The sequence below is a fragment of the Zalophus californianus genome, chromosome 1 (assembly GCF_009762305.2).
Source record: "Zalophus californianus isolate mZalCal1 chromosome 1, mZalCal1.pri.v2, whole genome shotgun sequence".
Lineage (NCBI taxonomy): Eukaryota > Metazoa > Chordata > Mammalia > Carnivora > Otariidae > Zalophus > Zalophus californianus.
Window position 1 is genome coordinate 80,305,890 of NC_045595.1, and position 1,153,433 is coordinate 81,459,322.

A 1,153,433-nucleotide genomic window follows, 5' to 3' on the forward strand; every position below is an offset into this window, starting at 1 on the left:
TTAAATTCCAAGACCGTAACACCTAGAATTTACATGTCACTTAGTATAATGTGTATGTGTGTGTGTGTACATAATTACATTTCTCTGTTTATTGAGATTTAAGTGTAAGAGTTGTTCCAAATACAAAAGGAATATTATCCCATTTCCTTTTTCTTCTGCTATCAACACATTGATGGTCAAACAAATTAGCAATAGAAAGTTTTGATATCCGTGATCAAGATTAAAATTTTTAAACAAAAATAATCACTTTCATGAAAATAATAAACTATGCTATACTAACTATTGACTTCATTTAATAATTTACTTATTAGCATAAGAAAAAAACTAAGGACATTTTGAAAAATATTTTTAAAATAATGTTAAATTTGCACCAAGAGTTTTTGAATAAATGGCAGTTGTGGAACTGCTATCCTTTATGAGCTCAGGAATTATAATACTCAGTGGGTCACGCTATGAGAGATGCTTCTTACACAGTAGAATATGAATTTTAAAAGGACACTGAATTTGGCCTCATGTAATTGAAATAATGTTAGAAAGTCTCTATCAAATCTCTAGATATCCAGAGATTTTCATAATGGTAAAACCATAGCTCCATCCTGGGAGACAGTTAGGTGTTTTCAGTTTATTCTTCTTAATTTCAAAATGAATGCTTTCAGCACTTGCAGCTAACCTCCTTTAACAGGTACAAACTTCCAGTTGTAAATAAAGTCATGAGGATGAAAAATACAGCAGAGGGAATACAGTCAGTAAAATTGTAGTAACTTTGTATAGTGACAGATGGTAACTACACTTACTGTGGTAAAACATTTTGTAATGTATGTAATTATTAAATCATTATGTAGTACACCTGAAGCTAATATTATATGTCAACTATACTTCAATTGAAGATTAAAAAATAGAAATTAAAAAGAGAGAGACAATTGTAGATTAAGATATGATTGGGGGTGAGGGAGGGGAAAATTACCGTCTCTGTAATGTCTATCAGCCCTCTTCCCACACAACTACCCACAAAAATGAAAGCACAGCTTCAAGATAAGTTTCTAGCCCCAGTCTTCTTCAAATAGCTTGTCATCAGTAATTTAGAGGAATTCTGAAGTTGTCAGTCTTTTGTAGAAGGTCCTAACATTTGACTTTGCTGCTTCCTCAAGCTTCCTTTCAGCTTACATATTTTTGGCAGAAATGGCAGAGAAGTGATGGTGTGTCCTTGTCAGCTCATTGTTGTATCAGGAGGCACAGTATCAGGGTATTGTGTTCTCTCATAAATGGGGTGAAGGAAGTATGAATTTTGATCATTTAGTAAAGATGTTATCTGTTGGGTTTCTCCATTGCAGGGTTATTTTTTTTTTGTTTGTAATTGTTAACTATTGGAGGCTATAATTTGAGAATATGTAGATATTCTGTTTTTTCAAACTTTTATTCAGTAGTTTAAGAATCCATTGACAATTCTAAGCTAAATTTTTATCATGGTGTTTGAAAAATATTTTCTAACTTTATATTTCCTTCTATACTTATTAGCTGATATTCTAAGTGAACAAGCATTTTCTTCCTATATATCTGTATTTATCATTAGTCTTACTGTTTGAAGGAAATCATACATAAGCACTTCCCAACATATAAATGCTTTATTTTTGCATGTCTTGTGTAATGCAAAAGCTTTCAAGTCTTCACTAGTTGTGCCAGTAATGTGGCCCCCAAAACTTGGAAATCTTAAATTCCCTGTTTTTGTTCCTGTTGACTTACACAAGTCCTCCAGCTAGCTACCCCCACTGCTCAAACATCCCTCAGGTATTTCTGGCAGTCATGGGGGTGGAGTGTTAGGGTTTAATGACATGTTCAGACGTCTATCTGCCAGTGGTAGTCACTGTGTATTGCCTACCCACATTGTTATCAATCTGCTGCCCCAGCTACCTTCTGAAGTTGTCCTCTTCATAAAGTCATTTGTGGAAACTGTGTATGTTGATGATTACCATGTTTAAACTATTAATGCTTAGGTTAAAAACATTCTTAAAATGCTAGATCCATGTCAGGATCCAAGTAGAAGGGGGAGAAACAGCCCTTTCCCCAATCCTTGGTTGCATTTTGTTCCTGGAACCTCACATAGCAGTGCCGTGGCTCACACATTCCTATTTCTCCTAAAAATAACTCTTTCAGCTTCTAGCCCCAAATCCTTTCTATGCAGGAACTAGAAATTTATCTGAGAGACTGGGGGGAGGACAGACACCATTTAATTCCTTCCATCAGTTCCAAACTTTACTCTGAGGGTCCTGTATCTATACAAGCAAAGAAAAAAGTAACAGACTCCCTAACTCAAGAGTTCTCAACAGTGACACCGTTGACACTTCAGGCTGGATAATTCTTTATGTTGAGGACCTGTCCAGTGCATTTTAGGATGTTGAGCAGCCTTTCTGGCCTCTATGCAGAAATACCAATAGCACTTCTCTCTGAGTCTCAACCACCAAAAATGTCTCCAGACATATTCAAAATGTTCTGGGTGGGGATGGGGACAAAATCATCCCAAATTGAGAACCAATATTTTAAAGTCATTCTCTACCATGTATATTAATTTGCAAAGATATTTAAGCATCTGGGCCCACTTATGCCAAGGATAGGCATTCTCTTCTCTCATTGGGTGGCCATGAGGGTTGGTAACTTTTCATACTCCTATTCCTTGTTGGTCTTCAGTTTTCTTCTCCCTTTTCTTTAATCATTTCAGGTGCTGAAGCTAAATTCTCAATCCCTCTCTTTACTTCTAGACTTATCTCAGAGTCTTTTATAAGTGACAAAGAAAAGGAAAAGAAAAATCCTAACATCTGCTAGTTCCTTCCCCCCTATCCCAGTGCTAGTTTCCCTGTTTCAGCTTCCTCTTACAGGCAAATCCCCAACTTGACTGTTCCCTGGTTTATCTTCTCGGTGTACATACACCCAGAGATTCATCATTAACATCTATGAGTGCTCACATTCACTTTTATCATTCTCTATAGCGCATTGAATAGAGAGGCAAAGGACTAGGTCTTTTACCATACCTGTTGCCTGTTCCTCTTTTTATTTCTTTGCTAGCAATAAAAATATCAAAGTAAGTTAGTGTATACATGGCAAAGAAACTTTACAGCCCTGGGTTGGAATCCCAGCCAAATTTACCAGCTATGTAAACTTGAGCAAATTACTTTACTTTTCTGTGCTTCCTCATCTGTAAAGTGGAAATGGTAAACCTTCCTCACAGGGTTGTTTTGAGTATCCAACTGTTTATTAAATCTATTATTTATCACTTATGTGTCTATTTTCTATATCTCTGTCTACTTGTAACTATTTCTCTTCATCTCTAATCTGTATTCTTGTTTCTGTATCTCTCTAGATGATAAATGTTCAATTAATGATTTTATAACAACAATAGTAATAGTGGATAACCAGCATTTGATATAATTGTACAAGAAATATTCCTTTTCTCATACTTTCCTTTTTTTTTTTTAGCAAACTTCATTGACTTAGCTTCTAAAAAAGGAAAATAGGAATCTGGGTTTTATCTCAAAAGGCCTTAGGGATATTCTCTTTGAGATTTCTACTGCATTAGTAGAAGTACATCATAAATTGAGGAACACTGGGTTAAAATCATATCTTTCATTCCAGCAAAGTGTTTAAACCAGTGATTCTAGAAACTTCAAACCTTAAAATTGGTTAGATATAATTATTGATAGATATGTATTGCCATTTTATTACTTGTTTGGTCATCATTTCTGGAGATTTTCTCTGATCCTTTCTTGTCTTTGTCACTTTTGGTCTCTCCTTGGAACTCAGAGTCCCCTTTAATATTATGTGGTGTTTGTGTGTGTGTGTGTGTGTGTGTGTGTGTGTATATATATATATATATACACACAACATATACACAATAGGATATTACTCAACCATAAAAAAGAATGAAATCTTGCCATTTGCAATGACACGGATGGAGCTAGAGAGTATTATGCTAAACAAAATAAGAGAAAGACAAATATGATATGATTTCACTCATGTGAAATTTAAGAAACAAAAAAAAGCAAAGGGATGGGCGCCTGGGTGGCTCAGTTGGTTAAGCGACTGCCTTCGGCTCGGGTCATGATCCCGGAGTCCCAGGATCGAGTCCCACATCGGGCTCCCTGCTCAGCAGGGAGTCTGCTTCTACCTCGGACCCTCTTCCCTCTCATGCTCTCTATCTCTCATTCTCTCTCTCTCAAATCTTAGAAAAAAAAAAGCAAAGGGAAAATGAGAGAGAGAGAAAGAGAGACAGAGAGGCAAACCAGAAACAGACTCGTAACTATACAAACTGACAGTTACCAGAAGGGAGGTGGGTGAGGGGATTGGGTTAAATAGGTGAAGGGGATTAGGAGAGCACTTACTGTGATGAGCACTGGGTGTTGTATGGAAGTGTTTGAATCCCTGTATTATATACCCGAAACTAATATTACACTGTATGGTAACTAACCAGAATTTAAATAAAAACTTAAAAAAATAAAAACATTGAGTAGATTAAAATCACGTTTCCTTGTGGGGAATATAAGATTTCTTCTATGGCTATGAAAAATTTGCTGTGACTCACTTTGGACTCTTTTGGTGGTGTTCTCTGAATGTCTGCAAACTGTTTTGGGTATTCGTTAAGTATAATGTATGAGTTATGAGGACCAATATTGGAGTCCATTTGTGCCTGGGTTTGAATCCTCGTTCTCTAGTCACTTGACATGACCTTGAACATGTCACTTGAATTCCTGTTAATCAGTTTCCTCATCTGTAAAGCAGAGTAAGTAAGCATACATATTTCATAAGGTGTTTGTGAAGATTAAACAAGCTAGTATATGAGAAGCCCTTAGAATATAGGAAATACTCATTCATTATACTATATTTATTTAGAGAAATTCTGCTATAACAAATCAATTTTATGCATATAGTACATGTAGTTTGCATATATTTTTGGATTATATATATGTTATTTGTAATCATATTTCACAAAAATAAAATTTGGAACTTGTTTTCTACCTTTCTGAGTTGGATATAGTAGCCCTATGAACAAGAAAGAAAAATACATTTTCCCATATATTTTTGGATAATAATTGAACCTATTCTGGGATTGCCTAAATCTCTTTGGGATTAGCAGTATCTAAGAAAAACTTGTGTATGTTTTTGATTAACCTACTTTTAATTATTCTAACAGTAAGATGAATATATTTCTCTGCTCTGTGATTCAACATTCATTTGATTAATCAACAAAAGCCTCCAGTATAAATGTCCATAAACATCAGCAAGTGCAAGATAACACCCAATGTGACAGACATCTCATACTATTACTAAATATAATAAAAATTAGTGGGACATAATGTCAAAAGAGAAGACAAAATATGACACAATTAGTTTATCATCAGTGTTGCGTACAATTTATTTATGCAGCATGCAAGATAAAACAGCTTTTCCTTTCTTCCTCTTAAGCTTAAACAAAAGTGTCTGTTACTCATTTTATGTTTAGGGCATGAATTTTTGTATCTCAAAAAATCTATTACAACACCGTGGTTGACTTTTTAAGAATAGTACTATTCATCTGAGATGAGAATTTGGATCAGGAGGGCTTTTATTATGTTGGACAAATTGTTTTTTTCCATTTTGAAACTCTTACATGTTCTGCTATTTTGCTTATCGTCTGTGAATACATATCAGTGGGTAACTGCAGGACATATGGACACTAGGCTGTATCTTGTCTCAAGGGTCTCTCCCAGTGCCTAGAAATGACAGAAGTTACACATCTAGTGGTGATCATTTCAATAACATTCTTTTCAAATGTTAACTACATTGTCAAGAAATGAGCAAAAAGGAAATATTTATTTTAAACTCTATTGAAAGAAAATAATACACTGATATACTTAGTAGATGGGATTATATGGGAAGTGGGGTCTTCTCTCCGTATTTTCTAAATTAATAGATGTTATTTTTTAGAGAAGAAGTCCACAGAAACATAGATGGAGAGTAGAATTCCCATGTACCTTGTCACCCCCCTTCCATTTTCCCTATTAGTATTTTGCATTAGTGTGGTGGATGCATTGGCTGTAATTGATGAACCAAAATTGATATATCATTATTAACTAAAGTTTATACTTAATATTTGGTCTCTCTGTTTTTGCAGTACATTCTATAAGGTTTTTTTTTTTTTTAAGATTTTATTTATTTACTTGACAGAGAGACAGCTAGAGAGGGAACACAAGCAGGGGGAGTGGAAGAGGGAGAAGCAGGCTCCCGGCCCGAGCAGGGAGCCTGATGTGGGGACTGATCCCAGGATCCCGGGATCATGACCTGATCCGAAGGCAGATGCTTAATGACTGAACCACCCAGGTGCCCCAATAAGGTTGTTTATATTTTTAAGATTTTATTTATTTGAGAGAGAGAGATGAGCGAGAGAGAGAAGGTGAGCACGAGTGAGGGGGAAGGGCAGAGAGAGGGAGAAGCAGACTCCCCCTCTCAGCAAGGAGCCCAATACAGGGCTCAATTCCAGGATTCTGAGATCATGACCTAAGCCAAAGGCGGACACTTAACCGACTGAGCCACCCAGGCGCCCCTCTATGAGTTTTAATAAGTATGCACAGGCATGTGTCCATCATTATATAGAATGGTTTCACTGCCATAAAAATCCCCTGTGGTTCTACCTGTTCATCCCTCCTTCCCTTCCTCCTCCTAAACTGAAACCACAGTTTTGCCATCCATAGTTTTGTCTTTCCTAGAATGTTGTATCTTACAGTACATGACCTTTTCAGATTGATTTCTTTCACTTAGCAATATGTGTTTAAGTTTCCTCCATGTTTTCTTGTGGCTTGATATCTTATTTCTTTTTAGTGCTGATTAATATTCCAATGTATGAATTCCCACAATTTGTTTGTACATCCATCTGTTGAAGGACATCTTGGTTACTTTCCATGTTTGGAAAATTATGAATAAAGCTGTTATAAACATTCATGGGCAGGCTCTTGTGTAGACATAAGTTTTCAACTTTTTAGGGAAGATAGCAAGGAGTGTGATTACTGGATCATATGGTACAAGTGTGTTTAGTTTTGTAAGAAACCATCAAACTGTCTTTAAAGTGGCTGTACTGTTTTAAGTTTTCAACAGTAATGAATGAGAGTTCCTGTTGCTCCACATCCTCACCAGTATTTGGTGATGTCAGTGTTCTAGATTTTGACCATCCTAATAGGTATGTAGTGGTATTTCATTGTGTTAATTTTCCTTTGTATTTTTAATTTTTTTACAAATTATTTTTATGAAAGGCAGTGTTTTCATTTAATGCCATGAAGGGGAGTGACTTAAAAGCAATGCATAGAGCTATGCCAGTGACACATACAGATATTATTTCTTTGTAGGACAGTACTAAGTGGGGGAAATTCATAAAAACAAACATCCTTCTAAATCTTGATTCAATAGGTATAAGAAAGCTAATTTGACTTCAAAGAGGCTTAGTCCAAGACAAGGATTTTTTTTAAGGTTTTATTTATTTATTTGACAGAGAGAGCACAAGCAGAGGGGAGTGGCAGGCAGAGGAAGAGGGAGAAGCAGGCTCCCCGCCAAGCAGGGAGCCCGATGCAGGGGCTCGATCTCAGGACCCTGGGATCATGACCTGAGCCAAAGGCAGCCTCTTAACCAACTGAGCCACCCAGGCGCCCTAAGATAAGGATTTTTTAAATTGTTATTTTCTTTGAGAGTCATTCACGTTTAGTATCAAAGTTGGAATAGTTTGTGCGATGTTAACACCTGATTCATTTTAAATTTCTCATGGTCCTAAAGTCATTATCTTTTAATCAAAGCATGTCACTGGAATTCAGATTAAATTTGAACATACAAGGAGGAGAGAATAGCCAAATCATTAAACTGAGTAAACAAACCAAAGCATCCTATAGACTGTTTAGAATTTTAATACCCAACAATTAGAATACTGAATGACAGGAAAATTCAGATCCTGCCTTCAATTGAGCACTACCTGGCTCTGGACAGTTAAAACAAAGCAACCTGACTGGTAAAATGGTGGGATTTGACCGAATTTCTCAGGCAGGACTAGGAATTCAGGCTCATCTTGAGCTGTGGCTCACTAAATGGTAAACAAACTGAAGTTAAGCTCCACTCACAGAATTTCTTTAGGGTAAAAGTTTAGAAATGATAATATAAATAGCCTAAATTTGACTATCCTAATAGCATTTCCCATGCCCTTTCACATTAGCCTTTTAAATTTTTTCTTCTTAGCTCATTCTGCAGATATTTGCTGGGCAGTATCACCTACTGGGGCTTCAAGAGTCAGGCACCACATGTATGCTGATGGTCCTCTCCGCTGAGCTCCCAGACATAAATGTCTTCTGTTGATTCCTTGATCCACTGATTGACCAGTAGAGAAACTCATTCATGCACATGTTCTTTAATGGTCAGGTAGATCAATGTATCAACTGTGAGGTTTTGCACAATTTATTAAGTTTCTCTGAACCTATTTTCTTACCTACTTTGTAGGTATGATAGTACATGCCGCTCAGAGCCACATAGTTACCGTTGTTGTTGTTGTTCTTTTTTTTTCAAGATTTTATTTATTTATTTGACAGAGAGACAGCGAGAGAGGGAACACAAGTAGGGGGAGTGGGAGAGGAAGAAGCAGGCTTCCCGCGAGGGAGCCCAATGTGGGGCTTGATCCCAGGACTCTGGGATCATGACCTGAGCTGAAGGCAGACGCTTAATGACTGAGCCACCCAGGCACTCCTATTATTTTATTTATTTATTGTTAAATAAAACAATATTTGTAATTTTTGTGTCTGGATTCCTACTACCACTTCCTTAGTAAAGAATATCTCCATTTCTTTCCTGGACTATTAAAATAGACTTCTGATTAGTTTCTTTACCTTTTATATATTCACCTATTTATATAAATTCTCTGCCTATTGATAGACAGTCTCCACACTTCCACCAGTGGTGGTGGGGGTTAGGGAAGCAGAGGCCAAGAGACAAAGGCAAAGTTCACCTGTGGAGGGAAACAAAAGATACTTCGAAAGACCTGCATAAAAAACGGGCAGATCTAAGATCTTATTCATGCTCCAGAAATATGTAAGAAGCCCTCCCCACTCCAACCTACTCCTGTATTTACAGGTGCCATTAAGGAAGGGAAAATGGAGTGAGGGAAACTTTGAAAACTGACAGCATTTTCCTGAAAGGAATTTTTTTTAAGCTAAGAGGACACTGACTAGAATGAGGTAGAAATATCATTAATTGAGAGCTTTTTATTTCCCTGATAGTTAATAAAGAGTTCCGAAGAGGATAAATTAGTTCAGGAAATGTGAAGAAATATATTTTATCTTCACCTTGAATCTGATGTTTGTAAATTTGCATCCCTGCAATAGACATAGAGCAGTGTCTCAGGGAATCATGGTCCTTCAGTTTTCTAGGCAGTGGAACTTTGCCCAACTCTTCTGACTGATGATTGTTTCTTAGAAACCTTCATCTTTACATACTGTCCTATTAAAAATATATTATCAATAAATTTAGACTCTGCTAGCATGATAAAAGTTTCCTCAGCATTCTGTAGAAAATTTGATAAGACAACCAACCATATCAGACAACACAAATCTGGCCTTCAGCTTTCTCACACAACAACATAGTGATAAAATGCCTTCAAAATCTTTAAGGAAAAGAAACATGACATATTCTAGAGTTTATAATTAGCCAAATGGACATTCAAGTATAAAGGCAGCAAACACTTTTGATCATACAAATTTTCTCAAAGAAACCAGATGTTAAAACATTACCCAGCCAAAGATAAAGAGACTATGTTGGAAGGACTTGGGATGGCTCACGAATTCATTCAACTGTAGGTCGAGATTAATAATGTGGGAATTATGGTAAGGGAAAAGAGTAATAGAATATAAAAACTCAGTCCCTGCTTTAGTTCTTTTCCTTACTACTTCGTCATTGTACTCAAGGCCCTTTCCATACTAAAATTCTTTTTTTTTTTTTTTTTTTAAGAGAGGGAGAGAGAGAAAATCTTAAGCAGGCTCCATGCCCAGCCTGTGAGCCCAATACAGGACTTGATCTCACAACCCTGAAATCATGTCCTGAGCCGAAATCAAAAGTCAGAGGCTTAAATGACTGAGCCACCCAGGTGCCCCCATACTAAAATTCCTAAAATCAATGATGGTTTACCACTGAGCCTTTACACAAACTCTTCACTCTACCTGGGACAAGCTCACCCAAGTCCCATCACATATTCAGCCCTACCCAGACACTCACTCTTTTCCTGTTCCCCACCTCTTCATCCTAAGGACTCAGCTTCATCATCATTGTCTTCAGGAATTTCCTATACCTTCCTCTTTGGTGTTTTTGCACGGCATCACTCGCCACACTTATCAAACTGGAGGAGAAATTTCTTCTTTCTAACCATTCTCCCCCAGTCACTGCATTGTCTAAAAGACTTAGTTTTATACTTGCAGAAACAGGATGTGTTATGCTTGTTTTTAAATCCCTAGCATCTCTCAAAGTGCCTAATCTATGGTAAGCACTCAATAAACAAATTGATGCACATCAGGATGTGAATATGGCTTTTAGTTCTTTTTTGCTTCCTTTTGTCTTGTAATTAAACACACACACACACACACACACACACACACACAATTGACATGAAAAATATTTTACTTAAACCCAGATACATCTTTTTTAGTGTTAAGTAACACAGTTCACAATCTGTTTTGACTGGCCCAGATCAAGATTTTAGGTAGGACCAATGAATACTTTTTTGGTCATTAAGCTATGTCATTTCAAGTAATGATTTTATACCATTGAAAGATTAATTTTAACACATTTGCATAGCATACCATTAACTTGATTTATTATGAAACAGCAAACTTACTTAATTTGACCAGACACCATGCTGTCAGTAATTCGACAGTAATGATACTGTTTTCCCCCCAATGACTGAGATTAACAATATCCATTTGCTAAGTTAATGCTTGTGTGGATATTGTCAATAAATGAATGAATAACTTGGATAAATAAAAGGCAGATTTTGATATCAGGACTACTGAATTGAGTTCAAGTTTAACCAAATAAGCTACATTTCCAAACTATATATATATATATATATATATATACATATATATATACACACATATATATGAAATACAATAATTTTTTAATAAACAAATATATTTTTATTGCATACTGAAAAACATTGCATATAAAAGATCAAATATCAGAATAAAAGATGAAATCAAATTATAGAATATTATTATCCAAATGGCTCTTTTAGAAAGCAATAATCATCTTTCCATAATTGTTATTACAAAGGTTTTCACCTGAAGAGCAGTAGTATTATTATAATATTATTATAATATCTTGATTTGCTAAAATTCACTTTAATGAATTATTTTTGAAACAATGTAATGAAGCTCTTGAACATATTTTATCTTTTGAAGCCTGCAAACATCATATAAATATAAGGAGAATAATATGTCTTTCAGGGGCATTTAATTGTCATTTCACTCCCTTTAAAATTAGAGGTAAATTTAGAGATAAGACTTTTTTTTCTACTCCTAATTTTTTATTTATCTATTTAAAAAAAACTAACTTTGGGGTGCCTGGGTGGCTCAGTCATTAAGCATCTGCCTTCAGCTCAGGTCATGATCCCAGGGTCCTGGGATTGAGCCCCGCATCTGGCTCTCTGCTCGGCGGGAAGCCTGCTTCTCCCTCTCCCACTCCCCCTGCTTGTGTTCCCTCTCTTGCTGTGTCTCTCTCTGTCAAATAAATAAAATAAATACAATCTTAGAAAAAAAAAAACTAGCTTCAATGACTCTGTGTTAAAACCAAATAAGGAACAGTTTGCTTCAGATTGGAAGCGTGATTTTCCAACTTAATGCTGTTAAATATGCCAACTGCACTCAAATTTTGGGCAAAAGCTCATCCTTTTCCTTGGGATTGTTTCTTTGTTGTATTTGGAAAAGAAAACAAGTATCTTAGTCACTTAATCACTATTTAAATAAAACAGTATGTACTTAATTTAGTTCCATTTTCGGGCACCTGGGTGGCTCAGTTCGCTAAGCATCTGCCTTCGGCTCGGGTCATGATCCCAGGGTCCTGGGATCGAGCCCCACATCGGGCTCCCTGCTCTGCGGGAAGCCTGCTTCTCCCTCTCCCACCCCCCCTGCTTGTGTTCCCTCTCTCGCTGTGTCTCTCCCTGTCAAATAAATAAAATCTTTTAAAAAATTAATTCCATTTTGAGAAAAATATACAGAAATTGAAGAAATATTAAAAAAATTGAAATGTGTGAGTTTTTGAAAATAGAGATCTCCAAACTCTTCTTTTGTAATTGGAACTGAGAATCGGGTTTCATCCATACTGTGAGTTATTCTAATCAAGGTCTAAGAAACATACAGCCAGGAGCATAGCTCTCCCACAGGGTGATGTGATGTGTGGAGAAATAAATGGGTAATCTTGTAATGCCTAGGATATGAGCAGAAGGGACTAAAAACAAAACTAGGAAATTCTTTGAATTTGATGGTCAAGATTCCACCATTTACAAAGTTCTTCTAAAGTATGCATAGATGCATCTTGATTTAGGCTTTCTGAGTCAATCTAACAGAATCAATTACCCACCCCCCCAATGTATAGCAGGGTGCCTATTTAGCTGTGAGTATCTATAAATATTGATGTTTGCATACTTTTGTCAATGGACATTTACATAAATAACATGTAGGATTGTTTATTTACATTGCATATAATGACATAGTAATGACAGGGGAGATTTTTTTTTTTTCCTTAAGCAGAATCCTTTGAAGGAGAGACTTGCTTATGGTTAGAAGAATACTTTAACTTATTTGGGGTAGGAAATGAAACCCCCAAAGAGCGCATTCACTGACCAATAGGCTATCTTTTAAGGAAGAGGAGGTACTCCATTAATTAGAGGGCATTTGTTTTGCTAGACAACAATATGGATGTGGTAGGTAAGTGTGGGACCAAGTTGAAACACAGGACACTAAATGGCTGAGAATGAGTACCTCAGGTGGCAGGGTATGTGATGATGAAACTTTGGATACCTGCCTTATCTGATGATGACTACTGAGGTGGATTTTGTATGGAATTTGCTCTGTTTTGGTAAGCTCTCTTCTATGTTGCCCTGTGAAATCTTTGAAATCTTTTTCATTCCTCCATAATGATTTTTGTGAGTAGAATACCTAGAAGATTTGTGAAGAACTGTTTCAAGGCTGGTGATAAGTGATAAAAGAATACAAGCAGAGATTGTTTAGGATCTGGGTCATAGGTGCATAGATTCTTACTCAGTAACAGGATTGTTATCCATACAATTTATTTTATAAGTGATGTTCTTGAGAAGTATTTTTTCACCAGGAAGTTTATTTTGGGGGCATATTCTATTTCTACCTATTCTTGCTACATGTGTGTATACGTTTCTGTAAAACACACATGTATTGCATCTTGATTCTCTTACTCTTGACTAAGACAACCCATGCTCTGTGCAAAAAAAAAAAAAAAAAAAACCACATTCTTTAAGTCCTTCAAATTTGTCTGAATAAATGGAACCAGAAACATAACCCCCCACCGTCTCTACTCAGTGTTTGAAAAATATGTACTACATGGAACCAGAATTTATACCTTAAAGATTCCTGAGTTCCCACATATCCCTTGAGGTTTTATATTTGAAAGTTCTGCTTCAATTTTGATTGGGATTGTATTAAATCTATAGATCAATTCAAGGAGAACTTATGTCTTAACAATATTGGTCTTCTTACCCATGAACAAGGTATAACTCTTACTTACATCTTTTTTAAATTCTTTCAGTAATGTTTTAGTTTTCAGTACATAGACCTTTTGCTTATAATATTTATCATTATTTTTGAGTCCATCATAAATAATACTTTCTAATTTGAATTTCTTATTATTTGTTGTAGTATATAAAAATATAGCTGATCTTTGGTTGAGTCCATTACATCTTCTATGTAGATGATCATGTTGTCTGTGAAGAAAGCCTGTTTTATGTCTCCCCCCTCCCCCCTTATATGGATGACTGTTCTTTTCTCTCTCTCTCTCTCTCTCTCTCTCTCAATTTACTTATTTTATTTTTTTATGTGACTACAGTGGCTGGAACCTCTAGTGCAATGTTGGATGGAAATAGAGCAAAAAATTTTTTTTGTGCCTAATATTAGGGGGAAACCATAGGCTTTCATAGAAACATTTTTCAGATTGAGATAGTTCCCTTCTATTCCTAGTTTGCTGAGCTTTTTTTTTTTTTTTTTAAATCAGGAATGGATTTGAGATGTGTCCAGTGGTTTGTTTTTTTGTTTTTTTTTTTGTTTGTTTGTTTTTTTGTGAGCTTGTAGAGATGGTTATATGTTTTGTTTGGATTTCTTTCTTTTCTTCCAGTTTGTTAATATGGTAAATTACATTCATTGATTTCCATATGTTAAACTTAATGTGCACTCTCAAGATAAATAGCGTTTGGTTATGATACATTTTTGTATAGTGTTATATTCAAATTGCTAAAATTTTGTTTAGGATTTTTATGTCAATATTCAAGAGGGATATTGGTCTATCACCTTATTTGTAATGTTTTGGTATCAGGGCAATGTTGATCTTACAAAATGTGTTAGGAATTATCCTCTAATTTTGTGGAAAAATTTGTATAGACTTGGTAATATTTCCTTCTTAAATAAGTAAAGACATATTAGTCTGGAGTTCTCTGGGAAGGTTTTAAACTATAATTTGGGGGTGCCTGGGTGGTTCATTCAGTCAGTTGAGCATGGGACTCTTGATTTTGGCTCAGGTCATGATCTCAGGATCCTGGGATCAAGCCCCAGGTTGGTCCTGTACTCAGCATGGAGTCTGCTTGCCCCTCTCCTCTCCTACTCTGTCCCTCTGCTCTCTCTCTCTCTCAAATAAACAAATAAAATCTTTAAATAAAATAGGCTAGAATTTGAATTTCTATAGTAGATACAGGACTTTTTAGTTATCTGCTTCCCCTTGAGAGCGCAGTGATATCTTGTGTCTTTCAAAGAATGTGTCCATTTCATCTAAGTTGTCAAATTTATAAGCATGGGCTTGTTACAAATACTTATTATCCTTCTAATAATGTCTTTAAAACCTGAGAGCTGTCACCTTTCTCATTTCTGATATTGGTCATTTGTGTCTTTCATTCCCCTTTACCCTCTGATTAGTCTGTCTGGAGGTTTATCAATGTTACTGATCTTGAAGAACCAGCTTTTCATTTCATTGACTTTTCTCTGTTTTATTTTTATTTCATTCATTGCCACTTTTATTTTTATTATTTTCTTCTCATTTTGGGCATCATTTGCTCTTATTTTTATAGTATCTTAAGGTATAAAATGAGGTCACTCACATGAGATATTTCTTCTTTCTGGATAGAGGGGTTTAATGCTTTAAAGTTTCCTCTAAAGCAGAGTTGCGTAGCAGAAGCATGCTGGGCCCATAAAATTTCCTCTAAGTACAGTTCAGTGGCATTTCACAAGTTGTGACATATTGTGTTTCATTTTTGTTCACTTCAAAGAATTTTCTAATTTGCCTTTTGAATACCTTTCTGACCTATTGGTTATTTAAAGTGTGTTATTTAATTTCCAAATATTTGGATATTTTTCTACCATCTGTATGTTATTGATATCTAATTTGTTCCACTTTAGTCAAAGAACATGCCTTCTATGACTTGGATCTTTGAAGACTTACTAAGATTTGCATTATGAATCAGAATGTGCTGGTAAATGTTCCATATTTATTGGGAAAAATGTGTATTTTGCTGTTGTTGGGTAGAAAGTTTATTTAAAGTTGATGAGGCTAAGTTGTTTGATAATGTTGCTCAAGTATATCTTTGCTGATTTTTTTCCTGTCAGTTATTGAGTGATGGTATTGAAATGTCTGATTATAACTGTAGATTTGTCTAGTTTTGCAGTTAATTTTTGTTTCATGTATTTTGAAGCTCTGTTATTAATACTGACGTTCTAATATCCCTAATAACATTCTTTGCTACAAAATCTACTTTGTCTCTTATTAACAGCCACTGCAGCTTTCTTTTGAGGGGTGTTAGCATGATATTATAGGTTCCTTTTTTCTTAGTACTTAGTACTTTAAAGTTGCTTCACTGCTGTTCTCTTGTGTTGTTTCTCATGACAAATGTGCAACCATCTTTGTCTCTCCTCTGTACATAACGTTTTATTCTGGCTGATAGTAAGTTTTTCTCTTTCTCATTGGTCTTGAGTAATATGATTATGAAGTGCTTTTATGTTTCTTTTGCCTCAGATTTGTCAAGCCCCTTAGAACTTCACATTTATATTTTTTACCAATTTTGGAAAATTTTCAGCCATTATTTCCTCAAATATTTTTTCTGTTCTTTTCTCCTTTGAGGATTCCCAATTACATATAAATTAGGCTGCTTAAAGTTGTCCCACAGTTTGCTGAAGTTGTGTGTGTGTGTGTGTGTATGTGTGTGTGTTTGTTTTTTTTTTTAACTTTCTTTTTTCTCTGTTTCAGTTTAGATAACTTTATTACTAGGCTTCCAAGTTCCCTATTCTCTTCAGGAATGCTTAACCTTCTGTTAATTCCACCCAATCTATATTTTACATCAAATATTGCAGTTTGTACCTCTAAGAAGTTCAATTTGTTTCTTAAAAAAACTCCCATTTCCTTATTTAATGCTTTGAACATAGGGACTTCAAGTATAATATTTAAATCTCCTTGTCTGTCAATTATAACACCTGTGAAAATATTGAGTCATTTTTATGTACTTCCCTCACAATGGGTCATGTTTCCCAGCTTCTGTGCATGCCTAGTAGTCTTTGGTTAGATGGCAGATAGGAATTTTAACTTGTTGAGTATTGGATATTTTTATAGTCTTAATATTTTTATGCTTTTTTTCTAGCGTAAGTTAAATTACTTGGAAACAGTCTTGTCCTTTCGGGTTTGCATTATGATTTGTTAAATGTGTCTGATTTAATGCTCATCTAGAGTGAGGTATTTCCCACTGTCGAGGCAAGACTTTCCCGAGCATGCTACCTATGCATGATGAATTTTTCCAATCTGTCTGGTGGAAGCAGAAGCAGGCACTGTTTTTACCCGCACGTGAGTGCCGGGCACTGTTGCATTTATTCCTTTCAGATGATTCTTTTCCAGGTCTTGAGTAATTTCCTCAGGTACTTTCGTTAATTAGTTTTCAGCTAAATAGTCAAGACCCTCTGCAGTTCTCTAGAGTCCTTTTTCTGTGCAATTCTCTTCTCTCTGGAGCTCTAAATTGTCCTGGTTTCTTCAGGCTCTCACTTCCATCTGCTACATTCATTGAGATCACCAAGTTCTGCCTAGTTCTCTCTCTTTCCTATAGCCTTGGAACTCTCTCAAGCTGGGGCATTTATAGGACTCATCTTGTTTCTCACTTCTGAAGGATCACCATCCTTCAGAACCTGACATCAGTTGTCTTGAAAATCATTGTTTCAAATCTTTTATCTTTTGCCGAGGGGAGGGCCTGTTTCAGATGAGAGCCGAAATCTACTTCTGATTTGTCTTTATTGGAAGCAGAAGCCCACGTTTGGATTTTACATTTCAATCCTTTCATAGGAGTGGAGGTAGTCTACAAAATAGACCCTACAGGACTGATCAAGAGACATGAAGGATTCACATGTTATGTGAGTCAAGATTATGATGAGCTAGTTTATTAACCTTGAAAAGATACACTCTCCCTCTGAAATCATTATTAGACTGGATTATACCCAAGCCCACCTGAGATTACACATGGCATAATTTACTGGTATCACCAAAGGTATTAGAATGGGAAGGAATTTTCTTTCATAGTCTGTGACCTTGGGAAGGTAGTTCAACCCCCTTTGTTCCTCCTGCATAAATCATCACAGATACATTGCATTTGAATAGTCTTTCAGAATATATAATGAAGAATGTTGCATAGATTAAGTATAGGTAAGGTTGGCTGGCTTCTCCTCTCAGTTCTATTCATTTTATCTTTCTAGTAGCCTTGCTTTTTCTGTAAGCCCTATGCCTCTGGGGAAAGAAGTAATAGATTGTTAATCTTTCCTCTTTGGATAACTGAGTTGGTCCCATTCTTTCAGTCATTAATGACATGATGAAAAAGAATTTACAATGTTCTGATCTGCTCTCTTCAGGTTTTGTTCTTTTCAATGAGCTAACAACAAAAAACAGTACTGTGGACTTTTATAAAAAAAAAAAAAAACAACTTCTATACCTATATTCCTTTGCAGAAAATTTCCAGCCATGACATTTTCCTGATTATTCTTATTTTAACAATTTGTCCACTCCCACTGAACACATGCATGTGCACTCTTAGGGAACAAGACCATGTCCTATACCTTCGGTCACCTGGCTTTCTATTGTCCCATTTAACAATTTTTAGAGAATTTTCTACTTCTAAAATATAAAAGCCTTCCAATTATGTTATAACCTAAGTGTTTTTCACCTAATTTTCATATTTTAAGTATCATTGCTTCCTATTGGTAATTTAGACTGCAGAAGATTTTGTTCCTGTTTTTAAACTTTTGAGTTTATACCTTATCTGGGCAAAGAAATTTGCCCAGATTTAAATTACATTTTCTATTCTATGTATCTAATACAGAAAACCTCAAAATTTTATACCATATTCAACATACCACATGTTAACTATACTCTTAAAATATATTTTCATTGCTTTTTAATGGATGTACTATTTGCCTATCGATTTTATTATGAAAGAAAACTATGGACAATTTTTTTTTCTGCAGATGTTATTAAATTAAAAAATGGGTTTATCTTTGAGATTTTTAAATATACATTACAAATCTTATATCAATAGTAGATATCTAAAAACATCTCCTTTATTTCATCAAAATGATGAAGCCTTTAGAGATTTTTATTTTATTCCACAAGATCAAGATCCCAGGATGACTACCAAAGACTTTTTAATGAGAGGCAAGATTCAGATATTCTCAAGGGGGAGATGTAAAACAGTTTTAGCTATTAAAAGATAATATCAAAGAAAGCGCAAGTGCATAACCTGAAAAATGGATCAATTAGGAATCTATTGTATCTTCGGTAGCAGGAGCACTTCAATTAAAAAATTGAGACCATGGCTATTAATATTATTAAATGTAGACAACAAAAGCTGTGATACATTTTCATTTACTACTGTAATACCCAAGGGCCAACTGCAGCTAGCATATAGGTCATTTCCTCATGACCACATGAATTCTCTAAAAGTAGCTTTGATCACAAAAAAACTTCATCCTTTTGAAGAGTTTTCTTGATTTGTTTAAAGCTTTGACCTCCCTCCTGCATGATCTAGAGTATTTATTGCCAATTTGCTGGAGAAGAAGAGAGACGTCTCTTCTAAATGTTATAATCAGGATGTGATATCAACATATCTATCATACATATATGCAAATATGTATATATATATTTTTCCAGGACTTTATTAGCCTACAGTGAGACATTATTAATACTAGACATCGGAAAATTCTGTCAACTCTATTTTCCAAGTCGATGGATCATCTGATCACTTTTCATCACATCTGTTATTACCATACCAGGCCCAGACATCATCATCTCTCCCTGAATTATGCCAGTAGCATACTAGCTGGGCTCCCCTGCCCCTTTTTTTCTACCAAGAAGTCAGAGTGATTCTTTTTAAAGTCATATCCAGTAATGTTCCTCTCTTTAAACCTTCAGTAGCTTTCCATTTCAATCTAAGTAAAAGCAGAAGTTTTGATGATCTATAAGGCTTTATGTGATTTTTCATGTTGTTACCACTCTGGCTGCTTCCAAAATCTCTTTCCCACATTCATTTGGCACCAGCCACACTGGTTTCCTTGTTCTTCTTTAACACACGAGGCAAGCAACCATTGTGAAGCATTTGCACTAGCTTTTCCTTAGTCCTGGGTTACTCTTTCCCTGAAATATTCTCAATGCTACCACATTCACCTATGATATCTGAATTTTTGCTGAAATGTCTACCTTCCAAAGGAGATTTGCCTTTGCCACCCTATTTAAAATTGTCAGTCTTATCTACCTCCAGCCATTTGTCCCTTGAATGGTCTTTTCTTTTTCCATAGTAAATAATAGGCACTTAATTCATATTTTTAAAATAAAGTAGATGCATTAATTTATCTCAGTGATGCTGCAATCAATGCTTTGTATATGGGAGAAGGCAAGCCAGGACAAAAGATTTACTTTACATTTATAGGACAGATAGTCCTTTATGTAAATCTAATTTCTACATAGAGAGACTCCTTTATTTTCCTTCATTAGCATCATTTTAACCAAATGCATTTATGAATTATGAATACTTTGTTATACATCTTAGATTAGATCATGCATACACAGGATTTGTATTATTTAAGTAAATTTATTGAATTCACTGGGGTGGATATGGAGGAACTGATAAAAAGTATAGTTGCACACTTTGAATCTAGTTTTAATTATTTATCTGTCCTTAGGTTAGAGTGTGAACTCCATTTCTGTATACCTAAATAAGATATCCTTCTTCTAGTCAGGATGAGCCATAGAAATTCTTTTTTTTTTTTTAAGATTTAATTTATTTATTTGAGAGAGAGAATGAGAGAGAGAACATGAGAGGGGGGAGGGTCAGAGGGAGAAGCAGACTCCCTGCTGAGCAGGGAGCCTGATGTGGGACTCCATCCTGGAACTCCAGGATCATGACCTGAGCCAAAGGCAGTCACTTAACCAACTGAGCCACCCAGGCACCCAAGCCATAGAAATTCTTAATACCATAAAGCTTCAATAGGCACTGCTTTTGTATAGAAATGTTGGATGCTGTTGTTCCAAAGGAAAGAAAAATGGATTATAAATATGTCTCTTTTAGCTTACACATCCATATTTTAATAGACTGGACATCAGTATTAGGAACACAGCTAAAGCTTTGCTTGAATATTATTTATTTGAATTGATTTCTGTTGCTTGAAAGGAGTCCTAGAATGCCCTTTGGTATGTAATGAAGTCAATGACTACACTTCTATGAAACAATTTTAAAGTTTAACAATATTTTCCTTGCGTAAAGTGGTTTTTAAAACAAGACATTGTTTACTAACCTAGAACACTTGATGATATTTATCTAATCTGAATGTTAGAAACATTTCACACTTGTAAAAATAGTTACTGACACTGAAGGTAAGTGAATTCTTAGTTTGTCTTACTAGCATTTTTAATACATGTTTATTTTTCACTCACCAAATTTAGGAAGAAGGGTTGCAGGACCTAAAAGCTATTGCCAAGATGCTCTTAAAGTCTATTTTGGAATTGTTTTATTTTTATTTTTCCATTCCAAAATGTAATGGTGATTGCAGTATGTAGTGATACATGGTAAAAAAGTTATATATGCAAACAATTGCTTAAAAACATCCAAGGATAATGGCCTCTAATTCTAGTTATGGAAATGCAACTGTGTGTGAACAAATACAGTTTTACTCTGTCGTCATCATTATTACTACAGCATCTGGGTATCATTACAGATCTAGTTGGGGTACTCTGGGTTTGTACTTTAAGGTCACCTTCTCAGTAATATTTCAATGCCTTATACTTTTTATTCCCATTTGCTGTTTGAATAGTAGGAATTCTGGTATTTTTAATGCTTTCTCTTCTTTGATTTATTCAACAATTATTTAGCACACAGTCAAATCTGGGTATCACTTGAAATTCTTATGTATTTAACTCAAGTCCCCTCTAGGTAGTAGTTTCTTGGTCATAAGTAAGGTCACTTCCAGATCAGTGCTTATCAATACAGTTTTTTGTGATGATGGGACTGTTCTATATCTATACTATTCCATATGGTAGCCACTAGCCACATGTGATTATTGAGCACTTGATATGTGGTTAGTGTGACTGAGGAATTGAATTTTTAATTTTATTTAATTTAAAACAATTTAGATTTAAATTTAAATAGTCATATGTGCCTAGTGGACCTCTCAGGCCAGGATATTATTTCTATAGGGTTAATAGACCCTACAAGGAATTTAGACCAAAATGGCTATATTCTCTCTCCTTCAGCTCTTGGTCTTTGCTTGATTTGGGCCATTGCAGGTCCCTTTGAAGCTTTAATGTACCACTGATTGTTATGCTAACTGTGGATAACTGCTTACCTCACTGCCAGTTAGCTCCTTAATTACTAGTTCTCTACCCATACTGTTGCTGGTGTCCCTTTGACCCCTGGAGTGACCTTGGAGATTTTGGAGTCTGAACTTCCACCTTGTTACTAATTAGTATTTATTGCTACCTCTTGTCTTCCCAAAGATACCGTCAACTCTGGTCTACCTGGAGAGCTCAGTCTCTTAGCATGAGGCAGATTCTGTGGAACTTTTTTTTTTTTTAAGATCTTATTTATTTATTTGAGACAGAATGAGAGAGAGAGAGAGAGAGCACATGAGACGGGGGAGGGTCAGAGGGAGAAGCAGACTCCCTGCCGAGCAGGGAGCCCGATGCGGGACTCGATCCAGGGACTCCAGGATCATGACCTGAGCCGAAGGCAGTTGCTTAACCAACGGAGCCACTCAGGTGCCCTCTGTGGAACTTTTTTAAAGGTATCTGCTATTCCACCATGTTCATAAAACCAAGCAGGAAACCAGTTGGATGAGTTACATACTGGGTGTCATTTAAAAATTTATTCCAAAATTTATTGAAAAGTTTCAAAGGGTGTTTCCTGAAGCCTATTGACTTCCACACTAATTCCTGAATGCTGGACCTTGTCCTCTTATTTATATTTAATTTGTTATACCAGTATGCAGGTATATTATCCAAGATGATATTTGGTATGGGTAGAGGACTGTCTTGACACCAAATTTAGAAACTTCTCTTTTACTTCTCTTTTTCTTCTATCAGGCTAGTAGGATGACAGATACTTCTAGGAATAGGGCATAAATATGTGGGTTTTGTGAGGGGGCACTCACTGGATTTTATGCTCTTGTGGACCTTATCTGAGCTGTCTACATAAACTTGAGCTGTCATGTCAGAGCTTCTCAGGAGAGAATCTGTCCATGAAACATAGGCACTCATCCCTTTTTCTAGCCAGCAAAATCATCATCATCATCATCATCATCATCATCATCATCATCTTTCCTTTTCTTGTGTCAAGTTCTATGAGAGGGTGGTCCCCCAGCACTTAAGTTTGTGCTCCTGAGGATACAGTTTTCATTTTTACCATGGTTTCTACTTTCCCAGGGTGCATAGGCATTTGGTAGGAGAAGCTGGTCTAAGTCCTGGTTACATGTACCCTTGAACTGTACTTGGAATCACTCCCCTCAGAAACCCAACTCACTCTAATCCGTTCTGTCAGATTTCTTCTTCACCCACATGGGTTTTCCTTTTCAGGGCCTCTTTGCTCCTCTCAGTGGCTGCCTTTGGTAATTAAAACTCCCAAAGCCCCAGTCAATTGGTTTGTGTAAGTCTGAATCTAAATTGTGGACAAAGTTCAAGATCTTTCCCACAGGACTTGTGAACCCCACATAAATCATTATGTATTGATGGGCATTTAAATATTCCTGAATTGGTTACAGAACCCTGTCTGCCTAATGTATCCATAGACCTCTGACAGCTGTTGTTCTAAACTCTACATGGTAGGGTAACAGGCTCTTCTGACCCTCACATTTGAGCCAAGGTGTTCTACCCTTAAAAAACTTTTAATAAAAATGCAAGTTACACCAAAAACCTTAAGCCAGAAAAGCCACAGATGTCATCTTAACATGAATATTCTATTAAGGAAGAATATGATGGGCCTGGATCATACCCATACTGTATACCCAGTACATTTGTACTCTTGTCTTGAAGATTCTATAGAGTGGTAAGGCAAGTACATTTATTTATTTATTTATTTGTGCTTACACATACCTTGACTTACTTAATTCTGACGGAAATTCACTGACGTGCACAGGAGCAAAGAAACTGGGATCCAGAGAGGTCAAGTGACACACTCAGTCAAATTATGTTAAAAATAAATTTTCCTAATGGAAACTGCTCCAAAATCACTCAAAAGAATGCAACTTTATATTTTGGGGCCCTTATTAACCTTTTATCACAAACATAACCCTCCTGATTGGGTTTCTTTGCTATATGTTTCATGAGTTCCTTCATTTGTTTCTAAGACAGGAAAGTCTGATGAATTCACTGGAGGTCTTTTTTTTTTTTTAAATATATTGAAGTATTTTTCCTTCGTTTTTTTTATTGCGAATTTAAAATAAAATACAAAAGGAATCCAATCCAATGATGTCACAACTCCAATTGTTAGGCAAAGCAGATGCTTGACAGTCTGTACCTCGTGGCCTCAGAATGTAGTTGTCACATTTGTTCTGACACTTATTTTTCATTTTATTGGGAGGTATTGGTCTGATAGGGTTGCAAGAAGCAAGTTCAAAATAAGGTCTGCTGAATTGTCTTTGTTCCTTTTCCTTTATGGTCATTGTGAACACAAAGAGAACATGAGCCTGTGAAAGAGGCAGAGGGTTGCTTCATCATCCTTGTCTGCCTAACTTTTCACCCTAACTGTTCTGGAGGTCAGTGATTCCTTCCCCCCTTTTGCTCATTTACAAACATGCTGGCTGATGGTAAGCTCTGCTGATTGGTTTTCTCAAGACCTAAGGTGTATGTAATGGAGTGGAGACAAGAGGTAATGGAGAGTGTCCTGAAAACTGGCAGAAGAGTTCCTTTCTCTCCATCACCCTGTTCAGCTGGGCATCATTAAATGCATATTTACCTTGGGAAAGTTGCTGCTGCTGTAGGAGAAATATGTTCAGTAGAGTCAGGTGGTTTTTCTTGCCATAAAAGGAGAGTTTTAAAATAATGGCCTTCCATTAGCCTATAACTAAACTAGGGTATGGTGTACATGCTCATGTGGAGTATATAAAATAAAAAAAGTATTGATGGGAAAAGAGCAGAGTGGGATATTGGAAAGAGCTTTGGAAGAGGTGCCAGTGTTGCCTCTGATTAGTGATGTTTCTTTCAGATAAAGTAGAAAATGCTGAATCTGATTGGCTTACGGAACTTGTGTATGTACAGGAAGTGTGGAAATATTTTAAAAACTATAAAACACTATAGGGAAAGATTAAGTTAATTACATTCACATTTAGGGTATCTCATCTGGAGAACAAAGAGATACTGAGTATGCAACATCCTTAATTTTAAAATAATCTTTTAACTTGGAGGAACATAAATTTAATAAAATAGATAATTCCAGGGAATAAATTACATCTTGAGAATTAACTGGGCATTTTGGAAGCTACATAAATTTGAACAGTAATTTTCTAGATGAGGTTCTGGCAGTCTTCTCAACTTGATGCAGCTTATGAATTGGTCAACACACAATCAAATAATTTATGAATGACAAAATCTTGGACAGTAGTTTTAAACTCTTAGAGTCAATTAGTCAGCAAAATGAATGCAGTGATCTTCAGGTGTTGAGGACTATATTAGGCAGTAATGGGGCACAAAAAAGAGATTACATATAACCAAAAAGACATTCTCTCAAGGAAAAGGCTTAAGTCATTTAAAAAGAAATAGATGAGACAAAATCAACTAAATGGTGAAGATGTAAAGTAAAGTAAAAATCAAGGTGAGGTAAAGCTTGTCAAGGAAAGCTTTTGAGGGTTGGTTTTTTAAAAAAAGATTGCATTCTTTGATCTGCACTATTACCACAAAGCAAGTTTACTTGCACATGAGAACTTTGTATACTTTATGTGATTTTGGACATCTATCCATTTTTCTAAATACCAAAATTATATAAAAAAAGTCCAAACTGTATTAACTATGAATTCCTTAGCAAAATATTTTAGTCTAATTTTTCTCTTCTTCCATTAAAGGAGGATGTGTATGGGTAACTTAAGTTGCACAAAATCCTTCCACAATAAAGTCTGAGGATAATATACCTATCCCAAGGAGTGAGGAAGAAAAAAACATTCTTAGATAAGGTTGTTTCATAAAAGTCAGTTATTCACTTTTAGCTAAGTATGCAAGCTGCCCAAGAAGCTTTTGCCTGAACTGAAGTGTTGCTTTATAGGAGCTACCAAGGGCAGTGAGGTAGTTTCTCCATCTTACTGCCCTTGGGGTGTGTCCACTGTCCAGAGGATAAAGCAGTGAGCATTTGGGCAGTAGCTAGAGTGGCAGGTCCCATGGTCCATAATGGGTAATTCTCTTGATATCTTCTATGCAATGTTAGCTGAGACGAAAGGCAAAGCCTCATTTTCCCTTATGCTCCTCCACTTCGTAAAAGGACATTTATGAAGCTTGAGTTTTGCCATATCCTACATTTGTATTTTAAAGATTTATTTTTAATTTATTCATTTGAGAGAGAGAACACAAGCAGGGGGAACTACAGAGGGAGAGAGAGAGGCAGGCTTCCCACTGAGCAGGGAGCCTGATGTGGGGCTCGATCCCAGGACCCTGAGATCATGACTTGAGCTGAAGGCAGGCACTTAACCTACTGAGCTGCCCAGGTGCCCCTACATGTGTATTTTCAATAGTTTTTTAGAGATCTAAAATACCGAACTAGGATTTCTGACCCACAGAAGCTGAGATAATAAACATTGTTGTTTTCAACCACTAAGTTTGGGGTTATTTGCTATGCAGCAGTAGTTAACTAATACAGATATTAAGGAGCATCTCAGAATATCTCATTGTTTGCTTTCGGTACTCATAAAACTCAGGATGAATTTTTGACTTATTTTAGATGACTTTCATCAATTATGCCAACTACACACCTGTTGTGCTACTTCTTGCTATTCTTTTCAATGTCCAAATCGAGTATAACTTGAGAATAATTTGATTTAACAATTTCTGGATACACTCCACAGAGTATGGCTAAGGCAATATGATAAATGTTCCATTGAAAAACATGCAATTTTTTCTATCATTTTTGGACAGATAACTTATATTGGTTTTATAAATAGCCTTAATTCTTCAGGTACTATGCCATTTGCTTCTGCATAGTATATCTTTTATTTCCTCTGACCATGCTATAAGCCCTATTATCATGCTTCCTTAGACATAGAAAATGAGGTTCGGAGATTTGTCTCTTATCAAATGCATAGAGCTAATAAGTGTTAGCGGAGTAAGGATCTGAACCCAGATATGATTAGTTCTAAAGCCTGTTAAACTATTTGTGCTGCTCAAGGACATTATGTTTTTTGTGGCCTTCATAAAGCCCATCTTACAAAGCATTAAAAGATACCGCATTCAAGGCAGAGAGAGTTCTTGGGACATGTGCTAGTGAATTTCCATGTGCAAATGATTCAAGGGTGCCTTCTTGGTTTAGAGGCTCAGAGTAGTTTTATTCCTTCAAGCATCACATATGCCATGAGAGTTCAACTAATTAGTGCAAAGCCTGGATCCAGATGGAATTGTGCTGGATTCCTTGTCTAGCTGAAGATATCAATTCTTCTGAGAGTAATTTAAGAAATCTATTGACAGTTTCCTTCAGTTGAGTTGTTTTAATGGTAAAATGCTTTGTACTCTGATTTTTCCCTATTTTTTTTTTTCTATCCATTTGTACTCCCCCTTGCTGTGATAAGTGAAATTTTCCCTGTGAAAAAGTTCTGCCTCATAGTCACTTGAAAACACCCGGCTATAACATCATTTTGATCATAGACACATTTGAGAACACACAGTGCGTTCAGTCACCTTGGTAAAGGCCCTCTTTGAGAAAATACGAAGTTGTGTTAAACACAGCATGGACCAATATCTCCATTACATATTTGATCTTAAGGATTCTAGAATGTTATACTTTCAGAATTCATAAAATTCCTTTGTTTGACATGTAATCATACAATGTGATGTAAAACTGCTGCTTTCTAAGAATTTTAAATGAAGTTTAAAAGGTTTAGTATCTGAAATTTTTGTTTCCCTGTGCAGAGTATATATATCTTGCCTTTTAGAAACCATAAGGAAGGCATGGGGCTGGTGTATCCAGCAGATAATACAAAGGGCACATTTCCAGTGTTCCAATCTTCTCTTTCCTTCCTTCAAATGTAAGGCACATTTTAGATTATCTGTTTGCAAGTTTGCTTGTTGCATGAGTGTAGTATAAGCTACTTTTTAAAAAATTTGTCTGGCATATAAAGACATAGCCTTACTGCCTTGTGCTTTTTGTGGAACATTATAAATGTATATATTTCAGTCAGGATGCATCACTGAACTGCTGCATTGCAAATTCCACATGCAAGAGGAGCCTGCTGTTTATCGTTTATGGACCCCTTAAATTGCAGGGTTTATACATATGGTATGATTAAATATTAGCAAGTTAAGATGAGAACTATGGGTACAGAGCCCTAATATTAATCATAAGGAGATCTTTATATTCGAACAAAAGTGGAAAACTGCAATGGGTTGAACTCAGAGAGCCAGAAAGCTTGAATATTCCCTCTCCCTCATTCTTTACTATTTTCTAAAGCTAAAAGGCCCTTTCCTAGAAAATGAACTTTTTAGTTTTACTTTTGACTGCAGATAATTACTTTAGAATATGTTATGAAACTGACTGCACACTGGTGTCTCATGAGAGAGATAGGGTTTTAAAAGATAAGAGGATGCAATGTACAATTTGGGTGAGAGGTTTAAAAAAAACTAAGTATATTGTAAATATTTTTATTTTAGTATAAAGTTTTTTTTAAAGAATTTAGTTTTTTCAGAGTTATATCAGAAATATCAATATGAATTTATCACCTTTAAAAATATTGTCTAACTATATTATTAAATGGGCCTAAAGAGATGTCATCTTTTTAAAAACTGTCATTAATCATGTGGAACAACCTGTTTGCACTCAGATTTTAGTTTCTCATACTGACCTTTACCCAAAAGAAACCAGAGTTCCTTGTGACAGAGAATTTAGGCTGATCCAGGACCTTCTTGTTACCAGAAAGAAACAATAGTAAAAGAATAATTATAAATTAAAAAATAAAGGTGGTGGTGGTGGGTAGTGGGATGTTGTTAAAATGATGGAGCCAGTTAAAGTGGCTTCCACCGTGAAGTTGTTAAATTTTAAGCATGATAAAGAAAACAATAATTCCTCAAAGCTAGGAGTCCCTAATAATCCTGAAAATTAGGCAAATAGTAGGAAGTTTTTTAAAAGGAAGACAGCCATAAATTTCCAATAAATTATCATGTAAGGGTTTATATCAAACAACTTGAACTGGGCACATACTACATTCAAATTTTGTTAAACATCTAAAGTTAAAACCTGTAAAATTTTTGAACTTTCCATTGCACCTTGTTATTAAAAAATACTATCTCACATAAAAGACCATGGTAGGTTATGCTCCAGTACCCATGGTGCCGAGGACCCCTGTACTTTCCATGTCATTTGGTCAGAAACAGTGTTGGCTTCCCTGTGAGGCTGGTTGTCTCATGATTCTAAGTGATCCCAAAATGGCTTCCAGAAGTTAAGTAGGAAGAGGAGAACCTCTCTGCCATTCCCTCTCCAAAGTCTGCTCTGGACAACTTTAGCCCCATGCTTGCTACTAGGTGGCCAACAAGAGCCTCCTCTGCTTTTGCTCTGATTGACTTAGATTCATTAGGAAACACACTTGAATTAAAGATGGAGGCAGATTCCTCTGATTATCTGGAATGAATTCCTGAACAAAATCAGATTCTGGTAGGAAAAAGGATGGTGTAACGGGTGGGTGGGTAACAGCTAAGCGTGGCCATTACCAGCTGTAAAGTGTTTTTTAACCCAGATTTGGAGGAAGAAAAGCCTTGGGAAGTCAAAATAAGTAACATTAAGTTGTGATAGAGGTTAAAGGATAAAGTTGTAAAAATTATCATCAAAGGCACAGCAATAATTATGTAAGATATTATGTAAGATGAATTATGATGAATTATGTAAGATGAATAATAATTATGTAAGATGAAAACAACATTGAGAGGATCTATGATATGCAGTTTGGAGGGAAAAACAGGGACTTGGGAAAACCAGTTGTAAGGGCACAGCCATTATATGCCAGTTTTACTCGAATTATCCTGGAAAGTGTCCAGGTTTCTGTGTCCCAGTTACAGCTCTCCAATTTGTTCCCTACTCTTAAATTTTCTACTGATAAGAGTGGGTTGAAATTGATAGAGTTAATTCCATTCTTGGTAAGTACTAAATAACTGTATGGTCCCTGTGAAAGTATGTAAGTAGGGATAGAGATGACGAATAAATGAGCCAAAATAATTCAATTTGATTATAATTATATTAACAATTTTTGCAAATATTTCATAATTTATGTAGATTTCTGCTTCCTAAGGTGTTTTTAATCTCTTGGAAAATCATGATTTAAGTTGTAGGTGTTTTAATTGCTTAGGAAAATTATGATTAATATTTAAATTAAAGTAATTTAATCAATTAAATATGATAATGTTTAGAGAACATAAAACTCTCAGCTTCATAAGCTAATCAAGAAAAAAAGTGAAAGAGTATTTTTAATTCCCAAATCACTAGGTTTATAAGTAAAATAGCAAGTTTTGTAAGTTGAGCTTAAGGGATTTAAGATAAAAAATTGTATTTAGACTTTTAATAGAAATTAAGTATAATGATTATAAAGGTTATTTTCCACATACACAGTTTCCCTTCAGACAGTACCTAGGATCAAGTTTGGCATGCTATGAGCAAGGATACGATTTGGGGAAGGTGAAAAATGGATGCCTCCCCCAGCAGGTATAAATAACCACATCTATGTAACTTAGGACTTTGGATTTATCGACTAAAATGATGAGGATTCTGGCTATGACTCTTTGGTGGTGTAAATTATGGAAATCAAAGGACAAGAAAAGGCCCCCGAGTAAGCTAAATATCCCAAACATCACTTCTTCCCTCTTTATTATGGATGTGGTGATAAGGTTAGAAAGAAGGAATTGGGAGGGGCTGAAGACTATTTTGCCAAAGTGGAGCTGGTAAAATCTTTACTATCTTCTTTTATTCAGCCTTGGACCAGGGTTGTGTTTGAGTTCACAGCGTTGATAGATATTGTGTTGTTGAGAAATGAATCAAGTATCTGTAAGTCACCTGGCCTCTCCTTTCTAAATTGCCCTTAAATCCCAAAGGGCTCCATGTTTGATGAGGATGGTGGAGGAAAGCTAGGGGTGGGGTACAATGATGAGACCCAGTACCAGTTCCTGATAGTTTGCCTCTTTGCTGTAAGCACCTAAACCTACAGGTTTATCTTATGGCGTTTAAAATGTACTTATAGTAGATAATGTTAGTGAAAAGATAATCTCGAATCCTACAAGCTTATCAAATATCTTGTTTCCAAGTGAAGGATGGATGGCAAATATATTATGATGTCAGTATGATGGACATTTGAAGGTTCTGCTCTAATAAAAGACAACCTTCTAAGCAACTCCTGTGCACTTAGGTTGGATCAAAGGCCTTGAAACACTACTTAAAGTGGTTCTATTATAGAGCCTGAGAAGGCTTCATACCAGCCCAATTTCCCTTTAGTTTTGGGAGAATCCTTTCTCATTTGCTGTAGATACGGATCGTACTGCTAACCAGATTAACACTGGTCGTCCATGCTTTCATCAAAAGAGTGTGTTTCTTTGACTATAACAACATCATAGAATTCATTCCTTCCTCTACCCCCACCCCCACTAACCATGACAACAAGACAATTTTCCTTAATAAAATAAAAACGACAAGAGCTGCTGATGGCCTGCTCTACCATGTTATAGCAATGGGAATAAATTCAGGGCATATTTAATAAAAAAGATCAACTGGACTTGGATAAGAAGGATAGTGTATTAGTCCAAATACTCCAAGAAGCAGCCTCAAGAATGGGATTGAACATGAAAAAATTTTATTAGAGGAAGGACCTTTGTAAGAGAAAATCGTGAGCTAAATGCGGTTGGGAGAGCCAGCAGCTCATGGTGCAAGTCTAACCGTAAGTGAAGGAGAGAGGGAGAAAGTTAGGCGCAAGTGTTCTGGATTACCGTACAGTCTAACAGAATTCCTACAGAGTTGCTGGGGAGTCCCCAAGCTAAAGTGGCCATCTAAAGAGTCCCTTGTCTCCAGGAATGGTTCTACCATGTTATTCCTAATATCCTCCATCACTGGCTCTTGGGGAATCATGGGCTCAGTCTAAATGTGGGAATGGAATTTCAAAGTGCATCACTTGTAACCCTAGTTGGTGATCTGTGAGTGCTTTCTCTTGGTCACCATAGATGACATCAAGGATAACCCTCAGGTTTCTCACTTGAGCATCTGGAATATTTATTAAAATAGGGAGATACTCGAGGACATGAGTTCAGGCTTGTACTTGACTGAGGTACATTCAAGTAGACAAATTGGAACTATGAACATCTAATTTAAAAATAAGGATATAGAACATACATAATACAAAAATGAGCAATTTGGCTTGGAGATAAAGATTTGGGAAAAATTATCATACAGGTGATAGATGTAGATGAGATGAGTGTCATGATGTAGAAAAATACAAAACTAGGGTAATGGAAGGAATCCTCAAGGAAATGGTTCCTGACCTTGAAGGATGTGAAGGAGTTAGTTAGTAAAGAGGGTGGAGCAAAGGTGCTCAAGACAGAAGGGGCATCCTGTGCAAGGGTGTATAGGCAGCCAGAGTATTGTGCTTTCAAGGCTCTGAATTTCTTTCAGTGGAGGTACATATGGAAAAGTAGACAGAAATTACACTAGAGAAGTCCACAGTGCCAGGCCATAACAGGCTTGCTAGAGATCATATTTTGAATGATTTCAGGTCCAAGGTGACAAAAAAATGTGCATTTTAGAAGATTGCGCTGGTGTTGGTGTTGACATGTGAATAGTGTGTCCTCTAGTAAACTAAAGAGGCCTACTTTGTCTAAAGGGCCTAGGGTTGCCGGGTTTAAATAAAGAAACTCTAATTTTTATGAGAGGTCCCTAATTATGAAATTATTAAAATAGTTCAAGTAAAAGTCACACACTTGTGCATTTTGTGTGAGCCAGTTTTCTTTGCCTTTTCCAATGTGCCTTCTGGCAGGATATAACTCACACCTTCTGCGTTGCAGGCTCTGGAACCAGAGTTCTGAGCATCGCTATTGCTCTCGTTGATAAGGAGCTTCACACCTACTGACTTGGATTTTAATTCTCCTTATGAATGGAGTTAAATGTTGCCTTCTCTGCTTTCTCTCCTATTCCTACCTCCCAGCAATTTACAAGTCCCTCCCAACCCTGCCCCTCCATGGGTTACTTCACAGCAGAAATAATTATCTTTTTCTGAAATTTCATTCACGGTTTATCTTGCTGTAGGATCTAATGCTCATGGCCCTGCTGCTTCTAACTGCCCCTCCATGCTCAGTCTCTCTGAGACTTCTGTTTTTCTACCTACCATCTTTGCTACTTTGCACCCTGCCACTGCTTCAATCTGCCTCTCTAACTTTTCTTATCCCATGTCTGCATTTCTTTCTTTCTTTTTTAAAATTTAAATTTCTCGATCTCCCAAGTATCTGAGTTTCCATGTTGACCACCTTGTGAGGGGAGTGACAATGTTTCTGAACCTCCCATAATTTTTAGTTGGTGAACTAATCACTCATATAGAATGGGATAATCTTCATGTTTTAGCAATGTTTTTAATTTGCAAGGATTAGAGAATAATGATTAAGAGTATACTCTTTAGTCTGATGGCTTGAATTTAAATCCTGTATCTACTGCTTTCTAATTACTTGTACATATGTTATTTTACAGCTTCAAAGTCTCAAGTTTCTTCATTTCCAAAAATGGGAATTTTTTTAAAATGTTACATTTTTTCTTTTCTTTTTTTTTTTTTTTAAGATTTTATTTATTTGACAGAGATACAGTGAGAGAGGGAACACAAGCAGGGAGACTGGGAGAGGGAGAAGCAGACTCCCGGCTGAGCAGGGAGCCTGAGGCGGGGCTCGATCCCAGGACCCTGGGATCATGACCTGAGCCACAGGCAGATGCTTAACAACTGAGCCACCCAGGCACCCCCCCAAAATGGGAATGTTAATAGTAATGTCCTATAGGGTTATGGTTTGACCCAAGAAAGTTAATCCATGTAAAGGGTATGTCAAAATGCCTGGAATGGGGTACATTTTCAGTAAGCATTGGTTTGATTTTCATTATTAAAGATTTTCCCCCTTCTACTTACTATAGTATGTTCTCTCTTCCTTTCCCACCTTTTACTTCTTAGATTTAGAACCATTCCAGAAGTTTCAAAACTCTAAACATCTGCTTAGGATATGTATGATTTCCTTAACGTATGTTTGTTGTTGTTATTGTTCTTTATGGGGAAGACGTTGATGAGATTGGCTTTTATCTTACGTAATATCCAGATTTACTTAATAGCAAGCTGTGTTATAAACAAGTTTCCAGTAAAACTGGAAGTAGAAACCATAGTTCGTGAATTATAGCCACATATACTGACCTGTTGGAGCAAACTGTGGACTAGAAGAGAGAGTGGGAGTCAACAGAGTCTTTGTTGTAGCATTACCATTGCATAGCTGCTGGCCTTAGTCAAGTTTAGCTTAATCTCATGGGTATAAGTGGAGATTGGACCAAATCTATGCTTTTGATTCAGGGATACTCTTATGCCAGGACTTTAGGGTTCTGTGACTGCAAGGGTTTAAACAAATCCATAGTATTAATATGGACATAACTTCTGGAGCAGTTTTACTCAAAGGTTTGGGGAAAGATATTATCTGAAAAATAATAGTAAGATAAATATCACATTTTAAAGTAAAATATGTGACTTCAAAGAAATTGGAATTAATACCTTGGCTCCTTTGGATTAGTTCCTCAGATATGCTGGAGTACATGTCACACCTTCAGATATATTTTGGAAGAAATTTGAGAAGTCTCAAGGCTCTAGGGCTAAAATGTATTAATTTTACAATGTCTGTTTTTATTACTGTCTTTATATACCCTCAATAATGTCTTTCACTTCAGATTATCAACAAAATGAGTATAATATTCATTCTTACTTATAAAATATACCCCTTTAAATGGCTTAGTATAAATTACATTTAAAAAGTTTTGAAATAAAAATATGTATGTAGGGGGGTTCCTGGCTGGTTCAGTCAGAAGAGCATGCTATTCTTGATCATGGGGTTGTGAGTTCGAGCTCCATAATGGGTGTAGAGATTACTTAAATAAACAAAACTAAAAATTAAAATAAGTATTTAGGGTATATTATTTACGTGCTTTTTACATTACAGGACATTAAACAAATATTAAATAAAGTCATTGAATCATTTCTTAAGACCCATCCCTTTTTGTTAGATTTTTAAAAATGCAATTAAACAAAATCTTGTTTATACCATTGCTTATTTTAATGATGACCTAGTACTAATTTCTCAGTAATACTTTAGGGAAATACTAGTGTCATTATTTTTTTTTAATATAATTGCTGCTTGAATTGTTGAGTTTTGCTTGAAGCTATTAATAAGCCAAGATAGGATGTATGGTGATTAACATAACATAATAAAAAAAAATAAGCCAAGATAGGTGAACAAGTATAATTTCTTTTTTCAAAGAGTATTTGAATATATGTAGTCAATTCTCATAAAAACTCATGCAGATAGAATTCTGGACTCTGACCTTATCATCTACATTATTTTAATTAATTTTGGGATCAAATGAACAGTTCCAACAGACTCCCACATAATGAGTAACACTTCATGTTATTTGTAAATTGTCATACTGACTTGAATCTGTAGGTTCACTGGCAAGAGATTAAATTTCTACAGCAGTATTCACTATGAAAATTTGTTTTCTTTTCAAGTAGAAAATATCAGGATAATGATGTTAGTATTAAAAAATGTGCAAAAAGTTTTATAGGTAACAAAAAAGTCACTTTTTATTCTCAAAGAGATGTCTTTTAGCCTGACTTTTTTTTTTTTTTTAAAGAGCAAAAACCTAAGTCCTTTCCCAGCGGCTATTTATATACAGTAGTTACTGTTAATTTGGGAAAGATTATTTTTGGACCCCAAAACTTATTTGACAAAATTTGTTAAACAACCACACAATTCTTGGGTAGTAATTTTCTTCAAATATTATACTATAATTTTGTACTTCTTCTGAATATTTCACATGGCACATGGGTCTTCAAATGCAAAGTATTCAAATATTATACTGTAACTTTGTACTTCTTCTGAATATTTCACATGGCACATGGGTCTTCAAATGCAAAGTAAAAGTAGGATTATTTCAGATATTCGGTTCTAAAATATATATATAAAATATATAAATATATATAGATTATATAGACTATGTATATAAATATATAGATTATTACTACAAATTTTCTTTAAAGATTTTATTTATTTTAGAAAGAGAGAGGGTAGCGGGGGGAGAAGGAGAGAGAAAATGTCAAGGAGACTCCAAGGAGACTCCAAGGAGAGAGAAAATGTCAAGCAGACTCCAAACTGAGCAGGGAGCCCAACGTGGGTCTCCATCTCACAGCCCTGAGATCATAACTTGAGCTGAAATCAAGTCACACACTTAATTGATTGAGCCACTTAAGCTCCCCATACTGCAAAATTTTAAATATATGTTTGTTATGTAAATTACTACCTACCAGAATATATGTAATATCTACTACTTAATATGTGAAGATGAAATGAGAAAACATGTGTTAAAAAATTTGTAACATATTGAGTGAGTATGTAGTTATCATTGTCTTAACTCTGCCCTGAGTCTGTGTGTGTCTATGGGCATGCAGTTATAAACTTCAAGTTCTTAGAAATATTGCCTATGAAGCACATCAATTTCATCTTCGTAAAATATTTGCTTATTTGCTATAGAAATATTGTAAATCACAAAGGGTTTTCATATTTGGAGTGCCTTTCTTTTCTGGTTAATAATTAAATATTTTAGAATAAGATAATTAATACATTTTTTTTCCTGGTGGTAAATTTTTCTTTGACCTGTACCATTGAAAATTGTTTTTTCTACATTGATATTTGAATGATTTGCCTATTTGTCTGATAAATGTACCAGAGCATTTTAGGGTGGACACACTAGTTTTGCAAATACACTTGGTGTTTTATATCTCCAACTGGGGTTTTTTGATTATTAAAAATACCAAAAAACTTATTTCCTAAACAGGAATTCACAGAAGAATATGCATGTGTGTCAAGCTTTTAATAATTATGATGATTAGTGATAGGCTCTTGAATTAACTGTTCCAGTCTGAAAAATATTGAAAGGTAAGAAGATTAATTTTACAAATAAGATAGTATGCAGGCAGGCAGAATTTGATTGGAGATAAAGGTCAGTAGCCATCTGTTCCTCAGTCTTATTTAGAAGAGCAGAAGGTGTGGTATGTCATGCCCAAGCTGTTTTCAAATGCGTGATAACAAAAAATGTGAAACCATTTGGAAGGTGAATTTTCTGAAATTTCACCTTGAGACAAATTGCTTCCTAAGATAAACAAAATAATATGTTTAGTGTCTGTTAAGAATTTTTCCTATGGATTTTGAAAAGTTGTACAGCTTCCTAACCTAAATGAATGTACCCTGGAATTAGTCTTTTGAAACAAATTACAGCAAACAGAAACATCAGCGAGTGGAGGTATATTTAAGCGCTGTACAGTAAATTCTGCAGATCTGCCAATGATTGGCTAGTTTCTCACATAAAAATTTTATCTACCTGTTCTTTAAATAGATTAATCATTTATTATTATCACTATTATTATTATTTATTCTGGGTATACATGCATCTTTGTAGAATTTTTGTGAGAACCTATGTGGGCAATACTTTTGAGCTGTGATGTCAGCAGACAGGCACCTTACTAGAGGTTCTAGGTGGGCATGGGCCTTAAAGCAATAAAATATGTAAACATGACAATTCTTTTTAGCTGCATCAACTCTTTTTGGTATTCCCACAGCTGATCTCAATTTTCTTTTTTTATAACAACTCAGTAAGGGGTTTTACCAGAGCAGACAAGCATGAAATTAATTTTCCATAGAAGTTTACTGATGCTGGGAAACTTGCTGGTCAGTAATATTGATGTAAGTCCTACGCTGGCTTGGCTGTTTCATTTTCTTCTTTTTAATTGCAGTGAATTTTATCAACATCAATTTTACAAAGTATATAATATGCAAAAGTTTTAAGTGAAGGAATATGAGTTCTTTTCATATTTAATCTCCTAACTTTTAGCAAGATTTATAGTAGTACAACACTCTGGATTTTTTTGCTAATAGCAAGATAACTTAATGATTTATTTTGGCATCTGCTGCCCTTGACATACAGAATGTTGGAAGAAAGAAGGTGGTCTAATACTCCACACACTAACTAGAGAGCTGAGACTCCTCTTAAGCTTTTTTAGAACTAGCAAAACTTGAATATGTTAACTCTAATTCGGATAATTTCTTTATCTATGTTAAGTCTAAAATGCCTCTGGTGTCTTGCCAGTCTAATAGATATCTGTTAGATGTAATTGTTGCTTCAAGTTCTTTAGAAATTATATATTACCTATTTTAAGGGTATCAATTTTTGATTAATAGGAGAGGTCATCCCTAATTTTGTGGATCTAAGAGATTTTAGTTGTTAGATACCCTCAATTGTAAAAGGAACTTGTAAAGTATTTATACAATCTGGGTTATTGTGCTGAGAGGTGTGCTATTCAGCAGATCTGGTTCTGGGTAGTGGCTTCTAGAGACTGGTCATCTGGACTGCTCTTGAAGTGCCTTGCTCTTGAGTTGACCTTTCTTAGACAACCTCTGCCAAATGCATCACTTCCTTGTCTTAAAAGCCTCAGCTTGGTTCTCCCCTTTGCACCAGGTGCATCACCAGGGATGTGAGCTCCTGCTGACTTATTCTCTCCCTGTTGATAACATTTAAAAGGAAAAAAAAAATCCTCCCTTAGTTTCTGAGACTAGCGTTTATTTTGTAAATGGTGTCCTGTGTATCTTCAGGAGAGTGAAGATTTCACAGATGTAGCAAATGTCCTGCTTGTACACTACCCCTGAAAGGTAAATGGATATATTGTTTGATTTTTTTTCTATTTAAATGTATTTGAGAGCTAAGAGATTGGATGTGTAAGAATAGAAAGGTAAACTCTCTGACAGGATTGTGACAAGGGGGAGATGAGGTGAGAGGAGAATGCTTCCTGCCTTCTAGCCTCCCTGCCCTACTCTGCCCAAGGGTAGCAACAGACTTGCACTGTCTAACAAATACTTATAGAACATTCATTAGGTGCAAGGCAAAGCACTAAGTTAGAGGGCTGCTGAACAAAAGAGCAAGAACAACAAAGCCCATGGTCCCCATCCTCAGGGAGCTCATGGATATACTCAAAAGTGTGCAGGGGCATTTAAACCAAAAATATGAGACTATGTACAAATAGGTAGCCATTTATTGAATGCTTAAATGTATTAGTTCATTAAATGCTGACAAATATTCATGAGGTAGGTACTGTTATTTTCAGCTTTTTTTTTAAAGATTCTATTTATTTGAAAGAGAGAGAGAGAGCACATGAGAGGGGGGAGGGTTAGAGGGAGAAGCAGACTCCCTGCTGAGCAGGGAGCCCGATGCAGGACTCGGTCCAGGGACTCCAGGATCATGACCCGAGCCGAAGGCAGTCGCTTAACCAACTGAGCCACCCAGGTGCCCTCAGCTTTTCTAAAGATGAAACTGAAGTTCAGGAAGGTCGAGTAATTTGCCTGACACTGTATAGAGCTGGGATTTGAACCAATGAAAACTTGGATCAAGCATCAGTGTGCTTAACTGTTATGATGTAACTCCTCCCTCCTCCCTGTATAACTCACAACAGCAGCACTTATGTGTTCTTACAGAAGAGGAATAGATTAATCTGTTTGATCGAAGTGTAGAGATGGATTTACAATGGAATGAGCAGAGTTTTGAAGAGGAAACAGATTTCCTAAGAAAAGGTGGGGGTGGGGGGTCGTGGTGGTAGAGGCATCTTCCAGGCAGAGAAGCCAAGGGATTATTCAAAAAAACAAAAAACAAAATAAAGCTTGGCTTTTCTATGTTACAATTTTTTTTTAAATTTATTTAATTTAAATTTTTTTTAGAGAGAGAGATAACGGAGGGGAGGGCAAAGGGAGAGGGAGAGAAAATCTTAAGCAGGCTCCACAACCAGTGCGGAGCTGACTTGGGGCTCCATTTCATGACCCTGACATCATGACCTGAACTGAAATCAGGAGTTGGATGCTTTATCAACTGAGCCACCCAGGTGCCCCTATATCACAAACTTTAAGGGCAGAAGAAGCAGGGGATAAAGTTGGAGAGAGAAACAGGGCTGAATTATGAAGGGTCTTATAAGTAATGCGAGATGATTAGAATGTGGATTATAGGGACAACATCACTTGGTGTCTAAACCTGGAAAACAGAATACATTTCAAGTATTTCCATCAGGAGGAACTCAATCTCCAGGGGTAATGGAGGAGTAGAAAGCCCAACAAGGGATAATGAGGTAATCCAGACACTTACCATAGCAGGAAGCCATGAGTCCCCTAGGTTGGAGGAACAAAGGAAGACAGTGATGTTGCTGCATGCCAGGACCCAGAATTACTGGTGGAAGCTGGGTCCATTTGAGCCTGACTTGTCAGAGAGGGAATACAGCTATTGCCAGAATTGCTAAGTTATTAGGGCATGGGGTTAGGGGGGAAAAGAGTCCTCCACTCTCTGGCCAGTGTTTCCCAGTGGACAAAGAGCAGAAGCCTGGGGAATGCTCCTAAAGAGTCAGCTCTCTCCCCCTAGCATACAAATCAAGGAGGAAAGGGAAAGCATGAATCTGAGGGGGGCAAAAGACCTAGGAAGACCACTGTAGGGTTTTATCATGTGAGACATGCAGTTGGCTACAATTTGGAAGAGAGATTTAGGAACAGAGAGATTGGGGGAGTCACAAAGGTTATTTGGAATGCTATTGCATTTGGTAGGGCTTAATAAGGAGTAGAATTAAATTAGGGTCTGAAGGAATGTATCACTTTTCTCATGACTTCATTGTAGGGAAACCTTTCATAAACAAGACACAATCACTAACCATAAGTGAAAAGATGATCAATATATTAAAATTGAACATTCCATTTATCAGAAGACAATGTAGAAAACTGTAAATGCAAATTATAATCTGGGAGAAGATATTTACAGCACATATAATCAATGAATCATTAATTTTGAGAATAACACTGCTACAAATCAATAAAAAAAATGAAAAACAACCAAACAGAAAAATGGGCAAAAGGCATGAACTTGCATTTCACAGAAGAGAAAACCTGAATGGCTAATAAGCATATAAAAAGATGCTCAATATCAGTAAACTGGGAAATGCAAATTAAAACTACATCATGATATAATTCACACTAACCAGATAGGCAAAGTTTAAAAACTCAGATGTTACAAAGAACTGAAGGGTACCGAGAAATAGGAATGCTTATTCACTGATTCTGGGAGTATATGGGCATAACCATTTAGGAAAACATTGTGATGTTACCTTGCACACCCCCAAAAGATATTCCTGTATATGTGCAACATTGTATCTGTAAAATAGTGACCATTTTTTGTAAAAGTAAAATTAAAAGAAGTAAAACAATGAAATAATCAGAGGCTACTGAAAGGCCTATTCTAAGATGAACAGATATATTGTGTCATATTCGTACAGCATAAATATATACATCAGGGAAATGAATAAGTTATAGTTCACCTGCAAACATGGTTGAATCTTGAAAATATAAAGTTGAATAAATATGCTAATCATGGAAGTATATAAATAAAATGTTAATGTTCATAAAGTATAAAATATATAAAACTTGACCATATACTATGTACATATATGTATATATAACTGACAAAAAGTTATATTCAAAACTTCTAGGAAGGGACACAGGAAGAACTTCATAAGAAACTTCTGTTTGGTGGAAACAGATATTTGTGGTGGAAACAGATATTTGTTATAAAATTAATTATTCCTTGTTCTTTTGTATTATAATATTTTACAACAAAAGCATGTTTAAAAATTAAGGAGGGTTACAGCAGCAGGTACCATAGAATCAATGTCCTAGAAAGTTAGGAGTGAGAGGAGACTTGAGCTCTTAAGGTGTTACAGATTATCAAAGACTGTAGCATTCTAATGTCTAAGAAAGCAATATTTTCCCTCCAAGGAATCATTAATTCCCCAATTAAAATATAAGCTTCCTAAGGAGAGGTATTATACCTTTTACCTGTTTATGTTCCTCTTTGTTCTAGTAAAGCTCTAGTGTATGTTTGTGATTTAGAATGATGATGCTGCTGAAGGGAAATGAATTAGCCTTTCTCCTACCTGCCTCCCATCCCCATTCTGTGATTGGGAGAAAAAATAAATCTCCCTAATGCATGGGAGAAACATAAGAGAATTGGACTGTATCTCATTTTAGCTGTCATCAATCAGATGGCTAACCTTAAATAATTCACTTGGCTTCTTTGGCTAACTAGTTTCTTTAATTTCTGAAAGCTGAGGTTGTATCAGAAGTTCTCTTCTGCTTTAAAATCCTAAAGTCGAGGATGTCGCTGTAGAGATGGATTCATCATCTGCAGACCTTTCCACGTTTATGCACATAAATAGTTGTTTCTGTGCTTGAAATCCCTAGTTACAGCCTGGCTTTTTTTGCATAACTGATAGCAGACAGTTTTTATTCTATGTGAAATACTGTATTTCTGATTGCTGTACATCAAAATGATGGGTTTTCCATAATTTCTCAGCTGTCAACCTGAATATTTTTAGGATTTAGGGTGTCCTTGAAGTGCTTCATCTTTGTTGGTATTGTACACAGAAAATAGAGAACCCATGATCCTAGCTTAAGAGTCTAGGGCACTTGATTTTGGTTGGCATTAAGCACTGACTTTTAAACCACATTATCAGTTGGCAAATTTAGTTTTTACATGCATTTTATTGTGATCTTGCAGAAATAACCTGCAAATTCAGTTCATTTTCTGTTTCTGTCTGATGCCAGAAAGTAGAATGATCCAAACAACTATATTTTTATGAATTCACATTGGTATTCATTTCTAAATAACACTATCCATAATTTTTACTGTACCTATTTTAAGGACATGAGTTTGACATCTGTAATTGTTGCTGTAAGCCATGAGGATAAGCTTCCTCTTGCAAGAATGTATTTCTCTTGCAGCACATTTATTTTCAGAGAGATTCAAATTTAATAGTGAAATATATGGGCCTTTTGGTGATGCCAGCAGTATCAGTGTTTAGAAGAGGGACATCAGGGGTGCCTGGGTGGCTCAGTCGTTAAGCGTCTGCCTTCGGCTCAGGTCATGATCTCAGGGTCCCTGGGATCGAGTCCCGCGTCAGGCTCCCTGCTCAGCGGGAGCCTGCTTCTCCCTCTCCCACTCCCCCTCCTTGTGTTCCCTCTCTCACTGTGTCTCTCTCCCTGTCAAATGAATAAATAAAATCTTAAAAAAAAAAAGAGGGACATCATTATTATCAAATACTGTTGAATGCAAGAGAAGTGGCTGGGTTGCTGTTGCCATTCTATCTTGTTCTGAGGCATTTGGTTGAACTCTTTTATATTTTGGGACTGCCAGTCTTCTATCCTTGCTGATCTCTTGTTAAACTTAGGGAATCTGTTTGCCAGTTCATCATTCTAACCTTTACCCTTTATTTAGAAATTAGTTAAATTATATTTAGTTCTTAGTTTCTGAACATGGAGTTCCCCTAATGTTCGTGCATGTGATTCTGGAAGATTGGGTCCAACATTCAGGTTGGCATCAGTTTTCAGATATGCATCTTTACATTATCTGTTTTGCTTACATGATCCCAATATTGCTAGTTCTTGGTGTAGAATTATTCTCTAGTGGTAGTACATAATTAGCCCTATTGTAAGGAAACAAATAGTTTTGCTTTTACCAAATGTATGCAGAATGGTCTTCTGTTATTTCTGGGCTAGTGCACAGTCAAGAAAAAATGATTAGGAGATTTATATATGTGAGGCTGTGTATGGGTTCAAAAAGCCATGGTGATTAATGTCTATGAGTTCATTCCTTCATTTAACAATTTTTCAGTCAATATCTACCTTGTTTCAGCCATTGTGGGCATTTGAAAACTGAGAGAAATAATAGACAAGTTGTCAAACCTATTCCCAGGTTAGTCCAGGAATTGGAAATAAAGATGAATTCTTCTCTGAAAATATTTGCAGCATTCAGGAGTTTTACTCCAGTGTCAATGCACAGAAAGAGTGAGGAAAAGTCACTCCCATGGGACAATTTTCCAAGAGAAAACTGTTAAGGAGAAGTCAGGTTAACCCACCAGGACAGATTCTCTAATTGTTCAAACTGGGTTCTAGAAGAATGGGGATCTAAGTGGAGCTATGAAAATGAAGATGGGAAAGTTAGCATGCCAGAATGGAGTAGTCAAAGACTTGGCTTTATTACTGTAGGTAACTAGAAGTGAGTGAGGTACAAGTCTGCACTTATAGCTAACCAAGGAATTTGTATTTTACTGCTTGAATTTAGAAAATTGTAGGATGGCTTTAAATCCAGGAGATTGTTGTTAGAATAGAGTATGATTTGTGAAATCCTACTACTTGGGCTCACACCTGAGATTTGTGACCTTGAGCAAAGTATATTACTCATTTATATCTTAGTTTCTTCAAGTGGGAGTAATGATAGTGCTTATCTCACAGGGGTTTGTGGTAGAAAATGAGATAATGCATGTAAAGCACTTAATACAGTGTCAAAGATAGAGTAAACATACATCAAGTAATTATTATTATCCATAACATAATTTAATTGTAGTCAATTAGAACATACAATCTTAAAGTTGGAAGAGATCCATTGCAGGAATTTTCTCCAATATATTTTTGGGAAATGGTTGTGGAGTAATAGGGTGCTTATTTTATAAGCATCCTATTTCCTCTTTTTTTTTTAAAGATTTTATTTATTTATTTGAGAGAGAGAGAATGAGAAACAGAGAGCACGAGAGGGAAGAGGGTCAGAGGGAGAAGCAGATTCCCTGCTGAGCAGGGAGCCTGATGTGGGGCTTGACCCTGGGACTCCAGGACCATGACCTGAGCCGAAGGCAGTCGCTTAACCAACTGAGCCACCCAGGTGCCCCCTATTTCCTCTTGAACAGCTCTAATCATTAGAAAATTTTTGCTTGTTGAGCCAACATCTGTGGTGTCTAACTTCCACCTATTCTTTCTGCTTCACGGAGCTTCATATAACATTTGAGCTTTCTTCCACATGGCAGCCTTCCAGATTTAAAGACAGATATGTCATTTTCCATATGTTTTCTCATTTCTATAATCTTCTAAATTGTTGGGTTTATGTTATAATCTTCCATTTATTTGAGGACAGTGTTGGACTAGCTAATTAAATAGCCAATCTGAACTCCCTTCTCCCTTACCTGTCTTCAAAGTGAAGTTTGAAAAGCAGCTAAGGGGGCTATGAGACTCCATTTTTACCAATGAGGTATAAGGAGAACTCAACTGGAGACTGTTTGGGAAAGGCTCTCATTTTCTAGCAAAAGTGATCTTCCCAACTGGCATTATCCCTTCTCCTTTATCTCCTTTCTTCCTGTCTGGAGTGAGAAAATGATTACCCTAGCTACGGCAGCCATATTGCAGCCTTGAGATAATGAGTTTGAAGGCAAACATCAGCAAGCTAATTCCACAGGAGTGGAATAATCAAAAAGAGCCCAAGACCTGTTGACCATGTCTGGCAGTGAATCTAAAGAAAGCCAAAACTGAAATTAGCAAAATCAGATATAGGAATTTGAATTTCTAACTCAACAGTGCACAACATATCAGATAAATGCTTGTAATTAATATATATCATGTCCATCTCCTCTTTTTTCAGGACAATATGAAAATAAAATTAGCTTTATTGTGTTATAATATTTGGCAGTCATAAATTGCCTCTTAAGCAGCCTGACTGACAACTGGATATTTGAAAATTATCTCTGGGAACCTCTTTTTATAAGTAATTTTTCAACTGATAAGAGAGATTTAGTACTGCTATGTACCATTACAAATTTGCATGAAGGTGCCATCTTAGGTGACAAGTCGAGACTGAAATCCCAGCCATGCACCCTGGCATGAGACTACCCCCATCCAGGAGAAGGGACATTTCTCCTCAACTTCAGAAGGAGAACCAACGAGTTACTCATCTTCCACAGTACCATTAAAATATCACAACATTCCGCTGGAGCCAGACACCATTTCCAAAGGAATATGGAGCAGGAAGACATTTGGAGAGCAGAGATGACCTTAAAGGAAATTCGAACTTTGGGTTGATGGGGTATTTACTCAAACAATATTATTTGAAGCTGGAAGAGACTGAATTAACTTTGATTTTAAAATTAAGTCTTCCATCCTCTTCTGCCTTCCCCCCACATTCCATCAGCAAGGAAGAGGTCTCATCAGGAAGTTGTTGAAGTTCGGAGACTTAGATGAACTACTTTTTTGCGTTTGTTTTTGTACCTTGTGAAGGCCAAGGGTAAGTCACTCCAGGATGTGCAGCTTTGGCATGCAGATTAGTTCAAGCTGAAAACAATCAAGACCCAAAAGACTCAGGAAGAAACTTTGATCTCCCCACTAAATTCCTAAAAGACTGTAGAGGACCTGCTCCAGGAAGAAAATGATCACCACAGATCGCTACAGTATAATGTGAACTAGGTGTAATAGACAGGGAGGAACTTAGCAAAGTCTGTTAAAATTCTTCTCTCTGTCCCATTGTTTCTGGATGGCCCAGCAACAATTTGTTGGCCAAACATTGAGTCTTTTTCATCTTCCTGAATTGTTTTCCTTCCTTTTGAAGTCCCAGACCCCTACCTCCTCCTTAGTTCAGGATGACACATATATATATAGCTCATTTTGCCTGTCTTTGAAATCTTATGTCTGTGTGGGTTCCTGATATGTATGTAATTAAATTTGATTTTCCCCTGTTAATCAATCTCATGTCACTTTAATTCTTCTAGCTAGTCTAAGGGTAGAGGGATTATTTTTCTCTCCAACAGCATCTTAATTGTGACGTATGAATTTCAACCTCATTACATATGTAAAATTTGCCACCTATTCCAAGGGGTAAGAATTAATCCTAATAGGAACTTACACATGATAGCACACAACATGTAAAAAGTATAAGTTCTTGCCCTGCAATTGCTTACAATCTAAACTGGAGAAAATTAACACTGATATAAACATTTCTGAATATAAGTAAAGCAATTCTATGTTCATTACGCAGTTAGTGAATATTGTTCATTTGCACAATTAAATCGTATGCAATCTTTCCTTAATTATCTTTCTCTATTTTGGACATTTTAAAATTCATGAGATATAACAATAGATACAATAAAAACTTTCCAGTTTTAAAGAATTTTAGTATACTATAAATAAGTGTGGATCAAAAACCATGTAGAGAAAGAAATGTAAATAGAACAACTGCCTTTTCTTGTTATTTTAGGAAATTTATCAAAATGTGAACTTAATTTCTGTTCAGGGCTGGAATTCTAATTGAAGTAGGCTATTTCCTATATGGTATAATTTGCATAGTAATATTTTTTTCTTTTTCTGATTATTGAAATTCAACCATTAGTGATTCATTCTCTAGGTGCAAGCATTGTGGTCTTTCTGTAGGCCTTTTAAAATGCAAATGCACATGGAAAGTGCAACCAAATTAAGTTCTTTACAATTTAGAATGGTTGCAAATATCAGATGGATTCTTTTCTCAGCATAGCAACATAAATGTTTTTAAGTGTTTGAAGTGAAATACACAAAGTAAGACATTAAAAGTAGGAGGGAAGGCAAATTTTCAGAAAAGTGAGTGGAAAGGTACTAAAATCCAATAGCCTGTACCTCACAATTGTAGATATTGCCACTCTTTTTTTTTTTCATTCTGCATGTGTGTAGGTGTTAACTGCTGTAATGACCACAGCATCTCATGAACTGAACAATAAAAGAAAACATTCTGACGGGATGTTTGGCATATGGTGACACTGTCAAACCCTTGGACCTTGGAGTCTTCCATTGTTCCTATGCTTCAAATCTACGGATGACAAGGGGAGAGAGAAGGAGTGAACAGGTGTTTGCACAAAAACCCCAGAAGATTTTCGGGGCCAAGACTTTAGGCCTGTGTTTTCTGTTGATATTTCCCTGGTCAAAAGTAATAATAAGCCTTTATTCTGGATGCCAGGGGGTTGGGAATTTTCCCTGTTCCCAGGAAAAAAAGGAAATCATTTAGTAAACATACAGTACTTTCCTGCCACTGTTAGCTTTCAGAATTATTAATAGGAATAATCATCTTAAAGGCAAAAAAGTCTTGAACATCTGAAGTAGAACAGAAATTTGTTTGGCACTAGATATAATTTTCCAAGTCGGGGCAAGCCACTTCATAGTCATATATAACATTTCCCATCTATAGTAAATCAATAAGTACTGACTGAGTTCCCGTTGTAGCAAATATGTAAAATCATCACTTTCATTAATACCTATTTTCTACATATGTGAAACTCTGTGTTGCCTACACTAAAAAATTTAAGTGCAGTAAGTATATTAGATAGTTTTATTTGTGTTCATATCAGTAGGTCAGTTAAAGCAGGGCATACATAACTCAAGCATTTTTATTTTTAACTTAGTACATATAAATGCATATTCACCATTTTTTTTATGTAGGGCAGAGATATTCCTTTCAGTATGAGTGTTCATTGTCATTGATCTTTCGTAACTCATGATGCATATTCTACCTGGTGCACAGACTGTGGGTTTCCTGTTCAACAGCTACTCTCTTTTAAAAAATTTGTTTTTCCCTAGTGTCCTCCCCTTTCCCAAATGAATTGGGTGATTTTCCACCTTATCAGCAAATGATGTTAGGTAGTTCACTGGTTCCAGGCCAATAAGACACAAAAGAAACCTAAAGAGCTTCTTTGAAAGATATCTTTGCTCTTAAAGGGCAATTCACAAGGGACCCCAGGGTCCCTTTTCAGTCTTTGGCTCTTGGTTTGGGGGTGGGATGCCTTGAGCTGCTGCAACCATTTTGATTCAATGAAGAAAGTCTGCCAATAAACTAAATGGTTGGATAGAAAGGTGGAAAAAGGATGATTTGATTAAATTGTCGTATTAAGCAAATCTCGAACTTTTCTACCTCAGGACTTCTGGCTAGCTGGAATAATAATCCCATTATTTTGCCTTTCAAGTAGAATTTGTGTTATTTCCAGATGAAACATCTTAATTAAAATACCACAATTCCTAGTTTGTTTCTTTAACTTGCAGTGAGATATTAAACACATTCATTAAGATATGCCAAGTGAATAATCCTTCCAGATTGTTATGATTTTTCCAATCTTTTTCAACTGTCTCCCACCCAACGCAAGAGCAGATCTCTTGGTTGGTTGGTTGTTTTTTGAGCAACTCATTTTTTCTTTTTTCTTTTCCAGTTTTATTGAGCAATAATTGACATACATCACTGTATACATTTAAAGTTTATAGCAGGATGGTTTCATTTACATTATTATGAAATGATTACTACAGTAGGTTCAGCTACATCCATCTTCTCATAGAAATAAAAAGAATAAAAGAAAAAACCCTCTTTGTGATGAGAACGCTTAGGATTTAGTCTCATGAACTTTGCTACATATCACACACAGCAGTGTTAAAGTCATATTGTACACTACATCCTAGTACTTACTTATAACTGGAAGTTTGTAACTTGTGACTACCTTCCTCCAATTCCCCCACCCCCATCCCTATCTCTGGTAACCACAGTTCTGATCTTTTTCTCTGAGTTTGGGTTTAAAAAAATATTTAAGATTCTACATACAAGTGAGATCATATAGTATGTCTTTTTACTCTGACTTATTTTAATTAGCATGGTGCTTTCACAGTCTATCTATGTTATACAAATGGATTTCCTTGTTTTTATGGATGAATAATATTCCAATATGGATATTATAATTCCATTTCTTTCTATCCAAATTCTTTATCCATTCACCCATCTATGGACACTTACGTTGTTTCCATGTCTTGGCTATTATAAGTAATGATGATATGAACAGGGGAGTACAGATATCTTTTTCAGTTAGGGTTTTCATTTCCTTTGGATATATTCCCAGAAGTGGAACTGCTGGATCATATGGTAGTTTAAATTTTTCAAGAATCCTCTATACTATTCTCCATATGTCTGTACAAGTTGACAATCCCACCAAGAGCACAAGAGTTCCTGTTTCTCCACATCCATGCCAGCATTCGTTAAAGCTTGTCTTTTTGATGATGACCATTCTAACAGATGTGAGGTGATATCACATTGTGGTTTTAATTTGCACTTCCCTAATGAAAAGTGATGTTGAACATCTTTTCACATACTCATTGGGCTTTTATAAATCTTTGGAGAAATATCTATTAAGGTCCTTTGCCCATTTAAAAGATCTCCTATTAAGTTGCATGAGTTCCTTATGTATTTTGGATATTAACCCCTTATCAGATATATGGTTTACATGTTTTTTTCTCATGGCCATTTCAGTAGATACAAAGAAGCATTTGACAAAATGCAGAATCCATTCATGATAAAAACTCTTAAATTAGGCATAGAAGGAATATATCTCAACATAATAAAGGCCATATATGGCAAGTCCACAGTTGACATCATACTTAATGGTGAAAAATTGAAAGCTTTTCCTCTAAGACTAGGAACAAGACAGGATGCCCACCCTCACCACTCCTAGTCAACATAGTACTAGAATTCCTAGCTAGAGCACACAGGCAAGGGAAAAAAAAAGGTATCAGAATTAGAAAGAAAGAAGTAAAAGTGTCTCTATTTGCAAATGCCTTTTTTTTTTAATATAGAAAATCCTAAAAACTCAACCAAAAAATCAAGTTGCAGGATACAAAATTAACATACAAAAGTCAGTGGCATTCCTATACACTAACAATGAATTTTTTGAGAAAGAAATCAGTCCCATTTAAAATAGCATAAAAACAAGGAATTAATTTACCTGTGAAGAAGATCTCTACTTTGAAAAGTATAAGACATTAATGAAAGAAATTGAAGGCCTGTATGGAATGGTACTTATGTTCATGAATTGGAAGCATTACTATAAAAAATGCCAATTCTACCAAAAATCATTTAAAGATTTAATGCAATCCTTACCAAGAGTCCAGTGGAATTTTTTTTTTTATTTTACAGAAGCAGAAAACACACTCCTAAAATTTATACAGAAGCTCTTAAGATCCTGAGTAGTCAAAGAAATCCTGAGAAAGAAAAACAAAGCAAGAGACATCAAACTTAATGATTTCAAGTTATGCTATAAAGCTGTAGTCCTCAAAACAGTATGGTACTGACATTTGGGGGGGTATGCAAAGCATTAAATAAAATTTTCTTAGAGGCAGTATGTCTTTTTCACGTTCATATTCCATTATTTATGTAATGTTTAAGAAAAATGCATGACTATAATAATTAAGTACAACAAAATTGGCTGAATCCCAGTAAATATTTACTATAAGTGGTAGGAATAGTAACCAGAGGCACACTAAAATTAGCCTTCATCAAGCTGAGAGCTTTCAGAAATAGGTTTCTGATAGCTTGGAGGTTAGGGTAGAAGACAGAAAGTGATTAAAAATGGCTTTGAGATTCCAAGTCTGACAAGAATGAGGTACCACTATAAGCAAAAGAGAAGTCAGTGGGAGGAGATGTTGCTGAAGAAGACACACACCATTTGAGGTGAGGGGGATTTATGAGTTACCATGTTCATTCTTTTAAACATCCAGGATAGCAATGCTCTCAGAAAACCAAAAGTACAAATTTCCATATATCTCCCTGGGAAGATAGCTAGATGGGCAAGCTGAAATATATATAATTTATACTTATATACTTAAGAGAAACTTCAGTCTCTGCTAATTTATATAACCACATAACAATCAGTACATTAGTTATGGGATAGATTTGTGTTTGGGTGGCAAAATAAAAATGTTCTGAAGCATGAATGAATTACGTACATTGTACATAGTGCTTGTATGTGATTTTTCTTTGTCGGCAAAATGTCCTGAGTTTATTACAGACATGCCACTCCATGAAGTTGCTTTGTGTATGTAGTTCAGGGCATCACTCCTATTCAGCTGGTTTCAACAGCATACCACTCTCTCAAGGCTGCATCCTTGAAAACAGCTCCTACTGTGGGAATGGTGTGTAGAACATACATTCCAAGGACAAGCAGAGGGTGAGGAGCCTCTGATTGCTTGAGTCTAGCTCCCAGGTTAACCAGTGGTCACATCCTCTCGGTGACTTCCTCCAACACAAGTTCACTCCTTTGTCAGTTTATTCTTTTTCTTTTAACTTCCCATCCATTGATTGAAAAAGATCTAGGATCCCCGGACAATCCCAAGTATGTTCTGTATTGGCCATTCCATTGATCTTTTTTAGTTAACATGTGCTCAGAACTATTTTCTGTTGACCACAGTCCCCTCCTCAATATTCAAGCTCTCATTATTTTGAGCCAAGATTTTGCTATAGTCTTATATGTATTTTTCATTAGCAATTGCAGAATTTCACTAGTAATGGGAAAGGACTCTTAAAGCAAATTTTTAATGGAAAAAATATTAACCAGTGGTTCTTCTCTGATACTCTGCGAGGTTTTTAATGAGTACTTTTGTTTGTCTCTTCTAGTAGAATAGACACACTGGTGCTGAGGAATTCCACATGTGAAACAAATGGAAGGACATTTGCATTAAAGATTTTCTGAAAAAAAAAATTTGATCCATTTACCAGCATAGCATAGTTCAGTGCTGATGGGGTTCAGGCCAGGCCACCCCAAAATATGGCACTTTGGCATATTGATTCTTTTGAATTAAAGTTACTTCAGTAACAGCCAGTGCAAGAGGAGCACTCTGGCTCTCCTCTGTCTGCCTGAAATTAGGAAATAATTCCCCCATGTGAAGGGTGTTCTCCCTGCACCTGGAGAATAGAAGGCATCCTTACTACCACAGATAAGGAAGTCAGGGCCCAGAAGCTCTATTAAGAAACCTTGTTGCCTCATTAATTTGCTACATCAAGATCAAGCTTCTTTGTCTTGGGGACCCTTCACAAATTGTTTCTTTGTCTAAAAGTTATAAAGGCTGCCTCCTTGGATCAGTTCTTTGAGTTTTATATTTCTGTGAGCACATACAAAAATAAAATTTGTTTTTTTTTTTCTCCTGCTAACTGTTTTCTGTCAATTTAATTATTAGACTAGCCAAAAAACCTAAAGGGGAAGAAAGGAAAAGTTTTCCTCCCCTGTGGTGCTGAGTCATTTGGTCAGAGACAGTCTGGAAAGATATTAGTAGACAGTAATCACACTCTTGAGAGTTAGAGAAGAGAACTGCTTCAGGATATTCCCGAAGGATATTTGCTCTTGGAGCACACTGTGTTAGAGAAACACTACAGCAGTGATTCTCAAATTTGAGTGTGTATCAGAATCTATACCTGGAGGGCTTATTAAAACAAAGGCTGCTAGGACCCACAGAGTTTCTGGTTCAGTAGAGCAGGAGTGCAGCCCAAGAATCCGCATTTCTAGTAAGTCCCCAGGTGATGGTGATGCTGCTGGGCGAGGGACAACCCTTGGAGAACTACTGCCTTAGAACATTCTCTAGAAAGAGAGGTTAGGTTTAGGCAGGAACAAGAGAAAATTTTGCTTCCAATTTCTTTCAGTTGTGTACAGGTCAATTTTCATAAAGCAGTACTTTATTCACATTTCTAATTTGCACAAAAATTTCACTCTTTCTTCTAAATAAAGTCAACTAACCAGACATCAAAAATCATTAGCAGTGTCCCTAACCTTTCAGGTATGTTCTTGACATCAGTCCACTTGTTGGCCCTCAAAGACATTTCTAGGCCTTCATGTTTTACACATTTGCTCATTTTATTTGTTCTTCCTTTTTGTCTTTCCAACTTCACCATTATTTTTGCATTTCAAAGTCCAACCCCTTCTTGAAGACTAAAATAAATTCATTTTCCTTCATTAAATTTTCTCAGATAAAGTGATAGTTTCTTACTTTGGACTTACTACATACTGTTTGTACTTTGTCATTTGTATTTTGCAAAACATTTCATTCCTACTTACTGTAGTTGGAAAAGAACCACAAATACTTTTATAGCATTTATTTTGTGGCAGCCTTTTCAATTCTCAGATCCACCCTATGACACAGATATTATTATATCCATTTTGTAGGTAATTTACTTCTCTATAGTTCATTGTACTTCAAATTTAAGTTATATGATATCAGACATGTGATTTAAATAAATTTGTGTTCCCCCAGAGTACCCATCATAGTACCTTGCGAATAATAATGCTTGTCAAAATAATAATTGCTGCATTCAAGATAGGTTTCTTTGGGTTGCTATAAAGCAGTAATGATGAAATACTCAAATACTTGGGCAGGTTAGTTCTACAGGCTTCTCTGTGAAGTAAATTCTGATCATGAGGAATGACAGATCGATGTGACAGTACAAAGACCTGCTTCTCTGTTCTCAGTTCAGTATAACTCTGTAAGGTCCATTCAGCCCAGAACTTGTGTGGAGTTGGTGGAGGCCTTTGCTGAGACTGCACTGGAGTTCAGCTTCCAACCCCCCTACCCTTTTTTTTTCCAGTTTTCCCTTTTACTCAGTTCTGCTTCCTTAGCTCTCTCATAGGTGTTGACCTCAAGGGCTCTCCCCAGTAAACTTCCTGCACACAAATTTCCATATCTCCAAGTCTGTTTGCTGAAGAATCCAACCTAAGACAAAAGGAATGTGGACAGACAGCATTTATTAACTCTGTTTTGCCTTTTTAGAGACAACATTTTAGAGTGGAAATTAAATATGCTTTTTAATCAGAGAGATTGGAGTTTATTAGGTACCATCTCAGGGAAGTTACTTTAACTCTCTGAGCATGTTTTCTCATCTTGGAAGAGTAATTTTACTAGGTTGAAGACCATCCTACTGCAGCATTTTAGGCGCTCAGTATAGGGAGGCCTAAAGTTGGTAAAGCTGAATCACTAGAAGGCTAAATATCTAGAGCACATTTTCTGAACCCCTCCCAGAAGTGCTTTTTATTAATTGTGTTGTAATACTATGTCTTGATTTGCAGTAAATCTTTAAGAAGCCACACGAATTCCAAGTTACTCAAAGTTTCAGGGGTGAGATTTCCCTCAGTTTTGGGAGTAGGAGCAATTTTTACAGCATGAGAGACTGGGATTTACAAATCTTCATTTCAGACAATGACGGTTTGTAACATCTCAGTGGCTTCCAAGGCCGAGAGTCTGGCTCTGTGTTCATTCACAGCATTGTTGTTGACCCACACTGCTGACAGCTTTGCTGTCCTTCCTTGACCCAGTTTTCTCTTTCCATTATCTGATTTAATTGTTATGGCCTTGGCATTTTATTATAAACCGCCATTTTGGAAAGTGTTGGGCTAAGCATAAATTGATGTCCAAGATTTCGATCTTGACTCTTTCCCACACTAAATACAATCTGTGTTTTTGTGAACTTGATCAGTCTTTCCCTATAATCCCTGTCCATTATTCACCTTTGTGTTTCATTTATTGCCTTTTCATCTTGAACTCTATATTCAACTATCATACCTAAAGTGAGCACCAACCCCAAACACCAACTACTGTGTTTTTAGTACTTACTATGTACCAAGCATTATATTAAATGCTTTACAACAGGGGTTTACAAAGGGTGGTTTCTAGGCCAGAAACATCCCTGGTAAACTTCTTAGAAACTCACATTTCTGAGACTCACCTAAGATCTAGTAATACACTAACTCTTGGGGGGAGGCTAAGCAATCTGTTTTGACAAGGCCCCGAAGTGATTCTACTGAATGCTCTAGTTTGAGAACCGCTGCTTTACCAATATTGTCTCGTTTTATTATAAAGGCATAAAACTGAAAGGAAAATAGTCTTATCCTTATCCCTGTTTTACAGTTGAGGAAACTAAGACTCAGAGAGATTAGGTAAATTGTGTAAGGTCTCACACATTCCATGGCAAACCAACCCCAGGTCTGAAAGACTTTGAGAGTCCCTCCTCTCAAGTTCTACTCCATGAAACCTCTCATTGTTGGATCTCCTACAGTTTCTACTTTGTTCTTTACTAAACTCAGGTAAGCCATGCTGTATACTTTGTTTCTGTACTTTTGTCCTTGAATTTTCCTAGGAGAATAACAAATAAAAATGCTGATTAACTTCATTACAATAAATATATGTTTTACCTCTGAGATAGGTTCCCACCTTATAGGATCACTTGGTGATCTTCTCATCTCTTGTGAATTCACCGTGATATCTCTGCCAAAACTTGTTCCAAATATTCTCTACTTTTTTCTAGCTCACAATGCTATTTCTCCAGTAGAAGTGCTCATCTCTGTTCTCCTAGAGATCCAGGGACAAGATAATGTAAGCCTTTCTTACATCCTGCCATTTCACTTTAGAATCTCAGTACATCTTCTTGTTTCTATTCCTGTGTTCTTTCTTCTAAGGAACAGGTGACCCATTTCTCTGTTAAGATTGATTACCTACACTCTTGGTTCACTAGTCCTGTTTTTCTTTCCATATATTGCTCAATGAATTCTCCCCTTCTCTCACCTGGAACTTTTTTCCCACACATTTGGCCCCTTAACCTCATCAACAAAGTATGTTTGGACTTTCCTTTTTCTACAGAGGAACAACCTTCCTCAATCCTGCTATCAGCCCTCTACCTCCAATCTCTCTCTTTCATCTTCAGTTGATTGTCAGATTTCTTTAAAGAATAATCTAAGATTCTTCTTTAATTCCTTTGCCACTCATAATAGTGATATCTTTTCTGTGCAACACTATTCTTGAAAGTAATCAATTAAATGTGTAGAACTAGATCCTCCTCCAAAACAAATTAAAACCTTCCTCAAGTGGTTTTAATGTTTCTCCTTTAATACCTCTGTCCCATTTGTTTTCTGTTGTCATTTCCATTTCTGTAACAAAACTTTTCCCTAATTTGGTTTTCATGACATTGAAATAACAGAGCCCACTTAGCCATCTCTTCCCATCTTTTCGGTTGTGATTTGGTGTCTCTTATTCTTTCTATCCAATTATTAATTCAGTGAACATTTTTAGAGGCTACTATGTGTCAGGTTAGTCCCAAAAATATAAGTGAGAAAACAGTACACTGTCTCGATCCTCAAAACTGTTTATGCAGGGGGTATTCTTATCTGTGGCTCATGGATGCTGATGGGACTGAGGAACAGGAAGAGACATAGTTCTAAGCTCCTCTCCTAAGCACTTTGTGTTTCTTTCTCTCTTCAACCTCACTAACTTTACATTCTCCAACAATTAACTCCATATACATGCCCATGGCTCTAAAAAAAAAAGAAAGTGAACACAGGCTCTAACCCAGTATCTATTTCCTCAAAGCAAGGCTTCTATTCCTAACTGTGTAATCAACTGCATCTGAGTATCTCCCCCACACCTCTAACTAAAAATGTCCAAAGAAAATTGATTATCTGATAGTCTTTCCCCAATAAGCATAAAAATACAACCAACTGTAAGTTTCCTTCTTGACTTCTCAGTTCTTAATGGTGTCACCTATTTCTAGTACTCCAGGCGTAAAACCTTAGAGATCTCTTGAATAAATCTCTCTCTTCCACACAGTTGCTGTATTTCTGTTAATTATGTCTCCTTTTAAAGACCTTTATATTTCATTTCCCACAACTGGTATCATTGTTTCTATCTTTATGATCCCTTACCTGTGGCTTCCACTGCCTCCTAAGTGCTTTCTACAATTCTATTTTCTGCTTCTGGTTCAGCCCTTTAACTTGTTTTATCAAATCTTCTTGCTGTATTTCTGATCGTGGTGGTCCCCTGCTCAATACTTTTAAAGTGAGGTACAAACTGCTCAGGGTAGAAGTCTGCCAACCTTTCAAGCTGTTTCTTCCACCTACTTCCAAGCAGTGTATGTTTGGGCCAAGGGTCCACTACTCCCCATACATTTCTGCTCTTACTCTTTCACCTTGAGTGTCCTTCCTTTTTACTTCTGCCTGAAGGAATCATATCACATTTAAAGGTTGGTCTAGAATGACTCTCCTTCTGTGAAGTCTCTCCAGACCTCTCTGCCTTTTAAACTCTCTGTGCTAATGTGTTTGGTATTCTCTTGTGGCACCATAGACTGCCTAATATGGTGTTTATTGGTATATGTAAATTGTTCTTTCAAAGCAGGAACTGTGTCAGATTCTATTCAACCTAGGGAAGGCCTTTACCATGGTAAAGACTTAATTAACACTTGGTGAACTAAAATGATAGGATGAGTGTTTAAATCCAGATGAAAGCATGTGTAGAGAGAGGATCAAACCAAACTAACATATTCATGCTAAGTTGAAACAACATATTTTTTAGTGCATTTACTATATTTCTCTTTTTATTTCTTTCTTCTTGGCATTTACTCTTACTGGTTTTCTTTATTAGCTTGAAAAGTGATTTAAATACTTGATAATACATACTTGAAGAGTGCTGCATTATCTGCTAAAGTCAACAACTGGCTGAGAGGATGAATAGACTACGCTTTAGAGGATGTTACTTAGCATTTTCCTTCTAAGTGACCATGTGTTTGCAGGGTGGTCACTGCTGATTATTTTTTAGAGCTCTCTTGAGAACATATAGCAAATTACTGTTATCTTTATATACTTTCATCCCCATTAGTATTCCTAATAATTTTATCAAGAGCAATGATTAATGGCAATAATGACAGCATTGTATAAATGGGGCATTTTATACCTTTGCACTCTGTTCATGTTTTTAAGTTATTTGGCCTCCATAGCATGCTGAAACCCCATGAAAGACAGTGTTGCAGTGACTTGTTATTTCAGATCATCTTACAAATAGTTGGTGGTTCAGCTGATAGTAGAAAGCAGGTTTATATTTTTTGTGTTCTGCAACTCAAAATGTGGTCTTTGGATCAGCAGCCTCTGCCACACCATTAGACTTAGGGAGAATCTCAGGCCCTACTCCAGACCAATTGGAACAGAATCTGAACTTTAACCAGATTCCCTAGATGATCAGTGCGCACAACAAAGTTTGAGAAACACCCCTCTACCTCCTAAGCAAGGACAACAGAGGGTGTGTCTTCATCCCCAGGGTATTGTAGTTGGGGGGAGGGAGAGGGGGAAAGGGAGAGAGAGGGCAGGAGAGAGGGAGTTAGGGAGAAACAGAAGGGAGACTGACGGTGAAGGAAAAAAATCCCAGTAACACTTGGGTCCCTCAAGAGGGGTGAAAACGGGTTTTGTGGAGGTGGGACTTTCCTGTGAATTTGTAGTATCTTCACTCTATCACTTCGTATCTGCACTCAGGTTGGAGGTTCACCGTTAAAAAAGGGGGGGGAAGGGGGGTTTGTTTTCAGGTGTAACTGTTAGCAACCCAGGAGGATAAAGGACCTAAGCGCAAAAGGAAAGCCCCTTTCCTGAGCCTCCCAAAGCAGCTCAATGAGCTCATTTCTAATACCTCTAGTTTCTGGATGCATTTCCCTTCCTCGCATTTCTCCTTAACACCCAGGATCCACTCACTCCATTAAAGCTAGTTCCTCGCCTCTCGGTTTCTTTTTCTCTCCTCAGTCTTCTTTCTTTTCCTGGGCACCCCCGGGCCGGCCCCTCCCTCCGCGCCAGCTTGCACCTCTCCCCAGCTGGGTGCACCTGAGGCTGGCTTGGGCTCCGGACGCGTGCGGAGCGCCACTGGGTGCGGTGGAAGCAGAGGCACGCTGACAGCCGCCTCCAGCCCGCGCCTGAGGGACAACACGCGTGGCGCTTGCTTCAGGGACTGTTCTCCGCAGCAGCCGCTCACGCCTCGCCTCGTGGTGACTATCACCACCGAAGCTGCAGGCGGGCAGTTGTGCGCCCCCGGGGCCAGCCAGCCCGGGCGGCCGCCCCTGCTTCTCCCGATGCCAGGGCCAGGGCGCCGAGCGGCCGCCAGCAGGAGGATGAAGGGCTCGGCGGGAGGAAGAAGAGAAAAGCTGCTGGGGGTGACGAAAGCTCAGCCCAGCCACGGTAAGTTGAGCGCAAAAGAGGTGTTTCGGTTCAGGTGGCGGAGTTGGCTGGGGTGCTGGCCACGGGTGCTGAGCTTGTGCCCCCGCGAGAGGTGAGGCTCACGGAATGGGCATTTGCAGGGTCCACACCCGGGACGTCCCCTTTTCCCGTGTACCCCATACCGTCAGTCTGCCCCCATGCCTCTTCCGCTCAGCGCCCAGCAGGAGGTGAGGTAGATGTGGGGGCCGGAGTGTGGAGCGCAGAACCTGAGGGGCTCCCGCTGACTGAAACCAGGGGCAGAGGAAGCAGCAGCGGGGGGGGGGGGGGGGGGGGGGCGCCGGGTCAGCCAGGCTCTGGCGGGAGTCGAGGGCTGGGCCACCGAGGATGGGCCTGTCTCCTATTGGGTGTATGTGTGTTGGGGGGGGGGGGGGCGCTCCCTCCTCGGGAAACCTGGCGAAGTTGTTGGGATAAGAAAGCACAGCGGGCCAGCTTCATGATTGTCTTTTCTTTTTATTTTCTTCCTTCTTCGTCTTTTTTTTTTTTCTTTCCTTTTTTTGTTTCTTTTCAAGATCTTCAGGATGCACAGGATTTGCGCGCAGTGTGGGGAGCTACAGTGTTATAGGAAGCTTTCCTCCAGGGGAATAATTTTAACATTTAGGGGGGAGTTGGGAGGTTAAGGGTAAATCAGTGTCCCGGGATCTGGGATCTGATTGCCTTCCTGGTCCAGGGGACTGAGTTCGAAGAGAGAACACAGGGTGAGAATACCTTGTGACTTCTTGCATGTGGGGAGAAGTTTTATTGTGGGTGTAAATTGGGGTCAGAGGAAAACTGCCTCGCCCAATACAGTATCGCCCCTTGTGAAATGCTCAATTCCCTCTGTCCCCCTTACAGTTCAGACTTGTCTGCATCACGTATTTCTGTAGATGATGTTTGTCTGCTTTAGCTTGAGCTGCAGCTAAAGAAACAAGGATGTGATGTTCGTGGGTGTTTGAGCATCCCCAAATTCTGGAATCTTGAACTGACTTTGAAGACTACTTTGTGTTCTGTAGGTGTAACCAAGGACCCTGGAGCTAGTGCTTTTTTATGACAGTCCTGTGGTGCTTTCTGGGGATGTCATGGGGGAAATTTGTCTCTCTCCTCTTGAGGCTGTTTGCTAGCTGTCTGTTAAAAGTGATTTTCATGTCCAGTCAATTCTGGTTCACTGTGTTCTCTGAAACCAACTGGAAAGGCTTATTTCCCTCTGGGTTTTCATGTCACCCTTGCCCTGTACTGGGTAATTTAGTCACTATAATCTTTGGTCTGTAGGCATGAAAGGCAAATATGGGTCATTTCAAATTATGTAGATTGATGCAGCACAGCGTGTCTGGGGTTTGCTGCAATTTCTTCACATTTCCTTCCAGATGTTCCTCAGAAATTAACTTGAGCACTCTATCCATGGAGCTAAAACATAGACTGGGGGAATGGGCAAACATCTTGAGTTAATGTATTATCTTAGGATTCCAGTAAACAAAGTGCTGGGAGCTTGCTATGCTAGGAAAAAGGAACCTAGGCCAAAATATAGGATGTCTGGACTGTTTTTCTTCTGTGACAAAGTGGCTGAAGGACCTTTGGGGTCATTTGACAACAAGAACAATAGTAATAATGACATCAAACTTTTTTTTTTTTCCATTCACTGCACACTAAGCAACATACTAAGGGCTTTACAGCTCCTGAAGTGCATAACATCCCCAAGAAGGCAACATCCTTACATCTCCATTTTGTCAATAAGGAAAAACAGACATGTAAATTTTGGAAAATTTCCAGTTAATGTTTTAGAACCTGAGATTGCTGGACTCCAAAATTAGATCCTTTAGCCACTACACAATCTTGTTAACCTCATTTGAAAAGCGGGAGTACTACCTGAGTTCTCAACACCATGAAAAATTAGTACGGCAATGACCACATCATAGATTTTTTCACAACTATTTAAAATGTTTAATTTAACAGAAATGTTGAACTTAGACTTCAAACAAATGAAAATTGTGTGGCATTTATGTAATTTCGTCTGCCATCTCTAGAGAGAGCTAAATGCTGAGGTCTTGGTGTTTCCCTTGACAGTGTTCCTTCTTTGAGCCCCTTTATTGTAAATCAATAGTAGTATAGTCTAGCCTTTCTCTTAACAATGTGTGATTTATAACATCAAACATACCTGGTGCTAACATCACGTTTGTATGACTCTCTAGAGTTATCCTGAGGTCTACCTGGACACTCTCATATTTTAGCCAGCTTATAATTAATGCTCAGATCTTAACAGGATGTTGAATTTCTATTAAGAGATACTAGCAGCTTGTTTGAAAATTTCCTTTCTATTTTCAACAGTATTTTCAAAACAATTACACCCCCTGCTGTGATTTGCTATTTACTAGGTGCATCAAAAGTACAGTAATGAAAAATGTTTGCAGTTCAACAAAACATAGTGTCATCTATGGTAACAACTTCAGCTAAAAGATTGACATCCAACTGAGGGCTTATTTTATCTGAAATTTAATTAAGATGTTGCATTTCTTCCTGCAAAGTGTATGCAGGTAGTTGGGTACACGTCTTCCATTCTTTTCTTGTAATCTCCAACTTTATAAATTCATTAGTGATGAGTTCTTCAGATAATTTATGTTCGTGCTTGTCTAAAGATTTTAAGGTTTTAAAACTAAGAGCAAGAACAACAAATAAGATGCATGTGTCATATTTCTTCACAAGCTGTAATTATACTTATCTGGGGAATAGTGATATATGTTAAGTTATAGATCTGATTTGCCTGCAGATGAATGGAATTATCAGATAAAAGTATATAAATCCGTTGGGATACTAATGATATTCACACCCCAGATGTGGGAACAGCTTTGGAAAATAGAGAATCTTTGAGAAGTTAAGCTATTTTACTATGTTTCATTGCACTTGAGTAGTATCTTGTTGTTTTCAAATAAAACTACATTTCTCTATTCTAGTAAACTAGTGGTTATTCCCATGATTTCTTTTGTTTTAGGGTTAAATTATATTTTCTGGTAGTAACTTAGCATTGCATGAAATATAAATTTGTGTCTTTTCTCTTGATACATTTGAAGGCTTAAAAAATCACATTTTGCCTAACATAAACAATACATTTCTGAATATATATGGGTTTTAGCAGGGATATAAAAAATAGTGTAGTAATAACTTGCCTAGAGGTTTTATTTTTTGGAAGTAGATAATGAGGTTGTTTTGGGGGTTAACATGTTTAGCCAGAGTAATGAAGTATTGAAACTAATTTTGAATATGAATTGTTGAATTGCAAAATACTTTATGAGGAGTATCTTGTAAGTGGGTTAACCTTATAATCACATGAACATATGTTCTGTGTTTTACAAATTCAAGTTTCATATTTGCACAATAGGACTATTAGTTTATTTGATATTATTTGGTGATTTGAGTAGCCAGATCTCTGGAAAATTATTTAAACTCGGTAAGCATCTGAGTCACATTGATATCACAAACAGAAGAAACTAATATTGGGGAACAATTTTTTTAAATGTTTCAAGAGCTTAGAACTCAAGGTAGGTGAGACTCCTTAGTTTTTTGACAAGTGCTCTAAAGAGAGTTTGAATAAGATAAAGCCCGTGGGTTGAACATCAAGCAAGCACTTCAGTAGCCTGTTAGGAAACCTAGATCAGCTCAAACGGAGTTATGTGCCTAAAATTCATTAGTGTAATTAATCTTTTGGACAAGTGAATAACACATTAGAGATCATTTAAAAATTACAGTACATTAAAAATATCTTAATTTATATATTCTAGGGCCTGCTAAAATTAGCAATACCTCCCCTTTCTGGATTGACCCAGTCTTAACTTAAAAAATAAAGTTCAATGACAGAGAACTTTAAGGATATTGAGAGGCAGAGATGAGTCAAATTTCTTCATGAAGTCTTTATTCCATTTTAAATGTGATTTTAATCATATCCAGATAGTTCTGTACCACTTTGAGTGTTTTGCCCAGATTGAGCATGGGATTCAAAAAGTATCTTATTCCTTAACCTACTGATGAACTGGTAGAGAATACTAGTACAGCATTCTAGAGTGGCAACAGGGTCGGGGCTCCTGGGTGGCTCAGTTGTCAAGCGTCTGCCCTTGGCTCAGGTCACGATCCCAGTGTCCTGGGGTCGAGCCCCACGTCGAGCCCGGTGTCTGGCTCCCTGCTCAGCGGGAGCCCTGCCTCTCCCTCTCCCACTCCCCCTGCTTGTGTTCCCTCTCTCACTGTGTCTCTCTTTGTCAAATAAATAAAATCTTTAGAGTGGCAATGGGGAACTCTAGACCATTTAATGACTTTCTCTGTAGTGTCATCCAACCATATGTTTCATTTTTTTGCTTTATTTGAAACACAAAGGGGCAGTTCTCCCTGATCTGGAATTATATGTACCAAAGCAGGCAAACATGCAGCATGCCTAAACTTGGTCTTTTAAGTGAGAGGTTTACAGTAAAGGAGAGTTCTTACTTGGCATCCATGTAGTTACGTAGCCCATCTTCTAGCAAACAGTACTAATCTTGGCATATCTTGATTACCCATTAGACCTATCTATCACCATGAGAACAAATACTAATACAGTACAGTGTTAGGGAGGTCCATTTGAGGATTTAACTAAGGATTTCTCATAACATGGAGTCAGACTTTCTCTGTTAATTTTGTTTGTGATCTTGTAATGTGTCCTTTTTTTTTTAAAGATTTTATTTATTTATTGGACAGAGAGAGACACAGCAAGAGGGGGAACACAAGCAGGGGGAGTGGGAGAGGGAGAAGCAGGCCTCCCACGGAGCAGGGAGCCCGATGCGGGGCTCGATCCCAGGACCCTGGGATCATGACCTGAGCCAAAGGCAGACGCCCAACCAACTGAGCCACCCAGGCGCCCGTAATGTGTCCTTTTTTTATATCTAAAGAGTTAATCACTGCTGTTTATATAATTTCTTGTTAAAAATTAATAGAGATTTATTTCTCCTTTAACAATCTCTCATCTACCCTCAACTGAAATGAAAGAAAAATTAATGAAATGTTTCTATATTATTTTTATTTTACTTAGAGGAATACATTTGAAACTCCAGAAGGCATCCTGAAAAATCTAGATTTTAAAACTATTTTGTTGAGAACAACTTTTATGAGTTAGTCTCGGTGTACCAAATTTATCCAGAATACCTAGAATTTAAAGAAGAAAGATTTCAGGTACTGGATTGAGTTCTCAGCTAGTTAAAATCTTACATTCATCGTACAATTTGGCGTTAAAGTTATAGAGACAAAATAGTCATTTAACATGATGTAGCATTTAAGAATGTGAACTCAAGAACTAGAATGCCTGTTTGAATCCTTGTTCTTTTCCTTACAAGCTGTGAGAGTTTAATCAACTTACCATACATTTCTTTGCCTTATCTATAAAATGGTGGTACTAAGTGACTTATTTCATAGGTTGATTGAAGACTTAAGATGATATGCGTAAAGTGCTTCAAATAGTGTCTAGTAAAATGTGAATATGCCATAGATATTAGCTATTTTTAATCATTGTCATATATTAGTTGTCTGTAGTTAGCGCACCAGATTGCCACAAATTTGGTGGCTTAAAACACAGAAATGTGGAGAAGCTTCTTGCAGCTTTGGGTGGCTGTTGGCATGCCTTGGTTTGTGGTCACATCACGCCAATCTCTGCCTTTGTCTTCCCATTACCTTCTCCTCTGTAAGAAGAATTTCCCTCTGCTCTTCTTTTATAAGGACATTTGTGATTGCGTTTAGGGCCTATCATGGTAATTCAGAATAATTTCTTATTTTAAGCTCCTTAGCTTAATCACACGTGCAATGATTATTTTCCCAATAAGGTGACATTATAGGTTCTAGGTGTTAGGATCTGAGGGGCTGGAGTGGGCAGTGGGAGGATTGGGTGTACATTATTTTGCCTACTATAATCATCATCCTCATATTCTTGCACTGTGCTAGATGTATGAAAAGATGGCAGAACCAACATAACTAAATTATGGAAAATGTAGAAAGGATCAGAAATTTCATATATTTTTGAAGCACGTTGTCTTAATTTATGTTCAAATTTTGACCAGATTTTTAAATCAAAGACTTCAGGGCAATTAATTATTTTCTGTTCACTTCAACATAATGCAGTCAGTAAATATTTGATGAGTGGTTAGTATATGCTGATAGAGTACTGGTGCTGGGGATATCAATGTCGACAGGAAAAGCAAGGCCCTGGACTCATGGAGCATTTAGTGTATTAAAAAAATAGCTAGACAACTACTACCTTTCAACTAGTACTTTTATGAAGTACGATTGCCTCCTTATGTGTAAGATCAAGATTTTAGGAGCAAAGAAATGCTATTAAACTCACATTTGAGATAAGGAACTAGGCTAAGAAATACACATATACATACCTAGGGCAGGACAACTTTTAACTCAGTTTCTTCTGGTTGTAATATATATGCCATAAAATAAAATGAAAAATCAGGGACAAATTTAACAAAATAAATAAAAATACACTTTTAACAATATAAACAGAATTTTGTCAACCACATAATTAACTAGAAATATCAACTAATAAGATATTATGGTTAATTGGACTTGGGTTTAGCTGAAAAGTTAAGAAATTTTCTTCTAGAATTGTTATATTTTATATTTTTTTCTAAAGGTATTAGTTGATTTTCTGGCCTTAGTGAATTGACACTATTTAATTACTTATTCTTTACCTTTTTTTTTAAAGATTTTATTATTTATTTGACAGAGAGAGAGAGAAAGTGAGCACAAGCAGGGAGAGTGGGAGAGGGAGAAGCAGGCTTCCTGCTGAGGGGAGCCCGAAGCAGGGCTCGAACCCAGGACCCTGGCATCATGACCTGACCCGAAGGCTGATGCTTAACGGACTGAGCCACCCACAGGTGCCCCTATTCTTTACCTTTTTAAAGAAAATCATAATAAGAAACATAAAACATGAAAGTTGCCACCTAAACCAATTTTAAGTGCACAGTTGAGTGGCATTAAGTACATTCATAGAGTTGTGCAACCATCACCATCACTAATATCCAGAACTCTCTTGTTCTTGCAAAACTAAAACTCTACCCCTTTAAACAATAACTCCACGTGCCCCTTCCTCCTATCCCCTGGCAACCATCATTCTACTCTTGGTCTGTAAGTTTTTGACTATTGTGAATACCTCATACAAGTGGAATCATTTAGTATTTGTCTTTTTTGTGACTGGTTTATTTCACTTAGTATAATGACCTCAGGGTTCATCCAGGTAGTAGCGTATATTAGAATATTTCTTTTCTATTATATGTATATATTACATTTTGTTTATCCATTCATCTATTGATGGGCACTTAGGTTGCTTCACATTATACCTATTGTGAGTAATGCTGCTATGAACATGGATGTACAAACATTTCTTTCAGGCTGCTACCCAGAAGTAGAATTCCTGGATCATATAGTAATTCTATTTTTAATTTTTTGAGGAACTGCCATAATGTTTTCCTTAGTGGCTGTACCATTTTTCATTCCCAGTGCACAAGGGTTCCAGTTTCTCTGATCCTTGCCAAAACTCATTTTCTCTTCCTTCCTTCCTTCCTTCCTTCCTTCCTTCCTTCCTTCCTTCCTTCCTTCCTTCCTTCTTTCCTGTTGTTTTAATGGTAGCCATTGTAGTAGATATGAGGTGGTATGTTTTCATTTGCATTTCCCTAATGGTTAGTGTATTGAATATTTTTTTGTGTGGTTTGTATATTAACCGTTTGTATATCTTCTTTGGAAAAATGTCTTTTAAGTCCTTTGCCCATTTTTGAATTAGATTGCTTGTTTTGTTGTTCTTGGTGAGTTTTAAAAGTTCTCTATATAAGGGTGCCTGAATGGCACGTCGATTAAGCATACAACTCTTGGCTTTGGCTCAGGTCATGATCTTAGGGTTATGAGATTGAGCCCCTTGTCAGGGTCCATGATCTGTGCAGAGTCGGCTTGAGATTCTCTCTCCCTCTCTTTCTGTCCCTTCTGCTTGTGCTCTCTCTCTCTCAAATAAATAAATCTTAAAAAAAATGTTTTCTCTATATTCTGATTAATCCCTTGTTTGGTATAGGATTTGCAAGTTTTTCCCATTCTGTGGGTTGCCTTTTTACTCTGTTGACGTGTTTCTTGATGTGCCAATTAAAAATTTTTCAAAGTGCAATTTTTCATTTTTTCTTTTGTTGCCTGAGCTTCTGTTATCATATCTAAGAAAACAATTGTCTCCTCTTTACCTTTTTGGTGATGGGTTTGAGGTGTTTTAAAAACAACGTGAAATATTGCTAAATTAAATTTACAAAATAAGGGACTAGAATGAGAAGGAATAGACTATAATTGCAGACTAAAATACAAATAATCTCCTAAATGTAATATTGATCAACAAAGGCCAGAAAGTCCAAAAAGCCTGATTCTATTCACACAAAGTTCAAAATTAAGCTAACTTATGAGTACATCAGAGTTATCAGGGCAGAAGGGGGCAAAGTGCTGAAAATGTTCTGTTTCCTGATCTGAGTATTGATTACATGAACTAATTCACTTGTAAAAATTCATCAAGTTGTACATATGATTTATGTACTTCTCTGTATTTAAATTACAGTTAAGAAATTTAAAAATCAATTTGTCATTCAGAAACACATGACAGAGAAATTTCCTTAGAAGTAGGCAAGGTAAGTAAAGAAATGCTCCAAGCTATGTTCTAAGGGTTTTTCCATTTGGAGGACTTGGTCCATAAATTGGGCCATAAGTTTTTAAACAACAATCAGATCCATTGACACAGATACCATCAGAACTCTGTTGTTCAGGAGAAAAAGATCATTCCTAGGACTGAGACTGGAGGGAATTTTTCCCATGAGTCTTCATGAAAAGGGAATTGAATGGTGCAGTAAACTTCTGTGGTGTTAATGTAGCAGAGACTTTCATAGGAATCTTTCTTACAAAGTACGGAGCAGTTTAGTTACTGTATGCTTAACTTTGGCTTACCTTTGGTTTGGCTTAACTTTAAACATTTCAAGGTTTCTAGAGGAATGGGAAAGCCATGTATCCCTTAGACAATGCTTTATAAATTTTGCTCCCTTTAATGACACTTTTAGCCATAGTTCCATGGCAGTGAGCTTGAGCCCACTTTCTTAGACAAATTCTTAGTGCTGATACTCTTTTTTGATGAGTTAAAAACTGGAGTCACCCTGATCTTTGGGGAACCTGAGAAAATGGTTACCTTCTAGGAAGGAGAGGGTATGAGCTGCTGGTAAGTCCATATTTGCCTAGAATTAATAAGTAGGATACAGTGAACTAATTTGGATATCCCTTGACAATTCTTCACAGCTCTTCACAGGCCTCCCTAAGCATCAATAATCTAAATAATGATAGTTACAGTCCCATATTGAATAATTCCATTATGACAGGGACCATGTTGTATTAATCTTTCTACCTCTTGTAATGCTTGACAGTGCCTTGAACAAAGTAGATATCCCCAAACATTGTTGAATGAATAATTAAATTCCATTCTGTGGTTGACATGGAATTTGTACAAAATTGAGCTAAATAATTATCAGATTCTAATGATACTCCAAAAATTGCCTGAAAAACAACATAATCAATCAGATTTTGATAGAGTGTGTCATTTGCTCTCTTCAGAGAAAAGTAGATACAGCTCAGTTATTGGTTAATTAATGGCTTTAGTAGGTTGAATAAAGTTTTTTAGTACCTCAGAGAGTTTGACTTTAGGAAATTGCTTTCAAAATACATTTTTCAGTTCCTATGGATTTTGGTGAGCACTCTGTATTTGTAAAAATTCCTTATTTGTGGCATAACTCTTATTTATTAATCATAAATTATGTCTGATGCCAATGCATACTTCCTTGACTCTTTATAAATAAAAAAAATAAGTTAACCTGAAGAGATGATACCAGAACTTTAAAAAATGTTTTCTCTTTTTAGATCATAAATTAGAACATGATTTCTTAATTTAAATTTTCAAAAGTTGAAGAGGAGCCATTCAGAACTCTGAGGAAGTTAGAAGAAAGAATTTCTTCCTTAAGAGATTGCCTTTAACAAAGTAAAAATTTACCTAATTAGCATGTTTTAGCATGCATAAGAAAGTTTGAGAAAAACTAAATACTAATCAGGGTAGAAAAGGTTGCCATTACGAATGATGGGATTCACATCTCTATGTCCATTTAGAGCAAGACTTCTTTTCCTATTAATGCACATACTAAAATCTTACATTGAATTAGTGTTTCACAGAATACAGAAATGACATCTGTATTTTCTTATTTGTTTCTTCCCACAAATTAGGGGGGTAAGTGTTACCATTAATCACAATCACAGTTTTTTAAGTTAAGGAAACAAAAATTCAAGTGATTTTACAAGGCCAAGTAACTTGGAGGTAGCAAAGTTGGATCATGAACTCACCGTGTCTGACTCAAATCTTGATGTTCTCTGTGCTACCCTGAATAGTTTCTTTTTCTTTTCACATATGCAGGGAAATAGCTTCTGTTAAGTCTATCATACATTGGAATGAATTACCGGGGACAATGATAGTATATGACTATGGAGATGAGAACAATCAATAAATGACAGTATTAAGGGAGTACTAATGAAACTTTAATTTGAAAATTGCTCTGCAATGTATTCCAAGATAGGTTTTATAACCACACTCAGATTTGATGTGAAGATAAGCTAATTTTATGCAAATGCTAAAGTGACTTTAACAGTTATGTTATATACCTTGATGTGGTCCTTAAGGAAGATTGTCAGGACCATTAATAAGTTTCTAAATTGATTAGGCTAATTTGGTACTCCAAAAGGCATCTTCCTACAAATTAATGCTGCCTATTACATTCTGATTATAGCAAATTGCTTGCTTTCCATGCCCAAGTTTGAAAGTTTCCAGTCCCTGCATTTTTGTGCTTTCCCAGTCGTTGGCTTTCCATTTTGTCTTGCCACATCAGAGCAATGAATCATCTTGTCCATTAGCTGAGTTTGGAAATTCTGTGTTATTCAATGAATTTGTTTTTACTCCATCCCTTTGATAATTTGGAACCTGGCAACTTAACTACTTTCCCAAATGTGTTTGTGATGCAATGTCAATGAGTTTTGTTTTGAACGGCAAAAGACTGCAGTGTTTTTTTATCTTTATAAATCAAATGCAATATTTTAATAACTGACATTGTGTGTTTCAGAATAATAAAAGGTTTAAGGTAATAATAGCTAGTGATCTCTAGAGGGGCAGCATAATCAAATAATATTAGAAGGCTCTCAATTTTTATGACCTGATGGAAACAGAAATGTGACAACTGAGTGATCACCCTGATTATCAGAGTCTCATAGAAATACACAGTTATTCATTTCTATTCCATGAATTCCTACTAAAGAAGAGTCAAAACATTAAAGTCAAAGTGTTATTTCTTTGTTTCTAACACTTAAAGCATGAGGTGAACAGAGGGACACACAGACAACGTATGTCAACATAATGTGCCTCTCATGCCCCCTACAGTGAACAGGGCATACAAGGGCATTGGTATTTGTTCATTTGGAAAGAATTTTTAAGACTTCGTGTCATTGCCTTGTTATTAAACAGCATTGGATCTTGGAAGTTGGCTCATATGGAAGCATGAGTAGAGTCTAGTAAAAATGATGGTAATAAATTATTGAAATTTGGTTGATTGTCATAATGTGTATAGTGAATACAGTAAAGTATGTCCTTTAGGATACTGCCAAGCACTGCACAATACTTACTGTGTCTGGAACTAGAATCATGGTGCTGATTCCGTGAATATGGTTGTGTGTGTATGGAACTATAATATGTGTCCACATACTAAAGTAGTTTGGAAGTCACTGGGAGGTTAGTTTGAGGATGGCTTGGCATATTTTTGTGGAAAACCGTAAAAGTAGCTTGCTCTAAAAGAAAATTACCAGGCCTATGTTTCAAAGAAAGAGATCATGCTCTTCCAATAGTCCAGTAAAGGTTTATTTAGCTCTTACTTTATTAGTTCCTGAAATTTTTCAGAAAATGAAACAAGTTGTCAGAGTTCAATTGTGAATACTTTCCAAGATAACTGTGGAAATGTCCCCAAAGAAGACGTTTGTTAAAGCCAGCCAAGTGGCTGTAATTTTAATAGGATAATCCCAACCTCATGTGTCATGCTGTTTGTAGTTCTTGTTTTGCCTTCTGTTCAAGTAAGAAAGTGATCCCATAAACAATTTTGAGAACTTAACTCTCCGTTAAAAATACCTTTTCATTGAACATTATGCTGCCTTTACTACGTGTAACTCATTCTCTTTTACAAACCACATAAAATCATATGGCCAAGGAATAGAAATGATATCATACATTCGTTTACATATGATTTATAACTAGTTTTCATGCCAGTGAGACATTTACTGTCTCTATAGGGCATCATTTCCTGTCATTTCTACTGGTATTCCCATTGTCGTCTCAAGCTGAGTTCATCATTTTGCCCCTAAATTCAGCTCCATTTCTTCTTGACTTGACTTTTTCTTTCAATACCGACAGTTTTCTCAGAGTTTAACTATTTGTGTACATTAAATAGCAGATACCAATCTTGACTTAAAATGACTTTCTGTCATTGTATGTTAATAATCGTGAGGACCTAAAAAAAAAGGTCCTATAGTTAGTATCATTATATATTTTTTCAGATCTCACTATTACTGTGACCAGTACTAAATTTCATCAATGTCCCCAAAGTAGCAGAGCATCTACAAATATTCAAAGAAGATTTTGCTGTACTTTTGAGCACAATGCAAAAGCTGTCTATTTTACTTATCTTTCTTGTAAAAGGCTAATACCAGCTCATTTTTTAGGGGGTATTGGATTCTGCAAGACAGAAAAATCTCTTGGAAGTTGCATAGTATTTCTGTATATATTTTAAGTTAGTTGGATCAATTCCAGTCTCCTCCTAGCATTACCCAATATGGTAAATTTAAAATGGCCATACTAAGAGAAACATTCCACAATTATATTTTTATTTTGTTCCTAGAAATTAAGTCAAATAGGCAAGCATGTTTTCAGATTTCTTTCTTTCTTTCTTTCTTTCTTTCTTTCTTTCTTTCTTTCTTTCTTTCTTTCTTTCTTTCTTTCTTTCTTTCTTTCTTTCTTTCTTTTTCTTTCTTTCTTTCTTTCTTTCTTTCTTTCTTTCTTTCTTTCTTTCTTTCTTTTTCTTTCTTTTCTTTCTTTTCTTTTCTTTTCTTTTCTTTTCTTTTCTTTTCTTTTCTTTTCTTTTCTTTTCTTTCTTTTCTTTCTTTTCTTTCCTTCCTTCCAGGAAGTCAAAGCATCACACTTTTTGCTAGATGTCAGAAAGGGGTCATCTGCCTCCATTTCCTGAGTTCTGAGCCTGGATGTGTAACGAGATGTTTTGTAGGATTATGATATTGGGTCACTAAATCACATAGATGGTTCTATTAACTTTGGAGATGAGTATTTGCTTTTGCCATTTAAAATTTCAGTTCCAACTGGACATCCAATCTCAATGTCATTCATTCTCCTAATGCTCAGTATGTGCCTTCTTATAATGGCCATTCTAAATTTTGTCCTTCATTTCAAATCCTTGGTCCAATGCCTGCTCTTAAATTCAGAATCTTATCTGGTTTATGCTTCTCTGATGAAATAAAGATCATTAGACAAGCACGCCTTCAAAGTTTCCTTCTCTCATTACTAGTCACAGCTTTATTTATAACCATCCTGATTCACATACATCTCTATCTCAAAAGGATTGCTGTCCCAATGCCTGCTTACCTATTTTATGATCCACTTCCTCCTGGTACCTCTTAAACATTTTATCAATTACTCATCCTCTCTCTTAAAACTTCACTCTCTCTTTCCATCTGCTCTCCCTCCAGATCTGCTGTATTCTCCTTTCTATATAGAATAACTTCCTTCAAGCTGCTGCCCTAAATCTCTGCTTGTAATCATTGTCAAACTTTTGGAAAGGGCAGTCTCTGTGCTTTTCTTTCATTTCTTCACCTCAATTTGTCTTACTTCTGAGACACTCTTAAAGGGTTACGCATGAACTTTATGTCAAATCCAAAGGTCTCTTTTCAATATTGCTTAGTCCTGAACATGCTGGAATATTTGACTCCGCCAACTGTCCTTGTTATTCACTCAACAAATACTTACTGAGTGCCCAGTGCAGCATAAGATTCAAAACCTGGAAATATGGATAAGATTCAACATTTTATTTCCAGAAACTTTAAGTTAACTGGGAAAGGAGGAAATAATCAATTTAAAATAGAACATATAAAATGCTTGTAGTGATTAGATCTGTTTACTAATCAGTCACTTGGAAGAATTGCAGTATTCCACTCCCCTGAAGTAAGGTTATGACAAGTCATTTGCTTTGGCCAAGAAAATGTGATTGGAAGTGATTTGTCACTTTTTGGTCAAAGACTTTAAAAGCTGGTGTGTGATTTGTTAGGTTCCTTTCCTCTGTCACAGAGACCGACAGTGTTTCAGATGGTGGAGGCTTTGGTAGCTCATGACCCCGAGTGAGGATGATTTGCAGTGCAGGCCCTGCTGAACTGAGACGAACATGTTGTCTGAGCAAGAAGTAAGTCTTTGTTTACTTAAGTCACTAAGATTTTAGGACTTTGCTACTGCAGTGTAACCTAGCATATCCTGACTGATGCAGTGCTACACAGAAATGTAAAAAGTATTATGAAAATTGAACCCTGCACTTCTAGGCTTCTACTAGACTTTTCAAACAGTATGTTCCAGTGTTTCCTTAAACTCAGCATATTAAAAATAAAATTTCTCAGAAAAAATGGAAGTAATTGCTAAGCAGTTCATGATTGAATTTAATTGTCTTGCCTCTAACTGAAAAATGGTGGAGGGTCTGTGAGAAAATGAATTCATAACCAACTATATGCATTTCTTAATGTACTGGTCATTGTATTTCAGGGCTATCTGAAGTTTATATTTCCTTCTCCACAAACTTCTTGAAACTTAAAAACATTTCAAGTTCACTTAGAGATTGGGGATAATGATATGCTTTGGTCTATTTTTCTTCCTATCTGAAAGCTTCATTGTGTTAAGGCTGGAAAAGTACTATGTAATTATGTGTGTGAACTTCTTGATAATCTCAGTGATGGAATTTTCTTTTTATGTGCAAATGCTTATTCCTGCACTTTTCATATAATTAATGTTCTCACAGTAATATAGGACCTATTATAACTTGCTATCTCATTTCCTATACATACTGAACAGAGGGCATTGTCTGGAGGGTAAATGTTTTGTTCATTTAATGGTAGACTCTGATTTTGTTACCACCCTTACCTCTTGTTCTTGATATTTTATATCTTTTACTTTCTTTTAAATATCTCACCAAAGACTTTATTTTGTAATATGTCCAAATAATATATTTTTTATATATATATATATATATATATATATATATATATATATATATATATATATATATATATAACTGAGGATGACATTGAATGGACCAAACATTTAGAATGGCCTTATCTTTTTTTTATTATGTTAATCACCATACATTACATCATTAGTTTTTGATGTAGTGTTGATTTGTGCTCATATTTGTTACATTATTGCTCTATCTTCATCTGTTAAAGAATTAAGCCATTACAGTCTCTGTTCTATTAATCTATGTAATCCTGATACTTGTAATATTGATACTTGAAACCTGTCTTTGCATTTCCTTGAAAGCTTTAGTATACAGAAAATCATTTGGGACTCAGAATTCCAGCATTGACAGCCTGCTAACATTTGATTGAGATGAGAGTTTCTGTGGCCGTGAAGAAGGATACTGTGATGTTTGCTTTTTTTTTGCCTCCTTCCTCTTCCCTTCTCTTAGGCCTACCCTCGCTCTCTGCTGCTCCACCTCCAAATACCCCATGAAAAACACTTTCCTTATGGAACACTATATCAAAAACTAATGATGTAATGTATGGTGATTAACATAACAGAATAAAATAAAATTTAAAACAAAACAAAAACTCATAGATATTAAAAAAAAAGAAAGGTGATACTGAAAGAAAAATCCCATAAAGATAACACTCAAAACAGCAGTGTGTGTAAAATTTAACACTCCATATGCATCAAAATACACCTCCTGTGGGATTTGCTGTTTCATGTATGGACCATTTTACAAATGCTCAATAATAATGCAAAACAGCATATCTGTGATGTATAAACACAGATGCTTTGGTTAAATACTATTTGCATGGTTTGGTCTCTTGGTTTCCACCTCCAGCTAGTCATTGGAACCCAAAGTAATTAAATCTCAAGCTGCTTAAAACATGCCCATGTGCTCACACAGGTATATATCCATATATGAGATAAGAGTTTTTATTATCCCATATATGTTTTTTACACATTTGTTCTTTAGAAAGGAGTTGGAAGTATTTGTAACCTATATGCAGAAAAGAGAAATAATACTGAAAGGATAACACAAGGAATTTACTAAGTTAAGTATCTATTTATTGTAATACAGCTTTTCATGTTTCATAGCTTCTGTACATCATGATTTGGACATATATCTTTCTTAGTCTGCAGGCTCTACCATTAAATTTGTGATACGGTTGTATACTGTGTATGCTAAAAATCCTTTATTTTTTCCTTGAGTTAAGGACAAATGAATATTCTTTAATTACACTCTATAGATAATTCCAAGTGATAATACATTTTAGCTTGCTTCATATTTGATGATGATATTCTTGTGAGTTTACAAAAAAATTTTTCCTGGAAATTTTCTTTGTTTCTTCCTTTTTAATGGCAGATCTTTTTCTTTATCATCTTGTTAATGTTGTCCAGCTTCTTCTAATTTCTTGGAATCCATTTAAGGATCCTTCTTTAAGTTTTCATGAATTCACTGGTTTCTTGGTTTCCATTGCTCTCTGGGCTCCTTAGACAGCTGCCACTTGGAGATTTTATTTCATTTTTGTATGTTCCTATTTTCTTCTATTTTGTATTTCCCATGTCATCATTTTCCTGGATCCTACTGTCATTTTACTCGAATACATAACAGGTAACTTCTTTTAGAAATGATGTGTGTGATGTAAAATACATCCGAGTCTTTGCAAAAGAGTTTACAACGTATATCCAATGCTTTAAAAATGTATATATCATTTGATACAACTAAATGTGTGGGGATTTCTTCTAAAATGAATTTAATGAAAATATTATATATAAAGACTTAATGATAAGTTCACAGTTGCAAATTCTTTGCAAGGCATTGGAGACTATATAAAAGCCCTAAAAATTCATCTTAGCAACACAGTGGGAGGTAACCAGAACACATCTATTGACACTGAATTACACTTACTATATTGTGAATGAATAAAAAGAATCACAAATCTAGATTTTAATTTTTATCATTACATGTGTATAATATAGGGTATAGACACTGTTGTGCAGAACTTTCTGTGATGAGGGTAATGTTCTACATCTGTTTTGTCCAATATAGTGTAGCCACTAGTCACTTGTGGTTATTAAGCATTTAACATGTTGTTAGTGTGACTGAGGAGCTTAATTTTTAACTTTGTTTAACTTAAATAACCACAACACCATACTGGACAGCATAGGTATAGAAAACTATTATATTCTAAGGTGTCAATGGTGATTGTTTCTAGAAGGGCATCGTTGATTATAGGTTTTCTTACTTTTTTAATTCTCATCTCTATTTTTAAAATGCAATTTATGTTAAAAACAGTACAGGAAGCTTTATTTTGAAGAAAACCATGCCTGATATATATTGTTAAATTATGAAAACCATGGCATCTAAGTCATTTAAGATTTTAATAATACATAAACTGTTCATTTCTTTCATATCAACATTTCTGCCATATTTTAGGAATAATTAAGTTTTCACAAGGGATCTGCCTCTGTCTCTTGGATCAAATTTGTGTTTTAAGGGACAGAAAATTATTTTTAATAATAGCGGCAGCAGCCAGCATTTATCAAGACTTACTGAGCGCTGGACACTGATTAACATGTACTAACTCATTTAATTGTTATGGCATATATTTGAAATATATGCAGATACTTTCTCCATCTTACGTGAAGGATCGGAGGCATGGAAAACTTAAATAGGTTGCCCCAGTTACTCAGCTAGGATATAGGGGTATGGAGACGAGAATCTGACTTTCCAACCCAGGCAGTATAAAAGCCCTATAGTCAGCATAACTCTATCCACATTCAGCAAAGAGGTTGCTGGTAAGAAGCAGGTGGAACATACAATTTAAGAAAGAAAATAAATAAAAAGGTAAAGGAGTTGAGAGTTTGTGTGCGTTTGTGATTAGAATGATTTTCCATGGAATTTAGGTGAAGAAGATGGAAAATGAGAGCAAAGCAAGGGAAAGAGGAACATGAAATGTGGTAGGAAGGGATAAAAAGTCATGTCAGTTCTGGTAGAAGAACATGTGAGCAGGAAAGATAGGAGGTGGCAGTCAGAGGGTGGGTTGTCTGAGATTTAGGAGGGGTTTCACTTATTTGCCTTAAGACTATAATAGAAGAGTATGTGGCTGGAGTAGAACAGAGGGTATGCTCACTGAGGGTTAAAGAATTGAAAGAACAAGGCTTCGGAAGGGCATCCACATGCATGAAATCACCATGATATATGATAGGAGTAGTTTCGGAGAGAGTGATTGTGAGCCAGGAACTAAAATCTTGCAGTGGTTTGTGGATGACTGCACCAAGGAAGGGGCCTGGGGCTGCAGTGTGCTGTGGTGTGATTCACTTCCATGTTCTATCGTTCCTCGTAACACCAGGTTCTGGCATGAATACCAACTGGGCCTCTTTCCTGCACCTGGTGGGGGGCTACCACAGAGACTACAACAATAAATCAGGGAGGAGTAATTGTATCTTGCAGGACAGTGGCTGAGCAGCTGACCTTGATGACCATGATTACTGTTGGGCCATGGATATGGTCCAGGAGACATGGTGGAACACATAGAAGGAATGCTGAGGGCCCAGCCTGTGTTTCTACCCTTGGCAGGGCACAGATAAATGAATTTCCATGGATAGAGGGCCATACATGGGGTGAGGAGGTTGTAGCAGGAAGAGGCTTTGGCAGGGCTGATGGGTTCAGGTATGACCAAATCACCCACACCAGGAAATTGCTTGAGGTGGCTGGAGTGAGGCATATGACAAGTGTAGTCCTCTTGGATGCTGCCCACACAGAGGAAATAAACTGGAAGGAGTATCTAAGCTCACTGTTGGCTTGTGGGATTGTTCAAGTAAGGAAGAAACAATCAGAAGAAGACCAATGAATCTCCATGGGCTAGCACAAAAATAAATAAATAAATAAATCTTTTCTTCCTCTTCTTCCTTCCTGCCTCAACTGCAGTAGAATAGGAAACTTTCTTGAAAAAAAGTTGTGACAACAGCTGAAGCCTCGTGTCCCTGCGGGCAGAATTCCAGAGCTTGGAGGAAGGAGGAAGGAGGAGAGCATTTGACCCAACACGAGACCGAAGTTTTAAAATGGTTATGAGTGACTCTTAGTAACTGAAACAAACTCTTGAGATTACAGAATCAGACTGAAATCTTGTTAGGGGAGCCTGTTCCCTGAAGGAAAAGGAGAGACTTTAACAGAAAATATTTGGTAGCGGTTTTTAGAAAGCTACGTATGCCCCCAGTTTTTACTGACTGAATATTTGTGGAGTGAATGAATAACTCAGACTCTATTACAACTCAATATTATGCACTAAAGACCTGAGACATTTGTCCGTCAATCTTTAGTGACAGGAAATTACATAGACCTGGTGGCTAGGTCCTCATCAGGTCAAGACGAAACCACTCCTCTACAAATGTGTTAGGAAATAATTATGTTGCAGGAATCAAAGTTCCAAGGAAAATTTTTAATTTAGAATCCAAGAATCTTAAGACAACTCTCCATCTGGGCTGTGAATTACACTTCTCACCTCAGAAAATACAAGCCTCAGTCACACCATGTCATGCACAGGAACAGGGTCACGTGTAATTGTGAAAATGGAGCTCTGCTAACCTCGATGGATAGAAACTATCACAAACACTTTCCAATACTTTGGTGAACTTTGACCCTGTGCATAATTGAACATTATCATAATCTCATTAGATGAGGAATGAAAGGAGCTCTTATCATAGATTTTTTTTATTTTTAAAGATTTTTATTTTATTTGACAGAGATAGCGAGAGGAGGAACACAAGCAGGGGGAGTGGGAGAGGGAGAAGCAGGCTTCCCGCCGAGCAGGGAGCCCGATGTGGGGCTCGATCCCAGGACCCTGGGATCATGACCTGAGCCGAAGGCAGATGCTTAACGACTGAGCCACCCAGGAGCCCATCTTATCATAGTTTTTTTAAGCAGAAAACTGATAACTTGTCCTACTTTTTTTCTCCTTTAGATTTTACTTTATATATGCTAAGAAAAGTAAGGATTGTAAACTTTTAATTTCAAGTCATTACAGACTTCTCAGCCTTGCAGGGAGAAAGAAAGTCTGTGATATGCATTGTGCTATGCAGTCACATCTTTCTTGCCTCTGTGGAAATGTCTGTGGCTGGCTCAGATAAAATCCTTTTATGTTGGCTACATGAATAATATGAGGTAATGATTCAAAATATATATATAAAAGAAAGCCCTGCTTAAGGGTCAGTGAGAGGAAACAAGCAATTCTCTTCTTTCTCTTCAAATTGGCACGATTTTCATTCCATATTTGGAAGGAAAAGTAGTTTAAATCTCCCACTCATACTTAAACTGATTTTTGAATTACCCCCCCTGTCCTTTTTTTGGTAGGGAGGGAAGCAATTTAGATCTTTGGACTATGAATTCTGTGAATCCCATGATTGTACCATTACTTGGAATCAGTGTTGAAGATATGAGTTAATCTTAAATGTGCTTTGTGCTGATGGCTATTTATTTAGTCTTAAATTACCATTTATCACTGTTGGCTTGTTTGCATTGGATTTTCAGCTTATTCTGATATAGAGTTCTTGGATATATTTGTATTTGAAGCAAGTTAATTATGGCAAGCATAATACTTATATTGCAGCCTAGTGTGTAAAAATCTGATTCAGGTTTTTGAAATGCACTATCTAGGAAATGACACTTAAAGTATTTTTTAGCCAGTTTGTCCAGGTGTTTTAACAGTTATGCTTGTTAATTTTTAGTAATTATGTCTCTTGTGTCTGCATATCTCTTTGAGCAGACTACTCATTTCTGGAATATAAATTGTTCTAGAAAGTTCTAAAAAAGTGGTCTAAGGACAGAGTATAAGTGAACATTATATTGCTGTGCTTTTCGGGGGAGGTTTTGATAGAATCTCATAGACCTTAGAATGCAGTGTATTTGTTTAGCTAAATTAAAGTTGCTATTTTTGTTGTCAAACGTAAACAATTCTGACTACTTTGCATTTCTCTTTTATAACCTGGTTAGTTTTATCAGTCTAATTACTTTTTTAAATTAAACTTTTTATTTTGAGATAATTGTAGATACACATGAAGTTGTAAGAAATAATACTAATTATTTTTTGCTGATGTCAGTATAGCACTGTGGGTAAGAATATGTGCTGAGTCAGAGAGACGAAGGTCTATTCAACCTGGTCTGACATGTCTTACGTATGTGATCTTGTGCAGCCTCACTGAGAGTTTCTTCATCAACTAAATGTGAAAAATAATTTAGATCTCTCAGGATGATTTTAGATGCACTCAGGGTGTAGAGTGTACCTGCCACTCCTTAAGCAGTGGTTAACAGTATCTTTAAAGTGTTGTGATGAATTATAGCTTTTTTTAAACCACAGCGTACATCTCCCACATAGCAAAACACAATGGAATGTATGCTTAGATTTATACATTTGTACATTTAAATATTTGTACATTTAATATGGGTACTCTTTGAAGAATGGATCCATTCCACTAAGAAAGCTATAATTACTTATGGAAAAACTCCACGTGTATCTTAATTATAAGAGGTATTATTTATCGGAGTATTGTTACTTGAGTACATGGTTATCTTTTCCACTGAATTATAAGTTCTGTGACTATAATGGCTAAATAGAGAAATAGTGTTTTGCACACAGTGTGTCTTCCAGAAATATTAAGGTTTTGCCAAAGTTTGTTAAGCCCCAAATCAATAGCTTCCAGAAATAGATTTGTTTTGAGCTACTGTTCTAAATGCTCAGTGTTCTAAATGCTCATCATGAATGACTTTGATTAATTATGGAGAATAATTTTCATATTCAACATTCTCTTAAGATTTCATCCACATTTGGGCTCAAGGGTGAGTATGTAAACAGATGGGTAATGCCAGTCTAAAGAGTTAGGCACAGAGAAATTTCTACTGAGATATTTCCCAACTGCACATCTCTTTCTTTTTCTTTTTAAAAAATAATACTGAATTTCAAGTGAGAAGACACTTTAAATAATGCAAAGTGGAGACAATCATAAATAACAATCGATTTAAGATGTTAAAACAGTTGTCCATTTTTTGTTTTGCTTTTTTCTAGTCTAAACCATGAGTAAAGAAAAATAATTTGCATAAAATCAGCTTGGCCTAGAGTCATGGGTAAGTGGTATAGGTGCATTGGACATCCCGAACTGAAGTATTGTGAATTCATTCATAAGATAGAAGAACATTTTAGTAAGTTCTACTGAACATTTTGTAGTTATATCCTGAGCAAATGAGCTCACAATTTAAGTGAGTTTACTTTTACTTATATTCAAATTTTATTTCACATTTTATACAGTTGCATTATTATATTTCTTCACTCTTGTTTATTAATCTTATACTTATATCTTGTCATATCTTACATTATTAGTTGGTTAATGTCCTACTCTACATGTAGAACACTAATATAAAAATAATAGCAGTGCCTAGAAGTTTATAGAAGTTAGTAGTTCTTAATACACTTTGGAACATCTTTTCATTTTGTTCTCACAATAAGTGTGGTGAGACTCAGACTATAAATATTACATTGGAAACTACGTAAGAAACTCAGGTGCCCTTTTGATTTATTGTCCAGTGCATTTGTTATCTTTCACCAATCGTTGATCATAAGTGGCTTCTATTTTTTTAAATGAGGGATACCAGACACAGTAAAGCATTGGGTTTGGTCCCAGAAATGTCAAACCTCATAAAAGATGTTTTTAAAAATATATGCATTTGCATTATTCTGTTTATTTCTCAACCTTAGTACTAGCATGTGGGTTAAGAAAGGCAGATATCACCAGTGTATCACTTGAAAAATAGACAGGGAGCTAAATGATTTACTCAGAGTTCGGCACTGCTACCGGACCTCATGACCTGTAGCTCCACATAGAGCAGTCTTTCTAGTAAACCACAGCGTCTCCACATAGGGCTTCCAACCCACCATTCGTTCACATTGTAACGATGAATATGGTGAATGAGTAACTCATATCATCATTTCCTCAGGTTAACTTGAGGGTCTGCTGCTGTGCTGTTATTCAGCCAGATGAGCATTAGTTCATTCACTACAGATCTTCCTTGACTCGCGATGGCGTTACACCCTGGTAAACCCATCATAAGTAAGATGATATCCTACATCAAAAATGCATTTAATAAACCTAATCTACCGAACCTCATAGCTTAGCCTGCCTACCTTTAACATGCTCAGAACACTTCTGTTAGCCTGCAGTTGGACGAAACCATCTCACACAAAGCCTATTTCATAATAGAGTATTAAATACCTGTGTGATTTATTGAATGCTGTGCTGAGAGTGAGAGACAATGTTTGTAAGTGTGGGTTGTTTACCTTCCTGATAGTGTCCCTGCCTGGGAGCTGCTGTGGCCACTGACCAGCCTCACAACAGAGGCTTGTACCCTGTATCACTAGCCCGGGCAAGGATCAAAATTCAAAGTTCAAAGTGCAGTTTCTATTGAATGTATATTGCTTCTGCACCATGGTAAAGTCAAAAGATCATAAGTGGACCCATTATAAGTTGGAAACCATCTGTACTTCATGGACTCATTCCATTCTTTGAAGCATTTAAGGTGTGTTAAGCACTCTACCTGCTAAGTTGATTAAATACTGTTTTTTTGTTTTGTTTTGTTTTTTGCTTTTTTTTGCCCTTGAGAAATCATCTATAATCTGGGGGAAAGAGTCACACTTCTGAATTTTAAACAAATATTAACCTAAAAGGAGACTAATTCCATAAATAAGATAGATTAATTACTTGATTCATTAATGTAACAATTAGCATTTGTGCTGGTTGGAATCATTTGCTCTCAGATAACTACCAGAGTAAACAACTTTATGTATTTATACTATTTGATAGCTAGCTTTGTTTACATGCCTGTATTAGTTTTTCTAGGACTGCCATAACAAAGTACCATACATACACTTGGGGGCTTAAACAACAGAAATGTATTTTCTCATTGTTCTGCTAGCCAAAAATCTGAGATTAAGTTGCTGGTAGGGTTGGTTTCTTTGAGACTTCTTTCCCTGGTTTGTAGATGTCTGCCTTGTCTTGAGTCTTCACATAGTCTTCAACCTCTGTGTCCTAATTTCTTCTTCATATAAGGACACCAGGAATAATGGATTAGGTCCCATCCTAATGACCTCATTTTAACTTAATTACCTCTTAAAAAGTTCTTTCTCTTCTTCTCAGTGGAGAGCCGCCTTCTCCCCTTCCTCTGCTGCTCCGCCTGCTTGTGCTCTCTCCTCTCTGTCAAATAAATAAATAAAATCTTAAAAAAATTTTTGGTTTCTAAGATTTCATAAGAGTTTACGCTATCCCTTTGTGAACTCTGTGGTATTATGGCACATAAAATTAGCTAGCCTTTTTTTTTTTTAAAGATTTTATTTATTTATTTATAGAGCACAAGCAGGGGTAGGGAGAGAGGGAAAGGGAAAAGCAGACTCCCCACTGAGCAGGGAGCCTGATGTGGGACTCGATCCCAGGACCCTGGGATCATGACCTGAGCTGAAGGCAGACACTCACCTGACTGAGCCCCCAACAGGCATCCCCAAATTATCTAGTCTTAAAATAATTTATAGACATAACAATAATTTAACCTTTGTAGTGTTACTACCAAACAGAAGCTAAATGAGAATAGACTCTTCTCAAATTTTGAATTTGTTGAGCAGTGAATGGCCCTAACTTCTGCTGCTATGTCTGATTGAAACTGTGTTTTTCTCATGTTAGTTATCCTTCCCTCTGACTTAACATCAACTTTCCTCTTCTTCTTTGGGGGCTGTGGATCAAATATATATTTATATATAGTTTACTATTATGATTCAAGGAGAGGCTTTTTGACTTCAGTTCAGAACTGTATGGATCAAAGGAGATAAATCTTTCTTCCTGCAGTGGTTTGACCTAAAGAAACTGATGATATATTTTCCTGTAAACTGAGTTTTTTAAACCTATTTTTAGAAAGGATATCCATGATAAATTTAATTAAATGCATTATTCAAATATAAATGATTAAAATATGAATAAATATGTTGTGGACCAAACCACATGATATTGCTCAGTAGCTCAAAATGAAATAGATTTTGGGAAGGATAATAAAATACACTACATAGAAAACAATATACTATGCCTCTCTCTTTTGTGTCACTTTCTTTTTTGTGATGTCTTATCTGAATACCTGAAATTTTACTTCTTATTTCAACATATTTATAATAGGTGGGACTTAAAGTCTCAAACTGTCAATGCCTCATGTGGATATTTGGTTTTTGTATTATCCATTAGCATATTAATAACATGTGACTGATTAAGAACTAGAACAGAATAAAAGAGAGCATTATGGTAGTGGAGTGTAGCACTCTGGAGAAAAAAAAAATTCTTTTTCTTTTTAAAGTAGGAAAAAGTATCAGGTTGTATTTGAAATTTACACTTTTAAAAACTACCTGAGGGTGTTATGCTGAGTGAAATAAGTCAATCAGAGAAAGACATGTATCATATGACCTCACTGATATGAGGAATTCTTAATCTCAGGAAACAAACTGAGGGTTGCTGGAGTGGTGGGGGTGGGAGGGATGGGGTGGCTGGGTGATAGACATTGGGGAGGGTATGTGCTATGGTGAGTGCTGTGAATTGTGTGAGACTGTTGAATCACAGATCTGTACCTCTGAAACAAATAATGCAATATATGTTAAGAAAAAAAAAGAAGATAGCAGGAGGGGAAGAATGAAGGGGGGAAAATCGGAGGGGGAGACGAACCATGAGAGACAATGGACTCTGAGAAACAAACTGAGGGTTCTAGAGGGGAGGGGGTTGGGGGGATGGGTTAGCCTGGTGATGGGTATTAAAGAGGGCACGTTCTGTGTGGAGCACTGGGTGTTATGCACAATGAATCATGAACACTACATTAAAAACTAATGATGTATGGTGATTAACATAACAATAAAAAATCAAAAAAAACCCCTACCTGGTTGTCTTTATTTTCCTAATTAGTATAAAATGTACTGAGTTTCTTTTGGAATGAGGGAAGAGAATGGGATCTTTAAAATAAATATATAAGTTGACACCTAACCCTTAGAACAGTTCTCAAATGGTATAAAAGGCAACTCTAAATGGTGGCCAAGGGTCAAGTGTCCACTGCCTGGGTTTAAATTAAAATTTTATCTACTGGATTTGGTTTGTTGGACACATTTATTTACACCTGGTAAACTTCAGTTTTCTTCTTACTATAATGGAATAATAGTAATTTGTAAATCATAAAGTTTTTCTAAAGATAAAATAAGATAGCAGGAAGGGAAAAATGAAGAGGGGGGAATCGGAGGGGGAGACAAACCATGAGAGACTATGGACTCAGAAACAAACTGAGGGTTCTAGAGGGGAGGGGGTGGGGGGATGGGTTAGCCTGGTGATGGGTATTAAAGAGGGCACATTCTGCGTGGAACACTGGGTGTTATATGCAATGAGTCATGGAACACTACATCAAAAACTAATGATGTAATATATGGTGATTAACATAACATAATAAAATAAAAATGTGAATATGGAGGTACTTCACTTATTTGAATCATAGCAAATGCTCTATAAATGTAACTTGCTATGATTGCTATTACAACATTTCAAAATAGAGTGAAGGGAGATGTCCCAGTATAGTGTCTCAGTAATCCAGATTCTCTTTTCTTCTAATAGATAAGTCATTTATATTTTATACAAATATTTTTGAAGAAAGTAAGTATTTTACTTTTTTTTTGAGCTGAAGAAAGTGGTAGACATGAGTTTATAGGTACATATATTTTTGAAGTCCAAACAAAGAAATTTATTATTGTAAGGCAAACTGAGGAGTTGGGAACTTTCTGTTCTGAATCTAGGATGATCTAGTCATGGAATATCCTGGACAGTATAATAATTGGGTTAATAGAGAACTACCATAAGTACAATTCATAATAAAAATAATGCCATTAATCATTATTAATATGGTTTGCATTTTTTACTATTACTGTTGATGTTATAGCTAATACTACATCATTTGGTGGTATCTTTTAAATACCAATGTGTGGGAAATGTTATACTAGGATCCATGGTCATCAAAAACATTTAAAAACTTGTAGAAACTTAGAGCTAGTGCTTCTCACTATAAGATCCCAAACCACTAGGACTGAATTATATAGGAATCATGTAAAAGTAGAAATTATGGACCCAGAGCATCTCTCTGGGGTAGGGCAGGGCAATGCATTCTTTAAAATCTCCCTGGGTCATGTTCTTGCACTCTGTTTTAGATCAATTGGTTAGTTGGTGAATTGATGGATAGACCATAAAAGGTCAAGAAGAGAAACATAACCATAATTTATTCACCATCTGTTTTGTGCCAGGACTGTGTTAGGTGTTACCTTCATTAACTTTATTTAATTCTAACCAAAGAGAGGCTGAAAGGTAGATAGTATTATTATTGCTTTTTAAATATCAGACCGAACTTAGAGGAATTACTAATATTGCAGTTAGCAATGAGTGGAGATAAATTCCAATCCTGCTGTGACTTCAAAGCACTTTTCCTTTCTGCTGGACTGTGAAGTTTCCCTGTCATGTAATTTAACACACACACACATACACACACACACGTATAAACATTCAGCAAAACATAGACAAAATAGAGGAGTTTGTCATTCATCTTCACAGGAAGAGTATACAACTATGCAATAAAGTCATTGCAAAGAGGAATCTGTCTTTGGGAAGGCATCATGAGGAAGGAGGACTGAATTGGATCTTAAAAATTGAGTGGGAAGTGGATAAGAAGAAAAAAGTAGGAAGAATCTTCTCGGTTTTTCAGCTTTAAGAAAAAAATGTATGTTGTAAAAGGTTACAAAAAATGTTACATAGAGGTTACATGTGCTCTGAAGTGTTGCTACTCAAAGTGTAGTCCACAGACCAGCAATATCAGCATAACCTCTGAGCTTGCAGAATCTGAGACCCCACTCTGGATCTGCTGAATCAGAATCTGCATTTCAGCATAATCCCTAGGTGAGTAGTGCAGACTAAAGTTTAGGAAGCCCAGCTCTGAAAGTACTGGGCTGGTGTTTCCAGAACCAAGAGTATAAATGGAGTAAGTTAGCAAATATATCTGAGCCAGATTGTGAGGTACCTGTGCTTCAAGACTAAGGCGTTTAGGGGCACCTGGGTGTCTCAGTGGGTTTAGCGTCTGCCTTCGGCTCAGGGCATGATCCCAGGGTCCTGGGATCGAGCCCCGCATCAGGCTCCCTGCTCCGCGGGAAGCCTGCTTCTCCCTCTCCCACTCCCCCTGCTTGTGTTCCCTCTCTCCCTGTGTCTCTCTCTGTCAAATAAATAAATAAAATCTTAAAAAAAAAAGACTAAAACATTAAGATTTTAATTGTCCAATAGTCAATCAAAATTCTAAAACATTTAGGATGAAAAAAGTTAAAATATAGGAAAGAAAATGCTGTTTATTGAAAAAGACCATTTAAAGGGAGCAGCAAGAATAGGAATTACTTGAACTGTGGTTCTCAAAGTGTGGTCCCAGGAGCAGCAAAAGCAGAGCACCACCACCACTTAGACCTTGTTAAAATGCAGATTCTTAGACTCCATGAAGAATCAGAATCATTCTGAATCAGAAGCTGTAGAGGTGGGATCCAGCAGTCTGTGTGTTACAGAAGTCCATCAGGTGATCTTGGTATACATTTAAGTGTGAGAACCACTGGTACAGCACTGCATGTGATATTGGTTTCTAATGAAAAGAAAAATAGTAAAATATTCTAGATATATTTTTAAGTGTTCTTAGGTACATGCATAACAAGATGGATGGGAATTTATTAGAAAGATATTGGGTAGCTCACAGAATCCATTGGATTACTAGAGAATGAGGTGAAAGAAATAAGCAGAAACCAAGGGTATCAGAGAACATGGCATTGTCAAGGTCAAGTCCTGCGTATGAACAATAGGGTGCTCTACTGGTACTGACACAGAGACTATTGCCACTGGACATGTTTTGCTGCTCCTAGCAGGGTAGTCAATTGTAATTAGGTGCCTAGTTGTTCTCTGTCCCTTCAGTTCCAAAGCCCTGGGCAGAAGTTTTTGATTGGATGAGCTGAAGCCAGATATTTAAGTCCAGATTCAGAGAATAAAGAGAGGGTCTATCTGGACACTTTTGGCTCCAACAGAGAAAAGTTCCCTAAGCTGGGATAGTAGATATGCCATAATAATTTCTGGATTTTTTTTTTTTTTTTTTTTTTGCTGTTTAGTGAATAGTTTTAAAGATTCTGAGTTTTTTTCTCCATCTTAAGATGTAATTGACAACTAAAAGTAGTATATACTTAAAGGGTGTGAATTGATGTTTTGATATCTACTATGAAATCACCACAAATCAAGCTAATGGACATAATCATCACTTCAGATATTTCCTTTTTTGTGTGGTAAGAATACTTAAGTTTTACCCTCTTCGCAAATATTAAGTATACAATACAATATTGTAACTATATTCACGTTGCTGAACATTAGATCTCTAGAACTATTCATCTTTCATAACTGAAACTTTGTACCCCTCAACCAACATCTCCCTGTCGTTTCCCCCCATTCCAGAAAAAGAAATAACAGGTATCCAAATTATAAAGGAAGAAGTAAAATTCTCTCTTTGCCAGTGACACAACCATATATCTGGAAAAACCTAAAGATTCAGCAAAACAAACAACAACAACAAAAAAACCCCTATCAATAATAAAAAAAATCAGTAAAGTTGTAGGATACAAAATCTACATAGAAAAATCAGTAATGTTGCTATACACAAACAATACACTGTCTGAAAAGGAAATTTAGAAAACAATTCCATTTACAGTAGCAACAAAAAGAATAAAATACTTAGGAATAAGCTTAACCAAAGAGGTGAAAGGCTTATACTGATGGTTTTAATGATGGGTCTTTGAATCAGCTCTTTATACCAGTGCTGTCAAACAGAAATACACCACAAGTTATATGTATTTTAAGTTTTATGGTAACCACATTTAAAAAAAAAAGTAAAAAGAGGTGGGAAAATGTTAACGATTTATTTATGTATGTCCAAAAATTTTTGCAACATATCAATATAAAAATTATTGAGATACATAGGATATACATATATTTCTTATTGTGTCTTTGAAATTATGTGAGTGTCTTGCACTTAACAGCTCATCTCAGTTTGGACTAGTCATATTTCAAGCTCCCAAAATCTACTTAGAGCTAATTGCTACTATTAGACATAGACACTTTAGATTATTTGGTATCTTCACTTGTGATATGAAATACTCAGGAGACTCCTCAGACAGAGGTCTCTTGAACAAGTTTTTTTACAAAAACATTTAGAGCATATGACTAACCTAACACAGTGAAGACATTTTTGCCAGGCTAGGGTATTGTATCCTGTATTCTTTGTTGGTGAACTAACGTCATTCATGGAAAATCACCATGGAAAATACTGGACCATCAGTAGTTCGGCACTGCTGCTTTTTTTCCTTTCTTGCTTAAAAATCTCCAGCAGCCCTCTGTTACATATACGTTAAAATCTATCCTCCTACAGAGATCTGTTCTTTAGGTAGTTGCCATTGGATTCTGTCAAAAAGTATTTCAGAAATGATGGGATAGATGTACTTTTCTAAAGGATTTATTCAAGTAGAAGGAAGGGGAAATAATTCTAGATGCAGGGAGGAGTCTGGAGACTCAGATTATCATAAAGTTTGCAGGTAAATAAGCAGCAGAATTTGATTGTGGGTTTATAGGACATGTTAAAGCCAGTGGGAGGGCTGAGGTTTTAACCTAGGTGACTGGTAAAATGAAATTATCATTGGTAGTAATTCATTAAATCTTTTAACTCATTCATTAATTCAACAAAGTTTTATGAAGTGTTTACTATGTACTTGGCACTATTCTAGAAGCTGGAGATACTATCATAATTAATAGTAATACCTCAAATGTATGGAGCACTTACTGTGTGTTTGAAATTGATTTATGTACTTTACACAAAACAGTATTGTTTTAAGGATTATAGTATACACCATACTTTAGGAGATAGTAAATGATAATTGGAAGAGCTCAGAGTATAACTTAGTTTGATTCCATTGGCAGTTATGAATTTGGTACCCATAACCACACTTTACAGCCTCTAAAAGATGTGCTTGTAACGGTATTATATTGATTTCCATGGGAATGCCTCCTAAAATGAATAGAGAAAGAATGGAGGAGAAAGAACAGAATGCCACTTTGCTACTCAGATAATGAATATGTATTTGGGGCTCGGTGGCGCATCCAAGTCTTGCTTAGCACAACAATTGAACATAGGGGATCGACTTCTGGAGAGATCACAGGAGGATTTGTAGATTTGTTGATCAGTACACTTTTATCTATAAAAGGCCATATAGCAAATATTTTGTGGTTTCTGGGCTATGCAGTTTCTATTGCAACTACTCAACTCTGTCCCTGTAGCATATCATATATGGGTTGTGATTGTGTTCCAAAACGTGTGTATTTACACAAGTAGGTGGCAGGCCACATTTGGCTTATAGACTCTTAATTTGTGGATTCTGATATAGATAAAAGTATTATTATATCATGGAGTTTGAAATCAGTAATCATGAGATATAATTTCCTCATTTTTGTAGATGATGAGAAAACAGAAGTGTAAAGAGAGCCAGAGATTTTCAAAATCATTGATACTGCTAGAACTAGAATAAAAAGACATGTTTCCTTGATTTTTATTCTAGGTCTCTAACCCCCATACTTTGATACTCTGTTTTGAAAGATGTCAATTGTCACTTAGATGCTGCTGGAGTTATTCTACATGAAAGGCCATGACCTGGACCTGCCATTGACTTGGTAACATGGAAGAAATAGATCATGAAAGAGAAATACATCATGGTTGCACAGCAGTGAATTCCCTTATGTAATAGTAGGTAGCTATTAAGGCTGATAATGGCTCCTTCCCTAGCTCAAAAATATAAAGACTGTGGCTCTGGACTCCTTTATCCTGGTGGGTCCCTCATTCCATGTGGGTGTAATTAATCTATCATTTGGTAGCATATTTGTATGCATCTAGAGAGACACTAAGGAAGGCGTGTCCTATTATGCCCTTGTATCTGTATCTTTTGTCCTATTCATGCTGTGCTTTTTTTTTTTTTTTTTTGGTAGAAAACAAAAGAAAATTTGTATGGGTGTCAGTTGACATTCATTCCAATTTTAGAAACATTTGTTTTCAAGGTAGCCATTTAACACACAAGCTTATAATTTATATTTAATTAAAATCGATCTTTCATAAGAATAATTTTGAGATAAGCAGAATTCTGAATATCTCCCCAAAGAGGTAGTGTTCTATCTCCATTCATAGATATTTAATATAGTTTCATTTTTAAATGAAATTTTTAATTGATTTCTTGAAGATGGCTGAGTTTTATGAAGCAGAGTGGGGAATGAGTATTAGTACATAGCTGATGACTCAACTCTGTGAAATGTTCACGGAAAGTAGGAGACAGGAGAGAGAACAACAAATGGTATAGAGAGGAGCTCAGAGAGCTGGGTAGAGAAACCGAATAACTCAGAGAGCCAGAGATTCAGGGGGAAAGAGTGGGGGGAAGAGAGTGAATGTTGAACGGTATCAGAACCTGCAGAAACTTATCACTAGACTTGGTATTTCAAGGTGATTAGTGACATTTTTAATGATGTTGCAATATGCTGAGGCCAGAAACCAGTGCACAGATGTCTAAGTAGCAAGCAAATAAAGCAGGTGAGCATTAATTTCAGAAACTTGGGCAGCTAAAATGGATTATGGAAGAGTACTGTGGATCGAACCAACGAACAGGTTGGTTCGTTGTTTTGAGAAGGAAGCTTTTGTTTATATCTGAACACTAAATGGAAGGGGCTAGTAGAAAAGTGATATATTAATACCTAGCCGTTATTGGATATGTTGAGGGTTTTCAGCTCAAATGTCAATACTGAATATGTACTTTATTCCATGTCTTTCATCTCTAATAGGGTAGAGATAGGGTTTATGAATTTTTAGGTATTCAGCACCTAACATGGTATATGGCACATAGTATGTGATAAATATTAGTTAAACTAAAAAGATGCCTCACTGTTTATAAAGAAAACGAGAGAATGATATGATGGATAAAAATGAGCTATATCAATATATCCATGAGTAATTTTCAAATTTCCTAGCTACATACTTGGGCAACTTCAGTTTCCTTAATTGTGTTGTGGTATTGTGCTTTTAGGGTATTTAGTTATTGGGCTTCAGCAAAAATTACAAAACTTTATACATGATGGAAAACAAAACTAAAAAGGATAGTTTCTGAGCAAAGTAGAATGCAGGGAGCACATACTTTTTAATTTTTTAATTAAAAAAATGTTGATTTATTTGTCAGGAGAGAATGGCAATGCAGAGGGAGAAGCAGGCTCCCTGCTGAACAAGGAGCCTGAGGCAGGACTTGATCCCGGGACCCTGGGATCATGACCTGAGCCGAAGGCGGACGCTTAACCAACTGAACAGCCCAGACATCCTTTTTTTTTATTTTTTAAAAATATTTATTTGTTTGTTTTAGAAAGAGAGCACGAGCAAGGGGAAGGGCAGAGGGAGAAGGGGACAGAGAGAGAGAGAAGCAGACTCTGCGCTGAGCCCCATGTGGGGCTTGATCCCATGACCCCCAGATCAGGACCTGAGCCGAAACCAAGAGCCAATGCTTAACTGACTGACCCACCCAGGTGCCCCAGGAGCACGTACTTTAAAACACATGTAGAAATATAATGTGCATTCATGTATGTGTGTGTACATATTTATAAGGTATGGAGAAATGTTTAGATCTACATGCGTATCTAAACATTGACAATGTTTTCCTTTTCTAAAAAGCCCAAAAAACATTGTTTTGTTGCACATTGTCTTTACCTTCTTTTTTATTGGATTTTAGTGAATTTCAGGTCTAAAACTCCTGTTATATTCCATGCTCTGAAAACAGCTCACAAAGTAGAGAGAGAGGATAAGCAACTACAGCCATTTATATTAAATTTACTCCTGAGCCAGCACCAATTTCCATTCACCATATATTGATATTTCTGTAATTTCTGCTTATCCATTGTGAACATCACACATTTCACATGTCTTTCCTACAGTGCACTCTACATGTATACAGACCATGGATTATTAAACTCTTCATGGAATTCTATGTTATCAAAATTAAGATATTTTCTCTCATATGTTTATGTCTCTCTTTGAATTACTAAACCAGAAATTCAGAGAGAAATCATATATTCACCAAAGCTTTTCTCAGAAAGTAGAATTTTCCCAATAAATAATTGTAATCATGTGTTATGCTTGTGAAAGGTTAATTATGTACTAAGTGGAAATTCTTAAAATAATTAACAGACACCTGCTGCAGTTCTCTTAGATATTAACGGTCACCTTCCTTCTACCTACTTTTCATGTTTCTCAACTTATTAGAAAAATATTTCAACCAAATGAGAAGTTTCTGTGCTTTCAACATAATATTAAAGGCTCTGAAACAAATTATGTGTAGTTGAGACAAAATTCCTACCCTGGGGGAACTTCAACTCTGGTTGGGAAATAGGCTGTGTCTTTTCTTTGTTCAGTTAGCTTGCTGTATAACAAGTTTTTGGAAAGCCAAAGGACCCACTCTCTTTACTATCTATGTGGTCAGCTGCCTTCCAGTTGATGAATAACTAGATGAAAAACCACAGTGATAACTCTGTTCATTTCCAGGTCTTTTCTCTCACTTTGTAGATAAAAAACTAATGTGGTGCCATTCCTCTCATGCCCTTTTGAAATGTTATGAATCCCTATGAATAGAAAAGGAAAAGGAAAAAAATGGTAGAGAAATACAAGTTTTTAATTATTTCTGCTATTTAATTTCCATTAGTGTTGGTCTCATCCTAAAATCAACAAGCATTTCTTTTTTTTTTTTCTGGGCTCTAATCTTGCTATATTTTTCTTTTTTTTTAATTTAATTTTATTTAAATTCAATTAACATATAGTGTGTTATTAGTTTCAGAAGCAGAGTTTAGTGATTCATCAGTTGCATATAACGCCCAGTGCTCATTACATCACGTGCCCTCCTTAATGCCCATCACCCAGTTACCCCATCTTCCCCCACCTCCCCTCTAGCAACCCTCAGTTTGTTTCCTGAGATTAAGAGTCTCATAGTTTGTCTCCCTCTCTGATCTCATCTTATTTTTTTCCCTCCCTTCCCCTATGATCCTCTGTTTTGTTTTTTAAATTCCATATATGAATGAAATCATAATTGTCTTTCTCTGATTGACTTAGTTCACTTAGCATAATATCCTCTAGTTCCATTGCAAACAGTAAGATTTCATTTTTTTGATGACTGAGTAGTATTCCATTGTATGTATATGTATGTATGTATATATGTGTGTGTGTATATATATATATGGATAGATTATATATATATTATATATACACACACACCACATCTTCTTTATCCATTCATTTGTTGATGGACATCTAGGCTCTTTAGTTTGGCTATTGTGGACATTGCTGCTATAAACATTGGGGTGCAGGTGCCCCTTCGGATCACTATGTTTGTATCCTTCGGGTAAATACCTAGTAGTGCAATTGCTGGGTCTTAGGGTAGCTTTATTTTTAACTTTTCGAGGAACCTCCATACTGTTTTCCAGAGTGGCTGCACCAGCTGTGCAAAAGGCTTCCCCTTTCTCTGCATCCTTGCCAACATTTCAACAAGCATTTCTAAAGTCCTGTTAAGTCTGTCCATGTGTCTGTAACCATTGAGTTAATTGGTCATTTTGGGTAAGTTGTAATACCAAGTGAGCATCTTAACTATATTTGTTTTGATAAAATGTGGAACTATCCATTCTTATAATGAGTATACAGATTTGGAAAAAATGTCATGGGAAAAGTTAGGCTTTATTTCCAAATGTTGAATGATTCATAAAACATAATTAGAATGATTTACAAAGTGTTACTAGCTGTATAATTCTTAATGACTTTCCACTCTTCAGCAAATAAATGAATGGGCTTTTAAGACTCTTGAATTATTGTACATAAAAAAAAGCTGCAAGAGGTATGCATTAATGGTACATAATATATCCCTTCCCCACTGACACTATAGTTTTTCCTTAGGAAAAAATAAAGCCCTTTGCACAGTGGTTTCAAGGATGTCACTCACTACCATTATGTCTGTAATAAACGATTTTAGCACAGGTGGCATTTCCCTTGAGCACTCTGGTCCTAACATATTAAAGCTTAGTGTTTCAAGATTACTAAACCATATTATGTTAAAGTGTGGTATAAAATGTGGCTGTTTTTAGTAATGCTATAATAAAATAGGTTTTTTTAAAGATTTTATTTATTTATTTGACAGAGAGAGACACAGCAAGAGAGGGAACACAAGCAGAGGGAGTGGAAGAGGGAGAAGCAGGCTTCCTGCTGAGCAGGGAGCCCAATGTGGGGCTCGATTCCAGGACCCTGGGATCATGACCTGAGTCAAATGTGGACGCTTAATGACTGAGCCACCCAGCTGCCCCAGTTTTTTTTTTTTTAATAAAGGGAATAATGCAGGAACAATTTTGGTCTAATTTGGTATTTAATTTTACTAGTTGTAAATATGAACATTTGATGTGTAGTATAATACTTGATAATATACTCTGGAAAATAGCCATCATATGTGACAAGATAAAAATGCATAATTTCTCCCATAGGTCACCAGCCTAACTTTTGAAAATAACAACTTGGATTTCTTCAAAAAGTCACATGGAGTATATAAATAACCTGTGTGTAATTAAGACCAAAAAAAAAAAAAAACAACTCAGAAGGCACACACTAATTTAGAGTTAGTGCTGAATAAGTCAGTTTCATAAACTATTTCTGATACAGTTGAATGGTTTTTGAGTTCTAACAAAAAAAACAAAATTAGGTTTTGCTATTATGCAACTTTCAATACTCCTTTAGTTATTACCCTTGGAAGACAACTCTAAATATTTCACTTGAAGTTCCATAATATATTACAGTGAACATATTATATCTTTGTTTATATGTTGAAAATTTGTGGATTTTACTTTAATCCTTACTATATCTTTCTACTTCAAGTCAACAATTTTACCTGGTAAGGCTTACCCAATGAGGAGACAGACATGTTATCTGGGTTTCTTTGTAGGTAGGGTTTAGTTATAAACATTCATATTTCTTAATTTAATCTATATCAGTAATTTAATGTATTTAATCTATAACAGCAGTACTGGATAGTTTTTAAAATATAATTGATTTTTTTTAGTGGACTTAGAATTCTGAGCACATGTACATTTTAGAAAATTCGGAAAAAACCAAAGTAAAAATAAATCATCCAAAAACTCACCATCCAGAGATACTTAGTATTTTTGTTTTAGCAGACAACGCAAATATTACTACATTTTAAGCAAAAATCTTGAAAAGAGATCTTATACACATTTATGTAATGCTATTTAATAAAGGTTCACAAATTAACAATTTTAAGTCTTATTTTAATTGGCAAAGAAATACGTTTACTAGAAATCTGGAAAATAAAAGTAGAAGAAAAAACTTCAGAAATAATTGTGACAGACCTTTTGGTTAATTTCCTGTGGTTTTACTTCTACACATATGCTTATATATGTCAATACCCTCCAGGCAATGACCAACAAGAACACACCTTGTGGTTGAACAACTTGAGTTTACCACCCATTTTGGTGAGGAAGAATATGTTACATGGGGACTGTTGAGTAAGATAGTATTAGGATTCTATTATTTAGGTTTGGGTTGGGTGATTTGGAGGAGGGTTTATGGAATTGAGGCTTTGCTTTAGATTAGATGCTGTTAGGAAGCAGGGCTAATGCTGTGGTTATGTTAATAAACCTATCTAGGAAAAGGGAAGACTAGATTGAGACTGATGTTATTGGTGAAGAAGCATTAGTCGCTCACATTAGCCTAGATAGTGGAATCTTTAGTCATTTTTGTGGTTTGACAATGTTCATGATTTGTCTGTGTTCAGGCATTGCAGAATGATCTTATTTTTGTCTGGAACCATATGATCATAAAGATCATCAGCCTTATCTGATGTTGATATCCTGTGGAATTCTTTATGTTCAGCAGGAGAACAAGAACTATCTGTGAAGTCCGGGCCAACTCATGACAACACCAAGACTTTTTTTGCCCCTGGATCACAGGAGCTGCTTTTCTCTTTCTCATATATTGTCATATTTTATATTCAATATAAAAAATAATACTCTATGAAAGCAATAAACTCATTCCATTCATTGTTTATTTGCTTTCTAGCAGTTTTATTATAATATGCACCCATGGGGCTTTTCTTTGTAATTCTTAGTGTTCATAGTATGACCTGAATCTATGGCTTAATGTAGTTTATAAATTTTGGAAAATTATTAGTATTTCTTCAAATATTGCTTCTGCTCTATCACAACTTTCTTTTTTTAAAATTTTTTTATTATCATGTTAATCACCATACATTACATCATTAGTTTTTGATGTAGTGTTCCATGATTCATTGTTTGCGTATAACACCCAGTACTCCATTCAGTGTGTGCCCTCTTTAATACCCATCACCAGGCTAACCCGTCCCTCCACCCCCCTCCCCTCTAGAACCCTCAGTTTGTTTCTCAGAGTCCATATTCTTTCATGGTTCGTCTCCCCCTCCCATTTCCCCCCCTTCATTCTTCCCTTCCTGCTGTGTATCATATGACCTCACTGATATGAGAAATTCTTAATCTCAGGAAACAAACTGAGGGTTGATGGAGTGGTGAGGGGTGGGAGGGATGGGTGGCTGGGTGATAGACATTGGGGAGGGTGTGTGCTAGGGTGAGCGCTGTGAATTGTGTAAGACTGTTGAATCACAGACCTGTACCTCTGAAACAAATAATACATTATATGTTAAAAAAAAAAAGACAACTTTCTTTTTAAAGATTTATTTATTTATTTTAGAGAGATAGCAAGCATGATAGTGGGGGGAGGGGCAGAGGGAATGAGAGAGGAGCCTCAAGCAGACTCCCTGCTGAGCATGGAGACGGACACAGAACTCAATTCCAGGACCCTGAGATCATGACCTGAGCTGAAATCAGGAGTCAGGTGCTCAACCAACTGAGCTACCCAAGCTCCCCTCTATTACGACTTTCTTACTTAGATTCCAATTATGCATTTATTAGACCCATTTACTGTATTTCATGTATTTCTTACTCTTTTTTAAAACAGAATGATGTAAGTTTTAAATCTGATCATTACAGATTTAATTAAATCGCTAATGTTTCTTTTTAAGCAGAATTTTGGAAAAATTAAGTGGATCAGTAGTGCTTCTGAAATAATTCCTAGCAAGTACAGAAGGCGACATAATTTCACTGCCTATAGCTGATACAAATTTTATTCTCTATTTATTTAACAAATACACATGCCCATACTATGTATCCAGCACTATTCTAGTGTCAGGTATGCATTTACATAGACACAAATCCCTCCTTGTGTGGAGTGCATGTCATAATGGAAAGAAGCTCATGGGCTAGCTAGGAGAACCAGAATGAGAGGGAAAGTGTGAAGAGAAGTGGCTGATGAGAAACTGAGACATTTTATCAGCTGACCTGGTAAATTACCAGGTAGCAGAGGAGGAGTCCTGAAATATCATTTATAAGACTTGAATTTCAACTAAGAATCCCAGGGACGGAGACAAGCTCAAAAACTGTTATAAAAGGAGGGAATAAGAGTAAAGGCATTAATAAAATAAATTACCTAAATGATCCTCAAATCTAAATTCTAAAATAGTTGAATAATTTTAACTTTAAGAAAGACAGTAAAGACAAAAACAAAAGAGAAAGAGAAAAACAACTCTCAAATTTAGTACCTAAATTCACTCTAGATAAAAGTGATGTTATGGAACAGTCTGACAAAGATTTTAAGTAAACATTTTGAATGCTCAAATGGATAAGTGCAGGCTTAATTTTGCTTGAAAATTAAAAAAGAATATGAAGTAAAAGGCAGAAATGATAAGAGAATAGTTCTTGTAAAGTTGAATCAATTAGAAATTTTGGAAATAAAACATACCGTCATTGACATAAAAGCTCAACAGATTGGATAAATACAAGATTAAGCTCAGTTTAAAGGTCAATCAGTTAGTTTGCCACCCAGATAGGGGGACAAAGATATAAAAGAGTAGTTAAGCAATACAGAGAATAGTTTGAGGGGTTATAACATATGCTGACCTATATGGTAGCTATTGGGTATAAGGGACAAGTAAAAAATTGAAAAGTGGCTAGTCCCAATTGCTCTGTGCTGTAAGTATAAAATACACAGCAGATTATAGGGACTTGGTTCAAAAGAAGAGTGTGAGATATCTCTAATAATTTTTATATTGATCTTTAATAATTTTATGTTGATTTATATTGATATATGGTAATATTTTGGATATATTGAGTTAAATAACAAATATTAAAATTAGTATTTTTTTTAATTTTTAAAGTGACTACATAAAATTTTAAGTTATGTATGTAGCTTGCATTACATTTCTGGTGGGCATTGGTGGTCTATATAGTATTTACTCTTATGCAGGATTTCCTGGAAACAATATAGAGGAAATGGTGGAGAAAAAATATTTGAACAGATATTAGTGAAATTTCTACAATTAAAAAAAAGGAATTACAGTCACATGGTACAGTAGGCAATGTTCAGGATAAATAAAGACATATTCAGAAAGTTTGCAATGAAGTTGAAGAAACTCAAGTATAAAAAGAATAATTTTTTAAAATTTGTGGATTGTACCAATGGGTTACCTCTGAAAAACAGTTGGGTCAATAGTAGACTCTTCTGGAGGCCACAGAAAATGGAGTAACATGTAAAAATTGATGAGCAAAAATAAATGATAATCTAAAAACATTGTGCCAAAATAGATATTCAAGTATAAGGAAAAAAGAAAAGGAAAAAAATATATTTTCAAATAAATAACATGTAGTTAGTTTACCATCCATAAGTCCTCACTTAAAAGATTTCTGGAGGAATGTATATCAGCAAGGATAGTGGACCGGGGGAGCCATGGGATACAAGTCTTGAGTTAGAAAATATTGGTAACATTAACTCTTTTGTAGTAACTTTTTGCTTGTTTCATAACAGGTAAAGTAATAAAATGGGTCAGGCAAATGTTCATTGATAAGTTAAGAGTATAGAAATATTCATAGTCAAGAATATGAATTATGAACTTAATGGTAATCCTAAAAAATAGAAATATAATGCATAGTTTCCAAAATAGATAAAAAGAAAAAAAGATTCCATAAAAATGTAATCCTATTGAATTGTCAACAGGAGTGTGACGTGAAGGAGGAAAAGAGTCAAGGAGGGGGAGAAGAGGTAGGGGAGTTAGTATGTAAAAAACAAAAGAACATTTTTTTCTTTCAAATAATTTTTATTGTTATGTTAATCACCATACATTACATCATTAGTCTTTGATGTAGTGTTCCATGATTCATTGCAAAAGAACATTTTTTAAAAAGATTTTATTTGAGAGAGAGAGTGAGTGAGAGAGAGAGCACATGAGCAGCAGCCGAGGGAGAGGGAGGTGCAGGCTCCCCACTGAGCAGGGAGCCTGATGCAGGGCTCCATCCCAGGACCCAGGGATCATGACCTGAGCCGAAGACAGACGCTTAATGACTGAGCCACCCAGGCACTCCAAGAACTTTTCTTTTTAAGCCCAAATGGATCAGTAATCACATCATATGTAAGTTGATAAAACACTGATTAAAAGTCCGAAATTATCAGATGAAAAGAAACATAACCTAAATAGAAGGCATTTGTAAAATATGTAGATAATACAAAACAAAAATAAAAAGGAAGAGAAAAATGTTCAGAGGAGTGCTTACCGCATACTAGGAATTCAATAAATGTTACTTATTTCACAATTTTCTTCCAGATCTGTTTTTGTGTTAAAATTATCAGATTCTTTATTGTATACCTCAAAGTGTTGAACAGAGACAAAACGAAGAGAAATGCTTTAAGAAATAGCAATCTTCTTCTCTGTACAGGGTCAATATTTACAAAGTGTAGGGACAAAGGTGATAAATCACTGAATTGAATCACTGAAATCACTGAAAAGGAGAAGTTCCTTTTCCCTGGCCTGGAGCTCAGTTTAAATACACAGCGGATCTTTTCATCTGCCAAACAGTACGCAGTCTGCCACCAGGCGAGCAAAATAAGAAAATACGGTACTACCGGCTCTGTGGAGATCTTAGTCTGGGGAGAAAATTCTTAACTGAGTAGATGGACCCAGTTGGTTCATGTGAACCTTCAGGAAATCTTTAGACTCTCTGAAATGATAGACAAAAATCTGGCTTTATGCATTTTGTCACTGTGATAGGTCAATAACTTTCATCACATTCAGGAAGAGTTGATATCTCCACAGAATTTAATACCACCACTCTAGGATCTGTTAGCTAATGTGTGCCCATGAAGTTAAAAGAAGAAACAGGAAGGCAAGCTTTCACATTTTTTATTTTTTTACTTATGATTTAACTTAGGAAATTAGATTTCTCATTTTACAGTAATTGTCATCTGAGAGACACTTTTCTCCCCGCTCTCTTTGGGCATAAAGTAGTTCTTACATTATTCAACTTGTAAGGTTTAACGCTCCTGACAACCAGTTTTCAAATTGACTTTTGTGGCCCATTCTCAATTATACTTGCAAATTAGTAAGGGTGGTTGAGTGATAAAAAGAAACCCTTGGATAATCTCCAAACCTCATTTTAGCCAATAATTTCTTCATTTTTCTCAGTCATTTTTTTTTTACAAGAACTTCTTAAAATAGGTTTAAAAAATAAGTCATTTGGATTTTACTTCCATTTACTGTCCCTCTCTCCCCTCTAGCAAGGATGTTAATGACCCATAGCAAAAGATCTGGAACCTTGTAAATGGCCAAGGAATTTAAACAGAAGGTAATTTCCTATTTTCTGGCACCCCAGCTGCTTTTATCAACTTGCTTTCAGCCTAATGATAAATATAGACATAGGTGTGAATAAATAATATATTTCATGTGTTATGTTCTCATAAGCTTGCTTATTTTCTTGGGCAAAACCAGGATAAAAGTTCACATAATAAAAATGTGTAATTCATTAGCATTTTAAGATTTATGTAAAAATATGTAATTTATTTTTTATGTAATATGTGGTTGCTTTTATAATAAGCAAAAACCTCGATTCTGTGGTATTTAGTAACCAAGCCACCCTAGATATAGCTCTGAGATCAGCTCATCCTGTTGAGTTTAATTTTTGGTAATAATTTTATATTATTTTTAGAGTATAATACAATTTGTTACAAGCAGAGTATCTTTTAGTGAGGACTCTACCTAAATTTACGCTACCTCAATTTAAATTGCAGCTTTACTGCTACTCATAATTAGAGTGACCTTGGGCAGTTGACTTTTCTAAGCCTCAGTTTTCCAGTCTCTGGAGTAGGTATTGATATCATTATTATCATCATTGTGGCTTACAGGGTCATTGCAAGGACAGAATGAGATAATTCATGTAACATGATTAACACAGGCCCATTTTCAAGGAAGGAATACTTAATAAAAGAGTACTTTTTCTCTTATATATTCAAGTAACATCAGTCCTTTTTTCTACTTTAGCATAGCAAATAGAATACTTTATCAGTTTCCTCTTCTCAAAAATTTCTGAGTGTTACTAAAGAATGTTTTCTTGATGCTATAAAGCAATTACTTACAAACCAGGAAAAAAATCCCACAAGCAAAATACTGAGTGAACAGAGCCAAATACAGAGAACTACATACAATCTGATTCCATTTACCTCTTGCATAGGGCAGGTAGTGATTGTAAGGCAGCAGAAGGGAAACTTCTGAGGTACTAGGAATATTCCTTTTCTTGAACTGGGTGCTCCTAAGACAAATGTATTTAGTTTGGGAAAATTTATTAAGCTGAAAACTTTTATTTTTAATTTTTTTTTTTTTTTTTTTAGAGAGAGAGAGAGTGCACACTAAGTGGGGGGAGGGGCAGAGGGAGAGGGAGAGACAATCCTCAAGCAGACTCCCCACTGAGCACAGAGCCCAACACAGAGCTCCATCCCAGGACGTTGAGATCATGACCTGAGCCAAAATCAAGAGTTAGACTTTCAACCAACTGAGCCACCCAGGCGCCCATAGCTGAAAACTTTGGAGCAATACACTTCCAAAGGTAGATTTATTCATTAAAGCTTTTTTTTTTATTTTAATTTTTTTTTTTTTAGATTTTATTTATTTATTTGAGAGAGAGAGACAGAGAGACCACAAGTGGGGAGGAGAGGGAGAAGCAGTCTCCCCACAGAGCAAGGAGCCTGATGTGGGACTCGATCCGAGGACCCCGGGATCATGACCTGAGCCGAAGGCAGACCCTTAACCGACTGAGCTACCCAGGCGCCCTCACTAAAAAAATTTAAGTGCTTTTTTGGAAAACACCAGTCCATCTAGGTTTTACTTGTCCTACCTTTTGACTATTCCACCTGATGCTGATGCTCCATTGTTGACTGAATTCTTCTTGACTTGTTACGTTGCCTCTACTTTCCCTGTGTCTAGCTTGTCCTGTACATGGGTTCAGATCTCTCCCTTTAGTCCTAAAGCATAGAGTAGAACACACTGACAAAACTTTCCTCATGCTGTGCATGGGGAATAACAGAAAAGAGTTGAACCAGTGCAGCAAATGCCATGCAGAAATGCATGGCCAGAACCCTCTGCATGAGTTCTTGGCTGGCTCTCAGTAAGTCCCTTGGAGTGACAATGCGTTGTGGCCCAGACACCCCTCCTCCATATCCCCCAACTGCAGGAGTTTGACATTGCGCTCTCTTCTCTAGCCAGCATTCTGGATCCCCATATTCCTCTGTGCCTTGGGGAAAGGGGTTTCCCCTTCATCTGAGACTCAGGTCTATTCCAAAGTCAGGAATTTTGACCACAGTGGACACACCCTATTACATAAATAGGGCACAATAAAGTGTAAGTATCCTTGTCCCTTGTCAGGTAATGAATGGAGATAAGACTCAAGTGCATATTCAGAGAAGCGCAATTGAACGACATACTTTATTATTTTTTTTTAAAGTTTTATTTATTTATTTGACAGAGACAAAACACAGCAGGGGAAGTGGGAAAGCCAGACAAAACACAGCAGGGGCTCCCCGCCCGGGGATCATGACCTGATCTGAAGGCAGATTAATGACTGAGCCACCCAGGCGCCTCTGAAGCACATACTTGAGGAACTAACTGGACGGAAAAACAAGGGAGGGCAAGAAGGGGAAAGGACCTACCTTTTCAGCTGGAACTGGAGACCACCTAAGGGAGAGGGAGCCAGGTGTGTCCAGATTCTCCACGAAAAGGGGGAATTATTGAACTCCTATGAGGTGTGGTGTTTTGGGGAAAGAGATGCATGATGATCGTTAGGAAATTTTGCCTTGTGTGCCCTCTGCGCCACCTCTCTGGAACATTCTCAGTTAAGAACTTCTGGGCCTTTAGAGAAAAATGTGATTTATTTTGTTCCTTCATGATACTAGGTAAGTGTTGAGAGGGCAAGATGGCCCAGTGTAATCAGATTACATTAAATGTATCAATACACAAAGATGTATTGCACAGTTTTCCAGAACTTATCGTTTAGGGATAGTTTTTTTTTTTTTTTTTACTTTATTGTATAACTGAGTGATCAATTCAAGAGCTTGTCTCTCTCCCCACTAAATAAGAACAAAGGTACATTTAACCACTGTCAGTACTTCTAGCCATATTTAAAAGTGCTGAAACTAGAGTTTCAAATTAGTTTATTTTTCATCCCAAATTTAAAAAATTCCTGGAACAGTTTTCTAACACAACTCAAGGCCAAAACACCTGGACCTCCTTTCCTTCAGAATTTGTTAGAGTAATAATCATAACCTACATTCATATAGCACTCTGTGACATGCACTGTACTAAGAACTTTACATTTTCATTTATTTAATCTCTACAACAGAACTATGAAGTGGCTACTCTTGTAATTCTGATCTCCATTTTACTAAGGAAGAAACTGATGCACAGAGAGGTTAAGTGACTTGCTTAAGGTCACACAGCTGGTAGTGGTAGAGCTGAGATTCGAGCTCAGATAGCTTGTCTGCTCTATGATCTCACTGTTTGATTGTCTCTAAGGAGACCACTTTGTCAGTTTCATATCCAGCATAGATAGTGACAATAAGTCAAAGAGGAGGCAGGATTAAAGGTCACACTTGTGAGTGGAGGTCAGGGTGTGAAGGGGGCAGTAAAAGATCTCTTTCCAAATTGTTCTTGTTTTATTTTATATTTCCTTTTCCAGTTTGTACTTTAGAATTGTCAAACTGCATTAAAAAAAAGCTATTGAAATTTTGATTGGGGTTGTACTGAATATATAGATAATTTGGGAAGAACTGAAAGTTTTAGGATACTGAGACTACTATAGAATCATGAAATACTTTTCCATTTTATTTCTTCTTTTAGTCAGCAAATGTGTGTATTTTTTCATCTTAGTTGTACTCATTTTTATAATTTATTTCTGGTTTTATTTGTGTTACTACTGTGAATGGACTTCCATCGTATTATAAATCCTATTTTGGGTATATAGAAGAGTCATTAAATTCTGTGTATTTATTTCACATATGGACACCTTACTGAAATACCTTAATAGTTCTAGACTGTTGGGGGGATGATTCATATTCATCACTTAACACATTACCTGGCTCACTGTAAGTACATAATAAAGGTTACCTATTATTTTTTATTAGCAAACAGATTCAATGTATTATTTTACAAGTGATTTTGTGTCTATATCTATAAATAAGATTGTTTGTAGAATTTTTGTGTTAACTTTGCTTGTGTTAAAATTTTTTAATCATCTTTAAGAATGAATCAGTATTAAGTACTCCCATGGTTAGAAATTTAGCCATCTTTAGGTAAATTCCACAGTCTCCCCCTTTTGCCTCCCAATTTTGTATTCTTGAGATTTCAAGTCTAGATGGTTGTTATAACTAAATATGTAAGCATTATAAGTCATCAGCTGGTGATCACAAGCAAGGTTGGGGAATCTTGTGATTCAGCACTTCCCCCGCTTTGTACTCTGTTCCCCAGTCTCATCATATTGTCAGAAACCCCAGGGGGTTCATCAGAGATGATCTCTGACCATCAGAGATAATGGGAAATGTCTTCTCAGATATGAGCTGGGCATATCCCCATAATATAACCAGGACAAGGCCCAGGAAAGTATATATCCTGGGAAGTGCTTGACCCAGGGAAAGCTGTGGGCCCTGAGCTTGGAAATGATTGTAACCCCAAGTATTTGTGCCAGATCTCCTTGCCAGCCACAAAGAGGTTGGGCATCCTTCCTGCCTTGAAAGTACAGGAAGAGCAGGAACCAAGAAGATTCTTCTGCAGAAGCCTTTTACACATTTTCTGGCTGTGAGGGTAGAGACTGTGTCCTTTTGACCATCATTGGGACTATGGTTGCCTAAAATCTTATGGGTCCCAGTGAGAGAAAACAGAAAAATAGAAGTCCATTTAAGGTGCCCTAGCAATGAGAAAGAAGACCAGAGCAAACAGAACACCTACTACCCAGGACTTCTGGCAGAGGTAGATGGTAACCTGATTAAAAATAATGAAAAGTACTTACATGAAGGTCTGTCTTGAACTTAAAATAATTTATTTCTGAGCTTAATAATTTAGAGTAGTTGAAGGAGAAAAAAATTATTGAATGGTTGGGCAAATGGAAAGGCAAAGCATAAAGATGAATACCATATGAGAAAATATAAGAGATGTGGAGAATATGTCCAATAGGTATTATATGTAAGTAATGCTAGTCTACTGGGAGAGAGAGAAAAAAAAAAAAACAGATGAAGGAAGGACAAAAATTAAATAATAGACCAAAATATCCCTCAACTGGAAAAGTGGCAGATTGGGCACACTGAAAGAGCAGAGTTGGTGAGAAAAGACTGGGACAGACTGGCCCAATTCTTAATGTCTAAGGTTAAAGGGAAACCTTATAAAAATCTGTCAAGTCTGGTCAAGTTTCCTAAAAAAGTCACACTCATTGTGCTTCTCTTTTATAGTACTGGGAGATAGAGTGCAGTGTAGTAGTGTCTAAACTTTAGAGAGAAAAGTACTACAATGTAGTATTACTAAGTCAAGATATCCTTCCTCTGTTGAGATGAAAGAAAATTAATTCAGGATATAAGTAATTCAAAGAGGAGATCCGGTGTCCCTGTCAGAGCAAAGGATTTAAGAAAAGACCACAAACAACAAACAGGTAGCACAAATTAGGGAAAGATAAAGGAGTAAAATAGTGCTGAGAAACAGTATATATGATATTTAGTAAAGATAGATTGCCTGGGAATATATAATATATAAGTGTGAGTGAAGGACTCTAGAAAATGTATATGCTACGGGCGCCTGGGTGGCTCAGTCCTTAAGCGTCTGCCTTCGGCTCAGGTCATGATCCCGGGGTCCTGGAATCGAATCCCGCATTGGGCTCCCTGCTTGGCGGGAAACCTGCTTCTCCCTCTGCCTCTGCCTGCCCCTCCCCCTGCTCGTATTCTCTCTCTCTGACAAATAAATAAAATCTTTAAAAAATATATATATATACATATATATATGCATGCTAACCAAGTTTAGTCATAGCTCGGACCTAAAGGGGCTAAAGTATCTGGGAAATGGCTATGAGATGGGGAAAGGAAGAAAGTTTTCTAATGCTCTCAGTTTATAGGGGATGTGAGGGCAATGACGGGTGGGGTGGGGAGTGATGAGTAACAGTGGGATAAACGATTTTTTAGGTAGGGGATATAATAGTCTTAAAAATTAATTGTAGTACTGTCAAGACACTCAATAAGCGTATAGCTAGTAACAGAATGGAGATCATTAAAAGAGTAGAAAAGCACAGCAGATCTTTCTATTTCGCAAAGGAAATGATGAAAAGTGTCATTAACATGAGCAAATCAAATAAAAAGGAAAAACTGAATAAACAACACTTGAAAATGAAGAAACAACACTTGAAAAATGAAGAAATAACACTTTAAAGCAAGTTGAAAGTAATAGAGTATCATTCATTATATTAAATATAAATAGACTGAATTCCTGCATTAAAGTGTAGGGATTTGTAGAAAGGATTATAAAAGAATATACGTTATTTACATGCAACACACTTAAAATGAAATAATGAAAGGTTGTTAATAAATTGGTGCTAAAAAATATACCAGAGAGTCAAAGAAAAAAAAAGAAAGATCAGCAGTGTTAGTGTCAGATAAGGTGAAATTAGATTTAAGAAATCCAAACAGGATGAAATGTGCAATGAGATATTATAATGAGAAAAAGTACAATTTGTGAAACGGTTATGAAGATCAGGATCTTACATACCAAAACCAAATAGCATCATTTAATAATTATGTTTTTCTACAAATTGACTTTAATTTCAACAAAATGCTTAATTTTATTATTACCAATTTTGTTATAGTAAGAGACAAATCTAAGCAATTAAAAAGTTATATTCAAAGTGTACAAAATTTAAATATATTTTCATCACAAATAGAAATAAGTAAAATATTAAAAACTGAAGAACTAATTTACATAACATCATTGAAGTTATTTTCCCTTTAAAGTATTTAAAGTTATCTATTCAAATTAAAGGGCAAAATAATGGTATTTTTTAAAGAAAGCCAACATCTTAAAATCAGTTTTTAAAATTTAATTTCATTCTATTAAATATGTTCATAAAAATAAAGTTTCCCATTTTAGTGTGTTCTAGAACTCTAAGAATACTAGGGAAATGAATCTTGAGGCAAGAATTTATTGCATTCATAACAAATGAAAGGAAGGATTTGGGACAAGTTAATTTGTTTTTCCCTTTCCTGGAGTATTAATCCCATTCAAGTCCTCATTGAGCTTTAAAGCAGTATTCATCTCTGATATTAGCTGCAGAACAACCCATAAACCTTAATGACATTCAGAAAGAGTCATCTTTATTTTTGAGCAGAAGTGTTTTCCCTGGGACCTTATCAGTGTAAGATACAAGAATGGATGCTGAGGATGCACAGACCATCAGATCTCACATGAGGCACACATGTACTCTCTCAAAAAAATGTGTGCATGAGTTTTTGTGTTATGAAGACTCTTCCAAAACAATGCCCAGGCAGGAGTCCTTTTTGCTTGCATCCAAGGTAGTTCTGATTATAAAACATCTCAATAAACAGAAAGATAGATTTTCAGTATGGGATAGCAACAGCTGCTCTCAAAGGAAAAAGTATAACTAAAATGCTATCACTTAAAAAAAATCTGTCAGAAATTGAGAAAACTTCAAGACCAACTCCTTCACGTCTAAGTTAAGCAAAGTTATCTGTGGTATCAGTTTTCTGCTTCTTCTGGCCTTTTGATACTCAATCTGTGCTTATCTTTTTGTATTAGATAATTTCATTGATATTTTGGTAAGAAATCATCTAATTACTTTTTGGGTGCATAGCTTTTCACAGGAGGACATTGTGAGGCAGTGTTCAGAGATTTACAAACTAGACCCAAAAACTTTAGGGAAATCTGAGAATCCCCTAACATTGTAAGCAAAAATTTGTATTTATTCTTAATTACATTTTTTTTCTACATGGAGTGGAAGATTTTTGGCTTTTATCATATTCTTTTTTTAAAATTTTAATTCCAGTATAATTAACAGACAGTGTTATATTAATTTTAGGTGTACAGTATGGTGATTCAGCAGTTCTATACATTACTCAGGCCTCCATCCTGATAAGTGTACTTTTTAAAAAAAATTATTAGAGAGAGAGAGTGCATGAGTAGGGGGGAGGGGAAGAGGGAGAGAGAGAGAAGCAGGCTCCCCACTGAGCAGGGAGCCCCACATGGGGCTCGACCCCAGGACTCCGGGATCATGACCTGAGCCAAAGGCAGATGCTTAACCGACTGAGCCACCCAGGTGCCACATGACGTGTACTCTAAATCTCCTTCACCCCATTCCCCCATCCATCTCCTCTTTGGTAACCATAAGTTCTCTTTAGTTAATAGTTTGTTTCTTAGTGTCCCTCTCTCTCTTTTTGTTCCTTATGATTGTTTGTTTCTTAAATTGCACATATGAGTTGGACGCCTGGGTGGCTCAGTTGGTTAAGTGTCTGCCTTTGGCTCGGGTTATGATCTGAGGATCCTGGGACTGAGTCCCACATCAGGCTCCTTGCTCAACGGGAAGCCTGCTTCTCCCTCTGCCACTCCCCCTGCTTGTGTTCCCTCTCTCTGACAAATAAATAAATTAAAAAAAAATTTTCGCATGAGTGAAATCATATGGTATTTGTCTTTCTGTGACTGATTTCACTTAGCATTATGCCCTGTATATTCAAACATCCATCCCTATTGTTGTAAATGGCAAGATTTCATTCTTTTTTTATGGCTGACTAATATCCGATATATATACACACACACACATATCCCCCATATCTTCTTTATCCATTCATCTATTGGACACTTGGGCTGTTGTCCCATAATTTGGCTATTGTAAATAATGCTACAGTAAACATAGGGGTGCATATATCTTTTCAAATTAGTGTTTATGTACTTTTTAGATAAATACCCAGTAGTGGAATTATTAGATCATATGGTAATTCTATTTTTAATTTTTTGAGCAACTTCTATACTATTTTCCATGGTGGCTGTACCAGTTTACATTCCCAGTAGTGAAGGAGAGTTTGTTTTCCTCCATATCCTTGCCAACGCTTATTCCTTTTGTTTTTGATTTTAGCCATTCTGACAGTGACATGAGGTGATATCTCTTTGTGGTTTTGATTTGAATTTCTCTAACGATGAGTGATGTTACCATCTTTTCATGTGTCTGTTGGCCATCTGTATGTATTCGTTGGGGGGAATGTCTTTTCATGTCTTCTGCCAAATTTTAATTGGATTATTTGGTTTGGGGTGTTGAGTTGTATAAGTTCTTTATATACTTTGGATACTAACCCTTTATTGGGTATATCTTCTGCCATTCAGTAGGTTGTCTCTTCGTTTTATTGATAATTTCTTTTGCAGTGCAGCAGCTTTTTATTTTGCTTCCATTTTTTCATATATTGCTTTATTTTTGCTTTCATTTCCTTGCCTCAGAAGACATCATAGACAAAAGTAGTTAGAGCTGATGTCAGAGAAATTACTGCCTGTGCTCTTCTCTGGGACCTTCCATGGTTTCAGGTCTCACATTTAGATCTTTAATCCATTTGAGTTTATTTTTATGTATGGCCTAAGAAAGTGGTCCAGTTTGATTCTTTTGCATGTTGCCGTCCAGTGTTCCCAACACCATTTGTTGAAGAGAGTGTCTTTTTTCCATTGCATATTCTTGCCTCTTTTGTCATAGATTAATTGACCATATAATCATGGGTATATTTCTGGGCTTTCTATTCTGTTCCATTGATATTTGTGCCTGTCTTTGTGCCAGTACTGTACTGTTTCGATTGCTACAACTTTGTAGTATATCTTGAAATCTGGGATTGTGATACCTCCGATTTTGTTCTTCTTTCTCAAGCTTGTTTTGGCGATTCGGGGTCTTTGGTAGTTGCATATAAATTTTAGGGTTATTTGATCTAGTTCTATGGAAAATACTGTTAGTATTTTGATGGGGATTGCATTCTATCTGTAGTATAGACATTTTAACACTATTCTCTCAATCCATGAGCAGAAAGTATCTTTCCATTTATTTGTGTCATCTTCAATTTCTGCCAACAATGTTTATAGTTTTCAAAGTATAGGTCTTTCACCTCTTTGGTTAAGTTTATTTCTAGGTATTTTATTATTTGTGGTGTAGTGTAAATGGAACTATTTTCTTAATTTCTCTGCTACTTCATTACTAGTGTATAGAAATAAAATGGATTTCTGTGTATTGATTTTGTATCCTGAAATCTTACTGAATTCATTTATCAGTTATAGTAAGTTTTTGGTGGAATCTTTAGTGTTTTCTATATGTATTATTATGTTATCTGCACATAATGAAAGTCTCACTTCTTCCTTACTGATTTGGATGCCTTTTATTTCTTTGTCTTATCTGAATATCGTGGCTAGGAATTCCAGTACTATATTGAGTAAAAGCGATGAGAGTAAACATCCTTGTCTCATTCCTGATCTTAGAGGAAGAGCTTTCAGTTTTCCACCATTGAGTATAATGTTAGCTGTGGGTTTTTCACATATGCCCTTTATTATGTTGAGGTATATTCCATCTGAAACTTCTTTGTTGAAGGTTTTTATCATGAATGGATACTGTAGTTCGTCAGATATTTTTTCTGCATCTATTGAAATGCTCATATGGTTTTTATACTTTCTCTTGTTGATGTGATGTATCACACAGATTGATTTGTGAATATTGAACCATGCTTGCATCCGAGGAATAAAGCCCACTTGATTGTGGTGAATGATTTTTTTAAATGTATTGTTGGATTTGGTTTGCTAATATTTTGTTGAGGAATTTTGCATCTCTGTCCATCAGTGATACTGGCCTGTAGTTCTCTTTCTTAGTGGTGTCTTTATCTGGTTTTGGTATCAGTAATGCTGCCCTCACAGAATGAATTTGGAAGTTTTCCTTCCTCTCCTGTTTCTTGGAATAGTTTGAGAACTATATATATTAACTCTTTTTCTTAAATTTTTGATAAGATTCACCTCTGAAGCTATCCAGTTCTGGACTTTTTTCCATTGGGAGCTTTTTGATTACTGATTCAATTTCAATTCTGGTAATTGGTCTTTTTAAATTTTCTATTTCTTCCAGATTCACTTTTGGGATTTTATATGTTTCTAGGAATTTACCCATTTCTTCTAGTTTGTCCCATTTGTTGGCATATAATTTTTCATAATATTCTCTTAGATTCCTTTGTGTTTTTGTGATGTCATTAGTTATTTCTCCTCTTTCATTTCTGATTTTGAGTCCTGTCTCTCTCTCTCTCTCTTTTTTTTTTTTTTGATGTATCCAGATAAATGTCGATTAATTTTGTTGATCTTTTCAAAGAAGCAGCTCCAATGAACCAATGAAACCAGGAGCTGGTTTCATTGATCTGTCCTATTGTTTTTTACTTTCTCTTATATTTATTTCTGCTCCAATCTTTATTATTTCCTTCCTTCTACTGGTTTTAGGTTTTGTTTGTTCTTCTTTTCCTAGCTCCTTTAGGTGTAAGGTTAGGTTGTTGATTTGAGATTATTCCTACTTCTTGAGGTAGGCCTATATTGCTATCAACTTCCCTCTTAGAACTACTTTTGATGCATCCCAAAGATTTTGGACCATTGTGTTTTCATTTTCATTTGTTTTCATGTTTCTTTTTTTTTTTATTTCCTCTTTGATTTCTTGACCCATTCATTGTTCAGTAACATATTATTTAACCTCCATTTATTAGCACTCTTTCCAGATTTTTTCTTGTAGTTGATTTCTAGTTTCATAGCATTTTGGTCAGAAGAGACATATGATATGACTTCAGTCTTTTTTAATTTGTTGAGACTTTTTTTGTGGTCTAACATGATCTGTTCTGGAGAATGTTCCATGTGCACCTGAAAAGAATGTGGATGCTGTTTTTTTAGGATGGAATATTTCAAGTGTATCTGTTAGTTCCACCTGGTCCAGTGTGTCATTCAAAACTTCTGTTTCTTTGTTGATTTTCTGTTTGGATGATCTATCCATAGATGTAAGTGAGGGGTTAAAGTTCCCTACTATTATTGTTTTACTATTGATTACTTTCTTTGTTTGTTATTAGCTGCTTTATGTATTTGGATGCTGCCATGTTGTGTGCTTAAATGTTTATAGTTGTTTTATTGTTGGATTGTTCCCTTTTTGATTTTATAGTGTCCCATGTCTCTTATTACAGTCTTTGTTTTACAATCTATTTTGGGGATGCCTGGGTGGTTCAGGTCATGATCCCTGGGTCCTGGGATCGAGTCCCACATTGGATTCCTCGCTCAGCGGGGAGCCTGCTTCTTCTTCTGCCTGCCGCTCCCCCTGCTTGTGCTCTCGCTCACTCTCTCTGACAAATAAATAAAATCTTTAAAAAAATTTGTTTTGTCTAATATAAATAATGCTACTCCCACTTTGTTTTCACTTCCATTTGTGTGGTAAATGCTTTTCTATTCCTTTACTTTGAATCTGTGTGTGTCATTAGGTCTGAAAAGTCTCTTGTAGGCAGTAGCTTGATGGGTCTTACTTTTTTTTTAAATTAATTTATTTTATTATTATTTTTTTTAATTTTATGATGTTAATCACCATACATTACATAGTTTTTGATGTAGTGGTCCATGATTCATTGTTTGCATATAACACCCAGTACTCCATGCAGTACGTGCCCTCTTTAATACCTATCACCAGGCTAACCCATTCCCCCACCCTCCTTCCCTCTAGAACCCTCAGTTTGTTTCTCAGAGTCCATATTGATGAGTCTTACTTTTTTATCCATTCCGTCATTCTGTGTCTTTTGGTTGGAGCCTCTAGTTCATTTGCATTCAAAGTAATTATTTTTTTTTAAAGATTTTATTTATTTATTTGACAGAGAGAGACACAATGAGAGCAGGAACACAAGCAGAGGGAGTGGGAGAGGGAGAAGCAGGCCTCCCGCGGAGCGGGGAGCCCGATGCGGGGCTCGATCCCAGGACCCTGGGATCATGACCTGAGCCGAAGGCAGACGCTTAACGACTGAGCCACCCAGGCGCCCCAAAGTAATTATTGATAGATATGTATTTATTGTCATTTTGTTACTTGTTTTATCATAATTTTTGTAGTTCTTCTTCTCTTGCTCTGTTCTCTTGTGTATGGTTTTTTTTTTTTTTTTTTTTTTTAAGAGGGAGAGACAGACAGAGAGGAGGGGCAGAGGGAGAGGGGGAGAGAGAATCCTAAGCTGGCTCCATGCCCAGTGCAGAGCCCAATGTGGGGCCTGATCCTATGACCCTGAGATCATGAGCCAAAATCAAGAGTTAGATGCTTAACTGAGCCACCCAGGCGCCCCCTGCTTTTGTGCTTCTTACTATTCTTACTCCTGCTTATGATCTTTCCTTTCCATTCAAAGAATCCTCTTTAATATTTCTCGTAAGTCTGGCTTAGTGGTGATGAATTCCTTTAACTTTTGTTTGTCTTGGAAACTCTTTATCTCTTCTCTTCTGAATGTTAGCCTTGCTGGAGAGAGTATTCCTGGCTGCATGTTTTTGTTGTTATTGTTCAGCACTTTTAATATATCATGCCATTCTCTCTGGCCTGCAAAGTTTCTGCTGTTAAATCAGTTGCTAGCCTTATGGGGTTTTCCTTGTGTGTAACTATTTTATTTTTTCTTGCTGTTTTTAAAATTCTCTCTTTATTCGGGCACCTGGGTGGCCCAGTCAGTTAAGTGTCTGACTCTTGATTTCAGTTCAGGTCATGATCTCAGGATCATAAGATTGAGTCCTGTGTCAGGCTCTGTGCTCAGTGTGGAGTCAGCTTGAGATTCTTTCTTCTCTCCCTCTGCCCCTCCTGCTTGCACTCTCTCTTTCCCTAAAATAAGTAAATAAAATCTTTAAAAAAATTCTCTCTTTACCACCACTTTTTTGACATTTTAATTAGTATATGTCTTTGTTTGGAACTCGTTGGGAACTGCATCGGACTCCCTGATTAGTGGGAAATCTGTTTCTCCCTCTGCCCCTCCCCCTGCTGGTGCTTTCTCTCTCTTTCTCTCAAATAAATCTTAAAAAAAAAAGCACATTACTTATTTCTGTTTTGTTTAACTCTCATGTTAATGATTTTGTCCTGTTCTTTCATTTAGGACATTTCCTTGTCTCCTCATTTTGTCTAACTCTCTTTATCTGTTTCTGTGTGTCAGGAAAGTCAGCTACATTTCCTGCTCTTGAAGAAGAGGTCCAGTAGTGCCCTACAGTGCAGTGTCCCCTGTTCACCAGAACCTGATGCTTCAGGGGTGTCTCCAGTATGTATTCCTTTGTCCTACAGTTGTAGCTGAGTCATGTTTGCCTTCAGTCCAGTCATTTGCAATGGCTCGCTTTGCCAGTTGTGGGCAGATTTTGGTCCCTGTGCTATTAGTGGGCCAGTCTCGGGCTGTCTTGGGCTTGAGTTGGGTCAAACCAGGCAATTGCTAGAACTGTGGTTGCACTGATCTGCAGGGCACTCTTCCTATGTTGTCCCCTGAGAGGCTTTTGTTGGTGGGTGGGGTCTACAGTTAGACCAGCTGTCTGTCCCCAGCCCACTTCAGGGGCCACAACCAGACCAGTGTGTGTGGTTATCTTCCTCTCTCCCTGTCACTTTGGACTGGTAATGGCCCCTGTTGGGGCTGCTTATACACTGCCAGTCTTGTGGTGCTGCTTTGGATGGACACCTGCCAAGGGTGTGTGTGTGAGGGGGTGAGTCCCCAGGAGAGTGAGGACCAGGTACTTGATGCCAGCAAGATCCATGCAAGTCCACTGCAGTAGGTTACCTGCAGTCACCCTGGAAAACTTTGTGGCCAGGATGGAGGGGGCAGGTCTAGAGAGTGCAGGGCTGGAGTCACTGTTAGCAAATGAGGTGGAGAGTGTTTGGGCTGTGATGGTTCCTGCAGGCGTCAGTGTATCTAGGCTGGGGGACAGGAGAGGGAAATGGAATTCTCCAGTTCTTTTGTTCGTGGAGAAGTCTCCCAATCATCTCTGCCACTCCAGCACATGCTCTGAGATTAGTAAACAAATCTTCCGTCTGTATGTCACTGGCATTTTTCAAATTGCTGCATCTATGTTGTATCTCAGCAGGGCTGTTTGTTGTGCTGTCTCTTTAAGGGTGGGGACTCAGTTTCCTATCACCCTCTCTGTCTCCCAGAGCCTCAGTGCTGATTTTCAAAATTCCAAGTGTTGAACTTTGCTGATTATAAGAACTCTTGAAGTTAGACTTCTCTGGTTTTCAAAGCCAAATGTTATAGGGATTCTTCCTCTTCCCGTTGCAGGTCCCCTGTGCTTGTGATGCCTTGTGTGGGGTCTACTCCTCTCCCTCCCCTGTCCCCATGGTGTCCCTCTCTCCTGTGAACAGTCCTGCAGTTCAGTTCCATGGGTCAGTTTGGCTCCTGACTTCATCTCCACCCCTTCCTACCCTCTACATTTGGCTGTGAGAGTTTGTTTTTCTAGTTTTCAGGTTGTTCTTTGGGTTATTTACTCTGATGTGGGTGTTATCTTGGTGTATCCATGGGATGAGGTGAGCCTACGATCCTCCTACTCTGCCATCTTCCCCAAGAGTCTTTTATTGTATTCTTAAAGAGATCTATGAGGGGAAGTGCTTCTATGAGTCTCTGTGTGCATTTTCTTGATACATCCTTTGACCCTAGCATTTGAAGAAGAACATCATTCCTAATGTCCAGTATAGTCATTTGACAACTTTCCCCAAAGTTTTTCAGTATTCCTTTTGTTTTTAAAGTAATTTGTAAATGCTACTTGAAAAAAAGGTAGTTTGTATTAATTTTGATGAAATTTTAGAATTTCTAGTGAGTCTCTTTCATAAAAAATTCCTTTAATATTGCATAGTATTCTATGTGTTATTTATTATGACTTTAATAGACATGAATATTCAAAAGAGTTCTTTGAATTAAATAATATTTATGTAACTAAAGATAATTTAATTAATGTTCCAGATGATATTTTATAAAACTTTATAAAGATCTTTTCATGTAATAGAGATTAGGTAAAAATAATAGTTTTGGTCCTTTTTCTCCCATATGCCTTTAAAAAAGTATTTGCCATCTAGTGTTCTCTGTGGTGTTTATATTAGGCAGCTGCATGATGGTTATAAATTTAGCTCTCGCTTTGTGCTAATTTTTGGCATATTTTTTGAAATGGAACAATTTCTAAAAGCCTGTACTGCAGGCATTTAAGGTAAATTCTTTGGTCATTTATAAGGATAATACTCATGCTTTTAAAAAGCACAATATTCTCCCTTTTTAAAAAAAATGCATTGTAGAGAACTTAACCTCTGAATATGTCTTCTCTGACTAAAGCTTCCATTTTCCTTATTTCTAATGATATTTATCTTCTCATTATTGACCTCTTGCTCCTTAATCATTTTTTCAGTAGTACATCTTCATTTCATATACTGTACTTGATTATTTCAGCACTGTTCAGTCCGGTAGGCTATGATTCCTTTCTCTCAAAAATTGGAGAATTCGTGTGATCTTTTCCTTTTAGTCTTGTGTTGCTGATCCTCAATCTTGGATAATTTCTGCTACTTAATGTCTGTTTCTCTGCTTGCTGCTTCCAAAATATTGCTGAAGAATGTCAGGCAGTGGGCCAATTTATTCGACCACCAATTCACTTAGTGCTAATTCATCTTGGCTCCTCTCTCCATCAGAAACACTTATACTCAACTTTAATTTCTCTCCCACTTTATTCTCTATACATCTCTAGCTCCATAATTTCCCATTTACCTCAAGCCTCTGACCTGAGTCTCTTCACTCAGGAGATACACTTGTCTGATTCTTTATTGATTTATCAAGGTTATCCGATGTTTCCATTCTTCATAATTTTCCTTTCCATGTCAAATTTTCCCTGCATCTTCATCCACTTTCTCAATCTTGCCTCTTATATTTGATAAAAAATGTTACTTCATCCTACTTAAGGCTTCCTTCCCACTGGGGCATTCAGTGGATCTGTCTGCTTCCATTTCACTACATTAAGTCAGTTGTCTTCCTTTGCACATTCAGTATTGTAATTTTTTCAGAATTCTTCCTTGCAGTTAAAAAATATTAGCTGAACATTTTGAGTACTCCTAATGTACTGACACTCTAAGGCATATTTCACATTATTTATATAATTTTATCATTAAGATAATCTTGTGTGGCAAGTTCTGTTATTAGTCCCATTTATAGATGAGCAAGCTGAGTCATACAGAATCTGGATCAAGGTCAAAAGTGGGACTCCTATCTAGGCCTATATGACTCCAAAACAAATATTCTTAAGCATTTAGTTCCTATATTATTGCTCTCCTTTCTTTATCCAACTTATTGGAGAAAACGATCTACCTTTGGTTTCCTAAATGTTTCATTCTTAGTTTTCTGCTTAATCACAGTGTGCCTCACACATGGACATAAGCCCACTTCATTTAAAACTCTGTCCTCCTGCAGACTTCCGTGGTGTTTGATGTTGTTGTCAGTGAGACAACTTCTTCCACTTTGAATTTCTTTTCTTCCTCCCCCTCTCTGATATTGTGGTCTACTGACACCACTGCCCTCACTTGTCTTTCTTTAGTATTTTTCTTTTTTTCTCCCCAGATAGTGTTCCCTAAAGTTCTGTTACATAACCTCTCATCTGAGTATCTCATCCTCTTCCAAGGTTTCAAATACCATGTATAAGTCAGTGTGTCCCTATTATAAACATTAACTTTGAAGTCTCTCTCAGTTGCCAGACCTGAATTTCCAACTGCCTTATGATCATCTCTAAGGGCAATCACAATATCAATAAACAAGTTATTATTTCCCTGAAACCTTCATTTACTCAGCTTGACTTCCCTTCATCAAAAGCATTACCACCCACTCATTTGGCTAAGCTGGTTTGGCTTCTCCTCTCCCTTTATCCTCCATAATCAGTTGGTCACCAAATCCTACTGATTCTGTGTTAGTGAGGTTCAGCTTCCTTTTCCTCCCTTTTTTTTTTTTTTTGTTCTTTGGCCTGTAGCCCTGATTTCATCATCTCTCTTCGTGAATATTACCTATCACAATAACCTTGATTGTTTGCCTTGAGTCATTCCCTTATTCAATTCAATCTTTGCCTTGATGGCTCTGCATAAACAGGCCTTTCTTCAAAGCCTAGATGTGTTGAGCCTTTATCATTTTTTTAACCCATACTCTGTATCAATTCACCTTCCTCTTGATCATCGTACTGTCAAATTCCCTTTGTTGCACAATCCTTTCGACACTCATTTATGTGGAGCAGACTCCATCCTCACTTGTAGGAAAGCACATAATTCAGGCCTGACCAAGAGCAAATGGCCCTGATGACTGATTTAGAGATAGAACACAGAGCCACTCAGACTTCAGGAGGAACATTATTCTCAATGGGGAATCTGCCCAAGGAGGTGAAAATTGGTTCTTGTGGGGGAGATGAAAAAATCTTAAATTTTACAATGGTTTGTGGACCTCTGAAGCTGAACCCTACTGTTCAACCCTAACTGACAAAATCTTATTCCTTAATTTCCTGGGGGGGGGGGTGGTGAGGTATGGCAACTAGGAAAAAATGTGTTAAAAGTCTCTATGGGGAAAGATAATTTAAAAACCTTGAGAAACACGGAGCTAGAGTGATTGAAAGAGAGGTAATCGTCTCCTGTGGGACTGGCATCTGAAGAAAATACAGGCTTGATCTTCTGTAACCCTTTATTGCTACAAAATGATAGGATGTCTGAGACCAGAGTCAAAATGAGGAAGCACACTGAGGGATGAATATGCAAACAATGAACCATGGAACGCTACATCAAAAACTAATGATGTAATGTATGGTGATTAACATAACATAATAATAAAAAAAAAAGAAAAAGGAAAAAAAAAAAAGAAAGGTTGGATCCTGATAGCACCCTTTGTACCTCTGAATCCAGTGATTTATGAAATAAGAACTAATGTTGGACTTCTTAACTATGTAGGCAAATTCCCATTTCTGCTTAAGCCATTTTGGGTTGTTTTTATTTATTTTTTTATCACTTTCCAAGGTAGTAGTCCATAAAAATATTCTGATAGTCCATAAGAATATTCTGCCCCATGTTTATACATACTAACCTGCTACTCCTCTTTCAATTTTATCTTAAATTATACATTTATACATCTTTTAAATTGTTTTTTTTAATTCCAGTATAGTCAATGAAAAGTGTTAGTTTTGAGTGTATAATATAGTGATTCAGCATTTCCATACATCACCCAGTGCTCATCACAGCAAGTGCCCTCCTCAATCCCCATCACCTATTTCACCCATCTCTCCACCAGCTTCACCTGATAACCATCAGTTTGTTCTTTATAGTTAAGAGTCTGTTTCTTGGTTTGCCTCTCTTTGTCTCTCTCTCTTTTCTCTTGGCTCATTTGTTTTGTTTCTTAAATTCCACATACAAGTGAAATCATATGGTATTTGTCTTTTTCTGACTTATTTCACTTAGTATACTCTCCAGCTCTATCCATGTTGTTGCAAATGGCAAGATTTCATTCTTTTTAATGGCTGAATAGTATTCCATTGGTGTGTGTGTGTGTGTGTGTGTGTGTGTGTGTGTGTGTGTATCACTTCTTTATCAATCTTCATCTATCCATCTATCTATCATAGTCTTCATCTATCCATGAACACTTTGTTTCCATAATTTGTCTATTATGTAAATAATGCTGCTATAAACATAGGGGTGCATGTATCTCTTTGAATTAGTGCTTTTATATTTTTGGGTAAATACCCAGTAGTGCAATCACTGGATCAGATGGTAGTTCTATTTTTAACTTTTGAGGTACCTCCATACCGTTTTCCACATCAGCTGCACCACTTTGCGTTCTCACCAACAGTGCAGAAGTGTTCCTTTCTGCACATCCTTGCCAACATTTGTTTCTTATGTTGTTGATTTTAGCCATTCTGACAGGTGTGAGGTGATATCTCATAGTTTTCATTTGTATTTTCCTGATGGTGAGTGAGGTTGAGTGTCTTTTCATGTGTCTGTTGGCCATCTGTAGGTCTTCTTTGGAGAAATATCTATTCATGTCTTCTACATTTATACATCTTTAGCTTAAGTTTTTTTTCTTTAGCTGTAATGTTGTTTGCATTATGAACTCCTCTTTTTAAGACGTCATTAAAAACGACACCTATACCATAGTCCTCAATTTTTCCCAAACCTTACTATAATAGAAATTTATCCATAAATTAATTTTAGTATTTTTTATGTTGTATTTTTTTAAAAAATTGATATGGCTATATTTTAGTGACATTGTATGATTTTAGGGTTTTTATGAAGATTGTTTTATTTAATTTAATTTTTTTCATCTCCAGGTTCTAGTAGAGTGCTTTCAAAATAAGAACTAAGAAAATTGATTTAATTGCATTTTTACTTGTAGATTACTGTGCATATTTAATTTTTCCTCAATGCTTCTGAAGAGAAGAGGGAAGTTGATTATCAGAACAGTATCTACACATGTCAAAGAAGTAAAACCTAACCCAAAGGGAAGAGACCCAGAATTTCATAAATGATGAATTAACTGAGTCCCTACATACTTAGGCATTTTTGCCAAAGTCAGTGGAGTCTAAGTGGATAGTGTGAAGACTTCCAGCATGATGGTCCAAAATGATGGTTGGTATTAGAGAAAGGATAATTGTAGGGTTCCAATGCCCCAAGTGATGTCTTATTGCATAATGAATAAATCAGGGCTAATTTATGTCAGAACTAGCATCCTTCATCAGTCTAAAGGCAAGTATGCCACTTGACAAAATTGTAGGTATGTGACAGTGCTGATGTGACAGGGATAATTGTAAAAATTGACATTTTATTGTAGAATCATCTGACTTTCTGAGGCTTTAAAAAATACGAGATTGTATCATATTATGAGACAGCAAAGCACCAATTTTGTCATCTTTTCCTCTGCTCTTTTGCATCACATCTTCAACCAGGCCTTTTTCCCATTGACATATGATGTTGTATAAGTTTAAGGTGAACAACCCAGTAATTTTATATATGTATATATTGCAAAATGATTACCACAATAAGGTTAGTTAACATATCTGTCATCTCAAAAAGTTATAATTTTCTGTGTGTGGTGAGAACTTTAAAAAATCCACTCTTCTTCAACTGGAATTAATATTACAAGTTTATATATGCCCAGTTAATATAAAATTCTATAGAGTTTACTTCTATATATTTAGAATTTTTTCTTGATTTTTTTCAATCTGTTTTTCTCTGTCTTTGCCTAGGTTTGGCTTTAAAACAAAATTTAGCTGAAAGAATAAGCAGATAAATATACCTGATACTACTTTTAAAAATAAGAAAGAGAAATGTACCCTACTGGAAATGAAAACAGATTGTGAAGATACATTGATTATTAAAGTGTTAGAATATTAGAAATACTAACACCGAAAGCAATCTAATGCAGTTTTTAAACATTCTATGTAAGAAGAAAAAAAATCATGTTCACATAAAATCAAATTATCTTTTTGTTTTTCACTATATATAATTTTACTTACAATGAAAGTTTTTAATATGAAAGTGAAAGTATTAATATTTATGTAATCTTTTATATCTGGATATAGACAGTCTAAGCATAAAATCATTTTATGGTAATAGAAAAGACTGATAATTTTGACTTCATAAAATATAACAACTCTTCAACATGAAAAGCTTCAATATATAAAATTAAAAGCTGAAACAATTGTATTTAAGTAATATGACAAAAGCCCTTACTATATAAATTGTACCTACAAATCAATGAAAAAAATGTTAATTAAAAGTGGATGAACCACATTACACGTTAATACAAAAATGGGAAGGAAGCCTATGAAAGGACTGTTGTACCTCAACAATACTGAAAGGATTAAACATGAAAACGACATACTAATTGTCACTTGCAACATTTGTCAGCATTAGAGCAAATATTCTTTATGGTAAGATGAGAAAGATAAATGACTCATGGAGTTTTAAATTCATTTTTATTTTCAAGTAAGCCATTTGACAATAAACATTGAAATATTTGTAGGTGTTTTTCTTATTTAATTTGGGTCAGTAATTCTAGGAATTTTCTGTAAGCAACTAATCAGTGGTGCAACTGTGGGGTTAATTGTAGTAATATTTGTAACAGTGAAAACCTGGAAATTGCAAAAATTTTCAAAGTTTAATAATGAATCAAACACATTATATTATACTACAAAATACAAGCTTTCAAGATTTTAGTTATGTAGTAATGTTGTTAATTATGTAACCATGTAAAAGTCACACATTGTATACTAGGTCCTATGGTAAGGACTTCCATGTAATAACTCATGTTCTCACAGCCATCCAGGAAAGATAATTTTTCTGTTTTAAGTATAGTAAGATGAAGCTCAGAGAAGTTAAAGTACTTGCCTTTATTCACACAGCAAGTAATTTGTGAAGCCTGATGTAAATCCAGGAAACTGTTTCTGGAGCCCACTTTTAACTTCTGTGCTATAGTGTCACCAGAATGGTCAATGATCATAATCCAGTATTGTGAAAACAAATATGATACTGTGCTTAATATAGTGTAAACTCCAGACGAGCAGATATGTTTATCGGTTGGGGTCTTAGCTCTGCTTGGATCAACCCCTGTCCCAATGCAAAGTAACTCTAACCTCCAAGGGAGGAACTGTTTGTTCAGTTTAATAGAGCATCAAGCCTCTGTGAATTCATTGGGGATTGGCAGGGTTTCTGCTACTTATTTTGGGTCCTATAATGTCTGCTCCGACTGGGTATGTAAAATTCCACCCTGTTGGTCATTGGTACCTTTTTCTCTGGGATATCAAAACTGGTTCAGAATGATAAGGTACCAAGACGGGCAGTAGGAAGAATAGAAAGCTGAAGTATGGAAAGGGTGAATTTTGAAAAGGTAAAATAGAAGCTGATTACAGAGAAAGAAGGAATAAAACTCTTTCCAAAGAGTGACTAACTTTTGCAACTTAACAAAAACAGAACATAATTCAGAAGTGAATTTGGTCAACATAATTGTCAACTATCACAATTGACCTTTTAATTATTTTAAAATATAAGAAAGCTATCTAGATGCATTTTAGTTTATTCTCGTCCTGGCCATGACTTATCCGAAGCTTGTCTTTTACATTCAAGCTTTACTTAAATATTTCAACTCTTGAATAGAATATATTTTTGACCTTATATTAATACTCTCTTTATATATAGCCTAGACAAAAATAGTTCAATGTCCTTATTTTCACCTTTAGAAGTGAAAAACTGGGACAAGGTCATGCCCTCTTAAATCCAAGAAGTGTTTTATTTATACTTCTCACCTTCCTTTGAATGCTTTATTATAGGAAGGATTACCATATGAATAATTAAAGTTTTAAATGTACAGGGCAGAGATAAGTAAATAATTATGGCAAAAACTCATTTTTATTTAAAGTAAAAGCAGTTGCAGAGGAGAATTTCAGATGGCCCTACTTTCTTAAGAAATGACAAATACCTTCTTCCTTTTCACATTTTAGTGCACTTATTCAAAATGGTGAATAGCCTGGAGATTAACACAAGCAGTGCTTTTCCTTTTTTGTTTCAGATCCATTAGTGGAATATCTTGGCACCCTTAGAGCTGCACAGTGTGGTTTTCTGGGTTATTATTTCCTTCCTGGCAGTATTTTAATACAAGTACAGAAAATGGAAAAATTGTCTGCAGAGCCTCCCATTTTATTGCAGACGCAATGCAGGGATTAATCAATTTGCAGTTAGAAAAAAAAATTCCCTAAATTATTAAGCAAACTTTTGAAATTTATTAATTTGCAATTCACAGAAGGATTTTGGCTGTATTTGTTTTCTCTGTTGCTGAGAGAAAATTGGAAACTTACATGAAAAATGGATTGGCCTCAAGTTCCTATTCTGCATGGAAATATTTTTGTAAGTCCTTGTTAAAATCTCCACATTTTGATTCTCCAACATGGCCTCTTTATGCCACTACTTTGCTTTTTTCAGAGTAGTCCAAGTCTGGCATGAGTTTTTCTGTTAAATTCTAATACTCAAAAACTCCAATCTCAGTGCCTTTTCCCCATGCTGCCTCTGTCAGGAAGCCTCACCCATCTCTCTGCCTGTCCGAAAGTGCTAGTGAGTGATCCATTGTCAGAGAACTTCTACCTTTTCCAACTCTAAGTTTACTTTTTTGGTTCCTTGGCAGTCATTTAATAGAATTCAAGGTAATGATGACACCTTTCTTAAAAAAAAAAAAAGGCAGCAAGTTGTAGTGTTCCTACAGTTTTTTGTTTTAAGAATGTGATTTTCTTTAAATAATTTACTTAGCAAGGATGGTAAGCTATGGTATTAATACTTTGGAATTTATATAAAGAAAGTATGGAATTCATATGAAGGAAAGAAAAAATGTTTTTTTTTAATTGTAAAATTCCATTCAGAGATGAGTAATAATCTGAAATAAAGACTAAAATTCAATTTGCAGTAAATTTTTTCAAATAATTATTATCTATTTTTCGTTTTTAAGGTCTTATTTAAATTCTAGTTAATCTACAATGTAATATTAGTTTCAGGTGTAGGATTTAGTGATTCAACACTTCCATACAATACCCAGCGCTCATCATAGCAAGTTTGCTCCTTAATCCCCATCACCTAGTTCTCCCATTCCCCCTATCAACCTCTCCTCTGGGAACCAGCAGTTTGTTCTCTATATTTAACAGTCTATTTCCTGTTTTGCCTCTTTTTTTTTTCTTATGATCATTTGTTTTGTTTCTTAAATTCCATATATGAGTGAAATCATATGTTATTTGTCTTTCTCTGACTGACTTATTTTGCTTAGTGTAATACTCTCTAGTTCCATCTATGTTGTTGCAAATGGCAAGATTTCATTCCTTTTTTGTGGCTGAATAATATTCCATTGTGTGTGTGTGTGTGTGTGTGTGTGTGTGTGTGTGTGTGTGTGTATCACTTCTTCTTTATCCATTCATCAGTTGATGGACATCTGGGCTGTTTCCATAATTTGGCTATTGTAGATAATGCTGCTATAAGCATTGGGGTGCATATATCTCTTTGAATTAATATTTTTTGTATTTTTTGGGTAAATACCCAGTAGTGCAATCACTGGATCATAGGGTAGTTCTATTTTTAACTTTTTGAGGCATCTCCATACAGTTTTCCACATTGGCTGTACCACTTTGCATTCCCACCAGCAGTGCAGGAGGGCTCCCCTTTTTCTGTATCCTTTCCAATACCTGTTCCTTGTGTTGTTGATCTTAGCTCTTCTGACAGGTGTGTGTTGATATCCCATTGTAGTTTTGATTTGCATTTCTCTGATGATGAGCGATGTGGAGCATCTTCATGTGTCTGTTGGCCATCTGTATGTCTTCTTTGGAAAATGTTCATGTCTTCTGACCATTTTTTAATTCAGTTATTCATTTTTTGGGTGTTGAGTTTTATAAGTTCTTATATGTTTTGAATACTAACTTTAATCAGATATGTCCTTTGCAAATATCTTCTCCCATTAATAGGTTGTCTTTTAGTTTTGTTGATTGTTTTCTTCACTGTGTAGAAGTATTTTTATTTTGAGGAAGACCAAATAATTTATTTTTACTTTTGTTTCCCTTACCTCAGGCAACATATCTAATAAGAAGTTGCTATGGCTGATGGCAAAGAGGTTAATACCTGTGTTCTCCTATAGGATTTGTATGGTTTCATTTCTCACATTTAGGTCTTTAATCCATTTTGAATTTATTTTTGTGTATGGTGTGAGAAAGTGGTAAAATAATTATTTTAGTATTTTTGACATCTAAAGTAGATTTTCTTTGTGCTTTAAATAATTTGCAATCTTTTGGAAGTTGCAGTAATTTAAGATCACCAGAGCTCTTTAATTACTAATTCAGTGCTTTAAACTGTGCTACTTCATGCTCTATTATCCTGACCTAAAAGTAAGTGGAACTTTCAAGAGGCCTAAAATATAGTATAGAATTTGATTATACATTGAAAAAAATCTGATTCAACTAGTTAAATATTTAAAGATAATTTTAATTTTATTTGGCTTTAAAGTACTTTATTTTCCTTTTATAATTTCCCCCTTAGCAACATATTCTGTGTTTGATGTTATTAACCTTTCCTCCAAATAAGCAGCATTGCTTTCTTATGTACTTGCTTTAAAACTTGCCTAGTTTAAATTATCTTAATAAAGCAACTTTATCTTAATAAGCAGAGAGAATAAATTCTGGGCATGTTGATAATATGACCTTTAAACAAACAAACAAATACCTTACTTCTTACCTCTAGGTCAGCATAACTATACACACACCTATACCTTGTTCCATAAGAAGCTAAAGAGTCTACCCCAGTGCATTTGTGTTACAGTTTCCCCAGAATACCACATGTGTTCTATCTGTGTGGCTGGATAAATGACACATGCACACAGATACAGACAACACACACATACATAATACTTGTAAATTTTCCAAATAATCATCTTTTTCCATGCCTTCAATTTTAATCTACAGATGGATGGCTTTCAACCATTGTGGTCATGAAGGTTTCCAAAATCTCTATCTGTAGTCCAGTTTTGCTCCCAAACTTCAATTCTTTGATCAAAAACTCCTTATTACCTACTTTATTAAGTTTAATGTCTTCATTGTGGGATTGAAGGCTTTTTGCATTATGACCTCAGTCTGTCATTAACAGACTTATCTTCATTCTTTTCTTTCTTCTTCTGCCCGTTTGATTTAAACTTTTTTTTGAAATACACTCCCCACCCAGAAGGACTTTTCTCAGGCAGTCACTTTTGTCTTTCACTTACTTTTCTGTTCCACTCTTCATGGCTCAATTCCCATGCTTAGAAGCCTTGGGTCTATCCCAATGTTTAAACCCTAAGCTCTAGAGGAATAAAAGGGGTTCATTTCTTTTATGACTATCAAAGTCAGTCCCTTCCATGGAGCCATAAGTGAGATATCATCCTTACCTCCCTGGAGCTTTAATGCTCATTTACACAGAACCTCTGTAAACACTTCAAAGAACCTTGTAGTCATTTCTGAAGTTGCATTTTCCCTTATCAAAGTGAAGATGCCTTGATGGCCAGTTCTTCTGAAACATAATATCTGTCACTTGGCTCATTAGCTTTATGTATAAGTAGGCCTAGTCTAGAATGCTGAAGTCCTTTCTTCCCTCACCCCCACAACCAGTTACTAGCAAATCCTATCTCTCTGAAATATCCCATTTGACTTATATTGCAGCTATACAAAAGATTCATATATGCAAAGTATTTCTCTCCAGTTAAGCTGCTGATCCCTCACCTTGCTGGAGTAGCCCCTTCTTTTTTTCTTTTTTCTTTTTTATTGTTATGTTAATCACCATACATTACATCAATAGTTTTTGATGTAGTGTTCCATGATTCATTGTTTGTGTATAACACCCAGTGCTCCACACAGAACATGCCCTCTTTAATACCCATCACCAGGCTAACCCATCCTCCCACCTCCCTCCCCTCTAGAACCCTCAGTTTGTTTTTCAGGGTCCATCGTCTCTCATGGTTTGTCTCCCCCTCCGATTCCCCCCCTTCATTTTTCCCCTCCTGCTATCTTCTTCTTCTTCTTCTTCTTCTTTTATTTTTTAACATATATTGTATTATTTGTTTCAGAGGTACAGATCTGTGATTCAGCAGTCTTGCACAATTCACAGCACTCACCATAGCACATACCCTCCCCAATGTCTATCACCCAGCCACCCCATCCTTCCCACCCCCCACCACTGGAGTAGCAGCTTCTTGATCAGCCCCAATATCAGCATCCTCCTCCTCCATTCAAATAGATAGGCTGCTTCTTTCTTGTTTCTGAGGGTGGTTATTTAATGGAACCATAGTTTCCTCTCCATTTTCTTAGAAATATTAATGAGCAGACAAAAGAGAAGGTGTGAAGTTAGACCAAACTTGGTAAATAAAATAAGAGTATGGACTTAATAATACGCCATTCTCCTGGAGGAACTTTTACAAATAGAGTGTACTTTGTGTGCTGAACCAGGACAAGAGGTACAGAAGAGAACATTTTTTTAACCTCAAGAAGAAAATTTTATCCCATTTGATATCCATAGATAAGAGATTAAGAAGTGTCACTTGCCAGAAAACTGAAAAGGACTTAACTGTGCCACCCTTATCAAATTCGTATACATGAGAATTGCTTATGATTTTTAAATATAACACCAAAGGCACATTCTATGAAAGAAATAATTGATAAAGTTTATTTCATTAAAATTGAAAAATTTCTGCTCTGCAAAAGACAGTGTCAAGAGAATGAGAAGACAAGGCACAGACTGGGAGAATATATTTGCAAAAGACATATCTGATCAAGGACTGTTACCCAAAACATACAAAGAACTCTTAAAACTCAACAATAAAAACACAAATAATCCAATTAAAAGTGGACCAAATGGTATAGTCACTTTGCAAGATAGTTTGGCAGTTTCTTATAGAACTAAACATTCTCATGTTATTTGATCCAGCAGCTGTGCTCCTCAGGAATTGAAAACTCATTTCCACACAAAAATTTGCACAAAGATGTTTATAGCAGATTTATTCACAATTGCCAAATCTTGGAAGCAACCAAAATATCCTTTAGTAAGTGAATGGGTAAATAAATAAGCTGTGGTATATCCAGACAATGGAATATTATTCAGCACTAAAAAGAGATGAGCTATTAAGCCATGAAAAGACATGGAGAAACCTTAAATTCATATTAATAAGTGGACAAAGCAGGTCTCAAAAGGCTGAATAATATATGATTCCAACTATATGACAGTCTGGAAAAAGACAAGACTTTGGAGACTATAGAAAGATCAGGGGTTGGTGAGGGGCATGGAGGGATGAATAGGCATAACACATAGGGCTTTCAGGTCAGTGAAAAAAAGATATGTATGATACTATAATAATAGATGTTTATCATCATGCATTTGTCTAACCCCTAGAATGTACAACACAAAGGGTGAACCCTAAGGTAAACTGTGGACTTGAGTAATTATGATGCGCCAGTGTAGGTTTACTGATTGTAAAATACACCACTTGGTGGAGAATGTTGATGATGAGGGAGGCCATGTTTGTGTGAGAGCAGATGGAATGTGGGAAATCTCTGTACCTTCTGCTCAGTTTTGCTGTGAATCTAAAATTGCTTTTAAAAAGCTTTTAAAATTTCCTTAATGAAGTAGCCCAGGGTAATTTATGCACACCTCCACCTCCATCCTCATCACTAAGTAAGAATAACTTGAATTCAGAAGGAGAAAATATGAATGAGTAGTGGGGAACTCTGACTGTTATAATTCCCTTGCCCTACTTTTACAAGGAAACAGCTGTAGACTTTCAAATATATTGGGGGGAGGTGGGAGGTTTGCCATCACTTAGTAAAAGAAACAGCTAACAGCTAAAAATCTTTATTTTAATCTTAAAGAATTCTTTATTTCAATCTTTATGACAGAAATGTATTACCAAGCCTTTTTGAAATTAGAGGTGGCTATGTGACTTGTTTCAGCCAGTGATGTATAAGTGGGTGACATGCATCACTTCTGGGTATGAGGTTTTAAGAGCTGGTGTGTCTATTCACTCTCGTCTCTTTCCTGTGCTCTGACAACTGGTGACAATCCACAAGATGGAGGTTTCATCACTCTGAGGTTCTGCATAATGATGATATGAAACAGCCCAGGGCTGACTGTAATTTGAATATGTCATATGAGCAAGAGATCAACTGGTGTTGTTTTAAGTCACTAAGATTTTGAGGTTATTTTTTACTACATTGTAACCTCATATAATTGGTAAACCAAGAACTGATAGGTACCATATTCATGTAAGGACAAATGAATTTAAAGAAAAAAGAAAAAGTATCTCTAGAACCTATGAGAAATTATCTGAAACAAACAACAAAAAAAAGAGTAACATAGTATCTGAGAGAAGATAAAAGAATTATATATACATTTAGAAAGCTTCTGCATTGTGTTTTCAATAAAATCTAATAAATCATAATTCATGAATAAAGAAATCATAAAGAATAAAGTGATAAAAAAATTTAAAAAAACCTGCGTAAGAAGAAACCTGAGATTAAATAAGACCAAATGAGATAAGGAAAATATTTGGAAATTAAAATGCAAAAGTGAAACAGAAGTCTTTATTGAATATAATAGCAAAATTAACACTGTAGAAAAAGAAAAAAGGTACTGTACTAAGGACTCAATGCTCTCATTATAAAAAGAAATGAATAAATGAACTAATGATTTTACTAAAACAGAGAGGACTTAAACTGGATGTCTATTGAAACAGATATTAATTGAAATACAAGGAAACAGAGTAGCAATGATAAATAAAATACCCAGCTGCTTAAAAATCAAAAATACTTTTTATATGCTTACCCATGTAAAGAGAGAGAATAGGAGATATTCAGAATAGCAATAAGAAAACTATTTTAGTCATACATATGAGAAATTTTTAAAAAGAGAATATTAGGTATAGTTGGAAATCTCATTATGGTAATCATTATTCAAGGAAAGATAAATGATCAAAATTGGTTCTAGAAGAAATGATGTGATTATATCACTAACCATGAAAGATACTAAAAATTTATCAAAGAATTATCTCCATGAGGGTCCTGACCTCAGATGGATTTAAGGTTATTTGTTTCAAAATTTCTGGCACATAAAGAGAAAAGTCTCCAATGCACTTTACAATGTCCACATAGGATTGAAATTAATAGCAGAAAACAAAACAGAAAGCTGCACATCAATGTCAGGTAAAATATATGTATTCAAGAATCTTAAATAAAATGCATATAATTAGAATTCAACTGTATATAAATCACGAACAAAAAGGAATTTGACTTTTTAAATATTATATCTTAAATCACAAAGTATAATGTTGTTTGTCAAAACACACTTCAGATGAAAAGTCATACTTAATAGGAAAATGTATTGAGAGGGACTTTAATTTGAGAAGAAGACAAGAAAAGCCTCCTCCCGGCATTTTTATTGAAAATTATACTGGAAGATCTATGCCACAAAAAAAAAAAAAAAAAAAAAAAAAACAGAAATAGGTGGCAAAAAAAAAAACTGGAAAAGAGGAAAACAAATTATTAATTGAGGTTTTATGATTTTCTCCATTAAAACCAACAACTTATATATACCATAAAAAGATAAAATCAATGATTTGGCTTTAATTATAGAAATATGATTTAGTAGGTAAACTGTAAACTGTCCTGGGACAGAAAAGCTAAACATACTGCATAGACTATGCTTTAAGAAATCACTTTAAATGCATAGACTAGCTGAAAAATGAAAGAAATCCTCATAAGCTGAAAAGGAATGAATCAATATAAATGAAAGCAGTGGAGAGCTAACAGCTGTCCTGCCTGGTCATACAAGGTGATCCCTGGCGGTTAGAACTTTTGCTTTTATGCAGCCATCAAAAGGAATGAAATCTTGCCATTTGCAACAACGTGGATGGAACTGGAGGGTATTATGCTGAAGGAAATAAGTCAATCAGAGAAAGACATGTATCATATGATCTCACTGATATGAGGAATTCTTAATCTCAGGAAACAAACTGAAGGTTGCTGGAGTGGCAGGGGATGGGAGGGATGGGGTGGCTGGGTGACAGACATTGGGGAGGGTATGTGCTATGGTGAGTGCTGTGAATTGTGTAAGACTGTTGAATCACAGACCTGTACCTCTGAAACAAATAATACATTATGTGTTAAAAAAAAAAGAAGATAGTAGGAAGGGAAAAATGAAGGGGGGGAATCAGACGGGGAGATGAACCATGAGAGACTATGGACTCTGAGAAACTGAGGGTTCTAGAGGGGAGGGGGTTGGGGGGATGGGTTAGCCTGGTGATGGGTATTAAAGGGGGCACATATTGAATGGAAGACTACATCAAAAACTAATGATGTAATGTATGGTGATTAACATAACATACTAAAATTTAGAAAAAAAACTGCTTTTAATCAGTTATATATGTATAGGATGGAATTGGGCTGGGGACAAAACCCAGAGCATGTGCAAGGTGAAAACTCCCATTGATAGTTCATATAAGCTAATCTATTGAGAGACTGCACCAGTAGCTGCAAATGAGGCTGGGGAAAGTAGTGTTCACCCTCAGCAACATCATGTGTGGTCAACAATCTTACTACTACTTAGAAGAGGATGGATATTGGGGTGGGGTGCAAATCCTGGCAACTGTCAAGGAGTTGGTATGCACTAATCATGTTCTCTTATCAGAATATAATTAGCAACATTAATAAAAAAGATGAACTGTCACCTTCAAATTTGGAAATTAGGGAATTAATTAAAATTTTACACCTTTTCATAATTAAAACTCTTTTAAAACTAAGAATAGAAGAAAATTTGCTGTCAGAGCTACTATCTGACATTTTACTTCTTTCCTTACTTAGAGAAATAAGACAAAAATATATACTATTCCTTTTAAAATAAAAAGAAAAATATCAGGTAACTAAGAAATTTAATTTAAAAACTCGAGGCCTTGGGGTGGGGCACCTGGATGGCTCAGGCCATTAAGCGTCTGCCTTCAGCTCAGGCCATGATCCTGGGGTCCTGGGATCAAGCCCTGTATTGGGCTCCCTGCTCAGTGGGGAGCCTGCTTCTCCCTCTCCTTCTCATGCTCTCCTCTTCTCCCTTGTGCTCTCACTCACTCTCTTGCTCTCTCAAATAAAATCTTGAAAAAAAAAAAGAAAATTCAAGGCCTTTTTGGAAAAAAAATTAAACTATTTGGAAAGATATTAGAAAATAAGCAGCCATGTACAAGGATACAATTTCTAAAATAGTAAGGATCTTAATTCTCTCCAAATTAATGTACAAATTCATCATAATCCAATTAAAAACCCAACAAACATGTTCTGTCTGAATTGAAAATTTTGTTCTGAATATATATATGGAAATATAATGCCATTACATATATGTAATTTTACAATTGATTGGTAGAAATACAAATTAAAATCATAGCTAAAAGCTTACAGAAATCAGAATTAAAAAATTTATAACTGTGGCAATATTAAGTGTTGGTAAGGACATGGAGCCACAGAATCTCTCCCAGAGAGCTGGTGATAGTGAAAATTGGTATAGCAGTTTTGGGGATAAATTTGTCAAAAGATAGTAAAATTGAAAATCTACATTAATACATTCTGGAAGTGTGACTGCAATTGTGCAGTTGAGAAAAACTCTGCTGAGTGCATGAGGAGATGCGAGTAAAACTGTTCATATCAGTGTTGTTTGCAAAGTGTAAACATGGAAGCAACATAAGTGTAATGAATAGGAGAATGAATAAATAATAAAGTGTAAACTCTCAACAAATAATGTTATATACAGTAGCAAAACCAAATGAAGACATACATATATCAGCACAGATAATAATCTCAAAAACCCAATAAAGAGCAAAGAAAAGCAAATTGCAGAGAATACATGTAGTAATATGCCCATTATATAAATTGTAATATATGTGAAACAATGGTATATATCACAAAATAACACATATTTGTATATAATGCCAAGTTCACATACAGTAACTTGAAATGATAAACCCTAATTCATAAAAATGGTTTATTTATTTTTTTATTATATTTATTTATCCTCCAGGGGCAAGAATGAGCAATGAGTTAGGGTAGAGGATTTAGCTATTTTTTTCTGTATTTCACTTCTTAAGGTTGTTGTTACGTACAGAGACTTTTTTTTTGTATGTCTGAACTTTTTTACTCCAAAAAAAGAAGTTCTTGTTTTAATTGATATTCTTATAGAATGTTTTACTTTTGCCGTTTTTCAAATTAGTGTTTGTTTCTTGTTACTCATATATATTCCTCTCTTCTCTGTATGTAGCATAGTCCTGTTTAAAGTAGGAAATATTCTCAGTATTTGAGTTACTCAGGGCCTACGTTACAGTAGTGACCTAAAGAGTTATTTTGAGAGTGGACTTCTTCAATTCTGCTTTTTTATTTTTTGGTCAGTTACTGTAGCTATATTCTGAACTGTAATCGTCATATAAATTATAATCTTAAAAGAACAGATAGTAATTTCCACCACAAACTTATATAGATGTTAGTTACTTTATTGGTTATTAAAGTCATCATCAGCCTCTTTAATATCCACAGACCCAGTGAACCCTGAAAGCAATTTGAGAAGAGATGCTAGTTCATTATTGATAGAAGCATATTCTCCTCCTGACACAAGCTCATAAAATTTGAATTATGGTAGAAACTGCTCTATGTTTTAATCATAAAAAAGGCCTTGGCTCTGACAGTATCCCCTCTGCCAAATCATGTTTTCCTAAAATTAAATGGAATCAAAAGAATGTTGCAATTCTTTTTTTAGAACTATCTAACATAATATGGTTATAATTGCATGGGTTTTGTGGAAAAATGAAATGAAAGATCATTAAGTCCATGCCCAAGTATGCTCAGGAAACTTTTAAATAAAGTTGAGCAATTTATTTACTGTTTCTCAGAGCCACTTATTGTTACGATACAATGAAAATTGAATCCTGGAAATGGAAATCTGACCATTCAGAATCTTTTGTTTTATATTTATTTTTGAATTTTAGGCCTGCCTATTAACACTATTTACAGAATTTAACTTGAGATGCACTGAAGTAGCATGCTATGAGAAAAGAGGGCTATAGGTGGTCACAAATGCTGCTTTTTCCTCCCTTTCCCCTTTCTTTTTTTAAATCTCTGTCAACTGTATACCTCCAGTAAATGGCACACTATACAATGACCTTTAAGTCACCAAATCTGATGACCTTTCCTACATTTTTATTCTCTTTGACTCCTGTGTGTCTTTTGAAATTCTTAACAACCTTTTAAAAAATTCTACCTTTAATAGCTTCCATTTCCCTTCACTTTAAATTATTGGACTTAATTTTTTAAAACATGGAGAAGTATCTGCCTGTTTTAATAAATCAAATGATAGAGACACATTTGAGGAGAAGCTCAGAAACTCCCTTCTTAGTCCTATTCTGTACCCTTTACTGATCCCAAAAGTTATCTTTGTTAATAGGCTGGTAACTGTCACTGCTCTATGACAAAGCTATGTCACTACTCTTCTCAAAGCTATGGAAACGTATTTATAGATGTGCAGATTATTTTTTGGGTTCACTGTCTATAAGTATTGAACTAAAATATACATTGCATGTTAAACATGCTCTTGAAATATAACCTTGTATTGTGTGCTTCTAGATCATGGCCATTCATTTTAATACTTATGTTTTATATGTTTATATGTATTTATCAATACTTTTATAAATTTTTTCTATATTATGTAAGAATGTGCTCAACTGTACATTCCCCCACACATGTGTACCTAGTTATGCTGTGTCAGAGAGGGCTATGGAAAGGAGACAGGTGAGTCCACCCAGGGTTACACTGTTCTTGATACTTCCAATTCATCACCCGGTATTGCCCAGATAAAGAGGATTTCTGCTCTGGGCTTTGCCTTTAGCAGAGCTCTGCTCTGGCACTGGCCCCTATCTCTGTGAGGTAAGAAGTTTGCGGATCAAGGAGCTTGTTCTTTTATAGTGCATGTCTGTCCCTTTAGACTTTGCTCTGAGTAGCAGAATTGTGGCTTCCTCCAGGGTCTGTGTGAGCCTCTACCCTGAGCCTCTACCCTGAGCCTGAGACAGGGCCAGAGATCTGGCCAAAAGTCCGCCTTTTTCAGAGGAAGGGAAAGGTGGGGGATGTGAATGGGTTTGGGGTATGTTATCTGGAGTGTCTAGACATAAGTATGAGAGACCCTACTGGAGGGTCTGGGTTTGGGAATAAAGGTGAATGGTCCCAATCTCGGAGCGGAGCACGAGGAACCATTTGGTCTCCTTGTACTGCCACATTCTAGTGTGAAGACATGAGAAGTACAAGATCTCTAAACTTGAGCCTGGTCCTTCAGGTTCTTAGGAAATTGTATTTGTCAAGATAGGAGAATACAATAATCTTAATAGTTTACTAATTTGATATAACAGAAATACAGTGACATAAATAATTAGGTATGAGGCTCCGATTAATACTGGTGGCTCAGGACCTGCGAATGTGAGGATGGCTTGTCAGTGTTTTCAGGGTAGATGGTGACTTTGGAGACTCTCATTGAAGTATGTATCCTGGTATTTACATTCTTATATCATCTCCTCCCCTTAAATCTGGGCTCTCCCTTTGGCTTGCTTTCACCAATAGAATATAGCAGAAGTGGCCCTCGGGAGAAGCCATACACCATGCCTGGTACCACTGTCTTGGGAGGGAGCTCAAGCTACTTATGTGGAGAAATCACATGGAGGTGTACATCCTTTGAAAAGGAATGTTCTATTCAGCAAGGAGTGCAGTTAGCTGGGAGCAGCCAGCTGATGCTCCTTCAGGCTCCACCTCCATGTTCAAGCTGGAGCCAGGCTTTTCTCAGTCAGCTCCCAGCCCATGACTGGGCAGGTTGGGGATACCAGGCTCTGGCCACTGCCCAACATGACAGTCTGTGCTGTGGAGCCCCACGGTGAATTGACTGAGACCTTGTCCTCTGCACCAAAGTCCAAGGTTCTCCCTATTGGATTGTTTCCTGCCTTCTTCCATTTTATAGGTGCCAAATCTGCATCATGCCCCAAAGGCATTCTCTGCCCAATTAGGCTTCCTCCCTCTTTCAACTTTCATAGGCATTGCCCCACTTATCCCCCCAGAAAACTGCTGGCAATCCCAACTCCATCTCAGTATCTTCTTCCTGGAGTACCCAGCTGACATAGCCACTGAGGCATGAGCCAGATGCAAGAACCTAGGACTCAAGCAGCTGACGCTAGTGGAGTCATTTCCGCAGTCCCTAGCCATTCAGAGTCCCCCAGCTGATGCCACGTGGAACAATGACAAGCTGTCTGTGCCAAGTGCTGCCCAAATTGCAGAATCCTGAACAAATGGGAAACACCATGGTTTGAGACTCATAAGTTTTAGGAATGGTTTGTAGCAATAGATAATGAAACAGAAATTACCTGAAGCTAGTGATCCCATAGCAAAAAAAACCTAACACATATGGCATTGGCTTGATTCATAACCTTTAAATGTTTAGATACTTATATATGGCGTGTGGACCTCCACTTGTACTCGCACTCCATTCCTGCATATATTACAGCTGGGCCTGACATTGGCTACTGTGAAACTTTGATATTTCTTTTCTTCTCCTTTGCCTTGAATATTCTTAAGTACTTTGTCTTGTTTCTTTTTCCATCTTCTAAGTGTCAGTCTCCTTCAAAAATTAGCCTTTATACCGCTTAACCAGAAACCCAATTGGGAGGGACCACAAACCAGGGGTGGTACATTCTCTGATCACATCTTCCAAAGGTTATGGTTTTCAGTGGTTGTTGAGAGAGTGGTGGAAATTGTTAGATGAAAAATTGTTAAATAAGGGCCTATATCTCATGTGTTTGTATTAAAAGTCAAACTTTTTCCCTAGAAGATCACCTTGGTTTTGTGCAGACATTACACCCAAACATATAGGGGATATTTTAAACACTACTTCACTATAATTTACCCAGCCTCTGAAAGACTGCCAGGTTTAGTTTAGGAATTTTTACAGTTTATTATTCAAGTGTAGAGAATTTGTTACCTGTGATATGTAATTCCAAACACATGTTACTGTTATTACCAGCATGATGATTTTCCATTAATAGGAACACTGGAGTTTTCCCACTAATAATAGAAATTAATGAGCCATAAGCAAACATTTTGAAACCAATTATTCTATAAGGAAAGATGTGTGAGTGTGCATATAAATAGATAGACAAAGATAGATAGTTATTCTTCTGGTCCTATAATTGAAACCAGGTATCTAATTTTCCCACCCCTTTGGATTAATTTGTTAAATGCTTCTTTTAAGCTAAAAGATATCTAATAGTGGCAACAGATTAAAGATTTGCTGCTTAGTAACTTTGTAATAAGAACCAAAAGCATTAAATTCCTACTCAGTCTTGATGTCTTATTTATTTAGCATTCTTACAATCTAGAATTTTAGATTAAGCATTTTTTTTTTTTTTTGCAATTGAGAAAATAGAGTCTAAGAGGTGTTAAGTAGTTCACCCATCAACACAAAGCGGGTAACTATTAGCATCAGTAGCCACATCCTGCTCTCTGACCCTGAATTTCATGTTGTCTTTTATTTATTTTAGCCTTGAAGTCTTAAGTTAAATCAATGTATCCATTTAGCTAGCCAGTTAAGATCATGAGGAAATGGAAATCAATTGGAAATGAAAAATGAAAAGAAATGGAATACACACACACACTTTTCCATATGTATGTTTTCATATATATGCTTTTATGTACATTATTAGGGAATATATATATTTATATATATACATATTTCCTAACAATAGAATAAGGAATAGATCCACAGGCACAATTTTCCTATCAGGATAGATCCTGTTAGAAAATAGGATAAAAATATCACTTAATACTGGCAGCTCAACAAGGAGAGAAATTGCACAAAGAGGCACTAATAGGAGTGTAAAGTTGTGGGGAAGCTAAAACTATCTGCCTCCTCTTGGAGTCTGCCATGATTTTGTTTCTTACACCTACCCAGTAGAAGTACATAATGCAGCGTCAAGGTTATCTTTACAATGACCTCAAGGGATCTTGAGTGTGTGTCCAACATTCCTCTACCAAATACCCAAGAGAATATAATAAATTAGGGGAAGAAATACCAATAAGTGCTACAGTCTAAGGAAGAATAGAAATGCCAATGTCTAGAGAAAAAAAATTATTAACCCAAAATTTAACAAAGGTGAAATAAATGTCAGGATTTTACAGCTGTTAAACACTGTTACAGACCAGTGTTTTTAAGTTTTAGCATTCATTTAATCCCCAGGACCAGATTGCTGGTCCTCCTTTCCAGGGTTTCTAATTCAGTAGTCTGGGAGTGGAGCCCATGAATTTTTATTTGTGAAAAGGGGCCAGGTGATGATGCTGATGCTGAAGTTGATTCTGCTTGTCTGGGGACCACACTTTGAGAATTACATCTAACATGGGGAAGTGAGGCTGTGGAACATCAGAGGAAAATCTCCAGATGGAATTCATTTGGAAAAAAAGATATATATTCATATATCATATGAATTCATATATCATATCATATTCATATCAAATATATGAATACCACTGTGGAACTAATTTCCAACTTCCTAGGTGTTAAGCTAGGTATAACCATAGACACTGCCACAGTTAGCTTGTAAGAACAATTACTGAGAAGTTATCATTGACCAAAGAGAAATACATTGTATTGGCTCAGGAAAAAGTACCAGGTTAATAGAAAGAGAATGTTTGAACCTTCTAAATTAAAAGGAAGATGTATAAATTAAAATCTTATGGAGAAAGGAAGATGAAATTAAGAATTCATGTGACCACTAATTAGGGTGAGCTGAGGACATAGTTGGAGTTTAATTGTAAGTAACAAAGGGTACAATATATTTCTAATGCCATGTTACCCGAACACTGAGGCTTGCTCTCCTAGGCAGCAGAATTAAAATGACACATGCAAATGAAGATCATAACCAAGATCAGATTTGTGGAACCTTCTCAGAGGGGTTTATAATGTACAGATAATAACATGGTGCTTGAGTTGCCAGTAAAAGAGTAAAGTTTAGCATCCACATTGGGGAGAGCTACTTGGACCACTAACTTACTGCTTCTCCAGGTAACTCTAATTCAATGGAGATAATAAATCATGTGGTTTACTTACATTGTTTAACTCACTGGCATCATAATGGGGCGGGGGGGTGGAAACTAAGACAAAAACAGGAACCCAGAATGAGGAAAATACAAAAGTGCATTCTCTTGGAGATCTGTAACTGAACAAAATTCAGTGGCTCTACTTAGAATCATCTCTTAATTTTATGGTTATCATAGAATTTTGGTCCTAAGGAGTAATGGAAGTGGAGCAGGGAGTCAACAGCAAAAAAATACCAGGAAAAGAACGGGACGGTAGCACAACCTTCATAATTTCCAACAATCAAATAAGAAAACAAATCATTTGTTACAGAAATAAAACTCCATGCCACTGTTGTATCTTACCCATTTCCTTATCTCCTGAAGCCTTTAGATTTTTAAGTTGGCTATGTAAAACTATAGATAAATCTAAATTTTTCATTTTGACACTCTTGTGGACTTGTTACTTTCTAGTAGAAGTCTATACAATCTCTCATGTACTTCACAATAATTCTGGTGCTAGACAATAAAGTGCCATTCTCCAAGAGAATGAACTAACAAATATCCAAATTAAAGCATGTAGCCTTTTCATCTATAAATAGACAAAGTCTCAAACTTTTGTACAACACTTAATTCCAGACTATCTTGGAAAAGTATTTACAGTAATGTGAGATGAAAATATAATGATTCACATATACAGCATTTTATATGTTAAAGCAGCAATGAGAAAAAAATTTCTACATATATGTTAGGACTCAAAGGAAAAACTTTCTGTATTCCCTTCCTGGAAAAGCAACAAGAACAGCAACAAAAACAACTTTCAAAAGCATATTATAACTCAACAAATGATGAAATTAGAAAATCATGGAGGTGATAGAAAATATATTAGATACTGCAGAATTAGTTAATTAGAAACTGTTAATCATTTGGGTTGGTTCTAATATATATGTACCATAGACTAGGTGATTTAACAAATACTTATTTCTCACAGTTCTGGAGGCTGGGAAGTCCAGGATCAAGACACTGTCAGATTCAATGTCTGGTGAAGCCTACCTCCTGGATCATAGATGGATGTCTTCTTTCTATAACCTCACAAGACTGAAGGGATGAGGGAGCTTTCTGAGTTTCTTTATGTGAAGACACTAATCCCATTTAGGAGGTCTCCATCCTCATGAACTAATTACCTCCCCCAAACTCTACCTCCTAATACCATCACATTGGGGGTTAGGATTTCAGCATATGAATTTTGGGTGGACACACAATTTGACCTATAGCAGAAAACAACATTAAGAGTTCACCTGGCTCTCAAGAAAAAAGGTAGAGATGAAAATTAAGGGGAGAAACTTCTCTTTTCTCAGAGAAATAACAGAGCACAAAGTATGATTATCTTGTATGAAGATTAACCAATTCTCAATTAACTTTATGAATCCAATATGATTATTATATCAAATCTGAGAAAGGTAATGGAAGAAAAGGAAATTCCTGTCTAATTTCTCATATGAAAATTGAAATGGTAAATATTAAAATTGAATTTTTGCGTATTGAAAGAATGTGCATAAACGAGATTAATCCTTAGAATGCAAAAGCTTTTCAATATAATTAAATCTGTTATAAAGCATCACATCATTCAATAGAAAATATTTATAATAAAGTAAAAAGAAAAAAGAGCAACGATACCCCGTATCACAAACTTGACTATATTTAAAACAACTTAAAGTTATTGGTGATGCAAAAAGACTGTAAAGAGGTATAATAATTTTAACTATTGTAATGAATAATATAAAACTATCGCTATTTGCAAATGTACTTAATCAACTAAAATTTATTACAAATAATTTTCAATAGGGTACTCAATTATAGATGCTATATAGGAAAGCTATAAAGGTTTACATATGGCAGAATATAAAATTGAGTAGAAAATTGTGTTTAACAGTTTACTCTTAATTGATGTACCTTGAAATAAGATTATCAAGAAATATGTTGGACCCTAATGATTTAAAAAAAAAAAACTCAAAGGGGAAGAAAATAAGACTTGATTAAATGTATACTGGTATGTGTAACTTTTTTTCTCCAAATCGATGTATGTTTTTAGCATAATAATCACAATGAATATTTTTTCAAAGCTAATTTATTTTATTTGTTCATAAATTTCTATAGCTTCTTCTATTCCTAAAGTCTCTTTAGTATTCTTATCACTTGTAATAAAGATTCTGATTCTATTTGTAACATTTGACTGCTGACAGATTTCCAGCCCCAACATTCCCCTTTCCTCTTCTGTCTGGGCAATCTGACAGAAAGACTGAGTGTTCCCTCCTAGGACACCAGTAGGAATTCCAAACCACCCCAGCCCCATCCCAGAAGGTGACCTCAGCTGTGTCCCCAGCCACTGTAACACCCCAAGCCAGTTGCCTCTCCTTTGTCTCTCAAGCCATATTTGGACACACAATGAATATTTTAATGATTTTTGGAGAAAGCTTTGCAAAATAAATTTAAGTTTGTAAAAAGGAAATAAGAAAATAGTGAAGACCATTTTGACAAAGAAGAGTAAGGGTATAGGAGGAGGGAAGGATTATATTAACAACAACAACAAAAATTCTCTAAAACTAAAATAATCAAAATACTAATAATTTTAATTCAATGACTAAGTATTTACTGAGCATGTATAAAGAATGCTGGATAGCAGACCTAGCTCAACTTGTCATGTTTATATACATAATATGGATGGACCATTGTCATGAACAAACTTATCGACAGTCTATTTTGGTCCTCCCTCTTTGCAGCCTGTTCAGTGGGGATTAACATCAGGTCTTCAGTTTGGGGTAGCTGTCAGATGTGATTGGTGCAGTAACAAAATTCTGTGTGCTTTGCCCAGATCTGGAACATCAACAGGAACATCAAGAAAAACACCCAGAGTTACTAGCCAGTTTCTTGCAGAAACATCAGAAAGGAAATAAAAGGAAGAGAGAAAAGGTAAAGATGGGAGAAAGAAGGGCACAAAAGACAGAGAAGTAACAGAAAATAGGGTAGAAGGGAAGAAGGAAGAAAAAAAAGGAGAGAGGGAACTAGAGAAAAAAAACATGCAGAAGAAAAGAAGAAAAGAAGAAAAAATAAAATGAATTATCAACTTAAAACTCTGCAGATGAATATAAAAAGAACCTGGAAATGATTAGATTTTAGAATATGATAGAGAAGCTATTGAAAAGAACACATAAGATTTTTAGAAAATGGAATATGGGCAATCAATATTGGGACAGAGTTGGATCCCTATTTCAAGTTATGTAGTCAAGTACAGAATGACAAAAAATTTGCAAAATATGACAAAAATCAGTACCTTTCAACATATGAAGGCATCTTATAAATCAGAGGAAAAAATCAAAACACAGAAAAGTAGGCAAAAGTATAAGTGTATGATTTGTGAAAGAGAAATAGAGGCAATATTCACATACATGAAAATATTTAGACTCCATAGTAATGGAGAAATGCAAACTGAACTATGACTGGTTATTTGTTAACTTAGATTTCAATACACATGAACACATACACAAACAACATTTTGGGAAATATGCAAGGAAATGGGTTTTCAACACTTCTTCTATTGTGACATTTGTGGAAGGCAATTGGGAAATACATGTGTTTACTTTGATGTTTCTCTTTTAGGACTTTATGCTAAGGACACAATTACAAGGGCACACAAAAATATATGTATCAATTAGTGGACAAATGATGGCAAATCTTTGTGATGGAATACTATGTAACCATTAAAAAACTCCTGAAGGTTTCAAAATATGAAATGGCCAGAACATATTGTACAAGAAGTGGAAGTGGATTTCAAAATAGCACGCATATTATTTTTACTCAGCATTTTTACTCAGTGTTCTTTATGTTGCTATTTTCATTTAAGAATATATCTTAGAATGTTCTTCATTATGAAGCTGTAATTAACTTTGCTTCTTTTTAGCTTAATACATCTTTGAAATCTCTTCTCAAAACCAGTGTAGGCATTTGTCATATTAGGGATGTTGTGATGGGAATATAGGACTGACCTGAAGCTGCTGGGAAGCCTACTGGTATCTGCCTGAGGTGAATAGAGGGATGTAGAAAATATGAGCAGGTTATGTAATAATATAGTGTGTGATGGCCATACCTTTAAAACATCGTTAAATGAAAGTAACTCTAAGGCTTCTGCTGACTCTAAAATTCTGTGGTTCTCTTGTATCTTGTTTTTGTCTCTTTATTCCTTCCCAGTCCTTCTTACATTGACTGTAGTACTGGGAACAAGAAGGATCTAGAATAGGAGTGGTGTCACATTTCCCCTCATACCTGGTAGCAACTTTATTTCTTAGCTAATGAGACCCACTTTCTTTCCTGAGCATCTGATCAGCTGTTTTGATTCTTTCACAACTATCTGGCTGTGATTCCTGTTTTATTTACTTTACTGAGAATCTATAAGTTTCTAAAATTGCTTTCATAAATCTTAGGAAATGATTCCAAAATTAGGAAGCCACTGTACATAAGGTAGTTGGAAATCTGTGGAACGTAATCTCATGGCCAAAGAAATGTATGACATTCTGTGTGAATATCTTAAACTAGTGTTTTTGATATCCCTTAAAGAACCTTATTCAAAATTCCAAAAATGGAAGCAACAAATATTCAAGTTGTTTTTTCAATTAATGAGAGACAGTATTACCATTTTTTAATAATTGCATGCCTTGCTGATTTAATACAAATTGTGGGTTGCATGAGAATCATAAATATGTTTGAATAATCTTTTCTGTAGATCATTGAATAGATTGTGCTGTCAGAAAAGGAAAGAAAATCCATACTTAAAATGAGCCTTGATGTTTACTTTTATGATACTGAGGGAGTTCAAATACTTTCAATCAGCAGAACAATAATACCAACCATAAAACTTCATTTATAGTCAACATATTCTTCATGGGCATGAGAATCTACTGTTATATTTTTAAATGGTGTTGACTGAGGTGATTGAAACAAAATGATCATTTCCAGAAAATTCAAGAATTCAGAGCTCTTCTTTCTATGAGTGTTTTTTTAAACATGGTTTTGTTTTTCATTATGCTGTGTATTATTGTACAGGTATTAGTGCATTACACATTGTAGAAGAAGAATTAGAAACATGTCAATTAGCTGATCTTAAAATTAAACCCAAAATATGTTTGCCGGATTTTATTTATGTTGATAAGTAGTAATGCTGAAAGTGTTCTACACCTTATAAAAAATCAATGTATTGAATCAAGTGCTACCCTTACACCACTGTAGTTTATTTCAAACCTTTGAGTGAGTGTGCCCTTACCTCCTCTATTTACAAAGGAAATGAATTTAAAAAGAAATGCTCTTGGGGTGCCTGGGTGGCTCAGTCCTTAAGCAGCTGCTTTCGGCTCAGGTCATGATCCCGGGATCCTGAGATTGAGCCCCGCATCAGGCTCCCTGTTCAGCGGGGAGCCTGCTTCTCCCTCTCCCACTCCCCCTGCTTGTGTTCCCTCTTTCTCGCTGTCAAATAAATAAATAAATAAAATCTTTAAAAATAAAAATAAATGGTCTAGGGGATCTAGTTGATTCCTAGGTGACCAACCCACCTGAATTTATATGTAACTTCTTTCTGTTTGTTCAGAATATGGCTTGGTATAAAATTTACTTCATCCTCAATTCCTCACTAGGAGAAAATGGAATAAATAAAAACACACTTAACTTATCAGTGTGTCCAATATTTTTCAACCAACTAAATGTAAAATAAGCATTTGTCATTTGTGACAGTCAGTGTCTCTATGTACAGTTGGACATGTGAAGTTGAAGATACGGATGTTCTGGAGGCTGAGAGAGGAATGAGCCTCTTATCACCAAAAACATTGTGGCTTAATCAGAAGCACTTACAAGATAGTGTATATTTGAAGATATCTTCCCTAAGGATACTAATCTTTCTTCATAACAAAAGTGATAATTCAGTTGGTTTATCACAGAAACACTGCTTATAATCACTACTGAAAAATTCCTTTTTCTCTCTTTTGAGTTTGTGCAAGGCCATTTCTAATGGATTATTCAGCAACATTTAACTCATTGTTCAGTAAACCTAACATTTATTCTGTAATTTTTCTTCCTCTTTGCTTATTTTCCTTTTCATCTTGTTCCTTCTGTAATCACTTTGCTGTGCCATTTTTTGTCTGCCCTTTTAATGTGATAAAATATTCTCTTATCTAAAATGATTTTGGTCTGTCAAAATAGACTCTCTCAGAAAGGATTTTCTTTTTCAAGCATTCCAGATTCAGAATCTTCTCCTTTCCCCTGACATTCTTACTTTATGGTTGAATTCTCTCTTATTTCTTTCCGTAAGAATGAATGATTCATAGAACAAGCATGCTGAAGTGGGAAGTTGCTGTGTTTTGATACACTGTGTGGTTAGTTCACACTTGCTTTTCTTTTATTTCACATGTAATGAAGAGGTTTTTCAATTTTAGCCACGCCTTTGAAATTAAAATCAGTCAGTGTCTAATGGCTCTAGAAGGATCACTATTCTTTGTGGTCTGCCACAGAATTTAGAATTGATGCATTATATGCAAAAGATTTGGGATATTTGAAAGATAGTTGTGTTTACTGATTATACTGACATTTTTATTTATTTTTTAAAAAGATTTTATTTATTTTGACAGAGAGCGACACAGCGAGAGAGGGAACACAAGCAGGGGGAGTGGGAGAGGGAGAAGCAGGCTCCCGCTGAGCAGGGAGCCTGATGTGGGGCTCAATCTCAGGACCCTGGGATCATGACCTGAGCCAAAGGCAGACGCTTAACAACTGAGCCTTACATTTTTAAAGAAGAAGATTCCTTTTCTTTGGTGGATGTAGAATGGCACTCCTGTAGTATCTTGCTTCATGTTACTATAAAAGGATGCTGGATTTCATTTTTCTCTTGTCTTGGAATTATAGCCAAGTATCCACACATAATAAAGAGAGCCACCAGACACATCATGAATGACCTCATTAAGGAGTATCAGACCCAGTTACAGGAACATAAACAGCATGCCTTACCCATTTCTTAAAGAACTAGATGAATCTAAGGGACAAAAGACATTGGGAATACATTATTCCTGTTAAGGGAATTGCTCTGTTCTATCTTTTGGGAGAAAAGATGGAAGGTTAGACCTTCCCACTGAATTCAGGTACCCAAAAGAGATATAATAGTAACTGGCATTTATTGAGTATTCATTCTGTGCCAGGGAGTAGACTAAACACATCACACTTACATGAACTCACCTGCTTCTCACAGCTACCTTCTGATGTAGGAGCTGCTATTATCTCAAATTTACAGATGAGGAAATAAGAAGTACAGAAGAACATCTTGCTCAAAGTTACACATAGCTACCACCCATCAGAATCTGGCTTCAACTCTTTCCATATTTTTTGTATCCAGATGCTTTACTCATTAAGAGTTATATTGCCTCTCACTGACAGGGATTTGAATTATGGCAAGAAAAGAAAACTAGAACACTATTCCTTGATTGAATATCTGTTTACACATCAGACTTGCAGATTTGTGCTCTGTTCCTATTTAAGAAGAAAAGAAGGTATTAGAAACTCAGAGTGGTTGGAGATAGCACCATATTTCTACTGTGTTATGGCAGAATGCACAGCATTCCTGTGCATCAGGTGGACACCCTAAGAAGTAGAAAGTCTAGGTCCATATTTCCAAAATCCTGCCCAACAGAGCTGCCTATCAGGCAAAGGGACCAAAAAGTAAGAGCCATGGAAGATGCCAGTGCAGGAGGGAACTGGAGGGAGGATTTGGAAAAATCATATCAATCAATATTTCCCATGCAAAGCCTATCAACCCAGACCCCATCAGAGAGTCAGCATTTGGATTCCTGCCTAAGGGAGACAGTTGTTAAGCAAGAAAAGACTACAGTTTTATCTTTTTTAAAAATCCAGGCATAATTGACATAAAACATTCTATTAATTTCAAGTGTAGAACATAATGATTCAGTATTTGTATAAACTGTGAAATGTTTACCACATTGTCTAGTTTTCCCATCATCACATAAAGTTACATGATATGCAATACAATATTGTTGACAATAGCCACCATGATATACACAATACCTCCCCATGACTTATTTATCACTGGAAGTTTGTATGCCTTTACCCAACCACCCCTCCCATCAGGCAACTACCAGTCTGTTCCCTACATCTGAGTTTTGTTTTGTTCATTTTTTTTTTTATATTCAACATATACGTGAAAGCGTGGTATTTGTCTTTCTCTGTCTGGCTTATTTCACCTAGCATAATAACCTTGGGGTCGACCCATGTTGTTACAAATGGCAAGATTTCATTCTTTTTTAGGGCTGGATAGTATTCCACTGCATATATCTACCACACTTTCTTTATCCATTCATCTATCAGTAGACATTTAAATTACTTCCATATCTTGGCAATTGTGTATAATGTTGCAGTAAACATAGGGATGCATTTATCTTTTTGAATGAGTTTTTGTTTTCTTTGGATCCTTAGTAGTGGAATTGATGGATCATATGGTAGTTCTATTTTTAGTTTTGTTTTTTTTTTTAAAGATTTTATTTATTTATTTATTTGAGAGAGAGAGAATGAGAGACAGAGAGCACGAGAGGGGGGAGGGTCAGAGGGAGAAGCAGACTCCCCGCGGAGCAGGGAGCCCGATGTGGGACTTGATCCCGGGACTCCGGGATCATGACCCGAGCCGAAGGCAGTTGCTTAACCAACTGAGCCACCCAGGCGCCCATGTTTTAGTTTTTTTTTTAGGAGCCTTCGTACAGTTTTCCATGGTGGCTACACCAGCCTACATTTCTACCACCAGTGTACAAGGGTTCCCTTTCCTCACCATCCTCCACATCCTCACCAACACTTGTTATTACTTGTCTTTTTGATATAAGCCATTCTGTCAAGAGTGAGGTAATAGCTCATTGTGGTTTTGATTCATAGTTCTCTGATAATTAGTGATGTTAAACATATTTTCATGTGCCTCTTGGTTATCTGTATGTCTTCTTTGGAAAAATATCTGATCAGATCCTCTGCCCATCTTAAAACAGGATTGTATTTTGGCACTAAGCTGTATGGGTTCTTTATGTATTGTGAATATTAACCCCTTACCAGATGTAAGATTTGCAAATATCTTCTCCCATTCAGAAGGTTGCCTTTTTTGTTGTTGTTGATGATGGTTTTCTTCTCTGTGCAGAAGCTTTATAGTTTGATGTAGTCCCATTTGTTTATTTTTGTTACCATTGCCTTTGGAGTCAAATCCAAAAAAAAAAGAACCAAACTATTGCCAAGAGCAATATCAAGAAGATTTCTGCTTATGTTTTCTTCTAGGATTTTTATGGTTTCTGGCATAATACTCAATTCTTTAATCCATTTTGAGTCAATTTTTACGTATGGTGTAAAATAGTTGTCCACTTTCATTGTCTTGCATGTGACTGTCCCGTATTCCCAGTACCATTTATTGAAGAGACTGTCCTTTCCTACAATTAAATCTTTTAAGTGGAAAAAAAATTGTCATTTTTTTCTGATCCTTATCTAAACCTCATTGCTGAAAGTCCTGGAAGAGAAGTAGAGGTAACAGGAAGGAAAATGAAGAGCACAGATTTGCCTTCCCTAGCTTTTGACTTTAGGGAAGGATTGATGCAGGACTGAAGGGAAAAATTAGAGAACTAAATTAGATAAAATTTTAAAGTGGATTAAATGAACTGAATTGTTAAATACTTGAATTATTAGAAAGTTATTGGATCTGCCCAAGTTAATTTTAAGGCACAGAAAAAGAGTAAACAGAAACAAGATTATAGGGGGGGAAAGAATTGAGAGAAAAAATCAAACTCTTTCATGAGGCTTATCTATGGATTCAGATTGTTCAGTAAATTAGCCACCTAGGACTCTGATTTCTTATTGTAGATGAGACGCTGCTTACTTCAGATTAGAAATATATTCACGTGATCACAGTCATGATACACTTGGGACAGTACAAAATGGGAAGTTTTATTTTCTGTGACTATGTGGTTTTTGAATTCAGTGTTGTGTATTTAATGACTATATTTATAACTGCATTGTTTTTTTATTCAATAATATACTGAGTGTGTATCTTCTTGACACTCTTGTAGGCCATGTGGTATATAAACATGAATGAGACATGGTCTGTACTTTCTAAGTAAATCAGTGATGCAGTGCAGAAAATGTAGGTAGGTAATGATCACAAAATCTTTTAAGTACAGTGGTGGAGTCACAGTGTTAGGAAGCACAAAGAAGGGCAACCTGCCAAGTCGGAGAAATCAGGAAGGCTTCATGGAAGAGATCTAGATCAAAATATGAAACATATTTTAGAGGTACTACTCCTCATTTTCTGTACTTTATCTTTAATTCTTTATCCATAACAGGAAACTCCTTCATGCCTTGAACATTCTCACTCTTTGAAAACCTAATGTTCAGCATTCTTAAGATTCAGGTGAAAAGCCATTTCTTAAGAAAAAAGGTAACCTGAAATGTAAATCTCAAATTTTCCTCCCTGTTACTTTGTCAGAGCTCTCTGATTGCTTCACATCTCCTCATAAGTAATGCCTGTGTCAACTTCATTAATACGTTTATACCCCCAGGAAATTATAAGCTTCGTGAGACAGAGAATCCTGTTTTCTTTACTATCATACTTCTGGCATCTTGCAGGTACACAATAAATATTTGCTGCATTATTTCCATTGCCATTATGTAGTGAATCATTAATCAGTGTGTGATTATTTTGGCCTTTGGCACTCCTTTCTTCCTGCTGCTTCCTTGAATTTAGTGATTTTATTGTTCATGAGCTACCTAGGGCCAATCTAAATGGGCCCATTGTCTTTAACTACAATTGTTCCAGGCTTCAGCTCAACTCCGGGCATTCCATAAAGAGATTCCTTCTTCTGTATGAACTGTGTCAAGGAATTCTTCTAGGCTCAGCCTCTTGAAGCTACTTACATCCTCTGCTCTCAGTCATTCTCTTTATATTCATTTATTCTTCTTTGGTTCCTTGAATCCAAATTCTACTCTCACCAGTGTTAATCTTCACATGCCCTCCTCCCAACTCTGAGTGTGTATCTTCTTGACACTGTTGTAAGCCATGGGGATATATGAACATGAATGAGACATGTTCTGTACTTTTTACTTCTTTTGGGGAGGTTCCAAGACAGTTTTGGTGTGGAAAGAATTAAATCTTTTGTTTAGAATTAGAATTTTGAGCTGTCTCATGCTTTGGAGGATAGAAAAATAAGCACAAATAAATGCAATACAATGAAACGTGATGTTATATTTAAGTAGTGCTTAGATTTTCTATTTTTCATTACCGGCCTTTCAAAATAAAATATTAAGTGAACCTATGTGGTTGGAATAACTAATCTTTTTGATAATTTTACTCCTACGATCTATTTTCAGGTACAATAACTTAAACAGAAAAGGAGGCTAAAATTTTATCATTTGTTTTTGGTTCCATTCTATGTTTCTGCCCTTGACATCCTCATCCTGATAATTTTTGTTTTCCATGAGGGTACCATCCATAAGCCACAAAAGCCAGTACAAAACAAAAAATGGGGATGCAAATATTCTGTGGCCATTTGTGTCCAGTGATATACATGGTAATGGTTAGGAAAATCACATATCTTTGCTGTGATTCCCCCCCACACACTTCCCAAATTCATTTTTATATTTAATCCATAAAGTAGCATTATAATATAAGCTAGGAATGCATCACCATCATCAATTTTCAAATATAAAATTTGTCTTAGCATCTTCAAATGTCTTGTATGAGCTTACATGGCTAAAAAGTTGGTAGAACTGGGTCTCAAATATAGGTCTAGGTCCAGGCCTGTGTGTGTTAAACTTTGTACTTTTTCATGAGATTACTATGCAAATAAAAGCATTGTTGAAGCATTTACTGAGTGTGTAAGTGATAGTAGTGGCTATCATAAATTAATACCTAGTAGCAATTAGAGTACACACTAGAGGATGAATCTTTCTAATTAAAATTCTGAACTTCCATGCAAATGATTGGTACGTCCCCTACTGACATCCAGAAGTGTTGAAATGCACACTACAAACAAAATTGAATTCATTTCTAATAAGCAATTTTCTTTTAGTGCCAGTGCCCATCATCACTGTCACCATTTCATTTCTCATAATTCTTTAAAGAAAATGAATATGCTAAATATTTGAAAGTTACTCACATTGGAATTTTGCCACAGAGGTCTTCTGACATTACCAGATAAAAGGCTGTGGATTTTCTGTCATTTTTAAAGTTGATAAAAATATCTCTATTGCCTTTTCCCAATTCCAAACACTCATGCTATCAAAGGTGAAATAAACTTTTGTCTTATATAAGAATATGAATCTAACTTTTAGCTTTTGGGACTGGAAAGCAAAGGCTACAACCCCAAGATTGGTAGAGACATCCTGTTGTATTTTTTAACCTCTGCATAAGTGAACTGTGTCTTAAAAACACTTCAGTCTTACCTTGATAAATACAGTATAGGCCTTGAAGAACCATTGTACTCTGTAATTACCTTGATTAAAGAAGAATAAAAAAGGTTTCACAGCAATCAAAGGGCTCTCAAACTCTTATATGTTAACAGCCATTATCTCCTTGCTTCCAGCACACAGGTGTTAGTTGAAGTAAGGGACTAGTTATGCCCTACTGACAGCCTTTGATTAATCTCTTTTGATTAGCTCTTTGCAGAATAAATTTTTTTTTAATTTGCTAATCAGGTTTCCTTCTGATTAATGCCACAGTAATCATTTAAGGAAATAGAATACAATGCAAAATGTCCCTCACTGAAAATATGCTCTCACTACTATAGCAGAAGCATTTGTCTTTACTATGTGTTACCATTAGGTATTGAGACATAATGTTCTCAAGTAATTGAGTAATAACAGAACCTAGCTGACAAAAGTGGCATATTTGATTCTCATTTTTAAATTAGTGGTGACCATGAGTTCATGGGATCCAGGCTCAATAAAAGAACCATTCAGTATGCAAGACAGCTATCCATTGGGTTTATGTTATCTTCTAATTGATTGATTTGCACTGTACACGCACATCCTGTTTCTTTAACCAAATTCAGATGTAATTTATTATGTTGATCTTAGGTTTTTTTTTATTTTTTTTAAAGATTTTATTTATTTATTTGATAGAGCGAGAGCAGGAACACAAGCAGGAGGAGTGGGAAGGGGAGAAGCAGTCTTCCCGCTGAGCAGGGATCCTGATGTGGGGCTCGATCCCAGGACCCTGAGATCATGACCTGAGCCCAAGGCAGACGTTTAATGACTGAGACATCCAGGTGCCCCTGATCTTAGTTTTTATACACTTAAATGTTTTCAGTTTTTATTTTTAGTGGCTCTGTCATTCTGAAGTCTAGTTTAAAAATAGTCTTAATGATTCCAACATTTAAACTAAAGAGAATAAGAAGCAAAACTTTCAAAAAAATAATGATTAACTTTCTTTGAATCCTAGGTGAACATATCATTTCTACTAGAAGATTGCATAGAAAAGATTATATTAAGTGTAGAGTGTTTAATTTATGCATATTTGACTTCCTTTGTTTTATTTTTCAAATTTAGTAAGATGAACACATTTGGTATCATTGACTGTTATTTTCACGTTCTCTCATCCAAACTGTTAGAAAGCCACAGGAATTTAACATCTTGATTGTAATGCACTCTTGGCCAACCTTGGTGAAACAGTTCACACATAAATGAAGTTAAGATGGTGAGCCATTAAAAATCATAAGTGATTTATATGAAGTTGAATCATCCATGCTTCCTTAGGGGCCTATACTGGACATTCTAAATAGTCTCTATTAAACTTATTGTCTCAGTCATTTTTTCCGAGCCTATGGTTTTCTCTGAATCATTAATTTGTCCTCCATATAGATTATTATGAGATACTGTCCTCTTGGTTATATTATAATGAAAAATGATATCTTCTTCCATAAAGTCCATTTAAAAAGAAAAAACATTTGATTCTAGTTTTAGTATTTAGGCAGACAAAGGCAATGTAGTAGCATGTATTTTTTTCTTTCTTCTATGTTTGTTGAGGTGTAGAGGTAGAGAAAATAAATTTAAAAAATTGATTTTAGATGTGCATCTTTTAGGAGATACTTCAGTTAGAATCTATTTGAAATATTAACTAAATAGAGATATTGTTCATAGTCTGACTAAACTCCTTCTCTTAGCGAATATTACTGCAAGGCCACCAGAATGTACTTGGCCAATGGCAGCATTTGATAGTGACCAATGTTCCTTTCTTTTTTTTTTTAAAGATTTTAATTATTTGAGAGAGAGAGAAGGAGAGACAGTGAGAGAGTACAAGTGGGGATGAGAGGGAGAAGCAGGCTCCCCACAGAGCAAGGAGCCCCACGCGGGGCTCAATCCCAGGACCCTGGGATCACAACCTGAGCTGAAGGCAGAGACTTAACCTACTGAGCAACCCACATGCCTCCTGCAATTATTTACCTACAGTCCTTAACAAAGAAATATATCAGATCCTCAATACAATACATTTTTTGACATTTATCTCAAAAGAAAATAGAAAAAAACAATTTTGTGAGTAGAGGGTCATGGTGATGACACAATGATAGATCGTGTCCTCCGAATATCCATACCTAAACCCAATCACAGGTTTTACAAGGCTGCTTCCATCAGTAAGAAATTACAGGTCACTGCTCCCTGTGCACCCAGAGAACATGCTTCTGCAGGGCAGGGTAGAGGAGATGCAATTATTAAGTTGTGGTCAGTCAGTACCTATTTATTTGAGTGTATTCTGGGTACTGTCCTAGGTGTCAAGGATATAGAATAAAACTTGAAGACCAGACGTCCAACTCTCAAAGAGTTTATATTCCCAGGGGAAAAAAAAGCTGGTAGCTTAAAAGATGAAAAATAAGATAATTCCAGCTATTGAAAAGTGTAAGAAGATTTAAAGTAGAGTAAAATGATTGAGCCTGATTGGTAGTTTGATACATGGAGCTAGGGAAGTTAGGGAGACCTCTTTGAAACAAAAGATTTGAGAACAGTTTAAATGATGAGAAGGAGGCAGACAGGAAGGTCTGGAGAAAAAGTCTTTTAAGCCAAAAGGATAAGTACATAATTTTGAGGTGAGAATGAAGTTGATATGTTTCAGGAAACACAAACCTGGAGCATGGCTGGGGTCAGTCAACTCAAGGCCATGGGGAGAAAGTAGGGGTGAATTTGGAAATGTAGGCTGGGGTCAGATGAAGTGTGGGTTTGTAAGCCATGGTAAGGACATCTATTTTTTATTCCAAGGGTAATTTCTTTTTCTCTATGCAATCAGGTTCAGTTTTCTTGTGTTTATCTTCAAATTATTTGAGAAAAATCCTTGGAAGTTTGAAAGAAAATGTTAGCAAGAGAAAAAAAGTTTTAGAAAAGAAAAAGGCTGTATAGAAAGATTATGTGGTAATGAACCCAAATTCATCTTCCCCAATGTCTTTATTTCTTATACCTCTTTTCTTTCTCCCTTTCCTCCTCTTTCTCCTTTCCCTCCAATACGGAAAAACTGTTATTGCTGTCTCCTGACTATCATGACCCAAAAGACAGTGTCCAATGTATTACCAAGTGCATTTCGAACATGTAACAACAGTGGATATGAAAAAATGAATGAACAGATGATTGAATAGATGGATAGATGGCAGGATCTCTCATTCAAGGGAGAGAATGCCCCAAAAAAAGTTTGTATGGATGGGGCATCTAGGGGTGGTCCTTGGGCAGACATCAAAGAGTGATAAAAAGGTAACACCAAGAATGGAAACTGTCAAGAGGCAGAGCCAACAAGGGTCACACTTGGAAATTAACGAGAAATGGTCCAAGGTTAACACAATAAGGTGTGTGTGTGTGTGTGTGTGTGTGTGTGTGTGTGTGTGATATGGGTTCTTGACTTCACAATTTTACAGAGCATTTCAGGCTAGAGAGAGAAAAGAGAAAAATTAAATAAGTGAATTCAATACATTTATTAAAGGTGCATCCATTTAAAGTAATTACATTCTGGGTAAGACTCAAACCTTATTCAAGAGATAGAACACATTATTGTACTACATTATAGTGAAAAAATACAAACAATATAGGTTATTACCATAAATAATATAGTAATAACCAAGGGTTTCATGTTGTATAGATTTATATTTTCTATATGCTTTCTTACTATAACAGAACATTTAAATTTTATTATACCTGGACAGATATATTACACTGTCACTCAATCTATATAGTAATATAATCTAAAATGTGAACTAGGCATTGCTTTTTTAATTTAAATGTAAGTGTGCCCAACAGAGAATAAGTTTACATAAACATTCTCAAGTGTGTTAAAAGAAAGAAAAATCAAGAAAAAATGTGTTGTAGATTTTAGCTGAAGAGGAGTGAAACAGGCTTCTCAATATCAAAATGAGACTCAAAAGCTGTATTTGAAAGTCTTGTTGGATATCTTCAACTTTTTAAAACTCTAAGATACTGTCCTAAAATCCCTAACTGTACAAAATCATTTAGGCATTTGAAGGACATTGAGGATATGTTCACAAAGTGAAGGTAGAAAGAAAAAGTAATCGCTAATATTCCATTTGAGCTGTGAGCAAGAGCGGCCCCTTTCCAGGGAAAAGAACAGAAGGTTAGGCACAAAATAAGAACTAAATGTTCCTTGTAACTTTGCTTCTCAAAGTTGGGGAGCTCACGGATCAGCAGCTTGTCAGAGACAGATTCTCAGACTCCACCCCAGACCTTCATAGCCAGAATCTGCCCTTGACCAGGTACCTATATGCACTCCATGCCTGTTCTAGTCTGAGAAGTGCCCCCGTAGACTATGAAAGAGCACTGATGGAACTTTGGGTTTTCTTGTCAGCATAAGATAAACAGAAAGCGATGCAAGTGAGACCAACCCAAGATTTGCCACTTAAGGTTCTTTAGTGTTTGGTGTTAGCACTGATATTTAGACCAGAAACAAGATTAAGGAATGTGAAAAGATGATTTTATGGCATTGTGTTTGGAGGTCATATTGACAGTTCTGCACCTACCAAAAAAAAAAAAAAAGGAAAAAAAAGTTCAATTGTATTTTCTCTTTGGAGACCTTGAAGAAGCTAGAAAAATCCTTTTCCCCACATTGTTCACCTTGCAATCTATGTCTTTTCTTGAAATATCTTTTATGTCTCTAATGATCAGTGCTCCTTCATCACTCAAAAGTGTTCCTGACTTCCTATGCCCTCCAAAAAGGCATTCTGAAGTCATCAGATAGAGTCTGAACTTCCTTGGCTGTATCCTAGCCCTGACGTTAAATTCCTTACAAGATACAGATTTGACCTTGTTCTCAGGACACCCCTAAGTGCTCCAATTTCTAAGAAATATCTGATGTTAGGACCTCACTGTGTAATCATGCCTCCTGCCTTTAGTTCACTCTCAAGGGCTTCTGTAATCCTTCGCCACCAGGGATGTCTCTGTTAGTTCTTATGTTCATGGATTCATTCAGGCACTTCTTCCCTCATTCATTTCATATTTCCCAACTCTGTGTTAGACAGTAGCTTAGTGCTGAGGATACAGGATAAATAAGCCTCAGGCATGGCCCTTGGGAACTTAGAATGATTTAACGCAGATAGATTTCTCATATACTGGTAGTGCATGCACACGTGTTTCTTTATTTTCTGATTGCAAGGAAATGCCGGAAAATATGAACGGGCCCTTCTTTTTCCTGACAGGCTATGGTGTATGGAAATGAACTTTTATGATAATAGATATTACTACTCAGTTCTTAGGATTTACCACGCATGCTTCTGAGTGGATTATCTACCCTAACTCACTTAACCCTCACAAGAACCACATTCCCCTCCACCCCACATTTTCCAGATAAGGAAGGAGAAAAGACAGAATTAAGTACCTGGCATAGCCGGGAAAGCTGACAAGCAGAAGAGCTTGAATTCACACGGAAGTGATCCGGCTCCAGATTCCTCACCTCCTAAGATTCACTTTGAAGTGTGTTGTCACCTTATAACATAAATTGCCTCTCAGTACCTTTTTGGTAGATGAAAATAATATCTCCCTCATTTTACGTTCTCATTCTCTCCTGTACCAGAGGTCTACAACTTATGGCCCAGGCCAAATTTATTTTTGTAAAATTTTATTGGAATGCAGCCATGCCCATTTATTTACATTTTGCCTATGACCGCTTTTGTGCTAAAGTGACATGGGATGAGTTGTTGTGGCATCGACCTTCTGCCTGAAAGCCTAAAATATTTATTATCTGGCTCTTCAGTATAAAATTTGCCAGCCCCTGTTCAAACGTAAATAAAATCAATTCATACCTTACGTATTACATAAAGCAATTTGAGCAGTAATGCCTTCTACACTGAATATAACTTAGAATGAGACTTAATGGAGGAAAATAAAGAAACTACATTTATTTCAGGCATATAATTTTTAAATAGTCTCAGTAAGAATTGGAGGGTAAATAATTCATTCTTTCAAAGAGATGGCTGCTTTATGCCCTTGCTGAGTGCCTCTGTGGATGGCATCAGTGACCCTGGTGTTGGGAAACTAGGTTGCATACAGTTACCATTTCCTTTTATTGTTGTTTCATGTCTCCAAGCTCAATAATGCTTTTTTGTTAGTAATTATTTAGCATCACCTGAAACTGTGGAATAACTTTATGTAATATTTTATTGTGTAGGAGAGCCTGGGTGGCTCAGTTGGTTAAGCAGTGGGTTCTTGATTTCTGCTTGGGTCATTATCTCAGGGTCATGGGATCGAGCCTCAAGTGAGACTCCACTCTCAGAGGGGAGTCTGCTTGAGATTCTCTCTTTCCCTTTTCCTCTCCCCCGCTCATGCTATCTAAGATAAATAAAATCTTAATAAAAAATTAAATAAAATAATAATTTCTTGTGTAGTGCATATTTACACTGTCACCGGAAAAGAGGAGAAAGAATATTTGCTTTATTTCAGTTATTGGAATGCCAAGACTTGAAAAAATATTAAATCAGATTTATTTTTATTTTTTCACTTTAAGTGGGAATGTGGTCAGTATTTATCTTGTTCCGTCAATGCTTTTTATTGCCTTTTATTTCACATAAAATATGAAAAGTATGCTTTGAGTATTTTTTTACTACTTTAATTACTTAGAGCTTAATTTGTTTTTAACAATTTAATAGGTAAAATCAAAATAGAGCATTTGGTTATATATGTATCCTTCTAATTTGGAGTGCATTTAAGGAAAGCAATTATTTGCACAAAATCATTTTACATGACAAAGTAAAGGAAAGTGTAATTAAAATAAAAATTATGGTGTTTTAATAAAGTTGAAAGGATTTTTTTTTCTTAATCTTTCCTTTATTGTTCATCTGGGGTTGTGAATTTGCATTTCTTATTGAGAAATACTGATTTCACTCTTCATCTTATTTTCACTGAAACTGCAATTTTTGAAAGTAGAAAATTCAAACCTTTTCAAAATAGAAAGAATTATAATTTTACACATGCAAATTATTCTTTATGTTCTGTTTCTTAAAAATGGCTATCTAAATATGTAGTTTTAATAAAATGTTCTTTGGTAAACTATAATGAAAAACAGTTTGGTTAGAATTAGAAATTAAGAGATTGATTCTTTAGGTTACGACAAGGAAATGTATGGATTTCCATACATGTAAATTTTATTCCTAGTGGTTTAGACTCTGTTATTTATCCTTTGAAGCTTAATTAGTTAATTTAGACATATAATAGCTACTTCTAAAATGCTTTTTCCCATGGACATTTGATACAAGTTCAACTGTCTTTTTTTTAAAGATTTTATTTATTTAATTGAGAGAGAGAGAGAGAGAGAGCACCGGCAGAGGGGAGAGGCAGAAGGAGAGGGAGAAGCAGGCTCCCTACAGGGAGCCTGACAAGCAGCTGGATCCCAGGGTCCTGGGATCATGACTTGAGTCTAAGGCAGACACTTAGCCGCCAAAGCCACTTAGATGCCCCCAAGTTCAACTGTCTTTTTGGGATTCTTCTCTGAAGAAAGCCATGACTTAGACTGGTTCATTTACTTATTTAAGTAAATGGACTTTTTCATGGTCTACTAATTAAAATTCAGAATAGAGTAGCCTAGTTTTTGTTTTGCTTTAAGTAATGCATTTAAGCTGTGGATACTTAGAATACTGTGTCAAAGCTTTGAGCACTATATTTATTGTCATTTCATATCCTTGGTAGGAAAGTTTGTTTGGCTTAGTTTTGTGAATGGAATGATAATGATGGATGACGCTGCTTTTCCCAGAAAAGAGAACCTGACTCTACTTGGGTATCTGTGTATCATCACATACTCAGGAATGGACTCTGATAATATTTGAGCAGTCTTATCATATAATGATAAAGTTGAAAGCAGTGGCCAAAGAGAGTGCTGCTTTGGGACATTAAATATAAATATATGTCAAATTATAGAAATAATACTTTTGCAGCCAGAATAAAAAATTTCCATTGCATATTGCTTACCTGTCCTCACTGTCCCTTCTCAAAAAGGCCGAAGAATGTTGATATTCAAGCCAGTCCTTTTGATTGCTCCTTCCTTTCATGTCCATAATGCTATCACACAGTGAGTTAGACTGCTGACTCACAGGCCTGTGTCATAATCCTTCTGTGACAAAAATTGATTTGATAGCGTGTGTTAGGTTGATGGCGACAAGGTCAATTGAGTTCGATTTGCTTTTGTCTCTAAGTAATCAATTTTGTTCCTCTGGTATGTGGAGACCTTAAAAGGCCTGGAGAGTTTTAAATATTTCTACTCAACAAAGGTTTATTATTCAGATACAAAAGAGTTCATTTAACCTCCTTTGCCTATAACGTTTCACAAAAAGACTATAATTTCATGATGAAAGCTTAAGTGTTTTTGTTCATTTAGAAATGATTTCAGCACTGGCTTTTTTTTTTTTTTAAATCATAGAATATTCTTAGCTTAAGCACACCTCCACAGAGAGGTCTTTGCTAATCCTATTATCTGAGTACATCACCCTGTAATTCTCTCTCTTTGACTATAGTTTTTGTTTATCTTTCCTTAATGCCTACCAGATTTGCAATTGTGTTTGTTAATGCTTGCTCCTTTCACTAGTTTGTCAGCTCTACAAGAACTGGGGCTGGGTCTATTTTGCTCGTAATTCTATCCCAAACACCTAGTTGTAATCATGGCACATAGAAGGTGTTTAACAAAATATACATCGAAAGAAAAACATTGTCCATTATCTGAGGAGTTTGGAAATCCTGAGGCTACTACAGAACCTGGCTTGGTAGTCTCCTTGGCTTGAAGGGGTTTAATGAAGTTATTTGAATCCTTTCTTCTTATACTGGGATGGAGAATGGAATTTTAGCCACCCCAGCATCCAGTTTGGGTCATGAAACTTTTTTTTTTTTATTACAGTGCAATTTATTGCTGTGTATACCTTTATTCATTAAGTCATTCAGCAAATATTTACTAAGCAGACCCTGTGTACCAAGCACTACACAGATAGGGCTCTTTCTCCAGTAGATTTTAGAATGCAGTGGGGAGACCCATATTAATTAAGCAAATATTTTTGGAACATGTTGCACATATGGTGATAAGTATAATGAAGAAATCAAGTAGAAAACCTAATTTAAACTGTGGGAAGAAGAGGATCTCAGAAGCTCTTTCTAAGGAGCAGGCAGGGTCTTCTTCCCCACCATGTCATCTCTCATTAGCCATTCTGCTCTGACCTTGGTTGTTGCAGAACTCTTATTGGATTTATGCCTTACTGGGTTCAGCAGTTCCCTAGTCCTTACCGTATGGACACACTTCTGTCATTGACCCGTGGTCTTGTGTCCTCATAAGCATTTACCTTTCCAAGTGGGATTGGTGTCCTTCCTTCTGACCCATCCCTTTTGCCTGGGATCCTGCCAACTTCCTCTTTGCCAATCCTACTCCAAGGAGAAGCACACTGTTTCCTCTATAGTAGCTGTTGGTTCACTTCTGTTCTGGATTAACTGATGAACACTTTTGCTCTGCTACTTGTTTCATGTTGTCATACACTTCGTGCATTTCTGTCAGGATGTAGCCCAGAATTCCCTTAAATGTGATTTGGATTTTGATCCGATTCCTCCAGTCTTCTCCCACTTCGAATCTCTCTTTTGTTCTTATTACCCTCTTTACTCTATTTCATGCCCTTCTGGGTTCCATATTTTTATACTCACCTTGCTGATGACTATGAAATATGCTACACATATTTACATTTTTTAACCTTTCTGATCAGAGTTTCTCATTCTCAACACTATTGACATTTTATGTCAGATAATTTTTTTGCTGTGGGGACAGCCCTGTGCATTTTAGGAGGTTTAGAATCCCTCTCCCAGTTGCAACAACAAAAATGTGTCTAAACATTGCTAAATATCCTCTGGGGTGAAACTTTCCCCAATTGAGAACCAAATATGCTTTTAAGTAACCAAGGTATGTTTGTTTCACTTGCCCATTTATTCATTCTTCCACTCATTCAATAAATATTTATTGAGCAACCTACTTGGTGTCAGAGCTATTCAAGGCATTGGGAATACCACTGTAGTAAATGCAGAGAAGCCTTTGCCCTTATGGAACTCACATTTTTTTAGAAGGAAAATATAAAAAATAAACAATATAATACCAATTCATGAAACACACAATGAATTAAAAGAAAGAAAGTGAGGAGGTAGAACATCATTTTAGAGAGAGTAGTCAAAGTCTTTCTAAGAAGATAGCTTTTGAGCAGAGACAGAAAGGAAGGGAAGTTGAGAGTTTTGTGGAGATCTTGGACAGAATCATTGCAGAAAGAAAGAAGCAGAAAGCAGAAAGTTCCTGAGTGGGAACAAGCTTGTTGTGATAGAGAAGCAGCAAGATGACCTACGTGGTTAGAACTGAGGGAACAACAGCTGGGTTAGAGTGATGGTCTTGGGTATGAAAAGTCACTGAAAAGCATTGAGCTGGGCAATAATGGAATTGGATTTTTAATCAGGAAGGGACATTCTGACTGTTCTGGACAGAATTGACAGTAGTAAGGGAGCCAAGAATGGGATCGAGGAGATCCATTAGGAGTCTGTGGCAAGAGCATAAATGAGAGAAGATGGAGGTTAGAACTGGGGTGATGTTACTGGAGGTGTTGATGTTGAGATGCTATTGTAGTAAGAGATGTCTTTTGAAGGAAGGCCTGGCTGTGCCTGTTGATGGATTGGATGTTGGATGTAGATGGAAAAAAAAAAAAAGGCCTAAGGCTGATTTGTGGGCATGTGAACCTAGGTGATTCCTTCTGCCATTTTCTAAGATGGACAAGACTGTGAGAGGAACAGGCTGGGGAGCTTAAGAGCTTCATTTTGTGTATTTTAAATATGAAATGGCAGTTTGTGGGGATGTTTAGTGTAAGTAATTATTTGTACTTTGATTATCTGTTTTTTCTGTCACCTCAAAACAAAAATGTATATAGGTAGTTGGTGCAACCTTTTTTTTTTCCTTTTTAAATGAGGAAACCAAAGCTCAGAAATCTTGGGTAAGCCAGGATTTGCACATAAAATTTCAGACTCTAACTTGAGACTCTGAAGGAGTACCCTTAATTAAAGCTGCCAGTGATTTTCTGATGTTTTTATGTTAAAACTCAAAAAGAGAAAGCATTTCCTGTTATACTTTGCAACAAATAAAAGTTAAGTGCAAGTCCAAACTGAAAACACATGTTTCTAAGGCACTTACATATTTATTTATCTCTATTATTATTAAAATGAAGGATGAAATTATGGTAAAAAAAATATCTGAATGGATTTATCACTACATAATCTAATCAACTTCTTCCAAAGACTATTTTTGGGTCCTGGTCTTTTTTCTTACCCATTATCACTCCATGCATCCCTTGGAAGATTTTTTTAGATGTCACCCCTCATAGTTAGTGTCTGCAGTATTAGTAGTATTAATAAAAGTGGTTTCCACTTGCATGGAATATCTTTTTCCATCCTTTCACTTTCAGTTGTGTGTGTCCATGCATTTAAAGTGAGTCTTTTGTAGGCAGCACATGGATGAGTCTTATTTTGTATTCATTCAGCCACCTTTTATATTTTGATTGGAACATTTGATTTAAAGTAATTATTGATAGGTATGTGCTTTTTGCCATTTTGTTAATATTTTCTTGCTGTTTTTGTAGTTCCTCTCTGTTCCTTTCTTCTCTTGCTTTTTTCCTTTGTGGTGATGACTTTCTTTAGTGGTGTGCTTACTTTCATTTCTCTTTTTCTTTTGTGTATTTTCTATAGGTTATTGCTTTGCAATTAACATGTGGCTTACCTCTAACAACGTCTCTGTAACAGTCTATTTTAAGTTGGTAACATCTTAAGTTTGATCCCATCATAAAACAACATTATTTCTTCCCTACCATGTTTTATTTTTGATGTCACATTTACATCTTTTATCTTGTGTATCCCTTCACTGATTATTGTAATATTTTTACTACTTTTGTCTTTTAACCTTTATGCTAGCTTTATAAGTGATTAATCCACTACCTTTACTACATATTTAGCTTTGAAGTCAGATATATTATTTCATATGTATTCTTATAACTAATTAGCACCCTTTCTTTCTTGTGAGGCCAATTTAGTGGTGAAGAACTCCTTTAGCTTTAGCTTGTCTGGAAAATTTATCTTTTCTTCACTTCTAAAGGTAATTTTGCTGGGTAGAATATTCTTGGTTGGAAGTGTTTTTCATTCAGCACTTTGACTATATCTTATCATTCCTGTCTGGCCTGCATATTTATGCTGAAAAACCTGCTGTTAGGCTTATGGTGATTTCTCTGTATGTAACAAGTTGCTTTTCTCTTGACGCTTTTAAAATTCTCTCCTTCTCTTTAATATTTTGACATTTTAATTATAATGTATCTTGGTGTGGGTCTCTTTGGGTTCCACTTATCTGGAACTCTCTTTGCTTCTTGGATCTGGGTGTCCATTTTTTTCTCCAGGTTAGGGAAGTTTTCAGTTATTATTTCCTCAAATAAAATTTCTACCCCTTTGTCTCTCTCTTCTTCTGATGCAAATCTCTATAATGCAAATGTTAGTCTCTCCAAAGTTGTTCATAGTTTCTTAAATTATCCTTTTCATTTTTTTCTTTTTGCTGCTCTGATTTGATGAGTTCTACTGCCTTGTCTTTGAGTTGACTGATCCTGGATCCTTCTTCATCTAGTCTGTATTTTTCAGTTTAGTTATCGTATTCTTTCACTCCATGACTTATATTTGGTGCTTTCCTACGTGTTCCATCTCTTTGTTGGAGTTCTCATTTTGTTCCTCCATTCTTCTCCCCAGTTTGGTGAGCACCTTATTGACCATTACTTTGAACTCTTATCAGGTAAATTACTCATCTCCATTTTATTAGTTTTTTTTTTTTTCTGAAGTTTTATTTTGTTCTTTCGTAGGTAACATACCTCTTGTTTCTTCATTTTACCTGATGCTGTGTGCTAGTTTCTATACAATAGATGAAACCACTTCTCTCAAGTCTTGAAGTAGTAGCCTTGTGTAGGAGGTGAACCCTGTTGAAACCTTCCTACACTCTCAATTGCCTCTCAAAGCTTTATGATTGGTCCAAGCATCCTATTCTGTTTTTAAGAGTTCTGAGTAGTTGAGGATGTGCCAAGACATCAGTATCCCAAGAGGGAGGATCTCAGCTCCTAGATTCAGGCTGACTGGAAGCCATATCCTCAGGCAGTAGCTTTTAAAAGTATGCAAATATATATAGTCCTGTAGGGTGCAAGATTAAGCCTGCTGGCCAACAGATACAGGTGATCAGTAGTATATCCCAGGTGGCAGCGGTAAAAATTGGGGCACCAGACTCATGCAAAAGCTCCCTTCCAGGTGACACTGGTCCTCAGGAGTATAGCTCATGAAGCATGAAAAGATGGTACCCACCAGTCTTTGTCCCTGGAGAGTGTTCTAGCAAACTCTTAGGTATGTGTGTTAAATTACGTACCTGTCCTTCAGACTCATGCTGTAATGTAAGCAGGAGAGCCTTATTCACTTTGAATCTGGGTGTGATCACCTCTCTCTGGGATGGGCCCAGGGGTGGGTGAGTTTAAGTGTGTGAGACATTTTTGTTGGGGGGAGGGGAGATGAAACACTTTTAAAGTTTTTATTTTAATTCCAATTACTTAACATACAGTGTTATATTAGCTTCAGGTGTACAATATAGTGATTTAACACTTCCATATAACACCTTGTGCTAAATGCATGAGCCCTTTAAGATCAGTTTCTCAGATCTGTAGAGTCTTGTGGGTCTTGGGATGTGAGTCTCTTTGGTTTTCAAAATTAGATGTTTTGGGTGCTTATCTCTCAAGTGTATGTCTTAAAAATTGGGATGCCTCATGTTGGTTTTGAACCCCTCACTTCCCAGGGGGAAGCTCCAGGTTTTGAGTTCCCTCTAAGTTGTGGGTCATTGCATTTGAAGTGGGGTATATGGTGAGAACGTATATAAGCTTCTACCTGCTTTGATGTTGTTTTCTTTTTGTTTATCCAATGTGTGGTTGTTAGGTGCCTGCCTTTAGGTTATTTTGAGAGAATTGTTTCATTTGTAACCACAGACTCCTCTGTGGGAGGAGGTGAGTTCAGGATCTTTCTACATTGCCAACTTGAACCAGTTCAGAATATTACTTTTAAATACTTTATAGATAATCTACTGGAATTTTTTAAAATAAAATAATGGATCAGTCTATTCTTCAGAGTTAGTATATGTGACACACTCAAATAGAGTAATTGAGGGGAGTTTAATGAAAAGAGCAAGGTTGAGATAAATCAACAGGGATGGCACTTACCACAGAGCTAGAAGGTTATTGCCACTCTTAGACTTGATCCCTATCAAGGAGGGATCCTTGGACTGGAGGGATAAGTTTCAGAAACTTAAAGAGAACCCTGTTGGAAGATGCCCACAGATGTATACTATAGTTTTTGATAGATGAAAACAGCAAACTTGAAGCAACATGGCAGGGGCAGTTGAATATTTCTGCCTCACTTTCCCCCACGCTCAAGTTTCCTTGACAACCCTCCCTCCACACACATTTGCTCAGTCCAGTCAGAAAATAAGAGGCCCATTGGAGGAGACCATAAAATCAGGCTCCCAGGCATAGAAAAGAGTGAGGAATGGTGAAAGTTTCTGGAAGGGCAAATCTAGCACATTCATTAGCTCGATTATTACTATTGTTTTTTAACAATATTAGATCCTGGAATACCTCATACATCCTCATCTGTTCCTCTGAAACTGTTTTGAATACTTACTGCACAGGCCTTACCGAGCTAATTCAACCACGTCTTATCAGACCAAATATCATCCAGCATGTTTGCATACCACTTTGCATTGTAAATCCATGTCCTAAATTGTTTTCCTCATATTATACTGTGTCATTTTCTATCTAGTCTTTATGATGTGGCAGCTTCTCTAACCAGTTCTCTCTCTCGTCTCCAACTACTTAAATATGTCCAAGGTCTGTTCTTACCCCTTTGCTGTTAGAGGGTTGTGGAAGTGCAGGAAGTGGCGGGTAATAGAAATATACAGGTAGGAAGAAAAAGAGGTAGATACAGAAATAGATAAATAGATATTTCTGGGAGAAAGACTGTTGCTTAAAGTAATTGCAGTTTATTTCTTATGCATAATAACCAAATAATTACCCTCATTGAAATCATATTAAAATGCCATTTTAATTTCTTGAATTTCTGAGAGATTCCATAATAAATGTTTTAATGTAATTTTGAAATAATAGCATAATAAATAGATTTATTAAACATATTGCTTCACTAAAAATTATTTCCACAGAAAAATTGGTAAAAACATGTTTCTTCAGAGTTAAAAATCTGTCTATAATTTTGAATTTGATAAGTAGTAGGTATATCACATTCAACGTTTAAAAGTAAAGCCATAACCAAAAATTTACAGTTGAATTAACATTTTTTATATAGGATAAAATGAGAAGATATTTATTATGTTAGGTAAAAATGCTTTCTTTTTGACAGTAAGCAGATTTATTACCATTTTGCTAATGAAACCTTGTTCAGTATTAAATAGAAATCCTAAAATATCTGACTTTCAAATTTATACTCATTCTTCCTACAAGAGATTACAAAATGATTTATAACCTATCAAAATCAATTCTAATGTAATTTTCATTTATTAGATACAATAATTACAACTTTTAATTAGAATATAATTTAATTTTCCATTAAAGTCTATATTAGCACAGAAAGTCTGAATGAAATGTATTTGAATAACTTACTACTTAGAGTGGAGCACATTGAAAATAACCTGATTAATTGTGTCTTTACATGATTAATTGTACATACAAGGTGCTTATCTCTTTCACACATTAAATTTCTCTGTTTCCTTTATTACTTTTATGTCACAACAACCTTTCTCTCTTTTATGTGGGTTTTGAGGTCCTTGAAAGTAGAGAAGTACAAGGTTGATAATTCTCATTCAGAGAGCAGGAGAGGGAAACACTATTTTCATAATAAAATCATGATTATTTGCTTTTTTTCACTGTGTTGACACTTCCACTGGTGGTGAACAGAGCAACACTGGTAAAAATTCTGGCACTTAGTACAAATCAAGGCAGTGGTACCAACTATATTAGTGGTCATTGAGTTCTTCATGTTATGTTCAAACATTTTTTAAAAAATATTAAGACTTTCATTTTTTTGTTTTATTATGTTATGTTAATCACCATACATTACATCATTAATTTTTGATGTAGTGTTCCATGATTCATTGTTTGCGTATAAGACCCAAGGCTCCATTCAGTATGTGCCCTCTTTAATACCCATCACCAGGCTAACCCATCCCCCCACCCCCTCCCCTCTAGAACCCTCAGTTTGTTTATCAGAGTCCATAGTCTCTCTTGGTTTGTCTCCCCCTCTGGTTTCCCCCCCCTTCATTTTTTCCTTCCTACTATCTTCTTCTTTTTTTTTTTAACATGTAATGTATAATTAGTTTCAGAGGTACAGGTCTGTGATTCAACAGTCTTACACAATTCACAGCGCTCACCATAGCACATACCCTCCCCAATGTCTATCACCCAGCCACCCCATCTCTTCCACTCCCCACCACTCCAGCAGCCCTCAGTTTGTTTCCTGAGATTAAGAATTCCTCATATCAGCGAGATCATATAATACATGTCTTTCTCTGATTGACTTATTTCACTCAGCATAATACCCAACAGTTCCATCCATGTCATTGCAAATGGCAAGATTTCATTCCTTTTGATGGCTGCATAATACTCCATTGTATCATTTTTTAGAGCAGTTTTCAGTTCACAGTAAAATTGAGGGGAAGGTTCAGAGATTTTCCATATACCTCCTGCCCCCACACATGCTAGACTTCCCCCATTATCAACATCCCCCAACATAGTGCTACATTTGTTATAATTGGTGAACCTATACTGACGCATCATAATTACCCAAAGTCCATAGTTTACATTGTTTTTCACTCTTGATGTTATATATGCTATTGGTTCAGAAAAATGTATAGTGAATGACATGTATCCATTATTATGGTGTCATGCAGAGTATTTTTATTTTTATTTTTTTAAATGTTTTAAAAAGATTTTATTTATTTATTTAACAGAGAGAGACACAGCGAGAGAGGGAATATGAACAGGGGGAGAGGGAGAGGGAGAAGCAGGCTTCCTGCCGAGCAGGGAGCCCAATGCGGGGCTAAATCCCAGGACCCTGGGACCATGACCTGAGCCGAAGGCAGATGCTTAATGACTGAGCCACCCAGGTGCCCCATACAGAGTATTTTTAATGCCCTGAAAATCCTCTAGTTTTATTTAAGAAATTCTCCTATGAGCAGTAAAGCATTTCTTTTATTAATCTCAATAAATATACTCATCTTTTTAATATTCTAGTGACAAAAACAGGAAATTCATATAAAATATTTTTACATATTGGAATATGACAGTTATCCCCACAAAAAGTCTGGTGTGACTGTTTGAATTGCAGGCCAACCTAGCAGCTTTTATCATGAAGTGTCAACTGTACTTCAAAGAACAACTGACAAACTATGATTATTATTAATACATTGGTAATTGTCAGAATGAAGTGAACTTACCATTTCAAGGAAACTAACTCTCGGTATTTCCTGCCAATGATAAAATTCAAGTTTTCAAGAGAGAATTAGAATTTTGGAAAACTTGAATCTGCCACCACGAGTTAGACAGTTTCCTGATTCTTAATGATTTTTCTGATGAGCTCAGTTCTGATTTTAACAAATGATATTTAAGTATACACACACACACACACACACACACACACACACACACACACACTATACAGTGAAATGCACCAAAATTTGGAAGATCAATATAACTCAGTAAACCAGTATTTTCTAAATGAGCTACACATGTTATAAAATCATGCATGATTTACCAAAGTGTAAGATAGACTCTTTATGTATTGATAATATTTCAGAAACCATATAGCAACTAAGCTTTACAAACTATCCATGTTGAGATCTATTGTGGTATCAAAGAATAATATCCACAATTTTTTGGAAAAAGACTTTAAAACCTCCTTCCTTGTCCAACCATATGCCTTCAGGAGACAGGCTTTTCTTTCTACTTCAAGCAGAGCAATACAGTATAACAGATCGAGTACCAAAACAAAGAGACTGGCATAATTATAAAACAATGCCACTCTTCTCCCTAATTTTATTTTTGTTTTGGTAAATATATTTTTCGTATAACATGTTATGTATTTTAACATGCAATGGGATTATAATTGTTCTTTTAAAATGAATTAATATGTTTAATTTCTCTACATTTTCATTTCTGATATGGCAAGTAACAATAGACATGACTCATATAAATAAAATCTTTTTGGTATTTTCAATATTTTTAAAAAAAATTTATTTTTAAGTAATCTCTACACCCAACATGGGGCTCAAACTCACAACCCCGAGATCAAGAGTTGCATGCTCCACTGACTGAGGCAGCCAGGTGCCTCAAGAGATTTTCAATAATTTTTAAGAGTATAAAGGAGTCTTGAGACCAAAAAGTTGAACTACAGTTGGTCAAAGTAGTTTAAATCTGTTCTTAGATCCCTTTTAGGTGGGGGAATACTTTGAGTTCTTTCCAGAGAAACACCCCCTTTTTTGTCATTCTTTTAAAAGAACAAGTTTAGTTGTAAAAGCAAAATATTTTTCATGATACTATACAGAGTATATTGTGAATCTTTTCCGAAATAGCAAGAAAAATATTTGTTTCACAACTTAACTTTTGAACCAAGCTCCATTTAAGTATTCACAAATACTGACTTGAGAAAATTGAGCAGGAGTCTTTTTTATCTTACTCTTCCTAATTGAATGTTACATATATGTGGCTGCATTGGCAATTTCTTTTCTTTTCTTCTTCTTCTTTTTTTTTTTTTTTGGTATGTCCCCTCCCTTTTAGAGCAAATGTTACTTCTAACATTTATAGCTTTTTCACATAGTAGACCCCAAGGCTTGAAAAACAAATTGTTCTAATTAACTTTCTTTGGCAAAGTTTTCCCTAGACAGACTAAAAATAATCTGCTTTAGTTAGAAAGAGTAAACCTTTCCCCTACCCTGAACTACAAACTCATCAGTTTACTTGATATCCTGTTGTACTTCTACAGGAAACAGCACTGAGTCTCTCTAACACCTCTCCTTCATGAATATAACTATTTTATTCTTAAATAGTGCTATCTAGCCTCAACTAATTAAAAAAGATTAAATGCAATGTAAAATATTTTGCAGTATTTGCTGACCTGTTTTTCTTTTGCAAACATCAATAGAAAGTGACTTGGTACCAAAGTATGTGATCTTGAGATGATCACTGGGAATTTTATATTTCTTTAGCATTTCAAATCAGTTCTCTGATTCAAACCTGGTAAGAATTAGAGTCAGTGTAACAACAGTTCTATTCTCCACTCATTTACTCTATTAGATATATGTTTCAGTCTTTACAGAATTCACTGTTTAGAAGAGAAGACTGATTTACATAGATATGTGATTATAAACATGCATGTACATAGTGATTAATGCAATATATAAATTGTGTGCAAAATTCAGATACAGCACAAAGGACAAGTGATTTATTCTTTTGGGGATTGGAGGGATATTTGGAATGCCTTCACTGAAGATGCTATATCTTAGCATCATCTAGAAAGATGAATAGAAATTTGGTAGGAAAATATGTATAATGTGGATATTTTATTCAGAGATATAATGTTTGTAGAGATCTTAGAAATATGAACCAATATCTTTACATGTTGATTCACAGGTTCCTCTGTATTAATGAAGCAACAGTTACTGAATGAGGCTTGGACAAGAAATAGGGCTGAGAAGCAGAGTAAGACCAGATTAGGGAAGAGTTTGCCTACATGTACTTTATCCTGCAAGTACATGTAAGTCGTAGAAGAGTTTAAAGAGAGGAGTGACTGAGTGAGAAAATTGAAGTTAGCACTACAGAAAAGAACACTGGAGGGGGAAATGGCTGCAGTAGTCCAGAGTGCAGAGGAAGACTGTCTGAATTGAGAAAGTAGCAGTATGAGCGAAAAGGGTGAAATAGATTTAAAAGGGGTTTTGGAAGGGAGATTGACAGGACTCCATTTATACATCCTTTACTCAGTTGCTTGGCAGGATTTATCCTGCTTGCTTTATCTTCCTTCATCTCCAACATATATGAGCCTCTTAGAATATGTAGACTTAGATGAGAACTGCATCTGAAATCCTAGAAAAAACCTACATTGAAAATGAGAGTATAATAGAATGTCACAGACTAGAGGAGACAGAGGAGAAATCACCAGGGAGATAGAAGGGGAAATGACAATACAATTCCAGTTAAGGGACAAGAAAGTTTAAGACATATTGGGCAATTGCACAAAATACAGAGAGGTCTACTGTGATGATTGAAAGATGTTCGTAGCTTTGTAGCATTTCTGAGAGTGGTAAGGTCTAGTGGTACTTTAATCTGAGAAATGTAAAGGAATAGAAGATGTTCATAGTTGGAGTATAGAATTGAAAGATTCTATTAAAGGACAGAAGACACGAACACAGATAGAAGCTGAGCTAAGGAGTTTGTCAAAAGAGATCGAAAATACAGACACAAGTTTTCCCCTGCTGGTGCTAAGAAGCCTATTGACTATGATCTGGAAATTGCCTTTGGAAACTGGGAGGAAGCTTACTGAGGTCATGGCATTTTAATCTCATGAGTCTTCTGTGTGGTCTTGAAATACATCACTGTTTCTGCTTCCCCAGGAATTTTATTCTTCCTTCTGACTGGAAAACACCTGAGGTCTCAAGTCATGGATAACTTTTTCTCAAAGAAATTTTTTTAACCTGAATAATATTCTTTGTCCATATGAACCCATTTTTTAACTCTTCTGGATCACAAAATGTGCCATTCACATTTACTTGTGTTAAGTCTGTCTTCACTAAGGAAATGTAAACCCCATGAAGATGGCACTGTTTTTGATTGATCACATAAGTCCAAGATTAGTGACAAAAATTGATGTTGCAGAAGATAGTCATTAAATATTAGTGGAATGAATACATATATAAAGAGGGCAACAGGAAATTTTGGTTATAGAAATATGGTCTTAAAAGACAGTAGGCTAATCACTTACCAAGACAACTACCACAATATAAACAATAATAACAGTAGAGGTTATGTGACAGGCAGTGTAATATCACCATCTCATTTGTAGAAAGAAGGAAATTATATTATAAATTATATATATTATATATTATATTGCTACCTCATGACTCATACCCACATAGATTCTAATAGAAGTATACAGTCCAGTTGGGGAATAATTATCTGAAATCTGACTCTGTGAAGAGAAACTCAAAACAAAGATTTATAAATTCTTATTTTATGATTATTAATCATTACAGGTGGCAATAATCAAAAGCTTCCCCCATTAACAAAGTTCACATGTAACTGATAAAGCATAAAAACTAGTTGTGATATGCTGGGAAGACTTATTAATAATGGAAGCATTCCTGCTAAGCAATAAGGTAAACATGAGTCCCAATTAGGGGAAAAACAAAACAAAACAAAAAACGAGTTAAGGATATGAAATTGAAACTCTCAGGAAAAAAAATAGAAACTAGTAGTAAACATGCTTATGAAATCTTATGACTTCTCAAGGGAATGAACATTAAATGGTTAAGGAAATATGAACTTCTCTTAACAGAATGTTTTTTTTTTTTTTTTTTTTTTAGTGTGATGCTATAGTATTTTTACAGACTGAAGATAGGCATGTAGGACCGTAAAGTGATATCACCATTTTGGCAACTAATTGGCAATATGCATCCAAAACTCTTTGACAAAACAATTTTGCAAGAATTTTTTTAAAATAAATAAATGAAAGTTTACAAAGAGATACATATTCAATAATATTTACATAGCCTTACTACGAATAGAAAAAAAGAAAAGAACTGCTACAAATGTTAAGTTAAATGAGGTATTTAGAGAAATTATTTCATATCTACAGGATGAAATATACCCTAAAGTAAAACAACATTATATACATGTCTATTTATTGATGCCCACATTATATAAAGGAAAGAGAAAATAGAGGTTTTAAAAACACTCTGATAATTTCCATTGTGTGGGAGAAAATCTTATATGATTATAGAATCAGTGTCAGCATTGATTTGCCTCAGGACGCTGGTGATTACAAAATTTGTTTTTGCTTATTGTATTTTTGCTTATATGGTAAATAAAGTTTACTTGTGTATTTAGAAAATGATATGTATCTTATAATAAAAGGTGTGAGGAAGTAGAAAAACAAATAACCTTAGTATAAGCACAGAAGAGGCTTGCTAAGTCAAAGAAAACTCACAGACTTAGTACTTTTAAAAAAAATATTGTTATGTTAATCACCATACATTACATCATTAGTTTTTGATGTAATGTTCCATGATTCATTGTTTGTGCATAACACCCAGTGCTCTACGCAGAATGTGCCCTCTTTAATACCCATCACCGGGTTAACCCATCCCCCCACCCCCCTCCCCTCTAGAACCCTCAGTTTGTTTTTCAGAGTCCATCGTCTCTCATGGTTCGTCTCCCCCTCCGATTTCCCCTCCCTTCATTCTTCCCCTCCTACTATCTTCTTTTTCTTTTTTCTTATTGTTTGTATTTCTTCAGTGTTGGTTGTGATCTCTCCTCTTTCATTCATGATTTTATTTATTTGGGTCCTTTCTCTTTTCTTTTTGATAAGTCTGTCCAAGGCTTTATCTATCTTATTAATTATTTCAAAGAACTAGTTCCTAGTTTCATTGATCTGTTCTACCGTTCTTTTGGTTTCTATTTCATTGATTTCTGCTCTAATCTTTATTAATTCTGTTCTCCTGCTGAGTTTAGGCTTTATTTGCTGTTCTTTCTCCAACTCCTTTAGGTGTAGGGTTAGGATGTGTATTTGAGCATTCTTGTTTCTTGAGACAGGCTTGTATTACTCTATACTTCCCTCTTAGGACTGCCTTTGCTGCATCCCAAAGGTTTTGAACAACTCTGTTTTCATTTTCATTTGTTTCCATGATTTTTTAAAATTCTTTAATTTCCTGGTTGACTCATTCATTCTTTAATAGGATGCTCTATAACCTCCATGTATTTGAGTTCTTTCCAAATTGCCTCTTGTGATTGAGTTCAAGTTTCAAAGCATAGTGGCCTGAAAATATGCAGGTAATGATCCCTATCTTTTGGTACCAGTTGAGACCTGATTTGTGACCCAGTATTGATCTATTCTGGAGAATGTTCCATGTGCACTCAAGGAGAATGTGTATTCTTTTGCTTTAAGATGGAATGCTCTAAATATATTTGTGAAGTCCATCTGATCCAGTGTGTCATTTAAAGCCTTTATTTCCTTGTTGATCTTCTGCTTAGATGATCTGTCTATTACAGTGAGGGGGGTGTTAAAGTCCCCTAGTCTTATAGTATTATTATCAATATGTTTCTTTAATTTTGTTATTAATTGGTTTATATAATTGGTTGCTCCCATGTTAGGGCCATAAACATTTACGATTGTTAGATCTTCTTGTTGGATAGACCCTTTAATTATGATATAGTGTCCTTCATCATCTTTTATTACAGTCTTTGGTTTAAAATTTACTTTGTCTGATATAAGGATTGCTGCCCTAGTTTTCTTTTGATGTCCATTAGCATGATAAGTGGTTTTCCACCCCCTCACTTTCAATCTGGAGGTGTCTTTGTGTCTAAAATGAGTCTCTTGCAGACAGCATATTGATGGGTCTTGCTTTTTAATCCAATCTGATAACCTATGTCTTTTGATTGGGGCAATTAACCCATTTATATTCAGAGTAGCTATTGAAAGATATGAATTTGGTGTCATTGTATTCCCTGTAAAGTCACTGTTTCTGTGTATTTTCTCTGTTCCTTTCTGGTCTATGTTACTTTTGGGCTCTCTCTTTGCTTAAAGGATCCCCTTTAATATTTCTTGCAGGGCTGTTTTAATGATCACAAATTCTTTTAGTTTCTTTTTATCCTGGAAGCTTTTTATCTCTCCTTCGATTTTGAATAACAGCCTCGCTGGATAAAGTATTCTTGGCTGAATATTTTTTCTCATTTAGCAGCCTGAGTATATCAGGCCTTTCTGGCCTGCCAGGTCTCTGTGGATAAATCTTTTGCCAGTCTGATATTTCTACCCTTTAGGTTATGAACCTCTCGTCCCGAACTGTTTTCAGGATTTTCTCTTTGTCTCAGATTTGCAAGTTTCACTATTATATGTTGGGGTGTTAGCCTATTTTTATTGATTTTGAGGGGGGATTCTCTGTACCTCCTGGACTTGAATGCCTGTTACCTTCCCCAGATTAGAGAAGTTCTCAGCTATAATTTGCTCCAATATACCTTCTGCCCCCCACCTTTCCTCTCCTTGTGGGATCCCAATTATTCTAGTATTATTTCACCTTATGGTATCACTTATCTCTCAAATTCTCCCCTTGTGATCCATTAGTTTTTTTTTTTTTATCTTTTTCTCAGCTTCTTTATTTTCCATCATTTGGTCTTCTATATCACTACTTCTCTCTTCTTCCTCATTTATCCTAGCAGTTATAGCCTCCATTTTTGATTGCATCTCATTAATAGCCTTTTTGATTTTGACTTGGTTAGATTTTAATTTTTTTATTTTTCCAGAAAGGGATTCTCTAGTGTCTTCTATGCTTTATTTCATACCCAGCTACTATCTTTATAATTGTTATTCTGAACTCTAGTTCTGACATCTTACTTATGTCCATACTGATTAGGTCCCCCTGGCTGTTGGTACTGCCTCTTGTTCTTTTTTGAGGTGAGTTTTTCCATCTTGTCATTCTGTCCAGAGAAGAATAGATGAACAAGAGAACAAAACTGTAAAATGGCAACAATGACCCCAGAGAAATATACACTAAACAAATCAGAAGAGACCTGAAACAAAAACAAACAAAAAAGAAAATTAAAAAAAAAGAGAGAGAGAGAGAGAATATAGTCAGACAGGTGAACAGAACAGAGCAGTACACTGGATCCTGTGTGTGTTTTGGTCTGCTTGTTAGAAAACTAGATTCCAAAATTGTAAAGAACTAAAACTTATGTATATACAAAAATAAAATTAAATACAATGAAAGGGTAAAATGTAACTGTAAAAAATGAAAATTAAAAGACAAAACAAACAAAATATAAACAGGTAAACAGAACAGAGCAATACACTGTGTCCTGGGTATATTTTGGTTTGTTGGTTAGAAGAAACTACATCCCAAAAATGTAAAGAAAGAACACACACATACATATATATATATATCCCTGGGTGGAATTGCACCACCCTTGTCATGGGGCCAGGCTAATTAAGCGGCTGGGGATTACCGTATGTGGCTTTTGTTCCCTGAAGGCTTTCTGAGCTGCTTTAGAGAATGAGAATGAAAATGGCAGCCTCCCGACCTCCAGCCCCAGACTGAAAGCTAGCCCCCCTTCCCACTCCTCAGTGTCCCCTCAGGGAAAAACAGTCAATCACTCCTGTCTCCCTGGTCTCTGTCCGTACTCTGTGCTCCCCCAGCCTTTGACCTGGCATTTTTATCTCAGGTACGTGATCCTGCTTCAAGTCTCCAAGCCCTGCAGATTCCTGTGGTGTGCACTCATGAAGTGCCTCCCCGGGGGAGAAAGGGAGGTCTCTCCACAGTTCTGCTGCTTGCTGGGCCCCTGCTTGGGAACGGTCACCTGACCCTGCAGTGGTTCACGGTTTATGGCCACACCACGCTGAATGCCCACCCCTGGGCTCACTGATGCCAGCTGGCTTCCCTGCTCTGTTGCCTGAGAGCTCTTCCACACTCAGGCACCCCTGGTCTTCCTGTAATCCCAGGGATCCTGAGACCACACTGTCCCACCTAGGATTTGGCCCTGCTTCACCATCAGTGCACCTTTCAGGCAGGGACGTCCCTCACTGGAGCAGACCTCTAAAAGTTCTGATTTTGCACTCCACTGCTATATTACTTTCCAGTAGCTGGCTTTTGGAGGATACCTACCCCTGTGGTTTAACTTCCAATATATCACCTTGGATTCACTTCACCATAGCTCCTACTTTACAAAAAGTGGTTGCTTTTCTATTTGTAGAATTTCAGTAATTCTTTTCTTAGATCTCAGGTTGAGTTCACAGGTGTTCAGAATGACTTGATAGCTATCTAGCTGAACTCCTGGGACCAGACAAAACTAAGGTGTCCTACCCCTCTGCCATCTTGGAAAGTCAATTTAATTCTTTCTTATGGCTGCGTAATATTTCACTGTGTGTGTGTATTGTATCTTCTTTACCCATTCATCCATTGATGGATACCTGGGTTGCTTCCATAGTTTGAAAATAATGCTGCAGTAAACACAGGGGTGCATATACCTTTTCAAATTAGTGTGTTCATATTCTTTAGGTAAATACCCAGGAGTGGAATTATTGGATCATATGGTAATGCTATTTTTAATTTTTTGAGGAGTCCCCACTGGAAAACTCTATAGTCTTTATACCTGAAGATTTGGCTGGTTAATGAGAAAATGCTTTTATAACTTAAATTGCTAAGATTTTGAAATCAAAGTTGAAATTCAAAACTATGAACCAGTCCACTGCTCTCTTGATTATAACTAACCTTATGGTTTTAATTACAATAAATTCTGTAAGTTTTTACATCACTGTCTTAGTTCTCTTTCCCAGTCTACCACCAAGATTCAACAATTATTTCCAACAACGTACTGGACAACATGGGTGGTCCCCCAACACCAAAACTTAACATTTTCCTGCCCTTTAATGTGACTTTTTTACATGAGTATTCTTTATATCAGTTACTGTTACCATAGTCTATCCATTTCCCTAGGGTAGAAGATGGATATTTGTCCATGACATTTCCTTCCTTGTCTTCCAGCATCTCATCACTTATCGAATTCCTTTGCTCTTCAATTTAGGTTCACACTGTGACACCACAATCATCTTCTTGCAAATAGATTTTACTGTGTCATGCTGGGACTTAATCATTTGTACTTCCTGATATCTATAGAGTAAAAAATAAACCCTTTAGCCTGGAGTGAGAGACCTTTTTATGGTCTTGGCCAATGTGCCTCTTGGTTTTTGTTTCTATGTTATCAACTCAAAAGAACACCTGTGCTTTAATCACACTAAACTCATTAAGCTTACTCAAGTCCCTATGTGCAAACGTGATGTCTTTTTCCTGTAATGCTCTTCTCCATTTTTAAAAAATCTCTTGGATGCCCGTGAATAATCCTTCAATATCCAGGGTAAGTTTTCTGCCTTCCTCAGCTACACAGATATTGTTAGTGAAATGAGATGATATGTTAAATAGTCAGCAGAAACCTCAGCACCTAATAATCCCTGAATAAATGGGCATCACTTTTAATAACAGTTTTTTTTTCATCTTTGCTCCTATGGATTCTGTTTATACCTTTATCATATCATTTACTTTGTGATATAATGATACACTTAAACACATCCATCCACCTCCACTAAGATTTATAAAGGCATGAGCTGCATCTTAGGCTTCTTTCTGTTGGGTTTATTTCCCCATAGCACAGTGACCCCTTCCTCTTTTCTGATTAAATAAATGAATATCAAATAAATTTCCAATGGAGGAAACTCAGCATATTGGTATAAAATCTAATTACTAGTATTCTTCCCTTCAATTTACCTTTACAAAGATGGACTGAAACACCTGCTAAGAAAGCATACAATTGTTTAAACTTTCCTAAGTCAGTATTTTGAAATTCTGAAGCCAATAATATAATATCACAGTCTAAAGTTCACATCCAAATGGAGGAAAACAAATATCTTTAGTTTTGGAAATATATCACTCTCTTTCTCTTTTTTCCCTTAATTCTTTATTCTTATTTTATTGATTTGAATTCAGTTGCATTTCAATTGCAGTTTTTAAATAACATTTATTGAATTGTTAACATGTGCCAGGTACTAAGCTAAGCACGTTACAAGTGTTATCCCTTCAATCTTGACTGCAGTCCTAGGATGTAAATCTCATAAGCTCCATTTTACAAAGGACGGAATTGAACTTTAAAGAGGCTGTGTGAATTTCCCCAGTCCATGCAACATCTGAGTAACAGGGAACTAAAAATAGTATCTATAGGATGCTGGGCGCAAACCCTGAACCATTGTTCTATTCATTTCATTGTTTATATAGAGTTAGGTCTATGATAGTAGCTCTCAGTGGAGATGCGTGGTGATTTTGCCCTGCAGAAGGTATTTGACAGTGTCTGGACACAATTTTGGTTCATACCACTGAGAGTAGGTGTGCTGCTGACAGTGGGTAGAGGGCAGAGATCCTGGCCAATGATAGAGCCCAAGACAGCTCTCTAAAATAAAGTATTATCTGTTTCAAATCAGTAGTGGTAAAGTTGAAAAACCCTGGTCTAAAGTAAAGGCAGAAAAATTTAAATTATGGAGACCCCCTCAGAAAATTCCCATATAGAGAAATGTGTGAGGAAGGGGTTGTACTAATCAAGCCTGGCAATGTATGGTACTAAATTTTACCTTACATGTGGTAATATATGTTTATTTTTGTGGAAGACAAACGTTATCATGGAAATATAATGCTGTTGTGCTTATTTCTCTTATAGAACTTAAAACAAGAGAAACTCTTTTTAAATTGTTCAGTGAAGAATGATTATAGTTGACATTTGTGTAAAGGTGATAGTTAAGAAGGAATATTTAGTTTTACATATGTACTTTAAAATATCAGATTTTCAGTGCTCATTAATTGTGGTCTTGGTTATTTTAGCAAATGGATATCAGTAAAAATTTTTTTAATTTGGTGTAAACTTTGTCTTAATTGAGTTTAATATTGAAATTGCACGTGGATCAGTAGTTGAACACATTTTTAGGTTTGATATTTTCATTTTGCTGAAGTGAAAGTGGTTACGTGGCCTTTGCTCTGATCCCAAGATTTATGCATTAAAGGTCTTTAGATGGGTAAATAGGTATGGAAACCCATTTTCCTGAAGTGGTTGGTAGAGTTTCAAGGTATAATTAGGAAAGTTCTTTGGGTTTTTGGATTCCATGAATTAAGGTTTTCTTGGCAAGAAGGATTCAACTTTAAAATGACTAGGCACCCACAAATTCACACTGGAACTCTCCACTGACAGAACATTTTGCCTTTTGCTCACTTGGTCACTGTTCTGTTTTTGCAATATTCTTTAAATACTTTGTAGCCAGGACTGGCTTCAAACGTTTGTAACCAGCGTGTATGAAGCAGTGGCAAAGGGCCATGTGCTTTGGAGGCCCCACCCCATGCTTTGTTTAATCCTCTTTTCTCAACATTTTGAAATTCTTAATTTTTCTTTTTAAGATTTTATTTATTTATTTGAGAGAGAGAGAGCATGGGCAGGGGGAGGGGGAGAAGCAGAGAGCATGAGCAGGGGGGAGGGGAAGAGGGAGAAGCAGCCTCCCTGCTGAGTGGGGAGTCAGACACGGGGCTCGATCCTGGGACTCTGCATCATGACCTGAGCCGGAGGCAGACAGTTAACCAACTGAGCCACCCAGGTGCCCCTTGAAATTCTAAACTTTTGAACCAAGGGCCCACATTTTCATTTTGTCCTGGGTTCCCATATTTTATAGCTGGTTCTGTATAGCAAGTACATTCTGATTACATATTATTAAGTTGAACATGCAGAGTTTTGGGGGCAATATTCCCATACACTCCTAAAGGATCAATTAAAAGGGAAGTCATTCCAATCTGAATAAATGACATTTATTTTTTTTTCCAGGAAAAAAAAAAAGGGGAAGAGAAAGGTAGCCTAGAAAGGGCAGTAATTAGGAATATACCTGCCTGCAAAAAGTCATCAGTACACTCCATGTATGCTAAAATCTAAATCGATAAATCCATTTTAGTACCCTTATTAAAATAAGAATTAAAAAATTAAAAGCCTTTTACAATTAAAAAAGAACATGATACAATCCACTCAGGGAATATAAGAAAGTATTTTATAAAGATGTTTTCTTCTTTTTTAAATTGTATCATATGATTGTATAACTCTGTGTTTTGCTATATGTAAATACAATTTGGGGAAAATAAGTTTATTATATCCTTGGCTTGTTCCTTCCAAAATTACAAATTTGGGAGTGAATATTTGTAAACACATAGAAATTTAACTGTGCAATATGAACGCTGAGATTTGTTTTTTGGCAGAAGTTAGTCTCTATCCCATGTACTTGCTCTGGATAATTTGGAAAATAGCCCCCTGAGAGAAAATTTGGTGCCCAGTTAGCTAGAAGGGGTGATCAATATCCTTATAGACTATGTGGCAGAGAGGCTTCTTTGCAGAAGGGAAAAGCTGACATGGCATATACATCCCTCCCTTGTTTCAGGTAGACTCTACTGGACCAGGTATAAATAGAGTCAACACTATTTTAGCTTCTGCCATTTAGAAACTGAGGATCAGCATAATTTCAAATAATGCACATTTGCACATTTCTCAGAGCTTTGAAAGGGTTTGTCAGAAACTATTGCCGTTGCTCTTATTTATGGATTTATGTCTAGTGTATCTCCATTCTAGAAATTCCCAGCATAACAAATCAGTCTGCTGACCTCATCCCTTGCCATTTGTGAAAATGTGGGTGAACATAGTGGGTATTTATTTTGTTTTCAAAGAATAAACAAACAAAAAGCTGAGTCAGACTAATAGATACAGAGAACAAACTGATGGTTGCCAGAAGGAAGAGGAGGTAGGGAGATGGGCAAAATGGGTAAAAGGGAGTGGGAGATAGAGGCTGCCAGTTATGGATTGAATAAATCATGGGGATAAAAGGCACAGTGCAGGGAATATAGTCATTGGTTTTATAATAACATTGTATGGTGACAGATGGTAGCTACACTTGTGGTGAGCAGAGCATAACATATAGTTATTGAATCGCTATGTTGTACACCTGACACTAATGTAACATTGTATGCCAACTGTACTCAAAAAATAAATAAATAAAAGAATCCACCATAGGGAAATGACAGTCTCTTCAATAAATGTTGCTGGGAAGACTGCATATCCACATGTAAAAGAATGAAATTGGATCCTTATCTTATACCATAAACAAAAACTAACTTGAAATGGATTAGAGAGTTAAATATGAAACCTGAAACTATCAAACTCCTAGAGATGATTCTTTGGGGGGATATGAAACTAAAAGCGTAGGCAATGAAAACAAAAATAAACAAGTGGGATTACATCAAATTAAAAAGTTTCTGGAGTTATCTACTTCTAAATGATTTCTCTACTCACGTGAAGGGTGGCTAGGTTGGAGTATCTGCCAGAGAATTTACAGATGACCTCTCCCAGTGGCTTCTTCCACCTCTCTCAGCCTGGCAGATGCCTTCCAAGAGGAAGCATCTAAGAGAGACTGGTATAGTCACATAACCTTCCTGACCTCACCTGAAGAGTAGAGCATCACTTCTACTTCTACCTGTTGTACAGGTCACAGCAGTCACTGCTGAGCTTCAAGTGAAGATCCATAACTGCTCCTAATTTTATTGTTTCCATTCCCTCTTCCTGCCCCAAATACCATTTTAAACTATAAAATCTACACGGCAGTTGTCTCTACCGCCCTTTCCTTAGAGTTCAGAGCTTTCTTAAGTGGTGTCCAGGTCGTGATTACTTAGACTAGCACTGAAGCTTTGGATGCCTGAAACCCCAGCCATAACAAAGAAGGGAGTACCTGTAAAGAGCATTGTGATGAAGAACTCCACTCTTCAGTTTTCATGGGAGGCACAGAAAAGACTTTGCAGTCCCCTTTTAAAATGTCCACAAGTAGGAATTAACTCCTGCTATAGAGTTCAGGAAGAGGAGACCGAAGAAGGTTGAACAATTTGCCCAAGTTCACAGAGCAAGTAAATGACAATACCAGAATCCAAATCCAAAATCCTGTGCCTCCTAAAGAGTAATGCCAGTTGAAAGAGGCTCAGTTTCTATTACTTTTCATAACTGTGATCCTAATTGTACACATATAATTGTGTGATTTTTTAAATGTTCTGTCTCCCACTTCAACACCTCATGAAAAGTTGAAGAGTATGTTTATCTTCTTCCCTATATTCCCAAAGTACATATTAAGAGCTCAATAAATATTTGTTGAATGAATGAAGGAATGGAAATTCAATTTCATCAGGCTTGGATAAAGCTTAGCTTCTCTTTCCATACATCTGTATGGTCCTATAAAGGACATGTGGTCATTATGTCCCTTGTAGGTAACTGGCAATTGTTGGATTTCTCTCCCATTACACAGTGAACGATTTCACTAGAATAAACTTCATTATGCTGGGATGCTTTATGTTGAGATTTGCCTGATTCCAGGAAACAGAATCTTCAGAGAGAAAGTTTTTATAGTTAATGAACCAGTGCATCAGCTTGACAGAGGACTATGAAACAATTTTGTCACTTTTTGGAGACTTAAAACTCATGCTTTTTGTGAGCTTATTTTTATAGAGTATACAGTAAAATTCTTGTTTTCTATACATATACTCTGAAATCCATGGGAAATTTGCCTTGCCAACTGTCATATTAGAAAATTGTGAAAATTTTGGTGTATAAATAGCAATCTGTTAAATATTGGAAAATATATCAAGTAAGCTTAACCTGTGTGATTTTCAAGAATAATACTGGTTCCCAAAACATCTCTGACAAATCTTCATCAGCATATGCATTTTTTAATATCTCATATTTTTCATTGATGCAATTGTTGGTGTAGGTTATATGGAGCTTAACAATTTTTCATGTGATTTAAAAATATGGTTTTAAAGCTTATTATATCTCCATGCTAAACAGGCCACTTTCTCCTAACTTTCAGTTAAATTTTTAGACTTAATTTAAGGAAAAAAATGTTTCTGGTTTTATAATTAGCTAAGAAATTATTTTTTCTACCAATCAGTAACTTAATATGTTAAATAATCAGCACTCTGAAGGACAACAAAAATGGGAAATAAAACTGCATTTTTGTGCTTTCCGCCCGTGGACGCCGCAGAGTAAGCATCGTTAAAGTCTCCCCTCCCACCGCCGTCATGTCTAAGTCAGAGTCTCCCAAAGAGCCTGAACAGCTGCGGAAGCTCTTCATCGGAGGTTTGAGCTTTGAAACAACCGATGAGAGTCTGAGGAGCCATTTTGAGCAATGGGGAACGCTTAGGGACTGTGTGGTAATGAGAGATCCAAACGCCAAGCGCTCCAGAGGCTTTGGGTTTGTCACGTATGCCACTGTGGAGGAGGTGGATGCAGCCATGAACGCAAGGCCACACAAGGTGGATGGAAGAGTTGTGGAACCAAAGAGAGCTGTCTCAAGAGAAGATTCTCAAAGACCTGGTGCCCACTTAACTGTGAAAAAGATTTTTGTTGGTGGCATTAAAGAAGACACTGAAGAACATCATCTAAGAGATTATTTTGAACAGTATGGGAAAATTGAAGTGATCGAGATCATGACTGACCGAGGCAGTGGCAAAAAGAGAGGTTTTGCTTTTGTAACATTTGATGACCATGACTCTGTAGACAAGATTGTCATTCAAAAATACCATACTGTGAATGGCCACAACTGTGAAGTAAGGAAAGCCCTCTCTAAGCAAGAGATGGCTAGTGCTTCATCCAGCCAAAGAGGTCGAAGTGGTTCTGGAAACTTTGGTGGTGGTCGTGGAGGTGGTTTTGGTGGGAATGACAACTTTGGTCGTGGAGGGAACTTCAGTGGGCGAGGTCGCTCTGGTGGCAGTCGAGGTGGTGGTGGCTATGGTGGCAGTGGGGATGGCTATAATGGATTTGGTAATGATGGAAGCAGCTTTGGAGGTGGCGGAAGCTATAATGATTTTGGCAATTACAACAATCAATCCTCAAATTTTGGACCCATGAAAGGAGGAAATTTTGGAGGCAGAAGCTCTGGCCCCTCTGGTGGTGGAGGCCAATACTTTGCCAAACCACAAAACCAAGGTGGCTATGGTGGTTCCAGCAGCAGCAGTAGCTAGGGCAGTGGCAGAAGGTTTTAATTACTGCCAGGAAACAAAGCTTAGCAGGAGAGGAGAGCCAGAGAAGTGACAGGGAAGCTACAGGTTACAACAGATTTGTGAACTCGGCCAAGCACAGTGGTGGCAGGGCCTAGCTGCTACAAAGGAGACATGTTTTAGACAATACTCATGTGTATGGGCAAAAAACTCGAGGACTGTGTTTGTGACTAATTGTATAACAGGTTATTTTAGTTTCTGTTCTGTGGAAAGTGTAAAGCATTCCAACAAAGGGTTTTGATGTAGATTTTTTTTTTTTTTTTTTGCACCCATGCTGTTGATTGCTAAATGTAATAGTCTGATCATGACGCTGAATAAATGTGTCTTTTTTTAAATGTGCTGTGTAAAGTTAGTCTACTCTGAAGCCATCTTGGAATACTACCCCAACAGTGTGAAGTTAGAATTCCTTCAGGGTGATGACAGGTTCCATTCGAAATTTATTTGCAACCTGCTTGGGCACAGAAGCTGTTGTCTCCACAAACCTTGGTGTAGTTGAACTGACAGTTAATGTGTTGTGACTTGGAGTTCACCATTAAAAGGGTCACCCAAGCAAAGTCCTGGAGTTTATTTGGTTATTAATATGATTGTTGGCACATCCTATGCAGTATATCTAAATTGAATTATGGTATCAGATAAAATTATAGATGGGATTAAAGCTTGTGTATCATCCATTATCATGTGTAATCAATAAACGATTTAATATTCTCTTAAAAACTGCATTTTTGTGACCCAAGGTAATTGATTAAAATAACCAATATAGTTCTACTTCCTGATACCCAGCAATTCAAAATCTAACAGAACAGAAAGGACAAATGAAACTCTGTAATATAAATAAAACTTTGTGAATGTGTAAATGAAATTGTGTGTGTATGTATGTGTGTGAATAAACGGAACTGGGTCTGTATTAATTTAATAGTGTGACTTGTGTATATGCATATGATTGACAAAAAGGTGCAATGATGTATGCTGCAAATATATATAAACAGAGGCTGTCAGTTCTGGAAAAAATAAGTTAACCTTAATGATCACAGGATGTCGAAGGAAGCACAGTCATGGTTTATCAGAAAAAGTGAAAGAAAAGAAAAGCTTGAAAATAGGAGTGTTTAAAACAGAATGAGAGAATTGGTAGAGTCTCTCACAAAGTCATTTCTGAAAGGATTTTCTCTTTTTCCTATTTTCATTATAGGATTAAAAAATGCAATAATCTTTTCCCCCTTTGATCATATAAAAATGAAAGCTACTGAAAGCTTTTTGTTTGAATGATTTAGTGTGCATGTCAGGCAATTGAGATACTAACCTCAAATTTTATATCCTAAAGTTAACTACCCTCTAGTGCATTTTAGTTAGTTTTGTAACAAAGTCAGTTCTAGGTTTGAAGTGAGAGAAAATGTATCTTTGGAGTTCATCAGTGTGGTTCAGAGTATGGTTCTTACTTGTCAGTTGAGTTTCCTTTGGCAAATGTGTCTATGTGGTTTATTAGTTTTTATTTATTTTATTTTTTTAAAGACTCTAAATTCCTATTCATGTAAAAGCAGCACATTGTGCTAAAATGTATAATAGAATTAGGCAAAACTGTAAGCTCAAATTCATTTTCTTTTTTTTTAAAGGTATTTATTTATTTATTTGACAGAGAGAGAGAGACAGTGAGAGAGGGAACACAAGCAGGGGGAGTGGGAGAGGGAGAAGCAGGCTTCCCGCTGAGCAGGGAGCCCGACGCGGGGCTTGATCTCAGGACTCTGGGATCATGACCTGAGCTGAAGGCAGACCCTTAATGACTGAGCCACCCAGTTGCCCCTCTGTGTGGTTTTTAAATTAATGTTTTCTGGTAGTAAGGAAGGTGTTTATAACCCACAAGGTGAACTATTTCAGCTATGGCAGGTAAAATGCTTAAGAATGGACAGAGGTCGGCAAAAAGGCACATTTAGTCCTATGTGAATATTAAGGACTGAAAAGGAATTTTGCTAATAGCCATGGAAAGGCATAGATCCGACTGAGACATATTCAAGAGAAAGACATAGAGTTAGATTTGAAAATAAATATATTTCTTCTTGTGTGAGCCTTTAGAATAATTGTAATCAAATGCTTGAATGAAACTTTACATTTAAAACATTCTCTCATTATCCATGGTTTTATGAATATGGTCCTAGTATCTATTATGCTATCAAAATCCCCTGGCCAAATGTTGTGTGTCAGAAAATAAAAGTAGTGGTAGGCTGGCTTCATGGCACTGTCACTATCCCTGAGCTTGGTTGGAACTGAGACTTCATAAGGAGCTCAGATTGAGCCAGGACACTTAAATCCAAACTACTTTGCAGATTGTCCTGGAAATGATTCAGAGTGATTATTACTTGATTAGAGTGGTTCTACACGTCACCTTCAATCACAGTTCCTTCCAATTTGTGGCAAATTCAGAAAGCTTGTCATCCTCCTGATAAGCCAGGTAGGACTAAATGTTTTCCACACTGACTGACAAATATTTAAAGAGAAAACGAACAATTTGCTAAAGCACTTTCTTCTCTACAGTTTTCACTAAACCCTTGGTAGTTGCTGTGTAGCACATATCTATCTGTCATCTATAGTTGCAAGCTGTTAAAGCTAAAACAAATTTGCCATTTTGAAATTAAGATGCTTTCACCAGGTGGTTTTCAAATGCTGATTAATGAAAATAAAAGAGGAAGTATACTCTCGAATTTTTTTGTTGTTGTTGCTTACCCTGTTTTTGCAAAATTAAATAGCTGAGTCATATTCCACTGCTTCTAAATATTTAGTAACACACTGGTTTCTATAGAATTTGCTTCAGTGAAGCCAACAGTATGCTTCCCTTGGAATGCAGAAATCACAATTCTACCAACCTCAGGACACATGTCATCTAGTAAGAATGTTGAGGCCAAAGTGGTGGTGAAAAAAATCAAGATATAAATCCCATCTCTATTTACTGTGACACCTCTTTAATAAAAAATATCAAGAGTAACCTGAAAACAAAGTAAAAAAAATAAAGTTACTAAAATTAATCCATTTATTGTTTAGAATTTCTCCTCAAACTCTGGAGCCTTAGTTTCCTTGAATGCAATATACAGTAAGTATTAGCTCAGGATGCCATAATAGAATACCATAGACTGAGTGGTTTAAACAACATATATTTATTTCTCCCCATTCTGGAGGTTGGGAAGTCCAAGATTAAGGTGTGGCAGATCCAGTGTCTGCTGCAGCCTGCTTCATGGCTTGCGCATGGTCAGCCTCTTCTTGTATCCTACAGGTGGAGAGCATGGTGAGAGCAAAACCTTATGTCTCTCGGATTCCATTAATGGGAACTCCACCCTCATGACCTAATTACTTTCCAAAGTCCTCACCTCCTAATACCATCACACTGGGAGTTAGGATTTCCACATAGCAATCTTAGGGGTGTCACAAACCTTTAGTCTGTAACACAGTATTTCTAGCTTGCCCATGAGTTAGGATTGAAAAACAGAGAACATCTTCTATTCACTTTCAAGTCATTTCCTCAGCAATTTTAATGTAAGTGGAGACAAGAAGAATTAAGATAGGCCATTTTGGACCTGGGATATGCCAAGGTCACAGTTCCTCAAGCATAACTTTTGAAAATCACAGCTGATATTGAGACCTTGCAAGATTTGACAGACTGATATTTATTCATCTGGGCACATGCTTGGCCAAGTTGTACAGCAGGTGCGCTAAAAAATTTATCCCTCCTAAAATTACCTAAAAAATAATAGCTGTACCTAGAATGTTTTTAGTCTTTGCTATTACTTTTAAATATGCCTACAGGGCATGAAATACCTATATTTGGAGGATCCCATGAAATAGTAAATTCAGCATAGAGTTATAGACTGTGAAGTCATTTGTATTTAAGGGGTATTAAACACACTTTGCAACCTATCCTATTTCAAATTTATCAATTGTACTTTGGGAGCTGATGTGCCTGAAAGGGACATTAAATATTAATCATTCTAAGCCTCTCATTTTAGATTTTATGGTCCTAATTCAAAGTAGTTAAGGGTTTCACTTTGATTGGAGTATTTGTTAAAAGCAAAAGATAAAGAAAAAATCGAGCTCTTGGATTGATAAGAATATACCTAGTATTTATTATACTTTTCTGCTTCTGCTATTTTCAACTTTTTTCATTTCCACTTGTCTGGTATCACTTTACTTCAAAGCTAAGTAAGGAATATCTCTTGAAACTCTCCAAAGATTAACACAATTTCAAGTTAAATCACTTCACAAGTCTTAGGCAGTTATAACAAAGCAACACATTGTGGCAAACCACAGGTATTGTAAACCCTAGAGCAAAAGTTTAATAATGGTTAATTTATTTCTTCCCTTAGGAAGGTTGTTGCTCAGAGTATTAACACACTTTGGAACTGTAGATTTTTTAGAAGTTTGTTGGCTTCATGGAAAAATAAAAAAAGATCTCGAGATTTTTCAATAACTTTCTTTGTTCTGGTGAGGAGTGTTAAGTTATTGAAGAGATTTACTCAGTGAAAGATTGGCTGTTGTCATGAACTATAAATTTGTCATTATTATCAGAAATATTTAACGGTTGTATTTCAGAGATGCTCTTACCCATCTTCTGAGCTTAAGTTTCATACTTTGAACTGTTGATTGAATGCCTCATTTGATGGAGGGCTGAGCTCCAAGGTCAAAGTTCTGAACATCTCCCCTGAAACCCAAACCCAGTTCTTCACCCACTTGTGCATTCCTGGTAACAGTGTCATTGTTTTGCTAGGCTTAAAATTTTCCAGCTGCTTTGCCCTCTTCTGTTTCAAACAATCCAGTTAGCCACATTGGTTAGCTTGTTTTTGCCTTTCATGTACTCTGAAACCTTTTGATTTTCATTTCCATTTCCCCAAACTGACTGGAGCAATGATATATGGCATTTCTCATGTCATAGCAGTAGACTAATTTCTCTCCCTGTTCTCTAACTCAATCTGCCTTTCAATACACACTTTTTAACATCTTATTCTCCTGCTCAGAAGTCTTCAATGGTTCCCTATTGCTATATAACTGTATATTTTTAGCTTGGAAGTCAGGAATAGATTGATTTTCCTAATATCAAACCCTTCAAATCTAACCCTTGACAACTTCCTGTTCCTCTTTTCAAAATATTTGGCTTCGATAATTAGGATCATGCCTATTTACTGATCTATAGCATGGCCACAAGGTCTATATACATAGGCAATGTTTGACATATCTAACCACGTTAAGTGACCACTTAATGCCTGTGTGTGTGTGTGATGGTTAGGGAAAGGAAGCCTGCTTTGAGTGATTTGAAAGGTTGACAGACCACCTAGTATTTCCAGTAATGAGGGACTCTTTGGATGATAATTTCCAGAGCTGGATTGGATGATGTGGCCAAGTGGAATGGCATGTTGGCTTATCTGATTCGAAGGAAGCTTCTTGATTTATTCCACACAATAATGTTACAGACCCACATTTATGTAGTGAAGAAATACAAATTACAGATACACACGCAAGGATTGATGGAAATACACAACCTCACTGCAGTTTTCTGGGACATAGCAGGAGACTATGCACATTGCTAATGAGGGACAATGTATTAAACATAGTATGTAATGTCACTGAATTTATTATGTAATTTGATATAATATAGCTAAATGATTTTAATGCATATTTTCCTGGTTTCCCAGACATTTTGCCTACCCTGTAGAATGTTCTTTCTCTGACACAATTATAACATTTCTTTAATTTTTTTTCTCTGTCTCCAAGTTGGTTTCTTTCATAAAATCTTTCCATGTAACTCACCCTGGAATAATTTGCTGAACTTCCACAGAATTTATTGTTTTGTCTGTGGTGAGATATTTGCAAGTATTACTTAGCAAAAGTGGTGTTCTTCTTATCAGTTTTAATTCATTTCTTCACTTTTACCCCCAAACATCCCCTTCTTCCACACCTTGCTTAGGGAATTAGACATAAGTGTTCAAGTTCTTTTCCAGATGTTAGTCATTGTGGAACCACAGAATTTAAATCATGTAAGTATATTCTTAGCATATAAGTATAAATGCTGATGGCTTGGGTGTAAAAAAGAAATGTGTGTACATTTGAAACATGAGTTCTCCTTTTTCTTGGACTGGTTGATATTCTGTGGGCTGGAGAAGGGAAAGAGATGATGTGGACAAGAGAGCAATTAGAAGCTTCCCTGAACTTTTACCTCACTATCATCCTAAGTGGGCTCTCCCTTTTTAAGCAGATGGTTTATTACCTAGCGACCACTGGGAGGCATGAGGCCAATTTATACCTTGATATTTTTCTTAGCAGATTGTTTTTTGAGCAAAATCTTTGTCCCAGTGGCCAAGAATCTAGTATGATGCTTCTCAAATCATATGTAGTGAAAGACCAGAGTGTGTGTGTGTGTCTATTTAAAGTTTTCATTTCCAATCAACTGCAGACTGATATTTTATAAAACAATAAAAATTACTAGAAAAATGGGATAAAAAAAGATATTCAAAAAAATCAAGTCCAAATATCTTGTAAGAATCAACAGCTATAACATTATTCATTCAAATTACTATGGAAGTTTTTTTAAATATTAGAATGTCTAGGTTTATTTCACTGGAGCTAGTAACAAACGGTGTCCAGACCAGCACTCATCTGTGGACCGTACTTGGAGTAACACTGTTCTAGTTAGTCTCTACAGTTAAGTGTGGAGCTGGAGCAACCAGAGGTGGTAGGGAACTGAGAAAGCTACCACTCACCACACTTGAATAACTATACATCTGGGAGGGGCTGGGCAGGCTGGCTAATTGAAACAACCTGGTATCTCTCCCTGCCCTGAAACAGTGGTCTAGCAAATGCTTTACTCCCCCATCCTCTTCTCTCCTCCCATCTCTTCATGGGAAGTCCATCCTATTGTGGTCTTAAAAATTGTTTTAAAAAATGGGGTACCTGGGTGGGTCAGTCAGTTGAACGTCTAACTCTTGGTTTCGGCTCGGGTCATGATCTCAGGGTTGTGAGATGGAGCCCTGTATTGGGCTCTGCACTGGGCATGGAGCATGCTTATGATTCTCTCTCTTCCTTTTCCTCTGCCCCCTCCCCGCTGCTGCTCATGCACACACTCTCTTTCTAAAAACAAAAGAAAACAAAATAATTATTTTAAAAATATATTAATATTTATTCTTTTAAGTTTGCACTTTATTTTCCCCCAAAGATCTTAAGATTCTTGGGGTTAGATGGTAAATTTTATTTTTCTTTGCATTTCCCAATTTTCTAGTTCAATGTCTTACATAATTGCCTGTAATAATTTATTTGTTCTCATTAAGCAAAAATGCCAATCCATTCCAAAGAAAACATAGGAAGACTTGCATTGTTTAAATAAGTTATAATAGTCCTTAAAGGTTGTTTTTGGTATTCTGGATTGTCTCATGCATATTCGGGTCAAGTTATTTATTTAGGTTAGCAGAGAAATAAGAGGTCAAAAGGAACCTTGATGTTTCTAAATGTTAGTTTGTTTCCTCATCTACAAAGCAGACCTAAGAGCAGTTTTCCTTCTAGGTTATTTTGAAGGTTAAATACTACTTACAAAGCACCTAAAATACACTTTGTACGCAACAGTTACCCAAAGTATTACTTGTCCACCTGTTAGTAGTGAGAATTTTAATGCTTTGCTCTTGTTGCAACCAGTATATAATACAGGATTGCTGGAAAAATGGTTTTTTCCCTTTATATATTGATTGCATGCACACAAACATAGCTATTTAATGGAAGAAAATAGTTCTTAAAATCTTAATTCTAGCTTTAAGGAGAGACACAACTAGTTAATGAAAATGATAATATATATGTCTTCCCTTTATTTTTAGTGCCAAGTTTATGATATTTTACCTACATTTATATTCCCCAAAGAATCTTGTATCCCTGAGGAAACCATCTTAAAGAGAAACAAATACTGATTTTGCCTCAGGGGACATTAGGAATATGGACCAACATCTTCCCTGGAGGATCATGAACAAATTGCTAATGTTGACTTGCATCATTAACTTAGCCAAGATCTCAACATCTTAAAGTATATTTCTTATTACTTACTTGTTTCTAGTAAACAGTTGAATTTGAATTTTCTCTTTAACCATCTCATAAATTCACAATTCTAATTCAAGGCTATCGTAGTGAGAGGGGAAAGGAGTGTTTGTGTTCATTTCTTAACTTTGACTTTGCTCTTAGGAGCAATTAGACAAAACACAAAATCTAGAAAGTAACCTTCTATTGTGTCATTGCCTTTTGTTTTTAAAGTTCTTTGTGTTTCACTAGTACTCTTGAGTTTGCTAATTTATAGGTGTTGTTTTAAAGGCTGTTATGGATTTGCAAATAAAGCTTTTTAAACAATATATAACCATATACACATGTAGCTGTGGTCTGGGGTATTTTTCACTCATTTGCTTAGTCCCAGTGTAAGTTTTATCTTGTTCATATTCTAATTAAACTCAATGTTCTAAATACTGATAGTCCTCTTTTCCCCCAAACCTGTGTTGGCTTTACTACCACAGATTGATTTCTTTAGACTTCATAACTCTATCACTTTTCTGTTTTTGGACATAATGCAGAACCTTTAATTTCCAAAGATTTTCTTTTGCTTCCAGTTGTTTCTTTTGCTAATTAACCATTATTTATTCTTTTGGATGAAGAAGCAACTCATTTTTATTTTCTAAATTAAGGAGAGGCATGTTTCTCCCTCAGTGGAGGAACTAGACCATTACTTAGGCCACTTGACTACTCAACATTACTGATTACTTGTGCTGGACTGCATGAGCAATCACCTTATGAACTGTATTTTAAAATATATTTACACATTGTACAACTAAACTTTATATCAACAACATGAAATGATTTCCTGACACTGTTGTTAGCTGACTATATTCCTAGTATAAATCCTGGATTCATTTCTTTAAAAAAAATATTTGAAATAATTTTAAGTTTTTAGAAGAGCTGTATGGTAGGAACAGAAAGTTCCTATGTATCTTCACCCAACTTCCTGTATGTGAACATCTTATACAACCATGGTACATTTTCAAAACTAAGATATTAAAATTGGTATAGTTCTATTAACTATATTATAGACTTTATTCAGATTTTATTAATTTTTTCCAGTAATGTCCTATTTATGTTCCAGGATCTAGTACCAGATACTATGTTATATTTTGTTGTGATATCTCTGTAATCTCTTCCAGTCTGTAGCAGTTCCTCTTTCCTTGTTTTTCATGACCTTGATATCCAGCCCTAAACAACATTAAAAGTAGTGTCAGAATTACCAACCCATACAGTGTTTATATATAACTCATTTTATGTTTAGTTTTAGAGTATTCAGTCAAAGCATCATTTCCCAGAATTACTTAGAGCTGCTCCTTTTCTTCTACCCTCTTCAGTGAGGTTAGATACAACACTTGTAATACAGTTAGATTCATTTGTAACAATCTGCTTCCTATCTGGGAGTCCCCTGCCATCTATTGATCAGAAATCGACTCATAAATACAGACAATAAACTGGTAGTTGCCAGAAGGAAAGGGGGAATGGGAGAAATAGGTGAAAAGCCTTAGGAGGTATAAACTTTCCAGTTATAATATAGGTAAGTCATGGTGATGAAAAGTACAGCATAGGGAATATAGTCAATAATATTGTAATAACTTTGTATGGTGACAGAGGGTAACTGCACTTATTATGGTGAGCATTAGGTAATGTATAACATTGCTAAATCACTATGTTGTATACCTGAAAGGAATATAACATTGTATATCAACTATACTTCAGTAAAAAGAAATGCATATGTTCATTCTTTGTAGTGTATAATTCTGTGGGGTTTGACAAATATGTAATCATCTATCTACCACCACAGCAGCTTATAGAACATTTCCATCATCCTGACAATTCCTTTGTGTGGCCATTTTGTTGTCAACAACACTCTACCAATTGTGGGCAACTACTGATGTGTTTTCACTATAATTTTGCCTTTTTAAAAATGCCATATAAATGGCACCCTTTTGGGTCAGGCTTCTTTCCAGTTACTAAAATTCATTTAAGATTCATTCATGTTGTTACATGAATAAATAGGAGTAGTATTGCTAGGTCATATGGTAAATGTATGTCTGTCTTTGCTTTTGAAAGTGGTTGTACATTTTGTATTCTTACCAGAAATGAATGAGAGATCCTGTTGTTCTGGCATGTCACCAGCGTTTCATAATGTCAGTTTTTGCTTGTTTTTTTTTTTTTAATGACTTTTATTTTTTTTTAAGATTTTTATTTATTTATTTGAGAGAGAGAGAATGAGAGACAGAGAGCACGAGAGGGAAGAGGGTCAGAGGGAGAAGCAGACGCCCCACTGAGCAGGGAGCCCGATGCAGGACTCGATCCCGGGACTCCAGGATCATGACCTGAGCCGAAAGCAGTCGCTTAACCGACTGAGCCACCCAGGCGCCCTGCTTGTTTGTTTTTAACCATTCTAAGAGGTGTGCAGTTGTATCTCATTGTGGTTTTAGTTTGCATTTTCCTAATAACTGATGATAATGAGCAACTTTTCATATGCTTATTTGTCATTAATTTATCATCTTTGGTGAAGTGTCTGTTCAGATCATTTGCATATTTTCTTTAATTGGAGTTGTCTGTTTTCTTATTATTGAGTTTTAAGTATTCATTATATATTCTGGATACAAGTCCTTTACCTGCATATAATTTGCAAATATTTTCTTGTGGTTTGTGGCTTGTTTTTTCCCTTCTTTTAATAGTGTCTTTCATAGAGCTGTTACAAAAAGTGCTTAATATTGACAAAGTCCAGTTCATCAATTTTTCTTCTCATGGAGCATGTATTTGATGTCTTAATGTAAACACCCGTGGTCACAATGATGTTCTCTTTCCTTCTCACAGTTTTATATTTTTACATATCACACTTAAGTCTATGATTAATTTTCAGTTAGTTTTGTATAAAATGCAAAGAATGTGTTAGTGTTCATTTTCTTACCTGTGGATGTTCAATTGTTCCATAACCATTGTTGAAAAGATTATTTTTCCTCCATTGAATTCCTAGCAGTGTTTGATAACTGAGAAAGTCTCTTAACTACAGAGTAAATTGTTATGGTTTCCATCCTAAATTTAAACTTCTCCTTTAGTGTAGTCTATCTACACAGAATATTCCACTTCTCAGGATATGCATATTTAGAACATTTGTCCCTCTTGTTTAAGTTCTTACTGTGATAAAATACAAAAACAAGTAGTATATTCAGAATATGTAAGAGTTATCAATGCAGGAGTACATTGTGCTTGGGATTGCAAACTATGGACATTGCTTGTAGAACATGTATTAACCACTATGTAGCTTTTGTCTGGGGGGAAAAAAGGTGTTCTTAAGTATTTTTAATTTCAGCCTCAACCAAATTAAAACAATATGAAAGCATTCTTCCCTTCCTTTCTAGGAAAAAAAAAAATGGATGTGGGAGGTAGCATCATTTCCCAAGCCATGAAACTAGGTGAATTTGTTAAAGGCCAAAGAACCGTCGACTTAGAAATAATAAACTCAAAACCTGAAGCCTGAATGTCAAAATAGCAAAACTCAAATGTCTATAAGTGTCTAATTAGAACACACAAAATAAATCTTGTCCATGATTGGGAAACAGTCTGGGATGGACCAGTACCTAAGCATCCAGACAATAGAGAAATCCAGGTAAAGGTGAATAGAAAGCCGGCAAACATAGAATAGGCCAAGGTCAAAGCCAAGAGTGGTGGACAAGGGGATAAGATATGAGAAATAAGGTGAAGAATTAGGGAGAAAGAGTGTGTGGGGCTAGTGACCTCTAGAAGTCAGTGTCATTTATGAAGACCAAAGCCTTGCCAAACTCCCTAGGACACTGAGCTTTCTTTCACTTTCTATGTTGTGTGTGATTTCCTAGGAACATTATTTGGCACTTATTTTGGGGAAAGGGGGAAAGCTCTCAGAGCATTTAAGGAGGGTCGAGTTTCTTAGCATACAACATATACTGAATATCTGATTCTTATGAGTGCCTCATCAGGTACTCAAGACTCAAAATACATAAATTTACTTAATTGAGCAGCCATTCACAGATGACCTAAAGTATGTATGGGGTTGTGGAAGGTATTTATATCGTCTAATAGAAACAATGGGTGTGGATACAAACTAATTATATTTCACTTTGATGTACAACAATAGAAGCATGCACTTTGTATGGAGGTACTACGGACAAAGAAATGATTAGATCTGTGGAGGTAAAGTTAGGGGAGAATTAGTCAAGGAAGGCTTCTGGGAGGAGATGGCATGTGTGCTCGTTGTTGATAGAATCCTTCCCTTGCAGGTTCAGAGTCTGGAGACAGATAATCTAGTATTTATTGTTTAAGTGTAGTGCAGTAAGGATCCTCAGAAACAAAACAAAACAAAACAAAATCAGAAGGATAAGGAAGGGAAGGAAGAAGGGAGAAAAGGAGGGAGGGATGAAGAGAGGAAAGAACGAGAGTGACTGAAAGTAAATATATCACAATTTGAAAATTATTACTCTGGGTTACTGGATTGTAAAATATTTTAAATATCTACACTTTGCTATTTTTCTGCTAATATGTGTATCAGTTTTTGAATTGGGAAAATATTAAGAGTCATTTCTTCGAAGTTTTGCCAAAACTTTTGCCTTTAAGATAGAGTAAAAAAGAACTCTTATTTTTAGGATGGGGATCATGGAGAATTTCTGGATGCTAATAGCAGAAAGGCAATTGACATTGTAATATTTTCTTTAAAAAATCATAAACCCACATGCATCAACTGCACTGTTATACCAACTCTCAAACTCATTTTCATGATGAGGGAGATCACAGAAAAAAAAATTAATCTATTGAAATGCTTGCTAGGTGAGAGTGTAATTTTAGAGAGTTAAAAAATGGTGAAATCTGATTTAAATGGCTATTTAAAAATCTCTAACGTGCTAGTGTTAACTGAGGAAATTAAAAGTCAGTAAATGTTTCAGCTTTGGAGCTTGGGAAGCCTAAAACTGGACAATTTGGGTGGCATTATGAAAATTACTGGCACATTTTGAAAATCAGGAAGTTTGCCAAACCCTGAGCACTGTGTACTTTGCACCAGACATCATTGCTTATGCTCAGTGTTTTTGTTTTTTTCTTGTATCAGTTTTCTTACTGGTGTATATGTTTATACACACACACATACACATACTGTCTACAATTTTGATGAGAATAAAATTAGCAAAAAAAAAAAAAACTTGGATTATTCTTAAAATAGTCTAGCCATGTGTGAATATAGAAGGAAAAAATACAGAGTGAGGGGATTGATTTTTACTCTTTTGACTATTTTCTCTTTTTGATAAAGTCTTTTTTATCTTCACTATAAATAAATATTAATGCTTTGTTGCTTTATTGTATTTTTTCCTCCAAATGTATGAAAAGAAATGCTAGTAGCTTTTTTAAACTTGGACAAAAGAAAAGTCTTGTGAAATGCATGTAAAATTGAATAAAGTAAACCATGAAGCTTTGGTCAGAAAAGATAATTACAACAGGAAAGTAAAATTATTCAAATAGTATAACTAAATATACTTCTTTTTTCATGTTATTTATTTGTTCTTAAATTGAAGTATAACTGACATTCAATATCCTGTTGGTTTCAAGCATACATCGTAGTGATTCAATATTTTTATACCTTACAAGATGATCCTGACGATACATCTAGTTACCATCTGTCACCACACAAAGTTATCACAGTATTATTGACTATATTCCCAATACATGCTGTATATTACATCCCTGTGACGTACATATTTTAAAACAGAGGTTCATTTCACTTAATCCCCTTGATGTATTTCATTCACCTCCCTAAAATCTTCTTTCCTCTGGTAGCCAACGTTTTGTTTCCTGTATCTATGAGTCTGTTTCTCTTTTGTTTCATTTGTTCATTTTTTTGAGATTATCTATTTCTTTCTTTCTTTCCTTCTTTCTTTCTTTCTTTCTTTCTTTCTTTCTTTCTTTCTTTCTTTCTTTCTTTCTTTCTTTCTTTCTTTCTTTCTTTCTTTCTTTCTTTGAAAGAGAGAGAGAGAGAGATAGCGAGAGAGGAAACACAAGCAGGGGGAGTGGGAGAGGGAGAAGCAGACTTCCCATGGAGCAGGGAGTCCGATGCAGGGCTCCATCCTAGGACCCTGAGATCATGACCTGAGCTGAAGGCAGATGCTAAATGACTGAGCCACCCAGGCACCCTATTCATTTTCTTTTTAATGCAATGCACTTTTTCAATTTTTTTTTTTAAATTGAACTATAGTTTTTCCAGAGTGGCTGTACCAGCTTGCATTCCCACCAACAATCTAAGAGGGTTCCCCTTTCTCCACATCCTTGTCAACATTTATTGTTCCCTGTCTTGTTAATTTTAGTCATTCTTATTGGAGTAAGGTGGTATTTCATTGTGGTTTTGATTTGTATTTCTCTGATGGCTAGTGATGTGGAGAACTTTTTCACGTGTCTGTTAGCCATTTGTATTTCTTCTTTGGAGAAGTGTCTGTTCATGTCTTCTGCCCATTTCTTGATTGGGTTATCTGTTCTTTGGGTGTTGAGTTTGAGAAGTCCTTTATAGATCTTGGATACCAGCCATTTATCTGATACGTCGTTTGCAAATACCTTCTCCCATTCTGTGGTTTGCCTCTTTGTTTTTTTGACTGTTTCCTTTGCTGTGCAGAAGCTTTTTATCTTGATAAGTCCCAACAGTTCATTTTTGCTTTTGTTTCCCCTGCCTGTGGTGACGTAGCAAGTAGTTGCTGTGGCTGATGTCGAAGAGGTTACTGCCTATGTTCTCCTCTAGGATTTTGATGGATTCCTGTCTCACATTTAAGTCTTTCATCCATTTTGAGTTTATCTTTGTGTATGGTGTAAAAGAATGGTCTAGTTTCATTCTTCTGCATGTGGGTATTCAATTTTCCCAGCACCATTTATTGAAGAGACTGTCTTTTTTCCACTGGACGTTCTTTCCTGCTTTGTCAAATATTAGTTGACCATAGAGTCGAAGGATATTTCTGGGCTCTCTATTCTGTTCCATTGGTCTATGTGTCTGTTTTTGTGCCAATACCATGCTGTCTTAATGATCACAGCTTTGTAATATAGCTTGAAGTCAAGCATTGTGATGCCCCCAGTTTTGGTTTTCTTTTTCAACATTCCCCTGGAGATTGGGGTCTTTTCTGGTTCCATACTAATTTTAGGATTGTTTGTTCCAGCTCTGTGAAAAACGTTAATGGTATTTTGATAGGGATTGCATTGAATATGTAGATTGCTCTGGGCAGCATAGACATTTTTACAATTATGGAGGTTCCTCAAGATGTTAAAAATAGAGCTACCCTACAACCCAACAATTGCACTACTAGGTATTTATCCCAAAGAGAGATGTAGTGAAAAGAAGAGGCACATGCACCCCCTTCTTCATAGCAGTGGTGTCTACAGTAGCTAAACTGTGGAAGGAGCCAAGATGTCCTTCAACAGATGAATAGATAAAGAAGATGTGGTTCATATATATAATGGACTGTTACTCAGCCATCAGAAGGAATGAATATCTATCAGTTGTATCGACATGGATGGAACTGGAAAGTATTAGGCTAAGTGAAATAAGTTAAGCAGAGAAAGACAATTATCATATGGTTTCATTCGTGTGTGGAATGTAAGGAATAGTGCAGAGGACCATAGGGGAAGGGAGGGAAAACTGAATGGGATGAAATTAGAGAGGGAGACAAACCATGAGAGACTCTGGACTCTGGGAAACAAACTGAGGGTTACAGAAAGGAGGGGGGTGGGGACCAGGGGTAACTGAGTGATGGGTATTAAGGAGGGCATGTGATGTGATGAGCACTGGGTGTTATATGTAACTAATGAACTATTGAACACTACATCAAAAACTAATGATGTACTATATGTTGGCTAATTGAACATAATAAAAAAGAGATCAACCATTAAAAAAATAAAAATAAAATAATAAATTGAAGCATACTTGACAAACAATATTATATTAGTTTCAGGTGTATAACATAGCAACAAATTTATATGTTATACTGTGCTCACTACAAGTGTAGTTACCCTCTGTCATCATACAACAGTATTACAGTACCATTGACTATATTCCGTGTGCTGTATCTTTATCTTTATGACTTACTTATTCTATAACTGGAAGCCTGTACCTCCATCTTTTCTTCACCCATTTTGCCCATCCTGGCCACCCAACCCACAACCATAAATTCTCTGAATTTATGACTGTTTCTGCTTTGTTTGTTTTATTTTTTAGATTCCGCATATAAGTGAAATCATATGGTATTTGTCTTTATCTGATTTATTTCACTTAACATAATACCCTCTAGGTTCATCCATGCTGTTGCAAATGTCATATACACCTCTTAAATGTCTTAAAGATGCTGGAAGTAACTTATGAGCTATTGCCATCTTTAAGGGTCCAAGTGGTTTATTATTTGAGGTTGAATGCCCTCAATAAAATATAGATTTGTAATGTTGTGAAAACCTAGATGATATTACTTATGTATCATTTAAAAAAATTGAGAAATATGTAAATGTATTGAGAAGAATGTAAAATTTTGCTGTCATTCTAATACCATTTTTTTATAATGTTATGTTAGTCACCATGCAGTACATCATTAGATTTTGATGAAGTATTCCATGATTCATTGTTTGCATATAACACCCAGTGCTCCATGCAATATATGCCCTCCTTAATACCCATCACTGGACTAACCCATCCCCCCCACCCCCCTCCCCTCTAAAACCCTCAGTTTGTTTCTCAGAGTCCATAGTCTCTCATGGTACATCTCCCCCTCCGATTTTCCCCCCTTCATTTTTCCCTTCCTTCTCCTAATGTCCTCCATGCTATTCATTATGTTCCACAAATAAGTGAAAACATATGATAATTGACTTTCTCTGCTTGACTAATTTCACTTAGCATAATCTCCTCTAGTCCTATCCATGTTGATGCAAAATTTGGGTATTTGTCCTTTCTGATGGCTGAGTAATATTCCATTGTATATATGGACCACATCTTCTTTATCCATTCATCTGTTGAATGGCATCTTGGCTCTTTCCACAGTTTGGTTATTGTGGACATTGCTGCTATGAACCTTGGGGTGCATATGGCCCTTCTTTTCACTACATCTGTGTCTTTGGGGTAAGTACCTAGGAGTGCAATTGCTGGGTCATAGGGTAGCTCTGGTTTTAATTTTTTGAGGAACCTCCATGCTGTTTTCCAAAGTGGCTGTACCAACTTACATTCCCACAAACAATGCAAGAGAGTTCCCCTTTCTCCACATCCTTGCCAACACTTGTTTCCCGTCTTGTTAATTTTTGCCATTCTAACTGGTGTAATGTGGTGTCTCAATGTGGTTTTGACTTGAACTTCCCTGATGGCTCATGATGATGAACAGTTTTTCATGTGTCTGTTAGTCATTTGTATGTCTTCTTTGGGGAAGTGTCTGTTTGTGTCATCTGCCTATTTTTTTGACTTGATTATTTGTTTATTGGGTGTTGAGTTTGAGAAGTTCTTTCTAGATATTGAATATTAGCCCTTTGTCTGTAGTGTCATTTGTAAATATCTTCTCCCATTCTGTGGATTGCCTCTTTGTTTTGTTGACTGTTTCCTTTGCTCTGCAGAAGGTTTTTATCTTGATGAAGTCCCAAAAGTTCATTTTTGCTTTTGTTTCCCTTGCCTTTGGAGACCTGTCTTGAAGGAAGTTGCTGTGGCCAATGCTGAAGAGGTTACTGCCTATGTTCTCCTCTAGGATTTTGATGGATTCCTGTCTCACATTGAGGTCTTTTTTTTTTTTAAGATTTTATTTATTTGACAGAGAGAGACATAGCGAGAGAGGGAACACAAGCAGGGGGAGTCAGAGAGGGAGAAGCAGGCTTCCCTGCAGAGCAGGGAGCCCAATGGGAGGCTCCATCCCAGGACCCTAGGATCACAGCCTGAGCCGAAGGCAGACACTTAATGACTGAGCCACCCAGGCGCCCCTTACATTGAGGTCTTGAGTTTATCTTTGTGTATGGTGTAAGAGAATGGTCGAGTTTCATTCTTTTGCATGTGGCTGTCCAACTTCCCCAGCACCATTTATTGAAGAGAATGTCTTTTTTCCACTGCATATTTTTCCTGCTTTGTGGAAGATTATTTGACCATAGAGTTGAGGGTGCATATCTGGGCTCTCTATTCTGTTCCACAGTCTATGTGTCTGTTTTTATGCTGGTACCATGCTGTCTTGGTGATCACAGCTTTGTAATATAGCTTGAAATCAGGCAACATGGTGTCCCCAGCTTTGTTTTTCTTTTTCAACATTTCCTTGGAGATTCGGGGTCTTTTCTGATTCCATACAAATTTTAGGATTGTTGGTTGCAGCACCTTGAAAAATGCCATTGGTATTTTGATTGGGATGGTGTTGAAAGTATAGTTTGCTCTGGGCAGCATAGACATTTTAACAATACTTATTCTTCCAGTCCATGAGCGTGGAATGTTTTTCCATCTTTTCATGTCTTCTTACATTTCTTTCTTGGGCGTTCTGTAGTTCCTAGAGTATAGATCCTTTACCTCTTTGGTTAGGTTTATTTCAAGGTATCTTATGGTAGGTATCTTATGGTGCTATTATAAATGGAATTGATTCTCTAATTTCTTTTTCTACAGTTACATTGTTAGTGTATAAGAAAGCAACTGATTTTTGTGCATTGATTTTGTGTCCTGCCACATTACTGAATTACTGTATGAATTCTAGTAATTTTGAGGTGGAGTTTTTTTGGATTTTCCACATAAAGTGTCATGTCATCTGTAAAGAGAGAGAGTTTGACTTCTTTGCCAGTTTGAATACCTTTTATTTCTTTTTGTTGTCTGCTGTTGCTAAGACTTCTAGTCCTATGTTGAACAATAGTGGCGAGAGTGGGCATCCTTGATGTGTTCCTGATCTTAAGGGAAAGGCTCTCAGCTTTTCCCTTTTGAGGATGATATTTGCTGTGGGTTTTTCATAGATGGATTTTATGAAATTGAGGAATATTCCTTCTATCCCTATACTCTGAAGAGTTTTAATCAGGAACAGATGCTGTATTTTGTCAAATGCTTTTTCTGCATCAATTGAGAGGGCTATATGGTTCTTCTCTCTCTTATTAATGTGTTCTATCACAATGATTGATTTGTGAATGTTGAACCACCTTGCATCCCGGGGATAAATCCCACTCGGTCGTGGTGGATGATCCTTTTAATGTACTGTTGGATCCTATTAGCTAGGATTTTGTTGAGAATTTTGGCATCCATATTCATCAGGGATATCAGTCTGAAATTCTCCTTTTTGATGGGGTCTTTGCCTGGTTTGAGGACCAAGGTAATGCTGGCCTCATAGAATGAGTCTGGAAGCTTTCCTTCTGTTTCTATTTTTTGAAACAGCTACAGGAGAATGGGTATTATTTCTTCTTTGAATGTTTGGTAGAATTCCCCAGGGAATCCATCAGACCCTGGACTCTTGTTTTTTTGAGAGGTTTTTGATCACTGCTTCAGTCTCGTTACTGGTTATTGGTCTATTCAGATTGTCAATTTCTTCCTGTTTCAGTCTTGGTAGTTTATAGGTTTCCAGGAAGGCATCCATTTCTTCCACGTTGCTTAATTTATTGGCATATAGTTGCTGATAATAATTTCTAATAATTGTTTCTATTTCCTTGGTGTTAGTCATGATCTCTCCCCTTTCATTCATAATTTCATTAATTTGGGTCCTTTCTCTTTTCTTTTGGATAAGTCTGGACAGTGGTTTATTGATCTAATTAATTCTCTCAAAGAGCCAGCTTCTAGTTTTGTTGATCTACTCTACTCTATTTCTGGTTTCTAATTCATTGATCTCTAATCTTAATTATTTCTCGTCTAACATGTGAATTAGGCATCATTTGTTGTTTTTTCTCCAGTTCCTTAAGGTGTAAAGTTAGTTGGTGAATTTGGGATTTTTCTATTTTTTTAAGTGAGGTTTAGATGGCTATGTATTTCTCCCTGAGGGCTGCCTTTGCAGTATCACATAGGTTTTGAACTGATGTGTTTTCATTCTCATTGGTTTCCATGAATTATTTAAGTTCTTCTTTGATTTCCCGGTTGACCCAAACATTCTTGAGCAGAGTGGTCTTTAGCTTCCAAGTGTTTGAATTTCTTCCAGAATTTTCTTGTGATTCAGTTCCAGTTTTAAAGCATTATGGTCTGAGAATATGCTTGGTATAATCTCAGTCTTTTGGTATTGGTTGAGACCTGATTTGTGACCCAGTATGTGATAAATTCTGAAGAAAGTTCCATGTGCATTTGAGAAGAAAGAGTATTTTGTTTTTAGGGTGGAATGTTCTTTGTGAGGTCCATCTGGTCTGGTGTGTCATTCAAAGCTCTTGTTTCTTTGTTGATTTTCTGCTTAGATGATCTGTCTATTGCTGAAAGAGGAGTGTTGAGGTCTCCTAAAATTAACGTATTATTATCAATATGTCTCTTTATTTTGGTTAACAGTTGGCTTAGGTAGTTGGCTGCTCCCATGTTGGGGGCATAGATATTTACAATCATTAGATCATTTTGTTGGATAGACCCTTTAAGAATGACATAATGTCTGTCTGTGTCTCTAACTACAGTCTTTAGCTTAAAATCTAATTTGTCTGATATAAGAATTGCTACCCCAGCTTTCTTTTGAGGTCCATTGGTATGAAAGATGGATCTCCATCCCTTCACTTTCAGTCTGGATATATCTTTAGGTTCACAATGAGTTTCTTGTAGACAGCGTATGGTTGGGTCCTATCTTTTTATCCAGTCTGCAACAATGTGCCATTTTATGGGAGTATTTAGGCCGTTCACATTGATAATAATTATTGAAAGATATGAATATATTGTCATGTTGCCTGTGAAGTCCTTTTTTCTATAGATTGTCTCTGTAAATTTCTGTTCTATATCACTCTTGGGGTCTTTCTCCTTTTATAGAACTCCCCTTCATATTTCTTGCAGGGCCGGCTTAGTGGTCACATATTCTTTCTGCCAGTCCTGGAAGCTCTGCATCTCACCATCCATTCTAAATGACAGCCTTGCTGGATAAAGTATTTTTGGCTGCATGTTCTTCTCATTTAGTAGCCTGAATATGTCTTGCTAGCCCTTTCTGGCTTGCCAGGTCTCTGTGGATAGGTCTGACATTATTCTGATGTTCCTCTCTGTACATAAGGAATCTCTTCCCCCTAATTGCCCTTAGGATTGTTTCTTTGGTTCTAAGATTTGTGTGTTTTACTATTACATGCTGGGGCATTGGTCTGTTTTCCTTGATCTTGGGAGGGGTCCTCTCTGCCTCTAGGACATGAATGTTTATTTCATTCCCCAGATTAGGGAAGTTCTCAGTTATGATTTGCTCAAATATATCTTCTAGTCCTCTCTCTCTCTCCACTCTCTCAGGGATTCCCAATAATTCTGACATTGGAACATTTGGTGGTGTCACTTATTTCTCTAATTCTGTTTTCATGGATTTTGAGCTGTTTCTCCCAGGCCTCCTCCTGTTCCTTCTTGTCTATGACTTTGTCTTCTAGATCACTAATTCGTTCTTCTGCCTCATTTACTCTAGCTGTTATGGTATATAGATTAGATTGTATCTCATTGATATCCTTTTTAAGTTCTGCCAAATCACCTCTCATTTCTGCTCTTAGAAACTCTATGTTGCCATTAATTGATTTCTCCATTCTAGCTATTGTGTTCATAACTGTTACCCTGAAGTCTATTTCCAACATCTTGCTTATATCTATATCCATTTGTAAATCTGTGATAGAAGTCACAGTCTCTGAGTCTTTCCTATTTTGGGTGTTCCTCCTCTTAGTTATTCTGTTGAGGGATGGTTGAGGGAGTGTACAAAATCCAAATTATTGACCAAAACCCAAGCGAGATGCACCTGTTTTATAGGGACCTTAGAGTTGTCAGCCTCTTGTTCTTCCAGCCTGTCTTCTGGGGGAGGGGCCTGCTGCTCTGTTACTCAGGCAACCCTGTTTGGGCAGAGTTGCCCTGACCTCTGTGGGGGAGGATGGGCTCAATGAAGACTGGATTTTGGGGTGTTTTGTTCTCTGGTGGCTTTCCCTCGTGGCTTTCTGCATCTCTTCTGAGAGTCAGAGTAGAAGTGACTGTTTCCAAGCCTCTGCCTCAGAACAGAGAGATTGCAGTGTGTTCTTCAGTGAGCTCTCCAGCCACACCATCTCTATTTCTGTCTGTCCTGCTAAAACAGCAGTGTCCTGGGTTGTTTGTCCCACAGCAGCACTCCCAGCCCTCACTTCCAGGTCCAGGCACGTCTCTGCCCTTTGTGCTTCTAAAACTGCCAGCCGCCCCCAGTTCGCATGCTTGTCCCCACAGCTCCAGGTTTCAGTCTGGGGACTGCCCTTAAGTCCTTTCCCCGTAGCTATGGGTCTGTGAATCTTTGCCTGGTCCCCAGCTGTGGGAGGCTTTTGCGCTCCTGTGTTATTTCACCTTCCTGGCTCAAGCACTTATGTCACCTCCCTCCCCCTTCTGTTTATCTTCCGATATCTGCCCACAGAATCACAGCTCCCCGCTTCATACCTCAAAACCAACCAACGGGGATATTCTGTTTGTAGAAATCCAGATATATCTTCTTACATCTCAAGCTGATTTCGTGGGTGTTGAGAGTGGTCTGGTGATATCCAGCTCAATTCAGGGGACCAGTTGAAAGAGGGTCACCTATTCCTCCCAGTCTTTTTTCTCTAATACCATTATTAATTGTACCAACCCTGAGGTTCCAAAAGTTAGTTTTTAGGACTTTTCTCTAGTTTTCCAAACAAAGTTATAATTTATATGTTAATCCATTCAGCAACTCTTTAAAGAAATTTTTTAAAATAATAAGGTAGACAAACATTAAAAAAGTTATAAATATGATTAATCATAAATGGAACTATATGCTTAGATAAGCATAGAAGGAACAATGAGTCTTCCTGGGAAGGCAGATGCTCAGTTTACTACTGTTATATAACAAAATATACTTAATAGTCTATTGCAATATCATTTATTTTCCTCACAAGTTTCAGGTCAGGTATTGGGGAATAGCTTGGTTGTACAGTTTTTTTACAGTCTTATATGATGTTGTAGTCAGAAGTTTGTTGGGGATATAGTCATCTGTATCAAGTTGAACTGCATAATTTGTGGAGCCTTGTGTAAAATGAAATAGTGGGGCCCTTTATACAAAAAGGAAAAAGTGCTGTGTTAATGGTGATAAAAATAAACCTCCCTTTCTTACAGTCTCTCAAATTGTCATGATACATGCTATTTTCTATTTAATGCTTTTCTAAGTAAAGAAAAATTAAGATTTTTGATTATTGGTATGAATTGTACTATTCATCTTTATAGTGTACAAGTTATAAATGCAAATATAAGAATATTTAACTCACATGTGGAATCACTGAAATTAAACAATTCTTATTCCATGGTTTATATGTGTCTGATTGCTGAGGTTAAGACTTCCAGTACTATGTCAAACAGTAATTTTGAGAGTGGACATCCTTGTCTTGTTCCTGATCAAGGAGGAAAGGCTCTGTTTTTTTCCCACTGAGGATGATAGGAGCTGTGGTTCTTTTGTGTATGGCCTTTATGATGTTGAGCTATGTTCCATCTATCCCTACATTTTTAAGGGTTTTTATCAGGAAAGAATCCTGTATTTTGTCAAATGCTTTTTCTGCATCTATTGACAGGATCATATAGTTCTTATCCTTTCTTTTATTAATGTGGTGTATCACATTGATTGATTTGCTAATATTGAACCACACCTGCAGCCCAGGAATAAATCCCACTTGATCATGGTGAATAATTCTTTTAATGTACTGTTGAATTCGATTTGCTAGTATTTTATTGAGAGTTTTTACATCCATATTCATCAGGGATATTGGCCTGTAATTCTCCTTTTTAGTGGGGTCTTTGGTTTTGGAATCAAGGTAATGCTGGCTTTGTAGAATAAGTTTGGAAGCTTTCTTTCCCTTTCTTTTTCTTTTTTTCTTTTTTTTTTTTTTTTGGAACAGTTTGAGAAAATTAGGTATTAACTCTTCTTTAAACGTCTGGTAGAATTTCCATGGGAAGCCAACTGGCCCAGGACTCTTTTTTGTTGGGAGATTTTTGATTACTGATTCAAGTTCTTTACTGGTTAGGGTATGTTCAAATTTACTATTTCTTCTTGTTTCAGTTTTGGTAGTTTGTAAGTTTTTAGGAATTTGTCCATTTTTCCAAGTTGCCAAGTTTGATGGCATATATAATTTTTCATATATATAATTGTATTTCTGTGGTGTTGGTTGTGATCTCTCTTCTATCATTTGTGGTTTAGTCTATTTGGGTCCTTCCTCTTTTCTTTCTGATAAATCTGGCTAGGGGTTTATAAATTTTATTAATTCTTTCGAGGAACCAGCTCTTGGTTTCATTAATTCATTTGACTGTGGTTTTTTTCTGTATCATTTATTTCTACTCTAATCTTTATTATTTCACTTCTACTGGGTTTAGGCTTTATTTGCTGTTCCTTTTTCAGCTCCTTTGGGTGTAAGGTTAGGTTGTGTATTTGAGACTTTTCTTGCTTCTTGAGGTAGGCCTGTATTGCAATATACTTCCCTGTTAGGACTGCTTTTGCTGCAACAAACAATCCTAAAATTTGTATGGAACCACGAAAGACCCCGAATAGCCAAAGCAATTCTGAGAAAGAAAAACAAAACTGCAAGCATCATGATTCCAGATTTCAAGCTATATTACAAAGCTGTAGTCATCAAGACAGTGTGGTTGGTCCTGGCACAAAAACAGACATTGATTAATGGAACAGAATAGAGACCCCAGAATATACCTATAAGTATATGGTCAATTAATCTTTGACAAACAGGAAAGAATATCCAATTGAAAAAAATCTCTTCAACAAATAGTTTTGGGGAAACTGGACAGCAGCATGCAGAAGAATGAAACTGAACCACTTTCTTATACCATACAAAAAAATAAATTCAAAATTGATGAAAGACCTAAATGTGAGACAGGAAACCATCAAAATCCTACAGGAGAACACAGGCAGAAACCTCTTTGACCACAGCTATAGCAACTTCTTATTAGACACATCACCACAGGCAAGGGAAACAAAAGCAAAAATGAACTGTTAGGATTTCATCAAGATAAAAAGCTTTTGTACAGCAAAGGAAACAATCAACAAAACTAAAAGGCAGCCTATGGAATGAGAGAAGATATTTGCAAATGACAGATAAAGTTAGTCTCCAAAATCTATAAAGAACTTATCAAAATCAACACTCAAAAAAAAAAAAAATTAACCCGGTTAAAAAATGGGCAGAAGACATGAATAGACACTTTTCCAGAGAGATGCCCAAATGGGTAACAGACACATGAAAAGATGCTCAACATCACTCATCATCAGGGAAATACACATCAAAACCACAATGAGATATCATCTCACACCTGTCAGGATGGCTAAAACTAACAACACAGGAAACAAAAGGTGTTGGAGAAGATGCAGAAAAAGAGGAACATTCTTGCATTTTTGGTGGGAATGCAAAATGGTGTAGCCACTCTGGAGAACAGTATAGAGGTGCCTCAAAATGTTAAATATAGAACTCCCTATAATCCAGCAATTGCACTGCTAGATATTTGCCCAAAGGGTATAAAAACACAGATTCGAAGGGACACATTCACTCTGATATTTAGCATCTTTTTTTTTTTAAGATTTTATTTATTTATTCATGAGAGACAGAGGCAGAGAGAGAGAGAGAGAGAAGCAGAGGGAGAAGTAGGCTCCCAAGGAGCAGGGAGCCCGATGCGGGACTCGATCCCAGGACTCTGGGATCATGACCTGAGCCGAAGGCAGATGCTTAACCATCTGAGCCACCCAGATGCCCTCACTCTGATGTTTATAGCAGCATTATCAACAATAACCAAATTATGGAGAGAGCCCAAATGCCCATCAACTGATAAATATATATATATATAATTAAGCCATCAAATATATATATATATATATATATATTATTAAGCCATCAAAAAGAATGAAATCTTGCCATTTGCAATAACATGGATGGAGCCAGAGTGCATTATGCTAAGTGAAATAAGTCAGAGAAAGATAAGTACCATATGATCTCACTCATACATAGAATTTAAGAAAAAAGAAAAAAAGATGAACTTATGGGGAGGGGGAAAAGAAAAAAAGAGAGAGAGGGAAACAAGCCATAAGATACTTTTAATGATAGAGAGCAAACTGAGGGTTGATGAAGGAAAGTGGGTGGGGGATGGGCTAGATGGGTGATGGGTATTCAGAAGGGCATGGTTTGTAAGAAAGTGAACCACCGAATTCTACTCCAGAAACCAATATTGCACTGCATGTTAACTACCTAAAATTTAAATGGAAAAAAAAGAAAAGTATGGCATTTTGATCACGTTAGTCCCCATGCTTATTCATTTGTAGACGTAACTCACTTGTCTTATACTCAGCTTAAGTCACTGAGTTCCCATGCTTTGTGAGTCCAACAGAATTCTGTGCTGCTGTGGTATTGTGAATGCTGTATATGAGAAGAATGGCAAGGAACAGCAGATACTCATAACCGTATCTCCTTTGCTCACTCACATTCTCCATTGTTCTAGTGGAATGCACGCACAAAACATAAGTTCATAGATAAAACCATTAAATTTTAAGATGGTGACAGAAAAACACTACACCAAAGGTAGGGCTCTTTTAGCAGGGGGCCCTCAGTGATGGCACAAGTCAATGCCCATAAAGATGGCCCTGATCTGAAGGCTTGGCCTAGCAGGACATCCAAAAATGACTCAGTCACACACCTGGCAGTTAACTGACTGTTAACTAGAGTATTTACATGTGGCCTTTCCAGCATGGTGGTCTCAGAATAAACTTCATACATGAAGTTTGGCTTTCCTCAGAGCAAGCATCTTCAATGAACCAGGTATAAGTTGCATGGCCTTTTATGATCTAGCTTCAAAAGTTATGTAGTATAGATTCCACTATACTTTACCAATCAAAGCAGTCATAATACCATCCAGATTCAAGGGAAAGAAAATGGACCCCTACCTCTTAACAGAAAAAATCTCAAAGAATTTGCATCTATTTTTAAAAAGCCACTACAGCAGATGACCTGGCAAAGTTTTGAACATAATAATAGATATCATAATAGTAATAAAACCTCATATAAGTACCATTATAATTAAAAATCTCCTTTCCCCACTGGTCAACTTTCCAGTGTAACAGGTATCAATGATTTGAGATGCTTTTATATGTAAGCAAAATATATGTGTATACATATATAAATATGCACATATATAACAAATATACACATTTATATATACACACATATATCATTAAATGTTGCTTTCCAAATCATATCATTGCTTAAATGATTTCTTATGACTTGCCTTATTTGCACTTAAAAATTTGTATTATTCTTTGTGTTGGGTTGTATATTATTCTAGATATACCATGTCCCCCTTTAAGTCTTTCCAAATTCCTTGCTATTACAATCAGTGTTGCAATGATTTTTGATATTATATCTTGTCAGTTTTGTAAACATCTGTCCATAGAAAACTTATGGAAGTGGAATTATTGGGTCAAAAAACTTATGCACTTTTGAATTTTAATTGACCCATGTATATTTTCCACTCCTTGTTTGTCAGGCATTAAACTAGGCACTTACTTTAGTGGATATTTTCATATTACCTTTCAGTGAGATTGTACCAATTTATATTCCCACAAGATTATGTGTGAATTCTGTTTCTTCTTGTCCTTGTTAATACAGGGTGTTTTTAAGCATATTAATCTTTGATAAAAGTATAACTGTAAAATGTTTTGATTTCCAATTTTTCATGCTGAGTGTGATTGAATATAATTTTATGTTTATTTGTTATTTCCCCCCCCCCTTTTTTTAAAGGAATTGACTGCAGCCCTCATTTGGCCATTTTTATTTTGACTTAACTATCTTTAACCATTAAGAAAATTTTCTGTTTAGTGTAACAGTTGTATATTTCATCTCTAGTTGTCACTTTTGCATTGTTTGGGGTATTTTGACCATGCTGAAGATTCTAAGGTTTTGGTTGTATCCATTTTTTTAATAGCTTCTGAATGTTTTGCCATATTAAAATGAATATTGTCTTTCCTCCTTTCCTTTCTAGTAATTAGCCTTAATTTCCTTTCCTTCAAGATTACAAACAAATTCACATTTAGTTTCTTCCAGGTTTATTTTTCACATTTAAATTTATATTTCAGTTAAAAATGAACAAACACCTTTAAAATCAAAGTATTCACTCCTTTTGAGAAGACAATGCATAGATATTAAAATATGTGAAAGACACAGATTTGGGTCTGGCTGAAAGTAAAATTTGGGGTTCTTATAAAAACTATTTTTATTTTTTTTGTAACCAAAAAGTGCATAACGATTCACACATGCACACATACACAATCTCACGTATACATAGACACTGTCCTTAATCAGCCTACGGGGAGTCCTTTTACCAAAAGTTAACTCATGCCTTGGCACCAACCTATCTGACACCTTTTAAATTTTCCTGTAAGGTGGTTGAGATTTGACACACATAATGAAACGAAGAAAATTTACATTTACTTAATTGGTGCTACAAATATATTTGCTTGAAGATATTTGGCTTGTCTAGGTATCAAAATATCCCTAAATACATTATTTGATAATTAATAAGATTATAATATAGGATGGTTGGTGAAATATTGAGTTGCCATTTTTATTGAGAACCTGCAAGGAGCAGGTCTATGTGAGCACTCTAGTACAGAGATGTGTTTCGTAGTATTTCCATTCAGACAGAATATGGTCTGAAAAAAATGAATCACCTATTCATTCAAATCACTATAATACAAAGGAGTATATAATTGGTAAATATTTGGGATAAACTAAATAATTTAGAAACATGTAGAGGAGGTATCCCTTAAGCAATCATAAATAAAATCATTCCGAAGGAATGTGTCGTCAGGGCATTGGTAGTCATTACAAGACAGGTATAGCCTAAGATTATGGTGGGATACTTTTACATTAAAGAGAAGAATAAAACAGAAGTTCAGGAGTGAAAAATTTAGGGAGTTCTCAGGGGAGCAGAGCCTCTTTTCAGACTGGTGAAATCTGTGATTTGGATTTGAGGATAGAATTTAATAAGTCTACAGAGGAAGAGATTTCCAAGGGCTCAAGATTTGAGACTCTCTTTAAAAGGCATTGGTCAAAAGGTATGATCTTTATGGTTTATTGAGCTGCTAAGTGGAACAGCCACCACGATGCATTTCAGGCAGTAAATCCGATAGCAGTAAATAGAATGCATTGAAGAGATGAAGTTTAAAATGGGAATTCTGGAGGGAAAGAGACCAATTGTATTGATAAGGTGGCAGGTAAAGACCTGAGTTCAGATAGATGTAATGGGAATGGAGAGTAAAATCTGAATTTGAAAGTCAGTACAAATAATGTATTTACATACTTGGTGGATGTTTGATGTGAATTGGCACAGATAAACTTATTTTGAAAATTTTTTAAAATTTTATTTTATTTTATTATGTTAGTCACCATACAGTACATCATTAGTTTTTGATGTAGTGTTCCATGATTCATTGTTTGTGCATAACACCCAGTGCTCCATGCAGAATGTGCCCTCCTTAATACCCATCACCAGGCTAACCCATCCCCCCACCCCCCCAAAACCCTTAGTTTGTTTCTCAGAGTCCATCGTCTCTCAGGGTTCATCTCCTTCTCCAATTCTCCCCCTTCATTTTTCCCTTCCTCCTCCTAATGTCCTCCATGCTATTTGTAATTTGAATACCTACAAAAATGTTAGAGAAGTTAGGAGGAGTGCCTAGCTTTAGATTGGAGAATGAATTTGTTTTTAAATATGTGAATTTGGAGGTGGAAGTATTGGGTACATGGTAGAAGAGTGTAGAGTTTAATCACAGAGGAGAGGTTAAGAAGCTTTAGGAAATCATGGTAATTCGTGAGCAAGGCAATGAGACTTTTTGTTTGTTTTTTGCTTTTACTATTTTTTTAATTCTTAAAGTATAGCTGATATATATTAGTTTCACATGTAAAACAGTGATTTGACAATTATATACATTACTAAATGCTCACCACATTAAGTATAGTTACCATCTGTTACCAAAGTTATTACAGTATTATTGACTATATTCCATATGCTGTACTTTTCATTCCTGTGACTTACTTATTTTATGACTGGCTGTTTGTACTACTTAACCCTCTTCACCTATTTTACCTTTCCCCCCACCAGCCTCCCCTCAGGGAACCTCCCCTCTGGTTTGTTTTCTCCATTTATGAATCTCTCTGTTTTTTGTATGTTTTGTTTTTTAGATTCCACATATGAGTGAAATGATACAGTATTTGTCTTTTTCCAACTTATTTCATTTAGCATAGTGCCCTGTGGGTCTATTTATGTTGAGGTAAATGGCAGAATTTCATTTTTTTTTTATGGCTGAGTAATATACTATTGCACATGTGTACCACATCTTCTTTATCTGTTCATCTACTGTTGGAAATTTGGGCTGCTTCCATATCTTGGCTTTTGTAAATAATGCTGAAGTAAACATAGGGGTGCACGTATCTTTTCAAATTAGTGTTATTATTTTCTTTGGGTAAATATCCAGGAGTGGAATTGCTGGGTCATATGGTAGTTCTGTTTTTAAATCTTTTAAAAAATCTACCTACTGTTGTTTATAGTGGCTGCATCAATTTACATTCTCACCAAACAGTGCATAACTGTTACCTTTTCTCCATATCCTTAACAACATTTGTTATTTCTTATCTTTTTGATTCTAGCCGTTCTGACTGGGGTGAGGTAATATCTTACTGTGGTTTTGATTTGCATTACCTGATGATTAGTGATATTGAGGGTGTTTTCATGTGTTTACTGATCATCTGTATGTCTTCTTTGGAAAAATTTCTGTTTGGGTCCTCTGCCCATATTTAAATCAGGTTATTGGGTTTTTGGGTGTTGCAAGATTTCTTTATATATTTTGGATATTAACTCCTTATTGGTTATATAATTTGGAAATATCTTCTCCCATTCAGTAGGTTACCTTTTCACTTTGTTGATGGCTTCATTTACTGTGCAAAAGCTTTTTAGTTTGATGTAGTCCCAATTGTTTATTTTTGCTTTTGTTTCTCCTATGTGAGGAGACAGATCCAGAAAAAAGTTGCTAGGGCTGATGACCAAGATATCACTGCCTATGTTTTAGTTTAAGAATTTTATGCTTTCAGGTCTTACATTTAGGTCTTTAATCCATTTTGGGTTCATTTTTGTGTATGGTAAAAGAAAATGGTCCAGTTTCATTCTTTTGCATTTAGCTGTCCAGTTTTCCCAACACCATTTATTTATTGAAGAGACTCTCTTTTTCCCATTGTAGCCTTGCCTCCTTTGTTGTAGGTTAATTGACCCTATACACATGGGTTTCTTGGCTCTCTATTATGTTCTATTGATTTATGTGTCTATTTTTTTTTTTTGCCAGTGACATACTGTTTTATTACTATAGCTTTGTAATAGTTTGAAATCTGGGATTGTGGTACCTCTAGCTTTACTCTTCTTTCTCAAAATTTCTTTGGCTATTCATGGTATGTTGCAATTCCATAAAATTTTAAGATTATTTTTTCAGGTTCTGTGAAAAATACTTTTGGTACTTTGTTGGGATTGCATTGAATCTATAGATTGCTTTGGGTTGTATGGACATTTTAACATTATTAATTCTTCCAATCCATGAAGGTGGTATATCTTTCCATTTGTTCGTGTTGTCTTCAATTTCTTTCATCACTGTCTTAGAGTTTTCAGAGTGCAGGTCTTTCACCTACTTGGTTAAATGTATTCCTAAATATTTTATTATTTTTGATGCAGTTATAGATGGGATTGTTTTCTTAATTTCTCTTTCCACTAGTTCTTAGATCAGCTATGACTCCTGTTCTTACAAGTTGTGGTCCTGTGTAGCAGAAGTTCTGTGGAGCTATAGCACAGCCCCCTTTGGTCATCAAAACCAGATGCTCCAAGGTTGTCCCTTATGTGGGCTGCATGTGCCCTCTGGTTAGACTGGGTTGTGACTGCCACTGGTGTCTTGGTGGGTGTGGCTGGCCCTCACTGCTATCAGCAGTGACTGGCCATGACCATTCCAGGGGCACTGGTGGGCAGGGCTTGTGCCCATGCAGCTGACTGAGAAGACTGGCTATGGCTACTGCATGTGCACAGGTGGGTGGGGCTAGCTACCAGTGAAGCTGACTAAGAGGCCTTGTGATAACTATTGCAGGCATGCTAGCTCCTCCTTCCCCGGTGCAAGAGTCACTCTGGAGGGCCACCAGTCCTAACTGGGGCTGGCTCTTAGGTGTGACAGTGCAGCAGTTGCTCTGAGCGTTGCTGGTCCCAACTAAGACTGCCCACTGGGTGAGGAGGGGTAGGAGCAACTTTGGAGGGGTGCCTGCCAAGTCTGCAGTCTGTGTGGGGTCTTTCTGCAAGGAAATGCTGGGGTAAAACAAGCAATACTAACATGGAGGATGGAAGGCATTACAGCTGCCTCCTGAAAGTGTCTGGCCAGCTAGCTTGATGGAAGGCAAGAAAAAGGTATCTGTCAGTACTTCTATTTCTGGAGAAAGCTCCTTTCCTCTCTAGCACATGTCCTAAAATTGGTAATAAATCTCCTTCAGATATACCTCAGGTACTTTTTAAGCTGCTATTACTGTGTGGGGTCTCAGGTTGAGTGATATAGCCTGCTGACCCTTTAAAACAGAGACTCAGTTTTCTATAGTCCCCTGGCTCTCCCAGAGTTAAGCCTGCCATTTTTAAAGATATTATGGAAGCTTCTCTACTTGGTGCAGGTCCTCAGGTCCAAGTATGGGGAATTCCCTTGTCCCCCCCATGCCTATTTCACTTGTGGGTATGTTCCTCCAACCTTGTGGATTGGGGATTTGGTTCCCAACCACATCTCTGTCCTTCCTACTCTTCTTAGTGTGGCATTCTCTTTATGTCTTTAGCTGTGGAAGATCTGTTGTGCCAATCTTCGGGCCATATTCAGAGTGAGTTTCATTACATGTAGTTGCCTTGGTGTGTCTGTGGGAGAAGATGAGTTCAGGATCCTCCTACTCCACCATCTTCCCCTATTCTTAGGCTGGTTTGGCAACGGGCTTTTAATATAATCATTAAATTGCTTCCAAATGTCAAAATAAAAGTAGAGGAGTAAGAATTAGGGGAAGAGATGTGTGGAAGGGATGTTTAAATAAGTAGGAGGATAATAAGCTCTTCCTCCCTGGAAATTGAAAAAAAGAGAAAGTTCCAAGAAGGTAGAGACTATTGGGACTGTATTTGTGACACTGGAGTAGTTTCATTGAAGGGGTATGAGCAAAAGCCAGATGTCTTGGGGGTTAATAATCTACTTTTGAGGCCATATAAACAATAAGTAGGGAGTATTTTAAAATCAGCTTTATTGAGGTATAAATGACATGCAGTAATATGCACCAGTTTTAACTATGCATTTCAATGAGTTTTGATGAATTTATACACACCAACACAATCAAGATATAGAATATTTTCATTATTATACAAAGTCCTTTTATGACCCTTCTCAATTCACTTCCTAACTTCTTGCCCCAGGCAGTCACTGATCTGCTTTCCTTCACTACGGATTAGATTTGTCCTTTCTAGAATTTCTCGTAAGTGCAGTCGTATAGTGCATAATCTTTTGTGTCTGGCCTTTTGTACTCAGCATGATTTTGAGATTCTTTCATGTTGTTGTATGTGTCAGTAATTTGTTCTCTTTTATTGGTAGGTATGTAAAATATGTTTTTGAGTAGTTTTATTAGTGATGTAAGGTATAGACCATAAGAGAGAAATATAAATAAATGTCATACTTTTTTTCAGATAGCAAAAATCTGAGAGTGTTTGTAAATAGATAAAAGGACTCAATAGAGAAACCAAATAGAGAATACTAAATAGGAAATAATTTATTTAAAATATTCCTAGAGGACTCTGGGTTATAAAAGGAAAAAGGCCATGAAATGAGAGTACAAGCAGGGAAGTTAGCCTTAGAATTAGAATAAACAAACAAAACCAAAAACAGGAAGAAAATGTTTCTTTAACCACAGTGAAGGAGATAAGATAAACTAAAAAGGAAGTCTAGTTAAAATGAAATTTTCAAGATTTAAAGACTATGTCAGGAATTATGGTGGAGAGAAGACAGTAATGAAAATATACATCAAATAGCCTAGATTTTCCTTGTAAGAAAGTGAAACCATCCTCTGAGAATTAGAAATATGGAGTTGGAGTTGAAAATTTGAGGAAAAGAGATCTATTTTATTAACATGGCACATGGAATCAGCTGGTGACTTCTTGTATACTCAGCATATTTTTTACTTATTCTAGCAACATTTGAAAAGAAGGAAGATAGCATTGGATATTGCACAATAAGTAGGGTATGGGGTCAAGAAAGTGAAGGATTTCATTGTGCAAGGAAGTATCATTTAAAACACTCTGGTTATTGTAAATAATGCTGCAATAAACATAAAGGTGCATATATCTTTTAAAAGTCAGTGTTTTTGTTTTTTTGGGGGGGTGGGCCTAAATACCCAATAGTGTTATTACCGTATCATATGGTATTTCTATTTTTAATTTTTTGAGGAACCTCCATACTGTTTTCCATAGTGGTTGCACCAATTTATATTTCCACCAACAGTTCACGAGGGTTTCCTTGGAAGCAACCCAAATGTCCATCTATAGATGAATGTATAAAGAAGATGTGATAAACTTACAATCAGATATTACTCAGCCATAAAAAGGAATGAAAACTTGTCATTTGTAACAACCTGAATGGAATGAATGGACCTAAAGGGTATTATGCTAAGTGAAATAAGTCAGACAGAGAAAGACAAATACTATATGATATCACTTATTTGTAGAATCTAAGAAAAAAAACAAAACAAATGAACAAACCAACTAAAAAAGAAACAGATTCTTCAATAAAGAGAACAAACTGGTGGTTGCTGGAGGGGAGGTTGGTGGGTAGGTGGGCCAAATAGGTAATGGGGTTTAAGAGGTATAAATTTGCAGTTATAAAATAAATAAGTCATGGAGATGAAAAATACAGAGTAATGAATATAATCAATAATATTGTAATTACATTGTATGGTGACAGATGATGATTACACTTATTGTGGTGATTGAGTAATATATAGAATTATTGAATCAATGTATTGTACACTTGATGTTAATATAACATTGTATGTCAGTTATACTTAATAAAATAAATAAATTAAAACCCACTAACTCTGGGGTCTAGATTAAGGGGAAAGAAAAGTCCAGGAAGTTGATGGATGAGGAGAATAAAAGGAAAAATGGAGTGAGGGAACGATGGTGGAGAATGTGGAAAAATCTAATCCATTCAGTCTTGGGTGAATCTCATGATCCATAAGTTAGGCACCATTGTGTCCTCTCTTTAATATAGGGTGCTTTGGCTATGGATGCTTTTCCTGGGTTGGACTAGAATTCTCTAAAGGCCCTTTGAACTAAGTAATTAGAATCACATGCACTTCCTCAGAAAAATTCTATGTTGCCTTGCATTCTACCCCTTTCATTTTCTTTAATTTGGAGCTCCCAGAATTCCTTATGGTTGTGTGCTTCTTTTTTTTTTTTCCTTTCCTTTATAGTTTCTACTTTAGCACTTGACCCTGATCCAGTAATGAAATCCCGTATAAAAATTTAAAACAGCCATAAATTCCACTTATTACCATCTATATTACCTTTATTAAGACTTGTCAAGATTTAAACTACATGTAAATAATGTGAAGTCTTATTAAATGCAGGTTCTGATTCAGTAGGTCTGAGCTGGACCTGAGAATGTGCATTTCTAGCAAGCTACCACTATATGCTGATGTGCTTGAATCACACTATCGGTAGCACAGATTTGGCCTATACCTCTCCATCTTGGCCTTTGCAAGCAGAAACGTGTCAAGGAAGGATGAGCTCAAAGATATGACTAAACATATGGGGAGAGTGAATGGAGAAAATATTAAGGTCTTTGGAGTTGTCAGCATTGCACTATTAGGAGAAAACACAGATGCTAACTAATACCATATAATAAAATGACAGATGAAGTAGAAAAATAAGATAAGTGAAGAGGGTAAAAAAATGTGGTAAAAATAAAAACCTGACTGACAAGGATGTGGAGAAGATGCTGTAAATGGATGACCTAGACTTTTAAAGAGGCAACTGGTGAAAGTTTGCCTAGGGAAAGAAAGTCATGACAAAGCACATCATAAACAAATGAAATTCATTTTCTGCTTGGTAACTTTAATGACAAATTCCTAAATAAACACAAAGTAATTATTACACATGTGTTGCCAAGGTTACTGTTATCACAATTTAAAAGTGTTTTCTCACCTGTAGATGAGAGAACAAAAAGTTGGCTTTGGAAGATAAACTTTTGATGATGCTATAAAACAATAATCTTGGTATCCAGGAATCCTCACCTAATTTCTGCTGAGCTCTTTTCCCTTGTGCTGTGCGGCTTTTTCAAATGACAGTCCTTCCCATTGTCTGTTTATGATTCCAATATTTCTTTGGCCTGTCATGCTGGGGCTCTGTGCTTCTAAGCACCTTGATCACTGCTGAGGAGTTGCTTATAATTTTTGTGTCCTGCTGTGGTAAAAGGGAATGCTGTTAAAAAGGCAATTGAGGGATTTTTCTTTAGATAGGATCAAACTTGGAAAAGGGAACATCAATATAAAATGAGCAATACTTAAATAACTTTTTTTGACTTCCATTTACTTTCAGAGAGATAAGTTAAGATTCTATTCCACTTATAGTTTCTTTTCATGTTGGACCCTGTAGTGAAGGTACAATAACTGTGCATATGGAAGTAGACAGCAGGATTTAATTTCAGTGGGTATCAGAGGTGGGTTAAAATAGAGGGAGTGGTTTAAAGACCTCATATTCTTTCAGATACAATAGAAACTACTGAAAAGTGGGATTTGTGGAGAAGTCATTTTAGCTAAACTAAACACACTGAATGTGTTAGTATTACAGGCAAAGATCATTTGATAAATATTAACAAGATCACATTTAAGTCTGGCAAATTCTACATTTGAGATGACTGTGAAAATTTGCTATTACTATGTCTTAGTTTGGGTCACCTCAGAGTTAGACCTGTGACAAGGATTTGAGTTTAAGTAGTTTTTTGGGATGTTGAATCCAAATACTCTAGAAAGAAATGCACATGCTGGTAGTTGGACACCAGGCTAGTGCGCAGTGAAGTAGTAAGGGTCAAAAGTTCTGGATTGAGCACTGCCGGTGTCTACTATATACTATAGTATTGAATTCCAGTTTATATGTGTCATATTTTCTTAGAGGTATATGTTATTTATTCAGAACTCTTTTGAATGTAAAAAATAAAGGGAGGAAATGATTACTATATAAAATCAGAAATTTAGATATGTGAAAGTGTGACAAAAAACTTTAGAACATAATTTTAGCTGTGATTATAAATATACACTATTGTTAATGGAATCAGAAATCTATCAGACCTTTTTCTTGACAGTAAGATCTGCTAGAAACACAGTGTTTTCAGGGATCAGATTTTCTGATGAATATAAGTGCCATACTATAATGAACAGAGGCCTACTGGTGGTTCCGAGAGTGGGTTGGCCTGCCATGCCCTGCAGCAGGAGCAATGCCCAATAGTTGAGTTGGGAGTGTCCCAAGCTTCACCTATCTGTGGGTAGTAATGAGATCACTTTAATAGGAATAGCTCAATTTTGATTGGATTTTGCCATGACTTCCTGACAATGCTCTTACACATCTTTTTGCCTTCCCTGTAGTTTTCTTTGGATTTCTAGCTTGTGCGTCACTATGTCTCAACTGTGTTTTCCATGAGCCTGCTATCATTTATTATCCTTTTCTAGACACTGCAAAACTTGGTTTAATAGATTCTGTGGGTTGTCTATCATGACTTCAGGGGCAGAATGGCAGTAGAACATTTTGAGGTTAAACCATATGCATTATGACAGTATAGAGAGGTAGAGTTTGAGGTAAAATGGAAAATACATGCATCAGCTGAAGATATTTAAAGTCAGATATTTTAAACATTCACCCACATAAAATACAAACCTGAAATATACCAAGCTGGTGAATAAGTGGCATGTTTGTGACTATTACTCCAGTGAATATTAAAAATATAAATTAAAAGAAAATCTTTTGTTTAATTTTCTCTTTCATGGTTGAAATAACAGTTCCATCTGAAATCTACCTGTATTGAAATTATTTATATCTTCTTGTCTCATTATGAATATCTGTTCTCCTCGTTCTTTTTTTGAGAGTCAGATTCATCACCAGTTTAATTGCCTCAAAATGTTTAGTTAGGCTAATGCCTTGCATGTTCTTGGAATAGGCAGGATTTTAGTCATTTTTAAGTGCATTCATTCTTTGTACAGCTCTTTGTAGGGTTATTTTATGAACCAGGTATCAAGTGCTGGGGATAGGCAATGAATAATGGTGAATAAATAGGCAATGCCTCTGAGTTCACATGATTTCATTCTAGGGAAGTTGGCATGTAGTAAAGAATCATTCAGTCAGTAAAATTGTTAGGATACTTTCAGTTACATGAAAATATATAGCATATCTTGTAATTTTACAAATAGTAGTCCAAAATTATTAAGCTACAGACATTCAATTTAACTTCCAAGTTTTTCATTCACCTTATTTTCTGTTGACACATTCTTAGACATCTTTGATTTTTTGTCTCATGTATTTGATTTTTAAAATATTATTAGAGTATGTTTAGCACTAAGCACAATGACTGGCACATACTATGCTTTCCATAAAACTATTTATTAATGTTAAATACATTATGTTCTGCTAATGATCAGGAACACTGCCACATATTTTCCATTCACCTCTGTTTAATTTCACAATAATCCTATGATAAAATCACTAGTATCATCCAATTTACAGAGAAGGTGTTTGTGGCCTAGGAAAATTAAATAATATATCAATGCTGTACCATTCAGCAGGTAAGTGTATGTGCAGAAATAAAGATTTGTTTTCAGAGCCTACTTTTTAAACACTAAACACAGTAGCTCATAGTAGCTCATCTTACCAGAAACTACAACTACACCTATGAAAATTACCAACTATTTCATACACCTATGAAAATTACCAACAAATAATCCAGATCTAGAAAACATGAGGAAAAAAATCAGCACAGCATAATAAAATTCTCATTAGTTGTCATATCTGATTTTCATTTGACCACCTTGATTTAAATGAACTGAGAACATTTATAATTAAAGCCTAAATATTTGCTTATGAAAATTGGAGGAGGGGTAATAAAAAACCAGAGCACTGAAATTAATTATCATAATTTTTATATTCAAAACATTAAATGATATTATACTAGAAATTATAGGGTGGTAAAAGATTTTTTAATATCTTTTAAAGTGGAAATAATAACATATCTAAACTGAGTTTGGAAAAAGGCTGATTGCATTAGGGAAGACATCAGGGATAATTACTAAATGATTAAAACAAACCACACAAAAAGGACAAAAATGTGTTAACTGGTTTATATAAATCAACATTGAATATTTAGATGAGCACTATCAGCAAAAAAGACTTTAACACTCTCAAGATGTTCATTATCATTTTGAAAAGTCATCTGTGGTTCTTATTTTGGTAGCAATACAGAGCATCCATCTAAAGTGCTGAATAAGTTGCCTAATAATAAATATAAAACTCACATTTTACTTAGAGCTTTATAATTTGCAAAAGCACTTTTGCATCCATTCTTTCATTGGTTCTTACAGTGGCTGTGAAAAGTGGGTTGTTATTTCTGTTTTATAGATGAAGAGGTTGAGGCTCAGAGCAGTAAGTGTCTTATCCATGTTCACATAGCCAATTCATTCTTCTGTCCATTATGCAAGCCCAGTTCAATTCCAGCTTTACTAAAGCAAGTTCAAACTGAAGTTGACTGTCTGCTCTTTGCTGTCATTGTCCTTATGGAGATATATGAAGAAATGACCTTTACCCTTGAGAACCCCTTAATTTTTTATTTTTTAATATTTTATTTATCAGAGAGAGAGAGATCACGAGCAGGGGAGAGGGGTAGAGGGAGAAGCAGACTCCCTGTTGAGCAGGTAGCCTGATGTGGGACTCGATTCCAGGACCCCAGGATCATGACCTGAGCTGAAGGCAGACACTTAACCATCTGAGCCACCCAGGCACCAGAGAACCCTTAATTTGAATATATTTTATCTTAGAACTTACTGTATTTTTATGATGACTTTAATAAGTGCATGCAAATTTTGTTTATTCACTAGGCTGTCATCCCAGATTTTTTTTCTTTTTTTAATTTGGGGCTGGCTGGTAAAGACTATGTGGTGAAGGACTGTGGTTAGCAGAGTTGAGGGTGGTTAATGAAATCTCTGTATAAAGAGTTTTGAAAAAGATTCTAGAAAACCAATGGTTTCTCTGTGTATTTATTGAGGGCATTCACTTTGGCTATTGGGTCATGGAGATATGTCTTTTATAGATATCTTAAAGGCTTTGATGAGTAAAGAAGACAAAGCTTAAACTGCATCAATCACACAAAAATGATTTAACTTATATTTAAATTAAATTAAGATTTTTAAAAAATCTTTACACCAGCTTTATGTACATATACTCTGTAATTTACTGTCAGCCATGCACACTCTATGCCATTAAGATATATGTATTAACAAGTTAAAAAGAACAAATGAGTTGTTTTTATTATTAAAAAGATCAAAAACACATAGCTACAAAGAAATCTATTTTCTCATAAGCACCGAAGCGATTATAAATCTCTATAAAATAAAGCAAAATGAAATTAAACTATCATTTTTCAAAATTGCCTGTGTGAATTTGAAAATCAGTGAAGATTTTCAGTCATAACATTCTAAAGCAATGCTTCAGACAGAATGCCATATTTATGAATGAAATGTGATGATGTCTGGGATTTGCTTCAAAATAAATGAGGTTGAGGGTCCCCTGGGAGTCTCAGTCAGTTAAACGTCTGCCTTCCGCTCAGGTCATGATCCCAGGGTCCTGGGATGGAGACCCGCATTGGGCTCCCTGCTCTGTGGGGGGTCTTCTTCTCCTTCTCCTTCTGCCTGCCACTTTCTCTGCTTGTGCTCTCTCTCCCTCTCTGTCAAATAAATAAATAAATAAAATCTTAAAAAAAAAATAAATGAGGTTGAGGGTGAGGAACTGCATAGGGGTATAGATGTAATATGACTGACCGTGAATTGATAACTATTGAAGCCGGGCAATGAATACATGAAGTTCATAATCATTTTTCTGCTTCTATAAAAAAAGTAAAAAATAAGAAATAAGTTTATCATTCTAATATTCCATATATTAATTAAGTGCATATACATAAATTGTGTATTTTTATATGGCTATACATGCATGTATGGATGGTTATGTATGCATGTGTGTATGTATGTATGTATGTATACTTACACATATGCACATGACACTTTTAACTGGAGAATATTGTAAATAAATATTTGGATTCTGGTTATATTCTATTGCTGCAGTGTTCCAGAGAATTTAAGCTACCACATGTAGAGATGAAAGACTTTTATTTTTCTTCTCTTTAGAGATTACTTTGTCTATATGAGAATCAGTGCTTTCCTAAGGAAAATTGAAAAAAAATGCATTTTCCTGATAATGTCCATGTGAAATATAAATAATCTGTACTTGTGATAGAAAAAAAATCTTAAATATTAAGTTCTGTAAAAAAATGTAAACCCCCAAATAGCTATTGTAGTATAGTAGAAAATAGTGAAGTGATGTTGGTAGGGGTGATGTGTGGGGGAAAGGGATAGTTAAGAGCTTCAGGAATTTAACATTAAATGAGTCTAAGAGTTTATGTGATTGAGAGGTAAAATGAAATTTCATACAGAGACAACCAAATAAGTGAACACTCAGAAGTATGAAAAAATGGTGTATATGGAATGTTTTAAGAGTATTATGATTTGGGAATAGTTTATGTATTTAAAAAAAATAAAAAAATATAGAAGAGAGATTCAGATGACCAAGAACTTTTATTTATGGAAGATGGGTTCCATTCGGTGGCTTTAAATTAAAAGGTGATATTTCTAGTTTAGTTTTATGTTGTCACTTTTCCAATTATTACTATGAAATTCTGATTGAAATTAGGGAGATTAGAGGCAGAAATAACTATTAAGAAATCATAACTGTCCAGGTGAAAGGAACAAAAGTGTAAATTAAGGCAGTAAGAATACAGAATAAATTTTAAAAAATAACTAAGAAATGGAACTAACTCATCATGTTGAATGTAGTAGAAAAAGAGGAAGAAAGTATCAAACAAATGACTCTCATATTTCTAACTTGGGGAAGAGGGCTTAGAGTACAGGTCCATAATCATTTATCTACAGTTCCAAAATCTACATGTTCCTGATCAATTTTTTACCTGTTTTTCTTTTTCTTTTTTTTTTTTACCAAAACTCATTTAATGGCATACCATTTTTTGAATTGATCCAAGATTATTAAAAAATCTTTATTCTACATAGTATAAATATTCATGTATCTACTGCAGATTTATAGATAGCACCATTATCTACAATAGCCAAATTATGGAAACAGCGGAAGTGTCCATTGACTGATGAATGGATAAAGAAGACATGGTTTATGTATTACAATGAAATATTACTCAGACATGAAAAAGAATGAAATCTTGCCATCTGCATGGACATGCATGGAGCTAGAGTATATTACGCTAAGCAAAATAAGTCAATCAGAGAAAGACAAATATGATTTCACTCCTATGCAGAATTTAAAAAACAAAACAAATGAGCAAAGGGAAAAAAAGAGAGGCAAACCATGAAACAGACTCATAATTATAAAGAATAAACTAATGGTTACCAGAGGGGAGGTGGGTGGGAAGATGAGTTAAGTAAGTGATGGGGATTAAGGAGTGCAGTTGTGATGAACACCAGGTGTTGTATGGAAGTGTTGAATCACTATACTATACATTTGAAACCAGTATTACACTGTATGTTAACTAACTGGAATTTAAATAAAAACTTGAAAAAGTGTGTTTAATTATGAGCCATTGTCCTAGAAAGAGCTGAGACTATTATGTAATACATGGTATATGCACCTCCTTATCTTTATAAAATCCAAAATATTCTGAATACCAAACATATCTAGTCCTAAGGGTTTCTGATAGAGATTATGGATTGGTAGTGCAATATAATAAGATATCATTTATTAAAAAGATGCCACCTCATCTCTTAAAAGGTAAAATAACTCTACGAAAATCGATCATGACCTTTTTTGGACATTACCTGGAGAATAGGTTGTTAAGTGAATGGTATCAAGGCAATATGATCAATGATTGACTCATATGTGCACGAGGCAGAATATAATTGAATTTTCCTATTTCTAGATTTCTACTGCTTAACTTCTTTATATTTTCCTAACTAGAGTACACATGAGAACATAGAAAGGAGGGAACTCTGAAGTAGAAATATAAACAAAGACTAAAAATATCTGTGACATTGCCAGGAGAACATTGAAAGAGGAGTTCTCTGGTGAGCCTACTAGTTTCTGATGCACCTTTATAGAAAATTTTTACCAAATTTATTGGAAATTATTGAAGAATAGCATTTTTTTCATAGTTAGTTCCAGGTTATATGAAACAGAAAAAAAATCTGTCTCATCCAATAAGAGAGCTGCAGTAAGTACCAGCACATCACCATATACTTTGAGTTATGTCTATTGAATTGCCTTGCTTGTAGCCTAAGCTTTGAGGATGTTCATTTGAAATGTCCATCAAAAGAGGAATTACTAAATTATAATACATGTATATCACATAATTCTCTGTAATGAGTTAAAAAGATGAGGTAGGTATTTTTGTACTCATATGTGGAAAAGAATAATTGTACAATGCAGAATTAAATAGGCAAGGAAGATTTTATTCAATACTGTTGCAATGGAGATCAAGGTTATTGCAATAGGAGGAGATGGACCCCAACTCCACTGACACAAAGGTTGAGAGAGTTTTGAAGCACTCGGGTGAGTTAGTGGAAATATACAGGAAAACATTACTGGGGTATTAGGGAGTTTGATCACTGTGATTAGGCCATCTATGTTTGCTAATAGGCACTTAAGTAAGTTAGATTCCTACTATCCCATGGCAACTTGGAGATAGAGGCACTGTTTTTCTTAATGATTACATTTAAAAGGGATGGCTGCCAAGACCTTGGGAAAGACTGTGCTAGGTTGTAAAACTGGCAAGAAGCTGGGAGAAGATTGACATCTCAAAGGGGACATGCCCTAAGAAAAGTGAAGTCAGGAGCCAATTGGAAGAAACTTGTCTAAAGTTTAGTCAAGCTAAAAGGAATAGTAGCCTTCTTGGCTATAGGGAATGACCTCCAAGATGTATTTTTTAATGGGAAAAAATGAAGCCCCTGGTAATGGCTAACTAGATAATTCAGATGAACCTTGAACAAAGCACAGATAGAAATTTTGGACAAAAGAATTATACTTAAAAAATCTTCTTGAAAGCCATTAATTATCAAGTTAGTAAAAACTTAAGATGCTGAGTCAGCAACTAATATAGAAATAAAAATTCCTGATTATTTGAGGAGTTAGAAGTGAAAAAAATGGAATAAAAACTGGGATAACATATGAGCAAATATTAAATTTTGAGATGGAGATTAATTTTTAACATGAAAGTAATAAAAAGAAATTAATTTAATGACATAGCTTTGAGCAAATAAACATTTTCTGTTCTATAAAAATATAAAAAGAGGCAAACATAACTCTGGAGAAATATTTAAATAAACATAAAAATTAGATTACAATGTTCTTGTGATCCGAAAAGCTTTTGGAGATAAATATAAACAAAACATCCCAATCAAAAAGTGGGCAAATAATGGGAACAGGCAATTCACAAAAGTGCCACAAATAAAAGTGAAACAAGAAAAAAAAAATCAGCTTCCCTTGAAGTCAAATCATTGCAAATTAAAGAATGATACACTTATCAAATTGGACTTCAAGATGAATATTGAACAAATATTGGTAATAGTTCTACATTTATACTCTCAGTATTGTAAATTGGTACACACTATTGGAAAACAGTTTGGCAAAAATGTTTCAACCCTTCAGCTTGTATTTCTCCTAATACTCAATTGTTGGGAAATAACAGTAGTGGATGTATGTACATTTGAAATAACCTAAATACCCAATAGTCCAGGAGTTTTAAAATCAATCATGGCACATTTATACTGCTTGGAAATTAAATATTCAAAATATGGAATTATGTTGAAACTGATGTTATATTGCCTACATGGCATGAATCTATGCCTGAGTAATAGGACATAAGCCAAACTATGGGTAAGTAGATTTTCTTCCTTATATAATTTTTTCACTTTCTTGCTCCAAAATAGGCATGCTAATTTTAAATATTTAATATTTTTAAATGTCAACCTCTTCCACTTCTTCATGGAGCTTTTTATAGTCCTTCATTCCCACTCCATTTTCTTCCTTCTCTGAAAACCCCTCTAATAATTATATATGAATATAATAATCGAATGAATATATATTCATGTATATATACATTATGGTATATTACATATACATATCATGTACACAGAGACAGAGCCTGATAGACGCATCCTTCTTTATATTTATATTGTTGGGATTAAATTACTCCTTGAATTAAGTCATGATTTTATTGTGTAAATATAAACAGACATTAACTTTCACATAACTGATTACTTTTTTTATGTTTGGATTTAAAATCAAGGATCTATAAATACTGTTAGTTGGTTTGTAGAAATTTTGGACTAGTAATCATATTTCAAACATTTATTTTCATATGACAAAACCCCAGTTCATTTAGAAAAGGCAAGCTAATTATCCCCTTTTTATGTTTATCTTATGCTTGTTTTCTTTACAAGTTAAAAGAATTATGGGATGTCTGGTTTCATAGCACCAAAGCAGCACAAATATGACTCTATTCCTATCTATTACCTTCATGTACTTTAACTGTTGAATCACTATATTGTATACCTGAAACTAATATAACACGTCATATTAAGTAACTGGAATTAAAAACTTTAAAAAATGAAATAGTTTATAAAAGTATTTCAGCTATGACCATAGTGTTTTTAAACAAATTTACTAGGACCACTACTTCAGGAAACAATTATCATATTATAGGAAAAAATGCTGGTAAGAGGCTAGAATAATATGTTTAAAGTGTACAGGGTGTTTTCTAGACTTCAGAGCACTCTCATCCGATTTCCCTGACTCCACTGAGACTGTGACAGCCTCCTCATGATGGTAGTTGAGGAACATGAGACTCAGAAATAGGAGTTTACTTCCCAGAAGTCAGAGTTTGCTACTCCAGACCTTGAAATGTGGTCATCTGATCTAGGGACTTCTTCATTGTGCTGATTCTCGGGACACGACCAATCTTAAGAGAGTTTTTAAAGTTTTTGAATTTTTAATGAAAGTTCCTCAAAACAAAGATTTGGGCCTGTATCCTTCCTCTCCCCTTTGAGATGATAAACTCTATGAGGGCAGGGACTCTATGACCCACTTGTTTCTCCTATAACACCTTACCCAGTGTCTCCTTTGGAGTAGGTAGGAGTGAAATAAATGTTTGCTGAATGACAATATAGTGTGAAGACATTGGGGGTTGTATTTGTTGGCTAGCACTGGAGTAACAAAGTACCACAACATGGATGGTCAAAAACAGAAGTTTATTTCATGTTTCTAGAGGCTGGAAGTCTGAGATCAGGGTGTCAGCAGGGGTCCTTCTGAGGGCACTGAGGGAGAATCTGTTCCATACCTGTTACCTAGCTTCTGGTGTTTTGTCAGCAACTTTTGGCAATCCTTGTCTTGTAGAAGCATTGCCCACATCACTGCCTTCATCTTCACACCGTTCTCCCTGTGTGTGTGTGTCTTTGTCCAAAATTTTCCTTTTTATAAAGGACACCAGTCATATTAATCAGAGTCTGTCTTAATCATGGTTTCTTTTTTCTGTATTTTGTGATGGTTTGACATCTTGGGGCATTGCCAGTTCTAGGGACTAAGCCTCAAAGGGCTAGCTGATTTCTAGAGATAGTAAATAACTTGCATTCAAGCACATCCTTGATATGCAAATCAGCCAATCCAGAGCCCACACTGAGCCACTTTCTCTAGCTGTCTTTTATATTCCAGGAGGCAATATTCCTCTGCCCTAATCATCCCAGGGACAGGTATCAGACAACCAGGGCAGCCCCCTACACCCCGGAGCTTACTGAAATATTCAAACTAGCCAATTCCAAACCTGGTCAGTCTGTTCCCCTGTTTTACCCATTCCTTCCCATGAAAACCACAATAAAGAATGTATCCATGTTTTTCACTTTTTCTGTCTCTTGCCTGACCCAGGTGCTTCTCTGTGTGGTTCTGCATGGTATGTTGTATCTCTTGTTTCTAGGGAACTGTGAGAAAAAACTTCTCCCTTTGTAGCAATATCTCTTGATTTGTTAGACTTGCCATGCCTGATTGAAACAGATCCTAGCTACATTAATACAGAGGACTGCTCTATTCCAGGATGACGTCAACTTGACTAATCACCTCTGCAATCACCTGATTCTCAGTAAGGTCACATTCTGTGGTACTAGGAATTAGGACATCAACAAATGGACTTTTGTGGGACATAATTCAACTCAAAACAGAGGTCAACTGAACTTATTTATTTGTGTATTTTTGTGTTAAAAACATCTGAAAACTTCATAACACGTAGGATTGTATAGTATATAATGTAATGGCAAATATATAGGATGTGTATTGGGGAGAATGATAGGATTAGAAAGAAGGAGCAGAGAGTAACATAGATATGGCAGAGAACTGAAGAGTTTATTAAAGCTAGCTTTTATGTGGATGATGAAGGATTTCTGATGATATTACCTGTGCAGTATTTGATAAATTTTCTCTACTTCTCTAATTTCATAATCTCTACTCTAATTAGCAGAGAGTGGGGTATACTGTCTTGGACAATATTACAACAGTTTTTTGTTTTTTTTAAGAGAGAGAGAGTGGGGGGGGAGGGGCAGAGGGAGAGAGAGAATCCCAAGCAGTCTTGATGCCCTGCATAGAGCCTAATGTGGGGCTCCATCTCAGGACCTTGAAATCATAATCTGAGCCAAAGCAAGAGTGGGGGGCTTAATGGACCATGCCACCCAGCTGCCCCTACAACAGCTTTCTAATTGGTCTCTCTTTTTCTTTCCAATGCATTGTCCTTTGACATTTTTCTTTTATTACCTTTAGGTTAATACCCAAAGGTTAAGGTAATATTAGCTTTTCCAACAGATACGCAGCAAAATCTAGGTGGTTTAACACAATAGGAGTTTTGCTCTTATTTCTGAAAATCTAAGACAGATGCTTCTACTTGGTAGGTACTTTTCCTCCCAGTGGTGATTTTGTAGCTCAATCATCTACAATATATGACTTCCAAATGGCCACAGAAAGCAAAAGAAAATTGAAGAATCAGGCATAGGAGGCTTTAATAGGCCAGGCCTGGAATTGACTCTATCTTAGTCACATGGCCACATCTAACTGCAAGGGTGAATGGGGAGTATCATCCACCTGTTGCTTTAAAGGAAGAAGAAACGGGTTGGTGAACTGCAAGCAGTGTTTACTACATGACAGTCAATTTTTTCTATGATACTTTCCAAACTACTTTCCCACCTGATACTGCACACTCATCCTTTTTATGAACTTGATGTAGACCAAAATAAGATATAGATTATTCTCCACATATTTACTTTGTGTTTTCACATCTGGATGAATGCTTAAAATTTCCTCTAACTAAAACCCCTACATCTTAACTCCTAGGTTTCCATGAACAATGCTGCTTATCTTTAAAGACCTAGCTGCAGTATCATTGCCATCAGGAAATCTCTTCTATACCTTCCATGATTAAAATTGAAAGGGGCTTTCCTTCTTTTAGATTTCCATAGCAAGTTATTGTGAAAGCGGTGCTGTGAACAAGACAGCCATAAAAGTCTCCAATATACATTATAAATGGAATATATATATTTATGAAACTATCAAAAATTTTTATTAAAAATCTTATCAAATTATGGAATTTGATAAATAAAAATGTTCTTTAATATAAGAAAAAATATTTTTACAACAAGAATGAGAGTGATTCTATTTAAAGTCAGAGTCTACTTAAATATCTATTTTAGAGGCAATTATCTAAACTTTAAGGACTAGAGGAGATAACTGAGTCAGAGGAGATAAAGGGAGAAAAAGGCATCAGTTAGAAGGAATGTATTTTGCTTGGAACATAGAACATCCCAACATCATAGGAGTAGAACTGGCAACAATCCTTAGCACTGTCCAAAAGTAAGTTGCTCTGACCCACAGAACTGTCCAGTTTTTACCCATGCTTGATGGATTGCTTCTTAATAATTAAAAAATATGACTCAACAAACTAGTTCCTCTAATTCCATAATAAAGCAACCATTTCTTCATAAATTGGCTTCTTAAGTAAATCTGCCTGAGAATAGGAGAATACACAGGCTACAAAATTATAGACATTTAACATTTAGGACTTTAATCAGTCTCTTATGATTTTACTTAATGTTAATCTCCCCATGACTTCTCATCTCTGGTGTGCTGGTAAGACTGTGTTTCTTAATAAGTACCAGAATCTGCTCCGTGGAAAGTTTGTCCTCTGAAACTTTTTGGAATTATAATGACCTAATAATGAACAATATGTGTCCAACATCAGTCACCTGAGGCCTCCTTATGACATCCATCCCTCTTTACTTTGTTTGTTATAGTTCACTGGGTATAGTAAAATAAATTTGTCATACTAATTTTGAATACTGTATCTAAGACTGAATTACAGTGGTATCTACAGTGCCTACCCAGTGCTTTGTTGGTGATAAACCATAAGTTAACATATTTTTTAAATTAGGAGCCAATGTGAATGTGAGATACACATAGGAAGTATTCTACTTCCAGAGGAAAATTGTATCTGGTTATGTGACAACTCAGTCACCATTTGTTTTAGAGTAACAAACCCCCCTGGGGTAAATATGGTCTCTGGCTTGTTTACTGCTCATGAGCTAAGCATGGTTTTTAACATTTTTAAAGCTTTAAATCGGACAAACAAATAGAAACAACAAAAAAAAAGGGAGTGAAGAATATGAAACAAACTGTATGTTGCCCACAAAGCCTAAAATATTTACTATCTAGCTTTTATGGAAACTATTTTTCTTTTTTTTCTTTTTTAGATAGTCAGCAGGTGGGGCAGGGAGGCTCTGGCGAGGAAGAAGGAGAGAGAATCTAAAGCAGGCTCCATGCCCGGAACCATCTCATGACCCTGAGATCCTGACCTGAGCCAAAACCAAGAGTCAGACTTTTAACCAACTGAGCCACCCAGGCACCCCTGGAAAATATTTTTCGACTCCTGTCTGAGATTACCAAGCCAAACTGTGACATTATTATAATTTATCAATTATTATGTTATCTGACTAGTTTCCTGTAATTACATCTATTCTTTGAGAAATGTCCTTTCCATGTGAAAGGAACTTTCTGAAAAGAATGTGATTTATAAGCTTCCACAAATTAACCTATATTTTATCCATCAGAAGCTGAAAAAGATTTTAGTTAGCATCTTACTACCTCCAAATAAATGCACTCTAATCATTATGTTTAAACAGTCTTTCATTGCTTCCAAATTAACACATTTTGTTATTTTCAATTTAGCTAATGTAATTAATTGGGATGTGCATCTTAGCCCAGTATCTTACAATTAAATATTAGTGATTTCTTCTCAGAGAGGCTATAAATAAGAGAACAAGTGAGTGCTTTTAGTTTAGACGGTTGTATATTAACTATGGCTACACTTCGAGCTTCGCTCTAATTTTACTTTTCTAATTATAAAAAGAAAACAAGCATTATACATTACTTAACCCTAAGATGTGCTTTCATTTGCCTTCACATTTTCTCACCTAAGTCATCTTTATATTGACATTAGAAATGGCCTTTTTGACTTATTTAAAATAGTCACTTGAAAGAGAAGTATATTAAGGCTGATTTGTTTAATGATGTGGGAATAAAGCCTGACATTTTAGAGACTTATTAGTTCCAAGAAAAGAGACTCTCGTAAGTGAAACATTACTAACGTGTTTCTAAAAGGTCAGCAGTTTATTACCTTATAACAGGTGGATCAGAGCCACTTGATCTGGGCTAATCAATTTCTTTTTTCTTCAATCTTCTCGATTTAAAAATCATTACAGGAAGACATACGCATATAGAAACGTAGCAAGATGGCATGAAAAGATAGAAGCATAGTTTTGTTGTTGTTTTTGTCCTTTTGTGGAGCAGGAATTGATAGATGGTTAAGGTGAAGACTGAGCTGTGGTGAGCAGGTGGGATGATGCTGTATTTGATGGTCCATTGTCTTCTACCCATCTTGTCAACTTCTTCCTTTGTGTTTTGCAGTCCACTGGGAATAACTGAACAAGAGACTGCCAGGTCTTTTTTTGTATTTGCAATTGAAAATTCAAGTTTTTGGAGGAGAAAGCTACATATCGTATTGCTGCTAAAATACTTCTCTATTGCCACAGTATCTTAGGGAATTACCATTTGTGCAGCAATAATCACCTCATATCTAAAAGAGTATTTGCAGGGCAGAGAAAATTGGAGAATTATAAATGGAACATTGCTTAGGTATGTGTTGCCAGAGCCAGGAGTCATTTGGTTGAATTAAAAACAGTCAAACTAGATTTAGAAAGGAAACAGGAGACGAAGGAATTTGCTGGAAGAATATAGAGTGATCTTATAGACTCTAGTACAAGAAATTCAGTCATGTCCCTATAAAAGTGGGCCCAAGAAATACATGACTCAGGAACCACTGGAACACTTCTTGCCCACTCCCACTCTCTGCACCACTGTCTTCCACATTACCCTCTGTTTTTCTACCCTTTCTCCTGATCTTTCCTTCTGCTGCTTTCTGCCTGGAAGCAGCATTCTCCTTTCTCTACAGATTTAATTTCTTGGTATCAAATACAGGAAGAACATACACAGTTGCTCCTTCTACTCTGTATCTCCTCCTCGTTCAACCACCCAAATGAAACTCTAAGTCTACTCTCTGAATCTAGATTCCAAATGCTAACATGAGAGAATGAGATTGTCCTTGTTTGAGCCAGCTGCTCATTTGTGACAGGAATGATCTGTTATCTCTGGGGTGAAGTTACATGATCCACTGACTGCCAGAAAGTCCAGGGAACTAGATTATCTGGAGTTGAAAGACTATGGTGAGAAGAGTGGCTACTGACATTTACATACGCCTGGGTGGCTCAGTCAGTTAAGCATCTGCCTTTGGCTCAGGCCATGATCTCAGGGTCCTGGGATGGAGCCCCATATTGGGCTCCCTGCTCAGTGGGGAGTCTGTTTCTCCCTCTCCCTCTGCCCCTCCTCCACGCTTATGCTCTCTCTCTCTCAGATAAATAAATAAAACCTTTAAAACAAAGATATTTATTTGGTTTTCCAGTCATTCTGAACATTGAAGAATATTGATTCATTCACCAAATGCTTTATTGAGCATCTGGTATGTGCTCGAGTTATAACAATGAGTAAGATACAGTCGTTTCTTTTAAGGCATTTATAATCTACTGGGATTGACAACTCTGAAAACACTCTCTACTGAAATCAGTTCTTTAGTTGGGTGTACCACAGGGCACTCATGTGAGGAGTTATGGAGGATTCACATGATTTCCTGGGGAAACAGTGAGACATAAGCCACCTATTAAAAGATGTATAGAAATTAGTCAGATGGAGAAAGTTGGGGAAACTCATACTCGGAAGGATAAATTTTAGGATCTAAGTCCATTTGATTAAGATCAATTGTCAAAAAGAACAATGTATCAAAAAGCCAATTCACCAAAGGATCAATTTGGCAAACTTGCCTATTATCAAAACTTATTTTAAGGAATATCATCCTTTTAATACTAATGGATTCAATACAAATCAATATGAATATATTATGTTTATGGATACATAGTGACTTTTATAATTTTACTGAATTGATCATTTGATGAAATTGATATTTAGTAAATTTATAATTCAGTGCATTGCCTTTGTGTTGTTGGGGAGAAAAATCTTCCTCTGTCCTTCAAAGTCCTTCTAGCTGGACTTAGAATGAAATCCACATGAGACAGATTAACAGGAGAAAGTCAAATTTAATAACATATGTACAGGGAATCCACACAGACATGGGATTCCAAAGACAGTGAGCTTATATGAAGCTTATATGAGCTAAGGAGTGGGGTAGGTCTGATGATAGGAAGCGGAGGAAAGCCATTAGCAGGAAGGTGAAAGGAGATGTTTTTGAAAAATAAAGGTTGCTCTATTTTGCAGTTAAGTTTCTTAGGTAAAGGGGAGTCTCTATTAATAATTTCTTCCTGGTAAAAGCTCTCCTTTCCCATGTAAATTTAGTCTCTTGAGGACCAGGAAGAGAGCTGTTCCTGCATCTGATGGGTTTTGATTACTTTTAATTCAAAATAATGTTCATACCAAAGTGGCCCATCTTGGGGCAGCCTGCCCTTGGCCCTGGTCATATTGGTCTTTCAAGTGCATAGATCCAGAGTATGAGGGAAAAAGTTCTTTTTACTTATGCCTAGAACATAAAATATGTACTGGGCAGAGGAAGATGATTTGGGAGGGGGAAAGGAGGAAAGGGGAAAAACAAATTACCGCTTAGTAGGCTTTTCTGTATTGACAAGAGGTAATGTCCAAAAAACATGCATAATAAAAATATGCCAGACACATTATTTATATTTATTTTATATTTACCCATATCCATTTCATTTCAATAGGTTGTAGGCTTCTTGAGATCAAGAAGAATATTTTTTCTTAAACTAAATTATCTCTGATTTGTTATGGTATTTTAGAATATACACATTTTCTTCTTTTTCAGCTTTATGTGTTCTTTGAGTGATCAGTAAATGTATTTTAACCAAGCCCTTATGCTCACTAACATTAAATATAATTAGACTTTACTAATTCCCAGTTCACTTGTGGATGCCTCTGTTCCTTCAGAGATACAAGTATAATACTATTAGACAAATTTCATTATTTTTTTATGCTTTCTGAAATAGAAAAAAAAATTGTCCCTATTACAACATTGGCTACTGAAGATATTAATCAATGTAAAAGAATGACATGGAGTTAATATTTGGAGCTACATCTTACTGATTATTAATACAGGTCTCAATAAGGGTTAAGCAGAGCAAGCAATCACCACTCAGTGACTCCTTTCTTTCACTTCCACAGGATCTTTTCCCAGGTTTTAGCTGATATAAAGAGTTTGAAACTAGCTCTTTAACTTTCTATAGATTTCTCTCTTTCAAAACATTTTGGTACTTAGGGAAATATGATCCAGAATATGACACTTTAAATTGAATGAAATGAATATAATTATGGATAAAGGAGTTCTTAAGGTATCTAGAAATTCAGATCAGAAATTACGTATGTCCCATTGCTATGGTAAACAGTTGGTTTTCCAAAGTGAATATTTATGCCTATATCTTCTCAGTGGTAAGGCTGAATGTATAATTGCCTTATAATGTCCACATCTACCCTTAGTTGACTTTTATGTGTGGGTCTGTACTGTTGCTTGGTTAAGTGAAAGACAAAAAAGAGGAAGAAATGATTGTTCTATTAAAGATTAAATCACAAGTGAACATCACACAAATCATGGTGGTAGTCTCTCTCACTCTCTCTTAAAAAAAAAAAGATGGGGTGCACCTGGCTGTCTCAGTCAGTTAAGTGTCTGACTCTTGATTTCAGGTCAGATCATGACCTCAGGGTTGTGGGATTGAGCCCCGCATTGGGCTCCGCACTGAGCATCGAGCCTGCTTGAGATTCTCTCTCTCTCACTCTCATTCTACCCTTTCCTCCACTCACACACTCTTTCTCTCTCTAAAAATTAAAAAAATAATGATAATAAATCATGATGGTAAGGCAGCAGTAACTTGATATTTTGCTAGAGTTTTCAAAAATAAATATAAAAGAATAAAATTATTTCAGGAATACTTCTGATGAATAATCCTGGGGGAAAAAAAAAGAATTGCTAGTGCACAAAAAGAAAACATGGTTTCCTTATAGTTCATATTTATATTTTTCATCCTCAAACCAACTTTATTATAAAAAGATGCTAATATAAATAACATAGACCAGATGTAGGATAGAGGAATTTAGAAGCATTAATAATGAAATATACACAATAGTTTTACTAAATATGAATGCCTTTGAAGTGTTGGTGTGCGCTACATTTGATTCAGTTCCTATAGTGCTTGCCAGTCTCTTTAATTAGCTTCCACCGGTAAGTTTAACAGTTTATTTCATTTGTATTTATAAGACTAAATAGGAATGGGAGCATTTGTGACATGTCTATGAGAAGTTTCTGTTTTGTAACTGTAAACTTTTCAAAGGAACGTGTCATATCTGCTCTTCTTGTCATTCTCCCAAGATATATATAGCAGAATGTTTTGTTCACATTGTGCCTTGAGTAAATATTATGTGCTGACTGAATGGATCTGAGAAACAGGATGCTTTTATGGCCTGTACTTCTCCACTATACTACCATTGTCAATGACTCCAGGTGGCCATATCAAAGACTGAGACACCTAACATTTATAGTCTCATAACGTGGGGATCACCTTGGAATCTGTAAGTGGAACTATAAACTGGTAACAAACGTTACAAAACTGGCAACAGAGGTTCCCCAGGATCTCATTTCGAGGCCATCACATGATTCTCTAGGAGCCTTTTCAGCTTTAAGAACTGTGATTCAACTCTGCTGGGTTTGCCAGCTTGTAAATTTTGGAAACTGCTGACCATTAGTCATCTGGTGGCTGATAACACCTATCAGAAAGCTGTCCTGAACAATAAGAAGTTTCAAGGACCTAAAGCCTTTGTTGTTTCTTACCTAACCCAGACACACTTTCCTGGGGTGGCATCAGGAGATTATGCTACCATTTCTTTGAAAAGTCCTTCCATTTGCTTCTGAGATGAAGGAGACATGGCTGAATCTGAACTCTTCCCCCAGAAGATGTGCTGCCAACTTTTTCCAAAGATCTTTTACCAGATCAGTAGCAGAATCCGGGAAAAATGCTTCCAGTAGAGTTTATCAGTAGGCTCTGCCATCAGCTTTCTTATGGGCTGCGTTTGAATTGAGTTAATCCTTCCCTCACACCAGTAAGGTGTCTGTAGTTAACTATTATTGTATAGATTTAAAAAAAATAAAACTTGGAGAGAAGGTAAATAATCATTCTGAACTTTGGTAGGTCCCCAGCTTGCTGGTCTCAAATCGGGAAGAAAGACTTTTGGTATAAAAGCCACCAAGAGAATATTTAAATAAATTTGGTAAAGACTCATTTATTTTATTTTTTTGAAGTTTTTTTTTTTTTTTTTTTTTTAAGAGAGATCACAATGGGTGGGTAAGGGGCAGAAGGAAAGGGAGAGAGAGAACCTGAAGCCCACTCCATGCTGAGCACTGAGCCTGAGGTGGGGGTGTGGAGCCCTAATGGGGCTTGAACTAATGATCCTGAGATTGGGACCCGAGCTGAAACCAAGAGTCTAACACTTAACGGGTTGAGCCACTCAGGCACCCCTGTGAAGAATGATTTTATATCTCAATTTGTCTAACCCACTTTTTTGTTGTTGTTTGTTTTTTCCTATGTAGTAACTGAGTAACTGATTTTCTTTATACTTAAATTCAAAGGAAAACTGCAAAAATAATTCTATGTCGTCAAAATTATCAAATTAAAATGATTTTATATATTTTTTTAAAGATTTTATTTATTTGAGAGAGAGAGAGCAAGAGAGTACAAGCAGGGGGAGCAGCAGAGGGAGAAGAAGAAGCAGGTTCCCCGCAGAGCAGGGAGCCTGATGGGGGACTCGATCCCAGCACCCTGGGATCACGACCTGAGCCGAAGGCAGACGCTTAACCAACTGAGCCACCCAGGTGCCCCTGATTTTATATTTCTTTTATCAGGATGACCACTTCTAATTATTCCTTTTCTATATAGGAGTGAGAACTTTTTATGGCTAGAAGAGTAGAAAAATAGTGTTTGGATATTAGTTAGATTTCAAGAATTAAAATGAGAATAAAGCAAAATGTTTATTTTAAACATCTTATTATCTATCATACTGCCATGATTAAAGCTGAGTAAAAAATGAATTGACCTCTTTTCCTTAATTTCCTAATCAAACTTATCAATGTAAATTCTGTTAGGGCTGTGTGGTATAATGATCAGGGCATAGATTCTGGAGTTTCCAGTTCCCACTGTAACAGATTCTTCTTCTTCTTTTTTTTTTTAAAGATTTATTTATTTGAGAGAGAGAGAGTGGGAGAGAGAGAGAGAGATCATGAGCAGGGGCAGGGGGGTAGAGGAAGAAGCAGACTCCCCACTAAGCAGGGAGCCTGATGTGGGACTTGCTCCCAGGACCCTGAGCTGAAGGCAGACATTTAACTAACTGAGCCACCCAGAAGCTCCCCACTGTAACATACTCTAATTGTATGATCTGGATGGAACCTTCTGTGACCTCTTTCTACACAGTCTTTACCTATAAAATCAGAAATATACTAGTATGTACTCTGTAGGGTTCCTTTGATGATTATAAATGCATCGGGACAGGTAAAGTCTTAAAAGAGTTTCTATCATATAATAAATATCCGTAATATTAAATATTAATAGCTTTTGTTTTTATTTGAGTTTCCATAAAACTCCACATTTCATCCTTTCTTCCTATTTGAAGTATAATCATAAAAATCTGCCTATATATCATATATATGCATCTCTTTGTTTAATTATATACTGATTTTCTTCAATTTTTGGCCTTATAGTTAACCATATCTCATTTAAATCAAAACTCTGGCTTTAAAAAGATTTTTTATTTTAGGAAATTTACTTAGAGTTTTTGGCTCAGTGTTCCTATCTGAATAATGAGGATAACAATAAGACATGTCTTCCCGGATGAGTATAGCTTCTCTCCAATAGTCAGAATGTGCATGTGCTTGTTCCCTTCTTCAGTGTACATTATGCACTTTTATAATAATGCCAAATCTGAAGTCAGCAAGTCTAATTCCTTGACTATGCAGAACCTGCCAAGTGAAACTTTAAACTTTGAGTATTTCCATGGGCTAGCATCTTATTATTTTTCAGGGACAAACACTCCCTTTTTGGATAGCTCTTGCATTCAGCCTGTTGTCAATCATTGTTGTTAATGATGCTGCCTATTTAAATATGCATTGAACCAAACATTCAAATCATGTTATTTATAACTCGTGCATTTCCTTCCACACATTTCCCTGATCTGAGATGTAAAGTGTTATCTACACTGGGCAGACAATTACAGCTTGGTGAAACAAAGGGATAGAAAAGCAGAGGGAAAGCACTTTAGATCATAAAATGACAAAAAGAATGTGGAGATGGGATTGTGGGACTGTGATTTTTTTGTGTGCAGTTAGTTTTGTTATTTTGTTTTTTCAAATCTCAGGATTAAGAAGTTCTAGTATTTTCAGAAATTGGAGAGAAGCAAGACATGTGAGATCTAGTCAATGAAGAGTGATATGTGTAATGATCAATAATCCTGAGATGTGTTGAAGAGCAGTAGATAGTGTAAGTTTATATTTTTGCAGATGTTAAAGAAGATAGATTTACTGAAATGTACAGCAACAAGGAAGTTTCTACTCTGCTTTTCCTTTAATTAATATGTAGCGTAAGGACAATGTAGTAAATTTAGGAACCACCATTTTCTATTTAAAAGAAATGGTAAAATCTAACTTGAGAAAAGGAAGTTAAGCATAGAGTACATTCCCGTAAATGAAGACTGAGGAAAGGTTGTTTGTTGAATTGTTTACTTTTATATTAAATGTGTGCTTTATTGCTGGGTTTGTCTGCCATTTTACCAATAGTAATACATGTATGTGGTCATTTGTTTTACTTTGTGTTAGCATGAAATACAAGAGAGAAAAGCAATATAAAAAGTCTAAAAGGAGATTTTAAGCATGCCAAGACAAAGCTTTGCTTTTGTTGAAACTTTTTTTTTAATTCCCTTGCTTTACAAACACTTGCAATTCAATAATACAACAAAACCTAACTCCTCTCTCATTTTCCATATCTCTTCTCTGAAGGCTTATTTACACAAACAAGGATTCATCAGTTATCTCCTATGTATAAAAGACTTAGAACACTCTTTCACAATATGCTTAGTACCAGATCATTAATTATCCTAAAACTATCTCTCACTGAACGTCCTTTCACAAATCAAGCTTAGTATGTCTTTGCTGCAAATATCAGTGGTTGCCTCGACATCATAAATTGAAAGTACTATTGTCCTCTTGCTTCTAAATGTGAAATCAGTAAAAGTCGCTTTCTTATCTTTAAACTTAATCTGACTTTTTAAATTGACTAGGTGAACTTGTCAAATCAAGGTATTAAGAGTTCCTTGTTCATGCTGGTTCTCTTTCGTGTATCTTTGCTTAAATATTCTCATATCTTTAGGATTCCATACACAATTTCTGTGTCTCTTCCCAAGAATTTTAATCTGGATTATTAAAACATCTTACCTTCCTTTACAAATTGTATATAAGTACTTCATGAATACATACTTGTTGAATAGCACCACGTAAATATATAGGGTAAAATATAAAAGTAGGTACCATTTTCTGACTATGACAGAGTAGTTTGTATCAAGCCAAGCTTCCCTCTAAGCACAGCTGTGAAAGCAACATAAAATCACAACAGAAGGCTGTTTGAAATCTGAACACAGTAAAGAAAGTCAGGACTTCTGGAGGCAAGTTTGCGGAGAAGAGGAAACCCAAAACAAGTGAGATGGATATTTTAAACAGCTTTTGTTCATCAAGGCCTGTGTCTAATCCTGAACTGTGGAGAGTCATGAGTCCCAGAGACAGAACAGAATGAAGGTGCAGAGGCTGAGATTCTAAGGAGTGCTTCTGGCCACAGGGCTGGGACACAAACAGGGAATTCATGGTCTGGAGGGAAACTTGGGGTAGATCCCCCACTTTCATCTGAAGCTCCTGGAGACTTATGCCTTACAAGTAAGGGCCAAAAGTTTGGACTCTCCTCTCATTTTCTGACAGAGTCAAGAGGCTCTGCCTCAATTCTAGTTGAAGGCCAGAAGAGAAGTAATCTCTGAGGGAGACATCCATCTTTTGGAGCCCCTATATATTTTTATATGATTTCCCACCATTTAATAAAATTTTTCAAGTATATCAAGAAAACTTACCAAAAACCAAGAGGAAAGGTAGAGCCATAGGCCACAGATTATTCAGATGTTGGAGGGATAAAATATAACTGAACTCAATATGTTGACAAAGATAAATGATACATTGTAGAATTTCACCAAAGGACTGGGATCTATAAAACCAAGTCAAACTCAAATTCTATAAGTGAAATACATAATTTTTAAGAGCTCAGTAGATGGATTCACCAAACATTTGGTCAAAGCTGAAAAGAGGTTTTGTTTTTGTTTTTTAATTCTGATACAACTCAATAGAAACATCTGGAATTAAGCACTGGTACAAAACAAAGTTGTAAAAATGAAGAAAAATCAAGATGGAGATATATAATTCACTGAGAAAAGTTCTAATGGTGGAAGTGTAGTCCCAGAAAGAGAGGAGAGAGAGTCTCAAGTAGAAATAATATAGATTAGGGGCACCTCGTTGGCTCAGGCGGTTGAGCATCCAACTCTTGGTTTTGGCTCAGGTCATGATCTCAGGGTCCTGAGATCAAGCCCCCATGTAGGGCTCCACGCTCAGTGTGAGGTCTGCTTGTCCCTCTCCCACCGCCCCTCCCCCCTTAAATAAATGAATAAAATCTTTTAAAAAATAATATACATTAAAAGCATTAAATTGCTCATAATGTTTGGATCATAGCTCTCAAAATGTAAAATGTAAAACTATAAAACTTTTAGTAGAAATTATACAACATCTCTATGAACTGGGTTAAAATAAATGTTTTAAAACATGTTACTGGAAGCAGAGTCCATTAAGGAAGAAATTGATGAATTCTACTTCATCAAAACTTCAAGTCTTTGTTCTGTAAAAGACCTGTTAAGAGAATGAAAAGGCATACTACAGATTGGCAGAAAATATTTGCAAAACACATATCAACAAACAGTTCTGGCTACATTTGATATGTGGACCCAGTGCAAAATGAAAACACAGGTCTCTTGTTCAAAAAGCAGGAAAAAAGTTGCATTAAGGGTACTAAAATAAAACTTGTCCCCATCTTTCATGGTTTCTCTCTCAATCTTCATAGTATTTTTTAAAAGACTTTATTTTTTAGAACAAGTTTAAATTCATAGCAAAATTGAGGTGAAGGTACAGAGATTTTCCATATACTCCCTGTTCCCACAAATGCATCCTCCTACTATTACCAGCATCCCCTACCAGAGTGGCACATTGTCTATAATCAGTGAACTTACAATGATACATAGTGATCACCAAAGTCCTTAGTTTACCTTACGGTTCACTCTTAGTTTTGCATATTCTGTGGGTTTGAACAAATGTATAATGACATGTAGCCATCATTATTGTATTATATGGAGTATTTTCAGTGCCCCCAAAGTCCTCTGTGCTCTGTCTAGTCATCACTTCATTCCCTCTCCAACTCCTGGTAACCACTGATATTTTTCCTGTCTCCATAATTTTGTCTTTATTCCAGAATGTCATATAGTTGGAATCATATATTATGTAACTTTCTCAGATTGGATTCTTTCACTTAGTGATATGCATTGAAGGTATTTTCATAGCTTGATAGCTCATTTCTTTTTAGCACTGAATGCTATTTTATTTTCTGGATGTACCATAGTTTACTTATTTATCTATTTATCTACTGAAAGATATCTTGGTTGTGTCCAAGTTTGGGCAACTATGAATAGAACTGCTATAAATATCCATGTGCAGATTTTTGTGTGGACATAAGTTTTCAACTCTTTTGGGTAGATCAAATGGCAAGAGTATATTTAGTTTTGTAAAAAACTGTCAAACTGTCTTCCAAAGTGGCCCTACCAGTTTGTATTCGCACCAGCAATGTATGAGAGTCCCGTCGCCGTTGCTCCACATCCTCACCAGCGTTTGCTGTTGTCAGTGTTCTGGATTCTGGCCATTCTAATAGGTGCATAGTGAGGTTTTATTATTGTTTTAATTTGCATTTTCCTGATGACATGATGTGCAGCTTCTTTTCATATGCTTATTTGTCATATGTGTATCCATTTTTAAATCAGATTGGGTTCTTATTGTTGAGTTTTAAGAGTTCTTTGTACAAGCACACACACACACATATACTTACATTTATCCATACCCATATATATGGGGGTGGATATACATAAATTTATATATATTGGCTCTTTTATTACTTTTATTTATTTAAGCAGTAATTGGAAGATTGCATGTAAACAGTGGGATTACTGATAATTATCAGAATAAGTACTCGGGCTTATTTAGAAAAGGAATTTATGTTTTTGTATATTTTAGATAACAGTTATGTCTCATAATTATCTTTTTTTTTTAAAGATTTTATTTATTTATTTGACAGAGAGAGCACAAGCAGGGGCAGAGGAAGAGGGAGAAGCAGGCTCCCCGCTGAGCAGAGAGCCTGATGCGGGACTCTATCCCAGGACCCTGGGATCATGGCCTGAGCTGAAGGCAGACACTTAACTGACTGAGCCACCCAGGCGCCCTCATAATTATCTCTTGCAAATATTTTCTTCTAATCTGTAGCTTGTCTCAATTTCCTGACATGGTCTTTCGCAAAGCAGGAGTTTTTAATTTGAATGAAGTCCCATTTATCAATTATTTCTTTCATAGATTGTACCTTTGGTGTCGTATCTAAAAATCATAAAGCAATTTTCATGGTATAAATTGACAGGGATGGCAGAGAGGAGTCTTCTTTTCCAGTTTTCTGGCAAGTGACACTTCTAATTCTCTTATCTATGGATGTTAAGTGGGGTAAACTTTTCTCCTTCTTGTGGTTAAAAAAAAATAATTCTCTTCTTCAGCACCTGTTGTTCTGGTTAACACCTGGAGCACATTCTATTTGTAAAGGTTCCTCCAGGAGAATGGCCTATTATTAAGTTGATACTCTTATTTACCAAGGCGGGTCTGCATTCACATATTTTGTTTCGATTATTCATTAACATTTCTAAGATGATGGAAAGGAAACTATGCTTCCATTAAATAACCACCCTCAGAAGGAAGGAGAAAGAAGCTGCCTGTCTTTGCGGAGGGAGGAGGTGGGCACTGATGGGGCTGATCAGGAAGCTGCTACTCCCGCAAGGTGAGGGGTCAGCAGCTTAACTGGAGAGAAGTCCTTCGCATGTATGTATCCTTTATATGGCTGCGATGTACAATGAATGAGCATTAAAATGGGGTGAGAATCCTCTGTGCTCCTCCTATTTTTCCCTGCCCCACTGTCATAATGTTTTTATTTGTTATAATCTCTTGCTCCTTCAGGAACCTACATACTATAACCTAGCAGGGCAGGGCAGGGAAGGCAGTCTCCACTTTTCACAAGGCCACCACCCCAACCCATGACAGAGGGCAACACCCAACAGATTGTAACCCTTCGTGGGTACTTGGATGAGGGATCACTGAATGTGCCATCGCACTAGGAGCCCAGAGTAGGGATGGTCACCAATATCCCCTAACCCAAGATAAATCAGGATAACACATGTGTTACCACTTTTCACTTATTTCATTGAGCAAAAATATAATACCTAATGCTAACAAGAGTTCAATGAAACTGACATTCTCACATCTTCTTCATTGTAGTATAAAAATGAGTATAATCATTTTAAAAGCTATCTCACAATATAGATGAAAATCTAAGTTGTTCTTATTCTTTGAAGCAGTACTTACATCTTTTTGACTATAACTTAAGGAAATTATCCAGAATATATACAAAATAATGTAAATATCCAAAGATTTTTTTATTACAGACTTATTTGTAAAAGTGAAAAAATTACAAAGAGCCTAAATATGTAATGGGATATTGCTCTCATTTGCAAAGTTCCTTGGAGCACTGGTCCAAAATCTTTGTGATAAAAATTAATTAACCTATTGGAGAGAGAAAGCCATTTCTAATTAATAAAGGCTCTTTGTGAAAGGGTTATGCTAGCCTTATGAATGAACTTCTAAGTGAACAAAGTGATAGGAAAATTAATTCTGCCTGGAGGGGAAATGTTGGAAGAAGGCATTAAGTAAATAAAGGACTTCCTCAAAGTGGTTGAGATATAAAATATCCATAAAAAAGTATTATTAATTTTCTAAGAATTAAAATTTATGTTAACTAATAATTTCTTATGAATGTAGAGTGATATAAACAGTCCTGCCTTATCTGATATTAAGCCCTCTCCAGATATATGGCAATACGAACTATAGAGTCATGGTGGAAAAACTTGGGTTTTGGTTTTAAATAGACCTGCATCTAAAACCCAGATTTGTTTCTTGGCCAGGGTACTTAAGCACTCAGTTATGATTTGGTCATAAAAATGACAAAAGAGGAGTTGTTAAAGGATTAGAGAGAATAGTTAAGTCTTTAATCTAGTGCCTGGTTCATTAGAGGTATCCCTAAATGGATATCATTATATCATCAACAACCTTAGTAATACTCTTTAAGCTTCAAGTGACCTAAAACCAAATCAAGTACCTGAGCATGAAAAATAACTTGACACTTATAATTAGGAAGATATTGGGTAACTTAAAGAGTGAAAAAAAAAGTCAAGTAAAGCAGGGCTTAAGTTTGAACACTTCTGCTATAATTCTGTTTCCTTTTCTGCTTCTCATTTCTTCATGACTCTACTGAACTTCAGTATTAGTTACCAATATCTGTGTAATAAATTACTCTAAAACTTAGCAGCATAAAACCATATTTATTACCTCACACATTTTCTGTAGGCTTGGAATTTAAGAGCAGCTAGGCTAGGTGGTTTTGGCTCAGGGTTTCTCATAAGGTTGCAGTCAAGATGTTGGCATGACATCAGTAATCTCTTGAAGGCCTGATGGGGGAGGATCCACTTACAAGGTGGTTCACACACATGGCTGGGGAGCTGGGGCTTGCTCTTGGTGGGAGACCTCAGTTCCTTGCCATAGGTACCTCTTCAAAGGGCTGCTTGAGTGTCCTTACAATGTGCCAGCTGGTTTCCCTGCAAACCAGTGGTATAAGATTATGCAGGGCAGAAGCCTGATGATGCTAGAACAGGAGTCACACACCATCATTTTTGCACAAGAGCATGATTCCATTGGGAACAACCCTGGAATCTGACCAGCACAGCTTCATTTTCTCAGACTGCAATAGGATTTTTTGTCACTCAGGGGAAGCAACGGCTGTTAACAGCTAACGCGGGACTCACAGCTTGCAGTGTAGAGAAAATAACCCTCTCAGCATCTGAACATAAAATCTCACAGAAGGTCTCTGAATGGCCCACTTTTGGGTCCTATGTCCTCTTTTGGAAGTAGTCACCATGAGTTGCTAGTCCTGGGTCATTCTCCTAAGCCTGAGGCCAGGGGCAGGGGACTATGGTTGGTGGGGTGGAAAAGGAGAGGAATGAGTGCAGGCTTTTGAGGGTGGCTGGGTAGAAGAAAATTACTTCTTCAACATTATCATCAAATCAAATTCTATACAGGAGAGAATTCTATAAGGGAAGAATCTTGCTTTATAAATGGATCTAGAAATCACTTTTTAAAGAGATTGGCACTTCAGAATGATTCTATAAGTATCAGTAGTAAGTTATTTGTTAATTTTTTCTCATAAAGTATAATTCTTAGAAAGCTTGTGTTACTAATGTCTGGGTCATTTTATTCCCCCACTGAAATATTTTAAACTATGTCTTTTTTTTTAAAGATTTTTTTTTTTTAAATTTAGAGAGAGAGAGAGAGAGAGAGAGCACAAAGGGAGAATGAGAGGGAGAAGCAGACACCCCACTGAGCAGAGATCCTGATGTGGGGTTCAATCCCAGGACCCTGAGATCATGACCCGAGCCGAAGGCAGACGCTTAACTGACTGAGCTACCCAGGCTCCCCTAAACTATAGTCTTTATTTTAATTATATTTCCTTAGACTATGCATCAAAAGTATTTATTCATTAATTGCTATTTTGCAAGTACTACACATCCTACTGGTGTCTCAATTTTTTGAAAAAAATGACTATCAGCTTAAAGAATTAAAAACTATAGAGAGCAGAATAAAACAAAAGTTCATATTCTGTCATAATATCTTCCAGCTAGAATTAACTCTAGAAGAAAAGTATGCTCTGGAGACATCTGTAAGTGATCACAGTAAGAAAAATAGTCCTGAAAAGTCAGTATAATACATTATTTAAAAATATATTTAACCCAACCAATAATAATTACCTAACCCAATTAACAATATAGAAAATGATTTCTGTTATATACTGCCTGTGTTTATAAAGAAAATAGAATGCTATGCTTAACTTAATTCACTGTTAAATCAATAATTAAAATAATTATTGCCAATTTCACTAAAATTGGGCATATTTCTTTTTTTAAGATTTATTTATTTTTAGAGAGAGAAAACAGGGGGAGGGTCAGTGGAGAGGAAGAGAGAGTGAATCTCAAGCAGATTCCCTGCTGAGTGCAGAGCCCTACCCGAGCTAGATCCAAGACCTTGAGGTCATGACCTGAGCCAAAATCAAGAGTCAGATGTTTAACTGACTGAGCCACCCAGGTGACCCCAAATTGGGCATGTTTCTTATAGATGAATAACAAGTCATGTAATCTGAAAGAAAAAAACTTGTTTGAATATGAATTTTTGCTATTTTTAAACATTTTGTGTAGATTTTAGAATTTCATAGAATATCCTTTGTAAATAGTCATTGTAAAATAATAGGTCATGTTCTTGTTATTTTTAACATAGCTGAATTCCACCCAAAATCACAAGAATGGAAAGCTATCTATATAGAGAAAAGAAAGCCCCATATCTATGGCATATTACTTATTATTTCTAATGGTTGGGTGTGTTTAAAGGATTGCGATTTTATGAAGGAATGCTGGAGAAGCATGAGGTAATTCATAGAGATCAATTTTATACGTATCAATATTTAGTTTTACCTCAATACCAAGTGACTTCAGATAGTTCTTGCGAACTTGTTCCATAATTCTAGGTTACTATTTATATAACTTTGATCGTTTAAAACCCATGAACAATTGCTTTATGAACTTGTAGCTGCTAGACATTATGCTCAGTGACCACAGCAAAATCCTCAACACATGTATTTGGAGAAATTACCTCTAGTCATTTCAAAAAGAACTTTTCACTAATTTGAAATGAAAGTAAGGTTACCAATATAAGAATTAAAAAAATACCTTTGTGAGGCGCCTGGGTGGCTCAGTCAGTTAAGCATCCGCCTTTGGCTCAGGTCATGATCCCAGTGTCCTCGGATCGAGCCCCACATCGGGCTCCCTGCTCTGCGGGGAGCCTGCTTCTCCGTCTCCCTCTGCCTGCCTCTCTGCCTACTTGTGTTCTCTCTCTATCTCTCTGTGAAATAAATAAATAAAATCTTAAAAAAAAATACCTTTGTAAAGAACTATCCTCAAAAATCTATTTGCTACACTCCTTAAATGCAACTATCATCACAGAGGGCACAAGCCAGAATAAAATTAATACATGCTGTGGAATCTGAGCCCAGGAGATATGCCAAAACATGGAGAGAATGTCAGTCTGAACTTCAGATTTTCTGTCTTGTAGGTTTGCTTCTCAACTTTGACTGTATGTGAGTATTATCAATATATTTGCCCACAAGTAATTGTTTTAGAAATTACTCCTCAGCAACAATATAAAGTCTCAAACTGTGATGGCAGCACTTGCCAAGAACACTGTTTTTATTGCTTCATTACACCCACTGGGCCATTTTTATTGTTGAATATAATGGGTAAGTGTTTATTTTCCAAACAATGCAAGCACATCAGGGCAAAAGTACATTAGACTTAGTGAAGAATAACAGATGGCATATGATGGTTAGCATATACATAGCTCCATAAGTAGAGCTCACTTTCTAGGATGTCCTATTATCATTTGGAAGGTAGTGTTTGCTTAATGAACAATGGGACACTTTCACCGGGATACAAGGCAATATAGAATCATCTTCTTAGGTCCCCTGTCTGTTAACAGCTGCTTTTGTAGATGCCAGGCAAAACAATTTTGAGTTATTTAAATTTGACTTATTGTCCTCCCCCGAAGAGAAACATGCAAGACAAATCTAAAAATATGAGGTTTCTGGTGGTGAGGAGAAGAAAAATTTATATTCCTGTGACATCTTTCTTTAGATAATGTGAACCAGTTTATTCAGGTCTACAAACTCACCCAAATTTACCCCGTATCCTCCCAACTCCCTCCCTTCCTTTTTGGGTTTCCCTGCTTCTGATTCAAATCTCTCATTAGTTATTACTTTTCCCTTTAAACAGAAGTTTGAAAACTGTGAATTGGCACAGGTCTGTGAAATTAAATGTTACTAAGAATATATAAATATCTAAATATTCCTCATGAAAGGAAATGTGTTTCCTTCTGATTTCAGTACTTCATTCTTCCTACAAAATGAATTAAACATTTATGTCGTATTTAAAAAGTATACTCGTGTGTGTATGTATAGAGAGAGTAAGAGAGAACGAAAGAAATGAGTCACTCTTTTCAAAGTTAATTTCGTATTTTAAGAGTTAATTTTTGTAAATTATGGTCTTAAATACTTTTAAACCACTCAGAGTGCCCCATTAGTTAGCATGAGCATGAGAAATAAATTGTAATACCAGTTAATTGAAAAACATATGTTGTTGATTAGTGCTTAGCCATCTTATTTTAATAGATCTCAATTAAGTAAATGACTGCAGTGTATTCAGATGACAAGATGCCAGTTAAAAGTTGCTGCTAGGAAAAGGTACCGAACCAAGAAATGGATAGATTTCAGTAAAGAGCAGCCCCTATATTTTGTTAAAAATTTGCACAAAGAATTTGCCTTTTCATGTGTGAGGGGATTTTAGATTGTACATGCTCCTTATTTGCTACAATCTAGATTGAAGACATCGTTAGTCACTGGCTCTAGAACCAGAGACTGAGCTCAAAATCCAGCTCTGCTACTTAGTGCCTCTGTTTTCTCATCTATAAATTTGGGTTAATTATAGGATACAGTATAACCCTCATTGGCGATGTTTGGAGAATTAAATGAACTAATATTTATAAAGTGTTTCATCAATGTATGGCATCTAGAAGAAAAGTGTTTCTAAATTATTAGGTTTTTTTTTAAACACTTAAAAAGCCCTGACTTTTTTTCATTAGTGTTGTAAAATATGAATTAATTGTGAACACATTTCAAATATGGTATTGATGCCAATTACTCTGAACACTGGTCTTAAACAAGTCTATTTTTTGAACACTGAGGTATAGTGCATCCAGCAGGAGCATGAAATGAAGTAAGACACCAGGATTTCAGAAGGAATGGACTTCATGGGATCAAAACATATCAGGTTCCTATGATCAGCTCATTCTCCCCTTATACACATCTCCCTTGGATACATAAAAGGAAAGATCAAAGTCAAAAGGTTGTTGCTGGTCACATAATCAGGACAGGTAGAATTAAATGATCTAAGAGTTTTGTGGCATCAGGACGCTGAAGCCTGCAACAACTCTGTTGTCACAACAGATATGGTCGTATCAAAAGCCAGTTCTTTTCTTCAGTCATGGTCTCCTCCCAACAGTGCCTTACTAGATCCACGTGACCCTTGTCTCTCTAACTCTTTCACATGCTTTCCTTGTTGACAATCCCTTAAAGTCAATATTTCCTCATAAATCTGGATGCCTTTGTTCAAGTTACTTTAAGTTGCCTCCGAATTGGTGCTGGCCTGGGAGCATTTTACTTCATGGTAACTTTAGAAAAGTTTAGAAAAGATCTCTTTTCTAACCCATAATGTATCTATTTCAAAGGTTAATTCCTCAGATACTTTTCTTAATTTCAAGTTCCTGAAGAAGTCTCACTTTTTAACTGCAGTGCATATTGAGTAAACTTGCTTAATTAAGCTATTGGAATGTAAAACTAAGTTGAATTTTGAAATAGTTAGAAGTGTGACCTTTTGTCCAGGGATGTCTCAATTTAGGCCTATTCCAGTTTGGCAAAGTATTAGTATTAAGAGTTGGATTAAAATAAGCTAGCAGGAGTTTAGTACAAATATATTCTATCATGCCAACTTTCCACCATTGTCCTGTCTTTGATCTGAGAGTTAAGAGTGTTCTTAGGTTAACAGGTCATTAGGTCGAGAAAACAATCAGTGACAAATTCTCTTTCTTTCCTGGACAGATTTCAGATACAATGTAACTAACATCTCCCTTACCAGGGTGTTTTTCCAGGTGGGACAGGAATCCTTAAAAAAAAAAAAAAGAAAAAAAAGAAAGAAAAGAAAAAGATCATGAGTGCTGAATGGTTTGCAACATATTTAAATATTTGTGAATTGTTTTGAGGAAAAAAAGTCACTTATGCATGCTTTTTGCACATAACATTGTAGTTTAGCTTGCACTAAGGCTGCAATAGAAGTTGTTTTACTGATAAGCATCGAGTTAGAAATAAATATGAGATTGAGAATACTGTGTCTAAACATTTATCTATTATAGTGTTTCATTTGGCTAAAATGTTCTCTTAGTGTTCTATTTCTTTCCTAGTCCAGTGTTGCTCAATACCTTTATTCCCCCAAATTGACAATTTTAAAATTTCCATGGCCTTACCCATTTTCATCACTGGCACTTTGGATCAGATAAAGTAGCTCACTCTCTCATTTGGTAGATTACATTTATAATGAATTAAAGTTCATAGTAAATAACATTCAATGTACAGCCACATATCTGCTGATTTCAGCATTTCTGAAAGGAAAACCATCTTTATTTAAAACATTTTAATTTAGATATAACTCAAAAGATAGGATTTAAAAAAGGATTTTTTTTCTATTTAATAGCCACATAGCACTACCATAAATTTAAAAATTGGAGGTATATGACATGACAAATCTATAAAACCTTGAGTGGTAAGGGACTTCTTGGCAATCTATGCTCTTGCCCATTCTTGACTCTTTGGAATGTAAAGAGTACATTCTGTAGTTTAATTCTGAGAGGTATCAATCAAAAGCAATAGTCTTTTTTTTTAAATTTAAAAAAAAATTTGAGTATAGTTGGCACACAATATTACATTAGTTTCAGGTGTACAACATAGTGACTTGACAAGTTTATACATTATGCTATGCTCATCCCAAGTGTAGCTACCATCTGTCACCATACAATGCTATTAAATGGTCACTGACTATATTCCTCATGCTGTGCCTTTTATTTCATTGATGTGTTCATTCCATAAGTGGAAGCCTGTATCTCCTATTTCCTTTCACCCATTTTGCCCATCCCTGTCTGGCACCTACCAGTTTGTTCTTTGTATTTATAGGTCTGATTCTGCCTTTTGTTTGTTTATTCATTTATTTTTTTAGATTTTACATATAAGTGGAATCATATGGTATTAGGCTTTGTCAATCTGACTTATTTCACTTAACATAATATCTTTAGGTCCATCCATGTTGTCCCAAATGGCACAATCTTATCCTTTATGGCTGTGAAATATTCCATTGTGTATATATACTGTATTTTCCTTATCCATTCATCTATTGTAAATGCTTAGGTTGCTTCCATGTTTGGCTATTGTAAATAATGCTGCAATAAACATAGGGGTGCATATATCTTTTTTAGTTTGTATTTTCTTTTTTCCGGGTAAATACTCAGAAATTTTAATTTTTTGAGGAAACTCCATACTGTTTTCTGGAGTGGCTGTACCAATGCATTCCCACCAACAGTGCATGAGGATTCCTTTTTCTCCACATCCTCACCAACATGTGTTTCTTTTCTTCCTGATTTTAGCTATTCTAATAGGTGTGAGGTGATATTTCATTCTGGTTTTGATTTGCATTTTCCTGATGATGAGTGATGTTGAACATATTTTCATGTGTCTGTTGGCAATCTGTATGTTTTTTGGAAAAATGTCTGTTCCAGTCCTGTGCCCATTTTTTAATCAGATTGTTTGTTTTTTGTTGTTAACTTGGACCAGATCCTTATTTTATTTGGATATTAACCCCTTATTGGATATATCATTTGCAAGACATTGCATGTCTTCCCCCATTCAGTAGGTTGTCTTTTTGTTTTGTTGATGATTTCCTTTGCTGTGCAAAAGGAAAAGCAGTAGTCTTAACAATTAATCAAAAGCAGTAGTTTTATCAATTAATTAATATATAACATACATTGCTCAAGATTTGAAATCTGGCACAATTAGAAGAAAATTAATTGAGAAAATATATGTGAAAATCATTTATCAACTCTTGAAGTCCAAACAAATACCAGAGTAAAAAATTTATTCTAAAGGCAAAATACAATGTTGCAGTGAGGTCAATAATGGAAACATGAGTATGAGTTTAAAATATCACTTTCCCAAACTGGGCTACATTTTGTAGCATTAGAAGGAAACAGAGATCATTTATCCACCTCTTTCACAAATGTGGAAACAGAGCCAGAGGGATGAAGGATTTTCTGGAGACCACACACCTGAAAAATATTAGGATAAGTACACTTTGATAAGCCTTGCTCTTTATACTATGAATTCATGTTCAGAGCTCGTTAAAGTGATCTTTGGGTTCACTAGAGAATTAGAATTGATATTTAGGTAAAATCCAGGTATTGATATAGTGAAACTTGTGGTTTTGTATCCCATATCTCTTGAATAAATCTTAATCTAAATAAAAATTAGTACTTTCTTTTCTTAATTAACTTCTTCTGGATTATAAAAGTAGAATAACAAAAACATGAAATATGTATATTGTTGAAAATTGAAAAAAAGAAAAAACTCAAGCTACAAAGAAAGTGAAAAAAACCCACTAATTGCTCTGAGACTCAATATTTTGCTAAATTCCATTTCAATTAAAAAGCAACATTGAAAGGGGAAATTATAATTTATTTGCCTATTAAACATTTTTTAAGATTTTATTTATTTATTTGTTATATATGGAGAGAGAGAGACAGAGCACGAGCTGGGGGAGGGTTAGAGGTAGAGGGATAAGATGATTTCCTGCTGAGCAGGGAGCCAGATGCAAGGCTTGATCCCAGGACCTCAGGATCATGACCTGAGCCAAAGGCAGCGGCTTAACTGATTGAGGCAGGTGCCCTGCCTACTAAAGATTTTTTAATGAAAAATTATGTATTAATGGTGGGATATAAATATACTTTTATAGGAAACTTCATTTCTTGAAGAATCTTTGTTAGTGAAATTTTTCATTCTCTGGAGATCAGAGCATTTGAAAAGAGCAGAATTCATCTTTTTATCTTTAAAAGGATTTAATTTTAACTACCCTAGATGGATAAAAATCTATTAAAAAACAAAAAGAAAAGAAAAAGACCCAGCCAAAGAACTTTCTTAATTATAGTACTGTATGTAGCCTAAATTATTCATGCTGTAGTTTAAAGTCATGTAGTATTATTCTTTCATTAAGAGAAATGAAAACCACCTTCAATTTAATAATATTCTTTTATATATTTTAAGCCCATTATTAAGGTTCTTCTTAATCTTTTTTTTTTTTTTGGTCTAAGAAACCTAATTTGTTATAATTTAAATTTATGAATCCTCTAACATTTAATGGTCTTTCACATCTCTTCTTAGACCTATATTCACATCTGTCATGTCTCTATTTGGAACTTAAATCTGAATATAATGCATTTGAGAAATATGAGTATAAATGAAATCTTTACTGAAGTATTCTACACACAAAAAACCCTCTGTTTATGTATACAGTTATGTTCTGTCTTAAATTTACCACCCTGCGTAACTTTTTATTTATAATAACTGCTATAATAAAGTCATTTAAAACTTGGATTGTTTTTACTGGGTCTAGAATTATTGAGCTATACAAACTTAATTAATGATCTTCAAGCTTATCATCCTGATAATGGAAAAACTATGTTACATGACTACTACATAGTTTTGCCTTATTTTTTATTTTTTTAAGTTTTGTCTTATTTTTTAATCGATATCTAAGTCAATTTGACAGTGATATATTTGTCGATGTATTTTGTATAGCAAATACAGTTTCATCTTATATGGCAAATCTGAACAATTTGTGGATCCCTACATTGATGTATTGAGTGTGTGAAACCAAATCCAGGCTCAGAAGGGAAGAGTGTCATAATTAGTGATGTCTGTCATGGATTTATGTCAGGAGATTTAGATCTTCATGGGGGAATTATTTTTCTCTTTGTTTTACTTGAATATGCTTTATATGTGTGAAGTTCAGAGACAGCAGATATGTGTTAAATGGAAATATAAGGAAGACATGACTCAAACCTTTTTGAAAAAGCTGTGGTGGGAAATTGTTGAGGGCTTATTCTTAACAAACAAATACATTTTCTTGGAAATTTGGGTTAATTCCTAATTTTACTGATAGAATATAGAAGAGTTAGTTGATATATTAGGTATCTCTTGTTGTATAACATTATCACAGTGAATTGAGGGACTTAAAATAGCACAGATTTATAATCTTATAGCTTCTGAGCATCAAGAATCCAGACATTGTTTAGCTGGTTTCTCTGGGTCCTCTGTCAGCTTGCAGCTGATGAGCAAGAAGAGAAAGGCTAAACATAAAAAGTTCTCTGATTGGCTACAGTTAAAACACTCTTACTCAGAATCAAATTACTCAGTGATATACCAATTACTTTGTGTAGGCTTAAGAGTTTTGGAGCAAAACAGCTCTAAACAAAACATATCATCTGAGAGCACAGGGCTAATGGCTACATGAAATACTGAATAAGAAAGCTAATTAAAGGAAGTGGTGTCAGACTTTTTTATTCCTTAGGTTTCTAGAACTTGTTTACCAAGATATAAGCCAGGGCTCTGGTCTCATCTAAGGTTTGACTAGGGAAGAAACCACTTCCTCACTCATTTTATTGGTACCATTCAGTTGGTTATGATGGCCTCAGTTTCTTCCTGGCTGTTGGTCGAGACTACCCTAACCTCCTTGCCAAGTGGACCTATCCATAGGGAAGCTTGTAACTTGGCAGCTTGCTTTTTCAAAGCTAGCAAGGGAAAGAAAGTCTCTCTTCACCTGATAGGCATTGCAGTTTCATCTCATGTAACATAATCATATCTGCATAATTACATACATCCCATCACCTCTACCATATTCTATTGGTAGAAGCAAGTTATGGGTTCTGCCTACACTCCAGGGGAGTAGACTGTCCAAAGGTCTGACCACTATGACATAGACTATCTTAGGGCATGTCTGCCACAGTTGGAATGCACAAATTGTTTCAGGGAATTTTATCTTAATATGAGAAAATATTTTTATGCAGTCTGAAGATATTCTGAACTATCAGTAGTATCTTCTCTAATCCTTGGATACCAGGGTGGGGGTATGTGAAAGGAAATATTGAAATAAGAGTAATTGTATCATTCATAAGAATGGTTATGCTAAAACTGCATGCATAATATCATGAGAAAGTCTGTATTATAAAGAAAAACCAGACACAGACAACAGCTGATATCACACAAATAACAAAATATGTCTGAAGAAGATAAAGTCCATGAAAAAAAAATCTTGGGACTTTTAAGTATTATGAATAAGACAAAGGCAAAGCTGTTTCTTGAAATAAATGAATAATTCAAGCATCCAACTGCTGAATTTGCAAACTTAAATCTTAATTGCAATAAATACCAGTTTTACTCTTTCTTGGCATGTAACTGATCATCAGGTCATCCTAAAGTCAATATAACCTACATTTTCACTCTCTTCTCAAACTCCAAAGAAGACTAGGATATTTGCTTTTTTGGGAGTGCTGATACCCCCAAGTGTCTAAAAGGGTGCTGCACACAGAGGAGGTGCTTTAAATATGTTTGTCAAATCACTTTTCACTGATCTGGGTTCCTGGTTCCTCCTCTCACAGAAATTTTCACCAGATAGAAGCCAAAGCAATCTCTCTCTAATTTAGATCTTCAGAAGTTTTTCTGGGGCAAACCACTCTTAAGTTTTATATAAGCTGTTTTAGATGCAAAGTAGGATACAGATGAAAGCACAAAAATTTTTGTGCATTTTCAAGGGAACAGGGTTAATATTTAAAATAGCATGATAAAAAATATAGCATGAGAACTCAGGAACATGGCTCATAATCTGGCCTCAACACCCTGGTGGCATGATACTGGATGGCTTAAATCCAGAGGGTCAGATTTTGCCAATGAGGCCCCAAAGTCATGACTGATTTCAAAAGAGATTCCTAAAATTAAAAAAAAAAGCAAAAATAACTTTAAAAGGCCAGAATATAGGGGAATATCTGTAGCTTATTTGTAAAAATATATTGTCATTATGAAGTTTTTTTCATAGGATTTTGAAACTTTAAGAGATGACATTAATTACATTGAAATTTAAGATACATCTACTGAATATGGTTTTAATAGAATGCCTTTTATTAAAAAGATAAGACTTGCCTTTGTTTTTATTTTTGACATTAAACTATGAGCTCTTGCTTGCTCTCAAAGATATTCTAGCCATGATTTCATGATGGGTCACTTGAAGAGTAAGGTAGGGTTTTCTTTATCTGAGGCCTCACACTAGAAATTCTGATTGTGAGTTTACAATTCTAAAAGCCCACTGCCTAAGAAGGGAAAAGAATATATTTAAAAGTTGCATTCTATATCTCATCCTGACATTCCCAGTTTAATTTTGTATGTGAATCCTTGAATATTTAGTAAGCTTTTCTTCACCTTGTGAAAACCATAATCTTATTGAGACTGACAAATTTGGTTTAATGCCATGATATAATAAAAACTGTAATTGAAATAATCCATTAACCTTGACTTGTCTCCTGTAATCTTTTATAATATCATTTTCCTATCATAAAAGTAAGATAATACTAATTAAAATGTCCTAATTTTTAAAGTTCCACAGTGATATTTAAATCAGAAAACTATATAAAACAGTTGCTGCTCATTAATAGAGAACTTATAGTAACATGATTATTAGATTGATTTAGAGTGTCTGCTTTTCTGTGACATTCCTCCAATTTATTTTTAATGTCTGATTTTTATAGCTAAATTTTGGTGAATTTACATGGAATTAATTAGATGTACTATATATATGCATACCACAAAAGCTGAATATTGTGTATATGAATATGTGTATATGTATTATATATTTACAAAATTACAGTAATGCTATTTTTACGCCTAGTGTTATGGGAATCTCCAGATACTGTAGTTTTAATTTTAAATTCATACTGCACTCTAGTGGGGAATGAGATCAATGCAAAATTGCTCTAATGTTGGTACTTTAATTACATAATTACGGACTATTTATAGTTTTAAAATTGAAATGTACAAGAATGTTGTGATCTATAATTTTCTCAAAGGTGAAATGCTATAAATGTAATTAATACATTCATATAATTTGACCATTACAGTAAAATATTTTTTTTATAAATTAGTCTTGAAAACAGAGGAAAATTGACTACTGAAATAGTTCACTTGGTTTCTTGCAGCATATCTGGAATTTTTATCTGTATCTGTATAGATATAAATATAACTTATGCTGTGTAATCCTAATTTAGGGAAATGTTGAATAAAACTCAATCCCTCATTTTTTTTTACCAAGAAGAGAAAAGAATGGTTAACTTTCTTCCATAAATTTCAAGAATGACGATTAGATTTTAAAATATTGGCTTTTTGGGACACCTGGGTGGCTCAGTCAGTTAACCGTACAACTCTTGGTTTCAGCTCAGGTCATGATCTCCATGGGTTGTAGGATGGAGCCCAGTATTGGCTCCTGGCTCCTCACTCATCAGGGAGTCTGCTTGTAAGATTCTCTCCTTCTGCCCCTCCCTCCGCTCATGCTCTTTCTCTCTCTCTCCCAAAATAAATAAATCTTTAAAAAATAAAATATTTGCTTGTATTTCATTCATGATTCTAATTTCAAGAAGCAACTTCATTGAAACATTTGAAAACAATGTTTGTCATCACTAGAATCACCTTTCAGATAACTAATGGCTATTTTATTTTTTTAAGTTATTTCAAATTAAATGAGTGCTTTTAAAATCCATTTACAATATTGTCTTTGGAAATTTTATTCCAAGTAACCAGTATCCAATCATGTAACAGTAGTATAGTACTATTTTTTAAAAGTATTTTGCTCTATGAATACTTATTCAAGATGTTCACAACTTTTCTCTGATTTTTAATATGACCTTTGAAATGTTTCTTCAGAATGCCATCTTACAGTTGTAGTTATGAGATTATATTCTCAAAATAATGATTAAATCTTTGTTATATTTCTTACCTTCTTTTTTTTTTGAGCCAGTCAAGTAAAGTCGTGCAGGAATGAATTACAAACTCTATAAGGATTTGTACAGATTGTACAAAGTACAATTTCTCCTTAAGTGAAATGGTCTAGAATTCCATGTCCTCTCCAAAAAGTACTTTTTCTTTTTCATAATAAAGCAATTGAGAAAGCTCTTTATAATATAGTAGACTCTGTAGGGAACTTCATATCAGTAGATTCCTCTTTTCAGACAAAGTTTGTTCTAAAAAATCTGAGTAGTATTTAGATGTTTGCTTTTATTTTCTCAAAGAAATTGATTTTGAAACAAATAGACCAAATTTATCACCTCTTGTCCTTGTATAAGTACTTTCAAAACTCAAAGAACTAAAGCTGCCTATCAGTTGAACTTATGAGTTCTGTTTTTTTAAGTAGCTAGCTGTTATCCACCTGAACTATTCATTTTTCATATCTAAAGATCAAATATTTATTTTATTTTCATCTAATTTATTTTATATTTCATCTAAATGACTGCTACATACATGGTCATACCAAGATTTCTAAAGGTATTTTTAGTGTTTGCTATTTAGTTATGCTACTGTTTATGGAAACCGGTCTGTGCTAAATGTGTTCTATATTTTAAGTCCCGCTCTATTTCATTAAAAAGTTTTCTATGGCAGTAGAAGCCGTTGAAAAACAATAATCATTTAGATTAGTTTATTTATGACATTTACTATTGAATGATTTTATAGGTCATTTGTAAAACCCCTTTAAAGTATGGTTTATTGTGCTCTAAACTGCCTGTTGGCTGATGTTATCTACTGCCACTTCATAATATTGTAGAACCTTACGATTCTTGAAGATTTTAAAGGCTTATCCATTTGATAAGGTAGCAGATCCAAGAACAAGGGTTGCATTTATATGCAACCATGGGCAAAAAAATGGAACCTGGCTTGTTAACTTTGAAATAAAACACCAAAATTATCTGTAGAGAAAGTTTTCCACTCAATAAATTAGGTTTGTTTGTCAAATAATATACACTACTGTAAATGCTTCTAATTTTATGCTAATGGTTGTTGATTGTTTTGGTAGGGTTGAAATACTAACCCAAAATGGAATTTCTGAATTCTTAATATGGAGATTGGTTGGATAACACTGTGTGTGTGTGTGTGTGTGTGTGTGTGTGTGTGTGTGAATAGCTTATTCTTCATCCTGATTGGAACTTATCATAAATAGACAAAAGGCCTCAGAAGATGTGTTAAATTTTTCATTAATGGGTTGGTTGGTTGGTTGGTTATTTAATAGGGAAATTGAATTCAAGAAAATTGCTTGGAACCGTGGTCCATATTGGATTTCCCACCCTTTCCTGTCTGAATTGCATTTACCTCCCCAGTTATATGCAGGGCAGCTGGAAAATTCTGGGCCTTCCATTCAAGGATGTGAGCCTTTATACTTTAAGTTCACATATCGCAACTGAGAAGAGAAGAAAATGTAAGTTTTTTAAAAGTTTTATTTTTATTTAAGTAATCTCTACACCCAACATGTGGTTCAAACTTATGACCCCTCTTGGAGTCACATGCTTTTCTGTCTGAGTCAGCCAGGCACCCCAGAAAATGTAATTTTAAGTGAATTTGAAATACAGAGCCACGATGGTTGGCCACACATGAGGCAGTGATCCTTTCCCTCACCATCCCAATCACACAATTTATTTTTCCTGCTTGGAAATAAATGAGCAAGGGATGAAGAAAAGAAGAGAAGCTTCTTTCTTAGTTCTTTCCCAGTGTATAGAAGTTCCAAAGAAATTCTGGCTTGATGCATCAAGAAGAGAGAGAATGGTCCCTGACCTTTCCCCAATCTAAAATAAATAAATATTTTATTTTAGAATAGTTTTAAATGTGTAGAAAAGTTGCCAAGTTACTAGAGTTCCCATATACCCTACCAACCCAATTTCTTCTCTTGTTGACAGATTAGTATGGTCCATTTGTCACAACTAATGGACTAATAATAATATATTAATATTAATGAAACTGCATAATTTATTTAGATTTTATTTCTTTTCTTTTTTTTTCCTTAACCCAGCGTTCTGACTCTCTTTCAGGACTCCATCCAAGATACCACCTTTCATTTACTTTTAATATTTCCTTTGGCTCCTCTGGGCTGTGATAATTTCTCAAACTTTGTTTTTGATGACCTTGACAATTTTCAGGAGTAATAGGTATTTTGTAGCATGTCCTTCATTTTTTTGTCTGGTGTTTTTCTCGTGCTTTGACTTGGGTTATGTGTTTTTCTGAGGAAGACATGTAGAGGTGAAAAACCATTCTCAACCTGTCATATCAAGAATACATGCTGTCCACATGACTTATCACTGTTGTTAGCCTTGATTACATAGCTGAGGTAGTGTTTGTCAAGTTTTTCCACTACTGAGTTACTTTATTATTTGGAAGCAAGTCACTAAGTGTAGCCTGCTCTTAAGGGGTAAGGAGTAATGTTCCATCCTTCTTGAGGAAGGGTATCTATTTAAACTGTTTGGATCACTTCTTCATGGGGGGTTTGCATCTTCTTCCCCATTTATTTTTTAATATCAGTATATATTCCTTGATATTTTATATTTAAAGTATAAAGTATTTTATACTTTGGACTATAATCCAATAATATGGTATTTAGTTGGTTGTTCCAGCTTTGGTCATTGGGACCTCCTTCAATTGGCTTCTATGTCTACTCCCCAACTTTTGATTATTAATAAGTTGGGTTACACCAAACTTAGGGTCCACCAGGGTTATGGCCTGTTACCCTGGGGGTAATGTGGGGAAGAAAAGATCAGCAATTTTCAGGATAGTCTTAATGCCAAAAGCTGGTGCTTTGGTTCAAGTGGTGACATGTAAACTTCTACCTCAGAAGGTTCCCAAGTGGGTCAAAACAATGTACTATAAATCAACTTCAAGAACCCTGTTGCTTCCCAGGAAAAATGTTGTTTCCACTTTTATTTTGCTCAAATTATGCTCAGATACATGGTTTAATATAGCTTACCAAAGATGAGTTCTCTTATATACCCCACCTTTGATTTCTATGATCATAGGATTAATTTAAACTTTTTGTCTACAAATCTTAAAACACACACACACACGCACACATGCACACAAGCAAATACCTAATTCCTACAGTAATCATCCCTCGGATAATTTTAATCCTTAAACCTATTACATGATACGGTCTAGATCCACATTATTATGTAAAGCCACAGACTTTCAAAGTGTCTTCAGTGGTTCTGAGGGATAGCGGTTAGGTGGAAAAAAATGAGTTAATTGATAAAATAGTTTGGGTTCCAAGCTGGTTACCTAAAGCCTATGTAGGGCCACTGAATTTTTTTTTTTCTCAGTGAAACTCAAATGAACAAAATTTCCCTTCCAGAAGTTAAGTGATAATTTTACCATATGAGGAGTAAAAAATTACTTATGCATATCACCTCCTACTTTAGAGAGTGCCATTTGAAACATTGCTGTTTTCTTGCAAATTCTATAAATGTCTTGTGACCCCAGTCACAAGAATTTATTCAAGATTTCCTTTTTTTCCTAATGTTCATGCCACATGGTTAATATATCTTACTTTCTACTTCCTTTAAGAGTTGTTATCCTTGCCTCTCCCCCTCCTGGTGCAAAATTAATTATCAACTCTGGTGACCTAGTCTTCACTTTCTTTAGTAATCAGGGAACCCTTCACACGTAAGCAAATAAATCTCATAGCCTTGGTAGAAAAAATCTTCTCCAGTATTTTCTCCTACTAAATTGTTGGCAGACATTCTTATTTTATAGGTCAAGGTGGAAATGTGAATCAAGGAAGAAAATGTTTCCTCCAAACATAGGCATATATTTATTAAAAATGATGTATCACAGAGGCTCATGTACTGGGACTGTCTGTGTAGTTTGGCCTAGTTCTGACAAAGCTACCATTCATTCAGTAGGATACAGGTTCTCTTTTTTTGGCTTATTTCTTTCAAATATATTGATTTTTAAAATAATAAATGTAAGTGGCCATTATGGAAAATTTTGAAAATGAGGAAAAGATGTAGAAAAAACGCTAACTCTAATTACCATTCAGAATCAACTACTATCATTTTTTCTAAGTTTTATTTGTGTTTTACATAGTGTCAACATTTGTAAATTTACATCCTGTGTTTGTTTTTTAATTATATAGAAAGAATTTCCCATGTTACAAATTTTTCCGATCTGTTTCATTGGCTATACAATATCACAATGATTATTATTTTTAAAGATTTTACTTATTTATTTGACAGAGAGAGACACAGCGAGAGAGGGAACACAAGCAGGGGGAGTGGGAGAGGGAGAAGCAGGCTTCCTGCGGAGCAGGGAGCCCGATGTGGGGCTCGATCCCAGGACCCTGGGATCATGACCTGAGCCGAAGGCAGACGCTCAACGACTGAGCCACTCAGGCACCCCAATATCACAGTGATTAAATGCACCATCATTTACTTAATCTTTTTCATGGTATTTAAAGTCTTTTGACTTTAAAAATATAAATCAGCTCTAGCAAGAGAAGTTTTGAAACATTCTGAATACAAACCTAGAGTAGATACTTAAATTATTTTCTTTAATATAAAATAAGAAAAGCTAGGGGCGCCTGGGTGGCTCAGTTGGTTAAATGTCTTCCTTCAGCTCTGGTCATGATCCCAAGGTCCTTGGGTTGAGTCCCACATCAGGCTCCCCGCTCAGTGAGGCGCCTACTTCTCCCTCTTCCTCCCCCTCTTGTGCTCTCTCTCTCAAATAAATAAATAAATAAAATCTTAAAATAAAAGAAGAAAAGCTAATATTTTTTATATATTTTGCTTTAACTAAGATTATGTAATCATTTCACAAAATCTATTTTCTTTTCAATATGACCACTTAAATTATATGTTTAATATTTTGTAATAGGGCTACCTGAGTAAGAAAGATGAAGCTTCCTTCTTAAAAAGAGGTTAACATATTTTAAATAAATGGCTCCTCCCAAAAGTATGAGTTATATGCTTTTACTCCTTTTGGAAATTAGATACTTCAATATTCTTTGATTCAAGTATTAGGTGTTTGGCTTGATTTAGTAGAAAAATTTTGATTGTTAAAATTATTTTAGCATTTATTATCTCATTCACCTGATGCCAAAGCCCATCTTCTAATGACCTTCTTATCATTATCAGTAAGTTGAATAATGGTAAGGACCATCCTCATCTTATCAGTTTATCTCCAGCACCTAGAAGATTGCCTGCCACACAGTAGGCAATTAATAAATGCATGTTAAAATAATTGTTGCTTTCCTCTGCCAATATTTTCAATGACAATAAAATAAATCCTTGAGAAATCTGGAAAATTGGAATGGTCCCAAACCTGGACCATAAGAGTTGTACAGAGTCCCATGTAGTGAAAACATAGAAAAATTTTAGAAAGGAGCCATTATTTTAAGTAATTTCTAAATGAATAGTAAAACATGTATTGCAGTAGTTAAATGTTAAAGCCAGAGGTACTGGAATTATCAGTTGCCCTTTTCTCTTGGATTTGAGTATACAAAGCATATATTTATCCCAAAATAATATATTTCATTGTAATCCACAGATAAGTTACCCTTTTTTTACCCTACTTATGAAGATATCTTGGGTATTCAGAATCACTTTTGTGCTCCAGGTATAAAATATAAAATTTTAGGTACTGAAACAATTTCAGCATTTTTGTTTTTGTAGGATGTATCCATCCGGATATAAGTGACTTTACTTAATGTGCAAGGAATAGAAAAACAAGAGAAAGTTATTTAGTTGAATCAAAAGGGGAATGTCTAATACATTAATACCTGTTAGAGAACAAGATGATGAAGAATTTGGGATTTGGAGATTAATAAAACTTCTATCCCACTGTACCATTTATTTGCTGTGTGAGCCTAGGCAAGTTATTTAACTACTCTAAACCTTAGTTTCTTCAGCTATGAGACAGGAAAATCTATAGTGCCTATTCTATTGTCAAATGATTGAATGAATGTATGTTAGACCCTTTTCAGACCTTTAACCCACTATTTGACATAGAAAAAAGAAGTGAAATATTTCTCATTTGTATTCCATTAAAGAAGCTAACTACTTTAGATAGTATGAAGGTGATGCACTAAAAAGGGAGGAAGTGGAAATTTTGAATTCTTATTATCTAGAACAATGCTTATTTGCTATCCAATTCAGTACTATGAAAGAATCCAGAAGTCTTGATCAGCCTGTTCATAAATTCCTTTGCACTCCTAGATTTCACATGTGCACATGATGGAGAAAGTGAGGCTGAATTTTTACCTGATGACTTTGAAGAAAAACCTGAAAGAGAAAAGAAACATGCCAATTTCACTTTGTGCAATGTTTGTAACATTCAGCTGAATTCGGCAGCTCAAGCACAAATCCACTACAATGGCAAATCACATCAAAAGAGATTAAAACAACTGAGCAATGGGATCCTGAAAAATGACAATGGTAAGTTTTTCTAAAAATATATTCTCAATTTTACATCATCAACTTAAGTTATTTGTGTGCCTGCAGATGTAAAGATAAAAGAATAGACTAATCTATTTTTAAAACCAGGACAGAACATTAAATAAAAGCTTTATCAGCACAGTACATTGAATAATCTCTCACAGCATTTTGGATGAAAAGGGGAAATTTTGTTTGTTGTATATATTTAATTGTATTAGGATTGTTTTCATGACCCTCCAAGATATTTGTTATAATTTGAAAAAGTTGACGTTAGTGTTCCTTGATGTTCAACTTTAATGTTTTTTGGAAATGGACATCCTTTTAAATTTTATATAAAACAATATTTAGAGTTTTTGTTTTTGCATGTTAAGGGGCTTCAGTTGGTTAGTAAGATTGCAGTTAAATTGAGAAAAATACATATCTTATGAACTAGGTGTTTGAACAATAAAGTATGATCTGTCAGTACTTAAAGATTGTTTAAATTTGCTAGTGAAAACACTAGCAAATGTATTAGTATTAGAAATCATTTTAAGAGAATGTAAAAAAAATCTTATATTGCCAACAATGCATTGATCAATATGGTGCTTAAAATTTATTGCTACATTTTCTATTCATTTGTTTGTTTAAGTGTTTTAGAATACATTTTGGGGAAAGTGTATGTTGAGTTTTGGAGTAAACGGATACTAAAAATAGCACAAAAATACTTTTGGAAGCAAATGCAACTTTATTAGGAAAAGCAAGGAGAGGTGAGGGAGAGGAGGGGTGGATTCCTTAGGAAGGCTAAATCAATAGCAAACAAAATATTACAATCTTGTATTCTGGTTGGATACTTCATGTTTGATAAATAAGATACATTTTGTCTAAATTTAATGTCACTTAAAAATGAGCCTGAATTTTGATCTGTTCTCATGACTTGGCATCATGAAGATTTTTTAATATAAATTTGTAGTTTGCTTCAAGGCTACCAAATAATGAGAAGAAAAACAGTACATTTTTAAATTGGAAATTATTTCTACCTTGCTTTGTTCTTTTTAGTATGGCTAAGCTAAAATAGTCTAATTAGAAAGGACTCCATATTTCTCTTTCTACTGTATGGCAAATAGTTCATCTTGGATGTTATTGGTCAAAGATATGTAAAAACAAAACAAAAATAGTCATCAGAAAATAATTGAGAATTACTAAATTCTATAGGCATAAGATGAACTAGTAAGACAGAATGTGTTTCTTAAGTCCTGCTTAAAAATATATATTTCACAGCCTCTATTTTGAACTTCTTAACCTTATGTTTGACATTTAGGTGAAACCTTCTTAAGCACAGTATGATTCAATTTCAAGTTGTTTTTCTTTAAGTTTGTATTGTTGGAGATAATGGTAGCAGCTTTGGTGTTTTCCTTTACCTATGTTTACATTGACAAACTTCTTTTGGAGGAATAATAAATGATATCATAGAAAGAAACCAGGACAAAAGTCAGTCATGCCTGGCTTAGAAACTCAAATCAGAGCCAGTCCCAGACAAAATTTAGAATGGTCAAAATTTTCAAATCCTAGTAATAGGAATGAGTTCTCTCAAATTGATTATTTTAAAATCATTTTATCAGTGTATTTATTATGGGCTAGTAGTGTGGTAAAGTCTTCATATGCATTTTCTTGTTTAATTTTTCCTTACAATCACAGGGATGTTGCCATTATCTTCTTCTTATAAATGTGGAAATTGATGATAACATTGATTAAATAGTGTGATGAAGGTCATACAACTATTAAATGGTCAAACTAGCAATCAAACTCAGGTCTTATTCATTTACATACCTGCACTTCTGAAGTCTACTGCCTTCTCAGAATGAATATTCTGCAGAAACTGTGCCTTTCTTTACTCAAAGAGAGAAATCATTTTAAGAGAACATAAAAAAATCCTATCATATTGCCAACAAGGCATTGATCAATATGGTGCTTAACAAAATTTATTGCTACATTTTCTATTCATATTATTTTTTCCCAAGGCTCTTTCTAGTAAAAGTCTCTAAAAACAACCGTGAATAAGTAAGAACACTTGGTTTAGGTCATATTAGTTTGGTCTGGAATGATACTTCAGAGGAATGCTCACCTTTATCTGCAGGTGGATCTTACTATGGGCAATCGACCTCACAACTGCGTTAGTACCTTACATTAATATAGAAACATATTATTCCCTGTACATATTCCTCCACCTCCCCACTCTAAAAGTGTACTTTTTTAGACCTGTTCACAAATAAGAAAGCCCAATTCCAAGCCTCATATACCTATTAATGGTAATTCCTTTACCACACAGAAACCAAGCTAAAAATGGAATTCCTAAGAATAAAGGATCCTACAAATTCTTAGTTGAGAACATTATCATTTTTATTTAGAGAAAGATATGGAAATTGTTTTATTCTTCTTCTTGAATGTTCATACTTGCAAAATGGACTGCAGGACTCGCCCACAAAATCATCTGCATCTACTTCCTGGAAATCTACCTAAGACACCACCAATGCTTGCTGTATCTTAATAAGTAATATGCATAATATGCTTCATTGTTCAAATGCAACAAAATTTAATACTTTCCTCCATCTGTATTGTCTATTTGATGCCTAAATATAAGTGGTCATAAAAAAATGCAAAGAGAACAAAAAGTGAGTTAGTATTTATTGTTCCAGGTGATTTATATATATCATCTATTAAATCCCAATCAACAACTCTGCAAAGAATATATTATTCTATTTTATAAATAAGGTAGCCAGGAATCAAAGGGACTAAGACACTTACGAAATAATTCTATCCATAAAGTCACCTGTCTCCATTATCAGCAACATACAAATTTCTCTGGTAAACGTAAATTCTAGTGTCACAAAATTATATCCTACATTTGGATGTATTCTTATGTTGTTGAGTTGTTATTTTTTAAACTACCTAACTTACATTATTACAACAAATCTGAGTTTCCTTAAGTTCTCTTTACCAAATAACTGCTGAAAATATTTTGTAGAGAATAGAGTCATGTAAATAGGTCTTGTATAATTTATCACTGTTATTCCAGAAATACATTTCTTTTTGTTGCACATTTTTTCGTGATGAGAAGATACAAAAGTGGCAAAAGGGTATTCTGTAGTTAAAAGTTGCTTAAGTGTGTAGACTTTATCATATTCCAGAGATTCCATGCTTTACCCTCTCATGAAAACTATAAAGTAAAGAAATTCCAGTACAAACTGCATGGCTTACTAATTTTCTCTTTGGAAAACGTCTTTAATTATTTATTTACTTAGAAGTTAAGTTCTGCAAATGACTATTATTTTTCTGATGATAAAAATAATATTGTCCCATCTGGACTATTCATAAATGTGCAAAACTAAAATAAAAATCGCCTAGAGTCCTGCGGAGATAAGTTCATCTAAATTGTCACAATTCTATCAGGTATGCAAATAAATTGAGTAAGCAATATTGGATGTACAGTTTTACATTCATGATAATATAATGGTGTTTGCATACCACCACCTTTTTATGAATGCATATTTTAAAATTACCCTAAAGAAATTAATAATGGAATTGTGATTTCTGGCTAGATGTTGAGATTTTACTCACATTTGTCATTTTATCTTCTAATTATGTGATATATCCTATAATGGAAAAACCTTGAGGTTTTTATTGTGTATATAGGGTTTTAATAAGATTTTCAAGAAGTATAAAGTTGAGTATTAAAATGAAGTATCCTAAGATTATATAAATATACTAAGATAAAAGTATACTTTTATCTAAAAACTGAAATTTGAAGATTAGCATAAACATGCTCCTTTGATTCATAAGAGCATTTTGGAATACATATAACAAAGGGTAAAACTTTCAGAGTATTTAAAGTTTCTATTTAATAGAAACTTTAAAAATACTTTAAATTTTTAATACTTTAAAAATTGAAATTAATTCAATTTCATGTGCTCACTCACCATGGTTAAGCTGTTGTTAAAGGTTTGTTAAAGGATTGAGTAACAAGTTGACCTATTGTGACAACTTTATTTTATTCATAATACCTTTGTCATATTTGAGTTATTTTATTAAGCCTGGTTTTCCATTTTTATTGGGTTGAAACTGCTATCAAATAATTCAGTTTTATCTAATAGTATTCTAGAGTCTTTCGGTGCTCATTGTTTTGTAACACATAAATCTAGAATATTGTCACCCTTATCTATCCTCTTAGCATTAAATTTTCTTTTATTTAACAGAAAAGCTAAATAAAATTTTCCTTTCAAGCTCTCACTGATCTATTTTCTTTTCTCTTTCCATTGATTGTCCCAGATAAGGTTTAAAGTGTCAGTGGATTTTAAATTTATAAGAGGTGCCTTCTCTTGAAACATGGGTAGTTAATAAAAATTCAAAATAGTTTCATAGAATTTTCTGTTACTTCAGGCCTTGATTTTATAATAAATTTCTCATTTATATAAAAATTCATTTCACCTTTTGATTTCCAAGGACTATTTGTGCTTTTGTAGAATGTCCATGGACTAGTTAGAACTTACTAGTATATTTATGGATTAGTAGTGATGCCTTTTCAGGTCATTTTCCTAAATAATGGTAACTGCTTTCTGAATAATATCTATATTAGTATATGACATAATGTGATATGGCAATAAGGAATGTTGCTTTTCTCAAGCTTCTCTCTTCTCGACCTTTAGAAGATTCAGCCTAGGGGAGACAGTGAAAAAATGCTGATATTAAATTGTCCAACATTATGTAATAAGACATTTTGTTCTTTTTTGATCCAAGTTTCTTTTTTTTTAAAGCCACGAATTCTTTTTTTTTTTTAAATTTTATTTATTTATTCATGAGGGAGAGAGAGAGAGAGGCAGAGGGAGAAGCAGGCTCCCAAGGAGCAGGGAGCCCGATGCGGGACTCGATCGATCATGACTTGAGCGAAGGCAGACGCTTAACCATCTGAGCCACCCAGGCGCCCGATCCAAGTTTCTTTTTTATCACTGAAGGATAAAAATATGGGAGAAAATGACAAATGCTAGTTTTATCATGTTCAAATTTTGAGTAGGTTTTTGGCTTTGGTTACCAACTTTTTTTTTTTCTCCATGAAAGAAAAACATGTTGATCATTTCAAATAGGTGGAATTCTAGCCACTAGCTACATGTTTCACCTGGGCCTAACATTAATTTCATTGAATAGTAGCATCTTTATCAACACAGAGATTTCTTATCCAGTCTATATCTCTAAGAAAACCCCTCTTTACTGGGATAATAGTGACATTTTATAATCTGAGGCTGATAATCCAGCGTGACTCCTATCTGGAGACCACCCCAGTAGGCAACTGTGCCCAGGAAGAAGTATACTCTAGTTCTTCATGACTGTGGTTATTCATGAAAAATTAGGTGAAATGGCCACTAAGAGAAGCCTTAAGAAAATAAAAAAGAATGAATTAAATGCATGCCATTTAGTTTGAGAATAAAATTTATTTGGGATGTAACAGTTTTCTATTGGAGATTTTCTATGTGTATATGTGTGTGTCTGTTTGGGGCAGTTTGAAGAATTGGGAGCTTCTAGCAGTGGTAGCATAAACTGAGGATGCAGAATAATTCATTTGTGCATCAAAACTTCAAATCTGTTTAGCACAGTTTGAACTCTCTCGTTCCCTCACCTTTTGCCCCTTTCAGTCACTACTTCCACAGCAATCTCTTCCGGTCTAGTGTTTCTATTCTCCAGTATTAGGAAAATAATCACTTTCACTTTTCTATGTTTGAAAGTACATATTTTTTCATTATTTTTCTATTTCCTTTATATTTTCCCTAAAGTAATTTGCCCACAGTAGCAGAACTAGCAGGTAATGGAAATGGGCTGATTTTATGTATGAATTTCCCTTTCCTAAACAGGTTAGTTTGCATGTAGAGGCCAACCCTATTTAAACTGGCATTGGGAAGTTTCTACAGCTTCACCCCAGGCATGGCATGCTTCATCATTTTGTGCTTGTTTCTCAGAAACACTAAATAGTAATATGAGCATATGTGTATGTGTGTGTGTGTTTTTAAGTTGGCACTTTTTAAAGATCAATTCATCAAATAAACTTTCAAAATATTAATTTTAAGTCTTTGAATAAAAGGTAAGAAAGTAATTTTCAAAAATAGCAACATAGACACATCTATTTCCTCTTATTTCCAAAATTGCAATGATGTGACACAAGAAATTTGAGAACAGAAGTAAATAAATCCATAGCAGCACTGCACAATGAAGAGTAAAATAGAAATTTCTGGAAGATATAACAAAAATGTGATGAGAATGAGGTAAAAGCCTGAATCTAAACACAAATATGGCAACCCACAGAGGTGGGGAAAAAAGCTCTATAATTTTATTTCCAACAAAACTTTAGAATACCTCTAAGATTAATCTGAAATAGCCTCAGAGGTGCAGCTCAGTGTTTGATGAACATTGCGATGAATTTAGTTATGTTGGTTTGCAGTTAGAGATGGGACATAACTGACCTGCCCAAACTAATTGTAGACAAGTGAAGAGCAATGAGTCTGGGGACTAAGAGCCAGACAGATCGGAAAATGAATGTCTTCTTGGGGTCAGGGACAAGGGGATGGAGGAGACAGGCTTATCTAGTCTGAAATTTTAATTTGTTAACTTTGTAATGTGTGCTATAATTCTCTCTTATGTCTCACCTGTGGCATCTTCAGTAACGACAGTTCTGTTTACTGACATTTTACATGCAGTTAGATTCTTCTTGGGAAACTTAAATGGGTGTCAAGACTATCCAGATTGAGGTTGACACTATGTACACAGATAGAAAGACAAAAGACAGATTACATATGCTTGCCCATTTCCAACTACTTGTATCAGGTACAGTGTTGAAATCAAAGATATGAGCAAGACATGTTTACTAGTCACTTAAGATTTGCCAGTCTTTATAGAGGAGAGAAAAAAATGAATGTAGATTTCAATTCAAGATTTTACTTCAGAGAGAATATGTGACAAAAAACACATACGATTTTCCTTTAAGATTTTATTTCAATGGCTAAATAAAAGTATAGAAGTGTAGAAGATTGTATGAACTAATCATTGACTTAGAGGTACAACAAGTATGGTTTCAAAAGGAGAGGAATAAAAACAGAATTAATGTAAGAATATTAAACTTCATTAACGTATATTAAACAAACATGTGTATGCAATAGTAATTCTGATAATTCATATTTCCCAATCCCAAAGAAGATTACTATCCTCTAACAAAGAAAATTGGTACAATATATATAACTAGCAGGAGAAATAAAATAGTGAATACAGCTTGAATGAAGAATTAGCAAGATTCTAGATTAGCACCCTGTTTGTAGGGCACCTGGGTGGCTCAGTTGGTTAAGCGACTGCCTTCAGCTCAGGTCATGATCCTGGAGTCCCGGGATCAAGTCCCACATCGGGCTCCCTGCTCAGCGGGGAGTCTGCTTCTCCCTCTGACCCTCTTCCTTCTCGTGCTCTCTGTCTCTCATTCTCTCTCTCTCAAATAAATAAAATCTTAAAAAAAAAGAACCCTGTTTGTATGCTATGTGACTATTGTTACATTAGTTTAGTGTTGTTAAATGTTAAGACTGAACAGAGGAAAAGCTGATTGGAGTGTGGGTAACAAAGATGATGATTTGACCTAGGTACTTACTCAGTTTGTGATACTAAATGGAGTTCTATCTCATTGATAGAAGAACTATAGCTCAGGGAGTTATAAAATAGCCAAAAGAAAGAAGAAGAGGAAAAGCAACCTTAAAATTTAATTCTTGTTCTATAGGAGGGAGCGAAATATCCTAAGATAATGAAGGTGTCAGAAATACAAATAATGAGTAATATTTGTTGTGGATTTACTTTGTGCTAGGTATGTAATGTATACTACATCATATTTTTGTGAGTTACTATAGTTTATTTGTGTCCATTATGTAGATCAGTAAACTGAAACAAAGAAGGTAATTTGCCCAAGGTCTCTTAACTAGAGTCAGACCCCGAACCCTGGCAAGCTGGCTCTAGAGTCTGTGCTCATATCCATGACAGTACATCACCTCTCAAGCTTGGACAACAGCTAGGATTGCTCCAGGATTGGGAAGTCAAAGGAGGAGAAAATTTCAGAAAAAGAATGTGGTTAACCAGTGGATCCTGAAGGCTTTTTTCGGAGAGGTTGAGAAAGACAACCTATATTGGAGATCTGAAAATTGTAAAATAGCAGGTGTCTTTGAAAAATTATTTCAATGAAGTGGGAAAAGCCAAGCCAGAGTTTGAAAGGTTAAGACGGTGTTTCTCTGTTGGTTTTTAGAACATGTGATTCAGAATCACCCTGTGTTTTCCTTAAAATTTCAAATTCCCTGGGTATGCATTCCAAGCTCCTTTAATTGGGATTCTCCAGTAACAGAAGACATAGAAAATCAATAAGAGGGAAAGGAAGAGACAGAGCAATGAGATGGTCATGGTCTAATTTGCATACTTCATTCAGCAGCAAAAGCTCTGCTCTAGAGGCATTTTAGTGACCATCTGTTTTTATTTTAACATGTGCTGAGGAAAGATGAATTGCAAACCCAAGAGACTAATCAAAGTGTTTTCTTGTTATATTTTCAGCAATGTTTCAGGGACTCTCATAGATCTACAAGCCATGAAACCAAATGTTTACCTCCCTCTAAATCTAGTTCTGGTGGTTGTGAGTGGGTTCTGAACATTGTAGGTAATTTGAGGAACAGATAATCCATCTGTGCAGGGGCAGGAGGGTTATGTACACCACAGTTTGCATCTGCTCTTGCTCTTTTGTTTGGCATTCTGACCATGAAATTTTACAACTTAATCATGAAAGAGTGTCCAAGTGTATATATTTATCCCAAACTACTTCCTTCAGCACTATTTTGTATGTTTTTCTTTTTTCTTTTTATATCCTCATTTGTTGAGAATGCTCTCTTCATATGGTGGTAATATTTTCTCCTAGAAATACATTTACATTTTTTTATTTTATTGTGTTATATTAATCACCATACATTGCATCATTAGTTTTTGATGTAGTGTTCCATGATTCATTGTTTGCGTATAACATCCAGTGCTCCATGCAGTACGTGCCCTCTTTAATACCCATCACCAGGCTAACCCATCCCCCCACTCCCCTCCGCTCTAGAACCCTCAGTTTGTTTCTTAGAGTCATTTACATTTACATTTTTACCTGAAAAATACTTACTATATAATTGTCAATATTTGTTGATGGCAAGTGTTCTGTAATGTCTCTTTTACTTTTTACCTTAAACAGCCACATATGTGCTAGAGTCCCTATTTCCAGAATATTCTTCTGTGCAATAGATTTACTGATAAGAGGTCTTAGTTTTTTTCTTTTCATTTCATCTCCTGTCTAAAATTCAAGGCTTATATTTATAAATTGATTTTTACCCTGAGCTAAGTGAATACTCTTTTGACTACTGGTAACTTTCCTATGTTTAATTCATCCATTATTAAATGTAAAAGAAACTCAAAAAAATACCAATAACAAACTATATTATTTTTATTTTATTTCAACAAACATGGAAGAACCTCTGTAAGGTTCTTTTATCAAGACAGTAAGAGGTTTTTTTTTATCAAGACAGTAAGAGGTTTAGAATTATACTCAGTTATTAATCTCAAAATTCATTTTTTAAATGCTGAAAAATCACAATTTTATGAGTAGTGGAAATGTTTTCACTATTTAAATCTTTTAGTCAAGAGGTCAGATTTTGAGATAATAAATTAGAATAGTGTCAGAACAACCTAAGACATCTTATAGGTACTCAATAAATATTAATTTATTATAATCCTGTCAGACACATTTACTCAACTATTCAAGGACCCTGTTTGCTAACATGACTAATGAAAGTGTTACAATGTTCATAATTCCTGCTATCAGGCTTTTATTCCTACTGTCATAAAATATTTTTCCTTCTTAAATAGAATTTCCTTAAGAAATTTCTTTAGTTCTAGAAATATCTTAATGTACAGTATTCTCACTATTATAAGCATCAGGGCCCATTTTAACTACATGGTATAGAAATAGGTGGAAATTTAAAAATCAAAGTGAAGATCCCTACATTCAATATATCTGATCCTGAAATGATTTCTTTACCAAACTATCAATGATATTGTCATTGCCATCACGTACTAAGGTGGATTGACTTATTTCATGATGCTTACAAATGTCTTTTCCTTGATATACTATTTAATGACTGCCTTTATTAACTTAATATAAAAGCCCACCACCAAATATCATATGCTATAATATAATTTCTCTGAGATTCAATTGCAATAAAATTGTATTAACCAAACAGCATCCTCAAAAAACAAATAACATATTTCTTTTTTTAATTTTTTTATTGTTATGTTAATCACCATACATTGCATCATTAGTTTTTGATGTAGTGTTCCATGATTCATTGTTTGTGTATAACACCCAGTGCTCCATGCAGAGCGTGCCCTCTTTAATAGCCATCACCAGGCTAACCCATCCCCCCACCCCCCTCCCCTCTAGAACCCTCAGTTTGTTTTTCAGAGTCCATCGTGTTTCATGGTTCGTCTCCCCCTCCAATTTCCCCCCCTTCATTCTTCCCCTCCTGCTATCTTCTTCTTTTTTCTTTCTTAACATATATTGCATTATTTGTTTCAGAGGTACAGATCTGTGATTCAACAGTCCTACACAATTCACAGCGCTCACCATAGCACATACCCTACCCAATGTCTATCGCCCCGCCACCCCATCCCTCCCATCCCCCCCTCCAGCAACCCTCAGTTTGTTTCCTGAGATTAAGAATTCCTCATATCAGTGAGGTCATATGATACATGTCTTTCTCTGATTGACTTATTTCACTCAGCATAACACCCTCCAGTTCCATCCACGTCGTTGCAAATGGCAAGATCTCATTCCTTTTGATGGCTGCATAATATTCCATTGTGTATATATACCACTTCTTCTTTATCCATTCATCTGTCGATGGACATCTTGGCTCTTTCCACAGTTTGGCTATTGTGGACATTGCTGCTATAAACATTGGGGTGCACGTACCCCTTCGGATCCCTACATTTGTATCTTCGTGGTAAATACCCAGTAGTGAAATTGCTGGATCGTATGGTAGCTCCATTTTCAACTTTTTGAGGAACCTCCATACTGTTTTCCAGAGTGGTTGCACCAGTTTGCATTCCCACCAACAGTGTAGGAGGGTTCCCCTTTCTCCACATCCCTGCCAACATCTGTCGTTTCCTGACTTGTTAATTTTAGCTATTCTGACTGGTGTGAGGTGGTATCAAGAAATCCAAATAACATATTTCTTTTAACATCATTGGAAGAGGGGTGCTCTTTGTTTCCTTTGGAGATATGGCCTTAGTAATCCAACAGTTGAAGGATTTTGAAAATTTAAAGCAGAATAAAGTGATCTAAAGTATTTCTGAGTTATTTATTATTATGAACAGTACCACATATTTGTTTATCATATGTAATTCAGGGAAGTCTTAAAATTAAAGAAGGGGGGTAGGTATAGGGGAAAACTGGAAGTGAGACAAGAAGTCACAGGGAGGTAAGATATATTAGAGATGTTTATAGAAGCATCAAGGCCTAAAGAAACTTAGCTCATACTTCATTTAGAACTCACTCCAGAATAGTTCTACTTTGGTGAGTTTGTGACAAGTAAAGGGATAAGAAAAAGAGGGCTTAGGTTGCACACTAGAGCTTTGCTTAGTTCTCTTCTGATGGAAGGAGAAACTCAGATATTTCCCTGTGTCTCCACATGGTGAAGTCATATATAACTGAGTTGCTTTGGGGTCTGGCATGGGAAGAGGCAGGGAATGCCCACATGCTAGACTTGGTTTTGCACATCCTAGACTTGGTTTTGGTTTGATGAGGTAGCAAAGACTCAAAGTGGTGTGTAGCATTAACATGAATCAATGTAAGGTCAGGTTAGCCAGGCAGATATTCTTGTTCCTCTTCTAGATAGAAATGAAATGAGTTTTAGTTATAATAACAGAACTTTAGCAGTGTACATGGTAGAATACCTTAAGATGGGTACCCGACCAACTGCACCCCAATCGACATCAACCAGCAGATTTTCAGAAACCATCATCATGGTGCCAGAGATCACCCTTACTCCAAATTTGTTCGGACTTGCTCCGATACCAAAATCTTCTTGGACAGGAACAGAGGAAACAGATTAAGTTGAAAGACAATATTAAAACTGAAAGTGACTGAATTACCCAAATAGGAACATTTGAATCAATACACAGAGAGAGTTACTATGATTAGCACATTTAGATATTAATTTGTAACTCTGCTACGACTCCCATATGGTACATTTTCTACCTCTAGTTGTGCAGTTTTGCTCTCTTAGTTCTCAGATTGATTTCTTGGGTGTCCAAAATGATTTGATGTTTATGTAGCTGTGTTCGGGGGATGAGGCAAGCCTAGAGTACCCCTTCTCCTCTGCCATCTTAACTCTGCCTCCAGAGATGTGTGGTATAGTTGACCCTTGAACAACATGGTTTTGAACTGTGTAGGTCTACTTATATGTGCATTTTTTTACACTACAGTACTATAAGTGTATTTTCTCTTCCTTATAACTTTCCTAATAACATTTCCCTTTCTCTAGCTTACTTTATTGCAAGAATACTGTATATAATAAATATAACATATAAAACATGTGTTAACCAACAGTTTATGTTATCAGTAAGGCTATGAGTCGTTAGGTTTGGGAAAGTCAAAAGTTACACATAGATTTTTGATTGCACAGGGGGTTTGTGCCCCTAAAATTTATGTTGTTCAAGGGCCAACTGTATTTGTCTGTGTCTGATTTATTTCACTTACATAGTGTCCTCCAGGTTCATCCATGTTGTCTCAAATAGCAGGACTTCCTTGTTTTTTAAGGCTGAATCATATTTCATTCTATATTTATATCCAGACATATAATATTCCATTGTATATATAATCCAAATGCATACACATTTTCTTTATTCATTCTTCTGTCTACAGACACTTAGGTTTTTCTATATCTTGGCTATTGTGAATAATGCTGCAAAGAACATAGGAGTATACATATCTCTTTGAGGTACTGATTTCATTTCCTTTGGTCATATACTCAGAAGTGGAACTCCTGGATTGTATGGTGGATGGATCCAAAGAGACCCACATGGAGACACTTAATAATCAAACTGTCAAAAGTTAAAGAGAGAATTTTGAAAGCAAGAGAAAAGTCACTTGTATTCAAGGAAGCTCCCATAAGATCATTAGTGGATATTTCAGCAGAATCCTTGAAGAACTGAAGGGAGTGGTATGTATAGTCAAAGTACTGAGAAGAAAAAGACCTGCCAACCAAGCTGCTATACGTGGCAAACTTGTCCTTCAGAAGTGAAGGAAAGATAAAGACAAATAAAAGCTGAGGGAGTTCATCACCACTAGACCTGCCTTACAAAAAAAGTTAAAGAGAACTCTTCATAACTTACCATAACAGCAGTGGGTAATGATTTTTAAATTTAGTATAAAAGTTAAAAGACAAAAGTGCTAAAAATAACTATAACTGAATTATATCTAAATAGATATAAATTGGGAATCACTCTTTCCCTTCAATGCTCCCCAAATGGTGGATTTTTAGTCCCCTGTGAGAAAAGCCTTCCCAGGAGTCTCAATGTTCAGTCACATCATCTCCTGAGGGATCCACCCCACACACGCTTTATACATGATTGGGTAGGTCTGTATTTTTACATGGAATACAGCTCAGATTAAGTTAAAACCTCCAGTAGTTATATTTACTTAAATTTTGTTCTGGATTCTCCTTTTGAATGTTTAATATATTTTAAAAACTAACATGTAGGTTCACAGCAGGCTTAAGTCATGTTTTAACCACTGTCTCTATTCTTCTGTAGTTTAATGTGTTAGCAGACTAATTGGGTTAGTGGCCTGGAGGAAGAAATTAAAAATATTTATCTCCTACTTAATACTCAATGCAATGGGCATGCCTTCTATGTAAATTCCTGTTCAGAACCTAGGGGAGAAGAAAAGTAAGCATGAATTTTCACTACTAATTTTTTTTTTTAAGATTTTATTTATTCATGAGAGACAGAAAGAGAGAAAGAGAGGTAGAGGGAGAAGCAGGCTTCCCGTGGAGCAGGGAGCCCGATGCGGGACTCAATCCCAGGACCCTGGGATCATGACCTGAGCTGAAAGCAGATGCTTAACCATCTGAGCCACCCAGGTGCCCTTCACTACTAACTATTGATTTTAAAAATCCCCAAAAAACCTTTTTTCCTACTTTTATGTTTCTGGGGATGCTATTCCAAGTATCTAACACTTGATTCCTTTAGGTAAAATCTAATTTGAACACAACTTTTCAACTGAGAAATGTTTATTTTAATAAAACAATAAAACTAATGTGCATATAATATACACGCATATAACAATTACTGCATAGTTTTGAACCTAGGGCCCTGTGTGAACATGTAGAAAAAGATGGAAATATGGTTATTATGAAAGGAGGATCTCCCTAAACTAAGATTTATTTTTCAGTTGCTAATTTGTTTTCAGTTCCTTCTAATTTTTTGTGGCATTATTTTATTTACCTTACCTATTTAATGAGATTCTTGACAGAAGCAAATGAAGTAATGTAGGTGGAAGTATTTCAACAATCTCTTTTTCTTACAAAGATATAAATTTTAATTAGTTATTTCTTGGAAGTATCTCTGAATTATTTGAACATAAAGTCTCCAAGAATTTAATAGGAACTTAATTCCACATTAAAAACTGAAGTAAAAGTCAGGGGAATAAACCCTGAGGGTTTGTGAAATCTCTGGAATACTTCTTACAAAAATTACCCATCACTCTGTAGTAATTAGCACTGATAACATCAAAGCCAAAACATTTCAGACTTAGGGACAGTCAGGAGGAGAAGAGATGGGGAAAGTGCATTGTCTTTTGCAGGTAGCTTGAGAAAAGAGGCAAAATGAGCCATGGCAACTGTGAGAAGGAGGGGTGCCCAGAGAGAACCCCTAGGACTAGACAAATTTTTTTTGACAATTAGCCTGCATCTGAGATGTGAACCCAGGTAGTTGAATTGGCAGATACTTATATTTGGGGCTTCTGTATTAGTGGTCCCAATCAGCCTCACCTGAGTACTTGGGTACACCCAGTTCTTGATGGCCTACCCCAAATTTATTGAATCAGAAACTTGGTGGTAGGCTGAGCAATCTGTGTCTTAAAGAGCCCTTCACATGCTTCTGGATGCAGGCTCAAGTATGAGAATCACTGCCCTCTGTCATAAATACATCTCAGAAGCAATAATTTTAGGATAAAATAAAGTAACCTACATATTCAGTGCATGGATGCAATAAAATAAGTGTTAACTATAATTATAGTTAGTCCTTGTGAAACCTATAATCAGCTGGCAGAAAAGTAAAGATTGGAAAAGTGTATAGGCAAAGAGTTTTAAGACTTACAGTGTTCTTATAAAAATAGTTCAGAGACCCCCCTCATACTGTGACCTGCATACAAGTCAACTGGGGATTGCAAATGCAGATTCTGATTCAGACAGGTCAGGGGCAGGGTCTGAGATTCAACATTTCTAACCAGCTCCCAGGTAATGCTATTGCTGCTAGTCCTGGGACCACACTTTGAGTAGCAATGATCCGGTGTGTAACTCCTTTTACTTCTACTTCACAATTCTTTGCAACCCCCAAAGCAATATGAAGCAGAAGTTTGTGTATTCATAGGAAAGCCAAAGAATAGGTGAGTAGCAAGTTGGGATGCTCTGGAGTTCATGTGATCTACTCTCTTGAAGTGTAGCTTTTGTTTATTTTTCTTTTGGAAGCAATTTAATGGTTCTTAGAAAAGAGAGTTTGGAAAGTAGCCATAAATTCCTCAAGTTTTATGATCATTTCCCATTGATTTCATAATTTCAAAGGGATCCCAGACTGCTGGACTAAATAAAGGTCAGACAGATGCATTGGATAAGCCATGTATAACTACCACCATGTAGATCTTACTTTGCAAAACCATCTGGAACAGTCCATGCTTCAGCTTAGCTTAGTAAACCTTACACATGTAATTTTCAAAAGCAGCTCCTTTTTTGGGGGGAGTTTGTTTTCTGAAGCTAAACTTAGTTTTAATTGTTGACTCATATACATAGATTCTTGGTTTGTAGCCACATAGCTGACACAAAAGGGAATTTCTTTTTAAGAGTTGTGTTTAGGGATGCCTGGGTGGCTCAGTCAGTTAAGTGTCTACCTTCAGCTCAGGTCATGATCCCAGGGTCCTGGGATCGAGTTCTGCATCAGACTCCTTGCTCAGTGGGAAGTCTGCTTCTCCCTCTGCCTGCCACTCCCCCTGCTTGTGCTCTCTCTCTCTCTCTGATAAACAAACAAATAAATAAAATCTTTAAAAAAAACTGTTTAATTGTGGTCAGCCCCTTCTGCAGTTTTGAGGGTTTTCCAAGAAATAATGGAAGATACAGTCTACACTTTAATAGAAGAAGCTGGGTGGTATTGAGTAAATGGTTCTGTTCTTTAACCAAAACAGTTAACTATTTATTTATTTTTTTAATTTTTAAAATTTTATTATGTTAGTCACCATACAAATACATCATTAGTTTTTGATGTAGTGTTCCACGATCCATTGTTTTCATATAACACCCAGTGCTCCATGCAGTACGTGCCCTCCTTAATACCCATCACCGGGCTAACCCATCCCCCCACCCCCCTCCCCTCTAGAACCCTGTTTGTTTCTCAGAGTCCATAGTCTCTCATGGTTCATCTCTCCCTCCGATTCCCTCCCGTTCATTTTTCCCTTCCTTCTCCTACTGTCCTCCATGCTCTTCCTTATGTTCCACAAATAAGTGAAACCATATGATAATTGACTTTCTCTGCTTGACTTATTTCACTTAGCATCATCTCCTCCAGTCCTATCCACATTGATGTAAAAGTTGGGTATTCATCCTTTCTGATGGCTGAGTAATATTCCATTGTATATATGGACCACATCTTCTTTATCCATTCGTCTGTTGAAGGGCATCTCGGCTCTTTCCACAGTTTGGCTATTGCGGACATTGCTGCTATGAACATTGGGGTGCACACGGCCCTTCTTTTCACTACATCTGCGTCTTTGGGGTAAATACCCAGGAGTGTAATTGCTGGGTCACAGGATAGCTCTATTTTTAATTTTTTGAGGAACCTCAACAGTTAACTATTTAAAAGGGTGGTATGACAGACCAGAAATAACACCTCTTATTTATGAAGAATCCATTTAAATGAAAGAGTTTTCACTCTTTCTGGACTCTGTTGTTTTAGGCCCAGTAAATTTGTACTTAATTGGATTTGATAGCTCCATCATGCATGACTGAAGACAAATTTATAAAGCACAAATTCTAACTCAGTTGAGTTTCCTTGAATTCTATGGTTTTATATTAAGGTTGTTATACAAATTTTATACAATTGGAATTCTATTCATGAAACTCTTAGTCTAAAGTGATATTGAATAATAAGAATAAGCTATATTCAAACTACATTTTTCTATTAAACAGTCGTAAAACAATTACCACAGAAATGTAACATTTACTCAATGTCAGCCTCAGAAACACTGGTTTTCAATCCCCATCTCTCTGGTCAAACTACTTCTTTGTTGAAGCCCCGATTGTCAGCAGCTCCAGGCTTCCATTTTCTCAACTCCAAGCCCAGAAAAAATAGTCCCTTTTTCCTAGTTATTACAGGAAAAAGCCTCATTTATCAGTGAATTCTATGGCAGATGCAGGGCTAGGGATATGGTGAGTAGGATCTAGAGTCAACCCTGACTAACTGTGGAGGAAGTATTTCCTGAAAGGAGGTAACTGAAAAATTGCAATTTTAAAGCCCTATGAGGAATTATAGAAATTTAAAGGATAATAAACACTAGCTAAGCTCTTGCATGGACCAAGAATAAAATCTGCTTTTCCAAAAATTTTTGTGGGAAAAATCACATAATCTCTACAAACTCAAAAAGGGTACTTTGGCCTATAATACAATTTTTAAAAATTTTAATTCCGATATAGTTAACCTACAGTGTTATATTAGTTTTAGGTGTACTATATAGTGATTCACAGGTTGTATACATTACTCACTGCTCATCAAGATAAATGTAATTTTTTAAAAAATTATGTTATGTTAATCACTGCACATTACATCATTACTTTTTTATTATATTAATCACCATACATTACATCATTAGCTTTTTTAAATTTTTTATTGTTATGTTAATCACCATACATTACATCATTAGTTTTTGATGTAGTGTTCCATGATTCACTGTTTGCGTATAACACCCAGTGCTCCATGCAGAACGTGCCCTTTTTAATACCCATCACCAGGCTAACCCATCCTCCCACCCACCTCCCCTCTAGACCCTCAGTTTGTTTCTCAGAGTCCATCGTCTCTCATGGTTCCTCTTCCCCTCCGGATAAATGTACTCTTAATTCCCTTCACGTCTCTCACCCATCCCCCACACAATTCCCCTCTGGTAATCATCAATTTGTTCTCTGCAGCTAAGAGTCTGTTTTTTGATTTGTTTCTCTGTTTTTCCTTTGTTTTGTTTCTTACATCTCATGTATGAGTGAAATCATATGGTATTTGTCTTTCTCTGACTGACTTACTTCACTTAGCGTTATACCTTCTAGCTCTATCTATGTTGTTGCAAATGGCAAGATTTCATTCTTGGCCTGTAATAGATTCTAAACGTGTCTCTTAAAACATCAGATAATAGTGCTTGCTTCAGCAGCAGGCAGCACATATACTAAAATTGGAACCATACAGAGATTAGCATGGCTCCTGCACAAGGGTGACACTCAAATTCGTGAAGTGTTCCATATTTTAAAAACAACAACAACAAAAACAAACAAAACAATACCCATCGGGTTGTAGCCTCAGTTTTATATACCTTGTAGGCAGGATTTGGCCGATTGTTTGGATTTTAAAATAATTTGAACTTTTGCTAAGAAAATTTTTTTTTAAGATTTTATTTATTTATTTGACAGAGAGACACAGAGAGCAAGCATGAGAAGGAGCAGGGGCAGAGGGAGAAAGAGAAGCAGACTCCCAGCTGAGCAGGGAGCCTGATGTGGGGCTCGATTCCAGGACCCTGGGATCATGACCTGAGCTGAAGGCAGACACTTAACTGACTGATCCACCCAGGTGCCCCAGAAAATTAATTTTTTGAACATGGAAACATTATATTGCTTGTTGTCCTTTCATAAGTGTATATTTTAATATTTAGCACTTAGGAGAATACTTTTTTTTTATCATAAAGGAGAACCCTACTAATAGGTAGCCTTAGTTTTAATTTCACATTATTCCCCCCAAAAGGAATAATATGAATATCAAGATCTATCACATTCTGACCTCTTCAAAAATTCCATCCAAGACTCTTATTAATAGTACTTGACTGGGGGCACCTGGGTGGCTCAGTTGGTTAAGCGACTGCCTTCGGCTCAGGTCATGATCCTGGAGTCCCGGGATCGAGTCCCGCATCGGGCTCCCTGCTCAGCAGGGAGTCTGCTTCTCCCTCTGACCCTCTTCCCTCTCGTGCTTGCTATCTCTCATTCTCTCTCTCTAATAAATAAAATCTTTAAAAAAAAAAATAGTACTTGACTGGGTGATATACACAAACAATGAATCATGGAACACTACATCAAAAACTAATGATGTAATATATGGTGATTAATATAACAATAAAAAAATTAAAAAAAACTAATGATGTAATGTATGGTGATTAACATAACAATAAAAAATAGTACTTGACTATTAGGGGTGCCTGGGTGACTCAGTCAGTTTAAGCAACCGACTCTTGCTTTTGGCTCTGGTCATGACTTCAGGGTCGTGAGATGGAGCCCCGCATCGGGCTCCATGTTTGGCACAGAGTCTGCTTGAGATTCTCTCTCTCCCTCTCCCTCTGCCCCTCCCCTTGCTCATTCTCTCTCTCTCTAAATAAATAAATAAATAAAATCTTAAAAATTGTACCTGACTAACTACTTTGTTTGCTATAGTATAAATATTAGTTTGCTAATACTACACACACATAGTCTATTCTATGTTAATTTTTTGTTTGGTGGGCCAAATTATATAGTAGACTTTTATGTTATTTCAGCATACTTGTTACTGTTCTCATTAATTACAATGCTGTTATTATTCAGAACTTTTAATTGCAAATGTCAGAAAAACTGACTTAAAAGGGGAGTATATTAACTCATTTAATGAAAAGTTGAAGGTGGAAAGAATGGGGTGTGTGTGGTTTTATGCACAGCAGTACTTAAGGGCACAGCCTCTGTTGTCAGTATGTCCTCTTTCTGCTATTTACTAGCTATCATATTGCACACTTTACTTAAGGTCTTTTGACTCCAATTTTCTTGGCTGTGTAATGTATATAATAATGTCATCTTGTTTTGAGTGTTGTATTAATGGGCATGAGGTTCTTAGAATGAGACCTGAAAGATAGAAAGCATGCAGTAGCACCATAAAGAGTCCATTTACCAGTCTCCATTTCTCAGGGTGAGTTTTCCTCTCTATTGATAACACCATCCTTACCAGCAACTCAAGGCTTCCATTTTCCCAACACTAAGTTCAGCGAAAGAAAATATCCCTTTCCTAGTTATTACAGTACAATCCTCAGGGTAACATTCACTAAACTGATTGGGTTATGTTCAGTCCCCTTGGCCAGAAAGCATATGTCCTGCTCTGATAAGCCAGCTGTGGGACACATGCCCACTCTTGGAACTGGATTCAATCCAGCACCGTGATGGAGTAGGGGCTGGTGGTTTTGCAAGGAAAATTGAGGTTCTCTTACCAGAAGGGAAGGAAGTAGATTTGGGTAAGCAAGAATAGCAACTGTTTATTTTTAGTTCTCTGAACTTTGATTCTAACACTTTTTTTATATTTGTTCTAAGTTGTTTGGTCCCTTTCTAATCACAAGCATTTACAAAATAGCAATAGGAAAATTTACTACCGTAATTTTAATTCACTAAACCATTTAATTCACTAACCATAAATGAAATACAGATTCACTAACAGCTAGGATTTAGCTTTTAGTTACCAAAATGTCTTGTTTGAAAAACACTCTCTGTTGTTTTTCTTATCTCCTTTTAATAGTGAAAAACAAAAGTCTCCCAAAAATAAACAGAAAAACCCAGAAAGTAAAAATCTCCATATAATGTGCTTGCTTCACAATTTATAAGAAATTCTAGACACTGGCTTACGGATCCTCTTATTTTATCACATTATCATTAAGATGTATTATTTTGGTCTATTTTGCAGCCTAGTGTTTTATTCATCTAAATTATTCTATGAAGATATTTTTCAATGTTGCACAAATTTTTAGGTTTAAAGTGTCAGAAAAACCAGAATGTCAGAATTAACATGATCTAAATGTAATCGTAAAATACTTTGTCATCTGCTTATTCATTCATTTAACAAATATTATAGAGAACTTCTTGTTTGCCGGGCAAAGATCTTTGCTGTCACGGAGTTTATAATTTGGTAAGTAGAGAGAGACAATAAAAGTCTGTATCATAAAAAAGCAAATTATAATACAGTGTCAGTATAGTATAATGTAGTATGGGGACAATGTAGATTTTATTTTAGGTACTCAGTGTGATTTGTTTCAGTCTCAAGCTTTAAGACAGGAGGGAAAGTCATAGAAAAAATTTATTTTGTCTAACCCATTGTTATAGCCTTTTGGTTTATAACAGTTAATCATATTAATGGAGAACTCCTGTGGACTGCTTGTACTTTTAGCATGCTTAAGTAATAGTAAATAAAATAATTCTAACTGGAGCTATTTCTCAAATATTACCGTTTATTCTATTTAAATGAAACATTTTAGAAATGTTTGATCCGATCCTAAAAATAAAATTGAATCCTTCCTCCTTTTTTAGTAAACCAGATGATTCTCCCTCAGGCTAATTAATGCTTTCCTCGAATGCTCACAGGGGTCCATAAGCACCTTTTTTCACTGTGCTCATTGTAGTCCACAGTTTGCTTTGTTTCAGTCATGTGTGCATGTCCTGGTCATCTGTCTTGAAGGTCACTGCTCCATTCTCCCTTCACTGAATAGCCAGACTCTTCAGGCACATGTTTCTAGCACTGGATTTCTTTTGCTCTAACATCTATAGCAAGTCTATCTGTGGTTTACCCCAGCTGGGATGATTTTACTGCTTTATTGGGGAAAAATGTTCTCTTCTCTCTCATCTCCAACTACCTGGAGGTTTATCTCCCTCCAGCTTTCCTATTGACTTGGACCTAGAGGCCAGTGTGGTCAGTGAACTAACAGTACTCCTTGTTGGGGAAACATTGGCCTGTAAACCCCACTTTTAGGCTCTCTAACACTCTGGATCATTATTAGTACCTGGTCTAAATGCAGAGTGACTGAATCTTTATTCTTTTAAATGTGTTCTTTATGTCTGAATTTTTCTCTCCTAACCCCTTGTCCCCACATGATCAAGGATAGTTTTTGAAACTCAAAACCCATAAACTGCATTTATTTGTTCTTTTTGTCCTATCCCTCGCTTTAAACATACATCTGGGGATGCTACATAGAGTAGGAGGACATAGCCAGAAAAGAAGCCTAAAATTATATTTCAGAAAAAGTATTCTGCCTGACTAACTTCTCTACTAGACACTGAGTTCCCTTCATAAGTGAAGAATCTTGTCTAGTAAGGAGAGGGAGCATGATGTATTTCAAAGAGCAGGGGTTTAAAGACAGGGGGCCTTGTATTCAAATAAAGTTCTGTTTGCAAGCTCTGAAGATTTGGGCTTTTTTAATTTCTTAGCCTCTGTAATTTCAACATTAGATCACACAATGACAGCTGTATTCCATGGTGGTTGTGAGGAATAGGGAAAAAAAAATATATATATAAAGAATAAAATGTAACATTCACTCATTAAAGAAGGTGTGTCATAGTTGCTAATATTCAAAGAAATTTCTCTAGTACTAGTTCAGATTTCATATATATATATACATATATATAATCATGACTTTAAATGAAATTGTTTAATGAAGGAAAGCAAGATGTTGAATAAGAATTTTTTGAGAAAGTAACTTACTAATCATATATATGGATGTCCATTGCATCATTATGGGTAACAATATGAAAATTTAATAAATCTAAATGTCTATCATTAGGGAAATATTTAAAGACAAGTCACAGAAGAATATGCGTCATAAGATCTAAGCTCAGCAAATTATCTGCCAGAATGTGTATGCAAGTGGTTAGAAATAGATCTGGTTGCATACATAGGGAATAGTACAGTTGTTCTTTCTGGGGATCATAGAAGGTTTGGAGTATGAACATGTCCTGAACTCTACTTTGTATTTGTCTTTGTTTTAACCTTAATGCATAAAATACATGCTATATTAAATGAATTTCTCCCTCTCCCTATAAATTTCATTATCACTGTCATCATTCATAACCCCAGAGAAAGCAAGTGACACACTCAAACTGGCAGACTGTGAGAAGGGAAATCTGATAATAGTGAGCAAACATCTAATAGTGAATGATCACCACCACCATTCATGACAGAGTTGAGGGCAGACAGCTTTTAGGAACCCAGGGCAGGGAAAATCCTATGGAAAAGCCTATTCTGAGACTTGTGCCTCTTGACACAGTTAGACCCAGGTGACCTCCAGGGAGAGAACTGGGAAATAAAACATTACAATGCCCTTGACCTCACTGACCTCATTCATCTCTGCTGCTCCCATCTCCTGCTGGGGCTCTCCATTGGCTGAAGGCTGCCAGGAAATAAGGACACCCATGGAGGGAGATGGCCTGCCTGATAAGTTTTTCAGGTTGGAGAACAGAGTAGAGAAGGATGGAAAGAAGAGCTACAGAATAAAACAAATGTCGTAAATGAGAATTTAAACAAATGTTTATATGTACACTTGACTCTTGAACAGCATGTGGGTTAGGAACATGGAGCCCCCCTGCACAGTTAAAAATTCACATATAAATTTTGACTCCCCCCAGAACTTAACCACTAGTAGCCTACTGTTGACATGAAGCCCCGATAACATAGTTAACATATATTTTGAATGGTATATGTATTATATCCTGTATTACAATAAAGTAAGCTAGAAAGGAAAAAATGTTAAGAAAATCATAGGAAGAGAAAATACATTTATAGTACTGTACTGTATAAAAATCTGCATAAGTGGACACACACAACTAAATTAACTTATAGATGCATTTTGTTCATAATTTCATCATAACTACCACATTTTATGGTTTGATTTGGTTTTCCATCACTAATTTAAATTTGGCCATTTTTAGACTAAGAAAAATGGCTATGGAGAGAAAAACAAAGGAAAAAACAGTTAAATTTGAAATGAAATCCAAAGAATAAAATTCACAAAACACATAAACTTGTAATAAAAAACTAGTAAAAACAAAACAAAACTAGTAAAAAAAACCCACAAATAAACCAAACAGTTTTGTTTAGTTAAAAAAATTACTAAAAAAGACAAGTAAAACCCTTATTGAAAAAAAACATAGTATGAAAACCAAACAAACAAATGACCAAAAAAACCCCACAATATTACTGTGGGCTAAACATTTTACCAAAAATAAAGCCATTTCCTAGGGTAGGCTTGGGTGTTCTCCAAGTTTCCTTCAAGACTTAAGTCTTTTTGTGCCTGAGAATTGTAGTATTCTCATGTTTCAGTTACTCCAAATAAGCTGTCAACCTGATGATGCTTTTTAGCTATCTGTAAAATTGACTGTCATTTAACCATGAGTTTTGTGGATAAATGTTGAAATGCAGTCACTCAATGTCTTTTGAGCTATACATGTTTAAGAGGCCATAATATACCACAAGGCAAGGAGTACCAGCTTTGGGGATAAAGAGATCTGAAATTGGCTAGGCTAATTGTATGTCCTTGGTCAAGGTATTTACTATTTCTTTTCTTTTTCTTTCTTTCTTTTTTTTTTTTTAAGATTTATTTATTTATTTGACAGAGAGAAAGTGGGTGGAGAGGGAGAGAGAATCCTAAGAAGACTCTGTGCTGAGTGCAGAGCTGGTCACGAGGCTCGATCTCACAACCCTGAGATCACAACCTGGGCCAAAACCAAGAGTTTTGGCTACTGCCTATGTCACACGTGCCCCAGGCCATTTACTATTTCTTTGCCTTAGTTTCCTCAACTGTAAAACTGAGACATGAGTAACAACTTGGGCCACTGTAATTTCACTGAGCTAGCACATAATAAGTGTTGGGGCAAAATGCATGTTCCACACAGGTAGCTTTTCTTTCCTGGATATGCGGTCCTCCTCTTGTTCCCCCAGGCGCAGTGCTTTCAGTTCTTAATCTTATTCTTGTCTCCAGAAGGTGAATGGCGGACCAGTAAACTATTGCTACTCTTATCAGAGAGGCCCTGGAATGCTCAGATTCACCAGGCTGAGTTCTAAGCATTTTGTACTTTACATGACAGTGCTTTCCCTCCGTTGGTACAAATAACTGGGAGTTGGTCTCCTTAATCTCAGGAAGTTCAGCAAATTGAAAAAAGTGCCTAGGATTCCTGCTCTGTTTTTGCCCAAGATGTAAACAGATCAAGATATAGAACAAAGTGGGTGGGGAACTAATTCATATACTTTAAAAATGTATTTGTTTTAAGTATTAAGTTATTCTTTTGGGAGGTCTTTTTGTTCTATTAGATGATTTCAAGAGAAAGAAAATATGTTCTTTGAGAACTAGTCTTGCCAGTGGGTTTTTAAAATAATGAAATATTGTTTTGGGTCTGTTAATTATACTACCCTACAAAGAACAGGTGACTCTTTGTATTTCTATATAAAGCATTCAAAGAAGTTTTTAATTTTCTTCTGAAGTGTTTTTTAATTTCTTTAGAAGTCCAATAAACCTCTCTTATATTTTTAAATAATTAAATATGTTGCTCTCTAAATATTTGGCTTACAAGTGCATGAGAGCACACCTTTTAATCGCTGAGTATTTATTATATTGTAAATTGCTCAGGACTTGAATCCTGGTGGCCTTGTTGTACAATTTGTGTTTACATTCAGCAATTATATAAGCTTCAGTATACCTTATTTAATATAAACCAAACTAGTATACCTTATTTACTGTAAACCTCAAAATATAGATGATTAAAGAAATGAGATATTGTCCCATTTGTCCTCTGGGAAAAATATAGCTAACAAAACCTAGCACACCCCCCTCCTTCTCTTGACCTTCAAGAAATTAATTTTAGAAAAAGCAACATCCTAAGGTTGCGTATTAGCTTAGAGTTTCTACAAATTTATCAACCTGATTTTTTCCCATATGCATTTTAATTGTTTGTTTTTAAATAATTTAAGACTTACAAGATGTTGCAAAAATAGTACATTTTTATGCACTTTTACCCAACTTTCCCCAGTGGTAACATCTACAACCAGAGCACTTTATTAAACCAGGAAATTAGCCTTGCTATAATATGGTTAAACTAGATTTATGTGGTTTGAATCCATTTTTACGTATATTCCTTTTTTTCATTTTGCTTTGTATAGTTCTGTGAAAGTTTATTGAATGGGTAGATTCATATAACCACCACCACAAGCAGGATGTAGAATTGTTTTATCACTACAAAGAAATGCCCAACCTACCTGTAACACTAATCCCTAATTCCCTTTCTCCAACCACTGATCTGTTCTATCACTTAATTTTCAGAATGTTCTATAAATGTCATAATACAGTATATATAACCTTTTCAAATGTCTTTTTTTCATACAACATGAGTGTGATATCCATTAGAGTTGTGTGTTTCAGTAACTCATTTCTTTTTATTGTTGAGTAGATTTCCATTGAAGTTTTTAATTCTGATGATGTCCATGTTATCGTTTATTTCTTTTTTTATGGATTGTGCTTTTGGTGCCATGTCTAAGAACTCTTCGCTAACCCTAGGTCACAAGGATTTCCTCTTATTTTTTCTTCTATTAGTTTTGTAGTGCTATATTTTGCGTTAATAGTTTTGATCCATTTTCAGTTAATTTTTGTATAAAGTATTGGGTTTAGGTCAAGGTTATTTTTATAGTTTATATTCTTTTGCCTGTGGGTGTCTAATTGTCCCCAAACTATTTGTTGAGAAGCTAACCATTATTTGTTTTTGCACCTTTATCAAATATCAAGTGATGTGCTTGTGATGGGTCTTCTTCTGGACTCTGTTTTGTTCTATTGATCTATGTGTATATTCTTGCCAATTCCAATGTCCAAATTACTGTAGCTCTATAGTAAGACTTAGTAGTATTGTGTAATGTGGTGACTGAAATTTTATTCTTTTTCAAAATTATTTTAGTGATTAAAGCTTCTTAGTTCCTGTTCCTTTAAATGGTAGACTTGGTTTACCTATATCTGCAAAAATCTTGCTGGGGTTTTGATAGGAATGTGTTAAACCTATAGATAAATTTGGAGAGATTTGACATCTTTACTATGTTGTATTTTCCATTGCATGAACATGGTGTGTCTCTTCATTTATTTAGGTCTTTTTAGTTTTACCACACAAATTCTGAATATGTTTTATTGGATTTATGATAATTTTTAGGATTGTTGTAAACTGCATGTAAAATTTCTGTTTTCAATTGTTCATTGTTTGTATACAGAAATAAGATTGATGGGTGTGTGTGTGTGATGAACTTGCTGAACTCTTATTAGTTATAGCAGTTTTCTTGTGTATAACTTAAAAATTTCTATATAGCTAATTAGGTCATCTGCAAATAGGCAAGTTTTATTTCTACTTATTGAATCTATATCCTTTTTGTTTGTTTTGCTTGCTTTATTGCACTGGCTAAGATTTGCAGTATGATGTTGATTGGGAGTTAGAAGAGTGACGACCCAAATGTTTGGAAATTTTCTTGTTTTCATTCTGTTTAAGACTTTTAATACGATTCCCTTATGAACAGGGAATATACTTTATATGAGTTTTAGTTATTCTCAATTTGTTGAGGTTGGTTTCATGAATGAATATGTGTGCTTTGTTGATGAATGTTCCCTGTGTACTTGAAGAGAATGTGTATTCTGCTGTTCGGTGGCGTTTTTCTTTGTCAGTTAGATTTTGTGGGTTAATGGTGGTATTGAGATCTTTTCTATACTTGCTCATTTTCTGTCTCATAGCTTTAATGATTACCAAAAGAAAGGTTTTGAAGCCCCTAACAACTTTCACTTCTGTCAGTTTTGCTTTCATATATTTTGAAACTCTACTGTTAGATGCATACACTTTAGCATTATTAGATTTTCCTGGTGATTTGACTCTTGGTGATTTTATTTGTTCTGAATTCTTTGTCTAAATATTAATATAGCCCTCCAGCTTTCTTTGATCAGTGCTTATATGTAACTTCTTTTCCTATGCTTTTACTTTTTTTTCTTTTTCCAGCTTTATTGAGATATGTGCATATATCACATTTTCCTTCTCCATTGATCTTTTTAACCCATCTATATTACTATATTTGAAGGGTATTTCTTGTAGATTGTATCTAGTTGAGTTGTTTTTTAATCATTTCATACAATCAGTCTTTATTAGTTTGTTTAAACCATTTACATTTGATGACATTATTGATATCATTATATCGGTCATTCGATTATGTGTTTTCTGTTTGTTCTTTCTGATTTTTCTTTCTGTCCTTCCCCTTCCCTGCCTTCCTGTAGGTTACTGAACATTCTTTTCACTTTCTTATGTGAGCCACTCATGGATCTGCTCAGAAGTTCATATATATAGCTTAAAAAATCCCTTTCATCAGCAATATTATCTTGCACAATTCTCCCTTCACTCTATAGTTAGGAGGCGGAGACATGCTGCTCTTTACTGTCATTTACTGAATTCATGCTGAGGATGATCCACCAGACTTCTCCCCTCCTCTGTAACTGTGGTGTCCATGGAGAAGGGAAACGTGCTGTTTCTACTGTGTTGGTGTAGGGTGGAGAGGGTTAGAAGGATCATTTCTTGAGTTCTGGTCTCTTTCCAGTCATCCTTCTTTTCTCTATCTTTCAATTGTCTGGTGGTTGCTTTATATATTTGTCCAGGGTTTATAGTTGTACTTAGCAGGAGGAATATGTAGGATGTTTTTTTTTTTTTTATCTTGCCTCAAACCGGAAATGTGATCTGTAACAAATTTCTTAATCATTTTTATTAATTTAATGTGGCCATTGTACTGTGCTCTAGTATAGTATAAAATAAAAGAGCAGTTTTTTGATTGTTTATATAGCCTTTTTTTCTCTCCTTCTTTCCCTCTCGCTCCACCTCTCCTCATGCATACCCCACATAAAGAGTTCATATTCAGTATTCTGTTCCATAGTCCGTCTGAATTGCTTTTTAAACCTTAGAGTCTTCATTGCTATTGAGTAGGGTATTAAGCAAACTTTATTTGTGGGGATGAAGAAAAAAGGATCTTGAAGATATGAAGTATTTCCCAAAGTCAAAAAATATTTTATTTAAGAATCCAAATCCTTTGTTATCTCTGCCGGGAAAGGATAGAAAGGGAATTTTGAGGGTATTTAAGACAATAATATAAAAATAACAACTGTTTTATTAAAAGAGATCAATTAATTGCACTTCCAGCTAATAAAACATTTAAGAGATTTCATAAAGATCTAGAATTTTAGTTTTTGGAAGGACTATAGAGATTTTCTAGTCCAATAATTTCATTTTAAAAAGGAACATTTTAAGGCAACTTCACAATATTTATATAGTCTGAATCTATTGTATTATATTTTCTTAAGTTAACAGAGTTTTCAGTGAATAACTTGTATTAGTTAATCTCTTCCTTAAATGTTGAAATATCTTTAACATTTTATACAGGTACATTTTCTGGAATTTCAGAACAGGAAGAAATTATTACTAATTTATTGTAAATATACTTTTAGTGCCTTTTTGATAAGTTACTATTAAAGACATGGGTAAATTATTAGGTTTCTAAAGTATTCATATTTCCTAGGCACCAAATCATTAGCAATAAGTTCCTGCAATATTAATCAAGACCATTAATTATAATTACTATTCAGTAATACTTCTGCTACAGTTCATCTACAGAGTGTTTTTACAAAACGTATATAATGGAACACTAGTTATACAATATGGTGAGGTACATGTTGAAATAAGTATGTGTTAAGCAATCCATTGTATTGGTCTCACCATCTATTCACTGAAATTTATCTTTATCTTCTTAGTTCTCTCCTTACTTAGCTTGTTACACATTTTACCATTAATATCACTCCCTTACGTATACCCTAAAATTCTTTCCTCTTTTCTTATTTGGTGGACAAATTATCAACTTTGATTAAATCATGCAACTCTCTTTCTACTTCAGATCTGTGCCCATGCAGGTGAACACACACATACACATGAACCCACACACACGTTCATGCTGACTTGTTTCCATAATCACTGACTTCCAGTGGGCTCTCAAGGCTGCTGGGTAATTGCGCGATACTTCCCCGGTTATTTTTCTCCTAATCCACTAGACGAATCGTTTCATCCTTTCCCTCGCTCCTCAAACCTTCATAGCCTTCTCCCCATCTTTATTCTTGGCTGATGAATTTGCGTCTTACTTCACTACGGAAATAGACGCATTTAGCAAAGAGCTTCCAGAAGCTCCCTCTGTGGCATCTTACTTCCCTCCATCTATGCTCCTACACAGTGTGCCTTCACTCCTCACTCTGGATGATCACCCATTCTCCTGGCGATGGCCAAGTTCCTGTCCTCTTTTCTAGTCCAGTCAGTCCTGCAGCAGCTCTCCCTATTCTCTCCTGACACATCAATTTTTCATTCTCTGCTGGGTGTTTCCCATCACTCATCAAACATCCCATATTCTTTCATCTTAAAATTACTCCCCTTGCTTTATTTTCCCTCAACCCCACTTACCTCTTTCCCTTCATGGAAAACTCCTTGAGAGAATCATTTATTATAGTTCTCTCCAATTTGTTCCTGAATCTATTCCAAACAGGCATTGCTTCCTTCACCTATTTACTCAAACTGTTCTATTCCAGGTTACCAATGATTTCATCCTGATAAATTCCAAGATCAACGCTCAGTCATTATCTTAAGTGACTTATTAGAAAGAGATCACTGTCGTGTTATTGAAAGATTGTCTTCACTAGGCCTCTAACCTACTGGTTTTTCTCCTACTTCCTTACCACACCTTCTCTGTTTGCTGGTTCCTCACCTCCTTGACCTCTAAATGTTGGGGTGTCCCAGGGCTTAGTCTTTGGAAATCTTCTTTATTCTATTTCATTTCCTTGGTGATTCCTTTCAATATCATAGTGTAAGTGCTCTCTAAACATTGGTGATTTCCACTGGAATTGGGAATTCCCAATGGAATTGGTATTTCTGGCCTAGATCTCTTCCCTGAAGTCATATAGCCTTGAGACCCATGTAACCAGTTGCTACTAAAGGCCTTTGTAAATATGTAATAAATAAATTTCTCAAATGTGGCTGGTAAAGAACTGAACTCCTGATCCTCCCTTTTAAGATCTCCTCTTCTCACTTTCTTGACAAGTTAGTATTCTGTTCTGTTCTATTATACCCCTTCTGTCTCATTTCACCCCATCCCATCTTAACCCATCCTTTTCTAGTAACTCAAACAATCTATCCTCAATACATCAGCCAAAGTGTTCCTGTCAAACAGAAGTTCGATTATGTTCCTCCTCTGCTTAAAATGCTCCAGTGGCATTCCATTGCATTTGGAATAAAAGCAAAATCCTTATAGTGGCTTTCAAAGTCCTATATAACCCCCTATTACCTTTCTTTCTTCATTTCTTGCTCCTTTCCCCTTTGCTTATTGCATGCCAGCCATACCAGCCTGCTAGCTCTTTCTCTGATGCAAACTAAGCTTGATTTCACCCCAGGGCTTTTGCATTTGTTGCTGCCTTTGTTTAAAGCATTTTTATTTAGAAAATTGCATGACTCATTTTCTTACCAATTTAGCTCTGTACTGAAATGTCATCATCTCAGTAGACCTTTCTTGGAACTTTCTGCATCCAAATCATGACTATATATATATATATATATATATATATATATATATATATATATATATATGGATAGACATACTTGCTTTTCTCCTCTTTATGGAAATTATCATCATTTAACCAACCATATATTGTGCTTTTAAAAAAGGAATGAAATCTTGCCATTTGCAACAACGTGGATGGAACTTGAGAGTATTATGCTGAGCGAAATGATAGCAGGAAGGGAAGAATGAAGGGGGGGAAATCAGAGGGGGAGACGAACCATGAGAGACTATGGACTCTGAGAAACAAACTGAGGTTCTAGAGGGGAGGGAGATGGGGGGTGGGTTAGCCTGGTGATGGGTATTAAAGAGGGCACATACTGCATGGAGCACTGGGTGTTATACACAAACAATGAATCACGGAATACTACATCAAAAACCAATGATGTAATGTATGGTGATTAACATAACATAATAATAAAAAAAAATAACATAATAAAAAAATTCTATTTATTTTCTCTCTTCCCCACTTGAAACTGAGCTCCATGAAGGCAGAATTTTGTCAGTTTTATTTATCTGTATCTCCAATAAGTAGAAAGGACCTTGACATATATTGTATGCTCAATAATATTTATAGTGTGATTAGTGTAATTTGTCGTGAATGGAAAAATTATTCATACAAGAAGAAAATCCACTTGATAAAATTGTTATGAATTTATTTGAGAGAATACTATTAAGAAATGACTGGTACAACCAAGTTACTCTAAAATCCAGAATCCATTATAGTAAAAAAAAAAAAAAAAGAATTTCCTAGGGTAAAAATCAAATCATTTTGGGGTCTTTAGGGATTATATTTCTGCAGGTTTTCTGTCTCATTTTTCATTATAAATAAAGGCCACACCATTCAACAACTTTCTCTAAGTTTTTTTAAGTTTATGAACATGACAACCAGTAGGTATTTTTACTGCTTGTTTTGCATCTGTGTATTGGAAATCCTTAGTGCTTTTTTCACACTGTTCATCCTGTCACACAAGCTCACCAATTCAGAGCATTTTCCTTTCTCATTTGAACAGGTTACCATTTTAAGATTCTTTAATCAATACCTTTTTCCATTTGCATCGTATTAGGAGGCAATTTAAAAGTTTAATCAAAGACTTCAGCAATTGTTGCTGATTATGCATGCTGAATTAAATCTGGGGGCTGCAGACTGTGAATTGATTCATGTATGGGGTCCTCTGTGGTAGGAAATGAAGGGAAGCAGGATTTCTCTCCACGTTGTAAGCACTTGCAGGAGGACTATTGATCTATTTGCCTTTGTGCTTCAGTGCTTGCCTGGACGATTATTTACAGATTACTGAGAGAGTGAGTGTTCAGGAGCAGGTAAAAGAAGGAGGTTGAATTTCCTGTGCTTAGGGTTTGATGTTAATGAAGAAGTTGATAAAATGAAAACATGCTGTCTTAAGGAAACAGATACTTCACAGTGGCAACAACCAGTGGCTTAATCAGGGTCTCTTTAAGTGAAAATGATTTTGATATAAAGCAACCTTGCATTTCTATGTGTTATTTTTGGTGGGCTTCCAGATACTGAATATGGCCCAGTCAGAAAGAAAGCATAAGCTTGGTGATTTATTTTAGTTTACAGATAGAAAAATGGATAGTCTCTAAACTCCCTTCTACCTTTAAAAGTCACTGCTTCTAATATTGTATGCATTTTAGACTGTTGAATCACAGATCTGTACCTCTGAAACAAATAATGCAATATATGTTAAGAAAAAAAAAAGAAGAAGATAGCAGTAGGGGAAGAATGAAGGGGGGGAAATCCGAGGGGGAGACGAACCATGAGAGACGATGGACTCTGAAAAACAAACTGAGGGTTCTAGAGGGGAGGGGGGTGGGGGGGATGGGTTAGCCTGGTGATGGGTATTAAGGAGCGCACATTCTGCGTGGAGCACTGTGTGTTATACACAAACAATGAATCACAGAACACTACATCAAAAACTAATGATGTAATGTATGGTGGTTAACATAACAATAAAACATTAAAAAATATTGTATGCATTTTGTAACAAATGTTTTTTTAAGAACCTGTTTGTCAAACATAATGTCCTAGGAATATAACAAGTGAATAAGAAAGCAATTTTAAGGAACTACCTCATAGGGTTGTTATGTGTCTTAAGTGAGATAAATAGTAGTATATGACCTGGATTATGTTATTATTTTAAAAATATAGAAAAAGAAGTTAAGATAGCTTAGTTTTCCCTTAAATGATTTGTGCAATATCACATAGCTAGTAAAAAGTAGAGAAGGAATTCAGCCTTGGGTGGCTTTAATTTAAAGCTGGAACATTTATGTGTGATGCTGTGCCCTCCACCAAATTCATATGTTGAAGCCCTAAGTCCCAGTGTGACTGTATTTGAGATAGGGCCTTCGAAGAGGTAATTAAGGATAAATAAGGTCATTAGGGGTAGGGCACTAATCTAACATGACTGGTGCCTTTGTAAGAAGAGGAAGAGATACCAGAGATGTGGCAAACACAGAAAAGGCCATGTGAGGACATGGCAAGAAGGCGGCCATCTGTAAGTCAAAGGGAGCTTTTGTGAGAGAAACCAAATCTTTAATACTTTGATCTTGGACTTCTAGCCTCCAGAACTGTGAGAAATACAATTCTCTTGTTTAAGCCACGCAGTCTGTGGTAATTTGTTACAGCAGCCCTAAGAGACTCAAGCACTATGACTTTCCCAATTACACAAAATCCCTTTACTTTTTTTTTTTTTAATTGGCAACAGTGCCTGGTATGTAGTAGATGCTGAATAAATATTCACTAACAGAGGCTCATCAGACACTTCCCAAAACAGTATATCAAAGAGATCCTAACTAATTTTGTGATAGCAAATCCACTGGATTGATGATAGAGCCTATTTTTCAGTCCACACTTCCTGAGAGGCCCCAGAATCCAGACCTGTTTGGTGACTGAAATGGCTATCAGAAGTGCATAGAAGCAGGGCAAATGATCAGAAACTTACCAGAGAGACAGTAGCTCAAAGGTGAGCAACAACTTTAAAAACGCAGTAGTTGAGGAGAGTACTGTGGAAGTGAAACCATTTAAAGAAACAAAGAACAATAAAAGTGATAAAAAATATTATAAAAAATCATGTGAGCATGCACATATATAAGCATACTCACCCCTCAAAATAGTGTCTTTAATGAGGCGTCCCTGGGTGTCTCAGTGGCTTAGCGTCTGACTCTTGAGCTTGGCTCAGGTCTTGATCTCACGGTTGTAGGTTCAAGTCCCATGTTGGCTCCGCACTGGGCATGGATCCTACTTAATAATAATCATCATCAAAATGATAAAAATAATAATAATTTTAAATGAAGCATGTTTTCAGATTAAAATGGAAGTAGATTACTCTAGAACGAGTTCCAGTTCATATGCCAAGGAAATACGATTTTAGAGTACATTTGTTAAAATTTGATATAGATCATTGTCTTCTTTTTATGTTTGTTTAATATTTCTTTTGACTTAGTTTTACAGCAATGAAGATGTTGGCTTATATTCTTAATCTATGTTGAGTCACTGACTAGGTATTTATCATATATTAGGTTCCAAACAAATCCCTTCTGAAGGCAGAGCCAGTGGCAAAGTTCAACTGACAGGTGGCATTCTTGGCAACCCCACACTGACATCTCTTTGGTGGGCTCTGTAGCTTCCCTAGAATAGTTAATCTGGACCTGATTCTTTGGTATACAAGATAATTAAACTTCTGTCTTTTTAGAATTAGATAATCACTAAAGAAACAATGCAGTTTCCTGTGTCTTGGATCATATCACATGTTAAACAACTAAAAGCATTTTCAGTTTAGTTGATAATGTTGTCAGATTTGTAACTGTTTCTAAGAAATTTTAAGTAAAAAAAGTTTTACTAGAAAGCACATGTGGAATGCTCATAACTCTATGTTTGAAATGAACCAAGAAATAGTGTTAAAACAGTGTTTCTATCATGTTCCTAAGGCCTATGAAACTCTAAACCTGGAATTGTTACTGTTAGCTGAGGATGTGCTAAATCAAGTCGAAGATATTATGTTTTAGAGATACTATACCTATCTGTTGTCTTTACACGGTGTGTAGGCTACACTTTCACACCAGTTCCAATGATTTTTTTTAATCTCTCAGTGATTTCATTGGAAAAACAAGTTTAATTTCTTAATTCAAGGTACTAGAATTCCCACTAGAATAATTTAAATGTGTGCTACCATTAAAAAAAAAAAAAACTTATGTATGCAACACCCTTTGGCGATGTATAGTCTACGACCATACAACTGTACACAGCGATCTTCCATTCATTCCCTCCCTCCACCCTCATCACCACAACCTCTTACTCTGAGCACCATGCTTGTATTTTTACTTCTATTGCAATTTCCTAAGATTTCTTAGCCCTTGCTTCATGAAGGACTTTATCAATTATGGCAAAACACTTAATCATTTGTAAGGATTAACAACTTAAAGTCATTTGCCCTCTGCAAGTTAACTGAGATTACCAAACTCAGGGAAATAATAGCATACTTTAGAATCAGGATTTTAGAAGTAAAAAGGACATTACTAGTGCCAAAGTTCATAATACCAAAAATAAAGTGTACTGCATTTATTTTACTTAACAATTGTGGAAAGTGTCTGTGTCTAATAGTCTTCATAAAGAAAACAATGCTGTTCTTTAAATTTTATGGTAGTGGGCGCCTGGGTGGCTCAGTCATTAAGCGTCTGCCTTTGGCTCAGGTCATGATCCCAGGGTCCTGGGATGGAGCCCCACGTTGGGCTCCCTGCTCTGTGGGAAGCCTGCTTCTGCCTCTCCCATTCCCCCTGCTTGTGTTCCTGCTCTCGCTATGTCTCTCTCTGTCAAATAAATAAATAAAATCTTTAAAAAAATAAATTTTATGGTAGTATAGTTACCACAGGCTTTATTTAAACAAATTTCGTTTTGTTGATGCTTCTTAAGGTGATGTATTTATTCTTCATGCTACTTATATAATATCCATGAGAGGGCAGTAGAGTACCTGGTTCAGATGTTAAGAAATCATGCCTCATGAAATTCTTTAAAAAAAAAAAACAACCCTCAACCTCAGAGTGACTATTATCATTGTAGATTAAAGAGAATGTTACCTTTGCCACCTAACTGCTGCAATTTAGAAAAGTGAATAATTTTTCCTAATTTCTTCTAGTACTGGCAAAAACTTCATTCTCTTGTGTAAATACTTATATTCATTAATAACAGCCAGTGGTAATTTAACAGCAATGTTGATCAATTAGAGGTTTATGGCCATTAAGGTTATTTAAAAGTAAATATCTAAAATACTCAATTTGAACCTATTTTTTAGTTGAGAAAATATCAAGTGTTTGTAAAAAATATATATATAATGGGATAAATTCGTGGGAATTCAGACGCCTTTCCTATTTTACCTGTTAATTAATTGTTTAATACCAGTTTTGGTTGGACAAGATTCTTATGCCTAATCTCTTCCTTCTGAAGCCAAAGAGATAAGCATTTTCTTAATTTCAAAATCAATATTTGTATAACCATCCCCCATAATGAAGTTGGCTCATAGCTAACATTCCCACATAGCAAATTAACTCAGTTACAAGGAACCCATTCTGCAACCTGCTTATCTTAAGAGGGAACATTAAGAAGTTGTATTGCTCCAAGGATGGCTTATGAGTGGTTTACTAAGTTCCTATTTAATCTTTAGAGTGAAAAATCTCATGATATCAAAAGCATACTTCTGCTTGTAATGATTTAAGATAATTACATGAGCTCTATATTGCTGGATTTTTCTGTTTCTAAATGCTGAGATATCATGACATTGGACCTGACCATTGGGAATTCATAAGGCCTAGATTCTTAGAGCCTGGTTTTAGAGTTGTCAGTTTGGAATCCTGTTTATGCCACTGATGGATAATTTATCTTGGACAATATATGTAACTTTCCTAAACCTCTTCCCTGATCTGTTAAAAGAGGGTAATAATTTTGCCTATTACATAGGGTGGTTATGATGGATAGATGACCTAACAATTATGGTATATAGTAACAATCAATATAATTATTATTAGCTTTAGCATTTTATATGGTTTCTATGAAGAGGCTACTAGAAATAGCCTTATAAGACCTATTGTTCTCTTTATAGAAAATATATTTTTTAAGGGCACTGTCCTTATATTGGTACGCCCCATGGAAGAAATGTATTTCTAATTTTAGCACAGTCATGCTTTAGATTATGTCAGCAATTTATTTGGCTTTATCTGATCACTTTGAATCATCTGTTATGGCTCTGTTTTTGCCCTAGTTGTTAGAAGGCTTATGTTCCAAATTTTACCTTATTCTAGCAAATTTTATATAATTTAACTTTCCATATTTTCCAATATCTTCTCAGATACATTTTTTCTATGTTCTTCATCCACATCTATTAAATTTAATTATGTATATTTTTCAAAAGGCCTTAAATTTCTTATTGAACTAGTTATGAAATGCATTATTCATGCAGATAAATGAACAAAGTAAATCTGAGTGGTTCCTGAGAAGTAAACTTTCTAATTTATTGAAAAGGAAGGTAATATGTGTGAACTGCTGAAGACTTCACTCTGTGAGTTGTAGTAATTATGAACTCAACAAAAAGTACTAAATGTAAATATATAAGAAATCTGAATGTAATAGATTTAGGAGATAATGGAAAGGAAACTTTGAGATTTGAAGACTGATTCTCCCAGTTCTCTCACTCTGAATATCTGTTCATTATAAAAATTCACTGGTTCATTAGGATTATAATTTTACCCTGGCATGGCTGAAATCATACTCACGTGTAAATGCTGACAGTGCCCAGTGTTTGTCTTCTTTATATGGACACATAGGCCCCAAACAGGCTATTGTTAACCTTCCAGTTTTAATCTGGAAGTGGTCAGGGCTGCAGCTTTTGAAATAGGTATCAGCTCACTTTACAGTACTATCAAGATCATATGTTTCAAAGATCATTTTGTTTTGAAAAAGCTAAAGCCTTTTGCCTTATGAGGTATAACCCTACCTCTAGAGGTCTTTCCCGATAATTACTCAAAGCACCCCAGTGTTTCAGAGGTCATATGACTAAAGCTGCACCTGTTTTTCCTTACATTAGGAAACCTACTATTAATTACTTTGAAATTTAGGCTTTGCAACAAAGCTAGTTAAGCACCCAGAATTCTCCGTATCGTTCACTGGAAGCTTGTGGGATTCAGTCCTGGCAAAATTCTTTAACTTTCTTTGATGTTATTTTTTTTTAAAGATTTTATTTATTTATTTGAGAGAGAGAATGAGAGACAGAGAGCATGAGAGGGAGGAGGGTGAGAAGGAGAAGCAGACTCTCCGCCGAGCAGGGAGCCCGATGTGGGACTCGATCCCGGGACTCTAGGATCATGACCTGAGCGGAAGGCAGTCGCTTAACCAACAGAGCCACAATTGGGAACATGTAACCAATTCTCCTTGTCATTGTTACTGATGGCTGTCGTGAAGCATTATTGTCTCATTATTTGAAATATGTTGGGAACAACTATTCTTTTCCCATTTGCAACTCAAAGATGAGAGGCAGCAACCATATGATACAAAATAATTTGGGTTCAGATACCAGAATTCTTTTTTAGGAAATCTAAGGACACCTATGCTTCTTTTCTCTTTTGTACATAAACTTCATTTTTTTGCTCATTTTCTTATTGTACTAAATTCGTTGGTTTCCAAGATTTACCAGTTCTACTGGAAACTCCATACAGGCAGAATCCATGCTCCCTTTTTTTAAAATCTCTGCAATGTCTAGCATTCTCCCTCGCTATTGTAAAATTTGTCAATGCCCTGAACAAGTCCACTAGGTTTTCACCTTTTACCAATGACTTCTTGCTGCCAGTCCCTACAATGGTTTGCTAGATGGATTTCTTTGGCTATGGGAGAATACACCCACAAGTCTAGAAATGCCAGAGTTAACACTCCCAGGATAAGCCCTCCATCAATGATTAGTGAGACTTGGTTGGAAAATACCTCAATTTTCTTACCCTTTGGCTGGGAAAACTCTCAGGTATGTTCTATATGCTATCTTCCAGTGGCTGCTAGTGGGATTGAGCCCAATTTGCTCACAATGGTGATATGCTCATTAATGTACCTTCTGTTGGCTTCCTCTCATTTGCTGTTTCTCTTCCCCAATCTCCTAGTGTTTCCTGGAATCATCTCCCAAATAAACTAGTTGCACTTAAGTCTTTATCTCAGGATGTACTTCTGGGGAAACATAAAGTGAAATATTGTGTTTATGAGGATCACAATACATACTTGTTGAATGATGGGTGGATAAGCAGATGGATGAGTGAGTAGATGGATAGACATGGATAAGTTATCTATTTATGTTATCAAATGTTCCTTTTCAAAAGAAAATTTTAGCTAGATAGTATCCAATTAGCTAAGGCACCAATCTAAACACCTTATCTCTATTTCCTCAAAGTTATCTCCTTGCTTCATATAATATCAACATGAGAAAATTTAATAGCTAGATAAAATGTTCTCTGTCACACTAACTGAGGGGGAGAAATATGAATTGTCCTTCATATGTAGAAAGACCAGTATAGCTATTTTGCACAGATATTTATGGAGAATTGATATTGCACTTTGAGTTTAATTCAATGGAAAAAGACAATCTGTCAAGATATTGTCAGTTTGAACTATAAGCATAATAAATCCATTGTAATTGCTATGGCGAGAAGAGCAATCAGATATACTTGAAGGAAAAAAGTGCCTCTGTTATTTCCATTCATGCTGTATTTTATTAAGGCAAAATTTGGTGTTATTTCTGAAAGTTTTCTCATTAAAAGGTGCACACTATGATTTTGTGGTTTATAGTCGGAGACTCCATGATCTCTGGATCATGGAAAACAGTACCATGATTTAATTAATATCTTCAGACAATCTTATCACAGTAGTTTTGTTTGTTTTTTGTTTTTGTTTTTATTTAAATTCCAGTTGGCAGATAGTGTTATATTAGTTTCAGGTGTACAATGTAGTGCACTCCTTAATCCCCATCACCTATTTCACCTATTCCCTCCACCCACCTCCCTTCTAGTAACTATCACTTTGTTCTCTATAGTTAAGAGTCTGTTTCTTGGTTTTCCTCTCTCTCTTTTTTTTCCTTGCTCATTTGTTTTGTTTCCTAAATTCCACATATGAGCACAACCATATGGTATTTGTCTTTCTCTGACTCATTTCACTTAGCATAATGCTCTCTAGCTCCATCGTGTCATTGCAAATGGCAAGACTTCATTCTTTTTTTATGGTGGAATAATATTCCATTGTGTATATATGCCATCCCTTTTTTATCCATTTATCAGCCTTTGGACATTTGGGCTATTTCCATAATTGGACTGTTGTAAATAATGCTGCAGCAACATCAGGGTGCATGTATCCCTTTGAATTAGTATTTTTGTATTCTTTAGGTAAATACCTAGTAGTGCAATTGCTGGACCATAGGGTAGCCAATAAAGAGTTAGTATCCAAAATATATAAGGGACTTATAAAACTCACCCCAAAAATGAATAATCTAAAGAAAAAATGGTAAGAAGACATAAATAGACATTTTTCCAAAGAAGACATACAGATGGCCAATAGACCCATGAAAAGATGTTCAACATCACTCAGCATCAGGGAAATGTAAATCAAAACTACAATGAGCTATCACCTCACACCTGTCAGAATGGCTAAAATCAACAACACAGGAAACAACAGGTGTTAGCTAGGATATGGTGAAAGGGAAGTTCTCTTGCACCATTGGTCGGAATGCAAACTTGTGCAGCCACTGTGGAAAACAGTATGGAGATTCCTCAAAAAGTTAAAAATATCACAATAGTTTTATATGAAAAAAATTCTAATTGTTATATGTTCACTGTAAAAATGAAAAATAAGATTTTAGTGTCAAATAAATAGCACATACCCTGATATACTTTAAAATAAACTTAAGCATTAAATTCTTGATCACCATAGCTGCTGAATAGTCTTGAAGTTAAAAAAACAACATAAAATCAGCAATTTAAGTTCTATCATTCCTAGTGTTATAAAAATAATAGATTATATTTTTAGAAAAACTTATTATATAACAATTTACAGACTTTATTTCTTAATCTCTCAAGTACTATATCATAATAACCATAGTATAGCTCTAGAACCTGATTCTAGAAAATTTACAGCTTTTGTGATTTTTTATTACTGAACAATCTTATATAATTATTCTAATGGTTATTATTGAATTTTGCATTTTTTTAGATATTTGAGGGTTTTTGTTTTGTTTTGTTTTACCCCCTTGTATTTTTTCACTTTCTCAACTAATTTTCACTTATCCTGGGTCTGATCATTAAAATATAATTTAAAAGATTTAAAATGTTTTTTTCAGTTACAGTTATTCCCAATATTAGTACACAGAATAGGAATATCACATGCATGAAATGAGTATCAATAGGGTACTTCTATGCCTGTGGCAGACATCAATAATCAATCAGAACATTCATTTCTACTAAGAGCACATTTTTCAAAACCTTCTCAGCTTATCTCTTCTGAAAACTTTTACAGAAAGTTTGACATTAACAAAGTGATTAGTTCAATTTGTCACTTTAAATATAGAAGTAACTGAATATAATTTCTTAACACTGCATACCTATATGCATATATATGTAAAATGTATATCCATCTACATGTAGATACATATACAGCTTGTTTATCACATATCACTAGTATTTTATATATGCAAATGTATATATGAATTACTGTTTATATTTCTGCCAATTTAAATATTTACCATTATATAAATCCTTATCTCTAGATAATGTTTTATAAAGAGAAATAAATATACAACAGACAGAAATAATTATTTTCGGGGCACCTGGGTGGCTCAGTTGGTCAAGCGACTGCTTTCGGCTCAGATCATGATCCTGGAGTCCCAGGATTGAGTCCCGTATCGGGCTCCCTGCTCAGTGGGGAGTCTGCTTCTCCCTGACCCTACCCCCTCTTGGGCTCTCTCTCTCTCACTCTCTCTCTCTCAAATAAATAAATAAAATCTCTAAAAAAATAATTATTTTCACTTAGCGTCTAGCAGTGATTTGAAATTTAGTTTTATATTTTCATCTAATTTCTATAAACATGTAATTTTAAATGTTCCTAAAGAATTTGACTTATGTTTTATTTCTCTTGTTAAATATTTATTAATCCATTTGTAATTCTGTTAATAGTTATAACATTTATACAATCTGATTTATTACTATTCTCAATTTGACTATTTTAAGGGTAAATGAAAACTATTAACCATTGCCATAGCTGGGGTTGGTAATTTTAGATCTGATAAATGGACTCTAGTATTTCCATTTAGTTTTTTGATCTAGATTAGCAAAGTAGAACCATGTACTTTAATCTGGATAGTAGAAATGATCTCTATGGATATATTCATTCTCAAAGAAGACCCAAGTTTTTTGTTGTTGTTGTTTACTTCTTTGAGTAGAGTAGTCCCCAAGTAACACCATAGCCATTGAGCTTTCTTTTGTATCTAGGTATTATTTGATCAGTTTCTCATCACCTATAATCCTGACTTCTGGACACATTCCATTACTGGCAATAAGGCAAGTCCCATGATCTCCTGGTTCCTGGTTTGTTCACTGCATATTTCAGTCTACACTAACCTTACTGACCACTTTGTCACATACATAAGACCTTTTGCCTTTTTACTTATACTGACATATTTATTATAGACCCCATTTTTTCCAAGGTCTACTATCATCATAGGTTAGCTATATTGATCAATTAATTTGAACTAAGGTGTTAATGATTAGTAACAGTTTAAACTGATAATAGCTGCCTTTATCGCCTTAACGTGAAAGATGAACAAATACAGAAATTTAAACGCTGTAAGGCAATGCGGTTGAAGGTGATATTTTTAAGTATTGGGACCTTTCCTAAAGCTTGTCAAATGATTGCCTGTTTCCCCTGCATGTTTCAACATTACCTATTATCTTGATGTTAAATTATAGAGTCACAGAGACTTAGAACTAGAAATTACCCAGGGATAAGCCAATTCATGAGTAGCAAATAAGCAGCACTTGACCTGCCAAGTCCTTACCCCTCGCTTCATTCTTACTTGCTGAGCTGTGACACAAGCTCACAATCTATTTCAACATAGAGCACCAAGCAGCTTTTTCCAACCCACCATTATTGGCACTTGATGTGAAAATGATTTGTCATTCTGGGTTTAATCTACTTCCTTATTTTCATACATGAAATAAAGAGAGATTAATGCAGGTGACCAAGGCCACACAGCTACCTGAAAAACAGGATAAAATTCCATATTTTCTGGGCATGTTCACTTTACTGCACATGTATGTAGTATATCACACTATCATTTGTTCGTATCTGGATTTACTAAAAGAATATCAATGTGGTAGAATATTGCTTCTATAATGTTTCCCCATTAGGAAAAGTGACAACTCAGCTCCTGAATGAAACAGAGGTTTAACCAAGAATAGAACCTATATTTCTTAGCAGTCCATTTCTTAACACTTCAGTGCTTTCACCTTTCCCTGAGAATGGAACTCATGTCTCAGTCCTCTGTGCATAGCTTTCTCCTTATGTCACCTAGGTTTGTAGTTTCAAATTACATCTGTGCATATCCAGCCTTCATTTATAAAAACAAAGCTAGATCTCAAAGTGATCATGCTAAGTCCTAATACTTACATAATACTTATATAATTATAAAGTATATTAATAAATGATTTATAAAAATTGATAGCATTAATAAATATAATTTTGCTTATTAAGGCGAAATAATCACTAGTGTTATTAGTAAACTTATTGCCCACTATTATCCTTCTTTTTATGTTATGTAAAAATTCTCTATAATATTTTTGTGTATAATTTCTTCATTTTCCTGATGGCTAGAGGAAATTGATTGGTCTAAAATTGTTAATTACTGAAAGATTTCTTGTGGTTACCCATTAGTTATTTTAATTTCCCAGAGTAAAAACTCCAGAAATTATTCTATTTATAATTTATTCAAGAAAGAGAAACTTAATTTTGCAGCTAATGCTAATCAAATATAGGAGTAATGAATAATGCCCTCTTAAACAATAGCCTAAACCATTTCTGAAATCAGGAAACTGCCACTTTGGTTGCATTTACATGTTAATTTGCAGTATGTTTATTAGCTCTTAGCTGCAGCATCTTGAGTGTTCTTTATCCATATTTAAGTCATGTGAATTTGGTTGCAAGCTTTTGAGATTAGGGTAAATGTTTGACTAATTTAGCTATATTACTGCAACCAACTTTTCTACTTTTTAATGATTGAGGTGCATTTGGTAGAATCAGACAAAGCAACATTAGGACTGGATGTAGCATCTCTTGTGCTTTTCACCGGTCGGTGGTGTATTTTCTGTCCTGGAAATCTAGCCTGTGTCTCTAAAAAAACCAACAGAACAGTAAGTTAACTCCATATTTCACTGCTCAGATTCTCATGAAAGTCTTAAGCAAAAGGGTTTGGAAAACTTTCAGAAGAAATAAAAGAGAAATAAAAGCTTGATCTGATTCCTTCTACCTCTTATGGATTTAGTCACTTGGTAGTTGCCATCTACCAACACAGTATAAGTCTAACAACAAAGCCATGTGCTCAATTCACTGATTTAGTCAGTTGGTAGTTGCCATCTACCAACACAGTATAAGTCTAACAACAAAGCCATGTGCTCAATTCACTGAGTCACTGCAAGGAAATATATAGGGATTCAGCAGTGGCTGAACAAAACGCCAACACGGTCAATTAGGAAAAGCACCAAGTAGTGTCTAACCCAAGAGTTTTAAATCACTTCAGTGTGGCTCTTTCACAGTTCTGAACATAAAGACTCTTGGTGATTGCATTATCATGTACATTCCCCGGGAGTCTGACAATCCGTGCAGTGGGGCCCTTTTCTGCAGTGTCCAAGCCATGTGTCCTCAGCCTGATTACTGCTCTGCTTGCATCTGTTTGAGCTTACTAAATTGAAGCTCTCATACATATTTAGTAAATTTAGATGTACCAAGTTCAGTCAGGACAGATTTCTACCTTGTAGATATTCCTCATCTTTTCTTAAATTATTCCTGAGTAAATAGAGCTGTTTACAGACTCCTTTTCACATTCAGAATGTATAAACTAGTCTCCTGAGATTACAGAAAACCCACATGGAGCCCCAATATGTTGCTGCCTTAGTTTGAATATTCATCCATTTCAGGCTGAGTTCTTATAAAGTCTTAGTCCCACTCTGAATTTGCACCATTTAAATCTGCCTTTAAACATGATACCAGAGTGGCTTTTCCCAAACAACCTGATGAAACCGTACACCACAGCCCAAAAGTCTTCACATTGCTTTTCAAAATCATACATAGAATCCATTTCAGGTTTCTTGTCCTCACATACAAGACTCTCAGGCAAATCCAACCTTTCTTGACAGCCATATCTCCTGCTCTAGTCTCATCAGGACCTCAAGCCCCTTGCTATACCTGTATTTACCTTGATGTTATTCATATTGCCTTCACCTTCACTTCTTTCACTGGGAAAAACCCTATTAATTTTGCCTCTAGCCCCGTCTATCTAGAAAATACCTATTCATTTCCAAAATTTGGTTCAAAAATCATTTTCTCTAAAATGATTTCTCTCTCCTGTCCAGGAAGAGGCTGTAATGCAGTCCTCAAAAAGCTCAAGCTTTACTGTATACATACTTCTGTAATTGTAGCTATGACATATTAGGGGCTTATATTGCATGTCTATATGCAGGACAGCATCTTATATTTATTCTTATATGTTTGTATTTTTATAATACGTGGCACATACTAGGAAACCGGTAATCATTATTAGGTGAATAGGTGTAAGTGACTAAATGAATGAATGAGTGAATGAATGAATGTGTGGGCTTGGGCCTCCTTCCAAAATGGCCTGCCATCCGGAAAAGTTGATTTTGGTTATCGGTGGCTACAAGCAGCAGAAGTCAAGTATAGTTTCCTTTCCCGATAGGTATACACCAATGAAGGACAAGTAATAGCTATCATGTGTGCAAGGCTCTACTCTGTGCAAGCATCATCACCTAATACTTTTCATATTAATCTTATTTAGACTTTATAACAACTCTGTGAAGTGATTATAAATTGTATCCATTTCACAGATGAGAGAACTAAGCTCAGGAGTGTAACTTTCCTAAGGCCACTCTTACAATGAGTTGCAAAGCTTGAATTTGAACTCCAGTTTGCTCAACTACAGAAACCTTAGCTCATACAGAATGCATTAATTTGGCAATCATTTCATGGTGATTGGGATCAAAAATGTATCCAGTCATTCGAATTTTCCTATCTCGGTCCCTGTCAAGCTACAGCTTCATTTCACACCCATGTTCCTTCTCTCTTAAGGAATTTTATGCCTTGACAGACCGTGCAAAAGAAACCTCCACTATACTTATAGCAACTGTTGAAAATCACCTCTTGGGGGAAAACTGCACATTTGACAGCTGTTCTGACCAAAGGTATGGATTAAAATGAAAGGGAAATTGCTACTGAATATAGAGCAAAGTAAAAAGAAAGAATCCTCTATTATATCAAGTTTGTGTATGTAGGCAAACACAAATATTTTTTATTCTATGTAAAAATATTTACATAAAGCAACATTATTAACATTGAACTACATATGTATATAAAATAACATACATTCACTTAGTTGGCATCATATAGCACATGCACAAAAGAGACTGTAAGGAATTATACCAACCATTTGCAGTTAGCTATTGATGACTTAATATTTTTAATGTATATTTTTTGTAATAGGTATATGTTGTTTTTATAATTTAAAATTATGGAATTTATAGTCCTTAAAGTAATCACTTCATGTTAGGTTCCAATTTACATATGAAATCTATTATAATTAACTGACCCCATTTTATTTTTAAAAAATTACAGATTTTTAAAAAATCGGCAGTTTCTAAAATTTATTTCCGTGTAAAACCTCTGCTTTCTTCTCATGCTTTTTCTATTTATTAGTTCATTTTACAACCTCTACTCTCAGAATCTGGACAATTTAACATAATTTTCTGTCAAAAGGGGAACTGCCTTTTAAAAATTGTAATTGCACATTTTTCTGCATAATTAGATAAGATGGCTGTATCTGTGAGGCCTTCTGGGAATTCCTCTCAGGGAATTTTTGGAGAGAGAGCAGCAATCAGCTAGGGCTGGGGGAAGTGGAAGAAGATTTATATGACCTGTTTTGTGAGGAACGAATGTCCAAACCACCAATATAAGGGATCATCGTGACGCAGAGTCTAAATGATCTTGATCCAAACTGGTCAGGCTTCTCAGTATCAGGTAAGTGAGTGAGTTATAGATCCAAGTGGGTCATGCAAGGTAATTTGAGGGGATTGGAAGAAAGTTCCAGTTGCAAGTGGTTAGTACCAGACAAGAGGTCAGGCCTCCAGGTAACTGGGCTCAGGTTCAGAGATGGGCTTACAGGAACTGGTATTGAACCAAGCAAGTAGGGACTGGTGAGAGACTTAAACTAACTAACAGGGGCCTCAGAGCAGACACTCAGGAACTAAAGTGACCTTGGGAGAAAGGATAGCAAACAATTTCTGAACACTCATGGAAATTTAAAGTACAGGATCCCAATATGGTTGTGTGTTCAGGTTCTGTAAAACAGTTTTTTTGGGGTGCCTGGGTGGCTCAGTTGGTTAAGCTTCTGACTGTTGGTTTCAACTCAGATCGTGACTCATGGGTTCTGGGATCAAGTTCCATGCTCAGCGGGGAGTCTACTTGAAGATTCTCTCCCTCTGCCCTCCCTCCACACATACACACACATACTCTCTCTCTCTCTCTGTCACTTTCTCTCTCAAATATGTAAATAAAAATCTTTTTTTTTTTTTTAAATACAGGTTTTTAGTCCTTGCATCCAGGATGAAGATTACTAATAGGATGACCATATCTCAGTTTCTTCAATTGTCAAATGGGAGCAATAACTGTCCCCACTTCATGCAAGTTTTGTGTGGAATAACTAATGTATTAAGTGCTTAGTTTCGTTATTTGGAAAACTTGATTACTTTTGATGTCCACTTCCTTATAACCTGATGTTTATATCCGTGGGTCTCTTTCAGGTAGCTGGTGAAAACTGCCCTGGGAGCTTTTTGTAGCTGCAAATACCTGGGCTCCACTTTTGTCCTATTGAATTAGAATTTCTCAGACTGACATCTGAAGTTCTCTGATTTCCAGAGACTTCCAGGAGTGGTGTATTCTGTAAAGAATGACTAAGCATGTGATAGTGACACTTTTTTTTACTAAAAATTGTTTATGATTATTTAAAGTAAAACAAAAATATTACTTATGATTACTTAAAGTAACACAATTATAGCAGATGGATACTATTCAGTTAGATAAGTTCATAGTTAGAACTGAAATAACTACTAGTCTCCGAAGGAAAAAAACAAGATTATGTAATAATCACTGAGTTTAATGATCTTAGGTGTGTTAAAATGTACTTTTGGGCAGTGCATGCACATACAGAAAAGCTTGATTCTAATGATACCATTTCATGATTCTGATATACAGAAACTCTAATTCTTTCTGCCTTTCTCTCACAACCCTTCCACGTGTAAATAAATGAAGGAAGGAAGGAAGCAGTGTCTAAGAATGGACTGTGAATGTGAATACATATTCTAGTTTCCAAATCTCCTTATGAAAGTATTTCTTTTTATTGTTGAAACAGAGTTCAATTTCAAATATGTCAGCATTTTAATCTTCTGAACCCCTTTGATTGTCTCATAATACTGGGTCAGTGTAAAGATATCATGGCAAGTAGCACCAGACTTGAGTAAAACAGTGGCCATTCTTCAGTACTCCTTTCAGTTATACCAGCAGCCACTGGGTACCCTAGAGAAAAATCTCCTTTAGTTAATTCACTCAAGTTCATAGACTCTTTTTTTCTTTTTCTTTTTTCCAGACAATATACTTTCAGGCAGTATGCCTTGTGGCACAGAATATGATTCATACTTGCTAGATGGTGCAATTTATCTCTCGTAACAATGCTTTATTTTCTACTGCTTTTGATTGGAACAATTTTTCTTTCTAGTGCAGGTGGGAAGAGGCTAACAGCTTTGGGGTCATTTTTATGCCATGTCTTATGTTGTAGTTTTTATGTAGAATGCAATAGAATTTCATAATTCTAAACAATAAAGAAACAGAAACATCACCAAAAAGTACACATCCCAACAGGAACTGCCTGACAAACACAGGGAGCTGTAAAGTACTGAATGAAACAGTCAGTGAAAAAGGAGCAATCACTGTGTTAAAAAAATGAGTCTAAACATCATAATGCTACCTGCAGAAGAACGTCATTATTCATCCTCTAAAGCAGGGCAATGACAAGAATCAACAAAGTAGATTATAGTGAACAAGTAATAAAACATCATCTTTTTTCAAACAGTCTTTGATAGCAGGAGGCACACTCAGTGAATTTTAGTGCACAGGAAAGCTGGGAGTGATGGCATTCTACAGAGGATACCATATGTAGGAACAGAGAAGTTTCCTCAGATGCATCTGCTGGAATCCATCATAGAAGTGATGGCAATTGCATTGGCAGAAATGCATTTTCCGTAAGAGCCAGACTAGTTTGTTTCCAGCTTGAAAATATATGGACACCTTTTAAAGGAAAACAATGGAAAGGCTCTCACAGATCTCCTTCCCTCCCTGAGGTAGGCACATTATTTTTCTAATATGATTTTTATATATTATATTTAATGCATATGTATATATGTCCTATATATTACACATAATCTATGATATGTATTAGTTACAAACAAAGAATACATTCCTGATGCTGCTGGCCTTTATTCAGTAAGTCATAACTGATTTACCTATTGATTTCAAAGAATACTTTAAAAACAAACAATTCAAATTAATCATGTTAATTTTATAGGATGAATGTTAGTGTTTTCTCAAGATGGGATTATCCTTTTCAGAGTGAAGTTACCCCTCATGACTGTGCGAGGGCATAGTTTGCCATTCTAATATGAGCCATGTGAGGACTTAATTTTCCTTAAAATCATAAGATTTTCATTTCACCAGTGATGTTGTGAACCTTCACATGGTACGAGTGTGACCACAAGCACCAACCCAAATGTGGGCACTGAAGTTCAGTTTTAATTTTGTGGATCATCAAAATGCAAATATGTCACTTAAGAATAAATTACTGAAGAGATTTCTTGACACCCTGCGATCATGCTGTTAGACTCAATTTGAGACACAGACTGAGAAGACAAGCTTACCCAAATCGCCAGATCATCAATATTGCCTGCAGAGCAACCCTGAGTAGACTGGGAGTGTTGGGTAGAATGTGGGGCCATTTGCTTTGTAACCATATGATTTCATTCTTACTTTCTTCTAAACATTTGCTGAACATTTACTATTCCAGGTAAAATGGTAGGCACAGGTGAGATAATGATAATTTAGATATGGGCCTTATCTTCAAGAAACTCAGAGTTTATCAGGAGAGACAAATACATATTTTGAAAAATAGCTCTAATGCAAGTGTTAAGTGCTATCACAAAACCACAGAAGTATGTCAAAGTGCTGTGAGGAAACAGAAAGGCATATGATTTTTCTTTAATCTCTGGTCTAGTGAGGACTTGTCGATCAATCAAAATACCCTCACAGTTTAAAGATGAGTTAAGGTCTTTATTCTTTTCCTTTTCTCTCTCTCCCAGTTTTCCTGGTGTCAGTGTATATTTTTCTCATCTCTGCTTGTACCTTGTTTAGCCACTTACTCCAAAGATGTTGCTAACTTTCCTGGGGAGTTCTCAGTATTCAAAAACCAGCCTCCTGCCGTTCTAAACTACGTTTTGAGTAAAAATATTGTACCTTGATGTTTAGCAGTGTGGGAGATAGGGAATCGGTTTAGCATAAATTGGTTTAGGTAAAGTACAGGGACTCCTGGCTCAAACTGCAGGGATTCAGATTCCAACTTTTACTATCTGATCAACCTTGGACTCATTGCTTCTATTTTCGTTTCTTTACCTTTCAAATAGGAATAAAAATAAAAATAAGCGTACTATATATGGTAACAGGAGAATTAAATGAAATCATTTATGTAAGTGTTTAGTACAGTGTCTAGCAAATATCAAGTGCTTCAATAAATATTGGCTAGTGTTAGAAGTACTACCAGCCCTTAATGACACGTGAATAAAAGGAATTCCCAGGGGAAAACATGGACAATTCAATTCTCTTGGCTATCAGTCCTGGGGCATTTTGAGTTTTAAAGGACAACTTACCATGGTTGGTGCTTTTCTTTCATATTAGGCGTATACTTTCCCATTGAGGTACTTTTTAATTTTTCTACTATTAGAAAAAAAACAAAAACCTGATGTGGTACAATGGAAAAGTAGTAGGATACTAGATCCTGTAGCGCTTGATCTTTTTAGAAACCCAATTTGTCTACTACCTCATTCTGTTATTTATTGAATCATTTTGCTTCTCTGGGTTTTAGCTTACTCATTTGTAAAATGAAGTCTGTAGTCACCAGATGATTTAAAATGTGTCCTTGGATTCATTTGAACATTTCCAAGAAGTGTACATTTTTTGATAATTGATTTCATCTTCTTTTGGGTCCACAATTTATGGGGCCAAGAACACTGCTGACTTTGTATTATTTTTGCCAGCGATTCTGGCAAAAACAATGTGGTTTGTAGCTGAACTGATACTTTGCAAAACTTACATTTCCCTATTTTTTTTTTTAAGAAGCTATAGTTGGCAAAATTAAATATGTCTGTTTCTATTCTGGTGTTGGCAGTCTTAGCACAGTATAAATAGAACTTATAAGGAAATGGTTCAATGTGGGAGTAATAATATGCTATTTTTCAGTGATTTGGATTAATGTTTAAACTCAGTATCTGCTGTTTATTACAAGTATGACAATAGAGATGATATTTCATCTCTTTGAGGACACTTGGCACACAGACTGGCACATGATACCTGCTCAGTGAACTGACATCCCTTTATTTTGCTTTTTTACCAGTGTCTTATATACACACTCAAAGGAAGTCTAGATAGATAGATAGATCCTTTTATATATCTTATTGTTTTGAACTTTGCATTAAGTTAAGCATTTTTATTCGTTACTTAATGAATTTTGGTGCTTTTTAATTCCCAAATGCATTTTGAATACTGCTAGAAAAGATTATTGATTTTTGTAAAAATTTTAGTCCAAATAGAACCTTATTATTTATGAGCATTAGGATTCAACAATATCTCATTTTCCCTAATTTCTATTACTTCAAGCTAATGTACCTCTGAAACCATAGTATTAAAAAGCTTGCTTGTTTGTTTTAGTGTTTTTGTTTGCTTATTTGTTAGAGAGAGAAAGTGCTTGCACAACAGGGAGAAGAGGGAGAATCTCAAGCAGGCTACACACTTAACTCAGAGCCCAAGGAAGGGTTTGATCTCATGACCCTGAGATCATGACCTGAGCCGAAATCAAGAGGTGGACATTTACCTGACTGAGCCACCCAGGTGTCCCTAAAAGCTTTTTGGATAGCCCATTTATAATAGGCCCCATGCATTTCATTGTAAACATGAGTATTTGTATTCAATAAAGTCTTGCCTGACGTTACATTTACTGTTTCACATTTTATTCTTAAAATCTCTAGCACAACCCTCAAAGTCTTACCATTTTGGCAAATATCTTAAAAAATGATGTTTAATATTGGAAATTTTTGATGAAGTGCATTTACCAGAACCTCTGTTCTTTGACCTAACATTTTAAGAATTCTACAACCAGACCCTAGTTGTTTATTCTTACAGTATTTAGTATATATATCCTTATAGTATATAATTCTTATTTCCACTTATTGTCAGTGTAATCCTTGGGCTTCTGGCCTTTCTACAGACCCCAGTCAGGCCACCTTTGCTTGTGTTGGGTTTCCTTACACTCCATTCACCTGTTGATACCCCACCTATGCTTCAAGGCTCCCTGCAAGTCCAGTGTCTCCATATCAGGACTTTGAGACAAGCAGAATAATATTGCTTATTCTGGTTAACTGCTATCACTACAACATTCTGATCATTAATTGCACCTCATATTTTTTAAGTACATCAAGAATTTTTTTTGAAGATTTTATTTATCTGTTAGAGAACATGAGCAGGGAGGGGCAGAGAGAATCTTAAGCAAGTTTCACGCTGGGCATGGATGACGTGGGGCTTGATCTCACAACCCTGAGACCATGACATGAGCTGAAACCAAGCATTGGATGCTTAACCAACTAAGCCAACTGCTGCACCAAGAAATTCTTTACATTATTCATACTTATTTATTTATTTTATCCATTATCATTCATACCAGTTTGCTTCCTTTCTCATGGACCACTTGTCTATTCCAAACCTTCAGCCCTTCCTCAAGTCATCTACTCCACTTGCAAAGAGGATTTTCATATGTGTTTATGTGTGCACGCATGCCATGATAATGATGGTGTAACACTGTGTATATTCATTTGTTGTTTGCTTTTTCACTTAAAAATTATCATAAACATTTTCCCATGTCACCTGACACAGTAGCATGAATATTTTTGTCTGCTTGACCCTTTACCGTTTAGAAATACCGTATTTAGGCCGTCCCCCGACTTTAAACAAGCAGATTTTTTTTTCTCTTTTCTTTCTATCATTTTCTATTTCAAATGGCACAAATAGTTGTGATCAACATCCGTAACTTGTGCACGCCTCTAATTATGCCTTTAATGTGAATTATTCAAATGGAAATTGTTGGCTTAAATAGTATGCAAGTGCTAAAACTTTTGATAAATAATGCCAGGTTTTCTTCCAGGAGTTTTTGCCTAACTGATAAGTATCTTCCTATTGTTCCACTCTGCCACTAACACTGTATGTGATCTTTTTATTTTTCTTTTGCTTATGTGGTAGTCAAAAAATATAGTCTTTATTTAACATGTATTTCTTTGATGACTAAAGAAACTGGACAATTTTTTGTGTGCTTAACATTTGACATTTCCCCTCTTGTGAATAGACTCCTCATGTCATTTGTACCCATGACTACATGGCAAGTTCAAATGAGGACTATCTGATTAAAAACAGAAGGCTTGAAACCCTGTATTTGGTGTTGACAAGATGACCAATTTTGGAGGGACTTCTGGAGGGTGGTTAAACACCCAACACTTAAATCAATGTCCAATTACCCTCATACACTTAGCATGGTTTCCTTCAGTGAATTGGAGGAAAATCTTTCAAATGACTTCTCTTAAACCCTGAGTTGATAAAGTGTTTGAAAAGCCACTCTCTGTACCTTATATGACAATCCATGTATTTATAGCTCTTGCACTTCCCTAGAGTATTTGACTTGGTCTCACTCCTCCCAGAATAATTGAGTCAAATTAAATAGTCACTTTCTCTCATACCTGTGTTTTCTTGGAGTTGTTGAGGATAACCATTTTTGTCCATGATTCAAGGCTGCAAATAATATCGTATTTTGTTGTTTATAACATATTCAATATTCCATGAACTCCATCCTCTGCCTAGCTAGGAGGAATTCTATTTCAGTTGTGTTTGGTGAATCTTTCCCCTCCCAAAGTTACCATCACCCACACATATATATTCTGGATATCACCCTACCCTCAGTGTAGCTAGAAATTTAGGACATTCTGGGAAAAGTCCTCTGGTTTTTGGTGGCCATTGGTCAACATTCGCATACTCCTTGTCCAAGCTTACACGATCTTCTAAAGAAGGGCAACTCCACTATCTCTATGTTATTGGGGGCAAGGGATATTGTTGTTCTTCCTGTCAAGGCCATAATAACTCCAAAGTATTCTATCAAAGCTCTGACTTGCTAGGGGTATCTGGATGAAATTGAAAATTCCTGGTACACAGAGTTCTTTCTCTGTCACAAGGGATACTGTACAAATTATTTCAGGTCTACCTGCTTCCTATTTTACTTCTTCAAGCACACATCCCCTTCTACTCAGGGATAACATGGCATAATTTCCCATACGTGGACCTCACAATACTGTCCTTTCTTTCCTGGGAGATAAGAGTGGAGACATAAGGAAACCCTAGTTCTCTAATTTCACATTTTATCACAGTGAAAAGAAACCAAGTAGAATATCTTTCAGTATTCTGGCCAGAAAACTGCTTAGCTGGATTTGAGTTCATTGGGAATATTTCCTACTTTGTATAATACGGTGGGTGATAATTTTGTCAAAGTTTCTGTCAATTTTCTTCCAGCTTCCAATAACATTTTGCTTGCCTTTCTTTATGTCCTAACCAATTTTCTTTATGTCCATGTCTCCTCATGGATCTTAGGCTCCCACTAACCCTCTCTTCAGGGACCTTTTTCTTAGAAGACTCATCTAATATATGTTTATATTTCTATTAAGCAAGATTTAAAGACAGAAGACAAAAATAGTGCAATGACTACAGATTTCTGAGTGGAAAAAAAAAAAAAAGAAACCTAAAAACAAAATACCTAGCTCAAGTTACCATTCAAGTATAAAGGCCAGATGCATACATTCTCAAATATTCAAGAACTCAAAGAGAGATTTTTTTGAGAAAACAATACTACTTGGCCTTGAAATACAGCCAAAAGATGAATGCAATAGTTCATCTCAAAAGGAAAATGATCAATAGAATACTTAATGCCAGAGGACATTAGAGAAATGAATTCATGTGTAAAGGAAACAGATGAAATAGACACATTTTAAAATGTGAAAGGACTTAGGAAATTCAATAGCAATAAACCTTTCATTTTAAAAAAGTTGAAAATAAAATCCAGTCTATTCCTTTATTAAAAATCAAAAGTGTTTAGTTGATAATCAGTTTAGAAATTGAGGTACTGGTTTCCCCGGGATAGGTATGGATAGTAAACGGAAGGAAGCAAATGGGTTTGGCAATATCTGTAGTGATAGTAATGTTCTATGTCTTAATCTGGGTATAATTGTATGAATTTTCCTAGTTTATAAAAACTTGTAAAGTATATGTGTACTTTCTGTATCTATATATTATACTTTAATACAAAATTTGCTTAGAAGCCATATTAATATAGAACTAAGCCTAAACAGCTATGGGAATTATAGAACATAATCTGAATGTTGCTAGCCTCGAAGAAATAGAAATAAGATGAATAACATAATAAAAATGGGAATTAGGGAAAAAGGTAGATAGGAGGACATAGTTGAATGCTTGGTAACTTTCTCATTTTTTGTTCATAATGGGTTCTTAATTGATATGATGGATGGGAATTTATTGTTAAAATCACAAAGCTTCTCAACCTATTAGTATTTTTCTGAATGTTTTTAGTCATAAATGAACCTTTTAATAAATCCTTTGTGGAAAAAATATGTGAAGTTCAGCAATTATATTTAATTCACTTTGATTTCCTTTTACTTTTGGTAAAATCAGGTAAAATAAATTCGACATATTCTATTCAAATTACATTTTTTATTAAATTATAACTATGCATCTAACAATTGTATACCCCTGAATTTATATCTAGATGTAGATTAATGTCTAGGTTGATTTATATGTATTAGAAGACTATACTTTCTGAGTTTTAGATGGCAGGTGGTGGTTTTCTCTTTTTAAAAGAAGTCTGTTTCATCTTTATAAAGAATAGTACAGTCAGTCTTAAAACTAAGTAAGTTTTTTACATACAATTTAATGACTTTCCTGGGGAATTTTTCTACTTCTTTATTATGTGTGATGGATTATAGCATGTGGCTCCAATGAGTCACTTCTTGCAGTGTCCATACTTTACACTGACCTCCTACTTTAGGGGCAGGGAAGCTATGACTTGTCTGTCCCTAGACACTGGACTCAACTCCATGACATGCTTTGGGCAATAAAATGTTAACAGGCATGACTCAGGCAGACACATGATATGAGCTTATGCGTTAACATTGCCATAACTAGCAAAGCTGCCAAACCCTGAGCTAACCCTAAAACAAGTGAACAAAAAATGCTTGTTTTATGCCACTGAAAATTTTGTTTACCTCTTATGTAGCATTGTTGTGGCAGTAATAGTAGATATGTTATTGTAATGTGTTATGCATTTATCTGTATATAGTACATTTGACTCTTTTCCGGTAGTGAGAAATCATTAAAATGATCCTTAATGTATCAGGTTAGAAGTTAAAGTCCAAAATCCTTGGCAAATTATACATGCCCTTTGATGCCATGTCCTTCCTATTTTTCCAGCTTCATTTCCTACATAACTCCACGTATGCTCTTACTTGTATTCCATTATGGCATGTCCAGGACTTCAAACATTTCTTCTATTATTTCTTCATTATCTACTGGCATCCCACTTGTTCTTTAAGACTTAGGTCAAGGGATGCCTAGGTGGCTCAGTCGGTTAAGCGACTGCCTTCAGCTCAGGTCATGATCTCAGGGTCCTGGGATTGAGCCCCACATCGTGCTCCCTGCTTAATGGGGAGTGTGCTTCTCCCTCTCTCTCTGCAGCTCCCCTTGCTTGGGCTCTCTCTCTAACAAATAAAATCTTAAAAAAATAAATAAGACTTAGCTCAAAAGTAACCTCATTCATTGGTGTCTGACCTTTCTCCTTCCCTTCCTCCCTTCCTAACAGAGTTGGGCCCTTTCTTTATGAATTTCCAGGCATATTAGGCTTTCATTTGGAACACTTTATTGTTTCTTTTTATTTTAATGTGAAGAATTTTCTCGCTAAAATGTAAGCACTTTGAATCCTAGGATTCTAAGATCATCTTCTTAATCCCTGACCCTTAAATGAAATGGGCCTTTGAAAAATCATAGATGAATGGATATAAGAGTGAATGAATGGATGAATGAATGGAATCATATAACGTGCTAATTATATTCAGTTGTATTAACATATTTTTAATTATAGAAATAAGTGAAGATAAACCTTAAGATTAGATATATAAAAATAAGTTATAAGTTACTAAAATTAAAGGCATTTACTATTTCTTTCTGGATTTTTCTTTCTGTTTTAAATCTTTGAAAAAATAACCTGTACTCAGTATCGGATATAATGATATTTGTAGATATAATCAAATAATGAAGTGCCTTGATTTCATGCTTTTCTATTCAGGCTGCAATCAAAGACCAAAGAGTAGTATTATGTATTTTAATTCATACTTTTGTGTGCCTGCCGATTTTCTCTGTAAGTTTCTAATGTCTGGCTTCTACAGAACAATGCCTATAACACATTTCTTTAAAAATCTCTAATCAGGTTTTGTTTTTTTTTTTTTTTTTTGCCTAAGAATAAGGATGCTCATCACTAACAGAATTTTGCAATGTTCCTTATATCCTTAGAATTCATTGTGTAGTAACTATTAATAAATAAGATGAGGTGTCTTATAGTTTCTATACTTTTAATCTTTTTTTCTCCCTGAAGAATACATTTTAATTGACAGTGAACTTCAATCTGAGAGAAAAAAAAAAAAAAAAACACAACAAAAACATGGAGTACTTAAATCTCTTTTTAAAAAAATACACATTTTCTTTACTGCTCTCCCATTCATGAGCAAGCATGAACTTGGTATAAATAATTTATGTTAAGCATTATAGTTGCTTATGTGAAATTAAAATACAATGTCCATCTGTTCTAAATGTTCATTTATACAGGAAGTTAGAAAAGCAGCATGTAAAAGTCAAAATGGTTTTGAATTTAGAAGTAGAAGTCATACAAAGGAATTATTAAGATATAATTTGATGAAACATTATCTGAGCCCCAAGTTTTAAGTTCAGTTTTAGCATGATTGCCTGGGAAGGCTTTGAGAGCCTGCCAGGTTAGGCAGTTGATAAAACAACAAATGTGTCAAAACTGAAAGTGATTTTTCAGAAGAAGAAATAAGTAAAAAATAATTGAGAAATCCTTCCTAACTTTCTCATTATGAAAACATCATTTGATATGAAACTTGAAATAACTTGGATTTTTTCAAATCAACTCATGATATCAGAACAATAAATTTTATTAAATAAAATAGTAAATACATATGTAATAACTATATGTGTGTGTGCATGTGTATATATGATATTAAATTTGACATTTCAACATAGGCATCAAGATGCAACAGAAGATGCATTTACAAAAATGAGATGTGAGACCAAAATATGAAGTTATCACACTATATCTAGTTTCATTACTCTTCCACCTCTTATGTGATCATCTTAAACCAGGCAAAAGAAATAAGAATTTAACAAGAATGACCAAAAACCGAAAAAGATGAAGATTTTGTGAGAACAGCTTTTGGAAGAGTCACTGGAGTAATAATATGACTTTCATTTTTTTTGCTAAATAGAATGGAGGGCTCTGGTTCCCTTCACATAAGGTGTCGTGAGTAAAGCTTTAATTCTTGGAGAAGTCTCAATCGATACTGTGTTTACAATTAATGAGTGATTTTTTTTTTTTTTTTAAAGAAATCAGCCTATTAGCCCGGGGACCTACTGGATTCTATGATTTCATCCTGTATTAAGAGAAAAATGGTCTTCCCTTGAAGTTTAAAAGAATATTGGTAGACAAAGATAAAGTTATATTTCATTTATATCCCATTCAATATGTTTGTTTAATCTTTCCATTAGAATTACATTTATAAAACATTTGCTCTTAATTTTAACAGACCTTTCCAAGATTTTGTCTTCATTAAATTGCATATTTTCAGTGTTTCCATAAATAAATAGGAAAAAATTTAATCTTGCACATTCTTACGTAGGCTTTTTTTTTGTAATGCTGAGTTTTGACAGATTTACTAATTTTTACTTTACTTAAGTAACATCCAAAATAATTATTTCATTAAATCTAATTCACTTTAGATAATTTTAGGAATAGATAATTTGTAAATGATAAAAAGCTAGAAATGAGTGATTCCTGGGAGACTATGATTAAATCAGACCTTAGTTTATTTAGTAGTTTTTTTTTTTCTTCAACTAAAATATTGAAACTTTAAGAGGTCTGTCAGTCAGGATTTAGGAGAAGATGAACCCATACAGAAATCTGAGCATCAAGCATGATTAGCTGTAACTGGGGACTGGCTGGCAGTGAATAAACAGATCTGTAAATAATATAGTAATAACATATACAGGAATAGAGCCATTAATTCTAGGGCTTAAATAGTTCACAATGAACAGGACATGGTCTGGAGGAAGCCCCCACACACATACTAAGATCTAGACTTCACTGGAAAGGGTGTAGCCATGACTGGACTGCAGAGTTTTCTGAACCTGTAGAGCTGCTCATGGGGATGTCAGTGGAGGCCACCCACAAGGTGATGTCATGCCAGTGGTACTCTGCCATGTGCTACCTGAGAGGACTCTATAGTAGGCCCTACCTGAATGCCTGGAGCTGGCCTTGCAAAGGCTATGGGTGTGGTTAGAGCCAGACATTAGGAGAAATTAGACGTGCTTCAGGAAACTGCCTCCAGGAACATACCAGAACCCAGAAGAGAAATCCCTTCCTTTCCTAGTTTCCTTTAGTACACTCTACTGACAAAGCTTAACATTGTGCCATCTAGCAAAGGAGAAATGTTCACAGGGTCCAGATCCATTATCGTAGAGAAGGCAATGAATTGTGGATTTGCAACTGTTGCTGTCATTTAGCAACTTGTACAATTAAATATTGTGTTTGATTTTCAGCAATATCAGCCTCGTTGCTACAATAAATAAAATATTCTTTCATCATTCTCCTGGTAGCTCTCTGGTCCTCAGATTATGACTTAAGCTGAGAGCTTGTCATTTTTTTCTCAGTAAATGTTTAAATCCGCTCAGAAAAATCCATGCCATAGTCCTTGTAGTCACCATTGCTGTCATAATGGTCAGGTGCAGCTGCCACTTGGGCTCTCAAGACACTTGCTTTAGTTGGCTCTTTATCACAATCCACCATAGGTGATAGTTTGATTAATTATGATCTTATTGCACGCCATAGATTCCTGGAATCCCATTTGCCATTAGCAAAAATCTCAGCACTGTACTCAAGCCTAAGGCTATAATCAAACTACTCCCTGAATCCCATCTTTGCAGTTCTATTGCTTGGGACCACTCCCAGGGCAGAAACCCCATAGTAACTTGAGCAGGAGAAGTTTAATATGAGGAATTATTGGTTACAACAGGGATTGAGGTAACGGAAGACATGCCGGTAAGGATTGCCCCTTTGACTGAGATAGAATAGCCAAGGAATCATCAGGAACTGAAAGATCCCCTTTCCCAGGGCTGAGATCTAAACCTCATTGGAGAAGGTTCTCGCCATGCCTCACTTTCTCCCTCCAGTGTCCCTTTAGCACCCTCTGCTAAAAAAGCTTAACATCATGCCAGCTGACAAATGAGAAATATTTAGAGTCCAGCAACATTATTACCAAATAGGCAATGAAGGGTGGATATAGATAAAGATAAAAATTAATGGCTGTCACAGAACATTGTCAGATTAGGACTACAGGCATACCTTGGAGATCCTGTAGGTTCAGTTCTAGAGCCCTGCAATAAAGCGAATATCACGATAAAGTGACTCATACAAATTTTTTGTTTTCCTAGTGCATGTAAAAATCATGTTTATACTGTATCATAGTCTATTAAGGATGCGATAGAATTAGGTCTAGAAATATATATATATATATATATATATATATATATATATATATATACCTTATTTTAAAAAATACTTTATTGCTAAAACAATGATAACAGTCATCTGAACTTTCAGAGAGTTGTAATCTTTTTGCTGGTGGAGGGTCTTGCCTCAGTGTTGATGGCTGCTGGCTGATCGGGGTGTTGGTTGCTGAAGGTTGGAGTAGCTGTGGCGATTTCTTAAAGTAAGGCAAAAATGAAGTTTCCCACTTCAGTTGACTCTTCCTTTCATGAACAATCCATTTCTCTGCAGCATGTGATGCTGTTTCATAGCATTTTAACCGCAGTAGAACTTTTTTTTCAAAATCAGAGTCTATCCTCTCAAACCCTTCCACTGTTTTATCAACTCAGTTTATGTAATATTTAATTTTTTTGTTGTCATTTCAATAATCTTCATAGCATCGTCACCAGGGGTAAATTCCATCTCAGTAAATCACTTTCTTTGCTCATCCATAAGAAGCAAGTCCTCATCTGTTCAAGATTTATCATGAGATTGCAGCAATCCAGTCCCATCTTCAGGCTCCCCTTCTAATTCTAGTTCTCTTGCTATTTCCACCACATCTGTAGTTATTTCCTGCTCAGAAATCTTGAATCTTCAATTTGTAAAGAAGTGCAACAAAGTGCAACAAAGCAAAATGCAATAAAATGAGGTATGCCTGTATATTTGCTGATAATTTTACCTAGCAAGTATGAATAAAAGTTGTAATATAATGTGGAGAATATAGGAGACTGAGCCATTTCTCTGATGATAAATGGGGGGAAGAAATCTATATTGGAGCCATGTAGGATCAATAAAACAGCAATAATAATAACAATAGTAGAAACTGAAGAGAGGGTGATCTGGAGGGGGCGGGGCAAGATGGCGGAGGAGTAGGAGACCCGGTTTTCATCTGGTCTCAGGAATTCAGCTGAATAGGGATCAAACCATTCTGAACACCTATGAACTCAACAGGAGATTGAAGAAGAGAGTAGCAACAACTCTCTGAACAGAGAAGTGACCACTTTCTGGAAGGTAGGGCGTGCGGAGAAGTGAATCCGAGGCGATATTTGGGAGGATAGACGGCAGGGGAGGGGGCCTCCATCAGCCACTTTGGCAAGTGCTAGAGCCGCAGAGCACAAAATCGGAACTTTTAGAAGTCGGCTCGGCTGAGGGACATCGCTCCAGTGGCTAAGCGGGGGGTGGAACCGTCGCGGGACAGTGTGGTCTCAGGACCCTTGGGGTCACAGAGGATTGTGACCGGGGGTGCCTGAGTGCGGCAGAGCTCCCAGGTATCGGAGCGGGGCAGCCGGCTGCAGAGACGGAGCTGAGGCGCGGGCTCTCAGCTTGGGGTTGCCATAAACTGTGATCTGTGGCCCAATCGGGCCACTTCTCCTCCAGCAGGGACCCAACAAGCGGCAGAGCTGGGGAGACTCTCCTCCCTCCCCGGGGAGGAGCGGCGCGGGAACGCACCGCAGGGATCTGCTGGGTTTGGAGACTCCACACGGGGTCGGGTGCCAGAGATAGAAATGCTCGGTCACAGGCCAGGTGAGCACGAAGTGTGGCCGGAGACCGGGGAGACGGAAGTGATTGACTGCTTTTCTCTGGGGGCGCACTGAGGAGCGGGGCCCGAGTTCTCGGCTCCTCTGAGTGGAGATTGGGAGGCCACCATTTTCACTCTCGTCCTCCAAAGCTGTACGAAGAGTTGCAGGGAACAAAAGCTCCTGAGAGCAAACCCGAGCAGCTTGCTTAGCCCGGACGGACAAGAGCGGGGCAATTCCGCCTCCGACAAAGACATTTGGGAACCACGGCAACAGGCCCTTCCCCCAGAAGATCAGCACGAACAGCCAGCAAGCCAAGACCAAGTTTACCGATCAAGGAGAATGGGAGACTTCCAGCGCTAGGGGAATACTGCACATAGAATTCATGGCTTTATTACCATGATTCATTAGTTTTTCAAAGTTAATTTTTTTAACTGTTTTTTTTTTAATTTTTCTTTTTCCCTTTTTCAACCAACATCTTATCAATCCCTTTTTTAAAAAAACATTTTTTATTTTTCATTTTTAGAGTCATATTTTATCCCCTCATAGTAGTTACCCTTATTTTTGGCATATATATATAAGTTGTTCTCTCTTCAAAATTTTGAGATATAGTTTCTTCTAACAGATCAAAATATACCCTAAATCACTAGTATATGGCGTTGTTCTAGTCTCCTGCCTGATCACATTCTCTCCCTTTTCTTTTCTTTTTTTTTTAAACTTCTTCTTTCTTTTTTCAAACAACTTCTTATCAATTACTTTTATAAAATCTTTTATAATTTTAATCTTTACAGTCATCCTCCATCCCTTCATTGTATCAACCCTTATTTTGTACACATATGAGTCTTTCTTCCTTTAAAATTTTAGGAGGCACTTTCTTCTAACAGACCAAAATACGCCCAAAATCTAGTGTGTGGCACTGATCTATGCACTAGCCTGATCATATTTGATCATATTCTGTTTTGTTTTGTTTTGTTTTGTTCTGTTTTTGTTTGTTTTTATCTTTTTCTTTTTCCTTTCTTTCCCTTTCTTTGCCCCTGGTTTCATGTCTTTTCTGATTTGTATAGAGTATATTTGCTGGGGATGTTGTTAGCCTGTTAGCATTTGTTTTCTCATTCATCTACTCTCCTCTGGAAAAAATGACAAGATGAAAAAAATCACCTCAGCAAAAAGAACAAGAGGTAGTACCGTCTGCCAGGGACCTACTCAATAGGGACATTAGTATGATGTCAGACCTAGAGTTCAGAATCATGACTTTAAAGATACTAGCTGGGCTTGAAAAAAGCGTGGAAGTTGTTAGAGAAACCCTTTCTGGAGAAATAAAGGAACTAAAATCTAACCAAGTCGAAATCAGAAAGGCTATTAATGAGGTGCAATCAAAAATGGGGGCACTAACTGCTAGGATAAATGAGGCAGAAGAGAGAATCAGCGATATAGAAGACCAAATGATGGAAAATAAAGAGGCTGAGAAAAAGAGAGAGAAACAACTACAGGACCACGAGGGCAGAATTCGAGAGATAAGCGATACGATAAGATGAAACAATATTAGAATAATTGGGATCCCAGAAGAAGAAGAAAGAGAGAGAGGGGCAGAAGGTACATTGGAGCAAATAATAGTAGAGAACTTCCCTAATGTGGGGAAGGAAACAGGCATCAAAATCCAGGAGGCACAGAGAACCCCTCTCAAAATCAATAAAAATAGGTCAACACCCTGACATCTAATAGTAAAACTTACGAGTCTCAGAGACAAAGAGAAAATCCTGAAAGCAGCACAGGAGAAGAGATATGTATCCTACAAGGGTAGAAACATTAGATTGGCAACAGACCTATCCACAGAGACCTGGCAGGCCAGAAAGGACTGGCAAGATATCTTCAGAGCACTAAACGAGAAAAATATGCAGCCAAGAATACTATATCCAGCTAGGCTCTCATTGAAAATTGAAGGAGAGATAAAAAGCTTCCAGGACAAACAAAAACTAAAGGAATTTGCAAACACGAAACCAGCCCTCCAAGAAATATTGAAAGGGGTCCTCTAAGCAAAGAGAGAGCCTGAAAGCAGCATAGATCAGAAAGGAACACAGACATATACAGTAACAGTCACCTTACAGGCAATACAATGGCACTAAATTCATACCTTTCAATAGTTACCCTGAATGTAAATGGGCTCAATGCCCCAGTCAAAAGACACAGGCTATCAGATTGGATTAAAAAACAAGACCCATCAATATGCTGTCTGCAAGAGACTCATTTTAGACCCAAAGACACCCCCAGATTGAAAGTGAGGGGGTGAAAAACCACTTACCATGCTAATGGACACCATAGAAAGCTGGGGTGGCAATCCTTATATCAGACAAATTAGATTTTAAAACAAAGACTGTAATAAGAGACGAAGAAGGACACTATATCTTACTTAAAGGGTCTATCCACCAAGAAGATCTAACAGTTGTAAATATCTATGCCCCTAACATGGGAGCAGCCAATTATATAAGGCATTTAATAACAAAAGCAAAGAAACACATTGACAACAATAAAATAATAGTGGGGGACTTTAACACCCCCTGACTGAAATGGACAGATCATCTAAGCAAAAGATCAATAAGGAAATAAAGACTTTAAATGAAACACTGGACCAAATGGACTTCACAGATATATTCAGAACATTCCATCCCAAAGCAACGGAATACACATTCTTCTCTAGTGCCCATGGAACATTCTCCACAATTGATCACATCCTAGGTCACAAATCAGGTCTCAACCGGTACCAAAAGATTGGGATCATTCCCTGCATATTTTCAGACCACAGTGCTTTGAAACTAGAACTCAATCACAAGAGGAAAGTCGGAAAGAACTCAAAGACATGGAGGCTAAAGAGCATCCTACTAAAGAATGAATGGGTCAACCAGGATATTAAAGAAGAATTAAAAAAATTCATGGAAACCAATGAAAATGAAAACACAACTGTTCAAAATCTTTGGGATACAGCAAAGGCAGTCCTGAGAAGAAAGTATATAGCAATACAAGCCTTTCTCAAGAAACAAGAACGGTCTCAAATATACAACCTAACCCTACACCTAAAGGAGCTAGAGAAGAAACAGCAAATAAAGCCTAAACCCAGCAGGAGAAGAGAAATAATAAAGATCAGAGCAGAAATCAATGAAATAGAAACCAAAAGAACAGTAGAACAGATCAACGAAACTAGGAGCTGGTTCTTTGAAAGAATTAACAAGATTGATAAACCCCTGGCCAGACTTATCCAAAAGAAAGAGAAATGACCCAAATCAACAAAATCATGAATGAAAGAGCAGAGATCACAACCAACACCAAAGAAATACAAACAATTATAAGAACATATTATGAGCAACTCTATGCCAGCAAATTAGATAACCTGGAAGAAATGGGTGCATTCCTAGAGATGTATCAACTACCAAAACTGAACCAGGAAGAAATAGAAAACCTGAACAGACCTATAACCACTAAGGAAATTGAAGGAGTCATCAAAAATCTCCCAACAAACAAAAGCCCAGGGCCAGATGGCTTCCCAGGGGAATTCTATCAAACATTTAAAGAAGAATTAATACCTATTCTCCTCAAACTGTTCCAAAAAAAAGAAATGGATGGAAAACTTCCAAACTCATTTTATGAGACCACCATTACCTTGATCCCAAAACCAGACAAAGACCCCATCGAAAAGGAGAATTACAGACCAATATCTTTGATGAACATGGGTGCAAAAATTCTCACCAAAATACTAGCCAACAGGATCCAACAGTACATTAAAAGGATTATTCACCATGACCAAGTGGGATTTATCCCTGGGCTGCAAGGATGGTTCAGCATCCGCAAATCAATCAATGTGATACAATACATTAACAAAAGAAAGAACAAGAATCATATGATCCTCTCAATAGATGCAGAAAAAGCATTTGACAAAGTGCAGCATCCTTTCTTGATCAAAACTCTTCAGAGTATAGGGATAGAGGGTACATACCTCAATATCATAAAAGCCATCTATGAAAAACCTACAGCGAATATCATTCTCAATGGGGAAAGGCTGAGAGCCTTCCCCCTAAGTTCAGGAATGCGGCAGGGATGTCCACTGTCACCACTGCTATTCAACATAGTATTAAAAGTCCTAGCCACAGCAATCAGACAACAAAAAGAAATCAAAGGCATCCAAATCGGCAAAGAGGAAGTCAAACTCTCACTCTTTGCAGATGATATGATACTGTATGTGGAAAACCCAAAAGACTCCACCCAAAACTGCTAGAACTCATACAGGAATTCAGTAAATTAGCAGGATACAAAATCAATGCACAGAAATCAGTGGCATTCCTATACACCAACAACAAGACAGAAGAGAGACAAATCAAGGAGTCGATCCCATTTACAATTGCACCCAAAACCATAAGATACCTAGGACTAAATTTAACCAAAGAGGCAAAGGATCTGTACTCAGAAAACTATAAAATACTCATGAAAGAAATTGAAGAAGACACAAAGAAATGGAAAAATGTTCCATGCTCATGGATTGGAAGAACAAACATTGTGAAGATGTCAATGCTACCTAGAGCAAGCTACACATTCAATGCAATCCCCATCAAAATACCATCCACTTTTTTCAAAGAAATGGAACAAATAATCCTAAAATTTGTATGGAACCAGAAGAGACCCCGAGTAGCCAGAGGAATGTTGAAAAAGAAAAGCAAAGCTAGTGGCATCACAATTCCGGACTTTCAGCTCTATTAAAAAACTGTCATCATCAAGACAGTATGGTACTGGCACAAAAACAGACACATAGATCAATGGAACAGAATAGAGAGCCCAGAAATGGACCCTCAACTCTATGGTCAACTCATCTTTGACAAAGCAGGAAAGAATGTCCAATGGAAAAAAGACAGTCTCTTCAACAAATGGTGTTGGGAAAATTGGACAGCCACATGCAGAAGAATGAAACTGGACCATTTCCTTACACCACACACAAAAATAAACTCAAAATGGTTGAAAGACCTAAACATGAGACAGGAGTCCATCAAAATCCTAAAGGAGAACACAGGCAGCAACCTCTTCGACCTCAGCCGCAGCAACTTCTTCCTAGAAACATCGCCAAAGGCAAGGGAAGCCAGGGCAAAAATTTACTATTGGGATTTCCTCAAGATAAAAAGCTTTTGCACAGCAAAAGAAACAGTCCACAAAACCAAAAGACAACCGACAGAATGGGAGAAAATATTTGCAAATGACATATCAGATAAAGAGCTAGTATCCAAAATCTATAAAGAACATATCAAACTCAATACCCAAAGAACAAATAATCCAATCAAGAAATGGGCAGAAGACATGAACAGACATTTTCTCAAAGAAGACATCCAAATGGCCAACAGACACATGAAAAAGTGCTCACCATCGCTCGGCATCAGGGAAATCCAAATCAAAACCTCAATGAGATACCACCTCACACCAGTCAGAATGTCTAAAATTAACAAGTCAGGGAACGACAGATGTTGGCAGGGATGTGGAGAAAGGGGAACCCTCCTACACTGGTGGTGGGAATGCAAGCTGGTGCAGCCACTCTGGAAAACAGTATGGAGGTTCCTCAAACAGTTGAAAATAGAGCTACCATATGATCCAGCAATTGCACTACTGGGTATTTACCACAAAGATACAAATGTAGGGATCCGAAGGGGTACGTGCACCCCAATGTTTATAGCAGCAATGTCCACAATAGCCAAACTGTGGAAAGAGCCAAGATGTGCATCCACAGATGAATGGATAAAGAAGTGGTATATATACACAATGGAATATTATGCAGCCATCAAAAGGAATGAGATCTTGCCATTTGCAACGACATGGATGGAACTGGAGGGTGTTATGCTGAGTGAAATAAGTCAATCAGAGAAAGACATGTATCATATGACCTCACTGATATGAGGAATTCTTAATCTCAGGAAACAAACTGAGTGTTGCTGGAGTGGTGGGGGGTGGGAGGGATGGGGTGGCTGGGTGATAGACATTGGGTAGGGTATGTGCTATGGTGAGTGCTGTGAATTGTGCAAGACTGTTGAATCACAGATCTGTACTTCTGAAACAAATAGTGCAGTATATGTTAAGAAAAAAAAAAAGAAGTTAGCAGGAGGAGAAGAATAAGGGGGAGTAAGTCGGAGGGGGAGATGAACCATGAGAGACGATGGACTCTGAAAAACAAACTGAGGGTTCTGGGGGGGGGATGGGTTAGCCTGGTGATGGGTATTAAAGAGGGCATGTTCTGTGTGGAGCACTGGGTGTTATGCACAAACAATGAACCATGGAACACTACATCAAAAACTAATGATGTAATGTATGGTGATTAGCATAACAATAAAAAAATTAAAAAAAGAAAAAGAAACTGAAGAGAGAATATTTGAGGAAATTTGAGTCTATTCAGCACATTGGTAGATCACCTGACATAACATTTTAACAGATGTTTATAAAAAGAAAAGGAAACCATGAATAATCTGAACTTGGAATCAACTGATAGATTTTTCTCTGAAGTTACCTGAAAGAAGTTTCTAACAATTGATTTAGCTTCATTACAATGCTTCATGTTGTTACAGCTGTTTTACTCTTTTATACATTTCAGAAATAATAACAGATATACACATCAATTATTTTACTCTTTCAAGAAAATATTCTGTTCTAAAGCTCTTTGGTACAACTAAAAAAAGTGGTGTGTCATACACCCTATCTTTGAACATTGTAAATATAACAATCTAGCTGATTAACTCACACAACACTTAGATGTATAAAGAAAATATAAGTCATTATTTGTCCTTTTAGCTATTCTAATCTTCCTTATGATCCCTACCCACTAATTAAGGGAAAAAATAATACTATGTTAATTTTACCATTTACAATCTTTAATGAAATAATTTTAGAAAGTTCTTTAAGATGAACTCAGACCTTTTAAATTTAATGCTCATTTTCTCTGATCTCTTCTGTTTTCTTGATGGTATCTGGGTATACGGGCAAGGCAACTTGGCTGCAGTAAGGAAGGATGAATCTCATTTCTCACTGGTCACTCTTTTATGATCTTGCTGCAATGTTGTCTGTTTTTCTCCTTTTATTGGCTAACATTTCATCTTGGTTTTTGTTGTAGTTTGTTTGTTTTTTGTGGAGCATTGGTATTCACTCGTGATGCCCACGTCTCAGACAGAACCTCTACCTAAGGTTCTTACACATTCTGGTCACTGCTCTGCCTCTGTCCTGCCCTCCACTAGAGCTCTCATCATTGGTGTCCATACTCAGACCCAAGAGCATTTTTAAGTTTCTCACACAACAACTGCAGACCATAAGAAACTAGCTTCAGGTTCATCTGTATTTGCCTTTGCTCTCATACCACGTTGGAGAGTGCCTCTGAGTTGCCCAATGCTGAAACAAAGGAAAGGGCTCACCAGATTTGGTGTTGCCAGGCCCCTTCACATTTCGTGAAAGGCTTCCAATCGTGTCACCTAGAAAGAGCAAGATGGGAAGGAGATGATTCAGAGCCCCTCATGTGTTATCCTGTATTTTATCTTCTCACAGCGTCTAGGACCAGGAGGGGCAGACTCTGGGTTTTCTTTTTTTATAGCATATACATTTTGTGCCAATGCTTAAATACCTTGTGGCCTAGCATCATGAGAAAAAGGGTTATCTCTAATTTCATGGGAGGAAATCTATGATTTCTGCCCTCCCTTCTGTGCGTGGTTCTGATATATTAACTTAAAGTGGTAAAATCCTCTTGTTCTAGACAAAGCCCTGCTTTAATACTACTACAGGATTTTATTTTTGGGTACAGAAGCTGATTATTAACATTGCTTCTCTTTGCATTCCTGCTGTAACAACCCTAAATCTTTCCCATCCAAATAGGCACTACTGGCAGACTAACAGAAATATTGATAAAAGGAAGTAGAGACAAGAGTCATTAATATAGTTCAAAAATATCCCTCTTACATAGTCTTTTGGATAATCTCTCCTATATGCTGCTGTTTGGTTTTTGTTGTTTTTAAATTTCCCCACTGTTCTCTTTCCTTTTTCTGATTATGAATAAATCATTAATTTTAAACTTGCTTATCTATTCTATCAAATAGGATTATAATTGGCCTCAAGTGACAAGGCTCAAAATAAAAAAATGATTTTATTTCATTTTATTTTGTTTAAAGTTTTATTTATTTGACAGAGAGAGACACAACGAGAGAGGTAACACAAGCAGGGGGAGTGGGAGAGGGAGAAGCAGGCTTCCCACTGAGCAGGGAGCCCGATGCGGGGCTCCATGCGGGGCTCGATCCCAGGACCCTGGGATCATGACCGGAGCCGAAGGCAGATGCTCAATGACTGAGCCACCCAGGCGCCCCTACAAAATGATTTTAAAAGTTGTTTATTTCTGTCTTATGTAAAAGTAGGCAGTCTTAGGGTAGCGTAATGGCTCAAAAATCATCAGGGATTTAGGCTCTTTCTCTCTTGTTGAAGCTCATCCTCAATAATGAATTTCTACTTCAAGGTCCAAGAAAAACTCCGTTGCTTCAACCACCATTTTACATTTCAGCAGAGAGGACAGAATGAAGAAGACCACATCTTCCCTTTATTCCTGGAATTTATATACCTCATTTTCACTTACTTCCTTTGGCCAGAACTTAGTCACATAACATAGCCATTGGTAAGGAAGATTGGTTAATCTTTTTTGTTTCTTTTGGGCATTTATTTAGCAAAAAAACCAAAACCAAAACAAAACAAAACAAAACTCAGAGGAGTTGGATGGTAGACAATTAACAGTCTTTGTGACCATAGGAAGTAAGAAAATGGTATATTGTCTAATTTTACTCTCTTACTTGAAAGACGATGTGATTTTCAGGAATAATTTGTGATGTTCAAATAATCAGTGTTCAAAGAATATCTTACAATTACCACTCTGCTGATTAACATCTTCCAACCGGAAAATTTCTAACACTGAATGTAGTTCCAGCCATTTATTTTGGTTGTTAGATTAAAAATATGAAAGGAAACAAAAAAGCAACCATAAAACAACTACATTTGACACTATTAGGGGGAAAAACAGATGGTAATTTTAGTAGACTGTAATATCCTTGTGTTAGCTATCATAATACTATATGATATAATGAGCAAATCAAACAATTTCAGTGGATCCACAGAGCAATGGTTTATTTTTTGCTAACGTAGGGAAGAGCACCTTTTTCTGTAAAGGGTCAGATAGTAATTATGTTAGAGTTTTTTGGCCATGGAGTCTCTGTCACAACTACTCAGCTCTGCTGTTTTAACTTAAAAGCAGGCATGGCTAATACATGCATGAGGGGGCATGTATATGTTCCAATAAATTTTTAGTTGTGAAAGCAGGTAGCTGTCAGGATTTGGCCCTGGCTTCCTGTGGGTGTTTCTGGCCAAGAGGTGACTGAAATACTCAATCTTCTAGAACACCAGTCTCCTAGGAGAGCCAAGGCTCACTGTGTGCTTAGGAGGAAGAGGAAACTACCTTGGTGAATGGCTAGCTCATCCCTGCCTCAGCCATTATTGTAACAGTTCCTTAGCTTTCCTATTATTTAAAAGTTTTAAAAACATGTTTATGCATATAAACATATGAATTAGAAAATTTGGATATTAATACAATATTTTGTAGGAGATGGAGGTTAAGTAGCTTGCTCAACAAAACAGAGCTATTGAATGTGTGGACAAGGATTTAAACTCATGTTCCCAAACCAGTTCTATAGCACACTACTCCCAGGATTTTAAATTAGGATGCACAAGTGGATGGAATATAGGAGGAGGTTAGGGAGAATTTTGTGGAAATAAATTAATAAGCTATCCTAAGTTAACACCAGGCATTTAACAAAAATCCTTGAGCATCTACAACATTTTATTCAGTAATGTATTAGACAGAAAGAGATACAAGATATGTTTGTTGAGTATCAGGGACTTCTAATTTAGTTGGAGAAACATTATATGTGTAATATTTTATATGCATGTATATAGATTACATATAGAATGTATGTAATATATACTTATTGATAGAGTTATATATATAACCTATAGCTATTATAGGTATTTTCATAGAAATATATAAAAATAACAACTGCGATAAATATCCTGAGTGGCAAATAACTGTTATAACTTTGAATTACATAAGGTATTTTAGTTTTCTTTAAAGTTTGTGAGTTTCTGTCAAGATACAGGATGAAAGCAGATTCTTTGTTATTTATTGGTCATGGACATTGGCTTCTAGAAAGACAAAAGTAGAATGAGTGTTCTCAACATGCAAGTTTAAAGCAAATGTGTCAGCTGCGTAGATAACTATGTCAATTGTCTATGCATTAAAGTCTCCCAGGTTCATTGACACGAAATCATCACAAGGAATTTTTAGGGCCTACTGTGTCAATAACACTCAAATTTGTGTGCTAAAACAGAATGAGTTTTCAGGATACATTAGTGGAAAGAGGTAGATGAGAAACATATAACTTCCTAAGTAATTACATGACAAAGTATAATGGCAAAAACATCTTATGAAATGATCCCCAAACATTTTGTGTCTTCATTAACATAGCTATGGTTAGGCTGTCTGCCAGATAAGCATATTATCTGAGATGTTCTTCCCCTGAGCATATATTTAAAATGATTGCTCTGATACTTTTAGGTGCAATATGTATACATAAATTTTTAGGGACCTATTTTTAAACATAGACAAAAATCAATTATCCTTATGAATTTCACATGTGTCTTTATAAAACCCATCATTCCTACGTCTTTAAATTTTTTTTAAGATTATTTATTTATTTATTTATTTGAGAGAGAGAGAAACAGCATGAGAGGGGAGAGGGTCAGAGGGAGAAGCAGGCTCCTCGCCGAGCCGGGAGTCCGATGCGGGATTCGATCCCAGGACTCTGGGATCATGACCCGAGCCGAAGGCAGTCGCTTAACCAACTGAGCCACCCAGGCGCCCCATTCCTATGTCTTTATTTTCTCAACGGAGGTACTCTTTCCTATAATTTTGAAAATCAGAGGCAAAAAACATCCTCCAAGGTGATAATTATACAAATAAAGGCATACAGTAATCTAATTTTAGATACCCTATGCTATCAATGAAATTGGAATTATCTTACTTAGGGCAACATCTCCTTATTATAATAGGATGTAGGTACTTCCAAGTAATGAAAAAGCTCTTACCTGCCTTGAAGAACTGTGAGGGAACACTTGTTATATTGTGCTTGTGTCTACTAATTGGTAATTACCATTAATTCACTTCAGAAATCTCCCCCCGTTCTAGTTTCCAAGCTCTTGAACTCTCACATTCAAAAATATAGGAAAGACTTTCAAAAGAATGTTTCTCCATTAAGTATCATTGTTAGTCCATTTGTACTTGGTAGTTTCTTTTTCTTTTAAAGATTTTATTTATTTATTGGACAGAGAGAGACAGCGAGAGCAGGAACACAAGCAGGGGGAGTGGGAGAGGGAGAAGCAGGCTTCCCGCTGAGCAGGGAGCCCGATGCGGGACTCGATCCCAGGACCCTGGGATCATGACCCGAGCCGAAGGCAGACGCTCAACGACTGAGCCACCCAGGCGCCCTGTACTTGGTAGTTTCATATTAAAATGTATTAATCATATAATTCATTTATTAGATTGTGACATGATGTTTTTGCAGTAACACCTTTTACTCTGAAGGCTTATTTATAAAATCAGATCCATAGGCTGTTCAAGTTTTTGGTTTGTCGTAAATATTTTTCTTTTATCAGCTCATGTTATTTTAATGGTAAATATTGCAGCTGTGTGTGTAGTGTGGCATTCAAGTTCAAGATTGGCTAAACTAGGTAACAAGTAACTCCCAAGAACTATGGCCATCCTATTTATTCCTATTTATCCAGATGTTTACTCACATCTTGACTAATTTTGATTCCTTTCTATCTCCCACATCTTCTACTTAAGTTCTGGTTATTCTAAAGATAAGAGTTTTAGCTATTAAAATTAAGGTAAGCATCAATAATTTTGAAGGATACAGTTAAAATAAAGGAATATAGTGTAATTACACAGATTTTTGGACAAAGTACATATTTTTAGAAACAAGATTCACTTTCAACTTTTAAGGTATATGACTCTATATATTCAGCTCTATGGTATTCATCTTGCCTATCTGTCCATATTATTTTTAAATAATAGTATATATATTCTGTATAGAAAAGTTATTTCCTAAATCCTTTTTCAAATTTATGACATTTATTTCTACAACCTGCTATTATTTATGATACAGGTTCCTGACAGCCATGCCTGAGAAGTAGCTTGAAAAGACACTGATTACCATCTCCTGTCGCTATTAGAGATTTCTGTTTTGAAGATAATGTCAACAAGGTGACCAGGCCTTATTGCTTTTGTTGCTGAATTCTTGCCTTGTTAAACATTGTGCCTTTTCTGATTTTCTTTATAAAATACTGCCAGATTCTCTCATCTGTGAACTTGGAGACAAAATATCTCAATGCCATATTCTTATCCATTCATCTTTTAACAAGAATAAAATTAATAAATGCATAAAAAAGATACCGATTCACTTGATGGTAGCACTGCAGTTGGATAATTTTCTCAGTTTTTGAGCTGGCCAACGTCATCTATTTTGATCACCAAATGATGACCACTCATGGTCATATTGCCAAATTATGCAATCATTCAGGCTTTTGATTTCTTAACATTTTCTTAAAAATACAGACACCAAACAAGTGGAAACTCTTTCTACAATATAAAAAACACAATGTTTATATCTTTTGAAAGAGGTCTGTGGTGTGACTTTTTTTAAAAGGAGTTCACCAAACATTTTGAACATTGCCTGTCCATCTGGACTTTTCAGGTAATGAGCCTAGAAAATTCTCCCATGATTGCAGCATTCATGGAAAGGCATTCAGAGAAGCTAAAATGGTGTTTCTAAATTTCAGAGATATTTAAGGTAGATAGTCTTCAGTTTTGAAACTTAACAAACATGCATGATTATTTTAGGCCAACCTTATTTTTCTCTTTCATCACAGACTTCCCAAATGTCAGCTTCTCCAACTGTGGAGCCACAGTCAGGATTCATGTATCAGAAGTGGATTTAGTGAGCATTTTCTGTGAAAAAGGGTGTCTCACTAGGACAATAAATAGGAACGTATCACTAACGTACTTAATTGAGATATCCTCCCTGTTTCTTTTGTTGTTAGAAATAGCTCTTAAGGCAGGAAGTATGTTGTAGGTGGCTAGGTCTGTACTTTGAGACATCTGTTGAAAAGAATTACTATATGACGGGATCATGCAGTGGCAACCAAAGCAATAGCAAATGTGTGCCAGAAAACATAAAATGTTCATCTAATTCTTTGCATTGAGGAAAGTGTAAAATAGGAAATCTGCTTTGTGTTTAGGTATGGGACCATACCCTCAATGGGCCTTGCTAAGGTAAAAGACAACAACTTCTGTAACACTCTACTGACAAGGAACCTTGCCTATTTCAGACATAGCTTAACTGGACAAAATCACATTCAGCATAGATAATGTATTCACTTGACTCCCAATATTGCACAGTTTCATTTTTTTCTTCTCTGTTGAATCTAGGGTTGTTTATAAAATCATTCCACTTCTAATACCAAAGATGCTTTTTTGAGTGTAGTAGAAATAGGCAAGGAAAGAGTAGAACGTAAGCAAAATTCTTGACGGGAACGGAATCTAATATAGGTGAATTTATATTTTATCAGTGCAGCATACAATGATGAAGCGTCATACAATCTTCACAAAAAGCAGATACAAATACTGAACTATAGTATGGGAAGAGGGGGATGTTTGTTGAAACTTGCACAAAAAAATGGGAAATAGATATTTGAATCTAAAGTTCTGATAAAAATCTAAGTTAGATTTGAGTGTTTTACTTAAGTGATACTCAACAGAATGAATCAAAACTTATTTGGGAAGAGTATGCAAGAAAGAAAAGAGAACCCAGGATTAAGTACTAAGGATCTCCAAGCTTTTCAGTCACAGAGAAAGACACTCTCACTAGAGAGTAGCCATTTTGGAGAAAGAAATCCAAGGGCAAGGAGTGTTACGAAATCCAAGAAAGAAGATCTGTTAGGGAAAGCGAGAGGCAGATGATGACAGCAGAGGAGATGCATTTGGATTTAGCAACATAAAGTTCATTGGCAGCTTTTGTAAGAGCATTTTCAATGGAGTGTTTAGAATTTACATTGTAGTGTATTGAGTAGGGAATGAGGAAGGGAGGTGATTGTATATGGTTTCAAATACATGGTATCTGGAGGGGAATCTTGAGGGAATCTCAAAGGGAAAATTTTTAAAGTTAAGTGATCAGGTTGTACATGTATGTTGATGGGAGTAATTCAGTGGTAGAAATGAAATTGACAGTATAGAAGAAAGAAGGTCTACCAGCATTAGTGGTTTCAACTCTGGTGTCATGTTAGAATCACTGGGGAAGATTTAAAAAGTATCAGCGATTGGGCCAATCCCAAACTAGCTAATTGGACTCTTTGGGAGTAGAGCCCTAGAATTTGTATCTTTTAAAATTTCTCACTTGATTCAAGTATATAGCTAGTGTTGAGGGCCACTGAACCAACTCAATGGTTTCTCAGACTTTAGAGGACATCTGTATCACCTTCCAGAGTTTCTGATTCAGGTTCTGAGTGGTGTTGATGTTGCTGGTCTGAGGGCCACATTTTGAGAACCGCTGAACTAACAGAGGGATCATACTGCACATAAAGGTGTGAAAGGAAAGGGGTCCAGAGTACCAGTGGAAGGATGCACCCTGGACGCACAGAAGCTTACTTCCCTTATTATCATGGGAGAGAAAGTGACAATGTGAATATTGATATGCGATAGGAAGGCCGGGGCATACCCATCTCAATGAAGTATATGTCAGGTAATTAGATGAGAGCTAGATGGGGAATGGGAACATAAAAGTTTGAAGAGAGGGATGTTATTTTCTTTTATTGTGGATATTAAGCAAATGGTGGAAATATAGTAGGAATACCATACATTCCTCCTTTGAGGTCTGAATCAGAAATTTAAAAGGAGGAAATAGCCTACTTATATGATTTTCTCATATAGCAACCAGAAGTGACCAATATATAAGGTTCTTGTTCAATTGCCATTTATTAGTAATCTTCTAGGATTAGGCAATGGGCTAGATGCTTTTTGCTTAGATCCATCCATAAAAAACAACAACAACAAACAAACAAACAAACAAAAAAACCCCTGAGAGCTGGCTTCTCTGCCAAGAGCTAGATGATACCAATGAATGGAATTATAGCTATTGAAACACTTCAAAGGCTGTTTATGGTAACTATGTATCTAATTATTCTTGCATTGACATAATCAATGCCTTCACTTTAGCTGATCATTGTGGGATCAGTTTGTCCTTGCCTTTTCTTTTCAGAGCAAATGAGCTGGCACAGGCAAGCAAATCAAGCAGCTGTTGACATTTGTTCCTGTAAAACCCTTTGGGAACTTCACTCTAGATGTCTTCATCTTCTAGGTACACAGCAACAGAAAAAATTATCCTAGTGTCTAGGAAGAATTACTTAGGGTACCAGAATACGTAGGAATGAAAATTGAACATCCCTGGAAGTGTGGAAGGAACATTGAATCAATCAATTTAGGACAAGCAGAAAAAAATTAAAGTAACAGATTTTTGATAATGTTGTTCCTTTCAATACACAAAGATAAACAGCCCTTTTAAAGGATGCAAAACCATTCATGAATTGTGTAAAACAATCTTGTTTGTAAAAGGTTGCTTTTTAAAAGAGAAGTGTTTCTCTTGCTACAAGTGTGCTTATTGCCTTGAGGAAGTGTCTAATTTTGGCAGTTAACCTCTTTTTGCATTTTTTATGATACTAAAAATAGTGGGCTTTTACCTATTCAGGTGTATTCCAAATGTATTCCTCAATTCAGCAAACAGTTCTTAATCCCTACTGTCTAACCTCCCCATTCCTTTAATTCCCACTACAAACTTGTAAGACAGGGAAGCTAATATTACTCTCCTTTTACAGATGAAGAGAAAGAAAGAGCCTGAATTATTTGTATAGTCTTTTTTTTTTAAGATTTTATTCATTTATTTGAGAGAGAGAATGAGAGATAGAGAGCATGAGAGGGAAGAGGGTCAGAGGGAGAAGCAGACTCCCCGCTGAGCAGGGAGCCCGATGCGGGACTCGATCCCGGGACTCCAGGATCATGACCTGAGCCAAAGGCAGTCGCTTAACCAACTGAGCCACCCAGGCGCCCTATTTGTATAGTCTTATAATTGATGCCAGAAATAAGACTAAGACCCAGGCTTTGTGATACCTTGTCAATGTTTTTCTGCCCAAGAAAGGTTGTTGAGTGTGGCTTTATACACTTTTTAAAAATAAATCAATTATTGAATTTCAGGAAAGGTAATTTAACTAGAAATTTAGAAATTTAAGGTAATTTAACTAGAAAGCTAGAAACTTAAACTACTTTGACCCTAAGGAATAAAGTTTCACAGTGGAGCCGTCACGCATTGTACCCTTCTGGCCCCATCCTCCTTCAGCAGAAATTATGCTCGTTTCCCCTTCTCTTGCTGCCAATCTCCTCTTTACATAAAACTAATTTTAACATATAGTGATTTAGAAAATGAAAAACACAGACCTGAAAGGGAAATATTATTGGACTTATCTCCCAATTATGATTTTAATTAACAACTTGGGACTTAAAGACGACTGAGAGTCTGGCTTTTAACCAGAACCTGGCTTTGTTTCCAGCAGGTGTATTCCAAGGGTGCTTTCAGCCTGACAGAGTCTGCTTGTCTCTGCCCTGAGGGAAGCTGCTTTGTTATGACTGCAGAGCTTTCTAGTTCAAGGGTGATTGGAGGTGCTTGGAGCTAGAATCTGAACTATTGAAAAGAAAGTGCCTGGAAACCATCTGAGAGGCAAGCTCATCACGGCCTCTCTCCTCTATTACTCAGAGAAGGGAATTTTAGCTTGGCTCTTCTTCCAGGGAACCTCACTTTAGGATCAAACAGCTCAGCCTCAGGAAGACTATGTATTCCAGGGCACTAGGAATCAAATCTAGACCTTTTCTTTTGTTCCTCGTTTCCTTAGTTCCTCGCCTCCATTCTACTTTCTCTCACCTCTAATATTTCATCTTTATTTTCTCCTTGTCGAAATTTTCTTGTGGCCCTCCCTCCCCCTTCTCTTCCCTCTTCATTCACTCTTTCCTTGTTCTCCATCCTTCCCCCTGCTTCCTCCCTTTCTTCAGATCTAACTTCCATTCCTTTACTTCTTTTGTTCAATTTTGCTTGCTTTATATAACAATATATCATAGATTGGAAAATCACTTGCTTTAAAAATTTTTAACTCCATAACCAAATCCATAGAAGAAAATTTAGTAAGTGTAATACTCCATTAGGTACCAGCTCTTCAGCAAGTAGCTGGTGCTCTTGAGTTCCAGTGATCCTCCACTCTGTTCCTGAGAGAATGCTTGATCCTGCTAGAAGAAAGAGAAATAATTTCCAAGAGAAATAATATATAATCGAGGATAGTCACAGTAGTCTGTTGCACATGACTTTTGTCCATGCCAGTTAAGGCATTTCCATGTCCAAGTAAGATGTTCTTCCCTTTCTCAGAACTTCTTACCACAAGGTAGCTTCAGTTACTATCTATAACACTAATCTGGAATTTAAGAGTCTCATTTATAATCTCATGATTCAGTTTCCTCAAATTCATCATTGTCCCTAAGATGAGGAAATGTAAGTAATAATATCACAATTTACTTAACCATGGGTGTTACAGGAATAAATTATTATCCTTCTCAAGAAAAGAATTTTACGTCAAATTTTTTCTGAATTTGATAGCTTCCTACAGACACTTTGATAAACAGTATTGGTTACTAAAAAAAAAAAACAAAAACAAAAAAAAACAAAAAAAACACTGCAGGGCCCTTATATTAACAGCCTTTGACTTACTTCAAAGGAGCCTCTGATGAGGCCATTATCGACTGCCCCACCTATAAATGGCAGAGTGAAAACAGCATGCTCATGTATGCTAGGCATTTAACTGCACATCCAGAAAGAGAAAGGTTTAGAGATTTTATGGACCTTCTGTGGATTTTTGAATAGAAGACATATTCTGTACTTCAGCTTCCTCATCTGCCAACCCACGAGAATATGAGCTAACTCATAAATAACCAGGGATGTTTTCTAAGTGCGTTGAAATATTAAGCTAATGTTTACTCTCTGAAAAAAAATGAGAGAAATATATAAGAATGAGTAAAGTGAACTTCAGAGGGGGCTCCAGAAGAGAGGAGGGAAGAACAGGGATGGCGGATTTGTAATGGCTTTAAAAGGTACTGTGAGGAGGCAGATGCCAGCAATTTCTCTTAAGTCACCCAGTGACTCTAGTGTGAAGGTGAATAAAATCTTTTTCAGGTTTGTATCTAAACTACTGTTTTATACTTTGAGAGGAATATTAGGCTGCCCATCATCTATAGGTTGCCACCTGCCATGAATATTATTGAGATTCTCACTTTGAATATAAGTTTGATTAAGATAACCAAGAGATACTGAAGAATGGGATCAAAACTGCAATATTATGGATCTATCAAATACTATAAATTTAGGTTTTGTAGTGAGTGAGATGGGAAGGTAATTTCCAGTGTAAATATATGTGTTCTTTAACCTTATGTAAAGCCAGCACAGGACCATTCCATTCAGTATCCACAATTGAGCTACTTCACGAATATCATGTTACCTTTCTGTTTCAAAGTGTTCAGTCCACAGACGTTTTAAGTTCTATTCATGGATTTGATAAAGGAACAAGTAGAGAGTTTTAAATTTTGACAGACTTTGGAAAGTGCTGGATTTTTTTTTTTTTTGTAATGTGAGTTAACACGCTATTCATAAAACTATTTCTTAAATGTTTCAATGTAGTAAATGCTTTCTGAAGACCCATGAGAAGAGAACATAATAAAAGCGATTGGATTGAAGCTCATTGAAATTATAAGTTGTTGCAAATAATATCATTGAAGCTGATCTTGTTCATTTTTTTTTTGTACTTTTTGTAATTTCCTAACTTACCTGTAAACCTGGAAATGCAGAGGCTTGCTTTTGGCACTACCATTTATCTAGATTCTTCTCCCCCTTAACAAAATTTCAACATTGTAAATACTCTGATTTTATTTGGAGGTTTTGTTTATTTCTCCAACATCTTTCTTCAGTATTTTCTCATGCCCTTTACCCTTGAGTGACTGTACCGCTTCCTGTGACTAGAATAGCTGTGTGTCTGTTTGAAAATAGGTGCACTCTTTTATGTTTTCTCATCATAATGTGTCCAGGAATGGGAAAAACCTTAGAGAAACCCATTTCATTTTTCTAGATGTAAATTTAAAGTAATGAGCAAAGTACACAATTCCCTCTTACAAGTCATAACAGAAACAATTAGCAATGTGTGTGCCATCCAATGACCTGTTAAATATTAAGGTCTTAAAATTTAGGAATAATGTGTCTGGAAGGCAGTTACTTCACAGACATCTATTTCTTTGCAGTGCAGTTGACCCTTGAACAATGTGGGGGTTAGGGGCACTGACCCTCACTCCACATTGTTGAAAATCCACATATAACTCTTGATACCTCAAAAACTTTACTGTTGACCAGAAGCCTTACAGACAAAACAAACATTTTCTGTTATATGTATTATATACTGTATTCTTACAATAAAGTAAGCTAGAGAAAAGGAAATGTTAATAAGAAAATCATAGGGAAAATACATTTACAGTACTCTGTATTTACTGAAAAAAAAAACCTGCACTTAAGCTGACCCAAACTGTTCAAACTGTGTTGTTCAACGGTTAACTGTATATATTACTTGTCTTTAAAAATAAATAATTTCAGGTGGTTCCACTTATAAACTAGTGGACCTGTGTCTTTATCCAGGACCTAAATTGTGTTTTAAATGGATGAAACCACTGATTTTTTTTCAAGGATGTGTGAATAGATAATAATTATTTAAAAAATAAGCTTGCTTATCTTTAAAGTTCAAAGTGACACATTTGTGGAAAATTATTGAATGACAAATGAAGTTAATGGATTTCCAATTCTAGAAAACACCATTATCAATGTGAGGATGCATTACAGAGCTCAGCCAATTTGTGAGTGGAAATAAAACAAAAAACAAAGCAATAGGAATGGTAGAGCAGCAAAAGGCTCATTTGGCCTAGCTTGTTCTTTTCACTAAGTGTAGCAGAGAGCTTAAGCACCTTAAAATCCATCCTACACCAGATAGCAGCAGCAGAAGAGCAGCAGGGGACATGGGAGGACAAAGGAAGGTGCTTGCCTTCATTTGGGGTTCCCGGGCTGCTGGCTTTGTCCTGGCTATTTCATGAATAAAGGAGAGAAATAGGGCCATGGGAAGGAGACCCAGTTTATTTCCCACTGTGATATATCTACTCCCTCCACACCTAGAAAAGGGGTCCAAAATCCTGGAGTTTCTTCTTCTCTCCTCCTCCTCAGGGAAAATTACAGGAAGAAAGAACCATCATGGAGATATTTTATTTCTCCTTAAAGAACAAAACATTGTACCAGATACCATTCTAAGCCACTGAGAAATCAGTGCAGTTCTTTTGTTTCAAACTCTTCTTGTAATTTCAATTTTCTAAAGAATCAAGTCCAAAATTTTCAGCATGCCATTTTTATTGTTTATTTTACCTTTACACCATTTAGGTACTATACATTCCAGCCCCTTTGGGATCTTGCCATATCTTGACTACATCTTGTTTGTCTTCCCCTAACACCAAGGCTCAAACTGTTGATCTCTGTTGATCTCTTACTCAAAAAGCATTCAGTGGTTCCCCCCTCCCCTTACTTTCCTGCTGTTAGAACCTTGATTTATTGGCTAGTAGAGAGAGATCCTTGGCTGTGAGGAGACCCTTCTGCCAGTTCCCAGAAATTATCTATATTAGCCTAAGCCAGTCCCTGTGATCTTATTTTTCTTATGATCTTATTTGACTCAGTACTGATGAATGAAATGTAAGGTGATAGAGAAAGGGATTTGTTAACATACTGGATTTTCTTTTCTTTTTTAAAGATTTTATTTATTTGAGAGAGTGAGAATGAGAGAGAGAGAGAGTACATGAGAGGGGGGAGGGTTAGGGGGAGAAGCAGGCTCCCCGCTGAGCAGGGAGCCCGATGCGGGACTCGATCCCGGGACTCCAGGATCATGACCTGAGCCGAAGGCAGTTGCCCAACCAACTGAGCCACCCAGGCGCCCCAAAATATTGGATTTTCTAACACGAGAGCCATTTGTAGCTAATCCTGCACTTTATACCTATGTACTGGTTGAACACAGATGTAATTTCTGGAGACATGGCAGTCATCTTGGGAATGAAACACTGAGCATAAAAACAAAAGATTAAAGCTGGGCATGATGGAGGGTAAAGATACAGCCTGGGTATATAATGACATCTTGAAGCGTCTTATCCAGTTCTGAGATACCTTCTTCCATATTTATTGTTAAGTTAACTTTAAATGCCCCTGTAATCTAAGTTACTATTATCAGATTCTCTGTTACCTCTAGGTAGAAGCATTTCTTCAAGGTTGTGCATTTGCCAACATTCTGTAGCATTCTTCCTCACATATTGGCTGCAGAAATTCAGTTATCCTTTGTATAAAACTTCAATCAGGTTCAACTAGAAGTATGCAAAATAAAGAATTTATTATAGGAATCAGCTCTTGCACAAATGTGGGAGGCAATGGGGAAAAGGACCCAAAAGGGACCAAATTAAAGTCACTAACCAGATTAGGGTATGTGTAAATGGTGTTGAACTTGTAGGAAGCCAGGTACCTCTAGCTGTTAGTGTAGCTCTTCAGAAGAATATCATAAAAAGTAATAGAGCTCAAGCAGTGCGGGGAAGAGGGAGGGAGAGAAAGAGGGTCTGAGAGAAAGAGAGAGAGAGAGAGAGAAATGGAAAAAGAAAGGAGAGAAGAAAGGGAGGAAGGAAGGAAGGAAATATTCAGCTCTGTTACTACATGTGGATAGAGACCCTAAGGATGGTATCTTGAATTTTAAGACAGGAATTGTAGTGTTGCTATAAGTGTTGAGCTGTAACTAAAATAGTATTCAGAGTACCCTTCATAGTATTCCTATGAAAAGGTATTACTAGGTATAGCAAAGAGTAGAATTAGCATCACAATATCTAGAATTAATACAACTATCTGAAAGAGGCTCTAAAGCAACTGTGTTTAAACTGACAAAAATAGCTATAAGGGAGATAACTCATAATAAAATAATGTGATCTTGTTAATATTACTGAATTTTACATCTTATTTAATTTCAATTATTTTCAATTTCAATAGCCATGGGTTATAAAACAGCAGTTACTGTTTTATACAGAGATGTCTTAGATATTTTTGTATTCCAAATAGTTGCTTCTTTCACTTAATGTAATTTGAAGTTGTGAGAGAAAGCTATCATTTCCCATTAAAAATGTTATTTGTTTGCATAATAATATACATCAAGTTTTGAAAATTGAAGTGCATCATCTATGAAGGTAACTTAGTGTTATGAATCATTAGAAAGAGAAAATGGGAAATGCACTTCTGTTTTGTTATAGCTCAAAAGAAGATTTCTGAGGCTTTTCTGAAGCTGTTGCCAACGCAGAAACTATATTATACAAATCTATAGTGACTTCATTATCTGTTACCTGTTATTGCCCTGTTGAACTAAAATAAAGTGTTATATTATGTGACCTGTAAAACGGTATTAGGCATTTTATTGCTTGCTGTCAACTTGAACGTAAGACAGTTATTAAAGATTATATGGAGAAGATTCAGAGTACTACAAATGTTATTTTACAGAGCTGACAGGTTGCCCTTAATGTTTCCAGTCATAAAAGAAAAGAAACTGGATAAATCTGAAGCCAGTGATATAAACTCAACAGGCAGTGTGATGAATAAAACACAGACATGAGCAATCTTCCTTTCCATATTCCCTTTATTTTTCTAATGCCTATGCCATTACTTTAACAGCTTCTAACTGATGTAAATTGGAAAGCAAGAACATTAAAAGAGTAATTCCACTGAGGAAAAGAATGTTTCTTTATAGTCACATTAGGTGCCTGAGTGTGAGCTAGACTTTCATAATCCATTGTTGAATTTATGGATGTTAGAAAGTAGAGAAACTAAATAGGAATGGGGCACTTCTGATTATAGGCATCATTGATTTTGATGAAGCATTCAGTGGAGGTGAAACTTACTTAGCATCCTAGATTATGTTTCCATAGAAATAGATTTTCAATTTCTTTTTCATGTGACCTATTCTCTTTCTAGAAAAGATTCATCTCAGGTCATGAACAACCAACTAGGAAACATCAAGTAAATGTCAATAGCTAAGTGCACAATACTTACCTTCTTAGCTGTTCCTCCCGAACTGAACTCCCTTTTTCTCCGGTGGTCCTACTTAGGGCTTAGAAGAGCTGCCCTGGTCTTATGGCGCCTCCTGGTGTACATACAGGGAACAATCTCACCCAGCATCTTTCCGCTACCCCTTTGCCTGCTCCCCTAGCAACAAGGAAGCTACACCGTTGTTTTTCCTTTCCTTCATCTTTGATCTTTCAAAGCTATATGTATTGTTTCATAAGCAATCCCTTTTTTTCTGTGTCTAGAAATAGCTTTAAACTCTAAACCAATTTACTGAATGTGCTGAACATAATATGCCACAGGAAATGACTAATTTTTCTTCCATGGATCCTTTCAACATCGCTCTGTTGGCTTTCCTGTCCCTGCTTCCTGAAGACATCTCTGGAAGATACATTAGCTCTCTTGTCTATTTTGATTAGCACAACTGCCTTTCTTTTTAAATAATTCTCACTTTTGTGAATGAACAATCCTTAGGTGATCCAGTTTCAAACTTGAGCCTCAGATGCTGTTCAAAGACTCCCCCACTCCACTGCCTTGGACAATTTTAGATGGAGCTGTGTTGTGCTTTCATTCTCTCTTCCCTTCTGATTTTTCCAGAATCAACATGGGGGAGAGTAGAGATTAGAAGAAAAAGGACAAACCGTCTTTTATCACTGGTACAATGTATGGGTATCGGTGACCTTCAGTAATGATAGGCATTTATGGCTAGTTCTTTTATGCAGTGTATTTTATGTCCTTTGGGAACACCTCTGTTCCCACCCACCCCCCACTCCAGGAGATTTCTGGTCCTCGCGTATTTACCTAATTGGAGCAGTGCGTGTGCCAACTTCCCACTTATTTACATTCACACCCATTCCTTCCTCCACAAATAAATTTTATTTATTTATTTATTTATTTATTTATTTATTTATTTGCCTTGCTCAAACAAGCAGCCCCCTTGGGTTGAAGTCCCACCAAGCCGGCTCACATCTGGTTGATATTGTACAACCCACCTGGCATGGGGAAAACTGGAAAACTCACTTATTCCTGTCGTACCAACGTGGGAGGGCAGGCCATAAACTCTCGTCGAGCTACTCTTCATTCTGCCATTGCAGAATGATCCAGCTGCCTCTCACCTTCAGAACTTCCTGGAGGAGCAGGCACCAGACTTTAGAGTTAAGTAGAGAGACAAGCTCTCCCAAACACTTTCTGTGGACATCTGAGCTTTGGTGTAGGTTTGACTGTTTTTGCCATTTTCAGGTATCTCTCTAGCTGGGGGATGGGGTGTTTATCTCCCCCTATTACGGGTCTTCATTCTCTACTTCTCCTAGCGCATTTCTCACAGTATTAGGAGGAGGGCAAGAGAATAGCCAAACAGTTTCCTCTTTGAGTCTAAGACTTACCAACGCCAGAACCCTAAATGAGTTCCTCTTCTGTCTGTATTTAAGTTAATGTTAATATTTATATTTGTTTAACACTAGAGTTGAGAAATAAATGATGACTTTTCTTTTTACTTTATGTTTGCTGCTGAAATGCTTTCAGAGTTTGTTTATTCCCTTGAAAAAATTTCAGAAAACAAAGTGAGGGTTTGGGAAAATAGTTCTTTATAACCATCAAGTGATTAACATTTTTCCTATTACCCAAGGTATAGTTGCATTAATACTGTCCTCAGAGAATGAGGAAATCGATAAAGCTTTTAAATATCCATGATTATCAGTTCATTATATATTTATAGAAAAGTTATTTAGTAAAAATGTCATGAGTTTGATATGAAATTAACTCTATTATCAATTTACAGTCTCTTTTGATAACATAGTTTATACTTTACTATAAGAACCAAAGTATTCTTCATCTTGTGATTGAATAATGAAGCAATTAGAACTGGAGCTCAAACTCTCTTCTTTAATTAATAGTCATCATTTTTGTAAAAACTCTCATGTATGGCTTTTCTTATGAGGTTTTCTCTTATTTTCTAACTGAGAAGCACTAACCTAATAATAATCTACCATGTTATGTTATAGGTCTACCTTTAATCTGAATAATCCAAACTTTATTTCTTCATGCTTGAAGATCTATAGTTTCCATACATGTTAACATGTTTTAAATGAGAATTAAGATGGATTGATTCTATGAGGAAGTTTTGGAAATATGAACAAAGTTCAAAAAGAAAATGCCTCAGAATTTTTTAGAGCAGTTAGTATATTAATATGTATTTTCTCTTTCCAAAGAAGAAATACAATTTATAAAATTAAAACTTACTGACCAAGTAATGACTGATTTTCCCCTTTAGAAAAAGACTTCTTTACCCTATTCCTTTCATTAATGTTAGTCTCTTTAGTTAATTATAGAAAATAGAGTATATATTGATAGTTGGTTGAAATTCAATTTGAATGTAGTAACCATCATTAATTTTTCAATAAATATTTGTTGAGCACATGTTATTGATGCTTAGGCCCAGGAATACGGCAGTGAACAAAACTGACATAATCCCTGCCCTTTGGAACTGACTTATGTTCTTTGAAATGGAGTCCAAAGACAGTGCAAGAAGCTAATTAAGAGTTTAAGGGCATACATTTCTAGAATTTCAACTCCGGACATACTTTTCCCTAAAATGAATGTACCTGAGGAAGCCCCTAGCAAATGATTCCTGCCCTTCACCACATCCTATGACAAAGGACATTTTAAAGCTTTGCAAAAGAAAGGTGAGGCAGTCACCCATATCTTATCTTACTTCTTCTGTGTGTTATTTCACAGGAGAAAATCTTCCCAGAGCCAACTGTAAGGTTGATGTTGATGTTAAGAAAGTAATTAACCCAAACCCACTGGTTCTCACATCCCCACCCCCACACTTATATACAGTCTCTTTGTTCTGTCTCTCTCTTCCTCTTAGACACACACACACACACACACACACACAGAAACACACAAACACACCTGTCACTTAAGTGAGAAGTCTTGTTGTTGTTTTTTAATGCTCAGTGTTGACCACAAGGAAGGTCACCTCCAAATACTACACACTACCATTTTGAAGACATAACCTCTGATAGGTTAGTTTCTGAGCCAGGTCAGCAAGTGATTTCCCTGCTGCTTAGTTGTCCCCAAAGCAATGTGTCACACCAATGTCCTTTTCCTTCTTTTCAAACCAGAGCTAGTAGGAGGTTTCAGAGTGATTAAAGTAAACCTCTTATGAATTCAATTACACTCTTAGCTAATAAATATCACTGAAAATTATGTTAAGAGGAAAAGACTTGAGTTATAGGGAGATACCAAACTTCTTGCTATGAAGGTGGGCGGTGGTCCACCTAAATAAATATCAGTCATTTCTTTCACAGGCAACCTGCAGGGTCTTAACCAAATATACAAAGGAAATTATAAATTAAGGCTAAAATTTCAGGCTGGATTTCAAAAGCTCATTTAGTATACATAAATTTGAAATAGTGTAGATTTGTAATAAAAATGTTTTAAAATAACTTAAAATATTTAAAAACGTAAAGAAAACACATGGTGAGGTCTTATTTTCATTTTAGCATCGCTAAATTATTTAAATATCAAAACTTCCAATTCATAGTCCTGAAATATTTTTTGCCGCTACCAACAACTCCCATATCCCCTGACCAATTAGAGGTTGGAACTGCAGCCTCACTTTACAGCACTTCCATTATCCAATTCTGTGAAGAGTTCTTAGTTCACGTGAGAAGTGGGGAGAGTTGGAATGGGCAAGCCCATTTTGTCATACCGTCTTTTAAACAGTAGAGTTCAGGAGAACAGCTCTCCTGGCTTGAATCCTAGAGGCCTGCGCCCCAGACAGCTATAGATAATGGGAGGTAGCTTGTTGGAGTGAGCTTATATCAAGTTCTTTTCCCCATTTTTTATTCTTCAATTAAACTACTTTGAGTTCCGGACGCCTGGGTGGCTCAGTCAGTTGAACTACTTTGAGTTGTGTTTCTTTCATTTGAGGAGAAAAGTGTTCTGATTAATATAGTTTGTTTTGTCCAATAAGACATTAAATTATATGGTACTATAAAGATCTGAAATCCATTATATAGTGGATTAATAGAATTTTAGAATTCTTATATGGATGCATAATGTAATACTTAATAGATTAATAGAATTTTAGAATTAGATAAAATGTGAGGAATTAACTCATTAAAAATTGCCTAGTTTACATGGAAAAATTATGAGCCTTAAGTCTATTTAAGATTTAGTCAAAAGTCAGAGCCTTCACTATTGGCGCAGAGAAATCAGGTGAACTATTAATTTACGGTCCAGTTACCAGTATAGTTTATCCTCCAAATTCTTCAGTGTTGGTTAACTGAAAATTAATGTAAATTTTAGTAATTGTTCTTTGTTTATTCAGTGTAGATGTAATCTAATATGGGCATGTATTTTCCAGTTACCTTGATTGATCTTATGGAGTATAACCTATTTTGAAGTTTTTCTAGTTTCAACTTTTCCTTTTTTCTTACTGAAAACCTTAAAATTACTCCATAAAATAAATTACCTCTCCCAATACAATTTAATATAGGGAAGTATCTGTCTTTGACTCTTTTGCAATATGGTCCAAATAAAATACTGAGCCGAGGATAAAATGGCACTCAATTCTACCCACTGCAGCTGGAGTATAATTTGCCTTGAATGAACTAATGAACAGCGATGAGCTTCATATGTATTAAAAGTAACTCACTGAATCAATCTCAAGGTATTTGCAATCACTTATGTGAATGAAAATGACAGAAGAAAACAAAAGCAGAAAACATCAATGGAAGGGAAGGACATTGATTTCCTTCAGTGGTAGTTCTCTAAATGCTGCAGATAGCAAACCTTGGGGAAAATGGCTAGTGGATTGTCCATTTTGATTAAATGACAATGAACTAACTTAAAAGGAATTTTAGTCAATTTACCATGTCTTTTCTATATGAACATAGGCTGTAATTGGCTGTCAAGGCATTGTCTCTTTTAGAGAACATTTCTATTGAGTATTCTGGAATAGTGAGAGAGATAGTGAGGAAAAAATAGGCTTGAAAACATAGTTAATGAAATTGCAGCAAAATTGAGCAGTTTGAGAAAAGTTTATCTGGTCTGCAAAAATGTGTATTGGTGCTTTGAATTGAAACCCTAAGTGAATATTTTCCTTTGACTTTTTCCTCTCAGTGGCCATTTGTTTATTCCACTTAGCAGATACCCTGCTGCCCACTCCACTGTCATTTTGGTTGGAACAGTTGTGCTGAGCCACTATCATCAATTTTCCTCCCAGTTGAATCTGCCAAGGCTGACAATTATTATACTAACAAGTGCTTGTTCAGTAATGTTCAGTCATTCAGATTGCTTCCCTCATTATTTTTCTTCCCTGGAGGCATTTGATATGAACAGTCCCTAGCTCTTCACCTGGGGCTTAGAGATAGAGAAATCTGTTCAGATCTCAGTCATAATTCTATTTCTGATTAATGGCAAAGAGATTGGAGTCTCATCTCTTGGGAGCAGCTATTGTCCTAAGTAACCACATATAGAGAACTTGATCATGTCTCCAGTGTCTCCAAATTTTATTGGTTTGAAGGAAAGTTCTGGAAACCAAAGTGGAGAGGGAAAAACTGTAGAAGCAAGATATTCTGAATAGTCTTCAAAAGTGATTGTAGCATTTTATACATACATATTGTTTTTATATATCACCTTACTTCAGCATTAGAAATGGTAATAAAACCTGTAGAGAAGTTCCCATAGTGCGGGGTGGTAGTAGAATGAAAAGTTGTACATGAATAACTCCTATCTCTGAATCTCTAAATAAGCTGGCAGCAATTAGAAATGGTGTGGAAGTTGAAAGAGGGGTAGGAGCTTGCAGCATTCTCTTCCCAGCTGGCAATGGAAGAGTTCCAAATGCTATGGAAGACTAAATTATGTTTTGTGTTCTGGATTGCACCTTTTTTCCCATTTCTCAGAGATCTTTCTCAGTGTGATTTCTTATAGAATACCTAGGCTAGAAGTACCTAAGACCAATTCTAGTCCAATGTTTTAACCCATTTGATAATTCCTTTGGTAGCACCTATGAGAGGTGGTTACTTAACCTCTGCTTGCCACCAACAAAGGTGAAGGGGGAAAGGGGCTATTGACTTACCTGTTTCTCTTACTTAAACATACTTCTTTTATAAAGCATTGAAATACAGATGAAAGTTAATATTTCCTGATCTTAATTCTGTCTCCAAGATTTACTTCGTATGAATCTACTTTGTATTCCACATGGAAATTCTTTACTATTGGAAGACAGGTATTATAACCTCACTGAAATGTTCATCATCTCATTTGAACATCCTGGTTTCTTCAACCATTCATCAGAGGGTATGACTTCCAGATCCATTCTTAAGTCTCAATTATTCAGTATCTCTCCTAAAATGTGGTTTTAACACCTAAAATGATATTCCAGGTATAATCTGATAAGTGCAACTGAATATCATTATTGCCTTTATTGCTGTGAACAATGTACATTGGTGAATTGAGTCTGTGACTAGTTTTTAGTATCCACATTACCCTGTTAGTTCATACTGAGTTTCACATCATCTAAAAATCCAGAGATGAATTACATCAAACTAAAAAGCTTCTACACAGTGAAGGAAACCATCAATAAAACAAAAAGCAACCTACTGAATGGGAGAAGAGATTTGCAAATCATATATCCAATAAGGGGTTAATATCCAAAGGGTATGAAGAACTAACACAACTTTTATCAAACAAACAAACAACCTGATTGAAAATGGGCAGAGGACTTGAATAGACATTTTTCCAGAGAAGATATAAAGATGACTAACAGGAAAAGATACTCAACATCCCTAATCATCAGGGAAAGGCAAATCAAAACCACAATGAGATATCACCTCACATTGGTTAGATTGCCTGTTATTAAAAGACAAGAAATATGGGGCAACTGGCTGGCTCAGTTGGTGAAGCATGCAACTCTTAATCTTGGAGTCATGAGTTCAAGCCCCATGTTTGGGAGTATAGCTTATTTAAAAAAATAAAAGAAAGACAAGAAATAAGTGTTGGCAAGGATGTAGAGAAAAGGGAAAACTTGTATGCTTTTAGTGGGAATGTAAATTGGTGCAGCCACTGTGGAAATTAGTATGGAGGTTCCTCAAAAAATAAAAAATTGAACTACCATATGATCCAGCAATTCTACTTCTGGGTATGTATCCAAAGAAAACAATAATTTGAAGAGATATATACACCTCTATATTCATTCTAACGTTATTTAAAATAGCCAACCTATGGAAGCAACCTAAGTGTCCATTGATAGATGAATGGATAAAGAAGATGAAATGTTCCCATTTGTGACAACATGGGTGGGCCTAGAGCTTACTATGCTAAGTGAATATGTGAAATCTAAACAAATAAAAAAGCAAAACAAAACATAAACACACTCACAGATACAAGAAACTATTGGTTACCAGAGGAGGCAGGTCTTGGTGGGGGGAAAGGGTGAAATAGGTGAAGAAGATTAAGAGGTACAAACTTATAGTTATAAAATAAATAAATCATGGAGGCATATATGTACAGCATGGGAAATAGTCAATAATGTAATAACTTTGTATGGTGACAGATGATAACTAGACTTATTGTGAAGCTTATTTCATAATGTATTAAAATTTTGAGTCACTGTGATGTACACCTAAAACTAATAGGATCTTGTATGTCAATTATACTTCAATAAAAATACAGTTAAAAATCCCAAAGCCTTTCTAATATTAATAATACTGTGGTTAAGTTATGTCTTCCTTATTCTGTATTTTTCAAATTGTTTCTAATTTTTAAAAAGATTTATTTATTTATTTGAGAGAGAGATCAAACACAGGGTGGGCAGAGGGAGAGAGGGAATCTCAGGCAGACTCCCCACTAAGCCTGGAGCCTGCGAGGGGCTTGATCTGACGACCCTGAAATCATGACCTGAGCCAAAATCAAGAGTTGGACACTGAACAGACTGAGCCACCCAGGTGCTCCAAATTGTTTCTAGTGTTGTCATCAGTTTACATTGTCTTTTTACTAATACAACCCTCACTTACTCTTCTTGTAATATCTTTCTGATTTTTTTTTTTTTTTTGATGCCACACTTTTCCAACTGGATTCATGTTGTGTGGAACAATTTCTCTCTCTGGCGTGGGTATGTGATGCATGCCTGGCCAGGGTTCTGGTGACACTCCAGTGATGAGTTGTTGGTCTATTTCATGGCCAGTGATATATAATTCTGGGTCATTTGTAGAGATATTCCAAGGAAAGGTTTTTTCTTCTACTGGATCTAAACCCAAGAGACAAAATATCAACCCTCATAGTGACAACTTTCTCAAGAGTGAACATAGAAGAAAGCAGAAAAGAAATTTATAGAAGGGGAGAATTCATCTAATGACATCTTTTGAACCCCTTCATTCATTTTTATTTAATGTCCATTTCTAGAATCTTTAGTTAGCTGAGTTGATAAGTACTCTTCTCAGCTTAAGCCTACATGAGTTGGATTTCTGTCTCTAGTAAGCAAGGCAGTTGACTAATAGAAACATAACACAATGCAATATTTATTGACATGCAATTTTATTTCACTTGTCCTGTCTAATTTTTCCAGCTCATTAACATTTTTGAAAGTCTGTTAGTCCTCTGTCCCAGCTTAGCATCATCTCCAAATTTAGTAAGTCTGTCTTCTCTGTGTTTCCTTAAGTTGTTGACAAAAATCTAGAAACTCAAATGGCAAATCTCCTAAAGTCTAATTAAGACCTAATTTCCATAATTTTTGCGATTCTCCAAAAAACGTACCATAGGAGACAATCTACATATATAGTAACCCACCCTAAAAATTTGTGATCAGCATTATTTCTTCATAGCAGGGTGTGATCTGGAATTTATTTTTCCCCATTTTATTAAATCAGGATAGCAAATTCCTATAATCCATCAAAACCAGAGCCTCTGGAGTCAGATTGCTGAAACTCCAACACTAGATCCACAAAGCAGTATATAATCTTGGTCAAGTTAATTAGCCTCTGTGAGCTTCAGTTACCTTGTCTATAAACTGGAGATAAAAATCAAACCTTCCTCAAAGGGTTGTAAGAATTAGATGTGAATAATGCTTATAAAGAATTTAGTTCTATATCAGTTAGAATTCTAGCAGACAGATGACACATTCAAATTAGGATAATTAACAAAGGGCTTAATAAAGAGACCATTTACAAAGCTGTGGGCAGCATGTAGGGGAATCCTGAGGATAATGGTGGAGTTGATCCCACTAGAGGCCTAAGCAGAGAGAGGAGGGGGCTCTTGCAGGAGCTTAGAAGTGGAGAGTCAGGCAGACATTAAACCTTGAGAATAGCAGTGACCATCAGTGGAGATGCATAGCCAGATTCAGGCAACCCCGTAAGAGAGAGCAGGAGACCCAAGTACCCAGCATCCCACTCCTCCCAGTGTCTGATCTCCTGGCAGGGATCCCGCACTGGCTAAATCCAATTAAAAGTTGGAATGCAAGGAAGCCAGTTTGATGCAATAGCAAATGCAGATTAGTTTCTTCATCACAGAAAAGTGTGGAAAAGGTTGGAGAGTGGTATTGAAGGAACACATGGAATACATCCAGCAAAAGCTCAACTCCTAAAATAATACACTCTATTAAAAGTAATTTTTAAAATCATTTAGTTACCTATTCAGGTTCCCTAACAATCCTAAGATGTAATGTTTCTAGATTTTCAGAAAATCTACCATGAAGCTGTGGGTTGTCCTTTTTTATGTCGTATGTTAAGTTGAGCCACATGAAATTGTCATTTTGTAGGTCAATAATAGCTTACTGCCTATACTTTCATATGGGGGCTTCAATCCCCTCTGGTCTGATAAGACGAGGCTTTAAGATACACTTTGGATTAAAGGAGAATGATAGAAAATTTGACTGGAGTGGTAGACTGGACACAGGTAGATAAGGTACATTGGATGCCATGTTAAGACGTTCTGAACTTAGCATGTACTCATTAAGAAGCCACTGGAGATTTTGCTATTGTTGTTATGAGTTTGTAGTTTTTTTTTTTTACTTTTAAAAATTTTACTTATTTTTTCAGTTTTTATTTAAATGCCAGTTAGTTAGCATACATTGTAATATTAGTTTCAAGTATACAATATAGTGATTCAACATTTCCATACAATACCCGGTGCTTATCACAAAAAGTGTGCCCCCTAATCCCCATCACCTGTTTCACCCATCCCCCCCCCCAACCTCTACCCTCTGGTAACCATCAGTTTGTTCTCTATAGTTAAGAGCCTGTTTCTTCTGTTTCTTGGTTTGCCTTTCTCTCTCTCTTTTTTTTCCCCTTTGCTCATTTGTTTTGTTTCTTAAATTCCACATATGAGGAAATCATATGGTATTTGTCTTTCTCTGACTGAGTTATTTCACTTAGCATAATACTCTCTAGCTCCATCCATGTCATTGCAAATGGCAAGATTTCATTCTTTTTGATGGCTGAGTAATATTCCACTGTTTATATATACCACATCTTGTTTATCCATTCATTAGTGGATGGACACTTGGGCTGTTTCCATAATTTGGCTATTATAGATAATGCTGCTATCAACATTGGGGTGCATGTTTCCCTTTGAATTCCTATTTTTGTTTTCTTTGGGTAAACCCCTAGTGGTGCAATTGCTGAATCATAGGGTAGTTCTATTTTTGAGGAACCTCCATATTGTTTTCCAGAGTGGCTGCACCAGTTTGTGTACCCACCAACAGTGTAAGAAAGTTCCCTTTTCTCCACATCCTCATCAACACCTGTTGTTTCTTGTGTTGTTGATTTTAGTTATTCTGACGGGTATGACGTGATCTTATTAAAGTCACTGGAGCTGTTAAAGCTGGGATGTGATACTATCAGTCCTGAGAAAAGAAGGTAGTATTTTCTAGAAATAGCATGCTCTTTGCCCCTAACAATGATTCTGCTTATTCTTTCTTTTGCTTGGATCATAGCCAAATAGAACATTTCTATAGTTATTAATATTTTTAGAAACCTCCACTTATTTATATTAGTCATGTTTACATCCTTTGTGGGTTTTACTTTTTGCAATAGCTTTGCTATATTCTCCTACTCTCCTACTTCTGGCTCATTTGCATGTTTTCCACAGGTATCCTTTACAATTATTTTGCTATTATTTCATTGTTAGAGATCATAACCTCTCTAGACCACCACATAAATGTTAAGGCATTGTTGAATTGAAAGATAAAATTATACAGTTATAATTTAGAGTTTTTATCCATAGGATCATACCTTATCACATATAAGTATCTTTGATATGATGGTTCCAATAATGACCATATCCATCACTGCAGTGCACATTTTCAAAATGTACTTAAATATGGAGACTTGAGTGTTTATTTCTTTTTTAGCATGTATGAAATCTTTGATGATTATCATTCATTTTCAAAATGTAAAGTTCTCGATACCAGTATATTGACTTTTTCTCTTTTGGTTACATCCCAAAGAATTAGAATTGAAACTTCAAATAATGCTAGTTTCCCCAAACTTTTGATTGATTAAGCTGTCAAGAAAGTAATTGAAGAATGTGTTTAGAGCTCCACTTGTGTAGAATAAAATTTACTTCCATCTGTAGATTACAATAATGAAAACAACAACAACACTACCAACATTTGTCAGTGTTAATTCTGCTCTAGGCTCCCTTCTAACTGTTCCACATGTATTATCTCATTTAATTGTCTTCAACAAAACTGTGAAACAGGTGCTACTACTATCCCTGTTTTACTGATGAAAAAACTAAGGCCAAAATATTTAGGTAAGAAGTACAAGGGCATGCAGATAGTTAGAGAGCCAGTATTCTAAGCGAGGCCATTTGATTCCAGGGATCATGAATTTAACCAGTAATTTATAAAATCTCCACAGCTAATTTGAGGGAGCCCATCATTAAAACATTTTGTCTTTCTTGAATGTTTTGTAATTTTAATCAAGAAAACTTCTTTCACATGCATTATTCATTTTGTCATTGCTTACACATTCTAGTCTAGCACTTTGCTTTTGGTTAGTGCCCAGTAAATCTAGATAACATTCAGTTTCATATGACACGTATCCTGATGTTCATATCACTACTGATTTTTCCTTCTTTCTTTCCCATTCGGGTATTTCCCACTATTCCATTCTCCCTTTGGTTTGTGAACTTCTCTGTAGGTCAATATTCTTGTCAGTTAATGTTACTCTTGCTTTTCCTTCTGAATCAATTCATGTAAAGAAGATGTATTCCAATTGTTACTCTCATTGGACCAAAACTTGGTGATGTCCGTGCTACCACAGTTACCAGCATGCTTTAAAATATAGCTCTTTGGTTAAATAACTGCGCTCCATTGTGGGGAAAAGTGATTATTATTTATCTCCTCCCCTGTTGTTTTCTCCTGAGAACAATTGAGTACTTTCTTCCCCATGGATCTATTCTTTTTTTACCTGTGGTCCTCAATTGATTTAGCTCCTATTGTTTATCTGAATCCTCCAAAGCAATATATCATTTTAACCCTAGGTATCAAGGTCTAGAAAAACAAATACATTTTGCTTTTACTCTTCACTTTGCATTTCTGCTTTTCTCTTTTACTTATGCCTTTTTACTTGGACTGTTCATTTTCCTTGTGTCCCTAATCATTTATCAGCAAGCCATCTGCAAACTATATGTCTCTACTTTCTGGAACTTGTAACAGCATCCATACCATTTCTGGATGCCAGAATTCTCATTACTTTTCTGCAGGGTGGTCATGCTTTTGTCATCTACATTCTGCATCTTAAAATGAAGCACAACCACTTGTTCTTTCCAGAAATCCTCCTTGGAAATAGCCATGGTTCATTGCTTGTTTTATAGATGTCTCCTTGAATAGTTGGGAGTCTGGGAGAATGCTGTCTTTAGGCTGATCTGGCCACTTCTCTTCTCTCTCCTTTCTTTCTGCAACGTTTTTACTGTTAGAGAAACTGATCAAAGACAAACACCGGTATATACTCATGGCTGGGTCCCCGTATTTTAAAACAAGGGGAAAAGCTTAAAAAACAATTTTAAAATGTTGTTTTCAAGAAACCACCTTTTCTTGTGTATGCTCTGTAATGCGCTGGGTTAAATGTTGAGGAAAATGTTTTTCTTTTTCACTGAAAGGGTGGTATGCTTGATATAATGCAGCATTTTACTTAACATTCAAAACATCTTTATAAAAGGAGGTTGTTAGATGAACACTGAGAACAAGGCTGTCCAGCTTTGTGTCTCATAATTTAATAGCATTATTTGGACCTGTGAGGACAGGGTTGTGAAGTTTTGTCTGCTCTTCTAGTACTTCTTACTCCACTAGTTATTTTGAACCTGATTGCTTTTTAGTAGAGATCAAACTGAATAAGTGATTGAACACACTTCATTCAGAACATTCTTTGTGCCCTGTACAGTTCATTGATACCCAGATGTAGGCGAACACTAGACTGCTCTTTCACAGACAACAGTATATAAGTCTACAGTGTATCCTAAAAACATCATAAAACGATTAAGTGGTACCATTTTGTAAATTTTCCTATTGAAAGTATATTTAAAATTATTTGACATCTAGGGGTGCCTGGGTGGCTCAGTGGATTAAGTGTCTGCCTTCGGCTCAGGTCATGATCCCAGTGTCTTAAGATCAAGCCCCTCATCGGGCTCCCTGCTCAGCAGAGAGTCTGCTTCTCCCTCTCCCCATTGCTCATGCTCTCTCTCTCTCTCTCAAATAAATAAATAAAATCTTTAAAAAATATATTTGACACCTAAATCTTGAAATACTATTATCCTAAAGGATAAATCCAACACATCTCTGGGCTGATATTTAATATTTTATTCTATTATCCTATAAATTTCTTTTGCCTAGAGTATCAAAGATAGCTTTAAAATATACAGTATTTTATTTTCCTGAGTATTCCTTTAACCACATTTAATGCTACTTATTTTTTAATGTTATTGAGTTATTCTTGAATTAAAACATTTGTAATAATTACAACATTCTTGAAAATAACACGTCAGTAGAAAAACTGGTGTGAATTAGCATCCCATGATACCACTTATATCATTTGATAGTTCCAACATCCATTTATTTTTGTTACATGTTTTAAATGTATGATACACATTTTTAACGTCTTTGTAGTCAAGTTGACTTCTTCCTCTTTTGACATGTCTTTATGTCAGTCATTTTTAATCATGTAAATCCTCCTTTTGAGATCCAACTCATGATCATTATAATGGGACTTTAACATACTGTATTATCCTGATATGATGACCAAACATCTGGTTTGTCAGGACTGACAGGGTTTTCTGGGAAAAGGATATTCAGTTTTACAACTGGCACTATCCTGGGAAAAAGTATCTCAGGTGGCCTGGAGAGAGAGCGGTTTCTTGGGATGCATGATTTTCAGTGTTAAGGAGAGTTCTAGGTAAACTAGGATGACTGGTGACCCTGGATCCTGATGATGACTATAGATTTTAATTTAGAACCATTTTTGTCAGGTGCTTGGTACTGAAGTGAAAAAGATAATCTAGTGTAATTTATACAGTCAGACTATTCAAATAAGTTTTTTCTAGAAAATTGTTTTTTATGTTTTTAATTACTTCTTGATCCCAAGTTGTTTAGGAAGTGATGTATTTTTTTCCCTGGTATTATCACCTTGATTTCTATGATGATAGCCCAGAGAGTGATTTAAGTTTGCCCTTTCCTCTCGGGGTGCATTCTTCTGGTGGAGTCCCACTCTGCACAACAGATAACATCTTCTGTCTACTCATGAATTCAGTGAAACCCAATGTCTTTTAAAAATATTCCATTCCCGGGCGCCTGGGTGGCTCAGATGGTTAAGCATCTGCCTTTGGCTCAGGTCATGATCCCAGGGTCCTGGGATCGAGTCCTGCATCAGGCTCCCTGCTCCTTGGGAGCCTGCTTCTCCCTCTGCTTCTCTCTCTCTCTCTCTCTCCCCCTCTCTCTCTCTCCTCCTCTGCCTCTCATGAATAAATAAATAAAATCTTTTAAAAAAATATTCCATTCCCTTTTCTCCCCAGATTTTCCTGGTTCTGTCAACTTCTGTCTTCAACCTATCACACTGTTTATCCTCTATTCTTGGACTTTTACACCATGCAATTTGACTTTTTTGGATAAGAACTCAGTCTCTGAATTTCAGCTCAATCTTTTTCTCCTTATGTGTATGTAGTATGGTATGGTAAGTAAGAGCAAGAACTTCAGAATTAGATGGTGTAGCTCAAACTTCAGCTCTACTATTTGCCAACTATGGGATCTTTGGCAAGTTACTTCACTTCTCTATGTAGTACTCTCAGCTTTTTAACTGGGGCAATAATAGGATCTCTACCTCTTAGAAGATATGGTAAAGATTAAAATTAATGCATCTAAAGCACTTAAGATAGTCCATAGCATATAGTAAGTATTTGAAAAGCAATGATATTATTAATCTTGATTCTTTTTTTTTCTGATCATTGTAGTATTACCCTCATACTCTGATTTTACTTAATTTGTTAGTATCTGTCAGTAAGTTAAATGGGCAGATCTCTGTTAAATCTAAGCATCTAGAACTAAGAAAGTCACCTGTGTTATCAATTGTAAACAGTGCTTGAACCTCACATATACTGAGTCCCTAAATGAACACAACATTACTGGCCTCTTTCTATAGCACTATACCAGGTATAGGATATCCTTTGAAGTTCTTACTTTGGGCCTTTGTCTATAACAGACTGTACCTTTTAGCAATGCGAGATTCACATGACTCAACCTACAGTGTGTTCAAATACAAGATAAAGTATTTTCTACCGAAATTCACTGAATCATCTATTTGCTATAAAAAAGCATTTCTTTGCTTTCAAATCATATTTAGAATGTCTTTTTGTTTGATCAACTTCTCTTCATTTGCCCTTAGCCCAAATCAGCTTTGTAATTTATCTTAAAGTGCAAAGGGAAGAAACATTGTCAAAATGACTCCATTTTATTCTCAGTGAAGATGGGTTTTGATGTAAAACTTTAATTTGAAAGGAGAAATCAAATTTAGTTTCTCAGTGTGATCCTTTTTAGTGTTCTAAGCCACTGGTTTTTCAAATGTTAATATAAAAGTGGTATGTACATGTTTATAACATTATGAGTATGTTCCTTCAGTCCTGGTCTGAGTCTAAAGCATATGGTCTCTACACAGATTGGTGGCACAAAATATACATGAGCTGGGGTTCCTGACCAGACTCATTTGCTACACTGCTGCCTCCTGTTCTCACTTTTGACTGATCCTTTAGTCTCTTTCTGCTACTCCTTCACCATCAGTATTTCAATTGAATCATATTAATTGAAAGGTTCATGATACCATGCTTGGACAAAGCATGGGTAGGGAAGGTAAAAATAAGAAAAGGCTTCAGTGAGGGGGGAAACACTTGGAAAGAGCAGACTAAAATCCATGTTTTTTAGAGGTACAGAGAACTGTGTACTTTTATCTGTATATGCCTCCTCCAGAACCCTCATTTTTATCTTCAGTCCCTACACTCTTCCCTGATCCTCACAAAATAAGTCCTCAACGCCTTCCTGGTTAAATGAATAAATAAATAAGCCACACTGGCCTGTCTCTTTAAATATATTCATATTTCTGATAACTATTTTGCATGTTATTTGAAAGAATAGATGTATTTCTGAACAGTAAGTTTTAAAATTTTTAAATGTTCTTAAAATTTTTCTTCTCCAATTTTTGTTTTCTATTCCTTTTTCATTCTTAAAAAAATAATATACTACATGATAGAAAATCTGTTGAATTTGCTTAGGACAAATTATCACTTCCTTTCTAGAACTGTAGATTTCTGATAAGATCCAGGGTATCCTATCAGTGTGTCCATGTTTATTTGCCAAACTTAGGAATTTTCTGATGTGTCACTTTTTTTTAATTCATTTCCTTCAGGGTGTACTTGTTTTAGGTACAAAGAGCTGAACTAGGATCATTGAGTGGTGTGTTATTTCTTGATGCTATTGGTTTTCTCTGAAGTTTTGAGGAGGCAAGAGTAGAAAGTTTGTAAAGCAAGCTCAAGTTGAGAGGGTCAGAGTTTAGGGAGGGTCTTTTTTATGTAATAAATGTTGAAGTAAATAAACCAGTACAGAAATAGGAGTGCGCAATTGGCAGTTCAACAAATTGTGAGGTGCTTGTGAGTTAAAAAATCATGACGATGATGATGATGATGATGATGATAGCAGCTAACATTCTTTAGAAGTTTAACCATGTGCTAGTCACTGTACTTTATGAACTTTTTATGGGTTGTCTCATTTAGTTTTTATAATAACCCTCTGAGACCTGTAGTTTTAGGTGCCTTATTTATAGATAACTAAAGTACAGAAAAATTAAGTTGCCTTAATTGCAGACCTAGCCAGTGACTAATATCTTATTCACATTCAGTTACTTTTGGCTTCCATTCTAGTACTATTAACCAAACACAGGATCTTTAGTCTATACCCCTCTCTGCCTCTGCATGTTATAAGTAGGGAAACAGGCTAATTGAGGTTTCATGAGTTTCATCACTTCATAGAATAAATTAGAGTAGAGTTACCAGGTTTCTCTGCATTAGAACCAACTGAGGATTTTTTTTTTTAATATTCCAACTCCAGTTCACACCCTAGACTAATTAAATCATAGTTTCAGGGAGAAGGACAGAGGCATTGGTAATGTCTGAAGCTCCCCGTGAGATTCCAAAGACAGACAAGTTTGGGAAACACTGAGTTAGAGGAAATGCTTGGAAAGGGCTAAACTGTCCTCATTCCATAGCCATTTTTAAATTATATTAGGCACCTCCTGTTGGTTGGAGATTTTCAAAAGGATCATTCTGCTTCAACTCATACTGAGTGCTTGTTATGGACTTGGCATTGAACTGAGAAATTTACCTGTGTTATCTCCCTCAATCCTCCTATAAAGTATATAAGAAAACAGAGGCTGAGAGAATCAAAGCAACTTGCTCAAAGTCATAGACCTAGTTAGTGGGGAGCCAGGATTCAAAATTCAAGTGGGCTTGACTCAGAACCCAAGATGAGGAATTCTGGGAATAATATTGATTGTTTCTATTTTGAGGTCACTTTTCTTTGTTTCTAACCTTATAATACCTGGGGACTTATTTGTGTTGTTTTTGACATTTATTTTAACTGACCCCAACTCCTCCTGAAGCTTTGAGGTTTGGAGCATCCACATTTAGCATAACTCTGGTTGCTTCCCATGTTGAGAGTCTTAATCATAATAACTGCTGTGTTTAGAGCCTTATCTATATTTAGGTTCCAGCTGTTGTTGCTGATGAAATTGCTGGAGCACCAAAACTCTCTCCATCCTGGATTCCCCATGTGGTTCAACTTTAGAAAAAAAATAGAAAAAGAAAAAGAGCTTCCACCAACATCCTTGAAATCTCTGCATCCAGCATTGCCACCTGGGTCTCCTTTTAGCAGACATTATGCTGGCTATCACTCTTGTTATGTTCTTCACTTGCAGTCACAGCTCTGTAACTCTACAATACTTAAAGAATTTCCTGTCATGTTTTGCATGAAAAATCATAGACTTGTTACATAGAATCCAGAATTTCCTAAGCATCCCATAATGAAAGATTCTTCTTAGAGAATACAAATTAAATATTTGTGTTGCATTTTTTAAATTCTATGGATTTTGATTTTAAAATTAAGAGTTGCTAATTTTAGTAAAAGTTATAAAATATGCAGTAATTTAATTACCAAAATGTTATCTTCTTTTGTTCATTTCCTATCACAGCATTGGGGACATAGAAAATTAATAAAAACATATTAACAGATGAATTAAGTTTACTGAATCTTAGAAGTAGTATATGTAGAAGCAAAGTCTGTTTTGTGGGTCTGTGACTTGTGCAATCACAAAGGGCTCCATGCTCTGAGAGACCCTATACTTAGCTTAATGCCCTGCTGTTATTATCTTGAAATGTTTAATAATTTGTGGAAAAGGACCCCACATATTTATTCTTCACAAGGTCCCACAAATTATGTATGGGAACATAGTGTTATGTAGTTTGTCCTGCATAGAGGACATATATCTAAGCTTAAACTTAGAGTCTCCAAAAGTGGTTATGCAGAACTTTGGGGGAGGGGTGGTATTTAGACTCCTAGCACCAAACATATTCATCACAGACACCTAAAAATACCTCTTGGTTATTATAATGAAAATAGAGATAAATATACAAATAAAAGGATTTCCTTTAGAACTAGGCTGAATAGTAATGTTCTACATATACGTATTCACATTTTTCATGTGTATAGTTATTATTTCATTTAGTATCTTTATTGAATTTGTATGTCCTACAATTTTAGCTATTAGTATGTGAAAATGGTTAGACATAGTTTTTGACATTAAAAGTGTCCTTGACATAATTGATGTACTGACTGAACCTATCTGAAAGAATTAAAATGAACTTTCCCATCTCTCCTCATAAAAATAAAAATATATGAAGATGTAACAATAATTTTAAAAGAATAGATATTTGAGCTTAAAGAAATTCTCATATTCTAGAAACAAGATGGGAATGCCTTGTCCAGAGGACTGACCTTAGGGCCTTGGTTTATTACCCAACTAGGTATAGAAAAGACTGGAAAAAAAATTCCTATGTGAAGCAAGGACCCTGTAAAGACAGCCCCTTAAAAAAAAAAAAAAGATTTAAATAACTCTACTCATGAAACTGAGCCGTGGCCAAGAAGCTATATATCTATCAAGGCTTGTGCTTAGGTAGAGAAGGGAAGGAAGGTGGAAACTGCACTTCTAAACCTGTGTTCTACAGGTATAGAGTCCAAATTTACATAACCTGTGCATTGTGAATTTAACTTCAAAAAATAACTTTAAACTCCAACAAATTCTGTGAAACAGCTGACCACACTGCAAAAGCAAAAGTCAAATCCCTTTGTAGGGGCTCTTCCACAATCCGGTGCATAGAGGACTCTGTACTCCGAGGCAGTCCAAACAAGGCTAAGCACATGATCAAAATGTGAGTAGACCACAATGAAGGAGAGAAAGCAAATACAAGTAGCAGGAAGATTCACACCTGAAATCTGGATAAAAGAGACCACTGTTAAAGAAACTCTAAATAATTTCTAAGTTTATTAAAGTAATAGAGAAGAACTAGAGTATATAATGGAAGATGAAATGGAAACATTTAGAAAATTAGAAACTAATCAAATATGACTACAAGTAAAGCATATAACAGAGGTAATTAAAATTCATTAAGGAAATTAATAGGCAGATTTCACAGTTTTGAAGAAAGAATTGTTAGCATGTTGGAAGGTACACAGAAAATTACCACAAAAAGTTACAAAGTTATAAGAACAAGACATTTATAAAAAGAAAGTTAACAGAAATGAAGTTTAGAATAAGGCACAATCTATATGTTGATAGAATATCCAGAGTGAAATTGAATGAATTAGAGATAATAAAGGAAAAAGAAAACAATCAATGATTTTCTGAAATTGTTTAAAGAAAAGCATGAATCCTTTACAGACAATAATTACACATAGTTTTGAGTACTTGATATTGCAAATCATCATAAAAATTAAAATGAAGAGAACATTTTAAAGGATACCAGAAAAAGACTGTTTACCTACAAATAAAAATAAATTTGGCTGACATTTGAATTACTATCAACTAGAAGTTAATGAAATATGATCTTCAGAATACTGATATATAAATATTATAAAATTCTATACCCAGTTAAATATCATTTGATACTATGTGAATTGAAAACAAGATAAAGTCTGAGTTTTCCACTCAGAGAACTATACTGAAATAAATGCCAAAGCTGTAGTTCAGTAAGAAATTAATTGAATTTTTAAGAAACAACTTAGATGCAAGGAGAAATCCAGTTCACATACATAGGCAAACATATTAACAAATCAAAGTAAGTATAGATGGTTAAATGATAAGAAGAAGATATTAATTTTGGCAGGGTATTAAGAACAAGGCATGCTAAAATAATAGGAAATAATAGGAAACAATGAAAATGAGAAGAGAAATATCTTAATTTTAGACTTTGTTTCAAGTTTACAACTTAATTAAATATAATTGCTAAAAACATTAAAAATAGTAAATTTAGGGGTGCCTGGGTGGCTCAGTCATTAAGTGTCTGCCTTCGGCTCGGGTCATGATCCCAGGATCCTGGGATTGGGCCCCACATCCGGCTCCCTGCTCCACAGGAAGCCTGCTTCTCACTCGCCCACTCCCCCTGCTTGTGTTCCCTCTCTCGCTGTGTCTCTTTCTGTCAAATAAATAAATAAAATCTTTTAAAAAAATAGTAAATTCATTTATTGCAAATGAGTAGGGAGATGAATAAATTAAAATCTATAAATCTAATAAATTATTGGAAAATGGGGAGTCAGAAAAGCAATGATAAAAGATAGGTAGAAATAAATCTAAATCAGTGTAAATATAAGCATATTAATCTTCTAGTGATGAATTATCAACAGAATTAGAAACAAAATAATAGGATTGTTTTTTTTTACAAGAGATGCAGCTAAAAGATAACACAGAAAATGTTGAATGCAGAGAGGTGGGAAGAGATATGCCAGAATTTTACTAACCAAAGGAACACTTGTGTAGCAATACTAATATAAGACAACATGGACTTAAAAAAAAAAAAAGATTACCCAGAATGAAGAGAGTTATTTCATTCTGGAAAAAAGGAATAATTCAGCACATCTTCATGTAATCCCAAACAGATGTGCACTTAACAGCATAGCCTAAAAATATTTAAAGCAAAAATTGACAGAAGAAAAATGAACTTCAGTTTTATCTATAATGTTATGTCTTAATAATACCGACAATATTTATAACAAAATGTTAATGTCTATTAAATGTGAATGGCAGGTGCACTGATACCTTTCATGTTACTCTTTGTACTTTATAATGTTTGAAATATTTTCTAATAGCTTTTAAAATGTAGCTTTTGCACCTTACAAATTAGGTAACTATTGTTCTAATTAAGTCCTTTCAACTAAGCCAGAGTTTTGTAGCTTTCTGTGTGTGTGTACATATATATACATATATACGTATAAATTCTTGAATTCAATGAACATTTATGAAATGGCTTCAGTTTTCCAGCCATGAAGACAAACTAGGAGCTTGGGATGTAAAGATCAATGTCAGGGGCATGGGCTACGTTGTGCTGCAGAAAACCCCAAAACTTTAATGGTTTAACACAAAGTACCATTTTAACTTATTAAAATCCATTGCAAGTTCAAGTGACTCCAGAGCTACTCCCCTCAGCCTGATTTGGGCAGATAAAGCCTCTTAATTGTTGGAAATAAACTTTTGGTCCATATGGAAGGAAAAATGAGAAGATGAAGAGTCACGTGCCAGTTCTTAAATGGTCTCACTTTCCCTTCTATTTCATTGACTAAAGAAATTCAGATGGCCATGCCTAACCTCATATAGTCAGTGAAATAACAGTAAAGAAAAAAGAATTAGAAATTTTTCTTTAGCATTGTGTGGAAGAACACAGTTTTCCTGCCATCTTGGAACTAGCAAGAGTCTAGATCAAGATTTTTTTAGCCTAGCACAGTTGACATTTTGGATTGGGCAATTCTTTGCTATGGAGGGCAGTTCTATGCACTGTAGAATGGTTAGAGGCATCCCTGACCTCTACCCACTAAATGCTGGCGGCATCTCCCAGTTGTGACAATCTCAAATATCTCCAAGCATTGCCATGTCCCATAAGGGAAAAATTACTCCTGGTTGAGAAACACTGGTCTAAAAGAAATAAAAGAACTATCTAATAGACTATGTCTTTGAGATTCCGTAACAGAAAGTAGCAAATGCTAAAAATACAAATAAGTTTATCCTAAAATTTATGTTGATTCACCCATGACTTTCATAAAGTCCCTTTTAACAATATGAGAAACTCTCCCTTTTTGATTTGCTCCCAAAAGTTGACAATCATATGCTTCTGCAATGTCCACTGTCCCCTGTGCCAGTGGGAAAGATGTCTTTTTGACAGCAATGTGGGCACATTATTCAAGTGTCATCCAGAAAATGAAGCCTTGGAATGTTTCTCTAGAACCCTGGCATGGTGGTTCAAACATCAAAAGCACAAGAGTGCATTTAAGCCTGTCATGATAGGGAAGCCAGGAGATGGAGATCAATTACCAGAGATAATGCTGAAATAACATACCGGGGCAACAAAAATAAGAGGAAGACCAAGAACCAGGAGCCAGATGGTTCCTCTAATAAAACACTTATTGCTGGAAATAAGCAAGAAGTGTGATGTTTGTGTTCATTCATAGATGAGTATTCAGAGCTCAAATTTCCAGGCAGAGAGATGTAAGTACAGGGGTACCTAACTGGATCAATGGACAGGAATGGAACTGTGAGTCACCAAGTACAAAGTTAATAAACCAAAAGATTGGAAATGAATTCCAGTGGGGAGCCAGGCTGCCAAAGAGGGTGGAGACAAAGTTCCTCAGCATTATTGCTAGGGAAAGAGAAAGGAGATACTCATTTCAAAAGTTGTGATAAGCCCAGGTGCCGGGCCTGGGTGGCTCATTTGGTTAAGCTTTGGACTCTTGATTTCTGCTCAGGTCATTATCTCAGGGTCCTGGGATTGAGACCTGCCTTGGGTTCCCCACTTACTGGAGAGTCTGCTTGAGGATTTCTCTCCTTCTCCCTCTGCCCCTCCCCCTATTCATGCATGCTCTCTCTCTAAAATAAATACATAAAAATCTTTAAAAAAAATAAAGTTGTAATAAGCCTAGATATTTTCTTTCAAGTTGCCTTAGTGGTTAATGACATGAAAGGGTTCATATCCTTTTATGATGTATTATGGAGCATAGGGAAATAAAAGTTACAAGGCAATGAATGTGTTTGCAATCTATTAGCTATTATCAATGTTTATATGCTAATTATAGTATAATAAATTGATAAAGTAGTGCTATAAAATGGATCCACGGACATCTTGTTTAATGCTTGACACTAAACCTATTTGCTTTAAAATGAATCCTTCAATTGGCAAAGAAGTAATTCTTTAGTATCTTACTCTATAATTTATTTGCTTAGGTAAATAGATAGACCCATCTTGTGGCCACAGCTATATTTAAATTTTTAAAAAAAGGAATGATACGTGCTCATTATAAATAAGTCAAACAATAAAGACATATATAAAGAATGGGAATTCTCTTATTCTGCCTCCAAACCTCTCCTCAAACCTTTGTAAGAGCTACTTTAAACAGTTTTCAGATTGATTTGTAGCCTTTACTTTTAGCTTTTTTTTAAATTGTGAACTCTGTAAAAAAAATTGTGAACTCTGTTTCCAAAGATTACTTCTCTCAACCATTTATTAATTTCCAATTTTATTGCATTATACATTTGTTTTGTGAGAAGTGCAATTATTAAGAAATATATTAAGTTAACTACTATTCTCAGAAATTTTATTTGTTCATTATTTTTTGTATGTCATGTCTTCATTTTCCCGTCAATCCATTTTTTAGTTTGCACACACAAAGCATCATATTTTTTTTAAAGTTCCATGGGTGATAAGTCTTCTGAGTATTTGTATACATAAAAAGTTCTCTGTTTTGAATATTCTGGAGGGTGGGTGTATATTTCAAGTTCAAAACTTTCTTAGCAGGTTTTATATAGTGCTACATTTTGCCTTTTTGTTTTGTTAGCATTCCTTATTTCTTGATATAAATGAGTTTGGTTCATATTTCTTCATAGATACCATCTTTCTTCTTCCTGGCAGTTTTTAGGATTGTTGTTTTTATCTTTGGAGATTTCACCATCTAGGATTGTTGGGCTTGAGGATGTATTAATGCTTCTGTATTCTGTGTTCTGGAAGAATCTCTTTCCTTGCTTTTATACTGATTTAATCTTTTGCCTTTAGACAATTCTCTACTTCTGTTGACTTTGCTTTTCTTTTTGTTTTCTTTCTTTTTTCCCCACCTTTAAAAATGTTAGCAGCTATGCTTTTAATTTCAAAGAACCCTGATTCTTTTTGGTTTTGTTTTTAAAATAACAGGGCTTTCTATTTTTAGTTATATGATAGTATCTTGAAACTCTTTGAAGATACAAATTACATGTTTTTTTCCCAATGATTTCTTCTCTTTCCTGATTCAGCTCTGCTTCTTGGGTTTACTCCTTGCTTTTACAGACTTAACTGCCAATGATTTTCCTCAAATATTTTGTGATTTGGACAGCTTGTTTATATTTATAATTAGTACCTATATATACATATATATATGCTTACATATACATTTATATGTAAATGAGGGTCTTGATTGACCAAAACTATTAACAGAGGGTCTTAACTCAGTACTCTTGAAGATCTGTATGACTCATTAGATGATGATGCTGGAAACCTGCTGTCCAGTTGGTTTGTTTTCCTGTGGAAACACACAGTCCCTGAGGCACCACCCAGGTTCATCCTCCAACCTTCTCACTCACTTTGTCTCCTCAGGGATTGCCTTTGGCAAGAGGTACTTAAAGCCTTAGTCTGGCTCAACCTCCAGAGCTACTCAGCTACTTAACTAAGTTTTCTACCTGTTACTCCATGGGCTGATTTTGCTTCCATCACTGCTACCTGAGTTATTGGAGCTATCTCAAAGCTCTACTTAGAAAATACATTTTTTTCAGTTATTTTTGGGAGGCAATAACCCAAATATAAAACACATTAAAGTATTCCTACATCAACAACAAATGACAATATTTTGAAGGGCACCTGGGTGCAGTCAGTTGAGCATCCCCTTCTTGGTTTTGGCTCAGGTCATGATCTCATGGGTCCTGGGATCTAGCCCGACATAGGACTCTGCACTCAGCGGGGCGTCTGCTTGAGGATTCTCTCCCTCTGCCTCTCCCCCCACTTGTGATATCTCTCTTTCTCTCTCAAATAAATCTTTTAAAAAGAAAATTTTATAAGACAAAAAATAATTTAAAAAATTTTGGTATAAAGTAACTAACTTAATACAGTTGGCTCTAGTTTCTCAGTAATCATCATCATACTTGGGGATTCTTGCAAAGTGAGAATATCTAACTTCATTAACAAATGTAATAAAATGTTTATATATGCTATGTCTAAAGGGTAAGACAATTATTAGAATTTTAAGTTCTGTGAACATTTAAGCAAGTGTGTTTTTCATTTGAGGTTTTTACTTTTTGTATTTTGAAGCCAATATATTTTTTTCAATATTTAAACAGTTTTATAGATGATCTTAGGAAGTCACCCTCTTTTTAACCTGTGTGGTTTGCTTATTTGTTAGCTTTTTCAGGTTTTACCTTCTGTTTGAGCTCATCTACTTTAAATCTCCCATATATTCCTCAGATTTTGTTCTATTAATAGTCTTTTTCTACTTTACAGTACTAATATGGATTCATTTTCAATTTTACATTTCTTCTATAATTCTAATGGGATTTGGGGAAGTATAAAAGTGAAACACTGCTGTTGAGTCAGCTCTCTTTGACCAGAGCCTACAATCACTCTTGACCGAGAAACTCTCACTTTGACCATATACATTTTTAATAAATATAATCTATTGCCATTACTTAAAATCAGATGGAAACTAATTCCAAGTTCCTAACAATTCTGTGTTTAGCAGCTCACGGAAAATGTTCTTAACCCTATGCTGTAACACAGTGGGGTCGTCACACTTGGAGGACTCTGAATGTATCTAAAGACCAGAATAAGTCATTGTCCTTTCTGTCAAGTGAGAGGGCAGGAGAAGCCAGCTCAGGAATATATACCAAGCTGCTGTCACAACAATATTCTTATCTTATACTAAATATTTTGAATATTTGTTTGGATATGATCTGATCTCCTACTAATTAGACTACAACTTAGGGATCATAATTTGTTCATCTTTATAATTCCCCATTTGGGGCACTTTCTAGAGCACATGTGTTTTTCTGGAGGAGAGGAAGAGGAAGAGAGAATATTGGAACAAGGGAAAGAGGGAGTGGGATAGAGAGAGAGAGGGGATGAGGAAAATTTTATGAGCAGTGTTTTACAACTGCTAATGCAAATAAAGTACTTTAGGTTTTAGTTTTAAAACACATTTGTGGAATATATTTAGTGTGTTATCCCTTTAGGATTGACCAAACATTTGATGATTATTAATGGAACCAATATTTTGGTAAAGTTCAGAAAGTGCTATGCATTTCAAGCTTGCAAATGTGAAGACTTCAGGACAATAATTCTTAAAATGTCAAGGAGGTGGTATGTCACGTACCCTTTCAAAATCTAGTATTGAAAACAACACACTTCTCCCAGAAGAGTGAAAAACAAATTTTGCTAATGATTCTAGAAGAGTCCTGGATTCTCTGGAGTCCTTCTTGTAGAAAGTGAATATAACTCCGTGCTTGATATTATGCACATGTACTGATTATTTTATGTGTATATTGAGCCACAATATTTGGAAGAAATGAAAGAAGAAAGGAAGGGAGAGGGGGGGAAGAAGAAAGCTGCTACCCACTCATGTCTTTTTTAAAAGGTGTTTAATTTGTGCTGCTAATTACAAGGTGTATTGTTAGTAGCATAATTATTGTCTTTAGACTTAGAGTTTTGGCTCAACAACTTTACCAAAAGTGTGACCTTAGATAAATTACCATGTTACTATGTGTTCAGTAATTCTCTTCTTAAAAATGGGATAATAACAATTCCCTACCTTCTTCAAGGGATTGTTGTAAATATTAAATGATTGTTCTATTAATTACAGATTATATTACTAAATCATTAGATATTTACAACCATACTTATTAATACAACCCATTTCCTAACTTACTATTACTTGGATTCCAAAATGTTCCTCTGATCATCCATAACATTATTTTATGCATCAAAATTTAGAAGTTCCTAAGGAATATCAAACTTTATTGTTATGTGTATCTCTTTTCTATGTTTCCATTAAATCCCATGATAGTAAGAGTTGTTCCCTTCTTGTTGTAAGCTGAATCTACTAAGCTTATCAATGTGAAGAAATGAAGTCAGGTAAACAGTAACCCAGTACTGAGTTCATTCTTGGGCAGTTTGCCTCTACTTTAGTGATAGATGTGTTTGGAAGCAGATGATAATGCTCTAATAAAATCTAGACATGACTTTTTCCCTAAGAATAAGTATACATTTTTTCAATATTTTTAGGTGCTTTAAAATAAACACCTAGCCAGTGGTGCCTGGGTGGCTCAGTTGGTTGAGCCTCTGGCTCTTGGTTTTGGCTCAGGTCATGATCTCAGGGTTGTGAGATCAAGCCCTGCGTCTGGCTATGCATTCCACCTTGAGTCAGCTTGGGATTTTCTCTCTTACTCTCCCTCTGCCCCTCCCCCTGCTCTCTCTCTCTCTCTCAAATAAAATAAATACATAAAATCTTTTAAAAAGTTACCATGTAGCCATAGTTTGTATTTATTTCCATAAAAAGCTTTCTTATTGGGGATTTTTGCTTACATATAGTTATTTTAGAAACCATAAACACAGTGGAATTTACTCATAATTTATGAAAGTTATGTGCAAAAATACGTCAAGCTCTAAGTAATTAAGTAATTATTTATTATGCTTCAGGGAACAATTTAAGGGTGATTCATTAACAAAACTAAAAATTCACATATCATGTTTTCAATGAGTTGTATTAATAATGAAACATTTTCAATTATGATCTGTTGAAATATTCTTTCCAGGATTCTACCATGTATATTTAGCTCTGAATGAATGATATTTTCACTGGGGATTGGGGAGTGGGCAGGAGAAAGGCTGAAAAGAAAAAAAAAATCAGACAAGATTTATTGAAATAGCTTTCCTTGTATCATTTTCCCAGTTCAAAATATAAAAAATCCAAACAACATCTATCAAAATAATTACTAACACAATAGAGCAGAAATTGTTAAATTCTTATAAAGAGATAGTGATACACCTGGAAAGAAATCCAGCTGGTTATCTTCTGCCTGTGGGGTTAAATTTGACCCTGAAACGTTTTTGCAGTATTGGGTCCCTGGATGCCTTGTGTGCAAGAGTCAGAGAGTCTTAGATTCTGGATTTCTAGGCTTGAAATGTAGTTTTCCAAGTACATCGTACTGGACTCCCAGTCTGCACACTGGACAGGACACAGGTTTGACTCTACACAAAGAAAACTCAATGGAGGTCTCTTTTGTTTGCCCCCTCAACAAATTCAAGAGCTGGCTTAGAGGTGAATTGGTATTGGGAGTAAATAATTGTTTTTAGAGAGAGTGTTTCTTCCTTTACCAAGGCAGAAAGGATGCTGTTGATGAATTATGTGTGTAGAACTCTTGTGAATTTGCTCTGCCCCAAAGTTAATTTCCTAAATATTTTGAGTTTTGTGACATAGACTAATAAGGTATTTATGGCAACAACTGCTAAAATGGCTCCTGATCTTTCCACCTTTTATTATTCTGCCTTTCATGTTCACCTGCTTTTTCACACAAGCTGCTTTTTAAAATAAATAACATATTTTCTTCATATTTTATTAATTCTAGTCTTAAAATATCTCTTAGGCTTTTTTTGTTTGTATGTGTTGTTGTTGTATTTTCCCTGCAATAAGTTACAAAGGGCAAATATAGTCAGGTGGATGATTAGCCTAATTGTAGGACTTTAATAACCCCTTAGAAGGGACTATGATAATTTGTTTTCTTCCTTTTCCCTTTATGCCCTTTTATCCTCCAGTCTACTGGTTCTATTCCTATGGTTATTTCTACTTCTATCCTGTTCCTTTTTCATTTCTTTTTTAATTTTGTTTTTTTGTAATACTTTGGTAATGCATTATTTATAAAACTGTAGATTCCATATAATAAAAATCTGTATACTCATAACCAAACTTAAGAAATAAAACATGGCGATGCAGTTGATGGCCCCTGAATACCACTTTAAAATTTGCCTGTCTCTTCTTTAACCAGAATTGACTACTATCTACATTTTGGAATTTAAGAATTCTGTATTTTAGAGGCACCAGGCTGGCTTAGTGAATGGAACATGTGACTCGATCGTGGGGTTGTAAGTTAGAGCCCCCCATTGGATATAGAGAGTACATAAAAATTAAATATTTTTTAAGTTCCATATTTTAGTATTAAATGTGCATATTTTAAACATAAAAATTTTGTATATTTCACATAACCTTCTGCAACTTAACTTCTCACTGAATTTATTTTTTCAAGATTAGTTGATATTGTATAATGGTCTGTAGTATGGATATATCAAAATTTATTTATTCTTTTGTTGGTAGATATGGATATTACTTACAATTTTTCCCTGTTATTTGAATCAACATTTTTACATACGTTTTAGTGGACTGCTCATGCGAGGATAGGATTATTGGGATTGCTTGTTTTAAGGTGTATTGTGGCTTAAATAAACTAGATAAATTGTTCTCCAAAGAAGTTTGACCAAGTTGCCCTTCTGTTTTCAGTACATGAAAATTCCATTCCTCCACATCTTTCCTAATACTAGGATTTGTACAACTTGGTAATATTTTGATTTCTTTCTGTTATCTGTTGTTGTTTTTTTTAATTTCCTTTGTTCCAACCTCTTTTGCTTTATTATATGATTTTAATTCTGTCTTCCTGTTAGGCACGGGACTCATTCATTTTCAGACTTTTTTATTTTTTAATATTAGTTTAAATGTACAATTTTATTATACACACTGATTTAGCTAATTACTACTTGCCTTGTTTCATAGTAGTTTTGTAATTGCTTTTTAGCACTTCCCAATTTTAATTCTTGTTACTCAAAGTGTGTGTAAAAATTTCCACACACTTTTTCCTTGTATTTTCTTTTTACTTTTCAATTTAATTTCATTGTAGGTAGAAAAACCAAGCCTGTGATTAAGTGAAAGTGATTAAGGTTGTTGACATTTGCCTTATATTCTAGAAAGTACTTTCCTCAAAACACAGACCAATAACAGTGTTTCCTCATCAACTCCCTCTGTTTCCAATGACTATTTTTCTAGTCTACTTTATTTTGAAAGTATAGCAGGTTAAAGGTCTAAATTTTATGAGGAGTCTCAGTTTCAAAGCTCATCTAATAAATGTTTTTTAAAGATAAATAGTAAGCCAACTAGATAACCATTAAAAAAGTAAAATTGGACCTTCTCACTGAACACCAGAATAAAGTCCAAATGAATGAATAATTCGAATGTAGAGAGATAAACTATACAAGGACTAGAAGAAGATTAAAGGACTGTATTAAAAAATTATAAAGTTCCTTTATAACAGAGATGTGAGAAAACCTAAATAAAACTCAAAATTCATGTATAATAAAGAAAAATTGATAAATTTGACCATATAAAAATTATAAAGAGACTCCATATACAAAAAATAAATGATAAACTAGGAGAAAATATTATTTATTATGTATATTATATATATGTATATATAAGCTAGATATATCACATTGCAGTTTATATATATTATATCTATATATAATATATAAAATTGTTGAAAACACAATACAAAAGTCAAGAAAATACATGGACAGTTCAAATTAAACATATCTAAATGGCCCTTATGCAAATGATGGTTATTAACTTTTACTCATAAATTTAAAAATGTAAACTAAAAGTACACTGAACTATTATTTCTCACATATTGTCAGGAATTCAAAAGCCAGGAAGTACACTTTATTTATTGATGAAACTGTGAAGAAATATTCTCATACATTACTGATAGGTATACACAATCCCTGTGGGGAAGAATTTGTAATATTTATGAAAAGTATAGATGCACTTTCCGTTGAACTTGCAGTGAATACTTTATAGCTATATAACTATATATTTATAGCTATATACACTGAGGATAAACCTCCATATATACCAAACAACTTACATACAGATGATTCATGCAATGTTGTTTGTAATAGCAAAATTTTGGAAAAAACCTAAATAAATACCCATAAAAGCCTAATTTGACAAAACTATGGTAGACCTACACAAAAGACTATTAGTCAGATGTTAAAAAGAATGAAGATGGTTTCCTAGGAACTTCTATGGAATGATTTCCAGAATATATATTGTTGAGTGAAAAAAAAATCAGAATGTGGTAGAATGTTTCTTATTTTGCGTAAAGAAACATAGAAAGATGAACAGAAAATTAAGGATAATGTTTATTAATAGGAGTGGGTGAAGCCAGCATAGAAGTGTGTGGATGAAATTGAAAACTTCCTTGCACATACCTTTTCAAATAGTTTTTCTTAAACCACATAATTTCCTTTTTCAAAAACATTAATAAAATGAGGATTAAAAAAAAAAAACAAAATTGAGTCTAACTCTTGTCAAACTGACACCATGAGCAACTTCACACTTCACAAGACCCATGGTTTGATGTTTTCTTGGCAGAGCTATGAAAACCCAGGACCCTGTCTCTACCATCTCTATGCCAGCTTCACATGGTTTCTACTTGGCACACTTTCTTCCTCTTTGGTTTTGGTATTACCTTACAAGCTCGTTCTTTTTTTTTATTTCAAAGGATTTTTTTATATTCATTTTTTTGTTTTTACAACTTCTTCACAAATCTAATTTGCTGTACTACAAAAATAAAAGGTGTTCTTTCTTGATGTCTCTTCTATTCCCATTTATTTCCCTTTCTTCCCACTTTTCTCTCCATTCTACAGTTGTCTTTTTAATCTTATTGCTATTTTGTTTCTCATTTTCTACCTGTGATCCAACTTCCTGTATTTTCCTAAGCTTATAAATTTGAAATATTGTGTTGCAAACATTTCTAACTTCATAAGCATTTCATTAAGTAAAACACATAAAGAAATATAACCCAGATTATCTTGTGACTAAAAACCCCCAAACCATTTGCAATTGACTTTTTCGTAATGGATATCAACACGGATGATATTTTGTCTTCTACAGATGCACCAATTAATTTTCTTTCCCTCCTCTTCTGAAAAAGTAAAGCCTGATGTAAATTTATCTACATGTTTTCATTTTGCCTCTTCCTAAAAAAAAAAAAAAAGAAAGAAAAGAAAAGTGCATCTGATGAGTAAAGAATGATCCAAACCCAAATCATCATGTGGAATTCTTAGGCTGTATTAAATACATAAAAGTGCTATTCTTTCCTTTACATTTATAGTCAAAGCTCAAAAAGGCACATTCAAGGATGAAAAAAAAGCTTTTAAAACTTTAAAACCTGTGAATAGTCAGTCATTAGATAGAGATAAATCTCAATATAATGGCCTTTGATATATTTCTGTTTCTGCTTTTAACTACTCTAACACTCATTCCCACTCCTATAAGTGCCTGTTGGAACAAAGGAAGGGGCATTTTCAATAAAAAAGTGGCATTTTGAAATTTCACACTTAGTGTTTTAAAAATTGTCTAATGGGTTCTTCCTTCGTTATTTTTTATTTATTTTTATTATGTTATGTTGATCGCCGTACATTACATCATTAATTTCTGATGTAGTGTTCCATGATTTATTGTTTGCGTATAACACCCAGTGCTCCATTCAGTACATGCCCTCTTTACTACCCATCACCAGGCTAACCCATCCCCCCACCTCCGTCCTCTCTAGAACCCTCAGTTTGTTTCTCAGAGTCCATAGTCTCTCATGGTTCGTCTCCCCCTCCAATTTCCCCCCCTTCATTTTTCCCTTCCTGCTATCTTCTTCTTCTTCTTCTTCTTTTTTTTTTTTTAACATATAGTGTATTATTTGTTTCGGAGGTACAGGTCTGTAGTTCAACAGTCTTACACAATTCACAGCTCTCACCATAGCACATACCCTCCCCAATGTCTATCACCCAGCCACCCCATCCCTCCCACCCCCCACCACTCCAGCAACCCTCAGTTTGTTTCCTGAGATTAAGAATTCCTCCTATCAGTGAGGTCACATGATACATATCTTTCTCTGATTGACTTATTTCGCTTCCTTCGTTATTTAAATTTTCAGAGGGGTACTCATAAAAGACCATTCCCTAAGTGGCTGGGTGGGGTGAGAATGTTTAATATTGAATTGTAATTGCTTAAACTCACATTATATGACAATAATATATCCTTTCAAAGCTTAAGCAATTAGTTTAATGAGTGGGCACTCACTGACACACATTATTTCTCAAGGATTTTTATTTATTTATTTATTTATTTTTAAAGATTTTATTTATTAGAGACAGACAGGGCGAGAGCAGGAACACAAGCTGGGGGAGTGGGAGAGGGAGAAGCAGGCTTCCTACCTAGCAGGGAACCTGATGTGGAGCTCCGTCCTAGGACTCTGTGATCATGACCTGAGCCGAAGTCAGACATTTAAGGACTGAGCCACCCAGGCGCCCCTCAAGGATATTTTTAACTTTTATTTACATAGCTTTGCACTTCTGTCAGCTTGTTCAAAATTTATCTTAAGTAAATTTTTTAAAAAGTCACTTCTCATTCAAAAGTGTATCTTTTTATCTTAGAAGGTATAATTTTATTTGCCAAAGATAAAAAACCTTAAAAATTTAAATGTCATCTTAACCTTAGGTATAAGTGTCTATTCTGTATAAAAGTAAGGAGGATTGGGGATTATTCACCATGACCAAGTGGGATTTATTCCTGGGCTGCAAGTTTGGTTCAACATCTGCAAATCAATCAATGTGATATAATACATTAATAAAAGAAAGAACAAGAACCATATGATCCTCTCAATAGATACAGAAAAAGCATGTAACATAGTAAGCATCCTTTCTTGATCAAAACCCTTCAGAGTATAGGGATAGAGAGTACATACCTCAATATCATAAAAGCTATCTATGAAAAAAGCACAGCGAACATCATTCTCAATGGGGAAAAACTGAGAGCTTTCCCCCTAAGGTCAGGAACGCAACAGGGATGTCCACTATCACCACTGCTATTCAACATAGTATTAGAAGTCCTAGCCTCAGCAATCAGACAACAAAAAGAAATAAAAGGCATCCGAATCAACAAAGGATAAGTCAAACTCTCACTCTTTGCAGATGATATGATACTTTATGTACAAAACCCAAAAGACTCCACCCCAAAACTGCTAGAACTCATACAGGAATTCAGTAAAGTGGCAGGATATAAAATCAATGCACAGAAATCAGTGGCATTCTTATACGCCAACAAGACAGAAGAGAGACAAATCAAGGAGTCGATCCCATTTACAATTGCACCCAAAACCATAAGATACTTAGGAATAAATCTAACCAAAGAGGCGAAGAATCTGCATTCAGAAAACTATAAAATACTCATGAAAGAAATTGAGGAAGACACAAAGAAATGGAAAAACGTTCCATGTTCATGGATTGGAAGAAAAAATATTGTGAAGATGTCAATGCTACCTGGAGCAATCTACACATTTAATGCAATTCCTATCAAAATACCATCCACTTTTTTCAAAGAAATGAAGCAAATAAACCTAAAATGTGTATGGAACCAGAAAAGACCCCGAATAGCCAGAGGAATGTTGAAAAAGAAAGGCAAGCTGGCAGCATCACAATTCCGGACTTCAAGCTCTATTACAAAGCTGTCATCATCAAGACAGTATGGTACTGGCATAAAAACAGACACATAGATCAGTGGAACAGAATAGAGAGCCCAGAAATGGCCCCTCAACTGTATGGTGAACTAATCTTCGACAAAGCGGGAAAGAATGTCCAATGGAAAAAAGACAGTCTCTTCAACAAATGGTGTTGGGAAAATGGGACAGCCACATGCAGAAGAATGAAACTGGACCATTTCTTTACCACACACAAAAATAGACTCCAAATGGTTGAAAGACCTAAATGGGAGACAGGAATCCATCAAAATCCTAAAGGACAACACAGGCAGCAACCTCTTCGACCTCAGCTGCAGCAACTTCTTCCTAGAAACATCGCCCAAGGCAAGGGAAGCAAGGGCAAAAATCAACTATTGGGACTTCATCAAGATAAAAAGCTTTTGCACAGCAAAAGAAACAGTCCACAAAACCAAAAGACAACCAACAAAATGGGAGAAGATATTTGCAAATGACATATCAGATAAAGGGCTAGTATCCAAAATCTATAAAGAACTTCTTAAACTCAACACCCAAAGAACAATAATCCAATCAAGAAATGGGCAGAAGACATGAACAGACATTTTTCCAAAGAAGACATCCAAACAGCCAACAGACACATGAAAAAGTGCTCAACATCACTCGGCATCAGGGAAATCCAAAACCTCAATGAGATACCACCTCACACCAGTCAGAATGGCTAAAATCAACAAGTCAGGAAACGACAGATGTTGGCGAGGATGTGGAGAAAGGGGAACCCTCCTACACTGTTGGTGGGAATGCAAGCTGGGTGCAGCCCCTCTGGAAAACAGTATGGAGATTCCTCAAAAAGTTGAAAATAGAGCTACTGCATGACCCAGCAATTGCACTACTGGGTATTTACCCCAAAGATACAAGTGTAGTGATCTGAAGGGGTACGTGCACCCCAGTGTTTATAGCAGCAGTGTCCACAATAGCCAAACTATGGAAAGAGCCAAGATGTCCATCAACAGATGAATAGATAAAGAAGATGTGATACACACACACACACACACACACACACACACACGCACACACACACACACACAATGGAATATTATGCAGCCATCAAAAAAACATGAAATCTTTCCATTTGCAATGACCTAGATGGAACTAGAGGGTATTATGCTAAGCGAATTAAGTCAATCAGAGAAAGACATGTATCATATGATCTCACTGATATGAGAAATTCTTAATCTCAGGAAACAAACAGAGTTCCTGGAGTGGTGGGGGGTGGGAGGGATGGGGTGGCTGGGTGATAGACACTGGGGAGGGTATGTGCTATGGTGAGTGCTGTGAATATTATAAGACTGTTGAATCACAGACCTGTACCTCTGAAACAAATAATACATTATATGTTAAAAAAAAAGAAGATAGTAGGAAGGGAAAAATGAAGGGGGGGAATTGGAGGGAGAGAAGAACCATGAGAGACTATGGACTCAGAAACAAACTGAGGGTTCTAGAGGGGAGGGGCATGGAGGGATGGGTTAGCCTGGTGATGGGTATTAAAGAGGGCACGTATTGAATGGAACACTGGGTGTTATATGTAGACAATGAATCATGGAACACTACATCAAAAACTAATGATGTAATGTATGGTGATTAACATAACAATAAAATTTTAAAAATGCCCCAAAAAAAAGAGTAAGGAGGATTGGCAGATTCATTCATATTTCTGTTTAAAAAAAAAAAAAGAGATGAATTCTGCCTGTTTCAGTAATTAACCATGGCCTTAACTTTGGCATCACTGTGCATGAATAGCGATAGGGTCTGCTGCCAAACCACAAATCTAAATTTCGATTTCCTGAGAGATTAAGACAATGTTATTTAAAGTTCACCTCTTAATAAAACCATCAGAGGAATAGCATTTCTTTTAAACGGTGATTATTGTTAATCCAAAGATTTTATTTAAATGTGACTATTCCTGCAAAAGATATAGTCTATAAAGGAGTGGGTGGGTAGAGAGAGAAATGTGTGACTCTGGCAGGCAAAAGAAAAAAAAAAAGGAAAATAATATGATGTTCTTGGCAACATGTTGTAAAATTTAAAACAACAAAATATTACTAACATCTTTGGACTTCTTATAGTCACTAAGATCAATGAAATATGACTGATCTAGACAACAATTTCATTTCCATACTTGTTTATTTAGTTTCCTGATATACAAGTGTGCCTATAAGTTTGTACTTATTTCTCTTTCAGTTTTATTGAAATATAATTAACATACAGCATTCTGTATGTTTAAGGTGTGGGGTAAATGACTTGACTTACATATATTACGAAATGATTACCACAGTGAGTTTAGTTAATATCCATTATCTTATATAGATACAAAATATAGAAAAAAATTTTTTTCCTTGTGATAATGTATTTGCATTTCATAGTTAATTTCTCTTTCAACTTTTTTCTCTTTCATGTGATCAGAATTTTAAGTTTTCAAGAAAATGGCAAATTGTATTTTAAAATAGAAACACATTAATATAGAAGTTCTTTATTTTTTTTAAATATGGAATGCTTCATGAATTTGTGTGTCATCCTTGCATGGGGGCCATACTAATCTTCTCTGTATCATTCCAGTCTTAGTATACGTGCTGCCAAAGTGAGCACAAATATAGAAGTTCTGAACTTGGAGTCTGTAGATAGACTCCAATAGTTTTTTTGTTTGTGTATGTTTTTGCTCTTGTTTGGTGGGGGGTGGTGAGCACCTGTGTGATTAGAAATTTTAAAAATCACGTCTTTATTTTTGGTTATATTTAGTTTTATTTCCTCTAAAGGAAATATAGCATTTCTTTCAATTACAAATGTAGATGACAAACCTTATTACTATTGGCAACTCCTGTGACTTTGTCACCAATAGACATAATAGAAATCTGTTGTTGTTGCAGTTAACCTGACTTATTCATACTTATGGCCACCTTGAAATAACAATCATCATTAGACCTACTGAGAAATCTGTTATTTAATGTATTAATAAGAAAGAACACATATTGGGACTCCTGGGTGGCTCAGTTCGTTAAGCATCTGCCTTCAGCTCAGGTCATGATCCCAGGGAACCTGCTCAGCGGGGAGCCAGCTTCTCTCTCTGCCTGCCACTCCCCTGCTTGTGTTCTTGCTCTCTCTGACAAATAAGTAAAATCTTAAAAAAAAAAAAGAACATATATGACCATATCACATTTTTAAAATTATTTGATAACAACATTTTAATGTAATTGGTTTGCTTTGTAATTATTTGTACCTTAATATTTTATTTTAGGTATTTAAACCATCATTAGACATACGTAGGCTTGAACAGACTGCCAAAGGGTTCCATTGCATGACCTCTCATTTGTACTTTCTGAAGAGTTCTTGTGCTAATTTATACAATTACATAACAGCAGAAACTTTATTTTGCAATGTATGCTCCTTGAAAAAGGATTTCTTTTGCAGTATGTACCCCTTGACAAAGAATTTTTTTGTAATATATGCCTTGAAAAAGAATAGTTTGAGTTTTTAAAAAGGCGTTGCCATACTTCTTAAGTTTTATCTGCTATTAATGAACATACTCTTTCTGGGTTTTATTTTAACGATGTAGAAGTCCAGCCATACACATCAAGCTCAGTGAGTTATAGAATTTCCCTTGTGGTTTGGTTGTCGTTTTTATCAATAAAAAACTAAAGGCATTACATCGCATTAAAATGCTCCAGAGCAAAGATATCTTCTGAGAGTTTCACTGACAAATAATTTCTGTGAAGTTTATTTGATATCTTCACTGTTGTTGCATCCATCTGAAAAGATACCTAAAACAAGACAAAGTTGTTTTTTCTTCTTCCTGCAATATTTGAATTTTACAAGAACAAGTTGTAATATAGTCTAAGCATATGAAATGAGAATATTTAACATTGCTAGTTTGATTTCAATACATCGTGAGAATAGTTCTTCAAAACGAAGAGAAACAATTGGACATCACCAACATCCTTGCACCTGCTGTTTTTATCAGTATTCTCATTAAATAATTTTTTAAAAATATTTATTTATTTATTTATTTATTTGAGAGAGAAATAAAGAGAGCACAAGCAGGGGGAGAGGCAGAGGGAGAGGGAGAAGCAGACTCCCCACTGAGCTGGGAACCTGATGTGGGGCTCGATCTCAGGAGCTGGAGATCATGACCTGAGCCAAAGACAGACGCTTAACCATCTGAGCCACCCAGGTACCCCCTCATTAAATTCTTTAACTACATTATATTATTGGAAGGCAGAAGCACAATCTATGGCGTCACTCTGACTAATATTCAAATATGGCTCTGCCATTAGTCTTTAACCTTGGAACTGTTAACTAAAATATCTCACAGTGTTCTTGTTTATTAAATGAAAATTATAGCAGGTAAGTAACATGACTGTTTAAAAGTTAAATAAAAAATATATATACACACACTGTATATATGTATATGGATATATACATATATACAAATATATACATACACACACACATTCTCAGACACACACACACACACATGTGTCCTGCAAAGAGTAGGGCATACAGTAAGTGTACATAGTAAGTACAAGATAGAGAGCAGACATTGCTATGATGTCTAAGTCCTTAACTCCAACCAATCAGCAAGGCTGATTTTCACTTTTTTATAGAACAAGTTCTTTTAGAACAAGGTAATTCAACTATATGCCTTTATTCAGTTTTTATACTGTCCCATAGCATGTAATCAAGTACACTATTGATTGATGAGTAAATCCATAATTTAAGGAAACAATGAAAATTTAATTGAAATCTAGAGTCATTGTGCTTTTGTGGCAAGTGCTAATTAAATTTGCTTAAGAATTTTGACTATCTGTTAGGTCCTGGGGATCTAATAAGTCATAAGATCTTCTTCAGTAGCTCATAATCTGGAAGAGACAAGAGAAAAGTAAATCATAATTTCACTCTAATGGAATAAATGATAGCATAAGTCATGTTCATAGGTCAGAGAAAGTAACAAACTTTGTCTAGAGATGTAGGGAAAACTTCCCAAACATTGTGACAATAAATTGGGACTTGGGAGTTTTAGGAAATTCTGTGAAGGGAAAAGTAAAGATTGAATGCAAGGAGAAGCATGAGGGGTAAAGATAGATATGAGTCAATGTTGAAGTATTGTCCACATGTTTTATTTTCAATAAATGGTACTTTTCTCTCCAAGCACCCAGTGGAAATGAAAATACAAATTACATCAATAGGAGACTTAGAAATCTGATAAGAAACTTTTAGAAAAAGATATATTGCTAACATTCAGGATTGGCAAGGATGCAGTGAAATGAGCAAGCTCTAAAATTATGGAAGGGAGAGCAAATTGCTATCACATTGCTGGTGGGGCAATTTGACAATTTATATTAAGGGTTTTATAAATGTTCACATCCTTTAGCCTGGTGACTTCACTTCTTGGAATGTATACTAAGAAACTAATCAAATGTACACAAAAACTTGTAAGGCAGATTTGTATTGCAAATGATATACAATACCTCAGGGACTAGAAACAACCTAAATATTTGACAGGACAGAAAGGGGTAAATAAATAATGGTACAGACATACACTAGAATACTTTGCAGCCATTAGAAAACATGTTTGTATAGAACATTTAATGACATGGCAACATGCTCATAATATGATAAGGATTGCAATAGAGTATAATAACATACACTTTAGACACAGAGAGACCTGAGTTCTTGTCATATCTTCATCACTATCTGTATAGCCTGGGAAAACTTAATGACGTTATCTGAGCTTCAGCCTCTACACTTGTAAGATGGGAAAAAAAAATAGTGCTTGTTCTACAAGGTTGCTTTCAGGGTTTATTGGGAAAGCATTTAAAGAGTTTGTTTAGTACCTGGCATCTAGAAGGGGTAAGCTGTGATGGATGATGATGATTTAATTTTAAACTGCTGTTTTTCTTCTATTTCATAAAAATAGTTCAACTGCTCTCAGATGTCATTTGTATGCTTTCTGTCATATTTAACATGAGCTTGTTTGTAATAGCCCTACTGTATCCTTATATTTTGCATGCAGAGCACATAGTAAAGGCTTTAGATGCCCACAGCTCTGCCTTCTAGAGGCTTTTTCTGATCTTTGACTATTACTGGATATCTACCTTCTGTAAAATTAGCTATTATGTTATCTAGTAGGAAATATTTATAGCACTGCTGAGTTGGAGTGAGATAAGATGATAGCAAATAACCTATATAATACTGACTGCCAGGAATTACGCATTTATACGTAGGCTAACTCATTTAATTTTCATAACAACTACATGAGGTAGGATTATTATAATTCTTATTCCACAGATGAGCATACTGGACAGATTAATTTGTCCACTATCACACAGATAATTAGTGGACAAGTGCAATTTAAGCCCATGTGGTCTGGCCCCAGAGTCCATAAATCACTAACACACTAAACTGCCTTCTTAAGGGATTGCACTGTAAATCCATGCAGACAGACACCATACTAGACTTCTTAGTACTGGCACTCCCCTTCCTACCTCTGTGATTGGTACAAAGTAGCAACTCAATAAATCTTGCCCAAAGTAGGACTGGCCAAAGTGAAGAAGATGGATATCAAATTCCAAATGCAGTCTGTTGCATGCAGTACTCCTGATAATCACTGTGCAGCTGCTTTATACATCCAGGGCTCTCAAGTAAAGTATCTGCTCTTGAGACTGTACCATAACACAGTTCTCCATCTTATTAGCTTTCATGCTAGAGCATTCCTATTTGTGGTGGAAACATTATTTGCCAGCCATTTGGCTAATCATTTTTAAATCATGGAAATAATCAACTTAAAACAATTTTGTGACTTCCAAATTATTTTTTTCTTATTTTAATTATATAAATACTACAGTCTTTTATCACCCCCTTCTCCAAATGTTTTCTAACAAAGCAAATGTGTTTTTTTGTCCCATTTTATACTTAGAAAATTCACGGCTTTGTGGTGGCATGTGGCTACAGATCTGAAAGCTGAGAGCATGATTTTGGCTCTTGTTTTCAGTTTGCTGGACTGAATAGTTTATAACTACAATTTCAGAATTCCTTAGAAACATGAAACAGTCTTTGCCAGGAGTACAACTGCTTTCCATCTAAAATGCCAGCATTTCAGTGTGTCTTGCAACATTTTAATTAGTTTGCTTATGGAACCAAATACACTCATAAAACACTGAAGGCAAAGGAAAGTCTCCCTCACCATAATTACTTTTTGCAAAGGATTTACTTACATTTTCATAATTATTCAAGTGTTTTTGTACAGAGAAGTTTACATTTTAAATGGAAAATTATACCTCCATAAAACCCACTGCAAATTAGCAGCTTTAATATAAGCATTCTAATTCTCAATACAGTGTACTGTTGATACTGTTGTGGGATCACACACTGGTTGTTTAGAAAGATAGATTTGCTATAGTAACCTGTTCAATTTGAGTTATTGCCTGAATATTTGTTGTCCTTTAATGTAGCATTCTGTTGTCAAAGGAAGTTCAAGCTGTACACATTATTTGCCAATGGTTTAAGAAGCTCAGAATTTCCCCATGTGGGTAGCATAGGTGTTTCAGCTCATAATCTTTCTCTGTTAGAGGATGTAGAGATAGGCTGAGCTCTCTAAAAATAAAATAAGAAAAAGACTCAATAAGATTTTATACTTACATTTGAGTCAATTGGTAATTTTATATATTATTTCTAGTATCAGTGTGCCAAACAGAGTTACTGTGTTTACACGATCATTTATAGTACATAAATTATATATTAAGTATAAATATGATCTCTAATAATTGCCTATTTATATAATAGAATAGAGTAGAAATACACATGAATTCTTAAAATTAATGCTAAGGAATATAAATAAACAGAAATGAAAATAAAAATCAATTTTTAATCTTATTATTCAGAAAAAGGCACAGTTAACATTATCAGCTCTTACCAGGAAGTTAGGTAAGTTCATGCTCTGGTAATATACAAAATGAAATATGATTTCTAATTTTAAATTTGTGAAGATTTCCTTGTTGCTTCCAATTAATCACTGGTGTTGGCCAAACCTTTGTTAGAATCATGAGAAGAACCCTATCTGTTCCTCTGTCAATAGATCCCAAAGATGATAGAGTAATTTCATTAGCAATCATGGAATTTTAGCTCAGGAATTCTTTTTTTCAAAGAAAATAAATACCCCATGACGGTTATTCATATATGACACATCCCTACAAACTCTTAAGACAGGTAATTGAAGAAAACTTTTTTAAAGTAATAGCAGAATTTTGCATCTGGAGTCAGGGTAAATTATTGACCAATTTTTATAATTTCCCATTTAAGATTTGTCTTCAATTAAAGCTGAAAATGAAAACGATAAATGAGAAATTGTTGTGATCTGGTGCTGGAAAGGCTACACATAAAGCTTTGCATTAAATCAAGCACAGATGTGAAAGCTCTAGGGAGTCTAGAAGTAGAAATAAATTCTCACTCAACAGCTTGATATATTCTGTCAATAGAAATGAGTAAATGGCAAAGGCTGTGTCAAAAAAAGTAAGTTATCAAAAGGCTAATTTTTGTTTTACCTGGGTCAGCTGAGGCATCTTTTTTTTAAGATATATAAACCATCGTGTTTTTATTTTTATTTTTAATTTTTTTATTTTGTTATGTTATGTTAATCACCATACATTACATCATTAGTTTTGATGTAGCATTCCATGATTCATTGTTTGCTTATAACACCCAGTGCTCCATTCAATACGTGCCCTCTTTAATACCCATCACCGAGCTAAACAATCCCCCTACCCCCCTCCCCTCTAGAACCCTCAGTTTGTTTCTGAGTCCATAGTCTCATCAGCTGAGGCATCTTAATGGGATTAAAATCAGGAGAGCACTAGCACTCTAAGGTAATTACATACTTACAGACTGAGGTTGTGTGTTTGTGTGTTTTAATGCAAAGAAAACCTGTTGCTCTAAGAACAACCAGTGCCTCTAAGGATCAGAAGAAAATGACTTGGTACTTAGGATTGTGTAAGATATTTGAAACATATTTTATCATTTATTCAAATATTTGTTCCAAGTTTAAAACCCAAAATACCTTTTGCAAGAGAGAATGATCATCATTTGCTAGTAATTATCTTTTACATGTCTAAACTAAGAGGTAATCCACAAATAATTGGTTTCCAACTCTTGTATCAGAACATTGTGCCAGAGAGTCCTGACTATTTTACCATGTGACTGTAATTTAGAAAATGACAAACACATTGAACAATGTGTCCTGAGAGATTGAAGTCCAGTCCAAATCAGGAATGAAACAAGTTGGTAGAGCTCCTGTCCAATAGGTTGAACCACATGGAATGGCTGATCTATGACTTACAGAAACAGTGATTTCATATGGCTCACTCCAATAATGGTGTTTTATGAGTTCTGTGACGCTACTTTTCACTTCAACATGACAACATTATTAGTTATTGATTGCATTGTAACAAATTACTCCCAAATTTAATGGTTTAAAACAATAAAGATTTATTATGTTGCAGTTTCTAGGCAGCAGGAACGGGGCTTAGTTGCCTGGTTTTAGTTCAAGATCTCTTATGAGATTATAGTGAGAATGTTAGCCAGGGCTGCAGTTATCTGAAGGCTTGAGTAGGGCTGGTAGATCCATTTCCAAGGTGACTTATATGCTAGCAAGTTAGTATCAGTTGTTGGCAGAAGCCTTAGTTTCTTGCCACAGTGGTATCTCTATAAGGCTTATTTACTGTCCCCACAGTATGGCAGCTGACTGAACATAATGAGAGATCCAAGAGAAAGAAAGGGAGTCACAATGCCTTTTGTGACTCATCTTGGAAGTCAGGCACCATCATTTCTAACATATTTTATTTATTAGGAGTGAATCCCTAAGTTTAGCCCAAAATCAAGAAGAGAGTAATTACATTCTGCCTTTTGAAGAGAGGGGTATCGAAGAATTTATGAACATATTATTGAACCATCATAACAACAGTAGTTACTCTGCATGTAAATATATATGACTGATACTCATCCAGTATTTTTAATACAAGTTCCTTTGTTCTAAGATTTGATATGTATTTTTCCACCCTGGTGCTCTATGTCCCTGACTACTTATCTCCTCTTCATCTTGAATCTTCCTGCAGATTTTACTCTTCTTTCTTCCCTTACTCAGCATATCTGCTGAGGTGGAGCATCTAAAAATAGTAGTCATTTCAGGGGCCTAAGAAACAATTATTATTGAACTTTCCATGTTAGAAAGTAAAGGTTTTATTGGACTGGGGCAAGAGTTTTATTACTTCCCTGTTTATTTAAACCTCAAAATCACACATTTTGGAAAGAGCTACCCCAAAAATTTATTATAGGAAAACCTCCTTATTGTTGGCTAGATAGTTAAATTGTGGTTCAGGTTAGTTACTAATTAACTGTCAAGTGTTAGATAAGAAACTCAATCTCTAGACCTCAGTGTTTCTTATCTCTATGGTAAAATTGACTCTAAGGTTTTATTTAATAGTAAAGATATTATATTATTATGATTAATATGAGGTATGGAATTAACTATACATAGTAGGAGAGTATAGAATTTTTTTTCTCTCTTCTATTTGGTGCGGTTATATGGAACAGTGACAAAATACTTCTTGTACACCTTTTTTGTAATGTTTGGATCTAGCCCATAATATTTTTCAAGCAAATGAATCATCAACCAGGCATCATTTTGTCAAAGTGGCACTTGAAAAAGAAGATTGGCATGTACTAGAGACAGTCACTGTTCTCCATCTCATCATGTCTATTGGCAAACTACTAGAGCTGGGGAAGCTGGGTTCTTGGAAGCTATATCCAAAGCAAATAACTTTTTAAAACCTAAAGTTGGGATTTTGATATTTACGTGAAGCAAATATATTTTGTTTTTTCATACATTTTAAATTCTTCTGGAGTTTTTTAATAGAATTGAACTCAGTTGTGTAGGAAACATTTGTGGTAATACTGAACTTGTTAAGGTAGTTTTCACATGCCATCTAGCCTCACTCCCCAGGAAGACTTTTTAAAGTGTTAATTTCCCAGTTTGTGATTTTCTTCCTGATTACATTTGCGGGGAGCCATCTAGAGACATAATGAGTAGGAATGCCTTGTACTCACAAAACAGTAATTGGATAAAAAGGTGTATGGAAATTTTTACTAACATCCAGTCTAGTCTGGAGACAAATGCAAAATCTGATCATAAACTTATGTGCCATATCACAGGCAAAACCTCTAATCTCAGAGAAAATTTAGCAGGATTTTAAATCACAAAAGGACAAATACATCCTAATATATGTTTGCTAGTGATGGAATAGTTCCTGGGTTATTTTCTCTCTAGGGAAAAAATGCAAAATATGTACCATATCTAAAATACTACAATATTAGCCCTAATTTAAATCCTGGGTTTTTTATTTTTTTAAGATTTTATTTGTCAGAGGGAGATAGAGAGAGATACAGAGCACAAGAAGGGGGAGCGGCAGGCAGAGGGAGAAGCAGACTCCCTGCTGAGTAGGGAGCCCAAGGTGGGACTCGATCCTGGGACCCTAGGATCATGTGCCCTGAGCCAAAGGCAGATGCTTAACTGCCTGAGCCACCCAGGCATCCCCAAATCCTGGGTTTAGATTATGCTAGTAAAGAGACACCACACATATGTTTAGTACTTACTCTTTGATAGGCGCTTGATTAGGAAATATAGGTACATAACTAAGTAAGAAACAGAAGTCAAGGAACTCAGCATCTAGAATCAAGAAATTCTAATCAAAAGGAATAAAACATTGAAAGGGGCTCCAAATAAGTCTGGGACATTTTATGTCTAGAAATGGTAAAAAGCAAACAAACAAATAACAAAACAAAAAAAAAATACAGAGAAAAAAATAATTTGTTACCTGGAAATAAGATTGGAAATACTTTTAAAAAAATTTTTAATTCCAGTGTAGTTAATATATAGTGTATTAGTTTGGGTATACAATATTGTGATTCAACAATTCCATGTTTTACTCAGTGCTCATCAAGATAAGTGTACTATTAAAGCTTTGATTTATAATTTCTGTATAAATTCTGTACTATTATTATTGTTAATATCTGGTGTTTCTGATTCTTGCCTTTGGCTACATCAACTATCCTTAGGTCTGCTGGACTGCTAAAGAAGAAAGAATTGCTGAGACAGTTTACCTGGTTTCCAGCAGGCGCCATTCTGCTTACTTCTTTAAGGATATACAGAGCTACTGAGTAGTCTTAGAGATATACATACATCCTATACCCCACCTCCTATTACTTTTTTCCCCATTTTTTGATGTCCTCTCTCCTGATTAATTTTTCTCATTCCTTGAAAGCCAAAGGCAATCAATGTCCAAAGAAATTTTCTTAGCTGTGGGAGAATGAAAGTGATTCATCTCATCCCTCAGAAATTTAATTTTAATTTTAACTTTAATATACTTAGGCTTTAATTGTTTAGAATATTTTTTTAATTGAAGCTTGGCATACATACACAAAATCACACAAATCATAAGTGTACAATTCGATGGGTTTTCACAAAGCAAATACATTTGCATAACCACCATGGAGTCAAAAAGTAGACTATTAGCATCCCTAACAGCCCCAGTAGTTAACTCCTCTCTGATAATAATAATAGATTTATTTTACCATTTTTGGGTTCCATGTAAATGGCATCATGCAGCATGTACTCTTGTATATGGCTTCTTTTGTATAATATTATGTTTGAATGATTCAATGCTTTTGTGTGTAGCAGTGGTTCATTTCTCAACACAATAGTTTTCCATTACATGAACATACCAATGTGTAGTTATTCATACTACTGTTGATGGAAAGTTTGGAATTATAAATAATACAGATATGAAAAATGTAGTACACATTTTTGGGGTCCATCGGTTATATATGTTTCATATGTTCCTCTCTGTACTTTCCATCTATTTTGCCCTCTGTATTATATAGTCTAGATGTTGTGTTTTGATCTGTCTTCCACTTCATTCATCTTTCTTCAGCTGTGTCCCATCTATCATGCTATGATGTCAGTTATAGTATTTTTCAATTAAAAAAATTTCCATTTGACTCTTTTCTTATTTTCTGTGAAAATTCTCTACCTGGTCATCTATTTGCTTAAAGATATTAATCACCGTTATTTTAAAATTTCATGACCGTATTATTTGTGTCACTTAGTATTGCCTGTTTTTTTCTTTTTGTGGTATTTCTTAATATCCCAAGAAATTTTAGTTTCACTATTAATCTTGTATGTGAAGAATTTTAGTGATGATTTACCCTATCCTCTGGCAGACCAAAAAGAGCCATTCACCTAAATCCAGTCAGACCTTGAACTAAGTTGATACTAGTTTGCATTCTTGGCATGGTTTAGTCTACCTCTGGTTTACCCCCATGGTATATCCCCCAGGGATCCCAATTAAAGCATGGAGTGTTTACTAGTGCCACTCCTTTTTGGAGGTCTTTAATTTTGATCTCCTGAGCATAGTGGGAACGCTGAGAACACCACACTACTCTTTGATCATATTTGGTTCCTTTACACACATTTTCTGCTTGGCTCTGTTACATCTTTTCCTGTGTAGCTTAATCAGATAATGACTCAATGAGACAACAGGTCTTGAGTGGCAGTCTCACTTCTGTGAAAGTTATTCATCAATGGAATTTTGGTCAATCAAGTCCTAGATGTCTTCTTGTACCAGAACTCCAATTCTTATTTCCCCAAACGTGAAGTTACCAAAAGCTCTTTTGTATTTTAGGATGCTTAGCAGCTTCTCTACCCAGCCTAGTCACATCTTGGTATATGTCAAGAATCAATAAATGTCCCAAAGAGAAAGCCATTGTACAGAAAATCTAGCTTACCTCAATAAAGTTTCCTTCTCTCCAGGATCTGGCCCTTCAAAACTGGCTACTTCAGCAGCTTTCTCATGCTTTTAAATCTACTGCTTAAAATTTCATTATATTTTTTGTTCTTAGCAGGATTTTTGGTCTGCTGTAAGAAATCTCAACATAATTGGAAGTGGAAGTTCCAAGCTTGAAATTTTTTATCCTATTTTTTTTTTAGAATAAATACTTAAATAGTAGTAAGATAAAGCATTTAAGATGGTAAATTTGGGAGAAGTGAATTATCTTCACATTATGTAATTTTAAGGAATTGGGGTAAAATAGAGAGATTATTTCCTTGCCCAAGACTGAACTAGGTCGAAAGAGGCTAATAATGCCAAAGTTAAAAACTTAAAATAATGACCATTACAGTAATTCTAGATTTTATATTTTCACACATGTCTGCTTTTTACAAGTCAAAGGTACAAATTTTCTTTGTAAAACATATGTATAGCACTTTTCAAAATTATTTGACCTTATTTTTTTCAAATACTATAAACATTATTATCTATGTATTTGTGTTCTTTTGGATATATATACATGGTTTTCTGCTCTACAACAAACATACAAACTCAAATATTCACATGCATGTGCATGCACACTTATTCTACTAGATTAGAAGTAAACCTTCTAGTTGACACCAATAGATTTATATGTGACACTATTAATTAATCAGGAAATGAATATAATAAAGCCTGTGTTGTACCTGGTAGATTTGACCCAGTCCAAGAAATGCTAGAGTAATTAAATTGAAAGCTACAGATGTGTCTTTACTACCTAAAGTTTTTCATTTCTCTCAATTGTTAGGAGAAATGAAGGTGAGATCAATTCCTTAGCTTTGAAATGTCAATATGCTGTTTATGTGTGCTACACATTGAGTTTATTTTCTAAATAAAACACCAGCTTTAGAAGCTGTGCCAGGTGTTCAGGGTTGTTTTTCAACTCATTCAAGTCAGTAATATAATTCTACCTAAAGTCCTGTACGATAAAATTATTGAATTCATCAAATCCATTGAGGTAGAACTGTACTACTCGATATGGAGGACCTACAAAGTGTAACTCTCAATTTCTACTGCTGAATTCTAAATAAGATTAACAAAATTCACTCTAGAAAGGCAGGTTCCAAAACAAGGAAAAAAGGGAATGATACTTGTTGAATTACTCTTTACCTTTCCTGAATCAAAGTGTCTTTATATTTTTTATATAATTTCAAACTGACAGAAAATTTTCAAGAATAGTACAATGAACTCTCACACAGACTTTATCCAGACTACTATTATTTGCATTTTGCCCAACTGCTTTATTGTTGTCTCTCCCCTTTGCATCCTCCCTCCCCTTTTCCTTCCATATTTTTAAGTCTTTTGAGGATTGTTGGAAACATTTTTTCCCATTAATCCTGTATACTTTAGTGTGTCTTTCCTAAGAACAAGGATATCTGCTTACCATAGAACAGTTATCAAAATCAGGAAATTTAACATTGATATAATATTACCAAATCTACAGTTCATATTCGGATTTGTCAATTATTCCAATAATGTCCTCTGTACCCATTTCTCCTTTGTATTCTGTCCAGTCTAGGATCATACACTGCATGTAGTTTTCTTGTTATTTACGATTCTATTGTGAAACAGTTCTTCGACCTTTCTTTATCTTTCTTTTCTTGATAGTTGTGAAGAATACAAGCCAATTATTCTGAAGAATGTTTTTCAATCTGTATTTCTGACATTGTATATTTGAAATGTACTTGTTTTCTTGGTTCCTTTCTGTATGCCCTGATAGAATATGTCTGGGAAATGTATCTGTCTTATTCTTGTGTTTCCTCTTCATTAGCCTTGGTACATGTTAGGTACTCAATAATTGATTTTTGAGTAAGTGCTTATATGTGGCATGCATTTTATGCATATTATTTCATTTCCTGGCTACAACTTTGAAATTGAATTATCCTTAAACCAATTTTGCAGATAGGGAAACTTAAGACCCAAGTCTACTAACCACCAAAGTTACCCCAGCTATTAAGTTGCAAGGCTATGATTAAAAGCCATGTCTCCCTTGGTCAAAAACGTTTTCACTTCAAACTCTGCTCACTCTCAGAGTACAGATTTTTTTTTCATCCTCTGGGCATAGTGCTTCCCAATCATTATGCTGGAAAACTATTAAGGGATAAGTGTAGCTGGATAGAATGAAATAAACCTAAGCACTAACATTATTTTTATCTGCTCAGTACGTGAACACATGCATTTTCCTCAGTTCAATACCTTCTAAAGATGTTTCATGGTCTCATAATGTTAGTCTCCAAATACAGTGTATAAGAATAGAAATTACCTTTGAACATAAAACAGAATATTCTGTTGCTTCAAAAATCTTTGAAATTGGAGATTCTTCTCCTTTTCTTTTTTTGAAGGACCAACTGTGGAGCAAATACTTAAGAATTCTCTGAAGCAAGTGTTTACAAAGAGCCCTAGGGATATATATTTTTTTTCATTTGTGAAAATGTTTTCACTTTGTTGGACATATAATGATGCCAACTGCATGTTTTAGTAGATGAAGGAGACGCTGAAAGAGATAGGAAATGATATTGCATATTTAAAACACTTTAAACTTAACCAATTTTGATTTTTTTCTTCCTGGCTAATGATATTTGGTTCATTCCTTACTCAATATTATAAATTGATTTATAAGTGGAATGGACTTGAAGTTTTGGATTATTGTACAAAATTGAATTAGAAGAATTAAACAGGCATGATGATGATGATTAGCATTTATATATCCCTTATTATACTCTTTATTATATCCCTAGCACTGCACAGAGCACTTAGCCTGCAATTCATTGAGTATGGGTTATTCACTGAGATTCAACATCATTGTCAGACCATCATTTTTATTTATACTTTGTTTCTTTTAATGTGTATTTCTGGAATCTTGGGTATGCATACATCTTTAATTACCAAGAGAAGAAATACGTGAAGATGTCATAAAGACATCTCTTACATATTCATTATATTATACCTTACAGGTAAAAGTATAGAGAAATTATCTGACCACCAGGGGCAGCAAATTATAAAACAAAGTGTTTTTAGAAGAGGAGTTCACTGTTTTGACTGCTTTAGATTTTCAGAACGTAATTCAGGCCAGAAAGTTTCATATAAGTGATAACTGTGTTCAGAATCTTAGGTAATAAGGATAATTTGGGTAATGAGAGGAAGAAATGAGTAGAAGAAGCAATAGGAACTTCTTTACCTCCCTATCCTTAACATACTTTTCCACATACTGCCATGGCTAGATCATTGATTATAATCTGAAAAACTAGATTAGTACTGCTCACCCTCTTCCTGAACACTGCCTTCACCCTATGTCCAAACACACCGTACACAGAGCCAATGCCACCACAAAGATAGAAGGTAACCTGCCAAACAGATGATAAACTTCTCCCAAATGGTTACTGCAACAGAGTTATAAGTGGCACACGCCAGTTTGCTCAAGATTTAACATTTTGTAAAGCATATGAACATTTAAAGTATTTCCACACAAATTCTGTGGAAATCTTGGGAAAGGACCATGTAGCCAGTTTGGTTTTTTAAGCCAGGTTAGGACTGTTGAATAACAGATACTGCTTGGAGGGTGCCTGGGTGGCTCAGTAGGTTAGGGGTCTCCCTTTGGTTCAGGTCATGATCCTGGGAGCCTGAGATTGAGCCCTGCATCAGCCTCCCTGCTCAGCAGGGAGTCTGCTTCTCCCTCTGCCCCTCACTCCACTCTTGTGCTCTCTTTCACTCTGTCTCTCTCTCTAAAATAAATAAATAAAATCTTTAAAAAAATACATTTTCACAAAGATCTCTTCACAAAGGTCTCAACACCTCGCTAGCTAGCAAAAGTGGTCAGCAGCCATCATGAATATTGTGTCAGATTTCCCTTCTGGAAGCTGAATTTCTGGATTCTATTTGAAAGAAATCAGTACTTCCAAGTTTTAGATTCTTATAAAAGAAGTAAAGAACCCAATTTTCTCTAAGTATTCAAAATCCAGGCCAAACTTCTTTCTGATCCACATGTTGCTTGCTTCTGAAATCCCTATTTATTTACTTCTCTTTATGTCTACCACTAGGATTCTAATCAAATCCATAATCATCTCTTTGCAGCAATGGTGTCTCAAACATTTTCTATTTTTACATTATCCATAATCTGTTCTCCACATTCACTGAAAAGGATTTTTGAAAGACACTCTTATGGCCATATCTTTTTTTTAAATTTATTTTTTATTTTTTTATTTTATTATGTTATGTTAATCACCATACATTACATCATTAGTTTTTGATGTAGTGTTCCATGATTCATTATTTGCGTATAACACCCAGTACTCCATTCAGTACATGCCCTCTTTACTACCCATCACCAGGCTAACCCATCCCCCACCCCCTCCCCCCCAGAACCCTCAGTTTGTTTCTCAGAGTCCATGGTCCCCCATGGTTCACCTCCCCCTCCGATTCCCCCCCTTCATTTCTCCCTTTCTACTTTTTTTTTAACATATAATATATTATGTGTTTCAGAGATACAGGTCTGTGATTCATCAGTCTTACACAATTCACAGTGCTCACCATAGCGCATACCCTCCCCATCTTTTTTAAAAATTTAAATTCAATTATCCAACATAGTATATCATTAGTTTTGGATGTAGTGTTCAATGATTCATCATTTCCATATAACACCCAGTGCTCATCACTCAATTACCCCATCCCCCCAGCCACATATGTTACCCCACTTTACGTTCTTCAGTGTCTACTTGTTGCTTTTAGGAAAGAACCAGCTCTTTAAGCTGGCCCAAAACACCATGTTTAAACGCCCAACAACCCAACTCTTCTCCCTTTGGGGTGAACTTTCTTCATTTTATTCTCTTCCTTTTAATTACATTATTCTTTCAATTTCTCATAGATTCTATGATCCTTTTCAGAATCCTACAAATGTCCTCCTTCTTTCCAAATTGCTCCTCATCTGGTCCACCATGTTCTCCCACTAAATAATGGATTTGTATGTATCCTTCAGAACTAATATCTCCAAGGAAGGCTTTCCTGAGCTCCAAATGAGGTCAGAAACCCCTGCTAGCAACAGTTGTAGCTCTTGACATTTCTACATTATGGTATTTATAAAAATTTTAATCTAATACTTAATTGGTTAATTATTGAATGTTTGTCTATCTCTAGAATCAAAGAAAGATGGGATACTAGTTTACATCACTAAATCCACAAGGCCTCTAAGTAGCTAAATGAAGCTAAATGAAATCAAGCTAAATGAACAAAAGCTTGGATGAATGGTTAGATGAATCAGGGGATGGATGGATGGATGGATAGATGGATGGATGGATGGATGGATGGATGGATGGATGGATGGACGGACAAATGGATGGTTGGGTAAATGAATAAATTAGAACACAGATGTATATAATTGAAAGCGCTTGTTCTATGAACATATGAACATGCTTACATGCTAAAAGATAACCTCAATTTTTATTGCTTTCATTATTCAATTATAATTTTGAAAGTGGGTTCTCTTTACCTCTCCTTATTCAAGTCAATTTACTGCAGAAATAAAATCTTCCTAGACTTTGAAACTATAACCTGAATCAGTCTTTTTGTTCACTATTTTCATTTATATTTAGCTTATAGTATGCGGAGAAGTTACTGTCTTTGCTACACATGCTTTGACTTTCCATACCACACTAAGTGGTGGCTAGGATTTTTTTTTTGGGGGGGAGGGGTAATATGCATTTTTAAAAAATTATTACTTTCTAATTATTTTTTCTAATTATTTCTAGTTTTTTCTAATTATCCATTGTCTGGAAGCTACAACTGGTTCACTTCCAAATATTAGGGAATCAGTTACTCACCAGTTGAAATATAACAATGTAAAGATATAATTTATACGGCCTACTTTAGGAATCTTATAGTTTTAACAAATGAAAGACATTATAATTAAAATGCAAAATACAGTCATTTAATTCACCATTGCATCTTGTTCCAAGAAATTTTTCCTGCTTCACCATAATTTGCTTCATTGCAATTGAACCAATTCTGCAGTTACTTAGTAGTTCTAGTTAAATTGTCTTCTTTTTTAGAAAAATTTTTGACAAAATACCTGTTGTAAACCAAAAAGAGAAGAAAAAGTTGTGCAGTCCAATGTTCTTCAAGTGTGACATGAAATTGGCCAAATTGATGACAGGAAAAAAAAGTTATCCCTTAAGTAAATTCCTGTTCATTCATTCATTGAATAACTTGTTACCAAAACCTTTTATATGCCTGTTACTCTTCTAGACTTTGTAAAACCCAAATAATAGGACACAGAAGGCTTCTACCCTTTGCAGAGGTTATGCCCACCTGTCCAAGTCATTTCTTCTTTCTGGGTCAGATTATCTAATTTTTCTGGGTTAGAACAGTTAGATCATCTGCCTTTTAGGATCCCCCTGTCCCAGGCAACCACACTGGCTCAAAGCTCCTTTCCCTGTGCCCACCTTAGGGCTAGCCCCATCCTCCAAGGGAGCAGGCTGGGTGACAGAGTCCCTAGCATCACATTGATGGGCTTCAAGTACTTTGACTCCTGTGACTGGGGTCAGGGTAAGAACCTCAGATAGTTGTTTCCAGTGCTCTGAAAATATCAAGTTGAAATTAATGCCTTGATTGCCTGCATTCTCAGTTGGATGGGAAGGAGAAACATTAAAATTTTGACTCTTTCATCAGAAACACTATGATATTTTATAATTTTGTGAATTATTTTCTGTTATCATTTTGTACTGACAGATAAAAAAAAACACAAAAAAACCTTGAAGGAGCAGTGCATTTAACTGCATTTAGCATGCTTCTTTGTTTTTGACTATGCATTTTGTCCTATTTGAAGTGTAAGGGTTTTTTTTTTTTTTAATCTGTTGGAAGCGCTAAGCCTCATTCTGATTTGTTAATTTAAATGGATTTCTGATTCATGAAAAGCACAGAAACCTCAAATTGTTAAGACAATATTTCTGACCTAGATATCATAGGTTATTTGAGATACTACAAGAGCAAAGACATTTATGTAACTGAACTATTGGTTGCAAAATCACTATAAAAGTAACTTTATTAACTATACAGAATAAAACAACAAATACTATAAGTCTGTATCTTTTTTTTTTTAAGATTTTTCATTTATTTATTTGACAGAGACACAGCGAGAGAGGGAACACAAGCAGGGGGAGTGGGAGAGGGAGAAGCAAGCTTCCCGCAGAGCAGGAAGCCCAATATGGGGCTTGATCCCAGGACCCTGGGATCAAGACCCGAGCCGAAAGCAGACACTTAATGACTGAGCCACCCAGGCGCCCCTAGAATTCTGTATCTTATGCTGCAATCCCAGTAGGAGTTATCTTATAATGTTGCATCATAAAATCTCAGGGCTTTAAAGGGAGACATTATGGTTTGTACATTTTTCCTCATAAAAATTACAATGCAATATTTTATTTATCTTCCATGATTTTCCCTTGGATTATTTGTAATGAAAAAATACTGGCATATGGCTTTAATAAGAGGAAAAAATAACATTATAAGCATTAGTGGTTTATATTTAGCAGATTTTCCGATTGCTAACCTGCAAGCCAGTCTGGATTAATATTTATTTGGATTTCTTTTTCAATTGTGAAACTTTCTGCAATGGCTTGGAAAAATAGGTTTTCTGGTTATTATATAATTTGGCAACATAATTTACTTCTACCCTGGGATTGTATTACACATGAAAATGTTCATATTCATTGACTAAGGGCAATTGTTTTATTTTTTAATAAGTATACAGCTTCTTGTCAGCAACAATAATGATAATACCAATAAAATAAGAGCTCCCATTTATTAATTATATAACATGTACCCAGCAAGGTGGCATTGTATAAATATTGTCTCATTTGGTCCCACAGCAAGCCTATGAAAAAGCATTATTTTTCCCATTTTAGATTTGAAAGTACTGAGGTTTTGAGATATGAAATTTATACAAAGTCCAGCAACTGGAAAGCAGTACAGTTTTTTTTTTAAGATTTTATTTATTTATTCATGAGAGACAGAGAGAGAGGCAGAGGGAGAAGCAGGGTCCCAAGGAGCAGGGAGCCCGATGCGGGATTCGATCCCAGGACCCTGGGATCAGGACCTGAGCCGAAGGCAGGTGCTTAACCATCTGAGCCACCCAGGCGCCCAGAAAGCAGTACAGTTTTAACTTTTGTCTAATAGCATATCATATTCCTTATCTATAATGCCATAATCCAGTGTTCCTACCTACAAAATATAGGTGGTCTTATGATCAGCTAACAAAATGATTTTGCAGAAGCCAGTATTCTTAGGCAGAGATAGAATATGATCTACAAGGCTTAATTGCACTAATTTTAAAAACCAGTAAGGAAACAACGATTTCCAGAGGGAGAGAGATAAGCTTGCACATGTCCATTCCAATGAATTGTAACAGTTTTATTAAAAGAGGGTATTTCCATAACTACTGGGATCCCATGATCTCCTTCTCTTAATGTGTGTGTGTGGGTGGGTGGGTGGTTGTGTGCGCCGGCCCACACGTGCGTGCACATGTGTGTGTGCAAGTATGTGGAGTAGCACTCAGGTGAAGTAGCACTCGGGCACACCAGAGGTGATCTTGAGAATCAGGGTGCTTATTTAAAGAGAACTGTTTCATCCAGTACTGCATGCTACCTGTACCCCCAAATTGGTGGTCAATTAGTACATTGAATGGAACTAGTTTGTCTATTAATGAGACATTTTATTTTCCAATGGAGTAGCAATAGAGGTGGTCCTGTGGGCTACAGAATGGAAAATTAAAGGAGAAAAAGTCAAACAAAACGTTAGAAAGGCAGAGTAAAATGTATTATCGGCTCTTCAACTGTGAGGGAAAATCTAGGTTGGGGGAAATGGCTTGGAAAACAGAGATGGCCAGATGGTTATATTCAGAGGAAAGGGCTGGGGACAAAGCCTGCCATAGCCCCCCAAGCCAAGCTGCACACCATTACAGCAATATCTTATTTCTATCCTCTGGGCAGAGTTGTGCCCTGTGAGTATATAGAGATAGGAAAGAGCATAATTTTACTTTTAAGACCATTGAGTAGGATTACAGCAGGAAGCTTTTCCTCCTAGAAGAATGCCCTTCTTGACATCCAAATGGCCAACAGACACATGAAAAAGTGCTCCACATCACTCGGCATCAGGGAAATCCAAATCAAAACCTCAATGAGATACCACCTCACACCAGTCAGAATGGCTAAAATTAACAAGTCAGGGAACGACAGATGTTGGCGGGGATGCGGAGAAAGGGGAACCCTCCTACACTGTTGGTGGGAATGCAAGCTGGTGCAGCCACTCTGGAAAACAGTATGGAGGCTCCTCAAACAGTTGAAAATAGAGCTACCATACGATCCAGCAATTGCACTACTGGGTATTTACCCCAAAGATACAAATGTAGGGATCCGAAGGGGTACGTGCACCCCAATGTTTATAGCAGCAATGTCCACAATAGCCAAACTGTGGAAAGAGCCAAGATGTCTCTCAACAATGGATAAAGAAGATGTGGTATATATACACAATGGAATATTATGCAGCCATCAAAAGGAATGAGATCTTGCCATTTGCAACGACGTGGATAGAACTGGAGGGTGTTATGCTGAGTGAAATAAGTCAGTCAGAGAAAGACATGTATCATATGACCTCACTGATATGAGGAATTCTTAATTTCAGGAAACTGAGTGTTGTTAGAGTGGTGGGGGGTGGGAGGGAGGGGGTGGCTGGGTGATAGACATTGGGTAGGGTATGTGCTATGGTGAGCGCTGTGAATTGTGCAAGACTGTTGAATCACAGATCTGTACTTCTGAAACAAATAATGCAACATATGTTAAGAAAAAAGAAAAAGAAGAAGATAGCAGGAGGGGAAGAATGAAGGGGAATAAGTCAGAGGGGGAGACGAACCATGAGAGACGATGGACTCTGAAAAACAAACTGAGGGTTCTAGAGGGGAGGAGCGTGGGGGGATGGGTTAGCCTGGTGATGGGTATTAAAGAGGGCACATTCTGCGTGGAGCACTGGGTGTTATGCACAAACAATGAATCATGGAACACTACATCAAGAACTAATGATGTAATGTATGGTGATTAACATAACAATAAAACTGCTCTGAAAAAAAAAAGAATGCCCTTCTTTTGCAGACATGGATGAGCATTATTACAACCCACAAGGACACTATTGTTCTTAAGGTAAGAATATTTGTGAAGCTTAGTAATGTGACAGGAGCTGTGTCTTTGGAACCAGGAAGCAATAAATTTATCAGGGAGTCACTACCGGAACAAAGTTGCAAAACAGAAGTAGAATTTTAAGGGAAGAGTATAGTTGGCAACAATGATTGCGTTAGGTCACCTGCCAGGTAAGGACAACCTTAAGGCTAGAAGCAATTAGAGTACCAAGGCTGAGGATACTGAATATTCAGAGATAATACACCTCAAATAAAGTTTAAATTGGATCACCTGTTGAGGAAAGACTATAGACCACAGGATAAAATATAGATTTCTTTCTGCTTAAGGTTTGCTTTCATCTGGAATTGGCCCCTGCAGCTGTGCATCCTTCTTTCTGAAAGCAGGCTCATCTCATGATTATTTTGAGAGATCATGCTTAGCATAGCACTTCCTCAAATTACCAGAATCTTGAATCAGTTCTTATCATTGCACAGACATATCGGAAAGCAGAAGGTTTCATCACTGTGAACAGGTTTCTCTGACATATTGATTGCTTTAAATATAATGCTTTGTTGGCCAGGAACACTCTCCCAATTATTGAAGAGTTAAGTATAATGGAAAGTATTTTGTTTTCCGAGGGTAACTTCTTAGTTGTCTCCTTTTTAAATGTTTACAATTATCACTATAGAGAGATAATTTTTTCTTTCTTCCCCCATCCAAACTTTATCATTTTTAAAGTTGCGTATATCCTTTTTTGTAACTGTAATACAATTTAAAAACAAGTAAGGATATCACATTTGTAAAACAAATCCCAAATGATAGGATTGGACAGAACTAATACCACTTCTTAGAGTAAAATTTGAAACAACTTTATAAAAAAAATATGAAAGCTGTCCCCCCCACCTCAATTAATATTAGGAAATTAAATAAATTGAACCAGCTTTTATCTTGTATCTGTAGCTATTTATATGTACTATGCAAGCCATGGTTTTGTAAAATCTAATTTTATGGGAGTGTTTCATAATTTTATGACATATTTAAGGTAAAGATAGGATGTCAAATCAGTTTCCTTTCAGACCAGGGAAGAACAATTCACCTTTAGTAAGTTAGCAAGTCAAGCTCAATCAACACAATGTTATCTCAGTGTTTTGATAAACTTATTTTAGAAATATTATTCTACCTTGGTTTATATTCTTACTTCTCCCCTATAGGTTGAAAGAAGGTTGAACAAAATGTTTATTGACAATAGCTAAACTGAAGGATATCTGAAGCCAGCATGTTTTTTGAAGTAGTGGGGGAGAAATAGGAGAAAAAATGGTCAAAGAAAAATATTCCACATGGGTCCTAAATGTTTCTGTTATATGTGCAGCAATGATTGTTAGAAGACCCAATTTTTTCAGATCCATTGATCTTCTAAGAGCTGCTGTAATATTTTTCTTATGCCCTAGCATTCTGCTATTTCACTATGACTATAAGCTATTCTCACCATTCACTTTGATTTATCTATGATAAATAGGTGCTAATAAAGGACTCTGTCATTTAAATAAATGGCATACTTCATCACCTCCTTTTAACAGTTTCTGCCACTCTTCATATTATTAGTACAGCTGACAAGTAGCAAAATTAAATGAGTTGAGTCTCATCTCTGCCTTGTAGTCTGTCTACCATCTGGAAGGTTATCAAAGCCCTGATGTCTATGTTTCAGCCTGTTTGTTATTTGCTTTAATTTCAACAGATTAAAGTAAAGTATTAAACTTAAATTGTCTAATACTTCTTGTTACTACAAACGTTAGTGCTAATTGTTGGTTTTTTTTATTCTTTTTAACAAGTCCATTTAAATAAGTATCAGTGGTTCAAGTTTGACTTTTTGGTTGTAACTAGTCAGTTGTGAGGCCATAAATTCAAATATTTGTGGTTAGAAAAATAAACAGTAATAAATACATAGAGACGTGTTGAGAAATGCCACTTGTCTTAAATTACTATTGTTACTATTATTATTGTCTTAATGGAAATGACAAAGCACTATTAAAATAATTTGTTTCCTGTTGAATTGCACGTTTTTTTATGTCATGGAATGTACTTTTGAGAAATATTAACCTGTTTTAGAGGGAGGCATGCTGTCAAAAATTGTGTATATGGCAGTAAATGAAAGGGATATGTTAAAATATCAATATGTATTGCACAATTTTTAAATTGGAAAATGTTGCCAGCAATATATTTAGTGTACAATACTAGAAGAATTTTCATTAAAGTCAGGAATAGTCTAAATTTGCTCACTATCAGTAATATCTTTTAAAGATATTCTGAAAGTTCTAACCACTTCAGTTAGAAAATAAAGAAAATAAGAGGTATAATATTACACATAATATTACATAACAGCAACACAAATTTGACAATAATATGATATCCAAAGCACTACTGAAGAATATTACAAATTCAATAAAATGATTGGTTATAAAATAAATATTGAAAAATCAATGATATTTTCTAAAACTACTCCAAACAGGTTCAAAGATATTTTAGAGTAGTAGGGTATGACTGTCTTCCAGCATTATTGGAAAGTTCCATCAGGCTTTCTGAGTTCTCCAAGGTCCAAGGTCTGACGCTGATCCAAGGCAGTAGTTTGGATGCCTCGTATTTGGTGCCATAATGGGGTTGGGACAAGGATATGGCTTATGGTTAAGAATCTGGATAAATAAGCTCAGGTTCTTATTACTTGTGAGAAACCCTTAAAGATGTTCTCTTCTCTGATTTATGGAAAATTAATTATCTATATAACTCTTGTGTTGGTATAGAACTGACTTGCAGTGGATATCTAATACATGAGGTAGTTAAATTTCCTGGCACAGTAATTTGATGAGTGGATCCAAAATATTAAATTACATAAAATGAGGGTTAACAGAATGGCCACAATGATACAAAATTTAGACCTGTCCAAGTTCTTGTTTGGTTTAGCTCCAGCTGGTAGTGTTAACATGCCCTGTCTTAAGTACTGATAGAGATGATTCTGGATCCATTGGCTACCTGGGGGTTTCCTGGACAGCATCAGAGCCATAAGGAATCACCTATTTAGGTGATATTTATTGGCCAGATTTTGGAAGATAAGCATGAGAAAATATTGGAGATGAGAGGACCCACCCTCCCTCTCCCCATTTCTTAGGGTGGAGTGACCTGGATTTTCATCCAGCCTTGTTCTCCCTTTCCTTCTCTATTCCATTCCCCACAAGAAAATAGGACCTTTAGCTGCTACCCGCTACACCCCACCTGTCCCCCGCCCCCACACCAGCCATTTTGAGAAACAGCCAGGAAGAAAGTTAAGAAGCCAGTCACTGATAGTGCTGCATCCAAATTTGTGTTATTATGCTAACAATATTGTGTTATGGGGAGAAAGAAGGATTGCATCTAGCTGTTTTCCTTTGTTTGAGAAAAGAACTTGTCATAGCTTTCCATAACTCTCTACTTGTAGTGCAACACAAAAGCCTCTGTTGTATAAAATATCTTGAATTTTTACGATAAGAAACAATTATTTAAAATCATGGTTCCATACTGTGTGCGAAGGTGGTCCAAAGCTCTTCAGTAAACTCCCAGTAAATCACCACATATTTTAAATTTTTCAAAGACAACACAGCCTGTCAGACACAGCACTAACCACTTTATTGAGGCTATTTATTTACAGTTTCAACCTTAGATCATATATATTACTTTTTGCAGCATCATATTTTTGTATAGCTTAGTTTCTGGTGGTTGCTATGATAAAAAGCAAGTATAACACCAAATCAGTGAGGAACAGAAAATGACAGTGAAATTGTTCCATCTTATTCTAAAGTTTGAGAAATTATGTCAGGCTTAACAGGTATGAGCATTTCATTACTAAGAAATTGTGGTATTTAAAGAATGAAATAAAAATAATGTTTTATTTTCATTAATATTTATTATTTAGTCATTTGGCAACTGTTTTTTTTTAGGATACAAATATTTATTGTTTGGATATAACTGCTTAATAAACAGGACTCATATTTCTTTTAGCCCACAGGTATCAAGTAAAAATCACTAAAACACTGTGAGTGCCACAAAATAAGAAAGTTTGGAAACCTCTGAGTTGAGGAGCTATTCTAATTGTTCTTTAGATCCCTGGAATTATATGAAATAACAGAATATCCCCATTATGAGAAATTGCCAAAAACTACAATTTTGAGCAAATTGAACTCTATGTGGTTACTTCAAACAAATACATCTATCTATCTATCTGAGAGAGAGAGAGAGAGAGAGAGAGAGATATGGATTACTGTATTGAGATAAATTCCATCTTCAATAGGTCAAACATCACCCAATAAAAACTTGTTTCCTTGTGTCTTTCTGTCCTTGCTTCATGTTTTTAGTCAGCTCATGTTTGTTGATAATATTATAAATGTGGCTCAGCAAAACAGATTGGAAATGTCGCATTTTAAAATAAGACTCTGGCAGTGTTTTGTTGTAGACGACATGTATATTTATTGTGTGTGTGGGTACTACTCTAATTAGAAACCACCTTTTCTAACTTACTCTAATATCCAAATAGTGCAGTGATATCTTTGTGTAAGCCTAAATAAGTTGCCCTCTCATCCCCCATATTCATTTTAGTTACATGAACATTAAAAAAATGAATGGCTGGGCTTATTATTTACTGAAATCAAATGAAAGTGAAAAAAATGCACAGTATTCCTTGAATGTTTAGAAAGTACAGAGTTTATGTCAAACCAAACTATTAGTTCATGTCATTTTCCTGAAAGCTGTATTATTTTAAAATATTCCTTAATAACTAAAGTTATTTCATATATTGTATTTTGACCATTTGGTGAAACTTTTGATAAAAGTTTTACTTGGAAATAACTATTTAATCTTATTGAAGTTATATTTATTCAGGAGATTTCAAGTATATCATAATGGAGATAGTCTTGAAAGATGAGTCAGAGGGTAATGACAGGAAAAATCACAATGGAATTCGAAGAGCCAGTTAATTCCACTTTTTCCAGATGTTTTACTACCACTTGCAGACTAAGGAGTTATCCACTGAGCTTGATGTGACTTTTGAGAGGAAAAAAACATATATTCCAAGCCTCTAGTTTGTAAGTGCTATGCTTGAAATGTTCATTTCCCACATGACCTTTACAATGTTTTATTACATTTCATTAGACAGAGACAGGGGTGTAAGTAGACACTTGAGGAAAATCCAGACAGCAGAGGAAATAATATTGTAGGGTATTCAGATTTGATAATTGTGGTAGTTTGTAACCCAACAAAGAACATAAAGTTAGAAAATAAAGGAGTCAGCCACCTGTAATCTTGATTTTGTGCTTGCTAAATATGTTCACTGAGGGCAGAGGAAGAGAATGTGTTTAAGGCACCAAGGGAAGCCTTTTGGGAAGTCTTAGGTATGAGCTCATAGATTATCAACATTTTTCATGTACCTAGCCATTCTACCTTAGGTATCTAAACTTTGCTTTGAGGTTAGTTTATCTGCAGGAATGCAAAGTAAGTGGATGTGCCTGTTTTTAGAACTTCTTTGAAATCATCATACAAATTATTATGAATCAGGTATATTTTATTATAGTATCATATAACAAAACTTTTATACCACTCTTCAGTAATTACTTTATACTTAAATTAACCAATATTTATTGAGCAATTGTTTTGTGCCAAACTCTGAATTAGAAGCCTAATTTGATTATTTTATTTAATCATCTATATAGAACATATAAGTTAGATCATAGAGTATTTGTCTTTTTCTAAGACTTATTTCACTTAGCATAATATGCTCTATGTCCATTTATGTTGTCACAAATGGCAAAATTTCACTTTTTAATGACTAAGTAATATTCCATTGTGTCTGTATATATCACCTCTTCTTTATCTGTTCATCTATCAATGGATACTTAGGTTGCTTCCATATCTTGCCTTTTAAAAATAATATTGCATTGAACATAGGGGTACATAGATCTCTTTGAATTGTTTTCATTTTCTTTGGAAAAATACTCAGAAATGGAATTATAGGATCATATGGTAATTCTTTTTTTAATTTTTTGAGAAATCTCTATACTGTTTTCCATACTGGTTGCATCAGTTGACATTTCCACCAACAGTGCATGAGTATTCCCTCATCTCCACATCCTTGCCAACACTTGTTATTTTTTGTCTTTCTGACACTAGCCATTTTAACACATATGAGGTATTACCTCACTGTGGTTTTGATTTGCATTTTCCTGGTGATTAGTGATTTTGAGTATCTTTTCATGTGCCTGTTGGCCATTTGTATGTCTTCTTTGGAAACATGTCTATTGAAGTCCTCTGCCTATTTTTTTTTAATTGCGCTGTGTCTTTGAATAAAAGTTGTGTATATTTTGTGTATATGAAAATATTCATATATTTTGAATATTAACCCCATATCAGATGTGTCATTTGCAAATATCTTCTCCCATTCTGTAGGTCGCCTTTTTGTTTTGTTGATGGTTTTCCTTCACTGTGCAAAATCTTTTTAGTCTGATGTAATCCCATTTCTTTATTTTAGCTTTTGTTGCCCTTGCCTAAGGATATCAGTCCAAAAAATATTGTTAAGACCAATGTCAAAGTGATTACTGCCTATGTTTTCTTTGTGGGGTTTTATGGTTTCAGGTCTTATATTCAGATCTTTAATCCATTTTTAATTTATTTTTGTATATAAGATAGTGATCTACTTCATTCTTTTGCGTGTAGCTGTCCAGTTTTCCCAACATTATTTATTGAAGAGACTTATTCTCCATTGTCTATTCTTGCTTCCTTTGATATAGATTAATTGACCATATGGCCTAGATTTTTATCTAGGCTCTCTATTGTATTCCATTGACCGATGAGTCTATTTTCATGCTAGTACCATACTGTTTTAATTACTATAGATCTGAAGGATAGTTTAAAATCAGGAAACATAATACCTCCAGCTTTGTTCTTTCTCAAGATAGCTTTGGCTATCCAGGGTCTTTGTAGTTTCATACAATCTTAGGATTCTCTGTTCTAGTTCAGTGAAAATGGTATCAGTATTTCAATGGAAATTGCAATGAATCTCTAGGTTGTCTTGGGTAATATGAGCATTTTAGCAATAATAATTATTTTCCAATGCATGTACCTGATATCTTTTCTTTTAATTTTTTTATTGTTATGTTAATCACCATATATTACATAATTTGTTTTGGTGTAGTGTTCCATGATTCATTGTTTGTTCATAACACCCAGTGCTCCATGCAGAATGTGCCCTCTTTAATACCCAAAACCAGGCTAACCAATCCCCCTACCCTCCTCCCCTCTATAAACCTCAGTTTGTTTTTCAGAGTCCATCATCTCTCCTGGTTCGTCTCCCCCTCTGACTTACTCCCCTTCATTCTTCCTCTCCTGCTATCTTCTTCTTTTTCTTTTTTCTTAAAATATGTTGCGTTATTTGTTTCAGAAGTACAGATCTGTGATTCAACAGTCTTACACAATTCACAGCACTCACCGTAGCACATATCTTCCCCAATGCCTATCACCCAGCCACCCCATCCCTCCCACCCCCGACCACTCCAGCAACCCTTAGTTTGTTCCTGAGATTAAGAATTCTTCATATCAGTGAGGTCATATGATACATGTCTTTCTCTGACTGACTTATTTCAATCAGCATAACACCCTCCAGTTCTATCCACGTCGTTGCAAATGGCAAGATCTCATTCCTTTTGATGGATGCATAATATTCCATTGTGTATATATACCACATCTTCTTTATCCATTCATCTGTCGATGGACATCTTGGCTCTTTCCACAGTTTGGCTATTGTGGACATTGCTGCTATAAACATTGGGGTGCACGTACCCCTTTGGATCCCTACATTTGTATCTTTGGGGTAAATACCCAGTAGTGCAATTGCTGGATCGATGGGGTAGCTCTAATTTCAACTGTTTGAGGAGCCTCCATACTGTTTTCCAGAGGGGTTGCACCAGCTTGCATTCCCACCAACAGTGTAGGAGGGTTCCCCTTTCTCCACATCCCCGCCAACATCTGTCGTTCCCTGACTTCTTAATTATAGCCATTCTGACGGGTGTGAGGTGGTATCTCATTGAGGTTTTGATTTGGATTTCCCTGATGCCGAGCGATGTTGAGCACTTTTTCATGTGCCTGTTGGCCATTTGGATGTCTTCTTTGGAAAAATGTCTGTTCATGTCTTCTGCCCATTTCTTGATTGGATTATTTGTTCTTTGGGTGTTGAGTTTGATAAGTTCTTTATAGATTTTGGATACTAGCCCTTTATCTGATATGTCATTTGCAAATATTTTCTCCCATTCTGTCGGTTGTCTTTTGCTTTTGTGGACTGTTTCTTTTGCTGTGCAAAAGCTTTTTATCTTGATGAAATCCCAATAGTTCATTTTTGCCCTGGCTTCCTGTGCCTTTGGTGATGTTTCTAGGAAGAAGTTGCTGCGGCTGAGGTCGAAGAGGTTGCTACCTGTGTTCTCCTTTAGGATTTGGATGGACTCCTGTCTCACGTTTAGGTCTTTCAACCATTTGGAGTCTATTTTTGTGTGTGGTGTAAGGAAATGGTCCAGTTTCATTCTTCTGCATGTGGCTGTCCAATTTTCCCAACACCATTTGTTGAAGAGACTGTCTTTTTTCCACTGGACATTCTTTCCTGCTTTGTCAAAGATAAGTTGACCATAGAGTTGAGGGTCCATTTCTGGGCTCTCGATTCTGTTCCATTGATCTATGTGTCTGTTTTTGTGCCAGTACCATACTGTCTTGATGATGACTTTGTAATAGAGCTGGAAGTCCGGAATTGTGATGCCGCCAGCTTTGCTTTTCTTTTTCAATATTCCTCTGGTTATTCGGGGTCTCTTCTGGTTCCATACAAATTTTAGGATTATTTGTTCCATTTCTTTGAAAAAGGTGGATGGTATTTTGATGGGGATTGCATTGAATGTGTAGATTGCTCTAGGTAGCACTGACATCTTCACAATGTTGGTTCTCCCAATCCATGAGCATGGAACGTTTTTCCATTTCTTTGTGTCTTCTTCAATTTCTTTCATGAGTATTTTATAGTTTTCTGAGTACAGATCCTTTGCCTCTTTGGTTAAATTTATTCCTAGGTATCTTATGGTTTTGGGTGCAATTGTGAATGGGATCGACTCCTTGATTTGTCTCTCTTCTGTCTTGTTGTTGGTGTATAGGAATGCCACTGATTTCTGTGCATTGATTTTATAGCCTGCTACTTGACTGAATTCCTGTATGAGTTCTAGCAGTTTTGGGGTGGAGTCTTTTGGGTTTTCCACATAAAGTATCATATCATCTGCAAAGAGTGAGAGTTTGACTTCCTCTTTGCCGATTTGGATGCCTTTGATTTCTTTTTGTTGTCTGATTGCTGTGGCTAGGACTTCTAATACTATGTTGAATAGCAGTGGTGAGAGTGGACATCCCTGCCGCGTTCTTGACCTTAGGGGAAAAGCTCTCAGCTTTTCCCCCTTGAGAATGATATTCGCTGTAGGTTTTTCGTAGATGGCTTTTATGATATTGAGGTATGTACCCTCTATCCCTATACTCTGAAGAGTTTTGATCAAGAAAGGATGCTGTACTTTGTCAAATGCTTTTTCTGCATCTATTGAGAGGATCATATGATTCTTGTTCTTTCTTTTGTTAATGTATTGTATCACGTTGATTGATTTGCGGATGTTGAACCAGCCTTGCAGCCCAGGGATAAATCCCACTTGGTCGTGGTGAATAATCCTTTTAATGTACTGTTGGATCCTATTGGCTAGTATTTTGGTGAGAATTTTTGCATCCATGTTCATCAAGGATATTGGTCTGTAATTCTCCTTTTTGATGGGATCTTTGTCTGGTTTTGGGACCAAGGTAATGGCCTCATAAAATGAATTTGGAAGTTTTCCTTCCATTTCTATTTTTTGGAACAGTTTCAGGAGAATAGGTATTAATTCTTCTTGAAATGTCTGATAGAATTCCCCTGGGAAGCCATCTGGCCCTGGGCTTTTGTTTCTTGGGAGATTTTTGATGACTGCTTCAATTTCCTTAGTTGTTATAGGTCTGTTCAGGTTTTCTATTTCTTCCTGGTTCAGTTTTGGTAGTTGATACATCTCTAGGAATGCACCCATTTCTTCCAGGTTATCTAATTTGCTGGCATAGAGTTGCTCATAATATGTTCTTATAATTGTTTGTATTTCTTTGGTGTTGGTTTGATCTCTCCTCTTTCATTCATGATTTTGTTGATTTGGGTCATTTCTCTTTTCTTTTTGATCAGTCTGGCCAGGGGTTTATCAATCTTGTTAATTCTTTCAAAGAACCAGCTCCTAGTTTCGTTGATCTGTTCTACTGTTCTTTTGGTTTCTATTTCATTGATTTCTGCTCTGATCTTTATTATTTCTCTTCTCCTGCTGGGTTTAGGCTTTATTTGCTGTTCTTTCTCCAGCTCGTTTAGGTGTAGGGTTAGGTTGTGTATTTGAGACCTTTCTTGTTTCTTAAGAAAGGCTTGTATTGCTATATACTTTCCTCTCAGGACTGCCTTTGCTGTATCCCAAAGATTTTGGACAGTTGTGTTTTCATTTTCATTGGTTTCCATGAATTTTTTTAATTCTTCTTTAATTTCCTGGTTGACCCATTCATTCTTTAGTAGGATGCTCTTTAGCCTCCATGTCTTTGAGTTCTTTCCGACTTTCCTCTTGTGATTGAGTTCTAGTTTCAAAGCATTTTGGTCTGAAAATATGCAGGGAATGATCCCAATCTTTTGGTAGCGGTTGAGACCTGATTTGTGACCTAGGATGTGATCAATTCTGGAGAATGTTCCATGGGCACTAGAGAAGAATGTGTATTCCGTTGCTTTGGGATGGAATGTTCTGAATATGTCTGTGAAGTCCATTTGGTCCAGTGTGTCATTTAAAGTCTTTATTTCCCTGTTGATCTTTTGCTTAGATGATCTGTCCATTTCAGTCAGGGGGGTGTTAAAGTCCCCCAGTATTATTGTATTGTTGTCAATGTTTTTCTTTGCTTTTGTTATTAATTGCCTTATATAATTGGCTGCTCCCATGTTCGGGGCATAGATATTTACAATTGTTAGATCTTCTTGTTGGATAGACCCTTTAAGTAGGATATAGTGTCCTTCCTCATCTCTTATTACAGTCTTTGTTTTAAAATCTAGTTTGTCTGATATAAGGATTGCCACCCCAGCTTTCTTTTGGTGTCCATTAGCATGGTAAATGGTTTTCCTCCCCCTCACTTTCAATCTGGGGGTGTCTTTGGGTCTAAAATGAGTCTCTTGCAGACAGCATATTGATGGGTCTTGTTTTTTAATCCAATCTGATAGCCCGTGTCTTTTGATTGGGGCATTCAGCCCATTTACATTCAGGGTAACTATTGAAAGGTATGAATTTAGTGCCATTGTATTGCCTGTAAGGTGACTGTTACTGTATGTTGTCTGTGTTCCTTTCTGATCTTTGCTGCTTTTAGGCTCTCTCTTTGCTTAGAGGACCCCTTTCAATATTTCTTGGAGGGCTGGTTTCGTGTTTACAAATTCCTTTAGTTTTTGTTTGTTCTGGAAGCTTTTTATCTCTCCTTCTATTTTCAGTGACAGCCTAGCTGGATATAGTATTCTTGGCTGCATATTTTTCTCATTTAGTGCTCTGAAGATATCATGCCTTTCTGGCCTGCCAGGTCTCCGTGGATAGGTCTGTTGCCAATCTAATATTTTTACCATTGTAGGTTACATATCTCTTCTCCCGAGCTCCTTTCAGGATTTTCTCTTTGTCTCTGAGACTTGTAAGTTTTACTATTAGATGTTGGGGTGTTGACCTATTTTTATTGATTTTGAGAGGGGTTCTCTGTGCCTCCTGGATTTTGATGCCTGTTTCCTTCCTCACATTAGGGAAGTTCTCTGCTATTATTTGCTCCAATATACCTTCTGCCCCTCTCTCTCTTTCTTCTTCTTCTGGGATCCCAATTATTCTAATGTTGTTTCGTCTTATTGAATCACTTATCTCTCGAATTCTGCCCTCGTGATCCTGTAGTTGTTTCTCCCTCTTTTTCTCAGCCTCTTTACTTTCCATCATTTGGTCTTCTATATCACTGATTCTCTCTTCTGCCTCATTTATCCTAGCAGTTAGTGCCCCCATTTTTGATTGCACCTCATCAATAGCCTTTTTGCTTTCGACTTGGTTAGATTTTAGTTCTTTTATTTCTCCAGAAAGCGTTTCTCTAATAACTTCCACGCTTTTTTCAAGCCCAGCTAGTATCTTTAAAGTCATGATTCTGAACTCTAGGTCCGACATCGTACTAATGTCCGTATTGAGTAGGTCCCTGGCTGACGGTACTACCTCTTGTTCTTTTTGCTGAGGTGATTTTTTTCGTCTTGTCATTTTGTCCAGAGGAGAATAGATGAATGAGAGAACAAAATGCTAACAGGTTTACAACGTCCCCAGCAAATATACTGTATACAAATCAGAAAAGACCTGAAACCAGGGGAAAAGAAAGGGAAAGAAAGAAAAAAGAAAGAGAAAAAAAAAGTTAAAAAAAAGATAAAAACAAAAACAGAACAATGCAAAAAAAGCAGAATGTGATCAAATATGATCAGGCTAGTGCATAGATCAGTGCCACACACTAGATTTTGGGCGTATTTTGGTCTGTTAGAAAAAAGTGCCTCCTAAAATCTTAAAGGAAGAAAGACATATATGTACAAAATAAGGGTTGATACAATGAAGGGATAGAAGTTGACTGTAAAGATGAAAATTATAAAAGATTTTATAAAAGGACTTGATAAGATAAGAAGTTGTTTGAAAAAAGAAAGAAGATTTAAAAAAAAAAAAGAAAAAAGGGAGAGAATGTGATCAGGCAGGAGACTAGAACAGAACCATACACTAGTGATTTAAGGTATATTTTTATCTGTTAGAAGAAACTATCTCAAAATTTTAAAGAGAGAACAACTTATATATATATGCCAAAAATAAGGGTAACTACTATGAAGGGATAAAATATGACTCTAAAAATGAAAAATAAAAAATGTTTTTGTTTTTGTTCTTTTTAAAAAGAGATTGATAAGATGTTGGTTGAAAAAGGGAAAAAGAAAAAGAAAAAAAACAGTTAACAAAAATTAACTTTGATGAACTAATGAATCATGGTAAAAAAAAGCCATGAATTCTATGTGCAGTATTCCCCTAGCGCTGGAGTTCTCCCGTTCTCCTTGATCTGTAAACTTGGTCTTGGCTTGCTGGCTGTTCATGCTGATCTTCTGGGGGAGGGGCCTGTTGCTGTGGTTTCCAAATGTCTTTGGCGGAGGCTGAATTGCCCCGCCCTTGTCGGTCCAGGCTAAGCAAGCTGCTCGGGTTTGATCTCAGGAGCTTTTGTTCCCTGCACGCTTTCCGTACAGCCTTGGAGGTCCAGGGCAAAAATGGTGGCCTCCCAATCTCCACCCGGAGGAGCTGAGAACTCGGGGCCCCCTCCTCAGTGCGCCCCCAGAGAAAAGCAGTCACTCCCTTGTCCCTGGTCTCCGGCCGCACTCCGTGCTCACCCGGCCTGTGACCGAGCGTTGCTATCTCTGGCACCCGACCCCGTGTGGAGTCTCCAAACCCAGCAGATCCCTGCGGTGCGCTCCCGCGCCGCTCCTCCCCAGGAAGGAAGGGGAGTCTCCCCGGATCTGCCGCCTGTTGGGTCCCTGCTGCAGGAGCAGTGGCCCGACTGGGCCGCGGATCACAGTTTATGGCAACCCCAAGCTGAGAGCCCGCGCCTCAGCTCTGTCTCTGCAGCCCGCTTCCCTGCTCCGATACCTGGGAGCTCTGGCGCACTCAGGCTCCCCCGGTCTTTCTGTGACCCCAAGGGTCCTGAGACCCCACTGTCCCGCGAGGGTTCCACCCCCCGCTTAGCCACTGGAGCGACGTCCCTCAGCGGAGCCGACTTCTAAAAGGTCCGATTTTGTGCCCCGCGGCTCTAGCACTTGCCAGAAGCGGCCGGCGGAGGCCCCTCCCCCGCCGTCTATCCTCCCGAATATCGCCTCGGATTCACTTCTCCAAACGTCCTACCTTCCAGTAAGTGGTCGCTTCTCTGTTCAGAGAGTTGTTGCTACTCTCCTCTTTGATCTCCTGTTGAGTTCGTAGGTGTTCAGAATGGTTTGATCCCTATTCAGCTGAATCCCTGAGACCAGAGGAAATCCAGGTCTCCTACTCCTCCGCCATCTTGCTCCGCCCCCTGCATGTACCTGATATCTTTTCATTTATTTGTGTCATCTTAAATTTTTTAAATCAGTATTTTATAGTTTTCAGTGTGCAGGTCTTTTATCTCCCTGGCTAAATTTATTCCTAGGTATTTCATTCTTTTTGATACAACTGTAAATGGGATTGTCTTCTTAATTTCTCTTCTGACAGCTTGTTGGTAGTGTATAGAAATGCAACCAACTTCTTTATGTTAATTTTGTATCCAGAAACCTTACTGAATTTGTTTATTAGTTCTAATAGTTTTCTTAGTTGAGTCTTTAGGGTTTCTCTATATAGTATCATGTCATTTGCAAATAGTGACAGTTTTACTTCGTCCTTTCAAATTTGGATACCTTTTATTTCTTCTTTTTTGAGTCAGCTAGGACTTCTTTGAATAAAAGTAGTGAGAATGGAAATCCTTGTCGTGTTTCTGATCTTAAAGGAAAGGATTTTGGCTTTTCACAATTGATTCTGTTGTTTGCTGTTGGTTTGTTATATATGGCCTTTATTATGTTGAGGTACATTTCCTCTACACTCACTTTTTAAAAGTTTTTTTCATAAGTGGATGTTGAATTTTTCATATGCTTCTTCTGCATCTGTTGAGATGATCATATCATTTTTATCCTTCCACTTGTTATGTGGTGTATCACACTGAGTGATTTGAAAATGTTTAGCCATTCTTGCATCCTTGAAATAAATTCCACTTGATTGTGGTGTATGCTCCTTTTAATGTGTTAATGAATCCAGCTTGCTAATACCTTGTTGAGGAGTTTTCATCTATGTTCATTGGTGATATTTGCCTGTAATATTCTTTTTTTGTGGTGTCTTTGTCTGGTTTTTGTATCAAGATAATGCTGGCCTTATGTAATGAGTTTGGAAAATTTTTTTGGAATAATTTGAGAAGGATAGGTACAAACTCTTCTTTAAATATTTGATAGAATTCACCTGTGAAGCCATCTGGTCTTGGACTTTTGTTTGGAGTTTAACTACTGATTCAAATTTATTACTTGTAATCAGTCTATTCAGATTTTGTATTTCTTTATGACTTAGTCTTGGAAGGCTGTGTGTTTCTAGGAATTTATTTCTTTTAAGTCTTCCAGTCTGTTGGCATATAATTGTTTGTAATAATCTCTTATAATCATTTGTATTTCTGTGGTATCAGTTATAATTTCTCTTTCATTTCTGATTTTATTTATTGGGCACGCTCTTTTTCTTGTTGAGTCTGGCTAGAGATTTGTTAATTTTGTTTATTTTTTCAAAGAACCAGCATTTGGCTTACTCGATGTTTTCTATTTTTTTAGTCTCTATCTCATTTATTTGCACTCTGATCTTTATTATTTCCTTCCTTCCACTAACTTTGAGCTTTGTTTGTTCTGCTTTTTTTTAGTTCCTTTAGGTGTATAGATTGTTTATTTGGATTTTTCTTATTTCTTGAGGTAGGCTTGTATTGCTAAGATCTTCCCTCTTAAAACTGCTTTTGCTGCATCCTATAGATTTTTAAAAGTTGCGCTTCTATTTTAATTTGTGTCAAGGTATTTATTGATTTCCTTTTTTCTTTGTTGACCCATTGGTTGTTTAGTAACATGCTTATTCTCCAAGTGTTTGGTTTTTTTCCCAGTTATTTTCTTATAATTGATTTCTAATTTCATGCCATTGTGGTCAGAAAAGATGTTTTATATGATTTCAATGGTCTTGAATTTATTGAGACTTGTTTTATGGCCTAACATGTGATTGATTGATCTATCCTGGAGAATGTTCTAAGTGCATTCTGATTGGTTCTTTCTTATATTTTCTAATTATTTATGGAAGTTCTTACTATGTTTCTTCATTCTTCTCCAGATTTCATTGGGCACCTTTATGACTATTACTTTTAACTCTTTTATCAGGTAAATTACTTATCTCTATTTCATTAGTTTTCTCTCTGGGGTCATATTTTGTTCTTTATTTCTCTGTGTTCTCATTTTGTTTGACTTTCTGTATTTGTTTCTATGAATTAAGTGGAATAGCTACCTCTATCAGTCTTGAAAGAGTATACTTGAATAGGAGCATCACCCATGTAGAGTGCATGTTCCTGGCTTTGGCAGGCTGCCTGGAGCTGAAGTGGGTTTGGGTGGGGGAATCCCTGGGAATGTGATTCAGTGACTTCCCTGGTGGGATGGCTGGAGCTGTAATGGGCTCAGGTCAGGGAGTCTTGGGCATGATGCACCAGGGCTGCCTTGGTGGAATAGCTGGATTTGGCACAAGCCAGGAAGGCCCTGGGGTGCGTGCCAGGGTCTCCTTGGTGGGACAGTTGGGGCTGGAGTGGGCACAGGCCAGGATATGCCATACCAGGGTTATCTTGGCAGGATGGCTGGTTGGAGTTGGAGCACACATGGGCCAAGAGCATTCCAGGACCCACCACTGCAGGGCTGCCTCAGTTGGATGATTGGGTCAGCTGCAGACCAGTGGGTCCTGGAGTGTGCCATACTGGGACTACTTTGGTGGGATGGCTGGAACGAGGTTAAGCACAGGTGAGGTCCCAGGGCATACCATGCCAGGGCCACCTTAGGGGGAGAGTAGAGCTGATATAGGCCAGGGCCCTAGGCACACTGGGGTGACCATAGCAAGCTGGCTAGAGCACATGGACCCTGCTCCTGGCCACACTATCAATGTGGAGGAGGAGGGGGATATAGAAATGGCACTTACCAGGGCCTCCAACCTCCAAGTAAGCTCCAGTGGTTACTCACATGTTTGGTATTTGCTCTAGGACTAGTAAATGAAATTCCTTAATTTATAGTCTAGCTGCCGCTTGAACTGCTGTTTTCTCACTGTGCTCCAGGGCAGATGAGTCTGTGTGCAGGCCCTGAGTGATATCCCTCCCTACTGTCGATTATCGTGTAGGAGGTTGGGTTCCCATCACTGCCACGTCTCTATCTCTTCTACCTTTCTCTATGTGGTTCCTCAATCATTTGCTGTGCAGAAGCTCCTCAACCAGCCCTCAATTCTTCAGGAGGAACTGCTCTCTTTATGGGTCTAGATTTGTGCGTTTGCAGAAGGAGTTGAGTTCAGGTTTTTCTATGCTGCTAGTCTTAGGCCTCTATTCCTTCTAATTCTTTCATTTTAAAGAAAGTATGGAAATGGTTAAGTTAAAAGAGAAAAGTCAGAAAATCAAGGAACCAGTGCATCTACAAAAGAAGAGATCCTAATTTTGTCGTTCACTGGTGTATGACTTTGGAGAAATACATGAATACATTTGGTGAACTGATCCATGAACGGAGCAGGGGTCAGCTAAATCAGCTAATTTGCCATAGGAACATACATACTCCATTAAGTAAAATTAAGAGATGATTACTGGATTCAGCTTAAATTCATATTACTGTGAACTGATTTCTTAATTTTTAGAGAGCTCTTAAAATTGAGCAGCATAATGCAAAATATGATATTCTTATTAATGTGAATTATTTAAAGAGGAAATGAAGCATAGTTACTTATGTTTCTGGAATAAACACACAGTGCCAGGTCATAAACTTGATATCTCAGTGTACATATTTAAGTATCTTTACTTCTAAGGTATTTTCACAAAATTTAGCAATTTGATGATATAGGTTTAATATAAGCAGTCTAGTTAACGGTATGATTAAGATGGTACATCAATTAAGCGTGAGATCATTGAGCAAGCACACATTTTAATATAAGGACAAAATATGTTTTTGAACATAAATGTTTGCTATCATGTAAAATTCTGAGTCCAGGAAAACCAACGTTTGTTCTACCTACTTCATGTCATATTCCTTGTCATGAGCAGAATAATTTAATATTGACAGTCTTCTAAGTAATTATTTTTTCTGTTTTACAGAAGTTGAAATCCAGTTTTTAAGTGAGTTGACAAAGTTCACACACTAAAGGGGAGAACCAGCCTTAAATTTTTGGCTCTTCCTTGTGGAAAACATACAACTAACATGAATCTCACCATAAATATGCATTGTGTATGCATGAGCATCAGTATATGTTATAAATTTTTTTGAAGTCCAGACAATATTAGAGGATAGAAATATATTCACAAACTCTACTAAGTCAGATACCATTTTCTTGTCCCTGCCAGTGACTTCATGACATAGAAACAATCCCTTGTCTCTCTTTCTCTTTTCCTTCTTTCTGTATAAATGTACATTCATATAGTCAGAGAATTTATGTGTTCAGTATTTGAGAATTCTTAACACTATAACGTATATTTTCTAAGAGTCTACCTATGTGTAAATTGAAAATAAACAAGAATTTCAAAGTTCATATTGATAGTACATTTGTAATATTTTCTCTTTAAATGAGAGTTCTGTTATTCACATGAAATACTCATCTATACTCATCTGTGAAATGAAGGTGAAAGTCTTGACCTCACAAGTACCTTACATATATATCTATATTTAAATAATCTGAATTTGACTTTCAAATAATTTCCGAGAAAGAACTTGGAAGACATCCTTCCCAACCTTACCTCATAAAATGCAATGAACATTTCTTGTTAAAGATGAGAGTTAAAAAATTTCACATTTTTTAATGATTCTGTAAAGCGAGTTGTTCACCCACCCTACAGCTGAACAGCTTTGAAAATACAACATGCAAAGCTGCAGATTAACAATACTTAGATGTCCAGGGTTGATGTAATTTCAGGCTGCTCGAATTAACTCTCTCTGACAAGCCTTCCCTTGCAAACCACCAGCAGCAAAGTGCCTCTTTGTTTATAGTTATAAGCCAGTCTCCAGTCTCTGGGAGTTTTCACATTGTTTCTAATATATTGGTGCTTGGACAAAGTCGAATCATCCCCTATGAAAGCCTGACTGCCCAAAGGGTATAAACCCAATTGCCAGTGGTTTATTCAGCTTTGACAGTTCTCAGTGTGATCCTAACAGCCTTTGGTAAAACAAAAAGGCAAGAGAAAATCTCCAGAAACTTCCTTCTATTCATTTCTGTGATAGTTTTCTTGCCACAGGAGACTTAAGAAGATTTGTACAGCTTACTCTCTTTTCATTAGCAGCAAATGCAATGCTGTTGGGTAAGTTAATGTGAGAGACTATAAAAAAGCAGAGTGCTATATATATGAATTTTTATAGCATTTAAGAAAAACTGTCCTTTTACTTAAGTACAATAGAGCTGAAAACATAAAGAAATAGTAAATATACTTTGTGTTTTCTAAATCATAGACTTAGCGTTTGGCTTCATTCTGTTTGTTGAATGCAATACGATGGTTCACTGTTTTTTTGGTATGAACATGTTAAAATTATCATTATTGGACTGACAAGGAAACCTGATTGAATTTTCAGCACAATCATAATTCTTGTCAAATAATGTAACAATATTTAATGATTTCTTTGTATTTTCATATGCAACAAAATGCATTAGTATTTTCAGGCTTAGTCTGGCCATTCCATTAAACCTCCAGAACTAAATTACTGTTTATTTAGCATTCTTCTTTCCTTCTTTGCCAGAAAAAGTATAACTGGTTAGTAAAATTTTCAACTCTGATTGAGAAAAACATACACATTTATATTTGGTACAGCATATTATACTAATCTGTGAATGCATTTATATATTACAAGCCAGATACTTCCCCTATAAAGTGATTTTAACTGCTATATCCTATATAATTTGTTATGTGTTGTTCAAATTTTTCTTTTATAATTTATTCTATATTTTATTATGTGGGCTAATTCCTGAATTCAAGGATGATGAAATATACTGAATATATTATAAATCATCAGTAGATATATTGTTTACTTGAAGTTATTATTGCACAAGTCATTAATACTTTAAAGTTCAATATTTGATAAATTGGAGCATAGAGAAAGAAACTAGAAAAACACAATGAGTTAAATAAGGAGGAGTCAGTACCACTTTAAGGTACTTTTTTTAACCGATAGGATAGATAGAAGCAAAAATGAAATGGGTGTGCTAAATTAATCCCACCCTTATTTTTAGGTCTTCAGATATAAAATAGCTAAATTCAGCATAATGTTAAGGCTTTTTCTTGTTTCTCAGATACAGTTTTTTATCAGAAATATAAGTGCTTATTGGAGTGATGGTATAGTTAAAATTTTTATGTATTGTCAAGAAGATTCCTTTATGGATCTAGCAGGGTTAAACTGTAACATCTCATGAGGCAAAATAAATGATGATTTTAAAATAAGACTGATGAACTTGACATTCAGCTTTTAGTGAAATTCTCATTTTTCAGAAAAGTAGCAGAACTGCATGTATTATGTACCTGTGATTAGGGACATCTCAAACAATGACTTGATTAAATAACTGCAGATAGAAGTGTTCTTTCCTTTCCCCACATCTTTGCATTTTTTTCCCCTGACAGTTTGTGATGGCACATTGACATTTTGAAATATCAAAGCAGAGAATAACCATTGATACAGCTGTCTGACTTACCATGGTTCCTTATTATAGCAATCATGTTACCACAGGCCATACTTCTGTCAACAGCACTTCATCACAGATGCCCCAATTGCCCATATATGCATGGAAGCTTGGAGCATTCCCTGCCAAAGATGTAATAAATCAAGGAACAAATTATGTGGTTGCTTCTGCAGTGCTTAGATTTTCTTGTGTCCTCATGGCCATGTGTCTTATCCAAAGTTAGTAAGTCTCTAAACAATGCATTAGCTAGAGGATGAGTCCCTGCATTCTGTTTGTATCATATTTTATAGGACAGAAGGATGACTCGCTAGAAATTAGAATGTGGAGCATAATCTTAAAGAGCCCTTTACTAGTGCTCAGTTTTAGAAAAGGAACTTGAAACAATTATATATGTATGTTGTATATACTTTATTAAAAAAAGACAAAGTTTGGTAAAGGAGAATTATCCAAAATCAAAAAGGATAATTGTACGTAGGCTGGTGGTATCTAGTTCTGTCGCTTTGTAAAAGAACCTAAGTCTGTGAAAGAGAAAGAACAAACACAATATTTTTAAAATTTTATTTTCTTTCCAGTTGTAGATATTAATATTTTAGTTGCTTCAAATTAATTATGGAACAAGGTGGGCTATATTATAAAGAGGAAATTAAAGAGTCATGGAATTAGTATTAGAAAATACCATAGAAAACACCCAGCCTAATTACTATATTTTATAGTAATTTTTTATAGTAATTTTATTTTCTTCACTTTTTTTAGCTAAGCAGAAAATTGCAGTACAGCTGACACAAGATTCAGCTTAGTATATACATATACTACTACTTCATTTTCAAGGAAATTACATAATTTACCAGAGATGGATTGGTCTTTCCATAAAAATGAATTTTCCACAAAATTGGCATCATCAAAAAAGTAACATACAAGTTACAGAAGCTAGACCACACGGTTAAGAAAAATCAGAGCTTGGGAACCCAGATATTTTGTCTTCTGAAGTTTCTCTTTTAACCACCATATAATAAAGACAGTACTTGGGGCACTTGGGTGGCTCAGTTGGTTAAGCCTCTGACTTAATTTTGGCTCAGGTCATAATCTCAGGGTTGTGAGATTGTGTCCCAAATTAGGCTCTGTGCTCAGTGGGAGTCTGCTTGAGATTCTCTCTCTCCTCTTTCTGCCCCTTCACCTGCTGTCTCTCTCTGTCTCTCAAATAAATAAATAAAATGTTTTTTTAAAAAAGACAGTATTCAACTCATTTTGTTTGATAGTTTGTTCTCGAAAAAATATAAAGTAGATACTTGAAAGGTATCACTGGCTGAAATCACACTTTCAAAGACAATTTGTTTTTGTTTCTCACTGATCATTAGTCATGGATTTCAAAGACTAGATTTAATATTCTTTATCTTTTAGCCATTGATAAAATACTAATTATCCAAAAGTGCTTGGATAAATCCTCTGTGATGTATCTTTTTGAAATAAATTCTTATAAAGTTAATAATCTTTTTATAGTGTTCAAAACTATTTCCAAATCATTATTTTGACAAATATTTTATATAAAATATTTCTTCATATGATATCTTCTTTGTTAAGAACAAATCTATATATTGGGAATTCCCTGGCCACCTTAACTGAACTGTCTGCAGCCCTAGCCCTATATTCTCTTAGCCTATATTATTTTTCTTCACAGCATTTAACTATAGCTAAAGTTGTTACAAGTTTATTATCTGATTGTTTTTTATCCCCCTAACTAGCATGTAAGATTCTTGACAGCATGTAGACTGTTTTGTTTTGTTTTTCTTTATTGCTATGCCACAATAAGAAAGAGTTTCTGGCATAAAATGTAAACTTTTGACATGAATGCTGAAGAATTGATAACACCCAGAACTAATATTATATTTACTATGTGTAAAAGTAGTGCTTTGTGTATATGATTTCTAATTTTCCCATCAATATTGTCAAGTAGTTACCATTTTCACCATTTTATAGATTAAGATTTGAAACACATTGTGTAAGTGACTTGCCACTAAATGGCTGAGCTTGAATCAAATCTAGCTCTGTCTGCTTCAAAACCTGTGAATACATTTTTGCTACATCACATGGTCTGATGATATATTGTACTTGCAAAAATAATTATTTCACATGTTGAAAAAGTTTTTTTCAAGGAAGTTCCTTTATAAGGAAGGGGGTGAAGGTTAGAGAAATGGAGTAAATGTGACGGTGAACAATGTCACAGTTCATGATTAGCTAGAAACTTATAAAAGAACATAAACAAAACACATCTCCAAATACGGCAAAGAGCCCAGGGAAGAAAAGTGAAGAATCCAAAAGAATTGAAACATGCACAGAAAAAATTCTTTTAGTTCCAACTTTTCCTGCCACACTAGTCCAGAAGGTCTTTAATTTCTTTTTCCTTGAGACAACTTTTTTTTTCTCTTTTTTTCCCCCACTGGGGACAACTTTCCAGACTTCCATGCATCATGTCTTCTGCGGACTCTTCCCTTTTGTCAAATGTGTTTTCTCAGTGTCATCTGAACCAAGAACTCTACTTAACTCCCACCCCCAACTCCAGGGCCTTCCCTTCTTATGATAGAAATCCTTCCCATTCATTTTCCAAGGTCTTTCTCCTAGCCCACCTATTTATTTAAGCCTTCAGCCTGCAATGACCATTACCCTCATATGAATATATATAAAACCCAATATCCAAAAATGAATAATCCAATAAAAAAATGGGCAAAAGTCATGAAGAGAGATTTTCCCAAAGACATACAGATAGCCAACAGACACATGAGAAGATGCTAACATCATCTATCATCAGGGAAATGCAAATCAAAACTATAATGAGCAATCACCTCACACCTTTCAAAGCTAAAATCAACAACAAAAGAATCAACAGATATTGGCAAGGATATGGAGAAAGGGGAACCCTCTTGCACTATTGGTGTGAATGCAAACTGGTGTAGCCACTGTAGAAAACAGTATGGAGTTTCCTCAAAAATTTAAAAATAGAACTACCCTATGGGGGTGCCTGGGTGGCTCAGTCAGTTAAGCATCTGCATTCAGTTCAAGTCATGATCCCAGTGTCCTGGGATCAAGCCCCGCATTGGGCTCCCTGCTCAGCGATGCATCTGCTTCTCCCTCTGCTCATGCTCCCTCTCTCTCATCTTTCTCTCAAATAAATAAATAAAATTTTGAATAAGTAAACTATCCTATGATCCAGGAATTGCACTACTAGGGATTTACCCAAAGAATACAAAAATCCTAATTCAAAGGGATACATGCACTCCAGTGTTTATAGCAGTATTATCTACAAATAGCCAAATTATGGAAATAGCCCAAGTATCCATTGACGGATAAATGACTAAGGAAGATGTGGTACACACACACACACACACACACACTAGTATACTACTCAGCCATAAAAAGAATGAAATCTTGCCATTTGCAATGACATGAATTGGAGTATTATGCTAAGTAAAATAAGTCAATCAGAGAAAGACAAATACCATTTGATTTCACTCATATGTGGAATTTAAGAAACAAAACAAATGAGCAAAAGGATAGAAAGGAGGGGGGCAAACCAAGAAACACACTCAAGTATAGAGAACAAACTAATGGTTACCAGAGGGGAGGTGGGGGGATGGGTTAAATAGGTGGTGGGGATTAAGGAGTGCACTTGTGATGAGCACTGGGTGTTAGATGGAAGTGTTGAAAAACTATATTGTATACCTAAAACTACTATTCACTGTGTTATCTAACTGGAATTTAAATAAAAACTTAAAGAAAATTACCCCCATAAAAATTAATGGCATCAGTTATTATTAGGTACATCACATATTGCTTTAAAATATTTTGTATTTTGTTATATTTTTATGTAATTTTTGATTTCTTGATATTCATCTAAATGTTATTCTTCTTAATTGTATGGATTACATATTTTTTTAAGATTTTATTTATTTGAGAGAGAGAGAATGAGAGAGAGAGAGCACGAGAGGGAAGAGGGTCAGAGGGAGAAGCAGACTCCCCGCCCAGCAGGGAGCCCGATGCGGGACTCGATCCCGGGACTCCAGGATCATGACCTGAGCCGAAGGCAGTGGCTTAACCAACTGAGCCACCCAGGCGCCCGTGGATTACATATTTTAATTCCTTGTATACTTTACAATATCTAGATGCTCAACAAGGCTTAAATGAATATTGCTTTCTAATAATATATAAGTAATGAATTACTTATAGGTAATTTTGGTGAGTGACTCATGTTTTAATGAACAAATACACAGTTTTTAGAAGGCCTAAGCTCTTCCTACAATTCTGTGGTAAAAAGCTGTAAAGTCAAACCAAAATAAGTTTTTCTTCAAGTTCTTCTTCTTAGACCTGTGGAATAAGAAGTCTTTAGCACATTCCTTACTCTTTCTAAGACTCCTTTTCCTCATCTGTAAAGTGGAGGTAGGGATACCTGCTTAATAGTGTTGTTATCCTGACTAAATGAAATGATGTATCTATTAAACCCCTGGTTTAGAGCATGGCACAGAGTAGGAGCCCAGCAAATGCTAGTCTTTGTTATAATTGTGGTTGTGGTAATTGTTATTTCGTAGATATTTCAGTAGAAACACATGGGGATATCAGCACTCTTCTTATCCTGGCAATAACAGCACAAGTTATTGTTCACATGTCCTTATCTCTACTGAGTGGCTTTCTGCCTTTTGTTCAGCTGCTAGCATGAAAAATCAGTTCAGTGACAAGCCTGCCCCTTCAATATGACATCCAGCACTGCTAGTAACCAAATTGCAGGAGGCACAAAATATGGGTCATGACCAGGGGACCTCACAGTTCAGTTAGATGAGCCAGTGGGCTCGAAACAATTTTAAAAGAATATGTGCTAAATTTCTAAGTAATGACTAAAATTAGAGTAAGATAATTGGTATGGACTGAACTTGGATAAGAAATAGGAGAAGTGAACTTGCTCTTGGCTTTGAGGGATGATGAACTTTGTACTGAGTAAAGGTAGAAAGATAGACATGTCAGATTGGGGTGTTGGGTTGGGAATTAGTTTTGGGGCAAAGTGCACTTAAAACACAGAAAGGAATAAATGAATTTAGTATGGGTCGCTAGTGGATGATGAGCAGTAAGTGTGACTGACATAGCATGTGTCTCACACAGTTGGAGAGAAAGAACATGGCCAAACTATAGAGATAAAATGTAAATAATAGTTTATTGTGAAGTAGTAGAGAGGGGATAAAAATATCTCATTTTCATCATCTGGGGCAGTATATGATGAATGGTTGCCTGACAAAGGGTGATTCATGTTTAGAAAGGGGGCAAGCAATAATTGATGAGAAACATTCAGCCTACTGTCATTCTCCACTCATACCTTCACAACAGGTGTATTCAGGCTTGGACTGATACACTCCATGAACTGAGATTTTGTTGTGTTGAGTATGACTTGAAGCAAATAAAAAAAACTTGGACCTTCTTTTTTACATAGATGTTTGGCATTCTGTTAATAATTCTGGAAATTGCATGTGTGGCATATGGAAGAATTTGGACATTTATTGCAAGGAAGAGACATCTTTTTGAAGAATATTATTTTCTACTTTTGGTCTTTTGGCTTGAGACTTTAATGATAGAACAATGTGCTAATTTTATAAAGACTATAAAATAAACTATATAAAAATATATAAAACTATATATAAACTATAAAATAAGCTATAAACTATGCATAGTTTACATTGAATATGTATTCAGAGAATTTTGAGATGATAAGAACTTGGAGACTGTATAAAACAATTAAAATTAATTAAGATTAAAATTACATATTTCATTCTTCATCAGAAGGGAAACTAATTATTTTCTCTTAAACTGTAGGAGCACTTCTATAGGGACAGTTTTTCCTTTAATTTCAAGACAAAAGAGCATAATAAAGTATGAATGTCCTTTGTCTTTTTATTTTTAAACATAAATGTAAAGATAAATAATTTTTATAATTCAAACAATAGTGAAAAATTCAATATAGTTGAGGATGCTTCATCATCAATAACACAAAATGTCTTTTAAGTTTCTTGATTAGATTTTACAAACCCTTGTTATAGTGTGACTAAAATACCTCTACCATAAACAATTATTAATACAATGTCAAATAGGTCCTTAGGTGAACTCAATTACAGTGGCACAATGGGGCAAATAACTGTAAAAGCCATTGGCATTATTGTTCTCTGAAGGTCAAAGGCACTGGAGTGGAGAATGGTGAAATTAGATGACAGAGCAGAATAAGAGGCTGTGATTGAAGATGTTCTGGATCACAGACCTTTATTGTACTTTGATTTTTTTAAAGCTTACTTTATTTGGGTCTTTCATCTGTGAAAAAAATTAGTGTATGCTGTACTCTACTTTGATTGAAGTATTTGAACTTTTATGAACACACATTTTTTTTTTTTTTTCCATCTCAAGATGTACTTTTTCTTTCTGGTGTCACTCCAGCTGTGAGGCTAACTTCCGTTAGATTTAACATAAATCTCTCTGATCTAGACTAGTGCTTTTCTCTCTGCTTTTTATAATGTTATATTACAGCCTTTTGTATTCTTAAATATTTTACATCCAAGAACCTGAAAAGTTGAAGTGTTAATAGACTTTAACCACTCGGAAGAGGAATGTTTAATTTTGGCAAATTCACTATTTACTTAGTTGCTACTATTCCTAACCTTTGATTTCTAAAAAGAAGCCTAGAAAGTTTATAGACTTTTATTCCCTATTTTAACACAATAATATGAATAGCAACTCCCAAATATTACCTCAGTTTTTTAATCTTTTAATATTAAAAAGATCTTAGTTTTTAGTAAGGAGAAGAAACCTGGATCATTTATTCATTTTGTGCCATAAACTATGCTAATAACTGGATATACATTGCTGTAAAATGAGATAAAGTACATGTCTTCATAAAGATCTATTTAGTGGAGGAAATAAACACTTAACCAGTAAACATATAGATGAGTATATGATTATAAATTATGATAAATACTATAAGGGAAAAATAGACTCCATGAGAAAGGAACATGATGTACCAATTTAGATTGATTACCTCACAGAGTAGGGCTAGTTATAGTGAAGAAATTTAGTATTGATAAAAAAGTTTCTATACACAGACCAGCGCTTGACATAATCAAAAAAAAAGAAAAAAAAAAAGCTGAGTTCTACTTCTACAAAGCTTGAGCATTTTTAGCTTCATTAAGCTAAATGATCAAAATACCAACAGTATTTTTCACATAACTAGAACAAAGAGTCCTCAAATTTGTATGGAACCACACAAGACCCTGAATAGCCAAAGCAATCTTGAGGAAGGAGAACAAAGCTGGAGGTATCATAATCCTAGATATACTACAAAGTTACAGTAGTCAAAATACTATGGTACTGACACACAAGAAATAGATGCATAAATCAATGGAATGGGATGGAGAGCCCAGAGATAAACCCACACTTAATTATCTATGACAAAGAAAGCTAGAATATATGATGGGGGAAAGACAGGCTCTTCAATAAATGCTGCTGGGAGAATAGGACAGCAACACTGAAAAGAACAGGACTGGACCACCTTCTAATACCATACACAAAAATAAATTCAAAATAGATTAAGGATGTAAATATAAGACCTGAAACCACAAAACTCTTAGAAGAAAACATAGGCAGTAATTTCTTTGACATCGACTGAAGAAACATTTTTTTTAGAAATGTCTTTGCAAGCAAGGGAAACAAAAGCAAAAATAAACTATTGAGATGACACCAAAATAAAAAGCTTTTGCACAGTGAAGGAAATTATTAACAAAACAATAAGGCAACCTACTGAATGAGAGAAAATATTTGAAAATGATTTATCCAATAAGGGGTTAATATCCAAAGTATAAAATAACTTACACCACTCAACACACAAAAAAATAATCTGATTAGACAATGGACAGAGAACCTGAATAGACATTTTTCCAAAGAATACATACAAATGGCCAGCAGACACGTGAAAGATACTCAACATCATTAACCATGAGGAAAATGCAGACCAGAAAAACCACAATGAGGTATTACCCTACACCTGTCAGAATGGCTAGAATCAAAAGACAAGAAGTAACAAGTGTTAATAAGGATGTTGAGAAAAAGAAACCCTAGTGCACTGCTGGTAGAAATGCAAACTGGTGCAACCACTTTGGAAAAAAGTATGGAGATTCCTCAAAAAATTGAAAATAGAAATACTAGGTATTCTGTAACTCCACTACCGGGTGGAATTACCTAAAGGATATGAAACACTGAATTGAAAAGATATATGCTCTCCTATGTTTATTGCAGCATTATTTACAATAACCAAATTGTGGAAGCAACCCAAGAGTCCACCAGGAGAGGAATGAATAAAGTAGAAGTGATGTGTGTGTATATGTGAGTCAGAGAAAGACAAACATCATATGATTTCATTTATATATGGAATTTAAGAAACAAAACAAATGAACAAAGAAAAATAAAGGGACAAAGGACAAAAAAAGAAAAAAAAACAGACAAATACAGTGAACAAATTGATGACTGCCAGAGGATAGATGGAAGAGGGGATGGGTGAAATAAAGGGGATTAAGAATACACTTACTGCGATAAGCACTGAGTAATGAATAGAATCATTGAATCATTATATTGTATACCAGAAATTAATATAACATGGTATGTTAATTATAGCGCAATTTAGAAAAGTATATAATCTTTTTGTAAGTTGTTCAAAAGTCACATTCATCTTCTCTCTTCTAACTCTATGCCACCTTTCCTGCCTCTCTTCTTTCAGCAAAGATTTTTCTCATCTGGTGATGTGAGTGAAACATTCTTTTAGATACCATACTTGAAGCTCTGGAATTACCTTAGACCTCTTTCTCTACCTTGTTCTCCCTTTCTCATCTCCTTATTCAAGTTATTTATAAAATTTGTCTCTACTTCTGTGAATTACTTCACTTCATGCCCATGTCTTAGTTTCCTCATCGTATGATGATAACACCTAATCCTATGGTTATTTTGAGGAGTAAATCTGAGTTAATAAAGCACTTAGAACAATTAATGTTACTTGGTAAGTGCTATGTAAGTGTTTGTCTTATAAAATAAGTGTTCAGTGTTTTTTTGACATGGTGTTCTTTTTTTTTTTTTTTTTTTTTAAAGATTTTATTTATTTATTTGACAGAGAGAGACATAGCAAGAGCAGGAACACAAGCAGGGGGAGTAGGAGAGGTAGAAGCAGGCTTCCCGCGGAGCAGGGAGCCCGATGTGGGGCTCGATCCCAGGACCCTGGGATCATGACCTGAGCCGAAGGCAGACGCTTAACGACTGAGCCACCCAGGCGCCCTTGACATGGTGTTCTTATGAAGACTTTTAAGACATGCATAGGGCTAAAAATTAACTTGTTAATTACTAATGTCAATAGTGTGTATTTTTCATGATCAGAGTACACATACTCCTCTACTGTCTTCTCCTGTACAATTTGTTACTAGATAATTGCACTTTTAACTGTATAAATCATCTATAAAGGGGATTTAGTAGAAAAATCAGGTAAATTAATTGTGGTGTTGTTTTAAGGAGCAAACTTAATAGTGCCAATACAACTAAGAGCAATGTACCCAACAGCACAGGACAGTGAGGTTAAAACAATTTTTGCTCAACTCTCATTCACATCATTTAAACCATAGCTAATATATGTGCAATCAGTCCTCTAGGTTTAGGTAGATGTCAGAATAATTCAGTAAATAAGAAGATGGTGGATCAAAGTGTGAAAAACCAAATTAACTATATTTAACAGATTTGTTTACTCATTTGCTTGCAAAACAAGTTCATCTGTTAGTACAGTCAAGCTGCCAGCCAAAGCAGCCTTCCTCGAGGCTAAAATTGTTTAATTATCCCTTAACTGGAGCAATTTGATCCCAAAATCTGAACTCTTTTATTATATCATTGGGATTCCCTCATGCTGTGTTCTCAATCTGTCTCCAATTTTTGATCATTAACATATTTTAATGTCTTTATGATGTAGTCAATAAAGAGTTTGTCTTAGAAGTTAAAGCTACATGTACTTTTTCTATATTTAACTGTAAGAAGGGATCTTCGGATAAAAAGCCAAGATCTTTACATGCTGCTGGATATTTAAAAAGATAATTTATTATGAATCTCAGAATAAATAATTGATGATAAATGGTAATTTAAAAAGCAGCAACATAAATTTGAAACTCAGATAATCCATTAACTGTAATTTCTCTTTTTATTTGGAGGAAATACACAGAGCATAGAGCACATTTCAACCAAATAGAGCCCCTAGTATTCCAGGTTTTATAGACTTTCCCTCTAAATATATTCCTCTCCAAAAAGAGAAATATAATCAACAATAGATGTTTTCAGATGATTTCCAAAATAGTATTCAACAAAAACGGTAGTACTTGCTTCTTAGAGCTAAGGGGGAAAATATAGGATATGTTGAATATTGTTCTTTTTTCTTGTCTGAAAAACATACTCAGCTTTCTTTCATATGAAGACTAACTTTCAAAATTTTCATTTTCCAACACTTTCTCTGCCCAAATTAGTTTCATTAGTAATGAATTACCCTGTAAATAATAGTAACTAATTAGCTGAAAGCCAACTATGCACTAATCAACTTTGCTAAGTACCTTATATACATTATCTCATTCCAAAATTCCTGGCAATCCTATGATCTAAGTAGAATTAAGATTAACTTGGTTTAGACTTGGGGAAACAGAGGCTGAGTTTTAATGTTCTAAGAAACCAGGAGATATGAAAGTTGTTCAGATTTTGCTGTTTGTAGGACTCTTTAAATTGATTTGGAAATATTTTGACTTTTTCAAGATTTAATCTATATGAAAAATCAATGGTAGAGTCATATTAAGATAAGAGTATTTGTCATGGTTGTACAGAAATTAATAAAGTTTCCCCCCTTATCCCAAATAAACAAGTAAATGTTACATTTTTGTTTTCTGTCTCAGTGCTAAATACTAGTAGGTTAGGACCAGTAGATACAAAACAGATATTGTAGTTGTGATCCTGAGATACTAAAGAAAGTTATAGCTTTGAAGCATTATCTTTTTGGAAATTGAGTAAAAATTCTGTGTATTAATATCTTCTTTAATTACTATCATTAATCTCATTATATAGCTATAAACCAACTCAGTTATATGATTTTAAATGTACTATGAATTAAGCCACACATGTTAAATAGTAAAATCAGAGAAATTTACATAAATTCCTTTGAGAATAGAAAAAACAAAATAAGCTGTGATGATCCTTTTCGATACTTTAAGTCACAGATCTAGAGAAGATTAAGGTATGGAGGGAAGGACGAAAAACAACACAAAATATTCTTTGGACATGAGGAATTGTTCCAATCATATTTTATTGGTCATTAAATATATAAGTCCCCAATTCAAGGCAAATATCAATATGGCAAAGACCATGTCAGTAGCACATGAGCAAATGGTACACAGGAATCAGTTCACAGCTGCCAAATCCAGAAAGTTTCCCTCCATTTCCCATGGGTTCAGAATGTCGATGTCTCCTTAAGGAAAGCCTGGTTTGGAGAAAGCCATGTATCTGCTCTAGCCCTGTGACCTTCTGTCTCTAGTGACAGTCTCAACAAATACTTCAAGTAGGTCCAGGTAACAATCCATAAGTAGTTATTATTGTCATAGTTAATATAAAAATAACATCCTCACCATGGCAATGCAAAGGAGCAGGCATGGTTGTATAATTGCTTTGTATGCTGCTCTTACTCTGTGGCATTTTCTGGTGCAGATATTACTTAGATGTGGCTACCTTTTTAGAAGTTGTTCACCTATTTGAGAAAGCAAAAAGTCAAGAAATAAGGTGGAATGGCTTTCTGTTCCAGCATGTGTATTTTCAAGCTACTTAACTTTCTCAAGAAGAGAGTAATCCTGACTCCAGCTCAATTGACTGTTAAAGCTTATGGCTCCCCACCTAATCAGCCACACAGAATAACTTCTCTCTAGATACTTGTCAAGGATTATAACGTCAAACTCACTGGTATTCAATATTTAATCGAGTTGGGTAGAAAGATATAATACCTATGGCAGATAGATAGCCTGAAGGAGATGCTGCCCATCGCTTAAATGTAAAAAAAAATCTATACCTGTTTCAAGCCATAGAGTGCATCACGTACCAAAAACTTGATCTCACTAATTTCATTTTCACATTTTTTTTTTCATAGGCATAGGTAGAGGAAGATTAACAAAGGCAGCTAAATATGGTATTTACTGTAAGGATAGTATTCAAACTATATTTTCCTATATCACAAATGCCCTTTTTAATCTTTTATTTGCCTTGATCAACTAACATGTTTTAGCAGCTTTGTGAAGTATAATTTACATACCATAAAATTCACCCACTTAAGTATACAATCCAGTGATGTTTAGCATGTTTATAGAATTGTGCAAACATTCCCACAAAATAATTTGAACATTTCCATCATCCTAAAAATATTTCCCATGTCTGTTGCTGTCAAGCCTTGCTGTCACAGCGCAGGTAACCAACAATCTGTGTTCTGTCTCTATAGATTTTTCACAGAAATGCAATCATACAATGTGTGTGCCTATGCAACTGGCATCTTTCAATACCATAGTATTTTCAGGGTTCACCCATGCTGTAACATGTTCCTATTATTGCTGAATCATATTCCACTGTATGGATAAAATGAAAAATATTTTATTTACCTATTCACCAATTGATGGAAATGTTGGATTATTTCAACTTTGGGTTATTACAAACAATACTATAATGTATATTTGCATATACATCTTTGTGTGGACATATGGTTTTCATTTCTGTTAGCTAGATACCTAGGAATGAAATTTCTGGGTCATCTGCTAAGTTTATCTTTAACTTTTTAAGCTGCCGAATTATTTTCTAAAGTGACTATATCATTTTACATTCCCACTAGCTGTGCATGAGAGTTCTAGTGTCTCTACAATCTCCCCAACACTTGTTACTGTCTGTCATTTTGATTATAGCGGTTCTATTGACTGAAAAATCATATCTCACTGTAGTTTGAATTTGCATTTTCCTAATTACTAATGATTTTGAGTAGTCTTCATATGCTCATTAATTAGCAGTTTGTGTATTTTTTGATATTCAGATCCTTTGCCCATTTTTAAAAATTGGGGTGTTCTCTATAATTGAGTAATAAAAGTTCCTTATATATTCTGGACACAAATCCCTTATCAAATATGATTTGTGTATATTTTCTCCCCTTCTGTGGCTTAGCTTTTCATTGTCTTAATGTGGTTTGCTAAAGCACAAATTTTTAAAATTTTGACAATATCAAAATTATAATTTTGTAATGGATTGTGCTTCTGATGTCATATCTGAAAAATCTTTTCCTAACCAAAAGCTCTAAAGATTTTCTCCTACATTTTTTCCATGTATTTTATGGTTTACCTCTAACATTTAGGCCTATGATAAATTTTGAGTTTTTTAGGTACGCTTGTAATGGTATGAAGCATGGGTTGGAATTTATGTTTTGCATATGGATATCTAATTTTTGTAACACAATTTGTTGAAAAAGTTATTCTTTACCAGTCTGAATTGCCTTGGCATCACCACCAAAAATCAGTTGACTCTAAATATAAGGATTAATTTCTGGTCTCAGTTCTTCCCCTGCCTCTCCTTATGACAGCATCACACAATCTGTATCTACAAAGCTAACCCTAAGTATTCCTGCAGCATTTACCAGACTCTAATATTCATGTGCATTGTGCATTCTCCAAGAAGGAAGAAGGGTATGGAAAAAAGTTCCCAAACTTCCTTGACCAAACCCCCTGCCCCCCACCATACCACTTGATTTTATTCTCGAGAACTTTTCTTTGACATGTAATTTATGTATGATCAATTAAATGGGTCTAAAACGTCGAGTTCAGTAGGTATTGGTAAATGCCTACATTCATGTAGCCCACGGTGGTAGCAAGATATAAAATATCCATCCTAGGAAGGCAAGCAGATCCTTAGAGTCATTTTATTTGCCATACAGTAAGCTTAGTCTCCTAAGAGTCAGGTAATATTCTGGTCCAAATCTGGTCCAGCAGACTGTCTCATAATCTCCAAGAGAATAATAATTCCTCTCAACAATAATTGTATGATCACTTCCAGCACTATATGTGGTAAGGGGAGGTAGGTTTTCCTTGTTTTTTTTTTAGGTGACCAGTTTTTTACTAGAAGTAGGAACCATAGGACCTGAGGGCTTTGAGCTGATCCCATAACATTTAAAAAAAGAAATGAGGGATCATTACAGTATCTTCGGTGAATCCCACTTCTGTGTTTTTATATAGTCTAGTTGAAAACTTCAAGTGCAATCTGATTGACTTCTGATAATAGTCCATTCTTTTTTTTCTAAGATTTTATTTATTTATTTGACAGAGAGAGACAGCAAGAGAGGGAACACAATCAGGGGGAGTGGGAGAGGGAGAAGAAGGCTTCCCACCGAGCAGAGAACCCGACGTGGGGCTTGATCCCAGGACCCTGGGATCATGACCTGAGCCGAAGGCAGATGCTTAACCGACAGAGCCACCCAGGTGGCCCAGTAATAGTCCATTCTTTCTGATAGGCCAAAATGCAGACTAAGGACTATCTGTCAGAGCCTGGTTTCTTTTACTTTTTTACCATGGAAAATATATATAGGAACATAGAGATATTTTATACTTGTGTATTATGTTATATAGGGTGCTAACAATGTTTTCCTAGATGAATTATTGAATAGTTTTGTTTTGTTTTGTTTTTAGCACTCAGTATATTTCTGAGCTCTCCATTCTGTTCCACAACTATTAAGCTATTTTATATTAATACCAATACCAATACTACATACTCTACTATAACTTTATAAATAACCCTTGTTATCTGATAGGGCAAGTCTTTTCATTTTGTTCATCTTCAAAATTGCCTTGGCCACTCTTTGTCCTTTTCTCTTCCATACAGTTTTAACATCGTCTTCTCAAATACCATGAAATTCATTTTGAGATTTAGATCAAAATTGCATTAAATGTACATTTTAATTTTGAGGGAGTTATTAATTAGGATATAGATTACCCTTCATTTATTTAGGTCCTTCTGTATGTCTTTCAGTATTTTTTTCTCTAAAAAGATCCTGTGCAGTTTTTGCTACGGCTCTATTTATAGTACCTTATATTTAAATTGACATTGTGGTGCTATATTTCTTTTCTAATTTTATTTTCTGTTGTCATATAGGAATCGAATTTATTTTTATATTGATCATGAATCTAGCTACGTTGGTGAATATTTCTATTATTTTTAATCATTTATAGATTCTCATGGTTTTCTAGAGTACAGTGACAGGCAATGATATTTGTATTTTTTTCTTTTGCAAATCTTTAGGATTTTAAAGTTATGTCACTATTGTTATTGCACCAGCTGGGATGTTCGTGTTGACTACAAGTAGTGGTGGTGGGGATATCTGTCTCATTCTTGAGTTAATGGGAATGTTTCCCCCTTAAGTCCAATTATCTTCAGTGACTATATTCATGTCTAGCTTATTGTTGAATTTTAATAAATATTTGTGAATGAATGAGCCTGAAGTTGGTTATGTTTCCAGGAAGTATAATATTTCATTTTTAAAGATTTCTATTTCTGAGGAGTTTCTTTTTCTGTTTTGGGTATTTTATAATAGGATAACCAAAATGACTTCCTCTCAGATTTTATGCTTACCTAAAAGCCTGTTCCTGCTCCCTCATATTTTCTCTTATTCTCACACTTACCAGCATCCACTCCATCTCTCAGGGCAATAATGTTTTTCTCAGAAGAAATATGCATGTACACAAAGTGAGAGTAGAAAGGAAAGAAAATTCTAAAAACTAACAGAGATTTCATATATCTATTAAGTTTCCAAACTCATCTTTGACCAGTCTTTTTTTTTTACATTATGCAGATTAAAATTATAAAAGCAACAGTAAGAGAAATAAAATTGTTGGGGATATAGATTGTATTTTGATTTTGAATATTTGAATTTTATCTTGAATGAACATGTACTGAAAATACATTGGGCCACTTATCAACTAACAACTTTGGTAGATATTAATATATAAAAGCTGAGTTTTCTAATTTTCCAATTAATTCATGCTCAGCCTGGAAAATTTTAAAATCCTAAAAATAAAACCACTGTAATATAATATAATCTATAACATTGATAATAAGCTATTGTTGACTTTTTGGTTCATTTTCTCTCAGACTTTTCTCTATACTTAGGATTATTAAGCAGGGACACTTTGGTATACTATTACATGTTCTTCTAAATCAATACAATATTTTTAATTGCTATATAATATTATGTAGAATAGAGATTGACAAGCTATGATCTGGAATCTAAATCTGTTCTGTTTTTTGTTTTTTGTTTTGTTTTTTTTTTTTTGCACAGGCCACAAACAAAAAAAAGTTGGTTTTACACTTTTAAATAGTTGAAATATCAAAATAATAGTAATATAATATTTTATGACTGAAAAGTTATTTGAAATTTAAATTTCAGTTCTCGTAAAGAACGTTTTATTAGAACACAACCATGCTCATTTGTTTATGTATTGTCTATAGCTGCTTTTCTACTACCATGACAGAGTTGAGAAATTCCTGCCAGAAACTGACTCTCAAAGACAAAATATTCATTATCTCACCACTTACAGAGAAAGTTGCCAACCCTTGATATAGGTTCACGGTAATTTGTATAACCATCTCCATTTTGTTGTAGACCATCCCCCAAGTAGCAGCTTGGTTCCTGTCTTTAATTGTTCACAGATGTCATGAACTTTCTGATGGTATAAGGCCCTTAAGATCCATTATTCCACAAAGCTGTAGATTTAATTTTCTCATAAATGGTGGCAATGTTAGTAATGAATAAAATTTACATTTGCTAAGTGTTTAGTATATGCCAGAGTTTATGCTAAATTTTTTGTATACATATGCCATTTAACTCTTTCATCAAATCCATAGGTTATGTACAGTCATAATTTCCATATTTTACATATTTGACCACTGACTTTGGTGAATTAATTTGTCCCACATTACATGGCTTGTAAATAGAAGAGGAGCTGCTGGATGATCACTTCCAGCCACTAGGTTTGCACCTTTGAAAGTGCAGTTTAGTTATAATTGTCTGTGTGTGCAGTTATAAGGTCAACCTCTTTGATGCCAGGCAATATGTATACTACATCTTTGAACTCCTAGTGCCAACCTTGGTTCCTAATAAATGGTTGACCATAATAATGCTGAATAATTAATGAATGGAGACTGAATGCTGACATTATTCACCAACATCCTCTAAATCCCTTGGCAATTTTACAATAAAACTATCAAAGGCAAGATATGAGGGACAACTATTCAAACAAATGTTATTAGAGAAGACCATGTTCCTGATACGATTTGATGCATTATGAAATCATCTGATAGCAAGTGAAGAGATTTTAAATTAAGGCAGTCTTTATTTAATAGGAGTAGGAAGGGTTTGAATATTTCCTCTTAGATGTTAGGATCTAGGGCAAGCATTTGAAATAACCTTGGAGCTAATAAATAACAAAGGCTAGGCCTGAAGATAAAGACGTTGATTAATATCACAAGATCTCCCTGTCAAGAAGTCATTTCAAGCTGGAAATTTAACTTTAAAAATTATAAAATGATATTGGAATAAAGAGGAAGAGAGGGAAATGTCAAAAGAAATGAATAGTTTTTTTTAAAGATTTTTTATTTACTTATTTGACAGAGAGATAGAGGGAAAGCACAAGTAGACAGAGTGGCAGGCAAAGGGAGAGGGAGAAGAAGGCTCCCTGCTCAGCAGGGAGCCAGATGTGGGGCTCGATCCCAGGACCCTGGGATCATGACCTGAGCCAAAGGCAGCCGCTTAACTGACTAAGCCACCCAGGTGCCCCAATGAATAGTTATTTTTAAATCATAGACCATGTAATCCCCTATGTTATTATTTCACTTTTCTTATCAGATATGCTGATCACTATAACTATTGACATTAGTGTCAAAAGGACAATTATGAATGTTTCACATACATTCTCTAATTCAAGGAATAAAAATACTTATATCTTTCAGGCAAACCACCTACAGTTTTCTGAAATATCAAGAAAGGCAGTTTTAGATTACAAACCCCACTGAAAAAGTCACTGATTGTGCTTGTTGCATTCTTGAATAAAAGAACTGGAATAGTAACAACAATAATAATGACTTCTTCCAATACCCAAATATCAAGCAATAAGGGACTTGGTAGATAAATTGTAGTAGACCGTCACAGGAATTTAGTATGAATTAATTGAAATTGCTTTTGTAAAGAATGTTTAACTACACTTGAAAAGACTAACAGTGGAGTATTCAAATTTAAAATAAAGTTACAAAGTAGTATAAATGCTATGAAAAATTTTTGCCAAAGAATATATGGCTGACCATATACAAGCATATTATCTGTGGTTAAAATAGTTATCTTGCATATAGGAGTATTTGTCATTTTTGTTCTTTATGGTTATTTTATTCTCTAAATTCTATAATAGGTATTATTTTTGTAAAGATCATATTTTAAATATAGATACACAATTAAAAATATGCATCAGGGGCACCTGGGTGGCTCAGTTGGTTAAGCATCTGACTCTTGGTTTCAGCTCAAGTCATGATCTTAGGGTCCTGGGATCAGTTCAGAGTTTGCTTGTCCCTTTCCTTCCTCTATTGCTCCTCCCCCTGCTCAGGTATGCCTACTCTCTCTCCCTCTCTCTCAGGTAAATAAATGAAATCTTTAAAAATATGCATCAGAAGCAGCCAAGTATAGAATTAACCCAGCAGAAAAATAAATAATGTGGAACATCTTGAGGAACTAAAAAAAATAAAAAATAGATTCAACTACAAAAAATGTGTACAGAATATTTGTTACTTAAGATGATAACATCTATCCAGGAAAACTTTATTACTTTCCAAATGTTCTAACTTTTTGTATCTTTTTGTTATAAATATCCAGTTCTGTTTCCTTCAGGAAGTAGAACATAGCTTACAGAGTTTTTAACTTTTGATAGATACTAAGCCTTGATGTGGTGTAACACACCTTCAATATTTATGGTCAATGAGAAAGGGAGAATCATTTCTGATATTAAATATGAAGTTTAAAATCTACCTATTTAAACAAAATCTAGTATATACCTGGTTGTTATTGGTCATCTTTTTTAGTTTTAAGCTAGAATTTAATGGGACCAGTTTAGTTTTTAAGTTGCCATCGGCCATAGTAATGAATACCATAGCCATGGTAGTCTCAGCAAGAAAACCTCATTTCTGAATAGCATCTTAATGTGCATATTGAAACTCATACACTAGGGACAAAAAATTGTCCAACTAGTCCTCTGTTTGCTCTGAGTCCCATTAAAAGTATGAGGTGTGAACAGTTATCTTTTCTTTCTGCTGACTTTCTAAATAAGTCCTTGACTTCCAACTTACACTTGATATTCTACCTTCTTTAAGCTCTATGCAGCTGATCCCCTTGTTGTTTGTGTATAGGGATATAAGTCACTTTGTTTTTCTTGTTTTCATTTTTCCTTTTATGGTGGGGAGTAAGAGAGTATTTTCAAGTTTCTTGAACGAGCCAATTGCTTTATTGTAACCACTAACATAAATCATCAATACAGATAGTATTGAGAGAGAAACTCTTAATCATTTTACCTGATAACCGAAAAACACTAGTTAAAACAACAACATTAAAAGATGAAAATGAAAGAGATACACCTACATTAAAAAGAAGCATGATAGCATTTCTAAAGTTACACAATGCTGTTGGATGTTTATGCTTACAACTCTATTTGCATTGTCTTGAACTAGCAAATACCTGCAATAATAATACCAATCTTTAAAAAGGAAAAATAACCTCCACCCAAGGTGCCTTTTGGGAAATGGAAAACAGTGTCAGCAGTTCTATAGTGTGTTGAATTTTAATGAACCTATAAACCCTTTCTCTGAAATTCTGAAAATATTTATCTTATTCCCAGATAACCACAGCACTGTCAAGGCATAGCACCCACGGTCCCTGGGTAGTAGGAAAAATATGCCATATAAATGGAATGACAGAGAAGTATGCAGGGTGTTAAGTAACGCACAACTCTCTTTTTTGCTGTGTTTTTACTAATTCTTAAAGTATGTTCACACTCTGGCATTCTATTGAATATGGTTGTGGTGATTCACACTAACCAAGTCTCTTAACGTCTCCCCATATTGGTGGTCTGTGCTCACATACAACTTCTTATTGGAGTGGTTCTTTTTTGCTGTTGGTATATATGCTTTTTAATGTCCACGCTGTCTGTGCTAAACATCGGGGTAATTTTTCACATCATGTTAGATTTGATCTGAACTCCTCAAAAGAGTAAGACTTTATCTTTCAGATAATGATGCTATTTTTTAATACAAATGAACCAAAGGGCATTTAAGATATTTTAAATAAAACCTTTTTTGTTTTGAAAATGCTATATATATGTTCATAATTTTATATTCCACTTTTTAGCAACAATACATAGTATTTATTTTTATTGTAACTTCCAACACAATGAAATGATGCAACATAAATAGATGCCTTTCATCATAATCTTCTGTTTCTAGAAATATTCATAATTTAAATAATTATGTATCTTGACTTCATGCCAATTAAGTTTGTTCATCTAGGGACTGAATTTTAATGAGGTATTTGAATGAGTTTTCATTGATATGATCTTTTGGCAGGGACACAATCAAATGAGAAAAGATTTAATCTCATATATTTTCATTTCTTCAATATTTGAAAACGACAGATAAGACACTCCCCACTAAAACCAAAAAAAAAAAAAAAAGAAAAGTCAAATAGAAGCACTGAACAGAAGATGGGCTAGAGACTGAATAGCTTAAGTACATTCAAAGATCATTTACTTGCTAACACTTGAAATCAATATGATTTATCTCAAAAATATAATAGGAAGTGTTAACCCACCCTCTTCAAGAAAACTGAAATAAACAGTGGACAAGTTCTGTCATGCTTGAATTAGTGGACTAGTTTTAGAGAACGTATACACGAAAATTCTGGAGATGACTTCATTAAAAAAAAATTAGAAGAAGAAAGAGAGGGAGGGAGGAAGGAAGGGAGGGAGGGAGGGAAGGCGATTTAAAATCCTTCCCATGTTAACTGTAGACTACATGTGTAGGCTACATGTGTCTCCCTGTGATGGACAAAGCACAGTTCCCCAGAGGAAGAGGATTTTATTAACTAAATGCCTAACAGCTGCCTCACAAGCATGAGCCTAGATAAACCAAACAAGCTGCAAATCTGTGCACCCTGCATGAAAGGCCACATAATACAAGCTGATTACTTTAGGGCTTGCATTAATGTGGCTGTGAATAAAAATAACCAACCAACAAATCCTTGCCTAATTTTAACAACTACTGATGAGGAAATCTAAACAGATGGATCATTATGAGGTATGAGTTTATGATGCATGAACATTGTGATCAAAGGCTGGGAGGATGGCCTTTGGAGTGGAGTGAATGGTAAAGGAGGTGGGATTACTAATTCTGCCAAGTAAGAGTTCTAATCTCTCTTTAAAAAGCCAGACATTTGATACTTTTATCCCAAATTGACAGAAACACAATAACCTTTGGAAGAACAAAAGGAAGAGCACAGGCCCTTTGATTTAATAAAGTTTAGTTTAATAAAGACAAGACTTGTGATGTAGAAGCTTCTCAAAAACAAACAAATTGATATGAGTACCTCTTTGTAGAAATCCACCTTTTCTATTGGAATATTAAAAACCATCACTTGGAGGATGGTAATAATTCCTGGAATATAATAGTCATTGGTCAAATGCTTTTCCATGAATTAGCAATACAAAACTCAGAAATTCATGTCGGTAGTCTTCTAACAACAGGTTTGGGAAGTGGAATGTGCTGAATTTTTCTGTTAATCATTATTTCCTACAAATGAAGATACATAACCTGAGGAAATAGTTTTTAGGAGGAAGAGGCAATACAAGACTTATTCTGTAGGTTTAGATGTCACAGTTATAACCAGGACACGCTGCAGCACTGCATGCTCACTCTCCTCTCTTCGATATTCCTTTCCCCATGCACCTACCCCTGGTGGTCATCAGGATTCATTCTCCTGGTGAGTAGGTACACATTACTCACATTTGAAGGAACATTGCCTCTCTCGCCGGAAGATTCAATTCGGTTCAATCACTCTTTTAGAGTACATTCCCAGAACCCTCGTCCAGAGTCATTATCCTCTGGTTCACAAAAGCGAGAACCCCATCCAGAAAGTGAACAATTTATTCTTTTCTTATCATCCTTGCAATTCTATTTCCAATCTTCTCAAACCACAGTAAGCTTGTCAGTACTATTTCAATTTCTTAGATGTGGAAGCCAAGATAGTTTAAGATTTTTCTTTATATTCTTGGTAGGGAGCCAAATGCTATTTCAGAGAAATGTTCAAGAGTAAAATGGCAAAGAATAGAATAGGAATGCCAATTTATCTTATTAACAGCTTTTCTGTAGAGGTCCAAGTGTGGCAAATGTGTTGTCTGAATATTGTTGAATATAATATAATTACTTGGATTTTCTCCTTAAGTTCCAGAAGGCTGGTAGAAGTTCTAATGATAGCCATTTCCTACTGGTGCACAATTAGATATCTGTATCTAACTTGCATGGACTGGAGAACAATCCACTGGATTGTTTTGAATGGCACACAACTCCTAGATCAAAGCATGGTAGTTTGTTTCCTTTCCTCAACACCTGTTCACTTTTATCCATACACCAGTGAGAAAAACACTCTTACCATTTATCATCAAGAGGGTAAAAGATACTCATATCTTATCTCTCTGGATACTATAAGAGATGTCTTAAAAATTGTTGTCCGTAGATAGTCCCTAAATGTCCAGTAAAAAAAATCTGCTTATGAAGTAAACCTAAGTTTATTAAACCTACAGCAGCAAGGGAGTACACCACTTAAAGTTAATAATGTCTCAAAATAGGAAATTAGGGTAGGGCATTTAACCGGTGTTGGGGACTGGGCTGGATAATTTTAAGGCAGGTCTTGCAAGGTAGAGAAATGGTTAAGATGAAGCAGAGTTTATGACATAATTGTTTTGAATTGTTGTGAGTAGCAAAAGATCTTGAAGTGAGTCTTAATAAACAAACCATTAGTCTTGATATATAAGCTTTTTAGTTGGTTCACAGTCTTAGATTCCAAGAGCAAATATTTCATGGAGTAAGAAGCTAGGTTAATTTTGTTTAGTCTGAGTATTGTTTAACAATGACCTTATTTTAGTTTCAGTTCTCACTAATTTCATTTTCAATGTTCTAAATCAATCTCGTTTATTTTTAGTTTGACATATTGATAAATGTCCATTTTACTATCTTTTCTGACTACTGAGAAACTTAAGAATCATGATGTAAGTTTTAAGAAATCCATCTTATAAAATATAATTCCCTCTAAACCTTGGAATGATTTCCAGGTATGATAAATACCTAATTATAAAGACATGTAAATCCTTCATATCTCTTCAATTTTAATAAAATAACTTGTTGGCAAATAGTTAAATAGGGAAATTATTTAATGGCCTTTAATGGTAGCACAACTTATGCAATACTGAGAATAGATCTAAAATGTTCTTACCACACACACAAAGTAATTATATGAGATGATGGATGTGTAAACTCACCCTTTTGTTATTATCATTTCATAATATATGCTTGTATCAAATCATTTCATATACCTTACTTAAACTTACACAATGCCAAACGTCAATTATCTCAATAAAGCTGAAAAACTAAAACTCAGTTAAAATGTTAAAAAAATTTATACAACTTCTGCAATGTAGCTTTAATTTTAAACAAGAATGCTAAAATATGTTGAGTTTTTCCAGTTTGTCGTGTTGAATAAGTTTGTGTCATCTTAGATCTTGTGATCCTCAAATAACTTTATGAATTAAACATTAGGACAATGGCCATATTACAAATACAAAACCTTAACTTCACTTCGGCAACTTGCCTAGAGTCACGTAGCACATAGATGGCAAAGCAAGAATGTGAACTCGGATCTCCAGCCTCCTTAGAGCATGGCCTTGTGACAGTATACATATTGTCACTGGAAAACCAGTAATCTACAAAGCACTTTACATTTTTTTGTCTTTATTTAGTATCTTAATAATAAGCTTCACTAATATTTCTTACAACGTGAATTAAATCTAAAAATGAGTGCTAATGAGATATCATAAAATCCATTTTAGTTTGCTTAAAAATAGCAGTTACTTCTACATTTTATGATTATCCCAAATAGTTGCAGTTTTAGAAGTCATTAGCATTTACACGTTTATTTTGAGTTTTAGAAGCTCTGTTATTATATGTAAGAGATTGTTAAACTATATCATTTCAAAAACACACTGATCTCTCCTTTCTCCTCATCAGCATCCTCTCCCAGTACATAGCACACATGCAAACAAATACACATTTCATTCTTAGGAATTTTAGAAAATGCCATGTGGTTTTTCAAATATGAATTAAAGGGCACTATGTTTCTTTTTTACTTCAAACAAATGTGTATAAATACTTAGTCATCAAATATAATGAAATTCTATTACTAAATTTAATTTTAAAGCCAATTGATAGTATATTTTTAAATTATGAGTCGTTTATTTTGTTCCTCAAATGCCATTATTTTATTTTCAGGGAACTTATGCAGTGTTCTTTACATTCTCTCTTGCTTCCTTCAAAAAAAGGTCTCTGTTCGCCCTCCCTGGCCCACATCACATCCCATATTTCCACATTCATACTTTGACCTATCAATCATATCTGTTCATTAACACATGAATATTATACATGAGTTGCAGTGATTATGAGTCTGTGTTTCTGGATTGCTGGTTAGACTTTCAAAGACTTTTAACTCATTGCACTGGAGAAGTTATATAATTTGTAAATGAAAATTTTAATAATTTCCTGAAAGTAGTAAATTCCAATTTTTACTATTTGTGTTTTTAGAAGCAAGCAAAAGAGATAATATTTAAAAGAGTTTAAAATAAGTGCAAAAGGTCTCTGCATTTTGACATTTTAAAAAGTTGTTTGTTGAGCTGAGAAGATTATCATTTTAGCAGCTTTTAATAAGCCACTTTCAGAGATCTGGGAACTACACAGAACATATGGAACCTACATAACAAACACATGGAACAGATATAATGCCTGGTGAATATTATCATTTCCAACAACAATGAACTAAATGGCTGAATGAAGCCCTAGAGTAACATAGATATTGGGTGGCAGAATAATCACATCAGTGGAATGAAGTAGGACAATAATAGTTTAGGAAAAAGAAAGATAAGTAGTAATTTCTGTGTGTTTCTGTTTGGGCATGTGTGTTAAATGTGTTTAACCCATAGCTACTTAGGTCTGTACACACTTTGAAAGGCAGCAGTTAGCTAAATAGTTACTGAAAAGCAGTTTATATTTTTTCTTCAGCCACTTTTAGTTGCCTGTTAATTGTCAAAGTCACACAAGCAATTTGTTATAAATTCTTATCCCGTATAATAACAAAGACACGTTGTTCATAAAGATAGGGTTGCAATACTTCATAGTTTATAAGAGTTGTGTCATATATATTCCCACTTTTCTTTTGCATGGTATAGTCTCATTAGCAATCCCATTTTTCATTCAAGAAAACTGAAACTCATTAAATATAAGTAAGTTTTGGAAAGCATTCTCAGAATTAGATGTCTGGAATTTGTCTTCCTACTCCATATCCAGTGTTCTTTCTCCCTAACCACACCTGTGCTATCCCTGCTGCATTTTTTCCATGGGAAATGGGATAATAACTTTGTAGTATTTCATTCAGAACCTTGAGCTGGAGGTTCTAAGGATGAAATAGAATTTGTACGCCCATCTATTAACCTTCTCTTTCAAATTTGACTATGGAGCTCAATGTTTCCTATATTTAGAGATAAAATGATTGTTAAAAAGATTTTATTACCAGGGCACCCGGGTGGCTCAGTCGTTAAGCGTCTGCCTTCGGCTCCGGTCATGATCCCAGGGTCCTGGGATTGAGCCCCACATCAGGCTCTCTCCCACTCCCCCGGCTTGTGTTCCCTCTCTTGCTGTGTCTCTCTCTGTCAAATAAATAAAATCTTTAAAAAAAAAAAGACTTTGTTACCAATAATGATTCCCATCTGTACATAAGCCGAGAGGACAAGCTTTTGTAATGTTATTATCAGTAATGTTTGGTACCTTTTCATTTCCACCTGACATAATGGAAAATGCAATGTCGCCAAATTCTCAGAATATCAGAGTTATTTTGTATTGTTAAACTGAATACATGCTGCATAAATAAAAAAAAATGGGGGCGGTGGTTGTATTTTATGCAGTGACAGAGTTTTGTCAAGTGGTTCCAAAATAGAATGTGATTGCTTCCATATGCATTCCATATTATATTCCGACGAACTTAACATCTCACAGGACATGGCCATTCCATAGGAAGAGAAGTTATTTAAAGAAATGAAACATCCGTGTTTTAAACACTTGAGCTATCAATGAGCGATTAACTGCTTAGACACTGAGACCTTTAGAGAAAAAGCAATTTAAATATTGGAAACTGTATTATGTTTTGTTTTCCCATATTTAAAAAAAATACTAACTTGAGGTTTCTATAACCTTTTAATATAAGCTAAAAAAAAACTAGTGATTTTTTACTATGCTAAACAGAGCTAGCCCATGGCTATAAATAACTCTCCCATTCTGTAGTCACATAACCTTTTTTAACAGCTGCAGTTGTCATAACATTGACATGTGGGTGTGCATGCTCATAATCTGCATGTTTCTCAGGCAAAGGTGTTTTAAGCAGCTAAATCGATCCCTCACACTGTTAACAACCAGTATCCTAAGGGTTATTGAGTCTAGATGAACATGGATTTGAGAACTTCGCCCATGCTCTTTCCTTTTCCTGGAATTCCTCCTGTCCCTCCATAGTCTGGCCAAATCTGCTAAATTCTGCAAGCCCTGATTTACAGGTTATATCCTGTTAGAAGACCTTCCTCACCCTATGTGTAGGTAATCCTTCCTTCATTCTGCTCCTGTAGCACTGAGCCCAGCCTCAGTTTGACAACTCAGCCTTTACAGTGTTTCCAATCGGTCTCCCCCTCTGCTGGTGAATTCTTTACAAAGTGGGACTCTCAGCATGTGTCCTCCGACTTTGCTATGAACGGTAGGTGCCCAGAATTGTTCCTCAGAATAATTGAATGCTATATAACATAACACCATCCTTAATAGAAAAGGTATCTGTTTCTCAGGTAGCCTATCATTCAGGCTCTTTCTTATGTCAAATACAGCTTTGCATCCTGCAATTACATTTTCTTTCCCTTACAATTTTTCTTAATTCACCTTTCTAATTTTTCAACTCATCTCCTCGCATCTTGGTTTCACCCTTCTTTTCTTGTGTCTGAGAGTCCTTGTTTTTATAAAATATATTAAGAAAGTAAACAAATAACTTCCCCCCTACTTTCTACCAGTGATGTTTTAAACATATTTTTTCCTCTTCACCTTGAGTATAATGGTCTCTGTTCTTTAAATGTTCACCCTTTCACAGACTCCTTGTGGTTTTTATTTCTGTGGTTTGCTTATCCTTCCATGAGTAAAGGTCTTTCTGGCCCTGTTGCTTCTGTCAGGCAGGTTCATTGACCACACCCGCCCGCCCCCCCCCCCCAACTCCATATATATGAGATATATATATTTAAATGCTACTAAAGTGAGCTTTATTATATATCTAATGAAAAATAACCTAAGATTAAGAGGCCATTGGGTTGCCTAAAGAGGAGGTATGAGTTCTGATAAACATTCTTGATGAGCAAGTGGAAAATGTATGTTCAGATGGTCTGCTACAAGGAGCCACATTAGCAGCACTAGAGATTGATATCAGCATGGATCCTGGGCAGTATGTGTGGCTGCACTCTAAAGAGAATGACCACATTGTTAGCTCTCAAGCAGTGGGGAACAGGGCAGGGAAGAACGCTAGAATTAGTACAAAGCTCAAAGTAACCTGCTGTTGGGCTTTGACGGGCACAGAGGCTGAAGACTGAAGACTGAAAATGCAGGAGCCTGGGGTGTGTCCTCTTTGATCACACACATTCTCTCAGCTGTTCATACCAGTGGCAGCTGGGAGGCAAAGTAGTGTGGCAGACAGACAAGGACCCAGGATATGAGAACAATGATAGCATCCAGAAGCCAAATACCTGGGAAAAACTTTTAAACAGCCTCAGTCCCTGGCCAAACCTGTGGTTTGGAAGCGATGGCTAGGCATAAGAATAGAGTGACACTGGTCCATGGGTGTGGGGCAGGAGCCCAGAGAAACCAAAGAGAGCATATTGGGTGAAGACAAGGTCATAGGAAATCATAAGTAAAGGAAGGAAGCAGAGGCAAGAACTTCTACAATCTGTGTTCTTCAGGTCACAGGTGGCTGGTGAAGCCTAGAGGGTCCCTGAGGTGATCATTTACTTAGGACGTGAAGTAGACATGAAGCTGAGAAGGAATCCATAAGGACATTTAAACAGATCAATTATACTACAAGATAGTAGCTGCTTTAAAACTGGATGAATCAAATGATTTGAAGGAAATAACTGTTCTCAGAGAATTACTGACATCCTTGAAAAAGAAATAATTTGGAAGATTTGTAAGAGATGTGTAGGAGCTAAGCATGTGGTGATGAAGTTCTTTCCAAGTAGAAGGAACTGAATGCAGATAGAGCACTGCATTCTTTTTGTAGGGCTTGCACCACTTTCAAGACATTGCTTTGTAGGTTTTTCTCCCAAGTAGCCATAATTCATAAAACTTCCAGTTATATGGCTCAGCCCTTTTATTTTAAACTTTTCTTTAAAAAAAGGAAAGAAGAAAACAGCAATTAACACTTTACATTTAGCATCTTGATCTCTTGTTAAAATATAATTTTTAAAAAGCAAAATCATGATTGGCAGGCACATATAAAGTGAATATGTGGGATCTTTTATTCCATTTAACTTGTTAATCAGACAAAAAGAAAGTTGTTATCACCAATTCAGAGAGCATTTGAAAAATTAAGTATCTATGAACCATTTAACAAATAAATATTAGGGTAAGATGCCTGAGTTTTATTTGAAAAAAAAAACTGTCAAGTATTCAAAGGGTCATAAATTTGGATTTATTTGTTTCAGAAAAAAAATATTTACACCTCTATCAGACAAAGATCATTAAGAAGTAAACAAGTAACTTGACTAAGTTTGAAACTGGTATTCAACAGTTAATAATAGTTTGGCTTTATACTGAGTATATTCTTGTACATAATCCTTGAATGGCCATTGCTCTCAAATGACACTGAAATGATGGGCCACCGCCTTTGCACATTATGTCCAAATTTTAGATAATTTTTCTTTTTTTTTAGGTTTTTATGTATTTATTTGAGAAAGAGATAGAGACAGTGAGAGAGAGAACACGAGTGGGGTGGAAAGGGAGAAGCAGGCTCCCCGCTGAGCAGGGAGCCCAATGTGGGACTCGATCCCAGGACCCCGGGATCATGACCTGAGCCGAAGGCAGACGCTTAACTGACTGAGCTGCCCAGGCGCCCCTTAGATAATTTTTCTGGTGCTCTAGACTTCTATCATTTGTTTTCTTTGCTTTATTTTTTTATTCTCCAAACTGAGGGGTTTAGATTTCCTTGGGCAAATCCGTTATACTATCAGCACTTCTTAGGTTGAAAAGTGTGCCCTGGTTTGAAATTGAGAAAGACTGCCTGGTGCTAACAAGTTAAAGTTTATGAATAAATGTAACCTTGGATTGAATTTAGCCTTTATGTGATAAGAGAAAGCCCCTGCTGCTATCTCTGAATATTTATCTCTAAAATATTAATCACAGCTTGGCTTAAACAAACATGCAAAGTGACAGGTGTGTGAAGTTGTTTTTATGCTTTTTCCTGTACAAAAGTAAAATAATCAAGACAGGTTTAGTTGTTTTTGTATTTTATGTTAAAATACTGGCTACCATTGGACTCCAAGTGGAGCAACTGGTATTGAGGACCATTTTTGTTCCCTTATAAATCCAAGATTCTATAATGTCATAATTTCTAAAACATATGGTTAGTTCCACAAAAGTCAAAGATGCATTCAATACTTCCAATGAAAAATATTTTAATCTCTTATAGATCTTTTGTTAAATATTAATGAGATGAATCATAGCTTCATTTCTTTTTTATTTTTTCTTTGCCAATAATATTCTTTTTCTTTCTAATATTTTCCTGGCAACCTCAACTTCTAGAACATTCCTCATATCAAATCCAGTATGCTGAAATGAGATTAGTATATTTAGAGTATCTCAATGAGATAACTAAAAAAATTTCCTCATTCTCTCATCAGCACTGTCCTTTCTCCGAATCTAGTATAACAAAAGAAAAGCATTAGGTGATAAAAAGAGAGAATTTCCAGTTAGTAAAAATAGAGCTTCTAATCCAAGAGTTAAGTGTGATTTATGCTGTTCTATGTCATAGAGCTTTGTCTGGTCTATCCCGTTCATTTTAGAGTAGTAAAAATAGACATAGATCCAAAAAGATATGGTTTTGCCAAGGTCACACAATTAAAAGTGGTTTCTAGAACATGTGTTTGCCTCTCAGTATGTACAATATTACATATTTAGGAAATTAGCCTTCAAGATCATATTTCTTAGATATATTTTCAGTAATCCCAGAGAAGGATGCTACATTTTATTTTCTTAAAACAAAAATAAGATGTGTTCTTCATAATTAATATGCATACTGAGCTTGAGCTTTACCCGTTTTAATGGTGAGTTATGTGCCTATAGATAACGTACAAACCTTTAGAAATCCACTAAACATTCTGACACATTCTATGGTTGGTTTGATAAAGGAAAAAGCATATTTGAGAGTCCCATAGTGAGTGACTAGTTTTGTTTTAGTTAGATAAAGTTCCCAATAGATCTTTAATTGTCATCTCCAGCTTTTCACAAGGAAGTTCTTCTGCTCTTGACTGCACAGGCTTAAATGCTATATTTAATCTTTATTAGCGTGCACCCAGAACTGACTTCATGATTTCTATTGCTTTTGCCAGAGGGGCATGTGTTCATGGTCAACATGGACAGCTGTCATTTTTTTAAATCAACTTTATTGAGGTATAATTTCCACACAATGAAATGAACCCATTTTAAATGTATGGGTCAATGAATTTTGACAAATGTTTGCACCAGTGTAACTACTACCATCACAATCAAAATGCAGAACAATTCCATCAACCTATAAAGTTCTGTGACAGCCATCAATTTTGATTTTCATAGAATGCTTGCTTCGACACTTGGCCTTTTGCCTGTCTCAGATGGTGCTGTTAATCCAGCCTTGCAGACTCTGAGGATCTTTTTAAAATAGAGACAGGTGTGAATGTGACACAATAGAGCTCGGGTCCTATTTTAAATGACTGAATCATTGCATCAAATATTGCGTTTTGCCCTTGGCAGTAGTTCTTATTTGAAGTGAGCCTCCCCACATACACATCTAATTCTGTGATACTGTGTTTGAAATAGGAGGAAATGCCTTCCCAAATCCTTCTAATGATCAGTTTCTGTCCTGAGGCTAAAAAGCTTATGCATATTACTAGTTATTAAAATGGGTCATCCCTTTTTAGAAAGATGACTCCGTGGTTTTGGTTTATCTTATGGTCTCAAGACTTCATGTTGTGGGTGACAGGTGCAGTCATTTTATAGGTGTGGGGTTGCAGAGCTAGCACTGCAAATGTTGTTTACTTAAAGTCACCATGACAGAAACTAAGTTATCCTTCCTTTGGGCCTGTGGTGAAGTTTGAGTGTTGATCTCAAAGACTGAAGAAACAGGCTTGTATTGATGGGGCTAAAGGCCAAAGACCATTATAATTATACAAAAATAAAGCAGCTGGTTATTCCTATGAAATAACTGTGTTACAAATCTCTTAAAAATTCCATTTTCTTTCAGAAACCCTTTGACTTGCTTCCTAGAAAATAAAATCAAAATATTAAAATAAATACAGACAATACATCAAGAAAAATAACTTTCACTGATGTCACTCCATTGGTTATTGGAAAAGCTTCATTAGGTGCTACTCCCAAATTCCATGGATTCCTGCTTCCTTTCTTTATGTTTTTTTAATTTTTTTCATGAAGACAATCTTATTCCATAAAAAGAGAAAGGAAAAGAACATAAAGTCAGATAACTTGATCTATTCCCATCAGACATTAGGCTATTTCATGTTGACTGATCAATAGTTTGAGACCTCTATGAATTATTGAGGCCTCTACAAAAAATGTGTATCCATGAATGTTTTGCACTAATCTTAAAGTTAACTTGGAAGGAATAAAGTTTTAAATGCAAACAGATAATATATCTTCTACAAATATTTTGACATGGAGAAAAGCAACTTCTATCTGATTATGTAGGTCCAATTTGGATTTCACTTAGGTACTCTTCATTACTAAACTCAACTTGAAGTTGAGTGTCGTATTTCAGATGACACAAAGCAAAGAATAACAGCTTATCACCCAGTGGAGGGGAACACTGAACATCCCTGACATTTTGGAAGCTGACTGGCAAGCAAACAAACTATACATGCATTTTTTTATAGACTCTTCTTTGTCTTCCTTTTTTTTTTTTTTCTTCTGAGATCCTTCACCCATTATCTAAATCTTCCTAACTTTCCTTTTTACCCTTAAAATAGCCTGTCAATCTGGGTCTTCCTGTGCAAACTTGTATCCTGGTACTTCTCACTCTCACAGCTCTTTGTAAAGCTGCCTGTTTTGCTGTTTAGCCCCCTGGGTGAGCACACATGGTTTGGAGCTAGTTAGGGAATAAAAACCCATTTCTACCAGTCAATAGCTCATTTAACCATTCTAAGCCATCCTGTCAGTTAACCATCATTTACCTTATCTGTGAACTGGAGAGAATGATCTACCTTAGAGGTTTGTTGCAAGGCTTAACAATATTTTAAAGCATATATGCATGTAATGCATGCCAGCCATTGGTATCTTCCCTGCACTGTTAAAGTTACAGGATTTGTGTCCCCTTGGTGCCCATGGTTCTTAATCATGCTGTTTTGAAGAATGAAGAGGTAGACAAGATGAAGAATGGTGGGCAGCAAAGCAAAATTTCTTGGGCAAGAGTACAAACCTTCCAGAAGAGGAGGGGGCCCGAGAGGGTTGCCCTCGAAGTTTCTAAGTTGAGGGGTTTTTGTGAGCTCTTTTGCGGAACTTTTTAAAGCAATTGGAGTGTGCTGAGTCATGCCAATCAGGGCTTTGGTTATGTATCTGTCTACCTATTAGGTTAATGTCTACCTGCTGATGGTCTTTTTCTGTTGACATCTGAGGGCTTAGGTCTTAACTGCCCCTTGCCCATGATATTGACAAATGCTTTTGTGGTTAATTGTCTTATTTTAGGACATTTTGCAGAAGTCATTTCTGCAAAGGCTACAAAGCAGAATGTCAGTGCGGTCCTGTCTAAGCTGCAAAACAGGATGTCAGTGCTCTTTTATTTTAGCTGGCCTGACTCCACTTTTTCTTCTTGGGGACCCTGGCCCTGACTACTTAAGTGTCCAACTAACAGTAGTACAAAATTACCTAATGCATATGTTGCTAACTGTTTAGTGTACTTTTGGAGAGAAGCAGGCAGCTTCTAAATCCATTTTAATTCCCACTTTCCACATTCCTCCAAACTTTGGGGACTAAAACCAATAGTAAATTTGATGATGAAAATTCTATTTTAAACCAGAACTTAGGGCTGGGAGGTGAGGGTAGAAATTAAGAGCTAAATCAAGTCAGGTAGGGCCTTCTCATCTTTCTTAATCCCTAATAAAACAACAGATGCCTCCTTTCAAACTGGTTAGGTGACCATTAGTGGAAAATTTGTATCTCCTTTTGGACTCCCCCCCCCCATTTCTTTCCTCTTATTAAAAAAGAAAAAAAGTTACCTTAAAGAAGAAAATACAAGAAAGTTGTTTATGTGTAGGCTTTGGAATCATGCAGAACTGGCTTTAAGAATTATATGACCTTGAACATATCCTCTTAATTTTATCATCTACAAATGGGAATAGATAACAGGATTATATTGAGAATTAAATGGGATAACACAGGCAATTTGCTTAGCACAGCACTTGCTACTCAATAAATGTTAGTCATTAATGCTACGATGTTTATTATCACCATCCAAGGGCAACACCAGAATTACAGTAGAAAGAGCACAGACTTTGATGCCAGGCAGGACTAGTGTGGTCCCTTCATCTCCCTCAACTTCAGTGTCTTCATCTGTGAAATGGAGATAATACTGATTTTCTGAAAGGGCTATTATGTGCACTAAATTCAACAATGTCCGTAAAAAAAAACCAGGAATGGAGAGTTTAGTAATCACCGGCCTTTATCCCCGTCCAAGGGCAAGGTCAGTCAGATCTTTTACCAGGCCTACCTCGTGAACAAATAATTTGTGAATTATTTTTCTCTTTATGTGTGTATATGTGTACATAAATATGTCAACTACAGTGATGCCACCCTAATACCACTATTTTTATTTTTTCAATTTACCTTATTGGCTTAATCTCATATTATGGTTCTTCTTGTGTGACTTGTCAGTTCTTACTCTTTTCCCATCGGTTGTCTTGTTATCTTTCCTTCATACTATGTAAGCACTTATAAAGTATAAATATCGCCCACTTCCCTGCTATACTTAAATGAATATTTTTCCAAAATCTCTTCCTTTTTGTAGTATGTTAATAAGTAAAGGTATAGTGTCCTCCTGATCATCAACATCATCATGACGAAGTGGCCATAATGTTGTTCTCTTGTTTCAGAGCTGGTTATTATTCTTGCCCAGATCTAGTAAAATTCTACTTTATTACCTCTTTGATTTTTCCATAATTTGATATCTCTTTCTTATTTGATTCTATCATCCTTCTAGAGCAAAATTTGCTAAATAGTGTCCACTGTGGCTCTGGTTGTTTTCCCCTGATCACCCTCATGCAATGTTTTCCTTTTTTTCTTTTATCTTTGTCAAAGCGTAGGAAGCACGTCCTGGTTATTTTAATTGGCATGTCTTTGTTGGTTAAGTTAAACATTTTATCATTTTCTCATTAATAATTTGTATTTCTTGTTCTGTAAATAGCCTCTTCAGGATCTTATCGCAGTTTTTCAAATGCTGTTTCTCACGAAAATGTTGAGATTACTATGTGCCTTACTAGTTGTCCAACCATTTACCTTAAACTGCATCACCTCACATAGAGGCTAGCTGTTTTTGGTCTTCTACTTAGAAGGAATTCAACTGATCTGTTTGGTTGCTAACATGGTTCAAATTTTCTATATCTTAAACAACTTTTCTGATTTTCTGTTATGTGATACGAATACCATGAGGGGCAGGGAGTGCAATTTCAATGGGACATTTGGTCACAGAGGAGTCAAACCTCACCAAATATAAAGCCATGTACCTTTCATATATTGCTGATTTTACCAGTGAGAAAGTAGAAGCCCACAGAGGTTACATTAATTGTCTAAGGTCACAATCTGATCAATGCTTATTCATAATCTCCTGGGGTATGGTTGACTACACTGGTTCTCAAACATGGGGTGTTCGCATTAGCATCTCCTGAAAACTTGTTAGAAATGCACATTTTTGAGCCCTCATTCCCAGGAACACTGAATCACAACATCTGGGAATGGGGTCCAGCAATCTTTAATTATCCCTCCAGATATGTCTCTGATGTTTTCTATTTTTCCTTTATATCCCCCTCTGATATTCTCTAAAGTTTGAGAACCATTGATCTTATAGTCTTTTCCCCTTTGGGTTCTTGCTAAGAGAAACTTAATTTTGTTCACTTATCAAAAGGCATTCTAACCACAGAAGGTGAGTGAAATCCTAGAACAGGCTTTCTCAACCTTGGCGCTATTGATATTTTGTGCCAGATGATGTTTTGTTGAGGGGGCGGGGTTCCACTCCTTTTTTCTGTCCTTTATTTTAGGATGCATAACAGCAGTGTTGCCCTCTACTTACTAGATTCTAGTAACACCCCCCCAAGTTGTGACAATCGGAAATGTCTCCAGGCAGTGCCTAATATCCCCTGGGGAGCAGAACCCCCCTTCTCCTAATGGGAATGACTGCCCCGGGGGATGACTCATATTTGCTCTAATCTGAGCATCGTCACCCTATTCCTGATTGTCTGTGATGGAATTCAAGGCATATGACCTAGTTCTGGATGATGAGACCTGAGGGGAAGTCTTTTGAGAGGTCCTCAGAAACATTTTTCTGCCCAGTAAAATTGGAGATGACCAGGAGAAAACCTTCTTCTTTCTTCCTTATCTTTGAACCTTATCTTTTGTGTATGCACTGCTTGGAGCTGTGGCAGCACTTGCACCATTAGGGGAATACCTATAAGATCAGAGCAAACTTGTCATAATTGACCTACTACATCAGTTGGTTCAGGAAACAACCACCATCAGGCCTACTGTTATTTGAGAAAATAATCTATTGTTTTTGTAATCTTTAGTTGGTTTGTGTTACTTGAAGTTAAAACATCCTGCCTGATATATGCACTATGACTGGAGATACTGCACTTATAAATTCTGGTAAACGGGGAGTTAATATATATCTTAGTCCTTTTCAAACTCAACTGCAGCAAATTACAAATATAAATAATATGAAAATACTGAAGTATACAGAAAAAATAAACTGAAAGTAGTTTATGCCTGAACAACATTTTCTTATGTGTTTATGTATGAAGTTTGTCTTCCAATAACAATGAAAATGAAACTCTCCAGAAATCACATTCAGATGTCTATATTAGGAAAATTCCATTACAATGAGCTGCTTTAGTGTAGAGTACTGCCATTATGCTAGATCTCAGGGGGGTTTTGTTAGTGAATATATGCCCAGGTGTCTTTGCTGTTCAGTGATAATGAAAGTTTTTTGTGATATTGAACATCACTGAAATGTAATTTTATCTCTTTAGTGTGCATTGTTCCTTTTTTTGTTTTAAAATAATTGGCCTCAAAAGTAGTACTTAAATGCTAGAAGAATGGAAAGTTGTACATTTTGATTTACATACTTCATAGTCTAACATTTGAATGAGCAAAAATACAACTTCAGAGCTTATGACTTATCCAGTCATCTCTGTTTATAAAAAGAACCTTTTGGAGGGTAAAAAATGAGGAATAAGTTTTGGTCGCTATAAAGATAGAAGATAGATATAGCTTATTTAAAACTAACAGTAACAACAAAACCAACAGATAAATCAATATTGGGCATGGATTAGGATGTAGATTGCTCCTTTCCTGCATAACAGTGATAACATTTGATTCTCAGACCTAGTTAAATCAACATGATGGTCACATGAATGCATCTCAGTGAGGTTGTGCAGACATAACTCCGCATTCGTGTCTTCTCTTGCTTAGCCACAATACCACCTTAATATTCTGAAATCTAAGAAATAAGCGATAAAGTTAGCCATAGCCAGCACACCCTACAGAAAAGAGAAGAGTAAGGGGAAAGGAGGTAGGAGAATGGGGAGTTAGCTAGCGTATGTAAATAAATATGTGACAGTCAGGAGGGAAGAAAATAGCTGCTCCTGTCTTGATTTCTGCAGCAAATCATGAGGCTACAAGTACACAAAAAGATCACATTGGATCTCCTGGGTTCAATATATATACTTCTTTCTTAAATGTTGTAAAACACTCTATTTTCACTTGCTAGTCAAGATCAATCACCCAGGCAATGTATTAATTCCCTTTGCCTATTTTCAATGGCACGAGCAGTGTGAAATAGCCACGTGGCAGTCTCAAGAGAGCTACTGATCTAAGCATTCTTCTTTAGGTATTTAAAAACCTCTAAAGCAGGAAAGCCCAAAGTGGCAAGTCTATTGAAGCCACTACCTAATCAGCCAAAGTCTGCCTTCAGTAGGCTCTGCATTTCATATGTCCTTGGATGATAACTGCAGTAACTGTTTTATTACTACTTTTCATAGATTTACCAGTGTTCCATGCTCACTGCCTATAAACATAGTCATCAGAAAACTAATCCCAATGTCTTGTTTCCTTAAGGAGCTGCTGCCTTCAACGACTTCTACTAGCAGTTTATGTACTGGCCAGAATTCTTAATCGCAGATAACAATCTCACCTCTATCTAGTTTAAGTTTTTTAAGAACACATTGGAGAGAAAGAGAAACAGCCTCTAACATGTCAAGAACATTTTCCTATATCATATCAATAAAATGCCAATCTTCCTCAAACAGGAGCTGCTGCCCCTATCATAATCATATATTATTGTATCAGAAAACTACTACACAATTGCCAGCTTTAAAACCACATATTCATGGGATGCCTGGGTGGCTCAGTCAGTTTGGCATCTGACTTAAGCTTAGGTCCTGATCTCTGGGTCCTGGGATGGAGCCCTGTGTTCTGCTGCCCCCTCAGCAGAGAGTCTGCTTCTTCCTCTCCCTCTGACCCTCTCCCCACTTATGCACTTGCTCTCTCTCTCTAATAAATAAATAAAATCTTCAAAAAAATTAAAAAAATAAAACCACATGACCTCTACCACAATCAGGGAGCTCCTAAACAGAATGTTGTTTTCGTAGTCATTTCAGGAAAATGATGCCTGTTCATAAAATACACCAGGGGGGAAAAAAGGATACCCCAAGCCTTTCCTCATTCCCTTCAAAATCAGTTTCCCATGGGTATATTTATAGAACCCAACTCACCTGTGTGTGTCTTAGTATCAGAGGAGACTAGGAAAAGTAGACTTTTTTTTCAATCTACTTTGGGAATTGGTATCTACACTGTAGGAAACTATCAAATTGTGGAGTTTGGGGACAGATATGAATGACATATATCTGAAGCATCAGTATTTCCCAAAGGTCAGCTGTTGCCCACTCAAACTGAACATGTTAGTGGAGTAAGCTGTTCAGGGACTGGAATCTCAGACTTCCCAAGCTTCTCTTTTCCTAGTTTCCATTAACGTTCTTTCCAATAGACACATAGTGTCACAAAATTTCTTTTATTGACATAGCAGCAGAGATATTTCAGTAATGTTACTGATTCCCAGTGTTAAAGATGAGCCAAATTAACTTTTAATATTGTTCATACAACTATTCCATTCATTAAATATAATTATCATTGATGACATTTAATAAATTTCTAGTGACATTATTTTAAATTTTAAAAATTTATAAATTAGGTACTAGTTTGAATTTAATGTAAACCTGACTTCTAACAGCATCATAGACACATTTTCCCTTCTCTGCCCTGAACCTAAGATCTTAACATCTCTTGACTGTATTTACTTATTTCTATTTTGCAATCTCTGACATTCACTTCCTTCATATCACTTATTTTTTCCCTAAGAATTACCCAACTGAATCCCCTGAACTTGGTTTCAATCCCTGCTCCAATCTGCACTGTACACCACCGTAATTTTCTCATGTGGAAATCTATCCATGTAACTACCTTTAAAAAATATTTTAGTAGCTCATCCATATCAAGAAGGTATCTTCCAGATAGGAAGGTAGGAATCTTGTGTCCTCCATATTTTGATTCCTATCTTCCTGAACACCCTTAGCACTTTCTGGTTACCCAGGTGAACTCTAATCAGTCAAAACAGAAACACTTATTTTTCTGTATATGCTCAACTATTTTATGACTCTAAGCCTTTGAACATGCTGTTTTCTCTGCTTGGAATGTCTCTTCTTCTGAACCACATATTCTTATTTTATGATCCCTTGAGAAGTCTTCCCTGGTCTACCTGCCTAGGATTATTCACTTACTCTATGGGGTCTCTACTCCACTTTGTGTATGCCGACATTACTGTGCTCACCTCACTGTGTTTTTGATGGGTGATGCTTGTCATTGTTTGTAAAGTCCTCTCTTCAAACTGAGCTTCTAGAAGAAGCTGCCTCCTATCTTGAATCTCCAGAGGTTGGCATGGTGCCTGGCACATATTTTAAGTTCTACCATTTCTCATTAAATGAATAAACAGATGAATGTTTTATGGCTACATGCTCACCTGATACTTATTTTCTCTTGTAAGATTTAAACTCAGAGATTTTTAAACCATGGCTGATCGTTGTTTAAAAAAGCTTACTAGTATTAAGTAGCCATTTTAAGAGATTTGTGGATGCTAGATTAGCCACTGGAGGGAGCCCATATACCATGAATTTAGAGAATCATTACCACTCACAAACTACGTTAATTAAAGATAATTATACAGTAGATCTTTAAAATAAGGTGAGTTTTGCCATTCTAAAGTAATAAGCAAAACACTCTGTCAGCTGGAAAGAAATCAGATAAAAGTCTAAGTTTGTTTTGATCTGAAAGACAAGTTATGTCATAGAAGATAAGGAAGAGAACAAATAGGAAAGAAATAGGAAATCCAAAAATCAGGAGTGTTTTTAGCTTGAAACATTGGTTTAACATTTTTTTTCTTTGCATTTGTGACAATATAATCTTTAAACTTGCTTTTTAAGAAGCATATTTTCCAACCAGTAATATTAGATGAATAGACCGATTGTAACATACTAGTCTTAAGACAGTATTACTGGATATTTGGAATGGTTTTTTATTAACTCAGTGGCCTGAATTTCTTTCATTTTAATTAATTATTATAGAGATAAAGATGTTGGCTTTCTTGTAATATTGTTGAAAGTGAAATAAATCAGAAATTTTCTAGGTTGAGGCAATTTTAAAATGTCGTTTGAGATACATGATTATGCAAGTACGAAAATTTGAGAGGTTTTAAGGAATGTGAAGCACATTTCTTTGCCTAAAGACACACATACAAAGATTCTATCATTGGATCTTTCAGAATTTGCTAAGTCTGGGCAAAAGTTTTGAATGTATTAAAAAGTTGCTTTTGCGAAGCATCTAAGGCAGTGATTATCCGATTGATCTAAAGCCCATACAATTAAAATAATTTTCCTTTTGGATGATAAATAAAAACAAAAACAAATTCCATCTCCAGTGATGTTATTGAAAGTCTGCACGGAGTAGAAACTGATGATTGCCTAACTCAGGTACTAGAATGCGTAACAGTGGCTTTGATAAAGTGTGAAATGTCTCTTTAGTAATTCTCTAAGCTCTGAGGCAGCTAGACAAGGGAATTCTAACAACAAGGAGATTCTAATTGGCTCTCAATTTCAAATTTCTCTATGAAGCAACTTTCAACCTTTGGACCAATGCTGTCTCTTGGCACAGTTAACATTTCAGAGTTCTGGAGATAACTAATTTGAGTGAGTTCAGTGGAAAAACATTCGATGAGCTAAATTATTTGAGGGCACATTAAAACATTTAACAAGTTTTATATTTCATATAAATGCTAAGTTATTTATGGTCGAGCCTTTTAAAATGTTATTCATGGAGATCATGACTCATTTTTGCATATCTCTTGTGCTAGCTCCCAGACCCCAGTGCAGCACAGTAAAACAGGTTGATGACTTGGGCATTGATTAAGAGTCAGTTGGCTGACTGCAATGTGCAAGACACTTTTTCTGTTTGTCAGTATTTTTTACCTGTATTTTAAATTTTGGGTCAGGTCTTCCTCACTTCTGTATGTCACTCACATTGGGAATCTGGCATGTTTGTGACAAAAGCAGATGTGGATGAGATCTGATGTCAGTCCAGTTTGTCCCATCTCATGTTCAAAGTGGTTCTAATCTACTGATATTCTTCCAGTTCTCCACCTGGAACAATCATCACAATTTTAGAGGAGAAACATGAGATTGTGAGAGGTTACCTACTCTGTGTCACAGCCAGCATTTGGGCTAGGCCTGTTTGCCTCTAAAATCCATTCTTTACTCCTGTGTTTTTCAAGCTTTCCTGGTTGGAATCCATTCTAAACTTTTTACATTTGACCAAATGCAGATGCACACAATAAAACATTTTCAAAAAATATTTATCTTCACAACCTGTCATTTATATTGATATTTTACATTCTTTTCTATTCTATTTCACTTTTTAAGACATAAAACAATAAACCAATTTTACAATTCACTAATTGGTCACAACCTGTGATTAGAAAAACAGTAATCTTCACTTCACTTCTGGACTTTATTTTGCTGTGGGAATAAATAGTTTCTGGAAATTAACTTCAGAGGGTCTTGGACCAGTTGAGGTAAAAGGAGTAGGAAAGTTGATGGAGTCATTGTCTTTTAAATTAAATTAAATTAAATTAAAATTAAATTAAAAATCCATTAGAGACCATTGTTTAGGTACTTTGAATATAAATAAGACTTGTTGTGGAAGGAAACCAATAAATCTTAATCTTGATATTTTTTCAAGTGTATTTTGAGAAAAGTCATGCTTACATTAATAAGAGTTTTATCAAATTAAATCAGTAAGGATAATAACTATTTTAAATAGAGAGAAAACACAAACAAGTCTATTTGGAAAAGTACTGTGAAAGATAAGAGTGCATTTTCAGAATGATTTTTCCAGATTGTGACATCCTTAGAGATTTTTTGAGGAATTTATTTGAGCAAACCTAAGGCAGTCATTTACTATTGTTTTTCCCTTGAGGTTTCTGTGCAGAACCAGCATATACCTGATGTATAGGTAGGTAGTTCAGGCTGTTCAAGGCTGTAAACTACAGGATCTGAAAAAATTAGGCATTTCTCACTCTCTAAAAGTTTAAATTCATCCATTTTATTTATTAAAATTAAGTTTTATTTGAGGTATTTTAAGTTCTCTGCTTTTTGTAACATTCTCACTCAGAATACCTCCTACCCCATGAAGCAGTATTGGAACTTAATTTTCAAAGTAATTTCAGTTGCCCTTGAAATTAATAGATATCATAGAAGCTACAGCTGAATTAAAATTATTATTTTACATGCACACACAGAGACCAATATCTTTGTTGCTGTTGATAATATTCTTTTGATTTAATATTTTGTGATCAGCTTGGATCTCTATTTCAAAAGACTATTAAGCAAACAGAGTAGAACTTTTCTAAATCACATCAATGATAGATAATCCTTCTATGGATTACTGAATTTGGTGAATTAGTATGGATTTAAAAAAATAGAAACTTACCATGTCTTCAGAATTTTAGTTATATACCATATAGTAATAATGATAATAGAATACAAATTGTGTCTCAGATAATTAAGAAATTTCAAGGCCTCTCAACCTGATTTCAAACTGATTCAGCCCCTTGGGTAGAACATTAGCTGGATATTTTCTGCTGCTATGAAGTCATAGCATTCATTTCATCAATGAACAGTTACTGTTTTCTGAGCACTAGACTCTTTGTTTTTTGTTTTGTTTTGTTTTTTAAGAGAGAAGGAGAGAGTGTTGGGAGGGGTGGGGTGGGAGAAAAGGGAGAGAGAATCTTAAACTGGTTCCACACCCAGGGCAGAGCCTGATGCAGGGCTCAATCTCACCACCCTGAGATCATGACCTGAGCCGAAATCAAGAGTCTGACACTTCACTGACTGAGCCACCCAGGCACCCTTAGACACCTTTAAAACATTAGAAACACACATGTGAAACTGACAAAACCTATGCTTACACTATTTATCTTCTAGTTAGGAAGAAACATAATAAACAACCACATTATAATGGTGTCTGATCATCATGATAAAGACTTTGAAAAAACTTACAGAGTAAGGAGTTGGAAAGTGGAAAGTGGAAAGTGGTGGGGAGTTATTTTACTTGGCATGGTTTGGGGGGACCCCTCTGAGCAAGAGAGATTTGGACAAGTCCTACCTTTTCTCGGAAGCTGCACTTCAAGATATCAAAATAAATTTCTTTTCCTCCCCCAACTATATCTCTAGTTCACTGTCTTTTGTGCCTTCTGTGCAGGAAAGTTAGAATACCATGCATTTTAATGCTGGTAAATGGCTTGCCTTTAGACATTCCTAACCACGGAAATTTCTATTTAATATTCATTGTTGCCTATGAACAATATTGAAGAACTTTCTCTAGAAACTGCCTAAAATGAATTAAGAGAACACTGATGTTTGGTCAACTTTTTATTTTATCTGCCTATTGGCCACATTGATGCCTAATTTTTATTCTTTTAAGGTAATTAAATTTTTATTAGGGAAATAACTTTTTTGTTTGACTTATAAGTATACCTTGATGTTTCATTATTTTTGGTTGCATATTTAATAGGAGATTGTAATAAATGCCATCTAAATCATGTGTTTTTCCTATCCACCTTGAAGAATAGAGCCAACATGACAAATTGTCAAAGTAAGTGGAGATATTTATTAATAATTATAGGAGAATGAGAGAATCTACATCAAGTCATTCAATTTTGTGAATTCGTTACTCATGGAGGACTTCCTGATACAACTATGCAGACAGACCCTAAGGTGACACCCCAACTATTCCAAACTACTGGTGTTCTCATCTTTGCTTAAGCCCTTCCACTGGAGTGTGAGTAGGATCTGTGACTTGCTCTTAACCATAGCATGTGACTGAGGGAATGAGATGGCACTCCTGTGAATATGTTATGTTAAAAAAGACTATCTTAGCAAAATAGAGCTAGAGATTCTCCTTATGAACTTAATGAAGTAAGTGGCCATGCTGGAGAAGCCCATATGCCAAGGAATTCTGAGTAGTCTCTAGAAACTCAGGGTGGTCTCTAGGAACTGTGGGTGGTCTTCAGGAACTCAGGATAGTTTGCAGGAACTCTGCATGGTCTCTAGAAACTCTAGGTGGTCCCAGGTAATTTGGATCATCTCTAGAAATTTTGAGTGGTCTCTAGGAACTATGGGATACCAGTAGGATCTGACTTAACCAACAACTGATAATAATAAGCCAGGGCCCCAAGTAATACAGCTGTGAGAAAATGAATTCTGCTAACAACCTGATTGAGCTTAGAAGTGCATTCTTCCCCAGTTGAGCCTCCAATGAGAATGCAACCTAGCCAACATCTTGATTGCAGCCTTGTGAGAACCTGAGTGCAAGACCCAGCTAAGCATGACTGAGTTTTAAACCGTGGAAACTTTGAGATAATAAACATGTGTTCTTTTAAGCAGCTAAGATTTAGTAAGGTTTTACACAGCACCAAAACAACTAATAGAAACATACTCAACTCCTACACATCCTCTTATCCCAAGCAACCACCAAACCTACAAAGGTGAAAAATGAGATAATGATGATGATGATGATAATCTTAACACTGAAAACAGAACAGTAACAATAATAAAAATCTACTACTGAGTACCTACTGTTTGCCAAGCAGTGTATTAGATATTTTCCTCTATCATTTTATTTATTTTTCATAAAAACCCTACAAAGAAAGTATTATTTTAACCATTTTACAAACAATGGAAGATAACTTTCTAGAAAGTTTATAAACTTGCTGCACAATGAATGTCAGAGACAAAATTCAAAGCTATATCTATCCAATTCCAAGTAGGTCTGCTGCTCTTCCATTCCACTTCAAAAATGTACTTTGTCTTCTCACTGTCAAACGCTTTAGTGCTTCTGAGGACAAAACAAAAACAAAAGCCAAACCTGGAAACAAAGGCACACAGTCAATGTGGTTTGAGGCCACAGCAAGTTCATGGTTTCTCTTCTCTTACATCCTCTCAATATTGAGTCAATCTTCACTTTGCTGTGACCTTTCCCATCACTCCTCCCATTAGAAACTGTCATGTTCCTCCTCTTGAGGGCTTGGGCCAACCCATTTCACTATCCCTCTAATTCTTTAACCATATAGCAAGCTATATTTTCTTTTATCCATCTGTGCCCCTACAACTTTTCTTATGATTCACCTGAGCCTGCCATCATTCGTTTTTTCCTACTACTTACTAGTCTTGAGGAGGTTTGTTTTCCCTGAGTTTTGAGGCTGATCTATTAACTTTACTTTTTATTCATTTTTTAAAATTTTCATTCCAGTGTAGTTAACGTACAAGGTTGTATTAGTTTCAGGTGTACAAAATAGTGATTCACCAATTCCATACATAACCCAGCGCTCATCACGAGTGTACTCTTTAATCCTCATCATATATTTAACCCATCTTCTCACCCAAATCCCCTCCAGTAACCATCAATTCTCTATACTTAAGAGTCTGTTTCTTAGTTTGTCTGTCTTTTCTTTTTTCCCTTTGCTCATTTGTTTTGTTTCTTAAATTCCACATATGAGTGAAATCATATGGTATTTGTCTTTCTCTGACTTATTTCACTTAGCATTATACTCTTTAGTTCCATCCAGGTTGTTGCAAGTGGCAAAATTTCTTTCTTTTCAATGACTGAATAATATTCCATTGTGCCATGTTGTGTGTGTGTGTGTGTGTGTGTGTGTGTGTGTGTGTGTGTGTGTGTGTGCGCACGCGCATGCGCGCCACTTCTTCTTTATTCATCCTTCTATCAGTGAATACTTTGGCTGCTTCCATAATTTGGCTATTGTACAGAATGCTAGGTGTACATGTATCCTTTTGAATTGGTGTTTTTGTATTTTGGGAGCAAACAGTGCAATTACTGGAACATAGGGTAGTTCTGTTTTTAAATTTGTGAGGAAACTGCATACTCTTGTCTACAGTGGCTGCACCAGTTTGCATTCCCACCAATAGGGCCAGAGAGTTCCTTTTTCTCCACATCCTCACCAGCACTTGTGGTTTCTTGTGCTTTTGATTTTAGTCATTCTGACAGGTGTGAGGTGGCATCTCATTGCAGTTTTGATTTGCATTTCCCTGATGATCAGTGATGTTGAGTATCTTTTCATGTGTCTGTTGGCCATCTGTACGTCTTCTTTGGAGAAATGTCTGTTCATGTCTTCTGCCAATTTTTAAATTTGATTATTTGTTTTTTGGGTGTTGAGTTATATAAATTCTTTATATATTCTGGATACTAGCCCTTTATTTGATATGTCATTTGCAAATATCTTCTCCCATTCAGTAGGTTGCCTTTTAGTTTTGTTGACTGTTTCCTTCGCTGTGCAGAAGCGTTTTATTTTGATGAAGTCCCAATGGTTTATTTTTGCTTTTGTTTCTCTTGCCTCCAGAGACATATCTAGAAGTTGCTGTGGCCAATGTCAAAGAGCTTACTGCCTGTGTTGTCCTTTAGGATTTTTATGGTTTCAGATCTCACATTTAGGTTTTTAATTACTTTTGAGTTTATTATTGTGTATGATACAAAAAACTGGTCCAGTTTCATTCTTTTGCATGCAGCTATCCAGTTTTCCCAACACCATTTGTTGCAGAGACTGTCTTTTTCCCATTGGATATTCTTTCCTGCTTTGTTGAAGATTAATTGACCATATAGTAATGGATTCATTTCTGGGTTTTCTATTCTGTTCCATTGATCTATGTGTCTATTTTTGTATAGTACCAAACTATTTGATTACTACAACTTTGTAATATAACTTGAAGTCTGGAATTGTGATACTTCCAGTTTTGTTTTTCTTTTTCAAGGTTGCTTTGGCTGTTTGGGGTATTTAGTGATTCCATGCAAATTTTAGGATCATTTCTTCTAGTTCTGTGAAAAATGCTGTTGGTATTTTGATAGGAATTGCATTAAAGGTATAGATTGCTTCGGGTAGTATAAACATGTTAATTATATTTGTTCTTCAATTCCATGAGCATGGAATGTCTTTCTATTTCTTGTATTGTTCAATGTTTTTCATCAACATTTTATAGTTTTCGGAGTACAGGTCTTTCAACTCTTTGATTAGGTTTATTTCTAGTCATTTTATTATTTTTGGTGCAATTGTAAATGGGATTGTTTCTTAATTTCTCTTTCTGCTGCTTCATTATTAGTATATAGAAATGAAACAGATTTCTGTACATTGATTTTGTATCCTGTGGCTTCTGAATTAATTTATCAGTTCTAGTAGTTTTTTGGTGGAGTTTTTCAGATTTTTCTATATAGAGTGTCATATCATCTGCAAATAGTGAAATTTTTACTTCTTCCTTACCAATTTGGATGCCTTTTATTTCTTTTTGTTGTCTAATTGCTGTGGCTAGGACTTCCAGTACTATGTTGAATTAAAGTGGTGAGAGGGGACATCCTTGTCTGATTCCTGTCCTTAGGGAAGAAAGTGCTCTTAGTTTTTTTCCCACTGAGTATGCTGTTAGCTCTTCCTTTTCTATTTTTTGGGAACAGTTTGAGAAGTATAGGTGTTATCTCTTTAAATGTTTGGTAGAATTCACCTCTGAAGCTGTCTGGTCTTTGACCTTTGTTTGTTGGGAGTTTTTTGATTACTGATTCAATTTCATTGCTGATAATTTGTCTGTTCAAATTTTCTATTTCTTCTTGCTTCTTGCTTCAGTTTAGTAGGTTATATGTTTCTAGGAATTTCTCCATTTCTTCTAGGTTTTTCATTATATGTTGGCATATAATTTTTCAAAATATTCTCTTACAATTGTTTGTGTTTCCATGGTGTTGGTATGTCTCCTCTTTCATTTGTGATTTTGTTTATTTGAGTTCTCTCTCTCTCTTTTATGTGTCTGGCTAGAGATTTATGTTATTTAACCTCCATATATTTGTGGTCTTTCCAGATTTTTTCTTGTGGTTGATTTCTAGTTTCAAGGTGTTGTGGTCAGAAAAGTTGCATGGTATGACTTTGATCTTTTTTAATTTGTTGAGATTGTTTTGTGGCCTAATATGTGATCTCTTCTGGAGAGTGTTCCATCTGCACTTGAAAAGAATGTGTATTTTGCTGTTTTAGGATGGGATATTCTGAATATATCTGTTAAATCTATCTGGTCCTGTGTGTCATTCAAAGCCACTCTTTCCTTGTTAATTTTCTGTTTGGATGATCTGTCCATTGATGTAAGTGGGGTGTTAAAGTCCCCTACTATTATTGTATTACTATTGATTAGTTCCTTTGTTTGTTTTTACCTGTTTTATGTATTTAGGTCCTCCCCCATGTTGGGTGCATAAATATTTACAAATGTTGTGTCATAGTCTTGTTGGATTGTCCCTTTCATTATTACATAGTGTACTTCTTTGTCTTGTTACAGTCTTTGTTTTAAAGTCTATTTTGTTCAATATGAACATTGTTATCCCAGCTTTCTTTTGACATCCATTTGCATGATAAATGTTTTTCCATCCCCTCACTTTCAATCTGCAGGTGTCTTTAGGTCTGAAATGAGTATCTTGCAGGCATCGTATAGATGGGTCTTGTTTTTTATCCATTCTCACAGCCTATGTCTTTTGATTAGAGCATTTATTCCATTCAGATTCAAAGTAATTATTGATGGATATGTATTTATTGTCATTTTGTTACTTTTTTGTGTTGTTTTTGTAGTTTTTCTCTGATCTTTTCTTCTCTTGCTCTCTTTCATGGTTTGCTGATTTTCTCTAACGGTATGCTTGGATTCCTTTCTCTTTATTCTTTGCCTATCTATTACTGGTTTTTGATCTGTGGTTACCATTAGGTTTGTATATAACCTCTTTTGCATATAGCAGTCTATATGAAGTTGATGGTTGCTTAAATTCGAACCCAATCTTTATTCCCCTCCCCATTCCCCTCCCCATTTCAGGTATGGTGTCATATGTTTTGCACTGAGATGAATGTTATCTAGTTGTATCTGTGGGACTAGGTGAGTTTAGGGTCTTCCTACTCCACCATTTTCCCCAGAAGTCCTGGGGAAATAAATCTATTAACTTTAAATCCTCCCCCTTCTGCTGTGCATTAATTATTCTCTTATGTAATCTACATGTTCAAAAATTAGGACTTGTCAGGTACTATGGGTTGAATGTGTCCCCCACCTCTTTCCCCCAAAATATATTGGGGTTCTAACCCCCAGTACGCGAGAATGTGAATTTATTTGGAGATGAGGTTTTAAAGAGGTAATCAAGTTAAAATGAGGTTATTAGGGTAGGCCCAATTCAATACGACTCATGTCTTTGTTATAAAGGGGGAAATTTGGACACAGAGACAGAAACATACACACAGAGATGCCATGTGATGAGTTATTCTGCCAGGAGCCAGAGTACTACCAGAAAAGCTAAGAGAGGAGCCTGTGACAGATCCTTCCCCACAGCCTTCAGAGGGAGCACAGCCCTCTAACACCTTGATCTCAGACTTTCAGCCTCCAGAACTGGAGATGATAAACTTCTATTGCTTAAGTCGCCCAGTGTGTTGTAATTTGTTATAGTAGTTCTAGAAAACAAATACACAGGGTGACCTTAGGAAAAAAAGCACATCATTCTCTTCCTCCATACCCACTTGGTCTTCTCTATACGTTTCTACCTGGACCCTCTTCCTTTCTCCCCCAGAGATTTCTCTTAGTATTTCCTGAGGAAAGGTAAGAGGCAACCAAATCCTATTTGATGGTTGTCAATGTAAAATGCAGTTTCTGATGGCCTGGCAGACATTAAAAACCATCTCCTGTTTTTGTGAGGGCACTAGGGAAACGTATGTTCTATTGAGTTTCCACAATCTGGTTAGGATTCTGACTCAGGCCAGGTTATCTGGCACTTTGCCTCCATTGTCTTATACCTATAGTCTCCTTGCCTTTCTAGATGGGCTTTTTAGGCAGCATCTATGGCCATGTCAGGCCTGCTCTGTTTCTCATGTGTGTCCTATCTGATCCATGAGAAACATACACCTTTCACCTGATATAAGAAGGTCTGTCAGATGGCGCCTGGGTGGCTCAGTTGGCTAAGCTCTTGATTTTGGCTCAGGTCATGATCTCAGGGTCGTGAGATCGAGCCCTGCATTGGGCTCCCCGCTGGGCGTGGAGCCTGCCTGAGATTCTCTTTCTCCCTCTGCCCCTACCCCACACTGCTTGCTCTCTCTCTTAAAAGAAAAAAAAAAAAAAAAAGGCTGTCAGTATTTCACATATTCTGTGCTGGTGCCACAAGCAGCCTCAGCTAGTTGCTTCTCTGTTGGCTGCTTTCATTGTCAGATGCTTGTCCACTGTAACCCTTAAAGTGCTCTTATCACAATCTCTGAGAAGTTTCTGTACTGTGCCTCTTACCAGATGTCTAGAGGACTCATGCTATTTACTCTCTTCGGAGAAATCATCTGTAGTTTCCTGAGGAACTCAGGTCTCTAGCCTCTTTTATTGACATGGGAAGGAAAACGTGAAGTAATTTTTTCTATGTCATCCTGCAAATCCTGCTTATTGAACAAGTAATTGGCTGGAGGTGGGTGGTCAGATAGGAGCCACAGATCTGGTCCTCTGCTCTCTCCTTGGTACCCCCAACTTAGGTAAGCTGGCATCTCACTACTTACTATTTTGCTATCAGTTTGAGGTCTTAGATGAAATGAAAAACAGGTCCAGTTTTAACATCCTATTATCACTTCTATTCAGTCTCTGTCTACCTGCCCCTGCACCTTATTTCCTTTCCCTTTCCAGCCAACCTTTCTGAAAAAAGTAGCTAGATTTGTTTCCATTTTCTTCCACATACTACTCAATTCACAGTTCTATCTACTTTTTCCACAACAAGACTAAAAACTCTCCTGGAAGAAATTCATTAATAAACTCTTGATTACTCCAACAATGTTTATTTCTCAGTTCTGACCACTCTGGAATTTTTGAATCTCTCTGAAACTCTCTGAACCTCTCCTTCCTTCTTAAAACTCTCCCTCCCATGTGCTCTGATATGATGTTCTCTCTCATTTTCTCCATAACTTTCCAAAAGCTCCTCTTGTTCTTTCCTTCATTAAATGCTAGTGGTCTCCAGGTTTCCTTTTTTGTACCTTTTTTTCTCTCTCTTTGCAGTTTAACTCAATATAAAAGTTTTTTTCTCTAATCACTTACAAATCTAATGGTCCACAGTAGCTCACTTTCCTAAAATCCAGATACTTACTTAACTACCCAATGAACATTTTTGAAGCTATACAATTTTGAACTATTATTCTTGATATAAAAATTTGGTAATCTAACAATGGAGGAAGAATTACCTGGAATTAAAAACCTTCAGTAGATTACCTCTCAAAAAAGAAGGGAAGCAATTAGTGAGTCTGAATAAATGTGAAAAATGAAAGGGAAATAAATTCTTAATCATTTAATCACTTTACTTTAAAAGTAATTTTATTCATTGTGATGTGTACTTCACGAAATACTGGAGTTATTTTATAGTATATTAATATGCTTTCAGTTGAAATATGTCATCCATTTGGAAACATTCTGTTACAATTTCTTAAAAGCAACATTTAAAATCATTTTACCAATTTATTAGTCATGTTTTTTTTCTTCAGTTCCTTATATTCTTCTTAGTGATACAGGAAATGGTGGTAGGCTTCTTAGGAATATCTTTTCTATACATTCTTTATTTTGGAATCATCAAAACCTAGGCCAAATCTAAGCCACTTTGTTAGATGATTTTAAACATAATTTCCCTGTTCCCTATGCTGAATAATTGTTATTTGTGTTACTTATTTTATTCTTGCTTTTTTCACACTGCTTTGTCCCTAAGCAGCTTTCAGGAGAACAAATGCCATCTATGTTGCTAAGTTTGCCTCCTGCACATGCAGCAGATGATGTATATATAATTGTTACAAATATGTTCCTTTAAAATTAACTAAACTTCTTTTTTTGTATGCTTATTTTCATAGCATTTGCTAGACTTATAAAATTTTAAGGTTTTAGAGTTGCTGTTGTTTTTTGCTCTTCTAAATTCTCCATCCACATGTATTCTGTCTTCATTTCATAAATTCATTTTTTATAAACTATGCCATCAAGCTGCATAGGTGTGTTTCCCTAAATGATTGCCAAAATGTTAGAATCAACTATTGGTAGTAGAAAGCTAAGGGTCGCACTCAGAAACAAACTGTTATTTAAGACTAAATCCACAAAATTCAATCATCTTTCATGGCATTTCTATACATGAAATAAACTGTCACTCCAGAATTGAGAATCTGCAAACTGCAAAAAGCCCAAATTCAAATTTCATCCTCATAAAAGTTTCCCAAAGGTAAATTTTTAAGTAAATACTCCCAGAGGTCAGGGACCGTTTCTTTCCACCAATAGAAGCATAATGGAGAAACTTAAATACCCCTAAGAAAGAACCAATAAATGCTGCTTCCAGAGGGCTATCCTTGAACAGAAGAGGAGGGGAAGGAACACTTGCCAAGTCTCTTTAAAAAGTCTGGCATCTAATGGGGTTCCAGATATTCTAGCCAGGTGGCCCACACATTCAATGAAAGAATATGCTGGAAGGGGACCCACAGGGACACTGTGAACCTAATCATTACCAAAACTGAAGATGAAGTTAATGCCATTAGGTAGGAACAACTATTAAAAAACACACAGCACATTGTTGGGTTTGTTTATGCAAGGCCAATGCTAATCATGCGTTTGAACTCAAATCTCATCAACTTATCATGGTCTTTGCTAAATGTAAACCAGAGAACATTCCATAAATAACTATCAGCTGTCCACACACTCCAATTGGACATGGACAAGAAAACATACGAAGATTTAACAAGACTAGGCCTACGCAGACTTGTAATTGAAAAAATTGGTATGGCTTTTTTGAGCCCTCTATTCCACATCCACCTGAGGTCCTGCTTCTTCAGACAGGATGAAGGCCAGAACTAGTCACAAGTATATCAGTGACAGAGGGGTTGCTCAGGAGGGTGAATGGATGCTAAATACAGACAAAGCTCACTTCAAAAGCTTGCTTAGTTCTGAACCAATGTTCCTCCTTCTTCTCTCTACTTCATGCATCAATCACACCCAGATCCAGCTAGTATGTCCACAGTCATTGTGCGGTAAATTGAGTGTGACCTTATCTATGCTGTGACTCACAGAAGGGAGGAGTTTCATCCATCCTCCAGCTATAACTTTGAAGTACAAAGCTGAACAGCCTTTGTTAAACCGGCAGACCTCTACAGGATATTCAGAGTTGGGGGTGAGCAAGGGTCAATGTGTGATGGTTAATGTTTAAATGGCACTTAAAGAAAAAATAATCTATAAATGTATATCATAGTTATTTTTTTATTGAAGCATAGTTGATGCATAATGTTACATTGGTTTCAGGTGATTCCACAAGATTATATATTATGCTATGCTCACCACAAGTGTAGCTATCATCTATCAGGATGATATTACAGTATGATATTACAGTATCATGAACTGTATTCCCTATGCTGTACCTTTTATTCTCATGACATTCATTCTATAACTGGAAGCTTGTATCTTCTACTACCCTTCATTCATTTTGCCCACCCCCCATCCATTCTCCTCTAGTAACTATCAGTTTGTTCTCTGTATTTATGGTTCTGTTTCTGTTTTTGTTTGTTTGTTCATTGTTATTTAGGGGTGTTTTTATTTTTGTTTTGTTTTATATTCCACATATAAGTGAAATCATAGTATTTGTCTTTCTCTCTTATTTCACTTAGCATAGTACTCCCTAGGCTCATCCATGTTTTCACAAATGGCAAGATCTCCTTTTTATGCCTGAGTAGTATTCCACTGTGTGTGTGTGTGTGTGTGTGTGTGTGTGTGTGTGTGTGTGTTGTGTCACTTCTTTATTAACTATTCATCTATCAATGGACATTTGGATTACTTCCATATCTTGGCTATTATAAATAATGATGCAATGAACATATGGGTGCATATATCATTTTGAGTTAGTGTTTTCATTTTTTGGGGAAGAGGTAAATACCCAGTAGTAGAATTACTGGATAATATGGTATTTCTATTTTTAATTTTTTTGAGGACTCCCTATATTGTTTTCCACAGTGGCTGTACCAATTTACATTCCTACCAACAGTGCCTGAGGGTTCATTTTTCTCCACATCCTCTCCAACTCTTGTTATTTATTGTCTTTTTGATTCTAGCCATTCTGACAGGTTTAAGGTGATTATCTCACTGTGGTTTTGATTTGCATTTCTCTGACAGTTAGTGATGTTGAGCATCTTTCCATGTGTCTGTTTGCCTGTGATGGTTAATTGTATATGTCAAGGTATCTGGGCCATGGCACCCAAATATTTGGTTATTATTCTGGATGATTTTGTGAGGGTAATTTTTGGATGAGAATAACATTTAAATCAGTGGACCATGAGTGAAATATATTACCTCCATAATGTGGAGAGGTGGGCTTCATCCAATTATTTGGAAACCTTAATAGATCAAAGACTTATCTCCCCTCAGTAAGAAGGAATTCTGCCAGCTGACTTCCTTTGGGCTCCACCCCAGTCTTCAGATTGCTGGTCTACTCTGTAGATTTTGGATTTACCAAGCCTCCATAATCATGTGAGCCAATTCCTTAAAATAAATCTCTCTCTCTCCTCTCATTTTTTCCCTGTCCTTCTCTCTGTCTTTATCCTCATATCTAAACCTATAATCTATCTGTCAATCATCTATCCTTTCGGTTTTTCCTTCCTTAGAGAATTCTGACTAATACAATATACATAAGTTTATTATAAATGTTACTGATATAAAGGTTATGTAGTATACAGTTTAAAAAATAATAAAATATGTAAAACTATTGTAAATTTTTTATAGTAAATTGATCATCACATGCTCTCTTGGTTTTTGACAAACTATTATATTGGTAGCTAGCATGTAGTTGTAATTTAACTGAGGTTTGACAAATGGAGTTATTTCCCAATCTGCTCACTCTTTTCTCAATAAACATATTTTTATAAAATCTGATATGTGACCTTGTGAAATTCACTATCAGTTTTAGAAAATTCTGTTACTAACACTTATGTCACAAAATGAGACTACAAATAAATGTTTAATTATTATTCAGTTCAACAAAGAAATCATTCACATCATTGTGAACATAGTTTGACATGAAATGTTAGTTGCTATTTTAGTTTAAATTAACAAGTAAAACAAAAGTGGAAGAATAGAGGTATACTTTGGAGCTTTATTTGACTTCTTTCCTGAATTAAATAATAGTTTTACAATACTGGAAAAAAATGTCCTCAATTTCTGTGCTATTCTCAATGTAACAGGGACAAACCTGACATACTTTTAAGCTAATTTAAATTAACATTTTTTTTCCATTTTTCTTAAATCCAGAGCAGGAGTTGGTAAAGGTTTTGATTAAATGGTCAGATAATAACTGTTTTATGCTTTGTGGGTCATGTAGTCTCTGAATCTCAAGTATTCAAGCAGCCAGAAGATATGTAAATGAACATGGCTGTATTTCATTAAACTATATTAACAAAAATGGTAGCAGGTTCAAAGGTCATACTTCCCTATCCCTCAGTCTAGAAATCAACAATCAAAGTAATCAAGCCTTTATTTGTTGTGTTTGCTGATGTCCTTGGTGTATGTACTCCATCATGGTTGACTTAAAGCTACCAGCATGATGTCACTGAATCTTTAGTTGGACAGAGATGTGCAGTATCACAACATTGTGTAGTATTTCCACTAGACAGATGCAATACCCATAAATAACCTCAAGAGAGTAGATAATAATAAAATGTATAAAATAATTAGAACTGATGAGTTCTATTTATTACTCTTGTTTTTAATATAATTGTAAGTATAAAAATCTAATAAATAATATTGGCTCTGTTGAACAACTGGCTTGCAAAATTCCTGAGTACTTAAGAATTAGCTCTTATGAACCAATACAAGCTGGCTTCAGCACACCACTAGCCAAGGTCAAGAACCAGCTTAAAATCTGGGTCCAGGCCATGAAACTATTCCAGGGGATAACTGTTGGGTAGAACCATAAATACAAGATGAAGATATTAGGCAGAACACTCAGGTAGCAACAACAATGAAGGAATGTTTTACTTAGGCAAAGCTACTTTCAGTGTTGTCTACTGATTTTCAAGACACACTCTCTATCAAATGCCTGATAATTTCAGTTTAGCAACATTTTGGAATTAAAAGAATTTTCTGATTTGACTAGAGAAAATTATTATTATTATTAATATATAATAAAATTATTATTTCAAATGTTACTTCTATGGGAAAATAAATCTCATATTCCTAACAACCAACTTGAAAAGGACCTTTTTAGAACACTGTGTTCATAACTTGTAGACTGCCTGTGCATAATACAAGTAACAGGGTCATTTTTGCATGGACAAATTATATTTTGCCAAAACAGTATTGAATAGAATTCATAGAATTGTTGATTACCACATCTGAAACTAATGATGTACTCTGTGTTGGCTTATTGAATTTAAATAAAAATAATAGAATTCATAGAAATGGTTTTAACAAGTGTTAAATTTAGCAGTCCTAATTTTTTCTTGCCAAATGGGAACAAGCAATCTGTAACAAGCCCTCAGTCTCCCTTTCCCCTCTGCAGACCACCTCCTTCATGACTCTATGTCTACATATTAACACTAAAAGACTTAGCATTCCTTTATTAACATGCAGTAAGGATGCCGTAAAATAGTGAACAAATTGATTCTCTTTGAAAGACCAGAAATTTGACTTAGTAGCTATGATTTCCTGCTGAGGGTAGAGAAATAGATGAGATGGTGTAGTATGTCTCAATCTGAGACTAATTGTTCTTACCTGTGGTTCTGCCTATATTAGCCTCTGGAAGAACCTCAAAGACAGTGATAGAAATGCATTGCTTTAATAAATAATCACGTTTTCCACACATATAAATTCTACCCTTATATGTACAAGTTGATGAAATATAATAAAAATGGAATGATCATTTCTTTAGTCAATATGCTTTATTTTGCTGTATAGAAACATTGTGCATCACCAAAACCCATTTCTCATCATTTCTGGTTAATTTATTTAAACTTGTGCCATTCCAAGCTTTAGGAATCTTGGGAGAGTCTGCCAAACTGTACGTGTTTATTCATATCATGAAATAGCATGGCTAAGAATAAATGGTAGATTCACATAATCATACATTTTTACATATGAATGTATATCATAAACAGATAAAGCCTCCTCATGTTACAGATGGGAAAACAAAGACCTAGAATAAATAAGTGACATGGTCAATTTAGCTAGACCCTTGTCTGGTTATAAAAACATTTTTATTTATTTTTCTTTTTATGGGAGGAAAAAAGAGTTTGTTAGTTTTTTTAAAGATAAATTATTTTAAATGATACATGCTTCTAACTTTAAAATCAATTTGACTTCTCCCCCATGAACTAATTTTTATAGAACAAATGATTATAAAATAAGAAATAGGGTTCTTGATGAGGAGATAAACTACAAAGGCATTGTCATAAATCTAGACAAAATGGTGAGATAATAATCTTATCTACATAAAACTAACGCGTGGATGATTTATGATGTTTTCTTATGATATGTCTTTAATGTGGTGGGAGACAGGAGGACATAAATCTTTCACCTCCAAATAACCATAAATAATATTTATTTTCATAAATATTTAACAATTTTTGTTTTGTTAAATAGTGAGAAGTATTAAGTTGTACTCCATCCTCCAGAGTAAATATTCTAAATGTAAACACTATAAGCTAATTTTACCTTTATCTAAAGGCTCTTGAACACTTTTTTGAGGACAGAGTGGAGAATCTGGGGAAGTTTCTGACTAGCTGTTGCTGGAACTAGCTGTTCCAATTAGCTGAATTAGCTAAGCAAAACACTGTTGCAACTGCTGATTGTAGTTGGTCTATTGAAAATTAAAAACATAATTATTACTGACTTATATAGGGCAATCCTCAAACTTTAATGTTTGAGAATCAGGAGTTCTTGTTACAGTGCAAATTTTGATTTACAAGTTCTAGAATGGGGGTGGGTATGAGAATGCCTGTAAGTCTAACAAGCTCACAGGTGAGGCTGATGCTGCTGATCCAGACCATATTTTGAGTAGAAAAATCTCTCTGGTATGGTCATTTTTGTACTTCTGGGGTCTTTAGAAAAGGCTGGATAAGAAGCCATAATTCCATTTGAATAACTTTCAATGCCTTGATTTGCATGCTATTTGCGTATCCATAGTATTTTTACATTTTAAAAGATTAATTTATTAGCTTTATTACTGCCCTGTAGAGCCAACGCATGGCCAAGAACTAATTTGGTGGACTGACATAATAGCTCAAGGGAACATGAGAAAAGGGTTTGTTCTCCTTGCATTTTCTTCCTTGTAAGGTGAAAACCTTAAGAAGGAAGGAAGAATGTCAACTCTCCATTATAAGACTAAAGGGATAAAACATCATGAAATGAAGTAAAGTCTTTCATATTTATGCATCCTCTGATACTGAAGTTTGTAAGCAACTTTCCAAATGAGGACTCTCTGGTGCCTTTTTAAATGTAACACCCAGCGGCTCAGAGACAGCTATTTTTATTATGTTTAGTTATTCCTAAACCATGTGAATATTTATTTTTTAATTGAAGTGCTGCTGTGTGTTACAGCAGCTGTAAGAAAAGTGTTGTGTTTAGACTGTGTGAAGGACTTGATACTTAAGTTAATAAATTCATCTTTAATAGCTTCTTGCCTTTGAAGAAAGTTTGGTTTACAGCAGATCAGCTAATACACAAAAGCCTACACCATTTTAAGATTACAGTGCTGTTATTCGTATTAGGTGTTATGATGACATAACTATTTTTAATGCAAAACAACTATATTGAGAACACAGACAAGAAGCATCTCTGAAGGAAGCTGAGAATGGGCATTCTCTTCCCAAAGATGGCAATAAACTGATCCCATGTGTACTCTCCTTAGCAGACATTCTGTCATTTAGACATTGCTGCAGTTTGGAAGAAATAATTTATGAAAACAAACACTTTGGAGTCAAGAGGACTAAACCCATTGTGCTGATGAAAAGAATATGACAAACAGGATTTTTTTCTCCTCTTCATGATTTTTTGATCCAATAAGAGGTAAATTTTTATCATATCATTTGATGCCACATTAGCACCATTTGTGACAGGCAAAATGTCAGTCTTGATGTGTTTTACAAATTTGAGAGGCATTTGAATGATGAAAAATAACAAGGGCAACTTTTTTTCCTGGACATATAGCACAGAACTACTCTTGGCAGCAAGTCTTGTCTTATTGCTGTGCTCTTCAAATGTACAAAGTTCTTTATGCAAAATATCTTTAGAGTGTGTACGAACCTAAATCAAAATGGTATAAAGGATTCTTTGCACGATGCAGAAAAGCACTTCAAATTAGTTTGAGAAATAACTGCTCTAATATATAATTATAAATAACTTGCTGATCTTAGGAATAAAGTGCTATATAACGGGCTTGGTGTATTATAGCTAAAATATTTAAATCTTCTAAAAAAGCAAATATAAACATATGCATAACCCCAAAATTCCAATTCCTAATATCTACTTAGAAAATAATTTGTTTAAATGAGAACGTTTAAACATGTTTCATTATAGGGCTGTTTATAGTAAGTAAACATGAAAATCACTTACATGTCCATTCATGTAATAGAATATTAGGTAGCAGTTAAAAAGGACTTCATGCAAAATATTGAATGATGAAAACAAAATATAAAGATTTGCACCATATGATATACTCTTCTATAAACATACACAGAATACTATATATTTTCTATTTTCTATGTATTAATGCCTTCTTCATACTGATGGGACAAAAATGAAACTGAAAATGGTGGCTCCTTTTGAGAAGGTCTTGTTCACATGGCACTTGAGTCATATCTAAATGGATCCTTGAGACATTTCACAGTGATTAAGGATTTGAATGTGGAACTAGGTTGCTTACATTTAAGTCACTGCTCCGTTATTTACCACATATGTCACTTTGTATAAGTTACTTAAGATCTCTCTGTGCTTCAGCTTCCTCTTCTGGAAGATGGGAGTAAAAGCAGTACGTCCTTTAGAAAGTTGCTTAGATTACCTTAGTTGCCATATTTTACTGAACCTAAGATGTCATTGATTCTAAGATTCACTCTTATGATATATCGTCAGCTTTAACAATGTCAAAATGGGAAAAGATGAGGGTCATAAAATGGAAAAATATATATAAAGCCTTTATAAGGAGCACTTTATATATGTTGCTTATCATTATGTTCAGAAATCTTCATTTACTGCTGTTATAATTAATAAAATGTCAATGCATAAAATAAAGGGAGATAGGCTTTATTGAGTCCTCTGTGACTTCAAAAGTAGATTTATTTTGGGAAACCATGAAATAGGTTCTAACTACCTTCATTAGGTATCTCCACAAGCAAGTACACCAGTGGCTCAGCTCTAAAAATCAGGCAGTATTGGTGAACTTAATTTTCTTAGGTTCATCCATTGCAAATCCCAATTCCAATAGCATCTGACACGGCAGCTCATGTACTCCACTACAGTCCCCTTAAGAAAATCAGCTTTATTAACTAAGTACTAAAAATAGTTTATAATCCAGACCAAACAAGAACCGTTACACAGCACAGCTGTGTTTTCCTTGAACCATTTCAGAGGCTCTCCGGAATCAATTATCACCAGTAGTCTATTGTGCCGTATAGTTGTAGGGAAAGGTCAGGTTAAATTAATTAACTTTAAATAACTACCAAAGTCTGTGTGACACCACTGTCATCCCTCTAATCTAACACGTTTCTGGGAATCTGGTGCTACCTAGAATCACAGGCTCTGAGAATGGGTCATATATTGAGGGCATCTGCTCTTGAATTGATTTCCTTAGTGGATCAAAATTCTGGGCCACTGTGCTTTTGAGACTCCACTTCAGGCTGCGATAGATATTTGGGTACGGTGTTTGCTAGGTTGATTTTCAGCTTTATAGAGAATAAAAACAGTAGTTACTGTAATGCTTATTCCTGTGCAAACAGAGCATCCAAAATGACCTTGTTTATCGAATCTGAGTGTTTTTGTGTTCCACATGATAAGCCTTGCCTTCTTGCTGTACAGGTCACTTAGGGCAGGAGAACGAACTTGACCCCATGGCACTTAAAACTCTCCAGGAATCCACAGTCACGGTGTTTTACTGCAAATGCAAATGGATCATAGAAATTAAACTGAGCTTTAATTATTGTGTTAACAGTTGCTCTTAATCCTTCCTTGGAGTGGGGATAGGGTGGAAAGAAATGCTTCTCTGGTTAATGGGCAAAGGCATAATGTAAACAATGATTCTTTGGAAGATTAGTGATCCTAAAGAAAGCAATTAGAGAAAGAACATTTAGACAGAAGCTAATGCTTAGTAGCTTGCAGCAAGGTGAAGCTGTGCAGAATTTTATTTCCACATCAGATGGAATTCTTTCAAAGCTTTTGTGTTATAAAACAGGAAATTGAGTTTCCAGTGATTCCAAATGATACAAATTACATAAAATATAAGAAAACTGATCCAAACCCCCATATCATTTTTTATTTGTGACTCATTGTAGAAAACCTATTTTGTTCTTCATGTATACCCAACCCTAAGCACAATGCCTGGGATATAGTAGGCGTTCACTAAATGTAGCAAATGTTAGCTGATTGAAAAGAATGAATGAGGGAGTAAATCAGCCTTTAGAGTAATTCTAAGTAGAAATAATAAGTATATATTTTACTACTTTCATTTTCTTGAAGACAAATATTTGGTTAATTTGTACTGATAGACAAAACTTGGGGCACCTTGGTGGCTCAGTCAGTTAAGCATCCAACTCGATCTCAGTTCAGGTCTTGATTTGGGGGTCATGAGTTCAAGACCCACATTGGGCTCCATGCTGGGTGTGGAGCCTACTCAAAAAAAAATCCAAAAAAACAAACAAAAAAAACAATTGGGCAGCCAGTGGCTCTTTAGTGATCCCAAACAAATTATTTTGTCTACTCTGTTTTGGCCAGGCAGAAGGGGAAAAATTACTGTGTGGTTCCTCTTAGTGTGTAAGTAGAAGCACAGAGAGTAGCATCACCAGATTTGGAATAAAAAGTTTTACCACCAACAAGATATGTGTTTTGGCAAATCACATACATTTCCTAGCCCTATTTTTTGCCTTTTTTTTTTACATTTATAAGATGAGCACAGTATCTATTCTTGATATCTTGGCATAAATTAAATGCTATATTACATGTGAAAATGTTTTAGAAGACTATAAAGCAATATTTCTCAAACCAACTATGATGACGGACCAGCTTTTTTTCTTGGATTTTAATTTCAAATGAGTTGAGAATTGATACTTTTCAATCCTCATATTTCAAGTTACAGCACTGTTACATTGGTATCAAGGTTTCTGAATGCTTTCTTTCTTTTTCAGTCCTTATCTTACTGTGGAGTGGTAAGAACCAGTTTGCCATGTTTCTAGGAAGATGTTGCTGTAGCTGAGGTTGAAGAGGTTGCTGTCTGTGTTCTCCTCAAGGATTTTGATGGATTCCTGTCTCACATTTAGGTCCTTCATCCATTTTGAGTCTATTTTTGTGTGTGGTGTAAGGAAATGGTCCAGTTTCCTTCTTCTGCATGTGGCTGTCCAATTTTCTCAACACCATTTGTTGAAGAGACTGACTTTCTCCATTGGATATTCTTTCCTGCTTTGTCAAAGATGAGTTGACCATAGAGTTGAGGGTCCATTTCTGGGCTCTCTATTCTGTTCCATTGATCGGTGTGTCTGTTTTTGTGCCAGTACCATACTGTCTTGATGATTACAGCTTTGCAATAGAGCTTGAAGTCCGGAATTGTGATACCACCAGCTTTGCTTTTCTTTTTCAACATTCTTCTGGCTATTTGGGGTCTCTTCTGGTTCCATACACATTTTAGGATTATTTGTTCCAACTCTGTGAAAAAAGTGGATGGTATTTTGATAGGGATTGCATTAAATGTGTAGATTGCTCTAGGTAGCATAGACATCTTCACAATATTCTTCCAGTCCATGAGCATGGAACATTTTTCCATTTCTTTGTGTCTTCCTCAATTCCTTTCATGTGTATTCTATAGTTTTCTGAGTACAGATTCTTTGCCTCTTTGGTTAGATTTATTTCTAGGTATCTTATGGTTTTGGGTGCAATTGTAAATGGGATCGACTCCTTAATTTCTCTTTCTTCTGTCTTGTTGTTGGTATATAGGAATGCCACTGATTTCTGTGCATTGATTTTATATCCTGCCACTTTACTGAATTCCTGTATGAGTTCTAGCAGTTTTGGGGTGGAGTCTTTTGGGTTTTCCACATAAAGTATCATATCATCTGCAAAGAGTGAGAGTTTGGCATCTTCTTTGCCAATTCAGGTGCCTTTTATTTCTTTTTGTTTTCTGATTGCTGAGGCTAGGACTTCTAGTACTATGTTGAATAGCAGTGGTGATAGTGGACATCTTTGCTGTGTTCCTGACCTTGGAAGCAAGGGCAAAAATGAACTATTGTGACTTCATCAAGATAAAAAGCTTTTGCACAGCGAAGGAAACGGTCAACAAAACCAAAAGACAACTGAAAGAATGGGAGAAGATATTTGCAAATGACATATCAGATAAAGGGCTAGTATCCAAAATCTATAAAGAGCTTATCAAACTCAACACCCAGAGAACAAATAATCCAATCAAGAAATGGGCAGAAGACATGAACAGACACTTAGGCAAAGAAGACGTCCAAATGGCCAACAGACACATGAAAAAGTGCTCAACATCACTCAGCATCAGGGAAATACAAGTCCAAACCTCAATGAGATACCACCTCACACCAGTCCAGAATGGCTAAAATTAACAAGTCAGGAAACAACAGATGTTGGCAAGGATGCAGAGAAAGGGGAACTCTCCTATGCTGTTGGTGGGTATGCAAGCTGGTGCAGCCACTGTAGAAAACAGTATGAAGGTTCCTCAAAAAGTTGAAAATAGAGCTACCATATGATCCAGCAATTGCACTACTGGGTATTTACCCCAAAGATACAAATGTAGGGACCCGAAGGGGTACATGCACCCCGATGTTTATAGCAGCAATGTCCACGATAGCCAAACTGTGGAAAGAGCCAAGATGTCCATCAACAGATGAATGGATAAAGAAGATGTGGTATATATATACAATGGAATATTATGCAGCCATCAAAAGGAATGAGGTCTTGCCATTTGCAACGATGTTGTTGGAAATGGAGAGTGTTATGCTGAGCGAAATAAGTCAATCAGAGAAAGACATGTATCATATGACCTCACTGATATGAGGAATTCTTAATCTCAGGAAACAAACTGAGGGTTGCTGGAGTGGTGGTGAGGGTGGCTGGGTGATAGACATTGGGGAGGGTATGTGCTATGGTGAGTGCTGTGAATTTGTAAGACTGATGAATCATAGACCTGTACCCCTGAAACAAATAATACATTATATGCTAATAAATAAATAAATAAAAGCTCTGCTTTAAAAAAAAAAAAAAAAGAACCAGTTTGCTAACGGATAGGGTCTCCCAGGCTTTGGTCTTTGAGTAGCAATGCTCTTAGTGTCTACAAAAATAGAACAAGGATGATGATGATGATGATGATGACGACGATGCTGATAGTAACAATGACATCACTGCCGCTACTCAGCATGTGTATCAAAGTTGGGCATCAAAGGCAGCCTGGATTTTAGTTGGTTGGTGGGGAAATGAAAATACACTGCATATGTAAGGAAGTGTGAGCAAAGGTGAGATGAGAATCACATAGCAGTATCAAAGCTGTCTTTCCCATGAAGCAGATCAGATATCTTCAGAAAATAAGAGGTGAGCGTGAGATTTTGAAGGACACAGGGCTGTAGCAGGTGAGTGATGGCCTACAGAGGCGCTTATAGATGCTACATTTGCCAACTTGAGGAGGGAGGCATGGAAGCAGGAATACAGCTTACTATTCAACATACGAAGTGAAAAAAGTCCAGTCTAGTGACTAAAGTGGGATCCAAAAGAAATGGATGTGAGAAATGTAATGAAAAACTGAAGGAAACAATCATCTATTGGGGATATCAGGAAGAGAAAAGAATGAGAGATTATGCAGCCATGAAAATATAGTAATAAGTAGAAAAATAAGGAGTCATCTGGTGTATTATATTTAAGAATAGGTATCGAGTTCAGACTATATCATGGCTGTGCCACTTGCTGGCTGTGTGCCTTTAGAAAATTCATTTCAACTTTAGGAGATTACTAAATTTTAAAAAACTATAAACCAACTTTAAAAACATACCTCATGGGCTCACTGTGATATGGAGTGCTGTTACATATGTAACATATACATGAAACACACACATACACACAGGTCTATATGTCTTTATATCTAAATATAGCATTATCTCCATATCATATAGATGTCTACTTATAACATATCCTTTTTCATTCCAAAATATATTTAAAGTTATCAAAGCCTATCTGATACAAATGTAGATAAACTTTAAAAGAAGGAATTAGATTGTGTGATGCAGTGACCTTGATTGACTTGGGTATGTGCTCTCCTTTTATACAACCCTACTGCTGGTAGAAAATGGTGGTAACAATTGTGTCATTCTTTCTTGGATGCGCACACATACAGTAGCTATTCCGCTGTAAATAAAGCTGTTAACACTGTTTTATGGGCACCCTCTGTTAATGAGACTGACATTATCAGCTTTGTACTCTAAACACTCCAAATTATATGGATCCAATTACATCTTTAAAGAAAATATGTTATCAAGACAGTATGGTATTGGCTTTGAAATTTGCTGAAGATAGTTATATTTTGTGATGGTCCTTTCCCTTCATAGCTTGCTTTGCAAGCTCAGCAACTCTGTTTCTCTAAGGCCATTTTGCCACCCAGTGAAGGCCAACCACTTCATCATGGTCTCAGAGTCTAAATATTAAGGCTTCACTGAGGCATGGCACTATTTCAAGTGTTAAAGTATGGTATGTAAAACCATATAATTGGAGAGTTCTAGATTAAATACTGTAACTTTTAAACTCCTGCCCTAAGGATGTGTTTTTATTGTATTAGACCAGTATATTTTTATTTGATCATCTAGAGTGCCTTCAGTATTTTCAATTCAATAGAGTTTCATTCTTTTAAAAAACATATATATCAAGTTCCAGTTGTGTTTGGTATTAGAAATATACATATAATGAAAGATGATTCTTACCCTCAAAGCATTTACAACCTAGTGTAGCATGTCCCATGGGGAAAATGCAATTTCAGACACATTCAAATAAAAATGTTAAGGCTGTATTGTGAAAGGCAGTTGTCTTCAAATATATTGAAACATGCATCATCTCAGCGAATTTCTATATTGTTTTTGTTATGTGTATACTGATGTATTTATAATTTATAAATGATCTTCTCTAATAGTAATAAACATCTTCAAATGAAGGCACTAAATAGGATGCCTAAAAAGCCCATATTTTAATATATGTGTTAAATTAATGTTATATAAAAATATTATATAAAAATTATCATTAGTCAAAATGATGGAGTAATTTCAAAGTCTGTTTCTAAATTCAGTTTAAAACAAATAATTTGGTTGAAATTTCTTTTTTTTCCCCGTATCATTATTTTTAAAGTCCAGCATTTACAATATGAGGGCCAGAGCTTTCTCCCCAACTCAAGTTTATAAATTCTCAATTGGCTTGTGAACCCAATAGGGATAATTCTTCTTGTCTAATTTGGTTTCTGGGAAGACTTCATTCAGGTCCTCAGTAGTCATCTGATCAAATGGATTTATGTTCCTCATCTTCTCCAGTTCTTTTTCATATTCCTCAATCCTGGCCTTTGAGAGAGACAAAACCTCGGCACAACTTTTCACATCTTCTTTTTCTTCAGCATCCACCTGAGCAGTATATTTATCCTCTGGCACAGGAAACTTCAGGGCATTAAACTTCTTCTCAAAGTCATCTACCAAACCAGCCTTCGCCACATTGGCCTTGTAGTAAGCCCAGTCGATAGCAGGTGGTTTCTCAAGGAGAGTAGCCAACCTGGAGGTAAGTGTCTCATTCCAGGATTTCAGGGAGTTAGTAATGGCCTTCTGGTTTCAGGGTATGATCTCCCCAGAAGCTACCCAGTCAATGGTTTTTAGAGCAAGTTTTCACGCAGCCATCTGAGATTCTTCACTGAACCTGGAGGCCCAGAGTCCACAGCAGCAAGGAACAGAACTCTGAAATTTCTATTTTAACCAAATTCAATCCTCACAAAGACACATAAATTCAATAGAAGATATACCCATTTACTAGATTGCTGATTTTGATACTCATTTCTTCACACATTGATTAATTCAGTAAGTATTTACTGAGTTCCTAGTACAAGTCAGGTACTGCTTAAAACTACAGGGACAGAGCAACGAATACAACAAAGTTGTTGCCCTCAAGGGTGAGAAAGAAAGAGCAGACATAAGGACTACTCTAAGCAATAGTGTGCTGGCAAATACTAACATCCAGCTTATGGGGGGAAAATATATATATTCATGGTATACAAGTGTGTTTATGGCATATATGTATATATTTATATATTTAAATAAAATAAGCTAAAAGATTTTTTCATTAGGACCCTAGCAGGCATTTTAAATTTTAAGGTGACATACTTAATAGAAACTTTAAAAATCAATAGAATTTACTTTCTAGAAGTTTTGGATTTATAAAACAATTGAGCAGATAGTACAGAGAATTCCCATATATCCCTCCCTCTACATGTATGTAAACATAGGTCCCCCTATTATTAACATATTGTGTCAGCATAATATTTTGTTATAGTTAATGAACCGAAATTGAAAGCTGGCTATTAACTGAAGTCCATAGTTTACATTAAGACTCAATGTGCGTTCTACAGTTTTGTGGGTGTTGCCAAATGAATATCATATATCCACCATTACAGTATCATACAAAATAGTTTCATCACCTTAAAAATCTCATGTTTACTTTTTTATCCTTTATGTATTTTTTAAGTTTTTATTTAACTTCCACTTAGTTAACATACAGTGTAATACTAGTTTCAGGTATACAATATAGTGATTCGACACTTCCCTCCTTAATCCCCATCACCCATTTTATCCATCCCCCACCCCCAGTCATCTCTCCTCTAATAACCATCAGTTTGTTCTCTATATTTAAGATTGCATTTTTTTGGTTTCTTTCTCTCTCTCTCTTTATTTTTTTTCCCTTTGCTCATTTGTTTGGTTTCTTAAATTACCAAATGAGTGAAATCATATGATATTTGTCTTTCTCTGACTTACTTCACTTAGCATAATACTCTCTAGCTTCATTCATGTCATTGCAAATGGCAAGATTTCATTCTTTTTAATGGCTGAGTAATATTCCATCGTAGAGATATACCACACCTTCCATTCATCAGTCAATGGACACTTGGGCTCTTTCCATAATTTGTCTATTGTAGACAATGCTCTTATAAACATCAGGGTACATGTATCCCTTTGAATTAGTATTTTTGTATTCTTTGAGTGAATACGAGTAGTGCAATTGCTGGATTGTAGGGTAGTTCTATTTTTAACTTTGAGGAACCTCCATACTGTTTTCCACCGTGGCTGCACCAGTTTGCATTCCCACCAACAGTGCAAGAGGGTTCTCCTTTCTCCACATCCTTGTGAGCACCTGTTGTTTCTTGTGTTGTTGATTTTAGCCATTCTGACAGGTGTGAGGTGATATCTCATTATAGTTTTAACTTGTATTTCCCTGATTATGAGTGATATTGAGCATATTTTCATATGTCTGTTGGCCCTCTGTCTTCTTTGGAGAAATGTCTATTCATGTCTTCTGCCAATTTTTAATTGGATTATTCATTTTTGGGGTGTTGAGTTTTATAAGATCTTTATGCACTTTGGATACTAACCCTTCATTACATATGTCATTTGCAAATATTTTCTCCCATTTTGTAGGTTGCCTTTTAGTTTTGTTGATTGTTTCCTTTGCTGTGCAAAGCATTTTATTTTGATGAAGTCCCAATAGTTTATTTTTGCTTTTGTTTCTCTTGCCTCCAGAGATATAGCCAGAAAGAAGTTGCTATGGCCAATGTCAAAGAAGTTACTGCCTGTGTTCTCCTCTAGGATTTTTGTGGCTTCAGATCTCACATCTAGGTCTTTAACCCATTTTGAGTTCATTATTGTGTAAGTGGTCCAGTCTCATTATTTTGCTGTCTGGTTTTCCCAACACCATTTGTTGAGGAGACTGTCTTTTTTCCATTGAATACTCTTTCCTGCTTTGTCTAAGATTAGCTGACCACATAGTTGTAGGTTCATTTCTGGGTTTTCTATTCTATTCTGTTGATCTGTGTGTCTATTTTTGTCCCAGTACTGTACTGTTTTGATCACTGCAGCTTTTTAATATAATATGAAGTCTGGAATTGTGATGTCTCCAGGTTTGCTTTTCTCTGTCAAGGTTGCTTTAGCTATTCAGGGTCTTTTGTGGTTCATACGATTTTAGGATTGTTCTAGTTCTGTGAAAAATACTGTTGGATTTTGTTAGGGATTGCATTAAATGTATAGATTGCTTTGGGTAGTATAGACATATTAGCAATATTTGTTGTTCCAATTCATGAGCATGGGATGTCTTTCCATTTCTTTCCAGCATCTTCAATTTCTTTTGTCAGTATTTTATAATTTTCAAAATAGAGATCTTTCACCTCCTTGGTTAGGTTTATTCCTAGGTATCTTATCATTTTGGTCCAATTGTAAATGGGATTGATTCCTTAATTTTTCTTTCTGCTCATTCATTATTGGTGTATAGAAATGGAACATGGGTATTGAGGAGGGCACGTTCTGCGTGGAGCACGGGGTGTTATGAACAAACAATGAATCATGGAACACTGCATCAAAAACTAATGATGTAATGTATGGTGATTAACATAACAATAAAAAAAATTAAAAAAAAGAAATGGAACAGATTTCTGTACGTTGATTTTGTATCCTGAGATTTTACTGAATTCATTTATCAGTTCTAGTAGTTTTTTGGTGGAGTTTTTTAGGTTTTCTGTATAGAGTATCATGTCATCTGCGAACAGTGACAGTTTTACTTCTTCCTTGATGGTTTGTATGTCTTTTATTTCTTTTTGTTTTCTAATTGCCATGACAAGGACTTCCAGTAGTATGTTAAATAACAGTGGTAAGAGTGGACATCCCTGTCTTGTTCCTGAAAAGCTCTCATTTTTTTCCTCATTGAGGATGATATTAGCTATGGGTTTTTCTTATATGGCCTTAATTATGTTGAGGATGTTTCCTCTAAACCTACTTTGTTGAGGGTTTTTATTATGAACGGATGTTTTACTTTGTCAAATGCTTTCTCTGCATCCATTGAAATGATCATATGGTTCTAACCCTTTCTTTTGTTAATGTGGTGTATCATGTTGATTGATTTGTAAATACTGAACCACCCTTGTAACCCAGGAATAAATCCCACTTGATTGTAGTAGGGAGGAATTGTGGTTGGATTTGGTTTGCTAGTATTTTGTTAAGAATTTTTGCATCTATATTCATCAGGAATATTAGTCTGTAGTTCTCTTTTTTTTGGTGGAGTCTTTATCTGGTTTACTGTCAGGGTAATGTTGGCCTCATAGAATGAATTTGAAATTCATCCACCCTCACCTTCCCGTGAATCCCTTATAATCACTTTTTATTTTATTGTCTCTGTGATTTTGCCTTTTTAAGAGAATGCAGAGTTGGAATCATACAATAGTCTTTTCAGACTAGTTTCCTTCACTTATTTAAGTTTCCTCCATCTCTTTTCATGGCTTAATGGCTCATTTATTTTATGTGCTAAATAATATTCCATTTTATGGATATACTGAAGTTTATGAATTCAACTATTAGGAGCATCTTGTTTACTTACGGACCTTTCCTGTTACTAATAAATCTGCTATAAATATATCTGGGCAGGTCTTTTCAAATCAACTGGGTAAATACAAAAGGATGTGATTGCTAAATCATATGGTAAAAACTTTATTACCTTTGTAAGAAACAACTAAAATGTCTTCCAAAGTGACTGTACTATTTTATAGTTACACCAGCAATGAATGAGAGTTCTTGTTGCTCCATATACTCATCAGCATTTGGTATTATCAGATTTTTGGATTTTAGTCATGCTAATAGATGTATAGTGGTATATCATTGTGTTTTTAATTTGCAAGTACCTAATGACAAATGATTTTCAGTACTTTCCATATGCTTATTTAACGCTGGTATATTTTATTTGTTGAGGTGTCTGTTCAAATCTTTTGTCCACTTTAATTCGGTTGTTTGTTATCTTATTGTTTAATTTTAAAAGTTCTTTGTATATTTTGGATACAAATCCTGTTAAAGGTGTTTTGCCAATATCTTCTCCCAGTTTGTGGTTTGTCTTTTGTCCTAACAATTAATGTCTTACAAACAGTAGATATTTTTAATTTTAATATAAAACATCACTTTTTTTCATAAATCATGCTTTTAGTGCCTAAAAGTTCATCTCCGTATCTAGAGTCACCTACATTTTCAGCCTATATTATCTTCTGGTTTTATAGTTGTGAATTTTACCATTAGGTCTAGGATCCATTTTGACAGAACTTTTGTGAAAAGTTTATACTCTTCATGGTCAGTGTCTGGATTCCTTTTTTTTTTTTTTTTCCTTTTTTCTTTTCATGTCAAATGTCCAGTTGTCCCAGCATCATTTGTTGAAAAGACTACCCACTCTCCATTGAGTTTCTTTTGCTCCTCTATCAAAGATCAGTTAACTACATTTGTGTATGTCTATTTCTGGACTCCTTATTGTGTTTCATTTATCTATGTGTCTATTCTTTCACCAAAAACTTGCTGCTCTGATGACCTAGGTTTTATAATAAATCTTGGATTCAGTAGTGGCAGTCCTTCAACTTTGTTCTTCTTCTTCAGTGTCCTGTTTGTAATTCTGGGTCTTTTTCCTTTCATATAATCTTCAAAATCAGTTTGATGGTATCTACAAAATATGTTGCTGGGATTTTAATTGAGATTGTGTTATGTCTGTAGATCAAGTGGGAAGAACTGACATATTAACAGTATTGAGCCTTCCTATCCATGAACATGGGATATATTTCCCTTTATGCAAATATTCTTTGATTTCTTTTATCAGAGATTGTAGTCATCCTCTTATAAATCCCATGCATATATTATTAGTTTTATGCCTATGTATTTCTTTGTTGTTATTATTGGTAATGTAAATGGTATTAGGTTTTTAATTTAAAATCCAATTACTTATTACTGGTATAAAGGAAAGCAAATGACTTTTGTCTATGAACCTTATATCCTGTAACCTTACTACAATTGCTAATTAGTTCTAGTTTTGTTGTTGTTGTTCTGTTTTGTTTGGATTGGTTTCATCAATGCCTTGGGATTTTGTATGTATACAATCATGCCATCTGCAAATAAAGACAGTTTTGTTTCTTCCCTCCCAATACGTATACATTTCTTTTACTTCCTGTTCTTGTCTCATTGCTTTAGCGAGGCCTCCCAGTATTCATCAATTGAATAGGAGCAATGAAAGGATATATACTTGCCTTATTCCTGAGCTTATTGGAAAAGATCCCCATTAAGCTCACCATTCTTTCTCACCACCAGAATGATCCTAACTGTAGAGGTTTTGTAGATGTTCTTTATCAAGTTACAGGAGTTCCTGTCTATTTCCAATTTGCTAAGAGTTTTTATGAATAGGTGTTGGATTTTTTCAAATGTTTTTCTGTATCTTGATCATGTTTTTTTTATATATAACCTATTAATGCAACAGATTACATTCATTGATTTTGAATATTAAACCAGCTTTGCATACCTGGAATAAATCTTGTTTGATCATAGGGTATAAATCCTTATACATTGTTGGATCCAATTTGCTAATATTTTAAGAATTTTTACATCTAAGTTTATAATAGAGGTTAATCTGCAGTTTTCCATTCTTATCATGTCTTTGTCTAGTTGGTATCAGGTTAATGCAGATCTCATAGAATGAGTTAGGCTGTGTTCCCTCTGTTTCTGTTTTCCAGAAGAAATTATAGAGAATTGGTACCAATTCTTCCTCAAATGTTCGGTAAATTTCACCAGTGGAAAAAAGCATGGTGCTTTGTTTTTTGGAAGGTTTATTATTTATTCAATTTTGTTAATTGATATAGGCCTGTTTAACTGACCTATATCTTTTTGTGGGAGTTTTGGTCATTTGTTTTTTCAGGAAATTGGTCCATTTCATCTAAATTATCAAATTTGTGGCCACAGAGTTTTTCATCATATTCTTTTAGTATCATTTTAATGTCTACGGGATCAATAGTTACAAGCCCCTTTTATTTCTGATAATAGTAATTTGTGTCTTCTCTTTTTCTTAGTAGTCTGGCTAGAGGTTAATCAATTTTATTGATGTTTTCAAAGAACCAAATTTTGGTTTTGTTGATTTTCTCTATTAATTTCATGTTTTCAATTTCACTGATTTCTTTTTTTTTAAGATTTTATTTATTTGAGAGAGAGAGAACATGAGCTGGGGGAGAGGCAGATGGAGAGGGAGAGGCAGACTCCCCAATAAGCAGAGAGCCCAAAGTGGGGCTCCATCCCAGGACCCTGGGATCACAACCAGAGCCAAAGGCAGCCACTTAACCGACTGAGCCACCCACTAGAAATCACTATTCACTGATTTCTAATAGTTATTATTTCTTTTTTTCCTACCTGTTTTAGGGCATTGCTTTGCTCTTTCTTCCTAGTTTTTCAAGGTGGAAGCTTAGATTATTAAATTTAGATTTTTTTTACCTTTTTAATATATGCATTCAATGCTATAAATTTCCTTCAAAACACTACTTTTGCTATATCTCACAAATCGTGATGAATTTATTTTTAATTTTTTTTCTCTTAAGACTTATTGTTCTTTGACCTATGTGTTATTTAGAAGTATATGACTTAATCTTCAAATATTTTGGTACTTGTCAGCTATCTTTCTGTTATTGATTTCTATTATTGATTAATTTTACTGTGGCCTGAAAACAGACATTGCGTGACCTCTATTCCTTTAAGTTTAGTAAGTTGTGTTTTATGGCCCAAAATGTGGTCTCTCTTGGTGAATATTCCATGTAAGCTTCAGAATAGTGTGTATTCTGTTTTAGGATGGATTATCATCTAAATATTAATCAAATCTTATTGATTTATGATGCTGTTCTTTATATTTACTGATTTGCTACCTGTTGGATCTGTCAATTACTGATAGAGGAGTGTTAAATCTCCAAGTATAACGGTGGATTTTCTATTTTTCCTGGAAATTCTATCAGTTTTTGCCTATGTATTTCAGTGCTTTATTTTTAGTCACATAAACATTGAGAATTGTTGTTTCTTCTTGAAGGATTGACCTCTTTATCATTATGTAGTGCCTTTTTTATCCCTGATAATTTTCCTTGTGCTGAAGTTTGCTTTGTCTGAAATTAATATAGCTTCTTCAGCTTTCATTTGACTAGTGTTAGCATGATATATCTTTCTCTTCTTTACTTTAAACTATATGTGTTTTTATATTTAAAGTGTCTTCATTGTAGACTATATAGTTGGGTCTTTTTTTAATCCACTGACAGCTTTTATCTTTTATTTTGTATGCTTAGACCATTTGCATTCAAAGTGACTATTGATATAGTTTATTTATGTAGTTGGATTAATATCTACCATTTTTGTGGTTTTTATTCATTGTCTTTGTTCTTCCTCCCCCAGCTAGATTTATTGAGTGAATGGCTATTTTAACTCCCTTCCTCCCCATTCCGTGCTTCCCTGCCCCACCCCGCCACCCCCGTTTGTTGTCCTTTGGACGTCATCGTGGTATGTGCAAAGATGGATTCGGTTTGCACCTTTCTGGGGGTGTGTGTCAATCACCCCCTCTCTGTCCTGAGCTTTCTTTGTATGCTTCAGAAAGACTTCCTCCCCTTGAAATGAAAGAAGATGGTTCAATTTTATGTCTTCCACCATTTTTCTGTCTTCTCTGATTTTAATTGAATATTCCATATGATCTCATGTATATTTTCTTGCATATCAATTCTATTTCCTTTTAAAATTTCTTGGTGCAACATACATATATATTTACAACTACCCCAAATTCACTTTCAAGTAATACTATACCATTTCACAAGAGTATAAATACCTTATAACAGAATTTTCCCACATTTTTCCTCCCATCTCTTAAAACACTTCTGCCATTCATTTCAGTTATCCTTATGCCAAAATGACCGAATAGATTGTTACTATTATTGCTTTGAACAAATTATTAACTGATAGAGTAATTAAGAATAAGAAAAACAAAATATTTTATTTATTTTCTCTAGCACTCTTCTTTTCGTTATGTAGATCTGAGTTTCTGACCTATATCATTTTCCTTCCTTCTGAAGCAGTTGTAACATTTCTTACATGGAATACCTACTGGCAAAATTTCCCTTAGTTTTTGTTTGTTTCTCTATACTTTTTTTTTTTAAGATTTTATTTATTTATTTGAGAGAGAGAGAGAAAATGAGAGAGAGAGCACGAGAGGGGGGAGGGTCAGAGGGAGAAGCAGACTCCCCGCCGAGCAGGGAGCCCGATGTGGGGCTTGATCCTGGCACTCCAGGATCATGACCTGAGCCGAAGGCAGTCGCTTAACCAACTGAGCCACCCAGGCGCCCCTCTCTATACCTTTTGAAGGATAATTTTCCTGTTACAGAATTCTATGTTGGTGGGTTTTTTCAGCACTTTATAGAAATTTTACTTCACCCTCTTCTTTTTTTGTGTAGTTTATGATAAGTCCAGTGTAATTCTTATCTGTTCCTCTACAAGCAAGGTGTTTTTCTTTCAGCTGGCTTTTTTTAATATCTTCTTTTTGTCTTTGATTGTCTGCTGTTTGAATATGGTGTGCCTAGGTGTGAACATTTTCTTTTCATCTAAGTTTCCTGCTTACTGGTTTCTGAGCTTCCTGGATCTATATTTTGGTGTCTTTCATTAATTTTGGGAAATGCCTAGCTATTAATTTTAATTGTTTTCTTCTTTTTTCTCTTTTTCTTCTCCTACTATTCAAATTATATAAATATATAATTACATATAAACATATATATAATATTACATCTTTTATAATTGTTTCATAGTTCTTGGATATTCTTTTTTCATTTTTTTCTTTTTGTATTTGTACTGAGGAAGTTTCTACTGAGACATCTTTAAATTTGTGATAAAAGTATTCCTGTTTTTTGTTGTTATTCTTTATTTATAGCATATTTTTATTCTTAGAGTTTTCATTTCTCTGCTTATATTATACAACTGTTCTTGCATGCTGTTTACTTTTTCATTTATGCCTCTTAACATATTAATTATAATTACTTAAATTCTCTATCTGATAATTCCAAAATATGTGTCATATATGAATCTGGACCTGACATTTTGTCTCCTCAGACTGTTTTCCCTCCTGTCTTGTAATATGCTTTGTGATTTTTTTTGTTGAAAGCTGGACATAATGCTTCCGGTTGTAGGAACCGAGGTAATTAGGCATTTAGTGTGAGGTTTTATATCCATTTGACTGGAAGCTGGGCTGTGATTAATAGTTATCATAGCTGTAGGCTTTGGACTTCAGTTCCTATGTTTTCCTTTTTTTCTTCCTTGTGTATCTTTGTGTTTCCCTAAGAAGTCCTTCTTGAATAGAATGTGCATTTCTCTCAGTTGTAGTCTTGCTATACCTGAGGCCCTATTGATGCAGTGGTATGATGTGGAAAAAGAGAAACATTCTTTAATCTTATGATTAAATCTTTTCTTTAATTGGCCTGAGTTCCTGGGCTGTGACCTTCAAAAGAATTTATTAGCCTTTTTGTTTTTCTTCCCATTAGATGGAGCCAGAAAGCTGGAGTGGCCTAGAGTTGTTTTATGTACATTTTTTCTTTAATTAAGTTTTTTATATCAATTCCAGTATAGTTAACATACAGTGTTATATCAGTTGCAGGTATACAATAATTCAAATATAAGAATTCAACAATTCTATACATTACTCATGCTCATGCTAAAGAATACATAAGTGTATTCTTTAATCCCCGTCACACATTTAACCCATCCTCCCATCCAACTCCGTTCCCCTGCAAACATCAGTTTGTTCTCTATAATTAAGAGTCTATTTCCTGGTTTGTCTCTCCCCTTTTTTTCTTTGCTCATTTATTTTGTTTCTTAAATTCCACATATGAGTGAGATCATATGGTATTTGTCTTTTTCTGACTTATTTCACTTAGCATTATACTCTAGTTCCATCCAGGTTGTTGCAAGTGGCAAAATTTCTTTCTTTTTAATGGCTAAATAATTTTCCATTGTGTGTGTGTGTGAGTGTGTATAAACACTTCTTTATTCATTCTTCCATCAATGAATAAGTTGGATGCTTCCATAATTTGGCTATTATAGCCAATACAATAAACATTGTATTTTTTTTTAAGATTTTATTTATTTATTTGACAGCGAGAGACACAGAGAGAGAGGGAATGCAAGCAGGGGGAGTGGGAGAGGGAGAAGCAGGCTCTCTGCAGAGCAGGGAGCCTGATGTGGGGCTCGATCTCAGGACGCTGGGATCATGACCTGAGCCGAAGGCAGACACTTAACGACTGAGCCACCCAGGTGCCCTGCAATAAACATTGTAAACATCATTTTGAATTGGTATTTTTATATTTGGGGGCAAATATCCAGAAGTGCAATTACTGGATCATAGGGTAGTTCTATTTTTAACTTTTTGAGGAGACTCCATACTCTTTTCTGTGGTGGCTGGACCAGTTTGCCTTCCCACCAACAGTGCAAGAGGGTTCCTTTTTCTCCACATCCTTGCTAACACTTGTGGTTTCTTGTGTTTTTTTATTTTAGCCATTGTGATAAGTGTGAGGTGACATCTCATTGTAGTTTTGATTTCCATTTCCCTGATGATTAGTGATGTTGAGTATCTTTTCATGTGTCTATTGGTCATCTGTATGTTTTCTTTGGGGAAAAGACTGTTCATGTCTTCTGTCCATTTTTTAATTGCATTATTCACTTTTTGGGTGTTGAGTTGTACCACTTTGTTATATATTTTGCCCTGAACTTGTTTTATTGTGGCTTTTTCAAGCCAGACAAGGCTGAGATATAGGAATTTGAATGACAAGACTTTTTTATGGACAGTGCCTCAGGATTAACTCAAAATAGTTACTTTTCACCCCCATCTGCCCAACACAGGAGTAGGTTTTTCTCCAGTTTTCATTCTTAGGAACCTGATGGGATTCTTGGAGGTAAAACCCATGAGAATGTAGGGACTCCCTTCTAAAACTCAGCGCACAAGATTCTAGTTCTCTAACTGGTCTACACTCAACCTCCAGTAATTCATCAAATTTCCATTTAAATATTTCTATCAGTTACTGGTTTCAGGAGCTTCTCCTTCAGGTAAGCAGGCTTCAGGTATTCTCTGTCTTTCCAGATTTGGCAGTGGTGGTTTGCCCTGTAGCCTCAATTCTGAAGTGGATCTAAGAAAAGTCATTGAATTTCAGTTTGCTCAAGTTTTCTTCTTCTTATGAGCTTGGGAATGATGATTTTCAAGCTTTTTCCATGTTGGAGCTGACACAAGAAGTCAATCTTTTAAATTCTATTTTTCTACATATAGCTGAATTGTAATTCTTGATGTACAGCTTTTGCGTATATTTACCCATCCATCAGTAATGGTTAAGCAACCATAATTCTCTTAAAAAATTTCTCACTACTGTATATTGACCAAGTCATTAAACACTTTATGGAAAAGAGTTTTTAGTTTATTAATGTTGTCTATTGTTTTGTTATCCTATGACAATAATAAGAATTTTATCAGATTTGGAAAGTTTATTTGAAATAGCCTAAAATTAAATACAGGCTCTGTTATGTAAATGAAATTTATTTAGGGAGCCCCTGACAGTCCTCCAAGTGAATATACTCTATATCTTTAAGGAAATAGACAGTCAACCTCCAAATAGACATCCTCTAGTTCTGTTGCTCAGAGTGGAACAGCAGAAACAGCAGCATCTGTGAACTTGTTAGAAATGCAGACTCTGGGTGCTATGTCAGATGTATTGAATCAGAATCTTTAGGGGTGGGTGCCTGGGTGGCTCAGTTGGTTAAGCGACTGCCTTCCACTCAGGTCATGATCCTGGATTCCCAGGATGGAGTCCCGCATCAGGCTCCCTGCTCAGCGGGGAGTCTGCTTCTCCCTCTGGCCTTCCCCCCTCTTGTGTGCTCTCTCTCTCAAATAAATAAATAAAATCTTTAAAAAAAAGAATCTCTAGGGGTGTGTGGCCCAAGGCTCTGTTTTTTGCAGTGTGTCAGGTGGTTCTGATATATACTGAATTGAAGTTTGGTACCAGTAATAGTATATTTGAACAAGAGGTTCATGTGGCAGATGATGCCCTACAAAATAAGATATCACAGAAAAAGATATTATTGATTGTAAATATGAACCCAAATTGCAAGTTATAAAGTGAGAAAGAAGATTTATAATAGTGCTACTTTTTACATGAATCACAGACATGAACGTGCTGTAGATTTATTTAGTCATGCCAGCAGTAAGAATTCATTTATTTATTAAATGGCAAATTTATTTGCATACTAGATATAAAGGCATCCATATCTTGAATCCAGTCTTACTGTTACCGTGATGAAATCAGAGCTAGGGCTTACCCTTTACTTCAAGCTAATATCTAAATAAAAAGACATGTCAGGGAGGAATTGCTCAATCTCTGTATATCCTCTGTAGATTTGCTGACCATACATGGACATTTTAATTTATAGCTGATAAAAAGGGGTCAGAACGTCCAGCCATGTTTGCTGAAAACTGTGATTTGAGTCAGGAAGAATGTTTTATTCCTGGGGGCAAATAATTTCCAAAATATTTAGCTATCTATACCAGTGATATGTTCTTTCAGTTTGCAGCTGTAACTTATTTAATGAATATTTTTGGATTGACTTCAAATTTAAAACTAGGTATGTGTATTCTATACATTCAGGAGATTTTTTTTTTTTTTTTGTAATTCCACAACAGTATATAAAAGCACAGTATCTCTTTTGTTTTATCATCTTTACCAACCTTCTTTTACCAATTTCAAGCTTACCAGTTTTCATCTGAATTAAAGAAATATTTGCCCTAATGCTAAGTTGCAACTTTCTTTTTAAGAGATTCACAAGTACTTTGTTGAACTACTTTTAATACTGCTCTTGCAAGAAATTTTTAAATTTATTTTTATTTTTTAAATATTTTATTTATTTATTTGAGATAGAGACCAAGCAAGAGAGGGAGCCAAAGCAGAGGAGGAGGGGAGGGGCAGAGGGAGAGGGAGAAGCAGACTCCCTGCTGAGCAGGAAGCTTTTTGCCCCCTGGGAACCTGAGGTCATGACCTGAGCAGAAGGCAGAGGCTTAACAGACTGAGCCACCCAGGCGCCCAAGAAATTTATTTAAATAATATCTTTGATTGAGTCCAGGCTTAATTTTCTGTTTTATGGTAGAAGAATCTATTCTGTGCTCAAAGTAGGTGGCATTAACAAATTAGTATAATGCATAACATGTTTATTTTTCTTCTTATATAGCATTAAAAGCTAAGAATAATATGCAATTTTTTCACTAAGAGTGCATCTAAACTGCATCATTTAAAACATTTAATATTTTGTAAGCCTGCATTTAGTTTGTCAATAATTCATTACTGATCCCTCACCATATAGATTAATGTTGCTTATTCAATGTATTTAATTCACTTGGTGGATTTTGCCAACCTTCAAACCTGGCAACATCAGCGTTGCTCTCTGAATATAATACATATCCCTCCTTTAGAAAAGATGCCTTTATAGGAGGTGGGGGTGTCCCATGTTGAATAAACTTTTTATTGTAATGTTTGTGATAGTTTCTATGGGCATTATAGTTAGTAAAAATAACTATAATAATAATAGTAAGTGTGTCTTAATGACTATGCGTTAGGGAAGCTAGTTATAGAATGTGTGCATCCTCCCTCTGAAAGGCGTCTTATTTGAATATTATCCTACTTGACATTGCACCTCTACCCTGTGAAAATATACCAATCCATTAGCTCTAGAATGATAGTCTTTAAATGAAACGATAAAATAATCTCTTTCTGTTGGCTTAATCTGTGTGCTAATGAGTTTGTATAATGTTTTTTTCTGGGTCGCTCAAAATGTTGTTATGCAGTGCACAACTTTGATGGGAGGGAAAACAGGCACTTTAAATTAAAAATAAATAAACTCCAACTGAAATAGAGATAAAATGAATCTTTTTTCCCATAATTCTTGCCACCTGATGTTGTGGCATTTTAATGTTTCACGTTTTAGGCAATCTGTAGAATATGAGAGAGCCTAAAATTTCACCTCTGAAAATAGGGTCTTTTTCAGGAAGGCACAATTTGCCTCAGGCATCCATGTAACAGATGGATAACATGTTTACAATGAAACAAGAATTCAGTTAAAGAAAGTATTACTATAATTGAGAATACTATATTCAGGTAAAAACATACTACCTTTTACTGACCTATTTAGATGCTAGGAAAATAGTTTTTACTTTCCATTTGACTTAACATGTGTGAAATATTGTGCTTTTTCTCACCATGATACTTTTAAATATGCATTTTGGATTAATGGTAGTATATTTAGAATTAAATGATGAAAAATGTCTAATAGAGTGGCCAACCATTCCCTCAAAATGGCAGTATGGTGCATTTAAAAGGAATGGTATGAAGGAGAAAAATGAGGGAAGGAGGAGAAGCAAGGAGTAAGTATATTGTTAATATACTGAAATAACAAAAATATACTGAAGACCATTTTTTAAATGCAAATGAAAAATTATTGTGTGTATCAAGGGATTCTAATTTTTGCTACTGTTCCATTCCTGTTAATCATTTGTTTCTGCTGTATTGGATCCTATGAGCTTAGAGCATATATATACCATACTGGCTTTTGTCCCAGTGACAATTACTTTCTGAAGACTTAACCATCCCTCATCTCTTCACAGTTACCACAAAAGTCTTCACCCTATGTATCATACGGTTCTACCATAAGAGTTCTAAGATCTATATGTTGACTGTACACATTATGACAGCAGTTTGTTTTATATTATCATATGTTAAAACTTGAAGGTCTTTGACCCTATTGATTGCTGGGTGATAGTTATACCACATTATTCTAATTTTTTTTTTTTTTGTCAAGTAGAATATTACATGATAATACACTTTGGCACTTTTTCTTCTGTAAACACAAACTTCAGCCCTATGCTTTGGTCCTTCCATAGGATGTGAGTCTTCAGAGCCTAATTAGATTTTGCAATGGTCTTCTTTACTCTTGATTTCTATGACTAGCTATGTTTTATGGCTTGTAGAATACTTTTGAAACTAGCCCCTTGGAATTTCTTTCAGTTGTTTGAAGAATGTATTCATGCTTTTCTAATAATATCTTAAACTCAAGAAACGGGAAACCTAACATGTTTCTTTTTTTGTATTGTGCCAGTAGCCTAGCAAAATTTCAGGAAAAGTAGACATTTAATAGATGAACATTAGTTGAATTGATTTGAATTCTAGTGAAAAGTGATCTCTAGCTTCTCTGGACTGCTAAATATTTAGCCTCTACCTCTCTCAAGTCAATTTGTATTACAATGATTTATGTATGTTGCATTTCCCCACTTGGACTCTAAGTTCCCTGGAAAGAATCATGCTGTATTCTCTTGCCTTCCACAATAGGACCCAGCATTGTCCCTTGAATATAATAGTCATTTAATTATTGTTATGCAAAATAATAAACATATATAGCAGATCAGCTTCTTATAGCTGTATTTAATAATATACATACTGTCATAAAATTGTTCAACTGCTGTGTAATAACTCTTTCTGTCCAGTAGTTGGAACCAAGAATTGCACCATAAAGTCTCAGCTTACAAACACATTATAATAGTGAACCTAATAACAGTAAAAAGACATTTGAACTGATGACCAGGAAAAAAAGTAGAGGAAAGAGTTCCTTATTATGGATAATTCACGTCAAGAAGTTACCTCTTCTGGTTCCAATGCAATGATACTCTGAAGTAGGGAAGTGAATGTTGAAGCATTTGTTCATAGTAGAAATAAGGCTTGCTATGCATTCATTTTCTGCTATTATTGCCTCCTCTATAAATTTATAGGATTATCATGAACAGGGTCTACAAATTATGTTCCATAGGCCAAATCTTTCCTGCAGCCTATTTTATAAATAAAGTTTTATTGGTTCACAGCCACCCGCATTTATATATGAATTGTCTGTGTATGCTTTCCCAACAGCAGCAGAGTTGAGAATGTGCATTAAAGATCGGATGGCCTAAAAGCTTAAAATACTTACTCTCTGGCTCTACAGAAAACTTTAACCAGCTACTTGTGAAAAGAATCAAAGGTAATAATGTATGTCATTTCTTAGCACAGAGCCTAGAACTTAGTAAATCTTTAAGAATCCAACATATATTATATATATATGTATATATATATATATATATATATATATATATATATACATGAGTATTCGAAATTTAGAAAATAATCACTACTACTTGTTGCAGGCCAGTTTTGTGCTAAATTAAGTTTATTGTTTAATGCTCTACTGTCTAATAGGGTGGCCACTAGCCACATGTGGCTATCTAAATTTAAATTAATAAGTTAAACAAAATTTAAAGTTCCTTAAGGTGCACTAAGTTTCATTTTATGTGCCCAAAAGTCACCAAATGTGGCTAGTGGCTACTGTATTAAACAGAACAGTTATAGAATCTTTCCATCAACTCAAAATTTTATTGGATAGCTTTGGTCTAAGGTCTCAAAACTGACTAAAAACTCTGTTGGGTTTTTTCCTATTAAAATATATTTCCTCTTGGCATTAAGTGAGGGATTGAGAGGCATTAAAATAAGCTAATAAAACTGTACATCTTATTTTTTAAAAAAACAATGAAATATGTGTTTCCACTAAAACATTTATAAATACACAAAAACTAGAGATTTAAATGTAAAGAATAAATACAAATATGTGATCAAGATATAGTCTTAACAGAGAGAAAGGAAGAGAGAGAGATTGATTTTCATGATGATTGCAATCTCAGAGGAAGGAAGCAATAGAGTACTCTTTGGAATACAGACTCAACACAGCAGTTCTCAAGCATGCAGACTGGTCTCAACTTTGGAAGCACACTGGAATCATCTGGACATCTAGTGAAGCCTGAGTCCCACCCCCAGACTTCCTGATTTAATTGGTGTGGGGTACAGCCTGGGTCCCGGGATTTTTAAAAGCCCCCCAGTGGATTATAATAGGCAACAAAGTTTGAGAACCACTGATGTAGAATCACTGGCCTCACCTCAGCTCTAAAGATGTGGGACCCAGATATTTATATATATTTTTAAATACTCAACTCTAATGATTGATTTAAAGAATATGATGATAAAAATGTGGTAACATATTCTGTAAATGTTTGCTCTAATGGAAAAAAATAAAAGCCAAAATAGAACATCTTGCTACTGTGTCTGCTTAATAAAAATGAGATAATCTAGAGCAGTGACTCTAATATCGTTGCCAGGACTAGCATCAGCTGTGGTACTTGTTAGAAATGCAAGTTCTTAGTTTCTACCCAGACTTACTGAATCAGAGACTCTTTTAACAAGCTCTGCCTCCATTTGAGTCTGATACAAACTCAAGTTTGAGAACAACTGCATCGTAGCGCACTCATGAAACCCAGGCAGAGGTGTTTTGTTGTTGTTGTTGTTAATATTAGATTTATAAAATCAAGATAAAACTATTTTTAATGTTTTACTACTATTTTTTAAATTATCATTGTGTGGGGCGCCTGGGTGGCTCAGTTGGTTAAGCGTCCGCCTTCGGCTCAGGTCATGATCCCAGGGTCCTAGGATCCAGCCCCGCATCACATCAGGCTCCCTGCTCAGTGGGAAGCCTGCTTCTCCCTCTGCTCCTCCCCTCTTCTCGTGCTCTTTCTCTCTCTCTCAAACAGATAAATAATCTTAAAAAAATTATCATTGTGTATATATATGTATATAAATGTTATAAACAGATCCAGGTTGAAGTATAACAGTATATTGTACTTATAATTCTAAATGATGATATAATCTAGTATTATTTTCTAGGCTAGTGTTTAGTCACTTGAAATGCAATGATGTAAATCTTGTGAGTATCCTTTGCACTGTCACAGCAACTGGTTACCCAAATAGGATAAATTATAGCTCTAAGCTGCAAATGAAATATTTATATTTGCACTTAAAAGTCTCTTAGTTGTATTGAAGTAGTAAAGTGTACACATTTGAATAAAGTGACTAGTTCAATAATGCAGTACTTGAATTTCAGATACCTTAGTATTAAGCAAGGCAATTTAATGGGAAAGAAATTCAGTCTGTGTAAGTGAAAGCTCAAGTTCTTCCACAAAGTAAGTTACTCAACCTAATTTAACGGTTTACTCAGCAATGTTCACCTATCCACCCTACCTTAGCAAGTTGTCAGTAAAGACATTCTGTATGCTTTCTAAACATTGATTTCATAATCAAGAATGTATATTAAAAATATTGTCAATGGGGCGCCTGGGTGGCTCAGTCGTTAAGCGTCTGTCTTCGGCCCAGGTCATGATCCCAGGGTCCTGGGATCCAGCCCTGCATCGGGCTCCCTGCTCGGCAGGAGGCTGGCTTCTCCCTCTCCCTCTGCCCCTGCTTGTGTTCCTGCTCTCACTATCTGTGTGTGTGTGTGTGTGTGTGTGTGTGTGTCAAATAAATGAATAAATCTTTAAAAAAATATTGTCAAAAAATATCTGATGAGTCTGCTTTTAATGAACTGAAAGCAATATTGGTGTGTAGGACACTGTATCCCCTTAGACCATTTAAAATACCTAATTATAGGACACCTGGGCTCATTCGGTTAAGTATCTGTCTTTGGCTCAAGTCATGATCTCAGGGACCTAGGATTGAGTCCCACATCAGGCTCTCTGCTCAGTGGGGAGTCTGCTTCTCCCTCTCCCTCTCCCTTTGTGCTCTCTCTCTCTCTCAAATAAATAAATAAAATCTTTAAAAAAATAAAATAAAATACCTTAATGATAATACATTCCTTTAAAAAGGTAAATGACCTTGTTATACTGTGAAACATTTTTCCTTCCACAAATAACAACAACAACAAAAAATTCAGTCAGTCCTATGTCCGATAAATCACAAATTCTAACCTAGTATGGAATGATTTCTTGAGGTTTCACTGTGTATTGATCCCATCTATTTGTAAGTTTGCAAAGCAGATTCATGGTTTTTCTTACAGGCTCCGGAAGCCCACAATGTGTAGCAAACACTTCAATTACTTCTAGTGTTCTATCACAGGCTAATCTTATCAATAGTAACTTGAAGAAACACAACTGTATTACACCAAATGAAAGTAGATATGGCAAGAGATGGGCTCTTCTGAAAGTAAAAATTACTGTCCCCCAAGTCCTAGAGTATTTGTTGCAAAAGAGAAGAAAGTGCTGTTCTGAAGGTAGGATGGCTCCTCCAGGCTGTTATAATCACACTAACAATGTTTGACTATTTGGTCAGTAGCACTATTAACTCTGAAGGCTTCATTTCACACACCACTTATATTTACTTGACCTACATTTCTGAGTTATTGGCATAATAAAGAATGATATTTTACAAGGACATTTTTAGGCTTGATTACTAAGCTTCTTAGTAAGAAGATACAATGAATAGAATTAAACCAGGTGACGAAAGGGAATACATAATGGAATGGAAAGCTTTATAGTTATCCACGGGCACACCCACAGCCAAAAGACTAATTTTAGAGCCATAGCAATAATAGTAAACCTGAATAGTCCTTCAGAAAATGGATAATAGTATTGGATTACTTTACTAGTTTTTATATAACACTGTCATTTAATGAGCATTCATGATGTACCAAAGACTGTACTAAGCACTTTAAATATATTCACCTTTTTGATCTTTACATGTTATGTTTTATCCATAATTTAAAAATAGTGAAACTGAGGTTCATAAGGATTAATCAACTCTTCCTGTTATTCAGCTAGACTCAGAGGAGCAGTCAGTCAGAGAAGCAAGGTAAATGGCCCAAATTATAGATGATGTAACTGATGCTCAGAGAATTTGTAGCTTTCCTAAGACTCTTCATCCAATGCATTTCCTTTTTATCATAAATGGGGTTGACATAAATAGGATGTTTATCTGGCCAACCAAGCAGACCTCATGATAAGGATCAAATATCACATTTATTTTCTTTAAACAATCTTGGTTATTGGGCTCAGGTTTTCAAAATGGCAACAAAAAGACTCAGAACTAAACTATGAAATGAATGCTGTGTGCGCACATATGCGTGTAAGCACATAAGCAAATTATAGACACAGCATATATATTGGTGAGGCACATTGGTTACCTGGATCTTCTTTATTTTTTGTGAGGATCCTGAGTTTTTTTGCTAAGAAATGTTATGTCCGTGAACCAACAGCATGGGCATCATCTGGAAGCTAGTTGGAGATGTAGAATCTCTCCCAGACATAGTGAGTCAGAATTTCCATTGTGAACAAGATTCCCAGGTTATTTTATGCACATCAACATTTGAGAACCCTGAACTTACTGTGTTCATGTTCTATAGATGTCTGGATCTGACTGGCACTTTCTTGTGTCTGCCCAGATATACTAATAGCTCCTAATTTCTTTCTCTGTTGGCAACATGAGTCTGGTCTTTAAAATTCTGACCTTTCTGCATCAATCATACCGACATATATTGACTGTTTGTCTTTGCAAGTCCTTGTCCTTTTCTGAGTTAAACCCTTGGCGAATAACTCTTCCAGTATTCAGTAGACCCTCCATAGCTTTTTTTTTTTGTCTCCACTATTAATTTCTCCCAACTCTTGATTACCATTTGGTTAAATACTGGTTTGCCCTAAGAAATATAGATTTAAAACCTATGATTTGATAACCATTCTATGTGTGTTAAACGTGAGTACTATTTTTATTTCTCTTAGCCAAGAAGGTTGCTCAAAGAGTGAAGACAAATGTTTAAAATGAGCATTTGACATTTATTAATTTAATCATCCATCCATGCACTCAACAAGTAATGAGTACCTACAAAGGCGTAAAAAAGAGAAGACAGGGTGCCTGAGTGGCTCAGTTGATTTAGCGTCTGCCTTTGGCTCAGGTCATGCTCCTACAGTCCTGGGATCCAGCCCCATGTGGGGTTCTCTGCTCAGTGGGAGCCTGCTTCTCCCTCTCCCTCTGTCTCTCCCCCTGGATGTGCTCTCTTGCTCTCTCTCAAATAAATAAATTAAAAAAAAAAAGAAAAGAGAAGATATATTATAAAACATAATCAAACACTGGCATTTATTTTAAAAAGAATGTCAACATTTTGAACATTTAGTTTGACAACATTGAAATCAATGGGGCAAATGATGAAATACAGAATGAAAAGAAAACTATCAGCATATAGTTTTACATTTTAAATGATAATTTGAATTCAGTATCAGTAAGTTATTTTGCTTAGAGACGAGCTCTAATATGGTTTCCCAACATGATTTTATGCTACTGGCCTCTGGGATTTTGAGGACAGTGGACTCTATGAATATTTACGTGTGTATTTTCAAATATGTATATCCTACTGCAAGAAGATTATTTGCATATATCTCCACATATTTGTACACAAAATGAGGGAAAGTGGATTTTTCCAATGAAACTAAGTGGGGTGGGATGTAGGACAGCATTAGTCTACCTTCATTAGGCTCCAGAAATCCTGGAAACAATGGATACCAGTTGTAATTGAGCTAATAGTCCAGCTGGACTTCATGTTAGGTGTGTCTTATGTCATTAGAGTTGTCCGCACAGCACTGGCAGATCTGTAGTGGCAGATGTAATGGGACCATGCAAAGAGAAAAAGGACCTTTATAAGAAGGCCCAGCTGCCTGCCTGGACAGCTTCATCTGGGCTGCAGGATGATGGTTTCCAAGGTCTTTTGGCTGCTTCTAATTTAATTACCTCTCTTTAGTGTAAGCCCTCATGCTGGAACCCCATACACAGAGCACAATGAGGACATGAAGAAAACTCATTCAAATGTGCCACATGATGTGGTGATACACGTTACCTGTGGCCTCTTTATCAAAGTATTGGCATATCTTTAGTCAGGAATGATAAAGGGAAATATTTTGTTCTGTTTCTGTTGTACATTTTTTATTCCTGTGATCCTAGTGTGATATAAGAATCTCAAATTGGTTCACATTCCATGCTGATTCATATCACTTTGATCATGTTCAGTAGCAAACCTGTTGTACTTACCACATTTGTCTTAGGCTTTTAACCTGAACTTGCTAAAAAGTAGAGATATCCTGACTTTTGTACACAGAATTAATTTATCAATAATGCTTCCATGTTAGTGCTATTTCTATTTCCAAGTACTTACGTACAAAAATGTGGAAGACATTCCACAACATTTTAAACAGGTTCTTTAAAAGAGAAAAAAAAAAGGATTTGATATCAATATGGAAAAGTGTTGCTATTTCTAATACAGATGAGATACTGGGGTATCTGTCTCAGTATTTAATTTCCTGTACATTTAAAGTACTTTATAATTTAAAAACATACATTATACTTATTAAGGGGTTATTTAGATTATATGACCAGATGGTCTAGCTTTATGATTGGTTTAACTATTTAATGATGTCTTCAAGGCATGGCATGGCTTTCCTGATGTGTGAGTAACCTCTTTTTCACAAAGCTGCTAGGACTTTTCTTCCTGTCTCACTGGCCCAGATTATGTGTGCAAAGTATCAAGGGAATGCTCTGTGCTGATTGACATAGAACAGATTATGTCAACCAACTGCCATAGCAAGAAGAGGGGATTTCCTTGATTGGGTTATACTGAACAGATATTACTCACAAATTTATACATTTCATTAAATAAGAGAAGGAAAGGCTCCTGGGGAGACAACCATAGCATTCAGCACATTCTTCTATTCTGCTGACGCCCCATCCACCTATGGATAGTGGAAAAATTTTTTCACCATATGCCATTTGGCTTTCCCAGCTACAGTTTGCAAAATAATGCTGGTTGATCAGTGATTTTAGTGTTAAGCTGTTTCAAATCAAGTATATATTGGTCAAATTCTCCCCCTACTCATTTTAATTAATTGCGCTTATCTAAACTTCCACTCTGCACACAGGAGAATTTACCTGTTTTCAAGATCGTATTAGAAATGTCATCAGAGTACAGCACATTAAGTGATATGAGTGAAGGCAATTAGATAAATGCATTTTTATGAGCAGCAACTGATGCCCCTAAATGAAAAAATTCACTTACTTCTGAACATAGAAAAATTGTAATTATTCAGAATTTTCCAGTTTATGATGACAGACTGTATTGATACCGTTGAAACACCTGTACTGTGGCATGACAAAAAAAAAAAAAATAGAGCTTGTTTTGAAAGCAGTCTGTTTCCTTGGATTTCCCAGATGCACTGAAGATGAAGCGGGAGGCTGTCTGTGAGCTGACCAATCTCACTGTCTTGGATGGATGGGCTTAAATATTTTAGTTTGACTTTGAACTGGTGGAGTTTAAACTCTGCCCTTTGCCCTGGGCTATCTATTGTAAGCATTGCAAAATATGGAAGTATCTTAATCAAACCTTTACCATAAATCAGCTGTAAAAATAAGCACTGGCAGATGTGCCCAGAGACTAAAAGAAATCAGAACAACTAAATGAGAATTAGGCAGTGAATCTAAATGGATATTATTATATTCTGCCCCTTTTCATTTGACTTGATGGGGATCTCCAAATGGAACTCCAAGTGGAGTTGCTACAGATGTTCAAATTCCCTTACTCTGGCTGTCCCTGAAGCAGCAGAAAGCATAGCAGTGGAACTGCCTTGGGTACCAATGGCTGAAATTAATATATGATTTTGAGGCAGAAGTTAGAGAAAATGTTTGTGAGCCCGGCTTTGAAAACTACTAAGATTCTATGAAACCTGATGATGGAAATGTTAAACCTAATACAGACAGGATGCTTGATCTATTCCCAGGAGCACGTTGATGTTGGCAATGTAAATGTCTCCCTCCTTAATTGATGTTGATGTGGGAAAATCTGTACTTGTCCAGCTGATAAAAAAAGGCCTGGGAATCTATAAGGGGAGTAATCAACTCACAAATGTAGGCAGTAGTGCTTTCAAATATTGAACTTGCCTCACAAAAATATTAATTAATCTGTAAAAGTATATTCTACATCACGGGTTGTCAAACTGCAACCTGCAGATGAGATCCTTTTGACCTCCTGTCCTTGTAAAGACAGGCTAATTGGAACACAGTTCTGCCCATTTATTTACATACAGCCATTGGTGCACTGCAAGGACCGAGTTGGGTACTTAAAATAGGGATCATGTCACCACACAGCCTAAAATATTTAGTATCTAGCCCTTTACAGAAGAAGTGTGCTGAAATTTGGTCAGTAATAATCTCTTTCAGAAACACTTTTTTCCGGGCACCTGGGTGGCTCAGTTGGTTAAGCGACTGCCTTCGGCTCAGGTCATGATCCTGGAGTCCCGGAATCGAGTCCCACATCGGGCTCCCTGCTCGGCGGGGAGTCTGCTTCTCCCTCTGACCCTTTCCCCTCTCATGTGCTCTCTATCTCTCATTCTCTCTCTCTCTCAAATAAATAAATAAAATCTTTAAAAAAAAGAAATACTTTTTTCTTACACAAGAGAGTGTACTTCTGTAGTTGTTAATGTGCTATTTGAACATTCATCTTAATTTCATATATATTTTTTTACCCAAAAAAGACCTCTATATTAGTCAAGTTCCTGAATCTGAAAAAGTGAGTTCCAAGTTTTTTCTTTTCTTTTCTTTTTTTAAGTTTTGATATTTTTTCAAGTCAAACTCTGTCTGAAATTATTTCCCCATTTCAGCAGGATGCGGAGCGTGACATCCTCCGTGTCCCAGGGAAGTACGGCATACATAATGCATGAATCTTAGGGAAGATCTGAGCCTTTGAATACACAATTACACTTTGGGCTTAAAATGGAAAGTGCCACGTTTGGAAGCAACTTGAAGTTTCCCAAAATATTTGTTTGCAGTTCTAATTTCAATAATTAACATATGGATTAAAACATTTTTCTTATCTTCTAATTCCAGCAGTGAGGTCAGCACCTCATAGCTACAGGGAAAAAATGCCTTGAGAGTTTCCTGAGCCAAAGCCAGCAACAATGTTGTTTCAGTGGCAGGCTCTTTGCAGGAAGGAGAGCTCTGTAGGCTGCTGAATTGATGGGCCTGCACCTTGACATGGCATGAGACATGCTGTTTTGTTTCTCTCTCTCTTTATTTTCCTGAGTGCCCTATTTTATGGGCATTTGATGAGAGCAAATGGAGGAACAGTAGAATGTTCTTTTCATCTACATAACCATAAAAACGGGCAACTATATTTCTCCCTTTATTGTTTTCCAACTTTTTCTATTTCTTTCTTTCCAAACCCAACTACTTAAGAGGTAAGATATCCACACAGGCACAACCCTGACTCTCCAACTTCTGGGCTCTCCACATGCTGGCTTTGCTCCTGGGTTTCTTCTTAAAGCAGAAGTAAATCCACAGACAGAGTATAAAGTGTAGTTCTGCCAAGGGAAGGAAGTTCTTTGAGCTCCTGGAATCTCAGAGCAGAAAAGCTCAGTAGCTGCTTTGAGGTTTTCATCTCTTACCTGTGTTGACTTACTATTTACAGAAGTAATAAATTCTAGTTCCAGGTGGTATTGTTACTTAAAAGAATCCCTTCCTCAAACCTCAGATATGAAAGTTGAGTTTTACCTTTTCTCCTCGTTGTATGTAGGGGGTGATGGCTGAGATGTCTGCTATTCTGGCTTCCTGATATCACATCTGTTCCTAGATCTCTTGACATAAAGCAGAGCTCACCAAAAATGGAGTATACAGTCAGGAAAAACAGGAACTGCATGGCATTTACATAATGGCCCTGTTATGGGTGGTCACAGTGAAGCTCTTATGCCTAACCTGCATGCTAGGTTAGCAACACAGCGCTGCACCATGGCAGGAAGTTGAATTAATGATACAGTCCGTGAAAGCTACTTAGTTAAATGGAGGAGTCACAGTAAGTTACAGAACTTACACAGAACTATGAAATTTTGGACATGTATAGCTACCCATCTGTGTGAACATTTAATTTAACCAAAGGGTCTGTTGTGTAAATAACCTTTCCTCTGTGACTTCCGTTAGACCTCCTTACCTTACCCTTCTCAGAATTACCTCCTCTGAGTTTTACTGTGATTTTATATTCTTTTATACTCTTAGCATTCTTATCTGATATAAACAGTCATTTGGATTCAATTTCTACATTTCCTTTGAAACCATACTTTAAGCCTTCCATTTATTCCATGACTATTTATTAAATACATATTGGTTGTTCTCTGATTGTCCCTCAGATCCATTTCCATCCTTCTCTGCCTGGTTCTGTGCCCTGAGAGGCTGGTCCCTGGCCTGAATTGCTGGGTTCCATTGATCTCAAACTTCCAATGGGTTTGCCCAATGGACAGTGTCAGCAGGAGATTCAAAGGCAGGAGACAACAGAGATCAGGGCATATATCCTCTGCTCCCTTGATGCTTCAGGTTGTGTAACTAGGGCCATTTCCTTTCCATACAGGACTACAACTTCTGGCAGGTAAGCCCCCACCAAGGCTTTAGCTCTCACTGAGCTCTAGTACCTCTTTAGCCTCCCTGCTTCTTAGGGTGTCAGGATTATAATGGTTGCTAATTTTGTGCCCAAAATCCCTTATTGATTTTTTAACATCTCCTTATGTACTTTCTACCTTAAAAAAAAAAAAAAAAAAAAAAAAAAACCCAAACTCACTGTTTGAGTAGAATTCTATTTTCTTCTGGGACCTGAACAATACAACTTACTATATGTGAGGCACTGTTCTAGACCTGGGGATGCAATGTGAACACAATGTCAAAACAAAAAAAAACCAAAAAAACACTACGTCATGTCATTATAGTCTAACAGAGGAAAACCACAATACAAAATATAAAAGTAAATAAATACATGTTGATGGTACTATGAAGTGACATAAAAGAAGATAAAGGTGGTAAGAAAAGCTAGTGAAGGCTGAGCTCAAGTTATTACAATTTTAAATACAGTGGTGAGGGAAGGTCTTGATGAGCGGGGTCATGAAAATTGCATTTCTGCTATGAATAGTACACTTTTCTGCTATGAATAGTACACTTCTTATGTGGAGTCATGGTAGAACCTGTGAAGGCTGTTTACCTTAGCTCCACTTAGAGTCATCTCCCTTGAATTTTATTTTTATCTTATGTCTGTATCTTCTTTTTTTAAAGATTTCTGAGATACTCACTTGGAATCAAGTTCTAAGTTTCCTTTGAGACCATATTTTACTTGGTATACAATCAATGCTTTAGAAATGATAAAAAAGGAACCATATTCTAAGGACATTGCATTGCATTTGTTCAAAAGAGCTCTTTATTGAGCACCTATGAGCTGGTTGTTCCTCATGTGCTTTGTTAGAGGTATAGGAGCAAAAACAGAAATGGGCCAGCTAGTCAGGAATACACTGCAATAATCCAGGCGAAAGATGATGGTGGTTTGGACTAGGTGGCAAGGGAGGAAGGGATGAGTAGTGGTTAGATTCTAAATTTATTTAAAATGTAGAGCCAACAGGTTAATTGATAGATTCTATGTGGTGTATGAGAAAGAGAAATTAGAAAAACGAAACAGAACTCCAAGATTTCTGGCCTGAGCAGCTGAAAGGATGAGATAGACTGCAGTTAGAACAGAATTTGAAGGGAAGATCAGGAGTTTCACATTGTACGTGTTATTTTGAAGAGTTTGTTGATATTCAAATGGAGATGCTCCATTAGTAGTTGAGTCTGAAGTTCACAGAAAGGGTTCAGAAAGAAGATAGAAATGTGGGAATGTTACTTAAAGCCAAGGAACTAGAAGAGAGTACAGGGCGAGTAAATGCGTGTAGAGAAGTAGGTGGGTCTATGGAAATAATCTTGGACAATCCAATGTCTGAACTTTAGTTATTGAAACACACCCACAAGTAAGGGGCTATGAAAAAATGATCGGTGAATGAAAATGAAAGTTTGCTGTCAACCAGTGCTATAAAATACCTCATGTGAATAATTTCTCTTGGAAATTATAGGAAGAAAAATATACATATATATATATATACACATATATACACACACATATACTGTTCTCACATAGTATGTTCTAGGTATATGTATCTGAATATAGATAGATGATAGATAATTTTATCCAGTCTTGTGTTTGGTGGTACAGTGTTATCAGTTACCTCCTCTTAACACCTTCCGCAGAATGGAAATAAACTGAATTAACATCACAATATACTAGAATTATTGGCACAAATCATTATTATAAAGCTTCAAATGCAATTTCAATGAGTTCATAACCCTTAAAGCAATATTTACATTCAATAGAAGTTTTGTAAGTATTACTTTAAGTTTACTTTGAAAACAAGTTTTCATTCTGTATCTTTCAGTGCAAGTGGTTAGGAAAAAGTCTTTGGGACAAACTAAATAGCAATTCTGCAAGGAGAAGGGCTTCAGGTCTGTATTAGCTTACATGTCATTTGGACAACTTTTTCTGGTATATATGAGAAGGAAGAAAACTAAAAACTGTGCTTTCAAAGGGCTGTGATTAATGCAGTGATTCTAATTTCCTGTGAAAATAGGAAAGAAATGAAATTCAGGCTCACAGGGTTAAAACACTAGAAGTGAGGGGAGGCCTTAGTTCCACAGAGGGCAAATGATATGGAGCCTATAGTACCTTATCTTCCTAAAGAAATGCAAGTCTGTGGAGAGTGTGCACCTTGTCACACACCATGCTGTGATTAATTCCCTAGGTGGTGCAGACACAATCACTGTTTCAGCAGGGCAGTTTGGGATGCCAAAAAGTACAATTTTTCATCAGCTAAAAAATTCTTGAGGGAAGGGAGACAAATTATTTTGAGACAATATGTTTAGGACTAGATTACAATCAAATTCTTAGAGCAAATAACAATATACTTTCTGGGTTAGGTATGGGAATGGGTTTGGGAAGTGGTAATATAGCTATTGATAACAACATGGCCCATTTATTAAGAGACTTAGAAGCCACTGAGAAAAACTCAGTGAGAGCTCTGGTTGGCTTTGAAAACAGTAAAAATCATGGTGTTTCCAACAGTTGCCTTTTAGAGGGTGTGCCTCCAAAACAAAATGGATATTGCAATGTATCCAATATGACTTCCCTAGCCATCTCCTCTTATCCTCCATTTCTCACTTCATTGACAAGGAACAAATTTCCAAGGGAGTTGCCAAGGAATGATTTTTTTAAGGTTATAAGATGAGTTAAAGTTTAAAAGAAAATTAGAAAGTAGGCTTGAAAACAATATGGCAGCATGCCTAAAACTCACTGATTGTGCCCAGCTTTACACTCAGTTCCTGCCATGGTCTTTAGGGACAGATGTGCTGCACAGAGGTAATGTGGTTTTTGTTGCTTTGGCCCAGGCATATGGGAAGGAAGAGAGTCAAATCAGTCTGTCAAGGAAGGGAAATGATGGATGTGATTACCAGCCAATCAAGTCCGCTGGCACACTATAGGTACTTAATTTAATGTTTGTTGAATGAATTTACAGATCTGATTAATGAGCAAATACAATTTTCAGTTAACTACTCAACTCCTTTATCATTTCTTAACTTGCCATATCAATCTCTTACTCAGTAACATTAATTAATTCACTGTTATTAATTAATTCACCTAGTTAATGGGTCACTTAGTTATTCTATCAATCAATAAATATCCATGCACTGCCTATTAAGTGCTAAGAGTTATTCTGGATTCTTGAAATGAAATAGAAATGGAAAGCCATAGTCATGATTAAAGGGATTCTTGGTAAGTTAAAGAGTCAGAGAAGTAAATAATAAATCCCAACAAAAAAGATACTGGTACAGGTATAGCAAAGGGTCAGAAGAGCAGGACCTAGTACATAATTTCAAGATCCAGAGCAACATGAAAATGCACATTCCCTTGTTGAAAATTTGAGAATTTCAAGATGGCTATAGCATAGCATTAACCAAGTGTGTAAAGCCTTTCTAACTGTGGGACCCTGTACTCTCGCTGTGGTTGTGTGCCCATGAAGCTAGCCCTGCAACAGAGAATTACCTGATTATCTGTGTAGAATATTTCTGGGAAGATTTTTGGAATGAGTGGCATATAGGTTCTGTTATGAGAGAGGACTTGAAGTTGGTTTGGCAAGGTTGGAATAGAGTGTAAATAAGAAAAGAGGTGGGCCTTTTACAATTTCTTTTTAACTGTTAAAAGGCAAATGTTGTGGCCAGGAAATAATGATTGGTTCAAAAATTGATTGAAGGAAGAACATGGAGTGGTCAGACTTGAGAATAAAATAGAAAACATTCATGATTGCCCTTGTGGCAATGCTAAGGAACATGGATAAGTATCACAGTAATATCTTCTTTTTATTTATTTTATTGAGGTTTAATTTACTACAAAATGCATAAATCTTAAGTACACATCTTTATGACTTTTTATATTATATGTAATCTTTTAACCACCTAGATAAAAGTATAGCATATTTTATCCCCCTAGAATCCTCCCTTGGGTTACTTTCCATTCAATAGCCCAATCCCCCATAATCATCGTTCTGTTTTCTTTCACTGTACATTTGTTTTGCCTTTCTTGAACTTCATATAAATAGAATCATACGGTATATATGCTCCTTTTAACTTGTACAGGATATTTTAATTAGTGACTTTACAGCCATATTTTCAGTCCATCACTATATTAATGCTTTGAGGAAATTATTCTTGGTCATCCTTTTTACAAATGAGAAAATTAATACTTATAAAATAACATATCACATCATATGGTTAACAAGCAATAAAATCAAGGCTCAAAATCTATTCTTCCAACTGTAAGCTAAGTTTCCCCACCATTTTTTTTTTCACAACTTCCTACTTGGGCATTCATAATCTGATAAAGTGACATTTCAGAACTCAAAAAGAACAGTTATGCAAATTTTGGAAAAATTAAATTCTAAACCTTGAAAACTTTAGCATTTTCATTACTAACTATGATGACCTTGATCATTATGATGCTATAAATATGCAACTGGATTGACTTACCAAACATATTATTTCTGAGCTAATAAGGACAACCACCTTTTTCCCTCAAAACCTTTTTTTTTTAAACCAAACAGGAAAATTGTTTATTTAAAAAAAAAGAGTCAGATATATTTTTCTAGATCTTTTACACTCCTTTTACTAAAAACACCTGTTGGGATTTCATACTGACAATAAGAAAAATTTTATCCCCTAATGTAGGTAAAATTAGTCAGTCACACCTAATTATAATATATATTTGCTGTTTTAAAAACTGTGATCCTGTGAATGTATCTTTTTGTTGTTTGTTTAGCTTTATTCACAAACCACTTTCAGTTTCCTTGGAAGGCTGATTTTTGAAATGTATGCAAAACTTTAATTGGCTTTTACCATTGGGGAAGGAAACCTTAGCAATTGGTATAAATGGATTTTGCATTAGTATGTGACGGGAACAAGTGGAAGAAATTAAAACTGAACTTAAGTCTCCCACAATATTTCTGAACATGGATGTATAACTTATTTTCTTTGTGGGATTATTCTATTTTATTTCATGATGACTTTTTCAGGAGTTTGAGGGGGAACATTTTCTCTTTGAAGACATTTTTATTCAGATCTCCTTATCTTTCAATATCCAACCCCTGCTCTATTCCCTTTTCCATTAAGGTTCAATGATTTCATAATGACCCTTATCCTTTGAAATAGTTTCTCAATTTACAACTTCTCATCTTGTCCACTATTTTATTCATTGTCAATTCTTATTAATTGCAGCATCATTGTGTCCTAAATACTACTATAGAAATAATAGAACTTGGGGCACCTGGGTGGCTCAGACGGTTAAGCATCTGCCTTCGGCTCAGGTCAAGATCTCCAGATCCTGGGATCGAGTCCCATGTCAGGCTCCCAGCTCAGCAGGGAACCAGCTTCTCCTTCTCCCTCTGCCTCTCCCCTTGCCTGTTCTGTCTCTCTCTCTCTCAAATGAATACATAAAATCTTTTTTTTTTTTTTAAAAGAGAAATAATAGAACTTAATACTTAGCTCAGGACAATAATACTGCCTACTCTTATCCTATTCAGAATCACAATTCTTTGGAGAAAATAGTTCCCTTTACAGTCAACCATTTAGCATGATCTTCATTTTGTTTTTTACTTTGATACCTCAAAAGTAAAAGCAATGTAGAAATCAATAAAGCCACAGTCGAGGTGACAGTTTTCAAAGGAATTACCTGTCTATTACAGTCACTTAAGGAAGCTCTTTTATGAATAAGACCTAGGAACAGTGTTATAAATGTCCTCAGGGAAACTACTAGGCAGTTAATTGAACTTGAAATTTCTACCTTCCCTAAATTGTCTCGCAGTCAAAGATTCCTTAGAGATGTACAGCCAAATAAGAGACATACCATGTGCATCCTTTAGCTTTAGGAAACAATAAATTTACATTGGAAAATAGAATAATTTTTGTTGTTATTGCTCAACAAAACCAAAATGTCTTTTAAAAAATAGTCTTTATAAAAACTATTTGGCATTCATTCCCCTATTGGAAAAATGTTTTGAGGACCTACCAGGCACAGTTCTAGGTAATGGAGAGGAAAAAAAAAAAAGACAAAAGGTTTTGATTTTGCTGGCGTGAAGCATATTAGAAGAGGGAGAAGAGCAATAGTGACAGTGATAAATGTTGGAAAGGTGAAACAGAGCAATAAAACAAGGGATGTCTACAGAGATTGCTTTAGGTTGAGTAACCAGGGGACAAAGGCCTAGGTAGATGTGAACTTCTTATGTCTGAGGAATAGCAGGATGTATATATCCAGAACACAGATATGGAAAAGGAGAGAAGTGCAAAATGAGAGAAGAATCTGGCCTCTGAGTTGAGGAATTTGTATTTTATTCAAATTCCAGTAGACACAGATAGGAGAGTTTTGAATGAATAGCAGTGAGAGAGAATTTTTTTAAATCCAATCTTTATTGTTGAAAATATCACTTAGTTTGCTGCTGTGAAGAGAGTGGACTGCAGGAAGCAAGAGATAAGAACGGTGAGCTGTTAAGTGGAGATGTTCCGACCTAGGGATGCCACCCCTTGTAGTATTCATTCTAAAGGGTACTCTGTGGCATGAATTGTTTAAGGGAATCATTTTACAACTCCTCAACTTCCACATGTATTCTTTTCTTTTTTAAGATGTATTTATTTGAGAGAGAGAGAAAGTGCAGGGGGGAGGAGCAGAGGGAGAGAGAATCTCAAGCAGACTTCCCACTGACCATGGAGACTAATGCAGGACTTGATCGCGTGAGCCTGAGATCATGATCTGAGCAGAAATCAGGAGTTGGACGTTTAACTGACTGAACCACCCAGGCGTCCCCATATGTATTCTTTTCTAAAACTAGTCTTCCTGAAAACACTCTTTACTCACTCTATTTTCTCATAATTTACATAATTTTTCATAATTTACAAAACAAAAGTTCAGCTTTTATCCATTTAGAATCTATTATGGTATATTGCCCTGGTAAAATGCTCTAGGATACCAAACAAAGGGACAATTAGAACTATTGGTTTTGGTACTGAGAAAGTAAATGACTAGTTACAAAATAACAAATTCTTTAACAAATCAGGTAATTTCCTATTTGTCATTTTATTAAGATTGTTGAAAATATTTGTTTGGTAGATCACAATGTGGTGGCTGGCATAGAGGTCCAAAAATTCAGTAATATTACCATAACAAAACTTGCATTATCCATCTACTTACTCAAATTAACATAATTCCCAGTGCTTATACCTATAAATATACAAAAAAGGAGAGATAATTAATCCCGAAGACCCTATCATTGTTAATATTTTGTAAGATTTATTTTATGTTCTTTTAATCAGCTTTTATTAATACTAATCACAAAAAATTTACAACATGGAGTCTTATGATTATAAGAGATTTTATTTGTTGCTCTTTATGCTGTTTAGTATCACTTTAAGGGTCTGTGCCACAATTTGTTTAGTCATTAGCTATTTAAGGACACTTGAGAGATTTCTAGTTTTTAACATTTTAAATAAAGATTCTATGAACATTTACATGAAATATGTTTTCATTTTTCTTGTGTAAACACTTAGGAGTGGAATTACTGAATCATATGTTAAATGTATATTTAATTTTACAAGAAGTTGCCAAACTGAAGTGGTTGTATATGTTGCACTCTCACCAGCAGGGTGTTACCCTTCTGGTTGCTCCACATTCTCACTAATACTTGATATTTTCGGAAGTTTTAATTTTAGCCAGTCTAGCAGAGGGGTGCTGGTGTCTTGCTGCCATTTTAATTTGCATTTCCATGATGACTAATGATACTGAGAATTCCTTCATGTTGTCACTTATATACCTTCTTTTGTGAAGAATGTTAAAATCTTTTGCCATTTTTAAAAAAGGAGCGTTTTTCTTTTTGTTATTGAGCTGTAAGGTTTTTTAAAAATAAATTTTAGATAAAATTTCTTTCTAGGTATATGCATTAGAAATATTTTCTTCCACTCTGGCTTGTTTTTCATTTTTTTTAAAGATTTTATTTATTTATTTAATGACAGAGAGAGAGAGAGACAGCGAGAGAGGGAACACAAGCAGGGGGAAGGTCAGAGGGAGAAGCAGGCTTCCCACCGAGCAGAGAGCCTGATGCGGGGCTCCATCCCAGGACTGAGATCATGACCTGAGCTGAAGGCAGTCGCTTAACCAACTGAACCACCCAGGCGCCCCTGTTTTTCATTTTCTGAAGGAAAAAATTTTAAATGCAAAAAGTTTTAACTTAAATAAATTCCAATTTATATTTTTTTTCTTTTATGATTAATGCTTTTTGTGACCTAAGAAATCTTTGCCTATCCCAAGGACATAAAGATTTCTCCCATGTTTTCTTCCAGAAATTTTGTGATTTTTCTTTGGTACATTTGAGTTTAATTTTGTCTATGGTGCAACGTAGGCATCACAATTTATTTTTTTTCCATATCTTTTCCCTTTAAATAACATTGGCATTTTGAAGTTTAATTACCATTTATATAGGTCAAATTTTGGGTTCTCTACTCAGTCATGTTGACTTATATGCTATAGTTTTCATCCAAATACTACATTTTCTGTGTTAATGCAGCTTTATAGTATGTGTAAGTCTTTTGACTCTGTTCTGATTTTTCAAAATTTTTCTTGCTAATCTATATGTTCTTTGAATTTCTGCAAAATTTTTAGAATTAGATTGTTAATTTCTACAAAGAAGTATGCATGTATTTTGAATCTGGTGGTATTGAGTGTACAGATTGCTTTGAGGAGAATTTCCATTTTAATATTATTGAGTGTTCTAATCCATGAACATGATATATCTCCCTATTTATTTTGGTTTCTTTAGTTTTTCTCAGGAACATTTTGTTCTTTTCAACATATAGGTCTTGCATATCCACATCTTTGTTAAAATTATCCCTGTGTGTTTTAAGCTTTTTAATGCCTCAAAAATATTTTTAAAATATAGTATGATTACTGATCATACTCAGAAATATAATTACTTTTTTGATCTTGTACCCTATAATGTTGTGAAACTGCCTATTTCTAGTAGCTTTCTATAAATTCATTCAGCTTTTTTGGTACCTAATCATGTCATCTACAAAAAAAATATAGTTTTACTTCTTCCTTTCCAATTTGTATCCTTTTATTATCTATTTATTATTTATTTATTTATTTATTTATTTATTATGATTTAATTAGTTTAACTTAATTTATTTTTTATTCTATTGTTTTTTTCTTTTCTTTTACACTGTGTGGGACTTTGATATAATGTTGAACAGAAGTAGTGTTTTAATCATTGATTTAAAATTTTGAGCCTTGTTTTATGACCCAGAATATTGCCATTGTTAGTAAATGTTTCCTAAGTATTTGAAATGAGCATATATTCTACATTTGTTGATAGTATTTAAGTTGTTCTGGTCTTATATATGATATCATAATGAATATCCACCTTTATCTCTGGTAATATTCCTTGTTGGAAATAATTTGTCTGATATAGTCACTCCAATATTCCTTGTCAGAAAAAGCTTGTTTGATATAGTCACTCCGATGTTCTTAGGTTTATTATTTGCATGATCTTTCTTTTTCCATCAGATGACTTTGATATTATTCAGGCTTTACATTTAAAGGGTGTTTCTTGAAGACATAAAGTAGCTTCTTGGTTTGTAAAAATCTATTCTTACAGCATTTTCCTTTCATTTGATATATTTAGGCAGTTTACATTTAATGCAATGGTAGTTGTACTTGGGTTTACATATACCATTTTTGCTATTGCATGAGTCGGGGTGGGGGGTGGGATGCTGAGGGGGAAGGACAAGCAGACTCCCTGCTGAGCAGGGAGCCTGCCATGGGGCTTTATCCTAGGGATCATAACCTATGCCAAAGTCACTTGCTCAACCTACTGAGCCACCCAGGGATCCCTCTTTTTTCCTATTTTTATTTTTGTACTTTTTGGATTGGGTGTATGTTAATATTTCACTTTATCTCTTTATTGGTTTATAGGCTATACTTCTTTGTTTAATTTTGTGGATTTCACTCTAGTGTTGACAATTTTCATCTTTAATTTGTCACAGTATACCTTGAAATAATTTTATACCATTTCATATGTAATGAAAGAACTTAAATATAGTACATTTTCATTTTTGTCCATTATCCTTTTTTCAGATATTTTATTTCTATAATTGCCTTTGAAGAAATTTAGTAATGAGAAAAAGTTATACTTTCCTACATGAATATAATTTATTATGTTCTTCATTTCTTTAGGTTCATTTCCATTTGGTATAATTGTCCTCCAGCCTAAGAAACATCCTTTAACATTTCTCTTAACTGCAGCTCTGCTGGGACCAAAGTCTCTCAGTTTTTATTTTTCTGAAATAGTTTTTATTTTATTATTGAAGCATATTTTTTCTGGTAGTAGAATTTTAGGTTTACAGTTCTTTTGTCCTTCAATTACTTTAACTGTCATTCCATTGTCATCTGACTTGGATTTGATCTGATGAGAATCCAGGAGTATCATTATCTTTGTTTCTTTGTATTTAATATATGTTTTCTATAGTTGTTTTGCATTTTTAAAAATTATTTATTTTCAACAATTTTCTTATGATGTATCTTGGTGGTTTATCTGACTTATTCCTTTTTCTGCAGGTTCTTTGAGCTTCTTAGATATCTGGGTGTTTTTCATCAAATTTGAACATTTTTTGGCTACTATTTCCCTATACCATTTCTTCTTCCCTTCTTTCTGAGACTCTGATTACATGTATGCTGAACCTCTTGATACTGTCTCACATATTCCTAATCATTACTTCATTATTCTCTTTTTTCACCTCTTTTTTCTTGCATTCAAATAGTTCATGAGGCCCATCCATCAAGTCCACAAATCTTTTCTTTTGTAGTTCCTGACCAGCTCAGGTCATCCAATGAAAATTTCATTTTAGACATTGTATTTTTCACCACTACAAGTTTTTTGGTTCTGTTTTATAATTTCTATTAATCTTTTTATTGTGTTCATGCTTTCCTTTATATCTTTAAACATAGTAATAACGGTAGCTATTTTATTTAATTTTTTTAAGATTTTATTTATTTATTTGACAAAGAGAGAGAGACACAGCGAGAGAGGGAACACAAGCAGGGGGAGCGGGAGAGGGAGAAGCAGGCTTCCTGTCGAGCAGAGAGCCTGATGCGGGGCTCAATCCCAGGACTCTGGGATCATTACCTGAGCTGAAGGCAGACGCTTAACTACTGAGCCACCCAGGCGCCCCACAGTAGCTATTTTAAATCCTTGTCCTCTAATTAACTTTTTTTCCCTAGGTTTGTTTCTATTGACTAATTACAAATTACATCTGTCTTCTTTACATGGTAGTTATTTTTATTGGATGCTGGATATTTGAATGATGCATGTTTGTTTACCTAGATTTTGTTGTTTCCTTTTAAAAATGTTAAGTTTTTTCTGGCAAGCAATCAATTTACTTGTGAGTCAGTTTTATAGTTTGTAGGCTGATTTTTAAGTTTGTTTTCTTTTTTTTTTAGGACAGATATAGAGTAATTTTTAGAGTCAAGCCAGTTTGTACTTCCTTTTAGGACATAGCCTTACTAGAACCTCAACTAAATGTCTCAAATGTTCATAAGATATGACTTCTTTGGCTGGTCAGAACTTTAACATTTTCCAATCATGTATGAACTCTGTTAGTTTTCTACCTTTTAACTCCCTGATACTTGTTCTAGCTCCATTAATAGTGTTTGCCCTGCTTTGTGAAGTCTTACCCTAATCCCATGTTTCTTTCTATGCATTGTTGGAGAATAATTGTTTTAAAACATTCTCCAATTTTCTAGTTCTTTATAGCAGAAAGGCTAGTCTGAAATAAGTTATTCTATCATGTGCAGATGCCTGATAGAGTAACAGACTTTTATTATATTTATTACCCATTGAGCCTTTCAAGGAGGCATGTAACAACTTATTTTTACATGTCAATGCTGATAAGTCACAAATTACCATCCTTTGCAACTGTGTAAACTTATAATAAATAATTTTAGAGTTCCATTTAATATTACGCAAAGAGAACAAAGATAAGTTTCTTGAATCTTTGAAGAAATATATAAGCAAGAAATTTAGAAGACAACTATATTAAGATATATGAGAGTAGTTCAGGCAAAAAAATGATAGTATCTAGGATGGTGCTTGGGATGAAAATGGAAAAATGAGTGGGTTTGACTTACAATTTGGAAAATAACAACTTTAATTGGTGCATAAATGGAAGAAAATATTAGGAAAACTAATTTTTAAATTATTTTATTGCCCCATTTAGGATCTGTGCTGTATATCATATACTGTTAGTAATAAAAAAAAAAAGCCATTGTTGAAGAAAGGGCATGTTGAATATTCAGATTTTTTTATTCTCTTGTGTTAAAAAAGACATAGAAATATATATATGTGTGTGTGTGTATATATATGTGTAAGTTAGACTTCACTTTCTTACTATATAGGATATGGCATTATTATACTAAATATGTAAGATGTATAAGGTAGATTTAGGTATTCTTTTTTTTTTTATTGAAATTCAATTAGCCAAGGTGTAGTGAAAAGAAATTACTTTGATGTTTGTATTTTAAGACTCATAATGTGTAAAAATAGTAAATATTTTTATATTTTATATATATAAAATATATATATTATATGTATTTTATATATATTTATATATATATAATATATGTTTTATATATATTCAAATACCTTGAATAAAAAATATAAATGTTAACAGATATGTGCATACATATACTTTCCAAGTACAAATAATATAGGCAACCAATGATACCATGTAGAATTTAAATATGTTATAAAATGCAGACATGAGAATAATCATAGAGAGTATTTTTATACTATTAATAAAGCCTTATAACAGGAGTGTAAAATGAGTTTAAGTAATGAAAGTTTTCACAGGAGATAATGTTCATGTCTCTGCAATGTGGGTATATTCAAAAGATAAAAGAATGTGATCTCTAATTATCTATTCCCAAGAATAAATGATGTCTATTGGTAACTGTAGAGCCTATTTTGGGCTGGAAAAGATGATCAGAAGTTTAGTAAATGTAGCATTATTAGTTATGTACTGTTTTCTGATGGAAAACTATATAATGATAAAGAGATCTTTCAAATTTCTAAGCTAATCAACTAGTCAGTTTTCAAGGTTTCAGTCATTTATGACTCATTTAATGATTGAGTGTATGTGAGTTTGGAACATTTTTTATTCTAACCACTCTGCTACTTGATTAAAATACAACACTTTGGGTATCCAGTGTGGGAACAGATATTTCAAATAAGATAGCAACATCCTGTTGGTATTTTAATGCTAATCCTTGTTGATAAGTCTAAAAGAAATCTACTTTATGCTAGCTTCAATGCTTGAAAAATGTTTTTTCTCTCTTTAAATTCCAGAGGCAATGTCTAGAACTCATAAAAGAATAGAAAACATTTTAAATGATACTTGGAAAACTATTTGAAAGGCCTTTTCATCTTTTAAGTATTATTTTCAAATGTATTGTCATCTGAGATCAGATCATAAAGAAAAGTAGCCAAAAAGAAAACAGAGCTATTGGCAATTTATTTTTGTCAATTTATTTTGTCTAAAATATTGTTCTGGATCATAACCATTCATGACTGTAAATATTCTGTCCAAATCTCTGATGTTCACATGGGATACTGAGATCATGGAAGCCCTTGGAAGGTGGAATCAAACTGACTTCTAGCCTAAAACTCCTACTTGACATGTGGCAGGGACTTTCCCCCTAGAATCTAAACACAATGCCTGAGAAATTTGTCATGCTTTTACTGAAGGAGTCTAATAGCTTTGCACAAGTTTCTGGGGAAAAGTAGAAGGGAGAGGTGAAGTGAAAATTGTTCATTCCATGGGACTAGAAGGTGAATCAAACTGTGTCACAATTCTAAAAATAACATTTTGCCTTAATTAGGATTTCACCACGTTTCTCCAGCCAGAGTTCCTTCACTTCATCCTGTTTGCTATGAAAATGTGTACCAATGTTTTCAAAAAGTTATTATTTGCTTTTTTAATTTTTTAACAGTTCCTTTTGAAGAGACAAACTTTTAACTTTGATGAAGTCCAGTGTATTAAATTTTTCTACAGTTTGTGCTCTCTATACAGTATTTTAAAAGTCTTTGCCTGACTTAAGTTCCATATATATATATATGAGAATGTTTATAATTTTATCTCATGTTTTTTTTTAAAGATTTTATTTATTTATTCATTTGAGAGAGCGAGAATGAGAAAGAGAGAGAGCACATGAGAGGGGGGAGGGTCAGAGGAAGAAACAGACTCCCTGCTGAGCAGGTAGTCTGATGCGGGACCGATCCCAGGACTCCAGGATCATGACCTGAGCCGAAGGCAGTCGCTTAACCAACTGAGCCACGCAGGTGCCCCTTTTATCTCATGTTTAAGTCTATAATTTATTACGAGTTAGTACTTGTGTATGGTGTGCTATAAAGTTGAGTTTCATTCTTCTAATTTTTTTATTGTTTTGCGTATTGATAGATAGCTATTCTAGAACCATTAGATGAAATGATTATGCTTTGCCTGTAGAATTGCCTTGGCACCTGTGACAAAAGTCAACTGGCCATATATATGTGGGTGTATTTTTGGATTTTCTATAATGTTCCAGTCAAACATATGTCTGTCTTTATACAGTACCACAGCATCTATTACTGTAGCTTTATAATAATCCTTAAAATAATGAAGTATGAGTCCTATAATATTGTTCTTCTTTTCCCCAAATATTTTGACTAGTCTAGATCCTATATATCATATATATATAATATATAATAAATGTAAAGGACTATATATATATATATGAATTAGCTTGTCATATATACATAAGTGAAAAAAGTCAGACATAAAGAAGTACATCCTGTATTACTCCATTTATAATGAAATTCTGGAAGAGACAAATGGCAAAATAAGAGTGATAGAAAATAAATCACTTGTTTGTTTTTTGCTTTTGTTGCTAGTGCTGTTTATGTTATAACCATAAAATATTTGCCAAGATTAGTGTAATGAAGGTTTTCCCCCATGTGTCCTTGTAGGAGTTTTATAGTTTCAGATCTTGTTTCAGTCTTTAATCTATTTTGAGTTGATTTTTGTGTATGGTGTTAAAATAAACGTCCAATTTCATTTTGCATGTAGATATCCAGTTTTACCAGTAACACTTGTTGAAGGATATTCTTTCCTCATTGTGTATTCTTGGCACTCTTGTCTAAGATCAGTTGACCATGTATGCATGGATGTATTTCTGGGCTCCTATTCTGTTCCATTGGTCTACATGTATGTCTTAATGCCAATACCATAAAGTTTAGATTATTGTAGCTTTGTAATATGTCTTGAAGTTAGGTAGTATAAGCCCTCTAGCTTTGTTCTCAAGATGATTTTCACTATTCAGGGTCCTTTGTGATTCCATGAGAATTTTAGGATTTTTTTTTTCCTTTTCCTGTACAAAATGCTATTGAGGTTTTGATAGATTACATTGAATCTTTAGATAGCTTTGGGTAACATGGACATTTCAATAATATTAAGTATATTAAGTCTTCCAGTACATGAATACAACATGTCTTTCCATTTGTTTGTGTCTTCTTTAATTTCTTTCATTAATGTTCTGTAGTATTCATTGTATAAATCTTTCACTTTTTAAAGTTTATTTCTAAATATTTTCTTTTTTATGCCTTTGTAAATGTGATTGTTTTCCTAATTGCCTTTTCAGATAGTTTGTTATTAGTATATGGAACACAAATGATTTCTGTGTGCTGATTTGATATCCTGCCACTTTACTGAATTCACTTATCATTTCTAATAGGTGTGTGTGTGTGTGTGTGTGTGTGTGTGTGTAGTCTCTTGGGTATTCTATATATAAGCATATGTCATTTGTAAACAAGAACAATTTTATTTCTTTATTTCTGACTTGGTTGTCTTTTATTTATTCTGCTTGCCTAATTGCTCTGGCTAGGGCATCCAATATCATGTTGAATAGAGGTGGCAGCAGTGGGCATCCTTGCATTATTCCTGATCTTAAAGGAAAAGCTTACAGTTTTTCACCACTGAATATGATATTAGCTATGGGCTTTTCACATATGGCCTTTATTATATTGAAGTAATTTCTATTCCTAGTTTGTTGAGAGTCTTTATCATGAAAGGATGTTAAATTTTATCCAATACTTTTTTTGCATCTATTGAGATGATCATGTGATTTTTCATCTCTATTTTTTATTTTCTACTGTCTCCTCTGTAAATCCCATTTCTGTGCATTTATCCAAAAGAATGGAAATCAGGATCACAGAAAGATAATACCACTCCCATGTTCATTGAAGTACTATTCACAATAGCCAAGATGTAGAAACAATCTGAAAGCCCATTGACAGATGAATGAATAATGAAAAATGTGGTACATACATGCAATAGAATATTATTTAGCCTTATAAAAGAAGGAAATCCTGAAATATGTAATGGCATGGGTGAACTTTGAAGACATTGTGTTAAGTGAAATATGGAATCAGAGAATACAGTAGTTGTTGGCAACGGCTAGGGGTAGGACAATCAGGAGTTGCTAACCAATGGGCATGAGGTTTCAGATATGCAAGATAAATAAGAGATCTGCTGTACAACATTGTATGTATATTTTACAATATGGTATTGTACACTTAAAATATGTTAAGAGGATATATCCCATGTTAAGTATTCTTTTTTTTTGTTGAACAAGACGTTTTTTTGTTTTTTAAGATTTTATTTATTTATATGACAGAGAGCGAGTGAGAGCAGGAACACAAGCAGGGGGAGTGGGAGAGGGAGAAGCAGGCTCCCCGCCGAGCAGGGAGCCCCATGCGGGGCTCAATCCCAGGACCCTGAGATCATGACCTGAGCCAAAGGCAGACGCTTAATGACTGAGCCACCCAGGCACCCCCCCATGTTAAGTATTCTTGTCAAAATAAATTAAAATGAAAATAAAGAAAAGAAAAATAATCTGTTGCTGCCAAAGACCAGCAGTAGGGGAGAAAGCTAATCACAAAAGAACAAAAGGAAAATTTCTGTGGGTGATATAAATGCTCTATATCATGACTGTAGCAGCATTTGTAAGCCTTCACACACTTATCAAAACCCTAACATTATGCACTTGGAAAATTAGTGAATTTTATTGTATGTAAATCATATCTCAATAAAATTGACACACACACACACCCAAATGAAGGGGAAAACTGCAAAAACATTATTCAATAAACTATATTCACTATGTAATTATTTAATTTTTTTTCTAGTAATCTAAAACGTTAAGAGCTTAAGAAAGATCCTAATTAGGATGAAACAATTGTATTGTTAAAATGTTTTGCTATTAGTCCTGTCAAAAGCATAGAAATGTAATCTTTTACTTAACTGATGCAGCCTTATCAATGTATACATTTATTATTTTGTTTTTAATTTTGATAATAAGCCATGGACCCCTTATCTTATTCTCAATCCCCCTGCTTCATTACCCAGCAGCAACTGTTTTGAATATAGATAATGGGATGCTTCCAAACAACTAACAAAGCCCTTTGCATATACAGCTTTTTTATTCATACAGGGTCTCTGGGAAGTGAGTCATAAAAATATAAATTGTTCCATGTTTCTACTGGTGAAAAATAGCATTAGCAGCTGGATTTCTTTTTTTTTTTAAGATTTTATTTATTTATTTGACAGAGAGAGACACAGCGAGAGAGAGAGAGCACAAGCAGGGGGAGTGGGAGAGGGAGAAGCAGGCTTCCCGCTGAGCAGGGAGCCCGATGCAGGACTCGATTCCAGGACCCTGGGATCATGACCTGAGCCAAAGGCAAACGCTTAACGACTGAGCCACCCAGGCGCCCCAGCAGCTGGATTTCCAGAGGTGAAATGTTTGGCAGCTGATGTGGGATAAGAATTTAGAATTAGCTTCAATTGAAAAAGTTGAGGTTGGAGCCCTGTAACAGAAGGAATCTGGATAGGGCTGGAGAAGTTTTGGGTTTTCCTTTTGCTTTACCTTTGGTCACATAATCTTTGTTAAGTCATAAGCCCACAGGATTGTATAAATCAAGTATAGCAATAACAAGCCATCAATACTCTCCTTTGTTTTTGCCAGGACAACCTCTGTCTTAAGCCTACAAGGTCCTTTTGGGTCCCAAATGTCTGTGGCCTTGGGCATGGATTTGTGCCTGGTGTAGACTTCTTTAGGTGTACCAATAGGCCACTCCTTTCAGCACTTCTCATTCTCACTTTCCAAATTTGAGGTGTATGTTGGCAAAGGGTAATGCCTCAGAACCAGACCCAAGGACCCAGAGAAATCTCAGTTTCCCTCCATTCTCTTAGATCTCCCCTGCATCACAAGTGTACTCTGCAGCTTTCTGCCCTTCCAGCAATGTGTCATAGTTTTCTTAAAAAAATTCCTATTTCTTCATATGCCTGGAGGAAAGCCTGCTTCACCTTTCAGCCATGGCGAAAGCCCTAAAGCAATACATTAAAAACTCTTGCTACCTGCTAGAATTCAAAGACAAGAGAAAAAAATCAAGAGAGCATAGACAAGTTAGTAAGTCTGTAATTTTCCTACCATACTAGTTTATGGGAAAGTGCTTTTTAAATCTATAAAACCTTAACACAACTTTAAGAGACTTTTGAATAATTTGGATAGTAGTCGTTCCAGGGTTGGGCAGAGGTGATAAAAATATGAATTGCTGTAGGATATATTAATAAGTTTGAGCATCTAGAACACTCTAGAATTGAGAATTACTTCTCAAATACTTTTTCCAAATCTTCTTGGCCTGTTTCCCCAGCTGTACAAATGTAAGTAGGAAGCCTTTCCACAACAAAGGCTAATGTGCAGTTCTTTCCCTGACCCCCATGGACCAAGTCAATATACCCTACATGTTCATTCTCACTTTGGAGCAGTTTTCCCTGTATGTAACTAGCAGGCTCACCAGTAATCAGAAATGCAGTGTGATGTCAGCTCTAGCAGGTTTTGGGTACTTTCTGCATTGTGCAAAGCTACTTCATGGTCTTTATCAGTAAGATTATTTTTGCTCTAGTAGCCTCTTTTTGTGTGAATCACCAAATATTTTCCTATAGTCTGGTGTGTTTTCTTAACCTGAAATTGATACCGAAATTGCAGTCAAGCTCTCTCCTTTAAAAGTCAAAGGCCTTGATTTGTAGGAACTCTCATTAACCACAAAAATCTCATGTCTAATAATCAAGTCTTTTAGGCCCTTTCACTGAACAGCCTGATGTTATGGCAAATGTGGCTGAGGTTATTCAGAGTTTTTTTCAGGGGGTATCTTTATACATCAGAAAGCACTTACAGGACTATTAAAAAAAAAAAAAAAAAGAAGTCCTTCCTGGAAGAGATTGTAATGCTGAAAGGTTTTCTGGATTAATGGAAACTGGCATGGTTTGTTCAGTTCATCTTCCTAAAATTTAACCCTGAAAAAATTTATTTTTGCTTAGAAAGATCTCCATATCAATTCAGAGAGTAGATTTCCTAAATGAAAAGAGATTTAAAGAAAGAGAGGATGGAGAAAAAGAATACAGTAGCACTAGTTGCAAGAGCTACAGTGTATTTGGTTACTTTTATGAATGAATTTATGTCACAACCTAAATTATCATCCCTGTTATGTTACATTATACCAGAAGTCATTTTGTGCCACAAGGCACATTTAGATCTCCAGATTCTTTTTCCCCTTTATTTTTAATCTCAGGAAGCCATGTTCTCTTACAGACAGCAAATTTGCAGCATGGATATGCAACCTGTAATCTGGCATTTTTATTAACTAGACAGTAGAGTAAATGACTAATACTAGGTCCCCCCATTTTAACTCTAAGTGATTCTTTGGAAGATAGAAGTTGCAAAGTAACATTAAGACCTGTGTGTCAGAGATTAGCAAATTCTGTATCTTTTTGTTGTTGTTGTTTGTCTCTGTTCATTGTTTGACACTACATCAGCACGTATTTTAAAGTGTCAGAAGTATAATAGTACTACAAGTGAAACCAACATCTATAAAACCAATTCTAAAGTCCATCAGGATCTCTTAAATTATCTAAGCATAGTCACAGTACACTATACACTGATGCTTATCTGTTTGTGAAGTTGAACAAGGCAGCTCCATAAAAGTACAGTAAAATTGATCTTTTTTGCTTTTCAAGTTAAATGAAAATACTAGCTCCCAGTAGAATGTGGACAATTTGGTGATAGTGCAATTTTGTTGATTTTGACAAAATCCTCATAGGCCTAAATATTTCAGATTTTAAGCATCTTTCACTGGGCTAAATTTTAAAGGTGATGCCATGGCACTGAATTTGGACTGAATGTTCATGCAAAACTTAACACCTTACCTTTGTGTATCATTTTAAAAAGGCTTCCTTGTCTGATTTTTAAGTAGGCTTTATTACCTCCCACTTGACATATGGGGAAACTGAGCTTCATACAGCTTCAGCATATAGATTGTCAATCATGAATGCCAAGAACACCATCCATAATGTCCAATCCACTGATGGGCTGGAATAAAGCAACTGATTCTTTGGTCCCACGTCAGGGTGAATTCCCTTTAGCAACAACAACCTTATGAAACTACTGTTAAGGAGTGAAACACAACTACAACAAAAAAATAATAGCAAAAGCCCTCTTCTCTTAGTGAGTTTCCTCACCTGTAAAACAGAGATAATAATAAATCTTGGCCTGTTTTATCTACCACTCATGGTATCTATGAATTAGATACCATAGTGAAATGCTAAAAGACGTGTGTGTTTTCAAGTCCCCTGGCTCTGGCCTCCTGTCATGCTGAGTATCTCTCTAAATTCCAACACAATTCCCAGAACAAGGATTTATATATACTTCTAGTGTAAAGCCTTACTTTCTATCTTGTACCATCTTTATTTGGGAACGTGTCTTGTCTCACTGCTGGAGCTCCTTCCTGCCCGATTCATGTCTGTTTCAACTTTGTTCCCACGGCAGGAAACATGATGCTTTGAATGGAGTTGATACTCACTAGAAAGTTAGCATGAATTTTCTCCTCTAACCTTGGAGGTGCCAGTCCTCCTATTTCCACCCAGAACCCTTGGAATTGTTCCTATTCAAAGTCCATATTGTGTAACTCTCTCACTAAGAATATACCATCTTCTGGGATTTTTTTTCCTTTTCAAAATTGGTAATTCCTTAATTATTCCTGTTTGCTATATCCTGACTTTAATGTATGTCCACTGTTTTATTACTCCTTGGTTGTATTTATTTTATATTTCCTGCAGTGCCTTGTATATTTTAAGGACTCAATAAATTTTAGTTGAATTAACAAATTAACGTTTCCAGTTGTTATCCCCGAGTCTACCTTTCACTTGCTTGGATTATAGAATATGAGAAATATAAATGGCTCCGTATCCCTGGAGGCCACTTTTCTAAAATAGACAATAGGCTTGCATTTTTACTGGGTTGAGACATAACCTCAGAGATAACCCAAATGGCCAAGGTAACTCCTGGACCACTAATGCCACACTGGTGATCTTTTAGGCTAGGCCCATTTTAAGACCCCAAGCAAAAAATCAAAGTGATAAAGGAATTAATATTGATTTCTTGGGTCTCCTGGTCCTGAGCCCCTTTTCCCGCACCAAAGAGCTAGTCCTGACACTATCTTCTAACTGCTCAGAGCACCCCACATAGGATGTTTCTGTTCAGCTTGTTCTGATCATTCTCTAGCATTTATCCAGAAAACTACTCTCTAGGATAAAACAGATTCCAATAAAAGCCAACCCAGATTCTAAAAAAACTGCTCTTGAAAACTTTTACTCTAAACAATTTCAAAAAGGACCAAACATTCTTCAGAAAATATAATGCAGTACAATTTGAAAGAGAATAGATTTTCAGAAGTGCCCCAACAATGTCTGGCAGAATATTATTTATCTGACATTAATGGGGGAGACTATAATGTTCTTATTTTGAATTCTGTCTTTAGAAATGGTCTTATCAAAATAATGCTTGTGCATCAGCTTAACTGCTATTTGACAGCAGATCAAATGTAGAAATAACCAAAGCTGAAAAGTACTATATTTTGGCATTTGAGAGGTGATGGATTGACTATGGGGCTGAATTTAGCAAGAAAAAACTCATTTCACTTTCAAAAGTTTTACAATTATAAAACAACCCTTTAGAGTTAAATTCACATTCTTGGGCCAATAAGTAAGCAACCATTCCAAAGATATCATTACAGCATCAGCATAAAGAAGTATCACCATAAGCATCCACCATGGCTCCAAAGAACCTCTGAGGAGCTAAGGTGGGTTTTAAGTCATCTTTTATGCTTACCAATGGCTGCCTGACCTTTCAAAAAGTGGGTCAAATTCAATTCAGAACTGCTAGAAATAATGTGGAGGAAAATCCACATAAGCAATAGAAATCAGATGGGAGAAGAATCAGATTTCAGGACAAAATTCATTCACCTTCCTACATTACCTTCCTCTCCCAACTCCCTATTAGCAAGCACATCCATTCAAAATTAGAGGTATTCTAAAAGACATTCCTACAGTTCCAAAGTGGCTGTTCTCTCAAATCCCAGCTGACCTGCACTGGTGAGAAAAAATTATATATTTAATTACTACTTACATCAAAACCAGTTATAATTTTTTTCTGAAAGATAAAGCAATCCTAAAATGATAGTTCTAAGATGAACAAGAAATCTAAATTTTAGAAATGATAAAAGTGTTAGAATAAATTCAAAATAGGGGAGACTTTCTAGAGGAAGCTCAGAAACTATAAAAGCAAAGAATGCATATGCATTTATGAAATTAAAAATAATGTTATAACTAAATACATCATAAATGATGTTAACAAATCAAAGTCATCATAAAAAAGTCAAAACTCAAATAATGAAAAAAATGTGTATAATTCAAAATACAAATAGTTAATATCCTAAGTATTCAAAAGAAACCCTAAAAATGATGGGAAAAAAAAAAAGACAACAGGGAAATGCCCAATGGATATAAACAGGCTAATCACAGAAAAGAAAACATTTTCAACCTCATCCGTGGTCCAGGTAGTACAAATTACAATGAAGATCTCTTATTATTGTGCTCATTAAATCAGCAAAATTTAGTAAGATTTATACCTACACTGCTAGATGAGAGGATAAATCAATATGGTGGTTTGACTTTTTTTTTTTTGATGAAATATCCTTTTACTCAATAATTTCAAATTGCAGATATGATCTTAGGAGAACTCAAAACAGGTAAGCATACAGTTATCCAAAAATGAATGTTTATGACAACATTGTTTGTAGTAGCAAAATCCTGAAAATAATCTGAATGTCCAAGCGTAAAGGAATAGTTGAATAATCTACCTCTAGTCTTGGGATTACTTATGTAGCTATTAGAAAAAATGAATTAGTTCGTATCACTGATCCATAAGGATGCTCATGATATGCAGTTTAGTGAAAACTGTAAGCTGCCGAGTAATGTGAATAGTTGGTGTCATTCTTGTTCTTGAATGTCCTTGCCTCTTTGCTTTTGACTTGCTTTCCTTCTCTTACTTGCGCCATCTATCTCGTCTCATTTTTACATATTTTTAAATGTCTCATTCTTACATAATTCCAAATTCAGCAGGAGCTTCAGCTTATCAGGAAAGCTAAATTGACCAGCCCAGGTGGGATATATGTTCATTACCTGTGCTGCCAAATTATTCTGACCTCAGTCATGGCCATATATTCAACTCTTGGTTTCTTATAGACCATAGACTCTTTGAAGTCGGGGACTATGTATTTTATCTTAGCATCCCCAGCATAATATTTAGATATAGTACCAGACATAAGGGATGATTTATCAAGCTACACTGAATGGATGAAAAAGTAATGGTTCAGCCACATTCCAAAAGCTGATGCTTAAATAAGTAGTGGTAGAAAAATAAAATTAGATGGAACATCACCGAATGCTGAAGAGTGTCATCTACTAGGTGCTTTCATGTGGAAGCAGTGGTATCCAGCTTAAGGGTTATAAAATCCTGAATACATTTGTGTGCCAACATTGGATAAAGACAAAACTTTTCTTGAAAGTTCTCAAAGTTGCCCGTAAAGTACAGAAGTTTTAAGATTATATATGTATGGTAATTCCTATGCTTGCTAAAGCTTGAGCACTACTGGGTCATAAAAAAAAAAAAGAAGGAAGAAATGAAATGTCTACATGGGAATGTCTGGAATAGAAAGCACTCTGCCTTTTACCTAATGAGCACGTTCGTTACACTGCCCTCTTATCGGTGGAAAAATGAGTATGATCCCACTTGCCTGAAGCTTTTCTCCATTCTGTTTTAACTTCAGATCTTTGAAGGATTAATTTGTTTTAACTTGTTTTTGTGAGGGTTATTTGAACAATACCTTGTCCCATGCCTATGACCAATTTGCAGGAAAAGCCATAGGGGTGAGTGATTAAAAGTTCAGGTTTTGGGGTTAGACCAAGGATAGAATCTTAGCTTTGCATTTACTAGTTACATGACCTTGAAGAGGTGACTTATTCTTTTTAGCTTCAGTTGCCTTGTTCATGTAATAGGGAATTACAATCATAGAAAGTCCTTCATGGACTGTTATAAGCATTGATGGAAAAATATGAAAAATGCTTAGCATGTTTCTATGCTTATTGTTTAGTTCATGCTATTTTTGTTATTACTAGCCAGTTCTGTTACCTCTAAAAAGCATGTTTTCTTATAATTTGTCTCTGAAATCAATCAAGATGCATGTTTTATTGTTGTTTGTTTTTTATAGAGGGAGAGAGTGGGGGGAGGGGCAGAGAGAGAGGGAAAAGGAGAATCCCAAGCAGGCTCCACCCCCAGTGTGGAAACCCACGTGGGACTTGATCTCACAATGGTGAGATCATGGCCTGAGCCCAAATCACAAGTTGGACGCTTAACCCACTGAGCCATCCAGGTGCCCCAATCAGGATGCATCCTAACAATTAGTGGCACCTTATAATTATAGTTACTGATAGTATATAAATCAGAATGCAACTTAAAATAGATGGCATCTTAGAATTGAGGAAACAGGTTATTGCTAATGCCATTATCAGGTTTCTGGATGGAGTTAACTTGAGCATTAAGTCATAGTAGAATGGGTTAGGATTGTCCTGCAGCAATATCATAACCTGGCTGCATCTCTCCTTCCCATCACTTTAACTGTTGCCACTCAGAGCCCCAATTGTTTCCTAGCAACATTTGAAATTGTGTCTTTTGGTACTATAAAGATCTAGCATGATATTCTAGATGAAGAAGGTCTTAAATCTGAACTAAAACACTCTGACATGGAAGGCTGGCCACTAACATGCATATTATTGACTATGACAGGTTCTGGGAGCTCTTCTTGATCCACAGTTCTGACTGTGGCCATGACCAAAGCATTCCCATACCATTGTCTCTACAGTCTTTACCATGCATTACTTCCTTTCTCCCAAATCCTCCAACTGCCTGTCCTGAGCCTGTCCCTGACATATTTGAGGATCTCACTAGCATTTTCATCCTCTCTACTGTGTTCATCCTCTGCACTGTCTCCACAGGCAATCTTCTTGAATTTTCCATATTATCAAAATGACAAGAGTCAACACAAACCAATGTGATGACAACACCTAGAGTGCTATGGTAGGTTATTTGGTGTCAATAAATTCTCTACTGAATCTAGGCTAGAATTCGGTCTTGCTTGGAACAATAGAATGTGGAGAAAACGATGCAGTGCAAATTCTTGAACCTGAGCTTCAAGAAGTTTTTCAGCTTCTACCTGTGCTCACTTAGAATGCTGCCTCCATGTAGAAGGCTCAGGTGAAGAGAGAAAGGCCTAGCTGTGCCAGCTGTCCCAGAGGAGTCCAGACCCCTGTCTACCCATCAGCTGCACAGAGTTACATGAGTGAGCCCAGGCAAGACCGGAACTCCATAGCCAAGACCCCATATCGCTAGACATGGTAAATTATTGTGGTTTGAAGACATTAGATCTGCAGTGTGTTTTACACACCGGTAGGTAACTGAGAGAAGTCAAAGTCTTTCAGTAGCTAGAAGGCATTTCTCTGAATTAGAGGTTGAAAGAAAGCCTGTAGGAAGATATCTGACAATGAAAAAAAAATCTTCACTTAACTGTTTTTTTTTTTAACTTTTGTTTCTGTCTTTCCAATGTTTGTGATATGTGAAAGGCTTTATACTTTATGGGACTATAAAGATAGTTTGAATTTTTTTACAACGAGTTCATGAAATCATCACAAAGTGCTCTTCTAACAAGCTACAGGTCCCTACTTAATGATTTCTCATCCTGCAACATACAGAAGTGACATGATTAGCTCAAGAAATGGGGAGAAGAAGAAGCCCAGCATAAGCTGGATGATATCTCCTGGTTTAGAATAATATCATTCTAAGATATCAAAAATGGGGTAGATCTAGAGCAAAGTCAGCCAACTGTGGCCCAGGAGTCAAATTTGCCACCATATGTCTTTGTATGCCTATGAGCTAAGAATTTTTTTTTTTTTGTATTTTTTACGTGGTTGAGAGAGAAAAATCAAAATAATGCTAGTATTTCAGGATATGTAGAAATTAAATGAAATTGAAATTTCAGTGTCCATAAATAAAGTTTTATGGGAACACAGAAATGCTCCTTCATTTATATATTGTCATTTACATTGTAGTCTATGGCTGCTTTTTCACTACAATGACAGAATTGAATGGTTGTGATAGAGGCTGTATGCAAAATCTAAAAGGTTTACTACCTGCATCTTTATAGAAAAAGTTTGTCAACTCTAGGTCTAGAATGCAGCTTTGAACATTTTCTTTTTTAGGTTGCTGTAATATGTTACATCCCATGGCAGTGTTTGTCACTCTGTAAATAAACATACCCAGCTGACTTCCTCCAGCTCCCCTCATAGTCCTCACACTTCATTGGTCTCATATGGAAAAGTGTAAAGGTGTTGAAGTCCTAAATTTCTTAGGGCAATAATGATGGGAGGAGAGAGAGTGAGAGAGCTGTAGATCACAGATTAAGAGTTGGGTGATAACAATTGAAAAAGTGACTCTTAAAAACTCCCCACATTCGTGTTTCTCTTTCGGTACCTCTTTTAAGTAACTTTTTTGTTTATAGATCAAAGGTGTTTTTAAAGAGCTGGAATAGCAAGTGATTAACAGCATCAGTCCTAAAACATAATGTTTTCCTCTCTATGTTCTTCCATCATCAGCAAATTTCTCCAAAAGATCTTATTTTGACAGTGTCATTAACAATAGATAAATATATACATAAAAATGCTAGGTACATTTTTCCTTACCTGCTTGACCTTCACAGGCTTCCAGGCATCCATAGACTTTGCCCCCTTCCCATTTTCACTCAAAAAGGTGTTCCTAAAAGCACCCTATGATTTCTTTTATAAATCGTATTCAGAATCCATTAATATACCTTGCTTTTACAACTGTTGAGGGATTATGTAATAAAATATCAGGAAACAAAATTGAAAGAGACATTTGGTTAGAGAAACAATAATTGTTAGGTCTAGAAGAATTTTCTTATTTTTCTGGAAATGACACACCATTACTTATAAATGGAAGAAAAGAAAAACAAGTCCTCTTTCATTTAACAACAGTTTCAAGTATAATTTCTGGTTTACCAAGAACCTTTCTAAATAATATATAAAATCTTTTCTCCTTTAGGCTGCATGACTCTCTTTCCCCATGTTTTTTAGCTTTTCCTATTAGACCATATGCTAATATTTATTACTTTTACCTTTCACCTTAGTGAACATATGTATTTGGTTTGGGTATTTTTTAAAAATTATCTGACTTTGATTCAACCTCCAAATCACATTGTGTTTACCACGTTCCTGGAGGGCTAAGAGTAGATCGGCAGGGAACATTATCCAGCTGGAAAATTTTGGAGGCAACATATGCTATTTTAACTACTTTCTGGAGGGAAAGCCTATTCTCAGCAAGTTTTACAATGGAAGGATCATAAGCCATTTGCTATACAGTTTTACAGAATCTATTTAGTACTAAGAACTACATCTTTTTTTGTTTCTTTACCCCAAACCAAAAAAAAAGGTAAACTATAATTATCTTCACTACTTTTCATCTTTCCTTCTTAGCTATTGAGCATCTCCTATTCTCTGGTTAATTCTCACATATGACACTGATTTTATTAAATTTGAATTTAAATAATAAATAAATTAGAGAATTAACGTGTTCATTTAGGGCCAGTGAACAGGTAGATTTACTTAGGGCTAGAACCATTTGTTAGGCCAGCCTATCAGTTAGGATATGTGCAAGTGACAAAGTACAATTGAAAATTACGTTTTAAAAAATGGGACCTTTTATTATCTTGCTTAACTGGGAAGGCTAAGTTAGGGTGAATCTCAATGTTGGTTGATTCAAAAGATCAGCAGTAGAATCATCAACCACTCTTCATTCTGTAGTCCAAAGTGCCACCTTTCTCCTAAAATGTCATAGGATGGCAACAGTTGCATTCTTTCTTAGTGGGTAGAAGACGGAGAAATCTCCCAAACTCTCTCCCAGATAAGCAAAAAACAACTTTCTAAGCAGCCTTCAATAGTGAGTCCTTTGTGTCTCATCCATCAAATTGTGGCATATGTTCATTCCTGAGACAATCTTTTCTTTATAAAGAAGATAGAGTTTGGTACTTGGACTTGGAGCTCAAGATGAGAAGATGAGGTCAGCTCTGAGTTTCATGGGCTTGTGCCTATTTGAACATAACTAGGGAAGTTCAGAAAAGACGGAGAAAGAAATGGCTGTCAGATAACCAAACATGAGTATCTACGTCAGCCAGCTATATGTATGCGAAATGCAATAAAACTTTGATGTTATAAAGTTATCCCATCCCCCTTTCCTTTATTGTCTTCTTTTTTATTTTGTTGTTATGAGTGTCAAAGATCACATATAGGTAAAATATTTTGTGCGTATTTCATTATCACCACAAAAGTAATTCCAAAATACTCGCTCATATTTTCAACTGAAGAACTCCTTTAAAATAACTTCATCTTTTATATAATCTTTTAAATGACTACTGGCTATCATAGTCAAATGCATTCTTTGGCTGGTGGCCCAGCACCTCCCTGCTCAAACTTCACATCATCTTCTCTACTATGTGTAGAGTTGAACCTCCCCCTCTTGCCTATTATAAGGATAGAGGTGATTGATTATACAGCCCACCTGGATAATAAAAGATAAACTCCTCCTCTCAAGATCCTTAATTTAATCACATCTTTTGTCACTTAAGATAATAATCACAGGTTCCAGAGACTAGGATATGGACATATCTATGGGGCCATATTTCAACCCACTAAACATACCATGCTAAAAATCTGATTAAAAGAAAACTCAGTGATAACAGGATTCCTGTCTATCCTGATCTCTGCTGTGTTCCTAGTATCCAACACAACACAATGTCTGGTATAGAATGTGCTCAAAACATTTGTTGAATGGATGACTAGTAAATACATCAGGATACAAGGGTGGAACCTGCCCCAGTTCTGGTAGAATGTGTCCTACCATTGTGGGTAAAGAGCACAGCTGAGGAAGTGAGACTGGTTTTATATCAGATATTCAGATTACTTACGAACAAGTCTTTGACCACAAGGATGTCCTTAAGTGAAGTCAGAAATATAACTGAATATCTGTTGCATTAATCTTTTCCCTGTTGTGGATGGGAAATAGAAGACACAAAAGAGAGTATGCAAAGGAATTCATAAATCAGATGATCTTCAAGATGTGAAGGACCTGAAATGTTATCTAGTCCAATTACACACCCAGTGACAAATAATCACACTTGTGTAACACTGACAGTTTCCATTCAAATGCCCCAATGCTGAGACCGTTCAGCCCTTTTTATCATTGGACTGATCCAGAAGGGTGAAGGTGAATAATACAACGCTTCAAATGTGTGTGACCAATTACACAGAGTGTTGTCTGGGGCAGCTATAATTTCTAAGTTTGGAGAGAGTCTCTTAGTAAAGGGAGAGCAACTTCCCATATTGTAAATTCCTAAGATCATGAGAGGTTACTTACTTTCCTAATCCATGAGAATATATGACACTCTATTAAGTGTAAGGTTATTTCTCCTCAGAAGTAGGGACCGAGCACCAGTGGTTTTCAAATTATTTCTTGAAAGCAATGTTTATTATTTATCATAAAGCCCTGACAGAATGTGAATGAGTCTAACATATAAAATGCTAAAATGCAGAAAACATTATAGAGATGAGCTGATTTGCTATAAGACTTGTTACATTAAAGAAAAATGCTATAATTATTTTTCATATTTTTATCGGATCATTTAAAAATGAGTGTAAATATGAAGAAAAAGAATCAAATAAGACATGTGATTTATTAACACATTCAATATTATAAAATTTAATAAAAAGAAAAAATTAAATATATGGGCTTGAAAGAGAAGAAAAGACAAGCAAAAGATAAGTTATTTAACAACACTGTCTAGAAAACTGATTGGGTTGATTTTTAATGTTTTTAAAGCTCAATCTGGAAAAATGATATCCATGCTAGTTAAAGGGATAATGTGTTTTAATGTCAAAATGGTTATATTTTAAAAACACACTTCTTAACCCCATTTCTCATAAGATGTTTAAGTATGAACAGGTATGTGTAAGCTTTTTTAAATATTTTTAAACGATAGGTTATTTTGGTATGAGCACAGGGTTATGCAGTATTAAATATGTTACTAAGATAGCATAGTTGAAATCGTATGTGTGGAAACCCACCATAAAAATCCAGAATTGATCAGATTCAGTTTCTGACCTCTGTGTTGGAACTGTGGCCTCTGAAGGAGTCCCATGCACATTTACCCCTCAAAGAGGAGAAAGCAATGTCCCTCCCAAATGGTTGCAAGGCTTCCAACTGTCTGTGTTCCCAAAGGTTGTGTTCATGGGTAGAATGGAGTTGATTTGAACCATACTGAAGCTTGGTAAATATTTATTGAACAAATGAGTAGGGGAGTGGAATAGGTGACCTCTGAACTGAATATAGAATGGTCTGGGTTTAAGTTCAAACAATCCCACTAGCTTGGAACAAAGCTGAGGCTTTCTTATCCCTAGTCTAGGGCTCATACATCCAGAGCAATTTGCCAGTGAATCAATTAACTGTAAAAGGGCTGAAGGAATATAAAAATAAAATAAAATACTTAAAACTTTTGAGTACCTACTATGTCCGACACATGACTTTGCATATATATTCTTTATCATAGCATCCTATGAGGTAAGTAATGATTCTGTTCCTCCCCGCCACAAGAGAGGTTAATCAGGGAAGAGTCCTGGAACAGTTAAATTTTGAAAGAAATGATAAAACATAAGAGAAAGGGCATTCCAGGTAGCAAAGGAGAGGAAATTTTTAAGCAAAATGTTTTTACACAGTTATTGAATTGTGCCTCTAAAAACAACCTCGAGTGTTGATTTGTTTTGAAAAGAAATGTCAAGAAAACATTTCCTTTCATGCTTAGATTCCATCTCCAGTCTCACTATTGTACATAAATTCTGAAGTCCTAGAATCTGACATGTTTAGTTTTATAAAACTTTACTCTTGAAACCGAGTTTTTTTACAGACTATTTTATACATCAGTTTTTAAAGCCAATTTATGGCATGGCATCCACCAAATGAGCTTTGATGATAAATTAGATCAGTTACATGAATATTTTCCTCCAAATAATTCCAGGATTTCTGTCTCTCCCAAGGCAATGACAAATATGGACCTGCTTATTTTTTTTTCACCAAAAATACAAGGTTTCTTTGTATACTGCAAGCAAAGTTTCCAGACACAAATATTTGCTAAGGAAAAGAAATCACAAACATGGAACGCCTACTTAAAATTTGACAGGCACATCCCACAACTCTGCTAATAAAGATATTGTAAGCAAGATGTTGGCCAGAATTCCCCTCATTCTAGACAGGGCAGAGAAGTGAAGAAAGAAAGCAAACCAACACTGAGTAGGAATGGCTGAGCAAATATAGTTTGGGCTACAGAATTAATTTGACATCAAACAACCATCAGTACAAATTACATATAGAGGCATTGTATCCAAGAGGATATCAACTAAGATTATTACTAGTAGTTTTATATAAAGAATTTAAATGTACAGCCAGGATACAGCTGCATCAACACTGCTGAAATAACAGATCAATCCAATCAATTCAGCCAAATAGCTGATCAACTCAGTTAAACACGTATCAGTCAAATCAACTGCCAGACCAAATGAACTAGACAACAACCCCCAAATACTCATGCCTATTATGTATGTACAGAGTAGATGCTTTCGGTTTGGTGGATATAAAGATCACATTTTTGCTAGAGTAACTAGAGTCTTAAATGCAAGTATTTTTTGGAGCTTTTTAAAAATATGTTCCAATAACTTCACAACATCTCTCCCATGAGAACTCTAATCCAAAACACCACTGCAACGTACAGGGCTATTGCAACTCCTCCTCCCCACCTGTCTCCCTGCCACCAACTTGACCCTCTATGGTGCACATTTTTTTAAAGATTTATGTATTTATTCTAGAAAGGGAGAGAGCAGGGGGAAGGGTGGAGGGAGAGAAGCAGACTCCCCGCTGAGCAAGGAGCTCTATGCAGGGCTCCATCTCACAACCCTGAGACCATGACCTGAGCCAAAATCAAGAGTCAGACACTTAACCTACTGAACAACCCAGGCGCCCCTCTTTGGTTTATACTTTTAAGCAATAGCCAAAGTTATCTTCTCAAAGGATAAACTACATCATGTCTTCCCACTGATTATAATTCTCTTTTGCTTTGCCTTCTATTTTGGATCAAATTCAAGCTTTTTGCCAGGACCTAGAGACCTACTTGGTCAGGGCATAGCCTTGCTCTCTGACTGAGTCTCCTGCCACAGGGACTCTTTCAGCCACTACAATGGCCTTTTTCTTGCCCTAACACCCAAGCTTGTTACTGATGCTGGACCTTTGCATTTGTTGTCCCTTCTACCTGGAAAGTTCTTTCCTTCTCTCTCATCACTTAGACATGAAGTTTCATATCTCAGAGGCTTTCTCTGACCACCTCAGATAAAATAGCCACTCCCTCCATATCTAATTACTCACTCTCCTGTTGCCCATTTAATTTTTTTATAGTAGAGATTAATTCCTGATATTATGCAATTTATTAATTTGGTTACATATTTGTTGTCTTCCCCCTTGAAGACAAGCTTCCTGAGAGCAGATAACTGGTATGGCGGATAGAATAACACCCAACCCCCACAGATGCCAACATCCTCATCCTCAGAAACTGTAAATATGTTTTCTTACATGGAGAAAGGGACTTTGAAGAGGTGATTAAGTTAAGGACCTTGAGATGGGAAGATGTTTCTGGATATCCAAGTGAACCCAGTATGATTACAAGGGCCTTTATGAGAGGGAGGTAAGAAGGTCCAGGTCACTAAAAGGAGATATAAGGGGAGAACCGAAGGTTGGAGTGATTTGATTTGAAGATGGAGAATGGGGCAATGAGCTAAAGAATGCAAGTGGCCTCTCGAAGCTGAGAAAGGCAAGGAACTCATATTCTCCTAGCATCTCCAGAAAGAACCCGCCTTGAGGGCACCTTGAATTTAGTCTAGTAAAACTAATTTCAGCATTCTGACTTCCATAGCTGTAGGATAATAAATCTGTATTGCTGAAAGCCACTAAATTTGTAGTAATTTGTTAGGGCAGCAACAGGATACTGATTCATACTGATTCAGCTTTGTCCCCTGCTGAATCCATCCTGTCCACACCTGCCTGACCCATAGGGAAGAGTCAATAAAAATTTGTAAAACAAACAATGGTAAACCACATGCCAAAATTACCTTATGAGAAGATGTAAATGCTGAAGTGATTTAAACTGTATATTAGCAAGATTATATAGTTAGAAACCCCATTTGTTTTAAAAAACAATAAGATTTCCCCCACTCTCTTTTGCTTATTTCTCTAGTGGGCAACAAAACATAGTAATATATATGTTGATTATATCATTCAGAAGATGTCTAAAATATGACCCTTGCTAACTTCATGGTTTACTGAAAGCTGCCTATGAAACACACCTATATGACTCTTTCCTTGGAACTGACCTTCTGAGGTAGCATGTGCAGTATGAATATATGTGACGATATGGCCACAAACTTTTATTGCACAGATGAACATATGAGTTTAAAAGTAATATTTTGTGTAGGAAATATGGCTCTAGTTTTTAGAAATTATAACCAACTCTGGTATGCATAGATTTGTTTCTTTGTAAAACACAGAGTGTTCATTTATGGTTTATATTTCTGATTAGTTTATCAACATGATATTCCCATAGGCTTAGTTATAACTACAGGGTAGGAATGAGAAAAAAGGTAATCAGAAGAAAATGCATAAACTGAAAGTCAGGTTTTTCTTAACATCCAATACAGCTGACTCATAATGGCATTTATCCAGGTAAATAAGCTTAAGATTAGTTGCCCTCAATATGTCGAGCCTTTTACCAATAATCTTTGAATAGAGAGAGAAACATCAGCTACAAATTCAGTGTGTTTCTTCCTGCGCTATATATTTAAGTAATGAAAGGCAAACTTCAAAAGAATACAAAATTACATTTGAATGAAGAGCCAAATGTCATGCACATTTCGGAGAGTTCTTTTCTAGATTTTAGCTCCTGGGAGAATTATTCTTTTTGTAATCTCATTCTCCTTTTCGCACTCTCTTTCTTTCTGTCTTGCTCTTAAATGTTGCCCTGTGAAAACTTGGTATTTGAATTGCTGCAGCCATTTTGTGACCGTGAGGCAAGATAATGGTAAGGAATTGAGGAATGCAGAGTAAAAATAAAGAGCCTAGGTATTTCAGGAGGTTTATAAGCCTCTGAAACAAACCTGGAACAACCTAACTGTACCCTTTTTGTTATTTGCAAACAATATAAAATGTTTCACCAATTTTAGTTTCAAATTTTGTTTCTTGAAACTAAAAGCAGTTTGACTGATGTGGGGAGACAAACTGCAAATACTGGAAGTGATTTGAGAAGAATACAAAATAGTGTGCATTCAAGCAGCAAAATAGTTCTGGCAATAAATGCTATAGGTGAGAAAAAGGAAATGTTACTTGAGTTTGATGCACACTTCATGGAGGTTGTGGAATTTCACTTGGACCCTACCTTCCTTCTGACATTTCCAGTTAGGAATGCTTGTCATTTTAGAACATTATTTAGGGGGTGAAATTGTGTTTTGTTTTTTTTTTTCATTAGGGTGTGCATTTATTAAATATTGATGGGGGAAAATGTAAGTATTAGAAGAAAGTTTTTCTTTATAAATGACCTGTGTAGTACTGATGCTTATGAAACTTGAAAAGTCTCAAATAGACAACTGGATCATTATTTAAATGATATGAGGGTCTCTATACTCTCTTAAAATCTGCATATATTAATTTCCTAAAAGGCATTTATAGATAACATTTTGAATGGAAGTAATTTTGTTTGAAATGCCTCATCATCATATTATAGTTACAATCAGCATTATGGTGCAAAGGAGCAAGGCAACATCTCTTCACCACTTCCTTATAGTGTAAAAACAGTCATTGAGTCTTCTCAGCTGGAAATTTTAGAACAATATCTATTTTTTTGCCTTAAATTCCTAAATTATTTGTTAAGATATTAAACTTTTCCATTTTCACCCATAGCTAGTGTTTTCCACATCCTGGAACTCTTACATGATGACACCACCGAGGGCAATCGTTTGTCTCATTTCAGTTTCTACTTAGTTTTGCCACTAATCTGTATCAAGCTCTTGAAAGAAAAACTAGACTGTACATATAACTCCACAACTATACATATATATACTGATACAGATGCAATATATGACTATATATAGTTATATCTGTGTGTGTGTGAGAGAGAGAGAGAGAGAGAGATCAGGATACATAAAAATATAGGATCTGGTGAAAGGTAGATACAGACGTATGTGTATATGAAGGTATGTGTACGTGTGTATACGTGTGTATGTACATACGTGCATGTGTGTGTCTTTAGGCTTGAAGGAGAAAATACTGTTATTTATCGATTTTGTATACCAACGGTTTTCATAGGTATGCATATTCTTACATTAGTGGACTCATGTATGTGGACAAAGTCATCATTTGGACAAATGAACTTTTTCACTTGCTTTTTTTCACTTGCACCAAGAGTTGTTTTAATAAAAGCACCATTACTATGTAGTCTTTTTAATAAAAATTCTCAAAGGCATGGATAGATATTTTGTTTTGAATATAATGTTAATTTCAACAGCACGAGGGGCAAGTCTTCCCTGTTTTGCTCAGAAGTCTTAAGGCCTCGGGTGGTGCACTGTACTGTGATATAATGAATTTTGAAAGAAGTCGTGTTTTAATTAGTCACCTTTTGTCATCTCCTTTTAGTTTTAGGTTTGCACAGATGGCCATGCTGTGTTCGGGGAACTGACAGAAAAGCACCATTTTGCATTACTAAAATGCACAGTCTACACCCAAAATGCTTTTCTTCACAATTGCATTTTGCTTTCATGCATCATTAAATAGTGTAATAATTTAATGATTTCTCAATAAAGTGACAACTTCACCTCAGGTTTGATATACAGCTCTGTGCAATCCATTAACATAAATTGACTTTCAGTAAACCTAAGCAGAGGAGACGACTTGGGAGTTATAGAGGCAGAATTTTTTTTTTTTTTTTTTCTGTTGCAACCTTATCTGATGATGTGGCACAATCAGCTTGGATCATATGTAGGTATTACGTGCTCCATTTGCATGTACTGGTGTGTTCTTTAGAAAACATACCCTCTGTGGTTAAGGAGTTTTCTGCTCTGATATTGCTATTGAATTTTGTTTCACTGGTTGAGTTTTCTGGCTCACTTCTGGGATATTGCTATTGACTATGTGCAAAATTATCTCCTTGGGCCAGAAAACTCATCTGAACATAGCAACGCTTGACTTCATCCCCAGAGAGAGCCTGTAGTGTCTGATGAAAAGAGAAGTGAATTAAAACAAAATGTGTTTATATACTACATACACATAGCGTGGGTTTGGGGGGCATAACAGAGGGCACACAGGTGTGGGACATATAATGAATGCAGGTCGAGTAAGTCAACATTTAGGACACAAATGGGAATTACCAACACTCACAAAGTTATTATAGTGAAGATTTGGGTACAATGATTAAACCTAAATTTGCCCAAATTGGTATGTTACTAATTTGGTCTCAATATGCAACCGCATAAACTATGGTGTAGAAATTTCTACCTACTCTCTATTTACACAGTCTTTCAAGGTTTTTATGCAGCATATCATTAATGCCAAACAATGTATATAGTGCACGTATGCAGTATAAATGTGATAATAAAGACCCCTGTGTGCCCTTCTGTAGCTTGAAAAGGAGAAAATTACAAGATCTTTGAAGTCTCTTGTGTCACCCTTTTTGATTACAAACCCCTTCTCTTCTTGCTGTCGTCCCAAGTAGCTACTATTCTGAACTTTGAATGATCCGTTTCTTTTCTTTTGTTTACAGCTTTATAACATATTCACATATCTCTAAACAATATTCCCTGCTTGGTTTTGATCTTTATATAAGTTCCACATGTATCTTTTGTCACTCGCTTTCTTCACTCAGGGCTGTTTTGAGATTTATCCATGTTGATGCATGTCACCTTAGTTCCGTCCCTTTCCTGTCCTCCAGTCTATAGGTACACCACACTTCACTAAGCCATCTTAGTGAAGCTTCTTCCCAGAGTTTGCTCTCTTAATAATGCCACTGTCAACCTTCTTGTTCAGGTCATCTGTTGTACCTTTGCACAAGTTTCTATAGGTTATATACCTAGTAATAGAATCACTGGGTTATAGGGTACATGCATTTTTAGTTTTTTCTCAGGAAAATGACACATTGTTTTCGCAAAATGGTTGGACAAATATACACGCCCACCAGCCAAGTATGAAGGTCCCTCTTGATTCACCAACATTTATGTTTAGCCAGTTTCTTAATTTTTCACAATCTGGTGAGTGTGCAGTAACATTGCCTTGTGATTTTAATTTATGTTTTCCTGATCACCAACAAAGTTAGACATCTTTTCACAAGCATGGTGGTAATTTGGGTTTTTTTTTTTTCTTCTTCTGTGAGGTGCTCATTCAAATCTTCTACCAAATTTTCCATTGGGTCATCATCATTCTTATTTCTGATTATTATTATTATTAATTTTAATTTTTTTACACATACCCCAGTGACATGTCCTCTGGCAACCACCCCTCTGTTCTCTGTATTTAAGATCTTACTTCTAATTTTAAAGTGGATGGATTATACATTTTATTTTTAAATACTATGTTTGATATATACATTTATATATACATCATATATATATAAATTCATATATAGATAGATTAGTGATGTTGAGCATACATATATACATATATATATAAATTCTAAGTGAACTTTATTGGTAAAAAAATGCTCTCTTCAACTTTTAGTAGTTAGAGGGTTTTTTTGTTTGTTTCTATCACCAGTTTTTTTTAATTGTAAAATGCCTAATAATTTTCCAATGTTATAATCATATGTAATTTTTACTTGAACTGACCTTGCAGTATTAAGACAAAACCAACATGTTTGTGATAGTTTACATATTTTAAAGTGCCCTACTGAATTTGGCTTATTCATCCCTTGTTGAAGATTTTTTCCACAAAGCTTGTAAGTGAACTTGTCATGTAGCATAACTGCCTTCTACTGTCCTTGTTTCATAAAATCACTTAGAAAGTTTTTCCTGTAAAATTTTATGTAAGAATAGAATTTATGTAAGATTGGATTTCTCTATTCATTGAAATTTGGTAAAACATCTTTGAGAAATCATCTGTACCTCTTGAAATATTTTAAAATATTAATTCAATTTACTTCATTATTGTGAGTTTATTGAGGTTTTTAAATTTTTCCTGAGTTGTTCCTAATACTGCTCATTTGCACTGTGCTTGAAAAGCAGGTATATTCTACAATTTGGAAATAAAGTGTTATAAATATATCCATTAGATAAAGCATATTAAATGCATTATGTTTATATCCTATTTTCCTACTGGTTTCTATATGCTTGATCTAAATCTAAGTTAAATTTATATCACATAGCCAAATATTATAGTAATTCTTGTAGTTGCTTCCAAGTTTGCTTCCTAATTTTGAAGTAATGTTATTTTATATGATATAATTTGTTCCTTGCTGGGGAATTAAGTCTATTATAATTATGTAGAACATTTTACTCTATTAATTTTCTTCTTAAAGCATAATTTTTCTTATGTTAATATAACAACCCCAAATATTTTCTCAAATGTTTTTGTTTTTATTTATTATTAAAGTTCAATTGACATACAATGTTATATTAGTTTTAGGTGTATGACATAGATTTGACCATTTTATACATTACTCAGTGCTCAGCATCATAAATGTAGTCATTGCCATCTGTCACCATGCGTTATTAAAACAATACCGAGCATATTCCCCATGCTGTACTTTTCATCACCCTGACTTACTCTATAATTGGAAGTTTGTTCCTCTTAATCCTCTTCACCTATCTCAGCCATCTTCTCACCCATCTTCCTTCTGGCAACCACTAGTTTGTTCTCTGTGTATAAAAGTCTGTTCTTTATTTTGTTCATTTATTTTGTTTTTTAGATTTCACAGATAAGTGAAATCATATGGTATTTGTCTTTCTCTGTCTGACTTATTTCACTTAGCATTATACACTCTAGGTCCAACCATGTTGTCACAAATGGCAAGATTTTATTCCTTCTTATGAGTAATATTTACATACACACGCCACTTCTTTATTCATCTATGGATGGAGACTTGGGTTGCTTCCATATCTTGGCTATTGTAAATAACTTTGCAATAAACAGAGGGGTGTGTGTATCTTTTTGAATTAGTATTTTCATTTACTTTGGGTAAATACCCAGTAGTGGAATTACTGAATCATATGGTATTTCTATTTTCAGTTTTTTTTTTTTTTTAGGAAACTTCATACTGTTTTCCACAGGATTGCACCAATTTACATTCTCACCAACAGTACATGAGTGTTCTTTTATCTCCAAATTCTTGCCAACATTTGTAATTTCTTGTCTTTTTGATACTAGACATTCTGACTGGTGGAAGGTGATTTCTCATTATGGTTTTGATTTGCATCACCCTAATGATTAGTGATGTTGAGCATCTTTTCATGTGTCTGTTGGCAATATGTATGTCTTCCTTGGAAAAATGTCTGTTCAGGTCCTCTATTTTTTTTTTTTTAAGATTTTATTTATTTATTTGAGAGAGAGAGAGACACAGCGAGAGAGGGAACACAAGCAGGGGGAGTGGGAGAGGGAGAAGCAGACCTCCTGCCGAACAGGGAGCCCGATGTGGGGCTCGATCCCAGGACCCTGAGATCATGACCTGAGCCAAAGGCAGACGCCCAACTACTGAGCCATCCAGGCACCCCTACCTATTTTTTAATCAGACTGTTTCCTTGTTTGTTTCTGGTTTTGAGTTGTATAAGTTCTTTATATATTTTGGATACTAATCCCTTATCAGATGTATCATTTACAAATATCTTCTTCACCCATTTAGTAGGTTGCCTTTTCATTTTTGTTGATGGTTCCTTTGCTTTGCAAAAACATTTTATTTTAGTGTAGTCTCTTGCCCAAGAAGACATATCCATAAATATGTTGCTAAGGCTGAAGTCCCAAAGATTACTGCTTTTTTTTTTTTCTTTTTCTGGTTTTAGGTCTCATATTTCAGTCTTTAATCCGTTTTGCATTTATTTTTGTGTATGGTATAAAAAAGTTTTCCAGTTTCATTCTTTTGCAGGTAGCTTGTCCAGTTTTCCAAACACCATTTATTAAAAAGACTGTCTTTTCCCCATTGCCTTCTTTGCCATAGATTAAGAGAATATACGTGTGAGTTTACTTCTGGGTTGTCTGTTCCAGTCCATTGATCGATGTGCCTGTTTTTGTGCCAACACCACACTGTTTTGATGACCACAGCTTTGCAGTATATGTTGAAATCTAGGATTGTGATACCTCTAGCTTTGTTCTTTCTCAAGATTGCTTTGGTTATTTGGGATCTTTTTCGGTTCCTTACAAATTTTGGGATTATTTGTTCTAGTTCTATGAAAAATGCTTTCCGTATTTTAATAGGAATTGCATTAAATCTGTAGATTGCTTTGGGTAGTATGGGTATTTTCACAATATTAATTCTTTCAATCAAGAGCATGGTATATCTTCTCATTTATTTGTGTGGTGTTCAGTTTCTTTTATTAATGTCATTTTTTTTTTAGAACATTTGTCTTTTATCTCCCCAGTTAAATTTATTCCTAGGCATTTTATTCTTTTTTGTGCAATTATAAATGGGATTATTTTCTTAATACCTCTTTCTGTTACTTCATTATTAGTATACAGAAACACAACAGATTTCTGTATATTAATTTTGTATCCTGAAACTTTACTGAATTCATCAGTTTTAATAGTTTTGTGATAGCGTTTTTAGAATTTTCTTTATATAGTATTGTGTTATCTGCAAGTAGTGATAGTTTTACTACTTTCTTATAAATTGGATGCCTTTTATTTCCTTTTTGTCTTATTAACGCAGCTAGGACTTTGTTAGTTAAAAGTGGTGGCAATGGAACTCCTCTTCTTAGAGGAAAATCATTCAGCTTTTCACTATTGAGTATGATAGCTGTGGATTTATCATATCTAGACTTTACTGAGGTATGTTCCCTGTAACCCTACTTTGTTGAGAGTTTTTATGATGAATGAATGTTGTATATTGTCAAATGCTTTTTCTGTATCTATTGACATGATCATATGGTTTTTATCCTTGCTCTTGATGTATCACATTGATTAATTTACAAATGTTAGTCCATTCTTGCATTCCTGGAATAAATCCCTCTTAAATGTGGTGAATAATCCTTTTAATATTGTATTGTTGAATTTACTTTGCTAATATTTTCTTGAGGATTTTTCCATCTGTGTTAATCAGGGATATTGACCTGTGGTTTCCTTTTTTTTTTTTTTTTTTTTTTTGTAGTGGCCTCATAGGATGAATTTGGAAGTTTCCATTTCCTTTTTAATTTTTGAAATAGCTTGAAAATAATAGTTATTAATTCTTTTTTAAATGTTTGGTAGAATTCACTTCTAAAGTCATTTGGTCCAGGCTTTTGCTTATTGGGAATTTTTTTGATTACAGATTCAATTTCCTTACTAGTAATCGGTCTATTCAAAATTTCTGTTTCTTCCTGATTCAGTTTTGGAAGATTGTATATTCCTAGGAATTTATCATTTCTTCTAGGTTGTCCAATTTTTTGGCATATAATTTTCCATGGTATCCTCTTATATTTCTTTGTATCTCTGTAGCATTGGTTCTTTCTTTTCCTTCATTTCTGATTGTATTTATTTGAATCTTTCTCCTTTATTCTGAGGAGTCTGGTTAGAGCTTTATAAATTTTGTCTATCTTTTCAAAGAAACAGCTCTTGGTTTCACTGATCCTTTCTATTGCTTTTTAATGTCCATTTCATTTATTTTTGCTCTAATATTTATCATTTCCTTCTATTTTGGGCTTTGTTATTCTTTTTCTCATTACTTTAGGTGAAAATTTAAATTGTTCATTTGAGATTTCTTTTCTTACGGTACGCCTGCATTGCTGTGAACTTTCCTCTTTAAAACTGTTTTTGCTGAGTCCCAAATATTTTGAAATTGTGTTTTCCTTTTCCTTTGTCTTTATGTATTCTTTCATTTCATCTTTGATTTCTTTGTTGGCCCATTGGTTGTTTAGTAATATATGACCTACTTGTGTGGTTTTTTCCCCCAGTTTTTTTCTTTGTAACTGATATTTAGTTTCATACCATTGTAGTTTAAAAAGATGCTTGATATGATTTCATTCTTCTTAAGTTTATTTAGACTTGCTTTGTGGCCTAACATGTGATCTCTCCTGGAGAATATTCCATGCACACTAGTGCTTTGAGATGGAATAGTATATATGTATATCTGCTAAATCCATCTGGTTTAATGTGTCATTCAAAGCTATTGTTTCCTTGTTAATTTTATGTCTGAATGATGCATACATTGATGTATGTGCTGTATTAAAACCCCCTACTTTATTGTATTACTGTTAACTTCTCCCTTTATGTCTGCTATTTTTTGGTTTAAATATTTAGGTGCTCCTATGGTGGGTGCATAGATATTTATAGTTGTAGCCTCTTTTTGGATTGATCTCTTTACTGTTTCCGTTTGCACGTATGTTTTTTCATCCCTTCACTTTCAGTCTCTCTGTTTCTTTAACTCTGAAGTGAGTGTCTTATAGTCACCATATAGATTTTTTTTTTTTTTTTTAAGAGAGCTAGTGAGAGAGAGCACTGGTGGGGAGAGGGAGAAGCAGGATCCCCACTGAGCAGGGAACCCAACACAGGGCTCGATCCCAGGACCACGGGATCATGACCTGAGCCAAAGACAGATGCTTAACCGACTGAGCCACCCAGGCACGCTGGGTCTTGTTGTTGTTGTTGTTTCTAATCCATTTTGTCACCTTAAGTCTTTTGATTGAAGCATTTAGTCTATTTAAAGCAATAATCAATAGGTAGGTACTTACTGACATTTTGTTAATTGTTTTCTGGTTGTTTGTGTAGTTCTTCTCTGTTCCTTTTCTTTTTCTCTTATTATCTTCCCTTGTGGCTTCATGGTTTTGTTTAGGATTTTACTTGGATTCCTTTATCTTTATTTTTTTTTATATATTATAAGTTTTTGATTTTTGATTACCTTTAGGTTCATATATAACATTATATGTGTACAATAAAGTTGATAGTTGCTTGAGTTCAAACACGTTCTAAAAGTACTAAATTTTTACAACCCCCTCCACATATGATGTCCTATTTTACATCTTTTTATTTTGTGTATCTTTTGACTAAGTTTTGTAGGTATAATTGATTTTACTAGTTTTGTGTTTTAACCTCCATACTGGCTTTATATGTGATTAATCTACTACCTTTACTATATGTTTACTTTTAACCCTAAATTTTTATTCTTTTATAATTTTCTTACTACTAGTTCTGGCCTTTACTTTCCACTTAAAGAATTCCTTCTAACATTTCTTGTAACTGATTTAGTGGCAAACTCTGCTAACTTTTCTTTGGGAAACTCTTTATCTCTCCTTTAGTTCTGAATGATAATCTTGCCAGGTATAGTATTGGTTGTAGGCTTTTTTGTTTGTTTTCCCTTTTAGCACTTTGAATATATCATGCCACTTTCTTCTGGTCTATAAAGTTTCTGGTGAAAATCAGTAAATGGGATTCCCCTTGTATGTAACTATTTTCTCTTGTTGCTTTTAAGATCCTCTTTTTATCATTAATTCTTACCATTTTAATTATTATGTTTCTTGATGTGGACCTCCTTGTATTCATCTTGTTTGGGGCTCTCTGTGATTCTTGGTCCTGGATATTGTTTCCTTCCCCAGATTAGGAAAAATTTAGCTATTATTTCTTCAAATAAGTTTTCTGTCTCTTCTCTCTCTTTCATTTCCTTCTGGAGAAGGAATCCAAGTATTGTTTGATTGTGAATGTCATTATATTTGATGATGTTGCAGAAGTCCCTTAACCTATTCTCATTTTTTATTATTCTTTTTGCTTTTTGATATTCATCTTGGCTGCTTTCCATTACCCTGTTTTCTTGATCACTGATCCATTCTTCTGTATCTTTTAATCTGCTATTGATTCCCTCTAGTGTATTTTTCATTTCAGTTATTGGATTCTTCAGGTTCCCTGCTCAGTGGGGAGTCTGCTTCTCCCTCTCCTTCTTGCCCTCCCCCTGCTCATGCTTTCTCTCTTGTTTGGTCTCTCTCTCAAATAAGTAAATAAAATCTTTTTAAAAAGTAAAGAGCATATAACCTTTTAGTTTTCCAATTTTGTTTGACAATCTTTGTCCTTTAATTCTAGTGTTTAGCCTAATTTACATTGATTGTGATTATTAATATATTTGAATTCATTTCTAACATCTTATTGTATGTTTTTTTATTTATTCTGCTTTTTCATATTTCCTTTTTTCCTTCTTTTTGTTTTTTTTCTTATTCTTTTGTCTCTATTTTATTTATATTTTTAGTGGCTACTCAAAAACATTTAATAACATAGTTATTACAACCAACTGTAAATTTGAATAATATCTTTTCCATCCCAGAAAAATTATAAGCCCTTTAGAACTAGTTAATGTCAATCATCTCTCAATAGCTTATATGCAGTTCTCTATCATAACTTTAGTTCTGTTATTTTAATATGAAAAATTAAATAGATAATGTGATAATGTTGATTTAGATTCATCCCGATGTTCTCATTTTTTTGTTCATTACTCATCTTTAATCTCCTTTTTTCCTTCTGGCATTTTCTTCAACCTGAAATTACTTTCCTATTAATATACAAAAAATTTTAGTATATACAGAAAAGAAGAGAATTTTATTTCCCAGCTCCCACAATTATCAACATATGGCCTGATAGAGGTCATTTATCTTATTTAGCATTACCCTTCTATTTTCTCACTCCTCATTCCCTAGTGTATTATTTCAAGCAAATCCTAGTTAAATTTTAATCTAGAAAAATTGTAAAATATATCTCTAAGAGATAACTCTTCTTAAAAAAATTAATGCATTGTCGTGATCACAACTAAATATGAAAAATAATTCCTTACTACCATCTCATATCTAGTTAATATTCAGATTTCACTCAATTGTCCCATTAATATGTTTTTACAATTGATCATTTAAATCAAATTTCAAACAAGGTCAAAACAGCATTTGGTTGATAGGTCTTGTAAGTAGCTTTTAAAGGATTTTTAATCTATAAGACTTTCCCCTCTCTATTTTTTATTAAAAGAACCAGATTATTTTTCTATAAACATTTTTATATTCTAAATCTGATTGATTATATCCCTTTGGTGGCATTTAACTTGTTTCTCTGTTCCCTGTGTTTCCTATAAACTAGTTGTTATACCTACAGACTTGATGAAGTTCAGGACTGATTTTTTTTTTTTTTCTTCAAGAATATCTTACAGGTGGTTCTGTGTACTTTCTATTGCATTCTCTTAGAAGGTACAAAATACTTTATTGTCTTTTTTTTCTGAGGTACTAAAATTCAGCTGTGGATCAAGTTTTGTTTATCCTCATCTGTTCATTATACAGTTCACCATCAATTTGCCTTTTACCAAATAATTTAGCAACAGTTGATGACCATTGCTTACGTACATAATTTTATTAGAGTTTGCAAAATGGTGATATTATAATTCTATCTTCTACATTAATAAACTGGAATTACTTTATAAGGAAGTACCATTCTTCATTAATTAAAGGCAGAATAAATACTTTCCTTGTTTTATGAGTTTTCAGAATAATTAATTGGTGCCATATATTAGCAACCTCCAATTATGTTTGAGTTCTATTTTATTTTGTGTTGTTTTTGTTGAGTTTTCATATTTTAATGTTTTATTGTTGTGAAAATTGTCCCTGCTTGAGAAGTAGAAGACCCTTCTACTGATTCTTGGACCTTTTGAAATTATCATGATAGTCTTTGATAAGGTTTCCTGCTTTCTAATATGAAAATATATTCTGGTCTCATCTTGAGTATTTCTTCTTCCAGTCCTGAGAAGCAGCAATTTTCCTAAGAAGCCCTGGTTGTTCTAAGTAGGAAGTTATTTAAAGACCACAATCGCAGCAATTAGAGTGTTTATTGCTACTGCATTTGTCATTGCTTCCAGGATTTTTCAGCATATGGGTTAAGAAATAGGATTTATGCTAAATAGAATAAAATACAGTTGCTGGTATTTTCAATTCATATTTAAGATTTCAGGTAATTTTTATTAACTTGTTTGCCTTTTGCAATTGTATCCCTTTTCTATACCCTTTCTCCTACATGGGAAATGTGGTCACTAAAGACCTGACATAATAACTTATTTCATACTAATATATATAATAATACGATTACCATTTAAGTTATTTGTGTAATTTATTTTATTCTTTGGATATATTCAGTAGAATGTATATTCAAAGTTCTTTGTTTAAATTCACTCAAAATAATTCTTACCTATGTAGTTAAGTCCCCAACTTGATATATAGCAAGTGTCACTTGAGTCATTTTAATAGTTATGTAAAATATTTATATGAATCCAAAACCAAATTGTTAAATAAGGTATATTCAGAGACTAGCTATAATCTCTAATCTCTCTACTTTTTATATTCCTTCCACATAGGTAACCAATTTCTTTAGGTTTGGTTTGCATCTTCATTTTTTAATATAGATATATACATGTGTGTTTGCGTGTGCATCTATGTATACATATAAACCTTTCTTTTGCTTTTAGTAATGTGTCTGGTAAATGCTTTCTCCACATCTATTGATAAAATCATGTGGTTTCTGTCTATAGATTGATTGCTTATTTAGATTGATTTTTAAATATTATACCTGCCTTATTTTCTTGGAATAAACCCCACTTAATCATGGTATATTTTTTGCATACATTGCTACATTAGATTTACTAATATTTTGATTACTTTTCTGTCAATGTTCACAGGAAATACAGGTCTGTAATTTCTTTTGTATTATTTTTGTCCAGTTTTGGCATCAGGGTAATGCTGGGTTCATAAATGCTCTGAAAAATGTTCCCTTCTCTTATATTTTCTGAAAGAGATTGTGCAAAATGGCTATGATTTCTTTTTGACATGTTTTGGAGATCCACTGAAACGATCTGTGCCTCGGTGTTTGTTTGAGAAGGTTTTTGGGGGGTTTTGTTTTGTTTTACTATGAATTTAATTTCCTTTTTAGTTATAGCTCTATTCAGGTTATCTATTGGTTTTCTGCTTATTCCCTCTGTGTTTTCTGTTCTTCTCTCCTTCACTGCCTGCTTGTTCATTTTTTAGTATTCGATTTTAATTTATCTTTAGTGTTTTTGAACATGTATTTCTGCATCATGATTTTAGTGGTTGCTCTAGGGTTTTCATATATTCCTAAGTTATCACAATTTACAATCTTGTTTCAATATTTTATGACTTCAAGGAGAATGTAAAAACCTTAACTCTTTTTAGGTCACTCTTCTTCGCTCACCTTTGTAATATAATTATCTTAAATATCACCTGTATGTTCATTGAAAATCACATCAGACAGTGTTATAATTTTTGCTTTTAATTATAAAGCATAATTTTACAAACACAAGAGGATAAGAATGCCATATTATATTTACCCAAATATTTACAATCTCTGTTATTTTTTATTTATTTCTGAAATCATTTTCAATTTCCATTTCTTTCTTTGCTGAGACTTTCATTTTTCCTTCCTCCCCACCCTACCTCTAAGAGTGTTTGTAATTGCTTGCTGGAGCATTTTATAATAGCTGCTTTAAAGTCTTCATAATAATTCCAACTTATGTGTCATCTTGGCATTTGGTATCTTTTGATTACCTTTTCTTATTCCAGTTGAGGCTTTCCTAATTCTAGATATGATGAGCAACTTTGCATTATACCTTAGATATTTTATGTTATGAAACTCTGGTTCCTATTTAATTCTTTTGTTATAATATACAGTTAATCCCTTGAAGTTTAGAATGTGTGTCCTGGCTGTCCTTCATGGCCTGTGGTTCAAATGTCAATTTAGTTTTTGAAAGTCTTTGCAGTACTATTCATTCTTGTCTGTCGCACTTGTGTACTACCCTGAGGCCATCTGAAACCAGGGCAGTGTTCCACACCACTGTTCAGTTCTCAAGGCTTTTGTGATGTTGATTCTGGTTGGTGTCATGGGCTACTCCAGGATGTGCCCTGGGACTACACACACCTATCTAAAGCATTGTTTTGTCTAGCTCACTTTTTTCCTTAGTCCTTCCCTCAGTCACTGGGGAGAAGAGTTTGCCTCCTTGCTGTTATTACTTAGGGCAGGAGAGGGACAGTCAACAATGTTCTACCCAACAATCTCAATGGCCACTGACAAAAAAAAGGGGTGGTATGGGGTTACATTAGTGCAGAGAGGAGATAGTCAACAGGGTTCTCCTCACACTCTGTGCAACTGCACACACATGTCCAGATGCCCAGACAGGAGTGTGATGGATGTCATCTCTGCTTGCATTCACTTATCAGAGTGGGGATGGTCAATGGGCAACTTACCACAATCTTTGAGAAGGCTGCACAAAGTAGCAGGTGGGGAGTCCAGGCTTCTGGTGTTTACCAGGAGAAGGGCAGGTATATTCAGAAGGGATTTATGTCCCAGGTCCTTTTGTAAAGAGAGTGTGTTTTTGTAGGGTGATTTTTTAAAAAAGTTTACTTGTACTATTTAATTCAGTCCTATAAGCATCTTCAAATTAACTTTTTCTATGTATTTTAAGAATTCCAATCCTCATTTGTTTATGCTGTGTCACTTTTATTTTACATGCAAGCATAGTACTTAGATGAGCATTTTGTCTTTTTAAGAACTAAGCTCCTTAATAAACTCTCTATGAGTTCTTGGTTTTATCTTTATCATTTTAACTGAGAAATAGTTAGTCTCATAATTTTCATGTTTTCTGTCATTTTATTATGCTACACATATTTTTTTAAAAGATTAGTACTAGTGATTACATATGGATATATGACATTATATAGTTCATATGTATATTAACCCAGTCACATTAAAATAAATGTATAAAATATACATTTCTACCTTACCTTTGACCATTGGCACATTCAACTTTTCATAAATTATATAATTTTTGCATGTATCATATGACATTTTATGTAATATATATGGTAATATATATTCATAAATATATATTTTCACATGTTAATATGTTAACTTTATTTTCCTTAATTATTTGCTTGTTTTTAATTTCTAAAATTCTTAGTGTTCTACAAATATTTTCACTCACCCATAAAAATTATCTATAGCATGAATTGTTTATTTTGGAAAGAAACCTAGTAAGTTGTAGCAAAGCCTGTTTCAGAAAATGCATATTAAAATTGATGACTTATGACATCTCTCATCTTCTTTGTGGAATCCAACATCTGATAAAATTTTCACATCTGAAGCAGATGGACAATCTTATGTTTTCTTATAATTCAAGGGAACACAGGACTATGTGCTTGGCATGCAATAGCCATCACAAATGACTTTCTAGGCAATGAGAATATCAGGATGAGCTATGGAATAGACAATTTGGAAAGAGCAGATTTAAAAATCAATTTAAAGAGTTTATATATTATATGTAAGAAATTACTTTCTATTTCTTATCAGCACAATGCAGCTCCTGTCTGTGGACACCATAAGAAGTTTCTGACAGCATTTGGAGATATTTCCAGCAGAAGTGAACTGCTTTCTGGTTTTCTCAACTCAGTACCTTAGCAAAGTCAAGATGACCCTATAAATATCTTTAATCCCCAATGGGCAAATATTTCAAAACTTTCTTCCTAATCATTGTTTCCTACCCATAATTTCAACATGTCCTATATCAATAAGACATATGCCAATGCCCATAGGTAAAATTATATCAATGACAAAAGATTCAGGAAATCAGGGGACATCTTTAGCATTTTTACTATATGAGGCAGTTGTCATGCAGAGGAGAGAATATTGTTATCACTGAGCTACCTCTTCCTTCTTAAGAATGATAATATCGCTAATGTATTCAGAAGAGTTCTTCAATTTTTTTTTTCCCAAGAGCTCTATTATATTTTCAGAAGTTTCTGAGTGGATTAATATCAACTTTAGGTGAAAGAAAACTGGTATGGAAACATTGATCTGTGATGCCAGTCCTCAAGATTTTTTGAATTTTTGGCTCACTATCTTTATGGCAAGCCACCATCTTCACGCCATTTGATCTGAAGATGAAAAGGCTAATTTATCTCCAGACATCAACACCAGAGTCCAGGCAACAAGAGGAATTGTGAAGGCTAGTGGTAAAAGGGACAAACTAACTAGGTCTTTCCTATTGTAAAGGGTTTAACTAAATGCCCCAACCTGAAACTTCTGCTTACATTTAACTATTGTCACTGTGTCACGTGGACAGCCCTGACTTTAAGGTAGGCTGAGAAATATTGACACCTCAACTTAATTGGGGTTCTATTTGTAAAGGGAACTCAAAAACTAGAGAGTGGAAAGTTATCTAAAATAATGTGACACTTTGTTCGATAAAACATATTTGAATTTCTTTCATATTAGGACCTCAGGAGATCTGCAGCTATTTTTTCTTATTACAAAATTCATGTTTGTGTGTGTGTATTTGTACATAAGAAAAAGTAAGAAACACGTATATACATTAACACATATATGCAATGACAACTACAAAGAAAAACATTACCATTATTCCTTATGCAAAGAAACTTTTGATTGACAATTAATGCTGCTTTTGGCTTCCTATCTTTTGATCATTTCATTGCAGTATCAGGGAAAAATGATAAAAATAGAGTCTATACTAAGTTATTCTGTTTTCAAACACATTTGGCCATACAGGAGGTTAGACCTAATACAAAATTAAGATTTGAATTATTGGCACAGGCAAACATCCAGGAAATAATTTTCTTATGTAAGTTTAGTTTAGATCCTAAAGATAATGCAGGTTTTGAATTTAGGAAAAGAGAGTGGATAACTGTGAGCTTATAATGTTTCTTACGACTTTGTCTACCTTAAGGAGCACATTTTGTTCCACATATTATCAAGGAAATGGATTGACTTTGGGGTCCCTGCACTGACATCTCACTTAGTCTGTATTCTTAATTTATTTTAACAAAATAACTATGGAAAACTTATCTGGGCTTTATTTTTAGAGGTTCCATATAAGGATCAAATAAATTAGCTAAGTTTCAGAGCCTTTCAGAGACATTCTTCAAGCCTTCCTTAGAAGTGGGACCATTTAAAAAACCAGTGTATTTAGAGATGCCGTTAAAAAACAGAGGTTGGTCTTCTGAAAAGCTCAAGAAAGAGTATAAACAGAGCCCTTATTTTGTTAAAAAAATAAAAGAAAAAGAAACTCAAATATCCTAACAAATATTTTTTTCCATGATTCCATTCCACTAATACTAAACGTAATTATTTAAATATGCACATAAGTATAATGTGTTTTGGGCATGGTAAGGATTAATACCTAATATTTACAAATGAGAATTAGAATATATGCTCTATTGTATTTCTTAACTCAATACTATTTTTAGACAATGAAAATGAAACTGTATCTACAAGAAACTCAAAAGCCAGGCCATATTATTTGTGTAACCAGTGTTCCTGGTTTTCTCTTTACTTTTAATCTTGAGAGTCAAGTTAAATCATCATTAGGATGTCTAAAAATTGTTACAGCTTTTTTTTTTTTAAGATTTATTTACTTATTAGAGAGAGAGAGTGCATGAATGAGTTGGGTGAGGGGCAGAGGGAATCTTTGAGCAGACTCCCCACTAAGTGTAGAGCCCCATGCAGGGCTTGATTTGGGGCCTTATCTCATGACCCATGAGATCACACCCTGAACCAAAACCAAGAGTCAGACACTTAACTGATTGAGCTACCCAGGCTACCCTGTTGCAGTTTTGTTTTGTTTTAAAGATCTTATTTATTTATTTGACACAGAGAGAGGGAGACAACAAGCACAAAAAGGGGGAGTGGCAGGCAGAGGGAGAAGCAGACTCCCTACTGAGCAAGGAGCCCGATGCGGGGCTTGATCCCAGGACCCTGGGATCAAGACCTGAGCCGAAGGCAGCTGCCCAACTGCCTGAGCCACCCAAACGTCCCCCCTTTGCAGTTTTTTACAAGATAAATGAGTAGGACAAATTAGAGTTACTGTCTACTGTTATTGTGTCATAAACCAATATATTCTAAATTTGCATCAGATACAGTGACCACTGAACCCTTAAAAAGTGGCAAGGCCAAATACAGGTGCACTTTAAGTATAAATCAGACTTCTAAGCCCTTGTTCTAAAAAGAAATGTAAACTACCTCAATAGTTTTTATATTATTTACATGTTGAAATAATAATGCTTTGGAAATATTAAGTTATGTAAAATATGCTATCAAAATTAATTTTAGCTCTTTTTTTTTACTTTTTAAAATGTAGCTTCTAGGAAATTGCAAATTATACCTGTAGTTAGCATTATATTTTTATTGAATGGTGCTATTCTAGATCTTTCATTTACTCCCTCTTTCTTTCTTCTAGTTTTCCACAGTACTGTGGACTATGAAATGGGCTAGACTCACATCAGAAAAATAGGAGGGAGGTTGGCATTGATTTCAGAAAAAGCACACATAGGTGATGCAATTTCTGTCTGGAGGCATATTGATGGCTTCCAAATTTGGCTCCCGTTGTAAAAATTACTGCTGATGTTTTCTGAACATACAGATTCTAAGGTTTCTCCCCTTGAGATTCTTATTTTAGGTCAAGGGGAAGGTTCCAGGGTTTGTATTTTTAACAAGAGCCCTGAGTAACTTTTTTGACCAGGAAAATTGGGAAACCATGAGTAGAGGGAAATACAAACACAAAGTTTTATGATTTGATTTGAAAGCTAAATGTCATTACTGTGTAACATACATTTCTTTGTGCTGACAACAACATCTATAAAAAATTAGGCATTGTGTGGTTTGGAGGAAGAAATTCTAGAATGACATTGTGCTCTATTCCGCTATAAAAATAGTACTAGCTTTATGTATACTTTTATTATGACCTCACTTAACCACAAAACAAACTCTCTCTAGTCCATGTAGTTTCCTTTGGTCCTGATTAACTGGAATAAAATAGTAGTATCATATTTAACAGAGGAAGTAGATTTTAAAAATAAAACAAGTGGTACAGAGCACTTGGAAAATAGAATTCTTAGAGGAGATTGCTGGTGATCCTAATGGTATTTTAGAAAGGGAGTGAGCAAGAATCTTGATGGTGTTGGAATCCATACCAACATGAGTGTTACTGTATACCTGTATCATAACATTTTTACTACAGAGAATGCAAAAGGATTTTAGATTGTTGTAACAAACAGAATTACAAATGGAAGGAAGGTAGAGAACAGAAGGGAAGGAAGGAAGGGAGAGAGGGAGGGAGAGAAGGAGGAAGGGTGGAAGGAAGGAAGCAGGCCCCACTGGAGTAAGAAGCAAATAAGCACGCTTTGCTGTTTGGCTATGTGCATATCAGTTGTGCAGGGCAAATGAGAATAAAGGTATGTGCAACAATGTTTATTAAAATACTGTTTATTTATAGACATTATATTTTTATGGTTTCCAAACCACACTGAAAGTAACCTTCCAGATTCCCATCATCTGGTCAATGGAGGTAAATAGAAAGGATATACAGCAGGCATTTCAGCCAAATGCTAATTATCCAGGGGGAAATGTTTCATTTTCTATGAGATCCCATGCTCCAAGCAGTAGCCAATGCTTTCCCAATGTCTGCAATTGTGCCCATTTCACTGGTCATTAGCGTCTCTACTTGATAGATGGAAGAGGAGAAAGTTAGATACAGTCTTGTCAGGCAGGAGTACTATACTCCTGGCAACTCTGAGGTTAGTTGTGATGGGGGAGGAATCCTAATGTCAGAGGTGGGGTGTTTAAAAATTGCTGAGCTCGTTCATTTTATAAACGACGAAATTGGTCTCCAGAGGAGCTGCAGGTCAAAGTCATATGATCAGAGACAAATCTATGAATCTTAGAATGGTTTTTCGTTACTTCACTTGACTTCTTGTCTATAAGACTCTAAGCTGCATCTTGCCTGGAGTTGGAGTTTTAGCACTGTCTTCTCTAATGACAAAAAATGTTTGTGTTTCCAAAATTCTGGGCTTATTTCTTATTTTACAATATGATTTCCATGTGAGCACATACCAGCCAAAATACTTGAAGATGAATACTGCTATATATGGTTGTAAACGTAAGTTAAAATACCATGCCTAGGAGTAAGACAAACAAAACAAAACAAAACAAAAAAACAAATAAAACACTAGTGACTATAAAATGCAATGTTGGAAGTCCTGGATCAAGACTCTAGTCAGCATTACCCAATAGAAATTTGTATGATGATGAAATGTTCCTTATTTGTGCTTTCCAGTATGGTAGCCAGGAGCCACATGTGGCTATCAAGCACTTGAAATATGATTCTTTTAACTGAGGAGTTTGTAATTTTTTTATTTAAATTAATTTAAAAAACCACATGTGACTAGTGGCCATCATAGCAAATGGCATGGCTCTATTCTAGACTCCTCCAGAAAGTTTTACTGTGGTTTTAAACTTTAATTTCTCAAGGAAGAAATAATGATAGTTATAAAATATTTGTCCTTAAGACTGATTTTCCACGCAACATTCTTTCTAATCATAAAATGATAGAGGAAAATGGGGTAATATAGTGGAAACAATATAAATATAATAGCGGTGAACCAAGATAGACCCACCTTCATCATTTATGATCTTGGACAAATTACTTAATTGCTCGGACACTCAGCTTCCTCATCTGTAAAATTAAGTAAATAATATAAATAAAAATTAAAAACAGCTTAAATTAAGTAAATTAGGAAGAATCTGAAGACAAGAGGGGTTAAATGAATTGCCTAGGGATGAACAGCTTTAAGTGGACAGAGGAATTCAAACTCTTGTCTTCTGATTGTCCCCATGCAGTTTTCACACACTGGGGGGCTACACTTTGTTCAAGGCTTGACAAATGGAAAAGAAATACCACTGCCTCTACTTTTGAATCATCTTTTATTCATAGTCCTTCTGCATTCCCTGGAGAAATGGAAACACTTCCTTGGTGATAGATTTACTTAATTTTTCATCCGATTGACTTCTTAAAAACTTTACTCTTCACTGGTAACTGCCATCACCACGTGTGTTCATTTTAATTATAGCTCACAAATAGAGACCTATTTAGCCTTTTCAATTCGAGACAGCATTACATTTTATCATGGAAGAAAAGAAACTAAGAATTCATAGAGGACAAGAATTGTGAACAATAGGCATGTGGTATAGAAAAATACTATTCTATTTACTAAAACAACCACATCAAACACATTTTAATGTAGTCATAATTGTATGCAAATAGTTTTACTATGGGTAAAAAATGTGCAGTAGTTTTAATTTGGCCTGTGACTATGCTGACTTCTCAGCTGAAATAATTTACACCTTCATAAAAATCCCTTAACTTTGGTTTTTGATGTTACTTCTAGCAAAGAGTCTTTCATTGTCTAAACATGAAATGAAACACTACAGAACCCGACAATACTCCTATTGAATTTGAAAAATACTGAATTCCTCATCCTCAAATGACAGTGCCACGGGTGCTGAGTGCAGTTCCAAAATGAGCGATGATTAATTATCCCAGGGGGACCTGTTAAAGCATTTCCCCCCTCCACCAATTTGCTTTCCAAGACTCTTGGGATAAATGATTCCACACAAACTTTATCTCATATGGAGATATTTAAAAACTACTTGAATTTGTCCAATTTCAAGAAGACTCAAAAATGGTGAAGCAAGAGAAAAAGACTTTTGTTTCTTTATGTTCTGTCTGTGAAAGTTACATTTTATTTAAATTTTGACAGGGATGGTATATGTATCTTTTATGTACCAGAACAAACAACATTGCCTTGAACTGTTTTCACATCTCTTCTACATAGATTTAAAGAAAAATATTTTTCTTCATTGTAAAATTAACTTGAAAACTGAAACATTTTAAAAGGCTATTTTATTATAGAATAGGCTTTATGCTGAGTTCTGTAACCATAATTCATTTGCACAGTTATTAAAGCATCTTGATTTTATAATTTATTTTTTATTTATTTGAGAGAGAGGAAAAAAAAAGCACAAGCAGGGGGAGGGGCAGAGGGAAAGGGAGATAAGCAGACTCCCCACTGAGGGGGAAGGCCCATTCAGGGCTGGATCCCAGGACCCTGAGATCATGACCTGAACCGAATCAAGAGTTGGATGCTCAACCTACTGAACCCACCCAGGTGCCCCAAAGCATCTTGACTTTAAATATCAGTGATAAAAAATCAAAGATATTTTAAATATCTGTGCTTATACAGAACAAAAGTTGTGTCTAGACAATTTTTAGAACACTGTTAACAAATGAAAATGTGGAAAGAAAATGAAATGTTAAGGAAAATGGTACAGTGGACACTTCCTGGCCCAGCCCGATCCTAGCAGATCACTTTTACCCTTTGATCACCATTCCCCCACGCTCACATTTGGTGGTTTGTTTCTAAGGTACCCCCGTACCTGTGATCCTCTTTGGAAGAGTGCCCTCAGGTTCTTAGAGCTGCTTTGCTCACATACACCGAAAACTAGAGTGGCTAAGGGTTTTTTATTCCACAAGGGAGACCTTAGGAATGACTTACAGCCACCTTGCCTTGAGTCAAGACAAACTGACATAATTACAACTGCAAAGATCCCTGCAAGATCAAGATTGCCTGCATTCCCACCCTTCCCTCTTTTTCCCCTTCCTTGTGCTTCTTCCCCGACTCCCTTCCTTGTTTCTCCTGGGAGCACTCTCCAATCAATCATTTGCACATAAACCTTTGAAAATTTACCTTTGCTTAGGTCTGGTGGCTTTCAAAGCATTTCATGAACATTATGTTATTAACCTGCCCACATGGGCAGGTAAGCATTTATATGAGAGGTGTGGAAACAAAAGGCTCAGAGATCATGTGACTCGCTCGGGTTCACACACATGCTAAGATGGGGCTGCCAGCATAGTGTTCTGCGGAGATGTTACTGCCTCCAGAGCAGGAAAATCATCACCAGGTTCAGCTGGCTATGTGGACTTCCTTGCCTGTCAGCCAGACACAAGTAGTTTAGGTTGTACCTGCTACACTTTATACACCAAAATGGATCCACTCGGAAAATAAAATTCCTTTTCTGCGTGATAAAGTGCTGGTTCAAGTGTTTTATTTATTTGAAGAGATTTGTTACAGAAATAATGTTTTGACTCTGTGCTTTTGAAGGGACTCAGAACCTTCCACATCAGGGCTCTGAAGTGAAGAAAAAAACAAGTTGTTTTGGAAACAATAATGGAAAATCCTTCCCAAAGAAGTGAGTCCATTTCCCTACGGAAACAGTAATTGGATTTATCAAAGAAATGATTTCATCCCCATACTTGAAGCTCAAAGCCTTTCTTGTCCTCTACTTCTCTGGGAAACAATATTTAACATATGCTAACTCCTTTATAATTATAAACTCCTGGACAATATTGGAATTACAATCCATAGTAGCTAATGTGTATCATTTTCATGAACCATAAATTAGATTTTTATGCACAATTTCCTTGTCTTTCAGGAAATGTATTAATTAGACATTTCTGTAGCCTCTGATTGTCCAGTGTGTGACTTGAGCAATAGTTTTTAAGAAAGACATCCAGTCTCTTACAAAAGTTAAAAATTATATACTTTCCTCTTTGTGGAGAGAGGTATGTCTTAATTGTTTATGTTTTCCTTTTAGCGTTCATGAGTAGACATTAATTCCTTATAGATGATCTATCTTCTAAATCACCCAAGTTTCAATACCTTTAAGATAATAAGAACAATTTTCTATAGCTTCCAATTTTAAGATGGCAAATGACCTATTCTGCATCTCCAAGCCAGAGCAGCTAAGTAGACAGTCCACTGCCATCTCACCCCAGTGTGGCCCTCCTGTTTGATGGCTTTGCCACAGTAGATTCACAATGCAAGTGTTTTGACTAGAGAGAGAAAGGAAACAGTGTCTCAGTTAAGTTCCAGCTTTGTTAGCGGAAAGTTTATACTTAAAATAGATACAGGGTCGCCTGGGTGGCTCAGTCAGTTAAGCATCTGCCTTCAGCTCAGGTCATGATCCCAGGGTCCTGGGATGGAGTCCGCATCAGGCTCCTTGCTCTACAAGGAGCCTGTTTCTTCCTCTGCCTCCCTCTCTCCCTGCTTGTGCTCTCTCTCTCTAACAAATAAATAAAATCTTTAAAAATAAAAAAATAAAATAGATAAGTACAAAGGTAGAGAGTGATTTGGTAATCATCATAATCATCATCATAAATCTCTCAACAAAAAAAGCCCAAAACCATATTGTTTCACTGCTGAATCTTACCAAACATTTAAAAATGAATGAACACCAGTCCTTCTAAAACTCTAGGAGGGGAGAATACTTCCTGTCATTCTATGAGGTCAGCATTGCCCTGGGATACTAAAACCAGATAAAGATATCAGGAGAAACATATAGGCTGATAACCATTTTTAATATCAGTGCAAAAATCCTCAAGCAAATACTAGCAAACTGAATCCAGAAGCCTGTTAAGAGTATTATACACCAGGATCAAGTGGGATTTATTCCAAGAATGCAAGGATAATTCAATATATGAAATCAATTAATGTAATACACCACATTAATGGAATGAAAGGAAAAAAATAAAATGCATGGTTATCTCAATTGATGCATAAAAATCATTTGACAAAATCCAATACTGTTTCATGATTAAAAACAAAACGAAACACTCAAACCAGGAATAGGTGCCAACTTTCTCAGTGTGGTAAAGGACATTTATGAAAAACCCACAGCTAATAGTCTACACAATGGGGAAAGATCAAGTATATAATACAAAGATGCTAATACTGGAGGTTCTAGACAGCAATTAGGCAAGAAAAAGAAATAAGTGACTTATAAATTAGAAATAAAGAAGTAAAACTATCTCTATTTGCAGATGACATGATCTTGTTATAGAAAATTCTAAGGAGTCCTAATGAATCTCCCAAGAAAGCTATGCTGTTAGAACTAATAAACAAATTTGGCGAAGTTGTAGAATACAAGATCAATGTACAGAAATCAATTGTATTTCTAGGTACTAGTAATGAGTGAACAGTTTGAAAAATGAAGTTAAGAAAGACTATTTCATTTACAACGGCATAAAAAAATGTATTTAGGAGTAAATATAACCAAGGAGGTGCTTGACTTATATAGTGAAAACTATCAAACATTGCTGATAAAAGTTAAAGAAGACTAAATAAATGGAGAGAAACCTCATATTCATGTGTTAGAAGACTTAATATTAAGCTGGCATAAACACCCGAAGCAATGTGCAGACTCAATGTACAGATTCTATTAAAATCTCAACGGACATTTTTACATAAATGGACAAACTGACCTAAAATTCATATGGGATTGCAGGGCATCTCAAATAGCCAAAGCAATCTTGAAAAAGTAAAATAAATTAGACTGCTAACACTTCCTAATTTCAAAGCTTACTACAAGCCACAATAATCAAAACAGTATGATATTGGCAAGAGAATAGACATATAGACAATTGGAGTAGTCTTGAAATAAGCCCATAAGTCTGTGATCATTGATTTTCAACAGAGATACTGTACCATTCTATAGGAAAAGAATAGTCTCCTCAACAAATATTTCTGGGATAACTGGTTATCCACATGCAAAAGAATTAACTGGACCCTATCTCACACCATATATAAAAATTAACTCAGAATGAACCAAAGGCCTAAATAGAAGTGCCAAACTCTTTGTAGAAAACATAGGTGTAAATCTTCATGGAATTTGACAATGAATTTTTAGATGAGACTCAAAAGAACAAGGAATAAAAGAAAAAATAGATAAATTTTATAAAATTATCCTTCAAAATTAAAAAAATATGCATCAAAGGACGCTATCAAGAAGGCGGCAAGGCTACAGAATGGGAGAAAATGTCTGCAAATCACGTATCTAATAAGGATCTATTAATGTGAATGTATAAGGAACCCTCACAACTCAATAACAAAAGGTAAACAAGCCAGTTGAAAAATGGCCACTGGACTTGTTCTTTAGACATTTCTCTAAAGGAGGTGTAAAAATGGCCAAAAGCACATGAAAATATGCCAGCTTTGTTAGTCATTAGGGAAATGCAGATCAGAACCACAGTGAGATTTCACTTCACAGCCACTGGAACGGCTGTAATTACAACAACAACACCTGAAATGATGAGTGTTGCTGAATATGTAGAGAAATTAGAACATTCACGTATTGCTGGGAGAAGTGTAAAACGATGTAGCCACTGTGGACAGTGGTTTCCTAATTACTGTATGATCCACAAATTCCACCCCTAGGCATATACTCAAAAAGAACTGATAATAGATATTTTAAAAACTTGTACAGGAACGTTCATTGTAGCACTATTCGCGATCACCAAAAAGTGGAAACAATGCAAATGTCCATCAACTGTTAGAAGCCAGGCACAAAGGGTCGCATACCGTGTGATTCCATTTATCCAAAATATCCAGAATAACTAAATCCCTGGAGACAGAAAGCAAATTAGTGGTTTCTAGAGGCCATGGAGAGGGTAATGGGGAGTGACTGCTCAATGGGTATGGGGTTTCCCTTTGGCGTGATGACAATATTTTGGAACAGACAGAGGTGATCATTGCACAACATTATAAATGTACGAAATTCCCCTGAATTGTACACTTTAATATGGTTGATTTTATGTTCTGTAACTATTACCTCAATAAAAAAAAAAAAAAAAAAAAAAGTGTATCACACAGAATTCAAAAATAGCTCCCAAGATTCCCACCTCCTTGGGTGCATACTATGTATGATCCCCTCCCCTTAAGTGGTAGCAGAAACTGTGAATATGAGGAAATGCCACACCTATGATTAGGTTACATTATGTGGCAAAGGTGAGGAATTTTACAGATGTAATGAAAGTCTAATTAGTTGATTTTGAGTTAGTCATAAAGGAGATTATCCTGGGTGGGCCTGACCTAATTAGGCGAGCCATTCAAAAAGACAAGTTGCTGAAGCTGATGCTCTCCTGTGAGCCTGGAAGAAGTATGCTACCATGTGTTAAGAGGAGGGGCCATGTGGTAAGGACCTGAGGATGGCCTTGAGGAGCTGAGAGTGGTCCCTCATCTAACACTAGCAAGAAAATGAGGACCTCAGTTTTACAGACCTACAGAAACCACCCGTGGACCTGGAGCCTCAGAGTAGATAGCAGGCCTAGGCAATGTCTTGACTTCAGCCTAGTGAGGCCATGAGCAAAGGAACCAGCTAGGCTGTGCCTGGCATCTTCCCCACGTTACTGTGAAATAATGAATTTGTGTTGTTTTAAGCTGCTTAGTTTCTAGTAATTTGTCGCACAGCAATAGAAAACTAAGATGGATAGAGAGATTTCACTGCAGTGAAGTTCTCTACTACACTCTACCTCAGTGTTAAAAGCTCTAAAGGACTAGGGGAATCTACCAGAACTTGATTAAAACACAGACCACCCCACAATTGGTCACAGTATTTACATCCAGATGCCAAGTGGGAAAATAAACTGAGTGCCACCTGGGCTTTGCTGCTATTGTTACTGCCCTAAATCTACTTATATGTGACCCCTAGATCTTTCAAAGGTATGTCTTAAATATGTTTGCTTGTCTTTGTAGCTTCTGCATTCTAGGTCTTAAATATTAGTGTTTATATTCGTTTTTATTTTTTTAAGATTTTATTTATTTATTTGAGAGAGAAGGAATGAGAGACAGAGAGCACAAGAGGGAGGAGGGTCAGAGGGAGAAGCCGACTCCCGCCTGAGCAGGGAGCCTGATGTGGGACTCGATCCCGGGACTCCAGGATCATGACCCGAGCTGAAGGCAGTCGCTTAAACAACTGAGCCACCCAGGCGCCCTATATTCTTTTTTAAAAAGAATATTTTCTGTTTGCCATTGAGGATGGAGAATGGCTTTCTCCTGCATGCTGTTTGATAGTTGTCCCTTCACCATATATGAGTGTTTATAATTTGAGGACGTGGTAGAAGAGTCAGAATTTCTTCTCGCATATTCACTGAGTGTCAGGCACCTGTAGACATCTTGTTCCGAGCTTTATTTCACCCCCACCAGGAGACACCCCGATCTTCCTCTTCCATGGAAATAACACAATTATTTTGACTTATCTTTCCTGTTTCAGGAACCAAAAGAAAAATTTTCCCCTAATTTCTTTCAGCTTATTTTTTCCCCTGGGTGACATCAAGAGGGCATTATCTTGCTCACTGTCAATTATTTTGAGACCGAGCTTTCCTCGTGCACACAGCTCCTACTCCCCCAAAGTGGAACAGACGCTAAAGGCCATGTGCTCCATCCTCAGCCAAGAGTCTGGAAGTGGCCACTAATAAAACCATCTGGTACCAGGATGAGTCCATAGCCTGCCACTGCTGTAATCTGGGGAGGCACAGACTTTCCAGGCTCCTCAGTTATTAGAGGGCCAATGGGGCCCCTGAGGCCTACAGCAACTGTGTACATAATTACATGAAAGATTTTGATGGCTTTTCCATTCACACTGGGTGATCTTAGAGCAGGCTGATACTGTTGTTAGAGAACTAAACCTAAAGGGTGAGCCGAGGACAACCAGGGCTGGAACACTTAAACTTAAGCATTAGATTCTTTGTTTTTTTTTTACACTTTTTCCTTTTTTAAAGATTTTATTTATTTATTTGACAGAGAGAGAGCAGGAAAGCACAAGCAGGGGGAGGGGCAGAGGGAGAAGGAGAAGCAGGCTTCCCACCGAGCAGGGAGCACGATGCGGGGCTCGATCCCAGGACCCCAGGATCATGACCTAAGCCGAAGGCAGACGCTTAATGACTGAGTCACCGAGGTTCCCCCCCCCCTTTTTTAAGTTAGGATCATACATAAAATGTTGGATACAATACTCAACACAGGATGGATACTGACCCAGAGAGTATGGACTAACAAACTGAGCCTTAGTAAAAAACAGAAGAGGAAGGAATGAATATGTCATGGGCACTAATGATTTGTTATTTCACTTAATTATCATATTATGTGACACATGACAATAATTCATAGTCTTCAGAGGAAACTCAGAGAGGATGACTGTGGTAGATTAGATCACACAGTAATGGTAAGTGGCAGAACTGGGTTCAAATCCAGGCTTCTAGGATGTCAAACTCTTTGCCCTTTTAAGATACTCCAGAGTGAGCAGCAGTAGCAGCTTCAAAGGTTATCATATATATATATACACACATATATTTTTTTTTAAGATTTTTTTTTTTATTTAGTTGGCAGAGAGAGAGAGTGAGAGAGAGGGAGCACAAGCAGGGGGAGAAGCAGCCTCCCCAGCTGAGCAGGGAGCCCGATGCAGGGCTCAATCCCAGGACCCTGGGATCGTGACCTGAGCCGAAGACAGATGCTTAACCAACTGAGCCAGCCAGGTGTCCCAAAGGTTATCCCTTTTTTAAATGTGATCATTAAACTTGGATTATTTTCCCTTCCATTCTAATCCACCATGCTCAGGGGTCTGAGAGATAAAAGATAACGAAATGTGTTAACCCAGTTTCTAAGGACTGTGCAATTATACCCCTGGGTATGTCTTCCATTCTGAATCCCTGTTCTCTCTCAGTAGTGGGGGGGAGGGTCTGAACTAGACAACCTAGAGTCAGTCTTTTCTTTAAGCCTGAGCGAAAAGCTCTCCATCCACTCTGCTTTCTCTCCTCTGAGGGGCAGTCTGGCATCTCTAGCTCTCACGAAGAGAGAGGCCTTGGGGGTTAGTGGCCTCGTTAGAGCAGGAGTTCCCAGTGGTCTAAACTGCACTTCTCTTCCCAGTTTTAGCGCTGGTTTAAAACTTTCCATTTCTTCTAACTTATTTCTCATGCCCATGCTCCTCCTTCCCTGACCTGGCAACTTGCTCCTGGTGGCAGAGAATGGGAAGATGGAGATGGGGGCCTTCCTCTGTAAGTCAAAAAAACATTACTCCTCATCTATACCCTTGCTATTGTTTTTTCTTGGTTATTCTATTGGTAGCAGTTTCTGTTGTTTTGTATGTGTGTGCTTGTAAAAATATCCTGTTATTCTTTGTTCCTCTCTCCACATCTTCTTCCATGTGATGTGCTTGATCTCGTTATTTTCTAAGACTAATGGCTCAGTGATAGGGAGAATAGCCAATAAAGTCTATATAATTTTCATGACTGATTTTATTCCATCCCAATGAGATATTGCAGGGGAATAGACATGCCACTTCCCATATTTTGTAGATTAAAAGAAGATCTAGAAATTTGCCATCTGCCCTGACACTGGTTCCATGACCTCATAATAATAGATGGAAACTCTTTTTGGATTTCAGCAGCCTGGTCACGCAGTTTGGTTGCTTCCTACAGCATGTTGTGTTTATGTAATGATATACCTATCTTTCACTAGGCAGTGAGCACTGTGGACACAAAATTATTTTGAGAATATTTCTAAAATCAAATATCTGTTGTGCTCCTATCACTTTGCAACTTGGTTTGTGCAAAAACCTCAGCATGTGCTGTGATTTCTGTAGGCCTCAGTTTCCTTATCTAAAGGAAATGAGCCTTATGAAGTTATTTGTACTCTGTAGGGAGATTTTTCCATGGCAGTGTTCCTCAAGCTTTAAGAGGCACACAAATCACCTGGTGATCTTGTTAAAATGCAGATTCTGATTCATTCAGGGGAGGCTGTAGAGGGACCCAGTAATCTGCATTTCTAACAAACTGCCTGGGGTTATCTACACTGCTGACCTGCGGATCACACTTTGAATACAGAGTAGCTAAGGTTCTTTGTTACCTCCTGTGAAATGGGTTGTCAAAAATCCCTCGCCACTCCAGTGGGAAGAGCTGTGTGCTTTACAAAATCCTCGTACACATGACCTCATTTCATGTCTATTATAGCCTGTGGAGTAGACAGGACATTTATTAATTTCACTGTTTTATAAATCAGGAACCAAAAGCATGCAGCACTTCAGTGGCCTGATCTGTCTGGGTAGTAGCAGAGGCAATGCATAAACTGGCTCTTCTGGCTCCTCATCTGATATTCTTTCTGCTAGGTCACACTGGTATTCAACCCAGTATAGAAATCTTATGGTGAGCATATTGTACAAATTATCTTGTTGCAAAACTATGGTGCCTATCTGTTGTAAAGTCTTAGGCTATTGTGAACCAACCAGCACCCAGGAAAGAACATCGAGAATAAAACCTTGTTTGAGGGACACCTGGGTGGCTCAGTCAGTTAAGCATCTGCCTTCCACTCAGGTCATGATCCCAGGGTCCTGGGATCGAGTCCTGCATCCAGTTCCTTGCTCAGCGGGGACCCTGCTTCTCCCTCAGCCTGCTGCTCCCCCTGCTTGTGCTCTCTCTCTCTCTGTCTCTCTGACAAATAAATAAATAAATAAAGTCTTAAAAAAAAATAAAAAATAGGGCTCCTGGGTGGCTCAGTTGGTTAAGCGACTGCCTTCGGCTCAGGTCATGATCCTGGAGTCCCAGGATCGAGTCCCACATCGGGCTCCCTGCTCAGCAGGGAGTCTGCTTCTCCCTCTGACCCTCTTTCCTCTCGTGCTCTCTGTCTCTCATTCTCTCTCTCTCAAATAAATAAATAAAATCTTTAAAAAAAAAAAAAAAAACGTTGTTTGAATTATGCAAGCTCCTTTTCCTTGGGAGGATCCATAACTTTAACCCTATCCTCAAAAATGTTGGTGACCAACCAAAAAGTCAGATATTGATTAAAATGTACAAAACAAGGGAAATTTAGAGCATTTTTTTTAAGATGATGGAAACGAGTATTTGAAGTCAAATAGCTGCATGTTCCTGATGAAAGCTTGTCTCTTAATCTAAGGAATCTGCCTATTGGGCTTTGCTGGGGAACTTGCCTTTGGCTGTGTGTGCACTTCTTCATTCCTCACCTGGACACCTGTACCTTTCTCAGGTCCCCTACCTCACAGAATGTCCTTAGCAGTTAGAGATTTTCTAGACCAGGTATCAGCAGACTCTTTCCGTGAAGGGCCAGTTAGTGAATATTTTAGCCGGACGGTGTCTGGTGCAAGTCCTCAACTCACTGTGGCCTGAAAGCAGCCACAGATAACAAGCAAACAGATAGGTGTGGCTGTGTTCGGATAAAATGTTATCTACAGAAACGGTGGCTGGCTAGATTTGACTGGAGGGCTGAAATATGCCAACGCCTTCTCTAGACGAACATTTATTGACCTAGAGGCAGGGAGTGGTTGCCATGACTTTATAAATCCCATGTCTTTTAATGGAGGGTGCAAAGTGCTCTACAGACAGAGAAAAGCACATCTTGAATAGTCATTGAATATTAAAGTCAGGAGAGACATCACTTCATTTTACAGATAGGAAAATACAAGGCCCAGAGAAACTAATTGCTTGAAACAATACAACTTACAGTTGAGAGAAGCTTAGAATTTTGAGCCCTTGTCTTTTTTTTTTTTTTTTTTTTTTTAGATTTTATTTATTTATTTGACAGAGAGAGACATAGCGAGAGCAGGAACACAAGCAGGGGGAGTGGGAGAGGGAGAAGCAGGCTTCCTGCGGAGCAGGGAGCCTGATGTGGGACTCGATCCCAGGACCCTGGGATCATGACCTGAGCCGAAGGCAAATGCTTAACGACTGAGCCACCCAGGCGCCCTTGAGCCCTTGTCTTTTGATTATCAAAGATCTTTGGCAGAAAAGGACGAAGAGAATATGAAAGTGGTTAAAGTCATTTAAATTAAAAAATGAATTAATACATAAACTTTCGCAACTTTGCTTTAGTTTTCATTCCGATGCATAATGTTAGAAATCATTAAATAATGAAAACCACTAGAGTTGCTAATGTTTTGTAAAATATCCCTTGGGGGGATATTTACCAGTACTAGTAAGCCCTGGCAGAGTTCTGGATTTTGTCCCCAAAGCAGGATGGGAAGTCAAAGGAGCCAGATTTCTTCTTTGGGAAAGGGAGTTTCTCTTAAAACTTTCAGCTGAAAACCTTAAATTTAAATGGCCAATGATCTGTAGTGAAGACATTTCTGCAGTACCTCCCACATTTGTCCATTTCTCTTGGGTAAATGTTTGCCATTCTCTCCTGTCTGTGTCCTATAACTCTGTACACTTCATGTCTGTTTCTTAGTTTGAGTCACTGCAGGAATGTTTGTTTATTGTTAAAAATGGACCTACCTGAAATCAAAACAACTTGCTGAGTTGGAAGCAAAGGAATTGCTCTACCTCGTCATGTTGCAGAAAAGACAATAAAAAAAAAAAAAACACCTTTCTATTGTGTTCCTTTTACATGCCTAAGAAAAGGACAGAAAACATGCAATAAAGCTGATAAATTCTGCACTGACCTTTATAAAGGCATTTACTTTCCATGAAATGTACTTGTGATTTTTAGAACTGTAACCTCTGGTAAATTGAGAATGAAGTTCCTTGTTATTCTAAAATGGTCCTTTGCCCGCTTGGCTCATGTGCCACTGGTTCTGTGAATATCTTCATATTAGTTTATAGTGTTTTGTTTTGTTTTGTTTTCCTTAGCCCTCATTTTAACATATCTGGCAACTTAGGACACAGAAAGAAAAAATAAGTAGGGCTAAAGGACAAGTTAAAAAATGATCTCCACACCCTTACCCATCCAAGCTAGCAAAAGTTCACATTCTGTAACTTACAATCTTTACAAAGAAAAAAAAAAACCTAATTTTGATAATGGGGAACTCCTTAAGAAAATCTGAGCAGATGCCTAATTCACATATTGGAGAGAGAAAAGTCAAGCATAAAAAAGACCTAGTCTGCCAAGGTTTAAATAGCAACTCGTGCCTCTACAGCAACAATTTTCCTTGAAAAAATCTACCATATGCTTTGTATGAAGTCCATCTGCAAATGTAATACCCAGATGCTCATTCTCCCCTTCCAGAAAAGCTACATTCTGACTGCCCATCTTCTCTGCTCTAGAGAATTGTTAAAGGAATAGCATTTCCTCCTCTTTCTTTTTTTCTTTTTAATATTTTTTCATTTTTAAAATAATTAAAAAAAATTGTAGAAAATCTTTAAACTTCAAAAAAAAAAACTGCAAAAAAGAAACAGCAATCATTCCAAATCTCATAACCAAAAGATAACTGTGTTTGTTTTACACACATATGATCATAATTCCTTTTCCCCTTTGTAACTTGATCAATCATTCCATTCTTCTTCAAAATTATTCATTTTAATGGTAGCATGGTAAAAATTGGCATTTTATTTATCCTTATTAACCACATTCTTATGGAAAATAAACCATATATGAATAAGGTTACAAAGTCAGAGTATTAAAGAGTTCTGAATGAGATATGAATCTTCTCCTGTGATTTCTTCCAGAGAGGGCAAAGCAGTTAGGAATATAATAAGTGTCCTCCTTAAATCAGTCTGTATATCCATCGGCATAAATACTGGGTGTTTATGTTTGTGTGTGTGTTTGTGTGTGTATGTGAACACAAAAAGAATCAGAATTCATGCTCTTCTCTACATCTTGATCCTTTTACTTAATCTTTACTGAAGATCTTTTTGATCTAGATCGATGACAGTCTAGTAACAGCTTTAAAATGTTTCATTTTAAGATCTGACTCTACTTAATCAATTTCCTGTTGTCGAACTTTGAGTCCCTTTAACCTACCCGCTTGCCATACTCTGACAACACTGACAAATTAAAAGAAGCCAAGAAGTCCTATACATGAAGGTCATCGGATATTCATTAATTACATCCAAAACTCTGATACAGTATATGTGATAAATGCAATAAAAATGCAATAATCCTGCTGAATACTTTAAGCATTTTGGATCTTTGTTTAGTATTTAATTTGACTTCCTGTTTTGCCTTATTCCTTTTTTTTTAACATAAACACGCAAATCCAGAATTTTCGAAAGGCAGACAAATAAGGCTGCTTTCTCACCATGTAAATCAGTGATGTCTACCTTTATTTTTCAGGGAGATTTATTTGCAGTAGTGCAGCTAAAAAGCATCTTTTTAAATTAATTTATATTTTTAACAAATGAACACATGCCCATAGTTTGAAAGTCAAGCAGTGCTTTAAGATTTTGAGCAACAAGACTGACATTCTGCCCTGATTCTCCCCATTCCCGTGTCCTGCTCACCAGAATCTACCACTTTCAATTCTCCTACATAATTCTTCTGGATTTTACTCTTTTTTTTCCTACTAATATAGGAGTTTATTGCTCTTGGTTGATTTATAATTTTAGACAGTGTGTCATGAATTCTTAAGTTGGAATGTGTGTGGCACACACACCCTCCCCATACTCTAAAGATAATTATATTATGGATTTAATTAAATCAGTATTTTGTGTTTTCTTTATTATGCCTGTGTACATACTGTTCATGATGAACCCAAGTAATGGACTATAATTACTTTTACTTTATTGTACAATTTCCTTTTGTTTTCCTAGGAGTTAAACATTGTTTTAATTTTTTCCCCTTGCTCAGAGCATTAGGGATACTTTTCTCCATACCTTCAATAACACATGGGATAGTCTGTCAGATACTCTATCTCATCCATTTTTTTTTTACATTTCTCTTTCTTGATAACCTCAGACTTCCTCTCCTAATTTATTATTTATTTATTTTTAAAGATTTATTTATTTATTTATTTGACAGAGAGAGAGAGAGCACAAGTAGGCAGAGAGGCAGGCAGAGGGAGAGGGAGAAGCAGACTCTCCACCGAGCAGAGAGCCTGATGCAGGTTTCGATCCCAGGACCTTGGGATCATGACCTGAGCTGAAGGGAGCCGCTTAACCAACTGAGCCACCCAGGTGCCCCATTCCTGCCCTAATTTAGACTGGCAGTGCTCTAGGTCCCCTGTGTGGCTATTTGGTCAAAACATCCCATCGGCCATCACCTTGGAAATTTCCAAAGTTCTAGCAGGTGTGTTGCATCACTGATTCCAGTTTCCTGGATTCTGTGTTTCCTCTAGTGTGATTACTGACTCCTTAGAATGAAGTGCCTCCTGTAGTGGAAAGAGTAGAGAAGGGTTATTCATTGGAAAACTTAGTGGATCAAAAATACTTTTATTCTAGCCTCATGCTTACATGATATGCTCTCATGAGTATCTCTTTTCCTCTTTTTAATTTATTTTACTTGATCCCTATGTATCTTGACACGTGTCCTTCCATGTAGGTAATTTTTTTTTTTTGCTAATTTGCTGTCCTTAATTTTATCTGTGGATCTCCCGTTAGCAGATATCACCTTGTGTAGATCAGTTCTCTAATTTTGTTATCATTTCTCTCTCCCTTTCCAGCTAATTGTCTTTTTATTTCGACTCTTTAGAAGATATCTTTAACTTTACCTTCTAATGCTTCTGTTGAATATTTGATTATTCCTATCATGATTTTAATTTCCTAGAGCTCTTCTTATCTAATTGCTCCTTTTCATGGAACCCTCCTTTTTTTTTTTAATGGGTCCAATATTAACTCCTACTTCTCTGAGGTTATTAACTGTTGTTCTTTTAAAAAGAGATATCTCGGGCGCCTGGGTGGCTCAGTCGGTTAAGCGACTGCCTTCTGCTCAGGTCATGATCCTGGAGTTTCGGGATCGAGTCCCGCATCTGGCTCCCTGCTCAGCGGGGAGTCTGCTTCTCCCTCTGACCCTCTTCCCTCTCGTGCTCTCTATCTCTCATTCTCTCTCTCTCTCAAATAAATAAAATCTTTAAAAAAATAAATAAATAAATAAATAAATAAAAAGAGATATCTCTTCTGCAACTGGCATTGTCACTCTTTCTTTGAATTTTATCCTTAGTTATCTTGGTCTCTGCTTTTCATGATGGAGGCTTTCTCAAAATATGTGATCTTTCTGTTCATTCATATTTAAAAATGAGGTGTTAAAAAGTTGATGGCAGAGTTTGTGGGCTGGTAACCTTCCCTGTAGGGTGATTGGCTGGCTTTTTCTTGGCAGCTTCCAAAATGTCAGCATCTGAATGTCACTTTTCTGGGATCATTCTGTTTCTCTGATGAAGGAGCTTCTAATGTCCTGCAGGACAGAATGTGTGTGGTTGGCAGTGTGCTGGATATTAGTGTCTGGATAATGAGCAGAGGCAGAGGGCTTGGGGGGAGATGGGGAAGTGGTACCTATTCCCATTTAGTTTTCATTTTCACTAAGTACTTCTGTTTTTATTTTAGCTTCTCGCCACCTACGTCCCCCTTTAGTGAGTCTCTGAAGTCTCCTTTCTTCCACAAAAGGATGAGGAGGAATGCTGTCTGATTGTACCCACGCCTTTGGATGTAACTCACTCCTCCAATTCCTGAGAATTTCAAGGTTCTGGAAGTTCAACAAGCTGATCTCTCCTCAGTATCTCCTCTGGATACTTAGTTTCACCTTCACTACTTTGCTAGATCATGTATTTTTCCTCCATTTTCTATCTTCCAAAATGAGTTGATATCACTTATATATTGGCATTTTCTGTCTTATTTCTTTGCCTTTATGGATTAATGCTTTTCTTATGCCTTGCAGGCATTTAAGTGTGTGTTATTTCAGGCAGGAATGAAGATAAACACATGTGTTCAATCCACTATGTTTTATTATTAGGTTTAAATAAATGTAAATTTTTCTTTTTCTTTTATTCTTCTTTTATTTTTGGTAGCATAATTCCTAAAATAACATAATGAACTACTTCATATGGGCTTAGGAAAATATATTTGGAGATTTAGCTTGGGAATTTGTTTCTGGTTTAGAAGATAAGGTTCATTTATACAAAAAATAATTTCATTTCATTCATTAACATATGTCCACAGATATGGCAAAGCTTAATGCTGAAAAAATTACTTAGATGCAACTTGGTTTTACGAGTTACCAAATAGAAAAGTATAAATGGCCTTATTATTCTGTCAGTACTGATGTTGTACTGTTTCAGATCATAGTTTTTGCACAATGGGAGGTATTCGAAAGTTGTTTTTCTCGCTGATGGCCCTGCATAGATTGATTCAGAGATAATGTACTGGTGAAGACGGGATTTGTGGTTTCAGGGCAGTGGGAATGAGAACAAAATTTCTGATTAAAGCCTTTTGAATAATTCTTGCTGGAGGCTCTATATCCCATTTGCTGTGAATTGTATATGTTCAAAATCTGAAATATGTCAAAGCAAACAATGAAGATTAAAAAACCCTGAGTTCCTTAGAGAAGGACAGTACTCTCTAACCGTTCTTGCCTTTCTTAGACTGAGATTTTCAGAAACCTTTCTGGTCGGGCCATGAAGAGGTACACCGTGCTTGGGACACAGTGCCCTGTCCTTCCTGGCACAGTCAGTAGGACCACACTTGGCACTCAGGGCAGCTTATAAAGTTCCCCGTTAAGAATTCTGGAAAAGGAAAGTCAGAAAGAGTGGAGTTCGAGTCCCATTTCTATCGCGTATGTTTGTAAGTTTGGACAGGTTATGAATCTAGAATAATAAAGGCATCAATATCCACAAGGATTTTATGAAGGTGAAATGAAGTCACATGTACAAATATCCTATAGTACCAGCACTTGGGATAGACTGCATGCTCTGTGCTTTGTGCCTTTCTTCATCCCTTCCTTACATCAAGGTTAAGCTTCCATGGAGATGAAGGATCGTTCACTTTGCTTTATGTGAGTGGAGGCTAGGCAGGGGGAAAACGGCAATTGTCACATTTAATAGTCAGTCAAAGAGGTTTATGTGTACTTCAGCAGGCCGTGACTATGCTGAAACATGTGTCACGTTTGTCTTTAAATCTCCAGCAAAGCTCCATAGAGTTAAGGGTAGGTACTCACTAGGTGTTTGATGAATTGAACTTGTTATTACGTTGTGATAATCCTGACTCAAGGGAGAGACTGTGTAGCCGAGTGGTTAAATGTGGGGCTCAGGTGTGACCCACACCAGGGTTCACATGCTAGCTGCCCTCTCAAATAGTTCGGTGATTTGGGCAAGGCATTAAATTGCTCTGACCCTCATTTTCCATGACGCCACTCTCCCGGGCTTGGGTATGGGGGGCAGTGGTGATGCCACAAGGGACATGCGTAGCAGCAGCCGGCATGTGCACTCCTTCCAGGGCAGAGTAGGGTGAGGTGCATGAGGCACTGGCCTCAGTCACAGAATGTAAGGGGTTACCAAAGAACTCCATTATCGAGATAAATAATATCTTAGTGCAATATTTTTCAAAATTAAAATGCAAAAGAATCTATGATGAGCAAAATATGCAAGTTTTAAATAAAAATGATAATCAGTAACAGTGCCATGTGGAGTCCTATTGGGGCCTAAGGCAAGTGGAGAAATGAGGAAGCCTGCTTAAATCTTTATTTAAAATTTTTATATTTTCTTCATGGAGGCTTTTTTTTTGCATTAATTTTGACTTCTCTTAAAAAATGTGTTCAAATACCTTCTATCTTGGTGGTTACTGAGATGTTTGGGGCCCTCTTCAATTTTGTGCATGAGGTGAGAACTCATTCTCCACCACCCTGGTCCATTTCCTGGTTCTTTATCTCTATACATACATACTTGTGTGTACATTTACACGAAACTTAAAAGTAAACTATTTGAAACTTCTTTATAGCTTCAATTTATCTGAAATCTATATGTTAAATAACCATATTTAAGCCATGTAGAATAGAGTTGACATCACCTTAGAAACTCCAGGTGCCAACAAAATGGCTAACATGATCCTGCTGGTATTTTGAAACGTAACACCAAAAGATAGATCTTTAGGTAAGTAAATAAGTAGCCCACACTGTGAGTTGGTTCAGAAGGCACATTTACATTTTTAAGAAAACCCAACCTATGGCTGCTTATAATTTCCTTTTAGATATATGGATTTTAAAGCCATAATAACATTCTTCTTCTCTATAGGCTGATTTTTAAAGTTTTATTCTTGACAGAATTTGCTCCCAGTAACTCAGTTTTAATACCCATGGTGCACTAAATGACAGAGTTCTTACAGGAGACTGATAAGCACATGTATGAGAGAACCCGACCACCTGCTGAATTAGTCTGGCAATGCTGATAACGCCTCACTGTGGTATATGAAGTCTGATAGAAAAAGAGGAATGGGAAGAAAAAAAAAATCAATGCCCCAACTTTCTTTCTGGAAGACTTGCTTACATGCTATATTTTTAGTCTTGTCATAGGAAGTGGGTGTCGATCAAGATATTTTAGGAAAAGCTTAACTCTCTGCAGCTACACTGTAAGCTTTTGAATGTTTTCTTATTCAAATAAATAGTAAGGGAAGAGATCAGCTAGCTTTTTCCAGTGCTGCTATTTTATTTTATTTTATTTTATTTTATTTTACCAATGTTGGTGAATAGCATCATTTAGCTGGTACCTTTGTGTTTCTGTAATGGTGCCCCTTTGGCATTCAGAAAAGCCAGGTGAGAAGCCTGACGATGTGCGAGCAAAGGGTGGAGAAACTACTGGTTCAGAGCGAAATGAAACAGCTGGACTTTCCAAAAGCTCAGGGCTTACACATCAAACCGTGCTGCTGGAGCATCTGAGATATTTGAGGATGACTTTTTCAATTCATGCTTTAGATAGATAGTCCACACACAGTACTCTCTGAAAAGCTTTCTTCCAAATGGTGATGTGTAGCAACATCTATGTGCCTTCCTTGGAAAAGATGCTCTTTCCTTTCTCTTCCAAATTACTTGGAAGATTTTCAGGGAAGGTCTCTTCTCATGTTCTTCTCCACTGTTCTCATAGAATGTTTGACACTCTCTGAAAGAGTTTAATTTTGAATATCACTTGATGGAAGCCTTGATCACATGAAACTGTACCCATGCAACTTTGTCTGAGTTAATGGTTTGTTTGCTACCTATCCAGATCTTTCATTTGTCGGGCTGTTTCAGATATCCATGCATATATAACCAGAATATCACAATACATGAACATTAATAAATATAATTTATCAAAGGACTATGGTATTCTCCTCCTATGATGATCTTGAAATATTGAGCCAAAGATCAGAAAGAATAGTGATCAGTTACTAATCATGTAAATCAAGCAAAGCATCAGAGCTAGGATCAGGGCTGAGTAGGATATGCAGTTGAGGTATAGACATTTTAACTAAGTCATGTTTCTCTAAGTCTGAATGCAATTATAATTGCGTAATGAATTTTCAGGTAGGTAAGCTTAATAATCCAGCATATGAAGTGACCAGGTTAAATCAAGTTCCTGTTCTGCTTTCCCTCACATCTTCTGTTCAAATATACCATAACCTGCATTTTATCACCCTCATCCAAAGAGTAATGGTCGGAAACCTACTTTTATCAAATAGTTACTATACAAGTAATAGACCGTGTTTTCTAAAAGTGTTGTCTAATTTAATTCTCTGAATAATCCTAGGAATAATAGAGTAATATTAATCATGTATATTATGATACATGTTTTTACTCATAAGGAAATAATTTCAGAGAGTTTAAGTATCCTGCTTGCAGTCACACAGATAGCAAATCTGGAGAGACTTAAAGGTAAAGAGAGGCTGGAAAAGGAAACACAAAATAAGTTGGTGATCTACCCATATGTATAAAAATGAAAATGGTCAGAATCTAGATGAAAAGGTCCTGAGTTAGAGGCTCATTTGTCTTTTGAGTCAAATGGTGACTTGAACAAACCTCAATATCTCCAAGCCTCAGTTTCCTCACTTAAAAAAGAGATATCTAAATTCTCTGATCCCTAAATTCCCTCCAGATGACAGATCATTTCTCTCATTTCCAAGGTTAGAGATTTTATGTTGATATCTCATTGAGATAGGTGTCCACATTGTGCCCTCCATGTGGTAGGTACCAATAAGCATTGCCCAGGATACCGAATTCTGACAGGCATGTATGCACAGCTCTTATAGGAAAAGCTATTGACCTCCACGAAAAGCAAGGCAGTGTCTTCTCTGAATGAATTATGCTAACAGTGCATTAGATGATAAAAGAGCTTCAGTTTTTGATCCAAGTCATGAAATGTCCCTCATCATCAAAGAGAAGGAGTAGAAAGTTTGGGGAAAATGTACAGGTGAATCTTCCCCCTGGATGGAGACAGAGAAAACCATGAAAGTGAAGTGCCTATTTTATTGATAGAGGCAATTTTCATCAGTTTGAGGAGTGATGGAAGTTGCTAGTTGCTCCATCCCCATTTAGTCCTTTCAGCTTTCACTTTATTGCAATATCTTTTGTCTGGGTCAAATGCCATTGCTGGGACGTCAGTTATCTTGACCTGTGGGCTAGAGGTCTACTTATAAGAACTTTTCTCTGTCTGGTGAAGGGCTGAGCCTCTAAAACCCATGCTGGTTAGATATTTATAACCTTTGACATTATGAGTTTAGGAGTCATAATAATAATAAGACTTAAAGGTTTGCTCAAGGTGTCTGGCTTATGTAGTCAAGAACAGCAAGGAATCTTTAGTCATTCTCTGGCCTGAATTTATATGAGGTATTATTAGAGATGAGACTCATGGAACACTTGCCCCAAATGACTCATAAATGAACTGATATTCAAAAGGTTTTCTATAAAGAAATATTTGTTTTATCAAAATATTATATATCGCATGGACCCTCAAGAATTGGACACTCCTTGGAACAGCTTTCAATATATTTAAAGTTTGCTGTACATGATTTGCTTCCAGATAAAGTCTAGAGGGTGTTGAAATAACTCAGGAATTTTTGGCACATTTTGTGCACGGGTCTCCATTTTAGATGTAGAGAGACTGCCCATTCTACATAGGCAAGAGAACTTTAGATTTGTACCTCCCATTCTTTCTGACAATATTTTTTTTCTGAAAAGGTTCAATTGTTTTATTTTCTTTCTTCCTGAAGTCCACTCTTTCCTTCTTCTGTGTCTGCCTTTCAAAGAAAGTAATAGTTCCCCTAATCCTAGACTTCATATTTATATTGTACCTTTTTTTTTCTATTTTTTTAAAGATTGATACAGCTGACCTTACCTCTCTTCTGGGTTACCTCTCTGTTATAATCTCCTAGATGCTCCATCCCAATTTGGGGGAACCCATTAAAACCACTGCCTCAAAATTTCTCAAATACGGTGGATCTAAAACTGATTGCTTCAAATTCTCATGTCTTAAGTACTTGCCATGACAGCTTTGGAAACAAACAACCACCCGTCATGCTAGATGGACCTCACAGGAAGTCTTCGGTTTTGTTGTTGTTGTGTTGTTAATACCTGAATACTGTTACTGGTCACCTGATGGAGGAGGTTCCAGAAAATGCTCCCTCAGGTGAACATTGAAGAAAAAAGGGTTAATTTGAGGACAATGCAGTAACCCCTTAAAGGTCCTATGGGTTACCCCCTAGAATGTTGTTAGGGACCCTAATACTACACCTGTGGACTTATTCCAATTGAAAGATACTGTGTGTGCCTTAGTAGCACTTTTATGTATTAACTAGTATTGGTTCCTAATATATCTTAACTATTCTAAGAGAAAGAAAAAGTAGGGACGCTGGGTGGCTCAGTCGGTTGGGCATCTGCCTTCGGCTCAGGTCATGATCCCGGGGTCCTGAGATCAAGCCCCGCATCGGGCTCCCTGCTCAGCGGGGAGCCTGCTTCTCCCTCTGCCTGCCACTCCCTCTGTTTTGTTCCCCCTCTCTCTTTCTCTCTCTGACAAATGGATAAATAAATCGTTAAAATCAAAACTTAAAAAAAAAGAAAGAAAAAGTAAATACAAATCCAGAAAGAGAACATATTCATGTTTTTCAGTAAATAACACAAATGTATATTATATCCATATTTGGAAAACATCGAAATGGAAGAATACATAGGCTGAACAGTAGAAACTAAAGTAGGTGAGGAAGAGAGGGAAATGTCAGAAAAACTCTGTAAACTGTGACATGACTCCCCTGGTAGAAGTTGCAAAGACAGCGTGGCCTACATCTAGTATTCACTTGGCCATGAGCACTCTATTAAGCTGTTCCTTTCTTCTGAAACGTGTGAAACTTGTCTCATAGGATTGTTAGGAAGATTAAAATAGTTAATAGAAATAACATATTTATAACAGTGCCTGGCACATACATGATAAGTGTTATGTGTTTGTGGTTATTACTATTGTTGGTTCTCCAGAAGTGTTTATTTCCTGTATAGATGGCTGTGTGTGTTTCTGTGTTCATGTGTGCTATTCACTAATATACTAGGTAAATGCTGAAAGTCACTTTCACGTAACATAATACATAAACCCATCTTTCTCTTTTCTTCATGAAAAGGCAACCTCTTAAGACAATGCCTGGAAGTTATGTGTAGAGTCTTCTGAGTCTCTTTTTTAAAAATGTAAATTTAATTTCTGAACTAAGTCTAAGGAAATATATAGCGAGGATCAAAAAAGAATAAAAAAGTTATTTTGAATGATTGAGTTGGTAGATCCTTTTCAACATAATATAAAACCTGGTCAATGTAAGGCCACGCTCAGAAACTACTACAGACATGTCTAGATATCTGAGAGCTTGCAGTTCTAAGTGGGTATGTGCTTCACATCCTACCGATTCTTTGGTCATGGATTTATTTTTACTGTACTATGTTAAATAAACTTACATATGTAAAGTGAGTTAACACTGACTACCTTCTTTCAGAAGGTAGTCAGTGTTAACTCCCCACACCTTTCTTTTTCTCCGAGGTAGAAATTAAAGTCAGAAAAACAACTTTTGTTTCTAATATTCAGAGCAATAGCTATTGTATAAAATCTCTAATTACAATAGATACCTCAATTGCCTTTTTTATTATACTCATAGTAAACTATAGCTTATGCTTCAGGCCATACAATTTATAAAAAGGCAATAGTCAACCCTTTTTAATGTTTTTTCCACACATTTTTTAAAAAAGCAAAGAAAAGTAAATCTATTTCTCCAACATGGTCTATTTAGACATGTTTCCAAATACAAACCTTTGAGACTTATGATCACTGAGATAGAAATTGATTTGACTTGCATAATCTGCTCAATTTTGTTGCACAGAATATAGAGCATTTGGAATGTTTCTGTCCTGAAACACCCAGCAGTGCTTAATGACACCGATGCTCTTTGTTTTGTCATTGGTGTCAAATGTATGCACGTGGCTAATTCCTAGGCAGCTCTGGCCTAGGCTGGTTCCAGTCATGACTGGCTGATTTTTTTTCTACTCCAGGCTAAAAGTGGGTATGCCTCTGTCAACATCAGCCACCAAATCACCACTTACTGAGGGTTGCTAAAAGAATACCTCCTTTTCCAACCTGGTTCTCCACAGGGAAGACGTAGTTCTGCCTAACAAAACAGGCTAGTTTGTTGTCCTTAGAAAAGCAAGGGTATTAATAGGATCTGGTCCACATATAGTAATGTTCCAGACTATGTGCCAGATGGTGATTTTGTCTTATTAAAATAGCCTTTTCATCATGACATTTTTCCTTGAGTTTGCTGACTGTTTGTAAAGCACTAAGCTACAAGTGGCTTATTGATTTTGGTAAAACTGAGTCACAACATGACCATTGGAGGGTTTGGATTTGGCTTTTTCAATTTATTTTAATTAAATTATAAAACAAGTAAATATGACCCTCTTTTCTATTGTGAGAAATAAGAAATGATACAAAATATGGGATGTGATTTCTCGGCTTCATTTAAGGCAGGTGTACATATATATATATATTTTTCTGTGATTGCAGATTTTGTTTTTCATGAGCCATACCCTGAATCAGGATTGTTTCTCTGCATCTTTCAAGAGCTGGCAGTGAGAGCTTGCTTGATTGACTACAGAGTGCTTCAATGTTTAGATTTTCCCTGTGAGATGAATAGGAAATGGGAAGGCTTGCTTTATTTCTGAACTCAACCATCACCACCTTTCACTCAGGCTCTTTGCATCTCTGTGCGTAGGAAAAGAGTGAAGTAGTTGGGAGCAGCTTTGAAGAGCAATGACTAGGTGTTTTGAGGGGGGAATAAAGGTGTATGTATTTGTAGTGAGAGATGTTTCCTTAAAAGCCAACAAATAGAAATTCTTCTAGTGGGAGATACATCTCAGGAGCTATAAACAAGAATCTGAGGAAGTTGGACATCACCGTTCCTAAATGAAGGGTGCTGATTGGCTTTCTCCCCAACTGAGGAGTTTTTAAACTTTTTAATTTTTGCATCAAGTGTTTAAGTTGTAAGTTGCTAAAACTTCTAAGAGTATTGTTTTAGTTTGTGATCGCTGTTTAACAAACCATCCCGGGACTCATTGACTCAAAACAGCAATTGCTTATTATCTTCATTTTTTGACATATGCTGTATATCAGCTGGGGTTTAGTTAATCTAGGCTTGGCTCAGCGGAATATGTTTGCTTCAGGCTGTGATTGCTGAGCAGTTCCGTTTCTCACTTGCAGGTTTGAAGCTAGGTGGGTTGTCTCTGTTCCACATGTCCCTCATTCTCCCTGGACCAGCAAGCTTGCCAGGGTAGGTTCTTCTTATAGTGATATCAGAGGCTAAGTTCAAATATGGCACACCTCATCCTATTAATTAAAATTGGTTACAAAAGCGAAGCCCACTGTAAGGAGGAGGTTGAAATATAATATGCCCATTAGAGGCAGGAACTACATAGTTACATGGTAAAAGACATGGATATGGGGACAGATGACAATTTAGAGCCAATGATTCAATCTACAATGAGGGATCCCTATGAGCAAGTTCATGAACATCATATGTGGAGTCCATGCATGGAGTCCATGTAGTGTTTCAAATTATCCCACTTTCTCTGTTTGATTACTTTGAAAACCTTTCTTCCCTATGCACTAAGAATACTCTCTATTCAGAAGCTGATCAATATTTGTCAACTTCTCTGGTGCTGAGATAACTCATGAAAACGATTCTTTTGTCTATCTCTTCTCACTGTTCTGCCCCAACCAGGGTAAAAAGAGAGGCATTTGGAGAGGATGTGGACCAGAAGGAAAGAACTTATGCAAAATTTTGCAAATGTTTATTAAAGAAAAAAAGTAAATTTGGACCGATGTGATGAAATGAGTTCCTGACAAAGATCAAAAAAGGGTTTGGAGTCAGAGTGGATTTATCAAAATGCAAATATTTTAAACAAAACAGGACGTTGCAATTGCATACAGAAGCTATTCCCTCCAAGCCTACTGGGGACATTTTCTAGTTTACATAATGTAATTAAACTCAAGTCTGATGAATTCAAATTTATCCCAAAGACATTATTGGCAACATGATCCCATGTGGTGACAAGACTGAGGAAGTAGCATGTTTGGGGGCCAAGGAGGAATTAGAAAATCATATCTAAAGCTCACAGCAATTGTTTGCGAGAATTCCACTGCAATTCTGTTCAGCAGTGATGGAAAGGGACCTGGGAACCCTTCTGAATCTTGCCTTCACTCTAAAATCCAACTGCATCCATCGACAGAAGAAAACACCTTCAGTATATGCCCAAAGTGGTAACAAATGTGCCTTTCTCATAGGGTTCTAATAGCTGTAAGGGATAATGTTTCTTTTTGCTTTGTGTAATTATGATTTGTAAACATCATTTTCATAGTTTAGCTTTATTTTCCCTTTTATGGTAACTGCTAATGCTCTATTTAGAAATTATATTTCCAGAAGCTCAAATAAAGTTTATTATTTCATTTACCTCTAAATTGCATCAAATTCCTTGGGTAAAGTAAAATGCTAAACATCAATAGAAAAATGAGCAAGGGATCTGAAGAGAAATTCACACACACACACACACACACACATACACACACACATTTCTCCTATAAAAAACATTAACCTATCTTAAAAGAAAAATAAATGCAACTAAGAATGAAATACTAGTTATTACTTACAAAATGGGATATACACACATATACACAGACACACACACACACACACACACACACACATATATATTCCCTTTTTTAGAGATAATATTCAATGCTGGCAATGGTGGAGTGAAAATAGATCCTCACATACAGTACTGATGTGGTTGTAAATTGGTACAATCATTTGATAGCACAATTGAACACTATGTACCAAAATTCCTTGCAGCAATTTTACCCTTTAACCCGGTAATTGCATTTCTAGGACTTTATCCAAGGAAGCAGTGAGTAATAAGCATAAAAACTAATGGAAGGGGGTATCCATTCCCATTCCATTTATAATAGTGGAAACCTGGAAACCACTGAAGTGTCCAAAATTAAAACAATATTTAAATACATATGATATACTCATAACAGAGGATATTGTTCTACTATTAGGATTACATTTTGCAGAGTTTTAATGACATGGGGAAGATCTTGATAGTATAATGCCAAACATAATTTCAAAATGTAAAGAAATACTCTCAAATATTTAGTATATAGGCAAAACATACCATCATGAATATAAACTGTATACTAGTTGACTATCTGAAAAGAAATACTATTAGTAATATTTTATATGGGATTATGGCTACTTCTTTTTTCTGAATTTTCCAAATTCTTTAACAAGAGCATGTCATAATTTTATAATTAGCTCATTAAAAAATGAGCTTTAGAAAGGAATGTATACTATTTTTAGCTTAGATAATCCAAAAATGTACCCTAGAATCATATCCTTATATCAATAAAAATGATTAATTATTCCCTTGTCATTGAAAACCCCAAATATTTTAGCATAAAAATTTCTGGGGGTGGGGAACCTGGGTAACTCAGTCAGTTAAGCATCTGCCTTCAGCTCAGGTCATGATCTCAGAGTCCTGGGATTGAGCCCTGCATGGGTCTCCCTGCTCAGCGGAGCGTCTGCTTCTCCCTCTCCTTCTGCCCTTCCTCCCCAGTTGTGCTCCCCCCCTCTCTTTTTCTCAAATAAATAAATAAAATCTTTTAAAAAATACCCCTTGTCTTTAAAAAAAAAATTCTGGGGACATAAACACATATGGAGGAGGAAAAGATGCACAAATACCAAAAGAGTCATGATAAAATTATAGAAGATTTAAATTTGGGAATCAGATAACATACAATGTTCTCTTTGCCGAAGGAGATAGTCAGATGTAGTTTAACATCAGACAGGTAGAAATAGGTTCATTGAGAATTTAGACTACTTTTAGAATAATAGAGCCATAAAAGCAGTTTCCCTTGCCCTTGTCATCCCCCCTCACCCCCTTTTTAATAAGGAGAAGCTATTCTTCATTTATTCTCACCTTCAGATGACCTTGTGACATAGCAGGTGTTATAGGTGCCAACAGTGAAAGCTCCAAGATGATGTAAGGAACAGATGCCAATTCTTCCTGCAACTACTAAGCAACCCTGCATGAAAGAGTTAATAAAAAAGGAAACACAAGTGAAACAGAAGCAAAGGAGATGCAAAAACCATCCCTCCTCCAGAGAAATTTATTCCACTTTCCATGGATACTTACACCTTTGATTACTTCCTGCTTCTTGAATCACCCATTATGAGATGGAGCTGGCTTGCACCCCTTGCAAGAGCCAGCTGTGCACATCTCTTCTGAAGCTATGCTGGTTGTATTATACCATGAAACTGGTGTTGTGGTGGGAGTATCTAAACCATGAATATTGGCAAAGGCTACAAATTAGGGCTTTGTTTCCCTAAAGAGCCAGTTGTTAAACATTTACCAGCATACAGAAGACTGCCTAAATCCTTCTGCTCAGTTTCAGACCTTTTCTTCAACTGCCTAATGTCATTTCCATTTCCTTGTTTCAAAGTAACACAAAGGTCTTATCCAAATCTTTTACCTTTGCTCCTGAAACTGGGCTTCTTCAAAGTTCCCCAAGTACTTCTATCAAGGACAGTCACTGAACTGAAAAAGTCAAAACCATAAGTTATTCTTAATCATACCCACTCCATCATCAAACCACCACCACTCATCAATATCTATCTACTTAGTCAATATCTCTTCAGTATTTCTCTGATCAGTCCACTTCTTTCCATCTCTGTACCTACCATGAGATCCTTCTTGGGAATTATTATTTCCTTTTAACTAGTCTCTGGGCTTTGTAATACCATGGAATTGAGACTCCACTTCCTCTGTCCCCTTGCGTGCTTCCATCACAATGTTCCACTGGCCTCTCTTTTTAAAGGTATTACTTCTTTTTGACCCATTTTTAACAGAAAAACCCACTATACAGAAGATAAGATTAAAGAAACCTGAAATTGCCAGACATAAAAGCACGAAATGGTGCATTTCTTTTAAATATTAATGTAACTATATTTTAAATTCACAGAAATTAATATTAAGACATTAAGATGGTGGATGATAATGTTGAAGCAGCTATTTATTAAACTTCTATATGAGCCAACTATTCAAAACCACAAAGCAAAGTAGGGATTATTATCCCATTTACAGATGATGAAATGGAATCTCAAAAGGTTAAGTGACTTTCATGGGGTCACATAGCTGCTGAGTGGCAATGCTTAGATTAAGTCCTAGGTCAGTATTACTCCAAACCCATGCTCTATTTTCTATAACATTCTGAGTTATCAGCAAGCCCAAGAGGCCCATTCTTCCTGGTGTTGCAACAATCTTGGTTCAAGCCTGTTAGATATTTAAGGTTTATTTTTATTTTTTTTAAATTTTATGACCATATCTCATTGTTGACTCTAAATTTCAACCTTCTGTTTACCCCATCCAATTCTTTCCTGCATCTGTATGCACTTACCATTTATTTTTCTATTTCCCTTTTTTTGGACTATAATTTACATTTAATAAAAACACAGTTTGTAAGTTTAAAGTTTGATTAGTTTGACACACATACCCATTTAACCATCACCTTAATTAAGATATACAGAATTTCTACAACTATACCCTGTAAAACCAGGCTTGGGAATAAAGCAGTTCCATAGAATTTTTATGATAAATAACAATAAATATGTGTCTCAATCTTGGCAATATCTGTACAGCACTGTCCAGGTGAGTGGGGTACTACATTTTAATGGTGTAAACATTAGGGACATAAGATAAGAGTTTTGCTGAGGACCTCCCCATGGCCTGGATAAACCTGTAAGTCTTCCCATTTCCCTTTGCTCTAATGTTGTGTTCTCTAAGAACAACTGATTATCTGACTAATACTTCTGTTCTTCAGATAAATGATATTAGGAAAGGGAGAAAGTCTTAGATAGGGAACAGTGGCATATCAATCACTGATTTTGTAGAATAATTGTACAAGCTTAAGAAACATGTGTAACCTTAGTCTTGTTTCAAGGTAGCTGTCCAATACTATTCTAGTATTCCCCTGAGAACTGTGATTTCTGTAAGGCTTTCAACTGACAATATTTGTTACTAAATTCTGCTTCAGTGTAGGCTTAGACAGTATCTAGGGTGTGTGTGTAGGGGGGAGGTATTTGTACACACATTCTTTACTTTCCATGAGTAAAAAGATTGGATTTGAAAAGATCTTGTATTTGATAGCTACATTATGTATGATTATTGAACCCATAACTTGAATCAAGTACTGGATTAGGTAAGATTTATATTAATAGAACCTCATCTGGCTGTCCTCCTAACCCATAGCCACAAATCCTTTCAAGTACATTGGTTCAAGTAGAAATTATATTTCTAGTGAATACAATTTTAACTATGTGTTTTTGACTTCAAGGATCTCACTGCTTTAACCTGTCTTCTAGCTCATTGTATCCTTTCATTCTATCTTTACTCAATTTAATATACTGTCTTTTGAATTTCATGTATTCTAATTTGCTCGTCTTGTCTTTACTACTTAATTTTCTGTCATCCTCCATCCCATAGCTGATACTCCATAGTAGTTTAATAAAATTTTCTCTGTTCTCCTGCAAGATATTCCCTGAGATTTGCATCTCATGGCAAATTTATTGTGAACTACCAGAAATTGAAAAAAAGAAAGTGGATCCATGTTACTTATGGCTAATGATGTGCTATACTCCTACTCTTCATTAAAACGCAAATTCATCTCCAGAAAGTTTGCTGACCATGCCTCAGTACATGGGCCAAAGTCATGATTTGGGGTCCTAATACTTCAATAGCATGTCTCTTATCCATAACAGATAGGAAATTATCTGGTTGACAAAAATCAATGCTCTTTATCACTTTATTAATAAAAGAGGTTTTGATTACCAGGAACACAATATGTAAAAATATAAGGAATACAGGCTACATACCAACACTGAGTCAAAAACCTTTACTCTTATTGTTTACATGTACATCTTCACAAAATATTAGTGGAAAATAAAGATTGGAAGAGAATACATCTTTGATTTGAAAAGCCAGAATCAATTATTTTTTCCCTGTAGGAACCGTTATTATTAATCCCATAACCACTCTTAGTTCACCTCCTGAAAGCCCTGAATTCCCCCCAGCATGATCCACTCTTTCTTTTTTCCCTAGACTGCCATCTTTCCCTTCCTCACAATGCTGCCATCTTCTGTTCTCTTGTTTAGGAGGGGTAGTCTGAAGGCTAGTAAACAATACTTAAACATGACTCCTCCTGGTGTTGGTGCTACTGATCTCTTCTAATTAACTGAAGGTGTAATAAAAGATATTACTACTCGAGGAACAGAGTCTTATTAAAGTTGCCTGGGTGGTGGGGGGGTGGGATGGTGAGATTATTGGAAAGGTGCACGGGAAAAGAAACCATTGAATAATCAAAGCCGACCTGGAAGAAAGAATGTGCCTCTCTCTCCACCCAGCATCCAGCATGGGAACTCTTCTCGCTTTCTGCCTCTTCCCCTTTTCTGCCTTCTTGTGCATGTTCATATTACATATCAATCTGTATGACCTGAGTCTATATGACCTTCTAGTTCCAGGACCCATCACCAATTGATAAGTTCCTCTTCTATCTCTTAGTTTATGTTTTCAAGAACAAACATGATTGTCTCAGTTCATCTTTTCTAATTTGAGGAATAGGTCTCAGAAAATCCTATTCAGAGGCCATCCTAATCAAATCAGTCATGTCCAAGGGTGAGTAAATCCTGCAAATTTCATATGAAAAAAAGAATTTCCCCAGAGAGGAGGATGGCTTTGCAGATACCCTGAAATATGTCAAAGTACCCTATATTCCCATCAAGATTGATTCTTGACTTATATTTCTAGGAAAGTAAGAGTAAAATCTCACATACTTACATTACATATATACAGTGTATGGGCGCTATACATATATAACCTGCTGGAAATGGCTGCTTTTATTTTCTGAAATAAATGCGATGATTAGCTTATTTTGTGAAAATATTACTGTGATTAGAAAGACACACATTTTTGAAATTTTAGAGAAGAACAAGACACTTCTGGCCACTGCAAATATCTAAGGTTTTATTTCTTTGAGGCAACTATAGGTAATGGTAACCTAAGAATACTCTTCAATGGTCAAGATCTTCAAAAAACAGCGCTACCCATAATATGACAGAAGTGATTTAGACAATATGCTGGCAGGAAAGAATTGAACACTTGAAAAAAATTGGGTTTGGGAGCCAGAAATGTAAAATTATACCACACCTTGCATGTAAACATAAAAATTTATGACATATTCCTTGAAGTGTCATTTTCCTCATTTTCTTCCATGAATCACACACACACACACACACACACACATATGTGTGTGTGTATACATATATAATATATATGTGTATATATATATAAAATTATAGTGCTGGTATTTGTGTGGTACAGAATTCAATCTAGTCAATGCACTGACTCCCATCATCTGAAGGCTAATCTGGGTCAATTGTCAAACATCAACCATTCAGTTTTCATTCTTTTATTCAATGCTCAGCTCTGATGACAGCTAAAAAATCTGATTTATCCTTAAACTAGTTGAATTGATGATTCCCAACTAGAGGAGCCCAGCCATGCAAGACATCTTTTTCTTTTCTTTTCTTTTCTTTTTTTTTTTTCCTTTTCTTGCCTGCTATGTTTTATTGGGTTGCATGTAGACAGAAAACCTGAGCATGGAGAATTGTGCCTTGTACCAGAGATTTACAGCATTTACTGCATATACTTTTCACAATGTCACACGATTATATAGGAGCTTTGCCATATTGCCACAGGATAGTTAGTGTTTATTTGAGTAGCTTTTGAATCTATAATCATATGGTTTATCACTTTCTTAATTAAAGCCTTTGTAGTTTTCCAAATCTTTGTTGCAGGTTCATGATTGCCTCCAAGCTACCAGTCCTATCTCATTTTATACCACTTTTCCCTGCTTCTCCTTGTTGAACTTCTCTTAGCTCTTATAACCATGCTTTTCTCTTTTGGGCCTTTGCACAGGCTATTAACTATGCCTTATTTTTATCTGACTAATTCCAAATTTTCTGCCCTCTTCAACTTAGATGTTTCATTCTCAAAAGTCCTTTCTCTAACCTCCCTGACTGCCCAAAATCTCTTCCCTTTCTGCCCATCTCAACAGATTATTTCAGCCATTGACCCACCTTCCATTACAATTTTCCATTCTCTGGAACACTGTAAGTTCTATGAAGCCTAGGACAATATGCATCTTGATCACTCCTATATCCCTCGTCCCAAGCATAGTACTGGACAAATGGATGGTCAATGAATATTTGTCAAATTAGTGAATAAATGAAAACACTTAAATGACTTCTAGATTAAGCATTGGCCTTGAAAATAGGTAATAAACCACTTGGTTTATGTCTATGTTCTGTTGTTGGTAACATGTAGTCACAGGTTAAGAAGGTCTTATAGTTGATAGTTTCGTTAGAGTAGATTCCCCCACACATGTCTCTACAACATAGATTTTTCTAAGGCAAATTTTTGCTTTCTTCCAGAAAAAAAATGGTCTGGTTATTTAAAATAATGTAAATTTTAAAAGATATACGTTATTTATTATAGGCTCTAAAGAACATGATAAATTACTCAGTTTGAAAGGATTTCTCAGGAAGTTTTAAACTTCAAAATTATGAAAGTTCCTCCAAGCTAATGTATTTTTTCATGCTTAAATTAATAAGGGTCTTTTTGTCCTTTAGTTCTTTTTTTTTTCTCTTGAAAATGAGGAGAAAATTTTCCACTACATAGAAACCCTTGTGAGACTTTTATTGTCTTTTCAAAGTAATGACACCTTCTAGAAAAGATAAAATGCTGAGTGATTACCTTTGTTGAAGAGAAAGAAGAGAGCATCATGATTGAATATCTCCTGGCAGACCTGACAGCTCTGAGCCATCACCATTACTCAGACAGAGTACACGGACCAGGGCATTCATTTAAATTCTGGGCTTTCTTTTCCTCACATTAATTCTAAAATCAGTGAGTTTCTGGGTAAAAGGTGGGCTTTCTTTCAAAATTATCCAACACCTTCCAGGCTTCTTGGGTAAGGACCACACTCTTCTTTGGGAAATTAGTCTTGTTTGTCTACAGGGACTTGGGACTTAAATTGATGCCACGAGGCATTTACTGAGTACCTGCTCAATGATGGTGTCACAGGATGGGTTCTCTGGGAAGAAGACTGAGATGAAGGTTAGCATGAAGGATGTTTACTAGAGAATGCTCTAGGTCAGCACTTGGCAAGAAGAGGAATTGGAGTAGGGAGAGGGAGAAGTTAAGCTGTGATGTAGGGCCAAAGTCATCTTTGGATGCTTCAGAGTTTGAGTGGCCCAACTTGACCAAGTTGTCCCACGTTGGTCTAAGATGGCCAGGCCTTTTTACTCCTGCATTGATCACTGGATAAGGTTCACCATAAAGGGGTGAAACTGGAAGTACAATTCCCAGCAGATGAGAGAAATACCTAAAGGAACCAACAGTTGAAAGACATGTCTACAGCACTCCTAGCAGTGAGCAACAGTCTCTCCTTTTAGGGAGATCTGGTTGGTACATTGCAGACAGACATTGTAAAAATGCTCAGTAACAATAAAATTAATGAGACATTAATTTTGCCAAATGAGATTTCACATTATAAATAGGGAGACATGCCTAGTAGGACTCAAGAAATAAAGAACATTACTCTTGAGGTATAAGAAAAGTAATCACTAATTGTGACTGGCAATCAAGCAACCCCTCCCCTCCTAGGGGAGGGATGCTATATGAGTGGACCATCAAGGACAAGTAGCATTTCAACAGGCTAAGAAAGTGTGGGCAAGAGCCTGATAGGTTAAGGGGAGAGCATTATGCCAGGCAGAGAGAAATGTGTGTTGGTAGATGGATGGTAGAAGTTTGTGAGTTAGAGAAGGGTAGAGAAAGCGGTGGAAGGGAAGAAGGACGGAACAGATGAATATAACAGCAGAGATCTTTGAATAAAATTCTGAAGATACTAGAAAAAGCAAGACAGAGAGAGAGAGAAGAAAATGTTGTTTCACTCCAGCAACCCTCAGTTTGTTTCCTGAGATTAAGGTGGGGGCAGTGGGAGGGATAGGGTGGCTGGGTGATAGACATTGGGGAGGGTATGTGCTATGGTGAGCGCTGTGAATTGTGTAAGACTGATGAATCACAGACCTGTACCTCTGAAACAAATAATACATTATATGTTAAAAAAAAAAAAAGATAGCAGGAAGGGAAAAATGAAGGGGGCGGAAATCAGAGGGGGAGACAAACCATGAGAGACTATGGACTCTGAGAAAAAACTGAGGGTTTTAGAGGGGAGGGGGTGGGGGGATGGGCTAGCCCGGTGATGGGTATTAAGGAGGGCATGTATACGCAAACAAGGAATCATGGAACACTACATCAAAAACTAATGATGTAATGTATGGTGATTAATATAACATAATAAAATAAAATTTTAAAAAAAGAAAATATTGTTTCAATCATAGTTTTAACCAATGGCTTCAAGTTGAAGTCACATGAAATTTTTATCAAATGTGTAATGTTTTAGTCATAGAAAGTAAGAAGTGGAAAAAAAAATTGAAGAATCCTGGCAACATTTCCTCATGGCATTCTGTCAAGAGAAGTAAAGTAACAGACCCTCCCTTGTTAGCTGATACTCTTCAATCCTCTAAAGTCTCTAATGCTTTCTGTAAATGTATATCTAGCTCACCCTATACAGCTGTGTGACTTCCCTCACCTCTCCCTAAAGGATCTTACATTGGTGACCCTCATTCATTCCTATACCATTTCTTGGATTAAGAAACCAAGATCCCGTGTGCCTGGGTGGCTCAGTCAGTTAAGCTTCTGACTCTTGATTTCGGCTCAGGTTATGATCTCAGGATTGTGAGATCAAGCCTGGTGTCAGGCTCTGCACTGGGCATGGAGCCTGCTTAAGATTCTCTCTTTCCCTCTCCCTCTGTTCCCCCCACCCCACAAGCTTATGCATACATGAGTGCTCTCTCTCTCTCTCTCTAAAAAAAGAAAAAAACCCAAAACCCAAAAACCAAAACCAAGACCCAAAGGAATACGTACCTCTTCAAGGCCGTATGTCTATCTCAATCTCAACTGAGGTCTACATCACATTGCCATAATTTTAAGTTATAAAGTAAGGCTATGATGCTTTAGTTATCTATTGATGCATAGAAGAAAATTACCTCAAATTTAGAAGCTTAAAACAACAATAAATATTTATCATCTCACACAGTTGCTATGGGTCAGGAATTTGGAAGTTGCTCTGTTGGATGTTGGGGTCTTTCATGAGTTGCATTTAAAATACTGGTCATGTCTGCAGGCATCTAAAGACTTGACATAAGTTAAAGGATCTACTTCCAAGGTGGTTTACTCAAATATTAACCAAGTTGATGCTCGATGTTGGATGGAAATCTCAGTTCCTCACCATAGGGTTTCTTGACTGTCCTCACAGCATGGCAACTCTCTTCCCCTAAAGTGTGTGATTTAAGAGAGAAAAACAGAACCCATTTTGTCTTTTATGACCTAATCTTGTATGACACACTTGGTCATTTCAACAGCATCCTATTTGTTACACAGTTCAGCTCTATTCAAAGTGGGAAGGGACTACACAAGAGTGTGAATACTAGGAAACAAGAATTGCTGGGGACTATTTTGTAGATTGGCTTCCACGTATGAAGAAAGGGGACACAGTGCAGTCTTGTTTTTCTTCATCAGAGCCTGCCATTTTGTTGACTCTTGGTGAGTTCCTTTTCTAGTTCTCCATGGCTATCCCATAGGTATGAATTGACTTTCATATAGTCAAACTGTGATAACATTTATAAAATCATTCCAATTTTTTTTAGTAAATTAAACTATGGTCAGCATTGAAAAAATAATGCATGTAAATAAAATTATATTTAACATATACATATATTAAATCAGTCTTTCAAAAATATGACAGAGAGAGCTGATACTATCACTGGGTTATCAGTTCTTTTGTTCCATCATTAAATCCAATTTTCACCTAATCTACTTACCAGGGATCAATGATAAAGTCTAGATTTCTTCTGAATTACAGTCTATATTTAGTACAGTTCCAGATAATGCACTAAGCATTAGTATTCATGAAAACAATATAAAGAAAATTATGACCTTTTATATCAAATACATAATCTATGTATAGATTTTAAAATAATTTCCCTGATGGGGACAGAAGAGGTATTTATGTTTCCTGTGTTTTTATAACTTAAATATAAAGTGTGAGGGTTACCTCCATATTAGAGTAGCAAAAGTAATGTCCATCTGCATAAAAGCTCCCCAGCACAAAGGTGAGTCTTTGTTTACCTTTTGAAAATGCTTTCACAAGAAGCTATGGGTAACCATTTCCAATACAGAGAAGGCCAGTTGATCAGATAGGAGCAAAACTAATGAAAAGCATCATGGAAGTGACAGCAAGATTAATTAAGTTCCTCTAGCCCTATTCACATGTGGCTGTGCAGAGTTCCTTTGGGTACTGCTGCAGTTAAATGGTATTCATGGTGACAAATACTGTAGATTTCCAGAACTGACACTTTTGAGTCAAGGGTAAAAATCACATTCGGTCATTTTATCCACCAAAAGGATCAGAGATGAACGCTTAGGATTATTAGTATGTTTGAGCAAAGCCAAGATTGAAATTGAGATATAATTAAAAGTATGTTGAAACTGTAATATTTTGTTTTCCATTTACACATTTCCTTTATGTGTTTTAGACATTTTGACAGAGGAAGCCAAACAAATTTCCATCTACTGTATTTGACTGGAGGCATAGAATTATGCACACTTGGAAACACTTTCAATTACTTTGTGAATTCTTGCAACATTGGGGCAGAGTTGCCCTGTCTGTCTGCTCACTCTATATAGTTATTATCACAGTATATATAAAAATGGAATGTCCATGACCTAAAGCATCCAAATTTACTAGAGCTGTACTCAATTTATCTCGAAGGATATTTTTTTTTTTAAGCAAAAGAAGAAATTCAATATGATGCTGTTTTCTTCTTCCATTTTGTTTGCAAGCACATTTGTTGTGGGGCTGGATGGGGAGAGGGCTGATTCTCAAATTGCTGCCCAGGAACCATAAATGAATTTTATTTTAAGAAAAATTGGAAACCTCTGGAGTGTATAAGATCTTTCAACCTGCTATACAAGATATATTAACTCATGTTATTGTGTTGCCAAATGTCTTTAGAGGAGGCATATTATTATATTTCTGTCCTTGGAAACACTTTGAAGCTCATTCATGTATTCATTCAACAAACACTTCCTACATTATCTGTCAAATAAAATTAAAACCCTTTAACCTGGAATGTGAGATCACATCCAATAGGGCTTTTGTGTTTTCTTCTCTAAATTTAGTTTGCATGGAAATCTTTTACGAAACTTGCTCTTTAATACTTTGATTTGTTCTTGTTCTCCCAGACATAGCATTCACAATCCCACCCTTGTTTTATGTCATTTGCCAACTTTTTCTGCATTTAATCAATCCGAACTGATACTGAAGAGTAAGTTCAGGTTCTACTTCTTTGTAGCTTTCCAGGTTTACCGGAAGCCATCATAATCTTATCTTTTACCAAACCCCTACATGCATGTCCTACATTGTTCATTTGTCCTTTACCTTGTATTACCTTTGTTTTTACTTGTATTTTTGGGTATATGCTTCATCTCCTTAAATTACTTACCAAGTGCTTTTCGGAACAGGGTGGTTGCTTAAACATTAGAGTTCAGTGCTTTGTTATTTAGGATCTCTACTTTTAATTTTTTTTTCCAGTGATGATGATAATAGTTATTATGACCTCACTTCCTTTTAGTGAGGCACCAAATGAGGTGGTGTGGGACTTCTAAACTTATGATGTGGTGTCCATCAATTTTTGGAGATAGTATCTACAGAGATGCAAAGCAACTTCATTAAGAAAAGAAAACTAAATAAAAATACACAACTTCTTGAAGGACTTTGGGGGAAAAAGATAAAGAAAGGGAAACATGGAAGGGAAATAATAGTCTGAGAGCCTTCAGAAAGGAATGTAGTGATACTTCTTTAAAAGGGAAGCAGAACTATCAATCAATCAGGGTAAATGCACTAATAAAAACCATCTGTAAGAGAAGCTAGGTGGTTGACTAGTTTCCCCTGAATCACTCTCTGTTTAAACTCTCTTCTGTTCTTTGGGTCCCTGGGTGGCACAGCTGGTTGAATGCCTGACTCTTGGTTTTGGCTCGGGTCCTGATCTAGGGGTCGTGAGATCAAGCCCCGCATTGGGCTCCAGGCACTCTCAGTGTGAGGTCTACTTGAGATTCTGTCTCCCTCTGCTGCTCCCACTTGTGTGCACTCTCTCTCTCTCTCTCTCAAATGAATAAATAAATAAAAATTAAAAAACAAAAAACTTCCCTTCTGTTCTTGACTCCCATATCGGTCTCCTGACTTACCCACAACAGCTTTTTTTTTTTTTTAAGATTTCATTCATTTATTTGTTGGGGGGGGGGCACAAGCAGGGGGAGTGGCAGACAAATGGAGAACCAGGCTCTCCTCCAAGCAAGGAGCCCGATGCAGGACTCCATCCCAGGACCCCAGGATCATGACCCGAGCCAAAGGCAGACGCTCAACCGAGTCATCCAGATGCCCCTGCCCGTAACACTTCTGATCTCTATCTTGCCTGATAGCTGATCAGCCATCCTGTCCTTAACTGGCCTTTCCTCAGACCTTTGGGATTTCTCTAACCTAAGGTTACTCTTAATGTCTCTTCCTTTCCTGATCCTTGACTCTAACCACAAAGTTTGCTTCTTCCTAAATCATGGGCAATGTTTAATGTTAATGGCATACTCTAGTCACTAACCCAATAGGACATGTCCCTGGCATGCATTTCTGCTGTGTTCTAGAGTATGTTAAAACAGTCAAGGAATTAACATATATTTCACTTTTTTCTATGACCCCAAAGAAGCCTTCATTCTACTTGGGGGATATTGACAATTGGAAAGGTCACTGAAAGCCAATCTGATAAATACTGTAATGGATTTCTATAAAGAATGTGTGAGTGCTCATTGGGGGAACACATGAGTCAGACATAAATAATCCCAGGGAAGGCTTCTTAGAAAACAAAATATCTGAGCAGTTTCGGATGGTGAATATAAGTATTTAGACCAAGGGGAATACAAAAGGGCATTTCTGGTAGAATATAACTATATTCTCAGTAAGATCAGAATAAAACATCATCTAGAGGTAGAAGACTTGAGATACTTATTTACTCAACAAATATTTATTGCATACCTGCTCTTGTTTAGACAGTAGACACAGCATGAACATGGTAGACATGCCCCTTCCCTCATATCCATTGTACAGGGGGAAAGAAGCAATAAACTGTAACCAATGAATGAATGGATGAGATGGAGGATATTTTAGGTCCCTTCCTCTGCATGGAGAAATGTGAAAGATGTTCCAAATGTAGTAGAGAAGCTGATAGGCAGAACCCCCTAGAATGTAAGCTCCTTGTAGACAGATATTTCTGTAATTTCATCAATGTTCCTTGAGCACCTAGAATAGTTCTTGGCACATGAATACCCAATACCCAATATGTTGAATAAATAAAGATGCCTAGGCCACAGCCAGCTCCAATGTAAGAACTCGAAGAGTTCTGCCAATACTAGTTACTAAATATTGTAAAAGAGCTCCTATTAACTGACTATCAGAATAGATTGGACCATATATAGAAGGCATTTATTGGGTGTCTCCAAAGACAGAGAAATTGAAATAGAATTTTGGAATATTATGGTATTAATAGTTTTTTTTTCCTTAGCTCACTATTAGCACTTTTTTTCTTACTTCTTTTCTTGTAGGCAATTCATTTTCTAGACTAAGGCCCCTGGACATTTAATTTCAATGGAAGCATCCAGTGAGAATCTAGGAATAAAAATGATTTATGAGTTTATAACAGTGTCTACACAATCTAAAAAGTTAATCAAAAGACTACATAGATTAATTGAACTAGGCATTTGTTCTCATATAGACCAATTACTTATTTTTTCCCTTCTCAAACTGTTTTAACGGTGGGTGGTTATATATCAGACAAAGGCAAACTCAGGCTTAAAATAAATAGCCTTCCACCAAATATCATTCATATGTCAACAAATACTCATTCAATAAATTGTTATGCTTTCAACAACTATTCAGTCACCAAGTACCCATGTATTTGGCCCCTTGCTCTTACAATGTCCCAGGGCTCAGTGTTGACCCTCTTCTCTTCTTCCAAAGGAGTATACTCTTTTGAAGATATCATCTGGCCTCATGGATTAAATTACCATCTATAAAATGATGACTTCCAAATTTAAATATAAAGCCCAAACATCACCCCTGAACTCCAGACCTATACAGCCAAACTTCTATAAACATTTCACTTGAATATGTAATAGAATTGTAGACTACGATGCTCCGTATTGACCATCTCCTAATCCCCACCCAAAGCATGTTCTTCCACAGACTTCTCCACATCAGTTAGTGGAAATCCCAACCTTTCAATTGCTCAGTCCCCCGATCTTCAGTAATCCATTATCTTTTTTTAATTTTTTAATTTTATTATGTTATGTTAATCACCATACATACATCATTTGTTTTTGATGTAGTGTTCCATGATTCATTGTTTGCGTATGACACCCAATGCATTATCTTTTTATTTCTCTTCTATCACCTATCCAACCCACAGCAAACCCTACTGACCTATTTTGACATACATACAGACTCTGACCACGTTTTGCCACCTCCACAGCTCCTACCTGATCCGAGCCACCATTTCTTTTCTAGATTATCACAAAATCTTCCTAAATGGTCACCTTGCATCTTCCCTTGCTTTCTTTTATCCATTCTCTATGCATCAGTCATAGTAAACCTGTTAAAATATGTCAAAACATGTTATTCCAAAGGCATCCAGTATAAGTCAGAATAAAAGTCAAAATCCTTATAATATGGTCTACAAAGTCCTACTGAATTAGGCTCCATGTGACCTATTTGACCTCAGTTCTTTTTTTTTAATTGAAGTAGAGTTGATAATGTGATTTTATTATTAAAAGATAATAATCTAATATGGAGAATGGATAGGATTCGAGCAAGCTGGAATTAGGAACACTGGATAAAATTTTATTGCTGCAATATAGTAAGAAATGAAAATGGACTAAACTAAGGCTCAGGGGAAAGCACTGGAAGACACAACTAGGCTGTGATAACTCCATGCTAAATCACTGCCACATTCAGCTCTGAGAACTTGAAAGGACAAGCAAGCTCACAAACTGTGGCCTGCAGTAACACCTGGCATCTGTATTGCATAGCATTTAGGAACAGCTGCTGCTAAGCATGGACAAATTCAATTTGTGTAAACATTTTGTATAAAACGTCATCAACCTCAAAGAACTGACTGCAGGCACATAGAAAAGTATGATGTTTTACACACAATATGGTTGTATTCAGGATGTTCACTCATTCATTCACAAATATTTATTGAGTAGGAGTGGGTGCCCGATACCCTGTAGGGATGGTGGATACAGCAGTGAAAAACGAACAGCAATCCCTGCCCTCATGGAGATTATATCCCAGTAGAAGAGATCAAAATAAACAGATTTCTACAGTAGTGTGTCAGATGGTGACAACTCTTATGGAGGGAAACTACACTGACAAACTTTTGAGCAAGGCTCGGAGAGGAGAGATCCAGGCAGGCAGCTATTTGGATATTTGAGCTGAGAGAAAATTCTCCACCTACCATAATGTTTTCACTCAAAATATGTAACTGCTTTTCAGGTATCTTTTGTTTTAATCGTGAAAGGTGTATTTCTCTCTGGCAAGCAGTGACCTGGGTCCCTCTCAGGATCCCCCAGCTTCTCCGAGCAACTTAGAGACAGATAAAGTTCAGGGGTGTGAACCAGGTCCTTCCCCAAAAGCGGCTGGGTCCTTTCTTGGACATGACATACGTAAGCATCTCTCAGGCTGGCCGGCATGTCCACAACCCCATGTCTAGCCAGCATCAGCTATGCCTTTATGTGGATGTTTATTCCTTTTTAAAATAAAAACAGTTGCATTTTTTTCCTTTATGAATATAATGCATACAAATAATTTTAGGGGAGACAGTAAAAAGTGTACAATTAAAATAAAAATCACTTGTTTTCGATCCAGAGATAAGCACTGTTTCTATCTGAGGTCTTGATAGTCCAGATAACCCTTAATTGGGGAAGGGTGGGGCATACCCCTTTAAATAAAGCGGATGCCTTCCTTTTTTGGGGTTGAACAGAATTCCAATGCATGCATGTAACACTCAGTTGCCTCTTGGATGCCATTCTCTTCCAGAGGCTACATGCTGCTTTTTCAGGAATGACCCTCTATAGACCAGGCAGAGGTTGGAATATTCTATTACTGAATATTCTCTGCCTGTACATTCATGCTCATGTAGATACATTTTTTTCTGGAACATACAGTGACATAATTTGATTGGGGAAGACCTTTACCTGATGGGGTATAAATGGGAAATTTATAACTTTCTTTCTTTCTTTCTTTCTTTCTTTCTTTCTTTCTTTCTTTCTTTCTTTCTTTCTTTCTTTCTTTCTTTCTTTCTTTCTTCTTTCTTTCTTTCTTTCTTTCTTTCTTTCTTTCTTTCTTTCTTTCTTTCTTTCTTTCTTTCTTTCTTTCTTCTTTCTTTCTTTCTTTCTTCTTCTTTCTTTCTTTTCAGGATGGGGAGGGGCAGAGGGAGAAGGAAGAAGAGAATCTTAAGCAGGCTCCTCATGCAGTGAGGAGCCCAGGGAGCGGGGGTTTGGTCTTAGGACCCTGAGATCATGACCTGAGCTGAAATCAAGAGTCAGACACTTAACTGACAGAGCCACTCAGGCGCCCCTATAATTTATTTCTTTGAATAAAGGAATCTTCTGGGGACACTAACATAAATTCAAAATAAGGCAACTATGCTAACTGCACCAGTGAGAAAACTGCTTAATGTCTCTGAGCCTCAGATTCATTTGTCCTCGGGTTCAAGGTCCTGTTCATCAAGACATTGAAAATATCCACCTTTTTATATGTCAGTTTGTTAGTAAGGAAGATGGCATAAGTGAAAGTACCTTGTGACTGCAAAATGCCATGCAAATGCAAGGTGTTATTAATTATTAAGACAGTCCTTTAGTGTCTCAAACCTCCAGTCTTAAACTCAACTCTCAAAGCTTGCATCTTCAAACTACAGGAACACAAAGGGACCAAAAACTGTAGTATTAAACTACAGTGCCCCCTAGCCCATGTAGGAGGTCAGGACAGCTGATGAGCTTCATGAATAAGCTCTACCACAGATGGTTCTTTTGCCTGAGGGAAGGGCCATTAATTGTACTTTTGGATGATTTCCATCTGTCCAAAAGGAAAAACACTTATGTGTTTTCTTCAGTATTTTCCTGTAACGTTCTTTTTATTTCTAATTTTTAAAAAGGAGTAAAAAAAGTATTCTTTACTATTTAAATTTTCGTTCTCCAAATTGCTTTCAAAATGAAGAGTATTTCTAAAAAAAAAAAAAAAAAAAAACCACTAGATTTATCCGAAGACTCATTGTAATGTTCCTGATTTATATATGATTACCCATTCACATTCACCAAATTCTTTATAATCCATTGTAAGAGAGGATATTGGTCATAGTGTTTTTTTTTTTCACAGAGAGGAAATAGGGGGTTTAGCTTTTTTTCAAGATTGCACAGCACGCAGCTATTCAGCCCACTAGTTCCAATATGTATTAAATCTACCAATAGAGACAGGATTGTGCAAGGAAAAACCACTGATTATTTTAATATCACAATGTAGAAATATTTGTTACCATGGCTTATAAAAACCTGTAGTGAAAATATATCAACTGCTTCCTTCCATAGGCTATAGTTCTTTTGTTATCTTCAGTTCTTAATTTTCTAGATTTTTGTGGAAATTTTTAAGTTTCAATAGTCCAGTGGTTAAGTTGGATCCCAAAGTGATGAGTCCCTAGGAAACTGAACTTATTTTATGGGTTATTTTCCATGCTGAGCATTTAAGTATTAATCAGCACTGCTTCCAGGGATTTCTTTCTAACATCCTTTTCTATGTAAGATAAGGACTGCAGTTCATTAGACTATTGGAGGAGCCAGAGGCTTTGCTAAGCTTTGCTTTTCTTGATAGTTCATCTCGAATTTAATGCGAGTTTGTGTGCGCTTGTGCGTGGGTGTATCTATATTATACTAGTGACCAGACTTGAATTATGACACAATCTTGGTTGTCTTTCAGGCTAAATTGTCTCTCCTCTTTAGGGGTCAAAGATCATTTCAGGCTCAGAGTCCTTTCTACTACCTACTATGGGAAGCAGCAAATGTGATCTTGTGAAACTGAGGGGTGACTTTTATCACGTTATTTTTCTTCAGATTTCTCTATCAACCTAGCTCAGAAAATACTCGAGAAATAAAAAGAACTCTTTACCAACTACTAGGTTTCTGTGATCTGATCATTTCTAAAGTGAAAACCTCTATTGCCCTAGCAATGGTCCCTTGAATGTTTTATTTCTCTTAGGCATAAACATCACAAACAACAAACCCTCAAGCCCACAGCAAAGAGAATGCAGACACGGCACCATTCCTTTTCCCACTGCTTTTTTAACTTGAGGTGGTAGGCTAAATTTTGGCGAAGATGATGACATTCACGGGAGGGGCGGGATAAAAGTGTGTCTATAATTACACGTTAATGGCAGAACTCGCCTTAACCACTTCCCCTCCCGCACCGTGGTGAATTTCCCCTGTGTGCTCCCATGTGGATCCAGAGACCCTTCTCTCTTTAAGAACCTCCCGCGCCCCTCACTCCGCCCCCTCCCAGGTCTCTGGGCTCGTCAAAGCTTTCCGAGAGCCATGGTTGGTCCAGGCAGGCAATCGGAGCACCTCCTGGAGCCGCTGCTAACCGGGGGTGGGGTGGGGTGGGGTGGGGGGGTCTGTTTGTAGTACTCTCAGTCCTGATGTCACAGGCGCGGCAAGGACATCGCAAGGAGGAGTCGGATTACAGTAAGGATGGGCAGTGCAGCAGGCAGCCGGAGCGCGCGCTCCAGCCGCCGGGGATCGTAGCCCGGGAAAGGCAGCCTGCAAGGCGCTCATCCCGCGGAGGACGCCGGCTCGGCGCTCGCTGCTCTCCACGCCGGGGACATTTCCACCGAGTGTAGCATGAAACGGCTCTGCTCTGCGTGTCAGCCTTGGGTGCGAGCTGATGCTGAAGACGCCGCGGTGGGGTTCCAGCTGTCTGATTAATGAGAAACATAATGTATTTTGGTGAGTGTTAGCTCTGATGATGTAATTCTGGGGGTGTCCAGCTCTTCACCAGGGCAGAGCAGCCCTTTAAAAACATCTTTAAGCCGCGAGAATATATTACATTAACCCTACCTCCAGTTGGCAAGTGGAGGACCAAGCTGGTGCAGCCGTCAGAGCTTCCTTTGTGCTACAATTGGGGCTGTTTATTAGTCGTGGATGAGTTTAAGTTGGAAAAGAAAGGAAACTGGTGGGGGTGGATAAACTTTGCCATGATTTGTCTGCGTGAAGTTGGCTTTTTTAGCTAGGTGAAGAAGGAGAAATGGTGCGGCGTGGGAAGTCATGGGCTAACTCAATGGAATGTAAAACTAAGTTCCTATACTACTGATGCTGTGAAAGCTTAGTTGGTATCAATGTTTCAGTAGGCATTTTGGTTTTTCCCTAATTCTGAGACAAAAAGGGAAAACATTCTTTGGTGTGCCGTGGTTGAGCAGCTGAGGACGCTCCTCCATACCATCCCATTTTCCTTCTAGCTACAACAGCCTAGCACAAAATGCATATTATTTTAAACCTTTAGAGATCTCGAAGGTGTTAAATACTTGTGCAGTTTAGTTGTGTGCCACGGTGGAAAGCTCCCTAAAGATTTTCAGCTGAGCTCCCTGCATTTCCAGAAAACATGCTGAGGCTTAGATGTGGGCTATCCCTGGAGCACTCTAAGAGGGCTGGGAGCTGTATGTTCTCACTGTAACGCTGCAACTTACTGCTGGGAGAGAAGGCACAACCCCTTCACTAAATGAGAAGAAGCCAAGGATTGGGACTGAATAACCTTCCCTCCTCCCTGAAGTTATGCTTTCCTTCTGTAAGTTCCATCCCGCGTCATCATCCGAGGGCATCTATATGATATTAAAAGGTTTGTGAGAACAGCTGGAGAGGGGCCAGGGAAGATTCCAAGATGCAAATGCTCTGGGTGATTTCTTGGTTTGCTTTAAATCTGAGATCGAGAGTGATTTTTCAAATTAAAGAGGGGCTTAGGTAAACTTGTGCTGGGGGAGTATTAGTTTCTTGGGCATTTATCTGTGTATACTGTTTGCTTTGTTTGTTTTCTTGAGACTTTGAAACATTTGTGAAAGTATGGAAGGAACACAAGTTGGGAAAGCTGAATGCCTTTAGTTGTCTTGACAGCAGTTTTGATTTCCCTATAATGTGTGTCATCTTAGAAAAGAAGTCTTAAAAATAATTAAAATTGATTTAGAAGAAACAATCATCATTTCATAGCCAAATTTAAGCTGAATCCAGAGTTAAACAACACCTCTTTCCAGGGGTAGTGATGGAGGTGGTAAGCTTGTTTATTGGCAGGTGATAAAACACCAAGTGTTTCTTGTGAATATATTTTTGATAAATGGGAAATCTTGTAAAGGAATATATCTTTTGGACAAAATAAAATTTCGGCATCTGTAATGATATTGAGGGGTAAGAAGTAGGAAGTATAATTTTAGCTTAAGTTTTTAGCCTCTTGCAACAATTCCTTATGTGGTTGTGGTGAGGAAGGAGGGTTGGCCAGAGTAGTGGCATAGTCTAAAAGTACTGGTCAGTGGCCATCCGTGCTGTCCTGGATTATCATGTGGCTGTTGGAGAAATGTTCACTGGGCTAGCTCATGTTAACTGTAGGCTAGTCCAGCTGTCTTGTAAAGCAGGGTGATTCACAGGACAATTAGTTTCACTGTGTAATGCAAGTTTTTAATAGTACGAATTGAAATGTGATGTCCTACTTCAGAGGAAACTATACTCTTTAAAGGCAAAGCTAAAGTTGCCCTCTGTGTCATGAACAGGGTTCAGTCTTACCATAATTCCGGCATGAGAAACGTTTTTCTATTCCTGGAGGAAATCGTGGGTATTCAGGAATGCCGTTTATTTCAGGTTATGCTATGCAACCCCTGGCTCAAGCTGTTAGACATTCAGAACTCTGAGAGCCCACCTGTCTCTAATAAAATGCATGGTATAAGAGGTAGGGCAAGAAGAATGGAGCAAAACAACCCAGGCATTTTCAAGATTCATTAGCATCCTAATGTTTGCAAATCTCTAAGACTATGCGTGTGCGCGCGCGCGTGTGTGTCTTTGTGTGTTTGCTGGTATTTCCAAAATTTTAGCTATTTCAGGTAATTTTTGAAAACAACACTTCCACTTTGAAGTTTAGTTGCCTATTACTTCTTCATTTTTGAACTGAGTCAGGGAGAACATGGACAAAGAGAAAGTGGGGCTTTTCTGGTGATTCGTGGGCATGGAGTTGAGGTGGCAGCAGACTTTTATTTGCATCTCCAGCAGGGAGTGATGAGGAGCATGGTGATGCTGTAGCGCCAGGTAAACTGATATGTAAGCAGGATATTTATTTCCCTTGTAAATAATCTAATTTGTCAGTGTTGCTCAATACCCCCCTTCAAATATAACTGAAGAATCATTGCCTGGACAGGCTGGTTCAGCCTACCTGCTTTTCTGTGTGTCTCTTTTGCCTTAGGGACTGGACAACTGGACCCCATCCTTGCTCAGTTGGAGTCAGTTCCGTGTGTGTGCAAGTGGGTGGAATATGTAATATTTCCAGTTCTCAAGAATAGCTCATGTTTTGAGTGTGATGCCTCAGACTTACAAGACTAATGGACCCTTTTAATGACTTAAGCCTCACTCTTATCTCCTATTGAAATTTTAGTGCAGTGTTTTCAATAATTGTTCATTTGCACTTACTGTGCAGTGATTTAAGAGTTTGCTGTTCAGTCACCGTGGATACTTTTGTTACTTATGCTATCGATCTTGCATTCATTACTTGGAGTTAAAAATAAGGTTCACAGAGGAGAAAGAAGCAAGGAAAATCCCCGTCAGCAGCCTGATTGGGATTTACAGTAAAAGCAAGGAAAAAGAATAAATACGTATGAAATTCCCTCCCCACCCCCATAAATATTTTACATAGTTAAAAATTACATGTGCCAAGGATGAATAGCCATTAATAATTTATCCAGAAATAAAAGCAAGGCAGCTGGGAGGCTTTTCCTCAGATTAAGGAAGAGAGGCTGTGGGTGGTTGTCAGTACAACAGACCTGAGCTGCTGGGTTACAGTTTGGTTAAGAGGAGTGTGCTGGTATGAAGGGCATGTTCTTTGCTTGAGTGCATCCCGGCTATTTGTCAGAGCCTGGCAGAAGGTTGTAACCATGTACTGTCTCCAGCTCTATGTGCCGTATGCCTGAATCATCTCCCGCTTTCCATCTGGCCCACCACATTTCTCCACTGTTGGAGTGGTGAGTTGTTGCCAGTGGTCATGTCAACCTCACAAATTGTCCATGGTTGGCCAGGGAGGTGCCATGTCTCAATCCTTTGCCATCCGGAGAGAAAACGGGAGGCCAATTGCACTGACGAAATTCTGTGTGGCTGAAATTAAAGATGTTTTCAGGCCTGAGTCCACCAGCTGGAGACTCTGGGGAGCTTACAGCCAATCAGAGGCTGGGGCTTGCTCCATGAGCATAACCTGGAAAAAGGGAATGATACACCTTAAACAAATGAGCAGAACTGAGAGGCAAATATTAGAGCCCACTCTAAATGCTACTATTAACAGTGTATTAAATAAACCCCGAGAAAGGGGCAAATACAATTTAGAAAGTGTGAAAGGGTCATTCAAGTTCAGCTTAGTGTTCCTTATGGATCAGCTGTCTTCCTTAAAATGCCTGAGAAAAATAGAAAAAATACTTAGCAGGATGCCAGTCCCAACGAGAAATACTTAATTGAGGAAACTTGTGATACAACAGCTAGGAAAAATCTGGTAGGAAAATTCTAGCCCAGAAACCTATTCCCCAGCCTGTAATAGATACGTTTGTACATTGTCATAAAAAGGACTTTTGTTTTTCCCCTGGGATGTTGAGAACATTCTCACGTCAGCATTTACCCTTTTGCTTGTGGCTGGACCATCAAGTTTCACCTCTAAAGCAGTCTGTTAGGAAAACAGGTAAGCGACAAGGTTCTGGGGAAGGAAATGAGTGGAAAACAGCGGGCGGCAGAGAAAAACCTTCCTCTTTTTTTGTGTTTTCAGTGGAAACATTTAACTCGTCCTAATTAGTTTGTACTGAGTGATCTGTTATGGGGAATTAGGTCCACTAGAGTCTCTCTAAATGCTCTGGAGTTGTTTCTATCTTCCTGAGGCTGACAGGAGGAGAGAATAACTCGGGAAGGCACTTGTTAGTGCAGATTCTCCTTTTTAAAGCTTGAAGTCATTACCATTATGTTTTGTTACAAATGAATCTAAATGACATGCAGTAAATTACTACATAACAGGGATGGAGAATATGACAGGTGAATCCTGTCAGAAGGGATCACATGCAGGAACAGCAATCGAAGAGAACTTGGAAAACCATGGAGATTTCTTTCTCAAGGCAAGCTCTCTTAAATTCATGTGAAGCTCTTATTTTAAGGAAACGAATTCCAGATTTGATCAGTATGCCAGTAGCGTGGAATCCTTATTACACTCTTAAATTTTGAGCAAAAAAAAATATTTTTAAGGACCTTATTAGTTGCTGTAATTATATGGAAATGAGATGGTTTTATTTAAGGGATACGTTCCAAAATTCATGAGATAATGACGATTTGCAAAGTTACCATTTTGTGGGTGGCATAATTGTTCCAAAAAACAAATGAAAAATTTAAATTAGTGGTTTCTGACTTCCATTCCCGAAGACTTGGTCACAGCTGCTTTTGGCTGAAACCTCCCCTGATAAGGCAAGATGTGTTGGCGTGTGTGTGCGTGTGCGCTTCATACTGGATCATCAAATAGTGCCTTTTTATGTAACTATCTGAATTTCATTCCTCATTCACATCTTTTATGTATTCATAAGTCTTTTCACATCATTTAAAAGGTAAATCATTAAGTATTGGTTTAACAAGATGGATATTAAACTATTTTTTTTTAGCACTGCTGGCTTCAAGTTTAACAACCATTATTTACATTAGAGGTTTTAAAGATCAAGTCCTAAGGATAATTTTCAAGCCTCTTTCTGCTTAAGAGTGGTGCTTATACAAGCGGAAACCTATCTCTACTTTGACCTTGAGAAAGAGATGTTTCCATTTGTGTTACACTCTGAAAAACATGTCAAAAAACAACAAAGGTCATAGCTGCTGCCCCCCCGACTCTCTTTAAAGAAGCCATTACATATCATTTCCCACAAAGATTAGTTTTGCAACAGAATTTCACACATGATTGGTGGCATTAAGAGAAAATACAGCTTAAGAGGTGGATAGAAATACCAAAGCTTAAAGTGGTTGAGATCATGCTTGGACCAAATTGCTAGGGTTGAAAATAGGAAGACGCTTTGCTCTGTCGCAGCGTTAAAATCATTATGAAGCCCCTGGAAGTCGGGCTTCATTGCATGTGAGCTTCAGGTTTACACAGCTTTTAAAATGTAGGGTATTCCCAGGAAACACTCTTGACTCCAAAACCTGAAATACACGTGAACCTCCACTGGAACACTGGATGCAATGCACTGAACCCCTTCTCCTTATCAACCTTTTCCGTCTTCTCTTTTTTCCTACCCTTGCATTACCACATTTCCGTAAGTAAGGAGGAAAGAGAGAAGTCACCTGGCCAAGGTCAGGAGGGAGACCGCAGTGGCAGGATTGGTGCTCTGAACAAATGCTGCCCACCCCAAAGCATTATTGTACCTGGTGGGAGATGAGAGCTGTGGGGTGGGGATGCGGTATGTGGGCTGAGAGTTCTTTTACAGGATGGATGCTGTTGAACCTGTATCCTCAGCACCCTGGTTAGCTCAGTGCCAGGTGCATAGGCACTTCCAAATGGTGTTGATGGTGCACCACCGAATGGGTTGGAGAATTAGGGAGGACGGCTGTCCACTTCCTCAGCAGATCCTTTAAGGCTGATGTCCCCAGTGAAGACTGGTATATGTGTGTTGACAAGAGAAACGCTCCTCTTTGTTCCTGTGAAAACATTTTAGCTGCCCTTTTTTTAATCTTTAAAGGTAAGGACTAGTCCTTAGAAATTAGATCTTAAAATACATGTGAGGAATTCTACAGTCTTTTTTCTGTTTCCATTTATGTCTTTCTTCATAGGACTCTGCAGTGTAAAGAGGAACAGATCTATAGAATATTAAGACCAATGTACAAAAATGTCTGAAAGATACCTAAAATCAGCATATAAGGCAGTAGAATTGCACTTTTTATCCATTCACTTGATCACAGCTTCAGCTCTCCGCCTTACTTGGCTTCAGTGAGTTTGCCCCAGATGTTGACATGCTCTTGCCACGAGGCTGGGGTAGGTACGAAAGCCCGCTCTGTGCGAGTAGCCACAAATGCCCAGGAAGGCCACCAGTTTTGAACACCGTCGTTCCTGAAAGCTGAAGAAAATGGAGATAATTTTGACTACTATTTGCAAGGCTTTTGTAAAGTTGCTCTTCACACTTACCTTTTTCATATTCATACATTTTGTTGATGAAGGAAAGTGCTTGTGGCAAATTGCTCTGAGGATAAAAACACCATAATGAATGTAAATGCACTTTGATAAACACGGTCCCTTATACTTGTATGGCAATTGGTATTTTTCGAAATGCGTCAACATTATGCTTTTTTTAATCCTTCAAATGACCCATTGCAGGAGGTAGATAAAATACAATTATTTCTATTTTGAGATGAGGAATTTGAGCGTCCGATGACTGAAACAACATTCTCAAGGTCACACAGCTAGTAAACCTTAAGGCCAAGACTCCAGTTTGGTCCTTCTGAGGCTTACTTCAGTGCTCTTTACACTTGAAAGAAAAGTACAGGGGGATATATATATGTGTATATATATATTTTTTGAATGGAAGATTATTTGTAACAATAATGCTAGAAAAAATATTCCAGCTGATAGCTAAAGAAATGAATACAGATGACTGGGAAATAAGATATGTTTGTGTTTGACTGGGTGGAATCACAATAACAGAGGTCTGAACATAATTCTTACTTTTATTTATTCGCTTTTGTTTTTTATGTCAAATAATTAATAATAAAAAACCCTAAGTAGAATATTAGATTAGAATACTAATTGGCCTCAGGCAGGACCCAGCTTTCTCCACTGCCTCTGGTTTTCCAAGGCAGTGTTAGATATTAAGGCTTGTAGTAATTATAGGCTATCTGTTCCTGCTGTGTCACTATTTAACTCAAAGCTTGTAAAAAGAAAAAATCCAGGTCATTTGTGCTACAAACTCTTCGATATTTGCAATGACACCCATCTCCAGTATTTTTTCAAGATGGAGTCAGCCTGGTCTTTATTCCGTGACTGATAAAAGACGGAAAAATGGCCTACGTTAGAATTTATCTGTTCTACTTACTGGCTATATATCGTTGGGCAAGTCACCTCACATTTTTGATATCCAGATTTGTGTAAAAGGAGAATAATGATATGTTTCCCATGGTTCTATTTCGAGGACTAAAATATACAAGGCATATGAAAGTGCCAAGCCCCAGGAAGTACATGGTAAGCCGCCAGTAAAATTTGATTCTTCCTTACTTTTTCCCTCTATATACAGCCTAATATACAAATGTATAAAAATTAAAAAAAAAATCAGAAAACAGGAACCATGCTAATGAATTCACAAAGGACTTAATGCAGATAATTTGTTAGATGGGTGATAGAATTGCTGAGAAGCCACATGGGGGCTGGGAGAGGCAACCCAGAGATTAGCAATAGCAAGAAACTGGTAGTTGTAAATGGAAAGACAAGAGACGTGGGCCTGAAGGCCAGGGCCCAAGAAATCATGGCAGACCTAAGACGTTAAAGGATGGAAGCCTTCGGCATGGAGAGAGACAGAGAAATCCCCACCCTGGCTTCTCCCTTTTGCCCACGCTCCAATGCACTGCCTTTGCCTCTCATTGGTAGAATGGAGCCAGAGGCCAACTGACAAGGTAGCCTGGGCAGGGCATCCTGCAGGGGTCAGCACCTGGGTGGTCCAGGGGACCCTCAGGAAATAGACCTCAGGGCAAACTGGCTGAGGACCTGGAGGGAGATCTTCCACCTGATATGAGGAGCGCATTAAATGGGACAGTGTCTCTGCAAAAACATCTCAATTATCAGCAAGAGGTTTGCTTGGGGGAGATGCAAGTTAGAGGGAAAGGACCATCATTGAAGAGCTTTCAGCAGCCCCTCGCCAATCTTCCGGGTTCACGTACCTGCTTTGTCACTTTCTGGTACCATGACGTTGGATAAATTGGTGAATCCATCTCTGTGTGAACTTTTTCATTTGTACAGTGGGTTAAAGAGTCTGTTTGACAGCGAGATTCAATGAGCTGCTGAATGCAAGCTTCACAATATGCAAAGCACTATGTGAATGGGCCTTATGAGGATGTAAAAAACCCAGTGAATTAGAAAGAGAAGAGTGAGCTTGAAAAAAATAACAACTTGGAAATATATGTTCAGTTATGCAATTTAGCATTCCAGCAGGGATTTCTGAGTGTACTGAGAAAGGAAACACTTGGGTACATCCTCACATAGCCCCTTGCATGATGGGATCAGATGTACCTGTAAGGTCATATCTAATCTCTTCCTTGTAATTTTAACAAAGGGAAATTGCAAGAGCAAAGGCAGGGTAGAGAAAGTGAGCTGGGCGGGAAACCCTCTGTAAAGATTCTGTGCCCCATATTCCTTCCTGTCCAAGACTCAGACGGGAATAGACACGTTGAAAGCTGAGGGAGTTAATTAATAGTTGCTTGGGAATGGAAGGGGGATTTGATATCGATTTTACCTATCCTTCCATGTGTTGCTGGACTTTTAAAGACTGATTTCTTTGGCTGACTGGCCCTGCTGTTTAAAAAAAAAAAAAAAATTAAGGCAAAACATTCTGCCCTTCCTGTATGGAGTTATTAGCATCTCTCTCAAAGTCTTCTCGTAAAGCCCTGTGACGGTTCATAACTTATGGTGCCGTTGTTTAGAAGCAATGCCACAGTAACTGCTCGGGAGAATTGCCCTTGCAGGGCACAATGTGGAAGGCACATGATTACCACCAGGTGTTTCAATGAGCTGCCCCGAGGGATGGTGGGATATACCTTAGAGGGCTATGGGGATCCTTAGGGGACATCCTAAGGTTATCAGCTAAAAGGTGCTTTAGAGAGCAGCTTATTAAAAAAATGTTTTTTTTTTCCTTTAAAAATAGTTTAAGATCTTAAACACTAACCTTCTGGTTTACTTCTTTTTTAGCATGGCGGCTTGGTTTTCCCTAACTTTAAAATGCTTAGTAAGTTAATAAGAAAGTTATAGTGAAAAGCCCAAGGCGTGGACTTTATGGACCTCTTGGTTCCCTGAGAATATTTCCCAGCTCCTGTTTGTGGAGAGCAGGCCTGGTGCTGACAGATGAGGTGGCACCACTGACAGAGAAGGGGGTTTAACAGCCTGAGTGCCCACTTTGTGCCAGGTGCTGGCGTGAGTTAACTCATTGCGCCTCACCACCATCCTTAAAAGAAGGTCAGTGGATCTAAATCCTGGCTGCACAAAGGAAACCCCCAGGGGAACTCTGAATAGATGCCATGGTCAAGGCCCCACTGCAGTCCAGTGAAAACTACTTCTCTGGGTGTGGAGCCCAGGCATCTGCATTTTCTTTTAAAATGCCTCCCTTGATTCTGAAGGACAGCCAGAATTGAAAACCACGGAGATAGGTAATTTTAAGCACTTTACAGAGCTCATCCTGCACCCTAGGAGTTCCCAACTTGGCCCAGGTCACCTAGGCAGCCCAGTCAGGAATCCAGCAGAAGAAGTCCTCCTGAACCCAAAGTCTGTGTTCTTTCTCCCTCAATACACTGACTCCCCTTAGGGAAATCAGCCCGTGGCATAAAGCATAAAGTCCGGGCCTGATGACAACCTTCTTGTGCTGCCCCCTTGCTTCTAGAGCAGAAGTCCCTAAGAGATGAGCCCTCTCCTTTCTATTTGGGATTCTTTATAGAGCTGGCACCCAAACGAGGTTCATGCTATGCCAGTTGATTCAGAATCACAGTGGTATGGTTCTAGAAAGGATTTTGGAACCATACTTCTCAAAATTTAATGTTCATACATATCACCTGAGGATCAGAGTAAACTGCAGCTCTTGATTTAGTAGGTGTGGGTGCAACCTGGGAGTCTTCCTACCTAATAAGTCCCCAGGTGCTCTCGGTGCTGCTGGTCCCGTGGACCACACTCTAAAGTAAGGCGTTAGAGACCAATGATCTAAACTACAGCTTTCTGCAGTTATGGGGATTGAGGTCTCAGACTCTAACCTAAACCTCCCTATTTCCATCAGGTGACCAAGCATCCTACTTTGCCTGGGTCCCAGGATGTGGGCTTTCAGTGCTAACACTGAGAAAGTCCCAAGCCAACGGTGGTGAATCAGTCACCCTGGTTACAATAGATCAAGCGTGAATTCTAGGTTCAATATTCAAGACTGAGTTCTCCATGGAGAACTTGGGCAAGTAACTTGATCCCTTTGAGCCTCAGTTTCCCTGTCTGGGAAGCAGGAATGATAAATGATACTGCCTAGAATAATTGTAGGTATTAAATTGGGTGGTGCATATAAAGCACTTGTTCATGCTCACTACATGCTGGCTGTGCCTCTTGCTCCAAATTCATGGATGTGAGCCAGCACTCCCCTTCATTACTGAAAAGAAATACCCCAAAGGTCAAGTGTCAGTACTCATGGTTCGTCTGGATTACACCATCTCTGTGCAGAGAGGGCAACTTGTAAATCCTCTCCTGCCCTGAGATATGATGGGCAAGGCATTTGTGGTTCAGTGTCTCGTTTGCCTACCCTGAATAGCAATAGGAATGCTTTCTGTTTGCTGTTTAGGGAAAGAAAGGCCTGGCTAAGTCTTGGCCACATTGGGACATTCTGAACTGGCCCCTGGTGTTCCTGTCAACCTTGTTTATCCATTAGTGTTTCTCTGAGCTCTATAACAACTTATGAGGGCAGTTGCAGCTAATGACTGCGCCTTCCATCTCCTGACCTGTCATTGTGTTGACAATCAATATCCTTAAAACAACACACACACACACACACACACACACACACACACACACACACACAGATAAGGCAGCACCTACACTGCAGCTTCTACTAAAAATGCCCACGGAGAGGAAAAAATAAAAACACTATTAACTCATACACTTCTTAGCACAGAGCCTGGCACAGAGACACTAGATTCGTAAGAGTTGAGTGCAATGCCAAACTGTGGGCATCACTCTGTCATGAAAGTGAATTTCTAATAGAGACCTGAGGTTCCACTTCCTCGTGTTCCGTTGGCTGGTGTTGAGTGACTGAGGCTCGCTTTGCCAGTCCTTACCTAGGAAGGCCAATTCACTCACCTCCTGTCAAATGCTATCAGCTTATCAGAGCACTTAGTCTGCCAAATATGTGACTATTACGGGTGAAGCAAGGTGCACTTGGGGTTTTCTATTATGACTAGTAAGTAGGACTGCTACAAGCAGCAAATTATTCCACAGTAGGGGTTACTGGGCCCGAACTGCTGCCAGCTAGCATTTTAGACAAGAAAACAAATGAACAACAAAGCAGAAGCTATTCTTGCTTTCCTCCAGCATGACGTGCAATTGCAGGAAGGGCCCAGCACAATCTTACTTTCCCTTATATCCATTTTAAAGGCAAAATTGGGAGATTTGTCTCTGGTCCCATCCCTGCTTACTGTAGCCAGAGCCTAATGCCATTCTAAAAGGGCGTTAAACATACAGAATCAAAGTCTGTATTTCATAGACAAGAAAACAGAGGCCAAGTGGTTAGTAAATGCATGTATCTGGCTAGGACCAATACTCAAACTAAAAATTAAGCCCCATATCTTTATCTAGCGGTGTGAATTTGGGTGAATTGTCCTGGGCCTCAGCTTCCAAACCAGCAAACTGAATAATGACAAGTCACCCTACCTCACCAGGCAGCACTGTACCTACTAAAAATAGTTCAGGTTTTTTAAATGCTTAGTCCCTGCCATCACTGTTCTAAGTATATCCCCTCAACTCTTCCTCATAACATCCCTGTGATGGAGGAATGATCAGTATGCCTATTTTACAGATGAGGAATTGGAGTTACGGAGAGGTTTAGTAATGAGAGTACAGTAAGTGGCTGAGCGGAGGCATACCTAAGATGCCTGGCTCCCCAACACAGGCTTCTCCTCCACCATCCTGTTCCGTGTGACCTTGAGTAAATCTCAGCCTCTGAAAACCAGAGCCCAGGAGCATATTATCAGTACTCAGATCGAGCAGCAGGTTTTTGAAGCAGGGAAACAAACTAACAAGCAAGCCAACATAAAAGCAAAACTCCTCTTAGTTTGACTGCCAACAGCCACCTGGTGGTGGGGCTGAGGCCCAGATCAAGGGAAGGTTCCAGTTCCCTTCCAGAAAGACTGTCCGAGGGCAGGAGACAAGAAATCTTGTTCATAGAACACATTGCACCAATCCCAGTAATGCTTCCAAATCATGTCATCACAGGGACTGACTGGCTTCTGTGTGCCAGGAGCTGTGCTTATGGCCTTCCCTGTGTGTGTGTGTACCCCTTACAGGGACCTCGCTTTCCTTTCGCACTGACTTCTTCCTGGGCACATCATGCAATGTGCCATACATGAGGTGATCTTTTCTTATCAGATAATCATCTGAACTTGTTTTAGGTCCATGGAGCACCAGGGAAGTGAAAGGGACAATGAACTCTCTCTATACCCTTAAGAGAAGATTTGCTATTTTTTTTTTTTTTGGAAAAAGTAATACACGTACAATTTTTAAAATCAAATATTATAAAAGGGTAAATAGTGAAAATGAAATCTTCTTTCACTCTTGTGCACTTTCTTGTTTTTGAGAGACTACATTGTATGGAAGTCAGGAAAAGGAGGGTAGGTGGAATAGTTGAAGGTGGTCAAGAGATGCAAACTTCTAGCTACAAGATAAGTAAGTCCTGGTGACGTAAGGTGCAGCATGGTGACCACAGTTAATACTGTATTGTATATTTGAAAGTTGCTAAGAGTGTAGATCTTGGAAGTTCTCATCAAAAGAAAAGAATATTGAAACCCTGTGAGGTGATGTTAACTAAACTTATTTTGTCCATTTCTCAATACATACATATATTAGATTATTATGTTGCATACCTTAAACTTATATAATGTCATATGTCAATTACATCTCAATAAAGCTGGAAAAAAATAAATTCAATGGAAGGGTATATGTATATACCCACCCTCTTGTTTTTACATGGAATGGAAACATACCGTGAACCCTGTTTTGCATATTGCTTTATTTAGCACAGTTGATGTTTCTCGTTCTCTTTATTTTATAGCTACATAGTATTCTAATGCGGGAACATACTGTGATTTATTTTACTGGCCCTTTTTTTTAATTTTACTGGCCCTTTTATAAGAGAAATAACTTCTTTCCATTCTTTTACTGACAAAAGCAATGAATATTATTGTGCATACATAATTCTTTGTGTGCAAGAACACGGATCTATAGGGTAAATTCTTAAAAGTGGAATTTATGGGGCAAGGCTTATTAAATTCTCATGGGTATTGCCAAAGTGCCCCATGGAAATTTTTTCCTGATTGATTTCTACACATATTCCTATCATTAAAGAGTAGAAAAACTTTCAAAGCGGTAAACTGTTTATGTGAACATTGCCTTGCAGACTTCTCAAATGTGAGTTCTCAGACTGAAACAAAATGACATGGCTTTCTGCATTTTTTTGTCTGTGCTCCTCCCTCCCCAATCTATTTCTCCATTTCACTTCCATTATGCTAATTCCATATGGATACTAGTTTCAATTTCCAAAAAAGGAATGGTGCCATAAAAGGAAAGATGCCCTATGCTTTAAGAATGGTTATGTATACAACAGGGGGTTTGCACACTGTAAAGAAAATTGTACCCTCCGCCTGAAAGCTAGAAGGTTGGTCCTTGAGAGATCTCTGCATCAGTTAGATCTTAAGCCAAATATGTTTGGAAGTTTCGTTTTCTTTGGAGTCAGTGAGCGTTAAAAGGTAAAGACACATTTGCATAATTTTGTATTTCAGGTTTTTTTTCTTCTATTCCTAACTCCGTGTTCTTCTTTGACTTTTGCAGCATCTCTGTTTGAACATATTAAGCTTAGAAATAGCTGGAATGTCTATAACATGTTTCTATGGTAAAAATGCCACACTTATTAAAAACACGGGGTACCTGGGTGGTAAGCATCTGCCTTCGGCTCAGGTCGTGATCCCGGGGTCACGGCACTGAGGCCTGTGTCAGTCAAGCTCCCTGCTCAGAGGGGAGTCTGCTTTTCTCTCTCCCTCTGCCCCTCCCCCCAATAAATTTTAAAAATCTTAAAAAAAACACAAAAACTCCCAAAAACAAAAAACCAAAAACCACAAAGACTCCAAACAACGATGAGTTTATTTATTTATTGAGTTCTTGAGTTCTTTACAAACTTTACAAACTTCGACACACTCTCTAAAATAATAATTTTGTTTGTTTGTTTTAGTTGATATTGTTTAAATGAGCTAGATGTCATTCTCTCTGGTTTACAAAAGAGGAAAGGTGTGCTTAAAGGTTCAGTTTCTTGTCCCAAAAATAGATTGAAAATGGCAGGCACAGGATTCAAACCCAAAACAATCTAACTGGACATCTGGTGTGTCAAAATGTTGACACAACCCTTTGATATTTTCTGTTTAACGCACTACTCTTTGGCCACTTCTGTGGAATCATGCTAGAAGGGGACATTTATCTAAAGTGGAGGTTCTCATTTTCCTGGTCCGTGCTATTGAAGAGTAGCAATCACTGCTAAGATATAGACAATACTAAGAGTTTTACCCTGCAGTAGGGGACCTGAGGAGGGAGGGGGACCAATCATCTTTTCTCTCTTCTGTTGGAAGACAGAGGGGAGGGGAATGCTCATTGTCACATTTTTTTTTTTCCTTCACAACAAATCTAGGAGATGGATGTTACTATTCTCATCTTCTCGGTGAGGAAACTGACATTTAGTTCCTTCCCCAGTGTTACAGAGATGGTGTGGGAGTCCAGAGTTGAATCCAGGCTCACATGCTTTTTACTCCTTCTCTCTGCCTCCTGGAATCAAGGCTCCAGTCTGCCATTGTGTGTATTAAGTTCGAGCGTGTGTGGATCCCTGCACTTCTTAGGGTCTAAATCAATTCAGAGATCCCTCCCAGCCCTAAAATTCCTGGATCCTACAGTAGCTTTGGAGATAAGAGGGTAGTACTCATTGGAGCAATAAATCACTGTAGCTCACACAAGTCCCAGACACCTGAGCAAGTGTCCCTCATTCTATCCCTCACTGTCTGCAGACCACATCATTTATCTTTTGTGTGAACTGTCATAATCATCCCTAATGGCTTTCCTGACTTGATTCTTTTGTGCTTCCAACTCAGCCAACATTTTGCTATCCCAAGGCATAGCTACAGACATGATATCCCCCAACACACACACACACACACACACACACACACACACACACACACACACACACACACACACACACACACACACACCTCAATGCCTCCAGTCATTCTTATTCCCTGATACAGAGCTTCCAAACTGCTTATCCAGGCGGTCAGTACAGTCCAGGTTTGGGTCCCAATTCACCTTGCAGTTTCAAGGTAAAATCTCATCCTAAACCCTGCTTCTTAACCCTTTTGAGACTCTGCCTCACATTGTCTTTCCTACCTGATACATAGTTTGTTTTTGCCTCTGTATCTCTAAAATTCTATACATTCATTATCTTTTTCACTCTTACCCTTTTCTATTCTTTAAACATTTGATGTAAAAACATAATCTTATTAATTCTTCAAGAAGTTCCATGCAAGTGCACCTCCTTTAGGAAGACCATCTCATTCTTTACAAAAGGAGTAAACACCGTCTCTGAATTTCCATGTCTGGTATTGCCAGAACCTATCTGAACAATAGCCTGGAGTGCTTGAAAATTCTGTTTCCTATTCCCCTCTCGAGATTTACTGAATCAGAATCTCCAGGGATAGAGCCCAAGAATCAGAATTGTCAAAAACTACCTCCAAATTTAATATCACAAGCTTGTCAGCTCTCCAGAAATAAACCTATAAAAGCAATGCAATTGCACTTAAAATACTAACATGATTTAAATGTGAACTAGAAAAAAATTATATCACAATTTATCTGCAAGAAGAAACATAAGGAAACAACACTCCAGGAAATTATGAAGAAAGAGTGGTCTGACAGAGGAGACTTACCCTAAATTATATCATAAAATCACAATAATTAAATTATTTGGTCCTCAATAATAGGTAATAAAAAACAGATTAGAAAATCTAGAAGTAAACCTCGATACTTATGTATATGGGGATTTAGGCTATGATAAAAATGACATTTAAATTCATTGTTGAAAACAGTAACTATTAAATGGTTTGGGTACAACTGGATGAACATTTAAACAAATAAATAAAGTGGGTTCCTATTCCACTTCTTACACCAAAATAAATTATAGATTGAACAACGGTTCAAGCATAAAAACTGATGCCATAAATTTATAGAAGGAAGCCCAAGTGAATAAATTTATGCTCTTGCAGTGGAAAAGGTTTTTGAAATCAGGATCCAAGCCCAAAACTATAAGCTGGAGAAATGATAGAAATCTAATTACACAAAATTAATAACTTGTGTTTGGGAAAAATTATTCAGAAACTAAGTTAATAAATAACAAAATTAATTTAAATACAAATGTTAGGTAAATGGCTATTTTTTTAATTAACAAAGAGCTTGTATAAGAATCAGTAAGAAAGACAACCCAGAAGAAGACTGAATATGAGCAAACATTACAAGAAATATATATTGCCTGTGAAAATATAAAACTATATTCAATTTCACTCATAATTAACAAAATATACATGAAAATAAGGGATATACGTATAGTTCTTCACTTAGGAGATTGATAAATATTTAAAAGTTGGACAAATTTTTAAGAATTGGGTTTGTGAGAAACCAATCTTATACACAGTCATGTGTGTAAGGGAGTAAATTTTTCCAAACTCTGCACAAGGTGATGTGATAATATTTATATATGCATATTTTTATAGCACATACTCTCTGCCCTAGCAAGTTTTTTACTAGAAATCTGCTTTATATTCCCAAAAGGTCACTCAAACATATGAGTAAGGATGTTAAATGCAATGTTGGTTTTTAAAGCACAAATTAGAAATAACACAAATGAACATCAGTAGGGGAGACATTAAATAAAATTATGGTACATTCAAAATGTTGAAATGTACAGCCATGAAAAAAATGAGTACATTTATGTTGTGATATGGAAAAAAAATGTAGAATTTAACATCGGTAAAAGAAGGCTCAGAAGGGTAAAGAGAAATTCCAAAAGAAATCCCTTCGGGAGTAAAAATTTAGGAAGGTTCTTGAATAGCTATACCGATAACTCCATGTGTATTTTCAAAGAGAAACATAAGAAATCATTAGTAGTTGTTAGATTTGGACAGGATTTATGCTTTTTAAGTCACTCTGAATAGAATGCTCCACTGGGCCAGGGATTCATGTCTGTTTTATTTACTTCTTTACACCTTAGCATGAGGACAAGACCTGCCAATCAGAGGTGCTCAGTAACTATGGAATGTATGTAACTATGTGGAATAACTGGTTTGCTTTTTTTTGCCTCTCATCAAGGGTAATCTGTCAGTGGAATATGAGCCACTTTTCTTGTTGCTGTTTTCTTGCTATATTTCTCTGCATTAACAAGGTTAATAAATATATTAGTTAAGGATGAGAAATGTACTAGTATAAATATACGTAAAAGCTTCCCCGGTGGTTCCAATGCTCAGCCGGACTTAGAGAGCACTGTAGGTGCTTCATCTTATCCCCTTTGGGGAAGTGTCTCTCAGATAGCAAGATAGATGTTTGTAGTCAGGAATGGTCCCTGGTTCCAGGTTCCAGGCCTTTGCAGGTAGAGTCCTCTCTTGCACAGTGCTGAGAAGTGATTTAGGTCCCATGTTCGGTGGTCAGCTTGCCTGGTTTTAAGCCCCACCTCTTGAGCCTATTAGCTGAGTGACGCTGGCCAGAACCCCTGGGGTCCCATCTTAGTTTCTTCATAGGGTCACTCTTAAATTAGATGATGTGTGTAGTGTGCATAGTACAATCTTGTTAGTATACAGAGTGGCAATTTGTCATCTAGCATGGAGTAATGCAGCCAGTGAATGATTACTGAATGGAAGGAGAACAGAGAAATGGAAGAAGCGGCTCAAGCATTCTGAAGAGCATCCCAAGGCAGGCTACGCCCGCATCTCAGTAGCTCAGGAGGGAGCTGAATGAAAATTCCTCTGGTGATTTGCCCAAACTGGATATACAGTCAATCCCCTTCTAGCTACAAGGAGATCTTAGTCTCCATTTCTTGTTCCTCAGCCTAGTCACTGATGGGTGTGCGGTTCCTCCCAGGTTTCGTGAGTGGTGTCATCTCGTGGGTTACTAAGGCATTTCCTCTGTATTGTCCTGGCTTTCTGGGCTGTTGCTGTCCTTTTAAACCTCCCTTGTTTTCATTTTGTGCCAGGATTTCCCACCCAGACATTTCAGGACTGCAATCTGAGAGATTACAGAAACCCAGCTTGGTAAGGCATTGGGGGAGCCCAAGATCTTATTTTTAAAGTACTTTGTGGGGAGAGAGAAGTTTCCTTCCCACTGGAGTTCCTCAGACTTGACAAGATTGCCAAAGTCCTTGAGTCACACTGTCTTCCACTGTGTGTGGAACTGACAGTTTTATCTTCAAATAAAGTGAAGTGGGAAGATAATCCATTTTCACTGTGGCTTATAAGTGTTGCCTCTTCTTAATTTTAAAATAGCTTGAATGAAGGTCTTTTAGCCAACAACTAACAAGCCAATATTTAAACAAATATGCCTTAATGAGCAATTAGCTTTTAGGGTTTTCTTGCTTTTTAAATTCTTATTGTTTATAAATTTTTATACCTTAAGGCATAAGGCATACTCGAATGCTTATAATTTTGATTTTTGTCATCAGTGAGACTAGAATGGTAGAAGGCCTCTTGCTTACCCCTCCTGAATCATTAGCAGGGAAAATGACTTGGCATGGAATGAAATAGAATTTCTATTTCCGCGCTCAGAACAGAGGTAGTGTGGAGCAGTAGTTAAGAACGTAGGCTGCAAAGACATTCAGCCATTTTATTAGTGGAATCCTCCCCCACACACAGTTCAGCCAGGTCCCCGGCACTGTTCTAGACACTGTGAACCAGCAGACAAAACAAAGACCCCAATAAAGCAACTGACCTATAGCAGGTCCTCAGAAAGCTGTAGGGTTTTTATGACTTGTTTTATTATTATTATACATTCAGATAGTCTAAACTTTTGTTCTAAAAAGCGAAGTAAAACAGTTTTTAACTGTTTTTTTTTAACTATTTTTTATTTTAAGTGGCTATATGCCTCGTGGTGATGTCACTATGCAAAAAACTTTTTTGTTTGTTTGTTTGTTTGTTTTTTTTTTCTCCTGTAAACAGAGCTTGGGAAAGAAAATGCCACCCTACTGGCTGGGTGGGTGTCTGATCTTTTCTTCCTTTCATCTTATATGATATTGGGGAAACCACCTAGGTCCTAACCTGAGCAGGCTTGATGTCAAGTGTCAAGAACAGAAGGTAACACACAGCTGAGTAGGCAGCAGGGTGAGCCGGGACTGCAGGAGCCTGGGAAACTAGCTGTGGGCGGGGGGGTGGGCAGCGGGTCAGAGACCCACTGTCCAAAAGGTGCAGCAAGCTCACAAGAGTCTGTTGAGTGGTGGAAGGGAAGACAAGAAAGTCTGGTGAATGGGGCCAATTACACTATAGCTTTGGAGGCCATTTGGGTTACTTGAAGGTTTTAGGACCTTTGTTCAGTGCCAGGAGGCTTCAAAGTTGGTTTGAAAGCTGGTGAAAAGGATCTGGTCTCCTCAGTATGGATGGAGGTTGGCGAGAGAATCTAGGTCATATCGGGGGACAGGAGATGGAGGGACTTTGAAGCGTGAGGCACGGAATCCTAATGGGCCTCAGGAGGGGTGGGATGAGGGAAATCAAAGCTGCCTCTCAGAGGCCACAGTGGCCTCCAGGCCTCCCCTGACTTAGCTGGGAGCAAGACAGAATTCTAAACTACTCAAGGAGGAGGGGCCCAGGAGCCTGAGAATTCAGGCTCTGGTCTGTCAGGTAACCCTGGGCCGACTTCATGGGTGCCATTGCATCTTCTGCCACAGAGAAACTTGAAAGGAAAGGCAAAGCAGATAGATAGGGTCTAAGCACCCCATGGTTGAAAGCCTTGTTTTTCAAGGATAAAGGGGAGAGGGAGGGAGAGAGTGGAAGAGGGCTCTGTATGCATATCATACAAAGTATCTATTGTGCGCAAACTGTGGTATCTAAGGAGAAGTTTTTATCCAGAGTTGCTTGCCCATTTGCACAGCCACAGGGGGGTGAACTGCTATTGTATAGCTTGTCTGTTAGAAACAGGGAGTTTGCTGGGGGCGGCCACTGACTTAGATTACTAGTCCCCTTTGGGGACCAGGTGCCACCCCTCTGCTCTGCTATTTGTTTGCAGAGATCTCTGGAAGATGGGGCACTTCTTACAGCTCAGACATAAAATGCCAGGCTGGACTCCAGATTCCATGCTGATCTTTATAAAATCCAGTCAAGAGGCTTTGTGTATTTATAAACTCATCTTTTCCATAAAGTGTAACATTTCACTTGCATAACTTAAAATAGTCTGAATTAATATTACTATCATTGCTAAGGGATTTAAGGATCAAAAGTATTTTAAAATAAATTAGGTACTCTCCAAAATAGGATTTTCTTGTCCTCATTTTCATTGTAAAACCTCAAAGAAACTCAAGGCACAAGAAAATTATTTCTTTATATTTAAAGATGGGCATTTTCCTGTTTTTGTGAAGTCTTTTTTAGGATATGTCAACTTTTGGTACTCTCCTCTCTGGATTATTTCTTTTTATAACCATGGGAAGGATGTTTCAGACCAATGGGAGACAGAACCTGTCCAAAGGATTTTAGTTGCTCTTTCTTCCTGCAGGATGAAATGTCCAAACATGTTCAGATCTTACCCAGTCTGCTTCAACTCTCTGCCTAAAGGTGGAAATCTTAAATTTTTAACTGGTTCTAGGTCTTGGAACAGGCAGAATGAGCGCCAACACCAGCTGGGGTCTCGTCGGGGACTTCTAAACAACCATTTGGCAATGGATAAGAGGTGTGTGTGCCCCTTTCCAAGAATATAGACCCCAGGTTATATTTATATTTAAATTCTACTCATCAGAAAAAAAATTCTATTACAACTTTCTCATGCAAAAAGAGGTATATTTAAAAAAAAAAAGGAATTCTAAGCAAAGCATGTCATTCATCAGATGGGCATATGCTAAATATGCCTTCTCAATTGTGAAGTTCATCTTAGAGGAAAAAGGTACCAAAAATTGCATGGTTGTTGTCAAGGATTTTTTTTTTTGTCACCATTTGGAACTCTTCCTGAGAATTTCCTCTTTCCTCCTTACCCCAAAATAGAAAGTCTTCAAGTTAAATATCATGGGACTCATGAGGTAAACATATTGTTAACATATCTAATCAGAAATATGTGCTAAAATTATAGCTGTACAGAATAAAAGTGGTGATTTCTCAGGTCAGTGCTCTCAAAGTGTAGCTCATAGCAGAGTCACCCAGAGGGTTTGTTAAACACAGGTTTCTGGGCCCCACCTCCAGAGCTTCCAATTCGGTAGGTGAGGTAGGACCTGAATTTGAGTTTCTGAGTCTCCAGGTGATGCCAATGCTCTAGGTCCAGGGAACACACTAAGAATCACTGTTCTAAGCTAGTGGTTCTCAATCATGGCTACACGTTTGAATCACAGGGGGATGTTTTTAAAAATCCCAATGCCCAGGCCACACCCCTGACCAGTTTAAATTAGATTCTCTATCGGTGATAACTGGGCATCAATATTTTTTTTCAAGATCCCAGATGATCCCAATGTGCAGCCAACCACTGCAGATCTAGGTCCATCCTTCTTTCTTTTAAATGAAGAATGCAGGCCAAGAGAAGTGATACCAATCCGGGTCATACAGCTAGTTATGAGAGAAAGTTCTCCTGATGTCTGGGCCAGGGCACTTTTACTACCTGACACTTCTTTACCAGTATGCCTGGATTTAAAATTTAGCAACAATTGCATAATGTGACCTCTGCGTAAGAGTCACCTGAGATCTTGTTAAAATATGGAGTCTGACTCAGCAGGCCTAGGGTGCAGTCTGAGAGTCTACATTTCTAACAAGTCCCCAGGTTTGGTCCATACGGCTGGTTACAGACCGCACTTTGAGGTGGAAATGGGCTTTATCAGTATTTCAAATGGAAATATAATAAAAACCATGACTTCAAATATGAGGTAATAACTACTACAAGGAAAATTGGCATATCTTAAGCAACTGTATTAGACCAATTTGTAGCCTTTTAAAATAATTTTCCTTCATTCAGTTTTAAGTTAAAATTTTAAATATTTAAATTTTTTTAACTCTGCTGATAATATAGTTTAAAGGTAAGAAAAAAGCAAAAATTGATTTGGAGTCAACTAACTTCCACAATGCTACTTGATTTTAAAATTGATCCAATTGTTTTTTAGTCCTGACTGAACATTCCCAAATCATGTTGGGAAGTAGTTTAGTTGTGTTAGTTTTTCTCTTTCTTGATTTCATCATTAGGACAAGGTAGCGTAACACCTGGTTACAACTTTGGCTTCTGGAATTAGAATATCTGGGCTCAAGTCCAGGCTTTGCTACTAACAAGCTATTTAATTATTACCACAACACTTAATCTTGATGAGGTTCAGTTTTCTCATCTACAAAATCGAGATAATGATGGTACCTGCCTTGTAGGGTTTTTGAGAGGATTTAATAAAGCGATACATGGAAAGTTCTTAGCAAATATCCAGGCACTTAGTGAGTGTGTAGATAAACATTGGCTCTCGTTGTTATCCTACCTCGTTGGCGGCTGGCTACAGCTGGCTGACTGATGTAGACACCAGTGGTTCCCAGGACTCAGTCTTCTGACTTGGCTGTCAGGAATGTCCCTGGAAGGCTTTCTCAGGAGACCAAATCAGAACTGGTCTTCCTATCAGCCCCGGGGGATCAAATTGCAGAGTGCAGTTAACTGAGTTGGAGCCTTGGAAGGATTGGTCAGGAGAAAACTTGGATGAGCAATCCAGGAACGCTCCCAGCAGTTTGCCTAGAGGGCCCCAGACTGACTATTTCTGAAGTATATCATGTAGGTTCATCTGGAGGGGGAACTGGGAGGGAAGCAAACGTGTTCATTTTTTAGCCCAGTGGTTCGCAAAGTGTGGTCCCAGCACAAGTAGCAGTGGAATCTCCCGTGAACTTGATGTGCACATTCTCCGTCCCCACCTCAGACTGACTGGATTTGAAACTCTAGGGTGGGACCCAATAGTCTGTGTCTTAAGGAGTTCTCTGGATGATTCAGTTGCAGGTGAAAATTTGTGAAGCACTGCTATAGGCATAGGCAATCCTAAAGGACTTTAACCAGAGGAGTAAAATGATGGGGCCTTATATTTTGGAAAGATTACCTTGGCAGAAATAGTACAGTGTTGGTTTCAATCTCTGGATCACGACTGCAGAGAGATCCAAGAAGTTATTACAAGGGATTTGAAAATCTCACACGGCTCCAAATATTATCTGTAAGTTTGAAAATTCCAGAGGGGCTCAGAACATTCTCTAGTGCATATCCTTTCTATCTTTTCCTGAATGTACTAAATGATTTTATGATCAAAAAAGGCAATTTGAGGACATAATTGTGTTTATAAAAATTTTTACCATGTATTTTCTTGGTCAACTGATAGCTGGAAGTACAGCAGTTATTCCCTTAATATTTAGTATGGCTTTGCCAGAAACTTTTCTAGGCACTGAAGGCAGAGCAATGAACAAAAAGAAATGAAATTCCCAACCCTAATGTAACTTGCACTCTAGTGGGGAGATAGAGATACAATAAGACAAATGAGTGAAATATTTTCCATGCTATATAGGAATATATTTTAAGTACTAAAATAAAGGAATGAAGGATGAAGACAAATATTGGGGGACCAGGGACATTTTCAATGAAAAGGTGAAATTTGAGCAATATATTTAGGAAGCTAAGAAATCAAGCCAGACAGATATATGGGCAAAAACCATCCCAGACACAGGGGACAGCAAATGTTGAAGTCCTGAGAGAGAACAGTCGGTGACATGATTAGAGGAATAACCTGGAGGCCAGTGTGGCCTGAGAGTGGTGCAGAGTTGCAGGAGGTGAACTTTGAGTGGTGGAGGGTGGTAGTGGTAGGAATCATAAAGAGAGGTAATAGAGTGATTATATAGGGACCTTGGGATAGTATAAGACCTTTGATTTTATTCTGAGTAAGATGGGAAGATGGTGACTGTTTCTGAGAAGAGGACAAAAATAATCCAACATATGTATAAATAGTATCATTCTGGCCACTGTGTGGGGAATAGGCTTGGTCATGGATGAGGGTGGAAGCAAGGAAACCCATTAGGAAACTATTAGAGTATTTCAGTTGAGGCATGATATGCAATGGAGGAGGGTAGTAACAGCAGAGGTGGTGGAAATGTCTATTTTGGGGGGGGGCGGAAATGTCTTATTTTATTTTATTTTATTTTATTTTATTATTTTTAAAGATTTATTTATTTTAGAGAGAGAGAGAGTATGGAAGGGAGGGGCAGATGGAGGAGAGAGAGAGTCTTAAGCAGACTCTGCACTGAGCATGGAGCCCAAAGCAGGCCTCGGTCTCACGACCCTGAGATCATGACCTGAGCCAAAACCAAGAGTCAGATGCCTAACCAATGGCACCACCCAGGCACCCCCAGGAAATGTCTACTTTAAAGGTAGAGTTGACAGGATTTGCTGAGGGGTTGAGTATAGAACAATATCGATGATTCAGAGTTTTGGGGCTTGAGTAACTGGAAGGATAGAACTTCTATTTCATGAGATGGAGACAATGCTGAGAGGAGCAGCTTTGAAGGGTGAAAAGCAGGAATTTGGTTTTGGGCATGAAAGACTTGAAATACCTGTCATATATCCATGTGGAAAATACTGAGTAGGCAGTTGAATGTAGTGAGTCTGAAGTCTAGGGGAAACTGCTGGGCTAGACATGTAAACACAGGAGTCATTAGTATATAGATGATATTTAAAACATGGACTGGAAAAGATTGCCAAAGAAATTAGTGCAAATAAGTTAGAAATCCAGTAAGTTATAAGGACCAGACTCTGAGATGTTTCAATATTTAGTGGCCATGGGGCATGAGGTTGAACCAACAAAGGAGAATAAGAAGGAGCAGCCAGAGTGGTAGGAGTAAAGCCAATATCCTGTAATCCAAAGAGAAGTGTACAATTGGTTAAGTAATACAAGGACTGAAAACTGTCTTTAGTGATCTCAGTGAGAGAAGTTTCCATGGCATAGTGTGAGCAAAGGCTTGGTTGGAGTGGGATTAAGAGAGAATAGCAACAGGGACTTTGGAGACAGCAATTATAGACAACCCTGTCAAGGAGCTTTGCTGTAAAGGAAAGACAGAAGTTAAGTGTTAGCTGGAAAAGGATGTGGGATCAGGAATCTTATTTTTTTGCTTTTTTTTTCCTGTTTGTTTTTGAAGATGGGAGAAATAATATGTTTAAAGATGAATAGGACTGGTACAGTTGGGAGGGAAATTTGATGATGAAACAGAGAGAGGGAAGAGTGAAGAAGTGATGTTTGTGTTCAGACTTCAGGGCAGAGATCAAGAGGAGGAATTGGCCTGAGCTTGAAATGCAGCTCATTCCTAGACAGCGGGAGTAGTGAGGATATAGGCACAGATGAGATTCTGTGATATTTGTTTTTATGGTGTTCATCTTTTGTTGCTTCCATTTTCTCAGTGAGATGTGAAGCAAGGCCATTGGCACAGAGGTGAGTTGGGATGTACTGGAAATTATAGGAGAAAGGAGAAAAAATCAAAACAGTTGTCTAGGAAAGAAGGAGAGTGAGTGAACAGACTCGGGGATGGTATTTGTTTACTGGGCAGCATGAAGGGCCCACTTGATGTTAACTATCATGAATTTAAATTGAGAGTAGTCATTATGGAATGTTTAATTTCTTCTCCTGCCCAATTCAATGGCCTGAGTGCAGGCAGGAGTAGGCAAAGATTAAATTTAAGCTTGGTTTCATTTCATTAAGGGGATGAAGAAGCAAGAAAGAGCTAGGGAGTTGAGGATGCATGCAAGAGTATTATAATGATTAACCAAAGATTTAAGCTGAGTAAAGACAGAAAAGCATGAACAAGTTGAAGGACTGAAAAGATGGTAAGATCATTAGATTAGGGGTACCCATGGGAAAAAGGATTGTTTGAGTTGGTATAATAGGAGTGACTTGTAAATAAAGAAGGTGGCATTTGGAGGGCAGGATGTTTAAGACTGAGTTTGTGGTAAAATTGCAGTTATTGTGAATGACAAGTTCTAGGCTATCACTGTGGAAGAGAGTGGCTGAAGTGGTGTGGAAGATAAGATTGTTGGAAGAGAGGAGGCCAAATAGCAGAAACTCCAGTGACCTGGAAGTATTGGCTATGTGTATATTGGAATCACTACAAGGTATGCCAAAAATAGTGTACAGCATGGTGGTAGAGAAACAAGTGCTGAAACCATCAAGAAAAGCAGAAGAGCACCCTGGGATGGGTTGGGCTAGCAACAGTGACTGACAGTATCATTATAGTGAATGACAGTGGCACTTCGAATGTGTAAAATTTGAAGCTGGGGGTGGGAGGGAAAATGCCTGGAAATGGCGGTGAGAGGCAAGAACATATCCCCCACCTCCATGCCCAAGGTACAAGGAAAGTGGAGGAGAAAATAGCCACCACATGAGAGGATTATGGGGAAAGTGCCCAGACTATGGAAAGAAATGTCACAGAAGAGGTTTGCAGGTCCACATGGTTTGGGGGCTGCCACTTGTCTCCACCAAGTGGAGGTCTAGAGGATGAGTCATCTTTTCTAGAATGGGACTTCCCTTGTACCCTGCTGGTGGAGTCTTTCGGGTCTTTAGGAAGGGATTATTAGTAGTACGTGTGTGTATATTTGTCCCTGGCTTCTGACAGTGAAATTAGGGGAGTAGTCTTCATTTAAGGACATGGGTACTCTGTTGACTGTCTCCACTGGAGGCCCCAAGATTGATGTAGTTGCATGGTAGGGAAGTGAAAGAAAATTATTTTTAGATTGAAAAGTGATTCTCATATTTTACAGGATCCCAATTCAGCACTCGGTGCTCGTGATTCTCATATTTTAAAAAATCTGGTACCACTGGTAAGTTGAAAATAGTGTGTGTGTGGGGGTGGGTGGGTGTGTGTGTGTGTGTCTGTGTGCGTGCATGTAGTGGGTTGAGACTGAAAGCATCAAAGCCAGTTAGGAGTCCATTGCACTGTTACAAGAAATAAATAGAGAATGAATTAATTCACTGCCAGTAGAGGCTGAAAGGATATGATGGATTCAAGAAATAAATTACTCTTGATTGAATAGAGAAAACTGTATTTGTTCAGAGTAGATAAAGGTAGCCAACAGGTCTTATGTATTTAGACAACAGTAAAATCCATGTTTTCAAGAGCTTATGTATTTGCAAACCTGAATAATCTCCACATGAACTATTCTTATTTCTTTCCACATGAAATTTCCACATTGGATACCAATGTGTATAGGGGGAAATTTAATTAATAGAATTTCACAGGGATGTACAAATTATTGAGAAATCTTTTTCTTATATCTGTGCTTTTCTGTTATTTAAAATAACTACCCCATGATGGTTTAAGCTAAGCAAATATGAAGATTTAACAGGTTGTTGAAATATAAGGATGAGAGTGATATTCCATGGATCAGTTTGCCAATGGGCTATGCTAGAGCAGGCAGGTGAGGTGCTTACTGGAGAATAAGGAATGCAGGACACCTGGCCTTAAGGGGCAGAGATCCTGCTCCATAGCATGGGCATCACATTCCTGCAGTGATGCCTTAGAAACAGACATGTCTAAGGAAGAGAGGGGAGGATTGTGGACATCCATATGGTTTTCAAGAGGAAAGGATATTTCAAGGCAAAGTGACCATAGTGAACAGAGGTGCACAGATGTGAAAGAACATAGCAAGTCTGGGGAGTCATTACTTGTCCATTGCCATAGACAGTAAGGGCTGTGGTAGCAGAAGGGTCTAGAAATGGTGGTGGGGCCTTTAAAAAAGGCCTCAAATGCTCCGTCAAATAAAGATTTAGGTATTATTACAACAGGGTATAGGGAATTGTGGAAGGGTTTTAATTAGCAAAATGACATTCATGTGATTGTGTGTTTTCAAGAGTTATTTGGTCTATAATTCTGTGTGTTCATTGTCCTGAGCAGTGATGGAGGTGGTAGAAATGGGTTTTCCAGATGGAATTCCAGTCCTAATGTTATTTGCCACCTCCAAGTCTCAGAATTTTCTCTCTCAGCTCTTAGAGGAGATGGGGATTGGCCTTTGGATGTTGCTGTTTATTTTCCTTTTAATAGCCTTCGTAATGCGTATGTTAGTAGAGCTAAATATAAACATCCGAATTACTTGGGTGTGTTTTAAAATTTGAAAAGGCAGGATGAATGAGTGTTTTTTGGGGGACTATTTCTGTTCGTCTTCTCCATATGATAGCTCCAGATTGCATGTCAGTGATGTACAGGCTCTGGGACTGTCAGACTGGATTACTTATAACAGAATTGTCCTACCATTACTCTTGTTAAAAAAATTTTTTTTGAAATGAGTTTGAAATGAGTTAGGTGAGCATTTTCCAAAAATCCTAACCATTTCTTCCACATTTATAAGCTTATTAGTAGAATATAAGAAATTCTGAAATCATTCTAGGGGAAGAGGATTATATATTTTATTGATAGAAAACAGTTGCCTAAGGGCAAAGGTCACAGGGCAATTGTAGAGGAAGGAATAAGAGAATTTCAGAGAGGTTTCAGATTAGCAAAAATAATTTGAGTATTTTAGTTCATGAGGTGTGGCTGAGTTTTACAAAGAATTTCTTAACATCAGGGCTGTGGAAGAATTAATCAGCCTTAGCTCACGTAGTGATGCGTTCCTCCACCCTACTGGTATCCAAGGAGAGGCTAAGTAACTCTTTGGAGGAAATATTATAGAGAAGATATTCAAGCATCCATGATGCAGAGAACTTAAATGTCAATTCCAGCACTGAGAATCTGCAGAATTAGCACAGATCCCTTCTTTACTCTAGCTGAAATTTAACAAATCCTGTCACAAACATGCCTGAGTGAAGGTAAAAATGACTGAGGATAAAAGCTGGGAAAATGTGAAGACTGTAAAATACTAATTTAAAAGTGCAGTGCAGATTAGGCACTGCCGGCCAGTGTGCACTGTGGAGTGGAACCATCCAGCCCTCAGATGATGGAGGATTATGATAAAGATTCAGGAGATAGGGACGCCTGGCTGGCTCAGTTAGTTAAGCATCCGACTCTTGATTTCAGCTCAGGTCATGATCACAGGGTCGTGGGATCGAGCCCCATGTGGGGTTCTGCACTCAGTGGGGAGTCTGCTTGAGGATTTCTCTCCGTCTCCCTCTGTCCATAACCCCACTCACACTTGCTCTTTCTTTTCTTCTCTCTCTCTCAAATAAATAAATCATAAAAAAGAGAGAGAGAGTCAGGAGATAAAAAGAAGTCATAGCACCTTGCAGAACTCAGAAAAAGCCAGAGAAATGCATACAGTCATGTAACTACCACCACAATCAAAATACAGAACTGTTCCATTTTCTTCCCCAATTCCCCCATGCCTCCTAGTAGTAAATGCCTACTTCCAGCCCCAGCTGCTAAAAGAATTTATGGATTTCTGTCCCTGTAGTTTTGCTTTTTTCCAGAATACCATGTAAATGAATGAAATGAAACGTATGTAAGTAGTCCTTTGAGAAGCTCCTTTCACTCAGCTTAAAGCCTTTGAGATTCAACTGTGTTGTTTTATGATTCAGTACTTTGTTCTGAACGATTGATTGACTCATTCTTTTACATATGATATTTCATGTATGGGTGTGCTACAGTTTGTCAAACCAGCCCCCTGTTGAAGGGTAACTTCCTTATTTCTAATTTTTGATGATCACAAATAACTCTACTATCTACATTCAAAAAAAGTGAGAACTACCAAGGAATGAGAGAGCTGGGTCAGTGTAGACTTAACTGTTAAGAAACTGGGGGAAATGTTCACTTTTAAAACAAATATTGAAAAATATTTACAGTAGTCCTTTCCATCCACGAGTTTCCTTTTGTTAAGTCTAATGTGTGATAGTAGTCTCTTATAGTCGATAAAACCTTGAGATTTTTAGTTCCAACATCACGCAAGAGTCACTTGTATGGAAAAGAATTAGGAAAAGAAGAAAACGATGGTTTAGAAATAGAGAAAGAGGCTAAAGAGAGGTGAAGTTTTTTTCACAGAAGCCTAGGGAGGGGTATGGTCATCTGAGAAAGCCCCCGCTCCTAATAAGAGGATGGTAAGTGAGCTGAGGGAGGGTCTTTCTAGAACCTCATGGGCCTTTCTGGAAACTGAAGTATTAGTGGCAAGTAGATATAGATAACTCTGAGTTCTAAAATCAGAAAGACATTGAATATGAAGGGAAGAGATGATACAGAAAACAATGCACCTGACCTTTCGTGTATCTGCTTGCTCCACCAAAGTGAAATGAAGTGATGTACATCATCATTACTAAAGGTATGTGAGATCCTGAAGGAGATAGGAAATGGAAAACATTTGGTATCCATTATGACTAATGTAAAATGTGTCATGTGTCCCTGACAGACATTATATTTGTGGTGTGTGCTTATGTTAGTTTAAGAAATACATAAGGAAGGCCCAAAAGGCCTGCAAGAATTCATCACAATTTGAGTGCCAGTCTACCCATGTGGTCTCAAGTCTCTGACTGTGGATTCTTCTACCATGGAAGCTTTGGAAACAAGCCTTACCTTCAAGAAAAACTTGCTTTATAACTAAGGACATTATGATCAATGTATTGCTCTGTGTGTGTGTGTGTGTGTGTGTGTGTGTGTGTGTTAGCACACTCCAGACGTTTTAATCATTGGCTCAATTAAACAGGTTGAGTGTAAAAAGAAAGAACCAGTGAAAGCCATTCACACAAATTAGTTGGAATTCTTAGACAATTAAATATATTGTGTGTTTTTTTTTAAGATTTATCTATTTGAGAAAAGACAGAAAGTGAGCACAAGCAGGAGGGAGTGGAAGGCAGAGGGAGAGGGAGAAGCAGGCTCCCAGCTGAGCAGGAAGGCTGATGCTCCCAGGACCCCAAGATCATGATCTGAACCAAAGGCAGATGTTTAACCTACTAAGCCACCCAGGCGCCCCAAATATATGGTGTTTTAATAGTTGGTAATGAAATATGATATTAGGACTGAAGGGACTCAAACCATGCTCTATTAAAATTATTTTTAACATTTAATACCAAAAAAATCAAGGAAAAAATATAAAAAATGAAATGAAAAGGAAGGACTAAAAGCATCTTTGTAAGTAATGTAAAACAACAATATCAGATTTATTTTCATACTCTGGGACTTGGGATGAACAATTTTTTTTTTTAAGATTTTATTTATTTATATGACAGAGAGAGAGTGAGAGATAGAGAGCACGAGAGGGAAGAGGGTCAGAGGGAGAAGCAGACTCCCTGCTCAGCAGGGAGCCCGATGTGGGACTCGATCTGGGGACTCCAGGATCATGACCTGAGCCGAAGGCAGTTGCTTAACCAACTGAGCCACCCAGGCGCCCGGGATGAATAATTTCTTAAAGAAGACTGGTAAAATATGAAGGTAGCTTAAATGTCCATAGATGGGGGGAAGCTATGAGATTGGTTAGAATATTCAGGAGTCCCAAATTACATGAGGAGGTGATAGTGGTTAAGAGCACTGGCATTAAGTCAGAGTCCCATGAGTTTACCTCTTTCTGCCGCTTACGAGCTGGGCCATTTTGGTGGGATCTGTCTTTGACCTCACCCTGGAGGAACCAGCAGCTCCCTCACAGGGTTGTTGTAAGCCTTGAAGGAGCTTGCACAGATCTCAGCTCGGTCCCTAGAACATAGCCCGTGTTCTGGAGTTACTGCTGCTGCCCATGCTAGTAAGGGTAAGCAAAATTAACCCAAAGTGACTTTGTTTTTGTTGTTTTTTACTTACAGTCACCAGCAGTTTTAAGCTGATACTCAGGAGCTTTTGCCTTAGATTAGAATGCACCTTATCCTAGAGTTTGGAGGCTAAGAGGGCCTCCGGGTAGGTTTTCCAGCTGCCCCTTTCATAGACGAGGAAACTGAGTCACAGGGCAGTTGTTATTTTCCAAGGTCCCACGTACCTGCTGCGCCAGAAGCAGCACTACAACCCAGCTGCCTGCTCCCAGCCCAGAGCTCCCCCATGTCACCGCAAAATAAATGGTCTCAGGTCACTAAGCACAGACACACACATACATAATTCTACTCATTTACTTCTCATCTTCTGAAATCTCAAAAGAACTGATTTGTCATCTTCTACAATTTGTGTGTGTGTTTTTTTTTTTTTTTTTTTTGCCAGTCTCTGGGGCTGATGAGAGACTAGATATTACTAATCGGAAAAATCAACTAAAACACAGTTAAAGAGACCAGTAGATTCTCCAATGATCTCACCTTCAGAAGCAGTTTTAGCTGTGCTCTGATTGGCTGTGCCCTTTCCAAACGCTGCCATCCCAGGGGAGCCCATTTCAGGTTTTGCCCATATTAGCATATACTTCCCTAATCTGCAGTCTTTTTTTTTTTCTCTCAAAAGCATTTGGGGGTTTGAATCTTTTCTATATGTAGAGATCTTTCCTTTTTAAGGTTCTAACAAAGAAGCACTCTTAGTGTCTCTTTAGAGATACCATGATGGTCCCTGAGTCAGAAAGTTGATCTGCATTGACAGATGCTTCGTATATAAAGCTTCCTTGTAACGATCCTAACATTTCAGAGTTAAACGGTATTTACTGCACTGTGAAACATAAAGGAAAGCTTGACTTCCTCCTGTACCAAAGGACTGTAAACAGTCCCACACCTGTGCACAATTTATAGTAAATCAAGCATTTGGAATTTCATTTCATGTTGAATATTTTAAGTGTCTTTAATAAAGATGATGTGATTTGTAAGTCACATAATGAAGCCAATCTAAATAGGAGTTATTAAAAAAGAATAATAACTATTTAACTAAGCATCTCTCCCCCCCGGCAGTGTGATTCAGATCATCAACTCGCTCGATTTTTCTTTAAATAATAGCAACAAATACTCTTGGCAAGTAAGGCCTACTCAAGTTTGAGTCACATCTGGGTTTTATTAAAGGTAAGCTACCGAAAGCCTCTGAACTTAAACTTCATCATGCTTTTCAAATTGTCTCTGTAGATATGCCTACATGTACAGAGGAATTCAGGCGGGGGTGGCCACTTGAAGGAGGAGGAAGAAAAATAAACTGTCTGCTTTCCACACCTGATTTTGTCTCTGGTACTAAAATCTATATTGTCTATCTATCTATCATAAGTATAGATGAATCTATCTTCCTATTTAAATAGCTGCCCTCAGAAGCAGAGTATTGGGGAGTGTGGCCCTTTGTCACCTTAACAGCAGCATTCATGGTGCATGGTGGCATGCAAAGCAATAGGTTTTGGGGTATTGGTCTTAATTATAATTGACTCTCTGAGATCTAAAAAGATTGGAAAGTGCAACAAACCCTACTGGTCCACGATCACTTCTAATGACAAGATTATAAAGCTAATATCGACATGAATTTGAAAACATGTCCCTGGAGCCCTAATTTCTGCCTCTACTCAAGGGGCCAACTGTAGGATCCAAAAAAAATTATAAAATCTCTTTTGTATCTTCACATCATAAATACGCTGTGGCTCCTGCAAAATTAATCCCTGGACTTGCTGTAGTTTCTACTGAAAGATACACCTTTTTGTAGAGATATGTGATCTTTCATTGACCCCAGTGTAAGATGTTTCAGGTAAGCTATCAGAAGTTGCTTGCTTTTAAAGGAATGAATTGTATGGTATGTGAATGATGTCTCAAACTGTTAGGAGAAGAAAAGCTGATTGCATGACAAGGACAGATTACCGGGACAAGAGCTTTGTGATAAGCCAATGTGTAGTCGTGTAAGGTTGTATGGCCTTGCTGAAGACTCTTCTGGTTTGGTCCTCTGAGGAAAGTACAGTGATTTTTGAGTCATTCCTAGTTCCATCATACATGAGTAACTATTTGAAGGACAATCATCATGTGGAAGTGAGTTAGACCCTCAGAGGAGTCGAAGAGTGCATCAGATGTTTCCGCAGGGGACAGGAATGGTAAATTTCCACTTTCCACCCCCACCTCTGCCATCACTGGTCAAGTTATGTTTTCTCCCTGGTGACTGAGCTCATCTGGGCACGTGTCCCAGGCTGAGGCTTTGGCAAGCGGGGCTGGGTGTGAGAGTAGCAGGAATTGGACCATTGAGTACTGCTGGGTCAGGAAGCAGAGAATAGTCCAGAGTCAAACCCAAACACGAGTGGTGCAGCAAAGTCCATCACTACAAAGGGGTCTAAACTGAGTCATGTTGGAGCAGGTGGATTTGGAGGGTGGTAGAAAGATGCAGTGGAGCACAGAGTGGGTTCTTTTTCCATCTCTGCCATCACATGACCTCAGGCAGGTCTCTTATTCTCCTACCCTTAATTTTCTCAGCTATAAAAGGAAGAAATTGATTGGCAAGATGACTTTTGAGGAACTTTTCTTATTCTCATATTCTGTGCCCAGCCATGCCCACTTAGAAAGAACCTCATTATGAACAAATTGAAGGTCATAGGCTCCTTGAGATCATTGAGTTTTTAGCACAGTAGAATTTGCTTTAATTAAGTTTCAAATTAAGTGCTAATTAGTGGTTTTATCTCATAGCCTTTGTGACTTCTACAAGAGAACATTTTTGAATATAAATATACAAGCTTTTGCTGTTCCTTCTTAATCTATATTAAGAAATAACTTTTGATATTTTTTACAGCAATGCACTAGTCCAGGATGCTGATATTTGTTAAAATTTGCTTTCTTTTATGGCTGCATTTTGTAGGGCAAATATGTGGGGTAGAGTTCTCAAACTGATAGGCTACTGGATGTATCACACTTGAACACATTTTACTTGGGTCAAATAGTTATATTATTTTAAATTAATGGCCACTTTTGAAAATGAAGAAACTGTAACATAGAAAAATCAAGAACTTTGGCTTTTCTTTCAATATGGAAAGATCTGGCAGCACCAAGCCTACATTCCCAAATGATAATAAATGTCTGGCATTGAGTCCAAGCTGCTCCTTCTAGATGGCTCAGACCCTCTCCAGTTCACCATGGCTACCTCCATGCCAAACGAGGCTGACCTGTACGGATTGGTTATTAGAAATAGTGAAATAGCCTGTTACTGTAGTGCGGTACCAGAGTGAAGCTACTCGGCATTCAAACAGGCATTTATTATGCATCTCCTCTGTCCAATACTGTGTGTTTATTCATTAATGTAACAGATATTTATTGAGGGCCCATTATGTGTCAGGTACTATTCCTGGTATTGGGGATACTGTGATGAACAAAACATAATTCATGGAACTTACACTTCCGTGAAAGAAAAGGATAATGAATTAAGAAGCAAATGAATAATATCAGATGTTGATAAAGATAATAAAATAAATGAAGTAAGGAAAAGTGATAAAGAGTAAAAAGAAGCACTTGAGGGGAAGGCAGGGGACCCAGCAATAACAGTAAAGTGTGCTCGGGACTTTGATGGTGGCACAGACACTGTGTTCCAGGTACACGTGAAGTAGGGCTCTTAATCCAGAGTCTAGGATTTAGTGGTGGCTTTTAGCAAGAAATTGTACCTGAGTAGAATCTTAAGAGTACAGAGGGGAGCATTGATGGGTGACTGAGTAGGCAAACCAACCACAAAGTTAAAATGGTCATGTAGTGTTACCTCAAGAATAAGAAAAGTTTGGTCTTGGAAAACTTATGGGGGATCAGAAGCCCTGGGAAAGTCTGTTCTAATTTCCAAATGTGTGTGTTTTGCATTTTATGGTTGGGAACTGTTTGTATTTTGACACACAATTGCTTTTCAGCGTTTGTAGCTGCTAAAGGACCTGAGCAGGTATAACCCCAAAGAGAGCAGGTATGGGCACCGGTGACAAATGCCACAGTGTGCAAGGCAGAGAGTGGGAGAGGAGTTTGGCATGCTCACTAATCTGAAAGGTATACCTTCCCAGCACTGGAGTGTATGGCTTCAGGAAGGATGTGGTGGGAGGTGGCCATGAAGGAGCAGTGGCTAACTGCTGTATCAGTGGCTGGTCTCAGTATAAGCCCAAAGGAGGAGCCACAAATGACAAATTTGGCTAACTCACCAGTCTAATGTTTAGCCTCATGCACCAACATGAGGACAACAGCTCTCTACAGTGGTGTCTTTACATAATAGTGTGTATGTCCTAGATTGTTTTAATGAGAGAATATACAGTATAAGCTACTTTTATAAGCTTGCAATAACTTCTTCCTCATTTAAATAGTTTATGTTACACATACTTACCAATGACAGGGACCTAGCAGGAAACAGATGTCATACTAAAACTGTGTAATTGTGAAGGATTAATAAAAGGACTATTTACAAAGTTGGGTAGGATTTAAGGAAACCAACAAAGATCGTGCAGCACCTTGGACAAGGAGAAGGGTAGTCATCTTTGAGGAGCATGGAGAGTGCTGTCTCCTGGGAAGTTTGGTGGAGGGACATGGACAACCAACGGAGACCTATCAGGGAGTAAAACCTCAAACTTATACTCATTCGGCTTTCAGATAGTTCATTGTCTCCAATGACAAAAGTCATCAGAAGCTGGAAGGCTAAGGAGCCCATTGCTGCAATCCGTACAGGTCAGCCTCTCAGGAAAGGGTGGAGAAAGCTAGAGCATACACACAGGGGGCAAAGAGAAAACGTCCAGAGCAGTTCTTGAGCAGTTATATATTTATATATATATATATATAGAGAGAGAGAGAGAGAGAGAGAGAGAAAGAGAAACAGAGAACAGAGAGACAGAGAGAGATAATCTGAAGGAAATCCTTTTCAACATAAAGCTTTATAGGCAGTTGTAACAGATAGGAACTAGAACTGTTTTTGGAGGTCTCCCCTGTACCTTTCTATTATGAAATTAACACATGCACATTGAGTATTCTAGTGTGGTTTTTCTTGCATTATATAGTTTAAATAACTTTCTAAAACTTCACAACAGTTCTCTGCAGAAGGCAGAGCAGATATTTTTATTTATCTTTCTCCTCCATTTTACACACCAATTAATGAAGCTCAGAAAGGCCAAGTGAGTTACTGAATGTCACAAGGTCACAAAATTTGTCACATCCAGAGTGCACTCAGGTCTTCTGTCCTGTCCAGCTGCTTTTTCTTTAATCCCTAATGACAGTTAATCCTGGCTCTTCCTCCTCCAAAAAAAGAAAACTCAAAACTAATTTTTAAAATTAATCATACTGTATAAATGCAGATCTATAAATACCAGTCCATGTTTTTGAGCCTGGATAATAATTAGAGCTAAAATTTACTCCTTTACTAGGTGTCAGATCTCTTTTTACTTGTGTAGGATAAATTATTTCATTTATTCCTGACTGTTCCCTCAGAAGGAATGCTTCTTCCCTGAGAAACCCACATGACTCTCTCCCTCACTTCCTTCCAGTCCCTGCCCCAATGTCATGCTATTAAGAAAGGTATTCCCTGACCTCTCTGTGCCTCCCCCTACTCCATACTTGGCCTCCATCACTCTCGAGCCAAGTAGAAATAGAAGTATAAGACAAGCCACAACTGAAAAGCACGTAGGTAATTTTAAATTTTCTAGCAGCCACATTTTAAAGAGGCAAAATAATTAACTTAATTCATCCATAATATTATCATTCAGCGTGCAGTCAATATAAACCATTCATGAGATACTTTATATTCTCTTTTTCATATTTAAGTCTTCAAAATCTGGTACTTACATTTAGGACACATCTGGTAAATACACTGTATTTATACTTGGACCACATCTCAATTTGGACCAGGCACACTTTAAGTGCTCAACAGCCACCTGGGACTGGTGGCTACCATATTGGTCAGTACAGCTCTATGCCTTTTACCCCACTTTACTTTATTATTACTATTATTATTATTATTATTATTATTATTATGAGGTTCAGCAAGGCCAAATGAGTTATTCAAAACAGATCGCAAAATTTACTATTATCAAACCTAAGATGGAACTCAACTTACCAATTTTGACATAATATATATTGACTTATTGTCTTTCTTCCTGCGATGATAAACTTTTTAAGAGCCAGAAAATTAGTCTCTTTTATTCATTGTTGCGTCTACAACGTGTGGAATGCTATCTCACCCAAAGCAAGCACTCAAATCTTTGTTGGATGAATAACAATCTTATGAAGCAGGTTCAGCTTTGACTCCCCGCCACCCCCATTTGCAAGACGAGGCAGTGGCACCAGGAGTACCTTTCCCCAGGCCACACAGCTAGTTAATGGATTTCCACCCAGGCAGTCTGTTCTTTAAGAGCACATACTTAATCTAAGCTACTCTGCTGAACTTAAAAAATACACAAACACATTGATGAGAATGATAAGCTGTCACTTTTTTCATGTTTTTCTCATAATTTTCCTCTTTTCAAATACTGTTAAACACATATTAACAAGACACAAAATGATTTATAAGGTAATAACTTCAGGTCCTTCCTAGCTAGCCGGAGAGGATGAGTTCAGTGGTAAGGCTCTTGGTCCCTTCAGGCCCCAGTAACTGTGTGCTCTGCTGATTTATGAGGAGGTTGACTCAGGAGTAGATTTTTCCCCACAATAAAGCATTGTTTGATAGAAGCTAAGTTCTCATTATTTTGTTGGACAATTCTCTGGAAATGCATTATATGGACTTGATAGACAATGATCAATTGTTTAAAGAGCTGAAGTTTGGTGGATGTGGACATAGATATATGGACATAGTTATTCCGATTAGATCAGAAAGCCTATTTATTGACTGATTAAGTGGTTTAAGAGAGAAATGTTTAAATGCTCTGGATTGTAGCTGAATTTACTGTCTTTCATTCATATGCGCCAGCGTCTATATGACTGTGTATAATGATTATGTGCTGTCATAACACAGTCAATATCATAATAACAACGAATATTTGTTGTGTTTTCTTTGTGCCAGGTATATAAGGGGCCTGGGATTATCTCAAGCATGCTTAGGCAGGAGAGTTTACTGTCTCCACACCATAGATAAAGTAACCAAGAGGAGAGAGATTAAGTAAATTCCCCAAGGTTGAATACCTGCTGTCAGTGCTCTGATACGAATGTTCTGAATCCAAACTCCATGTCCAACCTTCCCACTTGCCCTCCTTACATTATAAGCATCCTAACTTACCAGGCCCCTGCCTCTTTCTACTCTCTGAAGGCACTTCAAAGGAAGTGCACTCTGCTTGGCTTTGGAGACAGACATAACTGGGTCCTCATCCAACTCTGACGATTACTAACTGTAGGAAATCGGGCAAAATGATTTACCCACTGAGAGCCTCACTTCCTCTCTTTGTAAAATGGGGCTATAATACCAAGAGCACTATTATGATAAGCAATCATATATCTAAGCTGCTTAGCACAGGGTCTAGTGTTGAGAAGACACATAATGGCAATTATCTCTATAATTACAAAGTACTTCAGGAGAATAAAATGCTGTTATTATTTACACTACATCTTTTTACTCTAATAAGAGGTAGCAGCAATTAGAATTAACAGGGGGGGCATTTTAAAGGAATAAGATGAAACATCTTCATGGACTCTGTATGTGCATAACATATCTCTAATAGAGTTGCAATTTGACTACAAGGATAAAATTATTAGGACGGCTGTTAAGATCTCATGCTTCTGGCCATAGCTTGACGACTGGCTGAGGTCAAGAATAAATTCTCTCTATGATGTTGTAAAGCATAGTGAGGGATATTTGATGCATTTTGTGATTTCCATTGAAGCATCTGGCATTATTTGAGGAAGAGGCCTGGTGTTAGCTGGATGGGCTATTGGTCATTTCTACTTAAGCTGTAATACATACTGTGTCCTGCAGCGATGCTTGCTTAAAATCACATGTGGCTGCAACCTTTGCACTAAAAAGTGCTGCACCGGTGGTATCTTGCTGATGACACACATTTTGCAAACCAGACTGTATCCCTTGGGTATTATGCTCTACTACGGATCAGCTTCACTTTCGCTCAGCTCTTGAAAATCACCTGTCTCCAGAGGCATTTGAAGATTAATTTAAAAGGGAAAAGAAAAGTAATTTCTGAAAGCTACTTTAGATGAGAAAAATAACTCCATTACATTGCTCTTCTTTTGTCCTTTTGGATGCCTGACTCTCTGCTTCTTGCATTGCACTTTTGTGTTCTGGAGGTGATATGCTGCTAATACTTGTGATGATGGTAAGGAGGACAATGACATATATGATGTCCATTCATGCATAAAGCCTGTGTTTCAGGCACTTTACATACCCCGTATCTGATCTCCAAGATAATGCTCTCATTTCATAGAAAAGTTAAATGATTTATTGAACACAAAAGCAATTCTGTGGTAGAGCAAGGATCCAAGAACAGGTTGGCCTCACTTCAAAAGCCCATTTACCCTTCCACCCTTCTTCCCTTCCTCCCTCCTTCTCTCTTCTCTTCTTCCCTATCTCCCTATTTTCTTTCCCTTATTTTCCCTTCCCTTTCCTTTAAAAATTCTCTTTTTTGTTTGTTTTAATTAGACTCAGTGAACTTGAACAACCGGCTTGACCCTGCACAGTTAATAAGATGTGGATCTCAAGAGACACAGCAATCGAAATCCATCACAAGAAGCTTTCTAAGTTACCCTCATCCATTGTCATATGTTCAGACACCCAAGATTCCATCTTTTGTCTCTATGGACACAAATGAGCACTCAAGTCACCTTCCAGAGAATGAGCTCACCATAGTTCTGATCTCTCTCTCTTTTTTTAATTGTCTTCCTCTGTCAAGTATGGGATGTTCCAAGATCTAAGAATCCTTCCCTAGTGCCCAGATCTGGCTGTAAGATCAGTTAGTATTTTGAAGGGCTGAAAGAAAGCAGATTTAGGTCACATTGAGAAGTGACACCTTCTAATCTGAGCTACTTCCACTGTGTTATGAGTACATATCCAAGTTGCAGGTTTTTTACTATAAGCCCTCATTATATCAGAAGGTGTTCCTTAGAAGCTTCTACTACATGATTTCCTAAAGTTTTATAGTATCAGTAATTTTTTATTTTTTAAAAGATCTTATTTATTTATTTGAGAGAGTGAGAGAGAGCACAGAGGGAGAGTGAGAGGAAGAAGCAGACTCTCCCCACTGAACAGGGAGCCCGATGCAGGACTCGATCTCAGGACCCTGGGATCATGACCTGAGCTGAAGGCAGATGCTTAACTGACCGAGCCACACAGGCGCCCCCCCAGTACCAGTAATTTTAACTATAGTTCCTACTCTTCTCTGACTAGTTGATACCTCATTTTTCTTATTTTCTTAAATTTATAAATTGTTTATTGGCTTTTGTTGGTTTGTATAAATCTGTGGGAAATATTTTTAAAAACTTTTGAAAATATCAATATGGAGATAATTACTTCTAATATTTCTAACACCTGGTACACTTTAGAAAGAAAATATACTTTTTCATCCTATGAGCGTTAATTCTTCTTAATATATTCTGTTTATGGATAAGGAAAACTGAATCGCAAGAAGGTCTGGTAATTTGCCCAAGATTACATAGCTTATAAATGGCAAAGAAACATGCAAGATTTAGTATTCTGATTGTAAATTTGCGATTCCCCCAGAAAGCAGAGCCTGAGACAAGGGTCTGCATTTCAAGTAGTTTATTTTGAGAAGGGATCACAGGGAACCAGAGTGGAGGATGGGGAAGAATCAAACAAAGGTATGTTATCACACTGATCACGACTCTGGACAACGAGGCTCAATCACACTGCGTCCCTCTGAGGTGCTGTATACAGTAGCCTCAGAAATCTCCACTCAAGAGACTAAAGAAGGAGGCAGTCCACCTGTTTCTGTTTCCCTTTGGGTATGGATGGCAACAGAGGATAAATCCCCCAGAAATTTAAATCTGTCCATGTGTGTGAACTCAGTCTCCCATAGGCATCCCTCATTGAGGTACCAGAAAAGCTCTGGGGAAGAAAGCAACAGATACCCATTATCACTGAAGCCAGGAGCTGAATGGTTACAGCTGTGTGAAGCTAGTTGCCAGAACTATAGCTGGAGAAAAGATGGCTAAGGGGTTATGAGGAGGTCACAAGGAATATCCAGATATATAAATTTTCGACTCTATTTAAAAGTAGTAATTATCTTCAAGATGTTCACAGTATCTTGGAGAATGAAAGATGTTCAGATAATGATAGTATTATGGTGGGCAGTAGCATTAATAATGGTAGCTCAGAGAAAGACATGGTTACTCCGTCTGAAACAGGTGAGAGCTGGGGCGGCCTGGGAGACTCCACAAAAGGAACTTATGACCTGAGCCTGAAGAAGAGTTTGTTAGAAGGAGTGGGAAGAAAAAGGCATTATACAGAGAATGTGGGGAGAAGAATGGAGCCCTCCTGTCCTCTTCAGGAGGGACAGACGCCTTGCGTAGAGTGCAGTGAGGTATCACTGGCAGATGAGGCTGGAAAAGTACATTTGTGCTGGATTAAGAGGGCACAAAATGACCGGCTCTGAGTGGGAGAGGCGGGAGAAGAGACACTTAGAACATCATTGGTGACCTTTGATGGCCACATTTGGGAGAATGTGTGAAGTAAATTGAAAGCAGGAAGTCACTTATTTTTAGTATTGAATAGAATTGAGTATGATTTTAGAAAGGAATGGGTGGTGAGGTAGAAAGCCTACTTGATTGAGGGTGAAAACTGATATAGTACAATCTTCAGAGAAGTGCAAGTGTATGAGATAGAGCCTGTGGGATATAGTGACAAAACCCAGAGATACAAAGTTAGAGGTTTTTTGATCTGATTACTCCACCTGCTTAACAGCTGTATGAATATGAACAATTTAGTTAATCTCTATAGACCTCAGGATCTTCATCAAAAAATGAGGTTAGAAATAGACACCATACAAAAGGTTTTATGAGAAGAAATAACTCAAATGTCCATTGATGGATGAATGGATAAACAAAATGTGGTATACACACACAATGGCTTATTATTCAGTCTTAAGAAGGAATGAAATTCTGATACTTGCTATGACATGGGTGAACCTTGAAAACTTTATGATAAGTGAAATAAGCTGGACATAAAAGTACAAATATTATGTGATTCTACTTCTATGAGATACCTAGAATGGTCAAATTCATAGAGACAGAAAGTAGAACAGTGGTTACCATGGATGAGGGTAAAGAGGGAAATGGAGAATTACTTTTTAATGGGTACAGAGTTTCAGTTTGAGACCATAAAAAAGTTCTGGAGATGGGTAGTGGTGATGGTTGCACAACAGTGCGAATGTACTCAATGCTACTGAACCATATTTTTAAAGATACTTAAAATAGTGAATGTTTATATAATATTTTACCATAATAAAAAAGTTAAGTGTTGTGAGAATTAAGATGAGCAGTGCATACGGATAACACAGTTTCAAAGGAATGATGATCAGAATGTTAAATAGGTAGGCATCAAAGTCTTGGTGAATGTAGGACAGAAGAGAAGGGAGATGGGTGAAGATGGTCTAGGAAAGGAGGTCAAGACATCTCAGGGGGAAAAAAAAGGAGGAAAGGATGGGCATAAACATTTGAGTCCATTTTCAGGTAGAGGGTAAGGAAGTGTAAAGAGCTCCTGCCTGGTGACTCTTCTCTGGGCGAAGGAGTGTGAAGCTTGAAGATGAGGTCGAGGACTTGGGGAAATTTACAAAGCTGTGGAACAGCTGCTGTGGGTGGGAAAGGAAGCAGACGGGATGAATAAAATAATTGCCAAGTAGCAGAGGAACCAGCTGAGGTTGACTATAATAAATTTGTAATGGAGCCAAGTAAGCATGGCTATGTCATTTTCTCTAACAGTACTTGGCAACACAGACACAACCTAGAGAAACAGTCAGTTGGATTGATTTAGGGTATGGCATCGGCAAGACAGTTGTGGTCAAAAGTTAAAAGAGTTGAGGAAATTGAGGATACTCATGAGAATACAGTGTAATTGGTTGACCATGTTGTCCAGGCTGGAAAGGAAAGAAAAAAAAAAGGAGGGGTTGAGAGACTGAAAGGAGACCTGGAAGCACAGGACCAGAGGTTGTGAGAAAGGGAATGTATAGTAATCATGGATTGTGATCAGAGGTCAGAATGCCTCAGTTCAAGATTTTGGTGGAGTGGTTCCAGATACTAATCAAGTAAATGCTTGGGTTGAAGGCAGGTGGGTGGTTTCAAGCTTTAGGTGTATCAGAATTACCTGAGGTTCTTTAAAACGTCCTTTGCTGGGTCTAACACCCAGAGTTTCTGATCCAGTAGGTCTGGGATGGGACCAGTGAATCTGCATTTCTAACAAGTTCTCATTTGATGCTGATGCTGCCAGCTTGAAGACCGTGCTAAGAACCACGGGAGTAGAACATAGGAAAAAGTCTTAACATTAGTGGGTAGGGTGGATCTTCAATATAGGTATTATACATGGAAGAAGATGAAGAAGGAGTACTCTGTTCCATGTGCTGAAGTTTTCAAAGAACATGAGGAAATGACCTGGGGGTCTGAAGAGGATCATCAGGAGAATGTAGAGTCAGGAACATAAGCACAGTGAGGGGTAAGCATGAGATCTCTGCTAGGTTCACCAGTTACCCATCTGATGAGGGCTCTACATGGTGTTCAAACCTTGGTGTGGCCCTGAGTCTACAGGTTCAGGTACCTTTAAGGACCCCCCAAAAAAACTACACTGAGTTACATATGCATCCTAGGTAGCTTAGTGGTTTAGTGCCCTTTCAAGTCAATATTCTTTGGATTTGTGTTATATGGACATACATGTTTATCCATATATATTTCTTTTATATTAAAATTATTATAGGAGTGCCTCCCGGCTCAGTCAGTAGAGCTTGTGACTCTTTGTATTTTTTTAAAGATTTTATCTATTTATTTGAGAGAGAGAGAGTGAGAGAGAGAGAGCACGAGCACGGGGAGTGGCAGAGGGAGAAGCAGGCTCCCTGTTGAGCAAGGAGCCTGATATGGGACCCGATCCCAGGACCCTGGGACCATGACCCGAGCTGAAGGCAGACACCCAACCAACAGAGCCACCCAGGCGCCCCAGCTCTTGATCTCAGGGTTGTAGGTCGTAGCCCCACATTGGGTGTAGAGATTATTTAAAAATAAAAACAAAGTAAAAACAAAAATTTTTAAAAATTATATTTAGTGAGAAAAGACTAAAAACTGGATCTTTCTATTAGAGAAATTGAAATTTTATATATATAAAAATTATATAAATTTAGTGTCTAGAATAAGGGATTTTTTACACATACATTATAATTGGTATGTGTAATTCTCAGTCTTTTCATCACTCAAAATGTTTAGTGGATCACACTCATTAAGACAGTTGTAAAGTCTCATTGAAAATAGTTTTAGGGGCGCCTGGGTGGCTCAATCGTTAAGCGTCTGCCTTCTGCTCAGGTCAGGATCTCAGAGTCCTCTTCGGCGGGAAGCCTGCTTCTCCTTCTCCCACTCCCTCTGCTTGTGTTCCCTCTCTTATTGTCTCTCTCTCTGTGTCAAAATAAATAAATAAATAAAATCTTAAAAAAAAAAAAAAGAAAAATAGTTTAAAAAATCCTCATTCTTTCTAATTGGCGACCATTTAGAATAACAACAACACTTTTTTTTTTTCTTTTGCAATTTTTGACCCAGCCAAATTTTTGGAAGGCATATTAAAGACTTTCACATTTAGATTTTTAAAACAATGAAGATAATCCCCTTTTCCGCAGTCAGGGGCACCAAGGCATGTATTATTCAGTCTTAGAATTTTAGCTGATGCTGTCTAGCATTTTCAGGCATCGGTGAGCTCACTGATCTCAGAATTGGTAGCAAGATCTGTCATTTCAGAGTTGACTGGGGTGAATGCTCTCTCTATTCGTTGGAGATAAGTGGGTGAAAATGATGTAAGACTTTCAATTTCTGCTGGCATTAGACAGATTTTCTGAGCTCCCTGGAAATTCTCAGTACCTCCATTCCCTAGATCTTCAGCTCCTTGTGCTATGCCACCCACTCTCAATGTCAAGGAAGACTCCCAAAGCCACCTGGTGTCGTCCAGTAGCTAGTCTAGGAGGGCCAAGCTTTCCTTTTGGGCTGCGACTAACTGGCTACTGTAGTTAGAGCTAAGCTCTGGGTCTCTGGCTTCTCCTGATACTTCCAGACTTGGGTGAAATGCCACACCTCTTGAAAAGTGGAATGTGGTTTTGTCCCAAAGAGGTCAGACGATACGACCTGGAAGAGCGGGGGCGGGGGGGTTGACTTCCTATGGGGCACACGTAGGACAGGAAAGGAGGAAGAAAGGTAGCCAAATTCCCCCTCCTTCCCTTCTCTCTCACTGGCTGCTCCACAGAACAGCTTCTCTGCGCAGCCTTTCTGGAAACATCAGATGTGGTCCAGCAGAGTTGGCTGTGTCTCTTCACAGCTTCTTGTGAAGCAGTGGCCACGCATCACCTTGCAACTCTTGCCAGTCTTCCCTGTCTTGCATCTCGTTTCCTCTCTCTCACTGCCCCGGCCATGCACCTCCTAAATATAGCATTAATATTAGTTCTTGCCTTGGGCTCTGTTTCCTAAGGAGCCGGGTCTGAGACGTCACTCAAGGGCACTATCTACTTCGGTAGGAGCAAAAGCACTTACATTTCACTAGGTCTGTGAAGAGTCATATTTAGAGACCAGTATAAACTGCCATAACATTCCCAGTGTAATCCAAGGGTATTTTAGGGCAGTGACTCTCAGTATAATGTCCTCAAGCCAGTACAGTCAGCATCACCTGGGAAGTTCTTAGAAATGCCAATTCTCAGGTGGAGGGACCCAGAAACCTGTGTTGTTGTTTTAAGCCTTCTCGGTGATTCTGATAAATCTTGAGACTCACTGCGTCAGGGTTTCTGATAAGATTGATGCCCCAGGCAGCTACCTGACTGGCCTTCCCAGACTCTGATACTACTACAAGAAGCAAGTCAGTTCTCAAAGCAAGACAGTTCTGACATGTAAGAACAAAAGGCATGTGAAATCTAAACCTAAGTGTCTAATTACTAACGTGCAGTTGAATCTATACTGAATGTCCAGGGACTATATATCTCTAGTGGCTTTTCAATTCCACCCTTCCCAGGTTGCTGAAAAGGCCCAATCAGTCTGCAGGTTGCTTGGTGAGCATGGGAGCAAAGGGAAGTTGATCATTTTGAGTGACAGTCCATTTAGACATGGCAAGTTCATGGGGCTTATGCTACCCTACTACAGAATACATGTCTGCAGTGATTGAATACTAGTGGTTCATTAAATTTGGTGTTGTTCTCCTCCGGACAGCCCTGGATAAACAGCAAAATTCTCTCTCTGGTATCTACTTTTATAGCATTGCATTAGAACACATTCAGCTTGGCATAACTGTTCTGAGATTCAGTTGTTCAGTCTTTAATTGTTATAGTATCTTTGTGCTTCAAGAAAAGAAAGTAGGGAAGGCCAAATGATTCTAAATATTTGGACATCAGAAAAATCTCTGGGTGTTGACATTGCACAGTCTCAGCCGCGGGAGTGTGTAAGATTTGTATCTCCAGCTTCCCTTTCATTGTCACAGGGAATATTTTTCTTAGCTTATTTAACTAGATAATAGTCTTCTTGGCGAAAGACATCTCTATATGTATTGAAGTATGTTGTTGGGAACATAAGCACATTATAATAATTTCATAGTATACACATGCTGTTTTCAGATACCCTGGTGTGCTCTTAATTGATCTTCTCAACATACGGTATGGTAAAAAGCTGTTGAGCGGGAACTGAGAAATTTCTCTTTGTCATTTTTAAAATTATATGGCTTGGCATTTGGTTTTCACATTTTATTTCTGGAGTTATTAGTTGAATATTCAAATTTCATCAGATGACAACAGTTGCGGCATAATTTATGGATTTTTAAAAAGTTTATTATTTAAAAACAGACTTAACAGTTTACCCTTGCACTATGGAGCTAGAAACATTGGTAAAAACACTTAAAGCTGCTGAGACTTGAAAAGAATACAGTTACTATCTAGCTGCGATAAAGACTTGCTTTTTGAGTTTTATAATATAAAGATAACTAATGAATAATGATATAATGATGTGTTTCACGGTATGTCTTATCCCTCCCCCTCATTTATTGACTGCCTTATTTTGTTTCATTTGAAATAACTTATTTATGATTGTAAAATCATTCTATGTCAGCTTTATTTATAATGGGAGAATTTGGACATACCATAAATGCCCAGTGATGGGGCATTGGTTAAATCAGTTATGGTATTTCCCTAAAATAAAGTACTTTTAAAAATTTCAAATGATGTTTTAGTAGTATATTTACTAAAATGTCTTCTCAAAAGAACAAAGGCAGTTTCAAATGATTCTGTTTTTGTTAACTAATGTGTTTACCCCCCTCAAATGTATATTTTAAAAAGGAGCAAAATTGGGGCACCTGGGTGGTTCAGTCGGTCAGGCGGCCGGCTGACTCTTGATTTTGGCTCAGGTCATGATCTCTAAGGGTCATAAGATCAGGCCCCGAGTTGGGCTCTGTGGTCAGCGGCGTCTACTTGAGGCTTTTTCTCTCTTTCCCGCTGCCCCTCCCCGCCAAATAAATAAATAAATCTTCAAAAAAAAAAAAAGGAGCAAAATAGTAGAGACACCGAAAGTAACAGAGGTGATTTCTGGTAGTGAGATTATAGTGATTTAATTTTTTTTTTCTATTCTTTGCTTATTTATGTTGTCTAACTTTTTAATAATGAACATAAAGCTTCATTAAGCACTTCAGCTATTTCTCAAATAGAACAAATCAATACTGTACATGATTATCATTGATGAACTATTGTTTTTTTCTTTTTCTATTATTCCCTATGAATTTAGAAGTACCTTTTGCTTTACTCAGAAAACATAATGGGTTTGGGGTTAATGGTTTTGTTACTTATTGCTTACCAGTAACTCCCAAACTAACTGACTTACAACAACAGTACGTCACTCCTCGCGATATGTTGGGTTTGGGTACTTCTGCTTATTTTGCCTGGCTTTTTCATATAGCAGCATTTATCTCAAGAGTCTCTGGGGCTGTAAGGTCCAAGATGACCTCATTCATCTTTCTGGAGGTTGGTGCTAGCTGTTGGCTATGAACCCTGGTTCTCCTTTTTATGGCCTCCCATCCTCCATTAGGCTAGACTGGCCTCCTTTCCTACTGGTCTTCAGGCAGCCTTACTGGGCAGCAAGGGCAAGAGTGTGAAGCCTCGTGAGACGCAGACTCTGGAATGCACATGGCATCACTTAACTGTCATATTTCATTGGAAAATCAGGCCACAGGGCCAGTAGTAACTCACAGGGTGAGAAAATAGTCTCCTCTTCATGATGGAAGCATCAAGGAAGTATTAATATCTATATTTAATTTGCCATAGAAGTGACCAAACCATTAAAGGTAGAATCCCACTTTTAGTGCCAAAAAGTATTTTGTGGCTCTCACATCTTGACACTCTAAGTAATTCCAATGTCATATAAAAATACTCTATTAAAACTAAAAAGTATTAAATGTTTAGGAAGTGTGTATTATTTACTCAACAGGACAACACTTAATGGTAGTTACAATTGTTTTTTATTCCATTTTACAGAGAAGGGAAATTAGGTTGAGAAATATTAGCCCTGCTGCTTAGGTCACAGCCAGTTAATGGTGGAGACAATTTTCAGATTCAGATTCTGACTCCAAAATCTGATTTCTTAACTTTTCTCCCTTTGCTGCCCAGTGCAGTAGTCACTAGCCACGTATGGCCATCGCAGACTTTAAATTGGCTAGTCTAAATTGAGGTATGCTGTATGTATAAGATGTATACCTTTTTATGAAGACTTAATACAGAAAAGGAGTATAAAATAGCTCATTTTTTTAGATTGCTTATATATTGAAATGCATTTTTATTTGAATTAAATTAAATAAAACATTATTAAACTAATTTCACCTGTTTCTTTTTACTGTTTTCTCATGTGGCTACTAGGAAATGTAAAATTCCATATGTGACTCATATCTGCAGTACACATTATATTGCAATTGGTCAGTTTTACTCTATACACTCATGCTTTTCAGTTTCTCATAGTTACTTTTTTAATTACATGGTTGGAGACCATACATGATTTCAAAGCATAATATTTAAATCTCTTGATACCAATGTATAATCTGCACTTGCCCACAATAATAATAATAGCAGCCTTAAAATCCAAACACAATAATAATTTAGTGTTATGTTGTATTACATTACTGAAGAGAACTGTTACAAACTGCGTGTACATTTCTTCACGTTATTATAGCATTTACAGCTACCAAATAGCTTGGCGTTTTAAAAGAGTTAATTTTAAAATTTTCATTGTGTCTGTTTCCTTTGTCTATATTATTTATCTTTAATTATTCGAATGTGGGTCCCGTGAAAGGTTAGAATGTTTCAATTTGCCTTTATCCCTTATTTGTGTGGAAACCCAAACCAGACATCTGTGACAGCCAAAGATGCCTGCCTGCTAGTTTTCACCATTGTTCTTTCTGTTTCCCTGGTTGACCCATTCTCCCTGCTCTTATCGTCTCAGTTGAGGACTTACTGCCTGGGAAATTCACCTGTCTTGCTGTCATACTTGGCTTATTGCTTTACCGATCCCTTGGCCAAAACCTCAGGGTGGCTGATCATTTGTACTTCTGGCACTTCATTTTCTAAATTAAGATAGGCAGATGTGTTGTTCCATACAAGGAAGGTTTTCCAGACATCTCGTGTCATTAGTAATTTGGCAATGCCAATTACTAATTTCATCAATTTCTCATGGGTTTGTACTTGGTCCTTTTATGAGCTGTGCCATTTGGAGCCCTTGAAATCTAGCTGGAGTGTTTGGTTTAAACACCCACCAGGTGAAGCAGCGCTTTGGGGCGATAGTTCTTCTTGTTGGAGCGAAATTGCATGTGCCAGCTGGTCAGTTTGGTTTATAAAGTTCATCACACACAAGGTTAGAGAAACGCATATGGAAAGACTGAAGGGGGAGATACAAAAATTTGAAAATTAAAAGCTTAAAGTTCTGCCACTTGTGCTGTCCTTTATGAACAGTTAGGCTGTGCCATGTTGTGTGTTTGTTTCTTTCGTTAAACTTAAATATTTTGAAAATGTGCTTATATTTCAAGAGTAGGTTGAATTCTTGTCCCCAAGGCAAATGATGCTTCCAAATAGCTAGTAGCCAAAAAAAATCTTCAGGGACATTCCTCTTTTTGACATTTCTTGAATATTAAAACAAAAGAAGTCTATTCTTTTCTTACATTCAACAAGAAGGAATCCAATATCTCTCTTGCTAAGACAAAATGGGAAGGCAATTGTTTGAGAAAATAAAGTTTAACACCTGTATGGACCATGACTTTGCAGTATTTCTTAGCATGAATAGGATATGTTCCTTCCTTCAGATACAAATTAGAAAAGGCTAGTGCCGGGCGCCTGGGTGGCTCAGATGGTTAAGCGTCTGCCTTCGGCTCAGGTCATGATCCCAGGGTCCTGGGATCGAGTCCCGCATCGGGCTCCCTGCTCCTTGGGGGCCTGCTTCTCCCTCTGCTTCTCTCTCTCTCTCTCTCTCTCTCTGTCTGTCATGAATAAATAAATACAATCTTTAAAAAAAAAAAAAGAAAAGAAAAGGCTAGTGCCAATATTCACTGGATTCTTTATGAAGATCATAGACCTTATCGGTTTCCTTGCTAGCTAGCAGTGTACCTGCTCTAACGCATTAGCTTAAAAATTAGAATTTTCCAAATTGCCATACAGGTTTGCTGAACTAGCAGAATACATCCTTGTCATTTATTTTCCTAAGCTGTACTCCTGGTTCATTTAAAATGAAGACATCCCTTTGAACAAAATTAATCATTAATTTTTTTCCAAGTAGGCTCTTGAAAAATGTGACATTCTTAAGTAGCTAATATGTTCAGAATAAAAATGGGAAATTCTTTGGAAATCTGTTTGCAACCTAGCTTTGCTCTGATTAATAGCCCTTGCAAATGTGTGCTTATTATACCATAAACATGACCTTTATAAGAACATTAGAAAAATCAAACTATGGATATGCCATGTCAGAGCCTTTTTAAATGTCAGAAAATGTAATGCTTTTAAATTAATGTGATTTTTATAATACTTAACTGTTGAGGGTATTTTTGAACTTCTTATGAATTTGGGGTTTATTTAAGATTCTTAAAGGGGTTCCATCATTGAAATAGTCAGGATCAGCTCAAATTAGATGCTAAAGAACATAAACCTCCTCGGAAAGATTAAAAACAATTAACTATTTTTAGGTTTAGTGTGGCTAAGCTTGCCAAACATATAAGCTATTTACTACCTAAGTTTCTTTTAGCCCCTGACCAGAAGAGGGAACTGAGCAGCTGGAGAAGTTTTTAACTCCAAGAGGGATGCTTCCTAAACACAGTGTTTGGGGGAGTATGTGTGTAGAGGGGACAAGGGGTGGAGCAGAACATGTCTGGTTTTTGTTGGACTTGATAATGATGTCTGGTGGTAGATATATAACTGGTTCAGTGGGGGAGGTTTAGGTCTAAGTTGGGACATACACCTCACACAGGTTTAGATTTCTATTACTCAGTAATAAATTTACCAGGAATTCAGAGGCTTAAAATAATACTCATTTATTAGTTCACAGTTTTGTTGGTCAGAAGTCTAGCACTCGTGTGGTTGTGTTCTCTGCTCCGAGTGTCATAAGGCCGAAATCAAGATGTTGGTTGGACTAATCTGGAGACTTCGGGGGAAAAAATAAATATCTGTTTCTAAGCTCATTCTTGCTGGCAGAATTCAGTTCCTATGGTTGTAGGACTGAGGTCTCTGTTTCCTTGCTCCTGTGAGCCTGCTCCTGTTCTGAATTCCTTAACTGTGTGGCCTCTACCTGCAAGCCAGCAACAACACATTGAATACTTTTGGTGCTTCTGTGGCCAGCAGGAGAATGTTCTTTGCCTTTAAAGGGCACCTGTGATTAGCTCAGGCCCACTCCAATAATCTCCCAATTCTGAGGTCATGTCACGTAGAATAACATGATTAGAGGAGTAATACCCACCAAATTCACAGTCCTGGGGATTATGCACAGTGTGTACACAGGGATGCAGGAAATCTTAGGGGCCATTTCAATATTCTGCTCAACACACATGGACACACATACTCCCCCCTGGACCTTGGGTTTATCAATTCCATTCTCTGGCCTCAGGGTTCTTAGTGTATGGGTCCCTGGACCAACAGCATCAGCATTGTCTGTCAATGAGTAAAACATGCAAATTAGCAGGCTTACTCAAGACTCAGTCAGAAACTCTAAGTAGAGGTTGGCCTCAAGAGTCTATGTTTTAACAAATCCTCCAGGTACTTCTGATGCTCACAAAGTTTGAGACCCAACATTTCAGATCAGGGTCAGCAAACTTACAGCTGGTGCCAGAGAACTAAATCAGATTTGATGACTGTTTTAGTAAATAAAATTTTATTAGAACATAGTCATGTCCATTGGTTTAAATATTGTCTGTGTCTGCCTTACCACTACAGTGGTGGAATTATAGTATAGACCATACGGTTCACAAAGCCTAGAATATTTATTATTTGGCCATTTCAAAAATAAAAAAAAGTTTGCCTACCCCTGCTCAGGGAGTCGATTACTTGATTTTTTTTTTTTTAAGATTTTATTTATTTATTTGAGAGAGAGAGAATGAGAGATAGAGAGCATGAGAGGGAAGAGGGTCAGAGGGAGAAGCAGACTCCCTGCTGAGCAGGGAGCCCGATGCGGGACTCGATCCCAGGACTCCAGGATCATGACCTGAGCCGAAGGCAGTCGCTTAACCAACTGAGCCACCCAGGCGCCCGATTACTTGATTATTTAAGTCCCATCCTATTCTAACTCATCCTGATTTGTTTATATCTTCCCATATGAATCCTACAAAATTGCAGATGAGATTTAGAAGCTCATTTTTAAAAAGTTTTAACCCTTGATAGTCATTCCTATTAGAGGGCTTGAAAGTGTGCCATTTCCTCCAGACATGGTTGCAACTAAAATAAGTTTTCTTATTCTTCCTCTGCACTTTCAGTCCTCTGTCTGCTTTTTCTGTCTTAAGTGAAAATGGAGAACATCTGTTCACCATCCTTCTTATATTACTTTTCAAATAGTCGGAGGCTATTAAGGCACACTGAGTCTCTTACCTGCAGGCAAACATTGCCAATAACTTTAGCTTTTCCCCGTTCCTTCTCTTTTCCTATGTGCCTACCCTTGAATCATGTCCTTTTCTCTGCTTTGCGTATTTACTAGGGTGTGCACCTCTTTCATAAGCTGTTAGACCATGAACATACTTAACTAATCTTTCTGGCAACATTAAAATAAAATAGAACAACAAACAAATGAACCTTCCAAAAGTCCAGATTTTAGCTTCTTATTTTGTGAAGATTTCTACGTAATCGTGTTTCTTTTGACCTTACCTTTGTTTGAAGTTCACTAAATGTGGCCTAATGTCTTACTTTACACCCTTTTCTCTCCAGAAACAGTCCAACAATCAGGCTTAATATGACTAATTCTTATGTTCTGAGGCTGGACTCATTAATGTGAAACATGTAGTATACTGGGTGCTTTTCAATGGCATCTGATATTTTTAGTTGGCCAACCAATTGGTTCAACATATTCTAGGTGCCCAACTCTAATTTACAAGCTTTCTTTTTTCATTTCTGTCCATCCTGTGAATCAATCAATGAAATCTTTGCTTTCCCTTTCTTTTAGTCACATAGAGTTTGATCCTTAGTCTGGGTATTTTCCGATTTGTGACACTGAAAATATGCATGATTGTTTTTTGTGTGGTTGTTTTGTTTCAACTTTTTGTATTTCTTTTATCATTCTTTGTCTGGACTCTTCCAGAACACATGTTTTTTGTACGGGTTGCAAATACATGCAGAGCTATCGTTCTGTCCCTTTTGTTTTCCCTTCTACCCCACTTTATCAGTGATGTACATTTGTGCTTTTGGTATTATGGATGTCTTTGAGGAAGAGCCAGTTTTCCTAAGCTTGCCTCTTGAGGTACGCCCTGCCATTTCCTTTAGCAGATTTAAGCCGGCTCATTTGAAATATCTCATTACTGAAATAATCACTTTTAATTTACCAATTGTACAGCCTTTACCTTTCCAGAAACATAACGAATAATATAATTTGCTCCATGCCAATCAAATTTGCATCCCATGTGCCAGAAATGTAGGGTTTTATTCATGGACTATATGCACATAGGCTCTCTGAACATGTGACTTTTTTAAAATAAAAGTAAACATGTTTTGAAGAAGATTTACTTTACCATATTCTTATGTTATCAGCGAAGGACTTCAGATATTTTGTAACAGTATAATACTCTGAAATGTGATGGGAGAGTCTGAGTTCTTTGCAAACAGTTCCACTATGCTCATATCTATAGTTGGAATTTATCAATCAGTTGAGATCCTACCCAGACTAGCTAAATGAAAATGTAGCCAAGGACAATTGAAAATGGAAGACAAAATTAAAAATGAAAATACAGACTTTCCAAAACATCTACCTGGCTTTGTGGCAGTGGGCGTTAAAGAAAGGCTGAGCATACAACATGAGTTGTCTGTGGGGAAGAAGAAATATAAGATTGTGAGCTTGTGTACAAGAATAGAAAAGAAAGGAATTGTGTAGCACTCATGATTTGGCTAGAGGTATTTGACAAAAAGAGCCAACTAAAATTTTGGCTAGACTAATTGAATTCTTCAGCTACAAGCAGGACTGCCATAAACAATTATTATCAAGATTTCCCCAGTGCCAATATGCCATCTAAAACTGTCTGGAATAGTTGTGAAAATGTAGCAAATGGACAAGAAAACTACTCATAAAATTAAGTGGCCTTGATTCCAGTCCATGTGAATACCAGAACATGTGACATTTTGGTTAAAAAAAAAGTGCCAGTCATATCTGATACTGTTAATTAAACACTACACATGGCTCTTTACTAAAAAAAAAAAAAAAAAAAAAAAGAAGAAGAAGAAGAAGGTGGGCTTCAAACTATATGAAAATATGGAGCAAAGACCAAAGTAAGGCCAACCAATGTTCAGTGAGAAGCTGGTTTGCTTTTGTTAATAAATGCTGACATTAACAAATTTTCCTTGTTTTTACTTGATGGTTCAGAGAAATATTTTATTAAATAAGAGAAAACTATTATTCCAAAGGGGTTGCCGAAGAGAATAGGGATGGAAAAAAGAATGTGCTCATTCCCTGGCTATTGCTTTCATTTTATCTTTATTTAAAGGGCTTGGGATCATATTTACTTTTATTAAAACTTACCCAGTGCATTCACGACAGTGGGCAACCAATAAATATTTGATGAATGTTTGTAAGAGAGAATGAACGTGCTAAGAAGTAAATCCAAGAGGACAGAGAAGTGAGGGGCAGTAAGAGAAAAAAGGTGACTGAGCAGGGAAGTAATTAAAAACAAAGCTAAGCAGGGATGACTGTGAATCAGTGTTATGTCCATTTTTCCACTGACCAAAAAGAATAGTAAATGTTTCCATGCTAGATTCTGAGTCAGCTATTTTAGACACAGAGCTGGTCTCTGTCTCATGCAATACTTTGTCAGATAATGTCATGCACTTAATTACTTTCCAATTTAAAAGATAGAAATACAGACGCCTGGGTGGCTCAGTTGGTTAAGCAGCTGCTTTCAGCTCGGGTCATGATCCCAGGGTCCTGGGATAGAGTCCCACATAGGGCTCCTTGCTCAGCAGGGAGCCTGCTTCTCCCTCTGCCTGCCACTTCCCCTGCTTGTGCTCTCTCTCTCTCTCTCTCTCTCTCTCTGTTAAATAAATAAATAAATAAATAAATAAATAAATAAATAAATAAATAAATCTTTAAAAAAATAAAATAAATTAAAAGATGGAAATACTTCTGTGGGTTACCATGAGCTCTTCGAAGAGTGGTTGTTTCCATATAGGACATCTTTTTGGGTAGTTTTCCATTTTGTTTACAGGTTGTTTCAGTAACAAGTCTGTCTAGGTCAAGCGGGTCATTTGCATATCTGATTTGAATATGATCATTCCCCAGATTGTCTTTCCTAACACCCTCTTTCCTGTTCCTTCCTTCCTCCCTTCCTTCCTTTTCGCTTCTCTCTTTTTAATATTATTTCCTATTCCTACCACCACAGTGCTTATACAGGCATCAGTGAATATTTCATGTTCTTAGTAGGAATGAACCAAATAGTATTAATGAAATTAAATGTAGTTTGCCATTTCCATTTACTCTCTTTGGATTAGTTTTCAGATAAACGATGTCTTATTTATCCATTCATTTATTCATTAACTCAAGAACACTTAACTGCCCATAAATTTCAAAGCACTTTATTAGGCATCATGAGAAAAATTAAGGTAACACAGACATGAACACTCCCCTTCAAAAGCTCTTACACCATAGCCAAATAACTCCATTAGTAAATAAAAAATAAGACCCAACATAATGATTAATGATTTCAACAATAACTTCAATGAAATCAAATTTCATAAAATATTGTATATCAATTCATTTCCTATCATTTAAATAAAATAATGAAAATGGCAATAAGAAGAGTTACTATAATTTAGTATTTACTCTGTTAAATATTTCCCATGTAATCCTTAAATCGTGTGATTTAGGTGTTATTTTCCTTAATCTATAGGGGAAGAAACTACATAGGTGTTAAATTCCTTAGGACACGAAAATGTTGGAATTTGGATTCAGGTTTCTGATGACAAAGCCTGTTCTCGTAACTACTTAAAATATTCCGTGGAAGTTTGCAAAAGATAAAATTGATTTTGGTGCTAAATGGACAGGGGGAGGGAGAAGTGGCATTTCAGCTAAACCTTGAAGGGCAGGGAGGAGTTAAATGACACAAATGTGAAAAAAATTAAGCAAGTATTTTCCTTATCTTAGTTATATGATGAAGTCACTCACTGGTATGAAGAGGCAAGAAAAGGTCGTAATGACATTGATAACATGGGAGACAGATAGTTAGCTCTTGGAAGGCATAATGACTTTTGACAATGATATGCAGGACAGATCAGAATCATTCAGGAAAATGCAGGGGCAATTTCAGAAGAGACGCTTCTTGCAGAAATTTCTCTCCTCTCTCAGCAGGCATTCCTGCTCAAAGCAATTTGACTCATTCTGTTTTGTTCTTCCTTTGGGATTAATGTCCTTTCAAAAGCACAAAATAATCTTTACAATTTAAGGCAAACAGGCCCACGAATTTAAAAGAACTAATCCAATTCTCCGTGTCTGTGATCAGAACCCCTTCTCCAGTTTCTTTTTTGGGTCGGTAGTTCTTTTGTTTTCCACCGACCTTTCAGGGTTTACATTGATCAGGTCAGTCCACGGGCTTCCCCTCTCTGAGACAGATCAATGAGGAGGAATAGCTATGAGGAAGCTGTATATTCTCAAGGTGTTCAATCACATCTGAGTCAGGAGGGGGTCTCACAAAACATATTCACTGTGTCTACCATCACTGTTGCAGAAAGCCAAGGATGGAAATCTCCTACTCCTTGAGGAGCAAGTGCAAATCTCCAGTTGTCCTCATAACCTGGGCAAACTTTGGCAGAGAAGTCAAATGCCCTTCTTTGTCCTTTCACCAGATTCTAACCCAGAGAAGGCTGAACACTTCGCCAAAGCGCTTGCTATAAGGACACCATGAGGGTGATTCCGCTGTCCATCTTCCCATGCTTACAAAGCATTTCCATGTGTCTTCTAACCTGATTGATGAGAGCAGAGTTTAGGATGCCCTAATGTCATCATGTTTAAGTCATTCTGAGTATCCTGTTGGGGGTAGCAAACTTTGATCAACTGAATTAGATACTGGTATGTTGTGTTGGAAGGATTCTGAGGTCAACTAAATAGGTCAACTAAATATATGGTTGATTTGTAACCATGCCCTGTGTACTAGAAAGGAAAGCAGTATCATGGATTTGTATCCTTGGCTTATGGGGACAATGGATAGAATATGATTTTTACCAAGAGCAGGAATATTGAAATCTGTCATAGTGGTTGCCTTCCTACTTTGAATTAGCTGCAACAAAGTACTTAATTTCATACAGCCTCAGTTTCATTACTATAAAAATGAAGTTACTAAGAGTTAACAGATGGTGAAAATTAAAATCCTGTGTATATATAAAGTGCTCAAAAATTGAGAGTGGTTATTATTATTTTAATGTTTATTGTTATTATTTGAAATTGAATAATTCAGCACATATAGTCCACTACCCACCAGCAGAGTACAATTTAATCACTGGAATATTTTATCCTAATGGCTAAATTAAATATTTCTCTTCAAAATTTATTTAGGCCTGTGCTATCTGGATACTCAAATTCTAATTCTTCTAATAAGAAGATGAGCTTCTAGTAAATTTGTAGTCAAAGAAAAATCAGAGACAATTTCTGTGATGCCCTACATTAGCCAGTTAGTTCTGGCTCAGTCTGAGTTGAGTCAAATCAATGGGTATTAGTAGCACAAATCAGGATGTTTATGTACCTCATGGCAAGCAAAGAACTAAATAATTTAGGCTGGAATTCATAGGAGGGTGAGAAGTTGATTATGGCAAGCAGAAAAAAATCTGTGTTCTCTTGTTTCCCTTGGTCTCTGGTCTTGGACTTTTGGCCAGAGCCTGGTATTCTCTTAGTTCAGGGCCACTCCAGAAGATTCTCTCAGATGGATCCTTTACTGCCCATCATCTCTACCAACATGGATCCCAGCAGTATCAGCTCTTAGGGATTATTTGCTTCCTCTTCATTTTAGTTTCACTTTAATCCTCGTTTTTAACTGCAGTATTTTATGATGTCTTTTATTTTATCACATTATAGATGTCCCTTTTCATTCTGCATTACGTTTTGGTGATGACTCCATAACCTTGGTATGATGACTTTCTCCTCCCTGAGGCTACAAGCAATTTCTGGGTTGTTGTTTTTTTGTTGTTGTTGCTTTTTTTTTTTTTTTCTGGATTTGTAAATCCTGTATCTGCTCCTTCCTAGTTATTTGAATGTGAAAATTTAGGTCCTTCACTCAGAGGCAATTTCTGTTTCCATCAGTACCTCTTCCACATTGGTGGGAATCACAACTTGGTAGGTATGTGAGAGGAAGAAGGGTGTAATATAATCAAAGAATATGGGCTTTGGAATCAGACATCTCTGGTTTCTAATTCTTCTTTCCTCTACCACTTAACAAGGTGGTTTATCTTCAGTAAATGGATCTCACTAAGCCTCTGTTTCTTCATCTGTATAATGAGAACAAGGATATGTTCATTGTTTATATAAATAATGTATATAAATTTCCATCTAGCACAGAACTTAGAATATAATAAGTGCTCAAAATGACAGGACTTCTTATAAAAATAAAATATGGCTATGTGTATCTTCTCACTTACAATCACTTATAGACATTTTATTCTTCTTCCATTTTAAAGCCAGTCATTTTCAGGACACTATAATTACTACAATTCCAATAGTAACTGATTTTATATCTCTTCCAAGGATCAAATGTTTCAGAATTAGAAGAAAATATAAAGTTAGGTTTGTTTCAAGCAAAACCTGCCAGAAGAAACAATCACATTGGGGCCGAGATTAAACAGAGCACATGTCAGCTCCACAGGGAATGTTCTTGAGGAAACTGAAATCAGAATTTCTTTTTGCTGTTATAGGATTTGTAAGAATGTTCACCAAAGCAATGGAAATCAGAACTCACAGTTCCTACACCTTAGAGGCTAAGAGGTGCTACGAATGGGATGTGCCAAGTGTGGGCCCCTTAAGATGGCAAAAATGTGATTGTCACTCTTTTTAATATATCTTATTTTTATTCGGTGATGGTGATAGTGACACATTATTTCTCAATGTCACCCAGTGTTAATCCAGCTGCATTTCCTAGGAATTCTGTGTCATAACTGTTATGAAAGAAAATTCAGTTGAAATGGGAAAAAAATCACAGTGAAACATTGAATGAAAACATTCACAATCAAGTGAATCCGCTAACAGATATTAGTCTTCAGTTCAATAGAATTAATTATGATGGATGTAAGTTTAACTTCTACTTTGCTCTTCTGGACTGTGTAGATGAAGTGAAAGGGAAAAAAACTAAACCAATAACGGGTTAATTCAAACAGAAAAAGTGGTATCTTTGGATGAATGCGTCTGCTTAGTTTATTCAGGCTGCTTTAATGGAATACCACAGACTGGGTGGCTTGTAATTAACAGCCATTTATTTCTCACAGTTCTGGAGGCTGGTAAGTCCAAGATCAAAGCACAGGCGAATTTGGTGCCTGGTAAGGCCTACTTTCTGGTTCATAGACTTCCGCCTCACCTGTGGAAGGGGCGGGATTCTTTCTGGAGCCCCTTCAGTAAAGGCACTAATCCCCTTCTTAATGGCTCCACCCTCATGACCTAAACACAGCCAAAAGCCCCACCTCCAAATACCATCACACTGGGGGCTGGGTTTCAACATATTAATTTAGGGAGGGGCACAAACATTCAGTCTATTGCATTATGGTATCTGGTAGATTCAATATATGCATAATATGCAATATACTGGATTATAAGCACCAATGGAGCAAGAAACTGAAATTGCTTCTTGAATGTTCCAGTGCCTTACAAATGAGTCCCTCTCAGTACACATTCATTTGATTTGCTTTGGCAAAGTTTAATTTGAATCAGCTTTTTGTTTATAGAATTTGTTGTTCTCTATTACACATCATCAAAAAAATGGCAATATCTGAATAAAATGTAGCTATAATGGCTTAAATTCTGGAAGCAGAATGTTTGGTGTCAGATTTTGGCTTTACACCTTACTAATGGTGTGACCTTGAGCAATTGTCTTTAACCTCATCATTATTCCTTTTTTTTTTTTATTCAAAAGGCTATGAAAGGACAAAGGAGCTATATACTACGTAGAGTTCTCTGCACAGTTCCCCTTGTGCAGGAGCTGAAATGTAATTGCTTTTAGCCTGATGGAGGAAAGGGGAGTTGTTTAAAAGACAATAAATTCACACCTAAAAATGAAATCCATGGTTAAGAAACTTATGTTGAGAGAAAATGCTAATAAAATTATGTTATGAACAGATTAGAGCATTTTATGTTTAGACCATGTATTTAGTTTTTTTTTTTTAAAGAAAAGAATCAACAATGGAAGCTTAATTGAACTAATTATTAGTCTAAATTGGACTAAAAATATATGATAAAATGTTCCTTGCCTTTTAGCAATACACGCCAATAAACTCTGATAGTTTAGGGCGCCTGGGTGGCTCAGTTGGTTAAACATCTGCCTTCAGCTCATGTCATGATCCTGGGGTCCTGGGATCCAGTCCCGCATCAGGCTTCTCCCTATGCCTCTCTCTCTCTATCTCTCATGAATAAATAAATAAAATCTTTAAAAAAATATCCTCTGAGGGACGCCTGGGTGGCTCAGTCGGTTAAGCGTCTGCCTTCAGCTCAGGTCATGATCCCGGGGTCCTGGGATCGAGTCCCGCATCGGGCTCCTTGCTCAGCAGGGAGCCTGCTTCTCCCTCTGCTTGTGCTCTCTCTCTCTCTCTGACAAATGAATAAATAAAAAATCTTTAAAAAAATATCCTCTGATCGTTTAGTCCCCATTTATGTTCTCTTCTTCCAGGAAGTTGCTGGTCAGTTTGACTCTAGGCAGACATATTCTCCCCCTCTCATCTTGCTCTTTCCAGTCCTTCTGGGTCTTTCTCACTGGGCTAAGAATCGGATTGTCAAGGCTCAGGCTTAGGCCCGGGCCTCTTCTATGCTTCCCAGGGAAATCTTTCTCATGTCCAGATTTCCTATCTGATGACTCTCCAGTGTTTGCTCAGAGTGGAATCTGCCCAGAACTGGCCTCTAAGCAGTGCGCCCTCTTATCCAATGGCTGCTTTTCCACTTAGACCTCAGGCTCATTAGGTCAAAAACTTAGCTTGTCTTCTCTTAGACTTGCTCTTCTTGTCAACTAATAGCTTCACCATTTATGTAATAAAAATACTACTTAAGATAAATGGAGGTGGTGTGTAATTCTTAACTCATTTTGTTTTATTGTTTTTTAAAGATTTTATTTATTTATTTGAGATTGAGAGAGAGAGAGAGAAAGAGGAGCAGGGGCAGAGGAAGAAGGAGTAGCAGGGAGCCTGAGGGACACAGGGCTCACTCCCACCCAGGACCTGGGATCAGGATCTGAGCCAAAGGCAACCACTTAACCTACTGAGCTACCCAGGCGCCCCCTTATTTAACTCATTTTAATGGTACTGGGAGAACTACACCACACCATTTAAGCTCAGGAGATGTTTTATTAATACCTTGGATCACATTTAGTATCTACACAGATTGGCAAGAGCTTGGAGATGAAACAAAGAATGTAACACAATTATGAGGGAAAAAAAAAAAAAACATGAGGGAAGATATTTATCAGGTTCTGGAGGAACTGCATGCCCAGCTCTACGGGCATAGTGAAGTTCATGCAGGTAAGTCCCAGTTGAAAGGCACAGATCATGGAAAAGCAATGCCGACTAACCTCTTTAGAGTGAGGTGACTAAAGCCTAGATATTATGAGCAAAATTATCCTGAGAGACAGATGTGGTTAGGCAGGTTTAACTGCCTACATTAGCTGGATTTAAACACTTGGCTATTATTGCGACTGCATTGTGACACACTTTGTTTTCATTAAATAAAAGTGTTGTGATAGCATTCTCAAAGAGTATCAGATATGAATAAACATTCATTGCTGTCATAGGGCTGGCCCTTTTTGCATCCTTGGTTTGAAAATGTGGTATTATTTTTACCCAAAGCACTCATTATTCGTTAATATTGATTTTAGCATTAAACGTTTTTTTTAAAATTAGGTTTCCCATTGAATATTATCATCACTGATCACACATGAAGATTCATCGTGGCCATTGTCTTCTCCAGGAGTGGACAAGTAATCCTTTTTCATATGATTCCAACAGTGTCTGCCTTCTGACAGTGGCCACATTTGGCTCTTGGAAAGCTTTCCTCCTCAATCCCAGAAGGAGAAGAAACCAGGAAAAAGCAAGACTTTCTCTCTGATCAGCAAGACATTCTGAAACAGACTGTATCAGGCACCTTATCTGTAAATTGCTCATTATTCAAAAATGTTGGCTTTGCTCTGGAGCTGTCATGGCCAGTAGAAACTTCTGTGATGATAGAAATGTTTTCTAACTGCTGCATACAACATGGTAGCCTCTAGCCACATGTGGCTATTGAACATTTAAATGTGGCTAGTGTGGCTGAGAAACAGAATTTTTAATTTTACTAATTTTTAATTTAAAATAGCCACACATGGCTAATGACTACCGTATTGGACACCTTGGTACTAGAGCGTCTTTATTACTACTTATAATTTATTTTGTGAAATTAAATCTTGGGCAATTCCTCTTGAGGAAAATTTTACATTTCTACATCTTATGTCCCTGGTACTGAGTTGAGAGGAATTTTTCAAGCAAAATCTTTTGACTTCTTGTGAGGAGGGACTTATCCGGAGTTATGTACCCTTTGACAGAGGGACTGAAGTACAGGAGTAAAAGTCTAAAACTCCTTACTCTGAGAGTACTAACAGAATTTTCTTCAGTTTTTCCCAGGCACCAGAAATTGTCATGACAGTTAGCTAAATAAATAAGAGATTCTACTTTTCTTCTAGTGAAGACGACTCAGCATATTGGCAACTAGATAATAGCATTTTTTTTTTTAATTCTGGTCATGACATTCACTGACAGTGACAGAGAAAGCAATGTTAGCTAGTCCTTCTTAGGTTCCTTCCAAAATGAGTTTTGAGGTGATTTACTGAAATGCTAAAATACCACAACTTAAGATGGAAAAAATATGGAATTTGGATAAGGGAAAACATGGCTGGCTCACATGTGTTCTCTTTCATGGTTTAAGATGGAGTCCTGACCATTGACTCGGGCTAATGTTTCTGAATCAGTGTTTCCGGAGTGATGCTCCAGTTGCCCTGACTCATATTCCTATTCTCACCTGATCCCTCTCTGGTCAAGAACAGGATGTGAGAGCACAGCCACCGTCCTGTGTGGCTTAGTGCTGCCACCTGCCTGTGGATCAGACCTTGCTTTAACATTGGAATTGACCTGCCAAGGGCCAGTCACTTTAGGCCAATGAGGACCTTCATCCTGAGGGAGAAAGTGCTGGGTCAACTTTCCAAAACCTAGTAGGTAAATCAACAATCTAAAATAGGGAGGAAATGAAGGTAATAGAAGAAAAATTGTGACAAAGTCACATTAAATTCAGATTTTATTTCAAAACAAGTTTCTAGTTTTATCATTCAGTTGGGAACAATATTTAAACAAAGATCAGACCTGAAAGGGACTTTGGATCACTGGGTTTATGGAAACATGGTAAATATAAGTTTTCTAGCCAGAAAGTTGAAAAATCATCATAACACTGAAGTACCCAGTGAACAACCTTGAGCATTTTAGAGGCAGTCAGACAAGGGAATACAACAAACACGTATTTATTTTTCTGATTTGGCAAGTAGATGTTAAAAGAATGCAAACTTGAGTGCTTTTGAAACATATTTGATATGATATGCATGTCTTTCTGGATTCTTTCTCAAATATAGGGCAGTGCCAGGATGTTCCCATGGTAGATAAATATCTGCGATAAATACTGAATATTCCTTTATCATAGTCTTTACAAGGAATGTGTTTATTAGGGTTTTTTTTTTTTGAGCAGTAATAAAAATTTCAAATTTCTCATTTTAATGCATTACGTCTGGCTGCAAAGGAGCTGCTTGCCTTATATGGCAAAACTGACTTTGTAGAGTCTTCCTTTTACTGCTATTTTGTTGATTTTTGTGGTTGTTTTAATTTAAAAACTATTTGCATCAGTACTTTGAAAATTCTTAAGGTCACTTGGATTCACAACAAATGCCATTTCTTACCTGTGTGATTTTAAGTAAGATATTTTGCTTCCTAGAGCTTTGGCTTTTGAGCTTATAAATTGAGTATTACAGTAGATACATGCAGAATTGTTGTGCATTTTATTATTTTTTATTTTTTAAGTTTTTATTTAAATTCCAGTTTGTTAACATACAGTGTAATATTAGTTTCAGGTGTACAATTTAGTGATTCAGTACTTACATACAACACCCAGTGCTAATCACAAGCACCCTCCTTAATCCCCTTCCCCTATTTCACCCATCCCCCGCCCACCTCCACTCTGGTAACCATCAGTTTGTTGGTGTGCATTTTAAAGGAATTAAGGGATAGCAGACATGGTCCATGCAATTACTCAGTAGATTCATAAAATTTAGCTATATTCTCTACACTCACTCCCACCCACGCTGGCTGGCCGATTTCACAGCACTCTATGGCTGGTGTTTTGTGTCAAATCAAGTTTTACCTTTATGCCCCCAATACTCATTTGTTTTCTACTTCATGATAGTGGTATCAGATCTAAATTTTTTATGTCTACCATCCCATAGACCCCGGAATTCCTAGTGCACCTTTCCTTCCCGCAAGGCACATGGCAAATTCTAACTGAAGTAGTTGGAAATAGATGTGAGTAGTGTTCCATGTGAATTCAGAGTAGTTGCTTCACAAGTATCTACTTAGGACTTGATACTACTTAAAATGCTCTTGGTGTTTTCCTGTTAGGTATGAATATTCTAAGTGCTTTACTGGTTTAATCATAGCTCACTATTGAAATATATATATTATACTTGTAGATAAGTATAAATATAATTATTTATATATATAATATATAAATTAATATGTGTATTAATAAATAAAAATATATAGTTAAATTTATATATATACATATGTGTGTGTATGTGTATAAAACTGATGGTTAAGGATAAAGATACCACAGAAATTATTTATCTGATCAGGAAATTGAGGATTTCTGCTGCTTTTATAAATGTAGACTTAAAAAATATTTTCATATATTATATAATAATCATATATGTTATATATATTTACATATGTATACATGTATATATAATTATATATTTGTTATACATATATACATATATATGATTCCCGGTTCTAAAGCGTACATGGTTTTGAATATTTAACAGCTGCAACCCTTGATTATTTTGAACTTCAGTTTTGTCATTTGGAGAAATGAAAGATTAAGTAGGTTAAGCTGTCAGGCTGTCAGACAGGGCATCTGTGACTGTTTGATAAACCCTGAATGCCTGCATGGATCAAGTGCAGAAGTTCAAGGTTAAAAGTGTTATATTACAGAAAGAACACTGTCCCACTCTGAAGGAGTATTTCAAAATATTGATTTACAAAGTATCCTCTTTGTGAAGACTCCGTTTCGGCAGGGGTGAAAATAAACAAAGTGAACAATATGAACATGCTTTTAAAATATCTTGATTGACTGCTTTCAGAGAGCCCCAATTTGTGTCTGGAGGAATTTGAACAGCTCCTTTGCAATCTATTAGGTTCATTAAAAAATACATGCCTCACTTAGTGAGCACCAATTGGCCACGCATTGGGCTGGGCACTGTATATATAATATCTCTAATAAGATATGCTTCAAGTGGCAACTGGCTTAGAATTCCTTTTTTTTCTGTATGAATTATTAAAATGAACATTTCCAAATTTATATTTTAATTGATTTTCAGAAATGCAAACTTTTGAAGTGAATGTATCTTACTCTGTCACATAATCTTTATTAACAAATACTCTATTAACAAATAAGTTACTCCTGTATTTTTTCAAATACATGTTTGTACTTTTGTGAATATACAGCTGTCTTATGAATACACCAAGGTAATATTTAATGTTTGCTCTATAGTTCAATTCTAAATTCTAAATATAACCTAGCAGAAATAAACATAAAAAAGGGACAGAGAAAGTTTGTGAGCTTTAATGATTATCTTATTTACTGTATTGACCTGAATTATTCAATACCTTAGTGTCTAACATTCTATACTCAATGAATGTTTTTATTTGCTGACTTTCATGGTATATTAGAAATTTGGCATATAGAGAGATAGTAACTGCTCTGAAATCAGAATAATTTAATTGTTAAAACTGCATAGGCTATGAAAGAGGTGGTACTAGACTTAGGTAGGCAGGGTTTCAAACATAAAAGGTATGAGCTTATATTTTTTTTTCAGTCTCCACTCATGGAGGCTTCAAAATGCTTTCCTCAAATTAAGAATACCAATACTTCCAGAAGTGTGACATTCCAATGAATGAAGTGACAGTGTTGGTAAACAATAACAACAAAGCTACTCTTTTTAACATATAGTAATGCCTACAAATTCATTGTGTATTTTGATGTTTATCATTGTTAAGGTCATTTTATAATAAAGAAAATAATAATAAACATATATTTGTATCCTAAATGCAGTAGTTTCTGTTCAAAAATGAAGAAATGAAATAATTGTTTTCTCAAGGAGAATATTTTAATCTGCTTTACAAATGAAATATGTTTCATTTGATTATTTTGATTTTGGGCTCTTTACAAATAATATTCTTGCCGCTGAGCATGTACAGATTGGTGCAATGAAATATTTCAGGGCATACCCAAATTTTAGAAGTAGAAATGGTAGTCACGGATAATTTTTAAGAGGGACCTTCAGTTTTATACCTCAATAGAAGCATTATGGATTTTGTGGCAAGTATCTATTTTAGAATAAAGCAATTCAACATTTCACTTAGACTCATAATAGTTATACCCTGCCGTCCAAGAACTGCAAGTGGACTCAGACTTTATTGGAGACCATCTTCTATGAGGAGTGAGGCAGACAGGACTGGGCAGAGGGAAAAGTTGAACTGTGAGGCAGTCACAACAGAGGCCTCAGTCTATCCTAGATCTTATGAGGAGGTCTAGAGCACAAATACAGGTTCAGAGTCATCCTGCCTTGAGGCATAAAGAAGAAGCCATGACACCCCTGTATCAATCAGTCATTGCACTCTGGAAGACTTTGACCGGGGGTGAGGCAGCACCCTCTGGCCCAAGGCAATATATGTGTAGATTCTCAGTGTGAGTTATCAGCTACCAGCTCTTTGCAGCTCTCCCAGGAGCTGGGGAAGGGGGTGGTGGAAGCACGCTGCAGCATCTACTACAGCTGAATTTGCATAGCCAGTAGCCAAAAATTGTGTAGTCACACATGTGCTCTGCTCTCCAACCATCTTTTAGGTTTATCTCTTCAAACAGGTAAGAAGAGATGGGTTCAAATGGTTTGCCTAGGTTCCCCAAATTTTGACTCTTCCTTGATATTTTTGCATCCCTTACTAAGGAAAACCCAGTGGCAACATTGAGAGAAGGTCTTGAGCTGCATGTGTAAGTTAAATGAAATACATATCTCAGAGAAAGAGAGGTGGGAGTTTATCAAGCAGTCAGTCAACTTTGTGCCTCTTGTGTTGGATAAAATAAATAAGCTTAAACTATCTGTTTAACATTTTTGGTCATCCTGAACCAGAGGGGGACTTATAAAAATGAAATAATTATGGAATATGTTCCTGCTGAATTGCATTCTTTTAATTACAAGAATGGAACGTTTCAATGGAAGCTACATTAACAACCAAAGAGTTTTCCAACTTATTTTTTCTTCATAATATTATGTTAACCCTTACTTGATTTCTGATATTTTAGACTCAAACAAGGTAATGGATATATATGAACACCTTTTGCAAAGCATGATGTGTGACACAGATAAAAAGATTATAAAATTATTTATTAAAGCTCACTATTAATTGTGCTCACGTTAAACCATATCATTGATATCCACCCAGACATACTTTACTTTGAGTTTTCTAAAGACATACTGACCAAAAATTTATTTTGGTTCTTTAACTTTTTATCAAAAGAAATTTTTAGTAATACTAAACTCAAGACAAAACTATCACCAAAGTTTTATGGATGCCCTCTCCAAGAAAGTTTAGACACCCACACTCAATATACCAACAGGTGGACAATAAAGTACATTTATGGTGTGCTCTGGTGAATGTAGACTTGTTATTTTTTTGCTTTTATCTATGTTTGCTTTAACATCTGTCCTCTATTTTCTGACTTGTACTACTTTTTATTTTAATTGGTTTACTGATTCATACTTGTTGCTGTTGGCCTTGCTGTTGTTAAGGAATATTTTAAAAGGGAAGTGAAAAGAGTGGGAAAAATACTGGTTTTGTTAATTTGGCTCCAGCTGATTTTATACCTGGAAATAGGAGAGTTAATGGGTTTTTTGTATGGTTAATTACATCTTGTGCTGACGGCTTCTGTTGTAGGCATTAAGTCACTCACCTTGTTAAGGGATCTACTGGTCTAGTAGGGTTAGATTTGCCATTGGGGAATCATTTTTAGAATGTTTACCTTGTGTTCAGATAACTGACTGAGGGCAGGATGATGGGTGTGTCCAGTTGACCAGAGAAGTGATTGTGAGATTTTTAAAGATTATCCCTATGGGTCTCACTCTACTTTGTTTTGAAAACAAAATGGCAGGCAAGTGAGTGGCACAGACATGAGCCTCTCTTCTCTTTTCTGCCTCTTAGAGTTCTTTTCCATGAGAAAGGAAAAATCCCACTGTGTTTTTTTTCCTAATGCTTCTTGGATTTTCACCAGCAGGTTTTTACAGTCTGTTGCTTGCCTCTCAGATTAGAAGAATGCTGGCATATTTTAACGGTTTCCTAGGATTCAAACAGCCTTTAATTAAGAGCAAATTGATGTTTTGGAATGTTACCAAAATATGGGAGACTGAACACTGAGATGGGCTTCTTTCCTTCCAGCTTCTGAGTGCATGGAGCCCTATAATGGGGAGTGGGGGAGAAGAGTGGGGGTGCTCCGTTGCAAACAGCTGGTTGCCTACTAGTATGCAAAGGGTGTCTTTGTTGGCATAATATTCCCACTGCTTGCTCATTGGTGGCCTTCTAAATTCCACCTACTCACGACTGGGAAGGAGGTAGGTAGTCATAGAATGCTCAAAGCTGCCAGGGTGCTGAACAGTTCAGGGATTGCTTGGTTTGTAGCTGGGTTCACTTGTTTTAATCCTTCAGTTGCCAGGGCAGTAACGTATGGCTGCCTGTATTTGTGGTTAAGTTTCTTTTCCATGCCAAGTTCATGTCTTCTTCCTGCCAGAGTTTTGGATGTGGTGGAAAAGAGCAGTTCTGTAAAGGAATCACTTAGACTCGATGCATATTATGAATAGAAGTTCGTTTTCAAAGATGGATGAGAGTGCAACGGAGGGAGGGGTTTTCCTTTTGAATCAAGGGATCTTAGTGAAAGAGTTGTTGCTGATCCGATCCAGAGCTTTAGGCCAGAAAGGAAGGATAGATGGTAGAGTATGAAATGTTGGAAATGGTAACTGTTACTTACACAACTGTACAGTTTTATCTGAGGAGGGAAAGGGAGCAGCTTAACTAGCTCCCTCTGCCTAATGGCAGGCAGATCCGCTCATTGACCACTTCCTAGCTGAGGCCACTACACTCCCTGTCTTGTTTTTTGCAGTGACCCACAAAGCTGGCCTTTTGGGCTCAAAAGACACCTTAATGGTGTTTTGTTTTTGTTTTTAACATGCACAATGTCGTTGATTGCTCCCTTTGCTCTCCTCTCTGCAGGTGGTACCTGCCAGAGCCCTGCTCTCCCAGCCCTGGTCCGTCCACCAGCCCCTCCTCTGCAACCTTCGCTGGATCTCAAACCCTTTCTTCCCTTTCCTCTGGACACAGCGGCAGCAGTCAACCTCTTCCCCAACTTTAACGCGGTAAGTCCCCGGGTCACATTTGCACGTGGCGGAGTGGTAAGCTCCAGGAGTACTCTGTTCTTGCTATTGTTGCTTTCCTTTTTTTGAAAGAAAGGATTATTTTAGTTTTTCAAATTAAGGCTCATATAAAATGTTTTGTTAGTTCTCAGAGGAGAGTCTGCTGCAGGGTCCTTTCAATACAATAGCTGAGGTCAGAGAGTTCCTTTTTTATAGCTGAGCCTTTGGGACTTGTTATGAACAATAAATTCATTTGGCCACAAAGTTGTAACCTTGGTGCAGAATAGAAAAGGAAGTTGACCCAATAGAAATAAGAGTAGTCCTGATGTGCTAGGGGTAAGCTGGTCACTACCTCCATTTTGCTGTTATCATTTATTCCATGGATGGTCTGAAGGCTGCAAGGTAGCTGGTTGTCTGGTTATGTAAGGTCCCCAGAGCCAGGCTCCTTCAAGGGAAAATGAAAAGAGATTTAATCCAACTGGGTTGGTCTTGAGTTCATGTCTCCTGTTTAGTGTCTTTCTGGGTAATATTAATGATTCCATTATTTTGTTGGAATATATCTACATTAAAACTTAATGAATTTATCAAAGAGAAAATTAGAATTCAAGTAAGTGTCTAAAAACTTAAACGAGTTTCTTCTATCTGGGTCCTACACTTTAATTTTCAAATCTATTGCTCCTTTTCTAATTTAATAAAGAGGACGCCAATAAGCACAATAGTGATGCATTCCATTTGCAGAGCACTTTTTTTCCCCCTTAACTTAAAGCAACTCAGCATTCTGGTGGTAGGAGGGTTTCTTTTGTTTTACTTTTTTTGTCTTGTTTTGTTTTCCCTTCTTACTGCATCACAGTTGTTCAGGTTAGGTCTTTCTTAAATTACTTTGTTTTTTGGGCTTTGTTAATGGCCTTCTCAACACAAGTTCAATTACTTACTTGCTTCTATTTTCACTCTTGGCATGTCTTTGTAAGTTGACAGATTTCTCATATTCATCATCATCTCTTTTTGTACAGGCAGTGAAAGTATTCCTATGATGAAAATAGAAATAAGGGTTGAAAAGGTTAGAAACCCGTGACTATTTTTTTTCCTAATATCATCTGATTCAGATTTCAGCAGTTTGTCATAATGGAGGTCTGAGCTTATCAATGACAGGATGTGTCAACACAACCAGAGCAAAGAGGATTAAGATGGTGGGTCACTGAATGCCCAGTGATCTAAATAATATAGATTTCTTATTGCAACATCTTGCTTCCATGATGGATTTTTTAAAAATCTTCCCACAGTTAGATCATTCTCTTTTAGGAGATGGAAGTGGGTCTCATTTTCTTTAATAATACTTCATCCTGGGGACTCTGGTCATTCCAGGGACATGGTCCAGTTATATGATAGTCCTCGCTAAAGGGCAAGGGAGAATCAGAATGATCACTTTGCTCTTTTAGGGGTGATGGGTTTTCCATGGGAATCTTATTTTGAAATTGATGGAGCATAAATGGAGGAGCGTCAAGATCACATTTTCAAAGTAAAGGTTTCTAATCCTAGGCATTTCATAAGTGTAGAGAAAAAATTGCTCAGCATCAAATTCTCTGATTTTTAAATGACCACACCAAAGTCCCATGGGTTCCCTTTCTCTGCTGTTCAGTTAAGTGGCTTCCTGGCACAGTCTTGCTTCCCAGACGCCCAGAGATGATCCATCAAGGTGCATTACCTGGCCTCTAAGACCACTTGGCATCCTGTCAGTTAGGTCTCATGTCAGCTTTAGAACAGTTGAGGTGAAATTCCTGGAAGGCTGTAAAAAGCTGAGTTTTAAAATTTCGGTTTGCCATTTGAGAAACATTAAAAGCAATATTAATTTGATTGACGAGTATTGTTTGTCATAAAAAACAAAGATGAGTGATTGGCTGAGCTATTTGACACTCAGCAAGTCTCTTTATCCTCTTTGCTACTATTTACCCTTCTTTGAAGTAAAGGGAGTGGACCTAATAATCTCTTCCTTTGGGGTTTATTTCATTCATATATTTGCACTTTTGTGGGCAAAGGCAGCATTGTGTGGTGGTCAAGCTGGATCCTGTAACTAGACTGACTGTGTTCAAATCTCAAAGTTGCTGCTTATCATCAATATGACCTTGGGCAAGTGACATAACTCCCATGTATCTCAGTATCTTCATCTGTAAAACGGGACTAATAATTAACCTACTTCTTAGGCATGTGGTAATGCTTATGTGTGCTAAATAATGTAAAACAGCACTCAACACATAGCAAGCACTATTTGAGTGATAGCCATTATGTTCATGCATAGGCTGTAAACTCTTCTTCTTCTTTTTTTTTTTTTTTAATGTGGCAATTCATTGACTGATAGCAGAAGTTTGACTTGATTCTTTTTCCTCTATGATGAATTTTGACTTCTGTTTGTATTTGTTCCATTTAAATAAGGAGACCCTCTGTTCCTACACATAACTGTTATTTCCTTTCAGTGCTAGTCAAGCTGCGGCAACCGAGGATTAAGCCACTCCTTGTTTCTTACTGAGGGGGAATGGTGGCAAAGCCCATAATCAGGTGGCTTTGGACTCACAGTTAAGAGTATAGAGCATTTCTTTAAGTAATAGCCTGACTTCTTGATTTTATAGCAGGTGTGAATCTCAATCCACGAATTCAGGGTGTATGAAACATAATTTTTTATTGCTGTAAATTGATTTTATTTCTGATTCAAGAGACCATTTTATGGTGAAGGGAAATGCAATTTAATTCTGTTTCAGGGTGTGCTGAGGTTGTAGAATCTAACAGGCTATCCATCCAACTCTTTATGGGAAACTCCTCTGTTCACTAAGTTATTTACCTACAAAAGCATTCACAGATGGTCAGCACCAGGTTAGCATGGCTATTTAAGTCCCCAGCTCCCAACTTTAGACACACAAACTTTGCAAGGCTGTTGGTGGTCCCTTCTGCCTAGATGTGCCAAACTGCTCTTATCTCTTTGCCAAGAAAATGATAAACCATCTGCCACTGAACAACCTTCCCGCATCAGACCTTCCTGAAGCAAGTTCATGATAGTTGCAGACTGACTGCCTGTTATATCTCTCCACTGAGGCTTTGTGTATGGAATCATCTGTCTCTCGGGGGTAGGGTGGGGCAGAATGGTGAAAGGAAAAAAAACGAAATAAAATCATGGAAACATAAATGTATATCCTTGATTATTATCCTTCCACAAGAGCATAAGCCACTAGGTAAGTCAAGTAGAATAATGAAACATCTGTAAAAATATGCATAGTTGGAAAGGAAAACAGGTGGAGAATCTGAGCTTGGATATGGATATAAAAGAGGACATTTGATAAAACCATTAGGATCCCTCAGTCTACTCAAAGTCATTTTTTAAAGATTAGCAACAGAAACTGTTCTTTTGACCTAAGGATGTTGTAACCTGGTTGTTTCGGTAGCTTTCAGACAAGAGAAAGCTTTCCTTGAATTCCTCGTGTACCCCCTACCCTACCCCTCAATCTTTTAAGACATTGGAGTTTCAGTGCTTAGGACCATTCTGATCCCATTCTGCATCAGCATTTCTTGAAAGGACCCAATCCTGGAAGTAGGTAGATGATGTTTAGGAAAGAAATATTAGGAAGTGGTATGAGTGTGGTCCATTCAGTCAATTGCTGTTAATTAAACATCACTATGTGGCAGGAATAGTGATAACAAAAATTATATTGTGATGTCTGCCCTGAAATAATTCAATTTATAAGGGAAGCAGAACAAACAAATATTTGTAAATATGGGTGGCTTTTATGAAGAAAGATGTATAGGATAGAATGGCAGGTTGGGGGCAAGAGTGGAAGGCTGTGTGGTTGGCTTAGTGGGGGTTTGGTGAGAAAAATAGAAACTATTCTAGGCATGTAAACAGGAAGGACTTAATATAAGGATTTAGGTGCTTACAAAGTCTTTGGAGGTGCTGGGCAGGCAAACAAAGGTCAGAGAAGGCTATTGTTGGCTCTCAATTTTTGTGCTTACTTTCATGGAATCAGGAAGTTGCAGAAATACAAGATGCTCAGTAATCCCAGTTACTTTCATCCAAATCCCATGAAATGCCTCTCTTTATGGGATCCATGCCTGAAGACTGCTGGCAGAGACCTGTGGGAATGTAACCCTAGGGCTTCCAGTCCTTGTGATGTAAGGAAGAGCACAGAAGAGGGAAGGCGGTGCTGAGTCACCAACAGACTTGACATGATGGCAGAATGGAAAGGTTTATGCATAATCAGAAAACCTGAGCATGTTTGCAACCATGGACAAGAGGCTAAATCCTTTGGAGCCTCAGTGTCCTGTTCTGTAAAATGAGAATGAATAAATTTCTCTTAGGTTTGTGATTGGAGGGATAGCTGACTTTTAAAATGCTGGAGATTGAAGCTGAGAATTAGCTTGGGTTACTTAGGGTATTGTTTAGAATGGGAGCTGATCGTCAAAAAATGCCTATACTCCTTGACAATTTTCTCCTTGGGTCTCAGAGTTGCCCCTTTGTTTTTCTTTTCTCTAACATATTTTCTTCATATCCTCATCAGTAGTTATGACAATAATGAACCTTCAAAATTTTGTTGAAAATGTGCAGCTTTGGGGGAATGTGTTCATGGGGACTGACTGTATGCCGGATCGTATGCCCCGCCCCTTCCATGGCTATGTTTCCTGTTGGCATAAAGGTTAAATGAGTAAACTGACCTAATCACCTGCATATACCAGATTCTCACTAAATATTGAGGTCTTCCTCCTTCCAGGAGAAGCACGAAAAAGAACAAGGTCACATAGAGGGCCCAAAGGCAGAAAGATAAGCAAATAAAGAGAGTAACTATTTGCTTTCAGTTAGCCTAGGCTAATACCCCGCCTTTTTTTTAAGTTTATTTATTTTTAGTAATTGCTACACCCAACCTGGGGCTCAAAGTCATGACCCCCAAGATCAAGAGTTACATGCTCTTCTGACTGAGGCATCCAGGTCCCCCATATTCTTTAACATTCAAAAAATAAATCAGTGTAGAAATGTTGACTCTCTGTTACTCCTCTTTATGAGATGATTTCATTAGGGGAGAGGAAGCCAATGGGGGAGACAGAGTGGGGGAAAGATGCTGAGAAAGAGAGATCAGATCTTAGCATCCAACTCTACTCTAATTCCTCCTTTTTCTCAAAAAACAAGAGCTACCCTAGACACTTGAGTGTGGTGTTAGTTTCAGTTTAGAAGTGTTATCAGTTGTGTGGAGGGGGAGAGGAAGGTGAAATTTATGTGATTTATAGCAGCACTTCTCATACTTTATGGTGCATGTGAATCACTGGGGGAATCATGTTAAAATGCAGGTTCTGATTTAGTAGTTCAGGTTTGGGACCTCAGATTTTGAACATCTGTGGGTATTGGGAGGGGAAGCAGGGGAATGATTAAATACACTGGACAATTCTTACACTCCTGGAGCCTATTTCTTCATTCATTCAACAAAAGTTTATTGAGGACTGACCATGTGCCAGGCCCTTCAGAATCAACAGTAAATCTAACAGGCTAAATTTCTGTCATTGTCAAACTTGCTTTCTCGTGTTTGTGTGGTGGGGTGTTAGGGAAGTTTGAAGTATTGGAAGCTACAGCTCTATGTCAAGCATAATCCTTCTGTGGTTGTGTTTCATCTCCAGAAATTTTGTGAGTCTCGCTTGTAGGGTGACATTGTGCAGGACTGGCTACAGCTGTCATTTATTAAATGCTTATTATGTGCCAGGTATCTGACACTATCACCTGCCTCCCAACTGGTTAAAAGCAAAAATTTTCTATGGTTAAAAGCAAAAATTTTCTATGGAGCTTTAAAGCTTTTCTGTGTGTCACAGTCCCAAAATTGTTAGTGAGAAAAACACATGACTGAGTTTTTTTATTCACTTATTCATTCAACAATTTATTCATTCTATAAAATTTTGAGTCCCATGAAATAATTCTATATATTGAGACATGGGCCTCTTGAAAATAATAGCTCCATCAAAGATGCCTTTTTTTTTTATTATGTTATGTTAGTCATCATACCGTACATCATTAGTTTTTGATGTAGTGTTCTATGATTCATCGGTTGTGTGTAACACCCAGTGCTCCATGCGATACGTACCCTCCTTAATACCCATCACCGGGCTAACCCATCCCCCCACCCCCCTCCCCTCTAAAACCTTCAGTTTGTTTCCTGGAGTCCATAGTCTCTCACAGTTCATCTCCCCCTCTAATTCCACCCCCCCTTAAGTTTTCCCTTCCCTCTCCTAATGTCCTCCATGCCATTCCTTTTGTTCCACATATAAGTGAAACCATATGACAATTGTCTTTCTCTGTTTGGCTTATTTCACTCAGCATAATCTCCTCCAGTTCTATCCATGTCGATGCAAATGGTGTGTAGTCATCCTTTCTGATGGCTGAGTAATATTCCATTGTATATATGGACCACATCTTCTTTATCCATTTGTCTGTTGAAGGGCATCTTGGCTCTTTCCACAGTTTGGCTATTGTGGACATTGCTGCTATGAACATTGGGGTGCATATCGCCCTTCTTTTCACTACATCTGTATCTTTGGAGTAAATACCCAATAGTGCAATTGATCAAAAACCTCCCCAAAAACAAGAGTCCAATGCCTGATGGATTGCCAGGGGAGTTCTACCAAATAGTGAAAGAAGAAATAATACCTATTCTCCTGAAGCTGTTTCAAAAAATAGAAACAGAAGGAAAAATTCCAAACTCATTCTATGAGGCCAGCATTACCTTGATCCCAAAACCAGACAAAGACACCATCAAAAAGGAGAATTACAGACGAATATCCCTGATGAATATGGATGCCAAAATTCTCAACAAGATCCTAGCTAATAGGATCCAGCAGTACGTTAAGAGGATTATCCATCACAACCAGGTGGGATTTATCCCTGGGATGCAAGGGTGGTTCAACGTTTGCGAATCAATCAATGTGATAGAACACATTAATAAGAGAAGAGACAAGAACCATACGGCCCTCTCAATTGACAGAGAAAAAGCATTTGACAAAGGCGTCTTTTATAAAGATAACCCAAATAAATGTAATGGAGAATATGAGGAAGAAGATGTAATTAATCTCTTCTGCATTTATTTGTTTTTTGGACATTTACTAAGCACTGACTATATATCTGACACTATAGCAGACAATAGAAATACAAAAAGAAGAAGAAAGAGGAAGAAGAAGGAGGAAGAGGAGAAAGAAGAAGCAAAAGGGGTGAGGGGGAGGTGAAAGGAGGACTTGTCCTTGTATTTATCATTATTGAAATAAGTTGATTAGTCACTTCCGAAAACACTCTTCTACCAGCTACTGTGTTAATGTAGTGTTAAAACACTACATTAGACAGTAAGATTCAGGCAAGCAAGAACCCTGTCTATATAGTTTGCTTCATTTGTTGAGAAAATGGGGTGGAGTAGTTAAATCATTCTATAAAGGGCTCTGTAATCAAATGCTTAAATAAAGTCCTTTGAAAGTAAATGCTCCCTGAGTTCAAGGGAAAGTGAGGTCACTTGGAGGTGGCCAAGGAAAGCTATATGGTAAAAGTTAAGGTTTAATTTGGGAACTGAGATCAGTTCCATATTTATCTTGTTTGGGAAAGTAACCATAGCACAGAACCTGGAACAGAGCAAAGACTCAAAACACAATTCTAGAATGAATGAGTGGAGGATAGATGGATGCATGGATAGAAAGAGAGAGAGAGAGAGAGAGAGAGAGAGATGGCAGGGAAAATGCATGATCGATAATAGAAAAGAAATAGCCATTATAGTTGTGCCATAAGAAACATAATTGACAGAAATGTCTCAATAATTTAAAAAATCTAAGTACTCCTGGTTTTCATACATTAGATTATTTCCATCTAACCAAAGTTATTAATTTAAGCAATTATTAGGAAACATAAGCAAGCATAGCATCAAACCATCCCCTTAATTTACATCCATAATTTTATGTTGGCTCATGCATTTATTTACTCTGGTTATATAAAAGTACAGTGATGTTAAAATCACAGTGGTTATTTATAGAAAGTCCTCTAAAATCAGTATTTTATAATATTCATCAACTATTTCATGTGAACCCAGAAGGATTTTTACCGTAAAATATTCGTGAGTCACTTTATGACGCGAAAAGGACAGCATTACATGTGTGTACCCTATGTTCTACAGCTGTAGCTTGAATATACATTTATAATATCATAGTAGGTGAAGGACAAAAATACAGAACCCTAAATGGGAAATGTCAGATTCAAGTTCTTGTTATCTTCAGATATATACCCTTCAAGATTTCCTCCATCTTTAAAATGGAAATATTACCGTGTTTATTGGCGCACTGGGTCTTCTTTCCTTTCAAAACCTATTCTTGGGGCACCTGGGTGGCTCAGTTGGTTAAGCTGCTGCCTTCAGCTCAGGTCATAATCTCAGGGTCCTGGGATCGAGCCCCGCATCAGGCTCCCTGCTCGGCGGGGAGCCTGCTTCTCCCTCTCCCTCTGCCTGACTCTCTGCCTACTTGTTCTCTCTCTGTATCTCTCTGCCAAATAAATAAACAAAATCTTAAAAACAAAAACAAAAACAAAAATCCTATTCTTTACTCTTGCTTTCCTCTGAGGTTCTGTGTTTTGTTAACTGCTCCAGCTATGGAGATGCCTCCCATCCCTCAGCCAGTGTAGGTGTTAGAGAAACAATAGTTCAGCACACTTTCACTTGTGTTTTTAAAGAGATACTAATTAAATGCAGCTTATACGTTGTAACTGCTCTTACTAAATGTGTACAATTGCTGGTGTCTCTAAAATACGGAGGCAGCCAGCTGTGAAATTTTGGGTAGAAAAAAATAAGACTGTCTTTCTTAGTCATGACTGGTAGAGGGTGTGGAAATTTTTCAGGTGAAAAATGCCGTAGTAAATATAATATTGATTGCTAAGTTTCTTGTCCTTTGAAGACAGAGGTAGCAGATTACTAGCTGGTTCTGTGCATTAAGTGTGTCATATTTGTATAGCAAAAGCCTCTTAAGAAACATCTGCTTATGAAGTCGTCTTTCATTATATGTTTTCACACTGAAACAAATACATAAGCTTGTTTGCCGAACCCCAGAGCTTCCTCTGAAGTCAAAAGCTATAAAAGTCAAGCCTACTTATAAAGACTCCAAAACACAAAATAATTTATAGCTCGGCTTGAAAGTAAAAGGCTAATAAACAAATGCACAACACACGAATGTTTTTTTCCTATTTTAACACTTGTTTACTCTTTGAGCAGGTTACACATTTTCTGTGATTAAAATGTAAAAAGAAGAGCAAAAAAGTTTCCCTTACTGGTCTTCCCTTGCCACTCAGTTCTCCTCTCTTAACTGACAATCAGGGTAGTCAGTGACTCTTCTATCTCTCTTTCCAGAGATAGATGTATGTCTGAGTATGTTTCTTTCATTAAAGATTGTGGCCTAATACACATCATACACTTATTTTCCCTTATCAGTTAATCTAATCATAATGAGCTGAAACTTTGCTTTTGCAGAGAATATATTTGACCTGTTTCCTCGTTTCTTACTAGGAATTTCTTACCAACTGTTTGATACTGGGGAAAAGAGGAGGACCCACATAAGAGCCTGTCAAAGCTCAGAGTTTATGGGATCTAGCAGCTCTTTTGGAGATCCCTACACCACACTTAGATATAGACATTTTAGAAATGAAATACACTTTTTAGAGTTAATTTGTTTCTACTCCAACTCACTTATTTTACAGATAAGCCTATAATAATTGAGAGAATTCCAGTTTCTTGCCTAGTAAGTGGCAGACATGAGAAAAAACCCGGGACTCGTGTCTTCTGTTTCATGAGGATGCTAATCATTGAATCATAATGTTATGGATTGAATTGTGTGCCCCCCCAAATTTATAACCCATAGTGCCTTTGAATGTGATCTTATTTGGAAAATAGGGTCATTGAAGATGTAATTAGTTAAGATCATTAGAGTGAGCCCTAACCCATTATGACTGGTTATTCTTATAAGGGGAAATTTGGACACAGAGACACACATAGAGGGAAGGCGAAGTGAAGAGACACATGGAAAACACCATCAACAAGCCAGGAAGACAAGTCTAGAATAGATCCTTCCCTTACAGCCCAAAGAAGGAATCAACCTTTTTGACACTTTGATTTTGGCCTTCTAGCCTCCAGGATTGTGAGGCAATACATTTCTGTTGTTTAAGCCACCCAGTTTGTAGTACTTTGTTATGGCAGCCCTAACAAGAAAAGATTTTTAGAACCATCTGATCTACCACTCCCCCAACCCCCACCAGACTCCATACTACAGTGTTTCTGACAACTTGTAATCCAGCTTTTTATTCACTATCTGCAGTGATTGTAAAGAAGTCTACCCCTGCAGGGAGAGAGACCCTACACCATAGGTCACCTATTCTATAGGGAAGTTTTCCTTATGGAGCTAGTTCAGGCTCCCCGGAACCCCTAAAAACAAAGGAAAAATATAACACACAATATATTGCATTTTTATAAAAAATATGTATTGATCATGAACTGAGTGACAAGGGCTCTCAAGGAAGGCAATTTTACATCCACCTTTTAAAAAAAAATCTAATTTCATAAGAGTCTCGTGTGTTATAACTATTAACCTGAATAACATAGGTAAGGAAACTTGTAGGTGAGAGAGAAAGTAATTTGCCCCAAATCACACAAATAGTGATCACCAAATCATGTCTAGATTTAGGTTGAGTGATCCAGGTTCAGTACAATTTCATTTATAACAAAGCTAACTGATCTCATGTCTGAAAACAGTTGTAGTTTCTTTAATCAGCTATCAGAGCCTTGGTTCTCTATTAGTTATTTAATTGAGTAATCTGTAATTCCTTGGAAGACTTAACTCCAAGACAGTAAGCTGAATAATATTCTGGCATGACTGGACAAGTATGGAAAAGAACATTTGGATCATAAGTGGGGGCTGTATGTTATGTCACCCTCACAAGCATTTATATTGTAGATGGGCAATCATTGTTGGGATAAATAACTTTAAATGGCAATAAATTAAAAAAAAATCCACTCCTACTCTAGCAACAGTTTAGGCTTCTTAAGACTCAAGACCCATGTACACACATAAGGAAAAAATAATAATAAACTTAGAAATTAAAGGTTTAAGTTCTATTGTGAAACTCTGAGTCCAGATTTTCTCATTTGTGGAACTAGAATAATCATGTTGACCTCATATGAGTGTCTAAAGGTGTTAAAGATTGAAAGTAATATAGAAATAGTAGGTGTTAAGGAAGTTATTGAATCAGAGGTTCTGGTGTTGGGACACTAATGAGCATTATTTATAATCTCCCCAAAGTGATTCCTTTGCCCCTTAAATGCTGAGAGTCAGTATATTCCACCCTGTGGTCAAAATCGGTGGGAAAATCCATTTTTACAGCTCAGTACAAGTGTAAAAATAACCTTCTCAGACAATCTTTTGAGGAAAGTTGTCTCTTCACACGTCCCCTTCAACACAAATGTAAAGAACAATGTGAATGCTATTTCTCATTACTCCTAGTCAAAGGAATGAGAACTTTTTGCCAGTGAGACAGTTCGGTTTCATGACCCAGTGCTTCTCAAAGTGTGGTTCTCAGAGCCATACTGGTCCAAAAACTGTTGACAGGTCTGTGATAGGTACAGAAATAGAGAGTGAGCAGCATTTGGAAGTTTTTATAGCACCATAGAGCAATTTTACATCTGTTGAAGCCAATAAAGAATTGTGATTTAATTTGGTATGTTTTTTCATTTTATTTTTTTGGGTAATTCATTTTATTATATTTTATAAGAGTTTTGGCCTGTGATTGATGTGGGGGATAGCTGGTCCTTGAGCAGAGAGAATTGAGAAGCACTGCTCTGCTCTTATTGTTAAGGATTTGAGTTTCATCTCTACGTAGAAAGTGATGGGGACTTTGAAGCCATTATTTAGATAATTCGAACAATGCATTGAGAAAGCCACAAATACAATTTCACCTAAATTCCCTTAGTGCTATCCAATTTCCCTTATCCTGGTGAGGTGTGGCAATGGTAAATGGCTCTCTCTGAAACTCGTAAATCAGGACAGTACCAAAGTCAAAAGTAAGATAATATGCATTTCCCCTTTCTCTGAAGCTTAACCCCTTATGGCACATTTTATCTTGAGTTTGGGCGAATATGAAAGAGGTAGAGTTAGCAGTTAATTCTTGAGCTTCCTTTCTCGAACACTCTAAAACGGAATTTATTTCAAGGACCTTGCTGAGGGATTTTAAGGGACTAAAGACAAAAAGAAAAAAAAAAAGAAAGAAGAAAGAACTTTAAGTGACTACATATGGAGATAAGAAACTAACTTTATTACTTCGATTTCTAAATCCAAATTATTGTTTTAAAAGGAGAAACTAGAATAAATGATAGTCTAATAGTACGGTAGGCTGGAGACATTTTTAAAGCATTTTTTTTTTTTCAAAGGAAATCACACAGAAAAAACAATCAGTTTTACCAAAACTTCCTTGTGCTCTTTAGAACATCTGTGCATACCTACTGTTTTAGCACTTCTGTGACTTTCGTCACCTGCTACATTGAAAAGCAACAGTCCCTGCTTTCCTAGGAACTTGTGATAGGAAGTATATAATAGAGAGATAATCAGCACTTTCTGGCACTTTCTACATTACAGAGTTTATATAACCAAATAGACAGTGCTTATGTGTGATGGTCTCTATGGGGAGACTGGCCTTTTTTTCCCCCTAGATAACCTTACTTGTTCTTTAACTTAAAAAAAAAAAAAGTCAGAAAATACTAACTTGGTTTTGAGACTCAACTTATTTAGCTCTTAGACTATTTATCAAGTCCTATTGGCATTCTCTGGTTTTGAGATCCTAGTTTGGAATAAAGGCAGAGAGATAAAAATAGAACGATTTTGACCTTAGAATTAGTTTGTTTTTAATTCTACTTATCTAAAATCATAGTAAAACATCTAGAATTTTGAATAAGGAAAAATATATACACACACACACATGTATATGGATATCTATGTTTTTATGCATACATACACGCTTCTTACTGGGGATCATGGTTTAAAACACTGAATCTAAGTATGTAGAAAAACTCTTCTATATGTGTGTCAAGAGGCTTAATTCAATGATGTCCATTGCAGCAATGTTTTTATTAGCCAAGAGACAGAAACAAACAAAACAGCTGCGCGACAACCAATATGATTATCAATAGGAAAATGGATAAACATCGAGATATATTTAATAAATATGTCTTAAGAGATGTTTGAAATATAATAACAGGGACTGGAAGAACACACATTAAATCCTTATTTGCAGAGGATTCTAAGGAATGAGAAGGAGACAATAGGACTGGTGAGGGGAACAGAGGAGACTTCAACATGTCTATGACGTTCAGGTTGTGTTGTTTAAAAAAATATATTCTGTAATAAAGGCAAAGAGTTGTTAATATTTAGCTTTTCATTCTAGGTGATCAGTACATGGTTATTTATAATATTCTATGTATTTTATGTATTAAAAAATCTTTTCACATTTTGTTAGTTGCAGATGTCTTTGGCAAAATACTTTATTGCAACTTATACTACCTATAATATATGATTAGTTTAGGGCTTAGCTGATATTAATACTTAGATGTGCTGGCTTCAGACGCAAGTCTCTATTTTCTGATCAACATGTTCCCAACTCTGGGATTTCTATATCACACTTATGATTAGTCTTGCTCAAAGGCTTCTACTAGAACTATTTAGATTAATACCCAAGTAGGAAGGTTAACATATTGCTTCTTGTAACTTTCTACTATTTATTTTATTATTTTTATTTTTTATTTTTTATTTTTTTTATTTTTTTTTTCTTAAGATTTTATTTATTTGACAGAAAGAGACACAGCGAGAGAGGGAACACAAGCAGGGGGAGTGGAGAGGGAGAAGCAGGCCACCCGCGGAGCAGGGAGCCCGATGTGGGGGTCGATCCCAGGACCCTGGGACCATGACCTGAGCTGAAGGCAGACGCTTAACGACTGAGCCACCCAGGTGCCCCTATTTTATTATTTTTAAAGATTTTATTTATTTGAAAGAGTGAGAGAGAGAGAGAGCAGAAGCAGTGGGGGAGGGACAGAGGGAGAGGGCAAGCAGGTTCCCCACTAAGCAGGGAGCCTGATGTGGGGCTCAATGTGGGGCTCAACGTGGGGCTCGATCCCAGGACACTGGGATCATGACCTGATCTGAAAGCAGATACTTAACTGACTGACGCACCCAGGCACCCCTTAACTTTCTACTATTTAGATGAGATTGCACTATCAGAGAATGTATTGACCAAGCTTGACAACTTACTCCTAAAATCCAATTCAAATTTACTTATTAAAAACATTACCATGTAAACATTGCATATTCATTGAGGTCTAAGAGGTTAGGAAAATTTTGGAGTCTTGTTATTAATATCAATTGTAATGGAATTTGATTGAAATGGTGCTCTGCCTTACTTTGGATTTCATAGTATAGGAGGGATGGTATTTTAGAGTATTTGGCAGATTAATATCACCATTCAAACACTGCCCTTTGGTTATTTCTCAGAAGTGGTCAACTTTTGGGCCACCCAGTAAATTTCAAATGTCAAGTTGATGCTTACTTTTCTGTTGAAAGGTATGTATTTTTCAAGGAATGGCTGTAGTTTTTTGATAACCACTGGGTTCTGAGTATTAAAAAAACTTTCATTTTAGGGGTAAGTATCATTGAACCCACAATAACATATCTATAAAACTCCTGAATGAGATTAAAAAGTCCAATTTAAATTTAAAGTTGGTAATGAACTTGTTAATACTTTCGATTTACCATGTAAATACCATTATTCAACATAGTTTTAGTAATAACTTGTAGGTACCTCTCCCCATCACCCCCCCAAAAAAATCCAGACTGCTGTGCTTACTAAACCATAGAACCATTTCTTCCACACAATAGAATTAAGTGATCACAGATATACTATGTGGTACACCTGATGAATACACTCAATTTTAGCTGAATGAAAATAACATGAGCTAAAATATAAATGAGATAATATTTTATAGGCCTTTAGCCCCAGAATTTGTCTTCACTTTTTTACTTTGTAAAAAGATTTAAATTGTTAAGATAATTGTAAGAGCCTGAAAAACATATTTCTGTCAAAAGTAAAAATATAGGGATGCCCGGGTGGCTCAGGCCATGATCCCAGAGTCCTAGGATCGTGTCCTGCATGGGGCTCCCTGCTCAGCGGGGAGCCTGCTTCTCCCTCTGCTTGCAGCTTCTCCTGCTGGTGCTCTCTCTCTCTCTCTCTGACAAATAAGTAAGTAAAATCTTTAAAAAAATGATAAAAATATAAATGCTAACATGTTCCTTAAAAAGGAAAACGACCCACATCAACAACATCAACAAACTTTGAACCAATTGACTACTTAACTTTAAGTCTGCGTGATGTCTTTTACTGTGTTCAAAGCCAATGCACTCTTTTCAGGAACTGTCCATGAGGCCAAGATGAGGAGGCAAGACTTCCTGCCTTGTGTTACACTAGTTAATTTCTAACTTCATTGAAATGTTTTGGGAATCTGTGAGAGCCAAACATGAAGAACCAGAGAGCCCATGTTGCTCTCAGAATTCTTTTGAAAGCATGAGATACATGGCATGTGTTATGTTAAATAGTGTATCATTTGCAGATACCTGCAAGCTATTTGAAGGATTTTTAAAAATTGATGTTTTAAAGACTTTCATGACTAAATAAAGAAAAATAAATGAATGTAGCCACTTCTTTCTTTCTTTTTTTTTCTTAAAGATTTAATATTTTAGAGGGAGAAAGTCCTAGTGGGGGAGGGGCAGAAGGAGAGGGGGAGAGAGAATCCCAAGCAGACTCCCCTCGAGCACAGAGCCTGATGCAGGGCTGGGTCCCAGGATCCCGAGATCACAGCCTGAACCGAAATCAAGAGTCCAGTGCTCAACCAACTGAGCCGCCCAGGCATCCCTCACCACTTCTTTCCTATCTAAGTATTTTGCTGCCTGTCCTGTTTTTAACTGGTTAAGAAGACTCCTATAGTAGTTGGCAGGGAAAGGGGTGTTAGCTTTACTCTTAATGGAGCCAAATAAATCTAAAAGAACATCCGGAAGAAAAAAAAATCACCACAGGCGCAAAGAAAAATGTTCCAAGTTGAATGTTGGCTCCTGAAATCGTTCCAAAGATTTAAAGTTGACAAAAGATGAAATTTGTTTATATTTTAATATACGGTTCCACAGGTTTGGGGGATGTTGATTACATATGCAGTTCTTCATATTCCACATTTATTTTGGCCACCTTTCCCACATTTTCAGTTTTTGAAATACTAGGACTCCAGGATGCTTGCCTTCTCATCGCTTCTTTTGATCTTCTTGCCAACTTTAATGTTTGACTGTAAATATGGTAATTAGTTCTGCAATTACTATCTAATTTGTATTTAGTACATTGGCCTTCTTCAGTAGAAGCTGTTTGCTTTCTTTACATGGTGGTTGGTGGCCATGATTTTTAACTGACATTGGCAACTTCTCTTTTTGAGTAGCTAAAGTGGAAAGAATAAATGGCTCTAGATTTCTCCCCATGTCCCGAGGATATCTGTATTAGTTTCTTCTTTTTCTTATTTTTTTAAGAATGACATAAACAAAAATCTTACAGATATCAGATGCTCTAAAAAACACTTGTTATAATAAAAACCCATATTTTATCTCTACCCTTTTTAAAAATTGTCTTCCTGTGGAGCATTGATGTTTAAAGACCTGCCTTAAGGAATTCTGCTACCAAAATCATGAATGCATGTTTCGTAATTGTGAACTTTGTTCTCATAAATTTTGACTCTTGATAATGTGAATATTAAGTAAGAGTTAACTTTGGGAAATAAAAGAAACATATGTAAATACATAAATGTGTTTATCAGCTTGATTGCTAGCAGACAATATTGAACCACAACATATATGAGCCAGTAGGAAATGAACAGAAACTGAAAACTTTGACAATAGCTAGTTTTATTTAATTGAACTGATGGGTGTTCAGGACATAAGGGTTCTGTTGTTAATTTAAATTTTAAGATATAAAATATTCACATTATTGCCATAAAAATGGGCATTATTTGCTTGTTGGAATTAACATATTTCATGGTACCCTTCAAGAGCAGGGCAACTTCCTAATTCTCTGCAACCTTTCACTCATGCATTAATTCAGTAAATGCTCTGTTACTATCAGGTTTCTAACTGGGGAGATACAATAATGACCAAGATCCAGTTCTTTCCTTCAAGGAATGTAGTCTTAATCCAGAGAAACTGAATAAATTTTATTTTAATTCATGAATCAATAAGCATTTATTATATGACTAATATGGATCTGTATCATACCAGACACTCTCAGAGATGCAAGTAATAGACAGTTCATAAATGTTTGTAGAATGTTGTAGAATAAATGAAGAATAAAGCTCATAATTTAGCTGAGGAGGCAGGCACAAGAAATCAACATATTTTAAATAATTTAAGTTGCAAAGTCAATACTACTAATTTGACAGATTGATTCCCTTTAATGCACTGGCTCTTATTTGAACAAAGTCAAAGAATTGAAAAAAAAATAAATTCTATCCTATCTCATAGTTTTTTAGCTAACTTGCATTTATTATAAGAGAGCTATATCCAGTTTTGCATTTGATACAAATTAATTAAATTTGGTCTTTGAGTTATTTAAAGCATTCAGTAAAAGACACTGGAGTTCTAAATATTTTCTGGTTCTGAACAGTTGCTTTGCCAAGATTGCTCCTTGTATAAATGGAAACCCTCATGAAATGGGTTTCTTTCATTATATTCTCAGAAAGGACATTTAGTGTCATTTTTGGTAGATAGCCTTCTGATGTGGTTGGGCAACCCTTCCTAGGCAAGTTCAGCAAATTTCCATGATGTCATAGCACTAAGTAGTTTCTGGGGACACGAATCCATGACCACTCCCATCACAACCGTCTAAGAATCCAGCTTGCTCATGCTGTCTTAAAAACTGAGGGACAGAACACCTCCAGTGACATCCAAATAGACTCTTTGTCTTTCAGAACTTTCTTCTTGGGGCACCAGTGTGGCTCAGTCGGTTAAGCATCAGACTCTTGATTTCAGCTGATATCTTGATCTCAGGGTCATGAGTTCAAGCCCCATTTTGGGCCTACTTAAAAAAAAAAAAAGTTCTTCTTACTTGCCCTCTGCCTAGGTTTGCCCATGGTTCAGTAGTATATGTGCCCATACCTTAAAGCTATAAAGAAATATATAATATATAATGTAATTTTTTATTATTATTCATATTATTGTTATAGTGTAGAGCAGTTCCCGAATATCTGTATGCAATTAGATCAGAAAATGCCCTTCTAACGAAGTTACAGGGAAAGCCGATCCTGCTCGGCAGGGACCACATATTGAGGAGCAAGGCCATGGAGCTAAAGACAGTGGGTTTTGGAACCAGAGTCGAAGGTTTATATTCTGGATTCACTTCTTACTAAATATATAGTGTAGAGGAAGTTACTTAGTTTCCCTGTACCTCTGTTACCTCATCTGTAAAATGGAAGTAACCCTGCTAACTGCCTCATGGGTTATTTGGGGGTTAAATGAAACATCACATATATCTTATTTCCCAGAACACACCTGACCTCAAGAATATGGTACTGGCTTTGGACAGTTGGGAAAGTAGCAAGGGTGATTGCTCCTTTGCTATTTCCTGAGAGATCTTTTCCAGTTCTTTTGTCACCTACTAGCATTCTTTAAATCTGTTAAATTCCTGTTGTGGGATATTTTAATCAAGGAATCATAAGAGATGTGTAAGAATCACACAGGTTCTCATTGGGAGTTGTTATCGCTATTTATAGAAGACTAAAACTATGAGCAAGATCTTGGTTCCCTGCTCTTCCCACCTCGATCTGTGTAAGAAGCAGTTTGCACCGCAGATCTGCAAGAAATAATCGCCCGCAGGTACCAGTGACTCTAGACCTCCTAAGTCTCTCTGGGTCTCACGGTCCTGCAGGCTCCTCTTTGCATGCAAAACATCCTCATAATGGAGATTAAATAAAGTGCTCTCCAGATTTGTCAAGTCTTAATGAGAAAAATTGCTTTAAAATAAGTTTTAGTAAAGCATCTTAAGTAACATTTTAATCAGCTGAAGTTTACATCGTTTTTCTTAATAGCATTCATATGAAAAAGATCAATGATTATTTTATTCTGCTAAGCCTATAAAATTGGTAGTAGATGACATATAATATTATAGCACATAAAATGTGCTGTTAAATGTAGGCAGTTGTTAACCTGTTTTTTAAAGCTACATTTAAAATGAGAAGTGATGTACTTTCAGGAATTATTTGATTAAGCTAGTCAGGAATATAGAGGGAGTAGCACATTTTACCACCACAATTAATTCTGTGGGTAAAAGAAACAGACATATAGATAATGAAAATGCAACAAAATCATTATTTTAGGAATTCAGCTGTGTTAATGGGTATTATATAATTAGCTGTGTTAACTGATGTTCTTCAGAACTGAAAGCACTCTTGAAAAATAAGCAGGGGTTTGTTGTATCTGGGGTGCTAAGTAAATGGAAGGAAGGAGGGAAAGAGAGAAGAAAGGGAGAGAAAAAGAGGAAGGGGGGGAAGGAAAGGAAGGATTGATTCATCACTGTCATTTCAGGATATCCTGCCAAAGACATGTAGGCCTGGAAATGATTTACAGTAGGACAGTAAGGAAACTCTCCTATTGAGGTTTTGTGTTGTTTTTATCACATGTTATTTAGACAATCCCTTTAAAAGATTAGTACTTAGAAAATGACTATAATTTCCTTAATGGCCATATCAGAATTTGGATAATAAGAATTACTCTGGACGTTTGGATTGCCTGTAAATTTAATATTGAAAACCGTAGCTCTATACCTGCTGTTTTCTTTGAGTGTTCTGCCTTGCTTAGAAATGAGAAACTACATACGTCACTAAGAAGTTGATTACCAATTAAAAATGTCCCTGGTAGCATGGTATAAATGACATATTGCAAAGTCACTTTGTGCTGGCTCTCCGTTCTGTCTGGCCTTAATTTCAAGAAGCCATAGAATGAGACAAAGACAGGCTGGGCAGTCCTGCTATTATGGGTATCAGTACAGCACTTTCCACTGCTTTCTGTTTCCACTGCTTTCTGTTTGTGACCCGACGTTCTGAAGCTGCTGGCTCTGAGTGCTGGTGGAAGCCTTGCCGGATGATATATGGAAAGAAAGGAAATAGGAAATGGGAAGAAAGGTTTCTTTCTTCCTTTCTTTCTCTGTAACCACCTCTGAAGTGGGTAGAGCCTATAGCATTGTCAACACTATCCCATTTTCTCTAGGCTTGACATGTTTCCAAAATGCACCATTTGCCATTTTCCCAAAACAGTGGGCAACACACAGTAGATGCTCACTTAATATTGGCTTAATGAAAGTCCCAGTTCCCAATGAAAAATAGTCTGTGGCTGATAAGTCCTCTTTCAAATTTGTAGCTTACCTTTGAAGATAGAGATCGGGTTCAAATCTAAGCATTGCCACTCAGCAAGTGTGGTTCTTGACCCATTTACTTCACCTTCCTGGGCAACTAATTCCTCATCTAGAAAATAAGGATAATAATGCGGAACGCAGTAATAAGCGAAACCTCCAAAATAAAAACTCTATGCCATTAAGCACAGTTCTGGATAAGTAGGTGCTTAGTGAATGGTATTTTCCTTCCTTCCTCATTTTCCCGAACGTAACCTAATCCGTGACCATGTTTACTTCCATGGCTTATCTCCACACCCCCAAATTCATCAAGTCTTAAAAAGAAAAACAATTTTTAAAAACTTTTCTTGAATTTTTTCCTTCTTAAAAAATTATTTGGCCCTATCAGATCTTTTACATCTTTTCTCAGTCCCTGTAAACTGAGACTGCACTTTTCTCTGAGCTTTACAAGATGCTCACTTAAACTCAGTTCTTGGAGTTGACTGCCCTTACAGGTAGAAGACAAATATATGACTTACCCATAAATTACAAACTAATCAAATGCAAAAACTAAAACCCTGGCTAATGAAAGAGACACTTACTAAGTTTTATTAACATATTTTTTTTTTCTGTACCTGATTTTGAACATGGACCTAGGAAAGCTAAATTGAAAACAAGACCCAGCCACTGTGACTTAGTGATGAGGGAGAAAAAATGACTAGTTGGAATGAAGTCGCTTTATCTTTGTCCAGTTGCCCTTCTTTCTGACGTTCCTTCCTACATGCAGGGACTGATGGTGTGAAACTTGGCTGACAGGGAGGGCTGATGGCTGGCTGTCTTGGAAGTAGGTGGGGACTGCAGGGAACTTCGGCTTTTCCAGAAACTCTTAGGTCATACCCACTTCTGTAGAATTTGTACCAACTAACAGTTAATAGCTTTATTTTTCTCAAATCCCCCAATTTTGGCCTGCCAGTGGATTTAGAGGTTTTTATTTATTTCTGAGCCCTGTTCCCACCTTCAAAACAGAGGCTGCACATCCGGAGTATCACCCCTAAGTTTCATTGGTTCATTTATCCTGTCTTTCTTGGTCTACTTCAGCTGCAGTTAAGATCCCCCAGTATTTGGAGGGTTAGAGACAAAAAGGTTAGGAAGTGAGTTCTACCGGAGTCTGAAACCATGTAGGTCGTAAGGCTCTCAACTGGCCTCTACTGTCTGTCCCTTTTCATTCACACCCCAAGTCCCAGCTGCTAGTGCGATCTCACCAGCTTGCACCATCTCCCTCTCAACAACTGTTTATTTTATCAACGACTCTAACAACCTTGGCTGCAATTTGATTTGGACAACTGTTAACTGATTAGTGTGAATTTGACAGCACAGCTGTTCCCAGTTCCTGTACTGCCAGTGGGTGCAAGAACCTGGGATATTCTACAATTTGGAATTTGCAAAACTTTCTCAGGGGCCATTGCGTCAAAGACACACCAAGTTTTCTGACTTAGAGGACTTCACGTTCTCTCGGCTCTTATTGGCTGCTTATTCTCAATGATGATTTTGTTGTTTTTAGATATGGAACTTTTGCTTCTCAGATATATACTTTTATTTTGTGTGTCCATAACAACAAAATGTGTTTAGGGAGTAATAATCAGAAAAACTATGATTTTTGAGTGTTGTCTATAAACCAGTTGTATAAACTAGGGACTGTGTTGCACATTTCATATAGGTGGTGATAAGAATACAATCTTATCTTAAAAAGGTGCTACAGTCACTTTCACACAATAGTGTGGTCTGTTTTATCTCATGAAAGCATGATTTATGTGTGATATGGTACAAATTTTGATTCATAAGCCTATGTATGTAGGAAACCACATTTAAAAAAAACTGAACTTAGTGTCTATTTTGAACTTCAATTCTGTGTGTGGTAGAAATACAATTTTAGTTAATCCAGAGTCTTTCTACTTTCCTGGATTATATTTATATTCTGGGTGCTTTAAAAATCTCAGGGGGCAGGAGACATCTGGTTCTTTGTCCTTCCTGTTCATGTTGGCAAGAGGTGGGAGGTACTCTGGTCTATTCATATGACTCTTGGTTGTTCAGCCACATAGATTGCTTTTGTAGCCTTTTGTTCTAAACCAAGTGTCATCCAGGCGAACTTTTTGTGATGTTGGAAACGAATTGTATCTGCTCTGTTTGGGTAGCCACTCGCCATGGGTGGCTATTGAGCACTTGAAATGTGGCTAATGCCACTGAGTACCCGAGTATTTAATTGTATTTAATTTTAATTTATTTATACTTGAAGAGTGATTCGTGGCTTGTGGCTACTGCATTGGACAGCACATCGGGTCTCTGCAGGTTACTTCACTTCTAGCCATTTCTACAAATTGTGAAGGATCTTGAAATAAATCCAGTCATTTCCGCATGACACTCTAGATCCTTGGAAAGTTGAAGTGGCTGTGTAAGGGCCATAATAGCTTCAATGATACCGTGATGTGAATGAAAAGTCATTCTGTTGAACTTTGCGTCACTGGAACATTCTGTAATTCCATGATTTTGACTCATTCATTTGTTTAGATCCTTCTACTCACCCATACAGACATACGTTTTGCTCCTGAACTATGGTGGGCCCAAGCAAGCTCTGGGCTCTTGCTGTGTCACTGGCCTTTCTTGGTGTTGGTGATATAGGTCAGGGATGTAGCTGAAACAGGTCTCCTTTTCTCTACTTTCCCAACAAAGTACATAATGTCCCTGTCTTCCTGGTACTCAGTTTGACTCTTATTTACCAAATAACACTAAGTTTCTGTCTTCTCTGACTCTGTGTTGTCTTCCTCAGCCCAGATAATGCTATTATTCACTGACATGAGAAAAATGGCTCTTACATGAACCTGCATTTTTCTTAATCTGATTTGTTATGGTGGGGACATGATACACTGTGGCCTTGAGAACTTATACTCAAAAGCCCAACTCTTAGAATTCAAAAACATTGGCTTTTAAAAATCAAATGGATTGTCTCTGTTCTGTCTTTTTTTATTGTGCCAAAATATGCATAATTAAAATTTACCATTTTAGCCATTTCTAAGTGTATCATTCAGTGGCATTAGGTATATTCACATTGTTGTGCAACCATCACCCCCATCCACCTCCAGAACTTTATCTTTGCAAATCTGAAACTCTGTACCCGTTAAATAACAATTGGCCATTCCCCCAGCCCCTGGCAACCACCTTTCTATATTCAGTCTCTAAGGGTTTGAATACTCTGGCTACGGTGTTTGTCCTTTTGTATCTGGTTTATTTCATTTAGGATGTCTTCATTTGTAGCATGTGTCAGGATTCCCTTTCTTTTAAAGTTTGAATAATATTTCATTGTATGTATGTACCCCATTTTGTTTATCCATTCATCCATCGATGGATATTTGGGTGATTTCCACCTTTTGGCTATTGTGAGTAATGCTGCTATTCATATAGGTGTACAAATACCCGTTCAAGTCTCTGCATTCAAATCTTTTTTTTTTATTTAAAGATTTTTATTTATTTATTTATTTATTGACAGAGAGAGACACAGCGAGAGAGAGGGAACACAAGCAGGGGGAGTGGGAGAGGGAGAAGCAGGCTTCCCGCCGAGCAGGAAGCCCGATGCGGGGCTCGAACCCAGGACCCTGGGACCATGACCTGAGCCGAAGGCAGACGCTTAACGACTGAGCCACCCAGGTGCCCCTGCATTCAAATCTTTTAAGTATCTACCCAGAGGTCTCTTTTTTCTTAACTAGTGAGTCCTGCTGACTAAGTGAGGGTAGAATGAAAATGCCACAGAACGCATCTTGACTTGTAAGGAGATTTTAAGAAGATTGCTTCAAAGAAGAGCTGATTTGTTCTACATAGTAAAGGGAGAAAATTTTTGTTTGGTTGGAGAAAGTGGAAGAGGTGTGGGAATAGAGAAAATAGAGAGCTGTGATAATGGTTTAACAAGAAAGAGGAGTCTGAGAACATGGCAGGGGGACACCCATGAAATTCCCAGTAATAGGAAATAATAATAGAAATAATAACAATAATTTTCCATTTTTTTCTTTTCCTTCTCCTCCCTCCTGTTCGCTCTTCTCCCTCCACCTCCTCTCCCTCCTTCTTTCTTCTCCTTTTCCTTTTCCTCCCCATTCTGCTTCTCCTTCTCACCCAACGTCTCTGGCTCTATACATCATTCCTCATGCTAAAATTTACTGTAGGTGCCCCTTAATTGTTTATGACACTCTACAGAACACAATAGCTCTAGGAAAATTGAAGATGAGGGATAATCTAGTGCAAACAAAAGCAGACCAATGAGAAAGTTTGCCCTTTGCTCTTCTGTAGAAGCTGGCAGGGAAGTAGTTACAGTGAGGGCACGTATAGGAAAACTCTAACTCTCCTTACAGCTTTTGGAGATACTGCTGAGAATTTGGAGCATTCCACCACATTGAGATGGACATCAGGATACTTGCTTATGAATGAGCGGACTGAAAGATTGAATGACTTGGGGACACCTTTATTTGAACACATGTAGTTACACCTGCCGTTTGAACGATTTTGTCTCGTTTAATTATCCCCATTTTAGCAAAGGATATGAGACATAAAGGCAGAAATTAATTTACCTATGTTCGTAAAGCTAAAAATTGATAGATGCATTTTTCAGGCCACATTTTTCTAACTGGATACTCAAAAGGTACCTTTGGAGTAACTGAAGCGGAGACATCAAATACGGCATCTCAATCAAATCCACATGTGTATGTGTATTTATAGCAAAAATATTTAGAGGTCAATGTGTGGTTGTCTTTTTTTGGGTGGACATACATGCTGGTATCCTTCAGCACATTAAGATCTAGAATTCCATTAATGTTTTTATAGATGGTGAATTTAAAGGCCAGAGTAATTAGGTGATTTACTTGTGCTTAGTCGCCATGTCACAGTAGAAGCCAGTACAAGTGAGAGTCACCAGACTACAGCCTGTGGGCCAAATCCGGTGGGTCACCTGTTTTTGTAAATAAAGTTTTATTGGAATACAGCCATGCTCATTAGTTTATGTGTTGTTTATGGCTGCTTTCATGCTACAACAACACAGTTGAATAGTTGAGACAGAGACCCCATAGCCCTCAAAGCCTGAAATATTTGCTATCTTGCTCTTTATAGAAAATGTTGTCCATCCCTGGCCTAGACTGAGTCGTATTCCAGCTCTCTTGTATTATAATAGGGACATATCAGGTTTTGCTTCGCATGGTTCTCAGCTCTTCCTACAGCCAGTTTACAGACCAATGAATTTATCTAGCACTGGCACGAAACACTTAAATTTAGTGTGTTGGAGTGACTTTGACCCTATGGTCAAGAAAACAGAAGGGATCGACCAATGATGGCCTTTGTCACAAAGAGGCTCTAACTTCCTGTAAGGGCTTATCTCAGAGCTTGTAAGAAAGCAGTGAAATCTCTTAACTGTTAGAGTTCTCACACCATCCCACCCTTTCTCTTCATTTCCTAGGAGGCCAAGCTGTATGTTCTCACTTGTGCCATGATACATACCAAAGAATACATTCACACAAAATTCTGGATCTTTGTTACAGGTATATAGTTGGTAGCTCCCAATCATAAGAGGCACTTTCAATAGGCATTATACTATGCCTTGAAAAAAATAGAATAGGTTTGGAAAATAGGATCTGAATTTCAAGAGTGGTAAATCCGAGATGGTCTATTATTTGGAGATGAATATCAGGAACATGGGTTGTGTGGAGTGCCACAATCTTTCATACCCGCCCCCCCAAATTAGTACCATGGCTCAGTCAGAAAGTGGAAAAAAGAGAGACAAAACTATGATGATAAATTACTGGGATAGTCTCAATAAATGTGTGTGTGTGTGTGTGTGTGTGTGTTTGTGTGTGTGTGTGTGTATTTCAACTGGAAGACCCACTTCCCACCATTTTAATTCCAGCAAAATGTGTGAATCAGCAACATTGGGAGGACCAATGTAAGATGTGTAAAACTTTCACAGTACAGAGTGGATTTGAAACTTCTTTCTTTCTCAAAGGTTTGCAAAAAGAAAAGTAAGTTAAAACTTTAAACAAGGGGAAAAAGAACTCCCAATTTTAAAATCCAAGATAATTTTGAGCAAACAATTTCAGTGTTTAATTACTTAAAGTGTTGCAAAAGGGGAATAATACAGAAACGTCATTTGAAAAACGTAAGTCTATTTATTCTATTTATTATCCAATAAAATGAAGTCTGAGATGTTTGGTCTCAATTTTCTTTTTTCTAAACTGTCATAGTGAAGTGAAGGAATTTCTCTTTGGGAGACTCATATGACAAATATTTTCAAATAAATCTATAATGGAAATAATTACACTTTATCCAAAAATTTTAAAGTAGGACAGATCTAAAGCACAACTGGTTTTCATCTAAAATTGTATATATAGGCATTCACCAAAATGAGAGTACATACTTAGCGCTAAAATAGTCAAAGATGAATATTCATGGAAGTATAAGGAGGATCATTTATAATATCAAAACACTGGACAAAAGCCAAGAGTCTACCAATGAGGAAATATTTAAGTTATGGTACATCAGTAAAATGGAATTTTATATAGTCATCAAAAATAATGGCTTGAAAGAATATTTAATGACATAAGGAAAGGCTCATAATATTTTAATTTATAAAGCAGAATATAAAACTCTTTTCAATAGTTTCCTAATTTTGTAAAAAAGGTCAATTAGCATATCTATTTATTTAATGTATTAATTCATTCAATATTTATTGGGTACCTACTATGTATCATATTCTGTTCTTGCTCTAGCGATCACACTGTTTGACTTTAGTGGAGAGAGGCAGGTAATAAAGAAATAAACAAGTGATAAATAAAGGATGTTAGGCGATACTAAGTACTCTGGAAAACAATAAAGTGGAGGAAAGATATAGGTAATGTGTGGTGGTGGGTGCGTATTTCTCTGTTGTTGTAGGACTTAAGTTTAGAAATATTGTATATAACAATTATCTTAATTGCTCTTAAATAATTTGAAAAATTGTAGTTGGTTGCTCTCCAACCAATTGAAATTCTGAAATTCTGTTAAGTCTCAGAGTGGCAGTTGGATTAGATGGGAATATGAGGTTAACTCTTTCTGAAGTTGGAATGTGTGTGCCTTTATCTTTCATCTGGTGAGTTTAAGAAACTGTCTTTTGTAGTGTCTTTGTGGTTTCATAGCAATGAATATGTATGTATGCTTCAGCTAGTGAGGAAATTTCTCTAGATAAAAATTTCGGATATGATTGCCATTGGGTCATTTCTTGTCAAGTTCAAGTACAAGCTTATATTTCACTATGTGTTCTTCCAGAAATAGGATTACAAGAGGTAGATAAAGATTTAAATGAAGGGTAACTATAATAGCTTTCTATACACAAAACCAACGTACCTCTCATTCAATTGGAATGTGTTAAGAACAGTACAGGATCTGAGATGTTACACTACTTACAAACTAAGTAAGTCTATCACAGATTTATAGATGTTGGCAAAAGACATGAGACTCGTGGGTCAGGGATAAATGACTTTATTGCTGGAACCATTGAGGTTCTCATTCACATTGGTTTGCTTTGCCTCCCAAACCCACGGGGTGATGCTGGGCTGGGCACAGATTGATACTGCACATGTAGTGGCCTTTGCATCACAGCCGAGGAAACTTGAGCTTGGCAAAACCAATTTTTTTTTTTAAGATTTTATTTATTTATGTATTTATTTATTTATTTATTTATTGAGAGAGAGAGAAACAGCATGAGAGGGAAGAGGGTTAGAGGGGGAAGCAGGCTCCCTGCTGAGCCAGGAGCCCGTGTGGGACTGGATCCCAGGATTCCAGGATCATGACCTGAGCTGAAGGCAGTCGCTTAACAAACTGAGCCAACCAGGCGCCCAAAAACCACAGCCTTTTAAAGGGGACTCCCAGCAAACTTGTACAACCTTTGCTCCGGAGAAAAGCATTGTCTTTACTACACTAGTCAGGAAACAAATCTGTCCTCTGCCCAGAGGGAAACACTACCTAACTCAAAAGGCTGTTTTCTAAACAAACATCCTGGAAAAGATAGTCCAGAGCAAAGCCATGGAGTCCTTTTGCTCAGAAGTGCAGAAACCTAAAACCCATAGAATTTTCCTTCCAATTTTATTTTGAATATTAAATTTCCTGGCGAGTTATTTGTAATTTCTTAAATTTTATCTGTTTGCTTGAGTTCATATTTATTAAGAGGCGTAGGAAAAGTACAGGCTAAAATTCTTCTGTTAATGTGTGCACAGTATAATGTAATGACCAGTATTAGTTTATTTTTGCTGCTGTATTTCTTTTAATTTCCTCCCGTTATTGTTTGGAATTTTTGTGGATGATGTGTTCAAAAACAGAGAAGGATAGGAAAGTAGAGGGACATATAAATTAGGACTTAATTTTTGATTCAGCCTAGATCCAGAGTCAGTTGTTGAGGTTTTGGAATTGTGGAGATAATCACGACTATCTTAAAATTCTGTTTTCTCCTTTTACAACAACAACAGAAAAAGCAATTTCCCCTGAGAGTGAGCCATTAGAGTCATCTAAAATCTAGAATCTAGATTTTTGGGAGAGAGAAGCTGGAGAGGGAAAGCAAGCAAATGGAGAGAGAGGATTGGACCACTTGGAGACAATACATTTTTTGAACTCGGCATTGAAAGTTACTTGGTAAATGTGGATGGGTGGCACTGTGCTCACAGGATCCGTTACCAAAGTTCATGCAGCATTTTAGAGCATGGGCCCTGGAACCAGGCTGCCTAAGGTAGATTACCATCCCAGCCACTCTAGTAGCTATGTAGTTTAGGACAAGTCACATAAGTTCCTTGTGCCTCAGTTTCCTCCTCTACTTACAGGAGGTACTAATGAAACATAACTTGTAAGATTGCTGTGATGATTAAACCAGTTAATATACAGGCATGCAGTAGGCACTCGATACATTTTAGTTCTTTTAGATATCATCTAATTGTTTATGTTTCTTTTTTTTTAACCTTAGGAAACAAAGACATTTTCTGAATCCATTTAATTCTGCAAGAATAGGAACCAAGTCTAGCTTGCTCACCATTATATTTTTAGGCAACCACAATGCCTCATCTGTGCTTGATCAATATTACTTAAATAGGAGAATAAAATAAATATTTTTTCATCAAAATCCTGAAACAGAATCTACAGGGACGTAAAGAATGTCTATGATTTATTCTGTATGCATGTGTATGTGCCTGTGGGTTTCTATTGGCATAAAGGTCTGCGTTGACTTTTAGGGAAGAGCCTCTTGATAGCACAGTTAGACCTGGAGAACAAAACCATAGTTTGTTCCCATTGAAATCGTAAGCTAATGACACATTACCCTGATGTATGAATAGATTTATTTTCCTGACTCATATTTTAATTACATTTCTTCTAAGTGACAGTTTTCTTCTCTGTAAAATGAGATTTTAAAAAAATTGCAATCCAAAAATTCGTAAGCCTTAAATCCTAGAATGCACTGCAGGAAAATACCAGGGTTGAGAACATTGCTTTCTTTACAGGTAATTTGGTTAGCTGGATATTTGTGTACTTAAGATGCCATCACAACAACATAACATGCATGCAGTTCACCTAAAATGTTATTATGTAGCTGGAAAAACTAGAAGGATGTTACTTAGCCTTTATATCCTTCTAAACTAAGTATATCATATATTCAGCTTTTTATTCACTGGCAAATGAGAGTTAAATTTTGTTAAGTACCTCTCAAGTTTACTATTACAAATATATTAAGTATTTAAAAATGAGAGAGATGTGTAGAACACAATGCTGTTTAGAGCTAGAAGATCATGGATTTCCTTTATGGCTGATTTTATGGTTTATTTTTATTACGAAAAAGAAAGCCATCTTTCCCTTTTATTTGCTTTGCATAGCCACCAGTATCACTGGTTAGAACATTAACTAAGTATGTGAGTATAAGATCATATATTCATTAGGTTTATCCGTATGTTATGAATAATGCAATATATGCATTAATGAGAGGCTAGAATTGGAAGAAATATGCAATTTTATAAAATGTTTACACTTGATTATAAATTTTCTGTTTACTGGAATCATAAAAAGAACACATTGCTAAAAGCTCCATCTCTTAGAATCTTAATAAATTTATTATCAAAATAAGATAGGATTTGAAGTTTCCTCAGTGAGGTCAGGGCATCCAGACTAATATTAGAACAGTCTGAAAATAGTAATTCAGCACAATAGCTGCATACAGGTAAATATATTAAAGTTGTTGTGTTTTTTTTTTCCTGTCCCACCACGCACTCTTACCTTCTGTTTCTTGTTGTATTGCTAGTTTGTTTCATTTTCCTGCATTTGCCTGTGTATTCCAATTTAAAGATCTGTCATTTGGACACACATTTTGTATAATTCAAGTGCTACAGCAAGCTCTTATTCAAGGTAATTGAATAATCACGAATAGTAGAGTAAAATAAAGATAAAACCACACAGTAAAATAAAAACTGCTGCACCTCTAATGATTTCATTTTAATTTCACTCTCATATGATAAGAAATCAAAATGAGTCATTTTATATTCCTTTTCTTTCTCTGCCTTTAAATACCAGCTTATGACAGCTAGAAAATTGATAATTTTCTGTTAAATCTCAGGAATATACTGAATTTTAGGGTTTTTTCAGCGTATTTGAATTTCAACTAAGTCAAAAAAATTTCATTCTAATAGCATCATAGGTTTCTTCAAAATAAATGTAATAAAGTAAGCATATAAGAGTAACTTTCCTATAAATTAATTCATCAAATAAAGAAATAAAATAGATACAATGCAAATGTCTCAGTTATTCACATTATGATATTTGACTAAGATACATGAAAAATAATTTCTGAGGACTTCAAATTGCTTGATGACAATGTAACTTGATTCCAATTTTCACACAAAGTGATGACTTCTTTTTTGTTTCCCCAAATTTTGTCACATCCAATCCAAGAGAGATGATGTGTGTTCTACTGCAAATTAGGAAGAAGCAATAGTCCGTGTCAACTGAATCTGAAAATAGATTTGTTATGTCTCCTTTCTCTGGTATCTTTCATTAAAGAATACACTCTGTGGTCCAATTCATATCGCACATTATTGTTTAATCTCCCAGAGCAAAATGCTATTATATTGCCTTTTTTTCCCCTCAACTACATTCTTTTGGAAATTAACTTAATGCATTTCATGCAGAATTGTTTTGAATTGACAAAAATCAGCATGAGAAGTAAGTAAAATTTAATATATTTCCCAAGGGTTTAAACTAACGTTGTAAACTCAGTAAATGAACAGATTAAGAAAGCCAGTCTCAAATTGGTCACTTTTAATTAAAATTTATCAGCTACAATAACCTCACCAGTATTATGCTCTGCCTCGCTTCCAGTATTAGTTTTCTACATAATACTTGCCAAAATCTGACATTATTTTATATATTTGTTTGTTTAGTATCTCTCTCTTCACCTTTAGATATAAGTTCTATTAGGGTAAGAATATTATAATTTCTCCCCATTTTTGATTGACTGTCTCTCCTACCACTAGACTGTAATCTCTGTGACAATGGAGATTTTTATTTTGTGTTTATCATTTGTAACCGATACCTAGAATAGTGCCTGACATATATTAGGAACTCAATAAATATAGGTTAAATGAGAGAAATCTCTATTGGACATCCATAAATAGACATATACATACCAATACATATCAATAAGACTTCTATAAATTTGGATTTTATATACGTTCCTAATTAATAAGGGTCCACCTCTGAAACCTTAAAGGAAGTGCTTTAATTTCCAGTAACATTATGAGAATATACCCTTTAGAACTTAACCTGGTTGTTTACGAGAACATTTGCTTGTTGATACCCAGGTTCTGGCATTAGGAAGCCTCCCTTCCCTATCTCAAATACCTGGAGATATTCATTTATGTAAGTCTCAGGACTTCCCTGGTATCTAGTTAGGAAACTCAATAGACTATCTGGACTTTTATGTTATCTTCATCACTTACTAATATGCGGACTGGGTTAATTGTTTCATGTCTTTAATCTCTTACCTCATCTTTACAATAGAGAAATCAGTAGTCCTTAGCCCACAAGATATGTGAGAGAAGTAAAACTCACAGTGATGAACACATAATATGTGCTCAGTAAGTAATAGTGATGGAGGTTTGTGAGGAAGGTGGTGATGATGATGCAGAGGGACTTAAAGTCCACATTCCTGATGAGAACAGTGATTAAAAAGTTATCATAATATCCAAACGCAAATGTACTTTGGAGCTTGTTTAGTCACGTCTCCCGATTTTATAGATGAGCAAATTGAGGTTTACAAGGATGAAGTGTTTGTGATACGGAGATACGGGTGGTATTACAGAAGTGCAGTTAAACTTTTGAAAATAAAGGTGGTGAATTTGGAAAATGGTGACTTCGAATGCTGATTCCTCTCTCTCTCTCTCTCTCTATCTATCTATAAGATTTATTTATTTGAGAGACTGTGCACATGCTTGCATGGGTGCGTGCCAGTGGGGGGAGGGGCAGAGGGAGAGAGTCTTCAAGCAGACTCCCCACTGAGTGTAGAGCTGGCGGTGGGGGTGGGGGGCTCGCTCTCACTATCCATGAGATCACAACCTGAGTGAAAACCAAGAGTCAGACGCTTAACTGACTGAGGCCCCCAGGTGTCCCGAGTTCCACTATTTACTAGCCAAATAATGAGGAAATTTCTTAAATTTTATAATCTTCACTTTCCTCATCTGGTAATGATGACAATAAAACCTCCTTCACAGAATGTTTTTGTTCATGAAGAGAATATTCTGCATTATTAGGAAGACCTCGATTGCCTATCAACTCATAAACAGCAGCATTGAGGAAAAATACACAGAAGGACACTTTCTCTAAGAATCCTCTCTGAGAAAACACTGTCAGTGTGATGAATATTTAATCACATCCTTGCAGCAAATATTGTGGTGGGTTTCCTCAACCTTATTTGGCAGAGACCAGTGAAATGATGTCAGAATGCATTCCATCAAAGCAATTCTAGGGTACAATGTGGGTCCCAGTACAATATGTTCCATTTTTCCCTCTTTCTGTTTAATCTGTGACTAGACTTTCGAAAGCTTATATAATATATTGCATCTTAGATTCTCCTTGCTGATAAATAACTGTAAACCAATTGCTTATAAAGCTTAAAATAGTAGTCCATGTGGGAGGAGGCCACCTTTCCCTTGAGAAAATGCTGGTGGTGGGGAAAAGAAGGAGAAGGGAAGGAGAAAGAAGAAAAACAGGAAGAGAAAGAGAAAGAAACAACTCCAAGTGCTTGATTGAGTAGTCATTGGCAGCAGTTCCCACTACCTGGGCAAATGGTCATTTTTCTTGTATTTAATCCTTTTATTTTCAAAGTGAACAGTAGAACCTGGAATATATGTACTGTTCTGAGTTGTTACTCTCTTTTAAGAATGAGTCTTCTTACCTTGTAGGAGAGGAAGAACCCTGGAGAAAAATAGATGGAAATCAGTAGATTTTCCTAGGGTGTTGTGTGGGGAGGAGGTACAGCTGGTTGTGCTTCTGTGGGTCCTCCAACCTCCACCCCTAGCTTAAGACAGCCTTGACCAGAGAGGCCTGATGAAGAGCTTGGCACCTTTTTTGGTGCTCCTTCCCATAACAAATACCTTTGACAGACCACAACTTTTAGCAAGTCTGCAGGAAAAGAGAAAGTGCAGATTCCCAGTATAACAGACTCATTCTCCCCAGAGTTGACTTGGACCGGATCACAAGAAAAAGAGACTTTAGGCTGATTCTCTGCATTTCAACCAACACTTACTAAGCCTTTGTTAATTATAATGTACAGGCTGATTGGGAAATTAAAAAAAAAAAAATACCATCCTGCCCTTAATAAATACTTACCAGGCAAAATATGAGTGGGAAGGTACATGGGGTCATAAAATCATGGAGTTAGAAATGTCATTTTTGAAGAGAGAGAGAGATATATATATATTATTTTAGTAGGGTCTCTGGCACAGAAGGTTAACTGTTGTTATTATTATTATGACTACAACTACTCCCACTTTTGGTTAGGTGTCTGAATCATCTGGGGTGCTTATAACAATTCAGGTTCCACAGCTCCTCCTCAGACTCACTAAGTGAGAATTTCAGAAGTGGTTCCCAAGAATCTGTATACCAAAGAAGGTCCCAGGTTATTCTGATGCTGCAGCCAGCCACTAAGCTGCGGAATGGAATTCCACAACCACTGGTAAACTCCTCTGCCTTTTTAAGAAGACAGTAAATGGAGGCTTGGAGAAGTTAAGCAGTGCCCCAGTTTCTTCTTACTTAATTGACCTTTTTCTTTTATCTAGGTTGTCCACAAAAGCGACCTCAGATCCTTTCTCTCCAAGAGTACTCTTTAGGAAATGAATACAAATGACTTGCCTAAGGTGATATTAGCCAGTTGACGGCAGATTTGGGAATAAATCCTCCTTTTTCTCCACTGCCAGTTAATGTTTCCTCTGTTGAACCCACAGATTTCCTCAGTTAAGGCTTCTTAACTTCTCCTTTTTTTTTTTAAAGATTTTATTTATTTATTTGAGAGAGAGAATGAAATAGAGAGAGAGAGCATGAGAGGGGGGAGGGTCTGAGGGAGAAGCAGACTCACTGCTGAGCAGGGAACCCGACGCGGGACTTGATCCCAGGACTCCAGGATCATGACCTGAGCCGAAGGCAGTCGCTTAACCAACTGAGCCACCCAGGCGCCCCAAGGCTTCTTAACTTCTCCTAACAGCAGTGTTGTTGCTTACGAGCAGTTCAGTTGGATCCTATCTGACAATGGCGTGTCTCTTAAAGCCCATGGTGTCAGAATGAAGACGTTTTTTTGCCACAGCCTTTACTCAACCCCAGCCTCAGTTTTTCTAAACGCATTGCCACCTTACACGCTTTTCAGACTTCTGGAAAGTAGCAAGTATCTATGCAGCAAGCCTTTGTCCACAGTGTCAGGGGTGAGTGGGGAACAAAGGAGCTGGTGGGAAAAGTAAAATCTTTCAGACCATTGCTCAATTTTGTTGTGCAAATTGCAATCTGTCATGCAAATTGTCATGCAAATTGCAAGCAAATTATGAATATATCCCTTCCTTGTTTTAGAATATATTTGCAAAAGAAACACTTGGCATGTTGGTTTGCTCTGCTTGTTGTCTGCCCAACAAAATTTAAAATAAGCTCTTTGGATCAGATTATATTTGTGGTATAAATCAAAATCTCCCAATATTATTGCATGATTCAAAAGCAGTTAGATGACCAGCAGACCTCTTTCCACATAATGATACTTTAATAGAAAAGTTCCTTCTGCTCCAGAACAGTAAATCCTTCATGGCTGATGCTTGCCCTAGCAGCAGGCATTTTGATGTATTGTTTCATGGGAATACCATGTCTGCCCCTTAGTACTATGCATCGTCTAAGGCAGTTGCTTTTAACTTTTTTTGTATGTTTATTTTCTTCTATATCTATTCTGTTGTTTGTGATGTGCACAGCTTAGAAGCCCCCCACCCCCCGCCAATAAACAAAGGGAGTGGGTATAATTTCAGTAATTGGAATTAAGTTGGATGGTGAGAAAAAGACACTTGATCTATCACCTGATTCTCACAGCATCTTTTGTCTTGCAAACTTTCAGCTTCCTCATGAAATATGACACACTGATTAAAGGGCAATTCTTTAAAAGGTTCAGGACCCAGCATAAACCGCAACATGTGGAGGACCTAAGCATATGGAGTCTAGCTTAGCTTTCTCACTAATTGTCCCATAGCAGAGTGGTTCCTAGACTTGACCTTCACAAACCAGTAATAATTCTCTCTCTCTCTCTCTCACACAATAACACATATTTTTGAGCTAACATAAGGTTGCCAGTATTTAATTTTGACAAGTAAGGAAGGGCAATAAAATGAACAGCCTAGCATACACTATGGATGGCATTTCATTTAAAATAGATATTTTAGAACCAAAAGACATAACCTCAGGTGGGAAGAAAAATAATTCTGTAATTGTGGTCATTAAGTTTTATGAAAAAAAGTAAAGAAAAGAAAACACTAAACTGTTCTAATTTTTTTTATTTTATTACACAACACAAAAACCCATCATTGATAGGCACCAAATCCCTAACCGACATGTGCTTTTTCTTCCTAAGCACCTCAACACCAAGCCTTTTAAACAGGCCAATCAGGGCCACGTCTCTGTGCATTAAAGCATATAAAGAGCCCTCCAGCCTTGATCCCATTTGGATCACTGCCCAGTTACAAATTCTAATGTATTTGTTGCCCTCTCTTTCTTCCTGGTTTTGTCTCCCCATTCTGCCTCCAAATACTATTTGCCTTAGGTTTTCTTAGATTGGTACCCAACTGGACTCACTGTTGAGGTTCCATCTTGACACTTCCCATCACTTTCAGGCACCTCAACCAAGGTGAGAAGTATTTTCATTACCTACCTAGGCTTCTTTTCAGGGGAGGGAGTATATGCAGTGGCCATTGTTGCCACAAGGTGGTGATAGCCATAAACTTCTCAGTGCTTTATCCTGCCATAGCCACTGGGGATCTCTACCTCAAATCACAGGAATGTCCCACAGGAAAGAAAGGGAATGCCACAGATCAGACGCAGATCTGACCTCAAGAGATGACATTTCATCCACTCTAATAAATAAACCAATTTATTACTTTAGTTCAATGACCATCACTTTCCCTGTCTGTGTTATTTGTATACATTGTACTGGGCTTTTTATGAAGATTGAGACAATGTATCTGGCATAGTTCCTGGCACAGAGGTGACTCTTAGACCATGTTAATTTCTTTTCTACTTTCTCACCCCGTGACATTTTCACCCAAAGGACACATATGAAGAGCATTTCGGTGGGTTTTCCTCCTTAATCTGTGTCTCTGAAATATCTTGGACCAATGAGTTCAAACTCCAGAAGCCACAAAGCATAGTACATAGAGCAGGAGCTCTGGGCTAGGCAGACCTGGGTTGAGGACTAGGTATGTGACCTTGGGCAATGTGTTTAACTTCCCTCAACTCCAGTTTCCTCATCTATAAAATGAAAATTGTATCATCTGTCTCATAGGGTAGCCCTGAAAATTCAATGGAGATGAAATGTGGAAAGTACCTGATCAATAGTATGAGTTAAATAAAATGGTAACTTTAAGAAATCTGAAAGGAGAGAGGGCTTGAATGACAACCTCAGATTGCTTGACTACCATGGAAGTGCTTGCTGTCCATTAGAACTTTCTGTGATGATGAACATGTTCTGTTTCTATCCAATGTGGTAGCCACTCAACACGTGTGACTGTTGAACACAGGAAATGTGACCAATGAGATCAAGGAACTGAATTATTAGTTTTAATTAGTTTAAGTTTAAGTAGTCACATTTAACCACTGTCCATAGTATTGGCAGCACAGGAGGAGAAACCTTAGGACTTTTTTGGGTCTTAATCACTCAACTTAAAAATGGACAAGACTGAGTTCTTAACACATTGCTGTTTTCCAAGAGCTAAATTTGAGGCTGAAGCTAAGACTTTCTCCTTATGTAGTCTTATAACACTGTTCTCTTGATTTGTTCAAAATTAATGGATATGTGTGTGTGTATCTAGAGCTATCGGTGAAGGTAAAAGAAAAATGTTACTAAGTATTATTGTTTAAGAGGGCTAAATCAGAAAAAGATTCAGGGGACGATTTTGTCCCCAGAGTCCCGAAGGCTTCACCATGGCTTAGAAACTTTTCATTTGAGTGCGTCCTAACGAATTCTCAGGTAGGCAGTCCTTTCTGGTTGTTCCCTATTTGGATCATTTCATATTCTGACTGCCAACAGAAAGGCCAAAAACATGTAAAATGCCTGCATCCACAAGAATATGAACCTTAGGAAGACACAGAAAGTCCTTTGCCCTGAATTTGGAATCATTAGGAAATGTTTTCTTTGCTTCTTATTTATAAAGCTAATCAGATTTTACTTTTACTATTTCATTTGACTATTGAGGTCCAGCATCAAAATATTTTAAGTATGTTCTAAAAATCAATTCTGTTCTGTCTTATTACGTTACAGTTTTAACTCATTTATCCTTAAAACTGGTTCAAAGAGAGGGCACCTGGGTGGCTCAGTCAGTTAAGCGTCTGCCTTCTGCTCAGGTCCCAGGGTCCTGGGATCGAGCCCCACATCAGGCTCCCTGCTCAGCGGGAAGCCTGTTTCTCCCTCTCCCACTCCCCCTGCTTGTGTTCCCTCTCTTGCTGTGTCTCTCTTTGTCAAATAAATAAATCTTAAAAAAAAAAAACAAACTGGTTCAAAGAGAGAACTTAACAGATAGGCCAGAGGTAGATTAATTAAGAATTATTATTAATTCTTAAGAATAGATTAAGAAAATATTCATGAGTGAACAGATGCTTACAAAGTCTAATTTTTATGGAATTGTAATCTTTCTTTCAAAGCCTATTTGAGGGTATAGATTGGGTAGGTTTGGCATTTCACTCTAAGGAGAAGGAAATTTTTACCTCTACTCTTCAAAAAATTCAAATTTGGCTTCCACTAGGAGATAGGAAAACAGTCTGGACATTACAGTGTGACTTGAGTTGAAATCAAATGTTCTTCCCCACTTACAGGATTCAAATTGCAGTTGGCCCAAGGTTTTCCTGGAATACTCAGCACTAAACCTGCATGATGCCTGAGTTGGGTCTTCTGAAGCTGGGGAGTGATGGTTTCCTTCCTGAGTTCTGGGTGGGGACCCAAGGTTTCTCTGTGCATTTGTTGAGCCAGGATTTTCCCAACTGCCTGGATTTCCACCAATCTAATTCTTGCCAGTAGTCATTATAAGGTCGCAAAGTATGATTATTTCCCAGATTTCTGTTATTTTAAAATAAGTCCTTTCCAATTCAGGTAGTGTATCTTTTTTCATCTTTTACGTGTATCTGTCTAACTGGAAATAGGATTGTTATTTTTATTGCAGCACTTTTTGAAAAGAAAAAGAAAAGAATTACTTCCATTAATGCCAGTTTTTAACATCAGGCTAATTTTGTAGGTCATGCAGGAAAGCTGATATATGACAGGGTAATCCTCTGTGCAGGGGAAAGCTGGGCTCCATTCTAAGGTCTGTGGCCAACCTAGGGAGCTCCAAAAGCCGACTAAACTGTAATTTCTAAAACTGCATTCTAATGGCAATAAAAAGAACTTTTATGAATAGAGGGACCTTCTGAAATAGCGCTTTTGATAATGTTGATTGGTTGCATGTGATGTAGGAATAAGAAGCAGAACTGAATACTTTTAATATTTTTCTCACTCTGTTTTGTTCCATCTTGGCTAGATACATGGTTCAGTCCCTTTATGTCTCTGAAACAAACAAACAAACAAACAACCATAAAACACTTCAGGGCCATTCCTCCCTTTTCTCAATACACCCTAATGATTTTAATATAACTCAGCTTTTCACTTCAAACCCATTGACATGCATAATTCAAGACTAATTTTTGTCAACATTTCATTGCTTTACATTTACGAGAAAAAGAACCTGCAGCTCAGATAGATAGGACACACTGAATGGGGAAAAGTATTTTAAAATCAACATTATCAGGCCATGCCTTATTAAAAGAGGTGAAGCAAAACTCCTGTGGTATGTGCAACTATACAATATACCGTAGTGATTTAAGGATCATATAGAAATTTATTTTTTTGCTGAGATTTGTAATTAATGTGCAATAAAAGTATCATCGAGGCAAAATGTGATTTTATGGTCTATGATAAAATAACAGGAACCTGTATTTATTAAACACATTCCAGGTTCTAGGTACTGTTACATAATCTCTTGACCAACATCATTTACTGGAATCCTTACAGCAGCAACCTAGTAGAGTGGGAGCTGTGTTGTCTTAATATAGAGTTGAAGAAACTGGGAGCCAGATCACACAGCCAGGACAGACCAAAGCTCCACCTGTGAATGAGGGCAGTATAAAATCTGAGCCCCTGTTTTCAAACATGAGTTTTACTGCCCCTAACTACTAAAAAAAAAAAAAAAAAAAAAAAAAGATCCTCTAGTTGACAACATTACTTTATCATCACTTTGGTTCAGTGACAAATTGGAATAGGCTAGTAAACATTTTCTTTTTCATTTGGGGGCAAGATTTTTAAATTATTATTTCCCTTTACCATTACATTTTGCTTGGAACATCCACATAAATCATTTTGAAGGAACAAATGAATTAGTTTAGTTAAAATGAGCCTTGGCTGTACAAGTATTATGGCTGTCATCAAATAAAGTGAGAATTAAGCAAAATGCAACATTTATTTTTACATTAAAAAGCAAAATAACAATTATGTCCAAGAGAAATTAAAAATAAGGCCTCTTGAGCCATATAGATGGACTGAATTGAAGACAGAATTAATTTGAGTGTATAAATATATAGACTGTATATCTACCTATATCTATCTATCTATCTTCCTATAAAATAAAGAAAAAATCAGAAGAGGGTGTGCAACAGAATTGCCTCTGGCATGTGTAGAGCCTGAGCAAATACTGTTTGGTCGGGCTCCTGTCTATAAAACAAGTTGACTATAAAAGGTATTGTAATATCCATGGGCCTATATGAGGCATAGTGATTCATTGAAGAAAAATTAAAATCATGGGTAGAGAAGAGCTACTGATGTATTTATTTATTGTCCAGTCAGTGCACTTTAAGATTCTTTGTAGGGCCCAGACAACCATCTCTTCCTGTTCATTATCATCCAATGCACCATTCCTCGTGGACATCATCTCTCGACACTGTAAGGAGGGGGGAATTACAGTGTCAGAGTTCCTCAGAGCAGGTTTATCTTGAAGCAGAATAGATCTTCTCACTTCTGATTTTCCCTAACACTATTTAAGGGTTGTTACATTATTACATCTGATGAGCTGCCTTATCCGTTGTGCTCCAGGGGAAGATTGGCTCCCAGGGACCCTCTCAGAGGTTGCTACTGTTTTCCCCTTGATGATGAACAGGAAATGCAGATCTTCCTGGGTATGCCAGGAAGTGTGAAGGATAATTCTTTGTTGGTGACTTTAAGTTTACTGTTTGAAATTTTCTAGCCTAAGTGTAGAATATCTTACAATATGTTTCAAACAATTCAGGAGGCAATCATTGGCTTCCTAGAATGTGATCTCTGTCAATGGGGACCACAGCCTTGCCAGCCACATAAGGCCACCAGCCCGGAGAGTACTGGCCTGAGGGAAGAGTGGTAAAAGCAGTTCCATTCTGGCACAAGTGTCTACCTTCATCAGGCATAGTCTAAGATGACAGAGACAGCAAGAGGTAGGAGACATCAGTAGGAGATAAGAGAGGACATTGACCAGCAGGGTATGGCAGTGTTGGCATTGAGGAGGAACAGCCTGGAGGGCCAGAAGGAAGATGACATGTAGGAAGGCCACATAGGAAGAGCCTGCTCTTGGAGGTGGGTGGCCTTCCGGGGTGTTGGCAGTGAGGGTGCACACAGCCAAGGTTGCTGCTCATCCTCCTTGATGTTGCGGACATGGATAGTCAGAACCACACAGGGCCCACACATGCAACTCCTGCAGGGTTCATGGTGGACAGTGGTAGCTCAGAACCCCAAACATGGCCTATGCCACATGAGTAGTTGCTCCAAATCAGATAGCAGCACCAGTGGTGGCCTGATCTCTTGTGCAAGAAACAGCGCACAGACCAGCGATAGTGATGCAGGTCACCCTCTTAGAACTGCAAGGGACGGTGACCACCTCAACAGCAAGAGTCACTGAGCAATGTGGGCATCTGTGCCCCATTCGGGATGCCTCAGGGCCTGACCCTGACAACTCCTTGCAGGTCCAGGCACCCATGCAGGTCTTGGAAAATTTCCAGGAAGTTGCCCTGAGTTGCAGGGTCAGGCGGCTGGCTCCCTTCCCAGTTCTAAGGGACATTTTGATTCCTGGCCCCCTCTTGGGAGGTTCTGATCTCCACGGCCTGAACTGAAGATGCATCTTTATTGATTAGCTGTATAGATGAACTGAATTCAACACAGATCATTGATTTACATTTATGAACACTGTCCTATCTGTAAAATCACATGAAGCTTTTAACATCTTAATACCTCCTTCATAGGAAGGAAGATCATGTCCTGTTACTCCCTTTTGATGGACAAAAAATCTAAATTCCAGGATTTTTTTTTTCCTTGTAAGTGACAAAGCTACAATGTCACCCTTGATCTTTTCACTGAAAATTTGGGACTCAGTTTATTCTATCATTTGACTTTTTAAAAATTTGCCTTTCCTCTGATTTGTGAGGTTCAATATGAATCTAACTGAAAAAAGCAAGTTCTGCCCATCTAGAAAGTTTACAAACAAAAGATGTCTTCAGACTAAGTGTTAACTGTTGTGTCTAGGCAGATTTGTGATATTGAAAATTTGAGGGCAAATTCTCTTAACCTTATTTTTTTAAAGCATTATTTTTTAATCCCTTCCTCCTCAATCACTTTTATCCTATTGAAACAAATTTATGTTTTATCTATGATAAGACCTAAGGGAGAGTTTATTGTATCAGAATCTCATATTGTAAATAATAAAAAATACGTGGAAACTCTAGGTGCCCCCTCTACAAGAAACTTATACCCTTTATTAGCAAATTGAGTTTCTTCTTGACTGTAAAGTAACAAAGCACATGTTCCTGGCTAAGAAAAGAGAAGCAACACAAAAATGTGAAAGAATTAAAATCCAGAAGAGCAATAAATTTTCCCTTATATATGAAGGACCAAACAAAACACACGCGTGTGCGCGCGCGCACACACACACACACACACGCACGCACGCACGCACGCACACAGTGGTAAAGGGTTGGAAAGGACACTTCAAATTAATTCAAGAACAGAAGACATAAAATTAGTAATCAAACTGGGAGCTTTTTGTGATGAGAGCCTCAAATGTGCTTGAGTAGCTCTGAAGATAACACACTACATTCATTTGTCCTCGGTTGCTAATTTAACTCTCACGTGCTGCAGCTGGCTTGCCTCTGCTCTTGCATGATTAGCTGAAGGCCACATTTCCCACTGAAAGGTTGTCCTTAGTGGCAATCATTTGCTGCTGCATAAAACAAACAACTTTACACATGCACACACATGCTCTCCTGCACACGTGTGCACGTACCTCCCCCCCACACACACGCAGATTTTTTTTTTTTTAACTGATGGCTCAGTGAATTGGCAGTTTCTCACTCACTGCATTGTGAACAGTCTGCATTGTCATCCCTGGTAGCCACTGCTTGGGTCCGCCTTTAAAGACTCCACTGCAGCTTTACCACAGCTGCTACTAAGGTATGTTTTGTTGTTTCCCCACCACAAACTATTTTTTACAGAAGAATGTTAATTAGTAACTGATAGATATAAAGATTGCCAGCGACAGCCCATTAATTCCATTTACTTTAATAGGACTTAGAACTTAGCTTGCAGTACAGCTGTATTCAGACTGGATTATAAATGTAATTTTTTGCATCATTAACTTCCCTGATTAATCTTAGACAGCAAATGCATAATTATCAGGGGAAAAAGCCACCCAGTATTTGCAGCAAAGAGTCCAGCCCTCAAAGGGGTGCTTTTGCCGCCTCGTCATTAACATCACAGCGAGTACCACAGGATTTTATAAGGGAACGATTGCTTTCCATTGCTTAAGGTTAACCTATGCCAGGTACTTAGTACTTCTGAAAATAAATACCATATGTGTGGTACACATATGCACAGCACCTATGCACACAGTCACACTGCCTTGCTTACCTACTGTGTCTGCTTTGTGATGAGTTCCCTGACAAGGACTTGCAAACTAGTGTCACAACATTAATAGTTTGCATATGCAGCTTTCCAGTTTTGGACTTTGAGTCCCTTGCCAGTGCTGCCTCTTGAGTCCTTTATGGAAAACTGCCTCCTACTGTGACATTTCAGGGGTGACATGGAGAGGGGCAGGCATCGTATCATGGCCACCCGTGTTCCCGTCGCATGCATGACTCCGATTCGGCATATTGGGCAAAACCCAAACAGAATCAGACAGGCTGAGGGCATTCGAAGGAGGAAACCAACGGACTGAGACTAAAATACTTTGCTTGTCATTCTGTGCTACCTGATGCTGAAAGGACAGGCCTAGATGCTAAAAGAAAGAGGCCCTGGCAGAGCGGTAGCCTGAATCTGAGGCCCTAGGCAATGGCTGCTTTGAAGGAGACTAATTATTGGTTTGTTAGTGTAAAGTGGCACTTTATTAGCATAAAGTTTCCTGCTAAGGAAGACAGAAAACATCTTGCCCCAATCACGTGTTTATTCACCACCAAAAAGAGCCACTAAAAAGGGAATGAGGAGCTGAGCAGGGAGGGAGGGGAGGAGATTCTTAAAAATTGGCAAAAAGAAGGCTCTTCTCTAATGAATTATAATGTTCATTTGAATAATAATCAGCCCCATTTTAGCTGTTGTTCCTCTGTTTTGAACACAAGAGGTGGGAGACTTGGGGCCTAGATCCTTTTTGGCTTCAGTTTAAAATGTGAAGCAGCCAGAGATCTCTGACTGCTTTTGTTTTTGAACATCAACTTCCCCAGCCTGTATTTCTGATGTACTGGTCATTGCTTTCTAAAATAACTTTCCCTTACCCTGAAATACATGCCGATCTTTTGTTAGTAAGCTCATCCTGTGATCATCCTGATGGGCTTTCAGTCAGGTGGCACATACCTTTGCCTTACCTTTGTTAACATGCATTGGAGAGAGATGCCTGGTTGGTACCCAGAACAGGGTGTGGTCTCCATACACGTGAAGTAGTCACCTCTCCTCATTCTTTCTCAGGTACAACAGGGCGGTGGGGGGGTAGGTGGGGCAGTGGGAGGGGGGTTTGGGATTGGGGGGGTTAGGGGGGTGCAGTTGCTAGGGATTAACAATTGCTAGAGTTCCTATCTTCTCTTTCTCAATGGGTTCCCAGAATCTCCTTATCAGATTTAGAATATCGTGGGTTCTTCTCAGCATGACTCCCTCAGTAAATCTTGGCTGAGAACATTAAAGCTATAGGTTTTGCAGCCTTACTGCCTTTCCCCAGAGAAGCAGAGTCTTCAGGGAATTTTTAATGGAGTAGAGTCTCTCTTTTACAGCATTGCTGGTGTTAAGCAGGAGAATAATGTGATCATCAGATTTGTTTTATCACTGTTGTTTTGGCTGGATAGTGGAGTATGAATTTAGAAAGGAAGAACTACAGGCATGCCAGGTTGGATTTAAATATATGTGTACTTAAACATATTTGCATATATAATCACACATACATAAAGGTTAAGTCCAGAAGAAGATAGCTTTACATTTCAAGTTTTCTCAACTGTATTATTTTATATTTGGTAGACCTGTGTTCTTTATTGATGGATGCTTTCTTTGTTTAAGCTTACTGTCCTTGTTCGTGTTTCCCAATTTATACTGAAAAAACAAACAAGAAAACAAGAACCAGGGACACCTGGATGGCTCAGTCGTTAAGCATCTGCCTTCGGCTCAGGTCATGATCCCAGGGTCCTGGATTAGAGCCCCGCGTTGGGCTCCCTGCTCAGCGGGAAGCCTGCTTCTCCCTCTCCCACTCTGCCTGCTTGTGTTCCCTTTCTCGCTGTCTCTCTCTCTGTCAAATAAATAAAAATCTTAAAAAAAAAAAAAAGAATGCCCTTCCTTTAAAAAAAAAAAAAACAAGAACCAAAGTATATTGATTTCTATGATGTGCTTTTATATGTGTTGCTTATTTACTTTGCAGTCACTGGGATATAAAGATGATTCAGACACCCCTCTTTGTCTTACCTAATTCACCCTGAACAGGGCACTGTATTGGTTCGTGGGGGCTCCTACAGCAAACTACCACATAATGGGTGTCTTAAAAGAGCAGAAATTTATTCTCCCACATTTCTGGAGGCTGGTAGTCCAAAACCAGATATCACAGGGTTGTTTCCTTCTGAAGGCTCTAGAGAAGGACCCTTCCTGGTTTCTGCTGGCTCCTGGCAATCCTTGGCCTACCTTGGTTTATAGATGCATCATTCCAGTCTCGTCCGTGTGTCCATGTGTGAAAGCTCCCTTTGACTCTGTTTTATATGTACACTTACATAAGCTGTTTATAATTTGTTTTTTTGGTAAAATTGGTTAGATATAAAATATAGAGAGATACTGTGGTTTGCAGGTCTAACTATGCCCTGTTTTATAGAGGTCTTTTTAGGAATGAAAATGTGTTTTGCTGTGTCTAGTTACATAGCATTTAGGGCCCACCAGGGAAATCTTACCCACAGTCCTTCACTTCCTTACATTACAAAGATCCCTTTTCCCCGAAAAAGGCAACATTTATTCTCTTGCTATATAAAGTAGTATTCCCAGATTGCAGGGGTTCTAGGGATTAGACATGGATCTATCTTTTGGGAGACCACCATTCAACCAACTTCAGAGGTAAAAAGAAATCATTGTCCTGGGAATCTAGGCTTCTGTTCACAATAAGAGATGTGCCATTTGTTTAATTCAGAATTAAAATCCCACACATGGAGAACAGGAGGCAACTTTAAGGATTTGTATAGCACAAAAAGCTTATTGGCAACCTTCCTGGCTGCATACAACTTCTGAAGGGTGCAGGAGGGAGAGAAAGCCAGTTGACTGGTTGCTGATCCAGGTACTTTTCTTTACAGCATGTTACTTGTATCAAAAAAATTTTGCCAAGGATACTAGATCTAAGTTCCTTGCAGGAGAGATTGATCTAAATTGGAGCACATTAGTGCTAAGAAAGACCTTAGCAGCCTAACAGGGTGGCTAAGAGCATTTATTCCCGGTTTGAATTTGCTTCACACTCACTCGCTGTTTCAACCTTGGGCAAGATTCTTCATCTCACCATGCCTTAGGTTTCTGTGTCTGTTCAGCCAAGATTCTTGAAGTGCCTTCCCTTGGGGTTGTTCTGAGGAGGAAGTGAGCTAATACATGTAAGGCACAGGGGAAGTATCTGGGCCACGAAAACACGGTAACGTTAACTATTTAGCAAGTATCTTGTCCAAATAGCTCACTTTATAGATGCACACCGGAAGTCCTAAGAGGTGTGACTTATTCCAGGACACACAGCTATTGAATAACAGAGCTAGATTCAAATCCAGCTCTCTGGAACTTCATCCAGTTCTCTGTACCCAGCATTATTATACCCCAAATTCTTGCCAGAAAACTCTCATGAAGAACTTAGCTTATTGTTCTGAGCGCATGAGAGCCGAGACAACTTGCTCTCAACTCTATTAAATGAAGATGAAAATTTGGTATCCTTAGTGGCTAGAGAAGCCAGAATTCTCTATTACTCAACTCATTAAGGCTTATAAATGTAGAAATTGTTATTGATGGAACAGGTCTCAAGGACAGAGAGGAGATTGCTAAAATTCATGCTTTTGCAAAGAAGGAGAATATCAGGATTGTATTTTTAAAATATGCAGTAGGGGTAAAATCAATGTGTTCTGGTGATTTAGTAACATGGTACCTTCTGACTTTGTTGAGGCCTTTCAAAAAATAATCAGTGAACAGGAATTAATAACTTGGCTGTTTGCTGCAATAAAGAACTCTCTTGCAGATTCGGAGGTGATGACAATGTATATATTCTTTTTATAACACATTGAAGTTCCAGCTTCAAAGTGACCTGTGTTAGTAATTTCTGTCTTTATTTATCAAAAGCCTACAAATATCACAAAAACTATTTTGTCCTATGCATTTACACACCAGATACTGTAATGAGTGAGCCTTGCAATCACACACATACATTGTTCCAGAGCTGTTCACCATTGTTTGGAGACATTTGAACAAACCACTTACCAAATATAACAAGAAATAAGAAATAAGTAAGAGAATATAAGTTGTTTTTAATTTTTTTTTAAATGGTGAAACTAGTTGGATTTAACGGCTAGAGAAATATTTGTGATTTGCAAGCATAAATGTGCCCTATTTGGTAGAGGTCATTTTAGGAATGAAAGTGTGTTTTGCTGTGACTACTTATTTAGCATAATAGAAGTTCCCCAGCCTCCTTCAAAAACTCTCCTGCAAGGAAATTGATTTTCTGATGGAAGGTACTGAAGGGTATCTTTAGCATCAGTGAAGAAGCAACTAATTTAGCACTCTCAGTGAGTCAGATGTCTGTATATTCCCAACAGTAAACAAGAATTAAGCCCTTCCTTACCCTGTTTCTATTACCCAGATTCCTTTGCAAGGCAATAGCGTGATTGTGGCCACCCTGAATTCCTAAATAACCTGATGATATGTACTCTCACACCTTCATTTTACCGTTATTTTTATCACATTGTGCACATTTTATGATTACTATTAGAGATCCTTTTCTTTTTTAAAGTCTTTTATTATATTCATTTGTTTTTTTAATATTATGGGGAAGGTAGTCTTAAGGTGATTTTATTTTTAAAATTCTAATAGATTTCAGCTTGTTTAAAGAGAACAAACTTGATGCTTGATTGCAGTTTTTCTTTTCCTGTTTTCTGTGCATTAATTCTATTCCTTAATTTTTCTATTCATTAATTCTGATTAGCCTTTCAGAAAGTTATTTTTTCCTGTCCTACGTAAATAAAACCACTCAGATTCCTGAAGCCTCATTTAGATTAGCTTGTTATGCCTTTTCCCCCTTTCACTGAATAATGAGGTCTTTTCAAATTGATCAGTTTTTTTTTAAACCACTCTCCAACACATACATACACACACACACACACACACACACACACACACACACAACTGCAAAAAAACAAAACTGTAGTGTTTTAAAGTAGAAAAAAAAAGGTCAAGGACATGGCTAGAGGGCAAGATTAGTAATACTAGGAGATGAGAGCAAGAAACAAAGTTAAGTGAAATAAAATTGGATTTGTTGAGTTCCTATGTGAAACTCAGTGTTTCATTTGAATAAGGATCCTACAGATTTAAATACAGTGCTATGGCAAGGAGGCCTGCCTATCCACCAAAAATGTGTTCCAACCTTCCATTGTGTGAGCTCTTACAGTGAGAGGGCTGCCCTGGGGTACTAAAGTTCCCAGCTCTCCTTGTGAGCACAGCCATATGTCCGAGTTCAGCTAAAGGAATTGGACTGTAAGTGATAATTTCATACTTCAGGCCTGGCTGCAGGAAAACACACAGTGTTATTTTTCTCCATAGTCCTTTCCACGTCTGTGTGACCGGAATCAAGAAAACGGCCAGGGGCGCCTGGGTGGCTCAGTCGTTAAGCGTCTGCCTTCAGCTCAGGTCATGATCCCGGGGTCCTGGGATCGGGTCCCACATCGGGCTCCCTGCTCAGCGGGAAGCCTGCTTCTCCCTCTCCCACTCCCCCTGCTTGTGTTCCTGCTCTCGCTGTCTCTGTCTCTGTCAAATAAATAAATAAAATCTTTAAAAAAAAAAAAAGAAAACCGCCAGGATGATGGTTTTGGAATGAATTATAGCCCCCACACCTCAAAATGTATGTTGAAGCTCCTAACCCTCAGTACATCTGTATTTGGAGAGAGACCTTTAAAGAGGTAATTAAGTTAACAGGAGGCCCTCAGGGTAGGTCCTTGTCCAGTCTGACTGGTGTCCTTATTAGAAGAGAACATTAGGACACACAGGCAGAGAGATGCACACAGAGAGGAGAGGCCATGTGAGGACACAGCAGAAAGGTGGCTGTCTGAAAGTCAAAGAGAGAGGACTCAGGAGAAACCAAACCTGTCAACACTTTGATCTTGGACTTGTAGCCTCCAGAACTGTGAGAAATCAAATTTCTGTGGTTTAAGCCACCCACTCTGTGGTTTTTTTTTTTTTTTTTTTTTTTTTATGGCTGTCCTAGCAAACTCCTACAGGGACCTTGGAAACCACATGTTAAAGCTGGTAGAACCTTTGTCATCTAGGGTAACTGAATGACTACCTGGGTGAGAGTGTCACTTCAGATCTGCTCACCCTCCCTACACTGTCTTGTGCACAGTAAATAAACCTTCCCTAGGGGTGCCTGGCTGGCTCAGTCAGAAGGGCATATGACTGTTGATCTTGGGGTTGTGAGTTCAAGCCCCTCAATGGGTATAGAGATTTCTAAAAAACAAAAAAACAACAAAAAAAACCCCACAAACCCAAAAAACAAAACCCCCAAACTTCTGTGTACTTGAGTCATCGTTATATTTGGAGTCTAATTGTTAGAGCAGTTTGCCTCTCTAAACTAGCAGAGGTGGCTTCTATGTCCAACAAGATACACAGGCAGGGATTGATTGCTCAAATAAACATGGATGTGGCATGCATGGAAATGAGCTGAGGAACACATGTATCCATTCGCTCCCAAAGCAGCTTTTCTATGATTCATTCATATTCTTGGTTCAAACTTCCAAGCTCAATATTCTCATCTGTCCGCATCTGATAATACAAGTCTGCTTACTTATTCCTTCAAGAGTTTGAAGGACCATTTAATGAATAAAGAACAGAGTGTATGTAATTACAACATTGGAAAGTTCACTAAGGGTATTCTTGACAAAACTTCATGTGATGTGAGGTTTTCTTCTATAGTATCAGTAACACACAGAGTAACAACAGAAATGTCGGGTCAGAGTTTAGATCTCAATATGAACCAATTCTAAAAAGCCTAGCACTAAAGGTATGGGTGTAATGGAGGAGGGATGAGGTTTGACATCTATGGAGCCAGAAACTGGTCTATGGAACATATCCCTAAATCTTATAGCTCAAGTATAAAAGAAACTTAATAGAAGTGTCCCAAATTTGACAAAAATCTTAAAAATTTACCTTACAAACTATTATTTTAAAAAGTTAGTCAACCAAACCAGAAGAAAGACTGACTTTGTTTCTTTAGTTGCCTTCATTGAAAATTATAGTATAAAACCACTGCCATGTGAAGAGGTCATCAAAGAGTATGAGCCCAAAAGATATAGAATGGGGATAAAAGTGTTATCAAGTGGGTGAATTAAAAAAAATTTTTTTTTTCTGAATTTTATGTTTGTGTTGTCTGTCAGGTTTTTTCTTTTTAGATTTGGAGTTTGTTACACATCTCATTATATAAAAATATTCTTTTTCCAATCGAATTTTGTATTTGTAAGTATATATTCTTTTTCATAAAAATACTCACTAAAATTGTATGAACTTCAACTTTGGGCCCCACAAAACCCTGAATCTGTGCCACTAATAAGCCTTGACTTGAGCTCTTCTGGTGACAAGAGCCTCGCACCCCACCCTCAGGCTTTCCTTTCAGTGGAGGGAAGGCTACCTGTGACAATGTCTGTTGTGCTGTTACTGCTATTATTACTGGTTTGGTTGTTTTGACTTAACTCCTGAAATGAGTTTTGACCTGGCTCTGCCTGGGACATGGAGAGAACATTCCATTCCAGTTCCATGTATTCATAGATACACATTGGTGTTATAGGGAAGTAGGTATGTGAAGTTTAATATATTTTCTAGATTGTTTTTATTAAAGGCCATAATGTTTTAAAATGGAACATGAAAGATTTAGGGGAAAATACGTTTCTTTAAATAGGATCCCTATATCTCTTCAAAGCTTGTAAAATTGTATCATCATTTCCAAAATTAGTTTACTTGTGGGTATTTAATGATTAGAAGCCAGTTATTTAATTTAGTTCTTTCTTATACATATTTTACATTTACTATTAAATACAAGAGGCTTCAAAGTTGTTCTTATGAATACAGAGTGTTCTGAGGTACTCTGGTGAAAGAAGATACCAGATGAAGATGTTTGTTTTTGACTGTTACGCAAAGCTAAATGGGTCCAAGATTGGATTTGTTTCACCTATGACTGTGATAATTCCTTGTAATTATAGTGCTTTATTTTTACAGACATTTTAACTAATTTGATTCTAATAACTGCTTTGTGAAAAAAAGATAGAACAAAGGCAATTGGTACCATGTTTACAGAGGAGAAACTGAGGCTTGGACTACAGAATCTAAATCAGTTTACTTGGACAGATGGCGAGTTTGCAGTATAGCCAGATGAGGGTTGATGTCTTTTGAGTCCCCACTCAATGGTTTCTCTTTCAAAATACTGTGACATTTAAGCTGACTTTTCATTGCCTTTATGTATCTGTGACAGGTATAAGAGCTCAATTACTCTTTGGTGATTTGATAACTGAAAAAATGAGTAAATTCCACCATGATGTAGTATATATACTTAAATATATATTTCTCCTATGTGTCCAACTTGAAGAAGTCTTGGATTTAAATTCTACATCGTAAATGTTATATGATCTCCCTGATTCTTAGTTTCTTAATCTGAAAATAGAGTTAAAAATGATTATTTCACGTAACTTCCTGAAGGTTAAATGAAATAATATCATTGAACTGCCTAGGAAAATGGTAGCTTTTAGTAGCTGCTCACTAGATGTGAATTTCCTTCATTACCCATCCATTATTACCAAAGACATTTCTTTAAGTCCAGTCTTTACGGAATTATTATAAGGCATGACAAGCAAAAGAATATGAGTGGATTTGTGCAAACCTATCTGTCCTGCTGTCAGCGTTCTCAAGTATCATGTCTTGGTGATGGTGAAGCATCATGTCATCTTCAGACACTTTTATCTTTATGTCCCTCTGCCTAACACGATAGAACTTGGTATCACCCTGCAGAAAGCAATGGATGATTTATTGGCTTTTGACCATGTAGGTGCATTCTAGCCAACTTAGAGTATACAGAACAATTTATTTGGGGAAAAGAAATTTAGAGCAATTTAGTTGATAATGCCATTCTTTGTCATAGAGATGTAGGGTAATATTTTTAACACAATATTCTTATACTTTCAAAAAGTATAAACATTATTTTTATTTATCTTTTTTGCTTTATAGAAGAAAAATGTGAAGCTCAGAGAAGTTAAGACTTAGTCCCAGCTCAAACAGCTAGTGAACATCAGGTCTGAGACTGATATTGATCTTGTCATATGTAGTTTGTTTTTCGTTTTTCCATAAAGAGTAGCATAGTGGAAACAGGCTACCTGGATTTGAAGCATAGCTGTACATCTTCTCTGTGAAGAATGCCTCAGCATCCTCATCTGTAATATAGGAAATAATAATAATATATACATCTGTGGCCGATAGACCCTAGGGGGGCTCCCACGAGCCCACCTTCACACTGTTATGTAATTCCTCTACTTAAGTGGGGGGGGGGGACTCATGATGTACTTTTAACCAATAGAATATGACAAATGTAATGGACAAACACAATTAAATGTATATGATTATGTTGTGTATGTTTGAAACACCAGTCTTACAAGGAGATTTTCTCTCTTACTGGCTTTGAAAAAGCAGGTTGCCATGTTAGTGAGTTGCCCATAGAGAGATCCCCATGACAAAGAACTTGGGGCATCCTCAGGCCAACAGTCAGCAAGAAAATGAGGCCCAGTTCAACAGCCCGCAAGGAACTGAATGCAGACAGCAACCAAGTAAGTAAAGAAGCAGTGCTTCCCCATCTATGCCTCAGATGAGACTGCATCCCAGGCTGACCCCTTGCTCACAGTCTTGTAAAGGACCTAGCAAAACTGTGTCTGAAGTCCTGACCCACAGAACCTGCCAGATAATAAATGCATGTTGTTTTAAGCCCCTAAATTTGTAGCTAGATTGTTGTACATCCGTAGATAACTAATTCACCCTAATAGAGCTATTGTGGAATTAAATCTGGTAATAGATGTGAAAGGCTTATATCTATGACAGACATATTGTATCAACTCAAAGGCGTCATCATCATGCTTTATTCTTTAATCCAGTAGTATAAGGATATTTGCTTTCTTCATACACACACACACACACACACACACACACACACACACACACACACACATGCCTGTCCTTTGTTATAATACAATCTCCTAGAAACTTCCTATGAGGACTTTGTGAAGACATATTTCTATGTTTATGCATATTTATATATATATTTTTTGTAGACATGACTACTGCCTAAATTGCCCCTATAATTCTAGGTCTTTGAAATGAAGCAAGCTTCAACAATATTTAAAGAAAGTAATCCTGGTATAGTGGCTTGCTAATCAAGACATTTTGATTGCAAGTGACAGAAACCCAAGTTAGATTAGTTTAAGAAATATGGGAAGTTTATTAGCCTCTATAATTGGGAGTGGTAAGAGTAAAGCTAGGGGCAGATGGAAGGAGGGATTTCTCTACTCATCTCTCCCTACATCACATCTCTGTTTCCTCAGCATGAGGGTTTCATTTGTCTTTGTGTGGCTTCAGAAATGGCTGCAAGCCAACTGAGCTTATATACTAACAGTTCCAAGACCAGAGTGCCAAGAACACATCGTCTCTTAGCTTCTCTTCTGTCACTTCCAACCAATGAGTACGACCACCATGGGGCAAGCTACTCTAAGGGGCTCAGAGTAGTTTGTGAGTCTACTCCTCTTTCTAGGGGGTGGGTAGACCTATTCCCATAAGAAGGGTGGGAAGACATGTTAACTAGACAAAACAGTGATGTCTAGAATTTATTTAGCAACATTTTTCTCAAGTGCCTGGAATTTAAATATTTACTACTGGAAAACCTGATTTGGATAGCCTTCTCTATAAATGAGCCATTTGGCTTGCTAATAGATGATTATGAAGCATAAATTCACTCCATACTTCTGAGCACTTTTTTTATTCCCTGTTTTAATTAGTGATTCTGGAATGAAAGGCCCAGAGATTGAAATCTGAAAACAATTAATGGTAATTCTATCTATAGCTGACCCTAATTATTTAGCTCAATTGGCTAGAGCTGTGTGTTAATGAGGCTAATGTGGTGGGTAAATCCCTGTGTGGACCAGTCGGTTTTACTCATTGTGGAGTATGGGCTCTACTCTTCCTCTTACCTTCTTCGGAAAACACCAGCTTTGGGATGTAAGGTAGATCAAATGAAATTATTCAGCACAATTCTATTTAGCACAACTGGGAAAACAATTCCACAGTAACTCCTCAAGAAAGTGGCTGGCAATCATTTACATTTATAAAAGATGGCACAATTATTTTCATATTAGGTACCTGATTACATCCCACAGTTGTCTGACTTACCATTGCCAAGATGTTTAAAAAGATTTTTCCTGCCTCTCTCAGTGAGGTCTCATCATCCCAACCCATTCTTATGAGAACGAATGGAACTTATTGGAAATTTAAACAAAGATAAAGGAAGAACCATACATGTTAATACTAGTGGCTATGGCAGACCTTGATTTTATTGCACAACTGGATTTGGAACTACTTTCATTTGTAAATGAAATTTTGATGCTTCTACATGAAACCCGAAATGAAGCTTTATCTAGAGAGTAAGACAGAGAAAAATAGTTGTGGAGATGATCAGAGTAAAAATAAACAAAAATAACTGGACTTTTTTAAAGCTCTTCTTTGGATCGGTTACTGTGATAATTGTTCTCCATATATTACTCATTTTCATAAAAACCTTTTCAGGTAAATTCTTTTATTTTCCATATTCTACAGCAGAGGAAGCAGAATAACTTTGTTTTATATTACATTTCTGCAGAGGTTTGAACCTAGGCATTCTGAATCCGGAGCCCATACTTTTAACCACTCTCTGATAATTCTACATTTTTAATTATCTGACATTCCACTAATGCCTGTGGTATAATAACCAGCCACACTCAGAATTCATGTTCATAGCAACGGTCCTAAAAGACATACATAATTATCAGAAGAAATTATAGTTTTGCATCATGGGTCACTTGGTTGCAAGTAATACGACACTATTCAAACTTGCTTATGTAAATTAAAGGAAGAGGTAATTTACTGGAAGAATAAAGGGACATCTCATGAAACTCAAGGCAGGAATGACCATCAGAACTTTTACAGGGATAAGACAAGACAGCCACCAGGGTGTTGGATTATTTTCTCTCTCTCTTTCCAGAACTAAGCAGTCTCTCATCGTTGTTTCTTTCTGGAAATATTTGTTCTCTCTGTATATAACTAGCTCCCTCTGGTCCAATATGCACATGGCCTCCAGCTTATGCTCTCACGGGTTTTTTTCCATATAACCACCAACAGAACCTAAACCCATATCTGCAGGACCCAAAGCTAAATTTCCAGAAGAAAGAACGGGATGTGACTGGAGGGGTGTTATCACTTTACAAACTAGAGAGTGGAGGGGTATTTAAGAATATGTGGGGACTGGAAAGAAATGATTGGCAGAGGACATCGTTGGCAGAGGCCTCATCAATACAGTTATCCTCTGTGGATCAGTGCAATAATGGTATTGATTATAGAGCACCAGAAAATAGAAAGCGTGTACACTGCTTATATAGGAAGGCCTAGGTTCAAATTTGCAGTTTTCTACTTACTAACCTGTGCCAGTTTAGGCTGATTTTATTAATTTCAATATGCTTTGATTTTGTCGCCTGTTAAACAACAATAATAATGCCACCTCAAGTTATTGGATAATTCCATAAAGTCATTCGTGCAAAAGTTTCCCCAACTAAACAATAAATATATGTTTATCATTCTTTATTGTAGATTAAACTAATTAATGTCTTATTAGTTTTTAAAGACTTTATGTATATATGTTTGTATGTAGTTATATATTTGTGCATGTGTGTGTGTGTGTGTGTGTCTGTGTAAGATATCATCAATTGTGTACGCCATCAATTTCAAGAATAATTTTTGGGAGAACAAACCACAGCTTGCAAGTTACCTTTGATTAATATGAATAAATTCTCTGCTCTGTAAATGCATCCGAATTAAGGAATTGTCTTAATTAAAGACTGGATTCCTCAATTTTGCCTGATAATCTACGATTTGCTATAAGTATGCAGGAGAGGGAGAAAGAAAAAGATACCCCCTCACACACCCCAGAACCAGAAGCAGGTATAAGAACTTCATCCATTTGCAGCAGAATTGATCAGACGAAAATAGTTTTGACCCTTAAGTAACATCTCTTTTTGAAAGCTAGCAGCTTTCTGCCTCTGACACGGAGGTTAAATCCTAATTATCTCCATGGAGAGAGATGGTACGACTCTTCTTTCAATGGAGTGGAAAAGTTTGATGGTGGAATTTATTTAATAGAAGCCACAGTCACTGTCTTGCAGCTGCTTCTTCTAATCAAAACCTTTGTTTTCCAGTTCAGGGGTCCCCCTGTGAGGGAGACCACACGATGGAGCACAAATTGTCTGTACTGGGAGTCAGGAGACCAGCGCTTCTCCATTTCACTCTTACTCGCTTTGCAGCTGGGATCCAATTTATTTCTCCAAGCCTCAGTTTTTTCATGTATTTCAAATGCATTCTAAAGTCACCTATGGATCTAAAAGTTATTATTGATGTTCCATTTTGTACATAAAGTCTATGGTATTTCATATACCCTCTGTGAATCAGTCAGGGTACGGATAGGAAAAATACCTACTCGGCAGGGTTTAATGGAACTCACAAAAGGACTGTGCTCAGAGGTGAAGGCAAGTTGTGTGGAGGCCCCCAGAGATGGAGCTGTGGCCACTCCTGGGCCAGAAGGGGCAGGGGGAAGTAATAATGATGCTGGAGCCCTGGAGATCTGGCCTTGGGCAGAGGGGTCACAGGGTTTACGCTATGGTATTAAAGAGAAGCAGTTACTATCAGAGTGGTGTGAACATTTGGAGAGAGCTGGGGAAGATATACACTGACCTCTCTCACCTCCATCCCTCAGTTCTCCTGCTGGTGCCTCTGTGAACCAAACACAACTAGAATTCAGGAGGAAGGGATCCAGGTGATGGAGTCCATCCATACACTGAGCCCCTCAGGGAACAGAGGAGGTGAGAGAAAGTCAGAGAGTGGATAGAGGTGGTCAAAGGACAATGACAGGTCCAGTCACGCATTCTAAGGTACACATTATGTGGCTTTCCTATATGTAGTGTACATGAATCATTCTGCATTTGATTTATCAAATGTTGAATAACATGGAGTAGAGTGAGCCGTTACAATGAAGTGTTTATGTTCAAATATTTTAAAGAAATCATTAAAGATCAAGGTAAGAATCTTTCAATTTCTTCATCTATCACCTTGCGATTAATGATAATGCTTAACTCACCAGATGGTAATAATGATTAAATGAGATAAAAATGACAATTAGTTTTCACATTAACCTTATGAATAATAAGGTTATATCCATATCTACTGTTATATCCATTTTAGAGATGAAGAAACTGAGGCATGAAGAGGTTATCCATGCCACGGGAATGAGGCAGGCAAAAATGCTGAAAGACATCTGAGGAGGGAATGATCTGTTTTCTTTATGTGATCTGGAAAACTACCACTCAGGTTGTTTGGCCCATCACCTATGATTGACACACTTGTAATTTCCTACCCTGGCTCACATCTGTCGCTGGGCATTTGGAAAATTCACTGGTAGATGCTATGATTCACACATTTGCCATCATTTAGAGAGTTCAGTGATAGACATGCTATTATGATTCATTCCTTTACTCTTCTACTTCAATTTAAGCCCAAAGAAACCCCAATTCTCTGTTTTCTCCATTCTGTCCCGGGGCTGCTGGGCCTAACTGGAGACATTTACCAGCTATCTCTATTGCATCCAATACAAATCCTTTCTCTTTGTATCCAACCCCCCAATGGGGCTCACATGTTCTTACACTTCTTCCTTTCCCACTCCCTGTCTATTCCTGGAAATGACATGTCCTCAACTCCCACACTGCCCAGTCCAGTGATCTCACTCCTAAACCACTTGCAGCCTCCACACTGACAGAAAGGGCATGCCTTTTGTTTCCTCTACCACAAAGTGTTAGGACTAAGGTTAATTTCCCTGTGAGCTCCCTCTTCTTCACCCCCAGAAGCTTGCAGGGTTTCACCCACTTTCTCCTGCTTCCTGCTTGAGTCAGAAGAATGCTCAGGGTTGCTTCTCTGCACCTGTGCATGCGACTTGGTCCTTTAGCACCATGTGTGGGCCATTCATTACGACCCTCTAACACTCCTTCTACCTTCCTAACCTGACTCCTCTATGACCACTATTACCTTCCCTATCTAAATAAATAGCTAAATTTTAGGGGAAAAATAACCACTTTTTTCACTTAAAAAATTCTTCAGGCTGTTCTCATTTCTTTCCTTCTCTTTGCATATTTCTTTAAAGAGTTTCCTACACTAAGTGACCCCATTTTCTTATCACCTACTCACTGCTCAAACTCTTACAACCCAGTTTCTTTCGGCCTTACTCTACTAATTACTTTCCCTAAGTTTATCTGTTAATCATCAGAATCACTTAGTTCTCAGTCCTTACCTTATTTCACCTTGGGTTTTATATTGTGAACCACCTGGTCTCCTTCCTTTGTCCTTGGATTCTAGAACACAAAATTCTCCCACTTTTCTCTTACTCTTTTTTCTCTCTTGGTTGCTGAATACCCCTCTTCCATTTCCAAAACTAGATATCCTTCTTAGCATAACACTGTCAGGCTAATTTTCCTGAGTGATAATTGATATTCCTAGACTTTGATCATGTCACTTTGCAGCTTAAAACAAAAACAACAAGCCAAACAACCAAAAAATTTTCAGCAACTTATTAAATCCAGACAAATCAAATGTAACTCTTCATGTTGGCAGGTGATTTCATTCCCCTTTCAAATCCAGGTCACTTTCTGAACATATATATATAATTTTGTTTCCTCTTCTGATGCGTCAATCAGGCTGGGTTTGGCTCTAGTAACTCCAACTCTCAGTGGATTTGCAGTGAAAGTTTATTTTTCACTCTTGAGGATTCACATGACCACTGAGCAACTGGTCTCAGTGTTAACGCAGCTACTCAGCGTCCTGTTCCCCCAGCTCAACACAAATCTCTCTCTGATTGAATCAGAGAACACAAGGGCTTTCACTTCCTCAGCCTAGATAGAAGATATGCCACTTCCACAAACTTTTCATTGGCTGGAACAACTCATATGGCCACGCATACCTGCTACATGCTGTTCACACTTTGTGTAGAATCCTTGCACCACCTCTACCTACTGAAACACTACCTACATTTCAAGGCCTGTATAAGATATCCGTATCTCACTTAGTCTTTCCCCAATATTCAAACCGCTATCCTATAAACTACATAAGCACATACAGACTTTTATTTTTTTTTAAAGATTTTATTTATTTATTTGAGAGAGCGAGAATGAGAGAGAGAGAGAGAGCACATGAGAGGGGGGAGGGTCAGAGGGAGAAGCAGACTCCCTGCTGAGCAGGGAGCCCGATGCGGGACTCGATCCCGGGACTCCAGGATCATGACCTGAGCCGAAGGCAGTCGCTTAACCAACTGAGCCACCCAGGCGCCCACATATAGACTTTTAAAAAATAAGTAATTATGAATATGATAACCGCGTGTTGTTAAAAAGTTCAAATATTGAAGAATGAAAAATGAAAGACCAATCCCCACCCCACTCCTCCAGTCCCACTTCCTTGAGATAATTGATCACTCCTTGTACTTTTTCAACTGTACTTTGATAATTTTAATGTATATTGCGGCATATTTGCGTAGGTATTTTTTAACAAATGGAATTGTATTAGACATACTGTTCTGTATTTTGCTATTTTCACATCTTATGTTTGAGTTTTTTCTCTCTTAGCTTGTAGAGAACTAGCACATTGCTGTTCACACATACTTTCCTTATAGATACAATTTCTGTTACCACATCTTATAAATGAACACTCATTTTACCAGTTTTGGAATCTTACAAAAACTGCTCTTGTCATTAATGCACATAAGAATGTGAATGGATATAGGAGAGTACGTTTATGAGAAATTACTAGAAGCAAAATTGCTGGATTTGAGGAGACAGGCACTTTTTAAAAAAATTTTTTATTGTTATGTTAATTACCATACATTACATCATTAGTTTTTGATGTAGTGTTCCATGATTCACTGTTTGCGTATAACACCCAGTGCTCCATTCAGTATGTGCCCTCTTTAATACCCATCACCAGGCTAACCCATCCCCCCACCCCCCTCCCCTCTAGAACCCTCAGTTTGTTTCTCAGAGTCCATCGTCTCTCATGGTTCGTCTCCCCCTCCGACTTACTCCTCTTCCTTCTTCCTCTCCTGCTATCTTCTGAGGAGACAGGCACTTTTAACTTGGAGACACCTTGCCAAATCCTCTCCACCCCCCAAAGAAAGCAAAACTGTGGCCCTGATTTATATCCCAACCAAAAGTGTATAACAGTGGTTTTTCTCAACCCCTTACCAACTCTAGATATTATCAATCTTTTAATCACCTAATTAAATGGTATGCTTCTTTAAGATAGGCCATTCATTATCCATCTTTTTGTCTCCTGTATTGCTTGATATATATAGAAAGCATTCAGTGTTTTCTCTAATTTCTTTTTTATTTTTATAATTGAATATGATGGTATTTAACTTGGACCCTGAATGATAGTCAGTTTGGGATAAAGATAAAGGCAGAGAATTCCTGGTATCAACAGAGGCATCAAAAACAGAGGCAAGAGGAAGTAAACTGGGATTATCTAAACAATAAACAGAACTTTTTGTCCAGAGGTGTAAGAGTAGTGGAGGATAAGTAATGGAGGAGAAGTTATAATCTTTTTTTGGTGGCTCTTCAATGTGGAGTAATGAGTTATTTTAATGATTAATAACAAGGAAGCAGGAGGTCTAAGTTCTGTTCCTGTCTTTGCTACTACCCTGTTCTGGGCTAGTATTTGCATCTTTAGTAGTGCATTTCCTCATCTCTAAAATGAAGAATTCCATTTATTTCTTCATCTTTCCTTCAATATATGTGCGTCTGCCAAGATGTGTGAGACAGTTCATTAGTAGCTCTGTGTACAATAATGAAAAAGTTAGCTTGGTTCCCAATTCTCTCTGAAAATAAAGTATCATGGAGAACAGGGACCAGATGAAGGGATCTTTACAATATGGTTCTAAGTGCTCCAAATGGAGATGTGTAAGGATGCCTGGGTACCATTAGTTGGATTATTTTACCACCACGGCCTGAGCTGATCCGTTCAAGCTTCCTGCAGGAAGGGACAGCTACAATCATCTGAGGGGTCAAATGTGCCTTCCAGATCACTAATGGAATGCAGTTTATCTGGCTTGACAGGGAGCAGGGCATCTCTGGACGCTTGTGAGCAAAAGTGATGTGATCTTTTGTTTACAAAATAATGGTAACGTTCTATTAATAATTAGCATTAAATTTTGCTTTCCTGAACTGATTTCACATTTAGCAACCTTTATAAAATTGAAGCACTTGCTCTAATCCAAGCTTGGAAGTACCAGAAGATACTGCTTTTTAAGAGATGTTCATTTGCAAAGGAGGCCGGATGCTTTTCTTAACTCCCCAGTGCCTCCTCCCTGGAGATTTTCCCCATCTTGGGAGAACAGCCTCTAATCTTATATGATACTTTCTACTCTTGAGGTTTCTTTGCAACACTTTGTGCTAATCAATTGGAAGTATTCATGCTAATGAATTTGCACAAATGGCCTCATTAACAGGAGGGTTTTTTTCAGTTTATTTTATTTATCTTTCTTGAGATTTTGAATGTTTTACTTCATGCAAATGGGTCAGCAGGAAGAATTCAGATCTGTCTTGGCCTATAGTTTATCTTCTGCTTTCATAAAGTGAAAAATCTTTTGGGTTTACCCTCAGGAGTTGATCTCAAATATGCACTCTGCAAATAACTTGATCACCCATTGAGTGGAATATAGGGATTCCACTCTGTTTTGTAAACTTGTTTTGGAGTTTTCAAATAATAATTATTATTTTAATTTTATCAAAGTTATTTGCATACATGGTAAAAGTAATAATGATAAAATGCTCCTAAAAAATAGCAATGGCAGTAAAAATAGTAAGTATTTCCCAGACTTCTACTATAACTTTCAGTGCAGATTTTCTCAGGATTTTCTTGGATTCCACTAGTCAGATGTGGGCTCTCTAGGTTGAATATTTAATTTTCATTTCTTTTCATTTGTTGTTCATACTTTTGGTTTAGTTTTTTTGTTTTTAATTTTGGAGATATTTTCTTGAGTTTATCTTTAAAATTTTCAACTACATTTTGCATATATACTTTCTTTTTTTTTATTATGTTATGTTAATCACCATACATTACATCATTAGTGTTTGATGTAGTGTTCCATGATTCATTGTTTGCGTATAACACCCAGTGCTCCATGCAGAACGTGCCCTCTTTATGCTTTCATATTTATAATTTCTCAGAGCTTTTTTCTTGAATTTGAGTATTCCCTTTTCACAGCATCTTCTTCTAATTTCATGCATGAATATTTTCTGTTATCTGGCATGGAATTTTTTTTTCTCTGTTACTTGCACTCTTCCTGTTTCCTCTGCATATCGTGTGTGTGTGTATGTGTGTATGTGTGTGTTTTGTTTAGGTCTCTGTCTTCCATCTTGAAAAGTTTTCTCGAATGTTTTATGATTGATCATCAGTTTTAGAAAAGGCAAATTTGAAAAGGCAAATTTGATGCCCTGCATGAATGGTGGTAGGATGAGCAATGCAAGGCAATAAGACAGAACTACTTTTCAATAGAAGACTCTAAACATTATGGACCATAGGTCTTATTCTGGGGCTTTCAGATGTTTTGAGAGGCACCATTTAATCTTCTCTCTGGTGGTGGTAAGACAGATTGTTCATTTCCTTAATGCTGTCTAGTCTGTCTGTTTTATGGTGATGGGCATGTCCTACACCAAGCTGTCTAGTATGGTAACCACTAGCCACATGTAGTATTTGAGCACTTGGAAGGTACAGTTGAGTAACTGGGTCTTTATTTATTTCATTTCAGTAGCCACATCTGGCTACTGGCTACCGTACTGGACAGCACAGTTCTAGATGTTGGAGGGAAGAAGAAGACTGAGAAATTTTACCAGTTATTTTATTGACCTTTACTAAACTCACATTTAATCAATCACTCCACCCCAAATGACTACTGTGTTTGAACACTTCCAAGAATATACCTCTTGCTTGCCATAATGATGGATCAAAAGTGGGCATGAAGTAGAAAATGGCAGGACCTATGGGGCTAACCACTCCTTATAAAACACTCACTGCTTTTATAGCCCCAAGTGTCACCCCCCCCACGGTGCCTGGTGGCCCAAATCCCTGATGCTTACTATGACTCTGAGGGATAAATGAGATTTTGTTATTGTTCTCTCTCTTGAAGTCTCTAGACTTCATCTTTTTTCACTTTGTTCCATATTTTTGTTATCATCCCCCATAGAGATTTTGATTCTGGTTCTTGTGTTCATGGATCTTTTTTTAGGTGTTAAATTAAAGGAGAAAGGGGCAGAAATTTATTTATCTCTCACCTTACAATAGAGTTTCACCTTCCATTTGAATTGTGATTCCATAAAATAATGCTTTGTTGTTTGACTTTCTTCAAATACTCAATTTAGAAATTGTGCCAACCACCTTAGAAATTCAAGCTTCTTAAGAATTTAATATCTGTTATCTTTTAATATCTTAAAAACTTGAACATTTAGGAATATGCTGCATAGGAATTCATTGTGTCAGTCCAGACCTGTCCAAAACAATAATTCAAAAATATTTGAATACAAAATTTTATTTGATTACCATGTTTTTATTTTTTCTTTACAAAACCACTAAAATAAATGACTGATGTCTTTATATGCTTTATGAGTAAATGTAATCTAGTTTATTATGACATTAATATTTTAAAATTTTACATTAAAAATAAAAATAAAGCATACTTGGAACCAATAATCTGCCCTTTTTAAAAATGGCATATCACATTGGCATGATTGACTTTGTTTCAGTCGATTTTGTATAACGGATACTAATCAATACAGTTGTTATCATCTGGAAGAAAAAATCAAAATCGGGTTAAGAAACCTCATTTGGAAAATTTTAAAAATGCAAAAAGGCGTGAGTACATATTAAAATAAAAATGTTCTACTGTATAAGAAAGCAACTGATTTCTGTGCATTGATTTTGTATCCTGCCACATTACTGAATTGGAGACATGAACCATGAGAGACTATGGACTCTGAGAAACAAACAGGGTTTTAGAGGGGAGGGGGGAGGAGGGATTGGTTACCCCGGTGATGGGTATTAAGGAGGACATGTACTGCATGGAGCACTGGGTATTATACAAAAACAGTGGAACATGGATCACCACATCAAAAACTAATGATGTATTGTATGGTGACTAACATAACATAATAAAATTAAAAAAAAAATGTTCTACTGTTAGAAATTTTAAAAACCCCTCAGACTACTATTTTCTTTCAACTACTTCTTGGTCAACCTTAAGTATTTGTTCTACATACTCTGCAACTTTAAGTAAATAACCTCTCTGAGCATGATTTTCCTCATCTGTAAAACAGGAATAATAACACAAAACTTCAGATTTGTTCAATGGATCAGCAGTCTTAGCACGTGGCAGATTCTCAATAAATTGTAGCCATTCTAGTTCACCTGGAGAAACTGTCTCCTATGCACACCTTGGAGGAAATATTTAGGCAACTTAGGAAAAAATTTGATTTTAAAACCATAAAATGCAAATACTTCATGCTTAATGCTTTTGTCTTTTGATACCACATATAACTCACTCACTCAATAAATGTGTATTCAGTATTTCGTATTTGCAAGCACTAATCTTATCCCTTAAAGAATCTTTTCCAGAATCTGTTCTCAACTTTCTCATTCTCACATATGAAATAACAGTATTTCAACCAAATCCATAAAATGGCTTGCCCTCCGTTTGTTGTATAAAGGCTGGATATTTGTCTGTAAAAAATAGAGCCAGCCTGCAATGAGAACCAGCATTAACTTTTCAGTGACCTCCTGTAGAAAAATTTATATGTGACCTCAGATTCACATTAAAAAACAGTTGAAGTTTGTTTGGAAATCACTGCCTTTTTTAGTGGAGTCCTCTCCAGCTGTTTTTATAAATATGACATTGCAAATAGTTTTAGACATGGCTGGTAGACTCAAGGACATCTTGTTCCATTCAGGTCAGCCATGTAGATAATCCCTATTTAAGATTTTTCTGAACGTTAGAGAACATAGTGAAGAAGTTGAATAAGTAATATATAGTTTTGAAATGAAATAGATCTGTATTTGCTTGAGAGGCCAGGATAAACTCTGGTGACACTGGGTATTTTTTATTAGAAATTTGCATTCCCTTTTCAAGTCCCCAAATATTTATGTAGTTTACCTAACTCATAGTACCTAATTTGTGCTTTAAACTAAAGCACACAAATTCATATATTCATAAATTAATTAAAGGCATAAATTGATGCTTGAGATTTTTTTTTTCTTTCAGAATCCAAATCAACAGACATTTTTTGAGACTCTAGTCTCTTGTCTGTTGGACAGAAATCTCACTTTCTTCAGTCAGTTTTGAGCAATGACATTGCTTCAGTGTCATTTAATCCAATTATAGTATTTGGTCCAGTTATATCATTTATTCACATATAAATGATCCAGTTGGGAATATGTTATGTAGTGCTTGCCAGTTCTTTCCCCTAAATTTCCTTCTTAATGACCAAGCTTAAAATGCTTCTATGTTTTCTAAAATTTTTATTGTGGATTTTTCTCCCATTAAGCTAAAATTTGCATGGACATGGCTCTCTACTGCTGTCTATTCTTACTTTTTGGAAACAATCTTTTAAACCTAGAATTCTTTGAAAATAATTTAGAAATGAGATGTGTATATACAATTTTACCCATATAAATATTAAGCTAAATATATCCTACAGATATTGTTTGAAAAGGATGAAAAAAAATCACTTATTTCCAAGTCTGCTTTCTCTAAGACTCTCATGGTTATCTTCTATTATAAATAATTCAGCCCCTTACGAATTATTACAGATGTATTTGATAACAGGTATTCTATAAAGTGGGTTTTCTTTAAGGTGCTATCTGAATCAGTAGATATCTTACTAATTCCATTTCATTTTTTTTGAAAGTTTCAATCATCCTTTCAGTTCACCTTTTGTCTTTCGTCGCTAATTAAATGTTGCCTGGATCATTGTTCAGACATCTTAGGTTGCCGTGTCTTCTCTTCTCTTCCCTGTTCAACCAGCTCTCTACATGAATGTTGGGTTCACATTTTCAAGGACTGTCTCTGATGCCATTTCCCACCTATTCAAAAATACATTCCAGGTCTTTGGTGAGCTCATCTTATAACAACCTTCTTAAGTTTATCACGCAACTCTACCCAATGCCTTATCACCTATCTCTACCCACTACATTATTAACTATCTCTATCCATTGCTTTGCTACCTCCATGCCTTTTCCATTCCTTCCATTCTGATATATAATTGGCTTGTTTGATGTGACTCTCAACCGCTCCCTTCCATTTTTATGGCCCCACTCAACTGTCAAACCTAAGCTTTAAATCTGTTTTCCACTAAATCTTCCTTCTTCACTCCTGTCAGAAATTGCTCTCATTTTCTCTCTTTCTACCTTGTGAACTCCTATTCCATTTTATTTGTATATGGTTTGTTACTCTCTGTATATTCTATTTTTTGTTTGTTTTTTGAGAGAGAGAGAGAGCGAGCACAGGGTGGGGAGGGGCACGGGGAGAGGGAGTGGGGCTCCATCTCACGGCCCTGAGATCATGACCTGGGCAGAAATCAAGAGTCAGACGCTTACCTGACTGAGTCACTCAGGTGCCCCTATATTCTAAGTTTTATGGGAGTGAGTTAATACCTCATTTTTCTTTAGATCCTTCCCCCCCTTCTTTAATAACACAGATTCTAGCTCACATAAGATGAATACAGCTGCAGGGATTTCGCTTATTTCATTTAATAAATATCAATGCAGTGTGAATTGCAGGACTTCTTTAGTCACTTGATAACACTACTTAAAAATAATCTCTATGAATGTTCCCACCAGAAAAGAAAATGAAACCACTAATTAATTAGGTTATCTGTTATAACTAGTTGATTAAACCTTGAACTGAAACACAGCATCATTTTTAAAGCAAACCCTATTTAATTAAAATGCCTGTTTTTAGGTCAGTGGTCAATATTTTTTTTCAAATCTACAAATATGCCAACAGTTGGATATATTATCCAACATCAAGATATCTGGCAGTATTTGACACCCACAGATACATGGGGGAAAACTACAGAGCTGTCATGAAAGTAAAACTTGCAACTCCCCAGACTGCATTAGCAGAGGGATGCATTCTTAGGCTAAATTTGTTGTTTTCAGGTCTGGAAGTGGGGGAGTAGATCATAAAGTGATACTCCCTTTTCCCCTCCATCATTAATTTTCTCTGTATTTCTTAGCTATGAAGAAAAAGCAAAAGTGAGGGTGGCAAGTACTCATTTCCTCACAAGTACGGAGGGAAATGGGAACTACTCGCAAATGCACCTCTGATTATGTTGGCTTCCTTTCCCTCAGAGCATCACCTCAAAAAAATCAGAGGATGTTTGGCTGATGAAAAATTTGTCTTCTGTCTGTGTCACACAGTTTATAGACTATTTGAGGATGAGACTAGGAGTCTCCAAAGAATACTAAGTTCCTACCATTCTAAAGCTTTGTGGCTCTGTATACTTAGTAGGGTGGTTTGTGACTATCTAGTGTTTGCTTTGTGATTTTATTTATCCTCTTAATTTTGTTAGAAAATTATTGAAGCATTTGGCAGTAAATTACTCTCAAACTCAAATTACCCTCTTCCCTTCTTGCAGCTGCTAAAACTGAAATTCAGAACCATTTTGGATAACTTTCTTTCCTAGATCATCTTTTCTTTTAATTAAAAGATGATTGAGAAAGAGTTTCTGTGAACTTTTGCAGTTAAATGTTCATTATGTTTCAGTCAAGGCTGTCAAATTGCTAGTTCTTTGAAAAATAAAAATGCCTTTGCATTGTGAAATTGCACTAATACCCATGCCTCTAGATTAATGTTTTTAGAAGAGACTCAATCTTCAGTTAGGTATTGTGCCTGGTTTTGGTGGAAAAACACCATGGAATGAAGGATTGGGGGCTGGTGTTCGGTGTACACTGGTATTTATAAAAGATCACTCTAAGACTTTCATGCTTATCTTCTTTACTTTGTCTTTCTTGGTCTAAAAGTTTTGTGTCTGCAGACAACTTTAGTTTACTTCACTAAGGGAGCGTTGTCATTATTTCTGCGGCTCAAAAATCATCTTGGTTGATGAAAGGTGATTCAGCTAAGAATAATGTGCTTCTTTATAGTGAGCAGGTGCCATTAGGTGGCCCACATTGGTTATTGAGTCCTGGGATAGATGAGAAAACTATAGAAATTGGAAACTGGGGATTAGTTCATTTTAATTTCTGGAGGTGGTCTGGTATTCAATATTGGTCATGTAGTAGGTACCCCATTTTCCTGGTTTATATGTACATAGGTTCCTGTGTTGAACTGTGCTAAAGTGAAGACCTGTACACAAATAATAGGGCTTGGAAGGTGAAGCAAAGCACTGAACAAAGGTGAGAAGTCTCATTGTTAAGAGGCTCTGCCAAGATTGACCACTACAGGCATTTATAGAGCCTGGAACAAAGAACCAAACTTACAAGTGTGTTGTATTCTTGTCCTTGGGAAAAATATTGGGTGAGGTCCAAGTATGTGGCTATCTGTTGGAACTCACAGTAGCCCTGGTGTATGTAAGCTGTGATATGCATGCTTTTCAGGGTTCCTTCTTTTCTAAGTTCTATTAAGACAAATGCCTATTTTTAAGCTTGAACTAGAGCATGTCACAACTGCTTAATTATTCAATACTGGTTATGAAATGTTAGAACATTTAAGTAACTGTGAGTTTACCTGTGATAGCAAATGAGCAGTTTAATTTTGTACTATGTTGATTGATACATAGGTATGTATATATGTCCATGCATTTTTTAAAAATATGTAAGTAATTAGCATTATGGTTCAACAGCTAATTGTAAAAGCAGTTGTATCCTAGGTCATGAGTTTATTTTGCCTCTTCTTTCTGTGGGTCACGGCTATAGGATCAAAATGTCATTATAAATGAACAAAGGCTTAAACAGACTGAGTAGTTTAAAAATAATTTGTTGGGCATAAAGAAAGATGGGGGGAATCCTCCAATTTAGGATTGGCTTATGTTTTTCTCCAATTTTTATTCGTGTCAGACTGATCACTAAGCTTAAAATTTCTAGTTACTATGTCATGGCTGCTTAAAGGGCCTGTAGTGGCTACTGTCCATCATCCACCCAGATCACCTTGATCCCCCTGACTGTATCTGTGTGCCCTGCCCAGCCTTGGTATGTTTTTGCTTCCAACACTTTGCTCTTGGGCTACTATACTGCCAACCTGGGCAGAGAACCAGAAGTCTCTGAAATTTAAGATGTCCAAGGAAGGTCCTTAACAGTGACTGACAGATGTGGGAATATGTAAGCCTCGCTTCCTCACGTCAAGTCAGGACAAACTATGGCATGACCTACACTCCAGACATCCCTGTAGGATCAGGCTGAAGCCATTCTCCACAGGCAGGGCCTAAAATCACAGCATTGATTGTCTCCTGCCTTCCCTGTCCTGCTTCCCCACAAGTTGACTGGTCTTCCCTAGAATCATGTCATTACAAATCACTTGTGCAGTGTGATCTTTATCTCAGCATCTGCTTCTGGGAAATGAGACCTAAGACAGATCTCTTCCAAAACAAAGATGCACAGACGTCATCCGTTAGCTAGCTCCATTCCTATTTGTCGTGCCGCACTTTCACGAAGATGCTACAATGACAGGCAATCCAGAAGACAAATGCCCACTTCAAAATAACGAAATGATCTTGGCAGTTCAGGCATGACGTATGACACAGAAACCCCCATGGACTTCATTAGGAAAAGAACAACTTTTGAACACTGCCTGAAGGAACCCACGGCATCCTGCAAAAGCCCGCGCTGCTAGAGTTGGATCTTTTCTTCCATGACCAATGTTCTTCTGGGGTGGCAACTCTAGTGAAAAGTTACCCATTTTCTGTCTGGTTGGAGCTGTATACTGCTTTAATTATTTCCTGTCAACTCTCCTAACGTGAAGCTCCGAACTGGGGAGCCCGTGTGGGACAGGGAGCAGCAGTGCGAGTAGTAGGGCTTCAGTGACAGGATAAAACCATCGGACATCCTCTGGGCTCTGGCCACTGCCCTGGCACTTTCGTTTTCTCCTCTTAAAACCCCTCTTTTCCTCTTTGTCGGCACTTTTCTGGGACTGGCTTAACTTTTGGCCTCTCTGTTTTCCTTGTAAGTAGTTTCAGATCACATTTTCTTTCCTGTTGCCCACTGTAATTTTAAACAAAGTTTGTAGTATATAACTAGGGATCTAGAAGCAAAAATAATCTCTGTTCCTGGTTTTTAAAACCCATTGTGTGTGCGTGTGTGTGCACGTGCACATATTTTTCGAGTGGTGTGCGGATTGTGTTTAGAAAGAAAGATTTGCTACTAAAAGCCAAATGCAAGAAATGGCAAAACAGTCTGCTTTCCTTAGGTGCCCCTTCCCCACCCTTCTCTTTTTCAGTTAAACTCGGAGAAAAGAAGGAATTTTGTCCGTAAAGGATGGCATAGGAATCATTTGTCCCTCCGAAGTTGGTTTGGATGTTTTGGCCCAGAGCTGGGTCTAGTGTAAGGGTGAAGAGAGGAAGACAAAAGATTTGTCTGGGAAGTGAGACGAGGAGAAGGGAAGCTAGAAACATTGCTAATATCATGGGCATTGGAGCCAGGGGAGGTGGGGGGAGGGATGGAGAAAAGCCAGCCGGACCTTTGGTCACCACACTCCCACCACTGCTTCCTCAGTCCTTCTTGCAACAGAGATAACCAGAGTCCCCACTGCAAAATGCAAAGTGGAACTGAGTTGAGAGATCCAAGCAGGACCAGTTGGGTGTAACCCAGAAAAATGCTTCACAGCGGCAGGGGAAAAGGCATTCTGTGACTGGGGCTGTTGAATGTCCTGGTGATGGGCTATGTGCCAGGACACTCTGAGATCATGCAAGGATGTGCAGTTCACCATCAGCAGCTTGCTGTGCAGGCCATATTTTAGCCTTTGTTGTCGCTTAGCCAGTGTAGGGAACAGAGCACATTAAGAAAAGCGCCTGCCTAAGAGATCTACCTTTTCATTTGATTTAGATCAATGAATGGCTTTATGTTCTAGAATGCTTTTCCCTTGTGGAAGTTTTGCACTTTGATTGACAGATTCTAACTGCTTTCTACTTAGAAGAAAATGGAATAGGTTTTATTCTTGAAAGGTACCTGTTGCTGGGATTTGAAATCTTAAAATAGAAGTTGCCATTCCTTTCACATCTAAAGAGATGTGATTTGAGAACAAGAATGTGAGCAAACCAAAGCTTTACCCCAGATGCATCTTTTTTAAGTTTTTGCTTTTTCTTAAAGAGCAGAAAATTGCACATAATTCAATAATTAATTGTATTTTGCATGAAGACAAAGTTATGAAAGAGGGAAGGCTTTATAAGAAAATATAAATCCTATTATAGAGGACAACATGAGACAAGAGAAATACAGGACACGTCAATATATTGCCATCTGTGGCGATCATTGACTTGTTCCTCTTGATGTTTGTTGACAATTTTTAAAGTAGTACCCTTTTATAAGGACACTAAATCGTAATAGATAAATAAGTCATCATGTTAGAATACAAATGGAATACTGGAGAATGGTATCATTTAAGTGGTAGGCAGAGAAACAGCATCCTATAATAGAATTTATAGAGAAGTAGCAAGAGTGTAGAAACCATGCAGGAAATCTCCATGAGGGTTTCATTTGTCTCGGATAAATCAGGAATACTGCTAATAATCACATGTGCTAATTATGAGAATTTCTTATGTGCCAGAAAATATATTAAAGTCCTTTGCAAATATAATCTCACCTGAAAGCCCACAGCATAACTGTATGTCACATGTTATTATCTTCATTATAAATACACGGGCTTACAGAGGTTAATCTCACCACCAGTAAGGGTTAGGAGTTGCTACTTGAAAGGATATCATACTCAACAACTGGTAAAAATAAACAGTAATAATCAAAAGGGCTAAGAATTCAGATGTCTGGTTGATTTGTGATGGGTTTTTTTGGAAAAACTGTGATGGAAGTATAGTGGAATAACAGAGACATGAAAGTCATTCCTATGAAAGGTTTTTAGGCTTGATATTGGAGTCAGAAATACAACTAGAAAGAACTAGTGTTCTGAAGGAAGTTAAAAACAAGATACAGTGGGTAAAAATCTTGTGGACAGAGTGAAGGATGCATTTGAGATTTCAGAGGCAGGAAAGCTGCTAAATCAAGCTTCAGGGTATGACTCTAAGACTAGGCAAATACATACTAAATTAATTGCATGTATGTGTTTTTTCTATGTGAGGACAGCACAGTAAACATTTATGAATATCTAGTAAGTTAATTTGTGTTCATATTAGACTTAATATTGTTGGCTTTTAAAACTAGACTGATTATAACAGTGTTTTATCATGTAATCAACTCATTAAAGGTAAGTTTGGGTGAACAATGATTTGGAAATTTATTGAATTTCTTTCACCTTGTTCTATTTCCACATCTATTCAGTGATTTCTCCCTCACCCCAAGAGGTATTTAAGTAAATATAAGAACAAATAGACTCTTCATTTCCTTTTGGTTAGTTAAGAGAGAACATCATAAGATAGTTTATCGAAGATGCAATGGTTGCTTATGAAAAAAGAGAAATTTATAATTTGGACTTGTAGTTTATTACAATTTAATTTAAAAAGAACATGAAGAAACTTATAAAACATTTTTCATACTTATTTTTCTGAGTTGCCATGTCTAGCATGTGATTTTAAGATTCTGTATGCATATTAGGGGTGCCTAGGTGGCTCAGTTGGTTGAGCCACTGACTCTTGATTTCAGCTTAGGTCGTGATGTCAGGGTGGTGGGATAGCCCTGCATGGGGCTCCACACTGGGCATGGAGCTTGCTTGGGATTCTCTCTCTCCTTCGGGAGAGAGAATCTCCTTCAGGAGAGAGAGTGCTCCCCACGACTCTTGAGTGCATTCTAAATAAGTAAATCTTTAAAAAAAGATTCCATATACATATTTAAAATTTTAATTTACTTTTTATAAAATATAATGGAGTTCAGATTCATTTGAATATTTTTGTTTTTTGTTTTTTTCTTCTTGATTAGGTAGAGATATAGATGGCCATTATAGAGTTTTTTTTGGTGGGGGGGGGTTGCTGCAATGCAACATTGATGTTATAATCCTTCTGTTCCCTGCTCCTCTCCCACTACCAAATGAAGAAAAAGGAGGAGAAATAGAAGAAATAATCACTACCTCCACTTAATTTTAATTATCTTGAATTCCTAGTAGTATGAACCATTTTTCAGGATTCTTGGGATAAACATTCAATTGATAAAGATTTATTTATTTTTATTTTAGAGAGGGGGTGCAGAGGGAGAGGGAGAGAGAATCTTAAGCAGACTCCATGCTGAGCACAGAGTCCAGTGTGGGGCTCGGTCTCAGGACCCTGAAGCCATGACCTGAGCCAAAACCAAGAGACCTACATTTGACTGACTGTACCAACCGGGCACCCCAAAAATTCAATTAATAAAACAGTGTAATTCATTTTCTCATGGCGCATTTTTTCCTTGTAATCTTCCTTGTGACATTGTTCCTTGTAAACATTATTTCATAATGTTTCATAAACTCTCATCAACTCTCTTTTGGGAAACTTTCAACTTTTTTAGATGAAATCTATATCTACAAGTATATGTGCCATATATGTAAATTATAAAGCATAACAGAGTGTACACACCATGACCCTCCTATCCAGCTTAAGAAATTGAACATTATCTTTAAATTTTAAGATAATTTGTTCTTTCTCCCTCTAGTCATATACTCTTGCTTCCCTATCAGAGATAACCACTATCTAAAATGTTTAATTCACCATTTCCTTATTTTTCTTTATTGTTTTAGCCCCTAATGATATACTCTTGACTAAGGGATTACATAGTTCTGCTTGTTTTTTGGCATCACAGAACTCTCTCTCTCCCTCTCTCTCAGTATATCTATATATCTATATAAAGATAGATAGAGAGATATATCTCCTCTGTCATATATTTTTCTACTCAGTACCTTGTGTCTGAGATTCACCCATGTGGACACATTTAGCTGTACTTCACTTCTTATCATATTGCATGGTGTATCCATTGTATGAGCAGACCATAGGATAGAGGTCTAGTCTAGTACAGATGGGTATCTGGCTCTGTTTTTGGTGTTATAAGGACTGTTACTATAACCACTCTTGCACATACCTCCATGCATAGCTGCAGGTTCTCTAGAGTCAATTGCCTAAGAATGGAATTTCTGGGTCTTGTAATGGGATCTTAACTTCAATAGAAGTTACCAAAAGTTTTTACTTCCGCGTGAGTGTGTAAGAGTTCTTTTTTGTTCCACATCTGTATCAAAGATTGGTGCTGTCGTACATTTTTAAAAATTTATATCCATTTGTTGAATGAAAAATAGAATCCTAAAGTAATTTTGTGTATTCAAAAATTGCCCCGACTACTAACGGGATTGATCAATTCTTCACATGTTTATTGGCTATTTAGTTTTCCTTTCTGTGAAATGTTCATGTTCTATTAGGTTAAGATTTTTTATTGAATTGTTCAACTTCTTTATATGTCAAGGGTATTAATCCTTCATTAAGAGTTGTGACTTGGCATTTTGCTGTCTTTACAAGTGACTTTTAATGGACAAACATTCTTAGTTTCAAAGTTGTTTGAACTTTTTTTGTCTTAAGTGTAAAAAAAAAAATTCTACCTTAAGGCCATTGAAATATTCTCCCTTGTCTTCTTTTCTTTTTCCCCTTGTCTTCTAAAAGGTAAAGATTTTTCTTTCATGCTTAAGTCTATAAACTACTGGGAATTAATTTTTATGTACAGTAAGAGATATGAATCCAATTTTATTTTTTCCATAAGGATAAACAAATGTCCCAACTCATTCATTGATTTGTCAGTTCTTTCTCCAGCACATGACAATGACATACCTGGTTCAGGTACCATCCCATTTCAGAGTCTTTGCACTGACTTTGCCCTCTGTCTCCCTCCCTCCCTCACCTCCTTTGGGCTTTTCCTCTAAAGTCACTTTTCAGTGAGACCACATCCATTTATATTTAAAATGCAACACTCCCCCAAACTTATTCAGTCCCTCCTGTCTGCTTTATTTTTCTCCATCACTCTTATGACTATTTGAATTTGTATACATAGTGTTATGTATTTTATTGTGTATCTCCCCACCATAAAATAAGTACAATGAAGAGAAAGGTTTTTGTCCATTTACAGCACCTAGAAAATTCCTGGCACATAATCAGCACTCAGTAATCCATATTAAATGAGTGGATAAGTCAGCGTATTACGTTTTGAAAATTTATCTCTCTCTGGGCTTCAGACCTGTTCACTGGTCTATTATTTCTTTTTCTCTGGCTGAATATCATTAATCTATACCTTTTTAATAAGTTTTTTCCCTGATAGGACATGCCTCTCCATTCTCTCATTCTTTAAGGCTGGTTTGTTTATTCTGGATCATTTCCTCATGAGGTCAATTTTAGAATTATCCTATCAGGTCCCATGAAAAATCTCACAGCTATTTGATCCACACTGCATTGACTCTATAGTTTGATTTGGAAAGAACAAAGAGACATTTTAATTATTCTTCTGTCCATAAATGGGATGTATCTCTCATTTGTTAGGTTCTTCTTTAATGTCTTTCATTATAGTTTAAAGATTATCTCTATAAGGTTATACGTGGTTTGATAAATTCTTATTACTCTTGCAGACATAGTTAAGCTATCCATATATTCTTCAATTAAATTGATGTCCTTATCTTTAACTAAACATCGTCACTATACGTTCTAAAAATTAAATCATAAAGTAACATGGCTTTTTGAATGAAGGTAAAATTTTGAAAGAAGCTAGTAATTATAATTCATCAGAAAATTTCCATTTAGCTAAGAGATGAGAATCTAAAAAGAAAAACCTAATTAAAACTACCGAGAAAGCTTAAAGGAAAAAACACTTTACTCTTAACTGGCAACTTTTCTTCCACTGTGAAGCCTTCTGTGACCCATCCCCAACAAAATTCATTAGTGTCTCCCCTGTGTTTCTAACTATGAGACTGTTTTACAGCAATTATCATAATATTGTCTTGTGTTGCAATTACCTCCACATATGTTAGATATGTTAGGTGCCCTTGCCCTGCCCCCACCCCCTCCACCCCTGGGCTCTGCCCCACCCAGGATGACACATTTAAGCAGGGACTTAATCTTGTGTCTGATCACAGGGCTCAGTCCCAGTGCCTGCCATGTAGAGTACAGGCTGTGTAAACTTTTGGACATGAAGGCTGGGCATCCAAAGAAGATAACAGAATCTACTCTCAGTGAAGTCTTCAAAAATGACACAGAAATAGGCCTGTATGGTAATTCCTTCCTTCTGGATCCCCTGCCCCTTAGACACTTTTGTTCCATTCTTTCCTATTTTTCCTCCAGCACTCCCCCAGGAATCTCTCTGGAGTCCCATCACTTCTAGTCTTACTCAAAAGTCTATTCTATACCATCTACTCCCATTCTTCAGTTACACCAAGAACTATTAAATTTGTTACTTCAACACTAAATATACTTAAACTCCTGAGACTTATTTCTAATTTCCTAAATATCTATAACAATTCATGTAAAACCTGCTGTTAGCACATAAAATTTAATATGTTCCCAATAATGAACTCATTAATTTTTGTACCCACACATACACCTCTGCACATACCTTTCTGAAATTTGCCATTCTTCTTTTATTCATGTGATGGTTAATGTTTTCACTATCCATTCTCTTACTCAAATGAGAGAATCAGTCATTCTCAGGTCTTACTTCAAATGGATAATGCTGACTTAAAGCCCATCTCTTAAAAATCTACCCAATCTCTCCCTCCATTTCCCAATTGCTAGTGGCTGATTTATGACCTGTGTTTTCTGCTGGACTAGTGCAACAGCCTCTGGATTTGTCTTCCTGACTCCAGATTGATTTTCTCCCATCAAGTTCTTGTCTAAATTATTTTTCTAAAAATACAAATATCATTACATATACTTTTGAGCTGCATATTTCCTTATAGATTAGCATTGCTCAAAGGACAAAAGCCCAAGTTCAGTAGCATAGCACATGTTATGTACATGCCCCAATTTACCTTGTACTTTCATCTCTCCTACTCACACCGTGCTCCATTTATACCTAAATTTTAAATGTTTATTGGCAATATCACATTCTATGCCTTCACATGGGTGGTTTCTGTTATAATTGTCATTTCCCCTTTTCTATCTAAATAATTCCTGCTCATTCAGCCCAAATATGATCATTCATATTTGAATGAGAAACTGAGTAACTGAGTAACTGCCTCCTCTCTTCCCTTCCCATGGCACTTTGTTCATATCTTTATTTCAATACTTGCTAATTTGAACTTAAATGCATATAGATGTTTTTCTCACTTTTATTATTCTAAGATTTCTTTCTGGAGATTAAAACCATTTGTTTTACATTATCATACCTGCCCCAACAGTTAAATTACATATCCTTTCTTGCATAAAAGTCTGCACAGTTCTAGAAAACACCTTTTGTCTACTTCACAGGCATCCCTCCTTCTCACCAACACTGGTCAACTACCATCCTTCTTGGAAGCCTATATGTTTGGTCGATGTGTTTAGTTTCTTCCTAAAACCTGATCAAACTGATCAACTCTTCCAGTTGATCTTTAATTCATTGCTTTCAATGAATTTTGTATTAACCAGCTTCTCAATCAACAATCAACACGGAATATATTTTAACGATTCTATATTTCAGGCATGATCTTAAGCACTAAAAAACAAAACAAAACAAAACACACCAGTGAAGGAATTACTATTTCTTCCACTTGTTTGGCCCTCAATATCTGGAGGAGGAGGATGTCTAAAAAACCACAATACCACTATGGATCCATGACATGCCTGGCTGTGTTTCAAGTGCTTCCCATATATTATCTCATTTAATTCTCCCAGTACTCTTTTCCAAAGTCAAAAAATTCATAGGTACCCATTTCTGAATGTAAACCCAAGTCTACCCACCACAGGATTTGTATTCCAGGATACCTTATTTTTGTTAAACCAGGTTTGTCTCTCCATGTCCCAATACTCAGCTATTCCCTTCACCACATTTTTTAACACAATGTCATCTTTATTTTATTCATGTGTAGATTTATATGATAAAGTGCAACTGGTTATGGAAACTCTCGCCAAGCTATGTCTTACAGTACATGGGTTTTTCCTTAATGTTTTGGAATTGCTTGAAATTCAGCTTAGTAGCCTGACACTTGATCTGTGATGTGTTTTTCTCAAGACCTAACATTGCCATCCCAGAGGTGCTCAGGCAGCCAGAATATTTTGCCAGGTAATTAGCAGAAGTCTTTAGTACTAGGACATTTTCTTCATTGTGATTTTTTTTTTTATGTTTGCTCTTCTTTAGCCAAGATTTTTTTTTTTTTTTTTTTTACAAAATGTAAATCATTATCAAGAAAGATCTGGAGAATTGGTTTAGAAAGTTCACTTAAAATACAAAGTATATTCAGTAACAGAGGAAGGAGGAAAATGTAGTTTTTAGCTGTCATGTATGATTTTCATGATTGAAGGAATTACTTATCCTAAGAAGTGGAGGAAAGCAACTTTCACTAAGAGTTCCCAGAAGATTTCAGAGGAAGTGACATGATCTTAAATCATGTACTTGATGTTAAAATGTTGTTTAGAAGGGCAATTATTTAAATGGAATAGTTTTTTTTCTAATCAAATTATGAGCAACAATAATCCTTTACCTGCAAACTATAATTTATTGATATCAGATGTCAGGTATATTGGACTAGTGTACATTTTTAAGAGCCAAGGTTACTTCTCTTCAGATTTGTTATTTAAAACACATTTAGAAATAACTTCTAGTTTTATTTTAAAATGGGACAAAGATTATACAAATACAATTCCTTTCTCCTTCTTAGGCGATCTGAAGAAATACATAGCTACCAAAGAAAAAAGGTGTTTTGAGTCTCCAAAAGATGAAGGTTTAAACATTTCTGGAAGCCAGATAGATGGTGGATGAATGTGCACATAAAAATAAAGTGGAGAAAAGTATGAAGCCAGAACCTTGGAGAAGGTCTGGAGTTAGAGTCTGTAGGTATAATGATAAATGAACAAAGCAGGGGGCATGAGACAGTGGGGTTAAAAATATGGGGTTTGACTGAAAAGAAGAAAATTCATTTTAAATTAAGATAAAAACACGTTTATAGGAAAAGGCAGACAAGGAAGAATGAAAAAGTATCATTTGTATATGTATTAGTCAAGAATAGGACAGAATTTCAATCAATTGATAGATAATAAGAAAGTAGAAGCTGCTTTGTTCTAAGCTAAAATACTTTCTTTTGAACAGACCAAGATTTGTAGCTTTGGAATCATAGAAAAAGAAATCTAATCCTATGACATTACCTCATCAGCAGACAAAATAGTGATAAAGCCAAAACAATGTTTAATAATGTTGTTTATTAGCTTTTAAATTTTATTTTATGTTTTTAAAGATTTTATTTATTTATTTGACAGAGAGAGAGAGTGCACGTGCCCACGCTGGGGGGTCAGGAGAGGGAGAAGCAGGCCCCTGCTGAGCAGAGAGCCCAATGCTGGGATCAAGGATCATGACCTGAGCCAAAATCAGATGCTTAACTGACTGAGCCACTCAGGCGCCCCAGCTTTTAAGTTTTAGAGTTACCCTTAGGCAAAGCCTAGAAGAATGGGCTAAAGTTAGAGGACAAAATATTTCAGTTAGAAAATTTTGAACATTTTAAAGGGTAAATATAGTTGAAAGAATTTGGAAATTGGCAATTGAAGGAGAAAAGATGTAAGAAAACAATTAACTTCCAGCAGGGAATTTGAGATCTTGACTCAAGTTAATGAAACCAAGTGTAAATGTGGATCTGTATTATATAGAGTTGTAAAATAATAGAATATTCAAATTAATAAAACTTTGAAAGGTTCTGTAAAGAAATATGGAAAGATAAAAAAGTGTGAGGAGTGCCTGAGTGGCTCAGTTGGTGAAGCGTCTGACTCTTGATTTTAGCTCGGGTCATAATCTTAGGGTCCTGGGATCAAGCCCCTCACCATCATGGAGCTCCCTGCTCAGCAGGGAGTCTGCTTGTTTCCCTCTTCCTCTGCCCCTCCCCCTACTCGGCCTCCCCCTCAAATAAATAAATCTTTTTTTAAAAAAAGTATGATAGTGGGGCGCCTGGGTGGCTCAGTCATTGAGCTTCTGCCTTCGGCTCAGGTCATGATCCCAGGGTCCTGGGATCGAGGCCCACATCAGGCTCCCTGCTCCTCTCCCCCCTGCTTATGTTCCCTCTCTCGCTGTGTCTCTCTCTGTCAAATAAATAAATAAAATCTTTAAAAAAAATAAATAAATAAAAATAAAATGTATGATAGTGTATATGTGTTAAATTACCATCTTTCTGAGTGTCTAGAGATAAAAATATGTTAGTAGGTTATTTAGAGTTATGTTGTCAACAGGCAGAAAATAATAATAAATAATAATAATAATAATAATAAACATTTCAGGGTGCCTGGGTGGCTCAGTCAGTTAAGCATCTGCCTTCAGCTCAGGTCATGATCTCGGGGTCTTGGGATCGAGTCCCACATCGGGCTCCATGCTTAGTGGAGAGTCCGCTTCTCCCTCTCCCTTTGTTCCTCCCCCCTGCTCATGCTCTCGCTCTTTCTCTCTCTCTGTCAAATAAATAAATAAAATCTTGAAATTAAAAAAAAAAGAACAAATAAATAAATAATAAATAAACATTTCAAGCATTTACCTCTGGGCTAGGAAGATTAGAGTAGAAGAGTTTTGCTTTTCATCTGAAGCTCTTTTGTACTGTTTGGTTTGTTACCATGTATGTATTATTTGATCAAAATAAACAAAAATAGAAAAGAATTATAGCACAGTATATTCTGAGAGTCCCTATGAAGAATACTGGAAGTACATGGGAAATACAAAATGTACTAGGTAATGTTCCAGCTGACAAAATAACTTCTTAAATCCATGGTTCTCCATGCGCTTGCTCCTGGGAATCCATCTGAGATTTGCAAATCCCTGGTTTAAGTGGTTACAATTTATATTTTAGTTTATAGAGTTTTGCTGTAGTTTATACAAGAAGTTACAAGTAGTCCAACAGCACTGTATTTGGGGTTTTTCAAAAGTTTATACACATGTTTCTATATGGTACACACCAAAATTGTTTAAAATACAAACAAAATGTAACTGTACCTTCATGGTGAGGAGAGGTCCTTAGGTATTGGATTACCTTTACTTTGGGTTCAGGTGGGTTTGATCTTGAGGATTTCTGGGAGTCCTCGATAGCCCCCTCTTCATCCTTCCTTGATCTCCATAATTGAGAACGTCTTGCTAACCATAACCACTTGGCCTTCATAATATCTGTTTCAAGCTTTTAACTAGTTCAACTTTACATTAGTTTCTTTAACTTAAATCCTTAAAAAGGTCAGTAAGTGAAGAATAAACAAAGTAGAAAAAGATCTAGAAAGAAGTGAATCAGTGCTTTAGCACCATTTTGGGGATTAAAAATAGCCTGTAATATAATAAAAATAAGCCAATTGTTAGAAATACTTTATGATAACCTTTGTTCTGGTGTCATTTTCTTCCTCCGTTTTTTTTTTTCTTTAATGTGTATTTGTTCCTGTCCTTTGCCAGTTCCTAAAAACCCCAAATTCAGATCCAGTTTTTAAATTGAGTCCAGAAGTTTGTTGCACGATTACGCATTTGAGAGTCATTGTGATTTGTTTGATACTCATTTGAGACTCTCAATGTGATTTGTAGGAGGAACACTGGCTTTTCATAAACCTGGATTTCAGTCTTGGAGCTGCCTGGTAATACAAAGGTTACCATAGTAGGTCATCTGTCCTGGCTATTCCTCAGTTTTCATTTCCATAAAATGAGGGTAATACCACACTATTTCACTAAAAATCGTTTGTGGGTGGAAAAAAGATACTGGTTTTCTGGGAAACATGTGAGGAAAACATTCTAATCACAAGAAGTTGATTCTGTTACCCACGCTTTAACTAGTACTTCTTAGCCACCCACCACACGGATCCTTTTAAACACTGAATGAATTTGCCTTGTGTTGAGGCCTTGAGTTGGATGTCTTAAATATATGGCAAGCATTTTAAGAGGCATATTATTATTTTTACTTTCTAAACATGCAGCTTACTTTGATTATTTACATCAAAGCTCCAAACACAATTAGCCTCAGGTGACAATGCAATTTTTCTGTAAAATTGAATGATGTGGCTTCAATCAAGAATAATACCTTGGGCCACTTTTTCTATTTAAAGTGATTTATGGTTGGCTAGAATGGCTACTTTTACATATATAATTATTTTCTTCGACAATAAACCTTTCTTGAGCATTTTCTGTGCTTAGACACCTGTTTTTCAAAGATGAGTAACACTACATCTTTTGCAGTTTGGGGAGGGGAGAACTTTAAGCAGAATGTTTGAGTGGCAGTCTGTGACATGATGCTAGAATGCACAGGGTGTTGTGAGTACTGGGAGGAGGGGTCTTTAACCCTGCATACTAAGAGACCAAAGGGGATTCTCTTGGGAAAGATGACATTTGGAGCAATAGACAGGAATTATACATGTAAGAAATAAGTAATAAAGGTTAAAGAAAGGAAAGAACCTACAAAAGATGAGGGGACAATAAACCACGGTTGGATTATGCAAGATATTTGCCAGTAGATCTGAATTAGTGGAGCAAAATATCAGAGGCAGGGAGGAATGGAAATGAATCCAGAAATAGAGGTCTGTGCTAGTTCATGGAAAGCAGTGTTTGACAATATGAAATGCCCCTTTGTGGCTTGAATTCCATATCACTGGCTAAGAGAAACAGGTATATAGGCAACCTATGGGGAAGAGGGGAGGAAGTGTGTGTAAATTAGTGAGTGAATACTTCAGTGCAAGGAGAGGTAGAATATTTCAAGAAAGGATCAAGTCTAGCCCAACACAGAACAATAGAAATGGAGTCATGCCAAATTCCAAGCAGTAAGAGACTTTACACAGGGAATTGGTGGATAAATACTGGTACATAAATTAGTACATAAATAATATGCACACATGTGTGTACACACACACATACACACCTACAAATATGCATGTGCACAGACATATATGTACATCTATGTTTTAACAAAATAAAAGCAAGAGGAATATTCTTACATGTTTAATTTTAATATGTGTATTATCTTGGTATTTCCATGCTAGAACAGATCATATAGATTACCTAAGAGATGGAATTTGTATAAAAAGGGTCCAAACATGACACTTTCTCCAAAAGCATTAAGTGGTGATTTAAACAAAGAAACAAACAAGCAAAGGAGCAAGAAAAAAAAATACAATGCAAAACATGTGGCCACAAATATATGTCATTTGTAATTTAACCAAACAATTAAAATCAGGACATTCACTTACCTATATCATACCGATGTGCCACAGTTTAGTCTTTTTGTAGACTTTATAACTTTCATTTTGGACATTTCAGAAATACCCCCATAAATTATTTGCAGGCTTGCTCGTAAAGATCTGCACTACCTCTTTGAACTCCATTCTCCTCATCTCTATGTATATTTCAATCCTTTGAACTTATTTCTTCTTCCCAGACCCTTAGGGGTTGCAAAACTCTTTGAGGCTTAAAGTGATCATGTTAAGGAGCTGGCAGGCAAGGAATGGTCTCAGTGATCCACTGTTTGTTCAGATTTCCCTTTTTAGCCACTAAGACAAAGAAACTGATTTTTTTCTTTTTCCTTTAACCAAGAAGTCCTAGAATTTGTGCTTTGGTAAAATTTTACAGTGATTTCTACATTTTCACATTGTCCATTCCACTTGTGGGCTGAATTGTGTCCTCCCAGAAAGAGATGTTGAAGCCTGAACCCCTAGTACATCACAGTGTGACCTTATTTGAAAATAAGCTCTTTGCAGAGATAATCAGGTGACAATGAATTCAGCAGAGTGGTCCAAAATCCAATATAACTGGTGTCCTTATAAAAGGCAAATTTGGACACAGGCACACATAGGAAGAATGCAATGTGAAGGCAGAGGATTATAGTAATCCTTGGCATCTATAAGCCAAAGTTTGCCAAAGATGACTGGGAAAACAGCAAAAGCTAGGAATAGGCAGGAAAGATTCTCCTTACAGACTTCAGAGGAAGCATGGCTTTGCCAAGACCTCAGTTTTGAACTTCTGACTCCCAGAAGTATGAGATAATGAATTTCTGTTGTTTTGAGCCACAAAGTTTGCGCTATTTTGTTATGGGAGCCCTAGGAAATTAATACATGGTTAAAATATTAAAAAGAAAATATTAAAAGGCCAATTAACATAGGACTTTTGCATTTTAATTTTTCAAGCCAGAACTACCTAATTAAATAAATAAATTCATCTGATTTCGTAAAAGCAAGGAGTTCAAGAGAAAATTAGGAGGGACATACTTTCAGAATAAGAGAAAATCCTTTCAATTTAGCCACTTATAATTTGTGTACAACAGTGTGTTTGTCCCTACCTTTCTTTACATCTCAGAGTATGGCAGAGTTCAACACCTGGCCCATATTTCAACGACCTGCCCAGCAACCAGGTGTGTTTGTGGACTTCTGGTACAGCTGGTAATAGAATGGATTTCTAGAACTTATTTTCTTGCTCAATCAATAATGCCATGCTCTCTGGGGCATTCCGTGTAAATGGAATCCCAGCTCTGGAGTTGTTGGGTTTAATTACTTTAGACCTTATTCAGAGACCAAGCTTGAAGAGTATTGAGAAAGCTGACTTCTTGCACAGGCAAGCATCCTAGGCATTCATTGTCTTTGTAAGAGATTTTCTTATTTAAGTCCACCAGAAGCAGGATTCTGATCAAAACATTTGAGTTAAATTAAGTCCCTGTAATACTGATAACAAAGTTTCTAAAGTGTCCAAATTAAACACTGGAATCTTCTCTACAGGGCATTATTAGTGTGATCAGTCAAGATTCATTCTTTTCAAAAAAACAATATTCTCTTGGCTAGAAAAAAATATCAACGTTGCAGAAAAGGAAGCCCATCAGTGGAATGAAATCACCTTCCCTTCCTTTTTTTCTCAGACTCCCTCCCCCACTTCAGGGTATAGCTTTTCTCATTTATAAACTGAGAAGTTTCTTTAAATTTTAAATATATTCTGAGTTCCAGAGAAAAGAATGAGAAGCACAGGGCCTATGAACATGCATGAAACATAGGCCCTACCCACTGAAAATACCACAAAGAGATAATTTCTAAAGTTGTAACAAGGATTGAACTTCCATGACAGAGAAATTGTGTTGGTAACAATTTCATATTTGCACTTAAAAATATCAAAATGCATGTATCTATGGGCATTCCATGACAGGGCCATGATACATTGGTTAAATGCAATTTGCATGGTCATATAAATGATTCTAAGAAAAATAATGTCTTAAGATCCCCTCAAGCTAATCCATCCTTTACTTTGAGCTTTCTACATTTCACTTAATTAGCCTACTCACAGAACATGAGGAAAAATAACCATGGCAGAGAGCTACTGACAATGAAATCTCTGACATTTGGACATGTCTTTGCTCACTGAAGGTCAAGTATTTGTTTTCTGAACAAACTCATCTTCTCCTTAACCAAGCAGGGGACCAGTATGGCTGTTAGCCTTTGTCCGGGAAGATGCGTGGGGGAAAAATGATCTCATATTGAAGAAAAGAAAGAAAGAACCTATCAACAAGGGCCCTATTGCTTAGATGGTGATAGATTATAAGCAAATTCTGCTTGGTAGCTTAGAGTTCTAGATTACACTCCCAGAGTCTATATCCTACATCCCATATTTATCACAGAGTCATTTCTCTTGTGACTTTGCTTCTAATAGACTGACTTCACCTCCTATGCCTAAGGTTTCCTTGTGAATCCATGTTTTCTCACTGCTATTGTTAATACCATTCCAAGATTGGTATTATGTTTTCATATTGGGTTTCAATATTATTCAATTTGTCTATCAACTCAAAAGGCATGTGTTAAGCCCATGATAACTGGGAGCCACTCTACTAATAGCTGAGACAAAGAACAAGGGGACCCAGCCCTGCCTTGACTTAACTATCTGTTGGGAGAGAAAAACAAGGATAAAGTTGATGGTGCGATTTGAGTGTTACTCTGGGTAAGTGGGAGGACTGAGCCCATTTGAAGGAGGTCCCAGCTAAGTATCTTGAAAATTTGAATTCTGAAATGTGGGTAGGCATTAGTCAGGAGAAGATGGACTCGGAGGCATGGGGAAAAGAGTTTTCAAGGCAGAGAAAGTAGAATGTACAGAAGAATTGAAGGGTGGAGTTTTGACAAATGGCTATTCCTTTAATGTGCCTGCATGACTTCTATGTATTATATTTCCTACTTGATTTAAATCAGCAGATTTGGGCATGACCTGATTAATGAGATTCATGGGAATAAGGCTACCTCTAGTCGAATGAATTTATTTGCTGAATGAACTCATGCACATCCTTTGCTATTTGGCAAAGCAGAGAAACTATGAGATTTAACGTGTATCTGCATTCAACACCACTCAGAGCAGGGTATTGATCTTGTGTGATGGGTACTCCTGTTAAATTCCCTACCAGCCCAAATTTCAAAGAAAGAACTGTAAAGGCATCATACCTCAACTTATTTTCACCCATGTACAATCTACTGAGGGATTTGAACATGATCTTTTACTTTTTGATCTTTTAAAAGAAATAAAAATTATGATAAATATTATAACAAAACCCATATTCACCCAGAATTTTACAGCTATTAATATTCTGTTGCTTTTGCTTCTAGTTCCATACTGAGAAGAAATGTAATGTTTTGGCTGTAGCTCCGTCCTCTATAGCCACTGTGCTGGTCCCATTCTGAGATCCCCCATAGACGACTGTTGTGAGTTTGGTATGCTCCCTTCCTTCTGCTCTGGTTCACGTTCTCTTAGATACACATGTATGCATCCACGAATCATTTATAGATTGTGTGTGTGTGTGTGTGTGTAATTATTGTTAATTTTGTCTTATGGAGTATTTCAAGCATGTACAAAAATAGAATAATATAATGAAAACTCACATAGCCAGCAGATATCTACCTTCAGCAGTTTTCATCTCAGGACCGACCTTCATCAGTATCCTCACTCCTTTAGCTCTCAAATATTCTCAACTATTTTGAAGCAAATTGTAGCCATAATATCTACACTACAATTATCACAACTGAAAATAAAAAAAATATTAAAATATCCAATTTTATTTCCTCCTGATTATCTTCCAATATTTATTATACAGTTTGTTAGAATCAGGGTCCATGTAAGCCCCGTTGTTTGGAATTAATTGCTATGTCTCTTATAGGTCTTTAAAGTTATAGGTCTTCTTCCCATTATATTCTAGCTACTTATTTGGTTAAAAAAGCCTGACACATGTTCTGTTGTTTGCTACAGTTTGGAATGTATTGATTTTATTAATGTGGAGACTTTTTTTAATTGAAGTATAGTTGACATATATTATTATATTAGTTTCAGGTGTACAACACAGTGATTCAACAATTATGTACATTATGCTGTGCTCAGCCCCCAGAGGTGTAGTCACCATCTGTCACCATACAGCGTTAATACAATCCTATTTCCCTATGCTGTACTTTTCATCCCCATAACTTACTTATTTTATAACTGGAAGTTTGTACCTCTTAAACCCCTTCACCTATTTCTCCTGCCCCCCCACTCCCCTCCCCTCTGACAACCACCAGTTTCTTCTCTGTATTTATGAATCTGTTTCTGTTTTTGTTTATTTGTCCATTTGTTTTATTTTTTAGATTTCACATATATGTGAAACCATATAGTATTTGTCTTTCTCTGTCTGACTTATTTTTCTTAGCATAACACCCTCTAGGTCCATCAATGTTGTTGCAAATGGCAAGATTTCATTCTTTTATATAACTGAGTAATATTCCATTATATGTATATATGTGTGTGTATATATACATACCACATCTTCCTTATCCATTTGTCTATTGATGGACACTGACGTTGCTTCCATATGTTGGCTATTATAAATAATGCTACAATAAACATAGGGGTGCATATATCTTTTCAAATTATTGTTTTCATTTTCTTTGGGTAAATAGCCAATAGTGGAATTATTGGATCATATGGTATTTCTATTTTTAATTTTTTGAGGAACCTCCATACTGTTTTCAACAGTGGCTCCACCAATTTACATTCTCACCAACAGTGCATGAGGGTTCCCCTTTCTCTATCCATGTAGAGGCTTTTACCATGTTCTTTTGTCCCTTTATTTCCTAAGAATGGGTAAGTATATCTAGAGGCTTGATCAGATGCAGGTTTGTTATTTTGAGCATGACTTCCTCAGAGGTGGTTTTGTACTTCTTCAAGAGATGCCCGCTGTCTAGTTGTCTCTTTTTGTTCAATAGCTATAATTGATGACTGTTTTCTAGACATATTATTTCTTTAGAAGGTGTAAAATGGTGCTCCCCTAATCGTTCCTTCTTACTTTATCTATTGACTATGCGTGTGTGATTTTCTTTTTTAGTGTCTGATGTCATATTGTAGATATTCTGATGCATTTTATTTTATCTGCCATTGCTGATAAAGAAATATTTAAGTGATTCCTTATAACATCTGTATGGTGTTCCATTTTATAGCTCTTGGACTATTTACCATTGGCTATTTAGGTTGTTTTAACGTTTTTACTGATACAAACAAAACTGCAGGGAACTTCTGTGTAATAATCTTGTATTGCACATAAGCCCGAGTTTCTCCAGAGGATGAATGTTTAGATCTTATGTTCAGTTCATTTTCAGTTTTACGAGGTGATGCCAAGTTTTTATGCACTTTTCCCAAATCCTTGTGAATACAAAATATTGTCAGGCTATTTTTGCTGTCTCCTTGTTATTTTATTTTATTTTATTTAATATCTGTTTTTTTAAGATTTCATTTATTTGAGAGAGAGAGAATGAGAGATAGAGAGCACGAGAGGAAAGAGGGTCAGAGGGAGAAGCAGACTCCCCACTGAGCAGGGAGCCCAGTGTGGGACTCGATCCCGGGACTCCAGGATCATGGCCTGAGCCAAAGGCTGTCGCTTAACCAACTGAGCCACCCACGCACCCTCCTTGTTATTTTAAACTTTACTTCCAGAATAAGTAATACATTTTATTTTTTATCGACCATTCAGATATTCTTCTCTACAAATTGCCTTTTAATATGCCTTGAACATTTTGGCTTTGATATCTTTTAGCAATCATAGTGATTTCTAGAGCTCCTCTGTATAGCCAGAGTACATAATCTTTGATTGATTTGGATGTTGTAGACATTTTCTCCCCCCCACCACCCCCTTTGTGTGTGTGTATGTGTGTGTGTAAAGATATATTTTTTTCTTTTGCTGATGAAAGAAAATCTAGCACAGTGTTTAAAACTGTGAAAATGATGGTGTCAGACTATCTGAATTCACACCACAGCTCTAGAACTGCCTAGCTGTGAATCCCTAACCCAATTAACTTCATGTCTCTGTACCTAAACATTTTCATACATAACATGGGAGCAAAAAAAGGATCTACTACTGTTCCTTCTGCTTAATTTTGCTGTGAACTTAAAACTGCTATTAAAAAAATAAAGTTTATTAAAAGGAGAAAACAAGAGTGTCTTCCTTGTAGGGATACTGTGAAGACCTAAGGAGACATATGGGCCTTATTGACAGTGCCTTGCACATGTAAGTGCTCATTTAAAATTAACTGTTGTTGCAGTGCTGGGGTGGCTTAGCCTTAGCTAGTTAAGCACCTGACTCTTGATTTCGGCTCAGGTCATGATCTCAGGGTTGTGAGATCAAGCCCCACATCAGGCTCTGCGCTGGGCATGGAACCCGCTGAAGATTCTCTCTCTCCCTCTGCCCCTCTCCACTGTTCTCTCTCTTTCTCTCTCAAAAAAAAATAAATAAAAAAAATAAAATTAGCTATTGTTATTTTTTTCAACTATAAAGTTTATTATAGTTAAATTTATTTTTTTCTTGGATGGTTTTGGATCACTTGGACCTTTTAAGGCATCTTCCTACTCTTTTTTTTTTTTCAGTTTTCTGCTTCTGGACAGGAATGGTGATGTTTATTATCATTGCTATAAACTAATAATAGAAGAAGCACTTTCCTTTATCGAGTGCTTTCTGTGTGACAGGCACAATGCTGGGCTCTGTATACTTTATATAGTTCATTGTTCATAATAACCCAACATGATTAACACTCCATTTAGAGGTAAAGACATAGAAGTTTAGAAAAATTAAAATAAAACAGCCGGCAAATAAGAGCAGCAACATTTTAGACTACATTTTAACCATTTTTTACTTCCTACTGGGGGGCGGCGGGGGGGAGGAAGACGAAGGATTAGACTTGCTGTCATATATTATAGGTACAAGAACCTAGAACTGGGATGTGGAGAATTGGTTTCTTGTCCATTTTCTACCACTGGTAGAAACACCTCTGGGCTTTAGTGGTCTTGTCAACAGAATGACAAGGCAAAAAATGATCACTCAGATTCTTTCCAGCACTAAGAGGCTGTGGTTCTTTTTTTTTTTCCAAGATTTATTTATTTATTTGACAGAGAGAGACACAGCAAGAGAGGGAACACAAGCAGGGGGAGTGGGAGAAGGAGAAGCAGGCTCCCCGCTGAGCAGGGAGCCCCATGTGGGGCTCAATCCCAGGACCCTGGGATCATGACCTGAGCTAAAGGCAGACGCTTAATGACTGAGTCATAAGAGGCTGTGGTTCTTAATAAAAGTTGCACCTATACAGATGATCTATGCAGTGCTATTTAAAACTGTGACAGCCTAAGTATCCAACAACAGAGAATAAGCTAAGTAAATTGTGGTACAATTATTTAATGAAATAGATGCCACCATTTAATTGGTAAGTATGAAAACTATGTTTAAATGAAAGTATTCTTATGATATATTGTTAAATAAAAAACTAAAGAGAAAATATTCTATATTATGCTTATAACTGTAAAAATACACATTCAAAAATACAAAGATGTACAATTGTTGTATAATAAAGAATTTGGCTATCTTTGTCCTCAGTTTTTAGATTTTAGGTAACCTCTAAAATCTTGGAATTTCCTGAGTGATGAGTGGCTTTGTGAATCATGCCCACCTTGGATAACACCTGGGGTTATGCTAATGAGATGACTCAGGATGGAGGTCAGTTACCAAAAAGACTAACCATGTGATTGGAGGATTGGGCTTTGAGCAGGTAATATCGGTCTGGACCTCCAGGAAGGAGAGAGGGGGCTAGGAATTGAGTTCATTCACTGTGCCAAAGATTCAATCAGCCATGCATATGTATAGAAACGCCAATGGAAACTTCAGAGAGCAAGGTTTGGGCAAATTTCTTAGCTGTGAGGGTTTTGGGAAGGGTGATGCATCCTAATTTCTTGGGGAAGGGACATGGAAGCTCCATGTTCAGGATTCTACCAGACCTCACCCTCTGGGGCTCTCCATTTGGTTGATCCTGATTTATATCCTTTATAATAAAAGTGTAACTATAGGTATAGTGTTTTCTTGAGTCCTGTTAATCATTCTAGCAAGTTATCAAACCTGCAGGAGTCATGGTAACCCCCAAATTTGTAGTCAGTTTGTCAGAAGTGCAGGTGGCTTGGGGACTCCCAAATTTGTGACTCCATTCTGGGAACCTTCTAGATTGCTAAAAATGTTCTATATGTTTATTGGGATGGTGATAACATGGAAGTATGCACAGGTTAAAAAATTGACTAATGATATACTTAAGATGTATACACTTTTTAATGTAAATTATACGTCCATTTAAAAGATTAAAGAAAAAGGTCAACATTGCATATGTTTCAAATGAACAAATTTGTTGCAGGATTGGGATAATCAGGATTTTTTATTGGTGTTTTCTAATGTGTGAATATAGGTAATATAAACTCAAATTTTGTTAATTCATAGTTGATATAGTAAATCCACCAGGGCCTCAACCCAATGTCCCCTAATACTACAGAGCACAAATGTCCAGGACAGTGGACATCACAAATCTTAATGGTGGTACCCGAGGGAGACAGGCAGTCCCGGGCCGGGGGGTGGGGTGGAGGGGTGGGGGGGTGGGGGGGTCAGAGTAGGAGGTTGTGCATCTTAGCTGGCCCTGCCATTTATTGGTAGTGTGATAGTAGGCGAGGGGCAATGAGAGTTTCTCAGCAAGTTGATAGGATGGAAATGACGTTTATAAACATAAAAGCACACAGTAAATTCCTGTGAGTGTAACCTTTAGAGTTATTGTTACTGGCAATTGTTACATCAAAATACCAGCTGGAAGAGACCACCTTTATATTTATGAACTTCTAAACTTCCTGGCATTTCAGTTTTTATTCTTTGATTTTAAAACTGAAAGCCACAATAATAATAGGAACAGAAAGAGAAGTCTCTTAGAGCAGGAAATGTAAACTCAGGGCTAACCCCCATCCTCAGAAAATACCAGGGGCATCCTGGAGAAGGGAATCTTGAGCTGGAGCTGTCCCTTGTATACTCATTTACAAATCAATTTAGCAGAATGCCCAGAGGGGAGGGGAGGGAAAAGCAAGACCTGAGCTAGAAATGCAAAGATCCTTAAGCCTGAAATGAAGAAAAACATATTCATTTGGCTTTAAATAAAGCCATAGGCTGTTTGAAATAGAATTTTAGACTAGAGTTTGGGTAAGCATATCAATAGGTAGTGCATCATTCTTCACTTTTGTTTGTTTGGGGGGTTGGATAATGTATTTAGAATATCCCACTTTAGAAATTATATAAATACGTATTAAAACATCACGTAGATTTTACCATTTAATTTAGTTAATTCCGTGCTGCATAAGTGAAATGTATCGAAGCTCTTATGGATCTCATTTCTTTGTGTTACATTTTTAATTTAATGCCTTTACTTTCTTTTGAAAGCTTTCCATTTCATTCATATTTTTATGTTGTTTATATTACCGGATCATTATTTTCTAAACTATATGCCTTGAACAAGGATGCTAAATTTAAAGACAGAGAAAACAAAAGTTTTGGTTATATTATTTTAGAAATTATTTATTCAAATCAGATGTTTTTATTGCAAGTCATCTCAGAGAATTTAACATTTTATTGTGTACTGTGAATGTCCAGGCTGTACTATCGAGGTTTCCTGCAGTTTATTTGACCCAATAACCCCTTTTTCTTACCTCCACACATTGGCATCTCTTGAGACTGATTTTGTGGAAAAATTCCTAATGATAATATGCAAACATACAATAAGGTATCATTGTTTTGACAGATCACACCTATTGTGGGAAAAACCAACACATATGACTTTCTTTTTAAACAAAATGTTTGATTATAATGGCAAATAATGGTATGTTTAGACAATGATCAAAGTGGCTGTGTGTGTGTGTGTGTCACCTTGGTTGGTAATAGATGCATACCAGGTGGTATCATTTAATTAACTGTGTAACAATAGAACTGGTTATTATTTAGATTTTGCCCTTTCATGATTCTTTGTTGTAAATGGTTTTACTTATACTTATAGATGCATATATTAGAGAGGTGAATATGATTCATGCTCATTAATAAAGGCATTAAACTTATCATTTCGTTGTACTGGATTTCTAAAATGATAAAGATAATTACTTTTGTTGGTGTAACTATAGTTTGTGAAATCCATCTTTGAAATATAATTCAGTTAAGTGGGTTTTTTTTTTAAGTATACTGGGAAATAAAATTGTCTCTGAAGAATACACTACTTTGCATTTTGAAATTTGATTTTATACTCACAGTGTTCAGAACATCATTCAATTCAAATAAAAGAATTAAATCTAGAGAATATGCCACATTTGCATTAAGTGTCTAGTTCCAAAACACCTCCTACACATTTGGATTGAATGTGGTCACTGCTTTTCCAGTGTTCCTGAAAGACCAAAATAATATGCTGCTCACTAATATATGATAAAAATTCAGCACTATTCATTCTGAGAGAGCATCTTTAATATAGACATATAATTTATTTTTATTTTATAGTGTCATTATAAGAGGACTTCAGTATTCCTAAATGGATTATAGACATAATTCGCCTTATCCCTAAATAGAAATAGTCCCCATTTATGCACCGAACAGATGCAGTAACATATGATGAAGCAGCTACCTCTAAGTCAGTGACCTCTTTCTGCTTTTAATTTTTCTTTAACTGTTGGCCAGAAGGCAGATTATCTCCAAGTGTTCTCTATGATTGTTGTCAGACAAACATTGTGATGGCACGTTAAACAAGTATAAAAGTGATCCTGGGAAGCAGAATGAAGGCTATTGAAGTAGCCCAGATTCACACATTTGTGTGGCTCTTGGCTTTCTCAAGCTCTGTTCATTTTTCATTTGGGCTTCTAAGGAAGCAGGGGTGATTCCCTTTATATGAACTTCAAGAAAGGCTAAAAATATAGTGACAGAAAGCACACCAGCGATTTCGGAGGTGGGGGGTGGGAGTCAGGTATTGAGAGGGGCAGGAGAAAACTTTCCCAGGAAATGGAAATGTTTTGTGTAATAATACTACTATACGTATTTGCCAAATCTCATCAAATTCTACACCTACCATTGTTAAATTTTATTATATGTAAATTATACCTAAATAAAACTGCTTAAAAAGAAAGTATGCTATGATAAAAAAAGTATGATAAAATTCAATAGTAAGGAGAAAGGGGATCCTAGAATTTATTAATACCTGGAAATGACCAGAAAAATCATGGGATAGCTGAGTTTCTCCAGAATCTGGGAAAGGATTAACATCAGATAAAAAAATGTAAAGTGATGATGGAAGATAAAAATGATTACACCCATCAGTTCTTCTTGATCATCACAACTGTTTAATATATAAACCACCTAGCCTAGTGCTTAGCACATAGAAGACACTTAATAAATGCTGAATATTATTATTTTTATTGTACATTAGGAGTGCCTAGACAGCCTAATAGGAATTATGACTAAATAGACAGAAGCTTCCTCCTACCTACTATGAAGACAGCCTATGAATGAACTAGTTCTGGTAACCTGAATTACACAAAAGGAGGTGGAATTTATCAATGACTGGTTTAGGATAATTAATAAACTCTAATGTATCAAAGAAGCTGAATATTAGAGTATTTCACAGACACGTTCTTAGCTATTTTTTTGTGTGTGAAATTATTTCTGAGCTATCTAAACCCATTGTGAGTACTCTCAGAAGAACTTTATATCTGATGAGAGTTAAGAGTTCTAAAGTTTGCAGGCATTCAACAGAAGTCATAGCCATATGTGTAACATTTGATTTATTTTGAAATGTTTCTTGGCCATGTGAGAAATTAGTAGTGTGCCAACAATGATTATAGGAGGTTGAGGCTCAAGTTAACTCTGATCTTCACATGTGCTGTGATAGAGAAAATATAATAGCCAACATTTATTGACTTCTTAATGTGCTTAGCACTAACTATGCTAGGTAAATTTCATGAATTATCACTTTTGAACCTCATCACCACATTAGGAGACACAGATAAGCAAAGAGGTTGCACCAGTATTAAGAAGCAGATCAAAATTTTTGTCTGACTCCAACAGTTGAGAACCCCTGATGTGGATGGTGGGACAAAGCTGGTGAGTTTTATCAGAGCCGGATTGCTGACATTATGTCTTTGGTGTCCCTTGACCTATCCTGGGAATATGGGATGGAGAGACATAATTGGTCTGGTCCAGACTCTCTGAACCTCAAATAATAAGTCCAAGGATAGCAGCCTATAGTAAATGGTCAATAAATGATTTTTGAATGAATGGATAGCTGCATGCATTTGAATTCTTAGAAAGTAGGATTTGTGTAATATATTCTTAACATAGAAAAGATACCAAACGTAGCCTAAGGTTAATGTTGGATTATGGTGCATAATTTATTTTCAGAACTACTCATCCGACCAAGTCTATTTACAAGTCCATTTTGGGGCAATGGCATAGACACACTTCTATGTAAGATTGCTGGCATTTTTCAATAACTTGAATTTTGATAAACCTTTAATTATATTTTAGGATTATCAAACTGAGACAATTGTTGATCATAAATGAGAAAAAACATTAGTATGCAAACTCTAAAGGGTACATTTATCATTTTCTTATCATACTGAGCTTCGAGCTTATTGTCTATTTTCCAAGAAAGTAGAAAGGCTGTTTCTTAGAATAAAAATGTTTTTTATAATGTGAGCAGTAGATTCAAGCTGTACAGATTGCCTCTTTAATGAAATAGGCAACATTCCAATGGAACTGACAAGCTTTATTTCTATTTGTTGTATTTTCTTTCTCATTACAGATGGACCCGATTCAGAAAGCTGTAATAAATCATACATTCGGGGTTCCTCTTCCTCATCGAAGAAAGCAAATCATATCATGCAACATTTGCCAGTTGAGATTTAATTCCGATGTAAGTTTACCATTTAGTATTCACTGAAAAAAATGCATTATGCTGTTCTAATCTTGCAGAAGAGATTTCTTAAACATTTTTCTCCAATAACTGAGCATGTCAAAATTCAAAGATAACATTTTAACTTCTTATGTCTTTTAAATTTGGAGTTTATTTTATTATTTTTGGTTGTTTATTATGGAAACATCATACATTAACAATATTTTATAGTTGCAGTTTAATGGTATTTTTTTAGTCTCTCGGGAATACTAAATTTAGGTAATACACTTTCCCTTTGGAATATAGTCAAATTTAGGACCAACAAGATTTTAATAAATTATACCTCTGATATAGGTCCCAACTTATATTTCAAGGCCAACATTTTGCTTTGTAAATTTTTTTATCTGCCTTGGTGGTCCCCAATTCCAGACCAGCCCTTGTGTCCTTAATGATATTTGTGTTAGAATTCTCAAGCTATTACTCTAGAAGTATTAGCATTTTAAAAGGGAGTCTTAAAGACTTCAAAGCACTCAAGCCCCTGATGAATAAAACTTAGGTGGAGAACATGACAGAAAGGAGACATTTGTGGACCTGACCAGTGCTTTGCAAATTATCCAGAGAGTTATTCATATCTTCCATACCTTTTCTAAGGATCAGAAAATCTCTGGATTCATCACAGTGAAGCTCATTTTGGCTTATGGCCAATGTGAAAAACACTGTCTGCCTTCCCCAACCAGAGTCCTCTGGTGTGGAGTTGTCCTAAAAGGTACAGAAAACAGAAGGAATGTTGGTTTGGAAGGTCTAGGAATTGAATACCTGTTGGTACTCTAGGCAAAGAGAGGACCCCATCCTGTCAAAGTGACTCCTCTGAGGTGCCATTATCTTCCCCTACGTGGATGTGCAGTGTGGCGATGACCAAAATGATCTGGATTCTGGAGAATGTTAGACCTTCCAATATTTAATCTTTCTAGGCAAGTAGATCTTTTAGTTGCTCTGGTAATGAGAAGATCATGTGAGATAATCATCCACAGAAAACAGATGTGACAGAAATAAAATGTCTTTTTTCTTCTGTGAGAACATCTCCTGTTGTATAAGGATTGCTACTGTCTTATGAACTCATACCTACTAGTACAGTCATCAGATCGTTTTATAACATTTCTTCTGTTGGCTTAAAAAAAGAGTAGGTTGCCTGCATAGCACCTAAATGGTATTTGTTGATATATAAAAAAAGAATACGCTAAACATATGGCATTTTACTTAAAGAGAGGTTTTTGGTTTTTTGTTTTGTTTTTGTTGTTGGTTTTTAAATACTGAGTGCTTTGATTTGATTTGAATTTTAAGAAATTTGCCACAGTGTAATTTATTAACTAAAGATCTTTTCAACTGATAAGTGTCATATAATAATCTCTTTCGGTAAAAAAAAAGAAGAGTCCTCTTGACCTGTACATTGGAGTTCTGAACTCAATAGTTTCAATTTTGATCATTTCTAAACATTTAGTGAACAATCATATAGATCTGTAATTGCTGTGTTAAGTGGCTCTTTCTTGATTTCTTTCCTTCTTAAATCGTATTGATATTTCCCTCGGAACTGATCAGATAATGAGGCAAAAGTCTCCCAGGAGCCATGCGGTCAGCTTCTTACATCTAATGGGGGCTGTTTCAATATCTCCTCCTGCCAACAATTTCAGTGTCAATATTTTCCTCTGTGTTAAGTAAACTTCCTGTAAACTGGGAATCAGAAAGAGACTTCAAGCTCATTGCACCCAATCTCCCATCAGATTTAAGAAAACCATCTGCCACATGTAGGCTAGGCCCTTGGCTGGTGATCTCCAACTATGGATCACTCACCACTTCAGGAAAATTGTTCCTTTTGTTTTTTTGTTTTGTTTTGTTTTGTTTTTTGTTTTTTTTTTTTGAGAGTTTCTAATCCTGTTGTTGGATATCAAAGTCATGTTTAAAGTCTTTAGAATTATTACCCGGTATGCATTAACATTAACATAAAGAACATTTACATCTTTTATAAAATGTAATCTTGTATTATTTCCTTGATAAGAGAGAATAGCAATTTATTTTGCCTAATGAAGTTTCAAGTTGATACAGAAATCAATATGTATTTACCGGGGACAGTTGCTTTTCATTCTCACAATTTTGCTTTCAGGTGTGTCTGGCATGTGGTACATGGAAAGTGGCCAAGGTATTTGGAAAATTTAGACTAATTGGTCTAGGTCATAATTACACAATTGCAGACTTGACCATTCACTAGATGGTTACTGTATTAATCTTCAATTGCTGCTGTAATAAATCATGGCAAATTTAATGGTTTAAAACAACATAAATGTATTATGGTCTAAAGGTGAGAAGTCAGAAATTGGTCTCCCTGGGCTAAAATCACACTGTTGGCAGGGTTATGTTCCTTCTGGAGGCTCCAGCGGAGAATTCAGTTTCTTGCCTTTCTTGTCCACCTTCTAGAGGCAACCCTTTTGCTCATGACTCCCTTCCATCTTTCGAGCAAGCAATGGTCAGTTGAATCCTTCTCACATTGAATGACTCTGACCCTCACTTTTCTGCCTCCCTCTTCCACATTTAAGGACACTTATAATCACAATGAATTCATCTGGATGATCCAGGATAATGTCTCTACTTTAAAATCTGCTGATTAGCAATCTAATTCCATCTGCTAACTTAATCCCCCTTTGTCATATAATGTAAATATTCATAGTTTCCAGGGATTAGGTCTTAAATATCATTATTCTGCTTGCCACAGATACTCAATTGGATGTTTGGCTTAGATTTGAACTGAATTTTATGACCACTTGAATTTATCAGATAATTACCCAGTATAGCTTCATTGCTCTATATAAACTGGACGCATGTGAATTCATTGCTTTTTTTTATCTTGAAAGTTAAATGTAAATTCACTATGCAGTGCTAACTTTTAAAATTGCAGTTTAAAAAAAATGGGAAAACCCAATGTTATTAAATTTATAAATGACATAGCAACATTTTACCTATGATTTACAAACAAAATATAATTATTACAAAGTTGAAGTACAGGAGTAGAAACTCTAAAGACTTAAAAAATGTCTCTGTAGCATTATTATGTCAATAAGGGGAACTAATATTCTGGAAATATGAAATTTGTTTACTATTGACTGGTCATGTCCACAAATATTACTTTTATAAAATATTTAATAGTGAGTGCCAAGATCAATTGGATTTATCATCCATTCACCCACATATAAGAAAATAATCTACATTAAGAGAAAATACAAATATTTTCTAGATAGGTACATATAGATATATCTCATATTTGACCATTTTAAACCCAAGAAAAGTTTTTTAATCCCAATAAAACTACATCTGCTCCTTCCAGGTATATCTGGAATTTATCTTCCTGTTTCTGTTCTTAAACCTAGAATTATTTTGGAAAAGTAACCCTGTAATTCACTCGTATGCTTGGTTGCATCCTCAATCACATAGGAAAGGATTTTTGCCTTATGAACCTTTTTACATTTCAAAGCTTCTTCCCCTTCCAATGAAAATAATAGCTTGTAGTTCTTTTCATCTTTGCATCATGAAAATTCAATTTCCTTTCCCTCTATGCTTTTATTTATTTTTTAACCCTTCATTTTATAATCTGTGTGGTTTGGTGTTATGTGATACCTGTTTCCTGTACAGTACATTTTCTATTTTTGGCCCCACAGAAATCTTTTTAAATGGCATATTATACTATATGCACTTTAAATGAGATTGCTTTCTCCTAGTATAGGCTTTTTCTTTGAAAAAAAAAAAAACTTTTCTCAACATTTACATGAAACACATATAAGGGTTATGCAAAAAGTTCCCAAATAAAGACCAAAAGGTTATAATTTGTCCAGTTATCTTATCAGCATCTTAAAACAAGTATAAATTACCATTGGCCTGAGCAAGTTATTAAGTGTACCTTTGAAAGACAGTTTATAGCAGGACCAGCATGGATGTAAGGTTATTAAGTGAGGTATCAAATGATTACTTGATGACTATTTATAGGGTGGAAAGTAAGATTTCAGGCCCCAAACTAAAGAATCATTAAGCTGTAGCATCTAAGAGTCACTCTGGTTAGCCTAACAATAGTATTTCATAACATGTTAGAGACAGAAGAAAATTTTTGCTAATTTCCACTGTGGAAACTGAGGAGCAGAAAATATAGGAGACATACAAGGCCACCTGGCCAGTTACTGGCCACTAGCCACACAGGGTCAGTGTCCACTCTTGTCATTGTTCCTGCCCCATCTGGTCCAGGCGGAGTAGCAAGTCCATCCAAAGGCTCCAGCCAATCCTAGAGTAATGGTGTGGCTGGAGATCTGTGTACCTGGGGGCTCCTTCCCTTGCAGAACGAACTGGATGTGTCGGCTGCTGTGGTAAGTCATCTAGAGCCTGGGCCAGACCTTGCCCACCAGTACTTGCGACTACTTTCAAATAGCATCACCCATATTCAGTCACATGATTTAATCATAAACCTGATGAAAATTTAAGTACAAATGCAAATTACTGTGTGATAATATAGTAGCAACATGTCTTTATGACTCAGGACTATCCAGCATCAATTACTTCAAGGTGCTGTTTTGTAAAGCAGAAGGGAAAAGCACCTCATTAGAATGTTGTGTTGCTTGGAACCCTAAGACCCTTCCAAAGGGGAACCTTGGGATTATCACTGATATAATTGATACATTTTTCAATGGCATTATAAAATAGAAATCATTATTGTTTTTCTACATTTTAGAACCCGGGAATGTAGTAAAATTAAGTAATATGTCTGAATTTAATTTATACCTCTGTGTTAACTTCTGTAACCAAATGAGACCTTATAGTGATGAAGTTGCTAAAAGGAACATTTTTTCCTACCAAATTACCAAATTAGATAATTAAACTTTCATAACATCACAATTTAAGACACATCTTTAAAATATTTAAATCTATATTCTTTGTGGGGGTCGATATTTAAAGGAAATACTGCTTGGAGGAAGAGAAAAAAAACTAATGGTGGTTGTACTGGAGTTGAAGAACTATTCTTATTTCTTTTTACTTTTATTCTCCAAATGTCCTTTATAAGCATGCTTAAATTTTATAAAATAAAAAGGAATTGTTGCATCTACTATCCTACTATGGCTTTTTTAAAAAACGCACATATTTTGTCCTAAATTATAAATTCCATTTTGAAGGCCTCAGTTGCAGTTTTCTAAATATTTCTTGCCTATTTCTGTCAGTGTCTGCTGTCTCAAAACATGCCCAGGAGAGTTCATAGATATCATTGCCTCATTCAGATTTCAGCATTTTATTGCATATCCTATGATAAGGGTTAATAAAAATCTATGCATGGGGATGTGCATCTAATCCCAAATGCGAAAACAGCATCCAGGGAAGCCAAGTGTGATGGTAGGAAAATCACTGGATCAGGATTTAGACAACCTCTTGCTTAGATCTGCCACTTTTTTAATTGGCCGTGTGTCCTGGGGCTCTTTGTTGAATTTACAGGTTCCATAATCACCTTATTTAAAATGAATAGCCGGAGGTGCCTGGGTGACTCAGATGGTTGAGCACCTGCCTTCGGCTCAGGTCCTGATCTCTGGGTCCTGGGATCAAGCCCCATGTCCCCATGTCAGGCACCCTGCTCAATGGAGAGTTTGCTTCTCCCTCTGCCTCTTCCTCCCAGCTTGTGTTCACTCTCTCTTTTTCTCTCTCTCTCTCAAATGAATAAATACAATCTTTAAAAAAATAAAAAATAAATAAAATGAATAGCCATTCCTTATGCCATGTTGTAAAGATTATAAAATAGAACATGTAAACAATTGGATTATAAACTGTATAGCAAATGAAATGGAAAGGTCATTTTTATGTGACGGGATAAATAATGTGGTTATCATTGTTTTATTTTCGAATGCTAAATTACTTCTTAAGAAATATTGAAGTTGGAAAATATCTATCTTTAAGAAAAGTACTTAAAGGGATCTACCCTTTGGCAAGTGCCTGTGTTTAGTGTATTTTTGTGTTGATTTGAGGTTCTCACTCCTCATAAATCTTTACCTTTTACCTTTTTAAAAACTGCAGGGTCAACTTGTCCCTGGCAAAGCTGCATTTATTAGAAACTCTCAACCTCTTTAAGTCTGTTGCTGCTGCTGGTTAAGTCCCAAAGGATTTTCTGAGGGACCCAGTTAGAAATTAAATTTCAGGCAGCTTTGAAACATCCCTGTCATAAGAGAGTGTCTCTCGTGCGTCTTCAGGACTCACAGAGCTATTTAGAGCTTCGGGCTGCACACTGTGGCCTTCCCACTGGGTGCTTTTTCTTCTTCAAAAGTACTTCTATGACAGGGCCATTCAGCTTGTGTGTGAAGAGTCATGTCTGGGGCCTGATGAGGTTTAGTTGCACTGTCATGTCACCCTTGTGTGAGGAGCTAGCTCTGGGGCGTGTGGTGATGAACTGGAGGTTTGACTGCTTTTGAAACAAGTGCCTGGGACGTCCCTTTTGAAGGGCTTATGCTCTGGGTGTGCATTTGGGTCCCATTTCATCACTCAGCCTCACTACCATCTACTTCCTGAATAGAGCCTAGAGTTCTGTCAGGAATTCTCAGAAAATAAAACTTGGAACAGAAGGACTAGGCAGGAAATATTGGGTCTGGCTGTTAGAGATTTCAGGAGAAAATGAGCCAGTCAAGAGCACAGGAACCTATTTAAGCGTCGTGCTTCTTTGGCAGGCTTTTAAAAATAAAACTTCAACACTGGGATATTTTGGGACTCTCTGAATCAGGCTTTGATATTCCAGAGTTTCATCTGTGGATGGAATGAAGGGTAAGGGACTGAGAAAAGAGAACTCTTTATAAAAGAATTTATATTTCTCTGGGCTTCTTTTTCTCTGTAAACAAAGAGAAACAAAATAATAAAATTCACTCTTCTATCAGATTCTCCTAGACATGGAAAATTTGACCATTTTCTCTAGAAAGAAAAGTTGATTTAACATGTAAATGAGTAGATGTGTTATATAACTTCCGGTAATCAAACTGATATTTGTATTTCTATGAACTACTGTGAACACCTCAGAGAACTGTTGTGTATTAGGACTTAGAGATGCTAAGAAGTCATTCTGTCCATTTTAGAGATTTGGAAAAAACAAAGGTCAGAATATTGGTTGACTTGTCCAAGGTGTCTAAGCTGTTGAAACCACTGGTAGGGCTGGAAACAGGGCTCTTAAGTCCCAGCACAGTGCTTTTATTTGCCATATCAGGTGACATGCCCTAAGAGAAATTTATTTTGAGGTTTGCATTGGCATCGGCTGACTGTTCTCAGCTAAGACAATTGGTCACTTAAGTCCTACACATAACACAGAAGTTAATCCAGGTGGATGCTCTCGTTGCTAAGTTGCTAGAAGTACAGAGTGCTGCAGTGTAGAAGCTGACATCACAACCTGAGCCAAAATCAAGAGTCCTATGCTTAACTGAGGGCACTACCCGGGTGCCCCTCCCTTGACTTTTTTGTTACATGTCATTATAGTTCATTTAGCTTTTAATAAACCATTGGTTTTGCCATGGCCCTACAAACTAGGACAGTAGAGGAATTTGTTCCTGGGCAGAGGAGCAAAGGAATTCAAGTAAAAGGTAATTCCTATTAGCATCTATTCTTTTGTCATTTGGGATTTTTTGGCCCTTTGTATCCTGGCTTTCTGAGCTGTTGCTCTGTATTGTCTCTTTTACTGAGTCCTATTATCTGTATTAATTAACTAGAGTCATTGTACCTTTTTCAAGGGTTCACAGGGCCAGAAGATTATAGATGAAATGAACATACCCATTCATTTTACCTCCTCCACACTAGAAGTTTCTTGTGCTGACTAGTTTAAGAGTGGCTATTTGGTTTTATTGCCAGCTTAAGGAGATTGAAATTGTACCAGGCATGCTATAAATTGCACACTGCATTGGGATTATGGTGTTAGAATTTCTTAGATGACATTAGAACCAGAACTTGAGAAAATGGATGTATTCCTTCAGACTCCCTAGAACTCTGTATAATCTAACTACTGTTCTAGAACACTGTAGTACACCCAACATTCTGGCCCAGATTCACCTTTTTCAAGCCTGCCAAATCTCATTTTAAATGCAAAACACTGCCTCTGGGATCGGTTGTCTCAGTCCAAATCTATGTTTTGATGTTAATTGAATACGATAGTTGTAAAGGTTGCAGTCATTTGGGGAGTTTACTCTGTGAGGACGGAGCTGAGGAAGGCAAATGGAGGCATGGTGTGCTATGAAAGTTTAATTTTCTTGGTCTGTGTGTGATTTTCAGTAATACTTTGAGAAGCAGAGAGAATACTTTTAAGAATTGCACAGGTAACATTGAACGTATGTGGTTTATTTTTTAGTGGACCTAAATGAGCCTTTAAATTCCTTACATAGGAAATCTGTGGAGATCGAGGTATGGCAAATTTATTCTTATCAGGTTTATCGGGGTATCAGATTCGTCTGTACAACTTACACCTTCTCTTAGATGCCTTTATAAATAAGGTTGCAGAAGGTAGTCTCTTAACAGGTTTTTTATCCATTTCCGAAGCAGAGCTTATTTTCTCTGCATCAGCGAACTTGTCATGATAATCAACTTTTTTGTCCCAACCATCAATCACTCTTGATTACAGCTGGGTAGAAGTTCTGTTCTGTTGATCAGCTCATCAGTGCACATGATATTACACCTGGAGGCCAGTACAAATCATCCCTCGATGGGGAAAGCGTTTCCCTTCAAGGCTTTTGTCGATGGTTTTATCATTTACATTTGGTTCTCATTGAGTTGTCATGTCTATCTTTAACTCTGCTCTCTCATATGAAATATTCTCCTGAAATAGCTCTCAAGGTTTGGTTGATAATTTGTACCATATTGTTATTATTATCATGCTTTTGCCTTCTTAATTCAAAAGGGTAGCTTTGATCTATTGTTTCCTTATTTTCATATGAACTTTTTCTCATTCTTAATGCAGTTATTGTAGAAATTAAAATGATATAAATTATAATTCAATGAATATTCAGTACTTCTGTAAAAAACAGTTTAGCATATGTTTTAGTAGAATGTTTGCAAGTCTAATTTTGTTGATTTTTAATGGTTTCTTCAGTTAGGTTTTTTTGTTTTATGTTTTGGCTTGGGCTAGGGAATATTTATCTTTAATTTTTATCTTATTTTAAGTAACACTAAGTAGCTATCTTCATGTTTTAAAAAGACATTGAGAAGCAAACGTTTTAAGATCAATTGTCCAAAGTCAGCACTATTCTTAGCTGTGTCTGTAATATATGTTATAAGCAGTAAAATTATTTCTTATCTTTCTAAGCCAACTCATATTTCTTAAAACAAGAGCATTTTCAGAGCAGTACGAGGGCAATGATAGAACATTATCATGATGAAATATTTATTGATTTCATAAAGTATTTAAAATAAATATATGATTAAATAAACATTTAATATGTCCTTTGTGTATGCCACAAAGATACTTTCTCTCTTTGTTGCATTTTGTTGTATTTTATTACTTTATAAAATCCAGAACAGTAATTTAGAGAAGCATAAAAGATATTTTAACATTTAGAGTACAAAGCATAAAGAAAACTGAATGGAATATGAAATTACAAAATAATGTGGATTTGATTGGGATTCCTGCCTTTCGGTTTAAAAGGATTAATAAGAAAAGCCTGAAATTTCTTCTGTGGCTGGACTTCCTATGATGATGATTTATTTCTATTTTTGAGTGAAAGAGGACAACAAGGAGAGACTGCTGTTTTCATCTGATACCAACATTTAGACATTATTAGTTCTTACTTTAATCCATGAAACAAAACAAGGGCAAATGGCATCAATTAACAAGAAAGTGATCCATGTAGAAACATAAACCACACAACACTAAATGGGATTTGGTTTTGAAAGTCTGAGCTAAACAGCTCAAACTAGTTCACTGATAGATCTGTGGTCTTGACTCTCTTACCAGGGTAGGAGCTGATCACTTCGGGCAAGAGATGCTTTGTCATTATGCAGGTTTGACAATTAACAAGAATATTTGCACCCACTCTTGTGGTTCCTCATTAGCAGTCAGCAGACTGGATCTTGTAATGAAGAGCAGGTCAAAACAATTCATCTCTTCTTAGCCCAGAGACACTAGACAAATAGTTTGCCACAAGGAACTTGTCATCTTAGCCTGCCATATGATTTTTGTACTTTCAAACAGTAGCCACAGTGTATAACCTAATGACAAACTTTGAAAATCAGCCCAACATAAGTGGCCATGTTTATATATTCATAAAACAGATTGGCTGAAAAATTTGTTACAGTTTATTGGAGACTGATATGAAGTGACAGACCTTTATTTTGAATAACTCAAGAGAGGTTTCTTTCCCTTTTTTCCAGTGTTTCCCCTGTGGATATGTTTAGTTACATTGTAGTTCTTTAGCACATTCCTTGTTGGCAGAAAATTTAATGCAGATTTTGGAAAGTGAGACATTTGTGGTGGGATCCAGTTATGAAAATTTTACCATGTCATCTCCTCTAATTGGAAACACACTGTCAATCTTTACATTAAAAAAAAAATGCTGAGAATTAAAACCTCAGTGGAAAACAGAGATCCCACCAAAGGTATTTCCACCGAAGGTACAAAAACCAAGGGGGGTGGTGTTTTTTGTTGTTTTTAAACAAACTCCTAGGCTACTGAAGAGTCTTGAAAGAGTAGATGCTAACATAGTTCTATCTCATGAAGAGATGAATTCTAGTTTATGGAAGAATGACTTCACTGTCTGGAGGTTGAGGAGGGGAATAAGTTAACTCTATAGATTTCAGGATGGCATCCATATTTATTTCTTCAGCTGAAATCTCTTCCTCAACTTCGTATTTGAGTATCAATGGCTTACTTAGTATCATCACTTCGTTAGCTAATAGATACCTCAAATCTAAACTGTTCAAACTATAGGCCATGGCTCATTCCCTAAACCTGCCTCATAAATAGCATTTCTCTGATAATAGCAGCTCCATGTTTCTGATTCATCCTGTAAAAATATTGGAATTATCTTTTCTTACTCTCTCACACCATATGTTCAATACTACACAAATTATGTTAGTTCTACCTCCAAAATATATCTAGAATCTGATCATTCTCTACCACGTTCACACTACCTCACTGGTCCAAGCCAACATCCATCATCTCTTATTTAAATTATTATAAACATCCTCTTAATTATTCTTGCTGCTTCTACTCCTTTTACTCAACATTTTAAAAACGTAAGTTCGAACCAGATGGCTTTTCTGTTTAAAACCCTCCAGTGTGGTATGTTTCACTTAGATTAAAAGGCAGAATCCTTAGAATGGCTCTACAGCCCTATGAAATGTGGCCTTCAGGGGCCTTTGTGACCTCATCTCCTCCCATCACCCCCTCACTTGCCCCTCTGCAGCCACAGTGGCCTCTTTTGCAGAGCCAGGACTAGGGTAAGGCAAGTGAGGCACTCAGGTGCAAAATGTAAGGGCTGCTAAAAAACTGAGCAATCAGAACAAATATTAAATGCAATAGTAAAAAGATAAAAATGGCAAACTGTGGCCCATTGGCTGGTCACCTGCTTTTGTAGATAAAGTTTTACTGGAAAGAGGCAAATGAGGCAGGGATATATAAGTACAGGTCAGATTCTATCTTATTTAAAAGTTTGATATTTTGTCTACCATGGATTTGTTTGCACTGATTTTAATTTTTTTAAATATTGCATGAAAATATTATTCATTTCTATCATGGAGTTTTTTTATTATCCCCTTAAATTTTTCTCCTGAGGCAAGTACTTCATTTACCTCAACCTAGTTCCAACCCTGCCCTTACTATACCTTGAATACACCAGGCTCATTCCTACCTCTAGGTCTTTACATGGACTCTCTCTCTGCCTGAAATTCTCTTTCCTTAGATTTCTACAATTTTTTTTCAAACTTTATTCAAATTTTACCACCTCATGATGCAACCACTGTGTTTAGGATTTCAACCCCTGTCATTCCTACTCTCCTTACCTGATAGTTTTTCCCCTAAGAACTAATTACATCCTAATATACTTCATTGTTTAAGTATTTATTATGTTTATTGTCCACTGCCAATTTGAATGTAAGCTCTATTGGGGCAAAGATCGTTTGCGTGTTGGTCCACTGTTTTATCAAGTAATTAGAGCAGTGCTTAATAAGTATTTATTGAGTGTGTAAATTAATGGCTAAATGAATATCATGGTGCTTACCTGAGATGTGTGTGTGTGTGTGTGTGTGTGTGTGTGTGTGTGTGTGTGTGTGTATCTTGAAGCTTCACTTCACCCAAGGTTTATAACATATCAGACTTCCCCCAATTTGTCTTCCTCTTTTTTCATACTCAAACCAGAAAAGCCCACACCCCATGACAAGGAATAGAGACATTCTTAGGAGAGATGGAAGAAACTCCCTTTGCCCTAGTTCACACTTAGTGAACAAATATGGTTTTCCTCCTATGAGCTTGCTTCATACCCTGACTTCAAAGTATTTGGTCTGTCAATGTACATTAGATGTTTTTTCTTGGTATCTTAATACCAAACACATTGTTAGGCTCTTCTATCATGTACTGCATCAACAAATAAGATGAATACCCAATGATGTAAATATCCAAATGTCCATGAGGGCAATAGTAAATGGAAAAGAAAGGCACTGCATTTCCAGATGAGTTGTCAGTGTTTTATCCCCAGGAAGATTTAGGATGATCAAGGGCTCTGGCTGCACCTAATCTTAGAGAACATAAGGGGGTATTGAACTTGAATAGATCCAGCACCAGCTCCCTATTGTGATTACGGTGAATTCATGGTGTTTTCCTAATCCCAACTGAAACCCCACCTTCTCTACCACAGACTCATGTTTATCAGTCATATAGACAGCTATGTGTCTGAGAAAACTAAGGGGTGACAAGCAATGGTGTGTGGTCAGGAAAAAGCAGGATCACAAATAGGCATGATGAGTAGCACCATTTCATTTTGTTTCCTCTGTGCATGTTGGCTCATGTGGAACAGTAAGCATACGTCGAGGTAACTAGTTAGAGGTACCTCATGGGTTAAGAGAGTTTCTAGTCTAATATTCAAAGTCAAATCACTTAGACTCACTTAGACTACCAACTTTTCTCCACTGTATACAATGCCAAGCTGAAAGAATAACAATAAAAACCCAAAGTGGATGTATCTTCCCTTTTCTAATTCCTTACCTATTAGAGCAATTTCCCTTTATTCTTATTCTAATAATTCTTTGAATTGATTTGCAGTTACACAATACTCATTCTCCATGCCTAACAAAACAGGAACAGATCGAGACATACATTCTTCAGTTGCATTAACTCTGATGGTTGCCATAGATGAGATCTTCATAGATATGGCACAAGCCCGGGTTCCTTTGATAACTCAGTAGAATACTAAGAAATTTCCTAATAACCAGGAGTGAATATTTTCTAAGATTTTGTTCAACTGAAAAGATGGGGATCAAAGCTGTGGAATGATTCAGTGAACTCTTAGTTATTAGGTGTTCTAGAAGGGCACTGTTCACTGGCAGTTAAGTGGACAACAACAACAAAAAATGACTATCAACTTTATTTGATAATTCATACCTACAGTAACAGGATTCTTCAGAGGCAGAGGCAGTGGTGGGTGCTGACCTTCCTCCTTTCTTGACATGGCAAAAAACTCTAGGCGAATTGTTAACATCCCCACTGCCTTGTTCTTTAGAAGACTTAGCATAAAATCAAGGAGTCCTAAATACTAAGAAGACATTATCTGAAAGTCAGTCTACACATGTGTCTTCTGATCTCAATTTTATTTATGTAGAAAAGAGAGTTGAGGCAGATTGAAACACCTGGACCCTCCACCATGGGGCTCTAATTCCCCCTATAGAGGCAGTTGCTCAAAAGAAAACAAATAAACACAAACAGCAGCTAAATCTTTCTCTTTCCATAATACTAGAAGGCACAGGGGTGTCTTTCATGAACTATTGCTTCAAAAACCATCCATCACTGCAACAGTTTTCCCATAGATTAAGGACTAGATTTGCATTCTAAATTAGTTCTTCCAACAGCTGCTGTAAGATAACTTGGCTGTAAGTTAAGAGTTTGTATTTGATCATCTGCCAATGAAGATCATAAAATTCAGCTTGGCAACAGAATTTAGGAAAAGAGGTCTCCTCAGCCCAGCTGTGCTTATCCAAGTGAGTGGTGGGGGTAGAAGCACCAGCTCTCTCCTTCTCTGGTCAGCATGTGAGTGATTTGCTGCTGAGGGAGGTTGAGCTTAGTTCCAGTTCCTTTGTGTCAGAGAACTGAACCACCTTTTTTGGAGTTTGGAGAGGGGTGGAGGAGGGAGGATTATATTAAGCCTGCTATAGTAAACATTCTAGAGTGTTGACGTGGCAATCTGTTCAAATTTTTGGATGATCCCTTGATAAATCACCAAGACCATCACTTTAGCTTTGCACCTAGTCCACACAATGCAAGTTCAGATGAGAAAGGAGTTATTTTCCAGGTTACTATTTGCTCCAGATTCATGAAATGGAAAGACTAAGGGACTTGGATCAGGCTAACCCTGTTTTAGCACGTATTCCCTGTGTGATTTTGAGCAAGTTTGTTTAACTTCCACGAATCTCAAATTTTCACGTGTGCAATGAAGGGGATAACACTATCATGCAAAGATGTCTCGGAGGTTTAAAGGGAGTATTGTAAGCAAAGCAGTAGATTCACAGCAGGTATTTAGAGTTAATTTTCTTTCCTTCTTCTATTCGGTATTGGCATAAAAAGTGGTCATGTTTTTCATACTCGGTGTCTTTCCAAAGTCACAAACTACATGTCTGTGACAAGGATTGCTAGATGTTCGATTCCTCCTTTATCTTTCTTCATCAATTAGATAACCGTATGTTCCTTGGGTTCTGCAGATGTGTTCTACCTTTTTGGCCCATTCCTCCTTCCAATAAAGTTTGAACATGCAGAGTCACTAAGTTACTTTTTTAAATATAAGAAGATGGTAGCAATTAATTCTAGGAGCAATTTATAGCTTGACTCAGTAACTGACAGGTTGATTCTGGGTTTTCTCTTTCTAATCCTAAGCCACAAGATCTTGTATAATAAATGCAGGTTTGACCTAACATTTTTCAAAAATGATATCCAGCGAACTGCTGTTCAGGTATGAGACAGTTGGCATTTTGCATCATATAGATGGATAACAGATGCACAGCTATAGTCATAAATAAGTTTATATGCCATTGACAGATCCCTGAAAGGTTTGCTGCTGTAGAATTTAGCAGAAGATGACTGGAGTTCAAATGTTTAGTGCACCAAAATGTTCCTCAAAGAGAACTGGCCTTTATTTCCAGATAAGAGACTGTTTGCATGCGTGCATGCGTGTGTGGGGGGGGGGGGGGGGGTACCCAGGCATTTTCCAACTGATAAGTAATTGCTTGGTACTTGTGGTTTTCTAAGTAGGGAAAAGTTTCTTATGTCAGCAATTCATGCGACAGGCCAATGATGAAGTGACTTCCTCTGCTCATATTAAATGGCGAAGTGCTTATTTCCCAGTCCGTTGGGAAGATTTAGAGCTGCAGTCTACAGGGCGAGGGCCACCTGTTCTTCCAGTCACTGGAGGTTTGGTACTACATCAGTAACTTCAGGGACCTGTGATGGCTTGTGGCCTTGTTTGTCACCACCGCTTTATGCATAACTCGTCAGTTGATGGCAGTGATTATATCCATCTTCATGGAATACAGACTCAGGGTCTGAATCACAGGATCTGTAACCTTGAAGTGCGGGACCCCACGTGAGGCAGTGGCACAAACTCCAACATCAGAGGTTAGTGATACTTTGGAGTGTCTCAATGAATTTTAGGGGCTATTTTCCTTTGTAAAAGGTTTTGATTTACTACCTTAAATGTGTTTTTGAATAACAGCACCTAAATCATTTCTGGCCATCATGGGCATTCAGTAACTGTTGAATAAACTCAGTATGTGCTGGAACGAATTGGTGAAAGAAAAACAGAAATGCGAAGAAGAACGTGATGCCGGAAGTTAATGCGTATGTTTCAATTTGGAATATTTACTCAGAATATTATATTGTGTACAACAGACAGTTACAGACTTCTGTACAAATGCTTCCTGCACTTGTTTCAAATATGGAGTGCAGATGATTTCATTTTAAAAGTATTTTCCATTAGGCTTGACAATTTATATTGGAGCTATAGCCAGAAGGAAGCCAAAATGTTCCATTTTTAAGAATATTTTAAAATCTAATTATCAGAAATCTATATTTAGTTAAATATGATGTTGGAGAGAGGAAAACTTTTGCAGCATGTACTATTCATCACTGTGTTCTCCTTCCCACATACATCTTTTTATGCACTCCCTCGCTCCTGCTGACATTAGAATGGGCATGTGAAATTGCTGATTTTATAGGTCCAAAAATTTTCACGTCTTGGCAATTTAATATGATTCATATGTGTGTGCATGCAAATACATTTTGGTTATTCTACAAGCAATCTAGTGTGAGAGAAGCACACTTCATCTGAAAGTGTATTGCTCTTTTTGCTGTTTTTTTTTAATGGAAATCTAGAAATCTCCTAAAAGCCTCATAACCTGCACCATGATTTGTCTATGTGTCATAATAATAACAGTGTCCTGAGCACTAATAGATATAACTATCATATATTGAGCATTTAGTGTTTTTAAATTCACTGACTCCTTTAATCCTTATGATAATGCCAAGCTCACCAAGGACAGGGACTGAGTCTCTCTCTCTCTTTTTCTCCACCACCACAGCCCTAGTATCTAGCCCAGAGTTTAGTACATGACGTGGGTTATAGCAACATTTGAAAGAAGCATGAATGAACAGGTAATTATGGATTGTTACTTCTACTTTGCCAATGAGAAAATTGAGCTTTATTTATTTTTTATTTATTTGAGAGAAAGCACAAGCCAGGGGCGGGAGTGAGGGGGAAGGCAGAGGGAGAGGGGGAAGCAGACTCCCCACGAAGCAGGAAGCCCAACAAGGACTTGGGGCTCAATCCCAAGACCCCAGGATCATGACCTGAGCTGAAGGCAGAGGTTTAACCACCTGAGCCACCCAGGCACCCCGAGAAACTTTAGCTTTAAAAAGGCTGCATAAATTCCCTGTACCAGCACGTAGTGGGGCTAAGATTGCAACCAGGTCTCTGAACACAGAATCCACACATTTCATTAAATACTGTGCTTTCCTGTAGTCACCACAAAAAGCCGCCGTTTTCTCGAAAGGTCTTGGGAAAATGTGACATGGATCTGAATTATAGAGCAAATGAGAGAGAGGAGTTGAAACTAAGTGTGCTGGTCATCAAGCTGGCATTTAATGAAAAACAAAGGACAATTCTGATGGTTACCAGAAGGGAGGCAGTTGGGGGGGGGGGTTGTGAAATAGACAATGGAGATTAAGGAGGGCACTTGTGATGAGCACAGAGCGATGTGTGGAAGTGGTGAATCACTATATTGTGCACCTGAAACTAATATAACATTGTAAGATAACTGGAAGTAAAATAGAAACTTAAAATAATAAAGTTATGAGAAGAAACGTTAAAAAATAAAATAAATATAAAATAAATTAAAAATAAGTAAATAAATAAAAAATAAAAATGAACAACAACAAAAACACTTTATTTTCCCACCCAAAGTTAAAAGAAAAACAATAAACCAAGAATGTCTTTCCAAGGAATTTTAACAAGAATTAAAATATTTGAGGGAGAAAAAGGAATGTTCCCAAAACACTATATAGTTTGTTTCCTATTTCTTTAAAATGTACCATGACGGTGGCATATATTGTTTTAACTATAAGGTACCTTTTGAGTCCTAAGGGTCCCAAAGAAAGTTCCCACTAAACATCAGAAGGGGGTTGAACTGGCATCAAAAAGTTGGGGATCGTTTTCCCGCCTCTTTCCAGGAGTAAGCAGATCTTCTGTTCCACGTTACGTACAAGTAAGAATGATTTCTTTGCAACAACTTTTAAGAACGTAGCTGTGTTAGAGCTATAATGCAGCCATAATATTAGGTTGGGAAGATCTAGCCCCTTGCCAGTAAGGAAATCATATATTTATTAGATGACTACACATGTTCATAAATTAATTTTCCTTTCCTGTCTAATCATCTGTCAGTCTCTAAAATGATCCATTAGTCCCTTTGGATGGAATTGGGGATTCCTTCCTCCCTCATCTCCGAATCTTCATTTCCTATTTTACCATTCTCTTGGTCTACTAACACGCTGACAAGTTGTTCTCTGCATTTCCCCCAGAGTTGACTCCATCATTGGCTTCCATTTGGTTTTCCTTTAGCTGTATCTGCAGCAAGGAAGGGCAACTTTTTAGATCTTGCATCTTCTGGGCTTTGGAAGGGGTACGTAGGTTTCTCAAGTTCCTTAGGATGAAATACCCATAAAACAAACATTTTTTTCCTCGTGCTGAGGGTCTATTTTAGCATAATTTTTCTAAGTTATTATGAAAACATTATCATCTTTTTTTTTTTTTTTTACCTTACTAAGACTACTAATATTCTCTCCTTCCATTAGTATAGCTTGGAGCTGATGGGGGCAGTTAGTTGAGTTTCCCAAACGGGGTTAAGTCTGAGAGTTGGACATAGAAAAAGCTCTGCCTTCCACAAAAGGGTTCTAATGTAATGAAAAGTAAGTTAATCAAATACCAGGATGGAGACTCCAGAATTCTTTTAAATTTAGTTTTTATTCCAGGCACTGAAGTTTTGCTTCTCTAATTTGATCCTCACAAAATAAAGAACAGCCTTTCCTACAGTAATTTTGCAAATGAAGACACTGAGGTTTGGAGAACAGTAGTTTGCTTAAAGTCACATAGTCCCTGAGTGGAAAGCCAAATTTTAAATTCAGAACCATGTAATCCAAACTTAGTTTCATTCCACTTACTTAAAGTAAAGCTTATGCCTAATGCTTAGCTTATAGACCTGGGACCGTGATCTTCTGGGTTATAGTAACATTTATACAAAGTTTTATGTACTTTTTTTTTTTTTGCAATTACACACCTATTGTGAGGCATTGTTTCTTATGTTCTTCACTTGAAGATAGTGAAAATGAATGGATGTTTCCAAAAGGAACTTAAGGTCTATAGATTAAATTTATGTAAGATTGAAAAAAGAATTACAAGATTAACTTGGTGTCTGCTGAAAAGATTTCTTTTTAAAAGGCACGAGTAAATTATTTTATTTTGTTTTAAGCTTTCTAAGTGTGTGATGAGAAAGGACAGCCAGGAAAAATGAAGACACATAAAAAGCTGTGGATTTGAAGGGTTCCTGAAATAAAAGGAGTACTTATTTTTGAAGTGTTTGATGTTAAAATTTTGGGGAGTTTCATCAGTCACTTGCAGGACTTTCTAGGAAAGAGCAGGATCTTTTGATTTATTCTGTCAAAATCAAATAGGATATGAGAAACTGAGATTCCATCGCCCTGTGGTAAGAACATATTACCTGGCTTCAATGAAAAGTCTGAGAAGACCCTCAGTCATGGTTCCAACTTTGGTTTCAGGTAGAGCATTTGAGGAAACTGGGTATGCCAATCATACCAGAATAATATTGATTTAGTAAGAATTGATAAGGAAATATATAGAAAGGGTGATTTGGGTCTGTCCAATTTATGGTTTAACACCATTTTTGGGTCTTTCTTTACTCTCGGCTATCCAAAGAAATACCCAAAGAGGCCCAAAGAAAGATACATCACATTCTTGCTTCTTTAAAAAATCACTTAACATGCAGATTTTCAGAGTACTTTGGTCCTCATTTAGTCAAAGATTAGTTAAAAAAATAAATTTGCAAACTTAATTGTGTCTACCTGCTCATACACTGGCTCTTCTTTTCCTTGGCTGGGAGCCCTATGTTTATCCAGACTTAAAACATGATAAGACAGTATATGCATTTGTTAGTTTAATGTAACTCTGGCTGTTGTGTAAATCAGTCAAAAGATGTATAGTTGTAGGGGTGCCTGGGTGGCTCAGTCAGTTAAACATCCAACTTTTGATTTCAGTTCAGGTCATGATCTAGGGGTTGTGAGATGGAGCCCTGTGTCCGGCTCTGAGCTCCGTGCAGAGTCAGCTTGAGATTCTCTCCCTCACCCTCTACCCCTCCCCATACTCGCACTCTCTCTCAAATAAATAAATAAATAAATAAATAAATAAATAAATAAATCTCTCTTAAGGATGTATAATAGCTCTAATAATAGATATTTTAAATTTTCCTATGTAATACCCAATATTTGTGCACTCCATCCATTGGCACATCTCTTCCAAGTGGAGATTCAGAAATCCAGACGCTTTCATCTTGTGGTTTCAACATCTTTAGTGTGTGGCTTCCAATGTGGCTAAGCTTGTTTGCATCCAACAGGCAGAAGGGGAAAGAACCTGGAAAACTATGCTTGGGAAGTTTTAGTAAACTGAGGCTGGACATAATTACAGGTCACTTACATTCACACTCATTGTCTATCACTCCACCTCATAGCCACTTAGGTATAAGAGAAGTGTAATCTGCCGGTTTGCCAAGGAAGAAGAAATACATTTCTTCTATGAGTACCTGACACTGTGCCCCAGAAAGCGGACAGTATATTAAAAAAAATATGTTTTTATGGTAAGGGTATAGGAGAAAGTAGGAAATCTATCAGAAAGGACTTTTTTTTAAAATTTTTAATCTTTTCTCCCCTTCTGGTTATATACATATTTTTTCATTTTCCTAAATATCTGCATTAAAGACAGAACTATTTGAAAAATTCTTGCTGTTGTATTGGAAGGATCATGAGTTTTGGAGACAGGAATATTTGGCTTTAAATGTTTCCTCTCTGGCTTGCTCCTTATGGACCTTGGGCAGGTCACTTAGACATTATGAAGTTCAGTTTCCTCATCTGTGACATGAATAAAATAAGATCTAATTTTGAGAGAAACTGTGAACTTTAGGTAAAATCTGTTCAGTAGTACATAGAATATATTCGTTGGCAAATACTTGGTAGTTACTATTATTATTATCAGGGCACTTTTTTAAAAGATTTTTACTTATTTGAGAGAGAGAGAACATGAGCGGGGGGAGGCAGAGAGAGTGAGAGAGAGAAAGAAGTAGACTCCCTGCTGAGCAGGAAGCCCAGACACGGGGCTTGATCCCAGGACCTGTAGATCACAACCTGAGCCCAAGGCAGACGCTTAACTGACTGAGCCACCCAGGCACCACTAGCAGGGCACTTTTATGTTCTTTGTTCCTCACCTGAAAATCTGTGGGAAGGATTTGATTAGTTATATTCATGCCAAGCTGCTGTAACAAATAGAACTTAAACTAGAGAGACTTGAGAACATAGATGTTTATTTCTCTTTTACTAATCCTTCTGCACTGAGCATTTCTGGTTGTCAGGCACCTCTGTTCCCTGTTGTTTTGGTGATGTAGCAAGTTATGGCCACTGCAGACATGGAGGATGCTGAAGACCAGAGGGTAGCCAATTTAAAATACTAATCTATAGAGGAAAGCCTACATGTAATATTTCTATGAATAAGTAAGACTAGACCCTTATTTAATCTTTATCTAAAAATTTGCTTTCAAAGTAACAAATAAATCATTTTACTCAGGAACCTGATTATAACCATTTGCACCATTGCTCTATTTTAGGGATAGGAAAAATTTCAGGTGAAATGGTAAAATGGTTTAAGTTGGATACATGAATAAACCTAGGAGACTAGTAGGGAGTTTTGCCTTCACTTCGCTAACTCGTTGTTTGCAACACCAAACTACATCATCTTTCCCTAAGAGTGGCAATCATCATGAGGGTGTGAATGAAACAATCTTGATCAAATACAGAAATCTGAAGATGTGTTAGTAACTGAATATTTTATGTAACAGTAAGGAATGTGATCTCATTTTTTGCATAATAATATATAATCATTGTTCAACAAATAGATATTGAGCATCTACTATATACCTACTGATAGAAAAAAACAATCCCTGAAAATCGGAAAGGATTAATACTAGATGGTTTATTTATAGGTTATTTTACATCATCCCTTCTCTTTATTTAAACTTTTAAGATTTTCTACTCCAGGGGCACCTGGGTGGCTCAGTCATTAAGCGTCTGCCTTTGGCTCAGGTCATGATCCCAGGGTCCTGGGATGGAGCCCCACATCGGGCTCCCTGCTCCACGAGAAGCCTTCTTCTCCCTCTCCCACTCCCCCTGCTTGTGTTCCCTCTCTTGCTCTCTCTCTGTCAAATAAATAAATAAAATCTTTAAAAAAATAAAATAAAAAATAAAAGTTTTTCTACTCCAAGGGATTTGTTAAAAAAAGTGAAAGTATTTTAAAATAACTCATTGATGTTATTGAAAATATTAACTCATCTTTGTGCTTTTATGAATGATAGATTCAAAATGCAGGTCTATTTCCAGATATCCACTTATAATATGGAAACATGTATTAGTAGAATTAGATAATAGTGCTCAGTTCAGCATGATAGTGTCAGATGACAAGGTTTGCATCTGGAAACACTTAAATTGGCAACTCCATGACCAAGCATTCAGAAACTTCACGCAATCCAGACCGTCCCAAAATCCATTGTTCCAATCAATTGATTAAGCATTAAATTATCCTATACTGTATTACAGTTACCAACAATATATATGTTGTAAAATCCAGTGGACACTTCCATGCTCTCCTTTTTTTGTTTTTTAATATTTCTTCATTTATTTATTTGAGAGGGAGAGAGAAAGAAAAAACAAGCAGGGCGAGGGACAGAGGGAGAGAATTTGAAGCGTACTCCCTATCCATCACCGGACTCGATCTTACAACCCCAGGATCACAACCTGGGCCGAAATCAAGAGTCAGATGCTTAACCGACTGAGCCACCCAGGCGCCCCTCCATGCTCTCCTTTTATCTGATATGGCAGCAGCAGTCAGTACTGATAACCATTCCCTTCCAGAAGCTGTTATCTCTCTGTTTCCCGTGATACCAGATTCTTCAGGGTTTTATCCTATTTTCATTGCTACCTCTTCTTCATCTCCTTTTCTTGATCTACTTCCCATAATGCCTATCTATATTTGGAATGCCCCACAGCATAAATACTTGTTGAATACATAAATATTTAAATGAACAGATAAACAAATAAGTAAATGTAATCTTCAACCTTAAGGAGTGACACTAATAGCCTTTCAGGAAATGGGAGCACAATGAGTGAAGGAGCCTATGGAACCCTTCCACTTGGAAGATAGCAGGACTTCCCATGCGAAGGTTAAAACACAGCTTTGGCTAAACAACCGCAAAGAACAGGGGCTCCACAATTCCTTATTGAAAGCTGAATTTTGGAACAATTTTTGCAAACTTCATGCTTGATTTTTCTCTCGGTTTCCATGCATCTTGAATCATTGACTCATTCTTGAAGTTCTTTTGTTGTTTTAATACATTAAATTAGCTCATTACAGCTGCATATGTGGTGGAAAATAGCATCTGTTTACACTGTAATAATGTAAAAATTACTAGTAACAGAATAAAGAGCAATTTGTAAAAGCTAATCATATTTGTGCACTTGTCTGCAAAAAGTAAATTGTTAATGTATGCCCAAGAGGGGAATCACTTGCTGGTTTAAGCACTGGAAGCAGTGATATTAACAAGCATCACTTAAAACAACTCCTGTATTTAAAATTGGATCCAAATATTCCAACCTGTCATGAAAATATAGATGCTTATTAATTTTGTCTTGACCCTGGTAAATTCAGACAGTTTGGGGGTTCAGATAATACTATAGAAAATCCAATGGTTAGAAATTTCTTAATATTTACAAAGTCAAAGTTTGAATGTCTTATTTAGAGAACACTTTTTTAACTTTTCTTAGTACTAATCACAAATACTATTAGGGAAAAAAAAAAATGTCAGAAGCAGTCCTCTACATCCCCCAAAGCATCAAAATTAAAGGTCTGTTCAAAAATTGAAAATTAACATTTGAATATATTGAAAAAATGTAGATAAAGATCTTAAACTTAGTAATCTCATGAAGTTGTGGGCTTTTATTTCTTCACATGTGCAAGCCAGAAAGTACTTAAATTTTATAATTATTGACTTTTAAATGTTACATGTGTACAAATTTATAAAACATGACTTACAGAATAAACCCTTTCTCCTTTGGTCATAATAGATAGAGACAGATAGTGTTAGGTTTTTGGTTTGGTTTGGTTTTTCACCCACATTTATCAGGAGGAAAGAAAGAAATCTCGATAAAGTTAATCTTTAAATTCCCTTTTTCCAGATGCCAGGGTGAGACCTATTCAACTAAGATGGTCTTACTTCAGACATGTTAATAATATTCATTAAGCACAGTTCTCGCTTACATTTACTCAGCCCTTGATTAGTAGTCCCATCCTGCCTTGTTGCTTTTGACTTACCCTTTAATAAGATTTCTGTAAATGGCTAATTCTATCCACTACAATTTTAACTGAAAGAACAACTTACCGCCATGTCTGGAGGCCACTCATTTTAGCCTTCAACTGTTGGACTTTACCAATCCTCATTTCCTGCTCTAGTGATAGAACTTTTATCCTTATGAATCAAGCCTCTAGAGACCAAATGCTGAGATATGATATTCTATATAGCAGAGAGAAACGTGTCATTTATTTCTAGTTAACATGTTGGTGTGAAGATTAAAAAAGGAATGATTCATTCTGTGGCTGAAACTTGAAGATTTTAAGCACTTTAAGGAAAGACTTTTTTTGAAGCTAAGTGATGAAGTATACTTTAGCTCAATGAAGAATTTGGAAATATGTTATCCCATACACTATCAGCCAGAGTCTTCGTTCACTCATTCAAATGTTGCAGCTGATTAAGGATTGTGTTTCAGTGGTTAAACAGGAAAAAATCTTTTATTTGCCTTTCAAATGGCAATTCCCAGTGGCTTCAGTTACCATCTGTTTCTGATAACTCCCCAGTTTAGCTCCAGCCTAGATTTCATCTCTCAGCTCCAGACCACATAGCTAACTGCAGAACCCACACTTTACTTGGATGTTTTAAAGACTCGTGAACTCAACATATCCCAACCGGACTCTTGCTCTTTCCCCAAACATTTGGACCTCTTTCACCATCAACAGTTCTAGGGATGGAACCTCCAGTCATGTGTTTGCAAGAAGCAGAAATCCATGAGGCATATTTGAGACCACCTCTCAAAGTTCATCATCAATTTTTGACATTTTTAACTCACATATTAAGCAAATCTGTGCACACTTCTCTCTCTGTTTTTGCTTTCAGCATCTAATTCTTAGCAATGGCGATCTCTTCCTTGGGCCACTGCAATAGAAATCTGCCCCTCTGCTCCTTTCCCACTCTGGCCCTCCTCCTCCTATCCAGTGTTCTTTGCCCCTGCCAGAGTGAGCTCACAGAAATGCAAAATGTTTGTGTTTTTTGCGTATCATAAAACTGTCAAGCAGCCTTTCTTTTGAACAAAGAGTAAAAAATATAATCTTTAACCAAGGCTACAAGGCTCTCTGTGCAAGAGCTGACTGGTGCCCAGTGATATTTCCTGATGCCTGAAGCCTTCACATTCGGGGATATAAGCAAACATCACATAGTTTTCCATACTATGTTTAGAACATCAGCATTGCTTTGTTGGAGCTGGTATGGAAAGAGCTGAACTAGGTAGACCCTCAGAATGATGCTAATAATAGTATCTAAAGCATGGGCCTAACACAGACAATGAGTGAAATTATTTGAATTAATGGCCACAAAAATCAAGAATAATTTCTTATTCATGAGCTTAATATCTATGCACTATTTAGCCTTACTTATGTCCTTTGCAAGGTGAGCCACTATGAAGTTATGTAATAAGGTTCTCCATGTTCCAGTCTCTTTGGGACTGGCAGCAAGACTGTGCGCGTGGTCTTTGGAGTGACACAGATAGGTGCACACCCTGCATTGCCCTTACTATGTGGTTGAGTGGCTCTAACTTTCTGTCTCTCCATTCATAAAATGCTCATAGTGAGTGTATAATTCCCTCATAGGTCTTTGCAAGGAATGAGTGAGAATGTTCATATAAAGCCTTTAACAGACTACCTGGCACAGATGAGCATTCCATAAATGCCTCATACAAACATCCACTGTGTAGAGGAACAGCAGGATCAGGAGATGCATTCATGACACACTGAGCTCTTCCTCCAAGTATCATTCAGGAAAAAAAACCCTCTGACCAGAATTCTGCCAAGGACTACTGATTGCTCAAGGGGAACGCTGTGCTATTAACACCTCACCATTTGTGGAAGTTTTGTCTAAGCACTAAACTCATGGGATTAGAGTTGCTAACATAACTCATGCACCCCCTGGCCAATCAGGGAAAATAAATACTTTCTAGAAATTTTGGCATAACAAGGTATCGGGCATTTACGCATGCCCAGGTAACTCCGTCTTCTAGAGTCATTGCCACTATCTCTTCCTGGCTCACCCTTCCTCCAAAAGTTAATCCAAGGCCAAAGCCATTTCCTCCTGCAACTTTGGTTATATGAAATTAAAAACAACAACAACAAACAGTGTTTTCTGTCCACCAAATAGTTTCCTAAGTCCAAGAGACCATCATTTGGGAAGCTGGGTGATTTTGCTGGGTTTTGCCCACAAATTCTCTTACCTCAGACCTCTTTGGTCAAAGGAATGTCTTGAAGTGGGGTTCAGTTGGCATAACTTCTCTTACTTAAAAGTATTTTCTTCTCTCTTTTTTCTAAACCCACAATTTCCACAAAATAACAATTTATTCAGTTTTTTTTTCTATTTCCAGAATTCTTACCTAGGCACCAAATTGATTTAAACAGATGAACACTAACTTTCTTTTATTTTGACCAAAAAATGGCCATTTATTCTCATTATTGAGCCCCCGTTCCATCCCAAGAAACCTTAGGTACTTTGAGATAATTTATCTCATTGAATTGCATGAAGGCTTTGCCAATTTTTCTAATCATTGTTGTTTTTTTCTTCCTGATTTTCTAGATATTCTTTATGTAATATGAAGTTTAACCTCTTTGCAGTAGGATTTACAAGTATTTTTCATATTTTTTCAAACCTTTTTACTTTGTCTTTGGTATTTTTTTTTATAGAGAAGATATGTAAATGTAATTTATCAGTCTGACTTGTCTCTGCTCTATTCCCATTACTACGATAATGTCTGGCTACAGTTCTGTGAGTCCTTTGTGAATGAATGGACTGCAGCTGGAATACAGGTTGATTATGCCTATAAGGGTTTAAGTTCTTGAGGTTATTTGTCATCTCACTCTTCATCTTTTCCCAGTAGAGTCAAAGTACTTCAGAAAACTGTTTTGATTCTTAACACTGATAAAATATCTATCTCAAATATAAATAGTTATTTTGTGAACCCAATGAATCTTATTAACAATTGCATATCTTAGAGGTCATCTTTGGGACAAGTTCATTAAAGTTGTGATCAGAACAATTCTCAAATTTATGAATTAGAGATTAGAATTGCTACAAAATTATAGAGGGAAGCCCTTCCTTGGTTTGTGGAAAAGTAGGGAATTTGATAATTTTTCCCCATGGAAGGTGCTCTTTTTTCAGCAAATACAAGATATATATTATTATGTGGGCTTTCAGGGAGGAACGTGGGTTAATGATGTCATAATTTCCCTGTATTGTTTTAGAGCATAAAATATTCCATTTTGAAAGCTTAAAAATAGTGTTAACAGAGAAATAGCATTCTCCAAGTACTGAAAATTCTTACATAAGAATTTAGTCTTTCAGAGAAATCTTAAATTGCGAGTCATCACTGGAATAGTTCATTTCCGAGATTAAAAAACTTGTTAGTTATTTATCAAAGTTTTTAAAAAGTGAAACAGTCTCCATATTATTCCTTTGCTACATTCCATGCAAAGAGAGCTCCTGTAAATAGCACAATTTGTGGTTGATGATAAGCTTTCTCCCTGAGAAAAAATAATAGTTTGTGTTTGTGCCAGATGCTTTTCCAGCATTAAGCGCCATAAAAATTCCCTAAAGTGTGTTCAACAGATAAGGCAGAGTGCCAAAGAATGGCAGAGAATTAAGTTGAACCCTGTTCACATACAAAATCCATTGAGACACCATATGCATATTTCCATTTTAAAATCAAAATGTGAAATTAATTCAACGTGCATTTAATAGGCACCTATTTAGAGATCCATACTAGGTTCTAGGGACAGAATGATGAGTAACACCAGGTCTTTCTCTCTCTGTTCAGAGATTCATTCCCTATTAGAAGAAACAGACACTTAACCCTTTTTATGGCAGTGACATAAGTGTTATAACGCAGACCTACCCTGGACTCCATGGAGCAGGTGAAACGTGATGAGTAGATTTCTGCCAAACAAGTAATGGTTCTCCAGACAGAGGGAAGCAGTCACGCAAAGGCCTGAAAATTATTTCTTCTTGTGGTATTATCCTTAAGAGAATAAAAGGGAAGGCTATGCCTCCTTGAGCTACACTGCAAACAGTTGTTCTCTATAGAGAGCAGACGTGGTGACCGTGAGGGTCAGGACTGTGGGGTTGTGCCAGGGGGCAGGTAGGTTGCCTGGAGGAGGAAGTTGGGGGTTATTTAGAGGAAGCATGCATACCCTGCCGGGAAATAAAGCCGTTTTTCTCTGTTACTGATACCAATACCTATGACAACTTGACCCTCCCATATAATTAGATTCAACATTTCTAAACCCCCCCTCATTTTAAGTGGTACCTGACAATCACACACTGAGCAGAGTGTTAAGCTATGGGCATTGTGAAAGGATACCGAACACCGATTGAGTAGTTAGACAAAGTGGTTTTCTGATTTCTCTTAGTTCCATACAAAACATGTTTGTGATTATATCACTAGAGTTAAAACTCATTAGAAGGATCGGGCTTACAAAAAGCTCCCATCAATATTGACCAAATTTAGGCAAAACCAGATGTTTCTTTTGGCTTCATCACATCATATACATTCCATACGTACATCATACATACATACCAGAGCCCATGGTGAGCCAGTGTCCCCCAGTCAGGACCCCACCACGAGAGGTCAGTGAGGCAGCTGTCTGGATTCCAAATACACAAAAACAGTGGTTTCACAGCAGGAACCAGGCAGGACCTCTCAGATTAGCTTCTCCCGCTCAAATAAGTCCTGTACATTAGCACTCACATTAAATACTTGAAAACATTAAATACTTATCGTTTAAAAGTCCTGAAGTTTGTAGATGCATTGAGAGACTTTGAAAAGATAAGTGAGTCCATCTAGATTACTTTTTTCACAACTACATAAGTACTTAGTGAAAAGGTATTTTCTTTTCTTGTAAAAAATCAAATAGTTACCTAATGTATCTGAGAAACTGTGACATGCCCCTTTTCTTTTTCTTTGTTTATTTAGAATTTCTTTCTTCCAGTGGATAGTGGTGGTGTATAAAAATCACTCTAATCTTGTGGCATTATCTCTTTTGTTCTATTTTTTTTCTATTCCTGTGACTCTTACTGTTCATTTCTGTATTGAAAAGTACGGAAGACAGGAACACATTTAAAGTAAGGCATCAATCACTTGAGCTCAGAGAACACTCTTAATTGAATCATGTTTTTCACTTTGGGACTCAGTGCAAGGGAATTTTCATTTTTATTCATAATGCAGTCATCTACTTAGATGTTAACTACACAATCAAGTGTTGAAATAAATTATTAAATATTCTTTATGGGACGTGTAATTAAGCGATAAAAATACCTATATTGCGTCATTTTCTCCATTATGTAAGAGAATTTGAAAGGTACATGTATCCACAGCAGTAAGGTAAGTGTAAAAACAATGAACTATTCTGTCTTTTAAGTTTCTTCTTCAAATATTTTGTTAAACGGAGTAACAGAGGAAGCACTCTCTTAGCTTACCAGAGTTGTCTTTTTTTGTCTGCTGGCTAGAAGTTTCCCTTGGTAAAAGAGCCCAAAGTACATAAGAAAAGAAGCTAGACATGACTAACACTAAGTCAGTTTGATGCATGTAAAATAGTGGACTAGGTACTTGTTATAGGAATGTTTTAAGTGTTGTGCACAGGGCTTGATTTTTATTTATTTTTTTCATAGAGCTGGGGATGTCCCTAGACCCCGGAAAAATAAATCATAGCAAAGCATTCAATATAAAGGTAAAATAATGGGGTCAGAAGGTCATGCTGCAACAATAATTAGCTTGAAAAGAAAAGGTAAAAACTGGAAAGAGAAAATTTCAAGGACTTGGGAAGCACTTCTATGGGGTTTTAGAATTGTTTGGAGGTTACTAAGGTTGATTTGCTCTTTTGCATCCATCCCTCTTTGATAGAAGTTCCCCAACTACCTGTGTATCAGTTATTTTTTTAATTTCTTGTTATGACTTGTTTTTAAGGAAAGAAGCTTTTGTTTTTTCTTGGGTGATACCCATTGTTCACATTTAGTAAATGTTAAATGATTAAATATTAATCTTAAAAAATCTAGACTTAAGGGGCGCCTGGGTGTCGCAGTTGGATATGTGACCGACTTTTGACTTCATCTCAGGTCAGATCTCAGGGTCCTGAGATTGAGCCCTGCATCCTCCTTGGGCTCCACACTCAGGAAGGGTCTACATGAGATTCTTTCCCTCTGCCTTTCCCCGCCCCTCTAAAATTAAACAAATAAATCTTTTTAAAAAATCTAAACTTTGGCTATTTATTAAAGAAGGGGCCATCTTTGAAGAAAATGCTCTAACACATTTAAGATGAGTGGTTCTGAAGCGTTAGTATGCATTATAAGCACCTGGAGAGGTTGTAAAGCCCACATTGCTAAGCCCCCCAGCTCCATTGTTTCTGATTTAGTAGTCTGGGATGGACGGTGAGAATTTGCATTTATAGCAAGATCCCAGCTGCTGCTGCTGATACTGGTCTGGGGACCACACTTTGAGAACTAATTCTTTATTTATATCAGTGTTAAATGAAGCTGAGATTTGATAATAAAAGAATTAAGATACATTAAGGATTGGTATATTATACAAAAGTGATATTCAAAGTATTTAATAAGCTGCTGACCAATTTATTTTTTTTAAAGATTTTATTTATTTATTTGAGAAAGAGAATGAGAGGGAGAGAGAGCATGAGAGGGGGGAGGGTCAGAGGGAGAAGCAGGCTCCCTGCTGAGCAGGGAGCCCGATGTGGGACTCGATCCCAGGACTCCAGGATCATGACCTGAGCCAAAGGCAGTCGCTTAACCAACTGAGCCACCCACGCACCCCAGCTGCTGATCAATTTAAAATGCACACTGGCCCTAACCTATAGGGCTGAGTCTGTAAACACTGCCTCAGTATTACATTTGAATGAATATATACAACATAAAAACAACTGTACATAGATAAATAAAAATGTTGAACTTCTCCCTGAAGTAATTTTTAGTAATTCCTAAAATGTAAATCTAAAGTAAGTGTTTTAGAGTTTAGGATATTATATCATGTTTTATCACTTTATTTTCCTCTTTATCTCTAAAACAATAATCTAAGCTAAAATTAAAAATATCAGATAATTTCTTAGAAAGAAAGAAAGAGGGAGAGAGAAAGGGAAGAAAGGAAGGAAGGAAGGAAGGAAGGAAGGAAGGAAGGAAGGAAGGAAGGAAAGGGAAGGAAGAAAAAATTCCTCTGGCTCAAGTATTATCTCTCCCCTCCTCAAAAAGGATTACAACTTCTCTAATAACTACTCTTTCTTTTTCTGATGTTACCTTTTAATATGATACCTTTCTTTTTCTGATGTTACCCTTTAATATGTTACCTTTCATTTAATTTTAATGCAATTTCATATGTGGCAAAATTACATTGATATCACAAACTAACAAAGACTACCATGTTCCTTTTGAAATGATATGTGTTCATGAAAACTAGCTGGTTATGGGAACTAGATGTGTGTGCTAACAATAAACTTAGTTTTTAAAAATCATATTAAGACACCTCATATTAAAGAGAGGTAGAGTAAAAATGTACAATGTATTGGTGCTAATGAGATAAAATGATAGATGAATATTAACATAAAATTATTCAGTGAGTTTCATAAGATAAAAGTGATTTATCAATTGGCCTCCCACTTCGATCAGTAAAATAAATGTGTATACGTGTGTTTCAAAGGAATGAGATTCCTCTCCCAATTTTGGCCATTTGACAATTATTTTTTTCTACTTTGGGACTTCAGTTGCATTTAAACTTGAAGCCATTTTGAAATACTGAAGATAAAATTTGAAGATGAGAAAGTCTGACTGGCTACTGATGACTGGGATGTGGTGATGACATTTAAAGTGGCGTCATTCTATTCTACAGGAATGCGTGTGCATATCTTTAATGTCAGCACTCGCCTCTGGGATGACACTTGTTAGATTTCATGCTGTCATGTGCTATTTCAAGGTCGGTAGTAGTGATGTTTATTATACAGTACCCTAATACTACACTCATTATTTAAAAAGAAGTTGTCAAAGCCCCATATCTATTGTTCTGCTCACTTCTGTGTATACTGTGATCATCTGATTCTGTTTCAGTTTTAAAATACAGAATGCTGAAATGTGCCGCAATGAAATAGTACACTTATTTAACCTTGAAACCATTCTTGTGAAAAAATAATGTTTGCTTGTGTCTGATGGTTCCCAGGCTTCTGGGAGTGACTTGATTCAGAGAATGGCTAATAATAGAAACAACCCCAGAGGGAATGTGGGGTGGTAAGGTGCATCCAGCGCCTCTCTACCCAAAGGAAAAGCAGCTGAGTCCCAAAGAAATATCTCTGACCAACTACTGCTTTTTTTAAAAAAACTCCCAGCGACTCCAGCTTTGTCTATAGTTACAGAAATATTAGATGGGGCTGAATAATTTATTCAGTCCAGGAAGTGGCCAAAAGGGGTAAAGAGAGCTCGCTGGGTGTACTTCCTTTACACAAGGAACATACCTTTATACAACACACCTGTATCAAGATGGATCAGAAGTTATGGGGTCAACATGCATAGACTAGAAAAATTTATATCAGTATAATCCAAGAGCAGTACAATAAATTCTACAAACATTAAATAAAGGTCTATGACAAAGGAAATGTAAAATATCCAGAAAGGGTTATGTGTTTACATTCAGTTTCCAACCTGTATGTCCACCTCCTCCCCCAACACATATGCCCTTCATCATCATAATCACATTGGTCACCTCCAGGGCAGTCAACCCCTCTATACTTTATCTTTCCCCTAAATTTTACATGTCCTGATCTTTCCATAGCACTTTGGATCTTCATTTGTTTTTTTTGTTTGTTTTGTTTTTTTGTTTTCAAATTTAGAAAAGGCTTAGTTACCTTTTTTTTTAAGTCAGATAATTTTTAATTGAAATAATTTTATCAAGATGCTTTGGGACTATTATTCAAGTATTCAAGTGAGTATGCATTTTTTATCATGTTTTTAATGGATCAGGTGTCTCACTTGGGAGCCCACCACCAACTATTGCTCACTCTGTCACCCCCTTCTCCTCATGACTCCCTGAGCCATTTCACTGGTTGAAAGCATTGGCTTAGCTGTACCTGTGCAGAGAACATTTTGGGGATATAAGTACTTTCTTCACGTGCAGGGGTTTTTTTTGGAGTTAGTTTCCAAATATCCAAAATAGCGACATTCACCTGGTCCTATGGTGTGTTAAAACAAAGTCTTGTCTGATTTGAAATACTACTGAGGATGAAGACTTGCTAGGAATCTTAAAATGTATATTTTGGAGGTATAAGTGCAGATAGCATTGTTAAACTAAACCCTGTCTTTTAATGTGTATTATATATAAAACATTTACTTCTATGTCAAGGGTAGGAATGCTGACAGAGAGAAGAGAGGGACTTCGCTTTACAGGAAAGTACGTAGCCAGCTGCCTAGAAAAGATGACTGTCTATATTGTGGATTTAATTGACTATAGCATATTGCCCTCAAAAGATAGGGCCAAAGGACTTGATTTATTAAAAAGGAGAACTAAGCAGGAAAAAAGGGGATGCAACTCTGTCCATCAAAGTGGCATTCTTTATGTAGAATCAACCCAATCCAATTTATCACTGGTTTTTCAGTTAACTATAGCAAGTCTTAACTTCACGTTTTGGCTCACACTGTCTTTTGATGTTATGTGTTGTTGGAAAACTTGTAACTGATGCATGAATGTCCTCTCTGTTCAGACTGTTTCTAATATAATTTCCTTGTCCAGTGTTCTTTCAATAAGGGTACCTAGTCCTTTGAGAATACTTGTCAGAATGATGCAAATGAAGGTGTGGATTATTTATTTATCTATTTATAAAAAGATATTATACTGCAACCCTACCTACCCACCATTGCTATGACAAAGAGGACAGTGTGGTTATTATTTTTTCTGGCAAAATGGAGCCAGAACATGGAGTTTAAATAAGTCGTGGGAAGTGGTAGGTAGTCTAACCGATATAGTCCTCCACTGAGATTTCTTCTTTGTGAGACTTTTTAAGGGTTTTGAGCTGATCTAAGAATCTGATCTAAGAATCTCCCTGCCCACTCCCATCCCACCCCAAGCCACCAAGTCTTCTTTTCTTCCAGTGAACATTAATAAACACAGAATTCTTTAAAATGATTTTCTATCTCAATTAGTATGTCTCTAGTAAGAACAACAACAACAAAATTGTGTTAAGAAAATGTAAACTTGGAAAAATGTATATTACTGTTCAAATCTCAGAAGTCATGGATAAAAGAATAGTATTGGCCCCGTTAAGCAGTCAAAACACACTGGAGCCTCCTGACAATGGACTAGGGCATGAAAGACCCACGTGTTTAAGGAATGCCACTCCGTTGAATTTCTCAGGCTACCTCTGTAGGAAGTGAGGAGAAAGAAAGGATCAGGAAATTGCCCAACTTCTGTGTACTTCATCTGGACTTAGTGCATTTGCTTTTGAACTCTCGAGCTTCAATCTTAGTCTCCAGGGTGCCCACTTCCCTTGTTATATGTGAACTTTTCCTTGTAGACACCTGTCGGGGATCATATTAATAAGATATATTGTAGAAAGAGAAAACACATTTCCTGAGCCAAGAGAGTTACTCTTTTCTGGGGCCCTTGTTAATCTTTGGGAGCCCAGCATCTTCTGTGGCAGAACAAAAGCAATATGGGTATAGATTCTTTTTTTTTTCCCCATTCCCCAAGAAAATGTTGTCAACGTGTTAGTGTTCAGCTACATTTCTCTTAAGAGAAACGATAGAATATTTCTTCCTTCGGTCCCGAGGTTTCAGAAGTTGATTCCCATTGCTTTCTAGCATCATTCTAAATAGAGCCCTACTGTTTGGCCACTGCCAGAATTAGCTTGAATGGTACCTATTATTGAAAGGAAGTCTGTATTTGCAGTAATACAGAGAATGCCAGTTTAGAAATGAGCCTGATTGCATGGTTCATTTTGTTCTCCTTTGTAGAGCCAGGCTGCGGCCCACTACAAAGGCACGAAACATGCCAAGAAGCTCAAAGCACTGGAAGCCATGAAAAATAAGCAGAAATCTGTAACTGCCAAGGACAGCGCAAAGACTACCTTCACCTCCATCACTACCAATACCATCAATACCAGCTCTGACAAAACAGGTTAAGCGATGATCTTTGTTGTTGTTGTCATCATCGTTGTTTGGGGGTCCCTTCCCTTGTCCAGCCCCATGTCTGTTTCCTTATGTTCCTGCGCATTGATTCATGCTCGATCCATCTCTCTGCGTAATGGTAATTGTTTCTCCTCATTTTTCCAATCCCCTTAAGCAACTGTTTAAGATAATCACTAGTTATATTGCAGATTTTACATTTGAAATGGTCCTGTGGCTGTTTTAGAGGAACACGAAAGCATAAAGGCACTTGAAGCCATGTTTTTGAGAAGTAAATCTTTTCAGTGGGTATCATTTGTCTTGTATGCAGCACCTTAGCCTATAACCACATGGCAGATTTGACTGTGAGTACACGGCAGCGGATGCCAAATGAATCGAGAAGGCCCCGATAAGGGCTTTATTACTGACAGGACTTATTCTCATAAATCCCAAACCCTGCGTTGTTTTAAGTAGTGGCTGTGTGATTATGGGCTTGTTACGGCTGCGTAACCTTCCCTCTGCATACACAGGTAAGTGTTATCGATGCCAATTATTCTTTTAAACAGAGTCTTCACAGTGAAATAATGGCCTCTGAATGGCCTCTTGGGATAGCTCCTGCAAGCAACCAGTTTATTCATGGCAGGGGAAACCAGTGGGGTTTCCCGAAGCTGGCATTTTTAAATATAAGACCATTGGTCCTCAATATTTACATAAAAAGAGGTCCTGTGTGATTCATAGATGTATCTTTAATAAATTAATTTCTAGAACACCATGGCTGGTACATGTCGGTTGTTTTCTAATCCCTACAAATGACAATGGTCAGGAAGCATTTATATCATCATCAATAGTAATATCTTAAGTAGAAGAGAATCTTCCAGCCATAACTGATGAAAATGTAAAATGCTACAGTGAACAAATAGAACAGATTAAAGCAACTTTATTACACATGGTGGCATCGATTAGACACATATATGTTCCTCAGATGTTCTGGAGAGATGCTTGCTTCTATGTGAATCTGTAAGGAATAATGATATTCGCTCTGAGTTCCCATGACACATGTCATGTCCTTTACCGAAGTATATTATTGGTAGATGCATTATGCCCCACACTCCCTGAGATCCCCATGTCCCCTCTGAGGCTGAGTGCAACTGTCATCTTTGTACCCTGGTCTAGTATGGTGTAGGTACTGAGTAAAATATCTATTAAATCGCTGTATTTTCTTTCACTTCTTTGGCTCTCTGATTCATCCAATTTTGTGTCACAACATACTACAGGGAAAAAAAAGTGCTTGTCGTGTTCAATTCTTTGGTATCCAGAGCAAGAACTGGATTATGCCATCTTATTAATTCAGATGTAAAACCTTATCAAGAAAGCATTAATTTTTTTCTCTATTAACTGAAAATTCACTGCCTTATTTTGGTGGCTGTAGGGGAATGAGCAGTAATGAAGCAGGTGAGTGTAATTTCTGCTCCTAGTTATCAGGGTACAAATTGGGATCCCTAAAGCCATATTTTCCATAAAGATTTTTTTTTTTTTTTTGCAAAAAGATAGTAGGTAGGAAGAACAAAGAAATTAGTTTGATATAAAGAGATGGGGTTTGATGTAAAGTTTTTGCTTGTCCCCAGTCTTCTCTGTTCTTAGATATTCTTATCAATAGCTATTTGGGTTACCTCGAATCCTCTTAAAATGCAAAAAAAAAAACAAAAAAAAACAAACCCTGTTAAATTGAGGTTTCTCATCATTTAAAAATATATTTGTACATGATGGGTAAAACTGCTAACTTCGGTTAGGAAAGGCTCCCATGTGTGTTGTCTCTGGGTTATTTTTATTAAGAATGATTTTGTAAAATTAGGGAAGTGTGATTTAATGCATCTGTATCATTTATGTATGGATAGTCCAGGAATCACAAAACAACCTTGCATATTAAGCAGTAGGGTTAAATTTTTTATCGTTAAAAAATACATGATCTTTGATTCTAGAGTCTTATCTCTCTCTCCTTCTGCCTCCAGGTACTTAACTATCCTAGGAAACTAGAATAATAAATGAGTTATGAATACATACCTCCATGCCTCAGTCAGAAATTCGTTTGGAAAGGATGGCAGTCATGAAGGTTCTGTCCTTTCAGAAGTTAAATGGAAATAGGTTTTGGATTGGGGTGTGGCGAGAACCTACGTAAAATAAACAGATTCTTAGCAGAGAGGCCAGCACTTATCTAATGGTTGGAATGGTGTTGAAATGGTGACATACCCTTTCAAGATGAAGCTAAGAAAATTCCAGAAGGACAGAAAGGATAGCAAAGTCTGTAAACTTAGTATAAATATCCTAAAGCCAAAGGAAGAACGTTATGAGCATCAGAAGTACATTGCCTTCCTAATCCATGGGAAACTATACCCAGGAAAAAAAGTCATATAGGTTGAAAGACTAACAATTTCAACACACTCGCTAGAAGTTTTTAAGCTGAATTCTGTCCTTAAATTGGGATTTCCACAAAACTACCCATGAGAAGTAGCCCAGGAAACCTCCTGTCATTTTATAGCCTTCTTACCCGTTTGTATTGCAATATAAATCAGATGCACCTACGCTGACAAATTGGAATTTTCTTAAAACTATTACTTGTCCTTTTTATTACTGTCTGCTTCTTCATATTGATTAGGAAGAAGTACAACCCTGAAAACAAGATGGGTCTTTGAGCTAGTTTCCTAGAATAGTTAAATACTTGGAGGCAGAAGGAGAGAGAGATAAGACTCTAGAACCAAAGATCATGTATGTTTTAACAAAAAAAATTTTAACTCTACTGCTTAATACACAAGGTTGTTTTGTGATTCCTGGACTTATCCATACATAAAAGATATAGATGCATTAAATCACATTTTACTAGTTTTATAAAATCATTCTTAATGAAAATAATCCAGCTATATAAAAAAGCTAACTGCTATTAAGAAGGCTAAGTATACAACGATTTGATAGATGAGCACCTTAAAGAAGAGTGGACGACAGTAGCGAAAAGGACAAGAAGTGGTGTGGACTTGAATTAGAACATTGATTTGGAGGCTTTCCTGGGATTCTCTAAAATACAGGAAGTAGAATAGTCATAATGAACAAAGTTTCACTGCATATCTACTTGATAAAAATAATTTTGACTGACCATTTCTCTTAAATTCCTAAATCATATATTATGGGTTTTAATTGCTGCCTTAGGATAACAAATATGTCTACATGATCTGCAGGGTAAGCTCTTATTCATGAACTATAATTTTGGGATTTTTTTTTTTTGTCATTGCTTATGTCATTCTGCCTGCTGGCGTGGTGAGCAAAAGATAATATTCAGTGATCAACCACCAACTGCTCACAGAAAGCCTAGTTCCCCTACCTCTAGGCAGGATGAGACTCCCTAACATTAAAGCATAATTTTATTTCTCATGATCTAATGAAGAGTGCTAGGTTAGTGAATTTACACAAAGAAAAATTTCCAGACAAAAATAATATTTTTAAAAATAAGCACTCAGAATTGTTGGTACATAAGAATGGTTGCTAATCATTAGAGAATAATTCAAAAAGCAAACATTTCCAAATATGGCCAGAATGATTTTGTCTCATCTAGCAAGGTTTTTTTTTTTTTTAAATGTGAGGTTTTTTTACCCAGAAGAAGTAATGAGACAAATTAAGAAGTATTCCCAAAGTAACTTAGCAAATGTAGCTCATTCTTCCTCCTGTGAAATGACAAATTCACAATCATAGAATTAAGTCCCAGGCTTGGTCATCTTATGATCTTTCTTTAGTTTTCCTTTTTGGGTAATCTTATTCATTCCCATGGTCTATCAGTTAAGTTAGGCTAGTTTATACTGCAGTCATAAACAACCTCCAAATCCTAGTGGCTTTTACAACAACTAATTATTTCTCCCTCACACTACATATTAGCTGTGGTTTTCTTCCAGGTTAATTTAACTGCAGGCTAGGCTAATGAAGGAGTCACTAGCTGGACATTACCAATTCTATAGCAGGGGGAGAAAAAAGATTGTGAATCAATAGGCTCTCAAAGCTTCTTAATGGAAGGGACATCTAATATTCTTCTCACTTTACTTTGTCAAGTTCCATGGTCAAGCTTGATTATCATGGGCAGGGAAGAATAATCTCCTCCAGGGAGGGGAAGCAGAAATTGGTGAACAGTAACACAGCATTCCTCCATGGCTTTAACCATCACTTGTGCCTAGATGTCTCAGCATTCCTCATTTCTAGCCTAAAACCTAACCTGACATTCCATGACTTATTCGTCACTAACTTGGGTGGCTTGTCAGCACTTCTGTTTTACAGGTTAAAAAAAAAAAAAAGAAAAGAAAGAATGAAAGAAAGAGAGAAAGAGAAAGAAAGAAAAAGAAAGAAAGAAAGAAAGAAAGAAAGAAAGAAAGAAAGAAAGAAAGAAAGAAAGAAAGAAAGAAGGAAGGAAAGAAGGAAAGAAAGAAAGAAGGAAAGAGAAAGAAAGAAAGAAAAAAGCCTAACCTTCCCTACCATCCCCAACTTTGTCTCCATCCTGTCTTTCCTAGTTTCAGTTTTGATCCTGAACTTCACAGAGTTGAAACTTTCTAGGTGTCTCTGCCTCTTCTATCTCAGTCCATATGTCTATTCAGGTGCTAGAATCCACTCCCCTCCCATCCTTTACTCATTCCCTTTTGGTTACTACCCTCATTCTGGCCTCGTACAAGTCTGTGCCTTGCTCATACAATTGCCCTAGCCTCCCAGGCAAGTCCAGCTGTCTCCATTCTTGTCCCTTGACAACCATGTTCTTCATTCTCCTGTCTGTTTATACTCTACAGGGCAGATCATAGCACCTACTCATTCAGAAACCTTCAGTTTATCTTCATGCTGAGCCTCATGGTCCTCTGTGGTTTGACCACAACCTACCTTTCCAAACTTCTCTTCTGCTGCTCACCTGCAATATTCTCCACTAGAAACACACCTTATTTTTCTGTCTCACCTTCATTTTCTGTCTTACTGTTCTTCTAAATTTCTCTCTTAAAAGTATATCACTTTTCTCTTCTCTCTGCATCTCAAATCCCATAAGAATCCATACCTAACTACCCTATCTTAAGATATAATTTTTAGGGACGCCTGGGTGGCTCAGTCGGTTAAGCGTCTGCCTTCTGCTCAGGTCATGAACCCAGGGTCCTGGGATCAAGCCCCGCATCGGGCTCCCTGCTCGGCGGGGAGCCTGCTTCTCCCTCTCCCTCTGTCTGCCACTCTGCCTACTTGTGCTCTCTCTCTATCTCTGTTAAATAAATAAATAAATAAAAATCTTTAAAAAAAGATATAATTTTTATATCTTTACCTCCTCCTATTGCTAGATGACATATTCATTGAGGGTATATACTTGATTAATCTGTTTATTTTTTTTACAGAGTACTATTTATATAAAATATAAATAAGAAGTTTTAAAACTTGAAGCAGCCAGCTTTGTGTTTTTGTTCTTTGAAGGGAGGAGCATAGCAAAGCTTTAGACTTTTATATTTGTTGCATGACTCCATGGAAGAACAAAGGTTCTCATTAATCTAAAGAATTCTGAGATATTAGTCATCAAATTTCAGAGTTTTCATAAAGGTCATCAAGTCTAACCCCTGAAGTTTGTTTGCTTATTTGTTTTGAGGTTCTCTAGTTGCACAGGTAAGGAATACCTTGACATTTCTAATGTCCCCTCCTGTGACTACCTTATGAATCCATAACTCTGTTGAAATTTAAGAAGAAATATAAAGTCATTTGAAAAGGGACACATTTCTATCAGCACTTAAAGATCAAGAGTTAATTAGCCTATACATTGAGTATATAGACATACCTTAGTCATCTAACTGGTAAGATCTGAGAACATTTCTTCTGGTTCTAGTACATACTTCTCTTTATCAAGTCTCAGTGAATTGCAAATATATTCATCAGATAAAGCCACTGTGTTATTTGAATTTGCACTATTCATCCTTATGATTTAGTCTTCTTTTGTATCCATTTTTTCCTCTCTTTCTCTTTTTTTAAAATTTAAAATTATAATCCGGGGATATCGTGTTCATCTGACTCAAAGGTGCTGAGACTGAAATGTTTTTGAATCTATTTTTGAGAAGCTCTAGGAATGCAAAGGAGTATTTATTTGCTCTGGGTTAATAATTGACTCTAAGTGTTTATTTGAATTCACATTATTTGGTCAGGCACTTGGAGTGATAAAGAAAATATTTTCTAATGATAAAAAAGATTTACTTTGTAAAATGATGGCCAGTGACTGAAATATATCAGGAAACAAAGCTTCTTTGGGAAAGTCAATCAGTTGTAAAGTCACAAAATCTGGGTTCTTTCCTTTCTGGGTTCTTTCCTGAGAATTACCCTCTAGAGCCAGCTGTTTACAATTGGCCCAGTTCCAGGCAAAGCTAAGCACAAACATTTCTTTTCCCCCTTCCATTTATGTAGAAGCCAAATCATGAGAATTGTAAACTGGAAATAGAAGTGGTAGATGACTCATTTGTTAGGAAACACTAATCCCAATGTCATTTAGGAAATAGGTACACAGTTTTTAATGGAGGACAAGTGGGAATTAGCTCTGTTCTGTTTTCATAAGGAAGATGGGAAAAGTTTGTTTTTCTTGACATAGTCTTCAAACAAATGTCCCAAATGTTGAAAATAATAACAAAATACAAGCTGGGCTTGATATCAGAAAGCTATGTATCTTTGATATTGTATTATATATTAGTATATATGATAGAGTGTAGTACATATTATATATAAATATAACTATTTAACACATTTATTTATATACAAGATTTTATCTTTCATACCCACCCCTGAAATATCCCACTACACCAGGTTTTCATAATCAGCATTGCCCATTTTCTTTAAGCAGAGAAACAAACATTTTTGTGGCTTATGAATCCATAGCTCTGTTGAAATTTAAGAAGAAATATAAAGTCATTTGAAAAGGGACACATTTCTATCAGCACTTAAAGATCTGATGCAGTGGTGTATAAATGCCCCTCCTGGCTTAGTGGAAATTGTGCTAGCTCCTAGGGTCTTTCTTTTCTGATCCATTCTTCCAAACAAACCCTCCCTGGAACAATCAGTACGATGATAAAGGACCCCATTGCATGCCTCTTGGGGCAGGAGTTGAAGTACAATTGTGAGAACATTTATGCCTAAATTGCTTTTTCTTTTCTTAGCACTGGCTCATGACATGCTTCAGATTGGTCAAAGATAGAGAATTCTATCAAGTGTTCCCTTCTCAAGATGTGTGATAAGTGCCAGCAGAGTATGCTGGTAGCAGATCTCCAGAGAGACTGAAAAAGAGAAGGGAAATTCAGAAGGAAAAAAAAAAATCTAGCACTTATTTGAATATTGTGGTTCCAGGATCTTTGTATGTGAACCAGTGATGACAAGTTGTATATTAGAGATGACATGGAAATAACACAAAATATTCTGTCCTGTTCTTGTGCTTGAGGAAATCAAGATGAATGGTATTTTGCTGGTCCTGTTAGGCTGATAAAGGTTTTGTCTTAGATACACTACATAAAACTCCTTGAATCACAGAAGAATTTCACAATGAATTATTCATCTAGACAAGAACATGTGGTCTTCCTCAACATAATGAATGAATGAAGCAGTGAGAGACCTAAACTTTGTAAAGGACCTGTCATCCAGCTTTGTTTAGGTGCAGGTGTATGGTGTGCAAGATAAGGGAATTAAGACTAACTTGACAAGCTAGTGTATAATTTTATGTTAGAGTCTAAAGCAACTGGGTCTCTAACTTGGCATGCATACATGGGTGTCTGTGTCTGTGTACACACTCTGTATATGTGATTGTTTTTTTTACCAGAAATATCAAATCTTAAAATAAATTACAAGCTAAACATCTAGCCGGTATCTATGAAATACCAGACATCTGGATGAATTTTAAAAATTAAATTAAAACTCCCTGTGGCTTTGCCTACAGATGCCACACTTCCAGAAACATCTGTGTCTCTGTGTGTTTGTATGTGTTTTTCTTCTTCTTCTTTTTGTTTCTTTAATTCATGGAGGAATTTTTTCCCCTATTTTTATGTCCTTCTTAGGAATTGAGTAGACACATACTTATATATTGATAAACTATTTCAATGGCAAGATAATAATTCTTTAAGGTAGAATATCTACTACAACAAAAAAAGTTGAACAATGATCAAATATGACAGTATGTGAGGTGAGCACCTGTAAAAACATGTGGACAATTAGAGAACTTTGTCTTCAAATTGGGAAAGTGAAGAGTTTGCTATCTAATAGTGGTAGACAGGAAATGTGAAACAAAGCACACCAACAGCATATTTCTTGCTGCCAGGAGACATAAAGCTTCTACTGAATTCTTAGTAAAACCCAAACTGAAACAGATACTTAAACTAAAAATTACACTTTTATTTATGTTCTATGAATGCCAAACTCTTAAACATAGCATCAAAACTTATTTGTGATCTAGCTCTTACCTACCATTCTGTCAGCCCTCCATATCTGTCCCTAGTTCCAGCCCAGCAAAATCACTTGAGGGCTGCAAGCAAAATGTGTGTGTTCTTTTGCTTGGAAAAATCCTCTCTTATACCTCACCCTACCTAATGCATCACATACCGATGCACAGAGGATGTACGTGTTATGTGCCAATGCATATGTGCATGGATGCATACAAATGCATACAAATGCATTCACACTCTGCCTGATTGATTCCTATTCCAAGCTTCTATGTAAACTCTGCCCTAGCACTTACTGAAATTGTATATCTTCCTACTTGTCAACCCCATGAAATTTTCACCTCCTTGATAGAGCATACACCTTTACATCACACATCTTTGTCCCAGCAACTAGCAGTTAAAAAAAATTATGTGAGAGAGAGAGAGAGAGAGAATGTGTACATGAGCGGGGGTGGGGAGGGTAGAGGGAGATGGAGAAGGAGACTCCCCACTGAGCAGGGAGCCCAACGGGGGGCTCGATCCCGGGACCTCAAGATCATGACCTGAGCTGAAGGCAGACGCTTAACAGACTGAGCCACCTAGGCGCCCCAGCAACTAGCAGTTTTACATTAAAAATATCAGCCACCTGGGTGGCTCAGTCAGTTAAGCCTCTGACTTTCGGTCTTAGCTCAGGTCTTAATCTCGGGGTCATGAGTTCAAGCCCCACATCAGGCTCCATGCCCAACATGGAGTCTACTTAAAAAAAGAAAGAAAGAAAAGAAAAGAAAAAATATATATCAATAAATAGTGCTGTATTAATTTTATTTTCAGGAAGATCATCCTAAGAATTCTATTAACAGTAAAAACTAACACACTCCAAAATGTTTAGCAACAATTTGAATGCATATAGTCAATGAGTCTTACTAATTGAACTCTATCACATTTAACTACTTTATAATACAAATCAAAGATATTAACCAGTGTAACTCAGAATTTGAATGTGCAACCCTTGGGTTGAACATTTCCTAAAGACAGCATAAAATTAAGTCACTATTTTAATGATCATAATTGTAGTCAGATTCATCATGAAATTACTGTGCTACTCTTGTTTTTAATGAGAGTTGGGAACATTTTAAAAAGCTGTACAGAATCAGATTGACTATGTACTAACTTCAAGTTCTGACATTGGCATCAGGTTAAATTTGAGGGCAGAGAGCATATTTAACTATGTGGGGTCTAATCTGTGCCACTCAGCCAGCGTGCAGCTGGTGCTTTAGTTTGCTTTGCTTTTGTTATGACTCAGTTTAGGGGCAGCCTTGACATTTTACACTTATGTGATTGTTCAAGTCAATCACATTCAGACTAACAGTTGGTGCCTTGCCAAACTCCAAGGTGAAGGTCAAGATGCAGAATGTGTAGCAGTAATGATACTGACCCATTTGGACCTTATTTTATTTATTGTCCCGCCTTCTGTTTTCCTGCCAACTCTCTAATGGAATTAAGTACAATAAGAAAAACAAAAAAACAAAAAAAAAAACAATGTACTTCTTTCATGCTGCCAAAGTAGAAAGGCTTGTGGAAAAGAAAAGCTCCCTCACCACTCTCTGAAATGGTCAGATATTCGAGACTCTGACTCATGAACTGTAGGTTATTTGTTCTTTCATCCATCCATTCAGTCATACCTACTCATTCAGCTACAAGTATTTTTACAGTAGGTCAGATAAGCCAGGAATGAAAACTAAGATGCAGAAAAGGAGTTCTACCATAAGGTTCTTCAGTCTGGTTGAGAAAACAAGAAATAAGCCCAAAATGTAACCCAGCATAGAACATGATTTGTCAGGAGAAAAGAGCAGATAATGGTACCATGAAAGTTTAGAGCTGTTGGAATGACCCTTTCATTTGAGGGAGGTAGAAGGGGGGTGAATATTAACTGGTGTATGCTAAACTGAATGTCTAGAGTATGTCATCTTTAAAATGACTTCTTTGTTGAAATGTTGCATTTAGTCAACATTTAGCAAGTATTCAGTATTTGCTGCCTTTATATATATATATATAACTCCCATCCTCTAGTGACTCACTTTAGTGAAGGAGACAGAAAAAAAGGCTATCCCAAGTGGTTTAGAACTTCTGTGCTAGAGGCTTATGAAGGTTATGGGGAGTGCCTGACTCTTAGAAATAAACATTCTTAATTTGCAGATAAAGAAACCACATTCTGAATTGAAGAACTTGACTGAAGTCTACAAATTTGTAGGAAGCAGAGCTAGGGTTTGAATGCAAGTTCTGACTCCTTTTGCCTTGCTGTCTTCTCTTAAGCAGCAAAACATGAAATCCTCCCATAAACCTTGTTAGCACTAGCCCCAGTTTTGGTTGCTAATTGACATCATCATGGCTGTGGATCATCCAGGATAGTTCCACTTATTTTGCAAAACATTATTAACACCCCTAAGGGGTGTTAAATCTTTGTCTATGCATAGCAGTCCTTGGAACTGTTAAAAGTTTCTAATGTGTGTGTCTGCCCACATTTAAGCTCTTCACATCTTTATTGTGGTCTTCACCTGCATGGAAGCTGGTAAGAGAAGATAAGGTTAAAGGCCAGAGTTTTTTGTTGGTCTACATTTTGTTAATGAAAACCATATTGTTATTATTTTTCCACACAGAAAATCTTCATGTGTATTGGAAAGTAACATCTTTCATCTATGTAAAATTTATAGTAGCTAATTTAGGAATTGCATGTGAAACCATTGCAGCCTTAACTTTTCTGTGTGATTTTATAATGCTGTCTACACAATGACAGAATTCTCTGCAAGAACAAAACTACAAGAGAAACAAGTGGATTTTTTTTCAGTCAAACGTTATTTTTCTAAATGAATATAACAAAATTATCAAATAAAGAGATGAGATTACCTGCATTTCAAGAAATTAGAGTCTCATAGGATATGTATCATCTCAGAATTTCTACTTTGGAAAAGTGCTTTAATTCTTTCAGGCAACTAAAATGATATTTAGTGCAGTAATTCAAGTAATTGAAAATCCAGTAACCCAGAAAGGATTGGTTCAAGGCCCATAAATGCAAGCTTCCTCCTATGTTACTAAGACATTTTAGATTAGCATATGGTGATATTTAAAAATAAGGTAATGTAATCTAGAATTCAAGGTCATAAAAATTTTCCCTATAAAATTAGCAATTTCAAAAACAGGGTAGCTTTTATTTATATAGCTTTTAAGTTTTCAATATGCCATCATACAAATTATCACATTTTATCCTCATACAGAAAAATTAAAAATGAAAAGAGCTATTTCTAAGTTATTGGCATCCCCATTTTAAAGAATTTGCTTTGAAGAAAGCTATGTGTGTCAGAAATGGGACAGAATAATAGTTATCTCCCTATTAGTAGAAACATTTCATAAATCTCTCATTTGCCAAATACTGTGGAAAAATATGTTAGTGATGTAATATCTGTCTTTTTGTTTTTTCCAGATCCTAGTATGTGTTAACTTTTCTTTCCTAGGAAGTGGGGCCGGAAGTATTCATTACCCTAAAGGATGAGTAGATTTTGAAAAGGTTTTTGAAATAGTAGATGAAAAACAGTTTCTTAATTTAGAGTAATCCAAGTTTCCAACCAGATTATGTGTCTTTGTGTTAAAAACCGCTAATCTAATAGCTATGGTTGGAACACTGATAGAATAATTTACTTGCCATGGTTGTCAAATCCCCTGAGTATTTCTGTACACTCTTAGTCTCTTTATTCAAAAGGGTAAAGGTAACATCTTCCGTCAAACTTGCAATTAACAGGCGAGGGTAAGATAGATTTTTTTTTTTTTGGTTGTATGCTGCAGAAATTTAATTTTTTATAATACAAAGAGTAAAGAAGAAAACGTGCCAAGTTGGCCTTGATTAACAAAATAATTCTTTCACGTAGAACACATCTAAGATCCATAAACCAGGCCTATTCAGTGTGTGGGTATTTTGTCATCAGATGAATTAAGTTTAGATGTTGGCTTTTAAGAACATTTACCTTTAGTTAAAAACCTGAGAAAACCTTTGTTTTATTTTCATCAAAATCCACTTCAGTGTAAACTTCTGCAGTCAGGAGTTGCCAGTATTATTAGCAGTTTTCTTATTCCAGAAAGAAAAATGAAACATTTTATCATAATGTGGCACACCCCCTGATTTGGTCAATGAGCATATTTAATTTTGGGTTCCTCAATTCATACTCAATTCAACATTACCATTATGAAAACCACATGTATGACTATTTGGAATCTCCGTGGTATATTTTAGTTTAATGAAAGTTTTACCAAAATGCATGAGTGTGTATGTGTAGTCTATCTTTAGTGTGCAAATTAATATATAATTTTACAGAGTTGGATAGGAAATAAGCGTGCAAAATGGTAAAAATCCAAGGTCAAAAGTTTTTTAAAAAATGGAAAAGAAAAGTCAGCCAGTTGTCTAGATCAGGGTTCAGCAAACTCTTGTAATGGAGCCAGGTATTGATATTTTAGCCTTTGTGGGCCATGTACTCTCTGTCACAGCTACTCAACGATGACACTGTCACATGAATGCAGTATTGGCCATATATAAACAAATGAGCTGTATCCCAATAAAACATTATTTACTAAAACATGCAGCAGGCTTGATTTGGCCTACTGACCATACTTTGCAAATCCCTGGTCTAGATGTCTCCACATATTCAGCTATTTAATGTGTTGTTTTTTTTTTTTTCAATTATCTCTGTATAAAATAAACCACTCCAAACTTGGTAGTGAAAAAAAAAAGAATCATTTACTATCAGTATCTCTCATGATTATTAGTATCTTATTACTAGTATTATTAGTATTTTATTAATATCTCATGATTCTGGGATTAAGTAGGCAGGTTTTGCTTGGGTGGAGGAGCAGGGCGTGCTATCTTCTGTATGTTAACAGTCAAATGGGATCTTGTGCTGGAGTGATTTCAAGACCTTCCTTACATGTCGGGCTCTTGATGCTGCCTTTTGAAGATTTATTTATTTATTTCAGGGGGTGCTTGGGGAGGGGTAGAGGGAGAGAGAGAATCTTAAGCAATTTCCATGCTGAGCGATGCAGGGCTCCATCTCATCACCCTGAGATCATGACCTGAGCTGAAATCAAGAGTCAGACACTTAACCAACTGAGCCACCCAGGTGCTCCTGATTCTGCCTTTGGGCTGGAACCTCAGCTGGGGCTATCTGCCAGAGTACCTACTGGTGGCCTCTCCATATGTTCTGGGCTGCTCACATTGAGGTTTGTAAACAACAGCCAGGCTGAAGCTTTATTTCCTCTTATGACCTATCCTCTACAGTCATAATATCCTTCTACCACACTCTATTGGTTGTGACAGACACAAGGGAAGAGGGCCTAGATTCCACCCAATGATGGCAAAGTCCCAATGTAAGATGGTCCTGTGAGTTGAGAACCACCTTTGTAAATGAAATCTGCCACAGTGGTATTCTGTTCTATTCTATTCTATTCTAACAGCTGCAATAGAAAAGGCAAGACAAGATTTAGAAAGCAAGAGAGAAATTGGGGCAATAAAAGGAAGAACATATTGATCATGTGACTGAGGCAAGCAGAAGCTAAATCCAACTTAAAATGAGGTTCAAAACACTGGAGCCATGAGTTGAAGTAAAAGAATTTTACAAATATATATAAAAATTGAATGGATAGCTTCAGGTTTTCAGACGAAGGTTGTGAATCTAAATCCAGACAAACAGGAAGGAAATCAGAAAGTGGTCTCCATAACCACACGAGTGAGATGTCCTTAACATTAAGGCTACATTCTGACCAACGAAGAACTTCCTCATCTCCTGGAGGTCTGGAACCTCCTGCCGGTCAAGGACATTGGGTGGGACAGGCAGATGAATGTTCTTAGGAGGCAAGAGAGAACCAAATGTTGACTGTGAAGTTTGATTGTGACAGCCATCACAAAAGCGAAAGTCTCACCAAAATGACTGCATCGATGGGTTGGTTTGACATCACAAATCCAAAATAGATGAAAGAGCCCGTCTGGGAAGTGAAAGAATGAGCAAAGTCTTTAAAAGTCCATCCCCTAACTTCTCTCATTTTTGCGCTCAATAAGCCATTTTCCCCATTAGAGCCCCCGGAAGAGCCCTTCTGAGCATGCACCTTGATATGAGAGCCCCGAGACATCTGTTGTGCCATTTTAAGCTGCTCTCCGCTATACTTGGCTCTCTCTGTCTGTGGACCAAATGTGCCTATTTTTTGCTCCACTGATTTAATAGCCCCAGGAAAAGTTGATAATGTAATCATAGTTCTGTCTGAATGAAACATCTCGAGTTTCATCTCCAGACTGTCTGTGGGGCTCTCGGACCTTCCAGACTCTAGGCTTTGCTCCATTCCAGCTACTTTTGGTGTTGAGCCTGTGGAAATTAATCTCTCAATGTGTGTGTGTGTGTGTGTGTGTGTGTGTGTGTGTGTGTGTGTGTGTGTTCCTGCCCCTCTATCAGCGGCAAAAAAAAAAAATTGTCTTATTATTTAGCACCATTTTAACAGGTTTCAGTCCATTAAAAGCAAAAGAGAGCATTAAATGGCATTCTTCAGCTTTTAACTGGTGAGCTTTCATCAGTTTATTAATAGACTCTAACTGCAAATGTGCTTGTTACATGCTAGGGCTTTAGGCCAACTGTAGCAGCAACAGTGGTGTCCTCTGGGACCAGAAATCCAATTCTAAGTTCTGCCTTCAGGTAGTGCTTTTGGACTGCTTTAGAGAGATTAAACAAATAAATGCTGTAAATTTCCTTCCAGAGAACTGAAGCTGACCGGGTTTATTCATGTTCTAAAAACCCTGGTCTAACAAAACAGCCAAGTCTTAAGTAGCCATCTGCCCAGTGGGCCCAGGCCTATTCTACTTGCAATCTCCTGAATGTCATGTCTGTCCTATTTCTATGGCACTTGTGACATTGGATGAACAGAAGGTTGAGAATCAGGATAATCAGAGGGATACATTTGAATTCCTCTACAGATAGTCAGATGTACTAGAATAAGATTAGGAATTTTGCCTTGGTAGTATGGTAGAAGATTATATTCTAGATATGCAGATATATACAGGTGCCAGAAAAGCTAAATTAATATTAGCTCTTTTTAGAACTGGCATACTTCTTGCTTTTTAATAATGAGTTGTTTCCCTTTTTGCCTTGACTGTCAGGAAGACTAGAACAAATTTTATGAACAATTATAATCCTCCTGAAATTAATGGAAGGGAAGAGGAAGAGGTAGATCAAGCACAGGAAGAGAAAGAGACATAAAATTTTAATTTTGCACCATAGGGTTAAAAGAAATCCAAAAGAGGTTATTCAACCTATAAAGACTATGATAATATAAATACATAAGTTCAGTGTTCTAGTACATTCTTCTACCCCCTTCCAATTTAGCATGGAGGAAACTCTTTAGGAACACTGACTTGGTTTTAAGAAATAAAAAAAATTGCATTTTCATTGCATAATTTACTATAATGACAACAATAACATATGTATCTCTTGCACTTACTATGAGTCAAGCAGTCTATATATTATGGATGAACATGGATTCTCATCTTATTCTCATTTTGTGATGAAGATACTAAGGATCAGAGAGGTTAAGTACTTGACCAGAGTCACACAGCTGGTAACGATAGAACCAGAATTGGAATCCAGCAAATCTAAGCCCACAGGCCTGATCCTGAACACTAGGCATGTTGCCTCTGCAATGCAAGGTTGTGATCCAGCCATGTGTGTTACATTTTCAGTAAGCATATTATTTAATTCCTTTTCTTAAATCAAGTCTTCTCCATTTTATTGCTATATTAACATTGTTATGTATGTGCGTATTATATGGTATGTGTGTGTGTGATTACATTTGAAAATATAGGTGTAGGATTGACAATGAGGAAGCTGATAGTGTTCATTATTACATCTAACGTCACGATGTTAGGTGAAATTTGGAATTTGCAGTAGAGACAATGTTCAGTAAATAGCCCTGTATTCCCATCCATGTTCAAGCCCTCTTGCATTTATATCAGGGTCAAATAATTAATTGTAACAAATGTGATGATGACCAAAGGTGATAGATTAGGAACCACTGCATTTACAAAGGAAAGAACCTAGCATGTAGGACCAGAGTAGTGAATAAAGGGTCATAACATGTTGTCAAATGTGAAAGAGGTAAAGCCATTCTGGAGGCATTTGTCCCGAAGAAGTTTTGAGGGTAAGATGCTAGGTATCCTCAAATATCTGGTGTGGCACCATGTGCAAGAACGAAGACAGCCTTGTTCTATATGGCATGAAACTATGCAACTAGGGCCAGTTGATGAAAAATATAGAACAATCCACTAGGTTCACATTATCACACTTATAAAGAGTTTATTCTTGTGCAGTTGTGTTTATTGTTGGCCACTTCTAGTAGAACAGACATTCCTTAAGAACGGGGATGTGTCTGCTTTGTTCATGGCTATTTTCCTAGTGCCTTGCATAGTCTTGGCTCAAAAAAACAAAAAACAAAACATGATGACTATCAAATGAATGAATGACTGCATGAACAAATGAACAAAAGAACTTCCTTTCAAATAAAGCATCCAGATAGTTTCCTGACTATGGAGGAATTCTGATATAGGCCATATGACTAGTTGTTAGGAATGTTTTGGAGCAAGTTCCAGCTCTGGATTATGGTTATACGAGATGTGATGTAATGTTTTTTCCAGTGCCCAGATCCTCTGATTTTTATATCTTTACATTTGAGCTTTCCTGATAATTAAAGCCTTTTGCTTTTCAGTCCACAGAATAGAAAATCCAGACAAGATGTTTGTTGTTGCAAAACCACTGAGAAATATTGCAGGCACTTCTTTTAGCCCTACCTGTTTGTGAGGACATTTATCATCTTTTGATAACATGTCATCATGTTCAGAGAAATGGACAGTGTGTACTTTGTAATCAGGACAGGAGGCTGTGGCATGACTGATGTGAGCCTTTATCAAGTATCATCATCATATATGAGCCTCTGAAATGTGTGTATTTGAAAGGCTTGTACTTCCATTTATGACACTTGACTCCGTTTCTTCGTATGTAGCTATAAATTAATGCATACAGTGACACATCTTTTCAAGTTAGGTGTGCATATGCATGCATGGTCAAATTTTGATTATCAGTCAGGTTAGCCTCATTATTCACTGAGCATCCCTTCCACTCAGCTAGTCATTGGCTGAATTTGTGACTCTCTAGATAAATTCTTTTAATCTCTCTGCTAAGTCAGTTGCTAGAGAGAGACAGTGTCTAAATTGGCAGCTATGAAAATCAGCAGCCACTCAACACCTAACAGGATTCTGTGTCAGTTCAGTGTTTTAAGACCTAAGGTAATTCACTTCCATCAAGGAGCTTTAGGTCTTGTTTAGTAGATAAAATCAGAATGGAAATACTACAATGTATTACCTTTAGGTACAGGCAAAAAAAAAGGTGTTATAGATGTGGCAGTAGGGGGTTAGAGGCAAGGGGTTGGTTTGGGAAAAGTAGAAGAGATTTGGAATCAGACTCTAGTTTTCTCATCTCTACTATACCATTTATTTTCCTCATCTGTCAAATAATAAATTGTAGTGAGGATGATCAAAATTGCAGTTAAGACAGTATCATAATGCCTGGCACAGAGTAGATATTCTGAAATGGTAGAAAGGTTACTCTTACCATTTATTGTTATAATCATTATTATTATCATGTATTGTAATTTTGAGATGAGAGTAGGATTTTCTCACTCCTCCGTGATCCTCACAAGTAGAAAAAAATGGGAGAGGGGAGGATTAGAAAGTTCATCATCTGGGTGGCACAGTCAGTTAAATGTGTGACTCTTGATTTCAGCCCAGGTCATGATCTCAGGGTCATGAGATCGATCCCTGGGTCTGGCTCCATGGTCAGAGTAGAGTCTGCTTGAGATTCTCCCTCTCCTTCTCCCTCTGCCCCTCCTCCTGCAAGTGCACAGTCTCTCTCTCTCTCTCTCTCTCTCAAATAAGTAAATCTTTTTAGAAATTTGAAAAATAAAAAAAATAAAGAAAAAGGAAACCCCATGGAGGGAGCCGATAGCCAGCAAGATCAGAAATGATGGTATAACCAAAAGAATACCAAGGCATTCCTGGACCTTTGTTGTGCCACAAAGGTGAGAATCGATGATGCTGAATGTACATTTGCTTCCACTAGCTGGTAGTTTAGGACAATTCAAGTTCTTTCTTCATCAGTTCCAATATTTACTAAAGCTTGCCCTTCGTATCGACATGGGTCTCTTTAATGCCCACATTATGGCCCATCTCTAGATTTAGCAAATAAGAAAGTCTTGCAGATCAGAATAAGCATTTTTTAGAAGGAATCCTCCTGAGCCAGCTGAACATAATACCATGCCTCAGAAACACCTACGTATGGAACAATCCTTGACAAGCTGTCTAAGGAAATAAATCAATTTAAACATAGGCTATGAAGAGTTTCTGGTTTCAGAGAAGATGGAGTAAGCACACAGCACCCTATCTTCTTGCTAATTACAACTATAAAACCTGGGCAAAATTCTCATGGAACCACTCTCGGAAGACTGATTGGTAGACAGAAGTAGGATTGCCTGGGGGCCTTTATATTTGAGGGATGACTCGGTGGGAAATTCCATGTTTTTTGTTTTTTTGTTGTTTTTTTTTTTTATTTTGTTTTGTTTTTTCGTTTTCCTCCCCTAAATGCCAGCCTGGATGCTAGAACAGCCTGCAACCTGGAACCTCCAGTGAGTGCACACACAACGGCCCCAAGGAAAGCCTCTTTCCAGCCCTCTTATACACTTGCAAGATGGTAGCCCTGTAGGATGGGCCCCTTCTGGCTGTACGCACTCCACTATAGGTGAACAGAACAAAGAAGCTTCTTCTCCTCACTGGTCCGTTCAGAAACTGTGGGGTAGAGTCCTGCTTACCATCCTGCTCAATGCTGATGCAAGCAGAGGCAGTACCCTCTCCGGTAGGCACTGTGAAACTGTAGGGCAGAGCCCTATTCGCAGGCCTCACTCTGTGAAAATGGATTTGGGTGGGCCCTTCTAAAGTATCTTTTTTTCTTTTTTCTTTCTTTCTTTCTTTGTTTTTTTTTTTTACTAGCTGGCATTATGTTAAGCTTTGTCAGTAAAGGGCACTGGAGAGACACTGAAGGAGGAAGGAGTTTTTCTTCCTGATCTTGGTCACTGACCAGACTTCCTGCAGTGTGGACAGCTTCTGCCATAGACGCCCAGCTCCTACTGTGCATGGTGGCCAGAAGCACACATAGGCCTGCAACTTCTCCCAACTCACCAAATAGAAATTTTGTAGCTTTGTGCCCTTTGATAATTAACCATGAACCCCTTTCCCTAGTACTTTAGAGGCCAGATTTCCAGCAAGTACCACCAGGGACGCCCTATAGAAACCATTCAGTGGGCCATGGCCACACCTTCTCCAACAAGTTCTGGAGCTCAGCTCTGGGAAGGATGGGCTCTTCCTTAGGCACATGACCTCAGCCTTAGGAGTGTTAGCTACTTTGTATATCTGTTAGTCTTAAATTAGTCAGAGATCTCTTTACTTCTTACTAACCAATCATCATAAAGCTATCCCCTCTTGGCGTTAATAGTGAACTTTCCATGAGCAAATTACTATGTAGTTTATCTCTCCAGATTGGACCTTGAGTGATAATGATGCAAATGCATGATCCATATAAGAAAAAATTGATAAATTGGGCTTCATGAAAATTAAAACTTTTGTTCTGTGACAGAAAAATATTAGTCTAGGAGAAAATATTTTCAGTTCACAAATCTTTTTTAGAACATATAAAGAGCATGTTAAACTCAACAGTAGGAAGACAGACATTCCAGGGGAGCCTGGGTGGCTCAGTCGGTTAAGACTTCCTCTCAGATCCTGATCCCTGGGTCCTGGGATGGAGCCCTGTGCTGGACTCCCTGCTCAGCAGGGAGTCTGCTTCTCCCTCTGCCTGCCACCCACTTGTGTTCTCTCTCACTCTCTCTCTCTCTCAAATAAATAAATAAATAAATAAAATCTTTTTAAAAAATAAAAAATAGAGGTTCCTGAGTGGCTCAGTTGGTTAAGCGTCTGCCTTCAGCTCAGGTCATGATCCCAGGGTCCTGGGATCCAGCCCTGCATCAGGCTCCTTGCTCAGCAGAGAGTCTGCTTCTCCCTCTCCCTCTGCCTCTACCCCACTCATGCTCTCTCCCTCTCTCAAATAAAAAGATAAAATCTTTAAAAAAAAAGACAGACATTCCAATTAGAAAATGGACAAAAGGCTTGAACAGGTATTTCACCAAAGAATGCACAGATGATAAATAAGCACACAAAAATATATTCAACTCTTTTTTAGCTATTAGGGAAATGCAAATTAAAGCCATGATAAGACAGCACTAGACACCTACTAGAATGGCTATGATAAAATAAAATACTGGCAATACCAATACCAGTGAGGATGCAAAGCAACTGGAACACATTGACGGTGGGAATGCAAACTGGTATAGCCATTAAGCAAAAGAGTTCACAGTTTCTGTAAAAGTAAATTCTACTTGCCATATGACCTGGCAGTCTTACTTCTGGGTATTTCCAACAGATCTGAAAACTTATGTTCACAAAAAAACCGGAATACAAATCTCTATAGCAGCTCTATTAATGCTCACTGGATATGGGAAACAACCCAAATGCCTTTCACTGAGCAAATGAATTAACAAATGGTAGTACACTGATACTATAGAGTTCTATTCACCAATAAAATGGAATAAACCATTGATATATGCAACAACTTGGGTAGACCTCAGGGCATCAGGGTGAATGAACAAAACCAATCTCAAAAGACTGCCTACTTTATTGTTCTATTTATGTAACATTCTCCAAATCATAGTCAGCCAGTTTTTAGGATTTGGAGTTGCAGGGAGGCTGTGGCCACAAAGGGGTAGCATGAGGAAGTTTCTTTGGAGTAATAGTCTTTTTCCTGACTGTGGTGGTGATTACAAGAATATACACGTGTGATTAAATTTCAAAGAAATATACACTAAAAAAATTACATGTCAAAACTGTAAAATCTGAATATGACCTATAATTTAGTCAATAGGATTGTCCACAGTCATTTTTCTGGTTTTGATAATTTTTTTAAAGATTTTATCCATTTATTTACAGAGAGAGACACAGCGAGAGAGGGAATACAAGCAGGGGGAGTGGGAGAGGGAGAAGCAGGCTTTCCGCGGAGCAGGGAGCCCCATGCAGGGCTCGATCCCAGGACCCTGGGACCATGACCTGAGCCGAAGGCAGACGCTTAACAACTGAGCCACCCAGGCACCCTGGTTTTGATAATTTTGTTAATGTTATATAAAATGTTATCATTGGGGATTCTGAATGAAGACTTCATGGGAATTCTCTCAATACTATTTTTGCAATTTCTCTGTTGGTCTAAAATTATGTCAGAGTAAAAATTAAGCAAACACAAACAAACAACCACAACAATAACAACAAAACCAGAAATAAATGAAGGATAGGACTAAGGCAGGGGTGCCGATGCCAGGGATGACTCAAAGCCACACCCTTGAGTTTCTGAGTTAGTTGGCCTAGTTTGAGACCCAGGAATTGGCATTTTTAAAATAATTTCATAGATAATTCTAACAATTGCAGAGGCTGGGGAAACACTTGAAGGAATTATAAGGCAAAAAGTTAGTTTTGCCTAGGAGGGAATAGTTTCCTGGGTTCCCTTGGGTTTGTGATGCTTGGTGATACAGCTTATGTTGGCATGAACCTTTTTTAAAAAAAAAAGAGAGAGAGAGCAGGGGTGCCTGGGTGGCTTAGTCAGTTAAGTGTCTGCCTTCAGCTCAGGTCATGATCTCAGGGTCCTGGGATCGAGTCCCACATCAGGCTCCTTGCTCAGCCGGGAGCCTGCTTCTCCCTCTGCCTCTGCTCCGCACACCACCCCCAGTTCATGCTTTCTCTCTCTTTCTCTCTCTCTCTCAAATAAATAATAAAATCTTTTAAAAAGAGAGAGAATGCTCACATGAAGGGCGGGTGGGGAGGAGAGGGGCAGAGGGAGAGAGAGAACCTTAAGCAGGCTCCATACTTCATGCAGAGCCTGACATGAGGCTCAGTCTCACAATCCTGAGATCATGACCTGAACCGAAATCAAGAGTTGGATGCTTAACCGACTGAGCCACACAGGTGCCCCTATTTTGCCATAAACTTTAACTGAAAAAAGCAAACTTTTTCTGTAAAGGAACAGATGGAAACATTTTCACCTTTGCACACCATTCAGCCCCTGTCATAGCTACTCATTTCTGCCATTGTAGAGTGAAAGCAGCCATATGTAATACATGGAAGATTGGCTGTGCCTGTGTTCCCATAAAACTTTATATACAAAACAGACGTAGACAAGAGTAGGCCTGCAATTCACTGGCTGCTGATTTAGAGTGAACCACACACTTAGAAGAAACCAACCTACTCATGGTACTAGACCATGAGTTTTTGCAATCCTACTCAGAACAAATGGGTCCCAGACCTAAAGAACCAAAGGTTCTACTTACACTACTCTTGTCAAACCATGCTTAGTACATTTCCCTTAGTTCTTATCTTCTCACTTCAAAGAAAGTCTATGAAATTGCTCAAGGCTAGAACCAATCCTTAGGAAGGTAAAAGTTCTAAAAACCACACCAGGAGAGAAGTACCTGAAGCAACTGGAACTTTGAACCTGACGAAAACATTGAGAACAGTGTCCAAATACTTGGTTATTTGGAAAAAAAGATTACAAAGTTTATGACTTCAAAAGAAATAGGATTGTTAATACATTCATTCATCCTACAACTGTATATCGAACACCTACTACATTCATGTGCTATTCTAGGCCTCAGAGACAGAGCTAACTGGTCCAGAGTTAGCCAAACAATGAAAGGAAATTGCAGAAAGATGGATTCCCATTCAATAAGAAAGCCTTCTCGAAGATTTAAAGCTATCTGCAAGTGGGCTGGGCTACCTTGGGAGGTGATGAATTCTCAGTCTTTGTAGTTGTGCTAAAACAGTCGTGCAAATTGGATAAGCTAGCCTGGGGCATTTTAGTCGGTATGATTGGGGCAGTGGTTCACAATCTGCTATGTGGACCCCAAGGTTCTCACTGAGTTCCATAAAGGATTTGGTTCATGGGCTAAGCTTACAAATTTGAACAAGTCAAGTATCAAAAATCATCGGCCAAATAACCTACTAGTGAATCAGGCCATATGTGCTATGCTTTTTAGTGATCATCAAAGTGAACAGGAAATCCTTCTTCATCTCCTGGATCTTTCCTTATTGAAAGGAGCTGCTGATCTGGGTGTATGTGATGAGAACAAGGGGGCAGTTAAAAAAAGGGACCACTGGAGGGTGAATTGATACCGAGTGACAAACGGCCTTAATCTTACTGTGATACCAAGTGGCTCATCCTCCTGAAATCCCCCTTTTTTCCATACAAGTGAGGGCTTTATCCTTTTTTGTCTTTTTTTTTAATAAGTATATGAATCCACCATCTTTATTATATGCCATTAAGTCTGCATATGGCTCTTTTAATATGGGGAAATGATATTAATGCAAAGCATATTTAAAAAGCAGATATTTCTAATTTCTGGTGGCTGTAAATTTTATTTCCATTTTGAAAAAGAAGACCAGAAGGAGTAACCTCTGTGTTTAAATAGCAATAATTAGCATAGATTCTACTTGCATTAATACTGTCTGAGTACATTATGAAGCATTTGTCATAGCTAATGCATTTCTGTCAAATCAAGTAATATTAGAAGGGGGCTTTTGTAATGCATATTAATGCAAGAGACAGCTATAAGTAAAGCAAATTATAGAGGCAGGTAAATATAGAATTAGCTGCAACTGCAAAGTAGCCTTTCCTTACAAATTAAGTTCTTATGATGTTAATAAAAACGTAAGGTTCTAGGTAGTCATCTGGAGCCTGCTGAATGCTGATAGGAGTTTGGAAATGCTTTTCTAGTACTCTTAACTCTAAATCAAAAGCCTTAAATAAATTTGTCATGCAGAAGAATATTTGCATGTCTTAATTTTTTATTCTTGCCCTTAAATAAATCTTATTTTATAGAAATCTACTCTTTAGTGGAGTTAATTTAAGTCCAAAGTTAGTTCCAGATGCATATGTTTAGAGAATAAATTAAGTAAATAGAGTACTTTGTGTTCATTGAAGCTAGATGCTGTATAAATAAGAGATCATTAACACATCATTACATGTGTTAATTACACATGCTAAATTATGGATCAGGTCTGAGAAGGAAAATTTCCACAAAAGTTACATAAAGCAAAGATAAATTTCTCAAGTGGTATCATAGATGAAATTATACAGAGAAATATGCATTTCCTGCCTGAATATTGAAATAAATTAGTTTACAGCTCTAGAATCTTCTAAAGTTTCCTATGGAGGGAATAATATCGGTACTTCTAGGCTACCCATCTAGGTATAAAAACATTAACTTGATAACTTATGTTTTGATCTTAAATAGTATGTTCACAAAAATATTTCTATCCAAAGTTTACATGAAATTTAGGGTTGTCACTTTATCCTCTCATATATTTATTACTAATATTTTAATTATACATCATACAAGTTCATTTTACATATTTTATAAGATGTATATGGCCTAAAGGGTAAAAAAAAACTTCCCATAATCCCCTCTACCTCAAATTTCTCCTGCTACCCTCCTGCAAATTGGAACAAAAGTCAAGAGAAAAAATGAAGTCTTATCTCTTTTCCTGTCCCTTCAGGCAGTCTGTTTTCTGTGTGACTGGGGACAGTGTTTTTGTATTGAATATATTCACAAAGTTGAATTAAAAAAAATTGCCCTTTCCTTCTTTCTGAGACAATAGCCAGTACTAGGAGAGAGTAGTCCTACTTCAGATATTTGATTCTCTCTGTCTGAGACAGCTAGGCCAAATTATATTATGGTAATAGATTATAATACAATATAATATTATTATATTATGGTAAGAGATTACCCCCAAATCTCAATGGCTTACAAAGACTAAAATTTATTCTTTGCTATGGTTTTGCTGAATAAGCCTTTATTTCTGGGCATGGGTAGATAGAGTTGGTGTATCTGGGTATTGCCTGTCTTATGGTACAGGGAAAAAAGAAAGAAAGGCTAAGCCATACATTATCTATTAAATTATCTGCTAAGAGATAGAAGGGGTCATTTTTACTCATGCTTTTCTGGTAGGGGAGCAAGGTCTGTCACATGGTGAGTCCTCACATTGTGAGGCATATACAATTCTCTGGTAGGGAGAGGCGCCGTGGAGAAGCATTTTGGGTATTTTGAACAATGATGCTATCATCCCCAGTAAATATTTGTTTATATATTACATATTTTGGAACATCTCATATGCGCTAATGTTTGCGCTAGGGTTTAGGCTATAATAATAAATAACATATAATAAATAAATAACATAGATGCATTTTCTTCTTTAATTGGTATTGTGTTGATTGAAAAGTTATGTTCCTTTCATAGAGGCTGCAAATACAACTTTCTGAAAGAAATTTCATTAAGGATAAGGGAGCAAGAAATGGGCCAAGAACATTTCCATACACATTCCCGGAGAATCATCAATTCTGGAAGATGCCCCCTCTGACTTCTTTTTTATATGTGATAGTAGAGAAAGTCACTGCCACCCATAGATTTGTGTCTTTTAGAAACGGGGTTGGTAACTGATAGGGCAGAAAACTGGTGGCCATGCATCTGTATTTACTGGTTCTCATTTCCGGGGGCTCCAAGAGAGATATAAAATTTAAAGGAAGAATTTGCTTGGACACAGATTTTTGGGATGTCAGAGAAAAAACAAGCCTGATGGGAGTGAGCATGAATAAAAACGAGGTTGCAGAAATGAACATGATGTTGGTTGATGGGGAGTTAGAATGCCAGGGTTGAGTAGGGAGGATGGGACTCCAGCAAGAAAAGGCAAACACAGTACATTAAGGACTCAGCGTTTGACATTAGGGAGACCAATCTGACAGTTGGTAGGTTATTTGGGTACCAGCAGTGACTTGAAGAAGAAAGTACGTAGGCAGATCTTTGCTAAATTGTAAATATGATACATTTCCCGGAACAGAGCTGTTAATAGGACAGGAAAGGAAGGGGTGGGATGAAGAGGCCTTGAAGCATGGTGGATTCGGTCTATCAGAGTAAAGGAAGGGCCTTAAAGAGTGTGACTTGGAAGGTGTTAGAATTGCGGGGCAATTGCAAAGATGGTCAAGGTGATCAGGGGACTCCTCAAGGGATGGGAACAGAGAGAGGGCTGTGAATATGGATGAGACTGCATCCAGGAAGACGGTCATCCCAGAATCTCTTCAATGCAAGGGAAAGAATAAGCACCCTCTGGAACTAGTTTTTCGGGGAGAATTAGGTTCTGGCCAAAGTGAAAGGAGCTAAGAAATAGATTTTGGATAAGGAACTTTTTTTTGCTAGAAAAGAAGTGTTCTATTTTAATTCTGACCTAAATTCAAGTTCTGTGATCTGAAAAAGGTAGCCATTCTCACCTAAAAACAGCTATATTATATATGCTGCAAATGCAAAATAAAAGAGAGTAAAGGTCTCCTTCCAACCCACATATGCACATGCACACACACTGCACCCTGAGCATGAGTATCTTAAAGACATAATTCAAACAAATATATGTGATTATCTTCTACCATAAGAAGAAAATTGAGCTCAGTGTCATTACAAAAATTCCAACTTAGGTGTGAGGGAAGTGGATGGTCTAATTTTAGAATTATTAGGTAAATAATAAGTTTGGCAATTATTACTTTGAGCAGTCCCCTTTTATGACTACTTTGGTCTGTTTTAGAGGCTTTGTGAACAATTAAATAAGGAGTGGCCCTCCTCCATGGAGGCCGTGTTTAAATCCAATCCACAACTGAAGTGGTTTGGTTCTGTATTTAAATGCTGTGTTTCAATAGAGTAAAGCTGCTACATGCATTATCATAGCTTGCAGCTTCTCTGCCCAAACAAATATCAATCATTTAAATGTCTAACCCTGCAGTTGGAGTTGAAGAATATTTACAGAGCTATGTTCCAATAATCAGGAATATTTAACTACTCTCTATCCCTTAATCCATATGACCAACAATTGCTGAGAAAGCAACACACTTACATGTCTGTTAATGATTTACTGTGCATGCAAAATGCATATACACATGAGCTGTATCTAAAAGATGAGGTCTTTTCCATACATAATACACTGGAAATGATTTTACATTAAGCCATAAAAACCAAGAGAAAAGAAATAGATTTTCCCAAGTGTGCCAATGGAGTCTACTTTAAACTCAAAATTTAAGTACCTATAAAATGTAATCTTTTTTCCTGTCTTAAATTTTATTTGCACGAGTATAACTCTGCATTGATTGTTTCCTAGGGGGACTGAAAGAGTTAATGGGCCTGACATTTGAAGTGTGTATGTCTTTAACTTTGAGCATAAGGGAGCCAGCTCTTTGGTTTATGAGAAAAATAAAGATGTTTTGAAATTTTATACAGTTTTAGAATGTTGAATCTACAAGGGTCTTTCCTCTTGGATCTTTTCAATATTAGAGAGTCTAAATAAAGGTTTTGGATTTTTACAAAAAAGAAATCTCTTAGTAACTATGAGAGATTTATTTTTTTAAGATTTTTTTTGTATTTATTCATTTTGAGAGAGAAAGAGAGAGAGCATGAGCAGAGGGATGGTCAGAGGGTGAAGGAGAAACAGACTCCCCACTGAGCAGGCTCGATCCCAGGACCATGGGATCATGACCTGAGCTGAAGGCAGAAAGTTAAGTGACTGAGCCACCCAGGTGCCCCGTAGCTATGAGAGATTTAAAAATGAGTATCAAATCCCTAATCTCCTGAAGACAAAAGATGAGCAAAAGAATCATTACTTTATTTTTTTTTAAAGATTTTATTTATTTATTTGAGAGAGAGAGAGAATGAGAGATAGAAAGCACGAGAGGGAAGAGGGTCAGAGGGAGAAGCAGACTCCCTGCTGAGCAGGAAGCCCAATGTGGGACTCGATCCTGGGACTCCAGGATCATGACCTGAGCCGAAGGCAGTCGCTTAACCAACTGAGCCACCCAGGCTCCCAGAATCATTAGATACTTTAAATGAACATATAGTCTTATTTTATAAATGACATTATTCACTAAACATCAAAACAGAAGTTGATTGCTCCAGATGAAATAGATGCCTTCAGATATATTGTTACAGAATATATATATATTTTAGTATAAAATATTTAGTCTAATTGCATTACCTAATATAAATATCAATTCAACTATTGGTAATGATAAATGGAATAAAACAAAGCAATTATTACCTTCACCAACCAATTTTTTAAAATATTTTTTCTTTTAAATTTCTAACTATCCCAGTAGCATTTTATCACTCTGCATACCTCAGGAAAAGAAATAACATATCAGGGATTTAACTCTAAAACAAAAAAAAACAAGTTTTTTTCTTAATTTATTTTATATTTTCTGTATCAACAGCTAGAGAGAAGTGTCCTTATCAGTTACACCAAATACATCTTAGTCATAATTAAAATATAAAACTATTCAAGGAAATGTGTAATTAGGAATGTAATGAATATGAGGACTATATCATTTATGTATGATTTTTCTTAACAAAGACCTACATATGGGTTTCAAGCAGTATAAAATCATTTTGGATTTTAAGAAGAGCAAGACTTGTGAGAGGGCTTTGATTAGAAAATATTCTGCATGTTTGTTTTAAGGTTTCAGTATCCAAAATTGTTAATTTTCTTTCTCAGAATTTAAAATAAATGAAATATATTTCTAATGTCAAAAGTAAAATGTGAGAAATTTTTGAGGCATGATAGCTTGAACCGTAAGTGAATATTATAAAAAAAGTATAATTTCTGTTGACCTTAGGAGAGTGATTTAACCTCCCAGACCTCATATTACTCTCAGATGTAAGGATGGAATGAGATCAGTTCATTTGCCAAACATGTATTTCTCAAGTACCTACTAAAATTGCAGAGACCTTGCACAGTGCCTGGGAGATAAGACACACAGAGACACAGTCCCAGGCTTGTGATCCTCACTACTCTGAGAGTTTTGATATGATTTGCCCCGATGCCGTGGTCTGGGGAACTTCCCCTGCTACTCTGAATAGATACTCCCTCTCGGTTTCCCTCACTAAACCATGTCAATGAAAAACAATGAAAGAAGAATGGGCTGATTGAAAAGTTGGACAACTCCTAGAAGCAACATAGATTTAATTTACATATCTTTGTCCCATGCACTCTCCAAGGTACTAGGTATACATTGCTGAGCAAGTGCCAGAACTTACAATTAAGTGGCTAAACATGATAAGCAAGGTTATGTAGATATAGATATAGGTATATGCTACAAAATATGATATTTTATATGTGTTTATATATCATAGCTTCTGTTAACTGCTGTTAAAAAAAAAGCAGAGTGTTTAATGGGAGAAAATTGGGGAGCATCTAAGTTGGGTTCATTAACCAAGAAAAGTATCTCTGAGGAGTTCACATTTACAACAAGAAGTGAGATATGAGAAGGGCCCCAAAGAAGGCCAACCCAGTCATGGAAGAAAGTATGTGCAAAGACTTTTTTAAAAAAGAAAAAGTTTGGCATATTAGAGAAACGGAAAATATATCATTCAGGGTTGAACAGCTGGATTTAGAATTCATCTTAGCTTGTTTTAGTAGGAGGGATAAAATGGACTGCAGATTCATTAGGAGAGCTACAGAAAGAAAAAACCTGTAAAATTGGGCCAGCGGGGGCCCATGTCCAGTATCAGGGAGACACTGCAATCAGGAAACAGCCCACACGGGGAAACTTCCCCAGGAAAAACAGACCCTTCCTTCATACTACTTGTCAAAAAAGGGGAGAAAAAAAAGAGAAAGAAATGTTTTTCTAAATCCCTTTGTCCAGTCTGATGCAATCTAAATGATAGAAACCAAACCATAGCCAGGACATAATGGGTGAATCTAGGACCTAGAATTTGTAGCTCTCTGGCCTCTGGCATGGATGCTGAGCTGAGCCACTCTGTCCTCTACAAAACAAGAGAGGGAGACAGGAACCAAATCATGCTAGTTTTGTAAGCTACAATAGCAGTTGGCCTTTTTTTTTTTTTTTTTTTGAGTAAACCCTACACGCAACATGGGGCTTGAATTCACAACCCCCAAGATCAAGGGTCACATGTTGTACCAACCGAGCCACCCAGGTGCCCCAGTAGCAGTTGGACTTTCAAGAGTAATGGGAAGCCATTGTGGAGTTTTAAATAGGAGTCATCTTTTGCATGTTTCAAAAATGTTTGCATTTGTTGTAGTGCAGGGAGTGGATCAGAAATTAGGAGTGGAATCAGGGAGAATGAATAAAGGTGGTTACACCAGTCTAGGCAAGTGATGGTCCCTTGGAACAGTGTGGGGAGAGAATTAGTAAAAGGATCTAAAGTACATTTTGAGATAGAAACAAGCAGGCTTGTGGATGGATCAGAGGTGAGAGGTAAGGGAGCAAGGATAACCCAGAGTCAGACGTAAGCAGTTGGCTGCCTGGTAGTGCCATTTGTAGCTGAGGATTGGATTTTCAGAATAGGAGTCATCACTTGCTCTTGAGGGTTCCATAATATATTACTTGCTCCTGTGCTGTAGCCCTCCTCTTATGTCCCCTTGCCATTGGGGGGAGTTCTTATCTGCCTCCTATTCTTAGTTTTAAGTTCTTCATGAGTAGAGACCCCTTGTCATATTTTTAAGCTAGGTTTTGTATCCCCCTGAAGTGCCTAGCACAGTGCCTTATGTCAACAAATGTTAAAATAGAATTAAATAGTCCTTCTTTGGTCACATTCCAACGCTTAGCAACATGGCTTTGTTATAAACATAAGGAATTATTACTTTACAAGCCTATGGAAAAAGTTTAACCTTGAGGCTTCATCAGAGTGTAACATGAGCTAAAGTTTAAATACTCAGGTCATGCTGTCTTGAACATATTTCAAGATGGCAATAGTACAGACCAGTCCTCATGTAAACACAAAATTTCTCTCTAAATTAAGCAAAGGAATTTCGCAAACTTAGCATTTTGTTTTCTGAACCTATGTATGTAATGAAATGTGAAGAAATAATTACTGTTTCCCTCCAATAGGGAAGGAAAAAACATAACCAAAAATAATTGATTTCCTTTGTCTCTCTGAGATTTTCATGCACAAAGATATTTAGAAAGACCCTATAAATATACTCAGAAAGAAATCATTTTTCCAATTGTGTCAAAACTAAAGAGTCTTAAGGGAAATGTTACCCTACTTACTGCAGGCGATTTCAAATAAGACAAAACTGATTATAATAAAAATATTTTGATGTTTTAACTTGAGGGATGAAAAGTGTTCTCTGTACTCCATCCTCTGGGAATTTTTGATTATTAGAAGATTCCATATAATAGATTAATTAACAGAGAAATATTCCCACCATATATATAAGAGGCTGACATTCTATTGCAGAGAAATGAGTTTGCGTACTTGCTCTGCGTTCTTTAGAGAGAGTATCAGAGCTGCTTTAGGGGCTATGTATTAGCAGAACCTCTGCAGTACCAGCAGACTATGGCTTTGAACTTAGTTCATAAAAATAATGTCCTCGTATAAATAGACCCTGCCAAATAATGGTAAGAAAACAACCCAGGGTTTAAGTGAAGGAAGGAATGAGAGTGAGAAACAGAGGATGGTGCAGTGCAAGAAGTTCTAACTCAGAACTCAGGAGAATTTGGAACTGACCCTGGCTACAATATGAGACATGTGTGTTATCTTGGGCAAGTCATTCACACTTTTCTAGACCCCTGTTTTTCATATTAAATTGACAGAGATATAACATGAGACCCACCATCTAACTCTAAAATTCAATAATTTTTGTGATTCACTATCCTATATGGTCTTTAATGAAGAATTGGATATAGCATTTGAATTCAAAGTCCCATTACTTACTTTAATCTCCTGGCAGATTCTGATGGCCGTGTTGTGTTGCATGTAATTGCAAACCTTCCCAAAGTGTACCACAAATATAAAGGTATACTTGGGCCCATTGGTGGCTGACAGTTGGGAACAACCATGCAAACACAATTTCACCACAAAAAGGTAGTCAACTCTGGGCCCTTTCCTTAACTTTTTGCTGTGTCCTATATTATTCATCTTCATAGTCAGTCCCAGAGGGCATCTTCTGTCCATGGGAGTGGTTATCAAACTATAGGTCTGGCTCACTTTGGGTCTGTGATATGACAATAAAGAACATTTTCTTTTTTTTCTTTTTTTCTTTTATTATGTCATGTTAAACACCATACATTACATGATTAGTTTTTGATGTAGTGTTCCATGATTCATTGTTTGCGTATAAAGAACATTTTCTCTAATCAGATGTTAGGAAAACCATTTGTTTTTGCTTTTCCAAAAAAATTAAAGATAGAAATCATATTAGGTACATATCACACTAATTTTGCTTTTCTTTTATATATTTTCTTTTTTTAAAAGATTTTATTTATTTATTTGACAGAGAGAGACAGCGAGAGAGGGAACACAAGCAGGGGGAGGGTCAGAGGGAGAAGCAGGCTTCCCGCCGAGCAGGGAGCCCGATGCAGGACCTGATCCCAGGAGCCCAGGATCATGACCTGAGCCGAAGGCAGTTGCTTAACCAACTGAGCCACCCAGGTGCCCTGAAACAATATTTTTAAATGTTAAAAAGGTTTACATAGAAATTTCTGATATAAACAATATTTTTAAATGTTAAAAAGATTTATATTAAAATTTCTGATGTGCTTTCTCAGTCATTTTATACTCTGACAGCTTTATAGAAATTTAAGGATAATATAGGTAGACTACATCCAGCCCCATCACATTTTAGAATAATACTAGTGACTGGGTCAAGAATTCTAAAGCTGGACAGCTGCCTGCTTTCCTCAAGCTACCTAGACAGCTACTCTGTATCCAGCACATTTTTAATATAGGCTTTTTATAATGTGTTCTTAATTCTTTAGTTCTATCAGCACACATTTGTTGAAGAGTTGGTCTGTGCCACACTGTACCAGGGAAAACAGAAAATAGAGAAATACGTGGTATGTGCCCTTACCATGATTATGCAATGAACCTGTATTTTCAAGGGCGGGTGGGGAGATTGCCCTAAGTGCCTAATAAGACACACAGCAAGCAAAGTGCTGAGAGAAAGACGGTTATCCTTGGTTGATATGACCCATTTTATCCCACTTTAAAATCAACACATTCCATTAGTAGCTATATTCTTAGTCCTCTTACCCATTATTTTTTTCTTAATGCACCAGGATAACCATCACCCTGGGAAAGATATAGGACCTTACCATCACCCCAGCAAGTTCACTCATATACCCCATTCCAGTCAATGCTTTCCCTATTCAGAGCGCAGATCTGCTTTCTTTCATGGTAGACTACTTTTGCCTTTCTCAAATGTGATATAAATGAAATCATACTGTGTATTCTTTTGTGCCTAGTGTCTTTTGCAACATAAAGTTCTTCAGGCTCATACATATTGTTTTTGTACGAATTAAGTTGTTTCTTTTTATTGCTGAATAGTATCCCCTTTTATGAATATATCACAAATTCTCCATTTACTTGGTCATGGCTATTTGAGTTGTTTCTCAGTGGTGCTTTTATGTACAAAGCTGCTCTGAACATTTGTGTATACTTTTTTTCGTGGATATATTTTGATTTTTCTTCATAAATACCTAGGAGATTGCTGTGTTCTAGGATAGAAGTGTTTGACTTTATAAGAAATTGTCGACTTTTTTCAAAGAGATCATACCATTTTACATCTCACAGACAATACCTAAGTCTCATTTACTCCATATCCTTGCCAACAAATGGAATTGTCAGCCTTTTAAATTTTAGCCTTTCTAAGTGGGTGTGGATGCAGTATCTCATTGTGGTTAATATCCCCGTTCTGTAAGTGTAGAAACTGAACAAGTTAACATTTCCAAAGTTAACTTGTTCAAATTCACACCACACACAAGAGGCAGAACCAACATTTCCAATGTGCCCATAACTACTATGCATATTCTCACAAGTGCAATTTCTGGGTCCTAAAGCATGTGGCACCCATATGAGCCTTGAATAGCCATTGAGAAGCATAGTTGGCTGGGACAGAACCAGGATATTGAGAATGACCAGGGAGATCCCACAAAAAGAGGTCACTGACACAAGACATCTAAGACCAGGATGAAGCTATAGCCCTGGAAGTGAACTGAGATCAGTGTGTTTGCTCTTGGCTAGCATCCACCCTTTCTCCTTCTTCCCCAGGCCAGACTCATTGGGAAAGCAGTAAGATTGGCAAAAACAACAACAACAACAACAGCAACAACAAAACAACCTCACGCACAATTTTGGAAAACTGTTTTTTTCCCCAAATACTATGAAGTCTTTATGCATCAGTAATAATATCTCAAAGAAACTATTTTACTTAGTCTTCCAACTTACGTGTACTTAGAATACTGTTTTGGCAAAAACAAACAAAAAACACTTCTAAACCTCTAACAACGGGTGCCTGGGTGGCTCAGTTGGTTAAGCGACTGCCTTCGGCTCAGGTCATGATCCTGAAGTCCTGGGATCGAGTCCCACATCAGGCTTCCGGCTTGGCGGGAAGTCTGCTTCTACCTCTGACCCTCTCCCCTCTCATGCTGTTTCTCTCTCTCTCTCAAATAAATAAATAAATAAATAAAATCTAAACCTCTAACAACAACTACAGCATCAACAAAAACAAAACCATTCTTAGCTTTAGTATTTTGTAAGAGCTGTCAAGTGCGTTCAATAGAGAAGTAAGTGGATTGTGTTCAAGTTTTGACACAGAATCTCATTAATTAAGTTTCCTTCTTAATTCTACTTTCACATGTCATTGACGAGTACATTGGTGAAGAGCCATGAATGAAATAAGCTGCCCAGGCCCCCCAAACAGCATTTGGTATGGATAAGAATGTAAAGGCGAGGGCCAGTGGCACAACAACCTTGTTGGAAGGAGCTGATGAGAAATTCTTGATCATCAGTAAGTAGTTTGGCGTAGTCAAGAGAGCACAGGTCAGGGATTTAGAAGATTTGTGTTCTGGTCTAGAGCCTGCTTCTCTCTAGTTCAGTGTCCTGGGCGAGTTATTTTATCTCTTTGGGCTAGTGTGCTGTCATTTATCAAATCATAGGACAGTACTAGATACTGTCCTCAGTTTCCAGTCCTCTGCTTTCTTCTATACTTGCCAATAATTCACAAGGACCTAAGGTGGGGAGAAAGAGGGCATGTGTAATTGGGAGAGAACATGGAATTAAAGGAGATGGAACCAGCTCTTCATTAATTTAACAAATTTTTGTACCTAATAAATGCTTGAGCAGGACTCACAAGACATAATGGAGAACAAGATGGATGTTACCATTTCTTATGGAGCTTTCAGACTAGTGAGGCATGCAACTAGTAGGCAGGAAATTGAGATACAGATGTTGAAAGCCATGATTGTTAGCCACAGCATGCAGGAGGGGTTGACAACCCATTTTAGGGGATCCTTGAAGGCTTCCTGGAAAAACAACTATCTTAGCTGAGGAACAAATAGGCTTTACCCAATGATGAGCCGGAATATTAAAGCCGAAGGAGACATACTGTTTGAAGCCTTGAGATAAGAATGATTTCCAAGGAAATGGAAGAAGTTCAGTGTGGCTAGAGCGAAGTGGATATATGGAGGAGTGGGCAAGGTGAAAGAGGAATCTGGAAAGTTAGACAGAAACCACATCCTTAAGGACCTTGTAAGCCATATTAAGGTCATTGGATCCTGTGTCCCAGAATGTTGACCAAATGAACATATTATAACGTAAGAGATTCATTGGTAATAGATTTGCATATTAGAATGGATGTAATGGTGTAACAGAAGACATGCAGGCATCATTTACAGAGCTATGTCAGTGATGTAGGTGTGAGAACTATTAGTAGTCCGAACTTCACTGTGGAAGTAGAAAGAGACAAGAACTTTCCAAGACCCTTGCAAATCCTAGTAGAGCTGCCTGGCACACATTTATGCAGAGAAGAGTAGTAGTCTTCACACTAGTCTCCATAGCCTAAAGTATGATAGAGAATGAATAGAACCCAAGAGAGTAGATCAGCCTGCAGGCCATGAGTCTGGTTATGTGCCAGATCCTATCCCCAGTGCCTAGTGTAGGTCTACTGTGCAGTTAATTATAAACATTAAATGGGTGATAAAGAAACAGATTACAGAAATGGGGTGAAATTCACACAGGTGGACTCTAACTGGCTTATTTTCACAGTCAAGGAAGAAGCAGAGTTGGGACAGAAACAAGACACATTGAGACTCACACAGATGTGAGACAAGAGTGCCAAGAAAACTAAATAACTGTAATACATTCTTGGAATTATTTGAGAATGTAGGCTTAAGCTCTTGTAATAACTGACAGCTTTGGCTCCTGATTCATTCATTCTTTTATGGCTTTTCCTGGACTTTAAAATATTTTGTCTTGCGTTGTCTACCCTTGCCAGGTGATGAGAGGCTGTGACCGTCTTGGGGCTAGGGGTGCTTGCAAAAACATGAATAAGGGAAGAGAAGCCCGTTAGATCTAAGCTCTGCATGAAATATTTCAATACGTGATTTTCCCCACTGAGAAAAGAGAAAGTATTTCACACTGACTGAGATTATATACGACATTAGTACACAAATTTATAGCACCTACATGACCACAGTTTCAAATAAAAAAATCCAGTGAGGAGAACAATGCTTAAAAATTAATGTGTTTTTCATTAAACACTTAATGGGTTACGTAAAAATATAATCTAAAGTCACAAAAAAAAATTGGAAAGACTAGATATAAATGTAGTTCCTTACATGGAAATAAAATTTAGGTTTTCCAGGTGGTCAAGAAGACAGTAAAAACATATGCACAAAAAAATATTTAACAGAAAATATCCCATATAAAGAGAGATGGATGGAAATCTGTTAAACACAAGGCATAGAGTACTTGGATGTAAAATCTTTCTGTGAAGATGACTAAGTATTTAATGAGAAAGAAATTTATAGCTTCTTACCTTGTAGCAGAGTCTTTGGCTGACACTGGGGTCACATGACCGCCTCATAAATTTGCTTGGATCTCTCTGCCTGCACCCCACTGAAAAAACAGAGAGTAGCCGAGTAATGTTTGGTAATCAGGGGTACTATCTCATTTTCACATGGGTGATATTTCTATGAACATTTTAATATGCTACACATTTGCTGTAATTTTGTTTTTCTTAATCCAGAAATTACTGTTGAAATGGTGTTGAGTTGTGTATGTGAGTGGGCTCACACACATGTGTGTGTATTTTATTTTCAGTTGGCTGTAAATAATTAAGCATGTGTGTCTATGTTTTTTTTTAAAAAAGGGATTTTTGGAAACCATGAGTTGAAAACATGGCATAAACATATTAACTTTGGACTGCAGCTTCTAACAGCTGTGGTTTTAAAGCCTCCACTATTTGGGGAAGAATTGACTGCTGTTGTTTCTGAAGCTAATACAGTGTTCCAGAGAGAAAAAGCAATCAGCATTTGAGTTTGAGGTTCTCTAGGCAGGGGTGTGTGTGTGTGTGTGTGTGTGTGTGTGTGTGTGTGTGTGTGTGTGTGTGTGTGTGTGTGTGTGTGTGTGTGTGTGTGTGTGTGTGTGTGTGTGTGTGTGTGTGTGTGTGTGTGTGTGTGTGTGTGTGTGTGTGTGTATGCCTATAAGAAGAGACACAGAGAGACAGCATGGGAATATATTTTGTCTTTTTAATATAAAAATGCATTTATTAACATTAAGATTTATTTGCTTCAAATTAGTGGACTCACTTAAAAGAAGGCTTTTGGTTTTCCATTTGAAAATATAAGATTGCCTAGTTAACAGAAAAGTGTATATGAATAATGTGTTACTCTACATTAACCTTCCAGTCAGGAATTATAAAGTTATTTTGAAACTTCCGCAATTACTTTCTCAAAAGTCTTCTTTATGTGTTTGAAGCAAATACTCTGTGAATATTGTAAAATAAAATATTTGCTTTAGGTAGAGATTTAAAGGAGTTTAAGGATTATTGTAACCTTTGTTCCTTTGCTTAATCCGGAATTGTATGTAACATTTACCTCAGCTGAGCTCACTTCAGTTCATTGCATTGTTTCAATTGTTTCATTTGTATGTGTGCGGTTGCCAAGAGTACACTATATGAGAGTACCAATTTGGAAAGAAAAAAATACCATCTTTAAAATGTAAACATTTAACCCCATCCATAATGTTGAAAATCATCCTGTAAGGCCTGTCCTTGAAAAGTGAAAGACCTCAGATCTGAAGAGGTTTCTCCTGATTCCCAGATGTTTGGTCTCTAGTGTAACCACCTGGAAAGGGGCATCTTTGCATATCTGTAGGCGTCTGTGGAGAAAATCAATGAGTCTGGAGTCCTGAGTGAGAAAAACCTGGGCGGCTTTTACGGAGAACTCTATCTTCAAGGGGCTTAGCTGTTCCTCACTCCACCAGGGCTGGCAGCTCTGAGCATACCCTCAGGACTCTCAGGCTCCCATGTGTGCCTCTCGGCCTCTCTGTGTGACTCACATGCTGACCACTGCTCAGTGCTCTCTCGTCATCGTTTTAAGTAATTAGTATTTCTTTAATTGTGAAAGCAATAAATTGTGTATGTGTTTTAATACAGAAAAAACGGATTGTGTCACTTATATATCCTAGCTTCCTTTCAAATTACATGGGATGTATTTTTTATAAAAATGGGATCATATTATATATAATGTTTTATGTTATTGAATATTTTCTGTTCTACTTCATTTTTCCTCTTAATCTATTTTATTTTTGTATATTTACAGTTTTAGACTAATACAATTTTATGTATCCCCTTTAATATTGTACTTACTGTACTTATTTGATCTTTCACATCTACATATTTTTCCATCAAACAATATTTTTAATTCTTTTTTTTAAAGATTTTTTTTAAGATTTTATTTATTTATTTGTGAGACAGAATGAGAGAGAGAGCACATGAGGCGGGGAGGGTCAGGGGGAGAAGCAGACTCCCTGCTGAGCAGGGAGCCCGATGAGGGACTCGATCCCGGGACTCCAGGATCATGACCTGAGCTGAAGGCAGTCGCTTAACCCACTGAGCCACCCAGGTGTCCCAAACAATATTTTAAAAATTGTTTCACTTGGTGTTGCCTGTTTAGCTTTTTAGCTTTTTATGTAAAGCATTATATAATTTTTATTATATATAATTATATGCTCTATATAATTATATATAGTTATATATGTTATATAATTATAATGTATAATTATAATGTTGCCATATATAATTCAAATTTTATAGCATTTAAAAGTCATTTTAATTTATTTTGTCTCTTACCTTCATTATCAGTTTTATCCTTAGACTCGTAAAAGTTGTTATTTACTTCTAGCATAATGTTACATGTATATATTTTAATGTCTATTTTTACCCTTAAAATAATATTTAGCTACTTATCTACGTACCTATATACTTATTTATCTCTCTTTACTTAGAAGTTATATTTCTTCCTTTGACTTAATTGCAAGCAAGCATTTTAGGTGTCAGGATCAGCTCTGAAGTAAACGTCTCTTTCTCTTTGCCATTTGGTTCTATGACAACACAACTTTTCTCCAGAAACTAAATCATATCTTATAGTCTGAGAAATCTTAAATACCAAAGAATCCTTGCATCCTATGTCAGGGTTAGGGGAGAGGTAAGGATTAAATTAAAAGTCAAAGTTTGTGTTTGGATTTGAATATAACAATGTCAACCACCAAGCCCCTATGGGGTGCTCTGGAGTTTCTAGTCTGAGGGATTTGTTGTTGATTGTTCTTTTTACTGCTGCCATTGGACATGCAAATGATGTGTTGGACTGTCACATTTCTGTTCTGAAAATTTAGGAACCAAAAATATTAGCTCACTCAGAAAATATTTATTTAGCAACTACTATATAGCAAGACTCCTACTCTTATCTATTATCTAGAAAGTGTCACAGGGAGTATCTAAGTCAGATATGAAGTGCTCAGAGGTTAAAAATACTTGAATATGGCTGCAGATGTGTTTTTGTCCCAGTTTGTGCCCGCAAGCAGCCTTCCTGGACATTTGTAGTTATGCGGGGGGCATGATCTCAGAAGAGCATTCAACTCAGCTCCTTTCAGCAGACATTTAAAATGTACAGCTACAAGTTGATAATGTGTGATTTCAACTGGCTGGAGGTCTAATTAGTGCTGTGCAAATCTGAAAACAATTAAGTTCTTATTTAACATTTGGCCCAACAAAAATAATGTTATAAATGTGAATTTATAACATCTGTACTAGAATTGCTCTCTTACACTGTCCTCTTCAAAATTAGAACTTAATTCCAAAGTTTTAAATTTAAAAAATTCACATAGCATTTAGAATGTGAAGACCAAAAAGGAAAAATGAAACCTTGAAAATGATTTTAAAAGGTGAAAGGCAGAGAGTCGGTATTCACTTTGTATCCTTTCCTCACCTCAGTTCTCTATGATACCGTAGGTGATGGGAGAGGTACACCATGGTCTTGGTCCAGCCATGCAGAGCTTGGATCTTTATTTTTTTTTTAAGATTTTATTCATTTATTTGACAGAGAGAGAGAGAGCACAACTAGGCAGAGTGGCAGGCAAAGGGAGAGGGAGAAGAAGACTCCCCGCGGAGCAGGGAGCCTGAATGCAGGGCGCATTCCCAGGACCCTGGGATCATGACCTGAGCCGAAGGCAGACACTTAACTGAGTGAGCCATCCAGGTGCCCCAGAGCTTGGATATTTAGAGAAGCAAATTCAAGTCTCCCAACTTCCACTTTTGTGGGGTGCTTTTATTTCAGTTTTATTAAGGTATAATTGACATATAAAACTTTAAGAAATTTAAAGTATACATGGTGATGATTTGAGATACATATTTGTTGTGAGAGGATTCCCCCCCATCTAGTTCATTAACAGAACACATCCATCACCTCACATCTCTCTCTCTCTCTCTTTAGTGAGAACATTTAAGTTCTACTCCTTTAGCAAATTTGAATTATACAATACAGTGTTATCAACCACAGTGACATTTTAAAAGAAGCAAAAATAACTCTTGTTCTGATTTTAAAGAATTTTGTGAGAACGAAAGGATGTAAAAACATTTAGCAAATTGCACAGTGCTCAACAAAGCTTAGATGTTATTAAGGCAATCAACTTAATATTTTTTTCATGACAGAGAGATGAGTCTTGAGTTTTTTCCGGAACTAGATCACAAACCAATTGTCCTAATTAATTGTTCTTTTCTTTAAAAAGTTCCACATCATGACTCTATATCAAATTACAAAACCATCAATTTTAGAGATTACAGCTGCTCTAATAACTTTGTTATATCTTCTTTCCTTAAAAATCATTGTAGCCAATAAAAAATGATATAAAATATTATTTCTTACACACATAGCACAAAGACCACACACATAAACACTGTGTGTTTATTAAAGGACCCATTTGTTATAGCTTCATCACAAGATTACATCCAAAGATTTAATTTCTAAACTGCATGCAATATAATATTTTATAAAAAGAATCAATTGCTTTGTCCCTTTTATTCCCATTGAAGTACCCAATTTAAAAGCATGCTGTTAAAGCTTTATGCTAAATATAATCTTGTATAAACAAAGTTAAATGATAAGTACCCAATATCCACCAACTACTTTATGGCTCTCTATACTATTTCTCACATGATCTGATATCTATGAAATAGTTACACAGGGCATTACGCTGAGACATGAATTTCAGGCAAATACAGAAACCAAAAGCACTCCACTCCAAATCTACATCAGTCGTTCATGCAAGTTAGAACACACAACAATAAACTATATTTGAATTTTATTTTGTCTAGCATTGGAAAGAAAAAAGAGGGTGTTGTAGAAAGAGCATCTGAGCATAAAACTGAGATCAGGCCTGAGTCTCTTGGGAATCCTTATATAAACAGCATGAACAGAAACATGAACACAAAGGAGCAAGCTTCATATTCAGAGTAAATTGACTGAGAATTCAGAAAATTTGACAGGTGATTTAGCAACAACCAATAATATTAGTGATGTGGGCCAAAGCTGTTGCAGCCTAGGTTGTAAAGCAAGACTATGGGAGGTTGTAAGGGGTTAGCTCAGGACCTGGAACAGAATTGTGTCTCCCCAGACTTAGAGAATGGGGTCCCATCTTAATGTGAGCTGAGTTCTAAAGTTGCCACCAAGGTGAAAATTGGGTATCATCATAGTTACCCTTGAAAATATCTCAGGAAGGGCGCCTGGGTGGCTCAGTTGGTTAAGCGACTGCCTTCGGCTCAGGTCATGATCCTGGAGTCCCAGGATCGAGCCCCACATCGGGATCCCTGCTCAGCGGGGAGTCTGCTTCTCCCTCTGACACTCCCCCCTCTCATGCTCTCTATCTCATTCTCTCTCTCAAAAAAAAAAAAAAGAAAGAAAGAAAATATCTCAGGAAGGTGGCAATTTGGTGTAGACATTCCATCTCTCCTGAATGCCCAACCTGTTCCATTTTCATCAAGCAAAACCATAGATTATGGTACATTGGGCAAGCAGTAAGTTGAGGTGGTTGGTTGTGTTTATGGGCTGTTTTGTTTAAAAATAAAATATCCTTGGCATGGTGGAATGCTTTCTCTCTTTTTTAGTTCTAATTCCAGTATAGTTAGCATACAGCATTATATTAGTTTCAGATGTTCAATATAGTGATTCATCAGTTCTCTACATTACTCAGTGCTCATCACGATAAGTGTACTCTTAACCCCCTTCCCGTATTTCACTCATCCTCCCAGACACCTCCCTTCTGGTAACCATCAGTTTGTTCTCTATATTTAAAAGTCTATTTTTTTGGTTTGTCTCTTTATTTCTTTATCCATTTGTTTTGTTTCTTAAACTCTTAAACATATGAGTGAAACCATATGGTATTTGTCTTTCTCTGCCTGACTTATTTCACTTAACATTATACCCCCTAGATCCATCCATGTTGTTGCACATGACAAAATTTCATTCTTTTTTTGTGGCTGAGTAGTATTCCATTTGTGTATGTATGTCTGTGTCTGTGTGTGTGTGTGTACCACATCTCCTTTATCAATTCCTCTATCAATGATCCCTGGGGTTGCTTCCAGATTTTGGCTAGAGTAAATAATGCTGCAATAAACATAGGGGTGCATGTGTGTTTTCAAATTAGTGTTTTTGTATTCTTTGAGTAAATACCCAGTAGTGGATTACTGGATCATGTGGTAATTTTATTTTTAAGTTTTTGAGGAAACTCCATACTTATTTCCACTCTGCCTGCAATGGTTTGCATTCCCACCAACAGTGCAGGTGGGCTCCTTTTTTAGTAGAATGCTCTCTTGACGGGGATTGAAAACTCACTGAGAGTAAAACATGTCCCATCAGTCTTGTACCTATTCCACACCATTATCCACCCATTTAATTTGTGATTACCCACACCATTTACATAATTTTAAATTTATATTTCACTTACATTGTCTCACTCCACTTTTCTTCCCCTTCCCTGCAGAGCAGAGATGTGAATCAGAGATAGTTAAATGCAATACTAGATTCAATCATTCATCCAGCCAGCCAAATAATAAGTACTTCTTTTAGGCACTTAGTAAGTGCTAGATATTGCCCTTGGGAGACTCACAGTCTGGGGAAAAAATTATTAATTTAAAAAATAATTATGGTAACATGAGTGGTACCCCAGTAGAATTATGGGCAAGGGTGCTATAAGCTTATGGTGAAGGAATTGCTGAATTTCTACAACGACATTTGTGCTGAACCTTGGCCAAAAGATGCACACAAAACTGGAAAAGGGCATAGCATGTGTGGCAACTAGGACAGTATGACAAGATTAAAATACAGTGTGCAGGTGAGGAGCTTGAATGGAAGCTTGAAAGCTGTCAAGAGCCAGACTGGTATATTATACAGAGTAGGTTAGATTTTGTTCTACAAGGTTTTTAACAGAAGCATGATTATAGTTGTCTTTCAGGAGGATCTTTTTGGCTTGAGGTACATAACTACCATCCCATTTGCATGTATTAATTTATAAAGCTCAGCCCCCAACATAGAAGCCTCAGGGCCTAGACAGCTGGAAGTCCTGCTCCTTAATACTTTTAAGTTCACCACTGCATCAACATAAGAGTTGACATATCCTCCAGGTAACATGAGTCAGCATTTGGTTGTGCTTCCTCATAGTAAAACCAGAAATGAAGGTGCTAGGATTTAAAAGGGATTTTCACAGCTTATTGTGCTTTCTTAATAACTGCTTTATTGAGATATAATTTGCATACCATACCATTCACCCGTTTAAAGTATACAGTTCAGTGGTTTTTAGTGTATTCACAGAGCTGTGCGTTCATCACCACAGTCAATTTTAGAGCCCTCCAGAGAAACCCCAGGCCCATTAGTGGTCACCCTCCATCCCTCCCACCCCCTGGCAACCACCCGTATGCTTTCTGTCTCTGTAGATTTCCCTTTGCTGGGTATTTCACAAAAATGGAATTACATAATACCTGGTTTTATGACTGATTTCTTTTACTTAACATGATATTTTCAAGGTTCATTCATGATGTCATATGTATCATGACTTCATTCCTCTTTGGGGCAAAATAATCGGCCATCGTGTGGATATACATTTTGTTTTTCCTTTTGTCAGGTGATGCATGTTTGGATTTTTCCATTTTGGGTATTCTGAATAATGTTGCAGTGAACATTTGTGTGCAGGTTTCAGTGTAGACCTAAGTTTTCTTTTCTCTTAGGTATGTGTGGAATTGGGTAGGATGGGAGTTGCTGGGTCACATAGTAAGTCTATTTTTAATGTTTTGAGAAACTATGTTAAAATGTTTTCCAGTGTGGCCGCATCAACTTATTAGGTTTGAGACTACTTATTCTTAGCTACCAGGTCAAAAATTGCTTATAAAGTTTCCCTAGGTTCATGCTCTTAGGAGGTAGGCTCTTCACAGAATTAACTACCTGGAAAAAAAAAAGATCAGTCTGTGTTTTTATTTAATGATGGTGTTTCTGTAAGAGCAAGAACAAAGCGCATAAAGTGAATAAACATAAAGTATAACTACTAAACTAGTCTTAATAATACACATAAAATTCATTTAGGTTTAGGATAAGATTTAAAGAACCATGATATTTAGTAAAAGTAAACTTTTTTCATATTTTTACCTATAGTTTTTTTTTTTTTTTAAGATTTACTTATTTATTTGTCAGAGAGAGAAAGCACATGCAAGGGGAGTCGCAGGCGGAGGAAGAAGCATGCTCCCCGCCAAGGAGCCTGATATGGGACTCAATCCCAGGACCCCGGGATCATGACCTGAGCTGAAGGCAGACGCTTAACCAACTGAGCCACCCAGGTGTCTCATATTTTTACCTTTAGTTTTAAAAGAGAGAGAACCTCAATCTGTTTCTTAACAGAGTCACATTTCCTAGGTTTTACACTGTTTGACACTTGAGAATTCAAATTTTCCTTTTTTTCTTGCATGACTGGCTTTTATCTCAATCTCCTTTTCAGCCTCTTTAAGTTAGTTGTTTGTTTGTTTTCCCAGGAGTCTCAGAAACTCACTTTTCTGGACTTTATCATCCCTTTCTTCCTGATCTAGCAGAATGGGAAGAAAAAAAAAGATTGCAATATCGCCTTGATATGATTCCTGACATAACTTCCCAAATGCAGAAAATAATTTTGCACATATACGCTATCTAACTTAGCTTTTGGCCTTTGGTAAAGAAGGGACAGTGAAGAATTAGTTGTGTGTAATTCTCAAATTAATTTATTAATCACTTCTTTAGAAAATCTGTGGATCTTACAGCTAAGTTCTAATAAACATCCTGTTTTTCAAAACATCATATTATTTTAGAGCTGGAAGAGATTTCAGAAATCACAAAATTCCTTATTTTAAAAAATAATCACTTTTTAAAAATCACCTAGTTAAGTCACACCGGAAAAAAAGAAAGGAGATATTTTAAAGAGATAAACAATGACTTCTACATAAATGCAATCACATACTGATGTTGGGTCTTCCTCTGCCTCCTCCTACAATTCATTCTCTCTTTTCAAGCATCATTTTATTTCCTGGGGTGTTTTGTTTGTTCTTCCATTCGTTCAAGAAATATCTGTTGGGGACTCTATGTCTCAAGTGCAAGTCTAGATGCTAAGGATCAGGAGAGAACAAAAATACTAAAAATCGCGGCCCTTGGAGAGTTTACATTCTGCTGGTGGAGACTGATAATGAACAGCCCTTAGGCTGTTAAGTATTTCAAAGCATATTTGAATGTGATTAAGTTCTGTAGAGAAAAAGAAAGCAGGGAAGGGAAAGAGGAATTGCAGGCCTGGATGCAGGGATACAGTTTTACCCAGGGTAGTAAGATAAAGCCTCTCACTAAGAAGGTAATACAGACCTTGAAGATGGGGCGGGAAGGAGTCATGTGATTTTCTGGAGAAGGGTATCCTGGATAGACAGAACAGCAAACTCAAAGTTTCTGAGGTGGGAGGCTGCAAGAAGACCCGGCGGCGTGGTCGTTAAGGAGGGCACAAAAGGGAAGGGTAGAAAAAGATAAAGTCAGATAGATAACGAGGTCCAGCCTACCTAGGCCTGATGGCCATTGCAAGAACATTGGCTTTTCAAAACACAAACAAACGAAACATTACAGAGATAAAATTCACATAGCAATTTGCTGTTTTAACCATTTTAAAGTGTGCAATCTAAAGGGTTTTAGTATATTCACAGTGTTGTGCAACGATTGCGCTAATTCCAGAATTTGCATCCTCACAAAAAGATACCCTGTACCTCCTAATTTCTCCTCCTTCCCATTCTCTGGCAACCACGAATCTACTTTTTGTCTGTATGGATTTGGCTACTCTCGTGAATATGAGATCTTTTGTGACTAAGTTCTTTTACTTAGCATCATGTTTTCAAGAGTCATCCACGTTGTGACATGGGGCAGTACTCCCTTCCCTTATATAGGCTAACTAGTGTTACCTTGTATGGACATCACACATATGTGCATCCATTCATTAGCTGATGAACTTGAGTTGTTTTCATTGTTTGGCTGTTGTGAAATTCTACTGAGAGCATTCCTGTACAAACTGGTGTGTAAAAATATATTTTCCTTTATCTCGGGTGTATATTTAGAAGTAGAACTTCTAAGTCATAGGTTAACTCTATATTTAAATTTTTGAGAAACTACCAAACTTTTCCACAGCCACTGCACCATTTTTTATTCTTACCAGCAATGAATGAGGATTCTAATTTTTCCCCATCCTTGGTAACACTACTGTATTATTTCAATTTTTCATCATTATTATAGCCATTCTAGTCAATGTGAGATAACATCTCATTGTGATTTTGATCTGCATTTCTCTAATGACCAATGATGTCAAACATCTTTTCATGTGTCTTTTGGCCATTTTTATATTGTATCTGGTGAAATGTCTACTCAGATCATTTGTCCACTTCTTAGTCTGTTTGTCTTTTTCTTGTTGAGTCTGTGATTTTTTTTTATCACTTTATAGTGTCTTTGACATGCAAGAGTTTTTGATTTTGATGAAGTCCAATTTATTTTTTTCTTTTTATCTTTGTGCCCCTAGTATCATTTTTAAGAACCACTGCCTAATCCAAAGTCTCACATATTTACAACTATATTTCCTTACAAGAGTTTCACAGTATTAGCTATCATATTTAGGTTTTTCACCCATTTTGAGTGGTATAGGACTTGAGACAGGGGTTCATCATAATTCTTTTGCATGTAAATAACCGTATGTCCCTTGAAGAGACTACTCTTTCCCCTTGAATGGTCTTGTTACCCTTATCAAAAATCAGTTGGCCATAGATGTAGTTTTATTTTTGGACTCTCAATTTTTTTCCATTTATCTGTATTCTGGTATCCTTATGCCTTATAGATTACTGTGGCTTTTTAGTAAGTTTTGGAATCAAGAAGTATGAAAACTCCAACTTAATTTTTCTTTTTCAGTATTGTTGAATATTGGGATCCCTCTGTTCCTATATGAACTTTAGCTCGTCCATTTCTGCAAAAAAGGTCATTGAGAATTTGATAGATTTTACATTTATACTGTATATCACTTCAAGGAGTATTACCATCTTAGAATATTAAGTCTTCCAATTCATGAGTAGGAATGTCTTTTCATTTTTTTAGATATTTTAAATTTTACATTAGCAATGCTTTGTAGTTTTCAGTGTACAAGCCTTGCACTTCATGGTTACATTTATTCCCAAGTATTTTATTCTTTTTCATGCTATGATAATGAAATTGTTTTCTTAATTTTATTTTCAGATAGTTTACTGCTAGTGTATAGAAATACAACTGTTTTTTTTCACATTGATCTTGTATTCTGCAAATTTGCTGAACTCATTTATTAGCTCTATTTTTTTTTCTAGATTCCTAGGGTTTTCTATATATAAGATCATGCTATCTATAAACTAAGATAGTTTTACTTTTACCTTTCCATTCTAGATACCTTTTATTTATTTTTCTTACTTAATAGTCCTGGCTAGAACTTTTAGTACAATGTTGAACGGCAATGGCAAAACGGACATCTTTGTCTTGTTTCTGATCTAAGATAAGGAATGCTAGCTTTCAGTTAGACCTTGGCTTCTACTTGAGATGAAATAGGGAATATTCTGGTAGTTTGAGGAGAAGAGTGATGTGATCTAACTTCTATTTTAAAATAATATCTTTGTCTTTTTTGACGTTTTAAATGATTACAATTTCTAAAACTAAAGCTAAAACCCTTCGTAAATATGATAAATAGGTATTAAAATCTGACATGGTTCATTAAATTTAAATAATAGAGTAATGTTACTATACAAAAAAGGTTTAACACATACATATGGCTCTTTTAAGTACAATAAAACTAGTTAAAAATTAAATATATAACGTGTTCAGGTCATACAAATTGCCTTAGCTATATCTCTACCTCCCTATCTATATTACTGTGTGATTGTGCAATGTCCTGTTGATAATATGCAATTTTTTATACTTCACTCTTGATAATCAAAGATAATATTTTCTGCCAGTTGGCAACAATAAGCCCTGAAAAAATCCTGGCACTGATAATGGCTTTCCTAATTAATAGCCACGTGGTTCTAGCAAGTGCCTTTATGTCAATAAGCCAGTTTCCTTGTTAATGAAGTAAGAACTCTCATGTCTCACAGTATTGTTACAAAGATAAAAAGAGAAAAGTGTCTACAAAATTTTTTTGAAAACTAAAGAGCACTAAACAAATGTAGAGCATCACTATTATCTTGCATCTTTTAAATGTTCTTTATCATACATTTGTTTAATTTCGTAATTATTTAGTTTACCTTTGAAAGAGTCCACTGTCACACCTGATGGCTGATTCATGTAACAGTAATGGCATGTAGAATAAGAATCTATAAAACTAGACAGCTAGGTTGTTGGACTCACTAGAGAGAACCACTCTATATCATACAAAGTTTAAAATAGCAAAAAATAATGAGACATAAAAGTAGTTGAAGAAACAGTCTATCTCATTTTGAGTGATGCATTATCTATAATCTTGGGTATATTGTGTAACATATATCTCACAAAAATCAGCTGCAGACTTCTTTGGCGTTTACCATTCATTTGCGTGTCAGTGATACTCACATCAGAATTCATAAATCATCATTTGTGGTGGCACCTTTTCCATTGGCCTCTCAGAAATCTTAACAGAATATAGCCTTCAATTAGAAATGGAGCATTTATGATGATGTGAGCTTCAAAGGTCAAAAGAGAATAATTTCACCCAAATCCTATGGATTGGTCCATCATATTGATCCATCAATATTTTTATCAGTCCACTGACTGAGAGAAATATCCTTTAAGAGGAGAAGCTCACAAAAGTACTCTCCCTATAAAATCTGTAATTTAGAAGGGCAAATACGACACGGGTCTCTCTTGCTTCTTTTCTCTCTAGTTCCTTCTTATCTTACAAAAAAACAGAGCTAATAAGCAAATACAAATAATTTCTATCTCATTCACATCTATTCAACTTAAGTTAATTAAACTTCCAGTCTGAGGAAACATTTATTAACCCAGATTGACAAGTCAGGCAGAGAAGAGACTTTCATTGGCTTTGGAATTGTACTTTGAAGTTTAGGTACAGTGGGATTTTTCTGAAGAGTTAAGTAAAAGCAAATGACTACTGAAATTATGGCTTAGCAGTGCTGAAAATGAATATGTCACATGTGGAATGAAAATAAAATTGTGTGAAAATAAAATGCATTATTTTTTTAATGTCTAAGCATTTTTCAAGAATTCCCCAGATACATACAATTATTATTACACTTAAATTATCTAGGTAAATGTATTTTGTGCTTCACTTTTGGTAAAAAGCACTGTATTTTTACAAAGCTAGGCCTAAGCTTCAATGTTCTCTAGATGAACTGATGAGGAAAAAAATGATTTCACTGAACTCAGGTCATACAACTCAACTCTCTCAGCTAACCTGCCCAGTACTTGGTCACTTTTTTTTTTTTCTTTTTCCCAGTCAACCTGGAAAGTTTTTAACGTTTTTTTCTCTAGCAATGTCCTCAATTCTAGAAGAGCAGCTCACAGGAGCAAATTGAAATCTCAAAGGGAGAGATACATACGTACATGTGTGATTTTATTTAGTTAGTTATTTTATTTTGGATGAGGTAGGAAATAGGGAAGTTGAGCAAAAGAGCAGGCAAGAGAGGAGCATGAGTCCTAGCCTGGGGCTTGCCTGCACTCTCCCAGTTTCCTGCAGTGCGATCCAGGGACATAAAGCACAAGGTCTCTAGACACACAGCTACCATCTCTTCCTTTGCCTCTCCTCCCCGTTTCTGGGAGGCACAGATAGTGGCCATGAGTACTCTTTCCTCAATAAACCGTGACAGTGCTGTCCAAGAGGTAAAGCCTCCATGCTAAAAATAACCTAACAAGGTCACCACCTTGTCTGCCTGCCATGGTCCTAAGCCATGTCCTTAAATACCTGAGAGCTGTTTCTTCTCACCCAGCTTGCCTTCTGGCTCTGACTTCTTTCGCCAGCCTTGTGAAGTGGCTGTCGACCTGGCTGTGATCTTGACTGGTTGGCAACAGCCTACCAAGGGCCAGGCTTGGATGAGGCCTCCGCCGTGCACACTCCCCATCCACTCAGACTTCTGACTTCACACGTCCTGCCCTGGACAGCTAGCATCCTTGGCCTGGCTTCCTCCCTGAGTAAGAAGAATTTGCTAGTAAGGATGTGAACGAAACTAGTCACATGCCACAATAAAGCTTTTTCCCCATTTCTAGAGACACAACTTTAAAAGAACAATGTTGATTTAAAACAGGCTTATAGAAAACAGGGTACATAGAAAAGAAAATCTTCTGTCCCAAGAAAATTAATTTTCAAAAAATGATCGATACAGCAAAGTGGTTTACTCTAAGTGCTGGCTTTAAATTTTAATTGTCACAGTTGGGTTTTGGTAAAAGTAATAGAAATCGTGTTTAATAACAACAGCTATACAAATATGTATCCTAAATAAAATCATGACTCTTTCCTAAGCCTTGACTAAAAATTATATTTTAAAATTATTTTACCTGGGGGACCTGGGTGGCTCAGTTGCTTAAGCATCTGACTCTTGATTTCTGCTCAGGTCATGAGCTCAGGGTCATGGGATAAAGCCCAGCGTTTGGGCGCTGAGCTCAGTGTGGAGTCTGCTTGGGATTCTTTCTCTCCCTCTCCCCACTCTCTAAATAAATAAATAAATGAAATCATTAAAAAATTATTTTATCTAAATTAATGATGAAATTTCAGAACTTTTATTCATATCAAATGGTCTCTAATATGGTGTTCTGATTTGACTCATGAAATGAGATCCCACAAAGTGAAATGGAAGAGAAATGCCATCATCCTTTAAGAGGTCAGGTCTCATAGGATAGATTTCTATCCTTTTGTAACTATAAAAATATTTAGCATTCTACAGGATCAGAATGACAGTACCAACTGTCACAGATAATATGAATTTACTTTGAAATTAATTCCCAGGCAGCATATCCTTTATTAACACAGCTGTACTTTAAAAATATATTTATCTTAAGGTATTGAATGAAATCTTTGTTGATAGAGCTAACCAAAAAGGTTTTTTTTCCCCAAGTATATACTCAAAATAAATAATTGAAGCTATTTATTTATTTTTTTTAAAGATTTTATTTATTTATTCATGAGAGACAGACGGGGAGAGAGAGAGAGAGAAGCAGAGGGAGAAGCAGTCTCCCAAGAAGCAGGGAGCCCGATGTGGGACTCGATCCCAGGACCCTGGGATCATGACCTGAGCCGAAGGCAGACGCTTAACCATCTGAGCCACCCAGGCGCCCAATAATTGAAGCTATTTAAATAATGCCAAAATAACTGGCCTCTTAAGTAAGCCCTAAGGAAAATCAAAATGGTTATTCTGTATCATTAGACAAAAGAGAGTCTAATTTTTTTTAATGTTTCAATTAGTGTTTTGGTGAAATGGCAATGCAATTACAATGAGGGTATTCTCAAAAACAAAAAGAAGATTATATGATATGGTAAATTTTTTTTTAAAGATTTTATTTATTTATTTGAGAGAGAGAGAGAGTGAGAGAGAGACAGCCCAAGAGGGGGTAGGGTCAGAGGGAGAAGCAGACTCCCTGCTGAGCAGGGAGCCCGATGTGGGACTCGATCCCGGGACTCCGGGATCATGACCTGAGCCAAAGGCAGTCGCTTAACCAACTGAGCCACCCAGGCACCCTGATATGGTAAATTTTTGTGCAAGAAACAGTTTGCTGTAGCTTGAGATTTCTGGGACAATATGATAGTTTATCGGAATAATAGGAGAGTTAGTTTTATATCTGGAATTTCATGAAAATCCGGTCTAGGTTGCTTCCGTAGATAAAATGAGATTCTTAACATCTTGGAAAAAAGGTCTCTTGGCTTTGCTGGGGAAGAGAGACATTTGCTCCAGAATTTTATTATTTTTCCAAGCAGTTGTATTAATTTTTCAGCAACCAAACTTTTAGAAATGTGTAGAATTCTCATTTCTCTTGTTCTATTTTGATGTGCATACTTCCCCTAATTTTTATGCGCCCCCCCCAGCTCTTAAAAATTTCTTGGCTGAAGTATATTAACATTACAAGGAAACAACAACTTTGAGGAGAGAAATTCTATCGAAAAGTGATTGTATTATATGATGACCTCCCTTTTGTTCTGCTTTCAGCAGAGGGGAAAAGAAATTGCTGTCTTGGGTGAAATGACTGGAGTTTGAATCTTGAGACAACATAGTTTATACGAAATGCCTAGCAGTTGTTGAAAAGTTGTCATTAAAAATATATATGTAATATGTTTCCTTGATATTTTTAAAGGTCTTCTCTTTTTCTATGTCTCTCATCTTTGCCAACCATTGTCCATAATTTATCCAGTAGAACTTAACTTCCTGAAAACACCTTTCCTGATGTTTTGAAATTTTGTAAAGAAAAAAAAAAAAATCCTTTAATCCAGATGTCTGAGTGTGGCATGTTACATCATGTTATCATTCTGGTGATTAAAACATTGTCTGTGTAGTTAATCCATGAAGCACTAACATTATAATGAAAACTGCTAAGCAACTCACACATACAATAAACCGCCCAAGCCCAGATGGGATAAGGTCCTAAATTATACCCACGCTAAATAATTTATCAGTATGCCAGCCATTTATGAGAGCTTGTTTTCTTATCTTCAGGACAGATCTATGGTATCCCCCACCCCCCCAAAAAAAACCCTGAAAACTGAAGAGCTGACAATTATTACTTCCTTTTTATCCTATGGGCTACCTAACAGGATTCTACGGCAAGGATTTGTATGCCAAGTGGCTTGGCGGAACTATCTCCATATCCCCAATTCTCTACACATTCTAAATTCATTAGTCAGAAGGCATGTTCTCTCTCACTTTGTTTTCACTTTTAATTAGTAAAAGCTTTCAGGATTCATGATTTATCATGTCATAATTTTTAATAGTTAGCTGTTATGGAGGACACAAGGCAAATCCTTACTTTTTGCCTAAAGCACAAGGGCAGAAAGGAAACTATTGTTATGTATATTAAACAGACAAACTACCAAAGACCCTTACTGAAAAAGCATGCCTTGACTTTTGCCCAATTTCAAATTGAGTTTTTGAATATACAGACATTCTCTTTGATGAAATGGGAACGGTTACTGTGGCGTGTAGCACTTTCCCCTCTGGAAGTCTTGGAGCAGGGGGATTGCCATTCATAGATTTGGAAAGGTTTTTTTTGTTTTGTTTTGTTTTGTTTTCTTATTCCTTTAGAAGCCTAAAAAGACAACTTCCTTATCTAGTGGCATCCAAGTCACTTAAAATAGCTTTGAAATAAACTGATTTTCTTTTTGATGCCTCCTTTTTTTTTTCCCTTCTGTAAAATTTATCAGAAAGTTCACAAATTCTGACAAAATTCACCCCTTCTTCTTGGTGCCTACAATTGTATGTACAGTGGCCAGACCCACTCAATGGACTCTACCAAGTCCTAGAAGTCCTACCTTCTGATTAACTTAGTTTTGAATGAATTGACTTAGATTAATCTGTGTTTGGAAGGGATGAAGCAGACGTCCTATGAGCAATCTAAGAAATGGATTCCCTTGGAAATGTACAGACTGTGCATTAGAGAGAGAAGACTATATTCCTACAAAAGAGCCCCTGGTTTAACTGCTACATGGAAGGTTAATTAAGCCCCATAGTTAGGTTTCTCTGTTTCAACGATCTGAATGTTTCTCTATCCTCCCTCATTTATTGTCACATATATCTCAAAAAAATATATCTCTCAATAGAAATGTTCATTGCTTGCTTTAGGTAGTATCTAAAATCTATATTTTTAAAGAGTTGTTTCCTGATTTATCCTGAATTCCCTTATAGGGTGATCAGCTTGCCCTGACTTGCCAGGCCTTCCCCTGTTCTAGTACTGGAAGTTCCGTCTCAGGAACTCCCTTAGTCACAAGCAAAACAGGACGGTGCTCACTTGACCCCTCATTTGCCCTTTTTACATCAGTGACTTTCTACTTAAGTGATATTATAGCTCTAAAGCTGCGTTAACCTAATTGACAGATCTGTCGGTTGCGGTTCTTGATTTTCTGGCCTCAGACCAGCAGCGGTGGCAGTAGCGACACCTGGGTACTTGTTAGAAAAACAAATACTCAGGCCCCAACCCAGACCTAGGAATCATAAACTCTTGAGGGAGGGAATCAATGATCTGTTTTATCAAAACTTCCAGGTGATTCTGAAATAGAACACGTTTTTGCAACCACTAAGTTTCCAGAAAGAGGATTATTTTTGATGCACAAAAGTTTCTAACCTCTTGGTTTCATCGTTGTTGGATGTTGTAAGAGCCAAAAGAGCACAGAGAAAAGAGAGTGAAAGAAGCAGTGTTTTAAGAGTTATAAGATGAAAATGAGGGCACCTGCACAGTCGGTTAAGTGTCTGCCTTTGGCTCAGGTCATGATCCCGGGGTCCTGGGGTCAAGTCCCACATCGGGCTCTCTGCTCAGTGGGGAGCCTGCTTCTCCCTCTGTGTTCTCCCTCCCGCCCTCCCTCTCTCTCTCAATCAAATAAATAAAATATTTTTTTTTAAAAAAAGATGAAAATAATTACGGATGAAAACTTAGGTTAGCAGGTCAGAGATTTGCTATTTTATTGCTATGCCAGTTTTCAGTCTGGTGACTTACAGGGATATGACCTCAACTTTTGAAAGAAAGGCAAATGCCTAACAGTGAATTTACTGACAACAGCCTCTATATGTATCAATTATAAAATATCTAGCAAGCTCTTTCTAGATGTATTGTGGGGTACGTATATATACTAAAGGAGTATAATATATCCCCCTGACTTTTAGAAACTAAGGCTCCAACATGGTAAGACATTGATAGAGATTGCCGAGGTAACTATTATCAACCAAGAACATCACTGAGATATTAAGTTATGAACCTGATACATAGCTGATAAGACATGCCAGGGTTTCTGCTCTAGAACCAGCCCCTTCTTGTGGACTTGAAAGAAAAGAATGAAGGCAAATTGTCTTATAAAGAAAAAAAAAAAAAAGAACAACTCTAATCAGCTTATCTTTCCTTCAAGCAGAGACCTTGTCTTCTGAGGAAGAACCTAAGTCAAGCCATAGGACCAGAGTCTCTGATCCGTTGTAGAAATGAGCGGTGTCTGGAAGCACAGCCACTGTGTCCCTGGAGAACTTTGCAAAACTGGCGGTCCACAGCTCAGATAGAACACAGAGAAGATTTTGGCCCACACAGGATTTCACACACACACACACACACACACACACACACACACACACACACGAGTTGCTAATGCTTATAATTTGGAAATTTTACATAAAACTTTTTGGCTTTTATCAAAATAATAAAGCATCTGGCAAAACTGGAGATGTGTTTCTAAAATGACAGGAACTAACTGAAGTGGTATATAATGAACTACCTCTTTCCTACAGAGCTGTGTGCTCTCCGGTTTACCACAGCGGCTAATACTATCGTTGTCAGGGGCCTTGCTTCACTCATTTACATCTTCTGCCTTCCCTGGTGTGTATGTGTGTGTGTGTGTGTGTGTGAGTGTGTGTGTGTGTGTGTGTGTGTGTGTGTGTGTGTGTGTGTGTGACTATTGCCTAGTTTTTTACCTGTTTCTCCTTGATGAGATCCCTGTTCAAACTAGAGAGGTCCACTTTGAGATCAAGGACATTTTGGAGGCTTAAGGTTTGGAGATATAAGTAGATCTCCGCTTTGGTTGGCCAACTGTTCCATCCTGCCTACCTCCTCAGGGGGCTGGACAGTTTCTGCTGAGCCTCCTGAGCTTCAGGGACCTCTGGTGTCCCTCCTGCTTGGTCTCATCCTCCAGTCCTTCCTCCTCCTCGTTAGCTGCACTTACAGTTGCCCAACCTAAGTCAATCCTTTGCTCTGGTCCTAATCATCACTTCCTTCTGAGGGCTTCTGCAACTATATGCTAACCTGGCAACCTCATTCCCTAGCTTATTACTCCAAAATTCTAATCAGTGGTAGGAATAACCTAAATTTCTGATAAATTATCCTGTGAAAGTTAATCTAATATTACCCTCTCAAAAATCATAGATACTCCTAAAAAATGGCCATTCCCAATGAAATTAATTGGTCCTGGCTTCAAGAGGCAAATCCAAAAGTTAAATCACCTATTTAAAAAAAAAAATAGGCTCCATCTTAAATACATTTCATCAAAATAATTTACATCCTACTCTGCATATGATATACATGGCACAAAGTGAGTTCATGTTCAATAGATAATCATTAACATGTATGAATCTACTCCTGATGTAATTGCCTCAAAGAGATCATAGATTGGGCAGCTTTGAGAAGCATCCAAAGTTGCAGTTTGATATTTTTGTTTTGTGAGTTTTTGAAATCTCTTGCCTTTCTATAATTTCTAATATGTGCAAGACATGGGAAATCTAGTTCAAATATGGTAAAGGCAGAAAGAATTACTCATTCAGTCATTAAGAGTTTCATTGGACGTTAAGAGATTCATTGAGGTCACTGTAGGACAAGAATATGCTCTGTGATTTAAAAAGTACAGGAAATCACTTTTTGCATGCCACTTGAACAATTGGAGGCATGATAAAATCAAAGTTTGAAGTACAACTTATTTTTTTAATATTTTCTAGTGACACTTCCTCATGCTCAACCTCCTCAAAGAGAGAAAATCCATTGCCCCCTCTCCCTCATTGTATTAGCACTTTGTATTACACTCTTGAGTGTACAAATTATACCATGTTTATTTCTTCACCTCCAGTGAGTAGCACAGGGTCTGACATGAGGGTCCATTCAGGCCCAGCCCAAAAGTTTCAGGGCCAAGACCAGAGTGCAGATGTCATCCAGGTAAATACTGACACTTTCTACCTGAAGCTTACCTGGCAGCCCCACAGCCTGCACCCCAGGGATTAGCCCCTGTAACCTGAAGGATAAGAGATCTACTCACCTGTGTCAGACCTGAGACCTACCAAGTGGTAAGAAAGATCTGCAAGGACAGGGCAGCAGCTGCTCCCCAAGCCAGGACTTTCGGATGGTGATTGGACCCACCCAAGTCAGGTAGCCTGTGGGGGAGGTACCCTTTCTCCCCACCTTCGTTTTGTAAGCTCAGGATTTTAGGCAGGTTGAAACCCTTCTTATACCATCCCGGCAGAGGGGAGGGAGGGAATTTGTTGGGGAAAGGACTTTGTCTGCTTAGGTGATTTCATGTAGCTGGGTATGAGCAAACGAACCTCTTCCTCTGGTTTCCAGATATAGGCTGTGATCTCCTCCCCCTCCATTATTTATTTATTTATTTATTTATTTATTTATTTAGGAGAGAGGAAAAGAGCAGGAGCAGCTTGGGGGGAGGGACAGAAGGAGAGGGAGAGAGAGAATCTTAAGCTGGCTCCACACCCAGCACGAAGCCTGATGAGGGGCTTGATCTTCTGACCCTGAGATCATGACCTGAGATGAAATCAAGCGTCGGATGCTTAGACGACTGAGCCACCCTCCTGCAACACACACAGACACAGACACATAACATACACACACAAGCTTGTAAGCTCTGACTGTATGCTGGCCTCTGAGGCACCCATTCCAGCTCTCACTTCCCGTTCCTATCATTCTCACTTGCTCAATTCGTTATCAAACTCTCTAAAAACATTTTTACAAGGGATGCCTGAGTGGCTCAATCAGTTGAGCTTCGGCCTTTGGCTCAGGTCATGATCCCGGGGTCCTGGGATCGAGTCCCGCATCAGGCTTCTTACTCAGCGGGAGCCTGCTTCTTTCTCTGCCCGCCGCTCCCCCGGCTTGTGTTCTCTCTCTCTCTCTCTGACAAATAAATAAAAATATTAAAAAACAAACATTCTTACAAGATCAACAAAATAAAAAAATAGACATTTGTTTCAATGGCTTGTGATATGTGGAGCCCTCAAAAATACAGTACCCAATGCAGAGGTCATTCCTGCCTGGCTCTAATGGTGTGGTACTGTGCTCAATAAATGTTAGTTAAATTAAATTAAATCCATAGGAAAGAAACCACCAGTAATAATTTATAAAATTTTGTGATTTTTTTTTTTTTTTGTCACGAGGGACCTTTTTATACTTCAGAATGTCAGCATATTTAAGAGGAAGCAGCTGTTCTGCTCACTTGTTCGCAAGCCTGGGTGAGACTTAAATTCACACATGGAAGAAGGACATAAATTGTATATAATTCTGAGTTTCTAATCTACAGGAAAACATGATGAGCATCTTTGGGTCATAATATTAATTCCTATCACCTGAGAGGAAACTTAAATAACTCAGCTCTGGTTGTCCTACTTGGGTTATGAGGTCTGGGTCTAGGAGAATTAATTTCTTACCTAGACCATGTAACTTGGCTGTTCTGTTTTATTATCTGGAATTCAAGTCGTTGATATTTTCTGGAAACTTTTCTTATGCTTTATGGATTTTTAAAAGGTATTTTAGGTATTTTAAAAACAAAATGTGTTTTCCACAAGGATGAGGGCCACCAATGGGCCACTCTGAATACTGACAAGTTTTCTTTCGTTCTCAACTAAAGCCCCATCCCGCAAATTATTAGTAATGTTTTGATGCCAAGTCCAAATACTGACAGTTGCAATAATGAATATTTGCTACAGGATACCAGCAGAAAAACTGCCCAGAAATGCAGACCCAAACCATCTCAAACCTTTTCCTTCCCACTGAATAGCACCCATTATTTTTGACTCCCTGTGATATATATTGTTCTTAGAGGGTCATTGGTTGAAGAGTGCAAAGAAATCTGAGTCCACCTTTAGGGGACATTAGGAAAAGTGAATCCCTTATTCCAGTTTCCCATCTTTTGGGAAAGAAGGAAGGAAGGAAGGAAGGAAGGAAGGAAGGAAGGAAGGAAAGAAGGAAGGAAGAAAAGAAGGAAGGGAGGAGGGAAAAGAAAGGAAAGGAAGGAAAGGAAAAAGGAAAGGAAAGGAAAAGAAAGGAAAGGAAAAAAGAAAAGGGAAAGGAAAAAGAAAGAAAGAAAGGAGAGAGAGGGAGGGAGGGAAAAGAAAGAAAGAAGGAGGAAGGGAGAGAGAAAGACAGAAAGAAAGAAAGAACGAACAAAAGAAAAGAAAAAAAAAGAAAAAGTAAGACATGTAGTTTACTTTTACCATTTTGCACAAGAGGTTATTTGAGAGCTGTTGATTTTTCTTTTCTCTCCTCCTCCCAAAAGGATTCCAGTAACTTAATACTTTAGCATAAATGGATGATTGGACATACATGATTGATTCTAGCTCAGGCTATGTTTAGTTTCTTTTAAAGTCAAATTTTTAAGATGCTATCTTCAAATGTGCATAATAAATCATGACCAATTTGAATTAGCTGAAGAGAAAAAAAAATGAATTAGCTGAAGAGAATGTAGTCAGTTCTTTTATGAAAAATCAAAATTTTAGCAATAAAAAATAAATGAAGAGCATATGCTTCTGAGCCAGACTAAGTTCAAATCCTTGTGCTCCACCTGGCCACTCTGGCTTTGGGTAAGTTCCCAAATCTCTCCATACCTCAATTTCTTCTCAAGATGGGGATAAAAATGGTATGCCCCTCTTAGGTTTCTATGAGAATTGAATGAATTCACACTTTTTAAATACTTTAAAAGTGATTCAGTAATCATTAGCTGTAATTGTTATTCATTCATTCGTTTACTGTTTTCTTTTAATAAATATTTGAGTATCTTTCTCATGCCAAGTATAAGTACAAGCATATAGCAATGCATAAAACTGATTAAAGATTTAACTTTATTATTATCATTTCAAGTCATCATGAGATGTCTTCATAAACCATGATGGATATTTATCAGCCTTCTCATCCTCAGTGGTTTAGTATATATAGAACCTTGCACAAAAGAGCTGCTTAATAAATGTTGATGGAATCAAGTTTGAATACGTGAGTCATTGCAACACAGGATAATAAGCACTTAATTTAGAGTTAGGAGATGTATTGTCAAGTCCCAGTTTCTTCCCCTAGAGCATTATGTGACCTTGAGAAATTTACCGAAAAAATTAATCTGAAAACTAAGAAAGCTATATCATGAAACCACTAAGATCTCTTTTGATCATGATTCTACCAGGTAACTGTCAATGATGCACTATTTGTTGACTGGTTATAGTTCTGTTTTTCTTAAATTTAATGAACTTTTCATTTTAGAATAGTTTTAGATTTACAGAAATGGTGCAAGAATATTACAGAGGGTACCTGTATACCCTGCATCCAGTTTGCCCTTACTGTTAACATCTTACGGGGTCATAGTGCATTTGTCGAAACTAATGAACCAATAGTGATACATTATTATTAACTAAAGTCCATGTTTTATTCCAATTTCCTAAGTTTTTACCTAATGTCCTTTTTTTTTTTTTTTTTTGCTCCAAAATCCCAACCTGGCTACCACATTATATATAGTCATCACATCATGTCCCCTTAGACTCATCTAGATTTGACAGTTTCTCAGACATTCCTAGTTTTGATGACCTTAACAGTGTTGGGGACTATTGGTCAGGAATTTCATAAAATGTCTTTAAATTTAGGTTTATTGAATGCTTTTCCCATGGTCAGACAGGGGTTGTGAGTTTGGGGGAGGAAATATAGAGGTAATTCGTCTCACATCTTATCAAAGATATATGCTATTAATGTGAACACCCATTGAAGATTCTATTTTTATGGTTGGATAAGAATTATGTATAATTGGTAACTTAATGTATGATATTAAGGAAAATCTCTTGGCTAGATGTAATTTTCTAGGCAATGTATAACATAGTTGATTCTCTTTAAATACAGCATAATCTTAAAATATACTTGCCTTATTTTTTCCATGAAAAAGTTTCCTCACCACTGATAAATGAAAAGTAACTGAAAAATCCATTGTTATAAATTAATAGTAATCCTACCTATGGATACAAGATTTATATATTAAAGTTAAAGTGAAAAATATAACTGTTTGTATTTCTCTCAAATTAACTGCAAAATTGTGAAAATAACAGATTTGTGCTCAGCTATGAGGTCTAAAGCACCAAAGCAGAAGGGCCAGAAGTTAAGCATTTTGTTACTAATTCCCCTAAACCTGTCTCATGCAAAGAACTTGCCTTAAGAAATGTTAATACTTCACTAAGCCCTAGGCATAGAGTATCTGGCTGTTTGTAATCTTCTGGCATCCTTGGTCTAAATGTACAGTATCCTCTGAGGTTAGAAAAAATACTAATGTAGCTGTCACAGGGATTACAAGATCCATGGTTTTGTTTATTCTATATTTTTCTTATGAATTTCACTATAAATAGGGAAGTTGGTTTAGGGTTACTATGATCTATGCTATGCACAGTTTTCAGATCAAGACATAAGATAAACATAGTCAATCCAGAGGAAAAGTTGTTAGGAGTAGGGTTTTACTAGGGATATCCTTACTTGGATTTAAATGAAATAAATAGCCAGAGTATCACACTGGCTCCAGCATGTAGCCACACAAAGTTTAAATACACCTATATTTACGGTTGTCACGCCACAAGGAGCTGATTGTAAGACCAATTTAGTAGTTTTAGCCTACTGCTGTTTGTCACCTTACTTTGTGACCTTACCATGTGTCACAGTCATGGCCAAGAATATCATCCACAACCTTTTTATTTTAAATCCCTGATTTTTTCAATCTATAAAACACTTTGCCCTGACTCACTGTATTCTATTTCTGTGACTTTGGGAAATGTCCTTAATTTTTGGAATTTCCTCACTTGTACAAGTTTGTGTGAAGGTTAAATGAAATTATGTATATAAAACACTTAGCAAATTAACTGGGCATTTGTTATTTATTCATAGACACATATGCATATGCTTTCAATCATTTCTGGTTTTTGGGGAGCAATGAATAGCTACTAGACTATCGTACAGTAGTCATTGCTTTTGATGCCATATCTAGGTTCTCAGAAATATTTTCTAGCTATTACCTGGTATTTTAACATTGGCACTTCAAGAGATAAGTAAAAATTAAACAGGAAATGAACCTGTCAATGTTCAAGGGAATAAATGTATTCTGGTGGCAGAACTTGGCATTAGAGTAATTTTATTTATTTTTCTCTAGTCATGAAAAACTGATGAGCAGTATGACTCTTTTTACACGGTTGAAGGATATTCTTCAAAACACTAAAGTAGGCTTACTCGAGGATCTTAGCAGTTAAATAAGTGATTAAACATGTATGAAGCGTCAGGCAAAGGAGATAAGATCCAGATGAATTGTTTTATACGACAGCCCTCAACAAGAGCCCATTTCTCTTCTTATTGACTAGTGTTTCTGATGCCGTATTTGGGAACAAAGCCATAACCAATCTCATCTAAACTCCCACATCTATATCTGGATCAAAGGAGATGTCCAAGTTAAAGGGCATCCTGTAACTGCAATCAACTCTTGATAATGTAATCTAATAAGAAGTAAGCATTTATGAGGACAACACTTCATTGCAGGCAGACCGCTGTCCCTTATAACCACTGCCTAATTCACTTATTATGAACTTTTCAGTGTGGCTTTAATGACCATGGCAGCATCTGGAATGAAAAACAGTTCCAGGAGCAGGTGTGGCTAGAGAGACAGCCTGGGAATATTTTGAATAGGAGGTTAAGAACCAGCCAGCTGGGAGGCCGAGTAAGTAGTAGAAAAGTAGAAAGGATAGGAGCATTAGAGCTCCCTTGCAGTTTGTTATTGGATATGGCAAACATTGCTAATGGTAATTGGTAATTGTCATCTTTGGAATGGGAGCTGTGTATACCCAAGTGAAGTCAGGATAAAGGACTTTTGCTTTAGAGGTTGACCTCTCCAGATTTAGAATCAGACTTCAGAGCCAGAAGGGTTGTAGGGTTCCAGTACATCAACACTTTCATGGTCATCAGACTCTTAAAACGATGATGTGACCTTAACATGGTGTGACCAGACTGTGAGTTTCTTGTAGAGTGACCACTGATGTTTGAATACTGTGTAACAAACTCTCTGAACACAGCCTGGTACAGAGCATACATTTAATAAATATGCCAGGCCAGAGTTTTTGTACCTGGCATTGAATATACGACTCTTTGTAAATAGGACAATGATTTTCTAAATTGTTGATCCTGAACAAACCAGTATGTCATCAAGGTTCCATTTTTTTTTTTCTTTCTTTCTTTCTTTTTTTTTTTTTTTTGCACAAGTCTATAGAAAAGGATCAGTACTTATATTTTAATTAAAGAAATAAATGTAGAGGGAAAATAGAAAGACAAGTAATAAATAAAAATATCTTAAAAGTGTTTATCCTCTATTTTTTAAAGCCATCTCTGTAGAAATAGATGCATACAATGTACAATGCATTGTAAAGACTATTTTACTAAGGCCACATGTTAACAAGAAAAATCTGTTGGTATGTTTATTTGCCCCGCAGAAAAAAATGTGAGTGTATTTGGGTGTATTTTTCAGAATCATCTGCATGGTTTATATCAATATAGGTAACTACATGTGGCCATCTATGCAAATTTCTTCATGAGATGATTGACTCGTCGACAAGCAGTAATTGCTGGCTGCTCTTATCATTATTAGCAGAATGTAATATTAGTGATACATTTCCAAGTAGGGAAAGGTAATACCAGTGTTTTTCTCTTTTTCCCTGTGCTATTTTGAATGCAGACAGTACCACAGGGACACCAGCAATATCAACGACAACTGTGGAAATTCGCAAAAGCAGTGTTATGACAACTGAGATCACCTCCAAAGTGGAAAAAAGCCCCACGACAGCCACTGGCAATAGCTCATGTCCTTCCACGGAGACTGAGGAAGAAAAGGCAAAACGGCTTCTTTACTGTTCGCTATGCAAGGTTGCTGTCAACTCCGCCTCGCAGCTGGAGGCGCACAACAGTGGTGAGATGCAGTGATTTCTTTTCTGTCTCAACAGCTCTGCAATTATCTTCCTCTGAATGGATTGTATCTTTTGCAGCAGGGGACAAAGGGGTGGTGGAAAACTGGCAATTATTACATGGAAGTCATTAACCATTAAAAAATAAAAATGACATGCAAGGTGTCATTTACACGAGAACTTGCAGGGCTCCTGCGCCTTGACGTGCTTGTGTTTGTGTTTATGGATGTGTGTCTGTGTGTGTGCGTGCACAGATGTTATTAAACATTAGGAGATAAAGTAAAATATAATTCTAAAGTATAAGCTTTGCATTTATTTGATTTCAAAACTGCTATGTACTCCCACACACTGGCTTCTAAATGAAGTTTTTTGAAGTTTTTTCAATGATATAGTTGCAAAATCTGGTTCCATAATTCCATGAGCTTTTAGCTAAAACCTCTCCATTATGGTTTTTATGGCAAAATGATGCCAATTGGGCTAATTCTATATCACCTGGGCAATTAAACGGAAAGTGCTTATTATGGGCAACCACTGAGGTATGTTCTCTACATGCAATATTTCATTTATTCTTTGTGACAACCTAAAGATACTATTCTTGCTGTTCGATTGAGGCTCAGGCAAGGCACATGACCAACTAAGTGGCTGAGCCATGATTTAAACTTAGGTCTTTCTAACTTAAACACTAAACTTGAACATATCTTAACAGAATATACCGATAAGCCAGGATGAAATGCTTCCCCAATGTATTTCAGTTCTATCCATCTACTGTGTATCTGTATGTATAGAAAGATATTACATAGATATTATATACCTATACCTATCTATCTAGATACGTAGATACAAAAAGAGAGTCTAAATCTATATATCAATATCTATATTATCTATTAATAAAATCTAGATTATATCGATATATTGATATAAATAATTGTATATATATATCCTGCCTGAGATTTTAGGCAGCCCTTTGGCCCTAGATTAGATTTCCTTTAAAAGGCCTAGTTCATTGCCAGGACCCTGTCAGCAATTACAATAGGAACAGAATCATTTGTAAATCATACCCTGGGTTAATATTGCAGCTTTATGTCGGCTGTCACTGGCCAATCACTGTGCTGCACGGTAATGTTCAAGTATTGACTTCAGTATTCTAAGGGAATAGTTGCAGATGGAGAGCAATTCCTTCAGCACATATCTCCCCCCCCGCCCCCGCCCCGCGCATGCAACATTAGTTGTGCCATCTGGGAGTTCATGAGTTCAGAGGCTGAGAAATACAGAAAAAGATCTGGCCCCAAGTCAGAATCTATACTGTGCAGACGTGCCTCATGTTTTACTCATGCAATTACATTATTCAGGGATGCCAGATAATTGTAGAGCAAAAACATCATTGAAAGTCCATTTATTTCTCAAGAATTCTTGATCATTCTGCAGACTGAGAGAGAAACACATTCATTTTGAGGAGGGATCAGCTTTGACAGATAAAGCATACCTTTGAGGCTGGAGTTAATTTATCAAGAATTTAGATGTCCTTCCTGAATTCTTGTCAGAAACATCGGATTAAGAAGCAAAGAATAATTACTTATTTCATTATGTTGTATCAGGTCAACATTTTTCATATTCCAATTCTACAATCCTCATCTCTGCTTTCTGTGTCAGAAATGCCCACAAAGCTTTAAAAGCATATTCACCCATGTCACTTTATATATATATATATATATATATATATATATATAAATTTTAAATATATAAATATATAAATTTTAAATATTTTAAGAAATAAATATAGAAGGAAAATAGAAAGACAAGTAATAAAGAAAAAGAAAAATATCTTAAAAGTGTTTATCCTCTATTTTTTAAAAAGCCATCTGTGTAGAAAGTAATTGGCATATATATATATCTATATCTATATCTATATCTATATATATATATATATATATGTATGTATTTCCTATATTCAGGGATTCTGATTTATTATACATCCAGGCCTAGAAGCTATAGTGTTTGGGAAAAGAAAAGATGCAAAAACAAAAAAACTCAAAAGTACTGTGCAGGCAGAGCTGAGTACTATTCTAACCATCTTATCTGGGAGTTTAAGGTGGCAAATGCAGTGAAACATTACAGGAATCATTTTATAGGGGTGTCCCCTCCAAACCTTCAGCCTGCTCAGGGGACTATAGCCCCCTTCTGTCTAAGTTTGGTTTCTTTATCCCTGCATTTCCCTTCCTGCATCAGAGATCTTTTTCCAGGGTCCAGGCCCGGTGCTTATTTTAGGCCTCCCCGGAACTTGCACTAGCCAATTGGGCCAGAACTGGAGGTGGCAAAGGAAGAAGTGAAGATACACAAGTAAATTCTCTTTAACCCCCTCTGTGTGCCATTTTTGATCTGCAGATTCAGCTCTCTTCTTTGTAACTGAAGCCCCAGTGGGAGGCGTGTTGTGTCTGGGACGTCCTCTACGTGTGGAAGGCGAATGCAGTCGTTCCCATATTCAAACAACTGCCCCTTGTGCACTGGTTCCTGCATCATTCCCTTAGGATCCCATATGGGGAAACCCAGGGGAGGGGGGTGTAAAGGAGAGAGGATCTCTGTAGGCTCACTTGCCCATCACGAAAAGAATAGCTGCTGTAGGATTCATCGTAGGATTCATCATAGGATTAGTATGGTGTGTTGTAGTTTGGGTTCCATTAGAAGCAGACTCTGGGACCAGGATTTGAGAGCAAATGGCTTTTAGGGGAGGCCAGGGGCACAGGTAAGGAAGTGGGAAGAGGGAACAGAGAAGGGAAGCAGCCAGTGCCGTGTGCATCACTCGGCAGTTACCAACGTGGGCAACTGGAACTTGCCAAACAAAGCCGTGACCCTGGCTCACACTGCGTTTCACTGTTTTAAACATAAAAAGGTCCAGTGGTCAGATAGGATGACAGAATTGAGTTAGCTCAAATTCTGTGCCTTCATCTTTACAATCATGGTGCTATCATCTCATTGATCATTTATGATCTACTGTTTACATTAAAAATACAGAGTACCGCAGCGGTTGAATGCACGAACTGCAGCCTTTGTGAGCTTGAATGATTTCAAACTGTTATGGACTTGCTAATGAAACAAGAGCCTATAGCTGAATTCCTGTGTGTCTGTGGCCCACGGTATAATGGAGAGGTCTGCAAATTAATTTCCATGTAGCATATGATGTTTAGTATAAAATAAGTTAGACAATGGGCTAATTTAATATATGCTAAAATCTCAATAGTAAAAACAGAATATAGACAAATCGTGTTCTAGGAAGCAGTCCTTTATCACGGACATTAGTTAGCATTGCTAGTTCATGGTGCTAGTGGAAAGACAACTGTTTTAGTCCACTTAATTATTTTCTAATTCTCTGTAATGGACCCCCTGTTACCTGCACCCAAAGCAGACCACAATCACTGCCTGAGTGCTCCACTCCCCCCATACTCACCCCCACCTCTCCAATATCACTAGCAGAGTGCTTTCTTTCAGAGCTAGATAGTAGGAAGCCACTGTGAAGATTGGGCCTTTTTTCAGGGAACCAGGTTTGAAGGCTGATTTTGTTCAGAGGCAACCAGGCTATAGGGTGGGGAGATGTGTCTTTTGCATCTAAATTGTGGTTCTATGTATTTCTCTCTTTTTTTTTTTTCCCTTTCAGAAACACCTTCTATGCATGGAATAAGGCCTGTAGCTCTGAATGTAGACTTGTGCATTTATGGTTTTTCTTTTAATCTTAAAAAAATATATTCTTAATCATAAACTGATTTTGACTATAGCTTCCATCAAACACCACCTCTTCTTCTACGTTACAATGAAACAGTCTAGAAGTGATCAGACCATTTTTACCTCAGATCCGCAAATAACAATTCTATGTGAACCTGGGCAAGTCGACTGTCCTTTTTGGACTTCACTGTCTCTCTCTCTCAGTCTCTCTCTAATGGAGCTAAGAGGCCATATGGCACCTTGTAAGGATGAATTATTATGTCATGATTATTAGTATGACCACAGTTGCTGCTAACTTTATTTGGGGATTGGTTGCATTATTTCATTTGCTTTCTCTTTTTATTTTTCACTAAAGTTGCAGTTAGTGGATTTATATTCCATAACATTGGAATGCAGGATTTAAATATGAGCATTCCTGCTTTGCATTTTTTCTTTTTTAGAATTTGAAAGAAGTAGTTCTAAGCTTACTAGCATGATTCACAAAACAGTCTAAGAATGTTTAAAACAACTTAAGAGGACATATTCTTTTCAAAAGATCTGTAAGTCTCCTTTTAGTTGTATGTTATAGACACAGATAATACTAAAAAATGTTTTGTCTTTTTCTTCAAAGAAATCTCCCCAAAACATTCTATTAAGTAATGCTTTGCTTAGCTGATTTTGATGGTTTTCTCTATATAATTAAAAAAAAAACCTTTGAAATGTTTTATAGTTAATGCTTATAACAAATTTGGGTAAATTTTTCTGGCAATAACTTGAAGTGGTAACATTTGATCATTTTCACTAGGCTCATTCAAGCTTTCTATCCCTAGACAGAGCTTATTCTATCCCTCACTAAGTTTTAATATACAGAAAAGGCAGTTATCAAAGGATAGATTTTACTAACTTCTAAAGTATTTAGAGATTTCCAAATTTTTGCTTAAACAAGACCAGCACTGCTAAGAAAAAGAGAATTGACTAAAATTTATTGAGAGCACATGGAAGTGCCAAAAGTAATCCTTAAAACAATAAATGCATTTAATGCAACACTTCAGTAGAGCAGATAATTTCGTTTTTCACGAAAAACTGAGGACACTGAGGCACAAAGAAATGTACACAGCTAATGGAGGCAATCTCTGACTCCTACCACTCCTGAGTCTGAGCTCACAATGCTCTTTACAAATATCTGTTCATTGCTCTTTATTAATATCTAATACTTGAGCTGTATCTACTGTGTGTCAGGCGCTGAGAATACAGTATGAGCAAAACCCAGGAGTTACCTTCAAGAAGCCCAGGTCTAATCCATGTTTCTGTGTTCAGGAAGAGAATTAGGTAAAACTTGTTTCATCGAGACATCTGTTTCACATTTCGAGTGAAAAATTCATTTAAGCAAGTCAGCTGTGGTCAGTGTTCATGGCCTTATTATTATTAAGGTCCAAAGATTATCTGCCACTCCTATTTGGCATCTTCTAGGGTAACGGTAAGCTTCTCAATTACAAAAGATATTAACCAGGGTGGATCAAGAGTCCCTCCAGAAAGTCAGAATAAGTGTCATTCTCCTAATGACTACTTCTTAAGCATTGATAAGCCAAACCAGCCCAGAAATTCTCAGTTTGACTGAAGAAGTTGCATGGAAAAGAAATATTTTGATAAAATCACCTGTTGGGATAAAGAAGGTTGGACAACCATCTGGACACATACACGCGGCATGCACACACACATACACAGTGACACAAAGTGCATATGTGTATATATATATATATGTGTATATATATATATATATAAAGTGTATATATATATATATGTGTATATATATATATATAAAGTGTATATATGTATATATATATATACACAAAGTGTATATATGTGTGTGTGTGTATATATATATATATATATATATACACACACACACATAAATAGATCTTGCTCCCTAGAGAATTGTTTTGCCCTACACTGGCTTACACCATCTGCAGGTAAAAAGTGTTTGTGTCTATTTTGCAAGGTGGGTGGGCTTGCAAACTGCAAGAAAAAAGCAGACTGCAGGGAGGCCTCCCCACCAGCACCACAGAGCAGTTAGCTAAGGCTCCACATTTCAAGTCCTCCAGTCTACTTACAAGGTGTTGACCTTTTTCTGTGGAGAGTGGAGAGTGGAGAGTCTATGTTGTAGGAATATACATTTTTTAATATTGGATTCAGTAAAGTTGCAATCATTCTGAAAGAGACGTGCCAGTAAACCTGTTCCGTGTATTCATCACCTCTTATTTAAGGCGATGGTGATTGGCACTGACCTAGTGTGCCCCTCAATGTGTTTTCCTCATTCATAGTCAATGATTCTGGGAGGCTGGTCCAGGAATCCGAAGTTGAGAATCTCATTTTTTATGCTTCCAGTGCTGATAACAATCTAATAAATCCAAGTAGGAAAGAGAAACTACTAAAAAGGATTTAAGCAACTGGAATGGCAGAAAGTACATAAATGATGACAAGAGAAAAGTTCATAGCAAAACCATATGGCTAAGTGAGAAAAATAAAGAATAGTTATCAATGCTAAGAAAAAGAAAATTGTGAACAAAACTTTAAGAGAAAACTCCCATTCATGAACTCTAGTAGTTAAAAAAAAATTAAAAAAAAACAAGTGTTAATAACTGGAGTTACACTAGTTTTGAGTGAGAGTCCAGAGATGTTACTAGCTTATTAAAAAGAAGCATTTGTGTATAGTGTCTCTGTTTGGCCTTTCACTGCTCATCTTCTTGGTCATTTGTTTTTTTTATTTGAAATGACATGACCAATCAGTGTGACCTTTACTATCCTAATAGGGCTTTTTTTTTTTTTCCAGGCATCAAGATCTTTATACTCTTGCTCTTCCTTTTTGAACCTAAAAGACATAGCCAAGAAAGCTTGTTTGTATTCTGTTTAGAAAGTGGGTCTTTAATTAGTGCCACTTCTGTAAACACACCATGTTTAAACTGATTACATTTGTTACACATCACCTCCAACTATACCTTTAGCAACTAAATCACTCTTCCTCATCTGCTATCATTTATGTCTTATTAGCATCAAGAGGAAATGAAACGAAGTCACACCCATTTAATTTCATCTCGGGACTCTGGAGTGTAGGTGTTCTACTAATGGTGCCGGTTTGTTATGTGGGACATTGTAAAAACATGAGTAGATAAGTAATGTTATGTAAAGTGGTCAGAGCACCTTGTCTTCTAAGTTAAGCATATTTCAGTCATAATCCCTGGAAGAACTGCTCTAAAACTAGACATCTCATTTTGTTACTGTATCATTTCTTAAAGGCATATACTAGCTAAGATTTTCTTTCTTTCTTTTTTTTCTAAATCCTCCTGGCAGGTACTAAGCACAAAACCATGCTAGAAGCCCGGAATGGAAGTGGGACTATCAAAGCCTTTCCTAGGGCAGGTGTGAAAGGCAAAGGACCAGTTAATAAGGGAAACACAGGTCTGCAAAACAAAACGTTTCACTGTGAAATCTGTGATGTGCACGTCAACTCGGAAACACAACTTAAACAGGTAGACAGCACATATTCTAGAAATGAAAACAACAGATAGGGGACATCCTGATGAGCAGAATGTGTGTGCTTCCTTTGTTCCCTTTCTTTCCTGTTTTTTTCTCCCACCCATCCACCCATCCATCCACTTAATCTACTCGCTGCCCTTACTTATGCCTATTTTAGTTGCCAAGGAAATAGTAAAATGTAATATTTTCTAAGTCCTTTCAGAAAATGTCTGAAGTGAATTTGTACTATTCTTATTTCTGAAGAGTGGGAGGAAAAGGGGTATTAGGTTTTTTCTCTACCAGGTTTCCCACTCAAAAGTGTTGATTTTCTTTAAAGGTCAAATTGCAACGTTCCATTTTTACTTGTTTAGATATTTACATGTTACAACTAATTTTATACTGTTCTATTCTTTTATTTTATGTACTTTATTACATGGTGTTGTACTGTATTTCTCTATCCTGCAGCCACCTGCTAAAGGGATGACTAATCCTATTGCATTCACTTTTACTGTGACTAGTCTTCCAAAGAGATTAGTTAGACGTTGCCAATTGAAGGCCCAACCCCCATACTGTGTTGTGTTTTATATGCATATGTGCAATATCGTAGTCATTTTATGCACCTTTGTTATTTATCTTTAGAATTTTAGGGGTTGACATTTGGCTGTACAAATGTGAGGATAAATATTAGTATGGAAATAAATTCATGCCTGCCTGGGCATCTTTGTTTATTTGCACATAAAATTCCTTTAGACATTCCTTTCCTTTGTACATTTTTAAAAAGGAGATCTGTGCAGCGATGAAGAGAAAGGCTGGAGAAAAGAAGAGCCTTCTTTTTGTTAAAAATATACTAAAATGAGTAGCATAAAAAGATATATCCTCAAGCCATCAGAATCCAAGGACAAAAGTGCATGCTCTTTTGTTTTCATCTTTCTGCAACTTGTATAAAATAATTAATATCCTTCCTCAGGTTAAAACAATATTTATGAGGGGGTTTTGGGGATTTTTTTTTTAAAGCTGTCATTTTTAATTGCTTTTAATAGCACATTAGCAGTAGAAGGCACAAAGACAGAGCTGCTGGGAAGCCCCCGAAACCTAAATACAGTCCTTACAACAAACTACAGAAGGCAGCACATCCACTGGGGGTGAGTGTCATCGTTGATTCCCAAACAACAGTGATCTTGAATGTCCCGTTGTCTGCGGAACTTGACTTTGTTGTTGTTGTTGTTGTTGTTAATTACTGAGTGAAATACATGGAAAGAACCTAAGTCATGACAAACAATTGATTGGAAAGTCCAACCCCTACTCCAACAACAGAATTATTAGTTCCATGAGTTGTTTGGGTGGTTTGCCACGTTTAGCCACTGTCCGATAACTGTACCTTTTGGAGTTGGGCTCTGGTTAATGACAGAGCCTGGGGACGGGAGTAAAGCCAAACTCTTGAGTCAGGAAAGTAATCACATGAAATCTGGTCTTGATGTTAGTGGATAATTTTAGGAAAGGGCAGTGAAAAGCAAGTTCTCACATCTCCTTTTTAATATCTTCAAGGGGCAAAGCACTGATGTTGTTGATACCCTCAACAGTTTTGGATTTCGAATAGCACAGTCTCAAGGGCATGGCTGATTTTATTTAATTATTACACCAAGAATAGTATCTAAGGCCTGGGGAAATTCTTCCCGGGAGATGCCCTCTTCCCATTACCCCAAATATACCTTTTAGAATAGTGAACACACTAGTATTAGTGTCCTGACCTGGAATTTTTTTTTTTTTTAGGAATTTAGGGGAAATCTGTGAAACTTGATGATCTCAAGCTAATATTTATGACCATGTGGAGTTTTTCGTTGTTTGTGTGTGTGTGTGTTTCGCTTTTGTTTTTGTTTTCCTGGTTGAATTGACCATAGCTTTTATCAGGGAGACCCACGCCTCAGTGAAAAGTTAAGAACAACTGATCTATAGTATGTGCTGAATTGTGCATTTTGAAATCTGTTTTCTTCCAAATAGATCTTATTAATAATTGGTGCTATTGTGTGTTGCTGGCACATGAAAATATAGTTAAAGGAAAACTTCAATCATCTCTTATGAGACCTCAGTAGGAGTTGACCCAATTAATTTAGTAGCGTCATCCATTTTTATGCAAATGAAGTCACTTTACTCTTTTGTACAGAAGCAATTTTAGCTTCATTGAAAGGCTGTGAATTCTGCACAGAGCTGATGTTTCAGCACCACTGGTCCTAACTTTGAGTGCTATTTCTGACCAGCATAGATGCAGCTTTCAACAATCAAGTGAACGGTTCTTAAATAAACAGGGAAGTCAAATTGTGTTAATGTTACCATCCAAAACCTCCTTCCTAGCTCTATGTTACTGTTTCCATAAATGGGAGACATTCTTTCTGTGAGAACAGCCATCTTACTAACCCTACCAGCCAAAGAATGAACTGGTTTTGTAGAGTAGTGTTAAGAGAATGTTATTACCATTTGCACAAAGAGGAAGCAGAACCTGGAAGATCTGGGGGGGAGGTAAGTGTCTTCCTTGAAAGTGGAATTTTGTTATCTTTATTTCTCTTCGTTAATACCTCGCACCTTGCTGTGCTCCCCAGTTTACACACTTGGATAGCCTAATAGTAGTTGACAGCATTAATAAATCTCTTTTAAAGTATCTATTCCATGACAGTTAATGTGTGTGTGTGTGTGTAAAGATTCCATACTTTTTTTTCTCAACATGAATACTTTCCTCAGGAGGTATATTTATGAAGAAAAATAAAATAAGGTTGCTGAGTAGTTTTCTAGAGGACTTCTCAACATCCTAAGTTGGTCATCTTCAAGTGATCTTCCAGCTCTTTCAAAGGAAAGATGTTCTACACTTTTCATTACTTTTAGTGACACTTGTTATTTTTATTGTGTGATTTTATCTTGGTAGTTGTTTTCTGCTACATTTTAAAGCTGCCCTTCATTTTGGGTTCTAAGGGTAGATGCCCCAACTCCTGTCCTCTGCCCCCCCCCTTTTTTTTTCTCTCTCCTTGCAGGTAAAATTAGTATTTTCAAAAGAACCTTCAAAGCCATTGGCTCCACGCATTCTACCAAACCCACTGGCGGCTGCGGCCGCCGCTGCGGCCGTAGCTGTGAACTCCCCCTTCAGTCTCCGAACTGCTCCAGCGGCCACACTGTTCCAGACCTCGGCGCTCCCGCCCGCACTCCTGAGGCCAGCTCCGGGACCTATTCGGACCGCCCACACTCCTGTGCTGTTTGCTCCTTACTGAGTTCCAAATGGGAGTACTTGTACTGCAATAATTTTTCAAAAAACAAAAAACAAAACAAAACAAAAACAAAAAAAAAAAACAAAAGAGAACTATGCAGTGTTTATTTATAGTTTAAAGTCTATCTGAAGAGCCAGGACTTTTGATAGTGAATTGAAAAGATTATTTAAAAAAAAAAAAAAAAAAAGGAGGGCGGTCTAGGGGTGGGAAGGGAGGGGGTGGTATTTTCTCCAAATTAAAGCATTCCTCTTGAACACTGATTGTTTTAGAAGTGATCTCCAGCATTGACTTGTAGTGGTATCTAGAACTTCTGAAGCCTTCGTGACTGTGCTTTTGGGCACCTGTTTCCCTCTGCGTTGTCTTTCCCGCTTTATGAAACAACTATACATTGTAAGGGCATTAACTGGTTCCAATGTGTATATATAATAATTTACGCTGTAGATTAAGATAATATGAAAAAAGAAAAAACAAAAAGAAAAAAAAAAAAGACAACAACAAAAGCAACACTGTGAATAGTAGTACCCGTGCTGGTCCTCTTGCTATGACAGCAATTACTGGGTATTTATCCCAACAAAAGTAGATACAGTAGATGTCTTGTAAAACAATAGTGCTGTGTCTCAATCTATGCCACTAGGTTTTAAAGAATTGCAAAAGGTAGGATGAACGACTATTTCATGCCAGTAAGCAGTCAAACAATACAGAAATGCCAGAGGGTTTTGTCGAGGTCTTCCTGGTCCACATTCTCCCCCTCCTATCCAGCTTGTAGATGACTTGAGATTGAGGACAAGCGTGCAGGGCTCAGCATAGAGGTGGGGGAGATAATAATAATAAAAGTAATTTCTTACAAAGTACTATTTCCCCCCCCTGAAGCGGTATTGCTGGAAAGAGGCAAGGCTTTGTACTGAAACTATATCCGAAAACAGGTAAAGCCATGCATCATGGGTTTTTTAGAAACAATCAGTACAACTGTTCTGTTTCATGGATAAGGAATGATCATTACCTAAGATGATAATGCAAAGTAAAGATTTTTCATGTTAGTACATACCCAAACAAACAAACAAACAAAATACTAGAGAATATTGCATCTCTGCAATATCCCCTTTATATCCTACCAGTAAGGTTGTCTCTTAGGCAAAGGTTCCTGCTTTGAACATGATGATAGATGTTAGCTATTGTTGTGGGCTTTTTCTTGTTTTTTTAGATTTCCTACTGACATGATATAAACAATTAATATATATTTAAATGTTAGTAAAACAAGAAAAATGAACCTGAGGTGATTGCAGACCAAGGATATAGTGTTGAAAAAATTCTGGTAAGATGCACTTAACCATCATTTCTCTAGTGGAGTTATGAAATACTGGCAGCCTTTGATATTCACCAGAAGGCTGAAAGGAGTTGATGTTTTACCTTTAAAACAAGATTTATCAGGGGTATATATAAATATATGTATATTGTATATATGTTAGAAAGATTAAGAGAATAACTTATAAAAAGAAAATCTATATAAAATAATTATATAACCATCCCATGTTACATGTTATCATTAAGTTGGTAACAAATGGCATAAAAATAGCTGTGCCTTTAATTTGTGATAAAGGCTATTTGCTTTTTCCCATAGAAAGCTAACGTATACCTATCACTATGATGGGATTCGATGCAGCCAGTCTGTTGCATTAATAAGAACAAGGAGACTCAAACTTAGAACAATGATAAAACATGTACAAATCAACCCTACATGATTTAGATTTAGAGAAAAAAAATATTTTTGAAAAGGTTTTGTAAAGACTATTTAAATCTATAGGGGAGGGCTGGGTATGGCCTTCCTGAAACTGCTCTTAACTAGACTGTAGTAACCTTTTTGAGAGGTAAAAAGATTCAAGATGAAACCATTTGAGAGATAGGTATTTAGCATTTGTCATTTTATATTTAATAAACACCCATAGCGTGCTTGGTGCTCAACATTGAACATGGTCTTTGGAGTTCTTCTCCACCATCTAGCTATATAGACATTTGTCATATAAACATATCTTTAAAGCAGTTGGCTTTATTTAATTTTTGTTAAACAAACAACAAAATAAGAAGAAGGAAGGAAAAAAAAAGGGAGAAGGCAGGCAGATAAGAAAAAAGTATTTCATTAGTCTTTGGTAAAAAGAATTTCAAACCACACATCTCTGGTTAAACATGTTGGTTAGTATTAAAATTTGTTTTTTGAGAATACCTGGTAATTTCACATTTACCAACATCTCTACTCTCTGGTCTTAGCAAGTGTTTCCTTTTTTTCACTCACAGACCCTACTGGTTCAGCCAGATGGAAAGTTGCTCATGAATTTGGGGCTCTGTCTATATCCCGTGTGACCAGCTTCTAACGGATTTGAACTTTAGTTGCCTTTTTCCTGCTTTGTCAAATATTTTGATCTTTCACTATAAGTTAGCCTGAATCCTTATCCAACAACCTTTACACCTGATAAAACCTCTTTCTGTTGGAGAACTTCATGTTAATTGATGCAGTCTCACTATTATGTGCTTTTGCTGTTCTTCCCCATTTTCACCCAAGTGAATTCGCCAGTCCACTAGAAGTCAGGGCCTGTGGGATGCAAAGAGTCCTGGATCACAAGGTGTTACTAACTTTAATGATTTGCTGGGAACAAACAAATCAGCCATATCTTCTCCATCAGCCATATGAGAAAACTCAGAAATACCTAAATCCCTTCTGCCTCACTTCGCTATGGAACCATTTTTGTTTAAATGGTCTCTTAAATTGGAGTTGTAATCATCAGTTGTCTTTTACTCACTACCTAATAAAGGATGAAGCCTAACTATAGAACTTACAGTGGCTTTTCTGTGAATTGCTTCCCTCCATTCCACATTATTTATCAACACCAGATCAACATCTATTAGAGTTCAGACTGCTATAAAGCTATATCCTTTTCCTTAGGGAACTTTTCTCATGAATAAAGATCAATAAGTCCGATTGGTCAGCATTGGTGCTCTGAAAATCCCCAAGGGTGGTCCGACTTTATGGTTATATATCCCTTCCCATGCATCACACCCATGGCAAGGAAGTGATAGAGAAAATATCTCTGATTTCATTTGAAACAAATATAAATGCATGGCAGGAACCAAATGCCTCTGGAAAAAGCAATGCTGCACCTCCTCCAGATCAACCAGACAAATGGGAAACAGTCGTTGGGGAGGTACTGTATTTCTCTTTTGAGAAAACAGGTGATTACTCATGACAAATTGCTCCTCTCCCTGTTCCTAATCTTTGAAGAGTGGTTGTTCTATTCACATAAGCAAACACAGTTGGCTTTTGGCAGTTTATACCATCCCTGCCACATCTGTAAAGATTACAATCCTTAGGTGCTTTTAGGCTTCCCTTCATCTATCGCAATAATTCACTGCCATTATCATCAGAGCTATAATTTGGTTTTTTTGAAAGGTGCTACATATTTTCCTGCCAAAGAACTATTTAACCAGGAGTGTTCATACTCACTTGCAAATTAGAAGAAGAGGAAATTATAAAAAAATTAAAAGACAACAACTTTTTTTAAAAATAAGATTATTCAAATTTATTGTGGATGTGGCCATGTAAGTTTCTAAGGCACAGGACCAATACATAGCACACATGGCATTAAATTTCACTTACAATTAAATTTTAAATTAATACTTTGTCCCCATACCCATGTAATGTTCAACTTTCCTGAAGAAATCGGATCACAAAGCTAAATGATTCAAGTGGTCTAAAGTCCTCTTCCTTCAAATATGAATTAATATAGAGAACTACCTTTCAGGACATTAGCATGGATGACATTATATTAATAACTGTTTGTATATGGGAGAGCATCATAAAATGGTGGGGAAAACGAGCTGAAGGAAGTCAAATTTTATTGTAGACTTTATCTCTGACCTGCAGGGTAATAATTAGTAGACTCATGCTTTGTCCTCAATTTCTTCATCAGTAGTACGGCTGAGCTGGTTTACTATTCCTGCATTAAAAGACCACTTCTCTCATCCTGTCAAAAATAAAATTGCTTTCTTGTAGTGAACCACAGAGCTACTCAAATATTTTCATATGTCCAGAAAGGTGTTCTATATTCCTCTCCATCCTGAGTGTACACCACACTGTAGGTCACTCATCTAATCAGAATGTAGACTTCAACAATTATCAGAGGAGTTGCTAATTCACACTGGACTTCTCACAAAGTCATAAAGGATGCACTGCATCTCTTTTCTCAATCTAGAACACCATAAATTTGGAACGAAACAAACCCAATAAAAGCAATAAAAAGTTGTCAGTGGGAGTGTGGAAGGGAGCTTTAAATGCCTCATCCTTATTCCTTTTGTTGTGCTTTCTCTCTTCAGCAGAAAGGGTCTCGCCATCACTAATTCTATCCTGGGTTTGCCTGTGTTTTAGCTAATGGATACTTTATTAAGACCACTTCGTCCACAAAGGATATCAGTGATGCTCTCATCATTGTTACAGCAAGAATTATTTGAACTGTGTCCTGACAGTGAATGTTTTACATATTGATTTCTGTAGGTTTTCACTAAAAAGGTAGATTTATTTCTAGAGCACCTCTTCTGCTCTTTCTATGGCACACTTTAATAATGACAGAGGCTACTACCAGGAAGTGAAATGGATCATTTATAAGGCAAGTCTTACTTGTCTACTTATTAGTTCTGAGAGTGGTATCAGGGCTTCCAGTGAAAGATGGATATATTGATATCTCCTCCTCAGGTGGCCTACAGGGTTGTTACTTTCAGGAATGGGTTTACAGCTTATCAGAATTATGAATGGTGATGGAAGGCCATTTCTGCACTGGAAAAACCTCCTATGTGCTACTTTTTTAAAAAGTCCATGCAGGTTACAAAACATCACAGTTTGAAGAATTCCTTGGCTTGCTCAGGTGTGAAAGGACCAAGAACTACCTTCAGTCTGATCATCTTTTTCTTGTTTTCAATGACAGAAAGTAATCTGTCTTAGACGGTGAAGTTGACTCTACAAATGGCCAAAATGCATTTCAGGTCAAACTTGATGATTAATATGTATGATCTAGTAGATCATACATATTATGTATATATTTACTAAATTTAGTAAATTTAGTTTACTAAAGTTTACTAAAACCACAGAGAATGGGGTTATGTTCTTTTCATGACTGACAAGTCAACTCTAAAAGCAATTTCCAAAGAGTAGGGCTAAAATGGCTTATAAGCAAAAGAGTCCAACTAAAAATAAATACCTGAACAGTAACCAATTCTAAGGTTAATGTGTGTGTGTATATACATGAAGTGATAGAGAATTCATCCTTTTACAAAGCCATGGCAGTATCTTTTTTTTTTTCCAATGATCAAGCTAGTTTTATTTTAAGAAGAGAAACTCTAATATCACATTTGGGAATCTTAACAAATTTAGGGCATTGGAGAGGTTGACAAGCAGATATAAAGCAAGGTTCTATGCTCTCTACTAACATTATTATGCTAGCAGTTTGAGTTGGATAATGCAATTGTAACATTTCATACAAGCTACTGACTTTCAATATAGAAGTTGAACCTTTATCAAATCTTTTTTAAATCCAGGTAGTGTGCAAGACAGGACTAAAGACAATTAGCAAGGAGAGAATCCTTTATTGGGGGCCTGGATTGTATTTTTTTTTTTTTTTAGGAAACAAAATTTGTTAAAGTCATTTGGCTACTTGATTATCTAAATCTAGTAAGATATAAATCCACTGGGAAATGTGTTATGGCATCTTTAAGCCATGGTAAAAGTGTATGGAATTTTATTAACTAAATATAACAGTATGGGTTTTATTGGATACTTCTCAACTCAATTTAAAATATTTCACTGTATAATTTCAACATAGGACACCAGGGCAAGGCAAGGCTAATATTAGGTAAAGACCCTCCACTGAATGCTTTGTGTCTATTATGACCGTGAGTTAATATTATTAGATACAGAAAAGAAATAAAGGTCTTGAGATTCTGGAAAGTTTAGCTTTCATGAAATAGTCAAAAAGCATTTCCTGGGATAACATCTGTTTTTTAAAGTGATTATGGAAAAAAATGTGTGGAAGTGGTAAATATTGAGGAAAGCCTTGTGGCAAAGGGGTCTAGGCATAAGACTGATCATCACAGAACACAAATTATCTATGAGGAAATTGGGCCAACTTACTTGGTATTTTGATGACTCCCTTCTGAAAAAAAGGAATAACAATGTGACTACAAAGATATGCTAAAAAAAAAAAGCTGAATTTAGTAAATGCAAGTCACCTGCCTCTCAAAATTAGTTCCAAAATCTGAGCCTAATTTCTATAAATTTCAATAAAATTGTTTTAAAATGCATCTTATGCTTACAGTGTTCATATTCCTACATATCTGAAGTGGAATTAATCTGATGCCAAACCAATATCATTTGTAGCTATGTTAGACCCTCAATTTTGTCCTGGAAAAAAAAAACCTGATAGATTGTATTTAAGACATCTAATCTTAAACACACATGTCACTCTATGCTAAGAACATTGTTTTTCCTGGGAAATTTCTTGGTAAGTTTTTTCCTTTTATCAGTCAAAATCTTTATGTCAGTTCAACTAAGGTTTCCTTACTTAATTGTAGTCCATCATTTCTGCTAGTAACATTTAATTTACTGGAATTTTACAATTACTTTTAAATTGCCTCCTAAAAGTGGTTGAAGAAAAAATTATTATTAGCTGATGTATGATGAGATACTCAACCCTCATGAAAACTGGAGGTTTGGCAATTTTTAAGTAGTTATTCTTAATAATAGAACATTAAACAGACTCTATCAAATAAATTGAGTGATGACTATGCCTATTTACTGATAGCCAATTTGAGCCTTAGTCTCAAGTTCTAAAAATAGCTAATCCACATGCATTTAGTGACCGCAAATTGAAGGCAATATTTGTTTTTGACAACCAGACTTCTGATTGGAAACTTTGACATTAACATTCAAAGAAATTAAATAAAATTTTGAAATTTTAAAAATAGGCTGTGGGTTGTCCTACATTTTTGTAACCCTGCAAAAAAACTACTCAAGGGAAAAAGTTATGTGATTTTTTTTTTTTCACCTTATATTCTCATAGTTTAGAAAATATAGGCAGGGCTTCGTCCAATATCAACCACGTGGGAAAAGGTTTGATAAAGTTCTACCCAATGACAATAATACCTCATATTTGAAAGAGCACTACCACAAACACTGAAGAGGGACAATATACATAGCTTTCTTGATTTTGAAAAAAAAGAAAAAGGAAAGAAACCAGGGATCAAAGAAATTGCCCTGCCTATAATCACACAGATACGACTGTCAGCTAAAATGATGCCGAGGTGGTGCTCTAGCATGTTCCTTCATCTGCACCTTTGGGATCTTAACTTGAGCAGCAGAAGCCAAAATGCTCAGGATGCAAATTTGTGCCACCTTACAGCCCATATGTTCTGTAAATCACTTTGCTCTTTTCATCTTGCCAAATCATGCTGAATAAGCCTTAGTAAGAGGTTCTTGATGTCCCCAGGTGGATTTGGACCATTGAGATTAAATTGTTTGTGTGTTTTACATTTTGATACTTGAATTATGATTATTTGTGTTGTTGTTATTGTTTATTTTAATTGAAGACTCAAAGAACTCCCTTTTGTGTGCCAGGAAAATCTTAAGTTTAAAATAATGAAATCAGGACAATTCACATAATTCGTATCATGCCATTCTTCTGTTTTAAGTCACGTAATAAAATCTCCCCATATGCTAATAATTTCCCCAATATGAAATGAAGCCATCAATTTTATTGACTCAGAAATGTAAAATGTAGAACATTTTATCCTGTCTCTGGTCCTGTACTAAGTTAAGCTTTCAGCTGTGAACAAATTAATCTTTATTTTTATCAGGAATTCTTTAAGAACTTTTCAGTTTCAATAAAAGAAAGACACTAGTAATATTTTTGTGATGAAAGCTCCCTGGTTCCTTCAGCAGCCCTAGAAATGTCCTCAGCCATTATTTCCTCTCTGCTCAACAATATCAAAATTATCTGGGGACAAGATATTTCAGATGCTTTCAGGAAATTGGGACGTTTAAGTCCTTAGTCTTCACTTAGTTCATGAAATAAATGTGGTTGCTTATTTTCCTCTCATCCACAAATAATTCCTAGGCAATGTATCCAATTTAAGAAACATTTTTCCTTCTTAGTTTAAGTTTTAAGGCTCTTTGGAAGAGAAATATTAGAACAAATTCGATGTGCATTCTATATGTTCTACTCTGCTTGTTTGTAACATCTTACCATTCAGAGAAGTACAAACAAAACAAACAAACAAACCAACCCCTGCATAACATGGTTGTTCCAAGCATCAGCTAAAAGTTTCAGCAACTCACAGAACATGTGTCCCATGACTGTTTCTCAAAAGAAATGTTTGAGAGGGGGAGGGGAATAAAATATTTTGTTTTGTCCATCTCTGAATGTTGCCTGTTCCACTGGCCCCTCTTTCTCCCTTGTCAGAAAGACAGGAGTTCTTATCTTTAAATTGACCACTCAGTACATTTCATTTAAGTATAAGGAAGTACAGTCATTTTATTTGTAGCATTGAAACCTGTGGTTGGCCCTTGCTGAAATAAAATTTCAGTGCAGACAAGAGGTTGCAAGATAATAGTCCATGTCTCCATAGGGCTGAAAAAGATTTTTGCCTGAGCAGTGCTTTTTAAACAAATTTTAATTAGCTCCCAAACATCTCCCATCTCCCAAAAAGCTTTTTTATTTTTTTAATTGGAAATTCTGATTTCTCTTAACAAATCAGAAAAATCTGAGAGCCGTAGTGCTGCATTCCCACTAGGCAACTATTAGCTGCAATTGAACTGTGACTGCCCCCTTTGGACAAAGTGGAGTTTTGCAATTTATTATGATGTACACTCGGAGACCATAGTAATTGTTTCCTGCCAGGCCACTGTAATCATTTGGTTTACAAACTCCAGCATGGCTTATTGATTCTCAATCACCACCTACACTTTTGCCATCTAGTTTTCAGGGTTCTCTTTAACCTTTTACCCTCTCCCTCAATTTGGCATTTCCGAGTTCGTCTCGTAATGCTTTTGATTCTCATTTAGATAGGCAGCTTCCTAACGATTAATGTTTTACAAGCATCAATTTCAGTAAAGGCTCCCTTCACTAGAATATGATGATGGGAGCATGTGGGATTTTCTAGATTTGACACCCAGAAAAGAACTGATTCAGGCAGCGAGTGGGTGACTGCATTCAAGAAAAGGATTCTGCCTTTTCCTTCACATTTCTCTAACGGATGGTTTGGCTTCAGCTAACAGCAGAAATCGGATTTTAGGAAGAGACACCAAGCATATTTCATATGAAAACACTTTTTATCTCTTCTATTCTTTCAAGGAAAATAAGAAAAATTCAGATATAATATTTCTGAGCATACCTTTGCTGAATACATTTTGGTTCTTTTTTTTAGGGCCCTAGACAATTTCTCGCAAAGGCATATGAACTGCCAGATTGTTAATTTGAAAAAAAAAATTAATACCAAAGTATTTTTATTAACTTTTGAAATAACCCCCATAATTTCCCACATTTAGGATTAACATTCAAAATATAGAAGCAGCCATGGCATGCAAAATATCTGTCCTTAAATTCTGCCTGACCCATTGCCATTAACATTAACATCTATGGGTTTTAAGTTGTTAATTAACTAGTAGCAAAAGTCTCTTCGTGTTGTTTTGCTTAGAAAAAAAAAAAAAACAACAATAACAACGACAACAAAACATGGCCGATCATAAGTTTCTGTTCAGTGTTCCAAGCCAGGAGCCTAAGCCAAAACTAGATTTGGAATCTTGACTAACATACAACTTCACATTTTTCAGTGTGTAATCCAGGCATTGTGAATAATATCTGGCCAAGTCCTAGGAAATTGCTCGTGGTCTTTCTAAACATAGACAGGGAATTGTTATGCTGAAGCTAAAACCAAATGTCAGCTAAGGGTCTGATGCTGGGGAAAACAATTAGAACCTTACTGAATTACCCTCCTTGTTAAAGCATTCACCTTCAAAAGCTAATTATCAGTTTATCATGTTTTATTCATTAATCAGAATTATTTTCAAGAGTGTCAGAGCATTTCAGGTGGGCTGGGTTGGGTTATAATGGGAAGGACTACATAAACATACCCTCTGCAAGTTTGTGATTTAGTTAAATGCAACACTTAATGGGAGCAAAATGCTATACAGGATAGGAGAAAATGAAGCCTCTTTTGGCCACTGTTTCCTTTTCTCTGGATTTCCTCTTGGTAAGAAGTGGGACAGGGAGGGGTGCACAATTGCCAGCAACAGCTGGTATAGAAATGGTTCTGTCATAGTTTATGCCGACTCACTACCATTGCATACTTAGGTATACGAATTTCCCAGGGCTGCTGAAATAAATTACAATATACTTTGATGGCTTAAAACAACAGAAATTCATTCTCGCAGTTATAGGGGCTAGAAATCCAAAACCCAGGTGCTGGCAGGATTGGTTTCCTCTTAGGGGCTGAGAGGAATGAACCGTTTTGTGCCTTTTCCTAATTTCTGGTGGTGGCTGGCAGGTTCTCCATTTGTGCATGCACACCCCATCTCTGCTTTCATTTTCACACTGGGGTTCTCTCTGTGTGTCTTCACATTACCTTCCTTACAGGCTTGCGTCTCTTTTCTTTTTTTTTTTTTATTAGGATACCAGTCATGTTGGACTTAGGGCACACCTTCCTCCAGTATGGCCTCATCTTAATTAATTACATCTGCAAAGATCCTATTTCCAAATAAGGTCACATTCTCAGGTTCTGGAGGTAGGACTTCAATATACCTTTTTGCGGACAGAGACCAACCCACTGTAGGCTTACCTTACCTTTCCCAGAAAACTTCTACCCACAATTTGTACCCTTCTCTTTAAGGTGTTATTTCTAATCTTATGGTTTGCCTAGCTCTTGAGCCAAACAAGTACCACCAAGGCCTCCATTTCTGTCATCAAAGTTTGAGGACCCTGAAAGCTATCCACAATCACTCCTGCTGTCTTTAGTTTGGGTCCTCTAGAACCAGAGCCTGAAATGAGATTCTCATGAAAGTTGTTTTTTACCGAAGGTGTGCTCTCAGGAGCAGAGGAATCAGGGAAGCAGGGTAGGGCCAGAGGGGAAAGCTAAGGACAGGCTTTAGCCTGGTCTCTGGAAAATTATGAATATTTTCAATAATTCCTTAAGATATTGTTTGATCATTAATACAATTCAAGAATAAGGTATTAAAAGAGGCAGGTGTGGTCACAAAGAATGCTGAACTGAGTACAAAAGAGATAGCTAATATCATTTCCTAGGACCATTGGCAAGTCATTGGCTATCTTTGGGTAAACTGATTAGAAATCCCAGTTTGCCTGGAACACTTGCAATTTATAGCAGTTGCGTAGGTATAATCATGAATAGTGCTCCATTATAAGCACCAAAATGTCCTGGTTTGGTCAATAATTTTATGAACAGTTTGTTTTCAACCCTGATTTTCCCAATTTATAAAATCAGTGGGTTGAAATAGGTGATATATAAGGACCCTTCCAATAACAAAAATTTCTGCATAGTACCTTGTGTTTAATAAAACATGTTGCTGGGGGCGGAGCAAGGTGGCGGAGGAGTAGGAGACCTGGATTTCGTCTGGTCTCAGGAATTCAGCTGAATAGGGATCAAACCATTCTGAACACCTACGAACTCAACAGGAGATCGAAGAAAACAATAGCAACAACTCTCTGAACAGAGAATTGACCACTTACTGGAAGGTAGGACATGCGGAGAAGTGAATCCGAGGCGATATTCGGGAGGATAGATGGCGGGGGAGGGGCCTCCGTCGGCCGCTTCTGGCAAGTGATAGAGACGCGGAGACAAAATCGGACCTTTTAGAAGTCGGCTCCGCTGAGGGACGTCGCTCCAGTGGCTAAGCGGGGGGTGGAACCCTCGTGGGACAGTGTGGTCTCAGGACCCTCGGGGTCACAGAAAGACCAGGGGTGCCTGAGTGTGGCAGAGCTCCCAGGGATCGGAGCGGGGAAGCAGGCTACAGAGACGGAGCCGAGGCGCGGGCTCTCAGCTCGGGGTTGCCATAAACTGTGATCTGCGGCCCAGTCGGGCCACTGCTCCTGCAGCAGAGACCCAACAAGCGGCAGAGCCAGAGACTCCCCTTCCTCCCCCCCGGGAGGAGCGGCGCGGGAGCGCACCACAGGGATCTGCTGGGTTTGGAGACTCCACACAGGGTCAGGTGCCAGAGATAGAAATGCTCAATCACAGGCCGGGTGAGCATGGAGTGCGGCCGGAGACCGGGGAGACGGGAGTGACTGCTTTTCTCTCGGGGTGCACTGAGGAGCGGGGCCCCGAGTTCTCAGCTCCTCAAGGGTAGAGACTGGGACACTGCCATTTTCATTCTTGTCCTTCAAAGCTGTACGGAAAGCTTACAGGGAACAAAAGCTCCTGGGAGCAAACCCGAGCAGATTCCTTAGCCCGGACTGACAAGGGCGGGGCAATTCTGCCTCCGGCAAAGACATTTGGGAACCACGGCAACAGGCCCCTACCGCGGAAGATCAGCACAAACAGCCAGCCAAGACGAAGTTTACCCATCAATGAGAACGGCAAAACACCAGCACTAGAGGAATACTGCACATAGAATTCATGGCTTTTTTACCATGATTCATTAGTCTTTCAAAGTTAATTTTTTTAACTGTTTTTTTTTCCCCTTTTTCAAACATCTTATCAATCTTTTTTTAAAAACACATTTTTATTTTTCATTTTTAGAGTCATATTCTATCCCTTCATAGTAGTTACCCTTATTTTTGGCATATATATAACTTGTTCTCTCTTTAAAATTTTGAGATACAGTTTCTTCTAACATATCAAAATATACCCTAAATCTCTAGTGTATGGCTTTGTTCTAGTCTCCTGCCTGATCAGATTCTCTCCCCTTTTTCTTTCTTCCTTCCTTCCTTCCTTCCTTTCTTTCTTTCTTTCTTTCTTTCTTTCTTTCTTTCTTTCTTTCTTTTATCCTCTTCTTTCTTTTTTCAAGCACCTTATCAATTCCTTTTTAAATTTTTTTATAATTTTCATCTTTACAGTCATATTCCATCCCTTCATCATATCAACCCTTATTTTGTACATATATAAGTCTTTCTTTCTTTAAAATTTTAGGAGGCACTTTCTTCTAACAGAGTAAAATACACCCAAAATCTAGTGTGTGACAATGATCTATGCACTAGCCTGATCATATTTGATCATATTCTGTTTTTTTTTCTGTTTTGTTCTGTTTTTGTTTCTATCTTTTTCTTTTTCTTTTTTTTTTTTCTCTTTCTTTTTCTTTCTTTCCCTTTCTTCTCCCCTGGTTTCAGGTCTTTTCTGATCTGTTTAGAGCATATTTTCTGGGGATGTTGTTAACCTGTTAGCATTTTGTTCTCTCATTCATCTCTTCTCCTCTGGACAAAATGACAAGATGAAAAAAATCACCTCATCAAAAAGAACAAGAGGTAGTACCGTCTGCCAGGGACCTACTCAATAGGGACATTAGTAAAATGTCGGACCTAGAGTTCAGAATCATGATTTTAAAGATACGAGCCAGGCTGGAAAAAATCATGGAAGTTATTAGAGAAACCCTTCCTGGAGAAATAAAAGAACTAAAATCTAACCAAGTCAAAATCAAAAAGGCTATTAATGAGGTACAATCAAATATGGGGCACTAACTGCTAGGCTAAATGAGGCAGAAGAGAGAATTAGCAATATAGAAGACCAAATGATGGAAAATAAAGAAGCTGACAAAAAGAAGATAAACAACCACTGGATCACGAGGGCAGAATTCGAGAGATAAGCAATATGATAAGATGAAACAACATTAGAATAATTGGGATCCCAGAAGAAGAAGAAAGAGAGGGGCAGAAGGTATATTGGAGCAAATTATAGCAGAGAACTTCCCTAATGAGGGGAAGGAAACAGGCATCAAAATCCAGGAGGCACAGAGAACCCCTCTCAAAATCAATAAAAATAGGTCAACACCCCAACATTTAATAGTAAAACTTACAAGTCTCAGAGACAAAGAGAAAATCTTGAAAGCAGCTCGGGAGAAGACATATGTAACCTACAATGGTAGAAACATTAGATTGGCAAAAGACCTATCCACGGAGACCTGGCAGGCCAGAGACGACAGGCATGATATCTTCAGAGCACTAAATGAGAAAAATATGCAGCCAAGAATACTATATCCAGCTAAGCTCTCATTGAAAATAGAAGGAGAAATAAAAATCTTCCAGGACAAACAAAAACTAAAGAAATTTGCAAGCACAAAACCAGCCCTCCAAGAAATATTGAAAGGGGTCCTCTAAGCAAAGAGAGAGCCTAAAAGCAGCATAGACCAGAAAGGAACACAGACAATATACAGTAACAGTCACCTTACAGGCAATACAATGGCACTAAATGCATATCTTTCAATAGTTACCCTGAATGTAAATGGTCTAAATGCCCCAATCAAAAGACACAGGCTTTCAGATTGGATTAAAAAACAAGACCCATCGATATGCTGTCTGCAAGAGACTCATTTTAGACCCAAAGACACCCCCATATTGAAAGTGAGGGGGTGGGAAACCATTTACCATGCTAATGGACACCAAAAGAAAGCTGGGGTGGCAATCCTTATATCAGACAAATTATATTCTAAAGCAAAGATTGTAATAAGAGATGAGAAAGGACACTATATCCTACTTAAAGGGTCTATCCACCAAGAAGATCTAACAATTATAAATATCTATGCCCCTAACATGGGAGCAGCCAATTATATAAGGCAATTAATAACAAAAGCAAAGAAACACATTGACAACAACACAATAATAGTGGGGGACTTTAACACCCCCCCTCACTGAAATGGACAGATCATCTAAGCAAAAGATCAACAAGGAAATAAAGACTTGAAATGACACACTGGACCAAATGGACTTCACAGACATATTCAGAACATTCCATCCCAAAGCAACAGAAAACACATTCTTCTCTAGTGCCCATGGAACATTCTCCAGAATAGATCACATCCTAGGTCTCAAATTAGGTCTCAAATGGTACTAAAAGATTGGGATTTTTCCCTGCATATTTTCAGACGACAATGCTTTGAAACTAGAACTCAATCACAAGAGGAAAGTCGGAAAGAACTCAAAGACATGGAGGCTAAAGAGCATCCTACTAAAGAATGAATGGGTCAACCAGGAAATTAAAGAAGAATTAAAAAAATTCATGGAAACCAATGAAAATGAAAACACAACTGTTCAAAATCTTTGGGATGCAGCAAAGGCAGTCCTAAGAGGAAAGTATATAGCAATACAAGCCTTTCTGAAGAAACAAGAAAGGTCCCAAATACACAACCTAACCCTACACCTAAAGGAGCTAGAGAAAAATCAGCAAATATAACCTAAACCCAGCAGGAGAAGAGAAATAATAAAGATCAGAGCAGAAATCAATGAAATAGAAACCAAAAAACAGTAGAACAGATCAACGAAACTAGGAGCTGGTTTTTTGAAAGAATTAACAAGATTGATAAACCCCTGGCCAGACTTATCAAAAGAAAAGAGAAAGGACCCAAATCAACCAAATCATGAATGAAAGAGGAGAGATCACAACCAACACCAAAGATATACAAACAATTATAAGAACACATTATGAGCAACAATATGCCAGCAAATTAGATAACCTGGAAGAAATGGATGCATTCCTAGAGATGTATCAACTACCAAAATTGAACCAGGAAGAAATAGAAAACCTGAACAGATCTATAACCACTAAGGAAATTGAAGCAGTCATCAAAAAGCTCCCAACAAACTAAAGCCCAGGGCCAGATGGCTTCCCAGGGGAATTCTATCAGACCTTTCAAGAAGAATTAATACCTATTCTCCTGAAACTGTTCCAAAAAATAGAAATGGAAGGAAAACTTCCAAACGCATTTTATGAGGCCACCATTACCTTGATCCCCAAACCAGACAAAGACCCCATCAAAAAGGAGAATTACGACCAATATCCTTGATGAACACGGATGCAAAAATTCTCACCCAAATACTAGCCAGTAGGATCCAACAGTACATTAAAAGGATTATTCACCATGACCAAGTGGGATTTATCCCTGGGCGGCAAGGTTGGTTCAACATCCGGAAATCAATCAACGTGATACAATATATTAACAAAAGAAAGAACAAGAATCATATGATCCTCTCAATAGATACAGAGAATGCATTTGACAAAGTACAGCATCCTTTCTTGATCAAAACTCTTCAGAGTATAGGGATAGAGGTACCTACCTAAATATCATAAAAGCCATCTATGAAAAACCTACAGCAAATATCATTCTAAATGGGGAAAAGCTGAGAGCTTTCCCCCTAAGGTCAGGAACACGGCAGAGATGTCCACTTTCACCACTGCTATGCAACATAGTATTAGAAGTCCCAACCACAGCAATCAGACAACAAAAAGAAATCAAAGGCTTCCAAATCAGCAAAGAGGAAGTCAAACTCTCACTCTTTGCAGATGATATGATACTGTATGTGGAAAACCCAAAAGACTCTACCCCAAAACTGCTAGAACTCATACAGGAATTCAGTAAATTGGCAGGATATAAAATCAATGCACAGAAATCAGTAGCATTCCTATTCATCAAGAACAAGACAGAAGAGAGACAAATTAAGGAGTCGATCCCATTTACAATTGCACCCAAAACCATAAGATACCTAGGAATAAATCTAACCAAAGAGGCAAAGGATCTGTACTCAGAAAACTATAAAATACTCATGAAAGAAATTGAGGAAGACACAAAGAAATGGAAAAACGTTCCATGCTCATGGATTGGAAGAACAAACATTGTGAAGATGTCAATGCTACCTAGAGCAATCTACACATTCAATGCAATCCCCATCAAAATACCATCCATTTTTTTCAAAGAAATGGAACAAATAATCCTAAAATTTGGGAACCAGAAAAAACCCCAAATAGCCAGAGGAATGTTGAAAAAGAAAAGCAAAGCTGGTGGCATCACAGTTCCGGCCTTCCAGCTCTATTACAAAGCTGTCATCATCAAGACAGTATGGTACTGGCACAAAAACAGACACATAGATCAATGGAATATAAAAGAGAGCCCAGAAATGGACCCTCAACTCTATGGTCAACTTATCTTTGACAAAGCAGGAAAGAATGTCCAATGGCAAAAAGACAGTCTCTTCAACAAATGGTGTTGGAAAATTGGACAGCCACATGCAGAAGAATGAAACTGGACCGTTTACTTATACCACACACAAAAATAGACTCCAAATGGTTGAAAGACTTAGATGTGAGACAGGAGTCCATCAAAATCGTAAAGGAGAACACAGGCAGCAACCTCTTCAACCTCAGCCGCAGCAACTTCTTCCTCAAAACATTGCCACAGGCAAGGGAAGCAAGGGCAAAAATGAACTATTGGGATTTCCTCCAGATAAATAGCTTTTGCACAGCAAAAGAAACAGTCCACAAAACCAAAAGACAACCGACAGAATGGGAGAAAATATTTGCAAATGACATATCAGATAAAGGGCTAGTATCCATAATCTACAATGAACTAATCAAACTCAACACCCAACGAACAAATAATCCAATCGAGAAATGGGCAGAAGACATGAACAGACATTTCTCCAAAGAAGACATCCAAATGGCCAACAGATGTGTGAAAAAGTGCTCAACATTGCTCGGCATCAGGGAAATCCAAATCCAAACCTCAATGAGATACCACCTCACACCAGTCAGAATGGCTAAAATGAATAAGTCAGGAAACGACAGATGTTGGCGGGGATGCGGAGAAAGGGGAACCCTCCTACACTGTTGGTGGGAATGCAAGCTGGTGCAACCACTCTGGAAAACAGTATGGAGGTTCCTCAAAAAGTTGAAAATGGAGGTACCATATGATCCAGCAATGGCACTACTGGGTATTTACCACAAAGATACAAATGTAGGGATCCGAAGGGGTATGTGCACCCCAATGTTTATAGCAGCAATGTCCACAATAGCCAAACTGTGGAAAGAGCCAAGATGTCCATCGACAGATGAATGGATAAAGAAGAAGTGGTATATATACACAATGGAATAATACGCAGCCATCAAAAGGAATGAAATCTTATCATTTGCAATGACGTGGATGGAACTGGAGGGTATTATGCTGAATGAAATAAGTCCATCAGGGACAGACATGTATCATATGACCTCACTGATATGAGGAATTCTAAATCTCAGGAAACAAACTGAGGGTTGCTGGAGCGGTGGGGGGGTGGGAGGGATGGGGTGGCTGGATGATAGACATTGGGGAGGGTATGTGCTATGGTGAGCACTGGGAAGTGTGCAAGACTGTTGAATCACAGATCTGTACCTCTGGAACAAATAATGGAATATAGGTTAAGAAAAAAAAAAAGAAGAAGATAGCAGGAGGGGAAGAATGAAGGGGAGTAAATCGGAGGGGGAGACGAACCATGAGAGATGATGGACTCTGAAAAACAAACTGAGGATTCTAGAAGGGAGGGGGGCGGGGGGATGGGTTAGCCTGGTGATGGGTATTAAAGAGGGCACATTCTGCGTGGAGCATTGGGTGTTATGCACAAACAATGAATCATGGAACACTACATCAAAAACTAATGATGTAATGTATGGTGATTAACATAACAATAAAAAATTTAAATAAAACACGTTGCTTTTTGATAAGGGGATGGTAACTAAAATATAGTCAGTGCCAGTCTCTATGCTAAATCCTATGCTTCTGGTTTTTAAATTTTATCTTCACAATGATCACAAGGGCAAAAAATTACTATCCCTATATTATAAATGTAAAATAAGATCAGAGAAGTCAAGCACCTGCCTCAAGATAAACAGTAAATAAACTTTGGAGACAATATTTAGATCAAGAATGCCAATGCCTAATTTTTTTCTACTGTACACTAGGAAGTGTTTCATCAGGCTCTTTTGTAGAGAAAATAACAAAACTTCATAGAATCTAGCTAAAGAATAGATAACCAGAAATCATTTGTACTACAGGCTGAAGGTCACAGCTTTTAATTAAATTTGTTGAGGCATAATAATGTTGACTATGATCACAATAGTAACGATGATGGTGCTGATGACTCTGAGCTCCTTTCAGTTGCAGAGCACTTCACCATTCACTGTCTTTCCTTTTACAGTAAAACGATCTAAGATGTTCAGACCGAAGTGCAAAATCTGTGACCAGCCATCAACCCTTTCACTGCTCTTGGCCATACCTCTTATATTCAAATCTCAAATTCCTTTTATTTAGTCTTCAGTGTGTTGTAGTCACTTTAATACAGCAATAAGATTGATGTTAGAAGGGTCATCAATTACAGAGCAGCAAGAAGAGGCCTTTCTAAACCTGATGAATTCCTTAGCGGCAGTCAGAAATCATGGAATGCCAGGACTTCTCCATGAGGCATCCACATCTCCACTGTCTCTAAGCAAGGGTCCAACCACTGCGGGGAAATGTGTGATAGGAAATAGACATTTTAAATATGGTAGAAAAAATTACAAGGCCAAATCTGCCTGATGGCACCCTGAGATCTCTGAGGACAAAAATATCTGTATCACTTAATGAAGGATCATTTTACAATCTCCGTTGTGTCTGAGACTAATTGCCTTCCAAATTTTGGTATGAGAATGCCTGCATATCTTAGGATCTAGGGTAATGACATAAGGGTCAAGAGATCATTTCTGTAATTTTTAACAGGTTTTGAAGCATTTAAAACAAATGGTATCAATTATTAAACAACTACAGATGCCCTCGAGCAGAGTTTGCTCAAGTGTGGTACATAGACCACCCCCAAAGGCATCGCGAGGAAAGCACATTATGCAAATTCTTGGGCACTACCTAAGAGAGAATCAGGATCTTTGAAGATGATGCTCTACCTGTTTCCAACTCTCATGGTGATTCTTTTGTACACTAAACCACTGTCTGAAAGAGCTACTAGTTCTGACATTCTTTAGTGGCCCTTCTTTATAATCTTTGGTATAATAAATAATATTGGAGTAGTGTCACCACTATGACTAGGCTTTTTCCCAAAAGGAATTTTTCCACTTTGGTATAAATCTCCCATAGATACCAGTTTATGTGATTACATAGCTGAAGTACATTCTAGAGAGTTTACATGACCCAAATATCACTGCATTCCTCTTCAGGGACAAGCCACACACAAAAAATTGCAAGCTCCAAATCCAAATGGTGCTCTGGGCACCTCTGGGCACCTAATGCTCTGGGCTGAGCATTCCTACCTGCCACCCACCTTGCCCGAGAGTCTTGCAACTTCAGGTGCCAGTAGACAGCAAGCAATAAAAGGACTCTCTTCACTTGGGTGGGAACCTGACCCTCTTTTCCAACCATGCATAAGTTAGACTAGCATAGTATATGTTTCTGTAAGTCATTCTTCCTTTCCATTATGTTTAGCTTCATAAGATTGGGTAGATGCTTTTCTACAAATACTGAATAGCTCCTGCCCAGCCACTTGTTTCATAATGAGGTAACTTCATGTCATTGCTCCCTTAATCAATTTGCCCAACCGGCGCTATTTACAAGCTGTATGAGCTTGGGCCAGTTATATAATTACTCTGTGCTTAAGTTTCCCCACTTGTTAAATGGGGAAACTAACAGTACCTCTACATCATAGTGCTCTTGTGTCCATGAATGAACCAAATATAAGTGAGGTGCTTAAAATAGTACCTGGCACATAATAACCACAATATAAATATTACCATTTTTATTATTATTATTATTATTCTGTATGCCTTGTACACAAGCAACAGTTCCTAAGCCAAAATGTATTTTCAGGGAACAACAGACATTTTGTACTCCTGATCGTGTGTGTGTGTGTGTGTGTGATAAATCATCTCTTGATTTGAACATTAGTGTTACGGAGAAAATGCCTATCCATGCATTTGTGTGCACTGAGAGGTCTTCAATAATTTTTATTTAAGAGCAAAAATAGGTTTTAAAATATACAGAGGTTCTTAGGCTTAGAAATAGTAATAGTTACCATTTATTGAGTACTTGTAATTGACCAGACCCTTTATTTACATAATCTTATTTAATTTTTATAAAAATCCTTTGGGGTAAACTTTATTATGCCCAATTTATGCAAGAGGTAGTCTTTGATCTAAGAAATTAAGCAATAAGAGCAAGGTCAAACAGGAAGTAGGTACTGTTGTAGGTATTTAAGCCCCAGTCTTTTTGTTTTTAATCCAATTGCTCTTTTCCCTCAAATTAATGATCTCCTACATCAATGAATGTTTGATTAGTGATTCTTCCAGGCAGCGAAGAGCTTGGGTCAGTTATATAATTCTACTTTTCTTCTATCTTCTACCATCTACTATATTTTACTATCTACTTTTCTTCTACTATCTTCTATGTTCCTTCTACTATTAAGTCTCATCATTTAATTCATCCATCCAGTCATCCAACCATCCCACAAACATTTCTTGAAACAATTTGCTAAACAATTTGGATTAAAAACAACAACAACAAAAAGCCTAAACGTAGCATCTGTCCTAAGAAGTTCACACTATAGAAAGTACATGAACGTGCAGAAAAATAAATGTAGATTATGCCGGCAGGATACATAAACTGTTACACAAACCAAAAATGAGTACCTATCTTCTGGGGGAAAAGGAAAAGGCAGGTCAGAGAAGGCTTGCAGATGAGAGAGAATTTCAGAATGGTGGAAGATGAGCCAGTGTCTAGAGCCATACAAGAAGGGATGCCATGACTTTTCTAAATGATGAAGTTCTTGTTTATGAAGGCTGGGCAGGTATTTTTCCCAGAGGTAGAGACATTCGTATAGGAGGAATCTTTGGACTATGTTAGACCACTCACCATAAACCATGGAGGACAGAATTGGGGTAGGGTGAGGTATGAGTGAAAATAGAGATATTTGGCATTTCAATAGAGATTACTTGGAACTTAGCCTGATTTCCTTGGTTCAATTGCATAATCCCTCACATAATTATGTATGTAAAAAATTATATAATGCTCTATCTTGTAGTGTATATATATTTTTTCTGTTACTCCACTCCACTTTACCCTACCCCCTAAACTGCAAGGAGGAGCACTCAAGGCATGAGCTGACTGGAAATGAAATCACAACGTTACCTTTGCCAAGTCAGTGTTCTAGTGGTAGATACGGAAAGGATATCTGAGAGAGATTCATCCTTTTAAGTCAAACTCTCATCCTTGACATTGTTTCTCTAATAACTCCAGAGAATTTTGAAAAATAATGTTTTACCATCCCCTGAAAAACCAAAGTATTTTCCACGTCTGATAATAATTTACGGAGGGGGAAGAAAGTTTGTGTGGTTTTTAGATTCAACACAGGAAGAACAGAACATCAAGTGCTATTCAGACTGAGAGAAGAACCTGAAATCTCTCCTCAGTGAATAAAGTTATTTGGAGAACCATTTATTTATTAAAAATGTGCATGTTGCTATGATACAAATTTGCAACAGGCATATAACTTCTCTAAAGATGCTGATTCTTGAAAGGCAGTCCCAGTGCCTTGTGGGTGTAAGGTAATGTGAGCCGCCAAGCCAGAACACCCATCCCTACTGGGGCAGAGTAAATTTGGACATGCATGCCCCTCTCTCACTGGCAAAGGACACAGAACTGACTCTTCTCAGAGAATAGGCTGAGAAACTCCCAGATTCAGTGGATTGCCTCTATCATTACCTTCCAACATAAGAAAAGCATTGATCCTTAATAGATCTTATTTGTTAGATTTAAGACAGGCTTTTGGTCAAACACGTTATGAAAATTGCTTTCTTGTTTTGGGAGGTATATATTTATTTTGTACATTTTCCCTAGAGTAACTTTAACAAATTACTTGTGTTGAGAAGTTAGTGAGGCAGGATTGTTGGGGTAAGGTGGATGAGGAGGGAGGTGGAGCGTTACATGGGAGGAATGAAAAAGAAAATTCTCATGGTTCAGGGATATGCATAAATGATTAATAACAGAAACTAAGATCAAGGGGTTAAATTTCATTGACACAGTTTGGCTTCAAATAGGAACCTGCTTCTTAACCAACAGGGTTGTCCAACAATAGAGTCAGAATACCAGCTGCTGACATGGCAGGCTTTGGAGACATAATGCCTAGGACAGGATCCTGGCTCAGCCACTACTCTCTCTGTATCTTTAGGAAAATTGTATAACCCCTCTGGGCCTCATCTTTCTTAATTGTAGAATAAGGATAACCATAGTGCATAACTTAGAATTACTAAGAAGATCAGGTGCAATAATGCAGGTAAGTCGCTCAGCACATTGCCTTGCATGCAACAACAATAAAAACAACTCAACAAAGTGGTTAACCTTTACTGAATGCTTCCTAGTTGCAATCACATTCCCAGGGGTTGAGTTATATGTGCATTACCTCATCTAATTCTCACTATAACCCTATATTAATGGGGATTTTATTATTTCCCACTTTATAAAAGGAGAAAACTGAGGTGTTATGAAGGTACAGAGGCCCAAGCTCTCACAATGGTAGAATAAGGATTCAAACCCTGGCAGTCTGACTCCAGAACCCACAGTTAGAATCACTGATCATGTTCTAGGTTAAGAATGTGTCTGGCACATTGCAAGCATGACATAAATAGTAGCTATTCTTCCTCTGAGTATTAATAATGGAAAAGATGCCTTGGAAGGCAGAGACTTGGAACTATTCAGAGTTTGGTTAATTACCCTCCAAGAATTCTGAATGAACGATGACTACATTTTGTAAAAAAATGATCCATTTTCCTTGAATGACCCTTTCAACTCTGTGTTGGCTTTGGAAACCAGCCGATGTAGATTAAAGTACTCACTCTGCCACTTTCTAGCTATGTGACCCTGTTGCTTGTAAAATCAAGACAGTAGTATCAGTATTGTAAAGATTAAATGAAAATAATGTATATAAAGTTTAGCCCGCAGTTTGACATATGGCAACAACTTGGCAGATGACAGCAAAAGTTTCTAGTATTATTATAATATTTATATTTATTTAGGTTTTTATTTCTCTGATCTGTTTTATTCTCTAGTCTCACCTTTTTTTTTATGTTGGGCTACTTAATATCTTATAGGAGATGCATTTTTCAGATGGCTCTATTATTCTGTCAAGGGAAAAGACAGAATTGGACCCTAGATCAAAGGAAGATGGAAAAGACTAGAAGAAATGATAGGAAATAAAAGAAGTGGAGCTAAAAACAAAGAAGGGAGGAAAGGTAGGAGACTTGTGTCACTGGCTTCTTGTTTTGGCCTAAATTTCATGCCACTGCAGAGCACGGTTAATTCTGGGATGAATTAAAGCAATGGCTGTCCACTGGCCAGTGCAAAAGGCCCATATAAACCCAGCAACAATGAGAAGAGGAAATGCCCCCCCCCCCATGAATCAAGCAGGGTCACTGTACCTAGTTACACCTTCAGAGGTGTGGCCTGCCCCAGCTCTCTCTGGCTCCACGGTGAGAGAACGATGGTGAGTTTTATATTGGTCTATACAACAGAGCTGTGATACTTAATCAGAGAGCAGAGAGAATATCCTAATAGAGATTAATGACCCTGATTGGAACAAATCAAGGTGAATACCTCCAAATGCGAAATATTTAGATAAATACGTTAGGTTCAAATTACACATTTAACTCTTTAAGGTTGACCTCAAAGTCATATTTTTTATAAAAATATTTACCTGATCCAGATAAAGTTAAAATCCTTTCTTATGGGGGGTAATAATTATTAATTGGTCCATTTTAACTTTGAAGGGTTTCTATGCCTTTACAGGTTTTAGGCCATGCATTGGGAGGGAGCGGGGAGGGCCTTCTAGGGAGACCTGAGTATCACAAAAAGAATGAAATAGAAGCAGAAAATTCAGGCTCCATGTGCTTCTCACACTATAGTTAGGCTGTCACTAATGTGGCTATTAACTTTTCATGTTCAGATTTATTATGCTGTCATTATGGCACTTTTCTTTGCTGATGCATCGAGCCACTATTACATATTTGTTGGCATCTCATCTATTTAAGGGAAACAAGTGATTACCCGTTGCCAAGGAGACTAATAAGGAGTGTGCAAGCAAAGGACTGTAGAGTTCTTGTTGGAAGATAACAAGTCACTGGTATTTTATTTTCGATTAAATCATAAACTACCTCATTGTTTGAAGCAAAATCACCTTCTCCCTCCCATAAAGAAAAAAAAAACCTAGAGCACTTTTTAAAAGATAAACCTACCAACTTCTTAAAAAACAAAATAAATGCATATGATAGACATAAAATATTTTAGAAAATAATAACTTCTAATAAGCTTCCCGAGAAAAGAAAGTTACTTCTGGGATTTTTTTTTTTAATTTATTCATTTGAGAGAGAGAGAGAAAGCATGAACAGGAGGAGGGGCAGAGGCAGAGGGAGAAGCAGACTCCCCCTGAGCAGAGAACCTGATGTGGGGTTTGATCCCAGGATGCTGGGATCATGACTTGAGCAGAAGGCAGACGCTGCTTCTGGGATTTTTGAGTTTTCACCTCCACCAGAGAACCATGGAACTGAATTACGACCAAAGTGTTTCTGAAAACGATGAGACACAAGGTTAAAGATATAAATTGCAGATTTCCACAGACTTTGTGACACATGTTTCAAGCAAGTAATGTGAAACTTAGAGTTAGGCAGGTCTGATTGTTATTTCTTTTTTTTTTTTTAAGATTTTATTTATTTATTTGAGAGAGAATGAGATAGAGAGAGAACATGAGAGGGGAGAGGGTCAGAGGGAGAAGCAGACTCCCCGCCGAGCAGGGAGCCCGATGCGGGACTCGATCCCGAGACTCCAGGATCACGACCCGAGCCGAAGGCAGTTGCTCGACCGACTGAGCCACCCAGGCGCCCTGATTGTTATTTCTTATGATGGCTGTCAACCTTGCCCAAATTACTTGCCTTCTTATTTTCTTTTCCTTGCTTATAAAATAGAGAAGATGATACATATCACAAGCAATGTGGTGATAATTAAATGAGAGAACTTGTATAAATTACCTAAAATATGTTATTTCCATGAATATGGAACTTTAGTTCATCATTCACTGAATTCAGGCGTTCATTGAATACCTGCATTAACTTAAGAATACAAACATGAATAAGACACAGCACTGTTTCTAAACTCAGAATTGTTACAGCAGCCAATTAAGTGATTCAGATTTATAAAACTATAATTTCAGTACAATGTTTTCAGTGTAATTGCGGACTTATTTACCGCAGTAATGCTAACTGCTGTGACCGATAAATTCCTAAATCTCAGTGGCCTAACACTTTTTATTAATGATCTCAACATATGTGTTTCTAATGGTTAGGTCGATGGGCTTCCCAGGTTCACTTGGTACCCAGGGTCCTTTCATTTTATGACTTCACCCTCTTCGGAAAATATTTATTTAACCTTCAGTGTAATGGACAGAGAGATGGAGGATTGTACTAGAAACGTTCTGCAAGGCCCGAACTGGAAGAGTCACATGTCATCTCTCCTTGAAATCCATTGGCTAGAAATCAATTACATAGCCACACTTAACTGCAAAGGACACTGGGTGGGGAACACTACTGAGCTATGAGCCTGGAAAGAAGAAAGTGGTCTGTGAACATCCATCCAGTCTGAGTCTTACTGGAAAATTTTTCATTCTTACCTGAACGTATCCATTGGTAGAAGTTAGAAAATTGTAAGCCTTTTTCTTAAGGGCACAACCCTCAATAAGTAGTTAAGGAGATGTGTTAGATAAACTCTAAGGCATTCAGTCCTGGAGTTCCCTGCGTCTCTACATATAATTTCCTCTTGACATCTTAATTCTTTGCCACCTTTTTTTTTTTTTCAGTCTTTTCCCGTCAAGTCCCTCTCTCATTCTTGTTTCAACTTCTGTGTTGTGCAGCCCATTAATGTTATGAGGAAGGAAATTACATTCTAATAGCTGACTGTCAAGTATTTTTAATATTCCAAAGCAAATAGAAAATCCAAGGGAACATTCTACCCAAAACAACAAATGAAAACTCAGTATGCATAGTTTGACAGATAATTAGTTTTTCTAATTATGAATTATTTACGTGAAAAACTTAGAAATGCACAGAAATAATTATTTAATTGTATAATTAAATTGTCTTTAATTATCATAATATTTATATTCATTTATTGTGCACTGGAAAAATTTATACAGGTTTATAATATTATTTCTAATTCTAATAGGAATAGTAGAGAATCTTATCTAAAATTTATATGAAAAAAGAAACTTGAAACTCTAAAGAAATTTTTTAATATGCTCGAAGTCTCAATCAAAACTAATGAAGTCTATGACTATGCCAAAGCCACAATTCTTCAATGAGGCCAGCAAAATTATCATACATTAAAATATATAATGTAGTATTCTGACATAATATATATTATATATATAATGTATATAATTTATTAAAACTGTTTAGAAAATATTTAGGCTCCCTACCCAATAGAAGTTGAATTTTGCTTTTTTTAATAGCAAAATATACACATAGAATATATTCATATGTCCTACACAGAATGAACTATATACATATTTATAATGAAAAGTAAAAACCGTAGTGGATCTAGTAATTTTAAAAAGCAAGTTGTTTTTGTTTTTGGCTGTCCTAACACCATCCACATACACATTTGGCTAGTAGATGTGGATCACTTATTTAGTTAGTTGTGATATTTGATATATGAATGGTTTGAAGAAATCCCACAATACTATCCCCAGGTGGTAGGTGTTCGCTGCCCTATATTCTTCATATCACATCCTATTACTGAAAAAAATAAATATATTTATGACTCCTGGAAAATTGGTGGGACAACTGCAGGTTGCCAATCCTTTCACTTACTACCACCTTATAGCAACTGACCAAAAGAATAAAAAAGAAAAATTGGGAAAAATTTATTGAATAGTTACCCTGCCTACAGAATGGTCCAAACAAACCTCTTATCTAAAGGGATTTCTGCTATGTATAGAACTGATCAGACTGTTTTGAAAATAGACATCAAGGGCCAAAACATGTGTTTTTCCTCCAAGAGAATGATAAGTCATTGCTGTAATCGCCTAGTTTGAACCAAACATCATAAAATCCCATGATTCAAATACATGTGCTGAAAGATTCTGGAGAAGTAAGGAGGTAATTATTTTGAGTCCCCTTTCTGGACACATTCTAACAAATATTTTGTTGAGTCTGACACTGTTTGAAGGTGCTTGTGACATCACTGTCATCAAGGCAGCCAAAGCCTGGGCTCTAACAGATCTTACATTCTAGAGGGGAGACAGAAAAAAAGAGAAATAAACACACAGATTTATAAGCTAGGATGCCAGGTAGTGAGTGATTAGTGCAATGAATAAAAATGAAATAGTTCAAGAAGCTGGAAGGGAAGAGGACCTCTTACAGAAAGAGATACTGGAGAAGGAGTCTCAGAGAAAGTGAGATTTCGGCATGGCTGTGGATAAAATGGGTGAGTAAGCCATCTAAATATTAAAAGGAAGAAAACTCCAAGTAGTAGGAACAGCAAGTGCTGAACGTGGACTATGACTGATACAGTGACAGAAATCAATAGTACTTCAAATTTACATTTGCAGAGTTGAAGAGAAAGTGTTATCTCTAGGCAGTTTTTCTATAATTTACATTTCTTAATAATAACTTATACCAGTTCCTTACAATATTGGGGTAACTTCTAAATCTGAGAAAACATGGTCTAGAGGTTAGGAGAGGTGAGAAGAAAATAGGAACAAACCCAATTAGTATCATTTTTGTACTTCCAACCTAAGAGTTGTTGAAATATCTGCATTGGAGGAAATAAGTGTGTGGCCTTACCAAACCTAATGTCAAAAAATCACTAAAGTGTTTTTGAAACCAACATCTTATCTGCACAGCTGGTCCAACTTGGTAATGGGGAAAACTTCCAGAACAAAGAAAACAATCTCCTAATATATTTCAAAAAATGTGACCCATCTGTATGCTATCTATAAGAAACTCACTTCAACCCAAGTAGATTAAAAATAAAAGGATGGAAGAAAATATATCCTGCAAACATTTATCAAAGGAAAGCAAGGATGGCTGTATTAATATTAAATAAAGTAGTCTTTAAAACAAAGAAAATTACTAGAGAGAGAGAAGCACATTATACAGTGATGAAAGGTCAGTCCAACGTGAAGCCAGAGATATCCTTGATGTGTATGCCCTAAACAACAGAACTGTCAAATATGTGATGCAAGAATTGAGAGAACTGAAAAGAGAAACAGAAAAATCCAAAATTTTGAATGGAGGTTTTAACACCCTAATCACTACTGATGAAACAATTAAACTGATAATCAGCAAGGTATGAATGAACTCAAGACCAGCGCCTAAAAGGATTGAAATTATATTTATAAAACATCCTACTCAACAATAACAATATACATTCTTTGCAAGTGGGTGGTACTGTGACTATAAGGAACATATATTTAGTCTTTGTCCTTGTTTCTGGCACAGAGCTCCTCAAAACCCTTAGAATTTCCTAAGTGATGGGGACAATAAATGTGTCTTTGTTACGTTAATGTGGTGACTTTTGGAGCCACCACTTAAGGGTGGGAGCTGGCTGCCAGTGGAGCCAACCATGTGGTTAGAGGGTTAGAAATTTCTGTCCCTCCAAACCTCCCATCCCCACCACCTTCAGAGATAGGAACAGGGCTGCAGATAGAGTTCAATCACCAAAGGCCAATGATTTAATCAATCATGTCTTTGTAATGGAGCTGCCATAAAACCCCAAAAGGATGGGGTTTGGAGAGCTTCTGGATCGGTGAACACATGATTTGGGGAGAGTGGTATGCTCAGACAGATCATGGAAGCTCCAAGCTCTGTACCTTGCCCTATGCACCTCTTCCATCTGGCTATTTCTGTGTTACATCCTTTTATTGTAAACAAGTAATCTACTAAGTCAAATGTTTCTCTGAGTTCTGTGAGGCACTCTAGCAAATTAATAGAACCCAAGGAGAAGGTTGTAGAAACCTCTGCTGTTTAGAAGTGCAGAAAACAACCTGAACTTGTGATTCGAGTTTGAAGTGGAGAGAGTGGAGACAGTCTCATAAACTAACCGCTTATCCTGTGGGATCTGACTATCACTGGGCAGATCGTGTCAGAATTGAGTTGAATTGTAGAATCCCCAACTGGTGTCACATCCACATGTTGGAAATTGGGTTCAGAATCCTTTTAAAGTGCCTGTGGAATAAATACCAAGATAGGCTATATCCTGCACCAAAAACTAAACCTCAACAAATTGAAAAGACATAATTATAAAAATTGTGTTATTTGAGCACATTGGAATCAAAGTAGAAAGTAATAATAGAAACCTAAGTGGAAAATCTCCAAACAATTGGAAGTGAAATAATACACTTCTAAATAACTCTTGAGTCAAAAAGGAAGTCTCAACAAAAATTAAAAATACAATGAGCTTGAATAAAAAAAAAATACCAGATAAAATCTGTGGACATAACTGTAGCAGTGTTGAAAGGGAAATTTACAAGATTAAAGATATACATTATGAAAGAGGAAAAGCCTCAAATCAGTGATCTAAGCTCAGACCTCAAGGACCTAGGAAAAAAAGAGCAAAATGATTCCAAAGTGGTTAGAAGGAAGAAAATCCTAAAGATAATAGCAGAAATCAATAAAATTCAAAACAGAAAACAATAGATAAAATCAATGAAAGAAAGATCTGGATCTTTGAAATGTCAATAAAATTGTCAAACCCTTAGCAAAACCGAAAAAGAAAAAAAAAAAAGAGGAAACACAAATTATCAGCATTAAGAATGAAATAGAGACGGTCACTACAGGCTGAATGGACATCACAAAAGATAATAAAGGAAGGCTACAAACAACTCTACACCCATAAATTCGACAACTTAAACAAAAAGGATTAATTTCTCAAAAAATGCAGAATAGTATAACTCCCCCAATAAGAAATAGATAATTTGAAATACCCTGTAAGTATTAAATTAAATTTGTAATTAATAAATTCTCCCAAAGAGGGGCAACTGGGTGGCTCAGTCGTTAAGCATCTGCCTTTGGCTCAGGTCATGATCCCAGGGTCCTGGGATTGAGCCCCATGTCAGCAGGAAGCCTGCTTCTCCCTCTTCCTCTCCCCTGCTTGTGTTCCCTATCTCACTGTGTCTCTCTGTCAAATAAATAAAATCTAAAAAAATAAAATAAAATAAAATAAATAAATTCTCCAAAAGAAAAATCTCTAAGTCCAATGGTTGCTTTGGAGAATTCTACCAAATGGTTAAAGAATTAACAATTCTTCACAATCTCTTCGGGAAAATTGAAATGAAAGGAACACTTTCTAATTTATTTTGTGAAGTTAGTATTACCCTGAAAACAAAGTCAGACAGAGATAGTACAACAAAAGAAAACTATAGACCAATATATCTTCTGAATATAGGTGTATAAATTCTTAACAAAATACTAGTAAATAGAATTGAAAAAAAGATTTTTAAATCATAACCAAGTAAGAACCAGAAATTAGAACAAATGACAAAAATAAGACCATAAGTAGGTCATGAAAAAATTGAAGATGGAAGAATATAATCAATAACCACAAACACACACAATTATCAGTTTACATTATAAAACAAAATCCAATCTTGAGCTGTCTATGAGCGATTACTGGAAAATTGATTTAACAAGGCTGACATGCAAAAGAGATAGGCAAAATTATAACATTTAAATGTAAACAAAAGTAATTGGGATTCTTATTAATATAAGATAGAGCTCCGGGTTAAAAAAATGAAAGGACAGTTAGCAGAAAGTTTATATGGAAAATATTATGGTCAAAACCTTAGGCCAACTTGCAATCAAATATACATAGTTAAAAAATTTTTAAATCATAACAATAAATTGAAAAAATACATTAATGTTGTAAAACTTTAATATCTTTATTTGTTCTCAATTATTTAAAGTAAATATAGAGGATTGTGTTATAATTCTTTTGTATGTAAGTGACAGAAATTAGTTAAAACTTAGTAATTCCAATAAGAGGTCTATTGATGAAACTCAAGAGATAGGATTCAGACATCTTTTTTTCAATGATATTATTACTGAGCACCTCTCTCTCTCTCTCAGTGAAAAAGTTCTCTCACCTTTATAGCAATCTGTTCTCCATCCGCAGGTCCTGCCCCACCTGTGCAAGTTCTTTAAGCTTTCTTATTCCTGCTAATAGTTCTAGGAGTCTGTAAAGGTCTTACATGTTCTGACAGGTAACTTTTAAGCTATCACTGGTACTGCCACCCTAGCTATGTAAAAGCCCTCCTTTGTCATTCTAGTTGGGTAATACTCTCAACTTGTTGCCTCACCTATGATTAACCTCTTGGTCTATACCAACCTGTCTTCAGCAACCTGTTCTTATCATTTCTTTTGAGCCTCAGAGCTGATAAATGCCTCCTCCTGATTTTCATCCTGGGGCACTTGTGGTATGTAGAGTATATATTATCCTCTTCTACCATTTTTCCCACCATGCATATAGTCCCTCCCCTCTGTTTCCTGCCGTACTGCAGGAGGCTAATAATATGCAATGGATTTTATTACATATTTGGGAAAATTACATTAAAAACAGTGATTTATGGCATATACTTCATAGGCTTGGATAGGCTCTTGTCATTTACTAATAGGGTCTACCACAGGTGCTTCCTTGACTGGCCATTAGCCAGTTGCCTCCTGCCCACTAGTTGCCTTCAGAAAGCTTATACTTCTTAGAATGAAGTCATATAGGGCAACCACATTTTAGAGAGCCAGCCCAGGACTCAGCCATATCACAACAAAAATATAATAATATATTAAGTAATTATCCACCATGAGTTGTTACTTTAACATATAAATATGAAATATAGGTGTTTGTTTGAAATTATTATTATTTTGTGTCATTTTTCTGTCACACAAATGCTATTATTTAAACACAGCAACAGGACTAAAGAACAGTGGCAATTGGTAGTAATTAAGAGTAAGACTAATTAAATAAATAATGTGTGTGAAAAATATAACAATAATTTTATGTTCCTTTGTGTTCTTCAGTGCAACAGCTTAACCCTTAAAATTCTTTATTGGATGTTTATATTTTATAGGCTGTATTATTGTATATTCTAAAGATACATAAATTTAAGACCCTTTTAAAGGAGAACATAATATAATAGGACTAATTAAACAGATATTACCTATATTCAATTTAAAAAACTGTTTGGTTTTCTCTTTGATGATAGACTAGGATACTTTTACTCCTTCTGTTTCTTTGCCCAGTAATACTTCTCTAAATTTCTTATAGCCTTTAGGATAAACTTTTTTTCTTTTATGTAGTGGCAAAATTGAATTTGGTTAAACGTAAAATTTATTTCAACTTACAGTTTTGCTCTTATCAAAGCCACAATACATTGATTCTTGGGGCCAGTCCAATACGATAACATCAAACTAAATATCCTCTCAACAAAAGCATGTGGCCATAGTGTACCTAAGATTTTACTTACCAGAACAAGCAGTCCTTTTCAATTTGTAGGGATTCGTTTTCAATAATGCCATCCAGAGACTTCTGGTTTCTGGTCTGATATGTAAAACGCTTAGAAGTTGTGACTCCTAGTCTTAAAATAAGAAAAGGGCCAAACTGAAAATCACCAACTCTTCTTAAACCCATCAAAGAATTGAGGTCACAGTTCAAACCTTACCTTAAAACTGGAGAAACAGTCAGAGAAAGAGATCCAAAGCTTACCTGGAACAGAAGCACGCAACTAGAACCAGTACCTGCGGGAACACTTAAACCATGTTTGAGGAATTGCTGGAAGTTCAGCATTAACTGGCTTAAGAGTTAAAAGCTCCAGGGGCTCCAGTTCTAAGGGATCCCCCACACTTTTGTGAGTTTCATGTCCAAGAGCCTCACCGGGTTCTCAGGGTAAAAATCAAAGAAAAATTCCTTGTGCTTCTGGAATAGGGAAGGAAAAGCCGCAATTTTGAAGTCAGCTCGGAACATTTTGTTCTCCGTAACAAAAGTCTATCCTAAAGGTCAAATATTTTCCAGAGCCTAAGGGACCTGGGTTTTATTAGAACATAACTGACCTGGGAAAAGTGAAATACCCAAAACTCAGGTCTCCTTTAGCTTTCCTGTGTTACCTCAGAGAAGTACTCGTAAAGGTTAGAGCCCAAGGGCCTAGGCTCACTAAAAGACTAATAACCTAAAAGAAGACTATAGAATGCTTCCTCTTCTTCCACAATTTATCACCGTCATAGATAGGGCTCTTGTATAGTAACTAAAGATTATAGCTGAAAGAACGTCAAGCCTCAGGCCCTGTTGAAAGTATCTCTAGGAAAATCCAAAGACCACAGTAGAGACCAGAAAGGGGAAAGTTTAGTCTCTGACACCTTTACCTAGAGCAAACAGTAAACATAACCTACAGCTAACATCATACTTAATAGTAAGAAATTATATACTTTCTCCCTAAAATCAGCAGTAGAGCAAGGATGCCTCCTCCCACCATTCCTTTTCAACATTGTACAGAAAGTCCTAACTAATGCAATAAGACAAAAAAATGAAATAAAAGGAATACAGATTGGGAAGAAAAAAACTAAATTGCTTTTGTTTACAAATGTCATGATTGTCTATGTAGAATATTCCATATATTTAACAAAAACAACAAAAATTCCTGGAACTAATAAGTGATTATAGCAAATCTGCAGGACACAAAGGTTAAATACAAAAGCCAATTCTTTCCTATTTACCAGCAGTGTACATTTGGAAACTGAAATAAAAAAAAATACAACACCACTTATTGTATGTCCCAAATTAAATATGCAGTATAAATCCAACAAAATATATACAAGAGCCATGTGAAAAAAACTACAAAACTCTGATAAAAGGAATCAAAGAAAAACTAAATTAATGGAGAGATATTTCATATTTATGGATGGGAAGACTCAATACTATCAAGATTTCAGTTCTTCCCAATTTCATTTATAGATTCAACGCAATCCCAGTCCAAATACCAGCAAGTTATTTTGTGGATATCAACAAACTTATTCAAAAGTATAGGTGGAAAGGCAAAAGACTCAGAATAGCCAACACAATACTGAAGAACAAAATTAGAGGAGTGACACTCCCCAGTTTCACTTATTACAAATCCACAATTGCCAAGAAAATATGCTATTATTGAAAGAATAGAAAAATAGATCAATGGAACAGACTAGAGAGTTCAGAAATAGACCCACACAAATAATGTCAACTAATTTTTAACAAAGACACAAAGATTTCTGTGAAGACACTGTTAAGAGAATCAAAAGGTAAGTTACAGACTCAGAGAAAATATTTGCTGAAAACATAACTGATAAAGGACTTGTATCCAAAATATATAAAGAATTCTTAAGACTCAACAATAAAGAAACAACCCAATATTAAAATATATAAAAGATCTGAACATCAGAAGAGATATATGGATGGCAAATAAGCATATGAAAAGATGCTCCATATTATATTTTATTAGTGAACTGCAAATTAAAACAAATAATGAAAAAAAAACTCTATATCTCTTATAACTTAAATTATGGCTTAAATCAAAAACACTGACAATAATGTCATCCATTTTGTATCTATATGCTTGTTTTGGTAGATGAGATGTTTGTCAATAAGATCTTTTGCATGTATAAATTCATCATATAAATTATCCATATCTAAAATGTCCATCATTTTTTGAGCATTCAGAAGCACATTGGATTTCATCACAATTTAAATCTCTCCAGGAAAGTGGTTTTAATATATAGAGATAATCTGAACTTGTGAAATCAAAATTGGATTCCAAATAAATTATGGTTTTAGTAAATATATTGAGAAAGTCCTATTAAATTTGGCTTTCCTTTTCTGTAGACATACTTTTGGATTTTTAAGCAGTCTTATTTTAAAAAAAAAAACAAGTCATGATTTTTGCTGAATGAGTTTTTGTTGCAACCTACACATAGCATTAAATAATTCAGATACAATCAGTTCATCCTTTTCTTGACTCATTATGGCCCCCCCAAAGATGATCAAATAGTTTTGGAGAAACAGCATATAAGTTTATGTTTTACTGTAATCCTTTTTCCATTTCTCATCTTAAATGTATGTCTAAATTGGAGAATATTCTTCTTGTCCCAAACTTTGAAAATGTAATTTTACAATAGGCCAACATTTTAATATCTTTCCTATGACTGACCACAATGAAAGCCATCCTGTAGACACGTGAAAGTTTATCTTCTTTTATTTCAATAAAATCTAAAGTGCCATTAAGTGTTAATGCACATTTCAAGGAAACTGAAAAGTGATAAAAATTTTTCATTATGAAATCCTTAATATTACAGATAAGCAAATCACATCATTTTTTAGCACCATAGTGTACAAGGTTTACAGGAGATTTAACAGGTAAAATCTTTTCATTTTCTTTTGTAAGAAGTTTATAAACTGAATGGAATTTTCCAAAATTTACATTTGCCTTATCGCCTAATTATGCAGATTGATAGGCAGAGTGTAGAGGTGTGTATTTGGTCAAGATGTCAACAATCTTTATTTTACATTAACTGATGTTTTATTAAAACCATAGAATTTAGAAAATGAATTTAAACTACTTTTTTTTTCAAATCAAAGTATCTAATAGCTAGGGATAAAATTTTTTTTAAAAATTTATTTATTTATTTTGAGAGAGTGAGAATGAGAGAGAGAGAGAGTACATGAGAGCGGGGAGGGTTGGAGGGAGAAGCAGGCTCCCAGCCGAGCAGGGAGCCCGATGCGGGACTCAATCCCGGGACTCCAGGATCATGACCTGAGCTGAAGGCGGTGGCTTAACCAACTGAGCCACCCAGGCGCCCCCAAAATTTTTTGTTTTTTGCCATGATTCAGTGTATCACTTTATATACTGCGGAAAGTGTGACCATTCGTGAGTTGACAGAAAAAGCTGTAAGCTGTAAGGAGCCAACATACCTATTTTCAAAATTTCTACTTTCGTTGACCCACAAGACATTTTAATGGCAGTCTCTGAACCAGAAAATGTAACTTTACTCATTTTCATAGAACAATAAAGGGAACAATATGATATTGTCAAGAGTTTAGCTAAGTTAATGCATGTTGGTGTTGTCTTGGCATTCATTTCGTTTGGCCAAGGGGGCCTTAAACTAACATTAGCCCCTCACGATGGCTCATGCCCTTGTCAACCTAATTTAAGTGGTATACTGAGGCAAACCCAAATTACCAGAAATTAAGTCTATTTGGAAATAGCTGTGGAATTACAATTTGGGAAATGTCAATTGTAGCAAGCTACAGGTGAATCCATTGAAAAGTCTGGGGCAGGCTCTATTTATGCTCAAGGAATACAAACAAGGGGAAGGCTGCCCAGAGTTCAAACAGTGGAGTTCATTGGCTTGAAGCTAGAGATTCTGGGCGGATGTTCCTAATTAGTCAGGAGGTAAGTTCTGTTTTCTCTAAGTTGGGCATTTAGAGGAAATCATTCTCTCCGGACCGTTCTTAGGTTTTGTTTTTCTGAGGGCGCATGCGTGAGATTCTGTTTCAGGTGCTCGGGTTCCGTTTTTAGATCGAAAGCCTTTTACACCTTACGTTAACGGCCTGGTTGTCCAAGAGTAAATGCAAGTTTTTGATGTGATTTTCCCAACTGTCCTTGTGATAAATGCTCCTGCTTCCCAGGGCCCTCCTGTTGTTGCTCCTTAGCTACAACCTCCATGGAGCTTACTAAAACTTCACTCTTTTTGGTTTAAATTGACCAATCCAGCCTTAGCCTGGAAACCCCAAAGCACTCCACCTACTAACCCCAAAAAAGGCATGTGCCCCAGTCGTGTGTGTCTCTGCCTGTACCCTGTATTGGCTGTTTCATATGTCCCCTTGAGGCATGCCATGAACTTCCTCCAGGACCTTTGAGTATTACATTTCTCGATTTCAATTTCCCTTGTCTTCTGTTGATGGAGGCTCGCTATCAGATATGAAACCAGGGTTTCATTACCATATGTTAATTTAACAAAGTCACAACAGTATGTGTTTTCATTTGTGAAGAATGCCAAAGCTAATTCAGTGGCTGCTATTTCTGACTGAGCATTCTTATCTTTTTGGGAGATTGAAAAAAAAAAACAAAAAACCTTTTAATTGATTTAGAAGTACTTGCCCTATCATCCCGAATCATCCCAAATTTGTGAGATTTGGTCTCAATCTGTGCTTTCATATCTCCTCCTCCACCTTGCCCAGATATGAAACCAGGGTTTCATTACCATATGTTAATTTAACAAAGTCACAACAGTATGTGTTTTCATTTGTGAAGAATGCCAAAGCTAATTCAGTGGCTGCTATTTCTGACTGAGCATTCTTATCTTTTTGGGAGATTGAAAAAAAAAAAACAAAAAACCTTTAATTGATTTAGAAGTACTTGCCCTATCATCCCGAATCATCCCAAATTTGTGAGATTCGGTCTCAATCTGTGCTTTCATATCTCCTCCTCCACCTTGCCCATTTCCAAATTCTTTCTAGCATACTATTTAATATGCACTGTTGTGATCATTTACCTCCTTAGCCCAGTTGTACTTCCGTCCGTTATTAAAATAACACAGACATTTAGCTTTCTTTTTTGGTGATGTCTGGGTCATGCTAACATTGGTATTGGGATTGTTCTTATTTTCACTATCTAAACTCTTAGAAAACATCACAATATTTACAGTGTTAAAAATTAAATTTGCATTATCTTGATACAAAGCAGGAATCCATAGGCAAAGTCAATGATGGACTGTTAAAACTCATGATTATGATACACTTTGTTAATAATAAAAGTATTTTTATATTATCACATTGTTTAGGCCCTACAGCCACAACTGCTCCAATATTTGAGTTTATATTATGGACTTTGCTCTATGTTCCCATAAGTAATTTGTTCATTCGGGTACTTTTGTAATACCGGATAAACTGTATGCCAAAATTGCCTTCAAATCTTCAACTCTTGTCAGTTCTTTCAGTTTCTACTCTTCTAATGAATAGTGCCCGTTTTTCAGTCAGGGTGAGGCCTCAATTCTCTATTTACTGTGCAAACTGAAAATATATCTGGAAATTCTGTAGGTGGCAAACTATTTGATATAGTATAGCTGGGATTAAACTGATTATATTTAATGCATTTAAAATCAAATGATGGTACAACAAAATGGGAACACAGGATCCAAAGGTATTAATGAAATACAATAATCACAGGATAATTGCATGTCAGTTAATCAGATGGCAGGAAAGAGAAGAGAGACATATAACAGGTTCAGATTAAATAATTATATTGCAGAGGATTGCGGACAGCTCTCTCTGAGTTTGTATGAGCAGGAACAAGTTTATAATTCCCCCCCAAGGAATAGTAATGAGAATTTCAAAGCCTCCTCCTGGCTACATGTATTTTACATAAATACATAATGCAAAAGCTGAAGTCAGAGACAGGTACATTCTAGTGATATTCAAAGGCCAAATTATGTGGCATTTGAAAATCTATAAATATATACAAGGTATTTTTCTCTCTCTCTGTCTTCTTTCTTCCCTTCTTTCTGCTTTTATCTCTTACAATCTCCCTCCTTTCTGTATTACTCCCTTCTTTTTTCCTTCTTTTAGTTCTTTAATGAAAAATTTCTTTTGTGATTCAGGGTAAGGCCAAGCTGGGGGTTCCCTATTGATTCACAGTAGAAAACCCTATAGGCTGATGGGTGCAGGCTTTAACTACCTCCGCATATCAATGTTTCAAGGTCTTCCAGACTGATCTGCACACAGTAATCATTTTCAGCATCTATAGGGCAGGAGTATGAGAACTCCTTAGAAATAAATAAGGAGGTGGAAATTCAGGCCACCTTGCAAGGTCACTGAGAACTGTGTCTGCTGTTGGTAGCTGCCACTCTGGCAGCACTTAGTGCCTGCCACAGTAGTCCCTCGACGAAGTCTTGTGGAATTGAGATAAATTACAATGCAAGAAAGAGGGCCATATGTGCCCAGTATATAGTAGAATTCAATAAACATGTGTTAATTCCAAAGGAGGAAAAAGCAGTGGGTTTGCTGAAAATCTGGATGAGCTTTTGTAAGTTTTTTTCTCTTTGTGTTTACCACAGGGGACTATGGATACTGCCTTCGGAAACCCACAGCCAAAAATATGGTTCCGTCATTTTAGAAATCCAGAAAGGACAGGAGGTTCTTAGTTTTAAATAATACACTTTAAAAAAAAACAAACATCTAGAGGAGCTTATAAAAATATTCTGGATACAAGCTAATAGAGCTTGTACGTTCCACTCAGCATTAAAGCATCTGGTGGGTGACAGGAATTGTTTCCCCGTTGTTTGAATGTGGATTATATTTATGGCAGAAGGAAAGGACTCTGTTCGGTAAATTTATTATTATCATTTAGTATGGAGGAAATTTACACTCAGGGTAGTGAACTTGCCTAACTCAAAGTTACAGAAAGAACTAGAAGTAGAACTCAATGCTGTTTTTTTTTTCTTCCCGAACATGTATTCTTAGCTTTATACTCTGTTTTTGTCTCATTTAATGTTACTTGTTCTTTGTTTTTATTTTTGTTTTTTGGTCTGAATTTGACTTTATCTGGCTATCAGGATTAGAATCCTGCTCTTTCATTTTTTTTCCTTATGCCTTTGTCCTTTCCTCTATTTTTAGGCCTTTTATTTTTTATTTATTTTTTTAAATTAAATTAAATTAAATTAAATTTTAACATATAATATATTATTTGTTTCAAGGGTACAGGTCTGTGATTCATCAGCCTTACACAGTTCACAGGGCTCACCATAGCACATACCCTCCCCAACATCCATCACCCAGCCACCCCATCTCTCCCACCCCCCACCACTCCAGCAACCCTCAGTTTGTTTCCTGAGATTAAGAGTCTCTTACGGTTTGTCTCCCTCTCTGATTTCATCTTGTTACATTATTCCCTCCTTTCCCCTATGATCCTCTGTCTTGTTTCTCAAATTCCACATATTAGTGAGATCATATGATACTTATCTTTCTCTGATTGACTTATTTCGCTAAGCATAATACCCTCTAGTTCCATCCACATTGTTGCAAATGGCAAGATTTCATTTTTGATGGCTGCATAATATTCCATTGTATACATATGCCATACCTTCTTTATCCATTCATCTGTTGATGGACATCTAGGCTCTTTCCATAGTTTGGCTATTGTGGACATTGCTGCTATAAATATTGGGGTACAGGTGCCCCTTTGGATCACTACATTTGTATCTTTGGGGTAAATACCTAATAGTGCAATTGCTGGGTCGTAGGATAGTTCTATTTTCAACTTTTTGAGGAATCTCCACACTGGAGGTTTTTCCAGAGTGGGTGCACCAGCTGGCATTCCCACCAACAGTGTAAGAGGGTTCCCCTTTCTCCGCATCCTCACCAACATCTGTCATTTCCTGTCTTATTAATTTTAGCCATTCTGTCTGGTGTGAGGTGGTATCTCATTGAGGTTTTGATTTGGATTTCCCTGATACCAAGTGATGTTGAGCACTTTTTCATGTGTCTGTTGGCCATTTGGATGTCTTCTTTTTTTTTAAAGGTTTTATTTATTTATTTATTTGAGAGAGTGAGAATGAGAGAGAGAGAGAGAACACATGAGAGGGGGGAGGGTCAGAGGGAGAAGCAGACTCCCCACTGAGCAGCAGGGACCCCGATGCGGGACTTGATCCCGGGACTCCAGGATCATGACCTGAGCCGAAGGCAATCGCTTAACCAACTGAGCCACCCAGGTGCCCCATTTGGATGTCTTCTTTGCATAAGTGTCTGTTCATGTCTTCTGCCCATTTCTTGATTGGATTATTTGTTCTTTGGGTGTTGAGTTTGATAAGTTCTTTATAGATTTTGGATATTAGCCCTTTTTTTTTTTAATTTTTTTATTGTTATGTTAATCACCATATATTACATCATTAGTTTTTGGTGCAGTGTTCCATGATTCGTTGTTTGTTCATAACACCCAGTGCTCCATGCAGAACGTGCCCTCCTCAATACCCATCACCAGGCTAACCCATCCCCCTACCCCCCTCCCCTCTAGAACCCTCAGTTTGTTTTTCAGAGTCCATCATCTCTCATGGTTCCTCTCCCCCTCTGACATACTCCCCTTTTCTTCCTCTCCTGTTATCTTCTTCTTTTTCTTTTTTCTTAAAATATGTTGCGTTATTTGTTTCAGAAGTACAGATCTGTGATTCAATAGTCTTGCACAATTCACAGCGCTCACCATAGCACATACCCTCCCCAATGTCTAGCACCCAGCCACCCCATCCCTCCCACCCCCAACCACTCCAGTAACACTCAGTTTCTTTCCTGAGATTAAGAATTCCTCATATCAGTGAGGTCATGTGATACATGTCTTTCTCTGATTGACTTATTTCACTCAGCATAACACCCTCCAGTTCCATCCACGTCGTTGCAAATGGCAAGATCTCATTCCTTTTGATGGCTGCATAATATTCCATTGTGTATATATACCACATCTTCTTTATCCATTCATCTGTCGATGGGCATCTTGGCTCTTTCCACAGTTTGGCTATGGTGGACATTGCTGCTATAAACATTGGGGTACACGTACCCCTTCGGGTCCCTACATTTGTATCTTTGGGGTAAATACCCAGTAGTGCAATTGCTGGATCGAACGGTAGCTCTAATTTCAACTGTTTGAGGAACCTCCATACTGTTTTCCAGAGGGGTTGCACCAGCTTGCATTCCCACCAACAGTGTAGGAGGGTTCCCCTTTCTCCACATCCCCGCCAACATCTGTCATTCCCTGACTTGTTAATTTTAGCCATTCTGATGGGTGTGAGGTGGTATCTCATTGAGGTTTTGATTTGGATTCCCTGATGCCGAGCGATGTTGAGCACTTTTTCATGTGCCTGTTGGCCATTTGGATGTCTTCTTTGGAGAAATGTCTGTTCATGTCTTCTACCCATTTCTTGATTGGATTATTTGTTCTTTGGGTGTTGAGTTTGATAAGTTCTTTATAGATTTTGGATACTAGCCCTTTATCTGATATGTCATTTGCAAATATTTTCTCCCATTCTGTCGGTTGTCTTTTGGTTTTGTGGACTGTTTCTTTTGCTGTGCAAAAGCTTTTTATCTTGATGAAATCCCAATAGTTCATTTTTACCCTTGCTTCCCTTGCCTTTGGTGATGTTTCTAGGAAGAAGTTGCTGCGGCTAAGGTCGAAAAGGTTGCTACCTGTGTTCTCCTTTAGGATTTTGATGGACTCCTGTCTCACGTTTAGGTCTTTCAACCATTTGGAGTCTATTTTTGTGTGTGGTGTAAGGAAATGGTCCAGTTTCATTCTTCTGCATGTGGCTGTCCAATTTTCCCAACACCATTTGTTGAAGAGACTGTCTTTTTGCCATTGGACATTCTTTCCTGCTTTGTCAAAGATAAGTTGACCATAGAGTTGAGGGTCCATTTCTGGGCTCTCGATTCTGTTCCATTGATCTATGGGTCTGTTTTTGTGCCAGTACCATACTGTCTTGATGATGACAGCTTTGTAATAGAGCTGGAAGTCCGGAATTGTGATGCCGCCAGCTTTGCTTTTCTTTTTCAGTATTCCTCTGGCTATTCTGGGTCTCTTCTGGTTCCATACAAATTTTAGGATTATTTGTTCCATTTCTTTGAAAAAGGTGGATGGTATTTTGATGGGGATTGCATTGAATGTGTAGATTGCTCTAGGTAGCATTGACATCTTCACAATGTTGATTCTCCCAATCCATGAGCATGGAACGTTTTTCCATTTCTTTGTGTCTTCCTCAATTTCTTTCATGAGTATTTTATAGTTTTCTGAGTACAGATCCTTTGCCTCTTTGGTTAGATTTATTCCTAGGTATCTAATGGTTTTGGGTGCAATTGTAAATGGGATCGACTCCTTGATTTGTCTCTCTTCTGTCTTGTTGTTGGTGTATAGGAATGCCACTGATTTCTGTGCATTGATTTTATATCCTGCTACTTTACTGAATTCCTGTATGAGTTCTAGCAGTTTTGGGGTGGAGTCTTTTGGGTTTTCCACATACAGTATCATATCATCTGCAAAGAGTGAGAGTTTGACTTCCTCTTTGCCGATTTGGATGCCTTTGATTTCTTTTTGTTGTCTGATTGCTGTGGCTAGGACTTCTAATACTATGTTGAATAGCAGTGGTGAGAGTGGACATCCCTGCCGCGTTCCTGACCTTAGGGGAAAAGCTCTCAGCCTTTCCCCATTGAGAATGATATTCGCTGTAGGTTTTTCATAGATGGCTTTTATGATATTGAGGTATGTACCCTCTATACCTATACTCTGAAGAGTTTTGATCAAGAAAGGATGTTGTACTTTGTCAAATGCTTTTTCTGCATCTATTGAGAGGATCATATGATTCTTGCTCTTTCTTTTGTTAATATATTGTATCACGTTGATTGATTTGCGGATGTTGAACCAGCCTTGCAGCCCAGGAATAAATCCCACTTGGTCATGGTGAATAATCCTTTTAATGTACTGTTGGATCCTATTGGCTAGTATTTTGGTGAGAATTTTTACATCCATGTTCATCAAGGATATTGGTCTGTAATTCTCTTTTTTGATGGGGTCTTTGTCTGGTTTTGGGATCAAGGTAATGCTGGCCTCATAAAATGAGTTTGGAAGTTTCCCTTCCATTTCTATTTTTTGGAACAGTTTCAGGAGAATAGGTATTATTTCTTCTTGAAATGTCTGATAGAATTCCCCTGGTAAGCCATCTGGCCCTGGGCTTTTGTTTCTTGGGAGATTTTTGATGACTGTTTCAATTTCTTTAGTGGTTATAGGTCTGTTCAGGTTTTCTATTTCTTCCTGGTTCAATTTTGCTAGTTGATACATCTCTAGGAATGCACCCATTTCTTCCAGGTTATCTAATTTGCTGGCATAGAATTGCTCATAATATGTTCTTATAATTGTTTGTATTTCTTTGGTGTTGGTTGTGATCTCTCCTCTTTCATTCATGATTTTGTTGATTTGGGTCATTTCTCTTTTCTTTTTGATAAGTCTGGCCAGGGGTTTATCAATCTTGTTAATTCTTTCAAAGAACCAGCTCCTAGTTTCGTTGATCTGTTCTACTGTTCTTTTGGTTTCTAGTTCATTGATTTCTGCTCTGATCTTTATGATTTCTCTTCTCCTGCTGGGTTTAGGCTTTATTTGCTGTTCTTTCTCCAGCTCCTTTAGGTGTAGGGTTAGGTTGTGTATTTGAGACCTTTCTTGTTTCTTGAGAAAGGCTTGTATTGCTATATACTTTCCTCTCAGGACTGCCTTTGCTGTATCCCAAAGATTTTGAACAGTTGTGTTTTCATTTTCATTGGTTTCCATGAATTTTTTTAATTCTTCTTTAATTTCTTGGTTGACCCATTCATTCTTTAGTAGGATGCTCTTTAGCCTCCATGTATTTGAGTTCTTTCCGACTTTCCTCTTGTGATTGAGTTCTAGTTTCAAAGCATTGTGGTCTGAAAATATGCAGGGAATGATCCCAATCTTTTGGTACCGATTGAGACCTGATTTGTGACCTAGGATGTGATCAATTCTAGAGAATGTTCCATGGGCACTAGAGAAGAATGTGTATTCCTTTGCTTTGGGATGGAATGTTCTGAATATGTCTGTGAAGTCCATTTGGTCCAGTGTGTCATTTAAAGTCTTTATTTCCTTGTTGATCTTTTGCTTAGATGATCTGTCCATTTCAGTCAGGGGGGTGTTAAAGTCCCCCACTATTATTGTATTATTGTCAATGTGTTTCTTTGCTTTTGTTATTAATTGCCTTATATAATTGGCTGCTCCCATGTTCGGGGCATAGATATTTACAATTGTTAGATCTTCTTGTTGGATAGACCCTTTAAGTAGGATATAGTGTCCTTCCTCATCTCTTATTACAGTCTTTGTTTTAAAATCTAGTTTGTCTGATATAAGGATTGCCACCCCAGCTTTCTTTTGGTGTCCATTAGCATGGTAAATGGTTTTCCACCCCCTCACTTTCAATCTGGGGGTGTCTTTGGGTCTAAAATGAGTCTCTTGCAGAACAGCATATTGATGGGTCTTGTTTTTTAATCCAATCTGATAGCCTGCGTCTTTTGATTGGGGCATTTAGCCCATTTACATTCAGGGTAACTATTGAAAGGTATGAATTTAGTGCCATTGTATTACCTGTAAGGTGACTGTTAACTGTCTGTTGTCTGTGTTCGTTTCTGCTCTTTGCTGCTTTTAGGTTCTCTCTTTGCTTAGAGGACCCCTCTCAATATTTCTTGGAGGGCTGGTTTCGTGTTTGCAAATTCCTTTAGTTTTTGTTTGTTCTGGAAGCTTTTTATCTCTCCTTCTATTTTCAATGATAGCCTAGCTGGATATAGTATTCTTGGCTGCATATTTTTCTCATTTAGTGCTCTGAAGATATCTTGCCAGTCCTTTCTGGCCTGCCAGGTCTCTGTGGATAGGTCTGTTGCCAATCTAATGTTTCTACCATTGTAGGTTACATATCTCTTCTCCCGAGCTGCTTTCAGGATTTTCTCTTTGTCTCTGAGACTCGTAAGTTTTACTATTAGATGTCGGGGTCTTGACCTATTATTATTGATTTTGAGAGGGGTTCTCTGTGCCTCCTGGATTTTAATGCCTGTTTCCTTCCTCACATTAGGGAAGTTCTCTGCTATAATTTGCTCCAATATACCTTCTACCCCTCTCTCTCTCTCTTCTTCTTCTGGGATCCCAATTATTCTAATGTTGTTTCGTCTTATCATATCACTTATCTCTCGAATTCTGCCCTCGTGATCCTGTAGTTGTTTCTCTCTCTTTTTCTCAGCCTCTTTATTTTCCATCATTTGGTCTTCTATATCGCTGATTCTCTCTTCTGCCTCATTTATCCTAGCATTTAGTGCCCCCATTTTTGATTGCACCTCATCAATAGCCTTTTTGATTTCGACTTGGTTAGATTTTAGTTCTTTTATTTCTCCAGAAAGGGTTTCTCTAATAACTTCCACACTTTTTTCAAGCCCAGCTAGTATCTTTAAAGTCATGATTCTGAACTCTAGGTCTGACATCGTACTAATGTCCGTATTGAGTAGGTCCCTGGCTGACGGTACTACCTCTTGTTCTTTTTGCTGAGGTGATTTCTTTCATCTTGTCATTTTGTCCAGAGGAGAATAGATGAATGAGAGAACAAAATGCTAACAGGTTTACAACGTCCCCAGCAAATATACTGTATACAAATCAGAAAAGACCTGAAACCAGGGGAAAAGAAAGGGAAAGAAAGAAAAAAGAAAGAGAAAAAGAAAAAAAAAAGATAAAAACAAAAACAATACAAAAAAGGCAGAATATGATCAAATATGATCAGGCTAGTGCATAGATCAGTGCCACACACTAGATTTTGGGCGTATTTTGGTCTGTTAGAAAAAAGTGCCTCCTAAAATTTTAAAGGAAGAAAGACATATATGTACAAAATAAGGGTTGATACAATGAAGGGATGGAAGATGACTGTAAAGATGAAAATTATAAAAGATCTTATAAAAGGACTTGGTAAGATAAGTTGTTTGAAAAAAGAAAGAAGATTTAAGAAAAAAAAAAAAAGGAAAAAGGGAGAGAATGTGATCAGGCAGGAGACTAGAACAAAGCCATACACTAGTGATTTAGGGTATATTTTGATCTGTTAGAAGAAACTGTACCTCAAAATTTTAAAGAGAGAACAACATATATATATATGCCAAAAATAAGGGTAACTACTATGAAGGGATAAAATATGACTCTAAAAATGAAAAATAAAAAATGTTTTGTTTTTTTTTTAAAAAAGGGATTTATAAGATGTTGGTTGAAAAAGGGAAAAATAAAAATAAAAAAAACAGTCAACAAAAATTAACTTTGATGAAATAATGAATCATGGTAAAAAAAAAAAACAAAACAAAACATGAATCTATGTGCAGTATTCCTCTAGCGCTGGAGTTCTCCTATTCTCCTTGATCGATCAACTTGGTCTTGGCTTGCTGGCTGTTTGTGCTGATTTTCTGGGGGAGGGGCCTGTTGCTGTGGTTTCCAAATGTCTTTGCCGGAGGCAGAATTGCCCCGCCCTTGTCGGTCCGGGCTAAGGAAGCTGCTCCGGTTTGCTCTCAGGAGCTTTTGTTCCCTGCAAGCTCTCGGTACAGCTTTGGAGGACCAGGGCAGAAATGGTGGCCTCCCAATCTCCACTCGGAGGAGCTGAGAACTCGGGGCCCCGCTCCTCAGTGAGCCCCCAGAGAAAAGCAGTCACTTCCGTGTCCCTGGTCTCCGGCCGCACTCCGTGCTCACCCGGCCTGTGATCGAGCATTGCTGTCTCTGGCACCCGACCCCGCGCGGAGTCTCCAAACCCAGCAGATCCCTGCAGTGCGTTCCCGCACCGCTCCTCCCCGGGAAGGAAGGGGAGTCTCCCCGGATCTGCTGCTTGTTGGGTCCCTGCTGGGGGAGCCATGCCCCGACTGGGCCGCAGATCACAGTTTATGGCCACCCCGAGCTGAGAGCCCGCGCCTCTGCTCCGTATCTGCAGCCGGCTTCCCTGCTCTGATACCTGGGAGCTCTGGCGCACTCAGGCACCCCCGGTCTCTCTGTGACCCCAAGGGTCCTGAGACCACACTGTCCCGGGAGGATTCCACCCCCCGCTTAGCCACTGCAGCGACGTCCCTCCGCCGAGCCAACTTCTAAAAGGTCTGATTTTGTGCTCCGCAGCTCTATCACTTGCCAGAAGCGGCCGGCGGAGGCCCCTCCCCCGCCGTCTATCCTCTCGAATATCGCCTCGGATTCACTTCTCCGCAAGCCCTACCTTCCAGTAAGTGGTCGCTTCTCTGTTCAGAGAGTTGTTGCTACTCTCCTGTTCGATCTCCTGTTGAGTTCGTAGGTGTTCAGAATGGTTTGATCCCTATTCAGCTGGATTCCTGAGACCAGACGAAATCTAGGTCTCCTACTCCTCCGCCATCTTGCTCCGCCTCCGGATATTAGCCCTTTTAAATCATTATCTTTCAGGTGTTCTCTAAATACACCTAGAGGTAGATTTTACTGAAGGAGCCAGTTTGAAAATGTTTTTCCTTTAAAAGAAACTTTTGTTGTAATTGATATGTTTGGTCTCAGCTGTGTATATTATTATTTAATAATTTCTGTGTTATGTTATATTTACTGTTTCTTTCTATATTTTGTGTGTCTTCCTTGCTTTAAAAATTTCTTTTGGTATTTTGAAGATTTGGATTTTTGCTTTTGTTGTTGTTTACATGTATACCTTTTCAAGTACCCTTGATCTCCCTTTCTCTTATTTTTTACTGTCTGGTTGGCTAGTGTTCATTAGTATTCCTACACAACAGCCTATAACTTATTCTACTTTCTTTTCTCTCTCTCCTATCCTCCCATTTTTATTAAGTTTTTAAATTTTAATTCCTGTATTATTAACATATAGTGTTATATTAGTTTCAGGTGTACAATACAGTGATTCAACAATGCTGTACATTACTCAGTGTTCATCATAGCGAGTGTTCTCTTGAATCCCCCATATTCTCCTATTTTTTAGTTGCATTCCTTTTATTTTATCAGAGCACATTATACATACATAGTAGTCTTTCACTTTTTGTTTTAGACTCAGTTCTATAATTAAATACATGAAACACTTACTACTGGTCTGTTTGCCAAATTTTCCCAGCCATCTCTTGGTTGGATAAGGCTCACCTCAGGTAGATTGCTCAAGGAGAGCACATGAGCGCAGCATTCTCTGAGTGACCCTGTGTTTAAAATTGTTTTCCATTAGGCTTGGTACTTAATAGAAAGATTAAGTGACTTCTGCAAATGCACCTTGCAGAAGTGGGAGGAACCTGTGTCTTGAGGCTTTCCATCCAATACATTCTTATTACACAATGGAATTGATTCTATGTTGGTGTTCACCTTGGCTCCTCGAGAGCTTTGAAGATTCCTGTAATCCGGGCCCTTCCTAGTATATAAAAATTGTACCACAAACTTCATGCTGTGGGAGCAGAAGATTGGGGAAGGGGATAAAACTGTCAGGTGATAGCAGAATAAAATTACCAAAATTAAGTTGACATAACCATAAACATTCCTCCATTACTTCCCGTCCATCACCAACATGTGATTTCATTCTCCTTCCCAACTCACAGCCTCCTACCTCTTCCTTCTAATACTGCCCTGGATGTTCATTTAAATTGAAATGACGTGGTGGTTTCTGGCTTCTCATTTTGAGATTCTCCATGACAGCCTGCTAGGATGGCTATATTTTTTTCCCACCTATGTTTCCCTTTCCTAAGAACCCCAGAAATATTTGAGATGTGATAACCTCCTATTGGATTAGGTCATGTTTGAAGAATCAAGGAAGTAAGTTTATACAATAGTGTAGTTTAAAATAAAACAGAAAAAAAAATCTCTTTTAAATTTATTCTGCAAAAGCACTGGATGATAGCTTAAAGGTTAAAGTAATTTAGCTGTTTAAGCATATACTCCTTTGAGCTGTGGCTATTTGTATACATTTTAGTTTGTCTTGGAAACCAATCTCATTATAAGAAAAATAGAATTTAACTTAAAAATTCAGTTTACACTTGTTTTTGTCAAAGCAATTGGGGAATCTACTCAATGCCTAAATTTTAGAAAGCTACTCTTGATTTTATTTATTTTTTATTTTTTTTAAGATTTTATTTATTTGAGAGATAGAGAGAGAGAGTACACAAGCAGGGACAGAGGGAGAGGCAGAGGGAGAAGTAGACTCCACTGCTGAGCAAGGAGCCTGATGCGGGGCTCAATTCCAGGACTCTGATATCATGACCTGAGCCCAAGGCAGATGCTTGACTGACTGAGCCACCCAGGTGCCCCTACACTTGATTTTAAAATGTTTCCTTTGCCAATTTATAGATGGTTATATTGACCAGGGTTCTCCAATGAGAAACAGAACCAATAGGAGAGATTGAGAGAGAGTGAGAGAGATTGATTATAAGGTCCCTGTTCATGTGATTATGGAGACTAAGAGGTCCTATCGTCTTTCTGCAAGCTGGAGACCCATGAAAGTGGGTGGTATAGTTCAGAGGACTGAGAGCTGGGGAGGTGATGGTATAGATTCTACTCAAAATCTGATAATCTCAGAACCAGGAGCACTGAGAGCAGATTGATGTTCTAGCTTGGGGTCAGAGTGAATTAAATCTTCCCTTACCCTTTGTTCTATTCAGGATTTCAACAGATTAGATAATGCCCACCCACACTGTGGAGGGATATCTGCTTCACTAATTCCACTAATTCAAATCTTAATCTCTTCTGGAAACACCCTCAAGAAACACCCAGAAATAATGTCTAACCAGATATCTGGGCATCCTGTGGCCCAGTCAAGTTGACACATAAGCTTAACCAGATTTTTAATTTTTAATTTTAATTTTTTCCATTTCAAACTTTAAATAACAATGCTTATAAAAGTACTATCTTGGATTTATACAATGATATATATTAGCACATACTTCTCTCTACCTGCCCCCCCACAAGGATTAATATCAAAACAGATTTACATATAATTGTATCTCCTCATTTTATCCTCTCAGCAATCACTTAATTTAAAAATTTCAGTCTAGTTTTGGGTGAACTGAGACACAGAAGTTTTGTGACTTGTACAAAGTCTCATGTTAGGATAGAGAGGGAACAAAATAACTGAGATTTTGCTATTGCTATTGGGGGACTTTTCACCTTGGTGGTTTTTGAGACTTTAGAAGTCCCAGCATGTGTTTCCCAAGTGGTACACATTTAGAGACAGCACATCCTTTCAAGCTGGTAGCAGGATGAAACAAGATTTTCCACACAACTACTCATTTATACTAACTGAGAGCTTACACTTATTTTTATTGAAACAATTATTCAATCAGGGCAGAGTAGGGGCTGGTGAGATCATGGCCAGAACACGAGGTGTGGGTGGACTTCCTGGCATCAATTGAGAGCTTACAGATCTTACACAGTAGATGAGCAAATTTCACCCAAATGTATAGCTGATGGAGGAATTAAAATACCATGCCCTCATACTTCAGGCGAAAACATAGGCAATAGGAGGTAGAGCCAAATTTGTGTATTAAAAAGATACAAATAGTTAAAGATTTCTAAGTGTCTTGCAGGATATGGTTGTTAAAGTCAATTTACATGGCAAACTATATACCAGTAAGTGAATACTAATGCTCTTACTCTGCAAATGCAGTGAACTGTGGAATATGACTTCTACTCTCTAAATAGAAAAAGAAATTTCATCTGTTGAATTTTTATTTTAAAAAAGAACCAAATTGCAAGATTTCATTCCTTTTGATGGCTGCATAATATTCCATGGTGTGTGTGTGTGTGTGTGTGTGTGTGTGTACACACACACACACACACACACACACACCCCACATCTTCTTTATCCATTCATCTGTCGATGGACATCTTGGCTCTTTCCATAGTTTGGCTATTGTGGACATTGCTGCTATAAACATTGGGGTGCATGTACCCCTTCGGATCACTACATTTGCATCTTTGGGGTAAATACCCAGTAGTGAAAAAAAAAAGAACCAAATTTACAATTTTCCACATCATTTTCTATTCTTGAGAATTGCCACTGATGCCACAGAAATGGCATGTCACTGACATTTAAAACAAACAAATAGGAAATAATTTAATCCATGTCATGCCCAAACCCTTGTATTATTTTATATTGGAAAGTATTATTTATTACATTCAGAGACACTTTGAATTTTGACCCAGAGAAGAGGGGCAGGGACTCTGAGCAGTATTTCTTTGGAAAAATAGTTGAAACATATCACCTTTGCTTTCACACATACAGTAGCCTTGGTCCTTTAGCTAAGGGATCATAAAGGCTCCCTGTTTCACTTAACTTATGTCACTTAGTGACTTAAAACAGCTGCTGTTTTTTCGTTCACTCTTCTGAGCATCAGGGCAAAAGATGGCTTGTCTCTTTCCTGTTGGTTAGGGCTTCAGCTGGGGAAGCTCAAATAGTCGGGACTGGCCTGTGGCTCCTCCATTAGTGTTCATATACCTGGGGCCTCAGTTCTGGCTGTTGGCTAATTTCCTTCATTCTTTATCACTTGGCCACTGTCGGTGGTTGAATTGAGCTTCCTCACAGTTTTGATCATCTCAAGAGGGAATGTTCTAGGTAGGGAAATAAGGGAGATATAATGAGCAAGTGCTTATCAAGCCTCTGCTTACTAATGTCCTATTGACCAAGGCAAGACATATGACCAAGCCAAGAGCCAGTGTGGGAGGGGACTATACAAGGGATGAGTATGGGAGGCATGGTTCATTGAGGCAAACAATGTAACAGTCTATCTCAACTTCATAACCTCTGGACTGAAATTTTGTGTCTTCCCCCACCCCAAACAAAAATTCATATGTTGAATCCTAATGCCCAATGTGGTGGTATTAGGCGGCAGAGCCCTTAGGAAGTGCTTGGGTCATGACAGGGAGGCCCTCCTGAATGGGATTAGTGCTCTTATAAAAGAGACCCCATAGAGCTGCCTAGCTTCTTCTGCCATATGAGGACGCAAGAAGTCAGCAGTCTGCATCTGGGAAGAGGGCCTTCACCAGAACCCACCAATGCTGGCACTTTGATCTTATACTTCCAGAGAACTGTGATAAATTAGTGTCTCTTACTGATAAGCCACCCAGTCTGCAGTATTGTGCTATAGCAGTCTGAACAGACTAAGAAGTTAACTCTAGCTTTCGGTTACAACAGTGTCATTCAGTCTATAAAACCAAGAGTTAAAAAAAAAAATTAAATGACATTTGTCATAAATGACAAATGCTTGGAAACCCAAATATATAAGTTTGAACAGTGCCGAACTGCTGCTGTATATGAAGAAAAGCAGGATTTGAGGGAGCCTATATGCATGTCCCATCCTCGATTAAGTATATAACTTGATGTACCTTGAAGAAACCTCTATGTTTAGGGAGCAAGGCTGGATAACCCCTATTCTGTGCAATGTCAATGATGTAAATGCACCTCAACATAATAATCATTTACTCCTAACTTGCAATCACTATCTTCTCCTTGGAGGGTTCCACATTAATCTCCATACCTGAACTTTTATACTTTTCCTTCTACCTTATAATATGGCAAATCTTTAGAACACCATGATGGTATTTTGCATTCTGTTAAAAAAAAAAAATCTTTCTATCTTTGGCTTTGGGCATTATTTCCTGATTCTCAGAGAAGATTCTTGATCTATCCCAACCTTAGCATTCGTTATTCTAGGGGACTGAATATAAAAATCAAAAGAATTCTTAACAATTGCTTAAGGATATTTTTTGTCTGCCAAATTTTCATGTCATTTTTTTCAACCATTTATGTAAATAGAAATGCCTTTAAAATTGAATGAGAATCCTCTCCACATCTGGTGTCCAGGACCTGAAGCTTTCATATAATCTAATTGAAAAGTAGCCAGGACTATCAGCCACACCACTCCCTTTGGTAACAAGTACTTTTTGTAATGCTCCTTTACTATCCTGAAATGAAAATCATATATTTACTGAACTATTTATACACATTTAAAATTAATACAATTCTTGGGGCACCTGGATGGCTCAGTTGATTAAGCATCTGCCTTCAGCTCAGGTCATGATCTCAGGATCCTGGGATCCAGCCAGGCATCAGGCTCTGCGCTCAGCGGGGAGTCTCCTTCTCCCTCTCCCCCTGCCCCTCCCTCTGCTTGTGCTCTCTCTCTCTCTCCCATATAAATAAAATCTTAAAAAATTAATATAATTCTCAAATTATAGTGTAAACTTAAAAGGAATGTAATTTCGAATAAAATAATACGTTTTCCAATACACAAGCCCTGTGGTACTTCTGTACAACAAGATAAATTAACTAGCCAGATGTTTCCACCTAATTGTAGAATCCCTAAATTGTGACAGCTACAAATACAGATTAATATAGGAGTTTGTACTGAAGTCCCAGATATCACGAACAGCATTGCTGTTGTCATGTACTTTTCTGAAATAGCTAACAACTCCACATAAAATTCCTTATAAAACAAAGCAAGATCTCGACTCCATAAACACAGTAGTTATATTTCTGCAGCTTTCAGCATACATTTAAACAGTGTTAAAATACTTTGAGTTTATTATGAAAAGTTGTTGTTTTTAGGCACAGATAATTACAATCAGGCTTCTTACCTACTTGGCTGGTGGGTAATTCTTCAAAAGTCGTGCACAATACAGAATATTTCTTTATTTTGCCAGGTGGTCTCAAGAATTCCAAGATGTCACCGTCATGGGCTCCCACCCAGTAAATGCTTATTTGTACCCGCCAATCAACATATCAATTAAAAAATGTCCAATTTCACAGTAGGGGATGTTACCACTGCCCTACCTATCAAGTTAAAAAGTTTGTCAGATCCAGGCTGGTGCTTCCAAAGGAGGCTAGGTCCTGCACAGATAGAAAGAATTCATCTTTTGAATTGATCAAATAGATCAGTCCTTAGAGAGCTAAATCCCCTTATTATTTGGAATCATGTAAATATTTTCTGAACGTCCATCCTATTTTCAGTGTTTAATCACACTGACAAAAATTCTTAATTATGTTTAGCCTAAATCTTTTTTGTTTTAGCTTAAAAGGAGAGTTCCTCCTGTAGAACTAAAAATCATCAGTGGTGTCTTAAAAGACACATTCCCATATTAAAAGATGGATATGTCTCTTAGATTTTACTTCACCAGAGAGAAAATGTAACTATACAATAGCAGGCCACCTTAATAGTTGGGTCTTCTTTATCACTGTTGCCATATTGGCAAAACAAGAACTATTTTACTTAAAAATATTTAAGAGAGCCACTTATTATTTTAGTGCCACATCATGTCTTTAAAAGGTCTTTATTTTCTAGCTCTTTTTCTCCATTATTGAGAATGAGAAAAAGATGATGAGCTGAGAATTAGTGGGAACATATACCTCCAAGACGAATACAAGATGACCGACTTCTGTGTCACTATAACCCTTCCTACCTCAAAGGTTAACATAAGTAGAGAATTATAGGAAGGGGGGGATTTGAAGATATTGTCAGAGTCCTGAGTCATTTGTCCAGAAAGAGGCACTGGATTTTACTTCCCCCTTTACAATGGAGCAGTTTGTAATTTTGCTTCAGGACATGGCATGAGTACATGCGTTTCTAATGCGTTCATTGAGTACCTTGGAATGTAGCCATGTCTTGTTGAGACTAGGCAGAGCTTTGAGAAATTGTACAGCATACCACCAGTGGCAGAAGAGCTGCAGTCTTGGCCCAGAGAACGGAAGAACAGTGGAAAAGGTTTACTTAGAGTGACTGGAAAGATCTAGAATGAGGAAATGGAAGTACAAATCAACATGGCTGAAGTCAGTTTTGGTGAACAATAAAAATTTTTTCATGTTTGTATATCCCTAAGTTCAGCCTTCTTATTAAGTTATTTGTGCATAGATTGAGACATCATTACAATGCTGATATCAGATTTTTGTGTGAACTCTGAGGGACTTTTCTTCAAAAAAATATTTCTGTTACATACCCTTCACTGAAATATTCACCATGAATCTATTTTTATACTAACATTTATATACTCTTCATTACAGAATAACATGCTTGTCAATAATTGCTTTGTTGAACAGTGATTCATATAAATGCCTAAATCATCTTGCCATGGAAAGCCTAATACCATCCCTGTTTTTCTGTCAATTTTCATAGTAATTTCTGTCTCTGATGTTCTGTGTCCAATAAATATTTGTTTTCCATATCTCTGTCTTACTGTTATTTCTTTATCTTCAATATGACATTTGCTCAAGGGGACTTGGCTCTTTTTTTTTTTAATTTAGGTGCATGTGCACACAATCACATACACACATGGTCACCGTGTGTTTAACAGATATTTTTTGAAAGTTTTGAGAGTAGAGAACTTTTATATTGGAGAAATGCAAGTAACTGAAAACTGAGTATTTAAAATCCATTTTTGAATGTCCTTCAAACATTCTACCAAGTTGTTCTGCCATTCACTTTTATGCAGTTGGCTCTTCTGTTCAGAGGTCAAAAAAGACTGAAACAAACAGATTCTCATTTTCATATTCAGAATAGTTCAGCCCACTCTAGAACTTATTCCTAAAACTCCTTTTCTGACCTTTTTTCTATATATCCAGTTATTCCCTGTGGATCTTATCCTGTACCCCTGCCCTTCCCCTGACACACACACACACACACACACACACACACACACACACACACACACACACTGTTACCACTGGTATTAGCAAAGGACCCAAGAACAGGACATTTTATTTTATCATTGATATTAGGCTACTAACCCATCTTCTAAGCAGATATTAATTTTTATCTAAACCTTATTTTTATTATATAATTATCATTACTATTCATTGATATAAAAATGGAGACTTTTTGAAAATTGAATTAGTCAATGTTCTTTCACTTGCAAAAGACAGAAATTCCAAACTATTATAGATATTTATTGATATTTTCCTTTTTAAATGCCAGTCATATAGTTTGACCCTAAAAGTCCTATCCAACATTTTCTTGTTTCAGAAAAATCCCTAAAATACTACTCTTGTTCTTGTTTGGCTTTTGATTCCCCCCCCCCCCCATTCTACAAAATGAAAGTCTGGATCTCCAAGATTCTTCCATGTCTGTTTGTGACACTGTGACTGATACTTTTTCCCTTCTCTTTAACCATGGAGTGAAAGGCTGTGCACTTCTTAAATTGTGTTTATCTTATGGGCAAAGCAGTTAAGGGAACTATTTCGAAGGGTCATAAGTAATTCTCAACTCTCCTGTAAAGACAAACCACAAAGACTTCTCCATCTATTCCTTCCGTGGTCTTGAGTAGAGTTTGTGCAAGCCTTGAGGCAGTCTGTGTTCTTGGAAAATCTTCATATCTTTAATTATGATGACAATGGGTCCTTCTCCTTTTCCTCTTTAATTATCACAGACATTTCCCTTCATTCATCACACTGAGGGCCATAAACATCATATAGAAGCTCTCATGTATTAATTAGCATTTCCTTTATTTGTGTTAATAAGGTTAAACATCAGAGCTTAAAACAAACTTATAAACATTATTTTGGAAGTGTTTTGCATTTCATTACCAGGTTGAAATAATAAATCCTTTATATATAAAGCGAAAGACAAAACTAATCATTACCTGTTTCCATTCCATTCGTCTACATTTGTTAATTCATTTATTTAATACTCTTTAGTGTATACCCACTTCTAAAAAAGCATTTGATGAAGCTCAATATATATATATATATAGAGAGAGAGAGAGAGAGAGAGTACTTAAAATGATTAAATAAGAATTCAACTTTAAAAGCATGTATGGAACCTACATTTGGTTTGCACAATAAGAATTTGGATGATATGAAAATTTTTACAAAGCTATGACTTTTCATATGGGGTTTTCCTATTTTTTCAACTCTCATTGTGACAGGATGTGCATTGTATATTTTGTTGGCAATTTTTCCAATGAGCTTATCTTCCATCAATGCCAACATGCCATGGATATAAATATTCCTCATTGGTATTTTTCTCTTCCCAGTAACCATATCAAATCATAGAGCTCAAAAGGCAAAACCACTTACATTTGGCACCAAGTGGTTGACCTCCACTGATGTTACTTTATAACATCTTTATTGGCTTTCTCTCTCACCTAAATCCAATTATGATTTCAGCTTTTATGTAAGTAAAAATTCTCTTTAGATTAGGATCTAATTTCTATAACATATTCTGAGGTGTTATTCAACACCAGATCAACCCTTGGTAAGACATAGATTCTGACCAATCGGAACAGAATTCTCTGTAATCAAGCTGTAAGACTGCATCAGAGCATTCTAGGTACAAGAAATATCTGTTGCGCATACCCCTGTTATGTGCTGTCTGTTTTACAGACATTAAAACTTTTATTTATTTATTTTTTAAAACATTTTTTAAAGATTTTATTTATTTATTTGACAGAGAGAGAGCACAAGTAGGCAGAGAGGCAGGTAGAGGGAGATGCAGAAGCAGGTTCCCCGCTGAGTAGGGGGCCTGACGTGGGGCTCGATCCCAGGACCCTGGGATCATGACCTAAGCTGAAGGCAGACGCTGAACCAACTGAACCACCCAGGTGCCCCAACATTAAAACTTCTAATTGAAAATCCTACAAAGCTGGTATGTATGTATGTATTTATTTAAAGATTTTGTTTATTTTTCTGAGAGAGTGCATGCACAAGCAGAGGGGAGGGGCAGAGGGAGAGGGACAAACAGACTCCCCTGAGTGGGGAGCTCGACACAGGGCTTGATCCCAGGACCCCTAGATCATGACCACAGCTGAAAGCAGACACTTAATCATCTGAGCCACACAAGTGCCCCTAAAGCTGGTATTATTTTAAAGCTGAAGAGAAGGCTCAGAGAGAATAGGGGACTCTCCAAGATTATACATTTTATAAATTAGTAATTTTTATTAATTAACTGCTAACAAGCATAATAGAAATTAATTTCACAGATTGAAAATATTCATTATTGGTGTATAGAAATGCAACAGATTTCTGCACATTGATTTTATATCCTGTGAATTTGCTGAATTCATGTATGAATTCTAACAATTTTTTGGTGGAGTTTTTGGGTTTTCCACATAGAGTATCAGGTTGCTTGCAAATAGTGAGTTTCACTTCTTCCTTGCCAATTTGGAGGTCTTTTATTTCCTTTTGTTGTCTGATTGCTGAAACTGAGACTTCCAGTACTATGTTAAATAGTAACGGTGAGAGTGGACATCCTTGTCTTGTTCCTGACCATAGGCTCTCAGTTTTTTCCCATTTAGGATGATATTAGCTGTGGGTCTTTTGTATATGGCCTTTATGATGTTGAGGTATGTTCTATCTATCCCTACTTTGTTGAAGGTTTTATCAAGAATGGATGCTGTAAGGGCACCTGGGTGGCTCAATCAGTTAAGTGTCTACCTTTGGCTCAGGTCATGATCCCAGGGTCCTAGGATCGAGCACCACATTGGGCTCTCTGCTCAGCAGGAACCTGCTTCTCCCTCTCCCTGCCGCTCCCCCTGCTTGTACTCTCTCTCTCTGTCAAGTAAATAAATAAAATCTTAAAAAAAAAAGAATGGATGCTGTATTTTGTCATATAATTTTTTTGCATCTATTGAGAGGATCACATGGTTCTTATGCTTTCTTTTATTAATATGGTGTATCACATTGATTGATTTGTAAATATTGAACCACCCCTGCAGCCCAGGAATAAATCCTGCTTGATCATGGTAATTAATCCTTTTCACGTACTGTTGAATTCAATTTTCTAGTACTTTATTGAGAATTTTTGCATCCATGTTCATCAGAGATGTTGGCCTGTAATTCTCCTTTTTAGTGGGGTCTTTGTCTGGTTTTGGAATCAAGATAATGCTGGCTTTGTAGAATAAGTTTGGAAGTTTTCCTTCCATTTCTATTTTTTTGAATAGTTTGAGAAGAATAGGTATTAACTCATTAAATGTCTAATAGAATTCCCCAGGGAAGCCATCCAGCCCAGGACTTGTATTTTGTGGGAGATGTTTGATCAATTCAATTTCTTTGCTGGTTATGGGTCTATTCAAATTTTCTATTTTTTCCTGTTTCAGTTTTGGTAGTTTGTAAGTTTCTAGGACTTTGTCCATTTCTTCCTAGTTGCCTAGTTAGTTGGTATATAATTTTTTGTAGTATTCTTTTATAATTGTTTGTATTTCTGTGGTGTTGGTTGTGAACTCTCCTCTTTGATTTGTTATTTTATCTACTTGGGTCCTTTCTCTTTTTGATAAGTCTGGTTAGGGGTTTGAAGAACCAGCTCTTAGTTTCGTTAATCCATTAATCTCTTTCACTGTTTGTTGTTGTTTCTATGTCATTTATTTCTGCTCTAATCTTTATTATATCCCTTCTTCTGCTGGCTTTAGGCTTTATTTGCTGTTCCTTTTCTAGCTCCTTTAGGTATAATGTTAGATTGTATATATGAGACTTTTCTTGCTTCTTGAGGTAAGCTTGTATTGCTATATACTTCCCTTTCAGGACTGCCTTTGTTATATCCCAAAGGTTTTGGGCTGTTGTGCTTTCATTTCCATTTGTTTCCATGTATTCTTTAAATTCTTCTTTAATTTTCTGGTTAACCCATTCATTCTTAAGTGGGATGTTCTTTCACCTCCATGTATTTGAGGTCTTTCCAATTTTTTTCTTGTGGTTGACTTCCAGTTTCAGAGCATTGTAGTCTGAAAATATGTGCAGAAATCGGTTGCATTTCTATACACCAATAATGAGGCAGCAGGAAAATAATTAAAGGAATTGATCCCATTTGCAATTGCACCAAAAACCATAAGATACCTAGGAATAAGTCTAACTAAAGAGGTAAAAAATCTGTACTCTGTAAACTATAGAACACCTATGAAAGAAATTAAAGAGGACACAAAGAAATGGAAAAACATTCCATGCTCATGGATTGGAAGAACACATATTATTAAAATAATACTCCCCAAAGCAAGCTACACATTTATGCAATCCCTATCAAAATACCACCAGCATTATTCACAGAACTAGAACAAATAATCCTAAAATTTGTATGGAACCACAAAGTCCCCAAATAGCCAAAGCAATTCTGAAAAAGAAAAACAAAATTGGAAGCATCATAGTTTCATACTTCAAGCTATATTACAAAGCTGTAATCATCAAGACACTATGGTACTAACACAAAAACAGACAAATAGATCAATGGAACAGAATAGAGAACCCAGAAATGGATCCACAGCTATATGGTCAACTAGTCTTCGACAAAGCAGGAAAGAATATCCAATGGAAAAAAGACAGTCTCTTCAACAAATAGTATTGGGAAAACTGGACAGCAACATGCAGAAGAATGAAACTGGACCACTTTCTTACATTATACAAAAAAATAAATTCAAAATGGATGAAAGACCCAAATGTGAGACAGGAAACCGTCAAAATCCTAGAGGAGAACACAGGCAGAAACCTCTTTGACTTTGGCCATAGCACCTTCTTATTGAACAGGTCACTGGAAGCAAGAGATACAAAAGCAAAAATGAACTTTGGGGCTTCATCAAGATAAAAAATCTTCTGCACAGTGAAGGAAACAATCAAAAAATATAAAAGGCAACCTAGAGAATAGGAGAAGATATTTACAAATCTGATAAAGGTTTAGTATCCAAAATCTATAAAGAACTTACTAAGCTCAACACCCAGAAAACAATCCAGTTACAAAATGAGCAGAAGACATGAATAGACATTTTCCAAGGAAGACATCCAGATTACTAACAGACACGTGAATATGCTCAACATCACTGATCATCAGGGACATACAAATCAAAACCACAATGAGATCCCACCTCACACCTGTCAGATTGGCTAAAATTAACAACACAAGAAACAACAGGTGTTGGCGAGGATCTAGAGAAAAGGGAACCCTCTTGCACTGTTAGTGGGAATGCAAACTGGTGCAGCCACTCTGGAGAACAGTTTGGAGGTTCTTCAAAAAGTTAAAAATAGAATTACCCTATAATCCAGCAATTGAACTACTAGGTATTTACCCAAAGGATACAAAAATACAGTTTTGAAAAACACCCCCATGTTTTTAGCAGCATTATCAATAATAGCCAAATTATGAAGAGAACCGAAATGTCCATCCACTGATGAATGGATAAAGAGGTGGTACACACACACACACACACACACACACACACACACACACACACACACACACAAAATGGAATTTTACTCAGCCATCAAAAAGAATGAAATCTTGCCATTTGCAGTGACATGGCTGGAGCTAGAGTGTATTATGCTAAGTGAAGTAAGTCAGTCAGAGAAAGACAAATACTATATAATTTTACTCATATGTGGAATTTAAGAAAGAAAACAGTTGAACATAGGGGAAGGAGGAAAAGAAAAAAAAGGAGAGATGGGAAACAAGCCATAAGTGACTCTTAATGATAGAGAACAAACGGAGAGTTAATGGGGGGAGGTAGATAGAAAATGGGCAGATGGGTGATGGGTATTCAAGAGGGCACTTGTTATGATGAGCACTCGGTGTTTTATGTCAGTGATGAATTACTGAATTCTACTCCAGAAACCAGTATTGCACTATATGTTAACTAACAAAATTTTTTTTTTTAATTTCAGAAGTAGGGAGTCTGTGATTTTTTTTGGAGCCTCCAATAAGTCATCATGCACTCATACTCCTTCTCTCCCTGCTATGCCAACCTGTATACTTGACATTCATCCTCTGGTTTGCCTCACTACACAAAATTGCTGGCAGTTATGGAAATCCTATATTCCACTCAGAAAGCAAGAGAAACTATGGGGGAGGATAGAGCCAGGCATTTGCATCTGTGTGGCTCCCTTTTAAATTCTTTCCTTGGATGCCCCCTAACCCCAACTCTTTAATAAGTGCCACTGGTCAATCATAACATCTTAGGAATGAGTGCAGTGCTACTGATAGGGAGAAGGAGAGGGAAAAAAAAAAAGATCTGTTTCTAAAGTCAAAGATGGATATGGGCAGACAATGAATAATCTCTACCACACACAGCTAGAAAGTGGCATAGTCACTTTTTTTTTTAACATATATTGTATTATACATTCTTATTATACTTTTGATGCACTTTACTTGATAAATTCCTACATTGGACTTGGGTCAAAGGGGATATATTTAAAATATATAATATAAAAGCTTTTATTAAATATTTCCAGATTTTTCTCCAAAAGTTTATATCAACTTAGAGTCTCATTAATAGTGTATGAAATGGCCTGTTTCCTGACACTTTCACCAACACTAGTTCTTATCAATATTTTTAATTTTCGTCACACTGGTTTGGTTTTTTAAAGTTTAAGGAGGAATTGCAAAGGGGAGACTTTGGGGATAATAGATATGTTCCTTTTTTAATTATAATGTTGTTTCAGTTATATACGTATGTCAAAACTCATCAATTACATACTCCAAATACATGCAGTTTATTGTATGTCATTATACCCCCAATAAGGCTGAAAAAAAAGAAAAGAACCCAAAATAAAGGCAAGGCAAAAAAAAAAAAGAGAGAGTAAAAGAGAGGTGTCGTGTGTGTGTGTGTGTGTGTGTGTGTGTGTGTGTGTGTGTGTGTGTAAGGGGCAAGGTGCTATCTTTTTTAACAACCAATTCCCTCAGAGCTGATTTCTTCTAAATTGGAAAGATCCTTTATTTTGAATGACTGGCTGATATGGTGCCTGGTTAAGTGATTGCCTTCCGAGTGCTGGCAGTAGTGACTGATACGGGTTGACAGACCCAGGTAACCAAAACAGGCATCTACTGCCAGCTATTGTTAAACAAGCAAGGCAAGAGGAGGGTTAAAATATCCTACAACTGTGGCCTCAAGAATGAAAATATAGCAACACAGCAGTAACAGGAGCAGCAAGATAGAGGCATTAACTAGCTTTCTGTTCTTGTTACCACCTTAAGACGAGATGGCTTTGCATTTTGGAGGTAAATCACAGCCTCTCACACATGGTATAAGCACCTAGAATTAAGAAACCAAACTTAAATCTATTTCATTTTGTGAACATTACAGTTTCAGCATAAACTGAGAATAATGAATGTCTGTCAAGTGAATGAATGAATACAAAAGTGCAAGGAAAAAGAGGTCGGATTAGTGGAGTTGCACCTACTAGTAAGTCAAGTGGTATATATTCCTATGTAGTACTATTTTTATTTTATAAATAATTGAGGTAGATCTCAGGATGGATTGGTACTGGTGGTGAGAAATGAAGAAGCAAACTGAATTCTCAAATTTGAATGTTGTGTGTATCTTATTTTTAACAATTAGCACTTAAAGTGTATATGTAAAAATCTTTGAAACCTACAAGGCACTAAAAAGCTACTGGCTTCATTTCAAATTCATTCTTTTACTTATTCATCTGTTTTTGAACAATTCATCTACTGGTATGCAGAAATCTGTTTCTTCTTTTGATGACTATGTATTTGATAACTTTTTGATAGCTGAAGTCTCAAAAATCTCTATTTTGAAGTGCAAAATGAGATGGATAAGTAAAACAATTACTGAGTATTTCAGGAACATTTCTGTCTCAATTGCTATAAAAGCAATTATCAGGATAGTTCCCTTGATTTCCATTTCAAACATTGTGTTTGTCAATGAAATTAAATCAACTGTTCAGCTCTTGATTATTCTGTATTTTATTTTTCAGTTAAACACACACATGCACAGAGTCACATAGTTAACCTAATCTGATTATTTTATGAACTTTTCATTGTCTAGTGAGTTAGTTACTCTCGGTGTAGATGCTGAATTTGGCCTCTTTGGCTAGTAATAATTAGATGTGTGGTGAATCTGCAGCTTTATATTTGGGGCAAATTACTTACATGTGAAGGTACAGCTAAATTTGGCACACAGGGCCAAAAGCAGCAGACTATTTCAAGCATACTCAACTCTAAGCTGCTTGTATTTGAAGCTGATTCCAGAATAAACCTATACCTTCTTCACCTAGTTAAGTCCATCACAGTCGGGAATGCCATAAGACTGCCCACATGCCTTTGGTGCAGTAACATTATGCTGTGTCAAATATTGCTGAAAATAGATGAGCTGCTGATTAGGACTTGGAAATGATTTTATAATGTGGAACCTCAGGTTAGAGTGACATTTGTTGAGTAATAATCCGCCTCCTTAATTTGTTGGCAAGCTTTGTCCAAAGCTTCAGGTTTCTTTAATGGCTATATATGCCATGAAAGTTATTAGGCCAGTTCTAAGGGTTGAAGTTGTTTCAAAATAATCACTAAAACTAAATGTGGATATACAAATGTAGAAATGGATTACCTAAAGCAAGGCAAATGTATTTTCATTTCTGATAACTGTCACATGCCTCATTTTCTATTTGCTGGAAAAAAAACTTGATTTTGCTGGGGGAGAATATAGAAAGGGAAATGAACAAAAGGAATGGAATGAATGTGGCTGGTTCTGGGTAGCATGACACTCGCAGAAATCATGAGTGTTAGGAAATATATAACAGGGCTGTGATTTACCTCCAAAATGCAAAGCCATTTCGTCTTAAGGTGGTAACAAGAACAGAAAGCTAGTTAATGCCTCTATCTTGCTGCTCCTGTTACTGCTGTGTTGCTATATTTTCATTCTTGAGGCCACAGTTGTAGGATATTTTAACCCTCCTCTTGCCTTGCTTCATTTAACAATAGCTGGCAGTAGATGCCTGTTTCGGTTACCTGAGTCTGTCAACCCGTATCAGTCACTACTGCCAGCACTCGGAAGGCAATCACTTAACCAGGCACCACATCAGCCAGTCATTCAAAATAAAGGATCTTTTCAATTTAGAAGAAATCAGCTCTGAGGGAATTGGTTGTTAAAAAAGATAGCACCTTGCCCCTTACACACACACACACACACACACACGACACCTCTCTTTTACTCTTTTTTTTTTTTTGCCTTGCCTTTATTTTGGGTTCTTTTCTTTTTTTTCAGCCTTATTGGGGGTATAAATGACATACAATAAACTGCATGTATTTGGAGTATGTAATTGATGAGTTTTGACATATGTATATAACTGAAACAACATTATAATTAAAAAAGGAACATATCTATTATCCCCAAAGTCTCCCCTTTGCAATTCCTCCTTAAACTTTAAAAAACCAAACCAGTGTGACGAAAATTAAAAATATTGATAAGAACTAGTGTTGGTGAAAGTGTCAGGGAACAGGCCATTTCATACACTATTAATGAGACTCTAAGTTGATATAAACTTTTGGAGAAAAATCTGGAAATATTTAATAAAAGTTTTATATTATATATTTTAAATATATCCCCTTTGACCCAAGTCCAATGTAGGAATTTATCAAGTAAAGTGCATCAAAAGTATAATAAGAATGTATAATACAATATATGTTAAAAAACAAAAAAAGAAGATAGCAGGAGGGGAAGAATGAAGGGGAGAAATCGGAGGGAGAGACGAACCATGAGAGACGATGGACTCTGAGAAACAAACTGAGGGTTCTAGAGGGGAGGGGGATGGGAGGATAGGTTAGCCTGGTGATGGGTATTAAAGAGGGCACTAACTGAATGGAGCACTGGGTGTTATAAGCAAACAATGAATCATGGAACACTACATCAAAAACTAATGACGTAATGTATGGTGATTAACATAATAAATAAATAAATAAATAAATAAATAAATAAATTACAGCAGCGGGACCAAAAAAAAAGAACCCCTCTTTTACTCTTGGTCCCAAGGTTAAATAGCAGTGCTGGAGAAATGAGAGGGAATATAATAAATTCATCAGATGAAAATGACTTATGGGGAAACTGCATGTAGTGTTAAGGAGTATAGCTTGCATAGCATCCCTGATAATCATCTTTAGAAAGCCTGGGTCCTAATGGTCAAAAAGTGAATGCCTGTGGATGAGATATTTTGTCACAGTCTAAGAACAGCGGCCTGTGCACATCCCATTCTCTGCACTTGAGTACTGTGAGAAATACAATGTGTGTACCTTGGTCTTTTGTCCTATAGACAGACAAGTCAGAAGTTAGGCTGGTAAGCTCTCAATGGGGTTGTACATTTGAAAATAACAATTATTCAATATTTCATCACAAAGGAAGACAGAAAATATAGCTTAACCACCAAAAATTATTACATTGGCTGAAATGAAGAAGCCCACAGCTCCCTTAAAATGATAAATGTAAAAAAATCATCCTAGCTATGTGTGAAAATTATACTGATACCACAATTTTCTAAAATGTACTGTGCTATCTGACCAAGCATTGAGATGTGGATTAAAATATTCTTTTCTAATTAAAAATCAATACATATTAATTGTGGAGTATTCAGAAACACAGAAAAACACAAAGAAAAAAATCATAATCTTTCTTAAGTCTAGATTACCTATAAAATATTTGGGGCATTTTCTTTTCAGATTTCTCTCTCACTTTGCCTCTCTCACATGTCTTTATAATCATATTTTTTACCCTGCTTCTCTTTCACTCAACATTATATTATGAAATTTTATGTACATTACCAAATATTCTTCAAAACTGTGATAGTATATGGTTGTAGAGTATTGGTTCTATCTTGAAGGATAGAAACAACTCAATCATCTCTTATCTTTGGAAAATATTGCAGATTGAATTCCCTAGGAAACCAACTTTGAGACAGAAATTAGTATTCAGGAGATTAATTAGGGTAAGCTCCCTGAATTTATACTAGTGTGGGAAGGAAATGTAGCAGAATTGGGCAGAGTAAGAAGTTGGTCTGTGATGCAATCATAGAAAAAGACTCAGATGACCCCAGAATATTGTGAGGTTGAGATTGTACCTTCATAGTTATTCCCAGATTAGCTAAAGGGACTGGGTCTTTATGCCCATATTTCAGCAGGTGCTGGCTACCCAAAATGGTGGTGAGATGATGTTGAAGCAACTCTCTTCAGCTGAGGGCAACTAAATAGCATCTGCTATAGCCAGCTTTAGAAAGCTCATGTTATGATGTTTAGATAGTTAATGCATTTTAGTTAGATGTTTTGTATAGACCAAACCCAGTCTGTCAGCCAACAGTACTCTTAGCAGCTAGGGATATAGGTTAGTTCATTCTGAAGTGTATGTGGATGACATATCACCCCTTCTAAGTCCACCTCTTACATTGTTCAAATACACTTCCTTGTTTAATTTCTGGAAGCAACTCTTTCAAGATTATGATTGTCTCACCTTCGTGGAGTGAATTTATAAAAGGAAGATTAGTGGGATAAAAGATCATTCCTGCCATTGAAACTGGTCTCCCAAAACTGATATTCAATCATTTCCTTCCTTTACTAATCATTCCAGTTTCCTCTCACCCTCTCTGCTGGTTTACTCAGATCCTCATTCCTAAAGGATCTACGACTCTTGTCGGCATGCCCATCTCAGCATGCCTTAGGAAATTGTCTAGATGCTGCAAGTATTCAGCCATACTCCTGTTGGGTAAGAGTATCCCTACTTCCTCTTGTTGATTAAAGTCAGTTACTCCTGTTACTTGCCACTTGTCCCTGAGCACCTTAAGGACTCTGATGTAGATGTTAGCAGCCATACCTTAAAGTTCCATGGAACTTTTTCCAGTGGAAAAATTACCGTTTGGGAACTAGGACTTATAAACCTCCAGAACCTAGAACGTGGGGATGGAAAGCAAAATTTTCTTGAGTGAGTAATTCAAAGTGATGGTTAGTGAAGCTGCCCATTTTTACACCCTTTGGTTTATGGAACCCTACATTCTACTTTTGGGAGCAGAGCATAAAATAATACAATTGATTTAGAGTATATTCTGCATAAAATCCTATCCTTACAGGGTATTGTCTTTAAACTGTTGGCTCAATCATACCTTCAGCATGGGGTGAGGAAAGAAGGCAACCAAGCAGAAAGGTAGAGGAGTAAGATTGCCCAGGAGGAGGTGATAACCTGTAGTGTCATCAAAACAAAGTCTTAACAAAGACTAGAGGGGATCTCCTAGGCTCTAAAAGTGAGATAGCCTTTCAGTGTTGTCCCAAAGAGAAACAAAGAGGTCGGGGCTTTATATCCTCACATCAACCAGTCAGTGGATATAGGCTGCTTCAGAGCTGGGAGTGTGGTGTTGGGCAAGATGACTCTTTTCAGATGAGACAATTCTTAAATGGAGCTAAGGGCTGTCAACTGGCAGTACTCTAAGCAGTTCAGAGAGTAAACAGACCTTCTGTTCTACATAGATCATTTGGATGGTGCAGCACAGTACCATTACATATAACTAAGCCATACATAATTTTGATAAATATTTTGATAAATATTCATAAATATCCTGGTGACATCTTTTTTTTATTTATATGGCTTTATTTTTGCTGTTTTTCAATTTTTGTTTAAAAGAAAACCTACTATAACCCCTTTATAAATGAAATGTTGCCATCAGAAGACATTCTTATATTTAGACTTATATTCCAATCAAGTGTTTGAATTATCAAATTTCAAATGTGTCCTATCTGCTTCTACCTGGAATGGTCGTGCATTTTGATTGGTTTCATCCTGGAATAAAACAAATTCCTGAATAAGTAAGAAAAATTGTACCTAGTACTTGTCTTTGGTTTGAGACTATTACCCTGATTTTCTTGATCTGCCAGTTGCTAGCCAATAGCATGTAGTTGGTTAACTGCTTCTATCTAGCATGACTTCTCCATTGCCTCATCTTGATGTCTGACATCTGTAGACTTGTTGATTTCATGCTTTAATAAAGGTTCTTACCACATTCTCTCTCTAAATATATATGGATGGATGGATAGATAAAGGATATAGATGTAGATATCCATATAAACCGTATAAGGAGATTTATTGTAAGGGATTGGCTAATGCGATTATGGAGGCTAAGTCCCAAGATCTGTAGTTGGCAAGCAGGAGACCCAGGTCTGATGGCATAGTTCCAGTCTGAGTGTGAGTCTGAAAGCAGAAGACCAATGTCTCAGCTCTAAACAAGTGCCCTGACTTTTTTTTTTCTATTTAAGTCTTCGATTGATTGGATGAGGGCCACCCATTTTAGAGAAAGGACAATCTGCTTTACTTTGTCTACCAATTCAAATGTTAATCTCATTCAAAACACCCTCATGGACACAGAATAATGTTTGACCAAATGTCTGGTCACCTTCCAGTCAAGTTGTCAGATAAAATTAACCATTATAGACATAGCTTTCAGATTTTTCTCAAATGCTTACTCTGACATGAGCTTAACATACCTTAAGGAACACAAAACTAAAAAAAAAACAAAAAACTCTACCATGATGAGTTGATTGCTTTTCTCAGGCAAGGTAGACCTTACCCCCATTTTCAGCATATTTTTAGAATCAATCAGAAACTGAAACATAAAACTATGAGAAAATGGCAATGAAGAGCTCTTATGTTGTATCTGCCCCATGGTTTCTGCCCTCCACAGTCCAACCAGAGAAACTAACACCATGAAGAGACCAGCAGAAAAATTACCATTTTTATTAATTTATTTTTTCATCTAATGTGACTTTTTAAAAATAGTGTTTGGATTCTGAAATTGCTTTTTGTATAATGGGCACAATTATTATTATATATTATGTGTCAGATTATTATAAATGTGTTCTCTATTTTTGTATTAAATTCCAGAAGCATCCCATATATGAAATATATGTATAAATATATACATATATATGTAATATACATTTCTTTTGAAGTCAAGAAGTACATATAGAGCTGCCTACTCAGTATCTCATTGGAATATTTTAAAGAAATTCAGTGTGTGTCAACCTGAAGTTATCTCCCTCTTCAATCCTGCTGCTTTGAAAACTGACTTCAGTGCTTTCTTGGCTTGGTTATAATTTAGCTTTCTATTAGTAAAGCCCAGGATATACCAAGTTCTTTTGATCTGCAGATTCAATAGTTTTCTTCTATTATATTTCTAACGTTTTCTGTTTTACTTAGTTCTGATCTTTAGGAATTTAACTCTCCATTGTCTTCTATCATTTAGATTATAGCAATTTTATATCTTAGTTCTTTACCATTTTGTCTGTATTATTTTCCCTGATGTGTACAACATGTCACCAATTACATTTCAATTTGTATTTATTTTGTCGTCTTTCATACTGTAAAGTTGCAGCTCTGTCATATTTATATTTTTCCACAGTTTTTATGTTCTGTGGTTTCAATACCTTCTTTGAATATTTCTATCTTTTTCTTGAGCTATTTGTCTAGAGAAATTATATATTCAGAAATTTCTTTGAGAAATGAAGAAATATTGATTAGAATGTCTTCATGTTTCCTTGGCTAAGTCTTCTTGAGGGATGAGTCTTTATTTGTATCTTGTACGTTTCCTTCCCTTTCTCCCCATTTTTCATCCGCATTTCTGCAGCCAGAAAGTCTATGTTATTTAAAATCCCATGTAATTACCATCATGAGCTAGAATTTCACCCATTAATGCTTTACCCACTATTTTTTTTCTTTAATTTTTGTTTCTCTTGTCCGTATTGTAATAAACTTGTAAAAATTGTTCTGAGGTTTTCAGAAATCCAAAATGACAAAAACTCTATCCCCAATATATACAAATTATTTCTTCGTTATTTACTTACAATGATTGATCCATCTCTTTTTCAGAAGTAGCCATGAAGCTGGAACATGTAATGGAAGACTTTCCCCACAATGGTTACATCGCTGTGATCATGATTATAGGTACAAAAACTCACTGTGTGTCAGGGAAGGCTGTGATTTCCAGCAGTCAGGTTGTGCCTATGAAACGTGATCCCATATCTCTTTGGAACATGTAATGTACTGTGCACTTCGGTTTGTAATTGCAGGTGTAAATATCAATCTGGTCTTGGAGTTTGGCATCTGAACATGCAATTTGCCATTTTATGATTCTGCTTGTGTTTGTCTTCAGGTGCAGTTGTAAATGTGCCTCCAAGAGGCAGTCACTCTGAGTCTCACGAGGTTTTCACAGTCTATTAGATGACAGACTCAAATTCAGAGAATGTGGAAAACCAGCAAAGCTGATGAATCTCTACTTTTAAATTTACTTCTGTTGGTTATTTAAAGATCAAACATGATGCATCTGGATATTAAATAGCTATTTATAGTTTAGTATGTTAACTTATTTTTCAATATGTTGCTAAAAGTTAGTCTAGTAGGTTTAAACGAGTTCTCTTCAAGGAAAAGCAGTTTGAGTGTAACTCACATGATAAGAGTGAAAATGTATCTTCTCAAAAAAATAAATTTGAGAAATAATTGAAATAGTGCACATCTATCTAAAGATATGTCAGAAGCCTTAGCAAAGCAAAGTAGAAAATAACCATTTTAGATGATAATGGAGAGCTCTTTAAGATATATGTTGTTGTAACTAAACTAAATTATGTATAATATGTACATATATAGAGACTAATAAAGAGAAAAAGTAGGTGTAGAGGAGTAAATGAAAAGTAAGCCTTTTTGTAGATATAACATTCTAGCAAGGGATAGATGATTTATAACTTTAAACAAGAATTTGACAAGTGACACTCTATTTGAGTTTTTAAAATCAACTTTTTTTTGAGAATAGTTTTAGATTTACCAAAAAAAAACCTCACCAAAAACATAAAGAAAGTACAGAATTCTCATATACCCTATACCCAGTTTCTCCTATTATTAATATTTTATAATGGTCTGTTTGTCACAATTAATGAATCCATGTTGCTATAATATTATTAACTAGAGTCCATACTTAATTCAGATTTCCTTAGTTTTTATGTCATTTTTCTGTCCCAGGTTGTCATTCAGGATACTACATTATGTTTAGTTGTCTTGTCTCTTTAGGCTCTTCTTGGCTGTGACAACTTCTCAGACTTTACTTATTTTTGAAGACCTCAAAAAAGTTTTGAGGAGTGCTGGTCAGGTATTGTAGAATATTCCTTAATTGGAATTTATCTGGTGTTTTCTTACGACTAGACTAGATTGATGGGTTTTTGGAAGAGAGGTCACAGAAGTAAAATCTATTCTAACCACATCATGTCAAGGTAACATACAATTAACATGATTTTCACTCCTGATATTAACCTTAATCACATGGCTGAGGTGTATTTGGTTACTCTACTGTAAGTTATGCTTCTTTCCTGCTTTCCACCATGTACTTTGTGAAAGGAAGTTACTATGTGTAGCTCATACTTAAAGAGTGAGGAGTCATATGCCAATTCCTTGTGAGTGGAGCATCTACGTGAATTATTTGGAATTCTTCTGTAAAGGAAATCAGTCTATTACTCATTATTTACTCAATCAGTTATTTATATTAGAATGGACTCCTAGGTATTTACTTTATACTTTTAGGTCATAATACAATACTACTTTATTTATTTTTTTGTTCAAATTACTCCAGCTTTGGCCACTGGGAACTTTTTCAGTTGACTGCTGTGTCCTTTTGACATACTTCGTCATTGTGTTTTTTGTTTTGTTTGGCTCTTTTTTTACTTCCTTACCAAATGCCCCAGGCCCATCTTAAATATTTCCTGCTCAGTCTTGTAATCAACCACTTCTGTAAAGATCCCTGGTTCCTTTTATCATAGAATATTACAAACTGAGATCTAGGTACTAGGTGTGCACATTTCTACTGCGACATCATGGCTTCTAGGCCCTCTCAGCTGACATAGAAGGAAACATATGTTTGTATATACTAACCCACACCTGATACATATATCTATGAATATTTCTATCCCTAATCACTTTACCTATATTAAGCTAAACAGGAATTCATACTGATGTTTCCTACTCTAATTTATTACCACATGGATTATTCTGGCCCCCTCCCCTTGATTATTTGTAATCCCACACTCCAATACTGAGAAACCTGCCCCCATGATCTACTACATTTACTTCATTGCTTAATTTCAGTATACATGTAAAATGATTTCAGAATTGCTTACCTGTATCCCCATGGGACACAACTTAATCAACTAGAGTACAGTGTCTAAGTACCTTCTACTTTTGGTTGTACAGACTCCACTTTCAGTTACTTAAGGCAGTTAACTTTTCCTCCTGCCCCTTTGGGGAGATTATTTAATATATTTGTAATACAGTTATATTCTTTTGACACATTCTGCATTCTATAATGAAATATCTCAACTTCCTAAATATTTTTTAAATTTATATACATTAAGCATCATTCTTTAAAGTACTGTGGGTTTGACAAATTCAGTGTCATATATCCACTATTAAAGTATCATACAGAATAGTTTCACCACCCTCAACAAATCCCTGTGCTTCACCTATTCACACTTATTCAACCCCCTCCCAATCTAATTGCTGGTCTGTTTATTATCTCTATAGTTTTGCTCTTTTCAGAATGTTATATAATTGGAATCATAGATGTATAGCTTTTTCAGACTGACTTCTTTCATTTAGAAATATCATTTAATATTCATCTATATCTTTGTGTCACTGAATAGTTCATTCCTTTTTACTGCTGAAGAGTATTCTGTTGTGTGGAGGTATTATAGTTTGTTTATCCAATCATCTACTGAATAATATCTTGGTCACTTCCAGTTGTTGGCAACAATAAAGAAAGCTTCTATAAATATTTGCATGTGGGGTGCTTTGTTCGCTCAGTCATTGAGCATCTGCCTTTGGCTCAGGTCATGATCCCAGGGTCCTGGGATCAAGCCCTGCATCGGGCTCCCTGCTCTGCTCGGAGGGAAGCCTGCTTCTCCCTCTCCCACTCCCCCTGCTTGTGTTCCCTCTCTCGCTGTGTCTCTCTCTGTCAAATAAATAAATAAAATCTTAAATAAATAAATAAATAGATAAATATTTCCATGCAAGTATTTTTGTGGACATAAGTTTTCAAATCAATTAAGTAAATCCCTAGAAGGATGACTGCTGTGTTCATCTTTGTAGGAAATTGCCCAACTGCTCACCAATAATGAATGTGAGTTCCTGTCGCTCCACTGTCAAAAAATTGGTAATGTCAGTTTCTATTAACATATCTTTAAGCTCACTGATTTTTTTCCTCAGTTGTGTCCAATGTACTGACAAACCTATCAAAGGCATTTATTCATTTGTGTTACAGTCTTTTTGATTTTTGTCATTTACCTTTCAATCTCTCTTAAAGTTTCTCTCTACCTATGTTACCTGTTTATTCTTGCATATTTGTCTACTTTTTAACTTAGAGCCCTTAACATATTAATTATAATTATTTTACATTTCCTGTCCAATACTTTTAATATCTGTCATATGTAAATTTGGTTCTGATCATTACTTTACCTCTTCAGACTGTGGGTTAGTTTATTTTCCTTTTGTTGTACCTTGTAATTTTCTTATTGAAAGGTTGTTTTGGGTAATAAGAATTGATGTAAGGATGTAAATAGGACCTTAGTGTTGGGATTTGTATTGATGTTGCTAGGAATGGGACTGTGTTTAATATTTGTGCAGCTGTATGTGCTTAGAGAATCAAATTCCTCTAGTGTCCTTGTGATTGTCTCCCCTCATGACTTCAAGCTTCCTTAAGTACTCCTTCTCATGAAGAATCTATGTCTTGTAGCTTTTTTCAATCTGTAATCCACTGTTATTATTCCAGAGTTCTATTGGTGTGATGTAAGATACTGGGATGGGAGGCATTCTATAATCTAATGAAATCTCAGTGCTCTGATAGATCTGTGATGGGACTGTGAACTTCATAAATATTTCTCCCTTGGTAGAGCTCTTTTTCACCCTGTTCCCCTGCACCCCTCTCTGGCTATAGTATTCCTAATTTATTTCCTTGAAGCCTGACTCTTGTTGACTAATGTTTTTCCCCCCCTTCAGTGAGACAGAAAGGCTGGAAGGGCTGCAATGGGAAGGATTTCCTTCCTCAAGCTGGCATAAAGTTCTGATAAACTCTTTACCCCTGGAGGCTAGACCTTCGTTATAAAGAAGGTTCCGGGCATATTTTACAATGATTTTTCTACTCCTCTTCTTGGCAGAGCCACAAGAGCATCTTTCTTAGATCTTCCCTGTGCAAATCTAGTGAGGCTCCTACAGATAGCACCCATAAAAATATGGGAGTTCCCCTAAGACTGTAGTTCCCAGGAATTTATCACTTTACCATTGCTACTCCATGTTCCAGCTCCAGGAATTTATCAAAATTATCTTTTAAGCATTCTTACTAGTAAGTTTATTTTCTAGTAACTACAGGTTCAGATAAGCAGCTCTCAATTGTCGTAGCTCACTGATGTTCCTGTCTCTCTTGATTTTGGACTGATGGTTTGCCCTGCAAAATCTTAATTCTCTGATGGGTCCAGGAATAGTCAATGTTTTTCAGCTTGTCAAACTTTCTCTTGTTTTAAGGATTGAAGTGACAAACTTCTGAGCTCTTTACAGGTTAGAACTGAAACCAAAAGTCACCTATGTGCTAGTTTTTGATACTGAGTTCTGAAATTTTAAAACTTCCCAGTGAATTCTGGGGAAGGTCAAACACTAAGATTTGTGACAACTTACAGGATTTGAGAGTATATCTTAAAATGGTCAAAATAACAATGCTAAATTAAATTCAGTAAGTGATGTTAGCTAAGAATTAATCGGAAGGAAATCCAATTAAACTAAAATGTCTATTTAAACTGTTTTACAGAATTCTCTTAACAACTCATTTAACTGTAGCTCTTATGAGAAGAGTCCTTCATTTCCTTATTTTAAAGATAACTGAGATATTATATATATGTAATATATGTATATATATATATATTACATATATATATTTGTTTTCTTTGTTAGTAATTCTACCAAAACTAGCTATTAGTTTACCCTGTTACCAGATATCAGTGGTCAGTTGGTTATAGTTCTTTGTTACCAAATATGGGCAAAATGCCTAAGAGAAAATATACAGTCTCTTAAATCTTAAATTACAATAATTCTAAATATACAGAGTGATAAACACATGGCAGGTGCTGTCCCTCTTTAAACAAGAAAATTCTTCATAAAAAAATATTTTATTTAAAGTCTCCTTGCCTGAAATGGCTCTATATTTAAATGGATTACTTTGGGGGAGCCTGAGTGGCTCAGTTGTTAAGCGTCTGCCTTTGGCTCAAGTCATGATCTCAGGGTCCTGGGATTGAGCCCCGCATCAGGCTCCCCACTCCGCAGGAGGCCTGCTTCTCCCTCTCCCACTCCCCCTGCTTGTATTCCCTCTCTCGCTGTGTCTCTCTCTCTGTCAAATAAATAAAATCTTAAAATAAATAAATAAATAAACAAACAAACAAACAAAAATAAATGGATTACTTTGCTTCGGTTGAATTTTTGTACCATTTAATTGAGCACAACTCTCAATCTGGGTCTAAGAGTCTCTGAATTTCTCAAAATTGTATTAGAAATGTAATGATGATGGGCCTCCTGCCTGGCTCAGTTGGTAGAGTGTGCAACTCTTAATCTCAGGGTTGTAAATTCAAGCCCCATATTGGGTGTAGAGATTACTTAAAAAAATAAAAATCTTAAATAAAAAGAGAGAAATGTAATGATGAGCAATTTTCCAGAGAGAGCTTCTGTGGTTTTTATTAGTTTCTAAAGGAGGCCTATAAGGTAAAAGTATTTAAGAATAGGACATAGAGTTAAGTACTTAACTATGTTATCCTAATTTCTGAATTCCATTACAAATAACATTAGTGACAAAACATATCTCTTAGGATCGTAACATTCCTTAAATTTTTACTTACAAAGATATTTTTGCAGTGGTACATATCTACCAACAAAAGAGAAGTAACCTTTCTTTCTGATTTTCTTTTGATATAATATCTCTAATTCATTAACAATTAATTCCTGCATAAGGCAGTTAGCAAATGCCATATTTCAAAATTCTTTACCTAACAATGGTATTCAGCAATAGGTGTTCTCATTATACAGGGGTATTTACCCAGCTCAGTTTGTATTTAGATGTGTTTCCTCCTACCACTTTGTTACTGGCTCTGCTTTCAAAGTAAAGGAAAAATTTTCAAATTTCAATAAGCTGCTCTCCAGGAAAACTAAGGTGCAGAGACTGTTTGGAATATACTATTCTACCAGGAAAAAAAAGGTATATTAGTTTGGAATGTGGAAACAAATGCTCTGATTTTATTTCCATTACTTTGTAGTTGGGTAGCCTTGGACAAGTCATTCACATCATAAAAACTTACTTTCTTCATCTGTAAAACATGGGTGGTTTTCCATTCCCTTTTGTTGAGTTGTGAATATAACAAAAGCACAGGTACACTTATTGTATGTGGAATATATTATGTTGTAACTCAAATTATATAGTGTATATATATATATATATAAAAATATTCTAGATGAAAAAGTACTAGAGTAACTTCAATAATATCACTTTATTGACTTAGATAAATTGCTTACATAAATAAATGTTTTTAGAAGAGAAATAATAAAGCTCAAAACTAAAGCTTTATCAAAGGTCCTTCATGTTTTTCCCTAGCTTTATTGAGATGTAATTGACATAGCATTGTGTAAGCTTAATGTGTACAATGTGATGATTTGATTCATGTATATATTGTGAAATGTTTACCACAATAATGTTAGTCAACACATCTTTCACTTCACATAATTACCATTTTGTTGTTGTTATGGTGAGAACATTTAAGATTACTCTCTTAGCAACTTTCAAATATGCAATACAGTATTGTTAAGTATAGTCTCCATGCTGTATGTTAGATTCCTAGAACTTATTCTTCTTATATCTGAAAGTTTGTATCCTTTGACCTACATGGTTTGAATTTTCTTACCAAATTTTTTGGAGGGGTGGATTGAAAGCTAAAGGATAACTTGTTATCAATATTTGGAATTTACTTAATTTTAACAATGGAATGAGTCATCAACCATTTCCAGTAATTCCCAGTTGAGCTGTTGGTTTCTAAAAATGAAAATGGAATTTTAATGGTGTTTGAAGATACTAACACCTTGACATAGAAAGACAAGCTATGGGTTCTGTTCATACTTGAGTGGTAATAGGGGTTTCCTAAAACCCAGACCAACTTGGGCTCAAACATCTGCACTTATGAGACTAATTTCTGAGAATCAGGGCTCTGAATTCTGGTTGCCCAAGGAAGCCTAGGGAGCTTTTAAAAGTCTTGATCATCAGGACAAAACTGAGAAAATTTAAATCTACATCTCTGGGGGTAGGACCTAGACATCAGTATGTTTTAAGGTGAATCCAAGGTGATTCCAATGTGCAGCAAAGTTTGAGAACCGTTGTGTGTATTAAACCTAGAGACATGAACTGATCCTCACCTAACCAACTGGAAATAATGCTGAAAAGTCCTTTCTATCCATTTGTAGATTTCTCCTTTCATACCCAGCAACCAAACCAACTAGCATAAAACAATTCATTTAAACAATTAACGAAGGAACTATAAACTTGATAAAAATATGTTTGACTTTCCTTATTCCTAATTTACGTTTGGACTTTCGCTTCTGATATCATATTGTTTTCTCAGGTGGATCTGTTTATTTTAAAATAGTGTTGGCAGAACAACTTTTGAACAAAAAGCCTTTCGTGTATGTGTGAATGACTATGCATTTGATATTAAGTACAGCATTTTCTCTTTCTTCAGCTTTTTAAAAAAAGAATCTGATCTATAGGATGGTATAAGTAGTCTTAATCAATAATATCTCTTTCTAGTTAAGTCTAATAAACAACAAAAATCACATACCCAAAGACAGACAATAATAGTAGTACCAGACCTTAAAAAATCCTCCATCTTACCATCACATGATACATTATATTCAGGCATTGAGGAATGACTGACTTTGATAAGTATCTCTCTTTCCTTCAAGCTGGTCTGAATCTCAAAAGCCATTTTAGACAAGCAGGCAACCCAGGAACTCCCTCACACAGGAAGCAAATATAAATGTTGGCAACAGAGTTGAGCATATGTCATCTGATCGCTGGGTCAGACACAGAGATTCACAAGCTGAACACCTTATATTTAGTTCACTTATTCCACATTGAGAGCAAATTTATGTTCCTATCCATTAGAAGGGAGAGATGATAAACCACCACCATTTTTTTCTTTTTAAATCGAGAGTGATATAATGGCTACAACAGAATCAATTGCTTTGAAAGTAATGGGGTGAGGCTGTCCACACCATTACTTTCAGCTTCGGCTTCTTGCCAATTCCATCCAACAGACATTGTAACTGAGTTCAGTGATTTGCACATTCTGTATTTGAAAGTTTACAGAGTTTTTGGATTCTTCCCCTTTCAGTGCCAACACACACACACACACACACACACACACACCAGGGAAATAAGGAGGGCTGGATTTCAGCAGTTTCCAGAGGGAAATTCAGACCCCACTCTACCATTTTGGAGCTTATGAGTTTTAGTTCTACTATTACACAGACTTTGTGCCTTTGCACAAAATTCTCATTTAACAAACAACTGCCTCTTCGGTTGAGAGTTGTGTCTCAGAAAATCCTTTCTTATGGTGCTGGTGGGTCATTCATCATGGCTGAGATTTAATTGCCACTCCACAAAAAATGCCATCAGTGGGGAAAAACAAAACAAAACAAAACACCCTACTAGTTTGATTTAATCAGGAATGGGTCTGAAGAATGCAAATAAGGAGGATAGTGTCTAATTATTTTTCCATTTTTATCTCCATCAAAGCACATTAGTTCTGAAATGTATTTTAAAAGATGAACATTGATTTTCAAATTGGGACTTGAGATATGCATTGCATGTATGTTTCCTTTTCTCAGCAACATACCTTGCATCAGGCTTTGTATTGTGGGGAGACAGGTGTTCATGCTTTTATGTAATTGAAATGTATATCTAGGTCTAACTTTATCTATATTTAAAAACCAAATATAGGGGTACCTGGATAGCTCAGTGTGTTAAGCATCTGCCTTTGGCTCAGGTCATGATCCCAGGGTCCTGGGATCAAGTCCCACATCAGGCTCCCTGCTCAGTGGGGAGTCTGCTTCTCCCTCTCTCTACCTGCCACTCCCCCTGCTTGTGCTCTCTCTCTGTTGAATACATAAATAAAACCTTAAAAAAAAACAAATATAATGTAACAAAATAAAATACTTACAGCCATTTATCCATTTAGAGAAAAAATCTTTAGTGTGGCAAACTTTATAGAGATGTAGACATTACAAGAAATGGCAAAGATTCCTGGTCCAGGAAGGAAATGGGAAGGAGCAAAATTTGGCAGGAGAAAGAGGAAAAAAATGTAGATTGTCCTAGAGCTTATTCCTAAGTGACTTCACAAAACTGTTTGGGTCCATTCAATGAAAATCCAAAGGTAATTACTATATTTCTGTTTTGACTTATTTTTAATTCCTCAATGCTTCAAAGTTTTGCTATATTTGCACATTCTTAAAATCTCCTAAAAGATAAGCTCTGGGTCAGTCAACATTTCTCTCCTCTTTCTTCAGGTTCAAAGACTATCTTAGCAAAAATAAACAACAAAACAGTAAAGAGGTAAGAGAAGCAAAGGAAAAGTGGCCCTCAGAGCATATCAGATTAAAACAGACCATCCTCACTGTAAGTCCAAGGGAAAGAGGTAGAGGACCTTGAAACTGGTCTTTCCAAAGAGACTTAAGAGGTTAGGAGAAACCCTAAACACTGCCCAATCATTCAACAAGACAGTCAGCAGAGCCGGCATTTTTCTCCTTCCTTGAAAAAAGACCTTACCAAACTTCTTCATCTGTAGTCTTCAAACTTTTCAACATCTGGAATTAACATTTTTGAAAGAATTGATTTATCAAATTATATTCCACGATAAGTAATAATACATTGTGATAGTTCCTTTTATGTGCCAACTTGGCTAGCCCGCAGTAACAAGATATTTGCTCAAGCGCTAGTCTGGAAGACCATATCTAATGTCATCATTTTGTTATTTTGTTCATCAAATGGCATAATGAATTATTATTCATCAAAGATATATGTGTTAGGAGGTAGAGAGAATTCATCTTCAACAACTCCTATAATAGTTTGAAAAGAAAAAAGCAAAACTTAAATAAGCTATGTAGGGTACAAAAGGAAAACTCAAGGACATAATAAAGATTCAAAAAGTAACCGCTAAATGGCCCTACATGACACATATTTTGCTCCACAGGGGGGAGAGCAAAAAGGAGAGGAACAAAGAGGGGGAGAAGATGCAGGGGGAAGAGAGCTGCCCAAGAGATGGTGGAACGTTAGCCAACAGGCTCTCATCATTTATCAACTGTTTGGTATGGGAGGAATTAATGGACCCAGCATCAAATCGTGTTCAACATGGTGGGGAGGTGACTGAGGTGTGGGATTGCCCCCAGTGTGCAAGGGCACGGGGAAGATGGGAATGATTTCAGCAGCTCTCAGTAAGTCAGAGGGCTGACTGTTGCCTTCTGACCATAATTATTACATTTACAGTTTAGAATAGATTTAAGTCCAGCTAATACAAAGAAAGGATGATTAGCTAGATGAGCATTTTTTTATGATATGAGGACAATTTCCATTAGGCTTTTGAATCATGGCATCCCTAGAAATTTAGAGAGTAAATTAGGAACATTTGTCCAGTCCAGAATCTCTCATCTTATAGACGAGGAAGCGGAGGCTTGTAGAGAAGGTTAATGTCTTTGACTGGACTGAGTCACAGAGTCATTAAATAACACTGACATTGATTTTCCGATTTTAGTCTGTGTTTCCGGGTTTTAGATTTTTTTGTAAATTTATTGACTTTAGAGAGAGAGTGAGAGGGAGAGAGACAGAGAGCTCATGAGCAGGGGGAGGGGCAGAGGGAGAGAGAGAGAATCCTCAAACAGATTCCCTGCTGAGTATGGAGCGCGACACGGGGCTCTATCCCAGGACCCTAAGATTGTGACCTGAGCTGAAACCAAGAGTTGGACACTCAACAGACTGAGCCACCCAGGCACCCTTAGATTTTTTTTTAACTCTGTAGAGTTTTAATACTCCTTCCTAAGGGAAGTCTTTGTTCCTAAGTGGGTGCAGGTACACAAGTTTCACATTTGACTTGTTCCCAGCTTTCCCCATTTACTTTATCATAATTTCTTAGGACATTTTTAAAATGGAAGACGTATTTTGCTTTAACAGAATCTCCCTGACAGGATACAAGTCAAATTATGATTGTGGCTACTAGAGACACTTATATGCCTGCCACCTGTCACATCGGCCCTCTCTTTCTCTGACTCTCCTCTCTGTTCCACATGGAAATTGCTAACCATCAAACAAAATCTTGGTAAGGAAGTATGAGGATGTGCTACAAATTGAACATGGCGGCTGAAACAACAAGCCGGTAGCCCCACAGTATGCAATTTGTCCCTGAGACCAAAAGTAAAAAAGTTAATTATCTCAAAATTCTTTTTCTTCTTTTCTCTTGAAAAACAGCACAAAGGCGATGTACACCTTTGGGAATTAGAGGCCAGTCTGTGATCAAGACAATGGTTTAATCACACAGGGAAGGATGGCCAGAACATTTATTTGTGTTCAATGAGCTGAGATAATTTCACCCCTCTTTCTAGATCTCCCAGAAAAAGATTTTTTAGGGCCATTCAAAAATGGAATGCCTTTAACACTCACCCTTTATTTTAAGGACCGAGAGGAATGTTTGAGTCATCCTAATTTCACAGAAATTTTCCTGAAAGGGGAGGAATGTGTCTCTTTGCTTTGCATGTCCTTGGCCTTAAATGTACTGAGTAGATGGGGGAATTTAACGGCTTTTGTTCTAAAGTTAGCTCTCATTCTCTATTTCAGACTCCATGGGGGAAGGACTGAACTTTGTAATTAATGCTCAGGAAATTAGCAATCAGCAATGGCAGAGAGAAAAAAACGGGTAAGTGGACAGATCTCAACCGCCCCTGACAGGCAAAGGCCAGTGACGGGCTCACAACAGCAGAGATTCCAACAGCAGCAGTACCCTCTTTTCAGCTTGTTTTGAATCTTTTAAATGTCCTCTGTTCAGTGTCCCAGAAATGTAAATGCAGGTCTTATTTTTGCCACTGTGCCTCTGGCTATTTATCTTGGAGGTGTTTTTTTGTTGTTGTTTTGTTTTGTTTTTGTTTTTGTTTTTAAGGGAGCAGTTGGTTTTGCTGCATTGAGAAGTACTCCGATGAGCCAAAATTAGGTTCTTCATCAGAATTCAAAAATATTTTTTCCTGTCCTCTTGCATAGATATAATAGTACCTAAGAAATAGCTTTTGATCCAGCAGGACTTGAGAAGACAGGCTATACCTACAAAAAGGAGCCATTGAAAAATGAAAATTGAAATTTTCTTGAGAGAGCAGGCTGTTTTTTGGAGGAGTCATGAACAGGAGTCAGCAGGGATCCTGCTCCTTGGGGACCAGTAATGTTGACCTTTTTAAAAGGAGAACTTATTGGGAAGAACAATAAACTCTTGATTGACTCCATTATACACAAAAGTGAGAGAATGTTCATAGAATTACAGAATCTCAAGGAATTGTTTCTCTGTGTGTGTACTCAGAAAGACGGGGAAAAAATGTTCATCCACCTTAAAATTCAGGGCAAAAAATTCACTGTGTGTCATCGACTCAGTTTCAGGTACTTCCTGGAGATCCCAAAAGCTAACTTCTCTTACTCAATAAGTAAAAGCTAACTTATTACTCAATAAATACCCAGCAAACATTTTTGCCCATCAAGCGTAGCCAGGGTGCAAGGATGCAAGAGCACCTCGCTCCAGGGGTCCCCAGCAGACCAGCTTCGGCCAGAGATGAGTAGTGGTTAAACAAGAAAGGAATTTATTTCAGTGAGGCCAACACCAGGAAGACAATGGACCAGCATCTCAAAGACTGTCTCCAAAGTGCTGAAAATAATTCTAGGTTTATTATAAGGAAAATGTGGGACGGAGGTGGGTACCTGGAGTTGGGCAGTGAAAGTCAAGTTTATTGTTGTTTTGGAGTCAGTGGGGGGCAGGGCCTGATTGTTGGCTCAGGTCAATCCTTACTGCTTGAGAGGCTAGTTCTGTTCCCATCAGGGCATGCTCTACTCTCAAGGTCTTTTGCCTGAGTTAAGAGACGGGCTAGAAAGAACTTAATCAATTAAAAATTTGATGTCAAACAAAGGTAGTTGAAGTCCTGTTTCATAAGTAGAATGCGAGGCTCTGGAGCCATCTTTGGGCCAAAAACAATTTATGATCTCTGTGGGATTTTCTCCTCTTTTGCCATTGTGTAACCTTTGTACTGTAGTGGTCATGGCATTTGCCTTATTTCCCAGGCCAAGTGATCTGGGTCCTGAATGAAATTTTATCTTCCTCTGGGTTCTTTGATCATTCAAACTGTTGCCAGTTCAAGACCTTCCCTTGGTTTCCTATTTTATCTTATCATGTACCAGCTCTACCACACTCATTTATACTATCTCCTTGCCCCTGTAGTCACTTGAGTTTGCAGTGATGCTCTTTCTTGGGCTTACTCTTTATTATCTAAATGATAGAAATCATTAAGAAACTTGTTCTTAATAACTCAACAGTAACACACTCCCAAAGAGAGACTGAAAATAGCATATTTAACTCTGTTCTTGGGAAAGACATTAATTTCTTTAGTTTTGTTTTGTTTTTTTTTCTCCGAAGCAAGAGAGCTGGAGAAAGTTGTTTCTCAAATTTTAGGATGCAAAAAAACCCACTTACATAATTTGTTACAAATGTTCATTCCTAGGCCCTGATCTCCCAAGTTTTAAATGATATATTTCTCAACAGGTACTTTAGAATCATCATTTGAGCATGTATGTCAGGTAATTGTTGTTGAGATGGTATATGTACTATATCTTGAGACATACTATTCTAGATTATTTATATGGCAAATAGTATTTTTTAAAGAAGCCTTCCACATTATATTGTATCTCACCTCCCCCCTCTCTTCCCTTCCTTCCTTGCTTCCTTCCTTTCTTCCTTCCTTCCCCTCTATCTCCCTCTCTCCCTTTCTTCCTTTCTTTCTTATATTTGCAAAGCAGTTTAATGGCCAAATGAATATGAAGCAAAATGAACTTATGAGAATGCAGGCTAAGGAAATGTAGCAAAAAAAACATTGAAAACAAATCACTCACACTCAATTTTAAAGGAGAAAAAAAAGTTTTGTTTTTTTCAGAGGCATTTTAAAATATTAAAATACTGTAAAACAAATGAAATGCAAGAGCTTTCTAAAGACTGCATTGAAAAAATTTCAAAACAGTTTGCTTATAGATTAGTCAGCGGTTCTTTTCATAATGTGGTGTTAATGCACCTGCCATTGACAGGCAGGGTTTATGTAACTTCCCTTGGAATCTGAGTGAGCTGTCACTATGCTATGTAACTTTTGGTGCTGGACAAGAAAAGATGATATAACTTCCACCTGGTACTTTTGGGAGGCTTGCTTTTGGAACCCAGCTGCTACACATTTGAGGAAACCACAACTAGCATATGCAGAAAGGCCACTTACAGAGGCCATGTGTAGGTATTTCAGCTGGCAAGCCCAGCTAAACTCTCAGCTGACAGCTAGAACCCATTTGCAAGCCACGTGAATGAGCTCTCTTAAGCAGTGGATCTTAAGTCCCAGTCAAACCATCCCATCTGACGCTACACAGAGCAGAGAAGCCTTCCTTGCTGAACCCTGCTGAACCTTGCTGAACCTTGCTGAACCCTGCTGAACCCTGTTGAACCCTGCCCAAACTGTGGACTTGTGAGTTGTTATTTTAGTTCACTAAGTTTTGGGGTGGCTTGTTACACAGTAACAAATAATTCAAACAATTGCTAAAATGTATAGTCTGGATTAGCCAAGTATAATATAAGACCATGGACTTTGAAATCAGACAGACCTGGGTTTACATAGGATCTCCAAAATTAGTTACTGGGCTACTGTGGGCAAGTTCTTAAACACTCTGAATCTCAGAGACTTTATTTACAAAATGACAGTAAATAATACCACATATTTACAGCTGTTGAGAATTACATGAGGGGATGAATAAAAATGTCTACCTTATTTTTTAATCCTAAAAATTTTGTTGATGCATATAAGCAGCATATATACAACTTGCATTTTTTGAAATATGACTTATTTTTGTGATTCTTCCTCCTTTAAATACTAGGTAAATAAATTTTTAAATATTCTTAAACATTGTCCCAGTTAGATTTTATTTCTTAATAGCTAATAAGAAAGAGAACTAGATTAAATTTTGCTCATGGAAAGAGTTTTTGAATCTTTTGGCATTCAGCACATTTTTTTAAAAGTTTTTTTTTTTTTTTTTTTTTTTTTTTGACAGAGGAGACACAGCGAGAGAAGGAACACAGCAGGGGGAGAGGGAGAAGGAGAGGGAGAAGCAGGCCTCCCGCCGAGCAGGGAGCCCGATGTGGGGCTTGATCCCAGGATCCTGGGATCATGACCTGAGCCGAAGGCAGACGCTTAACGACTGAGCCACCCAGGTACCCCAGCACATTTTTTTTAATATAGTGATTTGTGGTTAGCAAATCTAATATAGGCATAAGAATTGGAAAAAAAATAAATATCTATTTGCTGATGATACGATATGGCATACCCAAGACAATATATGATAGTTAACAAAAATGATAAAAGAATTTAGGAAGAGAGAAAATACAAAATTAAAATAACCAAATCCAAGTCCTTATATTTAAACAGTAACCAGTTAAAATATATTTATATGTACTTTTTCTAGGATTTGAACTTTTTGTCTCTGTCTTATGCATTTAGAAATTTTATGGTCCATCATATATGGTGAAAGACACACAGAAGGAGGTGAAACTACTCTGAGGTGCATATACGTTTCTATTAATATATTTTTTTAGTTTTTGAGCCAAGAATTTAACTTTACAGAGTTTGACTGCTTTATTAAGGCATAATTGACATTAGATGAATTGCCCATATGTAAAATGTATAATCAGATAAGTTTTGAATGCCACTCCAGGTTGTTTGTAATTTCTAGAATTATATGTAAATAGAATAATACAACACACGTTATTTTTGTGGCTTATTTCACTCAGTATAATTATGTAGGGATTTATCCATGTTGTTTGTGTCAGTCGTTTATTCCTTTTTATTGCTGAGTAGTATTCCACTGCATTAATGTACGACAGTTTTTTAATCCATTCAGCTATTAATTGACATTGATCTATAACTGCTAATTACATCTACGTCTAGTTTTGGCTATAACAAATAATGTTGCTATGAAAATTCATGTATGGGGCTTCTATGGATATGTGTATTCATTTATCTAGGAGTGGAGTTGAGAGATAACATGGAGGATATATGTTTATGTTTTTAAGAAATGGACGAACTATTTAACAAAAGGAATGTTCCACCAGTAGTTATGAGTATCAATTACTCCACATTGTCACCTATGGCTGGTCAGTCTTGCAAATTTCCCAAATATTGTCCTGTTATTTATTATTTAATCTCATTTTGATCACAGAAGTACCTTGTATTACATTCATCTTTTTAATCTATTGAGACTTGTTTTATGACCCAGGATATAGTCTATCTATATAGATGTTCCAAGTACACTTGGAAAAAGAACTGTATTCCATTCTTGAGTGTTCTCAAGATGTCAATTAGGTTAAGTAAGTTGATAAGATTTTTCAAGTCTGCTAACTCTTAATGATTTTCTGCCTATTCTTCTATCATTTATTGAGAGAGCAGAATTGCAAGTTCTAAGTGTAATCGTGGATTTGTCTATTGAAGTTTTACCAGTTTGTATGTATTTTGAAGCTCCATTATGTTCATAAATGTTTGATTGTTATGTTACACTGATAATTTTTTCTTTATAATTATGAAATTATCTTCTCTACCCCACTAATATTCTTTACTCTGACAACAACTTTGTCAATAGTAATATAGCTACTCCAGTTTTCTTTTGATTACTATGACCATTGTATATCTTTTCCCATCCTTTTATGTTTTGACCTATTTGTGCCTTTATATTTAAAGTTCCTTTCTTGTATATAGCATAAAATTGAATCTTGCAATTTTATCCAATATGATATCTGTCATTTAATTGGAATGTTTATATCATTTATATTTGATTTTGATTATTGATTACGGTGAAATATATTTTGTTTACACTTATACCATTTATACTTCATTGGGGCTTTTTTTGAGGTATAATTGACATATAACATATTAGTTACAGGTGTACAACATAATGATTTGATATTTGTATAGACTGCAAAAGGATTACCACAGTAAGTATAGTTAACATCCATCATCATACGTAGTTACACTTTTTCTTTTTTTTCTTGTGATGGGAATTTGAAAGATTTACTCTTAGTGATTCTCAAATGTGCAATAGTTATTTTTTTAATTTAATTTTATTATGTTATGTTAGTCACCATACAATACAGAATTAGTTTTTGATGTAGTGATACACGATTCATTGTTTTCGTATAACACCCAGTGATCCATGCAGTATGTGTCCTCCTTAATACCCACCACTGGGCCAACACATCCACCCCGTGCCCCTCCCATCCAAAATACTCAGTCTGTTTCTTGGAGTCCATAGTCTCTCATGGTTCGTCTCCCCCTCCAAAACCCCCCTTCATTTTTCCCTTCTTTCTTCTAATGTCCTCCACGCTATTCCTTATGTTCCACAAATAAGTGAAACCGTATGATAATCGATTTTCTCTGCTTGACTATTTTTTGCTTAGCATAATCTCCTCCAGTCCCATCCCTGTTGATACAAAAGTTGGGTATTCATCCTTTCTGATGGCTGAGTAATATTCCATTGTATATATGGACCACATCTTTATCCATTCATCTGTTGAGGGGAATCTTGGCTCTTTCTACAGATTGGCTGTTGCAGACATTGCTGTGATGAACATTGGGGTGCATATGGTTCTTCTTTTCATTACATCTGTGTCTTTGGGGTAAATACCCTGTAGTGCAATTGCTGGGTCATAGGGTAGCTCTATTTTTAATTTTTTGAGGCATCTCCACACTGTTTCCCAAAATGGTTGTACCAAATTGTATTCCCACCAACAGTGTAAGAGGGTTCCCCTTTCTTCACAACCTCTGCAACATTTTTTGTTTCTTGCCTTGTCAATTTTTGCCATTCTAACTGGTGTAAGGTGGTATCTCAATGTGGTTTTGATTTGAATTTCCCTGATGGCTAATGATGATGAAGTTTTTCATGTGTCTGTTAGCCATTTGTATGTCTTTGGAGAAGTGTCTGTTCATGTCTTCTGCCCATTTTTTGACTTGATTATTTGTTTCTTGAGTGTTGAGTTTGAGAAGTTCTTTATAGATCTTGGATATCAGCCCTTTGTAGTAACATTTGCAAATATCTTCTCCCATTCTGTGGGTTGCCTCTTTGTTTTGCTGACTGTTTCCTTTGCTTTGCAGAAGCTTTTTATCTTGATGAAGTCCCAAAACTTCATTTTTGCTTCTGTTTCACTAGCCTTTGGGGATGTATCTTGAAAGAAGTTGCTGTGGCCAATGCTGAAGAGGTTACTGCCTATGTTCTCCACTAGGATTTTGATGGATTCCTGTCTCACATTGAGGTGTTTCATCCATTTTGAGTTTATCTTTGTCTATGGTGTTAGAGAATGGTCAAGTTTCATTCTTCTGCATGTGGCTATCCAATTTTCCCATCACCATTTATTGAAGAGACTGTCTTTTTTCCATTGCATAATTTTTCCTGCTTTGTTGAAAATTATTTAACCATAGAGTTGAGGGTCCATATCTGGGCTCTCTATTCTGTTCCATTGGTTTATGTGTCTGTTTTTGTGCCAGTACCATGCTGTCTTGGTGATCACAGCTTTGTGATATAGGTTGAAATCAGGCAACGTAATGCCCCCAGCTTTGTTTTTCTTTTTCAACATTTCCTTGGCGATTCGGGGTCTTTTCTGATTCCATACAAATTTTAGGATTGTTTGTTCCAGCACTTTGAAAAATGCCATTGGTATTTTGATTGGGATGGCATTGAAGGTATAGATTGCTCTGGGCAGCATAGACATTTTAACAATGTTTATTCTTCCGATCCATGAGCATGGAATGTTTTTCCATCCTTTTGTGTCGTCTTCAATTTCTTTCATGAGTGCTCTGTAGTTCCTAGAGTATAGATCCTTTACCTCTTTAGTTTTTGGTATCTTATGGTTTTTGGTGCTATTTTAAATGGAACCAATTCTCTAATTTCTCTTTCTACAGTTACATTGTTAGTGTATAAGAAAGCATCTGATTTTTGTGCATTGATTTTTGTATCCTGCCACGTTACTGAATTGCTGTATGAGTTCTAGTAATTTGGGGGTGGAGTCTTTTGGGTTTTCCACATAAAGTATCATGTCATCTGCGAAGAGAGAGGGTTTGACTTCTTTGCCAATTTGAATACTTTTATTTCTTTTTGTTCTCTGATAGCTGTTGCTAGGACTTCTAGTATTATGTTGAACAATAGTGGCGAGAGTGGGCATCCTTGTCGTGGTCCTGATCTTAAGGGAAAGGCTCTCAGCTTTTCCCCATTGAGGATGATATTTGCTGAGGGTTTTTCATAGATGGATTTTATGAACTTGAGGAATGTTCCCTTTATCCCTATACTCTGAAGAGTTTTAATTAGGAAAGGGTGCTGTATTTTGTCAAATGCTTTTTCTGCATTAATTGAGAGGACCATATGGTTCTTCTCTCTCTTATTAATGCGTTCTATGACATTGGTTGATTTGAGAATGTTGAACCACACTTGCATCCTGGGAATAAATCACACTTGGTCGTGGTGGATGATCCTTTAAAGTATTGTTGGATCCTATTAGCTAGGATTTTGTTGAGAATTTTGGCATCCATATTCATCAGGGATATCGGTCTGAAATGCTCCTTTTTGATGGGGTCTTTGCCTGGTTTGGGGATTAAGGTAATGCTGGCCTTACAGAATGAGTTTGGAAGTTTTCCTCCTGTTTCTATTTTTTGAAACAGGTTCAGTAGAATAGGTATTATTTCTTCTTTGAATGTTTGGTAGAATTCCCCAGGGAATCCGTCAGGCCCTGGACTCTTGTTTTTTGGGAGGTTTTTGATTACTGCTTCAGTCTCGTTACTGGTTATTGGCCTATTCAGGTTGTCAATTTCTTCCTGTTTCAGTCTTGGCAGTTTATAGGTTTCCAGGAAGGCATCCATTTCTTCCAGGTTGCTTAATTTATTGGTATATAGTGTTGATAATAATTTCTAATAAATGTTTCTATTAGCTTGGTGTTATTCATGATCTCTCCCCTTCCATTCATAATTTTATTAATTTTGGTCCTTTCTCTTTTCTTTTGAATAAGTCTGGCCAGTGGTTTATTGATCTTATTAATCCTTTCAAAGAACCAGCTTCTAGTTTCATTGATCTGATCTATGTTTCTGGTTTCTACTTCATTGATCTCTGCTCTAATCTTAATTATTTCTCTTCTAAAGCGTGGCTTAGGCATCTTTTGTTGCTTTTTCTCTAGTTCTTTAAAGTGTAAAGTTAGTTGGTGAATTCAGCATTTTTCTATTTTTTTTGAGCAAGGCTTGAATGGCTATGTATTTCCCACTTAGGACTGCCTTTGCAGTATCCCATAGGTTTTGGACCGATGTGTTTTTGTTCTCACTGGTTTCCATGAATTGTTTAAGTTCTTCTTTGATTTCCTGGTTGACCCGAACATTCTTGAGCAGAGTGGTCTCTAGCTTCCAAGTGTTTGAATTTCTTCCAAATTTTTTCTTGTGATTGAGTTCCAGTTTTAAAGCATTATGGTCTGAGAATATGCAGGGAATAATCTCAGTCTTTTGGTATTGGTGAGACCTGATTTGTGACCCAGTATGTGGTCTATTCTGGAGAAAGTTCCATGTGCACTCGAGAAGAATGAGTATTCTGTTTTAGGGTGGAATGTTCTGTATATATCTATGCAGTCCATCTGGTCCAGTGTGTCATTCAAAGCTCTTGTTCCTTTGTTGACTTTCTGCTTAGATGATCTGTCTATTCTGAGAGTGGAGTATTGAGGTCTCCTACAATTAGCATATTATTATCAGTATGGCTCTTTATTTTTCTTAACAGTTGGCTTATGTAGTTGGCTGCTCTCATGTTGGGGGCGAGGGTATTTACAATTGTTAGATCTTCTTGTTGGATAGACCCTTAAGAGTGATATAGTGTCCTTCTGTGTCTCTAACTACAGTCTTTAGCTTAAAATCTAATTTGTCTGATATGAGAATTGCTACCCCAGCGTTTTTGAGGTCCATTGCCATGGAAGATGGATCTCCATCCCTTCACTTTCAATCTGGATGTATCTTTAGGTTCAAAATGAGTCTCTTGTAGACAGCATATGGATGGGTCCTGTCTTTTTATCCAATGTGCACCCTTGTGCTGTTTTATGGGAGCATTTAGGCCATTCATATTGAAAGTGATTATTGAAAGACATGAATTTGTCATCATGTTGCCTGTGAAGTCCTTGTTTCTATAGATTGTCTCTGTAAATTTCTGTTCTATATCACTCTTGGGGTCTTTCTCCTTTTATGGAACCCCCCTTAATAATTCTTGCAGGGCTGCCTTAGTGGTCACATAATATTTTAGTTTCTGCCAGTCTGGGAAGCTCTGCATCTCTCCATCCGTTCTGAATAACAGTCTTGCCGGATAAAGTATTCTTGGCTGCATGTTCTTCTTGTTTAGTACCCTGAATATGTCTTGCAAGTCCTTTCTGGCTTGCCGGGTATCTGTGGATAGGTTTGACATTATTCTGATATTCTTCCTTCTGTACATAAGGAATCTCTTCTCCCTAACTGCCCTTAAGATGGTTTCCTTTGTTCTAAGATTTCTGAGTTTTAGTATTACATGCTAGGGCGTTGGTCTGTTTTCCTTGATCTTGGGAGGGGTCCTCTCTGCCTCTAGGACACGAATGTTGTTTCAGTCCCCAGATTAGGGAAGTTCTCAGCTACGATTTGCTCAAACATATCTTCTAGTCCTCTCTCCCTCTCCACCCCCTCAGGGATCCCAATAATTCTGACATTGAAATGTTTCATGGTGTCACTTATTTCTTTGATTCTGTTTTCATGGATTTTGAGTTGTTTTTCCCTGGGCTCCTCTTTTTCCTTCTTTTCTATCAATTGGTGCTAGATCACTCTCACTGATAGAATTTTTACATTCTGCCAGTTCAGTTTTCATTTCTTCCCTTAGAGACTCTGTTGCCATTAATTGATTTCTCCATTCTAGCTAGGGTCTTCACAGTTGCTACCCTGAATTCCATTTCTGACATCTTGGTTATATCTGTATCCATTTGTAAATCTGTGGCAAAAGTCATAGTCTCTGAGTCTTTCTGATTTTAGGGGTGGTGAAGGGAATGTACAGAGTCCAGATTACTGACCACAACCCAAGCAAGATGCAACTGTTTTATAGGGACCTTAGGGTTGCTGGGCTCTTGTTTTCTCAGCCTGTCTTCTGGGGTGGGGGGGGAGCTGCTGCGCTGTTACTCAGGCAGCCCTGTTTGGGCAGAGTTGCCCTGCCTCCTAAGGGGGGCAGGGATGATGAGCTCAGTGAAAACCAGTTTGGGGGCTTTTGTTCTCTGGCGGGTTTCCCTGGTGGCTTTCCCCATCTGTTATGAGTGAGAAGAAGAGATTGTTTCCAACCCTCTGCCTCGGAGCAGAGAGATCGCAGTCTGTTCTTCAGTGAGCTCTCCAGGCCACACTATCTCTGTTTCTGTCTGTGCTGCTATAAACTGAAGCATCCTGGGTTGTGCGCCCCTCAGCAGCACTCCCAGTCCTTGCCTCCAGGTCAGGGCACGTCTCTGCCTTTTGTGCTTCTAAAACCGCCAGCCGCCCCCAGTTTGCATGCGCAGCCCCACTGCTCCAGGTTTCAGCCTGGGGGGCTGCCCTAAAGTCCTTTCCCTGTTGTTACCAGTCTGCGAGTCTATGTCCTATCCCCAGCATGGGAGGCTTTTGCTTTCCTGTGTTATTTCACCTCCTGGGCACCAAGGTTTATGGCAGCTCCTTCCCCCTTCTGTTTATCCTCCCATATCTGCCCACAGAATCACGGCTCCCCACTTCATACCTCAAAACCAACTGCCTGTAATATTCTGTTTGTAGAGATCCACATCGATCTTCTTACATCTCAGGCTGATTTCGTGGGTGTTCAGAGTGGTCTGGTAGATATCCAGCTCAATTCCAGGGACCAGTTGGAATAGGGTCTCCTACTCTTCCACCATTTTTCCTCTCTGCAATAGGTATTATTAACTGTAGTCACCATGCTCTAAATTATATCCCCATGCCTTATTTATTTTATAGCTGGAACTTTGTACCTTCTAACCCTCTTTACCAATTTCACCTCCCTCCCCCACTGCAACTCTGGCAACACCGATCTGTTCTCTGTATCTATGAGCTTATTTATGTTGTTGTTCTCTATATAAGTGAGATCATACAGTTGTCTTTTTCTGCTTGACTTATTTCCCTTATCACAATGCCCTCAAGTTATATCCGTGTTGTTGCAAATGGCAAGATTTCATTCTTTTTTATGGCTAAATAGTATTGAGTGTATGTATGCTACTTCTTTATCCATTCATCCGTCGTTGGACACTTAGGTTGTTTTCATGTCTTGGCAATTGTAAATAGTGCTGCAATGAATGGATGGTGATGCATATATCTTTTTGAATCAGTGTTTCCATTTTCTTCAGGTAAAGCCCAGAAGCGGAATTACTAGGTTATGTGGTAGTTCTATTTTTAATATATTGAGGAATCTTTATACTATTTTCCATAGTAGCTGTTCCAATTTACATTCCAACCAACAGTGAGCAAGGGTTCCCTTTTCTCTATGTCTTTTCCAATACTTGTTATTACTTGTCTTTTTTATAAAAGTCATTCTGACATCCATGAGGTGATTTCATTGTAGTTTTGATGTGCATTTCCCTGATGATTACTGATGTTAAGCATCTTTCCATGTGCCTGTTATCTATATGGATATCTTCTTTGGGAAAATGTGTATTCAGTTATTCCCATCTTTAAAATTGGGTTGTTTGATTTTTTACTATTGAGTTGTAGTTCTTAATATTTTTTGGTATTAACTCCTTTTCAGATGTGATTTACAAATATGTTCTCCTATTTAGTAGATTGCCTTTTCATTTTGTTGATGATTTCCTTTGCTGTGCAGAAGCTTTTTAATTTGATGTAGTCTCACTTGTTTATTTTTGCTTTTGTTGAATTTGCTTTTGCTGTCAAATCCAAAAAAAAAAAATCACTAAGACTAATATAAAGGAGCTTACTGCCTATGTTTTCTTCTAAGTGTCTAAGTGTTTTATGGTTTCAGGTCCTGCATTCAAGTCTTTAATATATTTTGTGGTAAGTTTTTGTCTATGCTATGAGATAATAGTCTAGTTTCCTTATTTGCATGTGGCTGTCTAGTTTTCCCAACACAATTTATTAAAGAGACTGTCCTTTCCCCATTATATATTCTTGCCTCCTTTGTCATAAATTGACCATATATGTGTGGGTTCATTTATGGCCTCTACTCTTTTCCATTGATCTGTGTATCTGTTTTTCTGTCAATACCATAATCTTTTGATGACTATGATTTTGTAATATAATTTCAAATCAGGAAACATGATACCTCCAGCTGTGTTCTTTAAGCCTGCTTTGGCTGTTTGAGATCTTCTGTGGTTCTGTAAAAATTTTAGGATTGTGTGTCCTATTTTTCTGGAAAAATCCCATTGGAATTTTGATAAGGGTTGCATTGAATCTGTAGATTACTTTGAATGGTATGGACATTTTAACAATATTAATTTTTCCAATCCATGAGCATGGACTACTTTGTCTTGTCGTTTTTAGTTGTTTTAGAGGTCTTTCACCTCATTAGTTAATTTCTAGATACTCTGTTTAATGCAACTGTAAATGGGATTTCTCTTTCTACCACTTTGTTATTAGTGTATGGAAACACAACAGATTTTTGTATGTTGATTTTTTTGTATCTTGCATCTTTATTGAATTTATTTATAACTTGTAATGGTTTTTTGGCGGTCGTTAGGGTTTTCTGTATATAAAATCATGTCATCCACAGATAGTGACAGTTCAACTTTTTCCTTTCCAATTTATGTTCCTTTTATCTCCTTTTCTTTCTTGATGCTCTTGTTAGAACTTCCAATACTATGTTGAATAAATGTGGTGAGAGTAGGCATTTTTGTCTTGTTCCTGATGTTAAAGGAAAAGATGTTAGCTTTTCACTATTGAGAATGATGTCAGCTATGGGCTTCTCATATATGGTCTTTATTATGTTCAGGCATTTCCCTCTATATCCACTCTGTTGAGAGTTTTTATCATAAGAGGATGTTGAATTTTGTCAAATGCTTTTTCTGCTTCTATTAAGATGATCATCTGATTTTTTTTATCCTTCATTTTGTTAATGTGGTATATCAAATGATTGATTTGCCGATGTTGAACCACACTTGCATCCCTGGAATAAATACCCTTAATCATACTGTATTATCCTTTTAATGTATTGTTGAATTCAGTTTGCTAATATTTTGTTGAAGAATTTTACAACTGTGCTTATCAGGAATATTGGCCTATAATTTTCTTGTGACATCCTTGTCTGGTTTGATCAGGGTACAGCTGGCCTTGTAAAAATGAGTTTGAAAGCATTCCCTCCCCTTCAATTTTTTTTTTTTTTTTTTTTTAGAAGAGTTTGAGATGGATTGGTATTCTTTTTTGAATGTCGGGTAGAATTCACCAGTGATAGTGTCTGGTCTTAGACTTTTGTTTGTTTGAGTTAGTAATCAAAAATCTTCCATCTCTTTACTACTATCTGGTCTATTCAGATTTTTCCGTTTCTTCTGATTCTGTCTTGGGAGATCGCATGTTTCTAAGAATTTATCCATTTCTTCTAGGTTGTCCAATTTGTTGGCATATAATTCATATATGGTGATTATGATCCTTTGTATTTCTGTGGTATCAGTTGGAACATCTTTCATTTCTGATTTTATTTGACTCCTGTCTTTTAATCTTGGTGAGTCTAGCTAAAAGTTTGTCAATTTTATTTATCTTTGTAAAAACCAGCTCTTAATTCCATTCATGTTTTCTATTGTCTTCGTCTCTGATCTTTGTTTTCTTCCCTTCTACTAATTTTGAACTACTTTTTTTTTTCTTTTCTAGTTCTTTGAAGTTTAAAGTTAGGTTGTTTATTTGATAATTTTTTGTTGTTTTTTGAGGTAAGCCTTTATCACTATGAACTTCCCTGTTAGAACTGCTTTTGCTGCATCACATAAATTTTGGTATCTTATATTTGCATTTGTCTTAAGTTATTTTTTTATTTCTCCTTTGATATCTTTATTGACTCTTTGGGTGTTCAGTAACATTTTGTTTAACCTCCCATATTTGTGCATTTTCTAGTTTTCTTCCTGTTGATTTCTGGTTTTATACTACTGTTGGAAAAGCTGCTTGATATGATTTCAGTCTTTTTAAATTTATTGAGGCTTGTTTTGTGGTCTAACATATTGTGTATCCTGGAGAAATTCCATGTGCACATGAGAAGAATGTGTATTCTCCTTTTAAATGAATGTTCTGTATTTATTCAGTTCATCTAGTCTGATGTGTCCTTTAAAGCCAATGTTTCCTCATTGATTTTCTGTCTGGATAATCTATTTGATGTAAATGAGGTATTAAATCCCTTACTATTACTGTATTGCTGACTATTTCTCCCTGTAGGTTTGTTAATATTTGCTTTATATATTAGGTGCTTCTATATTGGGAACATAAATATTTATGAATGTTATATCCTCTTGTTGGATTGGTTGGATTGATCCCTTTATTATGTAAAGCCCTTTTTTATCTTTTATTACAATACCTTTGTTTTAACATCTATTTTGTCTGATAAAAATATAGCTACACCAGTTTTGTTGTTGTTGTTTTGTTTTACTTTTGGTTTCTGTTTTCATGGAATTTTTTTTTCTTATTCATGTGTGTCCTTACATCTGCAGTGAGTCTCCTGTAGGCAGCATATAGATGGGTCTTGTTTTTGATCCATTCAGCCACTGTATGTCTTTTGATTGAAAAATTTAGTCCATTTATATTTGAAGTAATTATTAATAGGTATGTACTTATTACCATTTTATTAATTGTTTTTTGGTCATTTTGTAGTTCCTCTCTATTCCTTTCTTCTCTTGCTCTCTTCCTTTGTGGTTTGATGACTTTTCTTAGTGATAAGCTTAGATTCTTTTGCATTATCTTTTGTGTATCTCCTATAGGTTTTTACTTTCTAGTTACCTTAAGGCTTATATATAAGTATTTATAACAATCTATTTTAAGTTGGTAACAACTTAAGTTTGAATGCATTCTAAAACTCTGCCTGTTTACTGTCTGCCCCTTCCACGTTTCATCTTTCTGATATTACATTTTACATCTTGTTATCCTGTGTGTCCCTTATCAGAGTATTGTAGTTCTAGTTATTTTTACTATTTTTCCCTAATCTTCATACTAGCGGGCACCTGGGTGGCTCAGTTGGTTAAACGACTGCCTTCATCTCAGGTCATGATCCTGGAGTCCCTGGATCGAGTCCCGCATCGGGCTCCCTGCTCAGCAGGGAGTCTGCTTCTCCCTCTAACCCTCTTCCCTTTCAAGCTCTCATTCTCTCTCTCTCAAATAAATAAATAAAATCTTAAAACCCTTCATACTAGCTTTATATTTGATTAATCCACCACCTCTACTAGATATTTACTTCTCTAGTGAGATTTATACTTTCTTGTTTTCTTGTTATTAGTTAGCATCTTTTCTTTTCAGCTTACATAAGTCACTAACATTTCCTGTAATGCTGGTGTAGTAGCAATGATCTCCTTTAGCTTTTGCTTCTTGGAAACTCTTTACCTCTCCTTATTATTGTGAATAATAAGTTTGCTGGGTAAAGCATTCTTTGTTGGAAATTCTTTTCTTCCAGAACTTTGAATATCTCATGCCCCTCTCTTCTGGCCTGTACAGTTTCTGCTGAAAAATCTGCTGATAGCCCTATTGAGGTTCCTCTAAATGTAACAAGTTATTTTTCTCTTGCGGTATTTAAGATTTATTCTTTTTTTCCTTTAACTTTTAAAGTTTTAATTATAATGTGTCTCGGTATAATCTCTTTGAATTTACCTCTGGACTTCTTGAATGTGGATGTCTATTTTCTTCCCAAGGTGAGGGAATTTTATAGACATTATTTCTTCAAAAAGGTTTTCTGCTCTTTTCTCTCTCTTCTTCTGGAACCCCTCTAAGGTAAATGTTAGTCAGCTTAATGTTGTCCCATACATATATTAAGGTATCTTTATGTTTTAATTTTTTTTTAATTTTTGCTACTCTGATTGCATGAGTTTTATTGTCCTATCTTCAAGATTATGAGGACTTTCTTGTGCTTCATCTAGTCTGCTGTTTAAATCCCTATAGTTTATTTTTCAGTTCAATTACTGGATTCATCAGCTCTGTGACTGTGTTTGTACTTTATTATATTTTCTGTTTGTTGAAGTTCTTACTGTGTTCATCCATTCTTCTCCCAAGTTTGGTGAGCATCTTTATGACCACTACCTTGAACTTATCAGGTAAATTACTTACCTTCATTTCATTAGGTCCCCCTCCCAAACCCCACACTGAAGTTTTATCTTGTTCTTTCATTTGGAACATATTTCTGTTTCTTCATGCTGTTTGACTCTCTGTGTTTGTTTCTATGTATTAGATGAAATAGCTACCTCTTCCAGTTTTGAAGGAGTGGCCTCATGTAGGAGATGAAACTTATTCAACCTTGCCCTACCTCTTGGTTGTCCCTTGAACCTTTGTGATTCTCCAAGCAGCCTATTTTATTTTTAATAGCTCCCAGTTGTTGAGAGTTGTCAAGACCTCTCAATGTCCCAAAGAGGGGGATCTCAGTCAGCATGTAGTTTCACATTGATTGGAAACCAGACCTTCAGGCAGCAGCTTGTATGTATGTATATATGCAATCTCTATGCCCAACACGGGGCCTGAACTCATGACCCCAAGATCAAGAGTCACATGCTCTTCCTACTGAGCCAGCCAGGTGCCCCATACAGCAGCTTTTAAAGTGTGCAAATATATTCATTTCTGTGGGACTGCAATTGGAAACCCAGCTAGCCTCCATACTAGATAATCTGGAGGTGTCTCTTGAGTGCCAGTCACAAAAATTGGGTCTCCAAAGAGTGTATAAGCTTCTCTCTGGGAGTGACAGTGAGCTGTAGTAAGGTAGAGGGAGAATGCAAAGATGGTGTCCCATACTGCATTCCCTGAAAGCACCTCCATAGGTTCTAGGTGTGTGGCAAATCTAAATCCTATTCCTCAGGCAAAAGCTCCAGGACAAGTAAATAGGTCTCTTTCACAGATAGGCTGGGGGTATATTTCAGCCTGCTGTCTGTGCAGTGGCCTGGAAGTTGTAGTCTGCCAAAAACTGTTTCTCTATTATAGTTTCATGCTACTCAGGAATGTAAGCCTCCCTGGCCACCAGAACTAGGCAATCAAGGGATTGAGAGATACCAGTGCTTTGAAACATAGTAGAAGGAGAGCACAAAGTGCCCATCTTCTGAGGTCTCTGGTAATGCTTATAGTCACCTCTTAGATGTGTGTTTAATTAGAAATCTGCCCCTTCGGTTGCAGCTATGATAATAAGCTTAGAACCTTCTTTTACAGAAAGACTGAACTCCTTTTTTTGTTGTCTCTTGCTATACGTTAAGGGTGGTGTTTGTTCAAGAACTCTTAATCCACTGGTTACAGTCCTGTGGGACTGGTGAATGTAAGCTGATCTGGCCACCTGAGCCAAATGAGATAGAGGTATCCATTGGCAGCCACTGCAAAAATTAGGGAACCACACAAGGGTAAAAGCTCATTTCTAGCAGATACTGGCAAGCTGGAATACGGCAGAGGGAGAGTTCAAAACTTTGTCCAATAGCCTCTGTTCCTGAGAGCCCCTTGGTAGGCCAGACCAGAAATCTGCCCCTTAGGCCAAAGACCCTGGACGCACAAATAGGCCTCTAACTCAAAGACTGGGATATGTTTTAGTCTGTCTGAGCAGTTCCCTGAGGGTGGTAACCTTCCAAAAACTCTCCAACTGTTACAGTCCCATGGAACCCAGGAACACATATGTCCTGACCTCAAAAGCCCAGCAGCCCAAAGGGTATCCCCTGGGCTGCAGCTGCAAAACCTGGGACAGGAGACATATGTAAAAGCTCCCCTCCAGGAGATATTAGCACTGTGGAGCATGAAGATGGCATTTGCCAAGGAAGAAAATAATGAAGAAATGGCAGTTGCCAGCTTTAGCAAGGCAGGAGAGCTCAAAGATGGTGCTTGCTGATTGGAAAGTAAAGATGTAAGCCAAGGGGGAAAAAAAAAAACAAATGGCTTTAGCAAGGTAGAAGAGTATAAAATGGTGCCCAGCAGTGCATCTGTCCCTAGAGAATATCTCAACAAGCCCAGTCCCCTCCAGCAGACAGTTTAAGATTAGCAAATCTTCTTTGATCTTTAAATCTCCTTCTCATATAGTTTGGGTGCTTTTCAGACTGCTTTATCTGTGAAGGGCCCTGTGGCCAGTGCATTTGTACATACGCTTTTAAAGCAGTTTCTCAGTTTGCTAGAGATCTTTAGGTCTTATGGGAGTGAGTCCCATTGGTTTATAAGGCCAGATGTTTTTGGGGTTTGTCCCTCAGATGCAAGTATTAAAAGTCAGGGTGCCTGATGTGAGGTATGAACCATCTGTTTCTCAGAAGTTCTGGGTTTGTGAGATCCCTCCTTGATTGTGGGTTGCTGCACTGGGGTGTGTGTGGGGGGAGGGGTTATGGTATGACTGCTGAGATGCAGTCATACCACCACTCTCCATGAGACCTCTCTCACCGCTCTCCATGAGTCTCCTTTTTCTGATGTGGAGGATCTGGTCAGCTAGTTTTCAGGTCTGTTGAGAGGGAACTTATCCATATGTAGCTGTAGATTCATTGTGTCCATGGGAGGAGGTGAGTTTAGTGTATTCCTATATCACTATCTTGAACCACCTCCACTACTTTGTTTGCTTTTCCTTCTTTTTCTCCCTTCTTTTGGACTGATTTAAAAAAAAATACTTAACTCCTTTTTTGGCCTTTTAGCTATAATTCTTTATATTGTTTTAGTAGTCACTTTAGAATTCATAGTGTACATCTCTTTTTTTAAGATTTGAGAGAGAGAGAGAGAGAGAGAGAATGTGTGTGTGTATGTGTGTGCACGCACATGTGAGCGAGCCAGGGAAGAGGAGCAGAGGGAGAGAAGCTTCAAGCAGATACCCTGCTGAGTATGGAACCCGACACAAAGCTTGATCCTATGACCCATGAGATCATGACCTGAGCTGAAACTCAGCTGGAGTGACTGAGGCCCCCAGGGGCCCCCATAGTATACATCTTTAATTATAGTCTACTTTCAAGTGATGATACATATGCTATAGCAAACTTACAATAGTACAGTTCAGTTTTTTCTTCTTGATCTACATGCTATGATTGTCATAAACTTTGTTTTTACATGTATTATAAAACCCAAAACACTGTTACATGCCAACTAAAATACATGGTGGAAATGTTAGAATTTCAGAATCATCATACAATTATAATATTTTATTTGAGCAAGGACATCTAATAACTGCTGAAATATTTGGATAAGAGGTTATTGGGAAACAGAATGTTGGTTTGCCTTTGTTTCCTAGCATATACCTCATAGACCCTTATTGCTCATAAGGGGAAAAGATTCTTCTGTAAGTAAGAGATGGAGTAGACTCCATCTGAACTCAGAGACAAAACTTAGAATCTCTTTTTATGGAGCAAATAGATATTATGTGCCTCTAGTATAATGCAATGGAAAGTAAAGTACCTCATCTATATACTGTTCTTGCCAAAAAAAAAAATTTTTTTTCCTGATCTAATCATAAGGAAATAATCATACAAATACTGATTGTGGGACATTTTATAAAACAGAGAGGGAGGTGGTAATGAGAGAGAGGAAAACAACATTTGGTTGGAGTTACAAAGCAAGTATGCCAAAATTTTGACAAGTATTGAATCTAAATGAACAGTATACAAGTGTTAATGTATGACTGTTCTTTCAATTTCTATCAAAAGTTAATCTTTTTGAAATTTTTTTTTAAATAAAGGGTGGTAGTTCTGATTATATCCCTGCAAGAATGTTCTTAACTCTGAACATCACTTGCTGTAATGAATCTTGTAATAGCTAAAGGGTTGAGATTTCTTGCTTAAGGGTATTAGATAATAATGAAGTGACATCTGCATAATAAATACATCCAGAGATTTCCTACCTTTTCACTTCAGGTTTCACTGCACAGAAACCATGTTGGCATCGACATATTTTAATTGGTGACACCCACCAGAGGTCATTATATATTCATTTTGTGTCTCCATTTTCTCATGTGGGGTAATGTCTACTTCACAAGACTATTGTAATTAAATGAGAGCATATATAAATCATTTAATGAAGTGCCCAACACATAGTAGGTGCTCTATCAATAGTAGTTTCCTTTCCCTTGGACACTTTAGGTCCAGGTTTAAGTTCATGTGGGCATAGCATCCTGTCTTGGTACTGCAGTATTCATTACCTTGAAACCTGAATTACTCCTTTACCTAACATGAACTTCTAACCTAATTCCCTGCCTCTACTTGGCCACTTATATAGCCCATGTACATCTAAGTCAGTAGCACAATAGATCAGAATTTTTTGAAGTTTATCCATCTTTGTAGTCCTTATGGTGCATAGATCACGGTCTTTTAGTTAGCAAAAGCTCAATGAATATTTTAGACTAAAAGAACTGTAAAATTTGGGAAAGTATTTTAGCATCCTACCTTTCCCATCACTAGCAGATCTTTATTTGGAATACCTGAAAGTGTCATGATTTTTTACTCTATAATGAACATCTACGGAAGCCTGGAAAATCTTCTGACCTCAAGCATAGACCATGAAAGGAAATGAAAAGGAAAGCAAAGAAAAGAAAGTCATTTATCAATATACTTGTCGTCTTTTTCTGAGCCTTAATTAAAATTAATCTCTGTTGGGGCTAACTTTTAGGCTCTTTTTAAAAAGCATTTTCTCTTTGATGAAGAAAAATGTGCTCGTGGATGTTCAAACACAACCTTTCATTTCTTTTCTCCCAATCTATTTTTGGGAGAACAGAAAACTTTTCTCCTATTTTGAAACCTTGTTACAGTAAACAATTATCACCTGTAATTTAGCACTCTGTCTACAGAAACTTCACCAAGGAGCTAGTGCATTGCCAGGTCAGGCAAAAAAAAGAGAAGGAGAAATAAAAATGTATACTTAATCTCTTTTTAGTTTTTATAGAGTAAGAAGAAGTATCCACAGCTCTCTACAAGGGAAGTCCCCAACTTCAGGCTTATATATAAACTTCTTAAGTTTATATATAAACAGAAACATAAATCACATGGAAGAGAAATAAAAATCTAAATATCTGTTCTTTTTAAAGTTGAATTTTCAGCAATGGTATCACTTCCAGAAATGATTATAAAATTAGATTGAAGATACAACTTTAATAACTACGTTCCAATTTTTCTGTGTACATTGGCTCTAAACAGCTGTAATATTATAATACCACATCAAATTCAAACATGGCTTTATTTTTCTGAGGGAACTACTGAGCACCTTTAGACCTTGTCTCAAATTCTCAAATACAGGAAAAGCAGCAATGACTAAGGGCTTTTTTTTCTGCTCTTACCAGTACAAAGCCTAAAAGTAATATTGATGAAAAACCAACTTACCCCATGTTGCCAATATGGGAGTAAGAGTGCCAAGGATGGCCTTAATAGAACTGCCAAAGAAAATGCTACATTTAACTGTTATTTCCATTCCACTAGAATGCAGAGCTCCACCAGGTGAGGTTCAATACCATAATTTATCAACCTAATGAGAACAAACTTGAATAGGAGGAATTTGTGCCTACTGAGAGCTGGTGGAAGTCAATTATTATTTCATTCATTGGACCTGATTTATCAATCCAATCTCACCACTCTCTTTCTGTGTTGTCTTCCTTTTCAACAGAGGGATTTAGGTATAAGTCGTGTACACAACCACTTTCAAAGTCTGGTTGGTCTGCAGCATGCTACCTAATATTTCTCAAATGCCCTGTTACTCTTAAGTTTTTTTCTGGTTTAAATGCAGCTACCTTTGGAAAGAAATAATAGTTTGAGGAATTTAGGTCATTTATTCTTAAGTGTGAACATGTTTAAGATGATTTTTGATAGAAGAGGATATTGGCAGACATAAATATCTTTGGAAGTTAGCAGTGAAGGAAGTGTAGTAGAAGATAAAGAGGGGTGCAAAACACCAAAATGATGCCAAGATGTCACTGAGCAAGTGAGAGGACAAAGAGTTTATGTCATGATTTTCCCAACATTTGCCTCTGTTTTCCTAAAATGGATTCTTATTCTTTGGTGGTAGTTTCAGTGAGGGGGGGGCGGGGGGGGGCAGAGGGAATAACAGACTCCCCGCTGAGCAGGGAGCCTGATGTGGGACTTGATCCCAGGACTCTGGGATCATGACCCGAGCCGAAGGCAGCTGCCCAACCAACTGAGCCACCCAGGTGCCCTCCGACTGAGTTTTTGACAACTATTCAAAAGCATTCTTTAAAAAAGAATCAAGATGCAGCCCAGAGAGGGGTCATGCCAAATATTTTGCCTACTAAATCATGAAATTAAGCTGAATTTGTGAGGGGATAGTTTTCTAATGCTGTAGTTGATGTTTCATGCATAAGTCCCTTTTCATGTCTTACCACATAGGAGATTTTGTAAATTAACATCAAGTTTTTTTTAGGATTTACCTTGTGAATGCAAATTTGTACTTGATGTGAACTATGAGGAGAAGTAAAGAAAAACAGGCTATCTTCTTGCAAACAAATTCCTTCAATGATTTTTGTGTTTGGCTTCAACTTTGCATTACAATTACTAAAATATTTGAGCTACACTAAGCTGAACATTAAAGTCTCATCAAAGACTTTTAAATTATTAACTAGACCTCTGGCTAATTTGTGAAATCATGAAATATTAGGAAAAAGTGGGCAAAATGTGGTGGGGGAATCTTTGAATCCTTAAAGAAGGATAATTAGTTTGGAGGGAGGAGTTAAGATGGTGGATGAGTGGGGGGCCCCCCATGATTGTCTAGTCCCTTGAACACAGCTAGATAGGGAATGGGCTAGGTGGGTGATGGGTATTAAAGAGAGCACTTGTGATGAGCAATGGGTGTTGTATGTAAGTGAGGAATCACTGCATTCTACTCCTAAAACCAATATTGAACTCTGTTAACTGAAATTTAAATAAAAATTTAAATATGGATAATTAAATTGATTAAAGAGCTTAATTGTGTAAACTTAACATGAAATTCAGGAATATGGTTATCTTTTGGACACTGTATAAGTTAGAATGGTCATCTGGATTTCTCTAGAGTATACACAAGAGTCATAACAATTGTGATTTAAAGAGAAAATTACTTCCGAAGTATTACTTTGTATATTCCTCTTGGATAATATTCTGGCAATGTGTATTGCTATCATTCCCAATTTACTGCATCTTTATGACTGTGTAGCATTTGAACATGGATATTTAAAAATAAACTCAATTATTTGAATAAGGAAACATTATATATGAGCTGCAATAGTAAAAAAAAAAAAAAAATCGCATCCTCACGAACAACAACACACACTTAGGTGGCTGTCCCAATTTATAAAGCAGTGTTAGCTCTGGGAAAAAGACTGTATAATAGCATCAGTGAATCCTCTCTGTTGCCCAATGCAAGAAAGAAAAGGGGGGTGGGAGATGTTGGTTATATAAAATCCTGTAGATAAAACTTGAAAAAATTCAGAGAATAGGGGTATGAGCAACCTAATCCTAAGAATAAATAGTTGGAAAATAGCAGAATTTATTAATATATTCTTATATCATTTACTCATCATACACACACACACACATAAACTTGGGATAGGAAAAACTGTCCTAACCCTCAGTGATAGAAAAGTAGAGTTTTCTTTCTGGTAGAAAATATGCATACATAAAAGAGATTAACAGACTAAGAAAGCATAATTACTAAGTAATATTACAAAATGCAACACAAGACTTCATGATGGGTTGGGTTTTAAGGATAGAAAGAGAACAGATGGAAGTCCTTCCAAAAAGAAGAACTCAAGCTAAGCTCTGGTTGCTTTCATAAAAGCAGAGAGAAAAATAGAAATAAATAAGAGGTTCGGAGATAAGAGAATGGCTGACATTGATTTAATTGAAAACAGTCTGCCTTGAAAAATGTTTTATAGAAGAGTTGTACAAGTTACTCACATTTTGAATTTTGAGTAGATTAGTATATATGTGAAATAAAAGTTTATATATATACAAATGGATTTAGACAGAAAATATTTCAAAATTGTTCAGTAACACAGAGCAAAGGAAGTGTAGATACAGGGCACAACTCTGTATCTAATTGTTTCCCCCAGATTTAAGAAATATTTGAGATATATCACTTCTATAAAGTTAAGGTGTACAACATGATGGTTTGATTTAAATGAAATGCTAACCACGGTAGGTTTAGTTAACATCCATCATCTCATATAAATAAAATAGAACAAAAGAACTAGTAGAACTCTTACAATCTACACTTTAAAAATTTTTTAATTTTATTATATTATGTTCATCACCATATATTACATCATTAGTTTTTGATGTAGTGTTCCATGATTCATTGTTTGCATATAACACCCAGTGCTCCATTCAGTACATGCCCTCTTTAATACCCATCAGCAGGCTAACCCATCCCCCCACCCCTCTCACCTCTAGAACCCTCAGTTTGTTTCTCAGAGTCCATAGTCTCTCATGGTTCGTCTCCCCCTCCCATTTCCCCCCTTCATTTTTCCCTTCCTACTATCCTCTTTTTTTTTAAACATGTATTATTAGCTTCAGAGGTACAGGTCTGTGATTCAACAGTCTTACACAATTCACAGTGCTCACCATAGCACATACCCTCCCCAATGTCTATCACCCAGCCACCCCATGCCTCCCAGCCCCCACCACTCAGCAACCCTCAGTTTCCTGAGATTAAGAATTCCTCATATCAGTGAGAGCATATGATACATGTCTTTCTCTGACTTATTTCGCTCGACATAATACCCTCTAGTTCCATCCACGTCATTGCAAATGGCAAGATATCATTCCTTTGATGGCTGCATAATATTCCATTGTATATATATATGTATACCACTTCTTTATCCATTCATCTGTTGATGGATATCTTGGCTCTTTCCATACTTTGGCTATTGTGGATATTGCAGTTATAAACATCGGAGTGCATGTACCCCTTTGGATCACTACATTTGTATCTTTGGGGTAAATATCCAGTAGTGCAATTGCTGGGTCATAGGATAGCTCTATTTTCAACTTTTTGAGGAACCTCCATACTGTTTTCCAGAGTGGCTGCACCAACTTACATTCCCACCAACAGTGTAGGAGGGTTCCCCTTTCTCTGCATCCTCGCCAAAATCTGTCATTTGCTGACTTGTTGATCTTAGCCATTCTGACTGGTGTGAGGTGGTATCTCATTGAGGTTTTGATTTGGATTTCCCTGATGCCGAGCGATGTGGAGCACTTTTTCATGTGTCTGTTAGCCATCGGGATGTCCTCTTTGGAAAAATGTCTGTTCATGTCTTCTGCCTGTATCTTGATTGGATCATTTGTTCTTTGGGTGTTGAGTATGATAAGTTCTTTATAGATTTTGGATACTAGCCCTTTATCTGATATGTCATTTGCAAATATCTTCTCCCATTCTGTTGGTTGTCTTTTGGTTTTGTTGACTGTTTCTTTTGCTGTGCAAAAGCTTTTTATCTTGATGAAGTCCCAATAGTTCATTTTGCCCTTGCTTCCCTTGCCTTTGGCGATGTTTCTAGGAAGAAGTTGCTGTGGCTGAGGTCGAAGAGGTTGCTGCCTTTGTTCTCCTTTAGGATTTTGATGGACTTCTGTCTCACATTTAGGTCTTTCAACCATTTGGAGTCTATTTTTGTGTGTGGTGTAAGGAAATGGTCCAGTTTCATTCTTCTGCATGTGTCTGTCCCATTTTCCCAACACCTTTTATTGAAGAGACTGTCTTTTTTCCATTGGACATTCTTTCCAGCTTTGTCAAAGATGAGTTGACCATAGAGTTGAGGGTCCATTTCTGGGCTTTCTATTCTGTTCCATTGATCTATGGGTCTGTTTTTATGCCAGTACCATACCGTCTTGACAGCTTTGTAATAGAGCTTGAAGTCCGGAATTGTGAAGCCACCAGCTTTGCTTTTTTTTTCAACATTCCTCTGTCTATTCGGGGTCTTTTCTGGTTCCATACAAATTTTAGGATTATTTGTTCCATTTCTCTGAAAAAAGTGGATGGTATTTTGATGGGGATTGCATTAAATGTGTACATTGCTCTACATAGCTTTTACATCTTCAGTGTTTGTTCTTCCAATCCATGAGCATGGAACGTTTTTCCATTTCTTTGTGTCTTCCTCAATTTCTTTCATGAGTATTTTATAGTTTTCTGAGTACAGATCCTTTGCCTTTTTGGTTAGATTTATTACTAGGTATCTTATGGTTTTGGGTGCAATTGTAAATGGGATCGACTTCTTAATTTCTCTTTCTTCTGTCTTGTTGTTGGTGTATAGGAATGCCACTGATTTCTGTGCATTGATTTTATATCCTGCCACTTTACTGAATTCCTGTATGAGTTCTAGCAGTTTTGGGGTAGAGTCTTTTGGGTTTTCCACATAAAGTATATCGTCTGCAAAGAGTGAGAGTTTCACTTCTTTGCCAATTTGGATGCCTTTGATTTCTTTTTGTTGTCTGATTGCTGTGGCTAGGACTTCTAGTACTGTGTTGAATAGCAGTGGTGATCGTGGACATCCCTGCTGTGTTCCTGACCTTAGGGTGAAAGCTCTCAGTTTTTCCCCATTGAGAATGATATTTGCTGTGGGTTTTTCATAGATGGCTTTTATGATCTTGAGGTGTGTACCCTCTATCCCTATACTCTGAAGAGTTTTGATGAAGAAAAGATGCTGTACTTTGTCAAATGCTTTTTCTGCATCTATTGAGAGGATCATATGGTTCTTGTTCTTTCTTTTATCAATGTATTGTATCACATTGATTTGCAGATGCTGAACCAAACTTGCAGCCCAGGAATAAATCCCACTTTGTCATGGTGAATAATCATTTTAATGTACTGTTGGATCCTATTGACTAGTATTTTGGTGAGAATTCTTGCATCCATGTTCATCAGGGATATTGGTCTGTAATTCTTTTTGATGGGGTCTTTCTCTGGTTTGGGGATCAAGGTAATGGTGGCCTCATAAAATGAGTTTGGAAGTTTTCCTTCCATTTCTATTTTTTTGAAACAGTTTCAGGAGAATAGGTATTAATTCTTCTTGAAATGTTTGGTAGAATTCCTCTGGGAAGCCATCTGGCCCTGGGCTCTTGTTTGTTGGGAGACTTGATAACTGCTTCAATTTCCTTACTGGTTATGGGTCTGTTCAGGTTTTCTATGTCTTCCTGGTTCAGTTTTGTTAGTTTATACGAATCTAGGAATGCATCCATTCCAGATTGTCTAATTTGCTGGCATATAGTTGCTCATAATATGTTCTTATAATTGTTTCTATTTCTTTGGTATTGGTTGTGATCTCTCCTCTTTCATTCATAATTTTATTTATTTGGTCCTTTCTCTTCTTTTTGATAAGTCTGGCAAGGGGTTTATCAATCTTGTTAATTCTTTCAAAGAAACAGCTCCTAGTTTCGTTGATCTGTTCTACGGTTCTTTGGGTTTCTATTTCATTGATTTCTGCTCTGATCTTTATTGTTTCTCTTCTCCTTCTGGGTTTAGGCTTTATTTGCTGTTCTTTCTCCAGCTCCTTTAGGTGTAGGGTTAGGTTATGTATTTGAGACCTTTCTTGTTTCTTGAGAAAGGCTTGTATTGCTATATACTTTCCTCTTAGGACTGCCTTTGCTGCATCCCAAAGATTTTGAACAGTTGTGTTTTCATTTTCATTGGTTTGCATGAATTTTTTAAATTCTTCTTTAATTTCCTAGTTGACCCATTCATTCTTTAGTAGGATGCTCTTTAGCCTCCATGTATTTGAGTTCTTTCTGACTCTCCTCTTGTGATTGAGTTCTAGTTTAAAAGCACTGTGTTCCAGAAATACACAGGGAATAATCCCAATATTTTGGTACCGGTTGAGACCTGATTTGTGACCTAGGGTGTGATGTATTCTGGAGAATGTTCCATGGGCACTAGAGAAGAATGTGTATTCCATTGCTTTGAAATGGAAGGTTCTGAATGTCTGTGAAGGCCCTTTGGTCCAGTGTGTCATTTAAAGTCTTTATTTCCTTGATCTTTTGCTTAGATGATCTGTCCATTTCAGTCAGGGGGGTGTTAAAGTCCCCCACTATTATTGTATTGTTGTCGACGTGTTTCTTTGCTTTTCTTATTGATTGCCTTATATAATTGGCTGCTCCCATGTTAGGGGCATAGATATTTACAGTTGTAGATCTTTTTGTTGGATTGACCCTTTAAGTAGGACATAGGGCCCTTCCTCATCTCTTATTACAGTCTTTGGTTTAAAATCTAATTTGTCTGATATAAGGATTGCCACCCCAGCTTTCTTTTGGTGTCCATTAGCATGGTAAATGGTTTTCCACCCCCTCATTTTAATTCTGTAGGTTTGTTTGGACCTAAAATATGTCTCTTGCAGACAGCGTATCAATGGGTCTTGTTTTTTTAATCCAATCTGATAGCCTGTGTCTTTTGATTGGGGCATTTAGCCCATTTACATTCAGGGTAACTACTGAAAGATATGAATTTAGTGCCATTCTATTGCCTGTAAGATGACTGTTACTCTATATTGTCTGTGTTCCTTTCTGGTCTGTTACTTTTAGGCTCTCTCTTTGCTTAGAGGACCCCTTCAGTATTTCTTATAGGGCTGGTTTTGTATCCACAAATTCTTTTAGTTTTTGTTTGTCCTGGAAGCTTTTCATCTCTCCATTTTCAATGACAGCCAGCTGGATATAGTATTCTTGCTGCATATTTTTCTCATTTACTGCTCTGAATATATCATGCCAGTCCTTTCTAGCCTGCCAGGTCTCTGTGGATAGGTCTGTTGCCAATCTAATGTTTCTACCATTATAGGTTACAGATCTCTTGCCCCAAGCTGCTTTCAGAATTTTCTCTTTGTCTCTGAGACTTGTAAGTTTTACTATTAGATGTCAGGGTTTTGACCTATTTTTATTGATTTTGAGGGAGGTTCTCTGTGCCTCCTGGATTTTGATGCCTGTTTCCTTCCCCATACTAGGGTAGTCCTCGGTTATAATTTTCTCCAATATATCTTCTGCCCCTCTCTTTCTTCTTCTTCTGGGATCCCAATTATTCTAGTATTGTTTTGTTTTATGGTATCACTTATCTCTCGAATTCTGCCCTCGTGATTCAGTAGTTGTTTACCTCTATTTTTCTCAGCTTCTTTATTTTCCATCATTTGGTCTTCTATATCACTAATTCTCTCTTCTGCCTCATTTATCCTAGCAGTTAGAGCCTCCATTTTTTATTGCATCTCATTAATAGCCTTGATTTTGACTTGGTTAGATTTTAGTTCTTTTATTTCTCCAGAAAGTGTTTCTCTGATAACTTCCATACTTTTTTCAAGCCCAGCTAGTATCTTTAAAATCATCATTCTGAACTCTAGTTTTGACATCTTACTAATGTCCGTATTGATTAGGTCCCTGGCAGTCAGTACTGCCTCTCATTCTTTTTTTTTTTTTGAGGTGATTTTTTTCTGTCTTGCCATTTGTCCAGATGAGAATAGATGAATGAGAGAACAAAATGCTAACAGGGTAACAACGACCCCAGAAAAATATACACTAAACAAATCAGAAGAGACCTGAAACCAGGGGGAAAGAAAGGGGAAGAAAGAAAAAAGAAAAAGATAAAAAAAAAAAAGAACATGATCAAATATGATCAGGCTGGTGAATTGATCAGTGCCACACAATAGATTTTGGGCGTATTTTGGTCTGTTAGAAGAAACTGCCTCCCAAAATTTTAAGGAAAGAGAAACATATATGTACAAAACTTATATATGTACAAAAATTAGGGATTCACTTCTCTGCACTCTCTACCTTCCAGAAAGTGGTCGCTTTTCTGTTCAGAGAGTTGCTGCTATTTTTTTCTTTGATCTCCTGTTGAGTTCATAGGTGTTCAGAATGTTTTGATAGCTATCTAGCTGAATTCCTGGGACCAGACAAAATTTAGGTCTCCTACTCCTCCGCCATCTTGCTCCTCCACAATCTACACTTTTAACTACTTTTCTACATATCCTACAGCAGTGATAAGTATACACTTTATGTGGTAACTTATATGACTAGTACTTAATTATCTTATAACCAGAAGTTTGTACCTTTTGACCAGCTTCCCCCAGTTCCTCTTGCTCTCAACCTTATCTCTGGTAACCACAAATCTGATTCTTTTTCTATAAATTCAGTGGATTTTTTTTTTTAGTTTCCATATATGAATAAGATCATATCATATTTGTCTTTCTGTCTTTTACACTTAGCATAATGCCTTCAAGTTTCATCCATGTCAAAAATGGTAGCATTTCCCTTTTTCTACCTCTATGGCTGAATAATAGTTTGTGTATATGTATATGTGTGCACACATATATACCACTACTTCTTTATCCATTTATTCAGTGATTGACACTTAGTTTGTTTCCATGTCTGTTATTGTAAATGATACTACTATAAAAATATGGAGGGGGGAAATACAGTAGCTTTTGAGTTGTTGTTTTCATTTCCTTTGTATATATTCCCCAAAGTGGAATTTCTGGATCATATGCTAGTTCAATTTTTAATTTTTTAAGGAACCTCTATCCCATTTTCCATAGTGGCTGTATCAATTGATAACCCCACCATCAGTGCACAAGGGTTCCTTTCCTCCACATATATGTCAGCATTTGTTATCTTTTGCCTTTTAATGAGGGCCATTCCAGTAGGCATGAGGTGATAGTTCTTTTTGCTTTTAATTTGAATTTCTCTAAAGATTAATGATGTTGAGCAACATTTCTGCATGTCCCCATTCCTATATCTTCTTTAGGGGGAAAAAAAAAACAAAACATTCAGTTCTTTTGTCCCCTGTTTTAATTGGATTATTTGTTTTTTGCTATTGAGTTATAGGAGTTCTTTATATATTTTGGATTTTAACTTCCTATCAAATACATGGTTCACAAATATTTTCTCCCATTCTTTGTTTGACTTTTCACTTGTTGTTGGTTTTCTTTGCTGTGCAGAAGCTTTTTAATTTGATGTTCTAACAGTTTTTGTTTGAATCTTCTGGATTTTCTACATATAAAATCATGTTATCTAAAAATGGAGAAAATTTTACTTTTTCTATTATATTTCTGATGGCTTCTCTTTTTCTTAGCCTGATTGCTATATCTCAGACTTCTGGTACTATACATTTTAAAAGATTTTATTTATTTATTTATTTATTTATTTATTTATTTATTTATTTATTTTTATTTTAATGAGAGAGAGAGAGAGAGAGAATAAGTGAAGGGAGGGGCAGAGGGGAAGAGAGAAAGAATCTCCAGGAGACTCCATGCTGAGCATAGAGCCTGACATGAAGCTCCATCTCATGACTCTGAGACCATGACCTGAGCTGAAACCGAGTCAGACGTTTAACTGAATGAGCCACCCAGGTGCTCCTGGTACTATATTGAATAGGAATGTCACAGATCAGCATCCTTGTCTTGTTCCTGATCTTAGAGGAGAGTTTTCAACTTTTTACTGTTTAGTATGATGTTAGCTGTGGGTTTGTCTTATATGGCCTTATTTATTGAGATTTATTGCCTCAGTGCTTAATTTGTTAAGTGCTTTTATTGTGAATGGATGATTTTTGTCAAATTCTCTTCTGTGTCTAGTGGGATAATCATATGATTCTTTCATTCTATTAACATGATATATTACATCACAGTGCTTATGTTGAACCATCCTTGCATCCCAGGAATAAATCCCACATGATCATAGTGAATGATCCTTTTAATGTATTGTTGAATTCTGTTTGCTAATATTTGTCGAGGAATTTTGCATGCATATTCATCGGGGAATTTGACCTGTAGTTTTCCTTCCTGTAATGTCTTTATCTGGCTTTCATTCAGGATAATGCTGGCCTCATAAAATGAGTTTGAATGGATTCTATCTTCTTTGATTTTTTTTGGGGGGGGAGGCGACAATTTGAGAAAAATTGATGTTGATTCCTTTTAAAATGTTCGATAAAATTTACCTGTGGAGCCCTCTGGTTCTGGGCTTTCTTCATTGAGTCGGTAGTCGAAAATCACCCAATCACTTTGCTAGTAATCAATCTATTCAGATTTTCTATTTCTTTCTGATTCAGTTTCCAGAGCTTGTTTGTTTCTAATATTTCTATTTATTTTAGGCTGTCCAGTTTGTTGGTATATAATGCATAGTATTCTCTTTGATCCTTTGTATTTCTGGTATCATTTGTAATGTCTCCTTTTTCATTTATAATTTTATTCATTTGGTCATCTCTTTTTTTTACCCTTGTTAGTCTAGCTAAAGGTTTATCAATTTGATTTATCCTTTTAAAGAACCATCTCTTAGTCTGGTTAATTGTTTATATTGTTCTTCTGTTTTTATTATTTTTTCTGCTAACTTTGGGGTCAATTTGCTCTTCTCCTTTTTCTGGTTCTTGAAGGTGTAGAGTTAGGCTGTTTATTAGTTTTTTGTTTTGTTTTTGTTTTTTGGGTTTTTTTGGCCTCATTATGTAGACATTTATTGCTATTAACTTTCCTCTTACAACTGCTTTGCAGCATCCCATAAGTTCTGGTATGTTGTCTGCTTTTTCATTTGTCTCAAGATTTTTTTCTTTTACTTTTAATTTCTTTTTTGGTTCCTTTGATCCATTGGTTGTTCAGGAGAGCATCATTTACTTTCCACGTATTCATGAATTTCCCAGTTTTTCTCTTGCCATGATTTTTAGTCACATCGTCGTGGTCAAAGAAGATATTTGGTATGATTTCAGTTCTTGAATTTGCCAAGACTTGTTTTGTGGCCTAAAGTATGGTCTATCCTAGGAAATGTTCCATGTATATTTAAGAAGAATGTGTTTCTGCTGTTGTTGGATAGAATGTTTTGTATATGTCTGTTAGGTCCATTTGTTCTGTAGTGTTCAAATCTGCAGTTCCTTTATTCTCTGGATGATCTATTAATTGTTGAAAATAGGATATTAAAGTCCCCAAATATCGTTGTATTGCTGTGTGCATCTCCTTGTAGATCTGTTAGTTTTTACTCTATATATTTAGATGCTGGCTGCAGTGTTTGGCACATTTACAATTATTATATTTTCTTCATGAATTGACACTTTATCATTATGTAATGACCTTCTTTGTCTCTTTTTACCATTTTTGGTTGAAAGTCTACTTTGTCTAATATAAGTATAGCTACCCCTGCTTTTATTTTATTGTTGTATTGTTACTATTTGCTTAAAATGTCTTTTATCCCTTCACTCTCAGTCTATATGTGTCTTTGAGGCTAAAGAATCTCTTGTAGGCAGTATATCATTGTATATTGTTGTGTTTTTTAAATCCATTCAGCCATTCTGTATCTTTTGATTTGAGAACTTTATTTATGTTTAAAGTAATTGTTGCTAGGTAAGGACTTACTATGGCCATTTTGCTAATTGTTTTCTGGTTGTTCTGTAGACCCATTGTTCCCTGTTTCTTATCCTGCTGTCTTTTTTTTTTTTTTTCCATGTTTTGATGTCTTTTGATGTCAGTATTTTTTTACTTCATCATGTTCTTTTTTGTAATTGATGTAGGTTTTTCCTTGTTACTATAAGGCTTACATAAAATATCCAAAAATTATAACACCCTATTTAAGCTGATAACAACTTGACTTAAATAGAAGTTCTAAACTTTATACTTTTTTCTCCTCCCTCTCACATTTTAGGTTATTCCTATTAAAATTTACATATTTTTATATTGGGTAACTAGTAAAAGATTTTTGTATTCAAGGTTATTTCTACTACATTTATTCTTTAAAACTTTTAGAGTTGTCGATGAATTATGAGCCATCACTACCATATTACAGATTCTAACATTGATGCTATGTTTACCACTACTAGTGATTTTTTAGTGCTACTTTTTAAAGTGTTGATGTTAATTAGTGTCTTTTTACTTCCACTTAAAAAACTCCTTTAGCATAAGACTGGTCTAGTGGTAATGAACTCCCTCAGCTTTTGTTTTTTGGGGGAAACCTTTATCCCTGCTTCATTTCTGAAGGGCAGCTTTGCTGGGTATAGAATTCTGGATTGCCAGGGTTTTGTTTTGTTTTGTTTTTAATATATTAAATATATCATCACATTATCTCCTAGCTTGAAAAGTTTGTTGAGAAATCTGCCTAGAGTAATATGGGAGTTTCTTTGTATGCAACTTCTTTCATCTTGCTGCTTTTAAAATTCTTTGACTTTGATAATTTAATTACAGTGTGTTTCAGTATAGCCCTATTTGGGCTATTCTCTTATTGGATTGGACTGCTGGCTTGGGTTTCCTATCCAAGTAAGAGGCTGGGCTCTGTAGTTGCCTGGATTTTCTGGTCAAGCTATAGATCATCATGTCTAGGTACTACAGGTGTCCTTTAACAACATAGGTTTGAACTGCACAAACCTACTTGTATGTGGATTATTTTTGATAAATACAGAACTATAAATGTATTTTCTCTTCCTTATGATTTTTTAATAACATTTTCTTTTCTCCAGCTTACTTTATTGTAAGAATACAGTATATAATATACCATACAAAATTGGTGTTAATTGACTTATCAGTAAGACTTTCACTCAACAGTAGGCTATTAGTAGTTAAGTTTTGCGGGGAGCCAAAAGTTACAGATTTTCAACTGTATGGGAGATTGGCACACCTAACCCCTATATTATTCAAGGGTAACTACATATTCAGTAGTAGATAGGGCTATGAATCCATTTTTCTGCCCTGGTGGGACAGCAGGACAGTACCGAGGGCCTGTAAAGCTCATGCTTGGGGACCTGACTTAGGAGAGTATGCACTGAATTCCTTGGTTAGGTGAGACCTACAATTTTGCTGTGCGAATGGGGAAAGTTGTGAGCTGTGTTTTCAACTGCCACTATAAGCAGGGCTTTTGTATGGACTGTGCATCTTCCTCTGCTCTGTCCTGGTCAGTGAGGCTGAAGGTTGTATTCAGCAGTGAGTGGGGCTATGAATTAGTTTCCCTGCCTGGGCACAGTGGGAGGAGTTCTAAAGATGGTAAAGCTCTTTGTTTGTTGCCTTAAGTCAAACCAACTAATGCCCCAAGTTTCATAAGAACAGGGCCACTGACTTTGCACTGCAGACTGTCAACTCTGACTGTGCATCTCAGCTTGAGTATTGCTAGTTTATGCAGCTTCCAGGTGTTCTTACTAGCCTTTCTGTTCTGACGGGACTGGGAGACACTCTTAACAGCAGGTGGAGTTATGTCTCCATTCCCTTGCCTGAGTTGGATGGGGAGGGGCAACTTAAAGCCTCTGCCAATTTTTCCCAAGTAGTTTTTCTGGTCACAGTGGTCTGGGAGCCACCTTCATCCATAGCTATGAATTATTCCCAATGCCCAGGCATACCAGAAGAATACTCTAAACCCAGTACTGGCTTTATTATAAGGACTAACAGCTCTGTCTTGATAGAGTTCTAGAACAGCCTTTCTGGTTAGATGGAAGAATAGCTTCTAGGTCTCCTTGGCAATAATTTTGGTCAGATAGAGTCCAGGAGGCAGAACCTTCCATCTTGGCTATGAATCAATCCCCCTGTCTGGGCTTAGCAGGGGAATTTTTCATGACTGGTACTGGTTTTGCTCTGGTGGTGATTAGCTCTGCCTACCCATCTCTCACCTTGAGAGATGGGTACACAGGCTACACAGGCTACACAGCTTCCAGGGACTCTCACCAGGCCCCACCAGCACATAGGACTGTGACTCAGCTCCCTGCTTTGGTGTGGCCAAACCAGATTCTAGGGCCATAAAAGCTTGTTTGAGGACCTGAATCAGGCATGTCTTCACCCCATTGAGTTCCCAGTTAGAACATGCTCCCCACACCCCAACTTTGTTCTGCAGCTGAGCAAAACATTTGATTGGGATTACTACTTTGGTCCTGCAGGTATGGACTCATCTGCTACTATCCATGTGCTCGGTTGTTGGAAGCACCTTCCCCTGCTCTGTCACAGTCAGATTCTCAGTAGCTGGATCTTACGTATTCCCCTATAATCCCCAGCAGGTGAGACCAGAGCATGGGCTCCCACAAAGCAACCCACAGTGCTGGGGGGTCTGATTGTCCCCTGCCCAGGCTCTGCTTTCCCACTGGAGGAAACTGATGTCTGCATGGTACTGCACTGGCCTGGGAGGAGGGGCAATGTGGTCAGTATGTAGCCACTCCTTTTACCTTTCTAATGCAGTCTGTCTTGGTCTCTGTGGTGCAGGGGAGTCCTTCAGCTTCATCCCGTGTTCTGGAATTCTCTCACTGGTGTCTTGTTCATGAATAGTTGTTAATTGTTTTTCTTGTGAGGGAAAGAAAAGTCAAGAAAAACTTAGGTCACCATCTTGGTGATGTCACTCTAGGTATCTGATTTTAGGAATAGATATCCAAGATGAGAAAAGCCCAGGGAAATGTTAGGACAGTGGACCATGGATTTTTCCTCAACAGCTTTCTTGCAAGTGATTATATTCTATCACCTGTAACTGAGTAATATGATGAAGCAAGACATCATACTCATCTATGAGAGGGAGGAAACTCAACTCCATCTATATCAGAACATTTGGGGTTAAGTATCAAGCCCAAGGAAGACAGAGACTTCCTTCTATTACTTTCTATCACATGTGGACATCTTATCCTAATAATTTAGGAGTTCTGTAAACACAAAAATGGGTTTCTGGAAATATGCCCCTAGATTGGAGTGAACATATTTTGAAAGGTTTGGGGAGGGAGCAAGATGGCAGAGGAGTAGGAGACCTGGAATTCGTCTGGTCTCAGGAATTCAGCTGAATAGGGATCAAACCATTCTGAACACCTACGAACTCAACAGGAGATAGAAGAAAAGAATAGCAACAACTCTGAACAGAAAAGCAACCACTTACAGGAAGGTAGGACGTGCGGAGAAGTGAACCTGAGACAATATTCGGGAGGATAGACGGTGGGGGAGGGGGGCCTCCGGTGGCCGCTTCTGGCAAGTGATAGAGGCGCGGAGCACAAAATCGGAACTTTTAGAAGTTGGCTCCGATGAGGGACGTCGCTCCAGTGGCTAAGTGGGGGGTGGAACCCTCACAGGACAGTGTGGTCTCAGGACCCTCAGGGACATAGAAAGACTGGGGGTGCCTGAGTGCAGCAGAGCTCCCAGATATCAGAACGGGAAAGCCGGCTGCACAGACGGAGCCGAGGCGTGAGCTCTCAGGGACCCAACAAGTGGCAGATCCGGGGAGACTCCCCTTCCTTACCTGGGAGGTGCGGTGGGAGAGCACACAGCAGGGAACTGCTGGGTTTGCAGACTCCACACTGAGTCGGGTGCCAGAGATAGAAATGCTCCATCACAGCCGGGTGAGCATGGAGTACCACTGGAGACTGGGGAGATGGGAGTGATTGCTTTTCTCTGGGGGCACTGTCAACTGGGGCCGTGAGTTCTCGGCTCCTCTGGGGTGGAGATAGGAGGCCGCCATTCTCACTCTCATCCTCCAAAGCCATACAGAAAGCTTGCAGGGAACAAAAGCTCTGGAGGGCAAACCCGAGCAGATTTCTTAACCCGGATCAGCAGGGGCGGGGCAATTCCGCCTCCGGCAAAGACATTTGGAAACCACGGCAACAGGCCCCTCCCCCAGAAGATCAACAGGAACAGTCAGCCAAGACCAAGTTTACCGATCAATGAGAACGGGAGAACTCCAGCGCTAGGGGAATACTGCACATAGAATTCATGGCTTTTTTACCATGATACATTAGTCTTTCAAAGTTATTTTTTTTAACTTTTTTTTTGAATTTTTCTTTTTCCCTTTTTCAACCAACATCTTATCAAACCCTTTTTTAAAAAAATTTTTTATTCATTTTGAGAGTCATATTCTATCCCTTCGTAGTAGTTACCCTTATGTTGGCATGTATATAAGTTCTCTCTTTAAAATTTTGAACTACATTTTCTTCTAACAGATCAAAATATACCCTAAATCCACTACTATATGGCTTTGTTCTAGTCTCCTGCCTGATCACATTCTCTCCCTTTTTTTTTTCTTTTTTTAAAATCTTTTTTCAAACGACTTCTAATCTTATCAATTACTTTTATAAAATCTTTTATAATTTTCATCTTTACAGTCATATTCCATCCCTTCATCATATCAACCTTTATTTTGTACATATGTCTTTCTTTAAAATTCTAGGAGGCACTTTCTTCTAACAGACCAAAATACACCGAAAATCTAGTGTGTGGCACTGATCTATGCACTAGCCATATCATATTTGATCATATACTGTTTTTTGTTTTGTTCTGTTTTTGTTTGTTTTTATCTTTATCTTTATCTTTTTCTTTTTTCTTTTTTCTTTCTTTCCCTTTCTTCTCCCCTGGTTTCAGGTCTTTTCTGATTTGTATAGATTTGTATATTTGCTGGGGACGTTGTTAAACTGTTAGCATTTTGTTCTCTCATTCATCTATTCTCCTCTGGACAAAATGACAAGAGAAAAAAATCACCTCAAAAAGAACAAGAGGTAGTACCGTCTGCCAGGGACCTACTCAATACGGACATTAGTACAATGTCGAACCTAGAGTTCAGAATCATGATTTTAAAGATACTAGCCGGGCTGGAAAAAAGCATGGACGTTATTAGAGAAACCCTTCCTGGAGAAATAAAGGAACTAAAATCTAACCAAGTTGAAATCAAAAAGGCTATTAATGAGGTGCAATAAAAAATGGGGCACTAACTGCTAGGATAAATGAGGCAGAAGAGAGAATTAGTGATATAGAAGACCAAATGATGGAAAATAAAGCTGAGAAAAAGAGAGAGAAACAACTACTGAATCACGAGGGCAGAATTCGAGAGATAAGCAATATAAGATGAAACAACATTAGAATAATTGGGATCCCAGAAGAAGAAAGAGAGAGAGGGGCAGAAGGTATACTGGAGCAAATTATAGCAGAGAACTTCCCTAATGTGGGGAAGGAAACAGGCATCAAAATCCAGGAGGCACAGAGAACCCCTCTCAAAATCAATAAAAATAGGTCAACACCCCAACATCTAATAGTAAAACTTAGGAGTCTCAGAGACAAAGAGAAAATCTTGAAAGCAGCTCGGGAGAAGAGATATGTAACCTATAATGGTAGAAACATTAGATTGGCAACAGACCTATCCACAGAGACCTGGCAGGCCAGAAAGGACTGGCATGATATCTTCAGAGCACTAAACGAGAAAAATATGCAGCCAAGAACACTATATCCAGCTAGGCTCTCATTGAAAATAGAAGGAGAGATAAAAAGCTTCCAGGACACTCTAAAATGAAAGGAATTTGCAAACACGAAACCAGCCCTACAAAAAATATTGAAAGGGGTCCTCTAAGCAAAGAGAGAGCCTAAAAGCAGCATAGACCAGAAAGGAACACAGACAATATACAGTAACAGTCACCTTATAGGCAATACAATGGCACTAAATTCATACGTTTCAATAGTTACCCTGAATGTAAATGGGCGAAATGCCCCAATCAAAAGACACAGGCTATCAGATTGGATTAAAAAACAAGACCCATCGATATGCTGTCTGCAAGAGACTCATTTTAGACCCAAAGACACCCCCAGATTGAAAGTTAGGAGGTGGAAAACCATTTACCATGCTAATGGACACCAAAAGAAAGCTGGGGTGGCAATCCTTATATCAGACAAACTAGATTTTAAATCAAAGACTGTAATAAGAGATGAGGAAGGGCCCTATGTCCTACTTAAAGGGTCAATCCAACAAAAAGATCTAACAACTGTAAATATCTATGCCCCTAACATGGGAGCAGCCAATTATATAAGGCAATCAATAAGAAAAGCAAAGAAACACGTCGACAACAATACAATAATAGTGGGGGACTTTAACACCCCCCTGACTGAAATGGACAGATCATCTAAGTAAAAGATCAAGGAAATAAAGACTTTAAATGACACACTGGACCAAAGGGCCTTCACAGACATTCAGAACCTTCCATTTCAAAGCAATGGAATACACATTCTTCTCTAGTGCCCATGGAATATTCTCCAGAATAGATCACACCCTAGGTCACAAATCAGGTCTCAACAGGTACCAAAAGACTGGGATTATTCCCTGCATATTTTTTGAACACAGTGCTTTGAAACTAGAACTCAGTCACAAGAGGAAAGTTGGAAAGAACTCAAATATATGGAGGCTAAAGAGCATCCTACTAAAGAATGAATGGGTCAACTAGGAAATTAAAGAAGAATTTAAAAAATTCATGGAAACCAATGAAAATGAAAACACAACTGTTCAAAATCTTTGGGATGCAGTAAAGGCAGTCCTGAGAGGAAAGTATATAGCAATACAAGCCTTTCTCTAGAAACAAGAAAGTTCTCAAATGCACAACCTAACCCTACACCTAAAGGAGCTAGAGAAAAAAGAGCAAATATAACCTAAACCCAGCAGGAGAAGAGAAATAATAAAGATCAGAGCAGAAATCAATGAAATAGAAACCCAAAGAACAGTAGAACAGATCAACGAAACTAGGAGCTGGTTCTTTGCAAGAATCAACAAGATTGATAAACCCCTGGCAAGACTTATCAAAAAGAAAAATGACCCAAATCAAGAAAATCATGAATAAAAGAGGAACGATCACAACCAACACTAAAGACATACAATTATAAGAACATATGAGCAACTCTATGCCAGCAAATTAGATAACCTGGGAGAAATGGATGCATTCTTAGAGATGTATCAACTACCAAAACTGAACCAGGAAGAAATAGAAAACGTGAACAGACCTATAACCACTAAAGAAATTGAAGCAGTCATCAAAAATCTCCCAACAAACAAAAGCCCAGGGCCAGAAGTCTTCCCAGGGGAATTCTACCAAACATTTTAAGAAGAATTAATACCTATTCTCCTGAAACTCTTCCAAAAAATAGAAATGGAAGGAAAACTTCCAAATGCATTTTATGAGGCCACCATTACCTTCATCCCAAAACCAGACAAAGAATCCTCAAAAAAGGAGAATTACACACCAATATCCCTGATGAACACGGATGCAAAAATTCTCACCAAATAGTAGCCAATAGGATCCAACAGTACATTTAAAGGATTATTCACCATGACCAAGTGGGATTTATCCCTGGGCTGCAAGGTTGGTTCAACATCCACAAATCAATCAACATGGTACAATATATTAACAAAAGAAAGAACAAGAAACATATGATCCTCTCAATAGATGCAGAAAAAGCTTTTGACAAAGTACAGCATCCTTTCTTGATCAAAACTCTTCAGAGTATAGGGATAGAGGGTACTTACCTCAATATCATAAAAGCCATCTATGGAAAACCCACAGCAAATATTATTCTCAATACGGAAAAGCTGAGAGCTTTTCCCCTAAGGTCAGGAATGCGGCAGGGATGTCCACTCTCACCACTGCTATTCAACATAGTATTAGTCCTAGCCACAGCAATCAGACAACAAAAAGATTCAAAGGCAGCCAAATCTGCAAAGAGGAAGTCAAACTCTCACTCTTTGCAGATGATATGATACCGTATGTGGAAAACCCAAAAGACTCCACCCCAAAACTGCTAGAACTCATACAGGAATTCAGTAAAGTGGCAGGATATAAAATCAATGCACAGAAATCAGTGCCATTCCTATACACCAACAACAAGACAGAAGAGAGACAAATTAAGGAGTCGATCCCATTTACAATTGCACCCAAAACCATAAGATACCTAGGAATAAATCTAACCAAAGAGGCAAAGGATCTGTACTCAGAAAACTATAAAATACTCATGAAAGAAATTGAGGAAGACCCAAAGAAATGGAAAAACGTTCCCTGCTCATGGATTGGAAGAACAAACATTGTGAAGATGTCAATGCTACCTAGAGCAATCTACACATTCAATGCAATCCCCATCAAAATACCATCCACTTTTTTCAAAGAAATGGAGCAATTAATCCTAAAATTTGTAGGAACCAGAAGAGACCCCGAATAGCCAGAGGAATGTTGAAAAAGAAAATCGAAGCTGGCAGCCTCACACTTCCGGCCTTCCAGCTCTATTACAAAGCTGTCATCATCAAGACAGTATGGTACTGGCACAAAAACAGATGCATAGATCAATGGAACAGAATAGAGAGCCCAGAAATGGATCCTCAACTCTATGGTCGACTTATCTTTGACAAAGCTGGAAAGAAAGTCCAATGGAAAAAAGTCTCTTCAACAAATGGTATTGGGAAAATTGGACAGCCACATGCAGAAGAATGAAACTGGACCATTTCCTTACACCACACACAAAAATAGACTCCAAATGGTTGAAAGACCTAAACGTGAGACAGGAGTCCATCAAAATCCTAAAGAAGAACACAAGCAGCAACCTCCTCTACCTCAGCCTCAGCAAGTTCTTCCTAGAAACATTGCCAAAGGCAAGGGAAGCAAGGGCAAAAATGAACTATTGGGATTTCATCAAGATAAAAACTTTTGCACAGCAACAGAAATAGTCCACAAAACCAAAAGACAACCGACAGAATGGGAGAAAATAGTTGCAAATGACATATCAGATAAAGGGCTAGTATCCAAAATCTATAAAGAACTTATCAAACTCAACACCCAAAGAACAAATAATCCAATCAGGAAATGGGCAGAAGACATGAACAGACATTTTTCCAAAGAAGACATCCAAATGGCCAACAGACACATGAAAAAGTGCTCAACATCGCTCGGCATCAGGGAAATCCAAATCAAAACCTCAATGAGATATCACCTCACACCAGTCAGAATGGCTAAAATTAACAAGTCAGGAAACAACAGATGTTGGCGGGGATATGGAGAAAGGGGAACCCTCCTCCACTGTTGGTGGGAATGCAAGCTGGTGCAGCCACTCTGGAAAACAGTATGGAGGTTCCTTAAACAGTTGAAAATAGAGCTATGATACGATCCAGCAATTGCACTACTGAGTATTTACCACAAAGATACAAATGTAGGGATCCGAAGGGGTACGTGCACCCAATGTTTATAGCAGCAATGTCCACTATAGCCAAACTGTGGAAAGAGCCAAGATGTCCATCGACAGATGAATGGATAAAGAAGATGTGGTATATATACACATTGGAATATTATGCAGCCATCCAAATGAATGAGTTCTTGACTTTTGCAACTACGTGGATGGAACTGGAGGGTGTTATGCTAAGTGAAATAAGTCAATCAGAGAAAGACATGTATCATATGACCTCACTGATATGAGGAATTCTTAATCTCAGGAAACAAACTGAGGGTTGCTGGAGTGGTGGGGGGTGGGAGGGACGGGGTGGCTGGGTGATAGACATTGGGTAGGGTATGTGCTATGGTGAGCGCTGTGAATTGTGCAAGACTGTTGAATCACAGATCTGTACTTCTGAAACGAATAATGCAACATATGTTAAAAAACAAAAAGAAGAAGATAGCAGGAGGGGAAGAATGAAGGGGAGTAAGTCGGAGGGGGAGACGAACCATGAGAGACGATGGACTCTGAAAAACAAACTGAGGGTTCTAGAGGGGAGGAGGGTGGGGGCATGGGTTAGCCTGGTGATGGGTATTAAAGAGGGAATGTTCTGCTAGGAGCACTGGGTGTTATGCACAAACAATGAATCATGGAACACCACATCAAAAACTAATGATGTATGGTGATTAACATAACAATAAAAAATTTAAAAAAGCCATATTAAAAAAAAAAACCTATACATCTATGGTCATTTGACTTTAAGCAGATTGTCAAGATCATTCAGTGGGCAAATAATAATCTTTTGAATGTGTGGTGTTGGGAAATTTGGAGAGCCACATGCAAAGGAATGAAATCGAACTCTCCCACCTCATATAAAAATTTAACCCACAATAGTTAAATACATAAATGTATGAGCTAAGACCATAAAGCTCTTAAAACAAGGATAAATATTAATGACCTTACATTAAACAATGTTTTCTATGATATGATTTCAAAAGTAGAAATGACAAAAGACAAAACATATAAACTTCATTAAAATTAAAGATGTTTATCCTTCCAAGGACACCATCAAGAGACATTTCACACAATGGGAGAAAATATTTGCAAATTATATATATGATAATAGGCTTGTATCTAGAATATATAATTACATCATAAGTCATTAGGGGAATATAAGCCAAAACCACTATGAATATTTGGGGTCTTTCCATAATTTGGCTATTGTTGATCATGATGCTATAAACATCGGGGTGCAGGCATCTCTTTGAATCATTATTTTGTATCCTTTGGTTAAATACCTAGTAGTTCAATTGCTGGATCATAGAGTAGTTCTATTTTTAACTTTTTGAGGAACCTCCATACTGTTTTCCAGAGTGGCTACACCAGTTTGCATTCCCCCCAACAGTGTAAGAGGGTTCCTCTTTCTCTGTGTCCTCCCCAACACCTGGTGTTTCATGTGTTGTTAATTTTAGCCATTCTAACACGTGTGAGGTGATAACTCTGTAGTTTTGAGCTACTGCCTGATACTCACTGGAATGTCTATAGTAAAAATACAGAAAAAAGCAAATCTTGAAGATGTTGAGAAATTGGAATCTTCATGCTTTGCTGATGAGAATGTAAAGTGGTGTAGACTACTTGGAAAACAGTTTGGCTGTTCCTTGAAAGGTTAACATAAGAGTAATCATATGACTTAGCAGTTCTAGTTTAAGAATGGATGAATGGATAAATAAAATGTGAGGTATCCACACAATGAAATATTATTCAACCATAAAATTTGAAGTAGTGATACATGCTAGTACCCTGAGGAACCTTTAAAATATGCTAATGAAAGAAGTCAAACACAAAAGAAGACATACTATATAATTCCATTTGTATGAAATATCCAGCATATATAAATCTGCAGAGAAAGAAAGTAGATTAGTAGTTGCCTAGGCCTGAAGGGAAGAGTTGGAGAGAAGTGAGGAGTGATTGCTAATGAATATAGGTTTTCTTTTGAGAAGTTTAAAAATCTTCTAAATTGATTGTGATGATGGCTGTACAACTCTGAGTATAAAAAAATTGTGTACTTTAGGTAAGTTATGTGAATTATAAAGATGTTATAAAATTAAAAAAAAACTTTTGAGATATAGGAAGTGGACAAATTAAAGAACCTGGTAAAAAACATTTTCATAAGTTATGACAAACCTCTGGAATTGTGATAGTTGCATGTGATAAGGAAAAAGGCAAGAGTACAGAAAAGTGAGAATTTTAAGGTTTATCTTTAGGTTATGAGAAAACAAACATAAGATTTAGATATCAAAAATAAAGATAAGTTTAATATAATAAGGTATAACCACTAGAAAAAATAAACATTGAAAATAATAAAAAATTTAAGTTAGTTAGTAGAAGGCAGGATAGTAGAACAAAAGAATAGCAAATAGTTGAAAATAGAAAAATGGAAACAAAAGCAGAAATAACTTCAAACATAAAATCTCAAATAAAAATGGCTTATCTTCATGGTAAAAATATATAAAATTATAGATTACAATGAAAATATCAGGGAATATGTTATTTATAAGAGATTTACTTGAAAGTGATACAAAAATATTGAAAATAAAAGCAAGAAAAGTTTAATCAGGTAAATAAGGAGCAAAAATTTTAAAAAAATGATATCAGACAAAATAGAATTTAATGGATAGAAACATAACTTCTCTGTAAAGTGTAGAATATATAAAACAACCAAGAAACCATAGAAGTTTAAAAGTGACTATTAAATTTGTGTTCTCTAATACACCTCTCTAGAATGCAATTTTCAGTAAAGTTAAACAGATCAAGTAATCAAAAAATAAGTTAAATACATAGAATATTTGATTATGCAATGATTAAGCTTGACTTCTTGGGTGTGTATTTGTATGTTTGTCCAACATTAGGCTCCACAAATTCAAAATACAATTTTTTCCTAGTACTTATGAAACAGGAAAATATGCCACAACCTAAACTGTACAAATGTGTTAATATATTCCAAAACATCAGACACTATAATGAATGAACATAAAATATAATAGTAATAAAAAATGGATAAGATGTGAAAAATATTAAGTATAGCAAAGCAGACACATATTAAAATAGTAAAACAAAACACTCCTAGTTATAAAGATAAACACACATGAAAAACTATGAAATATGTAGAGCTGGGTATTAATGAAATCATTGAGTGTCATTAATGGTGGGATGCAACTTCACAATTTGGGAATTAGATAAACATTTACAACTGTAAATGCAAACAATGCATTTATAAGAAAATGAAAAAAGTTTAAGCTCATTGTTTAGAATCTACAAAAATTAACACACAAAAAATAGATGCAATAAAGGTAACAGTAATAAAAATTTTAAAAACACACAGTGATCTAAAACTTAACAGTAAGGACATAAAAAAACTAAAAACAGATCTGTGAAGAGCCTTATAGTATCAAAACTTTTGACAATATTCAGAAAAATAAAAAATGAAAAGGCAGTGAGCATGCAGAAATAAGTATTGCTATAAATTTTGTGGTATAAAAATGTTATTGAATATTAAAAATTTAAAATCTGGTTGAATTGTATATATTCATGTAAAAGTATAAAGTGCTAAGATTGTGCAAAAAAGAAATGGAACATTATATGGAAAAATAAATAGAATTGAAATGCTGCTCAGAAATTTTTCCACAGTCAATATCTACCCTACCCTACTAGAAATAAAATTGAAATGCTGCTCAGAAATTTTTCCACAGTTAATACCTACCCTACCCTACAAGTTTAATGAACATGTTCTACCAAATTTGCAGTGGCAAGTAACTTTCATTTTATTTAAATTTTGTCTGAAAACAGGATAACAGGCTTCCCAACTAATTTTATGGGCTTAGACAGTCATGCAAAAAAATTCGGATAAATGTAATTCAAACTATGGGCAATTATGTCTGTTGATTTAAAATTTCTCAATGTATATTAGCTGATTGAATAAAATAATACCTAAAAACTGTTCGTTAAGTAGGGTTTGAGAACTGCAATTAGGTTTATAATTTCAAAAATCAAGCAATGTGAGGTCATAATAGATAAATTTTTCAAAAATCATTGAATGCATCAGGAGAAATAGAGAGGCACTTGAACATTTCCCTATGAAACAACATGGAAGAAACTTATATTACTGTGAACTGAGAGAAGCCAGTCTGAGAAGGCTACATACTGTATGATTTCCAACATTCTGGAAAAGACAAACCCTAGAAACAGTGAAAAGATCAGTGGTTGCCAGAAGTTCACAGAAACGGGCCCAGGGATGAGTAGGTAGAGCACAGGAGATTTTTAGGGCGATGAAACTATCCTGTATAATACTATAATGGTAGATACATGCGATTATTCATTTGTTAAAACATATAGAACTGTACAAAAGAAAGCATGAAGCCTAATGTAAACCACAGGATTTAGTTAATAATCTGCCAATACTGGTTCATCAATTGTAATGAATGTACTACACTAAGGCAGGGTGTTAATAATAGGAAAAACTGGAGGGGAGAGGGGCTATACAAGAACTAAAGCAACAAAAAAAATAAACCCAGGATACATGTTCTTTTCAAGTGCACATAAAAATTCTCCATGCTAGAACATATGTTAGGCTTCAAAAGTCTCAATAAAATTAGAAGAATTAAATTATACAAAGTATGTTCTCCAACTTTAGTGAATGAAAATAAAAATCGATAACAAGGAAAACTGGAAAATTCATAAATAAGTGGAAAGTAAACAGTCCACTCTTAACCTGTAGGTTGAAGAAAAAATCACAAGAGAAATCAGAAAATGCTTTGAGATAAAATAAAACACAACCTTGCTGAATTCAGAGAAAGCAGTGCTCTGATGGAACGTTCCAGCTGTAAGTGCTATCACATCAATAGCCTAACTTTTTGCTGTAAGTAACTAGAAAGAGTACAGAAAACAAAACCCAAAGTTAGCAGAAAGAAGGAAATAATAGACTGAAGTGGAAATAAATGAAGAATAGAAAAAATAATGAAAATCAATGAAACCAAGTTTGTTCTTTGAAAAGATCAACAAAATTGGCAAGCCTTTAGCTAGCCAAATAATAAAGGAAATTAATACTACTAAAATCAGAAATGAATCCAGGAACATTATTACTGAGTTTACAGAAATAAAAAGGATTATAAGAGGAAACTATGAAAAATTATAGGACAGCAAAATTAGATAACCTTCATTAAATGGACAAATTCCTAGGATCAGAAAAATATTCAAACCGACTTAAGAAAATCTAAGTAAACCTATAACTAGAAAGGAGACTGAATCAGTAATCAAAAACATGCCAACAAAGAAATGTCCAAGCCCAGATATTCCACCAAATATTTAAAGAAGATTTAACACTAATCTTTCTCAAACTCTTCCAAAAAAAAAAAAAATTCCTATCTCATTCTATGAAGCCCACATTAACACTGTTACCCAAGCCAGACAAAAACATCACAGGAAAACTATAGACCAATAATTCATATGAATAGAGATGCAAAAATCCTCAACAAAATACTAGCAAACTGAATCTAGCAGCATGTTGAAAGAATTATATGTAAGAATTGCATGGGATTTATCCTAGAACTCTAAGGTTAGTTCCACATATCGAAAGTCAATTAATGTAATATGCCATATTAGCATAATAAACAACCATCTCAACTGATACACAAAATCATTTGGCAAAATATGACACACTTTCATGATAAAAACTATTCAACAAACTAGGAATAAAAGGTAAAGTTCACAACGTAGTGTAGGGCATTTATGAACAAAACTGTCCAGAGCTAACACTACTCTATGATGAAAGAGTGAAACTTTCCCCTTCGATCAGGAAAAAGATGAGAATTCCCCTTTTTGCCACTCTAATCAAAATTGTACCAGAAGTCCTAGTGAGAGGAATTAGAAATGAAAAAGAAAAGGCATACAAATTGAAAAGGAAGAAGTAATACTATCTCTATTCACAAATGACACAATCTATTTATAGAAAATCCTAAGGAATCACCACAAAAACTTCCAGAAAAGATCAGACCCAATAAATAAATCTAACAATGTTGCAAGATATAAACCAACACAAAAATCAGTTGTATTTCTACACAAAAGAAATGAACAACTGAAAAAAGACGTTATCACCAAAAATAATATAATACACAGGAATAAATTTAACCATGGAAGTGCAAGATTTGTATACTGAAATGTACAAAACATTGCTGAAATAAATTTAAAAAGACCTAAATAAATGGAAAGACATTCCTATTCATGTAGGATTAGAAGATTTAGTATTGCTAAAATGGTAATATACCCTGCGGTGCTGTACACCTTCAACGTAATTCCTATCAAATTTCTACTGACCTTATTTTGCAAAAATGGAAAATGTTTTCTTAAAACTCATAGGATGACAAGGGTTCTTGTGATGGTTATTTTTATATGTCAACTGGGCCATGTGTGCCCAGATACTTGGTCAAACATTCTTCTGGATGTTTCTGTGAGGTTGTTTTTGGATGAGATTAACATTCCAATTGTTAAAATGAGTAAAGCAGATTGCTCTCCCTAATGTGGGTGGGCTTCATCCGGTCAGTTAAAGGTCTGAATAGAACGAAAATCAGACCCTTCTCCAAATAAGAGGGAATTCAAACTAGTATATCATCTTTTCCTGCCTTCAGATTTCAACTGAAACATGTATTCCTGAGCCACACCATTGGCTCTCCTGAGTCTTTAACATGCTGACTTATCCGGCAGATCTTGGGAGTTGTCAGCATCCATTGTCATGTGAGCCAACTCTCAACAGATAAACATGTATCCTATTGGTTCTGTTTCTCTGGGGAACACTGAACAATACAGACCTAAAATAATCAAAACAATCCTGATAATGAAGAACAAAATTGGAAGAGTCATAGTTCTTGCTTTCAAAATTTACTACAAATCTACAGTAATCATGCTGGTGGTACCGGCATAAGAATAGATATACAGATCAATGGATTGAATTGGGAGTCTAGAAATAAACCCATATATCTATGTTCAGTTGATTTTTAAAGAGAGTATGAAAGCTGTTCAGTATGAAAAGAATATAGTTTTTTCAACATACGTTGCTGGAACAATTGTATAGCCATGTGCAAAAGAAGAAAATTGGGCCTATACCTCACACCATATATAAAAATTAATTTAAAATTAGGGGAACCTGGGTGGCTCAGTCATTAAGCATCTGCCTTCAGCTCAGGTCATGGTCCCAGGGTCCTGGGATCGAGTCCTGCGTCTCAGGCTTCCTGCTCGGCGGGAAGCCTGCTTCTCCCTCTCCCACTCCCCCCTGCTTGTGTTCCTGCTCTCGCTATCTCTCTCTGTCAAATAAATAAAATCTTTAAAACAAACAAAAATAAAAAAATTAATCAAAGACCTAAATATAAGAATTAATACCATAAAATCTTGGCAGAATACAGGGATAAAACTTTGCAATATTGGATTTGGCAATGGATTCTTAAATATTAATTTAAAAAGAACTGTCATATATGTAATACCAACTTTTAATAAAAGTCAAAAAAGATCTATTTATTCACATGTTCTTAATGTCCCTAGGTTGGATTTTTATGGATGTTCATCCATAAACCAATGATTGAAATATCATTAGTAAGAGCCAGAAATCTTTCTTTCTTCAATGGAAATAGTTAACAGATGGGTTTAAAAAAAAGATGATTTAGGTATATGAGTATTAATACGAATTATGGAGCAGGGCATATGGGGAAAGGTGAAATAGTTATATTAGTCAGGGTTCTCCAGAGAAATAGAACCAATAGGATACACATGGATATAAAGAAAGATTTATTTTGAGGGTCGGGTTCACAAAATTACAGAAGATAAGTACTTTTGTCTTAGTTTGGACTGTTATAGTAAAATACCATAAAATAGGTGGTTGTTGATGGTTAATTATAAGTGTAATCTTGACTGGGCCAAGAGACACCCAGATAACTAGTAAACCATTTCTGAGTGTGTTTGTGAGGTTGTTTCCACAACAGATTAGGGTTTGAATTGGTGCACTGAGTATAGCAGATGACCCTCCCTAATAGGGCTGGGCATCATCTGGTCCACTGAGTACCCAAATAGAAAAGAAAAAAAAAAAAAAAAGTGGAGGAGGGGCAAATTTGCTCTCTCTCCTAGAGCTTGAACATCCATCTCTTCCTGTACTCAGATATCAGTGCTCCTGTTTTGGGAGCTTTTGTACTCAGTTTATGCCTAAATTTATTTTTTTTGCACATTGATGTCCAGTTATTCCAGCATCATTTGTTGAAAAGACTATATTTGCTCAATTGTATTGCCTTTGTTCCTTTGTCAAAGATCAGGTAAGTGTGTTTATATGGATCTATATCTGGGCTCTCTATCATTTTCCATTGTTCTATTCATTATTTCACTAATACCACACTGTCTTATTTACTATAGCTTTATAATATATCCCAAAGTCTGGTAGTGTCAGTCCTCCAAATTTGTTCTTTTCCTTCAATATTGTGCTGAATATTCTGAGTACTTTGCCTGTCATAAAATTTAGAATCTGCTTGTTCACATTCACAAAATAACTTGGCTGGGATTTTGATTGGGATAGCATTGAATATATAGAAAGTTGGGAAGAACTGACATCCTGACAATATTGAGTTTTCCTCCCATGAGCATTGAATATCTCTTCCATTTATTTAGTTTTTTAGAGTTCTGTGGTTTTCCTCATATGGATCTTGTATATATTTTGTTACATTTATACCTAAGTATTTTTGTTGGGGGGATGTTAATGTAAATGGTATTGTGTTTTTAATTTCAAATTCTGATTGTTCATTGCATGTATATAAGAAAGCAATTGAGTTTTGTGTATTAACCTTGTATTCTGCAACCCTGCTATAATTGCTGATTAGTTCCAGGAGGTTTGTTTTTTTTTTAAGATTTTTATTTATTTGAGAGAGAGAATGAGATAGAGAGAGAGAGCATGAGACGGGGGAGGGTCAGAGGGAGAAGCAGACTCCCTGCTGAGCAGGGAGCCCGATGCGGGACTCGATCCTGGGACTCCAGGATCATGACCTGAGCCGAAGGCAGTCGCTTAACCAACTGAGCCACCCAGGCGCCCCCAGGAGTTTTTTGTGGATTATTTCAGATTTACTACATACACAGCCATGTTATCTATGAATGAAGACAGTTTTATCTCTATGATCCTAATCTGCATACTTTTTATTTCTCTTTCTTGTCTTATTGCATTAGCTAGAATTTCCAGTATGATGTTGAAAAATGATAGAGCATACATCCTTGTCTTGTTCCTGATTTTAGAAAACATGGAGTTTCTCACCATTAATTATGACATTAGCTATAGATTTTTTGTAGATGTTCCTTATTAAAGTTGAACTTCACTTCTATTCCTAGTTTACTGAATTTTTATCATGACGGGTATTGGATTTTATCAAATTCTTTTTCTGCATCTATTCATGATCATGTGACTTTTCTTCTTTAGCCTATTGATATGATGAATTACAGAAAATGATTTTTGACTGTTGAACCAGCCTTGCATATTTGGGATATATATCCCTTGGTTGTGGTGTATAAAACTTTTTACACATTTTTAGATTCATTGGCTAATATTTTGTTGAGGATTATTTATCTATGTTAATGAGAGAGATTTTATGGTTTTCTTGTAATGTTTTTGTCTGGTTTTGGTATTAGAATAATGCTGCCTTATAGAATGAGTTAGGAAATATTTTCTCATCTGTCTTCTTAAAGAGATTGTGGAGAATTGGCATAATTTCTTCCTTAAATGTTCAGTAGAAAGTGCCAGTGAATCCATCTGGGACTAGTGCTTTCTATTTTGGAAGGTTACTATTATTATTTTATTTTATTTTATTTTTATTATGTTATGTTAATCACCATACATTACATCATTAGTTTTTGATGTAGTGTTCCATGATTCATTGTTTGCATATAACACCCAGTGCTCCATGCAGAACATGCCCTCTTTAATACCCATCACCAGGCTAACCCATCCCCCGACCCCCTTCCCCTCTAGAACACTCAGTTTGTTTCTCAGAGTCCGTAGTCTCTCATGGTTAGTCTCCCCCTCCCATTTCCCCTCCTTCATTCTTCCCCTCCTGCTATCTTCCTCTTTTTTTTTTTTTTTAACATATAATGTATTATTAGTTTCAGAGGTACAGGTCTGTGATTCAACAGTCTTACACAATTCACAGTGCTCACCATAGCACATACCCTCCCCAATGTCTATCACCCAGCCACCCCATTCTTCCCAGCCCCCACCACTCCAGCAACCCTGTTTGTTTCCTGTGATTAAGAATTCCTCATATCAGTGAGGTCATATGATACAAGTCTTTCTCTGATTGACTTATTTCATTCAGCATAATACCCTCCAGTTCCATCATTGCAAATGGCCAGATTTCATTCCTTTTGATGGCTGCATAATATTACATTGTGTATATTTACCACATCTTCTTTATCCTTTCATCTGTCAAGGGACATCTTGGCTCTTACTAATTATTGATTCAATTAGATATAGGCCTGTTTCGATTGTCGATTTAGTCTTGTGTGAGTTTTGGCAGACTGTGTCTTTCAAGGTATTGGTTCATTTTATCTAGGATATCAAATTTGTGGGCATAGAATTGTTCATAGTTTTCCTTTATGATCCTTTTCATGTCCATGGTATCTCTAGTGATATTCCCTCTTTCATTTCCAATATTAATAATTTGTGTCTTCTCTAATTTTTTTAGTCTGGCTGGAGGCTTACCAACCTTATTCATCTTTTCAGAGAGCCAGCTTTTTGTTGATTTTTTTTCTCTCTTGATTTCCTGTTTTCAGTTTCCTGCTCTACTTGTTATTACTTCTTTTCTTCTTCTTACCTTAGATTTAATTTGTTCTTTTTCTAGTTTCCTAAGATGGAAACTTAGATGACTAATGTTCTATCTTTCTTCTTTTCTAATATATACATTCAGTGCTATAAATTTTCCTCTAAACATTGCTATCAGTGCATCCTATAAATTCTGGTACATTGTATTTTCATTTTCATTAGTTCTAAACATTTAACTTCACTAAAGAGTTACTCTTTGACTTATGTGTTATACAGAAGTGTGATGTTTACTCCCCAAGTATTTTGGAATTTTATGGCTATTTTTCTGTTATTGATTTCCCGTTTAATTCCACTGTAGTTTGAGAGTCAACATTTTATGATTTCTCTTCTTTTAAATTTGTGAAGGTGTGTTTTGTGGCCCAGAATGTGGTCTTTCTTGGTGAATGTCCCATGTGAACTTGAGGAGAATTTGTATACTGCTATAATTAGTCTATAGTTATTCATTATATTCAGTTGATTGATGGTTTTGCTTAGTTCAAGTATGATCTAATAATTTTCTGCTTACTGGATCTGTTTATTTCTGATAGAGAGGTGTTGAAGTCTCCAACTATCATAGTGGATTCAGCTATTTCTCCCTGTAGTCCTATCCATTTGTGTCTCATTTATTTTGATGTTCTGTTAGGTGCATACACATTAAGATTGTTATGTTTTCTTGGAGAATTGACCCATTTATCATTATGTAATGATGTAATGCCTCTCTTTGTCCCTGATAACCTTCCTTGGTCTGAAATTGGTGTGTCTGAAATTAATATAGCTTTTCCTATTTTCTTTTGATTATTATTAGCATAGTTTATTTTTCTCCATCCATTTACATTTAATCTTATATGTCTTTATATTTAATGTGGGTTTCTCCTAGTCATCATATACTTGGTCTTATTTTTTGGTCCACTCTGACAATTTCTGTCTTTTAATTTGTGCATCATACTATTAATGTTTAAAAGGATTATTTATATAGTTAGATTAATACCTACTGTATTTGTTACTGTTTTGTTGCCATTGTTCTCTTTCCTATTTTTGTCTTCTAATCTTTTCTTGTTTTGGTTTTTGTGGTTTCATTTTTTTCATTTTTATTTTTATTAATTTTTTCTTTTTTTAATTATTATTATTATTATTATTACTGTTTTAGAGAGAGAGAGCATGGGTGGGGAGGGACAGAAAGAGAGGGAGAGAGAGATTACCAAGAAGCTCCACACACATTGCAGAGCCTGACATGGGGCTTGATCTCATGACCCTGAGATCATGACCTAAGCTGAAACCGAGAGTTGGACGCTTGACTGAGCCACCCAGGTGTTCCTGGTTTTTGTGGTTTTATTGAGCATTTTATATAATTCATTTTTTCTCCTTTATTAGCATATCAGTTTTTTGTTTGTTTTACTTTTTATAGTGGCTGCACTAGAGTTTTCAACATACATTTACAACTAATCCAAGTCCACTTTCCAGTAATACTGCATCACTTCACAGGTGGTATGAGTATTTTATATTGACAAAATAATCCTAATTCTGTCCTCTCATTTTTTGTATCATTGCTGCCATTCATTTCACATATACATATATGCATAAACATACATAATCAAATACATTGTTATTATTTTGAATAAACTGTTAGATCAATTAAGAATAAGAAAGTAAAAGTTTTTCTTTTATCTTCACTTATTCCTTCGCTGATTCCTTTTCTTTCTTTATATAGATCTCAGGTTCTGACCCTTATCATTTTACTTCTCTCTAAAGAAATTATTTTAAACATCCCATGCAAGGTAGATACAGTGATAATGAATTTCCTCAATTTTGGTTTGAAAAAATCTATTTCTCTTTCACTTTTGAAGGTTAATTTTTCAGTGCACAGAATTGTAGGTTGGTGGTTTTTTCCCTCAACACTTCAAATATTGTACTATACTCCTTGCTTCCATGATCTGAGGAGAAGTTGAATGTAATTCTTATCTTTGCTCCTCTACAGGTAAAGTGTTTCCCATCCCCTCTCCCCTCTGCCTCTTTCTGGATTCTTTGTTTTCCTTTAGTGTGAAAATTATATGACTAGGCATAGGTTTTTGTTGTGTGTGTGTGTTTTATTTCTTTACATTTATCCTGCTCTGTGTTCTCTGAGCTCTGGATCTGTGGTTTGGTGTCTGACATTAATTTGTGAGAATTCTCACTTTTTTCGAATATTTTTTCTATGCTTATTTCTTCTTGTGAAATTCTCATTATACATATATTACAACTTTTGTAGTTGTTTCACATATATTGGATTTGTGTTTATTTTTTTCAGTATTTTTTCTTTATGCTTTTTAGTTTGGCAATTTCTGTTGAGATATCAAGTTCAGAGATTTTTTGCTCAGACATTTATAGTCTACAAATAAGCACATCAAAGGCATTTTTCATTTTGGTTACAATGTTTTTGATCTCTAGAATTTATGTTTGGTTCTTTCTTAGAACTTCCATCTCTCTGCTTACATTATCCATCTGTTTTTTTGCCTGTGTCTACTTTATCCATTAGAGCTTTTCACATCTTAATTATTGTTGTTTTAAATTCCTGGTGTAATAATTTCAACATTCTGCCATATCTGAGTCTGATTCTTATGTTGGCTTTCTCTTCAAACTGTGTTTTTGCCTTTTAGTATGAATTATAATTTTTTTTGATAGCTGGAAATGTACTAAATAAGTAGAACTGCTATAAATAGATATCTAGCAATGTGGTTGGGAGGTTTGTGGGGAGAAGTATTCTATAGTTTATGTGTTTATCTCAGAAGCTTAGTCTTTTATTGATCTTGTGCTTCTGGACTGTGACCTTGACACATGCTTCCCAGTCCCTTCCATGCACCTTTCAGTGTGAGAGGATAGCTAGAGTGGGCTTGAATTGGGTATTTCCCAGCCCCCAGGTTAGTTCGTTTCTGATAAAACTCCAGCAGGTTAGGCTCTGGTTAAATAGTTTCTCCTGATAGCAGACCTTGTTAAGAAGTAAACAGAATAGGCTCTGGCCTATTTCAGTATGGTTCTTTTTCATATCCCCTTGCTGAAAGCATGAGGGTTTTTTCTCTCTGATATTCACTGTGAGAACCTGGTTGAGCTCCTGGTGGTAAAATTCACAAATTCTGAGGTCTCCTGAAGACTGGGTCCCTTGGATTTTTATCTGTAGACTTGTCCTCTCTGAGTCTCTAGCAATTCATCAGTATAGTTCAGACTTTCCTACCCTGGCACTGGTTCCTGAAGAACTCTGTGCTTGTGCTAAGTCATGGTTTGCCTGTTGGTCTCCAGTCTGGGGGAGGGGGGTAGAAGTTTGCCCCATGACTTCATTTCTCTGATGGATCTAAGAGGATTGTTGATTTTTCAGTTTATTTAACTTTATACTCGTTGTTTAGAATGAGTATCTACTACCAGCTTATGTGCCAAACTTATTCTCTCGTTTATGTGTACATTACCCTTCTAACTGGACTCTGGCTTCTGTCAACTTACCCTCTAAATTATTTGATTAAATTAATGTTTCTACAAGTCCATGCCATTTTTTATTAGTCCTTAATAAACTACAATGAATATCAGATGAAATCATACACTTTATATATAAATTTTTATATCATTGTTCACAGGGCATTATTTTAGCAATCCACCCTTATCTCAGAGTACTCTCTATTGTTCATACTATGTCCCCATGTAGAAGGTCTTCTCAATAAAGTGTATCCTACTTTTATTTGAGATGTGCTTAATTATTCACTGAAACATTTCTATACTTGTTTCAGGTATAGAATAGTCTTCTATTCTCTACCTTTTCTCACTTTATATGTATATATGCACACATGATATAGCTCTCTCTCTTTCTCTTCCCCTCTCTCCTTTTCTTCACACACACACACACACACACACACATTTTATTGACACTTAAGTTTATTTATGAATGAATACCCTTACAGCAATAGCTTTTATCCTTTTTTAAAAAAGTAATTTTTGGGTGACATTTATTCAGCAAATATTTACTGAGGCTCTATTGTTTGCCTGACACTAAATTATATACTGAAAATACAGTGGTGAAGAAAGCCTATGCAATCTGTGCCCCAGGAATTTATATACTGGTAAGATTTACAAAACTTTCCTATTTCATAAAATAACATTTTTATAAGACACATTATATAACTTGTCAATCTGTCCCATGACACTCCAACTTGTCCTAAATAGTTCCCCAGGCTTAAATTTTATAAAGCAAGTTCTGAGCATCTAATTTTCTTAATTAAAAACCTTCAGTATCTCCCTGTGTTTTGATGATTGAAGAATAATCCCAAAAAAATCTCAACAGCATGTTTGTAACTTGCCTTTCTAGGTACACCTCACTGGATGGTGTATTTTCAGGCATATCTCATTAGACTCTGGGTTCTATGGGGAAAATAATTATATCACACTTTTTTTCATGCTATATAGCTGGTAACCAGCTGCTTCCTATATCTGTCCACATACTCTGGTTTCTACTATAATATTTCTTCCTCTAATTGGAATACCTCCTTCATCAAGTATCAAGTTTTACCTGAGATGCCAGCTTCTCTATAAACCATGTGTTGATCCCTATATCCAACCAAAAGTAATACTTCCCTCACTTAAATCCCTATAATAGTCCTCTGTATTGCTGTGTATCTTACTGTCAGGTTCAGAGCTTTGTGTTCTGAGGATCTATAGAATAATTAGTCACAATGAATAGCACAATGATCCAAGGCAAATAAATACAATATTATTAGGCAGAGATGGGAAAATAAAACAAACAAAAGGACCTCAAAATCCTCCATAAATGCATTCATACATATTTGATAACAATGTTATTTTCCTGAATTTTTAGTTATTTACAGTTGAAACAATAAAAAAAATGTTACTGGTTTTGGAGTAAGTTGAGCCTAATTCTGAGGCATATTATGAGGTTAAATTTCCCATGGGTTTAATGACAGAATTGCATGAGTAAGAGCTTCAGAATCACCTTAATTAAAATGACTGATTGCAAAATGCTATGTAGAAGAATCCTTTCCAGAAAAGGGCACTGTTAAAATAGAACGTTAGAGTTACCATTGGAAAGGCCAAATTAAAACTCATTCCTTCCTTCCTTCATCTTTAGTAAACTTTTGTCCTTTTAATGGAAAGTATGGAAAGTATCCCCAAGAAGACCACAATTCAGAGAGGACCATGGAGAACTATACTATAGAAAACTCCTGTACTTCCCCTGGAAACATTTCCATCCCTCTCCTCAAAGTTTATCATTCCTATTCTCTGCCACATTAGTGGCCCTGAATGGCTCCAGCTGATACACTTTTCCAAAGAAAATTGTATTGTGTTTATATGCATGTCACCTCCACTAATGTGTAAATGTGTTGGTTTCTTTTCATGTCTTTATCTTTAGTATTTAGCACAAAGTTGATCCTGATAAATGATAAATTTTTAATACATAAATGAATTAACAAGGAATTAAAATGTGGTTCAAGAAACAAACAGAGAAAGGGATATTTGAGTTGATATGAAAGGCCTGAGGATGTGGTGGGGAGGAGAATATCCAATGAAGGAGGGCATTGTTTTTTCAGTATCTGACAGACAGTTCACCTACAGTTGGCCCACAAAATAGGAACAGGACCTTGAGAAGAGCATCAAAGGATGTGAATTCTAAATCTAGTCCTACTACCATGTTAATGAACTGTCAGCTTACAGCCTCTGGTTTTTCTACCCATAAATGCCTCTAGAGTTTGTATTTATTTTATAAAGCTAAATAAGATTATATAGATAAAGAGACTTGGTCAGTAAAATTACTGTTGAGGTGAATGAACTGATAAAATGCTCCAAGTCACTGTGTCTAAAGAGAGTTAGCTTTTGATAAATTGAGAGCCTATGGTTATACACATCGAATTTAATAGCTTATTAAGCTACAAAAAAAAAAAAAAAAAAAGCCAGTGCAAGTCTGAACTGGCTGGATGACTTATTTCTTCCCTTGGCATCTATTATGCACCTGGCTTTGAGTCATGGTTAAACATGTTTTCTCATATAATTGAAATCCAGCTGACACTGAACCAAACTCCATCCAAAGCTGAAAGTATTTTAAAACACACTAAAAAGAAAAAGAAATTTGTTATTTTAAAATGAGGGAACAACACATATCTTGAAGGAGTTATTACATTCTTAAAAGAGGAAAATATTACCTTATCATTTAATTAAGAGCTCAGAGATCATTTATCCCTTGGTGGTTCTTAGCTAAATTCTACCACTTAGCTGAAAAAGGCACTGTCTACAAACAAAATGGGCAAACCCTTATTAGTGTAAAGAATTTTGTAAGGAAGTTTTATTTCACTTTGTGTTGTTTTCAATTGTTTTATTTTGAAGTATTTTTAGAATTGCAGAAGAGTTACAAAAATAGTACAGAGTACTTCATTTTGACTTTCCTAATCTTAATATCTTATATAACTCTATCATATTGTCAAAAGTAGAACTCAACATTATTACAATGACATTAACTAAACCATACAGCTTTTTTATATTTCACCTGGTTCCAGGATCTAATCCGGAATTGCACATTGCATTTATTCTTCATGTCACCTTAGTCTCTTCCAGTCATGAGAATTCCTCAGTTTTTCCTTGTCTTTCATGACCTTGAGAATTTTTAAGATTATTGGATGGTTATTCTGTAGAATATCCCTTATAGAATTGCCTGTTTTCTCATGACTACACTGGAGTTCTGCATTATTAGGAAGAGAACTAGAGATGGTGTGCTTTTTCCAATGTATTGAATCAAGTGTATATGAGGTGAGATAATGTCAAATGTCTTATTTCTGGTGATGTTAATCTTTCTTTCTTTTTTTTTTTTTTTGTAAAAATGATGTCTGCCAGAGTTTCTCACTGTAAAATTACTAGTTTTCCCTTTACCATTAATGAGTATTAGTAGTAGATGCTTTGAGACTATGAAAATATCCTGTTCCCCTTAAGCCTTGTCCACCAGTTTCAACATCTATCAGTGGTTCATGCTTGCAGCTACCATTGTGTTATTTTTTTATTATATTAGTCACCATAAAATATATCATTAGTTTTTGATGTAGTGATCCATGATTCATTGTTCGTGTATAACACACAGTGCTCCATGCAATACGAGGCCTCCTTAATACTCATCACTGGGCTAACCCATCCCCCCCATCCCCCTCCCCTCTAAAACCCTCAGTTTGTTTCTCAGAGTCCATAATCTCTCACGGTTCGTCTCCCCCTCTGAATCCCCCCCCACCTTCATTTTTCCCTTCCTTCTCCTAATGTCCTCCAGGCTATTCCTTATGTTCCACAAATAAGTGAAACCATATGATAATTGACTTTCTCTGCTTGACTTATTTCACTTAGCATCATCTCCTCCAGTCCCATCCATATTGATGTAAAAGTTGGGTATTCATCCTTTCTGATGGCTGGGTAATATTCCATTGTATATATGGACCACATCTTCTTCTTTATCCATTCATCTGTTGAAGGACATCTCAGCTTTCGCAACGGTTTGGCTCTTGCGGACACTGCTGCGATGAACATTGGGGTGCATATGGCCCTTCTTTTCACTGCATCTGTGTCTTTGAGGTAAATACCCAGTAGCGCAATTGCTGGGTCATAGGGTAGCTCTATTTTTAATTTTTTGAGGCACCTCCACACTGTTTTCCAAAGTGGCTGTACCAACTTGCATTCCCACCAACAGTGTAAGAGGGTTCCCCTTTCTCCACAACCTCTCCAACATTTGTTGTTTCTTGCCTTGTCAATTTTTGCCATTTTAACTGGTGTAAGGTGGTATCTCAATGTGGTTTCAATTTGAATTTCCCTGATGGCTAATGATGATGAATATTTTTTCATGTGTCTGTTAGCCATTTGTATGTCTTCTTTGGAGAAGTGTCTGTTCATGTCTTCTGCCCACTTTTTGACTTGATTATTTGTTTCTTGGGTGTTGAGTTTGAGATCTTGGATACCAGCCCTTTGTCTGTAGTGTCATTTGCAAATATCTTCTCCCATTCTGTGCTTGTCTCCTCATTTTATTGACTGTTTCCTTTGCTGTGCAGAAGCTTTTTATCTTGATGAAGTCCCAAAACTTCATTTTTACTTCTGCTTCACTAGCCTTTGGAGATGTATCTTGAAAGAAGTTGCTGTGGCTGATGTCAAAGAGGTTACTGCCTATCTCCTCTAGGATTTTGATGGATTCCTGTCTCACATTGAGGTCTTTCATCCATTTTGAGTTTATCTTTGTCTATGGTGTTAGAGAATGGTCGAGTTTCATTCTTCTGTATATAGCTGTCCAATTTTCCCATCACCGTTTATTGAAGGGACCTTCTTTTTTCCATTGCATATTTTTTTCCTCCTTTGTCAAAGATTATTTGACCATAGAGTTGAGGGTCCATATCTGGGCTCTCTATTCTGTTCCATTGGTTTATTTGTCTGTTTTTGTGCCAGTACCATGCTGTCTTCGTGATCACAGCTTTGTAATATTGCTTGAAATCTGGCAATGTGATGCCCCCAGCTTTGTTTTTCTTTTTCAACATTTCCTTGGCAATTCAGGGTCTTATCATATTACATATTTTCTAATTCCAATTTTGGGATTGTTTGTTCCAGCACTTTGAAAAATGCCATTGGTATTTTGATTGGGATGGCGTTGAAGGTATAGATTGCTCTGGGCAGCATAGACATTTTAACAATGTTTATTCTTCTGATCCATGGGCATGGATTGTTTTTCCATCTTTTTGTGTCTTCTTCAGTTTCTTTCATGAGTGTTCTGTAGTTCGTAGAGTATAGATCCCCTACTCCTTTGGTTAGGTTTATTCCAAGGTATCTTATGGTTTTTGGTGCTATTGTAAATGGAATCGATTCTCTAATTTCTCTTTTTACAGTTACATTGTTAGTATATAAGAAAGCATTTCATTTTGTGCATTGATTTTTGTATCCTGCCATATTACTGAATTGCTGTACGAGTTCTAGTAATTTGGGGGTGGAGTCTTTTGGGTTTTCCACATAAAGTATCATGTCATCTGTGAAGAGAGAGGGTTTGACTTCTTCTTTGCCAATTTGAATGCCTTTTATTTCTTTTTGTTGTCTGATTGCTGTGGCTAGGACTTCTAGTACTGTGTTGAACAACAGTGGTGAGAGTGGGCATCCTTGTTGTGTTCCTGATCTTAAGGGAAATGCTCCCAGCTTTTCCCCATTGAGGATGATATTCGCTTTGGGTTTTTCATAGATGAATTTTATGAACTTAAGGAATGTTCCCTCTATCCTTAACTCTGAAGAGTTTTAATCAGGAAAGGATGCTGTATTTTGTGAAATGCTTTTTCTGCATCAATTGAGAGGATTGAGGTTCTTCTCTCTCCTCCTATTAATGTGTTCTATCACAGTGATTGATTTGAGAATGTTGAACCACCCTTGCATCCCGGGGAAAAATCCCACTTGGTTGTGGTGGATGATCCTTTTAAAGTATTGTTGGATCCTATTAGCTAGGATTTTGTTGAGAATTTTGGCATCCATATTCATCAGGGATATCGGTCTGAAGTTCTCCTTTTTGATGGGGTCTTTGGTTTGGGGAACAAGGTAATGCTGGCCTTATAGAATGAGTCTGGAAGCTTTCCTTCTGTTTCTATTTTTTGAAACAGGTTCAGGAGAATGGGTATTATTTCTTCTTTGAATGTTTGGTAGAATTCACCAGGGAATCCATCAGGCCCTGGACTCTTGTTTTTTGGGACGTTTTTGATTATTGCTTCAATCTCGGTACTGGTTATTGGCCTATTCAGATTGTCAATTTCTTCCTGTTTCAGTCTTGGCAGTTTATCGGTTTCCAGGAAGGCATCCATTTCTTCCAGGTTGCTTAATTTATTGGCATATAGTGTTGATAATAATTTCTAATAATTGTTTCTATTTCCTTGGTGTTATTCGTGATCTCTCCCCTTTCATTCATAATTTTATTAATTTGGGTCCTTTCTCTTTTCTTTTGGATAAGTCTGGCCAGTGGTTTATTGATCTTATTAATTCTTTCAAAGAACCAGCTTCTAGTTTAATTGATCTGCTCTACTGTATTTCTGGTTTCTAATTCATTGATCTGTTCTAATCTTAATTATTTCTCTTCTAAAGCGTGGCTTAGGCATCTTTTGTTGTTTTTTCTCTAGTTCTTTAAGGTGTAAAGTTAGTTGGTGAATTTGGGATTTTTCTGTTTTTTTGAGTGAGACTTGGATGGCTATGTATTTCCCCCTTAGGATCGCCTTTGCAGTATCCTATAGTTTTTGGACCGATGTGCTTTCATTCTCCTTGGTTTCCAATGATTGTTTAAGTTCTTTCATTTCCTGGTTGACCCAAACATTATTGAGCAGAGTAGTCTTTAGCTTCCAAATGTTTGAATTTCTCCCAAAATTTTCTTGTGATTGAGTTCCAGTTTTAAAGCATTATGGTCTGAGAATATGCAGGGAATAATCTCAATCTTTTGGTATCAGTTGAGACCTGATTTGTGACCCAGTATGTGATCTATTCTGGAGAAAGTTCCACGTGCACTCGAGAAGAATGAGTATTCTGTTGTTTTAGGGTGGAATGTTCTGTATATATCTATGAGGTCCATCTGGTCCAGTGTGTCATTCAAAGCTCTTGTTTCTTTGTTGATTTTCTGCTTAGATGATCTGTCTATTGCTGAGAGTAAAGTATTGGGTTCTTCTACAATTAGCATATTATTATCAATATGGCTCTTAATTTTGCTTAAGTTGGCTTATGTAGTTGGCTGCTCCCACATTGGGGGCAAGGATATTTACAATTGTTAGATCTTCTTGTTGGATAGACCCTTTAAGAATGATATAGTGTTCTTCTGTGTCTCTAACTACAGTCTTAGGTTAAAATCTAATTTGTCTGATATAAGATTTGCTACCCCAGCGTTTTTTGAGGTCCGTTGGCATGGAAGATGGATCTCCATCCCTTCACTTTCAGTCTGGATGTATGTTTAGGTTCAAAATGAGTCTCTTGTAGACAGCATACGGATGGGTCCTGTCTTTTTATCCAATGTGCACTCTTGTGCCGTTTTATGGGAGCATTTAGGCTGTTCACATTGAGAGTGATTATTGAAAGATATGATTTTATTGTCATCATGTTGCCTATGAAGTCCTTGTTTCTATTGATTGTCTTTGTAAATTTCTGTTCTTTATCACTCTTGGGGTCTTTCTCCTTTTATAAAACCCCCCTTCATATTTCTTGCAGGCCTGGCTTAGTGGTCACATATTCTTTTAGTTTCTTCCAGTCCTGGAAGCTCTGTATCTCTTCATCTATTCTAAATGACAACCTTGCTGGATACAGTATTCTTGGCTGCATGTTCTTCTAATTTAGTACCCTGAATATGTCTTGCCAGGCCTTTCTGGCTTGCCAGGCCTCTGTGGATAGGTCTGACATTATTCTGGTGTTTCTCCCTCTGTACATAAGGAATCTCTTCCCACTAACTGCCCTTAAGATAGTTTCCTTTGTTCTAAGATTTGCGAGTTTTACTATTACATGTCGGGGCATGCTCTGTTCCTTAATCTTGGGAGGGGTCCTCTCTGCCTCTAGGACATGAATGTTTGTTTCATTCCCCAGATTAGGGAAGTTCTCAGCTATGATTTGCTCAAATATATCTTCTAGTCCTCTCTCTCTCTCTCCACCCTTTCAGGGGTTCCAATAATTCTGACATTGGAACATTTGGTGGTGTCACTTATTTCTCTCATTCTGTTTTCAGGGATTTTAAGCTGTTTGTTCCAGGCCTCCTCCTGTTCATTCTTGTCTATCAGTTTGTCTTTAGATTACTGTTTCGTTTTTCTGCCTCATTTATCCTAGCTGTTAAAGTATCTAGATCAGATTGGATCTCATTGATAGTATTTTTAAATTCTCCCAGATCAGCTCTTATTTTTGCCCTTAGAGACTCTATGTTTCCGTTAATCAATTTCTCCATTCTAGCTCTTGTCTTCATAACTGTTATCCTGAATTCCATTTCCGACATCTTGGTTATATCTGAATCGATTTGTAAATCTGTGGCAGAAGTCATAGTCTCTGAGTCTTTCCTATTTTGGGGGTTCCTCCTCTTAGTCATTCTGTTGAGGGGTGGTGGAGGGAATGTACAGGATCCAAATTATTGACCATAACCCAAGCAAGATGCACCTGTTTTATAGGGACCCTAGGGTTGCCGGCCTCTTGTTCTCCCAGCCTATCTTCTGGGGTAGGGGCCTGCGGCTCTGTTCATCAGGCAACCCTGTTTGGGCAGAGTTGCCCTGCCCCCTTTGGTGGGGGATGGGCTCAGTCAAAACTGTTTTTTGGGGCTTTTGTTCTCTGGCGGCTTTCCCTGGTGGCTTTCCATGTCTCTTCCAGGAGAACAGAAGTGACCATTTCCAACCCTCTGCCTCAGAGTTTTAGAGAGACTGCAGTCTATTCTTCAGTGAGCTCTCCATGGCAAACTCTCCGTTTCTGTCTGTGCTGCTAAAACCACAGCGTCCTGGATTGTGCGCCTCTCAGCAGCACTCTCAGTCCTTATCTCCAGGTTGGGGCACGTCTCTACCCTTTGTGTTTCTAAAACTGCAAGCTGCCCCCAGTTCATATGCATGCCCCCAGTGCTCCAGGTTTCAGTCCGGTGACTGCCCTAAAGTCCTTTCCCCTCCACTACTGGTCTGCGAGTCTGTGCCCCGTCCCCAGCGTGGGAGGCTTTTGCGCTTCTGTGTTATTTCACCTTCCCGGCTCAAGTGCTTAAGGCATCTTCTTCCCCCTTCCATTTATCTTCCAATATTTGCCCACGGAATCGCGGCTCCCTGCTTCAGACCTCAAAACCGTTTAACTGCCTGTGATATTCTGTTTGTAGAGATCCGGAAATATCTTCTTACATCTCAGGCTGATTTCGTGGGTGGTCAGAGTGGTCTGGTAGATATCCAGGTCAATTCAGGTTACCGGTTGAAATAGGGCCCCGTACTCTTCTGCCATCTTTTATGAATCTATTATGTTATAATAAGAACTTTCTATTCTCCCCCCTTGCTTCTACATTTATTTATTTGTTTGTTTTTATCAGTTTGACTCTAGGATATTTTATGTTTAGGATTGTAATCCTGTACCATCATTATTTTTTTGCTAAAATTGTTCCAGCTTAAACCCACCAGGTGCTTTGATATTTGTTGTTCTTTTAAATTTATTTTATGAATAGTTTTAGATTTACAACAAAATTAAGAAAATAGTACATGGAGTCCCCATATACCCCCAGTTTCCCCTATTATTACATCCTATTTAGTATAGTATATTTGTTACAATTAATGAATCAATATTGATACATTATTAGCTAACACATATAGTTTATTCATATTTCTTTAGTTTTTAACTTAATGTCCTCTTTCTGTTACAGGAGCCCATTAAGGATACCATATGACATTAATTTGTTGTATCCTCTTAGGCTTCTCTTAGCTCTGATAGTTTTTCAGGCTTTCCTTAGTTTTGATGGCCTCGACAGTTTTGGAGAAATACTTGTCAGGCATTTTGTAGGATGTCCTTCTTTGGAATTTGCCTGATGTGTTTTTCATAATTAAAGTGTAGTTATGAGATTTGAGGAGAGGTAAAGTACCATTTTCATCACATCATATCAAGAATACATATCATTAGCATGATTTATCACTGTTGATGTTAATCTTGATTACCTGGCTGAGGTAGTATTTGTCAGAATCTCCACTGTAAATTCACTGTTTTTTAAAAAATGATCCCTTTCCTTTAGTTTCGGGAAGGAAGTCACTATGCACAGTACACACTTAAGGAGAGGATAGTTCAGCTTCTTCTTCTTGAGGGCAGAATATTTACATAAATTATTTGGAATTCTGTGTGGGAGATTTCTGTTATTGCACATTTATTTATTATTCAAGTATTTATGTCATTATAGAATCATAGATATTTATTTTATATACTGGGTTATATTACAGTACTACCTGACTGTCCCCAAATTGGTTTGACTTTGGCCATTGGGAGCTCAGAAAGAAGTCAAGCTAAAAGATGGTCCTTTGACATATTCCCTCTATGTCATTTGTTCTTATTTTACAACTTTCTAACTTTCTGGCACTGTAATATGCTCTATAGTCATCTTATGTATTTCTTGCCCCAATTCTAGAATCAGTAAGTTTCCCAAGGGGCAGTTCTCATTCCTTTTAGAAGAAACTGTGATCTGAGCTTTATGCTCATTGATGTGCTCATTGCTACTGGGATTTTGCTGCTTTTATTTATTTATTTTTTAAGTTTTTATTTAAATTCTAGTTATTTAACATACAGTGTAATATTGGTTTCAGGTGTACAGTTTAGTGATTCATCACTTACAAACAACACCCAGTGCTCATCACAAGTGCCCTCCTTAATCCCCATCATCTGTTTTACCCATCCCCCTCCACTTCTGCTCTGGTAACCATCAGTTTGTTCTTTATAGTTAAAAGTCTGTTTCTTGGCTTGCCTCTCCATTTCTCTGCCTATGCTCATTTCTTTTGTTTCTTAAATTCCACATTTGAGTGAAATCATATGGTATTTATCTTCCTCCAATGGACTTATTTCGCTTAGCATAATACTCTCTAGCTCCATCCATGTCCTGCAAATGGCAAGCTTTCATTCTTTTTTATGGATGAGTAAGATTCTCTTGTATATATACCACTTCTTCTTTATCCCTTCATCACTCATGGACACTTGGGCTGTTTCCATTATATGGCTATTGGAGATAATGCTGCTATAAACATCACAGTGCATGATCCCTTTGATTAGTATTTTTGTATTCTTTGCGTAAATACCTAGTAGTACAATTGCTGGATTGTAGGGTCTCTCTATTTTTAACTTTTGAGGAACCTCCATTCTGTTTTCCAGAGTGGCTGCACCAGTTTGCATTCCCACCAAGATTGCAAGAGGCTCCCGCTTTCTCCACATCCTCAACAACACCTATTATTTCTTGTGTTGTTGGCTTTAGCCAGTCAGACAGGTGTGAGGTGATAGCTCATTGGAATTTTGATTTGTATTTCCCTGATGATCAGTGATGTTGAGCATAGTTTCATGTGTCTGTTGGCCATCTGTATGTCTTCTTTGGAAAATTGTCTATTCTTGTTTTCTCCCCATTTTTAATTGGATTATTCATTTTTTGGGGTGTTGAGGTTGATAAGTCCTTTATAAATTTTGGATACTAACCCTTTATCAAATATGTCATTTGCACATATCTTTTCCCATTCTGTAGGTTGCCTTTTCTTTTGTTGATTGTTTCCCTTTCTGTGCAGAAGCTTTTTATTTTGATGAAGTCCCAATAGTTTATTTTTGGTTTTGTTTCCTTTGCCTTAGGAGACATAGCTAGAAAGAAGTTGCTAGGCCAATGTCAAAGAGGTTATTGCTTGTGTTCTCCTCTAGGATTTTGATGATTTTCTGTCTCACGTTTAGGTTTTTAATGCATTTTGAATTTATTTCTGTGTATGGTGTAAGAAAGTGGTCCAGTTTCATTCTTCTGCATGTTGCTGTCCTGTTTTCCATATCATTGTTGAAGAAGCTTTTTCCCATTGGATATTCTTTCCTGCTTTGTCAAAGACTAATTGACCATATAATTGTGGGTCCATTTCTGTTCCATTGATCTATGTATTTGCTTTTTTGTGTGAGTACCATACTATCTTGATCACTACAGATTTGTAAAATAACTTGAAGTCTAGAATTGTGATGCTTCCACCTTTGCTTCTCTTTTTCAAAATTATTTTGGCTATTTGGGGTCTTTTGTGGCTCCATACAAGTTTTAGGATTCTTTGTTCTAGCTATGTGAAAAATGCTGGTGGTATTTTGATAGGGATTGCATAAATGTGTAGGTTGCTTTGGGTAGTATAGATTTTTTAATAATATTTGTTCTTCCAATCTATGAGCATGGAATGTTTTTCCATTTCTTTGTGTTTTCTTCAATTTCTTTCACCAGTGTTTTATAGTTCAAAGTACAGGCCTTTCATCTCTTTGTTTAGGTTTATTCCTAGGTATCTTATTATTTTTGGTGCAATTGTAAATGGGATTGCTTTCTTAATTTCTCTTTCTGCTTCCTCATTATTGGTGTATATAAATGCAACAGATTTCTGTTTGTTGACTGTGAATCCTGCAACTTTACTGAATTCATGTGTCAGTTAAAGCAATTTTTTGTTGGAGTCTCTGGGTTTTCTGTATAGAGTATCATGTCATCTGCAAAAAGTTTTACTTCTTCCTTGCCATTGTGGATGCCATTCATTTCTTTTTGTTGTCTGATTGTCTTGGCTAGGAGTTCCAGTACTATATTAAATAATAGTGGTGAGAGTGGACATCCCTGTCTTGTTTCTGACTATAGAGGAAAAGCGCTCAGTTTTTCCCCATTGAGGATGAGATTAGCTGTGAGTTTTTGTATATGGCCTTTATGCTGTTGAGGTATGTTTCCTCTATCCCTAATTTGTTGAGGGGTTTTATCAAGAATAGATGCTATACTTTGTCAAATGCTTTTTCTGCATCTATAAGAGGATCATATGGTTCTTATCCTTTCTTTTATTAACATGGTGTATGATGTTGATTGACTTGCAAACACTGAACCACCTTTCCAACCAGGAATAAATCCCACTTGATCCGTGGTGAATGATTCTTTAATGTACTGTTGGATTTGATCTGCATCCACATTCATCAGGGATGTTAGCCTACAGTTCTCTTTTTCAGTGGAGTCTTTGTCTGGTTTTGGAATCAGGGAATGCTGGTCTTGAAGAACGGGTGAAATTTCATTCCATTTCTATTTTTCATTATAGTTTGAGAAGAATAGGTATTAACTCTTCTTTAACTGTTTGGCAGAATTCCCCTGGGAAGCCATCTGGCCCTGGACTTTTGTTTGTTAGGAGATTTTTGATTACTAATTCAGTTTCTTTGCTGATTATCTGTTCAAGTTTTCTATTTCTTCCTGTTTCAGTTTTGGCAGTTTATATGTTTCTAGGAATTATACATTTCTTCCAGATTGTCCAATTTGTTAGCATAAAATTTTTCATAATATTATCTTATAATTGTTTGTATTTCTGTGGTGTTGGTTGCTATTTCTCATCTCTCTTGTGATTTTATTTATTGGGACCCTTTCTCTTTTCTTTTTGATACGTCTGGCTGGGGGTTTAGCAATTTTATTAATTCTTTCAAAGAATCAGCTCTTGGTTCATTGATCTGGTCTACTGGTTTTTTTTTTTTTTTTTTGGTTTGTTTGTTTCTATATCATTTATTTGTGCTCTAATCTTTGTTATTTCACTTCTTCTGCTGGCTTTGGGCTTCATTTGTTCTTTTTCTTGCTCCTTTAGGTGTAAGGTTAGGTTGTGTATTTGAGATTTTTTTTTCTTCTTGAGGTAGGCTTGTATTGCTATATAATTCTCTCTTATGACCATTTTTGCTGCATCCCAAAGGTTTTGGACCATAATGTTTTCATTTTCATTTATTTCCATGTATTTTTGTATTTATTCTTTAATTTCCTGGTTGACCCATTCATTCTTTAGTAGGGTGTTTTTAGCCTCCATGTATTTGTGGTCTTTCCAATTGTGTGTGTGTGCGTGTGTGTGTGGTTGACTTTAAGTTTCATAGTGTTGTGGTTGGAAAATACACATGGTTTGATCTCAATCTTTTTGTATTTGTTGAGGCCTGATTTGTGACCTAGTATGTGAGAGAACTATTCTGGAGAATGTTCCATGTGCACTTGAAAAGAAGGTGTATTCTGCTGCTTTAGGATGAAATGTTCTGAATATATCTATTACGTCTATCTGGTCCTGTGTGTCATGCAAAGCCATTGTTTCCTTTTTGATATTCTGCTTCAGTGATCTGTCCCCATTGCTGTAAATGGGATGTTAAAGTCCCCTATTATTATTGCATCATTATCTATGAGTTCCTTTATGTTTGCTATTAGTTTTATATATTTGGGTGCTCCTAACTAAGTTGGGGGCATAAATATTTACAATTGGTAGATCTTCTTATTGGATAAACTCCTTTATTATGATATAGTGCCCTTCTTCAACTCTTGTTGCAGTCTTTGGTTTAAAATCTAGTTTGTCTGATATAAGCATGGCTACTCCGCTTTCTTTTGATGTCCATTAGCATGATAAATGGTTCTTCAGCCCCTCGTTTTCACTCTGCATGTGTCTTTAGGTCTGAAATGAATCTCTTGTAGGCAGCATATAGATGGGTCTTATTTTATATCCATTCTGACACCCCATGTCTCTTGACTAAAACATTTAGTCCATTTACATTCAGGGTAATTATTGATAAAGATGAATTTAGCACAATTTTATTACTTGTTTAGTCATTATTTCTGGAGATTTTCTCTGGTCCTTTTTAGTCTTTGTCACTTTTGGTCGTTCTTCCCCACTCAAAGAGTCCCCTTTAATATTTCTTGCAATGCTGGTTTAGTGGTCATGAACTCCTTTAGCTTTTGTTTGTCTAGGCAACCCTTTATCTCTCCTTCTATTCTGAATGACAGCCTTGTTGGATAGAGTATCCTTGGCTGCATATTTTTCACATTCAGCATGTTGACTATATCATGCCACTTTCTTTTGGCCTGCCACGTTTCTGTGCAGAGATCTGATGCTAACTTTATTTGTCTTCCCTTGTAAATTAGGGACTTCTTTTGTCTTGCTGCCTTTAGGATTTTTTTCTTTATCTCTATATTTTGCAAATTAAACTACAATATGTCTTGGTGTTGGCCTGCTTTTGTTGATTTTGATGGGAGTTCTTTGTGTCTGCTAGATTTGCAAGTCTTTTTCCTTCCCCAGATTAGGGAAATTTTCAGCTCTAATTTCCTCAAGTAAACCTTCTGCCCGCTTTTCTCTCTTCTTCTTCTTCCTCTGAGACTCTTATGATTTGAATGTTATTTTGTTTCATGGAGTCACTGAGTTGCCTAAGTCTACTTTTGTGATCCAAGATTTTTCTTCTCTCTTTTAATCAGCTTCATTTCCAAAATTCTATCTTCTATATCACATACAAGCTCCTCTGATTCTTCCATCCTTGTGGTCATTGCATCCAGTCGGTTTTGAATCTTGGTTATTGCATTTTTCATTTAGGCCTGATTGATTTTAAGCCCTTTTATCTCTGCAGTAAGGGACTCCTTGGTATCTTCTATGCTTTTCCAAAGCCCAGATAGTATCCTTATGATAGTTGCTCTAAATTTTAGATCAGGAACATTACTTATATCTGTTTCAATTAGATCCCTGGCTGCGACCTTTTCTTGTCCTTTTTTTGGGATGAATTCCTCCATCTTGGCTCTTTGTCTAGGTCTCTGTCCTCTTCTATGTTTACTGCTCCTAAAAGTAATGGTTTTATGAAGAAGCAGTCCTAAAATGTCCAGGGCCTGGTGCTTCAGGAAGTGTCTCTGGTGTGTGCTGTGTGCACGGCTGCTGTGTGCTGGCTGCTCTGTCCCTCAAGTCAGTCCTCTGCAGAGTTTCTCCTTGCCTGCAGTGGGGAGTGTTTGGACTTTGGCCAGAGTGAGGTGAGTTTTAACTAGGTAGGCTCTGATCTTCTTGTTAAAAGAGACCTGCTGCTTTTTCCACTAGAGCTGAAGCTTTGCAGAACTCTGTGGTCAGTAGATGTGGTGTGGCAGGGGTTTGTGCTGATCTTCTGGCAGAGGGACCTGGTGAACTGGTTCTTAGGCATACTTACCTGAGGAAAAGTAGTAAGAACAGAGTGCAGGGGAGCTATGTTTGGTGTAGGCAATTTAGGCAGCCGGTGTTAGCACTCTTCTGTTTAATGAAGTTAGTTTATGCTGAGGGATAGGGGAGGGAAATGGTGCCAGCCAGTTCCTTTATCCCCAGAGAGGGGAGTTCATGCTTGCTGCTATCAGGGAAGCCCTCCCAGAAGAGTGAATAATTTCCTCTCATGTATCATCGGTGTTTTTCAGATCTCTGTTTTCAGTGTCTGGGTTGCTTGCCTTCCTGGACCAGGACAGTGCACTTTGGGCTCTATCCCAGCCAGGCTGGTTATTTAAAAACTCCAAACTTTAGGGATCTGTTGTGGCAGGGACTTGCACTGGTCTTCTGGGGTAAGGTCTTGCCATGCTGGGCTTGATGCAGGTTTGACCCAGAAGGGTGGTCACACCAGAGCACACGAGTGTGGGGTTTGGTGCAAAGTGCACTAAAGAGCCAGTGTCCAGGTTAGTCACCCTCAGCAGATGTCACCACACCTGTGCTGAGGGGCAGGGAGGGAAATGGTGCCAACCAGCTTCTTTGTCCCCAGAGACACAATGCCACCTTTCTCAGATGTGCTCCAAGAAGGGGGAACCATCTCTCCCAGTGTGTCTCAGGTGATCCCCAGATTATACCCTCTGCTCCTGGGGTTACCTGCCTACCTTCTCTATAGGAGCACTGCAGCATCCTCAAGGCTGTATACCAGCCATGCCATGTACTTCTAAAACTCCAGTTTTTGAGCTCCTCTGGTTCCAAAAACTTATGAAAATTAGCCCCTCTCATTTAATGGCTCTGGGGAAGTGTTTTCCTTTTGTGATCTCCTATGTGTTCCTCTCTATCTCACCTCTCTCTACAACCAGGACTTCCTCCCCTCTGCAGCACCTGCAATCCATTTCTCCCCCAAGCCACGTCTCTGTACCTCCTACCTTCTACGATGTGGCCTCCTCTCTTCCTCTTGTTATGCAGTTTGTTCTGTCAGTCCTCAGATTAATTTCTTGGGTACTCAGAATGATTTGGTATATATCTAGCTGTGTATGAGGGACAAGGCAAGCCTGGGATTCTCCTATTACTCTATTTTAGCTCCTCCTCTCACCATTGGCCCCACTCTTGAATGCTAGACTTCTATTGGAAAGTGCTTGTATGTTTCACACCTACTTCATACTTAATATCGCCAAATTTTAACTCCAAATTCTCTCTAACCCTGCCACTCCTTAATGCATTTCCTCTCACAGTTAAAGGCAAAGCTCTTCAGCCAAGTGTCTCATATAATTCTTAGAGTCATGTCTCTTTTTAATCTTTGCATTCAATATTCATATAGCTTCTGTCTTTATAACATCCATCACTCCCTCTTCCCAATGGTTTATCACCTCTTGCCTTGGCCATGAATTATTTAAGAAGTTTCCTAATTTACTTCAATGTTACTATTCTCCCTACTGCTGTTAACATTATACTTATTTCCAAGACACAACTGCCATGCATATAACTCATATAAAAGATGCCACACCTCAGAAGCACCATTTACACAGCAGACATTACACATTTTTACATTTATTATGGCATATTTCCAGTAGAGGACAAAATGCTTTGTTCTAACAAAATCAGGATATTAAAAACAATTTTTGCAGCGTATGGAAGAAAAGTGACTTAAGAAAAGGATGTCTTTACTGATCTGCACACAGTTCCATATGGAATAATTGGCCCTGAATAAAGTTGGCTTTCTAGAACACTGATTGAGTTGTGCCATTTCTCCAGTTAGGCCTTCAGTTCCTTTTGTAAGACAGAGTCTAAACTTCTTAGCAAGTGGTACAAACTCCCAGATACTGGTCCAAATTTACCTGAGTACATTTTTCATATTTACTTTATACTTCAGCCCCAATGTGATGATTTGTTGTCAAAACCCTATTTCACCTACTTGAATTTTCTTCACCTCCTGCCCTCTCTTCTCTGTTTATCAAAATGTCAACCAGATAATGAAAGCAAAAATAAACAAGTGGGGCTACACCAAACTAAAATGTTTCTGTACAGCAGAGGAAAACATCAACAAAATGAAAAAGAAACCTACTGAATGGGAAAAAATATTTGCAACTTATATATTAGGGATTCATATCAAACTATATAAATAACTTATACAAATTAATAGCAGAAAGACAATCTGATTATTAATTGGACAGATGATCTGACTTTAAAAAAAAAAAGAAATAGAGATGGCCAACAGGTACAGGAAAAGATGCTCAACATCACTAATCATCAGAGCAATGCAAATCAAAACCACAATGACTTATCACCTCACCTGTTAGATTGGCTAGTATCACAAAGACAAGAAATAAAAAGTATTGGCAAGGATGTGGAAGAAAGGGCACCCTGAGCACTGTTAAGAATGTAAATTGGTGTAGCCACTATGGAAAACAGTATGGAGACTTCTTAAAAAATTCAAGAAAGAAGTACCATATGATCCAGAAATTACACTTCTGGGTACTTATCCAAAGAAAACAAACACACAAACTTGAAAAGATAAATTTACTCCCATGTTCATTGCAACATTATTTACTATAGCCAAGATATAGGAACAACTTAAGTGACAGATAAATGGATAAATGAGTATATATGTGCATGTGTACACACAGACACACACACACACACACACAGGAATATGATTCTCAAAAAAGAATGAAATTTTGCCATTTGCATGTACATGGATGGAGCTTAAGGGCATTATGCTAAGTGAACTAATCACAAAAAGAAAGACAAATATCATGTGATGTCACTTATATGTGAAATCCAAAAAAGAAAGGATAAAAGAGCAAAAGAAAAAAAAAACAAGAAAATAAACTCATAGATAGAGAACTGATTGGTGGTTGCCAGAAGCAGATGTGGGGAAAATGGGTAAGACAGTCAAAAGTTATAAAGTCCTGAGGAGGTAATATGTACAGTAGGGTGACTAGAGTTAGTAATACTGCATTGCACATTTGCAGGTTGTTAAAAGAGTAGATCTTACAGGTTCTCATCACAAGAAAAAAAATTGTAACTATGATAATGGATATTAACTAGACTTACTGTGGTGATCATTGCACAATTTACACAAATATCAAATCATTACATTGTGTACCTAAAACTAATATGATGTTGTATGTTAATTATAGTTCAGTAAGAAAAGTTAAAAAAATGTAAACCAAAATTCATCTTTCTGATTAGATATTGCCTGGTAGCGTTGATTAATTTCTTCACTTAAGCATTTATATTTAATATCATAACAAGTATATACAACTGCCCTGAACTTACTTACTTATGTAATAAGTTGGACTTAACACATAGGTTGAATCCTATAAAATTGCCTTAAAAAAGGTCAACTATTAGCACTTTCATATGCCCCAAAGCATTGTTTTTCTACCTCTAAATGAAACCATCTTTTATATATTACCATATATAAACCATACTTTTATATAATTACCCATTAAACCAGGGATCTGTTATTGTATGATTTGTGGATCCCAGAATGTTTTTTACATTTTAAATGGTAGTAAGACAATAAGAAAGAACATGTGGTAGAGACTATATATGGCCCAGAAAGCCTAAATTACTTATAGCTGGACCATTTGCAGAAATGTTTGCAGACTCTTATACTAAACCATTACCATTTGGGGGAGATCTTTGTGTGACCACCATAGTGCTTGGGACTCCCAGTGTGCTCAATAAATGCTTTTCACACTTAACCAAGAGACTGGTGAATTTCATAAGAAAAAAACATAAGATGAAAATGGTTCTATTTTTTTTTTTGTTTTCTCAATGAAACCTGTTTGAAAAAGAGGAATTGCAAATACTACTAGTTTGAGCATTACTACTTTGCAGCTCACCCAAACCCAAGAATCTATGACCAAAAGTATTATAGTCAAATGATCTAAAGCAAAGGTTTTCTTATGCTGCCAGCAATTAGGCCACTGGGTCAGAGTTATCTGTCAGTAATCCAAATAAATCCTTAAAGCAACTAGAGGTAGTGGTGGAGGAGGATGTGTGTGACACAGTGTTGCTATTAACTTTAAATTTGTTGACATTGGAAGTCCTAAAAAAAAAAAAATTATCTTCCTGAACTGCATCATTGCAAACTGCTTAAAAACTTGGTCCAAGAGCCCAGGCACTTCATCACTGGCCACATTCCCACTGAAGAAATGATCTAGAGAAGATTGCTCTTAAATAAAAAAATGCAAAATTATACTTGGCAGCCACAATGCATGGAAGAAAAAAATTCTGCTTGGAACAACAGCCTTTTCCTCTATTTTATACATTCACTTTTTTCTTTTTTTTTTTCCTCACTTTTTACCATTATGTTTGGTGTAGCCTGACAGCTTAGAGAGAGGTCATCTTTTTCAGAATCTTTTTGAAAATGAGGCCTTCTGAAATACTTTGGTAAATTAAATTCATCCCTTCACAGTTAATCTTAAAAGGTATTGTTGTTGGTATTTCCACCAAGACATTTAAAAGAAGTGCTTTGGAAACGTAGAGTTATCGAAACACTCATTTCCTGTTTTAGTTCTGTGTCATATCACAGCTGTGCTCAATTATGGCTTTTTGAAAAGTAGCAGACAGAAAACAATGCCTTTTCCCCTCTATTCTTTGTAATTCTTCATAATAAATAAATAAATAAACAAACACATAAACCCAGCACTTTCAGTTGGAACCCCTCCTCCAGTGCTTTTAGAATTATAGACATAATAAAGTATCATTTCTAAGCAATAGGAAAAATAGCACATTTCTAACTAAACAGCATAGTGTAGGGAAGCCCTTTATTACCAACTATGTCCCAGAATTGCTAGTTTCTTATTGAACATAACTGCCACACTAAGTCATTTTAAAATCACCATGAAAAGCTTTTTCACATTTCAAATACCACAGTGTTTCAGGGACTAGGTATACAAGGTAGAATCTTCCTCAAGAAAGTAAACAGTATGAGAAGGAGAATATCTACACCTCTCAGTCTAGATTTAAGAGCTTATCTAAAATACTGGACAATCTAGATCTCTGAGGTGTTGTTTGGCCTTTATTCTTGATGCACAAAACTCAGACAAATCACTGGACTGCAGAACAAGAGCAAACCCTTTAGCATGACATACAAAACTTTTCACAGTTGGGTTCATTATGTTTCAAGCCCAGTGAGTTCATTTTAGGACTGATCATTGACTTCTGAGCAGAATTTGATAGGATTAATTAACTACTCCTTACAACTTAGAATATACTGGTTTTTTGCGTTATAAGATAGACCATATTTCTCTCTATCCCCTTCTTTATAAAATCTCTTTTGTATAGTTTTTTTCCCCTTTTTCTTTCAATCTCTGAAATATTGGTAATTGTGGAGAGACCCAGGTCCTCTCTGAGGCTGCTTCTATCATCACTACATCTTCCCTGGGTCATATATTAATCTTCCTATGGCTTCAGTTACCCTAGTGGTTAAGAGCCCTGACACTGGGGCCAAGTTGTTTGGATTCAATCCTGGCTCTGTCCCTTACTAACCTCTCCTTGTCTTTGTTTCTTGTTTATAAAATGGGAATAATATTAGTATCTACATTGAAAGGTTATTTTGAGAATTAAGTACTTAAGAGTAAAGCTTTTAAAATAGTAACTGGGACATAAGTTCTAAATGGGCACTTCGTATCCTTCTCATTATTGTGTTAATGTTGGTGACTCACTAATTTATTCCTTCACCTTAAAACTCTCTCCTGAATCCTAAGAGTGTCACATCCAACTGCCTACTTGACATTTCCTCTCAGAGATCACACAAACTCTAAAGACTCACCACTTCTAAAACTGAATCCCTGTTCTCATCTAAGAGTCCCAGTGTGCTGCTCCTTTCTCTGAGATCGATAGCTCACATTAACTACCACCAACCCGGGTGCTTAAGATGAGGAATTGCGCATCCAACCTGCCAAATTTTTATTTCTCTCCACATCAAATCCATCACCAAATCCTGTTAATTCTAGGTCCTCTTAGGATTCAAAGTCTTTTACTTCTTCTGAATACCACTTGTCACAACCCTGTATTGAACCACCACAACTTAATATATCCCTTTCTTTTTAATGATGTTGCCTGTGACTCTTTCAAGTATTATCCGATTTCCATTCTGTGCTCTATACTCCAGCCAAGACAACATTCTAAATGATGTCAGTGTCTATTTATGTCCAATGGCTTCTCATTGTCTTCAGAATGAAATAAAGTGTCCATATCATAGCTAACCATATCTTTCAGGGTATTCCTTGCTGACATCTCCAGTCTAATTCTATATAACTATCCCTTCACTGTACTCTACACTCAGCTTAGGCTGAAATCTATCCAGTTCCCTGTCATATCCCTGGCTTTTGGACTTTTGTATGATTTCTTCTTTGCCTCCAACACTGTATTGTATATCAGTTTGCCTCAGTTAAGATGTAACATTTCCAGGCAGCTTTCTTTTTTTTTTTTTTAAGATTTTATTTATTTATTTGAGAGAGAGAGAATGAGAGATAGAGAGCACAAGAGGGAAGAGGTTCAGAGGGAGAAGCAGACTCCCTGCTGAGCAGAGAGCCTGATGTGGGACTTGATCCCGGGACCCCAGGATCATGACCTGAGCCGAAGGCAGTCACTTAACCAACTGAGCCACCCAGGCGCCCTCCAGGCAGCTTTCTTAACATACCAGGTCCCAATTAGATGTTCTCTCTCTAGGTATCTCATAACACCTGTTATATGATTTTGTAGTTTTTCTTCCTGAAATGTTATTACTGTGAAGGCAGGAACCTAATTATCTTTCTATTCATAGCAGTTAACACACTGCCTGGCATGTAGTAAGCATTCAAAAATTTTGTGATGAATAAAGGAATATGCAAATACATGTATTGTTTATCACACACCTCACATTTCATCTATGTCAAAACTTGGTTCTATCCACACCTATATTAAGACCTCTCAAGATTTTTTTTCCGGGTGCCTGAGTGGCTCAGATGGTTGAGCGTCTGCCTTCGGCTCAGGTCATGATCCCAGGGTTCTGGGATCGAGTCCCGCATTGGGTTCCCTGCTCCTTGGGAGCCTGCTTCTCCCTCTGCCTCTCTTTCTCTCTGTCTCTCATGAATAAATAAATAAAATCTTTAAAAAAAAAAGATTTTTTTCCTAGTATATGTAAATATAAATAAAATTTAAACATCTAAAAACATGTAACATCTGATTCATACTGTATTTGATACAAATGCAGAGTGTTAACATTCTTTAATACAACAGATTTATTATGAAAAATGTATTTGGAATAATGGCAAGGATTCCAAATCCTAAAAGACCTGGTCCTTTGGGTGTTCATCCAAAATCTTCCCTGATTGTGGGTAACCATATCATCTTTGACAAATATCTGAACTTCTTATGAGATTTTTGATTCTTCCTAATTTTGGGTTTTTGGCCCAATTAGCCTACAAAATCTGGATTTTGTTGATTCTAGTAGCAATATAACAGGTACCTTATATTAAAGGGAAAATGAATCAAATACATGAAATGAACATATGGGAACGGTATTAGATGTCCAAGGAGTGTCAATGCTTATAGAAGGTGTAAGAGCTGGGAAAGATTTTTAAATATAAAGTCCAACCCATTTATTTTATAGATGAAGAGAACTACTACTCAGCCAGAGAGGTTAAATGGCCACAAATTACTACACTACTTATTAGCAGAACTAGGTTTGAATTTGGTCCTGCCTGAGCACTTTCTACTCACTTATATAACTTAGGAGAATTTTAGCATATAGTTTTAGGGGACTATAATTTATTTTCACCAAGGATAGTCACAGATTATTAAAAAAGATTCATAGGCTGTGAGAATGTGGAATAAAATACCATTGTAATCATCCTTCATACCTCCTGTCTACTTTTAAAGAATTTCTCAGGCTTGATGTCAATATGTGCTGTCTTGGCTCAGGTGGGAGTAAGGTAGACAACTTAGTGGGTTAGGCTACAGAGGAACAAAATGTGGCAAGGGTAAAGCAAAGTAACAATGAAGAAAATCAATAGTATTTTGGAAAAATTTTAAGATTCCTTATATAAAATGTATTGTTTAGTTTTAACTAGTTATCTTTACAGCCCTGATTCCCTATACTTCTAAGGGCTAGAGAAGGGGAGACATTTGGTTACTAAAGGTCAAAAGAAATATATTCCTATTATTGTTTTCCTCATCTCATAAGATTCTCTGAGGACTATGGTTGTCAGTCCAGGTTTAGAATTTTTACACAGATTCCTGCCTATACCACATGTGACTTTTAGTTGATCTCTTATTCTCGGGTCTCTCTCTGATCCACCACATTTTCTATCCTGACACCAGAATTTTTTTTTTTAAACCAAAGGACTGCTCATAATGGTAGACTTTGATGGCCCAATAAATCACATCTCCCAGTGTTTATGGTTGCTTTTTAAAGCCAATGCATTTTAATGCTGTTATTACCTAGCAATAGATAAGAAACATTGGTTGTATCATTTCTCGGCATAAACTGCCCTGAAAAAGCTCTCTATTGTCTATTATCCTTTACCTGACAGATATTTATTCCTTGGCCCCAGCTTACCTTTCTAGCCTCCATTTCTCTCAAAACTTCACTCCCCCACTTTTCCTTCCCTATTTTACCTCAGTCCATTTAAACCCGCACACTCTTTTCCCCAGTCATACCAGCACCCCTTGAACATGATTCACACTGCTCCTCAACTCTAACTGAAAAGCATTGCCTCCTGGGCCCAGCTCTTCAAGAAAATAGTCCAAGAGACCTCAAAGAATAGCTTCAATTTAATGAGTTTTCGTTAAAAGTACCTAGCCTTTGAGAGCTTAAGACCTCATCTGAGGTTCTAAGCTCTTCATTCTAAGACCATCTTCATCTCTCTTAAGAACAGATTCATAGTTAAACAGCTCATGATAGTAATGAATAAACTTTGAATGAAAAATCTTTTTTTTCCTCTTTGAAGGAATTTTCCAATTCAGTTCTCCAATTCAGCATGTTATCCTTTTAAGTAGAATCCTTGGGGAGTCACTTTATAATCAGAAGGTGGTTTAGATAGTATGAGATTAGAACAGGGTGTTAGGATATTGATGAGTTTAATGTCCCCATGTCAACTCAATCAGATTCATCCTTCTCCACAATGAGAAGTCACAGGTGAAACTGTTGTGTTCAACACCTCTCCTTGGGCAGAGTTTTCAGGGACTCTGCCAATGTCCTCTCTGAATTCTCATGTCCTTCACTTCCATAGGTGCTCAACACATTCTCTTTCTATCAATATTTTTACCTTTACATTTTATTTTAGTGTCACTGACCCAGCGACAATCTCAAGGTGATTTTATAGACCAATATATATAATATATGTTATATAATATGTGTAAAATGTGCTTATTTTCAAGATCAAAGAGGACCCTTTTGTTTTCCTTTGTCTATGAAAATTACTTTGCTCCATACACTGACCTCTCTGCTTTAGAATATATTTATCAAATTTTATTGTAGTTATTTCTCTATATGTTTTCAGAGCCATATGGCCTTATTTTTAGTAAAATATATTTTTATAGGAAAGATACTCATATCTATTGGAGTAAATTAGTCAGTGATGAGACTAGAAAGTTGCCATAGAATCTAAAATTTTCATCATGGGGCACCTGGGTGGCTCAGTCGGTTAAGCGTCTGCCTTCAGCTCAGGTCATGATCCCAGAGGCCTGGGATTGAGCCCCATGTTGGGCTTCCTGCTCCGCGGGGAGCCTGCTTCTTCCTCTCCCCGCTGCTCATGCTCTCTCTCTCTCTCTCAAATAAATGAAATCTTTAAAATAAAATTTCCGTCATTATACTTTTTGTTGAATAAATTCAGACAGATTATACTGTTATTTTAAATAGAGGGGAAACTAATATTTACTGAAAACCTATGTATCAGATAATTTAAATCAGTTTTGCCTTTTGTATTCAAAAGTAGCAGTAAGCGTAAGACAGAGAATATGCATCCCCTAGGAAACTGAAGACCAGAAAGAATAAATAGTCCATGTTATATAGCTAGTAAGTGTTATAACAGATTTTAAAACCAGGTTTTTGTACAAAGTTCCACTATTTTGGGGTCTCAAGAGAAATGGAGGGAAGAAACATATTTAAGGAGCATGATGCTAAAATATGACTGGATTTGTGTTGTATATTATATAAGTGTTTTGAAGTTTACAAAGAAGAATAAAGAATCTAAAAAAGAGCCTTAAGCAAAGTGAAGACCAAACCTGCCTGTAACTGATGTGATTGAGATCTAACAGAAACTAGAGGGTCTAGAAGCCAGTCAGCCTTTCATTTCATAAAGAGCTTTATAGGGAAAGAGGGCAGTGAGTGAGGTTTTAAAAGATAAATACTTTTTTGAGCATTTTCCTTCTCCTAAAAATGGAGTGACTTTCCACTAATGTTCTGAGAAACTTCCTATAGTTGTTTATTTTCAGGGATGATACTTTACCCATCATTTTATAATAAATCAAGATGATCAAATGAACAAATCCCACAAAGCCCCTAAAAAGGAACTTCCTCAACTTAATAAAGAACATCTGCTAAAAAAAAATCCTAGAGCTAACATTATACTTCAGGCTGAGAACTAGATTATTTTCCCTTAAAATTGGGATCAAGGTAGTGAGAACACCTCTACTATTCAGCATCATGAAGTTCTAGCTAATGCAATAAGATCAGAAAATAGAAGGTAAACAGATTGGAAAGAAAGAAAACTGTTTTTGTTCACAGCAGATATGATTGTCTATACAGAAAAGCACAAAGAATCAACAAATGCATTTCTGGAACTAATAAGCAGTTATAGCAAGATTGTAGGACGTAAGATTAATATGCAAAAGTCAACTGCTTTTCTATACACCAGCAACCAACAATTGGAATGTGAAATTAGAAACACAGTACCATTCACAATAGTGTCAAAAATAAAGTAGGTGTAACCTGACAAAGTATGTACCAGATCATCATGGACAATACTGCAGAACTCTGATTAAAGAAATCAAAGATTATCTAAATAAATAGAGACAGTGCACATTGATTGGAAGGCTTAACATTTTTAAGATGTCAGTTTTCCCAACTTGATCTGTAAATGTAATGTGATCCTATTCAAAATCCCAGAGAGCTTTTTTCATGGATAACAAACTGATTCTAAACTATATATGGAAATTAAAGACTCAGAATAATCAATGTAATACTAAAGAAGAATAAAGTTGGTGGACTAACAATAATAGACCTCAAGAATCTTACTACAATAAAGCTAGAGTAATCAAGACAATGTACTATTAATAAAAATATAGACACACAGATCAATGGAACAAAATAGCCCAGAAATAAACCCACGCAAATACAATTAACTGATCTTTCAAAAATGAGCAAAGGCAATTCAGTAGAGAAAATATAGTCTTTTTCAACAAATGGTGATAGAATAATGGTATCTCCACATGCGAAATATCAACTAAGACAGAGAACTTATGTCTTTCACAAAAATCAACTCAAAATGAATTATAAACATAAATAGAAAATGAAAAAACATAAACTTCTAGGAGAAAAAATTGGAGAAAATGACCTTGTGTTTGGCAATGAGTTTTTAGATACAACACCTAAAGCACAATACATGACAGAAAAATTAAGTTGGACTTCATTAAAATTAAAAACTTATATCCTGAGAAAGACACTACTAAAAGAATAAAAAGACAAACCACAGACTTGGGAGAAAGTATTTATGTAATACATATCTGATAAAAGCCTTGTGGCCAAAACCTACAAAGAATTCTTAAGATGAAATAATAAAACAGAATCCAGTTTAAACATGGGCAAAAGATCTGAACAGAAAATCAACAACATGGAAAAAATGTATGTGAAAAGATGTTCTCATAATTTGTCATTAGGAAACTGCAAATTAAAACAGCCACCAGACTCTTCTGCATACCTACCAGAAAAATTAAAATTAAAAGCTGACAATACCAAACATTGGTGAGAATACAGTACTGCAGAAACAATCATTTATTGGTAGTAGTAATGCAAAATGTGATGGAGATAGTCACTTTGGAAGACAATTTGGCAGTTTCTTTTTTTTTTTTGAATTAAAAAAACTATTTCACACAATTGAGATTATTTTTTATTTTTATATTTTAAATTTTATTTTAGTATGTAATGTCACCATACAATATACAATTAGTTTTTGATGTAGTGCTCCATGATTCATTGTTTTCGTATAACACCCAGTGCTCCATGCAGTACGTGCCCTCCTTAATACCCATCACTGGGTTAACCCTTCCCCCCACGCTCCTCCCCTCTAGAACCCTTAGTTTGTTTCTTAGAGTCCATAGTCTCTCATGGTTCATCTCTCCCTCCGATTTCCCCCCTTCATTTTCCCCCTCCTTCTCCTAATGTCCTCCATGCTATTCCTTATGTTCCACAAATAAGTGAAACCATATGATAATTGACTTTCTCTGCTTGACCTATTTCACTTAGCATAATCTCCTCCAGTCGCATCCGTGTTGATACAAAAGTTGGGTATTCATCCTTTCTGATGGCTGAGTAATATTCCATCGTATATATGGACCACATCTTCTTTATCCATTCACCTGTTGAAGGGCATCTCGGCTCTTTCCACAGTTTGGCTATTGTGGACATTGCTGCTATGAACATTGGGGTGCATATGGCCCTTCTTTTCACTATATCTGTGTCTTTGGGGGTAAATACCCAGCAATTGCTGGGTCATAGGGTAGCTCTATTTTTAATTTTTTGAGGCACTTCCACACTGTTTTCCAAAGTGGCTGTACCAACTTGCATTCCCACCAACAGTGTAAGAGGGTTCCCCTTTCTCCACAACCTCTCCAACATTTGTTGTTTCTTGCCTTGTCAATTTTTGCCATTCTAACTGGTGTAAGGTGGTATCTCAATGTGGTTTTAATTTGAATTTCCCTAATGGCTAATGATGATGAACATTTTTTCATGTGTCTGTTAGCCATTTCTTTGGAGGAGTGTCTGTTCATGTCTTCTGCCCATTTTTTGACTTGATTATTTGTTTCTTGAGTATTGAGTTTGAGAAGTTCTTTATAGATCTTGGAAATCAGCCCTTTGTCTGTAGTGTCATTTGCAAATATCTTCTCCCATTCTGTGGGTTGCCTCTTTGTTTTGCTGACTGTTTCCTTTGCTTTGCAGAAGCTTTTTATCTTGATGAAGTCCCAAAACTTCATTTTTGCTTCACTAGCCTTTGGGGATGTATCTTGAAAGAAGTTGCTGTGGCCAATGCTGAAGAGGTTACTGCCTATGTTCTCCTCTAGGATTTTGATGGATTCCTGTCTCACATTGAGGTCTTTCATCCATTTTGAGTTTATTTTTGTGTATGGTGTTAGAGAATGGTCGAGTTTCATTCTTCTGCATGTGGCTATCCAATTTTCCCAGCACCATTTATTGAAGAGACTTTTTTCCATTGCATATTTTTTCCTGCTTTGTGGAAGATTATTTGACCATAGCATTGAGGGTCCATATCTGGGCTCTCTATTCTGTTCCATTGCTCTATATGTCTGTTTTTGTGCCAGTACCATGCTGTCTTGGTGATCACTGCTTTGTAATATAGCTTGAAATCCAGCAACATGATGCCCCCAGCTTTGTTTTTCTTTTTCAACATTTCCTTGGCGATTCGGGGTCTTTTCTGATTCCATACAAATTTTAGGATTGTTTGTTCCAGCGCTTTGAAAAATGTTATTGGAACATTGATTGGGATGGCGTTGAAGGTGTAGATTGCTCTGGGTAGCATAGACATTTTAACAATGTTTATTCTTCCAATCCATCAGCATGGAATGTTTTTCCATCTTTTTGTGTCTTCTTCAATTTCTTTCATGAGTGTTCTGTAGCTCCTAGAGTATAGATCCTTTACCTCTTTGTTTAGGTTTATTCCAAGCTATTTTACAGTTTTTGGTGCTATTGTAAATGGAATCGTTTCTCTAATTACTAGAACTCATACAGTAGTTCAGTAATGTGGCAGAATATAAAATCAATGCACAGAAATCAGTTGCTTTCTTATACACTAAAATGCAACTGTAGAAATAGAAATTAGAGAAATGTTTCAATTTGGCAGTTTCTTACAAAGTTAACATAGTTTTACTCAAGAATGCATCTATCCCACTCCAAGTATTTACCCAAGTAATTGTAGAATGTACATCTATACAAAAATCTGCATGTGAATGTTTATCTCAGTTTTACTAATAATCACCAAAATGAAGCAACCCACATGTCTTCCATTAAGTTAATGATAACAAACTCTAGCACATCTATACAATGGGTTATTATTCAGTGATGAAAAGAAATGACCTGTCAAGAAATAAAAAGATATGAAACTTAAATACATATTGTTAAAAAACACCAGCCTAATAAAAAAGCTACATTTTCTATGATTTCAATTAATGACATTCTGGGAAAGGTAAAACTACAAAGTTGGTACAAAGATCACCATTTCCCAGGAGGAGGAGAAAGAGAGGAAGAATTAAATAGGTGAATCACAGGGAATTTTTCAGGCAGTGAAACTATTCTGTATGAAACTGTGATGATGGATATAGGACATTTTGCATTTGTTAAAGCTCATAGAACTCTATAGCTTAATCATAAAACTTAATGTATTCAAATTAAAAAGAAAATACACAGGAATTCAAGGGATCCAGAAAGGAATAAAGACTGTGGCAAAGAATCTAAATACATTAGAAATATATGTAACAACCTTACTGAAGGATGTGGATAAATGGTGCTGACCTAAGTACTTTGGGAAATTAGCAAAGTCTGTAAAATTAAAGGCAGTAAGTACTATACATAAGCACTGTACTCTTGTTGATATAGTTGTTTCCATGGATATTAATTAACAACTCTGGTGTATTCTGGAATTCAATAGGTAAGTAAGAGAATGAGGGATGGCAGGAGCCAGATTTCTCCCTATACGAGTGTGTGATTGCAGATAAGTAAGTAAATGATGAAGGCTAAAATGATTTATGCAGTAATGGATGAGTGTTCAAGACATCAGTATGAATTCCTGTTTAGCTTAAAGTAAATACAGATGGCTACACATAGAAATATTTATAGATATGTGAATATATACAGTTTACTACACGGATATGTGTTTCTGCTCCATTCAGTCCTGAAAGCAATGAAAACCCCTCAACAAAGTAGGTTTAAAGGGAATATACCTCAACATACTAATATCCATATATGAAAAACCCACAGCTAATATCATCCTCAGTGGGAAAAACCTGACAGCTTTTCCTTTATAATCAGGAACAAGACAGGGATGTGCACTCTCACCACTATTTAATATAGTACTGGAAGTCCTAGCCAAGGCAATCAGACAACAAAAAGAAATAAAAGGCATCCATATTGACAAGGAAGAAGTAAAAATTTTTGCAGATGACATGATACTCTATAAAGAAAACATGAAAAACTCCACCAAAAAATTGCTAGAACTGATAGATGAATTCAATAAAGTTGCAGGATACAAAGTCAATGTACAGAAATTTGTTGCATTTATATACACCAATAATGAAGAAGCAGAAAGAGAAATTAAGAAAACAATCCCATTTACAACTGCACCAAAAACAGTAAGATACATAGGAATAAACCTAAACAAAGAGATAAAAGACCTGTACTTAGAAAACTATAAAATAGAAATTGAAGGTAACACAAAGAGATGGAAAAACATTCCATGCTCATGGATTGGAAGAACAAATATTATTAAAATATCTATACTATCCAAAGGAATCCACACATTTATGCAATTTCTATCAATATACCAGTAGCATTTTTCACAGAACTAGAACAAATAATCCTAAAATTTGTGTGGAACCACAAAAGACCCCAAATAGTGAAAATAATTTTGAAAAAGAAAATAAGGCTGGAGGCATCACAATTCCAGACTTCAATTTATATTACAAAGCTGTAGTGATCAAAACCATATGGTTCTGACACCAAAATAGACAAACAGATCAATGGAATAGAACAGAAACCCAGAAATGAACCCACAATTATATGGTCAATTAATCTTGGACAAAGTGGGAAAGAATGGGAAAAAAATCTCTTCAACAATGGTGTTGGGAAAACTGGACAGCAACATGCAGAAGAATGAAACTGAATGACTTTCTTACACCATACACAAAAATAAATTCAAAATGGATGAAAGACCTAAATGTGAGACAGGAAACCATTAAAATCCTAGAGGAGAACACAAACAGTAACCAACCTCTTTGACATCGGCTGTAGCAACTTCATTCTAGCTATGTCTCCTGAGGCAAAGGAATCAAAAGCAAAAATAAACAATTGGGACTTCATCAAAATAAAAAGCTTCAGCACAGCAAAGGAAACAATCAACAAAAGAAAAGGCAACCTACAGAATGGGAAAAGATATGTGCAAATGACATTATCTGATAAAGGGTTAGCATCCAGGCGCCTGGGTGGCTTAGTCGTTAAGTGTCTGCCTTCGGCTCAGGTCATGATCCCAGGGTCCTGGGATTGAGCCCCACATCGGGCTCCCTGCTCGGTGGGAAGCGTGCTTCTCCCTTTCCCACTCTCCCTGCTTGTGTTCCCTCTCTCCCTGTCTCCCTCTCTGTTAAAAAATAAATAAATAAATCTTTTTAAAAAAAAAAGTGTGAGTATCCAAAATCTATAAAGAACTTACCAAACTCAACACCCCAAAAATGAATAATCCAATTAAAAATGGGAAGAAAACAAGAATAGACAATTTTCCGAAGAAGACATATAGATGGCCAACAGACACATGAAACTATGCTCAACATCACTGATCATCAGGGAAATACAAATCAAAATTCCAATGAGCTATCACCTCACACCTGTCTGACTGGCTAAAGCCAACAACACAAGAAATAATAGGTATTGTTGAGGATGTGGAGAAAGCGGGAGCCTCTTGCAATCTTGGTGGGAATGCAAACTGGTGCAGCCACTCTGGAAAACAGAATGGAGGTTCCTCAAAAGTTAAAAATAGAGAGACCCTACAATCCAGCAATTGTACTACTAGGTATTTATCCAAAGAATACAAAAATACTAATCAAAGGGATCATGCACCGTGATGTTTATAGCAGCATTATCTCCAATAGCCATATAATGGAAACAGCCCAAGTGTCCATGAGTGATGAATGGATAAAGAAGTTGTGATAGATATATAGATGTCTATATACCTATATTACACAATGGAAGAGGCAGAGGGAGAATCAGACTCCCTGCTGAGCTGGGAGTCCAATGTGTGGGCTCGATTCCAGAACTCTGGGATCATGACCTGAGGCAAATACAGATCCTTAACCAACTGTGCCACCCAGGCACCCCTAAAGTTAACTTTAAAGATCAAAAGAAGAATGTGTGAAGATATATAGCAGTCATTTGTTAAATGGGCAGCCTGGACAAGAAGTATTATGAATTTAGGTATTACTAGAATTTACTTTAGCTTCTGCATCTGAGCGTCTCTTACTGCCTTCCCAGCAAGATTATATTTTCCATACAGCTTGGAATATTTGGAAGATGTTGAACTGATGACTTGCTGCAGTTTGACCTTTGTAAGCTACTACTTTTGTAAGAGTGGAAAAAATACCTATGCTTCTTTTCAATTAGCTTACCTTGGGTCTGAGAATTAAAGCCAAACCTGGAAATAAAATTAGTCATCCTAAATGTAAAAGCTCTTTTCCACACATGAATTCTGGAACTCAGACAGTTTATTGAAAATTTAATGTCTTTAAAAAAAATTGTTGTTAGTTCTCCTCTCCTTCCCTCCCTCCCCCTGATTCCCCCCACTAACAACTGTAGTCATCAGGATCAATTTGGTGTGCTTAGATTTTCCAAGGCAGTGGATTTGTCCTGGGGACAGGTGTGTAAACACATTTCTCCCTATGATTAAATGGGACCAGTATACCTTCTGACACCCAAGAACACAAGCCTTATTTTTCTGAGATGGATCAATAAGAATAATCTTCCATACTGAGTGTCACTCCTGGCTACTCCTCATTTGTGCACAGACAACAGTCTCCCTCTGAATCTTAAAGTGGATTACTTTATCTTATTGCTTTCAATACAGCTGAATCATTTAGAGTTTACTTGGGCTTTGATAGACACAATGATCCATCCAGGAGGAACACAGCAGAGACCAGATAGCATATATGATCACAGACCTATCAGGTATACCTTTAGAATTCAATAATATAATCTCTAAATGTTACTAGACTAGTGAAATGTTCTTTGCCCTCCCTTGTTAGTAAAGAGCCTGGCAGGAATATAGAAAAGTCAAGGTATCCAGGGTGGATGTTCCTAAGATTTAATTAGATGGGCAGGGTGGGAGAAGTTCAATTGTTTTATTTTCGTGAAGTGATATGGAGGTTTGGAACTATATCTTGAAATTTCTAAATTTTATCTACCTGATTGAAGTTTGGAGCTGAGATTCACCGGGGTTTGTGTTATCTAATCTCAAGGTCGTGTATAAGAGAACTAGGAAATTCGTTAATGAATAATGATAATGTGATCTCAAAAACCCATTAAATCTATAAAGTGAGTAGTATTAAGAATTAAACTGTAACATGCTCAAGATGCTTGAGGGAGCAAAGATGATGGAATTGTGGATTTCAGCCAATACAGTGTTTTGTCTTAGAAATTCTTAAAACTTCAAATTTTTCAGAAAAGTAAATATTTTGTAGCTTTATTATTCCCAGCAAGTTGGAAGTATTTGATATTGTGAGAAAGTAGCTGCATGTCTGTCTGTCTAGAAGGGATTGAGGCTGCTACCTTTAGTCTGCAAAAGTTTTTCATGCTCTTGAGAGAAAGTTTGTGAAATCTGAATTTGGATAACATTTCTGTTCTTATTTTTTCTTTAAGCTATTGAAAATACTTCTATCTCTAGAAATAGATTAATAAAATATTTTTTTAAAAATTGCTGTGGGTTCAGATACCCCAAATATACTAACATTTTTTAACCTGTATTTACTTTTCTGAAAAATTTGAAGTTTAAGAATTTCTGAGACAAAGACACTGTATTGGCTGAAACCTTTAACCTTTTTCCCTCTTTTTTTCCCTCTTCTGGCCTCCTGCCTCTGGTAACCACAAATCTGATCTCATTTTCTCTCGTGTGTGTGTGTGTGTGTGTGTGTGTGTGTGTGTGTGTGTGTGTGTGTGATATTCCACATTTAAGTGAGGGAATACTGAATTTGTCTTTCTCAGTCTGAATTGTTTCACTTAACATAATGCCTTCAATGTCCATCTGTGTTGTCCCAAATGGTAGGATTTCCTTGCTTTTTATGGCTGAATGATATTCCTCTGTGTGTGTGTGTGTATGTGTGTGTGTGTGTGTGTGTGTGTGTGTGTGAGCATACATACATGTGTATAATGCATATAAACATAACTTCTTTATCCATTCATCCATTAATGTACACTTAGGTTGTTTCTATGTCTTGGATATTGTAAATAATGTTGCTGTGAATGTGGGGGTGCAGATATCTTTTTGAGTTAGCAATTTCATTTCCTTTGGGTATATTTACAGAATTGGAATTTCTGGGTCATATACAAGTTCTATTTTTAGTTTTTTGAGGAACATCCATAGTGTTTTCCCTAGTGACTGTAACAATTTACATTCCCACCAAAAGTGCACTAAAGTTCCTTTTTCCCCACATTTTTGACTACACTTGCTGTTTCTCATCTTCTGTGAGATAATATCTCATTGTGGATTTGACTTGTATTTCTCTGATGATGAGTGATGTAGAGCATCTTTTCATGTGTCTGTTGGCCATCTATAGGTTTCCTTTGGAAAATGTATTAAGGTCCTCTGTCCATTTTTAATCAGATTACATGGGATTTTGTTTGTTTGCTTCATGCTGAGTTGTAGAAGTTCTTTATATATTTTGGGAATATATCCTTATAGGATATATCATTTGTAAATATCTTCTCCCATTCATCGGTTTGATGGGTTCCTTGGCTATGCAAAAGCTATTTATTTTGATGTAGTCTCAATAGTTTATTTTTGCTTTTGTTTCCCTTGCCTTAGGAGACTTATCTAGAAAAATATTGCTATGGCTGATGTCAGAGAATATACTACTTGTGTTCTTTTCCAGGCTTTGTATGGTTTCAGGTCTCACATTTAGGCATTTAATCCATTTTGAGTTTATTTTTGTATATGGTATGAGTTAATGGTCCAGTTTCAATCTTTTACATGTAGTTGTCCAATTTTCCCAGCACCATTTACTGAAAAGACCATCTTTTCCCCATTGTATATTCTTGCCTCCTTTGTTATAGATTATATGACCATATAAGTGTGTATTTATTTCTGGGATCTCTTTTCTGTCCCATTGATCTATGTGTCTGTTTTGATACCAGTATCATACTGTTTTGATTACAGTAGCTTTGTAATATAACTTGAAACCTGGAATTGTGATACCTCCAGTTTTGTTTTTCTTTCTCAGGATTGCTTTGGCTATTCAGGGTCTTCTGTGGTTCTATACAAATTTTAGGATTATTTGCTCTAGTTTTGCAAAAAATGCTCTTGGTATTTTGATAGGGATTGCATTGAATCTATAGATTGTTTTGTGTAATACAGATATTTTGGCACTATTTTTTTCTTCAATCCATGAGCATGGAATATCTTTCTATTTGTTTGTGTCATCTTCATTTTTTTTTCACCAGTGTGTTATAGTTTTTAGAATACAGGTCTTTGGTTAAGTTTATTCTGGGTATTTTGTTTGTCTTTTTGGTTCAACTCTAAATGGTGTTTTTTTTAATTTCTCTTTCTATAACTTCATTATTATTATGCAGAAACACTACCAATTTCTGAGTATTAATTTTGTATCCTGCAATTTTACTGAATTTGTTTATCCTAGAAGTTTTTCTGGTGGAATTTTTAGGATTTTCTATGTAGTGTCATCTATAAATATTGACCATTTAATTTCTTCTTTACCAATATGAATGTCTCTTATTTTCTTCTCTGCTTGCTGTGGCTAGAACTTCTACAACTATAGTGAATAAAAGTGGTGAGAGTGGAAATCACTTCCTTGTTCCTGACCTTAGAGGGGATGTTCCCAGTTTTTCACCATAGAGGATGATGTTAGCTGTGGGTTTTTCACCTGCAGTCTTTATTATGTTTATGTAGGTTCCCTTTAACCCCATTTTGTTAAGAGTTTTTATCATGAATGGATGTTGAATCTTGTATGTTTGTATGTGCTTTTTTTTTCTTTGCATCTATTGAAATTTTATATTTTGTTTTGTTGATATGTTGTATGATATTGGTTGATTTGTGAAATACTGAACAATCCTGTATCCTGGGTATAAATCCCAACTGATGATGCTGAATGATCTTTTTAATATATTGTTGTATGTGGTTTGCTAATATTTTGTTGAGATTTTTGCATATCTGTTTATCAGGGATATTGGCCCATAGCTTGTGTGTGTATGTGTGTTTCTGTCTGTCTGTGGTTTTGGTATCAGGGTAATTCTGGCCTCTAGAATATATTTGGAAGCTTCTCTTCCTCTTCTATTTTTTGGAATAGTTTGGGAAGAAGGTATTAATTCTTCTTTAAATTTTGGTAGAATTTACTTTTGAATCCATTTGGCTATGGACTTTTATTTTTGGTAGTTTTTGATTAGCAATTCAATTTCATTACTTGTAATTGGTTTGTCTAAATTTTCTATTTCTTTCTAGCTCAATTTTGGGATTGTATGTTTCTAGGAATTTATCCATTTCTTCTAGGTTGTCCGGTTTGTTGGCATATAATTTGTCATAGTTTTTTTTCTTATAATCCTTTGTATTTCTGTGGTGTCAGTTATTACTTCTCTCTCATTCCTGATTTTATTTGTGTCCTTTCTCTTTTTCTCTTGAAGAGTCTGGCTAAGGGCTTGTCCATTTTGTTATCTTTTCAAAGAACCAGCTCTTGGTCTTATTGATATATATATACCAATATATATACCAATATATATCTTTGCGTATATGTTTTTGTATATATACTTTGTAAAATATATATACATTATAAATATATATATATTTGCCTACCTCATTTATTTCTGCTCTGATCTTTATTATTTCCTTTCTTCTATTCACTTTGGGCTTTGTTCTTTTTCTAGTTACTTTCAGTGTATGGTTAGATTGTTTGTTTCTCTTGTTTATTGAGGTAGGCCTGTATTGCTATATATTTTCCTTTTAGAACTCCTTTTACTGTTTCTCAGAGATTTTAGATCATTGTGCTTTCATTTTTATTTGTCTCCATGTACTTTTTTAAATTTTTTCTTTGCTTCAGTGATCCATTGGTTGTTTAGCATCATGCTGTTTAGACTCCACATTCGTGTTTTTTCTAGTTTTTTTCTTGTGATTTATGTTTACTCTCATACTGCTCTGGTTGGAAATGATGCCTGGTATGATTCTAATCTTCTTAAATTTATTGAGGCTTGTCTTATGGCTTAATATGTAATCTATTCTGGAGAATGTTCTATGTATACTTGAAAAGAATATATATTCTGTTGTTTGGGGATGGAATGTTCTGTATATCTGTTATGTCTCTCTGGTCCAATGTGTCATTTAAAGACATTGTTTACTTACTGATTTTCTCTCTGGAAAATGTATTCATTGATGTAAGTGGAGTGTTAGTACCCTACTATTATTGTATTACCATCAGTTTCTCTCTTTGTTAATATTTGCTTTATGTATTTAGGTGTTTCAGTGTTGGGTGCATAGATATTTATAACTGTTATGATCTTCTTGTTGGATTGATCACTTTATCCTTATGTATGCCCTTCTTTGCCTCTTGTTACAATCTTTGTTTTAAAGCCTATTTTGTCTGATCAAAGTATTGTTGCCCTGGCTTCTTTTTTCTTTTCTTCTTCTGCTGCTGCTTTCTTCTTTATTTTTTATTCTTTCTTCTTTTTTTTGTTTCCATTTGCATGGTGAATGTTTTTTCATCCTTTCACTTTCAGTCTCTAGGAGTCTTTAGGTATGAGGTGCATCTCTTGTAGGCAGCATTCAGATGGGTCTTGCTTTTTTGGGGTGTGGGGAGTGCTTTTATATCCATTCTACTACTCCATGTCTTGATTGGGGCATTTAGGCCATTTATATTTAAAGTAATTATTAATAGGTATGTAATTATTGCCATTTTTAAATTTTTTTCTTGTTTGTAGTTCTTTGTTCCTTCTACTTTTGCTCTTTTTTGTGATTTATGAATATCTATAGTGGGTTTTTTGTCTTTCTTCTCCTTTTTTGTGTGTATTATAGTTTTGAGTTTGTGGTTACCATAACGTTTATATGTAACATCCTAAGTAAATAGTAGTCCATTTTAATTTGATGGTCATTTAAGTTCAAACATATTCTAAAAAAAAAAAGAGAGAAAAAGAAAAAACTGTCTTCTTTTTATTAATAGTTTTCTTACGTCCTGCTGTAGAAATTTCTTTTCCACTTAAATATCTTTAACATTTTTGTAAGGCTGGTTTTGTGGTGATAAACTCCTTATCTCTTGTCTGGGAAACTCTCTACCTCTTTTTCATATCTGGATGATAACCTTGCAGATTGAGTATCCTTAGTTGTAGGCTTTTCCTTTCAGCACTTTGAATATATAATGTCACTTTCTTCTGGCCTGCAAACTTTCTGTTGCAAAATCAGCTAATAGTTTTGTAGGTTTTCCCTTGCAGGTAACTTTTTTTTCCTCTCTTGATGTTAAGATTCTCTTTTGTCTTTAACATTTGACATTTTAGTTACTATGTGCCATGATGTGGACCTCCTTGGGTTCATCTTGTTTGGAACTCTCTGTGCTTCCTACACTTGGATGTCTGTTTCACTCCTCAGGTTAGGGAAGTTTTCAGTCATTATTTCTTCAAATAAGTTCTACACATTTCTTACTTCTTCTTTTAGGACTCCTGTAATGTGAAAGTTTGTTTCCTTGATGTTGTCCAAAAGATCTCTTAATTTATTCTCATTTTTAATTTTTTTCTCTTTTTGTCATTCAGTTTGTGTGCATTCTATTGCCTTGTCTTCCAGATTGCTGATACATTCTGCATTCTCTAATCTGTTGATTCCCTCTAGTGTGTTTTTATTTTATTTATTGTATTCTTCAACTCTGCTTAGTTCTTTTTAATATTTTATATCTCCTATTGAAGGTCTCATTGAGTTTCTTCATTCTTTTCTCCAGCCCAGCGAGTGTCTTTATGATCATTACTTTAAATTCTTTATCAGGCATATTGCTTATCTCTGTTTTATTTAGTTCTCTCTCTCTCTCTCTCTTTTTTCTTTTTGGAAGTTTTTCTTGTTCTTTCTTTTGGAGTACATCCTCTGTCTCTCTGTTTTGCTCAACTTTCTGTGTTTATTCCTATGGATTAGGAAAAAAGGACTACTTCTAAAGTCGAAGAAGTGGTCTTGTATATGGGGTCCCCTATGCAGATTATATGTACTTGGTGATTTGCTGGCTGACTGGAGCTCTGGCTTTATATACAAGTTACTCTTTTAAACCATGGCTTTTTACAGAAAGAATAAAGAAAATAATAAGAAAAAAAATAAGAAAAAATTTTCAAAAAGAGAAAAAAGATTAAAAAACAATTAAAGAGAACAAGAAAGAAAAGAACAAATCCAAAAAGAAAAAAAAATTAAAAAGTAATAAAAAATTACTATTTCAAAAAACCCCATAAAACCACACCTAGTTTCCTATGCCCCAGCACCACAAGCCAGCTGGTGTGGGCTTGTAGAGCCTGGGCTTGCTGAGGTCACAAGCTCACCATGAGCCAAAATTGTACAAGCCCAGCCTGGGCTTATATGGTGGAGGGGGAGAGAATGTTCCCACAATTTCTTGGCCTTTTTAAACCATAGTTGTTTAGGTTGTGCCCCAGCACAACCAGGATTGGTATGGGTTTGAAGACCATGAGCTTGCTGAGGTTGAAAGCTTTCTGTGATAATCTGACATACCAATTTTGGTATGGGGATCTATAATTATGGTATCTGAACCCACCTGTTGTGGTGGCAAGACCCTGCTCCAGTCTGGGCTTTTAAGGTGGAGGCAGAGAGAGCGTTCCCACAGTTCCTCAACCCTTTTAAACTATGGCTTCTTTCTCTGTGATCCAGCATGACAAGGACTGGTGTAGGCTGCTGGATGCTGGGCTATCTGATCTCAAGTTCACTGAGATGACTGGACCCACCCATTATGGTGGGTACCCTGCTCTAGTATAAGTTTTTAAGGTGGGGTGGAAATATAAACTGACATTCTCCAGTCCCTCTGACCTGGAGGGTTTTCCCACAGCTCCTCCATTGCTTGGCAGAGCTCTAGGGTTGTCTCTTTCATATGCTAGTTCCTCTTTTTAAAATTTTTTATTATTTTATTTTAATTCTGGTATAGTTAACATATAGTGTTATATTAGTTTTAGGTGTAAAATATAGTGATTCACGATTCCATACATCACCCAGTGCTCATCATGACAAATGTACTCCTTAATCCCCATCACCTATTTTACCCATCTCCCCACATACCTCCCCTGTGGTAACGATCAGTTCTCTATTGTTAAGAGTCTCTTTCTTGGTTTGTCTCTCCTCTCTTTTTCCTTTTGCTTGTTTGTTTTCTTTCTTAAATTCTACATATGAGTGAAATCATATGGTATTTGTCATTGTCTGACTGACTTATTTTGCTTAGTATAATACTCTCTAGCTCCCTCCATGCCTTACAAATGACAAGATTTCATTCTTTCTTATGGCTGAATAATATTTCAGTGTATATGTATACCACTTCTTTCTCCATTCATCTATTGATGGACATTTAGGATGCTTCCATAAGTTGGCTATTGTAAATAATGCTGCAATAAACATAGGGGTGCTTGTATCTCTTCAAATTAGTATTTTTATATTTTGGGGGGTAAATACTCAGTAGGTGCAGTTGCTGGATCATACGGTAGTGCTCTTTTTAACTTTTTGAGGAAACTCCATGCTGTTTTGCATAATGGCTGCAACAGTTTGCATTCCCAACAACACTAGGAAAGGGTTCCTTTTTCTCCACATCCTCACCAACACCTATTGCTTCTTGTGTTTTTAGTTTTACCCATTCTGACAGGTGTGAGGTGATATCTCATTGTAATTTTGATTTCCATTTTCCTTGATGGTGAGTGCTGTTGAGCATCTTTTCATGTGTCTATTGGCCATCTGTATGTCTTCTTTGGAGAAATATCTGTTCATGTCTTCTCATTTTTTAAATTTTAAGGATTATTCATTTTGGAGGTTTTGAACTTATAAGTTCTTTATATATTTTGTTTTATTTTTTAAGATTTATTTATTTTGGAGAGAGAGAGAGCAAGCAAGCATATGCAGAAGGGAGGGGCAGATGGAGGAAGAATCTCAAGCAGACTCCTTACTGAGTATGGAGATCAACACAGGACTAGATCTCATGACCTGAGCTGAAATCAAGAGCCTGATGCTTGATTGACTGAGCCACCCCTTTATATATTTTGGATGCTATCCTTTTATTGGGTATGTCATTTGCTAATATTTTCTCCCATACAGTAGGTTGTCTTTTGGTTTTGTTAATTGTTTCCTTCACTGTGCTGAAGCTTTTTATTTTGATATAGTTCCAATACTTTATTTTTGCTTTTGTTTGAGGAAACATATCTAGAAACATGTTGCTGTGGCCAATGTCAGAGAAATCACTGCCTATGCTCTCTTCTAGGATGTTTATGGTTTCAAGTCTCACATTTAGGTCTTTAATCCATTTTAAGTTAATTTTTGTGTATGGTGTAAGAAAGTGGTCTAGTTCCATCCTTTTTCATTTAACTGACCAGTTTTCCTAATACCATTTGCTGAAGAGACTGTCTTTTTCACATTGGATATTCTTTCCTGCTTTGTCAAAAATTAATTGACCATAAAATTGTGGGTTTATTTCTGGATAATCTATTCTATTCCATTGATCTATACATCTGTTTCTGTGCCAGCAGTTTTGATTACTACAGCTTTGTCATATAACAAGGAGTCTGGAATTATGATACCTCCACCTTTGCTTTATCCAAAATTGTTTTGGTTATTCGGGGTCTTTTTAGGAATTTAGGATTGTTTGTTCTAGTTCTGTGAAAAATGCTGTTGGTATTTGGATAGAGATTCCATTAAATGTGTAGATTGCTTTGGGTAGTATAGACATTTTTGACTTTATTTGGTCTTCCAATTCATGAGCTTAAAGTGTCTTTCTGTTTCTTTGTCTTGTCTTCAATTTATTTCAGCAAAGTTTTACAGTTTTCAGAGTACAGATCTTTCACCTCTTTGGTTAGGTTTATTCCTAGGTTTCCTATTATTTTGGGTGCAATTGTAAATGAGATTGTTTTCTTGATTTCTCTTTCTGCTTACTTTATTATAAGTGCATAGGAATGCCATAGGTTTCTGCACATTTATTTTGTGTCCTGTGACTTTACTGAATTATCAGTTCTAGCAGTTTTTTGGTAGAGTCTTTAGTTTTTTCTACTTAAAGTATATCATGTCTTCGGCCAAAAGTGAAGGTTTTACTATTTCCTTACCAATTTGGATGTCTTTTATTGCTTTTTGTTGTCTGATTGCTGTGGCTAGGACTTGCACTGCTATTTTGGATAAAAATGGACTTTTTTGTTTTGTCCTTGACCTTAGGGGGAAAGCTCTGTTTTTCCCCATTGAGTAAGATATTCACTGTGGGTTTTTCATATGTGGCCTTTATTTTTTTTAATTTTATTTTATTATGTTATATTAATCACCATACATCACATCATTAGTTTTTGATATAGTGTTCCATGATTCATTGTTTGCGTATAACACCCAGTGCTCCATTCAATATGTGCCCTCTTTAATATCTATCACCAAGCTAACCCATCCCCCTCCCCCCCTCCCCTCTAGAACCCTCAGTTTGTTTCTCAGAGTCCATAGCCTCTCATGGTTCATCTCCCCCTCCGATTCCACCCCCCTTCATTTTTCCCTTCCTACTATCTTTTTTTCTTTTTAACACATAATATATTATTTATTTCAGAGGTACACGTCTGTGATTCATCAGTCTTACACAATTCACAACGCTCACCATAGCACATACCCTCCCCAATGTCTATAACCCAGCTACCCCATCCCTCCCAGCCCCCACCACTCCAGCAACCCTCAGTTTGTTTCCTGAGATTAAGAATTCCTCATATCAGTGAGATCATATGATACATGTCTTTCTCTGACTGACTTACTTCGCTTAGCATAATACCCTCTACTTCCATCCACGTTGTTGCAAATGGCAAGATTTTGGAGTTTTTTTTGATGGCTGCATAATATTCCATTGTATATATATACCACTTCTTCTTTATCCATTCATCTGTTGATAGACATCTTGGCTCTTTCCATAGTTTGGCTATTGTGGACACTGCTGCTATAAACATTGGGGGCCACATACCCCTTTGGATCCCTACATTTGTATCTTTGGGGTAAATACCCAGTAGTGCAATTGCTGGATCGTATCGTAGCTCTGTTTTCAACTTTTTGAGGAATCTCCATACTGTTTTCCAGAGGTCTGCACCAGCTTGCATTCCCACCAACAGTGTAGGAGGGTTCCCCTTTCTCCGCATCCTCGCCAACATCTGTCATTTGCTGACTTATTGATTTTAGCCATTCTGACTGGTGAGAGGTGATATCTCATTGAGGTTTTGATTTGGATTTCCCTGATGCCGAGCGATGTTGAGCACTTTTTCATGTGTCTGTTGGCCATTTGGATGTCTTCTTTGGAAAAATGTCTGTTCATGTCTTCTGCCCATTTCTTGACTGGATCTTTTGTTCTTTGGGTGTTGAGTTTGATAAGTTCTTTATAGATTTTGGATACTAGCCCTTTATCTGATATGTCATTTGCTAATACCTTCTCCCATTCTGTCAGTTCTCTTTTGGTTTTGTTGACTGTTTCCTTTGCTGTGCAAAGCTTTTTATCTTGATGAAGTCCCAATAGTTCATTTTTGCCCTTGCTTCCCTTGCCTTTGGCAATGTTTCTAGGAAGAATTTGCTGCGGCTGAGGTCGAAGAGGTTGCTGCCTGTGTTCTCCTTTAGGATTTTGATGGACTCCTGTCTCACATTTAGGTCTGTCATCCATTTTGAGTCTGTTTTTTGTGTGTGGTGTAAGGAAATGGTCCAGTTTCATTCTTCTGCATGTGGCTGTCCCATTTTCCCAACACCTTTTGTTGAAGAGACTGTCTTTTTTCCATTGGACTTTCTTTACTGCTTTGTCGAAGATTAGTTGACCATAGAGTTGAGGGTCCATTTCTGGGCTCTCTATTCTGTTCCATTGATCTACGTGTCTGTTTTTGTGCCAGTATCATACTGTCTTGATGATGACAGCTTTGTAATAGAGCTGGAAGTCCGGAAGTGTGATGCCACCAGCTTTGCTTTTCTTTTTCAACATTCCTCTGGCTATTCGGGGTCTTTTCTGGTTCCATACAAATTTTAGGATTATTTGTTCTGTTTCTTTGAAAAAACTTGATGGTATTTTGATAAGGATGTGCATTGAATGTGTAGATTGCTCTAGGTAGCATTGGCCTCTTCACAGTATTTGTTCTTCCAATCCATGAGCATGGAACGTTTTTCCATTTCTTTGTGTCTTCCTCAATATCTTTAATGAGTATTTTATAGTTTTCTGAGTACAGATCCTTTGCCTCTTTGGTTAGATTTATTCCTAGGTATCTTATGGTTTTGGGTGCAATTGTAAATGGGATCGACTCCTTAATTTCTCTTTCTTCTGTCTTGTTGGTGTATAGGAATGCCACTGATTTCTGTGCATTGATTTTATATCCTGTCACTTTACTGAATTCCTGTATGAGTTCTAGCAGTTTTGGAGTGGAGTCTTTTGGGTTTTCCACATAACGTATCATATCATCTGCAAAGAGTGAGAGTTTGACTTCTTCTTTGCCGATTCAGATGCCTTTGATTTCTTTTTGTTGTCTGATTGCTGTGGCTAGGACTTCTAGTACTGTGTTGAATAGCAGTGGTGATAGTGGACATCCCTGCCGTGTTCCTGACCTTAGGGAGAAAGCTCTCAGTTTTTCCCCATTGAGAATGATATTCGCTGTGGGTTTTTCATAGATGGCTTTTATGATATTGAGTTGTGTACTCTCTATCCCTACACTCTGAAGAGTTTTAGTCAAGAAAGGATGCTGTACTTTGTGAAATGCTTTTTCTGCATCTACTGAGAGGATCATATGGTTCTTATTCTTTGTTTTATTAATATATTGTGTCACATTGATTGATTTGTGGATGTTGAACCAACTTGCAGCATATATGGCCTTTATTAAGTTAAGGTATGTTCCCTCTAAATCTACTTTGTTGGGGGCTTTTATCATGAATGGTTGTACTTTGTGAAATGCTTTTTCTGCATCTATAGATGATCCTATGGTTTTTATTCTTTCTGTTATTGATGTGATGTATCACATTGATTGATTTGTGAATACTGATCCAAACTTGCATCCCAGGAATGATTCCCACTTGATCATGGTGGATGAATTTTTTAGTGTATTATTAGATTCTGTTGCAGTATTTTGTTGAGAATTTTTGCAACTATGTTCTCAGAGGTGTGTGTGTGTGTGTGTGTGTGTGTGTGTGTGTGTGTGTGTGTGTGTGTGTGTGTGGTGTCTTTATCGGCTTTTGATATCAGGGTGATATTGGCTTATTAGCTTCATAGAATGAATTTGGAAGTTTTCTTTCTTTTTTTTTTGGAATAGTTATTAACTCCTCTTTAAATGTTTGGTAGAATTTGCCTATGAAGCACTTTGGGCCTGGACTTTTGTTTGTTGGGAGTTTTTTGATTACTAATTCAATCTCCTTGCTGATACTCAATCTATTCAAATTTCCTAATTCTTTCTGCTTCAGTTTTGGTAGGTTATATGTTTCTAGGAACTTACCCATTTCTTCTAGGTTGTCTAATCTTTTGGCATATAGTTTTTTATAATATTCTCTCACAACTGTATTTTCTTTCCTGTTTGCCGTTTCTCCTCTTTCATTTATAATTTGTGTATTTGAGTCATTTCTCTCTCTTACTCACATGTGATCTTTTCTGGAGAATGTCCTGTATGCAGTTGAATAGAATGTGTATTCTGCTGTTTTGGGATGGAATGTTCTGAATATATGTTAGATCCATCTTGTCTACTGTGTCATTCAAAGCCACTGTTTCCTTGTTGATTTTCTGTTTGGATGTTCTGTCCATCAATATAAGTAGGGTATTAAAATCCCATACTATTATTGTATTATTATGAATTAGTTTTTTTCTATTTTTTATGAACTGTTTTATCTATTTGGGTGCTCATATGTTGGGTGGATATATATTTACAATTGGTATATCTTCTTGTTGGATTGTCTCCTGTATTATTATATAGTATACTTCTTTGTCTCTTTATACAGACTTTATTTTGAAGTCTACTTCATCCAATAGAAGTATTGCTTCCCTGGCTTTCTTTTGAAAGAAACATTTAACATTTAACATTTGCATGTTAAATGGTTCTTCATCCCTTCACTTTCTTTTTCTTCTTTTTTTAAAGATTTTATTTATTTATTTGTGAGGGGAGAGAGAGAGAGTGAGCACAAGCACAAGCATGGAAGTGGCAGACAGAAGGAGAAGTAGAATCCCCACTGAGTAAGGACCCTGATGTGGGACTTGATCCCAGGACCCTAGCATCATGATCTCAGCTGAAGGCAGATGCTTAAACAACTGATCCACCCAGGCATCCCTCATCCCCTCACTTTCAATCTGCAGGTGTCTTTAGGTCTGAAATGAGTCTCTTGTAGGCAGCAGATAGATGGGTCTTGTTTTTTAGCCACTCTGTCACCCTTGTCTTTTGAGTGGAGCATTTAGTCCAATTACACCGAAGGTAATTATTGTATGTATTTATTGCCATTTTGCTACTTCTTTTGTGGTTGTTTGTGTAGCTTTTCTCTGATCCCTTTTTCTGTTGCTCTCTTTCATAATTTGCTCATTTTCTTTAGTGATAGATACTTTTTATTTTTTGCATATTTTTACTGTTTTTTGATTGGTAGTTATCATTTAGTCTTTATATAACATCTTTTGTGTATAGCAGTCTATATTAAGCTGATGATTGCTTAATTTTGAACTCATTCTTTACTCTTCTCCCCTCTACATTTCAGATATTTAGATATTTAGTATCATATTTTACATTCTTTTTTTTTTGCTTCTCTTGACTGATTTTTACAGATATACTTTTTTTCCTGCTTTTGTACTTTCTTTCTTTTTTTTTTACTCTTACTTAATGGTTTTTATTTTCCATTCAGAGTCCCCCTTAACATTTCTTGTAGGGCTTGTTTATTGGTATTTTAATGAATTCTTTTAATTTTTGTTTGAGGAACTCTTTATCTCTCCTTGTATTCTGAACTGTAACCTTGCTACACAGATCATTGTTGGCTGCAAATTTTACCCTTTCAGCACTTTGAATATATCATGCCACTATCTGCAAAGTTTCTGCTGAAAATTCAGCTGATAGCCTTAAGGGGTTTCTTTTGTATGCAGCTGTCTTCTTTTTTTCTTGCAAACTTTTTATCTTTTTTTTTTTTTTGCCATTTTAATTGCTGTGTATCTTGGTGTGGACCTCCTTGTGTGGAATCTCTCTGCTTCTTGAGTCTGGGTCTCTCTTTCCCTCCCCAGATTTGGGAAGTGTTCAGCTATTATTTCTCCAAATACATTTTCTGTCCCCTTTTCTCTCTCCTTCTGGGATCCCTATAATGCAAATGTTATTATACTTGATGGTGTCACTGAGTTCTCTAAGTCTATTCTCATTGCACAGTATTTGTGTGTTTCTTGCTTGATTGCTTTCCATTACTATATCCTCCAGGTCCCTGATACATTCTTTTGCTTCCTGTAGGCTACTCTTTATTTAAATATAATCTATTATGTTTTTAATTTCTTTTATTGAGTTCTTCATCTGTGATATGTTATTTTTTTATCTCTTTGTCAGTGGTTTCACTGCTGTCTTCCACCCTTTTCTGAAGTCTAGTATCTTTTTAATCATTACTTTAAATTCTCTATCAGGCTCATTATTTATTTCTGTTTTGCTTAGGTCTCCTGATGTGATTTTGTCCATTCTTTCATTTTGGACTTATCTGTCTCCTCATGTTGTCTACCTCTGTGTGTCTGTTTCTGTGTTTTAGGAAAGTCAGCTACATCTGCTGCTCTTGAAAGTAGGGCTTTATGAAGAAGAGGTTCTGTCGTGCCCTGCAATGCAATGTCCCCATTCACCAGCACCTGGCACTTCATGGGAGTTTCCTCTATGTGTGTTGCTTGCATGCTGCTATTATGTCTGAGTCACTTTTCCTTTCGGGACAGAGATCTGCACTGATTCTCTACCTGTTGTGGGATGTGTTTCCTCCCTGTGATGTTAGTGAGACCTAGGCAGGCCTGCTCTAAGGGGGTATGACTGCAGACAGGCTCAGGGATGGGGTGGCAGTGTTAACTAATTTGCACTCAGCCACTAGTCCTAGGCTAGATCCCCTGAAGCACAGTGGCAGCCATGGGCATGGTGGCCAGGAGCAGGCAATGTCTGCGCATAGGATGGCTGGGCAGGATGTGCATGGCACTAATAAAATTTGTACTGACCCACTAGTCCTAGGCCAGATCCCTGAAAGTGCAGTGGTTGCCAGGGGCATGGTGCATGGAGGGATTGGCTGGGTGGGGGATGTGTGTGTGGCATTAAAATTTGCACTGAATCCAGGGCCTAGGCCAACATGCTTGGACTGGATCTGTCCTCAGGAGAACTTGCGGGTGGGGCACACTGCTAGCCGGTTAGGTAGCAATTGCCACGTCCTGCAGGTGGCTTTGTGTTTATGCTGGGGGGTGGGAGAGGAAAATGACACCTGCCAACTCCTTTGTTCCAGGAAAAGTTCCCCCAACAGGCTCTGGAATCAGTATAAAGAGATCTCTCTCCTTTGCCCCAAGTGTTGTGCAAACATGCAAACTATGGCTTCAGTGTTGCCCCTCCAAGGGCTATTCTCTCTTTTAGGGCAGAGACCCAGTTATCACTGACCCTCCTGGCCCAACCTGTGCTGAGTCAGCTGACTTTTAAAGCTCTGGGCTCCAAGTTTTACTGTTTATGCAAACTCAGAATCCATCCCTTCTAGTTTTCAAGGCCAGAAGTGATGGGGATTTGTTTTTTCTGTGTGGGCTCCCTGGTGCTTTCCCCTCTCAGCACCTGCAACTCCCTCCCTCCCTCCCTCCTGCAGGCCACTCCCAACCACTGTTTTTGCCCTTCCTAATTTCTCTAATGTGGCTTCTTCTCTACATTTAGTTGTGGAGTTTTTTCTGCCAGTCTTCAGATTGCTCTGGTTTATTTACTCAGATGTGAGTGCTATGTAGTTGTAAACATGGGAATGAGGTGAGCTTAGTGTCCTCCTACTTCTGCCATCATCCAAAGACTCTTGCTAGTTGCTCATTTAAGCCATGGCTGTTTTTCTGTGTCCATGGACAGAGTGATCTCTTCCCTATCCCACAGTACTATCACTCTACATTGCCATTCTCAGCACTTGGGGTGGGTTTTCCTTTTGTTACCATGTCTCTGTCTCTCTTGCTGTTCTTTTGCCATTTTCTCTCTTTGGTTGTTCAATAGCTGTTCAGCCAGCCCTCGGTTCTTTTTCAGGAGCAATTGTTGTATTAATAAGTGTAATTTGTTGTGTTCTGTGGAGGAGGTGAGTTCAGAGTCTTCCTATATTGCTATCTTGAACCAGAACTGAGAATCAATTTTCTTTTATATGTGAATATCCAATTTTCCCAGCACCATATCTTGAAGAGGCTGTCTTTTCTCCACTGAATATTTTTGACTCCCTTCTCAAAGATTAATTGACTGTATATGCTTGGGTTTATTTACCAGTTCTCAGTTCTGCTCCATTGGTATATTTGTCCATTTTTATATTAGTACCATACTGAGGTATTACTATAACTTTATGGTATAGCTTGAAATCAGGAAGTGTGATGACTCCAGCTTTGTTCTTCTTTCAAAGGATTTCTTTGGCAATTCAGTATCTTTTGTGGTTCCATATAAATTTTAGAAGTGTTGGGGCGCCTGGGTGGCTCAGTTGGTTAAGCATCTGCCTCAGGTCATGATCCCAGGGTCATGGGATCGAGCCCCGCATCGGGCTCCCTGCTCGGCGGGAAGCCTGCGTCTCCCTCTCCCACTGCCCCTGCTTATGTTCCCTCTCTCGCTGTCTCTCTCTCTCTCTCTCTATTAAATAAATAAATAAAATCTTTAAAAAAAATTTTAGAACTGTTTTTTCTGTTTCTGTGAAAAATGTCATTGGTATCCTGAGAGGGATTGCGCTGAATCTGTAGATGGCTATTGGTAGTATAGACATTTTAAGAATATTCATTCCTGGGGCACTTGGGTGACACAGTTTGTTAAGCCTCCAACTCTTGGTTTCAGCTCAGGTCATGATCTCAGAGTCATGAGATCCAGCCCTGTGTCAGGCTCCACACTCAGTGCAGAGTCTGCCTAAGACTCTTTCCTCCTTTGCTCCCCCCCCCCGTGTGCACGTGCTTTCTCTCTCTCTCAAATAAATAATAAGTCTTTAAGAAAAAAACTATTCTTCTAATCCATGAACATGGAATACCTTACCATTTATTTGTGTTGTCTTTGATTTCTTTCATCAGTGGTTTGTACTTTTATTATTTTTTATTATATTAATCACCATACATTACATCATTAGTTTTTGATGTAGTGTTCCATGATTCATTGTTTGTGCATAAAACCCAGTGCTCCACGCAGAACGTGCCCTCTTTAATACCCATCAACAGGCTAACCCATCCCCCCACCCCCCTCCCCACTAGAACCCTCAGTTTGTTTTTCAGAGTCCATCGTCTCTCATGGTTCATCTCCCCCTCCGATTTACTCCCCTTCATTCTTCCCCTCCTGCTATCCTCTTCTTTTTTTTTTTTGTAACATATATTACATTATTTGTTTCAGAGGTACAGACCTGTGATTCAACAGTCTTGCACAATTCACAGCACTCACCATAGCACATACCCTCCCCAATGTCTATCACCCAGCCACCCCATCCCCCCCACACCCCCACCACTCCAGCAACACTCAGTTTGTTTTCTGAGATTAAGAATTCCTCATATCAGTGAGGTCATATGACACGTCTTTCTCTAATTGACTTATTTCACTGAGCATAACACTCTCCAGTTCCATCCACGTCATTGCAAAAGGCAAGATCTCATTCCTTTTGATGGCTGCATAATATTCCATTGTGTATATATACCACAATCTCTTTATGCATTCATCTGTCGATGGACATCTTGGCTCTTTCCACAGTTTGGCTATTGTGGACATTGCTGCTATAAACATTGGGGTGCACGTACCCCTTCAGATCCCTACATTTGTATCTTTGTGTTAAACACCCAGTAGTGCAATTGCTGGATCGTATGGTAGCTCTATTTTCAACTGTTTCAGGTACCTCCATAGTGTTTTCCAGAGTGCCTGCACCAGCTTGCATTCCCACCAACAGTGTAGGAGGGTTCTCCTTTCTCTGCATCCCCGCCAACATCTGTCGTTTCCTGACTTGTTAATTTTAGTCATTGTGACTGGTGAGAGGTGATATCTCATTGAGGTTTTGATTTGGATTTCCCTGATGCCGAGCGATGTTGAGCACTTTTTCATGTGTCTGTTGGCCATTTGGATGTCTTCTGTGGAAAACTGTCTCTTCATGTCTTCTGCTCATTTCTTCACTGGATCTTTTGTTCTTTGGGTGTTGAGTTTGATGAGTTCTTTATAGATTTTGGATACTAGCCCTTTATCTGATATGTCATTTGCAACTATTTTCTCCCATTCTGTCGGTTGTCTTTTGGTTTTGTGGACTGTTTCTTTTGCTGTACAAAAGCTTTTTATCTTGATGAAATCCCAATAGTTCATTTTTGCCCTTGCTTCCCTTGCCTGGGGTGATGTTTCTAGGAAGAAGTTGCTGCAGCTGAGGTCAAAGAGGTTGCTGCCTGTGTTCTCCTTTAGGATTTTGGTGGACTCCTGTCTCACGTTTAGGTCTTTCAACCATTTGGAGTCTATTGTTGTGTGTGGTGTAAGGAAATGGTCCAGTTTCATTCTTCTGCATGTGGCTGTCCCATTTTCCCAACACCATTTGTTGAAGAGACTGTCTTTTTTCCATTGGACTTTCTTTCCTGCTTTGTTGAAGATTAGTTGACCATAGAGTTGAGGGTCCATTTCTGGGCTCTCTATTCTGTTCCATTGATCTATGTGTCTGTTTTGGTGCCAGTACCATACTGTCTTGATGATGACAGCTTTGTAATAAAGCTTGAAGTCCAGGATTGTGATGCCACCAGCTTTGCTTTTATTTTTCAACATTCCTCTGGCTATTCGGGGTCTTTTCTGGTTCCATACAAATTTTAGGATTATTTGTTCTATTTCTTTGAAAAAGGTGGATGATATTTTGATGGGGATTGCATTGAATGTGTAGATTGATCTAGGTAGCATTGACATCTTCACAATGTTTGTTCTTCCAATCCATGAGCATGGAACGTTTTTCCATTTCTTTGTGTCTTCTTCAATTTCTTTCATGAGTATTTTTATAGTTTTCTGAGTACAGATCCTTTGCCTCTTTGGTTAGATTTATTCCTAGGTATCTTATGGTTTTGGGTGCAATTGTAAATGGGATCAACTCCTTGATTTGTCTCTCTTCTGTCTTGTTGTTGGTGTATAGGAATGGCACTGATTTCTGTGCATTAATTTTATATCCTGCTACTTTACTGAATTCCTGTATGAGTTCTAGCAGTTTTGGGGTGAAGTCTTTTGGGTTTTCCACATAAAGTATCATATCATCTGCAAACAGTGAGAGTGGACTTCCTCTTTGCCGATTTGGATGCCTTTGAATTCTTTTCGTTGTCTGATAGATGTAGCTAGGACTTCTAATACTATGTTGAATAGCAGTGGTGATAGTGGACATCCCTGCCATGTCCCTGACCTTAGGGGGAAAGCTCTCAGTTTTTCCCCATTGAGAATGATATTCGCTGTAGGTTTTTCATAGATGGCTTTTATGATATTGAGGTAGGTACCCTCTATCCCTATACTCTGAAGAGTTTTGATCAAGAAAGGATGCTGTACTTTGTGAAATGCTTTTTCTGCATCTATTGAGAGGATCATATGATTCTTGTTCTTTCTTTTGTTAATGTATTACGTTAATCAATCACGTTGATTGATTTGTGGATGTTGAACCAAACTTGCAGCCCAGGGATAAATCCCACTTGGTCATGGTGAATAATCCTTTTAATGTATTGTTGGATCCTCCTGGCTCGTATTTTGGTGAGAATTTTTGCATCCATGTTCTTCAAGGATATTCGTCTGTAATTCTCCTTTTTGATGGGGTCTTTGTCTGGTTTGGGGATCAAGGTAATGGTGGCCTCATAAAATGAGTTTGGAAGTTTTCCTTCCATTTCTATTTTTTGGAACAGTTTCAGGAGTATAGGTATTAATTCTTCTTGAAATGTTTGATAGAATTCCCCTGGGAAGCCTGCTGGCCCTGGTCTTTTGTTTGTTGGGAGATTTTTGATGACTGCTTCAATTTCTTTAGTGGTTATAGGTCTGTTCAGGTTTTCTATTTCTTCCTGGTTCAATTTTGGTAGTTGATACATCTCTAGGAATGCACCCATTTCTTCCAGGTTATCTAATTTGCTGGCATAGAATTGCTCATAATATGTTCTTATAATTGTTTGTATGTCGTTGGTGTTGGTTGTGATCTCTCCTCTTTCATGATTTTGTTGATTTGGGTCATTTCTCCTTTCTTTTTGATAAGTCTGGCCAGAGGTTTATCAATCCTGTTAATTTTTTCAAAGAACCAGCTCCTAGTTTTGTTGATCTGTTCTACTGTTCTTTGGTTTCTATTTCATTGATTTCTGCTCTGATCTTTATTATTTCTCTTCTCCTGGTGGGTTTAGGCTTTATTTGCTGTTTTTTCTCTAGCTCCTTTAGGTGTAGGGTTAGGTTGTGTATTTGAGACCTTTCTTATTTCTTGAGAAAGGCTTGTATTGCTATATACTTTCCTCTCAGGACTGCCTTTGCTGTATCCCAAAGATTTTGAACAGTTGTGTTTTTATTTTCATTGGTTTCCATGAATTTTTTTAATTCTTCTTTAATTTCCTGGTTGACCCATTCATTCTTTAGTAGGATGCTCTTTAGTCTCCATGTATTGAGTTCTTTCCGACTTTCCTCTTGTGACTGAGTTCCAGTTTCAAAGCACTGTGGTCTGAAAATATGCAGGGAATAATCCCAGTCTTTTGGTACCAGTTGAGACCTGATTTGTGACCTAGGATGTGATCAATTCTGGAGAATGTTCCATGGGCACTAGAGAAGAATGGGTATTCCATTGCTTTGGGATGGAATGTTCTGAATATGTCTGTAAAGTCCGTTTGGTCCAGTGTTTCATTTAAAGTCTTTATTTCCTTGTTGATCTTTTGCTTAGATGATCTGTCCATTTCAGTCAGGGGGGTGTTAAAGTCCCCCACTATTATTGTATTGTTGTCAATGTGTTTCTTCGCTTTTGTTATTAATTGCCTTATATAATTGGCTGCTCCCATGTTAGGGGCATAGATATTTACAGTTGTTAGATCTTCTTGTTGGATAGACCCTTTAAGTAGAATGTAGTGTCCTTCCTCATCTCTTATTACAGTCTTTGTTTTAAAATCTAATTTGTCTGATGTAAGGATTGCCACCCCAGCTTTCTTTTGGTGTTCATTAGCATGGTAAATGGTTTTCCACCCCCTCACTTTCAATGTGGGGGTGTCGTTGGGTCTAAAATGAGTCTCTTGCAGACAGCATATTGATGGGTCTTGTTTTTTAATCCAATCTGATAGCCTGTGTCTTTTGATTGGGGCATTTCGCCCATTTACATTCAGGGTAACTATTGAAAGATATGAATTTAGTGCCATTGTATTGCCTGTAAGGTGACTGTGACTGAACATTGTCTGTGTTCCTTTCTGATCTATGCTGCTTTTAGGCTCTCTCTTTGCTTAGAGGACCCCTTTCAATATTTCTTGGAGGGCTGGTTTCATGTTTGCAAATTCCTTTAGTTTTTGTTTGTCCTCGAAGCTTTTTATCTCTCCTTCTATTTTCAATGAGAGCCTAGCTGGATATAGTATTCTTGGCTGCATATTTTTCTCGTTTAGTGCTCTGAAGATATCATGCCAGTCCTTTCTGACCTGCCAGGTCTCTGTGGATAGGTCTGTTGCCAATCTAATGTTTCTACCATTGTAGGTTACATATCTCTTCTCCCGAGCGACTTTCAGGTTTTTCTCTTTGTCTCTGAGACTCGTAATTTTACTATTAGATGTCAGGGTGTTGACCTATTTCTATTGATTTTGAGAGGGGTTCTCTGTGCCTCCTGGATTTTGATGCCTGTTTCCTTCCCCACATTAGGGAAGTTCTCTGCTATAATTTGCTCCAATATACCTTCTGCCCCTCTCTCTCTTTCTTCTTCTTCTGGGATCCCAATTATTCTAATGTTGTTTCATCTTATCATATTGCTTATCTCTCGAATTCTGCCCTCGTGATGCTGTAGTTGTTTCTCTCTCTTTTTCTCAGCCTCCTTATTTTCCATCATTTGGTCTTCTATATTGCTGGTTCTCTCTTCTGCCTCATTTATCCTAGCAGTTAGTGCCCCCATTTTTGATTGCACCTCATTAATAGCCTTTTTGATTTCAACTTGGTTAGATTTTAGTTCTTTTATTTCTCCAAAAACGGTTTCTCTAATAACTTCCACACTTTTTTCAAGCCCACGTAGTATCTTTAAAGTCATGATTCTGAACTCTAGGTCCAACATCGTACTAATGTCAGTATTGAGTAGGTCCCTGGCAGATGGTACTACCTCTTGTTCTTTTTGCTGAGGTGATTTTTTTCGTCTTGTCATTTTGTCCAGAGGAGAACAGATGAATGAGAGAACAGAATGCTAACAGGTTAACAACGTCCCCAGCAAATATACTCTATACAAATCAGAAAAGACCTGAAACCAGGGGAAAAGAAAGGGAAAGATAGAAAAAAGGAAGAGGAAAGAAAAAAAAGGAAAAAGAAAAAGATAATGAAAAACAAAAACAGAACAAAACATAAAAAAACAGACTATGATCAAATATGATCAGGCTAGTGCATAGATCAGTGGCCAAACACTAGATTTGGGGCATATTTTGGTCTGTTAGAAAAAAGTGCCTTCTAAAATTTTAAAGGAAGAAACACTTATATATGTACAAAATAAGGGTTGATACAATGAAGGGATGGAAGATGACTGTAAAGATGAAAATTATAAACGATTTTATAAAAGGAATTGATACGATAAGAAGTTGTTTGAAAAAAGAAAGAAGATTTAAAAAAAAAAGAGAGAATGTGATCAGGCAGGAGACTAGAACAAAGCCATACACTAGTGATTTAGGGTATATTTTGATCTGTTAGAAGAAACTGTATCTCAAAATTTTAAAGAGAGAACAACTTATATATATATATGCCAAAAATAAGGGTAACTACTATGAAGGGATAAAATATGACTCTAAAAATGAAAAATAAAAAATGTTTTTTTTAAAAAAGGGATTGATAAGATGTTGGTTGAAAAAGGGAAAAAGAAAAATTCAAAAAAAAAAAAGACCAGTTAAAAACATTAACTTTGAAAAACTAATGAATCGTGGTAAAAAAGCCATGAATTCTATGTGCAGTATTCCCCTAGCGCTGTAGTTCTCCCGTTCTCCTTGATCGGTAAACTTGGTCTTGGCTTGCTGGGTGTTCGTGCTGATCTTCTGGGGGAGGGGCCTGTTGCCTCGGTTCCCAAATGTCTTTGCCGGAGGCGGAATTGCCCCGCCCTTGTGAGTCCGGGCTAAGCAATCTGCTCAGGTTTGCTCTCAGGAGCTTTTGTTCCCTGCAGGCTCTCGGTACAGCTTTGGAGGACCAGGGTGTAAATGGTGGCCTCCCAATCTCTGCCTGGAGGAGCCGAGAACTCGGGGCCCCGCTCCTCAGGGCACCCCCAGAGAAAAGCAGTCACTCCCATCTCCCCGGTCTCCGGCTGCACTCCCGTGCTCACCCGGCCTGTGACTGAGCATTTCTATCTCTGGCACCGGACCCTGTGTGGAGTCTCCAAACCCAGCAGATCCCTTCGGTGCGCTCCCGTGCCACTCCTTCTGGGGGAGGAAGGGGAGTCTCCTTTCTTTAGTGGAGCATCCCCCTTCTTTTGTTCCTATATGAGAGGAAAAGCTTTTAACCTTTTATCATTGAGTATGGTGATAGCTGTGGACCTGTCATAGATTACCTTCATTGTGTTGAAATAGATTTCTTCGATGCCTTATTTAAGTGGTTTTTATTATGAAAGATGTGGAATTTTGTCAAATACTTTTTTTGTATCTATGGAGATTATTTTTTTCTTTCATTTTATTCGTAGGATGTATCCCATTGGTTGATTTGCATATGTTGAACCATTCTTGCATTCCCAGGGATATAGCCCACTTGATAACATTAAATGATCCTTTGGATCATTCTGAATTTGTTGAATCATGTTGAATATGCTTTACTAATATTTTGTTAAGAATTTTTGTATCTGTATTCATTGAAGAGATAGTAGCCTATAGTTTCTAGTAGTATCCTCATCTGGCTTTGGTATTAGGATAATGCTGGCCTCATAAAATGAGTTTGGGATGGTTTTCCTCTTTTGGATTTTTTTATTTATTTAAATATTTTATTTATTTATTTGACAGAGAGAAAGAGCACAAGCAGGGGGAGTAGCAGGCAGAGGGAGAAGCAAGCTCCTCTGAGCAGGGGGAGCCCAATAAGGGACTCGATCCCAGGACCCTGGGATCATGACTCAAGCCAAAGGCAGTCACTTAACCAACTGAGCCACATAGCCACCCCACCCCCCATTTTGGATTTTTAGAAAAGAGTTTGAGAATGATTGGTGTTAATTCTTTAAATGTTTGGCAAAATTTCACCAGTAAAGCCATCTGGTGTTGGGAGGATTTTCTTCACTGGAGATTTTTTATTACTTATTCAATTTCCTTATGTGTAATTGGTGTATTCAGATTTTCCATTTCTTCCTGATTCATCTTTCAGTTTGTATATTTCCAAGAATTTTTCTGTTTCTTCTTGGTTACCAGTTTGTTGTATAGTTGTTCATAGTAGCCTCTTATGATCCTTTGTATTTCTGTGATATTATTTTTAATGTCTTTTTCATTTATGATTTTCTTTATTTGGGTCTTCCTTTTGCCCTTATTTGGTATAGCTCATGGCTTGTCAGTTTGTTTTTCTCTTCAGTAAACCAACTCTTGGTTAATCATTTCTATTGTTTTTCTGTTCTCTATTTCAATAATTTATGTTAAGCTTATCATTTCCTTCCTTCTGCTAATGTTGGGTTCAGTTTGTTCTTTTTCTAGTTCCTTAATTTATAGAGTTATGCTATTTGACGTCTTTCTTGCTTCTTAATGTAGGTGTTTATTGCTATGAACTTCCCTCTTAGAACCGCTCTTGTTGCATCCCATGTTTTGGTTTATTGTGTTTCAATTTTCCTTTGTCTCAAGAAACATGTTTCCCCTTTAAATTGTTCTTAATCCATTTGCTATCCAGGGGAGTGTTGTTTAATTTCCATGTATTCATGAATTTTCCAGTTTTTCTCTTGTTATTGATTTCTAATTTCATCCATTATAGTCAGAGAATTTTACTTGATATGATTTGTCTTTTTATGTTTGCTAAGACTTATTTTGTAGCCTAACATGTGGTTTATTCTTTAAAAAGTTCCATGTGCATTTAAGAAGATGCTGTATTCTTCCGTTGTCAGATAGAATGTTCTGTGTTTATCTGTTGGGTCCATTTGGTCTGTAGTGTTGAAATCTACTCTTTCCTTACTCTTTCCTTACCTCTGTTCAGGTGAGCTATCCATTGTTGAGAGTGGTATAGTAAAGTCCATAACTCTTACTGTATTATTGCTTGCTTCACCTCTTAGCTTTGTTAGTTTTACTTTATATATTTAGGTACTCTGATGTTGGGCACGTAGATATTTACAACTGTTATATATCCATGGCTGTCATTTTGTCATAATGATCTTGTCTATTTTTGCCATTTTTAGCTTAAAGTCCATTTTGTCTGATAGAAGTATAACTACTCCTTTTTGTTGTTCCTATCATTTGCTTGAGATGTCTCTTTCCATATTTTCACCCTGTGTGTATCTTTAAGGCTTAGTCTTCTGTAGGCAGCATATCACTGGATCTTGTTATTTATTTTTTTATCCATTCAGCCATTGTGTATCTTTGGATTAAAGAATTTAATCCATTGATGTTGTAAGTAATTAGTGATAGATAAGTACTTATTATTGCCAGTATTAATTGACTTCTGGTTGTTTTGTAGATCCATTGTTCCTTATTTCTTATCTTGCTGTCTTTTTTTTATGGTTTGATGTTCTATCAGTAGGCTTTGACTTCATCATATTCTTTTGCGTAATTGCTTAGGTTTTTCCCTTGTGCCATGAAGCTTACATAAAATATCTCACAATATAACACCCTATTTTAAAATAATAACTTCAACAGAATGTCTAAACTTTATACTTGTATTTCTCCTCCCTCTCACATTTCAAGTCTTTGCTGTTACAATTTATGTATTTTATATTGTTTAATAATACATTATTTTAATTATGGTTATTTTTACTACATTTAACTTTATAGTTGTAAGCAAATTATATACCACCATTACCATATTACAGAATTTAATTTTAACTATGTATTTACCATTACCAATGAGTTTTATGCTACTTTTTATGTTTTTATGATGTTAATTTTCCCTGTCCTCATACTTCCACTCAAAGAATTCTCTTTAGCATTTCTTGTAGGACATGTGGTTATGAACTCCCTCAGCTCTTGATTTTTCAGGAAGTTTCTAGCCATCCTTCATTTCCAAAGGACAGTTTCACCAAATTTAGAATTCTTAGTCAGCAGTTTTGTTCTGGTTTTTTTTTGTTTTTTTTTCCCCAATATTTTGAATATGTCAACTCATTCTCTTTTGGCCTGAAAATTTTCTGGTGAGAAATCTGTCAACAGTCTTACAGGGCTTCCCTTGCATGTAATTTTTTTCTCTTGCTTCCTTTAAAACTCTTTGTCTTTGACTTTTGAAAATTTAATTATGTGTATCTCATAGCAGCCTTATTCACTTTCACCCTACTTAGGGTCCTTTGGCTTTCATGGATGTGGATGTCTATTTCTCTTCCCAGTTTTGAGAAGTTTTCAGACATTATTGTTTAAATACTCTTTCTGTCCCTTTCTCTTTTCTTTCTGGAATTTCCATCAGCAAATATTGTTTCTTTCCATGTGTCACACAAGTTTATAGGCTTTCTTCAACTTTTTTTTTTTTTTGATCTTCTGACTAGATAACTTCAAATGTCTTATGCTCCAGGTTGTTGATTCTTTTTTTCTGCATTATCTAGTTTGCTTTTGAAACTCTGTTAAATTCTTCATTTATTGTGTTTTATAAATCAGGAATCTTTTTATGGTTTATATTTATTAAATTTTCATTTTGTCCATGAATTGCTCTCTTAATTTCATTTAATTGTCAGTCTGTGTGTTCTTATAGTTCACTAAGCTTCCTAAGAGGATTATTCTAAACTCTTCATCTGACAGTTTATAGATCTCCATTTCCTTAGGGTCAGTTAATGTAGCTTTATTAGTTTTCCTTGGAGGTAATATATTTACCTGATTTTTCATCATCCTTGATTCTTTACATTGGTATCTGTGCAGTTGAGTAATCAGGCTCCTCTTCCAGACTTTACAAGTTTACTTTGGCAGAACAGATCTTTAGCGGTCAGGTCAGTTAGGTTTCTGGATATTTCTGCTGTTGATATCCTTGGGAGGGTGGGCCTGTAAAATTAGAATCTATTTTGGGTGAGGCAACTGTTCTATTTCTGAGGTCAGGGCTGGGTGGTGTGGCACTGGCTGAGAAAAGTTGGATAGGAATGCTGGCTTGGTTTCTTATCCAAGTGAAGCTGTAGATTGGGCTACACAGTTGCCTGGTCAGGCTCACTAGATGGTTGGGACTGGCTATTATATTTATTAATTAGTAGATGGTTCTTTGAGTCAGCTTCCTTGCCCTGGCTGAGCAGCAGGGCAGCACCCAGGGCCTGTGTATCTTATTATTTGAGAACCCAACTCAAGAATGTGCATTTAATTCCCTGCTCAGATGAGGCCACTATTTTTGCTGTGCAGATGGGGAAAGCCATGGGCTGTGTTCTCCATTTAAGTACCACTGTAAGAAAGATTGTTGGATGAGCAGTGCAACTTTTTGTGTGCTGTGATTAGGCTCCTTGCTCAGACAGGGTGAAGGCTGTATTCAGCAATGAGTGGGACTATAAATTATTTTGCCTGCTTGGGCACAGTGGGAGAAGCAGCTCTAAAAGGGGAAAAGCTCTTTGTCTTAACTCCAGCCAACCTGCACCCCAAGTTCCCTGGGAAACAGAGACACTGGCTTTGCACTGCAGACCATCAGCTCCGCTTGCCCATCTTGGCTCAAGTTGCTCCCTTAAATAGCTCCCAGATGCTCTCACCAGCACTTTTGGACCAGTGGGGCCCAGGAGTCACAGCGGATGTGGCTATGTTTCAGCTTACTTCCCTGGTAACCAGCCTTTTTACTACATCTTATTCCTATTTTATCAATGGCTCTTCAAACCCTGAGGGTATCTATGGATGTTTACAAAAAAGTTTATGGTTTACCTACTTTGACGATATCAGGTTTTTTAGAAAGCACCTCTTCTCTCTAGGGCCTCCCACAGGCTGCTTCAAGCCCCTTTCTTCCCTGGCCTGAGTTAAAACTACTTGATCAATTGCATTTCTACAAGAAGTGCAAAGGAAGGAAAAAGGAAACAAAAACTCTCCTTCGCGTGCATGACTTTAGATCTGGAACAAGGTTTAGTAAATGTAGAATTTGAAAATAATCCATTAAGCTTAGCACCAAAGCTTATGTTTGGGTATCTTTTCTATCACACGAAATGTTCAGAATTGGTTATCTTACTGAGATAAAAGGGACAAATCTGAATAAGGTCTTTTATAGTTACCAATACACATGTAAGTGCCCTTACTTTTGGGATGGATAGGATTCAATTAAGACCCCAATTTAAAAACTCTATTACCCACTTGCTAGAAAGACAGTGAAACAAGGAAGAAAAAATAATGTATCAAAAATTGTGATTTTTAACCTGATGGATTTACTGATGGGTTTTAAGGGGCAACAATACATATAAACACAAAACTTCATTTTAGAAAGTGGCTTAAGTGATTGCAGGAGCTATTCTCTGAGGAGAGTTTTCAAAATATTATCATTAAAAAAATCAAAAGGTGAGCAAAAATTTTAAATAATGGTACTGCAGCAAAGATGCAGTCTTGGCAATAAATATTGATATTCCCCAACTGACTTAAATTTGCTTGTGCCAAATGAGTAATGCTCATGAATTAATGTAAATTATTTATTGAAATTCTTATGCTTCCCCTTCAGCAGGACCTTGTCAGAGAAGAATAGATCCCCATAGTACTCTACCCTTAGCTTTCTGTCAGGAACATTTTAAGTTACTCATATAATGATGCTTACACGTCTAGTTGTAGGAGCAGTTAGAGCCTCAAAATGCCCTGTAGTGACTAAATACCATGTGAGCAACTCTTTCTGACTCGTTGCCTTCAATGGATATTTGCCACGGAAGGCAGGGAGTTAAGACTTTGGATGTGAGGTATGTTTCTCACTATTTAGAGTTGGGCTTGGTTTGTTGTTTATGCTCATTCTCTCTCTTGTTCTCCCTCAACTTAGAATTGTATGTAAAAGGCTGACATCATGACCAACTGAGTTTCTCTCACCATGTCTTTATCATTGATGTTTTAAGCAAACTGCAGAGTTCATTGTAATTTTTCAATACTTATCAGCATCAACTAGGTGGTTCACTATTTGGTATGACACAGAGGAATTTATGCATTGATAGAGTAGAGAAAGCAAATTAATGAAAACAAAGATATACACTGTGAAATGACTGATTTTTACCTTCTAAATATATTCATATTTCAAATGATGAAAATTTGCAAAACTTAACTTTAAGGGGCACCTGGGTGGCACAGTCGTTAAGAGTCTGCCTTCAGTTCAGGTCATGATCCCAGAGTCCTGGGACTGAGCCCCGCATCGGGCTCCCTGCTCTGCGGGAAGCCTGCTTCTCCCTCTGCCCCTCCCCTGCTTATGCTCTCTTTCTTGCTGTGTCTCTGTCAAATAAATAAAATCTTTAAAAAAAATTTTTTTAAATACACATATATATTACAAATCCAAGCAGAAGAACAAAAAGAACAATTTCCAAATATGATAAAGTGATACTTCTATGTATTCAGTAAATCCTACTTTAGTTGCAAGTAAATTCTTCCTTTTTCAAAGCTCTAGTTCCATTTATCAATTTACTCTCAGGTTTTAAATTGTCAATCTCAGCTTTAGTGTCCATAATAAATTTTTTTCTATAAGATCATACTTGTTCTTGCATATTTACTTTGTCAGAGTGCTGTCTTATGTAATGTCACTCAGCCTCATGTATGTCCTACTAAAATGTCTCAATACATCCTGAAATAACTATCTTTGAGACTATACTGCCTTTTATAGTGGAAGCAGATGGTGGCATTGTGGCTGTTCTAGAGGTTTCTTATTGCTTCTTGTGAAATTTCTCTAAGTCAAAGACTCAGCAACTTTTCCAAGAGTCAAATTAACTATAAAACATGTCTTTATACTCAGTGTTCTACATTAAGAGCAGAGGTTTCTTATTTGAGGAAGTGAGAACCAAATGGATTAAGTATCCTGAGATCCGCCCCAACCCCTCTTTTCTCTCTCTCCTTCGCATTTCCACTGGTGCTGTAAATAATGAGTCTAAAACAAAAAAGATGCTGGAAGCAAATAGGCACCATAGATATTATTTACTTCATATTTATTAGAGATTTCAAAAGTAACAAATATATTTGAGGTGTTAAATGCTTTGCATATTGTGTATATAACTGCATACATGGAGTTTGAGAAACACTTTCAGTAAAGTAGAAAGAAATTGGATAGGCCTTTGAGATAATTAACAAATGTTAAAATATCAGGTCTAGTGTTAAGTAGTTTCTAAACCTTGGAAGATATTTTGCTCCTCTGAGGTTCAGTGTCATTACATAAAAATTTTTTTTAATAAAAAAAGATAAAAATTGGAAACATTGTATGAGAGTAACATGAACAGTGCCTGGAACATAATAAATTCTCAGTGAAATTATTCACTTAAAGCTTCAGAAATGTATTGCTAAAACATTTTCTGAAAAAATGCCTTCAAATGATGAAACATTTTAAAATACTTTTTTACATGTTAAAATTGTATTAGTTGATCTTCTTTCCCTGAGACCTCCAGTTTGCTCTTGACATCAGTGGACAGATGGGAAGAGTTAAAAGTTTGGATTGAGGAGTTGGATACATTTTTTTTTTTTAAATGAACATGTGTTGGGTGCTACTGCATCATTATTTCATATATTTTCAAAAAATCTATGTATTATTGTATATACTTCTCATACCTATTTCTGGAGTGTGTATGATTACTCCTTCTTTATAGATGAAGAAACAGAAGCTCCAAGACAATTCAGTTTTAAGAAAAGCTCTGCTCCTCTTCAAGATCTGGTATGCTATTTTTAAATTTATGATAATAAGAAGAATTGATTTGGATTCTTTTTCCCCCTCTTAAGATTAGTTTAAGAAATACAGAGTGATCACCTAATAACCTACAAGAGCTGGCTGACTGTATTCGGGTAAAATGGACACTATTGATAAATGTTTTCTAATCCAGGACCTATCTTTTGTTGAGACCTAAGTGTATAACTGACTTGCTGTGATGATTCCGGGCAGATAGTAAGGCTAGGTATTTATGTCCGGAGATTTTGTCTTTGCACCAGTAAGTTTCAGAGGTGTTTCATATCTTCTTGACAACATAACTATATAAGGTTAAATATTTCCTAAAAGATATATCACATATCACATTTTTAAAATTATTATTCTCTGTGACATATACCGGTTTTGATACACATTTAATTATTTAGACAGGAAGCTAATATAAGTTAATTCCCTCACTTTACTGAAAGTGGAATTAGATTGAGAAATGCCAAGTAAAAAAAAAACCAAAATGCTAAGATGACATGCCCAATACCACTCATTATCTCTATAATTGTGTTAGTTTAAATATTGGAAATATCTGTTTACCTTTTATGACTCTATAGGATGGGTTCTTCAGTTTTCAGGATGGAGGAGTCACTAAATCCTCCCTAATCACTTCCATGTTGCTGTCCCTCCTCACTGAGTCTGAGTGGTTAGCTCTTAGATTGATCTACCTGCTGACTGCTTCGTGAGATGCCACCAGGAGGGCTGATCACAGGCCGAAAGTAGGAATCCATCTACTCTGAAGTACAAAAAGGAATTGCCCTTAAAGATTCTCAAGTACTAATGCAGAAGAATAGAGGGGGAAAAGGAAGAAGGTTTATTTTTAAATTAATATTAATAGATGTAAACCTGAACAGCTGCTATGACCAGCTATAATCTAGTAGTCGTCAAGGTGTAGGGAGTAGAATGATGCAATATTTAATGCTCTGGGGAACAATATTTAAAATTTGCCTATAGATATTTCAGGGTCACATGTCCTTAGATGCTTATCTCATCTGCATTTGAAAAAAGAATTGATTGCCATAATCTCTCTTTGCCCAGTGCTTTTTATTGGACTTGGTTTCTTTATTATAATAATTGACAGGTAAGCAAATTTATGTAACTGAGGTGCAATACTTTTTAAAGGGAAGAAAGCTGTTATAGGGAATACTATCAGAAAAAAAAAAAAGGAATAATTATTCTGTCTAAGACACAGCTATAATGTTGGTCATAGAGTTGGGGAAGATCACAAGAAATCAGGCTTGAGGGCGCCTGGGTGGCTCAGTTGGTTAAGCGACTGCCTTCGGCTCAGGTCACGATCCTGGAGTCCCAGGATCGAGTCCCACATCAGGCTCCCTGCTCAGCAGGGAGTCTGCTTCTCCCTCTGACCCTCTTCCCTCTCGTGCTCTCTATCTCTCACTCTCTCTCAAATAAATAAATAAAATCTTAAAAAAAAAAAATCAGGCTTGATTCCTACCTTGCCTACTGTCTCAGAACACTTGAACAAGTCATTGGCCTCTCTAGACCAGTGCTATCCAATCAAAACTCCAGCAACAAATTCAAGTTTTATATGCATTTTCTCTGCATATTAAAATACTTCTAAAAATTTAAGATTTAAATGAGATAGTATATATCAAAGCACCTGATAAATGCTCAATATATTTTTATATATTTAAAATGAAAATATATAAGCATAAAGTCCAAGGTAGTGGAGATGCTCTTATAGTGGAGCAAATCTGTAGCTTACAGGACATAGCATTTTGCCAGTTCATAAAAACTGACATCGATCTTTGGTTTTCCTTTTCTTCCGGTGGCAGCCCCTGGATTTTTCTTTCAGGGCTTTTTCTGAACAAGAAGTACTAGGTGATCCAAATCAGCCTGCTCATCTACACCTGGAGTTTGAATTTAGGGCCGAACTGTCCAGGAAGGAACATAGTTGGAGGGATCTCATTCCAATAGAGCATTCCAGAGAGACTGTCCATTTACTCCCACTGCCCATTTCCCTGGACCATCACTGGCTGCTGTCCTGTCTGAGGTCTGGTTACTCAGTTTTTCCATTGATTCTACAAGATTCCCTAGCTTCTACATAAATTCCCCTCTTTGATTACTATAGTCACTTTCTGCCAAACACTCTGACTGGGCTAGGTAAAAGCAAAACAAAACAAAACAAAAAAAAACGAAAACAAAAACAAAAACAAAACTGGACTTCTAATCCCCACAAACTTTTCTGATTTGAACACATCCCCTGTCCTAATATCTATGTCAACACTTTAGACAGATTGTTTCAAGCTAACTGGGAGATAGTTACATTTTATTTGGTATATACTGGCAGGTTTTCTGATCTATTGGGCTATAGTGTCCAAAAGGTAGCCACCAGGTAGCCATATGATGGCTAACATGTAACATGTTATTTATTTATTTTTTAAAGATTTTTATTATTTATTGAGAGAGAGCATGAGAGGGAAGATGGTCAGAGGGAGAAGCAGGCTCCTAGCTGAGCAGGGAGCCCGATGTGGGACTCAATCCTGGGACTCCAGGATCATGACCTGAGCCGAAGGCAGTTGCTTAACCAACTGAGCCACCCAGGCACCCTGTAACATGTTATTTAAATTGAAATTAAAATTTAGTTTATTTGCACTAGCCAACTTTCAGGTGCTCAAGAGCTACATATGACTAGTGGCTACTATATTGGACAGCATAGAATTTGAATATTTCCACCATCCCAGCAAGTTCTTTTAGACAAAATTGGTCTAAGTCCTTTCCAGAACACTTGTTCAGAAATTCACTCGAGGTTAAGACACTTCTCTTTGAAGGTTGTTGAATAAAGACAAAATGATGTTTGCAGTAAGAAAAAGAATTATTTGAAGAATGGAGATTAAATGTGTCTTGCATAAGAATAAAACTCAGTTAAAAAATTATGGTGAGGATACTGACAATGCTTTAAGAAAGAGTGCATATGGAGATTAATAGACATTCAATATCTTAATTTTTCCTTTGATGATTAAGAGATCCTCTTCCACAGTACTCCTCCTTTAGGACAATGAGGAATTATAGAGTGACTTTAGAGACTCTGTAGTCATTCTCGCTCATTTTAGAGTGAAGATGAATGTCCAGAGTACAGAGGTCACTTTCTAGGTCACACAGCTCAATTACATGCAGAAACAACATGAGAACAACACACATCTCCTGAAGTATTAATCTGAACAGTTGTTCTCTGTTGGACAAGGTATATTCAAGATATCTACCTCAAAATCATTTCTGTATCATCTAAGTCAAAGATATTCAAATCACAGCTTTCCCTGCCTCCTATGAAATGGGTTATTGTGTAACTGCCATTTAACATGTATCCGTATTTCTCTAAAGGCCAGAAAAAGTGAAGTCAGACTCCTAGAGTTAATAAATGAACTGTCTAAATCTCATCCCCTGAAATTTCTAAGTTGCTATCCACTTTCCCAAGCAACTGGGGAATTTAAGTCATCTTTTACAAGTGCATTTTGTTTAGGTAAAAGTCCAGAGCTAAAATAATGTGTTACATATGATGGAAAAAAAAAAAATATATATATATATTTATATATATATTTGTAGAATTTTTTATGATATATATTGTAAGCAGAAACCAGAGAGAGCATTTCCTATTTTATATGAAAGGTTGTAGGTGAGGAAGAGTAAAATTGTCAAGCATATAAACCTGCATTTAATTAGGTCCATTTCAAAGTGTCACATTCATACGTATGTAAGGGAATATGTATTTTTGTCCTTGGGGCCTAAATCTGCCAGGTCTTGAGTTCCAGAACTGACTCAGGACAGTCTTAAGTTTTACATTTCCTTAAGTGGTTTAGTATTGGCTTGGCCAAAGTCTCCCTGCCTGCCTGCCAAGTCTCCCTGTCTGTTACACATTTGATGGCTTCCTTCTGGGGCTTGCTAACTTTTGCTGTCTGACAAATGAATTAACAACAGGATATCATCAGAGTGGCTCCTAGATAATTAATGTCCATTTGACATTTTAGTGAGTTTATGCATTGAAAGACATTTGCTTTTAATGTATACTCCTATCCTCAGCTTTGCTTGGAATTTTTTTCAGCTATTCTTTACAACCTTTTTGGAATAATACTCATGTTTCCTCTCCCAGGCTAAATCAAATTTCATGTACTTACCTTCTTTCATGATTCCTTGTCTCCTTTCCCAGTGCTCTCATTGATTCTAAACTGAGTCATTACTGGCCTTTAAAACCTACTGCCCTACTAACTTTAAACCTAGTCAGAAGAAAGGAAAAAGTATAAATCAGTACTCTGTGCTAGAGATGGTCTGCAGTGCCACAGACTGGAAGTCATTCCTTCTAGGTGACTAAAGATCTCAATTTTAAAAGAAAATCATAATACAGGGATAATTTACTTTCTGAGGAATGGGAGAACCAAACTGAACACTAATTTTTTTTTTTTTATCATGGTCTGATTCTGTGGGGGGCTTGGGGTTTCTTCATTGCTGTTTTTGTTTTTGCTGAATGCACAAGCATTTTTTTCATTTTTTAAAATTTAAATTCAAGTTTGTTAACATATAGTGTAGTGCTTCAGGAGAATTTAGTGATTCATCAGTTGCATATAACACCCAGTGCTCATTACCTCAAGTGCCCTCCTTAATGCCCATCACCCAGCTATCCCATCCCCCACCCACCTCCCCTCCAGCAACCCTCAATTTGTTCCTTATAGTTAAGAGTCTCTCCTGGTTTGCCTCTGTGTTTTTATCTTTTGTTCGTTTTTCCTGCCCTTCACCTATGTTCATGTGTTTTGTTTCTTAAATTCCACATATGAGTGAAATCATATGGTATTTGTCTTTCTCTGACTTATTTTGCTTAGCATAACACACTCTAGTTCCATCCATGTCATTGCAAACGTAAGATTTCAACTTTTTGATGGCTGAGTAATATTCCAGTGCGTGCGTGTGTGTGTGTGTGTGTGTGTGTGTGTGTGTACACCATCTCTTCTTTATCCATTCATCAGTCGGTGGACATTTGGGTTCTTTCCATATTTTGGCTATCATAGACATTGCTGCTATAAATATTAGAGTGCAGGTACGCCTTTGAATCACTATTTTTGTATCCTTTGGATAAATACCTAGTAGTGTAATTGCTGGGTCATAGGGTAGCTCTATTTTTAACTTTTGGAGGAATCACTATACTGTTTTCCAGAGGGGCTGTACCAGTTTGTATTCCTACCAGTAGCATAAGAGGGTTCCCCCTTTCTCTGTATCCTCTAACATGTATTGTTTCCTGACTTGTTAATTTTAGCCATTCTGACAGGTGTGATGTGGTAGCTCATTGTGGTTTTGATTTGTATTTCCCTGATAAGTGATGAGCATTTTTTCATGTGTCTGTTGGCCATTTGTATGTCTTCTTTGGAGAAATGTGTGTTCATGTCTTCTGCCCATTTCTTGACTGGATTTTCTGTTTTCTGGGTGTCGAGCTTGGTAAGTTCTTTGTAGGTTTTGGATACTAACCCTTTATCAGATATGTCATTTGCAAATATCTTCTCCCATTATGTCATTTGCCTTTTAGTTTTGTTGATTGTTTCCTTTGCTGTGCAGAAGATTTTTTGTCTTGACGAAGTCCCAATGGTTCATTTTTGCTTTTGTTTCCCTTGCCTTTGGAGATGTGTCTAGCAAGAAGTTGCTGCCAAGGTGAAAGAGGTTGCTGCCTGTGTTCTCCTCTAGCATTTGATGAATTTCTGTCTCACATTTAGGTCTTTCATCCATTTTGAATTTATTTTTTGTGTATGGTGTAAGAAAGTGGTACAGTTTCATTCTTCTTCATGTGGCTAATTTTCCCAACACCATTTGTTGAAGAGATTGTCTTTTTTCCATTGGATATTCTTTCTTGCTTTGTCAAAGATTAGTTGACCACAGAGTTGAGGGTCCATTTCTGAGTTCTCTGTTCTGTTCCACTGATCTTTTTGTCTGTTTTTGTGCCAGTACCATACTGTCTTGATGACTACAGCTTTGTAATACAGCTTAAAGTCCGGAATTGTGATGCCTCCAGCTTTGGTTTTCTTTTTCAACATTCCTTTGGTTATTCAGAGTCTTTTCTGATTCCATACCAATTTCAGAATTGTTTGTTGCAGCTCTGTGAAAAATGCTGGTGTTATTTTGATAGGGATTGCATTGAATGTGTAGATTGCTTTGGGTAATATAGACATTTTAACAATATTTGTTCTTCCACTCCCTGAGCATGGAATGTTTTTCCATTTCTTTGTGTCTTCCTCAATTTCTTTCATAACGTTCCATGGTTTTCAGAGTACAGATCCTTTACTTTGGTTAGGTTTATTCCCAGGTATCTTACGGTTTTTGGTGTAATTGTAATCGATTCCTTGATTTCTTTCTGCTGCTTCATTGTTCATGTATAGAAATGCAACAGACTTCTGTGCATTGATTTTATATCCTGCAACTTTGCTGAGTTCCTGTAGCAGTTCTAGCAATTTTTTTAGTGGAGTCTTTTGTGTCTTCTACATAGATTCTGATTCTGTTTACCACCCTTTCAGAAAAGAAGCCAGGTAAGATAACCCTTAAATTCAATGTAACAAAAATCCTCCTCTTCAGTTCACCTGTAAACATGTTTTCCAAACAAATGTAGATATTTATATCATTGGGTCCCAAACCTGGGTTTTGAGATATCTCTTAATAATTCTCCTTAGAATCTATTATTTAGTTTTGGGTACATTAGTCAATTTCCTAAAAATGTGGCTTTTTATGCAAGTCCTTGAAATATACTGGATATAGCAGAAGGTTAGAGAGTGGTGGTTACAAGCCCAGAATATTGACTCAGAATACTTGGATTCTAAGCCCCACTGTTACCTCTCCACTAATTTTCTCATATGTAAATAAGAATAGTAATAATAATACAGTCTTTATAGGATGTTATAAAGATTGAAAATGAAAATATAAAGAGAGCTTAGAAACATAAACTATCATTAAGTTTTATGACAAAATATTTAATTATTATAAATGAGAAGTCTATCTTTAGTAGCCTTGTCCAATAATTGATGCAAGTCTTTTTTGTCTTCTCCGTTTCAAAGAGGCTAATAGGAAGCATAGAGCACTAGAAGGCCATTTACAACTAATATTTTCCTCTTTAAAGACAAGGTGAGTCAGATGATATGTGTCCAAGAAGTTTAAACTGATGACTATATGCAAATGCATTATTCTTACTATTCCTTAGGTTACTAGCTAAACAGCCAAAGAAAAAAGCCCAGATAAGAGTGGTTTAAAATTATGTCCTAGCCTCAGGGGTCTGTCTGTCCATCTCCACCTTTTTCAACTTAATGGAGGATCCGTTGAATCCTATTGAAATAAAAAGCTTGGATGATATCTTCAGTTGGATTCCTAGGAAATAAAACCTGAGACAGGTATTCATGTGAAAATGATTCAATAGTGTTATCAAGGAAAACCAGTAAAAGACTAGCAAAGTGGGACAGGATATTAAGGATGGCAAGCAATGCCAATGGAGGATAATATTACCTCAGTTGCCCCAGGAGAAGACCCAGCAGTGGACATCACACCTTTAATGTACTAATCAAGTCAAATGGAGCTGGAGTATTTATACTCTGTACTCATTGGTCATTGCTTTGGATTAAATGAAGGAATTTACATTTACAGGCACTTCTGGCTTTCCCAGTTTGAGGCAAAATCATTCCATCAGTCCAAGGTCAGCATGGCCGAAAGAGATAGAGGTGTTGTCTGCAGGGAGAGGAAGCAGTCCTGGTGTTGGTGTGCACTAAAAAGGTAAAGAATCGCAGTGAATATTGGCAGAACATTATTACATGGAGGGACGATTCACTGAGGCGGTTAATGTGGTCTACCAAATTCAATGTGGTTTTCATTTGCATTTTTCTTATTAATGAGTTTTAAGAATTCTAACATCTTTTCACATGTGCAGCAGTAGTTTTTAATCAAGTGTCTAATAGATCTTCAGCCAGTTTCAATTCTCCATAGTTTTATTAGGGAGATTGGTTACTTTGGTGTGAATTACAGATATTTTACCTTTTTCAAACAGTGGCTTCTTAAAAAATGGACTATGTTGTCATTTTACTGGTAAACATTACTGCTGGGTTGGTTTTTTTTTTTTTTTTGTATTTTTGAGGTGTTTTATGTGGTGCTATAGTAGTACCCTTTTTATTATCAATTATTGCATTAATTGGGTTTTTTTTAAACTTTAGAGTTTCCTATGGTATTGGTTTTGATCTTTAATTGATCCATATTGATGTTTTTCTGGTTAGTATTCTTCACTGATGTTAGTACGATGGTCTTTGTACATTTTAAAACAGGATCTCTGTGTCAAACCCCTTTTATTAGTTATTTATTGGAGTCTTCTGGAGTTTGGGGAGATGGCAGGGAAGCTGCCAGAAACAACACAACTGAAAATCTTTTTTTCTAGTTTGCTGCCAAAAATTCAGACTGCTTCCCACAAACATGGCTTTTCCGTGTGATTCCTTGGGTCCATGTTGATAAATGGAAAATATGACATTTATATTTCAAAGCAATCTCTTGCCAAAAGGAAAAATTTGTCCCCCCTACTACTTTCTAAGATCCACTGTTGCTTGGTCCTTTTGCCACTACTGTGCATTATCTCTTCATCTATTATTTTGTGTAATTGCTTTCTCAGCTGTCATTTTTAGTGTGTGAGTGTGTGTGTGTGTGTGTGCTCTTAGTTTCACTGAGATTAAGTTTATAGAGATTTTTCTTTTATTCCCCTTTTTGCATGTGTTCAATTTATGTTTGATGCTTATTGCCATAAACATTTATAATAGAAATTTTAGTCTTATGGAAAATAATTTTGCAATGAATTCTTATATAATAAAGAGCAACCACACTTGTGCAAAATTAAATAGGAAAGACAAAGATAGTTCTGAAAGAGCATGAAATAAACGAGTAGAAAGGTTAAGGGCTTTGGAATTTTAGAGGCTTGGATTTATATGGATGTTCATTTACTTGCTAGTTGATTTATCAGAGGCAAATTACTACAACATTGTAAGCTTTTTCCCTCTTTTGTAAAATAATAGTAATGCTAATAGTGACAATTTTCCTTCTTCCTTATTGATTTGGATACCCTATTTCTTGTCTGATTACTATGGCTAGGACTTCCAGTACTATGTTTAAATAAAAGTGGTGGGAGTGGGCATCATCTTTGTTTTTATTTTCTGACCTTAGAGGTAAAGCTCTGTTTTTCACCATTGTGGATGATGTTCACTGTGGATTTTTCAGATAAGGCCTTTATTATATTGAGGTGTTTTTTCTTTAAACCCATTTTTGTTGAGCGTTTTTATTGTGAAGAGATGTATTTTCTTAAATGCTTTTTTATCTGCACCTATTGAGATGACCATATGGTTTCTATCCTTCCTCTTGTTAATATGATGTATCACAATAATTGATTTGCAAATATTGAACCACATTTGTATCCCTAGAATAAATCCCACTTAATCATGGTAAATAATATTTTTAATGAACTGTTGTATTTGGTTAATATTTTGTTGAGGATTTTTGATCTTCGCTTGTAGGTTTTTTTGTAATGTCTTTGGTTTTGGTATTTAATACTGGTCTCATTGAATGATTTTGGAAGTTTTCCCTCATCTTTTAGTTTTTGGAATAGTTTGAGGAAAATCTAAATGGGAAAATTCACCTTTGAAGCCATTTGATCCTGGGCTTTTGTGTGTTAGGAATTTTTTTTTATTTCCAATTCAATTTCATTACTAGTAATTGGTCTGTCAAATTTTCTATTTCTTCCTTATTCAGTTTTGGAAGATTGTATGCTTTGGGTAATTTATCCATTTTCCTAGGTTTTTCAATTTCTACTCTATTCTTTTTTATTTCTATCCTTTTACTAGTGTTTGACTCTGTTATTCTTCCAGATTCCTTAGTTGTAAGTTAGGTTGAGATTTTTCTTATTTCTTGACAAGGATGTCCACTTTCTCCGCTTTTATTTAACACAGTACTGGAAGTGTTAGCCACAGCAATAACACAGAAAAATAAAAGGCATCCAAATTGGTAATGAATAAAGAAGTAAAACTGTCAGTGTGTATAGACTACCTGATAGTCTATGTAGAAAATCCTAAAGACTCCACCAAAAACCTATTAGAACAGATAAATATAGGGGGTGTCTGGGTGGGGGTTCAGTCAGTTGACATTCCCCAGGTCATAATCTCAGGGTCATGAGATTGAGCCCTGCCTTGGGCTCCACACACAGCAGGGAGTCTGCTTAAGATTCTCTCCCTCTCCTCCTTCCTCTGCTCATATTCACTTGCAAACTCTCTCAAACTAAATAAATCTTAAAAAAAAACAACAAACCTGCTAAATGAGTTCAGTAATGTCACAGGATGCTAAATCAATATACAGAATTCCACTGCATTTCAATGCACTAATGGGCAGAAGAAGGGGAAATTAAGGAATTTTTTTCTTGTAAATTACTATTTACAATTGTACCAAAAATAATAAAATACCTCGGAATAAACTTAACACAGCAGGTGAAAGACCTATACTCTGAAAACTATAAAGTATGGATGAAAAGATATTTCATGCTCATGGTTTGGAAGAATAAAAATTGTTAAAATGTCCATTCTATCCAAAGCAATCTACAGATTTAATGCAAACCCTATCAGAATATCAACAGAATTTTTCACAGAAATAGAATTCTAAAATTTGTATAGAACCGCAAATGACCCCAAATAGCCAAAGCAACTGTGAAAAAGAACAAAACTGGAAATACCACAATCCCAGATTTTCAGAAGAATGAAATTAGGCCACTTTCTTACCCCATACCAAAAAAAAAGTTAAAATGAATTAAGGACCTAAATATGAGACCTGAAATCATAAAAATTCTAGAGGAGAGCACAAGCAGTAACTTCTCTGACATTGGCCATAGCAATATTTTCCTAGATATGTCTCCTGAGGTAAGGGAAATAAAACCAAAATAAGCTATTGGGACTATATCAAAATAAAAAGATTCTGCACAGCAAAGTAAACAACTGACAAATCTCAAAGGCAACCTACTAAATTGGAGAAGATATTTACAAATGATATAACTGATAAAAGGTTAGTATCCAAAACATATAAAGAACTCAGCTCATCAAAAAAACAAACAAAAAAACCCCCAACAAATACAATTCAAAATGTGCAGAAGACATGAATAGACATTTCTCTGACAGATGGCCAACAGACAAATAAAAAGATGATCAACATCACTCATCATCAGGGAAATGCAAATCAAAACCACAAGGAGATATCACCTCACACCTCAGAGTGGCTATAGTCAAAAACACAAGAAACAAATGTTGAGAATGTGGAACAACAGGAACCTTCATGCACAGTTGGTAGAAATCAAACTGGTACAGCCACTGTGAAAACAGTATGGAGATTCCTCAAAAAAAATTAAAGTAGAACTACCATATGATCTAATAATTCCACTACTGGGTATTTACCCAAAGAATATGAGAACACTAATTCAAAGAGATATATACACCCCTTTGTTTATTGCAGCATTATTTACAATAGCCAGATGATGGAAGCAGCCCAAGTGTCCATCGATACATTAATGGATAAAGAAGAGGTGGTACGTATATATATAATGGAATATTACTCAGCCATCAAAAAGAATGAAATCTTGCCATTTGCGACAACACGGATGGATCTAGATAGTATAATGCTAAGCAAAATAAGTCAACCAGAGAAAGACAAATACCATATGGTTTAATTCATATGTGCAATTTAAGAAACAAAATCAACTAGCCAAGAAAAAAAGAGACAAACCAAAAACAGATTCTTAACTATAAAGAACATACTGATGGTTACCAGAGGGGAGGTGGGTAGGAGGATGGTGAAATAAATGAAGGGGATTAAGAGTACACTTACACAGGCGCCTTGGTGGCTCAGTCAGCTAGGTGTCTGCCTTTGGTTTGGGTCATGGTCCCAGAGTCCGAGATCAAGTCCTGTGTTGGGCTCCCTGCTCAGCGGAGAGTCTGCTTCTCTTTCTGCCCTTAACCCTGCTTGTGCTCTTTCTAAAATAAATATTTAAAAAAAAAAAAGAGTACACTTACTTGATCAGCACTATATCATAGAACTACTGAATCATTATATTGTACAACTAAACCTAATACAACACTGTACGTTAACTATACTGGAATTAAAATCTAAAAAAAAAAACCACTTCTGTGCTCATCCATAAAAAGCCAGTCCTCATCCATTAACTTTTTATCATGAGATTATGGCAATTCAGTTCTATCTTTGGGCTCCACTTTTAACTGTAGTTCTCTTGCAATTTCCACCATATCTGCATTTACTTCCTCCACTGAAATCATACCCTTCAAAGTCATCCATCAAGGTTGGGATAAACTTTTTCCAAACTCATGTTAATGTTGATATTTTACTCTCTTTCCATGAAGCAAAAATGCTCTTAATGATGTCTCCAAATGGTGAATCCTTTCCAAAAGCCTTTCAATTTACTTTGCCCAGAGCCATCAAAGGAATCAGTATCTATGGTAGCTATAGTCTTGCAAAATGTATTTCTTAAATAGTAAGATGTTAAAGTCAAAATGACTTCTCTGTTTCTCTCCATGCATGTGTATATTGTGTTAGCAGGTGTGCAAATGACAATCTTGTTGTACATCTCCATCAGAACTTTTGGATAACCAGATGAATTGCCAATGAACAGTAATATTTTGAAGTAAATCTTTTATTCTGATAAGGTCTCAACAATGAGCTTAACATATTTAGTAAACCATGTTATAAACAGATGTGCTGCAATCCAAGCTTTGTTGTTCCATTTATAGAGCACAGGAAGAATAGATATGGCATAATTCTTAAGGTCCCTAAGATTTTTGAAATGGTGAATGGGCATTGGCTTCAACTTTAAGTCATTAGATGCATTAACCCCTAGTAAGAGAGAGGGCCTGTCCTTTGAAGCTTGAATACAGGCACTGACTTCTAACTATGAAAATCCTAGTTGGTATCTTCTTCTAATAGAAAGCTATTTAATCTACATTGAAAATGTATTGCTTAGTGTAGCCGCCTTCATTAATGATCTTAGCTAGATCTGCTGATCTTTTGCTGCAGCTTCTACATCAGCACTTGCTGCTTCATCTTGCTCATTTGGATTATAGAGATATCCTCTTTCCTTAAACTTCATGAACCAACCTCTGCTAGTTTCAAACTTTTTCTTCAGCTTCTTCACCTCTCTCGGCCTTCATAGAATTGAAGAGAGTTAGGGCCTTGCTCTGGATTAGCATTAGGATTAAGGGAAGTTTGTAGTTGGTTTCATCTTCTATTCAGACCCTCAAACTTTCTCCGTATCAGTAATACTGTTTTACTTTCTTGTCATTCATGTGTTCACTAGAGTAGCACATTTAATCTCCTTCAAGAACTTTCCTTTGCATTCACAACTTGGTTAACTCTTTGGAATAAGAGGCCTAGATTTCAGTCTATCTTGGCTTTTGACGTGCCTTCCTCACTAAGCTTAATTATTTCTAAAATTTTATTTAAAGTGACATATATGTTACTCTTCCTTTCACTTGAACATGTTGAGGCCACTGAAGGGTTAATAATTGGCCCAGTTTCAATACTGTTGGGTGTCAGGAAATAGGAAGGCCTGAGAAGGGGGTGGTAATCCCTGATGAAGGCAGCAGTCAGAACACAAACATTTATCAGTTAAGTTCACAGTCTTATGTGGACATGGTTTGTGGTGCCCCACCCCATGTACAATAGTAACATCAAAGATCATTGAACCCAGATCACCATAATGAATATAGTAATAAAAACGTTTGAAATATTGTGAGAATTACCAAAAATGACACAAACACAGGAAGTGAGCAAATGCTGTTGGAAAAATGAAGCCAATAGACTTGCTTCAACACTGAGTTGCCACAAACTGCATTTGTAAAAAATGCAGTATCTTCAAAGTACAATATAGAAAAGAACAATAAAACAAGCATGTCTGTGATATCCAAGATTATAAGGAACTTAAATAACTCAGTAGCAATAAAGCAATCCAATTAAAACAATGGACAAAAGACATGAATAAACTTTTTCCAAAGACAGTATATGAATGTCCAATAAGTACATAAAGATGTTCAATATCCCTAATTATTAAGGAAATACAAATTAAAACCACAACAAGATATCACTTCATACATGTCAGAATGACTGTTATCAAAAAGATGAGAGATCACAAATGCTGGCATGGATATGGAGAAAAGGGAGCTCTTGTACACTCTTAGGATTGCAACTTGGCACAACCACTATGGAAAATGGTATGTAGATTCCTCAAGAAATTAAAAATAGAATTAACCATATGAACCAGCAATTCCATTTCTGGGAATATATCCAAAGGATATTAAAATGCTAAGTCAAAGAAATATCTGCACCATGTTCATCCCAGCATTATTTACAATAGCCAACACCTGGAAACAACTTGTGTTTATTGATGGATGAATGGATAAAGAAGTTGTTGTATACATATACAATGAAATGTTATTCAGCCATAAAAAACAAGAAAATGATACCATTTGTGATAACATGGATGGACCTTAAAGCTTTATGCTAGGTAAAATAAGACAGAGAAAGACATATAATGTATGATCTCACTTAAATGTGGAACTTTATCCCTCCCACCCGCAAACAAAACCAAACCCCATGGGTGGCACAGACGGTTAAGCATCTGCCTTCGGCTCAGGTCATGATCCCAGGGTCCTGGGATCGAGCCCCGCATGGGGCTCCCTGCTCAGCGGGAAGCCTGCTTCTCCCGCTCCCACTCCCCCTGCTTGTGTTCCCTCTCTCGCTCGCTCTCTCTGTCAAATAAATAAAATCTTTAAAAAAATAAAAATAAAATTTAAAAAGATTAAAAAAACAAAACAAAACCATAAACTCATAGAAAAAGATCACATTTTTGATTACCAGAGGCGAGGAGTGAGGAAAGGGGGAATTGGAAGAACGTGGTCAAAAGTTACAAACTTGCAGTTATAAATCATTAGTAGTCATATAATGTACAACATGATAAGTGCAGTTATTACTGCTATATAATATATAGAAAAGGTGGTAAGAGTAGATTCTAAGAGCTCTCATCATAAGGAAATTTTTTTTTAATCTATATGAATGTTGGACATTAACTTGTTGTGGTGATCATTTTAAAATACATTCAAATGAAAGAATTATACTATGCATCTTAAACACACAGTAATGTATGTCAATCCTTTCTCAATAAAACCTCAAAAAAGGTTTCCAGGACCTTGAGGGGGCTGGCTATTGTTGGGAAAACGTCATGTATAACAAATCTTTACCAGTGTCACTATATCCAAGGAAATAGTTCACACAAATAGTTTCTCCTGTTTATCTACATTTGGAAAGGAAGGGACAAGTTTAAAATTTTACCTTCTGTTCTCAACCAGGCACTACAGAGTGAAATCCTGGAGAGCTGACTTTGATAATAATTCTTACCCTTTGCCAGCTTCTGCCAGTTTTCCAGGTTCCCATCTGCAGGCTCTTGCAGCAAGTACAGTATTTCAGCAGGCTCCATCATGGGTCACCAAACTGTAGGTGAAGAAAAATAATTTTCTCCTTACCCTTGCAGGTTCTTGGCTGAGACTCCCTGTAATAAGACATATAAATAGAAAAATAAACAGAAGTTTAATAACATGTATTCTTCTCATATACATGGGAAATACCCAGGAAAACTGAGTGACTCCCTGACTTGGCCCAAGCCACTATCTTAAATATCTGTAGCTAAAGACAAAAGATGATGTGTGTGGGGAGTCTAGTTATGGCAAAGCACATGAAATGAGGGTATGATTGTTATGCAGATTTAAGTCCTTGTCTTCTCCACTGGTGAGAGTTTCTAGGGATTTGTAACTCCGTTTTACTTAGAGACAGGGAAACACCTTTACAAATGAGGATTTCCCTTACAAATGTAAATATATTACTAAAGGGAAACTTCTATTCAATTTTCAGAGCTTTTCCTGCATCAGCTGTTTCTTAAAAATAACTAGCTCAAAAAATCCTTATGCCAAAGAGGCAGTTGTGGGTGTTATAGTCACTCCCCTTCAATATCAACTCTTACTAAAATTTTCAGCCTTATGGATGTCCTGAGGATTTTGGATCTGCCATCACCCACGATATTGCATAAGCCAAGTCCTTAAAATAAATCTCTCTCCCCCACTCTCATATATATATAAATATTTACAATATATTCTCCATATTTTGTTAATAAAAATTGAAATAATAATATTGTCAATATTAGCTTATGTGTGATGAAATAGGAATTATGGTAGCATTGAAAACTGGAGTGACCTTTTAAGATATAATGCCACGTAGCTTTTTTCTTAAGCAATTTGGATGTAGGAAAGAATGTTAGGGTTCAAAGCCAATGGCCAAGAAAGAATTCTTGGTATGTCTTGGGTGCAGAAAGGTGGTTTTATTAAAGCACTGGGACAGGACCCATGGGCAGAAAGAGCTGCACTGGGGTCATAAGGAATGGCTCATTATCTACTCCCAAGGTGGGAGGCGGTTTGGGACAGCATAAGTCTCTATAAGGAAATTTGGAAGCAAGGTTTCCAGGACCTTGAGGGGGCTGGCTATTGTTGGGAAAACGTCATGTATTACTGTCTAATAAAACCTGAGTTATGAGGCCCTTCAGATGTATATTGGTGGGTCATATGCTTGGGGGGTGATTGCCAACATGTATTTTGGGGGGTAGAGATAAAGGAAGTTTTTTATATGTTAAAGTAGACTTAAACAGGATCCTGGGATTTGGGCTAAGATTGCCTTTTGCCCTTAGCAAAGTATTAACATTGAGGCAGTTGAATCGCTAGAGGACTGTCACTCTGCCTGTTTCAAGGACTCAGTGGGCTATAGGTAGTAAGGAAATTTAATAATTTTTCTCCTGCCTTTGTTTCCCACAATTTGACAGTGTATTACAAGTGTTATAAAAATGTTTGTCTTCCAATCCTGTGGCAAAACTAGACTTTTTTAAAAATTATATGTTACATTAATCACCATACATTACTTCATTAGTTTTTGATGTAGTGTTCCATGATTCATTGTTTGTGCATAACACCCAGTGCTCCATGCAGAACGTGCCGTCTTTAATACCCATCACCAGGCTAACCCATCCCCCCACCCCCTCCCCTCTAGAACCCTCCCTCAGTTTGTTTTTCAGTCTATCCTCTCTCATGGTTCATCTCCCCCTCCGATTTCCCCCCTTCATTCTTCCCCTCCTACTATCATCTTTTTTTTTTTAACATATAATGTATTATTAGTTTCAGAGGTACAGGTCTGTGATTCAACAGTCTTACACAATTCACAGCACTCACCATAGCACATACCCTCCCCAATGCCTACCACCCAGCCACCCCATCCCTCCCAACCCCCACCACTTCAGCAACCCTCAGTTTGTTTACTGAGATTAAGAATTCTTCATATCTCTTTTCTAAGGTCATTCAAAATATAGAAAAACAACAGTATACAAAAATCTTAATTTCAGTGTTATAATAGTGAAAACTTGAAAATAATATAAATGTTAAATTATGGAGCAACAATTATGGTACCATAATGTATTGGGACATAATGTAGAAATTAAAATTATGACCATAAATATATATAATTCAAGAATATAAAATTTTTAGACTAAAACAGGTAAACTTTTACATATAGATTTATTGCCATTTATATAAAATATATACATGTGATAAAAGATTGGGGAAATCATTTTAAACTGATAATTTAACAGTGGCAAAACAGTCAAATAAGCTTGGATATTTTTGTTTGTGTCATTTTCTGGATTTTTCTATTCAGTGATTGAATTATAATTTTTTTGTCTTTAAATTTTTGATTATGTTAATCATCATACATTACATCATTAGTTTTTGATGTAGTGTTCCATGATTCATTGTTTGTGCATAACACCCAGTGTTCCACGCAGAACATGCCCTCTTTAATACCCATCACCAGGCTAACCCATCACCCCACCCCCTCCCCTCTAGAACCCTCAGTTTGTTTTTCAATCCATCATCTCTCATGGTTCATCTCCCCCTCCGATTTACTCCCCTTCATTCTTCCCGTCCTGCTATCTTTTTTTTCTTAACATATAATGTATTATTTGTTTCAGAGGTACGGATCTGTGATTCAACAGCCTTGCACAATTCACAGCGCTCACCATAGCACATACCCTCCCCAATGTCTATCACCCAGCGACCCCATCCCTCCCACCACCCACCACTCCAGCAACCCTCAGTTTGTTTCCTGAGATTTAGAATTCCTCATATCAGTGAGGTCATATGATACATGTCTTTCTCTGATTGACTTATTTCACTCAGCATAACACCCTCCAATTCCATCCACGTCATTGCAAATGGCAAGATCCCATTCCTTTTGATGGCTGCATAATATTCCATTGTGCATATATACCACATCTTCTTTATCCATTCATCTGTCGATGGACATCTTGGCTCGTTCCAGAGTTTGGCTATTGAGGACATTGCTACTATAAACATTGGGGTGCACATACCCCTTCAGATACCTACATTTGTATCTTTGTGGTAAATACCCAGTAGTGCAATTGCTGGATCATATGGTAGCTCTATTTTCAACTTTTTGAGGAGCCTCCATACTGTTTTCCAGAGTGGCTGCACCAGCTTGCATTCCCACCAACAGTGGAGGAGGGTTCCCCTTTCTCCACATCCCCGCCAACACCTGTCATTTCCTGACTTGTTAATTTTAGCCATTGTGACTGGTGTGAGGTGGTATCTCATTGAGGTTTTGATTTAGATTTCCCTGATGCCAAGTGACGTTGAGCACTTTTTCATGTGTCTGTTGGCCATTTGGATGTCTTCTTTGGAAAAATGTCTGTTCATGTCTTCTATCCATTTCTTGATTTGATTATTTGTTTTTGGGTATTGAGTTTGATAAGTTCTTTATAGATTTTGGATACTAGCCCTCTATCTGATACGTCATTTGCAAATATTTTCTCCCATTCTGTCGGTTGTCTTTTGGTTTTGTGGACTGTTTCTTTTGCTGTGCAAAAGCTTTTTATCTTGAGGAAATCCCAATAGTTCATTTTTGCCCTTGCTTCCCTTGCCTTTGGCGATGTTTCTAGGAAGAAGTTGCTGTGGCTGAGGTCGAAGAGTTTGCTGTCTGTGATCTCCTTTAGGATTTTGATGGACTCCAGTCTCACGTTTAGGTCTTTTAACCATTTGGAGTCTATTTTTGTGTGTGGTGTAAGGAAATGGTCCAGTTTCATTCTTCTGCATGTGGCTGGCTGTCCAATTTTGCCAACACCATTTGTTGAAGAGACTGTCTTTTTTCCATTGGACTTTCTTTCCTGCTTTGTCAAAGATGAGTGGACCATAGAGTTGAGGGTCCATTTCTGGGCTCTCTATTCTGTTTCATTGATATATGTGTCTGTTTTTGTGCCAGTCCCACACTGTCTTGATGATGACAGCTTTGTAATAGAGCTGGAAGTCCGGAAGTGTGATGCCGCCAGCTTTGCTTTTCTTTTTCAACATTCCTTTGGCTATTCGGGGTCTCTTCTGGTTTCATACAAGTATTAGGATTATTTCTTTCCATTTCTTTGAAAAAAGTGGATGGTATTTTGATGGGGATTGCATTGAATGTGTAGATTGCTCTAGATAGCATTGACATCTTCACAATGTTTATTCTTCCAATCCATGAGCATGGAACGTTTTTCCATTTCTTTGTGTCTTCCTCAATTACTTTCATGAGTATTTATAGTTTTCTGAGTACAAATCCTTTGCCTCTTTGAGTAGATTTATTCCTAGGTATCTTATGGTCTTGTGTGCAATTGTAAATGGGATTGACTCCTTAATTTGTCTCTCTTCTGTCTTGTTGTTGGTGTATAGGATTGCAACTGATTTCTGTGCATTGATTTTATATCCTGCCACTTTACTGAATTCCTGTATGAGGTCTAGCAATTTTGGGGTGGAGTCTTTTGAGTTTTCCACATAAAGTATCATATCATCTGCAAAGAGTGAGAGTTTGACTTCCTCTTTGCCAATTTGGATGCCTTTGATTTCTTTTTGTTATCTGATTCCTGTGGCTAGGACTTCTAATACTGTGTTGAATAGCAGTGGTGGTAGTGGACATCCCTGCCGTGTTCCTGACGTTAGGGGGAAAGCTCTCAGGTATTCCCCATTGAGAACTATATTTGCTGTAGGTTTTTCATAGATGGCTTTTATGATATTGAAGTATGTACCCTCTATCCCTATACTCTGAGGAGTTTTGATCAAGAAAGGATACTGTACTTTGTTAAATGCTTTTTCTGCATCTATTGAGAGGATCATATGATTCTTGTTCTTTCTTTTGTTAATATATTGTATCACGTTGATTGATTTGCGGATGTTGAACCAAACTTGCAGCCCAGGGATAAATCCCACTTGGTCATGGTGAATAATCCTTTTAATGTACTGTTGGATCCTATTGGCTAGTATTTTGGTGAGACTTTTTGCATCCATGTTCATCAAGGATATTGGTAATTCTCCTTTTTGATGGGGTCTTTGTCTGGTTTGGGGATCAAGGTAATGGTGGCCTCATAAAATGAGTTTGGAAGTTTTCCTTCCATTTCTGTTTTTTGGAACAGTTTCAGGAGAATAGGTATTAATTCTTCTTGAAATGTCTAATAGAATTCCCCTGGGAAGCCATCTGGCCCTGGGCTTTTGTTTGTTGGGAGATTTTTGATGACTGCTTCAATTTCCTTAGTGGTTATAGATCTGTTCAGGTTTTCTATTTCTTCCTGGTTCAGTTTTGGTAGTCGATACATCTCTAGGACTGCATCCATTTCTCCCAGGTTATCTAATTTGCTGGCATAGAGTTGCTCATAATATGTTCTTATAATTGTTTGTATTTCTTTGGTGTTGGTTGTGATCATTCCTCTTTCATTCATGATTTTGTTGATTTGGGTCATTTCTCTTTTCTTTTTGATAAGTCTGGCCAGGGGTTTTTCAATCCTGTTAATTCTTTCAAAGAACCAGCTCCTAGTTTCATTGATCTCTTCTACTGTTCTTTTGGTTTCTATTTCACTGATATCTGCTCTGATCTTTATTATTTCTCTTCTCCTGCTGGGTTTAGGCTTTATTTGCTGTTTTTTCTCTAGCTCCTTTAGATGTAGTGTTAGGTTGTGTATTTGAGACCTTTCTTGTTTCTTGAGAAAGGCTTGTATTGCTATATAGTTTCCTCTCAGAACTGCCTTTGTTGTATCCCAAAGATTTTGGACAGTTGTGTTTTCATTTTCATTGGTTTCCATGAATTTTTTTAATTCTTCTTTAATTTCCTGGTTGACCCATTTATTTTTTAGTAGGATGCTCTTTAGCCTCCATGTATTTGCTTTCCAACTTTCCTCTTGTGATTGAGTTCTAGTTTCAAAGCATTGTGGTCTGAAAATATGCAGGGAATGATCCCAATCTTTTGGTAGTGGTTGAGACCTGATTTGTGATCTAGGATTTTGTGATCAATTCTGGAGAATGTTCCATGGGCACTAGAGAAGAATGTGTATTCCGTTGCTTTGGGATGGAATGTTCTGAGTATGTCTGTGAAGTCCATTTGGTCCAGTGTGTCATTTCAAGTCTTTATTTCCTTGTTGATCTTTTGCTTAGATGATCTGTCCATTTCAGTCAGGGTGTTTAAAGTCCCCCACTATTATTGTGTTGTTGTCAATGTGTTTCTTTGCTTTTGTTATTAATTGCCTTATATAGTTGGCTGATCCCATGTTAGGGGCATAGATATTTACAATTGTTAGATATTCTTGTTGGATAGACCCTTTAAGTAGGATATAGTGTCCTTCCTCATCTCTTATTACAGTCTTTGTTTTAATATCTAATTTGTGTGATATAAGGATTGCCACCCCAGCTTTCTTTAGTTGTCCATTAGCATGGTAAATGTTTTCCACCCCCTCACTTTCAATGTGGGGGTGTCTTTGGGTTTAAAATGAGTCTCTTGCAGACAGCATATCGATGGGTCTTGTTTTTTAATCCAATCTGATAGCCTGTCTCTTTTGATTGGGGCATTTATCCCACATACATTCAGGGTAACTTGAGAGATATGAATTTAGTGCCATTTTATTGCCTGTAAAGTGACTGTTACTGTATATTGTCTGTGTTCGTTTCTGGTATGCTGCTTTTAGGCTCTCTCTTTGGTTAGAGGACCCCTTTCAATATTTCTTGGAGGGCTGGTTTCGTGTTTGCAAATTCCTTTAGTTTTTTTTTTGTCTTGGAAACTTTTTCTCTCTCCTTCTATTTTCAATGACAGCCTAGCTGGATATAGTATTTTTGGCTGCATATTTTTCTCGTTTAGTGCTCTGAAGATATCATGCCAGTCCTTTCTGGCCTGCCAGGTCTCTGTGGATAGGTCTGTTGGCAGTCTAATGTTTCTACCATTGTAGGTTACAGATCTCTTCTCCTGAGCTGCTTTCAAGATTTTATCTTTGTCTCTGAGACTCGTAAGTTTTACTATTAGATGTTGGGGTGTTGACCTATTTTTATTGATTTTGAGAGGGGTTCTCTGTGCCTCCTGGATTTTGATGCCTGTTTCCTTCCCCACATTCGGGAAGTTCTCTGCTATAATTTGCTCCAATATACCTTCTGCCCCTCTCTTTCTTCTTCTTCTGGGATCCCAATATTCTAATATTGTTTCATCTTATGGTATCACTTATCTCTTGAATTCTGCCCTCGTGATCCAGTAGTTCTCTTTTTTCAGGCTTTATTTTCCATCATTTGGTCTTCTATATCACTGATTCTTCTGCCTCATTTATCCTAGCAGTTAGTGCCCCCATTTTTTATTGCACCGCATTAATAGCCTTTTTGATTTTGACTTGTTTACATTTTAGTTCTTTTATTTCTCCAGAAAGGGTTTCTCTAATAACATCCATGGTTTTTTTCACACCCAGCTAGTATCTTTAAAATCACGTTTCTGAACTCTAGGTCCGACATCGTACTAATGTCCATATTGAGTAGGTCCCTGCCAGACGGTACTACCTCTTGTTCTTTTTGTTGAGGTGATTTTTTTCGTCTTGTCATTTTGTCCAGAGGAGAAAAGATGAATGAGAGAAAATGCTAACAGGTTAACAATGTCTCCAGCAAATGTACTCTAAACAAATCAGAAAGACCTGAAACCAAGGGAAAAGAAAGGGAAAGAAAGAAAAAAGAAAAAAAAAAGAAAACAAAAAATATATGATCAAGTATGATAAGGCTAGTTCATAGATCAGTGCCACACACTAGATTTTGGGTGCATTTTTGTCTGTTAGAAGAAAGTGCTTCCTAAAATTTTAAAGGAAGAAAGACATGTACAAAATAAGGGTTGATCCAATGAGTGGATGGAATATGACTGTAAAGATGGAAAATTATAAAAAATTTTCAAAAAGGAATTGATAAGGTGCTTGAAAAAAAGGATTAAAAAAAAAGAAAAAGGGGAGAGAATGTGATCAGGCAGGAGACTAGAACAAAGCCATACACTAGAGATTTAGGCTATATTTTGATATGTTAGAAGAAACTATCTCAAAATTTTAAAGAGAGAACTTAAATATATATATATGCCAAAAATAAGGTAACTACTATGAAGGGATAGAATATGACTCTAAAAATGAAATTTTTTTTTTAAAAGAGATTGATAAGATGTTGGTTGAAAAAGGGAAAAAGAAAAATTCAAAAAAAATTAACTTTGAAAGCCTAATGAATCATGGTAAAAACATGAATTCTATGTGCAGTATTCCCCTAGAGCTGGAGTTCTCTCGTTCTCATTGATTGGTAAACTTGGTCTTGGCTGGCTGTTCATGCTGATCTTCTGGGGGAGGGGCCTGTTGCCGTGGTTCCCAAATGTCTTTGCTGGAGGCAGAATTGCCCCGCCCTTGTTGGTCCGGGCTAAGTAATCTGCTCGGTTTTGCTCTCAGGAGCTTTTGTTCCCTGCAAGCTTTCCGTACAGCTTTAGAGGATGAGAGTGAAAATCGCAGCCTTCCAATCTCCTCCTGGGAGGAGCCAAGAACTCTGGGCCCCGCTCCTCAGTGTGCTCCCAGAGAAAAGCAATCAGTCACTCCCATCTCCCTGGTCTCCAGCTGTACTCCATGCTCACCCAGCCTGTGACTGAGCATTTCTATCTCTGGCACCCGACTCGGTGTGGAGTCTCCAAACCCAGCAGGTCCCTGCAGTGCACTCCTGTGCCACTCCTCCTGGGGGAGGAAGAGGAGTCTCCCTGGATCTGCCACTTGTTGGGTCCCTGCTGGAAAAGCAGTGACCTGACTGGGCCGCAGATCATGGTTTATGGCAACCCCGAGCTGAGAGCCTGCAACTCGGCTCCATCTGTGCAGCCCACTTCCCCGCTCCAACACCTGGGAGCTCTGCTGCACTCAGGCACCCCTGGTCTTTCTGTGACCCCAAGAGTCCTGGGACCACACTGTCCTGCAAGGGTTCCAACCCCCGCTTAGCCACTGGAGCGATGTCCCTCAGCAGAGCCGACTTTTTAAAAGTTCCAATTTTGGTGCTCTGCTGCTCTATCACTTGCCAGAAGCGGTGGACGGAGGCCCCCTCCCCCGCCGTCTATTCTCCTGAATATCACCTCGGATTCACTACTCTGCACATCCTACCTTTCAGAAAGTGGTCACTTTTCTGTTCAGAGAGTTGTTGCTATTTTCTTCCATCTCCTGTTGAGTTCGTAGGTGTTCAGAATGTTTTGATCCCTATCTAGCTGAATTCCTGAGACCAGACAAAATCCAGGTCTCCTACTCCTCTGCCATCTTGCTCCACCCCCTGAATTATAATTTTTAAAAATATAATTCAAACAATTTTCTTTCAGCTCATTTTTAACAGTTCCTCTTTTATGTCCAGCTTTTTAAGATTTCTATATTTGTAAAAAATATGGAAAATTTTATTTTTAGTAAAAAATGCTTCTATAATTTATGTCTACTTTTTAGTACCTGGTTGTAATCAAGCTACTGAAAAAGAAACAAAACTTAAATTTTAACTGTAGATAAAACTGGTAGAGAATTTCAAATGATTAAAATATGCCTTTAAAAAGTTAGTGAAAAATATACTGTATGATAATTACCTTTCCTATCTATATAGTTTTTCTTCATGCATATAACCTTGAATTTATTCCAATCTATTTTCTAGAAAAGTTTGCAATGTAAGCATATATTAATCAACCTCACTTGGGGTGGTGGTGTTCCATAAGTGGGCAACATAGTCAATTAATGCAAAAAAAAAAGATGAAGTCTGGACTGGGGTCAGAATTACATGAATTTCCATAGTGCAACCTAGGTTTAGGCAGCTGAGGAATTAATTATAGCTGATTTTGAGAAGAAGATGAAGGTCAATCACTATTTCAGTTATTTAACCTCAGAATTATCTCTATCTCAGATCATTCTGGAAATTCATTAATAGACCTAGAGGATTAGTCTCTTCTCTGAAACTTAGGTTGGAAATAATGGACTAACAAGCAGAAGCTGTGACATGGCAAACCCTAATTAAAGGAATTGTTTCTATAATGGGAACTAGAGAATTGATTTTGAAACTGCTTGGTCTTATTAACCAAAGGAGGTGTGTTTTTTTTTTTTTCTCTCCTACCTGGGGAACTAGCCAATAATATTCTGGAAAGCTTTCAATATCTCTAAAAGGAGTGTATGCTAACAACAAAATACAGCTCTCCTTTTGTGAAAGTGATGAGCTTAAAAAGAAATGAAATACATAGTGCTTCTTATTAAGGGCACTATATTAAATTGAAACCTTAATATGATTTTATTTATAAATAAAAAATTTGGTTAATTATAGGGGTTTTTTTTAAGATTTTATTTATTTATTAGAGAGAGTGAGCAGGAAAGAGAGAGAAGGAGCAGGGGAAGGGGCAGAAACAGACTTCCCGCTGTGCTGGGAGCCTGGAAGGGGCTTGATCCTGGAGCTCCCGGATTATGACCTGAGCCAAAGGCAGATGGTTAACCAACTAAATCACCCAGGTGTCCCAGGTATGTGTTTCTTAACAATCCTTATTCAAGAAGTAGAACTAGTGATCCATAAACTCTAGGATTAAACTCCCTTTTTATACAGCAATAAAACTGAAGTACAAAAAATAATATGTAATTATTCCAGACAAAATACTAAATATCTATATAATGTAGAACCAGAACCAGTTGTAGCTCTCTCAGTATTTAATCTTGCGCACTGACACCTCGCGACCCCCCACTATACATATTACCATATTGTTAAGAAACCTACCTGGTTATAGTAACATCTCACTAAAAGAATATTCTAGGGAATACATACCAAGTATACAATCACTAGAAGTCTCTTCAATGTTTTCAGTGTTATTGACAATAAATTTATATTTGCCTAACTGGGCCACTTAGATTTTTGTAGCATATATCTATCTCTGGTTCAACTG

General features: G+C 36.5%; 2 protein-coding genes, 1 long non-coding RNA gene and 2 other non-coding genes across 11 annotated transcripts; 3 read left to right on the forward strand and 2 right to left on the reverse strand.

The window, feature by feature from the left end:
* Positions 1-59,077: 59,077 nt before the first annotated feature.
* On the forward strand, positions 59,078-922,134 carry ZNF385D (zinc finger protein 385D). 7 transcript variants are annotated; one of them, XM_027587443.2, is made up of 10 exons: positions 59,078-59,154; positions 59,475-59,903; positions 273,795-274,013; positions 709,857-709,999; positions 807,789-807,899; positions 843,291-843,453; positions 908,624-908,854; positions 915,891-916,069; positions 917,096-917,197; positions 919,076-922,134. In XM_027587443.2, exons 2-10 carry the CDS (start codon positions 59,798-59,800, stop codon positions 919,307-919,309), a joined length of 1,488 nt encoding a protein of 495 aa, XP_027443244.1. In that variant the 5' UTR covers positions 59,078-59,154; positions 59,475-59,797; the 3' UTR covers positions 919,310-922,134. The 7 variants fall into 7 exon arrangements, with proteins under 7 accessions (XP_027443244.1, XP_027443248.1, XP_027443247.1 ...); XM_027587446.2 differs by lacking the exons at positions 59,078-59,154; positions 59,475-59,903; positions 273,795-274,013 and adding exons at positions 628,398-628,477; positions 665,268-665,327; positions 671,434-671,532; XM_027587445.2 differs by lacking the exons at positions 59,078-59,154; positions 59,475-59,903; positions 273,795-274,013 and adding exons at positions 637,709-638,029; positions 665,268-665,327; positions 671,434-671,532.
* On the forward strand, positions 188,116-189,057 carry LOC118356340 (heterogeneous nuclear ribonucleoprotein A1-like). The gene has a single exon (XM_035724339.1). It carries the CDS (start codon positions 188,116-188,118, stop codon positions 189,055-189,057), a length of 942 nt encoding a protein of 313 aa, XP_035580232.1.
* LOC113919035 lies at positions 292,746-292,856 on the forward strand. The gene has a single exon (XR_003518780.1). It is a non-coding gene; the product is annotated as a U6 spliceosomal RNA (small nuclear RNA).
* LOC113919030 lies at positions 399,468-399,574 on the reverse strand. Its single transcript, XR_003518775.1, has one exon. It is a non-coding gene; the product is annotated as a U6 spliceosomal RNA (small nuclear RNA).
* Positions 619,692-628,193, reverse strand: LOC113918720. The gene is made up of 3 exons (XR_003518664.2): positions 627,922-628,193; positions 620,229-620,293; positions 619,692-619,781 (listed from the first exon to the last, which is right to left on the reverse strand). It is a non-coding gene; the product is annotated as an uncharacterized LOC113918720 (long non-coding RNA).
* Positions 922,135-1,153,433: the final 231,299 nt, after the last annotated feature.

Bases quoted from the DNA above. Each gene is read 5' to 3' on its own strand.
- ZNF385D (XM_027587443.2), top strand. From the start codon at position 59,798: ATGCCAGGGCCAGGGCGCCGAGCGGCCGCCAGCAGGAGGATGAAGGGC. The intron at 274,014-709,856 runs GTAAGTTTTTCT...TCCTCTCTGCAG, and splicing joins GATCCTGAAAAATGACAATG to GTGGTACCTGCCAGAGCCCT. The intron at 807,900-843,290 runs GTAAGTTTACCA...TCTCCTTTGTAG, and splicing joins AGTTGAGATTTAATTCCGAT to AGCCAGGCTGCGGCCCACTA.
- LOC118356340 (XM_035724339.1), top strand. From the start codon at position 188,116: ATGTCTAAGTCAGAGTCTCCCAAAGAGCCTGAACAGCTGCGGAAGCTC.